The following is a 1153433-nucleotide window of genomic DNA, read 5'->3' on the forward strand; positions in this document are numbered from 1 at the left end:
AGGGTCTCAAATTTAGAAAACCAACTTATGCTTGCTTAAGGGTAAAGGTGAGTTGGGGTGCTGCATAAAACCTGAGATTGAAATGAGCACAGATAAAGTTCCTTAAGCCAAATATGGAATAGACAAGAGCTACTCCTTGCTCAATGAAATGGACTCAACACCCCATATTAAACGCCTAATAATGTACCTGACTAGTAAGTATCTTAAAACCTATGGATTGCTATGTCTCCGAAAGAGAATCAAGCATGTGTACAGGGGCATAAACGCAGCAGTGATAGGATTGGAGAGGTTCGGTGAGCAAATGAAGACCCTTTGAAATCATATTGCATGGTACCCATTCCACGGGTTTCAACTACCCAGGTTTAAGGTATTCTTCCTTCAGCTAAAACATGCATTTGGAACCCAGAGTATGATCAACCATGTGATCGGGAGACGTGTTCAAATATGTCTCAGTTTTCCTCCCCTGGTACTCGGGTGCAACATTCCAGACGCTTTACTAACACTCTCCCCACTTGGAGAGTCAGTCCCTTTAACCTCCTGTTTGGCCCAGTTTGCAATTTCTGCGGAAGATGAACAGGAATAGCGAGAACCAATGAGAGGCTAGCTGGAGGTGTCTGGACGGGCAAATTTAACTCTCATTTCCCAACAGGAAGAGGAAATAACCAAAGGCTCAGCGTGCCGTACCGGAACCAGATTAGGGCCTGAAGCCATCCTGCGGTGTTGCGGCCACCTCAAAATAAACCGAGTTGAAGAAAGGAGCTCAGGGGCACTATAATTCACAAACCTGCAGAGTTATAAATGACAGCTATCGTCCAAAAATATACTGAAGTAAGGCTGCCAAGAGGACTTGAAAGCGGGGCAGCATTGCAGGAAACCGATTTCAGGAGGTAGACTGGAATTGCATTGAAAGCACAGGAAAAGAGGCAGAACGTCCACAATGATGCACTTGGCCAAAAAGGGCGTATGCGTTTTTTCCTGAATATATTCAGGAAAAAACGCATACGCCCTTTTTGGCCAACCAAGCAAGCTTGCAAAGGAAATCTGCACTACAATGAAGTCTCACTTCCCCCCGGTCAAAAGGGCCATCTGAAAAAAGTGTAAAATCCAGAAAGGCAGGACAGGCCATGGAGAACTGGGAGCCTTGTTATGCTGATGGGCGGGATGTAAATTGCCAACAACCACTCGGGAGAAGTGTATGGTGTTTCCTGAAACATCTAAAAAACAAAGCAACAGAACCTAGGGCACTTCCACTTATGGTCCTATAGCTTAGGGAAATTAAAATCAAAAACACACAGCTACCCCAAAGTTTGGAACGGCTCTGTTTACAAGAACCTCGTTTACAGTACAAGTTCAACATCGCAGAAAGTGAAAAATGGATAAAGAAGTTGTGGTATTTACTTACAAAGCAAAATCACTCAGCAATGAAATCTGTGTCATCAGGCCCTTAGCAGCACAATGAGTGGATTCAGGTATGATGATTCTAACTGAAATAAGTCACACAGAAAAAGAAACATCATAAGATATCAGTAATACACGGAATGTAAACTTGGCTACACAGGAACTGAATTACAGAACAGAACAGGGTCTCAAATTTAGAAAACCAACTTATTCTTGCTTAAGGGTAAAGGTGAGTTGGGGTGCTGCATAAAACCAGAGATTGAAATGAGCACAGATAAAGTTCCTTAAGCCAAATATGGAATAGACAAGAGCTACTCCTTGCTCAACGAAATGGACTCAACACCCCATATTAAACGCCTAAGAATGTACCTGACTAGTAAGTATCTTAAAACCTATGGATTGCTATGTCTCCGAAAGAGAATCAAGCATGTGTACAGGGGCATAAATGCAGCAGTGATAGGATTGGAGAGGTTCGGTGAGCAAATGAAGACCCTTTGAAGTCATATTGCATGGTACCCATTCCACGGGTTTCAACTACCCAGGTTTTAGGTATTCTTCCTTCAGCTAAAACATGCATGTGGAACCTAGAGCATGATCTACCATGTGATCGGGAGATGTGTTCAAATATGTCTCAGTTTTCCTCCCCTGGTACTCGGGTGCAACATTCCAGACGCTTTACTAACACTCTCCCCACTTGGAGAGTCAGTCCCTTTAACCTCTTGTTTGGCCCAGTTTGCAATTTCTGCGGAAGATGAACAGGAATAGCGAGAACCAATGAGAGGCTAGCTGGAGGTGTCTGGACGGGCAAATTTAACTCTCATTTTCCACCAGGAAGAGGAATTAACCAAAGGCTCAGCATGCCGGGCCGGAACCAGATTAGGGCCTGAAGCCATCCTGCGGTGTTGCGGCCAGGTCACAAGAAAGCGAGTTGAAGAAAGGAGCTCAGGGGCACTGTAATTCACAAACCTGCAGAGTTATAAATGACAGCTATCGTCCAAAAATAGACTGAAGTAAGGCTGCCAAGAGGACTTGAAAGCGGGGCAGAATTGCAGGAAACCGATTTCAGGAGGTAGACTGGAATTGCATTGAAAGCATAGGAAAAGAGGCAGAACGTCCACAATGATGCACTTGGCCAAAAAGGGCATATGCGTTTTTTGCTGAATATATTCAGGAAAAAACGCATACGCCCTTTTTGGCCAACCAAGCAAGCTTGCAAAGGAAATCTGCACTACAATGAAGTCTCACTTCCCCCCGGTCAAAAGGGCCATCTGAAAAAAGTGTAAAATCCAGAAAGGCAGGACAGGCCATGGAGAACTGGGAGCCTTGTTATGCTGATGGGCGGGATGTAAATTGCCAACAGACACTCGGGAGAAGTGTATGGTGTTTCCTGAAACATCTAAAAAACAAAGCAACAGAGCCTAGGGCACTGCCACTTATGGTCCTATAGCTTAGGGAAATTAAAATCAAAAAGACACAGCCACCCCAAAGTTTGGGACGGCTCTGTTTACAAGAACCTCGTTACAGTACAAGTTAAACATCGCAGAAAGTGAAAAATGGATAAAGAAGTTGTGGTATTTACTTACAAAGCAATATCACTCAGCAATGAAATCTGTGTCATCAGGCCCTTAGCAGCACAATGAGTGGATTCAGGTATGATGATTCTAACTGAAGTAAGTCACACAGAAAAAGAGACATCATAAGATATCAGTAATACACGGAATGTAAACTTGGCTACACAGGAACTGAATTACAGAACAGAACAGGGTCTCAAATTTAGAAAACCAACTTATGCTTGCTTAAGGGTAAAGGTGAGTTGGGGTGCTGCATAAAACCAGAGATTGAAATGAGCACAGATAAAGTTCCTTAAGTCAAATATGGAATAGACAAGAGCTACTCCTTGCTCAACGAAATGGACTCAACACCGCATATTAAACGCCTAAGAATGTACCTGACTAGTAAGTATCTTAAAACCTATGGATTGCTATGTCTCCGAAAGAGAATCAAGCATGTGTACAGGGGCATAAACGCAGCACTGATAGGATTGGAGAGGTTCGGTGAGCAAATGAAGACCCTTTGAAGTCATATTTCATGGTACCCATTACACGGGTCTTAACTCTCCAGGTTTAAGGTATTCTTCCTTCAGCTAAAACATGCATGTGGAACCCAAGTATGATCAACCATGTGAACGGGAGACGTGTTCAAATATGTCTCAGTTTTCCTCCCCTGGTACTCGGGTGCAACATTCCAGACGCTTTACTAACACTCTCCCCACTTGGAGAGTCAGCGCCTTTAACCTCCTGTTTGGCCCAGTTTGCAATTTCTGCGGAAGATGAACAGGAATAGCGAGAACCAATGAGAGACTAGCTGGAGGTGTCTGGACGGGCAAATTTAACTCTCATTTCCCACCAGGAAGAGGAAATAACCAAAGGCTCAGCGTGCCGTGCCGGAACCAGATTAGGGCCTGAAGCCATCCTGCGGTGTTGCGGCCAGGTCACAAGAAAGCAAGTTGAAGAAAGGAGCTCAGGGGCACTGTAATTCACAAACCTGCAGAGTTATAAATGACAGCTATCGTCCAAAAATAGACTGAAGTAAGGCTGCCAAGAGGACTTGAAAGCGGGGCAGAATTGCAGGAAACCGATTTCAGGAGGTAGACTGGAATTGCATTGAAAGCATAGGAAAAGAGGCAGAACGTCCACAATGATGCACTTGGCCAAAAAGGGCGTATGCGTTTTTTCCTGAATATATTCAGGAAAAAACGCATACGCCCTTTTTGGCCAACCAAGCAAGCTTGCAAAGGAAATCTGCACTACAATGAAGTCTCACTTCCCCCCGGTCAAAAGGGCCATCTGAAAAAAGTGTAAAATCCAGAAAGGCAGGACAGGCCATGGAGAACTGGGAGCCTTGTTATGCTGATGGGCGGGATGTAAATTGCCAACAACCACTCGGGAGAAGTGTATGGTGTTTCCTGAAACATCTAAAAAACAAAGCAACAGAGCCTAGGGCACTTCCACTTATGCTCCTATAGCTTAGGGAAATTAAAATCAAAAAGACACAGCCACCCCAAAGTTTGGGACGCCTCCGTTTACAAGAACCTCGTTTACCGTACAAGTTCAATATCACAGAAAGTGAAAAATGGATAAAGAACTTGTGGTACTTACGTACAATGCAGTATCACTCAGCAATGAAATCTAGGTCATCAGGTCCGTAGCAGCATAATGAGTGGATTCAGGTACGATGATTCTAACTGAAATAAGTCACACAGAAAAAGAAACATCATAAGATATCACTAATACACGGAATGTAAACTTGGCTACACAGGAACTGAATTACAGAACAGAACAGGGTCTCAAATTTAGAAAACCAACTTATGCTTGCTTAAGGGTAAAGGTGAGTTGGGGTGCTGCATAAAACCAGAGATTGAAATGAGCACAGATAAAGTTCCTTAAGTCAAATATGGAATAGACAAGAGCTACTCCTTGCTCAACGAAATGGACTCAACACCGCATATTAAACGCCTAAGAATGTACCTGACTAGTAAGTATCTTCAAACCTATGGATTGCTATGTCTCCGAAAGAGAATCAAGCATGTGTACAGGGGCATAAACGCAGCAGTGATAGGATTGGAGAGGTTCGGTGAGCAAATGAAGACCCTTTGAAGTCATATTGCATGGTACCCATTCCACGGGTCTCAACTCTCCAGGTTTAAGGTATTCTTCCTTCAGCTAAAACATGCATGTGGAACCCAAGTATGATCAACCATGTGAACGGGAGACGTGTTCAAATATGTCTCAGTTTTCCTCCCCTGGTACTCGGGTGCAACATTCCAGACGCTTTACTAACACTCTCCCCACTTGGAGAGTCAGCGCCTTTAACCTCCTGTTTGGCCCAGTTTGCAATTTCTGCGGAAGATGAACAGGAATAGCGAGAACCAATGAGAGGCTAGCTGGAGGTGTCTGGACGGGCAAATTTAACTCTCATTTCCTACCAGGAAGAGGAAATAACCAAAGGCTCAGCGTGCCGTAACGGAACCAGATTAAGGCCTGAAGCCATCCTGCGGTGTTGCGGCCAGCTCAAAAGAAAGCGAGTTGAAGAAAGGAGCTCAGGGGCACTGTAATTCACAAACCTGCAGAGTTATAAATGACAGCTATTGTCCAAAACTATACTGAAGTAAGGCTGCCAAGAGGACTTGAAAGCGGGGCAGAATTGCAGGAAACCGATTTCAGGAGGTAGACTGGAATTACATTGAAAGCATAGGAAAAGAGGCAGAACGTCCACAATGATGCACTTGGCCAAAAAGGGCATATGCGTTTTTTCCTGAATATATTCAGGAAAAAACGCATACGTCCTTTTTGGCCAACCAAGCAAGCTTGCAAAGGAAATCTGCACTACAATGAAGTCTCACTTCCCCCCGGTCAAAAGGGCCATCTGAAAAAAGTGTAAAATCCAGAAAGGCAGGACAGGCCATGGAGAACTGGGAGCCTTGTTATGCTGATGGGCGGGATGTAAATTGCCAACAACCACTCGGGAGAAGTGTATGGTGTTTCCTGAAACATCTAAAAAACAAAGCAACAGAACCTAGGGCACTTCCACTTATGGTCCTATAGCTTAGGGAAATTAAAATCAAAAAGACACAGCCACCCCAAAGTTTGGAATGGCTCTGTTTACAAGAACCTCGTTTACAGTACAAGTTCAACATCGCAGAAAGTGAAAAATGGATAAAGAAGTTGTGGTATTTACTTACAAAGCAATATCACTCAGCAATGAAATCTGTGTCATCAGGCCCTTAGCAGCACAATGAGTGGATTCAGGTATGATGATTCTAACTGAAGTAAGTCACACAGAAAAAGAAACATCATAAGATATCAGTAATACACGGAATGTAAACTTGGCTACACAGGAACTGAATTACAGAACAGAACAGGGACTCAAATTTAGAAAACCAACTTATGCTTGCTTAAGGGTAAAGGTGAGTTGGGGTGCTGCATAAAACCAGAGATTGAAATGAGCACAGATAAAGTTCCTTAAGCCAAATATGGAATAGACAAGAGCTACTCCTTGCTCAACGAAATGGACTCAACACCGCATATTAAACGCCTAAGAATGTACCTGACTAGTAAGTATCTTAAAACCTATGGATTGCTATGTCTCCGAAAGAGAATCAAGCATGTGTACAGGGGCATAAACGCAGCAGTGATAGGATTGGAGAGGTTGGGTGAGCAAATGAAGACCCTTTGAACTCATATTGCATGGTACCCATTCCACGTGTTTCAACTACCTAGGTTTAAGGTATTCTTCCTTCATCTAAAACATGCATGTGGAACCTAGAGTATGATCAACCATGTGATCGGGAGACGTGTTCAAATATGTCTCAGTTTTCGTACCCTGGTACTCGGGTGCAACATTCCAGACGCTTTACTAACACTCTCCCGACTTGGAGAGTCAGTCCCTTTAACCTCCTGTTTGGCCCAGTTTGCAATTTCTGCGGAAGATGAACAGGAATAGCGAGAACCAATGGAGACTAGCTGGAGGTGTCTGGACCGGCAAATTTAACTCTCATTTCCTACCAGGAAGAGGAAGTAACCAAAGGCTCAGCGTGCCATGCCAGAATCAGATTAGGGCCTGAAGCCATCCTGCGGTGTTGCGGCCAGGTCACAAGAAAGCGAGTTGAAGAAAGGAGCTCAGGGGCACTGTAATTCACAAACCTGCAGAGTTATAAATGACAGCTATCGTCCAAAAATATACTGAAGTAAGGCTGCCAAGAGGACTTGAAAGCGGGGCAGAATTGCAGGAAACCGATTTCAGGAGGTAGACTGGAATTGCATTGAAAGCATAGGAAAAGAGGCAGAACGTCCACAATGATGCACTTGGCCAAAAAGGGCGTATGCGTTTTTTCCTGAATATATTCAGGAAAAAACGCATACGCCCTTTTTGGCCAACCAAGCAAGCTTGCAAAGGAAATCTGCACTACAATGAAGTCTCACTTCCCCCCAGTCAAAAGGGCCATCTGAAAAAAGTGTAAAATCCAGAAAGGCAGGACAGGCCATGGAGAACTGGGAGCCTTGTTATGCTGATGGGCGGGATGTAAATTGCCAACAGACACTCGGGAGAAGTGTATGGTGTTTCCTGAAACATCTAAAAAACAAAGCAACAGAGCCTAGGGCACTGCCACTTATGGTCCTATAGCTTAGGGAAATTAAAATCAAAAAGACACAGCCACCCCAAAGTTTGGGACGCCTCTGTTTACAAGAACCTCGTTTACAGTACAAGTTCAACATCGCAGAAAGTGAAAAATGGATAAAGAAGTTGTGGTATTTACTTACAAAGCAATATCACTCAGCAATGAAATCTGTGTCATCTGGCCCTTAGCATCACAATGAGTGGATGCAGGTATGATGATTCTAACTGAAATAAGTCACACAGAAAAAGAAACATCATAAGATATCAGTAATACACGGAATGTAAACTTGGCTACACAGGAACTGAATTACAGAACAGAACAGGGTCTCAAATTTAGAAAACCAACTTATGCTTGCTTAAGGGGAAAGGTGAGTTGGGGTGCTGCATAAAACCAGAGATTGAAATGAGCACAGATAAAGTTCCTTAAGTCAAATATGGAATAGACAAGAGCTACTCCTTGCTCAACGAAATGGACTCAACACCGCATATTAAACGCCTAAGAATGTACCTGACTAGTAAGTATCTTAAAACCTATGGATTGCTATGTCTCCGAAAGAGAATCAAGCATGTGTACAGGGGCATAAACGCAGCAGTGATAGGATTGGAGAGGTTCGGTGAGCAAATGAAGACCCTTTGAAGTCATATTGCATGGTACCCATTCCACAGGTCTCAACTCTCCAGGTTTAAGGTATTCTTCCTTCAGCTAAAACATGCATGTGGAACCCAAGTATGATCAACCATGTGAACGGGAGACGTGTTCAAATATGTCTCAGTTTTCCTCCCCTGGTACTCGGGTGCAACATTCCAGACGCTTTACTAACACTCTCCCCACTTGGAGAGTCAGCGCCTTTAACATCCTGTTTGGCCCAGTTTGCAATTTCTGCGGAAGATGAACAGGAATAGCGAGAACCAATGAGAGGCTAGCTGGAGGTGTCTGGACGGGCAAATTTAACTCTCATTTCCCACCAGGAAGAGGAAATAACCAAAGGCTCAGCGTGCCGTACCGGAACCAGATTAAGGCCTGAAGCCATCCTGCGGTGTTGCGGCCAGCTCAAAAGAAAGCGAGTTGAAGAAAGGAGCTCAGGGGCACTGTAATTCACAAACCTGCAGAGTTATAAATGACAGCTATCGTCCAAAAATATACTGAAGTAAGGCTGCCAAGAGGACTTGAAAGCGGGGCAGAATTGCAGGAAACCGATTTCAGGAGGTAGACTGGAATTGCATTGAAAGCATAGGAAAAGAGGCAGAACGTCCACAATGATGCACTTGGCCAAAAAGGGCGTATGCGTTTTTTCCTGAATATATTCAGGAAAAAACGCATACGCCCTTTTTGGCCAACCAAGCAAGCTTGCAAAGGAAATCTGCACTACAATGAAGTCTCACTTCCCCCCAGTCAAAAGGGCCATCAGAAAAAAGTGTAAAATCCAGAAAGGCAGGACAGGCCATGGAGAACTCGGAGCCTTGTTATGCTGATGGGCGGGATGTAAATTGCCAACAGACACTCGGGAGAAGTGTATGGTGTTTCCTGAAACATCTAAAAAACAAAGCAACAGAGCCTAGGGCACTGCCACTTATGGTCCTATAGCTTAGGGAAATTAAAATCAAAAAGACACAGCCACCCCAAAGTTTGGAACGGCTCTGTTTACAAGAACCTCGTTAACAGTACAAGTTCAACATCACAGAAAGTGAAAAATGGAGAAAAAAGTTGTGGTATTTACTTACAAAGCAATATCACTCAGCAATGAAATCTGTGTCATCAGGCCCTTAGCAGCACAATGAGTGGATTCAGGTATGATGATTCTAACTGAAGTAAGTCACACAGAAAAAGAAACATCATAAGATATCAGTAATACACGGAATGTAAACTTGGCTACACAGGAACTGAATTACAGAACAGAACAGGGACTGAAATTTAGAAAAACAACTTATGCTTGCTTAAGGGTAAAGGTGAGTTGGGGTGCTGCATAAAACCAGAGATTGAAATGAGCACAGATAAAGTTCCTTAAGCCAAATATGGAATAGACAAGAGCTACTCCTTGCTCAACGAAATGGACTCAACACTGCATATTAAACGCCTAAGAATGTACCTGACTTGTAAGTATCTTAAAACCTATGGATTGCTATGTCTCCAAAAGAGAATCAAGCATGTGTACAGGGGCATAAACGCAGCAGTGATAGGATTGGAGAGGTTCGGTGAGCAAATGAAGACCCTTTGAAGTTATATTGCATGGTACCCATTCAACGGGTTTCAACTACCCAGGTTTAAGGTATTCTTCCTTCAGCTAAAACATGCATGTGGAACCTAGAGTATGATCAACCATGTGATCGGGAGACGTGTTCAAATATGTCTCAGTTTTCGTACCCTGGTACTCGGGTGCAACATTCCAGACGCTTTACTAACACTCTCCCGACTTGGAGAGTCAGTCCCTTTAACCTCCTGTTTGGCCCAGTTTGCAATTTCTGCGGAAGATGAACAGGAATAGCGAGAACCAATTAGAGGCTAGCTGGAGGTGTCTGGACGGGCAAATTAAACTCTCATTTCCTATCAGGAAGAGGAATTAACCAAAGGCTCAGCGTGCCATGCGAGAATCAGATTAGGGCCTGAAGCCATCCTGTGGTGTTGCGGCCAGCTCAAAAGAAAGCGAGTTGAAGAAAGGAGCTCAGGGGCACTGTAATTCACAAACCTGCAGAGTTATAAATGACAGCTATCGTCCAAAAATAGACTGAAGTAAGGCTGCCAAGAGGACTTGAAAGCGGGGCAGAATTGCAGGAAACCGATTTCAGGAGGTAGACTGGAATTGCATTGAAAGCATAGGAACAGAGGCAGAACGTCCACAATGATGCACTTGGCCAAAAAGGGCGTATGCGTTTTTTCCTGAATATATTCAGGAAAAAACGCATACGCCCTTTTTGGCCAACCAAGCAAGCTTGCAAAGGAAATCTGCACTACAATGAAGTCTCACTTCCCCCCGGTCAAAAGGGCCATCTGAAAAAAGTGTAAAATCCAGAAAGGCAGGACAGGCCATGGAGAACTGGGAGCCTTGTTATGCTGATGGGCGGGATGTAAATTGCCAACAACCACTCGGGAGAAGTGTATGGTGTTTCCTGAAACATCTAAAAAACAAAGCAACAGAACCTAGGGCACTTCCACATATGGTCCTATAGCTTAGGGAAATTAAAATCAAAAAGACACAGCCACCCCAAAGTTTGGAATGGCTCTGTTTACAAGAACCTCGTTTACACTACAAGTTCAACATCACAGAAAGTGAAAAATGGATAAAGAAGTTGTGGTATTTACTTACAAAACAATATCACTCAGCAATGAAATCTGTGTCATCAGGCCCTTAGCAGCACAATGAGTGGATTCAGGTATGATGATTCTAACTGAAATAAGTCACACAGAAAAAGAAACATCATAAGATATCAGTAATACACGGAATGTAAACTTGGCTACACAGGAACTGAATTACAGAACAGAACAGGGTCTCAAATTTAGAAAACCAACTTATTCTTGCTTAAGGGTAAAGGTGAGTTGGGGTGCTGCATAAAACCAGAGATTGAAATGAGCACAGATAAACTTCCTTAAGCCAAATATGGAATAGACAAGAGCTACTCCTTGCTCAACGAAATGGACTCAACACCCCATATTAAACGCCTAAGAATGTACCTGACTAGTAAGTATCTTAAAACCTATGGATTGCTATGTCTCCGAAAGAGAATCAAGCATGTGTACAGGGGCATAAACGCAGCAGTGCTAGGATTGGAGAGGTTCGGTGAGCAAATGAAGACCCTTTGAAGTCATATTGCATGGTACCCATTCCACGGGTTTCAACTACCCAGGTTTAAGGTATTCTTCCTTCAGCTAAAACATGCATGTGGAACCTAGAGTATGATCAACCATGTGATCGGGAGACGTGTTCAAATATGTCTCAGTTTTCCTCCCCTGGTACTCGGGTGCAACATTCCAGACGCTTTACTAACACTCTCCCCACTTGGAGAGTCAGTCCCTTTAACCTCCTGTTTGGCCCAGTTTGCAATTTCTGCGGAAGATGAACAGGAATAGCGAGAACCAATGAGAGGCTAGCTGGAGGTGTCTGGACGGGCAAATTTAACTCTCATTTTCCACCAGGAAGAGGAATTAACCAAAGGCTCAGCATGCCGTGCCGGAACCAGATTAGGGCCTGAAGCCATCCTGCGGTGTTGCGGCCAGGTCACAAGAAAGCGAGTTGAAGAAAGGAGCTCAGGGGCACTGTAATTCACAAACCTGCAGAGTTATAAATGACAGCTATCGTCCAAAAATAGACTGAAGTAAGGCTGCCAAGAGGACTTGAAAGCGGGGCAGAATTGCAGGAAACCGATTTCAGGAGGTAGACTGGAATTGCATTGAAAGCATAGGAAAAGAGGCAGAACGTCCACAATGATGCACTTGGCCAAAAAGGGCGTATGCGTTTTTTCCTGAATATAATCAGGAAAAAACGCATACGCCCTTTTTGGCCAACCAAGCAAGCTTGCAAAGGAAATCTGCACTACAATGAAGTCTCACTTCCCCCTGGTCAAAAGGGCCATCTGAAAAAAGTGTAAAATCCAGAAAGGCAACAGGCCATTGAGAACTGGGTGCCTTGTTATGCTGATGGGCGGGATGTAAATTGCCAACAGACACTAGGGAGAAGTGTATGGTGTTTCCTGAAACATCTAAAAAACAAAGCAACAGAGCCTAGGGCACTTCCACTTATGGTCCTATAGCTTAGGGAAATTAAAATCAAAAAGACACAGCCACCCCAAAGTTTGGAACGGCTCTGTTTACAAGAACCTCATTTACAGTGCAAGTTCAACATCGCAGAAAGTGAAAAATGGATAAAGAACTTGTGGTACTTACGTACAATGCAGTATCACTCAGCAATGAAATCTATGTCATCAGGCCCGTAGCAGCATAATGAGTAGATTCAGGTACGATGATTCTAAGTGAAATAAGTCACACAGAAAAAGAAACATCATAAGATATCACTAATACACGGAATGTAAACTTGGCTACACAGGAACTGAATTCCAAAACAGAACAGGTTCTCAAATTTAGAAAACCAACTTATGCTTGCTTAAGGGGAAAGGTGAGTTGGGTTGCTGCATAAAACCAGAGATTGAAATGAGCACAGATAAAGTTCCTTAAGCCAAATATGGAATAGACAAGAGCTACTCCTTGCTCAACGAAATGGACTCAACACCGCATATTAAACGCCTAAGAATGTACCTGACTAGTAAGTATCTTAAAACCTATGGATTGCTATCTCTCCGAAAGAGAATCAAGGATGTGTACAGGGGCATAAACGCAGCAGTGATAGGATTGGAGAGGTTCGGTGAGCAAATGAAGACCCTTTGAAGTCATATTGCATGGTACCCATTCCACGGGTTTCAACTACCCAGGTTTTAGGTATTCTTCCTTCAGCTAAAACATGCATGTGGAACCCAGAGTATGATCAACCATGTGATCAGGAGACGTGTTCAAATATGTCTCAGTTTTCCTCCCCTGGTACTCGGGTGCAACATTCCAGACGCTTTACTAACACTCTCCCCACTTGGAGAGTCAGCGCCTTTAACCTCCTGTTTGGCCCAGTTTGCAATTTCTGCGGAAGATGAACAGGAATAGCGAGAACCAATGAGAGGCTAGCTGGAGGTGTCTGGACGGGCAAATTTAACTCTCATTTCCCACCAGGAAGAGGAAATAACCAAAGGCTCAGCGTGCCGTACCGGAACCAGATTAGGGCCTGAAGCCATCCTGCGGTGTTGCGGCCAGGTCACAAGAAAGCGAGTTGAAGAAAGGAGCTCAGGGGCACTGTAATTCACAAACCTGCAGAGTTATAAATGACAGCTATCGTCCAAAAATAGACTGAAGTAAGGCTGCCAAGAGGACTTGAAAGCGGGGCAGAATTGCAGGAAACCGATTTCAGGAGGTAGACTGGAATTGCATTGAAAGCATAGGAAAAGAGGCAGAACGTCCACAATGATGCACTTGGCCAAAAAGGGCGTATGCGTTTTTTCCTGAATATAATCAGGAAAAAACGCATACGCCCTTTTTGGCCAACCAAGCAAGCTTGCAAAGGAAATCTGCACTACAATGAAGTCTCACTTCCCCCCAGTCAAAAGGGCCATCTGAAAAAAGTGTAAAATCCAGAAAGGCAACAGGCCATTGAGAACTGGGAGCCTTGTTATGCTGATGGGCGGGATGTAAATTGCCAACAGACACTCGGGAGAAGTGTATGGTGTTTCCTGAAACATCTAAAAAACAAAGCAACAGAGCCTAGGGCACTTCCACTTATGGTCCTATAGCTTAGGGAAATTAAAATCAAAAAGACACAGCCACCCCAAAGTTTGGAACGGCTCTGTTTACAAGAACCTCGTTTACAGTACAAGTTCAACATCACAGAAAGTGAAAAATGGATAAAGAAGTTGTGGTATTTACTTACAAAGCAATATCACTCAGCAATGAAATCTGTGTCATCAGGCCCTTAGCAGCACAGTGAGTGGATTCAGGTATGATGATTCTAACTGAAATAAGTCACACAGAAAAAGAAACATCATAAGATATCAGTAATACACGGAATGTAAACTTGGCTACACAGGAACTGAATTACAGAACAGAACAGGGTCTCAAATTTAGAAAACCAACTTATTCTTGCTTAAGGGTAAAGGTGAGTTGGGGTGCTGCATAAAACCAGAGATTGAAATGAGCACAGATAAACTTCCTTAAGCCAAATATGGAATAGACAAGAGCTACTCCTTGCTCAACGAAATGGACTCAACACCCCATATTAAACGCCTAAGAATGTACTTGACTAGTAAGTATCTTAAAAGCTATGGATTGCTATGTCTCCGAAAGAGAATCAAGCATGTGTACAGGGGCATAAACGCAGCAGTGATAGGATTGGAGAGGTTCAGTGAGCAAATGAAGACCCTTTGAAGTCATATTGCATGGTACCCATTCCACGGGTTTCAACTACCCAGGTTTAAGGTATTCTTCCTTCAGCTAAAACATGCATGTGGAACCTAGAGTATGATCATCCATGTGATCGGGAGACGTGTTCAAATATGTCTCAGTTTTCCTCCCCTGGTACTCGGGTGCAACATTCCAGACGCTTTACTAACACTCTCCCCACTTGGAGAGTCAGTCCCTTTAACCTCCTGTTTGGCCCAGTTTGCAATTTCTGTGGAAGATGAACAGGAATAGCGAGAACCAATGAGAGGCTAGCTGGAGGTGTCTGGACGGGCAAATTTAACTCTCATTTCCCACCAGGAAGAGGAATTAACCAAAGGCTCAGCATGCCGGGCCGGAACCAGATTAGGGCCTGAAGCCATCCTGCGGTGTTGCGGCCAGGTCACAAGAAAGCGAGTTGAAGAAAGGAGCTCAGGGGCACTGTAATTCACAAACCTGCAGAGTTATAAATGACAGCTATCGTCCAAAAATAGACTGAAGTAAGGCTGCCAAGAGGACTTGAAAGCGGGGCAGAATTGCAGGAAACCGATTTCAGGAGGTAGACTGGAATTGCATTGAAAGCATAGGAAAAGAGGCAGAACGTCCACAATGATGCACTTGGCCAAAAAGGGCGTATGCGTTTTTTCCTGAATATATTCAGGAAAAAACGCATACGCCCTTTTTGGCCAACCAAGCAAGCTTGCAAAGGAAATCTGCACTACAATGAAGTCTCACTTCCCCCCGGTCAAAAGGGCCATCTGAAAAAAGTGTAAAATCCAGAAAGGCAGGACAGGCCATGGAGAACTGGGAGCCTTGTTATGCTGATGGGCGGGATGTAAATTGCCAACAACCACTCGAGAGAAGTGTATGGTGTTTCCTGAAACATCTAAAAAACAAAGCAACAGAACCTAGGGCACTTCCACTTATGGTCCTATAGCTTAGGGAAATTAAAATCAAAAAGACACAGCCACCCCAAAGTTTGGAACGGCTCTGTTTACAAGAACCTCGTTTACAGTACAAGTTCAACATCGCAGAAAGTGAAAAATGGATAAAGAACTTGTGGTACTTACGTACAATGCAGTATCACTCAGCAATGAAATCTATGTCATCAGGCCCGTAGCAGCATAATGAGTAGATTCAGGTACGATGATTCTAACTGAAATAAGTCACACAGAAAAAGAAACATCATAAGATATCACTAATACACGGAATGTAAACTTGGCTACACAGGAACTGAATTCCAAAACAGAACAGGTTCTCAAATTTAGAAAACCAACTTATGCTTGCTTAAGGGGAAAGGTGAGTTGGGTTGCTGCATAAAACCAGAGATTGAAATGAGCACAGATAAAGTTCTTTAAGCCAAATATGGAATAGACAAGAGCTACTCCTTGCTCAACGAAATGGACTCAACACCGCATATTAAACGCCTAAGAATGTACCTGACTAGTAAGTATCTTAAAACCTATGGATTGCTATGTCTCCGAAAGAGAATCAAGCATGTGTACAGGGGCATAAACGCAGCAGTGATAGGATTGGAGAGGTTCGGTGAGCAAATGAAGACCCTTTGAAGTCATATTGCATGGTACCCATTCCACGGGTTTCAACTACCCAGGTTTTAGGTATTCTTCCTTCAGCTAAAACATGCATGTGGAACCCAGAGTATGATCAACCATGTGAACGGGAGACGTGTTCAAATATGTCTCAGTTTTCCTCCCCTGGTACTCGGGTGCAACATTCCAGACGCTTTACTAACACTCTTCCGACTTGGAGAGTCAGTCCCTTTAACCTCCTGTTTGGCCCAGTTTGCAATTTCTGCGGAAGATGAACAGGAATAGCGAGAACCAATGAGAGACTAGCTGGAGGTGTCTGGACGGGCAAATTTAACTCTCATTTCCCACCAGGAAGAGGAATTAACCAAAGGCTCAGCGTGCCGTGCCGGAACCAGATTAGGGCCTGAAGCCATCCTGCGGTGTTGCGGCCAGGTCACAAGAAAGCGAGTTGAAGAAAGGAGCTCAGGGGCACTGTAATTCACAAACCTGCAGAGTTATAAATGACAGCTATCGTCCAAAAATAGACTGAAGTAAGGCTGCCAAGAGGACTTGAAAGCGGGGCAGAATTGCAGGAAACCGATTTCAGGAGGTAGACTGGAATTGCATTGAAAGCATAGGAAAAGAGGCAGAACGTCCACAATGATGCACTTGGCCAAAAAGGGCGTATGCGTTTTTTCCTGAATATATTCAGGAAAAAACGCATACGCCCTTTTTGGCCAACCAAGCAAGCTTGCAAAGGAAATCTGCACTACAATGAAGTCTCACTTCCCCCCGGTCAAAAGGGCCATCTGAAAAAAGTGTAAAATCCAGAAAGGCAGGACAGGCCATGGAGAACTGGGAGCCTTGTTATGCTGATGGGCGGGATGTAAATTGCCAACAACCACTCGGGAGAAGTGTATGGTGTTTCCTGAAACATCTAAAAAACAAAGCAACAGAGCCTAGGGCACTGCCACTTATGGTCCTATAGCTTAGGGAAATTAAAATCAAAAAGACACAGCCACCCCAAACTTTCGAACGGCTCTGTTTACAAGAACCTCGTTTACAGTACAAGTTCAACATCGCAGAAAGTGAAAAATGGATAAAGAAGTTGTGGTATTTACTTACAAAGCAATATCACTCAGCAATGAAATCTGTGTCATCAGGCCCGTAGCAGCACAATGAGTGGATTCAGGTATGATGATTCTAACTGAAATAAGTCACACAGAAAAGAAACATCATAAGATATCATTAATACACGGAATGTAAACTTGGCTACACAGGAACTGAATTACAGAACAGAACAGGGTCTCAAATTTAGAAAACCAACTTATGCTTGCTTAAGGGTAAAGGTGAGTTGGGGTGCTGCATAAAACCAGAGATTGAAATGAGCACAGATAAAGTTCCTTAAGTCAAATATGGAATAGACAAGAGCTACTCCTTGCTCAAAGAAATGGACTCAACACCGCATATTAAACGCCTAAGAATGTACCTGACTAGTAAGTATCTTAAAACCTATGGATTGCTATGTCTCCGAAAGAGAATCAAGCGTGTGTACAGGGGCATAAAAGCAGCAGTGATAGGATTGGAGAGGTTCGGTGAGCAAATGAAGACCCTTTGAAGTCATATTGCATGGTACCCATTCCACGGGTCTCAACTCTCCAGGTTTAAGGTATTCTTCCTTCAGCTAAAACATGCATGTGGAACCCAGAGTATGATCAACCATGTGAACGGGAGACGTGTTCAAATATGTCTCAGTTTTCCTCCCCTGGTACTCGGGTGCAACATTCCAGACGCTTTACTAACACTCTTCCGACTTGGAGAGTCAGTCCCTTTAACCTCCTGTTTGGCCCAGTTTGCAATTTCTGCGGAAGATGAACAGGAATAGCGAGAACCAATGAGAGACTAGCTGGAGGTGTCTGGACGGGCAAATTTAACTCTCATTTCCCACCAGGAAGAGGAATTAACCAAAGGCTCAGCGTGCCGTGCCGGAACCAGATTAGGGCCTGAAGCCATCCTGCGGTGTTGCGGCCAGGTCACAAGAAAGCGAGTTGAAGAAAGGAGCTCAGGGGCACTGTAATTCACAAACCTGCAGAGTTATAAATGACAGCTATCGTCCAAAAATAGACTGAAGTAAGGCTGCCAAGAGGACTTGAAAGCGGGGCAGAATTGCAGGAAACCGATTTCAGGAGTTCGACTGGAATTGCATTGAAAGCATAGGAAAAGAGGCAGAACATCCACAATGATGCACTTGGCCAAAAAGGGCGTATGCGTTTTTTCCTGAATATATTCAGGAAAAAACGCATACGCCCTTTTTGGCCAACCAAGCAAGCTTGCAAAGGAAATCTGCACTACAATGAAGTCTCACTTCCCCCCGGTCAAAAGGGCCATCTGAAAAAAGTGTAAAATCCAGAAAGGCAGGACAGGCCATGGAGAACTGGGAGCCTTGTTATGCTGATGGGCGGGATGTAAATTGCCAACAACCACTCGGGAGAAGTGTATGGTGTTTCCTGAAACATCTAAAAAACAAAGCAACAGAGCCTAGGGCACTGCCACTTATGGTCCTATAGCTTAGGGAAATTAAAATCAAAAAGACACAGCCACCCCAAACTTTCGAACGGCTCTGTTTACAAGAACCTCGTTTACAGTACAAGTTCAACATCGCAGAAAGTGAAAAATGGATAAAGAAGTTGTGGTATTTACTTACAAAGCAATATCACTCAGCAATGAAATCTGTGTCATCAGGCCCGTAGCAGCACAATGAGTGGATTCAGGTATGATGATTCTAACTGAAATAAGTCACACAGAAAAGAAACATCATAAGATATCATTAATACACGGAATGTAAACTTGGCTACACAGGAACTGAATTACAGAACAGAACAGGGTCTCAAATTTAGAAAACCAACTTATGCTTGCTTAAGGGTAAAGGTGAGTTGGGGTGCTGCATAAAACCAGAGATTGAAATGAGCACAGATAAAGTTCCTTAAGTCAAATATGGAATAGACAAGAGCTACTCCTTGCTCAAAGAAATGGACTCAACACCGCATATTAAACGCCTAAGAATGTACCTGACTAGTAAGTATCTTAAAACCTATGGATTGCTATGTCTCCGAAAGAGAATCAAGCGTGTGTACAGGGGCATAAAAGCAGCAGTGATAGGATTGGAGAGGTTCGGTGAGCAAATGAAGACCCTTTGAAGTCATATTGCATGGTACCCATTCCACGGGTCTCAACTCTCCAGGTTTAAGGTATTCTTCCTTCAGCTAAAACATGCATGTGGAACCCAAGTATGATCAACCATGTGAACGGGAGACGTGTTCAAATATGTCTCAGTTTTCCTTCCCTGGTACTCGGGTGCAACATTCCAGACGCTTTACTAACACTCTCCCCACTTGGAGAGTCAGTCCCTTTAACCTCCTGTTTGGCCCAGTTTGTAATTTCTACGGAAGATGAACAGGAATAGCGAGAACCAATGAGAGGCTAGCTGGAGGTGTCTGGACGGGCAAATTTAACTCTCATTTCCCACCAGGAAGAGGAATTAACCAAAGGCTCAGCATGCCGGGCCGGAACCAGATTAGGGCCTGAAGCCATCCTGCGGTGTTGCGGCCAGGTCACAAGAAAGCGAGTTGAAGAAAGGAGCTCAGGGGCACTGTAATTCACAAACCTGCAGAGTTATAAATGACAGCTATCGTCCAAAAATAGACTGAAGTAAGGCTGCCAAGAGGACTTGAAAGCGGGGCAGAATTGCAGGAAACCGATTTCAGGAGATAGACTGGAATTGCATTGAAAGCATAGGAAAAGAGGCAGAACGTCCACAATGATGCACTTGGCCAAAAAGGGCGTATGCGTTTTTTCCTGAATATATTCAGGAAAAAACGCATACGCCCTTTTTGGCCAACCAAGCAAGCTTGCAAAGGAAATCTGCACTACAATGAAGTCTCACTTCCCCCCGGTCAAAAGGGCCATCTGAAAAAAGTGTAAAATCCAGAAAGGCAGGACAGGCCATGGAGAACTGGGAGCCTTGTTATGCTGATGGGCGGGATGTAAATTGCCAACAGACACTTGGGAGAAGTGTATGGTGTTTCCTGAAACATCTAAAAAACAAAGCAACAGAGCCTAGGGCACTGCCACTTATGGTCCTATAGCTTAGGGAAATTAAAATCAAAAAGACACAGCCACCCCAAAGTTTGGGACGCCTCTGTTTACAAGAACCTCGTTTACAGTACAAGTTCAACATCGCAGAAAGTGAAAAATGGATAAAGAAGTTGTGGTATTTACTTACAAAGCAATATCACTCAGCAATGAAATCTATGTCATCAGGCCCTTAGCATCACAATGAGTGGATTCAGGTATGATGATTCTAACTGAAATAAGTCACACAGAAAGAGAAACATCATAAGATATCAGTAATACACGGAATGGAAATTTGGCTACACAGGAACTGAATTACAGAACAGAACAGGGTCTCAAATTTAGAAAACCAACTTATGCTTGCTTAAGGGGAAAGGTGAGTTGGGGTGCTGCATAAAACCAGAGATTGAAATGAGCACAGATAAAGTTCCTTAAGCCAAATATGGAATAGACAAGAGCTACTCCTTGCTCAACGAAATGGACTCAACACCCCATATTAAACGCCTAAGAATGTACCTGACTAGTAAGTATCTTAAAACCTATGGATTGCTATGTCTCCAAAAGAGAATCAAGCGTGTGTACAGGGGAATAAACGCAGCAGTGATAGGATTGGAGAGGTTCGGTGAGCAAATGAAGACCCTTTGAAGTCATATTGCATGGTACCCATTCCACGGGTCTCAACTCTCCAGGTTTAAGGTATTCTTCCTTCAGCTAAAACATGCATGTGGAACCCAGAGTATGATCAACCATGTGAATGGGAGACGTGTTCAAATATGTCTCAGTTTTCCTCCCCTGGTACTCGGGTGCAACATTCCAGACGCTTTACTAACACTCTTCCGACTTGGAGAGTCAGTCCCTTTAACCTCCTGTTTGGCCCAGTTTGCAATTTCTGCGGAAGATGAACAGCAATAGGGAGAACCAATGAGAGACTAGCTGGAGGTGTCTGGACGGGCAAATTTAACTCTCATTTCCCACCAGGAAGAGGAATTAACCAAAGGCTCAGCGTGCCGTGCCGGAACCAGATTAGGGCCTGAAGCCATCATGCGGTGTTGCGGCCAGGTCACAAGAAAGCGAGTTGAAGAAAGGAGCTCAGGGGCACTGTAATTCACAAACCTGCAGAGTTATAAATGACAGCTATCGTCCAAAAATAGACTGAAGTAAGGCTGCCAAGAGGACTTGAAAGCGGGGCAGAATTGCAGGAAACCGATTTCAGGAGGTAGACTGGAATTGCATTGAAAGCATAGGAAAAGAGGCAGAACGTCCACAATGATGCACCTGGCCAAAAAGGGCATATGCGTTTTTTCCTGAATATATTCAGGAAAAAACGCATACGCCCTTTTTGGCCAACCAAGCAAGCTTGCAAAGGAAATCTGCACTACAATGAAGTCTCACTTCCCCCCGGTCAAAAGGGCCATCTGAAAAAAGTGTAAAATCCAGAAAGGCAGGACAGGCCATGGAGAACTGGGAGCCTTGTTATGCTGATGGGCGGGATGTAAATTGCCAACAACCACTCGGGAGAAGTGTATGGTGTTTCCTGAAACATCTAAAAAACAAAGCAACAGAGCCTAGGGCACTGCCACTTATGGTCCTATAGCTTAGGGAAATTAAAATAAAAAAGACACAGCCACCCCAAACTTTCGAATGGCTCTGTTTACAAGAACCTCGTTTACAGTACAAGTTCAACATCGCAGAAAGTGAAAAATGGATAAAGAAGTTGTGGTATTTACTTACAAAGCAATATCACTCAGCAATGAAATCTGTGTCATCAGGCCCGTAGCAGCACAATGAGTGGATTCAGGTATGATGATTCTAACTGAAATAAGTCACACAGAAAAGAAACATCATAAGATATCATTAATACACGGAATGTAAACTTGGCTACACAGGAACTGAATTACAGAACAGAACAGGGTCTCAAATTTAGAAAACCAACTTATGCTTGCTTAAGGGTAAAGGTGAGTTGGGGTGCTGCATAAAACCAGAGATTGAAATGAGCACAGATAAAGTTCCTTAAGTCAAATATGGAATAGACAAGAGCTACTCCTTGCTCAACGAAATGGACTCAACACCCCATATTAAACGCCTAAGAATGTACCTGACTAGTAAGTATCTTAAAACCTATGGATTGCTATGTCTCCGAAAGAGAATCAAGCGTGTGTACAGGGGCATAAAAGCAGCAGTGATAGGATTGGAGAGGTTCGGTGAGCAAATGAAGACCCTTTGAAGTCATATTGCATGGTACCCATTCCACGGGTCTCAACTCTCCAGGTTTAAGGTATTCTTCCTTCAGCTAAAACATGCATGTGGAACCCAGAGTATGATCAACCATGTGAATGGGAGACGTGTTCAAATATGTCTCAGTTTTCCTTCCCTGGTACTCGGGTGCAACATTCCAGACGCTTTACTAACACTCTTCCGACTTGGAGAGTCAGTCCCTTTAACCTCCTGTTTGGCCCAGTTTGCAATTTCTGCGGAAGATTAACAGGAATAGCGAGAACCAATGAGAGACTAGCTGGAGGTGTCTGGACGGGCAAATTTAACTCTCATTTCCCACCAGGAAGAGGAATTAACCAAAGGCTCAGCGTGCCGTGCCGGAACCAGATTAGGGCCTGAAGCCATCCTGCGGTGTTGCGGCCAGGTCACAAGAAAGCGAGTTGAAGAAAGGAGCTCAGGGGCACTGTAATTCACAAACCTGCAGAGTTATAAATGACAGCTATCGTCCAAAAATAGACTGAAGTAAGGCTGCCAAGAGGACTTGAAAGCGGGGCAGAATTGCAGGAAACCGATTTCAGGAGGTAGACTGGAATTGCATTGAAAGCATAGGAAAAGAGGCAGAACATCCACAATGATGCACTTGGCCAAAAAGGGCGTATGCGTTTTTTCCTGAATATATTCAGGAAAAAACGCATACGCCCTTTTTGGCCAACCAAGCAAGCTTGCAAAGGAAATCTGCACTACAATGAAGTCTCACTTCCCCCCGGTCAAAAGGGCCATCTGAAAAAAGTGTAAAATCCAGAAAGGCAGGACAGGCCATGGAGAACTGGGAGCCTTGTTATGCTGATGGGCGGGATGTAAATTGCCAACAGACACTCGGGAGGAGTGTATGGTGTTTCCTGAAACATCTAAAAAACAAAGCAACAGAGCCTAGGGCACTGCCACTTATGGTCCTATAGCTTAGGGAAATTAAAATCAAAAAGACACAGCCACCCCAAAGTTTGGAACGGCTCTGTTTACAAGAACCTCGTTTACAGTACAAGTTCAACATCGCAGAAAGTGAAAAATGGATAAAGAAGTTGTGGTATTTACTTACAAAGCAATATCACTCAGCAATGAAATCTGTGTCATCAGGCCCGTAACAGCACAATGAGTGGATTCAGGTATGATGATTCTAACTGAAATAAGTCACACAGAAAAGAAACATCACAAGATATCAGTAATACACGGAATGTAAACTTGGCTACACAGGAACTGAATTACAGAACAGAACAGGGTCTCAAATTTAGAAAACCAACTTATGCTTGCTTAAGGGTAAAGGTGAGTTGGGGTGCTGCATAAAACCAGAGATTGAAATGAGCACAGATAAAGTTCCTTAAGCCAAATATGGAATAGACAAGAGCTACTCCTTGCTCAACGAAATGGACTCAACACCCCATATTAAATGCCTAAGAATGTACCTGACTAGTAAGTATCTTAAAACCTATGGATTGCTATGTTTCCAAAAGAGAATCAAGCGTGTGTACAGGGGCATAAACGCAGCAGTGATAGGATTGGAGAGGTTCGGTGAGCAAATGAAGACCCTTTGAAGTCATATTGCATGGTACCCATTACACGGGTCTGATCTCTCCAGGTTTAAGGTATTCTTCCTTCAGCTAAAACATGCATGTGGAACCCAAGTATGATCAACCATGTGAACGGGAGACGTGTTCAAATATGTCTCAGTTTTCGTACCCTGGTACTCGGGTGCAACATTCCAGACGCTTTACTAACACTCTCCCGACTTGGAGAGTCAGCGCCTTTAACCTCCTGTTTGGCCCAGTTTGCAATTTCTGCGGAAGATGAACAGGAATAGCGAGAACCAATGAGACACTAGCTGGAGGTGTCTGGACGGGCAAATTTAACTCTCATTTCCCAACAGGAAGAGGAAATAACCAAAGGCTCAGCGTGCCGTACCGGAACCAGATTAGGGCCTGAAGCCATCCTGCGGTGTTGCGGCCAGCTCAAAAGAAAGCGAGTTGAAGAAAGGAGCTCAGGGGCACTGTAATTCACAAACCTGCAGAGTTATAAATGACAGCTATCGTCCAAAAATAGACTGAAGTAAGGCTGCCAAGAGGACTTGAAAGCGGGGCAGAATTGCAGGAAACCGATTTCAGGAGGTAGACTGGAATTGCATTGAAAGCATAGGAAAAGAGGCAGAACGTCCACAATGATGCACTTGGCCAAAAAGGGCGTATGCGTTTTTTCCTGAATATATTCAGGAAAAAACGCATACGACCTTTTTGGCCAACCAAGCAAGCTTGCAAAGGAAATCTGCACTACAATGAAGTCTAACTTCCCCCCGGTCAAAAGGGCCATCTGAAAAAAGTGTAAAATCCAGAAAGGCAACAGGCCATTGAGAACTGGGAGCCTTGTTATGCTGATGGGCGGGATGTAAATTGCCAACAGACACTCGGGAGAAGTGTATGGTGTTTCCTGAAACATCTAAAAAACAAAGCAACAGAGCCTAGGGCACTGCCACTTATGGTCCTATAGCTTAGGGAAATTAAAATCAAAAAGACACAGCCACCCCAAAGTTTGGAACGGCTCTGTTTACAAGAACCTCGTTTACAGTACAAGTTCAACATCGCAGAAAGTGAAAAATGGATAAAGAAGTTGTGGTATTTACTTACAAAGCAATATCACTCAGCAATGAAATCTGTGTCATCAGGCCCTTAGCAGCACAATGAGTGGATTCAGGTATGATGATTCTAACTGAAGTAAGTCACACAGAAAAAGAAACATCATAAGATATCAGTAGTACACGGAATGTAAACTTGGCTACACAGGAACTGAATTACAGAACAGAACAGGGACTCAAATTTAGAAAACCAACTTATGCTTGCTTAAGGGGAAAGGTGAGTTGGGGTGCTGCATAAAACCAGAGATTGAAATGAGCACAGATAAAGTTCCTTAAGTCAAATATGGAATAGACAAGAACTACTCCTTGCTCAACGAAATGGACTCAACACCGCATATTAAACGCCTAAGAATGTACCTGACTAGTAAGTATCTTAAAACCTATGGATTGCTATGTCTCCGAAAGAGAATCAAACATGTGTACAGGGGCATAAACGCAGCAGTGATAGGATTGGAGAGGTTCGGTGAGCAAATGAAGACCCTTTGAAGTCATATTGCATGGTACCCATTCAACGGGTTTCAACTACCCAGGTTTAAGGTATTCTTCCTTCAGCTAAAACATGCATGTGGAACCTAGAGTATGATCAACCATGTGATCGGGAGACGTGTTCAAATATGTCTCAGTTTTCGTACCCTGGTACTCGGGTGCAACATTCCAGACGCTTTACTAACACTCTCCCGACTTGGAGAGTCAGTCCCTTTAACCTCCTGTTTGGCCCAGTTTGCAATTTCTGCGGAAGATGAACAGGAATAGCGAGAACCAATGAGAGACTAGCTGGAGGTGTCTGGACGGGCAAATTTAACTCTCATTTCCCACCAGGAAGAGGAAATAACCAAAGGCTCAGCGTGCTGTACTGGAACCAGATTAGGACCTAAAGCCATCCTGCGGTGTTGCGGCCAGCTCAAAAGAAAGCGAGTTGAAGAAAGGAGCTCAGGGGCACTGTAATTCACAAACCTGCAGAGTTATAAATGACAGCTATCGTCCAAAAATAGACTGAAGTAAGGCTGCCAAGAGGACTTGAAAGCGGGGCAGAATTGCAGGTTACCGATTTCAGGAGGTAGACTGGAATTGCATTGAAAGCGTAGGAAAAGAGGCAGAACGTCCACAATGATGCACTTTGCCAAAAGGGCATATGCGTTTTTTCCTGAATATATTCAGGAAAAAACGCATACGACCTTTTTGGCCAACCAAGCAAGCTTGCAAAGGAAATCTGCACTACAATGAAGTCTCACTTCCCCCCGGTCAAAAGGGCCATCTGAAAAAAGTGTAAAATCCGGAAAGGCAGGACAGGCCATGGACAACTGGGAGCCTTGTTATGCTGATGGGCGGGATGTAAGTTGCCAACAGACACTCGGGAGAAGTGTATGGTGTTTCCTGAAACATCTAAAAAACAAAGCAACAGAGCCTAGGGCACTGCCACTTATGGTCCTATAGCTTAGGGAAATTAAAATCAAAAAGACACAGCCACCCCAAACTTTCGAACGGCTCTGTTTACAAGAACCTCGTTTACAGTACAAGTTCAACATCGCAGAAAGTGAAAAATGGATAAAGAAGTTGTGGTATTTACTTACAAAGCAATATCACTCAGCAATGAAATCTGTGTCATCAGGCCCGTAGCAGCACAATGAGTGGATTCAGGTATGATGATTCTAACTGAAATAAGTCACACAGAAAAGAAACATCATAAGATATCAGTAATACACGGAATGTAAACTTGGCTACACAGGAACTGAATTACAGAACAGAACAGGGTCTCAAATTTAGAAAACCAACTTATGCTTGCTTAAGGGTAAAGGTGAGTTGGGGTGCTGCATAAAACCAGAGATTGAAATGAGCACAGATAAAGTTCCTTAAGTCAAATATGGAATAGACAAGAGCTACTCCTTGCTCAAAGAAATGGACTCAACACCGCATATTGAACGCCTAAGAATGTACCTGACTAGTAAGTATCGGAAAACCTATGGATTGCTATGTCTCCAAAAGAGAATCAAGCATGTGTACAGTGGCATAAACGCAGCAGTGATAGGATTGGAGAGGTTCGGTGAGCAAATGAAAACCCTTTGAAGTCATATTGCATGGTACGCATTACACGGGTCTCAACTCTCCAGGTTTAAGGTATTCTTCCTTCAGCTAAAACATGCATGTGGAACCTAGAGTATGATCAACCATGTGATCGGGAGACGTGTTCAAATATGTCTCAGTTTTCCTCCCCTGGTACTCGGGTGCAACATTCCAGACGCTTTACTAACACTCTCCCGACTTGGAGAGTCAGTCCCTTTAACCTCCTGTTTGGCCCAGTTTGCAATTTCTGCGGAAGATGAACAGGAGTAGCGAGAACCAATGAGAGACTAGCTGGAGGTGTCTGGACGGGCAAATTTAACTCTCATTTCTCACCAGGAAGAGGAATTAACCAAAGGCTCAGCGTGCCGTGCCAGAACCAGATTAGGGCCTGAAGCCATCCTGCGGTGTTGCGGCCAGGTCACAAGAAAGCGAGTTGAAGAAAGGAGCTCAGGGGCACTGTAATTCACAAACCTGCAGAGTTATAAATGACAGCTATCGTCCAAAAATAGACTGAAGTAAGGCTGCCAAGAGGACTTGAAAGCGGGGCAGAATTGCAGGAAACCGATTTCAGGAGGTAGACTGGAATTGCATTGAAAGCATAGGAAAAGAGGCAGAACGTCCACAATGATGCACTTGGCCAAAAAGGGCGTATGCGTTTTTTCCTGAATATATTCAGGAAAAAACGCATACGCCCTTTTTGGCCAACCAAGCAAGCTTGCAAAGGAAATCTGCACTACAATGAAGTCTCACTTCCCCCCGGTCAAAAGGGCCATCTGGTAAAAGTGTAAAATCCAGAAAGACAAGACAGGCCATGGAGAACTGGGAGCCTTGTTATGCTGATGGGCGGGATGTAAATTGCCAACAACCACTCGGGAGACGTGTATGGTGTTTCCTGAAACATCTAAAAAACAAAGCAACAGAACCTAGGGCACTTCCACTTATGGTCCTATAGCTTAGGGAAATTAAAATCAAAAAGACACAGCCACCCCAAAGTTTGGAACGGCTCTGTTTACAAGAACCTCGTTTACAGTACAAGTTCAACATCGCAGAAAGTGAAAAATGGATAAAGAAGTTGTGGTATTTACTTACAAAGCAATATCACTCAGCAATGAAATCTGTGTCATCAGGCCCTTAGCAGCACAATGAGTGGATTCAGGTATGATGATTCTAACTGAAGTAAGTCACACAGAAAAAGAAACATCATAAGATATCAGTAATACACGGAATGTAAACTTGGCTACACAGGAACTGAATTACAGAACAGAACAGGGTCTCAAATTTAGAAAACCAACTTATGCTTGCTTAAGGGTAAAGGTGAGTTGGGGTGCTGCATAAAACCAGAGATTGAAATGAGCACAGATAAAGTTCCTTAAGTCAAATATGGAATAGACAAGAGCTACTCCTTGCTCAACGAAATGGACTCAACACCGCATATTAAACGCCTAAGAATGTACCTGACTAGTAAGTATCTTAAAACCTATGGATTGCTATGTCTCCGAAAGAGAATCAAGCATGTGTACAGGGGCATAAACGCAGCAGTGATAGGATTGGAGAGGTTCGGTGAGCAAATGAAGACCCTTTGAAGTCATATTGCATGGTACCCATTACACGGGTCTGAACTCTCCAGGTTTAAGGTATTCTTCCTTCAGCTAAAACATGCATGTGGAACCCAAGTATGATCAACCATGTGAACGGGAGACGTGTTCAAATATGTCTCAGTTTTCCTTCCCTGGTACTCGGGTGCAACATTCCAGACGCTTTACTAACACTCTCCCCACTTGGAGAGTCAGTCCCTTTAACCTCCTGTTTGGCCCAGTTTGTAATTTCTACGGAAGATGAACAGGAATAGCGAGAACCAATGAGAGGCTAGCTGGAGGTGTCTGGACGGGCAAATTTAACTCTCATTTCCCACCAGGAAGAGGAATTAACCAAAGGCTCAGCGTGCCGTGCCGGAACCAGATTAGGGCCTGAAGCCATCCTGCGGTGTTGCGGCCAGGTCACAAGAAAGCGAGTTGAAGAAAGGAGCTCAGGGGCACTGTAATTCACAAACCTGCAGAGTTATAAATGACAGCTATCGTCCAAAAATAGACTGAAGTAAGGCTGCCAAGAGGACTTGAAAGCGGGGCAGAATTGCAGGAAACCGATTTCAGGAGGTAGACTGGAATTGCATTGAAAGCATAGGAAAAGAGGCAGAACGTCCACAATGATGCACCTGGCCAAAAAGGGCATATGCGTTTTTTCCTGAATATATTCAGGAAAAAACGCATACGCCCTTTTTGGCCAACCAAGCAAGCTTGCAAAGGAAATCTGCACTACAATGAAGTCTCACTTCCCCCCGGTCAAAAGGGCCATCTGAAAAAAGTGTAAAATCCAGAAAGGCAGGACAGGCCATGGAGAACTGGGAGCCTTGTTATGCTGATGGGCGGGATGTAAATTGCCAACAACCACTCGGGAGAAGTGTATGGTGTTTCCTGAAACATCTAAAAAACAAAGCAACAGAGCCTAGGGCACTGCCACTTATGGTCCTATAGCTTAGGGAAATTAAAATCAAAAAGACACAGCCACCCCAAACTTTCGAATGGCTCTGTTTACAAGAACCTCGTTTACAGTACAAGTTCAACATCGCAGAAAGTGAAAAATGGATAAAGAAGTTGTGGTATTTACTTACAAAGCAATATCACTCAGCAATGAAATCTGTGTCATCAGGCCCGTAGCAGCACAATGAGTGGATTCAGGTATGATGATTCTAACTGAAATAAGTCACACAGAAAAGAAACATCATAAGATATCATTAATACACGGAATGTAAACTTGGCTACACAGGAACTGAATTACAGAACAGAACAGGGTCTCAAATTTAGAAAACCAACTTATGCTTGCTTAAGGGTAAAGGTGAGTTGGGGTGCTGCATAAAACCAGAGATTGAAATGAGCACAGATAAAGTTCCTTAAGTCAAATATGGAATAGACAAGAGCTACTCCTTGCTCAAAGAAATGGACTCAACACCGCATATTAAACGCCTAAGAATGTACCTGACTAGTAAGTATCTTAAAACCTATGGATTGCTATGTCTCCGAAAGAGAATCAAGCGTGTGTACAGGGGCATAAACGCAGCAGTGATAGGATTGGAGAGGTTCGGTGAGCAAATGAAGACCCTTTGAAGTCATATTGCATGGTACCCATTCCACGGGTCTCAACTCTCCAGGTTTAAGGTATTCTTCCTTCAGCTAAAACATGCATGTGGAACCCAGAGTATGATCAACCATGTGAATGGGAGACGTGTTCAAATATGTCTCAGTTTTCCTTCCCTGGTACTCGGGTGCAACATTCCAGACGCTTTACTAACACTCTTCCGACTTGGAGAGTCAGTCCCTTTAACCTCCTGTTTGGCCCAGTTTGCAATTTCTGCGGAAGATTAACAGGAATAGCGAGAACCAATGAGAGACTAGCTGGAGGTGTCTGGACGGGCAAATTTAACTCTCATTTCCCACCAGGAAGAGGAATTAACCAAAGGCTCAGCGTGCCGTGCCGGAACCAGATTAGGGCCTGAAGCCATCCTGCGGTGTTGCGGCCAGGTCACAAGAAAGCGAGTTGAAGAAAGGAGCTCAGGGGCACTGTAATTCACAAACCTGCAGAGTTATAAATGACAGCTATCGTCCAAAAATAGACTGAAGTAAGGCTGCCAAGAGGACTTGAAAGCGGGGCAGAATTGCAGGAAACCGATTTCAGGAGGTCGACTGGAATTGCATTGAAAGCATAGGAAAAGAGGCAGAACATCCACAATGATGCACTTGGCCAAAAAGGGCGTATGCGTTTTTTCCTGAATATATTCAGGAAAAAACGCATACGCCCTTTTTGGCCAACCAAGCAAGCTTGCAAAGGAAATCTGCACTACAATGAAGTCTCACTTCCCCCCGGTCAAAAGGGCCATCTGAAAAAAGTGTAAAATCCAGAAAGGCAGGACAGGCCATGGAGAACTGGGAGCCTTGTTATGCTGATGGGCGGGATGTAAATTGCCAACAGACACTCGGGAGAAGTGTATGGTGTTTCCTGAAACATCTAAAAAACAAAGCAACAGAGCCTAGGGCACTGCCACTTATGGTCCTATAGCTTAGGGAAATTAAAATCAAAAAGACACAGCCACCCCAAAGTTTGGAACGGCTCTGTTTACAAGAACCTCGTTTACAGTACAAGTTCAACATCGCAGAAAGTGAAAAATGGATAAAGAAGTTGTGGTATTTACTTACAAAGCAATATCACTCAGCAATGAAATCTGTGTCATCAGGCCCGTAACAGCACAATGAGTGGATTCAGGTATGATGATTCTAACTGAAATAAGTCACACAGAAAAGAAACATCATAAGATATCAGTAATACACGGAATGTAAACTTGGCTACACAGGAACTGAATTACAGAACAGAACAGGGTCTCAAATTTAGAAAACCAACTTATGCTTGTTTAAGGGGAAAGGTGAGTTGGGGTGCTGCATAAAACCAGAGATTGAAATGAGCACAGATAAAGTTCCTTAAGCCAAATATGGAATAGACAAGAGCTACTCCTTGCTCAACGAAATGGACTCAACACCCCATATTAAACGCCTAAGAATGTACCTGACTAGTAAGTATCTTAAAACCTATGGATTGCTATGTTTCCAAAAGAGAATCAAGCGTGTGTACAGGGGCATAAACGCAGCAGTGATAGTATTGGAGAGGTTCGGTGAGCAAATGAAGACCCTTTGAAGTCATATTGCATGGTACCCATTACACGGGTCTGATCTCTCCAGGTTTAAGGTATTCTTCCTTCAGCTAAAACATGCATGTGGAACCCAAGTATGATCAACCATGTGAACGGGAGACGTGTTCAAATATGTCTCAGTTTTCCTCCCCTGGTACTCGGGTGCAACATTCCAGACGCTTTACTAACACTCTCCCGACTTGGAGAGTCAGCGCCTTTAACCTCCTGTTTGGCCCAGTTTGCAATTTCTGCGGAAGATGAACAGGAATAGCGAGAACCAATGAGAGACTAGCTGGAGGTGTCTGGACGGGCAAATTTAACTCTCATTTCCCAACAGGAAGAGGAAATAACCAAAGGCTCAGCGTGCCGTACCGGAACCAGATTAGGGCCTGAAGCCATCCTGCGGTGTTGCGGCCAGCTCAAAAGAAAGCGAGTTGAAGAAAGGAGCTCAGGGGCACTGTAATTCACAAACCTGCAGAGTTATAAATGACAGCTATCGTCCAAAAATAGACTGAAGTAAGGCTGCCAAGAGGACTTGAAAGCGGGGCAGAATTGCAGGAAACCGATTTTAGGAGGTAGACTGGAATTGCATTGAAAGCATAGGAAAAGAGGCAGAACGTCCACAATGATGCACTTGGCCAAAAAGGGCGTATGCGTTTTTTCCTGAATATATTCAGGAAAAAACGCATACGAACTTTTTGGCCAACCAAGCAAGCTTGCAAAGGAAATCTGCACTACAATGAAGTCTCACTTCCCCCCGGTCAAAAGGGCCATCTGAAAAAAGTGTAAAATCCAGAAAGGCAACAGGCCATTGAGAACTGGGAGCCTTGTTATGCTGATGGGTGGGATGTAAATTGCCAACAGACACTTGGGAGAAGTGTATGGTGTTTCCTGAAACATCTAAAAAACAAAGCAACAGAGCCTAGGGCACTTCCACTTATGGTCCTATAGCTTAGGGAAATTAAAATCAAAAAGACACAGCCACCCCAAAGTTTGGAACGGCTCTGTTTACAAGAACCTCGTTTACAGTACAAGTTCAACATCGCAGAAAGTGAAAAATGGATAAAGAAGTTGTGGTATTTACTTACAAAGCAATATCACTCAGGAATGAAATCTGTGTCATCAGGCCCTTAGCAGCACAATGAGTGGATTCAGGTATGATGATTCTAACTGAAGTAAGTCACACAGAAAAAGAAACATCATAAGATATCAGTAGTACACGGAATGTAAACTTGGCTACACAGGAACTGAATTACAGAACAGAACAGGGACTCAAATTTAGAAAACCAACTTATGCTTGCTTAAGGGGAAAGGTGAGTTGGGGTGCTGCATAAAACCAGAGATTGAAATGAGCACAGATAAAGTTCCTTAAGTCAAATATGGAATAGACAAGAACTACTCCTTGCTCAACGAAATGGACTCAACACCGCATATTAAACGCCTAAGAATGTACCTGACTAGTAAGTATCTTAAAACCTATGGATTGCTATGTCTCCGAAAGAGAATCAAACATGTGTACAGGGGCATAAACGCAGCAGTGATAGGATTGGAGAGGTTCGGTGAGCAAATGAAGACCCTTTGAAGTCATATTGCATGGTACCCATTACACGGGTCTTAACTCTCCAGGTTTAAGGTATTCTTCCTTCAGCTAAAACATGCATGTGGAACCTAGAGTATGATCAACCATGTGATCGGGAGACGTGTTCAAATATGTCTCAGTTTTCGTACCCTGGTACTCGGGTGCAACATTCCAGACGCTTTACTAACACTCTCCCGACTTGGAGAGTCAGTCCCTTTAACCTCCTGTTTGGCCCAGTTTGCAATTTCTGCGGAAGATGAACAGGAATAGCGAGAACCAATGAGAGACTAGCTGGAGGTGTCTGGACGGGCAAATTTAACTCTCATTTCCCACCAGGAAGAGGAAATAACCAAAGGCTCAGCATGCCGTGCCGGAACCAGATTAGGGCCTGAAGCCATCCTGCGGTGTTGCGGCCAGGTCACAAGAAAGCGAGTTGAAGAAAGGAGCTCAGGGGCACTGTAATTCACAAACCTGCAGAGTTATAAATGACAGCTATCGTCCAAAAATAGACTGAAGTAAGGCTGCCAAGAGGACTTGAAAGCGGGGCAGAATTGCAGGAAACCGATTTCAGGAGGTAGACTGGAATTGCATTGAAAGCATAGGAAAAGAGGCAGAACGTCCACAATGATGCACTTGGCCAAAAAGGGCGTATGCGTTTTTTCCTGAATATATTCAGGAAAAAACGCATACGACCTTTTTGGCCAACCAAGCAAGCTTGCAAAGGAAATCTGCACTACAATGAAGTCTCACTTCCCCCCGGTCAAAAGGGCCATCTGAAAAAAGTGTAAAATCCAGAAAGGCAACAGGCCATTGAGAACTGGGAGCCTTGTTATGCTGATGGGCGGGATGTAAATTGCCAACAGACACTTGGGAGAAGTGTATGGTGTTTCCTGAAACATCTAAAAAACAAAGGAACAGAGCCTAGGGCACTTCCACTTATTGTCCTATAGCTTAGGGAAATTAAAATCAAAAAGACACAGCCACCCCAAAGTTTGGAACGGGTCTGTTTACAAGAACCTCGTTTACAGTACAAGTTCAACATCGCAGAAAGTGAAAAATGGATAAAGAAGTTGTGGTATTTACTTACAAAGCAATATCACTCAGCAATGAAATCTGTGTCATCAGGCCCTTAGCAGCACAATGAGTGGATTCAGGTATGATGATTCTAACTGAAGTAAGTCACACAGAAAAAGAAACATCATAAGATATCAGTAGTACACGGAATGTAAACTTGGCTACACAGGAACTGAATTACAGAACAGAACAGGGACTCAAATTTAGAAAACCAACTTATGCTTGCTTAAGGGGAAAGGTGAGTTGGGGTGCTGCATAAAACCAGAGATTGAAATGAGCACAGATAAAGTTCCTTAAGTCAAATATGGAATAGACAAGAACTACTCCTTGCTCAACGAAATGGACTCAACACCGCATATTAAACGCCTAAGAATGTACCTGACTAGTAAGTATCTTAAAACCTATGGATTGCTATGTCTCCGAAAGAGAATCAAACATGTGTACAGGGGCATAAACGCAGCAGTGATAGGATTGGAGAGGTTCGGTGAGCAAATGAAGACCCTTTGAAGTTATATTGCATGGTACCCATTCAACGGGTTTCAACTACCCAGGTTTAAGGTATTCTTCCTTCAGCTAAAACATGCATGTGGAACCTAGAGTATGATCAACCATGTGATCGGGAGACGTGTTCAAATATGTCTCAGTTTTCGTACCCTGGTACTCGGGTGCAACATTCTAGACGCTTTACTAACACTCTCCCGACTTGGAGAGTCGGTCCCTTTAACCTCCTGTTTGGCCCAGTTTGCAATTTCTGCGGAAGATGAACAGGAATAGCGAGAACCAATGAGAGACTAGCTGGAGGTGTCTGGACGGGCAAATTTAACTCTCATTTCCCACCAGGAAGAGGAAATAACCAAAGGCTCAGCATGCCGTGCCGGAACCAGATTAGGGCCTGAAGCCATCCTGCGGTGTTGCGGCCAGGTCACAAGAAAGCTAGTTGAAGAAAGGAGCTCAGGGGCACTGTAATTCACAAACCTGCAGAGTTATAAATGACAGCTATCGTCCAAAAATAGACTGAAGTAAGGCTGCCAAGAGGACTTGAAAGCGGGGCAGAATTGCAGGAAACCGATTTCAGGAGGTAGACTGGAATTGCATTGAAAGCATAGGAAAAGAGGCAGAACGTCCACAATGATGCACTTGGCCAAAAAGGGCGTATGCGTTTTTTCCTGAATATATTCAGGAAAAAACGCATACGCCCTTTTTGGCCAACCAAGCAAGCTTGCAAAGGAAATCTGCACTACAATGAAGTCTCACTTCCCCCCGGTCAAAAGGGCCATCTGAAAAAAGTGTAAAATCCAGAAAGGCAGGACAGGCCATGGAGAACTGGGAGCCTTGTTATGCTGATGGGCGGGATGTAAATTGTCAACAGACACTCGGGAGAAGTGTATGGTGTTTCCTGAAACATCTAAAAAACAAAGCAACAGAGCCTAGGGCACTGCCACTTATGGTCCTATAGCTTAGGGAAATTAAAATCAAAAAGACACAGCCACCCCAAAGTTTGGGACGCCTCTGTTTACAAGAACCTCGTTTACAGTACAAGTTCAACATCGCAGAAAGTGAAAAATGGATAAAGAAGTTGTGGTATTTACTTACAAAGCAATATCACTCAGCAATGAATTCTATGTCATCAGACCCTTAGCATCACAATGAGTGGATTCAGGTATGATGATTCTAACTGAAATAAGTCACACAGAAAAAGAAACATCATAAGATATCAGTAATACACGGAATGTAAACTTGGCTACACAGGAACTGAATTACAGAACAGAACAGGGTCTCAAATTTAGAAAACCAACTTATGCTTGCTTAAGGGTAAAGGTGAGTTGGGGTGCTGCATAAAACCAGAGATTGAAATGAGCACAGATAAAGTTCCTTAAGCCAAATATGGAATAGACAAGAGCTACTCCTTGCTCAACGAAATGGACTCAAAACCCCATATTAAACCCCTAAGAATGTACCTGACTAGTAAGTATCTTAAAACCTATGGATTGCTATGTCTCCAAAAGAGAATCAAGCGTGTGTACAGGGGAATAAACGCAGCAGTGATAGGATTGGAGAGGTTCGGTGAGCAAATGAAGACCCTTTGAAGTCATATTGCATGGTACCCATTACACGGGTCTCAACTCTCCAGGTTTAAGGTATTCTTCCTTCAGCTAAAACATGCATGTGGAACCCAGAGTATGATCAACCATGTGATCGGGAGACGTGTTCAAATATGTCTCAGTTTTCCTCCCCTGGTACTCGGGTGCAACATTCCAGACGCTTTACTAACACTCTCCCGACTTGGAGAGTCAGTCCCTTTAACCTCCTGTTTGGCCCAGTTTGCAATTTCTGCGGAAGATGAACAGGAATAGCGAGAACCAATGAGAGGCTAGCTGGAGGTGTCTGGACGGGCAAATTTAACTCTCATTTCCCACCAGGAAGAGGAATTAACCAAAGGCTCAGCATGCCGGGCCCGAACCAGATTAGGGCCTGAAGCCATACTCCGGTGTTGCGGCCAGGTCACAAGAAAGCGAGTTGAAGAAAGGAGCTCAGGGGCACTGTAATTCACAAACCTGCAGAGTTATAAATGACAGCTATCGTCCAAAAATAGACTGAAGTGAGGCTGCCAAGAGGACTTAAAATTGGGGCAGAATTGCAGGAAACCGATTTCAGGAGGTAGACTGGAATTGCATTGAAAGCATAGGAAAAGAGGCAGAACGTCCACAATGATGCACTTGGCCAAAAAGGGCGTATGCGTTTTTTCCTGAATATATTCAGGAAAAAACGCATACGCCCTTTTTGGCCAACCAAGCAAGCTTGCAAAGGAAATCTGCACTACAATGAAGTCTCACTTCCCCCCGGTCAAAAGGGCCATCTGAAAAAAGTGTAAAATCCAGAAAGGCAGGACAGGCCATGGAGAACTGGGAGCCTTGTTATGCTGATGGGCGGGATGTAAATTGCCAACAACCACTCGGGAGAAGTGTATGGTGTTTCCTGAAACATCTAAAAAACAAAGCAACAGAACCTAGGGCACTTCCACTTATGGTCCTATAGCTTAGGGAAATTAAAATCAAAAAGACACAGCCACCCCAAAGTTTGGAACGGCTCTGTTTACAAGAACCTCGTTTACAGTACAAGTTCAACATCGCAGAAAGTGAAAAATGGATAAAGAAGTTGTGGTATTTACTTACAAAGCAATATCACTCAGCAATGAAATCTGTGTCATCAGGCCCGTAGCAGCACAATGAGTGGATTCAGGTATGATGATTCTAACTGAAATAAGTCACACAGAAAAGAAACATCATAAGATATCAGTAATACACGGAATGTAAACTTGGCTACACAGGAACTGAATTACAGAACAGAACAGGGTCTCAAATTTAGAAAACCAACTTATGCTTGCTTAAGGGGAAAGGTGAGTTGGGGTGCTGCATAAAAGCAGAGATTGAAATGAGCACAGATAAAGTTCCTTAAGCCAAATATGGAATAGACAAGAGCTACTCCTTGCTCAACGAAATGGACTCAACACCCCATATTAAACGCCTAAGAATGTACCTGACTAGTAAGTATCTTAAAACCTATGGATTGCTATGTTTCCAAAAGAGAATCAAGCGTGTGTACAGGGGCATAAACGCAGCAGTGATAGGATTGGAGAGGTTCGGTGAGCAAATGAAGACCCTTTGAAGTCATATTGCATGGTACCCATTACACGGGTCTGAACTCTCCAGGTTTAAGGTATTCTTCCTTCAGCTAAAACATGCATGTGGAACCCAAGTATGATCAACCATGTGAACGGGAGACGTGTTCAAATATGTCTCAGTTTTCCTCCCCTGGTACTCGGGTGCAACATTCCAGACGCTTTACTAACACTCTCCCGACTTGGAGAGTCAGCGCCTTTAACCTCCTGTTTGGCCCAGTTTGCAATTTCTGCGGAAGATGAACAGGAATAGCGAGAACCAATGAGAGACTAGCTGGAGGTGTCTGGACGGGCAAATTTAACTCTCATTTCCCACCAGGAAGAGGAAATAACCAAAGGCTCAGCGTGCCGTACCGGAACCAGATTAGGGCCTGAAGCCATCCTGCGGTGTTGCGGCCAGCTCAAAAGAAAGCGAGTTGAAGAAAGGAGCTCAGGGGCACTGTAATTCACAAACCTGCAGAGTTATAAATGACAGCTATCGTCCAAAAATAGACTGAAGTAAGGCTGCCAAGAGGACTTGAAAGCGGGGCAGAATTGCAGGAAACCGATTTCAGGAGGTAGACTGGAATTGCATTGAAAGCATAGGAAAAGAGGCAGAACGTCCACAATGATGCACTTGGCCAAAAAGGGCGTATGCGTTTTTTCCTGAATATATTCAGGAAAAAACGCATACGCCCTTTTTGGCCAACCAAGCAAGCTTGCAAAGGAAATCTGCACTACAATGAAGTCTCACTTCCCCCCGGTCAAAAGGGCCATCTGAAAAAAGTGTAAAATCCAGAAAGGCAGGACAGGCACTGGAGAACTGGGAGCCTTGTTATGCTGATGGGTGGGATGTAAATTGCCAACAGACACTCGGGAGAAGTGTATGGTGTTTCCTGAAACATCTAAAAAACAAAGCAACAACGCCTAGGGCACTGCCACTTATGGTCCTATAACTTAGGGAAATTAAAATCAAAAAGACACAGCCACCCCAAAGTTTGGGACGCCTCTGTTTACAAGAACCTCGTTTACAGTACAAGTTCAACATCGCAGAAAGTGAAAAATGGATAAAGAAGTTGTGGTATTTACTTACAAAGCAATATCACTCAGCAATGAAATCTATGTCATCAGGCCCTTAGCAGCACAATGAGTGGATTCAGGTATGATGATTCTAACTGAAATAAGTCACACAGAAAAAGAAACATCATAAGATATCAGTAATACACGGAATGTAAACTTGGCTACACAGGAACTGAATTCCAAAACAGAACAGGGTCTCAAATTTAGAAAACCAACTTATGCTTGCTTAAGGGGAAAGGTGAGTTGGGGTGCTGCATAAAACCAGAGATTGAAATGAGCACAGATAAAATTCCTTAAGCCAAATATGGAATAGACAAGAGCTACTCCTTGCTCAACGAAATGGACTCAACACCCCATATTAAATGCCTAAGAATGTACCTGACTAGTAAGTATCTTAAAACCTATGGATTGCTATGTGTCCAAAAGAGAATCAAGCGTGTGTACAGGGGCATAAACGCAGCAGTGATAGGATTGGAGAGGTTCGGTGAGCAAATGAAGACCCTTTGAAGTCATATTGCATGGTACCCATTCCACGGGTCTCAACTCTCCAGGTTTAAGGTATTCTTCCTTCAGCTAAAACATGCATGTGGAACCCAGAGTATGATCAACCATGTGAACGGGAGACGTGTTCAAATATGTCTCAGTTTTCCTCCCCTGGTACTCGGGTCCAACATTCCAGACGCTTTACTAACACTCTCCCGACTTGGAGAGTCAGTCCCTTTAACCTCCTGTTTGGCCCAGTTTGCAATTTCTGCGGAAGATGAACAGGAATAGCGAGAACCAATGAGAGACTAGCTGGAGGTGTCTGGACGGGCAAATTTAACTCTCATTTCCCACCAGGAAGAGGAATTAACCAAAGGCTCAGCGTGCCGTGCCGGAACCAGATTAGGGCCTGAAGCCATCCTGCGGTGTTGCGGCCAGGTCACAAGAAAGCGAGTTGAAGAAAGGAGCTCAGGGGCACTGTAATTCACAAACCTGCAGAGTTATAAATGACAGCTATCGTCCAAAAATAGACTGAAGTAAGGCTGCCAAGAGGACTTGAAAGCGGGGCAGAATTGCAGGAAACCGATTTCAGGAGGTAGACTGGAATTGCATTGAAAGCATAGGAAAAGAGGCAGAACGTCCACAATGATGCACTTGGCCAAAAAGGGCGTATGCGTTTTTTCCTGAATATATTCAGGAAAAAACGCATACGCCCTTTTTGGCCAACCAAGCAAGCTTGCAAAGGAAATCTGCACTACAATGAAGTCTCACTTCCCCCCGGTCAAAAGGGCCATCTGAAAAAAGTGTAAAATCCAGAAAGGCAGGACAGGCCATGGAGAACTGGGAGCCTTGTTATGCTGATGGGCGGGATGTAAATTGCCAACAGACACTGGGGAGAAGTGTATGGTGTTTCCTGAAACATCTAAAAAACAAAGCAACAGAGCCTAGGGCACTGCCACTTATGGTCCTATAGCTTAGGGAAATTAAAATCAAAAAGACACAGCCACCCCAAAGTTTGGAACGGCTCTGTTTACAAGAACCTCGTTTACAGTACAAGTTCAACATCGCAGAAAGTGAAAAATGGATAAAGAAGTTGTGGTATTTACTTACAAAGCAATATCACTCAGCAATGAAATCTGTGTCATCAGGCCCGTAGCAGCACAATGAGTGGATTCAGGTATGATGATTCTAACTGAAATAAGTCACACAGAAAAGAAACATCATAAGATATCAGTAATACACGGAATGTAAACTTGGCTACACAGGAACTGAATTACAGAACAGAACAGGGTCTCAAATTTAGAAAACCAACATATGCTTGCTTAAGGGGAAAGGTGAGTTGGGGTGCTGCATAAAAGCAGAGATTGAAATGAGCACAGATAAAGTTCCTTAAGCCAAATATGGAATAGACAAGAGCTACTCCTTGCTCAACGAAATGGACTCAACACCCCATATTAAACGCCTAAGAATGTACCTGACTAGTAAGTATCTTAAAACCTATGGATTGCTATGTTTCCAAAAGAGAATCAAGCGTGTGTACAGGGGCATAAACGCAGCAGTGATAGGATTGGAGAGGTTCGGTGAGCAAATGAAGACCCTTTGAAGTCATATTGCATGGTACCCATTACACGGGTCTGAACTCTCCAGGTTTAAGGTATTCTTCCTTCAGCTAAAACATGCATGTGGAACCCAAGTATAATCAACCATGTGAACGGGAGACGTGTTCAAATATGTCTCAGTTTTCCTCCCCTGGTACTCGGGTGCAACATTCCAGACGCTTTACTAACACTCTCCCGACTTGGAGAGTCAGCGCCTTTAACCTCCTGTTTGGCCCAGTTTGCAATTTCTGCGGAAGATGAACAGGAATAGCGAGAACCAATGAGAGACTAGCTGGAGGTGTCTGGACGGGCAAATTTAACTCTCATTTCCCACCAGGAAGAGGAAATAACCAAAGGCTCAGCGTGCCGTACCGGAACCAGATTAGGGCCTGAAGCCATCCTGCGGTGTTGCGGCCAACTCAAAAGAAAGCGAGTTGAAGACAGGAGCTCAGGGGCACTGTAATTCACAAACCTGCAGAGTTATAAATGACAGCTATCGTCCAAAAATAGACTGAAGTAAGGCTGCCAAGAGGACTTGAAAGCGGGGCAGAATTGCAGGAAACCGATTTCAGGAGGTAGACTGGAATTGCATTGAAAGCATAGGAAAAGAGGCAGAACGTCCACAATGATGCACTTGGCCAAAAAGGGCGTATGCGTTTTTTCCTGAATATATTCAGGAAAAAACGCATACGTCCTTTTTGGCCAACCAAGCAAGCTTGCAAAGGAAATCTGCACTACAATGAAGTCTCACTTCCCCCCGGTCAAAAGGGCCATCTGAAAAAAGTGTAAAATCCAGAAAGGCAGGACAGGCCATGGAGAACTGGGAGCCTTGTTATGCTGATGGGCGGGATGTAAATTGCCAACAGACACTCGGGAGAAGTGTATGGTGTTTCCTGAAACATCTAAAAAACAAAGCAACAGAGCCTAGGGCACTGCCACTTATGGTCCTATAGCTTAGGGAAATTAAAATCAAAAAGACACAGCCACCCCAAAGTTTGGAACGGCTCTGTTTACAAGAACCTCGTTTACAGTACAAGTTCAACATCACAGAAAGTGAAAAATGGATAAAGAATTTGTGGTATTTACTTACAAAGCAATATCACTCAGCAATGAAATCTGTGTCATCAGGCCCGTAGCAGCACAATGAGTGGATTCAGGTATGATGATTCTAACTGAAATAAGTCACACAGAAAAGAAACATCATAAGATATCAGTAATACACGGAATGTAAACTTGGCTACACAGGAACTGAATTACAGAACAGAACAGGGTCTCAAATTTAGAAAACCAACTTATGCTTGCTTAAGGGGAAAGGTGAGTTGGGGTGCTGCATAAAAGCAGAGATTGAAATGAGCACAGATAAAGTTCCTTAAGCCAAATATGGAATAGACAAGAGCTACTCCTTGCTCAACGAAATGGACTCAACACCCCATATTAAACGCCTAAGAATGTACCTGACTAGTAAGTATCTTAAAACCTATGGATTGCTATGTCTCCGAAAGAGAATCAAGCGTGTGTACAGGGGCATAAACGCAGCAGTGATAGGATTGGAGAGGTTCGGTGAGCAAATGAAGACCCTTTGAAGTCATATTGCATGGTACCCATTACACGGGTCTTAACTCTCCAGGTTTAAGGTATTCTTCCTTCAGCTAAAACATGCATGTGGAACCCAAGTATGATCAACCATGTGAACGGGAGACGTGTTCAAATATGTCTCAGTTTTCCTCCCCTGGTACTCGGGTGCAACATTCCAGACGCTTTACTAACACTCTCCCGACTTGGAGAGTCAGCGCCTTTAACCTCCTGTTTGGCCCAGTTTGCAATTTCTGCGGAAGATGAACAGGAATAGCGAGAACCAATGAGAGACTAGCTGGAGGTGTCTGGACGGGCAAATTTAACTCTCATTTCCCACCAGGAAGAGGAAATAACCAAAGGCTCAGCGTGCCGTACCGGAACCAGATTAGGGCCTGAAGCCATCCTGCGGTGTTGCGGCCAGCTCAAAAGAAAGCGAGTTGAAGAAAGGAGCTCAGGGGCACTGTAATTCACAAACCTGCAGAGTTATAAATGACAGCTATCGTCCAAAAATAGACTGAAGTAAGGCTGCCAAGAGGACTTGAAAGCGGGGCAGAATTGCAGCAAACCGATTTCAGGAGGTAGACTGGAATTGCACTGAAAGCATAGGAAAAGAGGCAGAACGTCCACAATGATGCACTTGGCTAAAAAGGGCGTATGCGTTTTTTCCTGAATATATTCAGGAAAAAACGCATACGCCCTTTTTGGCCAACCAAGCAAGCTTGCAAAGGAAATCTGCACTACAATGAAGTCTCACTTCCCCCCGGTCAAAAGGGCCATCTGAAAAAAGTGTAAAATCCAGAAAGGCAACAGGCCATTGAGAACTGGGAGCCTTGTTATCCTGATGGGTGGGATGTAAATTGCCAACAGACACTCGGGAGAAGTGTATGGTGTTTCCTGAAACATCTAAAAAACAAAGCAACAGAGCCTAGGGCACTTCCACTTATGGTCCTATAGCTTAGGGAAATTAAAATCAAAAAGACACAGCCACCCCAAAGTTTGGAACGGCTCTGTTTACAAGAACCTCGTTTACAGTACAAGTTCAACATCGCAGAAAGTGAAAAATGGATAAAGAAGTTGTGGTATTTACTTACAAAGCAATATCACTCAGCAATGAAATCTGTGTCATCAGGCCCTTAGCAGCACAATGAGTGGATTCAGGTATGATGATTCTAACTGAAGTAAGTCACACAGAAAAAGAAACATCATAAGATATCAGTAGTACACGGAATGTAAACTTGGCTACACAGGAACTGAATTACAGAACAGAACAGGGACTCAAATTTAGAAAACCAACTTATGCTTGCTTAAGGGGAAAGGTGAGTTGGGGTGCTGCATAAAACCAGAGATTGAAATGAGCACAGATAAAGTTCCTTAAGTCAAATATGGAATAGACAAGAACTACTCCTTGCTCAACGAAATGGACTCAACACCGCATATTAAACGCCTAAGAATGTACCTGACTAGTAAGTATCTTAAAACCTATGGATTGCTATGTCTCCGAAAGAGAATCAAACATGTGTACAGGGGCATAAACGCAGCAGTGATAGGATTGGAGATGTTCGGTGAGCAAATGAAGACCCTTTGAAGTCATATTGCATGGTACCCATTCAACGGGTTTCAACTACCCAGGTTTAAGGTATTCTTCCTTCAGCTAAAACATGCATGTGGAACCTAGAGTATGATCAACCATGTGATCGGGAGACGTGTTCAAATATGTCTCAGTTTTCGTACCCTGGTACTCGGGTGCAACATTCCAGACGCTTTACTAACACTCTCCCCACTTGGAGAGTCAGCGCCTTTAACCTCCTGTTTGGCCCAGTTTGCAATTTCTGCGGAAGATGAACAGGAATAGCGAGAACCAATGAGAGACTAGCTGGAGGTGTCTGGACGGGCAAATTTAACTCTCATTTCCCACCAGGAAGAGGAAATAACCAAAGGCTCAGCGTGCCGTGCCGGAACCAGATTAGGGCCTGAAGCCATCCTGCGGTGTTGCGGCCAGCTCAAAAGAAAGCGAGTTGAACAAAGGAGCTCAGGGGCACTGTAATTCACAAACCTGCAGAGTTATAAATGACAGCTATCGTCCAAAAATAGACTGAAGTAAGGCTGCCAAGAGGACTTGAAAGCGGGGCAGAATTGCAGGAAACCGATTTCAGGAGGTAGACTGGAATTGCACTGAAAGCATAGGAAAAGAGGCAGAACGTCCACAATGATGCACTTGGCCAAAAAGGGCGTATGCGTTTTTTCCTGAATATATTCAGGAAAAAACGCATACGCCCTTTTTGGCCAACCAAGCAAGCTTGCAAAGGAAATCTGCACTACAATGAAGTCTCACTTCCCCCCGGTCAAAAGGGCCATCTGAAAAAAGTGTAAAATCCAGAAAGGCAGGACAGGCCATGGAGAACTGGGAGCCTTGTTATGCTGATGGGCGGGATGTAAATTGCCAACAACCACTCGGGAGAAGTGTATGCTGTTTCCTGAAACATCTAAAAAACAAAGCAACAGAGCCTAGGGCACTTCCACTTATGGTCCTATAGCTTAGGGAAATTAAAATCAAAAAGACACAGCCACCCCAAAGTTTGGAACGGCTCTGTTTACAAGAACCTCGTTTACAGTACAAGTTCAACATCGCAGAAAGTGAAAAATGGATAAAGAAGTTGTGGTATTTACTTACAAAGCAATATCACTCAGCAATGAAATCTGTGTCATCAGGCCCTTAGCATCACAATGAGTGGATTCAGGTATGATGATTCTAACTGAAATAAGTCACACAGAAAAAGAAACATCATAAGATATCACTAATACACGGAATGTAAACTTGGCTACACAGGAACTGAATTCCAAAACAGAACAGGGTCTCAAATTTAGAAAACCAACTTATGCTTGCTTAAGGGGAAAGGTGAGTTGGGTTGCTGCATAAAACCAGGGATTGAAATGAGCACAGATAAAGTTCCTTAAGCCAAATATGGAATAGACAAGAGCTACTCCTTGCTCAACGAAATGGACTCAACACCGCATATTAAACGCCTAAGAATGTACCTGACTAGTAAGTATCTTCAAACCTATGGATTGCTATGTCTCCGAAAGAGAATCAAGCATGTGTACAGGGGCATAAACGCAGCAGTGATAGGATTGGAGAGGTTCGGTGAGCAAATGAAGACCCTTTGAAGTCATATTGCATGGTACCCATTCCACGGGTTTCAACTACCAAGGTTTAAGGTATTCTTCCTTCAGCTAAAACATGCATGTGGAACCTAGAGTATGATCAACCATGTGATCGGGAGACGTGTTCAAATATGTCTCAGTTTTCCTCCCCTGGTACTCGGGTGCAACATTCCAGACGCTTTACTAACACTCTCCCCACTTGGAGAGTCAGTCCCTTTAACCTCCTGTTTGGCCCAGTTTGCAATTTCTGCAGAAGATGAACAGGAATAGCGAGAACCAATGAGAGGCTAGCTGGAGGTGTCTGGACGGGCAAATTTAACTCTCATTTCCCACCAGGAAGAGGAATTAACCAAAGGCTCAGCGTGCCGTGCCGGAACCAGATTAGGGCCTGAAGCCATCCTGCGGTGTTGCGGCCAGCTCAAAAGAAAGCGAGTTGAAGAAAGGAGCTCAGGGGCACTGTAATTCACAAACCTGCAGAGTTATAAATGACAGCTATCGTCCAAAAATAGACTGAAGTAAGGCTGCCAAGAGGACTTGAAAGCGGGGCAGAATTGCAGGAAACCGATTTCAGGAGGTAGACTGGAATTGCATTGAAAGCATAGGAAAAGAGGCAGAACGTCCACAATGATGCACTTGGCCAAAAAGGGCGTATGCGTTTTTTCCTGAATATATTCAGGAAAAAATGCATACGCCCTTTTTGGCCAACCAAGCAAGCTTGCAAAGGAAATCTGCACTACAATGAAGTCTCACTTCCCCCCGGTCAAAAGGGCCATCTGAAAAAAGTGTAAAATCCAGAAAGGCAGGACAGGCCATGGAGAACTGGGAGCCTTGTTATGCTGATGGGTGGGATGTAAATTGCCAACAGACACTCGGGAGAAGTGTATGGTGTTTCCTGAAACATCTAAAAAACAAAGCAACAACGCCTAGGGCACTGCCACTTATGGTCCTATAGCTTAGGGAAATTAAAATCAAAAAGACACAGCCACCCCAAAGTTTGGGACGCCTCTGTTTACAAGAACCTCGTTTACAGTACAAGTTCAACATCGCAGAAAGTGAAAAATGGATAAAGAAGTTGTGGTATTTACTTACAAAGCAATATCACTCAGCAATGAAATCTGTGTCATCAGGCCCTTAGCAGCACAATGAGTGGATTCAGGTATGATGATTCTAACTGAAGTAAGTCACACAGAAAAAGAACCATCATAAGATATCAGTAATACACGGAATGTAAACTTGGCTACACAGGAACTGAATTACAGAACAGAACAGGGTCTCAAATTTAGAAAACCAACTTATGCTTGCTTAAGGGTAAAGGTGAGTTGGGGTGCTGCATAAAACCAGAGATTGAAATGACCACAGATAAAGTTCCTTAAGTCAAATATGGAATAGACAAGAGCTACTCCTTGCTCAACGAAATGGACTCAACACCGCATATTAAACGCCTAAGAATGTACCTGACTAGTAAGTATCTTAAAACCTATGGATTGCTATGTCTCCGAAAGAGAATCAAGCATGTGTACAGGGGCATAAACGCAGCAGTGATAGGATTGGAGAGGTTCGGTGAGCAAATGAAGACCCTTTGAAGTCATATTGCATGGTACCCATTACACGGGTCTGAACTCTCCAGGTTTAAGGTATTCTTCCTTCAGCTAAAACATGCATGTGGAACCCAAGTATGATCAACCATGTGAACGGGAGACGTGTTCAAATATGTCTCAGTTTTCCTTCCCTGGTACTCGGGTGCAACATTCCAGACGCTTTACTAACACTCTCCCCACTTGGAGAGTCAGTCCCTTTAACCTCCTGTTTGGCCCAGTTTGTAATTTCTGCGGAAGATGAACAGGAATAGCGAGAACCAATGAGAGGCTAGCTGGAGGTGTCTGGACGGGCAAATTTAACTCTCATTTCCCACCAGGAAGAGGAATTAACCAAAGGCTCAGCATGCCGGGCCGGAACCAGATTAGGGCCTGAAGCCATCCTGCGGTGTTGCGGCCAGGTCACAAGAAAGCGAGTTGAAGAAAGGAGCTCAGGGGCACTGTAATTCACAAACCTGCAGAGTTATAAATGACAGCTATCGTCCAAAAATAGACTGAAGTAAGGCTGCCAAGAGGACTTGAATGCGGGGCAGAATTGCAGGAAACCGATTTCAGGAGATAGACTGGAATTGCATTGAAAGCATAGGAAAAGAGGCAGAACGTCCACAATGATGCACTTGGCCAAAAAGGGCGTATGCGTTTTTTCCTGAATATATTCAGGAAAAAACGCATACGCCCTTTTTGGCCAACCAAGCAAGCTTGCAAAGGAAATCTGCACTACAATGAAGTCTCACTTCCCCCCGGTCAAAAGGGCCATCTGAAAAAAGTGTAAAATCCAGAAAGGCAGGACAGGCCATGGAGAACTGGGAGCCTTGTTATGCTGATGGGCGGGATGTAAATTGCCAACAGACACTGGGGAGAAGTGTATGGTGTTTCCTGAAACATCTAAAAAACAAAGCAACAGAGACTAGGGCACTGCCACTTATGGTCCTATAGCTTAGGGAAATTAAAATCAAAAAGACACAGCCACCCCAAAGTTTGGAACGGCTCTGTTTACAAGAACCTCGTTTACAGTACAAGTTCAACATCGCAGAAAGTGAAAAATGGATAAAGAAGTTGTGGTATTTACTTACAAAGCAATATCACTCAGCAATGAAATCTGTGTCATCAGGCCCGTAGCAGCACAATGAGTGGATTCAGGTATGATGATTCTAACTGAAATAAGTCACACAGAAAAGAAACATCATAAGATATCAGTAATACACGGAATGTAAACTTGGCTACACAGGAACTGAATTACAGAACAGAACAGGGTCTCAAATTTAGAAAACCAACTTATGCTTGCTTAAGGGGAAAGGTGAGTTGGGGTGCTGCATAAAAGCAGAGATTGAAATGAGCACAGATAAAGTTCCTTAAGCCAAATATGGAATAGACAAGAGCTACTCCTTGCTCAACGAAATGGACTCAACACCCCATATTAAACGCCTAAGAATGTACATGACTAGTAAGTATCTTAAAACCTATGGATTGCTATGTTTCCAAAAGAGAATCAAGCGTGTGTACAGGGGCATAAACGCAGCAGTGATAGGATTGGAGAGGTTCGGTGAGCAAATGAAGACCCTTTGAAGTCATATTGCATGGTACCCATTACACGGGTCTGAACTCTCCAGGTTTAAGGTATTCTTCCTTCAGCTAAAACATGCATGTGGAACCCAAGTATGATCAACCATGTGAACGGGAGACGTGTTCAAATATGTCTCAGTTTTCCTCCCCTGGTACTCGGGTGCAACATTCCAGACGCTTTACTAACACTCTCCCGACTTGGAGAGTCAGCGCCTTTAACCTCCTGTTTGGCCCAGTTTGCAATTTCTGCGGAAGATGAACAGGAATAGGGAGAACCAATGAGAGACTAGCTGGAGGTGTCTGGACGGGCAAATTTAACTCTCATTTCCCACCAGGAAGAGGAATTAACCAAAGGCTCAGCGTGCCGTGCCGGAACCAGATTAGGGCCTGAAGCCATCCTGCGGTGTTGCGGCCAGGTCACAAGAAAGCGAGTTGAAGAAAGGAGCTCAGGGGCACTGTAATTCACAAACCTGCAGAGTTATAAATGACAGCTATCGTCCAAAAATAGACTGAAGTAAGGCTGCCAAGAGGACTTGAAAGCGGGGCAGAATTGCAGGAAACCGATTTCAGGAGGTAGACTGGAATTGCATTGAAAGCATAGGAAAAGAGGCAGAACGTCCACAATGATGCACCTGGCCAAAAAGGGCATATGCGTTTTTTCCTGAATATATTCAGGAAAAAACGCATACGCCCTTTTTGGCCAACCAAGCAAGCTTGCAAAGGAAATCTGCACTACAATGAAGTCTCACTTCCCCCCGGTCAAAAGGGCCATCTGAAAAAAGTGTAAAATCCAGAAAGGCAGGACAGGCCATGGAGAACTGGGAGCCTTGTTATGCTGATGGGTGGGATGTAAATTGCCAACAGACACTCGGGAGAAGTGTATGGTGTTTCCTGAAACATCTAAAAAACAAAGCAACAACGCCTAGGGCACTGCCACTTATGGTCCTATAGCTTAGGGAAATTAAAATCAAAAAGACACAGCCACCCCAAAGTTTGGGACGCCTCTGTTTACAAGAACCTCGTTTACAGTACAAGTTCAACATCGCAGAAAGTGAAAAATGGATAAAGAAGTTGTGGTATTTACTTACAAAGCAATATCACTCAGCAATGAAATCTGTGTCATCAGGCCCGTAGCAGCACAATGAGTGGATTCAGGTATGATGATTCTAACTGAAATAAGTCACACAGAAAAGAAACATCATAAGATATCATTAATACACGGAATGTAAACTTGGCTACACAGGAACTGAATTACAGAACAGAACAGGGTCTCAAATTTAGAAAACCAACTTATGCTTGCTTAAGGGTAAAGGTGAGTTGGGGTGCTGCATAAAACCAGAGATTGAAATGAGCACAGATAAAGTTCCTTAAGTCAAATATGTAATAGACAAGAGCTACTCCTTGCTCAAAGAAATGGACTCAACACCGCATATTAAACGCCTAAGAATGTACCTGACTAGTAAGTATCTTAAAACCTATGGATTGCTATGTCTCCGAAAGAGAATCAAGCGTGTGTACAGGGGCATAAACGCAGCAGTGATAGGATTGGAGAGGTTCGGTGAGCAAATGAAGACCCTTTGAAGTCATATTCCATGGTACCCATTCCACGGGTCTCAACTCTCCAGGTTTAAGGTATTCTTCCTTCAGCTAAAACATGCATGTGGAACCCAGAGTATGATCAACCATGTGAACGGGAGACGTGTTCAAATATGTCTCAGTTTTCCTCCCCTGGTACTCGGGTGCAACATTCCAGACGCTTTACTAACACTCTTCCGACTTGGAGAGTCAGTCCCTTTAACCTCCTGTTTGGCCCAGTTTGCAATTTCTGCGGAAGATGAACAGGAATAGCGAGAACCAATGAGAGACTAGCTGGAGGTGTCTGGACGGGCAAATTTAACTCTCATTTCCCACCAGGAAGAGGAATTAACCAAAGGCTCAGCGTGCCGTGCCGGAACCAGATTAGGGCCTGAAGCCATCCTGCGGTGTTGCGGCCAGGTCACAAGAAAGTGAGTTGAAGAAAGGAGCTCAGGGGCACTGTAATTCACAAACCTGCAGAGTTATAAATGACAGCTATCGTCCAAAAATAGACTGAAGTAAGGCTGCCAAGAGGACTTGAAAGCGGGGCAGAATTGCAGGAAACCGATTTCAGGAGGTCGACTGGAATTGCATTGAAAGCATAGGAAAAGAGGCAGAACGTCCACAATGATGCACTTGGCCAAAAAGGGCGTATGCGTTTTTTCCTGAATATATTCAGGAAAAAACGCATACGCCCTTTTTGTCCAACCAAGCAAGCTTGCAAAGGAAATCTGCACTACAATGAAGTCTCACTTCCCCCCGGTCAAAAGGGCCATCTGAAAAAAGTGTAAAATCCAGAAAGGCAGGACAGGCCATGGAGAACTGGGAGCCTTGTTATGCTGATGGGCGGGATGTAAATTGCCAACAGACACTCGGGAGAAGTGTATGGTGTTTCCTGAAACATCTAAAAAACAAAGCAACAGAGCCTAGGGCACTGCCACTTATGGTCCTATAGCTTAGGGAAATTAAAATCAAAAAGACACAGCCACCCCAAAGTTTGGAACGGCTCTGTTTACAAGAACCTCGTTTACAGTACAAGTTCAACATCGCAGAAAGTGAAAAATGGATAAAGAAGTTGTGGTATTTACTTACAAAGCAATATCACTCAGCAATGAAATCTGTGTCATCAGGCCCGTAACAGCACAATGAGTGGATTCAGGTATGATGATTCTAACTGAAATAAGTCACACAGAAAAGAAACATCATAAGATATCAGTAATACACGGAATGTAAACTTGGCTACACAGGAACTGAATTACAGAACAGAACAGGGTCTCAAATTTAGAAAACCAACTTATGCTTGCTTAAGGGGAAAGGTGAGTTGGGGTGCTGCATAAAACCAGAGATTGAAATGAGCACAGATAAAGTTCCTTAAGCCAAATATGGAATAGACAAGAGCTACTCCTTGCTCAACGAAATGGACTCAACACCCCATATTAAACGCCTAAGAATGTACCTGACTAGTAAGTATCTTAAAACCTATGGATTGCTATGTTTCCAAAAGAGAATCAAGCGTGTGTACAGGGGCATAAACGCAGCAGTGATAGGATTGGAGAGGTTCGGTGAGCAAATGAAGACCCTTTGAAGTCATATTGCATGGTACACATTACACGGGTCTGATCTCTCCAGGTTTAAGGTATTCTTCCTTCAGCTAAAACATGCATGTGGAACCCAAGTATGATCAACCATGTGAACGGGAGACGTGTTCAAATATGTCTCAGTTTTCCTCCCCTGGTACTCGGGTGCAACATTCCAGACGCTTTACTAACACTCTCCCGACTTGGAGAGTCAGCGCCTTTAACCTCCTGTTTGGCCCAGTTTGCAATTTCTGCGGAAGATGAACAGGAATAGCGAGAACCAATGAGAGACTAGCTGGAGGTGTCTGGACGGGCAAATTTAACTCTCATTTCCCACCAGGAAGAGGAAATAACCAAAGGCTCAGCATGCCGTACCGGAACCAGATTAGGGCCTGAAGCCATCCTGCGGTGTTGCGGGCAGCTCAAAAGAAAGCGAGTTGAAGAAAGGAGCTCAGGGGCACTGTAATTCACAAACCTGCAGAGTTATAAATGACAGCTATCGTCCAAAAATAGACTGAAGTAAGGCTGCCAAGAGGACTTGAAAGCGGGGCAGAATTGCAGGAAACCGATTTCAGGAGGTAGACTGGAATTGCATTGAAAGCATAGGAAAAGAGGCAGAACGTCCACAATGATGCACTTGGCCAAAAAGGGCGTATGCGTTTTTTCCTGAATATATTCAGGAAAAAACGCATACGCACTTTTTGGCCAACAAAGCAAGCTTGCAAAGGAAATCTGCACTACAATGAAGTCTCACTTCCCCCCGGTCAAAAGGGCCATCTGAAAAAAGTGTAAAATCCAGAAAGGCAACAGGCCATTGAGAACTGGGAGCCTTGTTATGCTGATGGGTGGGATGTAAATTGCCAACAGACACTTGGGAGAAGTGTATGGTGTTTCCTGAAACATCTAAAAAACAAAGCAACAGAGCCTAGGGCACTTCCACTTATGGTCCTATAGCTTAGGGAAATTAAAATCAAAAAGACACAGCCACCCCAAAGTTTGGAACGGCTCTGTTTACAAGAACCTCGTTTACAGTACAAGTTCAACATCGCAGAAAGTGAAAAATGGATAAAAAAGTTGTGGTATTCAGTTACAAAACAATATCACTCAGCAATGAAATCTATGTCATCAGGCCCGTAGCAGCACAATGAGTGGATTCAGGTATGATGATTCTAACTGAAGTAAGTCACACAGAAAAAGAAACATCATAAGATATCAGTAGTACACGGAATGTAAACTTGGCTACACAGGAACTGAATTACAGAACAGAACAGGGACTCAAATTTAGAAAACCAACTTATGCTTGCTTAAGGGGAAAGGTGAGTTGGGGTGCTGCATAAAACCAGAGATTGAAATGAGCACAGATAAAGTTCCTTAAGTCAAATATGGAATAGACAAGAACTAGTCCTTGCTCAACGAAATGGACTCAACACCGCATATTAAACGCCTAAGAATGTACCTGACTAGTAAGTATCTTAAAACCTATGGATTGCTATGTCTCCGAAAGAGAATCAAACATGTGTACAGGGGCATAAACGCAGCAGTGATAGGATTGGAGAGGTTCGGTGAGCAAATGAAGACCCTTTGAAGTCATATTGCATGGTACCCATTCAACGGGTTTCAACTACCCAGGTTTAAGGTATTCATCCTTCAGCTAAAACATGCATGTGGAACCTAGAGTATGATCAACCATGTGATCGGGAGACGTGTTCAAATATGTCTCAGTTTTCGTACCCTGGTACTCGGGTGCAACATTCCAGACGCTTTACTAACACTCTCCCGACTTGGAGAGTCAGTCCCTTTAACCTCCTGTTTGGCCCAGTTTGCAATTTCTGCGGAAGATGAACAGGAATAGCGAGAACCAATGAGAGGCTAGCTGGAGGTGTCTGGACGGGCAAATTTAACTCTCATTTCCCACCAGGAAGAGGAAATAACCAAAGGCTCAGCATGCCGTGCCGGAACCAGATTAGGGCCTGAAGCCATCCTGCGGTGTTGCGGCCAGGTCACAAGAAAGCGAGTTGAAGAAAGGAGCTCAGGGGCACTGTAATTCACAAACCTGCAGAGTTATAAATGACAGCTATCGTCCAAAAATAGACTGAAGTAAGGCTGCCAAGAGGACTTGAAAGCGGGGCAGAATTGCAGGAAACCGATTTCAGGAGGTAGACTGGAATTGCATTGAAAGCATAGGAAAAGAGGCAGAACGTCCACAATGATGCACTTGGCCAAAAAGGGCGTATGCGTTTTTTCCTGAATATATTCAGGAAAAAACGCATACGCCCTTTTTGGCCAACCAAGCAAGCTTGCAAAGGAAATCTGCACTACAATGAAGTCTCACTTCCCCCCGGTCAAAAGGGCCATCTGAAAAAAGTGTAAAATCCAGAAAGGCAACAGGCCATTGAGAACTGGGAGCCTTGTTATGCTGATGGGCGGGATGTAAATTGCCAACAGACACTTGGGAGAAGTGTATGGTGTTTCCTGAAACATCTAAAAAACAAAGCAACAGAGCCTAGGGCACTTCCACTTATGGTCCTATAGCTTAGGGAAATTAAAATCAAAAAGACACAGCCACCCCAAAGTTTGGAACGGCTCTGTTTACAAGAACCTCGTTTACAGTACAAGTTCAACATCGCAGAAAGTGAAAAATGGATAAAGAAGTTGTGGTATTTACTTACAAAGCAATATCACTCAGCAATGAAATCTGTGTCATCAGGCCCTTAGCAGCACAATGAGTGGATTCAGGTATGATGATTCTAACTGAAGTAAGTCACACAGAAAAAGAAACATCATAAGATATCAGTAGTACACGGAATGTAAACTTGGCTACACAGGAACTGAATTACAGAACAGAACAGGGACTCAAATTTAGAAAACCAACTTATGCTTGCTTAAGGGGAAAGGTGAGTTGGGGTGCTGCATAAAACCAGAGATTGAAATGAGCACAGATAAAGTTCCTTAAGTCAAATATGGAATAGACAAGAACTACTCCTTGCTCAACGAAATGGACTCAACACCGCATATTAAACGCCTAAGAATGTACCTGACTAGTAAGTATCTTAAAACCTATGGATTGCTATGTCTCCGAAAGAGAATCAAACATGTGTACAGGGGCAAAAACGCAGCAGTGATAGGATTGGAGAGGTTCGGTGAGCAAATGAAGACCCTTTGAAGTCATATTGCATGGTACCCATTCAACGGGTTTCAACTACCCAGGTTTAAGGTATTCTTCCTTCAGCTAAAACATGCATGTGGAACCTAGAGTATGATCAACCATGTGATCGGGAGACGTGTTCAAATATGTCTCAGTTTTCGTACCCTGGTACTCGGGTGCAACATTCCAGACGCTTTACTAACACTCTCCCGACTTGGAGAGTCAGTCCCTTTAACCTCCTGTTTGGCCCAGTTTGCAATTTCTGCGGAAGATGAACAGGAATAGCGAGAACCAATGAGAGACTAGCTGGAGGTGTCTGGACGGGCAAATTTAACTCTCATTTCCCACCAGGAAGAGGAAATAACCAAAGGCTCAGCATGCCGTGCCGGAACCAGATTAGGGCCTGAAGCCATCCTGCGGTGTTGCGGCCAGGTCACAAGAAAGCGAGTTGAAGAAAGGAGCTCAGGGGCACTGTAATTCACAAACCTGCAGAGTTATAAATGACAGCTATCGTCCAAAAATAGACTGAAGTAAGGCTGCCAAGAGGACTTGAAAGCGGGGCAGAATTGCAGGAAACCGATTTCAGGAGGTAGACTGGAATTGCATTGAAAGCATAGGAAAAGAGGCAGAACGTCCACAATGATGCACTTGGCCAAAAAGGGCGTATGCGTTTTTTCCTGATTATATTCAGGAAAAAACGCATACGCCCTTTTTGGCCAACCAAGCAAGCTTGCAAAGGAAATCTGCACTACAATGAAGTCTCACTTCCCCCCGGTCAAAAGGGCCATCTGAAAAAAGTGTAAAATCCAGAAAGGCAACAGGCCATTGAGAACTGGGAGCCTTGTTATGCTGATGGGCGGGATGTAAATTGCCAACAGACACTTGGGAGAAGTGTATGGTGTTTCCTGAAACATCTAAAAAACAAAGCAACAGAGCCTAGGGCACTTCCACTTATGGTCCTATAGCTTAGGGAAATTAAAATCAAAAAGACACAGCCACCCCAAAGTTTGGAACGGCTCTGTTTACAAGAACCTCGTTTACAGTACAAGTTCAACATCGCAGAAAGTGAAAAATGGATAAAGAAGTTGTGGTATTTACTTACAAAGCAATATCACTCAGCAATGAAATCTGTGTCATCAGGCCCTTAGCAGCACAATGAGTGGATTCAGGTATGATGATTCTAACTGAAGTAAGTCACACAGAAAAAGAAACATCATAAGATATCAGTAGTACACGGAATGTAAACTTGGCTACACAGGAACTGAATTACAGAACAGAACAGGGACTCAAATTTAGAAAACCAACTTATGCTTGCTTAAGGGGAAAGGTGAGTTGGGGTGCTGCATAAAACCAGAGATTGAAATGAGCACAGATAAAGTTCCTTAAGTCAAATATGGAATAGACAAGAACTACTCCTTGCTCAACGAAATGGACTCAACACCGCATATTAAACGCCTAAGAATGTACCTGACTAGTAAGTATCTTAAAACCTATGGATTGCTATGTCTCCGAAAGAGAATCAAACATGTGTACAGGGGCATAAACGCAGCAGTGATAGGATTGGAGAGGTTCGGTGAGCAAATGAAGACCCTTTGAAGTCATATTGCATGGTACCCATACAACGGGTTTCAACTACCCAGGTTTAAGGTATTCTTCCTTCAGCTAAAACATGCATGTGGAACCTAGAGTATGATCAACCATGTGATCGGGAGACGTGTTCAAATATGTCTCAGTTTTCGTACCCTGGTACTCGGGTGCAACATTCCAGACGCTTTACTAACACTCTCCCGACTTGGAGAGTCAGTCCCTTTAACCTCCTGTTTGGCCCAGTTTGCAATTTCTGCAGAAGATGAACAGGAATAGCGAGAACCAATGAGAGACTAGCTGGAGGTGTCTGGACGGGCAAATTTAACTCTCATTTCCCACCAGGAAGAGGAAATAACCAAAGGCTCAGCATGCCGTGCCGGAACCAGATTAGGGCCTGAAGCCATCCTGCGGTGTTGCGGCCAGGTCACAAGAAAGCGAGTTGAAGAAAGGAGCTCAGGGGCACTGTAATTCACAAACCTGCAGAGTTATAAATGACAGCTATCGTCCAAAAATAGACTGAAGTAAGGCTGCCAAGAGGACTTGAAAGCGGGGCAGAATTGCAGGAAACCGATTTCAGGAGGTAGACTGGAATTGCATTGAAAGCATAGGAAAAGAGGCAGAACGTCCACAATGATGCACTTGGCCAAAAAGGGCGTATGCGTTTTTTCCTGAATATATTCAGGAAAAAACGCATACGCCCTTTTTGGCCAACCAAGCAAGCTTGCAAAGGAAATCTGCACTACAATGAAGTCTCACTTCCCCCCGGTCAAAAGGGCCATCTGAAAAAAGTGTAAAATCCAGAAAGGCAGGACAGGCCATGGAGAACTGGGAGCCTTGTTATGCTGATGGGCGGGATGTAAATTGCCAACAACCACTCGGGAGAAGTGTATGGTGTTTCCTGAAACATCTAAAAAACAAAGCAACAGAGCCTAGGGCACTGCCACTTATGGTCCTATAGCTTAGGGAAATTAAAATCAAAAAGACACAGCCACCCCAAACTTTCGAACGGCTCTGTTTACAAGAACCTCGTTTACAGTACAAGTTCAACATCGCAGAAAGTGAAAAATGGATAAAGAAGTTGTGGTATTTACTTACAAAGCAATATCACTCAGCAATGAAATCTGTGTCATCAGGCCCGTAGCAGCACAATGAGTGGATTCAGGTATGATGATTCTAACTGAAATAAGTCACACAGAAAAGAAACATCATAAGATATCATTAATACACGGAATGTAAACTTGGCTACACAGGAACTGAATTACAGAACAGAACAGGGTCTCAAATTTAGAAAACCAACTTATGCTTGCTTAAGGGTAAAGGTGAGTTGGGGTGCTGCATAAAACCAGAGATTGAAATGAGCACAGATAAAGTTCCTTAAGTCAAATATGGAATAGACAAGAGCTACTCCTTGCTCAAAGAAATGGACTCAACACCGCATATTAAACGCCTAAGAATGTACCTGACTAGTAAGTATCTTAAAACCTATGGATTGCTATGTCTCCGAAAGAGAATCAAGCGTGTGTACAGGGGCATAAAAGCAGCAGTGATAGGATTGGAGAGGTTCGGTGAGCAAATGAAGACCCTTTGAAGTCATATTGCATGGTACCCATTCCACGGGTCTCAACTCTCCAGGTTTAAGGTATTCTTCCTTCAGCTAAAACATGCATGTGGAACCCAGAGTATGATCAACCATGTGAACGGGAGACGTGTTCAAATATGTCTCAGTTTTCCTCCCCTGGTACTCGGGTGCAACATTCCAGACGCTTTACTAACACTCTTCCGACTTGGAGAGTCAGTCCCTTTAACCTCCTGTTTGGCCCAGTTTGCAATTTCTGCGGAAGATGAACAGGAATAGCGAGAACCAATGAGAGACTAGCTGGAGGTGTCTGGACGGGCAAATTTAACTCTCATTTCCCACCAGGAAGAGGAATTAACCAAAGGCTCAGCGTGCCGTGCCGGAACCAGATTAGGGCCTGAAGCCATCCTGCGGTGTTGCGGCCAGGTCACAAGAAAGCGAGTTGAAGAAAGGAGCTCAGGGGCACTGTAATTCACAAACCTGCAGAGTTATAAATGACAGCTATCGTCCAAAAATAGACTGAAGTAAGGCTGCCAAGAGGACTTGAAAGCGGGGCAGAATTGCAGGAAACCGATTTCAGGAGGTAGACTGGAATTGCATTGAAAGCATAGGAAAAGAGGCAGAACGTCCACAATGATGCACTTGGCCAAAAAGGGCGTATGCGTTTTTTCCTGAATATATTCAGGAAAAAACGCATACGCCCTTTTTGGCCAACCAAGCAAGCTTGCAAAGGAAATCTGCACTACAATGAAGTCTCACTTCCCCCCGGTCAAAAGGGCCATCTGAAAAAAGTGTAAAATCCAGAAAGGCAGGACAGGCCATGGAGAACTGGGAGCCTTGTTATGCTGATGGGCGGGATGTAAATTGCCAACAACCACTCGGGAGAAGTGTATGGTGTTTCCTGAAACATCTAAAAAACAAAGCAACAGAGCCTAGGGCACTGCCACTTATGGTCCTATAGCTTAGGGAAATTAAAATCAAAAAGACACAGCCACCCCAAACTTTCGAACGGCTCTGTTTACAAGAACCTCGTTTACAGTACAAGTTCAACATCGCAGAAAGTGAAAAATGGATAAAGAAGTTGTGGTATTTACTTACAAAGCAATATCACTCAGCAATGAAATCTGTGTCATCAGGCCCGTAGCAGCACAATGAGTGGATTCAGGTATGATGATTCTAACTGAAATAAGTCACACAGAAAAGAAACATCATAAGATATCATTAATACACGGAATGTAAACTTGGCTACACAGGAACTGAATTACAGAACAGAACAGGGTCTCAAATTTAGAAAACCAACTTATGCTTGCTTAAGGGTAAAGGTGAGTTGGGGTGCTGCATAAAACCAGAGATTGAAATGAGCACAGATAAAGTTCCTTAAGTCAAATATGGAATAGACAAGAGCTACTCCTTGCTCAAAGAAATGGACTCAACACCGCATATTAAACGCCTAAGAATGTACCTGACTAGTAAGTATCTTAAAACCTATGGATTGCTATGTCTCCGAAAGAGAATCAAGCGTGTGTACAGGGGCATAAAAGCAGCAGTGATAGGATTGGAGAGGTTCGGTGAGCAAATGAAGACCCTTTGAAGTCATATTGCATGGTACCCATTCCACGGGTCTCAACTCTCCAGGTTTAAGGTATTCTTCCTTCAGCTAAAACATGCATGTGGAACCCAGAGTATGATCAACCATGTGAACGGGAGACGTGTTCAAATATGTCTCAGTTTTCCTCCCCTGGTACTCGGGTGCAACATTCCAGACGCTTTACTAACACTCTTCCGACTTGGAGAGTCAGTCCCTTTAACCTCCTGTTTGGCCCAGTTTGCAATTTCTGCGGAAGATGAACAGGAATAGCGAGAACCAATGAGAGACTAGCTGGAGGTGTCTGGACGGGCAAATTTAACTCTCATTTCCCACCAGGAAGAGGAATTAACCAAAGGCTCAGCGTGCCGTGCCGGAACCAGATTAGGGCCTGAAGCCATCCTGCGGTGTTGCGGCCAGGTCACAAGAAAGCGAGTTGAAGAAAGGAGCTCAGGGGCACTGTAATTCACAAACCTGCAGAGTTATAAATGACAGCTATCGTCCAAAAATAGACTGAAGTAAGGCTGCCAAGAGGACTTGAAAGCGGGGCAGAATTGCAGGAAACCGATTTCAGGAGTTCGACTGGAATTGCATTGAAAGCATAGGAAAAGAGGCAGAACATCCACAATGATGCACTTGGCCAAAAAGGGCGTATGCGTTTTTTCCTGAATATATTCAGGAAAAAACGCATACGCCCTTTTTGGCCAACCAAGCAAGCTTGCAAAGGAAATCTGCACTACAATGAAGTCTCACTTCCCCCCGGTCAAAAGGGCCATCTGAAAAAAGTGTAAAATCCAGAAAGGCAGGACAGGCCATGGACAACTGGGAGCCTTGTTATGCTGATGGGCGGGATGTAAGTTGACAAAAGACACTCGGGAGAAGTGTATGGTGTTTCCTGAAACATCTAAAAAACAAAGCAACAGAGCCTAGGGCACTGCCACTTATGGTCCTATAGCTTAGGGAAATTAAAATCAAAAAGACACAGCCACCCCAAACTTTCGAATGGCTCTGTTTACAAGAACCTCGTTTACAGTACAAGTTCAACATCGCAGAAAGTGAAAAATGGATAAAGAAGTTGTGGTATTTACTTACAAAGCAATATCACTCAGCAATGAAATCTGTGTCATCAGGCCCGTAGCAGCACAATGAGTGGATTCAGGTATGATGATTCTAACTGAAATAAGTCACACAGAAAAGAAACATCATAAGATATCAGTAATACACGGAATGTAAACTTGGCTACACAGGAACTGAATTACAGAACAGAACAGGGTCTCAAATTTAGAAAACCAACTTATGCTTGCTTAAGGGTAAAGGTGAGTTAGGGTGCTGCATAAAACCAGAGATTGAAATGAGCACAGATAAAGTTCCTTAAGTCAAATATGGAATAGACAAGAGCTACTCCTTGCTCAAAGAAATGGACTCAACACCGCATATTGAACGCCTAAGAATGTACCTGACTAGTAAGTATCGGAAAACCTATGGATTGCTATGTCTCCAAAAGAGAATCAAGCATGTGTACAGGGGCATAAACGCAGCAGTGATAGGATTGGAGAGGTTCGGTGAGCAAATGAAAACCCTTTGAAGTCATATTGCATGGTACGCATTACACGGGTCTCAACTCTCCAGGTTTAAGGTATTCTTCCTTCAGCTAAAACATGCATGTGGAACCTAGAGTATGATCAACCATGTGATCGGGAGACGTGTTCAAATATGTCTCAGTTTTCCTCCCCTGGTACTCGGGTGCAACATTCCAGACGCTTTACTAACACTCTCCCGACTTGGAGAGTCAGTCCCTTTAACCTCCTGTTTGGCCCAGTTTGCAATTTCTGCGGAAGATGAACAGGAGTAGAGAGAACCAATGAGAGACTAGCTGGAGGTGTCTGGACGGGCAAATTTAACTCTCATTTCTCACCAGGAAGAGGAATTAACCAAAGGCTCAGCGTGCCGTGCCAGAACCAGATTAGGGCCTGAAGCCATCCTGCGGTGTTGCGGCCAGGTCACAAGAAAGCGAGTTGAAGAAAGGAGCTCAGGGGCACTGTAATTCACAAACCTGCAGACTTATAAATGACAGCTATCGTCCAAAAATAGACTGAAGTAAGGCTGCCAAGAGGACTTGAAATTGGGGCAGAATTGCAGGAAACCGATTTCAGGAGGTAGACTGGAATTGCATTGAAAGCATAGGAAAAGAGGCAGAACGTCCACAATGATGCACTTGGCCAAAAAGGGCGTATGCGTTTTTTCCTGAATATATTCAGGAAAAAACGCATACGCCCTTTTTGGCCAACCAAGCAAGCTTGCAAAGGAAATCTGCACTACAATGAAGTCTCACTTCCCCCCGGTCAAAAGGGCCATCTGATAAAAGTGTAAAATCCAGAAAGACAAGACAGGCCATGGAGAACTGGGAGCCTTGTTATGCTGATGGGCGGGATGTAAATTGCCAACAACCACTCGGGAGACGTGTATGGTGTTTCCTGAAACATCTAAAAAACAAAGCAACAGAACCTAGGGCACTTCCACTTATGGTCCTATAGCTTAGGGAAATTAAAATCAAAAAGACACAGCCACCCCAAAGTTTGGAACGGCTCTGTTTACAAGAACCTCGTTTACAGTACAAGTTCAACATCGCAGAAAGTGAAAAATGGATAAAGAAGTTGTGGTATTTACTTACAAAGCAATATCACTCAGCAATGAAATCTGTGTCATCAGGCCCGTAGCAGCACAATGAGTGGATTCAGGTATGATGATTCTAACTGAAGTAAGTCACACAGAAAAAGAAACATCATAAGATATCAGTAATACACGGAATGTAAACTTGGCTACACAGGAACTGAATTACAGAACAGAACAGGGTCTCAAATTTAGAAAACCAACTTATGCTTGCTTAAGGGGAAAGGTGAGTTGGGGTGCTGCATAAAACCAGAGATTGAAATGAGCACAGATAAAGTTCCTTAAGTCAAATATGGAATAGACAAGAGCTACTCCTTGCTCAACGAAATGGACTCAACACCGCATATTAAACGCCTAAGAATGTACCTGACTAGTAAGTATCTTAAAACCTATGGATTGCTATGTCTCCGAAAGAGAATCAAGCATGTGCACAGGGGCATAAACGCAGCAGTGATAGGATTGGAGAGGTTCGGTGAGCAAATGAAGACCCTTTGAAGTCATATTGCATGGTACCCATTCCACGGGTCTCAACTCTCCAGGTTTAAGGTATTCTTCCTTCAGCTAAAACATGCATGTGGAACCCAAGTATGATCAACCATGTGAACGGGAGACGTGTTCAAATATGTCTCAGTTTTCCTTCCCTGGTACTCGGGTGCAACATTCCAGACGCTTTACTAACACTCTCCCCACTTGGAGAGTCAGTCCCTTTAACCTCCTGTTTGGCCCAGTTTGTAATTTCTACGGAAGATGAACAGGAATAGCGAGAACCAATGAGAGGCTAGCTGGAGGTGTCTGGACGGGCAAATTTAACTCTCATTTCCCACCAGGAAGAGGAATTAACCAAAGGCTCAGCATGCCGGGCCGGAACCAGATTAGGGCCTGAAGCCATCCTGCGGTGTTGCGGCCAGGTCACAAGAAAGCGAGTTGAAGAAAGGAGCTCAGGGGCACTGTAATTCACAAACCTGCAGAGTTATAAATGACAGCTATCGTCCAAAAATAGACTGAAGTAAGGCTGCCAAGAGGACTTGAAAGCGGGGCAGAATTGCAGGAAACCGATTTCAGGAGATAGACTGGAATTGCATTGAAAGCATAGGAAAAGAGGCAGAACGTCCACAATGATGCACTTGGCCAAAAAGGGCGTATGCGTTTTTTCCTGAATATATTCAGGAAAAAACGCATACGCCCTTTTTGGCCAACCAAGCAAGCTTGCAAAGGAAATCTGCACTACAATGAAGTCTCACTTCCCCCCGGTCAAAAGGGCCATCTGAAAAAAGTGTAAAATCCAGAAAGGCAGGACAGGCCATGGAGAACTCGGAGCCTTGTTATGCTGATGGGCGGGATGTAAATTGCCAACAGACACTTGGGAGAAGTGTATGGTGTTTCCTGAAACATCTAAAAAACAAAGCAACAGAGCCTAGGGCACTGCCACTTATGGTCCTATAGCTTAGGGAAATTAAAATCAAAAAGACACAGCCACCCCAAAGTTTGGGACGCCTCTGTTTACAAGAACCTCGTTTACAGTACAAGTTCAACATCGCAGAAAGTGAAAAATGGATAAAGAAGTTGTGGTATTTACTTACAAAGCAATATCACTCAGCAATGAAATCTATGTCATCAGGCCCTTAGCATCACAATGAGTGGATTCAGGTATGATGATTCTAACTGAAATAAGTCACACAGAAAGAGAAACATCATAAGATATCAGTAATACACGGAATGGAAATTTGGCTACACAGGAACTGAATTACAGAACAGAACAGGGTCTCAAATTTAGAAAACCAACTTATGCTTGCTTAAGGGGAAAGGTGAGTTGGGGTGCTGCATAAAACCAGAGATTGAAATGAGCACAGATAAAGTTCCTTAAGCCAAATATGGAATAGACAAGAGCTACTCCTTGCTCAACGAAATGGACTCAACACCCCATATTAAACGCCTAAGAATGTACCTGACTAGTAAGTATCTTAAAACCTATGGATTGCTATGTCTCCAAAAGAGAATCAAGCGTGTGTACAGGGGAATAAACGCAGCAGTGATAGGATTGGAGAGGTTCGGTGAGCAAATGAAGACCCTTTGAAGTCATATTGCATGGTACCCATTCCACGGGTCTCAACTCTCCAGGTTTAAGGTATTCTTCCTTCAGCTAAAACATGCATGTGGAACCCAGAGTATGATCAACCATGTGAATGGGAGACGTGTTCAAATATGTCTCAGTTTTCCTCCCCTGGTACTCGGGTGCAACATTCCAGACGCTTTACTAACACTCTTCCGACTTGGAGAGTCAGTCCCTTTAACCTCCTGTTTGGCCCAGTTTGCAATTTCTGCGGAAGATGAACAGCAATAGGGAGAACCAATGAGAGACTAGCTGGAGGTGTCTGGACGGGCAAATTTAACTCTCATTTCCCACCAGGAAGAGGAATTAACCAAAGGCTCAGCGTGCCGTGCCGGAACCAGATTAGGGCCTGAAGCCATCCTGCGGTGTTGCGGCCAGGTCACAAGAAAGCGAGTTGAAGAAAGGAGCTCAGGGGCACTGTAATTCACAAACCTGCAGAGTTATAAATGACAGCTATCGTCCAAAAATAGACTGAAGTAAGGCTGCCAAGAGGACTTGAAAGCGGGGCAGAATTGCAGGAAACCGATTTCAGGAGGTAGACTGGAATTGCATTGAAAGCATAGGAAAAGAGGCAGAACGTCCACAATGATGCACCTGGCCAAAAAGGGCATATGCGTTTTTTCCTGAATATATTCAGGAAAAAACGCATACGCCCTTTTTGGCCAACCAAGCAAGCTTGCAAAGGAAATCTGCACTACAATGAAGTCTCACTTCCCCCCGGTCAAAAGGGCCATCTGAAAAAAGTGTAAAATCCAGAAAGGCAGGACAGGCCATGGAGAACTGGGAGCCTTGTTATGCTGATGGGCGGGATGTAAATTGCCAACAACCACTCGGGAGAAGTGTATGGTGTTTCCTGAAACATCTAAAAAACAAAGCAACAGAGCCTAGGGCACTGCCACTTATGGTCCTATAGCTTAGGGAAATTAAAATCAAAAAGACACAGCCACCCCAAACTTTCGAATGGCTCTGTTTACAAGAACCTCGTTACAGTACAAGTTCAACATCGCAGAAAGTGAAAAATGGATAAAGAAGTTGTGGTATTTACTTACAAAGCAATATCACTCAGCAATGAAATCTGTGTCATCAGGCCCGTAGCAGCACAATGAGTGGATTCAGGTATGATGATTCTAACTGAAATAAGTCACACAGAAAAGAAACATCATAAGATATCATTAATACACGGAATGTAAACTTGGCTACACAGGAACTGAATTACAGAACAGAACAGGGTCTCAAATTTAGAAAACCAACTTATGCTTGCTTAAGGGTAAAGGTGAGTTGGGGTGCTGCATAAAACCAGAGATTGAAATGAGCACAGATAAAGTTCCTTAAGCCAAATATGGAATAGACAAGAGCTACTCCTTGCTCAACGAAATGGACTCAACAGCGCATATTAAACGCCTAAGAATGTACCTGACTAGTAAGTATCTTAAAACCTATGGATTGCTATGTCTCCGAAAGAGAATCAAGCGTGTGTACAGGGGCATAAACGCAGCAGTGATAGGATTGGAGAGGTTCGGTGAGCAAATGAAGACCCTTTGAAGTCATATTGCATGGTACCCATTCCACGGGTTTCAACTACCCAGGTTTTAGGTATTCTTCCTTCAGCTAAAACATGCATGTGGAACCCAGAGTATGATCAACCATGTGAACGGGAGACGTGTTCAAATATGTCTCAGTTTTCCTCCCCTGGTACTCGGGTGCAACATTCCAGACGCTTTACTAACACTCTTCCGACTTGGAGAGTCAGTCCCTTTAACCTCCTGTTTGGCCCAGTTTGCAATTTCTGCGGAAGATGAACAGGAATAGCGAGAACCAATGAGAGACTAGCTGGAGGTGTCTGGACGGGCAAATTTAACTCTCATTTCCCACCAGGAAGAGGAATTAACCAAAGGCTCAGCGTGCCGTGCCGGAACCAGATTAGGGCCTGAAGCCATCCTGCGGTGTTGCGGCCAGGTCACAAGAAAGCGAGTTGAAGAAAGGAGCTCAGGGGCACTGTAATTCACAAACCTGCAGAGTTATAAATGACAGCTATCGTCCAAAAATAGACTGAAGTAAGGCTGCCAAGAGGACTTGAAAGCGGGGCAGAATTGCAGGAAACCGATTTCAGGAGGTAGACTGGAATTGCATTGAAAGCATAGGAAAAGAGGCAGAACGTCCACAATGATGCACTTGGCCAAAAAGGGCGTATGCGTTTTTTCCTGAATATATTCAGGAAAAAACGCATACGCCCTTTTTGGCCAACCAAGCAAGCTTGCAAAGGAAATCTGCACTACAATGAAGTCTCACTTCCCCCCGGTCAAAAGGGCCATCTGAAAAAAGTGTAAAATCCAGAAAGGCAGGACAGGCCATGGAGAACTGGGAGCCTTGTTATGCTGATGGGCGGGATGTAAATTGCCAACAGACACTCGGGAGGAGTGTATGGTGTTTCCTGAAACATCTAAAAAACAAAGCAACAGAGCCTAGGGCACTGCCACTTATGGTCCTATAGCTTAGGGAAATTAAAATCAAAAAGACACAGCCACCCCAAAGTTTGGAACGGCTCTGTTTACAAGAACCTCGTTTACAGTACAAGTTCAACATCGCAGAAAGTGAAAAATGGATAAAGAAGTTGTGGTATTCACTTACAAAGCAATATCACTCAGCAATGAAATCTATGTCATCAGGCCCGTAGCAGCACAATGAGTGGATTCAGGTATGATGATTCTAACTGAAGTAAGTCACACAGAAAAAGAAACATCATAAGATATCAGTAATACACGGAATGTAAACTTGGCTACACAGGAACTGAATTACAGAACAGAACAGGGTCTCAAATTTAGAAAACCAACTTATGCTTGCTTAAGGGTAAAGGTGAGTTGGGGTGCTGCATAAAACCAGAGATTGAAATGAGCACAGATAAAGTTCCTTAAGCCAAATATGGAATAGACAAGAGCTACTCCTTGCTCAACGAAATGGACTCAACACCGCATATTAAACGCCTAAGAATGTACCTGACTAGTAAGTATCTTCAAACCTATGGATTGCTATGTCTCCGAAAGAGAATCAAGCATGTGTACAGGGGCATGAACACAGCAGTGATAGGATTGGAGAGGTTCGGTGAGCAAATGAAGACCCTTTGAAGTCATATTGCATGGTACCCATTACACGGGTCTCAACTCTCCAGGTTTAAGGTATTCTTCCTTCAGCTGAAACATGCATGTGGAACCCAGAGTATGATCAACCGTGTGAACGGGAGACGTGTTCAAATATGTCTCAGTTTTCGTACCCTGGTACTCGGGTGCAACATTCCAGACCCTTTACTAACACTCTCCCGACTTGGAGAGTCAGCGCCTTTAACCTCCTGTTTGGCCCAGTTTGCAATTTCTGCGGAAGATGAACAGCAATAGGGAGAACCAATGAGAGACTAGCTGGAGGTGTCTGGACGGGCAAATTTAACTCTCATTTCCCACCAGGAAGAGGAAATAACCAAAGGCTCAGCGTGCCGTGCCGGAACCATATTAGGGCCTGAAGCCATCCTGCGGTGTTGCGGCCAGCTCAAAAGAAAGCGAGTTGAAGAAAGGAGCTCAGGGTCTCTGTAATTCACAAACCTGCAGAGTTATAAATGACAGCTATCGTCCAAATATATACTGAAGTAAGGCTGCCAAGAGGACTTGAAAGCGGGGCAGAATTGCAGGATACCGATTTCAGGAGGTAGACTGGAATTGCATTGAAAGCATAGGAAAAGAGGCAGAACGTCCACAATGATGCACTTTGCCAAAAGGGCGTATGCGTTTTTTCCTGAATATATTCAGGAAAAAACGCATACGCCCTTTTTGGCCAACCAAGCAAGCTTGCAAAGGAAATCTGCACTACAATGAAGTCTCACTTCCCCCCGGTCAAAAGGGCCCTCTGAAAAAAGTGTAAAACCCAGAAAGGCAGGACAGGCCATGGAGAACTGGGAGCCTTGTTATGCTGATGGGCGGGATGTAAATTGCCAACAGACACTCGGGAGAAGTGTATGGTGTTTCCTGAAACATCTAAAAAACAAAGCAACAGAGCCTAGGGCACTTCCACTTATGGTCCTATAGCTTAGGGAAATTAATATCAAAAAGACACAGCAACCCCAAAATTTGGGATGGCTCTTTTTACAGAAATCTCTTCTACGGCACAAGTTAAATATCTCAGAGAGCAAATAATGGATAAAGAAGTTGCGGTACTTATGTACAACAGAATACCACTCAGCAATGAAATCTATGTCACCAGGCCCGTACCAGCATAATGAGTGCATTGAGGCACGATGATTCTAAGTGAAATAAGTCACACAGAAAAAGAAACATCATAAGGTATCACTAATACACGGAATGTGAACTTGGCTACACATGAACTGAATTACAAAACAGAACAGGGTCTCAAGTTTAGAAAACCAACTTATGCCTGCTTAAGGGGGAAGGTGAGTTGGGGTGCTGCATAAAAGCAGAGTTTGAAATTAGCACAGATACCGTTCCATAAGCCAAATATGTAATAGACAAGAGCTACCCCTTGCTCAACGAAATGGATTCAACAATGAGGTATCACCTCACACCTGGTAGAATAGGCATCATTGAAAATCTACAAACAAAAAATGCTGGAAAGGGTGTGGAGAAAAGGAACCCTCTTCCACTATTGTTGGGAATATAAATTGATACAGTCATTATGGAGAACAATATGGAATTTCTTAAGAAACTAACAATAGAATTACCATATGATACAGCAATCCCAGTACTGGACATATACCCAGACAAAACCATAAATCAAAAAGAGTCATTCACCGCAATGTTCATTGCATCACTATTTACAATATCGAGGTAATGGAAGCAACCTAAATGCCCACAGACAGACGAATGCATAAAGCTGTGGTACATATATAAAATGGAATAATACTCAGCCATGAAAAGGAATGAAATTGGGTCATTTGTAGAGACGTCGATGGATCTAGAGACTGTCATACAGAGTGAAGTAAGTCAGAAAGAGAAAAACAAATCTTGTATATTCATGCATATATGTGGAACCTAGAAAAACTGTACAGATTAACCATTTTGCAAGGCATAAATAGAGCAACAGATGTAGACAACAAACGTATGGACAACAAGGGGGGAAAGCTGTTGGGGGGGTGGTGGTGGGAGGAGTTGAGAGACTGGGATTGGCATGTATACATTTATATGTATAAAATAGATAACCAATAAGAACCTGCTGTATAAAAATATAAAATAAAATTCAAAATTAAAAAGAAGTAAAATTTAAAAAATAAAACAGAAAAAACAATTATTCCCTGCACATACATGTATTTATATGAATAAATTATTTCCATGCTTATATCTGTAAATACAAAAAAGAGGAATAAAATCTACCTTGAACCAACAACGAAAAAGAGAAAAAAAACACAGAACCCACCAGTTACACAGAGGAAAACCATATCAGGGCACTTGCTCCAGTTGTAAACAATTCTGAAGTTGGTCAGTGGTGGGGAATCGTCTCCCATTCAGCCAGCAGCCCCCACGCAACAAGCGTCCTCATTGCAAAGCTGGGGCACCGTGCCGAGGCATCTGTGAGTAAACGTGAGCTGAGCCCCAGGCCAGTTGCTGCTGAACTATTCCCACCCGTCCCAGGTAAAACACCTGAATATATACAAGGACTTGAAAGCCTAGAGGAAGGGCCATAGAGCCACACAAGTGACAGCATGCCGGCCGACTTGGTGCCTGCAGGCCAGCCAGGATGGTCCTGGCCCTGGGTGCTCTTCTGGAAGATTTCCATTTCCCTGCCTGAGATACCCGTCCTGTCCCTGCCCCCACTGCTTTTTTCCTTCCTCACCTCTGCCCAGGGAGAAATTCCAGCAGCAGGTATGGGTGACACATCCTCTTCTTTAGCAGGTGGCAGCCTGGCAACTGCTGCAGAAAGTCCAGCAGAGCCCCACTCACACTGGGCCACCCACAAAGCCGTGGCCTCTCACTCCCTCCCACCAGCCCAGCCCCGAGACTGCTGACAGGGCAGAGAAAATGGCGTCAGGCACGGCTGCAGGGGCTCTTGCTGCCTGGAGTGGTATTTATATTGATCTCAACCCAGGCACACCTGGGGAGGGCTGGCCGGCACGGTAAGGCTGCCCAGGTCAACCAATCATCACCCCTCAGGGGCTCACAGTTGCAGAAAATGGAACTTGCTGAACCGGCCAGGTCCAAGGAACAGGTGTGGGCTCCTGAGAGTCAGGATAGACAAGGGGCTGCAGCTTTGGCTTGTTTTCTAATCATTTTATCTGGCCCATGAGTGGGAGACAACTTCAAGAAAACCCTCTCCTAATGAGAGGAACCCAGGAGTCAGGGAGAGGAGGGGTGGGTGGTGGTTGGAGACAGAGGCCTGGTGCCCCGGGTGCAGTGGAAGTCTCTGGAAGACCAGGTGGAGGGAGGCCTCACGGAGTGATGCCCAGGGTCACAGACTTGTCGCAGCTGCTGTTTGTTAGTTCAAGTCCTGCTCTGAGGTGCTCTGTGTCAGCTCTGAGCGACAGGTGAGCTGGGGGTGCTCTGCAATGAGGGCTATGTGCACGGTTCCTGTGTGCCCAGCCCTGCCACGGTACCTGCAAGGGTAGCTCTGTATCCTGGGAGGGGCCTGACCACGAGAGCCCCGTGGGCTGGGGTGGGGGTGGGGTACCTGCCCAGGTGAGCTCCATATTCTGGGATTGGTCTGACCACGAGAGCCCCATGGGCTGCTGGGGACCTGGTAAAGGATGTCAGGACAGTCAGTGAAGCCACCGAGGATATACCTCCAGTTGCTCCTAATTCCTACACCCTGCTGGTCATTCTACCAACCACCAGGACATGGTATTCTGTATTAGTCTTCAATGATGCCTTCTTTTGTATTCCATTAGTCCCAGAGTCACAAGAAATTTTGGCTTGTGAGTGGCAGGACTCCACATACAACTAAAACAATACTTCCGGGCCGTCTGGCCCCAAGGGTGCAAAAATTCCCACACCATCTTTGGGGAAAGCTTAGCTAAAGACCTAAAAGTTCTACCTCTGGAAAAGGAAACCCTCCTTCAATATGCAGACGACATTCTGATCACCAGCCCTACTAAGGAGGCCTCTGAACTACCAAGCCAATAAAGGATAGAAGTTGTCCAAGAAAAAGCTCAAATATCACAGACTGCGGTGACCTGCCTGGGCTTCATTCTCACAGAAGGTCAGAGAAGCCCATCCCAGGAAAGGGAAGAAACCATTTTCAGCCTTACCCCTTTCTAAAACTAGAAGACAGCTTAGGGGTTCCTGGGGAGGCCAGGGTTTGCTGCTTCTGGATCCCTAGCTACAGTCTACTAGCTGGGCCTCTATATGAAACACTGAAAGGAAAAGATGATGATCCTTTTGAATAGAATCCAGAAGTGGCCTTTCAAGAATGGAAAGAGCAGTCAATTCAGACCCTTGCCCTGGAACTCCCAATTTAGCTAAACCCTTTGACCTTTACATTCCCGGTGAAAGGTGAATCGCCATTGGAGAATTAGTGCAAAAACTGGGACCACTTGAAATGGAACAATGCAAGAATGCCATCCAGGTAGGATAAACTACAGTCACTAAGGGGCTTGGCCCACTGCCACATCTGGCCAAGATACTGGCGGTATCTAAAAACCTGGAAATCAGCAGCCCAAAAGGCCACCTCCCTCCTAAGGGAAAAGGACCCCACGTGGTGATCCTAACCACCAACCATGCCCTGAAGTTGCAGGGTTCGCTCCGTGGGCACACCGACCTCGAGTGAGGAGGCCCTCCAACTCCAACATCCAGAGAGATAACCGGGGGCAACAGGGCACCATGACGACTCGTGTGAACATCACTTGACCTGGAGTTTCTCTCATAAAACAACAAGAGTGTGTCCCAAAAGAGTAGACTACTGCTTGCAGGACTTACTGCACCCAGAGGGGAGCTAATAATCTTGGCGGGGGAACAGTATACCACACTGTCACCATAGAAAAGCCTACAGACACCATGATGATGGTGGCCAATAAGACCGGCTGGACTCCTGTTTACTTCAAAAGGCTGTTGACTCAGTAGCCATCATGGTCCTTGATCACCACTGACCCTGGACTGTCTGGGAGTTGAGCGGGCAGGGCTCTGACACCTGGTGCTGTTTGTACGTTAATTCAGGGGCCTAACTGAAGAAAGCGCAGACTACTGGTCAGAGCATCTAGGCTGGCAGAGACGGTCAGCCTAAGGTGGCCGAACAAATGTGGGGCGGGGTGAAACCGGCCCCCACAGCGTCTCTGCACATCTCTTTCCTGGACCCTTAAAGGTCATTAGAATCTATAACACTTCCAATGCTGGTGCTCAGGTGGACGAGCAGGGAGGCAGGGGTCCTGGGGACAATCAACGTCACCGGGAGGCTGCTGGGGAGAAGCTCTGACCCTCGCCCCAGGGTATGAGGGCTCCCAACTCAGCACTCAGCAGTTACAGAAGAAGGGTCTGCACCCTCAGCACTCCAAGAATGAGGAACGGGACAAAAGGCAGAGGAGGGGTTTGTCCCCAGCAAAGCCCATTAAAAATCCCTGGGAGATAAAAATAGAATCTGGGCAATAAAGTCAAGTCTAACCTTTTTTATCCTTTGTGCTTTGTCTAATTTCACGTGCTCCTAGGGTCCCGCATGCAGAGGTTCCACACCCGGCACTTCAGACCAGATTTTCTAGTGCAGAATGGCTGGGTCGACACCTCAGCTCCTGGGGCCCAGTGCAGACTCCACGATATAGAGCCTGAGCTACAGCCAACCCAGCCCTCGAGAGCTCCGCCGCCTCCCTCCCTCCCACTGACTCTGACAGGATCTCTACACAGCAGCCCAGCCCACAGCCCACGGGGTAGTGCATGCTCTCACCTCTCCATTCTCTGATCAAAATATAAAGTTTCCTTTGCTTGTGAACCAAACTCAGTCTCGATCTCTTGGCCCCAATGACACTGGGCAGGGGGACACTTGTTGGGGTCCACTCTGGAGGATCAATAACAGAAATTGAGACTATTGTAACCTCAATGAACAGATGTGTGAGCCAAACTGTAGTTAACATAGAACAGTGTATAAGGCTCGGGTAAAATAAGATGTTTTTAACACTTCCATTTGATATTTCCATCACTTTTTATAAGCAAGTTCAGTGAAAAGGTTTGTCTTATTTGTCAGGTCAATATTAGAGAAACGAAGTGATTTCTTTCCAAGGATGTACAGCTAATAATCTTGGTTAAACCTTCAATCTTGTTTTAAATGCTTTTCCATTGAAAATGATACCTCTCTTTCAGCTCCCCCATTTCTGAGAAGTATAAAATCTTATAATTTATTATTACCAAAGGGGAAAGGTGGGAGGAGGGATAAATTAACAGTTTGGAATGAACACATACACACTGCTATGTATAAAATAGATCATCAACAAGGAACTACTGTATAGCACAGGGAACTACACTCAACATTTTGCAATAACCTATAAGGGGAAATAATCTGAAAAAGAATAGATATTTTTATTGACATCATCTATCAATGACAGTTAAAGTGTAGCCTAAGGGAAGCTGGTGGTGAGTGCTTCTGACCCTGAAGACTTCAATCATCTAAAGTTTGGACTCTGCCTACTCCCCAAGGCCCTTAATGAACATATGTGTAGCCGTAGCTTAAAAACTTCCCCAGTTTGGGTTTTGGAGAGACACTGATTTTGAAAAAGCCCTGGTGTTCTCCTTACATGAATGGGACTCTTCCTACTGCTAAAACATGTCTGTCACACCCAGAGGATGGTATACCGTCTGATCGGGAAGAGTTTGGAAAAGGCATCTCATCTCCTCATCTCCTGGTGCTCGGGTTCACCCCTCCAGCGTCTTTACTAACAGTCTCCCCACTTGGAGATGTCAGCACTGTCAACATCCTGTTGCGTACAGTTTGGAATTTGTCCAGAGGATGAAGCGGAAGGATGAGGAACAATGAGAGACAAGTCCTAGGTGTTCAGACAGGCACATGTCCCTCTAATTTCCAATCAGGAAGACGAATTGACCAAAGGCTAGGGTTGCCCATGGAAACAGTATAGGGCTTGAGGAAATCCCGCTGCTTTGTGGCCAGTTCCCATAAACACGAGTTGAACAATGGAACTCAGGGGCAGTAAAATTCACAAAACTGCAGAGTTGAAAATATCCATCACTGAAAAATGTCTTGAGGAAAGTCAGAGAAAAGGACTTGTAAGCAAGGGAGAATGGCAGGAAAGGGATTTGAGGAGGTAGAAAGGACTCGCCATTAAGCACAAGAAAAGGAGCTGAACATTGCCAACATTGCAGTTGGCCAAAAAGGGTGTATGCGTTCTTTTCTGTATATATTCAAGAAAAGGGCATACACTTTTTTAGCCAACCAAACAGGTGGGCACTGGAAGTCAATACTACAAAAGATATCACTTCGCATCAGTCAGAAGAGCCATCCTCATAAAGCGTAAACAACAGAAATGCAGGACAGGGCAACGAGAAGAGGGAGCCCTGTGAGACTTATAGTGGAAATGTATATTGCCAACGGCCATTCTGGAGAAGTGTATTGTGTTTACTAAAGCATCTAAAAAATGAGCTACAGAGCATAGGGCACTTGCACTCATGGGCGTATATCTTGGGAAAAACAAAAATCGAGAGGACACAGGCACCCCAATGTTTACCCCCTCTCTGTTTAAAAGATCCTCGACTAGGATATAACTTAAATGTCTCTGGAGGGAAAAAATGGATAGAGATGTGGTACTTAGGTAGAGTGGAATATTATTCAGCCTGGAAATCAATGAAATATGGCCAGTTGTAACGACTCCGGAGGAGTTACGTATGATCATTCTAAGTGACAGAATTCAAAAAGAAAAAGACACATATCATAAGATATCACTTAAAGGTGGAATCCAAAATGGCTACACATGAAATAAATTACAAAACAAAAACATAGTCAAATATGTAGAAAACACGCATAAGGCTGCTAAACGGGAAAGGTGGGGAGGGGTGAGGCATCATCCAGGAGGTTGAAATTAGCAAAGATACCATTCCAAATACCAAACTGATAATCAACAAGGCCTACACGGTAGCTAAAAGAACTGCACTCAGCACACTCAAGTCACCGGAAAAGAATATATACGACTGGTAAGAATCTGAAAAAGAATTTATTGATGTCTCTCTGTACGCGAATCAAGTGGATGTACAGCAGCAAGAAACAGAGCTTTGAAAATCAGCTGTAACCAATATAGTAATAAATTGAAAAAAATAAACGACAGAGAGACAGAGAAAACCTCTTACAACTTTTCCTCAGGGACGGTGATGCAACATGGATTGAACACATCTAGACCCACAGCAGGATGAGACATAAGGCTGGAAACTGTTTGCGCTAAGAGAAATGTGAGGTTGGGTGAGGAAATGCACACCCTTTAAAGTAATACTACCTGGTACCCATTCAATGGGTCCCAAATCTGCAGGTTCAAGGGATCTTCCTACAGCTAAAACATGCATGGAAAACCCAGAGGACTGTACACCATGTGATCGGGAGATGTGTCTAAAATGCACCTCATTTATCCTCTCCTGGTGCTCCTGTTCACCATTCCAGCCACGCTACTTAGAATCTCCCCACTTGGAGAATCAGCACATTTAAACTTCTGTTTCACACATTTTGCAAATTGTGAGGAGGATGAACGGGAAGAGGGGGAACCAATGAGAGAAGAGTTGTAGGGGTTTGGACGGGCACATATCACTCTAATTTCCCATTAAGAATAAGAATTAAAGAAAGGCTCAGCCTGCCTCGCCGGAGCCAAAATAGGGCCTGAAGCAATCCTGCGGGTTTGAGGCCAGCTCACAAAAGAGCAACTTAAAAAATGGAGCTCAGGGTCACTGCAATTCACAAACCTGCAGAGTTATAAATGAAAACTAACGTCCAAAAATATGTTGAGGTAAGGCAAAGAAGAGGATCTGAATGCAAGACAGAATTGCAAGAAACAGATTTCAAGAGATAGATTGGACTCGTCTTTAACGCACATGAAAAGCGGCAGAATTTCGACAATGATGCAGTTGGCCCAAAAGGGCGTATGCGTTTTTTCCTGATTATATCCAGGAAAAAACGCATACGCACTTTATGGGCAACGAAGCAAGCAAGCAATGCAAATGTGCACAACAAAGAAGTCTCACTTCCCACCGGTCAAAAGGGCCATCCTAAAAAATTGTAAAAACCAGAAATGCAGGACAGGCCATGGAGAACAGGGAGCCTTTATACGCTGATGGGCAGTGTGTGAACTGCCGAGAGCCACTCTGGAGAAGTGTATGGTGGTTCCTAAATCATCTAAAAAACAGAGCTACAGAGCATAGGACACTTCCAATCATGGGAGTATATCTAGGGAAGTCTAAAAATCAACAAGACACAAGCACACCACAGTTTAGGGCTACTCTGTTTACAAGAACCTCAACTTCAGTACACCTTAAATATCCCAGGAAAGAGAACAATGGATAAAGAAGATGTGGTACTTATGTACAATGGAATATCTCTTCACCATGAAATCAATGTAATAAGGCTAGTAGAAGGATAAAGAGTGGATTTAGGTCCGATAATACTACTTGAAATAAGTCAAACAGAAAAAGAAACATATCATAAGATATCACTTATAGAGGGAGGGTAAATATGGCTGCACAAGAAATGAATTACAGAACAGAACAGTGTCTCACATTTAGAAAACACACTTATGTCAGCTTAAGGGGAAAGGAGAGGTGGGGTGATGCATAAAACCAGAGTTTGAAATTAGCACAGATACCGTTCAATAAACCAAATAGGTATTAGACAAGATCTACACCTTGCTCAATGAACAGGCCTCAACACACCCTATACACCGCAGAGAAATATATCTGAGGAATAAGAATCTTAAAACCCATGTATTGATATATCTCCATAAGGGAATCAAGTGTGTGCAGAGCGGCACAAACACAGCAGTGAAAAGGAGCTAAACCCCATTATAGAAATAAATTTTAAAAACAAAACGCTGAAACAATGAAAGAGAGAAAAATTCTTACAAAATTCGCTCAGGGGCTGTGATGCAACCTGGATTGACCACATATAAACCCACAGCTGGATAAGACATAAGGCTGGACACTTGGGGCTGACAGGATTGGTGAGCTTTGGTGAGCAACTGCCGAAAGTTTAATGCAATACTTCATGCTACTCAGTCCAAGGGTCCCAACACTCCAGGTTGAAGGGAATCTTCCTACAGCTAAACCATGCTTGGGAAACCCAGCAACTGGTATACCATATGATCGGGAAAGGTTTCTAAAACGCACCTCATTTTTCCTCTCCTGGGGCTCCGGATTGACATTCCAGCCGCTTTACTAACAACATCCCCACATGGAGTCAATGCCTTTAAGTTCTTGTATCGCATAGTCTGCAGTTAGTGCAGAGGATGAATGGGAATAGGGGGAACCAGTGAGAAACTAGCTGTAGCGGTTTCAATGGGCACATGTCACTCTAATATCACATCAGTAAGAAGAATTAACCAAAGGCACAGCAGGTGCCCCAGAAGAAAAATAGGGCTTCAAGGAATCCTGTGGTTATGGGGCAATACCACAAAAATAAGAGCTAAAAAATGGAGCGAAGGGCCACTGCAATTCAAAAACCTGCAGAGTTATAAAGGCCAACTATTTTTAAAAAATATATTGAGGTAAGGCTATGAAGAGGCATTGAAAGCAAGGCAGAATTGCAGGAAACCGATTTCAGGAGGTAGACTGGAATTGCATTGAAAGCATATGAAGAGAGTCAGAAACTCGACAATGATGCACTTGGCCAAAAAGGGCGTATGTGTTTTTTCCTGAATATATTCAGGAAAAAACGCATACGCACTTTTTGGCCAACCAAGCAAGCTTGCAAAGGAAGTCTGCACTACAATGAAGTCTCATTTCCACCTGGTCAAAAGGGCCATCTGAAAAAAGTGTAAAATCCATAAAGGCACGACAGGCCATGGAGAACTGGGAGCCTTCTTATGCTGATGGGCGGGATGTAAATTGCCAACAGCCACTCTGGAGAAGTGTATGGTGTTTCCTGAAACATCTAAAAAACAAAGCAACAGAACCTAGGGCACTTCCACTTATGGTCCTATAGCTTAGGGAAATTAAAATCAAAAAGACACAGCCACCCCAAAATTTGGGACGGCTCTGTTTACAAGAACCTCGTTTACAGTACAAGTTCAATATCGCAGAAAGTGAAAAATGGATAAAGAACTTGTGGTACTTACGTACAATGCAATATCACTCAGCAATGAAATCTATGTCATCAGGCCCGTAACAGCATAATGAGTGGATTCAGGTATGATGATTCGAACTGAAATAAGTCACACAGAAAAGAAACATCATAAGGTATCACTAATACACAGAATGTGAACTTGGCTACACATGAACTGAATTACAAAACAGAACAGTGTCTCAAGTTGAGAAAACCAACTTATGCTTGCTTAAGGGGGAAGGTGAGTTGGGGTGCTGCATAAAACCAGAGATTGAAATGAGCACAGATAAAGTTCCTTAAGCCAAATATGGAATAGACAAGAGCTACTCCTTGCTCAACGAAATGGACTCAACACCCCATATTAAACGCCTAAGAATGTACCTGACTAGTAAGTATCTTAAAACCTATGGATTGCTATGTCTCCAAAAGAGAATCAAGCGTGTGTACAGGGGCATAAACGCAGCAGTGATAGGATTGGAGAGGTTCGGTGAGCAAATGAAGACCCTTTGAAGTCATATTGCATGGTACCCATTACACGGGTCTCAACTCTCCAGGTTTAAGGTATTCTTCCTTCAGCTAAAACATGCATGTGGAACCCAGAGTATGATCAACCGTGTGAACGGGAGACGTGTTCAAATATGTCTCAGTTTTCCTCCCCTGGTACTCGGGTGCAACATTCCAGACGCTTTACTAACACTCTCCCCACTTGGAGAGTCAGCACCTTTAACCTCCTGTTTGGCCCCGTTTGCAATTTCTGCGGAAGATGAACAGGAATAGGGAGAACCAATGAGAGACTAGCTGGAGGTGTCTGGACGGGCAAATTTAACTCTCATTTCCCACCAGAAAGAGGAAATAACCAAAGGCTCAGCATGCCGTGCCGGAACCAGATTAGGGCCTGAAGCCATCCAGCGGTGTTGCAGCCAGCTCACAAGAAAACGAGTTGAAGAAAGGAGCTCAGGGGCACTGTAACTCACAAACCTGCAGAGTAATAAATGACAGCTATCGTCCAAAAATAGACTGAAGTAAGGCTGCCAAGAGGACTTGAAAGCGGGGCAGAATTGCAGGAAACCGATTTCAGGAGGTAGACTGGAATTGCATTGAAAGCATAGGAAAAGAGGCAGAACGTCCACAATGATGCACTTTGCCAAAAGGGCGTATGCGTTTTTTCCTGAATATATTCAGGAAAAAACGCATACGCCCTTTTTGGCCAACCAAGCAAGCTTGCAAAGGAAATCTGCACTACAATGAAGTCTCACTTCCCCCCGGTCAAAAGGGCCATCTGAAAAAAGTGTAAAACCCAGAAAGGCAGGACAGGCCATGGAGAACTGGGAGCCTTGTTATGCTGATGGGCGGGATGTAAATTGCCAACAGACACTCGGGAGAAGTGTATGGTGTTTCCTGAAACATCTAAAAAACAAAGCAACAGAGCCTAGGGCACTTCCACTTATGGTCCTATAGCTTAGGGAAATTAATATCAAAAAGACACAGCAACCCCAAAATTTGGGATGGCTCTTTTTACAGAAATCTCTTCTACGGCACAAGTTAAATATCTCAGAGAGCAAATAATGGATAAAGAAGTTGCGGTACTTATGTACAACAGAATACCACTCAGCAATGAAATCTATGTCACCAGGCCCGTACCAGCATAATGAGTGCATTGAGGCACGATGATTCTAAGTGAAATAAGTCACACAGAAAAAGAAACATCATAAGGTATCACTAATACACGGAATGTGAACTTGGCTACACATGAACTGAATTACAAAACAGAACAGGGTCTCAAGTTTAGAAAACCAACTTATGCCTGCTTAAGGGGGAAGGTGAGTTGGGGTGCTGCATAAAAGCAGAGTTTGAAATTAGCACAGATACCGTTCCATAAGCCAAATATGTAATAGACAAGAGCTACCCCTTGCTCAACGAAATGGATTCAACAATGAGGTATCACCTCACACCTGGTAGAATAGGCATCATTGAAAATCTACAAACAAAAAATGCTGGAAAGGGTGTGGAGAAAAGGAACCCTCTTCCACTATTGTTGGGAATATAAATTGATACAGTCATTATGGAGAACAATATGGAATTTCTTAAGAAACTAACAATAGAATTACCATATGATACAGCAATCCCAGTACTGGACATATACCCAGACAAAACCATAAATCAAAAAGAGTCATTCACCGCAATGTTCATTGCATCACTATTTACAATATCGAGGTAATGGAAGCAACCTAAATGCCCACAGACAGACGAATGCATAAAGCTGTGGTACATATATAAAATGGAATAATACTCAGCCATGAAAAGGAATGAAATTGGGTCATTTGTAGAGACGTCGATGGATCTAGAGACTGTCATACAGAGTGAAGTAAGTCAGAAAGAGAAAAACAAATCTTGTATATTCATGCATATATGTGGAACCTAGAAAAACTGTACAGATTAACCATTTTGCAAGGCATAAATAGAGCAACAGATGTAGACAACAAACGTATGGACAACAAGGGGGGAAAGCTGTTGGGGGGGTGGTGGTGGGAGGAGTTGAGAGACTGGGATTGGCATGTATACATTTATATGTATAAAATAGATAACCAATAAGAACCTGCTGTATAAAAATATAAAATAAAATTCAAAATTAAAAAGAAGTAAAATTTAAAAAATAAAACAGAAAAAACAATTATTCCCTGCACATACATGTATTTATATGAATAAATTATTTCCATGCTTATATCTGTAAATACAAAAAAGAGGAATAAAATCTACCTTGAACCAACAACGAAAAAGAGAAAAAAAACACAGAACCCACCAGTTACACAGAGGAAAACCATATCAGGGCACTTGCTCCAGTTGTAAACAATTCTGAAGTTGGTCAGTGGTGGGGAATCGTCTCCCATTCAGCCAGCAGCCCCCACGCAACAAGCGTCCTCATTGCAAAGCTGGGGCACCATGCCGAGGCATCTGTGAGTAAACGTGAGCTGAGCCCCAGGCCAGTTGCTGCTGAACTATTCCCACCCGTCCCAGGTAAAACACCTGAATATATACAAGGACTTGAAAGCCTAGAGGAAGGGCCATAGAGCCACACAAGTGACAGCATGCCGGCCGACTTGGTGCCTGCAGGCCAGCCAGGATGGTCCTGGCCCTGGGTGCTCTTCTGGAAGATTTCCATTTCCCTGCCTGAGATACCCGTCCTGTCCCTGCCCCCACTGCTTTTTTCCTTCCTCACCTCTGCCCAGGGAGAAATTCCAGCAGCAGGTATGGGTGACACATCCTCTTCTTTAGCAGGTGGCAGCCTGGCAACTGCTGCAGAAAGTCCAGCAGAGCCCCACTCACACTGGGCCACCCACAAAGCCGTGGCCTCTCACTCCCTCCCACCAGCCCAGCCCCGAGACTGCTGACAGGGCAGAGAAAATGGCGTCAGGCACGGCTGCAGGGGCTCTTGCTGCCTGGAGTGGTATTTATATTGATCTCAACCCAGGCACACCTGGGGAGGGCTGGCCGGCACGGTAAGGCTGCCCAGGTCAACCAATCATCACCCCTCAGGGGCTCACAGTTGCAGAAAATGGAACTTGCTGAACCGGCCAGGTCCAAGGAACAGGTGTGGGCTCCTGAGAGTCAGGATAGACAAGGGGCTGCAGCTTTGGCTTGTTTTCTAATCATTTTATCTGGCCCATGAGTGGGAGACAACTTCAAGAAAACCCTCTCCTAATGAGAGGAACCCAGGAGTCAGGGAGAGGAGGGGTGGGTGGTGGTTGGAGACAGAGGCCTGGTGCCCCGGGTGCAGTGGAAGTCTCTGGAAGACCAGGTGGAGGGAGGCCTCACGGAGTGATGCCCAGGGTCACAGACTTGTCGCAGCTGCTGTTTGTTAGTTCAAGTCCTGCTCTGAGGTGCTCTGTGTCAGCTCTGAGCGACAGGTGAGCTGGGGGTGCTCTGCAATGAGGGCTATGTGCACGGTTCCTGTGTGCCCAGCCCTGCCACGGTACCTGCAAGGGTAGCTCTGTATCCTGGGAGGGGCCTGACCACGAGAGCCCCGTGGGCTGGGGTGGGGGTGGGGTACCTGCCCAGGTGAGCTCCATATTCTGGGATTGGTCTGACCACGAGAGCCCCATGGGCTGCTGGGGACCTGGTAAAGGATGTCAGGACAGTCAGTGAAGCCACCGAGGATATACCTCCAGTTGCTCCTAATTCCTACACCCTGCTGGTCATTCTACCAACCACCAGGACATGGTATTCTGTATTAGTCTTCAATGATGCCTTCTTTTGTATTCCATTAGTCCCAGAGTCACAAGAAATTTTGGCTTGTGAGTGGCAGGACTCCACATACAACTAAAACAATACTTCCGGGCCGTCTGGCCCCAAGGGTGCAAAAATTCCCACACCATCTTTGGGGAAAGCTTAGCTAAAGACCTAAAAGTTCTACCTCTGGAAAAGGAAACCCTCCTTCAATATGCAGACGACATTCTGATCACCAGCCCTACTAAGGAGGCCTCTGAACTACCAAGCCAATAAAGGATAGAAGTTGTCCAAGAAAAAGCTCAAATATCACAGACTGCGGTGACCTGCCTGGGCTTCATTCTCACAGAAGGTCAGAGAAGCCCATCCCAGGAAAGGGAAGAAACCATTTTCAGCCTTACCCCTTTCTAAAACTAGAAGACAGCTTAGGGGTTCCTGGGGAGGCCAGGGTTTGCTGCTTCTGGATCCCTAGCTACAGTCTACTAGCTGGGCCTCTATATGAAACACTGAAAGGAAAAGATGATGATCCTTTTGAATAGAATCCAGAAGTGGCCTTTCAAGAATGGAAAGAGCAGTCAATTCAGACCCTTGCCCTGGAACTCCCAATTTAGCTAAACCCTTTGACCTTTACATTCCCGGTGAAAGGTGAATCGCCATTGGAGAATTAGTGCAAAAACTGGGACCACTTGAAATGGAACAATGCAAGAATGCCATCCAGGTAGGATAAACTACGGTCACTAAGGGGCTTGGCCCACTGCCACATCTGGCCAAGATACTGGCGGTATCTAAAAACCTGGAAATCAGCAGCCCAAAAGGCCACCTCCCTCCTAAGGGAAAAGGACCCCACGTGGTGATCCTAACCACCAACCATGCCCTGAAGTTGCAGGGTTCGCTCCGTGGGCACACCGACCTCGAGTGAGGAGGCCCTCCAACTCCAACATCCAGAGAGATAACCGGGGGCAACAGGGCACCATGACGACTCGTGTGAACATCACTTGACCTGGAGTTTCTCTCATAAAACAACAAGAGTGTGTCCCAAAAGAGTAGACTACTGCTTGCAGGACTTACTGCACCCAGAGGGGAGCTAATAATCTTGGCGGGGGAACAGTATACCACACTGTCACCATAGAAAAGCCTACAGACACCATGATGATGGTGGCCAATAAGACCGGCTGGACTCCTGTTTACTTCAAAAGGCTGTTGACTCAGTAGCCATCATGGTCCTTGATCACCACTGACCCTGGACTGTCTGGGAGTTGAGCGGGCAGGGCTCTGACACCTGGTGCTGTTTGTACGTTAATTCAGGGGCCTAACTGAAGAAAGCGCAGACTACTGGTCAGAGCATCTAGGCTGGCAGAGACGGTCAGCCTAAGGTGGCCGAACAAATGTGGGGCGGGGTGAAACCGCCCCCACAGCGTCTCTGCACATCTCTTTCCTGGACCCTTAAAGGTCATTAGAATCTATAACACTTCCAATGCTGGTGCTCAGGTGGACGAGCAGGGAGGCAGGGGTCCTGGGGACAATCAACGTCACCGGGAGGCTGCTGGGGAGAAGCTCTGACCCTCGCCCCAGGGTATGAGGGCTCCCAACTCAGCACTCAGCAGTTACAGAAGAAGGGTCTGCACCCTCAGCACTCCAAGAATGAGGAACGGGACAAAAGGCAGAGGAGGGGTTTGTCCCCAGCAAAGCCCATTAAAAATCCCTGGGAGATAAAAATAGAATCTGGGCAATAAAGTCAAGTCTAACCTTTTTTATCCTTTGTGCTTTGTCTAATTTCACGTGCTCCTAGGGTCCCGCATGCAGAGGTTCCACACCCGGCACTTCAGACCAGATTTTCTAGTGCAGAATGGCTGGGTCGACACCTCAGCTCCTGGGGCCCAGTGCAGACTCCACGATATAGAGCCTGAGCTACAGCCAACCCAGCCCTCGAGAGCTCCGCCGCCTCCCTCCCTCCCACTGACTCTGACAGGATCTCTACACAGCAGCCCAGCCCACAGCCCACGGGGTAGTGCATGCTCTCACCTCTCCATTCTCTGATCAAAATATAAAGTTTCCTTTGCTTGTGAACCAAACTCAGTCTCGATCTCTTGGCCCCAATGACACTGGGCAGGGGGACACTTGTTGGGGTCCACTCTGGAGGATCAATAACAGAAATTGAGACTATTGTAACCTCAATGAACAGATGTGTGAGCCAAACTGTAGTTAACATAGAACAGTGTATAAGGCTCGGGTAAAATAAGATGTTTTTAACACTTCCATTTGATATTTCCATCACTTTTTATAAGCAAGTTCAGTGAAAAGGTTTGTCTTATTTGTCAGGTCAATATTAGAGAAACGAAGTGATTTCTTTCCAAGGATGTACAGCTAATAATCTTGGTTAAACCTTCAATCTTGTTTTAAATGCTTTTCCATTGAAAATGATACCTCTCTTTCAGCTCCCCCATTTCTGAGAAGTATAAAATCTTATAATTTATTATTACCAAAGGGGAAAGGTGGGAGGAGGGATAAATTAACAGTTTGGAATGAACACATACACACTGCTATGTATAAAATAGATCATCAACAAGGAACTACTGTATAGCACAGGGAACTACACTCAACATTTTGCAATAACCTATAAGGGGAAATAATCTGAAAAAGAATAGATATTTTTATTGACATCATCTATCAATGACAGTTAAAGTGTAGCCTAAGGGAAGCTGGTGGTGAGTGCTTCTGACCCTGAAGACTTCAATCATCTAAAGTTTGGACTCTGCCTACTCCCCAAGGCCCTTAATGAACATATGTGTAGCCGTAGCTTAAAAACTTCCCCAGTTTGGGTTTTGGAGAGACACTGATTTTGAAAAAGCCCTGGTGTTCTCCTTACATGAATGGGACTCTTCCTACTGCTAAAACATGTCTGTCACACCCAGAGGATGGTATACCGTCTGATCGGGAAGAGTTTGGAAAAGGCATCTCATCTCCTCATCTCCTGGTGCTCGGGTTCACCCCTCCAGCGTCTTTACTAACAGTCTCCCCACTTGGAGATGTCAGCACTGTCAACATCCTGTTGCGTACAGTTTGGAATTTGTCCAGAGGATGAAGCGGAAGGATGAGGAACAATGAGAGACAAGTCCTAGGTGTTCAGACAGGCACATGTCCCTCTAATTTCCAATCAGGAAGACGAATTGACCAAAGGCTAGGGTTGCCCATGGAAACAGTATAGGGCTTGAGGAAATCCCGCTGCTTTGTGGCCAGTTCCCATAAACACGAGTTGAACAATGGAACTCAGGGGCAGTAAAATTCACAAAACTGCAGAGTTGAAAATATCCATCACTGAAAAATGTCTTGAGGAAAGTCAGAGAAAAGGACTTGTAAGCAAGGGAGAATGGCAGGAAAGGGATTTGAGGAGGTAGAAAGGACTCGCCATTAAGCACAAGAAAAGGAGCTGAACATTGCCAACATTGCAGTTGGCCAAAAAGGGTGTATGCGTTCTTTTCTGTATATATTCAAGAAAAGGGCATACACTTTTTTAGCCAACCAAACAGGTGGGCACTGGAAGTCAATACTACAAAAGATATCACTTCGCATCAGTCAGAAGAGCCATCCTCATAAAGCGTAAACAACAGAAATGCAGGACAGGGCAACGAGAAGAGGGAGCCCTGTGAGACTTATAGTGGAAATGTATATTGCCAACGGCCATTCTGGAGAAGTGTATTGTGTTTACTAAAGCATCTAAAAAATGAGCTACAGAGCATAGGGCACTTGCACTCATGGGCGTATATCTTGGGAAAAACAAAAATCGAGAGGACACAGGCACCCCAATGTTTACCCCCTCTCTGTTTAAAAGATCCTCGACTAGGATATAACTTAAATGTCTCTGGAGGGAAAAAATGGATAGAGATGTGGTACTTAGGTAGAGTGGAATATTATTCAGCCTGGAAATCAATGAAATATGGCCAGTTGTAACGACTCCGGAGGAGTTACGTATGATCATTCTAAGTGACAGAATTCAAAAAGAAAAAGACACATATCATAAGATATCACTTAAAGGTGGAATCCAAAATGGCTACACATGAAATAAATTACAAAACAAAAACATAGTCAAATATGTAGAAAACACGCATAAGGCTGCTAAACGGGAAAGGTGGGGAGGGGTGAGGCATCATCCAGGAGGTTGAAATTAGCAAAGATACCATTCCAAATACCAAACTGATAATCAACAAGGCCTACACGGTAGCTAAAAGAACTGCACTCAGCACACTCAAGTCACCGGAAAAGAATATATACGACTGGTAAGAATCTGAAAAAGAATTTATTGATGTCTCTCTGTACGCGAATCAAGTGGATGTACAGCAGCAAGAAACAGAGCTTTGAAAATCAGCTGTAACCAATATAGTAATAAATTGAAAAAAATAAACGACAGAGAGACAGAGAAAACCTCTTACAACTTTTCCTCAGGGACGGTGATGCAACATGGATTGAACACATCTAGACCCACAGCAGGATGAGACATAAGGCTGGAAACTGTTTGCGCTAAGAGAAATGTGAGGTTGGGTGAGGAAATGCACACCCTTTAAAGTAATACTACCTGGTACCCATTCAATGGGTCCCAAATCTGCAGGTTCAAGGGATCTTCCTACAGCTAAAACATGCATGGAAAACCCAGAGGACTGTACACCATGTGATCGGGAGATGTGTCTAAAATGCACCTCATTTATCCTCTCCTGGTGCTCCTGTTCACCATTCCAGCCACGCTACTTAGAATCTCCCCACTTGGAGAATCAGCACATTTAAACTTCTGTTTCACACATTTTGCAAATTGTGAGGAGGATGAACGGGAAGAGGGGGAACCAATGAGAGAAGAGTTGTAGGGGTTTGGACGGGCACATATCACTCTAATTTCCCATTAAGAATAAGAATTAAAGAAAGGCTCAGCCTGCCTCGCCGGAGCCAAAATAGGGCCTGAAGCAATCCTGCGGGTTTGAGGCCAGCTCACAAAAGAGCAACTTAAAAAATGGAGCTCAGGGTCACTGCAATTCACAAACCTGCAGAGTTATAAATGAAAACTAACGTCCAAAAATATGTTGAGGTAAGGCAAAGAAGAGGATCTGAATGCAAGACAGAATTGCAAGAAACAGATTTCAAGAGATAGATTGGACTCGTCTTTAACGCACATGAAAAGCGGCAGAATTTCGACAATGATGCAGTTGGCCCAAAAGGGCGTATGCGTTTTTTCCTGATTATATCCAGGAAAAAACGCATACGCACTTTATGGGCAACGAAGCAAGCAAGCAATGCAAATGTGCACAACAAAGAAGTCTCACTTCCCACCGGTCAAAAGGGCCATCCTAAAAAATTGTAAAAACCAGAAATGCAGGACAGGCCATGGAGAACAGGGAGCCTTTATACGCTGATGGGCAGTGTGTGAACTGCCGAGAGCCACTCTGGAGAAGTGTATGGTGGTTCCTAAATCATCTAAAAAACAGAGCTACAGAGCATAGGACACTTCCAATCATGGGAGTATATCTAGGGAAGTCTAAAAATCAACAAGACACAAGCACACCACAGTTTAGGGCTACTCTGTTTACAAGAACCTCAACTTCAGTACACCTTAAATATCCCAGGAAAGAGAACAATGGATAAAGAAGATGTGGTACTTATGTACAATGGAATATCTCTTCACCATGAAATCAATGTAATAAGGCTAGTAGAAGGATAAAGAGTGGATTTAGGTCCGATAATACTACTTGAAATAAGTCAAACAGAAAAAGAAACATATCATAAGATATCACTTATAGAGGGAGGGTAAATATGGCTGCACAAGAAATGAATTACAGAACAGAACAGTGTCTCACATTTAGAAAACACACTTATGTCAGCTTAAGGGGAAAGGAGAGGTGGGGTGATGCATAAAACCAGAGTTTGAAATTAGCACAGATACCGTTCAATAAACCAAATAGGTATTAGACAAGATCTACACCTTGCTCAATGAACAGGCCTCAACACACCCTATACACCGCAGAGAAATATATCTGAGGAATAAGAATCTTAAAACCCATGTATTGATATATCTCCATAAGGGAATCAAGTGTGTGCAGAGCGGCACAAACACAGCAGTGAAAAGGAGCTAAACCCCATTATAGAAATAAATTTTAAAAACAAAACGCTGAAACAATGAAAGAGAGAAAAATTCTTACAAAATTCGCTCAGGGGCTGTGATGCAACCTGGATTGACCACATATAAACCCACAGCTGGATAAGACATAAGGCTGGACACTTGGGGCTGACAGGATTGGTGAGCTTTGGTGAGCAACTGCCGAAAGTTTAATGCAATACTTCATGCTACTCAGTCCAAGGGTCCCAACACTCCAGGTTGAAGGGAATCTTCCTACAGCTAAACCATGCTTGGGAAACCCAGCAACTGGTATACCATATGATCGGGAAAGGTTTCTAAAACGCACCTCATTTTTCCTCTCCTGGGGCTCCGGATTGACATTCCAGCCGCTTTACTAACAACATCCCCACATGGAGTCAATGCCTTTAAGTTCTGGTATCGCATAGTCTGCAGTTAGTGCAGAGGATGAATGGGAATAGGGGGAACCAGTGAGAAACTAGCTGTAGCGGTTTCAATGGGCACATGTCACTCTAATATCACATCAGTAAGAAGAATTAACCAAAGGCACAGCAGGTGCCCCAGAAGAAAAATAGGGCTTCAAGGAATCCTGTGGTTATGGGGCAATACCACAAAAATAAGAGCTAAAAAATGGAGCGAAGGGCCACTGCAATTCAAAAACCTGCAGAGTTATAAAGGCCAACTATTTTTAAAAAATATATTGAGGTAAGGCTATGAAGAGGCATTGAAAGCAAGGCAGAATTGCAGGAAACCGATTTCAGGAGGTAGACTGGAATTGCATTGAAAGCATATGAAGAGAGTCAGAAACTCGACAATGATGCACTTGGCCAAAAAGGGCGTATGTGTTTTTTCCTGAATATATTCAGGAAAAAACGCATACGCACTTTTTGGCCAACCAAGCAAGCTTGCAAAGGAAGTCTGCACTACAATGAAGTCTCATTTCCACCTGGTCAAAAGGGCCATCTGAAAAAAGTGTAAAATCCATAAAGGCACGACAGGCCATGGAGAACTGGGAGCCTTCTTATGCTGATGGGCGGGATGTAAATTGCCAACAGCCACTCTGGAGAAGTGTATGGTGTTTCCTGAAACATCTAAAAAACAAAGCAACAGAACCTAGGGCACTTCCACTTATGGTCCTATAGCTTAGGGAAATTAAAATCAAAAAGACACAGCCACCCCAAAGTTTGGGATGGCTCTGTTTACAAGAACCTCGTTTACAGTACAAGTTCAATATCGCAGAAAGTGAAAAATGGATAAAGAACTTGTGGTACTTACGTACAATGCAATATCACTCAGCAATGAAATCTATGTCATCAGGCCCGTAACAGCATAATGAGTGGATTCAGGTATGATGATTCGAACTGAAATAAGTCACACAGAAAAGAAACATCATAAGGTATCACTAATACACAGAATGTGAACTTGGCTACACATGAACTGAATTACAAAACAGAACAGTGTCTCAAGTTGAGAAAACCAACTTATGCTTGCTTAAGGGGGAAGGTGAGTTGGGGTGCTGCATAAAACCAGAGATTGAAATGAGCACAGATAAAGTTCCTTAAGCCAAATATGGAATAGACAAGAGCTACTCCTTGCTCAACGAAATGGACTCAACACCCCATATTAAACGCCTAACAATGTACCTGACTAGTAAGTATCTTAAAACCTATGGATTGCTATGTCTCCAAAAGAGAATCAAGCGTGTGTACAGGGGCATAAACGCAGCAGTGATAGGATTGGAGAGGTTCGGTGAGCAAATGAAGACCCTTTGAAGTCATATTGCATGGTACCCATTACACGGGTCTCAACTCTCCAGGTTTAAGGTATTCTTCCTTCAGCTAAAACATGCATGTGGAACCCAGAGTATGATCAACCGTGTGAACGGGAGACGTGTTCAAATATGTCTCAGTTTTCCTCCCCTGGTACTCGGGTGCAACATTCCAGACGCTTTACTAACACTCTCCCCACTTGGAGAGTCAGCACCTTTAACCTCCTGTTTGGCCCCGTTTGCAATTTCTGCGGAAGATGAACAGGAATAGGGAGAACCAATGAGAGACTAGCTGGAGGTGTCTGGACGGGCAAATTTAACTCTCATTTCCCACCAGAAAGAGGAAATAACCAAAGGCTCAGCATGCCGTGCCGGAACCAGATTAGGGCCTGAAGCCATCCAGCGGTGTTGCAGCCAGCTCACAAGAAAACGAGTTGAAGAAAGGAGCTCAGGGGCACTGTAACTCACAAACCTGCAGAGTAATAAATGACAGCTATCGTCCAAAAATAGACTGAAGTAAGGCTGCCAAGAGGACTTGAAAGCGGGGCAGAATTGCAGGAAACCGATTTCAGGAGGTAGACTGGAATTGCATTGAAAGCATAGGAAAAGAGGCAGAACGTCCACAATGATGCACTTGGCCAAAAAGGGCGTATGCGTTTTTTCCTGAATATATTCAGGAAAAAACGCATACGCACTATTTGGCCAACCAAGCAAGCTTGCAAAGGAAATCTGCACTACAATGAAGTCTCACTTCCCCCCGGTCAAAAGGGCCATCTGAAAAAAGTGTAAAATCCAGAAAGGCAGGACAGGCCATAGAGAACTGGGAGCCTTGTTATGCTGATGGGCGGGATGTAAATTGCCAACAGACACTCGGGAGAAGTGTATGGTGTTTCCTGAAACATCGAAAAAACAAAGCAACAGAGCCTAGGGCACTTCCACTTATGGTCCTATAGCTTAGGGAAATTAAAATCAAAAAGACACAGCCACCCCAAAGTTTGGGACGGCTCTGTTTACAAGAACCTCGTTTACAGTACAAGTTCAACATCGCAGAAAGTGAAAAATGGATAAAGAAGTTGTGGTATTTACTTACAAAGCAATATCACTCAGCAATGAAATCTATGTCATCAGGCCCTTAGCAGCACAATGAGTGGATTCAGGTATGATGATTCTAACTGAAATAAGTCACACAGAAAAAGAAACATCATAAGATATCAGTAATACACGGAATGTAAACTTGGCTACACAGGAACTGAATTACAGAACAGAACAGGGTCTCAAATTTAGAAAACCAACTTATGCTTGCTTAAGGGGAAAGGTGAGTTGGGGTGCTGCATAAAACCAGAGATTGAAATGAGCACAGATAAAGTTCCTTAAGCCAAATATGGAATAGACAAGAGCTACTCCTTGCTCAACGAAATGGACTCAACACCGCATATTAAACGCCTAACAATGTACCTGACTTGTAAGTATCTTAAAACCTATGGATTGCTATGTCTCCGAAAGAGAATCAAGCATGTGTACAGGGGCATAAACGCAGCAGTGATAGGACTGGAGAGGTTCGTGAGCAAATGAAGACCCTTTGAAGTCATATTGCATGGTACCCATTCCACGGGTTTCAACTACCCAGGTTTAAGGTATTCTTCCTTCAGCTAAAACATTCATGTGGAACCTAGAGTATGATCAACCATGTGATCGGGAGACGTGTTCAAATATGTCTCAGTTTTCGTACCCTGGTACTCGGGTGCAACCTTCCAGACGCTTACTAACACTTTCCCCACTTGGAGAGTCAGTCCCTTTAACCTCCTGTTTGGCCCAGTTTGCAATTTCTGCGGAAGATGAACAGGAACAGCGAGAATCAATGAGAGACTAGCTGGAGGTGTCTGGATGGGCAAATTTAACTCTCATTTCCCACCAGGAAGAGGAATTAACGAAAGGCTCAGCATGCCGTGCCAGAACCAGATTAGGGCCTGAAGACATCCTGCGGTGTTGCGGCCAGGTCACAAGAAAGCGAGTTGAAGAAAGGAGCTCAGGGGCACTGTAATTCACAAACCTGCAGAGTTATAAATGACAGCTATCGTCCAAAAATATACTGAAGTAAGGCTGCCAAGAGGACTTGAAAGCGGGGCAGAATTGCAGGAAACCGATTTCAGGAGGTAGACTGGAATTGCATTGAAAGCATAGGAAAAGAGGCAGAACGTCCACAATGATGCACTTGGCCAAAAAGGGCGTATGTGTTTTTTCCTGAATATATTCAGGAAAAAACGCATACGCACTTTTTGGCCAACCAAGCAAACTTGCAAAGGAAATCTGCACTACAATGAAGTCTCACTTCTCCCCGGTTAAAAGGGCCATCTGAAAACAGTGTAAAATCCAAAAAGGCAGGACAGGCCATGGAGAACTGGGAGCCTTGTTATGCTGATGGGCGGGATGTAAATTGCCAACAGACACTCAGGAGAAGTGTATGGTGTTTCCTGAAACATCTAAAAAACAAAGCAACAGAACCTAGGGCACTTCCACTTATGGTCCTATAGCTTATGGAAATTAAAATCAAAAAGACACAGCCACCCCAAAGTTTGGGACGCCTCCGTTTACAAGAACCTCGTTTACTGTACAAGTTCAATATCACAAAAGTGAAAAATGGATAAGGAAATTGTGGTACTTACGTACAATGCAGTATCACTCAGCAATGAAATCTATGTCATCAGGCCCGTAGCAGCATAATGAGTGGATTCAGGTACGATGATTCTAACTGAAATAAGTCACACGGAAAAAGAAACATCATAAGATATCAGTAATACACGGAATGTAAACTTGGCTACACAGGAACTGCATTCCAAAACAGAACAGGATCTCAAATTTAGAAAACCAACTTATGCTTGCTTAAGGGGAAAGGTGAGTTGGGGTGCTGCATACAACCAGAGATTGAAATGAGCACAGATAAAGTTCCTTAAGCCAAATATGGAATAGACAAGAGCTACTCCTTGCTCAACGAAATGGACTCAACACCCCATATTAAACGCCTAAGAATGTACCTGACTAGTAAGTATCTTAAAACCTATGGATTGCTATGTCTCCGAAAGAGAATCAAGCATGTGTACAGGGGCATAAACGCAGCAGTGATAGGATTGGAGAGGTTCGGTGAGCAAATGAAGACCCTTTGAAGTCATATTGCATGGTACCCATTCCACGGGTTTCAACTACCCAGGTTTAAGGTATTCTTCCTTCAGCTAAAACATGCATGTGGAACCCAGAGTATGATCAACCATGTGATCGGGAGACGTGTTCAAATATGTCTCAGTTTTCGTACCCTGGTACTCGGGTGCAACATTCCAGACGCTTTACTAACACTCTCCCGACTTGGAGAGTCAGTCCCTTTAACCTCCTGTTTGGCCCAGTTTGCAATTTCTACGGAAGATGAACAGGAATAGCGAGAACCAATGAGAGACTAGCTGGAGGTGTCTGGACGGGCAAATTTAACTCTCATTTCCCACCAGGAAGAGGAATTAACCAAAGGCTCAGCGTGCCGTGCCAGAACCAGATTAGGGTCTGAAGCCATCCTGCGGCGTTGCGGCCAGGTCACAAGAAAGCGAGTTGAAGAAAGGAGCTCAGGGGCACTGTAATTCACAAACCTGCAGAGTTATAAATGACAGCTATCGTCCAAAAATAGACTGAAGTAAGGCTGCCAAGAGGACTTGAAAGCGGGGCAGCATAGCAGGAAACCGATTTCAGGAGGTAGACTGGAATTGCATTGAAAGCATAGGAAAAGAGGCAGAACGTCCACAATGATGCACTTGGCCAAAAAGGGCGTATGCGTTTTTTCCTGAATATATTCAGGAAAAAACGCATACGCCCTTTTTGGCCAACCAAGCAAGCTTGCAAAGGAAATCTGCACTACAATGAAGTCTCACTTCCCCTCGGTCAAAAGGGACATCTGAAAAAAGTGTAAAATCCAGAAAGGCAGGACAGGCCATGGAGAACTGGGAGCCTTGTTATGCTGATGGGCGGGATGTAAATTGCCAAAAACCACTGGAGAGTAGTGTATGGTGTTTCCTGAAACATCTAAAAAACAAAGCAACAGAGCCTAGGGCACTTCCACTTATGGTCCTATAGCTTAGGGAATTTAAAATCAAAAAGACACAGCCACCCCAAAGTTTGGAACGGCTCTGTTTACAAGAACCTCGTTTACAGTACAAGTTCAACATCGCAGAAAGTGAAAAATGGATAAAGAAGTTGTGGTATTTACTTACAAAGCAATATCACTCAGCAATGAAATCTGTGTCATCAGGCCCTTAGCAGCACAATGAGTGGATTCAGGTATGATGATTCTAACTGAAATAAGTCACACAGAAAAAGAAACATCATAAGATATCAGTAATACACGGAATGTAAACTTGGCTACACAGGAACTGAATTACAGAACAGAACAGGGTCTCAAATTTAGAAAACCAACTTATGCTTGCTTAAGGGGAAAGGTGAGTTGGGGTGCTGCATAAAACCATAGATTGAAATGAGCACAGATAAAGTTCCTTAAGCCAAATATGGAATAGACAAGAGCTACTCCTTGCTCAACGAAATGGACTCAACACCGCATATTAAACGCCTAAGAATGTACCTGACTAGTAAGTATCTTAAAACCTATGGATTGCTATGTCTCTGAAAGAGAATCAAGCATGTGTACAGGGGCATAAACGCAGCAGTGATAGGATTGGAGAGGTTCGGTGAGCAAATGAAGACACTTTGAAGTCATATTGCATGGTACCCATTACACGGGTCTTAACTCTCCAGGTTTAAGGTATTCTTCCTTCAGCTAAAACATGCATGTGGAACCCAAGTATGATCAACCATGTGAACGGGAGACGTGTTCAAATATGTCTCAGTTTTCCTCCCCTGGTACTCGGGTGCAACATTCCAGACGCTTTACTAACACTCTCCCCACTTGGAGAGTCAGCGCCTTTAACCTCCTGTTTGGCCCAGTTTGCAATTTCTGCGGAAGATGAACAGGAATAGCGAGAACCAATGAGAGGCTAGCTGGAGGTGTCTGGACGGGCAAATTTAACTCTCATTTCCCACCAGGAAGAGGAAATATCCAAAGGCTCAGCGTGCCGTACCGGAACCAGATTAGGGCCTGAAGCCATCCTGCGGTGTTGCGGCCAGCTCACAAGAAAGCAAGTTGAAGAAAGGAGCTCAGGGGCACTGTAATTCACAAACCTGCAGAGTTATAAATGACAGCTATCGTCCAAAAATATACTGAAGTAAGGCTGCCAAGAGGACTTGAAAGCGGGGCAGAATTGCAGGAAACCGATTTCAGGAGGTAGACTGGAATTGTATGGAAAGCATAGGAAAAGAGGCAGAACGTCCACAATGATGCACTTGGCCAAAAAGGGCGTATGCGTTTTTTCCTGAATATATTCAGGAAAAAACGCATACGCCCTTTTTGGCCAACCAAGCAAGCTTGCAAAGGAAATCTGCACTACAATGAAGTCTCACTTCCCCCTGGTCAAAAGGGCCATCTGAAAAAAGTGTAAAATCCAGAAAGGCAGGACAGGCCATGGAGAACTGGGAGCCTTGTTATGCTGATGGGCGGGATGTAAATTGCCAACAACCACTCGGGAGAAGTGTATGGTGTTTCCTGAAACATCTAAAAAACAAAGCAACAGAACCTAGGGCACTTCCACATATGGTCATATAGCTTAGGGAAATTAAAATCAAAAAGACACAGCCACCCCAAAGTTTGGAACGGCTCTGTTTACAAGAACCTAGTTTACAGTACAAGTTCAACATCGCAGAAAGTGAAAAATGGATAAAGAAGTTGTGGTATTTACTTACAAAGCAATATCACTCAGCAATGAAATCTGTGTCATCAGGCCCTTAGCAGCACAATGAGTGGATTCAGGTATGATGATTCTAACTGAAATAAGTCACACAGAAAAAGAAACATAATAAGATATCAGTAATACACGGAATGTAAAGTTGGCTACACAGGAACTGAATTACAGAACAGAACAGGGTCTCAAATTTAGAAAACCAACTTATGCTTGCTTAAGGGTAAAGGTGAGTTGGGGTGCTGCATAAAACCTGAGATTGAAATGAGCACAGATAAAGTTCCTTAAGCCAAATATGGAATAGACAAGAGCTACTCCTTGCTCAATGAAATGGACTCAACACCCCATATTAAACGCCTAATAATGTACCTGACTAGTAAGTATCTTAAAACCTATGGATTGCTATGTCTCCGAAAGAGAATCAAGCATGTGTACAGGGGCATAAACGCAGCAGTGATAGGATTGGAGAGGTTCGGTGAGCAAATGAAGACCCTTTGAAATCATATTGCATGGTACCCATTCCACGGGTTTCAACTACCCAGGTTTAAGGTATTCTTCCTTCAGCTAAAACATGCATTTGGAACCCAGAGTATGATCAACCATGTGATCGGGAGACGTGTTCAAATATGTCTCAGTTTTCCTCCCCTGGTACTCGGGTGCAACATTCCAGACGCTTTACTAACACTCTCCCCACTTGGAGAGTCAGTCCCTTTAACCTCCTGTTTGGCCCAGTTTGCAATTTCTGCGGAAGATGAACAGGAATAGCGAGAACCAATGAGAGGCTAGCTGGAGGTGTCTGGACGGGCAAATTTAACTCTCATTTCCCAACAGGAAGAGGAAATAACCAAAGGCTCAGCGTGCCGTACCGGAACCAGATTAGGGCCTGAAGCCATCCTGCGGTGTTGCGGCCACCTCAAAATAAACCGAGTTGAAGAAAGGAGCTCAGGGGCACTATAATTCACAAACCTGCAGAGTTATAAATGACAGCTATCGTCCAAAAATATACTGAAGTAAGGCTGCCAAGAGGACTTGAAAGCGGGGCAGCATTGCAGGAAACCGATTTCAGGAGGTAGACTGGAATTGCATTGAAAGCACAGGAAAAGAGGCAGAACGTCCACAATGATGCACTTGGCCAAAAAGGGCGTATGCGTTTTTTCCTGAATATATTCAGGAAAAAACGCATACGCCCTTTTTGGCCAACCAAGCAAGCTTGCAAAGGAAATCTGCACTACAATGAAGTCTCACTTCCCCCCGGTCAAAAGGGCCATCTGAAAAAAGTGTAAAATCCAGAAAGGCAGGACAGGCCATGGAGAACTGGGAGCCTTGTTATGCTGATGGGCGGGATGTAAATTGCCAACAACCACTCGGGAGAAGTGTATGGTGTTTCCTGAAACATCTAAAAAACAAAGCAACAGAACCTAGGGCACTTCCACTTATGGTCCTATAGCTTAGGGAAATTAAAATCAAAAACACACAGCTACCCCAAAGTTTGGAACGGCTCTGTTTACAAGAACCTCGTTTACAGTACAAGTTCAACATCGCAGAAAGTGAAAAATGGATAAAGAAGTTGTGGTATTTACTTACAAAGCAAAATCACTCAGCAATGAAATCTGTGTCATCAGGCCCTTAGCAGCACAATGAGTGGATTCAGGTATGATGATTCTAACTGAAATAAGTCACACAGAAAAAGAAACATCATAAGATATCAGTAATACACGGAATGTAAACTTGGCTACACAGGAACTGAATTACAGAACAGAACAGGGTCTCAAATTTAGAAAACCAACTTATTCTTGCTTAAGGGTAAAGGTGAGTTGGGGTGCTGCATAAAACCAGAGATTGAAATGAGCACAGATAAAGTTCCTTAAGCCAAATATGGAATAGACAAGAGCTACTCCTTGCTCAACGAAATGGACTCAACACCCCATATTAAACGCCTAAGAATGTACCTGACTAGTAAGTATCTTAAAACCTATGGATTGCTATGTCTCCGAAAGAGAATCAAGCATGTGTACAGGGGCATAAATGCAGCAGTGATAGGATTGGAGAGGTTCGGTGAGCAAATGAAGACCCTTTGAAGTCATATTGCATGGTACCCATTCCACGGGTTTCAACTACCCAGGTTTTAGGTATTCTTCCTTCAGCTAAAACATGCATGTGGAACCTAGAGCATGATCTACCATGTGATCGGGAGATGTGTTCAAATATGTCTCAGTTTTCCTCCCCTGGTACTCGGGTGCAACATTCCAGACGCTTTACTAACACTCTCCCCACTTGGAGAGTCAGTCCCTTTAACCTCTTGTTTGGCCCAGTTTGCAATTTCTGCGGAAGATGAACAGGAATAGCGAGAACCAATGAGAGGCTAGCTGGAGGTGTCTGGACGGGCAAATTTAACTCTCATTTTCCACCAGGAAGAGGAATTAACCAAAGGCTCAGCATGCCGGGCCGGAACCAGATTAGGGCCTGAAGCCATCCTGCGGTGTTGCGGCCAGGTCACAAGAAAGCGAGTTGAAGAAAGGAGCTCAGGGGCACTGTAATTCACAAACCTGCAGAGTTATAAATGACAGCTATCGTCCAAAAATAGACTGAAGTAAGGCTGCCAAGAGGACTTGAAAGCGGGGCAGAATTGCAGGAAACCGATTTCAGGAGGTAGACTGGAATTGCATTGAAAGCATAGGAAAAGAGGCAGAACGTCCACAATGATGCACTTGGCCAAAAAGGGCATATGCGTTTTTTGCTGAATATATTCAGGAAAAAACGCATACGCCCTTTTTGGCCAACCAAGCAAGCTTGCAAAGGAAATCTGCACTACAATGAAGTCTCACTTCCCCCCGGTCAAAAGGGCCATCTGAAAAAAGTGTAAAATCCAGAAAGGCAGGACAGGCCATGGAGAACTGGGAGCCTTGTTATGCTGATGGGCGGGATGTAAATTGCCAACAGACACTCGGGAGAAGTGTATGGTGTTTCCTGAAACATCTAAAAAACAAAGCAACAGAGCCTAGGGCACTGCCACTTATGGTCCTATAGCTTAGGGAAATTAAAATCAAAAAGACACAGCCACCCCAAAGTTTGGGACGGCTCTGTTTACAAGAACCTCGTTACAGTACAAGTTAAACATCGCAGAAAGTGAAAAATGGATAAAGAAGTTGTGGTATTTACTTACAAAGCAATATCACTCAGCAATGAAATCTGTGTCATCAGGCACTTAGCAGCACAATGAGTGGATTCAGGTATGATGATTCTAACTGAAGTAAGTCACACAGAAAAAGAGACATCATAAGATATCAGTAATACACGGAATGTAAACTTGGCTACACAGGAACTGAATTACAGAACAGAACAGGGTCTCAAATTTAGAAAACCAACTTATGCTTGCTTAAGGGTAAAGGTGAGTTGGGGTGCTGCATAAAACCAGAGATTGAAATGAGCACAGATAAAGTTCCTTAAGTCAAATATGGAATAGACAAGAGCTACTCCTTGCTCAACGAAATGGACTCAACACCGCATATTAAACGCCTAAGAATGTACCTGACTAGTAAGTATCTTAAAACCTATGGATTGCTATGTCTCCGAAAGAGAATCAAGCATGTGTACAGGGGCATAAACGCAGCACTGATAGGATTGGAGAGGTTCGGTGAGCAAATGAAGACCCTTTGAAGTCATATTTCATGGTACCCATTACACGGGTCTTAACTCTCCAGGTTTAAGGTATTCTTCCTTCAGCTAAAACATGCATGTGGAACCCAAGTATGATCAACCATGTGAACGGGAGACGTGTTCAAATATGTCTCAGTTTTCCTCCCCTGGTACTCGGGTGCAACATTCCAGACGCTTTACTAACACTCTCCCCACTTGGAGAGTCAGCGCCTTTAACCTCCTGTTTGGCCCAGTTTGCAATTTCTGCGGAAGATGAACAGGAATAGCGAGAACCAATGAGAGACTAGCTGGAGGTGTCTGGACGGGCAAATTTAACTCTCATTTCCCACCAGGAAGAGGAAATAACCAAAGGCTCAGCGTGCCGTGCCGGAACCAGATTAGGGCCTGAAGCCATCCTGCGGTGTTGCGGCCAGGTCACAAGAAAGCAAGTTGAAGAAAGGAGCTCAGGGGCACTGTAATTCACAAACCTGCAGAGTTATAAATGACAGCTATCGTCCAAAAATAGACTGAAGTAAGGCTGCCAAGAGGACTTGAAAGCGGGGCAGAATTGCAGGAAACCGATTTCAGGAGGTAGACTGGAATTGCATTGAAAGCATAGGAAAAGAGGCAGAACGTCCACAATGATGCACTTGGCCAAAAAGGGCGTATGCGTTTTTTCCTGAATATATTCAGGAAAAAACGCATACGCCCTTTTTGGCCAACCAAGCAAGCTTGCAAAGGAAATCTGCACTACAATGAAGTCTCACTTCCCCCCGGTCAAAAGGGCCATCTGAAAAAAGTGTAAAATCCAGAAAGGCAGGACAGGCCATGGAGAACTGGGAGCCTTGTTATGCTGATGGGCGGGATGTAAATTGCCAACAACCACTCGGGAGAAGTGTATGGTGTTTCCTGAAACATCTAAAAAACAAAGCAACAGAGCCTAGGGCACTTCCACTTATGCTCCTATAGCTTAGGGAAATTAAAATCAAAAAGACACAGCCACCCCAAAGTTTGGGACGCCTCCGTTTACAAGAACCTCGTTTACCGTACAAGTTCAATATCACAGAAAGTGAAAAATGGATAAAGAACTTGTGGTACTTACGTACAATGCAGTATCACTCAGCAATGAAATCTAGGTCATCAGGTCCGTAGCAGCATAATGAGTGGATTCAGGTACGATGATTCTAACTGAAATAAGTCACACAGAAAAAGAAACATCATAAGATATCACTAATACACGGAATGTAAACTTGGCTACACAGGAACTGAATTACAGAACAGAACAGGGTCTCAAATTTAGAAAACCAACTTATGCTTGCTTAAGGGGAAAGGTGAGTTGGGGTGCTGCATAAAACCAGAGATTGAAATGAGCACAGATAAAGTTCCTTAAGTCAAATATGGAATAGACAAGAGCTACTCCTTGCTCAACGAAATGGACTCAACACCGCATATTAAACGCCTAAGAATGTACCTGACTAGTAAGTATCTTAAAACCTATGGATTGCTATGTCTCCGAAAGAGAATCAAGCATGTGTACAGGGGCATAAACGCAGCAGTGATAGGATTGGAGAGGTTCGGTGAGCAAATGAAGACCCTTTGAAGTCATATTGCATGGTACCCATTCCACGGGTCTCAACTCTCCAGGTTTAAGGTATTCTTCCTTCAGCTAAAACATGCATGTGGAACCCAAGTATGATCAACCATGTGAACGGGAGACGTGTTCAAATATGTCTCAGTTTTCCTCCCCTGGTACTCGGGTGCAACATTCCAGACGCTTTACTAACACTCTCCCCACTTGGAGAGTCAGCGCCTTTAACCTCCTGTTTGGCCCAGTTTGCAATTTCTGCGGAAGATGAACAGGAATAGCGAGAACCAATGAGAGGCTAGCTGGAGGTGTCTGGACGGGCAAATTTAACTCTCATTTCCTACCAGGAAGAGGAAATAACCAAAGGCTCAGCGTGCCGTAACGGAACCAGATTAAGGCCTGAAGCCATCCTGCGGTGTTGCGGCCAGCTCAAAAGAAAGCGAGTTGAAGAAAGGAGCTCAGGGGCACTGTAATTCACAAACCTGCAGAGTTATAAATGACAGCTATTGTCCAAAACTATACTGAAGTAAGGCTGCCAAGAGGACTTGAAAGCGGGGCAGAATTGCAGGAAACCGATTTCAGGAGGTAGACTGGAATTACATTGAAAGCATAGGAAAAGAGGCAGAACGTCCACAATGATGCACTTGGCCAAAAAGGGCATATGCGTTTTTTCCTGAATATATTCAGGAAAAAACGCATACGTCCTTTTTGGCCAACCAAGCAAGCTTGCAAAGGAAATCTGCACTACAATGAAGTCTCACTTCCCCCCGGTCAAAAGGGCCATCTGAAAAAAGTGTAAAATCCAGAAAGGCAGGACAGGCCATGGAGAACTGGGAGCCTTGTTATGCTGATGGGCGGGATGTAAATTGCCAACAACCACTCGGGAGAAGTGTATGGTGTTTCCTGAAACATCTAAAAAACAAAGCAACAGAACCTAGGGCACTTCCACTTATGGTCCTATAGCTTAGGGAAATTAAAATCAAAAAGACACAGCCACCCCAAAGTTTGGAATGGCTCTGTTTACAAGAACCTCGTTTACAGTACAAGTTCAACATCGCAGAAAGTGAAAAATGGATAAAGAAGTTGTGGTATTTACTTACAAAGCAATATCACTCAGCAATGAAATCTGTGTCATCAGGCCCTTAGCAGCACAATGAGTGGATTCAGGTATGATGATTCTAACTGAAGTAAGTCACACAGAAAAAGAAACATCATAAGATATCAGTAATACACGGAATGTAAACTTGGCTACACAGGAACTGAATTACAGAACAGAACAGGGACTCAAATTTAGAAAACCAACTTATGCTTGCTTAAGGGTAAAGGTGAGTTGGGGTGCTGCATAAAACCAGAGATTGAAATGAGCACAGATAAAGTTCCTTAAGCCAAATATGGAATAGACAAGAGCTACTCCTTGCTCAACGAAATGGACTCAACACCGCATATTAAACGCCTAAGAATGTACCTGACTAGTAAGTATCTTAAAACCTATGGATTGCTATGTCTCCGAAAGAGAATCAAGCATGTGTACAGGGGCATAAACGCAGCAGTGATAGGATTGGAGAGGTTGGGTGAGCAAATGAAGACCCTTTGAACTCATATTGCATGGTACCCATTCCACGTGTTTCAACTACCTAGGTTTAAGGTATTCTTCCTTCATCTAAAACATGCATGTGGAACCTAGAGTATGATCAACCATGTGATCGGGAGACGTGTTCAAATATGTCTCAGTTTTCGTACCCTGGTACTCGGGTGCAACATTCCAGACGCTTTACTAACACTCTCCCGACTTGGAGAGTCAGTCCCTTTAACCTCCTGTTTGGCCCAGTTTGCAATTTCTGCGGAAGATGAACAGGAATAGCGAGAACCAATGGAGACTAGCTGGAGGTGTCTGGACCGGCAAATTTAACTCTCATTTCCTACCAGGAAGAGGAAGTAACCAAAGGCTCAGCGTGCCATGCCAGAATCAGATTAGGGCCTGAAGCCATCCTGCGGTGTTGCGGCCAGGTCACAAGAAAGCGAGTTGAAGAAAGGAGCTCAGGGGCACTGTAATTCACAAACCTGCAGAGTTATAAATGACAGCTATCGTCCAAAAATATACTGAAGTAAGGCTGCCAAGAGGACTTGAAAGCGGGGCAGAATTGCAGGAAACCGATTTCAGGAGGTAGACTGGAATTGCATTGAAAGCATAGGAAAAGAGGCAGAACGTCCACAATGATGCACTTGGCCAAAAAGGGCGTATGCGTTTTTTCCTGAATATATTCAGGAAAAAACGCATACGCCCTTTTTGGCCAACCAAGCAAGCTTGCAAAGGAAATCTGCACTACAATGAAGTCTCACTTCCCCCCAGTCAAAAGGGCCATCTGAAAAAAGTGTAAAATCCAGAAAGGCAGGACAGGCCATGGAGAACTGGGAGCCTTGTTATGCTGATGGGCGGGATGTAAATTGCCAACAGACACTCGGGAGAAGTGTATGGTGTTTCCTGAAACATCTAAAAAACAAAGCAACAGAGCCTAGGGCACTGCCACTTATGGTCCTATAGCTTAGGGAAATTAAAATCAAAAAGACACAGCCACCCCAAAGTTTGGGACGCCTCTGTTTACAAGAACCTCGTTTACAGTACAAGTTCAACATCGCAGAAAGTGAAAAATGGATAAAGAAGTTGTGGTATTTACTTACAAAGCAATATCACTCAGCAATGAAATCTGTGTCATCTGGCCCTTAGCATCACAATGAGTGGATGCAGGTATGATGATTCTAACTGAAATAAGTCACACAGAAAAAGAAACATCATAAGATATCAGTAATACACGGAATGTAAACTTGGCTACACAGGAACTGAATTACAGAACAGAACAGGGTCTCAAATTTAGAAAACCAACTTATGCTTGCTTAAGGGGAAAGGTGAGTTGGGGTGCTGCATAAAACCAGAGATTGAAATGAGCACAGATAAAGTTCCTTAAGTCAAATATGGAATAGACAAGAGCTACTCCTTGCTCAACGAAATGGACTCAACACCGCATATTAAACGCCTAAGAATGTACCTGACTAGTAAGTATCTTAAAACCTATGGATTGCTATGTCTCCGAAAGAGAATCAAGCATGTGTACAGGGGCATAAACGCAGCAGTGATAGGATTGGAGAGGTTCGGTGAGCAAATGAAGACCCTTTGAAGTCATATTGCATGGTACCCATTCCACAGGTCTCAACTCTCCAGGTTTAAGGTATTCTTCCTTCAGCTAAAACATGCATGTGGAACCCAAGTATGATCAACCATGTGAACGGGAGACGTGTTCAAATATGTCTCAGTTTTCCTCCCCTGGTACTCGGGTGCAACATTCCAGACGCTTTACTAACACTCTCCCCACTTGGAGAGTCAGCGCCTTTAACATCCTGTTTGGCCCAGTTTGCAATTTCTGCGGAAGATGAACAGGAATAGCGAGAACCAATGAGAGGCTAGCTGGAGGTGTCTGGACGGGCAAATTTAACTCTCATTTCCCACCAGGAAGAGGAAATAACCAAAGGCTCAGCGTGCCGTACCGGAACCAGATTAAGGCCTGAAGCCATCCTGCGGTGTTGCGGCCAGCTCAAAAGAAAGCGAGTTGAAGAAAGGAGCTCAGGGGCACTGTAATTCACAAACCTGCAGAGTTATAAATGACAGCTATCGTCCAAAAATATACTGAAGTAAGGCTGCCAAGAGGACTTGAAAGCGGGGCAGAATTGCAGGAAACCGATTTCAGGAGGTAGACTGGAATTGCATTGAAAGCATAGGAAAAGAGGCAGAACGTCCACAATGATGCACTTGGCCAAAAAGGGCGTATGCGTTTTTTCCTGAATATATTCAGGAAAAAACGCATACGCCCTTTTTGGCCAACCAAGCAAGCTTGCAAAGGAAATCTGCACTACAATGAAGTCTCACTTCCCCCCAGTCAAAAGGGCCATCAGAAAAAAGTGTAAAATCCAGAAAGGCAGGACAGGCCATGGAGAACTCGGAGCCTTGTTATGCTGATGGGCGGGATGTAAATTGCCAACAGACACTCGGGAGAAGTGTATGGTGTTTCCTGAAACATCTAAAAAACAAAGCAACAGAGCCTAGGGCACTGCCACTTATGGTCCTATAGCTTAGGGAAATTAAAATCAAAAAGACACAGCCACCCCAAAGTTTGGGACGCCTCTGTTTACAAGAACCTCGTTTACAGTACAAGTTCAAAATCGCAGAAAGTGAAAAATGGATAAAGAAGTTGTGGTATTTACTTACAAAGCAATATCACTCAGCAATGAAATCTGTGTCATCAGGCCCTTAGCATCACAATGAGTGGATGCAGGTATGATGATTCTAACTGAAATAAGTCACACAGAAAATGAAACATCATAAGATATCAGTAATACACGGAATGTAAACTTGGCTACACAGGAACTGAATTACAGAACAGAACAGGGTCTCAAATTTAGAAAACCAACTTATGCTTGCTTAAGGGTAAAGGTGAGTTGGGGTGCTGCATAAAACCAGAGATTGAAATGAGCACAGATAAAGTTCCTTAAGTCAAATATGGAATAGACAAGAGCTACTCCTAGCTCAACGAAATGGACTCAACACCCCATATTAAACGCCTAAGAATGTACCTGACTAGTAAGTATCTTAAAACCTATGGATTGCTATGTCTCCGAAAGAGAATCAAGCATGTGTACAGGGGCATAAACGCAGCAGTGATAGGATTGGAGAGGTTCGGTGAGCAAATGAAGACCCTTTGAAGTCATATTGCATGGTACCCATTCCACGGGTCTCAACTCTCCAGGTTTAAGGTATTCTTCCTTCAGCTAAAACATGCATGTGGAACCCAAGTATGATCAACCATGTGAACGGGAGACGTGTTCAAATATGTCTCAGTTTTCCTCCCCTGGTACTCGGGTGCAACATTCCAGACGCTTTACTAACACTCTCCCCACTTGGAGAGTCAGCGCCTTTAACCTCCTGTTTGGCCCAGTTTGCAATTTCTGCGGAAGATGAACAGGAATAGCGAGAACCAATGAGAGGCTAGCTGGAGGTGTCTGGACGGGCAAATTTAACTCTCATTTCCCACCAGGAAGAGGAAATAACCAAAGGCTCAGCGTGCCGTACCGGAACCAGATTAGGGCCTGAAGCCATCCTGCGGTGTTGCGGCCAGCTCAAAAGAAAGCGAGTTGAAGAAAGGAGCTCAGGGGCACTGTAATTCACAAACCTGCAGAGTTATAAATGACAGCTATCGTCCAAAAATAGACTGAAGTAAGGCTGCCAAGAGGACTTGAAAGCGGGGCAGAATTGCAGGAAACCGATTTCAGGAGGTAGACTGGAATTGCATTGAAAGCATAGGAACAGAGGCAGAACGTCCACAATGATGCACTTGGCCAAAAAGTGCGTATGCGTTTTTTCCTGAATATATTCAGGAAAAAACGCATACGCCCTTTTTGGCCAACCAAGCAAGCTTGCAAAGGAAATCTGCACTACAATGAAGTCTCACTTCCCCCCGGTCAAAAGGGCCATCTGAAAAAAGTGTAAAATCCAGAAAGGCAGGACAGGCCATGGAGAACTGGGAGCCTTGTTATGCTGATGGGCAGGATGTAAATTGCCAACAGACACTCGGGAGAAGTGTATGGTGTTTCCTGAAACATCTAAAAAACAAAGCAACAGAACCTAGGGCACTTCCACTTATGGTCCTATAGCTTAGGGAAATTAAAATCAAAAAGACACAGCCACCCCAAAGTTTGGAACGGCTCTGTTTACAAGAACCTCGTTAACAGTACAAGTTCAACATCACAGAAAGTGAAAAATGGAGAAAAAAGTTGTGGTATTTACTTACAAAGCAATATCACTCAGCAATGAAATCTGTGTCATCAGGCCCTTAGCAGCACAATGAGTGGATTCAGGTATGATGATTCTAACTGAAGTAAGTCACACAGAAAAAGAAACATCATAAGATATCAGTAATACACGGAATGTAAACTTGGCTACACAGGAACTGAATTACAGAACAGAACAGGGACTGAAATTTAGAAAAACAACTTATGCTTGCTTAAGGGTAAAGGTGAGTTGGGGTGCTGCATAAAACCAGAGATTGAAATGAGCACAGATAAAGTTCCTTAAGCCAAATATGGAATAGACAAGAGCTACTCCTTGCTCAACGAAATGGACTCAACACTGCATATTAAACGCCTAAGAATGTACCTGACTTGTAAGTATCTTAAAACCTATGGATTGCTATGTCTCCAAAAGAGAATCAAGCATGTGTACAGGGGCATAAACGCAGCAGTGATAGGATTGGAGAGGTTCGGTGAGCAAATGAAGACCCTTTGAAGTTATATTGCATGGTACCCATTCAACGGGTTTCAACTACCCAGGTTTAAGGTATTCTTCCTTCAGCTAAAACATGCATGTGGAACCTAGAGTATGATCAACCATGTGATCGGGAGACGTGTTCAAATATGTCTCAGTTTTCGTACCCTGGTACTCGGGTGCAACATTCCAGACGCTTTACTAACACTCTCCCGACTTGGAGAGTCAGTCCCTTTAACCTCCTGTTTGGCCCAGTTTGCAATTTCTGCGGAAGATGAACAGGAATAGCGAGAACCAATTAGAGGCTAGCTGGAGGTGTCTGGACGGGCAAATTAAACTCTCATTTCCTATCAGGAAGAGGAATTAACCAAAGGCTCAGCGTGCCATGCGAGAATCAGATTAGGGCCTGAAGCCATCCTGTGGTGTTGCGGCCAGCTCAAAAGAAAGCGAGTTGAAGAAAGGAGCTCAGGGGCACTGTAATTCACAAACCTGCAGAGTTATAAATGACAGCTATCGTCCAAAAATAGACTGAAGTAAGGCTGCCAAGAGGACTTGAAAGCGGGGCAGAATTGCAGGAAACCGATTTCAGGAGGTAGACTGGAATTGCATTGAAAGCATAGGAACAGAGGCAGAACGTCCACAATGATGCACTTGGCCAAAAAGGGCGTATGCGTTTTTTCCTGAATATATTCAGGAAAAAACGCATACGCCCTTTTTGGCCAACCAAGCAAGCTTGCAAAGGAAATCTGCACTACAATGAAGTCTCACTTCCCCCCGGTCAAAAGGGCCATCTGAAAAAAGTGTAAAATCCAGAAAGGCAGGACAGGCCATGGAGAACTGGGAGCCTTGTTATGCTGATGGGCGGGATGTAAATTGCCAACAACCACTCGGGAGAAGTGTATGGTGTTTCCTGAAACATCTAAAAAACAAAGCAACAGAACCTAGGGCACTTCCACATATGGTCCTATAGCTTAGGGAAATTAAAATCAAAAAGACACAGCCACCCCAAAGTTTGGAATGGCTCTGTTTACAAGAACCTCGTTTACACTACAAGTTCAACATCACAGAAAGTGAAAAATGGATAAAGAAGTTGTGGTATTTACTTACAAAACAATATCACTCAGCAATGAAATCTGTGTCATCAGGCCCTTAGCAGCACAATGAGTGGATTCAGGTATGATGATTCTAACTGAAATAAGTCACACAGAAAAAGAAACATCATAAGATATCAGTAATACACGGAATGTAAACTTGGCTACACAGGAACTGAATTACAGAACAGAACAGGGTCTCAAATTTAGAAAACCAACTTATTCTTGCTTAAGGGTAAAGGTGAGTTGGGGTGCTGCATAAAACCAGAGATTGAAATGAGCACAGATAAACTTCCTTAAGCCAAATATGGAATAGACAAGAGCTACTCCTTGCTCAACGAAATGGACTCAACACCCCATATTAAACGCCTAAGAATGTACCTGACTAGTAAGTATCTTAAAACCTATGGATTGCTATGTCTCCGAAAGAGAATCAAGCATGTGTACAGGGGCATAAACGCAGCAGTGCTAGGATTGGAGAGGTTCGGTGAGCAAATGAAGACCCTTTGAAGTCATATTGCATGGTACCCATTCCACGGGTTTCAACTACCCAGGTTTAAGGTATTCTTCCTTCAGCTAAAACATGCATGTGGAACCTAGAGTATGATCAACCATGTGATCGGGAGACGTGTTCAAATATGTCTCAGTTTTCCTCCCCTGGTACTCGGGTGCAACATTCCAGACGCTTTACTAACACTCTCCCCACTTGGAGAGTCAGTCCCTTTAACCTCCTGTTTGGCCCAGTTTGCAATTTCTGCGGAAGATGAACAGGAATAGCGAGAACCAATGAGAGGCTAGCTGGAGGTGTCTGGACGGGCAAATTTAACTCTCATTTTCCACCAGGAAGAGGAATTAACCAAAGGCTCAGCATGCCGTGCCGGAACCAGATTAGGGCCTGAAGCCATCCTGCGGTGTTGCGGCCAGGTCACAAGAAAGCGAGTTGAAGAAAGGAGCTCAGGGGCACTGTAATTCACAAACCTGCAGAGTTATAAATGACAGCTATCGTCCAAAAATAGACTGAAGTAAGGCTGCCAAGAGGACTTGAAAGCGGGGCAGAATTGCAGGAAACCGATTTCAGGAGGTAGACTGGAATTGCATTGAAAGCATAGGAAAAGAGGCAGAACGTCCACAATGATGCACTTGGCCAAAAAGGGCGTATGCGTTTTTTCCTGAATATAATCAGGAAAAAACGCATACGCCCTTTTTGGCCAACCAAGCAAGCTTGCAAAGGAAATCTGCACTACAATGAAGTCTCACTTCCCCCTGGTCAAAAGGGCCATCTGAAAAAAGTGTAAAATCCAGAAAGGCAACAGGCCATTGAGAACTGGGTGCCTTGTTATGCTGATGGGCGGGATGTAAATTGCCAACAGACACTAGGGAGAAGTGTATGGTGTTTCCTGAAACATCTAAAAAACAAAGCAACAGAGCCTAGGGCACTTCCACTTATGGTCCTATAGCTTAGGGAAATTAAAATCAAAAAGACACAGCCACCCCAAAGTTTGGAACGGCTCTGTTTACAAGAACCTCATTTACAGTGCAAGTTCAACATCGCAGAAAGTGAAAAATGGATAAAGAACTTGTGGTACTTACGTACAATGCAGTATCACTCAGCAATGAAATCTATGTCATCAGGCCCGTAGCAGCATAATGAGTAGATTCAGGTACGATGATTCTAAGTGAAATAAGTCACACAGAAAAAGAAACATCATAAGATATCACTAATACACGGAATGTAAACTTGGCTACACAGGAACTGAATTCCAAAACAGAACAGGTTCTCAAATTTAGAAAACCAACTTATGCTTGCTTAAGGGGAAAGGTGAGTTGGGTTGCTGCATAAAACCAGAGATTGAAATGAGCACAGATAAAGTTCCTTAAGCCAAATATGGAATAGACAAGAGCTACTCCTTGCTCAACGAAATGGACTCAACACCGCATATTAAACGCCTAAGAATGTACCTGACTAGTAAGTATCTTAAAACCTATGGATTGCTATCTCTCCGAAAGAGAATCAAGGATGTGTACAGGGGCATAAACGCAGCAGTGATAGGATTGGAGAGGTTCGGTGAGCAAATGAAGACCCTTTGAAGTCATATTGCATGGTACCCATTCCACGGGTTTCAACTACCCAGGTTTTAGGTATTCTTCCTTCAGCTAAAACATGCATGTGGAACCCAGAGTATGATCAACCATGTGATCAGGAGACGTGTTCAAATATGTCTCAGTTTTCCTCCCCTGGTACTCGGGTGCAACATTCCAGACGCTTTACTAACACTCTCCCCACTTGGAGAGTCAGCGCCTTTAACCTCCTGTTTGGCCCAGTTTGCAATTTCTGCGGAAGATGAACAGGAATAGCGAGAACCAATGAGAGGCTAGCTGGAGGTGTCTGGACGGGCAAATTTAACTCTCATTTCCCACCAGGAAGAGGAAATAACCAAAGGCTCAGCGTGCCGTACCGGAACCAGATTAGGGCCTGAAGCCATCCTGCGGTGTTGCGGCCAGGTCACAAGAAAGCGAGTTGAAGAAAGGAGCTCAGGGGCACTGTAATTCACAAACCTGCAGAGTTATAAATGACAGCTATCGTCCAAAAATAGACTGAAGTAAGGCTGCCAAGAGGACTTGAAAGCGGGGCAGAATTGCAGGAAACCGATTTCAGGAGGTAGACTGGAATTGCATTGAAAGCATAGGAAAAGAGGCAGAACGTCCACAATGATGCACTTGGCCAAAAAGGGCGTATGCGTTTTTTCCTGAATATAATCAGGAAAAAACGCATACGCCCTTTTTGGCCAACCAAGCAAGCTTGCAAAGGAAATCTGCACTACAATGAAGTCTCACTTCCCCCCAGTCAAAAGGGCCATCTGAAAAAAGTGTAAAATCCAGAAAGGCAACAGGCCATTGAGAACTGGGAGCCTTGTTATGCTGATGGGCGGGATGTAAATTGCCAACAGACACTCGGGAGAAGTGTATGGTGTTTCCTGAAACATCTAAAAAACAAAGCAACAGAGCCTAGGGCACTTCCACTTATGGTCCTATAGCTTAGGGAAATTAAAATCAAAAAGACACAGCCACCCCAAAGTTTGGAACGGCTCTGTTTACAAGAACCTCGTTTACAGTACAAGTTCAACATCACAGAAAGTGAAAAATGGATAAAGAAGTTGTGGTATTTACTTACAAAGCAATATCACTCAGCAATGAAATCTGTGTCATCAGGCCCTTAGCAGCACAGTGAGTGGATTCAGGTATGATGATTCTAACTGAAATAAGTCACACAGAAAAAGAAACATCATAAGATATCAGTAATACACGGAATGTAAACTTGGCTACACAGGAACTGAATTACAGAACAGAACAGGGTCTCAAATTTAGAAAACCAACTTATTCTTGCTTAAGGGTAAAGGTGAGTTGGGGTGCTGCATAAAACCAGAGATTGAAATGAGCACAGATAAACTTCCTTAAGCCAAATATGGAATAGACAAGAGCTACTCCTTGCTCAACGAAATGGACTCAACACCCCATATTAAACGCCTAAGAATGTACTTGACTAGTAAGTATCTTAAAAGCTATGGATTGCTATGTCTCCGAAAGAGAATCAAGCATGTGTACAGGGGCATAAACGCAGCAGTGATAGGATTGGAGAGGTTCAGTGAGCAAATGAAGACCCTTTGAAGTCATATTGCATGGTACCCATTCCACGGGTTTCAACTACCCAGGTTTAAGGTATTCTTCCTTCAGCTAAAACATGCATGTGGAACCTAGAGTATGATCATCCATGTGATCGGGAGACGTGTTCAAATATGTCTCAGTTTTCCTCCCCTGGTACTCGGGTGCAACATTCCAGACGCTTTACTAACACTCTCCCCACTTGGAGAGTCAGTCCCTTTAACCTCCTGTTTGGCCCAGTTTGCAATTTCTGTGGAAGATGAACAGGAATAGCGAGAACCAATGAGAGGCTAGCTGGAGGTGTCTGGACGGGCAAATTTAACTCTCATTTCCCACCAGGAAGAGGAATTAACCAAAGGCTCAGCATGCCGGGCCGGAACCAGATTAGGGCCTGAAGCCATCCTGCGGTGTTGCGGCCAGGTCACAAGAAAGCGAGTTGAAGAAAGGAGCTCAGGGGCACTGTAATTCACAAACCTGCAGAGTTATAAATGACAGCTATCGTCCAAAAATAGACTGAAGTAAGGCTGCCAAGAGGACTTGAAAGCGGGGCAGAATTGCAGGAAACCGATTTCAGGAGGTAGACTGGAATTGCATTGAAAGCATAGGAAAAGAGGCAGAACGTCCACAATGATGCACTTGGCCAAAAAGGGCGTATGCGTTTTTTCCTGAATATATTCAGGAAAAAACGCATACGCCCTTTTTGGCCAACCAAGCAAGCTTGCAAAGGAAATCTGCACTACAATGAAGTCTCACTTCCCCCCGGTCAAAAGGGCCATCTGAAAAAAGTGTAAAATCCAGAAAGGCAGGACAGGCCATGGAGAACTGGGAGCCTTGTTATGCTGATGGGCGGGATGTAAATTGCCAACAACCACTCGAGAGAAGTGTATGGTGTTTCCTGAAACATCTAAAAAACAAAGCAACAGAACCTAGGGCACTTCCACTTATGGTCCTATAGCTTAGGGAAATTAAAATCAAAAAGACACAGCCACCCCAAAGTTTGGAACGGCTCTGTTTACAAGAACCTCGTTTACAGTACAAGTTCAACATCGCAGAAAGTGAAAAATGGATAAAGAACTTGTGGTACTTACGTACAATGCAGTATCACTCAGCAATGAAATCTATGTCATCAGGCCCGTAGCAGCATAATGAGTAGATTCAGGTACGATGATTCTAACTGAAATAAGTCACACAGAAAAAGAAACATCATAAGATATCACTAATACACGGAATGTAAACTTGGCTACACAGGAACTGAATTCCAAAACAGAACAGGTTCTCAAATTTAGAAAACCAACTTATGCTTGCTTAAGGGGAAAGGTGAGTTGGGTTGCTGCATAAAACCAGAGATTGAAATGAGCACAGATAAAGTTCTTTAAGCCAAATATGGAATAGACAAGAGCTACTCCTTGCTCAACGAAATGGACTCAACACCGCATATTAAACGCCTAAGAATGTACCTGACTAGTAAGTATCTTAAAACCTATGGATTGCTATGTCTCCGAAAGAGAATCAAGCATGTGTACAGGGGCATAAACGCAGCAGTGATAGGATTGGAGAGGTTCGGTGAGCAAATGAAGACCCTTTGAAGTCATATTGCATGGTACCCATTCCACGGGTTTCAACTACCCAGGTTTTAGGTATTCTTCCTTCAGCTAAAACATGCATGTGGAACCCAGAGTATGATCAACCATGTGATCGGGAGACGTGTTCAAATATGTCTCAGATTTCCTCCCCTGGTACTCGGGTGCAACATTCCAGACGCTTTACTAACACTCTCCCCACTTGGAGAGTCAGCGCCTTTAACCTCCTGTTTGGCCCAGTTTGCAATTTCTGCGGAAGATGAACAGGAATAGCGAGAACCAATGAGAGGCTAGCTGGAGGTGTCTGGACGGGCAAATTTAACTCTCATTTCCCACCAGGAAGAGGAAATAACCAAAGGCTCAGCGTGCCGTACCGGAACCAGATTAGGGCCTGAAGTCATCCTGCGGTGTTGCGGCCAGCTCAAAAGAAACCGAGTTGAAGAAAGGAGCGCAGGGGCACTGTAATTCACAAACCTGCAGAGTTATAAATGACAGCTATCGTCCAAAAATAGACTGAAGTAAGGCTGCCAAGAGGACTTGAAAGCGGGGCAGAATTGCAGGAAACCGATTTCAGGAGGTAGACTGGAATTGCATTGAAAGCATAGGAAAAGAGGCAGAACGTCCACAATGATGCACTTGGCCAAAAAGGGCGTATGCGTTTTTTCCTGAATATATTCAGGAAAAAACGCATACGCCCTTTTTGGCCAACCAAGCAAGCTTGCAAATGAAATCTGCACTACAATGAAGTCTCACTTCCCCCTGGTCAAAAGGGCCATCTGAAAAAAGTGTAAAATCCAGAAAGGCAGGACAGGCCATGGAGAACTGGGAGCCTTGTTATGCTGATGGGCGGGATGTAAATTGCCAACAACCACTCGGGAGAAGTGTATGGTGTTTCCTGAAACATCTAAAAAACAAAGCAACAGAGCCTAGGGCACTTCCACTTATGGTCCTATAGCTTAGGGAAATTAAAATCAAAAAGACACAGCCACCCCAAAGTTTGGAACGGCTCTGTTTACAAGAACCTCATTTACAGTACAAGTTCAACATCGCAGAAAGTGAAAAATGGATAAAGAACTTGTGGTACTTACGTACAATGCAGTATCACTCAGCAATGAAATCTATGTCATCAGGCCCGTAGCAGCATAATGAGTAGATTCAGGTACGATGATTCTAACTGAAATAAGTCACACAGAAAAAGAAACATCATAAGATATCACTAATACACGGAATGTAAACTTGGCTACACAGGAACTGAATTCCAAAACAGAACAGGTTCTCAAATTTAGAAAACCAACTTATGCTTGCTTAAGGGGAAAGGTGAGTTGGGTTGCTGCATAAAACCAGAGATTGAAATGAGCACAGATAAAGTTCCTTAAGCCAAATATGGAATAGACAAGAGCTACTCCTTGCTCAACGAAATGGACTCAACACCGCATATTCAACGCCTAAGAATGTACCTGACTAGTAAGTATCTTAAAACCTATGGATTGCTATGTCTCCGAAAGAGAATCAAGCATGTGTACAGGGGCATAAACGCAGCAGTGATAGGATTGGAGAGGTTCGGTGAGCAAATGAAGACCCTTTGAAGTCATATTGCATGGTACCCATTCCACGGGTTTCAACTACCCAGGTTTTAGGTATTCTTCCTTCAGCTAAAACATGCATGTGGAACCCAGAGTATGATCAACCATGTGATCGGGAGACGTGTTCAAATATGTCTCAGTTTTCCTCCCCTGGTACTCGGGTGCAACATTCCAGACGCTTTACTAACACTCTCCCCACTTGGAGAGTCAGCGCCTTTAACCTCCTGTTTGGCCCAGTTTGCAATTTCTGCGGAAGATGAACAGGAATAGCGAGAACCAATGAGAGGCTAGCTGGAGGTGTCTGGACGGGCAAATTTAACTCTCATTTCCCACCAGGAAGAGGAATTAACCAAAGGCTCAGCATGCCGGGCCGGAACCAGATTAGGGCCTGAAGCCATCCTGCGGTGTTGCGGCCAGGTCACAAGAAAGCGAGTTGAAGAAAGGAGCTCAGGGGCACTGTAATTCACAAACCTGCAGAGTTATAAATGACAGCTATCGTCCAAAAATAGACTGAAGTAAGGCTGCCAAGAGGACTTGAAAGCGGGGCAGAATTGCAGGAAACCGATTTCAGGAGGTAGACTGGAATTGCATTGAAAGCATAGGAAAAGAGGCAGAACGTCCACAATGATGCACTTGGCCAAAAAGTGCGTATGCGTTTTTTCCTGAATATAATCAGGAAAAAACGCATACGCCCTTTTTGGCCAACCAAGCAAGCTTGCAAAGGAAATCTGCACTACAATGAAGTCTCACTTCCCCCCGGTCAAAAGGGCCATCTGAAAAAAGTGTAAAATCCAGAAAGGCAGGACAGGCCATGGAGAACTGGGAGCCTTGTTATGCTGATGGGCGGGATGTAAATTGCCAACAGACACTCGGGAGAAGTGTATGGTGTTTCCTGAAACATCTAAAAAACAAAGCAACAGAGCCTAGGGCACTGCCACTTATGGTCCTATAGCTTAGGGAAATTAAAATCAAAAAGACACAGCCACCCCAAAGTTTGGAACGGCTCTGTTTACAAGAACCTCGTTTACAGTACAAGTTCAACATCGCAGAAAGTGAAAAATGGATAAAGAAGTTGTGGTATTTACTTACAAAGCAATATCACTCAGCAATGAAATCTATGTCATCAGGCCCTTAGCAGCACAATGAGTGGATTCAGGTATGATGATTCTAACTGAAATAAGTCACACAGAAAAAGAAACATCATAAGATATCAGTAATACACGGAATGTAAACTTGGCTACACAGGAACTGAATTACAGAACAGAACAGGGTCTCAAATTTAGAAAACCAACTTATTCTTGCTTAAGGGTAAAGGTGAGTTGGGGTGCTGCATAAAACCAGAGATTGAAATGAGCACAGATAAAGTTCCTTAAGCCAAATATGGAATAGACAAGAGCTACTCCTTGCTCAACGAAATGGACTCAAAACCCCATATTAAACGCCTAAGAATGTACCTGACTAGTAAGTATCTTAAAACCTATGGATTGCTATGTCTCCGAAAGAGAATTAAGCATGTATACAGGGGCATAAACGCAGCAGTGCTAGGATTGGAGAGGTTCGGTGAGCAAATGAAGACCCTTTGAAGTCATATTGCATGGTACCCATTCCACAGGTTTCAACTACCCAGGTTTAAGGTATTCTTCCTTCAGCTAAAACATGAATGTGGAACCTAGAGTATGATCAACCATGTGATCGGGAGACGTGTTCAAATATGTCTCAGTTTTCCTCCCCTGGTACTCTGGTGCAACATTCCAGACGCTTTACTAACACTCTCCCCACTTGGAGAGTCAGTCCCTTTAACCTCCTGTTTGGCCCAGTTTGCAATTTCTGCGGAAGATGAACAGGAATAGCGAGAACCAATGAGAGGCTAGCTGGAGGTGTCTGGACGGGCAAATTTAACTCTCATTTCCCACCAGGAAGAGGAATTAACCAAAGGCTCAGCATGCCGGGCCGGAACCAGATTAGGGCCTGAAGCCATCCTGCGGTGTTGCGGCCAGGTCACAAGAAAGCGAGTTGAAGAAAGGAGCTCAGGGGCACTGTAATTCACAAACCTGCAGAGTTATAAATGACAGCTATCGTCCAAAAATAGACTGAAGTAAGGCTGCCAAGAGGACTTGAAAGCGGGGCAGAATTGCAGGAAACCGATTTCAGGAGGTAGACTGGAATTGCATTGAAAGCATAGGAAAAGAGGCAGAACGTCCACAATGATGCACTTGGCCAAAAAGGGCGTATGCGTTTTTTCCTGAATATAATCAGGAAAAAACACATACGCCCTTTTTGGCCAACCAAGCAAGCTTGCAAAGGAAATCTGCACTACAATGAAGTCTCACTTCCCCCCGGTCAAAAGGGCCATCTGAAAAAAGTGTAAAATCCAGAAAGGCAACAGGCCATTGAGAACTGGGAGCCTTGTTATGCTGATGGGCGGGATGTAAATTGCCAACAGACACTCGGGAGAAGTGTATGGTGTTTCCTGAAACATCTAAAAAACAAAGCAACAGAGCCTAGGGTACTGCCACTTATGGTCCTATAGCTTAGGGAAATTAAAATCAAAAAGACACAGCCACCCCAAAGTTTGGAACGGCTCTGTTTACAAGAACCTCGTTTACAGTACAAGTTCAACATCGCAGAAAGTGAAAAATGGATAAAGAACTTGTGGTACTTACGTACAATGCAGTATCACTCAGCAATGAAATCTATGTCATCAGGCCCGTAGCAGCATAATGAGTAGATTCAGGTACGATGATTCTAACTGAAATAAGTCACACAGAAAAAGAAACATCATAAGATATCACTAATACACGGAATGTAAACTTGGCTACACAGGAACTGAATTACAGAACAGAACAGGGTCTCAAATTTAGAAAACCAACTTATTCTTGCTTAAGGGTAAAGGTGAGTTGGCGTGCTGCATAAAACCAGAGATTGAAATGAGCACAGATAAAGTTCCTTAAGCCAAATATGGAATAGACAAGAGCTACTCCTTGCTCAACGAAATGGACTCAACACCCCATATTAAACGCCTAAGAATGTACCTGACTAGTAAGTATCTTAAAACCTATGGATTGCTATGTCTCCGAAAGAGAATTAAGCATGTGTACAGGGGCATAAACGCAGCAGTGATAGGATTGGAGAGGTTCGGTGAGCAAATGAAGACCCTTTGAAGTCATATTGCATGGTACCCATTCCACAGGTTTCACCTACCCAGGTTTAAGGTATTCTTCCTTCAGCTAAAACATGCATATGGAACCTAGAGTATGATCAACCATGTGATCGGGAGACGTGTTCAAATATGTCTCAGTTTTCCTCCCCTGGTACTCTGGTGCAACATTCCAGACGCTTTACTAACACTCTCCCCACTTGGAGAGTCAGTCCCTTTAACCTCCTGTTTGGCCCAGTTTGCAATTTCTGCGGAAGATGAACAGGAATAGCGAGAACCAATGAGAGGCTAGCTGGAGGTGTCTGGACGGGCAAATTTAACTCTCATTTCCCACCAGGAAGAGGAATTAACCAAAGGCTCAGCATGCCGGGCCGGAACCAGATTAGGGCCTGAAGCCATCCTGCGGTGTTGCGGCCAGGTCACAAGAAAGCGAGTTGAAGAAAGGAGCTCAGGGGCACTGTAATTCACAAACCTGCAGAGTTATAAATGACAGCTATCGTCCAAAAATAGACTGAAGTAAGGCTGCCAAGAGGACTTGAAAGCGGGGCAGAATTGCAGGAAACCGATTTCAGGAGGTAGACTGGAATTGCATTGAAAGCATAGGAAAAGAGGCAGAACGTCCACAATGATGCACTTGGCCAAAAAGGGCGTATGCGTTTTTTCCTGAATATATTCAGGAAAAAACACATACGCCCTTTTTGGCCAACCAAGCAAGCTTGCAAAGGAAATCTGCACTACAATGAAGTCTCACTTCCCCCCGGTCAAAAGGGCCATCTGAAAAAAGTGTAAAATCCAGAAAGGCAGGACAGGCCATGGAGAACTGGGAGCCTTGTTATGCTGATGGGCGGGATGTAAATTGCCAACAGACACTCGGGAGAAGTGTATGGTGTTTCCTGAAACATCTAAAAAACAAAGCAACAGAGCCTAGGGCACTGCCACTTATGGTCCTATAGCTTAGGGAAATTAAAATCAAAAAGACACAGCCACCCCAAAGTTTGGAACGGCTCTGTTTACAAGAACCTCGTTTACAGTACAAGTTCAACATCGCAGAAAGTGAAAAATGGATAAAGAAGTTGTGGTATTTACTTACAAAGCAATATCACTCAGCAATGAAATCTATGTCATCAGGCCCTTAGCAGCACAATGAGTGGATTCAGGTATGATGATTCTAACTGAAATAAGTCACACAGAAAAAGAAACATCATAAGATATCAGTAATACACGGAATGTAAACTTGGCTACACAGGAACTGAATTACAGAACAGAACAGGGTCTCAAATTTAGAAAACCAACTTATTCTTGCTTAAGGGTAAAGGTGAGTTGGGGTGCTGCATAAAACCAGAGATTGAAATGAGCACAGATAAAGTTCCTTAAGCCAAATATGGAATAGACAAGAGCTACTCCTTGCTCAACGAAATGGACTCAACACCCCATATTAAACGCCTAAGAATGTACCTGACTAGTAAGTATCTTAAAACCTATGGATTGCTATGTCTCCGAAAGAGAATTAAGCATGTGTACAGGGGCATAAACGCAGCAGTGCTAGGATTGGAGAGGTTCGGTGAGCAAATGAAGACCCTTTGAAGTCATATTGCATGGTACCCATTCCACAGGTTTCACCTACCAAGGTTTAAGGTATTCTTCCTTCAGCTAAAACATGCATGTGGAACCTAGAGTATGATCAACCATGTGATCGGGAGACGTGTTCAAATATGTCTCAGTTTTCCTCCCCTGGTACTCTGGTGCAACATTCCAGACGCTTTACTAACACTCTCCCCACTTGGAGAGTCAGTCCCTTTAACCTCCTGTTTGGCCCAGTTTGCAATTTCTGCGGAAGATGAACAGGAATAGCGAGAACCAATGAGAGGCTAGCTGGAGGTGTCTGGACGGGCAAATTTAACTCTCATTTCCCACCAGGAAGAGGAATTAACCAAAGGCTCAGCATGCCGGGCCGGAACCAGATTAGGGCCTGAAGCCATCCTGCGGTGTTGCGGCCAGGTCACAAGAAAGCGAGTTGAAGAAAGGAGCTCAGGGGCACTGTAATTCACAAACCTGCAGAGTTATAAATGACAGCTATCGTCCAAAAATAGACTGAAGTAAGGCTGCCAAGAGGACTTGAAAGCGGGGCAGAATTGCAGGAAACCGATTTCAGGAGGTAGACTGGAATTGCATTGAAAGCATAGGAAAAGAGGCAGAACGTCCACAATGATGCACTTGGCCAAAAAGGGCGTATGCGTTTTTTCCTGAATATAATCAGGAAAAAACACATACGCCCTTTTTGGCCAACCAAGCAAGCTTGCAAAGGAAATCTGCACTACAATGAAGTCTCACTTCCCCCCGGTCAAAAGGGCCATCTGAAAAAAGTGTAAAATCCAGAAAGGCAACAGGCCATTGAGAACTGGGAGCCTTGTTATGCTGATGGGCGGGATGTAAATTGCCAACAGACACTCGGGAGAAGTGTATGGTGTTTCCTGAAACATCTAAAAAACAAAGCAACAGAGCCTAGGGCACTTCCACTTATGGTCCTATAGCTTAGGGAAATTAAAATCAAAAAGACACAGCCACCCCAAAGTTTGGAACGGCTCTGTTTACAAGAACCTCGTTTACAGTACAAGTTCAACATCGCAGAAAGTGAAAAATGGATAAAGAACTTGTGGTACTTACGTACAATGCAGTATCACTCAGCAATGAAATCTATGTCATCAGGCCCGTAGCAGCATAATGAGTGGATTCAGGTACGATGATTCTAACTGAAATAAGTCACACAGAAAAACAAACATCATAAGATATCACTAATACACGGAATGTAAACTTGGCTACACAGGAACTGAATTCCAAAACAGAACAGGTTATCAAATTTAGAAAACCAACTTATGCTTGCTTAAGGGGAAAGGTGAGTTGGGTTGCTACATAAAACCAGAGATTGAAATGAGCACAGATAAAGTTCCTTAAGCCAAATATGGAATAGACAAGAGCTACTCCTTGCTCAACGAAATGGACTCAACACTGCATATTAAACGCCTAAGAATGTACCTGACTAGTAAGTATCTTAAAACCTATGGATTGCTATGTCTCCGAAAGAGAATCAAGCATGTGTACAGGGGCATAAACGCAGCAGTGATAGGATTGGAGAGGTTCGGTGAGCAAATGAAGACCCTTTGAAGTCATATTGCATGGTACCCATTCCACAGGTTTCAACTACCCAGGTTTAAGGTATTCTTCCTTCAGCTAAAACATGAATGTGGAACCTAGAGTATGATCAACCATGTGATCGGGAGACGTGTTCAAATATGTCTCAGTTTTCCTCCCCTGGTACTCTGGTGCAACATTCCAGACGCTTTACTAACACTCTCCCCACTTGGAGAGTCAGTCCCTTTAACCTCCTGTTTGGCCCAGTTTGCAATTTCTGCGGAAGATGAACAGGAATAGCGAGAACCAATGAGAGGCTAGCTGGAGGTGTCTGGACGGGCAAATTTAACTCTCATTTCCCACCAGGAAGAGGAATTAACCAAAGGCTCAGCATGCCGGGCCGGAACCAGATTAGGGCCTGAAGCCATCCTGCGGTGTTGCGGCCAGGTCACAAGAAAGCGAGTTGAAGAAAGGAGCTCAGGGGCACTGTAATTCACAAACCTGCAGAGTTATAAATGACAGCTATCGTCCAAAAATAGACTGAAGTAAGGCTGCCAAGAGGACTTGAAAGCGGGGCAGAATTGCAGGAAACCGATTTCAGGAGGTAGACTGGAATTGCATTGAAAGCATAGGAAAAGAGGCAGAACGTCCACAATGATGCACTTGGCCAAAAAGGGCGTATGCGTTTTTTCCTGAATATAATCAGGAAAAAACACATACGCCCTTTTTGGCCAACCAAGCAAGCTTGCAAAGGAAATCTGCACTACAATGAAGTCTCACTTCCCCCCGGTCAAAAGGGCCATCTGAAAAAAGTGTAAAATCCAGAAAGGCAACAGGCCATTGAGAACTGGGAGCCTTGTTATGCTGATGGGCGGGATGTAAATTGCCAACAGACACTCGGGAGAAGTGTATGGTGTTTCCTGAAACATCTAAAAAACAAAGCAACAGAGCCTAGGGTACTGCCACTTATGGTCCTATAGCTTAGGGAAATTAAAATCAAAAAGACACAGCCACCCCAAAGTTTGGAACGGCTCTGTTTACAAGAACCTCGTTTACAGTACAAGTTCAACATCGCAGAAAGTGAAAAATGGATAAAGAACTTGTGGTACTTACGTACAATGCAGTATCACTCAGCAATGAAATCTATGTCATCAGGCCCGTAGCAGCATAATGAGTAGATTCAGGTACGATGATTCTAACTGAAATAAGTCACACAGAAAAAGAAACATCATAAGATATCACTAATACACGGAATGTAAACTTGGCTACACAGGAACTGAATTACAGAACAGAACAGGGTCTCAAATTTAGAAAACCAACTTATTCTTGCTTAAGGGTAAAGGTGAGTTGGCGTGCTGCATAAAACCAGAGATTGAAATGAGCACAGATAAAGTTCCTTAAGCCAAATATGGAATAGACAAGAGCTACTCCTTGCTCAACGAAATGGACTCAACACCCCATATTAAACGCCTAAGAATGTACCTGACTAGTAAGTATCTTAAAACCTATGGATTGCTATGTCTCCGAAAGAGAATTAAGCATGTGTACAGGGGCATAAACGCAGCAGTGATAGGATTGGAGAGGTTCGGTGAGCAAATGAAGACCCTTTGAAGTCATATTGCATGGTACCCATTCCACAGGTTTCACCTACCCAGGTTTAAGGTATTCTTCCTTCAGCTAAAACATGCATATGGAACCTAGAGTATGATCAACCATGTGATCGGGAGACGTGTTCAAATATGTCTCAGTTTTCCTCCCCTGGTACTCTGGTGCAACATTCCAGACGCTTTACTAACACTCTCCCCACTTGGAGAGTCAGTCCCTTTAACCTCCTGTTTGGCCCAGTTTGCAATTTCTGCGGAAGATGAACAGGAATAGCGAGAACCAATGAGAGGCTAGCTGGAGGTGTCTGGACGGGCAAATTTAACTCTCATTTCCCACCAGGAAGAGGAATTAACCAAAGGCTCAGCATGCCGGGCCGGAACCAGATTAGGGCCTGAAGCCATCCTGCGGTGTTGCGGCCAGGTCACAAGAAAGCGAGTTGAAGAAAGGAGCTCAGGGGCACTGTAATTCACAAACCTGCAGAGTTATAAATGACAGCTATCGTCCAAAAATAGACTGAAGTAAGGCTGCCAAGAGGACTTGAAAGCGGGGCAGAATTGCAGGAAACCGATTTCAGGAGGTAGACTGGAATTGCATTGAAAGCATAGGAAAAGAGGCAGAACGTCCACAATGATGCACTTGGCCAAAAAGGGCGTATGCGTTTTTTCCTGAATATATTCAGGAAAAAACACATACGCCCTTTTTGGCCAACCAAGCAAGCTTGCAAAGGAAATCTGCACTACAATGAAGTCTCACTTCCCCCCGGTCAAAAGGGCCATCTGAAAAAAGTGTAAAATCCAGAAAGGCAGGACAGGCCATGGAGAACTGGGAGCCTTGTTATGCTGATGGGCGGGATGTAAATTGCCAACAGACACTCGGGAGAAGTGTATGGTGTTTCCTGAAACATCTAAAAAACAAAGCAACAGAGCCTAGGGCACTGCCACTTATGGTCCTATAGCTTAGGGAAATTAAAATCAAAAAGACACAGCCACCCCAAAGTTTGGAACGGCTCTGTTTACAAGAACCTCGTTTACAGTACAAGTTCAACATCGCAGAAAGTGAAAAATGGATAAAGAAGTTGTGGTATTTACTTACAAAGCAATATCACTCAGCAATGAAATCTATGTCATCAGGCCCTTAGCAGCACAATGAGTGGATTCAGGTATGATGATTCTAACTGAAATAAGTCACACAGAAAAAGAAACATCATAAGATATCAGTAATACACGGAATGTAAACTTGGCTACACAGGAACTGAATTACAGAACAGAACAGGGTCTCAAATTTAGAAAACCAACTTATTCTTGCTTAAGGGTAAAGGTGAGTTGGGGTGCTGCATAAAACCAGAGATTGAAATGAGCACAGATAAAGTTCCTTAAGCCAAATATGGAATAGACAAGAGCTACTCCTTGCTCAACGAAATGGACTCAACACCCCATATTAAACGCCTAAGAATGTACCTGACTAGTAAGTATCTTAAAACCTATGGATTGCTATGTCTCCGAAAGAGAATTAAGCATGTGTACAGGGGCATAAACGCAGCAGTGCTAGGATTGGAGAGGTTCGGTGAGCAAATGAAGACCCTTTGAAGTCATATTGCATGGTACCCATTCCACAGGTTTCACCTACCAAGGTTTAAGGTATTCTTCCTTCAGCTAAAACATGCATGTGGAACCTAGAGTATGATCAACCATGTGATCGGGAGACGTGTTCAAATATGTCTCAGTTTTCCTCCCCTGGTACTCTGGTGCAACATTCCAGACGCTTTACTAACACTCTCCCCACTTGGAGAGTCAGTCCCTTTAACCTCCTGTTTGGCCCAGTTTGCAATTTCTGCGGAAGATGAACAGGAATAGCGAGAACCAATGAGAGGCTAGCTGGAGGTGTCTGGACGGGCAAATTTAACTCTCATTTCCCACCAGGAAGAGGAATTAACCAAAGGCTCAGCATGCCGGGCCGGAACCAGATTAGGGCCTGAAGCCATCCTGCGGTGTTGCGGCCAGGTCACAAGAAAGCGAGTTGAAGAAAGGAGCTCAGGGGCACTGTAATTCACAAACCTGCAGAGTTATAAATGACAGCTATCGTCCAAAAATAGACTGAAGTAAGGCTGCCAAGAGGACTTGAAAGCGGGGCAGAATTGCAGGAAACCGATTTCAGGAGGTAGACTGGAATTGCATTGAAAGCATAGGAAAAGAGGCAGAACGTCCACAATGATGCACTTGGCCAAAAAGGGCGTATGCGTTTTTTCCTGAATATAATCAGGAAAAAACACATACGCCCTTTTTGGCCAACCAAGCAAGCTTGCAAAGGAAATCTGCACTACAATGAAGTCTCACTTCCCCCCGGTCAAAAGGGCCATCTGAAAAAAGTGTAAAATCCAGAAAGGCAACAGGCCATTGAGAACTGGGAGCCTTGTTATGCTGATGGGCGGGATGTAAATTGCCAACAGACACTCGGGAGAAGTGTATGGTGTTTCCTGAAACATCTAAAAAACAAAGCAACAGAGCCTAGGGCACTTCCACTTATGGTCCTATAGCTTAGGGAAATTAAAATCAAAAAGACACAGCCACCCCAAAGTTTGGAACGGCTCTGTTTACAAGAACCTCGTTTACAGTACAAGTTCAACATCGCAGAAAGTGAAAAATGGATAAAGAACTTGTGGTACTTACGTACAATGCAGTATCACTCAGCAATGAAATCTATGTCATCAGGCCCGTAGCAGCATAATGAGTGGATTCAGGTACGATGATTCTAACTGAAATAAGTCACACAGAAAAACAAACATCATAAGATATCACTAATACACGGAATGTAAACTTGGCTACACAGGAACTGAATTCCAAAACAGAACAGGTTATCAAATTTAGAAAACCAACTTATGCTTGCTTAAGGGGAAAGGTGAGTTGGGTTGCTACATAAAACCAGAGATTGAAATGAGCACAGATAAAGTTCCTTAAGCCAAATATGGAATAGACAAGAGCTACTCCTTGCTCAACGAAATGGACTCAACACTGCATATTAAACGCCTAAGAATGTACCTGACTAGTAAGTATCTTAAAACCTATGGATTGCTATGTCTCCGAAAGAGAATCAAGCATGTGTACAGGGGCATAAACGCAGCAGTGATAGGATTGGAGAGGTTCGGTGAGCAAATGAAGACCCTTTGAAGTCATATTGCATGGTACCCATTCCACGGGTTTCAACTACCCAGGTTTTAGGTATTCTTCCTTCAGGTAAAACATGCATGTGGAACCCAGAGTATGATCAACCATGTGATCAGGAGGCGTGTTCAAATATGTCTCAGTTTTCCTCCCCTGGTACTCGGGTGCAACATTCCAGACGCTTTACTAACACTCTCCCCACTTGGAGAGTCAGCGCCTTTAACCTCCTGTTTGGCCCAGTTTGCAATTTCTGCGGAAGATGAACAGGAATAGCGAGAACCAATGAGAGGCTAGCTGGAGGTGTCTGGACGGGCAAATTTAACTCTCATTTCCCACCAGGAAGAGGAAATAACCAAAGGCTCAGCGTGCCGTACCGGAACCAGATTAGGGCCTGAAGCCATCCTGCGCTGTTGCGGCCAGCTCAAAAGAAAGCGAGTTGAAGAAAGGAGCTCAGGGGCACTGTAATTCACAAACCTGCAGAGTTATAAATGACAGCTATCGTCCAAAAATAGACTGAAGTAAGGCTGCCAAGAGGACTTGAAAGCGGGGCAGAATTGCAGGAAACCGATTTCAGGAGGTAGACTGGAATTGCATTGAAAGCATAGGAAAAGAGGCAGAACGTCCACAATGATGCACTTGGTCAAAAAGGGCGTATGCGTTTTTTCCTGAATATATTCAGGAAAAAACGCATACGCCCTTTTTGGCCAACCAAGCAAGCTTGCAAAGGAAATCTGCACTACAATGAAGTCTCACTTCCCCCCGGTCAAAAGGGCCATCTGAAAAAAGTGTAAAATCCAGAAAGGCAGGACAGGCCATGGAGAACTGGGAGCCTTGTTATGCTGATGGGCGGGATGTAAATTGCCAACAACCACTCGGGAGAAGTGTATGGTGTTTCCTGAAACATCTAGAAAACAAAGCAACAGAGCCTAGGGCACTTCCACTTATGGTCCTATAGCTTAGGGAAATTAAAATCAAAAAGACACAGCCACCCCAAAGTTTGGAACGGCTCTGTTTACAAGAACCTCGTTTACAGTACAAGTTCAACATCGCAGAAAGTGAAAAATGGATAAAGAAGTTGTGGTATTTACTTACAAAGCAATATCACTCAGCAATGAAATCTGTGTCATCAGGCCCTTAGCAGCACAATGAGTGGATTCAGGTATGATGATTCTAACTGAAGTAAGTCACACAGAAAAAGAAACATCATAAGATATCAGTAATACACGGAATGTAAACTTGGCTACACAGGAACTGAATTACAGAACAGAACAGGGTCTCAAATTTAGAAAACCAACTTATGCTTGCTTAAGGGGAAAGGTGAGTTGGGGTGCTGCATAAAACCAGAGATTGAAATGAGCACAGATAAAGTTCCTTAAGCCAAATATGGAATAGACAAGAGCTACTCCTTGCTCAACGAAATGGACTCAACACCGCATATTAAACGCCTAAGAATGTACCTGACTAGTAAGTATCTTAAAACCTATGGATTGCTATGTCTCCGAAAGAGAATCAAGCATGTGTACAGGGGCATAAACGCAGCAGTGATAGGATTGGAGAGGTTCGGTGAGCAAATGAAGACCCTTTGAAGTCATATTGCATGGTACCCATTCCACGGGTTTCAACTACCCAGGTTTTAGGTATTCTTCCTTCAGCTAAAACATGCATGTGGAACCCAAGTATGATCAACCATGTGAACGGGAGACGTGTTCAAATATGTCTCAGTTTTCCTCCCCTGGTACTCGGGTGCAACATTCCAGACGCTTTACTAACACTCTCCCCACTTGGAGAGTCAGCGCCTTTAACCTCCTGTTTGGCCCAGTTTGCAATTTCTGCGGAAGATGAACAGGAATAGTGAGAACCAATGAGAGGCTAGCTGGAGGTGTCTGGACGGGCAAATTTAACTCTCATTTCCCACCAGGAAGAGGAAATAACCAAAGGCTCAGCGTGCCGTACCGGAACTAGATTAGGGCCTGAAGCCATCCTTTGGTATTGCGGCCAGCTCAAAAGAAAGCGAGTTGAAGAAAGAAGCTCAGGGGCACTGTAATTCACAAACCTGCAGAGTAATAAATGACAGCTATCGTCCAAAAATATACTGAAGTAAGGCTGCCAAGAGGAGTTGAAAGTGGGGCAGAATTGCAGGAAACCGATTTCAGGAGGTAGACTGGAATTGCATTGAAAGCATAGGAAAAGAGGCAGAACGTACACAATGATGCACTTGGCCAAAAAGGGCGTATGCGTTTTTTCCTGAATATATTCAGGAAAAAACGCATACGCCCTTTTTGGCCAACCAAGCAAGCTTGCAAAGGAAATCTGCACTACAATGAAGTCTCACTTCCCCCCGGTCAAAAGGGCCATCTGAAAAAAGTGTAAAATCCAGAAAGGCAGGACAGGCCATGGAGAACTGGGAGCCTTGTTATGCTGATGGGCGGGATGTAAATTGCCAACAACCACTTGGGAGAAGTGTATGGTGTTTCCTGAAACATCTAAAAAACAAAGCAACAGAGCCTAGGGCACTGCCACTTATGGTCCTAAGGCTTAGGGAATTTAAAATCAAAAAGACACAGCCACCCCAAAGTTTGGAACGGCTCTGTTTACAAGAACCTCGTTTACAGTACAAGTTCAACATCGCAGAAAGTGAAAAATGGATAAAGAAGTTGTGGTATTTACTTACAAAGCAATATCACTCAGCAATGAAATCTGTGTCATCAGGCCCTTAGCAGCACAATGAGTGGATTCAGGTATGATGATTCTAACTGAAATAAGTCACACAGAAAAAGAAACATCATAAGATATCAGTAATACACGGAATGTAAACTTGGCTACACAGGAACTGAATTACAGAACAGAACAGGGTCTCAAATTTAGAAAACCAACTTATGCTTGCTTAAGGGTAAAGGTGAGTTGGGGTGCTGCATAAAACCAGAGATTGAAATGAGCACAGATAAAGTTCCTTAAGCCAAATATGGAATAGACAAGAGCTACTCCTTGCTCAACGAAATGGACTCAAAACCCCATATTAAACCCCTAAGAATGTACCTGACTAGTAAGTATCTTAAAACCTATGGATTGCTATGTCTCCAAAAGAGAATCAAGCATGTGTACAGGGGCATAAACGCAGCAGTGATAGGATTGGAGAGGTTCGGTGAGCAAATGAAGACCCTTTGAAGTCATATTGCATGGTACCCATTCCACGGGTTTCAAATACCCAGGTTTAAGGTATTCTTCCTTCAGCTAAAACATGCATGTGGAACCTAGAGTATGATCAACCATGTGATCGGGAGACGTGTTCAAATATGTCTCAGTTTTCCTCCCCTGGTACTCGGGTGCAACATTCCAGACGCTTTACTAACACTCTCCCCACTTGGAGAGTCAGTCCCTTTAACCTCCTGTTTGGCCCAGTTTGCAATTTCTGCGGAAGATGAACAGGAATAGCGAGAACCAATGAGAGGCTAGCTGGAGGTGTCTGGACGGGCAAATTTAACTCTCATTTCCCACCAGGAAGAGGAATTAACCAAAGGCTCACCATGCCGGGCCGGAACCAGATTAGGGCCTGAAGCCATCCAGCGGTGTTGCGGCCAGGGCACAAGAAAGCGAGTTGAAGAAAGGAGCTCAGGGGCACTGTAATTCACAAACCTGCAGAGTTATAAATGACAGCTATCGTCCAAAAATAGACTGAAGTAAGGCTGCCAAGAGGACTTGAAAGCGGGGCAGAATTGCAGGAAACCGATTTCAGGAGGTTGACTGGAATTGCATTGAAAGCATAGGAAAAGAGGCAGAACGTCCACAATGATGCACTTGGCCAAAAAGGGCGTATGCGTTTTTTCCTGAATATATTCAGGAAAAAACGCATACGCCCTTTTTGGCCAACCAAGCAAGCTTGCAAAGGAAATCTGCACTACAATGAAGTCTCACTTCCCCCCGGTCAAAAGGGCCATCTGAAAAAAGTGTAAAATCCAGAAAGGCAGGACAGGCCATGGAGAACTGGGAGCTTTGTTATGCTGATGGGCGGAATGTAAATTGCCAACAGACACTCGGGAGAAGTTTATGGTGTTTCCTGAAACATCTAAAAAACAAAGCAACAGAGCCTAGGGCACTGCCACTTATGGTCCTATAGCTTAGGGAAATTAAAATCAAAAAGACACAGCCACCCCAAAGTTTGGGACGCCTCTGTTTACAAGAACCTCGTTTACAGTACAAGTTCAACATCGCAGAAAGTGAAAAATGGATAAAGAAGTTGTGGTATTTACTTACAAAGCAATATCACTCAGCAATGAAATCTATGTCATCAGGCCCTTAGCATCACAATGAGTGGATTCAGGTATGATGATTCTAACTGAAATAAGTCACACAGAAAAAGAAACATCATAAGTTATCAGTAATACACGGAAGGTAAACTTGGCTACACAGGAACTGAATTACAGAACAGAACAGGCTCTCAAATTTAGAAAACCAACTTATGCTTGCTTAAGGGGAAAGGTGAGTTGGGGTGCTGCATAAAACCAGAGATTGAAATGAGCACAGATAAAGTTCCTTAAGCCAAATATGGAATAGACAAGAGCTACTCCTTGCTCAACGAAATGGACTCAACACCGCATATTAAACGCCTAAGAATGTACCTGACTAGTAAGTATCTTAAAACCTATAGATTGCTATGTCTCCGAAAGAGAATCAAGCATGTGTACAGGGGCATAAACGCAGCAGTGATAGGATTGGAGAGGTTCAGTGAGCAAATGAAGACCCTTTGAAGTCATATTGCATGGTACCCATTCCACGGGTTTCAACTACCCAGATTTTAGGTATTTTTCCTTCAGCTAAAACATGCATGTGGAACCCAGAGTATGATCAACCATGTGATCGGGAGACGTGTTCAAATATGTCTCAGTTTTCCTCCCCTGGTACTCGGGTGCAACATTCCAGACGCTTTACTAACACTCTCCCCACTTGGAGAGTCAGCGCCTTTAACCTCCTGTTTGGCCCAGTTTGCAATTTCTGCGGAAGATGAACAGGAATAGTGAGAACCAATGAGAGGCTAGCTGGAGGTGTCTGGACGGGCAAATTTAACTCTCATTTCCCACCAGGAAGAGGAAATAACCAAAGGCTCAGCGTGCTGTACCGAAACCAGATTAGGGCCTGAAGCCATCCTGCGGTGTTGCGGCCAGGTCACAAGAAAGCGAGTTGAAGAAAGGAGCTCAGGGGCACTGTAATTCACAAACCTGCAGAGTTATAAATGACAGCTATCGTCCAAAAATAGACTGAAGTAAGGCTGCCAAGAGGACTTGAAAGCGGGGCAGAATTGCAGGAAACCGATTTCAGGAGGTAGACTGAAATTGCATTGAAAGCATAGGAAAAGAGGCAGAACGTCCACAATGATGCACTTGGCCAAAAAGGGCGTATGCGTTTATTCCTGAATATATTCAGGAAAAAATATATTCAGGAAAAAACGCATACGCCCTTTTTGGCCAACCAAGCAAGCTTGCAAAGGAAATCTGCACTACAATGAAGTCTCACTTCCCCCCGGTCAAAAGGGCCATCTGAAAAAAGTGTAAAATCCAGAAAGGCAACAGGCCATTGAGAACTGGGAGCCTTGTTATGCTGATGGGTGGGATGTAAATTGCCAACAGACACTCGGGAGAAGTGTATGGTGTTTCCTGAAACATCTAAAAAACAAAGCAACAGAGCCTAGGGCACTTCCACTTATGGTCCTATAGCTTAGGGAATTTAAAATCAAAAAGACACAGCCACCCCAAAGTTTGGAAAGGCTCTGTTTACAAGAACCTCGTTTACAGTACAAGTTCAACATCGCAGAAAGTGAAAAATGGATAAAAAAGTTGTGGTATTTACTTACAAAGCAATATCACTCAGCAATGAAATCTGTGTCATCAGGCCCTTAGTAGCACAATGAGTGGATTCAGGTATGATGATTCTAACTGAAATAAGTCACACAGAAAAAGAAACATCATAAGATATCAGTAATACACGGAATGTAAACTTGGCTACACAGGAACTGAATTACAGAACAGAACAGGGTCTCAAATTTAGAAAACCAACTTATGCTTGCTTAAGGGGAAAGGTGAGTTGGGGTGCTGCATAAAACCAGAGATTGAAATGAGCACAGATAAAGTTTCTTAAGCCAAATATGGAATAGACAAGAGCTACTCCTTGCTCAACGAAATGGACTCAACACCCCATATTAAACGCCTAAGAATGTACCTGACTAGTAAGTATCTTAAAACCTATGGATTGCTATGTCTCCGAAAGAGAATCAAGCATGTGTACAGGGGCATAAATGCAGCAGTGATAGGATTGGAGAGGTTCGGTGAGCAAATGAAGACCCTTTGAAGTCATATTGCATGGTACCCATTCCACGGGTTTCAAATACACAGGTTTAAGGTATACTTCCTTCAACTAAAACATGCATGTGGAACCCAAGTATGATCAACCATGTGAACGGGAGACGTGTTCAAATATGTCTCAGTTTTCCTCCCCTGGTACTCGGGTGCAACATTCCAGATGCTTTACTAACACTCTCCCGACTTGGAGAGTCAGTCCCTTTAACCTCCTGTTTGGCCCAGTTTGCAATTTCTGTGGAAGATGAACAGGAATAGCGAGAACCAATGAGAGGCTAGCTGGAGGTGTCTGGACGGGCAAATTTAACTCTCATTTCCCACCAGGAAGAGGAATTAACCAAAGGCTCAGCGTGCCGTGCCGGAACCAGATTAGGGCCTGAAGCCATCCTGCGGTGTTGCGGCCAGCTCAAAAGAAAGCGAGTTGAAGAAAGGAGCTCAGGGGCACTGTAATTCACAAACCTGCAGAGTTATAAATGACAGCTATCGTCCAAAAATAGACTGAAGTAAGGCTGCCAAGAGGAGTTGAAAGTGGGGCAGAATTGCAGGAAACCGATTTCAGGAGGTAGACTGGAATTGCATTGAAAGCATAGGAAAAGAGGCAGAACGTCCACAGTGATGCACTTGGCCAAAAAGGGCGTATGCGTTTTTTCCTGAATATATTCAGGAAAAAATGCATACGCCCTTTTTGGCCAACCAAGCAAGCTTGCAAAGGAAATCTGCACTACAATGAAGTCTCACTTCCCCCCGGTCAAAAGGGCCATCTGAAAAAAGTGTAAAATCCAGAAAGGCAGGACAGGCCATGGAGAACTGGGAGCCTTGTTATGCTGATGGGCGGGATGTAAATTGCCAACAGACACTTGGGAGAAGTGTATGGTGTTTCCTGAAACATCTAAAAAACAAAGCAACAGAGCCTAGGGCACTGCCACTTATGGTCCTATAGCTTAGGGAAATTAAAATCAAAAAGACACAGCCACCCCAAAGTTTGGGACGCCTCTGTTTACAAGAACCTCGTTTTCAGTACAAGTTCAACATCGCAGAAAGTGAAAAATGGATAAAGAACTTGGGGTACTTACGTACAATGCAGTATCACTCAGCAATGAAATCTATGTCATCAGGCCCGTAGCAGCATAATGAGTGGATTCAGGTACGATGATTCTAACTGAAATAAGTCACACAGAAAAAGAAACATCATAAGATATCAGTAATACACGGAATGTAAAGTTGGTTACACAGGAACTGAATTACAGAACAGAACAGTGTCTCAAATTTAGAAAAACAACTTATGCTTGCTTAAGGGTAAAGGTGAGTTGGGGTGCTGCATAAAACCAGAGATTGAAATGAGCACAGATAAAGTTCCTTAAGCCAAATATGGAATAGACAAGAGCTACTCCTTGCTCAACGAAATGGACTCAACACCGCGTATTAAACGCCTAAGAATGTACCTGACTTGTAAGTATCTTAAAACCTATGGATTGTTATGTCTCCGAAAGAGAATCAAGCATGTGTACAGGGGCATAAACGCAGCAGTGATAGGATTGGAGAGGTTCGGTGAGCAAATGAAGACCCTTTGAAGTCATATTGCATGGTACCCATTACACGGGTCTCAACTCTCCAGGTTTAAGGTATTCTTCCTTCAGCTAAAACATGCATGTGGAACCCAAGTATGATCAACCATGTGAACGGGAGACGTGTTCAAATATGTCTCAGTTTTCTTCCCCTGGTACTCGGGTGCAACATTCCAGACGCTTTACTAACACTCTCCCGACTTGGAGAGTCAGGCCCTTTAACCTCCTGTTTGGCCCAGTTTGCAATTTCTGCGGAAGATGAACAGGAATAGCGAGAACCAATGAGAGACTAGCTGGAGGTGTCTGGACGGGCAAATATAACTCTCATTTCCCACCAGAAGAGGAAATAACCAGAGGCTCAGCGTGCCGTGCCGGAACCAGATTAGGGCCTGAAGCCATCCTGCGGTGTTGCGGCCAGGTCACAAGAAAGCCAGTTGAAGAAAGGAGCTCAGGGGCACTGTAATTCACAAACCTGCAGAGTTATAAATGACAGCTATCGTCCAAAAATAGACTGAAGTAAGGCTGCCAAGAAGACTTGAAAGCGGGGCAGAATTGCAGGAAACCGATTTCAGGAGGTAGACTGGAATTGCATTGAAAGCATAGGAAAAGAGGCCGAACGTCCACAATGATGCACTTGGCCAAAAAGGGCGTATGCGTTTTTTCCTGAATATATTCAGGAAAAAACGCATACGCCCTTTTTGGCCAACCAAGCAAGCTTGCAAAGTAAATCTGCACTACAATGAAGTCTCACTTCCCCCCGGTCAAAAGGGCCATCTGAAAAAAGTGTAAAATCCAGAAAGGCAGGACAGGCCATGGACAACTGGGAGCCTTGTTATGCTGATGGGCGGGATGTAAATTACCAACAGACACTCAGGAGAAGTGTATGGTGTTTCCTGAAACATCTAAAAAACAAAGCAACAGAGCCTAGGGCACTGCCACTTATGGTCCTATAGCTTAGGGAAATTAAAATAAAAAAGACACAGCCACCCCAAAGTTTGGGACGCCTCTGTTTACAAGAACCTCGTTTACAGTACAAGTTCAACATCGCAGAAAGTGAAAAATGGATAAAGAAGTTGTGGTATTTACTTACAAAGCAATATCACTCAGCAATGAAATCTATGTCATCAGGCCCTTAGCAGCACAATGAGTGGATTCAGGTATGATGATTCTAACTGAAATAAGTCACACAGAAAAAGAAACATCATAAGATATCAGTAATACACGGAATGTAAACTTGGCTACACAGGAACTGAATTACAGAACAGAACAGGGTCTCAAATTTAGAAAACCAACTTATGCTTGCTTAAGGGTAAAGGTGAGTTGGGGTGCTGCATAAAACCAGAGATTGAAATGAGCACAGATAAAGTTCCTTAAGCCAAATATGGAATAGACAAGAGCTACTCCTTGCTCAACGAAATGGACTCAACACCGCATATTAAACGCCTAAGAATGTACCTGACTAGTAAGTATCTTAAAACCTATGGATTGCTATGTCTCCGAAAGAGAATCAAGCATGTGTACAAGGGCATAAACGCAGCAGTGATAGGATTGGAGAGGTTCGTGAGCAAATGAAGACCCTTTGAAGTCATATTGCATGGTACCCATTACACGGGTCTTAACTCTCCAGGTTTAAGGTATTCTTCCTTCAGCTAAAACATGCATGTGGAACCCAAGTATGATCAACCATGTGAACGGGAGACGTGTTCAAATATGTCACAGTTTTCCTCCCCTGGTACTCGGGTGCAACATTCCAGACGTTTTACTAACACTCTCCCCACTTGGAGAGTCAGTCCCTTTAACCTCCTGTTTGGCCCAGTTTGCAATTTCTGCGGAAGATGAACAGGCATAGCGAGAACCAATGAGAGGCTAGCTGCAGGTGTCTGGACGGGCAAATTTAACTCTCATTTCCCACCAGGAAGAGGAATTAACCAAAGGCTCAGCATGCCGGGCCGGAACCAGATTAGGGCCTGAAGCCATCCTGCGGTGTTGCGGCCAGGTCACAAGAAAGCGAGTTGAAGAAAGGAGCTCAGGGGCACTGTAATTCACAAACCTGCAGAGTTATAAATGACAGCTATCGTCCAAAAATAGACTGAAGTAAGGCTGCCAAGAGGACTTGAAAGCGGGGCAGAATTGCAGGAAACCGATTTCAGGAGGTAGACTGGAATTGCATTGAAAGCATAGGAAAAGAGGCAGAACGTCCACAATGATGCACTTGGCCAAAAAGGGCGTATGCGTTTTTTCCTGAATATATTCAGGAAAAAACGCATACGCCCTTTTTGGCCAACCAAGCAAGCTTGCAAAGGAAATCTGCACTACAATGAAGTCTCACTTCCCCCCGGTCAAAAGGGCCATCTGAAAAAAGTGTAAAATCCAGAAAGGCAGGACAGGCCATGGAGAACTGGGAGCCTTGTTATGCTGATGGGCGGGATGTAAATTGCCAACAACCACTCGGGAGAAGTGTATGGTGTTTCCTGAAACATCTAAAAAACAAAGCAACAGAGCCTAGGGCACTGCCACTTATGGTCCTATAGCTTAGGGAAATTAAAATCAAAAAGACACAGCCACCCCAAAGTTTGGAATGGCTCTGTTTACAAGAACCTCGTTTACAGTACAAGTTCAACATCGCAGAAAGTGAAAAATGGATAAAGAAGTTGTGGTGTTCACTAACAAAGCAATATCACTCAGCAATGAAATCTATGTACATCAGGCCCTTAGCAGCACAATGAGTGGATTCAGGTATGATGATTCTAACTGAAATAAGTCACACAGAAAAAGAAACATCATAAGATATCAGTAATACACGGAATGTAAACTTGGCTACACAGGAACTGAATTACAGAACAGAACAGGGTCTCAAATTTAGAAAACCAACTTATGCTTGCTTAAGGGGAAAGGTGAGTTGGGGTGCTACATAAAACCAGAGATTGAAATGAGCACAGATAAATTTCCTTAAGCCAAATATGGAATAGACAAGAGCTACTCCTTGCTCAACGAAATGGACTCAACACCGCATATTAAACGCCTAAGAATGTACCTGACTAGTAAGTATCTTAAAACCTATGGATTGCTATGTCTCCGAAAGAGAATCAAGCATGTGTACAGGGGCATAAACGCAGCAGTGATAGGATTGGAGAGGTTCGTGAGCAAATGAAGACCCTTTGAAGTCATATTGCATGGTACCCATTACACGGGTTTCAACTACCCAGGTTTAAGGTATTCTTCCTTCAGCTAAAACATGCATATGGAACCTACAGTATGATCAACCATGTGATCGGGAGACGTGTTCAAATATGTCTCAGTTTTCGTACCCTGGTACTAGGGTGCAACATTCCAGACGCTTTACTAACACTCTCCCCACTTGGCGAGTCAGTCCCTTTAACCTCCTGTTTGGCCCAGTTTGCAATTTCTGTGGAAGATGAACAGGAATAGCGAGAACCAATGAGAGACTAGCTGGAGGTGTCAGGATGGGCAAATTTAACTCTCATTTCCCACCAGGAAGAGGAATTAACCAAAGGCTCAGCGTGCCATGCCAGAACCAGATTAGGGCCTGAAGACATCCTGCGGTGTTGCGTCCAGGTCACAAGAAAGCGAGTTGAAGAAAGGAGCTCAGGGGCACTGTAATTCACAAACCTGCAGAGTTATAAATGACAGCTATCGTCCAAAAATAGACTGAAGTAAGGCTGCCAAGAGGACTTGAAAGCGGGGCAGAATTGCAGGAAACCGATTTCAGGAGGTAGACTGGAATTGCATAGAAAGCATAGGAAAAGAGGCAGAACGTCCACAATGATGCACTTGGCCAAAAAGGGCGTATGCGTTTTTTCCTGAATATATTCAGGAAAAAACGCATACGCCCTTTTTGGCCAACCAAGCAAACTTGCAAAGGAAATCTGCACTACAATGAAGTCTCACTTCACCCCGGTCAAAAGTGCCATCTGAAAAAAGTGTAAAATCCAGAAAGGCAGGACAGGCCATGGAGAACTGGGAGCCTTGTTATGCTGATGGGCGGGATGTAAATTGCCAACAGACACTCGGGAGAAGTGTATGGTGTTTCCTGAAACATCTAAAAAACAAAGCAACAGAGCCTAGGGCACTTCCACTTATGGTCCTATAGCTTAGGGAAATTAAAATCAAAAAGACACAGCCACCCCAAAGTTTGGGACGCCTCTGTTTACAAGAACCTCGTTAACCGTACAAGTTCAATATCACAGAAAGTGAAAAATGGATAAAGAAGTTGTGGTATTTACGTACAATGCAGTATCACTCAGCAATGAAATCTATGTCATCAGGCCCGTAGCAGCATAATGAGTAGATTCAGGTACGATGATTCTAACTGAAATAAGTCACACAGAAAAAGAAACATCATAAGATATCACTAATATACGGAATGTAAACTTGGCTACACAGGAACTGAATTCCAAAACAGAACAGGTTCTCAAATTTAGAAAACCAACTTATGCTTGCTTAAGGGGAAAGGTGAGTTGGGTTGCTGCATAAAACCAGAGATTGAAATGAGCACAGATAAAGTTCCTTAAGCCAAATATGGAATACACAAGAGCTACTCCTTGCTCAATGAAATGGACTCAACACCGCATATTAAACGCCTAAGAATGTACCTGACTAGTAAGTATCTTAAAACCTATGGATTGCTATGTCTCCGAAAGAGAATCAAGCATGTGTACAGGGGCATAAACGCAGCAGTGATAGGATTGGAGAGGTTCGGTGAGCAAATGAAGACCCTTTGAAGTCATATTGCATTGTACCCATTCCACGGGTTTCAACTACCCAGGTTTTAGGTATTCTTCCTTCAGCTAAAACATGCATGTGGAACCCAGAGTATGATCAACCATGTGATCGGGAGACGTGTTCAAATATGTCTCAGTTTTCCTCCCCTGGTACTCGGGTGCAACATTCCAGACGCTTTACTAACACTCTCCCCACTTGGAGAGTCAGCGCCTTTAACCTCCTGTTTGGCACAGTTTGCAATTTCTGCGGAAGATGAACAGGAATAGCGAGAACCAATGAGATGCTAGCTGGAGGTGTCTGGATGGGCAAATTTAACTCTCATTTCCCACCAGGAAGAGGAAATAACCAAAGGCTCAGTGTGCCGTACCGGAACCAGATTAGGGCCTGAAGCCATCCTGCGGTGTTGCGGCCAGCTCAAAAGAAAGCGAGTTGAAGAAAGGAGCTCAGGGGCACTGTAATTCACAAACCTGCAGAGTTATAAATGACAGCTATCGTCCAAAAATAGACTGAAGTAAGGCTGCCAAGAGGACTTGAAGGTGGGGCAGAATTGCAGGAAACCGATTTCAGGAGGTAGACTGGAATTGCATTGAAAGCATAGGAAAAGAGGCAGAACGTCCACAATGATGCACTTGGCCAAAAAGGGCGTATGCGTTTTTTCCTGAATATATTCAGGAAAAAACGCATACGCCCTTTTTGGCCAACCAAGCAAGCTTGCAAAGGAAATCTGCACTACAATGAAGTCTCACTTTCCCCCGGTCAAAAGGGCCATCTGAAAAAAGTGTAAAATCCAGAAAGGCAGGACAGGCCATGGAGAACTGGGAGCGTTGTTATGATGATGGGCGGGATGCAAATTGCCAACAGACACTCTGGAGAAGTGTATGGTGTTTCCTGAAACATCTAAAAAACAAAGCAACAGAACCTAGGGCACTTCCACTTATGGTCCTATAACTTAGGGAAATTAAAATCAAAAAGACACAGCCACCCCAAAGTTTGGAAGGGCTCTGTTTACAAGAACATCGTTTACAGTACAAGTTCAACATCACAGAAAGTGAAAAATGGATAAAGAAGTTGTGGTATTTACTTACAAAGCAATATCACTCAACAATGAAATCTGTGTCATCAGGCCCTTAGCAGCACAATGAGTGGATTCAGGTATGATGATTCTAACTGAAATAAGTCACACAGAAAAAGAAACATCATAAGATATCAGTAATACACGGAATGTAAACTTGGCTACACAGGAACTGAATTGCAGAACAGAACAGGGTCTCAAATTTAGAAAACCAACTTATGCTTGCTTAAGGGGAAAGGTGAGTTGGGGTGCTGCATAAAACCAGAGATTGAAATGAGCACAGATAAAGTTCCTTAAGCCAAATATGGAATAGACAAGAGCTACTCCTTGCTCAACGAAATGGACTCAACACCCCATATTAAACGCCTAAGAATGTACCTGACTAGTAAGTATCTTAAAACCTATGGATTGCTATGTCTCTGAAAGAGAATCAAGCATGTGTACAGGGGCATAAACGCAGCAGTGATAGGATTGGAGAGGTTCGGTGAGCAAATGAAGACCCTTTGAAGTCATACTGCATGGTACCCATTACACGGGTCTTAACTCTCCAGGTTTAAGGTATTCTTCCTTCAGCTAAAACATGCATGTGGAACCCAAGTATGATCAACCATGTGAACGGGAGACGTGTTCAAATATGTCTCAGTTTTCCTCCCCTGGTACTCGGGTGCAACATTCCAGACGCTTTACTAACACTCTCCCCACTTGGAGAGTCAACGCCTTTAACCTCCTGTTTGGCCCAGTTTGCAATTCCTGCGGAAGATGAACAGGAATAGCGAGAACCAATGAGAGACTAGCTGGAGGTGTCTGGACGGGTAAATTTAACTCTCATTTCCCACCAGGAAGAGGAAATAACCAAAGGCTCAGCGTGCCGTGCCGGGACCAGATTAGGGTCTGTAGCCATCCTGCGGTGTTGCAGCCAGGTCACAAGAAAGCGAGTTGAAGAAAGGAGCTCAGGGGCACTGTAATTCACAAACCTGCAGAGTTATAAATGACAGCTATCGTCCAAAAATAGACTGAAGTAAGGCTGCCAAGAGGACTTGAAAGTGGGGCAGAATTGCAGGGAACCGATTTCAGGAGGTAGACTGGAATTGCATTGAAAGCACAGGAAAAGAGGCAGAACGTCCACAATGATGCACTTGGCCAAAAAGGGCGTATGCGTTTTTTCCTGAATATATTCAGGAAAAAACGCATACGCCCTTTTTGGCCAACCAAGCAAACTTGCAAAGGAAATCTGCACTACAATGAAGTCTCACTTCCCCCCGGTCAAAAGGGCCATCTGAAAAAAGTGTAAAATCCAGAAAGGCAGGACAGGCCATGGAGAACTGGGAGCCTTGTTATGCTGATGGGCGGGATGTAAATTGCCAACAACCACTCGGGAGAAGTGTATGGTGTTTCCTGAAACATCTAAAAAACAAAGCAACAGAGCCTAGGGCACTTCCACTTATGGTCCTATAGCTTAGGGAAATTAAAATCAAAAAGACACAGCCACCCCAAAGTTTCGGACGCCTCCGATTACAAGAACCTCGTTTACTGTACAAGTTCAATATCACAGAAAGTGAAAAATGGATAAAGAACTTGTGGTACTTACGTACAATGCAGTATCACTCAGCAATGAAATCTATGTCATCAGGCCCGTAGCAGCATAATGAGTGGATTCAGGTACAATGATTCTAACTGAAATAAGTCACACAGAAAAAGAAACATCATAAGATATCACTAATACACGGAATGTAAACTTGGCTACACAGGAACTGAATTACAGAACAGAACAGGGTCTCAAATTTAGAACACCAACTTATGCTTGCTTAAGGGGAAAGGTGAGTTGGGGTGCTGCATAAAACCAGAGATCGAAATGAGCACAGATAAAGTTCCTTAAGCCAAATATGGAATAGACAAGAGCTACTCCTTGCTCAACGAAATGGACTCAACACCGCATATTAAACGCCTAAGAATGTACCTGACTAGTAAGTATCTTAAAACCTATGGATTGCTATGTCTCCGAAAGAGAATCAAGCATGTGTACAGGGGCATAAACGCAGCAGTGATAGGATTGGAGATGTTCAGTGAGCAAATGAAGACCCTTTGAAGTCATATTGCAGGGTACCCATTACACGGGTTTCAACTACCCAGGTTTAAGGTATTCTTCCTTCAGCTAAAACATGCATGTGGAACCTAGAGTATGATCAACCATGTGATCGGGAGACGTGTTCAAATATGTCTCAGTTTTCGTACCCTGGTACTCGGGTGCAATATTCCAGACGCTTTACTAACACTCTCCCGACTTGGAGAGTCAGTCCCTTTAACCTCCTGTTTGACCCAGTTTGCAATTTCTGCGGAAGATGAACAGGAATAGCGAGAACCAATGAGAGACTAGCTGGAGGTGTCTGGACGGGCAAATTTAACTCTCATTTCCCACCAGGAAGAGGAATTAACCAAAGGCTCAGGGTGCCGTGCCGGAACCAGATTAGGGCCTGAAGCCATCCTGCGGAGTTGCGGCCAGCTCACAAGAAAGCGAGTTGAAGAAAGGAGCTCAGGGGCACTGTAATTCACAAACCTGCAGAGTTATAAATGACAGCTATCGTCCAAAAATAGACTGAAGTAAGGCTGCCAAGAGGACTTGAAAGCAGGGCACAATTGCAGGAAACCGATTTCAGGAGGTAGACTGGAATTGCATTGAAAGCATAGGAAAATAGGCAGAACGTCCACAATGATGCACTTGGCCAAAAAGGGCGTATGCGTTTTTTCCTGAATATATTCAGGAAAAAACGCATACGCCCTTTTTGGCCAACCAAGCAAGCTTGCAAAGGAAATCTGCACTACAATGAAGTCTCACTTCCACCCGGTCAAAAGGGCCATCTGAAAAAAGTGTAAAATGCAGAAAGGCAGGACAGGCCATGGAGAACTGGGAGCCTTGTTATGCTGAAGGGCGGGATGTAAATTGCCAACAAACACTCGGGAGAAGTGTATGGTGTTTCCTGAAACATCTAAAAAACAAAGCAACAGAGCCTAGGGCACTGGCACTTATGGTCCTATAGCTTAGGGAAATTAAAATCAAAAAGACACAGCCACCCCAAAGTTTGGGACGCCTCTGTTTACAAGAACCTCGTTTACAGTACAAGTTCAACATCGCAGAAAGTGAAAAATGGATAAAGAAGTTGTGGTATTTACTTACAAAGCAATATCACTCAGCAATGAAATCTATGTCATCAGGCCCTTAGCAGCACAATGAGTGGATTCAGGTACGATGATTCTAACTGAAATAAGTCACACAGAAAAAGAAACATCATAAGATATCAGTAATACACGGAATGGAAACTTGGTTACACAGGAACTGAATTACAGAATAGAACAGGGTCTCAAATTTAGAAAACGAACTTATGCTTGCTTAAGGGGAAAGGTGAGTTGGGGTGCTGCATAAAACCAGAGATTGAAATGAGCACAGATAAAGTTCCTTAAGCCAAATATGGAATAGACAAGAGCTACTCCTTGCTCAACGAAATGGACTCAATACCGCATATTAAACGCCTAAGAATGTACCTGACTAGTAAGTATCTTAAAACCTATGGATTGCTATGTCTCCGAAAGAGAATCAAGCATGTGTACAGGGGCATAAACGCAGCAGTGATAGGATTGGAGAGGTTCGGTGAGCAAATGAAGACCCTTTGAAGTCATATTGCATGGTACCCATTACACGGGTCTTAACTCTCCAGGTTTAAGGTATTCTTCCTTCGGCTAAAACATGCATGTGGAACCCAAGTATGATCAACCATGTGAACGGGAGACGTGTTCAAATATGTCTCAGTTTTCCTCCCCTGGTACTCGGGTGCAACATTCCAGACGCTTTACTAACACTCTCCCCACTTGGAGAGTCAGCGCCTTTAACTTCCTGTTTGGCCCAGTTTGCAATTTCTGCGGAAGATGAACAGGAATAGCGAGAAACAATGAGAGACTAGCTGGAGGTGTCTGGACGGGCAAATTTAACTCTCATTTCCCACCAGGAAGAGGAAATAACCAAAGGCTCAGCGTGCCGTGCCGGAACCAGATTAGGGCCTGAAGCCATCCTGCGGTGTTGCAGCCAGGTCACAAGAAAGCGAGTTGAAGAAAGGAGCTCAGGGGCACTGTAATTCACAAACCTGCAGAGTTATAAATGACAGCTATCGTCCAAAAATAGACTGAAGTAAGGCTGCCAAGAGGACTTGAAAGCGGGGCAGAATTGCAGGAAACCGATTTCAGGAGGTAGACTGGAATTGCATTGAAAGCATAGGAAAAGAGGCAGAACGTCCAGAATGATGCACTTGGCCAAAAAGGGCGTATGCGTTTTTTCCTGAATATATTCAGGAAAAAACGCATACGCCCTTTTTGGCCAACCAAGAAAGCTTGCAAAGGAAATCTGCACTACAATGAAGTCTCACTTCCCCCCGGTCAAAAGGGCCATCTGAAAAAAGTGTAAAATCCAGAAAGACAGGACAGGCCATGGAGAACTGGGAGCCTTGTTATGCTGATGGGCGGGATGTAAATTGCCAACAGACACTGGGGAGAAGTGTATGGTGTTTCCTGAAACATCTAAAAAACAAAGCAACAGAGCCTAGGGCACTGCCACTTATGGTCCTATAGCTTAGGGAAATTAAAATCAAAAAGACACAGCCACCCCAATGTTTGGGATGCCTCTGTTTACAAGAACCTCGTTTACAGTACAAGTTCAACATCGCAGAAAGTGAAAAATGGATAAAGAAGTTGTGGTATTTACTTACAAAGCAATATCACTCAGCAATGAAATCTATGTCATCAGGCCCTTAGCAGCACAATGAGTGGATTCAGGTATGATGATTCTAACTGAAATAAGTCACACAGAAAAAGAAACATCATAAGATATCAGTAATACACGGAATGTAAACTTGGCTACACAGGAACTGAATTACAGAATAGAACAGGGTCTCAAATTTAGAAAACGAACTTATGCTTGCTTAAGGGGAAAGGTAAGTTGGGGTGCTGCATAAAACCAGAGATTGAAATGAGCACAGATAAAGTTCCTTAAGCCAAATATGGAATAGACAAGAGCTACTCCTTGCTCAACGAAATGGACTCAACACCGCATATTAAACGCCTAAGAATGTACCTGACTAGTAAGTATCTTAAAACCTATGGATTGCTATGTCTCCGAAAGAGAATCAAGCATGTGTACAGGGGCATAAAAGCAGCAGTGATAGGATTGGAGAGGTTCGGTGAGCAAATGAAGACCCTTTGAAGTCATATTGCATGGTTCCCATTACACAGGTCTTAACTCTCCAGGTTTAAGGTATTCTTCCTTCAGCTAAAACATGCATGTGGAACCCAAGTATGATCAACCATGTGAACGGGAGACGTGTTCAAATATGTCTCAGTTTTCCTCCCCTGGTACTCGGGTGCAACATTTCAGACGCTTTACTAACACTCTCCCCACTTGGAGAGTCAACGCCTTTAACCTCCTGTTTGACCCAGTTTGCAATTCCTGCGGAAGATGAACAGGAATAGCGAGAACCAATGAGAGACTAGCTGGAGGTGTCTGGACGGGCAAATTTAACTCTCATTTCCCACCAGGAAGAGGAAATAACCAAAGGCTCAGCGTGCCGTGCCGGAACCAGATTAGGGCCTGTAGCCATCCTGCGGTGTTGCAGCCAGGTCACAAGAAAGCGAGTTGAAGAAAGGAGCTCAGGGGCACTGTAATTCACAAAACTGCAGAGTTATAAATGACAGCTATCGTCCAAAAATAGACTGAAGTAAGGCTGCCAAGAGGACTTGAAAGCGGGGCAGAATTGCAGGGAACCGATTTCAGGAGGTAGACTGGAATTGCATTGAAAGCACAGGAAAAGAGGCAGAATGTCCACAATGATGCACTTGGCCAAAAAGGGCGTATGCGTTTTTTCCTGAATATATTCAGGAAAAAACGCATACGCCCTTTTTGGCCAACCAAGCAAACTTGCAAAGGAAATCTGCACTACAATGAAGTCTCACTTCCCCCCGGTCAAAAGGGCCATCTGAAAAAAGTGTAAAATCCAGAAAGGCAGGACAGGCCATGGAGAACTGGGAGCCTTGTTATGCTGATGGGCGGGATGTAAATTGCCAACAGACACTCGGGAGAAGTGTATGGTGTTTCCTGAAACATCTAAAAAACAAAACAACAGAGCCTAGGGCACTTCCACTTATGGTCCTATAGCTGAGGGAAATTAAAATCAAAAAGACACAGCCACCCCAAAGTTTGGGATGCCTCTGTTTACAAGAACCTCGTTTACCGTACAAGTTCAATATCACAGAAAGTGAAAAATGGATAAAGAACTTGTGGTACTTATGTACAATGCAGTATCACTCAGCAATGAAATCTATGTCATCAGGCCCGTAGCAGCATCATGAGTGGATTCAGGTACGATGATTCTAACTGAAATAAGTCACACAGAAAAAGAAACATCATAAGATATCAGTAATACACGGAATGGAAACTTGGCTACACAGGAACTGAATTACAGAACAGAACAGGGTCTCAAATTTAGAAAACCAACTTATGCTTGCTTAAGGGTAAAGGTGAGTTGGGGTGCTGCATAAAACCAGAGATTGAAATGAGCACAGATAAAGTTCCTTAAGCCAAATATGGAATAGACAAGAGCTACTCCTTGCTCAACGAAATGGACTCAACACCGCATATTAAACGCCTAAGAGTGTACCTGACTAGTAAGTATCTTAAAACCTATGGATTGCTATGTCTCCGAAAGAGAATCAAGCATGTGTACAGGGGCATAAACGCAGCAGTGATAGGATTGGAGATGTTCGGTGAGCAAATGAAGACCCTTTGAAGTCATATTGTATGGTAACCATTCCACGGGTTTCAACTACCCAGGTTTTAGGTATTCTTCCTTCAGCTAAAACATGCATGTGGAACCCAGAGTATGATCAACCATGTGAACGGGAGACGTGTTCAAATATGTCTCAGTTTTCCTACCCTGGTACTCGAGTGCAACATTCCAGACGCTTTACTAACACTCTCCCGACTTGGACAGTCAGTCCCTTTAACCTCCTGTTTGACCCAGTTTGCAATTTCTGCGGAAGATGAACAGGAATAGCGAGAACCAATGAGAGGCTAGCTGGAGGTGTCTGGACGGGCAAATTTAACTCTCATTTCCCACCAGGAAGAGGAATTAACCAAAGGCTCAGCATGCCGGGCCGGAACCAGATTAGGGCCTGAAGCCATCCTGCAGTGTTGCGGCCAGGTCACAAGAAAGCGAGTTGAAGAAAGGAGCTCAGGGGCACTGTAATTCACAAACCTGCAGAGTTATAAATGACAGCTATCGTCCAAAAATAGACTGAAGTAAGGCTGCCAAGAGGACTTGAAAGCGGGGCAGAATTGCAGGAAACCGATTTCAGGAGGTAGACTGGAATTGCATTGAAAGCATAGGAAAAGAGGCAGAACGTCCACAATGATGCACTTGGCCAAAAAGGGCGTATGCGTTTTTTCCTGAATATATTCAGGAAAAAACGCATACGCCCTTTTTGGCCAACCAAGCAAGCTTGCAAAGGAAATCTGCACTACAATGAAGTCTCACTTCCCCCCGGTCAAAAGGGCCATCTGAAAAAAGTGTAAAATCCAGAAAGGCAGGACAGGCCATGGAGAACTGGGAGCCTTGTTATGCTGATGGGCGGGATGTAAATTGCCAACAACCACTCGGGAGAAGTGTATGGTGTTTCCTGAAACATCTAAAAAACAAAGCAACAGAGCCTAGGGCACTTCCACTTATGGTCCTATAGCTTAGGGAAATTAAAATCAAAAAGACACAGCCACCCCAAAGTTTGGAATGGCTCTGTTTACAAGAACCTCGTTTACAGTACAAGTTCAACATCGCAGAAAGTGAAAAATGGATAAAGAAGTTGTGGTATTCACTTACAAAGCAATATCACTCAGCAATGAAATCTATGTCATCAGGCCCTTAGCAGCACAATGAGTGGATTCAGGTATGATGATTCTAACTGAAATAAGTCACACAGAAAAAGAAACATCATAAGATATCAGTAATACACGGAATGGAAACTTGGCTACACAGGAACTGAATTACAGAACAGAACAGGGTCTCAAATTTAGAAAACCAACTTATGCTTGCTTAAGGGTAAAGGTGAGTTGGGGTGCTGCATAAAACCAGAGATTGAAATGAGCACAGATAAAGTTCCTTAAGCCAAATATGGAATAGACAAGAGCTACTCCTTGCTCAACGAAATGGACTCAACACCGCATATTAAACGCCTAAGAATGTACCTGACTAGTAAGTATCTTAAAACCTATGGATTGCTATGTCTCCGAAAGAGAATCAAGCATGTGTACAGGGTCATAAACGCAGCAGTGATAGGATTGGAGAGGTTCGGTGAGAAAATGAAGACCCTTTGAAGTCATATTGCATGGTACCCATTACACGGGTCTTAACTCTCCAGGTTTAAGGTATTCTTCCTTCAGCTAAAACATGCATGTGGAACCCAAGTATGATCAACCATGTGAACGGGAGACGTGTTCAAATATGTCTCAGTTTTCCTACCCTGGTACTCGGGTGCAACATTCCAGACGCTTTACTAACACTCTCCCCACTTGGAGAGTCAGCGCCTTTAACTTCCTGTTTGGCCCAGTTTGCAGTTTCTGCGGAAGATGAACAGGAATAGCGAGAACCAATGAGAGACTAGCTGGAGGTGTCTGGACGGGCAAATTTAACTCTCATTTCCCACCAGGAAGAGGAAATAACCAAAGGCTCAGCGTGCCGTGCCGGAACCAGATTAGGGCCTGAAGCCATCCTGCGGTGTTGCAGCCAGGTCACAAGAAAGCGAGTTGAAGAAAGGAGCTCAGGGGCACTGTAATTCACAAACCTGCAGAGTTATAAATGACAGCTATCGTCCAGAAATAGACTGAAGTAAGGCTGCCAAGAGGACTTGAAAGCGGGGCAGAATTGCAGGAAACCGATTTCAGGAGATAGACTGGAATTGCATTGAAAGCATAGGAAAAGAGGCAGAACGTCCACAATGATGCACTTGGCCAAAAAGGGCGTATGCGTTTTTTCCTGAATATATTCAGGAAAAAACGCATACGCCCTTTTTGGCCAACCAAGCAAGCTTGCAAAGGAAATCTGCACTACAATGAAGTCTCACTTCCCCCCGGTCAAAAGGGCCATCTGAAAAAAGTGTAAAATCCAGAAAGGCAGGACAGGCCATGGAGAACTGGGAGCCTTGTTATGCTGATGGGCGGGATGTAAATTGCCAACAGACACTCTGGAGAAGTGTATGGTGTTTCCTGAAACATCTAAAAAACAAAGCAACAGAGCCTAGGGCACTTCCACTTATGGTCCTATAGCTTAGGGAAATTAAAATCAAAAAGACACAGCCACCCCAAAGTTTGGGACGCCTCCGTTTACAAGAACCTCGTTTACCGTACAAGTTCAATATCACAGAAAGTGAAAAATGGATAAAGAACTTGTGGTACTTAAGTACAATGCAGTATCACTCAGCAATGAAATCTATGTCATCAGGCCCGTAGCAGCATAATGAGTGGATTCAGGTACGATGATTCTAACTGAAATAAGTCACACAGAAAAAGAAACATCATAAGATATCACTAATACACGGAATGTAAACTTGGCTACACAGGAACTGAATTACAGAAGAGAACAGGGTCTCAAATTTAGAAAACCAACTTATGCTTGCTTAAGGGGAAAGGCGAGTTGGGGTGCTGCATAAAACCAGAGATTGAAATGAGCACAGATAAAGTTCCTTAAGCCAAATATGGAATAGACAAGAGCTACTCCTTGCTCAACGAAATGGACTCAACACCGCATATTAAACGCCTAAGAATGTACCTGACTAGTAAGTATCTTAAAACCTATGGATTGCTATGTCTCCGAAAGAGAATCAAGCATGTGTACAGGGGCATAAACGCAGCAGTGATAGGATTGGAGATGTTCAGTGAGCAAATGAAGACCCTTTGAAGTCATATTGCAGGGTACCCATTACACGGGTTTCAACTACCCAGGTTTAAGGTATTCTTCCTTCAGCTAAAACATGCATGTGGAACCTAGAGTATGATCAACCATGTGAACGGGAGACGTGTTCAAATATGTCTCAGTTTTCGTACCCTGGTACTCGGGTGCAATATTCCAGATGCTTTACTAACACTCTCCCGACTTGGAGAGTCAGTCCCTTTAACCTCCTGTTTGACCCAGTTTGCAATTTCTGCGGAAGATGAACAGGAATAGCGAGAACCAATGAGAGACTAGCTGGAGGTGTCTGTACGGGCAAATTTAACTCTCATTTCCCACCAGGAAGAGGAATTAACCAAAGGCTCAGGGTGCCGTGCCGGAACCAGATTAGGGCCTGAAGCCATCCTGCGGTGTTGCGGCCAGCTCACAAGAAAGCGAGTTGAAGAAAGGAGCTCAGGGGCACTGTAATTCACAAACCTGCAGAGTTATAAATGACAACTATCGTCCAAAAATAGACTGAAGTAAGGCTGCCAAGAGGACTTGAAAGCAGGGCACAATTGCAGGAAACTGATTTCAGGAGGTAGACTGGAATTGCATTGAAAGCATAGGAAAAGAGGCCTAAGGTCCTCAATGATGCACTTGGCCAAAAAGGGCATATGCGTTTTTTCCTGAATATATTCAGGAAAAAACGCATACGCCCTTTTTGGCCAACCAAGCAAGCTTGCAAAGGAAATCTGCACTACAATGAAGTCTCACTTCCCCCTGGTCAAAAGGGCCATCTGAAAAAAGTGTAAAATCCAGAAAGTCAGGACAGGCCATGGAGAACTGGGAGCCTTGTTATGCTGATGGGCGGGATGTAAATTGCCAACAACCACTCGGTAGAAGTGTATGGTGTTTCCTGAAACATCTAAAAAACAAAGCAACAGAACCTAGGGCACTTCCACTTATGGTCCTATAGCTTAGGGAAATTAAAATCAAAAAGACACAGCCACCCCAAAGTTTGGAACGGCTCTGTTTACAAGAACCTCGTTTACAGTACAAGTTCAACATCGCAGAAAGTGAAAAATGGATAAAGAAGTTGTGGTATTCACTTACAAAGCAATATCACTCAGCAATGAAATCTATGTCATCAGGCCCTTAGCATCACAATGAGTGGATTCAGGTATGATGATTCTAACTGAAATAAGTCACACAGAAAAAGAAACATCATAAGATATCAGTAATACACGGAATGGAAACTTGGCTACACAGGAACTGAATTACAGAACAGAACAGGGTCTCAAATTTAGAAAACCAACTTATGCTTGCTTAAGGGGAAAGGTGAGTTGGGGTGCTGCATAAAACCAGAGATTGAAATGAGCACAGATAAAGTTCCTTAAGCCAAATATGGAATAGACAAGAGCTACTCCTTGCTCAACGAAATGGACTCAACACCGCATATTAAACGCCTAAGAATGTACCAGACTAGTAAGTATCTTAAAACCTATGGATTGCTATGTCTCCGAAGGAGAATCAAGCATGTGTACAGGGGCATAAATGCAGCAGTGATAGGATTGGAGAGGTTCGGTGAGCAAATGAAGACCCTTTGAAGTCATATTGCATGGTACCCATTACACGGGTTTCAACTACCCAGGTTTTAGGTATTCTTCCTTCAGCTAAAACATGCATGTGGAACCTAGAGTATGATCAACCATGTGATTGGGAGACGTGTTCAAATATGTCTCAGTTTTCCTCCCCTGGTACTCGGGTGCAACATTCCAGACGCTTTACTAACACTCTCCCCACTTGGAGAGTCAGCGCCTTTAACCTCCTGTTTGGCACAGTTTGCAATTTCTGCGGAAGATGAACAGGAATAGCGAGAACCAATGAGAGGCTAGCTGGAGGTGTCTGGACGGGCAAATTTAACTCTCATTTCCCACCAGGGAGAGGAAATAACCAAAGGCTCAGCGTGCCGTACCGGAACCAGATTAGGGCCTGAAGCCATCCTGCGGTGTTGCGGCCAGCTCAAAAGAAAGCGAGTTGAAGAAAGGAGCTCAGGGGCACTGTAATTCACAAACCTGCAGAGTTATAAATGACAGCTATCGTCCAAAAATAGACTGAAGTAAGGCTGCCAAGAGGACTTGAAAGCGGAGCAGAATTGCAGGAAACCGATTTCAGGAGGTAGACTGGAATTGCATTGAAAGCATAGGAAAAGAGGCAGAACGTCCACAATGATGCACTTGGCCAAAAAGGGCGTATGCGTTTTTTCCTGAATATATTCAGGAAAAAACGCATACGCCCTTTTTGGCCAACCAAGCAAGCTTGCAAAGGAAATCTGCACTACAATGAAGTCTCACTTCCCCCCAGTCAAAAGGGCCATCTGAAAAAAGTGTAAAATCCAGAAAGGCAGGACAGGCCATGGAGAACTGGGAGCCTTGTTATGCTGATGGGCGGGATGTAAATTGCCAACAACCACTCGGGAGAAGTGTATGGTGTTTCCTGAAACATCTAAAAAACAAAGCAACAGAACCTAGGGCACTTCCACTTATGGTCCTATAGATTAGGGAAATTAAAATCAAAAAGACACAGCCACCCCAAAGTTTGGAACGGCTCTGTTTACAAGAACCTCGTTTACAGTACAAGTTCAACATCGCAGAAAGTGAAAAATGGATAAAGAAGTTGTGGTATTTACTTACAAAGCAATATCACTCAGCAATGAAATCTGTGTCATCAGGCCCTTAGCAGCACAATGAGTGGATTCAGGTATGATGATTCTAACTGAAATAAGTCACACAGAAAAAGAAACATCATAAGATATCAGTAATACACGGAATGGAAACTTGGCTACACAGGAACTGAATTACAGAACAGAACAGGGTCTCAAATTTAGAAAACCAACTTATGCTTGCTTAAGGGGAAAGGTGAGTTGGGGTGCTGCATAAAACCAGAGATTGAAATGAGCACAGATAAAGTTCCTTAAGCCAAATATGGAATAGACAAGAGCTACTCCTTGCTCAACGAAATGGACTCAACACCCCATATTAAACGCCTAAGAATGTACCTGACTAGTAAGTATCTTAAAACCTATGGATTGCTATGTCTCCAAAAGAGAATCAAGCATGTGTACAGGGGCATAAACGCAGCAGTGATAGGATTGGAGAGGTTCGTGAGCAAATGAAGACCCTTTGAAGTCATATTGCATGGTACCCATTCCACGGGTTTCAACTACCCAGGTTTAAGGTATTCTTCCTTCAGCTAAAAGATGCATGTGGAACCCAAGTATGATCAACCATGTGAACGGGAGACGTGTTCAAATATGTCTCAGATTTCCTCCCCTGGTACTCGGGTGCAACATTCCAGACGCTTTACTAACACTCTCCCCACTTGGAGAGTCAGCGCCTTTAACCTCCTGTTTGGCCCAGTTTGCAATTTCTGTGGAAGATGAACAGGAATAGCGAGAACCAATGAAAGACTAGCTGGAGGTGTCTGGATGGGCAAATTTAACTCTCATTTCCCACTAGGAAGAGGAATTAACCAAAGGCTCAGCGTGCCGTGGCGGAAACAGATTAGGGCCTGAAGTCATCCTGCAGTGTTGCGGCCAGCTCACAAGAAAGTGAGTTGAAGAAAGGAGCTCAGGGGCTCTGTAATTCACAAACCTGCAGAGTTATAAATGACAGCTATCGTCCAAAAATATACTGAAGTAAGGCTGCCAAGAGGACTTGAAAGCGGGGCAGAATTGCAGGATACCAATTTCAGGAGGTAGACTGGAATTGCATTGAAAGCGTAGGAAAAGAGGCAGAACGTCCACAATGATGCACTTTGCCAAAAGGGCATATGCGTTTTTTCCTGAATATATTCAGGAAAAAACGCATACGCCCTTTTTGGCCAACCAAGCAAGCTTGCAAAGGAAATCTGCACTACAATGAAGTCTCACTTCCCCCCGGTCAAAAGGGCCATCAGAATAAAGTGTAAAATCCAGAAAGGCAGGACAGGCCATGGAGAACTGGGAGCCTTGTTATGCTGATGGGCGGGATGTAAATTGCCAACAGACACTCGGGAGAAGTGTATGGTGTTTCCTGAAACATCTAAAAAACAAAGCAACAGAGCCTAGGGCACTTCCACTTATGGTCCTATAGCTTAGGGAAATTAATATCAAAAAGACACAGCAACCCCAAAATTTGGGACGGCTCTTTTTACAGGAATCTCTTCTCCGGCACAAGTTAAATATCCCAGAGAGCAAATAATGGATAAAGAAGTTGCGGTACTTCTGTACAACAGAATACCACTCAGCAATGAAATCTATGTCACCAGGCCCGTACCAGCATAATGAGTGGATTGAGGCACGATGATTCTAAGTGAAATAAGTCACACAGAAAAAGAAACATCATAAGGTATCACTAATACACGGAATGTGAACTTGGCTACACATGAACTGAATTACAAAACAGAACAGGGTCTCAAGTTTAGAAAACCAACTTATGCCTGCTTAAGGGGGAAGGTGAGTTGGGGTGCTGCATAAAAGCAGAGTTTGAAATTAGCACAGATACCATTTCATAAGCCAAATATGTAATAGACAAGAGCTACCCCTTGCTCAACGAAATGGATTCAACAATGAGGTATCACCTCACACCTGGTAGAATAGGCATCATTGAAAATCTACAAACAAAAAATGCTGGAAAGGGTCTGGAGAAAAGGAACCCTCTTCCACTATTGTTGGGAATATAAATTGATACAGTCATTATGGAGAACAATATGGAATTTCTTAAGAAACTAACAATAGAATTACCATATGATACAGCAATCCCAGTACTGGACATATACCCAGACAAAACCATAAATCAAAAAGAGTCATTCACTGCAATGTTCATTGCATCACTATTTACAATATCGAGGTAATGGAAGCAACCTAAATGCCCACAGACAGACGAATGCATAAAGCTGTGGTACATATATAAAATGGAATATTACTAAGCCATGAAAAGGAATGAAATTGGGTCATTTGTAGAGACGTCGATGGATCTAGAGACTGTCATACAGAGTGAAGTAAGTCAGAAAGAGAAAAACAAATCTTGTATATTCATGCATATATGTGGAACCTAGAAAAACTGTACAGATTAACCATTTTGCAAGGCATAAATAGAGCAACAGATGTAGACAACAAACGTATGGACAACAAGGGGGGAAAGCTGTTGGGGGGTGGTGGTGGGAGGAGTTGAGAGACTGGGATTGGCATGTATACATTTATATGTATAAAATAGATAACCAATAAGAACCTGCTGTATAAAAATATAAAATAAAATTCAAAATTAAAAAGAAATAAAATTTAAAAAATAAAACAGAAAAAACAATTATTCCCTGCACATACATGTATTTATATGAATAAATTATTTCCATGCTTATATCTGTAAATACAAAAAAGAGGAATAAAATCTACCTTGAACCAAAAACGAAAAAGAGAAAAAAACACAGAACCCACCAGTTACACAGAGGAAAACCGTATCAGGGCACTTGCTCCAGTTGTAAACAATTCTGAAGTTGGTCAGTGGTGGGGAATCGTCTCCCATTCAGCCAGCAGCCCCCACGCAACAAGCGTCCTCATTGCAAAGCTGGGGCACCGTGCCGAGGCATCTGTGAGTAAACGTGAGCTGAGCCCCAGGCCAGTTGCTGCTGAACTATTCCCACCCGTCCCAGGTAAAACACCTGAATATATACAAGGACTTGAAAGCCTAGAGGAAGGGCCATAGAGCCACACGAGTGACAGCATGCCGGCCGACTTGGTGCCTGCAGGCCAGCCAGGATGGTCCTGGCCCTGGGTGCTCTTCTGGAAGATTTCCATTTCCCTGCCTGAGATACCCGTCCTGTCCCTGCCCCCACTGCTTTTTTCCTTCCTCACCTCTGCCCAGGGAGAAATTCCAGCAGCAGGTATGGGTGACACATCCTCTTCTTTAGCAGGTGGCAGCCTGGCAACTGCTGCAGAAAGTCCAGCAGAGCCCCACTCACACTGGGCCACCCACAAAGCCGTGGCCTCTCACTCCCTCCCACCAGCCCAGCCCCGAGACTGCTGACAGGGCAGAGAAAATGGCGTCAGGCACGGCTGCAGGGGCTCTTGCTGCCTGGAGTGGTATTTATATTGATCTCAACCCAGGCACACCTGGGGAGGGCTGGCCGGCACGGTAAGGCTGCCCAGGTCAGCCAATCATCACCCCTCAGGGGCTCACAGTTGCAGAAAATGGAACTTGCTGAACCGGCCAGGTCCAAGGAACAGGTGTGGGCTCCTGAGAGTCAGGATAGACAAGGGGCTGCAGCTTTGGCTTGTTTTCTAATCATTTTATCTGGCCCATGAGTGGGAGACAACTTCAAGAAAACCCTCTCCTAATGAGAGGAACCCAGGAGTCAGGCAGAGGAGGGGTGGGTGGTGGTTGGAGACAGAGGCCTGGTGCCCCGGGTGCAGTGGAAGTCTCTGGAAGACCAGGTGGAGGGAGGCCTCACGGAGTGATGCCCAGGGTCACAGACCTGTCGCAGCTGCTGTTTGTTAGTTCAAGTCCTGCTCTGAGGTGCTCTGTGTCAGCTCTGAGCGACAGGTGAGCTGGGGGTGCTCTGCAATGAGGGCTATGTGCACGGTTCCTGTGTGCCCAGCCCTGCCACGGTACCTGCAAGGGTAGCTCTGTATCCTGGGAGGGGCCTGACCACGAGAGCCCCGTGGGCTGGGGTGGGGGTGGGGTACCTGCCCAGGTGAGCTCCATATTCTGGGATTGGTCTGACCACGAGAGCCCCATGGGCTGCTGGGGACCTGGTAAAGGATGTCAGGACAGTCAGTGAAGCCACCGAGGATATACCTCCAGTTGCTCCTAATTCCTACACCCTGCTGGTCATTCTACCAACCACCAGGACATGGTATTCTGTATTAGTCTTCAATGATGCCTTCTTTTGTATTCCATTAGTCCCAGAGTCACAAGAAATTTTGGCTTGTGAGTGGCAGGACTCAACATACAACTAAAACAATACTTCCGGGCCGTCTGGCCCCAAGGGTGCAAAAATTCCCACACCATCTTTGGGGAAAGCTTAGCTAAAGACCTAAAAGTTCTACCTCTGGAAAAGGAAACCCTCCTTCAATATGCAGACGACATTCTGATCACCAGCCCTACTAAGGAGGCCTCTGAACTACCAAGCCAATAAAGGATAGAAGTTGTCCAAGAAAAAGCTCAAATATCACAGACTGCGGTGACCTGCCTGGGCTTCATTCTCACAGAAGGTCAGAGAAGCCCATCCCAGGAAAGGGAAGAAACCATTTTCAGCCTTACCCCTTTCTAAAACTAGAAGACAGCTTAGGGGTTCCTGGGGAGGCCAGGGTTTGCTGCTTCTGGATCCCTAACTACAGTCTACTAGCTGGGCCTCTATATGAAACACTGAAAGGAAAAGATGATGATCCTTTTGAATAGAATCCAGAAGTGGCCTTTCAAGAATGGAAAGAGCAGTCAATTCAGACCCTTGCCCTGGAACTCCCTAATTTAGCTAAACCCTTTGATCTTTACAATCCCGGTGAAAGGTGAATCGCCATTGGAGAATTAGTGCAAAAACTGGGACCACTTGAAATGGAACAATGCAAGAATGCCATCCAGGTAGGATAAACTACGGTCACTAAGGGGCTTGGCCCACTGCCACATCTGGCCAAGATACTGGCGGTATCTAAAAACCTGGAAATCAGCAGCCCAAAAGGCCACCTCCCTCCTAAGGGAAAAGGACCCCACGTGGTGATCCTAACCACCAACCATGCCCTGAAGTTGCAGGGTTCGCTCCGTGGGCACACCGACCTCGAGTGAGGAGGCCCTCCAACTCCAACATCCAGAGAGATAACCGGGGGCAACAGGGCACCATGACGACTCGTGTGAACATCACTTGACCTGGAGTTTCTCTCATAAAACAACAAGAGTGTGTCCCAAAAGAGTAGACTACTGCTTGCAGGACTTACTGCACCCAGAGGGGAGCTAATAATCTTGGCGGGGGAACAGTATACCACACTGTCACCATAGAAAAGCCTACAGACACCGTGATGATGGTGGCCAATAAGACCGGCTGGACTCCTGTTTACTTCAAAAGGCTGTTGACTCAGTAGCCATCATGGTCCTTGGTCACCACTGACCCTGGACTGTCTGGGAGTTGAGCGGGCAGGGCTCTGACACCTGGTGCTGTTTGTACGTTAATTCAGGGGCCTAACTGAAGAAAGCGCAGACTACTGGTCAGAGCATCTAGGCTGGCAGAGACGGTCAGCCTAAGGTGGCCGAACAAATGTGGGGCGGGGTGAAACCGGCCCCCACAGCGTCTCTGCACATCTCTTTCCTGGACCCTTAAAGGTCATTAGAATCTATAACACTTCCAATGCTGGTGCTCAGGTGGACGAGCAGGGAGGCAGGGGTCCTGGGGACAATCAACGTCACCGGGAGGCTGCTGGGGAGAAGCTCTGACCCTCGCCCCAGGGTATGAGGGCTCCCAACTCAGCACTCAGCAGTTACAGAAGAAGGGTCTGCACCCTCAGCACTCCAAGAATGAGGAACGGGACAAAAGGCAGAGGAGGGGTTTGTCCCCAGCAAAGCCCATTAAAAATCCCTGGGAGATAAAAATAGAATCTGGGCAATAAAGTCAAGTCTAACCTTTTTTATCCTTTGTGCTTTGTCTAATTTCACGTGCTCCTAGGGTCCCGCATGCAGAGGTTCCACACCCGGCACTTCAGACCAGATTTCCTAGTGCAGAATGGCTGGGTCGACACCTCAGCTCCTGGGGCCCAGTGCAGACTCCACGATATAGAGCCTGAGCTACAGCCAACCCGGCCCTCGAGAGCTCCGCCGCCTCCCTCCCTCCCACTGACTCTGACAGGATCTCTACACAGCAGCCCAGCCCACAGCCCACGGGGTAGTGCATGCTCTCACCTCTCCATTCTCTGATCAAAATATAAAGTTTCCTTTGCTTGTGAACCAAACTCAGTCTCGATCTGTTGGCCCCAATGACACTGGGCAGGGGGACACTTGTTGGGGTCCACTCTGGAGGATCAGTAACAGAAATTGAGACTATTGTAACCTCAATGAACAGATGTGTGAGCCAAACTGTAGTTAACATAGAACAGTGTATAAGGCTCGGGTAAAATAAGATGTTTTTAACACTTCCATTTGATATTTCCATCACTTTTTATAAGCAAGTTCAGTGAAAAGGTTTGTCTTATTTGTCAGGTCAATATTAGAGAAACGAAGTGATTTCTTTCCAAGGATGTACAGCTAATAATCTTGGTTAAACCTTCAATCTTGTTTTAAATGCTTTTCCATTGAAAATGATACCTCTCTTTCAGCTCCCCCATTTCTGAGAAGTATAAAATCTTATAATTTATTATTACCAAAGGGGAAAGGTGGGAGGAGGGATAAATTAACAGTTTGGAATGAACACATACACACTGCTATGTATAAAATAGATCATCAACAAGGAACTACTGTATAGCACAGGGAACTACACTCAACATTTTGCAATAACCTATAAGGGGAAATAATCTGAAAAAGAATAGATATTTTTATTGACATCATCTATCAATGACAGTTAAAGTGTAGCCTAAGGGAAGCTGGTGGTGAGTGCTTCTGACCCTGAAGACTTCAATCATCTAAAGTTTGGACTCTGCCTACTTCCCAAGGCCCTTAATGAACATATGTGTAGCCGTAGCTTAAAAACTTCCCCAGTTTGGGTTTCGGGGAGACACTGATTTTGAAAAAGCCCTGGTGTTCTCCTTACATGAATGGGACTCTTCCTACTGCTAAAACATGTCTGTCACACCCAGAGGATGGTATACCATCTGATCGGGAAGAGTTTGGAAAAGGCATCTCATCTCCTCATCTCCTGGTGCTCGGGTTCACCCCTCCAGCGTCTTTACTAACAGTCTCCCCACTTGGAGATGTCAGCACTGTCAACATCCTGTTGCGTACAGTTTGGAATTTGTCCAGAGGATGAAGCGGAAGGATGAGGAACAATGAGAGACAAGTCCTAGGTGTTCAGACAGGCACATGTCCCTCTAATTTCCAATCAGGAAGACGAATTGACCAAAGGCTAGGGTTGCCCATGGAAACAGTATAGGGCTTGAGGAAATCCCGCTGCTTTGTGGCCAGTTCCCATAAACACGAGTTGAACAATGGAACTCAGGGGCAGTAAAATTCACAAAACTGCAGAGTTGAAAATATCCATCACTGAAAAATGTCTTGAGGAAAGTCAGAGAAAAGGACTTGTAAGCAAGGGAGAATGGCAGGAAAGGGATTTGAGGAGGTAGAAAGGACTCGCCATTAAGCACAAGAAAAGGAGCTGAACATTGCCAACATTGCAGTTGGCCAAAAAGGGTGTATGCGTTCTTTTCTGTATATATTCAAGAAAAGGGCATACACTTTTTTAGCCAACCAAACAGGTGGGCACTGGAAGTCAATACTACAAAAGATATCACTTCGCATCAGTCAGAAGAGCCATCCTCATAAAGCGTAAACAACAGAAATGCAGGACAGGGCAACGAGAAGAGGGAGCCCTGTGAGACTTATAGTGGAAATGTATATTGCCAACGGCCATTCTGGAGAAGTGTATTGTGTTTACTAAAGCATCTAAAAAATGAGCTACAGAGCATAGGGCACTTGCACTCATGGGCGTATATCTTGGGAAAAACAAAAATCGAGAGGACACAGGCACCCCAATGTTTACCCCCTCTCTGTTTAAAAGATCCTCGACTAGGATATAACTTAAATGTCTCTGGAGGGAAAAAATGGATAGAGATGTGGTACTTAGGTAGAGTGGAATATTATTCAGCCTGGAAATCAATGAAATATGGCCAGTTGTAACAACTCCGGAGGAGTTACGTATGATCATTCTAAGTGACAGAATTCAAAAAGAAAAAGACACATATCATAAGATATCACTTAAAGGTGGAATCCAAAATGGCTACACATGAAATAAATTACAAAACAAAAACATAGTCAAATATGTAGAAAACACGCATAAGGCTGCTAAACGGGAAAGGTGGGGAGGGGTGAGGCATCATCCAGGAGGTTGAAATTAGCAAAGATACCATTCCAAATACCAAACTGATAATCAACAAGGCCTACACGGTAGCTAAAAGAACTGCACTCAGCACACTCAAGTCACCGGAAAAGAATATATACGACTGGTAAGAATCTGAAAAAGAATTTATTGATGTCTCTCTGTACGTGAATCAAGTGGATGTACAGCAGCAAGAAACAGAGCTTTGAAAATCAGCTGTAACCAATATAGTAATAAATTGAAAAAAATAAACGACAGAGAGACAGAGAAAACCTCTTACAACTTTTCCTCAGGGACGGTGATGCAACATGGATTGAACACATCTAGACCCACAGCAGGATGAGACATAAGGCTGGAAACTGTTTGCGCTAAGAGAAATGTGAGGTTGGGTGAGGAAATGCACACCCTTTAAAGTAATACTACCTGGTACCCATTCAATGGGTCCCAAATCTGCAGGTTCAAGGGATCTTCCTACAGCTAAAACATGCATGGAAATCCCAGAGGACTGTACACCATGTGATCGGGAGATGTGTCTAAAATGCACCTCATTTATCCTCTCCTGGTGCTCCTGTTCACCATTCCAGCCACGCTACTTAGAATCTCCCCACTTGGAGAATCAGCACATTTAAACTTCTGTTTCACACATTTTGCAAATTGTGAGGAGGATGAACGGGAAGAGGGGGAACCAATGAGAGAAGAGTTGTAGGGGTTTGGACGGGCACATATCACTCTAATTTCCCATTAAGAGTAAGAATTAAAGAAAAGCTCAGCCTGCCTCGCCGGAGCCAAAATAGGGCCTGAAGCAATCCTGCGGGTTTGAGGCCAACTCACAAAAGAGCAACTTAAACAATGGAGCTCAGGGTCACTGCAATTCACAAACCTGCAGAGTTATAAATGAAAACTAACGTCCAAAAATATGTTGAGGTAAGGCAAAGAAGAGGATCTGAATGCAAGACAGAATTGCAAGAAACAGATTTCAAGAGATAGATTGGACTCGTCTTTAACGCACATGAAAAGCGGCAGAATTTCGACAATGATGCAGTTGGCCCAAAAGGGCGTATGTGTTTTTTCCTGATTATATCCAGGAAAAAACGCATACGCACTTTATGGGCAACGAAGCAAGCAAGCAATGCAAATGTGCACAACAAAGAAGTCTCACTTCCCACCGGTCAAAAGGGCCATCCTAAAAAATTGTAAAAACCAGAAATGCAGGACAGGCCATGGAGAACAGGGAGCCTTTATACGCTGATGGGCAGTGTGTGAACTGCCGAGAGCCACTCTGGAGAAGTGTATGGTGGTTCCTAAATCATCTAAAAAACAGAGCTACAGAGCATAGGACACTTCCAATCATGGGAGTATATCTAGGGAAGTCTAAAGATCAACAAGACACAAGCACACCACAGTTTAGGGCTACTCTGTTTACAAGAACCTCAACTTCAGTACACCTTAAATATCCCAGGAAAGAGAACAATGGATAAAGAAGATGTGGTACTTATGTACAATGGAATATCTCTTCACCATGAAATCAATGTAATAAGGCTAGTAGAAGGATAAAGAGTGGATTTAGGTCCAATAATACTACTTGAAATAAGTCAAACAGAAAAAGAAACATATCATAAGATATCACTTATAGAGGGAGGGTAAATATGGCTGCACAAGAAATGAATTACAGAACAGAACAGTGTCTCACATTTAGAAAACACACTTATGTCAGCTTAAGGGGAAAGGAGAGGTGGGGTGATGCATAAAACCAGAGTTTGAAATTAGCACAGATACCGTTCAATAAACCAAATAGGTATTAGACAAGATCTACACCTTGCTCAATGAACAGGCCTCAACACACCCTATACACCGCAGAGAAATATATCTGAGGAATAAGAATCTTAAAACCCATGTATTGATATATCTCCATAAGGGAATCAAGTGTGTGCAGAGCGGCACAAACACAGCAGTGAAAAGGAGCTAAACCCCATTATAGAAATAAATTTTAAAAACAAAACGCTGAAACAATGAAAGAGAGAAAAATTCTTACAAAATTCGCTCAGGGGCTGTGATGCAACCTGGATTGACCACATATAAACCCACAGCTGGATAAGACATAAGGCTGGACACTTGGGGCTGACAGGATTGGTGAGCTTTGGTGAGCAACTGCCGAAAGTTTAATGCAATACTTCATGCTACTCAGTCCAAGGGTCCCAACACTCCAGGTTGAAGGGAATCTTCCTACAGCTAAACCATGCTTGGGAAACCCAGCGACTGGTATACCATATGATCGGGAAACGTTTCTAAAACGCACCTCATTTTTCCTCTCCTGGGGCTCCGGATCGACATTCCAGCCGCTTTACTAACAACATCCCCACATGGAGTCAATGCCTTTAAGTTCTGGTATCGCACAGTCTGCAGTTAGTGCAGAGGATGAATGGGAATAGGGGGAACCAGTGAGAAACTAGCTGTAGCGGTTTCAATGGGCACATGTCACTCTAATATCACATCAGTAAGAAGAATTAACCAAAGGCACAGCAAGGTGCCCCAGAAGAAAAATAGGGCTTCAAGGAATCCTGTGGTTATGGGGCAAGACCACAAAAATAAGAGCTAAAAAATGGAGCTAAGGGCCACTGCAATTCAAAAACCTGCAGAGTTATAAAGGCCAACTATTTTTAAAAAATATATTGAGGTAAGGCTATGAAGAGGCATTGAAAGCAAGGCAGAATTGCAGGAAACCGATTTCAGGAGGTAGACTGGAATTGCATTGAAAGCATATGAAGAGAGTCAGAAACTCGACAATGATGCACTTGGCCAAAAAGGGCGTATGCGTTTTTTCCTGAATATATTCAGGAAAAAACGCATACGCACTTTTTGGCCAACCAAGCAAGCTTGCAAAGGAAATCTGCACTACAATGAAGTCTCACTTCCCCCCGGTCAAAAGGGCCATCTGAAAAAAGTGTAAAATCCATAAAGGCACGACAGGCCATGGAGAACTGGGAGCCTTCTTATGCTGATGGGCGGGATGTAAATTGCCAACAGCCACTCTGGAGAAGTGTATGGTGTTTCCTGAAACATCTAAAAAACAAAGCAACAGAGCCTAGGGCACTTCCACTTATGGTCCTATAGCTTAGGGAAATTAAAATCAAAAAGACACAGCCACCCCAAAGTTTGGGACGGCTCTGTTTACAAGAACCTCGTTTACGGTACAAGTTCAATATCACAGAAAGTGAAAAATGGATAAAGAACTTGTGGTACTTACGTACAATGCAATATCACTCAGCAATGAAATCTATGTCATCAGGCCCATAGCAGCATAATGAGTGGATTCAGGTATGATGATTCGAACTGAAATAAGTCACACAGAAAAGAAACATCATAAGGTATCACTAATACACAGAATGTGAACTTGGCTACACATGAACTGAATTACAAAACAGAACAGTGTCTCAAGTTTAGAAAACCAACTTATGCTTGCTTAAGGGGAAAGGTGAGTTGGGGTGCTGCATAAAACCAGAGATTGAAATGAGCACAGATAAAGTTCCTTAAGCCAAATATGGAATAGACAAGAGCTACTCCTTGCTCAACGAAATGGACTCAACACCCCATATTAAACGCCTAAGAATGTACCTGACTAGTAAGTATCTTAAAACCTATGGATTGCTATGTCTCCAAAAGAAAATCAAGCGTGTGTACAGGGGCATAAACGCAGCAGTGATAGGATTGGAGAGGTTCGGTGAGCAAATGAAGACCCTTTGAAGTCATATTGCATGGTACCCATTCCACAGGTCTCAACTCTCCAGGTTTAAGGTATTCATCCTTCAGCTAAAACATGCATGTGGAACCCAGAGTATGATCAACCATGTGAACGGGAGACGTGTTCAAATATGTCTCAGTTTTCCTCCCCTGGTACTCGGGTGCAACATTCCAGACGCTTTACTAACACTCTCCCCACTTGGAGAGTCAGTGCCTTTAACCTCCTGTTTGGCCCATTTGCAATTTCAGCGGAAGATGTACAGGAATAGGGAGAACCAATGAGAGGCTAGCTGCAGCTGTCTGGACGGGCAAATTTAACTCTAATTTCCCACCAGGAAGAGGAATTAACCAAAGGCTCAGCATGCCGGGCCGGAACCAGATTAGGGCCTGAAGCCATCCTGCGGTGTTGCGGCCAGCTCAAAAGAAAGCGAGTTGAAGAAAGGAGCTCAGGGGCACTGTAATTCACAAACCTGCAGAGTTATAAATGACAGCTATCGTCCAAAAATAGACTGAAGTAAGGCTGCCAAGAGGACTTGAAAGCAGGGCAGAATTGCAGGAAACCGATTTCAGGAGGTAGAATGGAATTGCATTGAAAGCATAGGAAAAGAGGCAGAACGTCCACAATGATGCACTTGGCCAAAAAGGGCGTATGCGTTTTTTCCTGAATATATTCAGGAAAAAACGCATACGCCCTTTTTGGCCAACCAAGCAAGCTTGCAAAGGAAATCTGCACTACAATGAAGTCTCACTTCCCCCCGGTCAAAAGGGCCATCTGAAAAAAGTGTAAAATCCAGAAAGGCAGGACAGGCCATGGAGAACTGGGAGCCTTGTTATGCTGATGGGCGGGATGTAAATTGTCAACAGACACTCGGGAGAAGTGTATGGTGTTTCCTGAAACATCTAAAAAACAAAGCAACAGAACCTAGGGCACTTCCACTTATGGTCCTATAGCTTAGGGAAATTAAAATCAAAAAGACACAGCCACCCCAAAGTTTGGAACGGCTCTGTTTACAAGAACCTCGTTTACAGTACAAGTTCAACATCGCAGAAAGTGAAAAATGGATAAAGAAGTTGTGGTATTTACTTACAAAGCAATATCACTCAGCAAAGAAATCTGTGTCATCAGGCCCTTAGCATCACAATGAGTGGATTCAGTTATGATGATTCCAACTGAAATAAGTCACACAGAAAAAGAAACATCATAAGATATCAGTAATACACGGAATGTAAACTTGGCTACACAGGAACTGAATTACAGAACAGAACAGGGTCTCAAATTTAGAAAACCAACTTATGCTTGCTTAAGGGGAAAGGTGAGTTGGGGTGCTGCATAAAACCAGAGATTGAAATGAGCACAGATAAAGTTCCTTAAGCCAAATATGGAATAGACAAGAGCTACTCCTTGCTCAACGAAATGGACTCAACACCCCATATTAAACGCCTAAGAATATACCTGACTAGTAAGTATCTTAAAACCTATGGATTGCTATGTCTCCGAAAGATAATCAAGCATGTGTACAGGGGCATAAACGCAGCAGTGATAGTATTGGAGAGGTTCATGTGCAAATGAAGACCCTTTGAAGTCATATTGCATGGTACCCTTTCCACGGGTCTTAACTCTCCAGGTTTAAGGTATTCTTCCTTCAGCTAAAACATGCATGTGGAACCCAGAGTATGATCAACCATGTGAACGGGAGACGCGTTCAAATATGTCTCAGTTTTCCCCCCCTGGTACTCGGGTGCAACATTCCAGACGCTTTACTAACACACTCCCGTCTTGGAGAGTCAGTCCCTTTAACCTCCTGTTTGGCCCAGTTTGCAATTTCTGCGAAAGATGAACAGGAATAGCGAGAACCAATGAGAGGCTAGCTGGAGGTGTCTGGAAGGGCAAATTTAACTCTCATTTCCACCAGGAAGAGGAATTAACCAAAGGCTCAGCGTACCGTGCCGGAACCAGATTAGGGCCTGAAGCCATCCTGCGGTGTTGCGGCCAGCTCAAAAGAAAGCGAGTTGAAGAAAGGAGCTCAGGGGCACTGTAATTCACAAACCTGCAGAGTTATAAATGACAGCTATCGTCCAAAAATAGACTGAAGTAAGGCTCCCAAGAGGACTTGAAAGCGGGGCAGAATTGCAGGAAACCGATTTCAGGAGGTAGACTGGAATTGCATTGAAAGCATAGGAAAAGAGGCAGAACGTCCACAATGATGCACTTGGCCAAAAAGGGCGTATGCGTTTTTTCCTGAATATATTCAGGAAAAAACGCATACGCCCTTTTTGGCCAACCAAGCAAGCTTGCAAAGGAAATCTGCACTACAATGAAGTCTCACTTCCCCCCGGTCAAAAGGGCCATCTGAAAAAAGTGTAAAATCCAGAAAGGCAGGACAGGCCATGGAGAACTGGGAGCCTTGTTATGCTGATGGGCGGGATGTAAATTGCCAACAACCACTTGGGAGAAGTGTATGGTGTTTCCTGAAACATCTAAAAAACAAAGCAACAGAGCCTAGGGCACTGCCACTTATGGTCCTAAGGCTTAGGGAATTTAAAATCAAAAAGACACAGCCACCCCAAAGTTTGGAACGGCTCTGTTTACAAGAACCTCGTTTACAGTACAAGTTCAACATCGCAGAAAGTGAAAAATGGATAAAGAAGTTGTGGTATTTACTTACAAAGCAATATCACTCAGCAATGAAATCTGTGTCATCAGGCCCTTAGCAGCACAATGAGTGGATTCAGGTATGATGATTCTAACTGAAATAAGTCACACAGAAAAAGAAACATCATAAGATATCAGTAATACACGGAATGTAAACTTGGCTACACAGGAACTGAATTACAGAACAGAACAGGGTCTCAAATTTAGAAAACCAACTTATGCTTGCTTAAGGGGAAAGGTGAGTTGGGGTGCTGCATAAAACCAGAGATTGAAATGAGCACAGATAAAGTTCCTTAAGCCAAATATGGAATAGACAAGAGCTACTCCTTGCTCAACGAAATGGACTCAAAACCCCATATTAAACCCCTAAGAATGTACCTGACTAGTAAGTATCTTAAAACCTATGGATTGCTATGTCTCCAAAAGAGAATCAAGCATGTGTACAGGGGCATAAACGCAGCAGTGATAGGATTGGAGAGGTTCGGTGAGCAAATGAAGACCCTTTGAAGTCATATTGCATGGTACCCATTCCACGGGTTTCAACTACCCAGGTTTAAGGTATTCTTCCTTCAGCTAAAACATGCATGTGGAACCTAGAGTATGATCAACCATGTGAACGGGAGACGTGTTCAAATATGTCTCAGTTTTCCTCCCCTGGTACTCGGGTGCAACATTCCAGATGCTTTACTAACACTCTCCCCACTTGGAGAGTCAGTCCCTTTAACCTCCTGTTTGGCCCAGTTTGCAATTTCTGCGGAAGATGAACAGGAATAGCGAGAACCAATGAGAGGCTAGCTGGAGGTGTCTGGACGGGCAAATTTAACTCTCATTTCCCACCAGGAAGAGGAATTAACCAAAGGCTCACCATGCCGGGCCGGAACCAGATTAGGGCCTGAAGCCATCCAGCGGTGTTGCGGCCAGGGCACAAGAAAGCGAGTTGAAGAAAGGAGCTCAGGGGCACTGTAATTCACAAACCTGCAGAGTTATAAATGACAGCTATCGTCCAAAAATAGACTGAAGTAAGGCTGCCAAGAGGACTTGAAAGCGGGGCAGAATTGCAGGAAACCGATTTCAGGAGGTAGACTGGAATTGCATTGAAAGCATAGGAAAAGAGGCAGAACGTCCACAATGATGCACTTGGCCAAAAAGGGCGTATGCGTTTTTTCCTGAATATATTCAGGAAAAAACGCATACGCCCTTTTTGGCCAACCAAGCAAGCTTGCAAAGGAAATCTGCACTACAATGAAGTCTCACTTCCCCCCGGTCAAAAGGGCCATCTGAAAAAAGTGTAAAATCCAGAAAGGCAGGACAGGCCATGGAGAACTGGGAGCTTCGTTATGCTGATGGGCGGAATGTAAATTGCCAACAGACACTCGGGAGAAGTTTATGGTGTTTCCTGAAACATCTAAAAAACAAAGCAACAGAGCCTAGGGCACTGCCACTTATGGTCCTATAGCTTAGGGAAATTAAAATCAAAAAGACACAGCCACCCCAAAGTTTGGGACGCCTCTGTTTACAAGAACCTCGTTTACAGTACAAGTTCAACATCGCAGAAAGTGAAAAATGGATAAAGAAGTTGTGGTATTTACTTACAAAGCAATATCACTCAGCAATGAAATCTATGTCATCAGGCCCTTAGCATCACAATGAGTGGATTCAGGTATGATGATTCTAACTGAAATAAGTCACACAGAAAAAGAAACATCATAAGTTATCAGTAATACACGGAAGGTAAACTTGGCTACACAGGAACTGAATTACAGAACAGAACAGGCTCTCAAATTTAGAAAACCAACTTATGCTTGCTTAAGGGGAAAGGTGAGTTGGGGTGCTGCATAAAACCAGAGATTGAAATGAGCACAGATAAAGTTCCTTAAGCCAAATATGGAATAGACAAGAGCTACTCCTTGCTCAACGAAATGGACTCAACACCGCATATTAAACGCCTAAGAATGTACCTGACTAGTAAGTATCTTAAAACCTATGGATTGCTATGTCTCCGAAAGAGAATCAAGCATGTGTACAGGGGCATAAACGCAGCAGTGATAGGATTGGAGAGGTTCAGTGAGCAAATGAAGACCCTTTGAAGTCATATTGCATGGTACCCATTCCACGGGTTTCAACTACCCAGATTTTAGGTATTTTTCCTTCAGCTAAAACATGCATGTGGAACCCAGAGTATGATCAACCATATGGTCGGGAGACGTGTTCAAATATGTCTCAGTTTTCCTCCCCTGGTACTCGGGTGCAACATTCCAGACGCTTTACTAACACTCTCCCCACTTGGAGAGTCAGCGCCTTTAACCTCCTGTTTGGCCCAGTTTGCAATTTCTGCGGAAGATGAACAGGAATAGTGAGAACCAATGAGAGGCTAGCTGGAGGTGTCTGGACGGGCAAATTTAACTCTCATTTCCCACCAGGAAGAGGAAATAACCAAAGGCTCAGCGTGCTGTACCGGAACCAGATTAGGGCCTGAAGCCATCCTGCGGTGTTGCGGCCAGGTCACAAGAAAGCGAGTTGAAGAAAGGAGCTCAGGGGCACTGTAATTCACAAACCTGCAGAGTTATAAATGACAGCTATCGTCCAAAAATAGACGAAGTAAGGCTGCCAAGAGGACTTGAAAGCGGGGCAGAATTGCAGGAAACCGATTTCAGGAGGTAGACTGAAATTGCATTGAAAGCATAGGAAAAGAGGCAGAACGTCCACAATGATGCACTTGGCCAAAAAGGGCGTATGCGTTTTTTCCTGAATATATTCAGGAAAAAATATATTCAGGAAAAAACGCATACGCCCTTTTTGGCCAACCAAGCAAGCTTGCAAAGGAAATCTGCACTACAATGAAGTCTCACTTCCCCCCGGTCAAAAGGGCCATCTGAAAAAAGTGTAAAATCCAGAAAGGCAGGACAGGCCATGGAGAACTGGGAGCCTTGTTATGCTGATGGGCGGGATGTAAATTGCCAACAACCACTCGGGAGAAGTGTATGGTGTTTCTTGAAACATCTAAAAAACAAAGCAACAGAGCCTAGGGCACTTCCACTTATGGTCCTATAGCTTAGGGAATTCAAAATCAAAAAGACACAGCCACCCCAAAGTTTGGAACGGCTCAGTTTACAAGAACCTCGTTTACAGTACAAGTTCAACATCGCAGAAAGTGAAAAATGGATAAAGAAGTTGTGGTATTTACTTACAAAGCAATATCACTCAGCAATGAAATCTGTGTCATCAGGCCCTTAGCAGCACAATGAGTGGATTCAGGTATGATGATTCTAACTGAAATAAGTCACACAGAAAAAGAAATATCATAAGATATCAGTAATACACGGAATGTAAACTTGGCTACACAGGAACTGAATTACAGAACAGAACAGGGTCTCAAATTTAGAAAACCAACTTATGCTTGCTTAAGGGGAAAGGTGAGTTGGGGTGCTGCATAAAACCAGAGATTGAAATGAGCACAGATAAAGTTCCTTAAGCCAAATATGAAATAGACAAGAGCTACTCCTTGCTCAACGAAATGGACTCAACACCGCATATTAAACGCCTAAGTATGTACCTGACTAGTAAGTATCTTAAAACCTATGGATTGCTATGTCTCCGAAAGAGAATCAAGCATGTGTACAGGGGCATAAACGCAGCAGTGATAGGATTGGAGAGGTTCGGTGAGCAAATGAAGACCCTTTGAAGTCATATTGCATGGTACCCATTCCACGGGTTTCAACTACCCAGGTTTTAGGTATTCTTCCTTCAGCTAAAACATGCATATGGAACCCAAGTATGATCAACCACGTGAACGGGAGACGTGTTCAAATATGTCTCAGTTTTCCTCCCCTGGTACTCGGGTGCAACATTCCAGACGCTTTACTAACACTCTCCCCACTTGGAGAGTCAGTCCCTTTAACCTCCTGTTTGGCCCAGTTTGCAATTTCTGCGGAAGATGAACAGGAATAGCGAGAACCAATGAGAGGCTAGCTGGAGGTGTCTGGACGGGCAAATTTAACTCTCATTTCCCACCAGGAAGAGGAAATAACCAAAGGCTCAGTGTGCCGTGCCGGAACCAGATTAGGGCCTGAAGCCATCCTGCGGTGTTGCGGCCAGGTCACAAGAAAGCGAGTTGAAGAAAGGAGCTCAGGGGCACTGTAATTCACAAACCTGCAGAGTTATAAATGACAGCTATCGTCCAAAAATAGACTGAAGTAAGGCTGCCAAGAGGACTTGAAAGCGGGGCAGAATTGCAGGAAACCGATTTCAGGAGGTAGACTGGAATTGCATTGAAAGCATAGGAAAAGAGGCAGAACGTCCACAATGATGCACTTGGCCAAAAAGGGCGTATGCGTTTTTTCCTGAATATATTCAGGAAAAAACGCATACGCCCTTTTTGGCCAACCAAGCAAGCTTGCAAAGGAAATCTGCACTACAATGAAGTCTCACTTCCCCCCGGTCAAAAGGGCCATCTGAAAAAAGTGTAAAATCCAGAAAGGCAGGACAGGCCATGGAGAACTGGGAGCCTTGTTATGCTGATGGGCGGGATGTAAATTGTCAACAGACACTCGGGAGAAGTGTATGGTGTTTCCTGAAACATCTAAAAAACAAAGCAACAGAACCTAGGGCACTTCCACTTATGGTCCTATAGCTTAGGGAAATTAAAATCAAAAAGACACAGCCACCCCAAAGTTTGGAACGGCTCTGTTTACAAGAACCTCGTTTACAGTACAAGTTCAACATCGCAGAAAGTGAAAAATGGATAAAGAAGTTGTGGTATTTACTTACAAAGCAATATCACTCAGCAATGAAATCTGTGTCATCAGGCCCTTAGCAGCACAATGAGTGGATGCAGGTATGATGATTCTAACTGAAATAAGTCACACAGAAAAAGAAACATCATAAGATATCAGTAATACACGGAATGTAAACTTGGCTACACAGGAACTGAATTACAGAACAGAACAGGGTCTCAAATTTAGAAAACCAACTTATGCTTGCTTAAGGGGAAAGGTGAGTTGGGGTGCTGCATAAAACCAGAGATTGAAATGAGCACAGATAAAGTTCCTTAAGCCAAATATGGAATAGACAAGAGCTACTCCTTGCTCAACGAAATGGACTCAACACCGCATATTAAACGCCTAAGAATGTACCTGACTAGTAAGTATCTTAAAACCTATGTATTGCTATGTCTCCAAAAGAGAATCAAGCATGTGTACAGGGGCATAAACGCAGCAGTGATAGGGTTGGGGAAGTTCGGTGAGCAAATGAAGACCCTTTGAAGTCATATTGCATGGTACCCATTCCACGGGTTTCAACTACCCAGGTTTTAGGTATTCTTCCTTCAGCTAAAACATGCATGTGGAACCCAAGTATGATCAACCATGTGAACGGGAGACGTGTTCAAATATGTCTCAGTTTTCCTCCCCTGGTACTCGGGTGCAACATTCCAGACGCTTTACTAACACTCTCCCCAATTGGAGAGTCAGTCCCTTTAACCTCCTGTTTGGCCCAGTTTGCAATTTCTGCGGAAGATGAACAGGAATAGTGAGAACCAATGAGAGGCTAGCTGGAGGTGTCTGGACGGGCAAATTTAACTCTCATTTCCCACCAGGAAGAGGAAATAACCAAAGGCTCAGCGTGCTGTACCGGAACCAGATTAGGGCCTGAAGCCATCCTGCGGTGTTGCGGCCAGGTCACAAGAAAGCGAGTTGAAGAAAGGAGCTCAGGGGCACTGTAATTCACAAACCTGCAGAGTTATAAATGACAGCTATCGCCCAAAAATAGACTGAAGTAAGGCTGCCAAGAGGACTTGAAAGCGGGGCAGAATTGCAGGAAACCGATTTCAGGAGGTAGACTGAAATTGCATTGAAAGCATAGGAAAAGAGGCAGAACGTCCACAATGATGCACTTGGCCAAAAAGGGCGTATGCGTTTTTTCCTGAATATATTCAGGAAAAAACGCATACGCCCTTTTTGGCCAACCAAGCAAGCTTGCAAAGGAAATCTGCACTACAATGAAGTCTCACTTCCCCCCGGTCAAAAGGGCCATCTGAAAAAAGTGTAAAATCCAGAAAGGCAGGACAGGCCATGGAGAACTGGGAGCCTTGTTATGCTGATGGGCGGGATGTAAATTGCCAACAACCACTCGGGAGAAGTGTATGGTGTTTCCTGAAACATCTAAAAAACAAAGCAACAGAGCCTAGGGCACTTCCACTTATGGTCCTATAGCTTAGGGAATTCAAAATAAAATAGACACAGCCACCCCAAAGTTTGGAACGGCTCTGTTTACAAGAACCTCGTTTACAGTACAAGTTCAACATCGCAGAAAGTGAAAAATGGATAAAGAAGTTGTGGTATTTACTTACAAAGCAATATCACTCAGCAATGAAATCTGTGTCATCAGGCCCTTAGCAGCACAATGAGTGGATTCAGGTATGATGATTCTAACTGAAATAAGTCACACAGAAAAAGAAACATCATAAGATATCAGTAATACACGGAATGTAAACTTGGCTACACAGGAACTGAATTACAGAACAGAACAGGGTCTCAAATTTAGAAAACCAACTTATGCTTGCTTAAGGGGAAAGGTGAGTTGGGGTGCTGCATAAAACCAGAGATTGAAATGAGCACAGATAAAGTTCCTTAAGCCAAATATGGAATAGACAAGAGCTACTCCTTGCTCAACGAAATGGACTCAACACCGCATATTAAACGCCTAAGTATGTACCTGACTAGTAAGTATCTTAAAACCTATGGATTGCTATGTCTCCGAAAGAGAATCAAGCATGTGTACAGGGGCATAAACGCAGCAGTGATAGGATTGGAGAGGTTCGGTGAGCAAATGAAGACCCTTTGAAGTCATATTGCATGGTACCCATTCCACGGGTTTCAACTACCCAGGTTTTAGGTATTCTTCCTTCAGCTAAAACATGCATATGGAACCCAAGTATGATCAACCACGTGAACGGGAGACGTGTTCAAATATGTCTCAGTTTTCCTCCCCTGGTACTCGGGTGCAACATTCCAGACGCTTTACTAACACTCTCCCCACTTGGAGAGTCAGTCCCTTTAACCTCCTGTTTGGCCCAGTTTGCAATTTCTGCGGAAGATGAACAGGAATAGCGAGAACCAATGAGAGGTTAGCTGGAGGTGTCTGGACGGGCAAATTTAACTCTCATTTCCCACCAGGAAGAGGAAATAACCAAAGGCTCAGCGTGCCGTGCCGGAACCAGATTAGGGCCTGAAGCCATCCTGCGGTGTTGCGGCCAGGTCACAAGAAAGCGAGTTGAAGAAAGGAGCTCAGGGGCACTGTAATTCACAAACCTGCAGAGTTATAAATGACAGCTATCGTCCAAAAATAGATTGAAGTAAGGCTGCCAAGAGGACTTGAAAGCGGGGCAGAATTGCAGGAAACCGATTTCAGGAGGTAGACTGAAATTGCATTGAAAGCATAGGAAAAGAGGCAGAACGTCCACAATGATGCACTTGGCCAAAAAGGGCGTATGCGTTTTTTCCTGAATATATTCAGGAAAAAACGCAATACGCCCTTTTTGGCCAACCAAGCAAGCTTGCAAAGGAAATCTGCACTACAATGAAGTCTCACTTCCCCCCGGTCAAAAGGGCCATCTGAAAAAAGTGTAAAATCCAGAAAGGCAGGACAGGCCATGGAGAACTGGGAGCCTTGTTATGCTGATGGGCGGGATGTAAATTGCCAACAACCACTTGGGAGAAGTGTATGGTGTTTCCTGAAACATCTAAAAAACAAAGCAACAGAACCTAGGGCACTTCCACTTATGGTCCTATAGCTTAGGGAAATTAAAATCAAAAAGACACAGCCACCCCAAAGTTTGGAACGGCTCTGTTTACAAGAACCTCGTTTACAGTACAAGTTCAACATCGCAGAAAGTGAAAAATGGATAAAGAAGTTGTGGTATTTACTTACAAAGCAATATCACTCAGCAATGAAATCTGTGTCATCAGGCCCTTAGCAGCACAATGAGTGGATTCAGGTATGATGATTCTAACTGAAATAAGTCACACAGAAAAAGAAACATCATAAGATATCAGTAATACACGGAATGGAAACTTGGCTACACAGGAACTGAATTACAGAATAGAACAGGGTCTCAAATTTAGAAAACCAACTTATGCTTGCTTAAGGGTAAAGGTGAGTTGGGGTGCTGCATAAAACCAGAGATTGAAATGAGCACAGATAAAGTTCCTTAAGTCAAATATGGAATAGACAAGAGCTACTCCTTGCTCAACGAAATGGACTCAACACTGCATATTAAACGCCTAAGAATGTACCTGACTAATAAGTATCTTAAAACCTATGGATTGCTATGTCTCCGAAAGAGAATCAAGCATGTGTACAGGGGCATAAACGCAGCAGTGATAGGATTGGAGAGGTTCGGTGAGCAAATGAAGACCCTTTGAAGTCATATTGCATGGTACCCATTCCACGGGTTTCAACTACCCAGGTTTTAGGTATTCTTCCTTCAGCTAAAACATGCATGTGGAACCCAGAGTATGATCAACCATGTGAACGGGAGACATGTTCAAATATGTCTCAGTTTTCCTCCCCTGGTACTCGGGTGCAACATTCCAGACGCTTTACTAACACTCTCCCCACTTGGAGAGTCAGTCCCTTTAACCTCCTGTTTGGCCCAGTTTGCAATTTCTGCGGAAGATGAACAGGAATAGCGAGAACCAATGAGAGACTAGCTGGAGGTGTCTGGACGGGCAAATTTAACTCTCATTTCCCACCAGGAAGAGGAAATAACCAAAGGCTCAGCGTGCCGTGCCGGAACCAGATTAGGGCCTGAAGCCATCCTGCGGTGTTGCGGCCAGCTCAAAAGAAAGCGAGTTGAAGAAAGGAGCTCAGGGGCACTGTAATTCACAAACCTGCAGAGTTATAAATGACAGCTATCGTCCAAAAATAGACTGAAGTAAGGCTGCCAAGAGGACTTGAAAGCGGGGCAGAATTGCAGGAAACCGATTTCAGGAGGTAGACTGGAATAGCATTGAATGCATAGGAAAAGAGGCAGAACGTCCACAATGATGCACTTGGCCAAAAAGGGCGTATGCGTTTTTTCCTGAATATATTCAGGAAAAAACGCATACGCCCTTTTTGGCCAACCAAGCAAGCTTGCAAAGGAAATCTGCACTACAATGAAGTCTCACTTCCCCCCGGTCAAAAGGGCCATCTGAAAAAAGTGTAAAATCCAGAAAGGCAGGACAGGCCATGGAGAACTGGGAGCCTTGTTATGCTGATGGGCGGGATGTAAATTGCCAACAACCACTCGGGAGAAGTGTATGGTGTTTCCTGAAACATCTAAAAAACAAAGCAACAGAGCCTAGGGCACTTCCACTTATGGTCCTATAGCTTAGGGAAATTAAAATCAAAAAGACACAGCCACCCCAAAGTTTGGAACGGCTCTGTTTACAAGAACCTCGTTTACAGTACAAGTTCAACATCACAGAAAGTGAAAAATGGATAAAGAAGTTGTGGTATTTACTTACAAAGCAATATCACTCAGCAATGAAATCTGTGTCATCAGGCCCTTAGCAGCACAATGAGTGGATTCAGGTATGATGATTCTAACTGAAATAAGTCACACAGAAAAAGAAACATCATAAGATATCAGTAATACACGGAATGGAAACTTGGCTACACAGGAACTGAATTACAGAACAGAACAGGGTCTCAAATTTAGAAAACCAACTTATGCTTGCTTAAGGGGAAAGGTGAGTTGGGGTGCTGCATAAAACCAGAGATTGAAATGAGCACAGATAAAGTTCCTTAAGCCAAATATGAAATAGACAAGAGCTACTCCTTGCTCAACGAAATGGACTCAACACCGCATATTAAACGCCTAAGTATGTACCTGACTAGTAAGTATCTTAAAACCTATGGATTGCTATGTCTCCGAAAGAGAATCAAGCATGTGTACAGGGGCATAAACGCAGCAGTGATAGGATTGGAGAGGTTCGGTGAGCAAATGAAGACCCTTTGAAGTCATATTGCATGGTACCCATTCCACGGGTTTCAACTACCCAGGTTTTAGGTATTCTTCCTTCAGCTAAAACATGCATATGGAACCCAAGTATGATCAACCACGTGAACGGGAGATGTGTTCAAATATGTCTCAGTTTTCCTCCCCTGGTACTCGGGTGCAACATTTCAGACGCTTTACTAACACTCTCCCCACTTGGAGAGTCAGTCCCTTTAACCTCCTGTTTGGCCCAGTTTGCAATTTCTGCGGAAGATGAACAGGAATAGCGAGAACCAATGAGAGGCTAGCTGGAGGTGTCTGGACGGGCAAATTTAACTCTCATTTCCCACCAGGAAGAGGAAATAACCAAAGGCTCAGTGTGCCGTGCCGGAACCAGATTAGGGGGTGAAGCCATCCTGCGGTGTTGCGGCCAGGTCACAAGAAAGCGAGTTGAAGAAAGGAGCTCAGGGGCACTGTAATTCACAAACCTGCAGAGTTATAAATGACAGCTATCGTCCAAAAATAGACTGAAGTAAGGCTGCCAAGAGGACTTGAAAGCGGGGCAGAATTGCAGGAAACCGATTTCAGGAGGTAGACTGGAATTGCATTGAAAGCATAGGAAAAGAGGCAGAACGTCCACAATGATGCACTTGGCCAAAAAGGGCGTATGCGTTTTTTCCTGAATATATTCAGGAAAAAACGCATACGCCCTTTTTGGCCAACCAAGCAAGCTTGCAAAGGAAATCTGCACTACAATGAAGTCTCACTTCCCCCCGGTCAAAAGGGCCATCTGAAAAAAGTGTAAAATCCAGAAAGGCAGGACAGGCCATGGAGAACTGGGAGCCTTGTTATGCTGATGGGCGGGATGTAAATTGCCAACAACCACTCGGGAGAAGTGTATGGTGTTTCCTGAAACATCTAAAAAACAAAGCAACAGAACCTAGGGCACTTCCACTTATGGTCCTATAGCTTAGGGAAATTAAAATCAAAAAGACACAGCCACCCCAAAGTTTGGAACGGCTCTGTTTACAAGAACCTCGTTTACAGTACAAGTTCAACATCGCAGAAAGTGAAAAATGGATAAAGAAGTTGTGGTATTTACTTACAAAGCAATATCACTCAGCAATGAAATCTGTGTCATCAGGCCCTTAGCAGCACAATGAGTGGATTCAGGTATGATGATTCTAACTGAAGTAAGTCACACAGAAAAAGAAACATCATAAGATATCAGTAATACACGGAATGGAAACTTGGCTACACAGGAACTGAATTACAGAATAGAACAGGGTCTCAAATTTAGAAAACCAACTTATGCTTGCTTAAGGGTAAAGGTGAGTTGGGGTGCTGCATAAAACCAGAGATTGAAATGAGCACAGATAAAGTTCCTTAAGTCAAATATGGAATAGACAAGAGCTACTCCTTGCTCAACGAAATGGACTCAACACCGCATATTAAACGCCTAAGAATGTACCTGACTAATAAGTATCTTAAAACCTATGGATTGCTATGTCTCCGAAAGAGAATCAAGCATGTGTACAGGGGCATAAACGCAGCAGTGATAGGATTGGAGAGGTTCGGTGAGCAAATGAAGACCCTTTGAAGTCATATTGCATGGTACCCATTCCACGGGTTTCAACTACCCAGGTTTTAGGTATTCTTCCTTCAGCTAAAACATGCATGTGGAACCCAGAGTATGATCAACCATGTGAACGGGAGACATGTTCAAATATGTCTCAGTTTTCCTCCCCTGGTACTCGGGTGCAACATTCCAGACGCTTTACTAACACTCTCCCCACTTGGAGAGTCAGTCCCTTTAACCTCCTGTTTGGCCCAGTTTGCAATTTCTGCGGAAGATGAACAGGAATAGCGAGAACCAATGAGAGACTAGCTGGAGGTGTCTGGACGGGCAAATTTAACTCTCATTTCCCACCAGGAAGAGGAAATAACCAAAGGCTCAGCGTGCCGTGCCGGAACCAGATTAGGGCCTGAAGCCATCCTGCGGTGTTGCGGCCAGCTCAAAAGAAAGCGAGTTGAAGAAAGGAGCTCAGGGGCACTGTAATTCACAAACCTGCAGAGTTATAAATGACAGCTATCGTCCAAAAATAGACTGAAGTAAGGCTGCCAAGAGGACTTGAAAGCGGGGCAGAATTGCAGGAAACCGATTTCAGGAGGTAGACTGGAATAGCATTGAATGCATAGGAAAAGAGGCAGAACGTCCACAATGATGCACTTGGCCAAAAAGGGCGTATGCGTTTTTTCCTGAATATATTCAGGAAAAAACGCATACGCCCTTTTTGGCCAACCAAGCAAGCTTGCAAAGGAAATCTGCACTACAATGAAGTCTCACTTCCCCCCGGTCAAAAGGGCCATCTGAAAAAAGTGTAAAATCCAGAAAGGCAGGACAGGCCATGGAGAACTGGGAGCCTTGTTATGCATATGGGCGGGATGTAAATTGCCAACAACCACTCGGGAGAAGTGTATGGTGTTTCCTGAAACATCTAAAAAACAAAGCAACAGAGCCTAGGGCACTTCCACTTATGGTCCTATAGCTTAGGGAAATTAAAATCAAAAAGACACAGCCACCCCAAAGTTTGGAACGGCTCTGTTTACAAGAACCTCGTTTACAGTACAAGTTCAACATCACAGAAAGTGAAAAATGGATAAAGAAGTTGTGGTATTTACTTACAAAGCAATATCACTCAGCAATGAAATCTGTGTCATCAGGCCCTTAGCAGCACAATGAGTGGATTCAGGTATGATGATTCTAACTGAAATAAGTCACACAGAAAAAGAAACATCATAAGATATCAGTAATACACGGAATGTAAACTTGGCTACACAGGAACTGAATTACAGAACAGAACAGGGTCTCAAATTTAGAAAACCAACTTATGCTTGCTTAAGGGGAAAGGTGAGTTGGGGTGCTGCATAAAACCAGAGATTGAAATGAGCACAGATAAAGTTCCTTAAGCCAAATATGAAATAGACAAGAGCTACTCCTTGCTCAACGAAATGGACTCAACACCGCATATTAAACGCCTAAGTATGTACCTGACTAGTAAGTATCTTAAAACCTATGGATTGCTATGTCTCCGAAAGAGAATCAAGCATGTGTACAGGGGCATAAACGCAGCAGTGATAGGATTGGAGAGGTTCGGTGAGCAAATGAAGACCCTTTGAAGTCATATTGCATGGTACCCATTCCACGGGTTTCAACTACCCAGGTTTTAGGTATTCTTCCTTCAGCTAAAACATGCATATGGAACCCAAGTATGATCAACCACGTGAACGGGAGATGTGTTCAAATATGTCTCAGTTTTCCTCCCCTGGTACTCGGGTGCAACATTTCAGACGCTTTACTAACACTCTCCCCACTTGGAGAGTCAGTCCCTTTAACCTCCTGTTTGGCCCAGTTTGCAATTTCTGCGGAAGATGAACAGGAATAGCGAGAACCAATGAGAGGCTAGCTGGAGGTGTCTGGACGGGCAAATTTAACTCTCATTTCCCACCAGGAAGAGGAAATAACCAAAGGCTCAGTGTGCCGTGCCGGAACCAGATTAGGGGGTGAAGCCATCCTGCGGTGTTGCGGCCAGGTCACAAGAAAGCGAGTTGAAGAAAGGAGCTCAGGGGCACTGTAATTCACAAACCTGCAGAGTTATAAATGACAGCTATCGTCCAAAAATAGACTGAAGTAAGGCTGCCAAGAGGACTTGAAAGCGGGGCAGAATTGCAGGAAACCGATTTCAGGAGGTAGACTGGAATTGCATTGAAAGCATAGGAAAAGAGGCAGAACGTCCACAATGATGCACTTGGCCAAAAAGGGCGTATGCGTTTTTTCCTGAATATATTCAGGAAAAAACGCATACGCCCTTTTTGGCCAACCAAGCAAGCTTGCAAAGGAAATCTGCACTACAATGAAGTCTCACTTCCCCCCGGTCAAAAGGGCCATCTGAAAAAAGTGTAAAATCCAGAAAGGCAGGACAGGCCATGGAGAACTGGGAGCCTTGTTATGCTGATGGGCGGGATGTAAATTGCCAACAACCACTCGGGAGAAGTGTATGGTGTTTCCTGAAACATCTAAAAAACAAAGCAACAGAGCCTAGGGCACTTCCACTTATGGTCCTATAGCTTAGGGAATTTAAAATCAAAAAGACACAGCCACCCCAAAGTTTGGAATGGCTCTGTTTACAAGAACCTCGTTTACAGTACAAGTTCAACATCGCAGAAAGTGAAAAATGGATAAAGAAGTTGTGGTATTTACTTACAAAGCAATATCACTCAGCAATGAAATCTGTGTCATCAGGCCCTTAGCAGCACAATGAGTGGATTCAGGTATGATGATTCTAACTGAAATAAGTCACACAGAAAAAGAAACATCATAAGATATCAGTAATACACGGAATGTAAACTTGGCTACACAGGAACTGAATTACAGAACAGAACAGGGTCTCAAATTTCGAAAACCAACTTATGCTTGCTTAAGGGGAAAGGTGAGTTGGGGTGCTGCATAAAACCAGAGATTGAAATGAGCACAGATAAAGTTCCTTAAGCCAAATATGGAATAGACAAGAGCTACTCCTTGCTCAACGAAATGGACTCAACACCGCATATTAAACACCTAAGAATGTACCTGACTAGTAAGTATCTTAAAACCTATGGATTGCTATGTCTCCGAAAGAGAATCAAGCATGTGTACAGGGGCATAAACGCAGCAGTGATAGGATTGGGGAGGTTCGGTGAGCAAATGAAGACCCTTTGAAGTCATATTGCATGGTACCCATTCCACGGGTTTCAACTACCCAGGTTTTAGGTATTCTTCCTTCAGCTAAAACATGCATGTGGAACCCAAGTATGATCAACCATGTGAACGGGAGACGTGTTCAAATATGTCTCAGTTTTCCTCCCCTGGTACTCGGGTGCAACATTCCAGACGCTTTACTAACACTCTCCCCACTTGGAGAGTCAGTCCCTTTAACCTCCTGTTTGGCCCAGTTTGCAATTTCTGCGGAAGATGAACAGGAATAGCGAGAACCAATGAGAGGCTAGCTGGAGGTGTCTGGACGGGCAAATTTAACTCTCATTTCCCACCAGGAAGAGGAAATAACCAAAGGCTCAGTGTGCCGTGCCGGAACCAGATTAGGGCCTGAAGCCATCCTGCGGTGTTGCGGCCAGGTCACAAGAAAGCGAGTTGAAGAAAGGAGCTCAGGGGCACTGTAATTCACAAACCTGCAGAGTTATAAATGACAGCTATCGTCCAAAAATAGACTGAAGTAAGGCTGCCAAGAGGACTTGAAAGCGGGGCAGAATTGCAGGAAACCGATTTCAGGAGGTAGACTGGAATTGCATTGAAAGCATAGGAAAAGAGGCAGAACGTCCACAATGATGCACTTGGCCAAAAAGGGCGTATGCGTTTTTTCCTGAATATATTCAGGAAAAAACGCATACGCCCTTTTTGGCCAACCAAGCAAGCTTGCAAAGGAAATCTGCACTACAATGAAGTCTCACTTCCCCCCGGTCAAAAGGGCCATCTGAAAAAAGTGTAAAATCCAGAAAGGCAGGACAGGCCATGGAGAACTGGGAGCCTTGTTATGCTGATGGGCGGGATGTAAATTGCCAACAACCACTTGGGAGAAGTGTATGGTGTTTCCTGAAACATCTAAAAAACAAAGCAACAGAACCTAGGGCACTTCCACTTATGGTCCTATAGCTTAGGGAAATTAAAATCAAAAAGACACAGCCACCCCAAAGTTTGGAACGGCTCTGTTTACAAGAACCTCGTTTACAGTACAAGTTCAACATCGCAGAAAGTGAAAAATGGATAAAGAAGTTGTGGTATTTACTTACAAAGCAATATCACTCAGCAATGAAATCTGTGTCATCAGGCCCTTAGCAGCACAATGAGTGGATTCAGGTATGATGATTCTAACTGAAATAAGTCACACAGAAAAAGAAACATCATAAGATATCAGTAATACACGGAATGTAAACTTGGCTACACAGGAACTGAATTACAGAACAGAACAGGGTCTCAAATTTCGAAAACCAACTTATGCTTGCTTAAGGGGAAAGGTGAGTTGGGGTGCTGCATAAAACCAGAGATTGAAATGAGCACAGATAAAGTTCCTTAAGCCAAATATGGAATAGACAAGAGCTACTCCTTGCTCAACGAAATGGACTCAACACCGCATATTAAACGCCTAAGAATGTACCTGACTAGTAAGTATCTTAAAACCTATGGATTGCTATGTCTCCGAAAGAGAATCAAGCATGTGTACAGGGGCATAAACGCAGCAGTGATAGGATTGGGGAGGTTCGGTGAGCAAATGAAGACCCTTTGAAGTCATATTGCATGGTACCCATTCCACGGGTTTCAACTACCCAGGTTTTAGGTATTCTTCCTTCAGCTAAAACATGCATGTGGAACCCAAGTATGATCAACCATGTGAACGGGAGACGTGTTCAAATATGTCTCAGTTTTCCTCCCCTGGTACTCGGGTGCAACATTCCAGACGCTTTACTAACACTCTCCCCACTTGGAGAGTCAGTCCCTTTAACCTCCTGTTTGGCCCAGTTTGCAATTTCTGCGGAAGATGAACAGGAATAGCGAGAACCAATGAGAGGCTAGCTGGAGGTGTCTGGACGGGCAAATTTAACTCTCATTTCCCACCAGGAAGAGGAAATAACCAAAGGCTCAGTGTGCCGTGCCGGAACCAGATTAGGGCCTGAAGCCATCCTGCGGTGTTGCGGCCAGGTCACAAGAAAGCGAGTTGAAGAAAGGAGCTCAGGGGCACTGTAATTCACAAACCTGCAGAGTTATAAATGACAGCTATCGTCCAAAAATAGACTGAAGTAAGGCTGCCAAGAGGACTTGAAAGCGGGGCAGAATTGCAGGAAACCGATTTCAGGAGGTAGACTGGAATTGCATTGAAAGCATAGGAAAAGAGGCAGAACGTCCACAATGATGCACTTGGCCAAAAAGGGCGTATGCGTTTTTTCCTGAATATATTCAGGAAAAAACGCATACGCCCTTTTTGGCCAACCAAGCAAGCTTGCAAAGGAAATCTGCACTACAATGAAGTCTCACTTCCCCCCGGTCAAAAGGGCCATCTGAAAAAAGTGTAAAATCCAGAAAGGCAGGACAGGCCATGGAGAACTGGGAGCCTTGTTATGCTGATGGGCGGGATGTAAATTGCCAACAACCACTCGGGAGAAGTGTATGGTGTTTCCTGAAACATCTAAAAAACAAAGCAACAGAACCTAGGGCACTTCCACTTATGGTCCTATAGCTTAGGGAATTTAAAATCAAAAAGACACAGCCACCCCAAAGTTTGGAACGGCTCTGTTTACAAGAACCTCGTTTACAGTACAAGTTCAACATCGCAGAAAGTGAAAAATGGATAAAGAAGTTGTGGTATTTACTTACAAAGCAATATCACTCAGCAATGAAATCTGTGTCATCAGGCCCTTAGCAGCACAATGAGTGGATTCAGGTATGATGATTCTAACTGAAATAAGTCACACAGAAAAAGAAACATCATAAGATATCAGTAATACACGGAATGTAAACTTGGCTACACAGGAACTGAATTACAGAACAGAACAGGGTCTCAAATTTAGAAAACCAACTTATGCTTGCTTAAGGGGAAAGTTGAGTTGGGGTGCTGCATAAAACCAGAGATTGAAATGAGCACAGATAAAGTTCCTTAAGCCAAATATGGAATAGACAAGAGCTACTCCTTGCTCAACGAAATGGACTCAACACCGCATATTAAACGCCTAAGAATGTACCTGACTAGTAAGTATCTTAAAACCTATGGATTGCTATGTCTCCGAAAGAGAATCAAGCATGTGTACAGGCGCATAAACGCAGCAGTGATAGGATTGGGGAGGTTCGGTGAGCAAATGAAGACCCTTTGAAGTCATATTGCATGGTACCCATTCCACGGGTTTCAACTACCCATGTTTTAGGTATTCTTCCTTCAGCTAAAACATGCATGTGGAACCCAAGTATGATCAACCATGTGAACGGGAGACGTGTTCAAATATGTCTCAGTTTTACTCCCCTGGTACTCGGGTGCAACATTCCAGACGCTTTACTAACACTCTCCCCACTTGGAGAGTCAGTCCCTTTAACCTCCTGTTTGGCCCAGTTTGCAATTTCTGCGGAAGATGAACAGGAATAGCGAGAACCAATGAGAGGCTAGCTGGAGGTGTCTGGACGGGCAAATTTAACTCTCATTTCCCACCAGGAAGAGGAAATAACCAAAGGCTCAGTGTGCCGTGCCGGAACCAGATTAGGGCCTGAAGCCATCCTGCGGTGTTGCGGCCAGCTCACAAGAAAGCGAGTTGAAGAAAGGAGCTCAGGGGCACTGTAATTCACAAACCTGCAGAGTTATAAATGACAGCTATCGTCCAAAAATAGACTGAAGTAAGGCTGCCAAGAGGACTTGAAAGCGGGGCAGAATTGCAGGAAACCGATTTCAGGAGGTAGACTGGAATTGCATTGAATGCATAGGAAAAGAGGCAGAACGTCCACAATGATGCACTTGGCCAAAAAGGGCGTATGCGTTTTTTCCTGAATATATTCAGGAAAAAACGCATACGCCCTTTTTGGCCAACCAAGCAAGCTTGCAAAGGAAATCTGCACTACAATGAAGTCTCACTTCCCCCCGGTCAAAAGGGCCATCTGAAAAAAGTGTAAAATCCAGAAAGGCAGGACAGGCCATGGAGAACTGGGAGCCTTGTTATGCTGATGGGCGGGATGTAAATTGCCAACAACCACTCGGGAGAAGTGTATGGTGTTTCCTGAAACATCTAAAAAACAAAGCAACAGAGCCTAGGGCACTTCCACTTATGGTCCTATAGCTTAGGGAATTTAAAATCAAAAAGACACAGCCACCCCAAAGTTTTGAACGGCTCTGTTTACAAGAACCTCGTTTACAGTACAAGTTCAACATCGCAGAAAGTGAAAAATGGATAAAGAAGTTGTGGTATTTACTTACAAAGCAATATCACTCAGCAATGAAATCTGTGTCATCAGGCCCTTAGCAGCACAATGAGTGGATTCAGGTATGATGATTCTAACTGAAATAAGTCACACAGAAAAAGAAACATCATAAGATATCAGTAATACACGGAATGTAAAGTTGGCTACACAGGAACTGAATTACAGAACAGAACAGTGTCTCAAATTTAGAAAAACAACTTATGCTTGCTTAAGGGTAAAGGTGAGTTGGGGTGCTGCATAAAACCAGAGATTGAAATGAGCACAGATAAAGTTCCTTAAGCCAAATATGGAATAGACAAGAGCTACTCCTTGCTCAACGAAATGGACTCAACACCGCGTATTAAACGCCTAAGAATGTACCTGACTTGTAAGTATCTTAAAACCTATGGATTGTTATGTCTCCGAAAGAGAATCAAGCATGTGTACAGGGGCATAAACGCAGCAGTGATAGGATTGGAGAGGTTCGGTGAGCAAATGAAGACCCTTTGAAGTCATATTACATGGTACCCATTCCACAGGTTTCAACTACCCAGGTTTAAGGTATTCTTCCTTCAGCTAAAACATGCATGTGGAACCTAGAGTATGATCAACCATGTGATCGGGAGACGTGTTCAAATATGTCTCAGTTTTCCTCCCCTGGTACTCGGGTGCAACATTCCAGACGCTTTACTAACACTCTCCCCACTTGGAGAGTCAGTCCCTTTAACCTCCTGTTTGGCCCAGTTTGCAATTTCTGCGGAAGATGAACAGGAATAGCGAGAACCAATGAGAGGCTAGCTGGAGGTGTCTGGACGGGCAAATTTAACTCTCATTTCCCACCAGGAAGAGGAAATAACCAAAGGCTCAGCATGCCGGGCCGGAACCAGATTAGGGCCTGAAGCCATCCTGCGGTGTTGCGGCCAGGTCACAAGAAAGCGAGTTGAAGAAAGGAGCTCAGGGGCACTGTAATTCACAAACCTGCAGAGTTATAAATGACAGCTATCGTCCAAAAATAGACTGAAGTAAGGCTGCCAAGAGGACTTGAAAGCGGGGCAGAATTGCAGGAAACCGATTTCAGGAGGTAGACTGGCATTGCATTGAAAGCATAGGAAAAGAGGCAGAACGTCCACAATGATGCACTTGGCCAAAAAGGGCGTATGCGTTTTCTCCTGAATATATTCAGGAAAAAACGCATACGCCCTTTTTGGCCAACCAAGCAAGCTTGCAAAGGAAATCTGCACTACAATGAAGTCTCACTTCCCCCCGGTCAAAAGGGCCATCTGAAAAAAGTGTAAAATCCAGAAAGGCAGGACAGGCCATGGAGAACTGGGAGCCTTGTTATGCTGATGGGCGGGATGTAAATTGCCAACAGACACTCGGGAGAAGTGTATGGTGTTTCCTGAAACATCTAAAAAACAAAGCAACAGAGCCTAGGGCACTGCCACTTATGGTCCTATAGCTTAGGGAAATTAAAATCAAAAAGACACAGCCACCCCAAAGTTTGGGACGCCTCTGTTTACAAGAACCTCGTTTACAGTACAAGTTCAACATCGCAGAAAGTGAAAAATGGATAAAGAATTTGTGGTATTTACTTACAAAGCAATATCACTCAGCAATGAAATCTGTGTCATCAGGCCCTTAGCAGCACAATGAGTGGATTCAGGTATGATGATTCTAACTGAAATAAGTCACACAGAAAAAGAAACATCATAAGATATCAGTAATACACGGAATGTAAACTTGGCTACACAGGAACTGAATTACAGAACAGAACAGGGTCTCAAATTTAGAAAACCAACTTATTCTTGCTTAAGGGTAAAGGTGAGTTGGGGTGCTGCATAAAACCAGAGATTGAAATGAGCACAGATAAAGTTCCTTAAGCCAAATATGGAATAGACAAGAGCTACTCCTTGCTCAACGAAATGGACTCAACACCCCATATTAAACGCCTAAGAATGTACCTGACTAGTAAGTATCTTAAAACCTATGGATTGCTATGTCTCCGAAAGAGAATCAAGCATGTGTACAGGGGCATAAACGCAGCAGTGATAGGATTGGAGAGGTTCGGTGAGCAAATGAAGACCCTTTGAAGTCATATTGCATGGTACCCATTCCACGGGTTTCAAATACACAGGTTTAAGGTATTCTTCCTTCAGCTAAAACATGCATGTGGAACCCAAGTATGATCAACCATGTGAACGGGAGACGTGTTCAAATATGTCTCAGTTTTCCTCCCCTGGTACTCGGGTGCAACATTCCAGACGCTTTACTAACACTCTCCCCACTTGGAGAGTCAGTCCCTTTAACCTCCTGTTTGGCCCAGTTTGCAATTTCTGCGGAAGATGAACAGGAATAGCGAGAACCAATGAGAGGCTAGCTGGAGGTGTCTGGACGGGCAAATTTAACTCTCATTTCCCACCAGGAAGAGGAATTAACCAAAGGCTCAGCGTGCCGGGCCGGAACCAGATTAGGGCCTGAAGCCATCCTGCGATGTTGCGACCAGGGCACAAGAAAGCGAGTTGAAGAAAGGAGCTCAGGGGCACTGTAATTCACAAACCTGCAGAGTTATAAATGACAGCTATTGTCCAAAAATAGACTGAAGTAAGGCTGCCAAGAGAACTTGAAAGCGGGGCAGAATTGCAGGAAACCGATTTCAGGAGGTAGACTGGAGTTGCATTGAAAGCATAGGAAAAGAGGCAGAACGTCCACAATGATGCACTTGGCCAAAAAGGGCGTATGCGTTTTTTCCTGAATATATTCAGGAAAAAACGCATACGCCCTTTTTGGCCAACCAAGCAAGCTTGCAAAGGAAATCTGCACTACAATGAAGTCTCACTTCCCCCCGGTCAAAAGGGCCATCTGAAAAAAGTGTAAAATCCAGAAAGGCAGGACAGGCCATGGAGAACTGGGAGCCTTGTTATGCTGATGGGCGGGATGTAAATTGCCAACAGACACTCGGGAGAAGTGTATGGTGTTTCCTGAAACATCTAAAAAACAAAGCAACAGAGCCTAGGGCACTTCCACTTATGGTCCTATAGCTTAGGGAATTTAAAATCAAAAAGACACAGCCACCCCAAAGTTTGGAACGGCTCTGTTTACAAGAACCTCGTTTACAGTACAAGTTCAACATCGCAGAAAGTGAAAAATGGATAAAGAAGTTGTGGTATTTACTTACAAAGCAATATCACTCAGCAATGAAATCTGTGTCATCAGGCCCTTAGCAGCACAATGAGTGGATTCAGGTATGATGATTCTAACTGAAATAAGTCACACAGAAAAAGAAACATCATAAGATATCAGTAATACACGGAATGTAAACTTGGCTACACAGGAACTGAATTACAGAACAGAACAGGGTCTCAAATTTAGAAAACCAACTTATGCTTGCTTAAGGGGAAAGGTGAGTTGGGGTGCTGCATAAAACCAGAGATTGAAATGAGCACAGATAAAGTTCCTTAAGCCAAATATGGAATAGACAAGAGCTACTCCTTGCTCAACGAAATGGACTCAACACCGCATATTAAACGCCTAAGAATGTACCTGACTAGTAAGTATCTTAAAACCTATGGATTGCTATGTCTCCGAAAGAGAATCAAGCATGTGTACAGGGGCATAAACGCAGCAGTGATAGGATTGGAGAGGTTCGGTGAGCAAATGAAGACCCTTTGAAGTCATATTGCATGGTACCCATTCCACGGGTTTCAACTACCCAGGTTTTAGGTATTCTTCCTTCAGCTAAAACATGCATGTGGAACCCAAGTATGATCAACCATGTGAACGGGAGACGTGTTCAAATATGTCTCAGTTTTCCTCCCCTGGTACTCGGGTGCAACATTCCAGACGCTTTACTAACACTCTCCCCACTTGGGGAGTCAGCGCCTTTAACCTCCTGTTTGGCCCAGTTTGCAATTTCTGCGGAAGATGAACAGGAATAGCGAGAACCAATGAGAGGCTAGCTGGGGGTGTCTGGACGGGCAAATTTAACTCTGATTTCCCACCAGGAAGAGGAATTAACCAAAGGCTCAGTGTGCCGTGCCGGAACCAGATTAGGGCCTGAAGCCATCCTGCGGTGTTGCGGCCAGCTCAAAAGAAAGCGAGTTGAAGAAAGGAGCTCAGGGGCACTGTAATTCACAAACCTGCAGAGGTATAAATGACAGCTATCGTCCAAAAATATACTGAAGTAAGGCTGCCAAGAGGAGTTGAAAGTGGGGCAGAATTGCAGGAAACCGATTTCAGGAGGTAGACTGGAATTGCATTGAAAGCATAGGAAAAGAGGCAGAACGTCCACAATGATGCACTTGGCCAAAAAGGGCGTATGCGTTTTTTCCTGAATATATTCAGGAAAAAACGCATACGCCCTTTTTGGCCAACCAAGCAAGCTTGCAAAGGAAATCTGCACTACAATGAAGTCTCACTTCCCCCCGGTCAAAAGGGCCATCTGAAAAAAGTGTAAAATCCAGAAAGGCAGGACAGGCCATGGAGAACTGGGAGCCTTGTTATGCTGAAGGGCGGGATGTAAATTGCCAACAACCACTCTGGAGAAGTGTATGGTGTTTCCTGAAACATCTAAAAAACAAAGCATCAGAGCCTAGGGCACTTCCACTTATGGTCCTATAGCTTAGGGAAATTAAAATCAAAAAGACACAGCCACCCCAAAGTTTGGGACGCCTCTGTTTACAAGAACCTCGTTTACAGTACAAGTTCAACATCGCAGAAAGTGAAAAATGGATAAAGAACTTGTGGTACTTACGTACAATGCAGTATCACTCAGCAATGAAATCTATGTCATCAGGCCCGTAGCAGCATAATGAGTGGATTCAGGTACGATGATTCTAACTGAAATAAGTCACACAGAAAAAGAAACATCATAAGATATCAGTAATACACGGAATGTAAAGTTGGCTAAACAGGAACTGAATTACAGAACAGAACAGTGTCTCAAATTTAGAAAAACAACTTATGCTTGCTTAAGGGTAAAGGTGAGTTGAGGTGCTGCATAAAACCAGAGATTGAAATGAGCACAGATAAAGTTCCTTAAGCCAAATATGGAATAGACAAGAGCTACTCCTTGCTCAACGAAATGGACTCAACACCGCGTATTAAACGCCTAAGAATGTACCTGACTTGTAAGTATCTTAAAACCTATGGATTGTTATGTCTCCGAAAGAGAATCAAGCATGTGTACAGGGGCATAAACGCAGCAGTGATAGGATTGGAGAGGTTCGGTGAGCAAATGAAGACCCTTTGAAGTCATATTACATGGTACCCATTCCACGGGTTTCAACTACCCAGGTTTAAGGTATTCTTCCTTCAGCTAAAACATGCATGTGGAACCTAGAGTATGATCAACCATGTGATCGGGAGACATGTTCAAATATGTCTCAGTTTTCCTCCCCTGGTACTCGGGTGCAACATTCCAGACGCTTTACTAACACTCTCCCCACTTGGAGAGTCAGTCCCTTTAACCTCCTGTTTGGCCCAGTTTGCAATTTCTGCGGAAGATGAACAGGAATAGCGAGAACCAATGAGAGGCTAGCTGGAGGTGTCTGGACGGGCAAATTTAACTCTCATTTCCCACCAGGAAGAGGAATTAACCAAAGGCTCAGCGTGCCGGGCCGGAACCAGATTAGGGCCTGAAGCCATCCTGCGATGTTGCGACCAGGGCACAAGAAAGCGAGTTGAAGAAAGGAGCTCAGGGGCACTGTAATTCACAAACCTGCAGAGTTATAAATGACAGCTATTGTCCAAAAATAGACTGAAGTAAGGCTGCCAAGAGAACTTGAAAGCGGGGCAGAATTGCAGGAAACCGATTTCAGGAGGTAGACTGGAGTTGCATTGAAAGCATAGGAAAAGAGGCAGAACGTCCACAATGATGCACTTGGCCAAAAAGGGTGTATGCGTTTTTTCCTGAATATATTCAGGAAAAAACGCATACGCCCTTCTTGGCCAACCAAGCAAGCTTGCAAAGGAAATCTGCACTACAATGAAGTCTCACTTCCCCCCGGTCAAAAGGGCCATCTGAAAAAAGTGTAAAATCCAGAAAGGCAGGACAGGCCATGGAGAACTGGGAGCCTTGTTATGCTGATGGGCGGGATGTAAATTGCCAACAACCACTCGGGAGAAGTGTATGGTGTTTCCTGAAACATCTAAAAAACAAAGCAACAGAACCTAGGGCACTTCCACTTATGGTCCTATAGCTTAGGGAAATTAAAATCAAAAAGACACAGCCACCCCAAAGTTTGGAACGGCTCTGTTTACAAGAACCTCGTTTACAGTACAAGTTCAACATCGCAGAAAGTGAAAAATGGATAAAGAAGTTGTGGTATTTACTTACAAAGCAATATCACACAGCAATGAAATCTGTGTCATCAGGCCCTTAGCAGCACAATGAGTGGATTCAGGTATGATGATTCTAACTGAAATAAGTCACACAGAAAAAGAAACATCATAAGATATCAGTAATACACGGAATGTAAACTTGGCTACACAGGAACTGAATTACAGAACAGAACAGGGTCTCAAATTTAGAAAACCAACTTATTCTTGCTTAAGGGTAAAGGTGAGTTGGGGTGCTGCATAAAACCAGAGATTGAAATGAGCACAGATAAAGTTCCTTAAGCCAAATATGGAATAGACAAGAGCTACTCCTTGCTCAACGAAATGGACTCAACACCCCATATTAAACGCCTAAGAATGTACCTGACTAGTAAGTATCTTAAAACCTATGGATTGCTATGTCTCCGAAAGAGAATCAAGCATGTGTACAGGGGCATAAACGCAGCAGTGATAGGATTGGAGAGGTTCAGTGAGCAAATGAAGACCCTTTGAAGTCATATTGCATGGTACCCATTCCACGGGTTTCAACTACCCAGGTTTAAGGTATTCTTCCTTCAGCTAAAACATGCATGTGGAACCTAGAGTATGATCAACCATGTGATCGGGAGACGTGTTCAAATATGTCTCAGTTTTCCTCCCCTGGTACTCGGGTGCAACATTCCAGACGCTTTACTAACACTCTCCCCACTTGGAGAGTCAGTCCCTTTAACCTCCGGTTTGGCCCAGTTTGCAATTTCTGCGGAAAATGAACAGGAATAGCGAGAACCAATGAGAGGCTAGCTGGAGGTGTCTGGACGGGCAAATTTAACTCTCATTTCCCACCAGGAAGAGGAAATAACCAAAGGCTCAGCATGCCGGGCCGGAACCAGATTAGGGCCTGAAGCCATCCTGCGGTGTTGCGGCCAGCTCACAAGAAAGCGAGTTGAAGAAAGGAGCTCAGGGGCACTGTAATTCACAAACCTGCAGAGTTATAAATGACAGCTATCGTCCAAAAATAGACTGAAGTAAGGCTGCCAAGAGGACTTGAAAGCGGGGCAGAATTGCAGGAAACCGATTTCAGGAGGTAGACTGGAATTGCATTGAAAGCATAGGAAAAGAGGCAGAACGTCCACAATGATGCACTTGGCCAAAAAGGGCGTATGCGTTTTTTCCTGAATATATTCAGGAAAAAACGCATACGCCCTTTTTGGCCAACCAAGCAAGCTTGCAAAGGAAATCTGCACTACAATGAAGTCTCACTTCCCCCCGGTCAAAAGGGCCATCTGAAAAAAGTGTAAAATCCAGAAAGGCAGGACAGGCCATGGAGAACTGGGAGCCTTGTTATGCTGAAGGGCGGGATGTAAATTGCCAACAACCACTCGGGAGAAGTGTATGGTGTTTCCTGAAACATCTAAAAAACAAAGCAACAGAGCCTAGGGCACTTCCACTTATGGTCCTATAGCTTAGGGAATTTAAAATCAAAAAGACACAGCCACCCCAAAGTTTGGAAAGGCTCTGTTTACAAGAACCTCGTTTACAGTACAAGTTCAACATCGCAGAAAGTGAAAAATGGATAAAAAAGTTGTGGTATTTACTTACAAAGCAATATCACTCAGCAATGAAATCTGTGTCATCAGGCCCTTAGTAGCACAATGAGTGGATTCAGGTATGATGATTCTAACTGAAATAAGTCACACAGAAAAAGAAACATCATAAGATATCAGTAATACACGGAATGTAAACTTGGCTACACAGGAACAGAATTGCAGAACAGAACAGGGTCTCAAATTTAGAAAACCAACTTATGCTTGCTTAAGGGGAAAGGTGAGTTGGGGTGCTGCATGAAACCAGAGATTGAAATGAGCACAGATAAAGTTCCTTAAGCCAAATATGGAATAGACAAGAGCTACTCCTTGCTCAACGAAATGGACTCAACACCCCATATTAAACGCCTAAGAATGTACCTGACTAGTAAGTATCTTAAAACCTATGGATTGCTATGTCTCCGAAAGAGAATCAAGCATGTGTACAGGGGCATAAACGCAGCAGTGATAGGATTGGAGAGGTTCGGTGAGCAAATGAAGACCCTTTGAAGTCATATTGCATGGTACCCATTACACGGGTCTTAACTCTCCAGGTTTAAGGTATTCTTCCTTCAGCTAAAACATGCATGTGGAACCTAGAATATGATCAACCATGTGATCGGGAGACGTGTTCAAATATGTCTCAGTTTTCGTACCCTGGTACTCGGGTGCAATATTCCAGACGCTTTACTAACACTCCCCCGACTTGGAGAGTCAGTCCCTTTAACCTCCTGTTTGGCCCAGTTTCCAATTTCTGCGGAAGATGAACAGGAATAGCGAGAACCAATGAGAGACTAGCTGGAGGTGTCTGTACGGGCAAATTTAACTCTCATTGCCCACCAGGAAGAGGAATTAACCAAAGGCTCAGGGTGCCGTGCCGGAACCAGATTAGGGCCTGAAGCCATCCTGCGGTGTTGCGGCCAGCTCACAAGAAAGCGAGTTGAAGAAAGGAGCTCAGGGGCACTGTAATTCACAAACCTGCAGAGTTATAACTGACAACTATCGTCCAAAAATAGACTGAAGTAAGGCTGCCAAGAGGACTTGAAAGCAGGGCACAATTGCAGGAAACTGATTTCAGGAGGTAGACTGGAATTGCATTGAAAGCATAGGAAAAGAGGCCTAAGGTCCACAATGATGCACTTGGCCAAAAAGGGCGTATGCGTTTTTTCCTGAATATATTCAGGAAAAAACGCATACGCCCTTTTTGGCCAACCAAGCAAGCTTGCAAAGGAAATCTGCACTACAATGAAGTCTCACTTCCCCCTGGTCAAAAGGGCCATCTGAAAAAAGTGTAAAATCCAGAAAGTCAGGACAGGCCATGGAGAACTGGGAGCCTTGTTATGCTGATGGGCGGGATGTAAATTGCCAACAACCACTCGGTAGAAGTGTATGGTGTTTCCTGAAACATCTAAAAAACAAAGCAACAGAACCTAGGGCACTTCCACTTATGGTCCTATAGCTTAGGGAAATTAAAATCAAAAAGACACAGCCACCCCAAAGTTTGGAACGGCTCTGTTTACAAGAACCTCGTTTACAGTACAAGTTCAACATCGCAGAAAGTGAAAAATGGATAAAGAAGTTGTGGTATTCACTTACAAAGCAATATCACTCAGCAATGAAATCTATGTCATCAGGCCCGTAGCAGCATAATGAGTGGATTCAGGTACAATGATTCTAACTGCAATCAGTCTCACAGAAAAAGAAACATCATAAGATATCACTAATACACGGAATGTAACCTTGGCTACACAGGAACTGCATTCCAAAACAGAACAGGGTCTCAAATTTAGAAAACCAACTTATGCTTGCTTAAGGGTAAAGGTGAGTTGGGGTGCTGCATAAAACCAGAGATTGAAATGAGCACAGATAAAGTTCCTTAAGCCAAATATGGAATAGACAAGAGCTACTCCTTGCTCAACGAAATGGACTCAACACCGCATATTAAACGCCTAAGAATGTACCTGACTAGTAAGTATCTTAAAACCTATGGATTGCTATGTCTCTGAAAGAGAATCAAGCATGTGTACACGGGCATAAACGCAGCTGTGATAGGATTGGAGAGGTTCAGTGAGCAAATGAAGACCCTTTGAAGTCATATTGCATGGTACCCATTCCACAGGTTTCAAAAACCCAGGTTTAAGGTATTCTTCCTTCAGCTAAAACATGCATGTGGAACCCAAGTATGATCAACCATGTGAAAGGGAGACGTGTTCAAATATGTCTCAGTTTTCCTCCCCTGGTACTCGGGTGCAACATTCCAGACGCTTTACTAACACTCTCCGCACTTGGAGAGTCAGCGCCTTTAACCTCCTGTTTGGCCCAGTTTGCAATTTCTGCGGAAGATGAACAGGAATAGCGAAAACCAATGAGAGACTAGCTGGAGGTGTCTGGATGGGCAAATTTAACTCTCATTTCCCACCAGGAAGAGGAAATAACCAAAGGCTCAGCGTGCCGTGCCGGAACCAGATTAGGGCCTGAAGCCATCCTGCGGTGTTGCGGCCAGGTCACAAGAAAGCGAGTTGAAGAAAGGAGCTCAGGGGCACTGTAATTCACAAACCTGCAGAGTTATAAATGACAGCTATCGTCCAAAAATAGACTGAAGTAAGGCTGCCAAGAGGACTTGAAAGCAGGGCAGAATTGCAGGAAACCGATTTCAGGAGGTAGACTGGAATTGCATTGAAAGCATAGGAAAAGAGGCAGAACGTCCACAATGATGCACTTGGCCAAAAAGGGCGTATGCGTTTTTTCCTGAATATATTCAGGAAAAAACGCATACGCCCTTTTTGGCCAACCAAGCAAACTTGCAAAGGAAATCTGCACTACAATGAAGTCTCACTTCCCCCCGGTCAAAAGGGCCATCTGAAAAAAGTGTAAAATCCAGAAAGGCAGGACAGGCCATGGAGAACTGGGAGCCTTGTTATGCTGATGGGCGGGATGTAAATTGCCAACAGACACTCAGGAGAAGTGTATGGTGTTTCCTGAAACATCTAAAAAACAAAGCAACAGAGCCTAGGGCACTTCCACTTATGGTCTTATAGCTTAGGGAAATTAAAATCAAAAAGACACAGCCACCCCAAAGTTTGGGACGCCTCCGTTTACAAGAACCTCGTTTACCGTACAAGTTCAATATCACAGAAAGTGAAAAATGGATAAAGAACTTGTGGTACTTACGTACAATGCAGTATCACTCAGCAATGAAATCTATGTCATCAGGCCCGTAGCAGCATAAGGAGTGGACTCAGGTACGATGATTCTAACTGAAATAAGTCACACAGAAAAAGAAACATCATAAGATATCACTAATACACGGAATGTAAACTTGGCTACACAGGAACTGCATTCCAAAACAGAACAGGGTCTCAAATTTAGAAAACCAACTTATGCTTGCTTAAGGGGAAAGGTGAGTTGGGGTGCTGCATAAAACCAGAGATTGAAATGAGCACAGATAAAGTTCCTTAAGCCAAATATGGAATAGACAAGAGCTACTCCTTGCTCAACGAAATGGACTCAACACCGCATATTAAACGCCTAAGAATGTACCTGACTAGTAAGTATCATAAAACCTATAGATTGCTATGTCTCCGAAAGAGAATCAAGCATGTGTACAGGGGCATAAACGCAGCAGTGATAGGATTGGAGAGGTTTGGTGAGCAAATGAAGACCCTTTGAAGTCATATTGCATGGTACCCATTACACGGGTTTCAAATACCCAGGTTTAAGGTATTCTTCCTTCAGCTAAAATATGCATGTGGAACCTAGAGTATGATCAACCATGTGATTGGGAGACGTGTTCAAATATGTCTCAGTTTTCGTACCCTGCTACTCGGGTGCAATATTCCAGACGCTTTACTAACACTCTCCCGAATTGGAGAGTCAGTCCCTTTAACCCCCGATTTGGCCCAGTTTGCAATTTCTGCGGAAGATGAACAGGAATAGCGAGAACCAATGAGAGACTAGCTGGAGGTGTCTGGACGGGCAAATTTAACTCTCATTTCCCACCAGGAAGAGGAAATAACCAAAGGCTCAGCGTGCCGTACCGGAACCAGATTAGGGCCTGCAGCCATCCTGCGGTGTTGCGGCCAGCTCAAAAGAAAGCGAGTTGAAGAAAGGAGCTCAGGGGCACTGTAATTCACAAACCTGCAGAGTTATAAATGACAGCTATCGTCCAAAAATATACTGAAGTAAGGCTGCCAAGAGGACTTGAAAGTGGGGCAGAATTGCAGGAAACCGATTTCAGGAGGTAGACTGGAATTGCATTGAAAGCATAGGAAAAGAGGCAGAACGTACACAATGATGCACTTGGTCAAAAAGGGCGTAAGCGTTTTTTCCTGAATATATTCAGGAAAAAACGCATACGCCCTTTTTGGCCAACCAAGCAAGCTTGCAAAGGAAATCTGCACTACAATGAAGTCTCACTTCCCCCCGGTCAAAAGGGCCATCTGAAAAAAGTGTAAAATCCAGAAAGGCAGGACAGGCCATGGAGAACTGGGAGCCTTGTTATGCTGATGGGTGGGATGTAAATTGCCAACAACCACTCGGGAGAAGTGTATGGTGTTTCCTGAAACATCTAAAAAACAAAGCAACAGAACCTAGGGCACTTCCACTTATGGTCCTATAGCTTAGGGAAATTAAAATCAAAAAGACACAGCCACCCCAAAGTTTGGATCGGCTCTGTTTACAAGAACCTCGTTTACAGTACAAGTTCAACATCGCAGAAAGTGAAAAATGGATAAAAAAGTTGTGGTATTTACTTACAAAGCAATATCACTCAGCAATGAAATCTGTGTCACAAGGCCCTTAGCAGCACAATGAGTGGATTCAGGTATGATGATTCTAACTGAAATAAGTCACACAGAAAAAGAAACATCATAAGATATCAGTAATACACAGAATGTAAACTTGGCTACACAGGAACTGAATTACAGAAGAGAACAGGGTCTCAAATTTAGAAAACCAACTTATGCTTGCTTAAGGGGAAAGGTGAGTTGGGGTGCTGCATAAAACCAGAGATTGAAATGAGCACAGATAAAGTTCCTTAAGCCAAATATGGAATAGACAAGAGCTACTCCTTGCTCAATGATTTGGACTCAACACCCCATATTAAACGCCTAAGAATGTACCTGACTAGTAAGTATCCTAAATCCTATGGATTGCTATGTCTCCGAAAGAGAATCAAGCATGTGTACAGGGGCATAAACGCAGCAGTGATAGGATTGGAGAGGTTCGGTGAGCAAATGAAGACCCTTTGAAGTCATATTGCATGGTACCCATTACACGGGTCTCAACTCTCCAGGTTTAAGGTATTCTTCCTTCAGCTAAAACATGCATGTGGAACCCAGAGTATGATCAACCATGTGAACGGGAGACGTGTTCAAATATGTCTCAGTTTTCCTCCCCTGGTACTCGGGTGCAACATTCCAGACGCTTTACTAACACTCTCCCCACTTGGAGAGTCAGCGCCTTTAACCTCCTGTTTGGCCCAGTTTGCAATTTCTGCGGAAGATGAACAGGAATAGCGAGAACCAATGAGAGGCTAGCTGGAGGTGTCTGGACGGGCAAATTTAACTCTCATTTCCCACCAGGAAGAGGAAATAACCAAAGGCTCAGCGTGCCGTACCGGAACCAGATTAGGGCCTGAAGCCATCATGCGGTGTTGCGGCCACCTCAAAAGAAAGCGAGTTGAAGAAAGGAGCTCAGGGGCACTGTAATTCACAAACCTGCAGAGTTATAAATGACAGCTATCGTCCAAAAATAGACTGAAGTAAGGCTGCCAAGAGGACTTGAAAGCGGGGCAGAATTGCAGGAAACCGATTTCAGGAGGTAGACTGGAATTGCATTGAAAGCATAGGAAAAGAGGCAGAACGTCCACAATGATGCACTTGGCCAAAAAGGGTGTATACGTTTTTTCCTGAATATATTCAGGAAAAAACGCATACGCCCTTTTTGGCCAACCAAGCAAGCTTGCAAAGGAAATCTGCACTACAATGAAGTCTCACTTCCCCCTGGTCAAAAGGGCCATCTGAAAAAAGTGTAAAATCCAGAAAGGCAGGACAGGCCATGGAGAACTGGGAGCCTTGTTATGCTGATGGGCGGGATGTAAATTGCCAACAGACACTCGGGAGAAGTGTATGGTGTTTCCTGAAACATCTAAAACACAAAGCAACAGAGCCTAGGGCACTGCCACTTATGGTCGTATAGATTAGGGAAATTAAAATCAAAAAGACACAGCCACCCCAAAGTTTGGGACGCCTCTGTTTACAAGAACCTCGTTTACAGTACAAGTTCAACATCGCAGAAAGTGAAAAATGGATAAAGAAGCTGTGGTATTTACTTACAAAGCAATATCACTCAGCAATGAAATCTATGTCATCAGGCCCTTAGCAGAACAATGAGTGGATTCAGGTATGATGATTCTAACTGAAATAAGTCACACAGAAAAAGAAACATCATAAGATATCAGTAATACACGGAATGTAAACTTGGCTACACAGGAACTGAATTACAGAACAGAACTGGGTCTCAAATTTAGAAAACCAACTTATGCTTGCTTAAGGGTAAAGGTGAGTTGGGGTGCTGCATAAAACCAGAGATTGAAATGAGCACAGATAAAGTTCCTTAAGTCAAATATGGAATAGACAAGAGCTACTCCTTGCTCAACGAAATGGACTCAACACCGCATATTAAACGCCTAAGAATGTACCTGACTAGTAAGTATCGTAAAACCTATGGATTGCTATGTCTCCAAAAGAGAATCAAGCATGTGTACAGGGGCATAAACGCAGCAGTGATAGGATTGGAGAGGTTCGGTGAGCAAATGAAGACCCTTTGAAGTCATATTGCATGGTACCCATTACACGGGTCTCAACTCTCCAGGTTTAAGGTATTCTTCCTTCAGCTAAAACATGCATGTGGAACCCAAGTATGATCAACCATGTGAATGGGAGACGTGTTCAAATATGTCTCAGTTTTCCTCCCCTGGTACTCGGGTGCAACATTCCAGACGCTTTACTAACACTCTCCCCACTTGGAGAGTCAGCGCCTTTAACCTCCTGTTTGGCCCAGTTTGCAATTTCTGCGGAAGATGAACAGGAATAGCGAGAACCAATGAGAGACTAGCTGGAGGTGTCTGGACGGGCAAATTTAACTCTCATTTCCCACCAGGAAGAGGAAATAACCAAAGGGTCAGCGTGCCGTACCGGAGCCAGATTAGGGCCTGAAGCCATCCTGCGGTGTTGCGGCCAGCTCACAAGAAAGCGAGTTGAAGAAAGGAGCTCAGGGACACTGTAATTCACAAACCTGCAGAGTTATAAATGACAGCTATCGTCCAAAAATAGACTGAAGTAAGGCTGCCAAGAGGACTTGAAAGCGGGGCAGAATTGCAGGAAACCGATTTCAGGAGGTAGACTGGAATTGCATTGAAAGCATAGGAAAAGAGGCAGAACGTCCACAATGATGTACTTGGCCAATAAGGGCGTATGCGTTTTTTCCTGAATATATTCAGGAAAAAACGCATACGCCCTTTTTGGCCAACCAAGCAAGCTTGCAAAGGAAATCTGCACTACAATGAAGTCTCACTTCCCCCCGGTCAAAAGGGCCATCTGAATAAAGTGTAAAATCCAGAAAGGCAGGACAGGCCATGGAGAACTGGGAGCCTTGTTATGCTGATGGGCTGGATGTAAATTGCCAACAACCACTCGGGAGAAGTGTATGGTGTTTCCTGAAACATCTAAAAAACAAAGCAACAGAACCTAGGGCACTTCCACTTATGGTCCTATAGCTTAGGGAAATTAAAATCAAAAAGACACAGCCACCCCAAAGTTTGGAATGGCTCTGTTTACAAGAACCTCGTTTACAGTACAAGTTCAACATCGCAGAAAGTGAAAAATGGATAAAGAAGTTGTGGTATTTACTTACAAAGCAATATCACTCAGCAATGAAATCTGTGTCATCAGGCCCTTAGCAGCACAATGAGTGGATTCAGGTATGATGATTCTAACTGAAATAAGTCACACAGAAAAAGAAACATCATAAGATATCAGTAATACACGGAATGTAAACTTGGCTACACAGGAACTGAATTACAGAACAGAACAGGGTCTCAAATTTAGAAAACCAACTTATGCTTGCTTAAGGGTAAAGGTGAGTTGGGGTGCTGCATAAAACCAGAGATTGAAATGAGCACAGATAAAGTTCCTTAAGCCAAATATGGAATAGACAAGAGCTACTCCTTGCTCAACGAAATGGACTCAACACCGCATATTAAACGCCTAAGAATGTACCTGACTAGTAAGTATCTTAAAACCTATAGATTGCTATGTCTCCGAAAGAGAATCAAGCATGTGTACAGGGGCATAAACGCAGCAGTGATAGGATTGGAGATTCGGTGAGCAAATGAAGACCCTTTGAAGTCATATTGCATGGTACCCATTCCACGGGTTTCAACTACCCAGGTTTTAGGTATTCTTCCTTCAGCTAAAACATGCATGTGGAACCCAGAGTATGATCAACCATTTGATCGGGAGACGTGTTCAAATATGTCTCAGTTTTCCTCCCCTGGTACTTGGGTGCAACATTCCAGATGCTTTACTAACACTCTCCCCACTTGGAGAGTCAGCGCCTTTAAACTCCTGTTTGGCCCAGTTTGCAATTTCTGTGGAAGATGAACAGGAATAGCGAGAACCAATGAGAGGCTAGCTGGAGGTGTCTGGACGGGCAAATTTAACTCTCATTTCCCGCCAGGAGGAGGAAATAAACAAAGGCTCAGCGTGCCGTGCCAGAACCAGATTAGGGCCTGAAGCCATCCTGCGGTGTTGCGGCCAGGTCACAAGAAAGCGAGTTGAAGAAAGGAGCTCAGGGGCACTGTAATTCACAAACCTGCAGAGTTATAAATGACAGCTATCGTCCAAAAATAGACTGAAGTAAGGCTGCCAAGAGGACTTGAAAGCGGGGCAGAATTGCAGGAAACCGATTTCAGGAGGTAGACTGGAATTGCATTGAAAGCATAGGAAAAGAGGCAGAACGTCCACAATGATGCACTTGGCCAAAAAGGGCGTATGCGTTTTTTCCTGAATATATTCAGGAAAAAACGCATACGCCCTTTTTGGCCAACCAAGCAAGCTTGCAAAGGAAATCTGCACTACAATGAAGTCTCACTTCCCCCCGGTCAAAAGGGCCATCTGAAAAAAGTGTAAAATCCAGAAAGGCAGGACAGGTCATGGAGAACTGGGAGCCTTGTTATGCTGATGGGCGGGATGTAAATTGCCAACAGACACTCGGGAGAAGTGTATGGTGTTTCCTGAAACATCTAAAACACAAAGCAACAGAGCCTAGGGCACTGCCACTTATGGTCCTATAGCTTAGGGAAATTAAAATCAAAAAGACACAGCCACCCCAAAGTTTGGGACGCCTCTGTTTACAAGAACCTCGTTTACAGTACAAGTTCAACATCGCAGAAAGTGAAAAATGGATAAAGAAGCTGTGGTATTTACTTACAAAGCAATATCACTCAGCAATGAAATCTATGTCATCAGGCCCTTAGCAGAACAATGAGTGGATTCAGGTATGATGATTCTAACTGAAATAAGTCACACAGAAAAAGAAACATCATAAGATATCAGTAATACACGGAATGTAAACTTGGCTACACAGGAACTGAATTACAGAACAGAACAGGGTCTCAAATTTAGAAAACCAACTTATGCTTGCTTAAGAGTAAAGGCGAGGTGGGGTGCTGCATAAAACCAGAGATTGAAATGAGCACAGATAAAGTTCCTTAAGTCAAATATGGAATAGACAAGAGCTACTCCTTGCTCAACGAAATGGACTCAACACCGCATATTAAACGCCTAAGAATGTACCTGACTAGTAAGTATCGTAAAACCTATGGATTGCTATGTCTCCAAAAAAGAATCAAGCATGTGTACAGGGGCATAAACGCAGCAGTGATAGGATTGGAGAGGTTCGGTGAGCAAATGAAGACCCTTTGAAGTCATATTGCATGGTACCCATTACACGGGTCTCAACTCTCCAGGTTGAAGGTATTCTTCCTTCAGCTAAAACATGCATGTGGAACCCAAGTATGATCAACCATGTGAACGGGAGACGTGTTCAAATATGTCTCAGTTTTCCTTCCCTGGTACTCGGGTGCAACATTCCAGACGCTTTACTAACAGTCTCCCCACTTGGAGAGTCAGCGCCTTTAACCTCCTGTTTGGCCCAGTTTGCAATTTCTGCGGAAGATGAACAGGAATAGCGAGAACCAATGAGAGGCTAGCTCAAAAGAAAGCGAGTTGAAGAAAGGAGCTCAGGGGCACTGTAATTCACAAACCTGCAGAGTTATAAATGACAGCTATCGTCCAAAAATAGACTGAAGTAAGGCTGCCAAGAGAACTTGAAAGCGGGGCAGAATTGCAGGAAACCGATTTCAGGAGGTAGACTGGAATTGCATTGAAAGCATAGGAAAAGAGGCAGAACGTCCACAATGATGCACTTGGCCAAAAAGGGCGTATGCGTTTTTTCCTGAATATATTCAGGAAAAAATGCATACGCCCTTTTTGGCCAACCAAGCAAGCTTGCAAAGGAAATCTGCACTACAATGAAGTCTCACTTCCCCCCGGTCAAAAGGGCCATCTGAAAAAAGTGTAAAATCCAGAAAGGCAGGACAGGCCATGGAGAACTGGGAGCCTTGTTATGCTGATGGGCGGGATGTAAATTGCCAACAACCACTCGGGAGAAGTGTATGGTGTTTCCTGAAACATCTAAAAAACAAAGCAACAGAACCTAGGGCACTTCCACTTATGGTCCTATAGCTTAGGGAAATTAAAATCAAAAAGACACAGCCACCCCAAAGTTTGGAACGGCTCTGTTTACAAGAACATCGTTTACAGTACAAGTTCAACATCGCAGAAAGTGAAAAATGGATAAAGAAGTTGTGGTATTTACTTACAAAGCAATATCACTCAGCAATGAAATCTGTGTCATCAGGCCCTTAGCAGCACAATGAGTGGATTCAGGTATGATGATTCTAACTGAAATAAGTCACACAGAAAAAGAAACATCATAAGATATAAGTAATACACGGAATGTAAACTTGGCTACACAGGAACTGAATTACAGAACAGAACACGGTCTCAAATTTAGAAAACCAACTTATGCTTGCTTAAAGGTAAAGGTGAGTTGGGGTGCTGCATAAAACCAGAGATTGAAATGAGCACAGATAAAGTTCCTTAAGCCAAATATGGAATAGACAAGAGCTACTCCTTGCTCAACGAAATGGACTCAACACCGCATATTAAACGCCTAAGAATGTACCTGACTAGTAAGTATCTTAAAACCTATGGATTGCTATGTCTCCGAAAGAGAATCAAGCATGTGTACAGGGGCATAAACGCAGCAGTGATAGGATTGGAGAGGTTCGGTGAGCAAATGAAGACCCTTTGAAATCATATTGCATGGTACCCATTCCACAGGTTTCAACTACCCAGGTTTAAGGTATTCTTCCTTCAGCTATAACATGCATGTGGAACCTAGAGTATGATTAACCATGTGTTCGGGAGACGTGTTCAAATATGTCTCAGTTTTCCTCCCCTGGTACTCGGGTGCAACATTCCAGATGCTTTACTAACACTCTCCCCACTTGGAGAGTCAGTCCCTTTAACCTCCTGTTTGGCCCAGTTTGCAATTTCTGCGGAAGATGAACAGGAATAGCGAGAACCAATGAGAGGCTAGCTGGAGGTGTCTGGACGGGCAAATTTAACTCTCATTTCCCACCAAGAAGAGGAATTAACCAAAGGCTCAGCATGCTGGGCCGGAACCAGATTAGGGCCTGAAGCCATCCTGCGGTGTTGCGGCCAGGTCACAAGAAAGCGAGTTGAAGAAAGGAGCTCAGGGGCACTGTAATTCACAAACCTGCAGAGTTATAAATGACAGCTATCGTCCAAAAATAGACTGAAGTAAGGCTGCCAAGAGGACTTGAAAGCGGGGCAGAATTGCAGGAAACCGATTTCAGGAGGTAGACTGGAATTGCATTGAAAGCATAGGAAAAGAGGCAGAACGTCCACAATGATGCACTTGGCCAAAAAGGGCGTATGCGTTTTTTCCTGAATATATTCAGGAAAAAACGCATACGCCCTTTTTGGCCAACCAAGCAAGCTTGCAAAGGAAATCTGCACTACAATGAAGTCTCACTTCCCCCCGGTCAAAAGGGCCATCTGAAAAAAGTGTAAAATCCAGAAAGGCAGGACAGGCCATGGAGAACTGGGAGCCTTGTTATGCTGATGGGCGGGATATAAAATGCCAACAACCACTCGGGAGAAGTGTATGGTGTTTCCTGAAACATCAAAAAAACAAAGCAACAGAACCTAGGGCACTTCCACTTATGGTCCTATAGCTTAGGGAAATTAAAATCAAAAAGACACAGGCACCCCAAAGTTTGGAACGGCTCTGTTTACAAGAACCTCGTTTACAGTACAAGTTCAACATCGCAGAAAGTGAAAAATGGATAAAGAAGTTGTGGTATTTACTTACAAAGCAATATCACTCAGCAATGAAATCTGTGTCATCAGGCCCTTAGCAGAACAATGAGTGGATTCAGGTATGATGATTCTAACTGAAATAAGTCACACAGAAAAAGAAACATCATAAGATATCAGTAATACACGGAATGTAAACTTGGCTACACAGGAACTGAATTACAGAACAGAACAGGGTCTCAAATTTAGAAAACCAACTTATGCTTGCTTAAGGGTAAAGGTGAGGTGGGGTGCTGCATAAAACCAGAGATTGAAATGAGCACAGATAAAGTTCCTTAAGCCAAATATGGAATAGACAAGAGCTACTCCTTGCTCAGCGAAATGGACTCAACACCACATATTAAACGCCTAAGAATGTACCTGACTAGTAAGTATCGTAAAACCTATGGATTGCTATGTCTCCAAAAGAGAATCAAGCATGTGTACAGGGGCATAAACGCAACAGTGATAGGATTGGAGAGGTTCGGTGAGCAAATGAAGACCCTTTGAAGTCATATTGCATGGTACCCATTACACGGGTCTCAACTCTCCAGGTTTAAGGTATTCTTCCTTCAGCTAAAACATGCATGTGGAACCCAAGTATGATCAACCATGTGAACGGGAGACGTGTTCAAATATGTCTCAGTTTTCCTCCCCTGGTACTCGGGTGCAACATTCCAGACGCTTTACTAACACTCTCCCCACTTGGAGAGTCAGCGCCTTTAACCTCCTGTTTGGCCCAGTTTGCAATTTCTGAGGAAGATGAACAGGAATAGCGAGAACCAATGAGAGGCTAGCTGGAGGTGTCTGGACGGGCAAATTTAACTCTCATTTCCCACCAGGAAGAGGAAATAACCAAAGGCTCAACGTGCCGTACCGGAGCCAGATTAGGGCCTGAAGCCATCCTGCGGTGTTGCGGCCAGCTCAAAAGAAAGCGAGTTGAAGAAAGGAGCTCAGGGGCACTGTAATTCACAAACCTGCAGAGTTATAAATGACAGCTATCGTCCAAAAATAGACTGAAGTAAGGCTGCCAAGAGGACTTGAAAGCGGGGCAGAATTGCAGGAAACCGATTTCAGGAGGTAGACTGGAATTGCATTGAAAGCATAGGAAAAGAGGCAGAACGTCCACAATGATGCACTTGGCCAAAAAGGGCGTATGCGTTTTTTCCTGAATATATTCAGGAAAAAACGCATACGCACTTTTTGGCCAACCAAGCAAGCTTGCAAAGGAAATCTGCACTACAATGAAGTCTCACTTCCCCCCGGTCAAAAGGGCCATCTGAAAAAAGTGTAAAATCCAGAAAGGCAGGACAGGCCATGGAGAACTGGGAGCCTTGTTATGCTGATGGGCGGGATGTAAATTGCCAACAACCACTCGGGAGAAGTGTATGGTGTTTCCTGAAACATCTAAAAAACAAAGCAACAGAACCTAGGGCACTTCCACTTATGGTCCTATAGCTTAGGGAAATTAAAATCAAAAAGACACAGCCACCCCAAAGTTTGGAACGGCTCTGTTTACAAGAACCTCATTTACAGTACAAGTTCAACATCGCAGAAAGTGAAAAATGGATAAAGAAGTTGTGGTATTTACTTACAAAGCAATATCACTCAGCAATGAAATCTGTGTCATCAGGCCCTTAGCAGCACAATGAGTGGATTCAGGTATGATGATTCTAACTGAAATAAGTCACACAGAAAAAGAAACATCATAAGATATCAGTAATACATGGAATGTAAACTTGGCTACACAGGAACTGAATTACAGAACAGAACAGGGTCTCAAATTTAGAAAACCAACTTATGCTTGCTTAAGGGTAAAGGTGAGGTGGGGTGCTGCATAAAACCAGAGATTGAAATGAGCACAGATAAAGTTCCTTAAGTCAAATATGGAATAGACAAGAGGTACTCCTTGCTCAACGAAATGGACTCAACACCGCATATTAAACGCCTAAGAATGTACCTGACTAGTAAGTATCGTAAAACCTATGGATTGCTATGTCTCCAAAAGAGAATCAAGCATGTGTACAGGGGCATAAACGCAGCAGTGATAGGATTGGAGAAGTTCGGTGAGCAAATGAAGACCCTTTGAAGTCATATTGCATGGTACCCATTCCACGGGTCTCAACTCTCCAGGTTTAAGGTATTCTTCCTTCAGCTAAAACATGCATGTGGAACCCAAGTATGATCAACCATGTGAACGGGAGACGTGTTCAAATATGTCTCAGTTTTCCTCCCCTGGTACTCGGGTGCAACATTCCAGACGCTTTACTAACACTCTCCCCACTTGGAGAGTCAGCGCCTTTAACCTCCTGTTTGGCCCAGTTTGCAATTTCTGAGGAAGATGAACAGGAATAGCGAGAACCAATGAGAGGCTAGCTGGAGGTGTCTGGACGGGCAAATTTAACTCTCATTTCCCACCAGGAAGAGGAAATAACCAAAGGCTCAACGTGCCGTACCGGAGCCAGATTAGGGCCTGAAGCCATCCTGCGGTGTTGCGGCCAGCACAAAAGAAAGCGAGTTGAAGAAAGGAGGTCAGGGGCACTGTAATTCACAAACCTGCAGAGTTATAAATGACAGCTATCGTCCAAAAATAGACTGAAGTAAGGCTGCCAAGAGGACTTGAAAGCGGGGCAGAATTGCAGGAAACCGATTTCAGGAGGTAGACTGGAATTGCATTGAAAGCATAGGAAAAGAGGCAGAACGTCCACAATGATGCACTTGGCCAAAAAGGGCGTATGCGTTTTTTCCTGAATATATTCAGGAAAAAACGCATACGCCCTTTTTGGCCAACCAAGCAAGCTTGCAAAGGAAATCTGCACTACAATGAAGTCTCACTTCCCCCCGGTCAAAAGGGCCATCTGAAAAAACTGTAAAATCCAGAAAGGCAGGACAGTCCATGGAGAACTGGGAGCCTTGTTATGCTGATGGGCGGGATGTAAATTGCCAACAACCACTCGGGAGAAGTGTATGGTGTTTCCTGAAACATCAAAAAAACAAAGCAACAGAACCTAGGGCACTTCCACTTATGGTCCTATAGCTTAGGGAAATTAAAATCAAAAAGACACAGCCACCCCAAAGTTTGGAACGGCTCTGTTTACAAGAACCTCATTTACAGTACAAGTTCAACATCGCAGAAAGTGAAAAATGGATAAAGAAGTTGTGGTATTTACTTACAAAGCAATATCACTCAGCAATGAAATCTGTGTCATCAGGCCCTTAGCAGCACAATGAGTGGATTCAGGTATGATGATTCTAACTGAAATAAGTCACACAGAAAAAGAAACATCATAAGATATCAGTAATACACGGAATGTAAACTTGGCTACACAGGAACTGAATTACAGAACAGAACAGGGTCTCAAATTTCGAAAACCAACTTATGCTTGCTTAAGGGGAAAGGTGAGTTGGGGTGCTGCATAAAACCAGAGATTGAAATAGCACAGATAAAGTTCCTTAAGTCAAATATGGAATAGACAAGAGCTACTCCTTGCTCAACGAAATGGACTCAACACCGCATATTAAACGCCTAAGAATGTACCTGACTAGTAAGTATCGTAAAACCTATGGATTGCTATGTCTAAAAAAGAGAATCAAACATGTGTACAGGGGCATAAACGTAGCAGTGATAGGATTGGAGAGCTTCGGTGAGCAAATGAAGACCCTTTGAAGTCATATTGCATGGTACCCATTACACGTGTCTCAACTCTCCAGGTTGAAGGTATTCTTCCTTCAGCTAAAACATGCATGTGAAACCCAAGTATGATCAACCATGTGAACGGGAGACGTGTTCAAATATGTCTCAGTTTTCCTCCCCTGGTACTCGGGTGTAACATTCCAGACGCTTTACTAACACTCTCCCCATTTGGAGAGTCAGCGCCTTTAACCTCCTGTTTGGCCCAGTTTGCAATTTCTTCGGAAGATGAACAGGAATAGCGAGAACCAATGAGAGACTAGCTGGAGGTGTCTGGACGGGCAAATTTAACTCTCATTTCCCACCAGGAAGAGGAATTAACCAAAGGCTCAGCATGCCGGGCCGGAACCAGATTAGGGCCTGAAGCCATCCTGCGGTGTTGCGGCCAGGTCACAAGAAAGCGAGTTGAAGAAAGGAGCTCAGGGGCACTGTAATTCACAAACCTGCAGAGTTATAAATGACAGCTATCGTCCAAAAATAGACTGAAGTAAGGCTGCCAAGAGGACTTGAAAGCGGGGCAGAATTGCAGGAAACCGATTTCAGGAGGTAGACTGGAATTGCATTGAAAGCATAGGAAAAGAGGCAGAACGTCCACAATGATGCACTTGGCCAAAAAGGGCGTATGCGTTTTTTCCTGAATATATTCAGGAAAAAACGCATACGCCCTTTTTGGCCAACCAAGCAAGCTTGCAAAGGAAATCTGCACTACAAGGAAGTCTCACTTCCCCCCGGTCAAAAGGGCCATCTGAAAAAAGTGTAAAATCCAGAAAGGCAGGACAGGCCATGGAGAACTGGGAGCCTTGTTATGCTGATGGGCGGGATGTAAATTGCCAACAACCACTCGGGAGAAGTGTATGGTGTTTCCTGAAACATCTAAAAAACAAAGCAACAGAACCTAGGGCACTTCCACTTATGGTCCTATAGCTTAGGGAAATTAAAATCAAAAAGACACAGCCACCCCAAAGTTTGGAATGGCTCTGTTGACAAGAACCTCGTTTACAGTACAAGTTCAACATCGCAGAAAGTGAAAAATGGATAAAGAAGTTGTGGTATTTACTTACAAAGCAATATCACTCAGCAATGAAATCTGTGTCATCAGGCCCTTAGCAGCACAATGAGTGGATTCAGGTATGATGATTCTAACTGAAATAAGTCACACAGAAAAAGAAACATCATAAGATATCAGTAATACACGGAATGTAAACTTGGCTACACAGGAACTGAATTACAGAACAGAACAGGGTCTCAAATTTAGAAAACAATCTTATTCTTGCTTAAGGGTAAAGGTGAGTTGGGGTGCTGCATAAAACCAGAGATTGAAATGAGCACAGATAAAGTTACTTAAGCCAAATATGGAATAGACAAGAGCTACTCCTTGCTCAACGAAATGGACTCAACACCCCATATTAAACGCCTAAGAATGTACCTGACTAGTAAGTATCTTAAAACCTATGGATTGCTATGTCTCCGAAAGAGAACCAAGCATGTGTACAGGGGCATAAACGCAGCAGTGCTAGGATTGGAGAGGTTCGGTGAGCAAATGAAGACCCTTTGAAGTCATATTGCATGATACCCATTCCAGGGGTTTCAACTACCCAGGTTTAAGGTATTCTTCCTTCAGCTAAAACATGCATGTTGAACCTAGAGTATGATCAACCATGTGATCGGGAGACGTGTTCAAATATGTCTCAGTTTTCGTACCCTGGTACTCGGGTGCAAGATTCCAGACGCTTTACTAACACTCTCCCGACTTGGAGAGTCAGTCCCTTTAACCTCCTGTTTGGCCCAGTTTGCAATTTCTGCGGAAGATGAACAGGAATAGGGAGAACCAATGAGAGGCTACCTGGAGGTGTCTGGACGGGCAAATTTAACTCTCATTTCCCACCAGGAAGAGGAATTAACCAAAGGCTCAGCGTGCCGTGCCAGAACCAGATTAGGGCCTGAAGCCATTCTGCGGTGTTGCGGCCAGCACAAAAGAAAGTGAGTTGAAGAAAGGAGCTCAGGGGCACTGTAATTCACAAACCTGCAGAGTTATAAATGACAGCTATCGTCCAAAAATATACTGAAATAAGGCTGCCAAGAGGACTTGAAAGCGGGGCAGAATTGCAGGAAACCGATTTCAGGAGGTAGACTGGAATTGCATTGAAAGCATAGGAAAAGAGGCAGAACGTCCACAATGATGAACTTGGCCAAAAAGGGAGTATGCGTTTTTTCCTGAATATATTCAGGAAAAAACGCATACGCCCTTTTTGGCCAACCAAGCAAGCTTGCAAAGGAAATCTGCACTACAGGGAAGTCTCACTTCCCCCCGGTCAAAAGGGCCATCTGAAAAAAGTGTAAAATCCAGAAAGGCAGGACAGGCCATGGAGAACTGGGAGCCTTGTTATGCATATGGGCGGGATGTAAATTGCCAACAACCACTCGGGAGAAGTGTATGGTGTTTCCTGAAACATCTAAAAAACAAAGCAACAGAACCTAGGGCACTTCCACTTATGGTCCTATAGCTTAGGGAAATTAAAATCAAAAAGACACAGTCACCCCAAAGTTTGGAATGGCTCTGTTGACAAGAACCTCGTTTACAGTACAAGTTCAACATCGCAGAAAGTGAAAAATGGATAAAGAAGTTGTGGTATTTACTTACAAAGCAATATCACTCAGCAATGAAACCTATGGCATCAGGCCCTTAGCAGCACAATGAGTGGATTCAGGTATGATGATTCTAACTGAAATAAGTCACACAGAATAAGAAACATCATAAGATATCAGTAATACACGGAATGGAAACTTGGCTACACAGGAACTGAATTACAGAACAGAACAGGGTCTCAAATTTAGAAAACCATCTTTTTCTTGCTTAAGGGTAAAGGTGAGTTGGGGTGCTGCATAAAACCAGAGATTGAAATGAGCACAGATAAAGTTCCTTAAGCCAAATATGGAATAGACAAGAGCTACTCCTTGCTCAACGAAATGGACTCAACACCCCATATTAAACGCCTAAGAATGTACCTGACTAGTAAGTATCTTAAAACCTATGGATTGCTATGTCTCCGAAAGAGAACCAAGCATGTGTTCAGGGGCATAAACGCAGCAGTGATAGGATTGGAGAGGTTCGGTGAGCAAATGAAGACCCTTTGAAGTCATATTGCATGGTACCCATTCCACGGGTTTCAACTACCCAAGTTTAAGGTATTCTTCCTTCAGCTAAAACATGCATGTGGAACCTAGAGTATGATCAACCATGTGATCGGGAGACGTGTTCAAATATGTCTCAGTTTTCGTACCCTGGTACTCGGGTGCAAGATTCCAGACGCTTTACTAACACTCTCCCGACTTGGAGAGTCAGTCCCTTTAACCTCCTGTTTGGCCCAGTTTGCAATTTCTGCGGAAGATGAACAGGAATAGCGAGAACCAATGAGAGGCTACCTGGAGGTGTCTGGACGGGCAAATTTAACTCTCAATTCCCACCAGGAAGAGGAATTAACCAAAGGCTCAGCGTGCCATGCCAGAACCAGATTAGGGCCTGAAGCCATTCTGCGGTGTTGCGGCCAGCACAAAAGAAAGTGAGTTGAAGAAAGGAGCTCAGGGGCACTGTAATTCACAAACCTGCAGAGTTATAAATGACAGCTATCGTCCAAAAATAGACTGAAGTAAGGTTGCCAAGAGGACTTGAAAGCGGGGCAGAATTGCAGGAAACCGATTTCAGGAGGTAGACTGGAATTGCATTGAAAGCATAGGAAAAGAGGCAGAACGTCCACAATGATGCACTTGGCCAAAAAGGGCGTATGCGTTTTTTCCTGAATATATTCAGGAAAAAACGCATACGCCCTTTTTGGCCAACCAAGCAAGCTTGCAAAGGAAATCTGCACTACAATGAAGTCTCACTTCCCCCCGGTCAAAAGGGCCATCTGAAAAAAGTGTAAAATCCAGAAAGGCAGGACAGGCCATGGAGAACTGGGAGCCTTGTTATGCTGATGGGCGGGATGTAAATTGCCAACAGACACTCGGGAGAAGTGTATGGTGTTTCCTGAAACATCTAAAAAACAAAGCAACAGAGCCCAGGGCACTGCCACTTATGGTCCTATAGCTTAGGGAAATTAAAATCAAAAAGACACAGCCACCCCAAAGTTTGGGACGCCTCTGTTTACAAGAACCTCGTTTACAGTACAAGTTCAACATCGCAGAAAGTGAAAAATGGATAAAGAAGTTGTGGTATTTACTTACAAAGCAATATCACACAGCAATGAAATCTGTGTCATCAGGCCCTTAGCAGCACAATGAGTGGATTCAGGTATGATGATTCTAACTGAAATAAGTCACACAGAAAAAGAAACATCATAAGATATCAGTAATACACGGAATATAAACTTGGCTACACAGGAACTGAATTACAGAACAGAACAGGGTCTCAAATTTAGAAAACCAACTTATGCTTGCTTAAGGGGAAAGGTGAGTTGGGGTGCTGCATAAAACCAGAGATTGAAATGAGCACAGATAAAATTCCTTAAGCCAAATATGGAATAGACAAGAGCTACTCCTTGCTCAACGAAATGGACTCAACACCGCATATTAAACGCCTAAGAATGTACCTGACTAGTAAGTATCGTAAAACCTATGGATTGCTATGTCTCCAAAAGAGAATCAAGCATGTGTACAGGGGCATAAACGTAGCAGTGATAGGATTGGATAGGTTCGGTGAGCAAATGAAGACCCTTTGAAGTCATATTGCATGGTACCCATTACACGGGTCTCAACTCTCCAGGTTTAAGGTATTCTTCCTTCAGCTAAAACATGTATGTGGAACCCAAGTATGATCAACCATGTGAACGGGAGACGTGTTCAAATATGTCTCAGTTTTCCTCCCCTGGTACTCGGGTGTAACATTCCAGACGCTTTACTAACACTCTCCCCATTTGGAGAGTCAGCGCCTTTAACCTCCTGTTTGGCCCAGTTTGCAATTTCTGCGGAAGATGAACAGGAATAGCGAGAACCAATGGAGACTAGCGGGAGGTGTCTGGACGGGCAAATTTAACTCTCATTTCCTACCAGGAAGAGGAATTAACCAAAGGCTCAGCGTGCCGTGCCGGAACCAGATTAGGGCCTGAAGCCATCCTGCGGTGTTTCGGCCAGCTCACAAGAAAGCGAGTTGAAGAAAGGAGCTCAGGGGCACTGTAATTCACAAACCTGCAGAGTTATAAATGACAGCTATCGTCCAAAAATAGACTGAAGTAAGGCTGCCAAGAGGACTTGAAAGTGGGGCAGAATTGCAGGAAACCAATTTCAGGAGGTAGACTGGAATTGCATTGAAAGCATAGGAAAAGAGGCAGAACGTCCACAATGATGCACTTGGCCAAAAAGGGCGTATGCGTTTGTTCCTGAATATATTCAGGAAAAAACGCATACGCCCTTTTTGGCCAACCAAGCAAGCTTGCAAAGGAAATCTGCACTACAATGAAGTCTCACTTCCCCCGGGTCAAAAGGGCCATCTGAAAAAAGTGTAAAATCCAGAAAGGCAGGACAGGCCATGGAGAACTGGGAGCCTTGTTATGCTGATGGGCGTGATGTAAATTGCCAACAACCACTCGGGAGAAGTGTATGGTGTTTCCTGAAACATCTAAAAAACAAAGCAACAGAACCTAGGGCACTTCCACTTATGGTCCTATAGCTTAGGGGAATTAAAATCAAAAAGACACAGCCACCCCAAAGTTTGGAAGGGCTCTGTTTACAAGAACCTCGTTTACAGTACAAGTTCAACATCGCAGAAAGTGAAAAATGGATAAAGAAGTTGTGGTATTTACTTACAAAGCAATATCACTCAGCAATGAAATCTGTGTCATCAGGCCCTTAGAAGAACAATCAGTGGATTCAGGTATGATGATTCTAACTGAAATAAGTCACACAGAAAAAGAAACATCATAAGATATCAGTAATACACGGAATGTAAACTTGGCTACACAGGAACTGAATTACAGTACAGAACAGGGTCTCAAATTTAGAAAACCAACTTATGCTTGCTGAAGGGTAAAGGTGAGTTGTGGTGCTGCATAAAACCAGAGATTGAAATGAGCACAGATAAAGTTCCTTAAGTCAAATATGGAATAGACAAGAGCTACTCCTTGCTCAACGAAATGGACTCAACACCGCATATTAAACGCCTAAGAATGTACCTGACTAGTAAGTATCGTAAAACTTATGGATTGCTATGTCTCCAAAAGAGAATCAAGCATGTGTACAGGGGCATAAACGTAGCAGTGATAGGATTGGAGAGGTTCGGTGAGCAAATGAAGACCCTTTGAAGTCATATTGCATGGTACCCATTACACGGGTCTCAACGCTCCAGGTTTAAGGTATTCTTCATTCAGCTAAAACATGCATGTGGAACCCAAGTATGATCAACCATGTGAATGGGAGACGTGTTCAAATATGTCTCAGTTTTCCTCCCCTGGTACTCGGGTGCAACATTCCAGACGCTTTACTAACACTCTCCCCACTTGGAGAGTCAGCGACTTTAACCTCCTGTTTGGCCCAGTTTGCAATTTCTGCGGAAGATGAACAGGAATAGCGAGAACCAATGGAGACTAGCTGGAGGTGTCTGGACGGGCAAATTTAACTCTCATTTCCTACCAGGAAGAGGAATTAACCAAAGGCTCAGCGTGCCATGCCAGAACCATATTAGGGCCTGAAGCCATCCTGCGGTGTTGCGGCCAGGTCACAAGAAAGCGAGTTGAAGAAAGGAGCTCAGGGGCACTGTAATTCACAAACCTGCAGAGTTATAAATGACAGCTATCGTCCAAACATAGACTGAAGTAAGGCTGCCAAGAGGACTTGAAAGCGGGGCAGAAATGCAGGAAACCGATTTCAGGAGGTAGACTGGAATTGCATTGAAAGCATAGGAAAAGAGGCAGAACGTCCACAATGATGCACTTGGCCAAAAAGGGCGTATGCGTTTTTTCCTGAATATATTCAGGAAAAAACGCATACGCCCTTTTTGGCCAACCAAGCAAGCTTGCGAAGGAAATCTGCACTACAATGAAGTCTCACTTCCCCCGGGTCAAAAGGGCCATCTGAAAAAAGTGTAAAATCCAGAAAGGCAGGACAGGCCATGGAGAACTGGGAGCCTTGTTATGCTGATGGGCGGGATGTAAATTGCCAACAACCACTCGGGAGAAGTGTATGGTGTTTCCTGAAACATCTAAAAAACAAAGCAACAGAACCTAGGGCACTTCCACTTATGGTCCTATAGCTTAGGGGAATTAAAATCAAAAAGACACAGCCACCCCAAAGTTTGGGACGCCTCCGTTTACAAGAACCTCGTTTACCGTACAAGTTCAATATCACAGAAAGTGAAAAATGGATAAAAAAGATGTGGTATTTACTTACAAAGCAATATCACTCAGCAATGAAATCTGTGTCATCAGGCCCTTAGCAGCACAATGAGTGGATTCAGGTATGATGATTCTAACTGAAATAAGTCACACAGAAAAAGAAACATCATAAGATATCAGTAATACACGGAATGTAAACTTGGCTACACAGGAACTGAATTACAGAACAGAACAGGGTCTAAAATTTAGAAAACCAACTTATGCTTGCTTAAGGGGAAAGGTGAGTTGGGGTGCTGCATAAAACCAGAGATTGAAATGAGCACAGATAAAGTTCCTTAAGCCAAATATGGAATAGACAACAGCTACTCCTTGCTCAACGAAATGGACTCAACACCGCATATTAAACGCCTAAGAATGTACCTGACTAGTAAGTATCTTAAAACCTATAGATTGCTATCTCTCCGAAAAGGAATCAAGCATGTGTACAGGGGCATAAACGCAGCAGTGATAGGATTGGAGATGTTCGGTGAGCAAATGAAGACCCTTTGAAGTCATATTGCATGGTACCCATTCCACGGGTTTCAACTACCCAGGTTTTAGGTATTCTTCCTTCAGCTAAAACATGCATGTGGAACCCAGAGTATGATCAACCATGTGATCGGGAGACGTGTTCAAATATGTCTCAGTTTTCGTACCCTGGTACTCGGGTGCAACATTCCAGACGCTTTACTAACACTCTCCCCACTTGGAGAGTCAGCGCCTTTAACCTCCTGTTTGGCCCAGTTTGCAATTTCTGCGGAAGATGAACAGGAATAGCGAGAACCAATGAGAGGCTAGCTGCAGGTGTCTGGACGGGCAAATTTAACTCTCATTTCCCACCAGGAAGAGGAATTAACCAAAGGCTCAGCATGCCTGGCCGGAACCAGATTAGGGCCTGAAGCCATCCTGCGGTGTTGCGGCCAGGTCACAAGAAAGCGAGTTGAAGAAAGGAGCTCAGGGGCACTGTAATTCACAAACCTGCAGAGTTATAAATGACAGCTATCGTCCAAAAATAGACTGAAGTAAGGCTGCCAAGAGGATTTGAAAGCGGGGCAGAATTGCAGGAAACCGATTTCAGGAGGTAGACTGGAATTGCATTGAAAGCATAGGAAAAGAGGCAGAACGTCCACAATGATGCACTTGGCCAAAAAGGCCGTATGCGTTTTTTCCTGAATATATTCAGGAAAAAACGCATACGCCCTTTTTGGCCAACCAAGCAAGCTTGCAAAGGAAATCTGCACTACAATGAAGTCTCACTTCCCCCCGGTCAAAAGGGCCATCTGAAAAAAGTGTAAAATCCAGAAAGGCAGGACAGGCCATGGAGAACTGGGAGCCTTGTTATGCTGATGGGCGGGATGTAAATTACCAACAGACACTCAGGAGAAGTGTATGGTGTTTCCTGAAACATCTAAAAAACAAAGCAACAGAGCCTAGGGCACTTCCACTTATGGTCCTATAGCTTAGGGAAATTAAAATCAAAAAGACACAGCCACCCCAAAGTTTGGGACGCCTCTGTTTACAAGAACCTCGTTTACCGTACAAGTTCAATATCACAGAAAGTGAAAAATGCATAAAGAACTTGTGGTACTTACGTACAATGCAGTATCACTCAGCAATGAAATCTATGTCATCAGGCCCGTAGCAGCATAATGAGTAGATTCAGGTACGATGATTCTAACTGAAATAAGTCACACAGAAAAAGAAACATCATAAGATATCACTAATACACGGAATGTAAACTTGGCTACACAGGAACTGAATTACAGAACAGAACAGGGTCTCAAATTTAGAAAACCAACTTATGCTTGCTTAAGGGGAAAGGTGAGTTGGGGTGCTGCATAAAACCAGAGATTGAAATGAGCACAGATAAAGTTCCTTAAGCCAAATATGGAATAGACAAGAGCTACCCCTTGCTCAACGAAATGGACTCAACACCGCATATTAAACGCCTAAGAATGTACCTGACTAGTAAGTATCTTAAAACCTATGGATTGCTATGTCTCCGAAAGAGAATCAAGCATGTGTACAGGGGCATAAACGCAGCAGTGATAGGATTGGAGATGTTCGGTGAGCAAATGAAGACCCTTTGAAGTCATATTGCATGGTACCCATTACACGGGTCTTAACTCTCCAGGTTTTAGGTATTCTTCCTTCAGCTAAAACATGCATGTGGAACCCAGAGTATGATCAACCATGTGATCGGGAGATGTGTTCAAATATGTCTCAGTTTTCGTACCCTGGTACTCGGGTGCAACATTCCAGACGCTTTACTAACACTCTCCCGACTTGGAGAGTCAGTCTCTTTAACCTCCTGTTTGGCCCAGTTTGCAATTTCTGTGGAAGATGAACAGGAATAGCGAGAACCAATGAGAGACTAGCTGGAGGTGTCTGGATGGGCAAATTTAACTCTCATTTCCCACCAGGAAGAGGAATTAACCAAAGGCTCAGCGTGCCGTGCCAGAACCAGATTAGGGCCTGAAGCCATCCTGCGGTGTTGCGGCCAGCTCAAAAGAAAGCGAGTTGAAGACAGGAGCTCAGGGGCACTGTAATTCACAAACCTGCAGAGTTATAAATGACAGCTATCGTCCAAAAATAGACTGAAGTAAGGCTGCCAAGAGGACTTGAAAGCGGGGCAGAATTGCAGGAAACCGATTTCAGGAGGTAGACTGGAATTGCATTGAAAGCATAGGAAAAGAGGCAGAACGTCCACAATGATGCACTTGGCCAAAAAGGGCGTATGCGTTTTTTCCTGAATATATTCAGGAAAAAACGCATACGCCCTTTTTGGCCAACCAAGCAAACTTGCAAAGGAAATCTGCACTACAATGAAGTCTCACTTCCCCCCGGTCAAAAGGGCCATCTGAAAAAAGTGTAAAATCCAGAAAGGCAGGACAGACCATGGAGAACTGGGAGCCTTGTTATGCTGATGGGCGGGATGTAAATTGCCAACAGACACTCGGGAGAAGTGTATGGTGTTTCCTGAAACATCTAAAAAACAAAGCAACAGAGCCTAGGGCACTTCCACTTATGGTCCTATAGCTTAGGGAAATTAAAATCAAAAAGACACAGCCACCCCAAAGTTTGGGACGCCTCTGTTTACAAGAACCTCATTTACCGTACAAGTTCAACATCGCAGAAAGTGAAAAATGGGTAAAGAAGTTGTGGTATTTACTTACAAAACAATATCACTCAGCAATGAAATCTGTGTCATCAGGCCCTTAGCAGCACAATGAGTGGATTCAGGTATGATGATTCTAACTGAAATAAGTCACACAGAAAAAGAAACATCATAAGATATCAGTAATACACGGAATGTAAACTTGGCTACACAGGAACTGAATTACAGAACAGAACAGTGTCTCAAATTTAGAAAACCAACTTATGCTTGCTTAAGGGGAAAGGTGAGTTGGGGTGCTGCATAAAACCAGAGATTGAAATGAGCACAGATAAAGTTCCTTAAGCCAAATATGGAATAGACAAGAGCTACTCCTTGCTCAACGAAATGGACTCAACACCCCATATTAAACGCCTAAGAATGTACCTGACTAGTAAGTATCTTAAAACCTATGGATTGCTATGTCTCCGAAAGAGAATCAAGCATGTGTACAGGGGCATAAACGCAGCAGTGATAGGATTGGAGAGGTTCGGTGAGCAAATGAAGACCCTTTGAAGTCATATTGCATGGTACCCATTCCACGGGTTTCAACTACCCAGGTTTTAGGTATTCTTCCTTCAGCTAAAACATGCATGTGGAACCTAGAGTATGATCAACCATGTGATCGGGAGACGTGTTCAAATATGTCTCAGTTTTCGTACCCTGGTACTCGGGTTCAACATTCCAGACGCTTTACTAACACTCTCCCCACTTGGAGAGTCAGCGCCTTTAACCTCCTGTTTGGCCCAGTTTGCAATTTCTGCGGAAGATGAACAGGAATAGCGAGAACCAATGAGAGACTAGCTGGAGGTGTCTGGACGGGCAAATTTAACTCTCATTTCCCACCAGGAAGAGGAAATAACCAAAGGCTCAGCGTGCCATGCCGGATCCAGATTAGGGCCTGAAGCCATCCTGCGGTGTTGCGGCCAGCTCAAAAGAAAGCGAGTTGAAGAAAGGAGCTCAGGGGCACTGTAATTCACAAACCTGCAGAGTTATAAATGACAGCTATCGTCCAAAAATAGACTGAAGTAAGGCTGCCAAGAGGACTTGAAAGCGGGGCAGAATTGCAGGAAACCGATTTCAGGAGGTAGACTGGAATTGCATTGAAAGCATAGGAAAAGAGGCAGAACGTCCACAATGATGCACTTGGCCAAAAAGGGCGTATGCGTTTTTTCCTGAATATATTCAGGAAAAAACGCATACGCCGTTTTTGGCCAACCAAGCAAACTTGCAAAGGAAATCTGCACTACAATGAAGTCTCACTTCCCCCCGGTCAAAAGGGCCATCTGAAAAAAGTGTAAAATCCAGAAAGGCAGGACAGGCCATGGAGAACTGGGAGCCTTGTTATGCTGATGGGCGGGATGTAAATTGCCAACAGACACTTGGGAGAAGTGTATGGTGTTTCCTGAAAATTTTTAAAAAACAAAGCAACAGAGCCTAGGGCACTTCCACTTATGGTCCTATAGCTTAGGGAAATTAAAATCAAAAAGACACAGCCACCCCAAAGTTTGGAACGGCTCTGTTTACAAGAACCTCGTTTACAGTACAAGTACAACATCGCAGAAAGTGAAAAATGGATAAAGAAGTTGTGGTATTCACTTACAATGCAGTATCACTCAGCAATGAAATCTATGTCATCAGGCCCGTAGCAGCACAATGAGTGGATTCAGGTATGATGATTCTAACTGAAATAAGTCACACAGAAAAAGAAACATCATAAGATATCAGTAATACACGGAATGGAAACTTGGCTACACAGGAACTGAATTACAGAACAGAACAGGGTCTCAAATTTAGAAAACCAACTTATGCTTGCTTAAGGGGAAAGGTGAGTTGGGGTGCTGCATAAAACCAGAGATTGAAATGAGCACAGATAAAGTTCCTTAAGCCAAATATGGAATAGACAAGAGCTACTCCTTGCTCAACGAAATGGACTCAACACCGCATATTAAACGCCTAAGAATGTACCTGACTAGTAAGTATCTTAAAACCTATGGATTGCTATGTCTCCGAAAGAGAATCAAGCATGTGTACAGGGGCATAAACGCAGCAGTGATAGGATTGGAGAGGTTCGGTGAGCAAACGAAGACTCTTTGAAGTCATATTGCATGGTACCCATTCCACAGGTTTCACCTACCCAGGTTTAAGGTATTCTTCCTTCAGCTAAAACATGCATGTGGAACCTAGAGTATGATCAACCATGTGATCGGGAGACGTGTTCAAATATGTCTCAGTTTTCGTACCCTGGTACTCGGGTGCAACATTCCAGACGCTTTACCAACACTCTCCCAACTTGGAGAGTCAGTCCCTTTAACCTCCTGTTTGGCCCAGTTTGCAATTTCTGCGGAAGATGAACAGGAATAGGGAGAACCAATGAGAGACAGGCTGGAGGTGTCTGAACGGGCAAATTTAACTCTCATTTCCCACCAGGAAGAGGAATTAACCAAAGGCTCAGCGTGCCATGCCGGAACCAGATTAGGGCCTGAAGACATCCTGCGGTGTTGCGGCCAGGTCACAAGAAAGCGAGTTGAAGAAAGGAGCTCAGCGGCACTGTAATTCACAAACCTGCAGAGTTATAAATGACAGCTATCGTCCAAAAATAGACTGAAGTAAGGCTGCCAAGAGGACTTGAAAGCGGGGCAGAATTGCAGGAAACCGATTTCAGGAGGTAGATTGGAATTGCATTGAAAGCTTAAGAAGAGAGGCAGAACGTCCACAATGATGCACTTGGCCAAAAAGGGCGTATGCGTTTTTTCCTGAATATATTCAGGAAAAAACGCATATGCCCTTTTTGGCCAACCAAGCAAACTTGCAAAGGAAATCTGCACTACAATGAAGTCTCACTTCCCCCCGGTCAAAAGGGCCATCTGAAAAAAGTGTAAAATCCAGAAAGGCAGGACAGGCCATGGAGAACAGGGAGCCTTGTTATGCTGATGGGCGGGATGTAAATTGCCAACAGACACTCCGGAGAAGTGTATGGTGTTTCCTGAAACATCTAAAAAACAAAGCAACAGAGCCTAGGGCACTGCCACTTATGGTCCTATAGCTTAGGGAAATTAAAATCAAGAAGACACAGCCACCCCAAAGTTTGGGACGCCTCCGTTTACAAGAACCTCGTTTACCGTACAAGTTCAATATCACAGAAAGTGAAAAATGGATAAAAAAGATGTGGTATTTACTTACAAAGCAATATCACTCAGCAATGAAATCTGTGTCATCAGGCCCTTAGCAGCACAATGAGTGGATTCAGGTATGATGATTCTAACTGAAATAAGTCACACAGAAAAAGAAACATCATAAGATATCAGTAATACACGGAATGTAAACTTGGCTACACAGGAACTGAATTACAGAACATAACAGGGTCTCAAATTTAGAAAACCAACTTATGCTTGCTTAAGGGGAAAGGTGAGTTGGGGTGCTGCATAAAACCAGAGATTGAAATGAGCACAGATAAAGTTCCTTACGCCAAATATGGAATAGACAAGAGCTACTCCTTGCTCAACGAAATGGACTCAACACCGCATATTAAACACCTAAGAATGTACCTGACTAGAAAGTATCTTAAAACCTATGGATTGCTATGTCTCCGAAAGAGAATCAAGCATGTGTACAGGGCCATAAACGCAGCAGTGATAGGATTGGAGAGGTTCGGTGAGCAAATGAAGACCCTTTGAAGTCATATTGCATGGTACCCATTCCACGGGTTTCAACTACCCAGGTTTAAGGTATTCTTCCTTCAGCTAAAACATGCATGTGGAACCTAGAGTATGATCAACCATGTGATCGGGAGACGTGTTCAAATATGTCTCAGTTTTCTTACCCTGGTACTCGGGTGCAACATTCCAGACGCATTACTAACACTCTCCCGACTTGGAGAGTCAGTCCCTTTAACCTCCTGTTTGGCCCAGTTTGCAATTTCTGTGGAAGATGAACAGGAATAACGAGAACCAATGAGAGGCTAGCTGGAGGTGTCTGGATGGGCAAATTTAACTCTCATTTCCCACCAGGAAGAGGAATTAACCAAAGGCTCAGCGTGTCGTGCCAGAACCAGATTAGGGCCTGAAGCCATCCTGCGGTGTTGCGGCCAGGTCACAAGAAAGCGAGTTGAAGAAAGGAGCTCAGGGGCACTGTAATTCACAAACCTGCAGAGTTATAAATGACAGCTATCGTCCAAAAATAGACTGAAGTAAGGCTGCCAAGAGGACTTGAAAGCGGGGCAGAATTGCAGGAAACCGATTTCAGGAGGTAGACTGGAATTGTATTGAAAGCATAGGAAAAGAGGCAGAATGTCCACAATGATGCACTTGGCCAAAAAGGGCGTATGCGTTTTTTCCTGAATATATTCAGGAAAAAACGCATACGCCCTTTTTGGCCAACCAAGCAAGCTTGCAAAGGAAATCTGCACTACAATGAAGTCTCACTTCCCCCCGGTCAAAAGGGCCATCTGAAAAATGTGTAAAATCCAGAAAGGCAGGACAGGCCATGGAGAACTGGGAGCCTTGTTATGCTGATGGGCGGGATGTAAATTGCCAACAGACACTCAGGAGAAGTGTATGGTGTTTCCTGAAACATCTAAAAAACAAAGCAACAGAGCCTAGGGCACTGCCACTTATGGTCCTATAGCTTAGGGAAATTAAAATCAAAAAGATACAGCCACCCCAAAGTTTGGGACGCCTCTGTTTACAAGAACCTCGTTTACAGTACAATTTCAACATCACAGAAAGTGAAAAATGGATAAAGAAGTTGTGGTATTTACTTACAAAGCAATATCACTCAGCAATGAAATCTATGTCATCAGGCCCGTAGCAGCACAATGAGTGGATTCAGGTATGATGATTCTAACTGAAATAAGTCACACAGAAAAAGAAACATCATAAGATATCAGTAATATATGGAATGTAAACTTGGCTACACAGGAACTGAATTACAGAACAGAACAGGATCTCAAATTTAGAAAACCAACTTATGCTTGCTTAAGGGTAAAGGTGAGTTGCGGTGCTGCATAAAACCAGAGATTGAAATGAGCACAGATAAAGTTCCTTAAGCCAAATATGGAATAGACAAGAGCTACTCCTTGCTCAACGAAATGGACTCAACACCGCATATTAAACGCCTAAGAATGTACCTGACTAGTAAGTATCTTAAAACCTATAGATTGCTATGTCTCCGAAAGAGAATCAAGCATGTGTACAGGGGCAAAAACGCAGCAGTGATAGGATTGGAGAGGTTCGGTGAGCAAATGAAGACCCTTTGAAGTCATATTGCATGGTACCCATTACACGGGTTTCAACTACCCAGGTTTTAGGTATTCTTCCTTCAGCTAAAACATGCATGTGGAACCCAGAGTATGATCAACCATGTGATCGGGAGACGTGTTCAAATATGTCTCAGTTTTCCTCCCCTGGTACTCGGGTGCAACATTCCAGACGCTTTACTAACACTCTCCCCACTTGGAGAGTCAGCGCCTTTAACCTCCTGTTGGCACAGTTTGCAATTTCTGCGGAAGTTGAACAGGAATAGCGAGAACCAATGAGAGGCTAGCTGGAGGTGTCTGGACGGGCAAATTTAACTCTCATTTCCCACCAGGAAGAGGAAATAACCAAAGGCTCAGCGTGCCGTACCGGAACCAATTTAGGGCCTGAAGCCATCCTGCGGTGTTGCGGCCAGCTCAAAAGAAAGCGAGTTGAAGAAAGGAGCTCAGGGGCACTGTAATTCACAAACCTGCAGAGTTATAAATGACAGCTATCGTCCAAAAATAGACTGAAGTAAGGCTGCCAAGAGGACTTGAAAGCGGGGCAGAATTGCAGGAAACCGATTTCAGGAGGTAGACTGGAATTGCATTGAAAGCATAGGAAAAGAGGCAGAACGTCCACAATGATGCACTTGGCCAAAAAGGGCGTATGCGTTTTTTCCTGAATATATTCAGGAAAAAACGCATACGCCCTTTTTGGCCAACCAAGCAAGCTTGCAAAGGAAATCTGCACTACAATGAAGTCTCACTTCCCCCCGGTCAAAAGGGCCATCTGAAAAAAGTGTAAAATCCAGAAAGTCAGGACAGGCCATGGAGAACTGGGAGCCTTGTTATGCTGATGGGCGGGATGTAAATTGCCAACAACCACTCGGGAGAAGTGTATGGTGTTTCCTGAAACATCCAAAAAGCAAAGCAACAGAGCCTAGGGCACTTCCACTTATGGTCCTATAGCTTAGGGAAATTAAAATCAAAAACACACAGCCACCCCAAAGTTTGGAACGGCTCTGTTTACAAGAACCTCGTTTACAGTACAAGCTCAACATCGCAGAAAGTGAAAAATGGATAAAGAAGTTGTGGTATTTACTTACAAAGCAATATCACTCAGCAATGAAACCTGTGTCATCAGGCCCTTAGCAGCACAATGAGTGGATTCAGGTATGATGATTCTAACTGAAATAAGTCACACAGAAAAAGAAACATCATAAGATATCAGTAATACACGGAATGTAAACTTGGCTACACAGGAACTGAATTACAGAACAGAACAGGGTCTCAAATTTAGAAAACAAACTTATGCTTGCTTAAGGGTAAAGGTGAGTTGTGGTGCTGCATAAAACCAGAGATTGAAATGAGCACAGATAAAGTTCCTTAAGCCAAATATGGAATAGACAAGAGCTACTCCTTGCTCAACGAAATGGACTCAACACCGCATATTAAACGCCTAAGAATGTACCTGACTAGTAAGTATCTTAAAACCTACGGATTGCTATGTCTCCGAAAGAGAATCAAGCATGTGTACAGGGGCATAAACGCAGCAGTGATAGGATTGGAGAGGTTCGGTGAGCAAATGAAGACCCTTTGAAGTCATATTGCATGGTACCCATTCCACGGGTTTCAACTACCCAGGTTTAAGGTATTCTTCCTTCAGCTAAAACATGCATGTGGAACCTACAGTATGATCAACCATTTGATCGGGAGACATGTTCAAATATGTCTCAGTTTTCGTACCCTGGTACTCGGGTGCAACATTCCAGACGCTTTACTAACACTCTCCCGATTTGGAGAGTCAGTCCCTTTAACATCCTGTTTGGCCCAGTTTGCAATTTCTGCGGAAGATGAACAGGAATAGCGAGAACCAATGAGAGACTAGCTGGAGGTGTCTGAACGGGCAAATTTAACTCTCATTTCCCACCAGGAAGAGGAATTAACCAAAGGCTCAGCATGCCGTGCCGGAACCAGATTAGGGCCTGAAGCCATCCTGCGGTGTTGCGGCCAGGTCACAAGAAAGCGAGTTGAAGAAAGGAGCTCAGGGGCACTGTAATTCACAAACCTGCAGAGTTATAAATGACAGCTATCGTCCAAAAATAGACTGAAGTAAGGCTGCCAAGAAGACGTGAAAGCAGGGCAGAATTGCAGGAAACCGATTTCAGGAGGTAGACTGGAATTGCATTGAAAGCATAGGAAAAGAGGAAGAACGTCCACAATGATGCACTTAGCCAAAAAGGGCGTATGCGTTTTTTCCTGAATATATTCAGGAAAAAACGCATACGCCCTTTTTGGCCAACCAAGCAAGCTTGCAAAGGAAATCTGCACTACAATGAAGTCTCACTTCCCCCCAGTCAAAAGGGCCATCTGAAAAAAGTGTAAAATCCAGAAAGGCAGGACAGGCCATGGAGAACTGGGAGCCTTGTTATGCTGATGGGCGGGAAGTAAATTGCCAACAACCACTCGGGAGAAGTGTATGGTGTTTCCTGAAACATCTAAAAAACAAAGCAACAGAACCTAGGGCACTTCCACTTATGGTCCTATAGCTTAGGGAAATTAAAATCAAAAAGACACAGCCACCCCAAAGTTTGGAACGGCTCTGTTTACAAGAAACTCATTTATAGTACAAGTTCAACATCGCAGAAAGTGAAAAATGGATAAAGAAGTTGTGGTATTTACTTACAAAGCAACATCACTCAGCAATGAAATCTGTGTCACAAGGCCCTTAGCAGCACAATGAGTGGATTCAGGTATGATGATTCTAACTGAAATAAGTCACACAGAAAAAGAAACATCATAAGATATCAGTAATACACGGAATGTAAACTTGGCTACACAGGAACTGAATTACAGAACAGAACAGGGTCTCAAATTTAGAAAACCAACTTATGCTTGCTTAAAGGGAAAGGTGAGTTTGGGTGCTGCATAAAACCAGAGATTGAAATGAGCACAGATAAAGTTCCTTAAGCCAAATATGGAATAGACAAGAGCTACTCCTTGCTCAACGAAATGGACTCAACACCGCATATTAAACGCCTAAGAATGTACCTGACTAGTAAGTATCTTAAAACCTATAGATTGCTATGTCTCCGAAAGAGAATCAAGCATGTGTACAGGGGCAAAAACGCAGCAGTGATAGGATTGGAGAGGTTCGGTGAGCAAATGAAGACCCTTTGAAGTCATATTGCATGGTACCCATTCCACGGGTTTCAACTACCCAGGTTTTAGGTATTCTTCCTTCAGCTAAAACATGCATGTGGAACCCAGAGTATGATCAACCATGTGATCGGGAGACGTGTTCAAATATGTCTCAGTTTTCGTCCCCTGGTACTCGGGTGCAACATTCCAGACGCTTTACTAACACTCTCCCCACTTGGAGAGTCAGCGCCTTTAACCTCCTGTTTGGCCCAGTTTGCAATTTCTGCGGAAGATGAACAGGAATAGCGAGAACCAATGAGAGACTAGCTGGAGGTGTCTGGACAGGCAAATTTAACTCTCATTTCCCACCAGGAAGAGGAAATAACCAAAGGCTCAGCGTGCCGTGCCGGAACCAGATTAGGGCCTGAAGCCATCCTGCGGTTTTGCGGCCAGCTCAAAAGAAAGCGAGTTGAGGAAAGGAGCTCAGGGGCACTGTAATTCACAAACCTGCAGAGTTATAAATGACAGCTATCGTCCAAAAATAGACTGAAGTAAGGCTGCCAAGAGGACTTGAAAGCGGGGCAGAATTGCAGGAAACCGATTTCAGGAGGTAGACTGGAATTGCATTGAAAGCATAGGAAAAGAGGCAGAACGTCCACAATGATGCACTTGGCCAAAAAGGGCGTATGCGTTTTTTCCTGAATATATTCAGGAAAAAACGCATACGCCCTTTTTGGCCAACCAAGCAAGCTTGCAAAGGAAATCTGCACTACAATGAAGTCTCACTTCCCCCCGGTCAAAAGGGCCATCTGAAAAAAGTGTAAAATCCAGAAAGGCAGGACAGGCCATGGAGAACTGGGAGCCTTGTTATGCTGATGGGCGGGATGTAAATTGCCAACAGACACTCCGGAGAAGTGTATGGTGTTTCCTGAAACATCTAAAAAACAAAGCAACAGAGCCTAGGGCTCTTCCACTTATGGTCGTATAGCTTACGGAAATTAAAATCAAAAAGACACAGCCACCCAAAAGTTTGGAACGGCTCTGTTTACAAGAACCTCGTTTACAGTACAAGCTCAACATCGCAGAAAGTGAAAAATGGATAAAGAAGTTGTGGTATTTACTTACAAAGCAATATCACTCAGCAATGAAACCTGTGTCATCAGGCCCTTAGCAGCACAATGAGTGGATTCAGGTATGATGATTCTAACTGAAATAAGTCACACAGAAAAAGAAACATCATAAGATATCAGTAATACACGGAATGTAAACTTGGCTACACAGGAACTGAATTACAGAACAGAACAGGGTCTCAAATTTAGAAAACAAACTTATGCTTGCTTAAGGGTAAAGGTGAGTTGTGGTGCTGCATAAAACCAGAGATTGAAATGAGCACAGATAAAGTTCCTTAAGCCAAATATGGAATAGACAAGAGCTACTCCTTGCTCAACGAAATGGACTCAACACCGCATATTAAACGCCTAAGAATGTACCTGACTAGTAAGTATCTTAAAACCTATGGATTGCTATGTCTCCGAAAGAGAATCAAGCATGTGTACAGGGGCATAAACGCAGCAGTGATAGGATTGGAGAGGTTCGGTGAGCAAATGAAGACCCTTTGAAGTCATATTGCATGGTACCCATTCCACGGGTTTCAACTACCCAGGTTTAAGGTATTCTTCCTTCAGCTAAAACATGCATGTGGAACCTACAGTATGATCAACCATTTGATCGGGAGACATGTTCAAATATGTCTCAGTTTTCGTACCCTGGTACTCGGGTGCAACATTCCAGACGCTTTACTAACACTCTCCCGATTTGGAGAGTCAGTCCCTTTAACCTCCTGTTTGGCCCAGTTTGCAATTTCTGCGGAAGATGAACAGGAATAGCGAGAACCAATGAGAGACTAGCTGGAGGTGTCTGAACGGGCAAATTTAACTCTCATTTCCCACCAGGAAGAGGAATTAACCAAAGGCTCAGCATGCCGTGCCGGAACCAGATTAGGGCCTGAAGCCATCCTGCGGTGTTGCGGCCAGGTCACAAGAAAGCGAGTTGAAGAAAGGAGCTCAGGGGCACTGTAATTCACAAACCTGCAGAGTTATAAATGACAGCTATCGTCCAAAAATAGACTGAAGTAAGGCTGCCAAGAAGACGTGAAAGCAGGGCAGAATTGCAGGAAACCGATTTCAGGAGGTAGACTGGAATTGCATTGAAAGCATAGGAAAAGAGGAAGAACGTCCACAATGATGCACTTAGCCAAAAAGGGCGTATGCGTTTTTTCCTGAATATATTCAGGAAAAAACGCATACGCCCTTTTTGGCCAACCAAGCAAGCTTGCAAAGGAAATCTGCAATACAATGAAGTCTCACTTCCCCCCGGTCAAAAGGGCCATCTGAAAAAAGTGTAAAATCCAGAAAGGCAGGACAGGCCATGGAGAACTGGGAGCCTTGTTATGCTGATGGGCGGGATGTAAATTGCCAACAGACACTCCGGAGAAGTGTATGGTGTTTCCTGAAACATCTAAAAAACAAAGCAACAGAGCCTAGGGCTCTTCCACTTATGGTCGTATAGCTTACGGAAATTAAAATCAAAAAGACACAGCCACCCAAAAGTTTGGAACGGCTCTGTTTACAAGAACCTCGTTTACAGTACAAGCTCAACATCGCAGAAAGTGAAAAATGGATAAAGAAGTTGTGGTATTTACTTACAAAGCAATATCACTCAGCAATGAAACCTGTGTCATCAGGCCCTTAGCAGCACAATGAGTGGATTCAGGTATGATGATTCTAACTGAAATAAGTCACACAGAAAAAGAAACATCATAAGATATCAGTAATACACGGAATGTAAACTTGGCTACACAGGAACTGAATTACAGAACAGAACAGGGTCTCAAATTTAGAAAACAAACTTATGCTTGCTTAAGGGTAAAGGTGAGTTGTGGTGCTGCATAAAACCAGAGATTGAAATGAGCACAGATAAAGTTCCTTAAGCCAAATATGGAATAGACAAGAGCTACTCCTTGCTCAACGAAATGGACTCAACACCGCATATTAAACGCCTAAGAATGTACCTGACTAGTAAGTATCTTAAAACCTATGGATTGCTATGTCTCCGAAAGAGAATCAAGCATGTGTACAGGGGCATAAACGCAGCAGTGATAGGATTGGAGAGGTTCGGTGAGCAAATGAAGACCCTTTGAAGTCATATTGCATGGTACCCATTCCACGGGTTTCAACTACCCAGGTTTAAGGTATTCTTCCTTCAGCTAAAACATGCATGTGGAACCTACAGTATGATCAACCATTTGATCGGGAGACATGTTCAAATATGTCTCAGTTTTCGTACCCTGGTACTCGGGTGCAACATTCCAGACGCTTTACTAACACTCTCCCGATTTGGAGAGTCAGTCCCTTTAACCTCCTGTTTGGCCCAGTTTGCAATTTCTGCGGAAGATGAACAGGAATAGCGAGAACCAATGAGAGACTAGCTGGAGGTGTCTGAACGGGCAAATTTAACTCTCATTTCCCACCAGGAAGAGGAATTAACCAAAGGCTCAGCATGCCGTGCCGGAACCAGATTAGGGCCTGAAGCCATCCTGCGGTGTTGCGGCCAGGTCACAAGAAAGCGAGTTGAAGAAAGGAGCTCAGGGGCACTGTAATTCACAAACCTGCAGAGTTATAAATGACAGCTATCGTCCAAAAATAGACTGAAGTAAGGCTGCCAAGAAGACGTGAAAGCAGGGCAGAATTGCAGGAAACCGATTTCAGGAGGTAGACTGGAATTGCATTGAAAGCATAGGAAAAGAGGAAGAACGTCCACAATGATGCACTTAGCCAAAAAGGGCGTATGCGTTTTTTCCTGAATATATTCAGGAAAAAACGCATACGCCCTTTTTGGCCAACCAAGCAAGCTTGCAAAGGAAATCTGCACTACAATGAAGTCTCACTTCCCCCCAGTCAAAAGGGCCATCTGAAAAAAGTGTAAAATCCAGAGAGGCAGGACAGGCCATGGAGAACTGGGAGCCTTGTTATGCTGATGGGCGGGATGTAAATTGCCAACAACCACTCGGGAGAAGTGTATGGTGTTTCCTGAAACATCTAAAAAACAAAGCAACAGAACCTAGGGCACTTCCACTTATGGTCCTATAGCTTAGGGAAATTAAAATCAAAAAGACACAGCCACCCCAAAGTTTGGAACGGCTCTGTTTACAAGAAACTCATTTATAGTACAAGTTCAACATCGCAGAAAGTGAAAAATGGATAAAGAAGTTGTGGTATTTACTTACAAAGCAACATCACTCAGCAATGAAATCTGTGTCACAAGGCCCTTAGCAGCACAATGAGTGGATTCAGGTATGATGATTCTAACTGAAATAAGTCACACAGAAAAAGAAACATCATAAGATATCAGTAATACACGGAATGTAAACTTGGCTACACAGGAACTGAATTACAGAACAGAACAGGGTCTCAAATTTAGAAAACCAACTTATGCTTGCTTAAAGGGAAAGGTGAGTTGGGGTGCTGCATAAAACCAGAGATTGAAATGAGCACAGATAAAGTTCCTTAAGCCAAATATGGAATAGAAAAGAGCTACTCCTTGCTCAACGAAATGGACTCAACACCGCATATTAAACGCCTAAGAATGTACCTGACTAGTAAGTATCTTAAAACCTATAGATTGCTATGTCTCCGAAAGAGAATCAAGCATGTGTACAGGGGCAAAAACGCAGCAGTGATAGGATTGGAGAGGTTCGGTGAGCAAATGAAGACCCTTTGAAGTCATATTGCATGGTACCCATTCCACGGGTTTCAACTACCCAGGTTTTAGGTATTCTTCCTTCAGCTAAAACATGCATGTGGAACCCAGAGTATGATCAACCATGTGATCGGGAGACGTGTTCAAATATGTCTCAGTTTTCGTCCCCTGGTACTCGGGTGCAACATTCCAGACGCTTTACTAACACTCTCCCCACTTGGAGAGTCAGCGCCTTTAACCTCCTGTTTGGCCCAGTTTGCAATTTCTGCGGAAGATGAACAGGAATAGCGAGAACCAATGAGAGACTAGCTGGAGGTGTCTGGACAGGCAAATTTAACTCTCATTTCCCACCAGGAAGAGGAAATAACCAAAGGCTCAGCGTGCCGTGCCGGAACCAGATTAGGGCCTGAAGCCATCCTGCGGTTTTGCGGCCAGCTCAAAAGAAAGCGAGTTGAGGAAAGGAGCTCAGGGGCACTGTAATTCACAAACCTGCAGAGTTATAAATGACAGCTATCGTCCAAAAATAGACTGAAGTAAGGCTGCCAAGAGGACTTGAAAGCGGGGCAGAATTGCAGGAAACCGATTTCAGGAGGTAGACTGGAATTGCATTGAAAGCATAGGAAAAGAGGCCTAAGGTCCACAATGATGCACTTGGCCAAAAAGGGCGTATGCGTTTTTTCCTGAATATATTCAGGAAAAAACGCATACGCCCTTTTTGGGCAACCAAGCAAGCTTGCAAAGGAAATCTGCACTACAATGAAGTCTCACTTCCCCCCGGTCAAAAGGGCCATCTGAAAAAAGTGTAAAATCCAGAAAGGCAGGACAGGCCATGGAGAACTGGGAGCCTTGTTATGCTGATGGGCGGGATGTAAATTGCCAACAGACACTCCGGAGAAGTGTATGGTGTTTCCTGAAACATCTAAAAAACAAAGCAACAGAGCCTAGGGCTCTTCCACTTATGGTCGTATAGCTTACGGAAATTAAAATCAAAAAGACACAGCCACCCAAAAGTTTGGAACGGCTCTGTTTACAAGAACCTCGTTTACAGTACAAGTTCAACATCGCAGAATGTGAAAAATGGATAAAGAAGTTGTGGTATTTACTTACAAAGAAATATCACTCAGCAATGAAATCTATGTCATCAGGCCCTTAGCAGCACAATGAGTGGATTCAGGTATGATGATTCTAACTGAAATAAGTCACACAGAAAAAGAAACATCATAAGATATCAGTAATACACGGAATGTAAACTTGGCTACACAGGAACTGAATTACAGAACAGAACAGGGTCTCAAATTTAGAAAACCAACTTATGCTTGCTTAAGGGGAAAGGTGAGTTGGGGTGCTGCATAAAACAAGAGATCGAAATGAGCACAGATAAAGTTCCTTAAGCCAAATATGGAATAGACAAGAGCTACTCCTTGCTCAACGAAATGGACTCAACACCCCATATTAAACGCCTAAGAATGTACCTGACTAGTAAGTATCTTAAAACCTATGGATTGCTATGTCTCCAAAAGGGAATCAAGCGTGTGTACAGGGGCATAAACGCAGGAGTGATAGGATTGGAGAGGTTCGGTGAGCAAATGAAGACCCTTTGAAGTCATATTGCATGGTACCCATTCCACGGGTCTCAACTCTGCAGGTTTCAGGTATTCTTCCTTCAGCTAAAACATGCATGTGGAACCCAGATTATGATCAACTGTGTGAACGGGAGACGTGTTCAAATATGTCTCAGTTTTCCTCCCCTGGTACTCGGGTGCAACATTCCAGATGCTTTATTAACACTCTCCCCACTTGGAGAGTCAGCACCTTTAACCTCCTGTTTGGCCCAGTTTGCAATTTCTGCGGAAGATGAACAGGAATAGGGAGAACCAATGGGAGACTAGATGGAGGTGTCTGGACGGGCAAATTTAACTCTCATTTCCCACCAGGAAGAGGAATTAACCAAAGGCTCAGCGTGCCGTGCCGGTACCAGATTAGGGCCTCAAGCAATCATGCAGTGTGGCGGCCAGGTCACAAGAAAGTGAGTTGAAGAAAGGAGCTCAGGGGCACTGTAATTCACAAACCTGCAGAGTTATAAATGACAGCTATCGTCCAAAAATATACTGAAGTAAGGCTGCCAAGAGGACTTGAAAGCGGGGCAGAATTGCAGGAAACCGATTTCAGGAGGTAGACTGGAATTGCATTGAAAGCATAGGAAAAGAGGCAGAACGTCCACAATGATGCACTTGGCCAAAAAGGGCGTATGCGTTTTTTCCTGAATATATTCAGGAAAAAACGCATACGCCCTTTTTGGCCAAACAAGCAAACTTGCAAAGGAAATCTGCACTACAATGAAGTCTCACTTCCCCCCGGTCAAAAGGGCCATCTGAAAAAAGTGTAAAATCCAGAAAGGCAGGACAGGCCATGGACAACTGGGAGACTTGTTATGCTGATGGGCGGGATGTAAATTGCCAACAGACACTCCGGAGAAGTGTATGGTGTTTCCTTAAACATCTAAAAAACAAAGCAACAGAGCCTAGGGCACTTCCACTTATGGTCCTATAGCTTAGGGAAATTAAAATCAAAAAGACACAGCCACCCCAAAGTTTGGGACGCCTCTGTTTACAAGAACCTCGTTTACCGTACAAGTTCAATATCACAGAAAGTGAAAAATGGATAAAGAACTTGTGGTACTTACGTACAATGCAGTATCACTCAGCAATGAAATCTATGTCATCAGGCCCGTGGCAGCATAATGAGTGGATTCAGGTACGATGATGCTAACTGAAATAAGTCACACAGAAAAAGAAACATCATAAGATATCAGTAATACACGGAATGGAAACTTGGCTACACAGGAACTGAATTACAGAACAGAACAGGGTCTCAAATTTAGAAAGCCAACTTATGCTTGCTTAAGGGGAAAGGTGAGTTGGGGTGCTGCATAAAACCAGAGATTGAAATGAGCACAGATAAAGTTCCTTAAGCCAAATATGGAATAGACAAGAGCTACTCCTTGCTCAACGAAATGGACTCAACACCCCATATTAAACGCCTAAGAATGTACCTGACTAGTAAGTATCTTAAAACCTATGGATTGCTATGTCTCCAAAAGAGAATCAAGCGTGTGTACAGGGGCATAAACGCAGCAGTGATAGGATTGGAGAGGTTCGGTGAGCAAATGAAGACCCTTTGAAGTCATATTGCATGGTACCCATTACACGGGTCTCAACTCTCCAGGTTTCAGGTATTCTTCCTTCAGCTAAAACATGCATGTGGAACCTAGAGTATGATCAACCATGTGAACGGGAGACGTGTTCAAATATGTCTCAGTTTTTGTACCCTGGTACTCGGGTGCAACATTCCAGACGCTTTACTAACACTCTCCCGACTTCAGAGTCAATCCCTTAAATCTCCTGTTTGGCCCAGTTTGCAATTTCTGCGGAAGATGAACAGGAATAGCGAGAACCAATGAGAGACTAGCTGGAGGTGTCCTGACGGGCAAATTTAACACTCACATCCCACCAGGAAGAGGAATTTACCAAAGGCTCAGCGTGCCGTGCCGGAACCAGATTAGGGCCTGAAGCCATCCTGCGGTGTTGCGGCCAGCTCACAAGAAAGCGAGTTGAAGAAAGGAGCTCAGGGGCACTGTAATTCACAAACCTGCAGAGTTATAAATGACAGCTATCGTCCAAAAATAGACTGAAGTAAGGCTGCCAAGAGGACTTGAAAGCGGGGCAGAATTGCAGGAAACCGATTTCAGGAGGTAGACTGGTATTGCATTGAAAGCATAGGAAAAGAGGCAGAACGTCCACAATGATGCACTTGGCCAAAAAGGGCGTATGCGTTTTTTCCTGAATATATTCAGGTAAAAACGCATACGCCCTTTTTGGCCAAGCAAGCAAACTTGCAAAGGAAATCTGCACTACAATGAAGTCTCACTTCCCCCCGGTCAAAAGGGCCATCTGAAAAAAGTGTAAAATCCAGAAAGGCAGGACAGGCCATGGAGAACTGGGAGCCTTGTTATGCTGATGGGCGGGATGTAAATTGCCAACAGACACTCGGGAGAAGTGTATGGTGTTTCCTGAAACATCGAAAAAACAAAGCAACAGAGTCTAGGGCACTTCCACTTATGGTCCTATAGCTTAGGGAAATTAAAATCAAAAAGACACAGCCACCCCAAAATTTGGGACGCCTCTGTTTACAAGAACCTCGTTTACCATACAAGTTCAACATCGCAGAAAGTGAAAAATGGATAAAGAAGTTGTGGTATTTACTTACAAAGCAATATCACTCAGCAATGAAATCTATGTCATCAGGCCCTTAGCAGCACAATGAGTGGATTCAGGTATGATGATTCTAACTGAAATAAGTCACACAGAAAAAGAAACATCATAAGATATCAGTAATACACGGAATGTAAACTTGGCTACAAAGGAACTGAATTACAGAACAGAACAGGGTCTCAAATTTAGAAAACCAACTTATGCTTGCTTAAGGGGAAAGGTGAGTTGGGGTGCTGCATAAAACCAAAGATAGAAATGAGCACAGATAAATTTCCTTAAGCCAAATATGGAATAGACAAGAGCTACTCCTTGCTCAACGAAATGGACTCAACACCCCATATTAAACGCCTAAGAATGTACGTGACTAGTAAGTATCTTAAAACCTATGGATTGCTATGTCTGCAAAAGAGAATCAAGCGTGTGTACAGGGGCATAAACACAGCAGTGAAAGGATTGGAGAGGTATGGTGAGCAAAAGAAGACCCTTTGAAGTCATATTACATGGTACCCATTCCACGGGTTTCAACTACCCAGGTTTAAGGTATTCTTCCTTCAGCTAAAACATGCATGTGGAACCTAGAGTATGATCAACCATGTGATCGGGAGACATGTTCAAATATGTCTCAGTTTTCATACCCTGGTACTCGGGTGCAACATTCCAGACGCTTTACTAACACTCTCGCGACTTGGAGAGTCAGTCCCTTTAACCTCCTGTTTGGCCCAGTTTGCAATTTCTGCGGAAGATGAACAGGAATAGCGAGAACCAATGAGAGACTAGCTGGAGGTGTCTGGACGGGCAAATTTAACTCTCATTTCCCACCAGGAAGATGAATTAACCAAAGGCTCAGCATGCCGTGCCAGAACCAGATTAGGGCCTGAAGCCATCCTGCGATGTTGCGGCCAGCTCAGAAGAAAGCGAGTAGAAGAAAGGAGCTCAGGGGCACTGTAATTCACAAACCTGCAGAGTTATAAATGACAGCTATCGTCCAAAAATAGACTGAAGTAAGGCTGCCAAGAGGACTTGAAAGCAGGGCAGAATTGCAAGAAACCGATTTCAGGAGGTAGACTGGAATTGCATTGAAAGCACAGGAAAAGAGGCCGAACGTCCACAATGATGCACTTGGCCAAAAAGGGCGTATGCGTTTTTTCCTGAATATATTCAGGAAAAAACGCATACGCCCTTTTTGGCCAACCAAGCAAGCTTGCAAAGGAAATCTGCACTACAAAGAAGTCTCACTTCCCCCCGGTCAAAAGGGCCATCTGAAAAAGGTGTAAAATCCAGAAAGGCAGGACAGGCCATGGAGAACTGGGAGCTTTGTTATGCTGATGGGCGGGATGTAAATTGTCAACAGACACTCCTGAGAAGTGTATGGTGTTTCCTGAAACATCTAAAAAACAAAGCAACAGAGCCTAGGGCACTTCCACTTATGGTCCTATAGCTTAGGGAAATTAAAATCAAAAAGACACAGCCACCCCAAAGTTTGGGACGCCTCTGTTTACAAGAACCTCGTTTACAGTACAAGTTCAACATTGTAGAAAGTGAAAAATGGATAAAGAAGTTGTGGTATTTACTTACAAAGCAATATCACTCAGCAATGAAATCTGTGTCATCAGGCCCTTAGCAGCACAATGAGTGGATTCAGGTATGATGATTCTAACTGAAATAAGTCACACAGAAAAAGAAACATCATAAGATATCACTAATACACGGAATGTAAACTTGGCTACACAGGAACTGCATTCCAAAACAGAACAGGGTCTCAAATTTAGAAAACCAACTTATGCTTGCTTAAGGGGAAAGGTGAGTTGGGGTGCTGCATAAAACCAGAGATTGAAAAGAGCACAGATAAAGTTCCTTAAGCCAAATATGGAATAGACAAGAGCTACTCCTTGCTCAACGAAATGGACTCAACACCGCATATTAAACGCCTAAGAATGTACCTGACTTGTAAGTATCTTAAAACCTATGGATTGCTATGTCTCCGAAAGAGAATCAAGCATGTGTACAGGGGCATAAACGCAGCAGTGATAGGATTGGAGAGGTTCGGTGAGCAAATGAAGACCCTTTGAAGTCATATTGCATGGTACCCATTCCACGGGTTTCAACTACCCAGGTTTAAGGTATTCTTCCTTCAGCTAAAACATGCATGTGGAACCTAGAGTATGATCAACCATGTGATCAGGAGACGTGTTCAAATATGTCTCAGTTTTCATACCCTGGTACTCGGGAGCAACATTCCAGACGCTTTACTAACACTCTCCCGACTTGGAGAGTCAGTCCCTTTAACCTCCTGTTTGGCCCAGTTTGCAATTTCTGCGGAAGATAAACAGGAATAGCGAGAACCAATGAGAGACTAGCTGGAGGTGTCTGGACAGGCAAATTTAACTCTCACTTCCCACCAGGAAGAGGAATTAACCAAAGGCTCAGCGTGCCGTGCCGGAACCAGATTAGGGCCTGAAGCCATCCTGCGGTGTTGCGGCCAGCTCACAAGAAAGCGAGTTGAAGAAAGGAGCTCAGGGGCACTGTAATTCACAAACCTGCAGAGTTATAAATGACAGCTATCGTCCAAAAATAGACTGAAGTAAGGCTGCCAAGAGGACTTGAAAGCGGGGCAGAATTGCAGGAAACCGATTTCAGGAGGTAGACTGGAATTGCATTGAAAGCATAGGAAAAGAGGCAGAACGTCCACAATGATGCACTTGGCCAAAAAGGGCGTATGCGTTTTTTCCTGAATATATTCAGGAAAAAACGCATACGCCCTTTTTGGCCAACCAAGCAAGCTTGCAAAGGAAATCTGCACTACAATGAAGTCTCACTTCCCCCCGGTCAAAAGGGCCATCTGAAAAAAGTGTAAAATCCAGAAAGGCAGGACAGGCCATGGAGAACTGGGAGCCTTGTTATTCTGAAGGGCGGGATGTAAATTGCCAACAGACACTCGGGAGAAGTGTATGGTGTTTCCTGAAACATCTAAAAAACAATGCAAGAGAGCCTAGGACACTGCCACTTATGGTCCTATAGCTTAGGGAAATTAAAATCAAAAAGACACAGCCACCCCAAAGTTTGGGACGCCTCTGTTTACAAGAACCTCGTTTACAGTACAAGTTCAACATTGTAGAAAGTGAAAAATGGATAAAGAAGTTGTGGTATTTACTTACAAAGCAATATCACTCAGCAATGAAATCTGTGTCATCAGGCCCTTAGCAGCACAATGAGTGGATTCAGGTATGATGATTCTAACTGAAATAAGTCACACAGAAAAAGAAACATCATAAGATATCAGTAATACATGGAATGTAAACTTGGCTACACAGGAACTGAATTACAGAACAGAACAGGGTCTCAAACTTAGAAAACCATCTTATGCTTGCTTAAGGGGAAAGGTGAGTTGGGGTGCTGCATAAAACCAGAGATTGAAATGAGCACAGATAAAGTTCCTTAAGCCAAATATGGAATAGACAAGAGCTACTCCTTGCTCAACGAAATGGACTCAACACCCCATATTAAACGCCTAAGAATGTACCTGACTTGTAAGTATCTTAAAACCTATGGATTGCTATGTCTCCGAAAGAGAATCAAGCATGTGTACAGGGGCATAAACGCAGCAGTGATAGGATTGGAGAGGTTTGGTGAGCAAATGAAGACCCTTTGAAGTCATATTGCATGGTACCCATTCCACGGGTTTCAACTTCCCAGGTTTAAGGTATTCTTCCTTCAGCTAAAACATGCATGTGGAACCTAGAGTATGATCAACCATGTGATCGGGAGACGTGTTCAAATATGTCTCAGTTTTCGTACCCTGGTACTCGGGTGCAACATTCCAGACGCTTTACTAACACTCTCCCGACTTGGAGAGTCAGTCCCTTTAACCTCCTGTTTGGCCCAGTTTGCAATTTCTGCGGAAGATAAACAGGAATAGCGAGAACCAATGAGAGACTAGCTGGAGGTGTCTGGACGGGCAAATTTAACTCTCATTTCCCACCAGGAAGAGGAATTAACCAAAGGCTCAGCGTGCCGTGCCGGAACCAGATTAGGGCCTGAAGCCATCCTGCGGTGTTGCGGCCAGCTCACAAGAAAGCGAGTTGAAGAAAGGAGCTCAGGGGCACTGTAATTCACAAACCTGCAGAGTTATAAATGACAGCTATCGTCCAAAAATAGACTGAAGTAAGGCTGCCAAGAGGACTTGAAAGCGGGGCAGAATTGCAGGAAACCGATTTCAGGAGGTAGACTGGAATTGCATTGAAAGCATAGGAAAAGAGGCAGAACGTCCACAATGATGCACTTGGCCAAAAAGGGCGTATGCGTTTTTTCCTGAATATATTCAGGAAAAAACGCATACGCACTTTTTGGCCAACCAAGCAAGCTTGCAAAGGAAATCTGCACTACAATGAAGTCTCACTTCCCCCCGTTCAAAAGGGCCATCTGAAAAAAGGGTAAAATCCAGAAAGGCAGGACAGGCCATGGAGAACTGGGAGCCTTGTTATGCTGATGGGCGGGATGTAAATTGCCAACAGACACTCGGGAGAAGTGTATGGTGTTTCCTGAAACATCTAAAAAACAAAGCAACAGAGCCTAGGGCACTTCCACTTATGGTCCTATAGCTTAGGGAAATTAAAATCAAAAAGACACAGCCACCCCAAAGTTTGGGACGCCTCTGTTTACAAGAACCTCGTTTACCGTACAAGTTCAATATCACAGAAAGTGAAAAATGCATAAAGAACTTGCGGTACTTACGTACAATGCAGTATCACTCAGCAATGAAATCTATGTCATCAGGCCCGTAGCAGCATAATGAGTAGATTCAGGTACGATGATTCTAACTGAAATAAGTCACACAGAAAAAGAAACATCATAAGATATCACTAATACACGGAATGTAAACTTGGCTACACAGGAACTGCATTCCAAAACAGAACAGGGTCTCAAATTTAGAAAACCAACTTATGCTTGCTTAAGGGGAAAGGTGAGTTGGGGTGCTGCATAAAACCAGAGATTGAAATGAGCACAGATAAAGTTCCTTAAGCCAAATATGGAATAGACAAGAGCTACTCCTTGCTCAACGAAATGGACTCAACACCGCATATTAAACGCCTAAGAATGTACCTGACTAGTAAGTATCTTAAAACCTATGGATTGCTATGTCTCCGAAAGAGAATCAAGCATGTGTACAGGGGCATAAACGCAGCAGTGATAGGATTGGAGAGGTTCGGTGAGCAAATGAAGACCCTTTGAAGTCATATTGCATGGTACCCATTCCACGGGTTTCAACTACCCAGGTTTTAGGTATTCTTCCTTCAGCTAAAACATGCATGTGGAACCCAAGTATGATCAACCATGTGAACGGGAGACGTGTTCAAATATGTCTCAGTTTTCCTCCCCTGGTACTCGGGTGCAACATTCCAGACGCTTTACTAACACCCTCCCCACTTGGAGAGTCAGCGCCTTTAACCTCCTGTTTGGCCCAGTTTGCAATTTCTGCGGAAGATGAACAGGAATAGCGAGAACCAATGAGAGACTAGCTGGAGGTGTCTGGACGGGCAAATTTAACTCTCATTTCCCACCAGGAAGAGGAAATAACCAAAGGCTCAGCGTGCCGTGCCGGATCCAGATTAGGGCCTTAAGCCATCCTGCGGTGTTGCGGCCAGGTCACAAGAAAGCGAGTTGAAGAAAGGAGCTCAGGGGCACTGTAATTCACAAACCTGCAGAGTTATAAATGACAGCTATCGTCCAAAAATAGACTGAAGTAAGGCTGCCAAGAGGACTTGAAAGCGGGGCAGAATTGCAGGAAACCGATTTCAGGAGGTAGACTGGAATTGCATTGAAAGCATAGGAAAAGAGGCAGAAAGTCCACAATGATGCACTTGGCCAAAAAGGGCGTATGCGTTTTTTCCTGAATATATTCAGGAAAAAACGCATACGCCCTTTTTGGCCAACCAAGCAAGCTTGCAAAGGAAATCTGCACTACAATGAAGTCTCACTTCCCCCCGGTCAAAAGGGCCATCTGAAAAAAGGGTAAAATCCAGAAAGGCAGGACAGGCCATGGAGAACTGGGAGCCTTGTTATGCTGAAGGGCGGGATGTAAATTGCCAACAACCACTCGGGAGAAGTGTATGGTGTTTCCTGAAACATCTAAAAAACAAAGCAACAGAACCTAGGGCACTTCCACTTATGGTCCTATAGCTTAGGGAAATTAAAATCAAAAAGACACAGCCACCCCAAAGTTTGGAACGGCTCTGTTTACAAGAACCTGGTTTACAGTACAAGTTCAACATCGCAGAAAGTGAAAAATGGGTAAAGAAGTTGTGGTATTTACTTACAAAACAATATCACTCAGCAATGAAATCTGTGTCATCAGGCCCTTAGCAGCACAATGAGTGGATTCAGGTATGATGATTCTAACTGAAATAAGTCACACAGAAAAAGAAACATCATAAGATATCAGTAATACACGGAATGTAAACTTGGCTACACAGGAACTGAATTACAGAACAGAACAGTGTCTCAAATTTAGAAAACCAACTTATGCTTGCTTAAGGGGAAAGGTGAGTTGGGGTGCTGCATAAAACCAGAGATTGAAATGAGCACAGATAAAGTTCCTTAAGCCAAATATGGAATAGACAAGAGCTACTCCTTGCTCAACGAAATGGACTCAACACCCCATATTAAACGCCTAAGAATGTACCTGACTAGTAAGTATCTTAAAACCTATGGATTGCTATGTCTCCGAAAGAGAATCAAGCATGTGTACAGGGGCATAAACGCAGCAGTGATAGGATTGGAGAGGTTCGTGAGCAAATGAAGACCCTTTGAAGTCATATTGCATGGTACCCATTCCACGGGTTTCAACTACCCAGGTTTAAGGTATTCTTCCTTCAGCTAAAACATGCATGTGGAACCTAGAGTATGATCAACCATGTGATCGGGAGACGTGTTCAAATATGTCCCAGTTTTCGTACCCTGGTACTCGGGTGCAACATTCCAGACGCTTTACTAACACTCTCCCCACTTGGAGAGTCAGTCCCTTTAACCTCCTGTTTGGCCCAGTTTGCAATTTCTGCGGAAGATGAACAGGAATAGCGAGAACCAATGAGAGTCTAGCTGGAGGTGTCTGGATGGGCAAATTTAACTCTCATTTCCCACCAGGAAGAGGAATTAACCAAAGGCTCAGCATGCCGTGCCAGAACCAGATTAGGGCCTGAAGACATCCTGCGGTGTTGCGGCCAGGTCACAAGAAAGCGAGTTGAAGAAAGCAGCTCAGGGGCACTGTAATTCACAAACCTGCAGAGTTATAAATGACAGCTATCGTCCAAAAATAGACTGAAGTAAGGCTGCCAAGAGGACTTGAAAGCGGGGCAGAATTGCAGGAAACCGATTTCAGGAGGTAGACTGGAATTGCATTGAAAGCACAGGAAAAGAGGCAGAAGGTCCACAATGATGCACTTGGCCAAAAAGGGCGTATGCGTTTTTTCCTGAATATATTCAGGAAAAAACGCATACGCCCTTTTTGGCCAACCAAGCAAGCTTGCAAAGGAAATCTGCACTACAATGAAGTCTCACTTCCCCCCGGTAAAAAGGGCCATCTGAAAAAAGTGTAAAATCCAGAAAGGCAGGACAGGCCATGGAGAACTGGGAGCCTTGTTATGCTGATGGGCGGGATGTAAATTACCAACAGACACTCAGGAGAAGTGTATGGTGTTTCCTGAAACATCTAAAAAACAAAGCAAGAGAGCCTAGGGCACTTCCACTTATGGTCCTATAGCTTAGGGAAATTAAAATCAAAAAGACACAGCCACCCCAAAGTTTGGGACGCCTCTGTTTACAAGAACCTCGTTTACCGTACAAGTTCAATATCACAGAAAGTGAAAAATGCATAAAGAACTTGTGGTACTTACGTACAATGCAGTATCACTCAGCAATGAAATCTATGTCATCAGGCCCGTAGCAGCATAATGAGTAGATTCAGGTACGATGATTCTAACTGAAATAAGTCACACAGAAAAAGAAACATCATAAGATATCACTAATACACGGAATGTAAACTTGGCTACACAGGAACTGCATTCCAAAACAGAACAGGGTCTCAAATTTAGAAAACCAACTTATGCTTGCTTAAGGGGAAAGGTGAGTTGGGGTGCTGCATAAAACCAGAGATTGAAATGAGCACAGATAAAGTTCCTTAAGCCAAATATGGAATAGACAAGAGCTACTCCTTGCTCAACGAAATGGACTCAACACCGCATATTAAACGCCTAAGAATGTACCTGACTAGTAAGTATCTTAAAACCTATGGATTGCTATGTCTCCGAAAGAGAATCAAGCATGTGTACAGGGGCATAAACGCAGCAGTGATAGGATTGGAGAGGTTCGGTGAGCAAATGAAGACCCTTTGAAGTCATATTGCATGGTACCCATTCCACGGGTTTCAACTACCCAGGTTTTAGGTATTCTTCCTTCAGCTAAAACATGCATGTGGAACCCAAGTATGATCAACCATGTGAACGGGAGACGTGTTCAAATATGTCTCAGTTTTCCTCCCCTGGTACTCGGGTGCAACATTCCAGACGCTTTACTAACACCCTCCCCACTTGGAGAGTCAGCGCCTTTAACCTCCTGTTTGGCCCAGTTTGCAATTTCTGCGGAAGATGAACAGGAATAGCGAGAACCAATGAGAGACTAGCTGGAGGTGTCTGGACGGGCAAATTTAACTCTCATTTCCCACCAGGAAGAGGAAATAACCAAAGGCTCAACGTGCCGTGCCGGATCCAGATTAGGGCCTGAAGCCATCCTGCGGTGTTGCGGCCAGGTCACAAGAAAGCGAGTTGAAGAAAGGAGCTCAGGGGCACTGTAATTCACAAACCTGCAGAGTTATAAATGACAGCTATCGTCCAAAAATAGACTGAAGTAAGGCTGCCAAGAGGACTTGAAAGCGGGGCAGAATTGCAGGAAACCGATTTCAGGAGGTAGACTGGAATTGCATTGAAAGCATAGGAAAAGAGGCAGAAAGTCCACAATGATGCACTTGGCCAAAAAGGGCGTATGCATTTTTTCCTGAATATATTCAGGAAAAAACGCATACGCCCTTTTTGGCCAACCAAGCAAGCTTGCAAAGGAAATCTGCACTACAATGAAGTCTCACTTCCCCCCGGTCAAAAGGGCCATCTGAAAAAAGGGTAAAATCCAGAAAGGCAGGACAGGCCATGGAGAACTGGGAGCCTTGTTATGCTGAAGGGCGGGATGTAAATTGCCAACAACCACTCGGGAGAAGTGTATGGTGTTTCCTGAAACATCTAAAAAACAAAGCAACAGAACCTAGGGCACTTCCACTTATGGTCCTATAGCTTAGGGAAATTAAAATAAAAAAAGACACAGCCACCCCAAAGTTTGGAACGGCTCTGTTTACAAGAACCTGGTTTACAGTACAAGTTCAACATCGCAGAAAGTGAAAAATGGGTAAAGAAGTTGTGGTATTTACTTACAAAACAATATCACTCAGCAATGAAATCTGTGTCATCAGGCCCTTAGCAGCACAATGAGTGGATTCAGGTACGATGATTCTAACTGAAATAAGTCACACAGAAAAAGAAACATCATAAGATATCAGTAATACACGGAATGTAAACTTGGCTACACAGGAACTGAATTACAAAACAGAACAGTGTCTCAAATTTAGAAAACCAACTTATGCTTGCTTAAGGGGAAAGGTGAGTTGGGGTGCTGCATAAAACCAGAGATTGAAATGAGCACAGATAAAGTTCCTTAAGCCAAATATGGAATAGACAAGAGCTACTCCTTGCTCAACGAAATGGACTCAACACCCCATATTAAACGCCTAAGAATGTACCTGACTAGTAAGTATCTTAAAACCTATGGATTGCTATGTCTCCGAAAGAGAATCAAGCATGTGTACAGGGGCATAAACGCAGCAGTGATAGGATTGGAGAGGTTCGGTGAGCAAATGAAGACCCTTTGAAGTCATATTGCATGGTACCCATTCCACGGGTTTCAACTACCCAGGTTTTAGGTATTCTTCCTTCAGCTAAAACATGCATGTGGAACCCAGAGTATGATCAACCATGTGATCGGGAGACGTGTTCAAATATGTCTCAGTTTTCGTACCCTGGTACTCGGGTGCAACATTCCAGACGCTTTCCTAACACTCTCCCGACTTGGAGAGTCAGTCCCTTTAACCTCCTGTTTGGCCCAGTTTGCAATTTCTGTGGAAGATGAACAGGAATAGCGAGAACCAATGAGAGACTAGCTGGAGGTGTCTGGATGGGCAAATTTAACTCTCATTTCCCACCAGGAAGAGGAATTAACCAAAGGCTCAGCGTGCCGTGCCGGAACCAGATTAGGGCCTGAAGCCATCCTGCGGTGTTGCGGCCAGCTCAAAAGAAAGCGAGTTGAAGAAAGGAGCTCAGGGGCACTGTAATTCACAAACCTGCAGAGTTATAAATGACAGCTATCCTCCAAAAATAGACTGAAGTAAGGCTGCCAAGAGGACTTGAAAGCGGGGCAGAATTGCAGGAAACCGATTTCAGGAGGTAGACTGGAATTGCATTGAAAGCATAGGAAAAGAGGCAGAACGTCCACAATGATGCACTTGGCCAAAAAGGGCGTATGCGTTTTTTCCTGAATATATTCAGGAAAAAACGCATACGCCCTTTTTGGCCAACCAAGCAAACTTGCAAAGGAAATCTGCACTACAATGAAGTCTCACTTCCCCCCGGTCAAAAGGGCCATCTGAAAAAAGTGTAAAATCCAGAAAGGCAGGACAGGCCATGGAGAACTGGGAGCCTTGTTATGCTGATGGGCGGGATGTAAATTGCCAACAGACACTCGGGAGAAGTGTATGGTGTTTCCTGAAACATCTAAAAAACAAAGCAACAGAGCCTAGGGCACTTCCACTTATGGTCCTATAGCTTAGGGAAATTAAAATCAAAAAGACACAGCCACCCCAAAGTTTGGGACGCCTCTGTTTACAAGAACCTCGTTTACCGTACAAGTTCAATATCACAGAAAGTGAAAAATGCATAAAGAACTTGTGGTACTTACGTACAATGCAGTATCACTCAGCAATGAAATCTATGTCATCAGGCCCGTAGCAGCATAATGAGTAGATTCAGGTACGATGATTCTAACTGAAATAAGTCACACAGAAAAAGAAACATCATAAGATATCACTAATACACGGAATGTAAACTTGGCTACACAGGAACTGCATTCCAAAACAGAACAGGGTCTCAAATTTAGAAAACCAACTTATGCTTGCTTAAGGGGAAAGGTGAGTTGGGGTGCTGCATAAAACCAGAGATTGAAATGAGCACAGATAAAGTTCCTTAAGCCAAATATGGAATAGACAAGAGCTACTCCTTGCTCAACGAAATGGACTCAACACCGCATATTAAACGCCTAAGAATGTACCTGACTAGTAAGTATCTTAAAACCTATGGATTGCTATGTCTCCGAAAGAGAATCAAGCATGTGTACAGGGGCATAAACGCAGCAGTGATAGAATTGGAGAGGTTCGGTGAGCAAATGAAGACCCTTTGAAGTCATATTGCATGGTACCCATTCCACGGGTTTCAACTACCCAGGTTTTAGGTATTCTTCCTTCAGCTAAAACATGCATGTGGAACCCAAGTATGATCAACCATGTGAACGGGAGACGTGTTCAAATATGTCTCAGTTTTCCTGCCCTGGTACTCGGGTGCAACATTCCAGACGCTTTACTAACACCCTCCCCACTTGGAGAGTCAGCGCCTTTAACCTCCTGTTTGGCCCAGTTTGCAATTTCTGCGGAAGATGAACAGGAATAGCGAGAACCAATGAGAGACTAGCTGGAGGTGTCTGGACGGGCAAATTTAACTCTCATTTCCCACCAGGAAGAGGAAATAACCAAAGGCTCAGCGTGCCGTGCCGGATCCAGATTAGGGCCTGAAGCCATCCTGCGGTGTTGCGGCCAGGTCACAAGAAAGCGAGTTGAAGAAAGGAGCTCAGGGGCACTGTAATTCACAAACCTGCAGAGTTATAAATGACAGCTATCGTCCAAAAATAGACTGAAGTAAGGCTGCCAAGAGGACTTGAAAGCGGGGCAGAATTGCAGGAAACTGATTTCAGGAGGTAGACTGGAATTGCATTGAAAGCATAGGAAAAGAGGCAGAAAGTCCACAATGATGCACTTGGCCAAAAAGGGCGTATGCGTTTTTTCCTGAATATATTCAGGAAAAAACGCATACGCCCTTTTTGGCCAACCAAGCAAGCTTGCAAAGGAAATCTGCACTACAATGAAGTCTCACTTCCCCCCGGTCAAAAGGGCCATCTGAAAAAAGGGTAAAATCCAGAAAGGCAGGACAGGCCATGGAGAACTGGGAGCCTTGTTATGCTGAAGGGCGGGATGTAAATTGCCAACAACCACTCGGGAGAAGTGTATGGTGTTTCCTGAAACATCTAAAAAACAAAGCAACAGAACCTAGGGCACTTCCACTTATGGTCCTATAGCTTAGGGAAATTAAAATCAAAAAGACACAGCCACCCCAAAGTTTGGAACGGCTCTGTTTACAAGAACCTGGTTTACAGTACAAGTTCAACATCGCAGAAAGTGAAAAATGGGTAAAGAAGTTGTGGTATTTACTTACAAAACAATATCACTCAGCAATGAAATCTGTGTCATCAGGCCCTTAGCAGCACAATGAGTGGATTCAGGTATGATGATTCTAACTGAAATAAGTCACACAGAAAAAGAAACATCATAAGATATCAGTAATACACGGAATGTAAACTTGGCTACACAGGAACTGAATTACAGAACAGAACAGGGTCTCAAATTTAGAAAACCAACTTATGCTTGCTTAAGGGGAAAGGTGAGTTGGGGTGCTGCATAAAACCAGAGATTGAAATGAGCACAGATAAAGTTCCTTAAGCCAAATATGGAATAGACAAGAGCTACTCCTTGCTCAACGAAATGGACTCAACACCCCATATTAAACGCCTAAGAATGTACCTGACTAGTAAGTATCTTAAAACCTATGGATTGCTATGTCTCCGAAAGAGAATCAAGCATGTGTACAGGGGCATAAACGCAGCAGTGATAGGATTGGAGATGTTCGGTGAGCAAATGAAGACCCTTTGAAGTCATATTGCATGGTACCCATTCCACGGGTTTCAACTACCCAGGTTTTAGGTATTCTTCCTTCAGCTAAAACATGCATGTGGAACCCAGAGTATGATCAACCATGTGATCGGGAGACGTGTTCAAATATGTCTCAGTTTTCGTACCCTGGTACTCGGGTGCAACATTCCAGACGCTTTCCTAACACTCTCCCGACTTGGAGAGTCAGTCCCTTTAACCTCCTGTTTGGCCCAGTTTGCAATTTCTGTGGAAGATGAACAGGAATAGCGAGAACCAATGAGAGACTAGCTGGAGGTGTCTGGATGGGCAAATTTAACTCTCATTTCCCACCAGGAAGAGGAATTAACCAAAGGATCAGCGTGCCGTGCCGGAACCAGATTAGGGCCTGAAGCCATCCGGCGGTGTTGCGGCCAGCTCAAAAGAAAGCGAGTTGAAGAAAGGAGCTCAGGGGCACTGTAATTCACAAACCTGCAGAGTTATAAATGACAGCTATCGTCCAAAAATAGACTGAAGTAAGGCTGCCAAGAGGACTTGAAAGCGGGGCAGAATTGCAGGAAACCGATTTCAGGAGGTAGACTGGAATTGCATTGAAAGCATAGGAAAAGAGGCAGAACGTCCACAATGATGCACTTGGCCAAAAAGGGCGTATGCGTTTTTTCCTGAATATATTCAGGAAAAAACGCATACGCCCTTTTTGGCCAACCAAGCAAACTTGCAAAGGAAATCTGCACTACAATGAAGTCTCACTTCCCCCCGGTCAAAAGGGCCATCTGAAAAAAGTGTAAAATCCAGAAAGGCAGGACAGGCCATGGAGAACTGGGAGCCTTGTTATGCTGATGGGCGGGATGTAAATTGCCAACAGACACTCGGGAGAAGTGTATGGTGTTTCCTGAAACATCTAAAAAACAAAGCAACAGAGCCTAGGGCACTTCCACTTATGGTCCTATAGCTTAGGGAAATTAAAATCAAAAAGACACAGCCACCCCAAAGTTTGGGACGCTTCTGTTTACAAGAACCTCGTTTACCGTACAAGTTCAATATCACAGAAAGTGAAAAATGCATAAAGAATTTGTGGTACTTACGTACAATGCAGTATCACTCAGCAATGAAATCTATGTCATCAGGCCCGTAGAAGCATAATGAGTAGATTCAGGTACGATGATTCTAACTGAAATAAGTCACACAGAAAAAGAAACATCATAAGATATCACTAATACACGGAATGTAAACTTGGCTACACAGGAACTGCATTCCAAAACAGAACAGGGTCTCAAATTTAGAAAACCAACTTATGCTTGCTTAAGGGGAAAGGTGAGTTGGGGTCCTGCATAAAACCAGAGATTGAAATGAGCACAGATAAAGTTCCTTAAGCCAAATATGGAATAGACAAGAGCTACTCCTTGCTCAACGAAATGGCCTAAACACCGCATATTAAACGCCTAAGAATGTACCTGACTAGTAAGTATCTTAAAACCTATGGATTGCTATGTCTCCGAAAGAGAATCAAGCATGTGTACAGGGGCATAAACGCAGCAGTGATAGGATTGGAGAGGTTCGGTGAGCAAATGAAGACCCTTTGAAGTCATATTGCATGGTACCCATTCCACGGGTTTCAACTACCCAGGTTTTAGGTATTCTTCCTTCAGCTAAAACATGCATGTGGAACCCAAGTATGATCAACCATGTGAACGGGAGACGTGTTCAAATATGTCTCAGTTTTCCTCCCCTGGTACTCGGGTGCAACATTCCAGACGCTTTACTAACACTCTCCCCACTTGGAGAGTCAGCGCCTTTAACCTCCTGTTTGGCCCAGTTTGCAATTTCTGTGGAAGATGAACAGGAATAGCGAGAACCAATGAGAGACTTGCTGGAGGTGTCTGGACGGGCAAATTTAACTCTCATTTCCCACCAGGAAGCGGAATTAACCAAAGGCTCAGCGTGCCGTGCCGGATCCAGATTAGGGCCTGAAGCCATCCTGCGGTGTTGCGGCCAGGTCACAAGAAAGCGAGTTGAAGAAAGGAGCTCAGGGGCACTGTAATTCACAAACCTGCAGAGTTATAAATGACAGCTATCGTCCAAAAATAGACTGAAGTAAGGCTGCCAAGAGGACTTGAAAGCGGGGCAGAATTGCAGGAAACCGATTTCAGGAGGTAGACTGGAATTGCATTGAAAGCATAGGAAAAGAGGCAGAACGTCCACAATGATGCACTTGGCCAAAAAGGGCGTATGCGTTTTTTCCTGAATATATTCAGGAAAAAACGCATACGCCCTTTTTGGCCAACCAAGCAAGCTTGCAAAGGAAATCTGCACTACAATGAAGTCTCACTTCCCCCCGGTCAAAAGGGCCATCTGAAAAAAGGGTAAAATCCAGAAAGGCAGGACAGGCCATGGAGAACTGGGAGCCTTGTTATGCTGAAGGGCGGGATGTAAATTGCCAACAACCACTCGGGAGAAGTGTATGGTGTTTCCTGAAACATCTAAAAAACAAAGCAACAGAACCTAGGGCACTTCCACTTATGGTCCTATAGCTTAGGGAAATTAAAATCAAAAAGACACAGCCACCCCAAAGTTTGGAACGGCTCTGTTTACAAGAACCTCGTTTACAGTACAAGTTCAACATCGCAGAAAGTGAAAAATGGGTAAAGAAGTTGTGGTATTTACTTACAAAACAATATCACTCAGCAATGAAATCTGTGTCATCAGGCCCTTAGCAGCACAATGAGTGGATTCAGGTATGATGATTCTAACTGAAATAAGTCACACAGAAAAAGAAACATCATAAGATATCAGTAATACACGGAATGTAAACTTGGCTACACAGGAACTGAATTACAGAACAGAACAATGTCTCAAATTTAGAAAACCAACTTATGCTTGCTTAAGGGGAAAGGTGAGTTGGGGTGCTGCATAAAACCAGAGATTGAAATGAGCACAGATAAAGTTCCTTAAGCCAAATATGGAATAGACAAGAGCTACTCCTTGCTCAACGAAATGGACTCAACACCGCATATTAAATGCCTAAGAATGTACCTGACTAGTAAGTATCTTAAAACCTATGGATTGCTATGTCTCCGAAAGAGAATCAAGCATGTGTACAGGGGCATAAACGCAGCAGTGATAGGATTGGAGAGGTTCGTTAGCAAATGAAGACCCTTTGAAGTCATATTGCATGGTACCCATTCCACGGGTTTCAACTACCCAGGTTTTAGGTATTCTTCCTTCAGCTAAAACATGCATGTGGAACCTAGAGTATGATCAACCATGTGATCGGTAGACGTGTTCAAATATGTCCCAGTTTTCGTACCCTGGTACTCAGGTGCAACATTCCAGACGCTTTACTAACACTCTCCCCACTTGGAGAGTCAGCGCCTTTAACCTCCTGTTTGGCCCAGTTTGCAATTTCTGCGGAAGATGAACAGGAATAGCGAGAACCAATGAGAGGCTAGCTGGAGGTGTCTGGACGGGCAAATTTAACTCTCATTTCCCACCAGGAAGAGGAATTAACCAAAGGCTCAGCGTGCCGTGCCGGATCCAGATTAGGGCCTGAAGCCATCCTGCGGTGTTGCGGCCAGGTCACAAGAAAGCGAGTTGAAGAAAGGAGCTCAGGGGCACTGTAATTCACAAACCTGCAGAGTTATAAATGACAGCTATCGTCCAAAAATAGACTGAAGTAAGGCTGCCAAGAGGACTTGAAAGCGGGGCAGAATTGCAGGAAACCGATTTCAGGAGGTAGACTGGAATTGCATTGAAAGCATAGGAAAAGAGGCAGAACGTCCACAATGATGCACTTGGCCAAAAAGGGCGTATGCGTTTTTTCCTGAATATATTCAGGAAAAAACGCATACGCCCTTTTTGGCCAACCAAGCAAGCTTGCAAAGGAAATCTGCACTACAATGAAGTCTCATTTCCCCCCGGTCAAAAGGGCCATCTGAAAAAAGGGTAAAATCCAGAAAGGCAGGACAGGCCATGGAGAAATGGGAGCCTTGTTATGCTGAAGGGCGGGATGTAAATTGCCAACAACCACTCGGGAGAAGTGTATGGTGTTTCCTGAAACATCTAAAAAACAAAGCAACAGAACCTAGGGCACTTCCACTTATGGTCCTATAGCTTAGGGAAATTAAAATCAAAAAGACACAGCCACCCCAAAGTTTGGAACGGCTCTGTTTACAAGAACCTCGTTTACAGTACAAGTTCAACATCGCAGAAAGTGAAAAATGGGTAAAGAAGTTGTGGTATTTACTTACAAAACAATATCACTCAGCAATGAAATCTGTGTCATCAGGCCCTTAGCAGCACAATGAGTGGATTCAGGTATGATGATTCTAACTGAAATAAGTCACACAGAAAAAGAAACATCATAAGATATCAGTAATACATGGAATGTAAACTTGGCTACACAGGAACTGAATTACAGAACAGAACAGGGTCTCAAATTTAGAAAACCAACTTATGCTTGCTTAAGGGGAAAGGTGAGTTGGGGTGCTGCATAAAACCAGAGATTGAAATGAGCACAGATAAAGTTCCTTAAGCCAAATATGGAATAGACAAGAGCTACTCCTTGCTCAACGAAATGGACTCAACACCGCATATTAAACGCCTAAGAATGTACCTGACTAGTAAGTATCTTAAAACCTATGGATTGCTATGTCTCCGAAAGAGAATCAAGCATGTGTACAGGGGCATAAACGCAGCAGTGATAGGATTGGAGATGTTCGGTGAGCAAATGAAGACCCTTTGAAGTCATATTGCATGGTACCCATTCCACGGGTTTCAACTACCCAGGTTTTAGGTATTCTTCCTTCAGCTAAAACATGCATGTGGATCCCAGAGTATGATCAACCATGTGGTCGGGAGACGTGTTCAAATATGTCTCAGTTTTCGTACCCTGGTACTCGGGTGCAACATTCCAGACGCTTTACTAACACTCTCCCGACTTGGAGAGTCAGTCCCTTTAACCTCCTGTTTGGCCCAGTTTGCAATTTCTGTGGAAGATGAACAGGAATAGCGAGAACCAATGAGAGACTAGCTGGAGGTGTCTGGATTGGCAAATTTAACTCTCATTTCCCACCAGGAAGAGGAATTAACCAAAGGCTCAGCGTGCCATGCCGGAACCAGATTAGGGCCTGAAGCCATCCTGCGGTGTTGCGGCCAGCTCAAAAGAAAGTGAGTTGAAGAAAGGAGCTCAGGGGCACTGTAATTCACAAACCTGCAGAGTTATAAATGACAGCTATCGTCCAAAAATAGACTGAAGTAAGGCTGCCAAGAGGACTTGAAAGCGGGGCAGAATTGCAGGAAACCGATTTCAGGAGGTAGACTGGAATTGCATTGAAAGCATAGGAAAAGAGGCAGAACGTCCACAATGATGCACTTGGCCAAAAAGGGCGTATGCGTTTTTTCCTGAATATATTCAGGAAAAAACGCATACGCCCTTTTTGGCCAACCAAGCAAGCTTGCAAAGGAAATCTGCACTACAATGAAGTCTCACTTCCCCCCGGTCAAAAGGGCCATCTGAAAAAAGGGTAAAATCCAGAAAGGCAGGACAGGCCATGGAGAACTGGGAGCCTTGTTATGCTGAAGGGCGGGATGTAAATTGCCAACAACCACTCGGGAGAAGTGTATGGTGTTTCCTGAAACATCTAAAAAACAAAGCAACAGAACCTAGGGCACTTCCACTTATGGTCCTATAGCTTAGGGAAATTAAAATCAAAAAGACACAGCCACCCCAAAGTTTGGAACGGCTCTGTTTACAAGAACCTCGTTTACAGTACAAGTTCAACATCGCAGAAAGTGAAAAATGGGTAAAGAAGTTGTGGTATTTACTTACAAAACAATATCACTCAGCAATGAAATCTGTGTCATCAGGCCCTTAGCAGCACAATGAGTGGATTCAGGTATGATGATTCTAACTGAAATAAGTCACACAGAAAAAGAAACATCATAAGATATCAGTAATACACGGAATGTAAACTTGGCTACACAGGAACTGAATTACAGAACAGAACAGTGTCTCAAATTTAGAAAACCAACTTATGCTTGCTTAAGGGGAAAGGTGAGTTGGGGTGCTGCATAAAACCAGAGATTGAAATGAGCACAGATAAAGTTCCTTAAGCCAAATATGGAATAGACAAGAGCTACTCCTTGCTCAACGAAATGGACTCAACACCGCATATTAAACGCCTAAGAATGTACCTGACTAGTAAGTATCTTAAAACCTATGGATTGCTATGTCTCCGAAAGAGAATCAAGCATGTGTACAGGGGCATAAACGCAGCAGTGATAGGATTGGAGAGGTTCGTGAGCAAATGAAGACCCTTTGAAGTCATATTGCATGGTACCCATTCCACGGGTTTCAACTACCCAGGTTTTAGGTATTCTTCCTTCAGCTAAAACATGCATGTGGAACCCAGAGTATGATCAACCATGTGATCGGGAGACGTGTTCAAATATGTCTCAGTTTTCGTACCCTGGGACTCGGGTGCAACATTCCAGACGCTTTACTAACACTCTCCCGACTTGGAGAGTCAGTCCCTTTAACCTCCTGTTTGGCCCAGTTTGCAATTTCTGTGGAAGATGAACAGGAATAGCGAGAACCAATGAGAGACTAGCTGGAGGTGTCTGGATGGGCAAATTTAACTCTCATTTCCCACCAGGAAGAGGAATTAACCAAAGGCTCAGCGTGCCGTGCCGGAACCAGATTAGGGCCTGAAGCCATCCTGCGGTGTTGCGGCCAGCTCAAAAGAAAGCGAGTTGAAGAAAGGAGCTCAGGGGCACTGTAATTCACAAACCTGCAGAGTTATAAATGACAGCTATCGTCCAAAAATAGACTGAAGTAAGGCTGCCAAGAGGACTTGAAAGCGGGGCAGAATTGCAGGAAACCGATTTCAGGAGGTAGACTGGAATTGCATTGAAAGCATAGGAAAAGAGGCAGAACGTCCACAATGATGCACTTGGCCAAAAAGGGCGTATGCGTTTTTTCCTGAATATATTCAGGAAAAAACGCATACGCCCTTTTTGGCCAACCAAGCAAACTTGCAAAGGAAATCTGCACTACAATGAAGTCTCACTTCCCCCCGGTCAAAAGGGCCATCTGAAAAAAGTGTAAAATCCAGAAAGGCAGGACAGGCCATGGAGAACTGGGAGCCTTGTTATGCTGATGGGCGGGATGGAAATTGCCAACAGACATTCAGGAGAAGTGTATGGTGTTTCCTGAAACATCTAAAAAACAAAGCAACAGAGCCTAGGGCACTTCCACTTATGGTCCTATAGCTTAGGGAAATTAAAATCAAAAAGACACAGCCACCCCAAAGTTTGAGACGCCTCTGTTTACAAGAACCTCGTTTACCGTACAAGTTCAATATCACAGAAAGTGAAAAATGCATAAAGAACTTGTGGTACTTACGTACAATGCAGTATCACTCAGCAATGAAATCTATGTCATCAGGCCCGTAGCAGCATAATGAGTAGATTCAGGTACGATGATTCTAACTGAAATAAGTCACACAGAAAAAGAAACATCATAAGATATCACTAATACACGGAATGTAAACTTGGCTACACAGGAACTGCATTCCAAAACAGAACAGGGTCTCAAATTTAGAAAACCAACTTATGCTTGCTTAAGGGGAAAGGTGAGTTGGGGTGCTGCATAAATCCAGAGATTGAAATGAGCACAGATAAAGTTCCTTAAGCCAAATATGGAATAGACAAGAGCTACTCCTTGCTCAACGAAATGGACTCAACACCGCATATTAAACGCCTAAGAATGTACCTGACTAGTAAGTATCTTAAAACCTATGGATTGCTATGTCTCCGAAAGAGAATCAAGCATGTGTACAGGGGCATAAACGCAGCAGTGATAGGATTGGAGAGGTTCGTGAGCAAATGAAGACCCTTTCAAGTCATATTGCATGGTACCCATTCCACGGGTTTCAACTACCCAGGTTTTAGGTATTCTTCCTTCAGCTAAAACATGCATGTGGAACCCAAGTATGATCAACCATGTGAACGGGAGACGTGTTCAAATATGTCTCAGTTTTCCTCCCCTGGTACTCGGGTGCAACATTCCAGACGCTTTACTAACACTCTCCCCACTTGGAGAGTCAGCGCCTTTAACCTCCTGTTTGGCCCAGTTTGCAATTTCTGCGGAAGATGAACAGGAATAGCGAGAACCAATGAGAGACTAGCTGGAGGTGTCTGGACGGGCAAATTTAACTCTCATTTCCCACCAGGAAGAGGAAATAACCAAAGGCTCAACGTGCCGTGCCGGATCCAGATTAGGGCCTGAAGCCATCCTGCGGTGTTGCGGCCAGGTCACAAGAAAGCGAGTTGAAGAAAGGAGCTCAGGGGCACTGTAATTCACAAACCTGCAGAGTTATAAATGACAGCTATCGTCCAAAAATAGACTGAAGTAAGGCTGCCAAGAGGACTTGAAAGCGGGGCAGAATTGCAGGAAACCGATTTCAGGAGGTAGACTGGAATTGCATTGAAAGCATAGGAAAAGAGGCAGAACGTCCACAATGATGCACTTGGCCAAAAAGTGCGTATGCGTTTTTTCCTGAATATATTCAGGAAAAAACGCATACGCCCTTTTTGGCCAACCAAGCAAGCTTGCAAAGGACATCTGCACTACAATGAAGTCTCACTTCCCCCCGGTCAAAAGGGCCATCTGAAAAAAGTGTAAAATCCAGAAAGGCAGGACAGGCCATGGAGAACTGGGAGCCTTGTTATGCTGATGGGCGGGATGTAAATTGCCAACAGACACTCGGGAGAAGTGTATGGTGTTTCCTGAAACATCTAAAAAACAAAGCAACAGAGCCTAGGGCACTTCCACTTATGGTCCTATAGCTTAGGGAAATTAAAATCAAAGACACAGCCACCCCAAAGTTTGGGACGCCTCTGTTTACAAGAACCTCGTTTACCGTAGAAGTTCAATATCACAGAAAGTGAAAAATGCATAAAGAACTTGTGGTACTTACGTACAATGCAGTATCACTCAGCAATGAAATCTATGTCATCAGGCCCGTAGCAGCATAATGAGTAGATTCAGGTACGATGATTCTAACTGAAATAAGTCACACAGAAAAAGAAACATCATAAGATATCACTAATACACGGAATGTAAACTTGGCTACACAGGAACTGCATTCCAAAACAGAACAGGGTCTCAAATTTAGAAAACCAACTTATGCTTGCTTAAGGGGAAAGGTGAGTTGGGGTGCTGCATAAAACCAGAGATTGAAATGAGCACAGATAAAGTTCCTTAAGCCAAATATGGAATAGACAAGAGCTACTCCTTGCTCAATGAAATGGACTAAACACCGCATATTAAACGCCTAAGAATGTACCTGACTAGTAAGTATCTTAAAACCTATGGATTGCTATGTCTCCGAAAGAGAATCAAGCATGTGTACAGGGGCATAAACGCAGCAGTGATAGGATTGGAGAGGTTCGGTGAGCAAATGAAGACCCTTTGAAGTCATATTGCATGGTACCCATTCCACGGGTTTCAACTACCCAGGTTTTAGGTATTCTTCCTTCAGCTAAAACATGCATGTGGAACCCAAGTATGATCAACCATGTGAACGGGAGACGTGTTCAAATATGTCTCAGTTTTCCTCCCCTGGTACTCGGGTGCAACATTCCAGACGCTTTACTAACACTCTCCCCACTTGGAGAGTCAGCGCCTTTAACCTCCTGTTTGGCCCAGTTTGCAATTTCTGCGGAAGATGAACAGGAATAGCGAGAACCAATGAGAGACTAGCTGGAGGTGTCTGGACGGGCAAATTTAACTCTCATTTCCCACCAGGAAGAGGAAATAACCAAAGGCTCAGCGTGCCGTGCCGGATCCAGATTAGGGCCTGAAGCCATCCTGCGGTGTTGCGGCCAGGTCACAAGAAAGCGAGTTGAAGAAAGGAGCTCAGGGGCACTGTAATTCACAAACCTGCAGAGTTATAAATGACAGCTATCGTCCAAAAATAGACTGAAGTAAGGCTGCCAAGAGGACTTGAAAGCGGGGCAGAATTGCAGGAAACCGATTTCAGGAGGTAGACTGGAATTGCACTGAAAGCATAGGAAAAGAGGCAGAACGTCCACAATGATGCACTTGGCCAAAAAGGGCGTATGCGTTTTTTCCTGAATATATTCAGGAAAAAACGCATACGCCCTTTTTGGCCAACCAAGCAAGCTTGCAAAGGAAATCTGCACTACAATGAAGTCTCACTTCCCCCCGGTCAAAAGGGCCATCTGAAAAAAGGGTAAAATCCAGAAAGGCAGGACAGGCCATGGAGAACTGGGAGCCTTGTTATGCTGAAGGGCGGGATGTAAATTGCCAACAACCACTCGGGAGAAGTGTATGGTGTTTCCGGAAACATCTAAAAAACAAAGCAACAGAACCTAGGGCACTTCCACTTATGGTCCTATAGCTTAGGGAAATTAAAATCAAAAAGACACAGCCACCCCAAAGTTTGGAACGGCTCTGTTTACAAGAACCTCGTTTACAGTACAAGTTCAACATCGCAGAAAGTGAAAAATGGGTAAAGAAGTTGTGGTATTTACTTACAAAACAATATCACTCAGCAATGAAATCTGTGTCATCAGGCCCTTAGCAGCACAATGAGTGGATTCAGGTATGATGATTCTAACTGAAATAAGTCACACAGAAAAAGAAACATCATAAGATATCAGTAATACACGGAATGTAAACTTGGCTACACAGGAACTGAATTACAGAACAGAACAGTGTCTCAAATTTAGAAAACCAACTTATGCTTGCTTAAGGGGAAAGGTGAGTTGGGGTGCTGCATAAAACCAGAGATTGAAATGAGCACAGATAAAGTTCCTTAAGCCAAATATGGAATAGACAAGAGCTACTCCTTGCTCAACGAAATGGACTCAACACCCCATATTAAACGCCTAAGAATGTACCTGACTAGTAAGTATCTTAAAACCTATGGATTGCTATGTCTCCGAAAGAGAATCAAGCATGTGTACAGGGGCATAAACGCAGCAGTGATAGGATTGGAGAGGTTCGTGAGCAAATGAAGACCCTTTGAAGTCATATTGCATGGTACCCATTCCACGGGTTTCAATTACCCAGGTTTTAGGTATTCTTCCTTCAGCTAAAACATGCATGTGGAACCTAGAGTATGATCAACCATGTGATCGGGAGACGTGTTCAAATATGTCCCAGTTTTCGTACCCTGGTACTCAGGTGCAACATTCCAGACGCTTTACTAACACTCTCCCCACTTGGAGAGTCAGCGCCTTTAACCTCCTGTTTGGCCCAGTTTGCAATTTCTGCGGAAGATGAACAGGAATAGCGAGAACCAATGAGAGACTAGCTGGAGGTGTCTGGACGGGCAAATTTAACTCTCATTTCCCACCAGGAAGAGGAATTAACCAAAGGCTCAGCGTGCCGTGCCGGATCCAGATTAGGGCCTGAAGCCATCCTGCGGTGTTGCGGCCAGCTCACAAGAAAGCGAGTTGAAGAAAGGAGCTCAGGGGCACTGTAATTCACAAACCTGCAGAGTTATAAATGACAGCTATCGTCCAAAAATAGACTGAAGTAAGGCTGCCAAGAGGACTTGAAAGCGGGGCAGAATTGCAGGAAACCGATTTCAGGAGGTAGACTGGAATTGCATTGAAAGCATAGGAAAAGAGGCAGAACGTCCACAATGATGCACTTGGCCAAAAAGGGCGTATGCGTTTTTTCCTGAATATATTCAGGAAAAAACGCATACGCCCTTTTTGGCCAACCAAGCAAGCTTGCAAAGGAAATCTGCACTACAATGAAGTCTCACTTCCCCCCGGTCAAAAGGGCCATCTGAAAAAAGGGTAAAATCCAGAAAGGCAGGACAGGCCATGGAGAACTTGGAGCCTTGTTATGCTGAAGGGCGGGATGTAAATTGCCAACAACCACTCGGGAGAAGTGTATGGTGTTTCCTGAAACATCTAAAAAACAAAGCAACAGAACCTACGGCACTTCCACTTATGGTCCTATAGCTTAGGGAAATTAAAATCAAAAAGACACAGCCACCCCAAAGTTTGGAACGGCTCTGTTTACAAGAACCTCGTTTACAGTACAAGTTCAACATCGCAGAAAGTGAAAAATGGGTAAAGAAGTTGTGGTATTTACTTACAAAACAATATCACTCAGCAATGAAATCTGTGTCATCAGGCCCTTAGCAGCACAATGAGTGGATTCAGGTACGATGATTCTAACTGAAATAAGTCACACAGAAAAAGAAACATCATAAGATATCACTAATACACGGAATGTAAACTTGGCTACACAGGAACTGAATTACAGAACAGAACAGGGTCTCAAATTTAGAAAACCAACTTATGCTTGCTTAAGGGGAAAGGTGAGTTGGGGTGCTGCATAAAACCAGAGATTGAAATGAGCACAGATAAAGTTCCTTAAGCCAAATATGGAATAGACAAGAGCTACCCCTTGCTCAACGAAATGGACTCAACACCGCATATTAAACGCCTAAGAATGTACCTGACTAGTAAGTATCTTAAAACCTATGGATTGCTATGTCTCCGAAAGAGAATCAAGCATGTGTACAGGGGCATAAACGCAGCAGTGATAGGATTGGAGATGTTCGGTGAGCAAATGAAGACCCTTTGAAGTCATATTGCATGGTACCCATTCCACGGGTTTCAACTACCCAGGTTTTAGGTATTCTTCCTTCAGCTAAAACATGCATGTGGAACCCAGAGTATGATCAACCATGTGATCGGGAGATGTGTTCAAATATGTCTCAGTTTTCGTACCCTGGTACTCGGGTGCAACATTCCAGACGCTTTACTAACACTCTCCCGACTTGGAGAGTCAGTCTCTTTAACCTCCTGTTTGGCCCAGTTTGCAATTTCTGTGGAAGATGAACAGGAATAGCGAGAACCAATGAGAGACTAGCTGGAGGTGTCTGGATGGGCAAATTTAACTCTCATTTCCCACCAGGAAGAGGAATTAACCAAAGGCTCAGCGTGCCGTGCCGGAACCAGATTAGGGCCTGAAGCCATCCTGCGGTGTTGCGGCCAGCTCAAAAGAAAGCGAGTTGAAGAAAGGAGCTCAGGGGCACTGTAATTCACAAACCTGCAGAGTTATAAATGACAGCTATCGTCCAAAAATAGACTGAAGTAAGGCTGCCAAGAGGACTTGAAAGCGGGGCAGAATTGCAGGAAACCGATTTCAGGAGGTAGACTGGAATTGCATTGAAAGCATAGGAAAAGAGGCAGAACGTCCACAATGATGCACTTGGCCAAAAAGGGCGTATGCGTTTTTTCCTGAATATATTCAGGAAAAAACGCATACGCCCTTTTTGGCCAACCAAGCAAACTTGCAAAGGAAATCTGCACTACAATGAAGTCTCACTTCCCCCCGGTCAAAAGGGCCATCTGAAAAAAGTGTAAAATCCAGAAAGGCAGCACAGGCCATGGAGAACTGGGAGCCTTGTTATGCTGATGGGCGGGATGTAAATTGCCAACAGACACTCGGGAGAAGTGTATGGTGTTTCCTGAAACATCTAAAAAACAAAGCAACAGAGCCTAGGGCACTTCCACTTATGGTCCTATAGCTTAGGGAAATTAAAATCAAAAAGACACAGCCACCCCAAAGTTTGGGACGCCTCTGTTTACAAGAACCTCATTTACCGTACAAGTTCAACATCGCAGAAAGTGAAAAATGGGTAAAGAAGTTGTGGTATTTACTTACAAAACAATATCACTCAGCAATGAAATCTGTGTCATCAGGCCCTTAGCAGCACAATGAGTGGATTCAGGTATGATGATTCTAACTGAAATAAGTCACACAGAAAAAGAAACATCATAAGATATCAGTAATACACGGAATGTAAACTTGGCTACACAGGAACTGAATTACAGAACAGAACAGTGTCTCAAATTTAGAAAACCAACTTATGCTTGCTTAAGGGGAAAGGTGAGTTGGGGTGCTGCATAAAACCAGAGATTGAAATGAGCACAGATAAAGTTCCTTAAGCCAAATATGGAATAGACAAGAGCTACTCCTTGCTCAACGAAATGGACTCAACACCCCATATTAAACGCCTAAGAATGTACCTGACTAGTAAGTATCTTAAAACCTATGGATTGCTATGTCTCCGAAAGAGAATCAAGCATGTGTACAGGGGCATAAACGCAGCAGTGATAGGATTGGAGAGGTTCGGTGAGCAAATGAAGACCCTTTGAAGTCATATTGCATGGTACCCATTCCACGGGTTTCAACTACCCAGGTTTTAGGTATTCTTCCTTCAGCTAAAACATGCATGTGGAACCTAGAGTATGATCAACCATGTGATCGGGAGACGTGTTCAAATATGTCTCAGTTTTCGTACCCTGGTACTCGGGTTCAACATTCCAGACGCTTTACTAACACTCTCCCCACTTGGAGAGTCAGCGCCTTTAACCTCCTGTTTGGCCCAGTTTGCAATTTCTGCGGAAGATGAACAGGAATAGCGAGAACCAATGAGAGACTAGCTGGAGGTGTCTGGACGGGCAAATTTAACTCTCATTTCCCACCAGGAAGAGGAAATAACCAAAGGCTCAGCGTGCCACGCCGGATCCAGATTAGGGCCTGAAGCCATCCTGCGGTGTTGCGGCCAGCTCAAAAGAAAGCGAGTTGAAGAAAGGAGCTCAGGGGCACTGTAATTCACAAACCTGCAGAGTTATAAATGACAGCTATCGTCCAAAAATAGACTGAAGTAAGGCTGCCAAGAGGACTTGAAAGCGGGGCAGAATTGCAGGAAACCGATTTCAGGAGGTAGACTGGAATTGCATTGAAAGCATAGGAAAAGAGGCAGAACGTCCACAATGATGCACTTGGCCAAAAAGGGCGTATGCGTTTTTTCCTGAATATATTCAGGAAAAAACGCATACGCCCTTTTTGGCCAACCAAGCAAACTTGCAAAGGAAATCTGCACTACAATGAAGTCTCACTTCCCCCCGGTCAAAAGGGCCATCTGAAAAAAGTGTAAAATCCAGAAAGGCAGGACAGGCCATGGAGAACTGGGAGCCTTGTTATGCTGATGGGCGGGATGTAAATTGCCAACAGACACTCGGGAGAAGTGTATGGTGTTTCCTGAAACATCTAAAAAACAAAGCAACAGAGCCTAGGGCACTTCCACTTATGGTCCTATAGCTTAGGGAAATTAAAATCAAAAAGACACAGCCACCCCAAAGTTTGGGACGCCTCTGTTTACAAGAACCTCATTTACCGTACAAGTTCAACATCGCAGAAAGTGAAAAATGGGTAAAGAAGTTGTGGTATTTACTTACAAAACAATATCACTCAGCAATGAAATCTGTGTCATCAGGCCCTTAGCAGCACAATGAGTGGATTCAGGTATGATGATTCTAACTGAAATAAGTCACACAGAAAAAGAAACATCATAAGATATCAGTAATACACGGAATGTAAACTTGGCTACACAGGAACTGAATTACAGAACAGAACAGGGTCTCAAATTTAGAAAACCAACTTATGCTTGCTTAAGGGGAAAGGTGAGTTGGGGTGCTGCATAAAACCAGAGATTGAAATGAGCACAGATAAAGTTCCTTAAGCCAAATATGGAATAGACAAGAGCTACTCCTTGCTCAACGAAATGGACTCAACACCCCATATTAAACGCCTAAGAATGTACCTGACTAGTAAGTATCTTAAAACCTATGGATTGCTATGTCTCCGAAAGAGAATCAAGCATGTGTACAGGGGCATAAACGCAGCAGTGATAGGATTGGAGAGGTTCGGTGAGCAAATGAAGACCCTTTGAAGTCATATTGCATGGTACCCATTCCACGGGTTTCAACTACCCAGGTTTTAGGTATTCTTCCTTCAGCTAAAACATGCATGTGGAACCTAGAGTATGATCAACCATGTGATCGGGAGACGTGTTCAAATATGTCTCAGTTTTCGTACCCTGGTACTCGGGTTCAACATTCCAGACGCTTTACTAACACTCTCCCCACTTGGAGAGTCAGCGCCTTTAACCTCCTGTTTGGCCCAGTTTGCAATTTCTGCGGAAGATGAACAGGAATAGCGAGAACCAATGAGAGACTAGCTGGAGGTGTCTGGACGGGCAAATTTAACTCTCATTTCCCACCAGGAAGAGGAAATAACCAAAGGCTCAGCGTGCCACGCCGGATCCAGATTAGGGCCTGAAGCCATCCTGCGGTGTTGCGGCCAGCTCAAAAGAAAGCGAGTTGAAGAAAGGAGCTCAGGGGCACTGTAATTCACAAACCTGCAGAGTTATAAATGACAGCTATCGTCCAAAAATAGACTGAAGTAAGGCTGCCAAGAGGACTTGAAAGCGGGGCAGAATTGCAGGAAACCGATTTCAGGAGGTAGACTGGAATTGCATTGAAAGCATAGGAAAAGAGGCAGAACGTCCACAATGATGCACTTGGCCAAAAAGGGCGTATGCGTTTTTTCCTGAATATATTCAGGAAAAAACGCATACGCCCTTTTTGGCCAACCAAGCAAACTTGCAAAGGAAATCTGCACTACAATGAAGTCTCACTTCCCCCCGGTCAAAAGGGCCATCTGAAAAAAGTGTAAAATCCAGAAAGGCAGGACAGGCCATGGAGAACTGGGAGCCTTGTTATGCTGATGGGCGGGATGTAAATTGCCAACAGACACTTGGGAGAAGTGTATGGTGTTTCCTGAAAATTTTTAAAAAACAAAGCAACAGAGCCTAGGGCACTTCCACTTATGGTCCTATAGCTTAGGGAAATTAAAATCAAAAAGACACAGCCACCCCAAAGTTTGGAACGGCTCTGTTTACAAGAACCTCGTTTACAGTACAAGTTCAACATCGCAGAAAGTGAAAAATGGATAAAGAAGTTGTGGTATTCACTTACAATGCAGTATCACTCAGCAATGAAATCTATGTCATCAGGCCCGTAGCAGCACAATGAGTGGATTCAGGTATGATGATTCTAACTGAAATAAGTCACACAGAAAAAGAAACATCATAAGATATCAGTAATACACGGAATGGAAACTTGGCTACACAGGAACTGAATTACAGAACAGAACAGGGTCTCAAATTTAGAAAACCAACTTATGCTTGCTTAAGGGGAAAGGTGAGTTGGGGTGCTGCATAAAACCAGAGATTGAAATGAGCACAGATAAAGTTCCTTAAGCCAAATATGGAATAGACAAGAGCTACTCCTTGCTCAACGAAATGGACTCAACACCGCATATTAAACGCCTAAGAATGTACCTGACTAGTAAGTATCTTAAAACCTATGGATTGCTATGTCTCCGAAAGAGAATCAAGCATGTGTACAGGGGCATAAACGCAGCAGTGATAGGATTGGAGAGGTTCGGTGAGCAAACGAAGACTCTTTGAAGTCATATTGCATGGTACCCATTCCACAGGTTTCACCTACCCAGGTTTAAGGTATTCTTCCTTCAGCTAAAACATGCATGTGGAACCTAGAGAATGATCAACCATGTGATCGGGAGACGTGTTCAAATATGTCTCAGTTTTCGTACCCTGGTACTCGGGTGCAACATTCCAGACGCTTTACCAACACTCTCCCAACTTGGAGAGTCAGTCCCTTTAACCTCCTGTTTGGCCCAGTTTGCAATTTCTGCGGAAGATGAACAGGAATAGCGAGAACCAATGAGAGACAGGCTGGAGGTGTCTGAACGGGCAAATTTAACTCTCATTTCCCACCAGGAAGAGGAATTAACCAAAGGCTCAGCGTGCCATGCCGGAACCAGATTAGGGCCTGAAGACATCCTGCGGTGTTGCGGCCAGGTCACAAGAAAGCGAGTTGAAGAAAGGAGCTCAGCGGCACTGTAATTCACAAACCTGCAGAGTTATAAATGACAGCTATCGTCCAAAAATAGACTGAAGTAAGGCTGCCAAGAGGACTTGAAAGCGGGGCAGAATTGCAGGAAACCGATTTCAGGAGGTAGATTGGAATTGCATTGAAAGCTTAAGAAGAGAGGCAGAACGTCCACAATGATGCACTTGGCCAAAAAGGGCGTATGCGTTTTTTCCTGAATATATTCAGGAAAAAACGCATACGCCCTTTTTGGCCAACCAAGCAAACTTGCAAAGGAAATCTGCACTACAATGAAGTCTCACTTCCCCCCGGTCAAAAGGGCCATCTGAAAAAAGTGTAAAATCCAGAAAGGCAGGACAGGCCATGGAGAACTGGGAGCCTTGTTATGCTGATGGGCGGGATGTAAATTGCCAACAGACACTCCGGAGAAGTGTATGGTGTTTCCTGAAACATCTAAAAAACAAAGCAACAGAGCCTAGGGCACTGCCACTTATGGTCCTATAGCTTAGGGAAATTAAAATCAAGAAGACACAGCCACCCCAAAGTTTGGGACGCCTCCGTTTACAAGAACCTCGTTTACCGTACAAGTTCAATATCACAGAAAGTGAAAAATGGATAAAAAAGATGTGGTATTTACTTACAAAGCAATATCACTCAGCAATGAAATCTGTGTCATCAGGCCCTTAGCAGCACAATGAGTGGATTCAGGTATGATGATTCTAACTGAAATAAGTCACACAGAAAAAGAAACATCATAAGATATCAGTAATACACGGAATGTAAACTTGGCTACACAGGAACTGAATTACAGAACAGAACAGGGTCTCAAATTTAGAAAACCAACTTATGCTTGCTTAAGGGGAAAGGTGAGTTGGGGTGCTGCATAAAACCAGAGATTGAAATGAGCACAGATAAAGTTCCTTAAGCCAAATATGGAATAGACAACAGCTACTCCTTGCTCAACGAAATGGACTCAACACCGCATATTAAACGCCTAAGAATGTACCTGACTAGTAAGTATCTTAAAACCTATAGATTGCTATCTCTCCGAAAAGGAATCAAGCATGTGTACAGGGGCATAAACGCAGCAGTGATAGGATTGGAGATGTTCGGTGAGCAAATGAAGACCCTTTGAAGTCATATTGCATGGTACCCATTCCACGGGTTTCAACTACCCAGGTTTTAGGTATTCTTCCTTCAGCTAAAACATGCATGTGGAACCCAGAGTATGATCAACCATGTGATCGGGAGACGTGTTCAAATATGTCTCAGTTTTCGTACCCTGGTACTCGGGTGCAACATTCCAGACGCTTTACTAACACTCTCCCCACTTGGAGAGTCAGCGCCTTTAACCTCCTGTTTGGCCCAGTTTGCAATTTCTGCGGAAGATGAACAGGAATAGCGAGAACCAATGAGAGGCTAGCTGCAGGTGTCTGGACGGGCAAATTTAACTCTCATTTCCCACCAGGAAGAGGAATTAACCAAAGGCTCAGCATGCCTGGCCGGAACCAGATTAGGGCCTGAAGCCATCCTGCGGTGTTGCGGCCAGGTCACAAGAAAGCGAGTTGAAGAAAGGAGCTCAGGGGCACTGTAATTCACAAACCTGCAGAGTTATAAATGACAGCTATCGTCCAAAAATAGACTGAAGTAAGGCTGCCAAGAGGATTTGAAAGCGGGGCAGAATTGCAGGAAACCGATTTCAGGAGGTAGACTGGAATTGCATTGAAAGCATAGGAAAAGAGGCAGAACGTCCACAATGATGCACTTGGCCAAAAAGGGCGTATGCGTTTTTTCCTGAATATATTCAGGAAAAAACGCATACGCCCTTTTTGGCCAACCAAGCAAGCTTGCAAAGGAAATCTGCACTACAATGAAGTCTCACTTCCCCCCGGTCAAAAGGGCCATCTGAAAAAAGTGTAAAATCCAGAAAGGCAGGACAGGCCATGGAGAACTGGGAGCCTTGTTATGCTGATGGGCGGGATGTAAATTACCAACAGACACTCAGGAGAAGTGTATGGTGTTTCCTGAAACATCTAAAAAACAAAGCAACAGAGCCTAGGGCACTTCCACTTATGGTCCTATAGCTTAGGGAAATTAAAATCAAAAAGACACAGCCACCCCAAAGTTTGGGACGCCTCTGTTTACAAGAACCTCGTTTACCGTACAAGTTCAATATCACAGAAAGTGAAAAATGCATAAAGAACTTGTGGTACTTACGTACAATGCAGTATCACTCAGCAATGAAATCTATGTCATCAGGCCCGTAGCAGCATAATGAGTAGATTCAGGTACGATGATTCTAACTGAAATAAGTCACACAGAAAAAGAAACATCATAAGATATCACTAATACACGGAATGTAAACTTGGCTACACAGGAACTGAATTACAGAACAGAACAGGGTCTCAAATTTAGAAAACCAACTTATGCTTGCTTAAGGGGAAAGGTGAGTTGGGGTGCTGCATAAAACCAGAGATTGAAATGAGCACAGATAAAGTTCCTTAAGCCAAATATGGAATAGACAAGAGCTACCCCTTGCTCAACGAAATGGACTCAACACCGCATATTAAACGCCTAAGAATGTACCTGACTAGTAAGTATCTTAAAACCTATGGATTGCTATGTCTCCGAAAGAGAATCAAGCATGTGTACAGGGGCATAAACGCAGCAGTGATAGGATTGGAGATGTTCGGTGAGCAAATGAAGACCCTTTGAAGTCATATTGCATGGTACCCATTACACGGGTCTTAACTCTCCAGGTTTTAGGTATTCTTCCTTCAGCTAAAACATGCATGTGGAACCCAGAGTATGATCAACCATGTGATCGGGAGATGTGTTCAAATATGTCTCAGTTTTCGTACCCTGGTACTCGGGTGCAACATTCCAGACGCTTTACTAACACTCTCCCGACTTGGAGAGTCAGTCTCTTTAACCTCCTGTTTGGCCCAGTTTGCAATTTCTGTGGAAGATGAACAGGAATAGCGAGAACCAATGAGAGACTAGCTGGAGGTGTCTGGATGGGCAAATTTAACTCTCATTTCCCACCAGGAAGAGGAATTAACCAAAGGCTCAGCGTGCCGTGCCGGAACCAGATTAGGGCCTGAAGCCATCCTGCGGTGTTGCGGCCAGCTCAAAAGAAAGCGAGTTGAAGAAAGGAGCTCAGGGGCACTGTAATTCACAAACCTGCAGAGTTATAAATGACAGCTATCGTCCAAAAATAGACTGAAGTAAGGCTGCCAAGAGGACTTGAAAGCGGGGCAGAATTGCAGGAAACCGATTTCAGGAGGTAGACTGGAATTGCATTGAAAGCATAGGAAAAGAGGCAGAACGTCCACAATGATGCACTTGGCCAAAAAGGGCGTATGCGTTTTTTCCTGAATATATTCAGGAAAAAACGCATACGCCCTTTTTGGCCAACCAAGCAAGCTTGCAAAGGAAATCTGCACTACAATGAAGTCTCACTTCCCCCCGGTCAAAAGGGCCATCTGAAAAAAGTGTAAAATCCAGAAAGGCAGCACAGGCCATGGAGAACTGGGAGCCTTGTTATGCTGATGGGCGGGATGTAAATTGCCAACAGACACTCGGGAGAAGTGTATGGTGTTTCCTGAAACATCTAAAAAACAAAGCAACAGAGCCTAGGGCACTTCCACTTATGGTCCTATAGCTTAGGGAAATTAAAATCAAAAAGACACAGCCACCCCAAAGTTTGGGACGCCTCTGTTTACAAGAACCTCATTTACCGTACAAGTTCAACATCGCAGAAAGTGAAAAATGGGTAAAGAAGTTGTGGTATTTACTTACAAAACAATATCACTCAGCAATGAAATCTGTGTCATCAGGCCCTTAGCAGCACAATGAGTGGATTCAGGTATGATGATTCTAACTGAAATAAGTCACACAGAAAAAGAAACATCATAAGATATCAGTAATACACGGAATGTAAACTTGGCTACACAGGAACTGAATTACAGAACAGAACAGTGTCTCAAATTTAGAAAACCAACTTATGCTTGCTTAAGGGGAAAGGTGAGTTGGGGTGCTGCATAAAACCAGAGATTGAAATGAGCACAGATAAAGTTCCTTAAGCCAAATATGGAATAGACAAGAGCTACTCCTTGCTCAACGAAATGGACTCAACACCCCATATTAAACGCCTAAGAATGTACCTGACTAGTAAGTATCTTAAAACCTATGGATTGCTATGTCTCCGAAAGAGAATCAAGCATGTGTACAGGGGCATAAACGCAGCAGTGATAGGATTGGAGAGGTTCGGTGAGCAAATGAAGACCCTTTGAAGTCATATTGCATGGTACCCATTCCACGGGTTTCAACTACCCAGGTTTTAGGTATTCTTCCTTCAGCTAAAACATGCATGTGGAACCTAGAGTATGATCAACCATGTGATCGGGAGACGTGTTCAAATATGTCTCAGTTTTCGTACCCTGGTACTCGGGTTCAACATTCCAGACGCTTTACTAACACTCTCCCCACTTGGAGAGTCAGCGCCTTTAACCTCCTGTTTGGCCCAGTTTGCAATTTCTGCGGAAGATGAACAGGAATAGCGAGAACCAATGAGAGACTAGCTGGAGGTGTCTGGACGGGCAAATTTAACTCTCATTTCCCACCAGGAAGAGGAAATAACCAAAGGCTCAGCGTGCCATGCCGGATCCAGATTAGGGCCTGAAGCCATCCTGCGGTGTTGCGGCCAGCTCAAAAGAAAGCGAGTTGAAGAAAGGAGCTCAGGGGCACTGTAATTCACAAACCTGCAGAGTTATAAATGACAGCTATCGTCCAAAAATAGACTGAAGTAAGGCTGCCAAGAGGACTTGAAAGCGGGGCAGAATTGCAGGAAACCGATTTCAGGAGGTAGACTGGAATTGCATTGAAAGCATAGGAAAAGAGGCAGAACGTCCACAATGATGCACTTGGCCAAAAAGGGCGTATGCGTTTTTTCCTGAATATATTCAGGAAAAAACGCATACGCCCTTTTTGGCCAACCAAGCAAACTTGCAAAGGAAATCTGCACTACAATGAAGTCTCACTTCCCCCCGGTCAAAAGGGCCATCTGAAAAAAGTGTAAAATCCAGAAAGGCAGGACAGGCCATGGAGAACTGGGAGCCTTGTTATGCTGATGGGCGGGATGTAAATTGCCAACAGACACTTGGGAGAAGTGTATGGTGTTTCCTGAAAATTTTTAAAAAACAAAGCAACAGAGCCTAGGGCACTTCCACTTATGGTCCTATAGCTTAGGGAAATTAAAATCAAAAAGACACAGCCACCCCAAAGTTTGGAACGGCTCTGTTTACAAGAACCTCGTTTACAGGACAAGTTCAACATCGCAGAAAGTGAAAAATGGATAAAGAAGTTGTGGTATTCACTTACAATGCAGTATCACTCAGCAATGAAATCTATGTCATCAGGCCCGTAGCAGCACAATGAGTGGATTCAGGTATGATGATTCTAACTGAAATAAGTCACACAGAAAAAGAAACATCATAAGATATCAGTAATACACGGAATGGAAACTTGGCTACACAGGAACTGAATTACAGAACAGAACAGGGTCTCAAATTTAGAAAACCAACTTATGCTTGCTTAAGGGGAAAGGTGAGTTGGGGTGCTGCATAAAACCAGAGATTGAAATGAGCACAGATAAAGTTCCTTAAGCCAAATATGGAATAGACAAGAGCTACTCCTTGCTCAACGAAATGGACTCAACACCGCATATTAAACGCCTAAGAATGTACCTGACTAGTAAGTATCTTAAAACCTATGGATTGCTATGTCTCCGAAAGAGAATCAAGCATGTGTACAGGGGCATAAACGCAGCAGTGATAGGATTGGAGAGGTTCGGTGAGCAAACGAAGACTCTTTGAAGTCATATTGCATGGTACCCATTCCACAGGTTTCACCTACCCAGGTTTAAGGTATTCTTCCTTCAGCTAAAACATGCATGTGGAACCTAGAGTATGATCAACCATGTGATCGGGAGACGTGTTCAAATATGTCTCAGTTTTCGTACCCTGGTACTCGGGTGCAACATTCCAGACGCTTTACCAACACTCTCCCAACTTGGAGAGTCAGTCCCTTTAACCTCCTGTTTGGCCCAGTTTGCAATTTCTGCGGAAGATGAACAGGAATAGCGAGAACCAATGAGAGACAGGCTGGAGGTGTCTGAACGGGCAAATTTAACTCTCATTTCCCACCAGGAAGAGGAATTAACCAAAGGCTCAGCGTGCCATGCCGGAACCAGATTAGGGCCTGAAGACATCCTGCGGTGTTGCGGCCAGGTCACAAGAAAGCGAGTTGAAGAAAGGAGCTCAGCGGCACTGTAATTCACAAACCTGCAGAGTTATAAATGACAGCTATCGTCCAAAAATAGACTGAAGTAAGGCTGCCAAGAGGACTTGAAAGCGGGGCAGAATTGCAGGAAACCGATTTCAGGAGGTAGATTGGAATTGCATTGAAAGCTTAAGAAGAGAGGCAGAACGTCCACAATGATGCACTTGGCCAAAAAGGGCGTATGCGTTTTTTCCTGAATATATTCAGGAAAAAACGCATACGCCCTTTTTGGCCAACCAAGCAAACTTGCAAAGGAAATCTGCACTACAATGAAGTCTCACTTCCCCCCGGTCAAAAGGGCCATCTGAAAAAAGTGTAAAATCCAGAAAGGCAGGACAGGCCATGGAGAACAGGGAGCCTTGTTATGCTGATGGGCGGGATGTAAATTGCCAACAGACACTCCGGAGAAGTGTATGGTGTTTCCTGAAACATCTAAAAAACAAAGCAACAGAGCCTAGGGCACTGCCACTTATGGTCCTATAGCTTAGGGAAATTAAAATCAAGAAGACACAGCCACCCCAAAGTTTGGGACGCCTCCGTTTACAAGAACCTCGTTTACCGTACAAGTTCAATATCACAGAAAGTGAAAAATGGATAAAAAAGATGTGGTATTTACTTACAAAGCAATATCACTCAGCAATGAAATCTGTGTCATCAGGCCCTTAGCAGCACAATGAGTGGATTCAGGTATGATGATTCTAACTGAAATAAGTCACACAGAAAAAGAAACATCATAAGATATCAGTAATACACGGAATGTAAACTTGGCTACACAGGAACTGAATTACAGAACAGAACAGGGTCTCAAATTTAGAAAACCAACTTATGCTTGCTTAAGGGGAAAGGTGAGTTGGGGTGCTGCATAAAACCAGAGATTGAAATGAGCACAGATAAAGTTCCTTAAGCCAAATATGGAATAGACAACAGCTACTCCTTGCTCAACGAAATGGACTCAACACCGCATATTAAACGCCTAAGAATGTACCTGACTAGTAAGTATCTTAAAACCTATAGATTGCTATGTCTCCGAAAAGGAATCAAGCATGTGTACAGGGGCATAAACGCAGCAGTGATAGGATTGGAGAGGTTCGGTGAGCAAATGAAGACCCTTTGAAGTCATATTGCATGGTACCCTTTCCACGGGTTTCAACTACCCAGGTTTTAGGTATTCTTCCTTCAGCTAAAACATGCATGTGGAACCCAGAGTATGATCAACCATGTGATCGGGAGACGTGTTCAAATATGTCTCAGTTTTCGTACCCTGGTACTCGGGTGCAACATTCCAGACGCTTTACTAACACTCTCCCCACTTGGAGAGTCAGCGCCTTTAACCTCCTGTTTGGCCCAGTTTGCAATTTCTGCGGAAGATGAACAGGAATAGCGAGAACCAATGAGAGACTAGCTGGAGGTGTCTGGACGGGCAAATTTAACTCTCATTTCCCACCAGGAAGAGGAAATAACCAAAGGCTCAGCGTGCCATGCCGGATCCAGATTAGGGCCTGAAGCCATCCTGCGGTGTTGCGGCCAGCTCAAAAGAAAGCGAGTTGAAGAAAGGAGCTCAGGGGCACTGTAATTCACAAACCTGCAGAGTTATAAATGACAGCTATCGTCCAAAAATAGACTGAAGTAAGGCTGCCAAGAGGACTTGAAAGCGGGGCAGAATTGCAGGAAACCGATTTCAGGAGGTAGACTGGAATTGCATTGAAAGCATAGGAAAAGAGGCAGAACGTCCACAATGATGCACTTGGCCAAAAAGGGCGTATGCGTTTTTTCCTGAATATATTCAGGAAAAAACGCATACGCCCTTTTTGGCCAACCAAGCAAGCTTGCAAAGGAAATCTGCACTACAATGAAGTCTCACTTCCCCCCGGTCAAAAGGGCCATCTGAAAAAAGTGTAAAATCCAGAAAGGCAGGACAGGCCATGGAGAACTGGGAGCCTTGTTATGCTGATGGGCGGGATGTAAATTGCCAACAGACACTTGGGAGAAGTGTATGGTGTTTCCTGAAAATTTTTAAAAAACAAAGCAACAGAGCCTAGGGCACTTCCACTTATGGTCCTATAGCTTAGGGAAATTAAAATCAAAAAGACACAGCCACCCCAAAGTTTGGAACGGCTCTGTTTACAAGAACCTCGTTTACAGTACAAGTTCAACATCGCAGAAAGTGAAAAATGGATAAAGAAGTTGTGGTATTCACTTACAATGCAGTATCACTCAGCAATGAAATCTATGTCATCAGGCCCGTAGCAGCACAATGAGTGGATTCAGGTATGATGATTCTAACTGAAATAAGTCACACAGAAAAAGAAACATCATAAGATATCAGTAATACACGGAATGGAAACTTGGCTACACAGGAACTGAATTACAGAACAGAACAGGGTCTCAAATTTAGAAAACCAACTTATGCTTGCTTAAGGGGAAAGGTGAGTTGGGGTGCTGCATAAAACCAGAGATTGAAATGAGCACAGATAAAGTTCCTTAAGCCAAATATGGAATAGACAAGAGCTACTCCTTGCTCAACGAAATGGACTCAACACCGCATATTAAACGCCTAAGAATGTACCTGACTAGTAAGTATCTTAAAACCTATGGATTGCTATGTCTCCGAAAGAGAATCAAGCATGTGTACAGGGGCATAAACGCAGCAGTGATAGGATTGGAGAGGTTCGGTGAGCAAACGAAGACCCTTTGAAGTCATATTGCATGGTACCCATTCCACAGGTTTCACCTACCCAGGTTTAAGGTATTCTTCCTTCAGCTAAAACATGCATGTGGAACCTAGAGTATGATCAACCATGTGATCGGGAGACGTGTTCAAATATGTCTCAGTTTTCGTACCCTGGTACTCGGGTGCAACATTCCAGACGCTTTACCAACACTCTCCCAACTTGGAGAGTCAGTCCCTTTAACCTCCTGTTTGGCCCAGTTTGCAATTTCTGCGGAAGATGAACAGGAATAGCGAGAACCAATGAGAGACAGGCTGGAGGTGTCTGAACGGGCAAATTTAACTCTCATTTCCCACCAGGAAGAGGAAATAACCAAAGGCTCAGCGTGCCGTACCGGAACCAGATTAGGGCCTGAAGCCATCCTGCGGTGTTGCGGCCAGCTCAAAAGAAAGCGAGTTGAAGAAAGGAGCTCAGCGGCACTGTAATTCACAAACCTGCAGAGTTATAAATGACAGCTATCGTCCAAAAATAGACTGAAGTAAGGCTGCCAAGAGGACTTGAAAGCGGGGCAGAATTGCAGGAAACCGATTTCAGGAGGTAGACTGGAATTGCATTGAAAGCATAGGAAAAGAGGCAGAACGTCCACAATGATGCACTTGGCCAAAAAGGGCGTATGCGTTTTTTCCTGAATATATTCAGGAAAAAACGCATACGCCCTTTTTGGCCAACCAAGCAAGCTTGCAAAGGAAATCTGCACTACAATGAAGTCTCACTTCCCCCCGGTCAAAAGGGCCATCTGAAAAAAGTGTAAAATCCAGAAAGGCAGGACAGGCCATGGAGAACTGGGAGCCTTGTTATGCTGATGGGCGGGATGTAAATTACCAACAGACACTCAGGAGAAGTGTATGGTGTTTCCTGAAACATCTAAAAAACAAAGCAACAGAGCCTAGGGCACTTCCACTTATGGTCCTATAGCTTAGGGAAATTAAAATCAAAAAGACACAGCCACCCCAAAGTTTGGGACGCCTCTGTTTACAAGAACCTCGTTTACCGTACAAGTTCAATATCACAGAAAGTGAAAAATGCATAAAGAACTTGTGGTACTTACGTACAATGCAGTATCACTCAGCAATGAAATCTATGTCATCAGGCCCGTAGCAGCATAATGAGTAGATTCAGGTATGATGATTCTAACTGAAATAAGTCACACAGAAAAAGAAACATCATAAGATATCACTAATACACGGAATGTAAACTTGGCTACACAGGAACTGAATTACAGAACAGAACAGGTTCTCAAATTTAGAAAACCAACTTATGCTTGCTTAAGGGGAAAGGTGAGTTGGGGTGCTGCATAAAACCAGAGATTGAAATGAGCACAGATAAAGTTCCTTAAGCCAAATATGGAATAGACAAGAGCTACTCCTTGCTCAACGAAATGGACTCAACACCCCATATTAAACGCCTAAGAATGTACCTGACTAGTAAGTATCTTAAAACCTATGGATTGCTATGTCTCCGAAAGAGAATCAAGCATGTGTACAGGGGCATAAATGCAGCAGTGATAGGATTGGAGAGGTTCGTGAGCAAATGAAGACCCTTTGAAGTCATATTGCATGGTACCCATTCCACGGATTTCAACTACCCAGGTTTAAGGTATTCTTCCTTCAGCTAAAACATGCATGTGGAACCTAGAGTATGATCAACCATGTGATCGGGAGACGTGTTCAAATATGTCCCAGTTTTCGTACCCTGGTACTCGGGTGCAACATTCCAGACGCTTTACTAACACTCTCCCGACTTGGAGAGTCAGTCCCTTTAACCTCCTGTTTGGCCCAGTTTGCAATTTCTGCGGAAGATGAACAGGAATAGCGAGAACCAATGAGAGTCTAGCTGGAGGTTTCTGGATGGGCAAATTTAACTCTCATTTCCCACCAGGAAGAGGAATTAACCAAAGGCTCAGCATGCCGTGCCAGAACCAGATTAGGGCCTGAAGACATCCTGCGGTGTTGCGGCCAGGTCACAAGAAAGCGAGTTGAAGAAAGCAGCTCAGGGGCACTGTAATTCACAAACCTGCAGAGTTATAAATGACAGCTATCGTCCAAAAATAGACTGAAGTAAGGCTGCCAAGAGGACTTGAAAGCGGGGCAGAATTGCAGGAAACCGATTTCAGGAGGTAGACTGGAATTGCATTGAAAGCATAGGAAAAGAGGCAGAACGTCCACAATGATGCACTTGGCCAAAAAGGGCGTATGCGTTTTTTCCTGAATATATTCAGGAAAAAACGCATACGCCCTTTTTGGCCAACCAAGCAAGCTTGCAAAGGAAATCTGCACTACAATGAAGTCTCACTTCCCCCCGGTCAAAAGGGCCATCTGAAAAAAGTGTAAAATCCAGAAAGGCAGGACAGGCCATGGAGAACTGGGAGCCTTGTTATGCTGATGGGCGGGATGTAAATTACCAACAGACACTCAGGAGAAGTGTATGGTGTTTCCTGAAACATCTAAAAAACAAAGCAACAGAGCCTAGGGCACTTCCACTTATGGTCCTATAGCTTAGGGAAATTAAAATCAAAAAGACACAGCCACCCCAAAGTTTGGGATGCCTCTGTTTACAAGAACCTCGTTTACCGTACAAGTTCAATATCACAGAAAGTGAAAAATGCATAAAGAACTTGTGGTACTTACGTACAATGCAGTATCACTCAGCAATGAAATCTATGTCATCAGGTCCGTAGCAGCATAATGAGTAGATTCAGGTACGATGATTCTAACTGAAATAAGTCACACAGAAAAAGAAACATCATAAGATATCACTAATACACGGAATGTAAACTTGGCTACACAGGAACTGAATTACAGAACAGAACAGGGTCTCAAATTTAGAAAACCAACTTATGCTTGCTTAAGGGGAAAGGTGAGTTGGGGTGCTGCATAAAACCAGAGATTGAAATGAGCACAGATAAAGTTCCTTCAGCCAAATATGGAATAGACAAGAGCTACCCCTTGCTCAACGAAATGGACTCAACACCGCATATTAAACGCCTAAGAATGTACCTGACTAGTAAGTATCTTAAAACCTATGGATTGCTATGTCTCCGAAAGAGAATCAAGCATGTGTACAGGGGCATAAACGCAGCAGTGATAGGATTGGAGATGTTCGGTGAGCAAATGAAGACCCTTTGAAGTCATATTGCATGGTACCCATTCCACGGGTTTCAACTACCCAGGTTTTAGGTATTCTTCCTTCAGCTAAAACATGCATGTGGAACCCAGAGTATGATCAACCATGTGATCGGGAGACGTGTTCAAATATGTCTCAGTTTTCGTACCCTGGTACTCGGGTGCAACATTCCAGACGCTTTCCTAACACTCTCCCGACTTGGAGAGTCAGTCCCTTTAACCTCCTGTTTGGCCCAGTTTGCAATTTCTGTGGAAGATGAACAGGAATAGCGAGAACCAATGAGAGACTAGCTGGAGGTGTCTGGATGGGCAAATTTAACTCTCATTTCCCACCAGGAAGAGGAATTAACCAAAGGCTCAGCGTGCCGTGCCGGAACCAGATTAGGGCCTGAAGCCATCCTGCGGTGTTGCGGCCAGCTCAAAAGAAAGCGAGTTGAAGAAAGGAGCTCAGGGGCACTGTAATTCACAAACCTGCAGAGTTATAAATGACAGCTATCGTCCAAAAATAGACTGAAGTAAGGCTGCCAAGAGGACTTGAAAGCGGGGCAGAATTGCAGGAAACCGATTTCAGGAGGTAGACTGGAATTGCATTGAAAGCATAGGAAAAGAGGCAGAACGTCCACAATGATGCACTTGGCCAAAAAGGGCGTATGCGTTTTTTCCTGAATATATTCAGGAAAAAACGCATACGCCCTTTTTGGCCAACCAAGCAAACTTGCAAAGGAAATCTGCACTACAATGAAGTCTCACTTCCCCCCGGTCAAAAGGGCCATCTGAAAAAAGTGTAAAATCCAGAAAGGCAGGACAGGCCATGGAGAACTGGGAGCCTTGTTATGCTGATGGGCGGGATGTAAATTGCCAACAGACACTCGGGAGAAGTGTATGGTGTTTCCTGAAACATCTAAAAAACAAAGCAACAGAGCCTAGGGCACTTCCACTTATGGTCCTATAGCTTAGGGAAATTAAAATCAAAAAGACACAGCCACCCCAAAGTTTGGGACGCCTCTGTTTACAAGAACCTCATTTACCGTACAAGTTCAACATCGCAGAAAGTGAAAAATCGGTAAAGAAGTTGTGGTATTTACTTACAAAACAATATCACTCAGCAATGAAATCTGTGTCATCAGGCCCTTAGCAGCACAATGAGTGGATTCAGGTATGATGATTCTAACTGAAATAAGTCACACAGAAAAAGAAACATCATAAGATATCAGTAATACACGGAATGTAAACTTGGCTACACAGGAACTGAATTCCAAAACAGAACAGGGTCTCAAATTTAGAAAACCAACTTATGCTTGCTTAAGGGGAAAGGTGAGTTGGGGTGCTGCATAAAAACAGAGATTGAAATGAGCACAGATAAAGTTCCTTAAGCCAAATATGGAATAGACAAGAGCTACTCCTTGCTCAACGAAATGGACTCAACACCCCATATTAAACGCCTAAGAATGTACCTGACTAGTAAGTATCTTAAAACCTATGGATTGCTATGTCTCCGAAAGAGAATCAAGCATGTGTACAGGGGCATAAACGCAGCAGTGATAGGATTGGAGAGGTTCGGTGAGCAAATGAAGACCCTTTGAAGTCATATTGCATGGTACCCATTCCACGGGTTTCAACTACCCAGGTTTTAGGTATTCTTCCTTCAGCTAAAACATGCATGTGGAACCTAGAGTATGATCAACCATGTGATCGGGAGACGTGTTCAAATATGTCTCAGTTTTCGTACCCTGGTACTCGGGTGCAACATTCCAGACGCTTTACTAACACTCTCCCCACTTGGAGAGTCAGCGCCTTTAACCTCCTGTTTGGCCCAGTTTGCAATTTCTGCGGAAGATGAACAGGAATAGCGAGAACCAATGAGAGACTAGCTGGAGGTGTCTGGACGGGCAAATTTAACTCTCATTTCCCACCAGGAAGAGGAAATAACCAAAGGCTCAGCGTGCCATGCCGGATCCAGATTAGGGCCTGAAGCCATCCTGCGGTGTTGCGGCCAGCTCAAAAGAAAGCGAGTTGAAGAAAGGAGCTCAGGGGCACTGTAATTCACAAACCTGCAGAGTTATAAATGACAGCTATCGTCCAAAAATAGACTGAAGTAAGGCTGCCAAGAGGACTTGAAAGCGGGGCAGAATTGCAGGAAACCGATTTCAGGAGGTAGACTGGAATTGCATTGAAAGCATAGGAAAAGAGGCAGAACGTCCACAATGATGCACTTGGCCAAAAAGGGCGTATGCGTTTTTTCCTGAATATATTCAGGAAAAAACGCATACGCCCTTTTTGGCCAACCAAGCAAACTTGCAAAGGAAATCTGCACTACAATGAAGTCTCACTTCCCCCCGGTCAAAAGGGCCATCTGAAAAAAGTGTAAAATCCAGAAAGGCAGGACAGGCCATGGAGAACTGGGAGCCTTGTTATGCTGATGGGCGGGATGTAAATTGCCAACAGACACTTGGGAGAAGTGTATGGTGTTTCCTGAAAATTTTTAAAAAACAAAGCAACAGAGCCTAGGGCACTTCCACTTATGGTCCTATAGCTTAGGGAAATTAAAATCAAAAAGACACAGCCACCCCAAAGTTTGGAACGGCTCTGTTTACAAGAACCTCGTTTACAGTACAAGTTCAACATCGCAGAAAGTGAAAAATGGATAAAGAAGTTGTGGTATTCACTTACAATGCAGTATCACTCAGCAATGAAATCTATGTCATCAGGCCCGTAGCAGCACAATGAGTGGATTCAGGTATGATGATTCTAACTGAAATAAGTCACACAGAAAAAGAAACATCATAAGATATCAGTAATACACGGAATGGAAACTTGGCTACACAGGAACTGAATTACAGAACAGAACAGGGTCTCAAATTTAGAAAACCAACTTATGCTTGCTTAAGGGGAAAGGTGAGTTGGGGTGCTGCATAAAACCAGAGATTGAAATGAGCACAGATAAAGTTCCTTAAGCCAAATATGGAATAGACAAGAGCTACTCCTTGCTCAACGAAATGGACTCAACACCGCATATTAAACGCCTAAGAATGTACCTGACTAGTAAGTATCTTAAAACCTATGGATTGCTATGTCTCCGAAAGAGAATCAAGCATGTGTACAGGGGCATAAACGCAGCAGTGATAGGATTGGAGAGGTTCGGTGAGCAAACGAAGACCCTTTGAAGTCATATTGCATGGTACCCATTCCACAGGTTTCACCTACCCAGGTTTAAGGTATTCTTCCTTCAGCTAAAACATGCATGTGGAACCTAGAGTATGATCAACCATGTGATCGGGAGACGTGTTCAAATATGTCTCAGTTTTCGTACCCTGGTACTCGGGTGCAACATTCCAAATGCTTTACCAACACTCTCCCAACTTGGAGAGTCAGTCCCTTTAACCTCCTGTTTGGCCCAGTTTGCAATTTCTGCGGAAGATGAACAGGAATAGCGAGAACCAATGAGAGACAGGCTGGAGGTGTCTGAACGGGCAAATTTAACTCTCATTTCCCACCAGGAAGAGGAATTAACCAAAGGCTCAGCGTGCCATGCCGGAACCAGATTAGGGCCTGAAGACATCCTGCGGTGTTGCGGCCAGGTCACAAGAAAGCGAGTTGAAGAAAGGAGCTCAGCGGCACTGTAATTCACAAACCTGCAGAGTTATAAATGACAGCTATCGTCCAAAAATAGACTGAAGTAAGGCTGCCAAGAGGACTTGAAAGCGGGGCAGAATTGCAGGAAACCGATTTCAGGAGGTAGATTGGAATTGCATTGAAAGCTTAAGAAGAGAGGCAGAACGTCCACAATGATGCACTTGGCCAAAAAGGGCGTATGCGTTTTTTCCTGAATATATTCAGGAAAAAACGCATACGCCCTTTTTGGCCAACCAAGCAAACTTGCAAAGGAAATCTGCACTACAATGAAGTCTCACTTCCCCCCGGTCAAAAGGGCCATCTGAAAAAAGTGTAAAATCCAGAAAGGCAGGACAGGCCATGGAGAACTGGGAGCCTTGTTATGCTGATGGGCGGGATGTAAATTACCAACAGACACTCAGGAGAAGTGTATGGTGTTTCCTGAAACATCTAAAAAACAAAGCAACAGAGCCTAGGGCACTTCCACTTATGGTCCTATAGCTTAGGGAAATTAAAATCAAAAAGACACAGCCACCCCAAAGTTTGGGATGCCTCTGTTTACAAGAACCTCGTTTACCGTACAAGTTCAATATCACAGAAAGTGAAAAATGCATAAAGAACTTGTGGTACTTACGTACAATGCAGTATCACTCAGCAATGAAATCTATGTCATCAGGCCCGTAGCAGCATAATGAGTAGATTCAGGTACGATGATTCTAACTGAAATAAGTCACACAGAAAAAGAAACATCATAAGATATCAGTAATACACGGAATGTAAACTTGGCTACACAGGAACTGAATTACAGAACAGAACAGGTTCTCAAATTTAGAAAACCAACTTATGCTTGCTTAAGGGGAAAGGTGAGTTGGGGTGCTGCATAAAACCAGAGATTGAAATGAGCACAGATAAAGTTCCTTAAGCCAAATATGGAATAGACAAGAGCTACCCCTTGCTCAACGAAATGGACTCAACACCGCATATTAAACGCCTAAGAATGTACCTGGCTAGTAAGTATCTTAAAACCTATGGATTGCTATGTCTCCGAAAGAGAATCAAGCATGTGTACAGGGGCATAAACGCAGCAGTGATAGGATTGGAGATGTTCGGTGAGCAAATGAAGACCCTTTGAAGTCATATTGCATGGTACCCATTCCACGGGTTTCAACTACCCAGGTTTTAGGTATTCTTCCTTCAGCTAAAACATGCATGTGGAACCCAGAATATGATCAACCATGTGATCGGGAGATGTGTTCAAATATGTCTCAGTTTTCGTACCCTGGTACTCGGGTGCAACATTCCAGACGCTTTCCTAACACTCTCCCGACTTGGAGAGTCAGTCCCTTTAACCTCCTGTTTGGCCCAGTTTGCAATTTCTGTGGAAGATGAACAGGAATAGCGAGAACCAATGAGAGACTAGCTGGAGGTGTCTGGATGGGCAAATTTAACTCTCATTTCCCACCAGGAAGAGGAATTAACCAAAGGCTCAGCGTGCCGTGCCGGAACCAGATTAGGGCCTGAAGCCATCCTGCGGTGTTGCGGCCAGCTCAAAAGAAAGCGAGTTGAAGAAAGGAGCGCAGGGGCACTGTAATTCACAAACCTGCAGAGTTATAAATGACAGCTATCGTCCAAAAATAGACTGAAGTAAGGCTGCCAAGAGGACTTGAAAGCGGGGCAGAATTGCAGGAAACCGATTTCAGGAGGTAGACTGGAATTGCATTGAAAGCATAGGAAAAGAGGCAGAACGTCCACAATGATGCACTTGGCCAAAAAGGGCGTATGCGTTTTTTCCTGAATATATTCAGGAAAAAACGCATACGCCCTTTTTGGCCAAACAAGCAAACTTGCAAAGGAAATCTGCACTACAATGAAGTCTCACTTCCCCCCGGTCAAAAGGGCCATCTGAAAAAAGTGTAAAATCCAGAAAGGCAGGACAGGCCATGGAGAACTGGGAGCCTTGTTATGCTGATGGGCGGGATGTAAATTGCCAACAGACACTCGGGAGAAGTGTATGGTGTTTCCTGAAACATCTAAAAAACAAAGCAACAGAGCCTAGGGCACTTCCACTTATGGTCCTATAGCTTAGGGAAATTAAAATCAAAAAGACACAGCCACCCCAAAGTTTGGGACGCCTCTGTTTACAAGAACCTCATTTACCGTACAAGTTCAACATCGCAGAAAGTGAAAAATGGGTAAAGAAGTTGTGGTATTTACTTACAAAACAATATCACTCAGCAATGAAATCTGTGTCATCAGGCCCTTAGCAGCACAATGAGTGGATTCAGGTATGATGATTCTAACTGAAATAAGTCACACAGAAAAAGAAACATCATAAGATATCAGTAATACACGGAATGTAAACTTGGCTACACAGGAACTGAATTACAGAACAGAACAGTGTCTCAAATTTACAAAACCAACTTATGCTTGCTTAAGGGGAAAGGTGAGTTGGGGTGCTGCATAAAACCAGAGATTGAAATGAGCACAGATAAAGTTCCTTAAGCCAAATATGGAATAGACAAGAGCTACTCCTTGCTCAACGAAATGGACTCAACACCCCATATTAAACGCCTAAGAATGTACCTGACTAGTAAGTATCTTAAAACCTATGGATTGCTATGTCTCCGAAAGAGAATCAAGCATGTGTACAGGGGCATAAACGCAGCAGTGATAGGATTGGAGAGGTTCGGTGAGCAAATGAAGACCCTTTGAAGTCATATTGCATGGTACCCATTCCACGGGTTTCAACTACCCAGGTTTTAGGTATTCTTCCTTCAGCTAAAACATGCATGTGGAACCTAGAGTATGATCAACCATGTGATCGGGAGACGTGTTCAAATATGTCTCAGTTTTCGTACCCTGGTACTCGGGTGCAACATTCCAGACGCTTTACTAACACTCTCCCCACTTGGAGAGTCAGCGCCTTTAACCTCCTGTTTGGCCCAGTTTGCAATTTCTGCGGAAGATGAACAGGAATAGCGAGAACCAATGAGAGACTAGCTGGAGGTGTCTGGACGGGCAAATTTAACTCTCATTTCCCACCAGGAAGAGGAAATAACCAAAGGCTCAGCGTGCCATGCCGGATCCAGATTAGGGCCTGAAGCCATCCTGCGGTGTTGCGGCCAGCTCAAAAGAAAGCGAGTTGAAGAAAGGAGCTCAGGGGCACTGTAATTCACAAACCTGCAGAGTTATAAATGACAGCTATCGTCCAAAAATAGACTGAAGTAAGGCTGCCAAGAGGACTTGAAAGCGGGGCAGAATTGCAGGAAACCGATTTCAGGAGGTAGACTGGAATTGCATTGAAAGCATAGGAAAAGAGGCAGAACGTCCACAATGATGCACTTGGCCAAAAAGGGCGTATGCGTTTTTTCCTGAATATATTCAGGAAAAAACGCATACGCCCTTTTTGGCCAACCAAGCAAACTTGCAAAGGAAATCTGCACTACAATGAAGTCTCACTTCCCCCCGGTCAAAAGGGCCATCTGAAAAAAGTGTAAAATCCAGAAAGGCAGGACAGGCCATGGAGAACTGGGAGCCTTGTTATGCTGATGGGCGGGATGTAAATTGCCAACAGACACTTGGGAGAAGTGTATGGTGTTTCCTGAAAATTTTTAAAAAACAAAGCAACAGAGCCTAGGGCACTTCCACTTATGGTCCTATAGCTTAGGGAAATTAAAATCAAAAAGACACAGCCACCCCAAAGTTTGGAACGGCTCTGTTTACAAGAACATCGTTTACAGTACAAGTTCAACATCGCAGAAAGTGAAAAATGGATAAAGAAGTTGTGGTATTCACTTACAATGCAGTATCACTCAGCAATGAAATCTATGTCATCAGGCCCGTAGCAGCACAATGAGTGGATTCAGGTATGATGATTCTAACTGAAATAAGTCACACAGAAAAAGAAACATCATAAGATATCAGTAATACACGGAATGGAAACTTGGCTACACAGGAACTGAATTACAGAACAGAACAGGGTCTCAAATTTAGAAAACCAACTTATGCTTGCTTAAGGGGAAAGGTGAGTTGGGGTGCTGCATAAAACCAGAGATTGAAATGAGCACAGATAAAGTTCCTTAAGCCAAATATGGAATAGACAAGAGCTACTCCTTGCTCAACGAAATGGACTCAACACCGCATATTAAACGCCTAAGAATGTACCTGACTAGTAAGTATCTTAAAACCTATGGATTGCTATGTCTCCGAAAGAGAATCAAGCATGTGTACAGGGGCATAAACGCAGCAGTGATAGGATTGGAGAGGTTCGGTGAGCAAACGAAGACCCTTTGAAGTCATATTGCATGGTACCCATTCCACAGGTTTCACCTACCCAGGTTTAAGGTATTCTTCCTTCAGCTAAAACATGCATGTGGAACCTAGAGTATGATCAACCATGTGATCGGGAGACGTGTTCAAATATGTCTCAGTTTTCGTACCCTGGTACTCGGGTGCAACATTCCAGACGCTTTACCAACACTCTCCCAACTTGGAGAGTCAGACCCTTTAACCTCCTGTTTGGCCCAGTTTGCAATTTCTGCGGAAGATGAACAGGAATAGCGAGAACCAATGAGAGACAGGCTGGAGGTGTCTGAACGGGCAAATTTAACTCTCATTTCCCACCAGGAAGAGGAATTAACCAAAGGCTCAGCGTGCCATGCCAGAACCAGATTAGGGCCTGAAGACATCCTGCGGTGTTGCGGCCAGGTCACAAGAAAGCGAGTTGAAGAAAGGAGCTCAGCGGCACTGTAATTCACAAACCTGCAGAGTTATAAATGACAGCTATCGTCCAAAAATAGACTGAAGTAAGGCTGCCAAGAGGACTTGAAAGCGGGGCAGAATTGCAGGAAACCGATTTCAGGAGGTAGATTGGAATTGCATTGAAAGCTTAAGAAGAGAGGCAGAACGTCCACAATGATGCACTTGGCCAAAAAGGGCGTATGCGTTTTTTCCTGAATATATTCAGGAAAAAACGCATACGCCCTTTTTCGCCAACCAAGCAAACTTGCAAAGGAAATCTGCACTACAATGAAGTCTCACTTCCCCCCGGTCAAAAGGGCCATCTGAAAAAAGTGTAAAATCCAGAAAGGCAGGACAGGCCATGGAGAACTGGGAGCCTTGTTATGCTGATGGGCGGGATGTAAATTGCCAACAGACACTCCGGAGAAGTGTATGGTGTTTCCTGAAACATCTAAAAAACAAAGCAACAGAGCCTAGGGCACTGCCACTTATGGTCCTATAGCTTAGGGAAATTAAAATCAAGAAGACACAGCCACCCCAAAGTTTGGGACGCCTCCGTTTACAAGAACCTCGTTTACCGTACAAGTTCAATATCACAGAAAGTGAAAAATGGATAAAAAAGATGTGGTATTTACTTACAAAGCAATATCACTCAGCAATGAAATCTGTGTCATCAGGCCCTTAGCAGCACAATGAGTGGATTCAGGTATGATGATTCTAACTGAAATAAGTCACACAGAAAAAGAAACATCATAAGATATCAGTAATACACGGAATGTAAACTTGGCTACACAGGAACTGAATTACAGAACAGAACAGGGTCTCAAATTTAGAAAACCAACTTATGCTTGCTTAAGGGTAAAGGTGAGTTGGGGTGCTGCATAAAACCAGAGATTGAAATGAGCACAGATAAAGTTCCTTAAGCCAAATATGGAATAGACAACAGCTACTCCTTGCTCAACGAAATGGACTCAACACCGCATATTAAACGCCTAAGAATGTACCTGACTAGTAAGTATCTTAAAACCTATAGATTGCTATGTCTCCGAAAAGGAATCAAGCATGTGTACAGGGGCATAAACGCAGCAGTGATAGGATTGGAGAGGTTCGGTGAGCAAATGAAGACCCTTTGAAGTCATATTGCATGGTACCCATTCCACGGGTTTCAACTACCCAGGTTTTAGGTATTCTTCCTTCAGCTAAAACATGCATGTGGAACCCAGAGTATGATCAACCATGTGATCGGGAGACGTGTTCAAATATGTCTCAGTTTTCGTACCCTGGTACTCGGGTGCAACATTCCAGACGCTTTACTAACACTCTCCCCACTTGGAGAGTCAGCGCCTTTAACCTCCTGTTTGGCCCAGTTTGCAATTTTTGCGGAAGATGAACAGGAATAGCGAGAACCAATGAGAGGCTAGCTGCAGGTGTCTGGACGGGCAAATTTAACTCTCATTTCCCACCAGGAAGAGGAATTAACCAAAGGCTCAGCATGCCTGGCCGGAACCAGATTAGGGCCTGAAGCCATCCTGCGTTGTTGCGGCCAGGTCACAAGAAAGCGAGTTGAAGAAAGGAGCTCAGGGGCACTGTAATTCACAAACCTGCAGAGTTATAAATGACAGCTATCGTCCAAAAATAGACTGAAGTAAGGCTGCCAAGAGGATTTGAAAGCGGGGCAGAATTGCAGGAAACCGATTTCAGGAGGTAGACTGGAATTGCATTGAAAGCATAGGAAAAGAGGCAGAACGTCCACAATGATGCACTTGGCCAAAAAGGGCGTATGCGTTTTTTCCTGAATATATTCAGGAAAAAACGCATACGCCCTTTTTGGCCAACCAAGCAAGCTTGCAAAGGAAATCTGCACTACAATGAAGTCTCACTTCCCCCCGGTCAAAAGGGCCATCTGAAAAAAGGGTAAAATCCAGAAAGTCAGGACAGGCCATGGAGAACTGGGAGCCTTGTTATGCTGAAGGGCGGGATGTAAATTGCCAACAACCACTCGGGAGAAGTGTATGGTGTTTCCTGAAACATCTAAAAAACAAAGCAACAGAACCTACGGCACTTCCACTTATGGTCCTATAGCTTAGGGAAATTAAAATCAAAAAGACACAGCCACCCCAAAGTTTGGAACGGCTCTGTTTACAAGAACCTCGTTTACAGTACAAGTTCAACATCGCAGAAAGTGAAAAATGGGTAAAGAAGTTGTGGTATTTACTTACAAAACAATATCACTCAGCAATGAAGTCTGTGTCATCAGGCCCTTAGCAGCACAATGAGTGGATTCAGGTATGATGATTCTAACTGAAATAAGTCACACAGAAAAAGAAACATCATAAGATATCAGTAATACACGGAATGTAAACTTGGCTACACAGGAACTGAATTACAGAACAGAACAGTGTCTCAAATTTAGAAAACCAACTTATGCTTGCTTAAGGGGAAAGGTGAGTTGGGGTGCTGCATAAAACCAGAGATTGAAATGAGCACAGATAAAGTTCCTTAAGCCAAATATGGAATAGACAAGAGCTACTCCTTGCTCAACGAAATGGACTCAACACCCCATAATAAACGCCTAAGAATGTACCTGACTAGTAAGTATCTTAAAACCTATGGATTGCTATGTCTCCGAAAGAGAATCAAGCATGTGTACAGGGGCATAAATGCAGCAGTGATAGGATTGGAGAGGTTCGTGAGCAAATGAAGACCCTTTGAAGTCATATTGCATGGTACCATTCCACGGGTTTCAACTACCCAGGTTTAAGGTATTCTTCCTTCAGCTAAAACATGCATGTGGAACCTAGAGTATGATCAACCATGTGATCGGGAGACGTGTTCAAATATGTCCCAGTTTTCGTACCCTGGTACTCGGGTGCAACATTCCAGACGCTTTACTAACACTCTCCCGACTTGGAGAGTCAGTCCCTTTAACCTCCTGTTTGGCCCAGTTTGCAATTTCTGCGGAAGATGAACAGGAATAGCGAGAACCAATGAGAGTCTAGCTGGAGGTTTCTGGATGGGCAAATTTAACTCTCATTTCCCACCAGGAAGAGGAATTAACCAAAGGCTCAGCATGCCGTGCCAGAACCAGATTAGGGCCTGAAGACATCCTGCGGTGTTGCGGCCAGGTCACAAGAAAGCGAGTTGAAGAAAGCAGCTCAGGGGCACTGTAATTCACAAACCTGCAGAGTTATAAATGACAGCTATCGTCCAAAAATAGACTGAAGTAAGGCTGCCAAGAGGACTTGAAAGCGGGGCAGAATTGCAGGAAACCGATTTCAGGAGGTAGACTGGAATTGCATTGAAAGCATAGGAAAAGAGGCAGAACGTCCACAATGATGCACTTGGCCAAAAAGGGCGTATGTGTTTTTTCCTGAATATATTCAGGAAAAAACGCATACGCCCTTTTTGGCCAACCAAGCAAGCTTGCAAAGGAAATCTGCACTACAATGAAGTCTCACTTCCCCCCGGTCAAAAGGGCCATCTGAAAAAAGTGTAAAATCCAGAAAGGCAGGACAGGCCATGGAGAACTGGGAGCCTTGTTATGCTGATGGGCGGGATGTAAATTACCAACAGACACTCAGGAGAAGTGTATGGTGTTTCCTGAAACATCTAAAAAACAAAGCAACAGAGCCTAGGGCACTTCCACTTATGGTCCTATAGCTTAGGGAAATTAAAATCAAAAAGACACAGCCACCCCAAAGTTTGGGACGCCTCTGTTTACAAGAACCTCGTTTACCGTACAAGTTCAATATCACAGAAAGTGAAAAATGCATAAAGAACTTGTGGTACTTACGTACAATGCAGTATCACTCAGCAATGAAATCTATGTCATCAGGCCCGTAGCAGCATAATGAGTAGATTCAGGTATGATGATTCTAACTGAAATAAGTCACACAGAAAAAGAAACATCATAAGATATCACTAATACACGGAATGTAAACTTGGCTACACAGGAACTGAATTACAGAACAGAACAGGTTCTCAAATTTAGAAAACCAACTTATGCTTGCTTAAGGGGAAAGGTGAGTTGGGGTGCTGCATAAAACCAGAGATTGAAATGAGCACAGATAAAGTTCCTTAAGCCAAATATGGAATAGACAAGAGCTACCCCTTGCTCAACGAAATGGACTCAACACCGCATATTAAACGCCTAAGAATGTACCTGACTAGTAAGTATCTTAAAACCTATGGATTGCTATGTCTCCGAAAGAGAATCAAGCATGTGTACAGGGGCATAAACGCAGCAGTGATAGGATTGGAGAGGTTCGGTGAGCAAATGAAGACCCTTTGAAGTCATATTGCATGGTACCCATTCCACGGGTTTCAACTACCCAGGTTTTAGGTATTCTTCCTTCAGCTAAAACATGCATGTGGAACCTAGAGTATGATCAACCATGTGATCGGGAGACGTGTTCAAATATGTCTCAGTTTTCGTACCCTGGTACTCGGGTGCAACATTCCAGACGCTTTACTAACACTCTCCCCACTTGGAGAGTCAGCGCCTTTAACCTCCTGTTTGGCCCAGTTTGCAATTTCTGCGGAAGATGAACAGGAATAGCGAGAACCAATGAGAGACTAGCTGGAGGTGTCTGGACGGGCAAATTTAACTCTCATTTCCCACCAGGAAGAGGAAATAACCAAAGGCTCAGCGTGCCATGCCGGATCCAGATTAGGGCCTGAAGCCATCCTGCGGTGTTGCGGCCAGCTCAAAAGAAAGCGAGTTGAAGAAAGGAGCTCAGGGGCACTGTAATTCACAAACCTGCAGAGTTATAAATGACAGCTATCGTCCAAAAATAGACTGAAGTAAGGCTGCCAAGAGGACTTGAAAGCGGGGCAGAATTGCAGGAAACCGATTTCAGGAGGTAGACTGGAATTGCATTGAAAGCATAGGAAAAGAGGCAGAACGTCCACAATGATGCACTTGGCCAAAAAGGGCGTATGCGTTTTTTCCTGAATATATTCAGGAAAAAACGCATACGCCCTTTTTGGCCAACCAAGCAAGCTTGCAAAGGAAATCTGCACTACAATGAAGTCTCACTTCCCCCCGGTCAAAAGGGCCATCTGAAAAAAGTGTAAAATCCAGAAAGGCAGGACAGGCCATGGAGAACTGGGAGCCTTGTTATGCTGATGGGCGGGATGTAAATTGCCAACAGACACTCAGGAGAAGTGTATGGTGTTTCCTGAAACATCTAAAAAACAAAGCAACAGAGCCTAGGGCACTGCCACTTATGGTCCTATAGCTTAGGGAAATTAAAATCAAGAAGACACAGCCACCCCAAAGTTTGGGACGCCTCCGTTTACAAGAACCTCGTTTACCGTACAAGTTCAATATCACAGAAAGTGAAAAATGGATAAAAAAGATGTGGTATTTACTTACAAAGCAATATCACTCAGCAATGAAATCTGTGTCATCAGGCCCTTAGCAGCACAATGAGTGGATTCAGGTATGATGATTCTAACTGAAATAAGTCACACAGAAAAAGAAACATCATAAGATATCAGTAATACACGGAATGTAAACTTGGCTACACAGGAACTGAATTACAGAACAGAACAGGGTCTCAAATTTAGAAAACCAACTTATGCTTGCTTAAGGGGAAAGGTGAGTTGGGGTGCTGCATAAAACCAGAGATTGAAATGAGCACAGATAAAGTTCCTTAAGCCAAATATGGAATAGACAACAGCTACTCCTTGCTCAACGAAATGGACTCAACACCGCATATTAAACGCCTAAGAATGTACCTGACTAGTAAGTATCTTAAAACCTATAGATTGCTATGTCTCCGAAAAGGAATCAAGCATGTGTACAGGGGCATAAACGCAGCAGTGATAGGATTGGAGAGGTTCGGTGAGCAAATGAAGACCCTTTGAAGTCATATTGCATGGTACCCTTTCCACGGGTTTCAACTACCCAGGTTTTAGGTATTCTTCCTTCAGCTAAAACATGCATGTGGAACCCAGAGTATGATCAACCATGTGATCGGGAGACGTGTTCAAATATGTCTCAGTTTTCGTACCCTGGTACTCGGGTGCAACATTCCAGACGCTTTACTAACACTCTCCCCACTTGGAGAGTCAGCGCCTTTAACCTCCTGTTTGGCCCAGTTTGCAATTTCTGCGGAAGATGAACAGGAATAGCGAGAACCAATGAGAGACTAGCTGGAGGTGTCTGGACGGGCAAATTTAACTCTCATTTCCCACCAGGAAGAGGAAATAACCAAAGGCTCAGCGTGCCATGCCGGATCCAGATTAGGGCCTGAAGCCATCCTGCGGTGTTGCGGCCAGCTCAAAAGAAAGCGAGTTGAAGAAAGGAGCTCAGGGGCACTGTAATTCACAAACCTGCAGAGTTATAAATGACAGCTATCGTCCAAAAATAGACTGAAGTAAGGCTGCCAAGAGGACTTGAAAGCGGGGCAGAATTGCAGGAAACCGATTTCAGGAGGTAGACTGGAATTGCATTGAAAGCATAGGAAAAGAGGCAGAACGTCCACAATGATGCACTTGGCCAAAAAGGGCGTATGCGTTTTTTCCTGAATATATTCAGGAAAAAACGCATACGCCCTTTTTGGCCAACCAAGCAAGCTTGCAAAGGAAATCTGCACTACAATGAAGTCTCACTTCCCCCCGGTCAAAAGGGCCATCTGAAAAAAGTGTAAAATCCAGAAAGGCAGGACAGGCCATGGAGAACTGGGAGCCTTGTTATGCTGATGGGCGGGATGTAAATTGCCAACAGACACTTGGGAGAAGTGTATGGTGTTTCCTGAAAATTTTTAAAAAACAAAGCAACAGAGCCTAGGGCACTTCCACTTATGGTCCTATAGCTTAGGGAAATTAAAATCAAAAAGACACAGCCACCCCAAAGTTTGGAACGGCTCTGTTTACAAGAACCTCGTTTACAGTACAAGTTCAACATCGCAGAAAGTGAAAAATGGATAAAGAAGTTGTGGTATTCACTTACAATGCAGTATCACTCAGCAATGAAATCTATGTCATCAGGCCCGTAGCAGCACAATGAGTGGATTCAGGTATGATGATTCTAACTGAAATAAGTCACACAGAAAAAGAAACATCATAAGATATCAGTAATACACGGAATGGAAACTTGGCTACACAGGAACTGAATTACAGAACAGAACAGGGTCTCAAATTTAGAAAACCAACTTATGCTTGCTTAAGGGGAAAGGTGAGTTGGGGTGCTGCATAAAACCAGAGATTGAAATGAGCACAGATAAAGTTCCTTAAGCCAAATATGGAATAGACAAGAGCTACTCCTTGCTCAACGAAATGGACTCAACACCGCATATTAAACGCCTAAGAATGTACCTGACTAGTAAGTATCTTAAAACCTATGGATTGCTATGTCTCCGAAAGAGAATCAAGCATGTGTACAGGGGCATAAACGCAGCAGTGATAGGATTGGAGAGGTTCGGTGAGCAAACGAAGACCCTTTGAAGTCATATTGCATGGTACCCATTCCACAGGTTTCACCTACCCAGGTTTAAGGTATTCTTCCTTCAGCTAAAACATGCATGTGGAACCTAGAGTATGATCAACCATGTGATCGGGAGACGTGTTCAAATATGTCTCAGTTTTCGTACCCTGGTACTCGGGTGCAACATTCCAGACGCTTTACCAACACTCTCCCAACTTGGAGAGTCAGTCCCTTTAACCTCCTGTTTGGCCCAGTTTGCAATTTCTGCGGAAGATGAACAGGAATAGCGAGAACCAATGAGAGACAGGCTGGAGGTGTCTGAACGGGCAAATTTAACTCTCATTTCCCACCAGGAAGAGGAAATAACCAAAGGCTCAGCGTGCCGTACCGGAACCAGATTAGGGCCTGAAGCCATCCTGCGGTGTTGCGGCCAGCTCAAAAGAAAGCGAGTTGAAGAAAGGAGCTCAGCGGCACTGTAATTCACAAACCTGCAGAGTTATAAATGACAGCTATCGTCCAAAAATAGACTGAAGTAAGGCTGCCAAGAGGACTTGAAAGCGGGGCAGAATTGCAGGAAACCGATTTCAGGAGGTAGACTGGAATTGCATTGAAAGCATAGGAAAAGAGGCAGAACGTCCACAATGATGCACTTGGCCAAAAAGGGCGTATGCGTTTTTTCCTGAATATATTCAGGAAAAAACGCATACGCCCTTTTTGGCCAACCAAGCAAGCTTGCAAAGGAAATCTGCACTACAATGAAGTCTCACTTCCCCCCGGTCAAAAGGGCCATCTGAAAAAAGTGTAAAATCCAGAAAGGCAGGACAGGCCATGGAGAACTGGGAGCCTTGTTATGCTGATGGGCGGGATGTAAATTACCAACAGACACTCAGGAGAAGTGTATGGTGTTTCCTGAAACATCTAAAAAACAAAGCAACAGAGCCTAGGGCACTTCCACTTATGGTCCTATAGCTTAGGGAAATTAAAATCAAAAAGACACAGCCACCCCAAAGTTTGGGACGCCTCTGTTTACAAGAACCTCGTTTACCGTACAAGTTCAATATCACAGAAAGTGAAAAATGCATAAAGAACTTGTGGTACTTACGTACAATGCAGTATCACTCAGCAATGAAATCTATGTCATCAGGCCCGTAGCAGCATAATGAGTAGATTCAGGTATGATGATTCTAACTGAAATAAGTCACACAGAAAAAGAAACATCATAAGATATCACTAATACACGGAATGTAAACTTGGCTACACAGGAACTGAATTACAGAACAGAACAGGTTCTCAAATTTAGAAAACCAACTTATGCTTGCTTAAGGGGAAAGGTGAGTTGGGGTGCTGCATAAAACCAGAGATTGAAATGAGCACAGATAAAGTTCCTTAAGCCAAATATGGAATAGACAAGAGCTACCCCTTGCTCAACGAAATGGACTCAACACCGCATATTAAACGCCTAAGAATGTACCTGACTAGTAAGTATCTTAAAACCTATGGATTGCTATGTCTCCGAAAGAGAATCAAGCATGTGTACAGGGGCATAAACGCAGCAGTGATAGGATTGGAGAGGTTCGGTGAGCAAATGAAGACCCTTTGAAGTCATATTGCATGGTACCCATTCCACGGGTTTCAACTACCCAGGTTTTAGGTATTCTTCCTTCAGCTAAAACATGCATGTGGAACCTAGAGTATGATCAACCATGTGATCGGGAGACGTGTTCAAATATGTCTCAGTTTTCGTACCCTGGTACTCGGGTGCAACATTCCAGACGCTTTACTAACACTCTCCCCACTTGGAGAGTCAGCGCCTTTAACCTCCTGTTTGGCCCAGTTTGCAATTTCTGCGGAAGATGAACAGGAATAGCGAGAACCAATGAGAGACTAGCTGGAGGTGTCTGGACGGGCAAATTTAACTCTCATTTCCCACCAGGAAGAGGAAATAACCAAAGGCTCAGCGTGCCATGCCGGATCCAGATTAGGGCCTGAAGCCATCCTGCGGTGTTGCGGCCAGCTCAAAAGAAAGCGAGTTGAAGAAAGGAGCTCAGGGGCACTGTAATTCACAAACCTGCAGAGTTATAAATGACAGCTATCGTCCAAAAATAGACTGAAGTAAGGCTGCCAAGAGGACTTGAAAGCGGGGCAGAATTGCAGGAAACCGATTTCAGGAGGTAGACTGGAATTGCATTGAAAGCATAGGAAAAGAGGCAGAACGTCCACAATGATGCACTTGGCCAAAAAGGGCGTATGCGTTTTTTCCTGAATATATTCAGGAAAAAACGCATACGCCCTTTTTGGCCAACCAAGCAAGCTTGCAAAGGAAATCTGCACTACAATGAAGTCTCACTTCCCCCCGGTCAAAAGGGCCATCTGAAAAAAGTGTAAAATCCAGAAAGGCAGGACAGGCCATGGAGAACTGGGAGCCTTGTTATGCTGATGGGCGGGATGTAAATTGCCAACAGACACTCCGGAGAAGTGTATGGTGTTTCCTGAAACATCTAAAAAACAAAGCAACAGAGCCTAGGGCACTGCCACTTATGGTCCTATAGCTTAGGGAAATTAAAATCAAGAAGACACAGCCACCCCAAAGTTTGGGACGCCTCCGTTTACAAGAACCTCGTTTACCGTACAAGTTCAATATCACAGAAAGTGAAAAATGGATAAAAAAGATGTGGTATTTACTTACAAAGCAATATCACTCAGCAATGAAATCTGTGTCATCAGGCCCTTAGCAGCACAATGAGTGGATTCAGGTATGATGATTCTAACTGAAATAAGTCACACAGAAAAAGAAACATCATAAGATATCAGTAATACACGGAATGTAAACTTGGCTACACAGGAACTGAATTACAGAACAGAACAGGGTCTCAAATTTAGAAAACCAACTTATGCTTGCTTAAGGGTAAAGGTGAGTTGGGGTGCTGCATAAAACCAGAGATTGAAATGAGCACAGATAAAGTTCCTTAAGCCAAATATGGAATAGACAACAGCTACTCCTTGCTCAACGAAATGGACTCAACACCGCATATTAAACGCCTAAGAATGTACCTGACTAGTAAGTATCTTAAAACCTATAGATTGCTATGTCTCTGAAAAGGAATCAAGCATGTGTACAGGGGCATAAACGCAGCAGTGATAGGATTGGAGAGGTTCGGTGAGCAAATGAAGACCCTTTGAAGTCATATTGCATGGTACCCATTCCACGGGTTTCAACTACCCAGGTTTTAGGTATTCTTCCTTCAGCTAAAACATGCATGTGGAACCCAGAGTATGATCAACCATGTGATCGGGAGACGTGTTCAAATATGTCTCAGTTTTCGTACCCTGGTACTCGGGTGCAACATTCCAGACGCTTTACTAACACTCTCCCCACTTGGAGAGTCAGCGCCTTTAACCTCCTGTTTGGCCCAGTTTGCAATTTCTGCGGAAGATGAACAGGAATAGCGAGAACCAATGAGAGGCTAGCTGCAGGTGTCTGGACGGGCAAATTTAACTCTCATTTCCCACCAGGAAGAGGAAATAACCAAAGGCTCAGCGTGCCATGCCGGATCCAGATTAGGGCCTGAAGCCATCCTGCGGTGTTGCGGCCAGCTCAAAAGAAAGCGAGTTGAAGAAAGGAGCTCAGGGGCACTGTAATTCACAAACCTGCAGAGTTATAAATGACAGCTATCGTCCAAAAATAGACTGAAGTAAGGCTGCCAAGAGGACTTGAAAGCGGGGCAGAATTGCAGGAAACCGATTTCAGGAGGTAGACTGGAATTGCATTGAAAGCATAGGAAAAGAGGCAGAACGTCCACAATGATGCACTTGGCCAAAAAGGGCGTATGCGTTTTTTCCTGAATATATTCAGGAAAAAACGCATACGCCCTTTTTGGCCAACCAAGCAAGCTTGCAAAGGAAATCTGCACTACAATGAAGTCTCACTTCCCCCCGGTCAAAAGGGCCATCTGAAAAAAGTGTAAAATCCAGAAAGGCAGGACAGGCCATGGAGAACTGGGAGCCTTGTTATGCTGATGGGCGGGATGTAAATTGCCAACAGACACTTGGGAGAAGTGTATGGTGTTTCCTGAAAATTTTTAAAAAACAAAGCAACAGAGCCTAGGGCACTTCCACTTATGGTCCTATAGCTTAGGGAAATTAAAATCAAAAAGACACAGCCACCCCAAAGTTTGGAACGGCTCTGTTTACAAGAACCTCGTTTACAGTACAAGTTCAACATCGCAGAAAGTGAAAAATGGATAAAGAAGTTGTGGTATTCACTTACAATGCAGTATCACTCAGCAATGAAATCTATGTCATCAGGCCCGTAGCAGCACAATGAGTGGATTCAGGTATGATGATTCTAACTGAAATAAGTCACACAGAAAAAGAAACATCATAAGATATCAGTAATACACGGAATGGAAACTTGGCTACACAGGAACTGAATTACAGAACAGAACAGGGTCTCAAATTTAGAAAACCAACTTATGCTTGCTTAAGGGGAAAGGTGAGTTGGGGTGCTGCATAAAACCAGAGATTGAAATGAGCACAGATAAAGTTCCTTAAGCCAAATATGGAATAGACAAGAGCTACTCCTTGCTCAACGAAATGGACTCAACACCGCATATTAAACGCCTAAGAATGTACCTGACTAGTAAGTATCTTAAAACCTATGGATTGCTATGTCTCCGAAAGAGAATCAAGCATGTGTACAGGGGCATAAACGCAGCAGTGATAGGATTGGAGAGGTTCGGTGAGCAAACGAAGACCCTTTGAAGTCATATTGCATGGTACCCATTCCACAGGTTTCACCTACCCAGGTTTAAGGTATTCTTCCTTCAGCTAAAACATGCATGTGGAACCTAGAGTATGATCAACCATGTGATCGGGAGACGTGTTCAAATATGTCTCAGTTTTCGTACCCTGGTACTCGGGTGCAACATTCCAGACGCTTTACCAACACTCTCCCAACTTGGAGAGTCAGTCCCTTTAACCTCCTGTTTGGCCCAGTTTGCAATTTCTGCGGAAGATGAACAGGAATAGCGAGAACCAATGAGAGACAGGCTGGAGGTGTCTGAACGGGCAAATTTAACTCTCATTTCCCACCAGGAAGAGGAATTAACCAAAGGCTCAGCGTGCCATGCCAGAACCAGATTAGGGCCTGAAGACATCCTGCGGTGTTGCGGCCAGGTCACAAGAAAGCGAGTTGAAGAAAGGAGCTCAGCGGCACTGTAATTCACAAACCTGCAGAGTTATAAATGACAGCTATCGTCCAAAAATAGACTGAAGTAAGGCTGCCAAGAGGACTTGAAAGCGGGGCAGAATTGCAGGAAACCGATTTCAGGAGGTAGATTGGAATTGCATTGAAAGCTTAAGAAGAGAGGCAGAACGTCCACAATGATGCACTTGGCCAAAAAGGGCGTATGCGTTTTTTCCTGAATATATTCAGGAAAAAACGCATACGCCCTTTTTGGCCAACCAAGCAAGCTTGCAAAGGAAATCTGCACTACAATGAAGTCTCACTTCCCCCCGGTCAAAAGGGCCATCTGAAAAAAGTGTAAAATCCAGAAAGGCAGGACAGGCCATGGAGAACTGGGAGCCTTGTTATGCTGATGGGCGGGATGTAAATTGCCAACAGACACTCCGGAGAAGTGTATGGTGTTTCCTGAAACATCTAAAAAACAAAGCAACAGAGCCTAGGGCACTGCCACTTATGGTCCTATAGCTTAGGGAAATTAAAATCAAGAAGACACAGCCACCCCAAAGTTTGGGACGCCTCCGTTTACAAGAACCTCGTTTACCGTACAAGTTCAATATCACAGAAAGTGAAAAATGGATAAAAAAGATGTGGTATTTACTTACAAAGCAATATCACTCAGCAATGAAATCTGTGTCATCAGGCCCTTAGCAGCACAATGAGTGGATTCAGGTATGATGATTCTAACTGAAATAAGTCACACAGAAAAAGAAACATCATAAGATATCAGTAATACACGGAATGTAAACTTGGCTACACAGGAACTGAATTACAGAACAGAACAGGGTCTCAAATTTAGAAAACCAACTTATGCTTGCTTAAGGGTAAAGGTGAGTTGGGGTGCTGCATAAAACCAGAGATTGAAATGAGCACAGATAAAGTTCCTTAAGCCAAATATGGAATAGACAACAGCTACTCCTTGCTCAACGAAATGGACTCAACACCGCATATTAAACGCCTAAGAATGTACCTGACTAGTAAGTATCTTAAAACCTATAGATTGCTATGTCTCCGAAAAGGAATCAAGCATGTGTACAGGGGCATAAACGCAGCAGTGATAGGATTGGAGAGGTTCGGTGAGCAAATGAAGACCCTTTGAAGTCATATTGCATGGTACCCATTCCACGGGTTTCAACTACCCAGGTTTTAGGTATTCTTCCTTCAGCTAAAACATGCATGTGGAACCCAGAGTATGATCAACCATGTGATCGGGAGACGTGTTCAAATATGTCTCAGTTTTCGTACCCTGGTACTCGGGTGCAACATTCCAGACGCTTTACTAACACTCTCCCCACTTGGAGAGTCAGCGCCTTTAACCTCCTGTTTGGCCCAGTTTGCAATTTTTGCGGAAGATGAACAGGAATAGCGAGAACCAATGAGAGGCTAGCTGCAGGTGTCTGGACGGGCAAATTTAACTCTCATTTCCCACCAGGAAGAGGAATTAACCAAAGGCTCAGCATGCCTGGCCGGAACCAGATTAGGGCCTGAAGCCATCCTGCGTTGTTGCGGCCAGGTCACAAGAAAGCGAGTTGAAGAAAGGAGCTCAGGGGCACTGTAATTCACAAACCTGCAGAGTTATAAATGACAGCTATCGTCCAAAAATAGACTGAAGTAAGGCTGCCAAGAGGATTTGAAAGCGGGGCAGAATTGCAGGAAACCGATTTCAGGAGGTAGACTGGAATTGCATTGAAAGCATAGGAAAAGAGGCAGAACGTCCACAATGATGCACTTGACCAAAAAGGGCGTATGCGTTTATTCCTGAATATATTCAGGAAAAAACGCATACGCCCTTTTTGGCCAACCAAGCAAGCTTGCAAAGGAAATCTGCACTACAATGAAGTCTCACTTCCCCCCGGTCAAAAGGGCCATCTGAAAAAAGGGTAAAATCCAGAAAGTCAGGACAGGCCATGGAGAACTGGGAGCCTTGTTATGCTGAAGGGCGGGATGTAAATTGCCAACAACCACTCGGGAGAAGTGTATGGTGTTTCCTGAAACATCTAAAAAACAAAGCGACAGAACCTACGGCACTTCCACTTATGGTCCTATAGCTTAGGGAAATTAAAATCAAAAAGACACAGCCACCCCAAAGTTTGGAACGGCTCTGTTTACAAGAACCTCGTTTACAGTACAAGTTCAACATCGCAGAAAGTGAAAAATGGGTAAAGAAGTTGTGGTATTTACTTACAAAACAATATCACTCAGCAATGAAGTCTGTGTCATCAGGCCCTTAGCAGCACAATGAGTGGATTCAGGTATGATGATTCTAACTGAAATAAGTCACACAGAAAAAGAAACATCATAAGATATCAGTAATACACGGAATGTAAACTTGGCTACACAGGAACTGAATTACAGAACAGAACAGTGTCTCAAATTTAGAAAACCAACTTATGCTTGCTTAAGGGGAAAGGTGAGTTGGGGTGCTGCATAAAACCAGAGATTGAAATGAGCACAGATAAAGTTCCTTAAGCCAAATATGGAATAGACAAGAGCTACTCCTTGCTCAACGAAATGGACTCAACACCCCATAATAAACGCCTAAGAATGTACCTGACTAGTAAGTATCTTAAAACCTATGGATTGCTATGTCTCCGAAAGAGAATCAAGCATGTGTACAGGGGCATAAATGCAGCAGTGATAGGATTGGAGAGGTTCGTGAGCAAATGAAGACCCTTTGAAGTCATATTGCATGGTACCATTCCACGGGTTTCAACTACCCAGGTTTAAGGTATTCTTCCTTCAGCTAAAACATGCATGTGGAACCTAGAGTATGATCAACCATGTGATCGGGAGACGTGTTCAAATATGTCCCAGTTTTCGTACCCTGGTACTCGGGTGCAACATTCCAGACGCTTTACTAACACTCTCCCGACTTGGAGAGTCAGTCCCTTTAACCTCCTGTTTGGCCCAGTTTGCAATTTCTGCGGAAGATGAACAGGAATAGCGAGAACCAATGAGAGTCTAGCTGGAGGTTTCTGGATGGGCAAATTTAACTCTCATTTCCCACCAGGAAGAGGAATTAACCAAAGGCTCAGCATGCCGTGCCAGAACCAGATTAGGGCCTGAAGACATCCTGCGGTGTTGCGGCCAGGTCACAAGAAAGCGAGTTGAAGAAAGCAGCTCAGGGGCACTGTAATTCACAAACCTGCAGAGTTATAAATGACAGCTATCGTCCAAAAATAGACTGAAGTAAGGCTGCCAAGAGGACTTGAAAGCGGGGCAGAATTGCAGGAAACCGATTTCAGGAGGTAGACTGGAATTGCATTGAAAGCATAGGAAAAGAGGCAGAACGTCCACAATGATGCACTTGGCCAAAAAGGGCGTATGTGTTTTTTCCTGAATATATTCAGGAAAAAACGCATACGCCCTTTTTGGCCAACCAAGCAAGCTTGCAAAGGAAATCTGCACTACAATGAAGTCTCACTTCCCCCCGGTCAAAAGGGCCATCTGAAAAAAGTGTAAAATCCAGAAAGGCAGGACAGGCCATGGAGAACTGGGAGCCTTGTTATGCTGATGGGCGGGATGTAAATTACCAACAGACACTCAGGAGAAGTGTATGGTGTTTCCTGAAACATCTAAAAAACAAAGCAACAGAGCCTAGGGCACTTCCACTTATGGTCCTATAGCTTAGGGAAATTAAAATCAAAAAGACACAGCCACCCCAAAGTTTGGGACGCCTCTGTTTACAAGAACCTCGTTTACCGTACAAGTTCAATATCACAGAAAGTGAAAAATGCATAAAGAACTTGTGGTACTTACGTACAATGCAGTATCACTCAGCAATGAAATCTATGTCATCAGGCCCGTAGCAGCATAATGAGTAGATTCAGGTATGATGATTCTAACTGAAATAAGTCACACAGAAAAAGAAACATCATAAGATATCACTAATACACGGAATGTAAACTTGGCTACACAGGAACTGAATTACAGAACAGAACAGGTTCTCAAATTTAGAAAACCAACTTATGCTTGCTTAAGGGGAAAGGTGAGTTGGGGTGCTGCATAAAACCAGAGATTGAAATGAGCACAGATAAAGTTCCTTAAGCCAAATATGGAATAGACAAGAGCTACCCCTTGCTCAACGAAATGGACTCAACACCGCATATTAAACGCCTAAGAATGTACCTGACTAGTAAGTATCTTAAAACCTATGGATTGCTATGTCTCCGAAAGAGAATCAAGCATGTGTACAGGGGCATAAACGCAGCAGTGATAGGATTGGAGAGGTTCGGTGAGCAAATGAAGACCCTTTGAAGTCATATTGCATGGTACCCATTCCACGGGTTTCAACTACCCAGGTTTTAGGTATTCTTCCTTCAGCTAAAACATGCATGTGGAACCTAGAGTATGATCAACCATGTGATCGGGAGACGTGTTCAAATATGTCTCAGTTTTCGTACCCTGGTACTCGGGTGCAACATTCCAGACGCTTTACTAACACTCTCCCCACTTGGAGAGTCAGCGCCTTTAACCTCCTGTTTGGCCCAGTTTGCAATTTCTGCGGAAGATGAACAGGAATAGCGAGAACCAATGAGAGACTAGCTGGAGGTGTCTGGACGGGCAAATTTAACTCTCATTTCCCACCAGGAAGAGGAAATAACCAAAGGCTCAGCGTGCCATGCCGGATCCAGATTAGGGCCTGAAGCCATCCTGCGGTGTTGCGGCCAGCTCAAAAGAAAGCGAGTTGAAGAAAGGAGCTCAGGGGCACTGTAATTCACAAACCTGCAGAGTTATAAATGACAGCTATCGTCCAAAAATAGACTGAAGTAAGGCTGCCAAGAGGACTTGAAAGCGGGGCAGAATTGCAGGAAACCGATTTCAGGAGGTAGACTGGAATTGCATTGAAAGCATAGGAAAAGAGGCAGAACGTCCACAATGATGCACTTGGCCAAAAAGGGCGTATGCGTTTTTTCCTGAATATATTCAGGAAAAAACGCATACGCCCTTTTTGGCCAACCAAGCAAGCTTGCAAAGGAAATCTGCACTACAATGAAGTCTCACTTCCCCCCGGTCAAAAGGGCCATCTGAAAAAAGTGTAAAATCCAGAAAGGCAGGACAGGCCATGGAGAACTGGGAGCCTTGTTATGCTGATGGGCGGGATGTAAATTGCCAACAGACACTCCGGAGAAGTGTATGGTGTTTCCTGAAACATCTAAAAAACAAAGCAACAGAGCCTAGGGCACTGCCACTTATGGTCCTATAGCTTAGGGAAATTAAAATCAAGAAGACACAGCCACCCCAAAGTTTGGGACGCCTCCGTTTACAAGAACCTCGTTTACCGTACAAGTTCAATATCACAGAAAGTGAAAAATGGATAAAAAAGATGTGGTATTTACTTACAAAGCAATATCACTCAGCAATGAAATCTGTGTCATCAGGCCCTTAGCAGCACAATGAGTGGATTCAGGTATGATGATTCTAACTGAAATAAGTCACACAGAAAAAGAAACATCATAAGATATCAGTAATACACGGAATGTAAACTTGGCTACACAGGAAATGAATTACAGAACAGAACAGGGTCTCAAATTTAGAAAACCAACTTATGCTTGCTTAAGGGTAAAGGTGAGTTGGGGTGCTGCATAAAACCAGAGATTGAAATGAGCACAGATAAAGTTCCTTAAGCCAAATATGGAATAGACAACAGCTACTCCTTGCTCAACGAAATGGACTCAACACCGCATATTAAACGCCTAAGAATGTACCTGACTAGTAAGTATCTTAAAACCTATAGATTGCTATGTCTCCGAAAAGGAATCAAGCATGTGTACAGGGGCATAAACGCAGCAGTGATAGGATTGGAGAGGTTCGGTGAGCAAATGAAGACCCTTTGAAGTCATATTGCATGGTACCCATTCCACGGGTTTCAACTACCCAGGTTTTAGGTATTCTTCCTTCAGCTAAAACATGCATGTGGAACCCAGAGTATGATCAACCATGTGATCGGGAGACGTGTTCAAATATGTCTCAGTTTTCGTACCCTGGTACTCGGGTGCAACATTCCAGACGCTTTACTAACACTCTCCCCACTTGGAGAGTCAGCGCCTTTAACCTCCTGTTTGGCCCAGTTTGCAATTTCTGCGGAAGATGAACAGGAATAGCAAGAACCAATGAGAGGCTAGCTGCAGGTGTCTGGACGGGCAAATTTAACTCTCATTTCCCACCAGGAAGAGGAATTAACCAAAGGCTCAGCATGCCTGGCCGGAACCAGATTAGGGCCTGAAGCCATCCTGCGGTGTTGCGGCCAGGTCACAAGAAAGCGAGTTGAAGAAAGGAGCTCAGGGGCACTGTAATTCACAAACCTGCAGAGTTATAAATGACAGCTATCGTCCAAAAATAGACTGAAGTAAGGCTGCCAAGAGGATTTGAAAGCGGGGCAGAATTGCAGGAAACCGATTTCAGGAGGTAGACTGGAATTGCATTGAAAGCATAGGAAAAGAGGCAGAACGTCCACAATGATGCACTTGGCCAAAAAGGGCGTATGCGTTTTTTCCTGAATATATTCAGGAAAAAACGCATACGCCCTTTTTGGCCAACCAAGCAAGCTTGCAAAGGAAATCTGCACTACAATGAAGTCTCACTTCCCCCCGGTCAAAAGGGCCATCTGAAAAAAGGGTAAAATCCAGAAAGTCAGGACAGGCCATGGAGAACTGGGAGCCTTGTTATGCTGAAGGGCGGGATGTAAATTGCCAACAACCACTCGGGAGAAGTGTATGGTGTTTCCTGAAACATCTAAAAAACAAAGCAACAGAACCTACGGCACTTCCACTTATGGTCCTATAGCTTAGGGAAATTAAAATCAAAAAGACACAGCCACCCCAAAGTTTGGAACGGCTCTGTTTACAAGAACTTCGTTTACAGTACAAGTTCAACATCGCAGAAAGTGAAAAATGGGTAAAGAAGTTGTGGTATTTACTTACAAAACAATATCACTCAGCAATGAAATCTGTGTCATCAGGCCCTTAGCAGCACAATGAGTGGATTCAGGTATGATGATTCTAACTGAAATAAGTCACACAGAAAAAGAAACATCATAACATATCAGTAATACACGGAATGTAAACTTGGCTACACAGGAACTGAATTACAGAACAGAACAGTGTCTCAAATTTAGAAAACCAACTTATGCTTGCTTAAGGGGAAAGGTGAGTTGGGGTGCTGCATAAAACCAGAGATTGAAATGAGCACAGATAAAGTTCCTTAAGCCAAATATGGAATAGACAAGAGCTACTCCTTGCTCAACGAAATGGACTCAACACCCCATAATAAACGCCTAAGAATGTACCTGACTAGTAAGTATCTTAAAACCTATGGATTGCTATGTCTCCGAAAGAGAATCAAGCATGTGTACAGGGGCATAAATGCAGCAGTGATAGGATTGGAGAGGTTCGTGAGCAAATGAAGACCCTTTGAAGTCATATTGCATGGTACCCATTCCACGGGTTTCAACTACCCAGGTTTAAGGTATTCTTCCTTCAGCTAAAACATGCATGTGGAACCTAGAGTATGATCAACCATGTGATCGGGAGACGTGTTCAAATATGTCCCAGTTTTCGTACCCTGGTACTCGGGTGCAACATTCCAGACGCTTTACTAACACTCTCCCGACTTGGAGAGTCAGTCCCTTTAACCTCCTGTTTGGCCCAGTTTGCAATTTCTGCGGAAGATGAACAGGAATAGCGAGAACCAATGAGAGTCTAGCTGGAGGTTTCTGGATGGGCAAATTTAACTCTCATTTCCCACCAGGAAGAGGAATTAACCAAAGGCTCAGCATGCCGTGCCAGAACCAGATTAGGGCCTGAAGACATCCTGCGGTGTTGCGGCCAGGTCACAAGAAAGCAAGTTGAAGAAAGCAGCTCAGGGGCACTGTAATTCACAAACCTGCAGAGTTATAAATGACAGCTATCGTCCAAAAATAGACTGAAGTAAGGCTGCCAAGAGGACTTGAAAGCGGGGCAGAATTGCAGGAAACCGATTTCAGGAGGTAGACTGGAATTGCATTGAAAGCATAGGAAAAGAGGCAGAACGTCCACAATGATGCACTTGGCCAAAAAGGGCGTATGCGTTTTTTCCTGAATATATTCAGGAAAAAACGCATACGCCCTTTTTGGCCAACCAAGCAAGCTTGCAAAGGAAATCTGCACTACAATGAAGTCTCACTTCCCCCCGGTCAAAAGGGCCATCTGAAAAAAGTGTAAAATCCAGAAAGGCAGGACAGGCCATGGAGAACTGGGAGCCTTGTTATGCTGATGGCGGGATGTAAATTACCAACAGACACTCAGGAGAAGTGTATGGTGTTTCCTGAAACATCTAAAAAACAAAGCAACAGAGCCTAGGGCACTTCCACTTATGGTCCTATAGCTTAGGGAAATTAAAATCAAAAAGACACAGCCACCCCAAAGTTTGGGACGCCTCTGTTTACAAGAACCTCGTTTACCGTACAAGTTCAATATCACAGAAAGTGAAAAATGCATAAAGAAATTGTGGTACTTACGTACAATGCAGTATCACTCAGCAATGAAATCTATGTCATCAGGCCCGTAGCAGCATAATGAGTAGATTCAGGTATGATGATTCTAACTGAAATAAGTCACACAGAAAAAGAAACATCATAAGATATCACTAATACACGGAATGTAAACTTGGCTACACAGGAACTGAATTACAGAACAGAACAGGTTCTCAAATTTAGAAAACCAACTTATGCTTGCTTAAGGGGAAAGGTGAGTTGGGGTGCTGCATAAAACCAGAGATTGAAATGAGCACAGATAAAGTTCCTTAAGCCAAATATGGAATAGACAAGAGCTACCCCTTGCTCAACGAAATGGACTCAACACCGCATATTAAACGCCTAAGAATGTACCTGACTAGTAAGTATCTTAAAACCTATGGATTGCTATGTCTCCGAAAGAGAATCAAGCATGTGTACAGGGGCATAAACGCAGCAGTGATAGGATTGGAGATGTTCGGTGAGCAAATGAAGACCCTTTGAACTCATATTGCATGGTACCCATTCCACGGGTTTCAACTACCCAGGTTTTAGGTATTCTTCCTTCAGCTAAAACATGCATGTGGAACCCAGAGTATGATCAACCATGTGATCGGGAGATGTGTTCAAATATGTCTCAGTTTTCGTACCCTGGTACTCGGGTGCAACATTCCAGACGCTTTACTAACACTCTCCCGACTTGGAGAGTCAGTCCCTTTAACCTCCTGTTTGGCCCAGTTTGCAATTTCTGTGGAAGATGAACAGGAATAGCGAGAACCAATGAGAGACTAGCTGGAGGTGTCTGGATGGGCAAATTTAACTCTCATTTCCCACCAGGAAGAGGAATTAACCAAAGGCTCAGCGTGCCGTGCCGGATCCAGATTAGGGCCTGAAGACATCCTGCGGTGTTGCGGCCAGCTCAAAAGAAAGCGAGTTGAAGAAAGGAGTGCAGGGTCACTGTAATTCACAAACCTGCAGAGTTATAAATGACAGCTATCGTCCAAAAATAGACTGAAGTAAGGCTGCCAAGAGGACTTGAAAGCGGGGCAGAATTGCAGGAAACCGATTTCAGGAGGTAGACTGGAATTGCATTGAAAGCATAGGAAAAGAGGCAGAACGTCCACAATGATGCACTTGGCCAAAAAGGGCGTATGCGTTTTTTCCTGAATATATTCAGGAAAAAACGCATACGCCCTTTTTGGCCAACCAAGCAAGCTTGCAAAGGAAATCTGCACTACAATGAAGTCTCACTTCCCCCCGGTCAAAAGGGCCATCTGAAAAAAGTGTAAAATCCAGAAAGGCAGGACAGGCCATGGAGAACTGGGAGCCTTGTTATGCTGATGGGCGGGATGTAAATTGCCAACAGACACTCGGGAGAAGTGTATGGTGTTTCCTGAAACATCTAAAAAACAAAGCAACAGAGCCTAGGGCACTTCCACTTATGGTCCTATAGCTTAGGGAAATTAAAATCAAAAAGACACAGCCACCCCAAAGTTTGGGACGCCTCTGTTTACAAGAACCTCATTTACCGTACAAGTTCAACATCGCAGAAAGTGAAAAATGGGTAAAGAAGTTGTGGTATTTACTTACAAAACAATATCACTCAGCAATGAAATCTGTGTCATCAGGCCCTTAGCAGCACAATGAGTGGATTCAGGTATGATGATTCTAACTGAAATAAGTCACACAGAAAAAGAAACATCATAAGATATCAGTAATACACGGAATGTAAACTTGGCTACACAGGAACTGAATTACAGAACAGAACAGTGTCTCAAATTTAGAAAACCAACTTATGCTTGCTTAAGGGGAAAGGTGAGTTGGGGTGCTGCATAAAACCAGAGATTGAAATGAGCACAGATAAAGTTCCTTAAGCCAAATATGGAATAGACAAGAGCTACTCCTTGCTCAACGAAATGGACTCAACACCCCATATTAAACGCCTAAGAAAGTACCTGACTAGTAAGTATCTTAAAACCTATGGATTGCTATGTCTCCGAAAGAGAATCAAGCATGTGTACAGGGGCATAAACGCAGCAGTGATAGGATTGGAGAGGTTCGGTGAGCAAATGAAGACCCTTTGAAGTCATATTGCATGGTACCCATTCCACGGGTTTCAACTACCCAGGTTTTAGGTATTCTTCCTTCAGCTAAAACATGCATGTGGAACCTAGAGTATGATCAACCATGTGATCGGGAGACGTGTTCAAATATGTCTCAGTTTTCGTACCCTGGTACTCGGGTGCAACATTCCAGACGCTTTACTAACACTCTCCCCACTTGGAGAGTCAGCGCCTTTAACCTCCTGTTTGGCCCAGTTTGCAATTTCTGCGGAAGATGAACAGGAATAGCGAGAACCAATGAGAGACTAGCTGGAGGTGTCTGGACGGGCAAATTTAACTCTCATTTCCCACCAGGAAGAGGAAATAACCAAAGGCTCAGCGTGCCATGCCGGATCCAGATTAGGGCCTGAAGCCATCCTGCGGTGTTGCGGCCAGCTCAAAAGAAAGCGAGTTGAAGAAAGGAGCTCAGGGGCACTGTAATTCACAAACCTGCAGAGTTATAAATGACAGCTATCGTCCAAAAATAGACTGAAGTAAGGCTGCCAAGAGGACTTGAAAGCGGGGCAGAATTGCAGGAAACCGATTTCAGGAGGTAGACTGGAATTGCATTGAAAGCATAGGAAAAGAGGCAGAACGTCCACAATGATGCACTTGGCCAAAAAGGGCGTATGCGTTTTTTCCTGAATATATTCAGGAAAAAACGCATACGCCCTTTTTGGCCAACCAAGCAAGCTTGCAAAGGAAATCTGCACTACAATGAAGTCTCACTTCCCCCCGGTCAAAAGGGCCATCTGAAAAAAGTGTAAAATCCAGAAAGGCAGGACAGGCCATGGAGAACTGGGAGCCTTGTTATGCTGATGGGCGGGATGTAAATTGCCAACAGACACTTGGGAGAAGTGTATGGTGTTTCCTGAAAATTTTTAACAAACAAAGCAACAGAGCCTAGGGCACTTCCACTTATGGTCCTATAGCTTAGGGAAATTAAAATCAAAAAGACACAGCCACCCCAAAGTTTGGAACGGCTCTGTTTACAAGAACCTCGTTTACAGTACAAGTTCAACATCGCAGAAAGTGAAAAATGGATAAAGAAGTTGTGGTATTCACTTACAATGCAGTATCACTCAGCAATGAAATCTATGTCATCAGGCCCGTAGCAGCACAATGAGTGGATTCAGGTATGATGATTCTAACTGAAATAAGTCACACAGAAAAAGAAACATCATAAGATATCAGTAATACACGGAATGGAAACTTGGCTACACAGGAACTGAATTACAGAACAGAACAGGGTCTCAAATTTAGAAAACCAACTTATGCTTGCTTAAGGGGAAAGGTGAGTTGGGGTGCTGCATAAAACCAGAGATTGAAATGAGCACAGATAAAGTTCCTTAAGCCAAATATGGAATAGACAAGAGCTACTCCTTGCTCAACGAAATGGACTCAACACCGCATATTAAACGCCTAAGAATGTACCTGACTAGTAAGTATCTTAAAACCTATGGATTGCTATGTCTCCGAAAGAGAATCAAGCATGTGTACAGGGGCATAAACGCAGCAGTGATAGGATTGGAGAGGTTCGGTGAGCAAACGAAGACCCTTTGAAGTCATATTGCATGGTACCCATTCCACAGGTTTCACCTACCCAGGTTTAAGGTATTCTTCCTTCAGCTAAAACATGCATGTGGAACCTAGAGTATGATCAACCATGTGATCGGGAGACGTGTTCAAATATGTCTCAGTTTTCGTACCCTGGTACTCGGGTGCAACATTCCAGACGCTTTACCAACACTCTCCCAACTTGGAGAGTCAGTCCCTTTAACCTCCTGTTTGGCCCAGTTTGCAATTTCTGCGGAAGATGAACAGGAATAGCGAGAACCAATGAGAGACAGGCTGGAGGTGTCTGAACGGGCAAATTTAACTCTCATTTCCCACCAGGAAGAGGAATTAACCAAAGGCTCAGCGTGCCATGCCGGAAACAGATTAGGGCCTGAAGACATCCTGCGGTGTTGCGGCCAGGTCACAAGAAAGCGAGTTGAAGAAAGGAGCTCAGCGGCACTGTAATTCACAAACCTGCAGAGTTATAAATGACAGCTATCGTCCAAAAATAGACTGAAGTAAGGCTGCCAAGAGGACTTGAAAGCGGGGCAGAATTGCAGGAAACCGATTTCAGGAGGTAGATTGGAATTGCATTGAAAGCTTAAGAAGAGAGGCAGAACGTCCACAATGATGCACTTGGCCAAAAAGGGCGTATGCGTTTTTTCCTGAATATATTCAGGAAAAAACGCATACGCCCTTTTTGGCCAACCAAGCAAACTTGCAAAGGAAATCTGCACTACAATGAAGTCTCACTTCCCCCCGGTCAAAAGGGCCATCTGAAAAAAGTGTAAAATCCAGAAAGGCAGGACAGGCCATGGAGAACTGGGAGCCTTGTTATGCTGATGGGCGGGATGTAAATTGCCAACAGACACTCCGGAGAAGTGTATGGTGTTTCCTGAAACATCTAAAAAACAAAGCAACAGAGCCTAGGGCACTGCCACTTATGGTCCTATAGCTTAGGGAAATTAAAATCAAGAAGACACAGCCACCCCAAAGTTTGGGACGCCTCCGTTTACAAGAACCTCGTTTACCGTACAAGTTCAATATCACAGAAAGTGAAAAACGGATAAAAAAGATGTGGTATTTACTTACAAAGCAATATCACTCAGCAATGAAATCTGTGTCATCAGGCCCTTAGCAGCACAATGAGTGGATTCAGGTATGATGATTCTAACTGAAATAAGTCACACAGAAAAAGAAACATCATAAGATATCAGTAATACACGGAATGTAAACTTGGCTACACAGGAACTGAATTACAGAACAGAACAGTGTCTCAAATTTAGAAAACCAACTTATGCTTGCTTAACGGTAAAGGTGAGTTGGGGTGCTGCATAAAACCAGAGATTGAAATGAGCACAGATAAAGTTCCTTAAGCCAAATATGGAATAGACAACAGCTACTCCTTGCTCAACGAAATGGACTCAACACCGCATATTAAACGCCTAAGAATGTACCTGACTAGTAAGTATCTTAAAACCTATAGATTGCTATGTCTCCGAAAAGGAATCAAGCATGTGTACAGGGGCATAAACGCAGCAGTGATAGGATTGGAGAGGTTCGGTGAGCAAATGAAGACCCTTTGAAGTCATATTGCATGGTACCCATTCCACGGGTTTCAACTACCCAGGTTTTAGGTATTCTTCCTTCAGCTAAAACATGCATGTGGAACCCAGAGTATGATCAACCATGTGATCGGGAGACGTGTTCAAATATGTCTCAGTTTTCGTACCCTGGTACTCGGGTGCAACATTCCAGACGCTTTACTAACACTCTCCCCACTTGGAGAGTCAGCGCCTTTAACCTCCTGTTTGGCCCAGTTTGCAATTTCTGCGGAAGATGAACAGGAATAGCGAGAACCAATGAGAGGCTAGCTGCAGGTGCCTGGACGGGCAAATTTAACTCTCATTTCCCACCAGGAAGAGGAATTAACCAAAGGCTCAGCATGCCTGGCCGGAACCAGATTAGGGCCTGAAGCCATTCTGCGGTGTTGCGGCCAGGTCACAAGAAAGCGAGTTGAAGAAAGGAGCTCAGGGGCACTGTAATTCACAAACCTGCAGAGTTATAAATGACAGCTATCGTCCAAAAATAGACTGAAGTAAGGCTGCCAAGAGGATTTGAAAGCGGGGCAGAATTGCAGGAAACCGATTTCAGGAGGTAGACTGGAATTGCATTGAAAACATAGGAAAAGAGGCAGAACGTCCACAATGATGCACTTGGCCAAAAAGGGCGTATGCGTTTTTTCCTGAATATATTCAGGAAAAAACGCATACGCCCTTTTTGGCCAACCAAGCAAGCTTGCAAACGAAATCTGCACTACAATGAAGTCTCACTTCCCCCCGGTCAAAAGGGCCATCTGAAAAAAGTGTAAAATCCAGAAAGGCAGGACAGGCCATGGAGAACTGGGAGCCTTGTTATGCTGAAGGGCGGGATGTAAATTGACAACAACCACTCGGGAGAAGTGTATGGTGTTTCCTGAAACATCTAAAAAACAAAGCAACAGAACCTAGGGCACTTCCACTTATGGTCCTATAGCTTAGGGAAATTAAAATCAAAAAGACACAGCCACCCCAAAGTTTGGGACGCCTCCGTTTACAAGAACCTCGTTTACCGTACAAGTTCAATATCACAGAAAGTGAAAAATGTATAAAGAACTTGTGGTACTTACGTACAATGCAGTATCACTCAGCAATGAAATCTATGTCATCAGGTCCGTAGCAGCATAATGAGTGGATTCAGGTACGATGATTCTAACTGAAATAAGTCACACAGAAAAAGAAACATCATAAGATATCACTAATACACGGAATGTATACTTGGCTACACAGGAACTGCATTCCAAAACAGAACAGGGTCTCAAATTTAGAAAACCAACTTATGCTTGCTTAAGGGGAAAGGTGAGTTGGGGTGCTGCATAAAACCAGAGATTGAAATGAGCACAGATAAAGTTCCTTAAGCCAAATATGGAATAGACAACAGCTACTCCTTGCTCAACGAAATGGACTCAACACCGCATATTAAACGCCTAAGAATGTACCTGACTAGTAAGTATCTTAAAACCTATGGATTGCTAGGTCTCCAAAAGAGAATCAAGCGTGTGTACAGGGGCATAAACGCAGCAGTGATAGGATTGGAGAGGTTCGGTGAGCAAATGAAGACCCTTTGAAGTCATATTGCATGGTACCCATTACACGGGTCTCAACTCTCCAGGTTTAAGGTATTCTTCCTTCAGCTAAAACATGCATGTGGAACCCCGAGTATGATCAACCATGTGAACGGGAGACGTGTTCAAATATGTCTCAGTTTTCGTACCCTGGTACTCGGGTGCAACATTCCAGACGCTTTACTAACACTCTCCCGACTTGGAGAGTCAGTCCCTTTAACCTCCTGTTTGGCCCAGTTGGCAATTTCTGCAGAAGATGAACAGGAATAGCGAGAACCAATGAGAGGCTAGCTGGAGGTGTCTGAACGGGCAAATTTAACTCTCATTTCCCACCAGGAAGAGGAATTAACCAAAGGCTCAGAATGCCGGGCCAGAATCAGATTAGGGCCTGAAGCCATCCTGCGGTGTTGCGGCCAGGTCACAAGAAAGCGAGTTGAAGAAAGGAGCTCAGGGGCACTGTAATTCACAAACCTGCAGAGTTATAAATGACAGCTATCGTCCAAAAATAGACTGAAGTAAGGCTGCCAAGAGGACTTGAAAGCGGGGCAGAATTGCAGGAAACCGATTTCAGGAGGTAGACTGGAATTGCATTGAAAGCATAGGAAAAGAGGCAGAACGTCCACAATGATGCACTTGGCCAAAAAGGGCGTATGCGTTTTTTCCTGAATATATTCAGGAAAAAACGCATACGCCCTTTTTGGCCAACCAAGCAAGCTTGCAAAGGAAATCTGCACTACAATGAAGTCTCACTTCCCCCCGGTCAAAAGGGCCATCTGAAAAAAGTGTAAAATCCAGAAAGGCAGGACAGGCCATGGAGAACTGGGAGCCTTGTTATGCTGATGGGCGGGATGTAAATTGCCAACAGACACTTGGGAGAAGTGTATGGTGTTTCCTGAAACATCTAAAAAACAAAGCAACAGAGCCTAGGGCACTTCCACTTATGGTCCTATAGCTTAGGGAAATTAAAATCAAAAAGACACAGCCACCCCAAAGTTTAGAACGGCTCTGTTTACAAGAACCTCGTTTACAGTACAAGTTCAACATCGCAGAAAGTGAAAAATGGATAAAGAAGTTGTGGTATTCACTTACAATGCAGTATCACTCAGCAATGAAATCTGTGTCATCAGGCCCGTAGCAGCACAATGAGTGGATTCAGGTATGATGATTCTAACTGAAATAAGTCACACAGAAAAAGAAACATCATAAGATATCAGTAATACACAGAATGGAAACTTGGCTACACAGGAACTGAATTACAGAACAGAACAGGGTCTCAAATTTAGAAAACCAACTTATGCTTGCTTAAGGGTAAAGGTGAGTTGGGGTGCTGCATAAAACCAGAGATTGAAATGAGCACAGATAAAGTTCCTTAAGCTAAATATGGAATAGACAAGAGCTACTCCTTGCTCAACGAAATGGACTCAACACCGCATATTAAACGCCTAAGAATGGACCTGACTAGTAAGTATCTTAAAACCTATGGATTGCTATGTCTCCGAAAGAGAATCAAGCATGTGTACAGGGGCATAAACGCAGCAGTGATAGGATTGGAGAGGTTCGGTGAGCAAATGAAGACCCTTTGAAGTCATATTGCATGGTACCCATTCCACGGGTTTCAACTACCCAGGTTTTAGGTATTCTTCCTTCAGCTAAAACATGCATGTGGAACCCAGAGTATGATCAACCATGTGATCGGGAGACGTGTTCAAATATGTTTCAGTTTTCCTCCCCTGGTACTCGGGTGCAACATTCCAGACGCTTTACTAACAATCTCCCCACTTGGAGAGTCAGCGCCTTTAACCTCCTGTTTGGCCCAGTTTGCAATTTCTGCGGAAGATGAACAGGAATAGCGAGAACCAATGAGAGGCTAGCTGGAGGTGTCTGGACGGGCAAATTTAACTCTCATTTCCCACCAGGAAGAGGAAATAACCAAAGGCTCAGCGTGCCGTACCGGAACCAGATTATGGCCTGAAGCCAACCTGCGGTGTTGCGGCCAGCTCAAAAGAAAGCGAGTTGAAGAAAGGAGCTCAGGGGCACTGTAATTCACAAACCTGCAGAGTTATAAATGACAGCTATCGTCCAAAAATAGACTGAAGTAAGGCTACCAAGAGGACTTGAAAGCGGGGCAGAATTGCAGGAAACCGATTTCAGGAGGTAGACTGGAATTGCATTGAAAGCATAGGAAAAGAGGCAGAACGTCCACAATGATGCACTTGGCCAAAAAGGGCGTATGCGTTTTTTCCTGAATATATTCAGGAAAAAACGCATACGCCCTTTTTGGCCAACCAAGCAAGCTTGCAAAGGAAATCTGCACTACAATGAAGTCTCACTTCCCCCCGGTCAGAAAGGCCATCTGTAAAAAGTGTAAAATCCAGAAAGGTAACAGGCCATTGAGAATTGGGAGCCTTGTTATGCTGATGAGCGGGATGTAAATTGCCAACAAACACTCGGGAGAAGTGTATGGTGTTTCCTGAAACATCTAAAAAACAAAGCAAGAGAGCCTAGGGCACTTCCACTTATGGTCCTATAGCTTAGGGAATTTAAAATCAAAAAGACACAGCCACCCCAAAGTTTCGAATGGCTCTGTTTACAAGAACCTCGTTTACAGTACAAGTTCAACATCGCAGAAAGTGAAAAATGGATAAAAAAGTTGTGGTATTTACTTACAAAGCAATATCACTCAGCAATGAAATCTGTGTCATCAGGCCCTTAGCAGCACAATGAGTGGATTCAGGTATGATGATTCTAACTGAAATAAGTCACACAGAAAAAGAAACATCATAAGATATCAGTAATACACGGAATGTAAACTTGGCTACACAGGAACTGAATTACAGAACAGAACAGGGTCTCAAATTTAGAAAACCAACTTATGCTTGCTTAAGGGGAAAGGTGAGTTGGGGTGCTGCATAAAACCAGAGATTGAAATGAGCACAGATAAAGTTCCTTAAGCCAAATATGGAATAGACAAGAGCTACTCCTTGCTCAAAGAATTGGACTCAACACCGCATATTAAACGCCTAAGAATGTACCTGACTAGTAAGTATCTTAAAACCTATGGATTGCTATGTCTCCGAAAGAGAATCAAGCATGTGTACAGGGGCATAAACGCAGCAGTGATAGGATTGGAGAGGTTCGGTGAGCAAATGAAGACCCTTTGAAGTCATATTGCATGGTACCCATTCCACGGGTCTCAACTCTCCAGGTTTAAGGTATTCTTCCTTCAGCTAAAACATGCATGTGGAACCCGGAGTATGATCAACCATGTGAACGGGAGACGTGTTCAAATATGTCTCAGTTTTCCTACCCTGGTACTCGGGTGCAACTTTCCAGACGCTTTACTAACACTCTCCCGACTTGGAGAGTCAGTCCCTTTAACCTCCTGTTTGGCCCAGTTTGCAATTTCTGCGGAAGATGAACAGGAATAGCGAGAACCAATGAGAGACTAGCTGGAGGTGTCTGGACGGGCAAATTTAACTCTCATTTCCCACCAGGAAGAGGAATTAACCAAAGGTTCAGCGTGCCGTGCCGGAACCAGATTAGGGCCTGAAGACATCCTGCGTTGTTGCGGCCAGGTCACAAGAAAGCGAGTTGAAGAAAGGAGCTCAGGGGCACTGTAATTCACAAACCTGCAGAGTTATAAATGACAGCTATCGTCCAAAAATAGACTGAAGTAAGGCTGCCAAGAGGACTCGAAAGCGGGGCAGAATTGCAGGAAACCGATTTCAGGAGGTAGATTTGAATTGCATTGAAAGCATAGGAAAAGAGGCAGAACGTCCACAATGATGCACTTGGCCAAAAAGGGCGTATGCGTTTTTTCCTGAATATATTCAGGAAAAAACGCATACGCCCTTTTTGGCCAACCAAGCAAACTTGCAAAGGAAATCTGCACTACAATGAAGTCTCACTTCCCCCCGGTCAAAAGGGCCATCTGAAAAAAGTGTAAAATCCAGAAAGGCAGGACAGGCCATGGAGAACTGGGAGCCTTGTTATGCTGATGGGCGGGATGTAAATTGCCAACAGACACTCCGGAGAAGTGTATGGTGTTTCCTGAAACATCTAAAAAACAAAGCAACAGAGCCTAGGGCACTTCCACTTATGGTCCTATAGCTTAGGGAAATTAAAATCAAAAAGACACAGCCACCCCAAAGTTTGGGACGCCTCTGTTTACAAGAACCTCGTTTACCGTACAAGTTCAATATCACAGAAAGTGAAAAATGGATAAAGAACTTGTGGTACTTACGTACAATGCAGTATCACTCAGCAATGAAACCTATGTCATCAGGCCCGTAGCAGCGTAATGAGTGGATTCAGGTATGATGATTCTAACTGAAATAAGTCACACAGAAAAAGAAACATCATAAGATATCAGTAATACACGGAATGTAAACTTGGCTACACAGGAACTGAATTACAGAACAGAACAGGGTCTCAAATTTAGAAAACCAACTTATGCTTGCTTAAGGGGAAAGGTGAGTTGGGGTGCTGCATAAAACCAGAGATTGAAATGAGCACAAATAAAGTTCCTTAAGCCAAATATGGAATAGACAAGAGCTACTCCTTGCTCAACGAAATGGACTCAACACCGCATGTTAAACGCCTAAGAATGTACCTGACTAGTAAGTATCTTAAAACCTATAGATTGCTATGTCTCCGAAAGAGAATCAAGCATGTGTACAGGGGCATAAACGCAGCAGTGATAGGATTGGAGAGGTTCGGTGAGCAAATGAAGACCCTTTGAAGTCATATTGCATGGTACCCATTCCACGGGTTTCAACTACCCAGGTTTTAGGTATTCTTCCTTCAGCTAAAACATGCATGTGGAACCCAGAGTATGATCAACCATGTGATCGGGTGACGTGTTCAAATATGTCTCAGTTTTCGTACCCTGGTACTCGGGTGCAACATTCCAGACGCTTTACTAACACTCTCCCCACTTGGAGAGTCAGCGCCTTTAACCTCCTGTTTGGCCCAGTTTGCAATTTCTGCAGAAGATGAACAGGAATAGCGAGAACCAATGAGAGGCTAGCTGCAGGTGTCTGGACGGGCAAATTTAACTCTCATTTCCCACCAGGAAGAGGAATTAACCAAAGGCTCAGCATGCCGGGCCGGAACCAGATTAGGGCCCGAAGCCATCCTGCGGTGTTGCGGCCAGGTCACAAGAAAGCGAGTTGAAGAAAGGAGCTCAGGGGCACTGTAATTCACAAACCTGCAGAGTTATAAATGACAGCTATCGTCCAAAAATAGACTGAAGTAAGGCTGCCAAGAGGACTTGAAAGCGGGGCAGAATTGCAGGAAACCGATTTCAGGAGGTAGACTGGAATTGCATTGAAAGCATAGGAAAAGAGGCAGAACGTCCACAATGATGCACTTGGCCAAAAAGGGCGTATGCGTTTTTTCCTGAATACATTCAGGAAAAAACGCATATGCACTTTTTGGCCAACCAAGCAAGCTTGCAAAGGAAATCTGCACTACAATGAAGTCTCACTTCCCCCCGGTCAAAAGGGCCATCTGAAAAAAGTGTAAAATCCAGAAAGGCAGGACAGGCCATGGAGAACTGGGAGCCTTGTTATGCTGATGGGCGGGATGTAAATTGCCAACAGACACTCCGGAGAAGTGTATGGTGTTTCCTTAAACATCTAAAAAACAAAGCAACAGAGCCTAGGGCACTTCCACTTATGGTCCTATAGATTAGGGAATTTAAAATCAAAAAGACACAGCCACCCCAAAGTTTGGAATGGCTCTGTTTACAAGAACCTCGTTTACAGTACAAGTTCAACATCGCAGAAAGTGAAAAATGGATAAAGAAGTTGTGGTATTTACTTACAAAGCAATATCACTCAGCAATGAAATCTGTGTCATCAGGCCCTTAGCAGCACAATGAGTGGATTCAGGTATGATGATTCTAACTGAAATAAGTCACACAGAAAAAGAAACATCATAAGATATCAGTAATACACGGAATGGAAACTTGGCTACACAGGAACTGAATTACAGAACAGAACAGGGTCTCAAATTTAGAAAACCAACTTATGCTTGCTTAAGGGGAAAGGTGAGTTGGGGTGCTGCATAAAACCAGAGATTGAAATGAGCACAGATAAAGTTCCTTAAGCCAAATATGGAATAGACAAGAACTACTCCTTGCTCAACGAAATGGACTCAACACCGCATAGTAAACGCCTAAGAATGTACCTGACTAGTAAGTATCTTAAAACCTATGGATTGCTATGTCTCCGAAAGAGAATCAAGCATGTGTACAGGGGCATAAACGCAGCAGTGATAGGATTGGAGAGGTTCGTGAGCAAATGAAGACCCTTTGAAGTCATATTGCATGGTACCCATTCCACGGGTTTCAACTACCCAGGTTTTAGGTATTCTTCCTTCAGCTAAAACATGCATGTGGAACCCAAGTATGATCAACCATGTGAACGGGAGACGTGTTCAAATATGTCTCAGTTTTCTTCCCCTGGTACTCGGGTGCAACATTCCAGACGCTTTACTAACACTCTCCCGACTTGGAGAGTCAGTCCCTTTAACCTCCTGTTTGGCCCAGTTTGCAATTTCTGCGGAAGATGAACAGGAATAGCGAGAACCAATGAGAGGCTAGCTGGAGGTGTCTGGACGGGCAAATTCAACTCTCATTTCCCACCAGGAAGAGGAATTAACCAAAGGCTCAGCATGCCGGGCCGGAACCAGATTAGGGCCTGAAGCCATCCTGCGGTGTTGCAGCCAGGTCACAAGAAAGCGAGTTGAAGAAAGGAGCTCAGGGGCACTGTAATTCACAAACCTGCAGAGTTATAAATGACAGCTATGGTCCAAAAATAGACTGAAGTAAGGCTGCCAAGAGGACTTGAAAGCGAGGCAGAATTGCAGGAAACCGATTTCAGGAGGTAGACTGGAATTGCATTGAAAGCATAGGAAAAGAGGCAGAACGTCCACAATGATGCACTTGGCCAAAAAGGGCGTATGCGTTTTTTCCTGAATATATTCAGGAAAAAACGCATACGCCCTTTTTGGCCAACCAAGCAAGCTTGCAAAGGAAATCTGCACTACAATGAAGTCTCACTTCCCCCTGTTCAAAAGGGCCATCTGAAAAAAGTGTAAAATCCAGAAAGGCAGGACAGGCCATGGAGAACTGGGAGCCTTGTTATGCTGATGGGCGGGATGTAAATTGCCAACAACCACTCGGGAGAAGTGTATGGTGTTTCCTGAAACATCTAAAAAACAAAGCAACAGAGCCTAGGGCACTTCCACTTATGGTCCTATAGCTTAGGGAATTTAAAATCAAAAAGACACAGCCACCCCAAAGTTTGGAATGGCTCTGTTTACAAGAACCTCGTTTACAGTACAAGTTCAACATCGCAGAAAGTGAAAAATGGATAAAGAAGTTGTGGTATTTACTTACAAAGCAATATCACTCAGCAATGAAATCTGTGTCATCAGGCCCTTAGCAGCACAATGAGTGGATTCAGGTATGATGATTCTAACTGAAATAAGTCACACAGAAAAAGAAACATCATAAGATATCAGTAATACACGGAATGGAAACTTGGCTACACAGGAACTGAATTACAGAACAGAACAGGGTCTCAAATTTAGAAAACCAACTTATGCTTGCTTAAGGGGAAAGGTGAGTTGGGGTGCTGCATAAAACCAGAGATTGAAATGAGCACAGATAAAGTTCCTTAAGCCAAATATGGAATAGACAAGAGCTACTCCTTGCTCAACGAAATGGACTCAACACCGCATATTAAACGCCTAAGAATGTACCTGACTAGTAAGTATCTTAAAACCTATGGATTGCTATGTCTCCGAAAGAGAATCAAGCATGTGTACAGGGGCATAAACGCAGCAGTGATAGGATTGGAGAGGTTCGTGAGCAAATGAAGACCCTTTGAAGTCATATTGCATGGTACCCATTCCACGGGTTTCAACTACCCAGGTTTTAGGTATTCTTCCTTCAGCTAAAACATGCATGTGGAACCCAAGTATGATCAACCATGTGAACGGGAGACGTGTTCAAATATGTCTCAGTTTTCTTCCCCTGGTACTCGGGTGCAACATTCCAGACGCTTTACTAACACTCTCCCGACTTGGAGAGTCAGTCCCTTTAACCTCCTGTTTGGCCCAGTTTGCATTTTCTGCGGAAGATGAACAGGAATAGCGAGAACCAATGAGAGGCTAGCTGGAGGTGTCTGGACGGGCAAATTCAACTCTCATTTCCCACCAGGAAGAGGAATTAACCAAAGGCTCAGCATGCCGGGCCGGAACCAGATTAGGGCCTGAAGTCATCCTGCGGTGTTGCGGACAGGTCACAAGAAAGCGAGTTGAAGAAAGGAGCTCAGGGGCACTGTAATTCACAAACCTGCAGAGTTATAAATGACAGCTATCGTCCAAAAATACACTGAAGTAAGGCTGCCAAGAGGACTTGAAAGCGGGGCAGAATTGCAGGAAACCGATTTCAGGAGGTAGACTGGAATTGCATTGAAAGCATAGGAAAAGAGGCAGAACGTCCACAATGATGCACTTGGCCAAAAAGGGCGTATGCGTTTTTTCCTGAATATATTCAGGAAAAAACGCATACGCCCTTTTTGGCCAACCAAGCAAGCTTGCAAAGGAAATCTGCACTACAATGAAGTCTCACTTCCCCCCGGTCAAAAGGGCCATCTGAAAAAAGTGTAAAATCCAGAAAGGCAGGACAGACCATGGAGAACTGGGAGCCTTGTTATGCTGATGGGCGGGATGTAATTTGCCAACAACCACTCGGGAGAAGTGTATGGTGTTTCCTGAAACATCTAAAAAACAAAGGAACAGAACCTAGGGCACTTCCACTTATGGTCCTATAGCTTAGGGAAATTAAAATGAAAAAGACACAGCCACCCCAAAGTTTGGAACGGCTCTGTTTACAAGAACCTCGTTTACAGTACAAGTTCAACATCGCAGAAAGTGAAAAATGGATAAAGAAGTTGTGGTATTTACTTACAAAGCAATATCACTCAGCAATGAAATCTGTGTCATCAGGCCCTTAGCAGCACAATGAGTGGATTCAGGTATGATGATTCTAACTGAAATAAGTCACACAGAAAAAGAAACATCATAAGATATCAGTAATACACGGAATGTAAACTTGGCTACACAGGAACTGAATTACAGAACAGAACAGGGTCTCAAATTTCGAAAACCAACTTATGCTTGCTTAAGGGGAAAGGTGAGTTGGGGTGCTGCATAAAACCAGAGATTGAAATGAGCACAGATAAAGTTCCTTAAGCCAAATATGGAATAAACAAGAGCTACTCCTTGCTCAACGAAATGGACTCAACACCGCATATTAAACGCCTAAGAATGTACCTGACTAGTAAGTATCTTAAAACCTATGGATTGCTATGTCTCCGAAAGAGAATCAAGCATGTGTACAGGGGCATAAACGCAGCAGTGATAGGATTGGAGAGGTTCGGTGAGCAAATGAAGACCCTTTGAAGTCATATTGCATGGTACCCATTCCACGGGTTTCAACTACCCAGGTTTTAGGTATTCTTCCTTCAGCTAAAACATGCATGTGGAACCCAAGTATGATCAACCATGTGAACGGGAGACGTGTTCAAATATGTCTCAGTTTTCGTCCCCTGGTACTCGGGTGCAACATTCCAGACGCTTTACTAACACTCTCCCCACTTGGAGAGTCAGCGCCTTTAACCTCCTGTTTGGCCCAGTTTGCAATTTCTGCGGAAGATGAACAGGAATAGCGAGAACCAATGAGAGGCTAGCTGGAGGTGTCTGGACGGGCAAATTTAACTCTCATTTCCCACCAGGAAGAGGAAATAACCAAAGGCTCAGTGTGCCGTGCCGGAACCAGATTAGGGCCTGAAGCCATCCTGCGGTGTTGCGGCCAGCTCACAAGAAAACGAGTTGAAGAAAGGAGCTCAGGGGCACTGTAATTCACAAACCTGCAGAGTTATAAATGACAGCTATCGTCCAAAAATAGACTGAAGTAAGGCTGCCAAGAGGACTTGAAAGCGGGGCAGAATTGCAGGAAACCGATTTCAGGAGGTAGACTGGAATTGCATTGAAAGCATAGGAAAAGAGGCCGAACGTCCACAATCATGCACTTGGCCAAAAAGGGCGTATGCGTTTTTTCCTGAATATATTCAGGAAAAAACGCATACGCCCTTTTTGGCCAACCAAGCAAGCTTGCAAAGGAAATCTGCACTACAATGAAGTCTCACTTCCCCCCGGTCAAAAGGGCCATCTGAAAAAAGTGTAAAATCCAGAAAGGCAGGACAGGCCATGGAGAACTGGGAGCCTTGTTATGCTGATGGGCGGGATGTAAATTGCCAACAACCACTCGGGAGAAGTGTATGGTGTTTCCTGAAATATCTAAAATACAAAGCAACAGAACGTAGGGCACTTCCACTTATGGTCCTATAGCTTAGGGAAATTAAATTCAAAAAGACACAGCCACCCCAAAGTTTGGAACGGCTCTGTTTACAAGAACCTCGTTTACAGTACAAGTTCAACATCGAAGAAAGTGAAAAATGGATAAAGAAGTTGTGGTATTTACTTACAAAGCAATATCACTCAGCAATGAAATCTGTGTCATCAGGCCCTTAGCAGCACAATGAGTGGATTCAGGTATGATGATTCTAACTGAAATAAGTCACACAGAAAAAGAAACATCATAAGATATCAGTAATACACGGAATGGAAACTTGGCTACACAGGAACTGAATTACAGAACAGAACAGGGTCTCAAATTTAGAAAACCAACTTATGCTTGCTTAAGGGGAAAGGTGAGTTGGGGTGCTGCATAAAACCAGAGATTGAAATGAGCACAGATAAAGTTCCTTAAGCCAAATATGGAATAGACAAGAGCTACTCCTTGCTCAACGAAATGGACTCAACACCGCATATTAAACGACTAAGAATGTACCTGACTAGTAAGTATCTTAAAACCTATGGATTGCTATGTCTCCGAAAGAGAATCAAGCATGTGTACAGGGGCATAAACGCAGCAGTGATAGGATTGGAGAGGTTCGTTAGCAAATGAAGACCCTTTGAAGTCATATTGCATGGTACCCATTCCACGGGTTTCAACTACCCAGGTTTAAGGTGTTCTTCCTTCATCTAAAACATGCATGTGGAACCTAGAGTATGATCAACCATGTGATCGGGAGACGTGTTCAAATATGTCTCAGTTTTCGTACCCTGGTACTCGGGTGCAACATTCCAGACGCTTTACTAACACTCTCCCCACTTGGAGAGTCAGTCCCTTTAACTTCCTGTTTGGCCCAGTTTGCAATTTCTGTGGAAGATGAACAGGAATAGCGAGAACCAATGAAAGACTAGCTGGAGGTGTCTGGATGGGCAAATATAACTCTCATTTCCCACCAGGAAGAGGAATTAACCAAAGGCTCAGCGTGCCGTGCCAGAACCAGATTAGGGCCTGAAGCCATCCTGCGGTGTTGCGGCCAGGTCACAAGAAAGCGAGTTGAAGAAAGGAGCTCAGGGGCACTGTAATTCACAAACCTGCAGAGTTATAAATGACAGCTATCGTCCAAAAATAGACTGAAGTAAGGCTGCCAAGAGGACTTGAAAGCGGGGCAGAATTGCAGGAAACCGATTTCAGGAGGTAGACTGGAATTGCATTGAAAGCATAGGAAAAGAGGCAGAACGTCCACAATGATGCACTTGGCCAAAAAGGGCGTATGCGTTTTTTCCTGAATATATTCAGGAAAAAACGCATACGCCCTTTTTGGCCAACCAAGCAAGCTTGCAAAGGAAATCTGCACTACAATGAAGTCTCACTTCCCCCCGGTCAAAAGGGCCATCTGAAAAAAGTGTAAAATCCAGAAAGGCAGGACAGGCCATGGAGAACTGGGAGCCTTGTTATGCTGATGGGCGGGATGTAAATTGCCAACAACCACTTGGGAGAAGTGTATGGTGTTTCCTGAAACATCTAAAAAACAAAGCAACAGAACCTAGGGCACTTCCACTTATGGTCCTATAGCTTAGGGAAATTAAAATCAAAAAGACACAGCCACCCCAAAGTTTGGAACGGCTGTGTTTACAAGAACCTCGTTTACAGTACAAGTTCAACATCGAAGAAAGTGAAAAATGGATAAAGAAGTTGTGGTATTTACTTACAAAGCAATATCACTCAGCAATGAAATCTGTGTCATCAGGCCCTTAGCATCACAATGAGTGGATTCAGGTATGATGATTCTAACTGAAATAAGTCACACAGAAAAAGAAACATCATAAGATATCAGTAATACACGGAATGTAAACTTGGCTACACAGGAACTGAATTACAGAACAGAACAGGGTCTCAAATTTAGAAAACCAACTTATGCTTGCTTAAGGGGAAAGGTGAGTTGGGGTGCTGCATAAAACCAGAGATTGAAATGAGCACAGATAAAGTTCCTTAAGCCAAATATGGAATAGACAAGAGCTACTCCTTGCTCAACGAAATGGACTCAACACCGCATATTAAACGCCTAAGAATGTACCTGACTAGTAAGTATCTTAAAACCTATGGATTGCTATGTCTCCGAAAGAGAATCAAGCATGTGTACATGGGCATAAACGCAGCAGTGATAGGATTGGAGAGGTTCGGTGAGCAAATGAACACCCTTTGAAGTCATATTGCATGGTACCCATTCCACGGGTTTCAAATACCCAGGTTTAAGGTATTCTTACTTCAGCTAAAACATGCATGTGGAACCCAAGTATGATCAACCTTGTGAACGGGAGACGTGTTCAAATATGTCTCAGTTTTCCTCCCCTGGTACTCGGGTGCAACATTCCAGACGCTTTACTAACACTCTCCCCACTTGGAGAGTCAGCGCCTTTAACCTCCTGTTTGGCCCAGTTTGCAATTTCTGCGGAAGATGAACAGGAATAGGGAGAACCAATGAGAGACTAGCTGGAGGTGTCTGGTCGGGCAAATTTAACTCTCATTTCCCACCAGGAAGAGGAAATAACCAAAGGCTCAGCGTGCCGTGCCGGAACCAGATTAGGGCCTGAAGCCATCCTGCGGTGTTGCGGCCAGCTCAAAAGAAAGCGAGTTTAAGAAAGGAGCTCAGGGGCACTGTAATTCACAAACCTGCAGAGTTATAAATGACAGCTATCGTCCAAAAATAGACTGAAGTAAGGCTGCCAAGAGGACTTGAAAGCGGGGCAGAATTGCAGGAAACCGATTTCAGGAGGTAGACTGGAATTGCATTGAAAGCATAGGAAAAGAGGCAGAACGTCCACAATGATGCACTTGGCCAAAAAGGGCGTATGCGTTATTTCCTGAATATATTCTGGAAAAAACGCATACGCCCTTTTTGGCCAACCAAGCAAGCTTGCAAAGGAAATCTGCACTACAATGAAGTCTCACTTCCCCCCGGTCAAAAGGGCCATCTGATAAAAGTGTAAAATCCAGAAAGGCAGGACAGGCCATGGAGAACTGGGAGCCTTGTTATGCTGATGGGCGGGATGTAAATTGCCAACAACCACTTGGGAGAAGTGTATGGTGTTTCCTGAAACAACTAAAAAACAAAGCAACAGAACCTAGGGCACTTACACTTATGGTCCTATAGCTTAGGGAAATTAAAATGAAAAAGACACAGCCACCCCAAAGTCTGGAACGGCTCTGTTTACAAGAACCTCGTTTACAGTACAAGTTCAACATCGCAGAAAGTGAAAAATGGATAAAGAAGTTGTGGTATTTACTTACAAAGCAATATCACTCAGCAATGAAATCTGTGTCATCAGGCCCTTAGCAGCACAATGAGTGGATTCAGGTATGATGATTCTAACTGAAATAAGTCACACAGAAAAAGAAACATCATAAGATATCAGTAATACACGGAATGGAAACTTGGCTACACAGGAACTGAATTACAGAACAGAACAGGGTCTCAAATTTAGAAAACTAACTTATGCTTGCTTAAGGGGAAAGGTGAGTTGGGGTGCTGCATAAAACCAGAGATTGAAATGAGCACAGATAAAGTTCCTTAAGCCAAATATGGAATAGACAAGAGCTACTCCTTGCTCGACGACATGGACTCAACACCCCATATTAAACGCCTAAGAATGTACCTGACTAGTAAGTATCTTAAAACCTATGGATTGCTATGTCTCCGAAAGAGAATCAAGCATGTGTACAGGGGCATAAACGCAGCAGTGATAGGATTGGAGAGGTTCGTGAGCAAATGAAGACCCTTTAAAGTCATATTGCATGGTACCCATTCCACGGGTTTCAACTACCCAGGTTTAAGGTATTCTTCCTTCAGCTAAAACATGCATGTGGAACCTAGAGTATGATCAACCATGTGATCGGGAGACGTGTTCAAATATGTCTCAGTTTTCGTACCCTGGTACTCGGGTGCAACTTTTCAGACGCTTTACTAACACTCTCCCGACTTGGAGAGTCAGTCCCTTTAACCTCCTGTTTGGCCCAGTTTGCAATTTCTGTGGAAGATGAACAGGAATAGCGAGAACCAATGAAAGAATAGCTGGAGGTGTCTGAATGGGCAAATTTAACTCTCATTTCCCACCAGGAAGAGGAATTAACCAAAGGCTCAGCGTGCCGTGCCAGAACGAGATTAGGGCCTGAAGACATCCTGCGGTGTTGCGGCCAGGCCATAAGAAAGCGAGTTGAAGAAAGGAGCTCAGGGGCACTGTAATTCACAAACCTGCAGAGTTATAAATGACAGCTATCGTCCAAAAATAGACTGAAGTAAGGCTGCCAAGAGGACTTGAAAGCGGGGCAGAATTGCAGGAAACCGATTTCAGGAGGTAGACTGGAATTGCATTGAAGGCATAGGAAAAGAGGCAGAACGTCCACAATGATGCACTTGGCCAAAAAGGGCGTATGCGTTTTTTCCTGAATATATTCAGGAAAAAACGCATACGCCCTTTTTGGCCAACCAAGCAAACTTGCAAAGGAAATCTGCACTACAATGAAGTCTCACTTCTCCCCGGTCAAAAGGGTCATCTGAAAAAAGTGTAAACTCCAGAAAGGCAGGACAGGCCATGGAGAACTGGGAGCCTTGTTATGCTGATGGGCGGGATGTAAATTGCCAACAGACACTCAGGAGAAGTGTATGGTGTTTCCTGAAACATCTAAAAAACAAAGCATCAGAGCCTAGGGCACTTCCACTTATGGTCCTATAGCTTAGGGAAATTAAAATCAAAAAGACACAGCCACCCCAAAGTTTGGGACACCTCCGTTTACAAGAACCTCGTTTACCGTACAAGTTCAATATCACAGAAAGTGAAAAATGGATAAAGAACTTGTGGTACTTACGTACAATGCAGTATCACTCAGCAATGAAATCTATGTCATCAGGCCCGTAGCAGCATAATGAGTGGATTCAGGTATGATGATTCTAACTGAAATAAGTCACACAGAAAAAGAAACATCATAAGATATCACTAATACACGGAATGTAAACTTGGCTACACAGGAACTGCATTCCAAAACAGAACAGGGTCTCAAATTTAGAAAACCAACTTATGCTTGCTTAAGGGGAAAGGTGAGTTGGGGTGCTGCATAAAACCAGAGATTGAAATGAGCACAGATAAAGTTCCTTAAGCCAAATATGGAATAGACAAGAGCTACTCCTTGCTCAACGAAATGGACTCAAAACCCCATATTAAACACCTAAGAATGTACCTGACTAGTAAGTATCTTAAAACCTATGGATTGCTATGTCTCCGAAAGAGAATCAAGCATGTGTACAGGGGCATAAACGCAGCAGTGATAGGATTGGAGAGGTTCGGTGAGCAAATGAAGACCCTTTTAAGTCATATTGCATGGTACCCATTCCACGGGTTTCAACTACCCAGGTTTAAGGTATTCTTCCTTCAGCTAAAACATGCATGTGGAACCCAGAGTATGATCAACCATGTGAACGGGAGACGTGTTCAAATATGTCTCAGTTTTCCTCCCCTGGTACTCGGGTGCAACATTCCAGACGCTTTACTAACACTCTCCCCACTTGGAGAGTCAGTCCCTTTAACCTCCTGTTTGGCCCAGTTTGCAATTTCTGCGGAAGATGAACAGGAATAGCGACAACCAATGAGAGACTACCTGGAGGTGTCTGGACGGGCAAATTTAACTCTCATTTCCCACCAGGAAGAGGAATTAACCAAAGGCTCAGCGTGCCGTGCCAGAACCAGATTAGGGCCTGAAGCCATCCTGCGGTGTTGCGGCCAGGTCACAAGAAAGCGAGTTGAAGAAAGGAGCTCAGGGGCACTGTAATTCACAAACCTGCAGAGTTATAAATGACAGCTATCGTCCAAAAATAGACTGAAGTAAGGCTGCCAAGAGGACTTGAAAGCGGGGCAGAATTGCAGGAAACCGATTTCAGGAGGTAGACTGGAATTGCATTGAAAGCATAGGAAAAGAGGCAGAACGTCCACAATGATGCACTTGGCCAAAAAGGGCGTATGCGTTTTTTCCTGAATATATTCAGGAAAAAACGCATACGCCCTTTTTGGCCAACCAAGCAAGCTTGCAAAGGAAATCTGCACTACAATGAAGTCTCACTTCCCCCCGGTCAAAAGGGCCATCTGAAAAAAGTGTAAAATCCAGAAAGGCAGGACAGGCCATGGAGAACTGGGAGCCTTGTTATGCTGATGGGCGGGATGTAATTTGCCAACAACCACTCGGGAGAAGTGTATGGTGTTTCCTGAAACATCTAAAAAACAAAGCAACAGAACCTAGGGCAATTCCACTTATGGTCCTATAGCTTAGGGAAATTAAAATGAAAAAGACACAGCCACCCCAAAGTTTGGAACGGCTCTGTTTACAAGAACCTCGTTTACAGTACAAGTTCAACATCGCAGAAAGTGAAAAATCGATAAAGAAGTTGTGGTATTTACTTACAAAGCAATATCACTCAGCAAAGAAATCTGTGTCATCAGGCCCTTAGCAGCACAATGAGTGGATTCAGGTATGATGATTCTAACTGAAATAAGTCACACAGAAAAAGAAACATCATAAGATATCACTAATACACGGAATGTAAACTTGGCTACACAGGAACTGCATTCCAAAACAGAACAGGGTCTCAAATTTAGAAAACCAACTTATGCTTGCTTAAGGGGAAAGGTGAGTTGGGGTGCTGCATAAAACCAGAGATTGAAATGAGCACAGATAAAGTTCCTTAAGCCAAATATGGAATAGACAACAGCTACTCCTTGCTCAACGAAATGGACTCAAAACCCCATATTAAACGCCTAAGAATGTACCTGACTAGTAAGTATCTTAAAACCTATGGATTGCTATGTCTCCAAAAGAGAATCAAGCGTGTGTACAGGGGCATAAACGCAGCAGTGATAGGATTGGGGAGGTTCGGTGAGCAAATGAAGACCCTTTGAAGTCATATTGCATGGTACCCATTCCACGGGTCTCAACTCTCCAGGTTTAAGGTATTCTTCCTTCAGCTAAAACATGCATGTGGAACCTAGATTATGATCAACCATGTGATCGGGAGACGTGTTCAAATATGTCTCAGTTTTCGTACCCTGGTACTCGGGTTCAACATTCCAGACGCTTTACTAACACTCTCCCCACTTGGAGAGTCAGTCCCTTTAACCTCCTGTTTGGCCCAGTTTGCAATTTCTGCGGAAGATGAACAGGAATAGCGAGAACCAATGAGAGACTAGCTGGAGGTGTCTGGATGGGCAAATTTAACTCTCATTTCCCACCAGGAAGAGGAATTAACCGAAGGCTCAGCGTGCCGTGCCGGAACCAGATTAGGGCCTGTAGACATCCTGCGGTGTTGCGGCCAGGTCACAAGAAAGCGAGTTGAAGAAAGGAGCTCAGGGGCACTGTAATTCACAAACCTGCAGAGTTATAAATGACAGCTATCGTCCAAAAATAGACTGAAGTAAGGCTGCCAAGAGGACTTGAAAGCGGGGCAGAATTGCAGGAAACCGATTTCAGGAGGTAGACTGGAATTGCATTGAAGGCATAGGAAAAGAGGCAGAACGTCCACAATGATGCACTTGGCCAAAAAGGGCGTATGCGTTTTTTCCTGAATATATTCAGGAAAAAACGCATACGCCCTTTTTGGCCAACCAAGCAAACTTGCAAAGGAAATCTGCACTACAATGAAGTCTCACTTCCCCCCGGTCAAAAGGGCCATCTGAAAAAAGTGTAAAATCCAGAAAGGCAGGACAGGCCATGGAGAACTGGGAGCCTTGTTATGCTGATGGGCGGGATGTAAATTGCCAACAGACACTCAGGAGAAGTGTATGGTGTTTCCTGAAACATCTAAAAAACCAAGCAACAGAGCCGAGGGCACTTGCGCTTATGGTCCTATAGCTTAGGGAAATTAAAATCAAAAAGACACAGCCACCCCAAAGTTTGGGACGCCTCCATTTACAAGAACCTCGTTTACCGTACAAGTTCAATATCACAGAAAGTGAAAAATGGATAAAGAACTTGTGGTACTTACGTACAATGCAGTATCACTCAGCAATGAAATCTATGTCAGCAGGCCCGTAGCAGCATAATGAGTGGATTCAGGTACGATGATTCTAACTGAAATAAGTCACACAGAAAAAGAAACATCATAAGATATCACTAATACACGGAATGTAAACTTGGCTACACAGGAACTGCATTCCAAAACAGAACAGGGTCTCAAATTTAGAAAACCAACTTATGCTTGCTTAAGGTGAAAGGTGAGTTGGGGTGCTGCATAAAACCAGAGATTGAAATGAGCACAGATAAAGTTCCTTAAGCCAAATATGGAATACACAAGAGCTACTCCTTGCTCAACGAAATGGACACAAAACCCCATATTAAACGCCTAAGAATGCACCTGACTAGTAAGTATCTTAAAACCTATGGATTGCTATGTCTCCGAAAGAGAATCAAGCATGTGTACAGGGGCATAAACGCAGCAGTGATAGGATTGGAGAGGTTCGTGAGCAAATGAAGACCCTTTGAAGTCATATTGCATGGTACCCATTCCACGGGTTTCAACTACCCAGGTTTAAGGTATTCTTCCTTCATCTAAAACATGCATGTGGAACCTAGAGTATGATCAACCATGTGATCGGGAGACGTGTTCAAATATGTCTCAGTTTTCGTACCCTGGTACTCGGGTGCAACATTCCAGACACTTTACTAACACTCTCCCCACTTGGAGAGTCAGTCCCTTTAACTTCCTGTTTGGCCCAGTTTGCAATTTCTGTGGAAGATGAACAGGAATAGCGAGAACCAATGAAAGACTAGCTGGAGGTGTCTGGATGGGCAAATATAACTCTCATTTCCCACCAGGAAGAGGAATTAACCAAAGGCTCAGCGTGCCGTGCCAGAACGAGATTAGGGCCTGAAGACATCCTGCGGTGTTGCGGCCAGGTCACAAGAAAGCGAGTTGAAGAAAGGAGCTCAGGGGCACTGTAATTCACAAACCTGCAGAGTTATAAATGACAGCTATCGTCCAAAAATAGACTGAAGTAAGGCTGCCAAGAGGACTTGAAAGCGGGGCAGAATTGCAGGAAACCGATTTCAGGAGGTAGACTGGAATTGCATTGAAAGCATAGGAAAAGAGGCAGAACGTCCACAATGATGCACTTGGCCAAAAAGGGCGTATGCGTTTTTTCCTGAATATATTCAGGAAAAAACGCATACGCCCTTTTTGGCCAACCAAGCAAGCTTGCAAAGGAAATCTGCACTACAATGAAGTCTCACTTCCCCCCGGTCAAAAGGGCCATCTGAAAAAAGTGTAAAATCCAGAAAGGCAGGACAGGCCATGGAGAACTGGGAGCCTTGTTATGCTGATGGGCGGGATGGAAATTGCCAACAACCACTTGGGAGAAGTGTATGGTGTTTCCTGAAACATCTAAAAAACAAAGCAACAGAACCTAGGGCACTTCCACTTATGGTCCTATAGCTTAGGGAAATTAAAATGAAAAAGACACAGCCACCCCAAAGTTTGGAACGGCTCTGTTTACAAGAACCTCGTTTACAGTACAAGTTCAACATCGCAGAAAGTGAAAAATGGATAAAGAAGTTGTGGTATTTACTTACAAAGCAATATCACTCAGCAATGAAATCTGTGTCATCAGGCCCTTAGCATCACAATGAGTGGATTCAGGTATGATGATTCTAACTGAAATAAGTCACACAGAAAAAGAAACATCATAAGATATCAGTAATACACGGAATGTAAACTTGGCTACACAGGAACTGAATTACAGAACAGAACAGGGTCTCAAATTTAGAAAACCAACTTATGCTTGCTTAAGGGGAAAGGTGAGTTGGGGTGCTGCATAAAACCAGAGATTGAAATGAGCACAGATAAAGTTCCTTAAGCCAAATATGGAATAGACAAGAGCTACTCCTTGCTCAACGAAATGGACTCAACACCGCATATTAAACGCCTAAGAATGTACCTGACTAGTAAGTATCTTAAAACCTATGGATTGCTATGTCTCCGAAAGAGAATCAAGCATGTGTACATGGGCATAAATGCAGCAGTGATAGGATTGGAGGGGTTCGTGAGCAAATGAAGACCCTTTGAAGTCATATTGCATGGTACCCATTCCACTGGTCTCAACTCTCCAGGTTTAAGGTATTGTTCCTTCAGCTAAAACATGCATGTGGAACCTAGATTATGATCAACCATGTGATCGGGAGACGTGTTCAAATATGTCTCAGTTTTCTTCCCCTGGTACTCGGGTGCAACATTCCAGACGCTTTACTAACACTCTCCCGACTTGGAGAGTCAGTCCCTTTAACCTCCTGTTTGGCCCAGTTTGCAATTTCTGCGGAAGATGAACAGGAATAGCGAGAACCAATGAGAGGCTAGCTGGAGGTGTCTGGACGGGCAAATTTAACTCTCATTTCCCACCAGGAAGAGGAAATAACCAAAGGCTCAGTGTGCCGTGCCGGAACCAGATTAGGGCCTGAAGCCATCCTGCGGTGTTGCGGCCAGCTCACAAGAAAACGAGTTGAAGAAAGGAGCTCAGGGGCACTGTAATTCACAAACCTGCAGAGTTATAAATGACAGCTATCGTCCAAAAATAGACTGAAGTAAGGCTGCCAAGAGGACTTGAAAGCGGGGCAGAATTGCAGGAAACCGATTTCAGGAGGTAGACTGGAATTGCATTGAAAGCATAGGAAAAGAGGCCGAACGTCCACAATGATGCACTTGGCCAAAAAGGGCGTATGCGTTTTTTCCTGAATATATTCAGGAAAAAACGCATACGCCCTTTTTGGCCAACCAAGCAAGCTTGCAAAGGAAATCTGCACTACAATGAAGTCTCACTTCCCCCCGGTCAAAAGGGCCATCTGAAAAAAGTGTAAAATCCAGAAAGGCAGGACAGGCCATGGAGAACTGGGAGCCTTGTTATGCTGATGGGCGGGATGTAAATTGCCAACAACCACTCGGGAGAAGTGTATGGTGTTTCCTGAAACATCTAAAATACAAAGCAACAGAACCTAGGGCACTTCCACTTATGGTCCTATAGCTTAGGGAAATTAAAATCAAAAAGACACAGCCACCCCAAAGTTTGGAACGGCTCTGTTTACAAGAACCTCGTTTACAGTACAAGTTCAACATCGCAGAAAGTGAAAAATGGATAAAGAAGTTGTCGTATTTACTTACAAAAGCAATATCACTCAGAAATGAAATCTGTGTCATTAGGCCCTTAGCAGCACAATGAGTGGATTCAGGTATGATGATTCTAACTGAAATAAGTCACACAGAAAAAGAAACATCATAAGATATCACTAATACACGGAATGTAAACTTGGCTACACAGGAACTGCATTCCAAAACAGAACAGGGTGTCAAATTTAGAAAACCATCTTATGCTTGCTTAAGGGGAAAGGTGAGTTGGGGTGCTGCATAAAACCAGAGATTGAAATGAGCACAGATAAAGTTCCTTAAGCCAAATATGGAATAGACAAGAGCTACTCCTTGCACAACGAAATGGACTCAACACCGCATATTAAACGCCTAAGAATGTACCTGACTAGTAAGTATCTTAAAACCTATGGATTGCTATGTCTCCGAAAGAGAATCAAGCATGTGTACATGGGCATAAATGCAGCAGTGATAGGATTGGAGGGGTTCGTGAGCAAATGAAGACCCTTTGAAGTCATATTGCATGGTACCCATTCCACGGGTCTCAACTCTCCAAGTTTAAGGTATTGTTCCTTCAGCTAAAACATGCATGTGGAACCTAGATTATGATCAACCATGTGATCGGGAGACGTGTTCAAATATGTCTCAGTTTTCGTACCCTGGTACTCGGGTTCAACATTCCAGACGCTTTACTAACACTCTCCCCACTTGGAGAGTCAGTCCCTTTAACCTCCTGTATGGCCCAGTTTGCAATTTCTGTGGAAGATGAACAGTAATAGCGAGAACCAATGAGAGACTAGCTGGAGGTGTCTGGATGGGCAAATTTAACTCTCATTTCCCACCAGGAAGAGGAATTAACCAAAGGCTCAGCGTGCCATGCCAGAACCAGATTAGGGCCTGTAGACATCCTGCGGTGTTGCGGCCAGGTCACAAGAAAGCGAGTTGAAGAAAGGAGCTCAGGGGCACTGTAATTCACAAACCTGCAGAGTTATAATTGACAGCTATCGTCCAAAAATAGACTGAAGTAAGGCTGCCAAGAGGACTTGAAAGCGGGGCAGAATTGCAGGAAACCGATTTCAGGAGGTAGACTGGAATTGCATTAAAGGCATAGGAAAAGAGGCAGAACGTCCACAATGATGCACTTGGCCAAAAAGGGCGTATGCGTTTTTTCCTGAATATATTCAGGAAAAAACGCATACGCCCTTTTTGGCCAACCAAGCAAACTTGCAAAGGAAATCTGCACTACAATGAAGTCTCACTTCCCCCCGGTCAAAAGGGCCATCTGAAAAAAGTGTAAACTCCAGAAAGGCAGGACAGGCCATGGAGAACTGGGAGCCTTGTTATGCTGATGGGCGGGATGTAAATTGCCAACAGACGCTCAGGAGAAGTGTATGGTGTTTCCTGAAACATCTAAAAAACAAAGCATCAGAGCCTAGGGCACTTCCACTTATGGTCCTATAGCTTAGGGAAATTAAAATCAAAAAGACACAGCCACCCCAAAGTTTGGAACAGCTCTGTTTACAAGGACCTCGTTTACAGTACAAGTTCAACATCGCAGAAAGTGAAAAATGGATAAAAAAGTTGTGGTATTTACTTACAAAGCAATATCACTCAGCAATGAAATCTGTGTCATCAGGCCCTTAGCAGCACAATGATTGGATTCAGGTATGATGATTCTAACTGAAATAAGTCACACAGAAAAAGAAACATCATAAGATATCACTAATACATGGAATGTAAACTTGGCTACACAGGAACTGCACTCCAAAACAGAACAGGGTCTCAAATTTCGAAAACCAACTTATGCTTGCTTAAGGGGAAAGGTGAGTTGGGGTGCTGCAAAAAACCAGAGATTGAAATGAGCACAGATAAAGTTCCTTAAGCCAAATATGGAATACACAACAGCTACTCCTTGCTCAACGAAATGGACACAAAACCCCATATTAAACGCCTAAGAATGCACCTGACTAGTAAGTATCTTAAAACCTATGGATTGCTATGTCTCCGAAAGAGAATCAAGCATGTGTACAGGGGCATAAACGCAGCAGTGATAGGATTGGAGAGGTTCGTGAGCAAATGAAGACCCTTTGAAGTCATATTGCATGGTACCCATTCCACGGGTTTCAACTACCCAGGTTTAAGGTATTCTTCCTTCATCTAAAACATGCATGTGGAACCTACAGTATGATCAACCATGTGATCGGGAGACGTGTTCAAATATGTCTCAGTTTTCGTACCCTGGTACTCGGGTGCAACATTCCAGACGCTTTACTAACACTCTCCCCACTTGGAGAGTCAGTCCCTTTAACTTCCTGTTTGGCCCAGTTTGCAATTTCTGTGGAAGATGAACAGGAATAGCGAGAACCAATGAAAGACTAGCTGGAGGTGTCTGGATGGGCAAATATAACTCTCATTTCCCACCAGGAAGAGGAATTAACCAAAGGCTCAGCGTGCCGTGCCAGAACCAGATTAGGGCCTGAAGCCATCCTGCGGTGTTGCGGCCAGGTCACAAAAAAGCGAGTTGAAGAAAGGAGCTCAGGGGCACTGTAATTCACAAACCTGCAGAGTTATAAATGACAGCTATCGTCCAAAAATAGACTGAAGTAAGGCTGCCAAGAGGACTTGAAAGCGGGGCAGAATTGCAGGAAACCGATTTCAGGAGGTAGACTGGAATTGCATTGAAAGCATAGGAAAAGAGGCAGAACGTCCACAATGATGCACTTGGCCAAAAAGCGCGTATGCGTTTTTTCCTGAATATATTCAGGAAAAAACGCATACGCCCTTTTTGGCCAACCAAGCAAGCTTGCAAAGGAAATCTGCACTACAATGAAGTCTCACTTCCCCCCGGTCAAAAGGGCCATCTGAAAAAAGTGTAAAATCCAGAAAGGCAGGACAGGCCATGGAGAACTGGGAGCCTTGTTATGCTGATGGGCGGGATGTAAATTGCCAACAACCACTTGGGAGAAGTGTATGGTGTTTCCTGAAACATCTAAAAAACAAAGCAACAGAACCTATGGCACTTCCACTTATGGTCCTATAGCTTAGGGAAATTAAAATCAAAAAGACACAGCCACCCCAAAGTTTGGAACGGCTCTGTTTACAAGAACCTCGTTTACAGTACAAGTTCAACATCGAAGAAAGTGAAAAATGGATAAAGAAGTTGTGGTATTTACTTACAAAGCAATATCACTCAGCAATGAAATCTGTGTCATCAGGTCCTTAGCATCACAATGAGTGGATTCAGGTATGATGATTCTAACTGAAATAAGTCACACAGAAAAAGAAACATCATAAGATATCAGTAATACACGGAATGTAAACTTGGCTACACAGGAACTGAATTACAGAACAGAACAGGGTCTCAAATTTAGAAAACCAACTTATGCTTGCTTAAGGGGAAAGGTGAGTTGGGGTGCTGCATAAAACCAGAGATTGAAATGAGCACAGATAAAGTTCCTTAAGCCAAATATGGAATAGACAAGAGCTACTCCTTGCTCAACGAAATGGACTCAACACCGCATATTAAACGCCTAAGAATGTACCTGACTAGTAAGTATCTTAAAACCTATGGATTGCTATGTCTCCGAAAGAGAATCAAGCATGTGTACATGGGCATAAACGCAGCAGTGATAGGATTGGAGAGGTTCGGTGAGCAAATGAACACCCTTTGAAGTCATATTGCATGGTACCCATTCCACGGGTTTCAAATACCCAGGTTTAAGGTATTCTTCCTTCAGCTAAAACATGCATGTGGAACCCAAGTATGATCAACCTTGTGAACGGGAGACGTGTTCAAATATGTCTCAGTTTTCCTCTCCTGGTACTCGGGTGCAACATTCCAGACGCTTTACTAACACTCTCCCCACTTGGAGAGTCCGCGCCTTTAACCTCCTGTTTGGCCCAGTTTGCAATTTCTGCGGAAGATGAACAGGAATAGGGAGAACCAATGAGAGACTAGCTGGAGGTGTCTGGTCGGGCAAATTTAACTCTCATTTCCCACCAGGAAGAGGAAATAACCAAAGGCTCAGCGTGCCGTGCCGGAACCAGATTAGGGCCTGAAGCCATCCTGCGGTGTTGCGGCCAGCTCAAAAGAAAGCGAGTTGAAGAAAGGAGCTCAGGGGCACTGTAATTCACAAACCTGCAGAGTTATAAATGACAGCTATCGTCCAAAAATAGACTGAAGTAAGGCTGCCAAGAGGACTTGAAAGCGGGGCAGAATTGCAGGAAACCGATTTCAGGAGGTAGACTGGAATTGCATTGAAAGCATAGGAAAAGAGGCAGAACGTCCACAATGATGCACTTGGCCAAAAAGGGCGTATGCGTTATTTCCTGAATATATTCTGGAAAAAACGCATACGCCCTTTTTGGCCAACCAAGCAAGCTTGCAAAGGAAATCTGCACTACAATGAAGTCTCACTTACCCCCGGTCAAAAGGGCCATCTGATAAAAGTGTAAACTCCAGAAAGGCAGGACAGGCCATGGAGAACTGGGAGCCTTGTTATGCTGATGGGCGGGATGTAAATTGCCAACAACCACTTGGGAGAAGTGTATGGTGTTTCCTGAAACAACTAAAAAACAAAGCAACAGAACCTAGGGCACTTCCACTTATGGTCCTATAGCTTAGGGAAATTAAAATGAAAAAGACACAGCCACCCCAAAGTCTGGAACGGCTCTGTTTACAAGAACCTCGTTTACAGTACAAGTTCAACATCGCAGAAAGTGAAAAATGGATAAAGAAGTTGTGGTATTTACTTACAAAGCAATATCACTCAGCAATGAAATCTGTGTCATCAGGCCCTTAGCAGCACAATGAGTGGATTCAGGTATGATGATTCTAACTGAAATAAGTCACACAGAAAAAGAAACATCATAAGATATCAGTAATACACGGAATGGAAACTTGGCTACACAGGAACTGAATTACAGAACAGAACAGGGTCTCAAATTTAGAAAACTAACTTATGCTTGCTTAAGGGGAAAGGTGAGTTGGGGTGCTGCATAAAACCAGAGATTGAAATGAGCACAGATAAAGTTCCTTAAGCCAAATATGGAATAGACAAGAGCTACTCCTTGCTCGACGACATGGACTCAACACCCCATATTAAACGCCTAAGAATGTACCTGACTAGTAAGTATCTTAAAACCTATGGATTGCTATGTCTCCGAAAGAGAATCAAGCATGTGTACAGGGGCATAAACGCAGCAGTGATAGGATTGGAGAGGCTCGTGAGCAAATGAAGACCCTTTGAAGTCATATTGCATGGTACCCATTCCAAGGGTTTCAACTACCCAGGTTTAAGGTATTCTTCCTTCAGCTAAAACATGCATGTGGAACCTAGAGTATGATCAACCATGTGATCGGGAGACGTGTTCAAATATGTCTCAGTTTTCGTACCCTGGTACTCGGGTGCAACTTTTCAGACGCTTTACTAACACTCTCCCGACTTGGAGAGTCAGTCCCTTTAACCTCCTGTTTGGCCCAGTTTGCAATTTCTGTGGAATATGAACAGGAATAGCGAGAACCAATGAAAGAATAGCTGGAGGTGTCTGAATGGGCAAATTTAACTCTCATTTCCCACCAGGAAGAGGAATTAACCAAAGGCTCAGCGTGCCGTGCCAGAACGAGATTAGGGCCTGAAGACATCCTGCGGTGTTGCGGCCAGGCCATAAGAAAGCGAGTTGAAGAAAGGAGCTCAGGGGCACTGTAATTCACAAACCTGCAGAGTTATAAATGACAGCTATCATCCAAAAATAGACTGAAGTAAGGCTGCCAAGAGGACTTGAAAGCGGGGCAGAATTGCAGGAAACCGATTTCAGGAGGTAGACTGGAATTGCATTGAAGGCATAGGAAAAGAGGCAGAACGTCCACAATGATGCACTTGGCCAAAAAGGGCGTATGCGTTTTTTCCTGAATATATTCAGGAAAAAACGCATACGCCCTTTTTGGCCAACCAAGCAAACTTGCAAAGGAAATCTGCACTACAATGAAGTCTCCCTTCTCCGCGGTCAAAAGGGTCATCTGAAAAAAGTGTAAACTCCAGAAAGGCAGGACAGGCCATGGAGAACTGGGAGCCTTGTTATGCTGATGGGCGGGATGTAAATTGCCAACAGACACTCAGGAGAAGTGTATGGTGTTTCCTGAAACATCTAAAAAACAAAGCATCAGAGCCTAGGGCACTTCCACTTATGGTCCTATAGCTTAGGGAAATTAAAATCAAAAAGACACAGCCACCCCAAAGTTTGGAACGGCTCTGTTTACAAGAACCTCGTTTACAGTACAAGTTCAACATCGCAGAAAGTGAAAAATCGATAAAGAAGTTGTGGTATTTACTTACAAAGCAATATCACTCAGCAAAGAAATCTGTGTCATCAGGCCCTTAGCAGCACAATGAGTGGATTCAGGTATGATGATTCTAACTGAAATAAGTCACACAGAAAAAGAAACATCATAAGATATCACTAATACACGGAATGTAAACTTGGCTACACAGGAACTGCATTCCAAAACAGAACAGGGTCTCAAATTTAGAAAACCAACTTATGCTTGCTTAAGGGGAAAGGTGAGTTGGGGTGCTGCATAAAACCAGAGATTGAAATGAGCACAGATAAAGTTCCTTAAGCCAAATATGGAATAGACAAGAGCTACTCCTTGCTCAACGAAATGGACTCAAAACCCCATATTAAACGCCTAAGAATGTACCTGACTAGTAAGTATCTTAAAACCTATGGATTGCTATGTCTCCAAAAGAGAATCAAGCGTGTGTACAGGGGCATAAACGCAGCAGTGATAGGATTGGGGAGGTTCGGTGAGCAAATGAAGACCCTTTGAAGTCATATTGCATGGTACCCATTCCACGGGTCTCAACTCTCCTGGTTTAAGGTATTCTTCCTTCAGCTAAAACATGCATGTGGAACCTAGATTATGATCAACCATGTGATCGGGAGACGTGTTCAAATATGTCTCAGTTTTCCTCCCCTGGTACTCGGGTGCAACATTCCAGACGCTTTACTAACACTCTCCCCACTTGGAGAGTCAGTCCCTTTAACCTCCTGTTTGGCCCAGTTTGCAATTTCTGCGGAAATGAACAGGAATAGCGAGAACCAATGAGAGACTAGCTGGAGGTGTCTGGACGGGCAAATTTAACTCTCATTTCCCACCAGGAAGAGGAATTAACCAAAGGCTCAGCGTGCCGTGCCGGAACCAGATTAGGGCCTGAAGCCATCCTGCGGTGTTGCGGCCAGGTCACAAGAAAGCGAGTTGAAGAAAGGAGCTCAGGGGCACTGTAATTCACAAACCTGCAGAGTTATAAATGACAGCTATCGTCCAAAAATAGACTGAAGTAAGGCTGCCAAGAGGACTTGAAAGCGGGGCAGAATTGCAGGAAACCGATTTCAGGAGGTAGACTGGAATTGCATTGAAAGCATAGGAAAAGAGGCAGAACGTCCACAATGATGCACTTGGCCAAAAAGGGCGTATGCGTTTTTTCCTGAATATATTCAGGAAAAAACGCATACGCCCTTTTTGGCCAACCAAGCAAGCTTGCAAAGGAAATCTGCACTACAATGAAGTCTCACTTCTCCCCGGTCAAAAGGGCCATCTGAAAAAAGTGTAAACTCCAGAAAGGCAGGACAGGCCATGGAGAACTGGGAGCCTTGTTATGCTGATGGGCGGGATGTAAATTGCCAACAACCACTGGGGAGAAGTGTATGGTGTTTCCTGAAACATCTAAAAAACAAAGCATCAGAGCCTAGGGCACTTCCACTTATGGTCCTATAGCTTAGGGAAATTAAAATCAAAAAGACACAGCCACCCCAAAGTTTGGGACACCTCCGTTTACAAGAACCTCGTTTACCGTACAAGTTCAATATCACAGAAAGTGAAAAATGGATAAAGAACTTGTGGTACTTACGTACAATGCAGTATCACTCAGCAATGAAATCTATGTCATCAGGCCCGTAGCAGCATAATGAGTGGATTCAGGTATGATGATTCTAACTGAAATAAGTCACACAGAAAAAGAAACATCATAAGATATCACTAATACACGGAATGTAAACTTGGCTACACAGGAACTGAATTACAGAACAGAACAGGGTCTCAAATTTAGAAAACCAACTTATGCTTGCTTAAGGGGAAAGGTGAGTTGGGGTGCTGCATAAAACCAGAGATTGAAATGAGCACAGATAAAGTTCCTTAAGCCAAATATGGAATAGACAAGAGCTACTCCTTGCTCAACGAAATGGACTCAACACCGCATATTAAACGCCTAAGAATGTACCTGACTAGTAAGTATCTTAAAACCTATGGATTGCTATGTCTCCGAAAGAGAATCAAGCATGTGTACAGGGGCATAAACGCAGCAGTGATAGGATTGGAGAGGTTCGGTGAGCAAATGAACACCCTTTGAAGTCATATTGCATGGTACCCATTCCACGGGTTTCAAATACCCAGGTTTAAGGTATTCTTCCTTCAGCTAAAACATGCATGTGGAACCCAAGTATGATCAACCATGTGAACGGGAGACGTTTTCAAATATGTCTCAGTTTTCCTCCCCTGGTACTCGGGTGCAACATTCCAGACGCTTTACTAACACTCTCCCCACTTGGAGAGTCAGCGCCTTTAACCTCCTGTTTGGCCCAGTTTGCAATTTCTGCGGAAGATGAACAGGAATAGGGAGAACCAATGAGAGACTAGCTGGAGGTGTCTGGTCGGGCAAATTTAACTCTCATTTCCCACCAGGAAGAGGAAATAACCAAAGGCTCAGCGTGCCGTGCCGGAACCAGATTAGGGCCGGAAGCCATCCTGCGGTGTTGCGGCCAGCTCAAAAGAAAGCGAGTTGAAGAAAGGAGCTCAGGGGCACTGTAATTCACAAACCTGCAGAGTTATAAATGACAGCTATCGTCCAAAAATATACTGAAGTAAGGCTGCCAAGAGGACTTGAAAGCGGGGCAGAATTGCAGGAAACCGATTTCAGGAGGTAGACTGGAATTGCATTGAAAGCATAGGAAAAGAGGCAGAACGTCCACAATGATGCACTTGGCCAAAAAGGGCGTATGTGTTTTTTCCTGAATATATTCAGGAAAAAACGCATACGCCCTTTTTGGCCAACCAAGCAAGCTTGCAAAGGAAATCTGCACTACAATGAAGTCTCCCTTCCCCCCGGTCAAAAGGGCCATCTGATAAAAGTGTAAAATCCAGAAAGGCAGGACAGGCCATGGAGAACTGGGAGCCTTGTTATGCTGATGGGCGGGATGTAAATTGCCAACAACCACTTGGGAGAAGTGTATGGTGTTTCCTGAAACAACTAAAAAACAAAGCAACAGAACCTAGGGCACTTCCACTTATGGTCCTATAGCTTAGGGAAATTAAAATCAAAAAGACACAGCCACCCCAAAGTTTGGAACGGCTCTGTTTACAAGAACCTCGTTTACAGTACAAGTTCAATATCGCAGAAAGTGAAAAATGGATAAAGAAGTTGTGGTATTTACTTACAAAGCAATATCACTCAGCAATGAAATCTGTGTCATCAGGCCCTTAGCAGCACAATGAGTGGATTCAGGTATGATGATTCTAACTGAAATAAGTCACACAGAAAAAGAAACATCATAAGATATCAGTAATACACGGAATGGAAACTTGGCTACACAGGAACTGAATTACAGAACAGAACAGGGTCTCAAATTTAGAAAACTAACTTATGCTTGCTTAAGGGGAAAGGTGAGTTGGGGTGCTGCATAAAACCAGAGATTGAAATGAGCACAGATAAAGTTCCTTAAGCCAAATATGCAATAGACAAGAGCTACTCCTTGCTCAACGACATGGACTCAACACCGCATATTAAACGCCTAAGAATGTACCAGACTAGTAAGTATCTTAAAACCTATGGATTGCTATGTCTCTGAAAGAGAATCAAGCATGTGTACAGGGGCATAAACGCAGCAGTGATAGGATTGGAGAGGTTCGTGAGCAAATGAAGACCCTTTGAAGTCATATTGCATGGTACCCATTCCACGGGTTTCAACTACCCAGGTTTAAGGTATTCTTCCTTCAGCTAAAACCTGCATGTGGAACCTAGAGTATGATCAACCATGTGATCGGGAGACGTGTTCAAATATGTCTCAGTTTTCGTACCCTGGTACTCGGGTGCAACTTTCCAGACGCTTTACTAACACTCTCCCGACTTGGAGAGTCAGTCCCTTTAACCTCCTGTTTGGCCCAGTTTGCAATTTCTGTGGAAGATGAACAGGAATAACGAGAACCAATGAAAGACTAGCTGGAGGTGTCTGGACGGGCAAATTTAACTCTCATTTCCCACCAGGAAGAGGAATTAACCAAAGGCTCAGCATGCCGTGCCAGAACCAGATTAGGGCCTGAAGACATCCTGCGGTGTTGCGGCCAGCTCAAAAGAAAGCGAGTTGAAGAAAGGAGCTCAGGGGCACTGTAATTCACAAACCTGCAGAGTTATAAATGACAGCTATCGTCCAAAAATAGACTGAAGTAAGGCTGCCAAGAGGACTTGAAAGCGGGGCAGAATTGCAGGAAACCGATTTCAGGAGGTAGACTGGAATTGCATTGAAAGCATAGGAAAAGAGGCAGAACGTCCACAATGATGCACTTGGCCAAAAAGGGCGTATGCGTTTTTTCCTGAATATATTCAGGAAAAAACGCATACGCCCTTTTTGGCCAACCAAGCAAGCTTGCAAAGGAAATCTGCACTACAATGAAGTCTCACTTCCCCCCGGTCAAAAGGGCCATCTGAAAAAAGTGTAAAATCCAGAAAGGCAGGACAGGCCATGGAGAACTGGGAGCCTTGTTATGCTGATGGGCGGGATGTAAATTGCCAACAACCACTTGGGAGAAGTGTATGGTGTTTCCTGAAACATCTAAAAAACAAAGCAACAGAACCTAGGGTACTTCCACTTATGGTGCTATAGCTTAGGGAAATTAAAATCAAAAAGACACAGCCACCCCAAAGTTTGGAACGGCTGTGTTTACAAGAAACTCGTTTACAGTACAAGTTCAACATCGCAGAAAGTGAAAAATGGATAAAGAAGTTGTGGTATTTACTTACAAAGCAATATCACTCAGCAATGAAATCTGTGTCATCAGGCCCTTAGCGTCACAATGAGTGGATTCAGGTATGATGATTCTAACTGAAATAAGTCACACAGAAAAAGAAACATCATAAGATATCAGTAATACACGGAATGTAAACTTGGCTACACAGGAACTGAATTACAGAACAGAACAGGGTCTCAAATTTAGAAAACCAACTTATGCTTGCTTAAGGGGAAAGGTGAGTTGGGGTGCTGCATAAAACCAGAGATTGAAATGAGCACAGATAAAGTTCCTTAAGCCAAATATGGAATAGACAAGAGCTACTCCTTGCTCAACGAAATGGACTCAAAACCCCATATTAAACGCCTAAGAATGTACCTGACTAGTAAGTATGTTAAAACCTATGGATTGCTATGTCTCCGAAAGAGAATCAAGCATGTGTACAGGGGCATAAACGCAGCAGTGATAGGATTGGAGAGGTTCGGTGAGCAAATGAAGACCCTTTTAAGTCATATTGCATGGTACCCATTACACGGGTCTTAGCTCTCCAGGTTTAAGGTATTCTTCCTTCAGCTAAAACATGCATGTGGAACCCAGAGTATGATCAACCATGTGAACGGGAGACGTGTTCAAATATGTCTCAGTTTTCCTCCCCTGGTACTCGGGTGCAACATTCCAGACGCTTTACTAACACTCTCCCCACTTGGAGAGTCAGTCCCTTTAACCTCCTGTTTGGCCCAGTTTGCAATTTCTGCGGAAGATGAACAGGAATAGCGAGAACCAATGAGAGACTACCTGGAGGTGTCTGGACGGGCAAATTTAACTCTCATTTCCCACCAGGAAGAGGAATTAACCAAAGGCTCACCGTGCCGTGCCGGAACCAGATTAGGGCCTGAAGCCATCCTGCGGTGTTGCGGCCAGGTCACAAGAAAGCGAGTTGAAGAAAGGAGCTCAGGGGCACTGTAATTCACAAACCTGCAGAGTTATAAATGACAGCTATCGTCCAAAAATAGACTGAAGTAAGGCTGCCAAGAGGACTTGAATGCGGGGCAGAATTGCAGGAAACCGATTTCAGGAGGTAGACTGGAATTGCATTGAAAGCATAGGAAAAGAGGCAGAACGTCCACAATGATGCACTTGGCCAAAAAGGGCGTATGCGTTTTTTCCTGAATATATTCAGGAAAAAACGCATACGCCCTTTTTGGCCAACCAAGCAAGCTTGCAAAGGAAATCTGCACTACAATGAAGTCTCACTTCCCCCCGGTCAAAAGGGCCATCTGAAAAAAGTGTAAAATCCAGAAAGGCAGGACAGGCCATGGAGAACTGGGAGCCTTGTTATGCTGATGGGCGGGATGTAATTTGCCAACAACCACTCGGGAGAAGTGTATGGTGTTTCCTGAAACATCTAAAAAACAAAGCAACAGAACCTAGGGCACTTCCACTTATGGTCCTATAGCTTAGGGAAATTAAAATGAAAAAGACACAGCCACCCCAAAGTTTGGAACGGCTCTGTTTACAAGAACCTCGTTTACAGTACAAGTTCAACATCGCAGAAAGTGAAAAATCGATAAAGAAGTTGTGGTATTTACTTACAAAGCAATATCACTCAGCAAAGAAATCTGTGTCATCAGGCCCTTAGCAGCACAATGAGTGGATTCAGGTATGATGATTCTAACTGAAATAAGTCACACAGAAAAAGAAACATCATAAGATATCACTAATACACGGAATGTAAACTTGGCTACACAGGAACTGCATTCCAAAACAGAACAGGGTCTCAAATTTAGAAAACCAACTTATGCTTGCTTAAGGGGAAAGGTGAGTTGGGGTGCTGCATAAAACCAGAGATTGAAATGAGCACAGATAAAGTTCCTTAAGCCAAATATGGAATAGACAAGAGCTACTCCTTGCTCAACGAAATGGACTCAAAACCCCATATTAAACGCCTAAGAATGTACCTGACTAGTAAGTATCTTAAAACCTATGGATTGCTATGTCTCCAAAAGAGAATCAAGCGTGTGTACAGGGGCATAAACGCAGCAGTGATAGGATTGGGGAGGTTCGGTGAGCAAATGAAGACCCTTTGAAGTCATATTGCATGGTACCCATTCCACGGGTCTCAACTCTCCTGGTTTAAGGTATTGTTCCTTCAGCTAAAACATGCATGTGGAACCTAGATTATGATCAACCATGTGATCGGGAGACGTGTTCAAATATGTCTCAGTTTTCGTACCCTGGTACTCGGGTTCAACATTCCAGACACTTTACTAACACTCTCCCCACTTGGAGAGTCAGTCCCTTTAACCTCCTGTTTGGCCCAGTTTGCAATTTCTGCGGAAGATGAACAGGAATAGCGAGAACCAATGAGAGGCTAGCTGGAGGTGTCTGGATGGGCAAATTTAACTCTCATTTCCCACCAGGAAGAGGAATTAACCAAAGGCTCAGCGTGCCGTGCCGGAACCAGATTAGGGTCTGTAGACATCCTGCGGTGTTGCGGCCAGGTCACAAGAAAGCGAGTTGAAGAAAGGAGCTCAGGGGCACTGTAATTCACAAACCTGCAGAGTTATAAATGACAGCTATCGTCCAAAAATAGACTGAAGTAAGGCTGCCAAGAGGACTTGAAAGCGGGGCAGAATTGCAGGAAACCGATTTCAGGAGGTAGACTGGAATTGCATTGAAGGCATAGGAAAAGAGGCAGAACGTCCACAATGATGCACTTGGCCAAAAAGGGCGTATGCGTTTTTTCCTGAATATATTCAGGAAAAAACGCATACGCCCTTTTTGGCCAACCAAGCAAACTTGCAAAGGAAATCTGCACTACAATGAAGTCTCACTTCTCCCCGGTCAAAAGGGCCATCTGAAAAAAGTGTAAACTCCAGAAAGGCAGGACAGGCCATGGAGAACTGGGAGCCTTGTTATGCTGATGGGCGGGATGTAAATTGCCAACAACCACTGGGGAGAAGTGTATGGTGTTTCCTGAAACATCTAAAAAACAAAGCATCAGAGCCTAGGGCACTTCCACTTATGGTCCTATAGCTTAGGGAAATTAAAATCAAAAAGACACAGCCACCCCAAAGTTTGGGACACCTCCGTTTACAAGAACCTCGTTTACCGTACAAGTTCAATATCACAGAAAGTGAAAAATGGATAAAGAACTTGTGGTACTTACGTACAATGCAGTATCACTCAGCAATGAAATCTATGTCATCAGGCCCGTAGCAGCATAATGAGTGGATTCAGGTATGATGATTCTAACTGAAATAAGTCACACAGAAAAAGAAACATCATAAGATATCACTAATACACGGAATGTAAACTTGGCTACACAGGAACTGCATTCCAAAACAGAACAGGGTCTCAAATTTAGAAAACCAACTTATGCTTGCTTAAGGGGAAAGGTGAGTTGGGGTGCTGCATAAAACCAGAGATTGAAATGAGCACAGATAAAGTTGCTTAAGCCAAATATGGAATAGACAAGAGCTGCTCCTTGCTCAACGAAATGGACTCAAAACCCCATATTAAACGCCTAAGAATGTACCTGACTAGTAAGTATCTTAAAACCTATGGATTGCTATGTCTCCGAAAGAGAATCAAGCATGTGTACAGGGGCATAAACGCAGCAGTGATAGGATTGGAGAGGTTCGGTGAGCAAATGAAGACCCTTTTAAGTCATATTGCATGGTACCCATTACACGGGTCTTAACTCTCCAGGTTTAAGGTATTCTTCCTTCAGCTAAAACATGCATGTGGAACCCAGAGTATGATCAACCATGTGAACGGGAGACGTGTTCAAATATGTCTCAGTTTTCCTCCCCTGGTACTCGGGTGCAACATTCCAGACGCTTTACTAACACTCTCCCCACTTGGAGAGTCAGTCCCTTTAACCTCCTGTTTGGCCCAGTTTGCAATTTCTGCGGAAATGAACAGGAATAGCGAGAACCAATGAGAGACTAGCTGGAGGTGTCTGGACGGGCAAATTTAACTCTCATTTCCCACCAGGAAGAGGAATTAACCAAAGGCTCAGCGTGCCGTGCCGGAACCAGATTAGGGCCTGAAGCCATCCTGCGGTGTTGCGGCCAGGTCACAAGAAAGCGAGTTGAAGAAAGGAGCTCAGGGGCACTGTAATTCACAAACCTGCAGAGTTATAAATGACAGCTATCGTCCAAAAATAGACTGAAGTAAGGCTGCCAAGAGGACTTGAAAGCGGGGCAGAATTGCAGGAAACCGATTTCAGGAGGTAGACTGGAATTGCATTGAAAGCATAGGAAAAGAGGCAGAACGTCCACAATGATGCACTTGGCCAAAAAGGGCGTATGCGTTTTTTCCTGAATATATTCAGGAAAAAACGCATACGCCCTTTTTGGCCAACCAAGCAAGCTTGCAAAGGAAATCTGCACTACAATGAAGTCTCACTTCTCCCCGGTCAAAAGGGCCATCTGAAAAAAGTGTAAACTCCAGAAAGGCAGGACAGGCCATGGAGAACTGGGAGCCTTGTTATGCTGATGGGCGGGATGTAAATTGCCAACAACCACTGGGGAGAAGTGTATGGTGTTTCCTGAAACATCTAAAAAACAAAGCATCAGAGCCTAGGGCACTTCCACTTATGGTCCTATAGCTTAGGGAAATTAAAATCAAAAAGACACAGCCACCCCAAAGTTTGGGACACCTCCGTTTACAAGAACCTCGTTTACCGTACAAGTTCAATATCACAGAAAGTGAAAAATGGATAAAGAACTTGTGGTACTTACGTACAATGCAGTATCACTCAGCAATGAAATCTATGTCATCAGGCCCGTAGCAGCATAATGAGTGGATTCAGGTATGATGATTCTAACTGAAATAAGTCACACAGAAAAAGAAACATCATAAGATATCACTAATACACGGAATGTAAACTTGGCTACACAGGAACTGAATTACAGAACAGAACAGGGTCTCAAATTTAGAAAACCAACTTATGCTTGCTTAAGGGGAAAGGTGAGTTGGGGTGCTGCATAAAACCAGAGATTGAAATGAGCACAGATAAAGTTCCTTAAGCCAAATATGGAATAGACAAGAGCTACTCCTTGCTCAACGAAATGGACTCAACACCGCATATTAAACGCCTAAGAATGTACCTGACTAGTAAGTATCTTAAAACCTATGGATTGCTATGTCTCCGAAAGAGAATCAAGCATGTGTACAGGGGCATAAACGCAGCAGTGATAGGATTGGAGAGGTTCGGTGAGCAAATGAAGACCCTTTGAAGTCATATTGCATGGTACCCATTCCACGGGTTTCAAATACCCAGGTTTAAGGTATTCTTCCTTCAGCTAAAACATGCATGTGGAACCCAAGTATGATCAACCATGTGAACGGGAGACGTGTTCAAATATGTCTCAGTTTTCCTCCCCTGGTACTCGGGTGCAACATTCCAGACGCTTTACTAACACTCTCCCCACTTGGAGAGTCAGCGCCTTTAACCTCCTGTTTGGCCCAGTTTGCAATTTCTGCGGAAGATGAACAGGAATAGGGAGAACCAATGAGAGACTAGCTGGAGGTGTCTGGTCGGGCAAATTTAACTCTCATTTCCCACCAGGAAGAGGAAATAACCAAAGGCTCAGCGTGCCGTGCCGGAACCAGATTAGGGCCGGAAGCCATCCTGCGGTGTTGCGGCCAGCTCAAAAGAAAGCGAGTTGAAGAAAGGAGCTCAGGTGCACTGTAATTCACAAACCTGCAGAGTTATAAATGACAGCTATCGTCCAAAAATATACTGAAGTAAGGCTGCCAAGAGGACTTGAAAGCGGGGCAGAATTGCAGGAAACCGATTTCAGGAGGTAGACTGGAATTGCATTGAAAGCATAGGAAAAGAGGCAGAACGTCCACAATGATGCACTTGGCCAAAAAGGGCGTATGCGTTTTTTCCTGAATATATTCAGGAAAAAACGCATACGCCCTTTTTGGCCAACCAAGCAAGCTTGCAAAGGAAATCTGCACTACAATGAAGTCTCCCTTCCCCCCGGTCAAAAGGGCCATCTGATAAAAGTGTAAAATCCAGAAAGGCAGGACAGGCCATGGAGAACTGGGAGCCTTGTTATGCTGATGGGCGGGATGTAAATTGCCAACAACCACTTGGGAGAAGTGTATGGTGTTTCCTGAAACAACTAAAAAACAAAGCAACAGAACCTAGGGCACTTCCACTTATGGTCCTATAGCTTAGGGAAATTAAAATCAAAAAGACACAGCCACCCCAAAGTTTGGAACGGCTCTGTTTACAAGAACCTCGTTTACAGTACAAGTTCAATATCGCAGAAAGTGAAAAATGGATAAAGAAGTTGTGGTATTTACTTACAAAGCAATATCACTCAGCAATGAAATCTGTGTCATCAGGCCCTTAGCATCACAATGAGTGGATTCAGGTATGATGATTCTAACTGAAATAAGTCACACAGAAAAAGAAACATCATAAGATATCAGTAATACACGGAATGTAAACTTGGCTACACAGGAACTGAATTACAGAACAGAACAGGGTCTCAAATTTAGAAAACTAACTTATGCTTGCTTAAGGGGAAAGGTGAGTTGGGGTGCTGCATAAAACCAGAGATTGAAATGAGCACAGATAAAGTTCCTTAAGCCAAATATGCAATAGACAAGAGCTACTCCTTGCTCAACGACATGGACTCAACACCGCATATTAAACGCCTAAGAATGTACCAGACTAGTAAGTATCTTAAAACCTATGGATTGCTATGTCTCTGAAAGAGAATCAAGCATGTGTACAGGGGCATAAACGCAGCAGTGATAGGATTGGAGAGGTTCGTGAGCAAATGAAGACCCTTTGAAGTCATATTGCATGGTACCCATTCCACGGGTTTCAACTACCCAGGTTTAAGGTATTCTTCCTTCAGCTAAAACATGCATGTGGAACCTAGAGTATGATCAACCATGTGATCGGGAGACGTGTTCAAATATGTCTCAGTTTTCGTACCCTGGTACTCGGGTGCAACTTTCCAGACGCTTTACTAACACTCTCCCGACTTGGAGAGTCAGTCCCTTTAACCTCCTGTTTGGCCCAGTTTGCAATTTCTGTGGAAGATGAACAGGAATAACGAGAACCAATGAAAGACTAGCTGGAGGTGTCTGGACGGGCAAATTTAACTCTCATTTCCCACCAGGAAGAGGAATTAACCAAAGGCTCAGCATGCCGTGCCAGAACCAGATTAGGGCCTGAAGACATCCTGCGGTGTTGCGGCCAGCTCAAAAGAAAGCGAGTTGAAGAAAGGAGCTCAGGGGCACTGTAATTCACAAACCTGCAGAGTTATAAATGACAGCTATCGTCCAAAAATAGACTGAAGTAAGGCTGCCAAGAGGACTTGAAAGCGGGGCAGAATTGCAGGAAACCGATTTCAGGAGGTAGACTGGAATTGCATTGAAAGCATAGGAAAAGAGGCAGAACGTCCACAATGATGCACTTGGCCAAAAAGGGCGTATGCGTTTTTTCCTGAATATATTCAGGAAAAAACGCATACGCCCTTTTTGGCCAACCAAGCAAGCTTGCAAAGGAAATCTGCACTACAATGAAGTCTCACTTCCCCCCGGTCAAAAGGGCCATCTGAAAAAAGTGTAAAATCCAGAAAGGCAGGACAGGCCATGGAGAACTGGGAGCCTTGTTATGCTGATGGGCGGGATGTAAATTGCCAACAACCACTTGGGAGAAGTGTATGGTGTTTCCTGAAACATCTAAAAAACAAAGCAACAGAACCTAGGGTACTTCCACTTATGGTGCTATAGCTTAGGGAAATTAAAATCAAAAAGACACAGCCACCCCAAAGTTTGGAACGGCTGTGTTTACAAGAAACTCGTTTACAGTACAAGTTCAACATCGCAGAAAGTGAAAAATGGATAAAGAAGTTGTGGTATTTACTTACAAAGCAATATCACTCAGCAATGAAATCTGTGTCATCAGGCCCTTAGCATCACAATGAGTGGATTCAGGTATGATGATTCTAACTGAAATAAGTCACACAGAAAAAGAAACATCATAAGATATCAGTAATACACGGAATGTAAACTTGGCTACACAGGAACTGAATTACAGAACAGAACAGGGTCTCAAATTTAGAAAACCAACTTATGCTTGCTTAAGGGGAAAGGTGAGTTGGGGTGCTGCATAAAACCAGAGATTGAAATGAGCACAGATAAAGTTCCTTAAGCCAAATATGGAATAGACAAGAGCTACTCCTTGCTCAACGAAATGGACTCAACACCGCATATTAAACGCCTAAGAATGTACCTGACTAGTAAGTATCTTAAAACCTATGGATTGCTATGTCTCCGAAAGAGAATCAAGCATGTGTACATGGGCATAAACGCAGGAGTGATAGGATTGGAGAGGTTCGGTGAGCAAATGAACACCCTTTGAAGTCATATTGCATGGTACCCATTACACGGGTCTTAACTCTCCAGGTTTAAGGTATTCTTCCTTCAGCTAAAACATGCATGTGGAACCCAGAGTATGATCAACCATGTGAACGGGAGACGTGTTCAAATATGTCTCAGTTTTCCTCCCCTGGTACTCGGGTGCAACATTCCAGACGCTTTACTAACACTCTCTCCACTTGGAGAGTCAGTCCCTTTAACCTCCTGTTTGGCCCAGTTTGCAATTTCTGCGGAAGATGAACAGGAATAGCGAGAACCAATGAGAGACTACCTGGAGGTGTCTGGACGGGCAAATTTAACTCTCATTTCCCACCAGGAAGAGGAATTAACCAAAGGCTCAGCGTGCCGTGCCGGAACCAGATTAGGGCCTGAAGCCATCCTGCGGTGTTGCGGCCAGGTCACAAGAAAGCGAGTTGAAGAAAGGAGCTCAGGGGCACTGTAATTCACAAACCTGCAGAGTTATAAATGACAGCTATCGTCCAAAAATAGACTGAAGTAAGGCTGCCAAGAGGACTTGAAAGCGGGGCAGAATTGCAGGAAACCGATTTCAGGAGGTAGACTGGAATTGCATTGAAGGCATAGGAAAAGAGGCAGAACGTCCACAATGATGCACTTGGCCAAAAAGGGCGTATGCGTTTTTTCCTGAATATATTCAGGAAAAAACGCATACGCCCTTTTTGGCCAACCAAGCAAGCTTGCAAAGGAAATCTGCACTACAATGAAGTCTCACTTCCCCCCGGTCAAAAGGGCCATCTGAAAAAAGTGTAAAATCCAGAAAGGCAGGACAGGCCATGGACAACTGGGAGCCTTGTTATGCTGATGGGCGGGATGTAATTTGCCAACAACCACTCGGGAGAAGTGTATGGTGTTTCCTGAAACATCTAAAAAACAAAGCAACAGAACCTAGGGCACTTCCACTTATGGTCCTATAGCTTAGGGAAATTAAAATGAAAAAGACACAGCCACCCCAAAGTTTGGAACGGCTCTGTTTACAAGAACCTCGTTTACAGTACAAGTTCAACATCGCAGAAAGTGAAAAATGGATAAAGAAGTTGTGGTATTTACTTACAAAGCAATATCACTCAGCAATGAAATCTGTGTCATCAGGCCCTTAGCAGCACAATGAGTGGATTCAGGTATGATGATTCTAACTGAAATAAGTCACACAGAAAAAGAAACATCATAAGATATCACTAATACACGGAATGTAAACTTGGCTACACAGGAACTGCATTCCAAAACAGAACAGGGTCTCAAATTTAGAAAACCAACTTATGCTTACTTAAGGGGAAAGGTGAGTTGGGGTGCTGCATAAAACCAGAGATTGAAATGAGCACAGATAAAGTTCCTTAAGCCAAATATGGAATAGACAAGAGCTACTCCTTGCTCAACGAAATGGACTCAACACCGCATATTAAACGCCTAAGAATGTACCTGACTAGGAAGTATCTTAAAACCTATGGATTGCTATGTCTCCGAAAGAGAATCAAGCATGTGTACATGGGCATAAATGCAGCAGTGATAGGATTGGAGGGGTTCGTGAGCAAATGAAGACCCTTTGAAGTCATATTGCATGGTACCCATTCCACGGGTCTCAACTCTCCAGGTTTAAGGTATTGTTCCTTCAGCTAAAACATGCATGTGGAACCTAGATTATGATCAACCATGTGATCGGGAGACGTGTTCAAATATGTCTCAGTTTTCGTACCCTGGTACTCGGGTTCAACATTCCAGACGCTTTACTAACACTCTCCCCACTTGGAGAGTCAATCCCTTTAACCTCCTGTTTGGCCTAGTTTGCAATTTCTGTGGAAGATGAACAGGAAGAGCGAGAACAAATGAGAGACTAGCTGGAGGTGTCTGGATGGGCAAATTTAACTCTCATTTCCCACCAGGAAGAGGAATTAACCAAAGGCTCAGCGTGCCGTGCCGGAACCAGATTAGGGCCTGTAGACATCCTGCGGTGTTGCGGCCAGGTCACAAGAAAGCGAGTTGAAGAAAGGAGCTCAGGGGCACTGTAATTCACAAACCTGCAGAGTTATAAATGACAGCTATCGTCCAAAAATAGACTGAAGTAAGGCTGCCAAGAGGACTTGAAAGCGGGGCAGAATTGCAGGAAACCGATTTCAGGAGGTAGACTGGAATTGCATTGAAGGCATAGGAAAAGAGGCAGAACGTCCACAATGATGCACTTGGCCAAAAAGGGCGTATGTGTTTTTTCCTGAATATATTCAGGAAAAAACGCATACGCCCTTTTTGGCCAACCAAGCAAACTTGCAAAGGAAATCTGCACTACAATGAAGTCTCACTTCCCCCCGGTCAAAAGGGCCATCTGAAAAAAGTGTAAAATCCAGAAAGGCAGGACAGGCCATGGAGAACTGGGAGCCTTGTTATGCTGATGGGCGGGATGTAAATTGCCAACAGACACTCAGGAGAAGTGTATGGTGTTTCCTGAAACATCTAAAAAACCAAGCAACAGAGCCGAGGGCACTTGCGCTTATGGTCCTATAGCTTAGGGAAATTAAAATAAAAAAGACACAGCCACCCCAAAGTTTGGGACGCCTCCGTTTACAAGAACCTCGTTTACCGTACAAGTTCAATATCACAGAAAGTGAAAAATGGATAAAGAACTTGTGGTACTTACGTACAATGCAGTATCACTCAGCAATGAAATCTATGTCATCAGGCCCGTAGCAGCATAATGAGTGGATTCAGGTACGATGATTCTAACTGAAATAAGTCACACAGAAAAAGAAACATCATAAGATATCACTAATACACGGAATGTAAACTTGGCTACACAGGAACTGCATTCCAAAACAGAACAGGGTCTCAAATTTAGAAAACCAACTTATGCTTGCTTAAGGTGAAAGGTGAGTTGGGGTGCAGCATAAAACCAGAGATTGAAATGAGCACAGATAAAGTTCCTTAAGCCAAATATGGAATACACAAGAGCTACTCCTTGCTCAACGAAATGGACACAAAACCCCATATTAAACGCCTAAGAATGTACCTGACTCGTAAGTATCTTAAAACCTATGGATTGCTATGTCCCCGAAAGAGAATCAAGCATGTGTACAGGGGCATAAACGCAGCAGTGATAGGATTGGAGAGGTTCGTGAGCAAATGAAGACCCTTTGAAGTCATATTGCATGGTACCCATTCCACGGGTTTCAACTACCCAGGTTTAAGGTATTCTTCCTTCATCTAAAACATGCATGTGGAACCTAGAGTATGATCAACCATGTGATCGGGAGACGTGTTCAAATATGTCTCAGTTTTCGTACCCTGGTACTCGGGTGCAACATTCCAGACGCTTTACTAACACTCTCCCCACTTGGAGAGTCAGTCCCTTTAACTTCCTGTTTGGCCCAGTTTGCAATTTCTGTGGGAGATGAACAGGAATAGCGAGAACCAATGAAAGACTAACTGGAGGTGTCTGGATGGGCAAATATAACTCTCATTTCCCACCAGGAAGAGGAATTAACCAAAGGCTCAGCGTGCCGTGCCAGAACAAGATTAGGGCCTGAAGACATCCTGCGGTGTTGCGGCCAGGTCACAAGAAAGCGAGTTGAAGAAAGGAGCTCAGGGGCACTGTAATTCACAAACCTGCAGAGTTATAAATGACAGCTATCGTCCAAAAATAGACTGAAGTAACGCTGCCAAGAGGACTTCAAAGCGGGGCAGAATTGCAGGAAACCGATTTCAGGAGGTAGACTGGAATTGCATTGAAAGCATAGGAAAAGAGGCAGAACGTCCACAATGATGCACTTGGCCAAAAAGGGCGTATGCGTTTTTTCCTGAATATATTCAGGAAAAAACGCATACGCCCTTTTTGGCCAACCAAGCAAACTTGCAAAGGAAATCTGCACTACAATGAAGTCTCACTTCCCCCCGGTCAAAAGGGCCATCTGAAAAAAGGGTAAAATCCAGAAAGGCAGGACAGGCCACGGAGAACTGGGAGCCTTGTTATGCTGATGGGCGGGATGTAAATTGCCAACAACCACTTGGGAGAAGTGTATGGTGTTTCCTGAAACATCTAAAAAACAAAGCAACAGAACCTAGGGCACTTCCACTTATGGTCCTATAGCTTAGGGAAATTAAAATCAAAAAGACACAGCCACCCCAAAGTTTGGAACGGCTCTGTTTACAAGAAACTCGTTTACAGTACAAGTTCAACATCGCAGAAAGTGAAAAATGGATAAAGAAGTTGTGGTATTTACTTACAAAGCAATATCACTCAGCAATGAAATCTGTGTCATCAGGCCCTTAGCATCACAATGAGTGGATTCAGGTATGATGATTCTAACTGAAATAAGTCACACAGAAAAAGAAACATCATAAGATATCAGTAATACACGGAATGTAAACTTGGCTACACAGGAACTGAATTACAGAACAGAACAGGGTCTCAAATTTAGAAAACCAACTTATGCTTGCTTAAGGGGAAAGGTGAGTTGGGGTGCTGCATAAAACCAGAGATTGAAATGAGCACAGATAAAGTTCCTTAAGCCAAATATGGAATAGACAAGAGCTACTCCTTGCTCAACGAAATGGACTCAACACCGCATATTAAACGCCTAAGAATGTACCTGACTAGTAAGTATCTTAAAACCTATGGATTGCTATGTCTCCAAAAGAGAATCAAGCGTGTGTACAGGGGCATAAACGCAGCAGTGATAGGATTGGAGAGGTTCGGTGAGCAAATGAAGACCCTTTGAAGTCATATTGCATGGTACCCATTCCACGGGTCTCAACTCTCCAGGTTTAAGGTATTCTTCCTTCAGCTAAAACATGCATGTGGAACCCAGAGTATGATCAACCATGTGAACGGGAGACGTGTTCAAATATGTCTCAGTTTTCGTACCCTGGTACTCGGGTGCAACATTCCAGACGCTTTACTAACACTCTCCCGACTTGGAGAGTCAGTCCCTTTAACCTCCTGTTTGGCCCAGTTTGCAATTTCTGCGGAAGATGAACAGGAATAGCGAGAACCAATGAGAGGCTAGCTGGAGGTGTCTGGACGGGCAAATTCAACTCTCATTTCCCACCAGGAAGAGGAATTAACCAAAGGCTCAGCATGCCGGGCCGGAACCAGATTAGGGCCTGAAGCCATCCTGCGGTGTTGCGGCCAGGTCACAAGAAAGCGAGTTGAAGAAAGGAGCTCAGGGGCACTGTAATTCACAAACCTGCAGAGTTATAAATGACAGCTATCGTCCAAAAATAGACTGAAGTAAGGCTGCCAAGAGGACTTGAAAGCGGGGCAGAATTGCAGGAAACCGATTTCAGGAGGTAGACTGGAATTGCATTGAAAGCATAGGAAAAGAGGCAGAACGTCCACAATGATGCACTTGGCCAAAAAGGGCGTATGCGTTTTTTCCTGAATATATTCAGGAAAAAACGCATACGCCCTTTTTGGCCAACCAAGCAAGCTTGCAAAGGAAATCTGCACTACAATGAAGTCTCACTTCCCCCCGGTCAAAAGGGCCATCTGAAAAAAGTGTAAAATCCAGAAAGGCAGGACAGGCCATGGAGAACTGGGAGCCTTGTTATGCTGATGGGCGGGATGTAAATTGCCAACAACCACTTGGGAGAAGTGTATGGTGTTTCCTGAAACATCTAAAAAACAAAGCAACAGAACCTAGGGCACTTCCACTTATGGTCCTATAGCTTAGGGAAATTAAAATCAAAAAGACACAGCCACCCCAAAGTTTGGAACGGCTCTGTTTACAAGAAACTCGTTTACAGTACAAGTTCAACATCGCAGAAAGTGAAAAATGGATAAAGAAGTTGTGGTATTTACTTACAAAGCAATATCACTCAGCAATGAAATCTGTGTCATCAGGCCCTTAGCATCACAATGAGTGGATTCAGGTATGATGATTCTAACTGAAATAAGTCACACAGAAAAAGAAACATCATAAGATATCAGTAATACACGGAATGTAAACTTGGCTACACAGGAACTGAATTACAGAACAGAACAGGGTCTCAAATTTAGAAAACCAACTTATGCTTGCTTAAGGGGAAAGGTGAGTTGGGGTGCTGCATAAAACCAGAGATTGAAATGAGCACAGATAAAGTTCCTTAAGCCAAATATGGAATACACAAGAGCTACTCCTTGCTCAACGAAATGGACTCAAAACCCCATATTAAACGCCTAAGAATGTACCTGACTAGTAAGTATCTTAAAACCTATGGATTGCTATGTCTCCAAAAGAGAATCAAGCGTGTGTACAGGGGCATAAACGCAGCAGTGATAGGATTGGAGAGGTTCGGTGAGCAAATGAAGACCCTTTGAAGTCATATTGCATGGTACCCATTCCACGGGTCTCAACTCTCCAGGTTTAAGGTATTCTTCCTTCAGCTAAAACATGCATGTGGAACCCAGAGTATGATCAACCATGTGAACGGGAGACGTGTTCAAATATGTCTCAGTTTTCCTCCCCTGGTACTCGGGTGCAACATTCCAGACGCTTTACTAACACTCTCCCGACTTGGAGAGTCAGTCCCTTTAACCTCCTGTTTGGCCCAGTTTGCAATTTCTGCGGAAGATGAACAGGAATAGCGAGAACCAATGAGAGGCTAGCTGGAGGTGTCTGGACGGGCAAATTCAACTCTCATTTCCCACCAGGAAGAGGAATTAACCAAAGGCTCAGCATGCCGGGCCGGAACCAGATTAGGGCCTGAAGCCATCCTGCGGTGTTGCGGCCAGGTCACAAGAAAGCGAGTTGAAGAAAGGAGCTCAGGGGCACTGTAATTCACAAACCTGCAGAGTTATAAATGACAGCTATCGTCCAAAAATAGACTGAAGTAAGGCTGCCAAGAGGACTTGAAAGCGGGGCAGAATTGCAGGAAACCGATTTCAGGAGGTAGACTGGAATTGCATTGAAAGCATAGGAAAAGAGGCAGAACGTCCACAATGATGCACTTGGCCAAAAAGGGCGTATGCGTTTTTTCCTGAATATATTCAGGAAAAAACGCATACGCCCTTTTTGGCCAACCAAGCAAGCTTGCAAAGGAAATCTGCACTACAATGAAGTCTCACTTCCCCCCGGTCAAAAGGGCCATCTGAAAAAAGTGTAAAATCCAGAAAGGCAGGACAGGCCATGGAGAACTGGGAGCCTTGTTATGCTGATGGGTGGGATGTAAATTGCCAAGAACCACTTGGGAGAAGTGTATGGTGTTTCCTGAAACAACTAAAAAACAAAGCAACAGAACCTAGGGCACTTCCACTTATGGTCCTATAGCTTAGGGAAATTAAAATGAAAAAGACACAGCCACCCCAAAGTTTGGAACGGCTCTGTTTACAAGAACCTCGTTTACAGTACAAGTTCAACATCGCAGAAAGTGAAAAATGGAGAAAGAAGTTGTGGTATTTACTTACAAAGCAATATCACTCAGCAATGAAATCTGTGTCATCAGGCCCTTAGCAGCACAATGAGTGGATTCAGGTATGATGATTCTAACTGAAATAAGTCACACAGAAAAAGAAACATCATAAGATATCACTAATACACGGAATGTAAACTTGGCTACACAGGAACTGCATTCCAAAACAGAACAGGGTCTCAAATTTAGAAAACCAACTTATGCTTGCTTAAGGGGAAAGGTGAGTTGGGGTGCTGCATAAAACCAGAGATTGAAATGAGCACAGATAAAGTTCCTTAAGCCAAATATGGAATAGACAAGAGCTACTCCTTGCTCAACGAAATGGACACAAAACCCCATATTAAACGCCTAAGAATGTACCTGACTAGTAAGTATCTTAAAACCTATGGATTGCTATGTCTCCAAAAGAGAATCAAGCGTGTGTACAGGGGCATAAACGCAGCAGTGATAGGATTGGAGAGGTTCGGTGAGCAAATGAAGACCCTTTGAAGTCATATTGCATGGTACCCATTACACGGGTCTCAACTCTCCAGGTTTAAGGTATTCTTCCTTCAGCTAAAACATGCATGTGGAACCCAGAGTATGATCAACCATGTGAACGGGAGACGTGTTCAAATATGTCTCAGTTTTCCTCCCCTGGTACTCGGGTGCAACATTCCAGACGCTTTACTAACACTCTCCCCACTTGGAGAGTCAGTCCCTTTAACCTCCTGTTTGGCCCAGTTTGCAATTTCTGCGGAAGATGAACAGGAATAGCGAGAACCAATGAGAGGCTAGCTGGAGGTGTCTGGACGGGCAAATTCAACTTTCATTTCCCACCAGGAAGAGGAATTAACCAAAGGCTCAGCATGCCGGGCCGGAACCAGATTAGGGCCTGAAGCCATCCTGCAGTGTTGCGGCCAGGTCACAAGAAAGCGAGTTGAAGAAAGGAGCTCAGGGGCACTGTAATTCACAAACCTGCAGAGTTATAAATGACAGCTATCGTCCAAAAATAGACTGAAGTAAGGCTGCCAAGAGGACTTGAAAGCGGGGCAGAATTGCAGGAAACCGATTTCAGGAGGTAGACTGGAATTGCATTGAAAGCATAGGAAAAGAGGCAGAACGTCCACAATGATGCACTTGGCCAAAAAGGGCGTATGCGATTTTTCCTGAATATATTCAGGAAAAAACGCATACGCCCTTTTTGGCCAACCAAGCAAGCTTGCAAAGGAAATCTGCACTACAATGAAGTCTCACTTCCCCCCGGTCAAAAGGGCCATCTGAAAAAAGGGTAAAATCCAGAAAGGCAGGACAGGCCATGGAGAACTGGGAGCCTTGTTATGTTGATGGGCGGGATGTAAATTGCCAACAGACACTCAGGAGAAGTGTATGGTGTTTCCTGAAACATCTAAAAAACAAAGCAACAGAGCCTAGGGCACTTCCACTTATGGTCCTATAGCTTAGGGAATTTAAAATCAAAAAGACACAGCCACCCCAAAGTTTGGAACGGCTCTGTTTACAAGAACCTCGTTTACAGTACAAGTTCAACATCGCAGAAAGTGAAAAATGGATAAAAAAGTTGTGGTCATTACTTACAAAGCAATATCACTCAGCAATGAAATCTGTGTCATCAGGCCCTTAGCAGCACAATGAGTGGATTCAGGTATGATGATTCTAACTGAAATAAGTCACACAGAAAAAGAAACATCATAAGATATCAGTAATACACGGAATGTAAACTTGGCTACACAGGAACTGAATTACAGAACAGAACAGGGTCTCAAATTTAGAAAACCAACTTATGCTTGCTTAAGGGGAAAGGTGAGTTGGGGTGCTGCATAAAACCAGAGATTGAAATGAGCACAGATAAAGTTCCTTAAGCCAAATATGGAATAGACAAGAGCTACTCCTTGCTCGACGACATGGACTCAACACCCCATATTAAACGCCTAAGAATTTACCTACCTAGTAAGTATCTTAAAACCTATGGATTGCTATGTCTCCAAAAGAGAATCAAGCATGTGTACAGGGGCATAAACGCAGCAGTGATAGGATTGGAGAGGTTCGGTGAGCAAATGAAGACCCTTTGAAGTCATATTACATGGTACCCATTCCACGGGTTTCAACTACCCAGATTTTAGGTATTCTTCCTTCAGCTAAAACATGCATGTGGAACCCAGAGTTTGATCAACCATGTGATCGGGAGACGTGTTCAAATATGTCTCAGTTTTCCTCCCCTGGTACTCGGGTGCAACATTCCAGACGCTTTACTAACACTCTCCCCACTTGGAGAGTCAGCGCCTTTAACCTCCTGTTTGGCCCAGTTTGCAATTTCTGCGGAAGATGAACAGGAATAGCAAGAACCAATGAGAGGCTAGCTGGAGGTGTCTGGACGGGCAAATTTAACTCTCATTTCCCACCAGGAAGAGGAATTAACCAAAGGCTCAGCATGCCGGGCCGGAACCAGATTAGGGCCTGAAGCCATCCTGCGGTGTTGCGGCCTGGTCACAAGAAAGCGAGTTGAAGAAAGGAGCTCAGGGGCACTGTAATTCACAAACCTGCAGAGTTATAAATGACAGCTATCGTCCAAAAATAGACTGAAGTAAGGCTGCCAAGAGGACTTGAAAGCGGGGCAGAATTGCAGGAAACCGATTTCAGGAGGTAGACTGGAATTGCATTGAAAGCATAGGAAAAGAGGCAGAACGTCCACAATGATGCACTTGGCCAAAAAGGGCATATGCGTTTTTTCCTGAATATACTCAGGAAAAAACGCATACGCACTTTTTGGCCAACCAAGCAAGCTTGCAAAGGAAATCTGCACTACAATGAAGTCTCACTTCCCCCCGGTCAAAAGGGCCATCTGAAAAAAGTGTAAAATCCAGAAATGCAACAGGCCATTGAGAACTGGGAGCCTTGTTATGCTGATGGGCGGGATGTAAATTGCCAACAGACACTCAGGAGAAGTGTATGGTGTTTCCTGAAACATCTAAAAAACAAAGCAACAGAACCTAGGGCACTTCCACTTATGGTCCTATAGCTTTGGGAAATTAAAATGAAAAACACACAGCCACCCCAAAGTTTGGGACGCCTCCGTTTACAAGAACCTCGTTTACCGTACAAGTTCAATATCACAGAAAGTGAAAAATGGATAAAGAACTTGTGGTACTTACGTACAATGCAGTATCACTCAGCAATGAAATCTATGTCATCAGGCCCGTAGCAGCATAATGAGTGGATTCAGGTACGATGATTCTAACTGAAATAAGTCACACAGAAAAAGAAACATCATAAGATATCACTAATACACGGAATGTAAACTTGGCTACAAGGAACTGCATTCCAAAACAGAACAGGGTCTCAAATTTAGAAAACCAACTTATGCTTGCTTAAGGGGAAAGGTGAGTTGGGGTGCTGCATAAAACCAGAGATTGAAATGAGCACAGATAAAGTTCCTTAAGCCAAATATGGAATAGGCAAGAGCTACTCCTTGCTCAACGAAATGGACTCAACACTGCATATTAAATGCCTAAGAATGTAGCTGACTAGTAAGTATCTTAAAACCTATGGATTGCTATGTTTCCGAAAGAGAATCAAGCATGTGTACAGGGGCATAAACGCAGCTGTGATAGGATTGGAGAGGTTCGGTGAACAAATGAAGACCCTTTGAAGTCATATCGCATGGTACCCATTCCACGGGTTTCAACTACCCAGGTTTAAGGTATTCTTCCTTCAGCTAAAACATGCATGTGGAACCTAGAGTATGATCAACCATGTGATCGGGAGATGTGTTCAAATATGTCTCAGTTTTCGTACCCTGGTACTCGGGTTCAACATTCCAGACGCTTTACTAACACTCTCCCCACTTGGAGAGTCATTCCCTTTAACCTCCTGTTTGGCCCAGTTTGCAATTTCTGTGGAAGATGAACAGGAATAGCGAGAACCAATGAGAGACTAGCTGGAGGTGTCTGGATGGGCAAATTTAACTCTCATTTCCCACCAGGAAGAGGAATTAACCAAAGGCTCAGCGTGCCGTGCCAGAACCAGATTAGGGCCTGAAGACATCCTGCGGTGTTGCGGCCAGGTCACAAGAAAGCGAGTTGAAGAAAGGAGCTCAGGAGCACTGTAATTCACAAACCTGCAGAGTTATAAATGACAGCTATCGTCCAAAAATAGACTGAAGTAAGGCTGCCAAGAGGACTTGAAAGCGGGGCAGAATTGCAGGAAACCGATTTCAGGAGGTAGACTGGAATTGCATTGAAAGCATAGGAAAAGAGGCAGAACGTCCACAATGATGCACTTGGCCAAAAAGGGCGTATGCGTTTTTTCCTGAATATATTCAGGAAAAAACGCATACGCCCTTTTTGGCCAACCAAGCAAGCTTGCAAAGGAAATCTGCACTACAATGAAGTCTCACTTCCCCCCGGTCAAAAGGGCCATCTGAAAAAAGTGTAAACTCCAGAAAGGCAGGACAGGCCATGGAGAACTGGGAGCCTTGTTATGCTGATGGGCGGGATGTAAATTACCAACAGACACTCAGGAGAAGTGTATGGTGTTTCCTGAAACATCTAAAAAACAAAGCAACAGAGCCTAGGGCACTGCCACTTATGGTCCTATAGCTTAGGGAAATTAAAATCAAAAAGACACAGCCACCCCAAAGTTTGGGACGCCTCTGTTTACAAGAACCTCGTTTACAGTACAAGTTCAACATCGCAGAAAGTGAAAAATGGATAAAGAAGTTGTGGTATTTACTTACAAAGCAATATCACTAAGCAATGAAATCTGTGTCATCAGGCCCTTAGCAGCACAATGAGTGGATTCAGGTATGATGATTCTAACTGAAATAAGTCACACAGAAAAAGAAACATCATAAGATATCAGTAATACACGGAATGTAAACTTGGCTACACAGGAACTGAATTACAGAACAGAACAAGCTCTCAAATTTAGAAAACCAACTTATGCTTGCTTAAGGGGAAAGGTGAGTTGGGGTGCTGCATAAAACCAGAGATTGAAATGAGCACAGATAAAGTTCCTTAAGCCAAATATGGAATAGACAAGAGCTACTCCTTGCTCAACGAAATGGTCTCAACACCCCATATTAAACGCCTAAGAATGTACCTGACTAGTAAGTATCTTAAAACCTATGGATTGCTATGTCTCCGAAAGAGAATCAAGCATGTGTACAGGGGCATAAACGCAGCAGTGATAGGATTGGAGAGGTTCGGTGAGCAAATGAAGACCCTTTGAAGTCATATTGCATGGTACCCATTCCACGGGTTTCAACTACCCAGGTTTTAGGTATTCTTCCTTCAGCTAAAACATGCATGTGGAACCTAGATTATGATCAACCATGTGATAGGGAGACGTGTTCAAATATGTCTCAGTTTTCCTCCCCTGGTACTCGGGTGCAACATTCCAGACGCTTTACTAACACTCTCCCCACTTGGAAAGTCAGCGCCTTTAACCTCCTGTTTGGCCCAGTTTGCAATTTCTGCGGAAGATGAACAGGAATAGCGAGAACCAATGAGAGGCTAGCTGGAGGTGTCTGGACGGGCAAATTTAACTCTCATTTCCCACCAGGAAGAGGAAATAACCAAAGGCTCAGTGTGCCGTGCCAGAACCAGATTAGGGCCTGAAGCCATCCTGCGGTGTTGCGGCCAGCTCAAAAGAAAGCGAGTTGAAGAAAGGAGCTCAGGGGCACTGTAATTCACAAACCTGCAGAGTTATAAATGACAGCTATCGTCCAAAAATAGACTGAAGTAAGGCTGCCAAGAGGACTTGAAAGCGGGGCAGAATTGCAGGAAAGCGATTTCAGGAGGTAGACTGGAATTGCATTGAAAGCATAGGAAAAGAGGCAGAACGTCCACAATGATGCACTTGGCCAAAAAGGGCGTATGCGTTTTTTCCTGAATATATTCAGGAAAAAACGCATACGCCCTTTTTGGCCAACCAAGCAAGCTTGCAAAGGAAATCTGCACTACAATGAAGTCTCACTTCCCCCCGGTCAAAAGGGCCATCTGAAAAAAGTGTAAAATCCAGAAAGGCAGTACAGGCCATGGAGAACTGGGAGCCTTGTTATGCTGATGGGCGGGATGTAAATTGCCAACAACCACTCGGGAGAAGTGTATGGTGTTTCCTGAAACATCTAAAAAACAAAGCAACAGAACCTAGGGCACTTCCACTTATGGTCCTATAGCTTAGGGAAATTAAAATCAAAAAGACACAGCCACCCCAAAGTTTGGAACGGCTCTGTTTACAAGAACCTCATTTACAGTACAAGTTCAACATCGCAGAAAGTGAAAAATGGATAAAGAAGTTGTGGTATTTACTTACAAAGCAATATCACTCAGCAATGAAATCTGTGTCATCAGGCCCTTAGCAGCACAATGAGTGGATTCAGGTATGATGATTCTAACTGAAATAAGTCACACAGAAAAAGAAACATCATAAGATATCAGTAATACACGGAATGTAAACTTGGCTACACAGGAACTGAATTACAGAACAGAACAGGGTCTCAAATTTAGAAAACCAACTTATGCTTGCTTAAGGGTAAAGGTGAGTTGGGGTGCTGCATAAAACCAGAGATTGAAATGAGCACAGATAAAGTTCCTTAAGCCAAATATGGAATAGACAAGAGCTACTCCTTGCTCAACGAAATGGACTCAACACCGCATATTAAACGCCTAAGAATGTACCTGACTAGTAAGTATCTTAAAACCTATGGATTGCTATGTCTCCGAAAGAGAATCAAGCATGTGTACAGGGGCATAAATGCAGCAGTGATAGGATTGGAGAGGTTCGGTGAGCAAATGAAGACCCTTTGAAGTCATATTGCATGGTACCCATTCCACGGGTTTCAACTCTCCAGGTTTAAGGTATTCTTCCTTCAGCTAAAACATGCATGTGGAACCTAGAGTATGATCAACCATGTGATCGGGAGACGTGTTCAAATATGTCTCAGTTTTCGTACCCTGGTACTCGGGTGCAACATTCCAGACGCTTTACTAACACTCTCCCCACTTGGAGAGTCAGTCCCTTTAACCTCCTGTTTGGCCCAGTTTGCAATTTCTGCGGAAGATGAACAGGAATAGCGAGAACCAATGAGAGGCTAGCTGGAGGTGTCTGGACGGGCAAATTTAACTCTCATTTCCCACCAGGAAGAGGAAATAACCAAAGGCTCAGTGTGCCGTGCCGGAACCAGATTAGGGCCTGAAGCCATCCTGCGGTGTTGCGGCCAGGTCACAAGAAAGCGAGTTGAAGAAAGGAGCTCAGGGACACTGTAATTCACAAACCTGCAGAGTTATAAATGACAGCTATCGTCCAAAAATAGACTGAAGTAAGGCTGCCAAGAGGACTTGAAAGCGGGGCAGAATTGCAGGAAACCGATTTCAGGAGGTAGACTGGAATTGCATTGAAAGCATAGGAAAAGAGGCAGAACGTCCACAATGATGCACTTGGCCAAAAAGGGCGTATGCGTTTTTTCCTGAATATATTCAGGAAAAAACGCATACGCCCTTTTTGGCCAACCAAGCAAGCTTGCAAAGGAAATCTGCACTACAATGAAGTCTCACTTCCCCCCGGTCAAAAGGGCCATCTGAAAAAAGTGTAAAATCCAGAAAGGCAGGACAGGCCATGGAGAACTGGGAGCCTTGTTATGCTGATGGGCGGGATGTAAATTGCCAAGAACCACTTGGGAGAAGTGTATGGTGTCTCCTGAAACATCTAAAAAACAAAACAACAGAGCCTAGGGCACTTCCACTTATGGTCCTATAGCTTAGGGAAATTAAAATCAAAAAGACACAGCCACCCCAAAGTTTGGAACGGCTCTGTTTACAAGAACCTCATTTACAGTACAAGTTCAACATCGCAGAAAGTGAAAAATGGATAAAGAAGTTGTGGTATTTACTTACAAAGCAATATCACTCAGCAATGAAATCTGTGTCATCAGGCCCTTAGCAGCACAATGAGTGGATTCAGGTATGATGATTCTAACTGAAATAAGTCACACAGAAAAAGAAACATCATAAGATATCAGTAATACACGGAATGTAAACTTGGCTACACAGGAACTGAATTACAGAACAGAACAGGATCTCAAATTTAGAAAACCAACTTATGCTTGCTTAAGGGTAAAGGTGAGTTCGGGTGCTGCATAAAACCAGAGATTGAAATGAGCACAGATAAAGTTCCTTAAGCCAAATATGGAATAGACAAGAGCTACTCCTTGCTCAACGAAATGGACTCAACATCGCATATTAAACGCCTAAGAATGTACCTGACTAGTAAGTATCTTAAAACCTATGGATTGCTATGTCTCCGAAAGAGAATCAAGCATGTGTACAGGGGCATAAACGCAGCAGTGATAGGATTGGAGAGGTTCGGTGAGCAAATGAAGACCCTTTGAAGTCATATTGCATGGTACCCATTCCACGGGTTTCAACTACCCAGGTTTTAGGTATTCTTCCTTCAGCTAAAACATGCATGTGGAACCCAGAGTATGATCATCCGTGTGAACGGGAGACGTGTTCAAATATGTCTCAGTTTTCCTCCCCTGGTACTCGGGTGCAACATTCCAGACGCTTTACTAACACTCTCCCGACTTGGAGAGTCATCGCCTTTAACCTCCTGTTTGGCCCAGTTTGTAAATTCTGTGGAAGATGAACAGGAATAGCGAGAACCAATGAGAGACTAGCTGGAGGTGTCTGGACGGGCAAATTTAACTCTCATTTCCCACCAGGAAGAGGAAATAACCAAAGGCTCAGCGTGCCGTGCCGGAACCAGATTAGGGCCTGAAGCTATCCTGTGGTGTTGCGGCCAGCTCACAAGAAAACGAGTTGAAGAAAGAGCTCAGGGGCACTGTAATTCACAAACCTGCAGAGTTATAAATGACAGCTATCGTCCAAAAATAGATTGAAGTAAGGCTGCCAAGAGGACTTGAAAGCGGGGCAGAATTGCAGGAAACCGATTTCAGGAGGTAGACTGGAATTGCATTGAAAGCATAGGAAAAGAGGCAGAACGTCCACAATGATGCACTTGGCCAAAAAGGGCGTATGCGTTTTTTCCTGAATATATTCAGGAAAAAACGCATACGCCCTTTTTGGCCAACCAAGCAAGCTTGCAAAGGAAATCTGCACTACAATGAAGTCTCACTTCCCCCCGGTCAAAAGGGCCATCTGAAAAAAGTGTAAAATCCAGAAAGGCAGGACAGGCCATGGAGAACTGGGAGCCTTGTTATGCTGATGGGCGGGATGGAAATTGCCAACAACCACTCGGGAGAAGTGTATGGTGTTTCCTGAAACATCTAAAAAACAAAGCAACAGAACCTAGGGCACTTCCACTTATGGTCCTATAGCTTAGGGAAATTAAAATCAAAAAGACACAGCCACCCCAAAGTTTGGAACGGCTCTGTTTACAAGAACCTCATTTACAGTACAAGTTCAACATCGCAGAAAGTGAAAAATGGATAAAGAAGTTGTGGTATTTACTTACAAAGCAATATCACTCAGCAATGAAATCTGTGTCATCAGGCCCTTAGCAGCACAATGAGTGGATTCAGGTATGATGATTCTAACTGAAATAAGTCACACAGAAACAGAAACATCATAAGATATCAGTAATACACGGAATGTAAACTTGGCTACACAGGAACTGAATTACAGAACAGAACAGGGTCTCAAATTTAGAAAACCAACTTATGCTTGCTTAAGGGGAAAGGTGAGTTCGGGTGCTGCATAAAACTAGAGATTGAAATGAGCACAGATAAAGTTCCTTAAGCCAAATATGGAATAGACAAGAGCTACTCCTTGCTCAACGAAATGGACTCAACACCGCATATTAAACGCCTAAGAATGTACCTGACTAGTAAGTATCTTAAAACCTATGGATTGCTATGTCTCCGAAAGAGAATCAAGCATGTGTACAGGGGCATAAACGCAGCAGTGATAGGATTGGAGAGGTTCGGTGAGCAAATGAAGACCCTTTGAAGTCATATTGCATGGTACCCATTCCACGGGTTTCAACTACCCAGGTTTTAGGTATTCTTCCTTCAGCTAAAACATGCATGTGGAACCCAAGTATGATCAACCATGTGAATGGGAGACGTGTTCAAATATGTCTCAGTTTTCCTCCCCTGGAACTCGGGTGCAACATTCCAGACGCTTTACTAACACTCTCCCCACTTGGTGAGTCAGCGCCTTTAACCTCCTGTTTGGCCCAGTTTGCAATTTCTGCGGAAGATGAACAGGAATAGCGAGAACCAATGAGAGGCTAGCTGGAGGTGTCTGGACGGGCAAATTTAACTCTCATTTCCCACCAGGAAGAGGAAATAACCAAAGGCTCAGTGTGCCGTGCCGGAACCAGATTAGGGCCTGAAGCCATCCTGCGGTGTTGCGGCCAGGTCACAAGAAAGCGAGTTGAAGAAAGGAGCTCAGGGGCACTGTAATTCACAAACCTGCAGAGTTATAAATGACAGCTATCGTCCAAAAATAGACTGAAGTAAGGCTGCCAAGAGGACTTGAAAGCGGGGCAGAATTGCAGGAAACCGATTTCAGGAGGTAGACTGGAATTGCATTGAAAGCATAGGAAAAGAGGCAGAACGTCCACAATGATGCACTTGGCCAAAAAGGGCGTATGCGTTTTTTCCTGAATATATTCAGGAAAAAACGCATACGCCCTTTTTGGCCAACCAAGCAAGCTTGCAAAGGAAATCTGCACTACAATGAAGTCTCACTTCCCCCCGGTCAAAAGGGCCATCTGAAAAAAGTGTAAAATCCAGAAAGGCAGGACAGGCCATGGAGAACTGGGAGCCTTGTTATGCTGATGGGCGGGATGTAAATTGCCAAGAACCACTTGGGAGAAGTGTATGGTGTTTCCTGAAACATCTAAAAAACAAAGCAACAGAACCTAGGGCACTTCCACTTATGGTCCTATAGCTTAGGGAAATTAAAATCAAAAAGACACAGCCACCCCAAAGTTTGGAACGGCTCTGTTTACAAGAACCTCATTTACAGTACAAGTTCAACATCGCAGAAAGTGAAAAATGGATAAAGAAGTTGTGGTATTTACTTACAAAGCAATATCACTCAGCAATGAAATCTGTGTCATCAGGCCCTTAGCAGCACAATGAGTGGATTCAGGTATGATGATTCTAACTGAAATAAGTCACACAGAAAAAGAAACATCATAAGATATCAGTAATACACGGAATGTAAACTTGGCTACACAGGAACTGAATTACAGAACAGAACAGGATCTCAAATTTAGAAAACCAACTTATGCTTGCTTAAGGGTAAAGGTGAGTTCGGGTGCTGCATAAAACCAGAGATTGAAATGAGCACAGATAAAGTTCCTTAAGCCAAATATGGAATAGACAAGAGCTACTCCTTGCTCAACGAAATGGACTCAACATCGCATATTAAACGCCTAAGAATGTACCTGACTAGTAAGTATCTTAAAACCTATGGATTGCTATGTCTCCGAAAGAGAATCAAGCATGTGTACAGGGGCATAAACGCAGCAGTGATAGGATTGGAGAGGTTCGGTGAGCAAATGAAGACCCTTTGAAGTCATATTGCATGGTACCCATTCCACGGGTTTCAACTACCCAGGTTTTAGGTATTCTTCCTTCAGCTAAAACATGCATGTGGAACCCAGAGTATGATCATCCGTGTGAACGGGAGACGTGTTCAAATATGTCTCAGTTTTCCTCCCCTGGTACTCGGGTGCAACATTCCAGACGCTTTACTAACACTCTCCCGACTTGGAGAGTCATCGCCTTTAACCTCCTGTTTGGCCCAGTTTGTAATTTCTGTGGAAGATGAACAGGAATAGCGAGAACCAATGAGAGACGAGCTGGAGGTGTCTGGACGGGCAAATTTAACTCTCATTTCCCACCAGGAAGAGGAAATAACCAAAGGCTCAGCGTGCCGTGCCGGAACCAGATTAGGGCCTGAAGCCATCCTGTGGTGTTGCGGCCAGCTCACAAGAAAGCGAGTTGAAGAAAGAGCTCAGGGGCACTGTAATTCACAAACCTGCAGAGTTATAAATGACAGCTATCGTCCAAAAATAGACTGAAGTAAGGCTGCCAAGAGGACTTGAAAGCGGGGCAGAATTGCAGGAAACCGATTTCAGGAGGTAGACTGGAATTGCATTGAAAGCATAGGAAAAGAGGCAGAACGTCCACAATGATGCACTTGGCCAAAAAGGGCGTATGCGTTTTTTCCTGAATATATTCAGGAAAAAACGCATACGCCCTTTTTGGCCAACCAAGCAAGCTTGCAAAGGAAATCTGCACTACAATGAAGTCTCACTTCCCCCCGGTCAAAAGGGCCATCTGAAAAAAGTGTAAAATCCAGAAAGGCAGGACAGGCCATGGAGAACTGAGAGCCTTGTTATGCTGATGGGCGGGATGTAAATTGCCAACAACCACTCGGGAGAAGTGTATGGTGTTTCCTGAAACATCTAAAAAACAAAGCAACAGAACCTAGGGCACTTCCACTTATGGTCCTATAGCTTATGGAAATTAAAATCAAAAAGACACAGCCACCCCAAAGTTTGGAACGGCTCTGTTTACAAGAACCTCATTTACAGTACAAGTTCAACATCGCAGAAAGTGAAAAATGGATAAAGAAGTTGTGGTATTTACTTACAAAGCAATATCACTCAGCAATGAAATCTGTGTCATCAGGCCCTTAGCAGCACAATGAGTGGATTCACGTATGATGATTCTAACTGAAATAAGTCACACAGAAAAAGAAACATCATAAGATATCAGTAATACACGGAATGTAAACTTGGCTACACAGGAACTGAATTACAGAACAGAACAAGGTCTCAAATTTAGAAAACCAACTTATGCTTGCTTAAGGGGAAAGGTGAGTTCGGGTGCTGCATAAAACTAGAGATTGAAATGAGCACAGATAAAGTTCCTTAAGCCAAATATGGAATAGACAAGAGCTACTCCTTGCTCAACGAAATGGACTCAACACCGCATATTAAACGCCTAAGAATGTACCTGACTAGTAAGTATCTTAAAACCTATGGATTGCTATGTCTCCGAAAGAGAATCAAGCATGTGTACAGGGGCATAAACGCAGCAGTGATAGGATTGGAGAGGTTCGGTGAGCAAATGAAGACCCTTTGAAGTCATATTGCATGGTACCCATTCCACGGGTTTCAACTACCCAGGTTTTAGGTATTCTTCCTTCAGCTAAAATATGCATGTGGAACCCAGAGTATGATCATCCGTGTGAACGGGAGACGTGTTCAAATATGTCTCAGTTTTCCTCCCCTGGTACTCTGCTGCAACATTCCAGACGCTTTACTAACACTCTCCCGACTTGGAGAGTCATCGCCTTTAACCTCCTGTTTGGCCCAGTTTGCAATTTCTGTGGAAGATGAACAGGAATAGCGAGAACCAATGAGAGATTAGCTGGAGGTGTCTGGACGGGCAAATTTAACTCTCATTTCCCACCAGGAAGAGGAAATAACCAAAGGCTCAGCGTGCCGTGCCGGAACCAGATTAGGGCCTGAAGCCATCCTGCGGCGTTGCGGCCAGCTCACAAGAAAGCGAGTTGAAGAAAGAGCTCAGGGGCACTGTAATTCACAAACCTGCAGAGTTATAAATGACAGCTATCGTCCAAAAATAGACTGAAGTAAGGCTGCCAAGAGGACTTGAAAGCGGGGCAGAATTGCAGGAAACCGATTTCAGGAGGTAGACTGGAATTGCATTGAAAGCATAGGAAAAGAGGCAGAACGTCCACAATGATGCACTTGGCCAAAAAGGGCGTATGCGTTTTTTCCTGAATATATTCAGGAAAAAACGCATACGCCCTTTTTGGCCAACCAAGCAAGCTTGCAAAGGAAATCTGCACTACAATGAAGTCTCACTTCCCCCCGGTCAAAAGGGCCATCTGAAAAAAGTGTAAAATCCAGAAAGGCAGGACAGGCCATGGAGAACTGGGAGCCTTGTTATGCTGATGGGCGGGATGTAAATTACCAACAGACACTCAGGAGAAGTGTATGGTGTTTCCTGAAACATCTAAAAAACAAAGCAACAGAGCCTAGGGCACTGCCACTTATGGTCTTATAGCTTAGGGAAATTAAAATCAAAAAGACACAGCCACCCCAATGTTTGGGACGCCTCTGTTTACAAGAACCTCGTTTACAGTACAAGTTCAACATCGCAGAAATTGAAAAATGGATAAAGAAGTTGTGGTATTTACTTACAAAGCAATATCACTCAGCAATGAAATCTGTGTCATCAGGCCCTTAGCAGCACAATGAGTGGATTCAGGTATGATGATTCTAACTGAAATAAGTCACACAGAAACAGAAACATCATAAGATATCAGTAATACACGGAATGTAAACTTGGCTACACAGGAACTGAATTACAGAACAGAACAGGGTCTCAAATTTAGAAAACCAATTTATGCTTGCTTAAGGGGAAAGGTGAGTTGGGGTGCTGCATAAAGCCAGAGATTGAAATGAGCACAGATAAAGTTCCTTAAGCCAAATATGGAATAGACAAGAGCTACTCCTTGCTCAACGAAATGGACTCAACACCCCATATTAAACGCCTAGGAATGTACCTGACTAGTAAGTATCTTAAAACCTATGGATTGCTATGTCTCCGAAAGAGAATCAAGCATGTGTACAGGGGCATAAACGCAGCAGTGATAGGATTGGAGAGGTGCGGTGAGCAAATGAAGACCCTTTGAAGTCATATTGCATGGTACCCATTCCACGGGTTTCAACTACCCAGGTTTTAGGTATTCTTCCTTCAGCTAAAACATGCATGTGGAACCCAAGTATGATCAACCATGTCAATGGGAGACGTGTTCAAATATGTCTCAGTTTTCCTCCCCTGGAACTCGGGTGCAACATTCCAGACGCTTTACTAACACTCTCCACACTTGGTGAGTCAGCGCCTTTAACCTCCTGTTTGGCCCAGTTTGCAATTTCTGCGGAAGATGAACAGGAAGAGCGAGAACCAATGAGAGGCTAGCTGGAGGTGTCTGGACGGGCAAATTTAACTCTCATTTCCCACCAGGAAGAGGAAATAACCAAAGGCTCAGTGTGCCGTGCCAGAACCAGATTAGGGCCTGAAGCCAACCTGCGGTGTTGCGGCCAGGTCACAAGAAAGCGAGTTGAAGAAAGGAGCTCAGGGGCACTGTAATTCACAAACCTGCAGAGTTATAAATGACAGCTATCGTCCAAAAATAGACTGAAGTAAGGCTGCCAAGAGGACTTGAAAGCGGGGCAGAATTGCAGGAAACCGATTTCAGGAGGTAGACTGGAATTGCATTGAAAGCATAGGAAAAGAGGCAGAACGTCCACAATGATGCACTTGGCCAAAAAGGGCGTATGCGTTTTTTCCTGAATATATTCAGGAAAAAACGCATACGCCCTTTTTGGCCAACCAAGCAAGCTTGCAAAGGAAATCTGCACTACAATGAAGTCTCACTTCCCCCCGGTCAAAAGGGCCATCTGAAAAAAGTGTAAAATCCAGAAAGGCAAGACAGGCCATGGAGAACTGGGAGCCTTGTTATGCTGATGGGCGGGATGTAAATTGCCAACAACCACTCTGGAGAAGTGTATGGTGTTTCCTGAAACATCTAAAAAAAAAAGCAACAGAACCTAGGGCACTTCCACTTATGGTCCTATAGCTTAGGGAAATTAAAATCAAAAAGACACAGCCACCTCAAAGTTCGGAACGGCTCTGTTTACAAGAACCTCGTTTACAGTACAAGTTCAACATCGCAGAAAGTGAAAAATGGATAAAGAAGTTGTGGTATTTACTTACAAAGCAATATCACTCAGCAATGAAATCTGTGTCATCAGGCCCTTAGCAGCACAATGAGTGGATTCAGGTATGATGATTCTAACTGAAATAAGTCACACAGAAACAGAAACATCATAAGATATCAGTAATACACGGAATGTAAACTTGGCTACACAGGAACTGAATTACAGAACAGAACAGGTTCTCAAATTTAGAAAACCAACTTATGCTTGCTTAAGGGGAAAGGTGAGTTGGGGTGCTGCATAAAACCAGAGATTGAAATGAGCACAGATAAAGTTCCTTAAGCCAAATATGGAATAGACAAGAGCTACTCCTTGCTCAACGAAATGGACTCAACACCGCATATTAAACGCCTAAGAATGTACCTGACTAGTAAGTATCTTAAAACCTATGGATTGCTATGTCTCCGAAAGAGAATCAAGCATGTGTACAGGGGCATAAACGCAGCAGTGATAGGATTGGAGAGGTTCGGTGAGCAAATGAAGACCCTTTGAAGTCATATTGCATGGTACCCATTCCACGGGTTTCAACTACCCAGGTTTTAGGTATTCTTCCTTCAGCTAAAACATGCATGTGGAACCCAAGTATGATCAACCATGTCAATGGGAGACGTGTTCAAATATGTCTCAGTTTTCCTCCCCTGGAACTCGGGTTCAACATTCCAGACGCTTTACTAACACTCTCCCCACTTGGAGAGTCAGGGCCTTTAACCTCCTGTTTGGCCCAGTTTGCAATTTCTGCGGAAGATGAACAGGAATAGCGAGAACCAATGAGAGGCTAGCTGGAGGTGTCTGGATGGGCAAATTTAACTCTCATTTCCCACCAGGAAGAGGAAATAACCAAAGGCTCAGCGTGCCGTGCCGGAACCAGATTAGGGCCTGAAGCCATCCTGCGGTGTTGCGGCCAGGTCACAAGAAAGCGAGTTGAAGAAAGGAGCTCAGGGGCAGTGTAATTCACAAACCTGCAGAGTTATAAATGACAGCTATCGTCCAAAAATAGACTGAAGTAAGGCTGCCAAGAGGACTTGAAAGCGGGGCAGAATTGCAGGAAACCGATTTCAGGAGGTAGACTGGAATTGCATTGAAAGCATAGGAAAAGAGGCAGAACGTCCACAATGATGCACTTGGCCAAAAAGGGCGTATGCGTTTTTTCCTGAATATATTCAGGAAAAAACGCATATGCCCTTTTTGGCCAACCAAGCAAGCTTGCAAAGGAAATCTGCACTACAATGAAGTCTCACTTCCCCCCGGTCAAAAGGGCCATCTGAAAAAAGTGTAAAATCCAGAAAGGCAGGACAGGCCATGGAGAACTGGGAGCCTTGTTATGCTGATGGGCGGGATGTAAATTGCCAACAACCACTCGGGAGAAGTGTATGGTGTTTCCTGAAACATCTAAAAAACAAAGCAACAGAACCTAGGGCACTTCCACTTATGGTCCTATAGCTTAGGGAAATTAAAATCAAAAAGACACAGCCACCCCAAAGTTTGGAACGGCTCTGTTTACAAGAACCTCATTTACAGTACAAGTTCAACATCGCAGAAAGTGAAAAATGGATAAAGAAGTTGTGGTATTTACTTACAAAGCAATATCACTCAGCAATGAAATCTGTGTCATCAGGCCCTTAGCAGCACAATGAGTGGATTCACGTATGATGATTCTAACTGAAATAAGTCACACAGAAAAAGAAACATCATAAGATATCACTAATACACGGAATGTAAACTTGGCTACACAGGAACTGAATTACAGAACAGAACAGGGTCTCAAATTTAGAAAACCAACTTATGCTTGCTTAAGGGGAAAGGTGAGTTCGGGTGCTGCATAAAACTAGAGATTGAAATGAGCACAGATAAAGTTCCTTAAGCCAAATATGGAATAGACAAGAGCTACTCCTTGCTCAACGAAATGGACTCAACACCGCATATTAAACGCCTAAGAATGTACCTGACTAGTAAGTATCTTAAAACCTATGGATTGCTATGTCTCCGAAAGAGAATCAAGCATGTGTACAGGGGCATAAACGCAGCAGTGATAGGATTGGAGAGGTTCGGTGAGCAAATGAAGACCCTTTGAAGTCATATTGCATGGTACCCATTCCACGGGTTTCAACTACCCAGGTTTTAGGTATTCTTCCTTCAGCTAAAACATGCATGTGGAACCCAGAGTATGATCATCCGTGTGAACGGGAGACGTGTTCAAATATGTCTCAGTTTTCCTCCCCTGGTACTCGGGTGCAACATTCCAGACGCTTTACTAACACTCTCCCGACTTGCAGAGTCATCGCCTTTAACCTCCTGTTTGGCCCAGTTTGCAATTTCTGTGGAAGATGAACAGGAATAGCGAGAACCAATGAGAGATTAGCTGGAGGTGTCTGGACGGCCAAATTTAACTCTCATTTCCCACCAGGAAGAGGAAATAACCAAAGGCTCAGCGTGCCGTGCCGGAACCAGATTAGGGCCTGAAGCCATCCTGCGGTGTTGCGGCCAGCTCACAAGAAAGCGAGTTGAAGAAAGAGCTCAGGGGCACTGTAATTCACAAACCTGCAGAGTTATAAATGACAGCTATCGTCCAAAAATAGACTGAAGTAAGGCTGCCAAGAGGACTTGAAAGCGGGGCAGAATTGCAGGAAACCGATTTCAGGAGGTAGACTGGAATTGCATTGAAAGCATAGGAAAAGAGGCAGAACGTCCACAATGATGCACTTGGCCAAAAAGGGCGTATGCGTTTTTTCCTGAATATATTCAGGAAAAAACGCATACGCCCTTTTTGGCCAACCAAGCAAGCTTGCAAAGGAAATCTGCACTACAATGAAGTCTCACTTCCCCCCGGTCAAAAGGGCCATCTGAAAAAAGTGTAAAATCCAGAAAGGCAGGACAGGCCATGGAGAACTGGGAGCCTTGTTATGCTGATGGGCGGGATGTAAATTTCCAACAGACACTCAGGAGAAGTGTATGGTGTTTCCTGAAACATCTAAAAAACAAAGCAACAGAGCCTAGGGCACTGCCACTTATGGTCTTATAGCTTAGGGAAATTAAAATCAAAAAGACACAGCCACCCCAATGTTTGGGACGCCTCTGTTTACAAGAACCTCGTTTACAGTACAAGTTCAACATCGCAGAAATTGAAAAATGGATAAAGAAGTTGTGGTATTTACTTACAAAGCAATATCACTCAGCAATGAAATCTGTGTCATCAGGCCCTTAGCAGCACAATGAGTGGATTCAGGTATGATGATTCTAACTGAAATAAGTCACACAGAAACAGAAACATCATAAGATATCAGTAATACACGGAATGTAAACTTGGCTACACAGGAACTGAATTACAGAACAGAACAGGGTCTCAAATTTAGAAAACCAATTTATGCTTGCTTAAGGGGAAAGGTGAGTTGGGGTGCTGCATAAAGCCAGAGATTGAAATGAGCACAGATAAAGTTCCTTAAGCCAAATATGGAATAGACAAGAGCTACTCCTTGCTCAACGAAATGGACTCAACACCCCATATTAAACGCCTAGGAATGTACCTGACTAGTAAGTATCTTAAAACCTATGGATTGCTATGTCTCCGAAAGAGAATCAAGCATGTGTACAGGGGCATAAACGCAGCAGTGATAGGATTGGAGAGGTGCGGTGAGCAAATGAAGACCCTTTGAAGTCATATTGCATGGTACCCATTCCACGGGTTTCAACTACCCAGGTTTTAGGTATTCTTCCTTCAGCTAAAACATGCATGTGGAACCCAAGTATGATCAACCATGTCAATGGGAGACGTGTTCAAATATGTCTCAGTTTTCCTCCCCTGGAACTCGGGTGCAACATTCCAGACGCTTTACTAACACTCTCCCCACTTGGTGAGTCAGCGCCTTTAACCTCCTGTTTGGCCCAGTTTGCAATTTCTGCGGAAGATGAACAGGAAGAGCGAGAACCAATGAGAGGCTAGCTGGAGGTGTCTGGACGGGCAAATTTAACTCTCATTTCCCACCAGGAAGAGGAAATAACCAAAGGCTCAGTGTGCCGTGCCGGAACCAGATTAGGGCCTGAAGCCATCCTGCGGTGTTGCGGCCAGGTCACAAGAAAGCGAGTTGAAGAAAGGAGCTCAGGGGCACTGTAATTCACAAACCTGCAGAGTTATAAATGACAGCTATCGTCCAAAAATAGACTGAAGTAAGGCTGCCAAGAGGACTTGAAAGCGGGGCAGAATTGCAGGAAACCGATTTCAGGAGGTAGACTGGAATTGCATTGAAAGCATAGGAAAAGAGGCAGAACATCCACAATGATGCACTTGACCAAAAAGGGCGTATGCGTTTTTTCCTGAATATATTCAGGAAAAAACGCATACGCCCTTTTTGGCCAACCAAGCAAGCTTGCAAAGGAAATCTGCACTACAATGAAGTCTCACTTCCCCCCGGTCAAAAGGGCCATCTGAAAAAAGTGTAAAATCCAGAAAGGCAGGACAGGCCATGGAGAACTGGGAGCCTTGTTATGCTGATGGGCGGGATGTAAATTGCCAACAACCACTCGGGAGAAGTGTATGGTGTTTCCTGAAACATCTAAAAAACAAAGCAACAGAACCTAGGGCACTTCCACTTATGGTCCTATAGCTTAGGGAAATTAAAATCAAAAAGACACAGCCACCTCAAAGTTCGGAACGGCTCTGTTTACAAGAACCTCGTTTACAGTACAAGTTCAACATCGCAGAAAGTGAAAAATGGATAAAGAAGTTGTGGTATTTACTTACAAAGCAATATCACTCAGCAATGAAATCTGTGTCATCAGGCCCTTAGCAGCACAATGAGTGGATTCAGGTATGATGATTCTAACTGAAATAAGTCACACAGAAAAAGAAACATCATAATATATCAGTAATACACGGAATGTAAACTTGGCTACACAGGAACTGAATTACAGAACAGAACAGGTTCTCAAATTTAGAAAACCAACTTATGCTTGCTTAAGGGGAAAGGTGAGTTGGGGTGCTGCATAAAACCAGAGATTGAAATGAGCACAGATAAAGTTCCTTAAGCCAAATATGGAATAGACAAGAGCTACTCCTTGCTCAACGAAATGGACTCAACACCGCATATTAAACGCCTAAGAATGTACCTGACTAGTAAGTATCTTAAAACCTATGGATTGCTATGTCTCCGAAAGAGAATCAAGCATGTGTACAGGGGCATAAACGCAGCAGTGATAGGATTGGAGAGGTTCGGTGAGCAAATGAAGACCCTTTGAAGTCATATTGCATGGTACCCATTCCACGGGTTTCAACTACCCAGGTTTTAGGTATTCTTCCTTCAGCTAAAACATGCATGTGGAACCCAAGTATGATCAACCATGTCAATGGGAGACGTGTTCAAATATGTCTCAGTTTTCCTCCCCTGGAACTCGGGTTCAACATTCCAGACGCTTTACTAACACTCTCCCCACTTGGAGAGTCAGGGCCTTTAACCTCCTGTTTGGCCCAGTTTGCAATTTCTGCGGAAGATGAACAGGAATAGCGAGAACCAATGAGAGGCTAGCTGGAGGTGTCTGGACGGGCAAATTTAACTCTCATTTCCCACCAGGAAGAGGAAATAACCAAAGGCTCAGCGTGCCGTGCCGGAACCAGATTAGGGCCTGAAGCCATCCTGCGGTGTTGCGGCCAGGTCACAAGAAAGCGAGTTGAAGAAAGGAGCTCAGGGGCAGTGTAATTCACAAACCTGCAGAGTTATAAATGACAGCTATCGTCCAAAAATAGACTGAAGTAAGGCTGCCAAGAGGACTTGAAAGCGGGGCAGAATTGCAGGAAACCGATTTCAGGAGGTAGACTGGAATTGCATTGAAAGCATAGGAAAAGAGGCAGAACGTCCACAATGATGCACTTGGCCAAAAAGGGCGTATGCGTTTTTTCCTGAATATATTCAGGAAAAAACGCATATGCCCTTTTTGGCCAACCAAGCAAGCTTGCAAAGGAAATCTGCACTACAATGAAGTCTCACTTCCCTCTGGTCAAAAGGGCCATCTGAAAAAAGTGTAAAATCCAGAAAGGCAGGACAGGCCATGGAGAACTGGGAGCCTTGTTATGCTGATGGGCGGGATGTAAATTGCCAACAACCACTCGGGAGAAGTGTATGGTGTTTCCTGAAACATCTAAAAAACAAAGCAACAGAACCTAGGGCACTTCCACTTATGGTCCTATAGCTTAGGGAAATTAAAATCAAAAAGACACAGCCACCCCAAAGTTTGGAACGGCTCTGTTTACAAGAACCTCATTTACAGTACAAGTTCAACATCGCAGAAAGTGAAAAATGGATAAAGAAGTTGTGGTATTTACTTACAAAGCAATATCACTCAGCAATGAAATCTGTGTCATCAGGCCCTTAGCAGCACAATGAGTGGATTCAGGTATGATGATTCTAACTGAAATAAGTCACACAGAAAAAGAAACATCATAAGATATCAGTAATACACGGAATGTAAACTTGGCTACACAGGAACTGAATTACAGAACAGAACAGGGTCTCAAATTTAGAAAACCAACTTATGCTTGCTTAAGGGGAAAGGTGAGTTCGGGTGCTGCATAAAACTAGAGATTGAAATGAGCACAGATAAAGTTCCTTAAGCCAAATATGGAATAGACAAGAGCTACTCCTTGCTCAACGAAATGGACTCAACACCGCATATTAAACGCCTAAGAATGTACCTGACTAGTAAGTATCTTAAAACCTATGGATTGCTATGTCTCCGAAAGAGAATCAAGCATGTGTACAGGGGCATAAACGCAGCAGTGATAGGATTGGAGAGGTTCGGTGAGCAAATGAAGACCCTTTGAAGTCATATTGCATGGTACCCATTCCACGGGTTTCAACTACCCAGGTTTTAGGTATTCTTCCTTCAGCTAAAACATGCATGTGGAACCCAGAGTATGATCATCCATGTGAACGGGAGACGTGTTCAAATATGTCTCAGTTTTCCTCCCCTGGTACTCGGGTGCAACATTCCAGACGCTTTACTAACACTCTCCCGACTTGGAGAGTCATCGCCTTTAACCTCCTGTTTGGCCCAGTTTGCAATTTCTGTGGAAGATGAACAGGAATAGCGAGAACCAATGAGAGATTAGCTGGAGGTGTCTGGACGGGCAAATTTAACTCTCATTTCCCACCAGGAAGAGGAAATAACCAAAGGCTCAGCGTGCCGTGCCGGAACCAGATTAGGGCCTGAAGCCATCCTGCGGTGTTGCGGCCAGCTCACAAGAAAGCGAGTTGAAGAAAGAGCTCAGGGGCACTGTAATTCACAAACCTGCAGAGTTATAAATGACAGCTATCGTCCAAAAATAGACTGAAGTAAGGCTGCCAAGAGGACTTGAAAGCGGGGCAGAATTGCAGGAAACCGATTTCAGGAGGTAGACTGGAATTGCATTGAAAGCATAGGAAAAGAGGCAGAACGTCCACAATGATGCACTTGGCCAAAAAGGGCGTATGCGTTTTTTCCTGAATATATTCAGGAAAAAACGCATACGCCCTTTTTAGCCAACCAAGCAAGCTTGCAAAGGAAATCTGCACTACAATGAAGTCTCACTTCCCCCCGGTCAAAAGGGCCATCTGAAAAAAGTGTAAAATCCAGAAAGGCAGGACAGGCCATGGAGAACTGGGAGCCTTGTTATGCTGATGGGCGGGATGTAAATTACCAACAGACACTCAGGAGAAGTGTATGGTGTTTCCTGAAACATCTAAAAAACAAAGCAACAGAGCCTAGGGCACTGCCACTTATGGTCTTATAGCTTAGGGAAATTAAAATCAAAAAGACACAGCCACCCCAATGTTTGGGACGCCTCTGTTTACAAGAACCTCGTTTACAGTACAAGTTCAACATCGCAGAAATTGAAAAATGGATAAAGAAGTTGTGGTATTTACTTACAAAGCAATATCACTCAGCAATGAAATCTGTGTCATCAGGCCCTTAGCAGCACAATGAGTGGATTCAGGTATGATGATTCTAACTGAAATAAGTCACACAGAAACAGAAACATCATAAGATATCAGTAATACACGGAATGTAAACTTGGCTACACAGGAACTGAATTACAGAACAGAACAGGGTCTCAAATTTAGAAAACCAATTTATGCTTGCTTAAGGGGAAAGGTGAGTCGGGGTGCTGCATAAAGCCAGAGATTGAAATGAGCACAGATAAAGTTCCTTAAGCCAAATATGGAATAGACAAGAGCTACTCCTTGCTCAACGAAATGGACTCAACACCCCATATTAAACGCCTAGGAATGTACCTGACTAGTAAGTATCTTAAAACCTATGGATTGCTATGTCTCCGAAAGAGAATCAAGCATGTGTACAGGGGCATAAACGCAGCAGTGATAGGATTGGAGAGGTGCGGTGAGCAAATGAAGACCCTTTGAAGTCATATTGCATGGTACCCATTCCACGGGTTTCAACTACCCAGGTTTTAGGTATTCTTCCTTCAGCTAAAACATGCATGTGGAACCCAAGTATGATCAACCATGTCAATGGGAGACGTGTTCAAATATGTCTCAGTTTTCCTCCCCTGGAACTCGGGTGCAACATTCCAGACGCTTTACTAACACTCTCCCCACTTGGTGAGTCAGCGCCTTTAACCTCCTGTTTGGCCCAGTTTGCAATTTCTGCGGAAGATGAACAGGAAGAGCGAGAACCAATGAGAGGCTAGCTGGAGGTGTCTGGACGGGCAAATTTAACTCTCATTTCCCACCAGGAAGAGGAAATAACCAAAGGCTCAGTGTGCCGTGCCGGAACCAGATTAGGGCCTGAAGCCATCCTGCGGTGTTGCGGCCAGGTCACAAGAAAGCGAGTTGAAGAAAGGAGCTCAGGGGCACTGTAATTCACAAACCTGCAGAGTTATAAATGACAGCTATCGTCCAAAAATAGACTGAAGTAAGGCTGCCAAGAGGACTTGAAAGCGGGGCAGAATTGCAGGAAACCGATTTCAGGAGGTAGACTGGAATTGCATTGAAAGCATAGGAAAAGAGGCAGAACGTCCACAATGATGCACTTGGCCAAAAAGGGCGTATGCGTTTTTTCCTGAATATATTCAGGAAAAAACGCATACGCCCTTTTTGGCCAACCAAGCAAGCTTGCAAAGGAAATCTGCACTACAATGAAGTCTCACTTCCCCCCGGTCAAAAGGGCCATCTGAAAAAAGGGTAAAATCCAGAAAGGCAGGACAGGCCATGGAGAACTGGGAGCCTTGTTATGCTGATGGGCGGGATGTAAATTGCCAACAACCACTCGGGAGAAGTGTATGGTGTTTCCTGAAACATCTAAAAAACAAAGCAACAGAACCTAGGGCACTTCCACTTATGGTCCTATAGCTTAGGGAAATTAAAATCAAAAAGACACAGCCACCTCAAAGTTCGGAACGGCTCTGTTTACAAGAACCTCGTTTACAGTACAAGTTCAACATCGCAGAAAGTGAAAAATGGATAAAGAAGTTGTGGTATTTACTTACAAAGCAATATCACTCAGCAATGAAATCTGTGTCATCAGGCCCTTAGCAGCACAATGAGTGGATTCAGGTATGATGATTCTAACTGAAATAAGTCACACAGAAAAAGAAACATCATAAGATATCAGTAATACACGGAATGTAAACTTGGCTACACAGGAACTGAATTACAGAACAGAACAGGTTCTCAAATTTAGAAAACCAACTTATGCTTGCTTAAGGGGAAAGGTGAGTTGGGGTGCTGCATAAAACCAGAGATTGAAATGAGCACAGATAAAGTTCCTTAAGCCAAATATGGAATAGACAAGAGCTACTCCTTGCTCAACGAAATGGACTCAACACCGCATATTAAACGCCTAAGAATGTACCTGACTAGTAAGTATCTTAAAACCTATGGATTGCTATGTCTCCGAAAGAGAATCAAGCATGTGTACAGGGGCATAAACGCAGCAGTGATAGGATTGGAGAGGTTCGGTGAGCAAATGAAGACCCTTTGAAGTCATATTGCATGGTACCCATTCCACGGGTTTCAACTACCCAGGTTTTAGGTATTCTTCCTTCAGCTAAAACATGCATGTGGAACCCAAGTATGATCAACCATGTCAATGGGAGACGTGTTCAAATATGTCTCAGTTTTCCTCCCCTGGAACTCGGGTTCAACATTCCAGACACTTTACTAACACTCTCCCCACTTGGAGAGTCAGGGCCTTTAACCTCCTGTTTGGCCCAGTTTGCAATTTCTGCGGAAGATGAACAGGAATAGCGAGAACCAATGAGAGGCTAGCTGGAGGTGTCTGGACGGGCAAATTTAACTCTCATTTCCCACCAGGAAGAGGAAATAACCAAAGGCTCAGTGTGCCGTGCCGGAACCAGATTAGGGCCTGAAGCCATCCTGCGGTGTTGCGGCCAGGTCACAAGAAAGCGAGTTGAAGAAAGGAGCTCAGGGGCAGTGTAATTCACAAACCTGCAGAGTTATAAATGACAGCTATCGTCCAAAAATAGACTGAAGTAATGCTGCCAAGAGGACTTGAAAGCGGGGCAGAATTGCAGGAAACCGATTTCAGGAGGTAGACTGGAATTGCATTGAAAGCATAGGAAAAGAGGCAGAACGTCCACAATGATGCACTTGGCCAAAAAGGGCGTATGCGTTTTTTCCTGAATATATTCAGGAAAAAACGCATACGCCCTTTTTGGCCAACCAAGCAAGCTTGCAAAGGAAATCTGCACTACAATGAAGTCTCACTTCCCCCCGGTCAAAAGGGCCATCTGAAAAAAGTGTAAAATCCAGAAAGGCAGGACAGGCCATGGAGAACTGGGAGCCTTGTTATGCTGATGGGCGGGATGTAAATTGCCAACAACCACTCGGGAGAAGTGTATGGTGTTTCCTGAAACATCTAAAAAACAAAGCAACAGAACCTAGGGCACTTCCACTTATGGTCCTATAGCTTAGGGAAATTAAAATCAAAAAGACACAGCCACCCCAAAGTTTGGAACGGCTCTGTTTACAAGAACCTCATTTACAGTACAAGTTCAACATCGCAGAAAGTGAAAAATGGATAAAGAAGTTGTGGTATTTACTTACAAAGCAATATCACTCAGCAATGAAATCTGTGTCATCAGGCCCTTAGCAGCACAATGAGTGGATTCAGGTATGATGATTCTAACTGAAATAAGTCACACAGAAAAAGAAACATCATAAGATATCAGTAATACACGGAATGGAAACTTGGCTACACAGGAACTGAATTACAGAACAGAACAAGGTCTCAAATTTAGAAAACCAACTTATGCTTGCTTAAGGGGAAAGGTGAGTTGGGGTGCTGCATAAAACCAGAGATTGAAATGAGCACAGATAAAGTTCCTTAAGCCAAATATGGAATAGACAAGAGCTACTCCTTGCTCAACGAAATGGACTCAACACCGCATATTAAACGCCTAAGAATGTACCTGACTAGTAAGTATCTTAAAACCTATGGATTGCTATGTCTCCGAAAGAGAATCAAGCATGTGTACAGGGGCATAAACGCAGCAGTGATAGGATTGGAGAGGTTCGGTGAGCAAATGAAGACCCTTTGAAGTCATATTGCATGGTACCCATTCCACGGGTTTCAACTACCCAGGTTTTAGGTATTCTTCCTTCAGCTAAAACATGCATGTGGAACCCAGAGTATGATCATCCGTGTGAACGGGAGACGTGTTCAAATATGTCTCAGTTTTCCTCCCCTGGTACACGGGTGCAACATTCCAGACGCTTTACTAACACTCTCCCGACTTGGAGAGTCATCGCCTTTAACCTCCTGTTTGGCCCAGTTTGTAATTTCTGTGGAAGATGAACAGGAATAGCGAGAACCAATGAGAGACTAGCTGGAGGTGTCTGGACGGGCAAATTTAACTCTCATTTCCCACCAGGAAGAGGAAATAACCAAAGGCTCAGTGTGCCGTGCCGGAACCAGATTAGGGCCTGAAGCCATCCTGTGGTGTTGCGGCCAGCTCACAAGAAAGCGAGTTGAAGAAAGAGCTCAGGGGCACTGTAATTCAGAAACCTGCAGAGTTATAAATGACAGCTATCGTCCAAAAATAGACTGAAGTAAGGCTGCCAAGAGGACTTGAAAGCGGGGCAGAATTGCAGGAAACCGATTTCAGGAGGTAGACTGGAATTGCATTGAAAGCATAGGAAAAGAGGCAGAACGTCCACAATGATGCACTTGGCCAAAAAGGGCGTATGCGTTTTTTCCTGAATATATTCAGGAAAAAACGCATACGCCCTTTTTGGCCAACCAAGCAAGCTTGCAAAGGAAATCTGCACTACAATGAAGTCTCACTTCCCCCCGGTCAAAAGGGCCATCTGAAAAAAGTGTAAAATCCAGAAAGGCAGGACAGGCCATGGAGAACTGGGAGCCTTGTTATGCTGATGGGCGGGATGTAAATTGCCAACAACCACTCGGGAGAAGTGTATGGTGTTTCCTGAAACATCTAAAAAACAAAGCAACAGAACCTAGGGCACTTCCACTTATGGTCCTATAGCTTAGGGAAATTAAAATCAAAAAGACACAGCCACCCCAAAGTTTGGAACGGCTCTGTTTACAAGAACCTCGTTTACAGTACAAGTTCAACATCGCAGAAAGTGAAAAATGGATAAAGAAGTTGTGGTATTTACTTACAAAGCAATATCACTCAGCAATGAAATCTGTGTCATCAGGCCCTTAGCAGCACAATGAGTGGATTCAGGTATGATGATTCTAACTGAAATAAGTCACACAGAAAAAGAAACATCATAAGATATCAGTAATACACGGAATGTAAACTTGGCTACACAGGAACTGAATTACAGAACAGAACAGGGTCTCAAATTTAGAAAACCAACTTATGCTTGCTTAAGGGGAAAGGTGAGTTCGGGTGCTGCATAAAACTAGAGATTGAAATGAGCACAGATAAAGTTCCTTAAGCCAAATATGGAATAGACAAGAGCTACTCCTTGCTCAACGAAATGGACTCAACACCGCATATTAAACGCCTAAGAATGTACCTGACTAGTAAGTATCTTAAAACCTATGGATTGCTATGTCTCCGAAAGAGAATCAAGCATGTGTACAGGGGCATAAACGCAGCAGTGATAGGATTGGAGAGGTTCGGTGAGCAAATGAAGACCCTTTGAAGTCATATTGCATGGTACCCATTCCACGGGTTTCAACTACCCAGGTTTTAGGTATTCTTCCTTCAGCTAAAACATGCATGTGGAACCCAGAGTATGATCATCCGTGTGAACGGGAGACGTGTTCAAATATGTCTCAGTTTTCCTCCCCTGGTACTCGGGTGCAACATTCCAGACGCTTTACTAACACTCTCCCCACTTGGAAAGTCAGCGCCTTTAACCTCCTGTTTGGCCCAGTTTGCAATTTCTGCGGAAGATGAACAGGAATAGCGAGAACCAATGAGAGGCTAGCTGGAGGTGTCTGGACGGGCAAATTTAACTCTCATTTCCCACCAGGAAGAGGAAATAACCAAAGGCTCAGTGTGCCGTGCCGGAACCAGATTAGGGCCTGAAGCCATCCTGCGGTGTTGCGGCCAGGTCACAAGAAAGCGAGTTGAAGAAAGGAGCTCAGGGGCACTGTAATTCACAAACCTGCAGAGTTATAAATGACAGCTATCGTCCAAAAATAGACTGAAGTAAGGCTGCCAAGAGGACTTGAAAGCGGGGCAGAATTGCAGGAAACCGATTTCAGGAGGTAGACTGGAATTGCATTGAAAGCATAGGAAAAGAGGCCGAACGTCCACAATGATGCACTTGGCCAAAAAGGGCGTATGCGTTTTTTCCTGAATATATTCAGGAAAAAACGCATACGCCCTTTTTGGCCAACCAAGCAAGCTTGCAAAGGAAATCTGCACTACAATGAAGTCTCACTTCCCCCCGGTCAAAAGGGCCATCTGAAAAAAGGGTAAAATCCAGAAAGGCAGGACAGGCCATGGAGAACTGGGAGCTTTGTTATGCTGATGGGCGGAATGTAAATTGCCAACAACCACTCGGGAGAAGTGTATGGTGTTTCCTGAAACATCTAAAAAACAAAGCAACAGAACCTAGGGCACTTCCACTTATGGTCCTATAGCTTAGGGAAATTAAAATCAAAAAGACACAGCCACCCCAAAGTTTGGAACGGCTCTGTTTACAAGAACCTCATTTACAGTACAAGTTCAACATCGCAGAAAGTGAAAAATGGATAAAGAAGTTGTGGTATTTACTTACAAAGCAATATCACTCAGCAATGAAATCTGTGTCATCAGGCCCTTAGCAGCACAATGAGTGGATTCAGGTATGATGATTCTAACTGAAATAAGTCACACAGAAAAAGAAACATCATAAGGTATCAGTAAGACACGGAATGTAAACTTGGCTACACAGGAACTGAATTACAGAACAGAACAGGGTCTCAAATTTAGAAAACCAACTTATGCTTGCTTAAGGGTAAAGGTGAGTTCGGGTGCTGCATAAAACCAGAGATTGAAATGAGCACAGATAAAGTTCCTTAAGCCAAATATGGAATAGACAAGAGCTACTCCTTGCTCAACGAAATGGACTCAACTCCGGATATTAAACGCCTAAGAATGTACCTGACTAGTAAGTATCTTAAAACCTATGGATTGCTATGTCTCCGAAAGAGAATCAAGCATGTGTACAGGGGCATAAACGCAGCAGTGATAGGATAGGAGAGGTTCGGTGAGCAAATGAAGACCCTTTGAAGTCATATTGCATGGTACCCATTCCACGGGTTTCAACTACCCAGGTTTTAGGTATTCTTCCTTCAGCTAAAACATGCATGTGGAACCCAAGTATGATCAACCATGTGAATGGGAGACGTGTTCAAATATGTCTCAGTTTTCCTCCCCTGGTACTCGGGTGCAACATTCCAGACGCTTTACTAACACTCTCCCCACTTGGAAAGTCAGCGCCTTTAACCTCCTGTTTGGCCCAGTTTGCAATTTCTGCGGAAGATGAACAGGAATAGCGAGAACCAATGAGAGGCTAGCTGGAGGTGTCTGGACGGGCAAATTTAACTCTCATTTCCCACCAGGAAGAGGAAATAACCAAAGGCTCAGTGTGCCGTGCCGGAACCAGATTAGGGCCTGAAGCCATCCTGCGGTGTTGCGGCCAGTTCACAAGAAAGCGAGTTGAAGAAAGGAGCTCAGGGGCACTGTAATTCGCAAACCTGCAGAGTTATAAATGACAGCTATCGTCCAAAAATAAACTGAAGTAAGGCTGCCAAGAGGACTTGAAAGCGGGGCAGAATTGCAGGAAACCGATTTCAGGAGGTAGACTGGAATTGCATTGAAAGCATAGGAAAAGAGGCCGAACGTCCACAATGATGCACTTGGCCAAAAAGGGCGTATGCGTTTTTTCCTGAATATATTCAGGAAAAAACGCATACGCCCTTTTTGGCCAACCAAGCAAGCTTGCAAAGGAAATCTGCACTACAATGAAGTCTCACTTCCCCCCGGTCAAAAGGGCCATCTGAAAAAAGGGTAAAATCCAGAAAGGCAGGACAGGCCATGGAGAACTGGGAGCCTTGTTATGCTGATGGGCGGGATGTAAATTGCCAACAACCACTCGGGAGAAGTGTATGGTGTTTCCTGAAACATCTAAAAAACAAAGCAACAGAACCTAGGGCACTTCCACTTATGGTCCTATAGCTTAGGGAAATTAAAATCAAAAAGACACAGCCACCCCAAAGTTTGGAACGGCTCTGTTTACAAGAACCTCATTTACAGTACAAGTTCAACATCGCAGAAAGTGAAAAATGGATAAAGAAGTTGTGGTATTTACTTACAAAGCAATATCACTCAGCAATGAAATCTGTGTCATCAGGCCCTTAGCAGCACAATGAGTGGTTTCAGGTATGATGATTCTAACTGAAATAAGTCACACAGAAAAAGAAACATCATAAGATATCAGTAAGACACGGAATGTAAACTTGGCTACACAGGAACTGAATTACAGAACAGAACAGGGTCTCAAATTTAGAAAACCAACTTATGCTTGCTTAAGGGTAAAGGTGAGTTCGGGTGCTGCATAAAACCAGAGATTGAAATGAGCACAGATAAAGTTCCTTAAGCCAAATATGGAATAGACAAGAGCTACTCCTTGCTCAACGAAATGGACTCAACACCGCATATTAAACGCCTAAGAATGTACCTGACTAGTAAGTATCTTAAAACCTATGGATTGCTATGTCTCCGAAAGAGAATCAAGCATGTGTACAGGGGCATAAACGCAGCAGTGATAGGATTGGAGAGGTTCGGTGAGCAAATGAAGACCCTTTGAAGTCATATTGCATTGTACCCATTCCATGGTTTTCAACTACCCAGGTTTTAGGTATTCTTCCTTCAGCTAAAACATGCATGTGGAACCCAGAGTATGATCAACCATGTGATCGGGAGACGTGTTCAAATATGTCTCAGTTTTCGTACCCTGGTACTCGGGTGCAACATTCCAGACGCTTTACTAACACTCTCCCGACTTGGAGAGTCAGTCCCTTTAACCTCCTGTTTGGCCCAGTTTGCAATTTCTGTGGAAGATGAACAGGAATAGCGAGAACCAATGAGAGACTAGCTGCAGGTGTCTGGATGGGCAAATTTAACTCTCATTTCCCACCAGGAAGAGGAATTAACCAAAGGCTCAGCGTGCCGTGCCAGAACCAGATTAGGGCCTGAAGCCATCCTGCGGTGTTGCGGCCAGGTCACAAGAAAGCGAGTTGAAGAAAAGAGCTCAGGGGCACTGTAATTCACAAACCTGCAGAGTTATAAATGACAGCTATCGTCCAAAAATATACTGAAGTAAGGCTGCCAAGAGGACTTGAAAGCGGGGCAGAATTGCAGGAAACCGATTTCAGGAGGTAGACTGGAATTGCATTGAAAGCATAGGAAAAGAGGCAGAACGTCCACAATGATGCACTTGGCCAAAAAGGGCGTATACCTTTTTTCCTGAATATATTCAGGAAAAAACGCATACGCCCTTTTTGGCCAACCAAGCAAACTTGCAAAGGAAATCTGCACTACAATGAAGTCTCACTTCCCCCCGGTCAAAAGGGCCATCTGAAAAAAGTATAAAATCCAGAAAGGCAGGACAGGCCATGGAGAACTGGGAGCCTTGTTATGCTGATGGGCGGGATGTAAATTGCCAACAGACACTCAGGAGAAGTGTATGGTGTTTCCTGAAACATCTAAAAAACAAAGCAACAGAGCCTAGGGCACTTCCACTTATGGTCCTATAACTTAGGGAAATTAAAATCAAAAAGACACAGCAACCCCAAAGTTTGGGACGCCTCCATTTACAAGAACCTCGTTTACCGTACAAGTTCAATATCACAGAAAGTGAAAAATGGATAAAGAACTTGTGGTACTTACGTACAATGCAGTATCACTCAGCAATGAAATCTATGTCATCAGGCCCGTAGCAGTATAATGAGTGGATTCAGGTACGATGATTCTAACTGAAATAAGTCACACAGAAAAAGAAACATCATAAGATATCACTAATACACGGAATGTATACTTGGCTACACAGGAACTGCATTCCAAAACAGAACCGGGTCTCAAATTTTGAAAACCAACTTATGCTTGCTTAAGGGGAAAGGTGAGTTGGGGTGCTGCATAAAACCAGAGATTGAAATGAGCACAGATAAATTTCCTTAAGCCAAATATGGAATAGACAAGAGCTACTCCTTGCTCAACGAAATGGACTCAAAACCCCATATTAAACGCCTAAGAATGTACCTGACTAGAAAGTATCTTAAAACCTATGGATTGCTATGTCTCCAAAAGAGAATCAAGCGTGTGTACAGGGGCATAAACGCAGCAGTGATAGGATTGGAGAGGTTCGGTGAGCAAATGAAGACCCTTTGAAGTCATATTGCATGGTACCCATTACACGGGTCTCAACTCTCCAGGTTTAAGGTATTCTTCCTTCAGCTAAAACATGCATGTGGAACCCAGAGTATGATCAACCATGTGAACGGGAGACGTGTGCAAATATGTCTCAGTTTTCCTCCCCTGGTACTCGGGTGCAACATTCCAGACGCTTTACTAACACTCTCCCGACTTGGAGAGTCAGTCGCTTTAACCTCCTGTTTGGCCCAGTTTGCAATTTCTGCGGAAGATGAACAGGAATAGCGAGAACCAATGAGAGACTAGCTGGAGGTGTCTGAACGGGCAAATTTAACTCTCATTTCCCACCAGGAAGAGGAATTAACCAAAGGCTCAGCGTGCCGTGCCGGAACCAGATTAGGGCCTGAAGCCATCCTGCGGTGTTGCGGCCAGGTCACAAGAAAGCGAGTTGAAGAAAGGAGCTCAGGGGCACTGTAATTCACAAACCTGCAGAGTTATAAATGACAGCTATCGTCCAAAAATAGACTGAAGTAAGGCTGCCAAGAGGACTTGAAAGCGGGGCAGAATTGCAGGAAACCGATTTTAGGAGGTAGATTGGAATTGCATTGAAAGCATAGGAAAAGAGGCAGAACGTCCACAATGATGCACTTGACCAAAAAGGGCGTATGCGTTTTTTCCTGAATATATTCAGGAAAAAACGCATACGCCCTTTTTGGCCAACCAAGCAAACTTGCAAAGGAAATCTGCACTACAATGAAGTCTCACTTCCCCCCGGTCAAAAGGGCCATCTGAAAAAAGTGTAAAATCCAGAAAGGCAGGACAGGCCATGGAGAACTGGGAGCCTTGTTATGCTGATGGGCGGGATGTAAATTGCCAACAGACACTCGGGAGAAGTGTATGGTGTTTCCTGAAACATCTAAAAAACAAAGCAACAGAGCCTAGGGCACTTCCACTTATGGTCCTATAGCTTAGGGAAATTAAAATCAAAAAGACACAGCCACCCCAAAGTTTGGGACGACTCTATTTACAAGAACCTCGTTTACCGTACAAGTTCAATATCACAGAAAGTGAAAAATGGATAAAGAACTTGTGGTACTTACGTACAATGCAGTATCACTCAGCAATGAAACCTATGTCATCAGGCCCGTAGCAGCATAATGAGTGGATTCAGGTACGATGATTCTAACTGAAATAAGTCACACAGAAAAAGAAACATCATAAGATATCAGTAATACACGGAATGTAAAGTTGGCTACACAGGAACTGAATTACAGAACAGAACAGGGTCTCAAATTTAGAAAACCAACTTATGCTTGCTTAAGGGGAAAGGTGAGTTGGGGTGCTGCATAAAACCAGAGATTGAAATGAGCACAGATAAAGTTCCTTAAGCCAAATATGGAATAGACAAGAGCTACTCCTTGCTCAACGAAATGGACTCAACACCGCATATTAAACGCCTAAGAATGTACCTGACTAGTAAGTATCTTAAAACCTATAGATTGCTATGTCTCCGAAAGAGAATCAAGCATGTGTACAGGGGCATAAACGCAGCAGTGATAGGATTGGAGAGGTTCGGTGAGCAAATGAAGACCCTTTGAAGTCATATTGCATGGTACCCATTCCACGGGTTTCAACTACCCAGGTTTTAGGTATTCTTCCTTCAGCTAAAACATGCATGTGGAACCCAAGTATGATCAACCATGTGATCGGGAGACGTGTTCAAATATGTCTCAGTTTTCCTCCCCTGGTACTCGGGTGCAACATTCCAGACGCTTTACTAACACTCTCCCCACCTGGAGAGTCCGCGCCTTTAACCTCCTGTTTGGCCCAGTTTGCAATTTCTGCGGAAGATGAACGGGAATAGCGAGAACCAATGAGAGGCTAGCTGCAGGTGTCTGGACGGGCAAATTTAACTCTCATTTCCCACCAGGAAGAGGAATTAACCAAAGGCTCAGCATGCCGGGCCGGAACCAGATTAGGGCCTGAAGCCATCCTGCGGTGTTGCGGCCAGGTCACAAGAAAGCGAGTTGAAGAAAGGAGCTCAGGGGCACTGTAATTCACAAACCTGCAGAGTTATAAATGACAGCTATCGTCCAAAAATAGACTGAAGTAAGGCTGCCAAGAGGACTTGAAAGCGGGGCAGAATTGCAGGAAACCGATTTCAGGAGGTAGACTGGAATTGCATTGAAAGCATAGGAAAAGAGGCAGAACGTCCACAATGATGCACTTGGCCAAAAAGGGCGTATGCGTTTTTTCCTGAATATATTCAGGAAAAAACGCATACGCCCTTTTTGGCCAACCAAGCAAGCTTGCAAAGGAAATCTGCACTACAATGAAGTCTCACTTCCCCCCGGTCAAAAGGGCCATCTGAAAAAAGTGTAAAATCCAGAAAGGCAGGACAGGCCATGGAGAACTGGCAGCCTTGTTATGCTGAAGGGCGGGATGTAAATTGCCAACAAACACTTGGGAGAAGTGTATGGTGTTTCCTGAAACATCTAAAAAACAAAGCAAGAGAGCCTAGGGCACTTCCACTTATGGTCCTATAGCTTAGGGAATTTAAAATCAAAAAGACACAGCCACCCCAAAGTTTCGAACGGCTCTGTTTACAAGAACCTCGTTTACAGTACAAGTTCAACATCGCAGAAAGTGAAAAATGGATAAAAAAGTTGTGGTATTTACTTACAAAGCAATATCACTCAGCAATGAAATCTGTGTCATCAGGCCCTTAGCAGCACAATGAGTGGATTCAGGTATGATGATTCTAACTGAAATAAGTCACACAGAAAAAGAAACATCATAAGATATCAGTAATACACGGAATGTAAACTTGGCTACACAGGAACTGAATTACAGAACAGAACAGGGTCTCAAATTTAGAAAACCAACTTATGCTTGCTTAAGGGGAAAGGTGAGTTGGGGTGCTGCATAAAACCAGAGATTGAAATGAGCACAGATAAAGTTCCTTAAGCCAAATATGGAATAGACAAGAGCTACTCCTTGCTCAACGAAATGGACTCAACACCGCATATTAAACGCCTAAGAATGTACCTGACTAGTAAGTATCTTAAAACCTATGGATTGCTATGTCTCCGAAAGAGAATCAAGCATGTGTACAGGGGCATAAACGCAGCTGTGATAGGATTGGAGAGGTTCGGTGAGCAAATGAAGACCCTTTGAAGTCATATTGCATGGTACCCATTACACGGGTCTCAACTCTCCAGGTTTAAGGTATTCTTCCTTCAGCTAAAACATGCATGTGGAACCCAGAGTATGATCAACCATGTGAACGGGAGACGTGTTCAAATATGTCTCAGTTTTCCTACACTGGTACTCGGGTGCAACATTCCAGACGCTTTACTAACACTCTCCCGACTTGGAGAGTCAGTCCCTTTAACCTCCTGTTTGGCCCAGTTTGCAATTTCTGCGGAAGATGAACAGGAATAGCGAGAACCAATGAGAGACTAGCTGGAGCTGTCTGAACGGGCAAATTTAACTCTCATTTCCCACTAGGAAGAGGAATTAACCAAAGGCTCAGCGTGCCATGCCGGAACCAGATTAGGGCCTGAAGACATCCTGCGGTGTTGCGGCCAGGTCACAAGAAAGCGAGTTGAAGAAAGGAGCTCAGGGGCACTGTAATTCACAAACCTGCAGAGTTATAAATGACAGCTATCGTCCAAAAATAGACTGAAGTAAGGCTGCCAAGAGGACTTGAAAGCGGGGCAGAATTGCAGGAAACCGATTTCAGGAGGTAGATTGGAATTGCATTGAAAGCATAGGAAAAGAGGCAGAACGTCCACAATGATGCACTTGGCCAAAAAGGGCGTATGCGTTTTTTCCTGAATATATTCAGGAAAAAACGCATACGCCCTTTTTGGCCAACCAAGCAAACTTGTAAAGGAAATCTGCACTACAATGAAGTCTCACTTCCCCCCGGTCAAAAGGGCCATCTGAAAAAAGTGTAAAATCCAGAAAGGCAGGACAGGCCATGGAGAACTGGGAGCCTTGTTATGCTGATGGGCGGGATGTAAATTGCCAACAGACACTCGGGAGAAGTGTATGGTGTTTCCTGAAACATCTAAAAAACAAAGCAACAGAGCCTAGGGCACTTCCACTTATGGTCCTATAGCTTAGGGAAATTAAAATCAAAAAGACACAGCCACCCCAAAGTTTGGGACGACTCTGTTTACAAGAACCTCGTTTACCGTACAAGTTCAATATCACAGAAAGTGAAAAATGGATAAAGAACTTGTGGTACTTACGTACAATGCAGTATCACTCAGCAATGAAACCTATGTCATCAGGCCCGTAGCAGCATAATGAGTGGATTCAGGTACGATGATTCTAACTGAAATAAGTCACACAGAAAAAGAAACATCATAAGATATCAGTAATACACGGAATGTAAACTTGGCTACACAGGAACTGAATTACAGAACAGAACAGGGTCTCAAATTTAGAAAACCAACTTATGCTTGCTTAAGGGGAAAGGTGAGTTGGGGTGCTGCATAAAACCAGAGATTGAAATGAGCACAGATAAAGTTCCTTAAGCCAAATATGGAATAGACAAGAGCTACTCCTTGCTCAACAAAATGGACTCAACACCGCATATTAAACGCCTAAGAATGTACCTGACTAGTAAGTATCTTAAAACCTATAGATTGCTATGTCTCCGAAAGAGAATCAAGCATGTGTACAGGGGCATAAACGCAGCAGTGATAGGATTGGAGAGGTTCGGTGAGCAAATGAAGACCCTTTGAAGTCATATTGCATGGTACCCATTCCACGGGTCTCAACTCTCCAGGTTTAAGGTATTCTTCCTTCAGCTAAAACATGCATGTGGAACCCAGAGTATGATCAACCATGAGATCGGGAGACGTGTTCAAATATGTCTCAGTTTTCCTCCCCTGGTACTCGGGTGCAACATTTCAGACGCTTTACTAACACTCTCCCCACTTGGAGAGTCAGCGCCTTTAACCTCCTGTTTGGCCCAGTTTGCAATTTCTGCGGAAGATGAACAGGAATAGCGAGAACCAATGAGAGGCTAGCTGGAGGTGTCTGGACGGGCAAATTTAACTCTCATTTCCCACCATTAAGAGGAAATAACCAGAGGCTCAGCGTGCCGTGCCGGAACCAGATTAGGGCCTGAAGCTATCCTGCGGTGTTGCGGCCAGCTTACAAGAAAGCGAGTTGAAGAAAGGAGCTCAGGGGCACTGTAATTCACAAACCTGCAGAGTTATAAATGACAGATATCGTCCAAAAATAGACTGAAGTAAGGCTGCCAAGAGGACTTGAAAGCGGGGCAGAATTGCAGGAAACCGATTTCAGGAGGTAGACTGGAATTGCATTGAAAGCATAGGAAAAGAGGCAGAACGTCCACAATGATGCACTTGGCCAAAAAGGGCGTATGCGTTTTTTCCTGAATATATTCAGGAAAAAACGCATACGCCCTTTTTTGCCAACCAAGCAAGCTTGCAAAGGAAATCTGCACTACAATGAAGTCTCACTTCCCCCCGGTCAAAAGGGCCATCTGAAAAAAGTGTAAAATCCAGAAAGGCAGGACAGGCCATGGAGAACTGGGAGCCTTGTTATGCTGATGGGCGGGATGTAAATTGCCAACAGACACTCGGGAGAAGTGTATGGTGTTTCCTGAAACATCTAAAAAACAAAGCAACAGAGCCTAGGGCACTTCCACTTATGGTCCTATAGCTTAGGGAAATTAAAATCAAAAAGACACAGCCACCCCAAAGTTTGGGACGACTCTGTTTACAAGAACCTCGTTTACCGTACAAGTTCAATATCACAGAAAGTGAAAAATGGATAAAGAACTTGTGGTACTTACGTACAATGCAGTATCACTCAGCAATGAAACCTATGTCATCAGGCCCGTAGCAGCATAATGAGTGGATTCAGGTACGATGATTCTAACTGAAATAAGTCACACAGAAAAAGAAACATCATAAGATATCAGTAATACACGGAATGTAAACTTGGCTACACAGGAACTGAATTACAGAACAGAACAGGGTCTCAAATTTAGAAAACCAACTTATGCTTGCTTAAGGGGAAAGGTGAGTTGGGGTGCTGCATAAAACCAGAGATTGAAATGAGCACAGATAAAGTTCCTTAAGCCAAATATGGAATAGACAAGAGCTACTCCTTGCTCAACAAAATGGACTCAACACCGCATATTAAACGCCTAAGAATGTACCTGACTAGTAAGTATCTTAAAACCTATAGATTGCTATGTCTCCGAAAGAGAATCAAGCATGTGTACAGGGGCATAAACGCAGCAGTGATAGGATTGGAGAGGTTCGGTGAGCAAATGAAGACCCTTTGAAGTCATATTGCATGGTACCCATTCCACGGGTCTCAACTCTCCAGGTTTAAGGTATTCTTCCTTCAGCTAAAACATGCATGTGGAACCCAGAGTATGATCAACCATGAGATCGGGAGACGTGTTCAAATATGTCTCAGTTTTCCTCCCCTGGTACTCGGGTGCAACATTTCAGACGCTTTACTAACACTCTCCCCACTTGGAGAGTCAGCGCCTTTAACCTCCTGTTTGGCCCAGTTTGCAATTTCTGCGGAAGATGAACAGGAATAGCGAGAACCAATGAGAGGCTAGCTGGAGGTGTCTGGACGGGCAAATTTAACTCTCATTTCCCACCATTAAGAGGAAATAACCAGAGGCTCAGCGTGCCGTGCCGGAACCAGATTAGGGCCTGAAGCTATCCTGCGGTGTTGCGGCCAGCTTACAAGAAAGCGAGTTGAAGAAAGGAGCTCAGGGGCACTGTAATTCACAAACCTGCAGAGTTATAAATGACAGCTATCGTCCAAAAATAGACTGAAGTAAGGCTGCCAAGAGGACTTGAAAGCGGGGCAGAATTGCAGGAAACCGATTTCAGGAGGTAGACTGGAATTGCATTGAAAGCATAGGAAAAGAGGCAGAACGTCCACAATGATGCACTTGGCCAAAAAGGGCGTATGCGTTTTTTCCTGAATATATTCAGGAAAAAACGCATACGCCCTTTTTTGCCAACCAAGCAAGCTTGCAAAGGAAATCTGCACTACAATGAAGTCTCACTTCCCCCTGGTCAAAAGGGCCATCTGAAAAAAGTGTAAAATCCAGAAAGGCAGGACAGGCCATGGAGAACTGGGAGCCTTGTTATGCTGATGGGCGGGATGTAAATTGCCAACAACCACTCGGGAGAAGTGTATGGTGTTTCCTGAAACATCTAAAAAACAAAGCAACAGAACCTAGGGCACTTCCACTTATGGTCCTATAGCTTAGGGAAATTAAAATCAAAAAGACACAGCCACCCCAAAGTTTGGAACGGCTCTGTTTACAAGAACCTCGTTTACCGTACAAGTTCAACATCGCAGAAAGTGAAAAATGGATAAAGAAGTTGTGGTATTTACTTACAAAGCAATATCACTCAGCAATGAAATCTGTGTCATCAGGCCCTTAGCAGCACAATGAGTGGATTCAGGTATGATGATTCTAACTGAAATAAGTCACACAGAAAAAGAAACATCATAAGATATCAGTAATACACGGAATGTAAACTTGGCTACACAGGAACTGAATTACAGAACAGAACAGGGTCTAAAATTTAGAAAACCAACTTATGCTTGCTTAAGGGGAAAGGTGAGTTGGGGTGCTGCATAAAACCAGAGATTGAAATCAGCACAGATAAAGTTCCTTAAGCCAAATATGGAATAGACAAGAGCTACTCCTTGCTCAACGAAATGGACTCAACACCGCATATTAAACGCCTAAGAATGTACCTGACTAGTAAGTATCTTAAAACCTATGGATTGCTATGTCTCCGAAAGAGAATCAAGCATGTGTACAGGGGCATAAACGCAGCTGTGATAAGATTGGAGAGGTTCGGTGAGAAAATGAAGACCCTTTGAAGTCATATTGCATGGTACCCATTCCACGGCTTTCACCTACCCAGGTTTAAGGTATTCTTCCTTCAGCTAAAACATGCATGTGGAACCTAGAGTATGATCAACCATGTGATCGGGAGACGTGTTCAAATATGTCTCAGTTTTCGTACCCTGGTACTCGGGTGCAACATTCCAGACGCTTTACTAACACTCTCCCGACTTGGAGAGTCAGTCCCTTTAACCTCCTGTTTGGCCCAGTTTGCAATTTCTGCGGAAGATGAACAGGAATAGCGAGAACCAATGAGAGGCTAGCTGGAGGTGTCTGAACGGGCAAATTTAACTCTCATTTCCCACCAGGAAGAGGAATTAACCAAAGGCTCAGCGTGCCGTGCCGGAACCAGATTAGGGCCTGAAGACATCCTTCGGTGTTGCGGCCAGGTCACAAGAAAGCGAGTTGAAGAAAGGAGCTCAGGGGCACTGTAATTCACAAACCTGCAGAGTTATAAATGACAGCTATCGTCCAAAAATAGACTGAAGTAAGGCTGCCAAGAGGACTTGAAAGCGGGGCAGAATTGCAGGAAACCGATTTCAGGAGGTAGACTGGAATTACATTGAAAGCATAGGAAAAGAGGCAGAACGTCCACAATGATGCACTTGGCCAAAAAGGGCGTATGCGTTTTTTCCTGAATATATTCAGGAAAAAACGCATACGCCCTTTTCGGCCAACCAAGCAAACTTGCAAAGGAAATCTGCACTACAATGAAGTCTCACTTCCCCCCGGTCAAAAGGGCCATCTGAAAAAAGTATAAAATCCAGAAAGGCAGGACAGGCCATGGAGAACTGGGAGCCTTGTTATGCTGATGGGCGGGATGTAAATTGCCAACAGACACTCGGGAGAAGTGTATGGTGTTTCCTGAAACATCTATAAAACAAAGCAACAGAGCCTAGGGCACTTCCACTTATGGTCCTATAGCTTAGGGAAATTAAAATCAAAAAGACACAGCCACCCCAAAGTTTGGGACGCCTCTGTTTACAAGAACCTCGTTTACCGTACAAGTTCAATATCACAGAAAGTGAAAAATGGATAAAGAACTTGTGGTACTTACGTACAATGCAGTATCACTCAGCAATGAAATCTATGTCATCAGGCCTGTAGCAGCATAATGACTGGATTCAGGTACGATGATTCTAACTGAAATAAGTCACACAGAAAAAGAAACATCATAAGATATCACTAATACACAGATTGTAAACTTGGATACACAGGAACTGAATTACAGAACAGAACAGGTTCTCAAATTTAGAAAACCAACTTATGCTTGCTTAAGGGGAAAGGTGAGTTGGGGTGCTGCATAAAACCAGAGATTGAAATGAGCACAGATAAAGTTCCTTAAGCCAAATATGGAATAGACAAGAGCTACTCCTTGCTCAAAGAAATGGACTCAACACCGCATATTAAACGCCTAAGAATGTACCTGACTAGTAAGTATCTTAAAACCTATAGATTGCTATGTCTCCGAAAGAGAATCAAGCATGTGTACAGGGGCATAAACGCAGCAGTGATAGGATTGGAGAGGTTCGGTGAGCAAATGAAGACCCTTTGAAGTCATATTGCAAGGTACCCATTCCACGGGTTTCAACTACCCAGGTTTTAGGTATTCTTCCTTCAGCTAAAACATGCATGTGGAACCCAGAGTATGATCAACCATGAGATCGGGAGACGTGTTCAAATATGTCTCAGTTTTCCTCCCCTGGTACTCGGGTGCAACATTCCAGACGCTTTACTAACACTCTCCCCACTTGGAGAGTCAGCGCCTTTAACATCCTGTTTGGCCCAGTTTGCAATTTCTGCGGAAGATGAACAGGAATAGCGAGAACCAATGAGAGACTAGCTGGAGGGGTCTGGACGGGCAAATTTAACTCTCATTTCCCACCAGGAAGAGGAAATAACCAGAGGCTCAGCGTGCCGTGCCGGAACCAGATTAGGGCCTGAAGCTATCCTGCGGTGTTGCGGCCAGCTCAAAAGAAAGCGAGTTGAACAAAGGAGCTCAGGGGCACTGTAATTCACAAACCTGCAGAGTTATAAATGACAGCTATCGTCCAAAAATATACTGAAGTAAGGCTGCCAAGAGGACTTGAAAGCGGGGCAGAATTGCAGGAAACCGATTTCAGGAGGTAGACTGGAATTGCATTGAAAGCATAGGAAAAGAGGCAGAACGTCCACAATGATGCACTTGGCCAAAAAGGGCATATGCGTTTTTTCCTGAATATATTCAGGAAAAAACGCATACGCCCTTTTTGGCCAACCAAGCAAGCTTGCAAAGGAAATCTGCACTACAATGAAGCCTCACTTCCCCCCGGTCAAAAGGGCCATCTGAAAAAAGTGTAAAATCCAGAAAGGCAGGACAGGCCATGGAGAACTGGGAGCCTTGTTATGCTGATGGGCGGGATGTAAATTGCCAACAACCACTCGGGAGAAGTGTATGGTGTTTCCTGAAACATCTAAAAAACAAAGCAACAGAACCTAGGGCACTTCCACTTATGGTCCTATAGCTTAGGGAAATTAAAATCAAAAAGACACAGCCACCCCAAAGTTTGGAACGGCTCTGTTTACAAGAACCTCGTTTACCGTACAAGTTCAACATCGCAGAAAGTGAAAAATGGATAAAGAAGTTGTGGTATTTACTTACAAAGCAATATCACTCAGCAATGAAATCTGTGTCATCAGGCCCTTAGCAGCACAATGAGTGGATTCAGGTATGATGATTCTAACTGAAATAAGTCACACAGAAAAAGAAACATCATAAGATATCAGTAATACACGGAATGTAAACTTGGCTACACAGGAACTGAATTACAGAACAGAACAGGGTCTCAAATTTAGAAAACCAACTTATGCTTGCTTAAGGGGAAAGGTGAGTTGGGGTGCTGCATAAAACGAGAGATTGAAATGAGCACAGATAAAGTTCCTTAAGCCAAATATGGAATAGACAAGAGCTACTCCTTGCTCAACGAAATGGACTCAACACCGCATATTAAACGCCTAAGAATGTACCTGACTAGTAAGTATCTTAAAACCTATGGATTGCTATGTCTCCGTAAGAGAATCAAGCATGTGTACAGGGGCATAAACGCAGCTGTGATAGGATTGGAGAGGTTCGGTGAGAAAATGAAGACCCTTTGAAGTCATATTGCATGGTACCCATTCCACGGGTTTCACCTACCCAGGTTTAAGGTATTCTTCCTTCAGCTAAAACATGAATGTGGAACCTAGAGTATGATCAACCATGTGATCGGGAGACGTGTTCAAATATGTCTCAGTTTTCGTACCCTGCTACTCGGGTGCAACATTCCAGACGCTTTACTAACATTCTACCGACTTGGAGAGTCAGTCCCTTTAACCTCCTGTTTGGCCCAGTTTGCAATTTCTGCGGAAGATGAACAGGAATAACGAGAACCAATGAGAGAATAGCTGGAGGTGTCTGAACGGGCAAATTTAACTCTCATTTCCCACCAGGAAGAGGAATTAACCAAAGGCTCAGCGTGCCGTGCCGGAACCAGATTAGGGCCTGAAGCCATCCTGCGGTGTTGCGGCCAGGTCACAAGAAAGCGAGTTGAAGAAAGGAGCTCAGGGGCACTGTAATTCACAAACCTGCAGAGTTATAAATGACAGCTATCGTCCAAAAATAGACTGAAGTAAGGCTGCCAAGAGGACTTGAAAGCGGGGCAGAATTGCAGGAAACCGATTTCAAGAGGTAGACTGGAATTGCATTGAAAGCATAGGAAAAGAGGCAGAACGTCCACAATGATGCACTTGGCCAAAAAGGGCGTATGCGTTTTTTCCTGAACATATTCAGGAAAAAACGCATACGCCCCTTTTGGCCAACCAAGCAAACTTGCAAAGGAAATCTGCACTACAATGAAGTCTCACTTCCCCCCGGTCAAAAGGGCCATCTGAAAAAAGTGTAAAATCCAGAAAGGCAGGACAGGCCATGGAGAACTGGGAGCCTTGTTATGCTGATGGGCGGGATGTAAATTGCCAACAGACACTCGGGAGAAGTGTATGGTGTTTCCTGAAACATCTAAAAAACAAAGCAACAGAGCCTAGGGCACTTCCACTTATGGTCCTATAGCTTAGGGAAATTAAAATCAAAAAGACACAGCCACCCCAAAGTTTGGGACGCCTCTGTTTACAAGAACCTCGTTTACCGTACAAGTTCAACATCGCAGAAAGTGAAAAATGGATAAAGAAGTTGTGGTATTTACTTACAAAGCAATATCACTCAGCAATGAAATCTATGTCATCAGGCCCTTAGCAGCACAATGAGTGGATTCAGGTACGATGATTCTAACTGAAATAAGTCACACAGAAAAAGAAACATCATAAGATATCAGTAATACACGGAATGTAAACTTGGCTACACAGGAACTGAATTACAGAACAGAACAGGGTCTCAAATTTAGAAAACCAAGTTATGCTTGCTTAAGGGTAAAGGTGAGTGGGGGTGCTGCATAAAACCAGAGATTGAAATGAGCACAGATAAAGTTCCTTAAGCCAAATATGGAATAGACAAGAGCTACTCCTTGCTCAACGAATTGGACTCAACACCGCATATTAAACGCCTAAGAATGTACCTGACTAGTAAGTATCTTAAAACCTAGGGATTGCTATGTCTCCGAAAGAGAATCAAGCATGTGTACAGGGGCATAAACGCAGCAGTGATAGGATTGGAGAGGTTCGGTGAGCAAATGAAGACCCTTTGAAGTCATATTGCATGGTACCCATTCCACGGGTTTCAACTACCCAGGTTTAAGGTATTCTTCCTTCAGCTAAAACATGCATGTGGAACCCAGAGTATGATCAACCATGTGAACGGGAGACGTGTTCAAATATGTCTCAGTTTTCCTCACCTGGTACTCGGGTGCAACATTCCAGATGCTTTACTAACACTCTCCCGACTTGGAGAGTCAGTCCCTTTAACCTCCTGTTTGGCCCAGTTTGCAATTTCTGTGGAAGATGAACAGGAATAGCGAGAACCAATGAGAGACTAGCTGGAGGTGTCTGAACGGGCAAATTTAACTCTCATTTCCCACCAGGAAGAGGAATTAACCAAAGGCTCAGCGTGCCGTGCCGGAACCAGATTAGGGCATGAAGCCATCCTGCGGTGTTGCGGCCAGGTCACAAGAAAGCGAGTTGAAGAAAGGAGCTCAGGGGCACTGTAATTCACAAACCTGCAGAGTTATAAATGACAGCTATCGTCCAAAAATAGACTGAAGTAAGGCTGCCAAGAGGACTTGAAAGCGGGGCAGAATTGCAGGAAACCGATTTCAGGAGGTAGACTGGAATTGCATTGAAAGCATAGGAAAAGAGGCAGAACGTCCACAATGATGCACTTGGCCAAAAAGGGCGTATGCGTTTTTTCCTGAATATATTTTTCCTGAATATATTCAGGAAAAAACGCATACGCCCTTTTTGGCCAACCAAGCAAGCTTGCAAAGGAAATCTGCACTACAATGAAGTCTCACTTCCCCCCGGTCAAAAGGGCCATCTGAAAAAAGTGTAAAATCCAGAAAGGCAGGACAGGCCATGGAGAACTGGGAGCCTTGTTATGCTGATGGGCGGGATGTAAATTGCCAACAACCACTTGGGAGAAGTGTATGGTGTTTCCTGAAACATCTAAAAAACAAAGCAACAGAGCCTAGGGCACTTCCACTTATGGTCCTATAGCTTAGGGAAATTAAAATGAAAAAGACACAGCCACCCCAAAGTTTGGAACGGCTCTGTTTACAAGAACCTCGTTTACAGTACAAGTTCAACATCGCAGAAAGTGAAAAATGGATAAAGAAGTTGAGGTATTTACTTAAAAAGCAATATCACTCAGCAATGAAATCTGTGTCATCAGGCCCTTAGCAGCACAATGAGTGGATTCAGGTATGATGATTCTAACTGAAATAAGTCACACAGAAAAAGAAACATCATAAGATATCAGTAATACACGGAATGTAAACTTGGCTACACAGGAACTGAATTACAGAATAGAACAGGGTCTCAAATTTAGAAAACCAACTTATGCTTGCTGAAGGGTAAAGGTGAGTTGGGGTGCTGCATAAAACCAGAGATTGAAATGAGCACAGATAAAGTTCTTTAAGCCAAATATGGAATAGACAAGAGCTACTCCTTGCTCAACGAAATGGACTCAACACCCCATATTAAACACCTAAGAATGTACCTGACTAGTAAGTATCTTAAAACCTATGGATTGCTATGTCTCCAAAAGAGAATCAAGCGTGTGTACAGGGGAATAAACGCAGCAGTGATAGGATTGGAGAGGTTCAGTGAGCAAATGAAGACCCTTTGAAGTCATATTGCATGGTACCCATTCCACGGGTCTCAACTCTCCATGTTTAAGGTATTCTTCCTTCAGCTAAAACATGCATGTGGAACCCAGAGTATGATCAACCATGTGAACGGGAGACGTGTTCAAATATGTCTCAGTTTTCCTCCCCTGGTACTCGGGTGCAACATTCCAGACGCTTTACTAACACTCTCCCGACTTGGAGAGTCAGTCCCTTTAACCTCCTGTTTGGCCCAGTTTGCAATTTCTGCGGAAGATGAACAGGAATAGCGAGAACCAATGAGAGGCTAGCTGGAGTTGTCTGGACGGGCAAATTTAACTCTCATTTCCCACCAGGAAGAGGAAATAACCAAAGGCTCAGCGTGCCGTACCGGAACCAGATTAGGGCCTGAAGCCATCCTGCGGTGTTGCGGCCAGCTCAAAAGAAAGCGAGTTGAAGAAAGGAGCCCAGGGGCACTGTAATTCACAAACCTGCAGAGTTATAAATGACAGTTATCGTCCAAAAATACACTGAAGTAAGGCTGCCAAGAGGACTTGAAAGCGGGGCAGAATTGCAGGAAACCGATTTCAGGAGGTAGACTGGAATTGCATTGAAAGCATAGGAAAAGAGGCAGAACGTCCACAATGATGCACTTGGCCAAAAAGGGCGTATGCGTTTTTTCCTGAATATATTCAGGAAAAAACGCATACGCCCTTTTTGGCCAACCAAGCAAGCTTGCAAAGGAAATCTGCACTACAATGAAGTCTCACTTCCCCCCGGTCAAAAGGGCCATCTGAAAAAAGTGTAAAATCCAGAAAGGCAGGACAGGCCATGGAGAACTGGGAGCCTTGTTATGCTGATGGGCGGGATGTAAATTGCCAAGAGACACTCGGGAGAAGTGTATGGTGTTTCCTGAAACATCTAAAAAACAAAGCAACAGAGCCTAGGGCACTGCCACTTATGGTCCTATAGCTTAGGGAAATTAAAATCAAAAAGACACAGCCACCCCAAAGTTTGGAACGGCTCTGTTTACAAGAACCTCGTTTACCGTACAAGTTCAACATCGCAGAAAGTGAAAAATGGATAAAGAAGTTGTGGTATTTACTTACAAAGCAATATCACTCAGCAATGAAATCTATGTCATCAGGCCCTTAGCATCACAATGAGTGGATTCAGGTATGATGATTCTAACTGAAATAAGTCACACAGAAAAAGAAACATCATAAGATATCAGTAATACACGGAATGTAAACTTGGCTACACAGGAACTGAATTACAGAACAGAACAGGTTCTCAAATTTAGAAAACCAACTTATGCTTGCTTAAGGGGAAAGGTGAGTTGGGGTGCTGCATAAAACCAGAGATTGAAATGAGCACAGATAAAGTTCCTTAAGCCAAATATGGAATAGACAAGAGCTACTCCTTGCTCAACGAAATGGACTCAATACCGCATATTAAACGCCTAAGAATGTACCTGACTAGTAAGTATCGTAAAACCTATGGATTGCTATGTCTCCAAAAGAGAATCAAGCATGTGAACAGGGGCATAAACGCAGCAGTGATAGGATTGCAGAGGTTCGGTGAGCAAATGAAGACCCTTTGAAGTCATATTGCATGGTACCCATTACACGGGTCTCAACTCTCCAGGTTTAAGGTATTCTTCCTTCAGCTAAAACATGCATGTGGAACCCAAGTATGATCAACCATGTGAACGGGAGACGTGTTCAAATATGTCTCAGTTTTCCTCCCCTGGTACTCGGGTGCAACATTCCAGACTCTTTACTAACACTCTCCCCACTTGGAGAGTCAGCGCCTTTAACCTCCTGTTTGGCCCAGTTTGCAATTTCTGCGGAAGATGAACAGGAATAGCGAGAACCAATGAGAGGCTAGCTGGAGGTGTCTGGACGGGCAAATTTAACTCTCATTTCCCACCAGGAACAGGAAATAACCAAAGGCTCAGCGTGCCGTACCGGAACCAGATTAGGGCCTGAAGCCATCCTGCGGTGTTGCGGCCAGCTCAAAAGAAAGCGAGTTGAACAAAGGAGCTCAGGGGCACTGTAATTCACAAACCTGCAGAGTTATAAATGACAGCTATCGTCCAAAAATATACTGAAGTAAGGCTGCCAAGAGGACTTGAAAGCGGGGCAGAATTGCAGGAAACCGATTTCAGGAGGTAGACTGGAATTGCACTGAAAGCATAGGAAAAGAGGCAGAACGTCCACAATGATGCACTTGGCCAAAAAGGGCGTATGCGTTTTTTCCTGAATATATTCAGGAAAAAACGCATACGCCCTTTTTGGCCAACCAAGCAAGCTTGCAAAGGAAATCTGCACTACAATGAAGTCTCACTTCCCCCCGGTCAAAAGGGCCATCTGAAAAAAGTGTAAAATCCAGAAAGGCAGGACAGGCCATGGAGAACTGGGAGCCTTGTTATGCTGATGGGCGGGATGTAAATTGCCAAGAGACACTTGGGAGAAGTGTATGGTGTTTCCTGAAACATCTGAAAAACAAAGCAACAGAGCCTAGGGCACTGCCACTTATGGTCCTATAGCTTAGGGAAATTAAAATCAAAAAGACACAGCCACCCCAAAGTTTGGAACGGCTCTGTTTACAAGAACCTCGTTTACAGTACAAGTTCAACATCGCAGAAAGTGAAAAATGGATAAAGAAGTTGTGGTATTTACTTACAAAGCAATATCACTCAGCAATGAAATCTATGTCATCAGGCCCTTAGCATCACAATGAGTGGATTCAGGTATGATGATTCTAACTGAAATAAGTCACACAGAAAAAGAAACATCATAAGATATCAGTAATACACGGAATGTAAACTTGGCTACACAGGAACTGAATTACAGAACAGAACAGGTTCTCAAATTTAGAAAACCAACTTATGCTTGCTTAAGGGGAAAGGTGAGTTGGGGTGCTGCATAAAACCAGAGATTGAAATGAGCACAGATAAAGTTCCTTAAGCCAAATATGGAATAGACAAGAGTTACTCCTTGCTCAACGAAATGGACTCAACACCGCATATTAAACGCCTAAGAATGTACCTGACTAGTAAGTATCGTAAAACCTATGGATTGCTATGTCTCCAAAAGAGAATCAAGCATGTGAACAGGGGCATAAACGCAGCAGTGATAGGATTGGAGAGGTTCGGTGAGCAAATGAAGACCCTTTGAAGTCATATTGCATGGTATCCATTACACGGGTCTCAACTCTCCAGGTTTAAGGTATTCTTCCTTCAGCTAAAACATGCATGTGGAACCCAAGTATGATCAACCATGTGAACGGGAGACGTGTTCAAATATGTCTCAGTTTTCCTCCCCTGGTACTCGGGTGCAACATTCCAGACGCTTTACTAACACTCTCCCCACTTGGAGAGTCAGCGCCTTTAACCTCCTGTTTGGCCCAGTTTGCAATTTCTGCGGAAGATGAACAGGAATAGCGAGAACCAATGAGAGGCTAGCTGGAGGTGTCTGGACGGGCAAATTTAACTCTCATTTCCCACCAGGAACAGGAAATAACCAAAGGCTCAGCGTGCCGTACCGGAACCAGATTAGGGCCTGAAGCCATCCTGCGGTGTTGCGGCCAGCTCAAAAGAAAGCGAGTTGAACAAAGGAGCTCAGGGGCACTGTAATTCACAAACCTGCAGAGTTATAAATGACAGCTATCGTCCAAAAATAGACTGAAGTAAGGCTGCCAAGAGGACTTGAAAGCGGGGCAGAATTGCAGGAAACCGATTTCAGGAGGTAGACTGGAATTGCACTGAAAGCATAGGAAAAGAGGCAGAACGTCCACAATGATGCACTTGGCCAAAAAGGGCGTATGCGTTTTTTCCTGAATATATTCAGGAAAAAACGCATACGCCCTTTTTGGCCAACCAAGCAAGCTTGCAAAGGAAATCTGCACTACAATGAAGTCTCACTTCCCCCCGGTCAAAAGGGCCATCTGAAAAAAGTGTAAAATCCAGAAAGGCAGGACAGGCCATGGAGAACTGGGAGCCTTGTTATGCTGATGGGCGGGATGTAAATTGCCAAGAGACACTTGGGAGAAGTGTATGGTGTTTCCTGAAACATCTAAAAAACAAAGCAACAGAGCCTAGGGCACTGCAACTTATGGTCCTATAGCTTAGGGAAATTAAAATCAAAAAGACACAGCCACCCCAAAGTTTGGAACGGCTCTGTTTACAAGAACCTCGTTTACAGTACAAGTTCAACATCGCAGAAAGTGAAAAATGGATAAAGAAGTTGTGGTATTTACTTACAAAGCAATATCACTCAGCAATGAAATCTGTGTCATCAGGCCCTTAGCAGCACAATGAGTGGATTCAGGTACGATGATTCTAACTGAAATAAGTCACACAGAAAAAGAAACATCATAAGATATCACTAATACACGGAATGTAAACTTGGCTACACAGGAACTGAATTCCAAAACAGAACAGGTACTCAAATTTAGAAAACCAACTTATGCTTGCTTAAGGGTAAAGGTGAGTTGGGGTGCTGCATAAAACCAGAGATTGAAATGAGCACAGATAAAGTTCTTTAAGCCAAATATGGAATAGACAAGAGCTACTCCTTGCTCAACGAAATGGACTCAACACCGCATATTAAACGCCTAAGAATGTACCTGACTAGTAAGTATCTTAAAACCTATGGATTGCTTTGTCTCCAAAAGAGAATCAAGCATGTGTACAGGGGCATAAATGCAGCAGTGATAGGATTGGAGAGGTTCGGTGAGCAAATGAAGACCCTTTGAAGTCATATTGCATGGTACCCATTACACGGGTCTCAACTCTCCAGGTTTAAGGTATTCTTCCTTCAGCTAAAACATGCATGTGGAACCCAAGTATGATCAACCATGTGAATGGGAGACATGTTCAAATATGTCTCAGTTTTCCTCCCCTGGTACCCGGGTGCAACATTCCAGACGCTTTACTAACACTCTCCCCACTTGGAGAGTCAGCGCCTTTAACCTCCTGTTTGGCCCAGTTTGCAATTTCTGCGGAAGATGAACAGGAATAGTGAGAACCAATGAGAGGCTAGCTGGAGGTGTCTGGACGGGCAAATTTAACTCTCATTTCCCACCAGGAACAGGAAATAACCAAAGGCTCAGCGTGCCGTACCGGAACCAGATTAGGGCCTGAAGCCATCCTGCGGTGTTGCGGCCAGCTCAAAAGAAAGCGAGTTGAACAAAGGAGCTCAGGGGCACTGTAATTCACAAACCTGCAGAGTTATAAATGACAGCTATCGTCCAAAAATAGACTGAAGTAAGGCTGCCAAGAGGACTTGAAAGCGGGGCAGAATTGCAGGAAACCGATTTCAGGAGGTAGACTGGAATTGCATTGAAAGCATAGGAAAAGAGGCAGAACGTCCACAATGATGCACTTGGCCAAAAAGGGCGTATGCGTTTTTTCCTGAATATATTCAGGAAAAAACGCATACGCCCTTTTTGGCCAACCAAGCAAGCTTGCAAAGGAAATCTGCACTACAATGAAGTCTCACTTTCCCCCGGTCAAAAGGGCCATCTGAAAAAAGTGTAAAATCCAGAAAGGCAGGACAGGCCATGGAGAACTGGGAGCCTTGTTATGCTGATGGGCGGGATGTAAATTGCCAACAACCACTCGGGAGAAGTGTATGGTGTTTCCTGAAACATCTAAAAAACAAAGCAACAGAACCTAGGGCACTTCCACTTATGGTCCTATAGCTTAGGGAAATTAAAATCAAAAAGACACAGCCACCCCAAAGTTTGGAACGGCTCTGTTTACAAGAACCTCGTTTACAGTACAAGTTCAACATCGCAGAAAGTGAAAAATGGATAAAGAAGTTGTGGTATTTACTTACAAAGCAATATCACTCAGCAATGAAATCTGTGTCATCAGGCCCGTAGCAGCACAATGAGTGGATTCAGGTATGATGATTCTAACTGAAATAAGTCACACAGAAAAAGAAACATCATAAGATATCAGTAATACACGGAATGTAAACTTGGCTACACAGGAACTGAATTACAGAACAGAACAGGGTCTCAAATTTAGAAAACCAACTTATGCTTGCTTAAGGGGAAAGGTGAGTTGGGGTGCTGCATAAAACCAGAGATTGAAATGAGCACAGATAAAGTTCCTTAAGTCAAATATGGAATAGACAAGAGCTACTCCTTGCTCAACGAAATGGACTCAACACCGCATATTAAACGCCTAAGAATGTACCTGACTAGTAAGTATCTTCAAACCTATGGATTGCTATGTCTCCGAAAGAGAATCAAGCATGTGTACCGGGGCATAAACGCAGCAGTGATAGGATTGGAGAGGTTCGGTGAGCAAATGAAGACCCTTTGAAGTCATATTGCATGGTACCCATTACACGGGTCTTAACTCTCCAGGTTTAAGGTATTCTTCCTTCAGCTAAAACATGCATGTGGAACCCAAGTATGATCAACCATGTGAACGGGAGACGTGTTCAAATATGTCTCAGTTTTCCTCCCCTGGTACTCGGGTGCAACATTCCAGACGCTTTACTAACACTCTCCCCACTTGGAGAGTCAGTCCCTTTAACCTCCTGTTTGGCCCAGTTTGCAATTTCTGCGGAAGATGAACAGGAATAGCGAGAACCAATGAGAGGCTAGCTGGTGGTGTCTGGACGGGCAAATTTAACTCTCATTTCCCACCAGGAAGAGGAATTAACCAAAGGCTCAGCATGCCGTGCCGGAACCAGATTAGGGCCTGAAGCCATCCTGCGGTGTTGCGGCCAGCTCAAAAGAAAGCGAGTTGAAGAAAGGAGCTCAGGGGCACTGTAATTCACAAACCTGCAGAGTTATAAATGACAGCTATCGTCCAAAAATAGACTGAAGTAAGGCTGCCAAGAGGACTTGAAAGCGGGGCAGAATTGCAGGAAACCGATTTCAGGAGGTAGACTGGAATTGCATTGAAAGCATAGGAAAAGAGGCAGAACGTCCACAATGATGCACTTGGCCAAAAAGGGCGTATGCGTTTTTTCCTGAATATATTCAGGAAAAAACGCATACGCCCTTTTTGGCCAACCAAGCAAGCTTGCAAAGGAAATCTGCACTACAATGAAGTCTCACTTCCCCCCGGTCAAAAGGGCCATCTGGAAAAAGTGTAAAATCCAGAAAGGCAGGACAGGCCATGGAGAACTGGGAGCCTTGTTATGCTGATGGGTGGGATGTAAATTGCCAACAGACACTCGGGAGAAGTGTATGGTGTTTCCTGAAACATCTAAAAAACAAAGCAACAGAGCCTAGGGCACTGCCACTTATGGTCCTATAGCTTAGGGAAATTAAAATCAAAAAGACACAGCCACCCCAAAGTTTGGGACGCCTCTGTTTACAAGAACCTCGTTTACAGTACAAGTTCAACATCGCAGAAAGTGAAAAATGGATAAAGAAGTTGTGGTATTTACTTACAAAGCAATATCACTCAGCAATGAAATCTATGTCATCAGGCCCTTAGCATCACAATGAGTGGATTCAGGTATGATGATTCTAACTGAAATAAGTCACACAGAAAAAGAAACATCATAAGATATCAGTAATACACGGAATGGAAATTTGGCTACACAGGAACTGAATTACAGAACAGAACAGGGTCTCAAATTTAGAAAACCAACTTATGCTTGCTTAAGGGGAAAGGTGAGTTGGGGTGCAGCATAAAACCAGAGATTGAAATGAGCACAGATAAAGTTCCTTAAGTCAAATATGGAATAGACAAGAGCTACTCCTTGCTCAACGAAATGGACTCAACACCGCATATTAAACGCCTAAGAATGTACCTGACTAGTAAGTATCGGAAAACCTATGGATTGCTATGTCTCCAAAAGAGAATCAAGCATGTGTACAGGGGCATAAACGCAGCAGTGATAGGATTGGAGATGTTCGGTGAGCAAATGAAGACCCTTTGAAGTCATATTGCGTGGTACCCATTACACGGGTCTTAACTCTCCAGGTTTAAGGTATTCTTCCTTCAGCTAAAACATGCATGTGGAACCCAAGTATGATCAACCATGTGAACGGGAGACGTGTTCAAATATGTCTCAGTTTTCCTCCCCTGGTACTCGGGTGCAACATTCCAGACGCTTTACTAACACTCTCCCCACTTGGAAAGTCAGCGCCTTTAACCTCCTGTTTGGCCCAGTTTGCAATTTCTGCGGAAGATGAACAGGAATAGCGAGAACCAATGAGAGACTAGCTGGAGGTGTCTGGACGGGCAAATTTAACTCTCATTTCCCACAAGGAAGAGGAAATAACCAAAGGCTCAGCGTGCCGTGCCGGAACCAGATTAGGGCCTGAAGCCATCCTGCGGTGTTGCGGCCAGCTCAAAAGAAAGCGAGTTGAACAAAGGAGCTCAGGGGCACTGTAATTCACAAACCTGCAGAGTTATAAATGACAGCTATCGTCCAAAAATAGACTGAAGTAAGGCTGCCAAGAGGACTTGAAAGCGGGGCAGAATTGCAGGAAACCGATTTCAGGAGGTAGACTGGAATTGCACTGAAAGCATAGGAAAAGAGGCAGAACGTCCACAATGATGCACTTGGCCAAAAAGGGCGTATGCGTTTTTTCCTGAATATATTCAGGAAAAAACGCATACGCCCTTTTTGGACAACCAAGCAAGCTTGCAAAGGAAATCTGCACTACAATGAAGTCTCACTTCCCCCCGGTCAAAAGGGCCATCTGAAAAAAGTGTAAAATCCAGAAAGGCAGGACAGGCCATGGAGAACTGGGAGCCTTGTTATGCTGATGGGCGGGATGTAAATTGCCAACAACCACTCGGGAGAAGTATATGCTGTTTCCTGAAACATCTAAAAAACAAAGCAACAGAACCTAGGGCACTTCCACTTATGGTCCTATAGCTTAGGGAAATTAAAATCAAAAAGACACAGCCACCCCAAAGTTTGGAACGGCTCTGTTTACAAGAACCTCGTTTACAGTACAAGTTCAACATCGCAGAAAGTGAAAAATGGATAAAGAAGTTGTGGTATTTACTTAAAAAGCAATATCACTCAGCAATGAAATCTGTGTCATCAGGCCCTTAGCAGCACAATGAGTGGATTCAGGTATGATGATTCTAACTGAAATAAGTCACACAGAAAAAGAAACATCATAAGATATCACTAATACACGGAATGTAAACTTGGCTACACAGGAACTGAATTCCAAAACAGAACAGGGTCTCAAATTTAGAAAACCAACTTATGCTTGCTTAAGTGTAAAGGTGAGTTGGGGTGCTGCATAAAACCAGAGATTGAAATGAGCACAGATAAAGTTCCTTAAGTCAAATATGGAATAGACAAGAGCTACTCCTTGCTCAACGAAATGGACTCAACACCGCATATTAAACGCCTAAGAATGTACCTGACTAGTAAGTATCTTAAAACCTATGGATTGCTATGTCTCCGAAAGAGAATCAAGCATGTGTACAGGGGCATAAACGCAGCAGTGATAGGATTGGAGAGGTTCGGTGAGCAAATGAAGACCCTTTGAAGTCATATTGCATGGTACCCATTCCACGGGTTTCAACTACCCAGGTTTAAGGTATTCTTCCTTCAGCTAAAACATGCATGTGGAACCTAGAGTATGATCAACCATGTGAACGGGAGACGTGTTCAAATATGTCTCAGTTTTCCTACCCTGGTACTCGGGTGCAACATTCCAGACGCTTTACTAACACTCTCCCCACTTGGAGAGTCAGTCCCTTTAACCTCCTGTTTGGCCCAGTTTGCAATTTCTGCGGAAGATGAACAGGAATAGCGAGAACCAATGAGAGGCTAGCTGGAGGTGTCTGGACGGGCAAATTTAACTCTCATTTCCCACCAGGAAGAGGAATTAACCAAAGGCTCAGCGTGCCGTGCCGGAACCAGATTAGGGCCTGAAGCCATCCTGCGGTGTTGCGGCCAGCTCACAAGAAAGCGAGTTGAAGAAAGGAGCTCAGGGGCACTGTAATTCACAAACCTGCAGAGTTATAAATGACAGCTATCGTCCAAAAATAGACTGAAGTAAGGCTGCCAAGAGGACTTGAAAGCGGGGCAGAATTGCAGGAAACCGATTTCAGGAGGTAGACTGGAATTGCATTGAAAGCATAGGAAAAGAGGCAGAACGTCCACAATGATGCACTTGGCCAAAAAGGGCGTATGCCTTTTTTCCTGAATATATTCAGGAAAAAACGCATACGCCCTTTTTGGCCAACCAAGCAAGCTTGCAAAGGAAATCTGCACTACAATGAAGTCTCACTTCCCCCCGGTCAAAAGGGCCATCTGAAAAAAGTGTAAAATCCAGAAAGGCAGGACAGGCCATGGAGAACTGGGAGCCTTGTTATGCTGATGGGTGGGATGTAAATTGCCAACAGACACTCGGGAGAAGTGTATGGTGTTTCCTGAAACATCTAAAAAACAAAGCAACAGAGCCTAGGGCACTGCCACTTATGGTCCTATAACTTAGGGAAATTAAAATCAAAAAGACACAGCCACCCCAAAGTTTGGGACGCCTCTGTTTACAAGAACCTCGTTTACAGTACAAGTTCAACATCGCAGAAAGTGAAAAATGGATAAAGAAGTTGTGGTATTTACTTACAAAGCAATATCACTCAGCAATGAAATCTATGTCATCAGGCCCTTAGCATCACAATGAGTGGATTCAGGTATGATGATTCTAACTGAAATAAGTCACACAGAAAAAGAAACATCATAAGATATCAGTAATACACGGAATGTAAACTTGGCTACACAGGAACTGAATTACAGAACAGAACAGGGTCTCAAATTTAGAAAACCAACTTATGCTTGCTTAAGGGTAAAGGTGAGTTGGGGTGCTGCATAAAACCAGAGATTGAAATGAGCACAGATAAAGTTCCTTAAGTCAAATATGGAATAGACAAGAGCTACTCCTTGCTCAACGAAATGGACTCAACACCGCATATTAAACGCCTAAGAATGTACCTGACTAGTAAGTATCGGAAAACCTATGGATTGCTATGTCTCCAAAAGAGAATCAAGCATGTGTACAGGGGCATAAACGCAGCAGTGATAGGATTGGAGAGGTTCGGTGAGCAAATGAAGACCCTTTGAAGTCATATTGCATGGTACCCATTACACGGGTCTTAACTCTCCAGGTTTAAGATATTCTTCCTTCAGCTAAAACATGCATGTGGAACCCAAGTATGATCAACCATGTGAACGGGAGACGTGTTCAAATATGTCTCAGTTTTCCTCCCCTGGTACTCGGGTGCAACATTCCAGACGCTTTACTAACACTCTCCCCACTTGGAGAGTCAGCGCCTTTAACCTCCTGTTTGGCCCAGTTTGCAATTTGTGCGGAAGATGAACAGGAATAGCGAGAACCAATGAGAGACTAGCTGGAGGTGTCTGGACGGGCAAATTTAACTCTCATTTCCCACCAGGAAGAGGAAATAACCAAAGGCTCAGCGTGCCGTGCCGGAACCAGATTAGGGCCTGAAGCCATCCTGCGGTGTTGCGGCCAGGTCACAAGAAAGCGAGTTGAATAAAGGAGCTCAGGGGCACTGTAATTCACAAACCTGCAGAGTTATAAATGACAGCTATCGTCCAAAAATAGACTGAAGTAAGGCTGCCAAGAGGACTTGAAAGCGGGGCAGAATTGCAGGAAACCGATTTCAGGAGGTAGACTGGAATTGCATTGAAAGCATAGGAAAAGAGGCAGAACGTCCACAATGATGCACTTGAACAAAAAGGGCGTATGCGTTTTTTCCTGAATATATTCAGGAAAAAACGCATACGCCCTTTTTGGCCAACCAAGCAAGCTTGCAAAGGAAATCTGCACTACAATGAAGTCTCACTTCCCCCCGGTCAAAAGGGCCATCTGAAAAAAGTGTAAAATCCAGAAAGGCAGGACAGGCCATGGAGAACTGGGAGCCTTGTTATGCTGATGGGCGGGATGTAAATTGCCAACAGACACTGGGGAGAAGTGTATGGTGTTTCCTGAAACATCTAAAAAACAAAGCAACAGAGCCTAGGGCACTGCCACTTATGGTCCTATAGCTTAGGGAAATTAAAATCAAAAAGACACAGCCACCCCAAAGTTTGGAACGGCTCTGTTTACAAGAACCTCGTTTACAGTACAAGTTCAACATCGCAGAAAGTGAAAAATGGATAAAGAAGTTGTGGTATTTACTTACAAAGCAATATCACTCAGCAATGAAATCTGTGTCATCAGGCCCGTAGCAGCACAATGAGTGGATTCAGGTATGATGATTCTAACTGAAATAAGTCACACAGAAAAGAAACATCATAAGATATCAGTAATACACGGAATGTAAACTTGGCTACACAGGAACTGAATTACAGAACCGAACAGGGTCTCAAATTTAGAAAACCAACTTATGCTTGCTTAAGGGGAAAGGTGAGTTGGGGTGCTGCATAAAAGCAGAGATTGAAATGAGCACAGATAAAGTTCCTTAAGCCAAATATGGAATAGACAAGAGCTACTCCTTGCTCAACGAAATGGACTCAACACCCCATATTAAACACCTAAGAATGTACCTGACTAGTAAGTATCTTAAAACCTATGGATTGCTATGTTTCAAAAAGAGAATCAAGCGTGTGTACAGGGGCATAAACGCAGCAGTGATAGGATTGGAGAGGTTCGGTGAGCAAATGAAGACCCTTTGAAGTCATATTGCATGGTACCCATTACACGGGTCTTAACTCTCCAGGTTTAAGGTATTCTTCCCTCAGCTAAAACATGCATGTGGAACCCAAGTATGATCAACCATGTGAATGGGAGACGTGTTCAAATATGTCTCAGTTTTCCTCCCCTGGTACTCGGGTGCAACATTCCAGACGCTTTACTAACACTCTCCCCACTTGGAGAGTCAGCGCCTTTAACCTCCTGTTTGGCCCAGTTTGCAATTTCTGCGGAAGATGAACAGGAATAGCGAGAACCAATGAGAGACTAGCTGGAGGTGTCTGGACGGGCAAATTTAACTCTCATTTCCCACCAGGAAGAGGAAATAACCAAAGGCTCAGCGTGCCGTACCGGAACCAGATTAGGGCCTGAAGCCATCCTGCGGTGTTGCGGCCAGGTCACAAGAAAGCGAGTTGAAGAAAGGAGCTCAGGGGCACTGTAATTCACAAACCTGCAGAGTTATAAATGACAGCTATCGTCCAAAAATAGACTGAAGTAAGGCTGCCAAGAGGACTTGAAAGCGGGGCAGAATTGCAGGAAACCGATTTCAGGAGGTAGACTGGAATTGCATTGAAAGCATAGGAAAAGAGGCAGAACGTCCACAATGATGCACTTGGCCAAAAAGGGCGTATGCGTTTTTTCCTGAATATATTCAGGAAAAAACGCATACGCCCTTTTTGGCCAACCAAGCAAGCTTGCAAAGGAAATCTGCACTACAATGAAGTCTCACTTCCCCCCGGTCAAAAGGGCCATCTGAAAAAAGTGTAAAATCCAGAAAGGCAGGACAGGCCATGGAGAACTGGGAGCCTTGTTATGCTGATGGGCGGGATGTAAATTGCCAACAGACACTGGGGAGAAGTGTATGGTGTTTCCTGAAACATCTAAAAAACAAAGCAACAGAGCCTAGGGCACTTCCACTTATGGTCCTATAGCTTAGGGAAATTAAAATCAAAAAGACACAGCCACCCCAAAGTTTAGAACGGCTCTGTTTACAAGAACCTCGTTTACAGTACAAGTTCAACATCGCAGAAAGTGAAAAATGGATAAAGAAGTTGTGGTATTTACTTACAAAGCAATATCACTCAGCAATGAAATCTGTGTCATCAGGCCCGTAGCAGCACAATGAGTGGATTCAGGTATGATGATTCTAACTGAAATAAGTCACACAGAAAAGAAACATCATAAGATATCAGTAATACACGGAATGTAAACTTGGCTACACAGGAACTGAATTACAGAACAGAACAGGGTCTCAAATTTAGAAAACCAACTTATGCTTGCTTAAGGGGAAAGGTGAGTTGGGGTGCTGCATAAAAGCAGAGATTGAAATGAGCACAGATAAAGTTCCTTAAGCCAAATATGGAATAGACAAAAGCTACTCCTTGCTCAACGAAATGGACTCAACACCCCATATTAAACACCTAAGAATGTACCTGACTAGTAAGTATCTTAAAACCTATGGATTGCTATGTTTCCAAAAGAGAATCAAGCGTGTGTACAGGGGCATAAACGCAGCAGTGATAGGATTGGAGAGGTTCGGTGAGCAAATGAAGACCCTTTGAAGTCATATTGCATGGTACCCATTACACGGGTCTGAACTCTCCAGGTTTAAGGTATTCTTCCTTCAGCTAAAACATGCATGTGGAACCCAAGTATGATCAACCATGTGAACGGGAGACGTGTTCAAATATGTCTCAGTTTTCCTCCCCTCGTACTCGGGTGCAACATTCCAGACGCTTTACTAACACTCTCCCGACTTGGAGAGTCAGCGCCTTTAACCTCCTGTTTGGCCCAGTTTGCAATTTCTGCGGAAGATGAACAGGAATAGCGAGAACCAATGAGAGACTAGCTGGAGGTGTCTGGACGGGCAAATTTAACTCTCATTTCCCACCAGGAAGAGGAAATAACCAAAGGCTCAGCGTGCCGTACCGGAACCAGATTAGGGCCTGAAGCCATCCTGCGGTGTTGCGGCCAGCTCAAAAGAAAGCGAGTTGAAGACAGGAGCTCAGGGGCACTGTAATTCACAAACCTGCAGAGTTATAAATGACAGCTATCGTCCAAAAATAGACTGAAGTAAGGCTGCCAAGAGGACTTGAAAGCGGGGCAGAATTGCAGGAAACCGATTTCAGGAGGTAGACTGGAATTGCATTGAAAGCATAGGAAAAGAGGCAGAACGTCCACAATGATGCACTTGGCCAAAAAGGGCGTATGCGTTTTTTCCTGAATATATTCAGGAAAAAACGCATACGCCCTTTTTGGCCAACCAAGCAAGCTTGCAAAGGAAATCTGCACTACAATGAAGTCTCACTTCCCCCCGGTCAAAAGGGCCATCTGAAAAAAGTGTAAAATCCAGAAAGGCAGGGCAGGCCATGGAGAACTGGGAGCCTTGTTATGCTGATGGGCGGGAAGTAAATTGCCAACAGACACTCGGGAGAAGTTTATGGTGTTTCCTGAAACATCTAAAAAACAAAGCAACAGAGCCTAGGGCACTGCCACTTATGGTCCTATAGCTTAGGGAAATTAAAATCAAAAAGACACAGCCACCCCAAAGTTTGGAACGGCTCTGTTTACAAGAACCTCGTTTACAGTACAAGTTCAACATCGCAGAAAGTGAAAAATGGATAAAGAAGTTGTGGTATTTACTTACAAAGCAATATCACTCAGCAATGAAATCTGTGTCATCAGGCCCGTAGCAGCACAATGAGTGGATTCAGGTATGATGATTCTAACTGAAATAAGTCACACAGAAAAGAAACATCATAAGATATCAGTAATACACGGAATGTAAACTTGGCTACACAGGAACTGAATTACAGAACAGAACAGGGTCTCAAATTTAGAAAACCAACTTATGCTTGCTTAAGGGGAAAGGTGAGTTGGGGTGCTGCATAAAACCAGAGATTGAAATGAGCACAGATAAAGTTCCTTAAGCCAAATATGGAATAGACAAGAGCTACTCCTTGCTCAACGAAATGGACTCAACACCGCATATTAAACGCCTAAGAATGTACCTGACTAGTAAGTATCTTAAAACCTATGGATTGCTATGTTTCCAAAAGAGAATCAAGCGTGTGTACAGGGGCATAAACGCAGCAGTGATAGGATTGGAGAGGTTCGGTGAGCAAATGAAGACCCTTTGAAGTCATATTGCATGGTACCCATTACACGGGTCTGAACTCTCCAGGTTTAAGGTATTCTTCCTTCAGCTAAAACATGCATGTGGAACCCAAGTATGATCAACCATGTGAACGGGAGACGTGTTCAAATATGTCTCAGTTTTCCTCCCCTGGTACTCGGGTGCAACATTCCAGACGCTTTACTAACACTCTCCCCACTTGGAGAGTCAGTCCCTTTAACCTCCTGTTTGGTCCAGTTTGTAATTTCTGCGGAAGATGAACAGGAATAGCGAGAACCAATGAGAGGCTAGCTGGAGGTGTCTGGACGGGCAAATTTAACTCTCATTTCCCACCAGGAAGAGGAATTAACCAAAGGCTCAGCATGCCGGGCTGGAACCAGATTAGGGCCTGAAGCCATCCTGCGGTGTTGCGGCCAGGTCACAAGAAAGCGAGTTGAAGAAAGGAGCTCAGGGGCACTGTAATTCACAAACCTGCAGAGTTATAAATGACAGCTATCGTCCAAAAATAGACTGAAGTAAGGCTGCCAAGAGGACTTGAAAGCGGGGCAGAATTGCAGGAAACCGATTTCAGGAGATAGACTGGAATTGCATTGAAAGCATAGGAAAAGAGGCAGAACGTCCACAATGATGCACTTGGCCAAAAAGGGCGTATGCGTTTTTTCCTGAATATATTCAGGAAAAAACGCATACGCCCTTTTTGGCCAACCAAGCAAGCTTGCAAAGGAAATCTGCACTACAATGAAGTCTCACTTCCCCCCGGTCAAAAGGGCCATCTGAAAAAAGTGTAAAATCCAGAAAGGCAGGACAGGCCATGGAGAACTGGGAGCCTTGTTATGCTGATGGACGGGATGTAAATTGCCAACAGACACTCGGGAGAAGTGTATGGTGTTTCCTGAAACATCTAAAAAACAAAGCAACAGAGCCTAGGGCACTGCCACTTATGGTCCTATAGCTTAGGGAAATTAAAATCAAAAAGACACAGCCACCCCAAAGTTTGGGACGGCTCTGTTTACAAGAACCTCGTTTACAGTACAAGTTCAACATCGCAGAAAGTGAAAAATGGATAAAGAAGTTGTGGTATTTACTTACAAAGCAATATCACTCAGCAATGAAATCTATGTCATCAGGCCCTTAGCATCACAATGAGTGGATTCAGGTATGATGATTCTAACTGAAATAAGTCACACAGAAAAAGAAACATCATAAGATATCAGTAATACACGGAATGGAAATTTGGCTACACAGGAACTGAATTACAGAACAGAACAGGGTCTCAAATTTAGAAAACCAACTTATGCTTGCTTAAGGGGAAAGGTGAGTTGGGGTGCTGCATAAAACCAGAGATTGAAATGAGCACAGATAAAGTTCCTTAAGCCAAATATGGAATAGACAAGAGCTACTCCTTGCTCAAAGAAATGGACTCAAAACCCCATATTAAACGCCTAAGAATGTACCTGACTAGTAAGTATCTTAAAACCTATGGATTGCTATGTCTCCAAAAGAGAATCAAGCGTGTGTACAGGGGAATAAACGCAGCAGTGATAGGATTGGAGAGGTTCGGTGAGCAAATGAAGACCCTTTGAAGTCATATTGCATGGTACCCATTCCACGGGTCTCAACTCTCCAGGTTTAAGGTATTCTTCCTTCAGCTAAAACATGCATGTGGAACCCAGAGTATGATCAACCATGTGAATGGGAGACGTGTTCAAATATGTCTCAGTTTTCCTCCCCTGGTACTCGGGTGCAACATTCCAGACGCTTTACTAACACTCTTCCGACTTGGAGAGTCAGTCCCTTTAACCTCCTGTTTGGCCCAGTTTGCAATTTCTGCGGAAGATGAACAGGAATAGCGAGAACCAATGAGAGACTAGCTGGAGGTGTCTGGACGGGCAAATTTAACTCTCATTTCCCACCAGGAAGAGGAATTAACCAAAGGCTCAGCGTGCCGTGCCGGAACCAGATTAGGGCCTGAAGCCATCCTGCGGTGTTGCGGCCAGGTCACAAGAAAGCGAGTTGAAGAAAGGAGCTCAGGGGCACTGTAATTCACAAACCTGCAGAGTTATAAATGACAGCTATCGTCCAAAAATAGACTGAAGTAAGGCTGCCAAGAGGACGTGAAAGCGGGGCAGAATTGCAGGAAACCGATTTCAGGAGGTAGACTGGAATTGCATTGAAAGCATAGGAAAAGAGGCAGAACGTCCACAATGATGCACTTGGCCAAAAAGGGCGTATGCGTTTTTTCCTGAATATATTCAGGAAAAAACGCATACGCCCTTTTTGGCCAACCAAGCAAGCTTGCAAAGGAAATCTGCACTACAATGAAGTCTCACTTCCCCCCGGTCAAAAGGGCCATCTGAAAAAAGTGTAAAATCCAGAAAGGCAGGACAGGCCATGGAGAACTGGGAGCCTTGTTATGCTGATGGGCGGGATGTAAATTGCCAACAGACACTCGGGAGAAGTGTATGGTGTTTCCTGAAACATCTAAAAAACAAAGCAACAGAGCCTAGGGCACTGCCACTTATGGTCCTATAGCTTAGGGAAATTAAAATCAAAAAGACACAGCCACCCCAAAGTTTGGGACGCCTCTGTTTACAAGAACCTCGTTTACAGTACAAGTTCAACATCGCAGAAAGTGAAAAATGGATAAAGAAGTTGTGGTATTTACTTACAAAGCAATATCACTCAGCAATGAATTCTATGTCATCAGACCCTTAGCATCACAATGAGTGGATTCAGGTATGATGATTCTAACTGAAATAAGTCACACAGAAAAAGAAACATCATAAGATATCAGTAATACACGGAATGTAAACTTGGCTACACAGGAACTGAATTACAGAACAGAACATGGTCTCAAATTTAGAAAACCAACTTATGCTTGCTTAAGGGTAAAGGTGAGTTGGGGTGCTGCATAAAACCAGAGATTGAAATGAGCACAGATAAAGTTCCTTAAGCCAAATATGGAATAGACAAGAGCTACTCCTTGCTCAACGAAATGGACTCAAAACCCCATATTAAACCCCTAAGAATGTACCTGACTAGTAAGTATCTTAAAACCTATGGATTGCTATGTCTCCAAAAGAGAATCAAGCGTGTGTACAGGGGAATAAACGCAGCAGTGATAGGATTGGAGAGGTTCGGTGAGCAAATGAAGACCCTTTGAAGTCATATTGCATGGTACCCATTACACGGGTCTCAACTCTCCAGGTTTAAGGTATTCTTCCTTCAGCTAAAACATGCATGTGGAACCCAGAGTATGATCAACCATGTGATCGGGAGACGTGTTCAAATATGTCTCAGTTTTCCTCCCCTGGTACTCGGGTGCAACATTCCAGACGCTTTACTAACACTCTCCCGACTTGGAGAGTCAGTCCCTTTAACCTCCTGTTTGGCCCAGTTTGCAATTTCTGCGGAAGATGAACAGGAATAGCGAGAACCAATGAGAGGCTAGCTGGAGGTGTCTGGACGGGCAAATTTAACTCTCATTTCCCACCAGGAAGAGGAATTAACCAAAGGCTCAGCATGCCGGGCCGGAACCAGATTAGGGCCTGAAGCCATCCTGCGGTGTTGCGGCCAGGTCACAAGAAAGCGAGTTGAAGAAAGGAGCTCAGGGGCACTGTAATTCACAAACCTGCAGAGTTATAAATGACAGCTATCGTCCAAAAATAGACTGAAGTAAGGCTGCCAAGAGGACGTGAAAGCGGGGCAGAATTGCAGGAAACCGATTTCAGGAGGTAGACTGGAATTGCATTGAAAGCATAGGAAAAGAGGCAGAACGTCCACAATGATGCACTTGGCCAAAAAGGGCGTATGCGTTTTTTCCTGAATATATTCAGGAAAAAACGCATACGCCCTTTTTGGCCAACCAAGCAAGCTTGCAAAGGAAATCTGCACTACAATGAAGTCTCACTTCCCCCCGGTCAAAAGGGCCATCTGAAAAAAGTGTAAAATCCAGAAAGGCAACAGGCCATTGAGAACTGGGAGCCTTGTTATGCTGATGGGCGGGATGTAAATTGCCAACAGACACTTGGGAGAAGTGTATAGTGTTTCCTGAAACATCTAAAAAACAAAGCAACAGAGCCTAGGGCATTTCCACTTATGGTCCTATAGCTTAGGGAAATTAAAATCAAAAAGACACAGCCACCCCAATGTTTGGAACGGCTCTGTTTACAAGAACCTCGTTTACAGTACAAGTTCAACATCGCAGAAAGTGAAAAATGGATAAAGAAGTTGTAGTATTCACTTACAAAGCAATATCACTCAGCAATGAAATCTGTGTCATCAGGCCCTTAGCAGCACAATGAGTGGATTCAGGTATGATGATTCTAACTGAAATAAGTCACACAGAAAAAGAAACATCATAAGATATCACTAATACACGGAATGTAAACTTGGCTACACAGGAACTGAATTCCAAAACAGAACAGGGTCTCAAATTTAGAAAACCAACTTATGCTTGCTTAAGGGGAAAGGTGAGTTGGGGTGCTGCATAAAACCAGAGATTGAAATGAGCACAGATAAAGTTCCTTAAGCCAAATATGGAATAGACAAGAGCAACTCCTTGCTCAACGAAATGGACTCAACACCGCATATTAAACGCCTAAGAATGTACCTGACTAGTAAGTATCTTAAAACCTATGGATTGCTATGTCTCCGAAAGAGAATCAAGCATGTGTACAGGGGCATAAACGCAGCAGTGATAGGATTGGAGAGGTTCGGTGAGCAAATGAAGACCCTTTGAAGTCATATTGCATGGTACCCATTACACGGGTCTGAACTCTCCAGGTTTAAGGTATTCTTCCTTCAGCTAAAACAGGCATGTGGAACCCAAGTATGATCAACCATGTGAACGGGAGACGTGTTCAAATATGTCTCAGTTTTCCTTCCCTGGTACTCGGGTGCAACATTCCAGACGCTTTACTAACACTCTCCCCACTTGGAGAGTCAGTCCCTTTAACCTCCTGTTTGGCCCAGTTTGTAATTTCTGCGGAAGATGAACAGGAATAGCGAGAACCAATGAGAGGCTAGCTGGAGGTGTCTGGACGGGCAAATTTAACTCTCATTTCCCACCAGGAAGAGGAATTAACCAAAGGCTCAGCATGCCGGGCTGGAACCAGATTAGGGCCTGAAGCCATCCTGCGGTGTTGCGGCCAGGTCACAAGAAAGCGAGTTGAAGAAAGGAGCTCAGGGGCACTGTAATTCACAAACCTGCAGAGTTATAAATGACAGCTATCGTCCAAAAATAGACTGAAGTAAGGCTGCCAAGAGGACTTGAAAGCGGGGCAGAATTGCAGGAAACCGATTTCAGGAGATAGACTGGAATTGCATTGAAAGCATAGGAAAAGAGGCAGAACGTCCACAATGATGCACTTGGCCAAAAAGGGCGTATGCGTTTTTTCCTGAATATATTCAGGAAAAAACGCATACGCCCTTTTTGGCCAACCAAGCAAGCTTGCAAAGGAAATCTGCACTACAATGAAGTCTCACTTCCCCCCGGTCAAAAGGGCCATCTGAAAAAAGTGTAAAATCCAGAAAGGCAGGACAGGCCATGGAGAACTGGGAGCCTTGTTATGCTGATGGACGGGATGTAAATTGCCAACAGACACTCGGGAGAAGTGTATGGTGTTTCCTGAAACATCTAAAAAACAAAGCAACAGAGCCTAGGGCACTGCCTCTTATGGTCCTATAGCTTAGGGAAATTAAAATCAAAAAGACACAGCCACCCCAAAGTTTGGGACGGCTCTGTTTACAAGAACCTCGTTTACAGTACAAGTTCAACATCGCAGAAAGTGAAAAATGGATAAAGAAGTTGTGGTATTTACTTACAAAGCAATATCACTCAGCAATGAAATCTATGTCATCAGGCCCTTAGCATCACAATGAGTGGATTCAGGTATGATGATTCTAACTGAAATAAGTCACACAGAAAAAGAAACATCATAAGATATCAGTAATACACGGAATGGAAATTTGGCTACACAGGAACTGAATTACAGAACAGAACAGGGTCTCAAATTTAGAAAACCAACTTATGCTTGCTTAAGGGGAAAGGTGAGTTGGGGTGCTGCATAAAACCAGAGATTGAAATGAGCACAGATAAAGTTCCTTAAGCCAAATATGGAATAGACAAGAGCTACTCCTTGCTCAACGAAATGGACTCAAAACCCCATATTAAACGCCTAAGAATGTACCTGACTAGTAAGTATCTTAAAACCTATGGATTGCTATGTCTCCAAAAGAGAATCAAGCGTGTGTACAGGGGAATAAACGCAGCAGTGATAGGATTGGAGAGGTTCGGTGAGCAAATGAAGACCCTTTGAAGTCATATTGCATGGTACCCATTCCACGGGTCTCAACTCTCCAGGTTTAAGGTATTCTTCCTTCAGCTAAAACATGCATGTGGAACCCAGAGTATGATCAACCATGTGAATGGGAGACGTGTTCAAATATGTCTCAGTTTTCCTCCCCTGGTACTCGGGTGCAACATTCCAGACGCTTTACTAACACTCTTCCGACTTGGAGAGTCAGTCCCTTTAACCTCCTGTTTGGCCCAGTTTGCAATTTCTGCGGAAGATGAACAGGAATAGCGAGAACCAGTGAGAGACTAGCTGGAGGTGTCTGGACGGGCAAATTTAACTCTCATTTCCCACCAGGAAGAGGAATTAACCAAAGGCTCAGCGTGCCGTGCCGGAACCAGATTAGGGCCTGAAGCCATCCTGCGGTGTTGCGGCCAGGTCACAAGAAAGCGAGTTGAAGAAAGGAGCTCAGGGGCACTGTAATTCACAAACCTGCAGAGTTATAAATGACAGCTATCGTCCAAAAATAGACTGAAGTAAGGCTGCCAAGAGGACTTGAAAGCGGGGCAGAATTGCAGGAAACCGATTTCAGGAGGTAGACTGGAATTGCATTGAAAGCATAGGAAAAGAGGCAGAACGTCCACAATGATGCACTTGGCCAAAAAGGGCGTATGCGTTTTTTCCTGAATATATTCAGGAAAAAACGCATACGCCCTTTTTGGCCAACCAAGCAAGCTTGCAAAGGAAATCTGCACTACAATGAAGTCTCACTTCCCCCCGGTCAAAAGGGCCATCTGAAAAAAGTGTAAAATCCAGAAAGGCAGGACAGGCCATGGAGAACTGGGAGCCTTGTTATGCTGATGGGCGGGATGTAAATTGCCAACAGACACTCGGGAGAAGTGTATGGTGTTTCCTGAAACATCTAAAAAACAAAGCAACAGAGCCTAGGGCACTGCCACTTATGGTCCTATAGCTTAGGGAAATTAAAATCAAAAAGACACAGCCACCCCAAACTTTCGAACGGCTCTGTTTACAAGAACCTCGTTTACAGTACAAGTTCAACATCGCAGAAAGTGAAAAATGGATAAAGAAGTTGTGGTATTTACTTACAAAGCAATATCACTCAGCAATGAAATCTGTGTCATCAGGCCCGTAGCAGCACAATGAGTGGATTCAGGTATGATGATTCTAACTGAAATAAGTCACACAGAAAAGAAACATCATAAGATATCATTAATACACGGAATGGAAACTTGGCTACACAGGAACTGAATTACAGAACAGAACAGGGTCTCAAATTTAGAAAACCAACTTATGCTTGCTTAAGGGTAAAGGTGAGTTGTGGTGCTGCATAAAACCAGAGATTGAAATGAGCACAGATAAAGTTCCTTAAGTCAAATATGGAATAGACAAGAGCTACTCCTTGCTCAAAGAAATGGACTCAACACCGCATATTAAAGGCCTAAGAATGTACCTGACTAGTAAGTATCGGAAAACCTATGGATTGCTATGTCTCCAAAAGAGAATCAAGCATGTGTACAGGGGCATAAACGCAGCAGTGATAGGATTGGAGAGGTTCGGTGAGCAAATGAAGACCCTTTGAAGTCATATTGCATGGTACGCATTACAAGGGTCTCAACTCTCCAGGTTTAAGGTATTCTTCCTTCAGCTAAAACATGCATGTGGAACCTAGAGTATGATCAACCATGTGATCGGGAGACGTGTTCAAATATGTCTCAGTTTTCCTCCCCTGGTACTCGGGTGCAACATTCCAGACGCTTTACTAACACTCTCCCGAGTTGGAGAGTCAGTCCCTTTAACCTCCTGTTTGGCCCAGTTTGCAATTTCTGCGGAAGATGAACAGGAATAGCGAGAACCAATGAGAGACTAGCTGGAGGTGTCTGGACGGGCAAATTTAACTCTCATTTCTCACCAGGAAGAGGAATTAACCAAAGGCTCAGCGTGCCGTGCCAGAACCAGATTATGGCCTGAAGCCATCCTGCGGTGTTGCGGCCAGGTCACAAGAAAGCGAGTTGAAGAAAGGAGCTCAGGGGCACTGTAATTCACAAACCTGCAGACTTATAAATGACAGCTATCGTCCAAAAATAGACTGAAGTAAGGCTGCCAAGAGGACTTGAAAGCGGGGCAGAATTGCAGGAAACCAATTTCAGGAGGTAGACTGGAATTGCATTGAAAGCATAGGAAAAGAGGCAGAACGTCCACAATGATGCACTTGGCCAAAAAGGGCGTATGCGTTTTTTCCTGAATATATTCAGGAAAATACGCATACTCCCTTTTTGGCCAACCAAGCAAGCTTGCAAAGGAAATCTGCACTACAATGAAGTCTCACTTCCCCCCGGTCAAAAGGGCCATCTGAAAAAAGTGTAAAATCCAGAAAGACAAGACAGGCCATGGAGAACTGGGAGCCTTGTTATGCTGATGGGCGGGATGTAAATTGCCAACAACCACTCGGGAGAAGTGTATGGTGTTTCCTGAAACATGTAAAAAACAAAGCAACAGAACCTAGGGCACTTCCACTTATGGTCCTATAGCTTAGGGAAATTAAAATCAAAAATACACAGCCTCCCCAAAGTTTGGAACGGCTCTGTTTACAAGAACCTCGTTTACAGTACAAGTTCAACATCGCAGAAAGTGAAAAATGGATAAAGAAGTTGTGGTATTTACTTACAAAGCAATATCACTCAGCAATGAAATCTATGTCATCAGGCCCTTAGCAGCACAATGAGTGGATTCAGGTACGATGATTCTAACTGAAATAAGTCACACAGAAAAAGAAACATCATAAGATATCACTAATACACGGAATGTAAACTTGGCTACACAGGAACTGAATTACAGAACAGAACAGTGTCTCAAATTTAGAAAAGCAACTTATGCTTGCTTAAGGGGAAAGGTGAGTTGGGGTGCTGCATAAAACCAGAGATTGAAATGAGCACAGATAAAGTTCCTTAAGCCAAATATGGAATAGACAAGATCTACTCCTTGCTCAACGAAATGGACTCAACACCCCATATTAAACGCCTAAGAATGTACCTGACTAGTAAGTATCTTAAAACCTATGGATTGCTATGTCTCCGAAAGAGAATCAAGCATGTGTACAGGGGCATAAACGCAGCAGTGATAGGATTGGAGAGGTTCGGTGAGCAAATGAAGACCCTTTGAAGTCATATTGCATGGTACCCATTCCACGGGTCTCAACTCTCCAGGTTTAAGGTATTCTTCCTTCAGCTAAAACATGCATGTGGAACCCAGAGTATGATCAACCATGTGAACGGGAGACGTGTTCAAATATGTCTCAGTTTTCCTCCCCTGGTACTCGGGTGCAACATTCCAGACGCTTTACTAACACTCTTCCGACTTGGAGAGTCAGTCCCTTTAACCTCCTGTTTGGCCCAGTTTGCAATTTCTGCGGAAGATGAACAGGAATAGCGAGAACCAATGAGAGACTAGCTGGAGGTGTCTGGACGGGCAAATTTAACTCTCATTTCCCACCAGGAAGAGGAATTAACCAAAGGCTCAGCGTGCCGTGCCGGAACCAGATTAGGGCCTGAAGCCATCCTGCGGTGTTGCGGCCAGGTCACAAGAAAGCGAGTTGAATAAAGGAGATCAGGGGCACTGTAATTCACAAACCTGCAGAGTTATAAATGACAGCTATCGTCCAAAAATAGACTGAAGTAAGGCTGCCAAGAGGACTTGAAAGCGGGGCAGAATTGCAGGAAACCGATTTCAGGAGGTAGACTGGAATTGCATTGAAAGCATAGGAAAAGAGGCAGAACGTCCACAATGATGCACTTGGCCAAAAAGGGCGTATGCGTTTTTTCCTGAATATATTCAGGAAAAAACGCATACGCCCTTTTTGGCCAACCAAGCAAGCTTGCAAAGGAAATCTGCACTACAATGAAGTCTCACTTCCCCCCGGTCAAAAGGGCCATCTGAAAAAAGTGTAAAATCCAGAAAGGCAGGACAGGCCATGGAGAACTGGGAGCCTTGTTATGCTGATGGGCGGGATGTAAATTGCCAACAGACACTGGGGAGAAGTGTATGGTGTTTCCTGAAACATCTAAAAAACAAAGCAACAGAGCCTAGGGCACTGCCACTTATGGTCCTATAGCTTAGGGAAATTAAAATCAAAAAGACACAGCCACCCCAAAGTTTGGAACGGCTCTGTTTACAAGAACCTCGTTTACAGTACAAGTTCAACATCGCAGAAAGTGAAAAATGGATAAAGAAGTTGTGGTATTTACTTACAAAGCAATATCACTCAGCAATGAAATCTGTGTCATCAGGCCCGTAGCAGCACAATGAGTGGATTCAGGTATGATGATTCTAACTGAAATAAGTCACACAGAAAAGAAACATCATAAGATATCAGTAATACACGGAATGTAAACTTGGCTACACAGGAACTGAATTACAGAACCGAACAGGGTCTCAAATTTAGAAAACCAACTTATGCTTGCTTAAGGGGAAAGGTGAGTTGGGGTGCTGCATAAAAGCAGAGATTGAAATGAGCACAGATAAAGTTCCTTAAGCCAAATATGGAATAGACAAGAGCTACTCCTTGCTCAACGAAATGGACTCAACACCCCATATTAAACACCTAAGAATGTACCTGACTAGTAAGTATCTTAAAACCTATGGATTGCTATGTTTCAAAAAGAGAATCAAGCGTGTGTACAGGGGCATAAACGCAGCAGTGATAGGATTGGAGAGGTTCGGTGAGCAAATGAAGACCCTTTGAAGTCATATTGCATGGTACCCATTACACGGGTCTTAACTCTCCAGGTTTAAGGTATTCTTCCCTCAGCTAAAACATGCATGTGGAACCCAAGTATGATCAACCATGTGAATGGGAGACGTGTTCAAATATGTCTCAGTTTTCCTCCCCTGGTACTCGGGTGCAACATTCCAGACGCTTTACTAACACTCTCCCCACTTGGAGAGTCAGCGCCTTTAACCTCCTGTTTGGCCCAGTTTGCAATTTCTGCGGAAGATGAACAGGAATAGCGAGAACCAATGAGAGACTAGCTGGAGGTGTCTGGACGGGCAAATTTAACTCTCATTTCCCACCAGGAAGAGGAAATAACCAAAGGCTCAGCGTGCCGTACCGGAACCAGATTAGGGCCTGAAGCCATCCTGCGGTGTTGCGGCCAGGTCACAAGAAAGCGAGTTGAAGAAAGGAGCTCAGGGGCACTGTAATTCACAAACCTGCAGAGTTATAAATGACAGCTATCGTCCAAAAATAGACTGAAGTAAGGCTGCCAAGAGGACTTGAAAGCGGGGCAGAATTGCAGGAAACCGATTTCAGGAGGTAGACTGGAATTGCATTGAAAGCATAGGAAAAGAGGCAGAACGTCCACAATGATGCACTTGGCCAAAAAGGGCGTATGCGTTTTTTCCTGAATATATTCAGGAAAAAACGCATACGCCCTTTTTGGCCAACCAAGCAAGCTTGCAAAGGAAATCTGCACTACAATGAAGTCTCACTTCCCCCCGGTCAAAAGGGCCATCTGAAAAAAGTGTAAAATCCAGAAAGGCAGGACAGGCCATGGAGAACTGGGAGCCTTGTTATGCTGATGGGCGGGATGTAAATTGCCAACAGACACTGGGGAGAAGTGTATGGTGTTTCCTGAAACATCTAAAAAACAAAGCAACAGAGCCTAGGGCACTTCCACTTATGGTCCTATAGCTTAGGGAAATTAAAATCAAAAAGACACAGCCACCCCAAAGTTTAGAACGGCTCTGTTTACAAGAACCTCGTTTACAGTACAAGTTCAACATCGCAGAAAGTGAAAAATGGATAAAGAAGTTGTGGTATTTACTTACAAAGCAATATCACTCAGCAATGAAATCTGTGTCATCAGGCCCGTAGCAGCACAATGAGTGGATTCAGGTATGATGATTCTAACTGAAATAAGTCACACAGAAAAGAAACATCATAAGATATCAGTAATACACGGAATGTAAACTTGGCTACACAGGAACTGAATTACAGAACAGAACAGGGTCTCAAATTTAGAAAACCAACTTATGCTTGCTTAAGGGGAAAGGTGAGTTGGGGTGCTGCATAAAAGCAGAGATTGAAATGAGCACAGATAAAGTTCCTTAAGCCAAATATGGAATAGACAAAAGCTACTCCTTGCTCAACGAAATGGACTCAACACCCCATATTAAACACCTAAGAATGTACCTGACTAGTAAGTATCTTAAAACCTATGGATTGCTATGTTTCCAAAAGAGAATCAAGCGTGTGTACAGGGGCATAAACGCAGCAGTGATAGGATTGGAGAGGTTCGGTGAGCAAATGAAGACCCTTTGAAGTCATATTGCATGGTACCCATTACACGGGTCTGAACTCTCCAGGTTTAAGGTATTCTTCCTTCAGCTAAAACATGCATGTGGAACCCAAGTATGATCAACCATGTGAACGGGAGACGTGTTCAAATATGTCTCAGTTTTCCTCCCCTCGTACTCGGGTGCAACATTCCAGACGCTTTACTAACACTCTCCCGACTTGGAGAGTCAGCGCCTTTAACCTCCTGTTTGGCCCAGTTTGCAATTTCTGCGGAAGATGAACAGGAATAGCGAGAACCAATGAGAGACTAGCTGGAGGTGTCTGGACGGGCAAATTTAACTCTCATTTCCCACCAGGAAGAGGAAATAACCAAAGGCTCAGCGTGCCGTACCGGAACCAGATTAGGGCCTGAAGCCATCCTGCGGTGTTGCGGCCAGCTCAAAAGAAAGCGAGTTGAAGACAGGAGCTCAGGGGCACTGTAATTCACAAACCTGCAGAGTTATAAATGACAGCTATCGTCCAAAAATAGACTGAAGTAAGGCTGCCAAGAGGACTTGAAAGCGGGGCAGAATTGCAGGAAACCGATTTCAGGAGGTAGACTGGAATTGCATTGAAAGCATAGGAAAAGAGGCAGAACGTCCACAATGATGCACTTGGCCAAAAAGGGCGTATGCGTTTTTTCCTGAATATATTCAGGAAAAAACGCATACGCCCTTTTTGGCCAACCAAGCAAGCTTGCAAAGGAAATCTGCACTACAATGAAGTCTCACTTCCCCCCGGTCAAAAGGGCCATCTGAAAAAAGTGTAAAATCCAGAAAGGCAGGGCAGGCCATGGAGAACTGGGAGCCTTGTTATGCTGATGGGCGGGAAGTAAATTGCCAACAGACACTCGGGAGAAGTTTATGGTGTTTCCTGAAACATCTAAAAAACAAAGCAACAGAGCCTAGGGCACTGCCACTTATGGTCCTATAGCTTAGGGAAATTAAAATCAAAAAGACACAGCCACCCCAAAGTTTGGAACGGCTCTGTTTACAAGAACCTCGTTTACAGTACAAGTTCAACATCGCAGAAAGTGAAAAATGGATAAAGAAGTTGTGGTATTTACTTACAAAGCAATATCACTCAGCAATGAAATCTGTGTCATCAGGCCCGTAGCAGCACAATGAGTGGATTCAGGTATGATGATTCTAACTGAAATAAGTCACACAGAAAAGAAACATCATAAGATATCAGTAATACACGGAATGTAAACTTGGCTACACAGGAACTGAATTACAGAACAGAACAGGGTCTCAAATTTAGAAAACCAACTTATGCTTGCTTAAGGGGAAAGGTGAGTTGGGGTGCTGCATAAAACCAGAGATTGAAATGAGCACAGATAAAGTTCCTTAAGCCAAATATGGAATAGACAAGAGCTACTCCTTGCTCAACGAAATGGACTCAACACCGCATATTAAACGCCTAAGAATGTACCTGACTAGTAAGTATCTTAAAACCTATGGATTGCTATGTTTCCAAAAGAGAATCAAGCGTGTGTACAGGGGCATAAACGCAGCAGTGATAGGATTGGAGAGGTTCGGTGAGCAAATGAAGACCCTTTGAAGTCATATTGCATGGTACCCATTACACGGGTCTGAACTCTCCAGGTTTAAGGTATTCTTCCTTCAGCTAAAACATGCATGTGGAACCCAAGTATGATCAACCATGTGAACGGGAGACGTGTTCAAATATGTCTCAGTTTTCCTTCCCTGGTACTCGGGTGCAACATTCCAGACGCTTTACTAACACTCTCCCCACTTGGAGAGTCAGTCCCTTTAACCTCCTGTTTGGCCCAGTTTGTAATTTCTGCGGAAGATGAACAGGAATAGCGAGAACCAATGAGAGGCTAGCTGGAGGTGTCTGGACGGGCAAATTTAACTCTCATTTCCCACCAGGAAGAGGAATTAACCAAAGGCTCAGCATGCCGGGCTGGAACCAGATTAGGGCCTGAAGCCATCCTGCGGTGTTGCGGCCAGGTCACAAGAAAGCGAGTTGAAGAAAGGAGCTCAGGGGCACTGTAATTCACAAACCTGCAGAGTTATAAATGACAGCTATCGTCCAAAAATAGACTGAAGTAAGGCTGCCAAGAGGACTTGAAAGCGGGGCAGAATTGCAGGAAACCGATTTCAGGAGATAGACTGGAATTGCATTGAAAGCATAGGAAAAGAGGCAGAACGTCCACAATGATGCACTTGGCCAAAAAGGGCGTATGCGTTTTTTCCTGAATATATTCAGGAAAAAACGCATACGCCCTTTTTGGCCAACCAAGCAAGCTTGCAAAGGAAATCTGCACTACAATGAAGTCTCACTTCCCCCCGGTCAAAAGGGCCATCTGAAAAAAGTGTAAAATCCAGAAAGGCAGGACAGGCCATGGAGAACTGGGAGCCTTGTTATGCTGATGGACGGGATGTAAATTGCCAACAGACACTCGGGAGAAGTGTATGGTGTTTCCTGAAACATCTAAAAAACAAAGCAACAGAGCCTAGGGCACTGCCACTTATGGTCCTATAGCTTAGGGAAATTAAAATCAAAAAGACACAGCCACCCCAAAGTTTGGGACGGCTCTGTTTACAAGAACCTCGTTTACAGTACAAGTTCAACATCGCAGAAAGTGAAAAATGGATAAAGAAGTTGTGGTATTTACTTACAAAGCAATATCACTCAGCAATGAAATCTATGTCATCAGGCCCTTAGCATCACAATGAGTGGATTCAGGTATGATGATTCTAACTGAAATAAGTCACACAGAAAAAGAAACATCATAAGATATCAGTAATACACGGAATGGAAATTTGGCTACACAGGAACTGAATTACAGAACAGAACAGGGTCTCAAATTTAGAAAACCAACTTATGCTTGCTTAAGGGGAAAGGTGAGTTGGGGTGCTGCATAAAACCAGAGATTGAAATGAGCACAGATAAAGTTCCTTAAGCCAAATATGGAATAGACAAGAGCTACTCCTTGCTCAAAGAAATGGACTCAAAACCCCATATTAAACGCCTAAGAATGTACCTGACTAGTAAGTATCTTAAAACCTATGGATTGCTATGTCTCCAAAAGAGAATCAAGCGTGTGTACAGGGGAATAAACGCAGCAGTGATAGGATTGGAGAGGTTCGGTGAGCAAATGAAGACCCTTTGAAGTCATATTGCATGGTACCCATTCCACGGGTCTCAACTCTCCAGGTTTAAGGTATTCTTCCTTCAGCTAAAACATGCATGTGGAACCCAGAGTATGATCAACCATGTGAATGGGAGACGTGTTCAAATATGTCTCAGTTTTCCTCCCCTGGTACTCGGGTGCAACATTCCAGACGCTTTACTAACACTCTTCCGACTTGGAGAGTCAGTCCCTTTAACCTCCTGTTTGGCCCAGTTTGCAATTTCTGCGGAAGATGAACAGGAATAGCGAGAACCAATGAGAGACTAGCTGGAGGTGTCTGGACGGGCAAATTTAACTCTCATTTCCCACCAGGAAGAGGAATTAACCAAAGGCTCAGCGTGCCGTGCCGGAACCAGATTAGGGCCTGAAGCCATCCTGCGGTGTTGCGGCCAGGTCACAAGAAAGCGAGTTGAAGAAAGGAGCTCAGGGGCACTGTAATTCACAAACCTGCAGAGTTATAAATGACAGCTATCGTCCAAAAATAGACTGAAGTAAGGCTGCCAAGAGGACGTGAAAGCGGGGCAGAATTGCAGGAAACCGATTTCAGGAGGTAGACTGGAATTGCATTGAAAGCATAGGAAAAGAGGCAGAACGTCCACAATGATGCACTTGGCCAAAAAGGGCGTATGCGTTTTTTCCTGAATATATTCAGGAAAAAACGCATACGCCCTTTTTGGCCAACCAAGCAAGCTTGCAAAGGAAATCTGCACTACAATGAAGTCTCACTTCCCCCCGGTCAAAAGGGCCATCTGAAAAAAGTGTAAAATCCAGAAAGGCAGGACAGGCCATGGAGAACTGGGAGCCTTGTTATGCTGATGGGCGGGATGTAAATTGCCAACAGACACTCGGGAGAAGTGTATGGTGTTTCCTGAAACATCTAAAAAACAAAGCAACAGAGCCTAGGGCACTGCCACTTATGGTCCTATAGCTTAGGGAAATTAAAATCAAAAAGACACAGCCACCCCAAAGTTTGGGACGCCTCTGTTTACAAGAACCTCGTTTACAGTACAAGTTCAACATCGCAGAAAGTGAAAAATGGATAAAGAAGTTGTGGTATTTACTTACAAAGCAATATCACTCAGCAATGAATTCTATGTCATCAGACCCTTAGCATCACAATGAGTGGATTCAGGTATGATGATTCTAACTGAAATAAGTCACACAGAAAAAGAAACATCATAAGATATCAGTAATACACGGAATGTAAACTTGGCTACACAGGAACTGAATTACAGAACAGAACATGGTCTCAAATTTAGAAAACCAACTTATGCTTGCTTAAGGGTAAAGGTGAGTTGGGGTGCTGCATAAAACCAGAGATTGAAATGAGCACAGATAAAGTTCCTTAAGCCAAATATGGAATAGACAAGAGCTACTCCTTGCTCAACGAAATGGACTCAAAACCCCATATTAAACCCCTAAGAATGTACCTGACTAGTAAGTATCTTAAAACCTATGGATTGCTATGTCTCCAAAAGAGAATCAAGCGTGTGTACAGGGGAATAAACGCAGCAGTGATAGGATTGGAGAGGTTCGGTGAGCAAATGAAGACCCTTTGAAGTCATATTGCATGGTACCCATTACACGGGTCTCAACTCTCCAGGTTTAAGGTATTCTTCCTTCAGCTAAAACATGCATGTGGAACCCAGAGTATGATCAACCATGTGATCGGGAGACGTGTTCAAATATGTCTCAGTTTTCCTCCCCTGGTACTCGGGTGCAACATTCCAGACGCTTTACTAACACTCTCCCGACTTGGAGAGTCAGTCCCTTTAACCTCCTGTTTGGCCCAGTTTGCAATTTCTGCGGAAGATGAACAGGAATAGCGAGAACCAATGAGAGGCTAGCTGGAGGTGTCTGGACGGGCAAATTTAACTCTCATTTCCCACCAGGAAGAGGAATTAACCAAAGGCTCAGCATGCCGGGCCGGAACCAGATTAGGGCCTGAAGCCATCCTGCGGTGTTGCGGCCAGGTCACAAGAAAGCGAGTTGAAGAAAGGAGCTCAGGGGCACTGTAATTCACAAACCTGCAGAGTTATAAATGACAGCTATCGTCCAAAAATAGACTGAAGTAAGGCTGCCAAGAGGACGTGAAAGCGGGGCAGAATTGCAGGAAACCGATTTCAGGAGGTAGACTGGAATTGCATTGAAAGCATAGGAAAAGAGGCAGAACGTCCACAATGATGCACTTGGCCAAAAAGGGCGTATGCGTTTTTTCCTGAATATATTCAGGAAAAAACGCATACGCCCTTTTTGGCCAACCAAGCAAGCTTGCAAAGGAAATCTGCACTACAATGAAGTCTCACTTCCCCCCGGTCAAAAGGGCCATCTGAAAAAAGTGTAAAATCCAGAAAGGCAACAGGCCATTGAGAACTGGGAGCCTTGTTATGCTGATGGGCGGGATGTAAATTGCCAACAGACACTTGGGAGAAGTGTATAGTGTTTCCTGAAACATCTAAAAAACAAAGCAACAGAGCCTAGGGCATTTCCACTTATGGTCCTATAGCTTAGGGAAATTAAAATCAAAAAGACACAGCCACCCCAATGTTTGGAACGGCTCTGTTTACAAGAACCTCGTTTACAGTACAAGTTCAACATCGCAGAAAGTGAAAAATGGATAAAGAAGTTGTAGTATTCACTTACAAAGCAATATCACTCAGCAATGAAATCTGTGTCATCAGGCCCTTAGCAGCACAATGAGTGGATTCAGGTATGATGATTCTAACTGAAATAAGTCACACAGAAAAAGAAACATCATAAGATATCACTAATACACGGAATGTAAACTTGGCTACACAGGAACTGAATTCCAAAACAGAACAGGGTCTCAAATTTAGAAAACCAACTTATGCTTGCTTAAGGGGAAAGGTGAGTTGGGGTGCTGCATAAAACCAGAGATTGAAATGAGCACAGATAAAGTTCCTTAAGCCAAATATGGAATAGACAAGAGCAACTCCTTGCTCAACGAAATGGACTCAACACCGCATATTAAACGCCTAAGAATGTACCTGACTAGTAAGTATCTTAAAACCTATGGATTGCTATGTCTCCGAAAGAGAATCAAGCATGTGTACAGGGGCATAAACGCAGCAGTGATAGGATTGGAGAGGTTCGGTGAGCAAATGAAGACCCTTTGAAGTCATATTGCATGGTACCCATTACACGGGTCTGAACTCTCCAGGTTTAAGGTATTCTTCCTTCAGCTAAAACAGGCATGTGGAACCCAAGTATGATCAACCATGTGAACGGGAGACGTGTTCAAATATGTCTCAGTTTTCCTTCCCTGGTACTCGGGTGCAACATTCCAGACGCTTTACTAACACTCTCCCCACTTGGAGAGTCAGTCCCTTTAACCTCCTGTTTGGCCCAGTTTGTAATTTCTGCGGAAGATGAACAGGAATAGCGAGAACCAATGAGAGGCTAGCTGGAGGTGTCTGGACGGGCAAATTTAACTCTCATTTCCCACCAGGAAGAGGAATTAACCAAAGGCTCAGCATGCCGGGCTGGAACCAGATTAGGGCCTGAAGCCATCCTGCGGTGTTGCGGCCAGGTCACAAGAAAGCGAGTTGAAGAAAGGAGCTCAGGGGCACTGTAATTCACAAACCTGCAGAGTTATAAATGACAGCTATCGTCCAAAAATAGACTGAAGTAAGGCTGCCAAGAGGACTTGAAAGCGGGGCAGAATTGCAGGAAACCGATTTCAGGAGATAGACTGGAATTGCATTGAAAGCATAGGAAAAGAGGCAGAACGTCCACAATGATGCACTTGGCCAAAAAGGGCGTATGCGTTTTTTCCTGAATATATTCAGGAAAAAACGCATACGCCCTTTTTGGCCAACCAAGCAAGCTTGCAAAGGAAATCTGCACTACAATGAAGTCTCACTTCCCCCCGGTCAAAAGGGCCATCTGAAAAAAGTGTAAAATCCAGAAAGGCAGGACAGGCCATGGAGAACTGGGAGCCTTGTTATGCTGATGGACGGGATGTAAATTGCCAACAGACACTCGGGAGAAGTGTATGGTGTTTCCTGAAACATCTAAAAAACAAAGCAACAGAGCCTAGGGCACTGCCTCTTATGGTCCTATAGCTTAGGGAAATTAAAATCAAAAAGACACAGCCACCCCAAAGTTTGGGACGGCTCTGTTTACAAGAACCTCGTTTACAGTACAAGTTCAACATCGCAGAAAGTGAAAAATGGATAAAGAAGTTGTGGTATTTACTTACAAAGCAATATCACTCAGCAATGAAATCTATGTCATCAGGCCCTTAGCATCACAATGAGTGGATTCAGGTATGATGATTCTAACTGAAATAAGTCACACAGAAAAAGAAACATCATAAGATATCAGTAATACACGGAATGGAAATTTGGCTACACAGGAACTGAATTACAGAACAGAACAGGGTCTCAAATTTAGAAAACCAACTTATGCTTGCTTAAGGGGAAAGGTGAGTTGGGGTGCTGCATAAAACCAGAGATTGAAATGAGCACAGATAAAGTTCCTTAAGCCAAATATGGAATAGACAAGAGCTACTCCTTGCTCAACGAAATGGACTCAAAACCCCATATTAAACGCCTAAGAATGTACCTGACTAGTAAGTATCTTAAAACCTATGGATTGCTATGTCTCCAAAAGAGAATCAAGCGTGTGTACAGGGGAATAAACGCAGCAGTGATAGGATTGGAGAGGTTCGGTGAGCAAATGAAGACCCTTTGAAGTCATATTGCATGGTACCCATTCCACGGGTCTCAACTCTCCAGGTTTAAGGTATTCTTCCTTCAGCTAAAACATGCATGTGGAACCCAGAGTATGATCAACCATGTGAATGGGAGACGTGTTCAAATATGTCTCAGTTTTCCTCCCCTGGTACTCGGGTGCAACATTCCAGACGCTTTACTAACACTCTTCCGACTTGGAGAGTCAGTCCCTTTAACCTCCTGTTTGGCCCAGTTTGCAATTTCTGCGGAAGATGAACAGGAATAGCGAGAACCAGTGAGAGACTAGCTGGAGGTGTCTGGACGGGCAAATTTAACTCTCATTTCCCACCAGGAAGAGGAATTAACCAAAGGCTCAGCGTGCCGTGCCGGAACCAGATTAGGGCCTGAAGCCATCCTGCGGTGTTGCGGCCAGGTCACAAGAAAGCGAGTTGAAGAAAGGAGCTCAGGGGCACTGTAATTCACAAACCTGCAGAGTTATAAATGACAGCTATCGTCCAAAAATAGACTGAAGTAAGGCTGCCAAGAGGACTTGAAAGCGGGGCAGAATTGCAGGAAACCGATTTCAGGAGGTAGACTGGAATTGCATTGAAAGCATAGGAAAAGAGGCAGAACGTCCACAATGATGCACTTGGCCAAAAAGGGCGTATGCGTTTTTTCCTGAATATATTCAGGAAAAAACGCATACGCCCTTTTTGGCCAACCAAGCAAGCTTGCAAAGGAAATCTGCACTACAATGAAGTCTCACTTCCCCCCGGTCAAAAGGGCCATCTGAAAAAAGTGTAAAATCCAGAAAGGCAGGACAGGCCATGGAGAACTGGGAGCCTTGTTATGCTGATGGGCGGGATGTAAATTGCCAACAGACACTCGGGAGAAGTGTATGGTGTTTCCTGAAACATCTAAAAAACAAAGCAACAGAGCCTAGGGCACTGCCACTTATGGTCCTATAGCTTAGGGAAATTAAAATCAAAAAGACACAGCCACCCCAAACTTTCGAACGGCTCTGTTTACAAGAACCTCGTTTACAGTACAAGTTCAACATCGCAGAAAGTGAAAAATGGATAAAGAAGTTGTGGTATTTACTTACAAAGCAATATCACTCAGCAATGAAATCTGTGTCATCAGGCCCGTAGCAGCACAATGAGTGGATTCAGGTATGATGATTCTAACTGAAATAAGTCACACAGAAAAGAAACATCATAAGATATCATTAATACACGGAATGGAAACTTGGCTACACAGGAACTGAATTACAGAACAGAACAGGGTCTCAAATTTAGAAAACCAACTTATGCTTGCTTAAGGGTAAAGGTGAGTTGTGGTGCTGCATAAAACCAGAGATTGAAATGAGCACAGATAAAGTTCCTTAAGTCAAATATGGAATAGACAAGAGCTACTCCTTGCTCAAAGAAATGGACTCAACACCGCATATTAAACGCCTAAGAATGTACCTGACTAGTAAGTATCGGAAAACCTATGGATTGCTATGTCTCCAAAAGAGAATCAAGCATGTGTACAGGGGCATAAACGCAGCAGTGATAGGATTGGAGAGGTTCGGTGAGCAAATGAAGACCCTTTGAAGTCATATTGCATGGTACGCATTACAAGGGTCTCAACTCTCCAGGTTTAAGGTATTCTTCCTTCAGCTAAAACATGCATGTGGAACCTAGAGTATGATCAACCATGTGATCGGGAGACGTGTTCAAATATGTCTCAGTTTTCCTCCCCTGGTACTCGGGTGCAACATTCCAGACGCTTTACTAACACTCTCCCGAGTTGGAGAGTCAGTCCCTTTAACCTCCTGTTTGGCCCAGTTTGCAATTTCTGCGGAAGATGAACAGGAATAGCGAGAACCAATGAGAGACTAGCTGGAGGTGTCTGGACGGGCAAATTTAACTCTCATTTCTCACCAGGAAGAGGAATTAACCAAAGGCTCAGCGTGCCGTGCCAGAACCAGATTATGGCCTGAAGCCATCCTGCGGTGTTGCGGCCAGGTCACAAGAAAGCGAGTTGAAGAAAGGAGCTCAGGGGCACTGTAATTCACAAACCTGCAGACTTATAAATGACAGCTATCGTCCAAAAATAGACTGAAGTAAGGCTGCCAAGAGGACTTGAAAGCGGGGCAGAATTGCAGGAAACCAATTTCAGGAGGTAGACTGGAATTGCATTGAAAGCATAGGAAAAGAGGCAGAACGTCCACAATGATGCACTTGGCCAAAAAGGGCGTATGCGTTTTTTCCTGAATATATTCAGGAAAAAACGCATACTCCCTTTTTGGCCAACCAAGCAAGCTTGCAAAGGAAATCTGCACTACAATGAAGTCTCACTTCCCCCCGGTCAAAAGGGCCATCTGAAAAAAGTGTAAAATCCAGAAAGACAAGACAGGCCATGGAGAACTGGGAGCCTTGTTATGCTGATGGGCGGGATGTAAATTGCCAACAACCACTCGGGAGAAGTGTATGGTGTTTCCTGAAACATGTAAAAAACAAAGCAACAGAACCTAGGGCACTTCCACTTATGGTCCTATAGCTTAGGGAAATTAAAATCAAAAATACACAGCCTCCCCAAAGTTTGGAACGGCTCTGTTTACAAGAACCTCGTTTACAGTACAAGTTCAACATCGCAGAAAGTGAAAAATGGATAAAGAAGTTGTGGTATTTACTTACAAAGCAATATCACTCAGCAATGAAATCTATGTCATCAGGCCCTTAGCAGCACAATGAGTGGATTCAGGTACGATGATTCTAACTGAAATAAGTCACACAGAAAAAGAAACATCATAAGATATCACTAATACACGGAATGTAAACTTGGCTACACAGGAACTGAATTACAGAACAGAACAGTGTCTCAAATTTAGAAAACCAACTTATGCTTGCTTAAGGGGAAAGGTGAGTTGGGGTGCTGCATAAAACCAGAGATTGAAATGAGCACAGATAAAGTTCCTTAAGCCAAATATGGAATAGACAAGAGCAACTCCTTGCTCAACGAAATGGACTCAACACCGCATATTAAACGCCTAAGAATGTACCTGACTAGTAAGTATCTTAAAACCTATGGATTGCTATGTCTCCGAAAGAGAATCAAGCATGTGTACAGGGGCATAAACGCAGCAGTGATAGGATTGGAGAGGTTCGGTGAGCAAATGAAGACCCTTTGAAGTCATATTGCATGGTACCCATTACACGGGTCTGAACTCTCCAGGTTTAAGGTATTCTTCCTTCAGCTAAAACAGGCATGTGGAACCCAAGTATGATCAACCATGTGAACGGGAGACGTGTTCAAATATGTCTCAGTTTTCCTTCCCTGGTACTCGGGTGCAACATTCCAGACGCTTTACTAACACTCTCCCCACTTGGAGAGTCAGTCCCTTTAACCTCCTGTTTGGCCCAGTTTGTAATTTCTGCGGAAGATGAACAGGAATAGCGAGAACCAATGAGAGGCTAGCTGGAGGTGTCTGGACGGGCAAATTTAACTCTCATTTCCCACCAGGAAGAGGAATTAACCAAAGGCTCAGCATGCCGGGCTGGAACCAGATTAGGGCCTGAAGCCATCCTGCGGTGTTGCGGCCAGGTCACAAGAAAGCGAGTTGAAGAAAGGAGCTCAGGGGCACTGTAATTCACAAACCTGCAGAGTTATAAATGACAGCTATCGTCCAAAAATAGACTGAAGTAAGGCTGCCAAGAGGACTTGAAAGCGGGGCAGAATTGCAGGAAACCGATTTCAGGAGATAGACTGGAATTGCATTGAAAGCATAGGAAAAGAGGCAGAACGTCCACAATGATGCACTTGGCCAAAAAGGGCGTATGCGTTTTTTCCTGAATATATTCAGGAAAAAACGCATACGCCCTTTTTGGCCAACCAAGCAAGCTTGCAAAGGAAATCTGCACTACAATGAAGTCTCACTTCCCCCCGGTCAAAAGGGCCATCTGAAAAAAGTGTAAAATCCAGAAAGGCAGGACAGGCCATGGAGAACTGGGAGCCTTGTTATGCTGATGGACGGGATGTAAATTGCCAACAGACACTCGGGAGAAGTGTATGGTGTTTCCTGAAACATCTAAAAAACAAAGCAACAGAGCCTAGGGCACTGCCTCTTATGGTCCTATAGCTTAGGGAAATTAAAATCAAAAAGACACAGCCACCCCAAAGTTTGGGACGGCTCTGTTTACAAGAACCTCGTTTACAGTACAAGTTCAACATCGCAGAAAGTGAAAAATGGATAAAGAAGTTGTGGTATTTACTTACAAAGCAATATCACTCAGCAATGAAATCTATGTCATCAGGCCCTTAGCATCACAATGAGTGGATTCAGGTATGATGATTCTAACTGAAATAAGTCACACAGAAAAAGAAACATCATAAGATATCAGTAATACACGGAATGGAAATTTGGCTACACAGGAACTGAATTACAGAACAGAACAGGGTCTCAAATTTAGAAAACCAACTTATGCTTGCTTAAGGGGAAAGGTGAGTTGGGGTGCTGCATAAAACCAGAGATTGAAATGAGCACAGATAAAGTTCCTTAAGCCAAATATGGAATAGACAAGAGCTACTCCTTGCTCAACGAAATGGACTCAAAACCCCATATTAAACGCCTAAGAATGTACCTGACTAGTAAGTATCTTAAAACCTATGGATTGCTATGTCTCCAAAAGAGAATCAAGCGTGTGTACAGGGGAATAAACGCAGCAGTGATAGGATTGGAGAGGTTCGGTGAGCAAATGAAGACCCTTTGAAGTCATATTGCATGGTACCCATTCCACGGGTCTCAACTCTCCAGGTTTAAGGTATTCTTCCTTCAGCTAAAACATGCATGTGGAACCCAGAGTATGATCAACCATGTGAATGGGAGACGTGTTCAAATATGTCTCAGTTTTCCTCCCCTGGTACTCGGGTGCAACATTCCAGACGCTTTACTAACACTCTTCCGACTTGGAGAGTCAGTCCCTTTAACCTCCTGTTTGGCCCAGTTTGCAATTTCTGCGGAAGATGAACAGGAATAGCGAGAACCAGTGAGAGACTAGCTGGAGGTGTCTGGACGGGCAAATTTAACTCTCATTTCCCACCAGGAAGAGGAATTAACCAAAGGCTCAGCGTGCCGTGCCGGAACCAGATTAGGGCCTGAAGCCATCCTGCGGTGTTGCGGCCAGGTCACAAGAAAGCGAGTTGAAGAAAGGAGCTCAGGGGCACTGTAATTCACAAACCTGCAGAGTTATAAATGACAGCTATCGTCCAAAAATAGACTGAAGTAAGGCTGCCAAGAGGACTTGAAAGCGGGGCAGAATTGCAGGAAACCGATTTCAGGAGGTAGACTGGAATTGCATTGAAAGCATAGGAAAAGAGGCAGAACGTCCACAATGATGCACTTGGCCAAAAAGGGCGTATGCGTTTTTTCCTGAATATATTCAGGAAAAAACGCATACGCCCTTTTTGGCCAACCAAGCAAGCTTGCAAAGGAAATCTGCACTACAATGAAGTCTCACTTCCCCCCGGTCAAAAGGGCCATCTGAAAAAAGTGTAAAATCCAGAAAGGCAGGACAGGCCATGGAGAACTGGGAGCCTTGTTATGCTGATGGGCGGGATGTAAATTGCCAACAGACACTCGGGAGAAGTGTATGGTGTTTCCTGAAACATCTAAAAAACAAAGCAACAGAGCCTAGGGCACTGCCACTTATGGTCCTATAGCTTAGGGAAATTAAAATCAAAAAGACACAGCCACCCCAAACTTTCGAACGGCTCTGTTTACAAGAACCTCGTTTACAGTACAAGTTCAACATCGCAGAAAGTGAAAAATGGATAAAGAAGTTGTGGTATTTACTTACAAAGCAATATCACTCAGCAATGAAATCTGTGTCATCAGGCCCGTAGCAGCACAATGAGTGGATTCAGGTATGATGATTCTAACTGAAATAAGTCACACAGAAAAGAAACATCATAAGATATCATTAATACACGGAATGGAAACTTGGCTACACAGGAACTGAATTACAGAACAGAACAGGGTCTCAAATTTAGAAAACCAACTTATGCTTGCTTAAGGGTAAAGGTGAGTTGTGGTGCTGCATAAAACCAGAGATTGAAATGAGCACAGATAAAGTTCCTTAAGTCAAATATGGAATAGACAAGAGCTACTCCTTGCTCAAAGAAATGGACTCAACACCGCATATTAAAGGCCTAAGAATGTACCTGACTAGTAAGTATCGGAAAACCTATGGATTGCTATGTCTCCAAAAGAGAATCAAGCATGTGTACAGGGGCATAAACGCAGCAGTGATAGGATTGGAGAGGTTCGGTGAGCAAATGAAGACCCTTTGAAGTCATATTGCATGGTACGCATTACAAGGGTCTCAACTCTCCAGGTTTAAGGTATTCTTCCTTCAGCTAAAACATGCATGTGGAACCTAGAGTATGATCAACCATGTGATCGGGAGACGTGTTCAAATATGTCTCAGTTTTCCTCCCCTGGTACTCGGGTGCAACATTCCAGACGCTTTACTAACACTCTCCCGAGTTGGAGAGTCAGTCCCTTTAACCTCCTGTTTGGCCCAGTTTGCAATTTCTGCGGAAGATGAACAGGAATAGCGAGAACCAATGAGAGACTAGCTGGAGGTGTCTGGACGGGCAAATTTAACTCTCATTTCTCACCAGGAAGAGGAATTAACCAAAGGCTCAGCGTGCCGTGCCAGAACCAGATTATGGCCTGAAGCCATCCTGCGGTGTTGCGGCCAGGTCACAAGAAAGCGAGTTGAAGAAAGGAGCTCAGGGGCACTGTAATTCACAAACCTGCAGACTTATAAATGACAGCTATCGTCCAAAAATAGACTGAAGTAAGGCTGCCAAGAGGACTTGAAAGCGGGGCAGAATTGCAGGAAACCAATTTCAGGAGGTAGACTGGAATTGCATTGAAAGCATAGGAAAAGAGGCAGAACGTCCACAATGATGCACTTGGCCAAAAAGGGCGTATGCGTTTTTTCCTGAATATATTCAGGAAAAAACGCATACTCCCTTTTTGGCCAACCAAGCAAGCTTGCAAAGGAAATCTGCACTACAATGAAGTCTCACTTCCCCCCGGTCAAAAGGGCCATCTGAAAAAAGTGTAAAATCCAGAAAGACAAGACAGGCCATGGAGAACTGGGAGCCTTGTTATGCTGATGGGCGGGATGTAAATTGCCAACAACCACTCGGGAGAAGTGTATGGTGTTTCCTGAAACATGTAAAAAACAAAGCAACAGAACCTAGGGCACTTCCACTTATGGTCCTATAGCTTAGGGAAATTAAAATCAAAAATACACAGCCTCCCCAAAGTTTGGAACGGCTCTGTTTACAAGAACCTCGTTTACAGTACAAGTTCAACATCGCAGAAAGTGAAAAATGGATAAAGAAGTTGTGGTATTTACTTACAAAGCAATATCACTCAGCAATGAAATCTATGTCATCAGGCCCTTAGCAGCACAATGAGTGGATTCAGGTACGATGATTCTAACTGAAATAAGTCACACAGAAAAAGAAACATCATAAGATATCACTAATACACGGAATGTAAACTTGGCTACACAGGAACTGAATTACAGAACAGAACAGTGTCTCAAATTTAGAAAAGCAACTTATGCTTGCTTAAGGGGAAAGGTGAGTTGGGGTGCTGCATAAAACCAGAGATTGAAATGAGCACAGATAAAGTTCCTTAAGCCAAATATGGAATAGACAAGATCTACTCCTTGCTCAACGAAATGGACTCAACACCCCATATTAAACGCCTAAGAATGTACCTGACTAGTAAGTATCTTAAAACCTATGGATTGCTATGTCTCCGAAAGAGAATCAAGCATGTGTACAGGGGCATAAACGCAGCAGTGATAGGATTGGAGAGGTTCGGTGAGCAAATGAAGACCCTTTGAAGTCATATTGCATGGTACCCATTCCACGGGTCTCAACTCTCCAGGTTTAAGGTATTCTTCCTTCAGCTAAAACATGCATGTGGAACCCAGAGTATGATCAACCATGTGAACGGGAGACGTGTTCAAATATGTCTCAGTTTTCCTCCCCTGGTACTCGGGTGCAACATTCCAGACGCTTTACTAACACTCTTCCGACTTGGAGAGTCAGTCCCTTTAACCTCCTGTTTGGCCCAGTTTGCAATTTCTGCGGAAGATGAACAGGAATAGCGAGAACCAATGAGAGACTAGCTGGAGGTGTCTGGACGGGCAAATTTAACTCTCATTTCCCACCAGGAAGAGGAATTAACCAAAGGCTCAGCGTGCCGTGCCGGAACCAGATTAGGGCCTGAAGCCATCCTGCGGTGTTGCGGCCAGGTCACAAGAAAGCGAGTTGAAGAAAGGAGCTCAGGGGCACTGTAATTCACAAACCTGCAGAGTTATAAATGACAGCTATCGTCCAAAAATAGACTGAAGTAAGGCTGCCAAGAGGACTTGAAAGCGGGGCAGAATTGCAGGAAACCGATTTCAGGAGGTCGACTGGAATTGCATTGAAAGCATAGGAAAAGAGGCAGAACATCCACAATGATGCACTTGGCCAAAAAGGGCGTATGCGTTTTTTCCTGAATATATTCAGGAAAAAACGCATACGCCCTTTTTGGCCAACCAAGCAAGCTTGCAAAGGAAATCTGCACTACAATGAAGTCTCACTTCCCCCCGGTCAAAAGGGCCATCTGAAAAAAGTGTAAAATCCAGAAAGGCAGGACAGGCCATGGACAACTGGGAGCCTTGTTATGCTGATGGGCGGGATGTAAGTTGCCAACAGACACTCAGGAGAAGTGTATGGTGTTTCCTGAAACATCTAAAAAACAAAGCAACAGAGCCTAGGGCACTGCCACTTATGGTCCTATAGCTTAGGGAAATTAAAATCAAAAAGACACAGCCACCCCAAACTTTCGAACGGCTCTGTTTACAAGAACCTCGTTTACAGTACAAGTTCAACATCGCAGAAAGTGAAAAATGGATAAAGAAGTTGTGGTATTTACTTACAAAGCAATATCACTCAGCAATGAAATCTATGTCATCAGGCCCTTAGCATCACAATGAGTGAATTCAGGTATGATGATTCTAACTGAAATAAGTCACACAGAAAAAGAAACATCATAAGATATCAGTAATACACGGAATGTAAACTTGGCTACACAGGAACTGAATTACAGAACAGAACAGGGTCTCAAATTTAGAAAACCAACTTATGCTTCCTTAAGGGGAAAGGTGAGTTGGGTTGCTGCATAAAACCAGAGATTGAAATGAGCACAGATAAAGTTCCTTAAGCCAAATATGGAATAGACAAGAGCTACTCCTTGCTCAACGAAATGGACTCAACACCGCATATTAAACGCCTAAGAATGTACCTGACTAGTAAGTATCTTAAAACCTATGGATTGCTATGTCTCCGAAAGAGAATCAAGCATGTGTACAGGGGCATAAACGCAGCAGTGATAGGATTGGAGAGGTTCGGTGAGCAAATGAAGACCCTTTGAAGTCATATTGCATGGTACCCATTACACGGGTCTGAACTCTCCAGGTTTAAGGTATTCTTCCTTCAGCTAAAACATGCATGTGGAACCCAAGTATGATCAACCATGTGAACGGGAGACGTGTTCAAATATGTCTCAGTTTTCCTCCCCTGGTACTCGGGTGCAACATTCCAGACGCTTTACTAACACTCTCCCGACTTGGAGAGTCAGTCCCTTTAACCTCCTGTTTGGCCCAGTTTGCAATTTCTGCGGAAGATGAACAGGAATAGCGAGAACCAATGAGAGACTAGCTGGAGGTGTCTGGACGGGCAAATTTAACTCTCATTTCCCACCAGGAAGAGGAAATAACCAAAGGCTCAGCATGCCGGGCCGGAAACAGATTAGGGCCTGAAGCCATCGTGCGGTGTTGCGGCCAGGTCACAAGAAAGCAAGTTGAAGAAAGGAGCTCAGGGGCACTGTAATTCACAAACCTGCAGAGTTATAAATGACAGCTATCGTCCAAAAATAGACTGAAGTAAGGCTGCCAAGAGGACTTGAAAGCGGGGCAGAATTGCAGGAAACCGATTTCAGGAGGTAGACAGGAATTGCATTGAAATCATAGGAAAAGAGGCAGAACGTCCACAATGAGGCACTTGGCCAAAAAGGGCGTATGCGTTTTTTCCTGAATATATTCAGGAAAAAACGCATACGCCCTTTTTGGCCAACCAAGCAAGCTTGCAAAGGAAATCTGCACTACAATGAAGTCTCACTTCCCCCCGGTCAAAAGGGCCATCTGAAAAAGTGTAAAATCCAGAAAGGCAGGACCGGCCATGGAGAACTGGGAGCCTTGTTATGCTGATGGGCGGGATGTAAATTGCCAACAACCACTCGGGAGAAGTGTATGGTGTTTCCTGAAACATCTAAAAAACAAAGCAACAGAACCTAGGGCACTTCCACTTATGGTCCTATAGCTTAGGGAAATTAAAATCAAAAAGACACAGCCACCCCAAAGTTTGGAATGGCTCTGTTTACAAGAACCTCGTTTACACTACAAGTTCAACATCACAGAAAGTGAAAAATGGATAAAGAAGTTGTGGTATTTACTTACAAAGCAATATCACTCAGCAATGAAATCTGTGTCATCAGGCCCTTAGCAGCACAATGAGTGGATTCAGGTATGATGATTCTAACTGAAATAAGTCACACAGAAAAAGAAACATCATAAGATATCAGTAATACACGGAATGTAAACTTGGCTACACAGGAACTGAATTACAGAACAGAACAGGGTCTCAAATTTAGAAAAACAACTTATTCTTGCTTAAGGGTAAAGGTGAGTTGGGGTGCTGCATAAAACCAGAGATTGAAATGAGCACAGATAAAGTTCCTTAAGCCAAATATGGAATAGACAAGAGCTACTCCTTGCTCAACGAAATGGACTCAACACCCCATATTAAACGCCTAAGAATGTACCTGACTAGTAAGTATCTTAAAACCTATGGATTGCTATGTCTCCAAAAGAGAATCAAGCATGTGTACAGGGGCATAAACGCAGCAGTGATAGGATTGGAGAGGTTCGGTGAGCAAATGAAGACCCTTTGAAGTCATATTGCATGGTACCCATTCCACGGGTTTCAACTACCCAGGTTTAAGGTATTCTTCCTTCAGCTAAAACATGCATGTGGAACCTAGAGTATGATCAACCATGTGATCGGGAGACGTGTTCAAATATGTCTCAGTTTTCCTTCCCTGGTACTCGGGTGCAACATTCCAGACGCTTTACTAACACTCTCCCCACTTGGAGAGTCAGTCCCTTTAACCTCCTGTTTGGCCCAGTTTGTAATTTCTGCGGAAGATGAACAGGAATAGCGAGAACCAATGAGAGGCTAGCTGGAGGTGTCTGGACGGGCAAATTTAACTCTCATTTCCCACCAGGAAGAGGAATTAACCAAAGGCTCAGCATGCCGGGCCAGAACCAGATTAGGGCCTGAAGCCATCCTGCGGTGTTGCGGCCAGCTCAAAAGAAAGCGAGTTGAAGAAAGGAGCTCAGGGGCACTGTAATTCACAAACCTGCAGAGTTATAAATGACAGCTATCGTCCAAAAATAGACTGAAGTAAGGCTGCCAAGAGGACTTGAAAGCGGGGCAGAATTGCAGGAAACCGATTTCAGGAGGTAGACTGGAATTGCATTGAAAGCATAGGAAAAGAGGCAGAACGTCCACAATGATGCACTTGGCCAAAAAGGGCGTATGCGTTTTTTCCTGAATATATTCAGGAAAAAACGCATACGCACTTTTTGGCCAACCAAGCAAGCTTGCAAAGGAAATCTGCACTACAATGAAGTCTCACTTCCCCCCGGTCAAAAGGGCCATCTGAAAAAAGTGTAAAATCCAGAAAGGCAGGACAGGCCATGGAGAACTGGGAGCCTTGTTATGCTGATGGGCGGGATGTAAATTGCCAACAGACACTCGGGAGAAGTGTATGGTGTTTCCTGAAACATCTAAAAAACAAAGCAACAGAGCCTAGGGGACTGCCACTTATGGTCCTATAGCTTAGGGAAATTAAAATCAAAAAGACACAGCCACCCCAAAGTTTGGGACGCCTCTGTTTACAAGAACCTCGTTTACAGTACAAGTTCAACATCGCAGAAAGTGAAAAATGGATAAAGAAGTTGTGGTATTTACTTACAAAGCAATATCACTCAGCAATGAAATCTATGTCATCAGGCCCTTAGCATCACAATGAGTGGATTCAGGTATGATGATTCTAACTGAAATAAGTCACACAGAAAAAGAAACATCATAAGATATCAGTAATACACGGAATGGAAATTTGGCTACACAGGAACTGAATTACAGAACAGAACAGGGTCTCAAATTTAGAAAACCAACTTATGCTTGCTTAAGGGGAAAGGTGAGTTGGGGTGCTGCATAAAACCAGAGATTGAAATGAGCACAGATAAAGTTCCTTAAGCCAAATATGGAATAGACAAGAGCTACTCCTTGCTCAACGAAATGGACTCAACACCCCATATTAAACGCCTAAGAATGTACCTGACTAGTAAGTATCTTAAAACCTATGGATTGCTATGTCTCCAAAAGAGAATCAAGCGTGTGTACAGGGGAATAAACGCAGCAGTGATAGGATTGGAGAGGTTCGGTGAGCAAATGAAGACCAAACGCAGCAGTGATAGGATTGGAGAGGTTCGGTGAGCAAATGAAGACCCTTTGAAGTCATATTGCATGGTACCCATTCCACGGGTTTCAAGTACCCAGGTTTAAGGTATTCTTCCTTCAGCTAAAACATGCATGTGGAACCCAGAGTATGATCAACCATGTGAACGGGAGACGTGTTCAAATATGTCTCAGTTTTCCTCCCCTGGTACTCGGGTGCAACATTCCAGACGCTTTACTAACACTCTTCCGACTTGGAGAGTCAGCGCCTTTAACCTCCTGTTTGGCCCAGTTTGCAATTTCTGCGGAAGATGAACAGGAATAGCGAGAACCAATGAGAGACTAGCTGGAGGTGTCTGGACGGGCAAATTTAACTCTCATTTCCCACCAGGAAGAGGAAATAACCAAAGGCTCAGCGTGCCGTGCCGGAACAAGATAAGGGCCTGAAGCCATCCTGCGGTGTTGCGGCCAGCTCACAAGAAAGCGAGTTGAAGAAAGGAGCTCAGGGGCACTGTAATTCACAAACCTGCAGAGTTATAAATGACAGCTATCGTCCAAAAATATACTGAAGTAAGCCTGCCAAGAGGACTTGAAAGCGGGGCAGAATTGCAGGAAACCGATTTCAGGAGGTAGACTGGAATTGCATTGAAAGCATAGGAAAAGAGGCAGAACGTCCACAATGATGCACTTGGCCAAAAAGGGCGTATGCGTTTTTTCCTGAATATATTCAGGAAAAAACGCATACGCCCTTTTTAGCCAACCAAGCAAATTTGCAAAGGAAATCTGCACTACAATGAAGTCTCACTTCCCTCTGGTCAAAAGGGCCATCTGAAAAAAGTGTAAAATCCAGAAAGGCAGGACAGGCCATGGAGAACTGGGAGCCTTGTTATGCTGATGGGCGGGATGTAAATTGCCAACAGACACTCGGGAGAAGTGTATGGTGTTTCCTGAAACATCTAAAAAACAAAGCAACAGAGCCTAGGGCACTGCAACTTATGGTCCTATAGCTTAGGGAAATTAAAATCAAAAAGACACAGCCACCCCAAAATTTGGAACGGCTCTGTTTACAAGAACCTCGTTTACAGTACAAGTTCAACATCGCAGAAAGTGAAAAATGGATAAAGAAGTTGTGGTATTTACTTACAAAGCAATATCACTCAGCAATGAAATCTGTGTCATCAGGCCCTTAGCAGCACAATGAGTGGATTCAGGTATGATGATTCTAACTGAAGTAAGTCACACAGAAAAAGAAACATCTTAAGATATCAGTAATACACGGAATGTAAACTTGGCTACACAGGAACTGAATTACAGAAGAGAACAGGGTCTCAAATTTAGAAAACCAACTTATGCTTGCTTAAGGGTAAAGGTGAGTTGGGGTGCTGCATAAAACCAGAGATTGAAATGAGCACAGATAAAGTTCCTTAAGCCAAATATGGAATAGACAAGAGCTACTCCTTGCTCATCGAAATGGACTCAACACCGCATATTAAACGCCTAAGAATGTACCTGACTAGTAAGTATCTTAAAACCTATGGATTGCTATGTCTCCGAAAGAGAATCAAGCATGTGTACAGGGGCATAAACGCAGCAGTGATAGGATTGGAGAGGTTCGGTGAGCAAATGAAGACCCTTTGAAGTCATATTGCATGGTAACCTTTCCACGGGTTTCAACTACCCAGGTTTTAGGTATTCTTCCTTCAGCTAAAACATGCATGTGGAACCCAGAGTATGATCAACCATGTGATCGGGAGACGTGTTCAAATATGTCTCAGTTTTCGTACCCTGGTACTCGGGTGCAACATTCCAGACACTTTACTAACACTCTCCCAACTTGGAGAGTCAGTCCCTTTAACCTCCTGTTTGGCCCAGTTTGCAATTTCTGCGGAAGATGAACAGGAATAGCGAGAACCAATGAGAGACTAGCTGGAGGTGTCTGGACGGGCAAATTTAACTCTCATTTCCCACCAGGAAGAGGAATTAACCAAAGGCTCAGCGTGCCGTGCCGGAACCAGATTAGGGCCTGAAGCCATCCTGCGGTGTTGCGGCCAGCTCACAAGAAAGCGAGTTGAAGAAAGGAGCTCAGGGGCACTGTAATTCACAAACCTGCAGAGTTATAAATGACAGCTATCGTCCAAAAATAGACTGAAGTAAGGCTGCCAAGAGGACTTAAAAGCGGGGCAGCATTGCAGGAAACCGATTTCAGGAGGTAGACTGGAATTGCATTGAAAGCATAGGAAAAGAGGCAGAACGTCCACAATGATGCACTTGGCCAAAAAGGGCGTATGCGTTTTTTCCTGAATATATTCAGGAAAAACGCATACGCCCTTTTTGGCCAACCAAGCAAGCTTGCAAAGGAAATCTGCACTACAATGAAGTCTCACTTCCCCCCGGTCAAAAGGGCCATCTGAAAAAAGTGTAAAATCCAGAAAGGCAGGACAGGCCATGGAGAACTGGGAGCCTTGTTATGCTGATGGGCGGGATGTAAATTGCCAACAACCACTCGGGAGAAGTGTATGGTGTTTCCTGAAACATCTAAAAAACAAAGCAACACAGCCTAGGGCACTTCCACTTATGGTCCTATAGCTTAGGGAAATTAAAATCAAAAAGACACAGCCACCCCAAAGTTTGGAACGGCTCTGTTTACAAGAACCTCGTTTACAGTACAAGTTCAACATCGCAGAAAGTGAAAAATGGAGAAAGAAGTTGTGGTATTTACTTACAAAGCAATATCACTCAGCAATGAAATCTGTGTCATCAGGCCCTTAGCAGCACAATGAGTGGATTCAGGTATGATAATTCTAACTGAAATAAGTCACACAGAAAAAGAAACATCATAAGATATCAGTAATACACGGAATGTAAACTTGGCTACACAGGAACTGAATTACAGAACAGAACAGGGTCTCAAATTTAGAAAACCAACTTATTCTTGCTTAAGGGTAAAGGAGAGTTGGGGTGCTGCATAAAACCAGGGATTGAAATGAGCACAGATAAAGTTCCTTAAGCCAAATATGGAATAGACAAGAGCTACTCCTTGCTCAACGAAATGGACTCAACACCGCATATTAAACGCCTAAGAATGTACCTGACTAGTAAGTATCTTAAAACCTATGGATTGCTATGTCTCCGAAAGAGAATCAAGCATGTGTACAGGGGGAAAACGCAGCAGTGATAGGATTGGAGAGGTTCGGTGAGCAAATGAAGACCCTTTGAAGTCATATTGCATGGTACCCATTACACGGGTCTTAACTCTCCAGGTTTAAGGTATTCTTCCTTCAGCTAAAACATGCATGTGGAACCCAAGTATGATCAACCATGTGAACGGGAGACGTGTTCAAATATGTCTCAGGTTTCCTCCCCTGGTACTCGGGTGCAACATTCCAGACGCTTTACTAACACTCTCCCCACTTGGAGAGTCAGCGCCTTTAACATCCTGTTTGGCCCAATTTGCAATTTCTGCGGAAGATGAACAGGAATAGCGAGAACCAATGAGAGACTAGCTGGAGGTGTCTGGACGGGCAAATTTAACTCTCATTTCCCACCAGGAAGAGGAATTAACCAAAGGCTCAGCGTGCCGTGCCGGAACCAGATTAGCGCCTGAAGCCATCCTGCGGTGTTGCGGCCAGGGCACAAGAAAGCAAGTTGAAGAAAGGAGCTCAGGGGCACTGTAATTCACAAACCTGCAGAGTTATAAATGACAGCTATCATCCAAAAATAGACTGAAGTAAGGCTGCCAAGAGGACTTGAAAGCGGGGCAGAATTGCAGGAAACCGATTTCAGGAGGTAGACTGGAATTGCATTGAAAGCATAGGAAAAGAGGCAGAACGTCCACAATGATGCACTTGGCCAAAAAGGGCGTATGCGTTTTTTCCTGAATATATTCAGGAAAAAACGCATACGCCCTTTTTGGCCAACCAAGCAAGCTTGCAAAGGAAATCTGCACTACAATGAAGTCTCACTTCCCCCCGGTCAAAAGGGCCATCTGAAAAAAGTGTAAAATCCAGAAAGGCAGGACAGGCCATGGAGAACTGGGAGCCTTGTTATGCTGATGGGCGGGATGTAAATTGCCAACAACCACTCGGGAGAAGTGTATGGTGTTTCCTGAAACATCTAAAAAACAAAGCAACAGAACCTAGGGCACTTCCACTTATGGTCATATAGCTTAGGGAAATTAAAATCAAAAAGACACAGCCACCCCAAAGTTTGGAACGGCTCTGTTTACAAGAACCTAGTTTACAGTACAAGTTCAACATCGCAGAAAGTGAAAAATGGATAAAGAAGTTGTGGTATTTACTTACAAAGCAATATCACTCAGCAATGAAATCTGTGTCATCAGGCCCTTAGCAGCACAATGAGTGGATTCAGGTATGATGATTCTAACTGAAATAAGTCACACAGAAAAAGAAACATCATAAGATATCAGTAATACACGGAATGTAAACTTGGCTACACAGGAACTGAATTACAGAACAGAACAGGGTCTCAAATTTAGAAAACCAACTTATGCTTGCTTAAGGGTAAAGGTGAGTTGGGGTGCTGCATAAAAACAGAGATTGAAATGAGCACAGATAAAGTTCCTTAAGCCAAATATGGAATAGACAAGAGCTACTCCTTGCTCACTGAAATGGACTCAACACCCCATATTAAACGCCTAAGAATGTACCTGACTAGTAAGTATCTTAAAACCTATGGATTGCTATGTCTCCGAAAGAGAAACAAGCATGTGTACAGGGGCATAAACGCAGCAGTGATAGGATTGGAGAGGTTCGGTGAGCAAATGAAGACCCTTTGAAGTCATATTGCATGGTACCCATTCCACGGGTTTCAACTACCCAGGTTTAAGGTATTCTTCCTTCAGCTAAAACATGCATGTGGAACCCAGAGTATGATCAACCATGTGATCGGGAGACGTGTTCAAATATGTCTCAGTTTTCCTCCCCTGGTACTCGGGTGCAACATTCCAGACGCTTTACTAACACTCTCCCCACTTGGAGAGTCAGTCCCTTTAACCTCCTGTTTGGCCCAGTTTGCAATTTCTGCGGAAGATGAACAGGAATAGCGAGAACCAATGAGAGGCTAGCTGGAGGTGTCTGGACGGGCAAATTTAACTCTCATTTCCCAACAGGAAGAGGAAATAACCATAGGCTCAGCGTGCCGTACCGGAACCAGATTAGGGCCTGAAGCCATCCTGCGGTGTTGCGGCCACCTCAAAAGAAACCGAGTTGAAGAAAGGAGCTCAGGGGCACTATAATTCACAAACCTGCAGAGTTATAAATGACAGCTATCGTCCAAAAATAGACTGAAGTAAGGCTGCCAAGAGGACTTGAAAGCGGGGCAGAATTGCAGGAAACCGATTTCAGGAGGTAGACTGGAATTGCATTGAAAGCATAGGAAAAGAGGCAGAACGTCCACAATGATGCACTTGGCCAAAAAGGGCGTATGCGTTTTTTCCTGAATATATTCAGGAAAAAACGCATACGCCCTTTTTGGCCAACCAAGGAAGCTTGCAAAGGAAATCTGCACTACAATGAAGTCTCACTTCCCCCCGGTCAAAAGGGCCATCTGAAAAAAGTGTAAAATCCAGAAAGGCAGGATAGGCCATGGAGAACTGGGAGCCTTGTTATGCTGATGGGCGGGATGTAAATTGCCAACAACCACTCGGGAGAAGTGTATGGTGTTTCCTGAAACATCTAAAAAACAAAGCAACAGAACCTAGGGCACTTCCACTTATGGTCATATAGCTTAGGGAAATTAAAATCAAAAAGACACAGCCACCCCAAAGTTTGGAACGGCTCTGTTTACAAGAACCTAGTTTACAGTACAAGTTCAACATCGCAGAAAGTGAAAAATGGATAAAGAAGTTGTGGTATTTACTTACAAAGCAATATCACTCAGCAATGAAATCTGTGTCATCAGGCCCTTAGCAGCACAATGAGTGGATTCAGGTATGATGATTCTAACTGAAATAAGTCACACAGAAAAAGAAACATCATAAGATATCAGTAATACACGGAATGTAAACTTGGCTACACAGGAACTGAATTACAGAACAGAACAGGGTCTCAAATTTAGAAAACCAACTTATGCTTGCTTAAGGGTAAAGGTGAGTTGGGGTGCTGCATAAAAACAGAGATTGAAATGAGCACAGATAAAGTTCCTTAAGCCAAATATGGAATAGACAAGAGCTACTCCTTGCTCACTGAAATGGACTCAACACCCCATATTAAACGCCTAAGAATGTACCTGACTAGTAAGTATCTTAAAACCTATGGATTGCTATGTCTCCGAAAGAGAAACAAGCATGTGTACAGGGGCATAAACGCAGCAGTGATAGGATTGGAGAGGTTCGGTGAGCAAATGAAGACCCTTTGAAGTCATATTGCATGGTACCCATTCCACGGGTTTCAACTACCCAGGTTTAAGGTATTCTTCCTTCAGCTAAAACATGCATGTGGAACCCAGAGTATGATCAACCATGTGATCGGGAGACGTGTTCAAATATGTCTCAGTTTTCCTCCCCTGGTACTCGGGTGCAACATTCCAGACGCTTTACTAACACTCTCCCCACTTGGAGAGTCAGTCCCTTTAACCTCCTGTTTGGCCCAGTTTGCAATTTCTGCGGAAGATGAACAGGAATAGCGAGAACCAATGAGAGGCTAGCTGGAGGTGTCTGGACGGGCAAATTTAACTCTCATTTCCCAACAGGAAGAGGAAATAACCATAGGCTCAGCGTGCCGTACCAGAACCAGATTAGGGCCTGAAGCCATCCTGCGGTGTTGCGGCCACCTCAAAAGAAACCGAGTTGAAGAAAGGAGCTCAGGGGCACTATAATTCACAAACCTGCAGAGTTATAAATGACAGCTATCGTCCAAAAATAGACTGAAGTAAGGCTGCCAAGAGGACTTGAAAGCGGGGCAGAATTGCAGGAAACCGATTTCAGGAGGTAGACTGGAATTGCATTGAAAGCATAGGAAAAGAGGCAGAACGTCCACAATGATGCACTTGGCCAAAAAGGGCGTATGCGTTTTTTCCTGAATATATTCAGGAAAAAACGCATACGCCCTTTTTGGCCAACCAAGGAAGCTTGCAAAGGAAATCTGCACTACAATGAAGTCTCACTTCCCCCCGGTCAAAAGGGCCATCTGAAAAAAGTGTAAAATCCAGAAAGGCAGGATAGGCCATGGAGAACTGGGAGCCTTGTTATGCTGATGGGCGGGATGTAAATTGCCAACAACCACTCGGGAGAAGTGTATGGTGTTTCCTGAAACATCTAAAAAACAAAGCAACAGAACCTAGGGCACTTCCACTTATGGTCATATAGCTTAGGGAAATTAAAATCAAAAAGACACAGCCACCCCAAAGTTTGGAACGGCTCTGTTTACAAGAACCTCGTTTACAGTACAAGTTCAACATCGCAGAAAGTGAAAAATGGATAAAGAAGTTGTGGTATTTACTTACAAAGCAAAATCACTCAGCAATGAAATCTGCGTCATCAGGCCCTTAGCAGCACAATGAGTGGATTCAGGTATGATGATTCTAACTGAAATAAGTCACACAGAAAAAGAAACATCATAAGATATCAGTAATACACGGAATGTAAACTTGGCTACACAGGAACTGAATTACAGAACAGAACAGGGTCTCAAATTTAGAAAACCAACTTATTCTTGCTTAAGGGGAAAGGTGAGTTGGGGTGCTGCATAAAACCAGAGATTGAAATGAGCACAGATAAAGTTCCTTAAGCCAAATATGGAATAGACAAGAGCTACTCCTTGCTCAACGAAATGGACTCAACACCCCATATTAAACGCCTAAGAATGTACCTGACTAGTAAGTATCTTAAAACCTATGGATTGCTATGTCTCCGAAAGAGAATCAAGCATGTGTACAGGGGCATAAATGCAGCAGTGATAGGATTGGAGAGGTTCGGTGAGCAAATGAAGACCCTTTGAAGTCATATTGCATGGTACCCATTCCACGGGTTTCAACTACCCAGGTTTAAGGTATTCTTCCTTCAGCTAAAACATGCATGTGGAACCTAGAGTATGATCAACCATGTGATCGGGAGATGTGTTCAAATATTTCTCAGTTTTCCTCCCCTGGTACTCGGGTGCAACATTCCAGACGCTTTACTAACACTCTCCCCACTTGGAGAGTCAGTCCCTTTAACCTCCTGTTTGGCCCAGTTTGCAATTTCTGCGGAAGATGAACAGGAATAGCGAGAACCAATGAGAGGCTAGCTGGAGGTGTCTGGACGGGCAAATTTAACTCTCATTTTCCACCAGGAAGAGGAATTAACCAAAGGCTCAGCATGCCGGGCCGGAACCAGATTAGGGCCTGAAGCCATCCTGCGGTGTTGCGGCCAGGTCACAAGAAAGCGAGTTGAAGAAAGGAGCTCAGGGGCACTGTAATTCACAAACCTGCAGAGTTATAAATGACAGCTATCGTCCAAAAATAGACTGAAGTAAGGCTGCCAAGAGGACTTGAAAGCGGGGCAGAATTGCAGGAAACCGATTTCAGGAGGTAGACTGGAATTGCATTGAAAGCATAGGAAAAGAGGCAGAACGTCCACAATGATGCACTTGGCCAAAAAGGGCATATGCGTTTTTTCCTGAATATATTCAGGAAAAAACGCATACGCGCTTTTTGGCCAACCAAGCAAGCTTGCAAAGGAAATCTGCACTACAATGAAGTCTCACTTCCCCCCGGTCAAAAGGGCCATCTGAAAAAAGTGTAAAATCCAGAAAGGCAGGACAGGCCATGGAGAACTGGGAGCCTTGTTATGCTGATGGGCGGGATGTAAATTGCCAACAGACACTCGGGAGAAGTGTATGGTGTTTCCTGAAACATCTAAAAAACAAAGCAACAGAGCCTAGGGCACTGCCACTTATGGTCCTATAGCTTAGGGAAATTAAAATCAAAAAGACACAGCCACCCCAAAGTTTGGGACGGCTCTGTTTACAAGAACCTCGTTACAGTACAAGTTCAACATCGCAGAAAGTGAAAAATGGATAAAGAAGTTGTGGTATTTACTTACAAAGCAATATCACTCAGCAATGAAATCTGTGTCATCAGGCACTTAGCAGCACAATGAGTGGATTCAGGTATGATGATTCTAACTGAAATAAGTCACACAGAAAAAGAAACATCATAAGATATCAGTAATACACGGAATGTAAACTTGGCTACACAGGAAATGAATTACAGAACAGAACAGGGTCTCAAATTTAGAAAACCAACTTATGCTTGCTTAAGGGTAAAGGTGAGTTGGGGTGCTGCATAAAACCAGAGATTGAAATGAGCACAGATAAAGTTCCTTAAGCCAAATATGGAATAGACAAGAGCTACTCCTTGCTCAACGAAATGGACTCAACACCCCATATTAAACGCCTAAGAATGTACCTGACTAGTAAGTATCTTAAAACCTATGGATTGCTATGTCTCCGAAAGAGAATCAAGCATGTGAACAGGGGCATAAACGCAGCAGTGATAGGATTGGAGAGGTTCGGTGAGCAAATGAAGACCCTTTGAAGTCATATTGCATGGTACCCATTCCACGGGTTTCAACTACCCAGGTTTTAGGTATTCTTCCTTCAGCTAAAATATGCATGTGGAACCCAGAGTATGATCAACCATGTGATCGGGAGACGTGTTCAAATATGTCTCAGTTTTCATACCCTGGTACTCAGGTGCAACATTCCAGACGCTTTAATAACACTCTCCCGACTTGGAGAGTCAGTCCCTTTAACCTCCTGTTTGGCCCAGTTTGCAATTTCTGCGGAAGATGAACAGGAATAGCGAGAACCAATGAGAGGCTAGCTGGAGGTGTCTGGACGGGCAAATTTAACTCTCATTTCCCACCAGGAAGAGGAAATAACCAAAGGCTCAGCGTGCCGTACCGGAACCAGATTAGGGCCTGAAGCCATCCTGCGGTGTTGCGGCCAGCTCAAAAGAAAGCGAGTTTGAGAAAGGAGCTCAGGGGCACTGTAATTCACAAACCTGCAGAGTTATAAATGACAGCTATCGTCCAAAAATAGACTGAAGTAAGGCTGCCAAGAGGACTTGAAAGCGGGGCAGAATTGCAGGAAACCGATTTCAGGAGGTAGACTGGAATTGCATTGAAAGCATAGGAAAAGAGGCAGAACGTCCACAATGATGCACTTGGCCAAAAAGGGCGTATGCGTCTTTTCCTGAATATATTCAGGAAAAAACGCATACGCCCTTTTTGGCCAACCAAGCAAGCTTGCAAAGGAAATCTGCACTACAATGAAGTCTCACTTCCCCCCGGTCAAAAGGGCCATCTGAAAAAAGTGTAAAATCCAGAAAGGCAGGACAGGCCATGGAGAACTGGGAGCCTTGTTATGCTGATGGGCGGGATGTAAATTGCCAACAACCACTCGGGAGAAGTGTATGGTGTTTCCTGAAACATCTAAAAAACAAAGCAACAGAACCTAGGGCACTTCCACTTATGGTCCTATAGCTTAGGGAAATTAAAATCAAAAAGACACAGCCACCCCAAAATTTGGAATGGCTCTGTTTACAAGAACCTCGTTTACAGTACAAGTTCAACATCGCAGAAAGTGAAAAATGGATAAAGAAGTTGTGGTATTTACTTACAAAGCAAAATCACTCAGCAATGAAATCTGCGTCATCAGGCCCTTAGCAGCACAATGAGTGGATTCAGGTATGATGATTCTAACTGAAATAAGTCACACAGAAAAAGAAACATCATAAGATATCAGTAATACACGGAATGTAAACTTGGCTACACAGGAACTGAATTACAGAACAGAACAGGGTCTCAAATTTAGAAAACCAACTTATTCTTGCTTAAGGGGAAAGGTGAGTTGGGGTGCTGCATAAAACCAGAGATTGAAATGAGCACAGATAAAGTTCCTTAAGCCAAATATGGAATAGACAAGAGCTACTCCTTGCTCAACGAAATGGACTCAACACCCCATATTAAACGCCTAAGAATGTACCTGACTAGTAAGTATCTTAAAACCTATGGATTGCTATGTCTCCGAAAGAGAATCAAGCATGTGTACAGGGGCATAAATGCAGCAGTGATAGGATTGGAGAGGTTCGGTGAGCAAATGAAGACCCTTTGAAGTCATATTGCATGGTACCCATTCCACGGGTTTCAACTACCCAGGTTTAAGGTATTCTTCCTTCAGCTAAAACATGCATGTGGAACCTAGAGTATGATCAACCATGTGATCGGGAGATGTGTTCAAATATGTCTCAGTTTTCCTCCCCTGGTACTCGGGTGCAACATTCCAGACGCTTTACTAACACTCTCCCCACTTGGAGAGTCAGTCCCTTTAACCTCCTGTTTGGCCCAGTTTGCAATTTCTTCGGAAGATGAACAGGAATAGCGAGAACCAATGAGAGGCTAGCTGGAGGTGTCTGGACGGGCAAATTTAACTCTCATTTTCCACCAGGAAGAGGAATTAACCAAAGGCTCAGCATGCCGGGCCGGAACCAGATTAGGGCCTGAAGCCATCCTGCGGTGTTGCGGCCAGGTCACAAGAAAGCGAGTTGAAGAAAGGAGCTCAGGGGCACTGTAATTCACAAACCTGCAGAGTTATAAATGACAGCTATCGTCCAAAAATAGACTGAAGTAAGGCTGCCAAGAGGACTTGAAAGCGGGGCAGAATTGCAGGAAACCGATTTCAGGAGGTAGACTGGAATTGCATTGAAAGCATAGGAAAAGAGGCAGAACGTCCACAATGATGCACTTGGCCAAAAAGGGCATATGCGTTTTTTCCTGAATATATTCAGGAAAAAACGCATACGCCCTTTTTGGCCAACCAAGCAAGCTTGCAAAGGAAATCTGCACTACAATGAAGTCTCACTTCCCCCCGGTCAAAAGGGCCATCTGAAAAAAGTGTAAAATCCAGAAAGGCAGGACAGGCCATGGAGAACTGGGAGCCTTGTTATGCTGATGGGCGGGATGTAAATTGCCAACAGACACTCGGGAGAAGTGTATGGTGTTTCCTGAAACATCTAAAAAACAAAGCAACAGAGCCTAGGGCACTGCCACTTATGGTCCTATAGCTTAGGGAAATTAAAATCAAAAAGACACAGCCACCCCAAAGTTTGGGACGGCTCTGTTTACAAGAACCTCGTTACAGTACAAGTTCAACATCGCAGAAAGTGAAAAATGGATAAAGAAGTTGTGGTATTTACTTACAAAGCAATATCACTCAGCAATGAAATCTGTGTCATCAGGCACTTAGCAGCACAATGAGTGGATTCAGGTATGATGATTCTAACTGAAGTAAGTCACACAGAAAAAGAAACATCATAAGATATCAGTAATACACGGAATGTAAACTTGGCTACACAGGAAATGAATTACAGAACAGAACAGGGTCTCAAATTTAGAAAACCAACTTATGCTTGCTTAAGGGTAAAGGTGAGTTGGGGTGCTGCATAAAACCAGAGATTGAAATGAGCACAGATAAAGTTCCTTAAGCCAAATATGGAATAGACAAGAGCTACTCCTTGCTCAACGAAATGGACTCAACACCGCGTATTAAACGCCTAAGAATGTACCTGACTAGTAAGTATCTTAAAACCTATGGATTGCTATGTCTCCGAAAGAGAATCAAGCATGTGAACAGGGGCATAAACGCAGCAGTGATAGGATTGGAGAGGTTCGGTGAGCAAATGAAGACCCTTTGAAGTCATATTGCATGGTACCCATTCCACGGGTTTCAACTACCCAGGTTTTAGGTATTCTTCCTTCAGCTAAAATATGCATGTGGAACCCAGAGTATGATCAACCATGTGATCGGGAGACGTGTTCAAATATGTCTCAGTTTTCCTCCCCTGGTACTCGGGTGCAACATTCCAGACGCTTTAATAACACTCTCCCGACTTGGAGAGTCAGTCCCTTTAAACTCCTGTTTGGCCCAGTTTGCAATTTCTGCGGAAGATGAACAGGAATAGCGAGAACCAATGAGAGGCTAGCTGGAGGTGTCTGGACGGGCAAATTTAACTCTCATTTCCCACCAGGAAGAGGAAATAACCAAAGGCTCAGCGTGCCGTACCGGAACCAGATTAGGGCCTGAAGCCATCCTGCGGTGTTGCGGCCAGCTCAAAAGAAAGCGAGTTGAAGAAAGGAGCTCAGGGGCACTGTAATTCACAAACCTGCAGAGTTATAAATGACAGCTATCGTCCAAAAATAGACTGAAGTAAGGCTGCCAAGAGGACTTGAAAGCGGGGCAGAATTGCAGGAAACCGATTTCAGGAGGTAGACTGGAATTGCATTGAAAGCATAGGAAAAGAGGCAGAACGTCCACAATGATGCACTTGGCCAAAAAGGGCGTATGCGTTTTTTCCTGAATATATTCAGGAAAAAACGCATACGCCCTTTTTGGCCAACCAAGCAAGCTTGCAAAGGAAATCTGCACTACAATGAAGTCTCACTTCCCCCCGGTCAAAAGGGCCATCTGAAAAAAGTGTAAAATCCAGAAAGGCAGGACAGGCCATGGAGAACTGGGAGCCTTGTTATGCTGATGGGCGGGATGTAAATTGCCAACAACCACTCGGGAGAAGTGTATGGTGTTTCCTGAAACATCTAAAAAACAAAGCAACAGAACCTAGGGCACTTCCACTTATGGTCCTATAGCTTAGGGAAATTAAAATCAAAAAGACACAGCCACCCCAAAATTTGGAATGGCTCTGTTTACAAGAACCTCGTTTACAGTACAAGTTCAACATCGCAGAAAGTGAAAAATGGATAAAGAAGTTGTGGTATTTACTTACAAAGCAATATCACTCAGCAATGAAATCTGTGTCATCAGGCCCTTAGCAGCACAATGAGTGGATTCAGGTATGATGATTCTAACTGAAATAAGTCACACAGAAAAAGAAACATCATAAGATATCAGTAATACATGGAATGTAAACTTGGCTACACAGGAACTGAATTACAGAACAGAACAGGGTCTCAAATTTAGAAAACCAACTTATGCTTGCTTAAGGGTAAAGGTGAGTTGGGGTGCTGCATAAAACCAGAGATTGAAATGAGCACAGATAAAGTTCCTTAAGTCAAATATGGAATAGACAAGAGCTACTCCTTGCTCAACGAAATGGACTCAACAACGCATATTAAACGCCTAAGAATGTACCTGACTTGTAAGTATCTTAAAACCTATGGATTGCTATGTCTCCAAAAGAGAATCAAGCATGTGTACAGGGGCATAAACGCAGCAGTGATAGGATTGGAGAGGTTGGGTGAGCAAATGAAGACCCTTTGAACTCATATTGCATGGTACCCATTCCACGTGTTTCAACTACCTAGGTTTAAGGTATTCTTCCTTCATCTAAAACATGCATGTGGAACCTAGAGTATGATCAACCATGTGATCGGGAGACGTGTTCAAATATGTCTCAGTTTTTGTACCCTGGTACTCGGGTGCAACATTCCAGACGCTTTACTAACACTCTCCCGACTTGGAGAGTCAGTCCCTTTAACCTCCTGTTTGGCCCAGTTTGCAATTTCTGCGGAAGATGAACAGGAATAGCGAGAACCAATGGAGACTAGCTGGAGGTGTCTGGACGGGCAAATTTAACTCTCATTTCCTACCAGGAAGAGGAATTAACCAAAGGCTCAGCGTGCCATGCCAGAATCAGATTAGGGCCTGAAGCCATCCTGCGGTGTTGCGGCCAGGTCACAAGAAAGCGAGTTGAAGAAAGGAGCTCAGGGGCACTGTAATTCACAAACCTGCAGAGTTATAAATGACAGCTATCGTCCAAAAATATACTGAAGTAAGGCTGCCAAGAGGACTTGAAAGCGGGGCAGAATTGCAGGAAACCGATTTCAGGAGGTAGACTGGAATTGCATTGAAAGCATAGGAAAAGAGGCAGAACGTCCACAATGATGCACTTGGCCAAAAAGGGCGTATGCGTTTTTTCCTGAATATATTCAGGAAAAAACGCATACGCCCTTTTTGGCCAACCAAGCAAGCTTGCAAAGGAAATCTGCACTACAATGAAGTCTCACTTCCCCCCAGTCAAAAGGGCCATGTGAGAAAAGTGTAAAATCCAGAAAGGCAGGACAGGCCATGGAGAACTGGGAGCCTTGTTATGCTGATGGGCGGGATGTAAATTGCCAACAGACACTCTGGAGAAGTGTATGGTGTTTCCTGAAACATATAAAAAACAAAGCAACAGAGCCTAGGGCACTGCCACTTATGGTCCTATAGCTTAGGGAAATTAAAATCAAAAAGACACAGCCACCCCAAAGTTTGGGACGCCTCTGTTTACAAGAACCTCGTTTACAGTACAAGTTCAACATTGCAGAAAGTGAAAAATGGATAAAGAAGTTGTGGTATTTACTTACAAAGCAATATCACTCAGCAATGAAATCTGTGTCATCAGGCCCTTAGCATCACAATGAGTGGATGCAGGTATGATGATTCTAACTGAAATAAGTCACACAGAAAATGAAACATCATAAGATATCAGTAATACACGGAATGTAAACTTGGCTACACAGGAACTGAATTACAGAACAGAACAGGGTCTCAAATTTAGAAAACCAACTTATGCTTGCTTAAGGGTAAAGGTGAGTTGGGGTGCTGCATAAAACCAGAGATTGAAATGAGCACAGATAAAGTTCCTTAAGTCAAATATGGAATAGACAAGAGCTACTCCTTGCTCAACGAAATGGACTCAACACCGCATATTAAACGCCTAAGAATGTACCTGACTAGTAAGTATCTTAAAACCTATGGATTGCTATGTCTCCGAAAGAGAATCAAGCATGTGTACAGGGGCATAAACGCAGCAGTGATAGGATTGGAGAGGTTCGGTGAGCAAATGAAGACCCTTTGAAGTCATATTGCATGGTACACATTCCACGGGTCTCAACTCTCCAGGTTTAAGGTATTCTTCCTTCAGCTAAAACATGCATGTGGAACCCAAGTATGATCAACCATGTGAACGGGAGACGTGTTCAAATATGTCTCAGTTTTCCTCCCCTGGTACTCGGGTGCAACATTCCAGACGCTTTACTAACACTCTCCCCACTTGGAGAGTCAGCGCCTTTAAACTCCTGTTTGGCCCAGTTTGCAATTTCTGCGGAAGATGAACAGGATTAGCGAGAACCAATGAGAGGCTAGCTGGAGGTGTCTGGACGGGCAAATTTAACTCTCATTTCCCACCAGGAAGAGGAAATAACCAAAGGCTCAGCGTGCCGTACCGGAACCAGATTAAGGCCTGAAGCCATCCTGCGGTGTTGCGGCCAGCTCAAAAGAAAGCGAGTTGAAGAAAGGAGCTCAGGGACACTGTAATTCACAAACCTGCAGAGTTATAAATGACAGCTATTGTCCAAAAATATACTGAAGTAAGGCTGCCAAGAGGACTTGAAAGCGGGGCAGAATTGCAGGAAACCGATTTCAGGAGGTAGACTGGAATTACATTGAAAGCATAGGAAAAGAGGCAGAACTTCCACAATGATGCACTTGGCCAAAAAGGGCATATGCGTTTTTTCCTGAATATATTCAGGAAAAAACGCATACGTCCTTTTTGGCCAACCAAGCAAGCTTGCAAAGGAAATCTGCACTACAATGAAGTCTCACTTCCCCCCGGTCAAAAGGGCCATCTGAAAAAAGTGTAAAATCCAGAAAGGCAGGACAGGCCATGGAGAACTGGGAGCCTTGTTATGCTGATGGGCGGGATGTAAATTGCCAACAACCACTCGGGAGAAGTGTATGGTGTTTCCTGAAACATCTAAAAAACAAAGCAACAGAACCTAGGGCACTTCCACTTATGGTCCTATAGCTTAGGGAAATTAAAATCAAAAAGACACAGCCACCCCAAAGTTTGGAATGGCTCTGTTTACAAGAACCTCGTTTACAGTACAAGTTCAACATCGCAGAAAGTGAAAAATGGATAAAGAAGTTGTGGTATTTACTTACAAAGCAATATCACTCAGCAATGAAATCTGTGTCATCAGGCCCTTAGCAGCACAATGAGTGGATTCAGGTATGATGATTCTAACTGAAATAAGTCACACAGAAAAAGAAACATCATAAGATATCAGTAATACACGGAATGTAAACTTGGCTACACAGGAACTGAATTACAGAACAGAACAGGGTCTCAAATTTAGAAAACCAACTTATGCTTGCTTAAGGGTAAAGGTGAGTTGGGGTGCTGCATAAAACCAGAGATTGAAATGAGCACAGATAAAGTTCCTTAAGCCAAATATGGAATAGACAAGAGCTACTCCTTGCTCAACGAAATGGACTCAACACCGCATATTAAACGCCTAAGAATGTACCTGACTAGTAAGTATCTTAAAACCTATGGATTGCTATGTCTCCAAAAGAGAATCAAGCATGTGTACAGGGGCATAAACGCAGCAGTGATAGGATTGGAGAGGTTGGGTGAGCAAATGAAGACCCTTTGAACTCATATTGCATGGTACCCATTACACGGGTCTCAACTCTCCATGTTTAAGGTATTCTTCCTTCAGCTAAAACATGCATGTGGAACCCAAGTATGATCAACCATGTGAACGGGAGACGTGTTCAAATATGTCTCAGTTTTCCTCCCCTGGTACTCGGGTGCAACATTCCAGACGCTTTACTAACACTCTCCGCACTTGGAGAGTCAGCGCCTTTAACCTCCTGTTTGGCCCAGTTTGCAATTTCTGCGGAAGATGAACAGGAATAGCGAGAACCAATGAGAGGCTAGCTGGAGGTGTCTGGACGGGCAAATTTAACTCTCAATTCCCACCAGGAAGAGGAAATAACCAAAGGCTTAGCGTGCCATACCGGAACCAGATTAGGGCCTGAAGCCATCCTGCGGTGTTGCGGCCAGCTCAAAAGAAAGCGAGTTGAAGAAAGGAGCTCAGGGGCACTGTAATTCACAAACCTGCAGAGTTATAAATGACAGCTATTGTCCAAAAATAGACCGAAGTAAGGCTGCCAAGAGGACTTGAAAGCGGGGCAGAATTGCAGGAAACCGATTTCAGGAGGTAGACTGGAATTACATTGAAAGCATAGGAAAAGAGGCAGAACGTCCACAATGATGCACTTGGCCAAAAAGGGCGTATGCGTTTTTTCCTGAATATATTCAGGAAAAAACGCATACGCCCTTTTTGGCCAACCAAGCAAGCTTGCAAAGGAAATCTGCACTACAATGAAGTCTCACTTCCCCCCGGTCAAAAGGGCCATCTGAAAAAAGTGTAAAATCCAGAAAGGCAGGACAGGCCATGGAGAACTGGGAGCCTTGTTATGCTGATGGGCGGGATGTAAATTGCCAACAACCACTCGGGAGAAGTGTATGGTGTTTCCTGAAACATCTAAAAAACAAAGCAACAGAACCTAGGGCACTTCCACTTATGGTCCTATAGCTTAGGGAAATTAAAATCAAAAAGACACAGCCACCCCAAAGTTTGGAATGGCTCTGTTTACAAGAACCTCGTTTACAGTACAAGTTCAACATCGCAGAAAGTGAAAAATGGATAAAGAAGTTGTGGTATTTACTTACAAAGCAATATCACTCAGCAATGAAATCTGTGTCATCAGGCCCTTAGCAGCACAATGAGTGGATTCAGGTATGATGATTCTAACTGAAGTAAGTCACACAGAAAAAGAAACATCATAAGATATCAGTAATACACGGAATGTAAACTTGGCTACACAGGAACTGAATTACAGAACAGAACAGGGACTCAAATTTAGAAAACCAACTTATGCTTGCTTAAGGGTAAAGGTGAGTTGGGGTGCTGCATAAAACCAGAGATTGAAATGAGCACAGATAAAGTTCCTTAAGCCAAATATGGAATAGACAAGAGCTACTCCTTGCTCAACGAAATGGACTCAACAACGCATATTAAACGCCTAAGAATGTACCTGACTTGTAAGTATCTTAAAACCTATGGATTGCTATGTCTCCAAAAGAGAATCAAGCATGTGTACAGGGGCATAAACGCAGCAGTGATAGGATTGGAGAGGTTGGGTGAGCAAATGAAGACCCTTTGAACTCATATTGCATGGTACCCATTCCACGTGTTTCAACTACCTAGGTTTAAGGTATTCTTCCTTCATCTAAAACATGCATGTGGAACCTAGAGTATGATCAACCATGTGATCGGGAGACGTGTTCAAATATGTCTCAGTTTTTGTACCCTGGTACTCGGGTGCAACATTCCAGACGCTTTACTAACACTCTCCCGACTTGGAGAGTCAGTCCCTTTAACCTCCTGTTTGGCCCAGTTTGCAATTTCTGCGGAAGATGAACAGGAATAGCGAGAACCAATGGAGACTAGCTGGAGGTGTCTGGACGGGCAAATTTAACTCTCATTTCCTACCAGGAAGAGGAATTAACCAAAGGCTCAGCGTGCCATGCCAGAATCAGATTAGGGCCTGAAGCCATCCTGCGGTGTTGCGGCCAGGTCACAAGAAAGCGAGTTGAAGAAAGGAGCTCAGGGGCACTGTAATTCACAAACCTGCAGAGTTATAAATGACAGCTATCGTCCAAAAATATACTGAAGTAAGGCTGCCAAGAGGACTTGAAAGCGGGGCAGAATTGCAGGAAACCGATTTCAGGAGGTAGACTGGAATTGCATTGAAAGCATAGGAAAAGAGGCAGAACGTCCACAATGATGCACTTGGCCAAAAAGGGCGTATGCGTTTTTTCCTGAATATATTCAGGAAAAAACGCATACGCCCTTTTTGGCCAACCAAGCAAGCTTGCAAAGGAAATCTGCACTACAATGAAGTCTCACTTCCCCCCAGTCAAAAGGGCCATCTGAGAAAAGTGTAAAATCCAGAAAGGCAGGACAGGCCATGGAGAACTGGGAGCCTTGTTATGCTGATGGGCGGGATGTAAATTGCCAACAGACACTCTGGAGAAGTGTATGGTGTTTCCTGAAACATCTAAAAAACAAAGCAACAGAGCCTAGGGCACTGCCACTTATGGTCCTATAGCTTAGGGAAATTAAAATCAAAAAGACACAGCCACCCCAAAGTTTGGGACGCCTCTGTTTACAAGAACCTCGTTTACAGTACAAGTTCAACATCGCAGAAAGTGAAAAATGGATAAAGAAGTTGTGGTATTTACTTACAAAGCAATATCACTCAGCAATGAAATCTGTGTCATCAGGCCCTTAGCATCACAATGAGTGGATGCAGGTATGATGATTCTAACTGAAATAAGTCACACAGAAAATGAAACATCATAAGATATCAGTAATACACGGAATGTAAACTTGGCTACACAGGAACTGAATTACAGAACAGAACAGGGTCTCAAATTTAGAAAACCAACTTATGCTTGCTTAAGGGTAAAGGTGAGTTGGGGTGCTGCATAAAACCAGAGATTGAAATGAGCACAGATAAAGTTCCTTAAGTCAAATATGGAATAGACAAGAGCTACTCCTTGCTCAACGAAATGGACTCAACACCGCATATTAAACGCCTAAGAATGTACCTGACTAGTAAGTATCTTAAAACCTATGGATTGCTATGTCTCCGAAAGAGAATCAAGCATGTGTACAGGGGCATAAACGCAGCAGTGATAGGATTGGAGAGGTTCGGTGAGCAAATGAAGACCCTTTGAAGTCATATTGCATGGTACACATTCCACGGGTCTCAACTCTCCAGGTTTAAGGTATTCTTCCTTCAGCTAAAACATGCATGTGGAACCCAAGTATGATCAACCATGTGAACGGGAGACGTGTTCAAATATGTCTCAGTTTTCCTCCCCTGGTACTCGGGTGCAACATTCCAGACGCTTTACTAACACTCTCCCCACTTGGAGAGTCAGCGCCTTTAAACTCCTGTTTGGCCCAGTTTGCAATTTCTGCGGAAGATGAACAGGATTAGCGAGAACCAATGAGAGGCTAGCTGGAGGTGTCTGGACGGGCAAATTTAACTCTCATTTCCCACCAGGAAGAGGAAATAACCAAAGGCTCAGCGTGCCGTACCGGAACCAGATTAAGGCCTGAAGCCATCCTGCGGTGTTGCGGCCAGCTCAAAAGAAAGCGAGTTGAAGAAAGGAGCTCAGGGACACTGTAATTCACAAACCTGCAGAGTTATAAATGACAGCTATTGTCCAAAAATAGACTGAAGTAAGGCTGCCAAGAGGACTTGAAAGCGGGGCAGAATTGCAGGAAACCGATTTCAGGAGGTAGACTGGAATTACATTGAAAGCATAGGAAAAGAGGCAGAACGTCCACAATGATGCACTTGGCCAAAAAGGGCATATGCGTTTTTTCCTGAATATATTCAGGAAAAAACGCATACGTCCTTTTTGGCCAACCAAGCAAGCTTGCAAAGGAAATCTGCACTACAATGAAGTCTCACTTCCCCCCGGTCAAAAGGGCCATCTGAAAAAAGTGTAAAATCCAGAAAGGCAGGACAGGCCATGGAGAACTGGGAGCCTTGTTATGCTGATGGGCGGGATGTAAATTGCCAACAACCACTCGGGAGAAGTGTATGGTGTTTCCTGAAACATCTAAAAAACAAAGCAACAGAACCTAGGGCACTTCCACTTATGGTCCTATAGCTTAGGGAAATTAAAATCAAAAAGACACAGCCACCCCAAAGTTTGGAATGGCTCTGTTTACAAGAACCTCGTTTACAGTACAAGTTCAACATCGCAGAAAGTGAAAAATGGATAAAGAAGTTGTGGTATTTACTTACAAAGCAATATCACTCAGCAATGAAATCTGTGTCATCAGGCCCTTAGCAGCACAATGAGTGGATTCAGGTATGATGATTCTAACTGAAGTAAGTCACACAGAAAAAGAAACATCATAAGATATCAGTAATACACGGAATGTAAACTTGGCTACACAGGAACTGAATTACAGAACAGAACAGGGTCTCAAATTTAGAAAACCAACTTATGCTTGCTTAAGGGTAAAGGTGAGTTGGGGTGCTGCATAAAACCAGAGATTGAAATGAGCACAGATAAAGTTCCTTAAGCCAAATATGGAATAGACAAGAGCTACTCCTTGCTCAACGAAATGGACTCAACACCGCATATTAAACGCCTAAGAATGTACCTGACTAGTAAGTATCTTAAAACCTATGGATTGCTATGTCTCCAAAAGAGAATCAAGCATGTGTACAGGGGCATAAACGCAGCAGTGATAGGATTGGAGAGGTTGGGTGAGCAAATGAAGACCCTTTGAACTCATATTGCATGGTACCCATTACACGGGTCTCAACTCTCCATGTTTAAGGTATTCTTCCTTCAGCTAAAACATGCATGTGGAACCCAAGTATGATCAACCATGTGAACGGGAGACGTGTTCAAATATGTCTCAGTTTTCCTCCCCTGGTACTCGGGTGCAACATTCCAGACGCTTTACTAACACTCTCCGCACTTGGAGAGTCAGCGCCTTTAACCTCCTGTTTGGCCCAGTTTGCAATTTCTGCGGAAGATGAACAGGAATAGCGAGAACCAATGAGAGGCTAGCTGGAGGTGTCTGGACGGGCAAATTTAACTCTCATTTCCCACCAGGAAGAGGAAATAACCAAAGGCTTAGCGTGCCATACCGGAACCAGATTAGGGCCTGAAGCCATCCTGCGGTGTTGCGGCCAGCTCAAAAGAAAGCGAGTTGAAGAAAGGAGCTCAGGGGCACTGTAATTCACAAACCTGCAGAGTTATAAATGACAGCTATTGTCCAAAAATAGACCGAAGTAAGGCTGCCAAGAGGACTTGAAAGCGGGGCAGAATTGCAGGAAACCGATTTCAGGAGGTAGACTGGAATTACATTGAAAGCATAGGAAAAGAGGCAGAACGTCCACAATGATGCACTTGGCCAAAAAGGGCGTATGCGTTTTTTCCTGAATATATTCAGGAAAAAACGCATACGCCCTTTTTGGCCAACCAAGCAAGCTTGCAAAGGAAATCTGCACTACAATGAAGTCTCACTTCCCCCCGGTCAAAAGGGCCATCTGAAAAAAGTGTAAAATCCAGAAAGGCAGGACAGGCCATGGAGAACTGGGAGCCTTGTTATGCTGATGGGCGGGATGTAAATTGCCAACAACCACTCGGGAGAAGTGTATGGTGTTTCCTGAAACATCTAAAAAACAAAGCAACAGAGCCTAGGGCACTTCCACTTATGGTCCTATAGCTTAGGGAAATTAAAATCAAAAAGACACAGCCACCCCAAAGTTTGGAATGGCTCTGTTTACAAGAACCTCGTTTACAGTACAAGTTCAACATCGCAGAAAGTGAAAAATGGATAAAGAAGTTGTGGTATTTACTTACAAAGCAATATCACTCAGCAATGAAATCTGTGTCATCAGGCCCTTAGCAGCACAATGAGTGGATTCAGGTATGATGATTCTAACTGAAGTAAGTCACACAGAAAAAGAAACATCATAAGATATCAGTAATACACGGAATGTAAACTTGGCTACACAGGAACTGAATTAAAGAACAGAACAGGGACTCAAATTTAGAAAACCAACTTATGCTTGCTTAAGGGTAAAGGTGAGTTGGGGTGCTGCATAAAACCAGAGATTGAAATGAGCACAGATAAAGTTCCTTAAGCCAAATATGGAATAGACAAGAGCTACTCCTTGCTCAACGAAATGGACTCAACAACGCATATTAAACGCCTAAGAATGTACCTGACTTGTAAGTATCTTAAAACCTATGGATTGCTATGTCTCCAAAAGAGAATCAAGCATGTGTACAGGGGCATAAACGCAGCAGTGATAGGATTGGAGAGGTTGGGTGAGCAAATGAAGACCCTTTGAACTCATATTGCATGGTACCCATTCCACGTGTTTCAACTACCTAGGTTTAAGGTATTCTTCCTTCATCTAAAACATGCATGTGGAACCTAGAGTATGATCAACCATGTGATCGGGAGACGTGTTCAAATATGTCTCAGTTTTTGTACCCTGGTACTCGGGTGCAACATTCCAGACGCTTTACTAACACTCTCCCGACTTGGAGAGTCAGTCCCTTTAACCTCCTGTTTGGCCCAGTTTGCAATTTCTGCGGAAGATGAACAGGAATAGCGAGAACCAATGGAGACTAGCTGGAGGTGTCTGGACGGGCAAATTTAACTCTCATTTCCTACCAGGAAGAGGAATTAACCAAAGGCTCAGCGTGCCATGCCAGAATCAGATTAGGGCCTGAAGCCATCCTGCGGTGTTGCGGCCAGGTCACAAGAAAGCGAGTTGAAGAAAGGAGCTCAGGGGCACTGTAATTCACAAACCTGCAGAGTTATAAATGACAGCTATCGTCCAAAAATATACTGAAGTAAGGCTGCCAAGAGGACTTGAAAGCGGGGCAGAATTGCAGGAAACCGATTTCAGGAGGTAGACTGGAATTGCATTGAAAGCATAGGAAAAGAGGCAGAACGTCCACAATGATGCACTTGGCCAAAAAGGGCGTATGCGTTTTTTCCTGAATATATTCAGGAAAAAACGCATACGCCCTTTTTGGCCAACCAAGCAAGCTTGCAAAGGAAATCTGCACTACAATGAAGTCTCACTTCCCCCCAGTCAAAAGGGCCATCTGAGAAAAGTGTAAAATCCAGAAAGGCAGGACAGGCCATGGAGAACTGGGAGCCTTGTTATGCTGATGGGCGGGATGTAAATTGCCAACAGACACTCTGGAGAAGTGTATGGTGTTTCCTGAAACATCTAAAAAACAAAGCAACAGAGCCTAGGGCACTGCCACTTATGGTCCTATAGCTTAGGGAAATTAAAATCAAAAAGACACAGCCACCCCAAAGTTTGGGACGCCTCTGTTTACAAGAACCTCGTTTACAGTACAAGTTCAACATCGCAGAAAGTGAAAAATGGATAAAGAAGTTGTGGTATTTACTTACAAAGCAATATCACTCAGCAATGAAATCTGTGTCATCAGGCCCTTAGCATCACAATGAGTGGATGCAGGTATGATGATTCTAACTGAAATAAGTCACACAGAAAATGAAACATCATAAGATATCAGTAATACACGGAATGTAAACTTGGCTACACAGGAACTGAATTACAGAACAGAACAGGGTCTCAAATTTAGAAAACCAACTTATGCTTGCTTAAGGGTAAAGGTGAGTTGGGGTGCTGCATAAAACCAGAGATTGAAATGAGCACAGATAAAGTTCCTTAAGTCAAATATGGAATAGACAAGAGCTACTCCTTGCTCAACGAAATGGACTCAACACCGCATATTAAACGCCTAAGAATGTACCTGACTAGTAAGTATCTTAAAACCTATGGATTGCTATGTCTCCGAAAGAGAATCAAGCATGTGTACAGGGGCATAAACGCAGCAGTGATAGGATTGGAGAGGTTCGGTGAGCAAATGAAGACCCTTTGAAGTCATATTGCATGGTACCCATTCCACGGGTCTCAACTCTCCAGGTTTAAGGTATTCTTCCTTCAGCTAAAACATGCATGTGGAACCCAAGTATGATCAACCATGTGAACGGGAGACGTGTTCAAATATGTCTCAGTTTTCCTCCCCTGGTACTCGGGTGCAACATTCCAGACGCTTTACTAACACTCTCCCCACTTGGAGAGTCAGCGCCTTTAACCTCCTGTTTGGCCCAGTTTGCAATTTCTGCGGAAGATGAACAGGAATAGCGAGAACCAATGAGAGGCTAGCTGGAGGTGTCTGGACGGGCAAATTTAACTCTCATTTCCCACCAGGAAGAGGAAATAACCAAAGGCTCAGCGTGCCGTACCGGAACCAGATTAAGGCCTGAAGCCATCCTGCGGTGTTGCGGCCAGCTCAAAAGAAAGCGAGTTGAAGAAAGGAGCTCAGGGGCACTGTAATTCACAAACCTGCAGAGTTATAAATGACAGCTATTGTCCAAAAATATACTGAAGTAAGGCTGCCAAGAGGACTTGAAAGCGGGGCAGAATTGCAGGAAACCGATTTCAGGAGGTAGACTGGAATTACATTGAAAGCATAGGAAAAGAGGCAGAACGTCTACAATGATGCACTTGGCACAAAAGGGCATATGCGTTTTTTCCTGAATATATTCAGGAAAAAACGCATACGTCCTTTTTGGCCAACCAAGCAAGCTTGCAAAGGAAATCTGCACTACAATGAAGTCTCACTTCCCCCCGGTCAAAAGGGCCATCTGAAAAAAGTGTAAAATCCAGAAAGGCAGGACAGGCCATGGAGAACTGGGAGCCTTGTTATGCTGATGGGCGGGATGTAAATTGCCAACAACCACTCGGGAGAAGTGTATGGTGTTTCCTGAAACATCTAAAAAACAAAGCAACAGAACCTAGGGCACTTCCACTTATGGTCCTATAGCTTAGGGAAATTAAAATCAAAAAGACACAGCCACCCCAAAGTTTGGGACGCCTCTGTTTACAAGAACCTCGTTTACAGTACAAGTTCAACATCGCAGAAAGTGAAAAATGGATAAAGAATTTGTGGTATTTACTTACAAAGCAATATCACTCAGCAATGAAATCTATGTCATCAGGCCCTTAGCATCACAATGAGTGGATGCAGGTATGATGATTCTAAATGAAATAAGTCACACAGAAAATGAAACATCATAAGATATCAGTAATACACGGAATGTAAACTTGGCTACACAGGAACTGAATTACAGAACAGAACAGGGTCTCAAATTTAGAAAACCAACTTATGCTTGCTTAAGGGTAAAGGTGAGTTGGGGTGCTGCATAAAACCAGAGATTGAAATGAGCACAGATAAAGTTCCTTAAGTCAAATATGGAATAGACAAGAGCTACTCCTTGCTCAACGAAATGGACTCAACACCGCATATTAAACGCCTAAGAATGTACCTGACTAGTAAGTATCTTAAAACCTATGGATTGTTATGTCTCCGAAAGAGAATCAAGCATGTGTACAGGGGCATAAACGCAGCAGTGATAGGATTGGAGAGGTTCGGTGAGCAAATGAAGACCCTTTGAAGTCATATTGCATGGTACCCATTACACGGGTCTCAACTCTCCATGTTTAAGGTATTCTTCCTTCAGCTAAAACATGCATGTGGAACCCAAGTATGATCAACCATGTGAACGGGAGACGTGTTCAAATATGTCTCAGTTTTCCTCCCCTGGTACTCGGGTGCAACATTCCAGACGCTTTACTAACACTCTCCCCACTTGGAGAGTCAGCGCCTTTAACCTCCTGTTTGGCCCAGTTTGCAATTTCTGCGGAAGATGAACAGGAATAGCGAGAACCAATGAGAGGCTAGCTGGAGGTGTCTGGACGGGCAAATTTAACTCTCAATTCCCACCAGGAAGAGGAAATAACCAAAGGCTTAGCGTGCCATACCGGAACCAGATTAGGGCCTGAAGCCATCCTGCGGTGTTGCGGCCAGCTCAAAAGAAAGCGAGTTGAAGAAAGGAGCTCAGGGGCACTGTAATTCACAAACCTGCAGAGTTATAAATGACAGCTATTGTCCAAAAATAGACCGAAGTAAGGCTGCCAAGAGGACTTGAAAGCGGGGCAGAATTGCAGGAAACCGATTTCAGGAGGTAGACTGGAATTACATTGAAAGCATAGGAAAAGAGGCAGAACGTCCACAATGATGCACTTGGCCAAAAAGGGCGTATGCGTTTTTTCCTGAATATATTCAGGAAAAAACGCATACGCCCTTTTTGGCCAACCAAGCAAGCTTGCAAAGGAAATCTGCACTACAATGAAGTCTCACTTCCCCCCGGTCAAAAGGGCCATCTGAAAAAAGTGTAAAATCCAGAAAGGCAGGACAGGCCATGGAGAACTGGGAGCCTTGTTATGCTGATGGGCGGGATGTAAATTGCCAACAACCACTCGGGAGAAGTGTATGGTGTTTCCTGAAACATCTAAAAAACAAAGCAACAGAACCTAGGGCACTTCCACTTATGGTCCTATAGCTTAGGGAAATTAAAATCAAAAAGACACAGCCACCCCAAAGTTTGGAATGGCTCTGTTTACAAGAACCTCGTTTACAGTACAAGTTCAACATCGCAGAAAGTGAAAAATGGATAAAGAAGTTGTGGTATTTACTTACAAAGCAATATCACTCAGCAATGAAATCTGTGTCATCAGGCCCTTAGCAGCACAATGAGTGGATTCAGGTATGATGATTCTAACTGAAGTAAGTCACACAGAAAAAGAAACATCATAAGATATCAGTAATACACGGAATGTAAACTTGGCTACACAGGAACTGAATTACAGAACAGAACAGGGACTCAAATTTAGAAAACCAACTTATGCTTGCTTAAGTGTAAAGGTGAGTTGGGGTGCTGCATAAAACCAGAGATTGAAATGAGCACAGATAAAGTTCCTTAAGCCAAATATGGAATAGACAAGAGCTACTCCTTGCTCAACGAAATGGACTCAACACCGCATATTAAACGCCTAAGAATGTACCTGACTTGTAAGTATCTTAAAACCTATGGATTGCTATGTCTCCAAAAGAGAATCAAGCATGTGTACAGGGGCATAAACGCAGCAGTGATAGGATTGGAGAGGTTGGGTGAGCAAATGAAGACCCTTTGAACTCATATTGCATGGTACCCATTCCACGTTTTTCAACTACCTAGGTTTAAGGTATTCTTCCTTCATCTAAAACATGCATGTGGAACCTAGAGTATGATCAACCATGTGATCGGGAGACGTGTTCAAATATGTCTCAGTTTTTGTACCCTGGTACTCGGGTGCAACATTCCAGACGCTTTACTAACACTCTCCCGACTTGGAGAGTCAGTCCCTTTAACCTCCTGTTTGGCCCAGTTTGCAATTTCTGCGGAAGATGAACAGGAATAGCGAGAACCAATGGAGACTAGCTGGAGGTGTCTGGACGGGCAAATTTAACTCTCATTTCCTACCAGGAAGAGGAATTAACCAAAGGCTCAGCGTGCCATGCCAGAATCAGATTAGGGCCTGAAGCCATCCTGCGGTGTTGCGGCCAGGTCACAAGAAAGCGAGTTGAAGAAAGGAGCTCAGGGGCACTGTAATTCACAAACCTGCAGAGTTATAAATGACAGCTATCGTCCAAAAATATACTGAAGTAAGGCTGCCAAGAGGACTTGAAAGCGGGGCAGAATTGCAGGAAACCGATTTCAGGAGGTAGACTGGAATTGCATTGAAAGCATAGGAAAAGAGGCAGAACGTCCACAATGATGCACTTGGCCAAAAAGGGCGTATGGTGTTTCCTGAAACATCTAAAAAACAAAGCAACAGAGCCTAGGGCACTGCCACTTATGGTCCTATAGCTTAGGGAAATTAAAATCAAAAAGACACAGCCACCCCAAAGTTTGGGACGCCTCTGTTTACAAGAACCTCGTTTACAGTACAAGTTCAACATTGCAGAAAGTGAAAAATGGATAAAGAAGTTGTGGTATTTACTTACAAAGCAATATCACTCAGCAATGAAATCTGTGTCATCAGGCCCTTAGCATCACAATGAGTGGATGCAGGTATGATGATTCTAACTGAAATAAGTCACACAGAAAATGAAACATCATAAGATATCAGTAATACACGGAATGTAAACTTGGCTACACAGGAACTGAATTACAGAACAGAACAGGGTCTCAAATTTAGAAAACCAACTTATGCTTGCTTAAGGGTAAAGGTGAGTTGGGGTGCTGCATAAAACCAGAGATTGAAATGAGCACAGATAAAGTTCCTTAAGTCAAATATGGAATAGACAAGAGCTACTCCTTGCTCAACGAAATGGACTCAACACCGCATATTAAACGCCTAAGAATGTACCTGACTAGTAAGTATCTTAAAACCTATGGATTGCTATGTCTCCGAAAGAGAATCAAGCATGTGTACAGGGGCATAAACGCAGCAGTGATAGGATTGGAGAGGTTCGGTGAGCAAATGAAGACCCTTTGAAGTCATATTGCATGGTACACATTCCACGGGTCTCAACTCTCCAGGTTTAAGGTATTCTTCCTTCAGCTAAAACATGCATGTGGAACCCAAGTATGATCAACCATGTGAACGGGAGACGTGTTCAAATATGTCTCAGTTTTCCTCCCCTGGTACTCGGGTGCAACATTCCAGACGCTTTACTAACACTCTCCCCACTTGGAGAGTCAGCGCCTTTAAACTCCTGTTTGGCCCAGTTTGCAATTTCTGCGGAAGATGAACAGGATTAGCGAGAACCAATGAGAGGCTAGCTGGAGGTGTCTGGACGGGCAAATTTAACTCTCATTTCCCACCAGGAAGAGGAAATAACCAAAGGCTCAGCGTGCCGTACCGGAACCAGATTAAGGCCTGAAGCCATCCTGCGGTGTTGCGGCCAGCTCAAAAGAAAGCGAGTTGAAGAAAGGAGCTCAGGGACACTGTAATTCACAAACCTGCAGAGTTATAAATGACAGCTATTGTCCAAAAATATACTGAAGTAAGGCTGCCAAGAGGACTTGAAAGCGGGGCAGAATTGCAGGAAACCGATTTCAGGAGGTAGACTGGAATTACATTGAAAGCATAGGAAAAGAGGCAGAACGTCCACAATGATGCACTTGGCCAAAAAGGGCATATGCGTTTTTTCCTGAATATATTCAGGAAAAAACGCATACGTCCTTTTTGGCCAACCAAGCAAGCTTGCAAAGGAAATCTGCACTACAATGAAGTCTCACTTCCCCCCGGTCAAAAGGGCCATCTGAAAAAAGTGTAAAATCCAGAAAGGCAGGACAGGCCATGGAGAACTGGGAGCCTTGTTATGCTGATGGGCGGGATGTAAATTGCCAACAACCACTCGGGAGAAGTGTATGGTGTTTCCTGAAACATCTAAAAAACAAAGCAACAGAACCTAGGGCACTTCCACTTATGGTCCTATAGCTTAGGGAAATTAAAATCAAAAAGACACAGCCACCCCAAAGTTTGGAATGGCTCTGTTTACAAGAACCTCGTTTACAGTACAAGTTCAACATCGCAGAAAGTGAAAAATGGATAAAGAAGTTGTGGTATTTACTTACAAAGCAATATCACTCAGCAATGAAATCTGTGTCATCAGGCCCTTAGCAGCACAATGAGTGGATTCAGGTATGATGATTCTAACTGAAGTAAGTCACACAGAAAAAGAAACATCATAAGATATCAGTAATACACGGAATGTAAACTTGGCTACACAGGAACTGAATTACAGAACAGAACAGGGTCTCAAATTTAGAAAACCAACTTATGCTTGCTTAAGGGTAAAGGTGAGTTGGGGTGCTGCATAAAACCAGAGATTGAAATGAGCACAGATAAAGTTCCTTAAGCCAAATATGGAATAGACAAGAGCTACTCCTTGCTCAACGAAATGGACTCAACACCGCATATTAAACGCCTAAGAATGTACCTGACTAGTAAGTATCTTAAAACCTATGGATTGCTATGTCTCCAAAAGAGAATCAAGCATGTGTACAGGGCCATAAACGCAGCAGTGATAGGATTGGAGAGGTTGGGTGAGCAAATGAAGACCCTTTGAACTCATATTGCATGGTACCCATTACACGGGTCTCAACTCTCCATGTTTAAGGTATTCTTCCTTCAGCTAAAACATGCATGTGGAACCCAAGTATGATCAACCATGTGAACGGGAGACGTGTTCAAATATGTCTCAGTTTTCCTCCCCTGGTACTCGGGTGCAACATTCCAGACGCTTTACTAACACTCTCCGCACTTGGAGAGTCAGCGCCTTTAACCTCCTGTTTGGCCCAGTTTGCAATTTCTGCGGAAGATGAACAGGAATAGCGAGAACCAATGAGAGGCTAGCTGGAGGTGTCTGGACGGGCAAATTTAACTCTCAATTCCCACCAGGAAGAGGAAATAACCAAAGGCTTAGCGTGCCATACCGGAACCAGATTAGGGCCTGAAGCCATCCTGCGGTGTTGCGGCCAGCTCAAAAGAAAGCGAGTTGAAGAAAGGAGCTCAGGGGCACTGTAATTCACAAACCTGCAGAGTTATAAATGACAGCTATTGTCCAAAAATAGACCGAAGTAAGGCTGCCAAGAGGACTTGAAATCGGGGCAGAATTGCAGGAAACCGATTTCAGGAGGTAGACTGGAATTACATTGAAAGCATAGGAAAAGAGGCAGAACGTCCACAATGATGCACTTGGCCAAAAAGGGCGTATGCGTTTTTTCCTGAATATATTCAGGAAAAAACGCATACGCCCTTTTTGGCCAACCAAGCAAGCTTGCAAAGGAAATCTGCACTACAATGAAGTCTCACTTCCCCCCGGTCAAAAGGGCCATCTGAAAAAAGTGTAAAATCCAGAAAGGCAGGACAGGCCATGGAGAACTGGGAGCCTTGTTATGCTGATGGGCGGGATGTAAATTGCCAACAACCACTCGGGAGAAGTGTATGGTGTTTCCTGAAACATCTAAAAAACAAAGCAACAGAACCTAGGGCACTTCCACTTATGGTCCTATAGCTTAGGGAAATTAAAATCAAAAAGACACAGCCACCCCAAAGTTTGGAATGGCTCTGTTTACAAGAACCTCGTTTACAGTACAAGTTCAACATCGCAGAAAGTGAAAAATGGATAAAGAAGTTGTGGTATTTACTTACAAAGCAATATCACTCAGCAATGAAATCTGTGTCATCAGGCCCTTAGCAGCACAATGAGTGGATTCAGGTATGATGATTCTAACTGAAGTAAGTCACACAGAAAAAGAAACATCATAAGATATCAGTAATACACGGAATGTAAACTTGGCTACACAGGAACTGAATTACAGAACAGAACAGGGACTCAAATTTAGAAAACCAACTTATGCTTGCTTAAGGGTAAAGGTGAGTTGGGGTGCTGCATAAAACCAGAGATTGAAATGAGCACAGATAAAGTTCCTTAAGCCAAATATGGAATAGACAAGAGCTACTCCTTGCTCAACGAAATGGACTCAACAACGCATATTAAACGCCTAAGAATGTACCTGACGTGTAAGTATCTTAAAACCTATGGATTGCTATGTCTCCAAAAGAGAATCAAGCATGTGTACAGGGGCATAAACGCAGCAGTGATAGGATTGGAGAGGTTGGGTGAGCAAATGAAGACCCTTTGAACTCATATTGCATGGTACCCATTCCACGTGTTTCAACTACCTAGGTTTAAGGTATTCTTCCTTCATCTAAAACATGCATGTGGAACCTAGAGTATGATCAACCATGTGATCGGGAGACGTGTTCAAATATGTCTCAGTTTTTGTACCCTGGTACTCGGGTGCAACATTCCAGACGCTTTACTAACACTCTCCCGACTTGGAGAGTCAGTCCCTTTAACCTCCTGTTTGGCCCAGTTTGCAATTTCTGCGGAAGATGAACAGGAATAGCGAGAACCAATGGAGACTAGCTGGAGGTGTCTGGACGGGCAAATTTAACTCTCATTTCCTACCAGGAAGAGGAATTAACCAAAGGCTCAGCGTGCCATGCCAGAATCAGATTAGGGCCTGAAGCCATCCTGCGGTGTTGCGGCCAGGTCACAAGAAAGCGAGTTGAAGAAAGGAGCTCAGGGGCACTGTAATTCACAAACCTGCAGAGTTATAAATGACAGCTATCGTCCAAAAATAGACTGAAGTAAGGCTGCCAAGAGGACTTGAAAGCGGGGCAGAATTGCAGGAAACCGATTTCAGGAGGTAGACTGGAATTACATTGAAAGCATAGGAAAAGAGGCAGAACGTCTACAATGATGCACTTGGCACAAAAGGGCATATGCGTTTTTTCCTGAATATATTCAGGAAAAAACGCATACGTCCTTTTTGGCCAACCAAGCAAGCTTGCAAAGGAAATCTGCACTACAATGAAGTCTCACTTCCCCCCGGTCAAAAGGGCCATCTGAAAAAAGTGTAAAATCCAGAAAGGCAGGACAGGCCATGGAGAACTGGGAGCCTTGTTATGCTGATGGGCGGGATGTAAATTGCCAACAACCACTCGGGAGAAGTGTATGGTGTTTCCTGAAACATCTAAAAAACAAAGCAACAGAACCTAGGGCACTTCCACTTATGGTCCTATAGCTTAGGGAAATTAAAATCAAAAAGACACAGCCACCCCAAAGTTTGGGACGCCTCTGTTTACAAGAACCTCGTTTACAGTACAAGTTCAACATCGCAGAAAGTGAAAAATGGATAAAGAATTTGTGGTATTTACTTACAAAGCAATATCACTCAGCAATGAAATCTATGTCATCAGGCCCTTAGCATCACAATGAGTGGATGCAGGTATGATGATTCTAAATGAAATAAGTCACACAGAAAATGAAACATCATAAGATATCAGTAATACACGGAATGTAAACTTGGCTACACAGGAACTGAATTACAGAACAGAACAGGGTCTCAAATTTAGAAAACCAACTTATGCTTGCTTAAGGGTAAAGGTGAGTTGGGGTGCTGCATAAAACCAGAGATTGAAATGAGCACAGATAAAGTTCCTTAAGTCAAATATGGAATAGACAAGAGCTACTCCTTGCTCAACGAAATGGACTCAACACCGCATATTAAACGCCTAAGAATGTACCTGACTAGTAAGTATCTTAAAACCTATGGATTGTTATGTCTCCGAAAGAGAATCAAGCATGTGTACAGGGGCATAAACGCAGCAGTGATAGGATTGGAGAGGTTCGGTGAGCAAATGAAGACCCTTTGAAGTCATATTGCATGGTACCCATTACACGGGTCTCAACTCTCCATGTTTAAGGTATTCTTCCTTCAGCTAAAACATGCATGTGGAACCCAAGTATGATCAACCATGTGAACGGGAGACGTGTTCAAATATGTCTCAGTTTTCCTCCCCTGGTACTCGGGTGCAACATTCCAGACGCTTTACTAACACTCTCCCCACTTGGAGAGTCAGCGCCTTTAACCTCCTGTTTGGCCCAGTTTGCAATTTCTGCGGAAGATGAACAGGAATAGCGAGAACCAATGAGAGGCTAGCTGGAGGTGTCTGGACGGGCAAATTTAACTCTCAATTCCCACCAGGAAGAGGAAATAACCAAAGGCTTAGCGTGCCATACCGGAACCAGATTAGGGCCTGAAGCCATCCTGCGGTGTTGCGGCCAGCTCAAAAGAAAGCGAGTTGAAGAAAGGAGCTCAGGGGCACTGTAATTCACAAACCTGCAGAGTTATAAATGACAGCTATTGTCCAAAAATAGACCGAAGTAAGGCTGCCAAGAGGACTTGAAAGCGGGGCAGAATTGCAGGAAACCGATTTCAGGAGGTAGACTGGAATTACATTGAAAGCATAGGAAAAGAGGCAGAACGTCCACAATGATGCACTTGGCCAAAAAGGGCGTATGCGTTTTTTCCTGAATATATTCAGGAAAAAACGCATACGCCCTTTTTGGCCAACCAAGCAAGCTTGCAAAGGAAATCTGCACTACAATGAAGTCTCACTTCCCCCAGGTCAAAAGGGCCATCTGAAAAAAGTGTAAAATCCAGAAAGGCAGGACAGGCCATGGAGAACTGGGAGCCTTGTTATGCTGATGGGCGGGATGTAAATTGCCAACAACCACTCGGGAGAAGTGTATGGTGTTTCCTGAAACATCTAAAAAACAAAGCAACAGAACCTAGGGCACTTCCACTTATGGTCCTATAGCTTAGGGAAATTAAAATCAAAAAGACACAGCCACCCCAAAGTTTGGAATGGCTCTGTTTACAAGAACCTCGTTTACAGTACAAGTTCAACATCGCAGAAAGTGAAAAATGGATAAAGAAGTTGTGGTATTTACTTACAAAGCAATATCACTCAGCAATGAAATCTGTGTCATCAGGCCCTTAGCAGCACAATGAGTGGATTCAGGTATGATGATTCTAACTGAAGTAAGTCACACAGAAAAAGAAACATCATAAGATATCAGTAATACACGGAATGTAAACTTGGCTACACAGGAACTGAATTACAGAACAGAACAGGGACTCAAATTTAGAAAACCAACTTATGCTTGCTTAAGGGTAAAGGTGAGTTGGGGTGCTGCATAAAACCAGAGATTGAAATGAGCACAGATAAAGTTCCTTAAGCCAAATATGGAATAGACAAGAGCTACTCCTTGCTCAACGAAATGGACTCAACACCGCATATTAAACGCCTAAGAATGTACCTGACTTGTAAGTATCTTAAAACCTATGGATTGCTATGTCTCCAAAAGAGAATCAAGCATGTGTACAGGGGCATAAACGCAGCAGTGATAGGATTGGAGAGGTTGGGTGAGCAAATGAAGACCCTTTGAACTCATATTGCATGGTACCCATTCCACGTTTTTCAACTACCTAGGTTTAAGGTATTCTTCCTTCATCTAAAACATGCATGTGGAACCTAGAGTATGATCAACCATGTGATCGGGAGACGTGTTCAAATATGTCTCAGTTTTTGTACCCTGGTACTCGGGTGCAACATTCCAGACGCTTTACTAACACTCTCCCGACTTGGAGAGTCAGTCCCTTTAACCTCCTGTTTGGCCCAGTTTGCAATTTCTGCGGAAGATGAACAGGAATAGCGAGAACCAATGGAGACTAGCTGGAGGTGTCTGGACGGGCAAATTTAACTCTCATTTCCTACCAGGAAGAGGAATTAACCAAAGGCTCAGCGTGCCATGCCAGAATCAGATTAGGGCCTGAAGCCATCCTGCGGTGTTGCGGCCAGGTCACAAGAAAGCGAGTTGAAGAAAGGAGCTCAGGGGCACTGTAATTCACAAACCTGCAGAGTTATAAATGACAGCTATCGTCCAAAAATATACTGAAGTAAGGCTGCCAAGAGGACTTGAAAGCGGGGCAGAATTGCAGGAAACCGATTTCAGGAGGTAGACTGGAATTGCATTGAAAGCATAGGAAAAGAGGCAGAACGTCCACAATGATGCACTTGGCCAAAAAGGGCGTATGCGTTTTTTCCTGAATATATTCAGGAAAAAACGCATACGCCCTTTTTGGCCAACCAAGCAAGCTTGCAAAGGAAATCTGCACTACAATGAAGTCTCACTTCCCCCCAGTCAAAAGGGCCATCTGAGAAAAGTGTAAAATCCAGAAAGGCAGGACAGGCCATGGAGAACTGGGAGCCTTGTTATGCTGATGGGCGGGATGTAAATTGCCAACAGACACTCTGGAGAAGTGTATGGTGTTTCCTGAAACATCTAAAAAACAAAGCAACAGAGCCTAGAGCACTGCCACTTATGGTCCTATAGCTTAGGGAAATTAAAATCAAAAAGACACAGCCACCCCAAAGTTTGGGACGCCTCTGTTTACAAGAACCTCGTTTACAGTACAAGTTCAACATTGCAGAAAGTGAAAAATGGATAAAGAAGTTGTGGTATTTACTTACAAAGCAATATCACTCAGCAATGAAATCTGTGTCATCAGGCCCTTAGCATCACAATGAGTGGATGCAGGTATGATGATTCTAACTGAAATAAGTCACACAGAAAATGAAACATCATAAGATATCAGTAATACACGGAATGTAAACTTGGCTACACAGGAACTGAATTACAGAACAGAACAGGGTCTCAAATTTAGAAAACCAACTTATGCTTGCTTAAGGGTAAAGGTGAGTTGGGGTGCTGCATAAAACCAGAGATTGAAATGAGCACAGATAAAGTTCCTTAAGTCAAATATGGAATAGACAAGAGCTACTCCTTGCTCAACGAAATGGACTCAACACCGCATATTAAACGCCTAAGAATGTACCTGACTAGTAAGTATCTTAAAACCTATGGATTGCTATGTCTCCGAAAGAGAATCAAGCATGTGTACAGGGGCATAAACGCAGCAGTGATAGGATTGGAGAGGTTCGGTGAGCAAATGAAGACCCTTTGAAGTCATATTGCATGGTACACATTCCACGGGTCTCAACTCTCCAGGTTTAAGGTATTCTTCCTTCAGCTAAAACATGCATGTGGAACCCAAGTATGATCAACCATGTGAACGGGAGACGTGTTCAAATATGTCTCAGTTTTCCTCCCCTGGTACTCGGGTGCAACATTCCAGACGCTTTACTAACACTCTCCCCACTTGGAGAGTCAGCGCCTTTAAACTCCTGTTTGGCCCAGTTTGCAATTTCTGCGGAAGATGAACAGGATTAGCGAGAACCAATGAGAGGCTAGCTGGAGGTGTCTGGACGGGCAAATTTAACTCTCATTTCCCACCAGGAAGAGGAAATAACCAAAGGCTCAGCGTGCCGTACCGGAACCAGATTAAGGCCTGAAGCCATCCTGCGGTGTTGCGGCCAGCTCAAAAGAAAGCGAGTTGAAGAAAGGAGCTCAGGGACACTGTAATTCACAAACCTGCAGAGTTATACATGACAGCTATTGTCCAAAAATATACTGAAGTAAGGCTGCCAAGAGGACTTGAAAGCGGGGCAGAATTGCAGGAAACCGATTTCAGGAGGTAGACTGGAATTACATTGAAAGCATAGGAAAAGAGGCAGAACTTCCACAATGATGCACTTGGCCAAAAAGGGCATATGCGTTTTTTCCTGAATATATTCAGGAAAAAACGCATACGTCCTTTTTGGCCAACCAAGCAAGCTTGCAAAGGAAATCTGCACTACAATGAAGTCTCACTTCCCCCCGGTCAAAAGGGCCATCTGAAAAAAGTGTAAAATCCAGAAAGGCAGGACAGGCCATGGAGAACTGGGAGCCTTGTTATGCTGATGGGCGGGATGTAAATTGCCAACAACCACTCGGGAGAAGTGTATGGTGTTTCCTGAAACATCTAAAAAACAAAGCAACAGAACCTAGGGCACTTCCACTTATGGTCCTATAGCTTAGGGAAATTAAAATCAAAAAGACACAGCCACCCCAAAGTTTGGAATGGCTCTGTTTACAAGAACCTCGTTTACAGTACAAGTTCAACATCGCAGAAAGTGAAAAATGGATAAAGAAGTTGTGGTATTTACTTACAAAGCAATATCACTCAGCAATGAAATCTGTGTCATCAGGCCCTTAGCAGCACAATGAGTGGATTCAGGTATGATGATTCTAACTGAAGTAAGTCACACAGAAAAAGAAACATCATAAGATATCAGTAATACACGGAATGTAAACTTGGCTACACAGGAACTGAATTACAGAACAGAACAGGGTCTCAAATTTAGAAAACCAACTTATGCTTGCTTAAGGGTAAAGGTGAGTTGGGGTGCTGCATAAAACCAGAGATTGAAATGAGCACAGATAAAGTTCCTTAAGCCAAATATGGAATAGACAAGAGCTACTCCTTGCTCAACGAAATGGACTCAACACCGCATATTAAACGCCTAAGAATGTACCTGACTAGTAAGTATCTTAAAACCTATGGATTGCTATGTCTCCAAAAGAGAATCAAGCATGTGTACAGGGGCATAAACGCAGCAGTGATAGGATTGGAGAGGTTGGGTGAGCAAATGAAGACCCTTTGAACTCATATTGCATGGTACCCATTACACGGGTCTCAACTCTCCATGTTTAAGGTATTCTTCCTTCAGCTAAAACATGCATGTGGAACCCAAGTATGATCAACCATGTGACCGGGAGACGTGTTCAAATATGTCTCAGTTTTCCTCCCCTGGTACTCGGGTGCAACATTCCAGACGCTTTACTAACACTCTCCCCACTTGGAGAGTCAGCGCCTTTAACCTCCTGTTTGGCCCAGTTTGCAATTTCTGCGGAAGATGAACAGGAATAGCGAGAACCAATGAGAGGCTAGCTGGAGGTGTCTGGACGGGCAAATTTAACTCTCAATTCCCACCAGGAAGAGGAAATAACCAAAGGCTTAGCGTGCCATACCGGAACCAGATTAGGGCCTGAAGCCATCCTGCGGTGTTGCGGCCAGCTCAAAAGAAAGCGAGTTGAAGAAAGGAGCTCAGGGGCACTGTAATTCACAAACCTGCAGAGTTATAAATGACAGCTATTGTCCAAAAATAGACTGAAGTAAGGCTGCCAAGAGGACTTGAAAGCGGGGCAGAATTGCAGGAAACCGATTTCAGGAGGTAGACTGGAATTACATTGAAAGCATAGGAAAAGAGGCAGAACGTCCACAATGATGCACTTGGCCAAAAAGGGCGTATGCGTTTTTTCCTGAATATATTCAGGAAAAAACGCATACGTCCTTTTTGGCCAACCAAGCAAGCTTGCAAAGGAAATCTGCACTACAATGAAGTCTCACTTCCCCCCGGTCAAAAGGGCCATCTGAAAAAAGTGTAAAATCCAGAAAGGCAGGACAGGCCATGGAGAACTGGGAGCCTTGTTATGCTGATGGGCGGGATGTAAATTGCCAACAACCACTCGGGAGAAGTGTATGGTGTTTCCTGAAACATCTAAAAAACAAAGCAACAGAACCTAGGGCACTTCCACTTATGGTCCTATAGCTTAGGGAAATGAAAATCAAAAAGACACAGCCACCCCAAAGTTTGGAATGGCTCTGTTTACAAGAACCTCGTTTACAGTACAAGTTCAACATCGCAGAAAGTGAAAAATGGATAAAGAAGTTGTGGTATTTACTTACAAAGCAATATCACTCAGCAATGAAATCTGTGTCATCAGGCCCTTAGCAGCACAATGAGTGGATTCAGGTATGATGATTCTAACTGAAGTAAGTCACACAGAAAAAGAAACATCATAAGATATCAGTAATACACGGAATGTAAACTTGGCTACACAGGAACTGAATTACAGAACAGAACAGGGACTCAAATTTAGAAAACCAACTTATGCTTGCTTAAGGGTAAAGGTGAGTTGGGGTGCTGCATAAAACCAGAGATTGAAATGAGCACAGATAAAGTTCCTTAAGCCAAATATGGAATAGACAAGAGCTACTCCTTGCTCAACGAAATGGACTCAACAACGCATATTAAACGCCTAAGAATGTACCTGACTTGTAAGTATCTTAAAACCTATGGATTGCTATGTCTCCAAAAGAGAATCAAGCATGTGTACAGGGGCATAAATGCAGCAGTGATAGGATTGGAGAGGTTGGGTGAGCAAATGAAGACCCTTTGAACTCATATTGCATGGTACCCATTCCACGTGTTTCAACTACCTAGGTTTAAGGTATTCTTCCTTCATCTAAAACATGCATGTGGAACCTAGAGTATGATCAACCATGTGATCGGGAGACGTGTTCAAATATGTCTCAGTTTTCGTACCCTGGTACTCGGGTGCAACATTCCAGACGCTTTACTAACACTCTCCCGACTTGGAGAGTCAGTCCCTTTAACCTCCTGTTTGGCCCAGTTTGCAATTTCTGCGGAAGATGAACAGGAATAGCGAGAACCAATGGAGACTAGCTGGAGGTGTCTGGACGGGCAAATTTAACTCTCATTTCCTACCAGGAAGAGGAATTAACCAAAGGCTCAGCGTGCCATGCCAGAATCAGATTAGGGCCTGAAGCCATCCTGCGGTGTTGCGGCCAGGTCACAAGAAAGCGAGTTGAAGAAAGGAGCTCAGGGGCACTGTAATTCACAAACCTGCAGAGTTATAAATGACAGCTATCGTCCAAAAATATACTGAAGTAAGGCTGCCAAGAGGACTTGAAAGCGGGGCAGAATTGCAGGAAACCGATTTCAGGAGGTAGACTGGAATTGCATTGAAAGCATAGGAAAAGAGGCAGAACGTCCACAATGATGCACTTGGCCAAAAAGGGCGTATGCGTTTTTTCCTGAATATATTCAGGAAAAAACGCATACGCCCTTTTTGGCCAACCAAGCAAGCTTGCAAAGGAAATCTGCACTACAATGAAGTCTCACTTCCCCCCAGTCAAAAGGGCCATCTGAAAAAAGTGTAAAATCCAGAAAGGCAGGACAGGCCATGGAAAACTGGGAGCCTTGTTATGCTGATGGGCGGGATGTAAATTGCCAACAGACACTCGGGAGAAGTGTATGGTGTTTCCTGAAACATCTAAAAAACAAAGCAACAGAGCCTAGGGCACTGCCACTTATGGTCCTATAGCTTAGGGAAATTAAAATCAAAAAGACACAGCCACCCCAAAGTTTGGGACGCCTCTGTTTACAAGAACCTCGTTTACAGTACAAGTTCAACATCGCAGAAAGTGAAAAATGGATAAAGAAGTTGTGGTATTTACTTACAAAGCAATATCACTCAGCAATGAAATCTGTGTCATCAGGCCCTTAGCATCACAATGAGTGGATGCAGGTATGATGATTCTAACTGAAATAAGTCACACAGAAAATGAAACATCATAAGTTATCAGTAATACACGGAATGTAAACTTGGCTACACAGGAACTGAATTACAGAACAGAACAGGGTCTCAAATTTAGAAAACCAACTTATGCTTGCTTAAGGGTAAAGGTGAGTTGGGGTGCTGCATAAAACCAGAGATTGAAATGAGCACAGATAAAGTTCCTTAAGTCAAATATGGAATAGACAAGAGCTACTCCTTGCTCAACGAAATGGACTCAACACCGCATATTAAACGCCTAAGAATGTACCTGACTAGTAAGTATCTTAAAACCTATGGATTGCTATGTCTCCGAAAGAGAATCAAGCATGTGTACAGGGGCATAAACGCAGCAGTGATAGGATTGGAGAGGTTCGGTGAGCAAATGAAGACCCTTTGAAGTCATATTGCATGGTACCCATTCCACGGGTCTCAACTCTCCAGGTTTAAGGTATTCTTCCTTCAGCTAAAACATGCATGTGGAACCCAAGTATGATCAACCATGTGAACGGGAGACGTGTTCAAATATGTCTCAGTTTTCCTCCCCTGGTACTCGGGTGCAACATTCCAGACGCTTTACTAACACTCTCCCCACTTGGAGAGTCAGCGCCTTTAACCTCCTGTTTGGCCCAGTTTGCAATTTCTGCGGAAGATGAACAGGAATAGCGAGAACCAATGAGAGGCTAGCTGGAGGTGTCTGGACGGGCAAATTTAACTCTCATTTCCTACCAGGAAGAGGAAATAACCAAAGGCTCAGCGTGCCGTACCGGAACCAGATTAGGGCCTGAAGCCATCCTGCGGTGTTGCGGCCAGCTCAAAAGAAAGCGAGTTGAAGAAAGGAGCTCAGGGGCACTGTAATTCACAAATCTGCAGAGTGATAAATGACAGCTATTGTCCAAAAATATACTGAAGTAAGGCTGCCAAGAGGACTTGAAAGCGGGGCAGAATTGCAGGAAACCGATTGCAGGAGGTAGACTGGAATTACATTGAAAGCATAGGAAAAGAGGCAGAACGTCCACAATGATGCACTTGGCCAAAAAGGGCGTATGCGTTTTTTCCTGAATATATTCAGGAAAAAACGCATACGTCTTTTTTGGCCAACCAAGCAAGCTTGCAAAGGAAATCTGCACTACAATGAAGTCTCACTTCCCCCCGGTCAAAAGGGCCATCTGAAAAAAGTGTAAAATCCAGAAAGGCAGGACAGGCCATGGAGAACTGGGAGCCTTGTTATGCTGATGGGCGGGATGTAAATTGCCAACAACCACTCGGGAGAAGTGTATGGTGTTTCCTGAAACATCTAAAAAACAAAGCAACAGAACCTAGGGCACTTCCACTTATGGTCCTATAGCTTAGGGAAATTAAAATCAAAAAGACACAGCCACCCCAAAGTTTGGAATGGCTCTGTTTACAAGAACCTCGTTTACAGTACAAGTTCAACATCGCAGAAAGTGAAAAATGGATAAAGAAGTTGTGGTATTTACTTACAAAGCAATATCACTCAGCAATGAAATCTGTGTCATCAGGCCCTTAGCAGCACAATGAGTGGATTCAGGTATGATGATTCTAACTAAAGTAAGTCACACAGAAAAAGAAACATCATAAGATATCAGTAATACACGGAATGTAAACTTGGCTACACAGGAACTGAATTACAGAACAGAACAGGGACTCAAATTTAGAAAAACAACTTATGCTTGCTTAAGGGTAAAGGTGAGTTGGGGTGCTGCATAAAACCAGAGATTGAAATGAGCACAGATAAAGTTCCTTAAGCCAAATATGGAATAGACAAGAGCTACTCCTTGCTCAACGAAATGGACTCAACACTGCATATTAAACGCCTAAGAATGTACCTGACTTGTAAGTATCTTAAAACCTATGGATTGCTATGTCTCCAAAAGAGAATCAAGCATGTGTACAGGGGCATAAACGCAGCAGTGATAGGATTGGAGAGGTTCGGTGAGCAAATGAAGACCCTTTGAAATCATATTGCATGGTACCCATTCAACGGGTTTCAACTACCCAGGTTTAAGGTATTCTTCCTTCAGCTAAAACATGCATGTGGAACCTAGAGTATGATCAACCATGTGATCGGGAGACGTGTTCAAATATGTCTCAGTTTTCGTACCCTGGTACTCGGGTGCAACATTCCAGACGCTTTACTAACACTCTCCCGACTTGGAGAGTCAGTCCCTTTAACCTCCTGTTTGGCCCAGTTTGCAATTTCTGCGGAAGATGAACAGGAATAGCGAGAACCAACGGAGACTAGCTGGAGGTGTCTGGACGGGCAAATTTAACTCTCATTTCCTACCAGGAAGAGGAATTAACCAAAGGCTCAGCGTGCCATGCCAGAATCAGATTAGGGCCTGAAGCCATCCTGTGGTGTTGCGGCCAGCTCAAAAGAAAGCGAGTTGAAGAAAGGAGCTCAGGGGCACTGTAATTCACAAACCTGCAGAGTTATAAATGACAGCTATCGTCCAAAAATAGACTGAAGTAAGGCTGCCAAGAGGACTTGAAAGCGGGGCAGAATTGCAGGAAACCGATTTCAGGAGGTAGACTGGAATTGCATTGAAAGCATAGGAAAAGAGGCAGAACGTCCACAATGATGCACTTGGCCAAAAAGGGCGTATGCGTTTTTTCCTGAATATATTCAGGAAAAAACGCATACGCCCTTTTTGGCCAACCAAGCAAGCTTGCAAAGGAAATCTGCACTACAATGAAGTCTCACTTCCCCCTGGTCAAATGGGCCATCTGAAAAAAGTGTAAAATCCAGAAAGGCAACAGGCCATTGAGAACTGGGTGCCTTGTTATGCTGATGGGCGGGATGTAAATTGCCAACAGACACTAGGAAGAAGTGTATGGTGTTTCCTGAAACATCTAAAAAACAAAGCAACAGAGCCTAGGGCACTTCCACTTATGGTCCTATAGCTTAGGGAAATTAAAATCAAAAAGACACAGCCACCCCAAAGTTTGGAACGGCTCTGTTTACAAGAACCTCATTTACAGTACAAGTTCAACATTGCAGAAAGTGAAAAATGGATAAAGAACTTGTGGTACTTACGTACAATGCACTATCACTCAGCAATGAAATCTATGTCATCAGGCCCGTAGCAGCATAATGAGTAGATTCAGGTACGATGATTCTAACTGAAATAAGTCACACAGAAAAAGAAACATCATAAGATATCACTAATACACGGAATGTAAACTTGGCTACACAGGAACTGAATTCCAAAACAGAACAGGTTCTCAAATTTAGAAAACCAACTTATGCTTGCTTAAGGGGAAAGGTGAGTTGGGTTGCTGCATAAAACCAGAGATTGAAATGAGCACAGATAAAGTTCCTTAAGCCAAATATGGAATAGACAAGAGCTACTCCTTGCTCAACGAAATGGACTCAACACCGCATATTAAACGCCTAAGAATGTACCTGACTAGTAAGTATCTTAAAACCTATGGATTGCTATCTCTCCGAAAGAGAATCAAGGATGTGTACAGGGGCATAAACGCAGCAGTGATAGGATTGGAGAGGTTCGGTGAGCAAATGAAGACCCTTTGAAGTCATATTGCATGGTACCCATTCCACGGGTTTCAACTACCCAGGTTTTAGGTATTCTTCCTTCAGCTAAAACATGCATGTGGAACCCAGAGTATGATCAACCATGTGATCAGGAGACGTGTTCAAATATGTCTCAGTTTTCCTCCCCTGGTACTCGGGTGCAACATTCCAGACGCTTTACTAACACTCTCCCCACTTGGAGAGTCAGCGCCTTTAACCTCCTGTTTGGCCCAGTTTGCAATTTCTGCGGAAGATGAACAGGAATAGCGAGAACCAATGAGAGGCTAGCTGGAGGTGTCTGGACGGGCAAATTTAACTCTCATTTCCCACCAGGAAGAGGAAATAACCAAAGGCTCTGCGTGCCGTACCGGAACCAGATTAGGGCCTGAAGCCATCCTGCGGTGTTGCGGCCAGGTCACAAGAAAGCGAGTTGAAGAAAGGAGCTCAGGGGCACTGTAATTCACAAACCTGCAGAGTTATAAATGACAGCTATCGTCCAAAAATAGACTGAAGTAAGGCTGCCAAGAGGACTTGAAAGCGGGGCAGAATTGCAGGAAACCGATTTCAGGAGGTAGACTGGAATTGCATTGAAAGCATAGGAAAAGAGGCAGAACGTCCACAATGATGCACTTGGCCAAAAAGGGCGTATGCGTTTTTTCCTGAATATATTCAGGAAAAAACGCATACGCCCTTTTTGGCCAACCAAGCAAGCTTGCAAAGGAAATCTGCACTACAATGAAGTCTCACTTCCCCCCAGTCAAAAGGGCCATCTGAAAAAAGTGTAAAATCCAGAAAGGCAACAGGCCATTGAGAACTGGGAGCCTTGTTATGCTGATGGGCGGGATGTAAATTGCCAACAGACACTCGGGAGAAGTGTATGGTGTTTCCTGAAACATCTAAAAAACAAAGCAACAGAGCCTAGGGCACTTCCACTTATGGTCCTATAGCTTAGGGAAATTAAAATCAAAAAGACACAGCCACCCCAAAGTTTTGAACGGCTCTGTTTACAAGAACCTCGTTTACAGTACAAGTTCAACATCGCAGAAAGTGAAAAATGGATAAAGAAGTTGTGGTATTTACTTACAAAGCAATATCACTCAGCAATGAAATCTGTGTCATCAGGCCCTTAGCAGCACAGTGAGTGGATTCAGGTATGATGATTCTAACTGAAATAAGTCACACAGAAAAAGAAACATCATAAGATATCAGTAATACACGGAATGTAAACTTGGCTACACAGGAACTGAATTACAGAACAGAACAGGGTCTCAAATTTAGAAAACCAACTTATTCTTGCTTAAGGGTAAAGGTGAGTTGGGGTGCTGCATAAAACCAGAGATTGAAATGAGCACAGATAAAGTTCCTTAAGCCAAATATGGAATAGACAAGAGCTACTCCTTGCTCAACGAAATGGACTCAACACCCCATATTAAACGCCTAAGAATGTACCTGACTAGTAAGTATCTTAAAACCTATGGATTGCTATGTCTCCGAAAGAGAATCAAGCATGTGTACAGGGGCATAAACGCAGCAGTGATAGGATTGGAGAGGTTCAGTGAGCAAATGAAGACCCTTTGAAGTCATATTGCATGGTACCCATTCCACGGGTTTCAACTACCCAGGTTTAAGGTATTCTTCCTTCAGCTAAAACATGCATGTGGAACCTAGAGTATGATCAACCATGTGATCGGGAGACGTGTTCAAATATGTCTCAGTTTTCCTCCCCTGGTACTCGGGTGCAACATTCCAGACGCTTTACTAACACTCTCCCCACTTGGAGAGTCAGTCCCTTTAACCTCCTGTTTGGCCCAGTTTGCAATTTCTGCGGAAGATGAACAGGAATAGCGAGAACCAATGAGAGGCTAGCTGGAGGTGTCTGGACGGGCAAATTTAACTCTCATTTCCCACCAGGAAGAGGAATTAACCAAAGGCTCAGCATGCCGGGCCGGAACCAGATTAGGGCCTGAAGCCATCCTGCGGTGTTGCGGCCAGGTCACAAGAAAGCGAGTTGAAGAAAGGAGCTCAGGGGCACTGTAATTCACAAACCTGCAGAGTTATAAATGACAGCTATCGTCCAAAAATAGACTGAAGTAAGGCTGCCAAGAGGACTTGAAAGCGGGGCAGAATTGCAGGAAACCGATTTCAGGAGGTAGACTGGAATTGCATTGAAAGCATAGGAAAAGAGGCAGAACGTCCACAATGATGCACTTGGCCAAAAAGGGCGTATGCGTTTTTTCCTGAATATATTCAGGAAAAAACGCATACGCCCTTTTTGGCCAACCAAGCAAGCTTGCAAAGGAAATCTGCACTACAATGAAGTCTCACTTCCCCCCGGTCAAAAGGGCCATCTGAAAAAAGTGTAAAATCCAGAAAGTCAGGACAGGCCATGGAGAACTGGGAGCCTTGTTATGCTGATGGGCGGGATGTAAATTGCCAACAACCACTGGAGAGAAGTGTATGGTGTTTCCTGAAACATCTAAAAAACAAAGCAACAGAGCCTAGGGCACTTCCACTTATGGTCCTATAGCTTAGGGAAATTAAAATCAAAAAGACACAGCCACCCCAAAGTTTGGAACGGCTCTGTTTACAAGAACCTCGTTTACAGTACAAGTTCAACATCGCAGAAAGTGAAAAATGGATAAAGAACTTGTGGTACTTACGTACAATGCACTATCACTCAGCAATGAAATCTATGTCATCAGGCCCGTAGCAGCATAATGAGTAGATTCAGGTACGATGATTCTAACTGAAATAAGTCACACAGAAAAAGAAACATCATAAGATATCACTAATACACGGAATGTAAACTTGGCTACACAGGAACTGAATTCCAAAACAGAACAGGTTCTCAAATTTAGAAAACCAACTTATGCTTGCTTAAGGGGAAAGGTGAGTTGGGTTGCTGCATAAAACCAGAGATTGAAATGAGCACAGATAAAGTTCCTTAAGCCAAATATGGAATAGACAAGAGCTACTCCTTGCTCAACGAAATGGACTCAACACCGCATATTAAACGCCTAAGAATGTACCTGACTAGTAAGTATCTTAAAACCTATGGATTGCTATGTCTCCGAAAGAGAATCAAGCATGTGTACAGGGGCATAAACGCAGCAGTGATAGGATTGGAGAGGTTCGGTGAGCAAATGAAGACCCTTTGAAGTCATATTGCATGGTACCCATTCCACGGTTTTCAACTACCCAGGTTTTAGGTATTCTTCCTTCAGCTAAAACATGCATGTGGAACCCAGAGTATGATCAACCATGTGATCGGGAGACGTGTTCAAATATGTCTCAGTTTTCCTCCCCTGGTACTCGGGTGCAACATTCCAGACGCTTTACTAACACTCTCCCCACTTGGAGAGTCAGCGCCTTTAACCTCCTGTTTGGCCCAGTTTGCAATTTCTGCGGAAGATGAACAGGAATAGCGAGAACCAATGAGAGGCTAGCTGGAGGTGTCTGGACGGGCAAATTTAACTCTCATTTCCCACCAGGAAGAGGAATTAACCAAAGGCTCAGCATGCCGGGCCGGAACCAGATTAGGGCCTGAAGCCATCCTGCAGTGTTGCAGCCAGCTCACAAGAAAGCGAGCTGAAGAAAGGAGCTCAGGGGCACTGTAATTCACAAACCTGCAGAGTTATAAATGACAGCTATCGTCCAAAAATAGACTGAAGTAAGGCTGCCAAGAGGACTTGAAAGTGGGGCAGAATTGCAGGAAACCGATTTCAGGAGGTAGACTGGAATTGCATTGAAAGCATAGGAAAAGAGGCAGAACGTCCACAATGATGCACTTGGCCAAAAAGGGCATATGCGTTTTTTCCTGAATATAATCAGGAAAAAACGCATACGCCCTTTTTGGCCAACCAAGCAAGCTTGCAAAGGAAATCTGCACTACAATGAAGTCTCACTTCCCCCCGGTCAAAAGGGCCATCTGAAAAAAGTGTAAAATCCAGAAAGGCAGGACAGGCCATGGAGAACTGGGAGCCTTGTTATGCTGATGGGCGGGATGTAAATTGCCAACAGACACTCGGGAGAAGTGTATGGTGTTTCCTGAAACATCTAAAAAACAAAGCAACAGAGCCTAGGGGACTGCCACTTATGGTCCTATAGCTTAGGGAAATTAAAATCAAAAAGACACAGCCACCCCAAAGTTTGGGACGCCTCTGTTTACAACAACCTCGTTTACAGTACAAGTTCAACATCGCAGAAAGTGAAAAATGGATAAAGAAGTTGTGGTATTTACTTACAAAGCAATATCACTCAGCAATGAAATCTGTGTCATCAGGCCCTTAGCAGCACAATGAGTGGATTCAGGTATGATGATTCTAACTGAAGTAAGTCACACAGGAAAAGAAACATCATAAGATATCAGTAATACATGGAATGGAAACTTGGCTACACAGGAACTGAATTACAGAACAGAACAGGGTCTCAAATTTAGAAAACCAACTTATGCTTGCTTAAGGGTAAAGATGAGTTGGGGTGCTGCATAAAACCAGAGATTGAAATGAGCACAGATTAAGTTCCTTAAGTCAAATATGGAATAGACAAGAGCTACTCCTTGCTCAACGAAATGGACTCAACACCGCATATTAAACGCCTAAGAATGTACCTGACTAGTAAGTATCTTAAAACCTATGGATTGCTATGTCTCCGAAAGAGAATCAAGCATGTGTACAGGGGCATAAACGCAGCAGTGATAGGATTGGAGAGGTTCGGTGAGCAAATGAAGACCCTTTGAAGTCATATTGCATGGTACCCATTCCACGGGTTTCAACTACCCAGGTTTTAGGTATTCTTCCTTCAGCTAAAACATGCATGTGGAACCCAGAGTATGATCAACCATGTGATCGGGAGACGTGTTCAAATATGTCTCAGTTTTTGTACCCTGGTACTCGGGTGCAACATTCCAGACGCTTTACTAACACTCTCCCGACTTGGAGAGTCAGTGTCTTTAACCTCCTGTTTGGCCCAGTTTGCAATTTCTGCGGAAGATGAACAGGAATAGCGAGAACCAATGAGAGACTAGCTGGAGGTGTCTGGACGGGCAAATTTAACTCTCATTTCCCACCAGGAAGAGGAATTAACCAAAGGCTCAGCGTGCCGTGCCGGAACCAGATTAGGGCCTGAAGCCATCCTGCGGTGTTGCGGCCAGCTCACAAGAAAGCGAGTTGAAGAAAGGAGCTCAGGGGCACTGTAATTCACAAACCTGCAGAGTTATAAATGACAGCTATCGTCCAAAAATAGACTGAAGTAAGGCTGCCCAGAGGACTTGAAAGCGGGGCAGAATTGCAGGAAACCGATTTCAGGAGGTAGACTGGAATTGCATTGAAAGCATAGGAAAAGAGGCAGAACGTCCACAATGATGCACTTGGCCAAAAAGGGCGTATGCGTTTTTTCCTGAATATATTCAGGAAAAAACGCATACGCCCTTTTTGGCCAACCAAGCAAGCTTGCAAAGGAAATCTGCACTACAATGAAGTCTCACTTCCCCCCGGTCAAAAGGGCCATCTGAAAAAAGTGTAAAATCCAGAAAGGCAGGACAGGCCATGGAGAACTGGGAGCCTTGTTATGGTGATGGGTGGGATGTAAATTGCCAACAACCACTGGGGAGAAGTGTATGGTGTTTCCTGAAACATCTAAAAAACAAAGCAACAGAGCCTAGGGCACTTCCACTTATGGTCCTATAGCTTAGGGAAATTAAAATCAAAAAGACACAGCCACCCCAAAGTTTGGGACGCCTCTGTTTACAGGAACCTCGTTTACAGTACAAGTTCAACATCGCAGAAAGTGAAAAATGGATAAAGAAGTTGTGGTATTTACTTACAAAGCAATATCACTCAGCAATGAAATCTGTGTCATCAGGCCCTTAGCAGCACAATGAGTGGATTCAGGTATGATGATTCTAACTGAAATAAGTCACACAGAAATAGAAACATCATAAGATATCAGTAATACACGGAATGTAAACTTGGCTACACAGGAACTGAATTACAGAACAGAACAGGGACTCAAATTTAGAAAACCAACTTATGCTTGCTTAAGGGTAAAGGTGAGTTGGGGTGCTGCATAAAACCAGAGATTGAAATGAGCACAGATAAAGTTCCTTAAGCCAAATATGGAATAGACAAGAGCTACTCCTTGCTCAACGAAATGGACTCAACACCGCATATTAAACGCCTAAGAATGTACCTGACTAGTAAGTATCTTAAAACCTATGGATTGCTATGTCTCCGAAAGAGAATCAAGCATGTGTACAGGGGCATAAACGCAGCTGTGATAGGATTGGAGAGGTTCAGTGAGCAAATGAAGACCCTTTGAAGTCATATTGCATGGTACCCATTCCACAGGTTTCAACTACCCAGGTTTAAGGTATTCTTCCTTCAGCTAAAACATGCATGTGGAACCCAAGTATGATCAACCATGTGAACGGGAGACGTGTTCAAATATGTCTCAGTTTTCCTCCCCTGGTACTCGGGTGCAACATTCCAGACGCTTTACTAACACTCTCCGCACTTGGAGAGTCAGCGCCTTTAACCTCCTGTTTGGCCCAGTTTGCAATTTCTGCGGAAGATGAACAGGAATAGCGAAAACCAATGAGAGACTAGCTGGAGGTGTCTGGACGGGCAAATTTAACTCTCATTTCCCACCAGGAAGAGGAAATAACCAAAGGCTCAGCGTGCCGTGCCGGAACCAGATTAGGGCCTGAAGCCATCCTGCGGTGTTGCGGCCAGGTCACAAGAAAGCGAGTTGAAGAAAGGAGCTCAGGGGCACTGTAATTCACAAACCTGCAGAGTTATAAATGACAGCTATCGTCCAAAAATAGACTGAAGTAAGGCTGCCAAGAGGACTTGAAAGCGGGGCAGAATTGCAGGAAACCGATTTCAGGAGGTAGACTGGAATTGCATTGAAAGCATAGGAAAAGAGGCAGAACGTCCACAATGATGCACTTGGCCAAAAAGGGCGTATGCGTTTTTTCCTGAATATATTCAGGAAAAAACGCATACGCCCTTTTTGGCCAACCAAGCAAGCTTGCAAAGGAAATCTGCACTACAATGAAGTCTCACTTCCCCCCGGTCAAAAGGGCCATCTGAAAAAAGTGTAAAATCCAGAAAGGCAACAGGCCATTGAGAACTGGGAGCCTTGTTATGCTGATGGGCGGGATGTAAATTGCCAACAGACACTCAGGAGAAGAGTATGGTGTTTCCTGAAACATCTAAAAAACAAAGCAACAGAACCTAGGGCACTTCCACTTATGGTCCTATAGCTTAGGGAATTTAAAATCAAAAAGACACAGCCACCCCAAAGTTTGGGACGCCTCCGTTTACAAGATCCTCGTTTACTGTACAAGTTCAACATCACAGAAAGTGAAAAATGGATAAAGAACTTGTGGTACTTACGTACAATGCAGTATCACTCAGCAATGAAATCTATGTCATCAGGCCCGTAGCAGCATAATGAGTGGATTCAGGTACGATGATTCTAACTGAAATAAGTCACACAGAAAAAGAAACATCATAAGATATCAGTAATACACGGAATGTAAACTTGGCTACACAGGAACTGCATTCCAAAACAGAACAGGGTCTCAAATTTAGAAAACCAACTTATGCTTGCTTAAGGGGAAAGGTGAGTTGGGGTGCTGCATAAAACCAGAGATTGAAATGAGCACAGATAAAGTTCCTTAAGCCAAATATGGAATAGACAAGAGCTACTCCTTGCTCAACAAAATGGACTCAACACCCCATATTAAACGCCTAAGAATGTACCTGACTAGTAAGTATCTTAAAACCTATGGATTGCTATGTCTCCAAAAGAGAATCAAGCGTGTGTACAGGGGCATAAACGCAGCAGTGATAGGATTGGAGAGGTTCGGTGAGCAAATGAAGACCCTTTGAAGTCATATTGCATGGTACCCATTCCACGGGTTTCACCTACCCAGGTTTAAGGTATTCTTCCTTCAGCTAAAACATGCATGTGGAACCTAGAGTATGATCAACCATGTGATCGGGAGACGTGTTCATATATGTCTCAGTTTTCGTACCCTGGTACTCGGGTGCAACATTCCAGACGCTTTACTAACACTCTCCCCACTTGGAGAGTCAGTCCCTTTAACCTCCTGTTTGGCCCAGTTTGCAATTTCTGTGGAAGATGAACAGGAATAGCGAGAACCAATGAGAGACTAGCTGGAGGTGTCTGGATGGGCAAATTTAACTCTCATTTCCCACCAGGAAGAGGAATTAACCAAAGGCTCAGCGTGCCGTGCCGGAACCAGATTAGGGCCTGAAGCCATCCTGCGGTGTTGCAGCCAGCTCACAAGAAAGCGAGTTGAAGAAAGGAGCTCAGGGGCACTGTAATTCACAAACCTGCAGAGTTATAAATGACAGCTATCGTCCAAAAATAGACTGAAGTAAGGCTGCCAAGAGGACTTGAAAGCGGGACAGAATTGCAGGAAACCGATTTCAGGAGGTAGACTGGAATTGCATTGAAAGCATAGGAAAAGAGGCAGAACGTCCACAATGATGCACTTGGCCAAAAAGGGCGTATGCGTTTTTTCCTGAATATATTCAGGAAAAAACACATACGCCCTTTTTGGCCAACCAAGCAAGCTTGCAAAGGAAATCTGCACTACAATGAAGTCTCACTTCCCCCTGGTCAAAAGGGCCATCTGAAAAAAGTGTAAAATCCAGAAAGGCAGGACAGGCCATGGAGAACTGGGAGCCTTGTTATGCTGAAGGGCGGGATGTAAATTGCCAACAAACACTCGGGAGAAGTGTATGGTGTTTCCTGAAACATCTAAAAAACAAAGCAACAGAGCCTAGGGCACTTCCACTTATGGTCCTATAGCTTAGGGAATTTAAAATCAAAAAGACACAGCCACCCCAAAGTTTCGAACGGCTCTGTTTACAAGAACCTCGTTTACAGTACAAGTTCAACATCGCAGAAAGTGAAAAATGGATAAAGAAGTTGTGGTATTTACTTACAAAGCAATATCACTCAGCAATGAAATCTGTGTCATCAGGCCCTTAGCAGCACAATGAGTCGATTCAGGTATGATGATTCTAACTGAAATAAGTCACACAGAAAAAGAAACATCATAAGATATCAGTAATACACGGAATGTAAACTTGGCTACACAGGAACTGAATTATAGAATAGAACAGGGTCTCAAATTTAGAAAACCAACTTATGCTTGCTTAAGGGTAAAGGTGAGTTGGGGTGCTGCATAAAACCAGAGATTGAAATGAGCACAGATAAAGTTCCTTAAGCCAAATATGGAATAGACAAGAGCTACTCCTTCCTCAACGAAATGGACTCAACACCGCATATTAAACGCCTAAGAATGTACCTGACTAGTAAGTATCTTAAAACCTATGGATTGCTATGTCTCCGAAAGAGAATCAAGCATGTGTACAGGGGCATAAACGCAGCAGTGATAGGATTGGAGAGGTTCGGTGAGCAAATGAAGACCCTTTGAAGTCATATTGCATGGTACCCATTCCACGGGTTTCAAATACCCAGGTTTAAGGTATTCTTCCTTCAGCTAAAAGATGCATGTGGAAACCAAGTATGATCAACCATGTGAACGGGAGACGTGTTCAAATATTTCTCAGTTTTCCTCCCCTGGTACTCGGGTGCAACATTCCAGACGCTTTACTAACACTCTCCCCACTTGGAGAGTCAGCGCCTTTAACCTCCTGTTTGGCCCAGTTTGCAATTTCTTGGAAGATGAACAGGAATAGCGAGAACCAATGAGAGACTAGCTGGAGGTGTCTGGACGGGCAAATTTAACTCTCATTTCCCACCAGGAAGAGGAATTAACCAAAGGCTCAGCGTGCCGTGCCGGAACCAGATTAGGGCCTGAAGCCATCCTGCGGTGTTGCGGCCAGGTCACAAGAAAGCGAGTTGAAGAAAGGAGCTCAGGGGCACTGTAATTCACAAACCTGCAGAGTTATAAATGACAGCTATCGTCCAAAAATAGACTGAAGTAAGGCTGCCAAGAGGACTTGAAAGCGGGGCAGAATTGCAGGAAACCGATTTCAGGAGGTAGACTGGAATTGCATTGAAAGCATAGGAAAAGAGGCAGAACGTCCACAATGATGCACTTGGCCAAAAAGGGTGTATGAGTTTTTTCCTGAATATATTCAAGAAAAAACGCATACGCCCTTTTTGGCCAACCAAGCAAGCTTGCAAAGGAAATCTGCACGACAATGAAGTCTCACTTCCCCCCGGTCAAAAGGGCCATCTGAAAAAAGTGTAAAATCCAGAAAGGCAGGACAGGCCATGGAGAACTGGGAGCCTTGTTATGCTGATGGGCGGGATGTAAATTGCCAACAACCACTCGGGAGAATTGTATGGTGTTTCCTGAAACATCTAAAAAACAAAGCAACAGAACCTCAGGCACTTCCACTTATGGTCCTATAGCTTAGGGAAATTAAAATGAAAAAGACACAGCCACCCCAAAGTTTGGAACGGCTCTGTTTACAAGAACCTCGTTTACAGTACAAGTTCAACATCGCAGAAAGTGAAAAATGGATAAAGAAGTTGTGGTATTTACTTACAAAGCAATATCACTCAGCAATGAAATCTGTGTCATCAGGCCCTTAGCAGCACAATGAGTCGATTCAGGTATGATGATTCTAACTGAAATAAGTCACACAGAAAAAGAAACATCATAAGATATCAGTAATACACGGAATGGAAACTTGGCTACACAGGAACTGAATTACAGAACAGAACAGGGTCTCAAATTTAGAAAACCAACTTATGCTTGCTTAAGGGGAAAGGTCAGTTGGGGTGCTGCATAAAACCAGAGATTGAAATGAGCACAGATAAAGTTCCTTAAGCCAAATATGGAATAGACAAGAGCTACTCCTTGCTCAACGAAATGGACTCAACACCCCATATTAAACGCCTAAGAATGTACCTGACTAGTAAGTATCTTAAAACCTATGGATTGCTATGTCTCCGAAAGAGAATCAAGCATGTGTACAGGGGCATAAACACAGCAGTGATAGGATTGGAGAGGTTCGGTGAGCAAATGAAGACCCTTTGAAGTCATATTGCATGGTACCCATTCCACGGGTTTCAACTACCCAGGTTTTAGGTATTCTTCCTTCAGCTAAAACATGCATGTGGAACCTAGAGTATGATCAACCATGAGATCGGGAGACGTGTTCAAATATGTCCCAGTTTTCGTACCCTGGTACTCGGGTGCAACATTCCAGACGCTTTACTAACACTCTCCCGACTTGGAGAGTCAGTCCCTTTAACCTCCTGTTTGGCCCAGTTTGCAATTTCTGCGGAAGATGAAGAGGAATAGCGAGAACCAATGAGAGGCTAGCTGGAGGTGTCTGGACGGGCAAATTTAACTCTCATTTCCCACCAGGAAGAGGAATTAACCAAAGGCTCAGCGTGCCGTGCCGGAACCAGATTAGGGCCTGAAGGCATCCTGCGGTGTTGCGGCCAGCTCAAAAGAAAGCGAGTTGAAGAAAGGAGCTCAGGGGCACTGTAATTCACAAACCTGCAGAGTTATAAATGACAGCTATCGTCCAAAAAGAGACTGAAGTAAGGCTGCCAAGAGGACTTGAAAGCGGGGCAGAATTGCAGGAAACCGATTTCAGGAGGTAGACTGGAATTGCATTGAAAGCATAGGAAAAGAGGCAGAACGTCCACAATGATGCACTTGGCCAAAAAGGGCGTATGCGTTTTTTCCTGAATATATTCATGAAAAAACGCATACGCCCTTTTTGGCCAACCAAGCAAGCTTGCAAATGAAATCTGCACTACAATGAAGTCTCACTTCCCCCCGGTCAAAAGGGCCATCTGAAAAAAGTGTAAAATCCAGAAAGGCAACAGGCCATTGAGAACTGGGAGCCTTGTTATGCTGATGGGCGGGATGTAAATTGCCAACAGACACTCGGGAGAAGTGTATGGTGTTTCCTGAAACATCTAAAAAACAAAGCAACAGAGCCTAGGGCACTTCCATTTATGGTCCTATAGCTTAGGGAAATTAAAATCATAAAGACACAGCCACCCCAAAGTTTGGGACGCCTCCGTTTACAAGAACCTCGTTTACCGTACAAGTTCAATATCACAGAAAGTGAAAAATGGATAAAGAACTTGTGGTACTTACGTACAATGCAGTATCACTCAGCAATGAAATCTATGTCATCAGGCCCGTAGCAGCATAATGAGTGGATTCAGGTACGATGATTCTAACTGAAATAAGTCACACAGAAAAAGAAACATCATAAGATATCACTAATACACGGAATGTAAACTTGGCTACACAGGAACTGCATTCCAAAACAGAACAGGGTCTCAAATTTAGAAAACCAACTTATGCTTGCTTAAGGGGAAAGGTGAGTTGGGGTGCTGCATAAAACCAGAGATTGAAATGAGCACAGATAAAGTTCCTTAAGCCAAATATGGAATAGACAAGAGCTACTCCTTGCTCAATGAAATGGACTCAACACCCCATATTAAACGCCTAAGAATGTACCTGACTAGTAAGTATCTTAAAACCTATGGATTGCTATGTCTCCAAAAGAGAATCAAGCGTGTGTACAGGGGCATAAACGCAGCAGTGATAGGATTGGAGAGGTTCGGTGAGCAAATGAAGACCCTTTGAAGTCATATTGCATGGTACCCATTACACGGGTTTCAACTACCCAGGTTTAAGGTATTCTTCCTTCAGCTAAAACATGCATGTGGAACCTAGAATATGATCAACCATGTGATCGGGAGACGTGTTCAAATATGTCTCAGTTTTCGTACCCTGGTACTCGGGTGCAATATTCCAGACGCTTTACTAACACTCCCCCAACTTGGAGAGTCAGTCCCTTTAACCTCCTGTTTGGCCCAGTTTGCAATTTCTGCGGAAGATGAACAGGAATAGCGAGAACCAATGAGAGACTAGCTGGAGGTGTCTGTACGGGCAAATTTAACTCTCATTTCCCACCAGGAAGAGGAATTAACCAAAGGCTCAGGGTGCCGTGCCGGAACCAGATTAGGGCCTGAAGCCATCCTGCGGTGTTGCGGCCAGCTCACAAGAAAGCGAGTTGAAGAAAGGAGCTCAGGGGCACTGTAATTCACAAACCTGCAGAGTTATAAATGACAACTATCGTCCAAAAATAGACTGAAGTAAGGCTGCCAAGAGGACTTGAAAGCAGGGCACAATTGCAGGAAACTGATTTCAGGAGGTAGACTGGAATTGCATTGAAAGCATAGGAAAAGAGGCCTAAGGTCCACAATGATGCACTTGGCCAAAAAGGGCATATGCGTTTTTTCCTGAATATATTCAGGAAAAAACGCATACGCACTTTTTGGCCAACCAAGCAAGCTTGCAAAGGAAATCTGCACTACAATGAAGTCTCACTTCCCCCTGGTCAAAAGGGCCATCTGAAAAAAGTGTAAAATCCAGAAAGTCAGGACAGGCCATGGAGAACTGGGAGCCTTGTTATGCTGATCGGCGGGATGTAAATTGCCAACAACCACTCGGTAGAAGTGTATGGTGTTTCCTGAAACATCTAAAAAACAAAGCAACAGAACCTAGGGCACTTCCACTTATGGTCCTATAGCTTAGGGAAATTAAAATCAAAAAGACACAGCCACCCCAAAGTTTGGAACGGCTCTGTTTACAAGAACCTCGTTTACAGTACAAGTTCAACATCGCAGAAAGTGAAAAATGGATAAAGAAGTTGTGGTATTCACTTACAAAGCAATATCACTCAGCAATGAAATCTATGTCATCAGGCCCGTAGCAGCATAATGAGTGGATTCAGGTACGATGATTCTAACTGAAATAAGTCACACAGAAAAAGAAACATCATAAGATATCACTAATACACGGAATGTAACCTTGGCTACACAGGAACTGCATTCCAAAACTGAACAGGGTCTCAAATTTAGAAAACCAACTTATGCTTGCTTAAGGGTAAAGGTGAGTTGGGGTGCTGCATAAAACCAGAGATTGAAATGAGCACAAATAAAGTACCTTAAGCCAAATATGGAATAGACAAGAGCTACTCCTTGATCAATGAAATGGACTCAACACCCCATATTAAACGCCTAAGAATGTACCTGACTAGTAAGTATCTTAAAACCTATGGATTGCTATGTCTCCGAAAGAGAATCAAGCGTGTGTACAGGGGCATAACCGCAGCAGTGATAGGGTTGGAGAGGTTTGGTGAGCAAATGAAGACCCTTTGAAGTCATATTGCATGGTACCCATTCCACGGGTTTCAACTCTCCAGGTTTAAGGTATTCTTCCTTCAGCTAAAACATGCATGTGGAACCCAAGTATGATCAACCATGTGAACGGCAGACGTGTTCAAATATGTCTCAGTTTTCCTCCCCTGGTACTCGGGTGCAACATTCCAGACGCTTTACTAACACTCTCCCCACTTGGAGAGTCAGCGCCTTTAACCTCCTGTTTGGCCCAGTTTGCAATTTCTGCGGAAGATGAACAGGAATAGCGAGAACCAATGAGAGGCTAGCTGGAGGTGTCTGGACGGGCAAATTTAACTCTCATTTCCCAACAGGAAGAGGAAATAACCAAAGGCTCAGTGTGCCGTGCCGGAACCAGATTAGGGCCTGAAGCCATCCTGCAGTGTTGCGGCCAGCTCACAAGAAAACGAGTTGAAGAAAGGAGCTCAGGGGCACTGTAATTCACAAACCTGCAGAGTTATAAATGACAGCTATCGTCCAAAAATAGACTGAAGTAAGGCTGCCAAGAGGACTTGAAAGCAGGGCAGAATTGCAGGAAACCGATTTCAGGAGGTAGACTGGAATTGCATTGAAAGCATAGGAAAAGAGGCCGAACGTCCACAATGATGCACTTGGCCAAAAAGGGCGTATGCGTTTTTTCCTGAATATATTCAGGAAAAAACGCATACGCCCTTTTTGGCCAACCAAGCAAGCTTGCAAAGGAAATCTGCACTACAATGAAGTCTCACTTCCCCCCGGTCAAAAGGGCCATCTGAAAAAAGTGTAAAATCCAGAAAGGCAGGACAGGCCATGGAGAACTGGGAGCCTTGTTATGCTGATGGGCGGGATGTAAATTGCCAACAACCACTCGGGAGAAGTGTATGGTGTTTCCTGAAACATCTAAAAAACAAAGCAACAGAGCCTAGGGCACTTCCACTTATGGTCCTATAGCTTAGGGAATTTAAAATCAAAAAGACACAGCCACCCCAAAGTTTTGAAGGGCTCTGTTTACAAGAACCTCGTTTACAGTACAAGTTCAACATCGCAAAAAGTGAAAAATGGATTAAAAAGTTGTGGTATTTTCTTACAAAGCAATATCACTCAGCAATGAAATCTGTGTCATCAGGCCCTTAGCAGCACAATGAGTGGATTCAGGTATGATGATTCTAACTGAAATAAGTCACACAGAAAAAGAAACATCATAAGATATCAGTAATACACGGAATGGAAACTTGGCTACACAGGAACTGAATTACAGAACAGAACAGGGTCTCAAATTTAGAAAACCAACTTATGCTTGCTTAAGGGTAAAGGTGAGTTGGGGTGCTGCATAAAACCAGAGATTGAAATGAGCACAGATAAAGTTCCTTAAGCCAAATATGGAATAGACAAGAGCTACTCCTTGCTCAACGAAATGGACTCAACACCGCATATTAAACGCCTAAGAATGTACCTGACTAGTAAGTATCTTAAAACCTATGGATTGCTATGTCTCCGAAAGAGAATCAAGCATGTGTACAGGGGCATAAACGCAGCTGTGATAGGATTGGAGAGGTTCAGTGAGCAAATGAATACCCTTTGAAGTCATATTGCATGGTACCCATTCCACAGGTTTCAACTACCCAGGTTTAAGGTATTCTTCCTTCAGCTAAAACATGCATGTGGAACCCAAGTATGATCAACCATGTGAACGGGAGACGTGTTCAAATATGTCTCAGTTTTCCTCCCCTGGTACTCGGGTGCAACATTCCAGACGCTTTACTAACACTCTCCGCACTTGGAGAGTCAGCGCCTTTAACCTCCTGTTTGGCCCAGTTTGCAATTTCTGCGGAAGATGAACAGGAATAGCGAAAACCAATGAGAGACTAGCTGGAGGTGTCTGGACGGGCAAATTTAACTCTCATTTCCCACCAGGAAGAGGAAATAAGCAAAGGCTCAGCGTGCCGTGCCGGAACCAGATTAGGGCCTGAAGCCATCCTGCGGTGTTGCGGCCAGGTCACAAGAAAGCGAGTTGAAGAAAGGAGCTCAGGGGCACTGTAATTCACAAACCTGCAGAGTTATAAATGACAGCTATCGTCCAAAAATAGACTGAAGTAAGGCTGCCAAGAGGACTTGAAAGCGGGGCAGAATTGCAGGAAACCGATTTCAGGAGGTAGACTGGAATTGCATTGAAAGCATAGGAAAAGAGGCAGAACGTCCACAATGATGCACTTGGCCAAAAAGGGCGTATGCGTTTTTTCCTGAATATATTCAGGAAAAAACGCATACGCACTTTTTGGCCAACCAAGCAAGCTTGCAAAGGAAATCTGCACTACAATGAAGTCTCACTTCCCCCCGGTCAAAAGGGCCATCTGAAAAAAGTGTAAAATCCAGAAAGGCAACAGGCCATTGAGAACTGGGAGCCTTGTTATGCTGATGGGCGGGATGTAAATTGCCAACAGACACTCAGGAGAAGAGTATGGTGTTTCCTGAAACATCTAAAAAACAAAGCAACAGAACCTAGGGCACTTCCACTTATGGTCCTATAGCTTAGGGAATTTAAAATCAAAAAGACACAGCCACCCCAAAGTTTGGGACGCCTCCGTTTACAAGATCCTCGTTTACTGTACAAGTTCAATATCACAGAAAGTGAAAAATGGATAAAGAACTTGTGGTACTTACGTACAATGCAGTATCACTCAGCAATGAAATCTATGTCATCAGGCCCGTAGCAGCATAATGAGTGGATTCAGGTACGATGATTCTAACTGAAATAAGTCACACAGAAAAAGAAACATCATAAGATATCACTAATACACGGAATGTAAACTTGGCTACACAGGAACTGCATTCCAAAACAGAACAGGGTCTCAAATTTAGAAAACCAACTTATGCTTGCTTAAGGGGAAAGGTGAGTTGGGGTGCTGCATAAAACCAGAGATTGAAATGAGCACAGATAAAGTTCCTTAAGCCAAATATGGAATAGACAAGAGCTACTCCTTGCTCAACAAAATGGACTCAACACCCCATATTAAACGCCTAAGAATGTACCTGACTAGTAAGTATCTTAAAACCTATGGATTGCTATGTCTCCAAAAGAGAATCAAGCGTGTGTACAGGGGCATAAACGCAGCAGTGATAGGATTGGAGAGGTTCGGTGAGCAAATGAAGACCCTTTGAAGTCATATTGCATGGTACCCATTCCACGGGTTTCACCTACCCAGGTTTAAGGTATTCTTCCTTCAGCTAAAACATGCATGTGGAACCTAGAGTATGATCAACCATGTGATCGGGAGACGTGTTCATATATGTCTCAGTTTTCGTACCCTGGTACTCGGGTGCAACATTCCAGACGCTTTACTAACACTCTCCCCACTTGGAGAGTCAGTCCCTTTAACCTCCTGTTTGGCCCAGTTTGCAATTTCTGTGGAAGATGAACAGGAATAGCGAGAACCAATGAGAGACTAGCTGGAGGTGTCTGGATGGGCAAATTTAACTCTCATTTCCCACCAGGAAGAGGAATTAACCAAAGGCTCAGCGTGCCGTGCCGGAACCAGATTAGGGCCTGAAGCCATCCTGCGGTGTTGCAGCCAGCTCACAAGAAAGCGAGTTGAAGAAAGGAGCTCAGGGGCACTGTAATTCACAAACCTGCAGAGTTATAAATGACAGCTATCGTCCAAAAATAGACTGAAGTAAGGCTGCCAAGAGGACTTGAAAGCGGGACAGAATTGCAGGAAACCGATTTCAGGAGGTAGACTGGAATTGCATTGAAAGCATAGGAAAAGAGGCAGAACGTCCACAATGATGCACTTGGCCAAAAAGGGCGTATGCGTTTTTTCCTGAATATATTCAGGAAAAAACGCATACGCCCTTTTTGGCCAACCAAGCAAGCTTGCAAAGGAAATCTGCACTACAATGAAGTCTCACTTCCCCCTGGTCAAAAGGGCCATCTGAAAAAAGTGTAAAATCCAGAAAGGCAGGACAGGCCATGGAGAACTGGGAGCCTTGTTATGCTGAAGGGCGGGATGTAAATTGCCAACAAACACTCGGGAGAAGTGTATGGTGTTTCCTGAAACATCTAAAAAACAAAGCAACAGAGCCTAGGGCACTTCCACTTATGGTCCTATAGCTTAGGGAATTTAAAATCAAAAAGACACAGCCACCCCAAAGTTTCGAACGGCTCTGTTTACAAGAACCTCGTTTACAGTACAAGTTCAACATCGCAGAAAGTGAAAAATGGATAAAGAAGTTGTGGTATTTACTTACAAAGCAATATCACTCAGCAATGAAATCTGTGTCATCAGGCCCTTAGCAGCACAATGAGTCGATTCAGGTATGATGATTCTAACTGAAATAAGTCACACAGAAAAAGAAACATCATAAGATATCAGTAATACACGGAATGTAAACTTGGCTACACAGGAACTGAATTACAGAATAGAACAGGGTCTCAAATTTAGAAAACCAACTTATGCTTGCTTAAGGGTAAAGGTGAGTTGGGGTGCTGCATAAAACCAGAGATTGAAATGAGCACAGATAAAGTTCCTTAAGCCAAATATGGAATAGACAAGAGCTACTCCTTCCTCAACGAAATGGACTCAACACCGCATATTAAACGCCTAAGAATGTACCTGACTAGTAAGTATCTTAAAACCTATGGATTGCTATGTCTCCGAAAGAGAATCAAGCATGTGTACAGGGGCATAAACGCAGCAGTGATAGGATTGGAGAGGTTCGGTGAGCAAATGAAGACCCTTTGAAGTCATATTGCATGGTACCCATTCCACGGGTTTCAAATACCCAGGTTTAAGGTATTCTTCCTTCAGCTAAAAGATGCATGTGGAAACCAAGTATGATCAACCATGTGAACGGGAGACGTGTTCAAATATTTCTCAGTTTTCCTCCCCTGGTACTCGGGTGCAACATTCCAGACGCTTTACTAACACTCTCCCCACTTGGAGAGTCAGCGCCTTTAACCTCCTGTTTGGCCCAGTTTGCAATTTCTTGGAAGATGAACAGGAATAGCGAGAACCAATGAGAGACTAGCTGGAGGTGTCTGGACGGGCAAATTTAACTCTCATTTCCCACCAGGAAGAGGAATTAACCAAAGGCTCAGCGTGCCGTGCCGGAACCAGATTAGGGCCTGAAGCCATCCTGCGGTGTTGCGGCCAGGTCACAAGAAAGCGAGTTGAAGAAAGGAGCTCAGGGGCACTGTAATTCACAAACCTGCAGAGTTATAAATGACAGCTATCGTCCAAAAATAGACTGAAGTAAGGCTGCCAAGAGGACTTGAAAGCGGGGCAGAATTGCAGGAAACCGATTTCAGGAGGTAGACTGGAATTGCATTGAAAGCATAGGAAAAGAGGCAGAACGTCCACAATGATGCACTTGGCCAAAAAGGGTGTATGAGTTTTTTCCTGAATATATTCAAGAAAAAACGCATACGCCCTTTTTGGCCAACCAAGCAAGCTTGCAAAGGAAATCTGCACGACAATGAAGTCTCACTTCCCCCCGGTCAAAAGGGCCATCTGAAAAAAGTGTAAAATCCAGAAAGGCAGGACAGGCCATGGAGAACTGGGAGCCTTGTTATGCTGATGGGCGGGATGTAAATTGCCAACAACCACTCGGGAGAATTGTATGGTGTTTCCTGAAACATCTAAAAAACAAAGCAACAGAACCTCAGGCACTTCCACTTATGGTCCTATAGCTTAGGGAAATTAAAATGAAAAAGACACAGCCACCCCAAAGTTTGGAACGGCTCTGTTTACAAGAACCTCGTTTACAGTACAAGTTCAACATCGCAGAAAGTGAAAAATGGATAAAGAAGTTGTGGTATTTACTTACAAAGCAATATCACTCAGCAATGAAATCTTTGTCATCAGGCCCTTAGCAGCACAATGAGTCGATTCAGGTATGATGATTCTAACTGAAATAAGTCACACAGAAAAAGAAACATCATAAGATATCAGTAATACACGGAATGGAAACTTGGCTACACAGGAACTGAATTACAGAACAGAACAGGGTCTCAAATTTAGAAAACCAACTTATGCTTGCTTAAGGGGAAAGGTCAGTTGGGGTGCTGCATAAAACCAGAGATTGAAATGAGCACAGATAAAGTTCCTTAAGCCAAATATGGAATAGACAAGAGCTACTCCTTGCTCAACGAAATGGACTCAACACTCCATATTAAACGCCTAAGAATGTACCTGACTAGTAAGTATCTTAAAACCTATGGATTGCTATGTCTCCGAAAGAGAATCAAGCATGTGTACAGGGGCATAAACACAGCAGTGATAGGATTGGAGAGGTTCGGTGAGCCAATGAAGACCCTTTGAAGTCATATTGCATGGTACCCATTCCACGGGTTTCAACTACCCAGGTTTTAGGTATTCTTCCTTCAGCTAAAACATGCATGTGGAACCTAGAGTATGATCAACCATGAGATCGGGAGACGTGTTCAAATATGTCCCAGTTTTCGTACCCTGGTACTCGGGTGCAACATTCCAGACGCTTTACTAACACTCTCCCGACTTGGAGAGTCAGTCCCTTTAACCTCCTGTTTGGCCCAGTTTGCAATTTCTGCGGAAGATGAAGAGGAATAGCGAGAACCAATGAGAGGCTAGCTGGAGGTGTCTGGACGGGCAAATTTAACTCTCATTTCCCACCAGGAAGAGGAATTAACCAAAGGCTCAGCGTGCCGTGCCGGAACCAGATTAGGGCCTGAAGCCATCCTGCGGTGTTGCGGCCAGCTCAAAAGAAAGCGAGTTGAAGAAAGGAGCTCAGGGGCACTGTAATTCACAAACCTGCAGAGTTATAAATGACAGCTATCGTCCAAAAAGAGACTGAAGTAAGGCTGCCAAGAGGACTTGAAAGCGGGGCAGAATTGCAGGAAACCGATTTCAGGAGGTAGACTGGAATTGCATTGAAAGCATAGGAAAAGAGGCAGAACGTCCACAATGATGCACTTGGCCAAAAAGGGCGTATGCGTTTTTTCCTGAATATATTCATGAAAAAACGCATACGCCCTTTTTGGCCAACCAAGCAAGCTTGCAAATGAAATCTGCACTACAATGAAGTCTCACTTCCCCCAGGTCAAAAGGGTCATCTGAAAAAAGTGTAAAATCCAGAAAGGCAGGACAGGCCATGGAGAACTGGGAGCCTTGTTATGCTGAAGGGCGGGATGTAAATTGCCAACAAACACTCGGGAGAAGTGCATGGTGTTTCCTGAAACATCTAAAAGACAAAGCAACATAGCCTAGGGCACTTCCACTTATGGTCCTATAGCTTAGGGAATTTAAAATCAAAAAGGCACAGCCAACCCAAAGTTTGGAACGGCTCGGTTTACAAGAACCTCGTTTTCAGTACAAGTTCAACATCGCAGAAAGTGAAAAATGGATAAAGAACTTGTGGTACTTATGTACAATGCAGTATCACTCAGCAATGAAATCTATGTCATCAGGCCCGTAGCAGCATAATGAGTGGATTCAGGTACGATGATTCTAACTGAAATAAGTCACACAGAAAAAGAAACATCATAAGATATCACTAATACACGGAATGTAAACTTGGCTACACAGGAACTGAATTACAGAACAGAACAGGGTCTCAAATTTAGAAAACCAACTTATGCTTGCTTAAGGGGAAAGGTGAGTTGGGGTGCTGCATAAAACCAGAGATTGAAATGAGCACAGATAAAGTTCCTTAAGCCAAATATGGAATAGACAAGAGCTACTCCTTGCTCAACGAAATGGACTCAAAGCCCCATATTAAATGCCTAAGAATGTACCTGACTAGTAAGTATCTTAAAACCTATGGATTGCTATGCCTCCAAAAGAGAATAAAGCATGTGTACAGGGGCATAAACGCAGCAGTGATAGGATTGGAGAGGTTCGGTGAGCAAATGAAGACCCTTTGAAGTCATATTGCATGGTACCCATTCCACGGGTTTCAAATACACAGGTTTAAGGTATTCTTCCTTCAGCTAAAAGATGCATGTGGAACCCAAGTATGATCAACCATGTGAACGGGAGACGTGTTCAAATATGTCTCAGTTTTCCTCCCCTGGTACTCGGGTGCAACATTCCAGACGCTTTACTAACACTCTCCCCACTTGGAGAGTCAGCGCCTTTAACCTCCTGTTTGGCCCAGTTTGCAATTTCTTGGAAGATGAACTGGAATAGCGAGAACCAATGAGAGACTAGCTGGAGGTGTCTGGACGGGCAAATTTAACTCTCATTTCCCACCAGGAAGAGGAAATAACCAAAGGCTCAGTGTGCCGTGCCGGAACCAGATTAGGGCCTGAAGCCATCCTGCGGTGTTGCGGCCAGGTCACAAGAAAGCGAGTTGAAGAAAGGAGCTCAGGGGCACTGTAATTCACAAACCTGCAGAGTTATAAATGACAGCTATCGTCCAAAAATAGACTGAAGTAAGGCTGCCAAGAGGACTTGAAATTGGGGCAGAATTGCAGGAAACCGATTTCAGGAGGTAGACTGGAATTGCATTGAAAGCATAGGAAAAGAGGCAGAACGTCCACAATGATGCACTTGGCCAAAAAGGGCGTATGCGTTTTTTCCTGAATATATTCAGGAAAAAACGCATACGCCCTTTTTGGCCAACCAAGCAAGCTTGCAAAGGAAATCTGCACTACAATGAAGTCTCACTTCCCCCCGGTCAAAAGGGCCATCTGAAAAAAGTGTAAAATCCAGAAAGGCAGGACAGGCCATGGAGAACTGGGAGCCTTGTTATGCTTATGGGCGGGATGGAAATTGCCAACAACCACTCGGGAGAAGTGTATGGTGTTTCCTGAAACATCTAAAAAACAAAGCAACAGAGCCTAGGGCACTTCCACTTATGGTCCTATAGCTTAGGGAAATTAAAATCAAAAAGACACAGCCACCCCAAAGTTTGGAATGGCTCTGTTTACAAGAACCTCGTTTACAGTACAAGTTCAACATCGCAGAAAGTGAAAAATGGATAAAGAAGTTGTGGTATTTACTTACAAAGCAATATCACTCAGCAATGAAATCTGTGTCATCAGGCCCTTAGCAGCACAATGAGTGGATTCAGGTATGATGATTCTAACTGAAATAAGTCACACAGAAAAAGAAACATCATAAGATATCAGTAATACATGGAATGGAAACTTGGCTACACAGGAACTGAATTACAGAACAGAACAGGGTCTCAAATTTAGAAAACCAACTTATGCTTGCTTAAGGGGAAAGGTGAGTTGGGGTGCTGCATAAAACCAGAGATTGAAATGAGCACAGATAAAGTTCCTTAAGCCAAATATGGAATAGACAAGAGCTACTCCTTGCTTAACGAAATGGACTCAACACCCCATATTAAACGCCTAAGAATGTACCTGACTAGTAAGTATCTTAAAACCTATAGATTGCTATGTCTCCGAAAGAGAATCAAGCATGTGTACAGGGGCATAAACGCAGCAGTGATAGGATTGGAGAGGTTCGTGAGCAAATGAAGACCCTTTGAAGTCATATTGCATGGTACCCATTCCACGGGTTTCAACTACCCAGGTTTAAGGTATTCTTCCTTCAGCTAAAAGATGCATGTGGAACCCAAGTATGATCAACCATGTGAACGGGAGACGTGTTCAAATATGTCTCAGATTTCCTCCCCTGGTACTCGGGTGCAACATTCCAGACGCTTTACTAACACTCTCCCCACTTGGAGAGTCAGCACCTTTAACCTCCTGTTTGGCCCAGTTTGCAATTTCTGTGGAAGATGAACAGGAATAGCGAGAACCAATGAAAGACTAGCTGGAGGTGTCTGGATGGGCAAATTTAACTCTCATTTCCCACTAGGAAGAGGAATTAACCAAAGACTCAGCGTGCCGTGGCGGAAACAGATTAGGGCCTGAAGTCATCCTGCAGTGTTGCGGCCAGCTCACAAGAAAGTGAGTTGAAGAAAGGAGCTCAGGGGCTCTGTAATTCACAAACCTGCAGAGTTATAAATGACAGCTATCGTCCAAAAATATACTGAAGTAAGGCTGCCAAGAGGACTTGAAAGCGGGGCAGAATTGCAGGATACCGATTTCAGGAGGTAGACTGGAATTGCATTGAAAGCGTAGGAAAAGAGGCAGAACGTCCACAATGATGCACTTTGCCAAAAGGGCATATGCGTTTTTTCCTGAATATATTCAGGAAAAAACGCATACGCCCTTTTTGGCCAACCAAGCAAGCTTGCAAAGGAAATCTGCACTACAATGAAGTCTCACTTCCCCCCGGTCAAAAGGGCCATCAGAATAAAGTGTAAAATCCAGAAAGGCAGGACAGGCCATGGAGAACTGGGAGCCTTGTTATGCTGATGGGCGGGATGTAAATTGCCAACAGACACTGGGGAGAAGTGTATGGTGTTTCCTGAAACATCTAAAAAACAAAGCAACAGAGCCTAGGGCACTTCCACTTATGGTCCTATAGCTTAGGGAAATTAAAATCAAAAAGACACAGCCACCCCAATGTTTGGGACGCCTCTGTTTATAAGAACCTCGTTCACAGTACAAGTTCAACATCGCAGAAAGTGAAAAATGGATAAAGAAGTTGTGGTATTTACTTACAAAGCAATATCACTCAGCAATGAAATCTATGTCATCAGGCCCTTAGCAGCACAATGAGTGGGTTCAGGTATGATGATTCTAAATGAAATAAGTCACACAGAAAAAGAAACATCATAAGATATCAGTAATACACGGAATGTAAACTTGGCTACACAGGAACTGAATTACAGAACAGAACAGGGTCTCAAATTTAGAAAACCAACTTATGCTTGCTTAAGGGTAAAGGTGAGTTGGGGTGCTGCATAAAACCAGAGATTGAAATGAGCACAGATAAAGTTCCTTAAGTCAAATATGGAATAGACAAGAGCTACTCCTTGCTGAACGAAATGGACTCAACACCGCATATTAAACGCGTAAGAATGTACCTGACTAGTAAGTATCGTAAAACCTATGGATTGCTATGTCTCCAAAAGAGAATCAAGCATGTGTACAGGGGCATAAACGCAGCAGTGATAGGATTGGAGAGGTTCGGTGAGCAAATGAAGACCCTTTGAAGTCATATTGCATGGTACCCATTACACGGGTCTCAACTCTCCAGGTTTAAGGTATTCTTCCTTCAGCTAAAACATGCATGTGGAACCCAAGTATGATCAACCATGTGAACGGGAGACGTGTTCAAATATGTCTCAGTTTTCCTCCCCCGGTACTCGGGTGCAACATTCCAGATGCTTTACTAACACTCTCCCCACTTGGAGAGTCAGCGCCTTTAACCTCCTGTTTGGCCCAGTTTGCAATTTCTGCGGAAGATGAACAGGAATAGCGAGAACCAATGAGAGGCTAGCTGGAGGTGTCTGGACGGGCAAATTTAACTCTCATTTCCCACCAGGAAGTGGAAATATCCAAAGGCTCAGTGTGCCGTGCCGGAACCAGATTAGGGCCTGAAGCCATCCTGCGGTGTTGCGGCCAGCTCAAAAGAAAGCGAGTTGAAGAAAGGAGCTCAGGGGCACTGTAATTCACAAACCTGCAGAGTTATAAATGACAGCTATCGTCCAAAAATAGACTGAAGTAAGGCTGCCAAGAGGACTTGAAAGCGGGGCAGAATTACAGGAAACCGATTTCAGGAGGTAGACTGGAATTGCATTGAAAGCATAGGAAAAGAGGCAGAACGTCCACAATGATGCACTTGGCCAAAAAGGGCGTATGCGTTTTTTCCTGAATATATTCAGGAAAAAATGCATACGCCCTTTTTGGCCAACCAAGCAAGCTTGCAAAGGAAATCTGCACTACAATGAAGTCTCACTTCCCCCCGGTCAAAAGGGCCATCTGAAAAAAGTGTAAAATCCAGAAAGGCAGGACAGGCCATGGAGAACTGGGAGCCTTGTTATGCTGATGGGCGGGATGTAAATTGCCAACAGACACTCGGGAGAAGTGTATGGTGTTTCCTGAAACATCTAAAAAACAAAGCAACAGAGCCTAGGGCACTTCCACTTATGGTCCTATAGCTTAGGGAAATTAGTATCAAAAAGACACAGCAACCCCAAAATTTGGGACGGCTCTTTTTACAGGAATCTCTTCTCCGGCACAAGTTAAATATCCCAGAGAGCAAATAATGGATAAAGAAGTTGCGGTACTTCTGTACAACAGAATACCACTCAGCAATGAAATCTATGTCACCAGGCCCGTACCAGCATAATGAGTGGATTGAGGCACGATGATTCTAAGTGAAATAAGTCACACAGAAAAAGAAACATCATAAGGTATCACTAATACACGGAATGTGAACTTGGCTACACATGAACTGAATTACAAAACAGAACAGGGTCTCAAGTTTAGAAAACCAACTTATGCCTGCTTAAGGGGGAAGGTGAGTTGGGGTGCTGCATAAAAGCAGAGTTTGAAATTAGCACAGATACCGTTCCATAAGCCAAATATGTAATAGACAAGAGCTACCCCTTGCTCAACGAAATGGATTCAACAATGAGGTATCACCTCACACCTGGTAGAATAGGCATCATTGAAAATCTACAAACAAAAAATGCTGGAAAGGGTGTGGAGAAAAGGAACCCTCTTCCACTATTGTTGGGAATATAAATTGATACAGTCATTATGGAGAACAATATGGAATTTCTTAAGAAACTAACAATAGAATTACCATATGATACAGCAATCCCAGTACTGGACATATACCCAGACAAAACCATAAATCAAAAAGAGTCATTCACCGCAATGTTCATTGCATCACTATTTACAATATCGAGGTAATGGAAGCAACCTAAATGCCCACAGACAGACGAATGCATAAAGCTGTGGTACATATATAAAATGGAATATTACTAAGCCATGAAAAGGAATGAAATTGGGTCATTTGTAGAGACGTCGATGGATCTAGAGACTGTCATACAGAGTGAAGTAAGTCAGAAGGAGAAAAACAAATCTTGTATATTCATGCATATATGTGGAACCTAGAAAAACTGTACAGATTAACCATTTTGCAAGGCATAAATAGAGCAACAGATGTAGACAACAAACGTATGGACAACAAGGGGGGAAAGCTGTTGGGGGGGTGGTGGTGGGAGGAGTTGAGAGACTGGGATTGGCATGTATACATTTATATGTATAAAATAGATAACCAATAAGAACCTGCTGTATAAAAATATAAAATAAAATTCAAAATTAAAAAGAAGTAAAATTTAAAAAATAAAACAGAAAAAACAATTATTCCCTGCACATACATGTATTTATATGAATAAATTATTTCCATGCTTATATCTGTAAATACAAAAAAGAGGAATAAAATCTACCTTGAACCAAAAACGAAAAAGAGAAAAAAAACACAGAACCCACCAGTTCCACAGAGGAAAACCGTATCAGGGCACTTGCTCCAGTTGTAAACAATTCTGAAGTTGGTCAGTGGTGGGGAATCGTCTCCCATTCAGCCAGCAGCCCCCACGCAACAAGCGTCCTCATTGCAAAGCTGGGGCACCGTGCCGAGGCATCTGTGAGTAAACGTGAGCTGAGCCCCAGGCCAGTTGCTGCTGAACTATTCCCACCCGTCCCAGGTAAAACACCTGAATATATACAAGGACTTGAAAGCCTAGAGGAAGGGCCATAGAGCCACACGAGTGACAGCATGCCAGCCGACTTGGTGCCTGCAGGCCAGCCAGGATGGTCCTGGCCCTGGGTGCTCTTCTGGAAGATTTCCATTTCCCTGCCTGAGATACCCGTCCTGTCCCTGCCCCCACTGCTTTTTTCCTTCCTCACCTCTGCCCAGGGAGAAATTCCAGCAGCAGGTATGGGTGACACATCCTCTTCTTTAGCAGGTGGCAGCCTGGCAACTGCTGCAGAAAGTCCAGCAGAGCCCCACTCACACTGGGCCACCCACAAAGCCGTGGCCTCTCACTCCCTCCCACCAGCCCAGCCCCGAGACTGCTGACAGGGCAGAGAAAATGGCGTCAGGCACGGCTGCAGGGGCTCTTGCTGCCTGGAGTGGTATTTATATTGATCTCAACCCAGGCACACCTGGGGAGGGCTGGCCGGCACGGTAAGGCTGCCCAGGTCAGCCAATCATCACCCCTCAGGGGCTCACAGTTGCAGAAAATGGAACTTGCTGAACCGGCCAGGTCCAAGGAACAGGTGTGGGCTCCTGAGAGTCAGGATAGACAAGGGGCTGCAGCTTTGGCTTGTTTTCTAATCATTTTATCTGGCCCATGAGTGGGAGACAACTTCAAGAAAACCCTCTCCTAATGAGAGGAACCCAGGAGTCAGGGAGAGGAGGGGTGGGTGGTGGTTGGAGACAGAGGCCTGGTGCCCCGGGTGCAGTGGAAGTCTCTGGAAGACCAGGTGGAGGGAGGCCTCACGGAGTGATGCCCAGGGTCACAGACCTGTCGCAGCTGCTGTTTGTTAGTTCAAGTCCTGCTCTGAGGTGCTCTGTGTCAGCTCTGAGCGACAGGTGAGCTGGGGGTGCTCTGCAATGAGGGCTATGTGCACGGTTCCTGTGTGCCCAGCCCTGCCACGGTACCTGCAAGGGTAGCTCTGTATCCTGGGAGGGGCCTGACCACGAGAGCCCCGTGGGCTGGGGTGGGGGTGGGGTACCTGCCCAGGTGAGCTCCATATTCTGGGATTGGTCTGACCACGAGAGCCCCATGGGCTGCTGGGGACCTGGTAAAGGATGTCAGGACAGTCAGTGAAGCCACCGAGGATATACCTCCAGTTGCTCCTAATTCCTACACCCTGCTGGTCATTCTACCAACCACCAGGACATGGTATTCTGTATTAGTCTTCAATGATGCCTTCTTTTGTATTCCATTAGTCCCAGAGTCACAAGAAATTTTGGCTTGTGAGTGGCAGGACTCTACATACAACTAAAACAATACTTCCGGGCCGTCTGGCCCCAAGGGTGCAAAAATTCCCACACCATCTTTGGGGAAAGCTTAGCTAAAGACCTAAAAGTTCTACCTCTGGAAAAGGAAACCCTCCTTCAATATGCAGACGACATTCTGATCACCAGCCCTACTAAGGAGGCCTCTGAACTACCAAGCCAATAAAGGATAGAAGTTGTCCAAGAAAAAGCTCAAATATCACAGACTGCGGTGACCTGCCTGGGCTTCATTCTCACAGAAGGTCAGAGAAGCCCATCCCAGGAAAGGGAAGAAACCATTTTCAGCCTTACCCCTTTCTAAAACTAGAAGACAGCTTAGGGGTTCCTGGGGAGGCCAGGGTTTGCTGCTTCTGGATCCCTAACTACAGTCTACTAGCTGGGCCTCTATATGAAACACTGAAAGGAAAAGATGATGATCCTTTTGAATAGAATCCAGAAGTGGCCTTTCAAGAATGGAAAGAGCAGTCAATTCAGACCCTTGCCCTGGAACTCCCTAATTTAGCTAAACCCTTTGATCTTTACAATCCCGGTGAAAGGTGAATCGCCATTGGAGAATTAGTGCAAAAACTGGGACCACTTGAAATGGAACAATGCAAGAATGCCATCCAGGTAGGATAAACTACGGTCACTAAGGGGCTTGGCCCACTGCCACATCTGGCCAAGATACTGGCGGTATCTAAAAACCTGGAAATCAGCAGCCCAAAAGGCCACCTCCCTCCTAAGGGAAAAGGACCCCACGTGGTGATCCTAACCACCAACCATGCCCTGAAGTTGCAGGGTTCGCTCCGTGGGCACACCGACCTCGAGTGAGGAGGCCCTCCAACTCCAACATCCAGAGAGATAACCGGGGGCAACAGGGCACCATGACGACTCGTGTGAACATCACTTGACCTGGAGTTTCTCTCATAAAACAACAAGAGTGTGTCCCAAAAGAGTAGACTACTGCTTGCAGGACTTACTGCACCCAGAGGGGAGCTAATAATCTTGGCGGGGGAACAGTATACCACACTGTCACCATAGAAAAGCCTACAGACACCGTGATGATGGTGGCCAATAAGACCGGCTGGACTCCTGTTTACTTCAAAAGGCTGTTGACTCAGTAGCCATCATGGTCCTTGGTCACCACTGACCCTGGACTGTCTGGGAGTTGAGCGGGCAGGGTTCTGACACCTGGTGCTGTTTGTACGTTAATTCAGGGGCCTAATTGAAGAAAGCGCAGACTACTGGTCAGAGCATCTAGGCTGGCAGAGACGGTCAGCCTAAGGTGGCCGAACAAATGTGGGGCGGGGTGAAACCGGCCCCCACAGCGTCTCTGCACATCTCTTTCCTGGACCCTTAAAGGTCATTAGAATCTATAACACTTCCAATGCTGGTGCTCAGGTGGACGAGCAGGGAGGCAGGGGTCCTGGGGACAATCAACGTCACTGGGAGGCTGCTGGGGAGAAGCTCTGACCCTCGCCCCAGGGTATGAGGGCTCCCAACTCAGCACTCAGCAGTTACAGAAGAAGGGTCTGCACCCTCAGCACTCCAAGAATGAGGAACGGGACAAAAGGCAGAGGAGGGGTTTGTCCCCAGCAAAGCCCATTAAAAATCCCTGGGAGATAAAAATAGAATCTGGGCAATAAAGTCAAGTCTAACCTTTTTTATCCTTTGTGCTTTGTCTAATTTCACGTGCTCCTAGGGTCCCGCATGCAGAGGTTCCACACCCGGCACTTCAGACCAGATTTCCTAGTGCAGAATGGCTGGGTCGACACCTCAGCTCCTGGGGCCCAGTGCAGACTCCACGATATAGAGCCTGAGCTACAGCCAACCCGGCCCTCGAGAGCTCCGCCGCCTCCCTCCCTCCCACTGACTCTGACAGGATCTCTACACAGCAGCCCAGCCCACAGCCCACGGGGTAGTGCATGCTCTCACCTCTCCATTCTCTGATCAAAATATAAAGTTTCCTTTGCTTGTGAACCAAACTCAGTCTCGATCTGTTGGCCCCAATGACACTGGGCAGGGGGACACTTGTTGGGGTCCACTCTGGAGGATCAGTAACAGAAATTGAGACTATTGTAACCTCAATGAACAGATGTGTGAGCCAAACTGTAGTTAACATAGAACAGTGTATAAGGCTCGGGTAAAATAAGATGTTTTTAACACTTCCATTTGATATTTCCATCACTTTTTATAAGCAAGTTCAGTGAAAAGGTTTGTCTTATTTGTCAGGTCAATATTAGAGAAACGAAGTGATTTCTTTCCAAGGATGTACAGCTAATAATCTTGGTTAAACCTTCAATCTTGTTTTAAATGCTTTTCCATTGAAAATGATACCTCTCTTTCAGCTCCCCCATTTCTGAGAAGTATAAAATCTTATAATTTATTATTACCAAAGGGGAAAGGTGGGAGGAGGGATAAATTAACAGTTTGGAATGAACACATACACACTGCTATGTATAAAATAGATCATCAACAAGGAACTACTGTATAGCACAGGGAACTACACTCAACATTTTGCAATAACCTATAAGGGGAAATAATCTGAAAAAGAATAGATATTTTTATTGACATCATCTATCAATGACAGTTAAAGTGTAGCCTAAGGGAAGCTGGTGGTGAGTGCTTCTGACCCTGAAGACTTCAATCATCTAAAGTTTGGACTCTGCCTACTTCCCAAGGCCCTTAATGAACATATGTGTAGCTGTAGCTTAAAAAATTCCCCAGTTTGGGTTTCGGGGAGACACTGATTTTGAAAAAGCCCTGGTGTTCTCCTTACATGAATGGGACTCTTCCTACTGCTAAAACATGTCTGTCACACCCAGAGGATGGTATACCGTCTGATCGGGAAGAGTTTGGAAAAGGCATCTCATCTCCTCATCTCCTGGTGCTCGGGTTCACCCCTCCAGCGTCTTTACTAACAGTCTCCCCACTTGGAGATGTCAGCACTGTCAACATCCTGTTGCGTACAGTTTGGAATTTGTCCAGAGGATGAAGCGGAAGGATGAGGAACAATGAGAGACAAGTCCTAGGTGTTCAGACAGGCACATGTCACTCTAATTTCCAATCAGGAAGACGAATTGACCAAAGGCTAGGGTTGCCCATGGAAACAGTATAGGGCTTGAGGAAATCCCGCTGCTTTGTGGCCAGTTCCCATAAACACGAGTTGAACAATGGAACTCAGGGGCAGTAAAATTCACAAAACTGCAGAGTTGAAAATATCCATCACTGAAAAATGTCTTGAGGAAAGTCAGAGAAAAGGACTTGTAAGCAAGGGAGAATGGCAGGAAAGGGATTTGAGGAGGTAGAAAGGACTCGCCATTAAGCACAAGAAAAGGAGCTGAACATTGCCAACATTGCAGTTGGCCAAAAAGGGTGTATGCGTTCTTTTCTGTATATATTCAAGAAAAGGGCATACACTTTTTTAGCCAACCAAACAGGTGGGCACTGGAAGTCAATACTACAAAAGATATCACTTCGCATCAGTCAGAAGAGCCATCCTCATAAAGCGTAAACAACAGAAATGCAGGACAGGGCAACGAGAAGAGGGAGCCCTGTGAGACTTATAGTGGAAATGTATATTGCCAACGGCCATTCTGGAGAAGTGTATTGTGTTTACTAAAGCATCTAAAAAATGAGCTACAGAGCATAGGGCACTTGCACTCATGGGCGTATATCTTGGGAAAAACAAAAATCGAGAGGACACAGGCACCCCAATGTTTACCCCCTCTCTGTTTAAAAGATCCTCGACTAGGATATAACTTAAATGTCTCTGGAGGGAAAAAATGGATAGAGATGTGGTACTTAGGTAGAGTGGAATATTATTCAGCCTGGAAATCAATGAAATATGGCCAGTTGTAACGACTCCGGAGGAGTTACGTATGATCATTCTAAGTGACAGAATTCAAAAAGAAAAAGACACATATCATAAGATATCACTTAAAGGTGGAATCCAAAATGGCTACACATGAAATAAATTACAAAACAAAAACATAGTCAAATATGTAGAAAACACGCATAAGGCTGCTAAACGGGAAAGGTGGGGAGGGGTGAGGCATCATCCAGGAGGTTGAAATTAGCAAAGATACCATTCCAAATACCAAACTGATAATCAACAAGGCCTACACGGTAGCTAAAAGAACTGCACTCAGCACACTCAAGTCACCGGAAAAGAATATATACGACTGGTAAGAATCTGAAAAAGAATTTATTGATGTCTCTCTGTACGTGAATCAAGTGGATGTACAGCAGCAAGAAACAGAGCTTTGAAAATCAGCTGTAACCAATATAGTAATAAATTGAAAAAAATAAACGACAGAGAGACAGAGAAAACCTCTTACAACTTTTCCTCAGGGACGGTGATGCAACATGGATTGAACACATCTAGACCCACAGCAGGATGAGACATAAGGCTGGAAACTGTTTGCGCTAAGAGAAATGTGAGGTTGGGTGAGGAAATACACACCCTTTAAAGTAATACTACCTGGTACCCATTCAATGGGTCCCAAATCTGCAGGTTCAAGGGATCTTCCTACAGCTAAAACATGCATGGAAAACCCAGAGGACTGTACACCATGTGATCGGGAGATGTGTCTAAAATGCACCTCATTTATCCTCTCCTGGTGCTCCTGTTCACCATTCCAGCCACGCTACTTAGAATCTCCCCACTTGGAGAATCAGCACATTTAAACTTCTGTTTCACACATTTTGCAAATTGTGAGGAGGATGAACGGGAAGAGGGGGAACCAATGAGAGAAGAGTTGTAGGGGTTTGGACGGGCACATATCACTCTAATTTCCCATTAAGAGTAAGAATTAAAGGAAGGCTCAGCCTGCCTCGCCGGAGCCAAAATAGGGCCTGAAGCAATCCTGCGGGTTTGAGGCCAGCTCACAAAAGAGCAACTTAAAAAATGGAGCTCAGGGTCACTGCAATTCACAAACCTGCAGAGTTATAAATGAAAACTAACGTCCAAAAATATGTTGAGGTAAGGCAAAGAAGAGGATCTGAATGCAAGACAGAATTGCAAGAAACAGATTTCAAGAGATAGATTGGACTCGTCTTTAACGCACATGAAAAGCGGCAGAATTTCGACAATGATGCAGTTGGCCCAAAAGGGCGTATGCGTTTTTTCCTGATTATATCCAGGAAAAAACGCATACGCACTTTATGGGCAACGAAGCAAGCAAGCAATGCAAATGTGCACAACAAAGAAGTCTCACTTCCCACCGGTCAAAAGGGCCATCCTAAAAAATTGTAAAAACCAGAAATGCAGGACAGGCCATGGAGAACAGGGAGCCTTTATACGCTGATGGGCAGTGTGTGAACTGCCGAGAGCCACTCTGGAGAAGTGTATGGTGGTTCCTAAATCATCTAAAAAACAGAGCTACAGAGCATAGGACACTTCCAATCATGGGAGTATATCTAGGGAAGTCTAAAAATCAACAAGACACAAGCACACCACAGTTTAGGGCTACTCTGTTTACAAGAACCTCAACTTCAGTACACCTTAAATATCCCAGGAAAGAGAACAATGGATAAAGAAGATGTGGTACTTATGTACAATGGAATATCTCTTCACCATGAAATCAATGTAATAAGGCTAGTAGAAGGATAAAGAGTGGATTTAGGTCCGATAATACTACTTGAAATAAGTCAAACAGAAAAAGAAACATATCATAAGATATCACTTATAGAGGGAGGGTAAATATGGCTGCACAAGAAATGAATTACAGAACAGAACAGTGTCTCACATTTAGAAAACACACTTATGTCAGCTTAAGGGGAAAGGAGAGGTGGGGTGATGCATAAAACCAGAGTTTGAAATTAGCACAGATACCGTTCAATAAACCAAATAGGTATTAGACAAGATCTACACCTTGCTCAATGAACAGGCCTCAACACACCCTATACACCGCAGAGAAATATATCTGAGGAATAAGAATCTTAAAACCCATGTATTGATATATCTCCATAAGGGAATCAAGTGTGTGCAGAGTGGCACAAACACAGCAGTGAAAAGGAGCTAAACCCCATTATAGAAATAAATTTTAAAAACAAAACGCTGAAACAATGAAAGAGAGAAAAATTCTTACAAAATTCGCTCAGGGGCTGTGATGCAACCTGGATTGACCACATATAAACCCACAGCTGGATAAGACATAAGGCTGGACACTTGGGGCTGACAGGATTGGTGAGCTTTGGTGAGCAACTGCCGAAAGTTTAATGCAATACTTCATGCTACTCAGTCCAAGGGTCCCAACACTCCAGGTTGAAGGGAATCTTCCTACAGCTAAACCATGCTTGGGAAACCCAGCGACTGGTATACCATATGATCGGGAAAGGTTTCTAAAACGCACCTCATTTTTCCTCTCCTGGGGCTCCGGATCGACATTCCAGCCGCTTTACTAACAACATCCCCACATGGAGTCAATGCCTTTAAGTTCTGGTATCGCACAGTCTGCAGTTAGTGCAGAGGATGAATGGGAATAGGGGGAACCAGTGAGAAACTAGCTGTAGCGGTTTCAATGGGCACATGTCACTCTAATATCACATCAGTAAGAAGAATTAACCAAAGGCACAGCAAGGTGCCCCAGAAGAAAAATAGGGCTTCAAGGAATCCTGTGGTTATGGGGCAAGACCACAAAAATAAGAGCTAAAAAATGGAGCTAAGGGCCACTGCAATTCAAAAACCTGCAGAGTTATAAAGGCCAACTATTTTTAAAAAATATATTGAGGTAAGGCTATGAAGAGGCATTGAAAGCAAGGCAGAATTGCAGGAAACCGATTTCAGGAGGTAGACTGGAATTGCATTGAAAGCACATGAAGAGAGTCAGAAACTCGACAATGATGCACTTGGCCAAAAAGGGCGTATGCGTTTTTTCCTGAATATATTCAGGAAAAAACGCATACGCACTTTTTGGCCAACCAAGCAAGCTTGCAAAGGAAATCTGCACTACAATGAAGTCTCACTTCCACCCGGTCAAAAGGGCCATCTGAAAAAAGTGTAAAATCCATAAAGGCACGACAGGCCATGGAGAACTGGGAGCCTTGTTATGCTGATGGGCGGGATGTAAATTGCCAACAGCCACTCTGGAGAAGTGTATGGTGTTTCCTGAAACATCTAAAAAACAAAGCAACAGAGCCTAGGGCACTTCCACTTATGGTCCTATAGCTTAGGGAAATTAAAATCAAAAAGACACAGCCACCCCAAAGTTTGGGACGGCTCTGTTTACAAGAACCTCGTTTACGGTACAAGTTCAATATCGCAGAAAGTGAAAAATGGATAAAGAACTTGTGGTACTTACGTACAATGCAATATCACTCAGCAATGAAATCTATGTCATCAGGCCCGTAGCAGCATAATGAGTGGATTCAGGTATGATGATTCGAACTGAAATAAGTCACACAGAAAAGAAACATCATAAGGTATCACTAATACACAGAATGTGAACTTGGCTACACATGAACTGAATTACAAAACAGAACAGTGTCTCAAGTTTAGAAAACCAACTTACGCTTGCTTAAGGGGGAAGGTGAGATGGGGTGCTGCATAAAACCAGAGATTGAAATGAGCACAGATAAAGTTCCTTAAGCCAAATATGGAATAGACAAGAGCTACTCCTTGCTCAACGAAATGGACTCAACACCCCATATTAAACGCCTAAGAATGTACCTGACTAGTAAGTATCTTAAAACCTATGGATTGCTATGTCTCCGAAAGAGAATCAAGCGTGTGTACAGGGGCATAAACGCAGCAGTGATAGGATTGGAGAGGTTCGGTGAGCAAATGAAGACCCTTTGAAGTCATATTGCATGGTACCCATTCCACGGGTCTCAACTCTCCAGGTTTAAGGTATTCTTCCTTCAGCTAAAACATGCATGTGGAACCCAGAGTATGATCAACCGTGTGAACGGGAGACGTGTTCAAATATGTCTCAGTTTTCCTCCCCTGGTACTCGGGTGCAACATTCCAGACCCTTTACTAACACTCTCCCAACTTGGAGAGTCAGTGCCTTTAACCTCCTGTTTGGCCCAGTTTGCAATTTCTGTGGAAGATGAACAGGAATAGGGAGAACCAATGAGAGACTAGCTGGAGGTGTCTGGACGGGCAAATTTAACTCTCATTTCCCACCAGGAAGAGGAAATAACCAAAGGCTCAGCGTGCCGTGCCGGAACCAGATTAGGGCCTGAAGCCATCCTGCGGTGTTGCGGCCAGCTCAAAAGAAAGCGAGTTGAAGAAATGAGCTCAGGGTCTCTGTAATTCACAAACCTGCAGAGTTATAAATGACAGCTATCGTCCAAAAATAGACTGAAGTAAGGCTGCCAAGAGGACTTGAAAGCGGGGCAGAATTGCAGGATACCGATTTCAGGAGGTAGACTGGAATTGCATTGAAAGCGTAGGAAAAGAGGCAGAACGTCCACAATGATGCACTTTGCCAAAAGGGCATATGCGTTTTTTCCTGAATATATTCAGGAAAAAACGCATACGCCCTTTTTGGCCAACCAAGCAAGCTTGCAAAGGAAATCTACACTACAATGAAGTCTCACTTCCCCCCGGTCAAAAGGGCCATCTGAAAAAAGTGTAAAATCCAGAAAGGCAGGACAGGCCATGGAGAACTGGGAGCCTTGTTATGCTGATGGGCGGGATGTAAATTGCCAACAGACACTCGGGAGAAGTGTATGGTGTTTCCTGAAACATCTAAAAAACAAAGCAACAGAGCCTAGGGCACTTCCACTTATGGTCCTATAGCTTAGGGAAATTAATATCAAAAAGACACAGCAACCCCAAAATTTGGGACGGCTCTTTTTACAGGAATCTCTTCTCCGGCACAAGTTAAATATCCCAGAGAGCAAATAATGGATAAAGAAGTTGCGGTACTTCTGTACAACAGAATACCACTCAGCAATGAAATCTATGTCACCAGGCCCGTACCAGCATAATGAGTGGATTGAGGCACGATGATTCTAAGTGAAATAAGTCACACAGAAAAAGAAACATCATAAGGTATCACTAATACACGGAATGTGAACTTGGCTACACATGAACTGAATTACAAAACAGAACAGGGTCTCAAGTTTAGAAAACCAACTTATGCCTGCTTAAGGGGGAAGGTGAGTTGGGGTGCTGCATAAAAGCAGAGTTTGAAATTAGCACAGATACCGTTCCATAAGCCAAATATGTAATAGACAAGAGCTACCCCTTGCTCAACGAAATGGATTCAACAATGAGGTATCACCTCACACCTGGTAGAATAGGCATCATTGAAAATCTACAAACAAAAAATGCTGGAAAGGGTGTGGAGAAAAGGAACCCTCTTCCACTATTGTTGGGAATATAAATTGATACAGTCATTATGGAGAACAATATGGAATTTCTTAAGAAACTAACAATAGAATTACCATATGATACAGCAATCCCAGTACTGGACATATACCCAGACAAAACCATAAATCAAAAAGAGTCATTCACCGCAATGTTCATTGCATCACTATTTACAATATCGAGGTAATGGAAGCAACCTAAATGCCCACAGACAGACGAATGCATAAAGCTGTGGTACATATATAAAATGGAATATTACTAAGCCATGAAAAGGAATGAAATTGGGTCATTTGTAGAGACGTCGATGGATCTAGAGACTGTCATACAGAGTGAAGTAAGTCAGAAAGAGAAAAACAAATCTTGTATATTCATGCATATATGTGGAACCTAGAAAAACTGTACAGATTAACCATTTTGCAAGGCATAAATAGAGCAACAGATGTAGACAACAAACGTATGGACAACAAGGGGGGAAAGCTGTTGGGGGGGTGGTGGTGGGAGGAGTTGAGAGACTGGGATTGGCATGTATACATTTATATGTATAAAATAGATAACCAATAAGAACCTGCTGTATAAAAATATAAAATAAAATTCAAAATTAAAAAGAAATAAAATTTAAAAAATAAAACAGAAAAAACAATTATTCCCTGCACATACATGTATTTATATGAATAAATTATTTCCATGCTTATATCTGTAAATACAAAAAAGAGGAATAAAATCTACCTTGAACCAAAAACGAAAAAGAGAAAAAAACACAGAACCCACCAGTTACACAGAGGAAAACCGTATCAGGGCACTTGCTCCAGTTGTAAACAATTCTGAAGTTGGTCAGTGGTGGGGAATCGTCTCCCATTCAGCCAGCAGCCCCCACGCAACAAGCGTCCTCATTGCAAAGCTGGGGCACCGTGCCGAGGCATCTGTGAGTAAACGTGAGCTGAGCCCCAGGCCAGTTGCTGCTGAACTATTCCCACCCGTCCCAGGTAAAACACCTGAATATATACAAGGACTTGAAAGCCTAGAGGAAGGGCCATAGAGCCACACGAGTGACAGCATGCCGGCCGACTTGGTGCCTGCAGGCCAGCCAGGATGGTCCTGGCCCTGGGTGCTCTTCTGGAAGATTTCCATTTCCCTGCCTGAGATACCCATCCTGTCCCTGCCCCCACTGCTTTTTTCCTTCCTCACCTCTGCCCAGGGAGAAATTCCAGCAGCAGGTATGGGTGACACATCCTCTTCTTTAGCAGGTGGCAGCCTGGCAACTGCTGCAGAAAGTCCAGCAGAGCCCCACTCACACTGGGCCACCCACAAAGCCGTGGCCTCTCACTCCCTCCCACCAGCCCAGCCCCGAGACTGCTGACAGGGCAGAGAAAATGGCGTCAGGCACGGCTGCAGGGGCTCTTGCTGCCTGGAGTGGTATTTATATTGATCTCAACCCAGGCACACCTGGGGAGGGCTGGCCGGCACGGTAAGGCTGCCCAGGTCAGCCAATCATCACCCCTCAGGGGCTCACAGTTGCAGAAAATGGAACTTGCTGAACCGGCCAGGTCCAAGGAACAGGTGTGGGCTCCTGAGAGTCAGGATAGACAAGGGGCTGCAGCTTTGGCTTGTTTTCTAATCATTTTATCTGGCCCATGAGTGGGAGACAACTTCAAGAAAACCCTCTCCTAATGAGAGGAACCCAGGAGTCAGGCAGAGGAGGGGTGGGTGGTGGTTGGAGACAGAGGCCTGGTGCCCCGGGTGCAGTGGAAGTCTCTGGAAGACCAGGTGGAGGGAGGCCTCACGGAGTGATGCCCAGGGTCACAGACCTGTCGCAGCTGCTGTTTGTTAGTTCAAGTCCTGCTCTGAGGTGCTCTGTGTCAGCTCTGAGCGACAGGTGAGCTGGGGGTGCTCTGCAATGAGGGCTATGTGCACGGTTCCTGTGTGCCCAGCCCTGCCACGGTACCTGCAAGGGTAGCTCTGTATCCTGGGAGGGGCCTGACCACGAGAGCCCCGTGGGCTGGGGTGGGGGTGGGGTACCTGCCCAGGTGAGCTCCATATTCTGGGATTGGTCTGACCACGAGAGCCCCATGGGCTGCTGGGGACCTGGTAAAGGATGTCAGGACAGTCAGTGAAGCCACCGAGGATATACCTCCAGTTGCTCCTAATTCCTACACCCTGCTGGTCATTCTACCAACCACCAGGACATGGTATTCTGTATTAGTCTTCAATGATGCCTTCTTTTGTATTCCATTAGTCCCAGAGTCACAAGAAATTTTGGCTTGTGAGTGGCAGGACTCTACATACAACTAAAACAATACTTCCGGGCCGTCTGGCCCCAAGGGTGCAAAAATTCCCACACCATCTTTGGGGAAAGCTTAGCTAAAGACCTAAAAGTTCTACCTCTGGAAAAGGAAACCCTCCTTCAATATGCAGACGACATTCTGATCACCAGCCCTACTAAGGAGGCCTCTGAACTACCAAGCCAATAAAGGATAGAAGTTGTCCAAGAAAAAGCTCAAATATCACAGACTGCGGTGACCTGCCTGGGCTTCATTCTCACAGAAGGTCAGAGAAGCCCATCCCAGGAAAGGGAAGAAACCATTTTCAGCCTTACCCCTTTCTAAAACTAGAAGACAGCTTAGGGGTTCCTGGGGAGGCCAGGGTTTGCTGCTTCTGGATCCCTAACTACAGTCTACTAGCTGGGCCTCTATATGAAACACTGAAAGGAAAAGATGATGATCCTTTTGAATAGAATCCAGAAGTGGCCTTTCAAGAATGGAAAGAGCAGTCAATTCAGACCCTTGCCCTGGAACTCCCTAATTTAGCTAAACCCTTTGATCTTTACAATCCCGGTGAAAGGTGAATCGCCATTGGAGAATTAGTGCAAAAACTGGGACCACTTGAAATGGAACAATGCAAGAATGCCATCCAGGTAGGATAAACTACGGTCACTAAGGGGCTTGGCCCACTGCCACATCTGGCCAAGATACTGGCGGTATCTAAAAACCTGGAAATCAGCAGCCCAAAAGGCCACCTCCCTCCTAAGGGAAAAGGACCCCACGTGGTGATCCTAACCACCAACCATGCCCTGAAGTTGCAGGGTTCGCTCCGTGGGCACACCGACCTCGAGTGAGGAGGCCCTCCAACTCCAACATCCAGAGAGATAACCGGGGGCAACAGGGCACCATGACGACTCGTGTGAACATCACTTGACCTGGAGTTTCTCTCATAAAACAACAAGAGTGTGTCCCAAAAGAGTAGACTACTGCTTGCAGGACTTACTGCACCCAGAGGGGAGCTAATAATCTTGGCGGGGGAACAGTATACCACACTGTCACCATAGAAAAGCCTACAGACACCGTGATGATGGTGGCCAATAAGACCGGCTGGACTCCTGTTTACTTCAAAAGGCTGTTGACTCAGTAGCCATCATGGTCCTTGGTCACCACTGACCCTGGACTGTCTGGGAGTTGAGCGGGCAGGGTTCTGACACCTGGTGCTGTTTGTACGTTAATTCAGGGGCCTAATTGAAGAAAGCGCAGACTACTGGTCAGAGCATCTAGGCTGGCAGAGACGGTCAGCCTAAGGTGGCCGAACAAATGTGGGGCGGGGTGAAACCGGCCCCCACAGCGTCTCTGCACATCTCTTTCCTGGACCCTTAAAGGTCATTAGAATCTATAACACTTCCAATGCTGGTGCTCAGGTGGACGAGCAGGGAGGCAGGGGTCCTGGGGACAATCAACGTCACTGGGAGGCTGCTGGGGAGAAGCTCTGACCCTCGCCCCAGGGTATGAGGGCTCCCAACTCAGCACTCAGCAGTTACAGAAGAAGGGTCTGCACCCTCAGCACTCCAAGAATGAGGAACGGGACAAAAGGCAGAGGAGGGGTTTGTCCCCAGCAAAGCCCATTAAAAATCCCTGGGAGATAAAAATAGAATCTGGGCAATAAAGTCAAGTCTAACCTTTTTTATCCTTTGTGCTTTGTCTAATTTCACGTGCTCCTAGGGTCCCGCATGCAGAGGTTCCACACCCGGCACTTCAGACCAGATTTCCTAGTGCAGAATGGCTGGGTCGACACCTCAGCTCCTGGGGCCCAGTGCAGACTCCACAATATAGAGCCTGAGCTACAGCCAACCCGGCCCTCGAGAGCTCCGCCGCCTCCCTCCCTCCCACTGACTCTGACAGGATCTCTACACAGCAGCCCAGCCCACAGCCCACGGGGTAGTGCATGCTCTCACCTCTCCATTCTCTGATCAAAATATAAAGTTTCCTTTGCTTGTGAACCAAACTCAGTCTCGATCTGTTGGCCCCAATGACACTGGGCAGGGGGACACTTGTTGGGGTCCACTCTGGAGGATCAGTAACAGAAATTGAGACTATTGTAACCTCAATGAACAGATGTGTGAGCCAAACTGTAGTTAACATAGAACAGTGTATAAGGCTCGGGTAAAATAAGATGTTTTTAACACTTCCATTTGATATTTCCATCACTTTTTATAAGCAAGTTCAGTGAAAAGGTTTGTCTTATTTGTCAGGTCAATATTAGAGAAACGAAGTGATTTCTTTCCAAGGATGTACAGCTAATAATCTTGGTTAAACCTTCAATCTTGTTTTAAATGCTTTTCCATTGAAAATGATACCTCTCTTTCAGCTCCCCCATTTCTGAGAAGTATAACATCTTATAATTTATTATTACCAAAGGGGAAAGGTGGGAGGAGGGATAAATTAACAGTTTGGAATGAACACATACACACTGCTATGTATAAAATAGATCATCAACAAGGAACTACTGTATAGCACAGGGAACTACACTCAACATTTTGCAATAACCTATAAGGGGAAATAATCTGAAAAAGAATAGATATTTTTATTGACATCATCTATCAATGACAGTTAAAGTGTAGCCTAAGGGAAGCTGGTGGTGAGTGCTTCTGACCCTGAAGACTTCAATCATCTAAAGTTTGGACTCTGCCTACTTCCCAAGGCCCTTAATGAACATATGTGTAGCCGTAGCTTAAAAACTTCCCCAGTTTGGGTTTCGGGGAGACACTGATTTTGAAAAAGCCCTGGTGTTCTCCTTACATGAATGGGACTCTTCCTACTGCTAAAACATGTCTGTCACACCCAGAGGATGGTATACCATCTGATCGGGAAGAGTTTGGAAAAGGCATCTCATCTCCTCATCTCCTGGTGCTCGGGTTCACACCTCCAGCGTCTTTACTAACAGTCTCCCCACTTGGAGATGTCAGCACTGTCAACATCCTGTTGCGTACAGTTTGGAATTTGTCCAGAGGATGAAGCGGAAGGATGAGGAACAATGAGAGACAAGTCCTAGGTGTTCAGACAGGCACATGTCACTCTAATTTCCAATCAGGAAGACGAATTGACCAAAGGCTAGGGTTGCCCATGGAAACAGTATAGGGCTTGAGGAAATCCCGCTGCTTTGTGGCCAGTTCCCATAAACACGAGTTGAACAATGGAACTCAGGGGCAGTAAAATTCACAAAACTGCAGAGTTGAAAATATCCATCACTGAAAAATGTCTTGAGGAAAGTCAGAGAAAAGGACTTGTAAGCAAGGGAGAATGGCAGGAAAGGGATTTGAGGAGGTAGAAAGGACTCGCCATTAAGCACAAGAAAAGGAGCTGAACATTGCCAACATTGCAGTTGGCCAAAAAGGGTGTATGCGTTCTTTTCTGTATATATTCAAGAAAAGGGCATACACTTTTTTAGCCAACCAAACAGGTGGGCACTGGAAGTCAATACTACAAAAGATATCACTTCGCATCAGTCAGAAGAGCCATCCTCATAAAGCGTAAACAACAGAAATGCAGGACAGGGCAACGAGAAGAGGGAGCCCTGTGAGACTTATAGTGGAAATGTATATTGCCAACGGCCATTCTGGAGAAGTGTATTGTGTTTACTAAAGCATCTAAAAAATGAGCTACAGAGCATAGGGCACTTGCACTCATGGGCGTATATCTTGGGAAAAACAAAAATCGAGAGGACACAGGCACCCCAATGTTTACCCCCTCTCTGTTTAAAAGATCCTCGACTAGGATATAACTTAAATGTCTCTGGAGGGAAAAAATGGATAGAGATGTGGTACTTAGGTAGAGTGGAATATTATTCAGCCTGGAAATCAATGAAATATGGCCAGTTGTAACGACTCCGGAGGAGTTACGTATGATCATTCTAAGTGACAGAATTCAAAAAGAAAAAGACACATATCATAAGATATCACTTAAAGGTGGAATCCAAAATGGCTACACATGAAATAAATTACAAAACAAAAACATAGTCAAATATGTAGAAAACACGCATAAGGCTGCTAAACGGGAAAGGTGGGGAGGGGTGAGGCATCATCCAGGAGGTTGAAATTAGCAAAGATACCATTCCAAATACCAAACTGATAATCAACAAGGCCTACACGGTAGCTAAAAGAACTGCACTCAGCACACTCAAGTCACCGGAAAAGAATATATACGACTGGTAAGAATCTGAAAAAGAATTTATTGATGTCTCTCTGTACGTGAATCAAGTGGATGTACAGCAGCAAGAAACAGAGCTTTGAAAATCAGCTGTAACCAATATAGTAATAAATTGAAAAAAATAAACGACAGAGAGACAGAGAAAACCTCTTACAACTTTTCCTCAGGGACGGTGATGCAACATGGATTGAACACATCTAGACCCACAGCAGGATGAGACATAAGGCTGGAAACTGTTTGCGCTAAGAGAAATGTGAGGTTGGGTGAGGAAATGCACACCCTTTAAAGTAATACTACCTGGTACCCATTCAATGGGTCCCAAATCTGCAGGTTCAAGGGATCTTCCTACAGCTAAAACATGCATGGAAATCCCAGAGGACTGTACACCATGTGATCGGGAGATGTGTCTAAAATGCACCTCATTTATCCTCTCCTGGTGCTCCTGTTCACTAAGTAGCCACGCTACTTAGAATCTCCCCACTTGGAGAATCAGCACATTTAAACTTCTGTTTCACACATTTTGCAAATTGTGAGGAGGATGAACGGGAAGAGGGGGAACCAATGAGAGAAGAGTTGTAGGGGTTTGGACGGGCACATATCACTCTAATTTCCCATTAAGAGTAAGAATTAAAGGAAGGCTCAGCCTGCCTCGCCGGAGCCAAAATAGGGCCTGAAGCAATCCTGCGGGTTTGAGGCCAGCTCACAAAAGAGCAACTTAAACAATGGAGCTCAGGGTCACTGCAATTCACAAACCTGCAGAGTTATAAATGAAAACTAACGTCCAAAAATATGTTGAGGTAAGGCAAAGAAGAGGATCTGAATGCAAGACAGAATTGCAAGAAACAGATTTCAAGAGATAGATTGGACTCGTCTTTAACGCACATGAAAAGCGGCAGAATTTCGACAATGATGCAGTTGGCCCAAAAGGGCGTATGCGTTTTTTCCTGATTATATCCAGGAAAAAACGCATACGCACTTTATGGGCAACGAAGCAAGCAAGCAATGCAAATGTGCACAACAAAGAAGTCTCACTTCCCACCGGTCAAAAGGGCCATCCTAAAAAATTGTAAAAACCAGAAATGCAGGACAGGCCATGGAGAACAGGGAGCCTTTATACGCTGATGGGCAGTGTGTGAACTGCCGAGAGCCACTCTGGAGAAGTGTATGGTGGTTCCTAAATCATCTAAAAAACAGAGCTACAGAGCATAGGACACTTCCAATCATGGGAGTATATCTAGGGAAGTCTAAAAATCAACAAGACACAAGCACACCACAGTTTAGGGCTACTCTGTTTACAAGAACCTCAACTTCAGTACACCTTAAATATCCCAGGAAAGAGAACAATGGATAAAGAAGATGTGGTACTTATGTACAATGGAATATCTCTTCACCATGAAATCAATGTAATAAGGCTAGTAGAAGGATAAAGAGTGGATTTAGGTCCGATAATACTACTTGAAATAAGTCAAACAGAAAAAGAAACATATCATAAGATATCACTTATAGAGGGAGGGTAAATATGGCTGCACAAGAAATGAATTACAGAACAGAACAGTGTCTCACATTTAGAAAACACACTTATGTCAGCTTAAGGGGAAAGGAGAGGTGGGGTGATGCATAAAACCAGAGTTTGAAATTAGCACAGATACCGTTCAATAAACCAAATAGGTATTAGACAAGATCTACACCTTGCTCAATGAACAGGCCTCAACACACCCTATACACCGCAGAGAAATATATCTGAGGAATAAGAATCTTAAAACCCATGTATTGATATATCTCCATAAGGGAATCAAGTGTGTGCAGAGTGGCACAAACACAGCAGTGAAAAGGAGCTAAACCCCATTATAGAAATAAATTTTAAAAACAAAACGCTGAAACAATGAAAGAGAGAAAAATTCTTACAAAATTCGCTCAGGGGCTGTGATGCAACCTGGATTGACCACATATAAACCCACAGCTGGATAAGACATAAGGCTGGACACTTGGGGCTGACAGGATTGGTGAGCTTTGGTGAGCAACTGCCGAAAGTTTAATGCAATACTTCATGCTACTCAGTCCAAGGGTCCCAACACTCCAGGTTGAAGGGAATCTTCCTACAGCTAAACCATGCTTGGGAAACCCAGCGACTGGTATACCATATGATCGGGAAAGGTTTCTAAAACGCACCTCATTTTTCCTCTCCTGGGGCTCCGGATCGACATTCCAGCCGCTTTACTAACAACATCCCCACATGGAGTCAATGCCTTTAAGTTCTGGTATCGCACAGTCTGCAGTTAGTGCAGAGGATGAATGGGAATAGGGGGAACCAGTGAGAAACTAGCTGTAGCGGTTTCAATGGGCACATGTCACTCTAATATCACATCAGTAAGAAGAATTAACCAAAGGCACAGCAAGGTGCCCCAGAAGAAAAATAGGGCTTCAAGGAATCCTGTGGTTATGGGGCAAGACCACAAAAATAAGAGCTAAAAAATGGAGCTAAGGGCCACTGCAATTCAAAAACCTGCAGAGTTATAAAGGCCAACTATTTTTAAAAAATATATTGAGGTAAGGCTATGAAGAGGCATTGAAAGCAAGGCAGAATTGCAGGAAACCGATTTCAGGAGGTAGACTGGAATTGCATTGAAAGCACATGAAGAGAGTCAGAAACTCGACAATGATGCACTTGGCCAAAAAGGGCGTATGCGTTTTTTCCTGAATATATTCAGGAAAAAACGCATACGCACTTTTTGGCCAACCAAGCAAGCTTGCAAAGGAAATCTGCACTACAATGAAGTCTCACTTCCACCCGGTCAAAAGGGCCATCTGAAAAAAGTGTAAAATCCATAAAGGCACGACAGGCCATGGAGAACTGGGAGCCTTGTTATGCTGATGGGCGGGATGTAAATTGCCAACAGCCACTCTGGAGAAGTGTATGGTGTTTCCTGAAACATCTAAAAAACAAAGCAACAGAGCCTAGGGCACTTCCACTTATGGTCCTATAGCTTAGGGAAATTAAAATCAAAAAGACACAGCCACCCCAAAGTTTGGGACGGCTCTGTTTACAAGAACCTCGTTTACGGTACAAGTTCAATATCGCAGAAAGTGAAAAATGGATAAAGAACTTGTGGTACTTACGTACAATGCAATATCACTCAGCAATGAAATCTATGTCATCAGGCCCGTAGCAGCATAATGAGTGGATTCAGGTATGATGATTCGAACTGAAATAAGTCACACAGAAAAGAAACATCATAAGGTATCACTAATACACAGAATGTGAACTTGGCTACACATGAACTGAATTACAAAACAGAACAGTGTCTCAAGTTTAGAAAACCAACTTACGCTTGCTTAAGGGGGAAGGTGAGATGGGGTGCTGCATAAAACCAGAGATTGAAATGAGCACAGATAAAGTTCCTTAAGCCAAATATGGAATAGACAAGAGCTACTCCTTGCTCAACGAAATGGACTCAACACCCCATATTAAACGCCTAAGAATGTACCTGACTAGTAAGTATCTTAAAACCTATGGATTGCTATGTCTCCGAAAGAGAATCAAGCGTGTGTACAGGGGCATAAACGCAGCAGTGATAGGATTGGAGAGGTTCGGTGAGCAAATGAAGACCCTTTGAAGTCATATTGCATGGTACCCATTCCACGGGTCTCAACTCTCCAGGTTTAAGGTATTCTTCCTTCAGCTAAAACATGCATGTGGAACCCAGAGTATGATCAACCGTGTGAACGGGAGACGTGTTCAAATATGTCTCAGTTTTCCTCCCCTGGTACTCGGGTGCAACATTCCAGACCCTTTACTAACACTCTCCCAACTTGGAGAGTCAGTGCCTTTAACCTCCTGTTTGGCCCAGTTTGCAATTTCTGTGGAAGATGAACAGGAATAGGGAGAACCAATGAGAGACTAGCTGGAGGTGTCTGGACGGGCAAATTTAACTCTCATTTCCCACCAGGAAGAGGAAATAACCAAAGGCTCAGCGTGCCGTGCCGGAACCAGATTAGGGCCTGAAGCCATCCTGCGGTGTTGCGGCCAGCTCAAAAGAAAGCGAGTTGAAGAAATGAGCTCAGGGTCTCTGTAATTCACAAACCTGCAGAGTTATAAATGACAGCTATCGTCCAAAAATAGACTGAAGTAAGGCTGCCAAGAGGACTTGAAAGCGGGGCAGAATTGCAGGATACCGATTTCAGGAGGTAGACTGGAATTGCATTGAAAGCGTAGGAAAAGAGGCAGAACGTCCACAATGATGCACTTTGCCAAAAGGGCATATGCGTTTTTTCCTGAATATATTCAGGAAAAAACGCATACGCCCTTTTTGGCCAACCAAGCAAGCTTGCAAAGGAAATCTACACTACAATGAAGTCTCACTTCCCCCCGGTCAAAAGGGCCATCTGAAAAAAGTGTAAAATCCAGAAAGGCAGGACAGGCCATGGAGAACTGGGAGCCTTGTTATGCTGATGGGCGGGATGTAAATTGCCAACAGACACTCGGGAGAAGTGTATGGTGTTTCCTGAAACATCTAAAAAACAAAGCAACAGAGCCTAGGGCACTTCCACTTATGGTCCTATAGCTTAGGGAAATTAATATCAAAAAGACACAGCAACCCCAAAATTTGGGACGGCTCTTTTTACAGGAATCTCTTCTCCGGCACAAGTTAAATATCCCAGAGAGCAAATAATGGATAAAGAAGTTGCGGTACTTCTGTACAACAGAATACCACTCAGCAATGAAATCTATGTCACCAGGCCCGTACCAGCATAATGAGTGGATTGAGGCACGATGATTCTAAGTGAAATAAGTCACACAGAAAAAGAAACATCATAAGGTATCACTAATACACGGAATGTGAACTTGGCTACACATGAACTGAATTACAAAACAGAACAGGGTCTCAAGTTTAGAAAACCAACTTATGCCTGCTTAAGGGGGAAGGTGAGTTGGGGTGCTGCATAAAAGCAGAGTTTGAAATTAGCACAGATACCGTTCCATAAGCCAAATATGTAATAGACAAGAGCTACCCCTTGCTCAACGAAATGGATTCAACAATGAGGTATCACCTCACACCTGGTAGAATAGGCATCATTGAAAATCTACAAACAAAAAATGCTGGAAAGGGTGTGGAGAAAAGGAACCCTCTTCCACTATTGTTGGGAATATAAATTGATACAGTCATTATGGAGAACAATATGGAATTTCTTAAGAAACTAACAATAGAATTACCATATGATACAGCAATCCCAGTACTGGACATATACCCAGACAAAACCATAAATCAAAAAGAGTCATTCACCGCAATGTTCATTGCATCACTATTTACAATATCGAGGTAATGGAAGCAACCTAAATGCCCACAGACAGACGAATGCATAAAGCTGTGGTACATATATAAAATGGAATATTACTAAGCCATGAAAAGGAATGAAATTGGGTCATTTGTAGAGACGTCGATGGATCTAGAGACTGTCATACAGAGTGAAGTAAGTCAGAAAGAGAAAAACAAATCTTGTATATTCATGCATATATGTGGAACCTAGAAAAACTGTACAGATTAACCATTTTGCAAGGCATAAATAGAGCAACAGATGTAGACAACAAACGTATGGACAACAAGGGGGGAAAGCTGTTGGGGGGGTGGTGGTGGGAGGAGTTGAGAGACTGGGATTGGCATGTATACATTTATATGTATAAAATAGATAACCAATAAGAACCTGCTGTATAAAAATATAAAATAAAATTCAAAATTAAAAAGAAATAAAATTTAAAAAATAAAACAGAAAAAACAATTATTCCCTGCACATACATGTATTTATATGAATAAATTATTTCCATGCTTATATCTGTAAATACAAAAAAGAGGAATAAAATCTACCTTGAACCAAAAACGAAAAAGAGAAAAAAACACAGAACCCACCAGTTACACAGAGGAAAACCGTATCAGGGCACTTGCTCCAGTTGTAAACAATTCTGAAGTTGGTCAGTGGTGGGGAATCGTCTCCCATTCAGCCAGCAGCCCCCACGCAACAAGCGTCCTCATTGCAAAGCTGGGGCACCGTGCCGAGGCATCTGTGAGTAAACGTGAGCTGAGCCCCAGGCCAGTTGCTGCTGAACTATTCCCACCCGTCCCAGGTAAAACACCTGAATATATACAAGGACTTGAAAGCCTAGAGGAAGGGCCATAGAGCCACACGAGTGACAGCATGCCGGCCGACTTGGTGCCTGCAGGCCAGCCAGGATGGTCCTGGCCCTGGGTGCTCTTCTGGAAGATTTCCATTTCCCTGCCTGAGATACCCATCCTGTCCCTGCCCCCACTGCTTTTTTCCTTCCTCACCTCTGCCCAGGGAGAAATTCCAGCAGCAGGTATGGGTGACACATCCTCTTCTTTAGCAGGTGGCAGCCTGGCAACTGCTGCAGAAAGTCCAGCAGAGCCCCACTCACACTGGGCCACCCACAAAGCCGTGGCCTCTCACTCCCTCCCACCAGCCCAGCCCCGAGACTGCTGACAGGGCAGAGAAAATGGCGTCAGGCACGGCTGCAGGGGCTCTTGCTGCCTGGAGTGGTATTTATATTGATCTCAACCCAGGCACACCTGGGGAGGGCTGGCCGGCACGGTAAGGCTGCCCAGGTCAGCCAATCATCACCCCTCAGGGGCTCACAGTTGCAGAAAATGGAACTTGCTGAACCGGCCAGGTCCAAGGAACAGGTGTGGGCTCCTGAGAGTCAGGATAGACAAGGGGCTGCAGCTTTGGCTTGTTTTCTAATCATTTTATCTGGCCCATGAGTGGGAGACAACTTCAAGAAAACCCTCTCCTAATGAGAGGAACCCAGGAGTCAGGCAGAGGAGGGGTGGGTGGTGGTTGGAGACAGAGGCCTGGTGCCCCGGGTGCAGTGGAAGTCTCTGGAAGACCAGGTGGAGGGAGGCCTCACGGAGTGATGCCCAGGGTCACAGACCTGTCGCAGCTGCTGTTTGTTAGTTCAAGTCCTGCTCTGAGGTGCTCTGTGTCAGCTCTGAGCGACAGGTGAGCTGGGGGTGCTCTGCAATGAGGGCTATGTGCACGGTTCCTGTGTGCCCAGCCCTGCCACGGTACCTGCAAGGGTAGCTCTGTATCCTGGGAGGGGCCTGACCACGAGAGCCCCGTGGGCTGGGGTGGGGGTGGGGTACCTGCCCAGGTGAGCTCCATATTCTGGGATTGGTCTGACCACGAGAGCCCCATGGGCTGCTGGGGACCTGGTAAAGGATGTCAGGACAGTCAGTGAAGCCACCGAGGATATACCTCCAGTTGCTCCTAATTCCTACACCCTGCTGGTCATTCTACCAACCACCAGGACATGGTATTCTGTATTAGTCTTCAATGATGCCTTCTTTTGTATTCCATTAGTCCCAGAGTCACAAGAAATTTTGGCTTGTGAGTGGCAGGACTCTACATACAACTAAAACAATACTTCCGGGCCGTCTGGCCCCAAGGGTGCAAAAATTCCCACACCATCTTTGGGGAAAGCTTAGCTAAAGACCTAAAAGTTCTACCTCTGGAAAAGGAAACCCTCCTTCAATATGCAGACGACATTCTGATCACCAGCCCTACTAAGGAGGCCTCTGAACTACCAAGCCAATAAAGGATAGAAGTTGTCCAAGAAAAAGCTCAAATATCACAGACTGCGGTGACCTGCCTGGGCTTCATTCTCACAGAAGGTCAGAGAAGCCCATCCCAGGAAAGGGAAGAAACCATTTTCAGCCTTACCCCTTTCTAAAACTAGAAGACAGCTTAGGGGTTCCTGGGGAGGCCAGGGTTTGCTGCTTCTGGATCCCTAACTACAGTCTACTAGCTGGGCCTCTATATGAAACACTGAAAGGAAAAGATGATGATCCTTTTGAATAGAATCCAGAAGTGGCCTTTCAAGAATGGAAAGAGCAGTCAATTCAGACCCTTGCCCTGGAACTCCCTAATTTAGCTAAACCCTTTGATCTTTACAATCCCGGTGAAAGGTGAATCGCCATTGGAGAATTAGTGCAAAAACTGGGACCACTTGAAATGGAACAATGCAAGAATGCCATCCAGGTAGGATAAACTACGGTCACTAAGGGGCTTGGCCCACTGCCACATCTGGCCAAGATACTGGCGGTATCTAAAAACCTGGAAATCAGCAGCCCAAAAGGCCACCTCCCTCCTAAGGGAAAAGGACCCCACGTGGTGATCCTAACCACCAACCATGCCCTGAAGTTGCAGGGTTCGCTCCGTGGGCACACCGACCTCGAGTGAGGAGGCCCTCCAACTCCAACATCCAGAGAGATAACCGGGGGCAACAGGGCACCATGACGACTCGTGTGAACATCACTTGACCTGGAGTTTCTCTCATAAAACAACAAGAGTGTGTCCCAAAAGAGTAGACTACTGCTTGCAGGACTTACTGCACCCAGAGGGGAGCTAATAATCTTGGCGGGGGAACAGTATACCACACTGTCACCATAGAAAAGCCTACAGACACCGTGATGATGGTGGCCAATAAGACCGGCTGGACTCCTGTTTACTTCAAAAGGCTGTTGACTCAGTAGCCATCATGGTCCTTGGTCACCACTGACCCTGGACTGTCTGGGAGTTGAGCGGGCAGGGTTCTGACACCTGGTGCTGTTTGTACGTTAATTCAGGGGCCTAATTGAAGAAAGCGCAGACTACTGGTCAGAGCATCTAGGCTGGCAGAGACGGTCAGCCTAAGGTGGCCGAACAAATGTGGGGCGGGGTGAAACCGGCCCCCACAGCGTCTCTGCACATCTCTTTCCTGGACCCTTAAAGGTCATTAGAATCTATAACACTTCCAATGCTGGTGCTCAGGTGGACGAGCAGGGAGGCAGGGGTCCTGGGGACAATCAACGTCACTGGGAGGCTGCTGGGGAGAAGCTCTGACCCTCGCCCCAGGGTATGAGGGCTCCCAACTCAGCACTCAGCAGTTACAGAAGAAGGGTCTGCACCCTCAGCACTCCAAGAATGAGGAACGGGACAAAAGGCAGAGGAGGGGTTTGTCCCCAGCAAAGCCCATTAAAAATCCCTGGGAGATAAAAATAGAATCTGGGCAATAAAGTCAAGTCTAACCTTTTTTATCCTTTGTGCTTTGTCTAATTTCACGTGCTCCTAGGGTCCCGCATGCAGAGGTTCCACACCCGGCACTTCAGACCAGATTTCCTAGTGCAGAATGGCTGGGTCGACACCTCAGCTCCTGGGGCCCAGTGCAGACTCCACGATATAGAGCCTGAGCTACAGCCAACCCGGCCCTCGAGAGCTCCGCCGCCTCCCTCCCTCCCACTGACTCTGACAGGATCTCTACACAGCAGCCCAGCCCACAGCCCACGGGGTAGTGCATGCTCTCACCTCTCCATTCTCTGATCAAAATATAAAGTTTCCTTTGCTTGTGAACCAAACTCAGTCTCGATCTGTTGGCCCCAATGACACTGGGCAGGGGGACACTTGTTGGGGTCCACTCTGGAGGATCAGTAACAGAAATTGAGACTATTGTAACCTCAATGAACAGATGTGTGAGCCAAACTGTAGTTAACATAGAACAGTGTATAAGGCTCGGGTAAAATAAGATGTTTTTAACACTTCCATTTGATATTTCCATCACTTTTTATAAGCAAGTTCAGTGAAAAGGTTTGTCTTATTTGTCAGGTCAATATTAGAGAAACGAAGTGATTTCTTTCCAAGGATGTACAGCTAATAATCTTGGTTAAACCTTCAATCTTGTTTTAAATGCTTTTCCATTGAAAATGATACCTCTCTTTCAGCTCCCCCATTTCTGAGAAGTATAACATCTTATAATTTATTATTACCAAAGGGGAAAGGTGGGAGGAGGGATAAATTAACAGTTTGGAATGAACACATACACACTGCTATGTATAAAATAGATCATCAACAAGGAACTACTGTATAGCACAGGGAACTACACTCAACATTTTGCAATAACCTATAAGGGGAAATAATCTGAAAAAGAATAGATATTTTTATTGACATCATCTATCAATGACAGTTAAAGTGTAGCCTAAGGGAAGCTGGTGGTGAGTGCTTCTGACCCTGAAGACTTCAATCATCTAAAGTTTGGACTCTGCCTACTTCCCAAGGCCCTTAATGAACATATGTGTAGCCGTAGCTTAAAAACTTCCCCAGTTTGGGTTTCGGGGAGACACTGATTTTGAAAAAGCCCTGGTGTTCTCCTTACATGAATGGGACTCTTCCTACTGCTAAAACATGTCTGTCACACCCAGAGGATGGTATACCATCTGATCGGGAAGAGTTTGGAAAAGGCATCTCATCTCCTCATCTCCTGGTGCTCGGGTTCACACCTCCAGCGTCTTTACTAACAGTCTCCCCACTTGGAGATGTCAGCACTGTCAACATCCTGTTGCGTACAGTTTGGAATTTGTCCAGAGGATGAAGCGGAAGGATGAGGAACAATGAGAGACAAGTCCTAGGTGTTCAGACAGGCACATGTCACTCTAATTTCCAATCAGGAAGACGAATTGACCAAAGGCTAGGGTTGCCCATGGAAACAGTATAGGGCTTGAGGAAATCCCGCTGCTTTGTGGCCAGTTCCCATAAACACGAGTTGAACAATGGAACTCAGGGGCAGTAAAATTCACAAAACTGCAGAGTTGAAAATATCCATCACTGAAAAATGTCTTGAGGAAAGTCAGAGAAAAGGACTTGTAAGCAAGGGAGAATGGCAGGAAAGGGATTTGAGGAGGTAGAAAGGACTCGCCATTAAGCACAAGAAAAGGAGCTGAACATTGCCAACATTGCAGTTGGCCAAAAAGGGTGTATGCGTTCTTTTCTGTATATATTCAAGAAAAGGGCATACACTTTTTTAGCCAACCAAACAGGTGGGCACTGGAAGTCAATACTACAAAAGATATCACTTCGCATCAGTCAGAAGAGCCATCCTCATAAAGCGTAAACAACAGAAATGCAGGACAGGGCAACGAGAAGAGGGAGCCCTGTGAGACTTATAGTGGAAATGTATATTGCCAACGGCCATTCTGGAGAAGTGTATTGTGTTTACTAAAGCATCTAAAAAATGAGCTACAGAGCATAGGGCACTTGCACTCATGGGCGTATATCTTGGGAAAAACAAAAATCGAGAGGACACAGGCACCCCAATGTTTACCCCCTCTCTGTTTAAAAGATCCTCGACTAGGATATAACTTAAATGTCTCTGGAGGGAAAAAATGGATAGAGATGTGGTACTTAGGTAGAGTGGAATATTATTCAGCCTGGAAATCAATGAAATATGGCCAGTTGTAACGACTCCGGAGGAGTTACGTATGATCATTCTAAGTGACAGAATTCAAAAAGAAAAAGACACATATCATAAGATATCACTTAAAGGTGGAATCCAAAATGGCTACACATGAAATAAATTACAAAACAAAAACATAGTCAAATATGTAGAAAACACGCATAAGGCTGCTAAACGGGAAAGGTGGGGAGGGGTGAGGCATCATCCAGGAGGTTGAAATTAGCAAAGATACCATTCCAAATACCAAACTGATAATCAACAAGGCCTACACGGTAGCTAAAAGAACTGCACTCAGCACACTCAAGTCACCGGAAAAGAATATATACGACTGGTAAGAATCTGAAAAAGAATTTATTGATGTCTCTCTGTACGTGAATCAAGTGGATGTACAGCAGCAAGAAACAGAGCTTTGAAAATCAGCTGTAACCAATATAGTAATAAATTGAAAAAAATAAACGACAGAGAGACAGAGAAAACCTCTTACAACTTTTCCTCAGGGACGGTGATGCAACATGGATTGAACACATCTAGACCCACAGCAGGATGAGACATAAGGCTGGAAACTGTTTGCGCTAAGAGAAATGTGAGGTTGGGTGAGGAAATGCACACCCTTTAAAGTAATACTACCTGGTACCCATTCAATGGGTCCCAAATCTGCAGGTTCAAGGGATCTTCCTACAGCTAAAACATGCATGGAAATCCCAGAGGACTGTACACCATGTGATCGGGAGATGTGTCTAAAATGCACCTCATTTATCCTCTCCTGGTGCTCCTGTTCACTAAGTAGCCACGCTACTTAGAATCTCCCCACTTGGAGAATCAGCACATTTAAACTTCTGTTTCACACATTTTGCAAATTGTGAGGAGGATGAACGGGAAGAGGGGGAACCAATGAGAGAAGAGTTGTAGGGGTTTGGACGGGCACATATCACTCTAATTTCCCATTAAGAGTAAGAATTAAAGGAAGGCTCAGCCTGCCTCGCCGGAGCCAAAATAGGGCCTGAAGCAATCCTGCGGGTTTGAGGCCAGCTCACAAAAGAGCAACTTAAACAATGGAGCTCAGGGTCACTGCAATTCACAAACCTGCAGAGTTATAAATGAAAACTAACGTCCAAAAATATGTTGAGGTAAGGCAAAGAAGAGGATCTGAATGCAAGACAGAATTGCAAGAAACAGATTTCAAGAGATAGATTGGACTCGTCTTTAACGCACATGAAAAGCGGCAGAATTTCGACAATGATGCAGTTGGCCCAAAAGGGCGTATGCGTTTTTTCCTGATTATATCCAGGAAAAAACGCATACGCACTTTATGGGCAACGAAGCAAGCAAGCAATGCAAATGTGCACAACAAAGAAGTCTCACTTCCCACCGGTCAAAAGGGCCATCCTAAAAAATTGTAAAAACCAGAAATGCAGGACAGGCCATGGAGAACAGGGAGCCTTTATACGCTGATGGGCAGTGTGTGAACTGCCGAGAGCCACTCTGGAGAAGTGTATGGTGCTTCCTAAATCATCTAAAAAACAGAGCTACAGAGCATAGGACACTTCCAATCATGGGAGTATATCTAGGGAAGTCTAAAGATCAACAAGACACAAGCACACCACAGTTTAGGGCTACTCTGTTTACAAGAACCTCAACTTCAGTACACCTTAAATATCCCAGGAAAGAGAACAATGGATAAAGAAGATGTGGTACTTATGTACAATGGAATATCTCTTCACCATGAAATCAATGTAATAAGGCTAGTAGAAGGATAAAGAGTGGATTTAGGTCCGATAATACTACTTGAAATAAGTCAAACAGAAAAAGAAACATATCATAAGATATCACTTATAGAGGGAGGGTAAATATGGCTGCACAAGAAATGAATTACAGAACAGAACAGTGTCTCACATTTAGAAAACACACATATGTCAGCTTAAGGGGAAAGGAGAGGTGGGGTGATGCATAAAACCAGAGTTTGAAATTAGCACAGATACCGTTCAATAAACCAAATAGGTATTAGACAAGATCTACACCTTGCTCAATGAACAGGCCTCAACACACCCTATACACCGCAGAGAAATATATCTGAGGAATAAGAATCTTAAAACCCATGTATTGATATATCTCCATAAGGGAATCAAGTGTGTGCAGAGCGGCACAAACACAGCAGTGAAAAGGAGCTAAACCCCATTATAGAAATAAATTTTAAAAACAAAACGCTGAAACAATGAAAGAGAGAAAAATTCTTACAAAATTCGCTCAGGGGCTGTGATGCAACCTGGATTGACCACATATAAACCCACAGCTGGATAAGACATAAGGCTGGACACTTGGGGCTGACAGGATTGGTGAGCTTTGGTGAGCAACTGCCGAAAGTTTAATGCAATACTTCATGCTACTCAGTCCAAGGGTCCCAACACTCCAGGTTGAAGGGAATCTTCCTACAGCTAAACCATGCTTGGGAAACCCAGCGACTGGTATACCATATGATCGGGAAAGGTTTCTAAAACGCACCTCATTTTTCCTCTCCTGGGGCTCCGGATCGACATTCCAGCCGCTTTACTAACAACATCCCCACATGGAGTCAATGCCTTTAAGTTCTGGTATCGCACAGTCTGCAGTTAGTGCAGAGGATGAATGGGAATAGGGGGAACCAGTGAGAAACTAGCTGTAGCGGTTTCAATGGGCACATGTCACTCTAATATCACATCAGTAAGAAGAATTAACCAAAGGCACAGCAAGGTGCCCCAGAAGAAAAATAGGGCTTCAAGGAATCCTGTGGTTATGGGGCAAGACCACAAAAATAAGAGCTAAAAAATGGAGCTAAGGGCCACTGCAATTCAAAAACCTGCAGAGTTATAAAGGCCAACTATTTTTAAAAAATATATTGAGGTAAGGCTATGAAGAGGCATTGAAAGCAAGGCAGAATTGCAGGAAACCGATTTCAGGAGGTAGACTGGAATTGCATTGAAAGCACATGAAGAGAGTCAGAAACTCGACAATGATGCACTTGGCCAAAAAGGGCGTATGCGTTTTTTCCTGAATATATTCAGGAAAAAACGCATACGCACTTTTTGGCCAACCAAGCAAGCTTGCAAAGGAAATCTGCACTACAATGAAGTCTCACTTCCACCCGGTCAAAAGGGCCATCTGAAAAAAGTGTAAAATCCATAAAGGCACGACAGGCCATGGAGAACTGGGAGCCTTCTTATGCTGATGGGCGGGATGTAAATTGCCAACAGCCACTCTGGAGAAGTGTATGGTGTTTCCTGAAACATCTAAAAAACAAAGCAACAGAGCCTAGGGCACTTCCACTTATGGTCCTATAGCTTAGGGAAATTAAAATCAAAAAGACACAGCCACCCCAAAGTTTGGGACGGCTCTGTTTACAAGAACCTCGTTTACGGTACAAGTTCAATATCACAGAAAGTGTAAAATGGATAAAGAACTTGTGGTACTTACGTACAATGCAATATCACTCAGCAATGAAATCTATGTCATCAGGCCCGTAGCAGCATAATGAGTGGATTCAGGTATGATGATTCGAACTGAAATAAGTCACACAGAAAAGAAACATCATAAGGTATCACTAATACACAGAATGTGAACTTGGCTACACATGAACTGAATTACAAAACAGAACAGTGTCTCAAGTTTAGAAAACCAACTTATGCTTGCTTAAGGGGGAAGGTGAGTTGGGGTGCTGCATAAAACCAGAGATTGAAATGAGCACAGATAAAGTTCCTTAAGCCAAATATGGAATAGACAAGAGCTACTCCTTGCTCAACGAAATGGACTCAACACCCCATATTAAACGCCTAAGAATGTACCTGACTAGTAAGTATCTTAAAACCTATGGATTGCTATGTCTCCAAAAGAAAATCAAGCCTGTGTACAGGGGCATAAACGCAGCAGTGATAGGATTGGAGAGGTTCGGTGAGCAAATGAAGACCCTTTGAAGTCATATTGCATGGTACCCATTCCACGGGTCTCAACTCTCCAGGTTTAAGGTATTCATCCTTCAGCTAAAACATGCATGTGGAACCCAGAGTATGATCAACCATGTGAACGGGAGACGTGTTCAAATATGTCTCAGTTTTCCTCCCCTGGTACTCGGGTGCAACATTCCAGACGCTTTACTAACACTCTCCCGACTTGGAGAGTCAGTCCCTTTAACCTCCTGTTTGGCCCATTTGCAATTTCAGCGGAAGATGTACAGGAATAGGGAGAACCAATGAGAGGCTAGCTGCAGCTGTCTGGACGGGCAAATTTAACTCTAATTTCCCACCAGGAAGAGGAATTAACCAAAGGCTCAGCATGCCGGGCCGGAACCAGATTAGGGCCTGAAGCCATCCTGCGGTGTTGCGGCCAGCTCAAAAGAAAGCGAGTTGAAGAAAGGAGCTCAGGGGCACTGTAATTCACAAACCTGCAGAGTTATAAATGACAGCTATCGTCCAAAAATAGACTGAAGTAAGGCTGCCAAGAGGACTTGAAAGCAGGGCAGAATTGCAGGAAACCGATTTCAGGAGGTAGACTGGAATTGCATTGAAAGCATAGGAAAAGAGGCAGAACGTCCACAATGATGCACTTGGCCAAAAAGGGCGTATGCGTTTTTTCCTGAATATATTCAGGAAAAAACGCATACGCCCTTTTTGGCCAACCAAGCAAGCTTGCAAAGGAAATCTGCACTATAATGAAGTCTCACTTCCCCCCGGTCAAAAGGGCCATCTGAAAAAAGTGTAAAATCCAGAAAGGCAGGACAGGCCATGGAGAACTGGGAGACTTGTTATGCTGATCGGCGGGATGAAAATTGCCAACAGACACTCGGGAGAAGTGTATGGTGTTTCCTGAAACATCTAAAAAACAAAGCAACAGAACCTAGGGCACTTCCACTTATGGTCCTATAGCTTAGGGAAATTAAAATGAAAAAGACACAGCCACCCCAAAGTTTGGAACGGCTCTGTTTACAAGAACCTCGTTTACAGTACAAGTTCAACATCGCAGAAAGTGAAAAATGGATAAAGAAGTTGTGGTATTTACTTACAAAGCAATATCACTCAGCAAAGAAATCTGTGTCATCAGGCCCTTAGCATCACAATGAGTGGATTCAGTTATGATGATTCTAACTGAAATAAGTCACACAGAAAAAGAAACATCATAAGATATCAGTAATACACGGAATGTAAACTTGGCTACACAGGAACTGAATTACAGAACAGAACAGGGTCTCAAATTTAGAAAACCAACTTATGCTTGCTTAAGGGGAAAGGTGAGTTGGGGTGCTGCATAAAACCAGAGATTGAAATGAGCACAGATAAAGTTCCTTAAGCCAAATATGGAATAGACAAGAGCTACTCCTTGCTCAACGAAATGGACTCAACACCCCATATTAAACGCCTAAGAATATACCTGACTAGTAAGTATCTTAAAACCTATGGATTGCTATGTCTCCAAAAGATAATCAAGCATGTGTACAGGGGCATAAACACAGCAGTGATAGTATTGGAGAGGTTCATGTGCAAATGAAGACCCTTTGAAGTCATATTGCATGGTACCCTTTCCACGGGTCTTAACTCTCCAGGTTTAAGGTATTCTTCCTTCAGCTAAAACATGCATGTGGAACCCAGAGTATGATCAACCATGTGAACGGGAGACGTGTTCAAATATGTCTCAGTTTTCCCCCCCTGGTACTCGGGTGCAACATTCCAGACGCTTTACTAACACACTCCCATCTTGGAGAGTCAGTCCCTTTAACCTCCTGTTTGGCCCAGTTTGCAATTTCTGCGAAAGATGAACAGGAATAGCGAGAACCAATGAGAGGCTAGCTGGAGGTGTCTGGAAGGGCAAATTTAACTCTCATTTCCACCAGGAAGAGGAATTAACCAAAGGCTCAGTGTACCGTGCCGGAACCAGATTAGGGCCTGAAGCCATCCTGCGGTGTTGCGGCCAGCTCACAAGAAAGCGAGTTGAAAAAAGGAGCTCAGGGGCACTGTAATTCACAAACCTGCAGAGTTATAAATGACAGCTATCGCCCAAAAATAGACTGAAGTAAGGCTGCCAAGAGGACTTGAAAGCGGGGCAGAATTGCAGGAAAACGATTTCAGGAGGTAGACTGAAATTGCATTGAAAGCATAGGAAAAGAGGCAGAACGTCCACAATGATGCACTTGGCCAAAAAGGGCGTATGCGTTTTTTCCTGAATATATTCAGGAAAAAACGCATACGCCCTTTTTGGCCAAACAAGCAAGCTTGCAAAGGAAATCTGCACTACAATGAAGTCTCACTTCCCCTGGGTCAAAAGGGCCATCTGAAAAATGTGTAAAATCCAGAAAGGCAGGACAGGCCATGGAGAACTGGGAGCCTTGTTATGCTGATGGGCGGGATGTAAATTGCCAACAGCCACTCTGGAGAAGTGTATGGTGTTTCCTGAAACATCTAAAAAACAAAGCAACAGAGCCTAGGGCACTGCCACTTATGGTCCTATAGCTTAGGGAAATTAAAATCAAAAAGACACAGCCACCCCAAAGTTTGGGACGCCTCTGTTTATAAGAACCTCGTTCACAGTACAAGTTCAACATCGCAGAAAGTGAAAAATGGATAAAGAAGTTGTGGTATTTACTTACAAAGCAATATCACTCAGCAATGAAATCTATGTCATCAGGCCCTTAGCAGCACAATGAGTGGGTTCAGGTATGATGATTCTAAATGAAATAAGTCACACAGAAAAAGAAACATCATAAGATATCAGTAATACACGGAATGGAAACTTGGCTACACAGGAACTGAATTACAGAACAGAACAGGGTCTCAAATTTAGAAAACCAACTTATGCTTGCTTAAGGGGAAAGGTGAGTTGGGGTGCTGCATAAAACCAGAGATTGAAATGAGCACAGATAAAGTTCCTTAAGTCAAATATGGAATAGACAAGAGCTACTCCTTGCTCAACGAAATGGACTCAACACCGCATATTAAACGCGTAAGAATGTACCTGACTAGTAAGTATCGTAAAACCTATGGATTGCTATGTCTCCAAAAGAGAATCAAGCATGTGTACAGGGGCATAAACGCAGCAGTGATAGGATTGGAGAGGTTCGGTGAGCAAATGAAGACCCTTTGAAGTCATATTGCATGGTACCCATTACACGGGTCTCAACTCTCCAGGTTTAAGGTATTCTTCCTTCAGCTAAAACATGCATGTGGATCTCAAGTATGATCAACCATGTGAACGGGAGACGTGTTCAAATATGTCTCAGTTTTCCTCCCCTGGTACTCGGGTGCAACATTCCAGATGCATAACTAACACTCTCCCCACTTGGAGAGTCAGCGCCTTTAACCTCCTGTTTGGCCCAGTTTGCAATTTCTGCGGAAGATGAACAGGAATAGCGAGAACCAATGAGAGGCTAGCTGGAGGTGTCTGGACGGGCAAATTTAACTCTCATTTCCCACCAGGAAGTGGAAATATCCAAAGGCTCAGTGTGCCATGCCGGAACCAGATTAGGGCCTGAAGCCATCCTGCGGTGTTGCGGCCAGCTCAAAAGAAAGCGAGTTGAAGAAAGGAGCTCAGGGGCACTGTAATTCACAAACCTGCAGAGTTATAAATGACAGCTATCGTCCAAAAATAGACTGAAGTAAGGCTGCCAAGAGGACTTGAAAGCGGGGCAGAATTGCAGGAAACCGATTTCAGGAGGTAGACTGGAATTGCATTGAAAGCATAGGAAAAGAGGCAGAACGTCCACAATGATGCACTTGGCCAAAAAGGGCGTATGCGTTTTTTCCTGAATATATTCAGGAAAAAACGCATACGCCCTTTTTGGCCAACCAAGCAAGCTTGCAAAGGAAATCTGCACTACAATGAAGTCTCACTTCCCCCCGGTCAAAAGGGCCATCTGAAAAAAGTGTAAAATCCAGAAAGGCAGGACAGGCCATGGAGAACTGGGAGCCTTGTTATGCTGATGGGCGGGATGTAAATTGCCAACAGACACTTGGGAGAAGTGTATGGTGTTTCCTGAAACATCTAAAAAACAAAGCAACAGAGCCTAGGGCACTTCCACTTATGGTCCTATAGCTTAGGGAAATTAAAATCAAAAAGACACAGCCACCCCAAAGTTTGGGACGCCTCTGTTTATAAGAACCTCGTTCACAGTACAAGTTCAACATCGCAGAAAGTGAAAAATGGATAAAGAAGTTGTGGTATTTACTTACAAAGCAATATCACTCAGCAATGAAATCTATGTCATCAGGCCCTTAGCAGCACAATGAGTGGGTTCAGGTATGATGATTCTAAATGAAATAAGTCACACAGAAAAAGAAACATCATAAGATATCAGTAATACACGGAATGTAAACTTGGCTACACAGGAACTGAATTACAGAACAGAACAGGGTCTCAAATTTAGAAAACCAACTTATGCTTGCTTAAGGGTAAAGGTGAGTTGGGGTGCTGCATAAAACCAGAGATTGAAATGAGCACAGATAAAGTTCCTTAAGTCAAATATGGAATAGACAAGAGCTACTCCTTGCTGAACGAAATGGACTCAACACCGCATATTAAACGCGTAAGAATGTACCTGACTAGTAAGTATCGTAAAACCTATGGATTGCTATGTCTCCAAAAGAGAATCAAGCATGTGTACAGGGGCATAAACGCAGCAGTGATAGGATTGGAGAGGTTCGGTGAGCAAATGAAGACCCTTTGAAGTCATATTGCATGGTACCCATTACACGGGTCTCAACTCTCCAGGTTTAAGGTATTCTTCCTTCAGCTAAAACATGCATGTGGAACCCAAGTATGATCAACCGTGTGAACGGGAGACGTGTTCAAATATGTCTCAGTTTTCCTCCCCTGGTACTCGGGTGCAACATTCCAGATGCTTTACTAACACTCTCCCCACTTGGAGAGTCAGCGCCTTTAACCTCCTGTTTGGCCCAGTTTGCAATTTCTGCGGAAGATGAACAGGAATAGTGAGAACCAATGAGAGGCTAGCTGGAGGTGTCTGGACGGGCAAATTTAACTCTCATTTCCCACCAGGAAGTGGAAATATCCAAAGGCTCAGTGTGCCGTGCCGGAACCAGATTAGGGCCTGAAGCCATCCTGCGGTGTTGCGGCCAGCTCAAAAGAAAGCGAGTTGAAGAAAGGAGCTCAGGGGCACTGTAATTCACAAACCTGCAGAGTTATAAATGACAGCTATCGTCCAAAAATAGACTGAAGTAAGGCTGCCAAGAGGACTTGAAAGCGGGGCAGAATTACAGGAAACCGATTTCAGGAGGTAGACTGGAATTGCATTGAAAGCGTAGGAAAAGAGGCAGAACGTCCACAATGATGCACTTGGCCAAAAAGGGCGTATGCGTTTTTTCCTGAATATATTCAGGAAAAAACGCATACGCCCTTTTTGGCCAACCAAGCAAGCTTGCAAAGGAAATCTGCACTACAATGAAGTCTCACTTCCCCCCGGTCAAAAGGGCCATCTGAAAAAAGTGTAAAATCCAGAAAGGCAGGACAGGCCATGGAGAACTGGGAGCCTTGTTATGCTGATGGGCGGGATGTAAATTGCCAACAGACACTCGGGAGAAGTGTATGGTGTTTCCTGAAACATCTAAAAAACAAAGCAACAGAGCCTAGGGCACTTCCACTTATGGTCCTATAGCTTAGGGAAATTAATATCAAAAAGACACAGCAACCCCAAAATTTGGGACGGCTCTTTTTACAGGAATCTCTTCTCCGGCACAAGTTAAATATCCCAGAGAGCAAATAATGGATAAAGAAGTTGCGGTACTTCTGTACAACAGAATACCACTCAGCAATGAAATCTATGTCACCAGGCCCGTACCAGCATAATGAGTGGATTGAGGCACGATGATTCTAAGTGAAATAAGTCACACAGAAAAAGAAACATCATAAGGTATCACTAATACACGGAATGTGAACTTGGCTACACATGAACTGAATTACAAAACAGAACAGGGTCTCAAGTTTAGAAAACCAACTTATGCCTGCTTAAGGGGGAAGGTGAGTTGGGGTGCTGCATAAAAGCAGAGTTTGAAATTAGCACAGATACCGTTCCATAAGCCAAATATGTAATAGACAAGAGCTACCCCTTGCTCAACGAAATGGATTCAACAATGAGGTATCACCTCACACCTGGTAGAATAGGCATCATTGAAAATCTACAAACAAAAAATGCTGGAAAGGGTGTGGAGAAAAGGAACCCTCTTCCACTATTGTTGGGAATATAAATTGATACAGTCATTATGGAGAACAATATGGAATTTCTTAAGAAACTAACAATAGAATTACCATATGATACAGCAATCCCAGTACTGGACATATACCCAGACAAAACCATAAATCAAAAAGAGTCATTCACCGCAATGTTCATTGCATCACTATTTACAATATCGAGGTAATGGAAGCAACCTAAATGCCCACGGACAGACGAATGCATAAAGCTGTGGTACATATATAAAATGGAATATTACTAAGCCATGAAAAGGAATGAAATTGGGTCATTTGTAGAGACGTCGATGGATCTAGAGACTGTCATACAGAGTGAAGTAAGTCAGAAGGAGAAAAACAAATCTTGTATATTCATGCATATATGTGGAACCTAGAAAAACTGTACAGATTAACCATTTTGCAAGGCATAAATAGAGCAACAGATGTAGACAACAAACGTATGGACAACAAGGGGGGAAAGCTGTTGGGGGGGTGGTGGTGGGAGGAGTTGAGAGACTGGGATTGGCATGTATACATTTATATGTATAAAATAGATAACCAATAAGAACCTGCTGTATAAAAATATAAAATAAAATTCAAAATTAAAAAGAAGTAAAATTTAAAAAATAAAACAGAAAAAACAATTATTCCCTGCACATACATGTATTTATATGAATAAATTATTTCCATGCTTATATCTGTAAATACAAAAAAGAGGAATAAAATCTACCTTGAACCAAAAACGAAAAAGAGAAAAAAAACACAGAACCCACCAGTTCCACAGAGGAAAACCGTATCAGGGCACTTGCTCCAGTTGTAAACAATTCTGAAGTTGGTCAGTGGTGGGGAATCGTCTCCCATTCAGCCAGCAGCCCCCACGCAACAAGCGTCCTCATTGCAAAGCTGGGGCACCGTGCCGAGGCATCTGTGAGTAAACGTGAGCTGAGCCCCAGGCCAGTTGCTGCTGAACTATTCCCACCCGTCCCAGGTAAAACACCTGAATATATACAAGGACTTGAAAGCCTAGAGGAAGGGCCATAGAGCCACACGAGTGACAGCATGCCAGCCGACTTGGTGCCTGCAGGCCAGCCAGGATGGTCCTGGCCCTGGGTGCTCTTCTGGAAGATTTCCATTTCCCTGCCTGAGATACCCGTCCTGTCCCTGCCCCCACTGCTTTTTTCCTTCCTCACCTCTGCCCAGGGAGAAATTCCAGCAGCAGGTATGGGTGACACATCCTCTTCTTTAGCAGGTGGCAGCCTGGCAACTGCTGCAGAAAGTCCAGCAGAGCCCCACTCACACTGGGCCACCCACAAAGCCGTGGCCTCTCACTCCCTCCCACCAGCCCAGCCCCGAGACTGCTGACAGGGCAGAGAAAATGGCGTCAGGCACGGCTGCAGGGGCTCTTGCTGCCTGGAGTGGTATTTATATTGATCTCAACCCAGGCACACCTGGGGAGGGCTGGCCGGCACGGTAAGGCTGCCCAGGTCAGCCAATCATCACCCCTCAGGGGCTCACAGTTGCAGAAAATGGAACTTGCTGAACCGGCCAGGTCCAAGGAACAGGTGTGGGCTCCTGAGAGTCAGGATAGACAAGGGGCTGCAGCTTTGGCTTGTTTTCTAATCATTTTATCTGGCCCATGAGTGGGAGACAACTTCAAGAAAACCCTCTCCTAATGAGAGGAACCCAGGAGTCAGGGAGAGGAGGGGTGGGTGGTGGTTGGAGACAGAGGCCTGGTGCCCCGGGTGCAGTGGAAGTCTCTGGAAGACCAGGTGGAGGGAGGCCTCACGGAGTGATGCCCAGGGTCACAGACCTGTCGCAGCTGCTGTTTGTTAGTTCAAGTCCTGCTCTGAGGTGCTCTGTGTCAGCTCTGAGCGACAGGTGAGCTGGGGGTGCTCTGCAATGAGGGCTATGTGCACGGTTCCTGTGTGCCCAGCCCTGCCACGGTACCTGCAAGGGTAGCTCTGTATCCTGGGAGGGGCCTGACCACGAGAGCCCCGTGGGCTGGGGTGGGGGTGGGGTACCTGCCCAGGTGAGCTCCATATTCTGGGATTGGTCTGACCACGAGAGCCCCATGGGCTGCTGGGGACCTGGTAAAGGATGTCAGGACAGTCAGTGAAGCCACCGAGGATATACCTCCAGTTGCTCCTAATTCCTACACCCTGCTGGTCATTCTACCAACCACCAGGACATGGTATTCTGTATTAGTCTTCAATGATGCCTTCTTTTGTATTCCATTAGTCCCAGAGTCACAAGAAATTTTGGCTTGTGAGTGGCAGGACTCTACATACAACTAAAACAATACTTCCGGGCCGTCTGGCCCCAAGGGTGCAAAAATTCCCACACCATCTTTGGGGAAAGCTTAGCTAAAGACCTAAAAGTTCTACCTCTGGAAAAGGAAACCCTCCTTCAATATGCAGACGACATTCTGATCACCAGCCCTACTAAGGAGGCCTCTGAACTACCAAGCCAATAAAGGATAGAAGTTGTCCAAGAAAAAGCTCAAATATCACAGACTGCGGTGACCTGCCTGGGCTTCATTCTCACAGAAGGTCAGAGAAGCCCATCCCAGGAAAGGGAAGAAACCATTTTCAGCCTTACCCCTTTCTAAAACTAGAAGACAGCTTAGGGGTTCCTGGGGAGGCCAGGGTTTGCTGCTTCTGGATCCCTAACTACAGTCTACTAGCTGGGCCTCTATATGAAACACTGAAAGGAAAAGATGATGATCCTTTTGAATAGAATCCAGAAGTGGCCTTTCAAGAATGGAAAGAGCAGTCAATTCAGACCCTTGCCCTGGAACTCCCTAATTTAGCTAAACCCTTTGATCTTTACAATCCCGGTGAAAGGTGAATCGCCATTGGAGAATTAGTGCAAAAACTGGGACCACTTGAAATGGAACAATGCAAGAATGCCATCCAGGTAGGATAAACTACGGTCACTAAGGGGCTTGGCCCACTGCCACATCTGGCCAAGATACTGGCGGTATCTAAAAACCTGGAAATCAGCAGCCCAAAAGGCCACCTCCCTCCTAAGGGAAAAGGACCCCACGTGGTGATCCTAACCACCAACCATGCCCTGAAGTTGCAGGGTTCGCTCCGTGGGCACACCGACCTCGAGTGAGGAGGCCCTCCAACTCCAACATCCAGAGAGATAACCGGGGGCAACAGGGCACCATGACGACTCGTGTGAACATCACTTGACCTGGAGTTTCTCTCATAAAACAACAAGAGTGTGTCCCAAAAGAGTAGACTACTGCTTGCAGGACTTACTGCACCCAGAGGGGAGCTAATAATCTTGGCGGGGGAACAGTATACCACACTGTCACCATAGAAAAGCCTACAGACACCGTGATGATGGTGGCCAATAAGACCGGCTGGACTCCTGTTTACTTCAAAAGGCTGTTGACTCAGTAGCCATCATGGTCCTTGGTCACCACTGACCCTGGACTGTCTGGGAGTTGAGCGGGCAGGGCTCTGACACCTGGTGCTGTTTGTACGTTAATTCAGGGGCCTAATTGAAGAAAGCGCAGACTACTGGTCAGAGCATCTAGGCTGGCAGAGACGGTCAGCCTAAGGTGGCCGAACAAATGTGGGGCGGGGTGAAACCGGCCCCCACAGCGTCTCTGCACATCTCTTTCCTGGACCCTTAAAGGTCATTAGAATCTATAACACTTCCAATGCTGGTGCTCAGGTGGACGAGCAGGGAGGCAGGGGTCCTGGGGACAATCAACGTCACCGGGAGGCTGCTGGGGAGAAGCTCTGACCCTCGCCCCAGGGTATGAGGGCTCCCAACTCAGCACTCAGCAGTTACAGAAGAAGGGTCTGCACCCTCAGCACTCCAAGAATGAGGAACGGGACAAAAGGCAGAGGAGGGGTTTGTCCCCAGCAAAGCCCATTAAAAATCCCTGGGAGATAAAAATAGAATCTGGGCAATAAAGTCAAGTCTAACCTTTTTTATCCTTTGTGCTTTGTCTAATTTCACGTGCTCCTAGGGTCCCGCATGCAGAGGTTCCACACCCGGCACTTCAGACCAGATTTCCTAGTGCAGAATGGCTGGGTCGACACCTCAGCTCCTGGGGCCCAGTGCAGACTCCACGATATAGAGCCTGAGCTACAGCCAACCCGGCCCTCGAGAGCTCCGCCGCCTCCCTCCCTCCCACTGACTCTGACAGGATCTCTACACAGCAGCCCAGCCCACAGCCCACGGGGTAGTGCATGCTCTCACCTCTCCATTCTCTGATCAAAATATAAAGTTTCCTTTGCTTGTGAACCAAACTCAGTCTCGATCTGTTGGCCCCAATGACACTGGGCAGGGGGACACTTGTTGGGGTCCACTCTGGAGGATCAGTAACAGAAATTGAGACTATTGTAACCTCAATGAACAGATGTGTGAGCCAAACTGTAGTTAACATAGAACAGTGTATAAGGCTCGGGTAAAATAAGATGTTTTTAACACTTCCATTTGATATTTCCATCACTTTTTATAAGCAAGTTCAGTGAAAAGGTTTGTCTTATTTGTCAGGTCAATATTAGAGAAACGAAGTGATTTCTTTCCAAGGATGTACAGCTAATAATCTTGGTTAAACCTTCAATCTTGTTTTAAATGCTTTTCCATTGAAAATGATACCTCTCTTTCAGCTCCCCCATTTCTGAGAAGTATAAAATCTTATAATTTATTATTACCAAAGGGGAAAGGTGGGAGGAGGGATAAATTAACAGTTTGGAATGAACACATACACACTGCTATGTATAAAATAGATCATCAACAAGGAACTACTGTATAGCACAGGGAACTACACTCAACATTTTGCAATAACCTATAAGGGGAAATAATCTGAAAAAGAATAGATATTTTTATTGACATCATCTATCAATGACAGTTAAAGTGTAGCCTAAGGGAAGCTGGTGGTGAGTGCTTCTGACCCTGAAGACTTCAATCATCTAAAGTTTGGACTCTGCCTACTTCCCAAGGCCCTTAATGAACATATGTGTAGCTGTAGCTTAAAAAATTCCCCAGTTTGGGTTTCGGGGAGACACTGATTTTGAAAAAGCCCTGGTGTTCTCCTTACATGAATGGGACTCTTCCTACTGCTAAAACATGTCTGTCACACCCAGAGGATGGTATACCATCTGATCGGGAAGAGTTTGGAAAAGGCATCTCATCTCCTCATCTCCTGGTGCTCGGGTTCACCCCTCCAGCGTCTTTACTAACAGTCTCCCCACTTGGAGATGTCAGCACTGTCAACATCCTGTTGCGTACAGTTTGGAATTTGTCCAGAGGATGAAGCGGAAGGATGAGGAACAATGAGAGACAAGTCCTAGGTGTTCAGACAGGCACATGTCACTCTAATTTCCAATCAGGAAGACGAATTGACCAAAGGCTAGGGTTGCCCATGGAAACAGTATAGGGCTTGAGGAAATCCCGCTGCTTTGTGGCCAGTTCCCATAAACACGAGTTGAACAATGGAACTCAGGGGCAGTAAAATTCACAAAACTGCAGAGTTGAAAATATCCATCACTGAAAAATGTCTTGAGGAAAGTCAGAGAAAAGGACTTGTAAGCAAGGGAGAATGGCAGGAAAGGGATTTGAGGAGGTAGAAAGGACTCGCCATTAAGCACAAGAAAAGGAGCTGAACATTGCCAACATTGCCAACATTGCAGTTGGCCAAAAAGGGTGTATGCGTTCTTTTCTGTATATATTCAAGAAAAGGGCATACACTTTTTTAGCCAACCAAACAGGTGGGCACTGGAAGTCAATACTACAAAAGATATCACTTCGCATCAGTCAGAAGAGCCATCCTCATAAAGCATAAACAACAGAAACGCAGGACAGGGCAACGAGAAGAGGGAGCCCTGTGAGACTTATAGTGGAAATGTATATTGCCAACGGCCATTCTGGAGAAGTGTATTGTGTTTACTAAAGCATCTAAAAAATGAGCTACAGAGCATAGGGCACTTGCACTCATGGGCGTATATCTTGGGAAAAACAAAAATCGAGAGGACACAGGCACCCCAATGTTTACCCCCTCTCTGTTTAAAAGATCCTCGACTAGGATATAACTTAAATGTCTCTGGAGGGAAAAAATGGATAGAGATGTGGTACTTAGGTAGAGTGGAATATTATTCAGCCTGGAAATCAATGAAATATGGCCAGTTGTAACGACTCCGGAGGAGTTACGTATGATCATTCTAAGTGACAGAATTCAAAAAGAAAAAGACACATATCATAAGATATCACTTAAAGGTGGAATCCAAAATGGCTACACATGAAATAAATTACAAAACAAAAACATAGTCAAATATGTAGAAAACACGCATAAGGCTGCTAAACGGGAAAGGTGGGGAGGGGTGAGGCATCATCCAGGAGGTTGAAATTAGCAAAGATACCATTCCAAATACCAAACTGATAATCAACAAGGCCTACACGGTAGCTAAAAGAACTGCACTCAGCACACTCAAGTCACCGGAAAAGAATATATACGACTGGTAAGAATCTGAAAAAGAATTTATTGATGTCTCTCTGTACGTGAATCAAGTGGATGTACAGCAGCAAGAAACAGAGCTTTGAAAATCAGCTGTAACCAATATAGTAATAAATTGAAAAAAATAAACGACAGAGAGACAGAGAAAACCTCTTACAACTTTTCCTCAGGGATGGTGATGCAACATGGATTGAACACATCTAGACCCACAGCAGGATGAGACATAAGGCTGGAAACTGTTTGCGCTAAGAGAAATGTGAGGTTGGGTGAGGAAATGCACACCCTTTAAAGTAATACTACCTGGTACCCATTCAATGGGTCCCAAATCTGCAGGTTCAAGGGATCTTCCTACAGCTAAAACATGCATGGAAAACCCAGAGGACTGTACACCATGTGATCGGGAGATGTGTCTAAAATGCACCTCATTTATCCTCTCCTGGTGCTCCTGTTCACCATTCCAGCCACGCTACTTAGAATCTCCCCACTTGGAGAATCAGCACATTTAAACTTCTGTTTCACACATTTTGCAAATTGTGAGGAGGATGAACGGGAAGAGGGGGAACCAATGAGAGAAGAGTTGTAGGGGTTTGGACGGGCACATATCACTCTAATTTCCCATTAAGAATAAGAATTAAAGAAAGGCTCAGCCTGCCTCGCCGGAGCCAAAATAGGGCCTGAAGCAATCCTGCGGGTTTGAGGCCAGCTCACAAAAGAGCAACTTAAAAAATGGAGCTCAGGGTCACTGCAATTCACAAACCTGCAGAGTTATAAATGAAAACTAACGTCCAAAAATATGTTGAGGTAAGGCAAAGAAGAGGATCTGAATGCAAGACAGAATTGCAAGAAACAGATTTCAAGAGATAGATTGGACTCGTCTTTAACGCACATGAAAAGCGGCAGAATTTCGACAATGATGCAGTTGGCCCAAAAGGGCGTATGCGTTTTTTCCTGATTATATCCAGGAAAAAACGCATACGCACTTTATGGGCAACGAAGCAAGCAAGCAATGCAAATGTGCACAACAAAGAAGTCTCACTTCCCACCGGTCAAAAGGGCCATCCTAAAAAATTGTAAAAACCAGAAATGCAGGACAGGCCATGGAGAACAGGGAGCCTTTATACGCTGATGGGCAGTGTGTGAACTGCCGAGAGCCACTCTGGAGAAGTGTATGGTGGTTCCTAAATCATCTAAAAAACAGAGCTACAGAGCATAGGACACTTCCAATCATGGGAGTATATCTAGGGAAGTCTAAAAATCAACAAGACACAAGCACACCACAGTTTAGGGCTACTCTGTTTACAAGAACCTCAACTTCAGTACACCTTAAATATCCCAGGAAAGAGAACAATGGATAAAGAAGATGTGGTACTTATGTACAATGGAATATCTCTTCACCATGAAATCAATGTAATAAGGCTAGTAGAAGGATAAAGAGTGGATTTAGGTCCGATAATACTACTTGAAATAAGTCAAACAGAAAAAGAAACATATCATAAGATATCACTTATAGAGGGAGGGTAAATATGGCTGCACAAGAAATGAATTACAGAACAGAACAGTGTCTCACATTTAGAAAACACACATATGTCAGCTTAAGGGGAAAGGAGAGGTGGGGTGATGCATAAAACCAGAGTTTGAAATTAGCACAGATACCGTTCAATAAACCAAATAGGTATTAGACAAGATCTACACCTTGCTCAATGAACAGGCCTCAACACACCCTATACACCGCAGAGAAATATATCTGAGGAATAAGAATCTTAAAACCCATGTATTGATATATCTCCATAAGGGAATCAAGTGTGTGCAGAGTGGCACAAACACAGCAGTGAAAAGGAGCTAAACCCCATTATAGAAATAAATTTTAAAAACAAAACGCTGAAACAATGAAAGAGAGAAAAATTCTTACAAAATTCGCTCAGGGGCTGTGATGCAACCTGGATTGACCACATATAAACCCACAGCTGGATAAGACATAAGGCTGGACACTTGGGGCTGACAGGATTGGTGAGCTTTGGTGAGCAACTGCCGAAAGTTTAATGCAATACTTCATGCTACTCAGTCCAAGGGTCCCAACACTCCAGGTTGAAGGGAATCTTCCTACAGCTAAACCATGCTTGGGAAACCCAGCGACTGGTATACCATATGATCGGGAAAGGTTTCTAAAACGCACCTCATTTTTCCTCTCCTGGGGCTCCGGATCGACATTCCAGCCGCTTTACTAACAACATCCCCACATGGAGTCAATGCCTTTAAGTTCTGGTATCGCACAGTCTGCAGTTAGTGCAGAGGATGAATGGGAATAGGGGGAACCAGTGAGAAACTAGCTGTAGCGGTTTCAATGGGCACATGTCACTCTAATATCACATCAGTAAGAAGAATTAACCAAAGGCACAGCAAGGTGCCCCAGAAGAAAAATAGGGCTTCAAGGAATCCTGTGGTTATGGGGCAAGACCACAAAAATAAGAGCTAAAAAATGGAGCTAAGGGCCACTGCAATTCAAAAACCTGCAGAGTTATAAAGGCCAACTATTTTTAAAAAATATATTGAGGTAAGGCTATGAAGAGGCATTGAAAGCAAGGCAGAATTGCAGGAAACCGATTTCAGGAGGTAGACTGGAATTGCATTGAAAGCACATGAAGAGAGTCAGAAACTCGACAATGATGCACTTGGCCAAAAAGGGCGTATGCGTTTTTTCCTGAATATATTCAGGAAAAAACGCATACGCACTTTTTGGCCAACCAAGCAAGCTTGCAAAGGAAATCTGCACTACAATGAAGTCTCACTTCCACCCGGTCAAAAGGGCCATCTGAAAAAAGTGTAAAATCCATAAAGGCACGACAGGCCATGGAGAACTGGGAGCCTTGTTATGCTGATGGGCGGGATGTAAATTGCCAACAGCCACTCTGGAGAAGTGTATGGTGTCTCCTGAAACATCTAAAAAACAAAGCAACAGAGCCTAGGGCACTTCCACTTATGGTCCTATAGCTTAGGGAAATTAAAATCAAAAAGACACAGCCACCCCAAAGTTTGGAACGGCTCTGTTTACAAGAACCTCGTTTACAGTACAAGTTCAACATCGCAGAAAGTGAAAAATGGATAAAGAAGTTGTGGTATTTACTTACAAAGCAATATCACTCAGCAATGAAATCTGTGTCATCAGGCCCTTAGCAGCACAATGAGTGGATTCAGGTATGATGATTCTAACTGAAATAAGTCACACAGAAAAAGAAACATCATAAGATATCAGTAATACACGGAATGTAAACTTGGCTACACAGGAACTGAATTACAGAACAGAACAGGGTCTCAAATTTAGAAAACCAACTTATTCTTGCTTAAGGGTAAAGGTGAGTTGGGGTGCTGCATAAAACCAGAGATTGAAATGAGCACAGATAAAGTTCCTTAAGCCAAATATGGAATAGACAAGAGCTACTCTTTGCTCAACGAAATGGACTCAACACCCCATATTAAACGCCTAAGAATGTACCTGACTAGTAAGTATCTTAAAACCTATGGATTGCTATGTCTCCGAAAGAGAATCAAGCATGTGTACAGGGGCATAAACGCAGCAGTGATAGGATTGGAGAGGTTCGGTGAGCAAATGAAGACCCTTTGAAGTCATATTGCATGGTACCCATTCCACGGGTTTCAACTACCCAGGTTTTAGGTATTCTTCCTTCAGCTAAAACATGCATGTGGAACCCAAGTATGATCAACCATGTGAACGGGAGACGTGTTCAAATATGTCTCAGTTTTCCTCCCCTGGTACTCGGGTGCAACATTCCAGACGCTTTACTAACAGTCTCCCCACTTGGAGAGTCAGCGCCTTTAACCTCCTGTTTGGCCCAGTTTGCAATTTCTGCGGAAGATGAACAGGAATAGCGAGAACCAATGAGAGGCTAGCTGGAGGTGTCTGGACGGGCAAATTTAACTCTCATTTCCCACCAGGAAGAGGAAATAACCAAAGGCTCAGCGTGCCGTACCGGAACCAGATTAGGGCCTGAAGCCATCCTGCGGTGTTGCGGCCAGCTCAAAGGAAAGCGAGTTGAAGAAAGGAGCTCAGGGGCACTGTAATTCACAAACCTGCAGAGTTATAAATGACAGCTATCGTCCAAAAATAGACTGAAGTAAGGCTGCCAAGAGGACTTGAAAGCGGGGCAGAATTGCAGGAAACCGATTTCAGGAGGTAGACTGGAATTGCATTGAAAGCATAGGAAAAGAGGCAGAACGTCCACAATGATGCACTTGGCCAAAAAGGGCGTATGCGTTTTTTCCTGAATATATTCAGGAAAAAACGCATACGCCCTTTTTGGCCAACCAAGCAAGCTTGCAAAGGAAATCTGCACTACAATGAAGTCTCACTTCCCCCCGGTCAAAAGGGCCATCTGAAAAAAGTGTAAAATCCAGAAAGGCAGGACAGGCCATGGAGAACTGGGAGCCTTGTTATGCTGATGGGCGGGATGTCAATTGCCAACAACCACTCGGGAGAAGTGTATGGTGTTTCCTGAAACATCTAAAAAACAAAGCAACAGAGCCTAGGGCACTTCCACTTATGGTCCTATAGCTTAGGGAAATTAAAATCAAAAAGACACAGCCACCCCAAAGTTTGGAACGGCTCTGTTTACAAGAACCTCGTTTACAGTACAAGTTCAACATCGCAGAAAGTGAAAAATGGATAAAGAACTTGAGGTACTTACGTACAATGCAGTATCACTCAGCAATGAAATCTATGTCATCAGGCCCGTAGCAGCATAACGAGTGGATTCAGGTACGATGATTCTAACTGAAATAAGTCACACAGAAAAAGAAACATCATAAGATATCACTAATACACGAAATGTAAACTTGGCTACACAGGAACTGAATTCCAAAACAGAACAGGGTCTCAAATTTAGAAAACCAACTATGCTTGCTTAAGGGGAAAGGTGAGTTGGGTTGCTGCATAAAACCAGAGATTGAAATGAGCACAGATAAAGTTCCTTAAGCGAAATATGGAATAGACAAGAGCTACTCCTTGCTCAACGAAATGGACTCAACACCCCATATTAAACGCCTAAGAATGTACCTGACTAGTAAGTATCTTAAAACCTATGGATTGCTATGTCTCCGAAAGAGAATCAAGCATGTGTACAGGGGCATAAACGCAGCAGTGCTAGGATTGGAGAGGTTCGGTGAGCAAATGAAGACCCTTTGAAGTCATATTGCATGGTACCCATTCCACAGGTTTCAACTACCCAGGTTTAAGGTATTCTTCCTTCAGCTAAAACATGCATGTGGAACCTAGAGTGTGATCAACCATGTGATCGGGAGACGTGTTCAAATATGTCTCAGTTTTCCTCCCCTGGTACTCGGGTGCAACATTCCAGACGCTTTACTAACACTCTCCCCACTTGGAGAGTCAGTCCCTTTAACCTCCTGTTTGGCCCAGTTTGCAATTTCTGCGGAAGATGAACAGGAATAGCGAGAACAAATGAGAGGCTAGCTGGAGGTGTCTGGATGGGCAAATTTAACTCTCATTTCCCACCAGGAAGAGGAATTAACCAAAGGCTCAGCATGCCGTGCCGGAACCAGATTAGGGCCTGAAGCCATCCTGCGGTGTTGCGGCCAGGTCACAAGAAAGCGAGTTGAAGAAAGGAGCTCAGGGGCACTGTAATTCACAAACCTGCAGAGTTATAAATGACAGCTATCGTCCAAAAATAGACTGAAGTAAGGCTGCCAAGAGGACTTGAAAGCGGGGCAGAATTGCAGGAAACCGATTTCAGGAGGTAGACTGGAATTGCATTGAAAGCATAGGAAAAGAGGCAGAACGTCCACAATGATGCACTTGGCCAAAAAGGGCGTATGCGTTTTTTCCTGAATATAATCAGGAAAAAACCCATACGCCCTTTTTGGCCAACCAAGCAAGCTTGCAAAGGAAATCTGCACTACAATGAAGTCTCACTTCCCCCCGGTCAAAAGGGCCATCTGAAAAAAGTGTAAAATCCAGAAAGGCAACAGGCCATTGAGAAATGGGAGCCTTGTTATGCTGATGGGCGGGATGTAAATTGCCAACAGACACTCGGGAGAACTGTATGGTGTCTCCTGAAACATCTAAAAAACAAAGCAACAGAGCCTAGGGCACTTCCACTTATGGTCCTATAGCTTAGGGAAATTAAAATCAAAAAGACACAGCCACCCCAAAGTTTGGAACGGCTCTGTTTACAAGAACCTCGTTTACAGTACAAGTTCAACATCGCAGAAAGTGAAAAATGGATAAAGAAGTTGTGGTATTTACTTACAAAGCAATATCACTCAGCAATGAAATCTGTGTCATCAGGCCCTTAGCAGCACAATGAGTGGATTCAGGTATGATGATTCTAACTGAAATAAGTCACACAGAAAAAGAAACATCATAAGATATCAGTAATACACGGAATGTAAACTTGGCTACACAGGAACTGAATTACAGAACAGAACAGGGTCTCAAATTTAGAAAACCAACTTATTCTTGCTTAAGGGTAAAGGTGAGTTGGGGTGCTGCATAAAACCAGAGATTGAAATGAGCACAGATAAAGTTCCTTAAGCCAAATATGGAATAGACAAGAGCTACTCTTTGCTCAACGAAATGGACTCAACACCCCATATTAAACGCCTAAGAATGTACCTGACTAGTAAGTATCTTAAAACCTATGGATTGCTATGTCTCCGAAAGAGAATCAAGCATGTGTACAGGGGCATAAACGCAGCAGTGATAGGATTGGAGAGGTTCGGTGAGCAAATGAAGACCCTTTGAAGTCATATTGCATGGTACCCATTCCACGGGTTTCAACTACCCAGGTTTTAGGTATTCTTCCTTCAGCTAAAACATGCATGTGGAACCCAAGTATGATCAACCATGTGAACGGGAGACGTGTTCAAATATGTCTCAGTTTTCCTCCCCTGGTACTCGGGTGCAACATTCCAGACGCTTTACTAACAGTCTCCCCACTTGGAGAGTCAGCGCCTTTAACCTCCTGTTTGGCCCAGTTTGCAATTTCTGCGGAAGATGAACAGGAATAGCGAGAACCAATGAGAGGCTAGCTGGAGGTGTCTGGACGGGCAAATTTAACTCTCATTTCCCACCAGGAAGAGGAAATAACCAAAGGCTCAGCGTGCCGTACCGGAACCAGATTAGGGCCTGAAGCCATCCTGCGGTGTTGCGGCCAGCTCAAAGGAAAGCGAGTTGAAGAAAGGAGCTCAGGGGCACTGTAATTCACAAACCTGCAGAGTTATAAATGACAGCTATCGTCCAAAAATAGACTGAAGTAAGGCTGCCAAGAGGACTTGAAAGCGGGGCAGAATTGCAGGAAACCGATTTCAGGAGGTAGACTGGAATTGCATTGAAAGCATAGGAAAAGAGGCAGAACGTCCACAATGATGCACTTGGCCAAAAAGGGCGTATGCGTTTTTTCCTGAATATATTCAGGAAAAAACGCATACGCCCTTTTTGGCCAACCAAGCAAGCTTGCAAAGGAAATCTGCACTACAATGAAGTCTCACTTCCCCCCGGTCAAAAGGGCCATCTGAAAAAAGTGTAAAATCCAGAAAGGCAGGACAGGCCATGGAGAACTGGGAGCCTTGTTATGCTGATGGGCAGGATGTCAATTGCCAACAACCACTCGGGAGAAGTGTATGGTGTTTCCTGAAACATCTAAAAAACAAAGCAACAGAGCCTAGGGCACTTTCACTTATGGTCCTATAGCTTAGGGAAATTAAAATCAAAAAGACACAGCCACCCCAAAGTTTGGAACGCCTCTGTTTACAAGAACCTCGTTTACAGTACAAGTTCAACATCGCAGAAAGTGAAAAATGGATAAAGATCTTGTGGTACTTACGTACAATGCAGTATCACTCAGCAATGAAATCTATGTCATCAGGCCCGTAGCAGCATAACGAGTGGATTCAGGTACGATGATTCTAACTGAAATAAGTCACACAGAAAAAGAAACATCATAAGATATCACTAATACACGAAATGTAAACTTGGCTACACAGGAACTGAATTCCAAAACAGAACAGGGTCTCAAATTTAGAAAACCAACTATGCTTGCTTAAGGGGAAAGGTGAGTTGGGGTGCTGCATAAAACCAGAGATTGAAATGAGCACAGATAAAGTTTCTTAAGCGAAATATGGAATAGACAAGAGCTACTCCTTGCTCAACGAAATGGACTCAACACCCCATATTAAACGCCTAAGAATGTACCTGACTAGTAAGTATCTTAAAACCTATGGATTGCTATGTCTCCGAAAGAGAATCAAGCATGTGTACAGGGGCATAAACGCAGCAGTGCTAGGATTGGAGAGGTTCGGTGAGCAAATGAAGACTCTTTGAAGTCATATTGCATGGTACCCATTCCACAGGTTTCAACTACCCAGGTTTAAGGTATTCTTCCTTCAGCTAAAACATGCATGTGGAACCTAGAGTGTGATCAACCATGTGATCGGGAGACGTGTTCAAATATGTCTCAGTTTTCCTCCCCTGGTACTCGGGTGCAACATTCCAGACGCTTTACTAACACTCTCCCCACTTGGAGAGTCAGTCCCTTTAACCTCCTGTTTGGCCCAGTTTGCAATTTCTGCGGAAGATGAACAGGAATAGCGAGAACCAATGAGAGGCTAGCTGGAGGTGTCTGGATGGGCAAATTTAACTCTCATTTCCCACCAGGAAGAGGAATTAACCAAAGGCTCAGCATGCCGTGCCGGAACCAGATTAGGGCCTGAAGCCATCCTGCGGTGTTGCGGCCAGCTCAAAAGAAAGCGAGTTGAAGAAAGGAGCTCAGGGGCACTGTAATTCACAAACCTGCAGAGTTATAAATGACAGCTATCGTCCAAAAATAGACTGAAGTAAGGCTGCCAAGAGGACTTGAAAGCGGGGCAGAATTGCAGGAAACCGATTTCAGGAGGTAGACTGGAATTGCATTGAAAGCATAGGAAAAGAGGCAGAACGTCCACAATGATGCACTTGGCCAAAAAGGGCGTATGCGTTTTTTCCTGAATATAATCAGGAAAAACCCATACGCCCTTTTTGGCCAACCAAGCAAGCTTGCAAAGGAAATCTGCACTACAATGAAGTCTCACTTCCCCCCGGTCAAAAGGGCCATCTGAAAAAAGTGTAAAATCCAGAAAGGCAACAGGCCATTGAGAACTGGGAGCCTTGTTATGCTGATGGGCGGGATGTAAATTGCCAACAGACACTGGGGAGAACTGTATGGTGTCTCCTGAAACATCTAAAAAACAAAGCAACAGAGCCTAGGGCACTTCCACTTATGGTCCTATAGCTTAGGGAAATTAAAATCAAAAAGACACAGCCACCCCAAAGTTTGGGACGCCTCTGTTTACAAGAACCTTGTTTACAGTACAAGTTCAACATCGCAGAAAGTGAAAAATGGATAAAGAAGTTGTGGTATTTACTTACAAAGCAATATCACTCAGCAATGAAATCTGTGTCATCAGGCCCTTAGCAGCACAATGAGTGGATTCAGGTATGATGATTCTAACTGAAATAAGTCACACAGAAAAAGAAACATCATAAGATATCAGTAATACACGGAATGTAAACTTGGCTACACAGGAACTGAATTACAGAACAGAACAGGGTCTCAAATTTAGAAAACCAACTTATTCTTGCTTAAGGGTAAAGGTGAGTTGGGGTGCTGCATAAAACCAGAGATTGAAATGAGCACAGATAAAGTTCCTTAAGCCAAATATGGAATAGACAAGAGCTACTCCTTGCTCAACGAAATGGACTCAACACCCCATATTAAACGCCTAAGAATGTACCTGACTAGTAAGTATCTTAAAACCTATGGATTGCTATGTCTCCGAAAGAGAATCAAGCATGTGTACAGGGGCATAAACGCAGCAGTGATAGGATTGGAGAGGTTCGGTGAGCAAATGAAGACCCTTTGAAGTCATATTGCATGGTACCCATTCCACGGGTTTCAACTACCCAGGTTTTAGGTATTCTTCCTTCAGCTAAAACATGCATGTGGAACCCAGAGTATGATCAACCATGTGATCGGGAGACGTGTTCAAATATGTCTCAGTTTTCCTCCCCTGGTACTCGGGTGCAACATTCCAGACGCTTTACTAACACTCTCCCCACTTGGAGAGTCAACGCCTTTAACCTCCTGTTTGGCCCAGTTTGCAATTTCTGCGGAAGATGAACAGGAATAGCGAGAACCAATGAGAGGCTAGCTGGAGGTGTCTGGACGGGCAAATTTAACTCTCATTTCCCACCAGGAGGAGGAAATAACCAAAGGCTCAGCGTGCCGTGCCAGAACCAGATTAGGGCCTGAAGCCATCCTGCGGTGTTGCGGCCAGGTCACAAGAAAGCGAGTTGAAGAAAGGAACTCAGGGGCACTGTAATTCACAAACCTGCAGAGTTATAAATGACAGCTATCGTCCAAAAATAGACTGAAATAAGGCTGCCAAGAGGACTTGAAAGCGGGGCAGAATTGCAGGAAACCGATTTCAGGAGGTAGACTGAAATTGCATTGAAAGCATAGGAAAAGAGGCAGAACGTCCACAATGATGCACTTGGCCAAAAAGGGCGTATGCGTTTTTTCCTGAATATATTCAGGAAAAAACGCATACGCCCTTTTTGGCCAACCAAGCAAGCTTGCAAAGGAAATCTGCACTACAATGAAGTCTCACTTCCCCCCGGTCAAAAGGGCCATCTGAAAAAAGTGTAAAATCCAGAAAGGCAGGACAGGCCATGGAGAACTGGGAGCCTTGTTATGCTGATGGGCGGGATGTAAATTACCAACAACCACTCGGGAGAAGTGTATGGTGTTTCCTGAAACATCTAAAACACAAAGCAACAGAACCTAGGGCACTGCCACTTATGGTCCTATAGCTTAGGGAAATTAAAATCAAAAAGACACAGCCACCCCAAAGTTTGGGACGCCTCTGTTTACAAGAACCTCGTTTACAGTACAAGTTCAACATCGCAGAAAGTGAAAAATGGATAAAGAAGTTGTGGTATTTACTTACAAAGCAATATCACTCAGCAATGAAATCTATGTCATCAGGCCCTTAGCAGCACAATGAGTGGATTCAGGTATGATGATTCTAACTGAAATAAGTCACACAGAAAAAGAAACATCATAAGATATCAGTAATACACGGAATGTAAACTTGGCTACACAGGAACGGAATTACAGAACAGAACAGGGTCTCAAATTTAGAAAACCAACTTATGCTTGCTTAAGGGTAAAGGTGAGTTGGGGTGCTGCATAAAACCAGAGATTGAAATGAGCACAGATAAAGTTCCTTAAGCCAAATATGGAATAGACAAGAGCTACTCCTTGCTCAACGAAATGGACTCAACACCGCATATTAAACGCCTAAGAATGTACCTGACTAGTAAGTATCGTAAAACCTATGGATTGCTATGTCTCCAAAAGAGAATCAAGCATGTGTACAGGGGCATAAACGCAGCAGTGATAGGATTGGAGAGGTTCGGTGAGCAAATGAAGACCCTTTGAAGTCATATTGCATGGTACCCATTACACGGGTCTCAACTCTCCAGGTTTAAGGTATTCTTCCTTCAGCTAAAACATGCATGTGGAACCCAAGTATGATCAACCATGTGAACGGGAGACGTGTTCAAATATGTCTCAGTTTTCCTCCCCTGGTACTCGGGTGCAACATTCCAGACGCTTTACTAACAGTCTCCCCACTTGGAGAGTCAGCGCCTTTAACCTCCTGTTTGGCCCAGTTTGCAATTTCTGCGGAAGATGAACAGGAATAGCGAGAACCAATGAGAGGCTAGCTGGAGGTGTCTGGACGGGCAAATTTAACTCTCATTTCCCACCAGGAAGAGGAAATAACCAAAGGCTCAGCATGCCGGGCCGGAACCAGATTAGGGCCTGAAGCCATCCTGCGGTGTTGCGGCTAGCTCAAAGGAAAGCGAGTTGAAGAAAGGAGCTCAGGGGCACTGTAATTCACAAACCTGCAGAGTTATAAATGACAGCTATCGTCCAAAAATAGATTGAAGTAAGGCTGCCAAGAGGACTTGAAAGCGGGGCAGAATTGCAGGAAACCGATTGCAGGAGGTAGACTGGAATTGCATTGAAAGCATAGGAAAAGAGGCAGAACGTCCACAATGATGCACTTGGCCAAAAAGGGCGTATACGTTTTTTCCTGAATATATTCAGGAAAAAACGCATACGCCCTTTTTGGCCAACCAAGCAAGCTTGCAAAGGAAATCTGCACTACAATGAAGTCTCACTTCCCCCTGGTCAAAAGGGCCATCTGAAAAAAGTGTAAAATCCAGAAAGTCAGGACAGGCCATGGAGAACTGGGAGCCTTGTTATGCTGATGGGCGGGATGTAGATTGCCAACAGACACTCCAGAGAAGTGTATGGTGTTTCCTGAAACATCTAAAAAACAAAGCAACAGAGCCTAGGGCACTGCCACTTATGGTCCTATAGCTTAGGGAAATTAAAATCAAAAAGACACAGCCACCCCAAAGTTTGGAACGGCTCTGTTTACAAGAACCTCGTTTACAGTACAAGTTCAACATCGCAGAAAGTGAAAAATGGATAAAGAAGTTGTGGTATTTACTTACAAAGCAATATCACTCAGCAATGAAATCTATGTCATCAGGCCCTTAGCATCACAATGAGTGGATTCAGGTATGATGATTCTAACTGAAATAAGTCACACAGAAAAAGAAACATCATAAGATATCAGTAATACATGGAATGTAAACTTGGCTACACAGGAACTGAATTACAGAACAGAACAGGGTCTCAAATTTAGAAAACCAACTTATGCTTGCTTAAGGGTAAAGGTGAGTTGGGGTGCTGCATAAAACCAGAGATTGAAATGAGCACAGATAAAGTTCCTTAAGTCAAATATGGAATAGACAAGAGCTACTCCTTGCTCAACGAAATGGACTCAACACCGCATATTAAACGCCTAAGAATGTACCTGACTAGTAAGTATCGTAAAACCTATGGATTGCTATGTCTCCAAAAGAGAATCAAGCATGTGTACAGGGGCATAAACGCAGCAGTGATAGGATTGGAGAGGTTCGGTGAGCAAATGAAGACCCTTTGAAGTCATATTGCATGGTACCCATTACACGGGTCTCAACTCTCCAGGTTTAAGGTATTCTTCCTTCAGCTAAAACATGCATGTGGAACCCAAGTATGATCAACCATGTGAATGGGAGACGTGTTCAAATATGTCTCAGTTTTCCTCCCCTGGTACTCGGGTGCAACATTCCAGACGCTTTACTAACACTCTCCCCACTTGGAGAGTCAGCGCCTTTAACCTCCTGTTTGGCCCAGTTTGCAATTTCTGCGGAAGATGAACAGGAATAGCGAGAACCAATGAGAGACTAGCTGGAGGTGTCTGGACGGGCAAATTTAACTCTCATTTCCCACCAGGAAGAGGAAATAACCAAAGGGTCAGCGTGCCGTACCGGAGCCAGATTAGGGCCTGAAGCCATCCTGCGGTGTTGCGGCCAGCTCACAAGAAAGCGAGTTGAAGAAAGGAGCTCAGGGGCACTGTAATTCACAAACCTGCAGAGTTATAAATGACAGCTATCGTCCAAAAATAGACTGAAGTAAGGCTGCCAAGAGGACTTGAAAGCGGGGCAGAATTGCAGGAAACCGATTTCAGGAGGTAGACTGGAATTGCATTGAAAGCATAGGAAAAGAGGCAGAACGTCCACAATGATGTACTTGGCCAAAAAGGGCGTATGCGTTTTTTCCTGAATATATTCAGGAAAAAACGCATACGCCCTTTTTGGCCAACCAAGCAAGCTTGCAAAGGAAATCTGCACTACAATGAAGTCTCACTTCCCCCCGGTCAAAAGGGCCATCTGAATAAAGTGTAAAATCCAGAAAGGCAGGACAGGCCATGGAGAACTGGGAGCCTTGTTATGCTGATGGGCGGGATGTAAATTGCCAACAACCACTCGGGAGAAGTGTATGGTGTTTCCTGAAACATCTAAAAAACAAAGCAACAGAACCTAGGGCACTTCCACTTATGGTCCTATAGCTTAGGGAAATTAAAATCAATAAGACACAGCCACCCCAAAGTTTGGAATGGCTCTGTTTACAAGAACCTCGTTTACAGTACAAGTTCAACATCGCAGAAAGTGAAAAATGGATAAAGAAGTTGTGGTATTTACTTACAAAGCAATATCACTCAGCAATGAAATCTGTGTCATCAGGCCCTTAGCAGCACAATGAGTGGATTCAGGTATGATGATTCTAACTGAAATAAGTCACACAGAAAAAGAAACATCATAAGATATCTGTAATACACGGAATGTAAACTTGGCTACACAGGAACTGAATTACAGAACAGAACAGGGTCTCAAATTTAGAAAACCAACATATGCTTGCTTAAGGGTAAAGGTGAGTTGGGGTGCTGCATAAAACCAGAGATTGAAATGAGCACAGATAAAGTTCCTTAAGCCAAATATGGAATAGACAAGAGCTACTCCTTGCTCAACGAAATGGACTCAACACCGCATATTAAACGCCTAAGAATGTACCTGACTAGTAAGTATCTTAAAACCTATAGATTGCTATGTCTCCGAAAGAGAATCAAGCATGTGTACAGGGGCATAAACGCAGCAGTGATAGGATTGGAGATTCGGTGAGCAAATGAAGACCCTTTGAAGTCATATTGCATGGTACCCATTCCACGGGTTTCAACTACCCAGGTTTTAGGTATTCTTCCTTCAGCTAAAACATGCATGTGGAACGCAGAGTATGATCAACCATTTGATCGGGAGACGTGTTCAAATATGTCTCAGTTTTCCTCCCCTGGTACTTGGGTGCAACATTCCAGACGCTTTACTAACACTCTCCCCACTTGGAGAGTCAGCGCCTTTAACCTCCTGTTTGGCCCAGTTTGCAATTTCTGTGGAAGATGAACAGGAATAGCGAGAACCAATGAGAGGCTAGCTGGAGGTGTCTGGACGGGCAAATTTAACTCTCATTTCCCACCAGGAGGAGGAAATAAACAAAGGCTCAGCGTGCCGTGCCAGAACCAGATTAGGGCCTGAAGCCATCCTGCGGTGTTGCGGCCAGGTCACAAGAAAGCGAGTTGAAGAAAGGAGCTCAGGGGCACTGTAATTCACAAACCTGCAGAGTTATAAATGACAGCTATCGTCCAAAAATAGACTGAAGTAAGGCTGCCAAGAGGACTTGAAAGCGGGGCAGAATTGCAGGAAACCGATTTCAGGAGGTAGACTGGAATTGCATTGAAAGCATAGGAAAAGAGGCAGAACGTCCACAATGATGCACTTGGCCAAAAAGGGCGTATGCGTTTTTTCCTGAATATATTCAGGAAAAAACGCATACGCACTTTTTGGCCAACCAAGCAAGCTTGCAAAGGAAATCTGCACTACAATGAAGTCTCACTTCCCCCGGTCAAAAGGGCCATCTGAAAAAAATGTAAAATCCAGAAAGGCAGGACAGGCCATGGAGAACTGGGAGCCTTGTTATGCTGATGGGCGGGATGTAAATTACCAACAACCACTCGGGAGAAGTGTATGGTGTTTCCTGAAACATCTAAAACACAAAGCAACAGAGCCTAGGGCACTGCCACTTATGGTCCTATAGCTTAGGGAAATTAAAATCAAAAAGACACAGCCACCCCAAAGTTTGGGACGCCTCTGTTTACAAGAACCTCGTTTACAGTACAAGTTCAACATCGCAGAAAGTGAAAAATGGATAAAGAAGCTGTGGTATTTACTTACAAAGCAATATCACTCAGCAATGAAATCTATGTCATCAGGCCCTTAGCAGAACAATGAGTGGATTCAGGTATGATGATTCTAACTGAAATAAGTCACACAGAAAAAGAAACATCATAAGATATCAGTAATACACGGAATGTAAACTTGGCTACACAGGAACTGAATTACAGAACAGAACAGGGTCTCAAATTTAGAAAACCAACTTATGCTTGCTTAAGGGTAAAGGCGAGGTGGGGTGCTGCATAAAACCAGAGATTGAAATGAGCACAGATAAAGTTCCTTAAGTCAAATATGGAATAGACAAGAGCTACTCCTTGCTCAACGAAATGGACTCAACACCGCATATTAAACGCCTAAGAATGTACCTGACTAGTAAGTATCGTAAAACCTATGGATTGCTATGTCTCCAAAAGAGAATCAAGCATGTGTACAGGGGCATAAACGCAGCAGTGATAGGATTGGAGAGGTTCGGTGAGCAAATGAAGACCCTTTGAAGTCATATTGCATGGTACCCATTACACGGGTCTCAACTCTCCAGGTTTAAGGTATTCTTCCTTCAGCTAAAACATGCATGTGGAACCCAAGTATGATCAACCATGTGAACGGGAGACGTGTTCAAATATGTCTCAGTTTTCCTTCCCTGGTACTCGGGTGCAACATTCCAGACGCTTTACTAACAGTCTCCCCACTTGGAGAGTCAGCGCCTTTAACCTCCTGTTTGGCCCAGTTTGCAATTTCTGCGGAAGATGAACAGGAATAGCGAGAACCAATGAGAGGCTAGCTGGAGGTGTCTGGACGGGCAAATTTAACTCTCATTTCCCACCAGGAAGAGGAAATAACCAAAGGCTCAGCGTGCCGTACCGGAACCAGATTAGGGCCTGAAGCCATCCTGCGGTGTTGCGGCCAGCTCAAAAGAAAGCGAGTTGAAGAAAGGAGCTCAGGGGCACTGTAATTCACAAACCTGCAGAGTTATAAATGACAGCTATCGTCCAAAAATATACTGAAGTAAGGCTGCCAAGAGGACTTGAAAGCGGGGCAGAATTGCAGGAAACCGATTTCAGGAGGTAGACTGGAATTGCATTGAAAGCATAGGAAAAGAGGCAGAACGTCCACAATGATGCACTTGGCCAAAAAGGGCGTATGCGTTTTTTCCTGAATATATTCAGGAAAAAACGCATACGCCCTTTTTGGCCAACCAAGCAAGCTTGCAAAGGAAATCTGCACTACAATGAAGTCTCACTTCCCCCGGGTCAAAAGGGCCATCTGAAAAAAGTGTAAAATCCAGAAAGGCAGGACAGGCCATGGAGAACTGGGAGCCTTGTTATGCTGATGGGCGGGATGTAAATTGCCAACAACCACTCGGGAGAAGTGTATGGTGTTTCCTGAAACATCTAAAAAACAAAGCAACAGAACCTAGGGCACTTCCACTTATGGTCCTATAGCTTAGGGAAATTAAAATCAAAAAGACACAGCCACCCCAAAGTTTGGAACGGCTCTGTTTACAAGAACCTCGTTTACAGTACAAGTTCAACATCGCAGAAAGTGAAAAATGGATAAAGAAGTTGTGGTATTTACTTACAAAGCAATATCACTCAGCAATGAAATCTGTGTCATCAGGCCCTTAGCAGCACAATGAGTGGATTCAGGTATGATGATTCTAACTGAAATAAGTCACACAGAAAAAGAAACATCATAAGATATCAGTAATACACGGAATGTAAACTTGGCTACACAGGAACTGAATTACAGAACAGAACAGGGTCTCAAATTTAGAAAACCAACTTATTCTTGCTTAAGGGTAAAGGTGAGTTGGGGTGCTGCATAAAACCAGAGATTGAAATGAGCACAGATAAAGTTCCTTAAGCCAAATATGGAATAGACAAGAGCTACTCCTTGCTCAACGAAATGGACTCAACACCGCATATTAAACGCCTAAGAATGTACCTGACTAGTAAGTATCTTAAAACCTATGGATTGCTATGTCTCCGAAAGAGAATCAAGCATGTGTACAGGGGCATAAACGCAGCAGTGATAGGATTGGAGAGGTTCGGTGAGCAAATGAAGACCCTTTGAAGTCATATTGCATGGTACCCATTCCACAGGTTTCAACTACCCAGGTTTAAGGTATTCTTCCTTCAGCTATAACATGCATGTGGAACCTAGAGTATGATTAACCATGTGATCGGGAGACGTGTTCAAATATGTCTCAGTTTTCCTCCCCTGGTACTCGGGTGCAACATTCCAGACGCTTTACTAACACTCTCCCCACTTGGAGAGTCAGTCCCTTTAACCTCCTGTTTGGCCCAGTTTGCAATTTCTGCGGAAGATGAACAGGAATAGCGAGAACCAATGAGAGGCTAGCTGGAGGTGTCTGGACGGGCAAATTTAACTCTCATTTCCCACCAGGAAGAGGAAATAACCAAAGGCTCAGCATGCCGTGCCGGAACCAGATTAGGGCCTGAAGCCATCCTGCGGTGTTGCGGCCAGCTCAAAAGAAAGCGAGTTGAAGAAAGGAGCTCAGGGGCACTGTAATTCACAAACCTGCAGAGTTATAAATGACAGCTATCGTCCAAAAATACACTGAAGTTAGGCTGCCAAGAGGACTTGAAAGCGGGGCAGAATTGCAGGAAACCGATTGCAGGAGGTAGACTGGAATTGCATTGAAAGCATAGGAAAAGAGGCAGAACGTCCACAATGATGCACTTGGCCAAAAAGGGCGTATGCGTTTTTTCCTGAATATATTCAGGAAAAACCGCATACGCCCTTTTTGGCCAACCAAGCAAGCTTGCAAAGGAAATCTGCACTACAATGAAGTCTCACTTCCCCCCGGTCAAAAGGGCCATCTGAAAAAAGTGTAAAATCCAGAAAGGCAGGACAGGCCATGGAGAACTGGGAGCCTTGTTATGCTGATGGGCGGGATGTAAATTGCCAACAGACACTCTGGACAAGTGTATGGTGTTTCCTGAAACATCTGAAAAACAAAGCAACAGAGCCTAGAGCACTTCCACTTATGGTCGTATAGCTTAGGGAAATTAAAATCAAAAAGACACAGCCACCCTAAAGTTTGGGACGCCTCTGTTTACAAGAACCTCGTTTACAGTACAAGTTCAACATCGCAGAAAGTGAAAAATGGATAAAGAAGTTGTGGTATTTACTTACAAAGCAATATCACTCAGCAATGAAATCTATGTCATCAGGCCCTTAGCATCACAATGAGTGAATTCAGGTATGATGATTCTAACTGAAATAAGTCACACAGAAAAAGAAACATCATAAGATATCTGTAATACACGGAATGTAACCTTGGCTACACAGGAACTGAATTACAGAACAGAACAGGGTCTCAAATTTAGAAAACCAACTTATGCTTGCTTAAGGGGAAAGGTGAGTTGGGGTGCTGCATAAAACCAGAGATTGAAATGAGCACAGATAAAGTTCCTTAAGTCAAATATGGAATAGACAAGAGCTACTCCTTGCTCAACGAAATGGACTCAACACCGCATATTAAACGCCTAAGAATGTACCTGACTAGTAAGTATCGTAAAACCTATGGATTGCTATGTCTCCAAAAGAGAATCAAGCATGTGTACAGGGGCATAAACGCAGCAGTGATAGGATTGGAGAGGTTCGGTGAGCAAATGAAGACCCTTTGAAGTCATATTGCATGGTAACCATTCCACGGGTCTCAACTCTCCAGGTTTAAGGTATTCTTCCTTCAGCTAAAACATGCATGTGGAACCCAAGTATGATCAACCATGTGAACGGGAGACGTGTTCAAATATGTCTCAGTTTTCTTCCCCTGGTACTCGGGTGCAACATTCCAGACGCTTTACTAACACTCTCCCGAGTTGGAGAGTCAGTCCCTTTAACCTCCTGTTTGGCCCAGTTTGCAATTTCTGCGGAAGATGAACAGGAATAGCGAGAACCAATGAGAGACTAGCTGGAGGTATCTGGACGGGCAAATTTAACTCTCATTTCCCACCAGGAAGAGGAAATAACCAAAGGCTCAGCGTGCCGTGCCGGAACCAGATTAGGGCCTGAAGCCATCCTGCGGTGTTGCGGCCAGGTCACAAGAAAGCGAGTTGAAGAAAGGAGCTCAGGGGCACTGTAATTCACAAACCTGCAGAGTTATAAATGACAGCTATCGTCCAAAAATAGACTGAAGTAAGGCTGCCAAGAGGACTTCAAAGCGGGGCAGAATTGCAGGAAACCGATTTCAGGAGGTAGACTGGAATTGCATTGAATGCATAGGAAAAGAGGCAGAACGTCCACAATGATGCACTTGGCCAAAAATGGCGTGTGCGTTTTTTCCTGAATATATTCAGGAAAAAACGCATACGCCCTTTTTGGCCAACCAAGCAAGCTTGCAAAGGAAATCTGCACTACAATGAAGTCTCACTTCCCCCCGGTCAAAAGGGCCATCTGAAAAAAGTGTAAAATCCAGAAAGGCAGGACAGGCCATGGAGAACTGGGAGCCTTGTTATGCTGATGGGCGGGATGTAAATTGCCAACAACCACTCGGGAGAAGTGTATGGTGTTTCCTGAAACATCTAAAATACAAAGCAACAGAGCCTAGGGCACTGCCACTTATGGTCCTATAGCTTAGGGAATTCAAAATCAAAAAGACACAGCCACCCCAAAGTTTGGAATGGCTCTGTTTACAAGAACCTCGTTTACAGTACAAGTTCAACATCGCAGAAAGTGAAAAATGGATAAAGAAGTTGTGGTATTTACTTACAAAGCAATATCACTCAGCAATGAAATCTGTGTCATCAGGTCCTGAGCAGCACAATGAGTGGATTCAGGTATGATGATTCTAACTGAAATAAGTCACACAGAAAAAGAAACATCATAAGATATCTGTAATACACGGAATGTAAACTTGGCTACACAGGAACTGAATTACAGAACAGAACAGGGTCTCAAATTTAGAAAACGAACTTATGCTTGCTTAAGGGGAAAGGTGAGTTGGGGTGCTGCATAAAACCAGAGATTGAAATGAGCACAGATAAAGTTCCTTAAGCCAAATATGGAATAGACAAGAGCTACTACTTGCTCAATGAAATGGACTCAACACTGCATAGTAAACGCCTAAGAATGTACCTGACTAGTAAGTATCTTAAAACCTATGGATTGCTATGTCTCCGAAAGAGAATCAAGCATTTGTACAGGGGCATAAACGCAGTAGTGATAGGATTGGAGAGGTTCGGTGACCAAATGAAGACCCTTTGAAGTCATATTGCATGGTACCCATTCCACGGGTTTCAACTACCCAGGTTTTCGGTATTCTTCCTTCAGCTAAAACATGCATATGGAACCCAGGTATGATCAACCATGTGAACGGGAGACGTGTTCAAATATGTCTCAGTTTTCCTCCCCTGGTACTCGGGTGCAACATTCCAGACGCTTTACTAACACTCTCCCCACTTGGAGAGTCAGCGCCTTTAACCTCCTGTTTGGCCCACCTTGCAATTTCTGCGGAAGATGAACAGGAATAGCGAGAAGCAATGAGAGACTAGCTGGAGGTGTCTGGACGGGCAAATTTAACTCTCATTTCCCACCAGGAAGAGGAATTAACCAAAGGCTCAGCGTGCCGTGCCGGAACCAGATTAGGGCCTGAAGCCATCCTGCGGTGTTGCGGCCAGCTCACAAGAAAGCGAGTTGAAGAAAGGAGCTCAGGGGCACTGTAATTCACAAACCTGCAGAGTTATAAATGACAGCTATCGTCCAAAAATAGACTGAAGTAAGGCTGCCAAGAGGACTTGAAAGCGGGGCAGAATTGCAGGAAACCGATTTCAGGAGGTAGACTGGAATTGCATTGAAAGCATAGGAAAAGAGGCAGAACGTCCAGAATGATGCACTTGGCCAAAAAGGGCGTATGCGTTTTTTCCTGAATATATTCAGGAAAAAACGCATACGCCCTTTTTGGCCAACCAAGCAAGCTTGCAAAGGAAATCTGCACTACAATGAAGTCTCACTACCCCCGGTCAAAAGGGCCATCTGAAAAAAGTGTAAAATCCAGAAAGGCAGGACAGGCCATGGAGAACTGGGAGCCTTGTTATGCTGATGGGCGGGATGTAAATTGCCAACAACCACTCGGGAGAAGTGTATGGTGTTTCCTGAAACATCTAAAAAACAAAGCAACAGAACCTAGGGCACTTCCACTTATGGTCCTATAGTTTAGGGAAATTAAAATCAAAAAGACACAGCCACCCCAAAGTTTGGAACGGCTCTGTTTACAAGAACCTCGTTTACAGTACAAGTTCAACATCGCAGAAAGTGAAAAATGGATAAAGAAGTTGTGGTATTTACTTACAAAGCAATATCACTCAGCAATGAAATCTATGTCATCAGGCCCTTAGCAGCACAATGAGTGGATTCAGGTATGATGATTCTAACTGAAATAAGTCACACAGAAAAAGAAACATCATAATATATCAGTAATACACGGAATGTAAACTTGGCTACACAGGAACTGAATTACAGAACAGAACAGGGTCTCAAATTTAGAAAACCAACTTATGCTTGCTTAAGGATAAAGGTGAATTGGGGTGCTGCATAAGCAGAGATCGAAATGAGCACAGATAAAGTTCCTTAAGCCAAATATGGAATAGACAAGAGCTACTCCTTGCTCAACGAAATGGACTCAACACCGCATATTAAACGCCTAAGAATTTTCCCTACTAGTAAGTATCTTAAAACCTATGGATTGCTATGTCTCCGAAAGAGAATCAAGCATGTTTACAGGGGCATAAACGCAGCAGTGATAGGATTGGAGAGGTTCGGTGAGCAAATGAAGACCCTTTGAAGTCATATTGCATGGTACCCATTCCACGGGTTTCAACTACCCAGGTTTTAGGTATTCTTCCTTCAGCTAAAACATGCATGTGGAACCTAGAGTATGATCAACCATGCGATCGGGAGGCGTGTTCAAATATGTCTCAGTTTTTGTACCCTGGTACTCGGGTGCAACATTCCAGACGCTTTACTAACACTCTCCCGACTTGGAGAGTCAGTCCCTTTAACCTTCTGTTTGGCCCAGTTTGCAATTTCTGCGGAAAATGAACAGGAATAGCGAGAACCAATGAGAGGCTAGCTGGAGGTGTCTGGACGGGCAAATTTAACTCTCATTTCCCACCAGGAAGAGGAATTAACCAAAGGCTCAGCATGCCGTGCCGGAACCAGATTAGGGCCTGAAGCCATCCTGTGGTGTTGTGGCCAGCTCAAATGAAAGCGAGCTGAGGAAAGGAGCTCAGGGGCACTGTAGTTCACAAACCTGCAGAGTTATAAATGACAGCTATCGTCCAAAAATAGATTGAAGTAAGGATGCCAAGAGGACTTGAAAGCGGGGCAGAATTGCAGGAAACCGATTTCAGGAAGTAGACTGGAATTGCATTGAAAGCATAGGAAAAGAGGCAGAACGTCCACAATGATGCACTTGGCCAAAAAGGGCGTATGCGTTTTTTCCTGAATATATTCAGGAAAAAACGCATACGCCCTTTTTGGCCAACCAAGCAAGCTTGCAAAGGAAATCTGCACTACAATGAAGTCTCACTTCCCCCCGGTCAAAAGGGCCATCTGAAAAAAGTGTAAAATCCAGAAAGGCAGGACAGGCCATGGAGAACTGGGAGCCTTGTTATGCTGATGGGCGGGATGTAAATTGCCAACAGACACTCGGGAGAAGTGTATGGTGTTTCCTGAAACATCTAAAAAACAAAGCAACAGAGCCTAGGGCACTGCCACTTATGGTCCTATAGCTTAGGGAAATCAAAATCAAAAAGACACAGCCACCCCAAAGTTTGGGACGCCTCTGTTTACAAGAACCTCATTTACAGTACAAGTTCAACATCGCAGAAAGTGAAAAATGGATAAAGAAGTTGTGGTATTTACTTACAAAGCAATATCACTCAGCAATGAAATCTATGTCATCAGGCCCTTAGCAGCACAATGAGTGGATTCAGGTATGATGATTCTAACTGAAATAAGTCACACAGAAAAAGAAACATCATAAGATATCAGTAATACACGGAATGGAAACTTGGCTACACAGGAACTGAATTACAGAACAGAACAGGGTCTCAAATTTAGAAAACCAACTTATGCTTGCTTAAGGGGAAAGGTGAGTTGGGGTGCTGCATAAAACCAGAGATTGAAATGAGCACAGATAAAGTTCTTTAAGTCAAATATGGAATAGACAAGAGCTACTCCTTGCTCAACGAAATGGACTCAACACCGCATATTAAACGCCTAAGAATGTACCTGACTAGTAAGTATCTTAAAACCTATGGATTGCTATGTCTCCGAAAGAGAATCAAGCATGTGTACAGGGGCATAAACGCAGCAGTGATAGGATTGAAGAGGTTCGGTGAGCAAATGAAGACCCTTTGAAGTCATATTGCATGGTACCCATTCCACGGGTCTCAACTCTCCAGGTTTAAGGTATTCTTCCTTCAGCTAAAACATGCATGTGGAACCCAGAGTATGATCAACCATGTGAACGGGAGACGTGTTCAAATATGTCTCAGTTTTCCTCCCCTGGTACTCGGGTGCAACATTCCAGATGCTTTACTAATACTCTCCCGACTTGGAGAGTCAGTCCCTTTAACCTCCTGTTTGGCCCAGTTTGCAATTTCTGCGGAAGATGAACAGGAATAGCGAGAACCAATGAGAGGCTAGCTGGAGGTGTCTGGACGGGCAAATTTAACTCTCATTTCCCACCAGGAAGAGGAATTAACCAAAGGCTCAGCATGCCGGGCCGGAACCAGATTAGGGCCTGAAGCCATCCTGCGGTGTTGTGGCCAGGTCACAAGAAAGCGAGTTGAAGAAAGGAGCTCAGGGGCACTGTAATTCACAAACCTGCAGAGTTATAAATGACAGCTATCGTCCAAAAATAGACTGAAGTAAGGCTGCCAAGAGGACTTGAAAGCGGGGCAGAATTGCAGGAAACCGATTTCAGGAGGTAGACTGGAATTGCATTGAAAGCATAGGAAAAGAGGCAGAACGTCCACAATGATGCACTTGGCCAAAAAGGGCGTATGCGTTTTTTCCTGAATATATTCAGGAAAAAACGCATACGCCCTTTTTGGCCAACCAAGCAAGCTTGCAAAGGAAATCTGCACTACAATGAAGTCTCACTTCCCCCCGGTCAAAAGGGCCATCTGAAAAAAGTGTAAAATCCAGAAAGGCAGGACAGGCCATGGAGAACTGGGAGCCTTGTTATGCTGATGGGCGGGATGTAAATTGCCAACAACCACTCGGGAGAAGTGTATGGTGTTTCCTGAAACATCTAAAAAACAAAGCAACAGAGCCTAGGGCACTGCCACTTATGGTCCTATAGCTTAGGGAAATTAAAATCAAAAAGACACAGCCACCCCAAAGTTTGGAACGGCTCTGTTTACAAGAACCTCGTTTACAGTACAAGTTCAACATCGCAGAAAGTGAAAAATGGATAAAGAAGTTGTGGTATTTACTTACAAAGCAATATCACACAGCAATGAAATCTGTGTCATCAGGCCCTTAGCAGCACAATGAGTGGATTCAGGTATGATGATTCTAACTGAAATAAGTCACACAGAAAAAGAAACATCATAAGATATCAGTAATACACGGAATGTAAACTTGGCTACACAGGAACTGAATTACAGAACAGAACAGGGTCTCAAATTTAGAAAACCAACTTATTCTTGCTTAAGGGTAAAGGTGAGTTGGGGTGCTGCATAAAACCAGAGATTGAAATGAGCACAGATAAAGTTCCTTAAGCCAAATATGGAATAGACAAGAGCTACTCCTTGCTCAACGAAATGGACTCAACACCCCATATTAAACGCCTAAGAATGTACCTGACTAGTAAGTATCTTAAAACCTATGGATTGCTATGTCTCCGAAAGAGAATCAAGCATGTGTACAGGGGCATAAACGCAGCAGTGATAGGATTGGAGAGGTTCGGTGAGCAAATGAAGACCCTTTGAAGTCATATTGCATGGTACCCATTCCACGGGTTTCAACTACCCAGGTTTAAGGTATTCTTCCTTCAGCTAAAACATGCATGTGGAACCTAGAGTATGATCAACCATGTGATCGGGAGACGTGTTCAAATATGTCTCAGTTTTCCTCCCCTGGTACTCAGGTGCAACATTCCAGACGCTTTACTAACACTCTCCCCACTTGGAGAGTCAGTGCCTTTAACCTCCTGTTTGGCCCAGTTTGCAATTTCTGCGGAAGATGAACAGGAATAGCGAGAACCAATGAGAGGCTAGCTGGAGGTGTCTGGACGGGCAAATTTAACTCTCATTTCCCACCAGGAAGAGGAAATAACCAAAGGCTCAGCGTGCCGGGCCGGAACCAGATTAGGGCCTGAAGCCATCCTGCGGTGTTGCGGCCAGGTCACAAGAAAGCGAGTTGAAGAAAGGAGCTCAGGGGCACTGTAATTCACAAACCTGCAGAGTTATAAATGACAGCTATCGTCCAAAAATAGACTGAAGTAAGGCTGCCAAGAGGACTTGAAAGTGGGGCAGAATTGCAGGAAACCGATTTCAGGAGGTAGACTGGAATTGCATTGAAAGCATAGGAAAAGAGGCAGAATGTCCACAATGATGCACTTGGCCAAAAAGGGCGTATGCGTTTTTTCCTGAATATATTCAGGAAAAAACGCATACGCCCTTTTTGGCCAACCAAGCAAGCTTGCAAAGGAAATCTGCACTACAATGAAGTCTCACTTCCCCCCGGTCAAAAGGGCCATCTGAAAAAAGTGTAAAATCCAGAAATGCAACAGGCCATTGAGAACTGGGAGCCTTGTTATGCTGATGGGCGGGATGTAAATTGCCAACAGACACTTGGGAGAAGTGTATGGTGTTTCCTGAAACATCTAAAAAACAAAGCAACAGAGCCTAGGGCACTTCCACTTATGGTCCTATAGCTTAGGGAAATTAAAATGAAAAAGACACAGCCACCCCAAAGTTTGGAACGGCTCTGTTTACAAGAACCTCGTTTACAGTACAAGTTCAACATCGCAGAAAGTGAAAAATGGATAAAGAAGTTGTGGTATTCACTTACAAAGCAATATCACTCAGCAATGAAATCTATGTCATCAGGCCCTTAGCAGCACAATGAGTGGATTCAGGTATGATGATTCTAACTGAAATAAGTCACACAGAAAAAGAAACATCATAAGATATCAGTAATACACGGAATGTAAACTTGGCTACACAGGAACTGAATTACAGAACAGAACAGGGTCTCAAATTTCGAAAACCAACTTATGCTTGCTTAACGGGAAAGGTGAGTTGGGGTGCTGCATAAAACCAGAGATTGAAATAGCACAGATAAAGTTCCTTAAGTCAAATATGGAATAGACAAGAGCTACTCCTTGCTCAACGAAATGGACTCAACACCGCATATTAAACGCCTAAGAATGTACCTGACTAGTAAGTATCGTAAAACCTATGGATTGCTATGTCTAAAAAAGAGAATCAAACATGTGTACAGGGGCATAAACGTAGCAGTGATAGGATTGGAGAGCTTCGGTGAGCAAATGAAGACCCTTTGAAGTCATATTGCATGGTACCCATTACACGGGTCTCAACTCTCCAGGTTTAAGGTATTCTTCCTTCAGCTAAAACATGCATGTGAAACCCAAGTATGATCAACCATGTGAACGGGAGACGTGTTCAAATATGTCTCAGTTTTCCTCCCCTGGTACTCGGGTGTAACATTCCAGACGCTTTACTAACACTCTCCCCATTTGGAGAGTCAGCGCCTTTAACCTCCTGTTTGGCCCAGTTTGCAATTTCTGCGGAAGATGAACAGGAATAGCGAGAACCAATGAGAGACTAGCTGGAGGTGTCTGGACGGGCAAATTTAACTCTCATTTCCCACCAGGAAGAGGAATTAACCAAAGGCTCAGCATGCCGGGCCGGAACCAGATTAGGGCCTGAAGCCATCCTGCGGTGTTGCGGCCAGGTCACAAGAAAGCGAGTTGAAGAAAGGAGCTCAGGGGCACTGTAATTCACAAACCTGCAGAGTTATAAATGACAGCTATCGTCCAAAAATAGACTGAAGTAAGGCTGCCAAGAGGACTTGAAAGCGGGGCAGAATTGCAGGAAACCGATTTCAGTAGGTAGACTGGAATTGCATTGAAAGCATAGGAAAAGAGGCAGAACGTCCACAATGATGCACTTGGCCAAAAAGGGCGTATGCGTTTTTTCCTGAATATATTCAGGAAAAAACGCATACGCCCTTTTTGGCCAACCAAGCAAGCTTGCAAAGGAAATCTGCACTACAAGGAAGTCTCACTTCCCCCCGGTCAAAAGGGCCATCTGAAAAAAGTGTAAAATCCAGAAAGGCAGGACAGGCCATGGAGAACTGGGAGCCTTGTTATGCTGATGGGCGGGATGTAAATTGCCAACAACCACTCGGGAGAAGTGTATGGTGTTTCCTGAAACATCTAAAAAACAAAGCAACAGAACCTAGGGCACTTCCACTTATGGTCCTATAGCTTAGGGAAATTAAAATCAAAAAGACACAGCCACCCCAAAGTTTGGAATGGCTCTGTTGACAAGAACCTCGTTTACAGTACAAGTTCAACATCGCAGAAAGTGAAAAATGGATAAAGAAGTTGTGGTATTTACTTACAAAGCAATATCACTCAGCAATGAAATCTGTGTCATCAGGCCCTTAGCAGCACAATGAGTGGATTCAGGTATGATGATTCTAACTGAAATAAGTCACACAGAAAAAGAAACATCATAAGATATCAGTAATACACGGAATGTAAACTTGGCTACACAGGAACTGAATTACAGAACAGAACAGGGTCTCAAATTTAGAAAACAATCTTATTCTTGCTTAAGGGTAAAGGTGAGTTGGGGTGCTGCATAAAACCAGAGATTGAAATGAGCACAGATAAAGTTCCTTAAGCCAAATATGGAATAGACAAGAGCTACTCCTTGCTCAACGAAATGGACTCAACACCCCATATTAAACGCCTAAGAATGTACCTGACTAGTAAGTATCTTAAAACCTATGGATTGCTATGTCTCCGAAAGAGAATCAAGCATGTGTACAGGGGCATAAACGCAGCAGTGATAGGATTGGAGAGGTTCGGTGAGCAAATGAAGACCCTTTGAAGTCATATTGCATGGTACCCATTCCACGGGTTTCACCTACCCAGGTTTTAGGTATTCTTCCTTCAGCTAAAACATGCATGTGGAACCTAGAGTATGATCAACCATGCGATCGGGAGGCGTGTTCAAATATGTCTCAGTTTTTGTACCCTGGTACTCGGGTGCAACATTCCAGTCGCTTTACTAACACTCTCCCGACTTGGAGAGTCAGTCCCTTTAACCTTCTGTTTGGCCCAGTTTGCAATTTCTGCGGAAAATGAACAGGAATAGCGAGAACCAATGAGAGGCTAGCTGGAGGTGTCTGGACGGGCAAATTTAACTCTCATTTCCCACCAGGAAGAGGAATTAACCAAAGGCTCAGCATGCCGTGCCGGAACCAGATTAGGGCCTGAAGCCATCCTGTGGTGTTGTGGCCAGCTCAAATGAAAGCGAGCTGAGGAAAGGAGCTCAGGGGCACTGTAGTTCACAAACCTGCAGAGTTATAAATGACAGCTATCGTCCAAAAATAGATTGAAGTAAGGATGCCAAGAGGACTTGAAAGCGGGGCAGAATTGCAGGAAACCGATTTCAGGAAGTAGACTGGAATTGCATTGAAAGCATAGGAAAAGAGGCAGAACGTCCACAATGATGCACTTGGCCAAAAAGGGCGTATGCGTTTTTTCCTGAATATATTCAGGAAAAAACGCATACGCCCTTTTTGGCCAACCAAGCAAGCTTGCAAAGGAAATCTGCACTACAATGAAGTCTCACTTCCCCCCGGTCAAAAGGGCCATCTGAAAAAAGTGTAAAATCCAGAAAGGCAGGACAGGCCATGGAGAACTGGGAGCCTTGTTATGCTGATGGGCGGGATGTAAATTGCCAACAGACACTCGGGAGAAGTGTATGGTGTTTCCTGAAACATCTAAAAAACAAAGCAACAGAGCCTAGGGCACTGCCACTTATGGTCCTATAGCTTAGGGAAATCAAAATCAAAAAGACACAGCCACCCCAAAGTTTGGGACGCCTCTGTTTACAAGAACCTCGTTTACAGTACAAGTTCAACATCGCAGAAAGTGAAAAATGGATAAAGAAGTTGTGGTATTTACTTACAAAGCAATATCACTCAGCAATGAAATCTATGTCATCAGGCCCTTAGCAGCACAATGAGTGGATTCAGGTATGATGATTCTAACTGAAATAAGTCACACAGAAAAAGAAACATCATAAGATATCAGTAATACACGGAATGTAAACTTGGCTACACAGGAACTGAATTACAGAACAGAACAGGGTCTCAAATTTAGAAAACCAACTTATGCTTGCTTAAGGGGAAAGGTGAGTTGGGGTGCTGCATAAAACCAGAGATTGAAATGAGCACAGATAAAGTTCTTTAAGTCAAATATGGAATAGACAAGAGCTACTCCTTGCTCAACGAAATGGACTCAACACCGCATATTAAACGCCTAAGAATGTACCTGACTAGTAAGTATCTTAAAACCTATGGATTGCTATGTCTCCGAAAGAGAATCAAGCATGTGTACAGGGGCATAAACGCAGCAGTGATAGGATTGAAGAGGTTCGGTGAGCAAATGAAGACCCTTTGAAGTCATATTGCATGGTACCCATTCCACGGGTCTCAACTCTCCAGGTTTAAGGTATTCTTCCTTCAGCTAAAACATGCATGTGGAACCCAGAGTATGATCAACCATGTGAACGGGAGACGTGTTCAAATATGTCTCAGTTTTCCTCCCCTGGTACTCGGGTGCAACATTCCAGATGCTTTACTAACACTCTCCCGACTTGGAGAGTCAGTCCCTTTAACCTCCTGTTTGGCCCAGTTTGCAATTTCTGCGGAAGATGAACAGGAATAGCGAGAACCAATGAGAGGCTAGCTGGAGGTGTCTGGACGGGCAAATTTAACTCTCATTTCCCACCAGGAAGAGGAATTAACCAAAGGCTCAGCATGCCGGGCCGGAACCAGATTAGGGCCTGAAGCCATCCTGCGGTGTTGTGGCCAGGTCACAAGAAAGCGAGTTGAAGAAAGGAGCTCAGGGGCACTGTAATTCACAAACCTGCAGAGTTATAAATGACAGCTATCGTCCAAAAATAGACTGAAGTAAGGCTGCCAAGAGGACTTGAAAGCGGGGCAGAATTGCAGGAAACCGATTTCAGGAGGTAGACTGGAGTTGCATTGAAAGCATAGGAAAAGAGGCAGAACGTCCACAATGATGCACTTGGCCAAAAAGGGCGTATGCGTTTTTTCCTGAATATATTCAGGAAAAAACGCATACGCCCTTTTTGGCCAACCAAGCAAGCTTGCAAAGGAAATCTGCACTACAATGAAGTCTCACTTCCCCCCGGTCAAAAGGGCCATCTGAAAAAAGTGTAAAATCCAGAAAGGCAGGACAGGCCATGGAGAACTGGGAGCCTTGTTATGCTGATGGGCGGGATGTAAATTGCCAACAACCACTCGGGAGAAGTGTATGGTGTTTCCTGAAACATCTAAAAAACAAAGCAACAGAGCCTAGGGCACTGCCACTTATGGTCCTATAGCTTAGGGAAATTAAAATCAAAAAGACACAGCCACCCCAAAGTTTGGAACGGCTCTGTTTACAAGAACCTCGTTTACAGTACAAGTTCAACATCGCAGAAAGTGAAAAATGGATAAAGAAGTTGTGGTATTTACTTACAAAGCAATATCACACAGCAATGAAATCTGTGTCATCAGGCCCTTAGCAGCACAATGAGTGGATTCAGGTATGATGATTCTAACTGAAATAAGTCACACAGAAAAAGAAACATCATAAGATATCAGTAATACACAGAATGTAAACTTGGCTACACAGGAACTGAATTACAGAACAGAACAGGGTCTCAAATTTAGAAAACCAACTTATTCTTGCTTAAGGGTAAAGGTGAGTTGGGGTGCTGCATAAAACCAGAGATTGAAATGAGCACAGATAAAGTTCCTTAAACCAAATATGGAATAGACAAGAGCTACTCCTTGCTCAACGAAATGGACTCAACACCCCATATTAAACGCCTAAGAATGTACCTGACTAGTAAGTATCTTAAAACCTATTGATTGCTATGTCTCCGAAAGAGAATCAAGCATGTGTACAGGGGCATAAACGCAGCAGTGATAGGATTGGAGAGGTTCGGTGAGCAAATGAAGACCCTTTGAAGTCATATTGCATGGTACCCATTCCACGGGTTTCAACTACCCAGGTTTAAGGTATTCTTCCTTCAGCTAAAACATGCATGTGGAACCTAGAGTATGATCAACCATGTGATCGGGAGACGTGTTCAAATATGTCTCAGTTTTCCTCCCCTGGTACTCAGGTGCAACATTCCAGACGCTTTACTAACACTCTCCCCACTTGGAGAGTCAGTGCCTTTAACCTCCTGTTTGGCCCAGTTTGCAATTTCTGCGGAAGATGAACAGGAATAGCGAGAACCAATGAGAGGCTAGCTGGAGGTGTCTGGACGGGCAAATTTAACTCTCATTTCCCACCAGGAAGAGGAAATAACCAAAGGCTCAGCGTGCCGGGCCGGAACCAGATTAGGGCCTGAAGCCATCCTGCGGTGTTGCGGCCAGGTCACAAGAAAGCGAGTTGAAGAAAGGAGCTCAGGGGCACTGTAATTCACAAACCTGCAGAGTTATAAATGACAGGTATCGTCCAAAAATAGACTGAAGTAAGGCTGCCAAGAGGACTTGAAAGTGGGGCAGAATTGCAGGAAACCGATTTCAGGAGGTAGACTGGAATTGCATTGAAAGCATAGGAAAAGAGGCAGAATGTCCACAATGATGCACTTGGCCAAAAAGGGCGTATGCGTTTTTTCCTGAATATATTCAGGAAAAAACGCATACGCCCTTTTTGGCCAACCAAGCAAGCTTGCAAAGGAAATCTGCACTACAATGAAGTCTCACTTCCCCCCGGTCAAAAGGGCCATCTGAAAAAAGTGTAAAATCCAGAAATGCAACAGGCCATTGAGAACTGGGAGCCTTGTTATGCTGATGGGCGGGATGTAAATTGCCAACAGACACTCCGGAGAAGTGTATTGTGTTGCCTGAAACATCTAAAAAACAAAGCAACAGAGCCTAGGGCACTTCCACTTATGGTCCTATAGCTTAGGGAAATTAAAATGAAAAAGACACAGCCACCCCAAAGTTTGGAACGGCTCTGTTTACAAGAACCTCGTTTACAGTACAAGTTCAACATCGCAGAAAGTGAAAAATGGATAAAGAAGTTGTGGTATTCACTTACAAAGCAATATCACTCAGCAATGAAATCTATGTCATCAGGCCCTTAGCAGCACAATGAGTGGATTCAGGTATGATGATTCTAACTGAAATAAGTCACACAGAAAAAGAAACATCATAAGATATCAGTAATACACGGAATGTAAACTTGGCTACACAGGAACTGAATTACAGAACAGAACAGGGTCTCAAATTTCGAAAACCAACTTATGCTTGCTTAACGGGAAAGGTGAGTTGGGGTGCTGCATAAAACCAGAGATTGAAATAGCACAGATAAAGTTCCTTAAGTCAAATATGGAATAGACAAGAGCTACTCCTTGCTCAACGAAATGGACTCAACACCGCATATTAAACGCCTAAGAATGTACCTGACTAGTAAGTATCGTAAAACCTATGGATTGCTATGTCTAAAAAAGAGAATCAAACATGTGTACAGGGGCATAAACGTAGCAGTGATAGGATTGGAGAGCTTCGGTGAGCAAATGAAGACCCTTTGAAGTCATATTGCATGGTACCCATTACACGGGTCTCAACTCTCCAGGTTTAAGGTATTCTTCCTTCAGCTAAAACATGCATGTGAAACCCAAGTATGATCAACCATGTGAACGGGAGACGTGTTCAAATATGTCTCAGTTTTCCTCCCCTGGTACTCGGGTGTAACATTCCAGACGCTTTACTAACACTCTCCCCATTTGGAGAGTCAGCGCCTTTAACCTCCTGTTTGGCCCAGTTTGCAATTTCTGCGGAAGATGAACAGGAATAGCGAGAACCAATGAGAGACTAGCTGGAGGTGTCTGGACGGGCAAATTTAACTCTCATTTCCCACCAGGAAGAGGAATTAACCAAAGGCTCAGCATGCCGGGCCGGAACCAGATTAGGGCCTGAAGCCATCCTGCGGTGTTGCGGCCAGGTCACAAGAAAGCGAGTTGAAGAAAGGAGCTCAGGGGCACTGTAATTCACAAACCTGCAGAGTTATAAATGACAGCTATCGTCCAAAAATAGACTGAAGTAAGGCTGCCAAGAGGACTTGAAAGCGGGGCAGAATTGCAGGAAACCGATTTCAGGAGGTAGACTGGAATTGCATTGAAAGCATAGGAAAAGAGGCAGAACGTCCACAATGATGCACTTGGCCAAAAAGGGCGTATGCGTTTTTTCCTGAATATATTCAGGAAAAAACGCATACGCCCTTTTTGGCCAACCAAGCAAGCTTGCAAAGGAAATCTGCACTACAAGGAAGTCTCACTTCCCCCCGGTCAAAAGGGCCATCTGAAAAAAGTGTAAAATCCAGAAAGGCAGGACAGGCCATGGAGAACTGGGAGCCTTGTTATGCTGAAGGGCGGGATGTAAATTGCCAACAACCACTCGGGAGAAGTGTATGGTGTTTCCTGAAACATCTAAAAAACAAAGCAACAGAACCTAGGGCACTTCCACTTATGGTCCTATAGCTTAGGGAAATTAAAATCAAAACGACACAGCCACCCCAAAGTTTGGAATGGCTCTGTTGACAAGAACCTCGTTTACAGTACAAGTTCAACATCGCAGAAAGTGAAAAATGGATAAAGAAGTTGTGGTATTTACTTACAAAGCAATATCACTCAGCAATGAAATCTGTGTCATCAGGCCCTTAGCAGCACAATGAGTGGATTCAGGTATGATGATTCTAACTGAAATAAGTCACACAGAAAAAGAAACATCATAAGATATCAGTAATACACGGAATGTAAACTTGGCTACACAGGAACTGAATTACAGAACAGAACAGGGTCTCAAATTTAGAAAACAATCTTATTCTTGCTTAAGGGTAAAGGTGAGTTGGGGTGCTGCATAAAACCAGAGATTGAAATGAGCACAGATAAAGTTCCTTAAGCCAAATATGGAATAGACAAGAGCTACTCCTTGCTCAACGAAATGGACTCAACACCCCATATTAAACGCCTAAGAATGTACCTGACTAGTAAGTATCTTAAAACCTATGGATTGCTATGTCTCCGAAAGAGAACCAAGCATGTGTACAGGGGCATAAACGCAGCAGTGATAGGATTGGAGAGGTTCGGTGAGCAAATGAAGACCCTTTGAAGTCATATTGCATGACACCCATTCCAGGGGTTTCAACTACCCAGGTTTAAGGTATTCTTCCTTCAGCTAAAACATGCATGTGGAACCTAGAGTATGATCAACCATGTGATCGGGAGACGTGTTCAAATATGTCTCAGTTTTCGTACCCTGGTACTCGGGTGCAAGATTCCAGACGCTTTACTAACACTCTCCCGACTTGGAGAGTCAGTCCCTTTAACCTCCTGTTTGGCCCAGTTTGCAATTTCTGCGGAAGATGAACAGGAATAGGGAGAACCAATGAGAGGCTACCTGGAGGTGTCTGGACGGGCAAATTTAACTCTCATTTCCCACCAGGAAGAGGAATTAACCAAAGGCTCAGCGTGCCGTGCCAGAACCAGATTAGGGCCTGAAGCCATTCTGCGGTGTTGCGGCCAGCACAAAAGAAAGTGAGTTGAAGAAAGGAGCTCAGGGGCACTGTAATTCACAAACCTGCAGAGTTATAAATGACAGCTATCGTCCAAAAATAGACTGAAGTAAGGCTGCCAAGAGGACTTGAAAGCGGGGCAGAATTGCAGGAAACCGATTTCAGGAGGTAGACTGGAATTGCATTGAAAGCATAGGAAAAGAGGCAGAACGTCCACAATGATGAACTTGGCCAAAAAGGGAGTATGCGTTTTTTCCTGAATATATTCAGGAAAAAATGCATACGCCCTTTTTGGCCAACCAAGCAAGCTTGCAAAGGAAATCTGCACTACAGGGAAGTCTCACTTCCCCCCGGTCAAAAGGGCCATCTGAAAAAAGTGTAAAATCCAGAAAGGCAGGACAGGCCATGGAGAACTGGGAGCCTTGTTATGCATATGGGCGGGATGTAAATTGCCAACAACCACTCGGGAGAAGTGTATGGTGTTTCCTGAAACATCTAAAAAACAAAGCAACAGAACCTAGTGCACTTCCACTTATGGTCCTATAGCTTAGGGAAATTAAAATCAAAAAGACACAGCCACCCCAAAGTTTGGAATGGCTCAGTTGACAAGAACCTCGTTTACAGTACAAGTTCAACATCGCAGAAAGTGAAAAATGGATAAAGAAGTTGTGGTATTTACTTACAAAGCAATATCACTCAGCAATGAAATCTGTGGCATCAGGCCCTTAGCAGCACAATGAGTGGATTCAGGTATGATGATTCTAACTGAAATAAGTCACACAGAAAAAGAAACATCATAAGATATCAGTAATACACGGAATGTAAACTTGGCTACACAGGAACTGAATTACAGAACAGAACAGGGTCTCAAATTTAGAAAACCATCTTATTCTTGCTTAAGGGTAAAGGTGAGTTGGGGTGCTGCATAAAACCAGAGATTGAAATGAGCACAGATAAAGTTCCTTAAGCCAAATATGGAATAGACAAGAGCTACTCCTTGCTCAACGAAATGGACTCAACACCCCATATTAAACGCCTAAGAATGTACCTGACTAGTAAGTATCTTAAAACCTATGGATTGCTATGTCTCCGAAAGAGAACCAAGCATGTGTTCAGGGGCATAAACGCAGCAGTGATAGGATTGGAGAGGTTCGGTGAGCAAATGAAGACCCTTTGAAGTCATATTGCATGGTACCCATTCCACGGGTTTCAACTACCCAAGTTTAAGGTATTCTTCCTTCAGCTAAAACATGCATGTGGAACCTAGAGTATGATCAACCATGTGATCGGGAGACGTGTTCAAATATGTCTCAGTTTTCGTACCCTGGTACTCGGGTGCAAGATTCCAGACGCTTTACTAACACTCTCCCGACTTGGAGAGTCAGTCCCTTTAACCTCCTGTTTGGCCCAGTTTGCAATTTCTGCGGAAGATGAACAGGAATAGCGAGAACCAATGAGAGGCTACCTGGAGGTGTCTGGACGGGCAAATTTAACTCTCATTTCCCACCAGGAAGAGGAATTAACCAAAGGCTCAGCGTGCCGTGCCAGAACCAGATTACGGCCTGAAGCCATTCTGCGGTGTTGCGGCCAGCACAAAAGAAAGTGAGTTGAAGAAAGTAGCTCAGGGGCACTGTAATTCACAAACCTGCAGAGTTATAAATGAAAGCTATCGTCCAAAAATAGACTGAAGTAAGGTTACCAAGAGGACTTGAAAGCGGGGCAGAATTGCAGGAAACCGATTTCAGGAGGTAGACTGGAATTGCATTGAAAGCATAGGAAAAGAGGCAGAACGTCCACAATGATGCACTTGGCCAAAAAGGGCGTATGCGTTTTTTCCTGAATATATTCAGGAAAAAACGCATACGCCCTTTTTGGCCAAACAAGCAAGCTTGCAAAGGAAATCTGCACTACAATGAAGTCTCACTTCCCCCCGGTCAAAAGGGCCATCTGAAAAAAGTGTAAAATCCAGAAAGGCAGGACAGGCCATGGAGAACTGGGAGCCTTGTTATGCTGATGGGCGGGATGTAAATTGCCAACAACCACTCGGGAGAAGTGTATGGTGTTTCCTGAAACATCTAAAAAACAAAGCAACAGAGCCTAGGGCACTTCCACTTATGGTCCTATAGCTTAGGGAAATTAAAATCAAAAAGACACAGCCACCCCAAAGTTTGGGACGCCTCTGTTTACAAGAACCTCGTTTACAGTACAAGTTCAACATCGCAGAAAGTGAAAAATGGATAAAGAAGTTGTGGTATTTACTTACAAAGCAATATCACACAGCAATGAAATCTGTGTCATCAGGCCCTTAGAAGCACAATGAGTGGATTCAGGTATGATGATTCTAACTGAAATAAGTCACACAGAAAAAGAAACATCATAAGATATCAGTAATACACGGAATATAAACTTGGCTACACAGGAACTGAATTACAGAACAGAACAGGGTCTCAAATTTAGAAAACCAACTTATGCTTGCTTAAGGGTAAAGGTGAGTTGTGGTGCTGCATAAAACCAGAGATTGAATTGAGCACAGATAAAGTTCCTTAAGCCAAATATGGTATAGACAAGAGCTACTCCTTGCTCAACGAAATGGACTCAACACCGCATATTAAACGCCTAAGAATGTACCTGACTAGTAAGTATCTTAAAACCTATAGATTGCTATGTCTCCGAAAGAGAATCAAGCATGTGTACAGGGGCAAAAACGCAGCAGTGATAGGATTGGAGAGGTTCGGTGAGCAAATGAAGACCCTTTGAAGTCATATTGCATGGTACCCATTCCACGGGTTTCAACTACCCAGGTTTTAGGTATTCTTCCTTCAGCTAAAACATGCATGTGGAACCCAGAGTATGATCAACCATGTGATCGGGAGACGTGTTCAAATATGTCTCAGTTTTCCTCCCCTGGTACTCGGGTGCAACATTCCAGACGCTTTACTAACACTCTCCCCACTTGGAGAGTCAGCGCCTTTAACCTCCTGTTTGGCACAGTTTGCAATTTCTGCGGAACTTGAACAGGAATAGCGAGAACCAATGAGAGGCTAGCTGGAGGTGTCTGGACGGGCAAATTTAACTCTCATTTCCCACCAGGAAGAGGAAATAACCAAAGGCTCAGCGTGCCGTACCGGAACCAATTTAGGGCCTGAAGCCATCCTGCGGTGTTGCGGCCAGCTCAAAAGAAAGCGAGTTGAAGAAAGGAGCTCAGGGGCACTGTAATTCACAAACCTGCAGAGTTATAAATGACAGCTATCGTCCAAAAATAGACTGAAGTAAGGCTGCCAAGAGGACTTGAAAGCGGGGCAGAATTGCAGGAAACCGATTTCAGGAGGTAGACTGGAATTGCATTGAAAGCATAGGAAAAGAGGCAGAACGTCCACAATGATGCACTTGGCCAAAAAGGGCGTATGCGTTTTTTCCTGAATATATTCAGGAAAAAACGCATACGCCCTTTTTGGCCAACCAAGCAAGCTTGCAAAGGAAATCTGCACTACAATGAAGTCTCACTTCCCCCCGGTCAAAAGGGCCATCTGAAAAAAGTGTAAAATCCAGAAAGTCAGGACAGGCCATGGAGAACTGGGAGCCTTGTTATGCTGATGGGCGGGATGTAAATTGCCAACAACCACTCGGGAGAAGTGTATGGTGTTTCCTGAAACATCTAAAAAACAAAGCAACAGAGCCTAGGGCACTTCCACTTATGGTCCTATAGCTTAGGGAAATTAAATTCAAAAAGACACAGCCACCCCAAAGTTTGGAACGGCTCTGTTTACAAGAACCTCGTTTACAGTACAAGCTCAAGATCGCAGAAAGTGAAAAATGGATAAAGAAGTTGTGGTATTTACTTACAAAGCAATATCACTCAGCAATGAAATCTGTGTCATCAGGCCCTTAGCAGCACAATGAGTGGATTCAGGTATGATGATTCTAACTGAAATAAGTCACACAGAAAAAGAAACATCATAAGATATCAGTAATACACGGAATGTAAACTTGGCTACACAGGAACTGAATTACAGAACAGAACAGGGTCTCAAATTTAGAAAACAAACTTATGCTTGCTTAAGGGTAAAGGTGAGTTGTGGTGCTGCATAAAACCAGAGATTGAAATGAGCACAGATAAAGTTCCTTAAGCCAAATATGGAATAGACAAGAGCTACTCCTTGCTCAACGAAATGGACTCAACACCGCATATTAAACGCCTAAGAATGTACCTGACTAGTAAGTATCTTAAAACCTATGGATTGCTATGTCTCCGAAAGAGAATCAAGCATGTGTACAGGGGCATAAACGCAGCAGTGATAGGATTGGAGAGGTTCGGTGAGCAAATGAAGACCCTTTCAAGTCATATTGCATGGTACCCATTCCACGGGTTTCAACTACCCAGGTTTAAGGTATTCTTCCTTCAGCTAAAACATGCATGTGGAACCTACAGTATGATCAACCATTTGATCGGGAGACGTGTTCAAATATGTCTCAGTTTTCGTACCCTGGTACTCAGGTGCAACATTCCAGACGCTTTACTAACACTCTCCCGATTTGGAGAGTCAGTCCCTGTAACCTCCTGTTTGGCCCAGTTTGCAATTTCTGCGGAAGATGAACAGGAATAGCGAGAAACAATGTGAGACTAGCTGGAGGTGTCTGGACGGGCAAATTTAACTCTCATTTCCCACCAGGAAGAGGAAATAACCAAAGGCTCAGCGTGCCGTGCCGGAACCAGATTAGGGCCTGAAGCCATCCTGCGGTGTTGCAGCCAGGTCACAAGAAAGCGAGTTGAAGAAAGGAGCTCAGGGGCACTGTAATTCACAAACCTGCAGAGTTATAAATGACAGCTATCGTCCAAAAATATACTGAAGTAAGGCTGCCAAGAGGACTTGAAAGCGGGGCAGAATTGCAGGAAACCGATTTCAGGAGGTAGACTGGAATTGCATTGAAAGCATAGGAAAAGAGGTAGAACGTCCACAATGATGCACTTGGCCAAAAAGGGCGTATGCGTTTTTTCCTGAATATATTCAGGAAAAAACGCATACGCCCTTTTTGGCCAACCAAGAAAGCTTGCAAAGGAAATCTGCACTACAATGAAGTCTCACTTCCCCCCGGTCAAAAGGGCCATCTGAAAAAAGTGTAAAATCCAGAAAGTCAGGACAGGCCATGGAGAACTGGGAGCCTTGTTATGCAGATGGGCGGGATGTAAATTGCCAACAGACACTCGGGAGAAGTGTATGGTGTTTCCTGAAACATCTAAAAAACAAAGCAACAGAACCTAGGGCACTTCCACTTATGGTCCTATAACTTAGGGAAATTAAAATCAAAAAGACACAGCCACCCCAAAGTTTGGAACGGCTCTGTTTACAAGAACCTCGTTTACAGTGCAAGTTCAACATCACAGAAAGTGAAAAATGGATAAAGAAGTTGTGGTATTTACTTACAAAGCAATATCACTCAGCAATGAAATCTGTGTCATCAGGCCCTTAGCAGCACAATGAGTGGATTCAGGTATGATGATTCTAACTGAAATAAGTCACACAGAAAAAGAAACATCATAAGATATCAGTAATACACGGAATGTAAACTTGGCTACACAGGAACTGAATTACAGAACAGAACAGGGTCTCAAATTTAGAAAACCAACTTATGCTTGCTTAAGGGGAAAGGTGAGTTGGGGTGCTGCATAAAACCAGAGATTGAAATGAGCACAGATAAAGTTCCTTAAGCCAAATATGGAATAGACAAGAGCTACTCCTTGCTCAACGAAATGGACTCAACACCCCATATTAAACGCCTAAGAATGTACCTGACTAGTAAGTATCTTAAAACCTATGGATTGCTATGTCTCCGAAAGAGAATCAAGCATGTGTACAGGGGCATAAACGCAGCAGTGATAGGATTGGAGAGGTTCGGTGAGCAAATGAAGACCCTTTGAAGTCATATTGCATGGTACCCATTCCACGGGTCTTAACTCTCCAGGTTTAAGGTATTCTTCCTTCAGCTAAAACATGCATGTGGAACCCAAGTATGATCAACCATGTGAACGGGAGACGTGTTCAAATATGTCTCAGTTTTCCTCCCCTGGTACTCGGGTGCAACATTCCAGACGCTTTACTAACACTCTCCCCACTTGGAGAGTCAACGCCTTTAACCTCCTGTTTGGCCCAGTTTGCAATTCCTGCGGAAGATGAACAGGAATAGCGAGAACCAATGAGAGACTAGCTGGAGGTGTCTGGACGGGCAAATTTAACTCTCATTTCCCACCAGGAAGAGGAAATAACCAAAGGCTCAGCGTGCCGTGCCGGAACCAGATTAGGGCCTGTAGCCATCCTGCGGTGTTGCAGCCAGGTCACAAGAAAGCGAGTTGAAGAAAGGAGCTCAGGGGCACTGTAATTCACAAACCTGCAGAGTTATAAATGACAGCTATCGTCCAAAAATAGACTGAAGTAAGGCTGCCAAGAGGACTTGAAAGCGGGGCAGAATTGCAGGGAACCGATTTCAGGAGGTAGACTGGAATTGCATTGAAAGCACAGGAAAAGAGGCAGAACGTCCACAATGATGCACTTGGCCAAAAAGGGCGTATGCGTTTTTTCCTGAATATATTCAGGAAAAAACGCATACGCCCTTTTTGGCCAACCAAGCAAGCTTGCAAAGGAAATCTGCACTACAATGAAGTCTCACTTCCCCCCGGTCAAAAGGGCCATCTGAAAAAAGTGTAAAATCCAGAAAGGCAGGACAGGCCATGGAGAACTGGGAGCCTTCTTATGCTGATGGGCGGGATGTAAATTGCCAACAGACACTCGGGAGAAGTGTATGGTGTTTCCTGAAACATCTAAAAAACAAAACAACAGAGCCTAGGGCACTTCCACTTATGGTCCTATAGCTGAGGGAAATTAAAATCAAAAAGACACACCACCCCAAAGTTTGGGATGCCTCTGTTTACAAGAACCTCGTTTACCGTACAAGTTCAATATCAGAGAAAGTGAAAAATGGATAAAGAACTTGTGGTACTTACGTACAATGCAGTATCACTCAGCAATGAAATCTATGTCATCAGGCCCGTAGCAGCATCATGAGTGGATTCAGGTACGATGATTCTAACTGAAATAAGTCACACAGAAAAAGAAACATCATAAGATATCAGTAATACACGGAATGTAAACTTGGCTACACAGGAATTGAATTACAGAACAGAACAGTTTCTCAAATTTAGAAAACCAACTTATGCTTGCTTAAGTGGAAAGGTGAGTTGGGGTGCTGCATAAAACCAGAGATTGAAATGAGCACAGATAAAGTTCCTTAAGCCAAATATGGAATAGACAAGAGCTACTCCTTGCTCAACGAAATGGACTCAACACCGCATATTAAACGCCTAAGAGTGTACCTGACTAGTAAGTATCTTAAAACCTATGGATTGCTATGTCTCCGAAAGAGAATCAAGCATGTGTACAGGGGCATAAACGCAGCAGTGATAGGATTGGAGATGTTCGGTGAGCAAATGAAGACCCTTTGAAGTCATATTGTATGGTACCCATTCCACGGGTTTCAACTACCCAGGTTTTAGGTATTCTTCCTTCAGCTAAAACATGCATGTGGAACCCAGAGTATGATCAACCATGTGAACGGGAGACGTGTTCAAATATGTCTCAGTTTTCCTACCCTGGTACTCGGGTGCAACATTCCAGACGCTTTAATAACACTCTCCCGACTTGGACAGTCAGTCCCTTTAACCTCCTGTTTGGCCCAGTTTGCAATTTCTGCGGAAGATGAACAGGAATAGCGAGAACCAATGAGAGGCTAGCTGGAGGTGTCTGGACGGGCAAATTTAACTCTCATTTCCCACCAGGAAGAGGAATTAACCAAAGGCTCAGCATGCCGGGCCGGAACCAGATTAGGGCCTGAAGCCATCCTGCGGTGTTGCGGCCAGGTCACAAGAAAGCGAGTTGAAGAAAGGAGCTCAGGGGCACTGTAATTCACAAACCTGCAGAGTTATAAATGACAGCTATCGTCCAAAAATAGACTGAAGTAAGGCTGCCAAGAGGACTTGAAAACGGGGCAGAATTGCAGGAAACCGATTTCAGGAGGTAGACTGGAATTGCATTGCAAGCATAGGAAAAGAGGCAGAACGTCCACAATGATGCACTTGGCCAAAAAGGGCGTATGCGTTTTTTCCTGAATATATTCAGGAAAAAACGCATACGCCCTTTTTGGCCAACCAAGCAAGCTTGCAAAGGAAATCTGCACTACAATGAAGTCTCACTTCCCCCCGGTCAAAAGGGACATCTGAAAAAAGTGTAAAATCCAGAAAGGCAGGACAGGCCATGGAGAACTGGGAGCCTTGTTATGCTGATGGGCGGGATGTAAATTGCCAACAACCACTCGGGAGAAGTGTATGGTGTTTCCTGAAACATCTAAAAAACAAAGCAACAGAGCCTAGGGCACTTCCACTTATGGTCCTATAGCTTAGGGAAATTAAAATCAAAAAGACACAGCCACCCCAAAGTTTGGAATGGCTCTGTTTACAAGAACCTCGTTTACAGTACAAGTTCAACATCGCAGAAAGTGAAAAATGGATAAAGAAGTTGTGGTATTCACTTACAAAGCAATATCACTCAGCAATGAAATCTATGTCATCAGGCCCTTAGCAGCACAATGAGTGGATTCAGGTATGATGATTCTAACTGAAATAAGTCACACAGAAAAAGAAACATCATAAGATATCAGTAATACACGGAATGGAAACTTGGCTACACAGGAACTGAATTACAGAACAGAACAGGGTCTCAAATTTAGAAAACCAACTTATGCTTGCTTAAGGGGAAAGGTGAGTTGGGGTGCTGCATAAAACCAGAGATTGAAATGAGCACAGATAAATTTCCTTAAGCCAAATATGGAATAGACAAGAGCTACTCCTTGCTCAACGAAATGGACTCAACACCGCATATTAAACGCCTAAGAATGTACCTGACTAGTAAGTATCTTAAAACCTATGGATTGCTATGTCTCCGAAAGAGAATCAAGCATGTGTACAGGGGCATAAACGCAGCAGTGATAGGATTGGAGAGGTTCGGTGAGAAAATGAAGACCCTTTGAAGTCATATTGCATGGTACCCATTACACGGGTCTTAACTCTCCAGGTTTAAGGTATTCTTCCTTCAGCTAAAACATGCATGTGGAACCCAAGTATGATCAACCATGTGAACGGGAGACGTGTTCAAATATGTCTCAGTTTTCCTCCCCTGGTACTCGGGTGCAACATTCCAGACGCTTTACTAACACTCTCCCCACTTGGAGAGTCAGCGCCTTTAACTTCCTGTTTGGCCCAGTTTGCAATTTCTGCGGAAGATGAACAGGAATAGTGAGAACCAATGAGAGACTAGCTGGAGGTGTCTGGACGGGCAAATTTAACTCTCATTTCCCACCAGGAAGAGGAAATAACCAAAGGCTCAGCGTGCCGTGCCGGAACCAGATTAGGGCCTGAAGCCATCCTGCGGTGTTGCAGCCAGGTCACAAGAAAGCGAGTTGAAGAAAGGAGCTCAGGGGCACTGTAATTCACAAACCTGCAGAGTTATAAATGACAGCTATCGTCCAGAAATAGACTGAAGTAAGGCTGCCAAGAGGACTTGAAAGCGGGGCAGAATTGCAGGAAACCGATTTCAGGAGATAGACTGGAATTGCATTGAAAGCATAGGAAAAGAGGCAGAACGTCCACAATGATGCACTTGGCCAAAAAGGGCGTATGCGTTTTTTCCTGAATATATTCAGGAAAAAACGCATACGCCCTTTTTGGCCAACCAAGCAAGCTTGCAAAGGAAATCTGCACTACAATGAAGTCTCACTTCCCCCCGGTCAAAAGGGCCATCTGAAAAAAGTGTAAAATCCAGAAAGGCAGGACAGGCCATGGAGAACTGGGAGCCTTGTTATGCTGATGGGCGGGATGTAAATTGCCAACAGACACTCTGGAGAAGTGTATGGTGTTTCCTGAAACATCTAAAAAACAAAGCAACAGAGCCTAGGGCACTTCCACTTATGGTCCTATAGCTTAGGGAAATTAAAATCAAAAAGACACAGCCACCCCAAAGTTTGGGACGCCTCCGTTTACAAGAACCTCGTTTACCGTACAAGTTCAATATCACAGAAAGTGAAAAATGGATAAAGAACTTGTGGTACTTATGTACAATGCAGTATCACTCAGCAATGAAATCTATGTCATCAGGCCCGTAGCAGCATAATGAGTGGATTCAGGTACGATGATTCTAACTGAAATAAGTCACACAGAAAAAGAAACATCATAAGATATCACTAATACACGGAATGTAAACTTGGCTACACAGGAACTGAATTACAGAAGAGAACAGGGTCTCAAATTTAGAAAACCAACTTATGCTTGCTTAAGGGGAAAGGCGAGTTGGGGTGCTGCATAAAACCAGAGATTGAAATGAGCACAGATAAAGTTCCTTAAGCCAAATATGGAATAGACAAGAGCTACTCCTTGCTCAACGAAATGGACTCAACACCGCATATTAAACGCCTAAGAATGTACCTGACTAGTAAGTATCTTAAAACCTATGGATTGCTATGTCTCCGAAAGAGAATCAAGCATGTGTACAGGGGCATAAACGCAGCAGTGATAGGATTGGAGATGTTCAGTGAGCAAATGAAGACCCTTTGAAGTCATATTGCAGGGTACCCATTCCACGGGTTTCAACTACCCAGGTTTAAGGTATTCTTCCTTCAGCTAAAACATGCATGTGGAACCTAGAGTATGATCAACCATGTGAACGGGAGACGTGTTCAAATATGTCTCAGTTTTCGTACCCTGGTACTCGGGTGCAATATTCCAGACGCTTTACTAACACTCTCCCGACTTGGAGAGTCAGTCCCTTTAACCTCCTGTTTGACCCAGTTTGCAATTTCTGCGGAAGATGAACAGGAATAGCGAGAACCAATGAGAGACTAGCTGGAGGTGTCTGGACGGGCAAATTTAACTCTCATTTCCCACCAGGAAGATGAATTAACCAAAGGCTCAGTGTGCCGTACCGGAACCAGATTAGGGCCTGCAGCCATCCTGCGGTGTTGCGGCCAGCTCAAAAGAAAGCGAGTTGAAGAAAGGAGCTCAGGGGCACTGTAATTCACAAACCTGCAGAGTTATAAATGACAGCTATCGTCCAAAAATATACTGAAGTAAGGCTGCCAAGAGGACTTGAAAGCGGGGCAGAATTGCAGGAAACCGATTTCAGGAGGTAGACTGGAATTGCATTGAAAGCATAGGAAAAGAGGCAGAACGTACACAATGATGCACTTGGTCAAAAAGGGCGTATGCGTTTTTTCCTGAATATATTCAGGAAAAAACGCATACGCCCTTTTTGGCCAACCAAGCAAGCTTGCAAAGGAAATCTGCACTACAATGAAGTCTCACTTCCCCCCGGTCAAAAGGGCCATCTGAAAAAAGTGTAAAATCCAGAAAGGCAGGACAGACCATGGAGAACTGGGAGCCTTGTTATGCTGATGGGTGGGATGTAAATTGCCAACAACCACTCGGGAGAAGTGTATGGTGTTTCCTGAAACATCTAAAAAACAAAGCAACAGAACCTAGGGCACTTCCACTTATGGTCCTATAGCTTAGGGAAATTAAAATCAAAAAGACACAGCCACCCCAAAGTTTGGATCGGCTCTGTTTACAAGAACCTCGTTTACAGTACAAGTTCAACATCGCAGAAAGTGAAAAATGGATAAAAAAGTTGTGGTATTTACTTACAAAGCAATATCACTCAGCAATGAAATCTGTGTCACAAGGCCCTTAGCAGCACAATGAGTGGATTCAGGTATGATGATTCTAACTGAAATAAGTCACACAGAAAAAGAAACATCATAAGATATCAGTAATACACAGAATGTAAACTTGGCTACACAGGAACTGAATGACAGAAGAGAACAGGGTCTCAAATTTAGAAAACCAACTTATGCTTGCTTAAGGGGAAAGGTGAGTTGGGGTGCTGCATAAAACCAGAGATTGAAATGAGCACAGATAAAGTTCCTTAAGCCAAATATGGAATAGACAAGAGCTACTCCTTGCTCAATGAAATAGACTCAACACCCCATATTAAACGCCTAAGAATGTACCTGACTAGTAAGTATCCTAAATCCTATGGATTGCTATGTCTCCGAAAGAGAATCAAGCATGTGTACAGGGGCATAAACGCAGCAGTGATAGGATTGGAGAGGTTCGGTGAGCAAATGAAGACCCTTTGAAGTCATATTGCATGGTACCCATTCCACGGGTTTCAAATACACAGGTTTAAGGTATTCTTCCTTCAGCTAAAACATGCATGTGGAACCCAAGTATGATCAACCATGTGAACGGGAGACATGTTCAAATATGTCTCAGTTTTCCTCCCCTGGTACTCAGGTGCAACATTCCAGACGCTTTACTAACACTCTCCCGAATTGGAGAGTCAGTCCCTTTAACCTCCTGTTTGGCCCAGTTTGCAATTTCTGTGGAAGATGAACAGGAATAGCGAGAACCAATGAGAGGCTAGCTGGAGGTGTCTGGACGGGCAAATTTAACTCTCATTTCCCACCAGGAAGAGGAATTAACCAAAGGCTCAGCATGCCGGGCCGGAACCAGATTAGGGCCTGAAGCCATCCTGCGGTGTTGCGGCCAGGTCACAAGAAAGCGAGTTGAAGAAAGGAGCTCAGTGGCACTATAATTCACAAACCTGCAGAGTTATAAATGAGAGCTATCGTCCAAAAATAGACTGAAGTAAGGCTGCCAAGAGGACTTGAAAGCGGGGCAGAATTGCAGGAAACCGATTTCAGGAGGTAGACTGGAATTGCATTGAAAGCATAGGAAAAGAGGCAGAACGTCCACAATGATGCACTTGGCCAAAAAGGGCGTATGCGTTTTTTCCTGAATATATTCAGGAAAAAACGCATACGCCCTTTTTGGCCAACCTAGCAGGCTTGCAAAGGAAATCTGCACTACAATGAAGTCTCACTTCCCCCCGGTCAAAAGGGCCATCTGAAAAAAGTGTAAAATCCAGAAAGGCAACAGGCCATTGAGAACTGGGAGCCTTGTTATGCTGATGGGCGGGATGTAAATTGCCAACAGACACTCAGGAGAAGTGTATGGTGTTTCCTGAAACATCTAAAAAACAAAGCAACAGAGCCTAGGGCACTTCCACTTATGGTCTTATAGCTTAGGGAAATTAAAATCAAAAAGACACAGCCACCCCAAAGTTTGGGACGCCTCCGTTTGCAAGAACCTCGTTTACCGTACAAGTTCAATATCACAGAAAGTGAAAAATGGATAAAGAACTTGTGGTACTTACGTACAATGCAGTATCACTCAGCAATGAAATCTATGTCATCAGGCCCGTAGCAGCATAATGAGTGGATTCAGGTACGATGATTCTAACTGAAATAAGTCACACAGAAAAAGAAACATCATAAGATATCACTAATACACGGAATGTAAACTTGGCTACACAGGAACTGCATTCCAAAACAGAACAGGGTCTCAAATTTAGAAAACCAACTTATGCTTGCTTAAGGGGAAAGGTGAGTTGGGGTGCTGCATAAAACCAGAGATTGAAATGAGTACAGATAAAGTTCCTTAAGTCAAATATGGAATAGACAAGAGCTACTCCTTGCTCAACGAAATGGACTCAACACCCCATATTAAACGCCTAAGAATGTACCTGACTAGTAAGTATCTTAAAACCTATGGATTGCTATGTCTCCAAAAGAGAATCAAGCGTGTGTACAGGGGTATAAACGCAGCAGTGATAGGATTGGAGAGGTTCGGTGAGCAAATGAAGACCCTTTGAAGTCATATTGCATGGTACCCATTACACGGGTCTCAACTCTCCAGGTTTAAGGTATTCTTCCTTCAGCTAAAACATGCATGTGGAACCCAGAGTATGATCAACCATGTGAACGGGAGACGTGTTCAAATATGTCTCAGTTTTCCTCCCCTGGTACTCGGGTGCAACATTCCAGACGCTTTACTAACACTCTCCCCACTTGGAGAGTCAGCGCCTTTAACCTCCTGTTTGGCCCAGTTTGCAATTTCTGCGGAAGATGAACAGGAATAGCGAGAACCAATGAGAGGCTAGCTGGAGGTGTCTGGACGGGCAAATTTAACTCTCATTTCCCACCAGGAAGAGGAAATAACCAAAGGCTCAGCGTGCCGTACCGGAACCAGATTAGGGCCTGAAGCCATCATGCGGTGTTGCGGCCAGCTCAAAAGAAAGCGAGTTGAAGAAAGGAGCTCAGGGGCACTGTAATTCACAAACCTGCAGAGTTATAAATGACAGCTATCGTCCAAAAATAGACTGAAGTAAGGCTGCCAAGAGGACTTGAAAGCGGGGCAGAATTGCAGGAAACCGATTTCAGGAGGTAGACTGGAATTGCATTGAAAGCATAGGAAAAGAGGCAGAACGTCCACAATGATGCACTTGGCCAAAAAGGGCGTATACGTTTTTTCCTGAATATATTCAGGAAAAAACGCATACGCCCTTTTTGGCCAACCAAGCAAGCTTGCAAAGGAAATCTGCACTACAATGAAGTCTCACTTCCCCCCGGTCAAAAGGGCCATCTGAAAAAAGTGTAAAATCCAGAAAGGCAGGACAGGCCATGGAGAACTGGGAGCCTTGTTATGCTGATGGGCGGGATGTAAATTGCCAACAGACACTCGGGAGAAGTGTATGGTGTTTCCTGAAACATCTAAAAAACAAAGCAACAGAGCCTAGGGCACTGCCACTTATGGTCCTATAGCTTAGGGAAATTAAAATCAAAAAGACACAGCCACCCCAAAGTTTGGAACGGCTCTGTTGACAAGAACCTCGTTTACAGTACAAGTTCAACATCGCAGAAAGTGAAAAATGGATAAAGAAGTTGTGGTATTTACTTACAAAGCAATATCACTCAGCAATGAAACCTGTGGCATCAGGCCCTTAGCGGCACAATGAGTGGATTCAGGTATGATGATTCTAACTGAAATAAGTCACACAGAAAAAGAAACATCATAAGATATCAGTAATACACGGAATGTAAACTTGGCTACACAGGAACTGAATTACAGAACAGAACTGGGTCTCAAATTTAGAAAACCAACTTATGCTTGCTTAAGGGTAAAGGTGAGTTGGGGTGCTGCATAAAACCAGAGATTGAAATGAGCACAGATAAAGTTCCTTAAGTCAAATATGGAATAGACAAGAGCTACTCCTTGCTCAACGAAATGGACTCAACACCGCATATTAAACGCCTAAGAATGTACCTGACTAGTAAGTATCGTAAAACCTATGGATTGCTATGTCTCCAAAAGAGAATCAAGCATGTGTACAGGGGCATAAACGCAGCAGTGATAGGATTGGAGATTCGGTGAGCAAATGAAGACCCTTTGAAGTCATATTGCATGGTACCCATTCCACGGGTTTCAACTACCCAGGTTTTAGGTATTCTTCCTTCAGCTAAAACATGCATGTGGAACCCAGAGTATGATCAACCATTTGATCGGGAGACGTGTTCAAATATGTCTCAGTTTTCCTCCCCTGGTACTTGGGTGCAACATTCCAGACGCTTTACTAACACTCTCCCCACTTGGAGAGTCAGCGCCTTTAACCTCCTGTTTGGCCCAGTTTGCAATTTCTGTGGAAGATGAACAGGAATAGCGAGAACCAATGAGAGGCTAGCTGGAGGTGTCTGGACGGGCAAATTTAACTCTCATTTCCCACCAGGAAGAGGAAATAACCAAAGGCTCAGTGTGCCGTGCCGGAACCAGATTAGGGCCTGAAGCCATCCTGCGGTGTTGCGGCCAGGTCACAAGAAAGCGAGTTGAAGAAAGGAGCTCAGGGGCACTGTAATTCACAAACCTGCAGAGTTATAAATGACAGCTATCGTCCAAAAATAGACTGAAGTAAGGCTGCCAAGAGGACTTGAAAGCGGGGCAGAATTGCAGGAAACCGATTTCAGGAGGTAGACTGGAATTGCATTGAAAGCATAGGAAAAGAGGCAGAACGTCCACAATGATGCACTTGGCCAAAAAGGGCGTATGCGTTTTTTCCTGAATATATTCAGGAAAAAACGCATACGCCCTTTTTGGCCAACCAAGCAAGCTTGCAAAGGAAATCTGCACTACAATGAAGTCTCACTTCCCCCCGGTCAAAAGGGCCATCTGAAAAAAGTGTAAAATCCAGAAAGGCAGGACAGGCCATGGAGAACTGGGAGCCTTGTTATGCTGATGGGCGGGATGTAAATTGCCAACAACCACTCGGGAGAAGTGTATGGTGTTTCCTGAAACATCTAAAAAACAAAGCAACAGAACCTAGGGCACTTCCACTTATGGTCCTATAGCTTAGGGAAATTAAAATCAAAAAGACACAGCCACCCCAAAGTTTGGAACGGCTCTGTTTACAAGAACATCGTTTACAGTACAAGTTCAACATCGCAGAAAGTGAAAAATGGATAAAGAAGTTGTGGTATTTACTTACAAAGCAATATCACTCAGCAATGAAATCTGTGTCATCAGGCCCTTAGCAGCACAATGAGTGGATTCAGGTATGATGATTCTAACTGAAATAAGTCACACAGAAAAAGAAACATGATAAGATATAAGTAATACACGGAATGTAAACTTGGCTACACAGGAACTGAATTACAGAACAGAACAGGGTCTCAAATTTAGAAAACCAACTTATGCTTGCTTAAGGGTAAAGGTGAGTTGGGGTGCTGCATAAAACCAGAGATTGAAATGAGCACAGATAAAGTTCCTTAAGCCAAATATGGAATAGACAAGAGCTACTCCTTGCTCAACGAAATGGACTCAACACCGCATATTAAACTCCTAAGAATGTACCTGACTAGTAAGTATCTTAAAACCTATGGATTGCTATGTCTCCGAAAGAGAATCAAGCATGTGTACAGGGGCATAAACGCAGCAGTGATAGGATTGGAGAGGTTCGGTGAGCAAATGAAGACCCTTTGAAGTCATATTGCATGGTTCCCATTCCACAGGTTTCAACTACCCAGGTTTAAGGTATTCTTCCTTCAGCTATAACATGCATGTGGAACCTAGAGTATGATTAACCATGTGTTCGGGAGACGTGTTCAAATATGTCTCAGTTTTCCTCCCCTGGTACTCGGGTGCAACATTCCAGATGCTTTACTAACACTCTCCCCACTTGGAGAGTCAGTCCCTTTAACCTCCTGTTTGGCCCAGTTTGCAATTTCTGCGGAAGATGAACAGGAATAGCGAGAACCAATGAGAGGCTAGCTGGAGGTGTCTGGACGGGCAAATTTAACTCTCATTTCCCACCAAGAAGAGGAATTAACCAAAGGCTCAGCATGCCGGGCCGGAACCAGATTAGGGCCTGAAGCCATCCTGCGGTGTTGCGGCCAGGTCACAAGAAAGCGAGTTGAAGAAAGGAGCTCAGGGGCACTGTAATTCACAAACCTGCAGAGTTATAAATGACAGCTATCGTCCAAAAATAGACTGAAGTAAGGCTGCCAAGAGGACTTGAAAGCGGGGCAGAATTGCAGGAAACCGATTTCAGGAGGTAGACTGGAATTGCATTGAAAGCATAGGAAAAGAGGCAGAACGTCCACAATGATGCACTTGGCCAAAAAGGGCGTATGCGTTTTTTCCTGAATATATTCAGGAAAAAACGCATACGCCCTTTTTGGCCAACCAAGCAAGCTTGCAAAGGAAATCTGCACTACAATGAAGTCTCACTTCCCCCCGGTCAAAAGGGCCATCTGAAAAAAGTGTAAAATCCAGAAAGGCAGGACAGGCCATGGAGAACTGGGAGCCTTGTTATGCTGATGGGCGGGATATAAAATGCCAACAACCACTCGGGAGAAGTGTATGGTGTTTCCTGAAACATCAAAAAAACAAAGCAACAGAACCTAGGGCACTTCCACTTATGGTCCTATAGCTTAGGGAAATTAAAATCAAAAAGACACAGCCACCCCAAAGTTTGGAACGGCTCTGTTTACAAGAACCTCGTTTACAGTACAAGTTCAACATCGCAGAAAGTGAAAAATGGATAAAGAAGTTGTGGTATTTACTTACAAAGCAATATCACTCAGCAATGAAATCTGTGTCATCAGGCCCTTAGCAGAACAATGAGTGGATTCAGGTATGATGATTCTAACTGAAATAAGTCACACAGAAAAAGAAACATCATAAGATATCAGTAATACACGGAATGTAAACTTGGCTACACAGGAACTGAATTACAGAACAGAACAGGGTCTCAAATTTAGAAAACCAACTTATGCTTGCTTAAGGGTAAAGGTGAGGTGGGGTGCTGCATAAAACCAGAGATTGAAATGAGCACAGATAAAGTTCCTTAAGCCAAATATGGAATAGACAAGAGCTACTCCTTGCTCAACGAAATGGACTCAACACCACATATTAAACGCCTAAGAATGTACCTGACTAGTAAGTATCGTAAAACCTATGGATTGCTATGTCTCCAAAAGAGAATCAAGCATGTGTACAGGGGCATAAACGCAACAGTGATAGGATTGGAGAGGTTCGGTGAGCAAATGAAGACCCTTTGAAGTCATATTGCATGGTACCCATTACACGGGTCTCAACTCTCCAGGTTTAAGGTATTCTTCCTTCAGCTAAAACATGCATGTGGAACCCAAGTATGATCAACCATGTGAACGGGAGACGTGTTCAAATATGTCTCAGTTTTCCTCCCCTGGTACTCGGGTGCAACATTCCAGACGCTTTACTAACACTCTCCCCACTTGGAGAGTCAGCGCCTTTAACCTCCTGTTTGGCCCAGTTTGCAATTTCTGAGGAAGATGAACAGGAATAGCGAGAACCAATGAGAGGCTAGCTGGAGGTGTCTGGACGGGCAAATTTAACTCTCATTTCCCACCAGGAAGAGGAAATAACCAAAGGCTCAACGTGCCGTACCGGAGCCAGATTAGGGCCTGAAGCCATCCTGCGGTGTTGCGGCCAGCTCAAAAGAAAGCGAGTTGAAGAAAGGAGCTCAGGGGCACTGTAATTCACAAACCTGCAGAGTTATAAATGACAGCTATCGTCCAAAAATAGACTGAAGTAAGGCTGCCAAGAGGACTTGAAAGCGGGGCAGAATTGCAGGAAACCGATTTCAGGAGGTAGACTGGAATTGCATTGAAAGCATAGGAAAAGAGGCAGAACGTCCACAATGATGCACTTGGCCAAAAAGGGCGTATGCGTTTTTTCCTGAATATATTCAGGAAAAAACGCATACGCCCTTTTTGGCCAACCAAGCAAGCTTGCAAAGGAAATCTGCACTACAATGAAGTCTCACTTCCCCCCGGTCAAAAGGGCCATCTGAAAAAAGTGTAAAATCCAGAAAGGCAGGACAGTCCATGGAGAACTGGGAGCCTTGTTATGCTGATGGGCGGGATGTAAATTGCCAACAACCACTCGGAAGAAGTGTATGGTGTTTCCTGAAACATCTAAAAAACAAAGCAACAGAACCTAGGGCACTTCCACTTATGGTCCTATAGCTTAGGGAAATTAAAATCAAAAAGACACAGCCACCCCAAAGTTTGGAACGGCTCTGTTTACAAGAACCTCATTTACAGTACAAGTTCAACATCGCAGAAAGTGAAAAATGGATAAAGAAGTTGTGGTATTTACTTACAAAGCAATATCACTCAGCAATGAAATCTGTGTCATCAGGCCCTTAGCAGCACAATGAGTGGATTCAGGTATGATGATTCTAACTGAAATAAGTCACACAGAAAAAGAAACATCATAAGATATCAGTAATACATGGAATGTAAACTTGGCTACACAGGAACTGAATTACAGAACAGAACAGGGTCTCAAATTTAGAAAACCAACTTATGCTTGCTTAAGGGTAAAGGTGAGGTGGGGTGCTGCATAAAACCAGAGATTGAAATGAGCACAGATAAAGTTCCTTAAGTCAAATATGGAATAGACAAGAGGTACTCCTTGCTCAACGAAATGGACTCAACACCGCATATTAAACGCCTAAGAATGTACCTGACTAGTAAGTATCGTAAAACCTATGGATTGCTATGTCTCCAAAAGAGAATCAAGCATGTGTACAGGGGCATAAACGCAGCAGTGATAGGATTGGAGAGGTTCGGTGAGCAAATGAAGACCCTTTGAAGTCATATTGCATGGTACCCATTCCACGGGTCTCAACTCTCCAGGTTTAAGGTATTCTTCCTTCAGCTAAAACATGCATGTGAAACCCAAGTATGATCAACCATGTGAACGGGAGACGTGTTCAAATATGTCTCAGTTTTCCTCCCCTGGTACTCGGGTGCAACATTCCAGACGCTTTACTAACACTCTCCCCACTTGGAGAGTCAGCGCCTTTAACCTCCTGTTTGGCCCAGTTTGCAATTTCTGAGGAAGATGAACAGGAATAGCGAGATCCAATGAGAGGCTAGCTGGAGGTGTCTGGACGGGCAAATTTAACTCTCATTTCCCACCAGGAAGAGGAAATAACCAAAGGCTCAGCGTGCCGTACCGGAGCCAGATTAGGGCCTGAAGCCATCCTGCGGTGTTGCGGCCAGCTCAAAAGAAAGCGAGTTGAAGAAAGGAGCTCAGGGGCACTGTAATTCACAAACCTGCAGAGTTATAAATGACAGCTATCGTCCAAAAATAGACTGAAGTAAGGCTGCCAAGAGGACTTGAAAGCGGGGCAGAATTGCAGGAAACCGATTTCAGGAGGTAGACTGGAATTGCATTGAAAGCATAGGAAAAGAGGCAGAACGTCCACAATGATGCACTTGGCCAAAAAGGGCGTATGCGTTTTTTCCTGAATATATTCAGGAAAAAACGCATACGCCCTTTTTGGCCAACCAAGCAAGCTTGCAAAGGAAATCTGCACTACAATGAAGTCTCACTTCCCCCCGGTCAAAAGGGCCATCTGAAAAAACTGTAAAATCCAGAAAGGCAGGACAGTCCATGGAGAACTGGGAGCCTTGTTATGCTGATGGGCGGGATGTAAATTGCCAACAACCACTCGGGAGAAGTGTATGGTGTTTCCTGAAACATCAAAAAAACAAAGCAACAGAACCTAGGGCACTTCCACTTATGGTCCTATAGCTTAGGGAAATTAAAATCAAAAAGACACAGCCACCCCAAAGTTTGGAACGGCTCTGTTTACAAGAACCTCATTTACAGTACAAGTTCAACATCGCAGAAAGTGAAAAATGGATAAAGAAGTTGTGGTATTTACTTACAAAGCAATATCACTCAGCAATGAAATCTGTGTCATCAGGCCCTTAGCAGCACAATGAGTGGATTCAGGTATGATGATTCTAACTGAAATAAGTCACACAGAAAAAGAAACATCATAAGATATCAGTAATACACGGAATGTAAACTTGGCTACACAGGAACTGAATTACAGAACAGAACAGGGTCTCAAATTTCGAAAACCAACTTATGCTTGCTTAAGGGGAAAGGTGAGTTGGGGTGCTGCATAAAACCAGAGATTGAAATAGCACAGATAAAGTTCCTTAAGTCAAATATGGAATAGACAAGAGCTACTCCTTGCTCAACGAAATGGACTCAACACCGCATATTAAACGCCTAAGAATGTACCTGACTAGTAAGTATCGTAAAACCTATGGATTGCTATGTCTAAAAAAGAGAATCAAACATGTGTACAGGGGCATAAACGTAGCAGTGATAGGATTGGAGAGCTTCGGTGAGCAAATGAAGACCCTTTGAAGTCATATTGCATGGTACCCATTACACGTGTCTCAACTCTCCAGGTTTAAGGTATTCTTCCTTCAGCTAAAACATGCATGTGAAACCCAAGTATGATCAACCATGTGAACGGGAGACGTGTTCAAATATGTCTCAGTTTTCCTCCCCTGGTACTCGGGTGTAACATTCCAGACGCTTTACTAACACTCTCCCCATTTGGAGAGTCAGCGCCTTTAACCTCCTGTTTGGCCCAGTTTGCAATTTCTGCGGAAGATGAACAGGAATAGGGAGAACCAATGAGAGGCTACCTGGAGGTGTCTCGACGGGCAAATTTAACTCTCATTTCCCACCAGGAAGAGGAATTAACCAAAGGCTCAGCGTGCCGTGCCAGAACCAGATTAGGGCCTGAAGCCATTCTGCGGTGTTGCGGCCAGCACAAAAGAAAGTGAGTTGAAGAAAGGAGCTCAGGGGCACTGTAATTCACAAACCTGCAGAGTTATAAATGACAGCTATCGTCCAAAAATATACTGAAGTAAGGCTGCCAAGAGGACTTGAAAGCGGGGCAGAATTGCAGGAAACCGATTTCAGGAGGTAGACTGGAATTGCATTGAAAGCATAGGAAAAGAGGCAGAACGTCCACAATGATGAACTTGGCCAAAAAGGGAGTATGCGTTTTTTCCTGAATATATTCAGGAAAAAACGCATACGCCCTTTTTGGCCAACCAAGCAAGCTTGCAAAGGAAATCTGTACTACAGGGAAGTCTCACTTCCCCCCGGTCAAAAGGGCCATCTGAAAAAAGTGTAAAATCCAGAAAGGCAGGACAGGCCATGGAGAACTGGGAGCCTTGTTATGCATATGGGCGGGATGTAAATTGCCAACAACCACTCGGGAGAAGTGTATGGTGTTTCCTGAAACATCTAAAAAACAAAGCAACAGAACCTAGGGCACTTCCACTTATGGTCCTATAGCTTAGGGAAATTAAAATCAAAAAGACACAGTCACCCCAAAGTTTGGAATGGCTCTGTTGACAAGAACCTCGTTTACAGTACAAGTTCAACATCGCAGAAAGTGAAAAATGGATAAAGAAGTTGTGGTATTTACTTACAAAGCAATATCACTCAGCAATGAAACCTGTGGCATCAGGCCCTTAGCAGCACAATGAGTGGATTCAGGTATGATGATTCTAACTGAAATAAGTCACACAGAAAAAGAAACATCATAAGATATCAGTAATACACGGAATGGAAACTTGGCTACACAGGAACTGAATTACAGAGCAGAACAGGGTCTCAAATTTAGAAAACCATCTTATTCTTGCTTAAGGGTAAAGGTGAGTTGGGGTGCTGCATAAAACCAGAGATTGAAATGAGCACAGATAAAGTTCCTTAAGCCAAATATGGAATAGACAAGAGCTACTCCTTGCTCAACGAAATGGACTCAACACCCCATATTAAACGCCTAAGAATGTACCTGACTAGTAAGTATCTTAAAACCTATGGATTGCTATGTCTCCGAAAGAGAACCAAGCATGTGTTCAGGGGCATAAACGCAGCAGTGATAGGATTGGAGAGGTTCGGTGAGCAAATGAAGACCCTTTGAAGTCATATTGCATGGTACCCATTCCACGGGTTTCAACTACCCAAGTTTAAGGTATTCTTCCTTCAGCTAAAACATGCATGTGGAACCTAGAGTATGATCAACCATGTGATCGGGAGACGTGTTCAAATATGTCTCAGTTTTCGTACCCTGGTACTCGGGTGCAAGATTCCAGACGCTTTACTAACACTCTCCCGACTTGGAGAGTCAGTCCCTTTAACCTCCTGTTTGGCCCAGTTTGCAATTTCTGCGGAAGATGAACAGGAATAGCGAGAACCAATGAGAGGCTACCTGGAGGTGTCTGGACGGGCAAATTTAACTCTCAATTCCCACCAGGAAGAGGAATTAAGCAAAGGCTCAGCGTGCCGTGCCAGAACCATATTAGGGCCTGAAGCCATTCTGCGGTGTTGCGGCCAGCACAAAAGAAAGTGAGTTGAAGAAAGGAGTTCAGGGGCACTGTAATTCACAAACCTGCAGAGTTATAAATGACAGCTATCGTCCAAAAATAGACTGAAGTAAGGTTGCCAAGAGGACTTGAAAGCGGGGCAGAATTGCAGGAAACCGATTTCAGGAGGTAGACTGGAATTGCATTGAAAGCATAGGAAAAGAGGCAGAACGTCCACAATGATGCACTTGGCCAAAAAGGGCGTATGCGTTTTTTCCTGAATATATTCAGGAAAAAACGCATACGCCCTTTTTGGCCAACCAAGCAAGCTTGCAAAGGAAATCTGCACTACAATGAAGTCTCACTTCCCCCCGGTCAAAAGGGCCATCTGAAAAAAGTGTAAAATCCAGAAAGGCAGGACAGGCCATGGAGAACTGGGAGCCTTGTTATGCTGATGGGCGGGATGTAAATTGCCAACAGACACTCGGGAGAAGTGTATGGTGTTTCCTGAAACATCTAAAAAACAAAGCAACAGAGCCCAGGGCACTGCCACTTATGGTCCTATAGCTTAGGGAAATTAAAATCAAAAAGACACAGCCACCCCAAAGTTTGGGACGCCTCTGTTTACAAGAACCTCGTTTACAGTACAAGTTCAACATCGCAGAAAGTGAAAAATGGATAAAGAAGTTGTGGTATTTACTTACAAAGCAATATCACACAGCAATGAAATCTGTGTCATCAGGCCCTTAGCAGCACAATGAGTGGATTCAGGTATGATGATTCTAACTGAAATAAGTCACACAGAAAAAGAAACATCATAAGATATCAGTAATACACGGAATATAAACTTGGCTACACAGGAACTGAATTACAGAACAGAACAGGGTCTCAAATTTAGAAAACCAACTTATGCTTGCTTAAGGGGAAAGGTGAGTTGGGGTGCTGCATAAAACCAGAGATTGAAATGAGCACAGATAAAATTCCTTAAGCCAAATATGGAATAGACAAGAGCTACTCCTTGCTCAACGAAATGGACTCAACACCGCATATTAAACGCCTAAGAATGTACCTGACTAGTAAGTATCGTAAAACCTATGGATTGCTATGTCTCCAAAAGAGAATCAAGCATGTGTACAGGGGCATAAACGTAGCAGTGATAGGATTGGATAGGTTCGGTGAGCAAATGAAGACCCTTTGAAGTCATATTGCATGGTACCCATTACACGGGTCTCAACTCTCCAGGTTTAAGGTATTCTTCCTTCAGCTAAAACATGTATGTGGAACCCAAGTATGATCAACCATGTGAACGGGAGACGTGTTCAAATATGTCTCAGTTTTCCTCCCCTGGTACTCGGGTGTAACATTCCAGACGCTTTACTAACACTCTCCCCATTTGGAGAGTCAGCGCCTTTAACCTCCTGTTTGGCCCAGTTTGCAATTTCTGCGGAAGATGAACAGGAATAGCGAGAACCAATGGAGACTAGCTGGAGGTGTCTGGACGGGCAAATTTAACTCTCATTTCCTACCAGGAAGAGGAATTAACCAAAGGCTCAGCGTGCCGTGCCGGAACCAGATTAGGGCCTGAAGCCATCCTGCGGTGTTTCGGCCAGCTCACAAGAAAGCGAGTTGAAGAAAGGAGCTCAGGGGCACTGTAATTCACAAACCTGCAGAGTTATAAATGACAGCTATCGTTCAAAAATAGACTGAAGTAAGGCTGCCAAGAGGACTTGAAAGTGGGGCAGAATTGCAGGAAACCAATTTCAGGAGGTAGACTGGAATTGCATTGAAAGCATAGGAAAAGAGGCAGAACGTCCACAATGATGCACTTGGCCAAAAAGGGCGTATGCGTTTGTTCCTGAATATATTCAGGAAAAAACGCATACGCACTTTTTGGCCAACCAAGCAAGCTTGCAAAGGAAATCTGCACTACAATGAAGTCTCACTTCCCCCGGGTCAAAAGGGCCATCTGAAAAAAGTGTAAAATCCAGAAAGGCAGGACAGGCCATGGAGAACTGGGAGCCTTGTTATGCTGATGGGCGGGATGTAAATTGCCAACAACCACTCGGGAGAAGTGTATGGTGTTTCCTGAAACATCTAAAAAACAAAGCAAAGAACCTAGGGCACTTCCACTTATGGTCCTATAGCTTAGGGGAATTAAAATCAAAAAGACACAGCCACCCCAAAGTTTGGAAGGGCTCTGTTTACAAGAACCTCGTTTACAGTACAAGTTCAACATCGCAGAAAGTGAAAAATGGATAAAGAAGTTGTGGTATTTACTTACAAAGCAATATCACTCAGCAATGAAATCTGTGTCATCAGGCCCTTAGAAGAACAATCAGTGGATTCAGGTATGATGATTCTAACTGAAATAAGTCACACAGAAAAAGAAACATCATAAGATATCAGTAATACACAGAATGTAAACTTGGCTACACAGGAACTGAATTACAGTACAGAACAGGGTCTCAAATTTAGAAAACCAACTTATGCTTGCTTAAGGGTAAAGGTGAGTTGTGGTGCTGCATAAAACCAGAGATTGAAATGAGCACAGATAAAGTTCCTTAAGTCAAATATGGAATAGACAAGAGCTACTCCTTGCTCAACGAAATGGACTCAACACCGCATATTAAACGCCTAAGAATGTACCTGACTAGAAAGTATCTTAAAACCTATGGATTGCTATGTCTCCGAAAGAGAATCAAGCATGTGTACAGGGCCATAAACGCAGCAGTGATAGGATTGGAGAGGTTCGGTGAGCAAATGAAGACCCTTTGAAGTCATATTGCATGGTACCCATTCCACGGGTTTCAACTACCCAGGTTTTAGGTATTCTTCCTTCAGCTAAAACATGCATGTGGAACCCAGAGTATGATCAACCATGTGATCGGGAGACGTGTTCAAATATGTCTCAGTTTTCCTCCCCTGGTACTCGGGTGCAACATTCCAGACGCTTTACTAACACTCTCCCCACTTGGAGAGTCAGCGCCTTTAACCTCCTGTTTGGCACAGTTTGCAATTTCTGCGGAAGTTGAACAGGAATAGCGAGAACCAATGAGAGGCTAGCTGGAGGTGTCTGGACGGGCAAATTTAACTCTCATTTCCCACCAGGAAGAGGAAATAACCAAAGGCTCAGCGTGCCGTACCGGAACCAATTTAGGGCCTGAAGCCATCCTGCGGTATTGCGGCCAGCTCAAAAGAAAGCGAGTTGAAGAAAGGAGCTCAGGGGCACTGTAATTCACAAACCTGCAGAGTTATAAATGACAGCTATCGTCCAAAAATAGACTGAAGTAAGGCTGCCAAGAGGACTTGAAAGCGGGGCAGAATTGCAGGAAACCGATTTCAGGAGGTAGACTGGAATTGCATTGAAAGCATAGGAAAAGAGGCAGAACGTCCACAATGATGCACTTGGCCAAAAAGGGCGTATGCGTTTTTTCCTGAATATATTCAGGAAAAAACGCATACGCCCTTTTTTGCCAACCAAGCAAGCTTGCAAAGGAAATCTGCACTACAATGAAGTCTCACTTCCCCCCGGTCAAAAGGGCCATCTGAAAAAAGTGTAAAATCCAGAAAGTCAGGACAGGCCATGGAGAACTGGGAGCCTTGTTATGCTGATGGGCGGGATGTAAATTGCCAACAACCACTCGGGAGAAGTGTATGGTGTTTCCTGAAACATCTAAAAAACAAAGCAACAGAGCCTAGGGCACTTCCACTTATGGTCCTATAGCTTAGGGAAATTAAAATCAAAAACACACAGCCACCCCAAAGTTTGGAACGGCTCTGTTTACAAGAACCTCGTTTACAGTACAAGCTCAACATCGCAGAAAGTGAAAAATGGATAAAGAAGTTGTGGTATTTACTTACAAAGCAATATCACTCAGCAATGAAACCTGTGTCATCAGGCCCTTAGCAGCACAATGAGTGGATTCAGGTATGATGATTCTAACTGAAATAAGTCACACAGAAAAAGAAACATCATAAGATATCAGTAATACACGGAATGTAAACTTGGCTACACAGGAACTGAATTACAGAACAGAACAGGGTCTCAAATTTAGAAAACAAACTTATGCTTGCTTAAGGGTAAAGGTGAGTTGTGGTGCTGCATAAAACCAGAGATTGAAATGAGCACAGATAAAGTTCCTTAAGCCAAATATGGAATAGACAAGAGCTACTCCTTGCTCAACGAAATGGACTCAACACCGCATATTAAACGCCTAAGAATGTACCTGACTAGTAAGTATCTTAAAACCTATGGATTGCTATGTCTCCGAAAGAGAATCAAGCATGTGTACAGGGGCATAAACGCAGCAGTGATAGCATTGGAGAGGTTCGGTGAGCAAATGAAGACCCTTTGAAGTCATATTGCATGGTACCCATTCCACGGGTTTCAACTACCCAGGTTTAAGGTATTCTTCCTTCAGCTAAAACATGCATGTGGAACCTACAGTATGATCAACCATTTGATCGGGAGACATGTTCAAATATGTCTCAGTTTTCGTACCCTGGTACTCGGGTGCAACATTCCAGACGCTTTACTAACACTCTCCCGATTTGGAGAGTCAGTCCCTTTAACCTCCTGTTTGGCCCAGTTTGCAATTTCTGCGGAAGATGAACAGGAATAGCGAGAACCAATGAGAGACTAGCTGGAGGTGTCTGAACGGGCAAATTTAACTCTCATTTCCCACCAGGAAGAGGAATTAACCAAAGGCTCAGCATGCCGTGCCGGAACCAGATTAGGGCCTGAAGCCATCCTGCGGTGTTGCGGCCAGGTCACAAGAAAGCGAGTTGAAGAAAGGAGCTCAGGGGCACTGTAATTCACAAACCTGCAGAGTTATAAATGACAGCTATCGTCCAAAAATAGACTGAAGTAAGGCTGCCAAGAAGACGTGAAAGCAGGGCAGAATTGCAGGAAACCGATTTCAGGAGGTAGACTGGAATTGCATTGAAAGCATAGGAAAAGAGGAAGAACGTCCACAATGATGCACTTAGCCAAAAAGGGCGTATGCGTTTTTTCCTGAATATATTCAGGAAAAAACGCATACGCCCTTTTTGGCCAACCAAGCAAGCTTGCAAAGGAAATCTGCACTACAATGAAGTCTCAATTCCCCCCGGTCAAAAGGGCCATCTGAAAAAAGTGTAAAATCCAGAAAGCCAGGACAGGCCATGGAGAACTGGGAGCCTTGTTATGCTGATGGGCGGGATGTAAATTGCCAACAGACACTCCGGAGAAGTGTATGGTGTTTCCTGAAACATCTAAAAAACAAAGCAACAGAGCCTAGGGCTCTTCCACTTATGGTCGTATAGCTTACGGAAATTAAAATCAAAAAGACACAGCCACCCAAAAGTTTGGAACGGCTCTGTTTACAAGAACCTCGTTTACAGTACAAGCTCAACATCGCAGAAAGTGAAAAATGGATAAAGAAGTTGTGGTATTTACTTACAAAGCAATATCACTCAGCAATGAAACCTGTGTCATCAGGCCCTTAGCAGCACAATGAGTGGATTCAGGTATGATGATTCTAACTGAAATAAGTCACACAGAAAAAGAAACATCATAAGATATCAGTAATACACGGAATGTAAACTTGGCTACACAGGAACTGAATTACAGAACAGAACAGGGTCTCAAATTTAGAAAACAAACTTATGCTTGCTTAAGGGTAAAGGTGAGTTGTGGTGCTGCATAAAACCAGAGATTGAAATGAGCACAGATAAAGTTCCTTAAGCCAAATATGGAATAGACAAGAGCTACTCCTTGCTCAACGAAATGGACTCAACACCGCATATTAAACGCCTAAGAATGTACCTGACTAGTAAGTATCTTAAAACCTATGGATTGCTATGTCTCCGAAAGAGAATCAAGCATGTGTACAGGGGCATAAACGCAGCAGTGATAGGATTGGAGAGGTTCGGTGAGCAAATGAAGACCCTTTGAAGTCATATTGCATGGTACCCATTCCACGGGTTTCAACTACCCAGGTTTAAGGTATTCTTCCTTCAGCTAAAACATGCATGTGGAACCCAGAGTATGATCAACCATGTGATCGGGAGACGTGTTCAAATATGTCTCAGTTTTCGTCCCCTGGTACTCGGGTGCAACATTCCAGACGCTTTACTAACACTCTCCCCACTTGGAGAGTCAGCGCCTTTAACCTCCTGTTTGGCCCAGTTTGCAATTTCTGCGGAAGATGAACAGGAATAGCGAGAACCAATGAGAGACTAGCTGGAGGTGTCTGGACAGGCAAATTTAACTCTCATTTCCCACCAGGAAGAGGAAATAACCAAAGGCTCAGCGTGCCGTGCCGGAACCAGATTAGGGCCTGAAGCCATCCTGCGGTTTTGCGGCCAGCTCAAAAGAAAGCGAGTTGAGGAAAGGAGCTCAGGGGCACTGTAATTCACAAACCTGCAGAGTTATAAATGACAGCTATCGTCCAAAAATAGACTGAAGTAAGGCTGCCAAGAGGACTTGAAAGCGGGGCAGAATTGCAGGAAACCGATTTCAGGAGGTAGACTGGAATTGCATTGAAAGCATAGGAAAAGAGGCAGAACGTCCACAATGATGCACTTGGCCAAAAAGGGCGTATGCGTTTTTTCCTGAATATATTCAGGAAAAAACGCATACGCCCTTTTTTGCCAACCAAGCAAGCTTGCAAAGGAAATCTGCACTACAATGAAGTCTCACTTCCCCCCGGTCAAAAGGGCCATCTGAAAAAAGTGTAAAATCCAGAAAGGCAGGACAGGCCATGGACAACTGGGAGACTTGTTATGCTGATGGGCGGGATGTAAATTGCCAACAGACACTCCGGAGAAGTGTATGGTGTTTCCTTAAACATCTAAAAAACAAAGCAACAGAGCCTAGGGCACTTCCACTTATGGTCCTATAGCTTAGGGAAATTAAAATCAAAAAGACACAGCCACCCCAAAGTTTGGGACGCCTCTGTTTACAAGAACCTCGTTTACCGTACAAGTTCAATATCACAGAAAGTGAAAAATGGATAAAGAACTTGTGGTACTTACGTACAATGCAGTATCACTCAGCAATGAAATCTATGTCATCAGGCCCGTGGCAGCATAATGAGTGGATTCAGGTACGATGATGCTAACTGAAATAAGTCACACAGAAAAAGAAACATCATAAGATATCAGTAATACACGGAATGGAAACTTGGCTACACAGGAACTGAATTACAGAACAGAACAGGGTCTCAAATTTAGAAAGCCAACTTATGCTTGCTTAAGGGGAAAGGTGAGATGGGGTGCTGCATAAAACCAGAGATTGAAATGAGCACAGATAAAGTTCCTTAAGCCAAATATGGAATAGACAAGAGCTACTCCTTGCTCAACGAAATGGACTCAACACCCCATATTAAACGCCTAAGAATGTACCTGACTAGTAAGTATCTTAAAACCTATGGATTGCTATGTCTCCAAAAGAGAATCAAGCGTGTGTACAGGGGCATAAACGCAGCAGTGATAGGATTGGAGAGGTTCAGTGAGCAAATGAAGACCCTTTGAAGTCATATTGCATGGTACCCATTACACGGGTCTCAACTCTCCAGGTTTCAGGTATTCTTCCTTCAGCTAAAACATGCATGTGGAACCTAGAGTATGATCAACCATGTGAACGGGAGACGTGTTCAAATATGTCTCAGTTTTTGTACCCTGGTACTCGGGTGCAACATTCCAGACGCTTTACTAACACTCTCCCGACTTCAGAGTCAATCCCTTAAATCTCCTGTTTGGCCCAGTTTGCAATTTCTGCGGAAGATGAACAGGAATAGCGAGAACCAATGAGAGACTAGCTGGAGGTGTCCTGACGGGCAAATTTAACACTCACATCCCACCAGGAAGAGGAATTTACCAAAGGCTCAGCGTGCCGTGCCGGAACCAGATTAGGGCCTGAAGCCATCCTGCGGTGTTGCGGCCAGCTCACAAGAAAGCGAGTTGAAGAAAGGAGCTCAGGGGCACTGTAATTCACAAACCTGCAGAGTTATAAATGACAGCTATCGTCCAAAAATAGACTGAAGTAAGGCTGCCAAGAGGACTTGAAAGCGGGGCAGAATTGCAGGAAACCGATTTCAGGAGGTAGACTGGAATTGCATTGAAAGCATAGGAAAAGAGGCAGAACGTCCACAATGATGCACTTGGCCAAAAAGGGCGTATGCGTTTTTTCCTGAATATATTCAGGTAAAAACGCATACGCCCTTTTTGGCCAAGCAAGCAAACTTGCAAAGGAAATCTGCACTACAATGAAGTCTCACTTCCCCCCGGTCAAAAGGGCCATCTGAAAAAAGTGTAAAATCCAGAAAGGCAGGACAGGCCATGGAGAACTGGGAGCCTTGTTATGCTGATGGGCGGGATGTAAATTGCCAACAGACACTCGGGAGAAGTGTATGGTGTTTCCTGAAACATCGAAAAAACAAAGCAACAGAGTCTAGGGCACTTCCACTTATGGTCCTATAGCTTAGGGAAATTAAAATCAAAAAGACACAGCCACCCCAAAATTTGGGACGCCTCTGTTTACAAGAACCTCGTTTACCATACAAGTTCAACATCGCAGAAAGTGAAAAATGGATAAAGAAGTTGTGGTATTTACTTACAAAGCAATATCACTCAGCAATGAAATCTATGTCATCAGGCGCTTAGCAGCACAATGAGTGGATTCAGGTATGATGATTCTAACTGAAATAAGTCACACAGAAAAAGAAACATCATAAGATATCAGTAATACACGGAATGTAAACTTGGCTACAAAGGAACTGAATTACAGAAGAGAACAGGGTCTCAAATTTAGAAAACCAACTTATGCTTGCTTAAGGGGAAAGGTGAGTTGGGGTGCTGCATAAAACCAGAGATCGAAATGAGCACAGATAAAGTTCCTTAAGCCAAATATGGAATAGACAAGAGCTACTGCTTGCTCAACGAAATGGACTCGACACCGCATATTAAACGCCTAAGAATGTACCTGACTAGTAAGTATATTAAAACCTATGGACTGCTATGTCTCCGAAAGAGAATCAAGCATGTGTACAGGGGCATAAACACAGCAGTGAAAGGATTGGAGAGGTTCGGTGAGCAAAAGAAGACCCTTTGAAGTCATATTACATGGTACCCATTCCATGGGTTTTAACTACCCAGGTTTAAGGTATTCTTCCTTCAGCCTAAACTTGCATGTGGAACCTAGAGTATGATCAACCATGTGATCGGGAGACGTGTTCAAATATGTCTCAGTTTTCGTACCCTGGTACTCGGGTGCAACATTCCAGACGCTTTACTAACACTCTCCCCACTTGGAGAGTCAGTCCCTTTAACCTCCTGTTTGGCCCAGTTTGCAATTTCTGTGGAAGATGAACAGGAATAGCGAGAACGAATGAGAGACTAGCTGAAGGTGTCTGGATGGGCAAATTTAACTCTCATTTCCCACCAGGAAGAGGAATTAACCAAAGGCTCAGCGTGCCGTGCCAGAACCAGATTAGGGCCTGAAGACATCCTGCGGTGTTGCGGCCAGCTCACAAGAAAGCGAGTTGAAGAAAGGAGCTCAGGGGCACTGTAATTCACAAACCTGCAGAGTTATAAATGACAGCTATCGTCCAAAACTAGACTGAAGTAAGGCTGCCAAGAGGACTTGAAAGCGGGGCAGAATTGCAGGAAACCGATTTCAGGAGGTAGACTGGAATTGCATTGAAAGCATAGGAAAAGAGGCAGAACGTCCACAATGATGCACTTGGCCAAAAAGGGCGTATGCGTTTTTTCCTGAATATGTTCAGGAAAAAACGCATACGCCCTTTTTGGCCAACCAAGCAAACTTGCAAAGGAAATCTGCACTACAAAGAAGTCTCACTTCCCCCCGGTCAAAAGGGCCATCTGAAAAAAGTGTAAAATCCAGAAAGGCAGGACAGGCCATGGAGAACTGGGAGCCTTGTTATGCTGATGGGCGGGATGTAAATTGCCAACAGAAACTCGGGAGAAGTGTATGGTGTTTCCTGAAACATCGAAAAAACAAAACAACAGAGTCTAGGGCACTTCCACTTATGGTCCTATAGCTTAGGGAAATTAAAATCAAAAAGACACAGCCACCCCAAAGTTTGGGACGCCTCTGTTTACAAGAACCTCGTTTACCGTGCAAGTTCAATATCACAGAAAGTGAAAAATGGATAAAGAACTTGTGGTACTTACGTACAATGCAGTATCACTCAGCAATAAAATCTATGTCATCAGGCCCGTAGCAGCATAATGAGTGGATTCAGGTACGATGATTCTAACTGAAATAAGTCACACAGAAAAAGAAACATCATAAGATATCACTAATACACGGAATGTAAACTTGGCTACACAGGAACTGAATTCCAAAACAGAACAGGGTCTCAAATTTAGAAAACCAACTTATGCTTGCTTAAGGGGAAAGGTGAGTTGGGGTGCTGCATAAAACCAAAGATAGAAATGAGCACAGATAAATTTCCTTAAGCCAAATATGGAATAGACAAGAGCTACTCCTTGCTCAACGAAATGGACTCAACACCCCATATTAAACGCCTAAGAATGTACGTGACTAGTAAGTATCTTAAAACCTATGGATTGCTACGTCTGCAAAAGAGAATCAAGCGTGTGTACAGGGGCATAAACACAGCAGTGAAAGGATTGGAGAGGTATGGTGAGCAAAAGAAGACCCTTTGAAGTCATATTACATGGTACCCATTCCACGGGTTTCAACTACCCAGGTTTAAGGTATTCTTCCTTCAGCTAAAACATGCATGTGGAACCTAGAGTATGATCAACCATGTGATCGGGAGACATGTTCAAATATGTCTCAGTTTTCATACCCTGGTACTCGGGTGCAACATTCCAGACGCTTTACTAACACTCTCCCGACTTGGAGAGTCAGTCCCTTTAACCTCCTGTTTGGCCCAGTTTGCAATTTCTGCGGAAGATAAACAGGAATAGCGAGAACCAATGAGAGACTAGCTGGAGGTGTCTGGACAGGCAAATTTAACTCTCATTTCCCACCAGGAAGAGGAATTAACCAAAGGCTCAGCGTGCCGTGCCGGAACCAGATTAGGGCCTGAAGCCATCCTGCGGTGTTGCGGCCAGGTCACAAGAAAGCGAGTTGAAGAAAGGAGCTCAGGGGCACTGTAATTCACAAACCTGCAGAGTTATAAATGACAGCTATCGTCCAAAAATAGACTGAAGTAAGGCTGCCAAGAGGACTTGAAAGCGGGGCAGAATTGCAGGAAACCGATTTCAGGAGGTAGACTGGAATTGCATTGAAAGCATAGGAAAAGAGGCAGAACGTCCACAATGATGCACTTGGCCAAAAAGGGCGTATGCGTTTTTTCCTGAATATATTCAGGAAAAAACGCATACGCACTTTTTGGCCAACCAAGCAAGCTTGCAAAGGAAATCTGCACTACAATGAAGTCTCACTTCCCCCCGGTCAAAAGGGCCATCTGAAAAAAGGGTAAAATCCAGAAAGGCAGGACAGGCCATGGAGAACTGGGAGCCTTGTTATGCTGATGGGCGGGATGTAAATTGCCAACAGACACTCGGGAGAAGTGTATGGTGTTTCCTGAAACATCTAAAAAACAAAGCAACAGAGCCTAGGGCACTTCCACTTATGGTCCTATAGCTTAGGGAAATTAAAATCAAAAAGACACAGCCACCCCAAAGTTTGGGACGCCTCTGTTTACAAGAACCTCGTTTACCGTACAAGTTCAATATCACAGAAAGTGAAAAATGCATAAAGAACTTGTGGTACTTACGTACAATGCAGTATCACTCAGCAATGAAATCTATGTCATCAGGCCCGTAGCAGCATAATGAGTAGATTCAGGTACGATGATTCTAACTGAAATAAGTCACACAGAAAAAGAAACATCATAAGATATCACTAATACACGGAATGTAAACTTGGCTACACAGGAACTGCATTCCAAAACAGAACAGGGTCTCAAATTTAGAAAACCAACTTATGCTTGCTTAAGGGGAAAGGTGAGTTGGGGTGCTGCATAAAACCAGAGATTGAAATGAGCACAGATAAAGTTCCTTAAGCCAAATATGGAATAGACAAGAGCTACTCCTTGCTCAACGAAATGGACTCAACACCGCATATTAAACGCCTAAGAATGTACCTGACTAGTAAGTATCTTAAAACCTATGGATTGCTATGTCTCCGAAAGAGAATCAAGCATGTGTACAGGGGCATAAACGCAGCAGTGATAGGATTGGAGAGGTTCGGTGAGCAAATGAAGACCCTTTGAAGTCATATTGCATGGTACCCATTCCACGGGTTTCAACTACCCAGGTTTTAGGTATTCTTCCTTCAGCTAAAACATGCATGTGGAACCCAAGTATGATCAACCATGTGAACGGGAGACGTGTTCAAATATGTCTCAGTTTTCCTCCCCTGGTACTCGGGTGCAACATTCCAGACGCTTTACTAACACCCTCCCCACTTGGAGAGTCAGCGCCTTTAACCTCCTGTTTGGCCCAGTTTGCAATTTCTGCGGAAGATGAACAGGAATAGCGAGAACCAATGAGAGACTAGCTGGAGGTGTCTGGACGGGCAAATTTAACTCTCATTTCCCACCAGGAAGAGGAAATAACCATAGGCTCAGCGTGCCGTGCCGGATCCAGATTAGGGCCTTAAGCCATCCTGCGGTGTTGCGGCCAGGTCACAAGAAAGCGAGTTGAAGAAAGGAGCTCAGGGGCACTGTAATTCACAAACCTGCAGAGTTATAAATGACAGCTATCGTCCAAAAATAGACTGAAGTAAGGCTGCCAAGAGGACTTGAAAGCGGGGCAGAATTGCAGGAAACCGATTTCAGGAGGTAGACTGGAATTGCATTGAAAGCATAGGAAAAGAGGCAGAAAGTCCACAATGATGCACTTGGCCAAAAAGGGCATATGCGTTTTTTCCTGAATATATTCAGGAAAAAACGCATACGCCCTTTTTGGCCAACCAAGCAAGCTTGCAAAGGAAATCTGCACTACAATGAAGTCTCACTTCCCCCCGGTCAAAAGGGCCATCTGAAAAAAGGGTAAAATCCAGAAAGGCTGGACAGGCCATGGAGAACTGGGAGCCTTGTTATGCTGAAGGGCGGGATGTAAATTGCCAACAACCACTCGGGAGAAGTGTATGGTGTTTCCTGAAACATCTAAAAAACAAAGCAACAGAACCTAGGGCACTTCCACTTATGGTCCTATAGCTTAGGGAAATTAAAATCAAAAAGACACAGCCACCCCAAAGTTTGGAACGGCTCTGTTTACAAGAACCTGGTTTACAGTACAAGTTCAACATCGCAGAAAGTGAAAAATGGGTAAAGAAGTTGTGGTATTTACTTACAAAACAATATCACTCAGCAATGAAATCTGTGTCATCAGGCCCTTAGCAGCACAATGAGTGGATTCAGGTATGATGATTCTAACTGAAATAAGTCACACAGAAAAAGAAACATCATAAGATATCAGTAATACACGGAATGTAAACTTGGCTACACAGGAACTGAATTACAGAACAGAACAGTGTCTCAAATTTAGAAAACCAACTTATGCTTGCTTAAGGGGAAAGGTGAGTTGGGGTGCTGCATAAAACCAGAGATTGAAATGAGCACAGATAAAGTTCCTTAAGCCAAATATGGAATAGACAAGAGCTACTCCTTGCTCAACGAAATGGACTCAACACCCCATATTAAACGCCTAAGAATGTACCTGACTTGTAAGTATCTTAAAACCTATGGATTGCTATGTCTCCGAAAGAGAATCAAGCATGTGTACAGGGGCATAAACGCAGCAGTGATAGGATTGGAGAGGTTTGGTGAGCAAATGAAGACCCTTTGAAGTCATATTGCATGGTACCCATTCCACGGGTTTCAACTTCCCAGGTTTAAGGTATTCTTCCTTCAGCTAAAACATGCATGTGGAACCTAGAGTATGATCAACCATGTGATCGGGAGACGTGTTCAAATATGTCTCAGTTTTCGTACCCTGGTACTCGGGTGCAACATTCCAGACGCTTTACTAACACTCTCCCGACTTGGAGAGTCAGTCCCTTTAACCTCCTGTTTGGCCCAGTTTGCAATTTCTGCGGAAGATAAACAGGAATAGCGAGAACCAATGAGAGACTAGCTGGAGGTGTCTGGACAGGCAAATTTAACTCTCATTTCCCACCAGGAAGAGGAATTAACCAAAGGCTCAGCGTGCCGTGCCGGAACCAGATTAGGGCCTGAAGCCATCCTGCGGTGTTGCGGCCAGCTCACAAAAAAGCGAGTTGAAGAAAGGAGCTCAGGGGCACTGTAATTCACAAACCTGCAGAGTTATAAATGACAGCTATCGTCCAAAAATAGACTGAAGTAAGGCTGCCAAGAGGACTTGAAAGCGGGGCAGAATTGCAGGAAACCGATTTCAGGAGGTAGACTGGAATTGCATTGAAAGCATAGGAAAAGAGGCAGAACGTCCACAATGATGCACTTGGCCAAAAAGGGCGTATGCGTTTTTTCCTGAATATATTCAGGAAAAAACGCATACGCCCTTTTTGGCCAACCAAGCAAGCTTGCAAAGGAAATCTGCACTACAATGAAGTCTCACTTCCCCCCGGTCAAAAGGGCCATCTGAAAAAAGGGTAAAATCCAGAAAGGCAGGACAGGCCATGGAGAACTGGGAGCCTTGTTATGCTGATGGGCGGGATGTAAATTGCCAACAGACACTTGGGAGAAGTGTATGGTGTTTCCTGAAACATCTAAAAAACAAAGCAACAGAGCCTAGGGCACTTCCACTTATGGTCCTATAGCTTAGGGAAATTAAAATCAAAAAGACACAGCCACCCCAAAGTTTGGGACGCCTCTGTTTACAAGAACCTCGTTTACCGTACAAGTTCAATATCACAGAAAGTGAAAAATGCATAAAGAACTTGTGGTACTTACGTACAATGCAGTATCACTCAGCAATGAAATCTATGTCATCAGGCCCGTAGCAGCATAATGAGTAGATTCAGGTACGATGATTCTAACTGAAATAAGTCACACAGAAAAAGAAACATCATAAGATATCACTAATACAAGGAATGTAAACTTGGCTACACAGGAACTGCATTCCAAAACAGAACAGGGTCTCAAATTTAGAAAACCAACTTATGCTTGCTTAAGGGGAAAGGTGAGTTGGGGTGCTGCATAAAACCAGAGATTGAAATGAGCACAGATAAAGTTCCTTAAGCCAAATATGGAATAGACAAGAGCTACTCCTTGCTCAACGAAATGGACTCAACACCGCATATTAAACGCCTAAGAATGTACCTGACTAGTAAGTATCTTAAAACCTATGGATTGCTATGTCTCCGAAAGAGAATCAAGCATGTGTACAGGGGCATAAATGCAGCAGTGATAGGATTGGAGAGGTTCGGTGAGCAAATGAAGACCCTTTGAAGTCATATTGCATGGTACCCATTCCACGGGTTTCAACTACCCAGGTTTTAGGTATTCTTCCTTCAGCTAAAACATGCATGTGGAACCCAAGTATGATCAACCATGTGAACGGGAGACGTGTTCAAATATGTCTCAGTTTTCCTCCCCTGGTACTCGGGTGCAACATTCCAGACGCTTTACTAACACCCTCCCCACTTGGAGAGTCAGCGCCTTTAACCTCCTGTTTGGCCCAGTTTGCAATTTCTGCGGAAGATGAACAGGAATAGCGAGAACCAATGAGAGACTAGCTGGAGGTGTCTGGACGGGCAAAATTAACTCTCATTTCCCACCAGGAAGAGGAAATAACCAAAGGCTCAGCGTGCCGTGCCGGATCCAGATTAGGGCCTTAAGCCATCCTGCGGTGTTGCGGCCAGGTCACAAGAAAGCGAGTTGAAGAAAGGAGCTCAGGGGAACTGTAATTCACAAACCTGCAGAGTTATAAATGACAGCTATCGTCCAAAAATAGACTGAAGTAAGGCTGCCAAGAGGACTTGAAAGCGGGGCAGAATTGCAGGAAACCGATTTCAGGAGGTAGACTGGAATTGCATTGAAAGCATAGGAAAAGAGGCAGAAAGTCCACAATGATGCACTTGGCCAAAAAGGGCATATGCGTTTTTTCCTGAATATATTCAGGAAAAAACGCATACGCCCTTTTTGGCCAACCAAGCAAGCTTGCAAAGGAAATCTGCACTACAATGAAGTCTCACTTCACCCCGGTCAAAAGGGCCATCTGAAAAAAGGGTAAAATCCAGAAAGGCAGGACAGGCCATGGAGAACTGGGAGCCTTGTTATGCTGAAGGGCGGGATGTAAATTGCCAACAACCACTCGGGAGAAGTGTATGGTGTTTCCTGAAACATCTAAAAAACAAAGCAACAGAACCTAGGGCACTTCCACTTATGGTCCTATAGCTTAGGGAAATTAAAATCAAAAAGATACAGCCACCCCAAAGTTTGGAACGGCTCTGTTTACAAGAACCTGGTTTACAGTACAAGTTCAACATCGCAGAAAGTGAAAAATGGGTAAAGAAGTTGTGGTATTTACTTACAAAACAATATCACTCAGCAATGAAATCTGTGTCATCAGGCCCTTAGCAGCACAATGAGTGGATTCAGGTATGATGATTCTAACTGAAATAAGTCACACAGAAAAAGAAACATCATAAGATATCAGTAATACACGGAATGTAAACTTGGCTACACAGGAACTGAATTACAGAACAGAACAGTGTCTCAAATTTAGAAAACCAACTTATGCTTGCTTAAGGGGAAAGGTGAGTTGGGGTGCTGCATAAAACCAGAGATTGAAATGAGCACAGATAAAGTTCCTTAAGCCAAATATGGAATAGACAAGAGCTACTCCTTGCTCAACGAAATGGACTCAACACCCCATATTAAACGCCTAAGAATGTACCTGACTAGTAAGTATCTTAAAACCTATGGATTGCTATGTCTCCGAAAGAGAATCAAGCATGTGTACAGGGGCATAAACGCAGCAGTGATAGGATTGGAGAGGTTCGTGAGCAAATGAAGACCCTTTGAAGTCATATTGCATGGTACCCATTCCACGGGTTTCAACTACCCAGGTTTAAGGTATTCTTCCTTCAGCTAAAACATGCATGTGGAACCTAGAGTATGATCAACCATGTGATCGGGAGACGTGTTCAAATATGTCCCAGTTTTCGTACCCTGGTACTCGGGTGCAACATTCCAGACGCTTTACTAACACTCTCCCCACTTGGAGAGTCAGTCCCTTTAACCTCCTGTTTGGCCCAGTTTGCAATTTCTGCGGAAGATGAACAGGAATAGCGAGAACCAATGAGAGTCTAGCTGGAGGTGTCTGGATGGGCAAATTTAACTCTCATTTCCCACCAGGAAGAGGAATTAACCAAAGGCTCAGCATGCCGTGCCAGAACCAGATTAGGGCCTGAAGACATCCTGCGGTGTTGCGGCCAGGTCACAAGAAAGCGAGTTGAAGAAAGCAGCTCAGGGGCACTGTAATTCACAAACCTGCAGAGTTATAAATGACAGCTATCGTCCAAAAATAGACTGAAGTAAGGCTGCCAAGAGGACTTGAAAGCGGGGCAGAATTGCAGGAAACCGATTTCAGGAGGTAGACTGGAATTGCATTGAAAGCACAGGAAAAGAGGCAGAAGGTCCACAATGATGCACTTGGCCAAAAAGGGCGTATGCGTTTTTTCCTGAATATATTCAGGAAAAAACGCATACGCCCTTTTTGGCCAACCAAGCAAGCTTGCAAAGGAAATCTGCACTACAATGAAGTCTCACTTCCCCCCGGTAAAAAGGGCCATCTGAAAAAAGTGTAAAATCCAGAAAGGCAGGACAGGCCATGGAGAACTGGGAGCCTTGTTATGCTGATGGGCGGGATGTAAATTACCAACAGACACTCAGGAGAAGTGTATGGTGTTTCCTGAAACATCTAAAAAACAAAGCAAGAGAGCCTAGGGCACTTCCACTTATGGTCCTATAGCTTAGGGAAATTAAAATCAAAAACACAGCCACCCCAAAGTTTGGGACGCCTCTGTTTACAAGAACCTCGTTTACCGTACAAGTTCAATATCACAGAAAGTGAAAAATGCATAAAGAACTTGTGGTACTTACGTACAATGCAGTATCACTCAGCAATGAAATCTATGTCATCAGGCCCGTAGCAGCATAATGAGTAGATTCAGGTACGATGATTCTAACTGAAATAAGTCACACAGAAAAAGAAACATCATAAGATATCACTAATACACGGAATGTAAACTTGGCTACACAGGAACTGCATTCCAAAACAGAACAGGGTCTCAAATTTAGAAAACCAACTTATGCTTGCTTAAGGGGAAAGGTGAGTTGGGGTGCTGCATAAAACCAGAGATTGAAATGAGCACAGATAAAGTTCCTTAAGCCAAATATGGAATAGACAAGAGCTACTCCTTGCTCAACGAAATGGACTCAACACCGCATATTAAACGCCTAAGAATGTACCTGACTAGTAAGTATCTTAAAACCTATGGATTGCTATGTCTCCGAAAGAGAATCAAGCATGTGTACAGGGGCATAAACGCAGCAGTGATAGGATTGGAGAGGTTCGGTGAGCAAATGAAGACCCTTTGAAGTCATATTGCATGGTACCCATTCCACGGGTTTCAACTACCCAGGTTTTAGGTATTCTTCCTTCAGCTAAAACATGCATGTGGAACCCAAGTATGATCAACCATGTGATCGGGAGACGTGTTCAAATATGTCTCAGTTTTCCTCCCCTGGTACTCGGGTGCAACATTCCAGACGCTTTACTAACACCCTCCCCACTTGGAGAGTCAGCGCCTTTAACCTCCTGTTTGGCCCAGTTTGCAATTTCTGCGGAAGATGAACAGGAATAGCGAGAACCAATGAGAGACTAGCTGGAGGTGTCTGGACGGGCAAATTTAACTCTCATTTCCCACCAGGAAGAGGAAATAACCAAAGTCTCAACGTGCCGTGCCGGATCCAGATTAGGGCCTGAAGCCATCCTGCGGTGTTGCGGCCAGGTCACAAGAAAGCGAGTTGAAGAAAGGAGCTCAGGGGCACTGTAATTCACAAACCTGCAGAGTTATAAATGACAGCTATCGTCCAAAAATAGACTGAAGTAAGGCTGCCAAGAGGACTTGAAAGCGGGGCAGAATTGCAGGAAACCGATTTCAGGAGGTAGACTGGAATTGCATTGAAAGCATAGGAAAAGAGGCAGAAAGTCCACAATGATGCACTTGGCCAAAAAGGGCATATGCGTTTTTTCCTGAATATATTCAGGAAAAAACGCATACGCCCTTTTTGGCCAACCAAGCAAGCTTGCAAAGGAAATCTGCACTACAATGAAGTCTCACTTCCCCCCGGTCAAAAGGGCCATCTGAAAAAAGGGTAAAATCCAGAAAGGCAGGACAGGCCATGGAGAACTGGGAGCCTTGTTATGCTGAAGGGCGGGATGTAAATTGCCAACAACCACTCGGGAGAAGTGTATGGTGTTTCCTGAAACATCTAAAAAACAAAGCAACAGAACCTAGGGCACTTCCACTTATGGTCCTATAGCTTAGGGAAATTAAAATCAAAAAGACACAGCCACCCCAAAGTTTGGAACGGCTCTGTTTACAAGAACCTGGTTTACAGTACAAGTTCAACATCGCAGAAAGTGAAAAATGGGTAAAGAAGTTGTGGTATTTACTTACAAAACAATATCACTCAGCAATGAAATCTGTGTCATCAGGCCCTTAGCAGCACAATGAGTGGATTCAGGTATGATGATTCTAACTGAAATAAGTCACACAGAAAAAGAAACATCATAAGATATCAGTAATACACGGAATGTAAACTTGGCTACACAGGAACTGAATTACAGAACAGAACAGTGTCTCAAATTTAGAAAACCAACTTATGCTTGCTTAAGGGGAAAGGTGAGTTGGGGTGCTGCATAAAACCAGAGATTGAAATGAGCACAGATAAAGTTCCTTAAGCCAAATATGGAATAGACAAGAGCTACTCCTTGCTCAACGAAATGGACTCAACACCCCATATTAAACGCCTAAGAATGTACCTGACTAGTAAGTATCTTAAAACCTATGGATTGCTATGTCTCCGAAAGAGAATCAAGCATGTGTACAGGGGCATAAACGCAGCAGTGATAGGATTGGAGAGGTTCGTGAGCAAATGAAGACCCTTTGAAGTCATATTGCATGGTACCCATTCCACGGGTTTCAACTACCCAGGTTTAAGGTATTCTTCCTTCAGCTAAAACATGCATGTGGAACCTAGAGTATGATCAACCATGTGATCGGGAGACGTGTTCAAATATGTCCCAGTTTTCGTACCCTGGTACTCGGGTGCAACATTCCAGACGCTTTACTAACACTCTCCCCACTTGGAGAGTCAGTCCCTTTAACCTCCTGTTTGGCCCAGTTTGCAATTTCTGCGGAAGATGAACAGGAATAGCGAGAACCAATGAGAGTCTAGCTGGAGGTGTCTGGATGGGCAAATTTAACTCTCATTTCCCACCAGGAAGAGGAATTAACCAAAGGCTCAGCATGCCGTGCCAGAACCAGATTAGGGCCTGAAGACATCCTGCGGTGTTGCGGCCAGGTCACAAGAAAGCGAGTTGAAGAAAGCAGCTCAGGGGCACTGTAATTCACAAACCTGCAGAGTTATAAATGACAGCTATCGTCCAAAAATAGACTGAAGTAAGGCTGCCAAGAGGACTTGAAAGCGGGGCAGAATTGCAGGAAACCGATTTCAGGAGGTAGACTGGAATTGCATTGAAAGCACAGGAAAAGAGGCAGAAGGTCCACAATGATGCACTTGGCCTAAAAGGGCGTATGCGTTTTTTCCTGAATATATTCAGGAAAAAACGCATACGCCCTTTTTGGCCAACCAAGCAAGCTTGCAAAGGAAATCTGCACTACAATGAAGTCTCACTTCCCCCCGGTAAAAAGGGCCATCTGAAAAAAGTGTAAAATCCAGAAAGGCAGGACAGGCCATGGAGAACTGGGAGCCTTGTTATGCTGATGGGCGGGATGTAAATTACCAACAGACACTCAGGAGAAGTGTATGGTGTTTCCTGAAACATCTAAAAAACAAAGCAAGAGAGCCTAGGGCACTTCCACTTATGGTCCTATAGCTTAGGGAAATTAAAATCAAAAAGACACAGCCACCCCAAAGTTTGGGACGCCTCTGTTTACAAGAACCTCGTTTACCGTACAAGTTCAATATCACAGAAAGTGAAAAATGCATAAACAACTTGTGGTACTTACGTACAATGCAGTATCACTCAGCAATGAAATCTATGTCATCAGGCCCGTAGCAGCATAATGAGTAGATTCAGGTACGATGATTCTAACTGAAATAAGTCACACAGAAAAAGAAACATCATAAGATATCAGTAATACACGGAATGTAAACTTGGCTACACAGGAACTGAATTACAGAACAGAACAGGTTCTCAAATTTAGAAAACCAACTTATGCTTGCTTAAGGGGAAAGGTGAGTTGGGGTGCTGCATAAAACCAGAGATTGAAATGAGCACAGATAAAGTTCCTTAAGCCAAATATGGAATAGACAAGAGCTACTCCTTGCTCAACGAAATGGACTCAACACCGCATATTAAACGCCTAAGAATGTACCTGACTAGTAAGTATCTTAAAACCTATGGATTGCTATGTCTCCGAAAGAGAATCAAGCATGTGTACAGGGGCATAAACGCAGCAGTGATAGGATTGGAGATGTTCGGTGAGCAAATGAAGACCCTTTGAAGTCATATTTCATGGTACCCATTCCACGGGTTTCAACTACCCAGGTTTTAGGTATTCTTCCTTCAGCTAAAACATGCATGTGGAACCCAGAGTATGATCAACCATGTGATCGGGAGACGTGTTCAAATATGTCTCAGTTTTCGTACCCTGGTACTCGGGTGCAACATTCCAGACGCTTTCCTAACACTCTCCCGACTTGGAGAGTCAGTCCCTTTAACCTCCTGTTTGGCCCAGTTTGCAATTTCTGTGGAAGATGAACAGGAATAGCGAGAACCAATGAGAGACTAGCTGGAGGTGTCTGGATGGGCAAATTTAACTCTCATTTCCCACCAGGAAGAGGAATTAACCAAAGGCTCAGCGTGCCGTGCTGGAACCAGATTAGGGCCTGAAGCCATCCTGCGGTGTTGCGGCCAGCTCAAAAGAAAGCGAGTTGAAGAAAGGAGCTCAGGGGCACTGTAATTCACAAACCTGCAGAGTTATAAATGACAGCTATCGTCCAAAAATAGACTGAAGTAAGGCTGCCAAGAGGACTTGAAAGCGGGGCAGAATTGCAGGAAACCGATTTCAGGAGGTAGACTGGAATTGCATTGAAAGCATAGGAAAAGAGGCAGAACGTCCACAATGATGCACTTGGCCAAAAAGGGCGTATGCGTTTTTTCCTGAATATATTCAGGAAAAAACGCATACGCCCTTTTTGGCCAACCAAGCAAACTTGCAAAGGAAATCTGCACTACAATGAAGTCTCACTTCCCCCCGGTCAAAAGGGCCATCTGAAAAAAGTGTAAAATCCAGAAAGGCAGGACAGGCCATGGAGAACTGGGAGCCTTGTTATGCTGATGGGCGGGATGTAAATTGCCAACAGACACTCGGGAGAAGTGTATGGTCTTTCCTGAAACATCTAAAAAACAAAGCAACAGAGCCTAGGGCACTTCCACTTATGGTCCTATAGCTTAGGGAAATTAAAATCAAAAAGACACAGCCACCCCAAAGTTTGGGACGCCTCTGTTCACAAGAACCTCGTTTACCGTACAAGTTCAATATCACAGAAAGTGAAAAATGCATAAAGAACTTGTGGTACTTACGTACAATGCAGTATCACTCAGCAATGAAATCTATGTCATCAGGCCCGTAGCAGCATAATGAGTAGATTCAGGTACGATGATTCTAACTGAAATAAGTCACACAGAAAAAGAAACATCATAAGATATCACTAATACACGGAATGTAAACTTGGCTACACAGGAACTGCATTCCAAAACAGAACAGGGTCTCAAATTTAGAAAACCAACTTATGCTTGCTTAAGGGGAAAGGTGAGTTGGGGTGCTGCATAAAACCAGAGATTGAAATGAGCACAGATAAAGTTCCTTAAGCCAAATATGGAATAGACAAGAGCTACTCCTTGCTCAACGAAATGGACTCAACACCCCATATTAAACGCCTAAGAATGTACCTGACTAGTAAGTATCTTAAAACCTATGGATTGCTATGTCTCCGAAAGAGAATCAAGCATGTGTACAGGGGCATAAACGCAGCAGTGATAGGATTGGAGAGGTTCGTGAGCAAATGAAGACCCTTTGAAGTCATATTGCATGGTACCCATTCCACGGGTTTCAACTACCCAGGTTTAAGGTATTCTTCCTTCAGCTAAAACATGCATGTGGAACCTAGAGTATGATCAACCATGTGATCGGGAGACGTGTTCAAATATGTCCCAGTTTTCATACCCTGGTACTCGGGTGCAACATTCCAGACGCTTTACTAACACTCTCCCCACTTGGAGAGTCAGTCCCTTTAACCTCCTGTTTGGCCCAGTTTGCAATTTCTGCGGAAGATGAACAGGAATAGCGAGAACCAATGAGAGTCTAGCTGGTGGTGTCTGGATGGGCAAATTTAACTCTCATTTCCCACCAGGAAGAGGAATTAACCAAAGGCTCAGCATGCCGTGCCAGAACCAGATTAGGGCCTGAAGACATCCTGCGGTGTTGCGGCCAGGTCACAAGAAAGCGAGTTGAAGAAAGCAGCTCAGGGGCACTGTAATTCACAAACCTGCAGAGTTATAAATGACAGCTATCGTCCAAAAATAGACTGAAGTAAGGCTGCCAAGAGGACTTGAAAGCGGGGCAGAATTGCAGGAAACCGATTTCAGGAGGTAGACTGGAATTGCATTGAAAGCACAGGAAAAGAGGCAGAAGGTCCACAATGATGCACTTGGCCAAAAAGGGCGTATGCGTTTTTTCCTGAATATATTCAGGAAAAAATGCATACGCCCTTTTTGGCCAACCAAGCAAGCTTGCAAAGGAAATCTGCACTACAATGAAGTCTCACTTCCCCCCGGTAAAAAGGGCCATCTGAAAAAAGTGTAAAATCCAGAAAGGCAGGACAGGCCATGGAGAACTGGGAGCCTTGTTATGCTGATGGGCGGGATGTAAATTACCAACAGACACTCAGGAGAAGTGTATGGTGTTTCCTGAAACATCTAAAAAACAAAGCAAGAGAGCCTAGGGCACTTCCACTTATGGTCCTATAGCTTAGGGAAATTAAAATCAAAAAGACACAGCCACCCCAAAGTTTGGGACGCCTCTGTTTACAAGAACCTCGTTTACCGTACAAGTTCAATATCACAGAAAGTGAAAAATGCATAAAGAACTTGTGGTACTTACGTACAATGCAGTATCACTCAGCAATGAAATCTATGTCATCAGGCCCGTAGCAGCATAATGAGTAGATTCAGGTACGATGATTCTAACTGAAATAAGTCACACAGAAAAAGAAACATCATAAGATATCACTAATACACGGAATGTAAACTTGGCTACACAGGAACTGAATTACAGAACAGAACAGGTTCTCAAATTTAGAAAACCAACTTATGCTTGCTTAAGGGGAAAGGTGAGTTGGGGTGCTGCATAAAACCAGAGATTGAAATGAGCACAGATAAAGTTCCTTAAGCCAAATATGGAATAGACAAGAGCTACTCCTTGCTCAACGAAATGGACTCAACACCGCATATTAAACGCCTAAGAATGTACCTGACTAGTAAGTATCTTAAAACCTATGGATTGCTATGTCTCCGAAAGAGAATCAAGCATGTGTACAGGGGCATAAACGCAGCAGTGATAGGATTGGAGATGTTCGGTGAGCAAATGAAGACCCTTTGAAGTCATATTGCATGGTACCCATTCCACGGGTTTCAACTACCCAGGTTTTAGGTATTCTTCCTTCAGCTAAAACATGCATGTGGAACCCAGAGTATGATCAACCATGTGATCGGGAGACGTGTTCAAATATGTCTCAGTTTTCGTACCCTGGTACTCGGGTGCAACATTCCAGACGCTTTCCTAACACTCTCCCGACTTGGAGAGTCAGTCCCTTTAACCTCCTGTTTGGCCCAGTTTGCAATTTCTGTGGAAGATGAACAGGAATAGCGAGAACCAATGAGAGACTAGCTGGAGGTGTCTGGATGGGCAAATTTAACTCTCATTTCCCACCAGGAAGAGGAATTAACCAAAGGATCAGCGTGCCGTGCCGGAACCAGATTAGGGCCTGAAGCCATCCTGCGGTGTTGCGGCCAGCTCAAAAGAAAGCGAGTTGAAGAAAGGAGCTCAGGGGCACTGTAATTCACAAACCTGCAGAGTTATAAATGACAGCTATCGTCCAAAAATAGACTGAAGTAAGGCTGCCAAGAGGACTTGAAAGCGGGGCAGAATTGCAGGAAACCGATTTCAGGAGGTAGACTGGAATTGCATTGAAAGCATAGGAAAAGAGGCAGAACGTCCACAATGATGCACTTGGCCAAAAAGGGCGTATGCGTTTTTTCCTGAATATATTCAGGAAAAAACGCATACGCCCTTTTTGGCCAACCAAGCAAACTTGCAAAGGAAATCTGCACTACAATGAAGTCTCACTTCCCCCCGGTCAAAAGGGCCATCTGAAAAAAGTGTAAAATCCAGAAAGGCAGGACAGGCCATGGAGAACTGGGAGCCTTGTTATGCTGATGGGCGGGATGTAAATTGCCAACAGACACTCGGGAGAAGTGTATGGTCTTTCCTGAAACATCTAAAAAACAAAGCAACAGAGCCTAGGGCACTTCCACTTATGGTCCTATAGCTTAGGGAAATTAAAATCAAAAAGACACAGCCACCCCAAAGTTTGGGACGCCTCTGTTCACAAGAACCTCGTTTACCGTACAAGTTCAATATCACAGAAAGTGAAAAATGCATAAAGAACTTGTGGTACTTACGTACAATGCAGTATCACTCAGCAATGAAATCTATGTCATCAGGCCCGTAGCAGCATAATGAGTAGATTCAGGTACGATGATTCTAACTGAAATAAGTCACACAGAAAAAGAAACATCATAAGATATCACTAATACACGGAATGTAAACTTGGCTACACAGGAACTGCATTCCAAAACAGAACAGGGTCTCAAATTTAGAAAACCAACTTATGCTTGCTTAAGGGGAAAGGTGAGTTGGGGTGCTGCATAAAACCAGAGATTGAAATGAGCACAGATAAAGTTCCTTAAGCCAAATATGGAATAGACAAGAGCTACTCCTTGCTCAACGAAATGGACTCAACACCCCATATTAAACGCCTAAGAATGTACCTGACTAGTAAGTATCTTAAAACCTATGGATTGCTATGTCTCCGAAAGAGAATCAAGCATGTGTACAGGGGCATAAACGCAGCAGTGATAGGATTGGAGAGGTTCGTGAGCAAATGAAGACCCTTTGAAGTCATATTGCATGGTACCCATTCCACGGGTTTCAACTACCCAGGTTTAAGGTATTCTTCCTTCAGCTAAAACATGCATGTGGAACCTAGAGTATGATCAACCATGTGATCGGGAGACGTGTTCAAATATGTCCCAGTTTTCATACCCTGGTACTCGGGTGCAACATTCCAGACGCTTTACTAACACTCTCCCCACTTGGAGAGTCAGTCCCTTTAACCTCCTGTTTGGCCCAGTTTGCAATTTCTGCGGAAGATGAACAGGAATAGCGAGAACCAATGAGAGTCTAGCTGGTGGTGTCTGGATGGGCAAATTTAACTCTCATTTCCCACCAGGAAGAGGAATTAACCAAAGGCTCAGCATGCCGTGCCAGAACCAGATTAGGGCCTGAAGACATCCTGCGGTGTTGCGGCCAGGTCACAAGAAAGCGAGTTGAAGAAAGCAGCTCAGGGGCACTGTAATTCACAAACCTGCAGAGTTATAAATGACAGCTATCGTCCAAAAATAGACTGAAGTAAGGCTGCCAAGAGGACTTGAAAGCGGGGCAGAATTGCAGGAAACCGATTTCAGGAGGTAGACTGGAATTGCATTGAAAGCACAGGAAAAGAGGCAGAAGGTCCACAATGATGCACTTGGCCAAAAAGGGCGTATGCGTTTTTTCCTGAATATATTCAGGAAAAAATGCATACGCCCTTTTTGGCCAACCAAGCAAGCTTGCAAAGGAAATCTGCACTACAATGAAGTCTCACTTCCCCCCGGTAAAAAGGGCCATCTGAAAAAAGTGTAAAATCCAGAAAGGCAGGACAGGCCATGGAGAACTGGGAGCCTTGTTATGCTGATGGGCGGGATGTAAATTACCAACAGACACTCAGGAGAAGTGTATGGTGTTTCCTGAAACATCTAAAAAACAAAGCAAGAGAGCCTAGGGCACTTCCACTTATGGTCCTATAGCTTAGGGAAATTAAAATCAAAAAGACACAGCCACCCCAAAGTTTGGGACGCCTCTGTTTACAAGAACCTCGTTTACCGTACAAGTTCAATATCACAGAAAGTGAAAAATGCATAAAGAACTTGTGGTACTTACGTACAATGCAGTATCACTCAGCAATGAAATCTATGTCATCAGGCCCGTAGCAGCATAATGAGTAGATTCAGGTACGATGATTCTAACTGAAATAAGTCACACAGAAAAAGAAACATCATAAGATATCACTAATACACGGAATGTAAACTTGGCTACACAGGAACTGAATTACAGAACAGAACAGGTTCTCAAATTTAGAAAACCAACTTATGCTTGCTTAAGGGGAAAGGTGAGTTGGGGTGCTGCATAAAACCAGAGATTGAAATGAGCACAGATAAAGTTCCTTAAGCCAAATATGGAATAGACAAGAGCTACTCCTTGCTCAACGAAATGGACTCAACACCGCATATTAAACGCCTAAGAATGTACCTGACTAGTAAGTATCTTAAAACCTATGGATTGCTATGTCTCCGAAAGAGAATCAAGCATGTGTACAGGGGCATAAACGCAGCAGTGATAGGATTGGAGATGTTCGGTGAGCAAATGAAGACCCTTTGAAGTCATATTGCATGGTACCCATTCCACGGGTTTCAACTACCCAGGTTTTAGGTATTCTTCCTTCAGCTAAAACATGCATGTGGAACCCAGAGTATGATCAACCATGTGATCGGGAGACGTGTTCAAATATGTCTCAGTTTTCGTACCCTGGTACTCGGGTGCAACATTCCAGACGCTTTCCTAACACTCTCCCGACTTGGAGAGTCAGTCCCTTTAACCTCCTGTTTGGCCCAGTTTGCAATTTCTGTGGAAGATGAACAGGAATAGCGAGAACCAATGAGAGACTAGCTGGAGGTGTCTGGATGGGCAAATTTAACTCTCATTTCCCACCAGGAAGAGGAATTAACCAAAGGATCAGCGTGCCGTGCCGGAACCAGATTAGGGCCTGAAGCCATCCTGCGGTGTTGCGGCCAGCTCAAAAGAAAGCGAGTTGAAGAAAGGAGCTCAGGGGCACTGTAATTCACAAACCTGCAGAGTTATAAATGACAGCTATCGTCCAAAAATAGACTGAAGTAAGGCTGCCAAGAGGACTTGAAAGCGGGGCAGAATTGCAGGAAACCGATTTCAGGAGGTAGACTGGAATTGCATTGAAAGCATAGGAAAAGAGGCAGAACGTCCACAATGATGCACTTGGCCAAAAAGGGCGTATGCGTTTTTTCCTGAATATATTCAGGAAAAAACGCATACGCCCTTTTTGGCCAACCAAGCAAACTTGCAAAGGAAATCTGCACTACAATGAAGTCTCACTTCCCCCCGGTCAAAAGGGCCATCTGAAAAAAGTGTAAAATCCAGAAAGGCAGGACAGGCCATGGAGAACTGGGAGCCTTGTTATGCTGATGGGCGGGATGTAAATTGCCAACAGACACTCGGGAGAAGTGTATGGTCTTTCCTGAAACATCTAAAAAACAAAGCAACAGAGCCTAGGGCACTTCCACTTATGGTCCTATAGCTTAGGGAAATTAAAATCAAAAAGACACAGCCACCCCAAAGTTTGGGACGCTTCTGTTTACAAGAACCTCGTTTACCGTACAAGTTCAATATCACAGAAAGTGAAAAATGCATAAAGAATTTGTGGTACTTACGTACAATGCAGTATCACTCAGCAATGAAATCTATGTCATCAGGCCCGTAGCAGCATAATGAGTAGATTCAGGTACGATGATTCTAACTGAAATAAGTCACACAGAAAAAGAAACATCATAAGATATCACTAATACACGGAATGTAAACTTGGCTACACAGGAACTGCATTCCAAAACAGAACAGGGTCTCAAATTTAGAAAACCAACTTATGCTTGCTTAAGGGGAAAGGTGAGTTGGGGTGCTGCATAAAACCAGAGATTGAAATGAGCACAGATAAAGTTCCTTAAGCCAAATATGGAATAGACAAGAGCTACTCCTTGCTCAACGAAATGGCCTAAACACCGCATATTAAACGCCTAAGAATGTACCTGACTAGTAAGTATCTTAAAACCTATGGATTGCTATGTCTCCGAAAGAGAATCAAGCATGTGTACAGGGGCATAAACGCAGCAGTGATAGGATTGGAGAGGTTCGGTGAGCAAATGAAGACCCTTTGAAGTCATATTGCATGGTACCCATTCCACGGGTTTCAACTACCCAGGTTTTAGGTATTCTTCCTTCAGCTAAAACATGCATGTGGAACCCAAGTATGATCAACCATGTGAACGGGAGACGTGTTCAAATATGTCTCAGTTTTCCTCCCCTGGTACTCGGGTGCAACATTCCAGACGCTTTACTAACACTCTCCCCACTTGGAGAGTCAGCGCCTTTAACCTCCTGTTTGGCCCAGTTTGCAATTTCTGCGGAAGATGAACAGGAATAGCGAGAACCAATGAGAGACTTGCTGGAGGTGTCTGGACGGGCAAATTTAACTCTCATTTCCCACCAGGAAGCGGAATTAACCAAAGGCTCAGCGTGCCGTGCCGGATCCAGATTAGGGCCTGAAGCCATCCTGCGGTGTTGCGGCCAGGTCACAAGAAAGCGAGTTGAAGAAAGGAGCTCAGGGGCACTGTAATTCACAAACCTGCAGAGTTATAAATGACAGCTATCGTCCAAAAATAGACTGAAGTAAGGCTTCCAAGAGGACTTGAAAGCGGGGCAGAATTGCAGGAAACCGATTTCAGGAGGTAGACTGGAATTGCATTGAAAGCATAGGAAAAGAGGCAGAACGTCCACAATGATGCACTTGGCCAAAAAGGGCGTATGCGTTTTTTCCTGAATATATTCAGGAAAAAACGCATACGCCCTTTTTGGCCAACCAAGCAAGCTTGCAAAGGAAATCTGCACTACAATGAAGTCTCACTTCACCCCGGTCAAAAGGGCCATCTGAAAAAAGGGTAAAATCCAGAAAGGCAGGACAGGCCATGGAGAACTGGGAGCCTTGTTATGCTGAAGGGCGGGATGTAAATTGCCAACAACCACTCGGGAGAAGTGTATGGTGTTTCCTGAAACATCTAAAAAACAAAGCAACAGAACCTAGGGCACTTCCACTTATGGTCCTATAGCTTAGGGAAATTAAAATCAAAAAGACACAGCCACCCCAAAGTTTGGAACGGCTCTGTTTACAAGAACCTCGTTTACAGTACAAGTTCAACATCGCAGAAAGTGAAAAATGGGTAAAGAAGTTGTGGTATTTACTTACAAAACAATATCACTCAGCAATGAAATCTGTGTCATCAGGCCCTTAGCAGCACAATGAGTGGATTCAGGTATGATGATTCTAACTGAAATAAGTCACACAGAAAAAGAAACATCATAAGATATCAGTAATACACGGAATGTAAACTTGGCTACACAGGAACTGAATTACAGAACAGAACAATGTCTCAAATTTAGAAAACCAACTTATGCTTGCTTAAGGGGAAAGGTGAGTTGGGGTGCTGCATAAAACCAGAGATTGAAATGAGCACAGATAAAGTTCCTTAAGCCAAATATGGAATAGACAAGAGCTACTCCTTGCTCAACGAAATGGACTCAACACCGCATATTAAACGCCTAAGAATGTACCTGACTAGTAAGTATCTTAAAACCTATGGATTGCTATGTCTCCGAAAGAGAATCAAGCATGTGTACAGGGGCATAAACGCAGCAGTGATAGGATTGGAGATGTTCGGTGAGCAAATGAAGACCCTTTGAAGTCATATTGCATGGTACCCATTCCACGGGTTTCAACTACCCAGGTTTTAGGTATTCTTCCTTCAGCTAAAACATGCATGTGGAACCCAGAGTATGATCAACCATGTGATCGGGAGACGTGTTCAAATATGTCTCAGTTTTCGTACCCTGGTACTCGGGTGCAACATTCCAGACGCTTTCCTAACACTCTCCCGACTTGGAGAGTCAGTCCCTTTAACCTCCTGTTTGGCCCAGTTTGCAATTTCTGTGGAAGATGAACAGGAATAGCGAGAACCAATGAGAGACTAGCTGGAGGTGTCTGGATGGGCAAATTTAACTCTCATTTCCCACCAGGAAGAGGAATTAACCAAAGGATCAGCGTGCCGTGCCGGAACCAGATTAGGGCCTGAAGCCATCCTGCGGTGTTGCGGCCAGCTCAAAAGAAAGCGAGTTGAAGAAAGGAGCTCAGGGGCACTGTAATTCACAAACCTGCAGAGTTATAAATGACAGCTATCGTCCAAAAATAGACTGAAGTAAGGCTGCCAAGAGGACTTGAAAGCGGGGCAGAATTGCAGGAAACCGATTTCAGGAGGTAGACTGGAATTGCATTGAAAGCATAGGAAAAGAGGCAGAACGTCCACAATGATGCACTTGGCCAAAAAGGGCGTATGCGTTTTTTCCTGAATATATTCAGGAAAAAACGCATACGCCCTTTTTGGCCAACCAAGCAAACTTGCAAAGGAAATCTGCACTACAATGAAGTCTCACTTCCCCCTGGTCAAAAGGGCCATCTGAAAAAAGTGTAAAATCCAGAAAGGCAGGACAGGCCATGGAGAACTGGGAGCCTTGTTATGCTGATGGGCGGGATGTAAATTGCCAACAGACACTCGGGAGAAGTGTATGGTGTTTCCTGAAACATCTAAAAAACAAAGCAACAGAGCCTAGGGCACTTCCACTTATGGTCCTATAGCTTAGGGAAATTAAAATCAAAAAGACACAGCCACCCCAAAGTTTGGGACGCTTCTGTTTACAAGAACCTCGTTTACCGTACAAGTTCAATATCACAGAAAGTGAAAAATGCATAAAGAATTTGTGGTACTTACGTACAATGCAGTATCACTCAGCAATGAAATCTATGTCATCAGGCCCGTAGCAGCATAATGAGTAGATTCAGGTACGATGATTCTAACTGAAATAAGTCACACAGAAAAAGAAACATCATAAGATATCACTAATACACGGAATGTAAACTTGGCTACACAGGAACTGCATTCCAAAACAGAACAGGGTCTCAAATTTAGAAAACCAACTTATGCTTGCTTAAGGGGAAAGGTGAGTTGGGGTGCTGCATAAAACCAGAGATTGAAATGAGCACAGATAAAGTTCCTTAAGCCAAATATGGAATAGACAAGAGCTACTCCTTGCTCAACGAAATGGCCTAAACACCGCATATTAAACGCCTAAGAATGTACCTGACTAGTAAGTATCTTAAAACCTATGGATTGCTATGTCTCCGAAAGAGAATCAAGCATGTGTACAGGGGCATAAACGCAGCAGTGATAGGATTGGAGAGGTTCGGTGAGCAAATGAAGACCCTTTGAAGTCATATTGCATGGTACCCATTACACGGGTCTAAACTCTCCAGGTTTAAGGTATTCTTCCTTCAGCTAAAACATGCATGTGGAACCCAAGTATGATCAACCATGTGAACGGGAGACGTGTTCAAATATGTCTCAGTTTTCCTCCCCTGGTACTCGGGTGCAACATTCCAGACGCTTTACTAACACTCTCCCCACTTGGAGAGTCAGCGCCTTTAACCTCCTGTTTGGCCCAGTTTGCAATTTCTGCGGAAGATGAACAGGAATAGCGAGAACCAATGAGAGGCTAGCTGGAGGTGTCTGGACGGGCAAATTTAACTCTCATTTCCCACCAGGAAGCGGAATTAACCAAAGGCTCAGCGTGCCGTGCCGGATCCAGATTAGGGCCTGAAGCCATCCTGCGGTGTTGCGGCCAGGTCACAAGAAAGCGAGTTGAAGAAAGCAGCTCAGGGGCACTGTAATTCACAAACCTGCAGAGTTATAAATGACAGCTATCGTCCAAAAATAGACTGAAGTAAGGCTGCCAAGAGGACTTGAAAGCGGGGCAGAATTGCAGGAAACCGATTTCAGGAGGTAGACTGGAATTGCATTGAAAGCACAGGAAAAGAGGCAGAAGGTCCACAATGATGCACTTGGCCAAAAAGGGCGTATGCGTTTTTTCCTGAATATATTCAGGAAAAAATGCATACGCCCTTTTTGGCCAACCAAGCAAGCTTGCAAAGGAAATCTGCACTACAATGAAGTCTCACTTCCCCCCGGTAAAAAGGGCCATCTGAAAAAAGTGTAAAATCCAGAAAGGCAGGACAGGCCATGGAGAACTGGGAGCCTTGTTATGCTGATGGGCGGGATGTAAATTACCAACAGACACTCAGGAGAAGTGTATGGTGTTTCCTGAAACATCTAAAAAACAAAGCAAGAGAGCCTAGGGCACTTCCACTTATGGTCCTATAGCTTAGGGAAATTAAAATCAAAAAGACACAGCCACCCCAAAGTTTGGGACGCCTCTGTTTACAAGAACCTCGTTTACCGTACAAGTTCAATATCACAGAAAGTGAAAAATGCATAAAGAACTTGTGGTACTTACGTACAATGCAGTATCACTCAGCAATGAAATCTATGTCATCAGGCCCGTAGCAGCATAATGAGTAGATTCAGGTACGATGATTCTAACTGAAATAAGTCACACAGAAAAAGAAACATCATAAGATATCACTAATACACGGAATGTAAACTTGGCTACACAGGAACTGAATTACAGAACAGAACAGGTTCTCAAATTTAGAAAACCAACTTATGCTTGCTTAAGGGGAAAGGTGAGTTGGGGTGCTGCATAAAACCAGAGATTGAAATGAGCACAGATAAAGTTCCTTAAGCCAAATATGGAATAGACAAGAGCTACTCCTTGCTCAACGAAATGGACTCAACACCGCATATTAAACGCCTAAGAATGTACCTGACTAGTAAGTATCTTAAAACCTATGGATTGCTATGTCTCCGAAAGAGAATCAAGCATGTGTACAGGGGCATAAACGCAGCAGTGATAGGATTGGAGATGTTCGGTGAGCAAATGAAGACCCTTTGAAGTCATATTGCATGGTACCCATTCCACGGGTTTCAACTACCCAGGTTTTAGGTATTCTTCCTTCAGCTAAAACATGCATGTGGAACCCAGAGTATGATCAACCATGTGATCGGGAGACGTGTTCAAATATGTCTCAGTTTTCGTACCCTGGTACTCGGGTGCAACATTCCAGACGCTTTCCTAACACTCTCCCGACTTGGAGAGTCAGTCCCTTTAACCTCCTGTTTGGCCCAGTTTGCAATTTCTGTGGAAGATGAACAGGAATAGCGAGAACCAATGAGAGACTAGCTGGAGGTGTCTGGATGGGCAAATTTAACTCTCATTTCCCACCAGGAAGAGGAATTAACCAAAGGATCAGCGTGCCGTGCCGGAACCAGATTAGGGCCTGAAGCCATCCTGCGGTGTTGCGGCCAGCTCAAAAGAAAGCGAGTTGAAGAAAGGAGCTCAGGGGCACTGTAATTCACAAACCTGCAGAGTTATAAATGACAGCTATCGTCCAAAAATAGACTGAAGTAAGGCTGCCAAGAGGACTTGAAAGCGGGGCAGAATTGCAGGAAACCGATTTCAGGAGGTAGACTGGAATTGCATTGAAAGCATAGGAAAAGAGGCAGAACGTCCACAATGATGCACTTGGCCAAAAAGGGCGTATGCGTTTTTTCCTGAATATATTCAGGAAAAAACGCATACGCCCTTTTTGGCCAACCAAGCAAACTTGCAAAGGAAATCTGCACTACAATGAAGTCTCACTTCCCCCCGGTCAAAAGGGCCATCTGAAAAAAGTGTAAAATCCAGAAAGGCAGGACAGGCCATGGAGAACTGGGAGCCTTGTTATGCTGATGGGCGGGATGTAAATTGCCAACAGACACTCGGGAGAAGTGTATGGTCTTTCCTGAAACATCTAAAAAACAAAGCAACAGAGCCTAGGGCACTTCCACTTATGGTCCTATAGCTTAGGGAAATTAAAATCAAAAAGACACAGCCACCCCAAAGTTTGGGACGCCTCTGTTCACAAGAACCTCGTTTACCGTACAAGTTCAATATCACAGAAAGTGAAAAATGCATAAAGAACTTGTGGTACTTACGTACAATGCAGTATCACTCAGCAATGAAATCTATGTCATCAGGCCCGTAGCAGCATAATGAGTAGATTCAGGTACGATGATTCTAACTGAAATAAGTCACACAGAAAAAGAAACATCATAAGATATCACTAATACACGGAATGTAAACTTGGCTACACAGGAACTGCATTCCAAAACAGAACAGGGTCTCAAATTTAGAAAACCAACTTATGCTTGCTTAAGGGGAAAGGTGAGTTGGGGTGCTGCATAAAACCAGAGATTGAAATGAGCACAGATAAAGTTCCTTAAGCCAAATATGGAATAGACAAGAGCTACTCCTTGCTCAACGAAATGGACTCAACACCCCATATTAAACGCCTAAGAATGTACCTGACTAGTAAGTATCTTAAAACCTATGGATTGCTATGTCTCCGAAAGAGAATCAAGCATGTGTACAGGGGCATAAACGCAGCAGTGATAGGATTGGAGAGGTTCGTGAGCAAATGAAGACCCTTTGAAGTCATATTGCATGGTACCCATTCCACGGGTTTCAACTACCCAGGTTTAAGGTATTCTTCCTTCAGCTAAAACATGCATGTGGAACCTAGAGTATGATCAACCATGTGATCGGGAGACGTGTTCAAATATGTCCCAGTTTTCATACCCTGGTACTCGGGTGCAACATTCCAGACGCTTTACTAACACTCTCCCCACTTGGAGAGTCAGTCCCTTTAACCTCCTGTTTGGCCCAGTTTGCAATTTCTGCGGAAGATGAACAGGAATAGCGAGAACCAATGAGAGTCTAGCTGGTGGTGTCTGGATGGGCAAATTTAACTCTCATTTCCCACCAGGAAGAGGAATTAACCAAAGGCTCAGCATGCCGTGCCAGAACCAGATTAGGGCCTGAAGACATCCTGCGGTGTTGCGGCCAGGTCACAAGAAAGCGAGTTGAAGAAAGCAGCTCAGGGGCACTGTAATTCACAAACCTGCAGAGTTATAAATGACAGCTATCGTCCAAAAATAGACTGAAGTAAGGCTGCCAAGAGGACTTGAAAGCGGGGCAGAATTGCAGGAAACCGATTTCAGGAGGTAGACTGGAATTGCATTGAAAGCACAGGAAAAGAGGCAGAAGGTCCACAATGATGCACTTGGCCAAAAAGGGCGTATGCGTTTTTTCCTGAATATATTCAGGAAAAAATGCATACGCCCTTTTTGGCCAACCAAGCAAGCTTGCAAAGGAAATCTGCACTACAATGAAGTCTCACTTCCCCCCGGTAAAAAGGGCCATCTGAAAAAAGTGTAAAATCCAGAAAGGCAGGACAGGCCATGGAGAACTGGGAGCCTTGTTATGCTGATGGGCGGGATGTAAATTACCAACAGACACTCAGGAGAAGTGTATGGTGTTTCCTGAAACATCTAAAAAACAAAGCAAGAGAGCCTAGGGCACTTCCACTTATGGTCCTATAGCTTAGGGAAATTAAAATCAAAAAGACACAGCCACCCCAAAGTTTGGGACGCCTCTGTTTACAAGAACCTCGTTTACCGTACAAGTTCAATATCACAGAAAGTGAAAAATGCATAAAGAACTTGTGGTACTTACGTACAATGCAGTATCACTCAGCAATGAAATCTATGTCATCAGGCCCGTAGCAGCATAATGAGTAGATTCAGGTACGATGATTCTAACTGAAATAAGTCACACAGAAAAAGAAACATCATAAGATATCACTAATACACGGAATGTAAACTTGGCTACACAGGAACTGAATTACAGAACAGAACAGGTTCTCAAATTTAGAAAACCAACTTATGCTTGCTTAAGGGGAAAGGTGAGTTGGGGTGCTGCATAAAACCAGAGATTGAAATGAGCACAGATAAAGTTCCTTAAGCCAAATATGGAATAGACAAGAGCTACTCCTTGCTCAACGAAATGGACTCAACACCGCATATTAAACGCCTAAGAATGTACCTGACTAGTAAGTATCTTAAAACCTATGGATTGCTATGTCTCCGAAAGAGAATCAAGCATGTGTACAGGGGCATAAACGCAGCAGTGATAGGATTGGAGATGTTCGGTGAGCAAATGAAGACCCTTTGAAGTCATATTGCATGGTACCCATTCCACGGGTTTCAACTACCCAGGTTTTAGGTATTCTTCCTTCAGCTAAAACATGCATGTGGAACCCAGAGTATGATCAACCATGTGATCGGGAGACGTGTTCAAATATGTCTCAGTTTTCGTACCCTGGTACTCGGGTGCAACATTCCAGACGCTTTCCTAACACTCTCCCGACTTGGAGAGTCAGTCCCTTTAACCTCCTGTTTGGCCCAGTTTGCAATTTCTGTGGAAGATGAACAGGAATAGCGAGAACCAATGAGAGACTAGCTGGAGGTGTCTGGATGGGCAAATTTAACTCTCATTTCCCACCAGGAAGAGGAATTAACCAAAGGATCAGCGTGCCGTGCCGGAACCAGATTAGGGCCTGAAGCCATCCTGCGGTGTTGCGGCCAGCTCAAAAGAAAGCGAGTTGAAGAAAGGAGCTCAGGGGCACTGTAATTCACAAACCTGCAGAGTTATAAATGACAGCTATCGTCCAAAAATAGACTGAAGTAAGGCTGCCAAGAGGACTTGAAAGCGGGGCAGAATTGCAGGAAACCGATTTCAGGAGGTAGACTGGAATTGCATTGAAAGCATAGGAAAAGAGGCAGAACGTCCACAATGATGCACTTGGCCAAAAAGGGCGTATGCGTTTTTTCCTGAATATATTCAGGAAAAAACGCATACGCCCTTTTTGGCCAACCAAGCAAACTTGCAAAGGAAATCTGCACTACAATGAAGTCTCACTTCCCCCCGGTCAAAAGGGCCATCTGAAAAAAGTGTAAAATCCAGAAAGGCAGGACAGGCCATGGAGAACTGGGAGCCTTGTTATGCTGATGGGCGGGATGTAAATTGCCAACAGACACTCGGGAGAAGTGTATGGTCTTTCCTGAAACATCTAAAAAACAAAGCAACAGAGCCTAGGGCACTTCCACTTATGGTCCTATAGCTTAGGGAAATTAAAATCAAAAAGACACAGCCACCCCAAAGTTTGGGACGCTTCTGTTTACAAGAACCTCGTTTACCGTACAAGTTCAATATCACAGAAAGTGAAAAATGCATAAAGAATTTGTGGTACTTACGTACAATGCAGTATCACTCAGCAATGAAATCTATGTCATCAGGCCCGTAGCAGCATAATGAGTAGATTCAGGTACGATGATTCTAACTGAAATAAGTCACACAGAAAAAGAAACATCATAAGATATCACTAATACACGGAATGTAAACTTGGCTACACAGGAACTGCATTCCAAAACAGAACAGGGTCTCAAATTTAGAAAACCAACTTATGCTTGCTTAAGGGGAAAGGTGAGTTGGGGTGCTGCATAAAACCAGAGATTGAAATGAGCACAGATAAAGTTCCTTAAGCCAAATATGGAATAGACAAGAGCTACTCCTTGCTCAACGAAATGGCCTAAACACCGCATATTAAACGCCTAAGAATGTACCTGACTAGTAAGTATCTTAAAACCTATGGATTGCTATGTCTCCGAAAGAGAATCAAGCATGTGTACAGGGGCATAAACGCAGCAGTGATAGGATTGGAGAGGTTCGGTGAGCAAATGAAGACCCTTTGAAGTCATATTGCATGGTACCCATTCCACGGGTTTCAACTACCCAGGTTTTAGGTATTCTTCCTTCAGCTAAAACATGCATGTGGAACCCAAGTATGATCAACCATGTGAACGGGAGACGTGTTCAAATATGTCTCAGTTTTCCTCCCCTGGTACTCGGGTGCAACATTCCAGACGCTTTACTAACACTCTCCCCACTTGGAGAGTCAGCGCCTTTAACCTCCTGTTTGGCCCAGTTTGCAATTTCTGCGGAAGATGAACAGGAATAGCGAGAACCAATGAGAGACTTGCTGGAGGTGTCTGGACGGGCAAATTTAACTCTCATTTCCCACCAGGAAGCGGAATTAACCAAAGGCTCAGCGTGCCGTGCCGGATCCAGATTAGGGCCTGAAGCCATCCTGCGGTGTTGCGGCCAGGTCACAAGAAAGCGAGTTGAAGAAAGGAGCTCAGGGGCACTGTAATTCACAAACCTGCAGAGTTATAAATGACAGCTATCGTCCAAAAATAGACTGAAGTAAGGCTGCCAAGAGGACTTGAAAGCGGGGCAGAATTGCAGGAAACCGATTTCAGGAGGTAGACTGGAATTGCATTGAAAGCATAGGAAAAGAGGCAGAACGTCCACAATGATGCACTTGGCCAAAAAGGGCGTATGCGTTTTTTCCTGAATATATTCAGGAAAAAACGCATACGCCCTTTTTGGCCAACCAAGCAAGCTTGCAAAGGAAATCTGCACTACAATGAAGTCTCACTTCACCCCGGTCAAAAGGGCCATCTGAAAAAAGGGTAAAATCCAGAAAGGCAGGACAGGCCATGGAGAACTGGGAGCCTTGTTATGCTGAAGGGCGGGATGTAAATTGCCAACAACCACTCGGGAGAAGTGTATGGTGTTTCCTGAAACATCTAAAAAACAAAGCAACAGAACCTAGGGCACTTCCACTTATGGTCCTATAGCTTAGGGAAATTAAAATCAAAAAGACACAGCCACCCCAAAGTTTGGAACGGCTCTGTTTACAAGAACCTCGTTTACAGTACAAGTTCAACATCGCAGAAAGTGAAAAATGGGTAAAGAAGTTGTGGTATTTACTTACAAAACAATATCACTCAGCAATGAAATCTGTGTCATCAGGCCCTTAGCAGCACAATGAGTGGATTCAGGTATGATGATTCTAACTGAAATAAGTCACACAGAAAAAGAAACATCATAAGATATCAGTAATACACGGAATGTAAACTTGGCTACACAGGAACTGAATTACAGAACAGAACAATGTCTCAAATTTAGAAAACCAACTTATGCTTGCTTAAGGGGAAAGGTGAGTTGGGGTGCTGCATAAAACCAGAGATTGAAATGAGCACAGATAAAGTTCCTTAAGCCAAATATGGAATAGACAAGAGCTACTCCTTGCTCAACGAAATGGACTCAACACCGCATATTAAACGCCTAAGAATGTACCTGACTAGTAAGTATCTTAAAACCTATGGATTGCTATGTCTCCGAAAGAGAATCAAGCATGTGTACAGGGGCATAAACGCAGCAGTGATAGGATTGGAGATGTTCGGTGAGCAAATGAAGACCCTTTGAAGTCATATTGCATGGTACCCATTCCACGGGTTTCAACTACCCAGGTTTTAGGTATTCTTCCTTCAGCTAAAACATGCATGTGGAACCCAGAGTATGATCAACCATGTGATCGGGAGACGTGTTCAAATATGTCTCAGTTTTCGTACCCTGGTACTCGGGTGCAACATTCCAGACGCTTTCCTAACACTCTCCCGACTTGGAGAGTCAGTCCCTTTAACCTCCTGTTTGGCCCAGTTTGCAATTTCTGTGGAAGATGAACAGGAATAGCGAGAACCAATGAGAGACTAGCTGGAGGTGTCTGGATGGGCAAATTTAACTCTCATTTCCCACCAGGAAGAGGAATTAACCAAAGGATCAGCGTGCCGTGCCGGAACCAGATTAGGGCCTGAAGCCATCCTGCGGTGTTGCGGCCAGCTCAAAAGAAAGCGAGTTGAAGAAAGGAGCTCAGGGGCACTGTAATTCACAAACCTGCAGAGTTATAAATGACAGCTATCGTCCAAAAATAGACTGAAGTAAGGCTGCCAAGAGGACTTGAAAGCGGGGCAGAATTGCAGGAAACCGATTTCAGGAGGTAGACTGGAATTGCATTGAAAGCATAGGAAAAGAGGCAGAACGTCCACAATGATGCACTTGGCCAAAAAGGGCGTATGCGTTTTTTCCTGAATATATTCAGGAAAAAACGCATACGCCCTTTTTGGCCAACCAAGCAAACTTGCAAAGGAAATCTGCACTACAATGAAGTCTCACTTCCCCCTGGTCAAAAGGGCCATCTGAAAAAAGTGTAAAATCCAGAAAGGCAGGACAGGCCATGGAGAACTGGGAGCCTTGTTATGCTGATGGGCGGGATGTAAATTGCCAACAGACACTCGGGAGAAGTGTATGGTGTTTCCTGAAACATCTAAAAAACAAAGCAACAGAGCCTAGGGCACTTCCACTTATGGTCCTATAGCTTAGGGAAATTAAAATCAAAAAGACACAGCCACCCCAAAGTTTGGGACGCTTCTGTTTACAAGAACCTCGTTTACCGTACAAGTTCAATATCACAGAAAGTGAAAAATGCATAAAGAATTTGTGGTACTTACGTACAATGCAGTATCACTCAGCAATGAAATCTATGTCATCAGGCCCGTAGCAGCATAATGAGTAGATTCAGGTACGATGATTCTAACTGAAATAAGTCACACAGAAAAAGAAACATCATAAGATATCACTAATACACGGAATGTAAACTTGGCTACACAGGAACTGCATTCCAAAACAGAACAGGGTCTCAAATTTAGAAAACCAACTTATGCTTGCTTAAGGGGAAAGGTGAGTTGGGGTGCTGCATAAAACCAGAGATTGAAATGAGCACAGATAAAGTTCCTTAAGCCAAATATGGAATAGACAAGAGCTACTCCTTGCTCAACGAAATGGCCTAAACACCGCATATTAAACGCCTAAGAATGTACCTGACTAGTAAGTATCTTAAAACCTATGGATTGCTATGTCTCCGAAAGAGAATCAAGCATGTGTACAGGGGCATAAACGCAGCAGTGATAGGATTGGAGAGGTTCGGTGAGCAAATGAAGACCCTTTGAAGTCATATTGCATGGTACCCATTACACGGGTCTAAACTCTCCAGGTTTAAGGTATTCTTCCTTCAGCTAAAACATGCATGTGGAACCCAAGTATGATCAACCATGTGAACGGGAGACGTGTTCAAATATGTCTCAGTTTTCCTCCCCTGGTACTCGGGTGCAACATTCCAGACGCTTTACTAACACTCTCCCCACTTGGAGAGTCAGCGCCTTTAACCTCCTGTTTGGCCCAGTTTGCAATTTCTGCGGAAGATGAACAGGAATAGCGAGAACCAATGAGAGGCTAGCTGGAGGTGTCTGGACGGGCAAATTTAACTCTCATTTCCCACCAGGAAGCGGAATTAACCAAAGGCTCAGCGTGCCGTGCCGGATCCAGATTAGGGCCTGAAGCCATCCTGCGGTGTTGCGGCCAGGTCACAAGAAAGCGAGTTGAAGAAAGGAGCTCAGGGGCACTGTAATTCACAAACCTGCAGAGTTATAAATGACAGCTATCGTCCAAAAATAGACTGAAGTAAGGCTGCCAAGAGGACTTGAAAGCGGGGCAGAATTGCAGGAAACCGATTTCAGGAGGTAGACTGGAATTGCATTGAAAGCATAGGAAAAGAGGCAGAACGTCCACAATGATGCACTTGGCCAAAAAGGGCGTATGCGTTTTTTCCTGAATATATTCAGGAAAAAACGCATACGCCCTTTTTGGCCAACCAAGCAAGCTTGCAAAGGAAATCTGCACTACAATGAAGTCTCACTTCCCCCCGGTCAAAAGGGCCATCTGAAAAAAGGGTAAAATCCAGAAAGGCAGGACAGGCCATGGAGAACTGGGAGCCTTGTTATGCTGAAGGGCGGGATGTAAATTGCCAACAACCACTCGGGAGAAGTGTATGGTGTTTCCTGAAACATCTAAAAAACAAAGCAACAGAACCTAGGGCACTTCCACTTATGGTCCTATAGCTTAGGGAAATTAAAATCAAAAAGACACAGCCACCCCAAAGTTTGGAACGGCTCTGTTTACAAGAACCTCGTTTACAGTACAAGTTCAACATCGCAGAAAGTGAAAAATGGGTAAAGAAGTTGTGGTATTTACTTACAAAACAATATCACTCAGCAATGAAATCTGTGTCATCAGGCCCTTAGCAGCACAATGAGTGGATTCAGGTATGATGATTCTAACTGAAATAAGTCACACAGAAAAAGAAACATCATAAGATATCAGTAATACACGGAATGTAAACTTGGCTACACAGGAACTGAATTACAGAACAGAACAATGTCTCAAATTTAGAAAACCAACTTATGCTTGCTTAAGGGGAAAGGTGAGTTGGGGTGCTGCATAAAACCAGAGATTGAAATGAGCACAGATAAAGTTCCTTAAGCCAAATATGGAATAGACAAGAGCTACTCCTTGCTCAACGAAATGGACTCAACACCGCATATTAAACGCCTAAGAATGTACCTGACTAGTAAGTATCTTAAAACCTATGGATTGCTATGTCTCCGAAAGAGAATCAAGCATGTGTACAGGGGCATAAACGCAGCAGTGATAGGATTGGAGAGGTTCGTTAGCAAATGAAGACCCTTTGAAGTCATATTGCATGGTACCCATTCCACGGGTTTCAACTACCCAGGTTTTAGGTATTCTTCCTTCAGCTAAAACATGCATGTGGAACCTAGAGTATGATCAACCATGTGATCGGGAGACGTGTTCAAATATGTCCCAGTTTTCGTACCCTGGTACTCAGGTGCAACATTCCAGACGCTTTACTAACACTCTCCCCACTTGGAGAGTCAGCGCCTTTAACCTCCTGTTTGGCCCAGTTTGCAATTTCTGCGGAAGATGAACAGGAATAGCGAGAACCAATGAGAGGCTAGCTGGAGGTGTCTGGACGGGCAAATTTAACTCTCATTTCCCACCAGGAAGAGGAATTAACCAAAGGCTCAGCCTGCCGTGCCGGATCCAGATTAGGGCCTGAAGCCATCCTGCGGTGTTGCGGCCAGGTCACAAGAAAGCGAGTTGAAGAAAGGAGCTCAGGGGCACTGTAATTCACAAACCTGCAGAGTTATAAATGACAGCTATCGTCCAAAAATAGACTGAAGTAAGGCTGCCAAGAGGACTTGAAAGCGGGGCAGAATTGCAGGAAACCGATTTCAGGAGGTAGACTGGAATTGCATTGAAAGCATAGGAAAAGAGGCAGAACGTCCACAATGATGCACTTGGCCAAAAAGGGCGTATGCGTTTTTTCCTGAATATATTCAGGAAAAAACGCATACGCCCTTTTTGGCCAACCAAGCAAGCTTGCAAAGGAAATCTGCACTACAATGAAGTCTCATTTCCCCCCGGTCAAAAGGGCCATCTGAAAAAAGGGTAAAATCCAGAAAGGCAGGACAGGCCATGGAGAAATGGGAGCCTTGTTATGCTGAAGGGCGGGATGTAAATTGCCAACAACCACTCGGGAGAAGTGTATGGTGTTTCCTGAAACATCTAAAAAACAAAGCAACAGAACCTAGGGCACTTCCACTTATGGTCCTATAGCTTAGGGAAATTAAAATCAAAAAGACACAGCCACCCCAAAGTTTGGAACGGCTCTGTTTACAAGAACCTCGTTTACAGTACAAGTTCAACATCGCAGAAAGTGAAAAATGGGTAAAGAAGTTGTGGTATTTACTTACAAAACAATATCACTCAGCAATGAAATCTGTGTCATCAGGCCCTTAGCAGCACAATGAGTGGATTCAGGTATGATGATTCTAACTGAAATAAGTCACACAGAAAAAGAAACATCATAAGATATCACTAATACACGGAATGTAAACTTGGCTACACAGGAACTGAATTACAGAACAGAACAGGGTCTCAAATTTAGAAAACCAACTTATGCTTGCTTAAGGGGAAAGGTGAGTTGGGGTGCTGCATAAAACCAGAGATTGAAATGAGCACAGATAAAGTTCCTTAAGCCAAATATGGAATAGACAAGAGCTACTCCTTGCTCAACGAAATGGACTCAACACCGCATATTAAACGCCTAAGAATGTACCTGACTAGTAAGTATCTTAAAACCTATGGATTGCTATGTCTCCGAAAGAGAATCAAGCATGTGTACAGGGGCATAAACGCAGCAGTGATAGGATTGGAGATGTTCGGTGAGCAAATGAAGACCCTTTGAAGTCATATTGCATGGTACCCATTCCACGGGTTTCAACTACCCAGGTTTTAGGTATTCTTCCTTCAGCTAAAACATGCATGTGGATCCCAGAGTATGATCAACCATGTGGTCGGGAGACGTGTTCAAATATGTCTCAGTTTTCGTACCCTGGTACTCGGGTGCAACATTCCAGACGCTTTACTAACACTCTCCCGACTTGGAGAGTCAGTCCCTTTAACCTCCTGTTTGGCCCAGTTTGCAATTTCTGTGGAAGATGAACAGGAATAGCGAGAACCAATGAGAGACTAGCTGGAGGTGTCTGGATTGGCAAATTTAACTCTCATTTCCCACCAGGAAGAGGAATTAACCAAAGGCTCAGCGTGCCATGCCGGAACCAGATTAGGGCCTGAAGCCATCCTGCGGTGTTGCGGCCAGCTCAAAAGAAAGCGAGTTGAAGAAAGGAGCTCAGGGGCACTGTAATTCACAAACCTGCAGAGTTATAAATGACAGCTATCGTCCAAAAATAGACTGAAGTAAGGCTGCCAAGAGGACTTGAAAGCGGGGCAGAATTGCAGGAAACCGATTTCAGGAGGTAGACTGGAATTGCATTGAAAGCATAGGAAAAGAGGCAGAACGTCCACAATGATGCACTTGGCCAAAAAGGGCGTATGCGTTTTTTCCTGAATATATTCAGGAAAAAACGCATACGCCCTTTTTGGCCAACCAAGCAAGCTTGCAAAGGAAATCTGCACTACAATGAAGTCTCACTTCACCCCGGTCAAAAGGGCCATCTGAAAAAAGGGTAAAATCCAGAAAGGCAGGACAGGCCATGGAGAACTGGGAGCCTTGTTATGCTGAAGGGCGGGATGTAAATTGCCAACAACCACTCGGGAGAAGTGTATGGTGTTTCCTGAAACATCTAAAAAACAAAGCAACAGAACCTAGGGCACTTCCACTTATGGTCCTATAGCTTAGGGAAATTAAAATCAAAAAGACACAGCCACCCCAAAGTTTGGAACGGCTCTGTTTACAAGAACCTCGTTTACAGTACAAGTTCAACATCGCAGAAAGTGAAAAATGGGTAAAGAAGTTGTGGTATTTACTTACAAAACAATATCACTCAGCAATGAAATCTGTGTCATCAGGCCCTTAGCAGCACAATGAGTGGATTCAGGTATGATGATTCTAACTGAAATAAGTCACACAGAAAAAGAAACATCATAAGATATCAGTAATACACGGAATGTAAACTTGGCTACACAGGAACTGAATTACAGAACAGAACAGTGTCTCAAATTTAGAAAACCAACTTATGCTTGCTTAAGGGGAAAGGTGAGTTGGGGTGCTGCATAAAACCAGAGATTGAAATGAGCACAGATAAAGTTCCTTAAGCCAAATATGGAATAGACAAGAGCTACTCCTTGCTCAACGAAATGGACTCAACACCGCATATTAAACGCCTAAGAATGTACCTGACTAGTAAGTATCTTAAAACCTATGGATTGCTATGTCTCCGAAAGAGAATCAAGCATGTGTACAGGGGCATAAACGCAGCAGTGATAGGATTGGAGAGGTTCGTGAGCAAATGAAGACCCTTTGAAGTCATATTGCATGGTACCCATTCCACGGGTTTCAACTACCCAGGTTTTAGGTATTCTTCCTTCAGCTAAAACATGCATGTGGAACCCAGAGTATGATCAACCATGTGATCGGGAGACGTGTTCAAATATGTCTCAGTTTTCGTACCCTGGTACTCGGGTGCAACATTCCAGACGCTTTACTAACACTCTCCCGACTTGGAGAGTCAGTCCCTTTAACCTCCTGTTTGGCCCAGTTTGCAATTTCTGTGGAAGATGAACAGGAATAGCGAGAACCAATGAGAGACTAGCTGGAGGTGTCTGGATGGGCAAATTTAACTCTCATTTCCCACCAGGAAGAGGAATTAACCAAAGGCTCAGCGTGCCGTGCCGGAACCAGATTAGGGCCTGAAGCCATCCTGCGGTGTTGCGGCCAGCTCAAAAGAAAGCGAGTTGAAGAAAGGAGCTCAGGGGCACTGTAATTCACAAACCTGCAGAGTTATAAATGACAGCTATCGTCCAAAAATAGACTGAAGTAAGGCTGCCAAGAGGACTTGAAAGCGGGGCAGAATTGCAGGAAACCGATTTCAGGAGGTAGACTGGAATTGCATTGAAAGCATAGGAAAAGAGGCAGAACGTCCACAATGATGCACTTGGCCAAAAAGGGCGTATGCGTTTTTTCCTGAATATATTCAGGAAAAAACGCATACGCCCTTTTTGGCCAACCAAGCAAGCTTGCAAAGGAAATCTGCACTACAATGAAGTCTCACTTCCCCCCGGTCAAAAGGGCCATCTGAAAAAAGTGTAAAATCCAGAAAGGCAGGACAGGCCATGGAGAACTGGGAGCCTTGTTATGCTGATGGGCGGGATGTAAATTGCCAACAGACACTCAGGAGAAGTGTATGGTGTTTCCTGAAACATCTAAAAAACAAAGCAACAGAGCCTAGGGCACTTCCACTTATGGTCCTATAGCTTAGGGAAATTAAAATCAAAGACACAGCCACCCCAAAGTTTGGGACGCCTCTGTTTACAAGAACCTCGTTTACCGTAGAAGTTCAATATCACAGAAAGTGAAAAATGCATAAAGAACTTGTGGTACTTACGTACAATGCAGTATCACTCAGCAATGAAATCTATGTCATCAGGCCCGTAGCAGCATAATGAGTAGATTCAGGTACGATGATTCTAACTGAAATAAGTCACACAGAAAAAGAAACATCATAAGATATCACTAATACACGGAATGTAAACTTGGCTACACAGGAACTGCATTCCAAAACAGAACAGGGTCTCAAATTTAGAAAACCAACTTATGCTTGCTTAAGGGGAAAGGTGAGTTGGGGTGCTGCATAAAACCAGAGATTGAAATGAGCACAGATAAAGTTCCTTAAGCCAAATATGGAATAGACAAGAGCTACTCCTTGCTCAACGAAATGGACTCAACACCGCATATTAAACGCCTAAGAATGTACCTGACTAGTAAGTATCTTAAAACCTATGGATTGCTATGTCTCCGAAAGAGAATCAAGCATGTGTACAGGGGCATAAACGCAGCAGTGATAGGATTGGAGAGGTTCGGTGAGCAAATGAAGACCCTTTGAAGTCATATTGCATGGTACCCATTCCACGGGTTTCAACTACCCAGGTTTTAGGTATTCTTCCTTCAGCTAAAACATGCATGTGGAACCCAAGTATGATCAACCATGTGAACGGGAGACGTGTTCAAATATGTCTCAGTTTTCCTCCCCTGGTACTCGGGTGCAACATTCCAGACGCTTTACTAACACTCTCCCCACTTGGAGAGTCAGCGCCTTTAACCTCCTGTTTGGCCCAGTTTGCAATTTCTGCGGAAGATGAACAGGAATAGCGAGAACCAATGAGAGACTAGCTGGAGGTGTCTGGACGGGCAAATTTAACTCTCATTTCCCACCAGGAAGAGGAAATAACCAAAGGCTCAGCGTGCCGTGCCGGATCCAGATTAGGGCCTGAAGCCATCCTGCGGTGTTGCGGCCAGGTCACAAGAAAGCGAGTTGAAGAAAGGAGCTCAGGGGCACTGTAATTCACAAACCTGCAGAGTTATAAATGACAGCTATCGTCCAAAAATAGACTGAAGTAAGGCTGCCAAGAGGACTTGAAAGCGGGGCAGAATTGCAGGAAACCGATTTCAGGAGGTAGACTGGAATTGCACTGAAAGCATAGGAAAAGAGGCAGAACGTCCACAATGATGCACTTGGCCAAAAAGGGCGTATGCGTTTTTTCCTGAATATATTCAGGAGAAAACGCATACGCCCTTTTTGGCCAACCAAGCAAGCTTGCAAAGGAAATCTGCACTACAATGAAGTCTCACTTCCCCCCGGTCAAAAGGGCCATCTGAAAAAAGTGTAAAATCCAGAAAGGCAGGACAGGCCATGGAGAACTGGGAGCCTTGTTATGCTGATGGGCGGGATGTAAATTACCAACAGACACTCAGGAGAAGTGTATGGTGTTTCCTGAAACATCTAAAAAACAAAGCAACAGAGCCTAGGGCACTTCCACTTATGGTCCTATAGCTTAGGGAAATTAAAATCAAAAAGACACAGCCACCCCAAAGTTTGGGACGCCTCTGTTTACAAGAACCTCGTTTACCGTACAAGTTCAATATCACAGAAAGTGAAAAATGCATAAAGAACTTGTGGTACTTACGTACAATGCAGTATCACTCAGCAATGAAATCTATGTCATCAGGCCCGTAGCAGCATAATGAGTAGATTCAGGTACGATGATTCTAACTGAAATAAGTCACACAGAAAAAGAAACATCATAAGATATCACTAATACACGGAATGTAAACTTGGCTACACAGGAACTGAATTACAGAACAGAACAGGGTCTCAAATTTAGAAAACCAACTTATGCTTGCTTAAGGGGAAAGGTGAGTTGGGGTGCTGCATAAAACCAGAGATTGAAATGAGCACAGATAAAGTTCCTTAAGCCAAATATGGAATAGACAAGAGCTACCCCTTGCTCAACGAAATGGACTCAACACCGCATATTAAACGCCTAAGAATGTACCTGACTAGTAAGTATCTTAAAACCTATGGATTGCTATGTCTCCGAAAGAGAATCAAGCATGTGTACAGGGGCATAAACGCAGCAGTGATAGGATTGGAGATGTTCGGTGAGCAAATGAAGACCCTTTGAAGTCATATTGCATGGTACCCATTCCACGGGTTTCAACTACCCAGGTTTTAGGTATTCTTCCTTCAGCTAAAACATGCATGTGGAACCCAGAGTATGATCAACCATGTGATCGGGAGATGTGTTCAAATATGTCTCAGTTTTCGTACCCTGGTACTCGGGTGCAACATTCCAGACGCTTTACTAACACTCTCCCGACTTGGAGAGTCAGTCTCTTTAACCTCCTGTTTGGCCCAGTTTGCAATTTCTGTGGAAGATGAACAGGAATAGCGAGAACCAATGAGAGACTAGCTGGAGGTGTCTGGATGGGCAAATTTAACTCTCATTTCCCACCAGGAAGAGGAATTAACCAAAGGCTCAGCGTGCCGTGCCGGAACCAGATTAGGGCCTGAAGCCATCCTGCGGTGTTGCGGCCAGCTCAAAAGAAAGCGAGTTGAAGAAAGGAGCTCAGGGGCACTGTAATTCACAAACCTGCAGAGTTATAAATGACAGCTATCGTCCAAAAATAGACTGAAGTAAGGCTGCCAAGAGGACTTGAAAGCGGGGCAGAATTGCAGGAAACCGATTTCAGGAGGTAGACTGGAATTGCATTGAAAGCATAGGAAAAGAGGCAGAACGTCCACAATGATGCACTTGGCCAAAAAGGGCGTATGCGTTTTTTCCTGAATATATTCAGGAAAAAACGCATACGCACTTTTTGGCCAACCAAGCAAACTTGCAAAGGAAATCTGCACTACAATGAAGTCTCACTTCCCCCCGGTCAAAAGGGCCATCTGAAAAAAGTGTAAAATCCAGAAAGGCAGGACAGGCCATGGAGAACTGGGAGCCTTGTTATGCTGATGGGCGGGATGTAAATTGCCAACAGACACTCGGGAGAAGTGTATGGTGTTTCCTGAAACATCTAAAAAACAAAGCAACAGAGCCTAGGGCACTTCCACTTATGGTCCTATAGCTTAGGGAAATTAAAATCAAAAAGACACAGCCACCCCAAAGTTTGGGACGCCTCTGTTTACAAGAACCTCATTTACCGTACAAGTTCAACATCGCAGAAAGTGAAAAATGGGTAAAGAAGTTGTGGTATTTACTTACAAAACAATATCACTCAGCAATGAAATCTGTGTCATCAGGCCCTTAGCAGCACAATGAGTGGATTCAGGTATGATGATTCTAACTGAAATAAGTCACACAGAAAAAGAAACATCATAAGATATCAGTAATACACGGAATGTAAACTTGGCTACACAGGAACTGAATTACAGAACAGAACAGTGTCTCAAATTTAGAAAACCAACTTATGCTTGCTTAAGGGGAAAGGTGAGTTGGGGTGCTGCATAAAACCAGAGATTGAAATGAGCACAGATAAAGTTCCTTAAGCCAAATATGGAATAGACAAGAGCTACTCCTTGCTCAACGAAATGGACTCAACACCCCATATTAAACGCCTAAGAATGTACCTGACTAGTAAGTATCTTAAAACCTATGGATTGCTATGTCTCCGAAAGAGAATCAAGCATGTGTACAGGGGCATAAACGCAGCAGTGATAGGATTGGAGAGGTTCGGTGAGCAAATGAAGACCCTTTGAAGTCATATTGCATGGTACCCATTCCACGGGTTTCAACTACCCAGGTTTTAGGTATTCTTCCTTCAGCTAAAACATGCATGTGGAACCTAGAGTATGATCAACCATGTGATCGGGAGACGTGTTCAAATATGTCTCAGTTTTCGTACCCTGGTACTCGGGTTCAACATTCCAGACGCTTTACTAACACTCTCCCCACTTGGAGAGTCAGCGGCTTTAACCTCCTGTTTGGCCCAGTTTGCAATTTCTGCGGAAGATGAACAGGAATAGCGAGAACCAATGAGAGACTAGCTGGAGGTGTCTGGACGGGCAAATTTAACTCTCATTTCCCACCAGGAAGAGGAAATAACCAAAGGCTCAGCGTGCCATGCCGGATCCAGATTAGGGCCTGAAGCCATCCTGCGGTGTTGCGGCCACCTCAAAAGAAAGCGAGTTGAAGAAAGGAGCTCAGGGGCACTGTAATTCACAAACCTGCAGAGTTATAAATGACAGCTATCGTCCAAAAATAGACTGAAGTAAGGCTGCCAAGAGGACTTGAAAGCGGGGCAGAATTGCAGGAAACCGATTTCAGGAGGTAGACTGGAATTGCATTGAAAGCATAGGAAAAGAGGCAGAACGTCCACAATGATGCACTTGGCCAAAAAGGGCGTATGCGTTTTTTCCTGAATATATTCAGGAAAAAACGCATACGCCCTTTTTGGCCAACCAAGCAAACTTGCAAAGGAAATCTGCACTACAATGAAGTCTCACTTCCCCCCGGTCAAAAGGGCCATCTGAAAAAAGTGTAAAATCCAGAAAGGCAGGACAGGCCATGGAGAACTGGGAGCCTTGTTATGCTGATGGGCGGGATGTAAATTGCCAACAGACACTTGGGAGAAGTGTATGGTGTTTCCTGAAAATTTTTAAAAAACAAAGCAACAGAGCCTAGGGCACTTCCACTTATGGTCCTATAGCTTAGGGAAATTAAAATCAAAAAGACACAGCCACCCCAAAGTTTGGAACGGCTCTGTTTACAAGAACCTCGTTTACAGTACAAGTTCAACATCGCAGAAAGTTAAAAATGGATAAAGAAGTTGTGGTATTCACTTACAATGCAGTATCACTCAGCAATGAAATCTATGTCATCAGGCCCGTAGCAGCACAATGAGTGGATTCAGGTATGATGATTCTAACTGAAATAAGTCACACAGAAAAAGAAACATCATAAGATATCAGTAATACACGGAATGGAAACTTGGCTACACAGGAACTGAATTACAGAACAGAACAGGGTCTCAAATTTAGAAAACCAACTTATGCTTGCTTAAGGGGAAAGGTGAGTTGGGGTGCTGCATAAAACCAGAGATTGAAATGAGCACAGATAAAGTTCCTTAAGCCAAATATGGAATAGACAAGAGCTACTCCTTGCTCAACGAAATGGACTCAACACCGCATATTAAACGCCTAAGAATGTACCTGACTAGTAAGTATCTTAAAACCTATGGATTGCTATGTCTCCGAAAGAGAATCAAGCATGTGAACAGGGGCATAAACGCAGCAGTGATAGGATTGGAGAGGTTCGGTGAGCAAACGAAGACTCTTTGAAGTCATATTGCATGGTACCCATTCCACAGGTTTCACCTACCCAGGTTTAAGGTATTCTTCCTTCAGCTAAAACATGCATGTGGAACCTAGAGTATGATCAACCATGTGATCGGGAGACGTGTTCAAATATGTCTCAGTTTTCGTACCCTGGTACTCGGGTGCAACATTCCAGACGCTTTACCAGCACTCTCCCAACTTGGAGAGTCAGTCCCTTTAACCTCCTGTTTGGCCCAGTTTGCAATTTCTGCGGAAGATGAACAGGAATAGCGAGAACCAATGAGAGACAGGCTGGAGGTGTCTGAACGGGCAAATTTAACTCTCATTTCCCACCAGGAAGAGGAATTAACCAAAGGCTCAGCGTGCCATGCCGGAACCAGATTAGGGCCTGAAGACATCCTGCGGTGTTGCGGCCAGGTCACAAGAAAGCGAGTTGAAGAAAGGAGCTCAGCGGCACTGTAATTCACAAACCTGCAGAGTTATAAATGACAGCTATCGTCCAAAAATAGACTGAAGTAAGGCTGCCAAGAGGACTTGAAAGCGGGGCAGAATTGCAGGAAACCGATTTCAGGAGGTAGATTGGAATTGCATTGAAAGCTTAAGAAGAGAGGCAGAACGTCCACAATGATGCACTTGGCCAAAAAGGGCGTATGCGTTTTTTCCTGAATATATTCAGGAAAAAACGCATACGCCCTTTTTGGCCAACCAAGCAAACTTGCAAAGGAAATCTGCACTACAATGAAGTCTCACTTCCCCCCGGTCAAAAGGGCCATCTGAAAAAAGTGTAAAATCCAGAAAGGCAGGACAGGCCATGGAGAACTGGGAGCCTTGTTATGCTGATGGGCGGGATGTAAATTGCCAACAGACACTCCGGAGAAGTGTATGGTGTTTCCTGAAACATCTAAAAAACAAAGCAACAGAGCCTAGGGCACTGCCACTTATGGTCCTATAGCTTAGGGAAATTAAAATCAAGAAGACACAGCCACCCCAAAGTTTGGGACGCCTCCGTTTACAAGAACCTCGTTTACCGTACAAGTTCAATATCACAGAAAGTGAAAAATGGATAAAAAAGATGTGGTATTTACTTACAAAGCAATATCACTCAGCAATGAAATCTGTGTCATCAGGCCCTTAGCAGCACAATGAGTGGATTCAGGTATGATGATTCTAACTGAAATAAGTCACACAGAAAAAGAAACATCATAAGATATCAGTAATACACGGAATGTAAACTTGGCTACACAGGAACTGAATTACAGAACAGAACAGGGTCTCAAATTTAGAAAACCAACTTATGCTTGCTTAAGGGGAAAGGTGAGTTGGGGTGCTGCATAAAACCAGAGATTGAAATGAGCACAGATAAAGTTCCTTAAGCCAAATATGGAATAGACAACAGCTACTCCTTGCTCAACGAAATGGACTCAACACCGCATATTAAACGCCTAAGAATGTACCTGACTAGTAAGTATCTTAAAACCTATAGATTGCTATCTCTCCGAAAAGGAATCAAGCATGTGTACAGGGGCATAAACGCAGCAGTGATAGGATTGGAGATGTTCGGTGAGCAAATGCAGACCCTTTGAAGTCATATTGCATGGTACCCATTCCACGGGTTTCAACTACCCAGGTTTTAGGTATTCTTCCTTCAGCTAAAACATGCATGTGGAACCCAGAGTATGATCAAGCATGTGATCGGGAGACGTGTTCAAATATGTCTCAGTTTTCGTACCCTGGTACTCGGGTGCAACATTCCAGACGCTTTACTAACACTCTCCCCACTTGGAGAGTCAGCGCCTTTAACCTCCTGTTTGGCCCAGTTTGCAATTTCTGCGGAAGATGAACAGGAATAGCGAGAACCAATGAGAGGCTAGCTGCAGGTGTCTGGACGGGCAAATTTAACTCTCATTTCCCACCAGGAAGAGGAATTAACCAAAGGCTCAGCATGCCTGGCCGGAACCAGATTAGGGCCTGAAGCCATCCTGCGGTGTTGCGGCCAGGTCACAAGAAAGCGAGTTGAAGAAAGGAGCTCAGGGGCACTGTAATTCACAAACCTGCAGAGTTATAAATGACAGCTATCGTCCAAAAATAGACTGAAGTAAGGCTGCCAAGAGGATTTGAAAGCGGGGCAGAATTGCAGGAAACCGATTTCAGGAGGTAGACTGGAATTGCATTGAAAGCATAGGAAAAGAGGCAGAACGTCCACAATGATGCACTTGGCCAAAAAGGGCGTATGCGTTTTTTCCTGAATATATTCAGGAAAAAACGCATACGCCCTTTTTGGCCAACCAAGCAAGCTTGCAAAGGAAATCTGCACTACAATGAAGTCTCACTTCCCCCCGGTCAAAAGGGCCATCTGAAAAAAGGGTAAAATCCAGAAAGTCAGGACAGGCCATGGAGAACTGGGAGCCTTGTTATGCTGAAGGGCGGGATGTAAATTGCCAACAACCACTCGGGAGAAGTGTATGGTGTTTCCTGAAACATCTAAAAAACAAAGCAACAGAACCTACGGCACTTCCACTTATGGTCCTATAGCTTAGGGAAATTAAAATCAAAAAGACACAGCCACCCCAAAGTTTGGAACGGCTCTGTTTACAAGAACCTCGTTTACAGTACAAGTTCAACATCGCAGAAAGTGAAAAATGGGTAAAGAAGTTGTGGTATTTACTTACAAAACAATATCACTCAGCAATGAAATCTGTGTCATCAGGCCCTTAGCAGAACAATGAGTGGATTCAGGTATGATGATTCTAACTGAAATAAGTCACACAGAAAAAGAAACATCATAAGATATCAGTAATACACGGAATGGAAACTTGGCTACACAGGAACTGAATTACAGAACAGAACAGTGTCTCAAATTTAGAAAACCAACTTATGCTTGCTTAAGGGGAAAGGTGAGTTGGGGTGCTGCATAAAACCAGAGATTGAAATGAGCACAGATAAAGTTCCTTAAGCCAAATATGGAATAGACAAGAGCTACTCCTTGCTCAACGAAATGGACTCAACACCCCATATTAAACGCCTAAGAATGTACCTGACTAGTAAGTATCTTAAAACCTATGGATTGCTATGTCTCCGAAAGAGAATCAAGCATGTGTACAGGGGCATAAATGCAGCAGTGATAGGATTGGAGAGGTTCGTGAGCAAATGAAGACCCTTTGAAGTCATATTGCATGGTACCCATTCCACGGGTTTCAACTACCCAGGTTTAAGGTATTCTTCCTTCAGCTAAAACATGCATGTGGAACCTAGAGTATGATCAACCATGTGATCGGGAGACGTGTTCAAATATGTCCCAGTTTTCGTACCCTGGTACTCGGGTGCAACATTCCAGACGCTTTACTAACACTCTCCCGACTTGGAGAGTCAGTCCCTTTAACCTCCTGTTTGGCCCAGTTTGCAATTTCTGCGGAAGATGAACAGGAATAGCGAGAACCAATGAGAGTCTAGCTGGAGGTTTCTGGATGGGCAAATTTAACTCTCATTTCCCACCAGGAAGAGGAATTAACCAAAGGCTCAGCATGCCGTGCCAGAACCAGATTGGGGCCTGAAGACATCCTGCGGTGTTGCGGCCAGGTCACAAGAAAGCGAGTTGAAGAAAGGAGCTCAGGGGCACTGTAATTCACAAACCTGCAGAGTTATAAATGACAGCTATCGTCCAAAAATAGACTGAAGTAAGGCTGCCAAGAGGACTTGAAAGCGGGGCAGAATTGCAGGAAACCGATTTCAGGAGGTAGACTGGAATTGCATTGAAAGCATAGGAAAAGAGGCAGAACGTCCACAATGATGCACTTGGCCAAAAAGGGCGTATGCGTTTTTTCCTGAATATATTCAGGAAAAAACGCATACGCCCTTTTTGGCCAACCAAGCAAGCTTGCAAAGGAAATCTGCACTACAATGAAGTCTCACTTCCCCCCGGTCAAAAGGGCCATCTGAAAAAAGTGTAAAATCCAGAAAAGCAGGACAGGCCATGGAGAACTGGGAGCCTTGTTATGCTGATGGGCGGGATGTAAATTACCAACAGACACTCAGGAGAAGTGTATGGTGTTTCCTGAAACATCTAAAAAACAAAGCAACAGAGCCTAGGGCACTTCCACTTATGGTCCTATAGCTTAGGGAAATTAAAATCAAAAAGACACAGCCACCCCAAAGTTTGGGATGCCTCTGTTTACAAGAACCTCGTTTACCGTACAAGTTCAATATCACAGAAAGTGAAAAATGCATAAAGAACTTGTGGTACTTACGTACAATGCAGTATCACTCAGCAATGAAATCTATGTCATCAGGTCCGTAGCAGCATAATGAGTAGATTCAGGTACGATGATTCTAACTGAAATAAGTCACACAGAAAAAGAAACATCATAAGATATCACTAATACACGGAATGTAAACTTGGCTACACAGGAACTGAATTACAGAACAGAACAGGTTCTCAAATTTAGAAAACCAACTTATGCTTGCTTAAGGGGAAAGGTGAGTTGGGGTGCTGCATAAAACCAGAGATTGAAATGAGCACAGATAAAGTTCCTTCAGCCAAATATGGAATAGACAAGAGCTACCCCTTGCTCAACGAAATGGGCTCAACACCGCATATTAAACGCCTAAGAATGTACCTGACTAGTAAGTATCTTAAAACCTATGGATTGCTATGTCTCCGAAAGAGAATCAAGCATGTGTACAGGGGCATAAACGCAGCAGTGATAGGATTGGAGATGTTCGGTGAGCAAATGAAGACCCTTTGAAGTCATATTGCATGGTACCCATTCCACGGGTTTCAACTACCCAGGTTTTAGGTATTCTTCCTTCAGCTAAAACATGCATGTGGAACCCAGAGTATGATCAATCATGTGATCGGGAGACGTGTTCAAATATGTCTCAGTTTTCGTACCCTGGTACTCGGGTGCAACATTCCAGACGCTTTCCTAACACTCTCCCGACTTGGAGAGTCAGTCCCTTTAACCTCCTGTTTGGCCCAGTTTGCAATTTCTGCGGAAGATGAACAGGAATAGCGAGAACCAATGAGAGACAGGCTGGAGGTGTCTGAACGGGCAAATTTAACTCTCATTTCCCACCAGGAAGAGGAATTAACCAAAGGCTCAGCGTGCCATGCCGGAACCAGATTAGGGCCTGAAGACATCCTGCGGTGTTGCGGCCAGGTCACAAGAAAGCGAGTTGAAGAAAGGAGCTCAGCGGCACTGTAATTCACAAACCTGCAGAGTTATAAATGACAGCTATCGTCCAAAAATAGACTGAAGTAAGGCTGCCAAGAGGACTTGAAAGCGGGGCAGAATTGCAGGAAACCGATTTCAGGAGGTAGATTGGAATTGCATTGAAAGCTTAAGAAGAGAGGCAGAACGTCCACAATGATGCACTTGGCCAAAAAGGGCGTATGCGTTTTTTCCTGAATATATTCAGGAAAAAACGCATACGCCCTTTTTGGCCAACCAAGCAAACTTGCAAAGGAAATCTGCACTACAATGAAGTCTCACTTCCCCCCGGTCAAAAGGGCCATCTGAAAAAAGTGTAAAATCCAGAAAGGCAGGACAGGCCATGGAGAACTGGGAGCCTTGTTATGCTGATGGGCGGGATGTAAATTGCCAACAGACACTCCGGAGAAGTGTATGGTGTTTCCTGAAACATCTAAAAAACAAAGCAACAGAGCCTAGGGCACTGCCACTTATGGTCCTATAGCTTAGGGAAATTAAAATCAAGAAGACACAGCCACCCCAAAGTTTGGGACGCCTCCGTTTACAAGAACCTCGTTTACCGTACAAGTTCAATATCACAGAAAGTGAAAAATGGATAAAAAAGATGTGGTATTTACTTACAAAGCAATATCACTCAGCAATGAAATCTGTGTCATCAGGCCCTTAGCAGCACAATGAGTGGATTCAGGTATGATGATTCTAACTGAAATAAGTCACACAGAAAAAGAAACATCATAAGATATCAGTAATACACGGAATGTAAACTTGGCTACACAGGAACTGAATTACAGAACAGAACAGGGTCTCAAATTTAGAAAACCAACTTATGCTTGCTTAAGGGGAAAGGTGAGTTGGGGTGCTGCATAAAACCAGAGATTGAAATGAGCACAGATAAAGTTCCTTAAGCCAAATATGGAATAGACAACAGCTACTCCTTGCTCAACGAAATGGACTCAACACCGCATATTAAACGCCTAAGAATGTACCTGACTAGTAAGTATCTTAAAACCTATAGATTGCTATCTCTCCGAAAAGGAATCAAGCATGTGTACAGGGGCATAAACGCAGCAGTGATAGGATTGGAGATGTTCGGTGAGCAAATGAAGACCCTTTGAAGTCATATTGCATGGTACCCATTCCACGGGTTTCAACTACCCAGGTTTTAGGTATTCTTCCTTCAGCTAAAACATGCATGTGGAACCCAGAGTATGATCAACCATGTGATCGGGAGACGTGTTCAAATATGTCTCAGTTTTCGTACCCTGGTACTCGGGTGCAACATTCCAGACGCTTTACTAACACTCTCCCCACTTGGAGAGTCAGCGCCTTTAACCTCCTGTTTGGCCCAGTTTGCAATTTCTGCGGAAGATGAACAGGAATAGCGAGAACCAATGAGAGGCTAGCTGGAGGTGTCTGGACGGGCAAATTTAACTCTCATTTCCCACCAGGAAGAGGAATTAACCAAAGGATCAGCATGCCTGGCCGGAACCAGATTAGGGCCTGAAGCCATCCTGCGGTGTTGCGGCCAGGTCACAAGAAAGCGAGTTGAAGAAAGGAGCTCAGGGGCACTGTAATTCACAAACCTGCAGAGTTATAAATGACAGCTATCGTCCAAAAATAGACTGAAGTAAGGCTGCCAAGAGGATTTGAAAGCGGGGCAGAATTGCAGGAAACCGATTTCAGGAGGTAGACTGGAATTGCATTGAAAGCATAGGAAAAGAGGCAGAACGTCCACAATGATGCACTTGGCCAAAAAGGGCGTATGCGTTTTTTCCTGAATATATTCAGGAAAAAACGCATACGCCCTTTTTGGCCAACCAAGCAAGCTTGCAAAGGAAATCTGCACTACAATGAAGTCTCACTTCCCCCCGGTCAAAAGGGCCATCTGAAAAAAGGGTAAAATCCAGAAAGTCAGGACAGGCCATGGAGAACTGGGAGCCTTGTTATGCTGAAGGGCGGGATGTAAATTGCCAACAACCACTCGGGAGAAGTGTATGGTGTTTCCTGAAACATCTAAAAAACAAAGCAACAGAGCCTAGGGCACTTCCACTTATGGTCCTATAGCTTAGGGAAATTAAAATCAAAAAGACACAGCCACCCCAAAGTTTGGAACGGCTCTGTTTACAAGAACCTCGTTTACAGTACAAGTTCAACATCGCAGAAAGTGAAAAATGGGTAAAGAAGTTGTGGTATTTACTTACAAAACAATATCACTCAGCAATGAAATCTGTGTCATCAGGCCCTTAGCAGCACAATGAGTGGATTCAGGTATGATGATTCTAACTGAAATAAGTCACACAGAAAAAGAAACATCATAAGATATCAGTAATACACGGAATGTAAACTTGGCTACACAGGAACTGAATTACAGAACAGAACAGTGTCTCAAATTTAGAAAACCAACTTATGCTTGCTTAAGGGGAAAGGTGAGTTGGGGTGCTGCATAAAACCAGAGATTGAAATGAGCACAGATAAAGTTCCTTAAGCCAAATATGGAATAGACAAGAGCTACTCCTTGCTCAACGAAATGGACTCAACACCCCATATTAAACGCCTAAGAATGTACCTGACTAGTAAGTATCTTAAAACCTATGGATTGCTATGTCTCCGAAAGAGAATCAAGCATGTGTACAGGGGCATAAATGCAGCAGTGATAGGATTGGAGAGGTTCGTGAGCAAATGAAGACCCTTTGAAGTCATATTGCATGGTACCCATTCCACGGGTTTCAACTACCCAGGTTTAAGGTATTCTTCCTTCAGCTAAAACATGCATGTGGAACCTAGAGTATGATCAACCATGTGATCGGGAGACGTGTTCAAATATGTCCCAGTTTTCGTACCCTGGTACTCGGGTGCAACATTCCAGACGCTTTACTAACACTCTCCCGACTTGGAGAGTCAGTCCCTTTAACCTCCTGTTTGGCCCAGTTTGCAATTTCTGCGGAAGATGAACAGGAATAGCGAGAACCAATGAGAGACAGGCTGGAGGTGTCTGAACGGGCAAATTTAACTCTCATTTCCCACCAGGAAGAGGAATTAACCAAAGGCTCAGCGTGCCATGCCGGAACCAGATTAGGGCCTGAAGACATCCTGCGGTGTTGCGGCCAGGTCACAAGAAAGCGAGTTGAAGAAAGGAGCTCAGCGGCACTGTAATTCACAAACCTGCAGAGTTATAAATGACAGCTATCGTCCAAAAATAGACTGAAGTAAGGCTGCCAAGAGGACTTGAAAGCGGGGCAGAATTGCAGGAAACCGATTTCAGGAGGTAGATTGGAATTGCATTGAAAGCTTAAGAAGAGAGGCAGAACGTCCACAATGATGCACTTGGCCAAAAAGGGCGTATGCGTTTTTTCCTGAATATATTCAGGAAAAAACGCATACGCCCTTTTTGGCCAACCAAGCAAACTTGCAAAGGAAATCTGCACTACAATGAAGTCTCACTTCCCCCCGGTCAAAAGGGCCATCTGAAAAAAGTGTAAAATCCAGAAAGGCAGGACAGGCCATGGAGAACTGGGAGCCTTGTTATGCTGATGGGCGGGATGTAAATTGCCAACAGACACTCCGGAGAAGTGTATGGTGTTTCCTGAAACATCTAAAAAACAAAGCAACAGAGCCTAGGGCACTGCCACTTATGGTCCTATAGCTTAGGGAAATTAAAATCAAGAAGACACAGCCACCCCAAAGTTTGGGACGCCTCCGTTTACAAGAACCTCGTTTACCGTACAAGTTCAATATCACAGAAAGTGAAAAATGGATAAAAAAGATGTGGTATTTACTTACAAAGCAATATCACTCAGCAATGAAATCTGTGTCATCAGGCCCTTAGCAGCACAATGAGTGGATTCAGGTATGATGATTCTAACTGAAATAAGTCACACAGAAAAAGAAACATCATAAGATATCAGTAATACACGGAATGTAAACTTGGCTACACAGGAACTGAATTACAGAACAGAACAGGGTCTCAAATTTAGAAAACCAACTTATGCTTGCTTAAGGGGAAAGGTGAGTTGGGGTGCTGCATAAAACCAGAGATTGAAATGAGCACAGATAAAGTTCCTTAAGCCAAATATGGAATAGACAACAGCTACTCCTTGCTCAACGAAATGGACTCAACACCGCATATTAAACGCCTAAGAATGTACCTGACTAGTAAGTATCTTAAAACCTATAGATTGCTATCTCTCCGAAAAGGAATCAAGCATGTGTACAGGGGCATAAACGCAGCAGTGATAGGATTGGAGATGTTCGGTGAGCAAATGAAGACCCTTTGAAGTCATATTGCATGGTACCCATTCCACGGGTTTCAACTACCCAGGTTTTAGGTATTCTTCCTTCAGCTAAAACATGCATGTGGAACCCAGAGTATGATCAAGCATGTGATCGGGAGACGTGTTCAAATATGTCTCAGTTTTCGTACCCTGGTACTCGGGTGCAACATTCCAGACGCTTTACTAACACTCTCCCCACTTGGAGAGTCAGCGCCTTTAACCTCCTGTTTGGCCCAGTTTGCAATTTCTGCGGAAGATGAACAGGAATAGCGAGAACCAATGAGAGGCTAGCTGCAGGTGTCTGGACGGGCAAATTTAACTCTCATTTCCCACCAGGAAGAGGAATTAACCAAAGGATCAGCATGCCTGGCCGGAACCAGATTAGGGCCTGAAGCCATCCTGCGGTGTTGCGGCCAGGTCACAAGAAAGCGAGTTGAAGAAAGGAGCTCAGGGGCACTGTAATTCACAAACCTGCAGAGTTATAAATGACAGCTATCGTCCAAAAATAGACTGAAGTAAGGCTGCCAAGAGGATTTGAAAGCGGGGCAGAATTGCAGGAAACCGATTTCAGGAGGTAGACTGGAATTGCATTGAAAGCATAGGAAAAGAGGCAGAACGTCCACAATGATGCACTTGGCCAAAAAGGGCGTATGCGTTTTTTCCTGAATATATTCAGGAAAAAACGCATACGCCCTTTTTGGCCAACCAAGCAAGCTTGCAAAGGAAATCTGCACTACAATGAAGTCTCACTTCCCCCCGGTCAAAAGGGCCATCTGAAAAAAGGGTAAAATCCAGAAAGTCAGGACAGGCCATGGAGAACTGGGAGCCTTGTTATGCTGAAGGGCGGGATGTAAATTGCCAACAACCACTCGGGAGAAGTGTATGGTGTTTCCTGAAACATCTAAAAAACAAAGCAACAGAGCCTAGGGCACTTCCACTTATGGTCCTATAGCTTAGGGAAATTAAAATCAAAAAGACACAGCCACCCCAAAGTTTGGAACGGCTCTGTTTACAAGAACCTCGTTTACAGTACAAGTTCAACATCGCAGAAAGTGAAAAATGGGTAAAGAAGTTGTGGTATTTACTTACAAAACAATATCACTCAGCAATGAAATCTGTGTCATCAGGCCCTTAGCAGCACAATGAGTGGATTCAGGTATGATGATTCTAACTGAAATAAGTCACACAGAAAAAGAAACATCATAAGATATCAGTAATACACGGAATGTAAACTTGGCTACACAGGAACTGAATTACAGAACAGAACAGTGTCTCAAATTTAGAAAACCAACTTATGCTTGCTTAAGGGGAAAGGTGAGTTGGGGTGCTGCATAAAACCAGAGATTGAAATGAGCACAGATAAAGTTCCTTAAGCCAAATATGGAATAGACAAGAGCTACTCCTTGCTCAACGAAATGGACTCAACACCCCATATTAAACGCCTAAGAATGTACCTGACTAGTAAGTATCTTAAAACCTATGGATTGCTATGTCTCCGAAAGAGAATCAAGCATGTGTACAGGGGCATAAATGCAGCAGTGATAGGATTGGAGAGGTTCGTGAGCAAATGAAGACCCTTTGAAGTCATATTGCATGGTACCCATTCCACGGGTTTCAACTACCCAGGTTTAAGGTATTCTTCCTTCAGCTAAAACATGCATGTGGAACCTAGAGTATGATCAACCATGTGATCGGGAGACGTGTTCAAATATGTCTCAGTTTTCGTACCCTGGTACTCGGGTGCAACATTCCAGATGCTTTACCAACACTCTCCCAACTTGGAGAGTCAGTCCCTTTAACCTCCTGTTTGGCCCAGTTTGCAATTTCTGCGGAAGATGAACAGGAATAGCGAGAACCAATGAGAGACAGGCTGGAGGTGTCTGAACGGGCAAATTTAACTCTCATTTCCCACCAGGAAGAGGAATTAACCAAAGGCTCAGCGTGCCATGCCGGAACCAGATTAGGGCCTGAAGACATCCTGCGGTGTTGCGGCCAGGTCACAAGAAAGCGAGTTGAAGAAAGGAGCTCAGCGGCACTGTAATTCACAAACCTGCAGAGTTATAAATGACAGCTATCGTCCAAAAATAGACTGAAGTAAGGCTGCCAAGAGGACTTGAAAGCGGGGCAGAATTGCAGGAAACCGATTTCAGGAGGTAGATTGGAATTGCATTGAAAGCTTAAGAAGAGAGGCAGAACGTCCACAATGATGCACTTGGCCAAAAAGGGCGTATGCGTTTTTTCCTGAATATATTCAGGAAAAAACGCATACGCCCTTTTTGGCCAACCAAGCAAACTTGCAAAGGAAATCTGCACTACAATGAAGTCTCACTTCCCCCCGGTCAAAAGGGCCATCTGAAAAAAGTGTAAAATCCAGAAAGGCAGGACAGGCCATGGAGAACTGGGAGCCTTGTTATGCTGATGGGCGGGATGTAAATTGCCAACAGACACTCCGGAGAAGTGTATGGTGTTTCCTGAAACATCTAAAAAACAAAGCAACAGAGCCTAGGGCACTGCCACTTATGGTCCTATAGCTTAGGGAAATTAAAATCAAGAAGACACAGCCACCCCAAAGTTTGGGACGCCTCCGTTTACAAGAACCTCGTTTACCGTACAAGTTCAATATCACAGAAAGTGAAAAATGGATAAAAAAGATGTGGTATTTACTTACAAAGCAATATCACTCAGCAATGAAATCTGTGTCATCAGGCCCTTAGCAGCACAATGAGTGGATTCAGGTATGATGATTCTAACTGAAATAAGTCACACAGAAAAAGAAACATCATAAGATATCAGTAATACACGGAATGTAAACTTGGCTACACAGGAACTGAATTACAGAACAGAACAGGGTCTCAAATTTAGAAAACCAACTTATGCTTGCTTAAGGGGAAAGGTGAGTTGGGGTGCTGCATAAAACCAGAGATTGAAATGAGCACAGATAAAGTTCCTTAAGCCAAATATGGAATAGACAACAGCTACTCCTTGCTCAACGAAATGGACTCAACACCGCATATTAAACGCCTAAGAATGTACCTGACTAGTAAGTATCTTAAAACCTATAGATTGCTATCTCTCCGAAAAGGAATCAAGCATGTGTACAGGGGCATAAACGCAGCAGTGATAGGATTGGAGATGTTCGGTGAGCAAATGAAGACCCTTTGAAGTCATATTGCATGGTACCCATTCCACGGGTTTCAACTACCCAGGTTTTAGGTATTCTTCCTTCAGCTAAAACATGCATGTGGAACCCAGAGTATGATCAACCATGTGATCGGGAGACGTGTTCAAATATGTCTCAGTTTTCGTACCCTGGTACTCGGGTGCAACATTCCAGACGCTTTACTAACACTCTCCCCACTTGGAGAGTCAGCGCCTTTAACCTCCTGTTTGGCCCAGTTTGCAATTTCTGCGGAAGATGAACAGGAATAGCGAGAACCAATGAGAGGCTAGCTGCAGGTGTCTGGACGGGCAAATTTAACTCTCATTTCCCACCAGGAAGAGGAATTAACCAAAGGATCAGCATGCCTGGCCGGAACCAGATTAGGGCCTGAAGCCATCCTGCGGTGTTGCGGCCAGGTCACAAGAAAGCGAGTTGAAGAAAGGAGCTCAGGGGCACTGTAATTCACAAACCTGCAGAGTTATAAATGACAGCTATCGTCCAAAAATAGACTGAAGTAAGGCTGCCAAGAGGATTTGAAAGCGGGGCAGAATTGCAGGAAACCGATTTCAGGAGGTAGACTGGAATTGCATTGAAAGCATAGGAAAAGAGGCAGAACGTCCACAATGATGCACTTGGCCAAAAAGGGCGTATGCGTTTTTTCCTGAATATATTCAGGAAAAAACGCATACGCCCTTTTTGGCCAACCAAGCAAGCTTGCAAAGGAAATCTGCACTACAATGAAGTCTCACTTCCCCCCGGTCAAAAGGGCCATCTGAAAAAAGGGTAAAATCCAGAAAGTCAGGACAGGCCATGGAGAACTGGGAGCCTTGTTATGCTGAAGGGCGGGATGTAAATTGCCAACAACCACTCGGGAGAAGTGTATGGTGTTTCCTGAAACATCTAAAAAACAAAGCAACAGAGCCTAGGGCACTTCCACTTATGGTCCTATAGCTTAGGGAAATTAAAATCAAAAAGACACAGCCACCCCAAAGTTTGGAACGGCTCTGTTTACAAGAACCTCGTTTACAGTACAAGTTCAACATCGCAGAAAGTGAAAAATGGGTAAAGAAGTTGTGGTATTTACTTACAAAACAATATCACTCAGCAATGAAATCTGTGTCATCAGGCCCATAGCAGCACAATGAGTGGATTCAGGTATGATGATTCTAACTGAAATAAGTCACACAGAAAAAGAAACATCATAAGATATCAGTAATACACGGAATGTAAACTTGGCTACACAGGAACTGAATTACAGAACAGAACAGTGTCTCAAATTTAGAAAACCAACTTATGCTTGCTTAAGGGGAAAGGTGAGTTGGGGTGCTGCATAAAACCAGAGATTGAAATGAGCACAGATAAAGTTCCTTAAGCCAAATATGGAATAGACAAGAGCTACTCCTTGCTCAACGAAATGGACTCAACACCCCATATTAAACGCCTAAGAATGTACCTGACTAGTAAGTATCTTAAAACCTATGGATTGCTATGTCTCCGAAAGAGAATCAAGCATGTGTACAGGGGCATAAATGCAGCAGTGATAGGATTGGAGAGGTTCGTGAGCAAATGAAGACCCTTTGAAGTCATATTGCATGGTACCCATTCCACGGGTTTCAACTACCCAGGTTTAAGGTATTCTTCCTTCAGCTAAAACATGCATGTGGAAACTAGAGTATGATCAACCATGTGATCGGGAGACGTGTTCAAATATGTCCCAGTTTTCGTACCCTGGTACTCGGGTGCAACATTCCAGACGCTTTACTAACACTCTCCCGACTTGGAGAGTCAGTCCCTTTAACCTCCTGTTTGGCCCAGTTTGCAATTTCTGCGGAAGATGAACAGGAATAGCGAGAACCAATGAGAGTCTAGCTGGAGGTTTCTGGATGGGCAAATTTAACTCTCATTTCCCACCAGGAAGAGGAATTAACCAAAGGCTCAGCATGCCGTGCCAGAACCAGATTAGGGCCTGAAGACATCCTGCGGTGTTGCGGCCAGGTCACAAGAAAGCGAGTTGAAGAAAGCAGCTCAGGGGCACTGTAATTCACAAACCTGCAGAGTTATAAATGACAGCTATCGTCCAAAAATAGACTGAAGTAAGGCTGCCAAGAGGACTTGAAAGCGGGGCAGAATTGCAGGAAACCGATTTCAGGAGGTAGACTGGAATTGCATTGAAAGCATAGGAAAACAGGCAGAACGTCCACAATGATGCACTTGGCCAAAAAGGGCGTATGCGTTTTTTCCTGAATATATTCAGGAAAAAACGCATACGCCCTTTTTGGCCAACCAAGCAAGCTTGCAAAGGAAATCTGCACTACAATGAAGTCTCACTTCCCCCCGGTCAAAAGGGCCATCTGAAAAAAGTGTAAAATCCAGAAAAGCAGGACAGGCCATGGAGAACTGGGAGCCTTGTTATGCTGATGGGCGGGATGTAAATTACCAACAGACACTCAGGAGAAGTGTATGGTGTTTCCTGAAACATCTAAAAAACAAAGCAACAGAGCCTAGGGCACTTCCACTTATGGTCCTATAGCTTAGGGAAATTAAAATCAAAAAGACACAGCCACCCCAAAGTTTGGGATGCCTCTGTTTACAAGAACCTCGTTTACCGTACAAGTTCAATATCACAGAAAGTGAAAAATGCATAAAGAACTTGTGGTACTTACGTACAATGCAGTATCACTCAGCAATGAAATCTATGTCATCAGGTCCGTAGCAGCATAATGAGTAGATTCAGGTACGATGATTCTAACTGAAATAAGTCACACAGAAAAAGAAACATCATAAGATATCACTAATACACGGAATGTAAACTTGGCTACACAGGAACTGAATTACAGAACAGAACAGGTTCTCAAATTTAGAAAACCAACTTATGCTTGCTTAAGGGGAAAGGTGAGTTGGGGTGCTGCATAAAACCAGAGATTGAAATGAGCACAGATAAAGTTCCTTCAGCCAAATATGGAATAGACAAGAGCTACCCCTTGCTCAACGAAATGGACTCAACACCGCATATTAAACGCCTAAGAATGTACCTGACTAGTAAGTATCTTAAAACCTATGGATTGCTATGTCTCCGAAAGAGAATCAAGCATGTGTACAGGGGCATAAACGCAGCAGTGATAGGATTGGAGATGTTCGGTGAGCAAATGAAGACCCTTTGAAGTCATATTGCATGGTACCCATTCCACGGGTTTCAACTACCCAGGTTTTAGGTATTCTTCCTTCAGCTAAAACATGCATGTGGAACCCAGAGTATGATCAATCATGTGATCGGGAGACGTGTTCAAATATGTCTCAGTTTTCGTACCCTGGTACTCGGGTGCAACATTCCAGACGCTTTCCTAACACTCTCCCGACTTGGAGAGTCAGTCCCTTTAACCTCCTGTTTGGCCCAGTTTGCAATTTCTGTGGAAGATGAACAGGAATAGCGAGAACCAATGAGAGACTAGCTGGAGGTGTCTGGATGGGCAAATTTAACTCTCATTTCCCACCAGGAAGAGGAATTAACCAAAGGCTCAGCGTGCCGTGCCGGAACCAGATTAGGGCCTGAAGCCATCCTGCGGTGTTGCGGCCAGCTCAAAAGAAAGCGAGTTGAAGAAAGGAGCTCAGGGGCACTGTAATTCACAAACCTGCAGAGTTATAAATGACAGCTATCGTCCAAAAATAGACTGAAGTAAGGCTGCCAAGAGGACTTGAAAGCGGGGCAGAATTGCAGGAAACCGATTTCAGGAGGTAGACTGGAATTGCATTGAAAGCATAGGAAAAGAGGCAGAACGTCCACAATGATGCACTTGGCCAAAAAGGGCGTATGCGTTTTTTCCTGAATATATTCAGGAAAAAACGCATACGCCCTTTTTGGCCAACCAAGCAAACTTGCAAAGGAAATCTGCACTACAATGAAGTCTCACTTCCCCCCGGTCAAAAGGGCCATCTGAAAAAAGTGTAAAATCCAGAAAGGCAGGACAGGCCATGGAGAACTGGGAGCCTTGTTATGCTGATGGGCGGGATGTAAATTGCCAACAGACACTCGGGAGAAGTGTATGGTGTTTCCTGAAACATCTAAAAAACAAAGCAACAGAGCCTAGGGCACTTCCACTTATGGTCCTAGAGCTTAGGGAAATTAAAATCAAAAAGACACAGCCACCCCAAAGTTTGGGACGCCTCTGTTTACAAGAACCTCATTTACCGTACAAGTTCAACATCGCAGAAAGTGAAAAATGGGTAAAGAAGTTGTGGTATTTACTTACAAAACAATATCACTCAGCAATGAAATCTGTGTCATCAGGCCCTTAGCAGCACAATGAGTGGATTCAGGTATGATGATTCTAACTGAAATAAGTCACACAGAAAAAGAAACATCATAAGATATCAGTAATACACGGAATGTAAACTTGGCTACACAGGAACTGAATTACAGAACAGAACAGTGTCTCAAATTTAGAAAACCAACTTATGCTTGCTTAAGGGGAAAGGTGAGTTGGGGTGCTGCATAAAACCAGAGATTGAAATGAGCACAGATAAAGTTCCTTAAGCCAAATATGGAATAGACAAGAGCTACTCCTTGCTCAACGAAATGGACTCAACACCCCATATTAAACGCCTAAGAATGTACCTGACTAGTAAGTATCTTAAAACCTATGGATTGCTATGTCTCCGAAAGAGAATCAAGCATGTGTACAGGGGCATAAACGCAGCAGTGATAGGATTGGAGAGGTTCGGTGAGCAAATGAAGACCCTTTGAAGTCATATTGCATGGTACCCATTCCACGGGTTTCAACTACCCAGGTTTTAGGTATTCTTCCTTCAGCTAAAACATGCATGTGGAACCTAGAGTATGATCAACCATGTGATCGGGAGACGTGTTCAAATATGTCTCAGTTTTCGTACCCTGGTACTCGGGTGCAACATTCCAGACGCTTTACTAACACTCTCCCCACTTGGAGAGTCAGCGCCTTTAACCTCCTGTTTGGCCCAGTTTGCAATTTCTGCGGAAGATGAACAGGAATAGCGAGAACCAATGAGAGACTAGCTGGAGGTGTCTGGACGGGCAAATTTAACTCTCATTTCCCACCAGGAAGAGGAAATAACCAAAGGCTCAGCGTGCCATGCCGGATCCAGATTAGGGCCTGAAGCCATCCTGCGGTGTTGCGGCCAGCTCAAAAGAAAGCGAGTTGAAGAAAGGAGCTCAGGGGCACTGTAATTCACAAACCTGCAGAGTTATAAATGACAGCTATCGTCCAAAAATAGACTGAAGTAAGGCTGCCAAGAGGACTTGAAAGCGGGGCAGAATTGCAGGAAACCGATTTCAGGAGGTAGACTGGAATTGCATTGAAAGCATAGGAAAAGAGGCAGAACGTCCACAATGATGCACTTGGCCAAAAAGGGCGTATGCGTTTTTTCCTGAATATATTCAGGAAAAAACGCATACGCCCTTTTTGGCCAACCAAGCAAACTTGCAAAGGAAATCTGCACTACAATGAAGTCTCACTTCCCCCCGGTCAAAAGGGCCATCTGAAAAAAGTGTAAAATCCAGAAAGGCAGGACAGGCCATGGAGAACTGGGAGCCTTGTTATGCTGATGGGCGGGATGTAAATTGCCAACAGACACTTGGGAGAAGTGTATGGTGTTTCCTGAAAATTTTTAAAAAACAAAGCAACAGAGCCTAGGGCACTTCCACTTATGGTCCTATAGCTTAGGGAAATTAAAATCAAAAAGACACAGCCACCCCAAAGTTTGGAACGGCTCTGTTTACAAGAACCTCGTTTACAGTACAAGTTCAACATCGCAGAAAGTGAAAAATGGATAAAGAAGTTGTGGTATTCACTTACAATGCAGTATCACTCAGCAATGAAATCTATGTCATCAGGCCCGTAGCAGCACAATGAGTGGATTCAGGTATGATGATTCTAACTGAAATAAGTCACACAGAAAAAGAAACATCATAAGATATCAGTAATACACGGAATGGAAACTTGGCTACACAGGAACTGAATTACAGAACAGAACAGGGTCTCAAATTTAGAAAACCAACTTATGCTTGCTTAAGGGGAAAGGTGAGTTGGGGTGCTGCATAAAACCAGAGATTGAAATGAGCACAGATAAAGTTCCTTAAGCCAAATATGGAATAGACAAGAGCTACTCCTTGCTCAACGAAATGGACTCAACACCGCATATTAAACGCCTAAGAATGTACCTGACTAGTAAGTATCTTAAAACCTATGGATTGCTATGTCTCCGAAAGAGAATCAAGCATGTGTACAGGGGCATAAACGCAGCAGTGATAGGATTGGAGAGGTTCGGTGAGCAAACGAAGACCCTTTGAAGTCATATTGCATGGTACCCATTCCACAGGTTTCACCTACCCAGGTTTAAGGTATTCTTCCTTCAGCTAAAACATGCATGTGGAACCTAGAGTATGATCAACCATGTGATCGGGAGACGTGTTCAAATATGTCTCAGTTTTCGTACCCTGGTACTCGGGTGCAACATTCCAGATGCTTTACCAACACTCTCCCAACTTGGAGAGTCAGTCCCTTTAACCTCCTGTTTGGCCCAGTTTGCAATTTCTGCGGAAGATGAACAGGAATAGCGAGAACCAATGAGAGACAGGCTGGAGGTGTCTGAACGGGCAAATTTAACTCTCATTTCCCACCAGGAAGAGGAATTAACCAAAGGCTCAGCGTGCCATGCCGGAACCAGATTAGGGCCTGAAGACATCCTGCGGTGTTGCGGCCAGGTCACAAGAAAGCGAGTTGAAGAAAGGAGCTCAGCGGCACTGTAATTCACAAACCTGCAGAGTTATAAATGACAGCTATCGTCCAAAAATAGACTGAAGTAAGGCTGCCAAGAGGACTTGAAAGCGGGGCAGAATTGCAGGAAACCGATTTCAGGAGGTAGATTGGAATTGCATTGAAAGCTTAAGAAGAGAGGCAGAACGTCCACAATGATGCACTTGGCCAAAAAGGGTGTATGCGTTTTTTCCTGAATATATTCAGGAAAAAACGCATACGCCCTTTTTGGCCAACCAAGCAAACTTGCAAAGGAAATCTGCACTACAATGAAGTCTCACTTCCCCCCGGTCAAAAGGGCCATCTGAAAAAAGTGTAAAATCCAGAAAGGCAGGACAGGCCATGGAGAACTGGGAGCCTTGTTATGCTGATGGGCGGGATGTAAATTACCAACAGACACTCAGGAGAAGTGTATGGTGTTTCCTGAAACATCTAAAAAACAAAGCAACAGAGCCTAGGGCACTTCCACTTATGGTCCTATAGCTTAGGGAAATTAAAATCAAAAAGACACAGCCACCCCAAAGTTTGGGATGCCTCTGTTTACAAGAACCTCGTTTACCGTACAAGTTCAATATCACAGAAAGTGAAAAATGCATAAAGAACTTGTGGTACTTACGTACAATGCAGTATCACTCAGCAATGAAATCTATGTCATCAGGCCCATAGCAGCATAATGAGTAGATTCAGGTACGATGATTCTAACTGAAATAAGTCACACAGAAAAAGAAACATCATAAGATATCACTAATACACGGAATGTAAACTTGGCTACACAGGAACTGAATTACAGAACAGAACAGGTTCTCAAATTTAGAAAACCAACTTATGCTTGCTTAAGGGGAAAGGTGAGTTGGGGTGCTGCATAAAACCAGAGATTGAAATGAGCACAGATAAAGTTCCTTAAGCCAAATATGGAATAGACAAGAGCTACCCCTTGCTCAACGAAATGGACTCAACACCGCATATTAAACGCCTAAGAATGTACCTGGCTAGTAAGTATCTTAAAACCTATGGATTGCTATGTCTCCGAAAGAGAATCAAGCATGTGTACAGGGGCATAAACGCAGCAGTGATAGGATTGGAGATGTTCGGTGAGCAAATGAAGACCCTTTGAAGTCATATTGCATGGTACCCATTCCACGGGTTTCAACTACCCAGGTTTTAGGTATTCTTCCTTCAGCTAAAACATGCATGTGGAACCCAGAATATGATCAACCATGTGATCGGGAGATGTGTTCAAATATGTCTCAGTTTTCGTACCCTGGTACTCGGGTGCAACATTCCAGACGCTTTACTAACACTCTCCCGACTTGGAGAGTCAGTCCCTTTAACCTCCTGTTTGGCCCAGTTTGCAATTTCTGTGGAAGATGAACAGGAATAGCGAGAACCAATGAGAGACTAGCTGGAGGTGTCTGGATGGGCAAATTTAACTCTCATTTCCCACCAGGAAGAGGAATTAACCAAAGGCTCAGCGTGCCGTGCCGGAACCAGATTAGGGCCTGAAGCCATCCTGCGGTGTTGCGGCCAGCTCAAAAGAAAGCGAGTTGAAGAAAGGAGCGCAGGGGCACTGTAATTCACAAACCTGCAGAGTTATAAATGACAGCTATCGTCCAAAAATAGACTGAAGTAAGGCTGCCAAGAGGACTTGAAAGCGGGGCAGAATTGCAGGAAACCGATTTCAGGAGGTAGACTGGAATTGCATTGAAAGCATAGGAAAAGAGGCAGAACGTCCACAATGATGCACTTGGCCAAAAAGGGCGTATGCGTTTTTTCCTGAATATATTCAGGAAAAAACGCATACGCCCTTTTTGGCCAACCAAGCAAACTTGCAAAGGAAATCTGCACTACAATGAAGTCTCACTTCCCCCCGGTCAAAAGGGCCATCTGAAAAAAGTGTAAAATCCAGAAAGGCAGGACAGGCCATGGAGAACTGGGAGCCTTGTTATGCTGATGGGCGGGATGTAAATTGCCAACAGACACTTGGGAGAAGTGTATGGTGTTTCCTGAAAATTTTTAAAAAACAAAGCAACAGAGCCTAGGGCACTTCCACTTATGGTCCTATAGCTTAGGGAAATTAAAATCAAAAAGACACAGCCACCCCAAAGTTTGGAACGGCTCTGTTTACAAGAACCTCGTTTACAGTACAAGTTCAACATCGCAGAAAGTGAAAAATGGATAAAGAAGTTGTGGTATTCACTTACAATGCAGTATCACTCAGCAATGAAATCTATGTCATCAGGCCCGTAGCAGCACAATGAGTGGATTCAGGTATGATGATTCTAACTGAAATAAGTCACACAGAAAAAGAAACATCATAAGATATCAGTAATACACGGAATGGAAACTTGGCTACACAGGAACTGAATTACAGAACAGAACAGGGTCTCAAATTTAGAAAACCAACTTATGCTTGCTTAAGGGGAAAGGTGAGTTGGGGTGCTGCATAAAACCAGAGATTGAAATGAGCACAGATAAAGTTCCTTAAGCCAAATATGGAATAGACAAGAGCTACTCCTTGCTCAACGAAATGGACTCAACACCGCATATTAAACGCCTAAGAATGTACCTGACTAGTAAGTATCTTAAAACCTATGGATTGCTATGTCTCCGAAAGAGAATCAAGCATGTGTACAGGGGCATAAACGCAGCAGTGATAGGATTGGAGAGGTTCGGTGAGCAAACGAAGACCCTTTGAAGTCATATTGCATGGTACCCATTCCACAGGTTTCACCTACCCAGGTTTAAGGTATTCTTCCTTCAGCTAAAACATGCATGTGGAACCTAGAGTATGATCAACCATGTGATCGGGAGACGTGTTCAAATATGTCTCAGTTTTCGTACCCTGGTACTCGGGTGCAACATTCCAGATGCTTTACCAACACTCTCCCAACTTGGAGAGTCAGTCCCTTTAACCTCCTGTTTGGTCCAGTTTGCAATTTCTGCGGAAGATGAACAGGAATAGCGAGAACCAATGAGAGACAGGCTGGAGGTGTCTGAACGGGCAAATTTAACTCTCATTTCCCACCAGGAAGAGGAATTAACCAAAGGCTCAGCGTGCCATGCCGGAACCAGATTAGGGCCTGAAGACATCCTGCGGTGTTGCGGCCAGGTCACAAGAAAGCGAGTTGAAGAAAGGAGCTCAGCGGCACTGTAATTCACAAACCTGCAGAGTTATAAATGACAGCTATCGTCCAAAAATAGACTGAAGTAAGGCTGCCAAGAGGACTTGAAAGCGGGGCAGAATTGCAGGAAACCGATTTCAGGAGGTAGATTGGAATTGCATTGAAAGCTTAAGAAGAGAGGCAGAACGTCCACAATGATGCACTTGGCCAAAAAGGGCGTATGCGTTTTTTCCTGAATATATTCAGGAAAAAACGCATACGCCCTTTTTGGCCAACCAAGCAAACTTGCAAAGGAAATCTGCACTACAATGAAGTCTCACTTCCCCCCGGTCAAAAGGGCCATCTGAAAAAAGTGTAAAATCCAGAAAGGCAGGACAGGCCATGGAGAACTGGGAGCCTTGTTATGCTGATGGGCGGGATGTAAATTACCAACAGACACTCAGGAGAAGTGTATGGTGTTTCCTGAAACATCTAAAAAACAAAGCAACAGAGCCTAGGGCACTTCCACTTATGGTCCTATAGCTTAGGGAAATTAAAATCAAAAAGACACAGCCACCCCAAAGTCTGGGATGCCTCTGTTTACAAGAACCTCGTTTACCGTACAAGTTCAATATCACAGAAAGTGAAAAATGCATAAAGAACTTGTGGTACTTACGTACAATGCAGTATCACTCAGCAATGAAATCTATGTCATCAGGCCCGTAGCAGCATAATGAGTAGATTCAGGTACGATGATTCTAACTGAAATAAGTCACACAGAAAAAGAAACATCATAAGATATCACTAATACACGGAATGTAAACTTGGCTACACAGGAACTGAATTACAGAACAGAACAGGTTCTCAAATTTAGAAAACCAACTTATGCTTGCTTAAGGGGAAAGGTGAGATGGGGTGCTGCATAAAACCAGAGATTGAAATGAGCACAGATAAAGTTCCTTAAGCCAAATATGGAATAGACAAGAGCTACCCCTTGCTCAACGAAATGGACTCAACACCGCATATTAAACGCCTAAGAATGTACCTGGCTAGTAAGTATCTTAAAACCTATGGATTGCTATGTCTCCGAAAGAGAATCAAGCATGTGTACAGGGGCATAAACGCAGCAGTGATAGGATTGGAGATGTTCGGTGAGCAAATGAAGACCCTTTGAAGTCATATTGCATGGTACCCATTCCACGGGTTTCAACTACCCAGGTTTTAGGTATTCTTCCTTCAGCTAAAACATGCATGTGGAACCCAGAATATGATCAACCATGTGATCGGGAGATGTGTTCAAATATGTCTCAGTTTTCGTACCCTGGTACTCGGGTGCAACATTCCAGACGCTTTACTAACACTCTCCCGACTTGGAGAGTCAGTCCCTTTAACCTCCTGTTTGGCCCAGTTTGCAATTTCTGTGGAAGATGAACAGGAATAGCGAGAACCAATGAGAGACTAGCTGGAGGTGTCTGGATGGGCAAATTTAACTCTCATTTCCCACCAGGAAGAGGAATTAACCAAAGGCTCAGCGTGCCGTGCCGGAACCAGATTAGGGCCTGAAGCCATCCTGCGGTGTTGCGGCCAGCTCAAAAGAAAGCGAGTTGAAGAAAGGAGCGCAGGGGCACTGTAATTCACAAACCTGCAGAGTTATAAATGACAGCTATCGTCCAAAAATAGACTGAAGTAAGGCTGCCAAGAGGACTTGAAAGCGGGGCAGAATTGCAGGAAACCGATTTCAGGAGGTAGACTGGAATTGCATTGAAAGCATAGGAAAAGAGGCAGAACGTCCACAATGATGCACTTGGCCAAAAAGGGCGTATGCGTTTTTTCCTGAATATATTCAGGAAAAAACGCATACGCCCTTTTTGGCCAACCAAGCAAACTTGCAAAGGAAATCTGCACTACAATGAAGTCTCACTTCCCCCCGGTCAAAAGGGCCATCTGAAAAAAGTGTAAAATCCAGAAAGGCAGGACAGGCCATGGAGAACTGGGAGCCTTGTTATGCTGATGGGCGGGATGTAAATTGCCAACAGACACTCGGGAGAAGTGTATGGTGTTTCCTGAAACATCTAAAAAACAAAGCAACAGAGCCTAGGGCACTTCCACTTATGGTCCTATAGCTTAGGGAAATTAAAATCAAAAAGACACAGCCACCCCAAAGTTTGGGACGCCTCTGTTTACAAGAACCTCATTTACCGTACAAGTTCAACATCGCAGAAAGTGAAAAATGGGTAAAGAAGTTGTGGTATTTACTTACAAAACAATATCACTCAGCAATGAAATCTGTGTCATCAGGCCCTTAGCAGCACAATGAGTGCATTCAGGTATGATGATTCTAACTGAAATAAGTCACACAGAAAAAGAAACATCATAAGATATCAGTAATACACGGAATGTAAACTTGGCTACACAGGAACTGAATTACAGAACAGAACAGTGTCTCAAATTTAGAAAACCAACTTATGCTTGCTTAAGGGGAAAGGTGAGTTGGGGTGCTGCATAAAACCAGAGATTGAAATGAGCACAGATAAAGTTCCTTAAGCCAAATATGGAATAGACAAGAGCTACTCCTTGCTCAACGAAATGGACTCAACACCCCATATTAAACGCCTAAGAATGTACCTGACTAGTAAGTATCTTAAAACCTATGGATTGCTATGTCTCCGAAAGAGAATCAAGCATGTGTACAGGGGCATAAACGCAGCAGTGATAGGATTGGAGAGGTTCGGTGAGCAAATGAAGACCCTTTGAAGTCATATTGCATGGTACCCATTCCACGGGTTTCAACTACCCAGGTTTTAGGTATTCTTCCTTCAGCTAAAACATGCATGTGGAACCTAGAGTATGATCAACCATGTGATCGGGAGACGTGTTCAAATATGTCTCAGTTTTCGTACCCTGGTACTCGGGTGCAACATTCCAGACGCTTTACTAACACTCTCCCCACTTGGAGAGTCAGCGCCTTTAACCTCCTGTTTGGCCCAGTTTGCAATTTCTGCGGAAGATGAACAGGAATAGTGAGAACCAATGAGAGACTAGCTGGAGGTGTCTGGACGGGCAAATTTAACTCTCATTTCCCACCAGGAAGAGGAAATAACCAAAGGCTCAGCGTGCCATGCCGGATCCAGATTAGGGCCTGAAGCCATCCTGCGGTGTTGCGGCCAGCTCAAAAGAAAGCGAGTTGAAGAAAGGAGCTCAGGGGCACTGTAATTCACAAACCTGCAGAGTTATAAATGACAGCTATCGTCCAAAAATAGACTGAAGTAAGGCTGCCAAGAGGACTTGAAAGCGGGGCAGAATTGCAGGAAACCGATTTCAGGAGGTAGACTGGAATTGCATTGAAAGCATAGGAAAAGAGGCAGAACGTCCACAATGATGCACTTGGCCAAAAAGGGCGTATGCGTTTTTTCCTGAATATATTCAGGAAAAAACGCATACGCCCTTTTTGGCCAACCAAGCAAACTTGCAAAGGAAATCTGCACTACAATGAAGTCTCACTTCCCCCCAGTCAAAAGGGCCATCTGAAAAAAGTGTAAAATCCAGAAAGGCAGGACAGGCCATGGAGAACTGGGAGCCTTGTTATGCTGATGGGCGGGATGTAAATTGCCAACAGACACTTGGGAGAAGTGTATGGTGTTTCCTGAAAATTTTTAAAAAACAAAGCAACAGAGCCTAGGGCACTTCCACTTATGGTCCTATAGCTTAGGGAAATTAAAATCAAAAAGACACAGCCACCCCAAAGTTTGGAACGGCTCTGTTTACAAGAACCTCGTTTACAGTACAAGTTCAACATCGCAGAAAGTGAAAAATGGATAAAGAAGTTGTGGTATTCACTTACAATGCAGTATCACTCAGCAATGAAATCTATGTCATCAGGCCCGTAGCAGCACAATGAGTGGATTCAGGTATGATGATTCTAACTGAAATAAGTCACACAGAAAAAGAAACATCATAAGATATCAGTAATACACGGAATGGAAACTTGGCTACACAGGAACTGAATTACAGAACAGAACAGGGTCTCAAATTTAGAAAACCAACTTATGCTTGCTTAAGGGGAAAGGTGAGTTGGGGTGCTGCATAAACCAGAGATTGAAATGAGCACAGATAAAGTTCCTTAAGCCAAATATGGAATAGACAAGAGCTACTCCTTGCTCAACGAAATGGACTCAACACCGCATATTAAACGCCTAAGAATGTACCTGACTAGTAAGTATCTTAAAACCTATGGATTGCTATGTCTCCGAAAGAGAATCAAGCATGTGTACAGGGGCATAAACGCAGCAGTGATAGGATTGGAGAGGTTCGGTGAGCAAACGAAGACCCTTTGAAGTCATATTGCATGGTACCCATTCCACAGGTTTCACCTACCCAGGTTTAAGGTATTCTTCCTTCAGCTAAAACATGCATGTGGAACCTAGAGTATGATCAACCATGTGATCGGGAGACGTGTTCAAATATTTCTCAGTTTTCGTACCCTGGTACTCGGGTGCAACATTCCAGACGCTTTACCAACACTCTCCCAACTTGGAGAGTCAGTCCCTTTAACCTCATGTTTGGCCCAGTTTGCAATTTCTGCGGAAGATGAACAGGAATAGCGAGAACCAATGAGAGACAGGCTGGAGGTGTCTGAACGGGCAAATTTAACTCTCATTTCCCACCAGGAAGAGGAATTAACCAAAGGCTCAGCGTGCCATGCCAGAACCAGATTAGGGCCTGAAGACATCCTGCGGTGTTGCGGCCAGGTCACAAGAAAGCGAGTTGAAGAAAGGAGCTCAGCGGCACTGTAATTCACAAACCTGCAGAGTTATAAATGACAGCTATCGTCCAAAAATAGACTGAAGTAAGGCTGCCAAGAGGACTTGAAAGCGGGGCAGAATTGCAGGAAACCGATTTCAGGAGGTAGATTGGAATTGCATTGAAAGCTTAAGAAGAGAGGCAGAACGTCCACAATGATGCACTTGGCCAAAAAGGGCGTATGCGTTTTTTCCTGAATATATTCAGGAAAAAACGCATACGCCCTTTTTGGCCAACCAAGCAAACTTGCAAAGGAAATCTGCACTACAATGAAGTCTCACTTCCCCCCGGTCAAAAGGGCCATCTGAAAAAAGTGTAAAATCCAGAAAGGCAGGACAGGCCATGGAGAACTGGGAGCCTTGTTATGCTGATGGGCGGGATGTAAATTGCCAACAGACACTCCGGAGAAGTGTATGGTGTTTCCTGAAACATCTAAAAAACAAAGCAACAGAGCCTAGGGCACTGCCACTTATGGTCCTATAGCTTAGGGAAATTAAAATCAAGAAGACACAGCCACCCCAAAGTTTGGGACGCCTCCGTTTACAAGAACCTCGTTTACCGTACAAGTTCAATATCACAGAAAGTGAAAAACGGATAAAAAAGATGTGGTATTTACTTACAAAGCAATATCACTCAGCAATGAAATCTGTGTCATCAGGCCCTTAGCAGCACAATGAGTGGATTCAGGTATGATGATTCTAACTGAAATAAGTCACACAGAAAAAGAAACATCATAAGATATCAGTAATACACGGAATGTAAACTTGGCTACACAGGAACTGAATTACAGAACAGAACAGGGTCTCAAATTTAGAAAACCAACTTATGCTTGCTTAAGGGGAAAGGTGAGTTGGGGTGCTGCATAAAACCAGAGATTGAAATGAGCACAGATAAAGTTCCTTAAGCCAAATATGGAATAGACAACAGCTACTCCTTGCTCAACGAAATGGACTCAACACCGCATATTAAACGCCTAAGAATGTACCTGACTAGTAAGTATCTTAAAACCTATAGATTGCTATGTCTCCGAAAAGGAATCAAGCATGTGTACAGGGGCATAAACGCAGCAGTGATAGGATTGGAGAGGTTCGGTGAGCAAATGAAGACCCTTTGAAGTCATATTGCATGGTACCCATTCCACGGGTTTCAACTACCCAGGTTTTAGGTATTCTTCCTTCAGCTAAAACATGCATGTGGAACCCAGAGTATGATCAACCATGTGATCGGGAGACGTGTTCAAATATGTCTCAGTTTTTGTACCCTGGTACTCGGGTGCAACATTCCAGACGCTTTACTAACACTCTCCCCACTTGGAGAGTCAGCGCCTTTAACCTCCTGTTTGGCCCAGTTTGCAATTTCTGCGGAAGATGAACAGGAATAGCGAGAACCAATGAGAGGCTAGCTGCAGGTGTCTGGACGGGCAAATTTAACTCTCATTTCCCACCAGGAAGAGGAATTAACCAAAGGCTCAGCATGCCTGGCCGGAACCAGATTAGGGCCTGAAGCCATCCTGCGGTGTTGCGGCCAGGTCACAAGAAAGCGAGTTGAAGAAAGGAGCTCAGGGGCACTGTAATTCACAAACATGCAGAGTTATAAATGACAGCTATCGTCCAAAAATAGACTGAAGTAAGGCTGCCAAGAGGATTTGAAAGCGGGGCAGAATTGCAGGAAACCGATTTCAGGAGGTAGACTGGAATTGCATTGAAAGCATAGGAAAAGAGGCAGAACGTCCACAATGATGCACTTGGCCAAAAAGGGCGTATGCGTTTTTTCCTGAATATATTCAGGAAAAAACGCATACGCCCTTTTTGGCCAACCAAGCAAGCTTGCAAAGGAAATCTGCACTACAATGAAGTCTCACTTCCCCCCGGTCAAAAGGGCCATCTGAAAAAAGGGTAAAATCCAGAAAGTCAGGACAGGCCATGGAGAACTGGGAGCCTTGTTATGCTGAAGGGCGGGATGTAAATTGCCAACAACCACTCGGGAGAAGTGTATGGTGTTTCCTGAAACATCTAAAAAACAAAGCAACAGAACCTACGGCACTTCCACTTATGGTCCTATAGCTTAGGGAAATTAAAATCAAAAAGACACAGCCACCCCAAAGTTTGGAACGGCTCTGTTTACAAGAACCTCGTTTACAGTACAAGTTCAACATCACAGAAAGTGAAAAATGGGTAAAGAAGTTGTGGTATTTACTTACAAAACAATATCACTCAGCAATGAAGTCTGTGTCATCAGGCCCTTAGCAGCACAATGAGTGGATTCAGGTATGATGATTCTAACTGAAATAAGTCACACAGAAAAAGAAACATCATAAGATATCAGTAATACACGGAATGTAAACTTGGCTACACAGGAACTGAATTACAGAACAGAACAGTGTCTCAAATTTAGAAAACCAACTTATGCTTGCTTAAGGGGAAAGGTGAGTTGGGGTGCTGCATAAAACCAGAGATTGAAATGAGCACAGATAAAGTTCCTTAAGCCAAATATGGAATAGACAAGAGCTACTCCTTGCTCAACGAAATGGACTCAACACCCCATAATAAACGCCTAAGAATGTACCTGACTAGTAAGTATCTTAAAACCTATGGATTGCTATGTCTCCGAAAGAGAATCAAGCATGTGTACAGGGGCATAAATGCAGCAGTGATAGGATTGGAGAGGTTCGTGAGCAAATGAAGACCCTTTGAAGTCATATTGCATGGTACCATTCCACGGGTTTCAACTACCCAGGTTTAAGGTATTCTTCCTTCAGCTAAAACATGCATGTGGAACCTAGAGTATGATCAACCATGTGATCGGGAGACGTGTTCAAATATGTCCCAGTTTTCGTACCCTGGTACTCGGGTGCAACATTCCAGACGCTTTACTAACACTCTCCCGACTTGGAGAGTCAGTCCCTTTAACCTCCTGTTTGGCCCAGTTTGCAATTTCTGCGGAAGATGAACAGGAATAGCGAGAACCAATGAGAGTCTAGCTGGAGGTTTCTGGATGGGCAAATTTAACTCTCATTTCCCACCAGGAAGAGGAATTAACCAAAGGCTCAGCATGCCGTGCCAGAACCAGATTAGGGCCTGAAGACATCCTGCGGTGTTGCGGCCAGGTCACAAGAAAGCGAGTTGAAGAAAGCAGCTCAGGGGCACTGTAATTCACAAACCTGCAGAGTTATAAATGACAGCTATCGTCCAAAAATAGACTGAAGTAAGGCTGCCAAGAGGACTTGAAAGCGGGGCAGAATTGCAGGAAACCGATTTCAGGAGGTAGACTGGAATTGCATTGAAAGCATAGGAAAAGAGGCAGAACGTCCACAATGATGCACTTGGCCAAAAAGGGCGTATGTGTTTTTTCCTGAATATATTCAGGAAAAAACGCATACGCCCTTTTTGGCCAACCAAGCAAGCTTGCAAAGGAAATCTGCACTACAATGAAGTCTCACTTCCCCCCGGTCAAAAGGGCCATCTGAAAAAAGTGTAAAATCCAGAAAGGCAGGACAGGCCATGGAGAACTGGGAGCCTTGTTATGCTGATGGGCGGGATGTAAATTACCAACAGACACTCAGGAGAAGTGTATGGTGTTTCCTGAAACATCTAAAAAACAAAGCAACAGAGCCTAGGGCACTTCCACTTATGGTCCTATAGCTTAGGGAAATTAAAATCAAAAAGACACAGCCACCCCAAAGTTTGGGACGCCTCTGTTTACAAGAACCTCGTTTACCGTACAAGTTCAATATCACAGAAAGTGAAAAATGCATAAAGAACTTGTGGTACTTACGTACAATGCAGTATCACTCAGCAATGAAATCTATGTCATCAGGCCCGTAGCAGCATAATGAGTAGATTCAGGTATGATGATTCTAACTGAAATAAGTCACACAGAAAAAGAAACATCATAAGATATCAGTAATACACGGAATGTAAACTTGGCTACACAGGAACTGAATTACAGAACAGAACAGGTTCTCAAATTTAGAAAACCAACTTATGCTTGCTTAAGGGGAAAGGTGAGTTGGGGTGCTGCATAAAACCAGAGATTGAAATGAGCACAGATAAAGTTCCTTAAGCCAAATATGGAATAGACAAGAGCTACCCCTTGCTCAACGAAATGGACTCAACACCGCATATTAAACGCCTAAGAATGTACCTGACTAGTAAGTATCTTAAAACCTATGGATTGCTATGTCTCCGAAAGAGAATCAAGCATGTGTACAGGGGCATAAACGCAGCAGTGATAGGATTGGAGATGTTCGGTGAGCAAATGAAGACCCTTTGAAGTCATATTGCATGGTACCCATTCCACGGGTTTCAACTACCCAGGTTTTAGGTATTCTTCCTTCAGCTAAAACATGCATGTGGAACCCAGAGTATGATCAACCATGTGATCGGGAGATGTGTTCAAATATGTCTCAGTTTTCGTACCCTGGTACTCGGGTGCAACATTCCAGACGCTTTACTAACACTCTCCCCACTTGGAGAGTCAGTCCCTTTAAACTCCTGTTTGGCCCAGTTTGCAATTTCTGTGGAAGATGAACAGGAATAGCGAGAACCAATGAGAGACTAGCTGGAGGTGTCTGGATGGGCAAATTTAACTCTCATTTCCCACCAGGAAGAGGAATTAACCAAAGGCTCAGCGTGCCGTGCCGGAACCAGATTAGGGCCTGAAGACATCCTGCGGTGTTGCGGCCAGCTCAAAAGAAAGCGAGTTGAAGAAAGGAGCGCAGGGGCACTGTAATTCACAAACCTGCAGAGTTATAAATGACAGCTATCGTCCAAAAATAGACTGAAGTAAGGCTGCCAAGAGGACTTGAAAGCGGGGCAGAATTGCAGGAAACCGATTTCAGGAGGTAGACTGGAATTGCATTGAAAGCATAGGAAAAGAGGCAGAACGTCCACAATGATGCACTTGGCCAAAAAGGGCGTATGCGTTTTTTCCTGAATATATTCAGGAAAAAACGCATACGCCCTTTTTGGCCAACCAAGCAAACTTGCAAAGGAAATCTGCACTACAATGAAGTCTCACTTCCCCCCGGTCAAAAGGGCCATCTGAAAAAAGTGTAAAATCCAGAAAGGCAGGACAGGCCATGGAGAACTGGGAGCCTTGTTATGCTGATGGGCGGGATGTAAATTGCCAACAGACACTCGGGAGAAGTGTATGGTGTTTCCTGAAACATCTAAAAAACAAAGCAACAGAGCCTAGGGCACTTCCACTTATGGTCCTATAGCTTAGGGAAATTAAAATCAAAAAGACACAGCCACCCCAAAGTTTGGGACGCCTCTGTTTACAAGAACCTCATTTACCGTACAAGTTCAACATCGCAGAAAGTGAAAAATGGGTAAAGAAGTTGTGGTATTTACTTACAAAACAATATCACTCAGCAATGAAATCTGTGTCATCAGGCCCTTAGCAGCACAATGAGTGGATTCAGGTATGATGATTCTAACTGAAATAAGTCACACAGAAAAAGAAACATCATAAGATATCAGTAATACACGGAATGTAAACTTGGCTACACAGGAACTGAATTACAGAACAGAACAGTGTCTCAAATTTAGAAAACCAACTTATGCTTGCTTAAGGGGAAAGGTGAGTTGGGGTGCTGCATAAAACCAGAGATTGAAATGAGCACAGATAAAGTTCCTTAAGCCAAATATGGAATAGACAAGAGCTACTCCTTGCTCAACGAAATGGACTCAACACCCCATATTAAACGCCTAAGAATGTACCTGACTAGTAAGTATCTTAAAACCTATGGATTGCTATGTCTCCGAAAGAGAATCAAGCATGTGTACAGGGGCATAAACGCAGCAGTGATAGGATTGGAGAGGTTCGGTGAGCAAATGAAGACCCTTTGAAGTCATATTGCATGGTACCCATTCCACGGGTTTCAACTACCCAGGTTTTAGGTATTCTTCCTTCAGCTAAAACATGCATGTGGAACCTAGAGTATGATCAACCATGTGATCGGGAGACGTGTTCAAATATGTCTCAGTTTTCGTACCCTGGTACTCGGGTGCAACATTCCAGACGCTTTACTAACACTCTCCCCACTTGGAGAGTCAGCGCCTTTAACCTCCTGTTTGGCCCAGTTTGCAATTTCTGCGGAAGATGAACAGGAATAGCGAGAACCAATGAGAGACTAGCTGGAGGTGTCTGGACGGGCAAATTTAACTCTCATTTCCCACCAGGAAGAGGAAATAACCAAAGGCTCAGCGTGCCATGCCGGATCCAGATTAGGGCCTGAAGCCATCCTGCGGTGTTGCGGCCAGCTCAAAAGAAAGCGAGTTGAAGAAAGGAGCTCAGGGGCACTGTAATTCACAAACCTGCAGAGTTATAAATGACAGCTATCGTCCAAAAATAGACTGAAGTAAGGCTGCCAAGAGGACTTGAAAGCGGGGCAGAATTGCAGGAAACCGATTTCAGGAGGTAGACTGGAATTGCATTGAAAGCATAGGAAAAGAGGCAGAACGTCCACAATGATGCACTTGGCCAAAAAGGGCGTATGCGTTTTTTCCTGAATATATTCAGGAAAAAACGCATACGCCCTTTTTGGCCAACCAAGCAAGCTTGCAAAGGAAATCTGCACTACAATGAAGTCTCACTTCCCCCCGGTCAAAAGGGCCATCTGAAAAAAGTGTAAAATCCAGAAAGGCAGGACAGGCCATGGAGAACTGGGAGCCTTGTTATGCTGATGGGCGGGATGTAAATTGCCAACAGACACTCAGGAGAAGTGTATGGTGTTTCCTGAAACATCTAAAAAACAAAGCAACAGAGCCTAGGGCACTGCCACTTATGGTCCTATAGCTTAGGGAAATTAAAATCAAGAAGACACAGCCACCCCAAAGTTTGGGACGCCTCCGTTTACAAGAACCTCGTTTACCGTACAAGTTCAATATCACAGAAAGTGAAAAATGGATAAAAAAGATGTGGTATTTACTTACAAAGCAATATCACTCAGCAATGAAATCTGTGTCATCAGGCCCTTAGCAGCACAATGAGTGGATTCAGGTATGATGATTCTAACTGAAATAAGTCACACAGAAAAAGAAACATCATAAGATATCAGTAATACACGGAATGTAAACTTGGCTACACAGGAACTGAATTACAGAACAGAACAGGGTCTCAAATTTAGAAAACCAACTTATGCTTGCTTAAGGGTAAAGGTGAGTTGGGGTGCTGCATAAAACCAGAGATTGAAATGAGCACAGATAAAGTTCCTTAAGCCAAATATGGAATAGACAACAGCTACTCCTTGCTCAACGAAATGGACTCAACACCGCATATTAAACGCCTAAGAATGTACCTGACTAGTAAGTATCTTAAAACCTATAGATTGCTATGTCTCCGAAAAGGAATCAAGCATGTGTACAGGGGCATAAACGCAGCAGTGATAGGATTGGAGAGGTTCGGTGAGCAAATGAAGACCCTTTGAAGTCATATTGCATGGTACCCATTCCACGGGTTTCAACTACCCAGGTTTTAGGTATTCTTCCTTCAGCTAAAACATGCATGTGGAACCCAGAGTATGATCAACCATGTGATCGGGAGACGTGTTCAAATATGTCTCAGTTTTCGTACCCTGGTACTCGGGTGCAACATTCCAGACGCTTTACTAACACTCTCCCCACTTGGAGAGTCAGCGCCTTTAACCTCCTGTTTGGCCCAGTTTGCAATTTCTGCGGAAGATGAACAGGAATAGCGAGAACCAATGAGAGGCTAGCTGCAGGTGTCTGGACGGGCAAATTTAACTCTCATTTCCCACCAGGAAGAGGAATTAACCAAAGGCTCAGCATGCCTGGCCGGAACCAGATTAGGGCCTGAAGCCATCCTGCGGTGTTGCGGCCAGGTCACAAGAAAGCGAGTTGAAGAAAGGAGCTCAGGGGCACTGTAATTCACAAACCTGCAGAGTTATAAATGACAGCTATCGTCCAAAAATAGACTGAAGTAAGGCTGCCAAGAGGATTTGAAAGCGGGGCAGAATTGCAGGAAACCGATTTCAGGAGGTAGACTGGAATTGCATTGAAAGCATAGGAAAAGAGGCAGAACGTCCACAATGATGCACTTGGCCAAAAAGGGCGTATGCGTTTTTTCCTGAATATATTCAGGAAAAAACGCATACGCCCTTTTTGGCCAACCAAGCAAGCTTGCAAAGGAAATCTGCACTACAATGAAGTCTCACTTCCCCCCGGTCAAAAGGGCCATCTGAAAAAAGGGTAAAATCCAGAAAGTCAGGACAGGCCATGGAGAACTGGGAGCCTTGTTATGCTGAAGGGCGGGATGTAAATTGCCAACAACCACTCGGGAGAAGTGTATGGTGTTTCCTGAAACATCTAAAAAACAAAGCAACAGAACCTACGGCACTTCCACTTATGGTCCTATAGCTTAGGGAAATTAAAATCAAAAAGACACAGCCACCCCAAAGTTTGGAACGGCTCTGTTTACAAGAACCTCGTTTACAGTACAAGTTCAACATCGCAGAAAGTGAAAAATGGGTAAAGAAGTTGTGGTATTTACTTACAAAACAATATCACTCAGCAATGAAATCTGTGTCATCAGGCCCTTAGCAGCACAATGAGTGGATTCAGGTATGATGATTCTAACTGAAATAAGTCACACAGAAAAAGAAACATCATAACATATCAGTAATACACGGAATGTAAACTTGGCTACACAGGAACTGAATTACAGAACAGAACAGTGTCTCAAATTTAGAAAACCAACTTATGCTTGCTTAAGGGGAAAGGTGAGTTGGGGTGCTGCATAAAACCAGAGATTGAAATGAGCACAGATAAAGTTCCTTAAGCCAAATATGGAATAGACAAGAGCTACTCCTTGCTCAACGAAATGGACTCAACACCCCATAATAAACGCCTAAGAATGTACCTGACTAGTAAGTATCTTAAAACCTATGGATTGCTATGTCTCCGAAAGAGAATCAAGCATGTGTACAGGGGCATAAATGCAGCAGTGATAGGATTGGAGAGGTTCGTGAGCAAATGAAGACCCTTTGAAGTCATATTGCATGGTACCCATTCCACGGGTTTCAACTACCCAGGTTTAAGGTATTCTTCCTTCAGCTAAAACATGCATGTGGAACCTAGAGTATGATCAACCATGTGATCGGGAGACGTGTTCAAATATGTCCCAGTTTTCGTACCCTGGTACTCGGGTGCAACATTCCAGACGCTTTACTAACACTCTCCCGACTTGGAGAGTCAGTCCCTTTAACCTCCTGTTTGGCCCAGTTTGCAATTTCTGCGGAAGATGAACAGGACTAGCGAGAACCAATGAGAGTCTAGCTGGAGGTTTCTGGATGGGCAAATTTAACTCTCATTTCCCACCAGGAAGAGGAATTAACCAAAGGCTCAGCATGCCGTGCCAGAACCAGATTAGGGCCTGAAGACATCCTGCGGTGTTGCGGCCAGGTCACAAGAAAGCGAGTTGAAGAAAGCAGCTCAGGGGCACTGTAATTCACAAACCTGCAGAGTTATAAATGACAGCTATCGTCCAAAAATAGACTGAAGTAAGGCTGCCAAGAGGACTTGAAAGCGGGGCAGAATTGCAGGAAACCGATTTCAGGAGGTAGACTGGAATTGCATTGAAAGCATAGGAAAAGAGGCAGAACGTCCACAATGATGCACTTGGCCAAAAAGGGCGTATGCGTTTTTTCCTGAATATATTCAGGAAAAAACGCATACGCCCTTTTTGGCCAACCAAGCAAGCTTGCAAAGGAAATCTGCACTACAATGAAGTCTCACTTCCCCCCGGTCAAAAGGGCCATCTGAAAAAAGTGTAAAATCCAGAAAGGCAGGACAGGCCATGGAGAACTGGGAGCCTTGTTATGCTGATGGGCGGGATGTAAATTACCAACAGACACTCAGGAGAAGTGTATGGTGTTTCCTGAAACATCTAAAAAACAAAGCAACAGAGCCTAGGGCACTTCCACTTATGGTCCTATAGCTTAGGGAAATTAAAATCAAAAAGACACAGCCACCCCAAAGTTTGGGACGCCTCTGTTTACAAGAACCTCGTTTACCGTACAAGTTCAATATCACAGAAAGTGAAAAATGCATAAAGAACTTGTGGTACTTACGTACAATGCAGTATCACTCAGCAATGAAATCTATGTCATCAGGCCCGTAGCAGCATAATGAGTAGATTCAGGTATGATGATTCTAACTGAAATAAGTCACACAGAAAAAGAAACATCATAAGATATCACTAATACACGGAATGTAAACTTGGCTACACAGGAACTGAATTACAGAACAGAACAGGTTCTCAAATTTAGAAAACCAACTTATGCTTGCTTAAGGGGAAAGGTGAGTTGGGGTGCTGCATAAAACCAGAGATTGAAATGAGCACAGATAAAGTTCCTTAAGCCAAATATGGAATAGACAAGAGCTACCCCTTGCTCAACGAAATGGACTCAACACCCCATATTAAACGCCTAAGAATGTACCTGACTAGTAAGTATCTTAAAACCTATGGATTGCTATGTCTCCGAAAGAGAATCAAGCATGTGTACAGGGGCATAAACGCAGCAGTGATAGGATTGGAGATGTTCGGTGAGCAAATGAAGACCCTTTGAAGTCATATTGCATGGTACCCATTCCACGGGTTTCAACTACCCAGGTTTTAGGTATTCTTCCTTCAGCTAAAACATGCATGCGGAACCCAGAGTATGATCAACCATGTGATCGGGAGATGTGTTCAAATATGTCTCAGTTTTCGTACCCTGGTACTCGGGTGCAACATTCCAGACGCTTTACTAACACTCTCCCGACTTGGAGAGTCAGTCCCTTTAACCTCCTGTTTGGCCCAGTTTGCAATTTCTGTGGAAGATGAACAGGAATAGCGAGAACCAATGAGAGACTAGCTGGAGGTGTCTGGATGGGCAAATTTAACTCTCATTTCCCACCAGGAAGAGGAATTAACCAAAGGCTCAGCGTGCCGTGCCGGAACCAGATTAGGGCCTGAAGACATCCTGCGGTGTTGCGGCCAGCTCAAAAGAAAGCGAGTTGAAGAAAGGAGTGCAGGGTCACTGTAATTCACAAACCTGCAGAGTTATAAATGACAGCTATCGTCCAAAAATAGACTGAAGTAAGGCTGCCAAGAGGACTTGAAAGCGGGGCAGAATTGCAGGAAACCGATTTCAGGAGGTAGACTGGAATTGCATTGAAAGCATAGGAAAAGAGGCAGAACGTCCACAATGATGCACTTGGCCAAAAAGGGCGTATGCGTTTTTTCCTGAATATATTCAGGAAAAAACGCATACGCCCTTTTTGGCCAACCAAGCAAGCTTGCAAAGGAAATCTGCACTACAATGAAGTCTCACTTCCCCCCGGTCAAAAGGGCCATCTGAAAAAAGTGTAAAATCCAGAAAGGCAGGACAGGCCATGGAGAACTGGGAGCCTTGTTATGCTGATGGGCGGGATGTAAATTGCCAACAGACACTCGGGAGAAGTGTATGGTGTTTCCTGAAACATCTAAAAAACAAAGCAACAGAGCCTAGGGCACTTCCACTTATGGTCCTATAGCTTAGGGAAATTAAAATCAAAAAGACACAGCCACCCCAAAGTTTGGGACGCCTCTGTTTACAAGAACCTCATTTACCGTACAAGTTCAACATCGCAGAAAGTGAAAAATGGGTAAAGAAGTTGTGGTATTTACTTACAAAACAATATCACTCAGCAATGAAATCTGTGTCATCAGGCCCTTAGCAGCACAATGAGTGGATTCAGGTATGATGATTCTAACTGAAATAAGTCACACAGAAAAAGAAACATCATAAGATATCAGTAATACATGGAATGTAAACTTGGCTACACAGGAACTGAATTACAGAACAGAACAGTGTCTCAAATTTAGAAAACCAACTTATGCTTGCTTAAGGGGAAAGGTGAGTTGGGGTGCTGCATAAAACCAGAGATTGAAATGAGCACAGATAAAGTTCCTTAAGCCAAATATGGAATACACAAGAGCTACTCCTTGCTCAACGAAATGGACTCAACACCCCATATTAAACGCCTAAGAATGTACCTGACTAGTAAGTATCTTAAAACCTATGGATTGCTATGTCTCCGAAAGAGAATCAAGCATGTGTACAGGGGCATAAACGCAGCAGTGATAGGATTGGAGAGGTTCGGTGAGCAAATGAAGACCCTTTGAAGTCATATTGCATGGTACCCATTCCACGGGTTTCAACTACCCAGGTTTTAGGTATTCTTCCTTCAGCTAAAACATGCATGTGGAACCTAGAGTATGATCAACCATGTGATCGGGAGACGTGTTCAAATATGTCTCAGTTTTCGTACCCTGGTACTCGGGTGCAACATTCCAGACGCTTTACTAACACTCTCCCCACTTGGAGAGTCAGCGCCTTTAACCTCCTGTTTGGCCCAGTTTGCAATTTCTACGGAAGATGAACAGGAATAGCGAGAACCAATGAGAGACTAGCTGGAGGTGTCTGGACGGGCAAATTTAACTCTCATTTCCCACCAGGAAGAGGAAATAACCAAAGGCTCAGCGTGCCATGCCGGATCCAGATTAGGGCCTGAAGCCATCCTGCGGTGTTGCGGCCAGCTCAAAAGAAAGCGAGTTGAAGAAAGGAGCTCAGGGGCACTGTAATTCACAAACCTGCAGAGTTATAAATGACAGCTATCGTCCAAAAATAGACTGAAGTAAGGCTGCCAAGAGGACTTGAAAGCGGGGCAGAATTGCAGGAAACCGATTTCAGGAGGTAGACTGGAATTGCATTGAAAGCATAGGAAAAGAGGCAGAACGTCCACAATGATGCACTTGGCCAAAAAGGGCGTATGCGTTTTTTCCTGAATATATTCAGGAAAAAACGCATACGCCCTTTTTGGCCAACCAAGCAAACTTGCAAAGGAAATCTGCACTACAATGAAGTCTCACTTCCCCCCGGTCAAAAGGGCCATCTGAAAAAAGTGTAAAATCCAGAAAGGCAGGACAGGCCATGGAGAACTGGGAGCCTTGTTATGCTGATGGGCGGGATGTAAATTGCCAACAGACACTTGGGAGAAGTGTATGGTGTTTCCTGAAAATTTTTAAAAAACAAAGCAACAGAGCCTAGGGCACTTCCACTTATGGTCCTATAGCTTAGGGAAATTAAAATCAAAAAGACACAGCCACCCCAAAGTTTGGAACGGCTCTGTTTACAAGAACCTCGTTTACAGTACAAGTTCAACATCGCAGAAAGTGAAAAATGGATAAAGAAGTTGTGGTATTCACTTACAATGCAGTATCACTCAGCAATGAAATCTATGTCATCAGGCCCGTAGCAGCACAATGAGTGGATTCAGGTATGATGATTCTAACTGAAATAAGTCACACAGAAAAAGAAACATCATAAGATATCAGTAATACACGGAATGGAAACTTGGCTACACAGGAACTGAATTACAGAACAGAACAGGGTCTCAAATTTAGAAAACCAACTTATGCTTGCTTAAGGGGAAAGGTGAGTTGGGGTGCTGCATAAAACCAGAGATTGAAATGAGCACAGATAAAGTTCCTTAAGCCAAATATGGAATAGACAAGAGCTACTCCTTGCTCAACGAAATGGACTCAACACCGCATATTAAACGCCTAAGAATGTACCTGACTAGTAAGTATCTTAAAACCTATGGATTGCTATGTCTCCGAAAGAGAATCAAGCATGTGTACAGGGGCATAAACGCAGCAGTGATAGGATTGGAGAGGTTCGGTGAGCAAACGAAGACCCTTTGAAGTCATATTGCATGGTACCCATTCCACAGGTTTCACCTACCCAGGTTTAAGGTATTCTTCCTTCAGCTAAAACATGCATGTGGAACCTAGAGTATGATCAACCATGTGATCGGGAGACGTGTTCAAATATGTCTCAGTTTTCGTACCCTGGTACTCGGGTGCAACATTCCAGACGCTTTACCAACACTCTCCCAACTTGGAGAGTCAGTCCCTTTAACCTCCTGTTTGGCCCAGTTTGCAATTTCTGCGGAAGATGAACAGGAATAGCGAGAACCAATGAGAGACAGGCTGGAGGTGTCTGAACGGGCAAATTTAACTCTCATTTCCCACCAGGAAGAGGAATTAACCAAAGGCTCAGCGTGCCATGCCGGAACCAGATTAGGGCCTTAAGACATCCTGCGGTGTTGCGGCCAGGTCACAAGAAAGCGAGTTGAAGAAAGGAGCTCAGCGGCACTGTAATTCACAAACCTGCAGAGTTATAAATGACAGCTATCGTCCAAAAATAGACTGAAGTAAGGCTGCCAAGAGGACTTGAAAGCGGGGCAGAATTGCAGGAAACCGATTTCAGGAGGTAGATTGGAATTGCATTGAAAGCTTAAGAAGAGAGGCAGAACGTCCACAATGATGCACTTGGCCAAAAAGGGCGTATGCGTTTTTTCCTGAATATATTCAGGAAAAAACGCATACGCCCTTTTTGGCCAACCAAGCAAACTTGCAAAGGAAATCTGCACTACAATGAAGTCTCACTTCCCCCCGGTCAAAAGGGCCATCTGAAAAAAGTGTAAAATCCAGAAAGGCAGGACAGGCCATGGAGAACTGGGAGCCTTGTTATGCTGATGGGCGGGATGTAAATTGCCAACAGACACTCCGGAGAAGTGTATGGTGTTTCCTGAAACATCTAAAAAACAAAGCAACAGAGCCTAGGGCACTGCCACTTATGGTCCTATAGCTTAGGGAAATTAAAATCAAGAAGACACAGCCACCCCAAAGTTTGGGACGCCTCCGTTTACAAGAACCTCGTTTACCGTACAAGTTCAATATCACAGAAAGTGAAAAACGGATAAAAAAGATGTGGTATTTACTTACAAAGCAATATCACTCAGCAATGAAATCTGTGTCATCAGGCCCTTAGCAGCACAATGAGTGGATTCAGGTATGATGATTCTAACTGAAATAAGTCACACAGAAAAAGAAACATCATAAGATATCAGTAATACACGGAATGTAAACTTGGCTACACAGGAACTGAATTACAGAACAGAACAGTGTCTCAAATTTAGAAAACCAACTTATGCTTGCTTAAGGGTAAAGGTGAGTTGGGGTGCTGCATAAAACCAGAGATTGAAATGAGCACAGATAAAGTTCCTTAAGCCAAATATGGAATAGACAACAGCTACTCCTTGCTCAACGAAATGGACTCAACACCGCATATTAAACGCCTAAGAATGTACCTGACTAGTAAGTATCTTAAAACCTATAGATTGCTATGTCTCCGAAAAGGAATCAAGCATGTGTACAGGGGCATAAACGCAGCAGTGATAGGATTGGAGAGGTTCGGTGAGCAAATGAAGACCCTTTGAAGTCATATTGCATGGTACCCATTCCACGGGTTTCAACTACCCAGGTTTTAGGTATTCTTCCTTCAGCTAAAACATGCATGTGGAACCCAGAGTATGATCAACCATGTGATCGGGAGACGTGTTCAAATATGTCTCAGTTTTCGTACCCTGGTACTCGGGTGCAACATTCCAGACGCTTTACTAACACTCTCCCCACTTGGAGAGTCAGCGCCTTTAACCTCCTGTTTGGCCCAGTTTGCAATTTCTGCGGAAGATGAACAGGAATAGCGAGAACCAATGAGAGGCTAGCTGGAGGTGTCTGAACGGGCAAATTTAACTCTCATTTCCCACCAGGAAGAGGAATTAACCAAAGGCTCAGCATGCCTGGCCGGAACCAGATTAGGGCCTGAAGCCATCCTGCGGTGTTGCGGCCAGGTCACAAGAAAGCGAGTTGAAGAAAGGAGCTCAGGGGCACTGTAATTCACAAACCTGCAGAGTTATAAATGACAGCTATCGTCCAAAAATAGACTGAAGTAAGGCTGCCAAGAGGATTTGAAAGCGGGGCAGAATTGCAGGAAACCGATTTCAGGAGGTAGACTGGAATTGCATTGAAAGCATAGGAAAAGAGGCAGAACGTCCACAATGATGCACTTGGCCAAAAAGGGCGTATGCGTTTTTTCCTGAATATATTCAGGAAAAAACGCATACGCCCTTTTTGGCCAACCAAGCAAGCTTGCAAAGGAAATCTGCACTACAATGAAGTCTCACTTCCCCCCGGTCAAAAGGGCCATCTGAAAAAAGTGTAAAATCCAGAAAGGCAGGACAGGCCATGGAGAACTGGGAGCCTTGTTATGCTGAAGGGCGGGATGTAAATTGACAACAACCACTCGGGAGAAGTGTATGGTGTTTCCTGAAACATCTAAAAAACAAAGCAACAGAACCTAGGGCACTTCCACTTATGGTCCTATAGCTTAGGGAAATTAAAATCAAAAAGACACAGCCACCCCAAAGTTTGGGACGCCTCCGTTTACAAGAACCTCGTTTACCGTACAAGTTCAATATCACAGAAAGTGAAAAATGTATAAAGAACTTGTGGTACTTACGTACAATGCAGTATCACTCAGCAATGAAATCTATGTCATCAGGTCCGTAGCAGCATAATGAGTGGATTCAGGTACGATGATTCTAACTGAAATAAGTCACACAGAAAAAGAAACATCATAAGATATCACTAATACACGGAATGTATACTTGGCTACACAGGAACTGCATTCCAAAACAGAACAGGGTCTCAAATTTAGAAAACCAACTTATGCTTGCTTAAGAGGAAAGGTGAGTTGGGGTGCTGCATAAAACCAGAGATTGAAATGAGCACAGATAAAGTTCCTTAAGCCAAATATGGAATAGACAAGAGCTACTCGTTGCTCAACGAAATGGACTCAACACCGCATATTAAACGCCTAAGAATGTACCTGACTAGTAAGTATCTTAAAACCTATGGATTGCTATGTCTCCAAAAGAGAATCAAGCGTGTGTACAGGGGCATAAACGCAGCAGTGATAGGATTGGAGAGGTTCGGTGAGCAAATGAAGACCCTTTGAAGTCATATTGCATGGTACCCATTACACGGGTCTCAACTCTCCAGGTTTAAGGTATTCTTCCTTCAGCTAAAACATGCATGTGGAACCCAGAGTATGATCAACCATGTGAACGGGAGACGTGTTCAAATATGTCTCAGTTTTCGTACCCTGGTACTCGGGTGCAACATTCCAGACGCTTTACTAACACTCTCCCGACTTGGAGAGTCAGTCCCTTTAACCTCCTGTTTGGCCCAGTTGGCAATTTCTGCGGAAGATGAACAGGAATAGCGAGAACCAATGAGAGGCTAGCTGGAGGTGTCTGAACGGGCAAATTTAACTCTCATTTCCCACCAGGAAGAGGAATTAACCAAAGGCTCAGAATGCCGGGCCAGAATCAGATTAGGGCCTGAAGCCATCCTGCGGTGTTGCGGCCAGGTCACAAGAAAGCGAGTTGAAGAAAGGAGCTCAGGGGCACTGTAATTCACAAACGTGCAGAGTTATAAATGACAGCTATCGTCCAAAAATAGACTGAAGTAAGGCTGCCAAGAGGACTTGAAAGCGGGGCAGAATTGCAGGAAACCGATTTCAGGAGGTAGACTGGAATTGCATTGAAAGCATAGGAAAAGAGGCAGAACGTCCACAATGATGCACTTGGCCAAAAAGGGCGTATGCGTTTTTTCCTGAATATATTCAGGAAAAAACGCATACGCCCTTTTTGGCCAACCAAGCAAGCTTGCAAAGGAAATCTGCACTACAATGAAGTCTCACTTCCCCCCGGTCAAAAGGGCCATCTGAAAAAAGTGTAAAATCCAGAAAGGCAGGACAGGCCATGGAGAACTGGGAGCCTTGTTATGCTGATGGGCGGGATGTAAATTGCCAACAGACACTTGGGAGAAGTGTATGGTGTTTCCTGAAACATCTAAAAAACAAAGCAACAGAGCCTAGGGCACTTCCACTTATGGTCCTATAGCTTAGGGAAATTAAAATCAAAAAGACACAGCCACCCCAAAGTTTGGAACGGCTCTGTTTACAAGAACCTCGTTTACAGTACAAGTTCAACATCGCAGAAAGTGAAAAATGGATAAAGAAGTTGTGGTATTCACTTACAATGCAGTATCACTCAGCAATGAAATCTGTGTCATCAGGCCCGTAGCAGCACAATGAGTGGATTCAGGTATGATGATTCTAACTGAAATAAGTCACACAGAAAAAGAAACATCATAAGATATCAGTAATACACGGAATGGAAACTTGGCTACACAGGAACTGAATTACAGAACAGAACAGGGTCTCAAATTTAGAAAACCAACTTATGCTTGCTTAAGGGTAAAGGTGAGTTGGGGTGCTGCATAAAACCAGAGATTGAAATGAGCACAGATAAAGTTCCTTAAGCTAAATATGGAATAGACAAGAGCTACTCCTTGCTCAACGAAATGGACTCAACACCGCATATTAAACGCCTAAGAATGTACCTGACTAGTAAGTATCTTAAAACCTATGGATTGCTATGTCTCCGAAAGAGAATCAAGCATGTGTACAGGGGCATAAACGCAGCAGTGATAGGATTGGAGAGGTTCGGTGAGCAAATGAAGACCCTTTGAAGTCATATTGCATGGTACCCATTCCACGGGTTTCAACTACCCAGGTTTTAGGTATTCTTCCTTCAGCTAAAACATGCATGTGGAACCCAGAGTATGATCAACCATGTGATCGGGAGACGTGTTCAAATATGTTTCAGTTTTCCTCCCCTGGTACTCGGGTGCAACATTCCAGACGCTTTACTAACACTCTCCCCACTTGGAGAGTCAGCGCCTTTAACCTCCTGTTTGGCCCAGTTTGCAATTTCTGCGGAAGATGAACAGGAATAGCGAGAACCAATGAGAGGCTAGCTGGAGGTGTCTGGACGGGCAAATTTAACTCTCATTTCCCACCAGGAAGAGGAAATAACCAAAGGCTCAGCGTGCCGTACCGGAACCAGATTATGGCCTGAAGCCAACCTGCGGTGTTGCGGCCAGCTCAAAAGAAAGCGAGTTGAAGAAAGGAGCTCAGGGGCACTGTAATTCACAAACCTGCAGAGTTATAAATGACAGCTATCGTCCAAAAATAGACTGAAGTAAGGCTACCAAGAGGACTTGAAAGCGGGGCAGAATTGCAGGAAACCGATTTCAGGAGGTAGACTGGAATTGCATTGAAAGCATAGGAAAAGAGGCAGAACGTCCACAATGATGCACTTGGCCAAAAAGGGCGTATGCGTTTTTTCCTGAATATATTCAGGGAAAAACGCATACGCCCTTTTTGGCCAACCAAGCAAGCTTGCAAAGGAAATCTGCACTACAATGAAGTCTCACTTCCCCCCGGTCAGAAAGGCCATCTGTAAAAAGTGTAAAATCCAGAAAGGTAACAGGCCATTGAGAACTGGGAGCCTTGTTATGCTGATGAGCGGGATGTAAATTGCCAACAAACACTCAGGAGAAGTGTATGGTGTTTCCTGAAACATCTAAAAAACAAAGCAAGAGAGCCTAGGGCACTTCCACTTATGGTCCTATAGCTTAGGGAATTTAAAATCAAAAAGACACAGCCACCCCAAAGTTTCGAATGGCTCTGTTTACAAGAACCTCGTTTACAGTACAAGTTCAACATCGCAGAAAGTGAAAAATGGATAAAAAAGTTGTGGTATTTACTTACAAAGCAATATCACTCAGCAATGAAATCTGTGTCATCAGGCCCTTAGCAGCACAATGAGTGGATTCAGGTATGATGATTCTAACTGAAATAAGTCACACAGAAAAAGAAACATCATAAGATATCAGTAATACACGGAATGTAAACTTGGCTACACAGGAACTGAATTACAGAACAGAACAGGGTCTCAAATTTAGAAAACCAACTTATGCTTGCTTAAGGGGAAAGGTGAGTTGGGGTGCTGCATAAAACCAGAGATTGAAATGAGCACAGATAAAGTTCCTTAAGCCAAATATGGAATAGACAAGAGCTACTCCTTGCTCAAAGAATTGGACTCAACACCGCATATTAAACGCCTAAGAATGTACCTGACTAGTAAGTATCTTAAAACCTATGGATTGCTATGTCTCCGAAAGAGAATCAAGCATGTGTACAGGGGCATAAACGCAGCAGTGATAGGATTGGAGAGGTTCGGTGAGCAAATGAAGACCCTTTGAAGTCATATTGCATGGTACCCATTACACGGGTCTCAACTCTCCAGGTTTAAGGTATTCTTCCTTCAGCTAAAACATGCATGTGGAACCCGGAGTATGATCAACCATGTGAACGGGAGACGTGTTCAAATATGTCTCAGTTTTCCTACCCTGGTACACGGGTGCAACTTTCCAGATGCTTTACTAACACTCTCCCGACTTGGAGAGTCAGTCCCTTTAACCTCCTGTTTGGCCCAGTTTGCAATTTCTGCGGAAGATGAACAGGAATAGCGAGAACCAATGAGAGACTAGCTGGAGGTGTCTGGACGGGCAAATTTAACTCTCATTTCCCACCAGGAAGAGGAATTAACCAAAGGTTCAGCGTGCCGTGCCGGAACCAGATTAGGGCCTGAAGACATCCTGCGTTGTTGCGGCCAGGTCACAAGAAAGCGAGTTGAAGAAAGGAGCTCAGGGGCACTGTAATTCACAAACCTGCAGAGTTATAAATGACAGCTATCGTCCAAAAATAGACTGAAGTAAGGCTGCCAAGAGGACTCGAAAGCGGGGCAGAATTGCAGGAAACCTATTTCAGGAGGTAGATTTGAATTGCATTGAAAGCATAGGAAAAGAGGCAGAACGTCCACAATGATGCACTTGGCCAAAAAGGGCGTATGCGTTTTTTCCTGAATATATTCAGGAAAAAATGCATACGCCCTTTTTGGCCAACCAAGCAAACTTGCAAAGGAAATCTGCACTACAATGAAGTCTCACTTCCCCCCGGTCAAAAGGGCCATCTGAAAAAAGTGTAAAATCCAGAAAGGCAGGACAGGCCATGGAGAACTGGGAGCCTTGTTATGCTGATGGGCCGGATGTAAATTGCCAACAGACACTCCGGAGAAGTGTATGGTGTTTCCTGAAACATCTAAAAAACAAAGCAACAGAGCCTAGGGCACTTCCACTTATGGTCCTATAGCTTAGGGAAATTAAAATCAAAAAGACACAGCCACCCCAAAGTTTGGGACGCCTCTGTTTACAAGAACCTCGTTTACCGTACAAGTTCAATATCACAGAAAGTGAAAAATGGATAAAGAACTTGTGGTACTTACGTACAATGCAGTATCACTCAGCAATGAAACCTATGTCATCAGGCCCGTAGCAGCGTAATGAGTGGATTCAGGTATGATGATTCTAACTGAAATAAGTCACACAGAAAAAGAAACATCATAAGATATCAGTAATACACGGAATGTAAACTTGGCTACACAGGAACTGAATTACAGAACAGAACAGGGTCTCAAATTTAGAAAACCAACTTATGCTTGCTTAAGGGGAAAGGTGAGTTGGGGTGCTGCATAAAACCAGAGATTGAAATGAGCACAAATAAAGTTCCTTAAGCCAAATATGGAATAGACAAGAGCTACTCCTTGCTCAACGAAATGGACTCAACACCGCATGTTAAACGCCTAAGAATGTACCTGACTAGTAAGTATCTTAAAACCTATAGATTGCTATGTCTCCGAAAGAGAATCAAGCATGTGTACAGGGGCATAAACGCAGCAGTGATAGGATTGGAGAGGTTCGGTGAGCAAATGAAGACCCTTTGAAGTCATATTGCATGGTACCCATTCCACGGGTTTCAACTACCCAGGTTTTAGGTATTCTTCCTTCAGCTAAAACATGCATGTGGAACCCAGAGTATGATCAACCATGTGATCGGGTGACGTGTTCAAATATGTCTCAGTTTTCGTACCCTGGTACTCGGGTGCAACATTCCAGACGCTTTACTAACACTCTCCCCACTTGGAGAGTCAGCGCCTTTAACCTCCTGTTTGGCCCAGTTTGCAATTTCTGCAGAAGATGAACAGGAATAGCGAGAACCAATGAGAGGCTAGCTGCAGGTGTCTGGACGGGCAAATTTAACTCTCATTTCCCACCAGGAAGAGGAATTAACCAAAGGCTCAGCATGACGGGCCGGAACCAGATTAGGGCCCGAAGCCATCCTGCGGTGTTGCGGCCAGGTCACAAGAAAGCGAGTTGAAGAAAGGAGCTCAGGGGCACTGTAATTCACAAACCTGCAGAGTTATAAATGACAGCTATCGTCCAAAAATAGACTGAAGTAAGGCTGCCAAGAGGACTTGAAAGCGGGGCAGAATTGCAGGAAACCGATTTCAGGAGGTAGACTGGAATTGCATTGAAAGCATAGGAAAAGAGGCAGAACGTCCACAATGATGCACTTGGCCAAAAAGGGCGTATGCGTTTTTTCCTGAATACATTCAGGAAAAAACGCATATGCACTTTTTGGCCAACCAAGCAAGCTTGCAAAGGAAATCTGCACTACAATGAAGTCTCACTTCCCCCCGGTCAAAAGGGCAATCTGAAAAAAGTGTAAAATCCAGAAAGGCAGGACAGGCCATGGAGAACTGGGAGCCTTGTTATGCTGAAGGGCGGGATGTAAATTGCCAACAAACACTCGGGAGAAGTGTATGGTGTTTCCTGAAACATCTAAAAAACAAAGCAAGAGAGCCTAGGGCACTTCCACTTATGGTCCTATAGCTTAGGGAATTTAAAATCAAAAAGACACAGCCACCCCAAAGTTTCGAATGGCTCTGTTTACAAGAACCTCGTTTACAGTACAAGTTCAACATCGCAGAAAGTGAAAAATGGATAAAAAAGTTGTGGTATTTACTTACAAAGCAATATCACTCAGCAATGAAATCTGTGTCATCAGGCCCTTAGCAGCACAATGAGTGGATTCAGGTATGATGATTCTAACTGAAATAAGTCACACAGAAACAGAAACATCATAAGATATCAGTAATACACGGAATGTAAACTTGGCTACACAGGAACTGAATTACAGAACAGAACAGGGTCTCAAATTTAGAAAACCAACTTATGCTTGCTTAAGAGGAAAGGTGAGTTGGGGTGCTGCATAAAACCAGAGATTGAAATGAGCACAGATAAAGTTCCTTAAGCCAAATATGGAATAGACAAGAGCTACTCCTTGCTCGAAGAAATGGACCCAACACCGCATATTAAACGCCTAAGAATGTACCTGACTAGTAAGTATCTTAAAACCTATGGATTGCTATGTCTCCGAAAGAGAATCAAGCATGTGTACAGGGGCATAAAAGCAGCAGTGATAGCATTGGAGAGGTTCGGTGAGCAAATGAAGACCCTTTGAAGTCATATTGCATGGTACCCATTCCACGGGTTTCAACTACCCAGGTTTTAGGTATTCTTCCTTCAGCTAAAACATGCATGTGGAACCCAAGTATGATCAACCATGTGAACGGGAGACGTGTTCAAATATGTCTCAGTTTTCGTACCCTGGTACTCGGGTGCAACATTCCAGACGCTTTACTAACACTCTCCCGACTTGGAGAGTCAGTCCCTTTAACCTCCTGTTTGGCCCAGTTTGCAATTTCTGCGGAAGATGAACAGGAATAGCGAGAACCAATGGAGACTAGCTGGAGGTGTCTGGACGGGCAAATTTAAGTCTCATTTCCTACCAGGAAGAGGAATTAACCAAAGGCTCAGCGTGCCATGCCAGAATCAGATTAGGGCCTGAAGCCATCCTGCGGTGTTGCGGCCAGGTCACAAGAAAGCGAGTTGAAGAAAGGAGCTCAGGGGCACTGTAATTCACAAACCTGCAGAGTTATAAATGACAGCTATCGTCCAAAAATAGACTGAAGTAAGGCTGCCAAGAGGACTTGAAAGCGGGGCAGAATTGCAGGAAACCGATTTCAGGAGGTAGACTGGAATTGCATTGAAAGCATAGGAAAAGAGGCCGAACGTCCACAATGCTGCACTTGGCCAAAAAGGGCGTATGCGTTTTTTCCTGAATATATTCAGGAAAAAATGCATACGCCCTTTTTGGCCAACCAAGCAAGCTTACAAAGGAAATCTGCACTACAATGAAGTCTCACTTCCCCCCGGTCAAAAGGGCCATCTGAAAAAAGTGTAAAATCCAGAAAGGCAGGACAGGCCATGGAGAACTGGGAGCCTTGTTATGCTGATGGGCGGGATGTAAATTGCAAACAACCACTCGGGAGAAGTGTATGGTGTTTCCTGAAACATCTAAAAAACAAAGCAACAGAGCCTAGGGCACTTCCACTTATGGTCCTATAGCTTAGGGAATTTAAAATCAAAAAGACACAGCCACCCCAAAGTTTGGAATGGCTCTGTTTACAAGAACCTCGTTTACAGTACAAGTTCAACATCGCAGAAAGTGAAAAATGGATAAAGAAGTTGTGGTATTTACTTACAAAGCAATATCACTCAGCAATGAAGTCTGTGTCATCAGGCCCTTAGCAGCACAATGAGTGGATTCAGGTATGATGATTCTAACTGAAATAAGTCACACAGAAAAAGAAACATCATAAGATATCAGTAATACACGGAATGGAAACTTGGCTACACAGGAACTGAATTACAGAACAGAACAGGGTCTCAAATTTAGAAAACCAACTTATGCTTGCTTAAGGGGAAAGGTGAGTTGGGGTGCTGCATAAAACCAGAGATTGAAATGAGCACAGATAAAGTTCCTTAAGCCAAATATGGAATAGACAAGAGCTACTCCTTGCTCAACGAAATGGACTCAACACCGCATATTAAACGCCTAAGAATGTACCTGACTAGTAAGTATCTTAAAACCTATGGATTGCTATGTCTCCGAAAAAGAATCAAGCATGTGTACAGGGGCATAAACGCAGCAGTGATAGGATTGGAGAGGTTCGTGAGCAAATGAAGACCCTTTGAAGTCATATTGCATGGTACCCATTCCACGGGTTTCAACTACCCAGGTTTTAGGTATTCTTCCTTCAGCTAAAACATGCATGTGGAACCCAAGTATGATCAACCATGTGAACGGGAGACGTGTTCAAATATGTCTCAGTTTTCTTCCCCTGGTACTCGGGTGCAACATTCCAGACGCTTTACTAACACTCTCCCGACTTGGAGAGTCAGTCCCTTTAACCTCCTGTTTGGCCCAGTTTGCAATTTCTGCGGAAGATGAACAGGAATAGCGAGAACCAATGAGAGGCTAGCTGGAGGTGTCCGGACGGGCAAATTCAACTCTCATTTCCCACCAGGAAGAGGAATTAACCAAAGGCTCAGCATGCCGGGCCGGAACCAGATTAGGGCCTGAAGTCATCCTGCGGTGTTGCGGCCAGGTCACAAGAAAGCGAGTTGAAGAAAGGAGCTCAGGGGCACTGTAATTCACAAACCTGCAGAGTTATAAATGACAGCTATCGTCCAAAAATAGACTGAAGTAAGGCTGCCAAGAGGACTTGAAAGCGGGGCAGAATTGCAGGAAACCGATTTCAGGAGGTAGACTGGAATTGCATTGAAAGCATAGGAAAAGAGGCAGAACGTCCACAATGATGCACTTGGCCAAAAAGGGCGTATGCGTTTTTTCCTGAATATATTCAGGAAAAAACGCATACGCCCTTTTTGGCCAACCAAGCAAGCTTGCAAAGGAAATCTGCACTACAATGAAGTCTCACTTCCCCCCGGTCAAAAGGGCCATCTGAAAAAAGTGTAAAATCCAGAAAGGCAGGACAGACCATGGAGAACTGGGAGCCTTGTTATGCTGATGGGCGGGATGTAATTTGCCAACAACCACTCGGGAGAAGTGTATGGTGTTTCCTGAAACATCTAAAAAACAAAGCAACAGAGCCTAGGGCACTTCCACTTATGGTCCTATAGCTTAGGGAATTTAAAATCAAAAAGACACAGCCACCCCAAAGTTTGGAATGGCTCTGTTTACAAGAACCTCGTTTACAGTACAAGTTCAACATCGCAGAAAGTGAAAAATGGATAAAGAAGTTGTGGTATTTACTTACAAAGCAATATCACTCAGCAATGAAGTCTGTGTCATCAGGCCCTTAGCAGCACAATGAGTGGATTCAGGTATGATGATTCTAACTGAAATAAGTCACACAGAAAAAGAAACATCATAAGATATCAGTAATACACGGAATGGAAACTTGGCTACACAGGAACTGAATTACAGAACAGAACAGGGTCTCAAATTTAGAAAACCAACTTATGCTTGCTTAAGGGGAAAGGTGAGTTGGGGTGCTGCATAAAACCAGAGATTGAAATGAGCACAGATAAAGTTCCTTAAGCCAAATATGGAATAGACAAGAGCTACTCCTTGCTCAACGAAATGGACTCAACACCGCATATTAAACGCCTAAGAATGTACCTGACTAGTAAGTATCTTAAAACCTATGGATTGCTATGTCTCCGAAAGAGAATCAAGCATGTGTACAGGGGCATAAACGCAGCAGTGATAGGATTGGAGAGGTTCGTGAGCAAATGAAGACCCTTTGAAGTCATATTGCATGGTACCCATTCCACGGGTTTCAACTACCCAGGTTTTAGGTATTCTTCCTTCAGCTAAAACATGCATGTGGAACCCAAGTATGATCAACCATGTGAACGGGAGACGTGTTCAAATATGTCTCAGTTTTCTTCCCCTGGTACTCGGGTGCAACATTCCAGACGCTTTACTAACACTCTCCCGACTTGGAGAGTCAGTCCCTTTAACCTCCTGTTTGGCCCAGTTTGCAATTTCTGCGGAAGATGAACAGGAATAGCGAGAACCAATGAGAGGCTAGCTGGAGGTGTCCGGACGGGCAAATTCAACTCTCATTTCCCACCAGGAAGAGGAATTAACCAAAGGCTCAGCATGCCGGGCCGGAACCAGATTAGGGCCTGAAGTCATCCTGCGGTGTTGCGGCCAGGTCACAAGAAAGCGAGTTGAAGAAAGGAGCTCAGGGGCACTGTAATTCACAAACCTGCAGAGTTATAAATGACAGCTATCGTCCAAAAATAGACTGAAGTAAGGCTGCCAAGAGGACTTGAAAGCGGGGCAGAATTGCAGGAAACCGATTTCAGGAGGTAGACTGGAATTGCATTGAAAGCATAGGAAAAGAGGCAGAACGTCCACAATGATGCACTTGGCCAAAAAGGGCGTATGCGTTTTTTCCTGAATATATTCAGGAAAAAACGCATACGCCCTTTTTGGCCAACCAAGCAAGCTTGCAAAGGAAATCTGCACTAAAATGAAGTCTCACTTCCCCCCGGTCAAAAGGGCCATCTGAAAAAAGTGTAAAATCCAGAAAGGCAGGACAGACCATGGAGAACTGGGAGCCTTGTTATGCTGATGGGCGGGATGTAATTTGCCAACAACCACTCGGGAGAAGTGTATGGTGTTTCCTGAAACATCTAAAAAACAAAGGAACAGAACCTAGGGCACTTCCACTTATGGTCCTATAGCTTAGGGAAATTAAAATGAAAAAGACACAGCCACCCCAAAGTTTGGAACGGCTCTGTTTACAAGAACCTCGTTTACAGTACAAGTTCAACATCGCAGAAAGTGAAAAATGGATAAAGAAGTTGTGGTATTTACTTACAAAGCAATATCACTCAGCAATGAAATCTGTGTCATCAGGCCCTTAGCAGCACAATGAGTGGATTCAGGTATGATGATTCTAACTGAAATAAGTCACACAGAAAAAGAAACATCATAAGATATCACTAATACACGGAATGTAAACTTGGCTACACAGGAACTGCATTCCAAAACAGAACAGGGTCTCAAATTTAGAAAACCAACTTATGCTTGCTTAAGGGGAAAGGTGAGTTGGGGTGCTGCATAAAACCAGAGATTGAAATGAGCACAGATAAAGTTCCTTAAGCCAAATATGGAATAGACAAGAGCTACTCCTTGCTCAACGAAATGGACTCAAAACCCCATATTAAACGCCTAAGAATGTACCTGACTAGTAAGTATCTTAAAACCTATGGATTGCTATGTCTCCAAAAGAGAATCAAGCGTGTGTACAGGGGCATAAACGCAGCAGTGATAGGATTGGAGAGGTTCGGGGAGCAAATGAAGACCCTTTGAAGTCATATTGCATGGTACCCATTCCACGGGTTTCAACTTCCCAGGTTTAAGGTATTCTTCCTTCAGCTAAAACATGCATGTGGAACCCAGAGTATGATCAACCATGTGAACGGGAGACTTGTTCAAATATGTCTCAGTTTTCCTCCCCTGGTACTCGGGTGCAACATTCCAGACGCTTTACTAACACTCTCCCGACTTGGAGAGTCAGTCCCTTTAACCTCCTGTTTGGCCCAGTTTGCAATTTCTGCGGAAGATGAACAGTAATAGCGAGAACCAATGAGAGGCTAGCTGGAGGTGTCTGGACGGGCAAATTCAACTCTCATTTCCCACCAGGAAGAGGAATTAACCAAAGGCTCAGCATGCCGGGCCGGAACCAGATTAGGGCCTGAAGCCATCCTGCGGTGCTGCGGCCAGGTCACAAGAAAGCGAGTTGAAGAAAGGAGCTCAGGGGCACTGTAATTCACAAACCTGTAGAGTTATAAATGACAGCTATCGTCCAAAAATAGACTGAAGTAAGGCTGCCAAGAGGACTTGAAAGCGGGGCAGAATTGCAGGAAACCGATTTCAGGAGGTAGACTGGAATTGCATTGAAAGCATTGGAAAAGAGGCAGAACGTCCACAATGATGCACTTGGCCAAAAACGGCGTATGCGTTTTTTCCTGAATATATTCAGGAAAAAACGCATACGCCCTTTTTGGCCAACCAAGCAAGCTTGCAAAGGAAATCTGCACTACAATGAAGTCTCACTTCCCCCTGTCCAAAAGGGCCATCTGAAAAAAGTGTAAAATCCAGAAAGGCAGGACAGGCCATGGAGAACTGGGAGCCTTGTTATGCTGATGGGCGGGATGTAAATTGCCAACAACCACTCGGGAGAAGTGTATGGTGTTTCCTGAAACATCTAAAAAACAAAGCAACAGAGCCTAGGGCACTTCCACTTATGGTCCTATAGCTTAGGGAATTTAAAATCAAAAAGACACAGCCACCCCAAAGTTTGGAACGGCTCTGTTTACAAGAACCTCGTTTACAGTACAAGTTCAACATCGCAGAAAGTGAAAAATGGATAAAGAAGTTGTGGTATTTACTTAAAAAGCAATATCACTCAGCAATGAAATCTGTGTCATCAGGCCCTTAGCAGCACAATGAGTGGATTCAGGTATGATGATTCTAACTGAAATAAGTCACACAGAAAAAGAAACATCATAAGATATCAGTAATACACGGAATGTAAACTTGGCTACACAGGAACTGAATTACAGAACAGAACAGGGTCTCAAATTTCGAAAACCAACTTATGCTTGCTTAAGGGGAAAGGTGAGTTGGGGTGCTGCATAAAACCAGAGATTGAAATGAGCACAGATAAAGTTCCTTAAGCCAAATATGGAATAGACAAGAGCTACTCCTTGCTCAACGAAATGGACTCAACACCGCATATTAAACGCCTAAGAATGTACCTGACTAGTAAGTATCTTAAAACCTATGGATTGCTATGTCTCCGAAAGAGAATCAAGCATGTGTACAGGGGCATAAACGCAGCAGTGATAGGATTGGAGAGGTTCGGTGAGCAAATGAAGACCCTTTGAAGTCATATTGCATGGTACCCATTCTACGGGTTTCAACTACCCAGGTTTTAGGTATTCTTCCTTCAGCTAAAACATGCATGTGGAACCCAAGTATGATCAACCATGTGAACGGGAGACGTGTTCAAATATGTCTCAGTTTTCGTCCCCTGGTACTCGGGTGCAACATTCCAGACGCTTTACTAACACTCTCCCCACTTGGAGAGTCAGCGCCTTTAACCTCCTGTTTGGCCCAGTTTGCAATTTCTGCGGAAGATGAACAGGAATAGCGAGAACCAATGAGAGGCTAGCTGGAGGTGTCTGGACGGGCAAATTTAACTCTCATTTCCCACCAGGAAGAGGAAATAACCAAAGGCTCAGTGTGCCGTGCCGGAACCAGATTAGGGCCTGAAGCCATCCTGCAGTGTTGCGGCCAGCTCACAAGAAAACGAGTTGAAGAAAGGAGCTCAGGGGCACTGTAATTCACAAACCTGCAGAGTTATAAATGACAGCTATCGTCCAAAAATAGACTGAAGTAAGGCTGCCAAGAGGACTTGAAAGCGGGGCAGAATTGCAGGAAACCAATTTCAGGAGGTAGACTGGAATTGCATTGAAAGCATAGGAAAAGAGGCCGAACGTCCACAATCATGCACTTGGCCAAAAAGGGCGTATGCGTTTTTTCCTGAATATATTCAGGAAAAAACGCATACGCCCTTTTTGGACAACCAAGCAAGCTTGCAAAGGAAATCTGCACTACAATGAAGTCTCACTTCCCCCCGGTCAAAAAGGCCATCTGAAAAAAGTGTAAAATCCAGAAAGGCAGGACAGGCCATGGAGAACTGGGAGCCTTGTTATGCTGATGGGCGGGATGTAAATTGCCAACAACCACTCGGGAGAAGTGTATGGTGTTTCCTGAAATATCTAAAATACAAAGCAACAGAACGTAGGGCACTTCCACTTATGGTCCTATAGCTTAGGGAAATTAAAATCAAAAAGACACAGCCACCCCAAAGTTTGGGACACCTCCGTTTACAAGAACCTCGTTTACAGTACAAGTTCAACATCGAAGAAAGTGAAAAATGGATAAAGAAGTTGTGGTATTTACTTACAAAGCAATATCACTCAGCAATGAAATCTGTGTCATCAGGCCCTTAGCAGCACAATGAGTGGATTCAGGTATGATGATTCTAACTGAAATAAGTCACACAGAAAAAGAAACATCATAAGATATCAGTAATACACGGAATGGAAACTTGGCTACACAGGAACTGAATTACAGAACAGAACAGGGTCTCAAATTTAGAAAACCAACTTATGCTTGCTTAAGGGGAAAGGTGAGTTGGGGTGCTGCATAAAACCAGAGATTGAAATGAGCACAGATAAAGTTCCTTAAGCCAAATATGGAATAGACAAGAGCTACTCCTTGCTCAACGAAATGGACTCAACACCGCATATTAAACGCCTAAGAATGTACCTGACTAGTAAGTATCTTAAAACCTATGGATTGCTATGTCTCCGAAAGAGAATCAAGCATGTGTACAGGGGCATAAACGCAGCAGTGATAGGATTGGAGAGGTTCGTTAGCAAATGAAGACCCTTTGAAGTCATATTGCATGGTACCCATTCCACGGGTTTCAACTACCCAGGTTTTAGGTATTCTTCCTTCAGCTAAAACATGCATGTGGAACCCAAGTATGATCAACCATGTGAACGGGAGACGTGTTCAAATATGTCTCAGTTTTCTTCCCCTGGTACTCGGGTGCAACATTCCAGACGCTTTACTAACACTCTCCCGACTTGGAGAGTCAGTCCCTTTAACCTCCTGTTTGGCCCAGTTTGCAATTTCTGCGGAAGATGAACAGGAATAGCGAGAACCAATGAGAGGCTAGCTGGAGGTGTCTGGACGGGCAAATTTAACTCTCATTTCCCACCAGGAAGAGGAAATAACCAAAGGCTCAGTGTGCCGTGCCGGAACCAGATTAGGGCCTGAAGCCATCCTGCGGTGTTGCGGCCAGCTCACAAGAAAGCGAGTTGAAGAAAGGAGCTCAGGGGCACTGTAATTCACAAACCTGCAGAGTTATAAATGACAGCTATCGTCCAAAAATAGACTGAAGTAAGGCTGCCAAGAGGACTTGAAAGCGGGGCAGAATTGCAGGAAACCGATTTCAGGAGGTAGACTGGAATTGCATTGAAAGCATAGGAAAAGAGGTCGAACGTCCACAATGATGCACTTGGCCAAAAAGGGCGTATGCGTTTTTTCCTGAATATATTCAGGAAAAAACGCATACGCCCTTTTTGGCCAACCAAGCAAGCTTGCAAAGGAAATCTGCACTACAATGAAGTCTCACTTCCCCCCGGTCAAAAGGGCCATCTGAAAAAAGTGTAAAATCCAGAAAGGCGGGACAGGCCATGGAGAACTGGGAGCCTTGTTATGCTGATGGGCGGGATGTAAATTGCCAACAACCACTCGGGAGAAGTGTATGGTGTTTCCTGAAACATCTAAAATACAAAGCAACAGAACCTAGGGCACTTCCACTTATGGTCCTATAGCTTAGGGAAATTAAAATCAAAAAGACACAGCCACCCCAAAGTTTGGAACGGCTCTGTTTACAAGAACCTCGTTTACAGTACAAGTTCAACATCGCAGAAAGTGAAAAATGGATAAAGAAGTTGTGGTATTTACTTACAAAGCAATATCACTCAGAAATGAAATCTGTGTCATCAGGCCCTTAGCAGCACAATGAGTGGATTCAGGTATGATGATTCTAACTGAAATAAGTCACACAGAAAAAGAAACATCATAAGATATCACTAATACACGGAATGTAAACTTGGCTACACAGGAACTGCATTCCAAAACAGAACAGGGTCTCAAATTTAGAAAACCATCTTATGCTTGCTGAAGGGGAAAGGTGAGTTGGGGTGCTGCATAAAACCAGAGATTGAAATGAGCACAGATAAAGTTCCTTAAGCCAAATATGGAATAGACAAGAGCTACTCCTTGCACAACGAAATGGACTCAACACCGCATATTAAACGCCTAAGAATGTACCTGACTAGTAAGTATCTTAAAACCTATGGATTGCTATGTCTCCGAAAGAGAATCAAGCATGTGTACATGGGCATAAATGCAGCAGTGATAGGATTGGAGGGGTTCGTGAGCAAATGAAGACCCTTTGAAGTCATATTGCATGGTACCCATTCCACGGGTCTCAACTCTCCAAGTTTAAGGTATTGTTCCTTCAGCTAAAACATGCATGTGGAACCTAGGTTATGATCAACCATGTGATCGGGAGACGTGTTCAAATATGTCTCAGTTTTCGTACCCTGGTACTCGGGTTCAACATTCCAGACGCTTTACTAACACTCTCCCCACTTGGAGAGTCAGTCCCTTTAACCTCCTGTTTGGCCCAGTTTGCAATTTCTGTGGAAGATGAACAGTAATAGCGAGAACCAATGAGAGACTAGCTGGAGGTTTCTGGATGGGCAAATTTAACTCTCATTTCCCACCAGGAAGAGGAATTAACCAAAGGCTCAGCGTGCCATGCCAGAACCAGATTAGGGCCTGTAGACATCCTGCGGTGTTGCGGCCAGGTCACAAGAAAGCGAGTTGAAGAAAGGAGCTCAGGGGCACTGTAATTCACAAACCTGCAGAGTTATAATTGACAGCTATCGTCCAAAAATAGACTGAAGTAAGGCTGCCAAGAGGACTTGAAAGCGGGGCAGAATTGCAGGAAACCGATTTCAGGAGGTAGACTGGAATTGCATTAAAGGCATAGGAAAAGAGGCAGAACGTCCACAATGATGCACTTGGCCAAAAAGGGCGTATGCGTTTTTTCCTGAATATATTCAGGAAAAAACGCATACGCCCTTTTTGGCCAACCAAGCAAACTTGCAAAGGAAATCTGCACTACAATGAAGTCTCACTTCTCCCCGGTCAAAAGGGCCATCTGAAAAAAGTGTAAACTCCAGAAAGGCAGGACAGGCCATGGAGAACTGGGAGCCTTGTTATGCTGATGGGCGGGATGTAAATTGCCAACAGACGCTCAGGAGAAGTGTATGGTGTTTCCTGAAACATCTAAAAAACAAAGCATCAGAGCCTAGGGCACTTCCACTTATGGTACTATAGCTTAGGGAAATTAAAATCAAAAAGACACAGCCACCCCAAAGTTTGGAACAGCTCTGTTTACAAGAACCTCGTTTACAGTACAAGTTCAACATCGCAGAAAGTGAAAAATGGATAAAGAAGTTGTGGTATTTACTTACAAAGCAATATCACTCAGCAATGAAATCTGTGTCATCAGGCCCTTAGCAGCACAATGATTGGATTCAGGTATGATGATTCTAACTGAAATAAGTCACACAGAAAAAGAAACATCATAAGATATCACTAATACATGGAATGTAAACTTGGCTACACAGGAACTGCATTCCAAAACAGAACAGGGTCTCAAATTTCGAAAACCAACTTATGCTTGCTTAAGGGGAAAGGTGAGTTGGGGTGCTGCAAAAAACCAGAGATTGAAATGAGCACAGATAAAGTTCCTTAAGCCAAATATGGAACAGACAAGAGCTACTCCTTGCTCAACGAAATGGACTCAACACCGCATATTAAACGCCTAAGAATGTACCTGACTAGTAAGTATCTAAAAACCTATGGATTGCTATGTCTCCGAAAGAGAATCAAGCATGTGTACAGGGGCATAAACGCAGCAGTGATAGGATTGGAGAGGTTCGGTGAGCAAATGAACACCCTTTGAAGTCATATTGCATGGTACCCATTCCACGGGTTTCAAATACCCAGGTTTAAGGTATTCTTCCTTCAGCTAAAACATGCATGTGGAACCTAGATTATGATCAACCATGTGATCGGGATACGTGTTCAAATATGTTTCAGTTTTCGTACCCTGGTACTCGGGTGCAACATTCCAGACGCTTTACTAACACTCTCCCCACTTGGAAAGTCAGCGCCTTTAACCTCCTGTTTGGCCCAGTTTGCAATTTCTGCGGAAGATGAACAGGAATAGCTAGAACCAATGAGAGGCTAGCTGGAGATGTCTGGACGGGCAAATTTAACTCTCATTTCCCACCAGGAAGAGGAAATAACCAAAGGCTCAGCGTGCCGTACCGGAACCAGATTAGGGCCTGAAGCCATCCTGCGGTGTTGCGGCCAGCTCAAAAGAAAGCGAGTTGAAGAAAGGAGCTCAGGGGCACTGTAATTCACAAACCTGCAGAGTTATAAATGACAGCTATCGTCCAAAAATAGACTGAAGTAAGGCTGCCAAGAGGACTTGAAAGCGGGGCAGAATTGCAGGAAACCGATTTCAGGAGGTAGACTGGAATTGCATTGAAAGCATAGGAAAAGAGGCAGAACGTCCACAATGATGCACTTGGCCAAAAAGGGCGTATGCGTTTTTTCCTGAATATATTCAGGAAAAAACGCATACGCCCTTTTTGGCCAACCAAGCAAGCTTGCAAAGGAAATCTGCACTAAAATGAAGTCTCACTTCCCCCCGGTCAAAAGGGCCATCTGATAAAAGTGTAAAATCCAGAAAGGCAGGACAGGCCATGGAGAACTGGGAGCCTTGTTATGCTGATGGGCGGGATGTAAATTGCCAACAGACACTCAGGAGAAGTGTATGGTGTTTCCTGAAACATCTAAAAAACAAAGCAACAGAGCCGAGGGCACTTGCGCTTATGGTCCTATAGCTTAGGGAAATTAAAATCAAAAAGACACAGCCACCCCAAAGTTTGGGACGCCTCCGTTTACAAGAACCTCGTTTACCGTACAAGTTCAATATCACAGAAAGTGAAAAATGGATAAACAACTTGTGGTACTTACGTACAATGCAGTATCACGCAGCAATGAAATCTATGTCATCAGGCCTGTAGCAGCATAATGAGTGGATTCAGGTACGATGATTCTAACTGAAATAAGTCACACAGAAAAAGAAACATCATAAGATATCACTAATACACGGAATGTAAACTTGGCTACACAGGAACTGCATTCCAAAACAGAACAGGTTCTCAAATTTAGAAAACCAACTTATGCTTGCTTAAGGGGAAAGGTGAGTTGGGGTGCTGCATAAAACCAGAGATTGAAATGAGCACAGATAAAGTTCCTTAAGCCAAATATGGAATACACAAGAGCTACTCCTTGCTCAACGAAATGGACACAAAACCCCATATTAAACGCCTAAGAATGCACCTGACTAGGAAGTATCTTAAAACCTATGGATTGCTATGTCTCCGAAAGAGAATCAAGCATGTGTACAGGGGCATAAACGCAGCAGTGATAGGATTGGAGAGGTTCGGTGAGCAAATGAAGACCCTTTGAAGTCATATTGCATGGTACCCATTCCACGGGTTTCAACTACCCAGGTTTAAGGTATTCTTCCTTCATCTAAAACATGCATGTGGAACCTAGAGTATGATCAACCATGTGATCGGGAGACGTGTTCAAATATGTCTCAGTTTTCGTACCCTGGTACTCAGGTGCAACATTCCAGACGCTTTACTAACACTCTCCCCACTTGGAGAGTCAGTCCCTTTAACTTCCTGTTTGGCCCAGTTTGCAATTTCTGTGGAAGATGAACAGGAATAGCGAGAACCAATGAAAGACTAGCTGGAGGTGTCTGGATGGGCAAATATAACTCTCATTTCCCACCAGGAAGAGGAATTAACCAAAGGCTCAGCGTGCCGTGCCAGAACCAGATTAGGGCCTGAAGCCATCCTGCGGTGTTGCGGCCAGGTCACAAGAAAGCGAGTTGAAGAAAGGAGCTCAGGGGCACTGTAATTCACAAACCTGCAGAGTTATAAATGACAGCTATCGTCCAAAAATAGACTGAAGTAAGGCTGCCAAGAGGACTTGAAAGCGGGGCAGAATTGCAGGAAACCGATTTCAGGAGGTAGACTGGAATTGCATTGAAAGCATAGGAAAAGAGGCAGAACGTCCACAATGATGCACTTGGCCAAAAAGGGCGTATGCGTTTTTTCCTGAATATATTCAGGAAAAAACGCATACGCCCTTTTTGGCCAACCAAGCAAGCTTGCAAAGGAAATCTGCACTACAATGAAGTCTCACTTCCCCCCGGTCAAAAGGGCCATCTGAAAAAAGTGTAAAATCCAGAAAGGCAGGACAGGCCATGGAGAACTGGGAGCCTTGTTATGCTGATGGGCGGGATGTAAATTGCCAACAACCACTTGGGAGAAGTGTATGGTGTTTCCTGAAACATCTAAAAAACAAAGCAACAGAACCTAGGGCACTTCCACTTATGGTCCTATAGCTTAGGGAAATTAAAATCAAAAAGACACAGCCACCCCAAAGTTTGGAACGGCTCTGTTTACAAGAAACTCGTTTACAGTACAAGTTCAACATCGCAGAAAGTGAAAAATGGATAAAGAAGTTGTGGTATTTACTTACAAAGCAATATCACTCAGCAATGAAATCTGTGTCATCAGGCCCTTAGCATCACAATGAGTGGATTCAGGTATGATGATTCTAACTGAAATAAGTCACACAGAAAAAGAAACATCATAAGATATCAGTAATACACGGAATGGAAACTTGGCTACACAGGAACTGAATTACAGAACAGAACAGGGTCTCAAATTTAGAAAACCAACTTATGCTTGCTTAAGGGGAAAGGTGAGTTGGGGTGCTGCATAAAACCAGAGATTGAAATGAGCACAGATAAAGTTCCTTAAGCCAAATATGGAATAGACAAGAGCTACTCCTTGCTCAACGAAATGGACTCAACACCGCATATTAAACGCCTAAGAATGTACCTGACTAGTAAGTATCTTAAAACCTATGGATTGCTATGTCTCCGAAAGAGAATCAAGCATGTGTACAGGGGCATAAACGCAGCAGTGATAGGATTGGAGAGGTTCGTTAGCAAATGAAGACCCTTTGAAGTCATATTGCATGGTACCCATTCCACGGGTTTCAACTACCCAGGTTTTAGGTATTCTTCCTTCAGCTAAAACATGCATGTGGAACCCAAGTATGATCAACCATGTGAACGGGAGACGTGTTCAAATATGTCTCAGTTTTCTTCCCCTGGTACTCGGGTGCAACATTCCAGACGCTTTACTAACACTCTCCCGACTTGGAGAGTCAGTCCCTTTAACCTCCTGTTTGGCCCAGTTTGCAATTTCTGCGGAAGATGAACAGGAATAGCGAGAACCAATGAGAGGCTAGCTGGAGGTGTCTGGACGGGCAAATTTAACTCTCATTTCCCACCAGGAAGAGGAAATAACCAAAGGCTCAGTGTGCCGTGCCGGAACCAGATTAGGGCCTGAAGCCATCCTGCGGTGTTGCGGCCAGCTCACAAGAAAACGAGTTGAAGAAAGGAGCTCAGGGGCACTGTAATTCACAAACCTGCAGAGTTATAAATGACAGCTATCGTCCAAAAATAGACTGAAGTAAGGCTGCCAAGAGGACTTGAAAGCGGGGCAGAATTGCAGGAAACCGATTTCAGGAGGTAGACTGGAATTGCATTGAAAGCATAGGAAAAGAGGTCGAACGTCCACAATGATGCACTTGGCCAAAAAGGGCGTATGCGTTTTTTCCTGAATATATTCAGGAAAAAACGCATACGCCCTTTTTGGCCAACCAAGCAAGCTTGCAAAGGAAATCTGCACTACAATGAAGTCTCACTTCCCCCCGGTCAAAAGGGCCATCTGAAAAAAGTGTAAAATCCAGAAAGGCGGGACAGGCCATGGAGAACTGGGAGCCTTGTTATGCTGATGGGCGGGATGTAAATTGCCAACAACCACTCGGGAGAAGTGTATGGTGTTTCCTGAAACATCTAAAATACAAAGCAACAGAACCTAGGGCACTTCCACTTATGGTCCTATAGCTTAGGGAAATTAAAATCAAAAAGACACAGCCACCCCAAAGTTTGGAACGGCTCTGTTTACAAGAACCTCGTTTACAGTACAAGTTCAACATCGCAGAAAGTGAAAAATGGATAAAGAAGTTGTGGTATTTACTTACAAAGCAATATCACTCAGAAATGAAATCTGTGTCATCAGGCCCTTAGCAGCACAATGAGTGGATTCAGGTATGATGATTCTAACTGAAATAAGTCACACAGAAAAAGAAACATCATAAGATATCACTAATACACGGAATGTAAACTTGGCTACACAGGAACTGCATTCCAAAACAGAACAGGGTCTCAAATTTAGAAAACCATCTTATGCTTGCTGAAGGGGAAAGGTGAGTTGGGGTGCTGCATAAAACCAGAGATTGAAATGAGCACAGATAAAGTTCCTTAAGCCAAATATGGAATAGACAAGAGCTACTCCTTGCACAACGAAATGGACTCAACACCGCATATTAAACGCCTAAGAATGTACCTGACTAGTAAGTATCTTAAAACCTATGGATTGCTATGTCTCCGAAAGAGAATCAAGCATGTGTACATGGGCATAAATGCAGCAGTGATAGGATTGGAGGGGTTCGTGAGCAAATGAAGACCCTTTGAAGTCATATTGCATGGTACCCATTCCACGGGTCTCAACTCTCCAAGTTTAAGGTATTGTTCCTTCAGCTAAAACATGCATGTGGAACCTAGATTATGATCAACCATGTGATCGGGAGACGTGTTCAAATATGTCTCAGTTTTCGTACCCTGGTACTCGGGTTCAACATTCCAGACGCTTTACTAACACTCTCCCCACTTGGAGAGTCAGTCCCTTTAACCTCCTGTTTGGCCCAGTTTGCAATTTCTGTGGAAGATGAACAGTAATAGCGAGAACCAATGAGAGACTAGCTGGAGGTTTCTGGATGGGCAAATTTAACTCTCATTTCCCACCAGGAAGAGGAATTAACCAAAGGCTCAGCGTGCCATGCCAGAACCAGATTAGGGCCTGTAGACATCCTGCGGTGTTGCGGCCAGGTCACAAGAAAGCGAGTTGAAGAAAGGAGCTCAGGGGCACTGTAATTCACAAACCTGCAGAGTTATAATTGACAGCTATCGTCCAAAAATAGACTGAAGTAAGGCTGCCAAGAGGACTTGAAAGCGGGGCAGAATTGCAGGAAACCGATTTCAGGAGGTAGACTGGAATTGCATTAAAGGCATAGGAAAAGAGGCAGAACGTCCACAATGATGCACTTGGCCAAAAAGGGCGTATGCGTTTTTTCCTGAATATATTCAGGAAAAAACGCATACGCCCTTTTTGGCCAACCAAGCAAACTTGCAAAGGAAATCTGCACTACAATGAAGTCTCACTTCTCCCCGGTCAAAAGGGCCATCTGAAAAAAGTGTAAACTCCAGAAAGGCAGGACAGGCCATGGAGAACTGGGAGCCTTGTTATGCTGATGGGCGGGATGTAAATTGCCAACAGACGCTCAGGAGAAGTGTATGGTGTTTCCTGAAACATCTAAAAAACAAAGCATCAGAGCCTAGGGCACTTCCACTTATGGTACTATAGCTTAGGGAAATTAAAATCAAAAAGACACAGCCACCCCAAAGTTTGGAACAGCTCTGTTTACAAGAACCTCGTTTACAGTACAAGTTCAACATCGCAGAAAGTGAAAAATGGATAAAGAAGTTGTGGTATTTACTTACAAAGCAATATCACTCAGCAATGAAATCTGTGTCATCAGGCCCTTAGCAGCACAATGATTGGATTCAGGTATGATGATTCTAACTGAAATAAGTCACACAGAAAAAGAAACATCATAAGATATCACTAATACATGGAATGTAAACTTGGCTACACAGGAACTGCATTCCAAAACAGAACAGGGTCTCAAATTTCGAAAACCAACTTATGCTTGCTTAAGGGGAAAGGTGAGTTGGGGTGCTCCAAAAAACCAGAGATTGAAATGAGCACAGATAAAGTTCCTTAAGCCAAATATGGAACAGACAAGAGCTACTCCTTGCTCAACGAAATGGACTCAACACCGCATATTAAACGCCTAAGAATGTACCTGACTAGTAAGTATCTAAAAACCTATGGATTGCTATGTCTCCGAAAGAGAATCAAGCATGTGTACAGGGGCATAAACGCAGCAGTGATAGGATTGGAGAGGTTCGGTGAGCAAATGAACACCCTTTGAAGTCATATTGCATGGTACCCATTCCACGGGTTTCAAATACCCAGGTTTAAGGTATTCTTCCTTCAGCTAAAACATGCATGTGGAACCTAGATTATGATCAACCATGTGATCGGGATACGTGTTCAAATATGTCTCAGTTTTCGTACCCTGGTACTCGGGTGCAACATTCCAGACGCTTTACTAACACTCTCCCCACTTGGAAAGTCAGCGCCTTTAACCTCCTGTTTGGCCCAGTTTGCAATTTCTGCGGAAGATGAACAGGAATAGCTAGAACCAATGAGAGGCTAGCTGGAGATGTCTGGACGGGCAAATTTAACTCTCATTTCCCACCAGGAAGAGGAAATAACCAAAGGCTCAGCGTGCCGTACCGGAACCAGATTAGGGCCTGAAGCCATCCTGCGGTGTTGCGGCCAGCTCAAAAGAAAGCGAGTTGAAGAAAGGAGCTCAGGGGCACTGTAATTCACAAACCTGCAGAGTTATAAATGACAGCTATCGTCCAAAAATAGACTGAAGTAAGGCTGCCAAGAGGACTTGAAAGCGGGGCAGAATTGCAGGAAACCGATTTCAGGAGGTAGACTGGAATTGCATTGAAAGCATAGGAAAAGAGGCAGAACGTCCACAATGATGCACTTGGCCAAAAAGGGCGTATGCGTTTTTTCCTGAATATATTCAGGAAAAAACGCATACGCCCTTTTTGGCCAACCAAGCAAGCTTGCAAAGGAAATCTGCACTAAAATGAAGTCTCACTTCCCCCCGGTCAAAAGGGCCATCTGATAAAAGTGTAAAATCCAGAAAGGCAGGACAGGCCATGGAGAACTGGGAGCCTTGTTATGCTGATGGGCGGGATGTAAATTGCCAACAGACACTCGGGAGAAGTGTATGGTGTTTCCTGAAACATCTAAAAAACAAAGCAACAGAGCCGAGGGCACTTGCGCTTATGGTCCTATAGCTTAGGGAAATTAAAATCAAAAAGACACAGCCACCCCAAAGTTTGGGACGCCTCCGTTTACAAGAACCTCGTTTACCGTACAAGTTCAATATCACAGAAAGTGAAAAATGGATAAACAACTTGTGGTACTTACGTACAATGCAGTATCACGCAGCAATGAAATCTATGTCATCAGGCCCGTAGCAGCATAATGAGTGGATTCAGGTACGATGATTCTAACTGAAATAAGTCACACAGAAAAAGAAACATCATAAGATATCACTAATACACGGAATGTAAACTTGGCTACACAGGAACTGCATTCCAAAACAGAACAGGTTCTCAAATTTAGAAAACCAACTTATGCTTGCTTAAGGGGAAAGGTGAGTTGGGGTGCTGCATAAAACCAGAGATTGAAATGAGCACAGATAAAGTTCCTTAAGCCAAATATGGAATACACAAGAGCTACTCCTTGCTCAACGAAATGGACACAAAACCCCATATTAAACGCCTAAGAATGCACCTGACTAGGAAGTATCTTAAAACCTATGGATTGCTATGTCTCCGAAAGAGAATCAAGCATGTGTACAGGGGCATAAACGCAGCAGTGATAGGATTGGAGAGGTTCGGTGAGCAAATGAAGACCCTTTGAAGTCATATTGCATGGTACCCATTCCACGGGTTTCAACTACCCAGGTTTAAGGTATTCTTCCTTCATCTAAAACATGCATGTGGAACCTAGAGTATGATCAACCATGTGATCGGGAGACGTGTTCAAATATGTCTCAGTTTTCGTACCCTGGTACTCGGGTGCAACATTCCAGACGCTTTACTAACACTCTCCCCACTTGGAGAGTCAGTCCCTTTAACTTCCTGTTTGGCCCAGTTTGCAATTTCTGTGGAAGATGAACAGGAATAGCGAGAACCAATGAAAGACTAGCTGGAGGTGTCTGGATGGGCAAATATAACTCTCATTTCCCACCAGGAAGAGGAATTAACCAAAGGCTCAGCGTGCCGTGCCAGAACCAGATTAGGGCCTGAAGCCATCCTGCGGTGTTGCGGCCAGGTCACAAGAAAGCGAGTTGAAGAAAGGAGCTCAGGGGCACTGTAATTCACAAACCTGCAGAGTTATAAATGACAGCTATCGTCCAAAAATAGACTGAAGTAAGGCTGCCAAGAGGACTTGAAAGCGGGGCAGAATTGCAGGAAACCGATTTCAGGAGGTAGACTGGAATTGCATTGAAAGCATAGGAAAAGAGGCAGAACGTCCACAATGATGCACTTGGCCAAAAAGGGCGTATGCGTTTTTTCCTGAATATATTCAGGAAAAAACGCATACGCCCTTTTTGGCCAACCAAGCAAGCTTGCAAAGGAAATCTGCACTACAATGAAGTCTCACTTCCCCCCGGTCAAAAGGGCCATCTGAAAAAAGTGTAAAATCCAGAAAGGCGGGACAGGCCATGGAGAACTGGGAGCCTTGTTATGCTGATGGGCGGGATGTAAATTGCCAACAACCACTTGGGAGAAGTGTATGGTGTTTCCTGAAACATCTAAAAAACAAAGCAACAGAACCTAGGGCACTTCCACTTATGGTCCTATAGCTTAGGGAAATTAAAATCAAAAAGACACAGCCACCCCAAAGTTTGGAACGGCTCTGTTTACAAGAACCTCGTTTACAGTACAAGTTCAACATCGAAGAAAGTGAAAAATGGATAAAGAAGTTGTGGTATTTACTTACAAAGCAATATCACTCAGCAATGAAATCTGTGTCATCAGGCCCTTAGCATCACAATGAGTGGATTCAGGTATGATGATTCTAACTGAAATAAGTCACACAGAAAAAGAAACATCATAAGATATCAGTAATACACGGAATGTAAACTTGGCTACACAGGAACTGAATTACAGAACAGAACAGGGTCTCAAATTTAGAAAACCAACTTATGCTTGCTTAAGGGGAAAGGTGAGTTGGGGTGCTGCATAAAACCAGAGATTGAAATGAGCACAGATAAAGTTCCTTAAGCCAAATATGGAATAGACAAGAGCTACTCCTTGCTCAACGAAATGGACTCAACACCGCATATTAAACGCCTAAGAATGTACCTGACTAGTAAGTATCTTAAAACCTATGGATTGCTATGTCTCCGAAAGAGAATCAAGCATGTGTACATGGGCATAAACGCAGCAGTGATAGGATTGGAGAGGTTCGGTGAGCAAATGAACACCCTTTGAAGTCATATTGCATGGTACCCATTCCACGGGTTTCAAATACCCAGGTTTAAGGTATTCTTCCTTCAGCTAAAACATGCATGTGGAACCCAAGTATGATCAACCTTGTGAACGGGAGACGTGTTCAAATATGTCTCAGTTTTCCTCCCCTGGTACTCGGGTGCAACATTCCAGACGCTTTACTAACACTCTCCCCACTTGGAGAGTCAGCGCCTTTAACCTCCTGTTTGGCCCAGTTTGCAATTTCTGCGGAAGATGAACAGGAATAGGGAGAACCAATGAGAGACTAGCTGGAGGTGTCTGGTCGGGCAAATTTAACTCTCATTTCCCACCAGGAAGAGGAAATAACCAAAGGCTCAGCGTGCCGTGCCGGAACCAGATTAGGGCCTGAAGCCATCCTGCGGTGTTGCGGCCAGGTCACAAGAAAGCGAGTTGAAGAAAGGAGCTCAGGGGCACTGTAATTCACAAACCTGCAGAGTTATAAATGACAGCTATCGTCCAAACATAGACTGAAGTAAGGCTGCCAAGAGGACTTGAAAGCGGGGCAGAATTGCAGGAAACCGATTTCAGGAGGTAGACTGGAATTGCATTGAAAGCATAGGAAAAGAGGCAGAACGTCCACAATGATGCACTTGGCCAAAAAGGGCGTATGCGTTTTTTCCTGAATATATTCAGGAAAAAACGCATACGCCCTTTTTGGCCAACCAAGCAAGCTTGCAAAGGAAATCTGCACTACAATGAAGTCTCACTTCCCCCCGGTCAAAAGGGCCATCTGAAAAAAGTGTAAAATCCAGAAAGGCAGGACAGACCATGGAGAACTGGGAGCCTTGTTATGCTGATGGGCGGGATGTAATTTGCCAACAACCACTCGGGAGAAGTGTATGGTGTTTCCTGAAACATCTAAAAAACAAAGGAACAGAACCTAGGGCACTTCCACTTATGGTCCTATAGCTTAGGGAAATTAAAATGAAAAAGACACAGCCACCCCAAAGTTTGGAATGGCTCTGTTTACAAGAACCTCGTTTACAGTACAAGTTCAACATCGCAGAAAGTGAAAAATGGATAAAGAAGTTGTGGTATTTACTTACAAAGCAATATCACTCAGCAATGAAATCTGTGTCATCAGGCCCTTAGCAGCACAATGAGTGGATTCAGGTATGATGATTCTAACTGAAATAAGTCACACAGAAAAAGAAACATCATAAGATATCACTAATACACGGAATGTAAACTTGGCTACACAGGAACTGCATTCCAAAGCAGAACAGGGTCTCAAATTTAGAAAACCAACTTATGCTTGCTTAAGGGGAAAGGTGAGTTGGGGTGCTGCATAAAACCAGAGATTGAAATGAGCACAGATAAAGTTCCTTAAGCCAAATATGGAATAGACAAGAGCTACTCCTTGCTCAACGAAATGGACTCAAAACCCCATATTAAACGCCTAAGAATGTACCTGACTAGTAAGTATCTTAAAACCTATGGATTGCTATGTCTCCAAAAGAGAATCAAGCGTGTGTACAGGGGCATAAACGCAGCAGTGATAGGATTGGAGAGGTTCGGGGAGCAAATGAAGACCCTTTGAAGTCATATTGCATGGTACCCATTCCACGGGTTTCAACTTCCCAGGTTTAAGGTATTCTTCCTTCAGCTAAAACATGCATGTGGAACCCAGAGTATGATCAACCATGTGAACGGGAGACTTGTTCAAATATGTCTCAGTTTTCCTCCCCTGGTACTCGGGTGCAACATTCCAGACGCTTTACTAACACTCTCCCGACTTGGAGAGTCAGTCCCTTTAACCTCCTGTTTGGCCCAGTTTGCAATTTCTGCGGAAGATGAACAGGAATAGCGAGAACCAATGAGAGGCTAGCTGGAGGTGTCTGGACGGGCAAATTCAACTCTCATTTCCCACCAGGAAGAGGAATTAACCAAAGGCTCAGCATGCCGGGCCGGAACCAGATTAGGGCCTGAAGCCATCCTGCGGTGCTGCGGCCAGGTCACAAGAAAGCGAGTTGAAGAAAGGAGCTCAGGGGCACTGTAATTCACAAACCTGTAGAGTTATAAATGACAGCTATCGTCCAAAAATAGACTGAAGTAAGGCTGCCAAGAGGACTTGAAAGCGGGGCAGAATTGCAGGAAACCGATTTCAGGAGGTAGACTGGAATTGCATTGAAAGCATTGGAAAAGAGGCAGAACGTCCACAATGATGCACTTGGCCAAAAACGGCGTATGCGTTTTTTCCTGAATATATTCAGGAAAAAACGCATACGCCCTTTTTGGCCAACCAAGCAAGCTTGCAAAGGAAATCTGCACTACAATGAAGTCTCACTTCCCCCTGTTCAAAAGGGCCATCTGAAAAAAGTGTAAAATCCAGAAAGGCAGGACAGGCCATGGAGAACTGGGAGCCTTGTTATGCTGATGGGCGGGATGTAAATTGCCAACAACCACTCGGGAGAAGTGTATGGTGTTTCCTGAAACATCTAAAAAACAAAGCAACAGAGCCTAGGGCACTTCCACTTATGGTCCTATAGCTTAGGGAATTTAAAATCAAAAAGACACAGCCACCCCAAAGTTTGGAACGGCTCTGTTTACAAGAACCTCGTTTACAGTACAAGTTCAACATCGCAGAAAGTGAAAAATGGATAAAGAAGTTGTGGTATTTACTTAAAAAGCAATATCACTCAGCAATGAAATCTGTGTCATCAGGCCCTTAGCAGCACAATGAGTGGATTCAGGTATGATGATTCTAACTGAAATAAGTCACACAGAAAAAGAAACATCATAAGATATCAGTAATACACGGAATGTAAACTTGGCTACACAGGAACTGAATTACAGAACAGAACAGGGTCTCAAATTTCGAAAACCAACTTATGCTTGCTTAAGGGGAAAGGTGAGTTGGGGTGCTGCATAAAACCAGAGATTGAAATGAGCACAGATAAAGTTCCTTAAGCCAAATATGGAATAGACAAGAGCTACTCCTTGCTCAACGAAATGGACTCAACACCGCATATTAAACGCCTAAGAATGTACCTGACTAGTAAGTATCTTAAAACCTATGGATTGCTATGTCTCCGAAAGAGAATCAAGCATGTGTACAGGGGCATAAACGCAGCAGTGATAGGATTGGAGAGGTTCGGTGAGCAAATGAAGACCCTTTGAAGTCATATTGCATGGTACCCATTCCACGGGTTTCAACTACCCAGGTTTTAGGTATTCTTCCTTCAGCTAAAACATGCATGTGGAACCCAAGTATGATCAACCATGTGAACGGGAGACGTGTTCAAATATGTCTCAGTTTTCGTCCCCTGGTACTCGGGTGCAACATTCCAGACGCTTTACTAACACTCTCCCCACTTGGAGAGTCAGCGCCTTTAACCTCCTGTTTGGCCCAGTTTGCAATTTCTGCGGAAGATGAACAGGAATAGCGAGAACCAATGAGAGGCTAGCTGGAGGTGTCTGGACGGGCAAATTTAACTCTCATTTCCCACCAGGAAGAGGAAATAACCAAAGGCTCAGTGTGCCATGCCGGAACCAGATTAGGGCCTGAAGCCATCCTGCGGTTTTGCGGGCAGCTCACAAGAAAACGAGTTGAAGAAAGGAGCTCAGGGGCACTGTAATTCACAAACCTGCAGAGTTATAAATGACAGCTATCGTCCAAAAATAGACTGAAGTAAGGCTGCCAAGAGGACTTGAAAGCGGGGCAGAATTGCAGGAAACCGATTTCAGGAGGTAGACTGGAATTGCATTGAAAGCATAGGAAAAGAGGCCGAACGTCCACAATCATGCACTTGGCCAAAAAGGGCGTATGCGTTTTTTCCTGAATATATTCAGGAAAAAACGCATACGCCCTTTTTGGACAACCAAGCAAGCTTGCAAAGGAAATCTGCACTACAATGAAGTCTCACTTCCCCCCGGTCAAAAGGGCCATCTGAAAAAAGTGTAAAATCCAGAAAGGCAGGACAGGCCATGGAGAACTGGGAGCCTTGTTATGCTGATGGGCGGGATGTAAATTGCCAACAACCACTCGGGAGAAGTGTATGGTGTTTCCTGAAATATCTAAAATACAAAGCAACAGAACGTAGGGCACTTCCACTTATGGTCCTATAGCTTATGGAAATTAAAATCAAAAAGACACAGCCACCCCAAAGTTTGGGACACCTCCGTTTACAAGAACCTCGTTTACAGTACAAGTTCAACATCGAAGAAAGTGAAAAATGGATAAAGAAGTTGTGGTATTTACTTACAAAGCAATATCACTCAGCAATGAAATCTGTGTCATCAGGCCCTTAGCAGCACAATGAGTGGATTCAGGTATGATGATTCTAACTGAAATAAGTCACACAGAAAAAGAAACATCATAAGATATCAGTAATACACGGAATGGAAACTTGGCTACACAGGAACTGAATTACAGAACAGAACAGGGTCTCAAATTTAGAAAACCAACTTATGCTTGCTTAAGGGGAAAGGTGAGTTGGGGTGCTGCATAAAACCAGAGATTGAAATGAGCACAGATAAAGTTCCTTAAGCCAAATATGGAATAGACAAGAGCTACTCCTTGCTCAACGAAATGGACTCAACACCGCATATTAAACGCCTAAGAATGTACCTGACTAGTAAGTATCTTAAAACCTATGGATTGCTATGTCTCCGAAAGAGAATCAAGCATGTGTACAGGGGCATAAACGCAGCAGTGATAGGATTGGAGAGGTTCGGTGAGCAAATGAAGACCCTTTGAAGTCATATTGCATGGTACCCATTCCACGGGTTTCAACTACCCAGGTTTTAGGTATTCTTCCTTCAGCTAAAACATGCATGTGGAACCCAAGTATGATCAACCATGTGAACGGGAGACGTGTTCAAATATGTCTCAGTTTTCTTCCCCTGGTACTCGGGTGCAACATTCCAGACGCTTTACTAACACTCTCCCGACTTGGAGAGTCAGTCCCTTTAACCTCCTGTTTGGCCCAGTTTGCAATTTCTGCGGAAGATGAACAGGAATAGCGAGAACCAATGAGAGGCTAGCTGGAGGTGTCTGGACGGGCAAATTTAACTCTCATTTCCCACCAGGAAGAGGAAATAACCAAAGGCTCAGTGTGCCGTGCCGGAACCAGATTAGGGCCTGAAGCCATCCTGCGGTGTTGCGGCCAGCTCACAAGAAAACGAGTTGAAGAAAGGAGCTCAGGGGCACTGTAATTCACAAACCTGCAGAGTTATAAATGACAGCTATCGTCCAAAAATAGACTGAAGTAAGGCTGCCAAGAGGACTTGAAAGCGGGGCAGAATTGCAGGAAACCGATTTCAGGAGGTAGACTGGAATTGCATTGAAAGCATAGGAAAAGAGGTCGAACGTCCACAATGATGCACTTGGCCAAAAAGGGCGTATGCGTTTTTTCCTGAATATATTCAGGAAAAAACGCATACGCCCTTTTTGGCCAACCAAGCAAGCTTGCAAAGGAAATCTGCACTACAATGAAGTCTCACTTCCCCCCGGTCAAAAGGGCCATCTGAAAAAAGTGTAAAATCCAGAAAGGCGGGACAGGCCATGGAGAACTGGGAGCCTTGTTATGCTGATGGGCGGGATGTAAATTGCCAACAACCACTCGGGAGAAGTGTATGGTGTTTCCTGAAACATCTAAAATACAAAGCAACAGAACCTAGGGCACTTCCACTTATGGTCCTATAGCTTAGGGAAATTAAAATCAAAAAGACACAGCCACCCCAAAGTTTGGAACGGCTCTGTTTACAAGAACCTCGTTTACAGTACAAGTTCAACATCGCAGAAAGTGAAAAATGGATAAAGAAGTTGTGGTATTTACTTACAAAGCAATATCACTCAGAAATGAAATCTGTGTCATCAGGCCCTTAGCAGCACAATGAGTGGATTCAGGTATGATGATTCTAACTGAAATAAGTCACACAGAAAAAGAAACATCATAAGATATCACTAATACACGGAATGTAAACTTGGCTACACAGGAACTGCATTCCAAAACAGAACAGGGTCTCAAATTTAGAAAACCATCTTATGCTTGCTGAAGGGGAAAGGTGAGTTGGGGTGCTGCATAAAACCAGAGATTGAAATGAGCACAGATAAAGTTCCTTAAGCCAAATATGGAATAGACAAGAGCTACTCCTTGCACAACGAAATGGACTCAATACCGCATATTAAACGCTTAAGAATGTACCTGACTAGTAAGTATCTTAAAACCTATGGATTGCTATGTCTCCAAAAGAGAATCAAGCATGTGTACATGGGCATAAATGCAGCAGTGATAGGATTGGAGGGGTTCGTGAGCAAATGAAGACCCTTTGAAGTCATATTGCATGGTACCCATTCCACGGGTCTCAACTCTCCAAGTTTAAGGTATTGTTCCTTCAGCTAAAACATGCATGTGGAACCTAGATTATGATCAACCATGTGATCGGGAGACGTGTTCAAATATGTCTCAGTTTTCGTACCCTGGTACTCGGGTTCAACATTCCAGACGCTTTACTAACACTCTCCCCACTTGGAGAGTCAGTCCCTTTAACCTCCTGTTTGGCCCAGTTTGCAATTTCTGTGGAAGATGAACAGTAATAGCGAGAACCAATGAGAGACTAGCTGGAGGTTTCTGGATGGGCAAATTTAACTCTCATTTCCCACCAGGAAGAGGAATTAACCAAAGGCTCAGCGTGCCATGCCAGAACCAGATTAGGGCCTGTAGACATCCTGCGGTGTTGCGGCCAGGTCACAAGAAAGCGAGTTGAAGAAAGGAGCTCAGGGGCACTGTAATTCACAAACCTGCAGAGTTATAATTGACAGCTATCGTCCAAAAATAGACTGAAGTAAGGCTGCCAAGAGGACTTGAAAGCGGGGCAGAATTGCAGGAAACCGATTTCAGGAGGTAGACTGGAATTGCATTAAAGGCATAGGAAAAGAGGCAGAACGTCCACAATGATGCACTTGGCCAAAAAGGGCGTATGCGTTTTTTCCTGAATATATTCAGGAAAAAACGCATACGCCCTTTTTGGCCAACCAAGCAAACTTGCAAAGGAAATCTGCACTACAATGAAGTCTCACTTCTCCCCGGTCAAAAGGGCCATCTGAAAAAAGTGTAAACTCCAGAAAGGCAGGACAGGCCATGGAGAACTGGGAGCCTTGTTATGCTGATGGGCGGGATGTAAATTGCCAACAGACGCTCAGGAGAAGTGTATGGTGTTTCCTGAAACATCTAAAAAACAAAGCATCAGAGCCTAGGGCACTTCCACTTATGGTACTATAGCTTAGGGAAATTAAAATCAAAAAGACACAGCCACCCCAAAGTTTGGAACAGCTCTGTTTACAAGAACCTCGTTTACAGTACAAGTTCAACATCGCAGAAAGTGAAAAATGGATAAAGAAGTTGTGGTATTTACTTACAAAGCAATATCACTCAGCAAGGAAATCTGTGTCATCAGGCCCTTAGCAGCACAATGATTGGATTCAGGTATGATGATTCTAACTGAAATAAGTCACACAGAAAAAGAAACATCATAAGATATCACTAATACATGGAATGTAAACTTGGCTACACAGGAACTGCATTCCAAAACAGAACAGGGTCTCAAATTTCGAAAACCAACTTATGCTTGCTTAAGGGGAAAGGTGAGTTGGGGTGCTGCAAAAAACCAGAGATTGAAATGAGCACAGATAAAGTTCCTTAAGCCAAATATGGAACAGACAAGAGCTACTCCTTGCTCAACGAAATGGACTCAACACCGCATATTAAACGCCTAAGAATGTACCTGACTAGTAAGTATCTAAAAACCTATGGATTGCTATGTCTCCGAAAGAGAATCAAGCATGTGTACAGGGGCATAAACGCAGCAGTGATAGGATTGGAGAGGTTCGGTGAGCAAATGAACACCCTTTGAAGTCATATTGCATGGTACCCATTCCACGGGTTTCAAATACCCAGGTTTAAGGTATTCTTCCTTCAGCTAAAACATGCATGTGGAACCTAGATTATGATCAACCATGTGATCGGGATACGTGTTCAAATATGTCTCAGTTTTCGTACCCTGGTACTCGGGTGCAACATTCCAGACGCTTTACTAACACTCTCCCCACTTGGAAAGTCAGCGCCTTTAACCTCCTGTTTGGCCCAGTTTGCAATTTCTGCGGAAGATGAACAGGAATAGCTAGAACCAATGAGAGGCTAGCTGGAGATGTCTGGACGGGCAAATTTAACTCTCATTTCCCACCAGGAAGAGGAAATAACCAAAGGCTCAGCGTGCCGTACCGGAACCAGATTAGGGCCTGAAGCCATCCTGCGGTGTTGCGGCCAGCTCAAAAGAAAGCGAGTTGAAGAAAGGAGCTCAGGGGCACTGTAATTCACAAACCTGCAGAGTTATAAATGACAGCTATCGTCCAAAAATAGACTGAAGTAAGGCTGCCAAGAGGACTTGAAAGCGGGGCAGAATTGCAGGAAACCGATTTCAGGAGGTAGACTGGAATTGCATTGAAAGCATAGGAAAAGAGGCAGAACGTCCACAATGATGCACTTGGCCAAAAAGGGCGTATGCGTTTTTTCCTGAATATATTCAGGAAAAAACGCATACGCCCTTTTTGGCCAACCAAGCAAGCTTGCAAAGGAAATCTGCACTAAAATGAAGTCTCACTTCCCCCCGGTCAAAAGGGCCATCTGATAAAAGTGTAAAATCCAGAAAGGCAGGACAGGCCATGGAGAACTGGGAGCCTTGTTATGCTGATGGGCGGGATGTAAATTGCCAACAGACACTCAGGAGAAGTGTATGGTGTTTCCTGAAACATCTAAAAAACAAAGCAACAGAGCCGAGGGCACTTGCGCTTATGGTCCTATAGCTTAGGGAAATTAAAATCAAAAAGACACAGCCACCCCAAAGTTTGGGACGCCTCCGTTTACAAGAACCTCGTTTACCGTACAAGTTCAATATCACAGAAAGTGAAAAATGGATAAACAACTTGTGGTACTTACGTACAATGCAGTATCACGCAGCAATGAAATCTATGTCATCAGGCCCGTAGCAGCATAATGAGTGGATTCAGGTACGATGATTCTAACTGAAATAAGTCACACAGAAAAAGAAACATCATAAGATATCACTAATACACGGAATGTAAACTTGGCTACACAGGAACTGCATTCCAAAACAGAACAGGTTCTCAAATTTAGAAAACCAACTTATGCTTGCTTAAGGGGAAAGGTGAGTTGGGGTGCTGCATAAAACCAGAGATTGAAATGAGCACAGATAAAGTTCCTTAAGCCAAATATGGAATACACAAGAGCTACTCCTTGCTCAACGAAATGGACACAAAACCCCATATTAAACGCCTAAGAATGCACCTGACTAGTAAGTATCTTAAAACCTATGGATTGCTATGTCTCCGAAAGAGAATCAAGCATGTGTACAGGGGCATAAACGCAGCAGTGATAGGATTGGAGAGGTTCGGTGAGCAAATGAAGACCCTTTGAAGTCATATTGCATGGTACCCATTCCACGGGTTTCAACTACCCAGGTTTAAGGTATTCTTCCTTCATCTAAAACATGCATGTGGAACCTAGAGTATGATCAACCATGTGATCGGGAGACGTGTTCAAATATGTCTCAGTTTTCGTACCCTGGTACTCGGGTGCAACATTCCAGACGCTTTACTAACACTCTCCCCACTTGGAGAGTCAGTCCCTTTAACTTCCTGTTTGGCCCAGTTTGCAATTTCTGTGGAAGATGAACAGGAATAGCGAGAACCAATGAAAGACTAGCTGGAGGTGTCTGGATGGGCAAATATAACTCTCATTTCCCACCAGGAAGAGGAATTAACCAAAGGCTCAGCGTGCCGTGCCAGAACCAGATTAGGGCCTGAAGCCATCCTGCGGTGTTGCGGCCAGGTCACAAGAAAGCGAGTTGAAGAAAGGAGCTCAGGGGCACTGTAATTCACAAACCTGCAGAGTTATAAATGACAGCTATCGTCCAAAAATAGACTGAAGTAAGGCTGCCAAGAGGACTTGAAAGCGGGGCAGAATTGCAGGAAACCGATTTCAGGAGGTAGACTGGAATTGCATTGAAAGCATAGGAAAAGAGGCAGAACGTCCACAATGATGCACTTGGCCAAAAAGGGCGTATGCGTTTTTTCCTGAATATATTCAGGAAAAAACGCATACGCCCTTTTTGGCCAACCAAGCAAGCTTGCAAAGGAAATCTGCACTACAATGAAGTCTCACTTCCCCCCGGTCAAAAGGGCCATCTGAAAAAAGTGTAAAATCCAGAAAGGCAGGACAGGCCATGGAGAACTGGGAGCCTTGTTATGCTGATGGGCGGGATGTAAATTGCCAACAACCACTTGGGAGAAGTGTATGGTGTTTCCTGAAACATCTAAAAAACAAAGCAACAGAACCTAGGGCACTTCCACTTATGGTCCTATAGCTTAGGGAAATTAAAATCAAAAAGACACAGCCACCCCAAAGTTTGGAACGGCTCTGTTTACAAGAACCTCGTTTACAGTACAAGTTCAACATCGAAGAAAGTGAAAAATGGATAAAGAAGTTGTGGTATTTACTTACAAAGCAATATCACTCAGCAATGAAATCTGTGTCATCAGGCCCTTAGCATCACAATGAGTGGATTCAGGTATGATGATTCTAACTGAAATAAGTCACACAGAAAAAGAAACATCATAAGATATCAGTAATACACGGAATGTAAACTTGGCTACACAGGAACTGAATTACAGAACAGAACAGGGTCTCAAATTTAGAAAACCAACTTATGCTTGCTTAAGGGGAAAGGTGAGTTGGGGTGCTGCATAAAACCAGAGATTGAAATGAGCACAGATAAAGTTCCTTAAGCCAAATATGGAATAGACAAGAGCTACTCCTTGCTCAACGAAATGGACTCAACACCGCATATTAAACGCCTAAGAATGTACCTGACTAGTAAGTATCTTAAAACCTATGGATTGCTATGTCTCCGAAAGAGAATCAAGCATGTGTACATGGGCATAAACGCAGCAGTGATAGGATTGGAGAGGTTCGGTGAGCAAATGAACACCCTTTGAAGTCATATTGCATGGTACCCATTCCACGGGTTTCAAATACCCAGGTTTAAGGTATTCTTCCTTCAGCTAAAACATGCATGTGGAACCCAAGTATGATCAACCTTGTGAACGGGAGACGTGTTCAAATATGTCTCAGTTTTCCTCCCCTGGTACTCGGGTGCAACATTCCAGACGCTTTACTAACACTCTCCCCACTTGGAGAGTCAGCGCCTTTAACCTCCTGTTTGGCCCAGTTTGCAATTTCTGCGGAAGATGAACAGGAATAGGGAGAACCAATGAGAGACTAGCTGGAGGTGTCTGGTCGGGCAAATTTAACTCTCATTTCCCACCAGGAAGAGGAAATAACCAAAGGCTCAGCGTGCCGTGCCGGAACCAGATTAGGGCCTGAAGCCATCCTGCGGTGTTGCGGCCAGCTCAAAAGAAAGCGAGTTGAAGAAAGGAGCTCAGGGGCACTGTAATTCACAAACCTGCAGAGTTATAAATGACAGCTATCGTCCAAAAATAGACTGAAGTAAGGCTGCCAAGAGGACTTGAAAGCGGGGCAGAATTGCAGGAAACCGATTTCAGGAGGTAGACTGGAATTGCATTGAAAGCATAGGAAAAGAGGCAGAACGTCCACAATGATGCACTTGGCCAAAAAGGGCGTATGCGTTATTTCCTGAATATATTCTGGAAAAAACGCATACGCCCTTTTTGGCCAACCAAGCAAGCTTGCAAAGGAAATCTGCACTACAATGAAGTCTCACTTCCCCCTGGTCAAAAGGGCCATCTGATAAAAGTGTAAAATCCAGAAAGGCAGGACAGGCCATGGAGAACTGGGAGCCTTGTTATGCTGATGGGCGGGATGTAAATTGCCAACAACCACTTGGGAGAAGTGTATGGTGTTTCCTGAAACAACTAAAAAACAAAGCAACAGAACCTAGGGCACTTCCACTTATGGTCCTATAGCTTAGGGAAATTAAAATGAAAAAGACACAGCCACCCCAAAGTCTGGAACGGCTCTGTTTACAAGAACCTCGTTTACAGTACAAGTTCAACATCGCAGAAAGTGAAAAATGGATAAAGAAGTTGTGGTATTTACTTACAAAGCAATATCACTCAGCAATGAAATCTGTGTCATCAGGCCCTTAGCAGCACAATGAGTGGATTCAGGTATGATGATTCTAACTGAAATAAGTCACACAGAAAAAGAAACATCATAAGATATCAGTAATACACGGAATGGAAACTTGGCTACACAGGAACTGAATTACAGAACAGAACAGGGTCTCAAATTTAGAAAACTAACTTATGCTTGCTTAAGGGGAAAGGTGAGTTGGGGTGCTGCATAAAACCAGAGATTGAAATGAGCACAGATAAAGTTCCTTAAGCCAAATATGGAATAGACAAGAGCTACTCCTTGCTCGACGACATGGACTCAACACCCCATATTAAACGCCTAAGAATGTACCTGACTAGTAAGTATCTTAAAACCTATGGATTGCTATGTCTCCGAAAGAGAATCAAGCATGTGTACAGGGGCATAAACGCAGCAGTGATAGGATTGGAGAGGTTCGTGAGCAAATGAAGACCCTTTGAAGTCATATTGCATGGTACCCATTCCACGGGTTTCAACTACCCAGGTTTAAGGTATTCTTCCTTCAGCTAAAACATGCATGTGGAACCTAGAGTATGATCAACCATGTGATCGGGAGACGTGTTCAAATATGTCTCAGTTTTCGTACCCTGGTACTCGGGTGCAACTTTTCAGACGCTTTACTAACACTCTCCCGACTTGGAGAGTCAGTCCCTTTAACCTCCTGTTTGGCCCAGTTTGCAATTTCTGTGGAAGATGAACAGGAATAGCGAGAACCAATGAAAGAATAGCTGGAGGTGTCTGAATGGGCAAATTTAACTCTCATTTCCCACCAGGAAGAGGAATTAACCAAAGGCTCAGCGTGCCGTGCCAGAACGAGATTAGGGCCTGAAGACATCCTGCGGTGTTGCGGCCAGGCCATAAGAAAGCGAGTTGAAGAAAGGAGCTCAGGGGCACTGTAATTCACAAACCTGCAGAGTTATAAATGACAGCTATCGTCCAAAAATAGACTGAAGTAAGGCTGCCAAGAGGACTTGAAAGCGGGGCAGAATTGCAGGAAACCGATTTCAGGAGGTAGACTGGAATTGCATTGAAGGCATAGGAAAAGAGGCAGAACGTCCACAATGATGCACTTGGCCAAAAAGGGCGTATGCGTTTTTTCCTGAATATATTCAGGAAAAAACGCATACGCCCATTTTGGCCAACCAAGCAAACTTGCAAAGGAAATCTGCACTACAATGAAGTCTCACTTCTCCCCGGTCAAAAGGGTCATCTGAAAAAAGTGTAAACTCCAGAAAGGCAGGACAGGCCATGGAGAACTGGGAGCCTTGTTATGCTGATGGGCGGGATGTAAATTGCCAACAGACACTTGGGAGAAGTGTATGGTGTTTCCTGAAACATCTAAAAAACAAAGCATCAGAGCCTAGGGCACTTCCACTTATGGTCCTATAGCTTAGGGAAATTAAAATCAAAAAGACACAGCCACCCCAAAGTTTGGGACACCTCCATTTACAAGAACCTCGTTTACCGTACAAGTTCAATATCACAGAAAGTGAAAAATGGATAAAGAACTTGTGGTACTTACGTACAATGCAGTATCACTCAGCAATGAAATCTATGTCATCAGGCCCGTAGCAGCATAATGAGTGGATTCAGGTATGATGATTCTAACTGAAATAAGTCACACAGAAAAAGAAACATCATAAGATATCACTAATACACGGAATGTAAACTTGGCTACACAGGAACTGCATTCCAAAACAGAACAGGGTCTCAAATTTAGAAAACCAACTTATGCTTGCTTAAGGGGAAAGGTGAGTTGGGGTGCTGCATAAAACCAGAGATTGAAATGAGCACAGATAAAGTTCCTTAAGCCAAATATGGAATAGACAAGAGCTACTCCTTGCTCAACGAAATGGACTCAAAACCCCATATTAAACGCCTAAGAATGTACCTGACTAGTAAGTATCTTAAAATCTATGGATTGCTATGTCTCCGAAAGAGAATCAAGCATGTGTACAGGGGCATAAACGCAGCAGTGATAGGATTGGAGAGGTTCGGTGAGCAAATGAAGACCCTTTTAAGTCATATTGCATGGTACCCATTACACGGGTCTTAACTCTCCAGGTTTAAGGTATTCTTCCTTCAGCTAAAACATGCATGTGGAACCCAGAGTATGATCAACCATGTGAACGGGAGACGTGTTCAAATATGTCTCAGTTTTCCTCCCCTGGTACTCGGGTGCAACATTCCAGACGCTTTACTAACACTCTCCCGACTTGGAGAGTCAGTCCCTTTAACCTCCTGTTTGGCCCAGTTTGCAATTTCTGCGGAAGATGAACAGGAATAGCGACAACCAATGAGAGACTACCTGGAGGTGTCTGGACGGGCAAATTTAACTCTCATTTCCCACCAGGAAGAGGAATTAACCAAAGGCTCAGCGTGCCGTGCCAGAACCAGATTAGGGCCTGAAGCCATCCTGCGGTGTTGCGGCCAGGTCACAAGAAAGCGAGTTGAAGAAAGGAGCTCAGGGGCACTGTAATTCACAAACCTGCAGAGTTATAAATGACAGCTATCGTCCAAAAATAGACTGAAGTAAGGCTGCCAAGAGGACTTGAAAGCGGGGCAGAATTGCAGGAAACCGATTTCAGGAGGTAGACTGGAATTGCATTGAAAGCATAGGAAAAGAGGCAGAACGTCCACAATGATGCACTTGGCCAAAAAGGGCGTATGCGTTTTTTCCTGAATATATTCAGGAAAAAACGCATACGCCCTTTTTGGCCAACCAAGCAAGCTTGCAAAGGAAATCTGCACTACAATGAAGTCTCACTTCCCCCCGGTCAAAAGGGCCATCTGAAAAAAGTGTAAAATCCAGAAAGGCAGGACAGGCCATGGAGAACTGGGAGCCTTGTTATGCTGATGGGCGGGATGTAATTTGCCAACAACCACTCGGGAGAAGTGTATGGTGTTTCCTGAAACATCTAAAAAACAAAGCAACAGAACCTAGGGCAATTCCACTTATGGTCCTATAGCTTAGGGAAATTAAAATGAAAAAGACACAGCCACCCCAAAGTTTGGAACGGCTCTGTTTACAAGAACCTCGTTTACAGTACAAGTTCAACATCGCAGAAAGTGAAAAATCGATAAAGAAGTTGTGGTATTTACTTACAAAGCAATATCACTCAGCAAAGAAATCTGTGTCATCAGGCCCTTAGCAGCACAATGAGTGGATTCAGGTATGATGATTCTAACTGAAATAAGTCACACAGAAAAAGAAACATCATAAGATATCACTAATACACGGAATGTAAACTTGGCTACACAGGAACTGCATTCCAAAACAGAACAGGGTCTCAAATTTAGAAAACCAACTTATGCTTGCTTAAGGTGAAAGGTGAGTTGGGGTGCTGCATAAAACCAGAGATTGAAATGAGCACAGATAAAGTTCCTTAAGCCAAATATGGAATACACAAGAGCTACTCCTTGCTCAACGAAATGGACACAAAACCCCATATTAAACGCCTAAGAATGCACCTGACTAGTAAGTATCTTAAAACCTATGGATTGCTATGTCTCCGAAAGAGAATCAAGCATGTGTACAGGGGCATAAACGCAGCAGTGATAGGATTGGAGAGGTTCGTGAGCAAATGAAGACCCTTTGAAGTCATATTGCATGGTACCCATTCCACGGGTTTCAACTACCCAGGTTTAAGGTATTCTTCCTTCATCTAAAACATGCATGTGGAACCTAGAGTATGATCAACCATGTGATCGGGAGACGTGTTCAAATATGTCTCAGTTTTCGTACCCTGGTACTCGGGTGCAACATTCCAGACGCTTTACTAACACTCTCCCCACTTGGAGAGTCAGTCCCTTTAACTTCCTGTTTGGCCCAGTTTGCAATTTCTGTGGAAGATGAACAGGAATAGCGAGAACCAATGAAAGACTAGCTGGAGGTGTCTGGATGGGCAAATATAACTCTCATTTCCCACCAGGAAGAGGAATTAACCAAAGGCTCAGCGTGCCGTGCCAGAACCAGATTAGGGCCTGAAGACATCCTGCGGTGTTGCGGCCAGGTCACAAGAAAGCGAGTTGAAGAAAGGAGCTCAGGGGCACTGTAATTCACAAACCTGCAGAGTTATAAATGACAGCTATCGTCCAAAAATAGACTGAAGTAAGGCTGCCAAGAGGACTTGAAAGCGGGGCAGAATTGCAGGAAACCGATTTCAGGAGGTAGACTGGAATTGCATTGAAAGCATAGGAAAAGAGGCAGAACGTCCACAATGATGCACTTGGCCAAAAAGGGCGTATGCGTTTTTTCCTGAATATATTCAGGAAAAAACGCATACGCCCTTTTTGGCCAACCAAGCAAGCTTGCAAAGGAAATCTGCACTACAATGAAGTCTCACTTCCCCCCGGTCAAAAGGGCCATCTGAAAAAAGTGTAAAATCCAGAAAGGCAGGACAGGCCATGGAGAACTGGGAGCCTTGTTATCCTGATGGGCGGGATGTAAATTGCCAACAACCACTTGGGAGAAGTGTATGGTGTTTCCTGAAACATCTAAAAAACAAAGCAACAGAGCCTAGGGCACTTCCACTTATGGTCCTATAGCTTAGGGAAATTAAAATGAAAAAGACACAGCCACCCCAAAGTTTGGAACGGCTCTGTTTACAAAAACCTCGTTTACAGTACAAGTTCAACATCGCAGAAAGTGAAAAATGGATAAAGAAGTTGTGGTATTTACTTACAAAGCAATATCACTCAGCAATGAAATCTGTGTCATCAGGCCCTTAGCATCACAATGAGTGGATTCAGGTATGATGATTCTAACTGAAATAAGTCACACAGAAAAAGAAACATCATAAGATATCAGTAATACACGGAATGTAAACTTGGCTACACAGGAACTGAATTACAGAACAGAACAGGGTCTCAAATTTAGAAAACCAACTTATGCTTGCTTAAGGGGAAAGGTGAGTTGGGGTGCTGCATAAAACCAGAGATTGAAATGAGCACAGATAAAGTTCCTTAAGCCAAATATGGAATAGACAAGAGCTACTCCTTGCTCAACGAAATGGACTCAACACCGCATATTAAACGCCTAAGAATGTACCTGACTAGTAAGTATCTTAAAACCTATGGATTGCTATGTCTCCGAAAGAGAATCAAGCATGTGTACATGGGCATAAATGTAGCAGTGTTAGGATTGGAGGGGTTCATGAGCAAATGAAGACCCTTTGAAGTCATATTGCATGGTACCCATTCCACGGGTTTCAACTACCCAGGTTTTAGGTATTCTTCCTTCAGCTAAAACATGCATGTGGAACCCAAGTATGATCAACCATGTGAACGGGAGACGTGTTCAAATATGTCTCAGTTTTCTTCCCCTGGTACTCGGGTGCAACATTCCAGACGCTTTACTAACACTCTCCCGACTTGGAGAGTCAGTCCCTTTAACCTCCTGTTTGGCCCAGTTTGCAATTTCTGCGGAAGATGAACAGGAATAGCGAGAACCAATGAGAGGCTAGCTGGAGGTGTCTGGACGGGCAAATTTAACTCTCATTTCCCACCAGGAAGAGGAAATAACCAAAGGCTCAGTGTGCCGTGCCGGAACCAGATTAGGGCCTGAAGCCATCCTGCGGTGTTGCGGCCAGCTCACAAGAAAACGAGTTGAAGAAAGGAGCTCAGGGGCACTGTAATTCACAAACCTGCAGAGTTATAAATGACAGCTATCGTCCAAAAATAGACTGAAGTAAGGCTGCCAAGAGGACTTGAAAGCGGGGCAGAATTGCAGGAAACCGATTTCAGGAGGTAGACTGGAATTGCATTGAAAGCATAGGAAAAGAGGTCGAACGTCCACAATGATGCACTTGGCCAAAAAGGGCGTATGCGTTTTTTCCTGAATATATTCAGGAAAAAACGCATACGCCCTTTTTGGCCAACCAAGCAAGCTTGCAAAGGAAATCTGCACTACAATGAAGTCTCACTTCCCCCCGGTCAAAAGGGCCATCTGAAAAAAGTGTAAAATCCAGAAAGGCGGGACAGGCCATGGAGAACTGGGAGCCTTGTTATGCTGATGGGCGGGATGTAAATTGCCAACAACCACTCGGGAGAAGTGTATGGTGTTTCCTGAAACATCTAAAATACAAAGCAACAGAACCTAGGGCACTTCCACTTATGGTCCTATAGCTTAGGGAAATTAAAATCAAAAAGACACAGCCACCCCAAAGTTTGGAACGGCTCTGTTTACAAGAACCTCGTTTACAGTACAAGTTCAACATCGCAGAAAGTGAAAAATGGATAAAAAAGTTGTGGTATTTACTTACAAAGCAATATCACTCAGAAATGAAATCTGTGTCATCAGGCCCTTAGCAGCACAATGAGTGGATTCAGGTATGATGATTCTAACTGAAATAAGTCACACAGAAAAAGAAACATCATAAGATATCACTAATACACGGAATGTAAACTTGGCTACACAGGAACTGCATTCCAAAACAGAACAGGGTCTCAAATTTAGAAAACCATCTTATGCTTGCTGAAGGGGAAAGGTGAGTTGGGGTGCTGCATAAAACCAGAGATTGAAATGAGCACAGATAAAGTTCCTTAAGCCAAATATGGAATAGACAAGAGCTACTCCTTGCACAACGAAATGGACTCAACACCGCATATTAAACGCCTAAGAATGTACCTGACTAGTAAGTATCTTAAAACCTATGGATTGCTATGTCTCCGAAAGAGAATCAAGCATGTGTACATGGGCATAAATGCAGCAGTGATAGGATTGGAGGGGTTCGTGAGCAAATGAAGACCCTTTGAAGTCATATTGCATGGTACCCATTCCACGGGTCTCAACTCTCCAAGTTTAAGGTATTGTTCCTTCAGCTAAAACATGCATGTGGAACCTAGATTATGATCAACCATGTGATCGGGAGACGTGTTCAAATATGTCTCAGTTTTCGTACCCTGGTACTCGGGTTCAACATTCCAGACGCTTTACTAACACTCTCCCCACTTGGAGAGTCAGTCCCTTTAACCTCCTGTTTGGCCCAGTTTGCAATTTCTGTGGAAGATGAACAGTAATAGCGAGAACCAATGAGAGACTAGCTGGAGGTTTCTGGATGGGCAAATTTAACTCTCATTTCCCACCAGGAAGAGGAATTAACCAAAGGCTCAGCGTGCCATGCCAGAACCAGATTAGGGCCTGTAGACATCCTGCGGTGTTGCGGCCAGGTCACAAGAAAGCGAGTTGAAGAAAGGAGCTCAGGGGCACTGTAATTCACAAACCTGCAGAGTTATAATTGACAGCTATCGTCCAAAAATAGACTGAAGTAAGGCTGCCAAGAGGACTTGAAAGCGGGGCAGAATTGCAGGAAACCGATTTCAGGAGGTAGACTGGAATTGCATTAAAGGCATAGGAAAAGAGGCAGAACGTCCACAATGATGCACTTGGCCAAAAAGGGCGTATGCGTTTTTTCCTGAATATATTCAGGAAAAAACGCATACGCCCTTTTTGGCCAACCAAGCAAACTTGCAAAGGAAATCTGCACTACAATGAAGTCTCACTTCTCCCCGGTCAAAAGGGCCATCTGAAAAAAGTGTAAACTCCAGAAAGGCAGGACAGGCCATGGAGAACTGGGAGCCTTGTTATGCTGATGGGCGGGATGTAAATTGCCAACAGACGCTCAGGAGAAGTGTATGGTGTTTCCTGAAACATCTAAAAAACAAAGCATCAGAGCCTAGGGCACTTCCACTTATGGTACTATAGCTTAGGGAAATTAAAATCAAAAAGACACAGCCACCCCAAAGTTTGGAACGGCTCTGTTTACAAGAACCTCGTTTACAGTACAAGTTCAACATCGCAGAAAGTGAAAAATGGATAAAGAAGTTGTGGTATTTACTTACAAAGCAATATCACTCAGCAATGAAATCTGTGTCATCAGGCCCTTAGCAGCACAATGATTGGATTCAGGTATGATGATTCTAACTGAAATAAGTCACACAGAAAAAGAAACATCATAAGATATCACTAATACATGGAATGTAAACTTGGCTACACAGGAACTGCATTCCAAAACAGAACAGGGTCTCAAATTTCGAAAACCAACTTATGCTTGCTTAAGGGGAAAGGTGAGTTGGGGTGCTCCAAAAAACCAGAGATTGAAATGAGCACAGATAAAGTTCCTTAAGCCAAATATGGAACAGACAAGAGCTACTCCTTGCTCAACGAAATGGACTCAACACCGCATATTAAACGCCTAAGAATGTACCTGACTAGTAAGTATCTAAAAACCTATGGATTGCTATGTCTCCGAAAGAGAATCAAGCATGTGTACAGGGGCATAAACGCAGCAGTGATAGGATTGGAGAGGTTCGGTGAGCAAATGAACACCCTTTGAAGTCATATTGCATGGTACCCATTCCACGGGTTTCAAATACCCAGGTTTAAGGTATTCTTCCTTCAGCTAAAACATGCATGTGGAACCTAGATTATGATCAACCATGTGATCGGGATACGTGTTCAAATATGTCTCAGTTTTCGTACCCTGGTACTCGGGTGCAACATTCCAGACGCTTTACTAACACTCTCCCCACTTGGAAAGTCAGCGCCTTTAACCTCCTGTTTGGCCCAGTTTGCAATTTCTGCGGAAGATGAACAGGAATAGCTAGAACCAATGAGAGGCTAGCTGGAGATGTCTGGACGGGCAAATTTAACTCTCATTTCCCACCAGGAAGAGGAAATAACCAAAGGCTCAGCGTGCCGTACCGGAACCAGATTAGGGCCTGAAGCCATCCTGCGGTGTTGCGGCCAGCTCAAAAGAAAGCGAGTTGAAGAAAGGAGCTCAGGGGCACTGTAATTCACAAACCTGCAGAGTTATAAATGACAGCTATCGTCCAAAAATAGACTGAAGTAAGGCTGCCAAGAGGACTTGAAAGCGGGGCAGAATTGCAGGAAACCGATTTCAGGAGGTAGACTGGAATTGCATTGAAAGCATAGGAAAAGAGGCAGAACGTCCACAATGATGCACTTGGCCAAAAAGGGCGTATGCGTTTTTTCCTGAATATATTCAGGAAAAAACGCATACGCCCTTTTTGGCCAACCAAGCAAGCTTGCAAAGGAAATCTGCACTAAAATGAAGTCTCACTTCCCCCCGGTCAAAAGGGCCATCTGATAAAAGTGTAAAATCCAGAAAGGCAGGACAGGCCATGGAGAACTGGGAGCCTTGTTATGCTGATGGGCGGGATGTAAATTGCCAACAGACACTCAGGAGAAGTGTATGGTGTTTCCTGAAACATCTAAAAAACAAAGCAACAGAGCCGAGGGCACTTGCGCTTATGGTCCTATAGCTTAGGGAAATTAAAATCAAAAAGACACAGCCACCCCAAAGTTTGGGACGCCTCCGTTTACAAGAACCTCGTTTACCGTACAAGTTCAATATCACAGAAAGTGAAAAATGGATAAACAACTTGTGGTACTTACGTACAATGCAGTATCACGCAGCAATGAAATCTATGTCATCAGGCCCGTAGCAGCATAATGAGTGGATTCAGGTACGATGATTCTAACTGAAATAAGTCACACAGAAAAAGAAACATCATAAGATATCACTAATACACGGAATGTAAACTTGGCTACACAGGAACTGCATTCCAAAACAGAACAGGTTCTCAAATTTAGAAAACCAACTTATGCTTGCTTAAGGGGAAAGGTGAGTTGGGGTGCTGCATAAAACCAGAGATTGAAATGAGCACAGATAAAGTTCCTTAAGCCAAATATGGAATACACAAGAGCTACTCCTTGCTCAACGAAATGGACACAAAACCCCATATTAAACGCCTAAGAATGCACCTGACTAGGAAGTATCTTAAAACCTATGGATTGCTATGTCTCCGAAAGAGAATCAAGCATGTGTACAGGGGCATAAACGCAGCAGTGATAGGATTGGAGAGGTTCGGTGAGCAAATGAAGACCCTTTGAAGTCATATTGCATGGTACCCATTCCACGGGTTTCAACTACCCAGGTTTAAGGTATTCTTCCTTCATCTAAAACATGCATGTGGAACCTAGAGTATGATCAACCATGTGATCGGGAGACGTGTTCAAATATGTCTCAGTTTTCGTACCCTGGTACTCGGGTGCAACATTCCAGACGCTTTACTAACACTCTCCCCACTTGGAGAGTCAGTCCCTTTAACTTCCTGTTTGGCCCAGTTTGCAATTTCTGTGGAAGATGAACAGGAATAGCGAGAACCAATGAAAGACTAGCTGGAGGTGTCTGGATGGGCAAATATAACTCTCATTTCCCACCAGGAAGAGGAATTAACCAAAGGCTCAGCGTGCCGTGCCAGAACCAGATTAGGGCCTGAAGCCATCCTGCGGTGTTGCGGCCAGGTCACAAGAAAGCGAGTTGAAGAAAGGAGCTCAGGGGCACTGTAATTCACAAACCTGCAGAGTTATAAATGACAGCTATCGTCCAAAAATAGACTGAAGTAAGGCTGCCAAGAGGACTTGAAAGCGGGGCAGAATTGCAGGAAACCGATTTCAGGAGGTAGACTGGAATTGCATTGAAAGCATAGGAAAAGAGGCAGAACGTCCACAATGATGCACTTGGCCAAAAAGGGCGTATGCGTTTTTTCCTGAATATATTCAGGAAAAAACGCATACGCCCTTTTTGGCCAACCAAGCAAGCTTGCAAAGGAAATCTGCACTACAATGAAGTCTCACTTCCCCCCGGTCAAAAGGGCCATCTGAAAAAAGTGTAAAATCCAGAAAGGCGGGACAGGCCATGGAGAACTGGGAGCCTTGTTATGCTGATGGGCGGGATGTAAATTACCAACAACCACTTGGGAGAAGTGTATGGTGTTTCCTGAAACATCTAAAAAACAAAGCAACAGAACCTAGGGCACTTCCACTTATGGTCCTATAGCTTAGGGAAATTAAAATCAAAAAGACACAGCCACCCCAAAGTTTGGAACGGCTCTGTTTACAAGAACCTCGTTTACAGTACAAGTTCAACATCGAAGAAAGTGAAAAATGGATAAAGAAGTTGTGGTATTTACTTACAAAGCAATATCACTCAGCAATGAAATCTGTGTCATCAGGCCCTTAGCATCACAATGAGTGGATTCAGGTATGATGATTCTAACTGAAATAAGTCACACAGAAAAAGAAACATCATAAGATATCAGTAATACACGGAATGTAAACTTGGCTACACAGGAACTGAATTACAGAACAGAACAGGGTCTCAAATTTAGAAAACCAACTTATGCTTGCTTAAGGGGAAAGGTGAGTTGGGGTGCTGCATAAAACCAGAGATTGAAATGAGCACAGATAAAGTTCCTTAAGCCAAATATGGAATAGACAAGAGCTACTCCTTGCTCAACGAAATGGACTCAACACCGCATATTAAACGCCTAAGAATGTACCTGACTAGTAAGTATCTTAAAACCTATGGATTGCTATGTCTCCGAAAGAGAATCAAGCATGTGTACATGGGCATAAACGCAGCAGTGATAGGATTGGAGAGGTTCGGTGAGCAAATGAACACCCTTTGAAGTCATATTGCATGGTACCCATTCCACGGGTTTCAAATACCCAGGTTTAAGGTATTCTTCCTTCAGCTAAAACATGCATGTGGAACCCAAGTATGATCAACCTTGTGAACGGGAGACGTGTTCAAATATGTCTCAGTTTTCCTCCCCTGGTACTCGGGTGCAACATTCCAGACGCTTTACTAACACTCTCCCCACTTGGAGAGTCAGCGCCTTTAACCTCCTGTTTGGCCCAGTTTGCAATTTCTGCGGAAGATGAACAGGAATAGGGAGAACCAATGAGAGACTAGCTGGAGGTGTCTGGTCGGGCAAATTTAACTCTCATTTCCCACCAGGAAGAGGAAATAACCAAAGGCTCAGCGTGCCGTGCCGGAACCAGATTAGGGCCTGAAGCCATCCTGCGGTGTTGCGGCCAGGTCACAAGAAAGCGAGTTGAAGAAAGGAGCTCAGGGGCACTGTAATTCACAAACCTGCAGAGTTATAAATGACAGCTATCGTCCAAAAATAGACTGAAGTAAGGCTGCCAAGAGGACTTGAAAGCGGGGCAGAATTGCAGGAAACCGATTTCAGGAGGTAGACTGGAATTGCATTGAAAGCATAGGAAAAGAGGCAGAACGTCCACAATGATGCACTTGGCCAAAAAGGGCGTATGCGTTTTTTCCTGAATATATTCAGGAAAAAACGCATACGCCCTTTTTGGCCAACCAAGCAAGCTTGCAAAGGAAATCTGCACTACAATGAAGTCTCACTTCCCCCCGGTCAAAAGGGCCATCTGAAAAAAGTGTAAAATCCAGAAAGGCAGGACAGACCATGGAGAACTGGGAGCCTTGTTATGCTGATGGGCGGGATGTAATTTGCCAACAACCACTCGGGAGAAGTGTATGGTGTTTCCTGAAACATCTAAAAAACAAAGGAACAGAACCTAGGGCACTTCCACTTATGGTCCTATAGCTTAGGGAAATTAAAATGAAAAAGACACAGCCACCCCAAAGTTTGGAACGGCTCTGTTTACAAGAACCTCGTTTACAGTACAAGTTCAACATCGCAGAAAGTGAAAAATGGATAAAGAAGTTGTGGTATTTACTTACAAAGCAATATCACTCAGCAATGAAATCTGTGTCATCAGGCCCTTAGCAGCACAATGAGTGGATTCAGGTATGATGATTCTAACTGAAATAAGTCACACAGAAAAAGAAACATCATAAGATATCACTAATACACGGAATGTAAACTTGGCTACACAGGAACTGCATTCCAAAGCAGAACAGGGTCTCAAATTTAGAAAACCAACTTATGCTTGCTTAAGGGGAAAGGTGAGTTGGGGTGCTGCATAAAACCAGAGATTGAAATGAGCACAGATAAAGTTCCTTAAGCCAAATATGGAATAGACAAGAGCTACTCCTTGCTCAACGAAATGGACTCAAAACCCCATATTAAACGCCTAAGAATGTACCTGACTAGTAAGTATCTTAAAACCTATGGATTGCTATGTCTCCAAAAGAGAATCAAGCGTGTGTACAGGGGCATAAACGCAGCAGTGATAGGATTGGAGAGGTTCGGGGAGCAAATGAAGACCCTTTGAAGTCATATTGCATGGTACCCATTCCACGGGTTTCAACTTCCCAGGTTTAAGGTATTCTTCCTTCAGCTAAAACATGCATGTGGAACCCAGAGTATGATCAACCATGTGAACGGGAGACTTGTTCAAATATGTCTCAGTTTTCCTCCCCTGGTACTCGGGTGCAACATTCCAGACGCTTTACTAACACTCTCCCGACTTGGAGAGTCAGTCCCTTTAACCTCCTGTTTGGCCCAGTTTGCAATTTCTGCGGAAGATGAACAGGAATAGCGAGAACCAATGAGAGGCTAGCTGGAGGTGTCTGGACGGGCAAATTCAACTCTCATTTCCCACCAGGAAGAGGAATTAACCAAAGGCTCAGCATGCCGGGCCGGAACCAGATTAGGGCCTGAAGCCATCCTGCGGTTTTGCGGGCAGCTCACAAGAAAACGAGTTGAAGAAAGGAGCTCAGGGGCACTGTAATTCACAAACCTGCAGAGTTATAAATGACAGCTATCGTCCAAAAATAGACTGAAGTAAGGCTGCCAAGAGGACTTGAAAGCGGGGCAGAATTGCAGGAAACCGATTTCAGGAGGTAGACTGGAATTGCATTGAAAGCATAGGAAAAGAGGCCGAACGTCCACAATCATGCACTTGGCCAAAAAGGGCGTATGCGTTTTTTCCTGAATATATTCAGGAAAAAACGCATACGCCCTTTTTGGACAACCAAGCAAGCTTGCAAAGGAAATCTGCACTACAATGAAGTCTCACTTCCCCCCGGTCAAAAGGGCCATCTGAAAAAAGTGTAAAATCCAGAAAGGCAGGACAGGCCATGGAGAACTGGGAGCCTTGTTATGCTGATGGGCGGGATGTAAATTGCCAACAACCACTCGGGAGAAGTGTATGGTGTTTCCTGAAATATCTAAAATACAAAGCAACAGAACGTAGGGCACTTCCACTTATGGTCCTATAGCTTAGGGAAATTAAAATCAAAAAGACACAGCCACCCCAAAGTTTGGGACACCTCCGTTTACAAGAACCTCGTTTACAGTACAAGTTCAACATCGAAGAAAGTGAAAAATGGATAAAGAAGTTGTGGTATTTACTTACAAAGCAATATCACTCAGCAATGAAATCTGTGTCATCAGGCCCTTAGCAGCACAATGAGTGGATTCAGGTATGATGATTCTAACTGAAATAAGTCACACAGAAAAAGAAACATCATAAGATATCAGTAATACACGGAATGGAAACTTGGCTACACAGGAACTGAATTACAGAACAGAACAGGGTCTCAAATTTAGAAAACCAACTTATGCTTGCTTAAGGGGAAAGGTGAGTTGGGGTGCTGCATAAAACCAGAGATTGAAATGAGCACAGATAAAGTTCCTTAAGCCAAATATGGAATAGACAAGAGCTACTCCTTGCTCAACGAAATGGACTCAACACCGCATATTAAACGCCTAAGAATGTACCTGACTAGTAAGTATCTTAAAACCTATGGATTGCTATGTCTCCGAAAGAGAATCAAGCATGTGTACAGGGGCATAAACGCAGCAGTGATAGGATTGGAGAGGTTCGGTGAGCAAATGAAGACCCTTTGAAGTCATATTGCATGGTACCCATTCCACGGGTTTCAACTACCCAGGTTTTAGGTATTCTTCCTTCAGCTAAAACATGCATGTGGAACCCAAGTATGATCAACCATGTGAACGGGAGACGTGTTCAAATATGTCTCAGTTTTCTTCCCCTGGTACTCGGGTGCAACATTCCAGACGCTTTACTAACACTCTCCCGACTTGGAGAGTCAGTCCCTTTAACCTCCTGTTTGGCCCAGTTTGCAATTTCTGCGGAAGATGAACAGGAATAGCGAGAACCAATGAGAGGCTAGCTGGAGGTGTCTGGACGGGCAAATTTAACTCTCATTTCCCACCAGGAAGAGGAAATAACCAAAGGCTCAGTGTGCCGTGCCGGAACCAGATTAGGGCCTGAAGCCATCCTGCGGTGTTGCGGCCAGCTCACAAGAAAACGAGTTGAAGAAAGGAGCTCAGGGGCACTGTAATTCACAAACCTGCAGAGTTATAAATGACAGCTATCGTCCAAAAATAGACTGAAGTAAGGCTGCCAAGAGGACTTGAAAGCGGGGCAGAATTGCAGGAAACCGATTTCAGGAGGTAGACTGGAATTGCATTGAAAGCATAGGAAAAGAGGTCGAACGTCCACAATGATGCACTTGGCCAAAAAGGGCGTATGCGTTTTTTCCTGAATATATTCAGGAAAAAACGCATACGCCCTTTTTGGCCAACCAAGCAAGCTTGCAAAGGAAATCTGCACTACAATGAAGTCTCACTTCCCCCCGGTCAAAAGGGCCATCTGAAAAAAGTGTAAAATCCAGAAAGGCGGGACAGGCCATGGAGAACTGGGAGCCTTGTTATGCTGATGGGCGGGATGTAAATTGCCAACAACCACTCGGGAGAAGTGTATGGTGTTTCCTGAAACATCTAAAATACAAAGCAACAGAACCTAGGGCACTTCCACTTATGGTCCTATAGCTTAGGGAAATTAAAATCAAAAAGACACAGCCACCCCAAAGTTTGGAACGGCTCTGTTTACAAGAACCTCGTTTACAGTACAAGTTCAACATCGCAGAAAGTGAAAAATGGATAAAGAAGTTGTGGTATTTACTTACAAAGCAATATCACTCAGAAATGAAATCTGTGTCATCAGGCCCTTAGCAGCACAATGAGTGGATTCAGGTATGATGATTCTAACTGAAATAAGTCACACAGAAAAAGAAACATCATAAGATATCACTAATACACGGAATGTAAACTTGGCTACACAGGAACTGCATTCCAAAACAGAACAGGGTCTCAAATTTAGAAAACCATCTTATGCTTGCTGAAGGGGAAAGGTGAGTTGGGGTGCTGCATAAAACCAGAGATTGAAATGAGCACAGATAAAGTTCCTTAAGCCAAATATGGAATAGACAAGAGCTACTCCTTGCACAACGAAATGGACTCAATACCGCATATTAAACGCCTAAGAATGTACCTGACTAGTAAGTATCTTAAAACCTATGGATTGCTATGTCTCCGAAAGAGAATCAAGCATGTGTACATGGGCATAAATGCAGCAGTGATAGGATTGGAGGGGTTCGTGAGCAAATGAAGACCCTTTGAAGTCATATTGCATGGTACCCATTCCACGGGTCTCAACTCTCCAAGTTTAAGGTATTGTTCCTTCAGCTAAAACATGCATGTGGAACCTAGATTATGATCAACCATGTGATCGGGAGACGTGTTCAAATATGTCTCAGTTTTCGTACCCTGGTACTCGGGTTCAACATTCCAGACGCTTTACTAACACTCTCCCCACTTGGAGAGTCAGTCCCTTTAACCTCCTGTTTGGCCCAGTTTGCAATTTCTGTGGAAGATGAACAGTAATAGCGAGAACCAATGAGAGACTAGCTGGAGGTTTCTGGATGGGCAAATTTAACTCTCATTTCCCACCAGGAAGAGGAATTAACCAAAGGCTCAGCGTGCCATGCCAGAACCAGATTAGGGCCTGTAGACATCCTGCGGTGTTGCGGCCAGGTCACAAGAAAGCGAGTTGAAGAAAGGAGCTCAGGGGCACTGTAATTCACAAACCTGCAGAGTTATAATTGACAGCTATCGTCCAAAAATAGACTGAAGTAAGGCTGCCAAGAGGACTTGAAAGCGGGGCAGAATTGCAGGAAACCGATTTCAGGAGGTAGACTGGAATTGCATTAAAGGCATAGGAAAAGAGGCAGAACGTCCACAATGATGCACTTGGCCAAAAAGGGCGTATGCGTTTTTTCCTGAATATATTCAGGAAAAAACGCATACGCCCTTTTTGGCCAACCAAGCAAACTTGCAAAGGAAATCTGCACTACAATGAAGTCTCACTTCTCCCCGGTCAAAAGGGCCATCTGAAAAAAGTGTAAACTCCAGAAAGGCAGGACAGGCCATGGAGAACTGGGAGCCTTGTTATGCTGATGGGCGGGATGTAAATTGCCAACAGACGCTCAGGAGAAGTGTATGGTGTTTCCTGAAACATCTAAAAAACAAAGCATCAGAGCCTAGGGCACTTCCACTTATGGTACTATAGCTTAGGGAAATTAAAATCAAAAAGACACAGCCACCCCAAAGTTTGGAACAGCTCTGTTTACAAGAACCTCGTTTACAGTACAAGTTCAACATCGCAGAAAGTGAAAAATGGATAAAGAAGTTGTGGTATTTACTTACAAAGCAATATCACTCAGCAAGGAAATCTGTGTCATCAGGCCCTTAGCAGCACAATGATTGGATTCAGGTATGATGATTCTAACTGAAATAAGTCACACAGAAAAAGAAACATCATAAGATATCACTAATACATGGAATGTAAACTTGGCTACACAGGAACTGCATTCCAAAACAGAACAGGGTCTCAAATTTCGAAAACCAACTTATGCTTGCTTAAGGGGAAAGGTGAGTTGGGGTGCTGCAAAAAACCAGAGATTGAAATGAGCACAGATAAAGTTCCTTAAGCCAAATATGGAACAGACAAGAGCTACTCCTTGCTCAACGAAATGGACTCAACACCGCATATTAAACGCCTAAGAATGTACCTGACTAGTAAGTATCTAAAAACCTATGGATTGCTATGTCTCCGAAAGAGAATCAAGCATGTGTACAGGGGCATAAACGCAGCAGTGATAGGATTGGAGAGGTTCGGTGAGCAAATGAACACCCTTTGAAGTCATATTGCATGGTACCCATTCCACGGGTTTCAAATACCCAGGTTTAAGGTATTCTTCCTTCAGCTAAAACATGCATGTGGAACCTAGATTATGATCAACCATGTGATCGGGATACGTGTTCAAATATGTCTCAGTTTTCGTACCCTGGTACTCGGGTGCAACATTCCAGACGCTTTACTAACACTCTCCCCACTTGGAAAGTCAGCGCCTTTAACCTCCTGTTTGGCCCAGTTTGCAATTTCTGCGGAAGATGAACAGGAATAGCTAGAACCAATGAGAGGCTAGCTGGAGATGTCTGGACGGGCAAATTTAACTCTCATTTCCCACCAGGAAGAGGAAATAACCAAAGGCTCAGCGTGCCGTACCGGAACCAGATTAGGGCCTGAAGCCATCCTGCGGTGTTGCGGCCAGCTCAAAAGAAAGCGAGTTGAAGAAAGGAGCTCAGGGGCACTGTAATTCACAAACCTGCAGAGTTATAAATGACAGCTATCGTCCAAAAATAGACTGAAGTAAGGCTGCCAAGAGGACTTGAAAGCGGGGCAGAATTGCAGGAAACCGATTTCAGGAGGTAGACTGGAATTGCATTGAAAGCATAGGAAAAGAGGCAGAACGTCCACAATGATGCACTTGGCCAAAAAGGGCGTATGCGTTTTTTCCTGAATATATTCAGGAAAAAACGCATACGCCCTTTTTGGCCAACCAAGCAAGCTTGCAAAGGAAATCTGCACTAAAATGAAGTCTCACTTCCCCCCGGTCAAAAGGGCCATCTGATAAAAGTGTAAAATCCAGAAAGGCAGGACAGGCCATGGAGAACTGGGAGCCTTGTTATGCTGATGGGCGGGATGTAAATTGCCAACAGACACTCAGGAGAAGTGTATGGTGTTTCCTGAAACATCTAAAAAACAAAGCAACAGAGCCGAGGGCACTTGCGCTTATGGTCCTATAGCTTAGGGAAATTAAAATCAAAAAGACACAGCCACCCCAAAGTTTGGGACGCCTCCGTTTACAAGAACCTCGTTTACCGTACAAGTTCAATATCACAGAAAGTGAAAAATGGATAAACAACTTGTGGTACTTACGTACAATGCAGTATCACGCAGCAATGAAATCTATGTCATCAGGCCCGTAGCAGCATAATGAGTGGATTCAGGTACGATGATTCTAACTGAAATAAGTCACACAGAAAAAGAAACATCATAAGATATCACTAATACACGGAATGTAAACTTGGCTACACAGGAACTGCATTCCAAAACAGAACAGGTTCTCAAATTTAGAAAACCAACTTATGCTTGCTTAAGGGGAAAGGTGAGTTGGGGTGCTGCATAAAACCAGAGATTGAAATGAGCACAGATAAAGTTCCTTAAGCCAAATATGGAATACACAAGAGCTACTCCTTGCTCAACGAAATGGACACAAAACCCCATATTAAACGCCTAAGAATGCACCTGACTAGTAAGTATCTTAAAACCTATGGATTGCTATGTCTCCGAAAGAGAATCAAGCATGTGTACAGGGGCATAAACGCAGCAGTGATAGGATTGGAGAGGTTCGGTGAGCAAATGAAGACCCTTTGAAGTCATATTGCATGGTACCCATTCCACGGGTTTCAACTACCCAGGTTTAAGGTATTCTTCCTTCATCTAAAACATGCATGTGGAACCTAGAGTATGATCAACCATGTGATCGGGAGACGTGTTCAAATATGTCTCAGTTTTCGTACCCTGGTACTCGGGTGCAACATTCCAGACGCTTTACTAACACTCTCCCCACTTGGAGAGTCAGTCCCTTTAACTTCCTGTTTGGCCCAGTTTGCAATTTCTGTGGAAGATGAACAGGAATAGCGAGAACCAATGAAAGACTAGCTGGAGGTGTCTGGATGGGCAAATATAACTCTCATTTCCCACCAGGAAGAGGAATTAACCAAAGGCTCAGCGTGCCGTGCCAGAACCAGATTAGGGCCTGAAGCCATCCTGCGGTGTTGCGGCCAGGTCACAAGAAAGCGAGTTGAAGAAAGGAGCTCAGGGGCACTGTAATTCACAAACCTGCAGAGTTATAAATGACAGCTATCGTCCAAAAATAGACTGAAGTAAGGCTGCCAAGAGGACTTGAAAGCGGGGCAGAATTGCAGGAAACCGATTTCAGGAGGTAGACTGGAATTGCATTGAAAGCATAGGAAAAGAGGCAGAACGTCCACAATGATGCACTTGGCCAAAAAGGGCGTATGCGTTTTTTCCTGAATATATTCAGGAAAAAACGCATACGCCCTTTTTGGCCAACCAAGCAAGCTTGCAAAGGAAATCTGCACTACAATGAAGTCTCACTTCCCCCCGGTCAAAAGGGCCATCTGAAAAAAGTGTAAAATCCAGAAAGGCAGGACAGGCCATGGAGAACTGGGAGCCTTGTTATGCTGATGGGCGGGATGTAAATTGCCAACAACCACTTGGGAGAAGTGTATGGTGTTTCCTGAAACATCTAAAAAACAAAGCAACAGAACCTAGGGCACTTCCACTTATGGTCCTATAGCTTAGGGAAATTAAAATCAAAAAGACACAGCCACCCCAAAGTTTGGAACGGCTCTGTTTACAAGAACCTCGTTTACAGTACAAGTTCAACATCGAAGAAAGTGAAAAATGGATAAAGAAGTTGTGGTATTTACTTACAAAGCAATATCACTCAGCAATGAAATCTGTGTCATCAGGCCCTTAGCATCACAATGAGTGGATTCAGGTATGATGATTCTAACTGAAATAAGTCACACAGAAAAAGAAACATCATAAGATATCAGTAATACACGGAATGTAAACTTGGCTACACAGGAACTGAATTACAGAACAGAACAGGGTCTCAAATTTAGAAAACCAACTTATGCTTGCTTAAGGGGAAAGGTGAGTTGGGGTGCTGCATAAAACCAGAGATTGAAATGAGCACAGATAAAGTTCCTTAAGCCAAATATGGAATAGACAAGAGCTACTCCTTGCTCAACGAAATGGACTCAACACCGCATATTAAACGCCTAAGAATGTACCTGACTAGTAAGTATCTTAAAACCTATGGATTGCTATGTCTCCGAAAGAGAATCAAGCATGTGTACATGGGCATAAACGCAGCAGTGATAGGATTGGAGAGGTTCGGTGAGCAAATGAACACCCTTTGAAGTCATATTGCATGGTACCCATTCCACGGGTTTCAAATACCCAGGTTTAAGGTATTCTTCCTTCAGCTAAAACATGCATGTGGAACCCAAGTATGATCAACCTTGTGAACGGGAGACGTGTTCAAATATGTCTCAGTTTTCCTCCCCTGGTACTCGGGTGCAACATTCCAGACGCTTTACTAACACTCTCCCCACTTGGAGAGTCAGCGCCTTTAACCTCCTGTTTGGCCCAGTTTGCAATTTCTGCGGAAGATGAACAGGAATAGGGAGAACCAATGAGAGACTAGCTGGAGGTGTCTGGTCGGGCAAATTTAACTCTCATTTCCCACCAGGAAGAGGAAATAACCAAAGGCTCAGCGTGCCGTGCCGGAACCAGATTAGGGCCTGAAGCCATCCTGCGGTGTTGCGGCCAGCTCAAAAGAAAGCGAGTTGAAGAAAGGAGCTCAGGGGCACTGTAATTCACAAACCTGCAGAGTTATAAATGACAGCTATCGTCCAAAAATAGACTGAAGTAAGGCTGCCAAGAGGACTTGAAAGCGGGGCAGAATTGCAGGAAACCGATTTCAGGAGGTAGACTGGAATTGCATTGAAAGCATAGGAAAAGAGGCAGAACGTCCACAATGATGCACTTGGCCAAAAAGGGCGTATGCGTTATTTCCTGAATATATTCTGGAAAAAACGCATACGCCCTTTTTGGCCAACCAAGCAAGCTTGCAAAGGAAATCTGCACTACAATGAAGTCTCACTTCCCCCTGGTCAAAAGGGCCATCTGATAAAAGTGTAAAATCCAGAAAGGCAGGACAGGCCATGGAGAACTGGGAGCCTTGTTATGCTGATGGGCGGGATGTAAATTGCCAACAACCACTTGGGAGAAGTGTATGGTGTTTCCTGAAACAACTAAAAAACAAAGCAACAGAACCTAGGGCACTTCCACTTATGGTCCTATAGCTTAGGGAAATTAAAATGAAAAAGACACAGCCACCCCAAAGTCTGGAACGGCTCTGTTTACAAGAACCTCGTTTACAGTACAAGTTCAACATCGCAGAAAGTGAAAAATGGATAAAGAAGTTGTGGTATTTACTTACAAAGCAATATCACTCAGCAATGAAATCTGTGTCATCAGGCCCTTAGCAGCACAATGAGTGGATTCAGGTATGATGATTCTAACTGAAATAAGTCACACAGAAAAAGAAACATCATAAGATATCAGTAATACACGGAATGGAAACTTGGCTACACAGGAACTGAATTACAGAACAGAACAGGGTCTCAAATTTAGAAAACTAACTTATGCTTGCTTAAGGGGAAAGGTGAGTTGGGGTGCTGCATAAAACCAGAGATTGAAATGAGCACAGATAAAGTTCCTTAAGCCAAATATGGAATAGACAAGAGCTACTCCTTGCTCGACGACATGGACTCAACACCCCATATTAAACGCCTAAGAATGTACCTGACTAGTAAGTATCTTAAAACCTATGGATTGCTATGTCTCCGAAAGAGAATCAAGCATGTGTACAGGGGCATAAACGCAGCAGTGATAGGATTGGAGAGGTTCGTGAGCAAATGAAGACCCTTTGAAGTCATATTGCATGGTACCCATTCCACGGGTTTCAACTACCCAGGTTTAAGGTATTCTTCCTTCAGCTAAAACATGCATGTGGAACCTAGAGTATGATCAACCATGTGATCGGGAGACGTGTTCAAATATGTCTCAGTTTTCGTACCCTGGTACTCGGGTGCAACTTTTCAGACGCTTTACTAACACTCTCCCGACTTGGAGAGTCAGTCCCTTTAACCTCCTGTTTGGCCCAGTTTGCAATTTCTGTGGAAGATGAACAGGAATAGCGAGAACCAATGAAAGAATAGCTGGAGGTGTCTGAATGGGCAAATTTAACTCTCATTTCCCACCAGGAAGAGGAATTAACCAAAGGCTCAGCGTGCCGTGCCAGAACGAGATTAGGGCCTGAAGACATCCTGCGGTGTTGCGGCCAGGCCATAAGAAAGCGAGTTGAAGAAAGGAGCTCAGGGGCACTGTAATTCACAAACCTGCAGAGTTATAAATGACAGCTATCGTCCAAAAATAGACTGAAGTAAGGCTGCCAAGAGGACTTGAAAGCGGGGCAGAATTGCAGGAAACCGATTTCAGGAGGTAGACTGGAATTGCATTGAAGGCATAGGAAAAGAGGCAGAACGTCCACAATGATGCACTTGGCCAAAAAGGGCGTATGCGTTTTTTCCTGAATATATTCAGGAAAAAACGCATACGCCCATTTTGGCCAACCAAGCAAACTTGCAAAGGAAATCTGCACTACAATGAAGTCTCACTTCTCCCCGGTCAAAAGGGTCATCTGAAAAAAGTGTAAACTCCAGAAAGGCAGGACAGGCCATGGAGAACTGGGAGCCTTGTTATGCTGATGGGCGGGATGTAAATTGCCAACAGACACTTGGGAGAAGTGTATGGTGTTTCCTGAAACATCTAAAAAACAAAGCATCAGAGCCTAGGGCACTTCCACTTATGGTCCTATAGCTTAGGGAAATTAAAATCAAAAAGACACAGCCACCCCAAAGTTTGGGACACCTCCATTTACAAGAACCTCGTTTACCGTACAAGTTCAATATCACAGAAAGTGAAAAATGGATAAAGAACTTGTGGTACTTACGTACAATGCAGTATCACTCAGCAATGAAATCTATGTCATCAGGCCCGTAGCAGCATAATGAGTGGATTCAGGTATGATGATTCTAACTGAAATAAGTCACACAGAAAAAGAAACATCATAAGATATCACTAATACACGGAATGTAAACTTGGCTACACAGGAACTGCATTCCAAAACAGAACAGGGTCTCAAATTTAGAAAACCAACTTATGCTTGCTTAAGGGGAAAGGTGAGTTGGGGTGCTGCATAAAACCAGAGATTGAAATGAGCACAGATAAAGTTCCTTAAGCCAAATATGGAATAGACAAGAGCTACTCCTTGCTCAACGAAATGGACTCAAAACCCCATATTAAACGCCTAAGAATGTACCTGACTAGTAAGTATCTTAAAATCTATGGATTGCTATGTCTCCGAAAGAGAATCAAGCATGTGTACAGGGGCATAAACGCAGCAGTGATAGGATTGGAGAGGTTCGGTGAGCAAATGAAGACCCTTTTAAGTCATATTGCATGGTACCCATTACACGGGTCTTAACTCTCCAGGTTTAAGGTATTCTTCCTTCAGCTAAAACATGCATGTGGAACCCAGAGTATGATCAACCATGTGAACGGGAGACGTGTTCAAATATGTCTCAGTTTTCCTCCCCTGGTACTCGGGTGCAACATTCCAGACGCTTTACTAACACTCTCCCCACTTGGAGAGTCAGTCCCTTTAACCTCCTGTTTGGCCCAGTTTGCAATTTCTGCGGAAGATGAACAGGAATAGCGACAACCAATGAGAGACTACCTGGAGGTGTCTGGACGGGCAAATTTAACTCTCATTTCCCACCAGGAAGAGGAATTAACCAAAGGCTCAGCGTGCCGTGCCAGAACCAGATTAGGGCCTGAAGCCATCCTGCGGTGTTGCGGCCAGGTCACAAGAAAGCGAGTTGAAGAAAGGAGCTCAGGGGCACTGTAATTCACAAACCTGCAGAGTTATAAATGACAGCTATCGTCCAAAAATAGACTGAAGTAAGGCTGCCAAGAGGACTTGAAAGCGGGGCAGAATTGCAGGAAACCGATTTCAGGAGGTAGACTGGAATTGCATTGAAAGCATAGGAAAAGAGGCAGAACGTCCACAATGATGCACTTGGCCAAAAAGGGCGTATGCGTTTTTTCCTGAATATATTCAGGAAAAAACGCATACGCCCTTTTTGGCCAACCAAGCAAGCTTGCAAAGGAAATCTGCACTACAATGAAGTCTCACTTCCCCCCGGTCAAAAGGGCCATCTGAAAAAAGTGTAAAATCCAGAAAGGCAGGACAGGCCATGGAGAACTGGGAGCCTTGTTATGCTGATGGGCGGGATGTAATTTGCCAACAACCACTCGGGAGAAGTGTATGGTGTTTCCTGAAACATCTAAAAAACAAAGCAACAGAACCTAGGGCAATTCCACTTATGGTCCTATAGCTTAGGGAAATTAAAATGAAAAAGACACAGCCACCCCAAAGTTTGGAACGGCTCTGTTTACAAGAACCTCGTTTACAGTACAAGTTCAACATCGCAGAAAGTGAAAAATCGATAAAGAAGTTGTGGTATTTACTTACAAAGCAATATCACTCAGCAAAGAAATCTGTGTCATCAGGCCCTTAGCAGCACAATGAGTGGATTCAGGTATGATGATTCTAACTGAAATAAGTCACACAGAAAAAGAAACATCATAAGATATCACTAATACACGGAATGTAAACTTGGCTACACAGGAACTGCATTCCAAAACAGAACAGGGTCTCAAATTTAGAAAACCAACTTATGCTTGCTTAAGGTGAAAGGTGAGTTGGGGTGCTGCATAAAACCAGAGATTGAAATGAGCACAGATAAAGTTCCTTAAGCCAAATATGGAATACACAAGAGCTACTCCTTGCTCAACGAAATGGACACAAAACCCCATATTAAACGCCTAAGAATGCACCTGACTAGTAAGTATCTTAAAACCTATGGATTGCTATGTCTCCGAAAGAGAATCAAGCATGTGTACAGGGGCATAAACGCAGCAGTGATAGGATTGGAGAGGTTCGTGAGCAAATGAAGACCCTTTGAAGTCATATTGCATGGTACCCATTCCACGGGTTTCAACTACCCAGGTTTAAGGTATTCTTCCTTCATCTAAAACATGCATGTGGAACCTAGAGTATGATCAACCATGTGATCGGGAGACGTGTTCAAATATGTCTCAGTTTTCGTACCCTGGTACTCGGGTGCAACATTCCAGACGCTTTACTAACACTCTCCCCACTTGGAGAGTCAGTCCCTTTAACTTCCTGTTTGGCCCAGTTTGCAATTTCTGTGGAAGATGAACAGGAATAGCGAGAACCAATGAAAGACTAGCTGGAGGTGTCTGGATGGGCAAATATAACTCTCATTTCCCACCAGGAAGAGGAATTAACCAAAGGCTCAGCGTGCCGTGCCAGAACCAGATTAGGGCCTGAAGACATCCTGCGGTGTTGCGGCCAGGTCACAAGAAAGCGAGTTGAAGAAAGGAGCTCAGGGGCACTGTAATTCACAAACCTGCAGAGTTATAAATGACAGCTATCGTCCAAAAATAGACTGAAGTAAGGCTGCCAAGAGGACTTGAAAGCGGGGCAGAATTGCAGGAAACCGATTTCAGGAGGTAGACTGGAATTGCATTGAAAGCATAGGAAAAGAGGCAGAACGTCCACAATGATGCACTTGGCCAAAAAGGGCGTATGCGTTTTTTCCTGAATATATTCAGGAAAAAACGCATACGCCCTTTTTGGCCAACCAAGCAAGCTTGCAAAGGAAATCTGCACTACAATGAAGTCTCACTTCCCCCCGGTCAAAAGGGCCATCTGAAAAAAGTGTAAAATCCAGAAAGGCAGGACAGGCCATGGAGAACTGGGAGCCTTGTTATCCTGATGGGCGGGATGTAAATTGCCAACAACCACTTGGGAGAAGTGTATGGTGTTTCCTGAAACATCTAAAAAACAAAGCAACAGAGCCTAGGGCACTTCCACTTATGGTCCTATAGCTTAGGGAAATTAAAATGAAAAAGACACAGCCACCCCAAAGTTTGGAACGGCTCTGTTTACAAAAACCTCGTTTACAGTACAAGTTCAACATCGCAGAAAGTGAAAAATGGATAAAGAAGTTGTGGTATTTACTTACAAAGCAATATCACTCAGCAATGAAATCTGTGTCATCAGGCCCTTAGCATCACAATGAGTGGATTCAGGTATGATGATTCTAACTGAAATAAGTCACACAGAAAAAGAAACATCATAAGATATCAGTAATACACGGAATGTAAACTTGGCTACACAGGAACTGAATTACAGAACAGAACAGGGTCTCAAATTTAGAAAACCAACTTATGCTTGCTTAAGGGGAAAGGTGAGTTGGGGTGCTGCATAAAACCAGAGATTGAAATGAGCACAGATAAAGTTCCTTAAGCCAAATATGGAATAGACAAGAGCTACTCCTTGCTCAACGAAATGGACTCAACACCGCATATTAAACGCCTAAGAATGTACCTGACTAGTAAGTATCTTAAAACCTATGGATTGCTATGTCTCCGAAAGAGAATCAAGCATGTGTACATGGGCATAAATGTAGCAGTGTTAGGATTGGAGGGGTTCATGAGCAAATGAAGACCCTTTGAAGTCATATTGCATGGTACCCATTCCACTGGTCTCAACTCTCCAGGTTTAAGGTATTGTTCCTTCAGCTAAAACATGCATGTGGAACCTAGATTATGATCAACCATGTGATTGGGAGACGTGTTCAAATATGTCTCAGTTTTCTTCCCCTGGTACTCGGGTGCAACATTCCAGACGCTTTACTAACACTCTCCCGACTTGGAGAGTCAGTCCCTTTAACCTCCTGTTTGGCCCAGTTTGCAATTTCTGCGGAAGATGAACAGGAATAGCGAGAACCAATGAGAGGCTAGCTGGAGGTGTCTGGACGGGCAAATTTAACTCTCATTTCCCACCAGGAAGAGGAAATAACCAAAGGCTCAGTGTGCCGTGCCGGAACCAGATTAGGGCCTGAAGCCATCCTGCGGTGTTGCGGCCAGCTCACAAGAAAACGAGTTGAAGAAAGGAGCTCAGGGGCACTGTAATTCACAAACCTGCAGAGTTATAAATGACAGCTATCGTCCAAAAATAGACTGAAGTAAGGCTGCCAAGAGGACTTGAAAGCGGGGCAGAATTGCAGGAAACCGATTTCAGGAGGTAGACTGGAATTGCATTGAAAGCATAGGAAAAGAGGCCGAACGTCCACAATGATGCACTTGGCCAAAAAGGGCGTATGCGTTTTTTCCTGAATATATTCAGGAAAAAACGCATACGCCCTTTTTGGCCAACCAAGCAAGCTTGCAAAGGAAATCTGCACTACAATGAAGTCTCACTTCCCCCCGGTCAAAAGGGCCATCTGAAAAAAGTGTAAAATCCAGAAAGGCAGGACAGGCCATGGAGAACTGGGAGCCTTGTTATGCTGATGGGCGGGATGTAAATTGCCAACAGACACTTGGGAGAAGTGTATGGTGTTTCCTGAAAATTTTTAAAAAACAAAGCAACAGAGCCTAGGGCACTTCCACTTATGGTCCTATAGCTTAGGGAAATTAAAATCAAAAAGACACAGCCACCCCAAAGTTTGGAACGGCTCTGTTTACAAGAACCTCGTTTACAGTACAAGTTCAACATCGCAGAAAGTGAAAAATGGATAAAGAAGTTGTGGTATTTACTTACAAAGCAATATCACTCAGAAATGAAATCTGTGTCATCAGGCCCTTAGCAGCACAATGAGTGGATTCAGGTATGATGATTCTAACTGAAATAAGTCACACAGAAAAAGAAACATCATAAGATATCACTAATACACGGAATGTAAACTTGGCTACACAGGAACTGCATTCCAAAACAGAACAGGGTCTCAAATTTAGAAAACCATCTTATGCTTGCTTAAGGGGAAAGGTGAGTTGGGGTGCTGCATAAAACCAGAGATTGAAATGAGCACAGATAAAGTTCCTTAAGCCAAATATGGAATAGACAAGAGCTACTCCTTGCACAACGAAATGGACTCAACACCGCATATTAAACGCCTAAGAATGTACCTGACTACTAAGTATCTTAAAACCTATGGATTGCTATGTCTCCGAAAGAGAATCAAGCATGTGTACATGGGCATAAATGCAGCAGTGATAGGATTGGAGGGGTTCGTGAGCAAATGAAGACCCTTTGAAGTCATATTGCATGGTACCCATTCCACGGGTCTCAACTCTCCAAGTTTAAGGTATTGTTCCTTCAGCTAAAACATGCATGTGGAACCTAGATTATGATCAACCATGTGATCGGGAGACGTGTTCAAATATGTCTCAGTTTTCGTACCCTGGTACTCGGGTTCAACATTCCAGACGCTTTACTAACACTCTCCCCACTTGGAGAGTCAGTCCCTTTAACCTCCTGTTTGGCCCAGTTTGCAATTTCTGTGGAAGATGAACAGTAATAGCGAGAACCAATGAGAGACTAGCTGGAGGTGTCTGGACGGGCAAATTTAACTCTCATTTCCCACCAGGAAGAGGAATTAACCAAAGGCTCAGCGTGCCATGCCAGAACCAGATTAGGGCCTGTAGACATCCTGCGGTGTTGCGGCCAGGTCACAAGAAAGCGAGTTGAAGAAAGGAGCTCAGGGGCACTGTAATTCACAAACCTGCAGAGTTATAATTGACAGCTATCGTCCAAAAATAGACTGAAGTAAGGCTGCCAAGAGGACTTGAAAGCGGGGCAGAATTGCAGGAAACCGATTTCAGGAGGTAGACTGGAATTGCATTAAAGGCATAGGAAAAGAGGCAGAACGTCCACAATGATGCACTTGGCCAAAAAGGGCGTATGCGTTTTTTCCTGAATATATTCAGGAAAAAACGCATACGCCCTTTTTGGCCAACCAAGCAAACTTGCAAAGGAAATCTGCACTACAATGAAGTCTCACTTCCCCCCGGTCAAAAGGGCCATCTGAAAAAAGTGTAAACTCCAGAAAGGCAGGACAGGCCATGGAGAACTGGGAGCCTTGTTATGCTGATGGGCGGGATGTAAATTGCCAACAGACGCTCAGGAGAAGTGTATGGTGTTTCCTGAAACATCTAAAAAACAAAGCATCAGAGCCTAGGGCACTTCCACTTATGGTCCTATAGCTTAGGGAAATTAAAATCAAAAAGACACAGCCACCCCAAAGTTTGGAACAGCTCTGTTTACAAGAACCTCGTTTACAGTACAAGTTCAACATCGCAGAAAGTGAAAAATGGATAAAAAAGTTGTGGTATTTACTTACAAAGCAATATCACTCAGCAATGAAATCTGTGTCATCAGGCCCTTAGCAGCACAATGATTGGATTCAGGTATGATGATTCTAACTGAAATAAGTCACACAGAAAAAGAAACATCATAAGATATCACTAATACATGGAATGTAAACTTGGCTACACAGGAACTGCACTCCAAAACAGAACAGGGTCTCAAATTTCGAAAACCAACTTATGCTTGCTTAAGGGGAAAGGTGAGTTGGGGTGCTGCAAAAAACCAGAGATTGAAATGAGCACAGATAAAGTTCCTTAAGCCAAATATGGAACAGACAAGAGCTACTCCTTGCTCAACGAAATGGACTCAACACCGCATATTAAACGCCTAAGAATGTACCTGACTAGTAAGTATCTAAAAACCTATGGATTGCTATGTCTCCGAAAGAGAATCAAGCATGTGTACAGGGGCATAAACGCAGCAGTGATAGGATTGGAGAGTTTCGGTGAGCAAATGAACACCCTTTGAAGTCATATTGCATGGTACCCATTCCACGGGTTTCAAATACCCAGGTTTAAGGTATTCTTCCTTCAGCTAAAACATGCATGTGGAACCTAGATTATGATCAACCATGTGATCGGGAGACGTGTTCAAATATGTCTCAGTTTTCGTACCCTGGTACTCGGGTGCAACATTCCAGACGCTTTACTAACACTCTCCCCACTTGGAAAGTCAGCGCCTTTAACCTCCTGTTTGGCCCAGTTTGCAATTTCTGCGGAAGATGAACAGGAATAGCGAGAACCAATGAGAGACAGGCTGGAGATGTCTGGACGGGCAAATTTAACTCTCATTTCCCACCAGGAAGAGGAAAAAACCAAAGGCTCAGCGTGCCGTACCGGAACCAGATTAGGGCCTGAAGCCATCCTGCGGTGTTGCGGCCAGCTCAAAAGAAAGCGAGTTGAAGAAAGGAGCTCAGGGGCACTGTAATTCACAAACCTGCAGAGTTATAAATGACAGCTATCGTCCAAAAATAGACTGAAGTAAGGCTGCCAAGAGGACTTGAAAGCGGGGCAGAATTGCAGGAAACCGATTTCAGGAGGTAGACTGGAATTGCATTGAAAGCATAGGAAAAGAGGCAGAACGTCCACAATGATGCACTTGGCCAAAAAGGGCGTATGCGTTTTTTCCTGAATATATTCAGGAAAAAACGCATACGCCCTTTTTGGCCAACCAAGCAAGCTTGCAAAGGAAATCTGCACTAAAATGAAGTCTCACTTCCCCCCGGTCAAAAGGGCCATCTGATAAAAGTGTAAAATCCAGAAAGGCAGGACAGGCCATGGAGAACTGGGAGCCTTGTTATGCTGATGGGCGGGATGTAAATTGCCAACAGACACTCAGGAGAAGTGTATGGTGTTTCCTGAAACATCTAAAAAACAAAGCAACAGAGCCGAGGGCACTTGCGCTTATGGTCCTATAGCTTAGGGAAATTAAAATCAAAAAGACACAGCCACCCCAAAGTTTGGGACGCCTCCGTTTACAAGAACCTCGTTTACCGTACAAGTTCAATATCACAGAAATTGAAAAATGGATAAAGAACTTGTGGTACTTACGTACAATGCAGTATCACTCAGCAATGAAATCTATGTCAGCAGGCCCGTAGCAGCATAATGAGTGGATTCAGGTACGATGATTCTAACTGAAATAAGTCACACAGAAAAAGAAACATCATAAGATATCACTAATACACGGAATGTAAACTTGGCTACACAGGAACTGCATTCCAAAACAGAACAGGGTCTCAAATTTAGAAAACCAACTTATGCTTGCTTAAGGTGAAAGGTGAGTTGGGGTGCTGCATAAAACCAGAGATTGAAATGAGCACAGATAAAGTTCCTTAAGCCAAATATGGAATACACAAGAGCTACTCCTTGCTCAACGAAATGGACACAAAACCCCATATTAAACGCCTAAGAATGCACCTGACTAGTAAGTATCTTAAAACCTATGGATTGCTATGTCTCCGAAAGAGAATCAAGCATGTGTACAGGGGCATAAACGCAGCAGTGATAGGATTGGAGAGGTTCGTGAGCAAATGAAGACCCTTTGAAGTCATATTGCATGGTACCCATTCCACGGGTTTCAACTACCCAGGTTTAAGGTATTCTTCCTTCATCTAAAACATGCATGTGGAACCTAGAGTATGATCAACCATGTGATCGGGAGACGTGTTCAAATATGTCTCAGTTTTCGTACCCTGGTACTCGGGTGCAACATTCCAGACGCTTTACTAACACTCTCCCCACTTGGAGAGTCAGTCCCTTTAACTTCCTGTTTGGCCCAGTTTGCAATTTCTGTGGAAGATGAACAGGAATAGCGAGAACCAATGAAAGACTAGCTGGAGGTGTCTGGATGGGCAAATATAACTCTCATTTCCCACCAGGAAGAGGAATTAACCAAAGGCTCAGCGTGCCGTGCCAGAACCAGATTAGGGCCTGAAGACATCCTGCGGTGTTGCGGCCAGGTCACAAGAAAGCGAGTTGAAGAAAGGAGCTCAGGGGCACTGTAATTCACAAACCTGCAGAGTTATAAATGACAGCTATCGTCCAAAAATAGACTGAAGTAAGGCTGCCAAGAGGACTTGAAAGCGGGGCAGAATTGCAGGAAACCGATTTCAGGAGGTAGACTGAAATTGCATTGAAAGCATAGGAAAAGAGGCAGAACGTCCACAATGATGCACTTGGCCAAAAAGGGCGTATGCGTTTTTTCCTGAATATATTCAGGAAAAAACGCATACGCCCTTTTTGGCCAACCAAGCAAGCTTGCAAAGGAAATCTGCACTACGATGAAGTCTCACTTCCCCCCGGTCAAAAGGGCCATCTGAAAAAAGTGTAAAATCCAGAAAGGCAGGACAGGCCATGGAGAACTGGGAGCCTTGTTATCCTGATGGGCGGGATGTAAATTGCCAACAACCACTTGGGAGAAGTGTATGGTGTTTCCTGAAACATCTAAAAAACAAAGCAACAGAACCTAGGGCACTTCCACTTATGGTCCTATAGCTTAGGGAAATTAAAATGAAAAAGACACAGCCACCCCAAAGTTTGGAACGGCTCTGTTTACAAGAACCTCGTTTACAGTACAAGTTCAACATCGCAGAAAGTGAAAAATGGATAAAGAAGTTGTGGTATTTACTCACAAAGCAATATCACTCAGCAATGAAATCTGTGTCATCAGGCCCTTAGCATCACAATGAGTGGATTCAGGTATGATGATTCTAACTGAAATAAGTCACACAGAAAAAGAAACATCATAAGATATCAGTAATACACGGAATGTAAACTTGGCTACACAGGAACTGAATTACAGAACAGAACAGGGTCTCAAATTTCGAAAACCAACTTATGCTTGCTTAAGGGGAAAGGTGAGTTGGGGTGCTGCAAAAAACCAGAGATTGAAATGAGCACAGATAAAGTTCCTTAAGCCAAATATGGAACAGACAAGAGCTACTCCTTGCTCAACGAAATGGACTCAACACCGCATATTAAACGCCTAAGAATGTACCTGACTAGTAAGTATCTAAAAACCTATGGATTGCTATGTCTCCGAAAGAGAATCAAGCATGTGTACAGGGGCATAAACGCAGCAGTGATAGGATTGGAGAGTTTCGGTGAGCAAATGAACACCCTTTGAAGTCATATTGCATGGTACCCATTCCACGGGTTTCAAATACCCAGGTTTAAGGTATTCTTCCTTCAGCTAAAACATGCATGTGGAACCTAGATTATGATCAACCATGTGATCGGGAGACGTGTTCAAATATGTCTCAGTTTTCGTACCCTGGTACTCGGGTGCAACATTCCAGACGCTTTACTAACACTCTCCCCACTTGGAAAGTCAGCGCCTTTAACCTCCTGTTTGGCCCAGTTTGCAATTTCTGCGGAAGATGAACAGGAATAGCGAGAACCAATGAGAGACAGGCTGGAGATGTCTGGACGGGCAAATTTAACTCTCATTTCCCACCAGGAAGAGGAAAAAACCAAAGGCTCAGCGTGCCGTACCGGAACCAGATTAGGGCCTGAAGCCATCCTGCGGTGTTGCGGCCAGCTCAAAAGAAAGCGAGTTGAAGAAAGGAGCTCAGGGGCACTGTAATTCACAAACCTGCAGAGTTATAAATGACAGCTATCGTCCAAAAATAGACTGAAGTAAGGCTGCCAAGAGGACTTGAAAGCGGGGCAGAATTGCAGGAAACCGATTTCAGGAGGTAGACTGGAATTGCATTGAAAGCATAGGAAAAGAGGCAGAACGTCCACAATGATGCACTTGGCCAAAAAGGGCGTATGCGTTTTTTCCTGAATATATTCAGGAAAAAACGCATACGCCCTTTTTGGCCAACCAAGCAAGCTTGCAAAGGAAATCTGCACTAAAATGAAGTCTCACTTCCCCCCGGTCAAAAGGGCCATCTGATAAAAGTGTAAAATCCAGAAAGGCAGGACAGGCCATGGAGAACTGGGAGCCTTGTTATGCTGATGGGCGGGATGTAAATTGCCAACAGACACTCAGGAGAAGTGTATGGTGTTTCCTGAAACATCTAAAAAACAAAGCAACAGAGCCGAGGGCACTTGCGCTTATGGTCCTATAGCTTAGGGAAATTAAAATCAAAAAGACACAGCCACCCCAAAGTTTGGGACGCCTCCGTTTACAAGAACCTCGTTTACCGTACAAGTTCAATATCACAGAAATTGAAAAATGGATAAAGAACTTGTGGTACTTACGTACAATGCAGTATCACTCAGCAATGAAATCTATGTCAGCAGGCCCGTAGCAGCATAATGAGTGGATTCAGGTACGATGATTCTAACTGAAATAAGTCACACAGAAAAAGAAACATCATAAGATATCACTAATACACGGAATGTAAACTTGGCTACACAGGAACTGCATTCCAAAACAGAACAGGGTCTCAAATTTAGAAAACCAACTTATGCTTGCTTAAGGTGAAAGGTGAGTTGGGGTGCTGCATAAAACCAGAGATTGAAATGAGCACAGATAAAGTTCCTTAAGCCAAATATGGAATACACAAGAGCTACTCCTTGCTCAACGAAATGGACACAAAACCCCATATTAAACGCCTAAGAATGCACCTGACTAGTAAGTATCTTAAAACCTATGGATTGCTATGTCTCCGAAAGAGAATCAAGCATGTGTACAGGGGCATAAACGCAGCAGTGATAGGATTGGAGAGGTTCGTGAGCAAATGAAGACCCTTTGAAGTCATATTGCATGGTACCCATTCCACGGGTTTCAACTACCCAGGTTTAAGGTATTCTTCCTTCATCTAAAACATGCATGTGGAACCTAGAGTATGATCAACCATGTGATCGGGAGACGTGTTCAAATATGTCTCAGTTTTCGTACCCTGGTACTCGGGTGCAACATTCCAGACGCTTTACTAACACTCTCCCCACTTGGAGAGTCAGTCCCTTTAACTTCCTGTTTGGCCCAGTTTGCAATTTCTGTGGAAGATGAACAGGAATAGCGAGAACCAATGAAAGACTAGCTGGAGGTGTCTGGATGGGCAAATATAACTCTCATTTCCCACCAGGAAGAGGAATTAACCAAAGGCTCAGCGTGCCGTGCCAGAACCAGATTAGGGCCTGAAGACATCCTGCGGTGTTGCGGCCAGGTCACAAGAAAGCGAGTTGAAGAAAGGAGCTCAGGGGCACTGTAATTCACAAACCTGCAGAGTTATAAATGACAGCTATCGTCCAAAAATAGACTGAAGTAAGGCTGCCAAGAGGACTTGAAAGCGGGGCAGAATTGCAGGAAACCGATTTCAGGAGGTAGACTGAAATTGCATTGAAAGCATAGGAAAAGAGGCAGAACGTCCACAATGATGCACTTGGCCAAAAAGGGCGTATGCGTTTTTTCCTGAATATATTCAGGAAAAAACGCATACGCCCTTTTTGGCCAACCAAGCAAGCTTGCAAAGGAAATCTGCACTACGATGAAGTCTCACTTCCCCCCGGTCAAAAGGGCCATCTGAAAAAAGTGTAAAATCCAGAAAGGCAGGACAGGCCATGGAGAACTGGGAGCCTTGTTATCCTGATGGGCGGGATGTAAATTGCCAACAACCACTTGGGAGAAGTGTATGGTGTTTCCTGAAACATCTAAAAAACAAAGCAACAGAACCTAGGGCACTTCCACTTATGGTCCTATAGCTTAGGGAAATTAAAATGAAAAAGACACAGCCACCCCAAAGTTTGGAACGGCTCTGTTTACAAGAACCTCGTTTACAGTACAAGTTCAACATCGCAGAAAGTGAAAAATGGATAAAGAAGTTGTGGTATTTACTCACAAAGCAATATCACTCAGCAATGAAATCTGTGTCATCAGGCCCTTAGCATCACAATGAGTGGATTCAGGTATGATGATTCTAACTGAAATAAGTCACACAGAAAAAGAAACATCATAAGATATCAGTAATACACGGAATGTAAACTTGGCTACACAGGAACTGAATTACAGAACAGAACAGGGTCTCAAATTTAGAAAACCAACTTATGCTTGCTTAAGGGGAAAGGTGAGTTGGGGTGCTGCATAAAACCAGAGATTGAAATGAGCACAGATAAAGTTCCTTAAGCCAAATATGGAATAGACAAGAGCTACTCCTTGCTCAACGAAATGGACTCAACACCGCATATTAAACGCCTAAGAATGTACCTGACTAGTAAGTATCTTAAAACCTATGGATTGCTATGTCTCCAAAAGAGAATCAAGCATGTGTACATGGGCATAAATGCAGCAGTGATAGGATTGGAGGGGTTCGTGAGCAAATGAAGACCCTTTGAAGTCATATTGCATGGTACCCATTCCACGGGTTTCAACTACCCAGGTTTAAGGTATTCTTCCTTCAGCTAAAACATGCATGTGGAACCTAGAGTATGATCAACCATGTGATCGGGAGACGTGTTCAAATATGTCTCAGTTTTCGTACCCTGGTACTCGGGTGCAACTTTCCAGACGCTTTACTAACACTCTCCCGACTTGGAGAGTCAGTCCCTTTAACCTCCTGTTTGGCCCAGTTTGCAATTTCTGTGGAAGATGAACAGGAATAACGAGAATCAATGAAAGACTAGCTGGAGGTGTCTGGACGGGCAAATTTAACTCTCATTTCCCACCAGGAAGAGGAATTAACCAAAGGCTCAGCATGCCGTGCCAGAACCAGATTAGGGCCTGAAGACATCCTGCGGTGTTGCGGCCAGCTCAAAAGAAAGCGAGTTGAAGAAAGGAGCTCAGGGGCACTGTAATTCACAAACCTGCAGAGTTATAAATGACAGCTATCGTCCAAAAATAGACTGAAGTAAGGCTGCCAAGAGGACTTGAAAGCGGGGCAGAATTGCAGGAAACCGATTTCAGGAGGTAGACTGGAATTGCATTGAAAGCATAGGAAAAGAGGCAGAACGTCCACAATGATGCACTTGGCCAAAAAGGGCGTATGCGTTTTTTCCTGAATATATTCAGGAAAAAACGCATACGCCCTTTTTGGCCAACCAAGCAAGCTTGCAAAGGAAATCTGCACTACAATGAAGTCTCACTTCCCCCCGGTCAAAAGGGCCATCTGAAAAAAGTGTAAAATCCAGAAAGGCAGGACAGGCCATGGAGAACTGGGAGCCTTGTTATGCTGATGGGCGGGATGTAAATTGCCAACAACCACTTGGGAGAAGTGTATGGTGTTTCCTGAAACATCTAAAAAACAAAGCAACAGAACCTAGGGTACTTCCACTTATGGTGCTATAGCTTAGGGAAATTAAAATCAAAAAGACACAGCCACCCCAAAGTTTGGAACGGCTCTGTTTACAAGAAACTCGTTTACAGTACAAGTTCAACATCGCAGAAAGTGAAAAATGGATAAAGAAGTTGTGGTATTTACTTACAAAGCAATATCACTCAGCAATGAAATCTGTGTCATCAGGCCCTTAGCATCACAATGAGTGGATTCAGGTATGATGATTCTAACTGAAATAAGTCACACAGAAAAAGAAACATCATAAGATATCAGTAATACACGGAATGTAAACTTGGCTACACAGGAACTGAATTACAGAACAGAACAGGGTCTCAAATTTAGAAAACCAACTTATGCTTGCTTAAGGGGAAAGGTGAGTTGGGGTGCTGCATAAAACCAGAGATTGAAATGAGCACAGATAAAGTTCCTTAAGCCAAATATGGAATAGACAAGAGCTACTCCTTGCTCAACGAAATGGACTCAACACCGCATATTAAACGCCTAAGAATGTACCTGACTAGTAAGTATCTTAAAACCTATGGATTGCTATGTCTCCGAAAGAGAATCAAGCATGTGTACATGGGCATAAACGCAGGAGTGATAGGATTGGAGAGGTTCGGTGAGCAAATGAACACCCTTTGAAGTCATATTGCATGGTACCCATTACACGGGTCTTAACTCTCCAGGTTTAAGGTATTCTTCCTTCAGCTAAAACATGCATGTGGAACCCAGAGTATGATCAACCATGTGAACGGGAGACGTGTTCAAATATGTCTCAGTTTTCCTCCCCTGGTACTCGGGTGCAACATTCCAGACGCTTTACTAACACTCTCCCCACTTGGAGAGTCAGTCCCTTTAACCTCCTGTTTGGCCCAGTTTGCAATTTCTGCGGAAGATGAACAGGAATAGCGAGAACCAATGAGAGACTACCTGGAGGTGTCTGGACGGGCAAATTTAACTCTCATTTCCCACCAGGAAGAGGAATTAACCAAAGGCTCAGCGTGCCGTGCCAGAACCAGATTAGGGCCTGAAGCCATCCTGCGGTGTTGCGGCCAGGTCACAAGAAAGCGAGTTGAAGAAAGGAGCTCAGGGGCACTGTAATTCACAAACCTGCAGAGTTATAAATGACAGCTATCGTCCAAAAATAGACTGAAGTAAGGCTGCCAAGAGGACTTGAAAGCGGGGCAGAATTGCAGGAAACCGATTTCAGGAGGTAGACTGGAATTGCATTGAAAGCATAGGAAAAGAGGCAGAACGTCCACAATGATGCACTTGGCCAAAAAGGGCGTATGCGTTTTTTCCTGAATATATTCAGGAAAAAACGCATACGCCCTTTTTGGCCAACCAAGCAAGCTTGCAAAGGAAATCTGCACTACAATGAAGTCTCACTTCCCCCCGGTCAAAAGGGCCATCTGAAAAAAGTGTAAAATCCAGAAAGGCAGGACAGGCCATGGAGAACTGGGAGCCTTGTTATGCTGATGGGCGGGATGTAATTTGCCAACAACCACTCGGGAGAAGTGTATGGTGTTTCCTGAAACATCTAAAAAACAAAGCAACAGAACCTAGGGCACTTCCACTTATGGTCCTATAGCTTAGGGAAATTAAAATGAAAAAGACACAGCCACCCCAAAGTTTGGAACGGCTCTGTTTACAAGAACCTCGTTTACAGTACAAGTTCAACATCGCAGAAAGTGAAAAATGGATAAAGAAGTTGTGGTATTTACTTACAAAGCAATATCACTCAGCAATGAAATCTGTGTCATCAGGCCCTTAGCAGCACAATGAGTGGATTCAGGTATGATGATTCTAACTGAAATAAGTCACACAGAAAAAGAAACATCATAAGATATCACTAATACACGGAATGTAAACTTGGCTACACAGGAACTGCATTCCAAAACAGAACAGGGTCTCAAATTTAGAAAACCAACTTATGCTTGCTTAAGGGGAAAGGTGAGTTGGGGTGCTGCATAAAACCAGAGATTGAAATGAGCACAGATAAAGTTCCTTAAGCCAAATATGGAATAGACAAGAGCTACTCCTTGCTCAACGAAATGGACTCAACACCCCATATTAAACGCCTAAGAATGTACCTGACTAGTAAGTATCTTAAAACCTATGGATTGCTATGTCTCCAAAAGAGAATCAAGCGTGTGTACAGGGGCATAAACGCAGCAGTGATAGGATTGGGGAGGTTCGCTGAGCAAATGAAGACCCTTTGAAGTCATATTGCATGGTACCCATTACACGGGTCTTAACTCTCCAGGTTTAAGGTATTCTTCCTTCAGCTAAAACATGCATGTGGAACCCAGAGTATGATCAACCATGTGAACGGGAGACGTGTTCAAATATGTCTCAGTTTTCCTCCCCTGGTACTCGGGTGCAACATTCCAGACGCTTTACTAACACTCTCCCGACTTGGAGAGTCAGTCCCTTTAACCTCCTGTTTGGCCCAGTTTGCAATTTCTGCGGAAGATGAACAGGAATAGCGAGAACCAATGAGAGGCTAGCTGGAGGTGTCTGGACGGGCAAAATCAACTCTCATTTCCCACCAGGAAGAGGAATTAACCAAAGGCTCAGCATGCCGGGCCGAAACCACATTAGGGCCTGAAGCCATCCTGCGGTGTTGCGGCCAGGTCACAAGAAAGCGAGTTAAAGAAAGGAACTCAGGGGCACTGTAATTCACAAACCTGCAGAGTTATAAATGACAGCTATCGTCCAAAAATAGACTGAAGTAAGGCTGCCAAGAGGACTTGAAAGCGGGGCAGAATTGCAGGAAACCGATTTCAGGAGGTAGACTGGAATTGCATTGAAAGCATAGGAAAAGAGGCAGAACGTCCACAATGATGCACTTGGCCAAAAAGGGCGTATGCGTTTTTTCCTGAATATATTCAGGAAAAAACGCATACGCCCTTTTTGGCCAACCAAGCAAGCTTGCAAAGGAAAACTGCACTACAATGAATTCTCACTTCCCCCCGGTCAAAAGGGCCATCTGAAAAAAGTGTAAAATCCAGAAAGGCAGGACAGGCCATGGAGAACTGGGAGCCTTGTTATGCTGATGGGCAGGATGTAAATTTCCAAGAACCACTTGGGAGAAGTGTATGGTGTTTCCTGAAACAATTAAAAAACAAAGCAACAGAACCTAGGGCACTTCCACTTATGGTCCTATAGCTTAGGGAAATTAAAATGAAAAAGACACAGCCACCCCAAAGTTTGGAACGGCTCTGTTTACAAGAACCTCGTTTACAGTACAAGTTCAACATCGCAGAAAGTGAAAAATGGATAAAGAAGTTGTGGTATTTACTTACAAAGCAATATCACTCAGCAATGAAATCTGTGTCATCAGGCCCTTAGCAGCACAATGAGTGGATTCAGGTATGATGATTCTAACTGAAATAAGTCACACAGAAAAAGAAACATCATAAGATATCACTAATACACGGAATGTAAACTTGGCTACACAGGAACTGCATTCCAAAACAGAACAGGGTCTCAAATTTAGAAAACCAACTTATGCTTGCTTAAGGGGAAAGGTGAGTTGGGGTGCTGCATAAAACCAGAGATTGAAATGAGCACAGATAAAGTTCCTTAAGCCAAATATGGAATAGACAAGAGCTACTCCTTGCTCAACGAAATGGACTCAAAACCCCATATTAAACGCCTAAGAATGTACCTGACAAGTAAGTATCTTAAAACCTATGGATTGCTATGTCTCCAAAAGAGAATCAAGCGTGTGTACAGGGGCATAAACGCAGCAGTGATAGGATTGGAGAGGTTCGGTGAGCAAATGAAGACCCTTTGAAGTCATATTGCATGGTACCCATTACACGGGTCTCAACTCTCCAGGTTTAAGGTATTCTTCCTTCAGCTAAAACATGCATGTGGAACCCAGAGTATGATCAACCATGTGAACGGGAGACGTGTTCAAATATGTCTCAGTTTTCCTCCCCTGGTACTCGGGTGCAACATTCCAGACGCTTTACTAACACTCTCCCGACTTGGAGAGTCAGTCCCTTTAACCTCCTGTTTGGCCCAGTTTGCAATTTCTGTGGAAGATGAACAGGAATAGCGAGAACCAATGAAAGAATAGCTGGAGGTGTCTGGACGGGCAAATTTAACTCTCATTTCCCACCAGGAAGAGGAATTAACCAAAGGCTCAGCGTGCCGTGCCAGAACCAGATTAGGGCCTGAAGACATCCTGCGGTGTTGCGGCCAGGCCACAAGAAAGCGAGTTGAAGAAAGGAGCTCATGGGCACTGTAATTCACAAACCTGCAGAGTTATAAATGACAGCTATCGTCCAAAAATAGACTGAAGTAAGGCTGCCAAGAGGACTTGAAAGCGGGGCAGAATTGCAGGAAACCGATTTCAGGAGGTAGACTGGAATTGCATTGAAAGCATAGGAAAAGAGGCAGAACGTCCACAATGATGCACTTGGCCAAAAAGGGCGTATGCGTTTTTTCCTGAATATATTCAGGAAAAAACGCATACGCCCTTTTCGGCCAACCAAGCAAACTTGCAAAGGAAATCTGCACTACAATGAAGTCTCACTTCCCCCCGGTCAAAAGGGCCATCTGAAAAAAGTGTAAAATCCAGAAAGGCAGGACAGGCCATGGAGAACTGGGAGCCTTGTTATGCTGATGGGCGGGATGTGAATTGCCAACAGACACTCAGGAGAAGTGTATGGTGTTTCCTGAAACATCTAAAAAACAAAGGAACAGAGCCGAGGGCACTTGCGCTTATGGTCCTATAGCTTAGGGAAATTAAAATCAAAAAGACACAGCCACCCCAAAGTTTGGGACGCCTCCGTTTACAAGAACCTCGTTTACCGTACAAGTTCAATATCACAGAAAGTGAAAAATGGATAAAGAACTTGTGGTACTTACGTACAATGCAGTATCACTCAGCAATGAAATCTATGTCATCAGGCCCGTAGCAGCATAATGAGTGGATTCAGGTATGATGATTCTAACTGAAATAAGTCACACAGAAAAAGAAACATCATAAGATATCACTAATACACGGAATGTAAACTTGGCTACACATGAACTGCATTCCAAAACAGAACAGGGTCTCAAATTTAGAAAACCAACTTATGCTTGCTTAAGGGGAAAGGTGAGTTGGGGTGCTGCATAAAACCAGAGATTGAAATGAGCACAGATAAAGTTCCTTAAGCCAAATATGGAATACACAAGAGCTACTCCTTGCTCAACGAAATGGACTCAAAACCCCATATTAAACGCCTAAGAATGCACCTGACTAGTAAGTATCTTAAAACCTATGGATTGCTATGTCTCCGAAAGAGAATCAAGCATGTGTACAGGGGCATAAACGCAGCAGTGATAGGATTGGAGAGGTTCGTGAGCAAATGAAGACCCTTTGAAGTCATATTGCATGGTACCCATTCCACGGGTTTCAACTACCCAGTTTTAAGGTATTCTTCCTTCATCTAAAACATGCATGTGGAACCTAGAGTATGATCAACCATGTGATCGGGAGACGTGTTCAAATATGTCTCAGTTTTCGTACCCTGGTACTCGGGTGCAACATTCCAGATGCTTTACTAACACTCTCCCCACTTGGAGAGTCAGTCCCTTTAACTTCCTGTTTGGCCCAGTTTGCAATTTCTGTGGAAGATGAACAGGAATAGCGAGAACCAATGAAAGACTAGCTGGAGGTGTCTGGATGGGCAAATATAACTCTCATTTCCCACCAGGAAGAGGAATTAACCAAAGGCTCAGCGTGCCGTGCCAGAACCAGATTAGGGCCTGAAGACATCCTGCGGTGTTGCGGCCAGGTCACAAGAAAGCGAGTTGAAGAAAGGAGCTCAGGGGCACTGTAATTCACAAACCTGCAGAGTTATAAATGACAGCTATCGTCCAAAAATAGACTGAAGTAAGGCTGCCAAGAGGACTTGAAAGCGGGGCAGAATTGCAGGAAACCGATTTCAGGAGGTAGACTGGAATTGCATTGAAAGCATAGGAAAAGAGGCAGAACGTCCACAATGATGCACTTGGCCAAAAAGGGCGTATGCGTTTTTTCCTGAATATATTCAGGAAAAAACGCATACGCCCTTTTTGGCCAACCAAGCAAGCTTGCAAAGGAAATCTGCACTACAATGAAGTCTCACTTCCCCCCGGTCAAAAGGGCCATCTGAAAAAAGTGTAAAATCCAGAAAGGCAGGACAGGCCATGGAGAACTGGGAGCCTTGTTATGCTGATGGGCGGGATGTAAATTGCCAACAACCACTTGGGAGAAGTGTATGGTGTTTCCTGAAACATCTAAAAAACAAAGCAACAGAACCTAGGGCACTTCCACTTATGGTCCTATAGCTTAGGGAAATTAAAATCAAAAAGACACAGCCACCCCAAAGTTTGGAATGGCTCTGTTTACAAGAAACTCGTTTACAGTACAAGTTCAACATCGCAGAAAGTGAAAAATGGATAAAGAAGTTGTGGTATTTACTTACAAAGCAATATCACTCAGCAATGAAATCTGTGTCATCAGGCCCTTAGCATCACAATGAGTGGATTCAGGTATGATGATTCTAACTGAAATAAGTCACACAGAAAAAGAAACATCATAAGGTATCAGTAATACACGGAATGTAAACTTGGCTACACAGGAACTGAATTACAGAACAGAACAGGGTCTCAAATTTAGAAAACCAACTTATGCTTGCTTAAGGGGAAAGGTGAGTTGGGGTGCTGCATAAAACCAGAGATTGAAATAAGCACAGATAAAGTTCCTTAAGCCAAATATGGAATAGACAAGAGCTACTCCTTGCTCAACGAAATGGACTCAACACCGCATATTAAACGCCTAAGAATGTACCTGACTAGGAAGTATCTTAAAACCTATGGATTGCTATGTCTCCGAAAGAGAATCAAGCATGTGTTCAGGGGCATAAATGCAGCAGTGATAGGATTGGAGGGGTTCGTGAGCAAATGAAGACCCTTTGAAGTCATATTGCATGGTACCCATTCCACGGGTCTCAACTCTCCAGGTTTAAGGTATTGTTCCTTCAGCTAAAACATGCATGTGGAACCTAGATTATGATCAACCATGTGATCGGGAGACGTGTTCAAATATGTCTCAGTTTTCGTACCCTGGTACTCGGGTTCAACATTCCAGACGCTTTACTAACACTCTCCCCACTTGGAGAGTCAATCCCTTTAACCTCCTGTTTGGCCTAGTTTGCAATTTCTGTGGAAGATGAACAGGAATAGCGAGAACCAATGAGAGACTAGCTGGAGGTGTCTGGATGGGCAAATTTAACTCTCATTTCCCACCAGGAAGAGGAATTAACCAAAGGCTCAGCGTGCCATGCCGGAACCAGATTAGGGCCTGTAGACATCCTGCGGTGTTGCGGCCAGGTCACAAGAAAGCGAGTTGAAGAAAGGAGCTCAGGGGCACTGTAATTCACAAACCTGCAGAGTTATAAATGACAGCTATCGTCCAAAAATAGACTGAAGTAAGGCTGCCAAGAGGACTTGAAAGCGGGGCAGAATTGCAGGAAACCGATTTCAGGAGGTAGACTGGAATTGCATTGAAGGCATAGGAAAAGAGGCAGAACGTCCACAATGATGCACTTGGCCAAAAAGGGCGTATGTGTTTTTTCCTGAATATATTCAGGAAAAAACGCATACGCCCTTTTTGGCCAACCAAGCAAACTTGCAAAGGAAATCTGCACTACAATGAAGTCTCACTTCCCCCCGGTCAAAAGGGCCATCTGAAAAAAGTGTAAAATCCAGAAAGGCAGGACAGGCCATGGAGAACTGGGAGCCTTGTTATGCTGATGGGCGGGATGTAAATTGCCAACAGACACTCAGGAGAAGTGTATGGTGTTTCCTGAAACATCTAAAAAACCAAGCAACAGAGCCGAGGGCACTTGCGCTTATGGTCCTATAGCTTAGGGAAATTAAAATCAAAAAGACACAGCCACCCCAAAGTTTGGGACGCCTCCGTTTACAAGAACCTCGTTTACCGTACAAGTTCAATATCACAGAAAGTGAAAAATGGATAAAGAACTTGTGGTACTTACGTACAATGCAGTATCACTCAGCAATGAAATCTATGTCATCAGGCCCGTAGCAGCATAATGAGTGGATTCAGGTACGATGATTCTAACTGAAATAAGTCACACAGAAAAAGAAACATCATAAGATATCACTAATACACGGAATGTAAACTTGGCTACACAGGAACTGCATTCCAAAACAGAACAGGGTCTCAAATTTAGAAAACCAACTTATGCTTGCTTAAGGTGAAAGGTGAGTTGGGGTGCAGCATAAAACCAGAGATTGAAATGAGCACAGATAAAGTTCCTTAAGCCAAATATGGAATACACAAGAGCTACTCCTTGCTCAACGAAATGGACACAAAACCCCATATTAAAGGCCTAAGAATGTACCTGACTCGTAAGTATCTTAAAACCTATGGATTGCTATGTCCCCGAAAGAGAATCAAGCATGTGTACAGGGGCATAAACGCAGCAGTGATAGGATTGGAGAGGTTCGTGAGCAAATGAAGACCCTTTGAAGTCATATTGCATGGTACCCATTCCACGGGTTTCAACTACCCAGGTTTAAGGTATTCTTCCTTCATCTAAAACATGCATGTGGAACCTAGAGTATGATCAACCATGTGATCGGGAGACGTGTTCAAATATGTCTCAGTTTTCGTACCCTGGTACTCGGGTGCAACATTCCAGACGCTTTACTAACACTCTCCCCACTTGGAGAGTCAGTCCCTTTAACTTCCTGTTTGGCCCAGTTTGCAATTTCTGTGGGAGATGAACAGGAATAGCGAGAACCAATGAAAGACTAACTGGAGGTGTCTGGATGGGCAAATATAACTCTCATTTCCCACCAGGAAGAGGAATTAACCAAAGGCTCAGCGTGCCGTGCCAGAACCAGATTAGGGCCTGAAGACATCCTGCGGTGTTGCGGCCAGGTCACAAGAAAGCGAGTTGAAGAAAGGAGCTCAGGGGCACTGTAATTCACAAACCTGCAGAGTTATAAATGACAGCTATCGTCCAAAAATAGACTGAAGTAACGCTGCCAAGAGGACTTGAAAGCGGGGCAGAATTGCAGGAAACCGATTTCAGGAGGTAGACTGGAATTGCATTGAAAGCATAGGAAAAGAGGCAGAACGTCCACAATGATGCACTTGGCCAAAAAGGGCGTATGCGTTTTTTCCTGAATATATTCAGGAAAAAACGCATACGCCCTTTTTGGCCAACCAAGCAAACTTGCAAAGGAAATCTGCACTACAATGAAGTCTCACTTCCCCCCGGTCAAAAGGGCCATCTGAAAAAAGTGTAAAATCCAGAAAGGCAGGACAGGCCATGGAGAACTGGGAGCCTTGTTATGCTGATGGGCGGGATGTAAATTGCCAACAACCACTTGGGAGAAGTGTATGGTGTTTCCTGAAACATCTAAAAAACAAAGCAACAGAACCTAGGGCACTTCCACTTATGGTCCTATAGCTTAGGGAAATTAAAATCAAAAAGACACAGCCACCCCAAAGTTTGGAACGGCTCTGTTTACAAGAAACTCGTTTACAGTACAAGTTCAACATCGCAGAAAGTGAAAAATGGATAAAGAAGTTGTGGTATTTACTTACAAAGCAATATCACTCAGCAATGAAATCTGTGTCATCAGGCCCTTAGCATCACAATGAGTGGATTCAGGTATGATGATTCTAACTGAAATAAGTCACACAGAAAAAGAAACATCATAAGATATCAGTAATACACGGAATGTAAACTTGGCTACACAGGAACTGAATTACAGAACAGAACAGGGTCTCAAATTTAGAAAACCAACTTATGCTTGCTTAAGGGGAAAGGTGAGTTGGGGTGCTGCATAAAACCAGAGATTGAAATGAGCACAGATAAAGTTCCTTAAGCCAAATATGGAATACACAAGAGCTACTCCTTGCTCAACGAAATGGACTCAAAACCCCATATTAAACGCCTAAGAATGTACCTGACTAGTAAGTATCTTAAAACCTATGGATTGCTATGTCTCCAAAAGAGAATCAAGCGTGTGTACAGGGGCATAAACGCAGCAGTGATAGGATTGGAGAGGTTCGGTGAGCAAATGAAGACCCTTTGAAGTCATATTGCATGGTACCCATTCCACGGGTCTCAACTCTCCAGGTTTAAGGTATTCTTCCTTCAGCTAAAACATGCATGTGGAACCCAGAGTATGATCAACCATGTGAACGGGAGACGTGTTCAAATATGTCTCAGTTTTCCTCCCCTGGTACTCGGGTGCAACATTCCAGACGCTTTACTAACACTCTCCCGACTTGGAGAGTCAGTCCCTTTAACCTCCTGTTTGGCCCAGTTTGCAATTTCTGCGGAAGATGAACAGGAATAGCGAGAACCAATGAGAGGTTAGCTGGAGGTGTCTGGACGGGCAAATTCAACTCTCATTTCCCACCAGGAAGAGGAATTAACCAAAGGCTCAGCATGCCGGGCCGGAACCAGATTAGGGCCTGAAGCCATCCTGCGGTGTTGCGGCCAGGTCACAAGAAAGCGAGTTGAAGAAAGGAGCTCAGGGGCACTGTAATTCACAAACCTGCAGAGTTATAAATGACAGCTATCGTCCAAAAATAGACTGAAGTAAGGCTGCCAAGAGGACTTGAAAGCGGGGCAGAATTGCAGGAAACCGATTTCAGGAGGTAGACTGGAATTGCATTGAAAGCATAGGAAAAGAGGCAGAACGTCCACAATGATGCACTTGGCCAAAAAGGGCGTATGCGTTTTTTCCTGAATATATTCAGGAAAAAACGCATACGCCCTTTTTGGCCAACCAAGCAAGCTTGCAAAGGAAATCTGCACTACAATGAAGTCTCACTTCCCCCCGGTCAAAAGGGCCATCTGAAAAAAGTGTAAAATCCAGAAAGGCAGGACAGGCCATGGAGAACTGGGAGCCTTGTTATGCTGATGGGCGGGATGTAAATTGCCAACAACCACTTGGGAGAAGTGTATGGTGTTTCCTGAAACATCTAAAAAACAAAGCAACAGAACCTAGGGCACTTCCACTTATGGTCCTATAGCTTAGGGAAATTAAAATCAAAAAGACACAGCCACCCCAAAGTTTGGAACGGCTCTGTTTACAAGAAACTCGTTTACAGTACAAGTTCAACATCGCAGAAAGTGAAAAATGGATAAAGAAGTTGTGGTATTTACTTACAAAGCAATATCACTCAGCAATGAAATCTGTGTCATCAGGCCCTTAGCATCACAATGAGTGGATTCAGGTATGATGATTCTAACTGAAATAAGTCACACAGAAAAAGAAACATCATAAGATATCACTAATACACGGAATGTAAACTTGGCTACACAGGAACTGAATTACAGAACAGAACAGGGTCTCAAATTTAGAAAACCAACTTATGCTTGCTTAAGGGGAAAGGTGAGTTGGGGTGCTGCATAAAACCAGAGATTGAAATAAGCACAGATAAAGTTCCTTAAGCCAAATATGGAATAGACAAGAGCTACTCCTTGCTCAACGAAATGGACTCAACACCGCATATTAAACGCCTAAGAATGTACCTGACTAGGAAGTATCTTAAAACCTATGGATTGCTATGTCTCCGAAAGAGAATCAAGCATGTGTTCAGGGGCATAAATGCAGCAGTGATAGGATTGGAGGGGTTCGTGAGCAAATGAAGACCCTTTGAAGTCATATTGCATGGTACCCATTCCACGGGTCTCAACTCTCCAGGTTTAAGGTATTGTTCCTTCAGCTAAAACATGCATGTGGAACCTAGATTATGATCAACCATGTGATCGGGAGACGTGTTCAAATATGTCTCAGTTTTCGTACCCTGGTACTCGGGTTCAACATTCCAGACGCTTTACTAACACTCTCCCCACTTGGAGAGTCAATCCCTTTAACCTCCTGTTTGGCCTAGTTTGCAATTTCTGTGGAAGATGAACAGGAATAGCGAGAACCAATGAGAGACTAGCTGGAGGTGTCTGGATGGGCAAATTTAACTCTCATTTCCCACCAGGAAGAGGAATTAACCAAAGGCTCAGCGTGCCATGCCGGAACCAGATTAGGGCCTGTAGACATCCTGCGGTGTTGCGGCCAGGTCACAAGAAAGCGAGTTGAAGAAAGGAGCTCAGGGGCACTGTAATTCACAAACCTGCAGAGTTATAAATGACAGCTATCGTCCAAAAATAGACTGAAGTAAGGCTGCCAAGAGGACTTGAAAGCGGGGCAGAATTGCAGGAAACCGATTTCAGGAGGTAGACTGGAATTGCATTGAAGGCATAGGAAAAGAGGCAGAACGTCCACAATGATGCACTTGGCCAAAAAGGGCGTATGTGTTTTTTCCTGAATATATTCAGGAAAAAACGCATACGCCCTTTTTGGCCAACCAAGCAAACTTGCAAAGGAAATCTGCACTACAATGAAGTCTCACTTCCCCCCGGTCAAAAGGGCCATCTGAAAAAAGTGTAAAATCCAGAAAGGCAGGACAGGCCATGGAGAACTGGGAGCCTTGTTATGCTGATGGGCGGGATGTAAATTGCCAACAGACACTCAGGAGAAGTGTATGGTGTTTCCTGAAACATCTAAAAAACCAAGCAACAGAGCCGAGGGCACTTGCGCTTATGGTCCTATAGCTTAGGGAAATTAAAATCAAAAAGACACAGCCACCCCAAAGTTTGGGACGCCTCCGTTTACAAGAACCTCGTTTACCGTACAAGTTCAATATCACAGAAAGTGAAAAATGGATAAAGAACTTGTGGTACTTACGTACAATGCAGTATCACTCAGCAATGAAATCTATGTCATCAGGCCCGTAGCAGCATAATGAGTGGATTCAGGTACGATGATTCTAACTGAAATAAGTCACACAGAAAAAGAAACATCATAAGATATCACTAATACACGGAATGTAAACTTGGCTACACAGGAACTGCATTCCAAAACAGAACAGGGTCTCAAATTTAGAAAACCAACTTATGCTTGCTTAAGGTGAAAGGTGAGTTGGGGTGCAGCATAAAACCAGAGATTGAAATGAGCACAGATAAAGTTCCTTAAGCCAAATATGGAATACACAAGAGCTACTCCTTGCTCAACGAAATGGACACAAAACCCCATATTAAAGGCCTAAGAATGTACCTGACTCGTAAGTATCTTAAAACCTATGGATTGCTATGTCCCCGAAAGAGAATCAAGCATGTGTACAGGGGCATAAACGCAGCAGTGATAGGATTGGAGAGGTTCGTGAGCAAATGAAGACCCTTTGAAGTCATATTGCATGGTACCCATTCCACGGGTTTCAACTACCCAGGTTTAAGGTATTCTTCCTTCATCTAAAACATGCATGTGGAACCTAGAGTATGATCAACCATGTGATCGGGAGACGTGTTCAAATATGTCTCAGTTTTCGTACCCTGGTACTCGGGTGCAACATTCCAGACGCTTTACTAACACTCTCCCCACTTGGAGAGTCAGTCCCTTTAACTTCCTGTTTGGCCCAGTTTGCAATTTCTGTGGGAGATGAACAGGAATAGCGAGAACCAATGAAAGACTAACTGGAGGTGTCTGGATGGGCAAATATAACTCTCATTTCCCACCAGGAAGAGGAATTAACCAAAGGCTCAGCGTGCCGTGCCAGAACCAGATTAGGGCCTGAAGACATCCTGCGGTGTTGCGGCCAGGTCACAAGAAAGCGAGTTGAAGAAAGGAGCTCAGGGGCACTGTAATTCACAAACCTGCAGAGTTATAAATGACAGCTATCGTCCAAAAATAGACTGAAGTAACGCTGCCAAGAGGACTTGAAAGCGGGGCAGAATTGCAGGAAACCGATTTCAGGAGGTAGACTGGAATTGCATTGAAAGCATAGGAAAAGAGGCAGAACGTCCACAATGATGCACTTGGCCAAAAAGGGCGTATGCGTTTTTTCCTGAATATATTCAGGAAAAAACGCATACGCCCTTTTTGGCCAACCAAGCAAACTTGCAAAGGAAATCTGCACTACAATGAAGTCTCACTTCCCCCCGGTCAAAAGGGCCATCTGAAAAAAGTGTAAAATCCAGAAAGGCAGGACAGGCCATGGAGAACTGGGAGCCTTGTTATGCTGATGGGCGGGATGTAAATTGCCAACAACCACTTGGGAGAAGTGTATGGTGTTTCCTGAAACATCTAAAAAACAAAGCAACAGAACCTAGGGCACTTCCACTTATGGTCCTATAGCTTAGGGAAATTAAAATCAAAAAGACACAGCCACCCCAAAGTTTGGAACGGCTCTGTTTACAAGAAACTCGTTTACAGTACAAGTTCAACATCGCAGAAAGTGAAAAATGGATAAAGAAGTTGTGGTATTTACTTACAAAGCAATATCACTCAGCAATGAAATCTGTGTCATCAGGCCCTTAGCATCACAATGAGTGGATTCAGGTATGATGATTCTAACTGAAATAAGTCACACAGAAAAAGAAACATCATAAGATATCAGTAATACACGGAATGTAAACTTGGCTACACAGGAACTGAATTACAGAACAGAACAGGGTCTCAAATTTAGAAAACCAACTTATGCTTGCTTAAGGGGAAAGGTGAGTTGGGGTGCTGCATAAAACCAGAGATTGAAATGAGCACAGATAAAGTTCCTTAAGCCAAATATGGAATACACAAGAGCTACTCCTTGCTCAACGAAATGGACTCAAAACCCCATATTAAACGCCTAAGAATGTACCTGACTAGTAAGTATCTTAAAACCTATGGATTGCTATGTCTCCAAAAGAGAATCAAGCGTGTGTACAGGGGCATAAACGCAGCAGTGATAGGATTGGAGAGGTTCGGTGAGCAAATGAAGACCCTTTGAAGTCATATTGCATGGTACCCATTCCACGGGTCTCAACTCTCCAGGTTTAAGGTATTCTTCCTTCAGCTAAAACATGCATGTGGAACCCAGAGTATGATCAACCATGTGAACGGGAGACGTGTTCAAATATGTCTCAGTTTTCCTCCCCTGGTACTCGGGTGCAACATTCCAGACGCTTTACTAACACTCTCCCGACTTGGAGAGTCAGTCCCTTTAACCTCCTGTTTGGCCCAGTTTGCAATTTCTGCGGAAGATGAACAGGAATAGCGAGAACCAATGAGAGGTTAGCTGGAGGTGTCTGGACGGGCAAATTCAACTCTCATTTCCCACCAGGAAGAGGAATTAACCAAAGGCTCAGCATGCCGGGCCGGAACCAGATTAGGGCCTGAAGCCATCCTGCGGTGTTGCGGCCAGGTCACAAGAAAGCGAGTTGAAGAAAGGAGCTCAGGGGCACTGTAATTCACAAACCTGCAGAGTTATAAATGACAGCTATCGTCCAAAAATAGACTGAAGTAAGGCTGCCAAGAGGACTTGAAAGCGGGGCAGAATTGCAGGAAACCGATTTCAGGAGGTAGACTGGAATTGCATTGAAAGCATAGGAAAAGAGGCAGAACGTCCACAATGATGCACTTGGCCAAAAAGGGCGTATGCGTTTTTTCCTGAATATATTCAGGAAAAAACGCATACGCCCTTTTTGGCCAACCAAGCAAGCTTGCAAAGGAAATCTGCACTACAATGAAGTCTCACTTCCCCCCGGTCAAAAGGGCCATCTGAAAAAAGTGTAAAATCCAGAAAGGCAGGACAGGCCATGGAGAACTGGGAGCCTTGTTATGCTGATGGGCGGGATGTAAATTGCCAACAACCACTTGGGAGAAGTGTATGGTGTTTCCTGAAACATCTAAAAAACAAAGCAACAGAACCTAGGGCACTTCCACTTATGGTCCTATAGCTTAGGGAAATTAAAATCAAAAAGACACAGCCACCCCAAAGTTTGGAACGGCTCTGTTTACAAGAAACTCGTTTACAGTACAAGTTCAACATCGCAGAAAGTGAAAAATGGATAAAGAAGTTGTGGTATTTACTTACAAAGCAATATCACTCAGCAATGAAATCTGTGTCATCAGGCCCTTAGCATCACAATGAGTGGATTCAGGTATGATGATTCTAACTGAAATAAGTCACACAGAAAAAGAAACATCATAAGATATCAGTAATACACGGAATGTAAACTTGGCTACACAGGAACTGAATTACAGAACAGAACAGGGTCTCAAATTTAGAAAACCAACTTATGCTTGCTTAAGGGGAAAGGTGAGTTGGGGTGCTGCATAAAACCAGAGATTGAAATGAGCACAGATAAAGTTCCTTAAGCCAAATATGGAATACACTAGAGCTACTCCTTGCTCAACGAAATGGACTCAAAACCCCATATTAAACGCCTAAGAATGTACCTGACTAGTAAGTATCTTAAAACCTATGGATTGCTATGTCTCCAAAAGAGAATCAAGCGTGTGTACAGGGGCATAAACGCAGCAGTGATAGGATTGGAGAGGTTCGGTGAGCAAATGAAGACCCTTTGAAGTCATATTGCATGGTACCCATTACACGGGTCTCAACTCTCCAGGTTTAAGGTATTCTTCCTTCAGCTAAAACATGCATGTGGAACCTAGAGTATGATCAACCATGTGATCGGGAGACGTGTTCAAATATGTCTCAGTTTTCGTACCCTGGTACTCGGGTGCAACATTCCAGATGCTTTACTAACACTCTCCCCACTTGGAGAGTCAGTCCCTTTAACTTCCTGTTTGGCCCAGTTTGCAATTTCTGTGGAAGATGAACAGGAATAGCGAGAACCAATGAAAGACTAGCTGGAGGTGTCTGGATGGGCAAATATAACTCTCATTTCCCACCAGGAAGAGGAATTAACCAAAGGCTCAGCGTGCCGTGCCAGAACCAGATTAGGGCCTGAAGACATCCTGCGGTGTTGCGGCCAGGTCACAAGAAAGCGAGTTGAAGAAAGGAGCTCAGGGGCACTGTAATTCACAAACCTGCAGAGTTATAAATGACAGCTATCGTCCAAAAATAGACTGAAGTAAGGCTGCCAAGAGGACTTGAAAGCGGGGCAGAATTGCAGGAAACCGATTTCAGGAGGTAGACTGGAATTGCATTGAAAGCATAGGAAAAGAGGCAGAACGTCCACAATGATGCACTTGGCCAAAAAGGGCGTATGCGTTTTTTCCTGAATATATTCAGGAAAAAACGCATACGCCCTTTTTGGCCAACCAAGCAAGCTTGCAAAGGAAATCTGCACTACAATGAAGTCTCACTTCCCCCCGGTCAAAAGGGCCATCTGAAAAAAGTGTAAAATCCAGAAAGGCAGGACAGGCCATGGAGAACTGGGAGCCTTGTTATGCTGATGGGCGGGATGTAAATTGCCAACAACCACTTGGGAGAAGTGTATGGTGTTTCCTGAAACATCTAAAAAACAAAGCAACAGAACCTAGGGCACTTCCACTTATGGTCCTATAGCTTAGGGAAATTAAAATCAAAAAGACACAGCCACCCCAAAGTTTGGAACGGCTCTGTTTACAAGAAACTCGTTTACAGTACAAGTTCAACATCGCAGAAAGTGAAAAATGGATAAAGAAGTTGTGGTATTTACTTACAAAGCAATATCACTCAGCAATGAAATCTGTGTCATCAGGCCCTTAGCATCACAATGAGTGGATTCAGGTATGATGATTCTAACTGAAATAAGTCACACAGAAAAAGAAACATCATAAGGTATCAGTAATACACGGAATGTAAACTTGGCTACACAGGAACTGAATTACAGAACAGAACAGGGTCTCAAATTTAGAAAACCAACTTATGCTTGCTTAAGGGGAAAGGTGAGTTGGGGTGCTGCATAAAACCAGAGATTGAAATAAGCACAGATAAAGTTCCTTAAGCCAAATATGGAATAGACAAGAGCTACTCCTTGCTCAACGAAATGGACTCAACACCGCATATTAAACGCCTAAGAATGTACCTGACTAGGAAGTATCTTAAAACCTATGGATTGCTATGTTTCCGAAAGAGAATCAAGCATGTGTACATGGGCATAAATGCAGCAGTGATAGGATTGGAGGGGTTCGTGAGCAAATGAAGACCCTTTGAAGTCATATTGCATGGTACCCATTCCACGGGTCTCAACTCTCCAGGTTTAAGGTATTGTTCCTTCAGCTAAAACATGCATGTGGAACCTAGATTATGATCAACCATGTGATCGGGAGACGTGTTCAAATATGTCTCAGTTTTCGTACCCTGGTACTCGGGTTCAACATTCCAGACGCTTTACTAACACTCTCCCCACTTGGAGAGTCAATCCCTTTAACCTCCTGTTTGGCCTAGTTTGCAATTTCTGTGGAAGATGAACAGGAATAGCGAGAACCAATGAGAGACTAGCTGGAGGTGTCTGGATGGGCAAATTTAACTCTCATTTCCCACCAGGAAGAGGAATTAACCAAAGGCTCAGCGTGCCGTGCCGGAACCAGATTAGGGCCTGTAGACATCCTGCGGTGTTGCGGCCAGGTCACAAGAAAGCGAGTTGAAGAAAGGAGCTCAGGGGCACTGTAATTCACAAACCTGCAGAGATATAAATGACAGCTATCGTCCAAAAATAGACTGAAGTAAGGCTGCCAAGAGGACTTGAAAGCGGGGCAGAATTGCAGGAAACCGATTTCAGGAGGTAGACTGGAATTGCATTGAAGGCATAGGAAAAGAGGCAGAACGTCCACAATGATGCACTTGGCCAAAAAGGGCGTATGTGTTTTTTCCTGAATATATTCAGGAAAAAACGCATACGCCCTTTTTGGCCAACCAAGCAAACTTGCAAAGGAAATCTGCACTACAATGAAGTCTCACTTCCCCCCGGTCAAAAGGGCCATCTGAAAAAAGTGTAAAATCCAGAAAGGCAGGACAGGCCATGGAGAACTGGGAGCCTTGTTATGCTGATGGGCGGGATGTAAATTGCCAACAGACACTCAGGAGAAGTGTATGGTGTTTCCTGAAACATCTAAAAAACCAAGCAACAGAGCCGAGGGCACTTGCGCTTATGGTCCTATAGCTTAGGGAAATTAAAATCAAAAAGACACAGCCACCCCAAAGTTTGGGACGCCTCCGTTTACAAGAACCTCGTTTACCGTACAAGTTCAATATCACAGAAAGTGAAAAATGGATAAAGAACTTGTGGTACTTACGTACAATGCAGTATCACTCAGCAATGAAATCTATGTCATCAGGCCCGTAGCAGCATAATGAGTGGATTCAGGTACGATGATTCTAACTGAAATAAGTCACACAGAAAAAGAAACATCATAAGATATCACTAATACACGGAATGTAAACTTGGCTACACAGGAACTGCATTCCAAAACAGAACAGGGTCTCAAATTTAGAAAACCAACTTATGCTTGCTTAAGGTGAAAGGTGAGTTGGGGTGCAGCATAAAACCAGAGATTGAAATGAGCACAGATAAAGTTCCTTAAGCCAAATATGGAATACACAAGAGCTACTCCTTGCTCAACGAAATGGACACAAAACCCCATATTAAAGGCCTAAGAATGTACCTGACTCGTAAGTATCTTAAAACCTATGGATTGCTATGTCCCTGAAAGAGAATCAAGCATGTGTACAGGGGCATAAACGCAGCAGTGATAGGATTGGAGAGGTTCGTGAGCAAATGAAGACCCTTTGAAGTCATATTGCATGGTACCCATTCCACGGATTTCAACTACCCAGGTTTAAGGTATTCTTCCTTCATCTAAAACATGCATGTGGAACCTAGAGTATGATCAACCATGTGATCGGGAGACGTGTTCAAATATGTCTCAGATTTCGTACCCTGGTACTCGGGTGCAACATTCCAGACGCTTTACTAACACTCTCCCCACTTGGAGAGTCAGTCCCTTTAACTTCCTGTTTGGCCCAGTTTCAATTTCTGTGGGAGATGAACAGGAATAGCGAGAACCAATGAAAGACTAACTGGAGGTGTCTGGATGGGCAAATATAACTCTCATTTCCCACCAGGAAGAGGAATTAACCAAAGGCTCAGCGTGCCGTGCCAGAACCAGATTAGGGCCTGAAGACATCCTGCGGTGTTGCGGCCAGGTCACAAGAAAGCGAGTTGAAGAAAGGAGCTCAGGGGCACTGTAATTCACAAACCTGCAGAGTTATAAATGACAGCTATCGTCCAAAAATAGACTGAAGTAACGCTGCCAAGAGGACTTGAAAGCGGGGCAGAATTGCAGGAAACCGATTTCAGGAGGTAGACTGGAATTGCATTGAAAGCATAGGAAAAGAGGCAGAACGTCCACAATGATGCACTTGGCCAAAAAGGGCGTATGCGTTTTTTCCTGAATATATTCAGGAAAAAACGCATACGCCCTTTTTGGCCAACCAAGCAAACTTGCAAAGGAAATCTGCACTACAATGAAGTCTCACTTCCCCCCGGTCAAAAGGGCCATCTGAAAAAAGTGTAAAATCCAGAAAGGCAGGACAGGCCATGGAGAACTGGGAGCCTTGTTATGCTGATGGGCGGGATGTAAATTGCCAACAGACACTCAGGAGAAGTGTATGGTGTTTCCTGAAACATCTAAAAAACCAAGCAACAGAGCCGAGGGCACTTGCGCTTATGGTCCTATAGCTTAGGGAAATTAAAATCAAAAAGACACAGCCACCCCAAAGTTTGGGACGCCTCCGTTTACAAGAACCTCGTTTACCGTACAAGTTCAATATCACAGAAAGTGAAAAATGGATAAAGAACTTGTGGTACTTACGTACAATGCAGTATCACTCAGCAATGAAATCTATGTCATCAGGCCCGTAGCAGCATAATGAGTGGATTCAGGTACGATGATTCTAACTGAAATAAGTCACACAGAAAAAGAAACATCATAAGATATCACTAATACACGGAATGTAAACTTGGCTACACAGGAACTGCATTCCAAAACAGAACAGGGTCTCAAATTTAGAAAACCAACTTATGCTTGCTTAAGGGGAAAGGTGAGTTGGGGTGCTGCATAAAACCAGAGATTGAAATGAGCACAGATAAAGTTCCTTAAGCCAAATATGGAATACACAAGAGCTACTCCTTGCTCAACGAAATGGACTCAAAACCCCATATTAAACGCCTAAGAATGTACCTGACTAGTAAGTATCTTAAAACCTATGGATTGCTATGTCTCCAATAGAGAATCAAGCGTGTGTACAGGGGCATAAACGCAGCAGTGATAGGATTGGAGAGGTTCGGTGAGCAAATGAAGACCCTTTGAAGTCATATTGCATGGTACCCATTACACGGGTCTCAACTCTCCAGGTTTAAGGTATTCTTCCTTCAGCTAAAACATGCATGTGGAACCCAGAGTATGATCAACCATGTGAACGGGAGACGTGTTCAAATATGTCTCAGTTTTCCTCCCCTGGTACTCGGGTGCAACATTCCAGACGCTTTACTAACACTCTCCCGACTTGGAGAGTCAGTCCCTTTAACCTCCTGTTTGGCCCAGTTTGCAATTTCTGCGGAAGATGAACAGGAATAGCGAGAACCAATGAGAGGCTAGCTGGAGGTGTCTGGACGGGCAAATTCAACTCTCATTTCCCACCAGGAAGAGGAATTAACCAAAGGCTCAGCGTGCCGGGCCGGAACCAGATTAGGGCCTGAAGCCATCCTGCGGTGTTGCGGCCAGGTCACAAGAAAGCGAGTTGAAGAAAGGAGCTCAGGGGCACTGTAATTCACAAACCTGCAGAGTTATAAATGACAGCTATCGTCCAAAAATAGACTGAAGTAAGGCTGCCAAGAGGACTTGAAAGCGGGGCAGAATTGCAGGAAACCGATTTCAGGAGGTAGACTGGAATTGCATTGAAAGCATAGGAAAAGAGGCAGAACGTCCACAATGATGCACTTGGCCAAAAAGGGCGTATGCGTTTTTTCCTGAATATATTCAGGAAAAAACGCATACGCCCTTTTTGGCCAACCAAGCAAGCTTGCAAAGGAAATCTGCACTACAATGAAGTCTCACTTCCCCCCGGTCAAAAGGGCCATCTGAAAAAAGTGTAAAATCCAGAAAGGCAGGACAGGCCATGGAGAACTGGGAGCCTTGTTATGCTGATGGGCGGGATGTAAATTGCCAACAACCACTTGGGAGAAGTGTATGGTGTTTCCTGAAACATCTAAAAAACAAAGCAACAGAACCTAGGGCACTTCCACTTATGGTCCTATAGCTTAGGGAAATTAAAATCAAAAAGACACAGCCACCCCAAAGTTTGGAACGGCTCTGTTTACAAGAAACTCGTTTACAGTACAAGTTCAACATCGCAGAAAGTGAAAAATGGATAAAGAAGTTGTGGTATTTACTTACAAAGCAATATCACTCAGCAATGAAATCTGTGTCATCAGGCCCTTAGCATCACAATGAGTGGATTCAGGTATGATGATTCTAACTGAAATAAGTCACACAGAAAAAGAAACATCATAAGATATCAGTAATACACGGAATGTAAACTTGGCTACACAGGAACTGAATTACAGAACAGAACAGGGTCTCAAATTTAGAAAACCAACTTATGCTTGCTTAAGGGGAAAGGTGAGTTGGGGTGCTGCATAAAAACAGAGATTGAAATGAGCACAGATAAAGTTCCTTAAGCCAAATATGGAATACACAAGAGCTACTCCTTGCTCAACGAAATGGACTCAAAACCCCATATTAAACGCCTAAGAATGTACCTGACTAGTAAGTATCTTAAAACCTATGGATTGCTATGTCTCCAAAAGAGAATCAAGCATGTGTACAGGGGCATAAACGCAGCAGTGATAGGATTGGAGAGGTTCGGTGAGCAAATGAAGACCCTTTGAAGTCATATTGCATGGTACCCATTCCACGGGTTTCAACTACCCAGGTTTTAGGTATTCTTCCTTCAGCTAAAACATGCATGTGGAACCCAAGTATGATCAACCATGTGAATGGGAGACGTGTTCAAATATGTCTCAGTTTTTCTCCCCTGGTACTCGGGTGCAACATTCCAGATGCTTTACTAACACTCTCCCCACTTGGAAAGTCAGCGCCTTTAACCTCCTGTTTGGTCCAGTTTGCAATTTCTGCGGAAGATGAACAGGAATAGCGAGAACCAATGAGAGGCTAGCTGGAGGTGTCTGGACGGGCAAATTTAACTCTCATTTCCCACCAGGAAGAGGAAATAACCAAAGGCTCAGTGTGCCGTGCCGGAACCAGATTAGGGCCTGAAGCCATCCTGCGGTGTTGCGGCCAGGTCACAAGAAAGCGAGTTGAAGAAAGGAGCTCAGGGACACTGTAATTCACAAACCTGCAGAGTTATAAATGACAGCTATCGTCCAAAAATAGACTGAAGTAAGGCTGCCAAGAGGACTTGAAAGCGGGGCAGAATTGCAGGAAACCGATTTCAGGAGGTAGACTGGAATTGCATTGAAAGCATAGGAAAAGAGGCAGAACGTCCACAATGATGCACTTGGCCAAAAAGGGCGTATGCGTTTTTTCCTGAATATATTCAGGAAAAAACGCATACGCCCTTTTTGGCCAACCAAGCAAGCTTGCAAAGGAAATCTGCACTACAATGAAGTCTCACTTCCCCCCGGTCAAAAGGGCCATCTGAAAAAAGTGTAAAATCCAGAAAGGCAGGACAGGCCATGGAGAACTGGGAGCCTTGTTATGCTGATGGGCGGGATGTAAATTGCCAAGAACCACTTGGGAGAAGTGTATGGTGTTTCCTGAAACATCTAAAAAACAAAACAACAGAGCCTAGGGCACTTCCACTTATGGTCCTATAGCTTAGGGAAATTAAAATCAAAAAGACACAGCCACCCCAAAGTTTGGAACGGCTCTGTTTACAAGAACCTCATTTACAGTACAAGTTCAACATCGCAGAAAGTGAAAAATGGATAAAGAAGTTGTGGTATTTACTTACAAAGCAATATCACTCAGCAATGAAATCTGTGTCATCAGGCCCTTAGCAGCACAATGAGTGGATTCAGGTATGATGATTCTAACTGAAATAAGTCACACAGAAAAAGAAACATCATAAGATATCAGTAATACACGGAATGTAAACTTGGCTACACAGGAACTGAATTACAGAACAGAACAGGATCTCAAATTTAGAAAACCAACTTATGCTTGCTTAAGGGTAAAGGTGAGTTCGGGTGCTGCATAAAACCAGAGATTGAAATGAGCACAGATAAAGTTCCTTAAGCCAAATATGGAATAGACAAGAGCTACTCCTTGCTCAACGAAATGGACTCAACATCGCATATTAAACGCCTAAGAATGTACCTGACTAGTAAGTATCTTAAAACCTATGGATTGCTATGTCTCCGAAAGAGAATCAAGCATGTGTACAGGGGCATAAACGCAGCAGTGATAGGATTGGAGAGGTTCGGTGAGCAAATGAAGACCCTTTGAAGTCATATTGCATGGTACCCATTCCACGGGTTTCAACTACCCAGGTTTTAGGTATTCTTCCTTCAGCTAAAACATGCATGTGGAACCCAGAGTATGATCATCCATGTGAACGGGAGACGTGTTCAAATATGTCTCAGTTTTCCTCCCCTGGTACTCGGGTGCAACATTCCAGACGCTTTACTAACACTCTCCCGACTTGGAGAGTCATCGCCTTTAACCTCCTGTTTGGCCCAATTTGTAAATTCTGTGGAAGATGAACAGGAATAGCGAGAACCAATGAGAGACTAGCTGGAGGTGTCTGGACGGGCAAATTTAACTCTCATTTCCCACCAGGAAGAGGAAATAACCAAAGGCTCAGCGTGCCGTGCCGGAACCAGATTAGGGCCTGAAGCTATCCTGTGGTGTTGCGGCCAGCTCACAAGAAAACGAGTTGAAGAAAGAGCTCAGGGGCACTGTAATTCACAAACCTGCAGAGTTATAAATGACAGCTATCGTCCAAAAATAGACTGAAGTAAGGCTGCCAAGAGGACTTGAAAGCGGGGCAGAATTGCAGGAAACCGATTTCAGGAGGTAGACTGGAATTGCATTGAAAGCATAGGAAAAGAGGCAGAACGTCCACAATGATGCACTTGGCCAAAAAGGGCGTATGCGTTTTTTCCTGAATATATTCAGGAAAAAACGCATACGCCCTTTTTGGCCAACCAAGCAAGCTTGCAAAGGAAATCTGCACTACAATGAAGTCTCACTTCCCCCCGGTCAAAAGGGCCATCTGAAAAAAGTGTAAAATCCAGAAAGGCAGGACAGGCCATGGAGAACTGGGAGCCTTGTTATGCTGATGGGCGGGATGTAAATTGCCAACAACCACTCGGGAGAAGTGTATGGTGTTTCCTGAAACATCTAAAAAACAAAGCAACAGAACCTAGGGCACTTCCACTTATGGTCCTATAGCTTAGGGAAATTAAAATCAAAAAGACAAAGCCACCCCAAAGTTTGGAACGGCTCTGTTTACAAGAACCTCATTTACAGTACAAGTTCAACATCGCAGAAAGTGAAAAATGGATAAAGAAGTTGTGGTATTTACTTACAAAGCAATATCACTCAGCAATGAAATCTGTGTCATCAGGCCCTTAGCAGCACAATGAGTGGATTCAGGTATGATGATTCTAACTGAAATAAGTCACACAGAAACAGAAACATCATAAGATATCAGTAATACACGGAATGTAAACTTGGCTACACAGGAACTGAATTACAGAACAGAACAGGGTCTCAAATTTAGAAAACCAACTTATGCTTGCTTAAGGGGAAAGGTGAGTTCGGGTGCTGCATAAAACTAGAGATTGAAATGAGCACAGATAAAGTTCCTTAAGCCAAATATGGAATAGACAAGAGCTACTCCTTGCTCAACGAAATGGACTCAACACCGCATATTAAACGCCTAAGAATGTACCTGACTAGTAAGTATCTTAAAACCTATGGATTGCTATGTCTCCGAAAGAGAATCAAGCATGTGTACAGGGGCATAAACGCAGCAGTGATAGGATTGGAGAGGTTCGGTGAGCAAATGAAGACCCTTTGAAGTCATATTGCATGGTACCCATTCCACGGGTTTCAACTACCCAGGTTTTAGGTATTCTTCCTTCAGCTAAAACATGCATGTGGAACCCAAGTATGATCAACCATGTGAATGGGAGACGTGTTCAAATATGTCTCAGTTTTCCTCCCCTGGAACTCGGGTGCAACATTCCAGACGCTTTACTAACACTCTCCCCACTTGGTGAGTCAGCGCCTTTAACCTCCTGTTTGGCCCAGTTTGCAATTTCTGCGGAAGATGAACAGGAATAGCGAGAACCAATGAGAGGCTAGCTGGAGGTGTCTGGACGGGCAAATTTAACTCTCATTTCCCACCAGGAAGAGGAAATAACCAAAGGCTCAGTGTGCCGTGCCGGAACCAGATTAGGGCCTGAAGCCATCCTGCGGTGTTGCGGCCAGGTCACAAGAAAGCGAGTTGAAGAAAGGAGCTCAGGGGCACTGTAATTCACAAACCTGCAGAGTTATAAATGACAGCTATCGTCCAAAAATAGACTGAAGTAAGGCTGCCAAGAGGACTTGAAAGCGGGGCAGAATTGCAGGAAACCGATTTCAGGAGGTAGACTGGAATTGCATTGAAAGCATAGGAAAAGAGGCCGAACGTCCACAATGATGCACTTGGCCAAAAAGGGCGTATGCGTTTTTTCCTGAATATATTCAGGAAAAAACGCATACGCCCTTTTTGGCCAACCAAGCAAGCTTGCAAAGGAAATCTGCACTACAATGAAGTCTCACTTCCCCCCGGTCAAAAGGGCCATCTGAAAAAAGTGTAAAATCCAGAAAGGCAGGACAGGCCATGGAGAACTGGGAGCCTTGTTATGCTGATGGGCGGGATGTAAATTGCCAAGAACCACTTGGGAGAAGTGTATGGTGTTTCCTGAAACATCTAAAAAACAAAGCAACAGAACCTAGGGCACTTCAACTTATGGTCCTATAGCTTAGGGAAATTAAAATCAAAAAGACACAGCCACCCCAAAGTTTGGAACGGCTCTGTTTACAAGAACCTCATTTACAGTACAAGTTCAACATCGCAGAAAGTGAAAAATGGATAAAGAAGTTGTGGTATTTACTTACAAAGCAATATCACTCAGCAATGAAATCTGTGTCATCAGGCCCTTAGCAGCACAATGAGTGGATTCAGGTATGATGATTCTAACTGAAATAAGTCACACAGAAAAAGAAACATCATAAGATATCAGTAATACACGGAATGTAAACTTGGCTACACAGGAACTGAATTACAGAACAGAACAGGATCTCAAATTTAGAAAACCAACTTATGCTTGCTTAAGGGTAAAGGTGAGTTCGGGTGCTGCATAAAACCAGAGATTGAAATGAGCACAGATAAAGTTCCTTAAGCCAAATATGGAATAGACAAGAGCTACTCCTTGCTCAACGAAATGGACTCAACATCGCATATTAAACGCCTAAGAATGTACCTGACTAGTAAGTATCTTAAAACCTATGGATTGCTATGTCTCCGAAAGAGAATCAAGCATGTGTACAGGGGCATAAACGCAGCAGTGATAGGATTGGAGAGGTTCGGTGAGCAAATGAAGACCCTTTGAAGTCATATTGCATGGTACCCATTCCACGGGTTTCAACTACCCAGGTTTTAGGTATTCTTCCTTCAGCTAAAACATGCATGTGGAACCCAGAGTATGATCATCCGTGTGAACGGGAGATGTGTTCAAATATGTCTCAGTTTTCCTCCCCTGGTACTCGGGTGCAACATTCCAGACGCTTTACTAACACTCTCCCGACTTGGAGAGTCATCGCCTTTAACCTCCTGTTTGGCCCAGTTTGTAAATTCTGTGGAAGATGAACAGGAATAGCGAGAACCAATGAGAGACTAGCTGGAGGTGTCTGGACGGGCAAATTTAACTCTCATTTCCCACCAGGAAGAGGAAATAACCAAAGGCTCAGTGTGCCGTGCCGGAACCAGATTAGGGCCTGAAGCCATCCTGCGGTGTTGCGGCCAGGTCACAAGAAAGCGAGTTGAAGAAAGGAGCTCAGGGGCACTGTAATTCACAAACCTGCAGAGTTATAAATGACAGCTATCGTCCAAAAATAGACTGAAGTAAGGCTGCCAAGAGGACTTGAAAGCGGGGCAGAATTGCAGGAAACCGATTTCAGGAGGTAGACTGGAATTGCATTGAAAGCATAGGAAAAGAGGCCGAACGTCCACAATGATGCACTTGGCCAAAAAGGGCGTATGCGTTTTTTCCTGAATATATTCAGGAAAAAACGCATACGCCCTTTTTGGCCAACCAAGCAAGCTTGCAAAGGAAATCTGCACTACAATGAAGTCTCACTTCCCCCCGGTCAAAAGGGCCATCTGAAAAAAGTGTAAAATCCAGAAAGGCAGGACAGGCCATGGAGAACTGGGAGCCTTGTTATGCTGATGGGCGGGATGTAAATTGCCAAGAACCACTTGGGAGAAGTGTATGGTGTTTCCTGAAACATCTAAAAAACAAAGCAACAGAACCTAGGGCACTTCCACTTATGGTCCTATAGCTTAGGGAAATTAAAATCAAAAAGACACAGCCACCCCAAAGTTTGGAACGGCTCTGTTTACAAGAACCTCATTTACAGTACAAGTTCAACATCGCAGAAAGTGAAAAATGGATAAAGAAGTTGTGGTATTTACTTACAAAGCAATATCACTCAGCAATGAAATCTGTGTCATCAGGCCCTTAGCAGCACAATGAGTGGATTCAGGTATGATGATTCTAACTGAAATAAGTCACACAGAAAAAGAAACATCATAAGATATCAGTAATACACGGAATGTAAACTTGGCTACACAGGAACTGAATTACAGAACAGAACAGGATCTCAAATTTAGAAAACCAACTTATGCTTGCTTAAGGGTAAAGGTGAGTTCGGGTGCTGCATAAAACCAGAGATTGAAATGAGCACAGATAAAGTTCCTTAAGCCAAATATGGAATAGACAAGAGCTACTCCTTGCTCAACGAAATGGACTCAACATCGCATATTAAACGCCTAAGAATGTACCTGACTAGTAAGTATCTTAAAACCTATGGATTGCTATGTCTCCGAAAGAGAATCAAGCATGTGTACAGGGGCATAAACGCAGCAGTGATAGGATTGGAGAGGTTCGGTGAGCAAATGAAGACCCTTTGAAGTCATATTGCATGGTACCCATTCCACGGGTTTCAACTACCCAGGTTTTAGGTATTCTTCCTTCAGCTAAAACATGCATGTGGAACCCAGAGTATGATCATCCGTGTGAACGGGAGACGTGTTCAAATATGTCTCAGTTTTCCTCCCCTGGTACTCGGGTGCAACATTCCAGATGCTTTACTAACACTCTCCCGACTTGGAGAGTCATCGCCTTTAACCTCCTGTTTGGCCCAGTTTGTAATTTCTGTGGAAGATGAACAGGAATAGCGAGAACCAATGAGAGACTAGCTGGAGGTGTCTGGACGGGCAAATTTAACTCTCATTTCCCACCAGGAAGAGGAAATAACCAAAGGCTCAGTGTGCCGTGCCGGAACCAGATTAGGGCCTGAAGCCATCCTGTGGTGTTGCGGCCAGCTCACAAGAAAGCGAGTTGAAGAAAGAGCTCAGGGGCACTGTAATTCACAAACCTGCAGAGTTATAAATGACAGCTATCGTCCAAAAATAGACTGAAGTAAGGCTGCCAAGAGGACTTGAAAGCGGGGCAGAATTGCAGGAAACCGATTTCAGGAGGTAGACTGGAATTGCATTGAAAGCATAGGAAAAGAGGCAGAACGTCCACAATGATGCACTTGGCCAAAAAGGGCGTATGCGTTTTTTCCTGAATATATTCAGGAAAAAACGCATACGCCCTTTTTGGCCAACCAAGCAAGCTTGCAAAGGAAATCTGCACTACAATGAAGTCTCACTTCCCCCCGGTCAAAAGGGCCATCTGAAAAAAGTGTAAAATCCAGAAAGGCAGGACAGGCCATGGAGAACTGAGAGCCTTGTTATGCTGATGGGCGGGATGTAAATTGCCAACAACCACTCGGGAGAAGTGTATGGTGTTTCCTGAAACATCTAAAAAACAAAGCAACAGAACCTAGGGCACTTCCACTTATGGTCCTATAGCTTATGGAAATTAAAATCAAAAAGACACAGCCACCCCAAAGTTTGGAACGGCTCTGTTTACAAGAACCTCATTTACAGTACAAGTTCAACATCGCAGAAAGTGAAAAATGGATAAAGAAGTTGTGGTATTTACTTACAAAGCAATATCACTCAGCAATGAAATCTGTGTCATCAGGCCCTTAGCAGCACAATGAGTGGATTCAGGTATGATGATTCTAACTGAAATAAGTCACACAGAAAAAGAAACATCATAAGATATCAGTAATACACGGAATGTAAACTTGGCTACACAGGAACTGAATTACAGAACAGAACAAGGTCTCAAATTTAGAAAACCAACTTATGCTTGCTTAAGGGGAAAGGTGAGTTCGGGTGCTGCATAAAACTAGAGATTGAAATGAGCACAGATAAAGTTCCTTAAGCCAAATATGGAATAGACAAGACCTACTCCTTGCTCAACGAAATGGACTCAACACCGCATATTAAACGCCTAAGAATGTACCTGACTAGTAAGTATCTTAAAACCTATGGATTGCTATGTCTCCGAAAGAGAATCAAGCATGTGTACAGGGGCATAAACGCAGCAGTGATAGGATTGGAGAGGTTCGGTGAGCAAATGAAGACCCTTTGAAGTCATATTGCATGGTACCCATTCCACGGGTTTCAACTACCCAGGTTTTAGGTATTCTTCCTTCAGCTAAAATATGCATGTGGAACCCAGAGTATGATCATCCGTGTGAACGGGAGACGTGTTCAAATATGTCTCAGTTTTCCTCCCCTGGTACTCTGCTGCAACATTCCAGACGCTTTACTAACACTCTCCCGACTTGGAGAGTCATCGCCTTTAACCTCCTGTTTGGCCCAGTTTGCAATTTCTGTGGAAGATGAACAGGAATAGCGAGAACCAATGAGAGATTAGCTGGAGGTGTCTGGACGGGCAAATTTAACTCTCATTTCCCACCAGGAAGAGGAAATAACCAAAGGCTCAGCGTGCCGTGCCGGAACCAGATTAGGGCCTGAAGCCATCCTGCGGTGTTGCGGCCAGCTCACAAGAAAGCGAGTTGAAGAAAGAGCTCAGGGGCACTGTAATTCACAAACCTGCAGAGTTATAAATGACAGCTATCGTCCAAAAATAGACTGAAGTAAGGCTGCCAAGAGGACTTGAAAGCGGGGCAGAATTGCAGGAAACCGATTTCAGGAGGTAGACTGGAATTGCATTGAAAGCATAGGAAAAGAGGCAGAACGTCCACAATGATGCACTTGGCCAAAAAGGGCGTATGCGTTTTTTCCTGAATATATTCAGGAAAAAACGCATACGCCCTTTTTGGCCAACCAAGCAAGCTTGCAAAGGAAATCTGCACTACAATGAAGTCTCACTTCCCCCCGGTCAAAAGGGCCATCTGAAAAAAGTGTAAAATCCAGAAAGGCAGGACAGGCCATGGAGAACTGGGAGCCTTGTTATGCTGATGGACGGGATGTAAATTACCAACAGACACTCAGGAGAAGTGTATGGTGTTTCCTGAAACATCTAAAAAACAAAGCAACAGAGCCTAGGGCACTGCCACTTATGGTCTTATAGCTTAGGGAAATTAAAATCAAAAAGACACAGCCACCCCAATGTTTGGGACGCCTCTGTTTACAAGAACCTCGTTTACAGTACAAGTTCAACATCGCAGAAATTGAAAAATGGATAAAGAAGTTGTGGTATTTACTTACAAAGCAATATCACTCAGCAATGAAATCTGTGTCATCAGGCCCTTAGCAGCACAATGAGTGGATTCAGGTATGATGATTCTAACTGAAATAAGTCACACAGAAACAGAAACATCATAAGATATCAGTAATACACGGAATGTAAACTTGGCTACACAGGAACTGAATTACAGAACAGAACAGGGTCTCAAATTTAGAAAACAAATTTATGCTTGCTTAAGGGGAAAGGTGAGTTGGGGTGCTGCATAAAGCCAGAGATTGAAATGAGCACAGATAAAGTTCCTTAAGCCAAATATGGAATAGACAAGAGCTACTCCTTGCTCAACGAAATGGACTCAACACCGCATATTAAACGCCTAGGAATGTACCTGACTAGTAAGTATCTTAAAACCTATGGATTGCTATGTCTCCGAAAGAGAATCAAGCATGTGTACAGGGGCATAAACGCAGCAGTGATAGGATTGGAGAGGTGCGGTGAGCAAATGAAGACCCTTTGAAGTCATATTGCATGGTACCCATTCCACGGGTTTCAACTACCCAGGTTTTAGGTATTCTTCCTTCAGCTAAAACATGCATGTGGAACCCAAGTATGATCAACCATGTTAATGGGAGACGTGTTCAAATATGTCTCAGTTTTCCTCCCCTGGAACTCGGGTGCAACATTCCAGACGCTTTACTAACACTCTCCACACTTGGTGAGTCAGCGCCTTTAACCTCCTGTTTGGCCCAGTTTGCAATTTCTGCGGAAGATGAACAGGAATAGCGAGAACCAATGAGAGGCTAGCTGGAGGTGTCTGGACGGGCAAATTTAACTCTCATTTCCCACCAGGAAGAGGAAATAACCAAAGGCTCAGTGTGCCGTGCCGGAACCAGATTAGGGCCTGAAGCCATCCTGCGGTGTTGCGGCCAGGTCACAAGAAAGCGAGTTGAAGAAAGGAGCTCAGGGGCACTGTAATTCACAAACCTGCAGAGTTATAAATGACAGCTATCGTCCAAAAATAGACTGAAGTAAGGCTGCCAAGAGGACTTGAAAGCGGGGCAGAATTGCAGGAAACCGATTTCAGGAGGTAGACTGGAATTGCATTGAAAGCATAGGAAAAGAGGCAGAACGTCCACAATGATGCACTTGGCCAAAAAGGGCGTATGCGTTTTTTCCTGAATATATTCAGGAAAAAACGCATACGCCCTTTTTGGCCAACCAAGCAAGCTTGCAAAGGAAATCTGCACTACAATGAAGTCTCACTTCCCCCCGGTCAAAAGGGCCATCTGAAAAAAGTGTAAAATCCAGAAAGGCAAGACAGGCCATGGAGAACTGGGAGCCTTGTTATGCTGATGGGCGGGATGTAAATTGCCAACAGACACTCGGGAGAAGTGTATGGTGTTTCCTGAAACATCTAAAAAACAAAGCAACAGAACCTAGGGCACTTCCACTTATGGTCCTATAGCTTAGGGAAATTAAAATCAAAAAGACACAGCCACCTCAAAGTTCGGAACGGCTCTGTTTACAAGAACCTCGTTTACAGTACAAGTTCAACATCGCAGAAAGTGAAAAATGGATAAAGAAGTTGTGGTATTTACTTACAAAGCAATATCACTCAGCAATGAAATCTGTGTCATCAGGCCCTTAGCAGCACAATGAGTGGATTCAGGTATGATGATTCTAACTGAAATAAGTCACACAGAAAAAGAAACATCATAAGATATCAGTAATACACGGAATGTAAACTTGGCTACACAGGAACTGAATTACAGAACAGAACAGGTTCTCAAATTTAGAAAAGCAACTTATGCTTGCTTAAGGGGAAAGGTGAGTTGGGGTGCTGCATAAAACCAGAGATTGAAATGAGCACAGATAAAGTTCCTTAAGCCAAATATGGAATAGACAAGAGCTACTCCTTGCTCAACGAAATGGACTCAACACCGCATATTAAACGCCTAAGAATGTACCTGTCTAGTAAGTATCTTAAAACCTATGGATTGCTATGTCTCCGAAAGAGAATCAAGCATGTGTACAGGGGCATAAACGCAGCAGTGATAGGATTGGAGAGGTTCGGTGAGCAAATGAAGACCCTTTGAAGTCATATTGCATGGTACCCATTCCACGGGTTTCAACTACCCAGGTTTTAGGTATTCTTCCTTCAGCTAAAACATGCATGTGGAACCCAAGTATGATCAACCATGTCAATGGGAGACGTGTTCAAATATGTCTCAGTTTTCCTCCCCTGGAACTCGGGTTCAACATTCCAGACGCTTTACTAACACTCTCCCCACTTGGAGAGTCAGGGCCTTTAACCTCCTGTTTGGCCCAGTTTGCAATTTCTGCGGAAGATGAACAGGAATAGCGAGAACCAATGAGAGGCTAGCTGGAGGTGTCTGGACGGGCAAATTTAACTCTCATTTCCCACCAGGAAGAGGAAATAACCAAAGGCTCAGCGTGCCGTGCCGGAACCAGATTAGGGCCTGAAGCCATCCTGCGGTGTTGCGGCCAGGTCACAAGAAAGCGAGTTGAAGAAAGGAGCTCAGGGGCAGTGTAATTCACAAACCTGCAGAGTTATAAATGACAGCTATCGTCCAAAAATAGACTGAAGTAAGGCTGCCAAGAGGACTTGAAAGCGGGGCAGAATTGCAGGAAACCGATTTCAGGAGGTAGACTGGAATTGCATTGAAAGCATAGGAAAAGAGGCAGAACGTCCACAATGATGCACTTGGCCAAAAAGGGCGTATGCGTTTTTTCCTGAATATATTCAGGAAAAAACGCATACGCCCTTTTTGGCCAACCAAGCAAGCTTGCAAAGGAAATCTGCACTACAATGAAGTCTCACTTCCCCCCGGTCAAAAGGGCCATCTGAAAAAAGTGTAAAATCCAGAAAGGCAGGACAGGCCATGGAGAACTGGGAGCCTTGTTATGCTGATGGGCGGGATGTAAATTGCCAACAACCACTCGGGAGAAGTGTATGGTGTTTCCTGAAACATCTAAAAAACAAAGCAACAGAACCTAGGGCACTTCCACTTATGGTCCTATAGCTTAGGGAAATTAAAATCAAAAAGACACAGCCACCCCAAAGTTTGGAACGGCTCTGTTTACAAGGACCTCATTTACAGTACAAGTTCAACATCGCAGAAAGTGAAAAATGGATAAAGAAGTTGTGGTATTTACTTACAAAGCAATATCACTCAGCAATGAAATCTGTGTCATCAGGCCCTTAGCAGCACAATGAGTGGATTCAGGTATGATGATTCTAACTGAAATAAGTCACACAGAAAAAGAAACATCATAAGATATCACTAATACACGGAATGTAAACTTGGCTACACAGGAACTGAATTACAGAACAGAACAGGGTCTCAAATTTAGAAAACCAACTTATGCTTGCTTAAGGGGAAAGGTGAGTTCGGGTGCTGCATAAAACTAGAGATTGAAATGAGCACAGATAAAGTTCCTTAAGCCAAATATGGAATAGACAAGAGCTACTCCTTGCTCAACGAAATGGACTCAACACCGCATATTAAACGCCTAAGAATGTACCTGACTAGTAAGTATCTTAAAACCTATGGATTGCTATGTCTCCGAAAGAGAATCAAGCATGTGTACATGGGCATAAACGCAGCAGTGATAGGATTGGAGAGGTTCGGTGAGCAAATGAAGACCCTTTGAAGTCATATTGCATGGTACCCATTCCACGGGTTTCAACTACCCAGGTTTTAGGTATTCTTCCTTCAGCTAAAACATGCATGTGGAACCCAAGTATGATCAACCATGTCAATGGGAGACGTGTTCAAATATGTCTCAGTTTTCCTCCCCTGGAACTCGGGTTCAACATTCCAGACGCTTTACTAACACTCTCCCCACTTGGAGAGTCAGGGCCTTTAACCTCCTGTTTGGCCCAGTTTGCAATTTCTGCGGAAGATGAACAGGAATAGCGAGAACCAATGAGAGGCTAGCTGGAGGTGTCTGGACGGGCAAATTTAACTCTCATTTCCCACCAGGAAGAGGAAATAACCAAAGGCTCAGCGTGCCGTGCCGGAACCAGATTAGGGCCTGAAGCCATCCTGCGGTGTTGCGGCCAGGTCACAAGAAAGCGAGTTGAAGAAAGGAGCTCAGGGGCAGTGTAATTCACAAACCTGCAGAGTTATAAATGACAGCTATCGTCCAAAAATAGACTGAAGTAAGGCTGCCAAGAGGACTTGAAAGCGGGGCAGAATTGCAGGAAACCGATTTCAGGAGGTAGACTGGAATTGCATTGAAAGCATAGGAAAAGAGGCAGAACGTCCACAATGATGCACTTGGCCAAAAAGGGCGTATGCGTTTTTTCCTGAATATATTCAGGAAAAAACGCATACGCCCTTTTTGGCCAACCAAGCAAGCTTGCAAAGGAAATCTGCACTACAATGAAGTCTCACTTCCCCCCGGTCAAAAGGGCCATCTGAAAAAAGTGTAAAATCCAGAAAGGCAGGACAGGCCATGGAGAACTGGGAGCCTTGTTATGCTGATGGGCGGGATGTAAATTGCCAACAACCACTCGGGAGAAGTGTATGGTGTTTCCTGAAACATCTAAAAAACAAAGCAACAGAACCTAGGGCACTTCCACTTATGGTCCTATAGCTTAGGGAAATTAAAATCAAAAAGACACAGCCACCCCAAAGTTTGGAACGGCTCTGTTTACAAGAACCTCATTTACAGTACAAGTTCAACATCGCAGAAAGTGAAAAATGGATAAAGAAGTTGTGGTATTTACTTACAAAGCAATATCACTCAGCAATGAAATCTGTGTCATCAGGCCCTTAGCAGCACAATGAGTGGATTCAGGTATGATGATTCTAACTGAAATAAGTCACACAGAAAAAGAAACATCATAAGATATCACTAATACACGGAATGTAAACTTGGCTACACAGGAACTGAATTACAGAACAGAACAGGGTCTCAAATTTAGAAAACCAACTTATGCTTGCTTAAGGGGAAAGGTGAGTTCGGGTGCTGCATAAAACTAGAGATTGAAATGAGCACAGATAAAGTTCCTTAAGCCAAATATGGAATAGACAAGAGCTACTCCTTGCTCAACGAAATGGACTCAACACCGCATATTAAACGCCTAAGAATGTACCTGACTAGTAAGTATCTTAAAACCTATGGATTGCTATGTCTCCGAAAGAGAATCAAGCATGTGTACATGGGCATAAACGCAGCAGTGATAGGATTGGAGAGGTTCGGTGAGCAAATGAAGACCCTTTGAAGTCATATTGCATGGTACCCATTCCACGGGTTTCAACTACCCAGGTTTTAGGTATTCTTCCTTCAGCTAAAACATGCATATGGAACCCAGAGTATCATCATCCGTGTGAACGGGAGACGTGTTCAAATATGTCTCAGTTTTCCTCCCCTGGTACTCGGGTGCAACATTCCAGACGCTTTACTAACACTCTCCCGACTTGGAGAGTCATCGCCTTTAACCTCCTGTTTGGCCCAGTTTGCAATTTCTGTGGAAGATGAACAGGAATAGCGAGAACCAATGAGAGATTAGCTGGAGGTGTCTGGACGGCCAAATTTAACTCTCATTTCCCACCAGGAAGAGGAAATAACCAAAGGCTCAGCGTGCCGTGCCGGAACCAGATTAGGGCCTGAAGCCATCCTGCGGTGTTGCGGCCAGCTCACAAGAAAGCGAGTTGAAGAAAGAGCTCAGGGGCACTGTAATTCACAAACCTGCAGAGTTATAAATGACAGCTATCGTCCAAAAATAGACTGAAGTAAGGCTGCCAAGAGGACTTGAAAGCGGGGCAGAATTGCAGGAAACCGATTTCAGGAGGTAGACTGGAATTGCATTGAAAGCATAGGAAAAGAGGCAGAACGTCCACAATGATGCACTTGGCCAAAAAGGGCGTATGCGTTTTTTCCTGAATATATTCAGGAAAAAACTCATACGCCCTTTTTAGCAAACCAAGCAAGCTTGCAAAGGAAATCTGCACTACAATGAAGTCTCACTTCCCCCCGGTCAAAAGGGCCATCTGAAAAAAGTGTAAAATCCAGAAAGGCAGGACAGGCCATGGAGAACTGGGAGCCTTGTTATGCTGATGGGCGGGATGTAAATTACCAACAGACACTCAGGAGAAGTGTATGGTGTTTCCTGAAACATCTAAAAAACAAAGCAACAGAGCCTAGGGCACTGCCACTTATGGTCTTATAGCTTAGGGAAATTAAAATCAAAAAGACACAGCCACCCCAATGTTTGGGACGCCTCTGTTTACAAGAACCTCGTTTACAGTACAAGTTCAACATCGCAGAAATTGAAAAATGGATAAAGAAGTTGTGGTATTTACTTACAAAGCAATATCACTCAGCAATGAAATCTGTGTCATCAGGCCCTTAGCAGCACAATGAGTGGATTCAGGTATGATGATTCTAACTGAAATAAGTCACACAGAAACAGAAACATCATAAGATATCAGTAATACACGGAATGTAATCTTGGCTACACAGGAACTGAATTACAGAACAGAACAGGGTCTCAAATTTAGAAAACCAATTTATGCTTGCTTAAGGGGAAAGGTGAGTTGGGGTGCTGCATAAAGCCAGAGATTGAAATGAGCACAGATAAAGTTCCTTAAGCCAAATATGGAATAGACAAGAGCTACTCCTTGCTCAATGAAATGGACTCAACACCCCATATTAAACGCCTAGGAATGTACCTGACTAGTAAGTATCTTAAAACCTATGGATTGCTATGTCTCCGAAAGAGAATCAAGCATGTGTACAGGGGCATAAACGCAGCAGTGATAGGATTGGAGAGGTTCGGTGAGCAAATGAAGACCCTTTGAAGTCATATTGCATGGTACCCATTCCACGGGTTTCAACTACCCAGGTTTTAGGTATTCTTCCTTCAGCTAAAACATGCATGTGGAACCCAAGTATGATCAACCATGTCAATGGGAGACGTGTTCAAATATGTCTCAGTTTTCCTCCCCTGGAACTCGGGTGCAACATTCCAGACGCTTTACTAACACTCTCCCCACTTGGTGAGTCAGCGCCTTTAACCTCCTGTTTGGCCCAGTTTGCAATTTCTGCGGAAGATGAACAGGAAGAGCGAGAACCAATGAGAGGCTAGCTGGAGGTGTCTGGACGGGCAAATTTAACTCTCATTTCCCACCAGGAAGAGGAAATAACCAAAGGCTCAGTGTGCCGTGCCGGAACCAGATTAGGGCCTGAAGCCATCCTGCGGTGTTGCGGCCAGGTCACAAGAAAGCGAGTTGAAGAAAGGAGCTCAGGGGCACTGTAATTCACAAACCTGCAGAGTTATAAATGACAGCTATCGTCCAAAAATAGACTGAAGTAAGGCTGCCAAGAGGACTTGAAAGCGGGGCAGAATTGCAGGAAACCGATTTCAGGAGGTAGACTGGAATTGCATTGAAAGCATAGGAAAAGAGGCAGAACGTCCACAATGATGCACTTGGCCAAAAAGGGCGTATGCGTTTTTTCCTGAATATATTCAGGAAAAAACGCATACGCCCTTTTTGGCCAACCAAGCAAGCTTGCAAAGGAAATCTGCACTACAATGAAGTCTCACTTCCCCCCGGTCAAAAGGGCCATCTGAAAAAAGTGTAAAATCCAGAAAGGCAGGACAGGCCATGGAGAACTGGGAGCCTTGTTATGCTGATGGGCGGGATGTAAATTGCCAACAACCACTCGGGAGAAGTGTATGGTGTTTCCTGAAACATCTAAAAAACAAAGCAACAGAACCTAGGGCACTTCCACTTATGGTCCTATAGCTTAGGGAAATTAAAATCAAAAAGACACAGCCACCTCAAAGTTCGGAACGGCTCTGTTTACAAGAACCTCATTTACAGTACAAGTTCAACATCGCAGAAAGTGAAAAATGGATAAAGAAGTTGTGGTATTTACTTACAAAGCAATATCACTCAGCAATGAAATCTGTGTCATCAGGCCCTTAGCAGCACAATGAGTGGATTCAGGTATGATGATTCTAACTGAAATAAGTCACACAGAAAAAGAAACATCATAAGATATCAGTAATACACGGAATGTAAACTTGGCTACACAGGAACTGAATTACAGAACAGAACAGGATCTCAAATTTAGAAAACCAACTTATGCTTGCTTAAGGGTAAAGGTGAGTTCGGGTGCTGCATAAAACCAGAGATTGAAATGAGCACAGATAAAGTTCCTTAAGCCAAATATGGAATAGACAAGAGCTACTCCTTGCTCAACGAAATGGACTCAACATCGCATATTAAACGCCTAAGAATGTACCTGACTAGTAAGTATCTTAAAACCTATGGATTGCTATGTCTCCGAAAGAGAATCAAGCATGTGTTCAGGGGCATAAACGCAGCAGTGATAGGATTGGAGAGGTTCGGTGAGCAAATGAAGACCCTTTGAAGTCATATTGCATGGTACCCATTCCACGGGTTTCAACTACCCAGGTTTTAGGTATTCTTCCTTCAGCTAAAACATGCATGTGGAACCCAGAGTATGATCATCCGTGTGAACGGGAGACGTGTTCAAATATGTCTCAGTTTTCCTCCCCTGGTACTCGGGTGCAACATTCCAGACGCTTTACTAACACTCTCCCGACTTGGAGAGTCATCGCCTTTAACCTCCTGTTTGGCCCAGTTTGTAATTTCTGTGGAAGATGAACAGGAATAGCGAGAACCAATGAGAGACTAGCTGGAGGTGTCTGGACGGGCAAATTTAACTCTCATTTCCCACCAGGAAGAGGAAATAACCAAAGGCTCAGCGTGCCGTGCCGGAACCAGATTAGGGCCTGAAGCCATCCTGTGGTGTTGCGGCCAGCTCACAAGAAAGCGAGTTGAAGAAAGAGCTCAGGGGCACTGTAATTCACAAACCTGCAGAGTTATAAATGACAGCTATCGTCCAAAAATAGACTGAAGTAAGGCTGCCAAGAGGACTTGAAAGCGGGGCAGAATTGCAGGAAACCGATTTCAGGAGGTAGACTGGAATTGCATTGAAAGCATAGGAAAAGAGGCAGAACGTCCACAATGATGCACTTGGCCAAAAAGGGCGTATGCGTTTTTTCCTGAATATATTCAGGAAAAAACGCATACGCCCTTTTTGGCCAACCAAGCAAGCTTGCAAAGGAAATCTGCACTACAATGAAGTCTCACTTCCCCCCGGTCAAAAGGGCCATCTGAAAAAAGTGTAAAATCCAGAAAGGCAGGACAGGCCATGGAGAACTGAGAGCCTTGTTATGCTGATGGGCGGGATGTAAATTGCCAACAACCACTCGGGAGAAGTGTATGGTGTTTCCTGAAACATCTAAAAAACAAAGCAACAGAACCTAGGGCACTTCCACTTATGGTCCTATAGCTTATGGAAATTAAAATCAAAAAGACACAGCCACCCCAAAGTTTGGAACGGCTCTGTTTACAAGAACCTCATTTACAGTACAAGTTCAACATCGCAGAAAATGAAAAATGGATAAAGAAGTTGTGGTATTTACTTACAAAGCAATATCACTCAGCAATGAAATCTGTGTCATCAGGCCCTTAGCATCACAATGAGTGGATTCAGGTATGATGATTCTAACTGAAATAAGTCACACAGAAAAAGAAACATCATAAGATATCAGTAATACACGGAATGTAAACTTGGCTACACAGGAACTGAATTACAGAACAGAACAAGGTCTCAAATTTAGAAAACCAACTTATGCTTGCTTAAGGGGAAAGGTGAGTTCGGGTGCTGCATAAAACTAGAGATTGAAATGAGCACAGATAAAGTTCCTTAAGCCAAATATGGAATAGACAAGAGCTACTCCTTGCTCAACGAAATGGACTCAACACCGCATATTAAACGCCTAAGAATGTACCTGACTAGTAAGTATCTTAAAACCTATGGATTGCTATGTCTCCGAAAGAGAATCAAGCATGTGTACAGGGGCATAAACGCAGCAGTGATAGGATTGGAGAGGTTCGGTGAGCAAATGAAGACCCTTTGAAGTCATATTGCATGGTACCCATTCCACGGGTTTCAACTACCCAGGTTTTAGGTATTCTTCCTTCAGCTAAAATATGCATGTGGAACCCAGAGTATGATCATCCGTGTGAACGGGAGACGTGTTCAAATATGTCTCAGTTTTCCTCCCCTGGTACTCTGCTGCAACATTCCAGACGCTTTATTAACACTCTCCCGACTTGGAGAGTCATCGCCTTTAACCTCCTGTTTGGCCCAGTTTGCAATTTCTGTGGAAGATGAACAGGAATAGCGAGAACCAATGAGAGATTAGCTGGAGGTGTCTGGACGGGCAAATTTAACTCTCATTTCCCACCAGGAAGAGGAAATAACCAAAGGCTCAGCGTGCCGTGCCGGAACCAGATTAGGGCCTGAAGCCATCCTGCGGTGTTGCGGCCAGCTCACAAGAAAGCGAGTTGAAGAAAGAGCTCAGGGGCACTGTAATTCACAAACCTGCAGAGTTATAAATGACAGCTATCGTCCAAAAATAGACTGAAGTAAGGCTGCCAAGAGGACTTGAAAGCGGGGCAGAATTGCAGGAAACCGATTTCAGGAGGTAGACTGGAATTGCATTGAAAGCATAGGAAAAGAGGCAGAACGTCCACAATGATGCACTTGGCCAAAAAGGGCGTATGCGTTTTTTCCTGAATATATTCAGGAAAAAACGCATACGCCCTTTTTGGCCAACCAAGCAAGCTTGCAAAGGAAATCTGCACTACAATGAAGTCTCACTTCCCCCCGGTCAAAAGGGCCATCTGAAAAAAGTGTAAAATCCAGAAAGGCAGGACAGGCCATGGAGAACTGGGAGCCTTGTTATGCTGATGGGCGGGATGTAAATTACCAACAGACACTCAGGAGAAGTGTATGGTGTTTCCTGAAACATCTAAAAAACAAAGCAACAGAGCCTAGGGCACTGCCACTTATGGTCTTATAGCTTAGGGAAATTAAAATCAAAAAGACACAGCCACCCCAATGTTTGGGACGCCTCTGTTTACAAGAACCTCGTTTACAGTACAAGTTCAACATCGCAGAAATTGAAAAATGGATAAAGAAGTTGTTGTATTTACTTAAAAAGCAATATCACTCAGCAATGAAATCTGTGTCATCAGGCCCTTAGCAGCACAATGAGTGGATTCAGGTATGATGATTCTAACTGAAATAAGTCACACAGAAACAGAAACATCATAAGATATCAGTAATACACGGAATGTAAACTTGGCTACACAGGAACTGAATTACAGAACAGAACAGGGTCTCAAATTTAGAAAACAAATTTATGCTTGCTTAAGGGGAAAGGTGAGTTGGGGTGCTGCATAAAGCCAGAGATTGAAATGAGCACAGATAAAGTTCCTTAAGCCAAATATGGAATAGACAAGAGCTACTCCTTGCTCAACGAAATGGACTCAACACCCCATATTAAACGCCTAGGAATGTACCTGACTAGTAAGTATCTTAAAACCTATGGATTGCTATGTCTCCGAAAGAGAATCAAGCATGTGTACAGGGGCATAAACGCAGCAGTGATAGGATTGGAGAGGTGCGGTGAGCAAATGAAGACCCTTTGAAGTCATATTGCATGGTACCCATTCCACGGGTTTCAACTAACCAGGTTTTAGGTATTCTTCCTTCAGCTAAAACATGCATGTGGAACCCAAGTATGATCAACCATGTCAATGGGAGACGTGTTCAAATATGTCTCAGTTTTCCTCCCCTGGAACTCGGGTGCAACATTCCAGACGCTTTACTAACACTCTCCCCACTTGGTGAGTCAGCGCCTTTAACCTCCTGTTTGGCCCAGTTTGCAATTTCTGCGGAAGATGAACAGGAAGAGCGAGAACCAATGAGAGGCTAGCTGGAGGTGTCTGGACGGGCAAATTTAACTCTCATTTCCCACCAGGAAGAGGAAATAACCAAAGGCTCAGTGTGCCGTGCCGGAACCAGATTAGGGCCTGAAGCCATCCTGCGGTGTTGCGGCCAGGTCACAAGAAAGCGAGTTGAAGAAAGGAGCTCAGGGGCACTGTAATTCACAAACCTGCAGAGTTATAAATGACAGCTATCGTCCAAAAATAGACTGAAGTAAGGCTGCCAAGAGGACTTGAAAGCGGGGCAGAATTGCAGGAAACCGATTTCAGGAGGTAGACTGGAATTGCATTGAAAGCATAGGAAAAGAGGCAGAACATCCACAATGATGCACTTGGCCAAAAAGGGCGTATGCGTTTTTTCCTGAATATATTCAGGAAAAAACGCATACGCCCTTTTTGGCCAACCAAGCAAGCTTGCAAAGGAAATCTGCACTACAATGAAGTCTCACTTCCCCCCGGTCAAAAGGGCCATCTGAAAAAAGTGTAAAATCCAGAAAGGCAGGACAGGCCATGGAGAACTGGGAGCCTTGTTATGCTGATGGGCGGGATGTAAATTGCCAACAACCACTCGGGAGAAGTGTATGGTGTTTCCTGAAACATCTAAAAAACAAAGCAACAGAACCTAGGGCACTTCCACTTATGGTCCTATAGCTTAGGGAAATTAAAATCAAAAAGACACAGCCACCTCAAAGTTCGGAACGGCTCTGTTTACAAGAACCTCGTTTACAGTACAAGTTCAACATCGCAGAAAGTGAAAAATGGATAAAGAAGTTGTGGTATTTACTTACAAAGCAATATCACTCAGCAATGAAATCTGTGTCATCAGGCCCTTAGCAGCACAATGAGTGGATTCAGGTATGATGATTCTAACTGAAATAAGTCACACAGAAAAAGAAACATCATAAGATATCAGTAATACACGGAATGTAAACTTGGCTACACAGGAACTGAATTACAGAACAGAACAGGTTCTCAAATTTAGAAAACCAACTTATGCTTGCTTAAGGGGAAAGGTGAGTTGGGGTGCTGCATAAAACCAGAGATTGAAATGAGCACAGATAAAGTTCCTTAAGCCAAATATGGAATAGACAAGAGCTACTCCTTGCTCAACGAAATGGACTCAACACCGCATATTAAACGCCTAAGAATGTACCTGACTAGTAAGTATCTTAAAACCTATGGATTGCTATGTCTCCGAAAGAGAATCAAGCATGTGTACAGGGGCATAAACGCAGCAGTGATAGGATTGGAGAGGTTCGGTGAGCAAATGAAGACCCTTTGAAGTCATATTGCATAGTACCCATTCCATGGGTTTCAACTACCCAGGTTTTAGGTATTCTTCCTTCAGCTAAAACATGCATGTGGAACCCAAGTATGATCAACCATGTCAATGGGAGACGTGTTCAAATATGTCTCAGTTTTCCTCCCCTGGAACTCGGGTTCAACATTCCAGACGCTTTACTAACACTCTCCCCACTTGGAGAGTCAGGGCCTTTAACCTCCTGTTTGGCCCAGTTTGCAATTTCTGCGGAAGATGAACAGGAATAGCGAGAACCAATGAGAGGCTAGCTGGAGGTGTCTGGACGGGCAAATTTAACTCTCATTTCCCACCAGGAAGAGGAAATAACCAAAGGCTCAGCGTGCCGTGCCGGAACCAGATTAGGGCCTGAAGCCATCCTGCGGTGTTGCGGCCAGGTCACAAGAAAGCGAGTTGAAGAAAGGAGCTCAGGGGCACTGTAATTCACAAACCTGCAGAGTTATAAATGACAGCTATCGTCCAAAAATAGACTGAAGTAAGGCTGCCAAGAGGACTTGAAAGCGGGGCAGAATTGCAGGAAACCGATTTCAGGAGGTAGACTGGAATTGCATTGAAAGCATAGGAAAAGAGGCAGAACGTCCACAATGATGCACTTGGCCAAAAAGGGCGTATGCGTTTTTTCCTGAATATATTCAGGAAAAAACGCATATGCCCTTTTTGGCCAACCAAGCAAGCTTGCAAAGGAAATCTGCACTACAATGAAGTCTCACTTCCCCCCGGTCAAAAGGGCCATCTGAAAAAAGTGTAAAATCCAGAAAGGCAGGACAGGCCATGGAGAACTGGGAGCCTTGTTATGCTGATGGGCGGGATGTAAATTGCCAACAACCACTCGGGAGAAGTGTATGGTGTTTCCTGAAACATCTAAAAAACAAAGCAACAGAACCTAGGGCACTTCCACTTATGGTCCTATAGCTTAGGGAAATTAAAATCAAAAAGACACAGCCACCCCAAAGTTCGGAACGGCTCTGTTTACAAGAACCTCATTTACAGTACAAGTTCAACATCACAGAAAGTGAAAAATGGATAAAGAAGTTGTGGTATTTACTTACAAAGCAATATCACTCAGCAATGAAATCTGTGTCATCAGGCCCTTAGCAGCACAATGAGTGGATTCAGGTATGATGATTCTAACTGAAATAAGTCACACAGAAAAAGAAACATCATAAGATATCACTAATACACGGAATGTAAACTTGGCTACACAGGAACTGAATTACAGAACAGAACAGGTTCTCAAATTTAGAAAACCAACTTATGCTTGCTTAAGGGGAAAGGTGAGTTGGGGTGCTGCATAAAACCAGAGATTGAAATGAGCACAGATAAAGTTCCTTAAGCCAAATATGGAATAGACAAGAGCTACTCCTTGCTCAACGAAATGGACTCAACACCGCATATTAAACGCCTAAGAATGTACCTGACTAGTAAGTATCTTAAAACCTATGGATTGCTATGTCTCCGAAAGAGAATCAAGCATGTGTACAGGGGCATAAACGCAGCAGTGATAGGATTGGAGAGGTTCGGTGAGCAAATGAAGACCCTTTGAAGTCATATTGCATAGTACCCATTCCACGGGTTTCAACTACCCAGGTTTTAGGTATTCTTCCTTCAGCTAAAACATGCATGTGGAACCCAAGTATGATCAACCATGTCAATGGGAGACGTGTTCAAATATGTCTCAGTTTTCCTCCCCTGGAACTCGGGTTCAACATTCCAGACGCTTTACTAACACTCTCCCCACTTGGAGAGTCAGGGCCTTTAACCTCCTGTTTGGCCCAGTTTGCAATTTCTGCGGAAGATGAACAGGAATAGCGAGAACCAATGAGAGGCTAGCTGGAGGTGTCTGGACGGGCAAATTTAACTCTCATTTCCCACCAGGAAGAGGAAATAACCAAAGGCTCAGCGTGCCGTGCCGGAACCAGATTAGGGCCTGAAGCCATCCTGCGGTGTTGCGGCCAGGTCACAAGAAAGCGAGTTGAAGAAAGGAGCTCAGGGGCAGTGTAATTCACAAACCTGCAGAGTTATAAATGACAGCTATCGTCCAAAAATAGACTGAAGTAAGGCTGCCAAGAGGACTTGAAAGCGGGGCAGAATTGCAGGAAACCGATTTCAGGAGGTAGACTGGAATTGCATTGAAAGCATAGGAAAAGAGGCAGAACGTCCACAATGATGCACTTGGCCAAAAAGGGCGTATGCGTTTTTTCCTGAATATATTCAGGAAAAAACGCATATGCCCTTTTTGGCCAACCAAGCAAGCTTGCAAAGGAAATCTGCACTACAATGAAGTCTCACTTCCCCCCGGTCAAAAGGGCCATCTGAAAAAAGTGTAAAATCCAGAAAGGCAGGACAGGCCATGGAGAACTGGGAGCCTTGTTATGCTGATGGGCGGGATGTAAATTGCCAACAACCACTCGGGAGAAGTGTATGGTGTTTCCTGAAACATCTAAAAAACAAAGCAACAGAACCTAGGGCACTTCCACTTATGGTCCTATAGCTTAGGGAAATTAAAATCAAAAAGACACAGCCACCCCAAAGTTCGGAACGGCTCTGTTTACAAGAACCTCATTTACAGTACAAGTTCAACATCGCAGAAAGTGAAAAATGGATAAAGAAGTTGTGGTATTTACTTACAAAGCAATATCACTCAGCAATGAAATCTGTGTCATCAGGCCCTTAGCAGCACAATGAGTGGATTCAGGTATGATGATTCTAACTGAAATAAGTCACACAGAAAAAGAAACATCATAAGATATCACTAATACACGGAATGTAAACTTGGCTACACAGGAACTGAATTACAGAACAGAACAGGGTCTCAAATTTAGAAAACCAACTTATGCTTGCTTAAGGGGAAAGGTGAGTTCGGGTGCTGCATAAAACTAGAGATTGAAATGAGCACAGATAAAGTTCCTTAAGCCAAATATGGAATAGACAAGAGCTACTCCTTGCTCAACGAAATGGACTCAACACCGCATATTAAACGCCTAAGAATGTACCTGACTAGTAAGTATCTTAAAACCTATGGATTGCTATGTCTCCGAAAGAGAATCAAGCATGTGTACAGGGGCATAAACGCAGCAGTGATAGGATTGGAGAGGTTCGGTGAGCAAATGAAGACCCTTTGAAGTCATATTGCATGGTACCCATTCCACGGGTTTCAACTACCCAGGTTTTAGGTATTCTTCCTTCAGCTAAAACATGCATGTGGAACCCAAGTATGATCAACCATGTCAATGGGAGACGTGTTCAAATATGTCTCAGTTTTCCTCCCCTGGAACTCGGGTTCAACATTCCAGACACTTTACTAACACTCTCCCCACTTGGAGAGTCAGGGCCTTTAACCTCCTGTTTGGCCCAGTTTGCAATTTCTGCGGAAGATGAACAGGAATAGCGAGAACCAATGAGAGGCTAGCTGGAGGTGTCTGGACGGGCAAATTTAACTCTCATTTCCCACCAGGAAGAGGAAATAACCAAAGGCTCAGTGTGCCGTGCCGGAACCAGATTAGGGCCTGAAGCCATCCTGCAGTGTTGCGGCCAGGTCACAAGAAAGCGAGTTGAAGAAAGGAGCTCAGGGGCACTGTAATTCACAAACCTGCAGAGTTATAAATGACAGCTATCGTCCAAAAATAGACTGAAGTAAGGCTGCCAAGAGGACTTGAAAGCGGGGCAGAATTGCAGGAAACCGATTTCAGGAGGTAGACTGGAATTGCACTGAAAGCATAGGAAAAGAGGCAGAACGTCCACAATGATGCACTTGGCCAAAAAGGGCGTATGCGTTTTTTCCTGAATATATTCAGGAAAAAACGCATACGCCCTTTTTGGCCAACCAAGCAAGCTTGCAAAGGAAATCTGCACTACAATGAAGTCTCACTTCCCCCCGGTCAAAAGGGCCATCTGAAAAAAGTGTAAAATCCAGAAAGGCAGGACAGGCCATGGAGAACTGGGAGCCTTGTTATGCTGATGGGCGGGATGTAAATTGCCAAGAACCACTTGGGAGAAGTGTATGGTGTTTCCTGAAACATCTAAAAAACAAAGCAACAGAACCTAGGGCACTTCCACTTATGGTCCTATAGCTTAGGGAAATTAAAATCAAAAAGACACAGCCACCCCAAAGTTTGGAACGGCTCTGTTTACAAGAACCTCATTTACAGTACAAGTTCAACATCGCAGAAAGTGAAAAATGGATAAAGAAGTTGTGGTATTTACTTACAAAGCAATATCACTCAGCAATGAAATCTGTGTCATCAGGCCCTTAGCAGCACAATGAGTGGATTCAGGTATGATGATTCTAACTGAAATAAGTCACACAGAAAAGGAAACATCATAAGATATCAGTAATACACGGAATGTAAACTTGGCTACACAGGAACTGAATTACAGAACAGAACAGGATCTCAAATTTAGAAAACCAACTTATGCTTGCTTAAGGGTAAAGGTGAGTTCAGGTGCTGCATAAAACCAGAGATTGAAATGAGCACAGATAAAGTTCCTTAAGCCAAATATGGAATAGACAAGAGCTACTCCTTGCTCAACGAAATGGACTCAACATCGCATATTAAACGCCTAAGAATGTACCTGACTAGTAAGTATCTTAAAACCTATGGATTGCTATGTCTCCGAAAGACAATCAAGCATGTGTACAGGGGCATAAACGCAGCAGTGATAGGATTGGAGAGGTTCGGTGAGCAAATGAAGACCCTTTGAAGTCATATTGCATGGTAACCATTCCACGGGTTTCAACTACCCAGGTTTTAGGTATTCTTCCTTCAGCTAAAACATGCATGTGGAACCCAGAGTATGATCATCCATGTGAACGGGAGACGTGTTCAAATATGTCTCAGTTTTCCTCCCCTGGTACACGGGTGCAACATTCCAGACGCTTTACTAACACTCTCCCGACTTGGAGAGTCATCGCCTTTAACCTCCTGTTTGGCCCAGTTTGTAATTTCTGTGGAAGATGAACAGGAATAGCGAGAACCAATGAGAGACTAGCTGGAGGTGTCTGGACGGGCAAATTTAACTCTCATTTCCCACCAGGAAGAGGAAATAACCAAAGGCTCAGTGTGCCGTGCCGGAACCAGATTAGGGCCTGAAGCCATCCTGTGGTGTTGCGGCCAGCTCACAAGAAAGCGAGTTGAAGAAAGAGCTCAGGGGCACGGTAATTCAGAAACCTGCAGAGTTATAAATGACAGCTATCGTCCAAAAATAGACTGAAGTAAGGCTGCCAAGAGGACTTGAAAGCGGGGCAGAATTGCAGGAAACCGATTTCAGGAGGTAGACTGGAATTGCATTGAAAGCATAGGAAAAGAGGCAGAACGTCCACAATGATGCACTTGGCCAAAAAGGGCGTATGCGTTTTTTCCTGAATATATTCAGGAAAAAACGCATACGCCCTTTTTGGCCAACCAAGCAAGCTTGCAAAGGAAATCTGCACTACAATGAAGTCTCACTTCCCCCCGGTCAAAAGGGCCATCTGAAAAAAGTGTAAAATCCAGAAAGGCAGGACAGGCCATGGAGAACTGGGAGCCTTGTTATGCTGATGGGCGGGATGTAAATTGCCAACAACCACTCGGGAGAAGTGTATGGTGTTTCCTGAAACATCTAAAAAACAAAGCAACAGAACCTAGGGCACTTCCACTTATGGTCCTATAGCTTAGGGAAATTAAAATAAAAAAGACACAGCCACCCCAAAGTTTGGAACGGCTCTGTTTACAAGAACCTCGTTTACAGTACAAGTTCAACATCGCAGAAAGTGAAAAATGGATAAAGAAGTTGTGGTATTTACTTACAAAGCAATATCACTCAGCAATGAAATCTGTGTCATCAGGCCCTTAGCAGCACAATGAGTGGATTCAGGTATGATGATTCTAACTGAAATAAGTCACACAGAAAAAGAAACATTATAAGATATCAGTAATACACGGAATGGAAACTTGGCTACACAGGAACTGAATTACAGAACAGAACAGGGTCTCAAATTTAGAAAACCAACTTATGCTTGCTTAAGGGGAAAGGTGAGTTCGGGTGCTGCATAAAACTAGAGATTGAAATGAGCACAGATAAAGTTCCTTAAGCCAAATATGGAATAGACAAGAGCTACTCCTTGCTCAACGAAATGGACTCAACACCGCATATTAAACGCCTAAGAATGTACCTGACTAGTAAGTATCTTAAAACCTATGGATTGCTATGTCTCCGAAAGAGAATCAAGCATGTGTACAGGGGCATAAACGCAGCAGTGATAGGATTGGAGAGGTTCGGTGAGCAAATGAAGACCCTTTGAAGTCATATTGCATGGTACCCATTCCACGGGTTTCAACTACCCAGGTTTTAGGTATTCTTCCTTCAGCTAAAACATGCATGTGGAACCCAGAGTATGATCATCCGTGTGAACGGGAGACGTGTTCAAATATGTCTCAGTTTTCCTCCCCTGGTACTCGGGTGCAACATTCCAGACGCTTTACTAACACTCTCCCGACTTGGAGAGTCATCGCCTTTAACCTCCTGTTTGGCCCAGTTTGCAATTTCTGTGGAAGATGAACAGGAATAGCAAGAACCAATGAGAGGCTAGCTGGAGGTGTCTGGACGGGCAAATTTAACTCTCATTTCCCACCAGGAAGAGGAAATAACCAAAGGCTCAGCGTGCCGTGCCGGAACCAGATTAGGGCCTGAAGCCATCCTGCGGTGTTGCGGCCAGCTCACAAGAAAGCGAGTTGAAGAAAGAGCTCAGGGGCACTGTAATTCACAAACCTGCAGAGTTATAAATGACAGCTATCGTCCAAAAATAGACTGAAGTAAGGCTGCCAAGAGGACTTGAAAGCGGGGCAGAATTGCAGGAAACCGATTTCAGGAGGTAGACTGGAATTGCATTGAAAGCATAGGAAAAGAGGCCGAACGTCCACAATGATGCACTTGGCCAAAAAGGGCGTATGCGTTTTTTCCTGAGGAAAAAACGCATACGCCCTTTTTGGCCAACCAAGCAAGCTTGCAAAGGAAATCTGCACTACAATGAAGTCTCACTTCCCCCCGGTCAAAAGGGCCATCTGAAAAAAGGGTAAAATCCAGAAAGGCAGGACAGGCCATGGAGAACTGGGAGCTTTGTTATGCTGATGGGCGGGATGTAAATTGCCAACAACCACTCGGGAGAAGTGTATGGTGTTTCCTGAAACATCTAAAAAACAAAGCAACAGAACCTAGGGCACTTCCACTTATGGTCCTATAGCTTAGGGAAATTAAAATCAAAAAGACACAGCCACCCCAAAGTTTGGAACGGCTCTGTTTACAAGAACCTCATTTACAGTACAAGTTCAACATCGCAGAAAGTGAAAAATGGATAAAGAAGTTGTGGTATTTACTTACAAAGCAATATCACTCAGCAATGAAATCTGTGTCATCAGGCCCTTAGCAGCACAATGAGTGGATTCAGGTATGATGATTCTAACTGAAATAAGTCACACAGAAAAAGAAACATCATAAGGTATCAGTAAGACACGGAATGTAAACTTGGCTACACAGGAACTGAATTACAGAACAGAACAGGGTCTCAAATTTAGAAAACCAACTTATGCTTGCTTAAGGGTAAAGGTGAGTTCGGGTGCTGCATAAAACCAGAGATTGAAATGAGCACAGATAAATTTCCTTAAGCCAAATATGGAATAGACAAGAGCTACTCCTTGCTCAACGAAATGGACTCAACACCGGATATTAAACGCCTAAGAATGTACCTGACTAGTAAGTATCTTAAAACCTATGGATTGCTATGTCTCCGAAAGAGAATCAAGCATGTGTACAGGGGCATAAACGCAGCAGTGATAGGATAGGAGAGGTTCGGTGAGCAAATGAAGACCCTTTGAAGTCATATTGCATGGTACCCATTCCACGGGTTTCAACTACCCAGGTTTTAGGTATTCTTCCTTCAGCTAAAACATGCATGTGGAACCCAAGTATGATCAACCATGTGAATGGGAGACGTGTTCAAATATGTCTCAGTTTTCCTCCCCTGGTACTCGGGTGCAACATTCCAGACGCTTTACTAACACTCTCCCCACTTGGAAAGTCAGCGCCTTTAACCTCCTGTTTGGCCCAGTTTGCAATTTCTGCGGAAGATGAACAGGAATAGCGAGAACCAATGAGAGGCTAGCTGGAGGTGTCTGGACGGGCAAATTTAACTCTCATTTCCCACCAGGAAGAGGAAATAACCAAAGGCTCAGTGTGCCGTGCCGGAACCAGATTAGGGCCTGAAGCCATCCTGCGGTGTTGCGGCCAGGTCACAAGAAAGCGAGTTGAAGAAAGGAGCTCAGGGGCACTGTAATTCACAAACCTGCAGAGTTATAAATGACAGCTATCGTCCAAAAATAGACTGAAGTAAGGCTGCCAAGAGGACTTGAAAGCGGGGCAGAATTGCAGGAAACCGATTTCAGGAGGTAGACTGGAATTGCATTGAAAGCATAGGAAAAGAGGCCGAACGTCCACAATGATGCACTTGGCCAAAAAGGGCGTATGCGTTTTTTCCTGAATATATTCAGGAAAAAACGCATACGCCCTTTTTGGCCAACCAAGCAAGCTTGCAAAGGAAATCTGCACTACAATGAAGTCTCACTTCCCCCCGGTCAAAAGGGCCATCTGAAAAAAGGGTAAAATCCAGAAAGGCAGGACAGGCCATGGAGAACTGGGAGCTTTGTTATGCTGATGGGCGGGATGTAAATTGCCAACAACCACTCGGGAGAAGTGTATGGTGTTTCCTGAAACATCTAAAAAACAAAGCAACAGAACCTAGGGCACTTCCACTTATGGTCCTATAGCTTAGGGAAATTAAAATGAAAAAGACACAGCCACCCCAAAGTTTGGAACGGCTCTGTTTACAAGAACCTCATTTACAGTACAAGTTCAACATCGCAGAAAGTGAAAAATGGATAAAGAAGTTGTGGTATTTACTTACAAAGCAATATCACTCAGCAATGAAATCTGTGTCATCAGGCCCTTAGCAGCACAATGAGTGGATTCAGGTATGATGATTCTAACTGAAATAAGTCACACAGAAAAAGAAACATCATAAGGTATCAGTAAGACACGGAATGTAAACTTGGCTACACAGGAACTGAATTACAGAACAGAACAGGGTCTCAAATTTAGAAAACCAACTTATGCTTGCTTAAGGGTAAAGGTGAGTTCGGGTGCTGCATAAAACCAGAGATTGAAATGAGCACAGATAAAGTTCCTTAAGCCAAATATGGAATAGACAAGAGCTACTCCTTGCTCAACGAAATGGACTCAACACCGGATATTAAACGCCTAAGAATGTACCTGACTAGTAAGTATCTTAAAACCTATGGATTGCTATGTCTCCGAAAGAGAATCAAGCATGTGTACAGGGGCATAAACGCAGCAGTGATAGGATAGGAGAGGTTCGGTGAGCAAATGAAGACCCTTTGAAGTCATATTGCATGGTACCCATTCCACGGGTTTCAACTACCCAGGTTTTAGGTATTCTTCCTTCAGCTAAAACATGCATGTGGAACCCAAGTATGATCAACCATGTGAATGGGAGACGTGTTCAAATATGTCTCAGTTTTCCTCCCCTGGTACTCGGGTGCAACATTCCAGACGCTTTACTAACACTCTCCCCACTTGGAAAGTCAGCGCCTTTAACCTCCTGTTTGGCCCAGTTTGCAATTTCTGCGGAAGATGAACAGGAATAGCGAGAACCAATGAGAGGCTAGCTGGAGGTGTCTGGACGGGCAAATTTAACTCTCATTTCCCACCAGGAAGAGGAAATAACCAAAGGCTCAGTGTGCCGTGCCGGAACCAGATTAGGGCCTGAAGCCATCCTGCGGTGTTGCGGCCAGGTCACAAGAAAGCGAGTTGAAGAAAGGAGCTCAGGGGCACTGTAATTCACAAACCTGCAGAGTTATAAATGACAGCTATCGTCCAAAAATAGACTGAAGTAAGGCTGCCAAGAGGACTTGAAAGCGGGGCAGAATTGCAGGAAACCGATTTCAGGAGGTAGACTGGAATTGCATTGAAAGCATAGGAAAAGAGGCCGAACGTCCACAATGATGCACTTGGCCAAAAAGGGCGTATGCGTTTTTTCCTGAATATATTCAGGAAAAAACGCATACGCCCTTTTTGGCCAACCAAGCAAGCTTGCAAAGGAAATCTGCACTACAATGAAGTCTCACTTCCCCCCGGTCAAAAGGGCCATCTGAAAAAAGGGTAAAATCCAGAAAGGCAGGACAGGCCATGGAGAACTGGGAGCCTTGTTATGCTGATGGGCGGGATGTAAATTGCCAACAACCACTCGGGAGAAGTGTATGGTGTTTCCTGAAACATCTAAAAAACAAAGCAACAGAACCTAGGGCACTTCCACTTATGGTCCTATAGCTTAGGGAAATTAAAATCAAAAAGACACAGCCACCCCAAAGTTTGGAACGGCTCTGTTTACAAGAACCTCATTTACAGTACAAGTTCAACATCGCAGAAAGTGAAAAATGGATAAAGAAGTTGTGGTATTTACTTACAAAGCAATATCACTCAGCAATGAAATCTGTGTCATCAGGCCCTTAGCAGCACAATGAGTGGTTTCAGGTATGATGATTCTAACTGAAATAAGTCACACAGAAAAAGAAACATCATAAGATATCAGTAAGACACGGAATGTAAACTTGGCTACACAGGAACTGAATTACAGAACAGAACAGGGTCTCAAATTTAGAAAACCAACTTATGCTTGCTTAAGGGTAAAGGTGAGTTCGGGTGCTGCATAAAACCAGAGATTGAAATGAGCACAGATAAAGTTCCTTAAGCCAAATATGGAATAGACAAGAGCTACTCCTTGCTCAACGAAATGGACTCAACACCGGATATTAAACGCCTAAGAATGTACCTGACTAGTAAGTATCTTAAAACCTATGGATTGCTATGTCTCCGAAAGAGAATCAAGCATGTGTACAGGGGCATAAACGCAGCAGTGATAGGATTGGAGAGGTTCGGTGAGCAAATGAAGACCCTTTGAAGTCACATTGCATTGTACCCATTCCATGGTTTTCAACTACCCAGGTTTTAGGTATTCTTCCTTCAGCTAAAACATGCATGTGGAACCCAGAGTATGATCAACCATGTGATCGGGAGACATGTTCAAATATGTCTCAGTTTTCGTACCCTGGTACTCGGGTGCAACATTCCAGACGCTTTACTAACACTCTCCCGACTTGGAGAGTCAGTCCCTTTAACCTCCTGTTTGGCCCAGTTTGCAATTTCTGTGGAAGATGAACAGGAATAGCGAGAACCAATGAGAGACTAGCTGGAGGTGTCTCGATGGGCAAATTTAACTCTCATTTCCCACCAGGAAGAGGAATTAACCAAAGGCTCAGCGTGCCGTGCCAGAACCAGATTAGGGCCTGAAGCCATCCTGCGGTGTTGCGGCCAGGTCACAAGAAAGCGAGTTGAAGAAAAGAGCTCAGGGGCACTGTAATTCACAAACCTGCAGAGTTATAAATGACAGCTATCGTCCAAAAATATACTGAAGTAAGGCTGCCAAGAGGACTTGAAAGCGGGGCAGAATTGCAGGAAACCGATTTCAGGAGGTAGACTGGAATTGCATTGAAAGCATAGGAAAAGAGGCAGAACGTCCACAATGATGCACTTGGCCAAAAAGGGCGTATACCTTTTTTCCTGAATATATTCAGGAAAAAACGCATACGCCCTTTTTGGCCAACCAAGCAAACTTGCAAAGGAAATCTGCACTACAATGAAGTCTCACTTCCCCCCGGTCAAAAGGGCCATCTGAAAAAAGTATAAAATCCAGAAAGGCAGGACAGGCCATGGAGAACTGGGAGCCTTGTTATGCTGATGGGCGGGATGTAAATTGCCAACAGACACTCAGGAGAAGTGTATGGTGTTTCCTGAAACATCTAAAAAACAAAGCAACAGAGCCTAGGGCACTTCCACTTATGGTCCTATAACTTAGGGAAATTAAAATCAAAAAGACACAGCAACCCCAAAGTTTGGGACGCCTCCATTTACAAGAACCTCGTTTACCGTACAAGTTCAATATCACAGAAAGTGAAAAATGGATAAAGAACTTGTGGTACTTACGTACAATGCAGTATCACTCAGCAATGAAATCTATGTCATCAGGCCCGTAGCAGTATAATGAGTGGATTCAGGTACGATGATTCTAACTGAAATAAGTCACACAGAAAAAGAAACATCATAAGATATCACTAATACACGGAATGTATACTTGGCTACACAGGAACTGCATTCCAAAACAGAACCGGGTCTCAAATTTAGAAAACCAACTTATGCTTGCTTAAGGGGAAAGGTGAGTTGGGGTGCTGCATAAAACCAGAGATTGAAATGAGCACAGATAAATTTCCTTAAGCCAAATATGGAATAGACAAGAGCTACTCCTTGCTCAACGAAATGGACTCAAAATCCCATATTAAACGCCTAAGAATGTACCTGACTAGAAAGTATCTTAAAACCTATGGATTGCTATGTCTCCAAAAGAGAATCAAGCGTGTGTACAGGGGCATAAACGCAGCAGTGATAGGATTGGAGAGGTTCGGTGAGCAAATGAAGACCCTTTGAAGTCATATTGCATGGTACCCATTACACGGGTCTCAACTCTCCAGGTTTAAGGTATTCTTCCTTCAGCTAAAACATGCATGTGGAACCCAGAGTATGATCAACCATGTGAACGGGAGACGTGTGCAAATATGTCTCAGTTTTCCTCCCCTGGTACTCGGGTGCAACATTCCAGACGCTTTACTAACACTCTCCCGACTTGGAGAGTCAGTCGCTTTAACCTCCTGTTTGGCCCAGTTTGCAATTTCTGCGGAAGATGAACAGGAATAGCGAGAACCAATGAGAGACTAGCTGGAGGTGTCTGAACGGGCAAATTTAACTCTCATTTCCCACCAGGAAGAGGAATTAACCAAAGGCTCAGCGTGCCGTGCCGGAACCAGATTAGGGCCTGAAGACATCCTGCGGTGTTGCGGCCAGGTCACAAGAAAGCGAGGTGAAGAAAGGAGCTCAGGGGCACTGTAATTCACAAACCTGCAGAGTTATAAATGACAGCTATCGTCCAAAAATAGACTGAAGTAAGGCTGCCAAGAGGACTTGAAAGCGGGGCAGAATTGCAGGAAACCGATTTCAGGAGGTAGATTGGAATTGCATTGAAAGCATAGGAAAAGAGGCAGAACGTCCACAATGATGCACTTGACCAAAAAGGGCGTATGCGTTTTTTCCTGAATATATTCAGGAAAAAACGCATACGCCCTTTTTGGCCAACCAAGCAAACTTGCAAAGGAAATCTGCACTACAATGAAGTCTCACTTCCCCCCGGTCAAAAGGGCCATCTGAAAAAAGTGTAAAATCCAGAAAGGCAGGACAGGCCATGGAGAACTGGGAGCCTTGTTATGCTGATGGGCGGGATGTAAATTGCCAACAGACACTCGGGAGAAGTGTATGGTGTTTCCTGAAACATCTAAAAAACAAAGCAACAGAGCCTAGGGCACTTCCACTTATGGTCCTATAGCTTAGGGAAATTAAAATCAAAAAGACACAGCCACCCCAAAGTTTGGGACGACTCTATTTACAAGAACCTCGTTTACCGTACAAGTTCAATATCACAGAAAGTGAAAAATGGATAAAGAACTTGTGGTACTTACGTACAATGCAGTATCACTCAGCAATGAAACCTATGTCATCAGGCCCGTAGCAGCATAATGAGTGGATTCAGGTACGATGATTCTAACTGAAATAAGTCACACAGAAAAAGAAACATCATAAGATATCAGTAATACACGGAATGTAAAGTTGGCTACACAGGAACTGAATTACAGAACAGAACAGGGTCTCAAATTTAGAAAACCAACTTATGCTTGCTTAAGGGGAAAGGTGAGTTGGGGTGCTGCATAAAACCAGAGATTGAAATGAGCACAGATAAAGTTCCTTAAGCCAAATATGGAATAGACAAGAGCTACTCCTTGCTCAACGAAATGGACTCAACACCGCATATTAAACGCCTAAGAATGTACCTGACTAGTAAGTATCTTAAAACCTATAGATTGCTATGTCTCCGAAAGAGAATCAAGCATGTGTACAGGGGCATAAACGCAGCAGTGATAGGATTGGAGAGGTTCGGTGAGCAAATGAAGACCCTTTGAAGTCATATTGCATGGTACCCATTCCACGGGTTTCAACTACCCAGGTTTTAGGTATTCTTCCTTCAGCTAAAACATGCATGTGGAACCCAAGTATGATCAACCATGTGATCGGGAGACGTGTTCAAATATGTCTCAGTTTTCCTCCCCTGGTACTCGGGTGCAACATTCCAGACGCTTTACTAACACTCTCCCCACCTGGAGAGTCCGCGCCTTTAACCTCCTGTTTGGCCCAGTTTGCAATTTCTGCGGAAGATGAACGGGAATAGCGAGAACCAATGAGAGGCTAGCTGCAGGTGTCTGGACGGGCAAATTTAACTCTCATTTCCCACCAGGAAGAGGAATTAACCAAAGGCTCAGCATGCCGGGCCGGAACCAGATTAGGGCCTGAAGCCATCCTGCGGTGTTGCGGCCAGGTCACAAGAAAGCGAGTTGAAGAAAGGAGCTCAGGGGCACTGTAATTCACAAACCTGCAGAGTTATAAATGACAGCTATCGTCCAAAAATAGACTGAAGTAAGGCTGCCAAGAGGACTTGAAAGCGGGGCAGAATTGCAGGAAACCGATTTCAGGAGGTAGACTGGAATTGCATTGAAAGCATAGGAAAAGAGGCAGAACGTCCACAATGATGCACTTGGCCAAAAAGGGCGTATGCGTTTTTTCCTGAATATATTCAGGAAAAAACGCATACGCCCTTTTTGCCCAACCAAGCAAGCTTGCAAAGGAAATCTGCACTACAATGAAGTCTCACTTCCCCCCGGTCAAAAGGGCCATCTGAAAAAAGTGTAAAATCCAGAAAGGCAGGACAGGCCATGGAGAACTGGCAGCCTTGTTATGCTGAAGGGCGGGATGTAAATTGCCAACAAACACTCGGGAGAAGTGTATGGTGTTTCCTGAAACATCTAAAAAACAAAGCAAGAGAGCCTAGGGCACTTCCACTTATGGTCCTATAGCTTAGGGAATTTAAAATCAAAAAGACACAGCCACCCCAAAGTTTCGAACGGCTCTGTTTACAAGAACCTCGTTTACAGTACAAGTTCAACATCGCAGAAAGTGAAAAATGGATAAAAAAGTTGTGGTATTTACTTACAAAGCAATATCACTCAGCAATGAAATCTGTGTCATCAGGCCCTTAGCAGCACAATGAGTGGATTCAGGTATGATGATTCTAACTGAAATAAGTCACACAGAAAAAGAAACATCATAAGATATCAGTAATACACGGAATGTAAACTTGGCTACACAGGAACTGAATTACAGAACAGAACAGGGTCTCAAATTTAGAAAACCAACTTATGCTTGCTTAATGGGAAAGGTGAGTTGGGGTGCTGCATAAAACCAGAGATTGAAATGAGCACAGATAAAGTTCCTTAAGCCAAATATGGAATAGACAAGAGCTACTCCTTGCTCAACGAAATGGACTCAACACCGCATATTAAACGCCTAAGAATGTACCTGACTAGTAAGTATCTTAAAACCTATGGATTGCTATGTCTCCGAAAGAGAATCAAGCATGTGTACAGGGGCATAAACGCAGCTGTGATAGGATTGGAGAGGTTCGGTGAGCAAATGAAGACCCTTTGAAGTCATATTGCATGGTACCCATTACACGGGTCTCAACTCTCCAGGTTTAAGGTATTCTTCCTTCAGCTAAAACATGCATGTGGAACCCAGAGTATGATCAACCATGTGAACGGGAGACGTGTTCAAATATGTCTCAGTTTTCCTACACTGGTACTCGGGTGCAACATTCCAGACGCTTTACTAACACTCTCCCGACTTGGAGAGTCAGTCCCTTTAACCTCCTGTTTGGCCCAGTTTGCAATTTCTGCGGAAGATGAACAGGAATAGCGAGAACCAATGAGAGACTAGCTGGAGGTGTCTGAACGGGCAAATTTAACTCTCATTTCCCACTAGGAAGAGGAATTAACCAAAGGCTCAGCGTGCCGTGCCGGAACCAGATTAGGGCCTGAAGACATCCTGCGGTGTTGCGGCCAGGTCACAAGAAAGCGAGTTGAAGAAAGGAGCTCAGGGGCACTGTAATTCACAAACCTGCAGAGTTATAAATGACAGCTATCGTCCAAAAATAGACTGAAGTAAGGCTGCCAAGAGGACTTGAAAGCGGGGCAGAATTGCAGGAAACCGATTTCAGGAGGTAGATTGGAATTGCATTGAAAGCATAGGAAAAGAGGCAGAACTTCCACAATGATGCACTTGGCCAAAAAGGGCGTATGCGTTTTTTCCTGAATATATTCAGGAAAAAACGCATACGCCCTTTTTGGCCAACCAAGCAAACTTGTAAAGGAAATCTGCACTACAATGAAGTCTCACTTCCCCCCGGTCAAAAGGGCCATCTGAAAAAAGTGTAAAATCCAGAAAGGCAGGACAGGCCATGGAGAACTGGGAGCCTTGTTATGCTGATGGGCGGGATGTAAATTGCCAACAGACACTCGGGAGAAGTGTATGGTGTTTCCTGAAACATCTAAAAAACAAAGCAACAGAGCCTAGGGCACTTCCACTTATGGTCCTATAGCTTAGGGAAATTAAAATCAAAAAGACACAGCCACCCCAAAGTTTGGGACGACTCTGTTTACAAGAACCTCGTTTACCGTACAAGTTCAATATCACAGAAAGTGAAAAATGGATAAAGAACTTGTGGTACTTACGTACAATGCAGTATCACTCAGCAATGAAACCTATGTCATCAGGCCCGTAGCAGCATAATGAGTGGATTCAGGTACGATGATTCTAACTGAAATAAGTCACACAGAAAAAGAAACATCATAAGATATCAGTAATACACGGAATGTAAACTTGGCTACACAGGAACTGAATTACAGAACAGAACAGGGTCTCAAATTTAGAAAACCAACTTATGCTTGCTTAAGGGGAAAGGTGAGTTGGGGTGCTGCATAAAACCAGAGATTGAAATGAGCACAGATAAAGTTCCTTAAGCCAAATATGGAATAGACAAGAGCTACTCCTTGCTCAACAAAATGGACTCAACACCGCATATTAAACGCCTAAGAATGTACCTGACTAGTAAGTATCTTAAAACCTATAGATTGCTATGTCTCCGAAAGAGAATCAAGCATGTGTACAGGGGCATAAACGCAGCAGTGATAGGATTGGAGAGGTTCGGTGAGCAAATGAAGACCCTTTGAAGTCATATTGCATGGTACCCATTCCACGGGTCTCAACTCTCCAGGTTTAAAGTATTCTTCCTTCAGCTAAAACATGCATGTGGAACCCAGAGTATGATCAACCATGAGATCGGGAGACGTGTTCAAATATGTCTCAGTTTTCCTCCCCTGGTACTCGGGTGCAACATTTCAGACGCTTTACTAACACTCTCCCCACTTGGAGAGTCAGCGCCTTTAACCTCCTGTTTGGCCCAGTTTGCAATTTCTGCGGAAGATGAACAGGAATAGCGAGAACCAATGAGAGGCTAGCTGGAGGTGTCTGGACGGGCAAATTTAACTCTCATTTCCCACCAGGAAGAGGAAATAACCAGAGGCGCAGTGTGCCGTGCCGGAACCAGATTAGGGCCTGAAGCTATCCTGCGGTGTTGCGGCCAGCTCACAAGAAAGCGAGTTGAAGAAAGGAGCTCAGGGGCACTGTAATTCACAAACCTGCAGAGTTATAAATGACAGCTATCGTCCAAAAATATACTGAAGTAAGGCTGCCAAGAGGACTTGAAAGCGGGGCAGAATTGCAGGAAACCGATTTCAGGAGGTAGACTGGAATTGCATTGAAAGCATAGGAAAAGAGGCAGAACGTCCACAATGATGCACTTGGCCAAAAAGGGCGTATGCGTTTTTTCCTGAATATATTCAGGAAAAAACGCATACGCCCTTTTTGGCCAACCAAGCAAGCTTGCAAAGGAAATCTGCACTACAATGAAGTCTCACTTCCCCCCGGTCAAAAGGGCCATCTGAAAAAAGTGTAAAATCCAGAAAGGCAGGACAGGCCATGGAGAACTGGGAGCCTTGTTATGCTGATGGGCGGGATGTAAATTGCCAACAACCACTCGGGAGAAGTGTATGGTGTTTCCTGAAACATCTAAAAAACAAAGCAACAGAACCTAGGGCACTTCCACTTATGGTCCTATAGCTTAGGGAAATTAAAATCAAAAAGACACAGCCACCCCAAAGTTTGGAACGGCTCTGTTTACAAGAACCTCGTTTACCGTACAAGTTCAACATCGCAGAAAGTGAAAAATGGATAAAGAAGTTGTGGTATTTACTTACAAAGCAATATCACTCAGCAATGAAATCTGTGTCATCAGGCCCTTAGCAGCACAATGAGTGGATTCAGGTATGATGATTCTAACTGAAATAAGTCACACAGAAAAAGAAACATCATAAGATATCAGTAATACACGGAATGTAAACTTTGCTACACAGGAACTGAATTACAGAACAGAACAGGGTCTAAAATTTAGAAAACCAACTTATGCTTGCTTAAGGGGAAAGGTGAGTTGGGGTGCTGCATAAAACCAGAGATTGAAATCAGCACAGATAAAGTTCCTTAAGCCAAATATGGAATAGACAAGAGCTACTCCTTGCTCAACGAAATGGACTCAACACCGCATATTAAACGCCTAAGAATGTACCTGACTAGTAAGTATCTTAAAACCTATGGATTGCTATGTCTCCGAAAGAGAATCAAGCATGTGTACAGGGGCATAAACGCAGCTGTGATAAGATTGGAGATGTTCGGTGCGAAAATGAAGACCCTTTGAAGTCATATTGCATGGTACCCATTCCACGGCTTTCACCTACCCAGGTTTAAGGTATTCTTCCTTCAGCTAAAACATGCATGTGGAACCTAGAGTATGATCAACCATGTGATCGGGAGACGTGTTCAAATATGTCTCAGTTTTCGTACCCTGGTACTCGGGTGCAACATTCCAGACGCTTTACTAACACTCTCCCGACTTGGAGAGTCAGTCCCTTTAACCTCCTGTTTGGCCCAGTTTGCAATTTCTGCGGAAGATGAACAGGAATAGCGAGAACCAATGAGAGGCTAGCTGGAGGTGTCTGAACGGGCAAATTTAACTCTCATTTCCCACCAGGAAGAGGAATTAACCAAAGGCTCAGCGTGCCGTGCCGGAAACAGATTAGGGCCTGAAGCCATCCTGCGGTGTTGCGGCCAGGTCACAAGAAAGCGAGTTGAAGAAAGGAGCTCAGGGGCACTGTAATTCACAAACCTGCAGAGTTATAAATGACAGCTATCGTCCAAAAATAGACTGAAGTAAGGCTGCCAAGAGGACTTGAAAGCGGGGCAGAATTGCAGGAAACCGATTTCAAGAGGTAGACTGGAATTGCATTGAAAGCATAGGAAAAGAGGCAGAACGTCCACAATGATGCACTTGGCCAAAAAGGGCGTATGCGTTTTTTCCTGAACATATTCAGGAAAAAACGCATACGCCCCTTTTGGCCAACCAAGCAAACTTGCAAAGGAAATCTGCACTACAATGAAGTCTCACTTCCCCCCGGTCAAAAGGGCCATCTGAAAAAAGTGTAAAATCCAGAAAGGCAGGACAGGCCATGGAGAACTGGGAGCCTTGTTATGCTGATGGGCGGGATGTAAATTGCCAACAGACACTCGGGAGAAGTGTATGGTGTTTCCTGAAACATCTAAAAAACAAAGCAACAGAGCCTAGGGCACTTCCACTTATGGTCCTATAGCTTAGGGAAATTAAAATCAAAAAGACACAGCCACCCCAAAGTTTGGGACGCCTCTGTTTACAAGAACCTCGTTTACCGTACAAGTTCAACATCGCAGAAAGTGAAAAATGGATAAAGAAGTTGTGGTATTTACTTACAAAGCAATATCACTCAGCAATGAAATCTATGTCATCAGGCCCTTAGCAGCACAATGAGTGGATTCAGGTACGATGATTCTAACTGAAATAAGTCACACAGAAAAAGAAACATCATAAGATATCAGTAATACACGGAATGTAAACTTGGCTACACAGGAACTGAATTACAGAACAGAACAGGGTCTCAAATTTAGAAAACCAAGTTATGCTTGCTTAAGGGTAAAGGTGAGTGGGGGTGCTGCATAAAACCAGAGATTGAAATGAGCACAGATAAAGTTCCTTAAGCCAAATATGGAATAGAGAAGAGCTACTCCTTGCTCAACGAAATGGACTCAACACCGCATATTAAACGCCTAAGAATGTACCTGACTAGTAAGTATCTTAAAACCTAGGGATTGCTATGTCTCCGAAAGAGAATCAAGCATGTGTACAGGGGCATAAACGCAGCAGTGATAGGATTGGAGAGGTTCGGTGAGCAAATGAAGACCCTTTGAAGTCATATTGCATGGTACCCATTCCACGGGTTTCAACTACCCAGGTTTAAGGTATTCTTCCTTCAGCTAAAACATGCATGTGGAACCCAGAGTATGATCAACCATGTGAACGGGAGACGTGTTCAAATATGTCTCAGTTTTCCTCACCTGGTACTCGGGTGCAACATTCCAGATGCTTTACTAACACTCTCCCGACTTGGAGAGTCAGTCCCTTTAACCTCCTGTTTGGCCCAGTTTGCAATTTCTGTGGAAGATGAACAGGAATAGCGAGAACCAATGAGAGACTAGCTGGAGGTGTCTGAACGGGCAAATTTAACTCTCATTTCCCACCAGGAAGAGGAATTAACCAAAGGCTCAGCGTGCCGTGCCGGAACCAGATTAGGGCCTGAAGCCATCCTGTGGTGTTGCGGCCAGGTCACAAGAAAGCGAGTTGAAGAAAGGAGCTCAGGGGCACTGTAATTCACAAACCTGCAGAGTTATAAATGACAGCTATCGTCCAAAACTAGACTGAAGTAAGGCTGCCAAGAGGACTTGAAAGCGGGGCAGAATTGCAGGAAACCGATTTCAGGAGGTAGACTGGAATTGCATTGAAAGCATAGGAAAAGAGGCAGAACGTCCACAATGATGCACTTGGCCAAAAAGGGCGTATGCGTTTTTTCCTGAATATATTTTTCCTGAATATATTCAGGAAAAAACGCATACGCCCTTTTTGGCCAACCAAGCAAGCTTGCAAAGGAAATCTGCACTACAATGAAGTCTCACTTCCCCCCGGTCAAAAGGGCCATCTGAAAAAAGTGTAAAATCCAGAAAGGCAGGACAGGCCATGGAGAACTGGGAGCCTTGTTATGCTGATGGGCGGGATGTAAATTGCCAACAACCACTTGGGAGAAGTGTATGGTGTTTCCTGAAACATCTAAAAAACAAAGCAACAGAGCCTAGGGCACTTCCACTTATGGTCCTATAGCTTAGGGAAATTAAAATGAAAAAGACACAGCCACCCCAAAGTTTGGAACGGCTCTGTTTACAAGAACCTCGTTTACAGTACAAGTTCAACATCGCAGAAAGTGAAAAATGGATAAAGAAGTTGAGGTATTTACTTAAAAAGCAATATCACTCAGCAATGAAATCTGTGTCATCAGGCCCTTAGCAGCACAATGAGTGGATTCAGGTATGATGATTCTAACTGAAATAAGTCACACAGAAAAAGAAACATCATAAGATATCAGTAATACACGGAATGTAAACTTGGCTACACAGGAACTGAATTACAGAATAGAACAGGGTCTCACATTTAGAAAACCAACTTATGCTTGCTTAAGGGGAAAGGTGAGTTGGGGTGCTGCATAAAACCAGAGATTGAAATGAGCACAGATAAAGTTCTTTAAGCCAAATATGGAATAGACAAGAGCTACTCCTTGCTCAACGAAATGGACTCAACACCGCATATTAAACACCTAAGAATGTACCTGACTAGTAAGTATCTTAAAACCTATGGATTGCTATGTCTCCAAAAGAGAATCAAGCGTGTGTACAGGGGAAGAAACGCAGCAGTGATAGGATTGGAGAGGTTCAGTGAGCAAATGAAGACCCTTTGAAGTCATATTGCATGGTACCCATTCCACGGGTCTCAACTCTCCATGTTTAAGGTATTCTTCCTTCAGCTAAAACATGCATGTGGAACCCAGAGTATGATCAACCATGTGAACGGGAGACGTGTTCAAATATGTCTCAGTTTTCCTCCCCTGGTACTCGGGTGCAACATTCCAGACGCTTTACTAACACTCTCCCGTCTTGGAGAGTCAGTCCCTTTAACCTCCTGTTTGGCCCAGTTTGCAATTTCTGCGGAAGATGAACATGAATAGCGAGAACCAATGAGAGGCTAGCTGGAGTTGTCTGGACGGGCAAATTTAACTCTCATTTCCCACCAGGAAGAGGAAATAACCAAAGGCTCAGCGTGCCGTACCGGAACCAGATTAGGGCCTGAAGCCATCCTGCGGTGTTGCGGCCAGCTCAAAAGAAAGCGAGTTGAAGAAAGGAGCCCAGGGGCACTGTAATTCACAAACCTGCAGAGTTATAAATGACAGTTATCGTCCAAAAATACACTGAAGTAAGGCTGCCAAGAGGACTTGAAAGCGGGGCAGAATTGCAGGAAACCGATTTCAGGAGGTAGACTGGAATTGCATTGAAAGCATAGGAAAAGAGGCAGAACGTCCACAATGATGCACTTGGCCAAAAAGGGCGTATGCGTTTTTTCCTGAATATATTCAGGAAAAAACGCATACGCCCTTTTTGGCCAACCAAGCAAGCTTGCAAAGGAAATCTGCACTACAATGAAGTCTCACTTCCCCCCGGTCAAAAGGGCCATCTGAAAAAAGTGTAAAATCCAGAAAGGCAGGACAGGCCATGGAGAACTGGGAGCCTTGTTATGCTGATGGGCGGGATGTAAATTGCCAACAACCACTCGGGAGAAGTGTATGGTGTTTCCTGAAACATCTAAAAAACAAAGCAACAGAGCCTAGGGCACTGCCACTTATGGTCCTATAGCTTAGGGAAATTAAAATCAAAAAGACACAGCCACCCCAAAGTTTGGAACGGCTCTGTTTACAAGAACCTCGTTTACCGTACAAGTTCAACATCGCAGAAAGTGAAAAATGGATAAAGAAGTTGTGGTATTTACTTACAAAGCAATATCACTCAGCAATGAAATCTATGTCATCAGGCCCTTAGCATCACAATGAGTGGATTCAGGTATGATGATTCTAACTGAAATAAGTCACACAGAAAAAGAAACATCATAAGATATCAGTAATACACGGAATGTAAACTTGGCTACACAGGAACTGAATTACAGAACAGAACAGGTTCTCAAATTTAGAAAACCAACTTATGCTTGCTTAAGGGGAAAAGTGAGTTGGGGTGCTGCATAAAAGCAGAGATTGAAATGAGCACAGATAAAGTTCCTTAAGCCAAATATGGAATAGACAAGAGCTACTCCTTGCTCAACGAAATGGACTCAATACCGCATATTAAACGCCTAAGAATGTACCTGACTAGTAAGTATCGTAAAACCTATGGATTGCTATGTCTCCAAAAGAGAATCAAGCATGTGAACAGGGGCATAAACGCAGCAGTGATAGGATTGCAGAGGTTCGGTGAGCAAATGAAGACCCTTTGAAGTCATATTGCATGGTACCCATTACACGGGTCTCAACTCTCCAGGTTTAAGGTATTCTTCCTTCAGCTAAAACATGCATGTGGAACCCAAGTATGATCAACCATGTGAACGGGAGACGTGTTCAAATATGTCTCAGTTTTCCTCCCCTGGTACTCGGGTGCAACATTCCAGACTCTTTACTAACACTCTCCCCACTTGGAGAGTCAGCGCCTTTAACCTCCTGTTTGGCCCAGTTTGCAATTTCTGCGGAAGATGAACAGGAATAGCGAGAACCAATGAGAGGCTAGCTGGAGGTGTCTGGACGGGCAAATTTAACTCTCATTTCCCACCAGGAACAGGAAATAACCAAAGGCTCAGCGTGCCGTACCGGAACCAGATTAGGGCCTGAAGCCATCCTGCGGTGTTGCGGCCAGCTCAAAAGAAAGCGAGTTGAACAAAGGAGCTCAGGGGCACTGTAATTCACAAACCTGCAGAGTTATAAATGACAGCTATCGTCCAAAAATAGACTGAAGTAAGGCTGCCAAGAGGACTTGAAAGCGGGGCAGAATTGCAGGAAACCGATTTCAGGAGGTAGACTGGAATTGCACTGAAAGCATAGGAAAAGAGGCAGAACGTCCACAATGATGCACTTGGCCAAAAAGGGCGTATGCGTTTTTTCCTGAATATATTCAGGAAAAAACGCATACGCCCTTTTTGGCCAACCAAGCAAGCTTGCAAAGGAAATCTGCACTACAATGAAGTCTCACTTCCCCCCGGTCAAAAGGGCCATCTGAAAAAAGTGTAAAATCCAGAAAGGCAGGACAGGCCATGGAGAACTGGGAGCCTTGTTAATCTGATGGGCGGGATGTAAATTGCCAACAACCAGTCGGGAGAAGTATATGGTGTTTCCTGAAACATCTAAAAAACAAAGCAACAGAACCTAGGGCACTTCCACTTATGGTCCTATAGCTTAGGGAAATTAAAGTCAAAAAGACACAGCCACCCCAAAGTTTAGAACGGCTCTGTTTACAAGAACCTCGTTTACAGTACAAGTTCAACATCGCAGAAAGTGAAAAATGGATAAAGAAGTTGTGGTATTTACTTACAAAGCAATATCACTCAGCAATGAAATCTATGTCATCAGGCCCTTAGCAGCACAATGAGTGGATTCAGGTATGATGATTCTAACTGAAATAAGTCACACAGAAAAAGAAACATCATAAGATATCACTAATACACGGAATGTAAACTTGGCTACACAGGAACTGAATTCCAAAACAGAACAGGGTCTCAAATTTAGAAAACCAACTTATGCTTGCTTAAGTGTAAAGGTGAGTTGGGGTGCTGCATAAAACCAGAGATTGAAATGAGCACAGATAAAGTTCCTTAAGCCAAATATGGAATAGACAAGAGCTACTCCTTGCTCAACGAAATGGACTCAACACCGCATATTAAACGCCTAAGAATGTACCTGACTAGTAAGTATCTTAAAACCTATGGATTGCTATGTCTCCGAAAGAGAATCAAGCATGTGTACAGGGGCATAAACGCAGCAGTGATAGGATTGGAGAGGTTCGGTGAGCAAATGAAGACCCTTTGAAGTCATATTGCATGGTACCCATTCCACGGGTTTCAACTAACCATGTTTAAGGTATTCTTCCTTCAGCTAAAACATGCATGTGGAACCCAAGTATGATCAACCATGTGAACGGGAGACGTGTTCAAATATGTCTCAGTTTTCCTCCCCTGGTACTCGGGTGCAACATTCCAGACGCTTTACTAACACTCTCCCCACTTGGAAAGTCAGCGCCTTTAACCTCCTGTTTGGCCCAGTTTGCAATTTCTGCGGAAGATGAACAGGAATAGCGAGAACCAATGAGAGACTAGCTGGAGGTGTCTGGACGGGCAAATTTAACTCTCATTTCCCACCAGGAAGAGGAAATAACCAAAGGCTCAGCGTGCCGTGCCGGAACCAGATTAGGGCCTGAAGCCATCCTGCGGTGTTGCGGCCAGCTCAAAAGAAAGCGAGTTGAACAAAGGAGCTCAGGGGCACTGTAATTCACAAACCTGCAGAGTTATAAATGACAGCTATCGTCCAAAAATAGACTGAAGTAAGGCTGCCAAGAGGACTTGAAAGCGGGGCAGAATTGCAGGAAACCGATTTCAGGAGGTAGACTGGAATTGCACTGAAAGCATCGGAAAAGAGGCAGAACGTCCACAATGATGCACTTGGCCAAAAAGGGCGTATGCGTTTTTTCCTGAATATATTCAGGAAAAAACGCATACGCCCTTTTTGGCCAACCAAGCAAGCTTGCAAAGGAAATCTGCACTACAATGAAGTCTCACTTCCCCCCGGTCAAAAGGGCCATCTGAAAAAAGTGTAAAATCCAGAAAGGCAGGACAGGCCATGGAGAACTGGGAGCCTTGTTATGCTGATGGGCGGGATGTAAATTGCCAACAACCACTCGGGAGAAGTATATGCTGTTTCCTGAAACATCTAAAAAACAAAGCAACAGAACCTAGGGCACTTCCACTTATGGTCCTATAGCTTAGGGAAATTAAAATCAAAAAGACACAGCCACCCCAAAGTTTGGAACGGCTCTGTTTACAAGAACCTCGTTTACAGTACAAGTTCAACAGCGCAGAAAGTGAAAAATGGATAAAGAAGTTGTGGTATTTACTTAAAAAGCAATATCACTCAGCAATGAAATCTGTGTCATCAGGCCCTTAGCAGCACAATGAGTGGATTCAGGTATGATGATTCTAACTGAAATAAGTCACACAGAAAAAGAAACATCATAAGATATCACTAATACACGGAATGTAAACTTGGCTACACAGGAACTGAATTCCAAAACAGAACAGGGTCTCAAATTTAGAAAACCAACTTATGCTTGCTTAAGTGTAAAGGTGAGTTGGGGTGCTGCATAAAACCAGATATTGAAATGAGCACAGATAAAGTTCCTTAAGTCAAATATGGAATAGACAAGAGCTACTCCTTGCTCAACGAAATGGACTCAACACCGCATATTAAACGCCTAAGAATGTACCTGACTAGTAAGTATCTTAAAACCTATGGATTGCTATGTCTCCGAAAGAGAATCAAGCATGTGTACAGGGGCATAAACGCAGCAGTGATAGGATTGGAGAGGTTCGGTGAGCAAATGAAGACCCTTTGAAGTCATATTGCATGGTACCCATTCCACGGGTTTCAACTACCCAGGTTTAAGGTATTCTTCCTTCAGCTAAAACATGCATGTGGAACCTAGAGTATGATCAACCATGTGATCGGGAGACGTGTTCAAATATGTCTCAGTTTTCCTCCCCTGGTACTCGGGTGCAACATTCCAGACACTTTACTAACACTCTCCCCACTTGGAGAGTCAGTCCCTTTAACCTCCTGTTTGGCCCAGTTTGCAATTTCTGCGGAAGATGAACAGGAATATCGAGAACCAATGAGAGGCTAGCTGGAGGTGTCTGGACGGGCAAATTTAACTCTCATTTCCCACCAGGAAGAGGAATTAACCAAAGGCTCAGCGTGCCGTGCCGGAACCAGATTAGGGCCTGAAGCCATCCTGCGGTGTTGCGGCCAGCTCAAAAGAAAGCGAGTTGAAGACAGGAGCTCAGGGGCACTGTAATTCACAAACCTGCAGAGTTATAAATGACAGCTATCGTCCAAAAATAGACTGAAGTAAGGCTGCCAAGAGGACTTGAAAGCGGGGCAGAATTGCAGGAAACCGATTTCAGGAGGTAGACTGGAATTGCATTGAAAGCATAGGAAAAGAGGCAGAACGTCCACAATGATGCACTTGGCCAAAAAGGGCGTATGCCTTTTTTCCTGAATATATTCAGGAAAAAACGCATACGACCTTTTTGGCCAACCAAGCAAGCTTGCAAAGGAAATCTGCACTACAATGAAGTCTCACTTCCCCCCGGTCAAAAGGGCCATCTGAAAAAAGTGTAAAATCCAGAAAGGCAGGACAGGCCATGGAGAACTGGGAGCCTTGTTATGCTGATGGGTGGGATGTAAATTGCCAACAGACACTCGGGAGAAGTGTATGGTGTTTCCTGAAACATCTAAAAAACAAAGCAACAGAGCCTAGGGCACTGCCACTTATGGTCCTATAACTTAGGGAAATTAAAATCAAAAAGACACAGCCACCCCAAAGTTTGGGACGCCTCTGTTTACAAGAACCTCGTTTACAGTACAAGTTCAACATCGCAGAAAGTGAAAAATGGATAAAGAAGTTGTGGTATTTACTTACAAAGCAATATCACTCAGCAATGAAATCTATGTCATCAGGCCCTTAGCATCACAATGAGTGGATTCAGGTATGATGATTCTAACTGAAATAAGTCACACAGAAAAAGAAACATCATAAGATATCAGTAATACACGGAATGTAAACTTGGCTACACAGGAACTGAATTACAGAACAGAACAGGGTCTCAAATTTAGAAAACCAACTTATGCTTGCTTAAGGGTAAAGGTGAGTTGGGGTGCTGCATAAAACCAGAGATTGAAATGAGCACAGATAAAGTTCCTTAAGTCAAATATGGAATAGACAAGAGCTACTCCTTGCTCAACGAAATGGACTCAACACCGCATATTAAACGCCTAAGAATGTACCTGACTAGTAAGTATCTTAAAACCTATGGATTGCTATGTTTCCAAAAGAGAATCAAGCGTGTGTACAGGGGCATAAACGCAGCAGTGATAGGATTGGAGAGGTTCGGTGAGCAAATGAAGACCCTTTGAAGTCATATTGCATGGTACCCATTACACGGGTCTTAACTCTCCAGGTTTAAGGTATTCTTCCTTCAGCTAAAACATGCATGTGGAACCCAAGTATGATCAACCATGTGAACGGGAGACGTGTTCAAATATGTCTCAGTTTTCCTCCCCTGGTACTCGGGTGCAACATTCCAGACGCTTTACTAACACTCTCCCCACTTGGAGAGTCAGCGCCTTTAACCTCCTGTTTGGCCCAGTTTGCAATTTCTGCGGAAGATGAACAGGAATAGCGAGAACCAATGAGAGACTAGCTGGAGGTGTCTGGACGGGCAAATTTAACTCTCATTTCCCACCAGGAAGAGGAAATAACCAAAGGCTCAGCGTGCCGTACCGGAACCAGATTAGGGCCTGAAGCCATCCTGCGGTGTTGCGGCCAGCTCAAAAGAAAGCGAGTTGAAGACAGGAGCTCAGGGGCACTGTAATTCACAAACCTGCAGAGTTATAAATGACAGCTATCGTCCAAAAATAGACTGAAGTAAGGCTGCCAAGAGGACTTGAAAGCGGGGCAGAATTGCAGGAAACCGATTTCAGGAGGTAGACTGGAATTGCATTGAAAGCATAGGAAAAGAGGCAGAACGTCCACAATGATGCACTTGGCCAAAAAGGGCGTATGCGTTTTTTCCTGAATATATTCAGGAAAAAACGCATACGCCCTTTTTGGCCAACCAAGCAAGCTTGCAAAGGAAATCTGCACTACAATGAAGTCTCACTTCCCCCCGGTCAAAAGGGCCATCTGAAAAAAGTGTAAAATCCAGAAAGGCAGGACAGGCCATGGAGAACTGGGAGCCTTGTTATGCTGATGGGCGGGAAGTAAAATGCCAACAGACACTCGGGAGAAGTTTATGGTGTTTCCTGAAACATCTAAAAAACAAAGCAACAGAGCCTAGGGCACTGCCACTTATGGTCCTATAGCTTAGGGAAATTAAAATCAAAAAGACACAGCCACCCCAAAGTTTGGAACGGCTCTGTTTACAAGAACCTCGTTTACAGTACAAGTTCAACATCGCAGAAAGTGAAAAATGGATAAAGAAGTTGTGGTATTTACTTACAAAGCAATATCACTCAGCAATGAAATCTGTGTCATCAGGCCCGTAGCAGCACAATGAGTGGATTCAGGTATGATGATTCTAACTGAAATAAGTCACACAGAAAAGAAACATCATAAGATATCAGTAATACACGGAATGTAAACTTGGCTACACAGGAACTGAATTACAGAACAGAACAGGGTCTCAAATTTAGAAAACCAACTTATGCTTGCTTAAGGGGAAAGGTGAGTTGGGGTGCTGCATAAAAGCAGAGATTGAAATGAGCACAGATAAAGTTCCTTAAGCCAAATATGGAATAGACAAGAGCTACTCCTTGCTCAACGAAATGGACTCAACACCGCATATTAAACGCCTAAGAATGTACCTGACTAGTAAGTATCTTAAAACCTATGGATTGCTATGTTTCCAAAAGAGAATCAAGCGTGTGTACAGGGGCATAAACGCAGCAGTGATAGGATTGGAGAGGTTCGGTGAGCAAATGAAGACCCTTTGAAGTCATATTGCATGGTACCCATTACACGGGTCTGAACTCTCCAGGTTTAAGGTATTCTTCCTTCAGCTAAAACATGCATGTGGAACCCAAGTATGATCAACCATGTGAACGGGAGACGTGTTCAAATATGTCTCAGTTTTCCTTCCCTGGTACTCGGGTGCAACATTCCAGACGCTTTACTAACACTCTCCCCACTTGGAGAGTCAGTCCCTTTAACCTCCTCTTTGGCCCAGTTTGTAATTTCTGCGGAAGATGAACAGGAATAGCGAGAACCAATGAGAGGCTAGCTGGAGGTGTCTGGACGGGCAAATTTAACTCTCATTTCCCACCAGGAAGAGGAATTAACCAAAGGCTCAGCATGCCGGGCTGGAACCAGATTAGGGCCTGAAGCCATCCTGCGGTGTTGCGGCCAGGTCACAAGAAAGCGAGTTGAAGAAAGGAGCTCAGGGGCACTGTAATTCACAAACCTGCAGAGTTATAAATGACAGCTATCGTCCAAAAATAGACTGAAGTAAGGCTGCCAAGAGGACTTGAAAGCGGGGCAGAATTGCAGGAAACCGATTTCAGGAGATAGACTGGAATTGCATTGAAAGCATAGGAAAAGAGGCAGAACGTCCACAATGATGCACTTGGCCAAAAAGGGCGTATGCGTTTTTTCCTGAATATATTCAGGAAAAAACGCATACGCCCTTTTTGGCCAACCAAGCAAGCTTGCAAAGGAAATCTGCACTACAATGAAGTCTCACTTCCCCCCGGTCAAAAGGGCCATCTGAAAAAAGTGTAAAATCCAGAAAGGCAGGACAGGCCATGGAGAACTGGGAGCCTTGTTATGCTGATGGACGGGATGTAAATTGCCAACAGACACTCGGGAGAAGTGTATGGTGTTTCCTGAAACATCTAAAAAACAAAGCAACAGAGCCTAGGGCACTGCCACTTATGGTCCTATAGCTTAGGGAAATTAAAATCAAAAAGACACAGCCACCCCAAAGTTTGGGACGGCTCTGTTTACAAGAACCTCGTTTACAGTACAAGTTCAACATCGCAGAAAGTGAAAAATGGATAAAGAAGTTGTGGTATTTACTTACAAAGCAATATCACTCAGCAATGAAATCTATGTCATCAGGCCCTTAGCATCACAATGAGTGGATTCAGGTATGATGATTCTAACTGAAATAAGTCACACAGAAAAAGAAACATCATAAGATATCAGTAATACACGGAATGGAAATTTGGCTACACAGGAACTGAATTACAGAACAGAACAGGGTCTCAAATTTAGAAAACCAACTTATGCTTGCTTAAGGGGAAAGGTGAGTTGGGGTGCTGCATAAAACCAGAGATTGAAATGAGCACAGATAAAGTTCCTTAAGCCAAATATGGAATAGACAAGAGCTACTCCTTGCTCAACGAAATGGACTCAAAACCCCATATTAAACGCCTAAGAATGTACCTGACTAGTAAGTATCTTAAAACCTATGGATTGCTATGTCTCCAAAAGAGAATCAAGCGTGTGTACAGGGGAATAAACGCAGCAGTGATAGGATTGGAGAGGTTCGGTGAGCAAATGAAGACCCTTTGAAGTCATATTGCATGGTACCCATTCCACGGGTCTCAACTCTCCAGGTTTAAGGTATTCTTCCTTCAGCTAAAACATGCATGTGGAACCCAGAGTATGATCAACCATGTGAATGGGAGACGTGTTCAAATATGTCTCAGTTTTCCTCCCCTGGTACTCGGGTGCAACATTCCAGACGCTTTACTAACACTCTTCCGACTTGGAGAGTCAGTCCCTTTAACCTCCTGTTTGGCCCAGTTTGCAATTTCTGCGGAAGATGAACAGGAATAGCGAGAACCAATGAGAGACTAGCTGGAGGTGTCTGGACGGGCAAATTTAACTCTCATTTCCCACCAGGAAGAGGAATTAACCAAAGGCTCAGCGTGCCGTGCCGGAACCAGATTAGGGCCTGAAGCCATCCTGCGGTGTTGCGGCCAGGTCACAAGAAAGCGAGTTGAAGAAAGGAGCTCAGGGGCACTGTAATTCACAAACCTGCAGAGTTATAAATGACAGCTATCGTCCAAAAATAGACTGAAGTAAGGCTGCCAAGAGGACTTGAAAGCGGGGCAGAATTGCAGGAAACCGATTTCAGGAGGTAGACTGGAATTGCATTGAAAGCATAGGAAAAGAGGCAGAACGTCCACAATGATGCACTTGGCCAAAAAGGGCGTATGCGTTTTTTCCTGAATATATTCAGGAAAAAACGCATACGCCCTTTTTGGCCAACCAAGCAAGCTTGCAAAGGAAATCTGCACTACAATGAAGTCTCACTTCCCCCGGTCAAAAGGGCCATCTGAAAAAAGTGTAAAATCCAGAAAGGCAGGACAGGCCATGGAGAACTGGGAGCCTTGTTATGCTGATGGGCGGGATGTAAATTGCCAACAGACACTCGGGAGAAGTGTATGGTGTTTCCTGAAACATCTAAAAAACAAAGCAACAGAGCCTAGGGCACTGCCACTTATGGTCCTATAGCTTAGGGAAATTAAAATCAAAAAGACACAGCCACCCCAAAGTTTGGGACGCCTCTGTTTACAAGAACCTCGTTTACAGTACAAGTTCAACATCGCAGAAAGTGAAAAATGGATAAAGAAGTTGTGGTATTTACTTACAAAGCAATATCACTCAGCAATGAAATCTGTGTCATCAGGCCCGTAGCAGCACAATGAGTGGATTCAGGTATGATGATTCTAACTGAAATAAGTCACACAGAAAAGAAACATCATAAGATATCAGTAATACACGGAATGTAAACTTGGCTACACAGGAACTGAATTACAGAACAGAACAGGGTCTCAAATTTAGAAAACCAACTTATGCTTGCTTAAGGGGAAAGGTGAGTTGGGGTGCTGCATAAAAGCAGAGATTGAAATGAGCACAGATAAAGTTCCTTAAGCCAAATATGGAATAGACAAGAGCTACTCCTTGCTCAACGAAATGGACTCAACACCCCATATTAAACACCTAAGAATGTACCTGACTAGTAAGTATCTTAAAACCTATGGATTGCTATGTTTCCAAAAGAGAATCAAGCGTGTGTACAGGGGCATAAACGCAGCAGTGATAGGATTGGAGAGGTTCGGTGAGCAAATGAAGACCCTTTGAAGTCATATTGCATGGTACCCATTACACGGGTCTGAACTCTCCAGGTTTAAGGTATTCTTCCTTCAGCTAAAACATGCATGTGGAACCCAAGTATGATCAACCATGTGAACGGGAGACGTGTTCAAATATGTCTCAGTTTTCCTCCCCTCGTACTCGGGTGCAACATTCCAGACGCTTTACTAACACTCTCCCGACTTGGAGAGTCAGCGCCTTTAACCTCCTGTTTGGCCCAGTTTGCAATTTCTGCGGAAGATGAACAGGAATAGCGAGAACCAATGAGAGACTAGCTGGAGGTGTCTGGACGGGCAAATTTAACTCTCATTTCCCACCAGGAAGAGGAAATAACCAAAGGCTCAGCGTGCCGTACCGGAACCAGATTAGGGCCTGAAGCCATCCTGCGGTGTTGCGGCCAGCTCAAAAGAAAGCGAGTTGAAGAAAGGAGCTCAGGGGCACTGTAATTCACAAACCTGCAGAGTTATAAATGACAGCTATCGTCCAAAAATAGACTGAAGTAAGGCTGCCAAGAGGACTTGAAAGCGGGGCAGAATTGCAGGAAACCGATTTCAGGAGGTAGACTGGAATTGCATTGAAAGCATAGGAAAAGAGGCAGAACGTCCACAATGATGCACTTGGCCAAAAAGGGCGTATGCGTTTTTTCCTGAATATATTCAGGAAAAAACGCATACGCCCTTTTTGGCCAACCAAGCAAGCTTGCAAAGGAAATCTGCACTACAATGAAGTCTCACTTCCCCCGGTCAAAAGGGCCATCTGAAAAAAGTGTAAAATCCAGAAAGGCAGGACAGGCCATGGAGAACTGGGAGCCTTGTTATGCTGATGGGCGGGAAGTAAATTGCCAACAGACACTCGGGAGAAGTTTATGGTGTTTCCTGAAACATCTAAAAAACAAAGCAACAGAGCCTAGGGCACTGCCACTTATGGTCCTATAGCTTAGGGAAATTAAAATCAAAAAGACACAGCCACCCCAAAGTTTGGAACGGCTCTGTTTACAAGAACCTCGTTTACAGTACAAGTTCAACATCGCAGAAAGTGAAAAATGGATAAAGAAGTTGTGATATTTACTTACAAAGCAATATCACTCAGCAATGAAATCTGTGTCATCAGGCCCGTAGCAGCACAATGAGTGGATTCAGGTATGATGATTCTAACTGAAATAAGTCACACAGAAAAGAAACATCATAAGATATCAGTAATACACGGAATGTAAACTTGGCTACACAGGAACTGAATTACAGAACAGAACAGGGTCTCAAATTTAGAAAACCAACTTATGCTTGCTTAAGGGGAAAGGTGAGTTGGGGTGCTGCATAAAACCAGAGATTGAAATGAGCACAGATAAAGTTCCTTAAGCCAAATATGGAATAGACAAGAGCTACTCCTTGCTCAACGAAATGGACTCAACACCGCATATTAAACGCCTAAGAATGTACCTGACTAGTAAGTATCTTAAAACCTATGGATTGCTATGTTTCCAAAAGAGAATCAAGCGTGTGTACAGGGGCATAAACGCAGCAGTGATAGGATTGGAGAGGTTCGGTGAGCAAATGAAGACCCTTTGAAGTCATATTGCATGGTACCCATTACACGGGTCTGAACTCTCCAGGTTTAAGGTATTCTTCCTTCAGCTAAAACATGCATGTGGAACCCAAGTATGATCAACCATGTGAACGGGAGACGTGTTCAAATATGTCTCAGTTTTCCTTCCCTGGTACTCGGGTGCAACATTCCAGACGCTTTACTAACACTCTCCCCACTTGGAGAGTCAGTCCCTTTAACCTCCTGTTTGGCCCAGTTTGCAATTTCTGCGGAAGATGAACAGGAATAGCGAGAACCAATGAGAGGCTAGCTGGAGGTGTCTGGACGGGCAAATTTAACTCTCATTTCTCACCAGGAAGAGGAATTAACCAAAGGCTCAGCATGCCGGGCTGGAACCAGATTAGGGCCTGAAGCCATCCTGCGGTGTTGCGGCCAGGTCACAAGAAAGCGAGTTGAAGAAAGGAGCTCAGGGGCACTGTAATTCACAAACCTGCAGAGTTATAAATGACAGCTATCGTCCAAAAATAGACTGAAGTAAGGCTGCCAAGAGGACTTGAAAGCGGGGCAGAATTGCAGGAAACCGATTTCAGGAGATAGACTGGAATTGCATTGAAAGCATAGGAAAAGAGGCAGAACGTCCACAATGATGCACTTGGCCAAAAAGGGCGTATGCGTTTTTTCCTGAATATATTCAGGAAAAAACGCATACGCCCTTTTTGGCCAACCAAGCAAGCTTGCAAAGGAAATCTGCACTACAATGAAGTCTCACTTCCCCCCGGTCAAAAGGGCCATCTGAAAAAAGTGTAAAATCCAGAAAGGCAGGACAGGCCATGGAGAACTGGGAGCCTTGTTATGCTGATGGACGGGATGTAAATTGCCAACAGACACTCGGGAGAAGTGTATGGTGTTTCCTGAAACATCTAAAAAACAAAGCAACAGAGCCTAGGGCACTGCCACTTATGGTCCTATAGCTTAGGGAAATTAAAATCAAAAAGACACAGCCACCCCAAAGTTTGGGACGGCTCTGTTTATAAGAACCTCGTTTACAGTACAAGTTCAACATCGCAGAAAGTGAAAAATGGATAAAGAAGTTGTGGTATTTACTTACAAAGCAATATCACTCAGCAATGAAATCTATGTCATCAGGCCCTTAGCATCACAATGAGTGGATTCAGGTATGATGATTCTAACTGAAATAAGTCACACAGAAAAAGAAACATCATAAGATATCAGTAATACACGGAATGTAAACTTGGCTACACAGGAACTGAATTACAGAACAGAACAGGGTCTCAAATTTAGAAAACCAACTTATGCTTGCTTAAGGGGAAAGGTGAGTTGGGGTGCTGCATAAAAGCAGAGATTGAAATGAGCACAGATAAAGTTCCTTAAGCCAAATATGGAATAGACAAGAGCTACTCCTTGCTCAACGAAATGGACTCAACACCCCATATTAAACACCTAAGAATGTACCTGACTAGTAAGTATCTTAAAACCTATGGATTGCTATGTTTCCAAAAGAGAATCAAGCGTGTGTACAGGGGCATAAACGCAGCAGTGATAGGATTGGAGAGGTTCGGTGAGCAAATGAAGACCCTTTGAAGTCATATTGCATGGTACCCGTTACACGGGTCTGAACTCTCCAGGTTTAAGGTATTCTTCCTTCAGCTAAAACATGCATGTGGAACCCAAGTATGATCAACCATGTGAACGGGAGACGTGTTCAAATATGTCTCAGTTTTCCTCCCCTCGTACTCGGGTGCAACATTCCAGACGCTTTACTAACACTCTCCCGACTTGGAGAGTCAGCGCCTTTAACCTCCTGTTTGGCCCAGTTTGCAATTTCTGCGGAAGATGAACAGGAATAGCGAGAACCAATGAGAGACTAGCTGGAGGTGTCTGGACGGGCAAATTTAACTCTCATTTCCCACCAGGAAGAGGAAATAACCAAAGGCTCAGCGTGCCGTACCGGAACCAGATTAGGGCCTGAAGCCATCCTGCGGTGTTGCGGCCAGCTCAAAAGAAAGCGAGTTGAAGACAGGAGCTCAGGGGCACTGTAATTCACAAACCTGCAGAGTTATAAATGACAGCTATCGTCCAAAAATAGACTGAAGTAAGGCTGCCAAGAGGACTTGAAAGCGGGGCAGAATTGCAGGAAACCGATTTCAGGAGGTAGACTGGAATTGCATTGAAAGCATAGGAAAAGAGGCAGAACGTCCACAATGATGCACTTGGCCAAAAAGGGCGTATGCGTTTTTTCCTGAATATATTCAGGAAAAAACGCATACGCCCTTTTTGGCCAACCAAGCAAGCTTGCAAAGGAAATCTGCACTACAATGAAGTCTCACTTCCCCCCGGTCAAAAGGGCCATCTGAAAAAAGTGTAAAATCCAGAAAGGCAGGACAGGCCATGGAGAACTGGGAGCCTTGTTATGCTGATGGGCGGGAAGTAAATTGCCAACAGACACTCGGGAGAAGTTTATGGTGTTTCCTGAAACATCTAAAAAACAAAGCAACAGAGCCTAGGGCACTGCCACTTATGGTCCTATAGCTTAGGGAAATTAAAATCAAAAAGACACAGCCACCCCAAAGTTTGGAACGGCTCTGTTTACAAGAACCTCGTTTACAGTACAAGTTCAACATCGCAGAAAGTGAAAAATGGATAAAGAAGTTGTGGTATTTACTTACAAAGCAATATCACTCAGCAATGAAATCTGTGTCATCAGGCCCGTAGCAGCACAATGAGTGGATTCAGGTATGATGATTCTAACTGAAATAAGTCACACAGAAAAGAAACATCATAAGATATCAGTAATACACGGAATGTAAACTTGGCTACACAGGAACTGAATTACAGAACAGAACAGGGTCTCAAATTTAGAAAACCAACTTATGCTTGCTTAAGGGGAAAGGTGAGTTGGGGTGCTGCATAAAACCAGAGATTGAAATGAGCACAGATAAAGTTCCTTAAGCTAAATATGGAATAGACAAGAGCTACTCCTTGCTCAACGAAATGGACTCAACACCGCATATTAAACGCCTAAGAATGTACCTGACTAGTAAGTATCTTAAAACCTATGGATTGCTATGTTTCCAAAAGAGAATCAAGCGTGTGTACAGGGGCATAAACGCAGCAGTGATAGGATTGGAGAGGTTCGGTGAGCAAATGAAGACCCTTTGAAGTCATATTGCATGGTACCCATTACACGGGTCTGAACTCTCCAGGTTTAAGGTATTCTTCCTTCAGCTAAAACATGCATGTGGAACCCAAGTATGATCAACCATGTGAACGGGAGACGTGTTCAAATATGTCTCAGTTTTCCTTCCCTGGTACTCGGGTGCAACATTCCAGACGCTTTACTAACACTCTCCCCACTTGGAGAGTCAGTCCCTTTAACTTCCTGTTTGGCCCAGTTTGCAATTTCTGCGGAAGATGAACAGGAATAGCGAGAACCAATGAGAGGCTAGCTGGAGGTGTCTGGACGGGCAAATTTAACTCTCATTTCCCACCAGGAAGAGGAATTAACCAAAGGCTCAGCATGCCGGGCTGGAACCAGATTAGGGCCTGAAGCCATCCTGCGGTGTTGCGGCCAGGTCACAAGAAAGCGAGTTGAAGAAAGGAGCTCAGGGGCACTGTAATTCACAAACCTGCAGAGTTATAAATGACAGCTATCGTCCAAAAATAGACTGAAGTAAGGCTGCCAAGAGGACTTGAAAGCGGGGCAGAATTGCAGGAAACCGATTTCAGGAGATAGACTGGAATTGCATTGAAAGCATAGGAAAAGAGGCAGAACGTCCACAATGATGCACTTGGCCAAAAAGGGCGTATGCGTTTTTTCCTGAATATATTCAGGAAAAAACGCATACGCCCTTTTTGGCCAACCAAGCAAGCTTGCAAAGGAAATCTGCAATACAATGAAGTCTCACTTCCCCCCGGTCAAAAGGGCCATCTGAAAAAAGTGTAAAATCCAGAAAGGCAGGACAGGCCATGGAGAACTGGGAGCCTTGTTATGCTGATGGACGGGATGTAAATTGCCAACAGACACTCGGGAGAAGTGTATGGTGTTTCCTGAAACATCTAAAAAACAAAGCAACAGAGCCTAGGGCACTGCCACTTATGGTCCTATAGCTTAGGGAAATTAAAATCAAAAAGACACAGCCACCCCAAAGTTTGGGACGGCTCTGTTTATAAGAACCTCGTTTACAGTACAAGTTCAACATCGCAGAAAGTGAAAAATGGATAAAGAAGTTGTGGTATTTACTTACAAAGCAATATCACTCAGCAATGAAATCTATGTCATCAGGCCCTTAGCATCACAATGAGTGGATTCAGGTATGATGATTCTAACTGAAATAAGTCACACAGAAAAAGAAACATCATAAGATATCAGTAATACACGGAATGGAAATTTGGCTACACAGGAACTGAATTACAGAACAGAACAGGGTCTCAAATTTAGAAAACCAACTTATGCTTGCTTAAGGGGAAAGGTGAGTTGGGGTGCTGCATAAAACCAGAGATTGAAATGAGCACAGATAAAGTTCCTTAAGCCAAATATGGAATAGACAAGAGCTACTCCTTGCTCAAAGAAATGGACTCAAAACCCCATATTAAACGCCTAAGAATGTACCTGACTAGTAAGTATCTTAAAACCTATGGATTGCTATGTCTCCAAAAGAGAATCAAGCGTGTGTACAGGGGAATAAACGCAGCAGTGATAGGATTGGAGAGGTTCGGTGAGCAAATGAAGACCCTTTGAAGTCATATTGCATGGTACCCATTCCACGGGTCTCAACTCTCCAGGTTTAAGGTATTCTTCCTTCAGCTAAAACATGCATGTGGAACCCAGAGTATGATCAACCATGTGAATGGGAGACGTGTTCAAATATGTCTCAGTTTTCCTCCCCTGGTACTCGGGTGCAACATTCCAGACGCTTTACTAACACTCTTCCGACTTGGAGAGTCAGTCCCTTTAACCTCCTGTTTGGCCCAGTTTGCAATTTCTGCGGAAGATGAACAGGAATAGCGAGAACCAATGAGAGACTAGCTGGAGGTGTCTGGACGGGCAAATTTAACTCTCATTTCCCACCAGGAAGAGGAATTAACCAAAGGCTCAGCGTGCCGTGCCGGAACCAGATTAGGGCCTGAAGCCATCCTGCGGTGTTGCGGCCAGGTCACAAGAAAGCGAGTTGAAGAAAGGAGCTCAGGGGCACTGTAATTCACAAACCTGCAGAGTTATAAATGACAGCTATCGTCCAAAAATAGACTGAAGTAAGGCTGCCAAGAGGACTTGAAAGCGGGGCAGAATTGCAGGAAACCGATTTCAGGAGGTAGACTGGAATTGCATTGAAAGCATAGGAAAAGAGGCAGAACGTCCACAATGATGCACTTGGCCAAAAAGGGCGTATGCGTTTTTTCCTGAATATATTCAGGAAAAAACGCATACGCCCTTTTTGGCCAACCAAGCAAGCTTGCAAAGGAAATCTGCACTACAATGAAGTCTCACTTCCCCCCGGTCAAAAGGGCCATCTGAAAAAAGTGTAAAATCCAGAAAGGCAGGACAGGCCATGGAGAACTGGGAGCCTTGTTATGCTGATGGGCGGGATGTAAATTGCCAACAGACACTCGGGAGAAGTGTATGGTGTTTCCTGAAACATCTAAAAAACAAAGCAACAGAGCCTAGGGCACTGCCACTTATGGTCCTATAGCTTAGGGAAATTAAAATCAAAAAGACACAGCCACCCCAAAGTTTGGGACGCCTCTGTTTACAAGAACCTCGTTTACAGTACAAGTTCAACATCGCAGAAAGTGAAAAATGGATAAAGAAGTTGTGGTATTTACTTACAAAGCAATATCACTCAGCAATGAATTCTATGTCATCAGACCCTTAGCATCACAATGAGTGGATTCAGGTATGATGATTCTAACTGAAATAAGTCACACAGAAAAAGAAACATCATAAGATATCAGTAATACACGGAATGTAAACTTGGCTACACAGGAACTGAATTACAGAACAGAACAGGGTCTCAAATTTAGAAAACCAACTTATGCTTGCTTAAGGGTAAAGGTGAGTTGGGGTGCTGCATAAAACCAGAGATTGAAATGAGCACAGATAAAGTTCCTTAAGCCAAATATGGAATAGACAAGAGCTACTCCTTGCTCAACGAAATGGACTCAAAACCCCATATTAAACCCCTAAGAATGTACCTGACTAGTAAGTATCTTAAAACCTATGGATTGCTATGTCTCCAAAAGAGAATCAAGCGTGTGTACAGGGGAATAAACGCAGCAGTGATAGGATTGGAGAGGTTCGGTGAGCAAATGAAGACCCTTTGAAGTCATATTGCATGGTACCCATTACACGGGTCTCAACTCTCCAGGTTTAAGGTATTCTTCCTTCAGCTAAAACATGCATGTGGAACCCAGAGTATGATCAACCATGTGATCGGGAGACGTGTTCAAATATGTCTCAGTTTTCCTCCCCTGGTACTCGGGTGCAACATTCCAGACGCTTTACTAACACTCTCCCGACTTGGAGAGTCAGTCCCTTTAACCTCCTGTTTGGCCCAGTTTGCAATTTCTGCGGAAGATGAACAGGAATAGCGAGAACCAATGAGAGGCTAGCTGGAGGTGTCTGGACGGGCAAATTTAACTCTCATTTCCCACCAGGAAGAGGAATTAACCAAAGGCTCAGCATGCCGGGCTGGAACCAGATTAGGGCCTGAAGCCATCCTGCGGTGTTGCGGCCAGGTCACAAGAAAGCGAGTTGAAGAAAGGAGCTCAGGGGCACTGTAATTCACAAACCTGCAGAGTTATAAATGACAGCTATCGTCCAAAAATAGACTGAAGTAAGGCTGCCAAGAGGACTTGAAAGCGGGGCAGAATTGCAGGAAACCGATTTCAGGAGATAGACTGGAATTGCATTGAAAGCATAGGAAAAGAGGCAGAACGTCCACAATGATGCACTTGGCCAAAAAGGGCGTATGCGTTTTTTCCTGAATATATTCAGGAAAAAACGCATACGCCCTTTTTGGCCAACCAAGCAAGCTTGCAAAGGAAATCTGCACTACAATGAAGTCTCACTTCCCCCCGGTCAAAAGGGCCATCTGAAAAAAGTGTAAAATCCAGAAAGGCAGGACAGGCCATGGAGAACTGGGAGCCTTGTTATGCTGATGGACGGGATGTAAATTGCCAACAGACACTCGGGAGAAGTGTATGGTGTTTCCTGAAACATCTAAAAAACAAAGCAACAGAGCCTAGGGCACTGCCACTTATGGTCCTATAGCTTAGGGAAATTAAAATCAAAAAGACACAGCCACCCCAAAGTTTGGGACGGCTCTGTTTATAAGAACCTCGTTTACAGTACAAGTTCAACATCGCAGAAAGTGAAAAATGGATAAAGAAGTTGTGGTATTTACTTACAAAGCAATATCACTCAGCAATGAAATCTATGTCATCAGGCCCTTAGCATCACAATGAGTGGATTCAGGTATGACGATTCTAAGTGAAATAAGTCACACAGAAAAAGAAACATCATAAGATATCAGTAATACACGGAATGGAAATTTGGCTACACAGGAACTGAATTACAGAACAGAACAGGGTCTCAAATTTAGAAAACCAACTTATGCTTGCTTAAGGGGAAAGGTGAGTTGGGGTGCTGCATAAAACCAGAGATTGAAATGAGCACAGATAAAGTTCCTTAAGCCAAATATGGAATAGACAAGAGCTACTCCTTGCTCAAAGAAATGGACTCAAAACCCCATATTAAACGCCTAAGAATGTACCTGACTAGTAAGTATCTTAAAACCTATGGATTGCTATGTCTCCAAAAGAGAATCAAGCGTGTGTACAGGGGAATAAACGCAGCAGTGATAGGATTGGAGAGGTTCGGTGAGCAAATGAAGACCCTTTGAAGTCATATTGCATGGTACCCATTCCACGGGTCTCAACTCTCCAGGTTTAAGGTATTCTTCCTTCAGCTAAAACATGCATGTGGAACCCAGAGTATGATCAACCATGTGAATGGGAGACGTGTTCAAATATGTCTCAGTTTTCCTCCCCTGGTACTCGGGTGCAACATTCCAGACGCTTTACTAACACTCTTCCGACTTGGAGAGTCAGTCCCTTTAACCTCCTGTTTGGCCCAGTTTGCAATTTCTGCGGAAGATGAACAGGAATAGCGAGAACCAATGAGAGACTAGCTGGAGGTGTCTGGACGGGCAAATTTAACTCTCATTTCCCACCACGAAGAGGAATTAACCAAAGGCTCAGCGTGCCGTGCCGGAACCAGATTAGGGCCTGAAGCCATCCTGCGGTGTTGCGGCCAGGTCACAAGAAAGCGAGTTGAAGAAAGGAGCTCAGGGGCACTGTAATTCACAAACCTGCAGAGTTATAAATGACAGCTATCGTCCAAAAATAGACTGAAGTAAGGCTGCCAAGAGGACTTGAAAGCGGGGCAGAATTGCAGGAAACCGATTTCAGGAGGTAGACTGGAATTGCATTGAAAGCATAGGAAAAGAGGCAGAACGTCCACAATGATGCACTTGGCCAAAAAGGGCGTATGCGTTTTTTCCTGAATATATTCAGGAAAAAACGCATACGCCCTTTTTGGCCAACCAAGCAAGCTTGCAAAGGAAATCTGCACTACAATGAAGTCTCACTTCCCCCCGGTCAAAAGGGCCATCTGAAAAAAGTGTAAAATCCAGAAAGGCAGGACAGGCCATGGAGAACTGGGAGCCTTGTTATGCTGATGGGCGGGATGTAAATTGCCAACAGACACTCGGGAGAAGTGTATGGTGTTTCCTGAAACATCTAAAAAACAAAGCAACAGAGCCTAGGGCACTGCCACTTATGGTCCTATAGCTTAGGGAAATTAAAATCAAAAAGACACAGCCACCCCAAAGTTTGGGACGCCTCTGTTTACAAGAACCTCGTTTACAGTACAAGTTCAACATCGCAGAAAGTGAAAAATGGATAAAGAAGTTGTGGTATTTACTTACAAAGCAATATCACTCAGCAATGAATTCTATGTCATCAGACCCTTAGCATCACAATGAGTGGATTCAGGTATGATGATTCTAACTGAAATAAGTCACACAGAAAAAGAAACATCATAAGATATCAGTAATACACGGAATGTAAACTTGGCTACACAGGAACTGAATTACAGAACAGAACAGGGTCTCAAATTTAGAAAACCAACTTATGCTTGCTTAAGGGTAAAGGTGAGTTGGGGTGCTGCATAAAACCAGAGATTGAAATGAGCACAGATAAAGTTCCTTAAGCCAAATATGGAATAGACAAGAGCTACTCCTTGCTCAACGAAATGGACTCAAAACCCCATATTAAACCCCTAAGAATGTACCTGACTAGTAAGTATCTTAAAACCTATGGATTGCTATGTCTCCAAAAGAGAATCAAGCGTGTGTACAGGGGAATAAACGCAGCAGTGATAGGATTGGAGAGGTTCGGTGAGCAAATGAAGACCCTTTGAAGTCATATTGCATGGTACCCATTACACGGGTCTCAACTCTCCAGGTTTAAGGTATTCTTCCTTCAGCTAAAACATGCATGTGGAACCCAGAGTATGATCAACCATGTGATCGGGAGACGTGTTCAAATATGTCTCAGTTTTCCTCCCCTGGTACTTGGGTGCAACATTCCAGACGCTTTACTAACACTCTCCCGACTTGGAGAGTCAGTCCCTTTAACCTCCTGTTTGGCCCAGTTTGCAATTTCTGCGGAAGATGAACAGGAATAGCGAGAACCAATGAGAGGCTAGCTGGAGGTGTCTGGACGGGCAAATTTAACTCTCATTTCCCACCAGGAAGAGGAATTAACCAAAGGCTCAGCATGCCGGGCTGGAACCAGATTAGGGCCTGAAGCCATCCTGCGGTGTTGCGGCCAGGTCACAAGAAAGCGAGTTGAAGAAAGGAGCTCAGGGGCACTGTAATTCACAAACCTGCAGAGTTATAAATGACAGCTATCGTCCAAAAATAGACTGAAGTAAGGCTGCCAAGAGGACTTGAAAGCGGGGCAGAATTGCAGGAAACCGATTTCAGGAGATAGACTGGAATTGCATTGAAAGCATAGGAAAAGAGGCAGAACGTCCACAATGATGCACTTGGCCAAAAAGGGCGTATGCGTTTTTTCCTGAATATATTCAGGAAAAAACGCATACGCCCTTTTTGGCCAACCAAGCAAGCTTGCAAAGGAAATCTGCACTACAATGAAGTCTCACTTCCCCCCGGTCAAAAGGGCCATCTGAAAAAAGTGTAAAATCCAGAAAGGCAGGACAGGCCATGGAGAACTGGGAGCCTTGTTATGCTGATGGACGGGATGTAAATTGCCAATAGACACTCGGGAGAAGTGTATGGTGTTTCCTGAAACATCTAAAAAACAAAGCAACAGAGCCTAGGGCACTGCCACTTATGGTCCTATAGCTTAGGGAAATTAAAATCAAAAAGACACAGCCACCCCAAAGTTTGGGACGGCTCTGTTTATAAGAACCTCGTTTACAGTACAAGTTCAACATCGCAGAAAGTGAAAAATGGATAAAGAAGTTGTGGTATTTACTTACAAAGCAATATCACTCAGCAATGAAATCTATGTCATCAGGCCCTTAGCATCACAATGAGTGGATTCAGGTATGATGATTCTAACTGAAATAAGTCACACAGAAAAAGAAACATCATAAGATATCAGTAATACACGGAATGGAAATTTGGCTACACAGGAACTGAATTACAGAACAGAACAGGGTCTCAAATTTAGAAAACCAACTTATGCTTGCTTAAGGGGAAAGGTGAGTTGGGGTGCTGCATAAAACCAGAGATTGAAATGAGCACAGATAAAGTTCCTTAAGCCAAATATGGAATAGACAAGAGCTACTCCTTGCTCAAAGAAATGGACTCAAAACCCCATATTAAACGCCTAAGAATGTACCTGACTAGTAAGTATCTTAAAACCTATGGATTGCTATGTCTCCAAAAGAGAATCAAGCGTGTGTACAGGGGAATAAACGCAGCAGTGATAGGATTGGAGAGGTTCGGTGAGCAAATGAAGACCCTTTGAAGTCATATTGCATGGTACCCATTCCACGGGTCTCAACTCTCCAGGTTTAAGGTATTCTTCCTTCAGCTAAAACATGCATGTGGAACCCAGAGTATGATCAACCATGTGAATGGGAGACGTGTTCAAATATGTCTCAGTTTTCCTCCCCTGGTACTCGGGTGCAACATTCCAGACGCTTTACTAACACTCTTCCGACTTGGAGAGTCAGTCCCTTTAACCTCCTGTTTGGCCCAGTTTGCAATTTCTGCGGAAGATGAACAGGAATAGCGAGAACCAATGAGAGACTAGCTGGAGGTGTCTGGACGGGCAAATTTAACTCTCATTTCCCACCAGGAAGAGGAATTAACCAAAGGCTCAGCGTGCCGTGCCGGAACCAGATTAGGGCCTGAAGCCATCCTGCGGTGTTGCGGCCAGGTCACAAGAAAGCGAGTTGAAGAAAGGAGCTCAGGGGCACTGTAATTCACAAACCTGCAGAGTTATAAATGACAGCTATCGTCCAAAAATAGACTGAAGTAAGGCTGCCAAGAGGACTTGAAAGCGGGGCAGAATTGCAGGAAACCGATTTCAGGAGGTAGACTGGAATTGCATTGAAAGCATAGGAAAAGAGGCAGAACGTCCACAATGATGCACTTGGCCAAAAAGGGCGTATGCGTTTTTTCCTGAATATATTCAGGAAAAAACGCATACGCCCTTTTTGGCCAACCAAGCAAGCTTGCAAAGGAAATCTGCACTACAATGAAGTCTCACTTCCCCCCGGTCAAAAGGGCCATCTGAAAAAAGTGTAAAATCCAGAAAGGCAGGACAGGCCATGGAGAACTGGGAGCCTTGTTATGCTGATGGGCGGGATGTAAATTGCCAACAGACACTCGGGAGAAGTGTATGGTGTTTCCTGAAACATCTAAAAAACAAAGCAACAGAGCCTAGGGCACTGCCACTTATGGTCCTATAGCTTAGGGAAATTAAAATCAAAAAGATACAGCCACCCCAAAGTTTGGGACGCCTCTGTTTACAAGAACCTCGTTTACAGTACAAGTTCAACATCGCAGAAAGTGAAAAATGGATAAAGAAGTTGTGGTATTTACTTACAAAGCAATATCACTCAGCAATGAATTCTATGTCATCAGACCCTTAGCATCACAATGAGTGGATTCAGGTATGATGATTCTAACTGAAATAAGTCACACAGAAAAAGAAACATCATAAGATATCAGTAATACACGGAATGTAAACTTGGCTACACAGGAACTGAATTACAGAACAGAACAGGGTCTCAAATTTAGAAAACCAACTTATGCTTGCTTAAGGGTAAAGGTGAGTTGGGGTGCTGCATAAAACCAGAGATTGAAATGAGCACAGATAAAGTTCCTTAAGCCAAATATGGAATAGACAAGAGCTACTCCTTGCTCAACGAAATGGACTCAAAACCCCATATTAAACGCCTAAGAATGTACCTGACTAGTAAGTATCTTAAAACCTATGGATTGCTATGTCTCCAAAAGAGAATCAAGCGTGTGTACAGGGGAATAAACGCAGCAGTGATAGGATTGGAGAGGTTCGGTGAGCAAATGAAGACCCTTTGAAGTCATATTGCATGGTACCCATTACACGGGTCTCAACTCTCCAGGTTTAAGGTATTCTTCCTTCAGCTAAAACATGCATGTGGAACCCAGAGTATGATCAACCATGTGATCGGGAGACGTGTTCAAATATGTCTCAGTTTTCCTCCCCTGGTACTCGGGTGCAACATTCCAGACGCTTTACTAACACTCTCCCGACTTGGAGAGTCAGTCCCTTTAACCTCCTGTTTGGCCCAGTTTGCAATTTCTGCGGAAGATGAACAGGAATAGCGAGAACCAATGAGAGGCTAGCTGGAGGTGTCTGGACGGGCAAATTTAACTCTCATTTCCCACCAGGAAGAGGAATTAACCAAAGGCTCAGCATGCCGGGCTGGAACCAGATTAGGGCCTGAAGCCATCCTGCGGTGTTGCGGCCAGGTCACAAGAAAGCGAGTTGAAGAAAGGAGCTCAGGGGCACTGTAATTCACAAACCTGCAGAGTTATAAATGACAGCTATCGTCCAAAAATAGACTGAAGTAAGGCTGCCAAGAGGACTTGAAAGCGGGGCAGAATTGCAGGAAACCGATTTCAGGAGATAGACTGGAATTGCATTGAAAGCATAGGAAAAGAGGCAGAACGTCCACAATGATGCACTTGGCCAAAAAGGGCGTATGCGTTTTTTCCTGAATATATTCAGGAAAAAACGCATACGCCCTTTTTGGCCAACCAAGCAAGCTTGCAAAGGAAATCTGCACTACAATGAAGTCTCACTTCCCCCCGGTCAAAAGGGCCATCTGAAAAAAGTGTAAAATCCAGAAAGGCAGGACAGGCCATGGAGAACTGGGAGCCTTGTTATGCTGATGGACGGGATGTAAATTGCCAACAGACACTCGGGAGAAGTGTATGGTGTTTCCTGAAACATCTAAAAAACAAAGCAACAGAGCCTAGGGCACTGCCACTTATGGTCCTATAGCTTAGGGAAATTAAAATCAAAAAGACACAGCCACCCCAAAGTTTGGGACGGCTCTGTTTATAAGAACCTCGTTTACAGTACAAGTTCAACATCGCAGAAAGTGAAAAATGGATAAAGAAGTTGTGGTATTTACTTACAAAGCAATATCACTCAGCAATGAAATCTATGTCATCAGGCCCTTAGCATCACAATGAGTGGATTCAGGTATGACGATTCTAACTGAAATAAGTCACACAGAAAAAGAAACATCATAAGATATCAGTAATACACGGAATGGAAATTTGGCTACACAGGAACTGAATTACAGAACAGAACAGGGTCTCAAATTTAGAAAACCAACTTATGCTTGCTTAAGGGGAAAGGTGAGTTGGGGTGCTGCATAAAACCAGAGATTGAAATGAGCACAGATAAAGTTCCTTAAGCCAAATATGGAATAGACAAGAGCTACTCCTTGCTCAAAGAAATGGACTCAAAACCCCATATTAAACGCCTAAGAATGTACCTGACTAGTAAGTATCTTAAAACCTATGGATTGCTATGTCTCCAAAAGAGAATCAAGCGTGTGTACAGGGGAATAAACGCAGCAGTGATAGGATTGGAGAGGTTCGGTGAGCAAATGAAGACCCTTTGAAGTCATATTGCATGGTACCCATTACACGGGTCTCAACTCTCCAGGTTTAAGGTATTCTTCCTTCAGCTAAAACATGCATGTGGAACCCAGAGTATGATCAACCATGTGAATGGGAGACGTGTTCAAATATGTCTCAGTTTTCCTCCCCTGGTACTCGGGTGCAACATTCCAGACGCTTTACTAACACTCTTCCGACTTGGAGAGTCAGTCCCTTTAACCTCCTGTTTGGCCCAGTTTGCAATTTCTGCGGAAGATGAACAGGAATAGCGAGAACCAATGAGAGACTAGCTGGAGGTGTCTGGACGGGCAAATTTAACTCTCATTTCCCACCAGGAAGAGGAATTAACCAAAGGCTCAGCGTGCCGTGCCGGAACCAGATTAGGGCCTGAAGCCATCCTGCGGTGTTGCGGCCAGGTCACAAGAAAGCGAGTTGAAGAAAGGAGCTCAGGGGCACTGTAATTCACAAACCTGCAGAGTTATAAATGACAGCTATCGTCCAAAAATAGACTGAAGTAAGGCTGCCAAGAGGACTTGAAAGCGGGGCAGAATTGCAGGAAACCGATTTCAGGAGGTAGACTGGAATTGCATTGAAAGCATAGGAAAAGAGGCAGAACGTCCACAATGATGCACTTGGCCAAAAAGGGCGTATGCGTTTTTTCCTGAATATATTCAGGAAAAAACGCATACGCCCTTTTTGGCCAACCAAGCAAGCTTGCAAAGGAAATCTGCACTACAATGAAGTCTCACTTCCCCCCGGTCAAAAGGGCCATCTGAAAAAAGTGTAAAATCCAGAAAGGCAGGACAGGCCATGGAGAACTGGGAGCCTTGTTATGCTGATGGGCGGGATGTAAATTGCCAACAGACACTCGGGAGAAGTGTATGGTGTTTCCTGAAACATCTAAAAAACAAAGCAACAGAGCCTAGGGCACTGCCACTTATGGTCCTATAGCTTAGGGAAATTAAAATCAAAAAGACACAGCCACCCCAAAGTTTGGGACGCCTCTGTTTACAAGAACCTCGTTTACAGTACAAGTTCAACATCGCAGAAAGTGAAAAATGGATAAAGAAGTTGTGGTATTTACTTACAAAGCAATATCACTCAGCAATGAATTCTATGTCATCAGACCCTTAGCATCACAATGAGTGGATTCAGGTATGATGATTCTAACTGAAATAAGTCACACAGAAAAAGAAACATCATAAGATATCAGTAATACACGGAATGTAAACTTGGCTACACAGGAACTGAATTACAGAACAGAACAGGGTCTCAAATTTAGAAAACCAACTTATGCTTGCTTAAGGGTAAAGGTGAGTTGGGGTGCTGCATAAAACCAGAGATTGAAATGAGCACAGATAAAGTTCCTTAAGCCAAATATGGAATAGACAAGAGCTACTCCTTGCTCAACGAAATGGACTCAAAACCCCATATTAAACCCCTAAGAATGTACCTGACTAGTAAGTATCTTAAAACCTATGGATTGCTATGTCTCCAAAAGAGAATCAAGCGTGTGTACAGGGGAATAAACGCAGCAGTGATAGGATTGGAGAGGTTCGGTGAGCAAATGAAGACCCTTTGAAGTCATATTGCATGGTACCCATTACACGGGTCTCAACTCTCCAGGTTTAAGGTATTCTTCCTTCAGCTAAAACATGCATGTGGAACCCAGAGTATGATCAACCATGTGATCGGGAGACGTGTTCAAATATGTCTCAGTTTTCCTCCCCTGGTACTCGGGTGCAACATTCCAGACGCTTTACTAACACTCTCCCCACTTGGAGAGTCAGTCCCTTTAACCTCCTGTTTGGCCCAGTTTGCAATTTCTGCGGAAGATGAACAGGAATAGCGAGAACCAATGAGAGGCTAGCTGGAGGTGTCTGGACGGGCAAATTTAACTCTCATTTCCCACCAGGAAGAGGAATTAACCAAAGGCTCAGCATGCCGGGCTGGAACCAGATTAGGGCCTGAAGCCATCCTGCGGTGTTGCGGCCAGGTCACAAGAAAGCGAGTTGAAGAAAGGAGCTCAGGGGCACTGTAATTCACAAACCTGCAGAGTTATAAATGACAGCTATCGTCCAAAAATAGACTGAAGTAAGGCTGCCAAGAGGACTTGAAAGCGGGGCAGAATTGCAGGAAACCGATTTCAGGAGATAGACTGGAATTGCATTGAAAGCATAGGAAAAGAGGCAGAACGTCCACAATGATGCACTTGGCCAAAAAGGGCGTATGCGTTTTTTCCTGAATATATTCAGGAAAAAACGCATACGCCCTTTTTGGCCAACCAAGCAAGCTTGCAAAGGAAATCTGCACTACAATGAAGTCTCACTTCCCCCCGGTCAAAAGGGCCATCTGAAAAAAGTGTAAAATCCAGAAAGGCAGGACAGGCCATGGAGAACTGGGAGCCTTGTTATGCTGATGGACGGGATGTAAATTGCCAATAGACACTCGGGAGAAGTGTATGGTGTTTCCTGAAACATCTAAAAAACAAAGCAACAGAGCCTAGGGCACTGCCACTTATGGTCCTATAGCTTAGGGAAATTAAAATCAAAAAGACACAGCCACCCCAAAGTTTGGGACGGCTCTGTTTATAAGAACCTCGTTTACAGTACAAGTTCAACATCGCAGAAAGTGAAAAATGGATAAAGAAGTTGTGGTATTTACTTACAAAGCAATATCACTCAGCAATGAAATCTATGTCATCAGGCCCTTAGCATCACAATGAGTGGATTCAGGTATGATGATTCTAACTGAAATAAGTCACACAGAAAAAGAAACATCATAAGATATCAGTAATACACGGAATGGAAATTTGGCTACACAGGAACTGAATTACAGAACAGAACAGGGTCTCAAATTTAGAAAACCAACTTATGCTTGCTTAAGGGGAAAGGTGAGTTGGGGTGCTGCATAAAACCAGAGATTGAAATGAGCACAGATAAAGTTCCTTAAGCCAAATATGGAATAGACAAGAGCTACTCCTTGCTCAAAGAAATGGACTCAAAACCCCATATTAAACGCCTAAGAATGTACCTGACTAGTAAGTATCTTAAAACCTATGGATTGCTATGTCTCCAAAAGAGAATCAAGCGTGTGTACAGGGGAATAAACGCAGCAGTGATAGGATTGGAGAGGTTCGGTGAGCAAATGAAGACCCTTTGAAGTCATATTGCATGGTACCCATTCCACGGGTCTCAACTCTCCAGGTTTAAGGTATTCTTCCTTCAGCTAAAACATGCATGTGGAACCCAGAGTATGATCAACCATGTGAATGGGAGACGTGTTCAAATATGTCTCAGTTTTCCTCCCCTGGTACTCGGGTGCAACATTCCAGACGCTTTACTAACACTCTTCCGACTTGGAGAGTCAGTCCCTTTAACCTCCTGTTTGGCCCAGTTTGCAATTTCTGCGGAAGATGAACAGGAATAGCGAGAACCAATGAGAGACTAGCTGGAGGTGTCTGGACGGGCAAATTTAACTCTCATTTCCCACCAGGAAGAGGAATTAACCAAAGGCTCAGCGTGCCGTGCCGGAACCAGATTAGGGCCTGAAGCCATCCTGCGGTGTTGCGGCCAGGTCACAAGAAAGCGAGTTGAAGAAAGGAGCTCAGGGGCACTGTAATTCACAAACCTGCAGAGTTATAAATGACAGCTATCGTCCAAAAATAGACTGAAGTAAGGCTGCCAAGAGGACTTGAAAGCGGGGCAGAATTGCAGGAAACCGATTTCAGGAGGTAGACTGGAATTGCATTGAAAGCATAGGAAAAGAGGCAGAACGTCCACAATGATGCACTTGGCCAAAAAGGGCGTATGCGTTTTTTCCTGAATATATTCAGGAAAAAACGCATACGCCCTTTTTGGCCAACCAAGCAAGCTTGCAAAGGAAATCTGCACTACAATGAAGTCTCACTTCCCCCCGGTCAAAAGGGCCATCTGAAAAAAGTGTAAAATCCAGAAAGGCAGGACAGGCCATGGAGAACTGGGAGCCTTGTTATGCTGATGGGCGGGATGTAAATTGCCAACAGACACTCGGGAGAAGTGTATGGTGTTTCCTGAAACATCTAAAAAACAAAGCAACAGAGCCTAGGGCACTGCCACTTATGGTCCTATAGCTTAGGGAAATTAAAATCAAAAAGATACAGCCACCCCAAAGTTTGGGACGCCTCTGTTTACAAGAACCTCGTTTACAGTACAAGTTCAACATCGCAGAAAGTGAAAAATGGATAAAGAAGTTGTGGTATTTACTTACAAAGCAATATCACTCAGCAATGAATTCTATGTCATCAGACCCTTAGCATCACAATGAGTGGATTCAGGTATGATGATTCTAACTGAAATAAGTCACACAGAAAAAGAAACATCATAAGATATCAGTAATACACGGAATGTAAACTTGGCTACACAGGAACTGAATTACAGAACAGAACAGGGTCTCAAATTTAGAAAACCAACTTATGCTTGCTTAAGGGTAAAGGTGAGTTGGGGTGCTGCATAAAACCAGAGATTGAAATGAGCACAGATAAAGTTCCTTAAGCCAAATATGGAATAGACAAGAGCTACTCCTTGCTCAACGAAATGGACTCAAAACCCCATATTAAACGCCTAAGAATGTACCTGACTAGTAAGTATCTTAAAACCTATGGATTGCTATGTCTCCAAAAGAGAATCAAGCGTGTGTACAGGGGAATAAACGCAGCAGTGATAGGATTGGAGAGGTTCGGTGAGCAAATGAAGACCCTTTGAAGTCATATTGCATGGTACCCATTACACGGGTCTCAACTCTCCAGGTTTAAGGTATTCTTCCTTCAGCTAAAACATGCATGTGGAACCCAGAGTATGATCAACCATGTGATCGGGAGACGTGTTCAAATATGTCTCAGTTTTCCTCCCCTGGTACTCGGGTGCAACATTCCAGACGCTTTACTAACACTCTCCCGACTTGGAGAGTCAGTCCCTTTAACCTCCTGTTTGGCCCAGTTTGCAATTTCTGCGGAAGATGAACAGGAATAGCGAGAACCAATGAGAGACTAGCTGGAGGTGTCTGGACGGGCAAATTTAACTCTCATTTCCCACCAGGAAGAGGAATTAACCAAAGGCTCAGCATGCCGGGCTGGAACCAGATTAGGGCCTGAAGCCATCCTGCGGTGTTGCGGCCAGGTCACAAGAAAGCGAGTTGAAGAAAGGAGCTCAGGGGCACTGTAATTCACAAACCTGCAGAGTTATAAATGACAGCTATCGTCCAAAAATAGACTGAAGTAAGGCTGCCAAGAGGACTTGAAAGCGGGGCAGAATTGCAGGAAACCGATTTCAGGAGATAGACTGGAATTGCATTGAAAGCATAGGAAAAGAGGCAGAACGTCCACAATGATGCACTTGGCCAAAAAGGGCGTATGCGTTTTTTCCTGAATATATTCAGGAAAAAACGCATACGCCCTTTTTGGCCAACCAAGCAAGCTTGCAAAGGAAATCTGCACTACAATGAAGTCTCACTTCCCCCCGGTCAAAAGGGCCATCTGAAAAAAGTGTAAAATCCAGAAAGGCAGGACAGGCCATGGAGAACTGGGAGCCTTGTTATGCTGATGGACGGGATGTAAATTGCCAACAGACACTCGGGAGAAGTGTATGGTGTTTCCTGAAACATCTAAAAAACAAAGCAACAGAGCCTAGGGCACTGCCACTTATGGTCCTATAGCTTAGGGAAATTAAAATCAAAAAGACACAGCCACCCCAAAGTTTGGGACGGCTCTGTTTATAAGAACCTCGTTTACAGTACAAGTTCAACATCGCAGAAAGTGAAAAATGGATAAAGAAGTTGTGGTATTTACTTACAAAGCAATATCACTCAGCAATGAAATCTATGTCATCAGGCCCTTAGCATCACAATGAGTGGATTCAGGTATGACGATTCTAACTGAAATAAGTCACACAGAAAAAGAAACATCATAAGATATCAGTAATACACGGAATGGAAATTTGGCTACACAGGAACTGAATTACAGAACAGAACAGGGTCTCAAATTTAGAAAACCAACTTATGCTTGCTTAAGGGGAAAGGTGAGTTGGGGTGCTGCATAAAACCAGAGATTGAAATGAGCACAGATAAAGTTCCTTAAGCCAAATATGGAATAGACAAGAGCTACTCCTTGCTCAAAGAAATGGACTCAAAACCCCATATTAAACGCCTAAGAATGTACCTGACTAGTAAGTATCTTAAAACCTATGGATTGCTATGTCTCCAAAAGAGAATCAAGCGTGTGTACAGGGGAATAAACGCAGCAGTGATAGGATTGGAGAGGTTCGGTGAGCAAATGAAGACCCTTTGAAGTCATATTGCATGGTACCCATTACACGGGTCTCAACTCTCCAGGTTTAAGGTATTCTTCCTTCAGCTAAAACATGCATGTGGAACCCAGAGTATGATCAACCATGTGAATGGGAGACGTGTTCAAATATGTCTCAGTTTTCCTCCCCTGGTACTCGGGTGCAACATTCCAGACGCTTTACTAACACTCTTCCGACTTGGAGAGTCAGTCCCTTTAACCTCCTGTTTGGCCCAGTTTGCAATTTCTGCGGAAGATGAACAGGAATAGCGAGAACCAATGAGAGACTAGCTGGAGGTGTCTGGACGGGCAAATTTAACTCTCATTTCCCACCAGGAAGAGGAATTAACCAAAGGCTCAGCGTGCCGTGCCGGAACCAGATTAGGGCCTGAAGCCATCCTGCGGTGTTGCGGCCAGGTCACAAGAAAGCGAGTTGAAGAAAGGAGCTCAGGGGCACTGTAATTCACAAACCTGCAGAGTTATAAATGACAGCTATCGTCCAAAAATAGACTGAAGTAAGGCTGCCAAGAGGACTTGAAAGCGGGGCAGAATTGCAGGAAACCGATTTCAGGAGGTAGACTGGAATTGCATTGAAAGCATAGGAAAAGAGGCAGAACGTCCACAATGATGCACTTGGCCAAAAAGGGCGTATGCGTTTTTTCCTGAATATATTCAGGAAAAAACGCATACGCCCTTTTTGGCCAACCAAGCAAGCTTGCAAAGGAAATCTGCACTACAATGAAGTCTCACTTCCCCCCGGTCAAAAGGGCCATCTGAAAAAAGTGTAAAATCCAGAAAGGCAGGACAGGCCATGGAGAACTGGGAGCCTTGTTATGCTGATGGGCGGGATGTAAATTGCCAACAGACACTCGGGAGAAGTGTATGGTGTTTCCTGAAACATCTAAAAAACAAAGCAACAGAGCCTAGGGCACTGCCACTTATGGTCCTATAGCTTAGGGAAATTAAAATCAAAAAGACACAGCCACCCCAAAGTTTGGGACGCCTCTGTTTACAAGAACCTCGTTTACAGTACAAGTTCAACATCGCAGAAAGTGAAAAATGGATAAAGAAGTTGTGGTATTTACTTACAAAGCAATATCACTCAGCAATGAATTCTATGTCATCAGACCCTTAGCATCACAATGAGTGGATTCAGGTATGATGATTCTAACTGAAATAAGTCACACAGAAAAAGAAACATCATAAGATATCAGTAATACACGGAATGTAAACTTGGCTACACAGGAACTGAATTACAGAACAGAACAGGGTCTCAAATTTAGAAAACCAACTTATGCTTGCTTAAGGGTAAAGGTGAGTTGGGGTGCTGCATAAAACCAGAGATTGAAATGAGCACAGATAAAGTTCCTTAAGCCAAATATGGAATAGACAAGAGCTACTCCTTGCTCAACGAAATGGACTCAAAACCCCATATTAAACCCCTAAGAATGTACCTGACTAGTAAGTATCTTAAAACCTATGGATTGCTATGTCTCCAAAAGAGAATCAAGCGTGTGTACAGGGGAATAAACGCAGCAGTGATAGGATTGGAGAGGTTCGGTGAGCAAATGAAGACCCTTTGAAGTCATATTGCATGGTACCCATTACACGGGTCTCAACTCTCCAGGTTTAAGGTATTCTTCCTTCAGCTAAAACATGCATGTGGAACCCAGAGTATGATCAACCATGTGATCGGGAGACGTGTTCAAATATGTCTCAGTTTTCCTCCCCTGGTACTCGGGTGCAACATTCCAGACGCTTTACTAACACTCTCCCCACTTGGAGAGTCAGTCCCTTTAACCTCCTGTTTGGCCCAGTTTGCAATTTCTGCGGAAGATGAACAGGAATAGCGAGAACCAATGAGAGGCTAGCTGGAGGTGTCTGGACGGGCAAATTTAACTCTCATTTCCCACCAGGAAGAGGAATTAACCAAAGGCTCAGCATGCCGGGCTGGAACCAGATTAGGGCCTGAAGCCATCCTGCGGTGTTGCGGCCAGGTCACAAGAAAGCGAGTTGAAGAAAGGAGCTCAGGGGCACTGTAATTCACAAACCTGCAGAGTTATAAATGACAGCTATCGTCCAAAAATATACTGAAGTAAGGCTGCCAAGAGGACTTGAAAGCGGGGCAGAATTGCAGGAAACCGATTTCAGGAGATAGACTGGAATTGCATTGAAAGCATAGGAAAAGAGGCAGAACGTCCACAATGATGCACTTGGCCAAAAAGGGCGTATGCGTTTTTTCCTGAATATATTCAGGAAAAAACGCATACGCCCTTTTTGGCCAACCAAGCAAGCTTGCAAAGGAAATCTGCACTACAATGAAGTCTCACTTCCCCCCGGTCAAAAGGGCCATCTGAAAAAAGTGTAAAATCCAGAAAGGCAGGACAGGCCATGGAGAACTGGGAGCCTTGTTATGCTGATGGACGGGATGTAAATTGCCAATAGACACTCGGGAGAAGTGTATGGTGTTTCCTGAAACATCTAAAAAACAAAGCAACAGAGCCTAGGGCACTGCCACTTATGGTCCTATAGCTTAGGGAAATTAAAATCAAAAAGACACAGCCACCCCAAAGTTTGGGACGGCTCTGTTTATAAGAACCTCGTTTACAGTACAAGTTCAACATCGCAGAAAGTGAAAAATGGATAAAGAAGTTGTGGTATTTACTTACAAAGCAATATCACTCAGCAATGAAATCTATGTCATCAGGCCCTTAGCATCACAATGAGTGGATTCAGGTATGATGATTCTAACTGAAATAAGTCACACAGAAAAAGAAACATCATAAGATATCAGTAATACACGGAATGGAAATTTGGCTACACAGGAACTGAATTACAGAACAGAACAGGGTCTCAAATTTAGAAAACCAACTTATGCTTGCTTAAGGGGAAAGGTGAGTTGGGGTGCTGCATAAAACCAGAGATTGAAATGAGCACAGATAAAGTTCCTTAAGCCAAATATGGAATAGACAAGAGCTACTCCTTGCTCAAAGAAATGGACTCAAAACCCCATATTAAACGCCTAAGAATGTACCTGACTAGTAAGTATCTTAAAACCTATGGATTGCTATGTCTCCAAAAGAGAATCAAGCGTGTGTACAGGGGAATAAACGCAGCAGTGATAGGATTGGAGAGGTTCGGTGAGCAAATGAAGACCCTTTGAAGTCATATTGCATGGTACCCATTCCACGGGTCTCAACTCTCCAGGTTTAAGGTATTCTTCCTTCAGCTAAAACATGCATGTGGAACCCAGAGTATGATCAACCATGTGAATGGGAGACGTGTTCAAATATGTCTCAGTTTTCCTCCCCTGGTACTCGGGTGCAACATTCCAGACGCTTTACTAACACTCTTCCGACTTGGAGAGTCAGTCCCTTTAACCTCCTGTTTGGCCCAGTTTGCAATTTCTGCAGAAGATGAACAGGAATAGCGAGAACCAATGAGAGACTAGCTGGAGGTGTCTGGACGGGCAAATTTAACTCTCATTTCCCACCAGGAAGAGGAATTAACCAAAGGCTCAGCGTGCCGTGCCGGAACCAGATTAGGGCCTGAAGCCATCCTGCGGTGTTGCGGCCAGGTCACAAGAAAGCGAGTTGAAGAAAGGAGCTCAGGGGCACTGTAATTCACAAACCTGCAGAGTTATAAATGACAGCTATCGTCCAAAAATAGACTGAAGTAAGGCTGCCAAGAGGACTTGAAAGCGGGGCAGAATTGCAGGAAACCGATTTCAGGAGGTAGACTGGAATTGCATTGAAAGCATAGGAAAAGAGGCAGAACGTCCACAATGATGCACTTGGCCAAAAAGGGCGTATGCGTTTTTTCCTGAATATATTCAGGAAAAAACGCATACGCCCTTTTTGGCCAACCAAGCAAGCTTGCAAAGGAAATCTGCACTACAATGAAGTCTCACTTCCCCCCGGTCAAAAGGGCCATCTGAAAAAAGTGTAAAATCCAGAAAGGCAGGACAGGCCATGGAGAACTGGGAGCCTTGTTATGCTGATGGGCGGGATGTAAATTGCCAACAGACACTCGGGAGAAGTGTATGGTGTTTCCTGAAACATCTAAAAAACAAAGCAACAGAGCCTAGGGCACTGCCACTTATGGTCCTATAGCTTAGGGAAATTAAAATCAAAAAGACACAGCCACCCCAAAGTTTGGGACGCCTCTGTTTACAAGAACCTCGTTTACAGTACAAGTTCAACATCGCAGAAAGTGAAAAATGGATAAAGAAGTTGTGGTATTTACTTACAAAGCAATATCACTCAGCAATGAATTCTATGTCATCAGACCCTTAGCATCACAATGAGTGGATTCAGGTATGATGATTCTAACTGAAATAAGTCACACAGAAAAAGAAACATCATAAGATATCAGTAATACACGGAATGTAAACTTGGCTACACAGGAACTGAATTACAGAACAGAACAGGGTCTCAAATTTAGAAAACCAACTTATGCTTGCTTAAGGGTAAAGGTGAGTTGGGGTGCTGCATAAAACCAGAGATTGAAATGAGCACAGATAAAGTTCCTTAAGCCAAATATGGAATAGACAAGAGCTACTCCTTGCTCAACGAAATGGACTCAAAACCCCATATTAAACCCCTAAGAATGTACCTGACTAGTAAGTATCTTAAAACCTATGGATTGCTATGTCTCCAAAAGAGAATCAAGCGTGTGTACAGGGGAATAAACGCAGCAGTGATAGGATTGGAGAGGTTCGGTGAGCAAATGAAGACCCTTTGAAGTCATATTGCATGGTACCCATTACACGGGTCTCAACTCTCCAGGTTTAAGGTATTCTTCCTTCAGCTAAAACATGCATGTGGAACCCAGAGTATGATCAACCATGTGATCGGGAGACGTGTTCAAATATGTCTCAGTTTTCCTCCCCTGGTACTCGGGTGCAACATTCCAGACGCTTTACTAACACTCTCCCCACTTGGAGAGTCAGTCCCTTTAACCTCCTGTTTGGCCCAGTTTGCAATTTCTGCGGAAGATGAACAGGAATAGCGAGAACCAATGAGAGGCTAGCTGGAGGTGTCTGGACGGGCAAATTTAACTCTCATTTCCCACCAGGAAGAGGAATTAACCAAAGGCTCAGCATGCCGGGCCGGAACCAGATTAGGGCCTGAAGCCATCCTGCGGTGTTGCGGCCAGGTCACAAGAAAGCGAGTTGAAGAAAGGAGCTCAGGGGCACTGTAATTCACAAACCTGCAGAGTTATAAATGACAGCTATCGTCCAAAAATAGACTGAAGTAAGGCTGCCAAGAGGACGTGAAAGCGGGGCAGAATTGCAGGAAACCGATTTCAGGAGGTAGACTGGAATTGCATTGAAAGCATAGGAAAAGAGGCAGAACGTCCACAATGATGCACTTGGCCAAAAAGGGCGTATGCATTTTTTCCTGAATATATTCAGGAAAAAACGCATACGCCCTTTTTGGCCAACCAAGCAAGCTTGCAAAGGAAATCTGCACTACAATGAAGTCTCACTTCCCCCCGGTCAAAAGGGCCATCTGAAAAAAGTGTAAAATCCAGAAAGGCAACAGGCCATTGAGAACTGGGAGCCTTGTTATGCTGATGGGCGGGATGTAAATTGCCAACAGACACTTGGGAGAAGTGTATAGTGTTTCCTGAAACATCTAAAAAACAAAGCAACAGAGCCTAGGGCATTTCCACTTATGGTCCTATAGCTTAGGGAAATTAAAATCAAAAAGACACAGCCACCCCAATGTTTGGAACGGCTCTGTTTACAAGAACCTCGTTTACAGTACAAGTTCAACATCGCAGAAAGTGAAAAATGGATAAAGAAGTTGTAGTATTCACTTACAAAGCAATATCACTCAGCAATGAAATCTGTGTCATCAGGCCCTTAGCATCACAATGAGTGGATTCAGGTATGATGATTCTAACTGAAATAAGTCACACAGAAAAAGAAACATCATAAGATATCACTAATACACGGAATGTAAACTTGGCTACACAGGAACTGAATTCCAAAACAGAACAGGGTCTCAAATTTAGAAAACCAACTTATGCTTGCTTAAGGGGAAAGGTGAGTTGGGGTGCTGCATAAAACCAGAGATTGAAATGAGCACAGATAAAGTTCCTTAAGCCAAATATGGAATAGACAAGAGCTACTCCTTGCTCAATGAAATGGACTCAACACCGCATATTAAACGCCTAAGAATGTACCTGACTAGTAAGTATCTTAAAACCTATGGATTGCTATGTCTCCGAAAGAGAATCAAGCATGTGTACAGGGGCATAAACGCAGCAGTGATAGGATTGGAGAGGTTCGGTGAGCAAATGAAGACCCTTTGAAGTCATATTGCATGGTACCCATTACACGGGTCTGAACTCTCCAGGTTTAAGGTATTCTTCCTTCAGCTAAAACATGCATGTGGAACCCAAGTATGATCAACCATGTGAACGGGAGACGTGTTCAAATATGTCTCAGTTTTCCTTCCCTGGTACTCGGGTGCAACATTCCAGACGCTTTACTAACACTCTCCCCACTTGGAGAGTCAGTCCCTTTAACCTCCTGTTTGGCCCAGTTTGTAATTTCTGCGGAAGATGAACAGGAATAGCGAGAACCAATGAGAGGCTAGCTGGAGGTGTCTGGACGGGCAAATTTAACTCTCATTTCCCACCAGGAAGAGGAATTAACCAAAGGCTCAGCATGCCGGGCTGGAACCAGATTAGGGCCTGAAGCCATCCTGCGGTGTTGCGGCCAGGTCACAAGAAAGCGAGTTGAAGAAAGGAGCTCAGGGGCACTGTAATTCACAAACCTGCAGAGTTATAAATGACAGCTATCGTCCAAAAATAGACTGAAGTAAGGCTGCCAAGAGGACTTGAAAGCGGGGCAGAATTGCAGGAAACCGATTTCAGGAGGTAGACTGGAATTGCATTGAAAGCATAGGAAAAGAGGCAGAACGTCCACAATGATGCACTTGGCCAAAAAGGGCGTATGCGTTTTTTCCTGAATATATTCAGGAAAAAACGCATACGCCCTTTTTGGCCAACCAAGCAAGCTTGCAAAGGAAATCTGCACTACAATGAAGTCTCACTTCCCCCCGGTCAAAAGGGCCATCTGAAAAAAGTGTAAAATCCAGAAAGGCAGGACAGGCCATGGAGAACTGGGAGCCTTGTTATGCTGATGGGCGGGATGTAAATTGCCAACAACCACTCGGGAGAAGTGTATGGTGTTTCCTGAAACATCTAAAAAACAAAGCAACAGAGCCTAGGGCACTGCCACTTATGGTCCTATAGCTTAGGGAAATTAAAATCAAAAAGACACAGCCACCCCAAACTTTCGAACGGCTCTGTTTACAAGAACCTCGTTTACAGTACAAGTTCAACATCGCAGAAAGTGAAAAATGGATAAAGAAGTTGTGGTATTTACTTACAAAGCAATATCACTCAGCAATGAAATCTGTGTCATCAGGCCCGTAGCAGCACAATGAGTGGATTCAGGTATGATGATTCTAACTGAAATAAGTCACACAGAAAAGAAACATCATAAGATATCATTAATACACGGAATGTAAACTTGGCTACACAGGAACTGAATTACAGAACAGAACAGGGTCTCAAATTTAGAAAACCAACTTATGCTTGCTTAAGGGTAAAGGTGAGTTGGGGTGCTGCATAAAACCAGAGATTGAAATGAGCACAGATAAAGTTCCTTAAGTCAAATATGGAATAGACAAGAGCTACTCCTTGCTCAAAGAAATGGACTCAACACCGCATATTAAACGCCTAAGAATGTACCTGACTAGTAAGTATCGGAAAACCTATGGATTGCTATGTCTCCAAAAGAGAATCAAGCATGTGTACAGGGGCATAAACGCAGCAGTGATAGGATTGGAGAGGTTCGGTGAGCAAATGAAGACCCTTTGAAGTCATATTGCATGGTACGCATTACAAGGGTCTCAACTCTCCAGGTTTAAGGTATTCTTCCTTCAGCTAAAACATGCATGTGGAACTTAGAGTATGATCAACCATGTGATCGGGAGACGTGTTCAAATATGTCTCAGTTTTCCTCCCCTGGTACTCGGGTGCAACATTCCAGACGCTTTACTAACACTCTCCCGAGTTGGAGAGTCAGTCCCTTTAACCTCCTGTTTGGCCCAGTTTGCAATTTCTGCGGAAGATGAACAGGAATAGCGAGAACCAATGAGAGACTAGCTGGAGGTGTCTGGACGGGCAAATTTAACTCTCATTTCTCACCAGGAAGAGGAATTAACCAAAGGCTCAGCGTGCCGTGCCAGAACCAGATTATGGCCTGAAGCCATCCTGCGGTGTTGCGGCCAGGTCACAAGAAAGCGAGTTGAAGAAAGGAGCTCAGGGGCACTGTAATTCACAAACCTGCAGACTTATAAATGACAGCTATCGTCCAAAAATAGACTGAAGTAAGGCTGCCAAGAGGACGTGAAAGCGGGGCAGAATTGCAGGAAACCGATTTCAGGAGGTAGACTGGAATTGCATTGAAAGCATAGGAAAAGAGGCAGAACGTCCACAATGATGCACTTGGCCAAAAAGGGCGTATGCGTTTTTTCCTGAATATATTCAGGAAAAAACGCATACTCCCTTTTTGGCCAACCAAGCAAGCTTGCAAAGGAAATCTGCACTACAATGAAGTCTCACTTCCCCCCGGTCAAAAGGGCCATCTGAAAAAAGTGTAAAATCCAGAAAGACAAGACAGGCCATGGAGAACTGGGAGCCTTGTTATGCTGATGGGCGGGATGTAAATTGCCAACAACCACTCGGGAGAAGTGTATGGTGTTTCCTGAAACATGTAAAAAACAAAGCAACAGAACCTAGGGCACTTCCACTTATGGTCCTATAGCTTAGGGAAATTAAAATCAAAAATACACAGCCTCCCCAAAGTTTGGAACGGCTCTGTTTACAAGAACCTCGTTTACAGTACAAGTTCAACATCGCAGAAAGTGAAAAATGGATAAAGAAGTTGTGGTATTTACTTACAAAGCAATATCACTCAGCAATGAAATCTATGTCATCAGGCCCTTAGCAGCACAATGAGTGGATTCAGGTACGATGATTCTAACTGAAATAAGTCACACAGAAAAAGAAACATCATAAGATATCAGTAATACACGGAATGTAAACTTGGCTACACAGGAACTGAATTACAGAACAGAACAGTGTCTCAAATTTAGAAAAGCAACTTATGCTTGCTTAAGGGGAAAGGTGAGTTGGGGTGCTGCATAAAACCAGAGATTGAAATGAGCACAGATAAAGTTCCTTAAGCCAAATATGGAATAGACAAGATCTACTCCTTGCTCAACGAAATGGACTCAACACCCCATATTAAACGCCTAAGAATGTACCTGACTAGTAAGTATCTTAAAACCTATGGATTGCTATGTCTCCAAAAGAGAATCAAGCGTGTGTACAGGGGCATAAACGCAGCAGTGATAGGATTGGAGAGGTTCGGTGAGCAAATGAAGACCCTTTGAAGTCATATTGCATGGTACCCATTCCACGGGTTTCAACTCTCCAGGTTTAAGGTATTCTTCCTTCAGCTAAAACATGCATGTGGAACCCAGAGTATGATCAACCATGTGAACGGGAGACGTGTTCAAATATGTCTCAGTTTTCCTCCCCTGGTACTCGGGTGCAACATTCCAGACGCTTTACTAACACTCTTCCGACTTGGAGAGTCAGTCCCTTTAACCTCCTGTTTGGCCCAGTTTGCAATTTCTGCGGAAGATGAACAGGAATAGCGAGAACCAATGAGAGACTAGCTGGAGGTGTCTGGACGGGCAAATTTAACTCTCATTTCCCACCAGGAAGAGGAATTAACCAAAGGCTCAGCGTGCCGTGCCGGAACCAGATTAGGGCCTGAAGCCATCCTGCGGTGTTGCGGCCAGGTCACAAGAAAGCGAGTTGAAGAAAGGAGCTCAGGGGCACTGTAATTCACAAACCTGCAGAGTTATAAATGACAGCTATCGTCCAAAAATAGACTGAAGTAAGGCTGCCAAGAGGACTTGAAAGCGGGGCAGAATTGCAGGAAACCGATTTCAGGAGGTCGACTGGAATTGCATTGAAAGCATAGGAAAAGAGGCAGAACATCCACAATGATGCACTTGGCCAAAAAGGGCGTATGCGTTTTTTCCTGAATATATTCAGGAAAAAACGCATACGCCCTTTTTGGCCAACCAAGCAAGCTTGCAAAGGAAATCTGCACTACAATGAAGTCTCACTTCCCCCCGGTCAAAAGGGCCATCTGAAAAAAGTGTAAAATCCAGAAAGGCAGGACAGGCCATGGACAACTGGGAGCCTTGTTATGCTGATGGGCGGGATGTAAGTTGCCAACAGACACTCAGGAGAAGTGTATGGTGTTTCCTGAAACATCTAAAAAACAAAGCAACAGAGCCTAGGGCACTGCCACTTATGGTCCTATAGCTTAGGGAAATTAAAATCAAAAAGACACAGCCACCCCAAACTTTCGAACGGCTCTGTTTACAAGAACCTCGTTTACAGTACAAGTTCAACATCGCAGAAAGTGAAAAATGGATAAAGAAGTTGTGGTATTTACTTACAAAGCAATATCACTCAGCAATGAAATCTATGTCATCAGGCCCTTAGCATCACAATGAGTGGATTCAGGTATGATGATTCTAACTGAAATAAGTCACACAGAAAAAGAAACATCATAAGATATCAGTAATACACGGAATGTAAACTTGGCTACACAGGAACTGAATTACAGAACAGAACAGGGTCTCAAATTTAGAAAACCAACTTATGCTTCCTTAAGGGGAAAGGTGAGTTGGGTTGCTGCATAAAACCAGAGATTGAAATGAGCACAGATAAAGTTCCTTAAGCCAAATATGGAATAGACAAGAGCTACTCCTTGCTCAACGAAATGGACTCAACACCGCATATTAAACGCCTAAGAATGTACCTGACTAGTAAGTATCTTAAAACCTATGGATTGCTATGTCTCCGAAAGAGAATCAAGCATGTGTACAGGGGCATAAACGCAGCAGTGATAGGATTGGAGAGGTTCGGTGAGCAAATGAAGACCCTTTGAAGTCATATTGCATGGTACCCATTACACGGGTCTGAACTCTCCAGGTTTAAGGTATTCTTCCTTCAGCTAAAACATGCATGTGGAACCCAAGTATGATCAACCATGTGAACGGGAGACGTGTTCAAATATGTCTCAGTTTTCCTCCCCTGGTACTCGGGTGCAACATTCCAGACGCTTTACTAACACTCTCCCGACTTGGAGAGTCAGTCCCTTTAACCTCCTGTTTGGCCCAGTTTGCAATTTCTGCGGAAGATGAACAGGAATAGCGAGAACCAATGAGAGGCTAGCTGGAGGTGTCTGGACGGGCAAATTTAACTCTCATTTCCCACCAGGAAGAGGAAATAACCAAAGGCTCAGCGTGCCGTACCGGAACCAGATTAGGGCCTGAAGCCATCGTGCGGTGTTGCGGCCAGGTCACAAGAAAGCAAGTTGAAGAAAGGAGCTCAGGGGCACTGTAATTCACAAACCTGCAGAGTTATAAATGACAGCTATCGTCCAAAAATAGACTGAAGTAAGGCTGCCAAGAGGACTTGAAAGCGGGGCAGAATTGCAGGAAACCGATTTCAGGAGGTAGACAGGAATTGCATTGAAATCATAGGAAAAGAGGCAGAACGTCCACAATGATGCACTTGGCCAAAAAGGGCGTATGCGTTTTTTCCTGAATATATTCAGGAAAAAACGCATACGCCCTTTTTGGCCAACCAAGCAAGCTTGCAAAGGAAATCTGCACTACAATGAAGTCTCACTTCCCCCCGGTCAAAAGGGCCATCTGAAAAAGTGTAAAATCCAGAAAGGCAGGACCGGCCATGGAGAACTGGGAGCCTTGTTATGCTGATGGGCGGGATGTAAATTGCCAACAACCACTCGGGAGAAGTGTATGGTGTTTCCTGAAACATCTAAAAAACAAAGCAACAGAACCTAGGGCACTTCCACTTATGGTCCTATAGCTTAGGGAAATTAAAATCAAAAAGACACAGCCACCCCAAAGTTTGGAATGGCTCTGTTTACAAGAACCTCGTTTACACTACAAGTTCAACATCACAGAAAGTGAAAAATGGATAAAGAAGTTGTGGTATTTACTTACAAAGCAATATCACTCAGCAATGAAATCTGTGTCATCAGGCCCTTAGCAGCACAATGAGTGGATTCAGGTATGATGATTCTAACTGAAATAAGTCACACAGAAAAAGAAACATCATAAGATATCAGTAATACACGGAATGTAAACTTGGCTACACAGGAACTGAATTACAGAACAGAACAGGGTCTCAAATTTAGAAAAACAACTTATTCTTGCTTAAGGGTAAAGGTGAGTTGGGGTGCTGCATAAAACCAGAGATTGAAATGAGCACAGATAAAGTTCCTTAAGCCAAATATGGAATAGACAAGAGCTACTCCTTGCTCAACGAAATGGACTCAACACCCCATATTAAACGCCTAAGAATGTACCTGACTAGTAAGTATCTTAAAACCTATGGATTGCTATGTCTCCAAAAGAGAATCAAGCATGTGTACAGGGGCATAAACGCAGCAGTGATAGGATTGGAGAGGTTCGGTGAGCAAATGAAGACCCTTTGAAGTCATATTGCATGGTACCCATTCCACGGGTTTCAACTACCCAGGTTTAAGGTATTCTTCCTTCAGCTAAAACATGCATGTGGAACCTAGAGTATGATCAACCATGTGATCGGGAGACGTGTTCAAATATGTCTCAGTTTTCCTTCCCTGGTACTCGGGTGCAACATTCCAGACGCTTTACTAACACTCTCCCCACTTGGAGAGTCAGTCCCTTTAACCTCCTGTTTGGCCCAGTTTGTAATTTCTGCGGAAGATGAACAGGAATAGCGAGAACCAATGAGAGGCTAGCTGGAGGTGTCTGGACGGGCAAATTTAACTCTCATTTCCCACCAGGAAGAGGAATTAACCAAAGGCTCAGCATGCCGGGCCAGAACCAGATTAGGGCCTGAAGCCATCCTGCGGTGTTGCGGCCAGCTCAAAAGAAAGCGAGTTGAAGAAAGGAGCTCAGGGGCACTGTAATTCACAAACCTGCAGAGTTATAAATGACAGCTATCGTCCAAAAATAGACTGAAGTAAGGCTGCCAAGAGGACTTGAAAGCGGGGCAGAATTGCAGGAAACCGATTTCAGGAGGTAGACTGGAATTGCATTGAAAGCATAGGAAAAGAGGCAGAACGTCCACAATGATGCACTTGGCCAAAAAGGGCGTATGCGTTTTTTCCTGAATATATTCAGGAAAAAACGCATACGCCCTTTTTGGCCAACCAAGCAAGCTTGCAAAGGAAATCTGCACTACAATGAAGTCTCACTTCCCCCCGGTCAAAAGGGCCATCTGAAAAAAGTGTAAAATCCAGAAAGGCAGGACAGGCCATGGAGAACTGGGAGCCTTGTTATGCTGATGGGCGGGATGTAAATTGCCAACAGACACTCGGGAGAAGTGTATGGTGTTTCCTGAAACATCTAAAAAACAAAGCAACAGAGCCTAGGGGACTGCCACTTATGGTCCTATAGCTTAGGGAAATTAAAATCAAAAAGACACAGCCACCCCAAAGTTTGGGACGCCTCTGTTTACAAGAACCTCGTTTACAGTACAAGTTCAACATCGCAGAAAGTGAAAAATGGATAAAGAAGTTGTGGTATTTACTTACAAAGCAATATCACTCAGCAATGAAATCTATGTCATCAGGCCCTTAGCATCACAATGAGTGGATTCAGGTATGATGATTCTAACTGAAATAAGTCACACAGAAAAAGAAACATCATAAGATATCAGTAATACACGGAATGGAAATTTGGCTACACAGGAACTGAATTACAGAACAGAACAGGGTCTCAAATTTAGAAAACCAACTTATGCTTGCTTAAGGGGAAAGGTGAGTTGGGGTGCTGCATAAAACCAGAGATTGAAATGAGCACAGATAAAGTTCCTTAAGCCAAATATGGAATAGACAAGAGCTACTCCTTGCTCAACGAAATGGACTCAACACCCCATATTAAACGCCTAAGAATGTACCTGACTAGTAAGTATCTTAAAACCTATGGATTGCTATGTCTCCAAAAGAGAATCAAGCGTGTGTACAGGGGAATAAACGCAGCAGTGATAGGATTGGAGAGGTTCGGTGAGCAAATGAAGACCCTTTGAAGTCATATTGCATGGTACCCATTCCACGGGTCTCAAGTACCCAGGTTTAAGGTATTCTTCCTTCAGCTAAAACATGCATGTGGAACCCAGAGTATGATCAACCATGTGAACGGGAGACGTGTTCAAATATGTCTCAGTTTTCCTCCCCTGGTACTCGGGTGCAACATTCCAGACGCTTTACTAACACTCTTCCGACTTGGAGAGTCAGTCCCTTTAACCTCCTGTTTGGCCCAGTTTGCAATTTCTGCGGAAGATGAACAGGAATAGCGAGAACCAATGAGAGACTAGCTGGAGGTGTCTGGACGGGCAAATTTAACTCTCATTTCCCACCAGGAAGAGGAATTAACCAAAGGCTCAGCGTGCCGTGCCGGAACCAGATTAGGGCCTGAAGCCATCCTGCGGTGTTGCGGCCAGGTCACAAGAAAGCGAGTTGAAGAAAGGAGCTCAGGGGCACTGTAATTCACAAATCTGCAGACTTATAAATGACAGCTATCGTCCAAAAATAGACTGAAGTAAGGCTGCCAAGAGGACTTGAAAGCGGGGCAGAATTGCAGGAAACCGATTTCAGGAGGTAGACTGGAATTGCATTGAAAGCATAGGAAAAGAGGCAGAACGTCCACAATGATGCACTTGGCCAAAAAGGGCGTATGCGTTTTTTCCTGAATATATTCAGGAAAAAACGCATACGCCCTTTTTGGCCAACCAAGCAAGCTTGCAAAGGAAATCTGCACTACAATGAAGTCTCACTTCCCCCCGGTCAAAAGGGCCATCTGAAAAAAGTGTAAAATCCAGAAAGGCAGGACAGGCCATGGAGAACTGGGAGCCTTGTTATGCTGATGGGCGGGATGTAAATTGCCAACAGACACTCGGGAGAAGTGTATGGTGTTTCCTGAAACATCTAAAAAACAAAGCAACAGAGCCTAGGGCACTGCCACTTATGGTCCTATAGCCTAGGGAAATTAAAATCAAAAAGACACAGCCACCCCAAACTTTCGAACGGCTCTGTTTACAAGAACCTCGTTTACAGTACAAGTTCAACATCGCAGAAAGTGAAAAATGGATAAAGAAGTTGTGGTATTTACTTACAAAGCAATATCACTCAGCAATGAAATCTGTGTCATCAGGCCCGTAGCAGCACAATGAGTGGATTCAGGTATGATGATTCTAACTGAAATAAGTCACACAGAAAAGAAACATCATAAGATATCAGTAATACACGGAATGTAAACTTGGCTACACAGGAACTGAATTACAGAACAGAACAGGGTCTCAAATTTAGAAAACCAACTTATGCTTGCTTAAGGGTAAAGGTGAGTTGGGGTGCTGCATAAAACCAGAGATTGAAATGAGCACAGATAAAGTTCCTTAAGTCAAATATGGAATAGACAAGAGCTACTCCTTGCTCAAAGAAATGGACTCAACACCGCATATTAAACGCCTAAGAATGTACCTGACTAGTAAGTATCGGAAAACCTATGGATTGCTATGTCTCCAAAAGAGAATCAAGCATGTGTACAGGGGCATAAACGCAGCAGTGATAGGATTGGAGAGGTTCGGTGAGCAAATGAAGACCCTTTGAAGTCATATTGCATGGTACGCATTACACGGGTCTGAACTCTCCAGGTTTAAGGTATTCTTCCTTCAGCTAAAACATGCATGTGGAACCTAGAGTATGATCAACCATGTGATCGGGAGACGTGTTCAAATATGTCTCAGGTTTCCTCCCCTGGTACTCGGGTGCAACATTCCAGACGCTTTACTAACACTCTCCCGACTTGGAGAGTCAGTCCCTTTAACCTCCTGTTTGGCCCAGTTTGCAATTTCTGCGGAAGATGAACAGGAATAGCGAGAACCAATGAGAGGCTAGCTGGAGGTGTCTGGACGGGCAAATTTAACTCTCATTTCCCACCAGGAAGAGGAATTAACCAAAGGCTCAGCATGCCGGGCCGGAACCAGATTAGGGCCTGAAGCCATCCTGCGGTGTTGCGGCCAGCTCACAAGAAAGCGAGTTGAAGAAAGGAGCTCAGGGGCACTGTAATTCACAAACCTGCAGAGTTATAAATGACAGCTATCGTCCAAAAATAGACTGAAGTAAGGCTGCCAAGAGGACTTGAAAGCGGGGCAGAATTGCAGGAAACCGATTTCAGGAGGTAGACTGGAATTGCATTGAAAGCATAGGAAAAGAGGCAGAACGTCCACAATGATGCACTTGGCCAAAAAGGGCGTATGCGTTTTTTCCTGAATATATTCAGGAAAAAACGCATACGCCCTTTTTGGCCAACCAAGCAAGCTTGCAAAGGAAATCTGCACTACAATGAAGTCTCACTTCCCCCCGGTCAAAAGGGCCATCTGAAAAAAGTGTAAAATCCAGAAAGGCAGGACAGGCCATGGAGAACTGGGAGCCTTGTTATGCTGATGGGCGGGATGTAAATTGCCAACAGACACTCGGGAGAAGTGTATGGTGTTTCCTGAAACATCTAAAAAACAAAGCAACAGAGCCTAGGGCACTGCCACTTATGGTCCTATAGCTTAGGGAAATTAAAATCAAAAAGACACAGCCACCCCAAAGTTTGGGACGCCTCTGTTTACAAGAACCTCGTTTACAGTACAAGTTCAACATCGCAGAAAGTGAAAAATGGATAAAGAAGTTGTGGTATTTACTTACAAAGCAATATCACTCAGCAATGAAATCTATGTCATCAGGCCCTTAGCATCACAATGAGTGGATTCAGGTATGATGATTCTAACTGAAATAAGTCACACAGAAAAAGAAACATCATAAGATATCAGTAATACACGGAATGGAAATTTGGCTACACAGGAAGTGAATTACAGAACAGAACAGGGTCTCAAATTTAGAAAACCAACTTATGCTTGCTTAAGGGGAAAGGTGAGTTGGGGTGCTGCATAAAACCAGAGATTGAAATGAGCACAGATAAAGTTCCTTAAGCCAAATATGGAATAGACAAGAGCTACTCCTTGCTCAATGAAATGGACTCAACACCCCATATTAAACGCCTAAGAATGTACCTGACTAGTAAGTATCTTAAAACCTATGGATTGCTATGTCTCCAAAAGAGAATCAAGCGTGTGTACAGGGGAATAAACGCAGCAGTGATAGGATTGGAGAGGTTCGGTGAGCAAATGAAGACCCTTTGAAGTCATATTGCATGGTACCCATTCCACGGGTCTCAAGTACCCAGGTTTAAGGTATTCTTCCTTCAGCTAAAACATGCATGTGGAACCCAGAGTATGATCAACCATGTGAACGGGAGACGTGTTCAAATATGTCTCAGTTTTCCTCCCCTGGTACTCGGGTGCAACATTCCAGACGCTTTACTAACACTCTTCCGACTTGGAGAGTCAGTCCCTTTAACCTCCTGTTTGGCCCAGTTTGCAATTTCTGCGGAAGATGAACAGGAATAGCGAGAACCAATGAGAGACTAGCTGGAGGTGTCTGGACGGGCAAATTTAACTCTCATTTCCCACCAGGAAGAGGAATTAACCAAAGGCTCAGCGTGCCGTGCCGGAACCAGATTAGGGCCTGAAGCCATCCTGCGGTGTTGCGGCCAGCTCACAAGAAAGCGAGTTGAAGAAAGGAGCTCAGGGGCACTGTAATTCACAAACCTGCAGAGTTATAAATGACAGCTATCGTCCAAAAATAGACTGAAGTAAGGCTGCCAAGAGGACTTGAAAGCGGGGCAGAATTGCAGGAAACCGATTTCAGGAGGTAGACTGGAATTGCATTGAAAGCATAGGAAAAGAGGCAGAACGTCCACAATGATGCACTTGGCCAAAAAGGGCGTATGCGTTTTTTCCTGAATATATTCAGGAAAAAACGCATACGCCCTTTTTGGCCAACCAAGCAAGCTTGCAAAGGAAATCTGCACTACAATGAAGTCTCACTTCCCCCCGGTCAAAAGGGCCATCTGAAAAAAGTGTAAAATCCAGAAAGGCAGGACAGGCCATGGAGAACTGGGAGCCTTGTTATGCTGATGGGCGGGATGTAAATTGCCAACAGACACTCGGGAGAAGTGTATGGTGTTTCCTGAAACATCTAAAAAACAAAGCAACAGAGCCTAGGGGACTGCCACTTATGGTCCTATAGCTTAGGGAAATTAAAATCAAAAAGACACAGCCACCCCAAAGTTTGGGACGCCTCTGTTTACAAGAACCTCGTTTACAGTACAAGTTCAACATCGCAGAAAGTGAAAAATGGATAAAGAAGTTGTGGTATTTACTTACAAAGCAATATCACTCAGCAATGAAATCTATGTCATCAGGCCCTTAGCATCACAATGAGTGGATTCAGGTATGATGATTCTAACTGAAATAAGTCACACAGAAAAAGAAACATCATAAGATATCAGTAATACACGGAATGGAAATTTGGCTACACAGGAACTGAATTACAGAACAGAACAGGGTCTCAAATTTAGAAAACCAACTTATGCTTGCTTAAGGGGAAAGGTGAGTTGGGGTGCTGCATAAAACCAGAGATTGAAATGAGCACAGATAAAGTTCCTTAAGCCAAATATGGAATAGACAAGAGCTACTCCTTGCTCAACGAAATGGACTCAACACCCCATATTAAACGCCTAAGAATGTACCTGACTAGTAAGTATCTTAAAACCTATGGATTGCTATGTCTCCAAAAGAGAATCAAGCGTGTGTACAGGGGAATAAACGCAGCAGTGATAGGATTGGAGAGGTTCGGTGAGCAAATGAAGACCCTTTGAAGTCATATTGCATGGTACCCATTCCACGGGTCTCAAGTACCCAGGTTTAAGGTATTCTTCCTTCAGCTAAAACATGCATGTGGAACCCAGAGTATGATCAACCATGTGAACGGGAGACGTGTTCAAATATGTCTCAGTTTTCCTCCCCTGGTACTCGGGTGCAACATTCCAGACGCTTTACTAACACTCTTCCGACTTGGAGAGTCAGTCCCTTTAACCTCCTGTTTGGCCCAGTTTGCAATTTCTGCGGAAGATGAACAGGAATAGCGAGAACCAATGAGAGACTAGCTGGAGGTGTCTGGACGGGCAAATTTAACTCTCATTTCCCACCAGGAAGAGGAATTAACCAAAGGCTCAGCGTGCCGTGCCGGAACCAGATTAGGGCCTGAAGCCATCCTGCGGTGTTGCGGCCAGGTCACAAGAAAGCGAGTTGAAGAAAGGAGCTCAGGGGCACTGTAATTCACAAACCTGCAGACTTATAAATGACAGCTATCGTCCAAAAATAGACTGAAGTAAGGCTGCCAAGAGGACTTGAAAGCGGGGCAGAATTGCAGGAAACCGATTTCAGGAGGTAGACTGGAATTGCATTGAAAGCATAGGAAAAGAGGCAGAACGTCCACAATGATGCACTTGGCCAAAAAGGGCGTATGCGTTTTTTCCTGAATATATTCAGGAAAAAACGCATACGCCCTTTTTGGCCAACCAAGCAAGCTTGCAAAGGAAATCTGCACTACAATGAAGTCTCACTTCCCCCCGGTCAAAAGGGCCATCTGAAAAAAGTGTAAAATCCAGAAAGGCAGGACAGGCCATGGAGAACTGGGAGCCTTGTTATGCTGATGGGCGGGATGTAAATTGCCAACAGACACTCGGGAGAAGTGTATGGTGTTTCCTGAAACATCTAAAAAACAAAGCAACAGAGCCTAGGGCACTGCCACTTATGGTCCTATAGCCTAGGGAAATTAAAATCAAAAAGACACAGCCACCCCAAACTTTCGAACGGCTCTGTTTACAAGAACCTCGTTTACAGTACAAGTTCAACATCGCAGAAAGTGAAAAATGGATAAAGAAGTTGTGGTATTTACTTACAAAGCAATATCACTCAGCAATGAAATCTGTGTCATCAGGCCCGTAGCAGCACAATGAGTGGATTCAGGTATGATGATTCTAACTGAAATAAGTCACACAGAAAAGAAACATCATAAGATATCAGTAATACACGGAATGTAAACTTGGCTACACAGGAACTGAATTACAGAACAGAACAGGGTCTCAAATTTAGAAAACCAACTTATGCTTGCTTAAGGGTAAAGGTGAGTTGGGGTGCTGCATAAAACCAGAGATTGAAATGAGCACAGATAAAGTTCCTTAAGTCAAATATGGAATAGACAAGAGCTACTCCTTGCTCAAAGAAATGGACTCAACACCGCATATTAAACGCCTAAGAATGTACCTGACTAGTAAGTATCGGAAAACCTATGGATTGCTATGTCTCCAAAAGAGAATCAAGCATGTGTACAGGGGCATAAACGCAGCAGTGATAGGATTGGAGAGGTTCGGTGAGCAAATGAAGACCCTTTGAAGTCATATTGCATGGTACGCATTACACGGGTCTGAACTCTCCAGGTTTAAGGTATTCTTCCTTCAGCTAAAACATGCATGTGGAACCTAGAGTATGATCAACCATGTGATCGGGAGACGTGTTCAAATATGTCTCAGGTTTCCTCCCCTGGTACTCGGGTGCAACATTCCAGACGCTTTACTAACACTCTCCCGACTTGGAGAGTCAGTCCCTTTAACCTCCTGTTTGGCCCAGTTTGCAATTTCTGCGGAAGATGAACAGGAATAGCGAGAACCAATGAGAGACTAGCTGGAGGTGTCTGGACGGGCAAATTTAACTCTCATTTCCCACCAGGAAGAGGAATTAACCAAAGGCTCAGCATGCCGGGCCGGAACCAGATTAGGGCCTGAAGCCATCCTGCGGTGTTGCGGCCAGGTCACAAGAAAGCGAGTTGAAGAAAGGAGCTCAGGGGCACTGTAATTCACAAACCTGCAGAGTTATAAATGACAGCTATCGTCCAAAAATAGACTGAAGTAAGGCTGCCAAGAGGACTTGAAAGCGGGGCAGAATTGCAGGAAACCGATTTCAGGAGGTAGACTGGAATTGCATTGAAAGCATAGGAAAAGAGGCAGAACGTCCACAATGATGCACTTGGCCAAAAAGGGCGTATGCGTTTTTTCCTGAATATATTCAGGAAAAAACGCATACGCCCTTTTTGGCCAACCAAGCAAGCTTGCAAAGGAAATCTGCACTACAATGAAGTCTCACTTCCCCCCGGTCAAAAGGGCCATCTGAAAAAAGTGTAAAATCCAGAAAGGCAGGACAGGCCATGGAGAACTGGGAGCCTTGTTATGCTGATGGGCGGGATGTAAATTGCCAACAGACACTCGGGAGAAGTGTATGGTGTTTCCTGAAACATCTAAAAAACAAAGCAACAGAGCCTAGGGCACTGCCACTTATGGTCCTATAGCTTAGGGAAATTAAAATCAAAAAGACACAGCCACCCCAAAGTTTGGGACGCCTCTGTTTACAAGAACCTCGTTTACAGTACAAGTTCAACATCGCAGAAAGTGAAAAATGGATAAAGAAGTTGTGGTATTTACTTACAAAGCAATATCACTCAGCAATGAAATCTATGTCATCAGGCCCTTAGCATCACAATGAGTGGATTCAGGTATGATGATTCTAACTGAAATAAGTCACACAGAAAAAGAAACATCATAAGATATCAGTAATACACGGAATGGAAATTTGGCTACACAGGAAGTGAATTACAGAACAGAACAGGGTCTCAAATTTAGAAAACCAACTTATGCTTGCTTAAGGGGAAAGGTGAGTTGGGGTGCTGCATAAAACCAGAGATTGAAATGAGCACAGATAAAGTTCCTTAAGCCAAATATGGAATAGACAAGAGCTACTCCTTGCTCAATGAAATGGACTCAACACCCCATATTAAACGCCTAAGAATGTACCTGACTAGTAAGTATCTTAAAACCTATGGATTGCTATGTCTCCAAAAGAGAATCAAGCGTGTGTACAGGGGAATAAACGCAGCAGTGATAGGATTGGAGAGGTTCGGTGAGCAAATGAAGACCCTTTGAAGTCATATTGCATGGTACCCATTCCACGGGTCTCAAGTACCCAGGTTTAAGGTATTCTTCCTTCAGCTAAAACATGCATGTGGAACCCAGAGTATGATCAACCATGTGAACGGGAGACGTGTTCAAATATGTCTCAGTTTTCCTCCCCTGGTACTCGGGTGCAACATTCCAGACGCTTTACTAACACTCTTCCGACTTGGAGAGTCAGTCCCTTTAACCTCCTGTTTGGCCCAGTTTGCAATTTCTGCGGAAGATGAACAGGAATAGCGAGAACCAATGAGAGACTAGCTGGAGGTGTCTGGACGGGCAAATTTAACTCTAATTTCCCACCAGGAAGAGGAATTAACCAAAGGCTCAGCGTGCCGTGCCGGAACCAGATTAGGGCCTGAAGCCATCCTGCGGTGTTGCGGCCAGCTCACAAGAAAGCGAGTTGAAGAAAGGAGCTCAGGGGCACTGTAATTCACAAACCTGCAGAGTTATAAATGACAGCTATCGTCCAAAAATAGACTGAAGTAAGGCTGCCAAGAGGACTTGAAAGCGGGGCAGAATTGCAGGAAACCGATTTCAGGAGGTAGACTGGAATTGCATTGAAAGCATAGGAAAAGAGGCAGAACGTCCACAATGATGCACTTGGCCAAAAAGGGCGTATGCGTTTTTTCCTGAATATATTCAGGAAAAAACGCATACGCCCTTTTTGGCCAACCAAGCAAGCTTGCAAAGGAAATCTGCACTACAATGAAGTCTCACTTCCCCCCGGTCAAAAGGGCCATCTGAAAAAAGTGTAAAATCCAGAAAGGCAGGACAGGCCATGGAGAACTGGGAGCCTTGTTATGCTGATGGGCGGGATGTAAATTGCCAACAACCACTCGGGAGAAGTGTATGGTGTTTCCTGAAACATCTAAAAAACAAAGCAACAGAGCCTAGGGCACTGCCACTTATGGTCCTATAGCTTAGGGAAATTAAAATCAAAAAGACACAGCCACCCCAAACTTTCGAACGGCTCTGTTTACAAGAACCTCGTTTACAGTACAAGTTCAACATCGCAGAAAGTGAAAAATGGATAAAGAAGTTGTGGTATTTACTTACAAAGCAATATCACTCAGCAATGAAATCTGTGTCATCAGGCCCGTAGCAGCACAATGAGTGGATTCAGGTATGATGATTCTAACTGAAATAAGTCACACAGAAAAGAAACATCATAAGATATCAGTAATACACGGAAAGTAAACTTGGCTACACAGGAACTGAATTACAGAACAGAACAGGGTCTTAAATTTAGAAAACCAACTTATGCTTGCTTAAGGGTAAAGGTGAGTTGGGGTGCTGCATAAAACCAGAGATTGAAATGAGCACAGATAAAGTTCCTTAAGTCAAATATGGAATAGACAAGAGCTACTCCTTGCTCAAAGAAATGGACTCAACACCGCATATTAAACGCCTAAGAATGTACCTGACTAGTAAGTATCGGAAAACCTATGGATAGCTATGTCTCCAAAAGAGAATCAAGCATGTGTACAGGGGCATAAACGCAGCAGTGATAGGATTGGAGAGGTTCGGGGAGCAAATGAAGACCCTTTGAAGTCATATTGCATGGTACGCATTACACGGGTCTCAACTCTCCAGGTTTAAGGTATTCTTCCTTCAGCTAAAACATGCATGTGGAACCTAGAGTATGATCAACCATGTGATCGGGAGACGTGTTCAAATATGTCTCAGTTTTCCTACCTTGGTACTCGGGTGCAACATTCCAGACGCTTTACTAACACTCTCCCGACTTGGAGAGTCAGTCCCTTTAACCCCATGTTTGGCCCAGTTTGCAATTTCTGCGGAAGATGAACAGGAATAGCGAGAACCAATGAGAGACTAGCTGGAGGTGTCTGGACGGGCAAATTTAACTCTCATTTCTCACCAGGAAGAGGAATTAACCAAAGGCTCAGTGTGCCATGCCAGAACCAGATTAGGGCCTGAAGCCATCCTGCGGTGTTGCGGCCAGGTCACAAGAAAGCGAGTTGAAGAAAGGAGCTCAGGGGCACTGTAATTCACAAACCTGCAGACTTATAAATGACAGCTATCGTCCAAAAATAGACTGAAGTAAGGCTGCCAAGAGGACTTGAAAGCGGGGCAGAATTGCAGGAAACCGATTTCAGGAGGTAGACTGGAATTGCATTGAAAGCATAGGAAAAGAGGCAGAACGTCCACAATGATGCACTTGGCCAAAAAGGGCGTATGCGTTTTTTTCCTGAATATATTCAGGAAAAAACGCATACGCCCTTTTTGGCCAACCAAGCAAGCTTGCAAAGGAAATCTGCACTACAATGAAGTTTCACTTCCCCCCGGTCAAAAGGGCCATCTGAAAAAAGTGTAAAGTCCAGAAAGACAAGACAGGCCATGGAGAACTGGGAGCCTTGTTATGCTGATGGGCGGGATGTAAATTGCCAACAACCACTCGGGAGAAGTGTATGGTGTTTCCTGAAACATCTAAAAAACAAAGCAACAGAACCTAGGGCACTTCCACTTATGGTCCTATAGCTTAGGGAAATTAAAATCAAAAAGACACAGCCACCCCAAAGTTTGGAACGGCTCTGTTTACAAGAACCTCGTTTACAGTACAAGTTCAACATCGCAGAAAGTGAAAAATGGATAAAGAAGTTGTGGTATTTACTTACAAAGCAATATCACTCAGCAATGAAATCTGTGTCATCAGGCCCTTAGCAGCACAATGAGTGGATTCAGGTACGATGATTCTAACTGAAATAAGTCACACAGAAAAAGAAACATCATAAGATATCACTAATACACGGAATGTAAACTTGGCTACACAGGAACTGAATTACAGAACAGAACAGTGTCTCAAATTTAGAAAAGCAACTTATGCTTGCTTAAGGGGAAAGGTGAGTTGCGGTGCTGCATAAAACCAGAGATTGAAATGAGCACAGATAAAGTTCCTTAAGCCAAATATGGAATAGACAAGAGCTACTCCTTGCTCAACGAAATGGACTCAACACCCCATATTAAACGCCTAAGAATGTACATGACTAGTAAGTATCTTAAAACCTATGGATTGCTATGTCTCCAAAAGAGAATCAAGCGTGTGTACAGGGGCATAAACGCAGCAGTGATAGGATTGGAGAGGTTCGGTGAGCAAATGAAGACCCTTTGAAGTCATATTGCATGGTACCCATTCCACGGGTCTCAACTCTCAAGGTTTAAGGTATTCTTCCTTCAGCTAAAACATGCATGTGGAACCCAAGTATGATCAACCATGTGAACGGGAGACGTGTTCAAATATGTCTCAGTTTTCCTCCCCTGGTACTCGGGTGCAACATTCCAGACGCTTTACTAACACTCTCCCCACTTGGAGTGTCAGCGCCTTTAACCTCCTGTTTGGCCCAGTTTGCAATTTCTGCGGAAGATGAACAGGAATAGCGAGAACCAATGAGAGGCTAGCTGGAGGTGTCTGGACGGGCAAATTTAACTCTCATTTCCCACCAGGAAGAGGAAATAACCAAAGGCTCAGCGTGCCGTACCGGAACCAGATTAGGGCCTGAAGCCATCCTGCGGTGTTGCGGCCAGCTCAAAAGAAAGCGAGTAGAAGAAAGGAGCCCAGGGGCACTGTAATTCACAAACCTGCAGAGTTATAAATGACAGCTATCGTCCAAAAATATACTGAAGTAAGGCTGCCAAGAGGACTTGAAAGCGGGGCAGAATTGCAGGAAACTGATTTCAGGAGGTAGACTGGAATTGCATTGAAAGCATAGGAAAAGAGGCAGAACGTCCACAATGATGCACTTGGCCAAAAAGGGCGTATGCGTTTTTTCCTGAATATATTCAGGAAAAAACGCATACGCCCATTTTGGCCAACCAAGCAAGCTTGCAAAGGAAATCTGCACTACAATGAAGTCTCACTTCCCCCCGGTCAAAAGGGCCATCTGAAAAAAGTGTAAAATCCAGAAAGGCAGGACAGGCCATGGAGAACTGGGAGCCTTGTTATGCTGATGGGCGGGATGTAAATTGCCAACAGACACTCGGGAGAAGTGTATGGTGTTTCCTGAAACATCTAAAAAACAAAGCAACAGAGCCTAGGGCACTGCCACTTATGGTCCTATAGCTTAGGGAAATTAAAATCAAAAAGACACAGCCACCCCAAAGTTTGGGACGCCTCTGTTTACAAGAACCTCGTTTACAGTACAAGTTCAACATCGCAGAAAGTGAAAAATGGATAAAGAACTTGTGGTACTTACGTACAATGCAGTATCACTCAGCAATGAAATCTATGTCATCAGGCCCGTAGCAGCATAATGAGTGGATTCAGGTATGATGATTCTAACTGAAATAAGTCACACAGAAAAAGAAACATCATAAGATATCACTAATACACGGAATGTAAACTTGGCTACACAGGAACTGCATTCCAGAACAGAACAGGGTCTCAAATTTAGAAAACCAACTTATGCTTGCTTAAGGGGAAAGGTGAGTTGGGGTGCTGCATAAAACCAGAGATTGAAATGAGCACAGATAAAGTTCCTTAAGTCAAATATGGAATAGACAAGAGCTACTCCTTGCTCAAAGAAATGGACTCAACACCGCATATTAAACGCCTAAGAATGTACCTGACTAGTAAGTATCTTAAAACCTATGGATTGCTATGTCTCCAAAAGAGAATCAAGCATGTGTACAGGGGCATAAACGCAGCAGTGATAGGATTGGAGAGGTTCGGTGAGCAAATGAAGACCCTTTGAAGTCATATTGCATGGTACGCATTACACGGGTCTCAACTCTCCAGGTTTAAGGTATTCTTCCTTCAGCTAAAACATGCATGTGGAACCTAGAGTATGATCAACCATGTGATCGGGAGACGTGTTCAAATATGTCTCAGTTTTCCTCCCCTGGTACTCGGGTGCAACATTCCAGACGCTTTACTAACACTCTCCCGACTTGGAGAGTCAGTCCCTTTAACCTCCTGTTTGGCCCAGTTTGCAATTTCTGCGGAAGATGAACAGGAATAGCGAGAACCAATGAGAGACTAGCTGGAGGTGTCTGGACAGGCAAATTTAACTCTCATTTCTCACCAGGAAGAGGAATTAACCAAAGGCTCAGCGTGCCATGTCAGAACCAGATTAGGGCCTGAAGCCATCCTGCGGTGTTGCGGCCAGGTCACAAGAAAGCGAGTTGAAGAAAGGAGCTCAGGGGCACTGTAATTCACAAACCTGCAGACTTATAAATGACAGCTATCGTCCAAAAATAGACTGAAGTAAGGCTGCCAAGAGGACTTGAAAGCGGGGCAGAATTGCAGGAAACCGATTTCAGGAGGTAGACTGGAATTGCATTGAAAGCATAGGAAAAGAGGCAGAACGTCCACAATGATGCACTTGGCCAAAAAGGGCGTATGCGTTTTTTCCTGAATATATTCAGGAAAAAACGCATACGCCCTTTTTGGCCAACCAAGCAAGCTTGCAAAGGAAATCTGCACTACAATGAAGTCTCACTTCCCCCCGGTCAAAAGGGCCATCTGAAAAAAGTGTAAAATCCAGAAAGACAAGACAGGCCATGGAGAACTGGGAGCCTTGTTATGCTGATGGGCGGGATGTAAATTGCCAACAACCACTCGGGAGAAGTGTATGGTGTTTCCTGAAATATCTAAAAAACAAAGCAACAGAACCTAGGGCACTTCCACTTATGGTCCTATAGCTTAGGGAAATTAAAATCAAAAAGACACAGCCACCCCAAAGTTTGGAACGGCTCTGTTTACAAGAACCTCGTTTACAGTACAAGTTCAACATCGCAGAAAGTGAAAAATGGATAAAGAAGTTGTGGTATTTACTTACAAAGCAATATCACTCAGCAATGAAATCTGTGTCATCAGGCCCTTAGCAGCACAATGAGTGGATTCAGGTACGATGATTCTAACTGAAATAAGTCACACAGAAAAAGAAACATCATAAGATATCACTAATACACGGAATGTAAACTTGGCTACACAGGAACTGAATTACAGAACAGAACAGTGTCTCAAATTTAGAAAAGCAACTTATGCTTGCTTAAGGGGAAAGGTGAGTTGGGGTGCTGCATAAAACCAGAGATTGAAATGAGCACAGATAAAGTTCCTTAAGCCAAATATGGAATAGACAAGAGCTACTCCTTGCTCAACGAAATGGACTCAACACCCCATATTAAACGCCTAAGAATGTACCTGACTAGTAAGTATCTTAAAACCTATGGATTGCTATGTCTCCAAAAGAGAATCAAGCGTGTGTACAGGGGCATAAACGCAGCAGTGATAGGATTGGAGAGGTTCGGTGAGCAAATGAAGACCCTTTGAAGTCATATTGCATGGTACCCATTACACGGGTCTCAACTCTCCAGGTTTAAGGTATTCTTCCTTCAGCTAAAACATGCATGTGGAACCCAAGTATGATCAACCATGTGATCTGGAGTCGTGTTCAAATATGTCTCAGTTTTCCTCCCCTGGTACTCGGGTGCAACATTCCAGACGCTTTACTAACACTCTCCCCACTTGGAGTGTCAGCGCCTTTAACCTCCTGTTTGGCCCAGTTTGCAATTTCTGCGGAAGATGAACAGGAATAGCGAGAACCAATGAGAGGCTAGCTGGAGGTGTCTGGACGGGCAAATTTAACTCTCATTTCCCACCAGGAAGAGGAAATAACCAAAGGCTCAGCGTGCCGTACCGGAACCAGATTAGGGCCTGAAGCCATCCTGCGGTGTTGCGGCCAGCTCAAAAGAAAGCGAGTAGAAGAAAGGAGCCCAGGGGCACTGTAATTCACAAACCTGCAGAGTTATAAATGACAGCTATCGTCCAAAAATATACTGAAGTAAGGCTGCCAAGAGGACTTGAAAGCGGGGCAGAATTGCAGGAAACTGATTTCAGGAGGTAGACTGGAATTGCATTGAAAGCATAGGAAAAGAGGCAGAACGTCCACAATGATGCACTTGGCCAAAAAGGGCGTATGCGTTTTTTCCTGAATATATTCAGGAAAAAACGCATACGCCCATTTTGGCCAACCAAGCAAGCTCGCAAAGGAAATCTGCACTACAATGAAGTCTCACTTCCCCCCGGTCAAAAGGGCCATCTGAAAAAAGTGTAAAATCCAGAAAGGCAGGACAGGCCATGGAGAACTGGGAGCCTTGTTATGCTGATGGGCGGGATGTAAATTGCCAACAGACACTCGGGAGAAGTGTATGGTGTTTCCTGAAACATCTAAAAAACAAAGCAACAGAGCCTAGGGCACTGCCACTTATGGTCCTATAGCTTAGGGAAATTAAAATCAAAAAGACACAGCCACCCCAAAGTTTGGGACGCCTCTGTTTACAAGAACCTCGTTTACAGTACAAGTTCAACATCGCAGAAAGTGAAAAATGGATAAAGAACTTGTGGTACTTACGTACAATGCAGTATCACTCAGCAATGAAATCTATGTCATCAGGCCCGTAGCAGCATAATGAGTGGATTCAGGTATGATGATTCTAACTGAAATAAGTCACACAGAAAAAGAAACATCATAAGATATCACTAATACACGGAATGTAAACTTGGCTACACAGGAACTGCATTCCAGAACAGAACAGGGTCTCAAATTTAGAAAACCAACTTATGCTTGCTTAAGGGGAAAGGTGAGTTGGGGTGCTGCATAAAACCAGAGATTGAAATGAGCACAGATAAAGTTCCTTAAGTCAAATATGGAATAGACAAGAGCTACTCCTTGCTCAAAGAAATGGACTCAACACCGCATATTAAACGCCTAAGAATGTACCTGACTAGTAAGTATCTTAAAACCTATGGATTGCTATGTCTCCAAAAGAGAATCAAGCATGTGTACAGGGGCATAAACGCAGCAGTGATAGGATTGGAGAGGTTCGGTGAGCAAATGAAGACCCTTTGAAGTCATATTGCATGGTACGCATTACACGGGTCTCAACTCTCCAGGTTTAAGGTATTCTTCCTTCAGCTAAAACATGCATGTGGAACCTAGAGTATGATCAACCATGTGATCGGGAGACGTGTTCAAATATGTCTCAGTTTTCCTCCCCTGGTACTCGGGTGCAACATTCCAGACGCTTTACTAACACTCTCCCGACTTGGAGAGTCAGTCCCTTTAACCTCCTGTTTGGCCCAGTTTGCAATTTCTGCGGAAGATGAACAGGAATAGCGAGAACCAATGAGAGACTAGCTGGAGGTGTCTGGACGGGCAAATTTAACTCTCATTTCTCACCAGGAAGAGGAATTAACCAAAGGCTCAGCGTGCCATGTCAGAACCAGATTAGGGCCTGAAGCCATCCTGCGGTGTTGCGGCCAGGTCACAAGAAAGCGAGTTGAAGAAAGGAGCTCAGGGGCACTGTAATTCACAAACCTGCAGACTTATAAATGACAGCTATCGTCCAAAAATAGACTGAAGTAAGGCTGCCAAGAGGACTTGAAAGCGGGGCAGAATTGCAGGAAACCGATTTCAGGAGGTAGACTGGAATTGCATTGAAAGCATAGGAAAAGAGGCAGAACGTCCACAATGATGCACTTGGCCAAAAAGGGCGTATGCGTTTTTTCCTGAATATATTCAGGAAAAAACGCATACGCCCTTTTTGGCCAACCAAGCAAGCTTGCAAAGGAAATCTGCACTACAATGAAGTCTCACTTCCCCCCGGTCAAAAGGGCCATCTGAAAAAAGTGTAAAATCCAGAAAGACAAGACAGGCCATGGAGAACTGGGAGCCTTGTTATGCTGATGGGCGGGATGTAAATTGCCAACAACCACTCGGGAGAAGTGTATGGTGTTTCCTGAAATATCTAAAAAACAAAGCAACAGAACCTAGGGCACTTCCACTTATGGTCCTATAGCTTAGGGAAATTAAAATCAAAAAGACACAGCCACCCCAAAGTTTGGAACGGCTCTGTTTACAAGAACCTCGTTTACAGTACAAGTTCAACATCGCAGAAAGTGAAAAATGGATAAAGAAGTTGTGGTATTTACTTACAAAGCAATATCACTCAGCAATGAAATCTGTGTCATCAGGCCCTTAGCAGCACAATGAGTGGATTCAGGTACGATGATTCTAACTGAAATAAGTCACACAGAAAAAGAAACATCATAAGATATCACTAATACACGGAATGTAAACTTGGCTACACAGGAACTGAATTACAGAACAGAACAGTGTCTCAAATTTAGAAAAGCAACTTATGCTTGCTTAAGGGGAAAGGTGAGTTGGGGTGCTGCATAAAACCAGAGATTGAAATGAGCACAGATAAAGTTCCTTAAGCCAAATATGGAATAGACAAGAGCTACTCCTTGCTCAACGAAATGGACTCAACACCCCATATTAAACGCCTAAGAATGTACCTGACTAGTAAGTATCTTAAAACCTATGGATTGCTATGTCTCCAAAAGAGAATCAAGCGTGTGTACAGGGGCATAAACGCAGCAGTGATAGGATTGGAGAGGTTCGGTGAGCAAATGAAGACCCTTTGAAGTCATATTGCATGGTACCCATTACACGGGTCTCAACTCTCCAGGTTTAAGGTATTCTTCCTTCAGCTAAAACATGCATGTGGAACCCAAGTATGATCAACCATGTGATCTGGAGACGTGTTCAAATATGTCTCAGTTTTCCTCCCCTGGTACTCGGGTGCAACATTCCAGACGCTTTACTAACACTTTCCCCACTTGGAGAGTCAGCGCCTTTAACCTCCTGTTTGGCCCAGTTTGCAATTTCTGCGGAAGATGAACAGGAATAGCGAGAACCAATGAGAGACTAGCTGGAGGTGTCTGGACGGGCAAATTTAACTCTCATTTCCCACCAGGAAGAGGAAATAACCAAAGGCTCAGCGTGCCGTACCGGAGCCAGATTAGGGCCTGAAGCCATCCTGCGGTGTTGCGGCCAGCTCAAAAGAAAGCGAGTTGAAGAAAGGAGCTCAGGGGCACTGTAATTCACAAACCTGCAGAGTTATAAATGACAGCTATCGTCCAAAAATAGACTGAAGTAAGGCTGCCAAGAGGACTTGAAAGCGGGGCAGAATTGCAGGAAACCGATTTCAGGAGGTAGACTGGAATTGCATTGAAAGCATAGGAAAAGAGGCAGAACGTCCACAATGATGCACTTGGCCAAAAAGTGCGTATGCGTTTTTTCCTGAATATATTCAGGAAAAAACGCATACGCGCTTTTTGGCCAACCAAGCAAGCTTGCAAAGGAAATCTGCACTACAATGAAGTCTCACTTCCCCCCGGTCAAAAGGGCCATCTGAAAAAAGTGTAAAATCCAGAAAGGCAGGACAGGCCATGGAGAACTGGGAGCCTTGTTATGCTGATGGGCGGGATGTAAATTGCCAACAGACACTCGGGAGAAGTGTATGGTGTTTCCTGAAACAAATAAAAAACAAAGCAACAGAGCCTAGGTCACTGCCACTTATGGTCCTATAGCTTAGGGAAATTAAAATCAAAAAGACACAGCCACCCCAAAGTTTGGGACGCCTCTGTTTACAAGAACCTCGTTTACAGTACAAGTTCAACATCGCAGAAAGTGAAAAATGGATAAAGAACTTGTGGTACTTACGTACAATGCAGTATCACTCAGCAATGAAATCTATGTCATCAGGCCCGTAGCAGCATAATGAGTGGATTCAGGTATGATGATTCTAACTGAAATAAGTCACACAGAAAAAGAAACATCATAAGATATCACTAATACACGGAATGTAAACTTGGCTACACAGGAACTGCATTCCAGAACAGAACAGGGTCTCAAATTTAGAAAACCAACTTATGCTTGCTTAAGGGGAAAGGTGAGTTGGGGTGCTGCATAAAACCAGAGATTGAAATGAGCACAGATAAAGTTCCTTAAGTCAAATATGGAATAGACAAGAGCTACTCCTTGCTCAAAGAAATGGACTCAACACCGCATATTAAACGCCTAAGAATGTACCTGACTAGTAAGTATCGGAAAACCTATGGATTGCTATGTCTCCAAAAGAGAATCAAGCATGTGTACAGGGGCATAAACGCAGCAGTGATAGGATTGGAGAGGTTCGGTGAGCAAATGAAGACCCTTTGAAGTCATATTGCATGGTACGCATTACACGGGTCTCAACTCTCCAGGTTTAAGGTATTCTTCCTTCAGCTAAAACATGCATGTGGAACCTAGAGTATGATCAACCATGTGATCGGGAGACGTGTTCAAATATGTCTCAGTTTTCCTCCCCTGGTACTCGGGTGCAACATTCCAGACGCTTTACTAACACTCTCCCGACTTGGAGAGTCAGTCCCTTTAACCTCCTGTTTGGCCCAGTTTGCAATTTCTGCGGAAGATGAACAGGAATAGCGAGAACCAATGAGAGGCTAGCTGGAGGTGTCTGGACGGGCAAATTTAACTCTCATTTCCCACCAGGAAGAGGAAATAACCAAAGGCTCAGCGTGCCGTACCGGAACCAGATTAGGGCCAGAAGCCATCCTGCGGTGTTGCGGCCAGCTCAAAAGAAAGCAAGTAGAAGAAAGGAGCCCAGGGGCACTGTAATTCACAAACCTGCAGACTTATAAATGACAGCTATCGTCCAAAAATAGACTGAAGTAAGGCTGCCAAGAGGACTTGAAAGCGGGGCAGAATTGCAGGAAACCGATTTCAGGAGGTAGACTGGAATTGCATTGAAAGCATAGGAAAAGAGGCAGAACGTCCACAATGATGCACTTGGCCAAAAAGGGCGTATGCGGTTTTTCCTGAATATATTCAGGAAAAAACGCATACGCCCTTTTTGGCCAACCAAGCAACCTTGCAAAGGAAATCTGCACTACAATGAAGTCTCACTTCCCCCCGGTCAAAAGGGCCATCTGAAAAACGTGTAAAATCCAGAAAGGCAGGACAGGCCATGGAGAACTGGGAGCCTTGTTATGCTGAAGGGCGGGATGTAAATTGCCAACAACCACTCGGGAGAAGTGTATGGTGTTTCCTGAAACATCTAAAAAACAAAGCAACAGAACCTAGGGCACTTCCACTTATGGTCCTATAGCTTAGGGAAATTAAAATCAAAAAGACACAGCCACCCCAAAGTTTGGAACAGCTCTGTTTACAAGAACCTCGTTTACAGTACAAGTTCAACATCGCAGAAAGTGAAAAATGGATAAAGAAGTTGTGGTATTTACTTACAAAGCAATATCACTCAGCAATGAAATCTATGTCATCAGGCCCTTAGCAGCACAATGAGTGGATTCAGGTATGATGATTCTAACTGAAATAAGTCACACAGAAAAAGAAACATCATAAGATATCAGTAATACACGGAATGTAAACTTGGCTACACAGGAACTGAATTACAGAACAGAACAGGGTCTCAAATTTAGAACACCAACTTATGCTTGCTTAAGGGGAAAGGTGAGTTGGGGTGCTGCATAAAACCAGAGATTGAAATGAGCACAGATAAAGTTCCTTAAGTCAAATATGGAATAGACAAGAGCTACTCCTTGCTCAATGAAATGGACTCAACACCGCATATTAAACGCCTAAGAATGTACCTGACTAGTAAGTATCTTAAAACCTATGGATTGCTATGTCTCCGAAAGAGAATCAAGCATGTGTACAGGGGCATAAACGCAGCAGTGATAGGATTGGAGAGGTTCGGTGAGCAAATGAAGACCCTTTGAAGTCATATTGCATGGTACCCATTCCACGCGTTTCAACTACCCAGGTTTAAGGTATTCTTCCTTCAGCTAAAACATGCATGTGGAACCTAGAGTATGATCAACCATGTGATCGGGAGACGTGTTCAAATATGTCTCAGTTTTCCTCCCCTGGTACTCGGGTGCAACATTCCAGACGCTTTACTAACACTCTCCCCACTTGGAGAGTCAGTCCCTTTAACCTCCTGTTTGGCCCAGTTTGCAATTTCTGCGGAAGATGAACAGGAATAGCGAGAACCAATGAGAGGCTAGCTGGAGGTGTCTGGACGGATAAATTTAACTCTCATTTCCCACCAGGAAGAGGAATTAACCAAAGGCTCAGCGTGCCGTGCCGGAATCAGATTAGGGCCTGAAGCCATCCTGCGGTGTTGCGGCCAGCTCAAAAGAAAGCAAGTTGAAGAAAGAGCTCAGGGGCACTGTAATTCACAAACCTGCAGAGTTATAAATGACAGCTATCGTCCAAAAATAGACTGAAGTAAGGCTGCCAAGAGGACTTGAAAGCGGGGCAGAATTGCAGGAAACCGATTTCAGGAGGTAGACTGGAATTGCATTGAAAGCATAGGAAAAGAGGCAGAACGTCCACAATGATGCACTTGGCCAAAAAGGGCGTATGCGTTTTTTCCTGAATATATTCAGGAAAAAACGCATACGCCCTTTTTGGCCAACCAAGCAAGCTTGCAAAGGAAATCTGCACTACAATGAAGTCTCACTTCCCCCCGGTCAAAAGGGCCATCTGAAAAAAGTGTAAAATCCAGAAAGGCAGGACAGGCCATGGAGAACTGGGAGCCTTGTTATGCTGATGGGCGGGATGTAAATTGCCAACAGACACTTGGGAGAAGTGTATGGTGTTTTCTGAAACATCTAAAAAACAAAGAAACAGAGCCTAGGGCACTGCCACTTATGGTCCTATAGCTTAGGGAAATTAAAATCAAAAAGACACAGCCACCCCAAAGTTTGGGACGCCTCTGTTTACAAGAACCTCGTTTACAGTACAAGTTCAACATCGCAGAAAGTGAAATATGGATAAAGAAGTTGTGGTATTTACTTACAAAGCAATATCACTCAGCAATGAAATCTATGTCATCAGGCCCTTAGCATCACAATGAGTGGATTCAGGTATGATGATTCTAACTGAAATAAGTCACACAGAAAAAGAAACATCATAAGATATCAGTAATACACGGAATGGAAACTTGGCTACACAGGAACTGAATTACAGAACAGAACAGGGTCTCAAATTTAGAAAACCAACTTATGCTTGCTTAAGGGGAAAGGTGAGTTGGGGTGCTGCATAAAACCAGAGATTGAAATGAGCACAGATAAAGTTCCTTAAGCCAAATATGGAATAGACAAGAGCTACTCCTTGCTCAACGAAATGGACCCAACACCGCATATTAAACGCCTAAGAATGTACCTGACTAGTAAGTATCGTAAAACCTATGGATTGCTATGTCTCTGAAAGAGAATCAAGCATGTGTACAGGGGCATAAACGCAGCAGTGATAGGATTGGAGAGGTTCGGTGAGCAAATGAAGACCCTTTGAAGTCATACTGCATGGTACCCATTACACGGGTCTCAACTCTGCAGGTTTCAGGTATTCTTCCTTCAGCTAAAACATGCATGTCGAACCTAGAGTATGATCAACCATGTGATCGGGAGACGTGTTCAAATATGTCTCAGTTTTTGTACCCTGGTACTCGGGTGCAACATTCCAGACGCTTTACTAACACTCTCCCGACTTCAGAGTCAATCCCTTAAATCTCCTGTTTGGCCCAGTTTGCAATTTCTGCGGAAGATGAACAGGAATAGCGAGAACCAATGAGAGACTAGCTGGAGGTGTCCTGACGGGCAAATTTAACACTCACATCCCACCAGGAAGAGGAATTAACCAAAGGTTCAGCGTGCCGTGCCGGAACCAGATTAGGGCCTGAAGCCATCCTGCGGTGTTGCGGACAGGTCACAAGAAAGCGAGTTGAAGAAAGGAGCTCAGGGGCACTGTAATTCACAAACCTGCAGAGTTATAAATGACAGCTATCGTCCAAAAATAGACTGAAGTAAGGCTGCCAAGAGGACTTGAAAGCGGGGCAGAATTGCAGGAAACCGATTTTAGGAGGTAGACTGGAATTGCATTGAATGCATAGGAAAAGAGGCAGAATGTCCACAATGATGCACTTGGCAAAAATGGCGTATGCGTTTTTTCCTGAATATATTCAGGAAAAAACGCATACGCCCTTTTTGGCCAACCAAGCAAGCTTGCAAAGGAAATCTGCACTACAATGAAGTCTCACTTCCCCCCGGTCAAAAGGGCCATCTGAAAAAAGTGTAAAATCCAGAAAGGCAGGACAGGCCATGGAGAACTGGGAGCCTTGTTATGCTGATGGGCGGGATGTAAATTGCCAACAACCACTCGGGAGAAGTGTATGGTGTTTCCTGAAACATCTAAAAAACAAAGCAACAGAGCCTAGGGCACTTCCACTTATGGTCCTATAGCTTAGGGAATTTAAAATCAAAAAGACACAGCCACCCCAAAGTTTGGAACGGCTCTGTTTACAAGAACCTCGTTTACAGTACAAGTTCAACATCGCAGAAAGTGAAAAATGGATAAAGAAGTTGTGGTATTTACTTACAAAGCAATATCACTCAGCAATGAAATCTGTGTCATCAGGCCCTTAGCAGCACAATGAGTGGATTCAGGTATGATGATTCTAACTGAAATAAGTCACACAGAAAAAGAAACATCATAAGATATCAGTAATACACGGAATGTAAACTTGGCTACACAGGAACTGAATTACAGAACAGAACAGGGTCTCAAATTTAGAAAACCAACTTATGCTTGCTTAAGGGGAAAGGTGAGTTGGGGTGCTGCATAAAACCAGAGATTGAAATGAGCACAGATAAAGTTCCTTAAGCCAAATATGGAATAGACAAGAGCTACTCCTTGCTCAACGAAATGGACTCAACACCGCATATTAAACGCCTAAGAATGTACCTGACTAGTAAGTATCTTAAAACCTATGGATTGCTATGTCTCCGAAAGAGAATCAAGCATGTGTACAGGGGCATAAACGCAGCAGTGATAGGATTGGGGAGGTTCGGTGAGCAAATGAAGACCCTTTGAAGTCATATTGCATGGTACCCATTCCACGGGTTTCAACTACCCAGGTTTTAGGTATTCTTCCTTCAGCTAAAACATGCATGTGGAACCCAAGTATGATCAACCATGTGAACGGGAGACGTGTTCAAATATGTCTCAGTTTTCCTCCCCTGGTACTCGGGTGCAACATTCCAGACGCTTTACTAACACTCTCCCCACTTGGAGAGTCAGTCCCTTTAACCTCCTGTTTGGCCCAGTTTGCAATTTCTGCGGAAGATGAACAGGAATAGCGAGAACCAATGAGAGGCTAGCTGGAGGTGTCTGGACGGGCAAATTTAACTCTCATTTCCCACCAGGAAGAGGAAATAACCAAAGGCTCAGTGTGCCGTGCCGGAACCAGATTAGGGCCTGAAGCCATCCTGCGGTGTTGCGGCCAGCTCACAAGAAAGCGAGTTGAAGAAAGGAGCTCAGGGGCACTGTAATTCACAAACCTGCAGAGTTATAAATGACAGCTATCGTCCAAAAATAGACTGAAGTAAGGCTGCCAAGAGGACTTGAAAGCGGGGCAGAATTGCAGGAAACCGATTTCAGGAGGTAGACTGGAATTGCATTGAAAGCATAGGAAAAGAGGCAGAACGTACACAATGATGCACTTGGCCAAAAAGGGCGTATGCGTTTTTTCCTGAATATATTCAGGAAAAAACGCATACGCCCTTTTTGGCCAACCAAGCAAGCTTGCAAAGGAAATCTGCACTACAATGAAGTCTCACTTCCCCCCGGTCAAAAGGGCCATCTGAAAAAAGTGTAAAATCCAGAAAGGCAGGACAGGCCATGGAGAACTGGGAGCCTTGTTATGCTGATGGGCGGGATGTAAATTGCCAACAACCACTCGGGAGAAGTGTATGGTGTTTCCTGAAACATCTAAAAAACAAAGCAACAGAACCTAGGGCACTTCCACTTATGGTCCTATAGCTTAGGGAAATTAAAATCAAAAAGACACAGCCACCCCAAAGTTTGGAACGGCTCTGTTTACAAGAACCTCGTTTACAGTACAAGTTCAACATCGCAGAAAGTGAAAAATGGATAAAGAAGTTGTGGTATTTACTTACAAAGCAATATCACTCAGCAATGAAATCTGTGTCATCAGGCCCTTAGCAGCACAATGAGTGGATTCAGGTATGATGATTCTAACTGAAATAAGTCACACAGAAAAAGAAACATCATAAGATATCAGTAATACACGGAATGTAAACTTGGCTACACAGGAACTGAATTACAGAACAGAACAGGGTCTCAAATTTAGAAAACCAACTTATGCTTGCTTAAGGGGAAAGGTGAGTTGGGGTGCTGCATAAAACCAGAGATTGAAATGAGCACAGATAAAGTTCCTTAAGCCAAATATGGAATAGACAAGAGCTACTCCTTGCTCAACGAAATGGACTCAACACCGCATATTAAACGCCTAAGAATGTACCTGACTAGTAAGTATCTTAAAACCTATGGATTGCTATGTCTCCGAAAGAGAATCAAGCATGTGTACAGGGGCATAAACGCAGCAGTGATAGGATTGGGGAGGTTCGGTGAGCAAATGAAGACCCTTTGAAGTCATATTGCATGGTACCCATTCCACGGGTTTCAACTACCCAGGTTTTAGGTATTCTTCCTTCAGCTAAAACATGCATGTGGAACCCAAGTATGATCAACCATGTGAACGGGAGACGTGTTCAAATATGTCTCAGTTTTTCTCCCCTGGTACTCGGGTGCAACATTCCAGACGCTTTACTAACACTCTCCCCACTTGGAGAGTCAGTCCCTTTAACCTCCTGTTTGGCCCAGTTTGCAATTTCTGCGGAAGATGAACAGGAATAGCGAGAACCAATGAGAGGCTAGCTGGAGGTGTCTGGACGGGCAAATTTAACTCTCATTTCCCACCAGGAAGAGGAAATAACCAAAGGCTCAGTGTGCCGTGCCGGAACCAGATTAGGGCCTGAAGCCATCCTGCGGTGTTGCGGCCAGCTCACAAGAAAGCGAGTTGAAGAAAGGAGCTCAGGGGCACTGTAATTCACAAACCTGCAGAGTTATAAATGACAGCTATCGTCCAAAAATAGACTGAAGTAAGGCTGCCAAGAGGACTTGAAAGCGGGGCAGAATTGCAGGAAACCGATTTCAGGAGGTAGACTGGAATTGCATTGAAAGCATAGGAAAAGAGGCAGAACGTCCACAATGATGCACTTGGCCAAAAAGGGCGTATGCGTTTTTTCCTGAATATATTCAGGAAAAAACGCATACGCCCTTTTTGGCCAACCAAGCAAGCTTGCAAAGGAAATCTGCACTACAATGAAGTCTCACTTCCCCCCGGTCAAAAGGGCCATCTGAAAAAAGTGTAAAATCCAGAAAGGCAGGACAGGCCATGGAGAACTGGGAGCCTTGTTATGCTGATGGGCGGGATGTAAATTGCCAACAACCACTCGGGAGAAGTGTATGGTGTTTCCTGAAACATCTAAAAAACAAAGCAACAGAACCTAGGGCACTTCCACTTATGGTCCTATAGCTTAGGGAAATTAAAATCAAAAAGACACAGCCACCCCAAAGTTTGGAACGGCTCTGTTTACAAGAACCTCGTTTACAGTACAAGTTCAACATCACAGAAAGTGAAAAATGGATAAAGAAGTTGTGGTATTTACTTACAAAGCAATATCACTCAGCAATGAAATCTGTGTCATCAGGCCCTTAGCAGCACAATGAGTGGATTCAGGTATGATGATTCTAACTGAAATAAGTCACACAGAAAAAGAAACATCATAAGATATCAGTAATACACGGAATGTAAACTTGGCTACACAGGAACTGAATTACAGAACAGAACAGGGTCTCAAATTTAGAAAACCAACTTATGCTTGCTTAAGGGGAAAGGTGAGTTGGGGTGCTGCATAAAACCAGAGATTGAAATGAGCACAGATAAAGTTCCTTAAGCCAAATATGGAATAGACAAGAGCTACTCCTTGCTCAACGAAATGGACTCAACACCGCATATTAAACGCCTAAGAATGTACCTGACTAGTAAGTATCTTAAAACCTATGGATTGCTATGTCTCCGAAAGAGAATCAAGCATGTGTACAGGCGCATAAACGCAGCAGTGATAGGATTGGAGAGGTTCGGTGAGCAAATGAAGACCCTTTGAAGTCATATTGCATGGTACCCATTCCACGGGTTTCAACTACCCAGGTTTTAGGTATTCTTCCTTCAGCTAAAACATGCATGTGGAACCCAAGTATGATCAACCATGTGAACGGGAGACGTGTTCAAATATGTCTCAGATTTACTCCCCTGGTACTCGGGTGCAACATTCCAGACGCTTTACTAACACTCTCCCCACTTGGAGAGTCAGCGCCTTTAACCTCCTGTTTGGCACAGTTTGCAATTTCTGCGGAAGATGAACAGGAATAGCGAGAACCAATGAGAGGCTAGCTGGAGGTGTCTGGACGGGCAAATTTAACTCTCATTTCCCACCAGGAAGAGGAAATAACCAAAGGCTCAGTGTGCCGTGCCGGAACCAGATTAGGGCCTGAAGCCATCCTGCGGTGTTGCGGCCAGCTCACAAGAAAGCGAGTTGAAGAAAGGAGCTCAGGGGCACTGTAATTCACAAACCTGCAGAGTTATAAATGACAGCTATCGTCCAAAAATAGACTGAAGTAAGGCTGCCAAGAGGACTTGAAAGCGGGGCAGAATTGCAGGAAACCGATTTCAGGAGGTAGACTGGAATTGCATTGAAAGCATAGGAAAAGAGGCAGAACGTCCACAATGATGCACTTGGCCAAAAAGGGCGTATGCGTTTTTTCCTGAATATATTCAGGAAAAAACGCATACGCCCTTTTTGGCCAACCAAGCAAGCTTGCAAAGGAAATCTGCACTACAATGAAGTCTCACTTCCCCCCGGTCAAAAGGGCCATCTGAAAAAAGTGTAAAATCCAGAAAGGCAGGACAGGCCATGGAGAACTGGGAGCCTTGTTATGCTGATGGGCGGGATGTAAATTGCCAACAACCACTCGGGAGAAGTGTATGGTGTTTCCTGAAACATCTAAAAAACAAAGCAACAGAGCCTAGGGCACTTCCACTTATGGTCCTATAGCTTAGGGAATTTAAAATCAAAAAGACACAGCCACCCCAAAGTTTGGAACGGCTCTGTTTACAAGAACCTCGTTTACAGTACAAGTTCAACATCGCAGAAAGTGAAAAATGGATAAAGAAGTTGTGGTATTTACTTACAAAGCAATATCACTCAGCAATGAAATCTGTGTCATCAGGCCCTTAGCAGCACAATGAGTGGATTCAGGTATGATGATTCTAACTGAAATAAGTCACACAGAAAAAGAAACATCATAAGATATCAGTAATACACGGAATGTAAACTTGGCTACACAGGAACTGAATTACAGAACAGAACAGGGTCTCAAATTTAGAAAACCAACTTATGCTTGCTTAAGGGGAAAGGTGAGTTGGGGTGCTGCATAAAACCAGAGATTGAAATGAGCACAGATAAAGTTCCTTAAGCCAAATATGGAATAGACAAGAGCTACTCCTTGCTCAACGAAATGGACTCAACACCGCATATTAAACGCCTAAGAATGTACCTGACTAGTAAGTATCTTAAAACCTATGGATTGCTATGTCTCCGAAAGAGAATCAAGCATGTGTACAGGGGCATAAACGCAGCAGTGATAGGATTGGAGAGGTTCGGTGAGCAAATGAAGACCCTTTGAAGTCATATTGCATGGTACCCATTCCACGGGTTTCAACTACCCAGGTTTTAGGTATTCTTCCTTCAGCTAAAACATGCATGTGGAACCCAAGTATGATCAACCATGTGAACGGGAGACGTGTTCAAATATGTCTCAGTTTTCCTCCCCTGGTACTCGGGTGCAACTTTCCAGACGCTTTACTAACACTCTCCCCACTTGGAGAGTCAGTCCCTTTAACCTCCTGTTTGGCCCAGTTTGCAATTTCTGCGGAAGATGAACAGGAATAGCGAGAACCAATGAGAGGCTAGCTGGAGGTGTCTGGACGGGCAAATTTAACTCTCATTTCCCACCAGGAAGAGGAATTAACCAAAGGCTCAGCATGCCGGTCCGGAACAAGATTAGGGCCTGAAGCCATCCTGCGGTGTTGCGGCCAGGTCACAAGAAAGCGAGTTGAAGAAAGGAGCTCAGGGGCACTGTAATTCACAAACCTGCAGAGTTATAAATGACAGCTATCGTCCAAAAATAGACTGAAGTAAGGCTGCCAAGAGGACTTGAAAGCGGGGCAGAATTGCAGGAAACCGATTTCAGGAGGTAGACTGGAATTGCATTGAAAGCATAGGAAAAGAGGCAGAACGTCCACAATGATGCACTTGGCCAAAAAGGGCGTATGCGTTTTTTCCTGAATATATTCAGGAAAAAACGCATACGCCCTTTTTGGTCAACCAAGCAAGCTTGCAAAGGAAATCTGCACTACAATGAAGTCTCACTTCCCCCCGGTCAAAAGGGCCATCTGAAAAAAGTGTAAAATCCAGAAAGGCAGGACAGGCCATGGAGAACTGGGAGCCTTGTTATGCTGATGGGCGGGATGTAAATTGCCAACAGACACTCGGGAGAAGTGTATGGTGTTTCCTGAAACATCTAAAAAACAAAGCAACAGAACCTAGGGCACTTCCACTTATGGTCCTATAGCTTAGGGAAATTAAAATCAAAAAGACACAGCCACCCCAAAGTTTGGAACGGCTCTGTTTACAAGAACCTCGTTTACAGAACAAGTTCAACATCGCAGAAAGTGAAAAATGGATAAAGAAGTTGTGGTATTTACTTACAAAGCAATATCACTCAGCAATGAAATCTGTGTCATCAGGCCCTTAGCAGCACAATGAGTGGATTCAGGTATGATGATTCTAACTGAAATAAGTCACACAGAAAAAGAAACATCATAAGATATCAGTAATACACGGAATGTAAACTTGCCTACACAGGAACTGAATTATAGAACAGAACAGGGTCTCAAATTTAGAAAACCAACTTATGCTTGCTTAAGGGGAAAGGTGAGTTGGGGTGCTGCATAAACCCAGAGATTGAAATGAGCACAGATAAAGTTCCTTAAGCCAAATATGGAATAGACAAGAGCTACTCCTTGCTCAACGAAATGGACTCAACACCGCATATTAAACGCCTAAGAATGTACCTGACTAGTAAGTATCTTAAAACCTATGGATTGCTATGTCTCCGAAAGAGAATCAAGCATGTGTTCAGGGGCATAAACGCAGCAGTGATAGGATTGGAGAGGTTCGGTGAGCAAATGAAGACCCTTTGAAGTCATATTGCATGGTACCCATTCCACGGGTTTCAACTACCCAGGTTTTAGGTATTCTTCCTTCAGCTAAAACATGCATGTGGAACCCAAGTATGATCAACCATGTGAACGGGAGACGTGTTCAAATATGTCTCAGTTTTCCTCCCCTGGTACTCGGGTGCAACATTCCAGACGCTTTACTAACACTCTCCCCACTTGGGGAGTCAGCGCCTTTAACCTCCTGTTTGGCCCAGTTTGCAATTTCTGCGGAAGATGAACAGGAATAGCGAGAACCAATGAGAGGCTAGCTGGGGGTGTCTGGACGGGCAAATTTAACTCTGATTTCCCACCAGGAAGAGGAAATAACCAAAGGCTCAGTGTGCCGTGCCGGAACCAGATTAGGGCCTGAAGCCATCCTGCGGTGTTGCGGCCAGCTCACAAGAAAGCGAGTTGAAGAAAGGAGCTCAGGGGCACTGTAATTCACAAACCTGCAGAGTAATAAATGACAGCTATCGTCCAAAAATATACTGAAGTAAGGCTGCCAAGAGGAGTTGAAAGTGGGGCAGAATTGCAGGAAACCGATTTCAGGAGGTAGACTGGAATTGCATTGAAAGCATAGGAAAAGATGCAGAACGTCCACAATGATGCACTTGGCCAAAAAGGGCGTATGCGTTTTTTCCTGAATATATTCAGGAAAAAACGCATACGCCCTTTTTGGCCAACCAAGCAAGCTTGCAAAGGAAATCTGCACTACAATGAAGTCTCACTTCCCCCCGGTCAAAAGGGCCATCTGAAAAAAGTGTAAAATCCAGAAAGGCAGGACAGGCCATGGAGAACTGGGAGCCTTGTTATGCTGAAGGGCGGGATGTAAATTGCCAACAGACACTCGGGAGAAGTGTATGGTGTTTCCTGAAACATCTAAAAAACAAAGCAACAGAGCCTAGGGCAGTTCCACTTATGGTCCTATAGCTTAGGGAAATTAAAATCAAAAAGACACAGCCACCCCAAAGTTTGGGACGCCTCTGTTTACAAGAACCTCGTTTACAGTACAAGTTCAACATCGCAGAAAGTGAAAAATGGATAAAGAAGTTGTGGTATTTACTTACAAAGCAATATCACTCAGCAATGAAATCTGTGTCATCAGGCCCTTAGCAGCACAATGAGTGGATTCAGGTATGATGATTCTAACTGAAATAAGTCACACAGAAAAAGAAACATCATAAGATATCAGTAATACACGGAATGTAAACTTGGCTACACAGGAACTGAATTACAGAACAGAACAGGGTCTCAAATTTAGAAAACCAACTTATGCTTGCTTAATGGGAAAGGTGAGTTGGGGTGCTGCATAAAACCAGAGATTGAAATGAGCACAGATAAAGTTCCTTAAGCCAAATATGGAATAGACAAGAGCTACTCCTTGCTCAACGAAATGGACTCAACACCGCATATTAAACGCCTAAGAATGTACCTGACTAGTAAGTATCTTAAAACCTATGGATTGCTATGTCTCCGAAAGAGAATCAAGCATGTGTACAGGGGCATAAACGCAGCAGTGATAGGATTGGAGAGGTTCGGTGAGCAAATGAAGACCCTTTGAAGTCATATTGCATGGTACCCATTCCACGGGTTTCAAATACACAGGTTTAAGGTATTCTTCCTTCAGCTAAAACATGCATGTGGAACCCAAGTATGATCAACCATGTGAACGGGAGACGTGTTCAAATATGTCTCAGTTTTCCTCCCCTGGTACTCGGGTGCAACATTCCAGACGCTTTACTAACACTCTCCCGACTTGGAGAGTCAGTCCCTTTAACCTCCTGTTTGGCCCAGTTTGCAATTTCTGCGGAAGATGAACAGGAATAGCGAGAACCAATGAGAGGCTAGCTGGAGGTGTCTGGACGGGCAAATTTAACTCTCATTTCCCACCAGGAAGAGGAATTAACCAGAGGCTCAGCGTGCCGTGCCGGAACCAGATTAGGGCCTGAAGCCATCCTGCGGTGTTGCGGCCAGCTCAAAAGAAAGCGAGTTGAAGAAAGGAGTTCAGGGGCACTGTAATTCACAAACCTGCAGAGTTATAAATGACAGCTATCGTCCAAAAATAGACTGAAGTAAGGCTGCCAAGAGGACTTGAAAGCGGGGCAGAATTGCAGGAAACCGATTTCAGGAGGTAGACTGGAATTGCATTGAAAGCATAGGAAAAGAGGCAGAATGTCCACAATGATGCACTTGGCCAAAAAGGGCGTATGCGTTTTTTCCTGAATATATTCAGGAAAAAACGCATACGCCCTTTTTGGCCAACCAAGCAAGCTTGCAAAGGAAATCTGCACTACAATGAAGTCTCACTTCCCCCCGGTCAAAAGGGCCATCTGAAAAAAGTGTAAAATCCAGAAAGGCAGGACAGGCCATGGAGAACTGGGAGCCTTGTTATGCTGATGGGCGGGATGTAAATTGTCAACAGACACTCGGGAGAAGTGTATGGTGTTTCCTGTAACATCTAAAAAACAAAGCAACAGAACCTAGGGCACTTCCACTTATGGTCCTATAGCTTAGGGAAATTAAAATCAAAAAGACACAGCCACCCCAAAGTTTGGGACGCCTCTGTTTACAAGAACCTCATTTACAGTACAAGTTCAACATCGCAGAAAGTGAAAAATGGATAAAGAACTTGTGGTACTTACGTACAATGCAGTATCACTCAGCAATGAAATCTATGTCATCAGGCCCGTAGCAGCATAATGAGTGGATTCAGGTACGATGATTCTAACTGAAATAAGTCACACAGAAAAAGAAACATCATAAGATATCAGTAATACACGGAATGTAAAGTTGGCTACACAGGAACTGAATTACAGAACAGAACAGTGTCTCAAATTTAGAAAAACAACTTATGCTTGCTTAAGGGTAAAGGTGAGTTGGGGTGCTGCATAAAACCAGAGATTGAAATGAGCACAGATAAAGTTCCTTAAGCCAAATATGGAATAGACAAGAGCTACTCCTTGCTCAACGAAATGGACTCAACACCGCATATTAAACGCCTAAGAATGTACCTGACTTGTAAGTATCTTAAAACCTATGGATTGTTATGTCTCCGAAAGAGAATCAAGCATGTGTACAGGGGCATAAACGCAGCAGTGATAGGATTGGAGAGGTTCGGTGAGCAAATGAAGACCCTTTGAAGTCATATTACATGGTACCCATTCCACGGGTTTCAACTACCCAGGTTTAAGGTATTCTTCCTTCAGCTAAAACATGCATGTGGAACCTAGAGTATGATCAACCATGTGATCGGGAGACATGTTCAAATATGTCTCAGTTTTCCTCCCCTGGTACTCGGGTGCAACATTCCAGACGCTTTACTAACACTCTCCCCACTTGGAGAGTCAGTCCCTTTAACCTCCTGTTTGGCCCAGTTTGCAATTTCTGCGGAAGATGAACAGGAATAGCGAGAACCAATGAGAGGCTAGCTGGAGGTGTCTGGACGGGCAAATTTAACTCTCATTTCCCACCAGGAAGAGGAATTAACCAAAGGCTCAGCGTGCCGGGCCGGAACCAGATTAGGGCCTGAAGCCATCCTGCGATGTTGCGACCAGGGCACAAGAAAGCGAGTTGAAGAAAGGAGCTCAGGGGCACTGTAATTCACAAACCTGCAGAGTTATAAATGACAGCTATTGTCCAAAAATACACTGAAGTAAGGCTGCCAAGAGAACTTGAAAGCGGGGCAGAATTGCAGGAAACCGATTTCAGGAGGTAGACTGGAGTTGCATTGAAAGCATAGGAAAAGAGGCAGAACGTCCACAATGATGCACTTGGCCAAAAAGGGTGTATGCGTTTTTTCCTGAATATATTCAGGAAAAAACGCATACGCCCTTTTTGGCCAACCAAGCAAGCTTGCAAAGGAAATCTGCACTACAATGAAGTCTCACTTCCCCCCGGTCAAAAGGGCCATCTGAAAAAAGTGTAAAATCCAGAAAGGCAGGACAGGCCATGGAGAACTGGGAGCCTTGTTATGCTGATGGGCGGGATGTAAATTGCCAACAACCACTCGGGAGAAGTGTATGGTGTTTCCTGAAACATCTAAAAAACAAAGCAACAGAGCCTAGGGCACTTCCACTTATGGTCCTATAGCATAGGGAATTTAAAATCAAAAAGGCACAGCCACCCCAAAGTTTGGAACGGCTCTGTTTACAAGAACCTCGTTTACAGTACAAGTTCAACATCGCAGAAAGTGAAAAATGGATAAAGAAGTTGTGGTATTTACTTACAAAGCAATATCACTCAGCAATGAAATCTGTGTCATCAGGCCCTTAGCAGCACAATGAGTGGATTCAGGTATGATGATTCTAACTGAAATAAGTCACACAGAAAAAGAAACATCATAAGATATCAGTAATACACGGAATGGAAACTTGGCTACACAGGAACTGAATTACAGAACAGAACAGGGTCTCAAATTTAGAAAACCAACTTATGCTTGCTTAAGGGGAAAGGTGAGTTGGGGTGCTGCATAAAACCAGAGATTGAAATGAGCACAGATAAAGTTCCTTAAGCCAAATATGGAATAGACAAGAGCTACTCCTTGCTCAACGAAATGGACTCAACACCGCATATTAAACGCCTAAGAATGTACCTGACTAGTAAGTATCTTAAAACCTATGGATTGCTATGTCTCCGAAAGAGAATCAAGCATGTGTACAGGGGCATAAACGCAGCAGTGATAGGATTGGAGAGGTTCGGTGAGCAAATGAAGACCCTTTGAAGTCATATTGCATGGTACCCATTCCACGGGTTTCAACTACCCAGGTTTTAGGTATTCTTCCTTCAGCTAAAACATGCATGTGGAACCCAAGTATGATCAACCATGTGAACGGGAGACGTGTTCAAATATGTCTCAGTTTTCCTCCCCTGGTACTCGGGTGCAACATTCCAGACGCTTTACTAACACTCTCCCCACTTGGAGAGTCAGTCCCTTTAACCTCCTGTTTGGCCCAGTTTGCAATTTCTGCGGAAGATGAACAGGAATAGCGAGAACCAATGAGAGGCTAGCTGGAGGTGTCTGGACGGGCAAATTTAACTCTCATTTCCCACCAGGAAGAGGAAATAACCAAAGGCTCAGTGTGCCGTGCCGGAACCAGATTAGGGCCTGAAGCCATCCTGCGGTGTTGCGGCCAGCTCACAAGAAAGCGAGTTGAAGAAAGGAGCTCAGGGGCACTGTAATTCACAAACCTGCAGAGTTATAAATGACAGCTATCGTCCAAAAATAGACAGAAGTAAGGCTGCCAAGAGGACTTGAAAGCGGGGCAGAATTGCAGGAAACCGATTTCAGGAGGTAGACTGGAATTGCATTGAAAGCATAGGAAAAGAGGCAGAACGTCCACAATGATGCACTTGGCCAAAAAGGGCATATGCGTTTTTTCCTGAATATATTCAGGAAAAAACGCATACGCCCTTTTTGGCCAACCAAGCAAGCTTGCAAAGGAAATCTGCACTACAATGAAGTCTCACTTCCCCCCGGTCAAAAGGGCCATCTGAAAAAAGTGTAAAATCCAGAAAGGCAGGACAGGCCATGGAGAACTGGGAGCCTTGTTATGCTGATGGGCGGGATGTAAATTGCCAACAACCACTCGGGAGAAGTGTATGGTGTTTCCTGAAACATCTAAAAAACAAAGCAACAGAGCCTAGGGCACTTCCACTTATGGTCCTATAGCTTAGGGAATTTAAAATCAAAAAGACACAGCCACCCCAAAGTTTGGAACGGCTCTGTTTACAAGAACCTCGTTTACAGTACAAGTTCAACATCGCAGAAAGTGAAAAATGGATAAAGAAGTTGTGGTATTTACTTACAAAGCAATATCACTCAGCAATGAAATCTGTGTCATCAGGCCCTTAGCAGCACAATGAGTGGATTCAGGTATGATGATTCTAACTGAAATAAGTCACACAGAAAAAGAAACATCATAAGATATCAGTAATACACGGAATGTAAACTTGGCTACACAGGAACTGAATTACAGAACAGAACAGGGTCTCAAATTTAGAAAACCAACTTATGCTTGCTTAAGGGGAAAGGTGAGTTGGGGTGCTGCATAAAACCAGAGATTGAAATGAGCACAGATAAAGTTCCTTAAGCCAAATATGGAATAGACAAGAGCTACTCCTTGCTCAACGAAATGGACTCAACACCGCATATTAAACGCCTAAGAATGTACCTGACTAGTAAGTATCTTAAAACCTATGGATTGCTATGTCTCCGAAAGAGAATCAAGCATGTGTACAGGGGCATAAACGCAGCAGTGATAGGATTGGGGAGGTTCGGTGAGCAAATGAAGACCCTTTGAAGTCATATTGCATGGTACCCATTCCACGGGTTTCAACTACCCAGGTTTTAGGTATTCTTCCTTCAGCTAAAACATGCATGTGGAACCCAAGTATCATCAACCATGTGAACGGGAGACGTGTTCAAATATGTCTCAGTTTTCCTCCCCTGGTACTCGGGTGCAACTTTCCAGACGCTTTACTAACACTCTCCCCACTTGGAGAGTCAGCGCCTTTAACCTCCTGTTTGGCACAGTTTGCAATTTCTGCGGAAGATGAACAGGAATAGCGAGAACCAATGAGAGGCTAGCTGGAGGTGTCTGGACGGGCAAATTTAACTCTCATTTCCCACCAGGAAGAGGAAATAACCAAAGGCTCAGTGTGCCGTGCCGGAACCAGATTAGGGCCTGAAGCCATCCTGCGGTGTTGCGGCCAGCTCACAAGAAAGCGAGTTGAAGAAAGGAGCTCAGGGGCACTGTAATTCACAAACCTGCAGAGTTATAAATGACAGCTATCGTCCAAAAATAGACTGAAGTAAGGCTGCCAAGAGGACTTGAAAGCGGGGCAGAATTGCAGGAAACCGATTTTAGGAGGTACTCTGGAATTGCATTGAATGCATAGGAAAAGAGGCAGAACGTCCACAATGATGCACTTGGCCAAAAAGGGCGTATGCGTTTTTTCCTGAATATATTCAGGAAAAAACGCATACGCCCTTTTTGGCCAACCAAGCAAGCTTGCAAAGGAAATCTGCACTACAATGAAGTCTCACTTCCCCCCGGTCAAAAGGGCCATCTGAAAAAAGTGTAAAATCCAGAAAGGCAGGACAGGCCATGGAGAACTGGGAGCCTTGTTATGCTGATGGGCGGGATGTAAATTGCCAACAGACACTCGGGAGAAGTGTATGGTGTTTCCTGAAACATCTAAAAAACAAAGCAACAGAGCCTAGGGCACTTCCACTTATGGTCCTATAGCTTAGGGAATTTAAAATCAAAAAGACACAGCCACCCCAAAGTTTGGAACGGCTCTGTTTACAAGAACCTCGTTTACAGTACAAGTTCAACATCGCAGAAAGTGAAAAATGGATAAAGAAGTTGTGGTATTTACTTACAAAGCAATATCACTCAGCAATGAAATCTGTGTCATCAGGCCCTTAGCAGCACAATGAGTGGATTCAGGTATGATGATTCTAACTGAAATAAGTCACACAGAAAAAGAAACATCATAAGATATCAGTAATACACGGAATGTAAACTTGGCTACACAGGAACTGAATTACAGAACAGAACAGGGTCTCAAATTTAGAAAACCAACTTATGCTTGCTTAAGGGGAAAGGTGAGTTGGGGTGCTGCATAAAACCAGAGATTGAAATCAGCACAGATAAAGTTCCTTAAGCCAAATATGGAATAGACAAGAGCTACTCCTTGCTCAACGAAATGGACTCAACACCGCATATTAAACGCCTAAGAATGTACCTGACTAGTAAGTATCTTAAAACCTATGGATTGCTATGTCTCCGAAAGAGAATCAAGCATGTGTACAGGGGCATAAACGCAGCAGTGATAGGATTGGAGAGGTTCGGTGAGCAAATGAAGACCCTTTGAAGTCATATTGCATGGTACCCATTCCACGGGTTTCAACTACCCAGGTTTTAGGTATTCTTCCTTCAGCTAAAACATGCATGTGGAACCCAAGTATGATCAACCATGTGAACGGGAGACGTGTTCAAATATGTCTCAGTTTTCCTCCCCTGGTACTCGGGTGCAACTTTCCAGACGCTTTACTAACACTCTCCCCACTTGGAGAGTCAGTCCCTTTAACCTCCTGTTTGGCCCAGTTTGCAATTTCTGCGGAAGATGAACAGGAATAGCGAGAACCAATGAGAGGCTAGCTGGAGGTGTCTGGACAGGCAAATTTAACTCTCATTTCCCACCAGGAAGAGGAATTAACCAAAGGCTCAGCATGCCGGGCCGGAACAAGATTAGGGCCTGAAGCCATCCTGCGGTGTTGCGGCCAGGTCACAAGAAAGCGAGTTGAAGAAAGGAGCTCAGGGGCACTGTAATTCACAAACCTGCAGAGTTATAAATGACAGCTATCGTCCAAAAATAGACTGAAGTAAGGCTGCCAAGAGGACTTGAAAGCGGGGCAGAATTGCAGGAAACCGATTTCAGGAGGTAGACTGGAATTGCATTGAAAGCATAGGAAAAGAGGCAGAACGTCCACAATGATGCACTTGGCCAAAAAGGGCGTATGCGTTTTTTCCTGAATATATTCAGGAAAAAACGCATACGCCCTTTTTGGTCAACCAAGCAAGCTTGCAAAGGAAATCTGCACTACAATGAAGTCTCACTTCCCCCCGGTCAAAAGGGCCATCTGAAAAAAGTGTAAAATCCAGAAAGGCAGGACAGGCCATGGAGAACTGGGAGCCTTGTTATGCTGATGGGCGGGATGTAAATTGCCAACAGACACTCGGGAGAAGTGTATGGTGTTTCCTGAAACATCTAAAAAACAAAGCAACAGAACCTAGGGCACTTCCACTTATGGTCCTATAGCTTAGGGAAATTAAAATCAAAAAGACACAGCCACCCCAAAGTTTGGAATGGCTCTGTTTACAAGAACCTCGTTTACAGTACAAGTTCAACATCGCAGAAAGTGAAAAATGGATAAAGAAGTTGTGGTATTTACTTACAAAGCAATATCACTCAGCAATGAAATCTGTGTCATCAGGCCCTTAGCAGCACAATGAGTGGATTCAGGTATGATGATTCTAACTGAAATAAGTCACACAGAAAAAGAAACATCATAAGATATCAGTAATACACGGAATGTAAACTTGGCTACACAGGAACTGAATTATAGAAGAGAACAGGGTCTCAAATTTAGAAAACCAACTTATGCTTGCTTAAGGGGAAAGGTGAGTTGGGGTGCTGCATAAACCCAGAGATTGAAATGAGCACAGATAAAGTTCCTTAAGCCAAATATGGAATAGACAAGAGCTACTCCTTGCTCAACGAAATGGACTCAACACCGCATATTAAACGCCTAAGAATGTACCTGACTAGTAAGTATCTTAAAACCTATGGATTGCTATGTCTCCGAAAGAGAATCAAGCATGTGTTCAGGGGCATAAACGCAGCAGTGATAGGATTGGAGAGGTTCGGTGAGCAAATGAAGACCCTTTGAAGTCATATTGCATGGTACCCATTCCACGGGTTTCAACTACCCAGGTTTTAGGTATTCTTCCTTCAGCTAAAACATGCATGTGGAACCCAAGTATGATCAACCATGTGAACGGGAGACGTGTTCAAATATGTCTCAGTTTTCCTCCCCTGGTACTCGGGTGCAACATTCCAGACGCTTTACTAACACTCTCCCCACTTGGGGAGTCAGCGCCTTTAACCTCCTGTTTGGCCCAGTTTGCAATTTCTGCGGAAGATGAACAGGAATAGCGAGAACCAATGAGAGGCTAGCTGGGGGTGTCTGGACGGGCAAATTTAACTCTGATTTCCCACCAGGAAGAGGAAATAACCAAAGGCTCAGTGTGCCGTGCCGGAACCAGATTAGGGCCTGAAGCCATCCTGCGGTGTTGCGGCCAGCTCACAAGAAAGCGAGTTGAAGAAAGGAGCTCAGGGGCACTGTAATTCACAAACCTGCAGAGTAATAAATGACAGCTATCGTCCAAAAATATACTGAAGTAAGGCTGCCAAGAGGAGTTGAAAGTGGGGCAGAATTGCAGGAAACCGATTTCAGGAGGTAGACTGGAATTGCATTGAAAGCATAGGAAAAGAGGCAGAACGTCCACAATGATGCACTTGGCCAAAAAGGGCGTATGCGTTTTTTCCTGAATATATTCAGGAAAAAACGCATACCCCCTTTTTGGCCAACCAAGCAAGCTTGCAAAGGAAATCTGCACTACAATGAAGTCTCACTTCCCCCCGGTCAAAAGGGCCATCTGAAAAAAGTGTAAAATCCAGAAAGGCAGGACAGGCCATGGAGAACTGGGAGCCTTGTTATGCTGAAGGGCGGGATGTAAATTGCCAACAGACACTCGGGAGAAGTGTATGGTGTTTCCTGAAACATCTAAAAAACAAAGCAACAGAGCCTAGGGCAGTTCCACTTATGGTCCTATAGCTTAGGGAAATTAAAATCAAAAAGACACAGCCACCCCAAAGTTTGGGACGCCTCTGTTTACAAGAACCTCGTTTACAGTATAAGTTCAACATCACAGAAAGTGAAAAATGGATAAAGAACTTGTGGTACTTACGTACAATGCAGTATCACTCAGCAATGAAATCTATGTCATCAGGCCCGTAGCAGCATAATGAGTGGATTCAGGTACGATGATTCTAACTGAAATAAGTCACACAGAAAAAGAAACATCATAAGATATCAGTAATACACGGAATGTAAAGTTGGCTACACAGGAACTGAATTACAGAACAGAACAGTGTCTCAAATTTAGAAAAACAACTTATGCTTGCTTAAGGGTAAAGGTGAGTTGGGGTGCTGCATAAAACCAGAGATTGAAATGAGCACAGATAAAGTTCCTTAAGCCAAATATGGAATAGACAAGAGCTACTCCTTGCTCAACGAAATGGACTCAACACCGCATATTAAACGCCTAAGAATGTACCTGACTTGTAAGTATCTTAAAACCTATGGATTGTTATGTCTCCGAAAGAGAATCAAGCATGTGTACAGGGGCATAAACGCAGCAGTGATAGGATTGGAGAGGTTCGGTGAGCAAATGAAGACCCTTTGAAGTCATATTACATGGTACCCATTCCACGGGTTTCAACTACCCAGGTTTAAGGTATTCTTCCTTCAGCTAAAACATGCATGTGGAACCTAGAGTATGATCAACCATGTGATCGGGAGACATGTTCAAATATGTCTCAGTTTTCCTCCCCTGGTACTCGGGTGCAACATTCCAGACGCTTTACTAACACTCTCCCCACTTGGAGAGTCAGTCCCTTTAACCTCCTGTTTGGCCCAGTTTGCAATTTCTGCGGAAGATGAACAGGAATAGCGAGAACCAATGAGAGGCTAGCTGGAGGTGTCTGGACGGGCAAATTTAACTCTCATTTCCCACCAGGAAGAGGAATTAACCAAAGGCTCAGCGTGCCGGGCCGGAACCAGATTAGGGCCTGAAGCCATCCTGCGATGTTGCGACCAGGGCACAAGAAAGCGAGTTGAAGAAAGGAGCTCAGGGGCACTGTAATTCACAAACCTGCAGAGTTATAAATGACAGCTATTGTCCAAAAATAGACTGAAGTAAGGCTGCCAAGAGAACTTGAAAGCGGGGCAGAATTGCAGGAAACCGATTTCAGGAGGTAGACTGGAGTTGCATTGAAAGCATAGGAAAAGAGGCAGAACGTCCACAATGATGCACTTGGCCAAAAAGGGTGTATGCGTTTTTTCCTGAATATATTCAGGAAAAAACGCATACGCCCTTTTTGGCCAACCAAGCAAGCTTGCAAAGGAAATCTGCACTACAATGAAGTCTCACTTCCCCCCGGTCAAAAGGGCCATCTGAAAAAAGTGTAAAATCCAGAAAGGCAGGACAGGCCATGGAGAACTGGGAGCCTTGTTATGCTGATGGGCGGGATGTAAATTGCCAACAACCACTCGGGAGAAGTGTATGGTGTTTCCTGAAACATCTAAAAAACAAAGCAACAGAGCCTAGGGCACTTCCACTTATGGTCCTATAGCTTAGGGAATTTAAAATCAAAAAGGCACAGCCACCCCAAAGTTTGGAATGGCTCTGTTTACAAGAACCTCGTTTACAGTACAAGTTCAACATCGCAGAAAGTGAAAAATGGATAAAGAAGTTGTATTTACTTACAAAGCAATATCACTCAGCAATGAAATCTGTGTCATCAGGCCCTTAGCAGCACAATGAGTGGATTCAGGTATGATGATTCTAACTGAAATAAGTCACACAGAAAAAGAAACATCATAAGATATCAGTAATACACGGAATGTAAACTTGGCTACACAGGAACTGAATTACAGAACAGAACAGGGTCTCAAATTTAGAAAACCAACTTATGCTTGCTTAAGGGGAAAGGTGAGTTGGGGTGCTGCATAAAACCAGAGATTGAAATGAGCACAGATAAAGTTCCTTAAGCCAAATATGGAATAGACAAGAGCTACTCCTTGCTCAACGAAATGGACTCAACACCGCATATTAAACGCCTAAGAATGTACCTGACTAGTAAGTATCTTAAAACCTATGGATTGCTATGTCTCCGAAAGAGAATCAAGCATGTGTACAGGGGCATAAACGCAGCAGTGATAGGATTGGAGAGGTTCGGTGAGCAAATGAAGACCCTTTGAAGTCATATTGCATGGTACCCATTCCACGGGTTTCAACTACCCAGGTTTTAGGTATTCTTCCTTCAGCTAAAACATGCATGTGGAACCCAAGTATGATCAACCATGTGAACGGGAGACGTGTTCAAATATGTCTCAGTTTTCCTACCCTGGTACTCGGGTGCAACATTCCAGACGCTTTACTAACACTCTCCCCACTTGGAGAGTCAGTCCCTTTAACCTCCTGTTTGGCCCAGTTTGCAATTTCTGCGGAAGATGAACAGGAATAGCGAGAACCAATGAGAGGCTAGCTGGAGGTGTCTGGACGGGCAAATTTAACTCTCATTTCCCACCAGGAAGAGGAAATAACCAAAGGCTCAGTGTGCCGTGCCGGAACCAGATTAGGGCCTGAAGCCATCCTGCGGTGTTGCGGCCAGCTCACAAGAAAGCGAGTTGAAGAAAGGAGCTCAGGGGCACTGTAATTCACAAACCTGCAGAGTAATAAATGACAGCTATCGTCCAAAAATAGACTGAAGTAAGGCTGCCAAGAGGACTTGAAAGCGGGGCAGAATTGCAGGAAACCGATTTCAGGAGGTAGACTGGAATTGCATTGAAAGCATAGGAAAAGAGGCAGAACGTCCACAATGATGCACTTGGCCAAAAAGGGCGTATGCGTTTTTTCCTGAATATATTCAGGAAAAAACGCATACGCCCTTTTTGGCCAACCAAGCAAGCTTGCAAAGGAAATCTGCACTACAATGAAGTCTCACTTCCCCCCGGTCAAAAGGGCCATCTGAAAAAAGTGTAAAATCCAGAAAGGCAGGACAGGCCATGGAGAACTGGGAGCCTTGTTATGCTGATGGGCGGGATGTAAATTGCCAACAGACACTCGGGAGAAGTGTATGGTGTTTCCTGAAACATCTAAAAAACAAAGCAACAGAGCCTAGGGCACTGCCACTTATGGTCCTATAGCTTAGGGAAATTAAAATCAAAAAGACACAGCCACCCCAAAGTTTGGGACGCCTCTGTTTACAAGAACCTCATTTACAGTACAAGTTCAACATCGCAGAAAGTGAAAAATGGATAAAGAACTTGTGGTACTTACGTACAATGCAGTATCACTCAGCAATGAAATCTATGTCATCAGGCCCGTAGCAGCATAATGAGTGGATTCAGGTACGATGATTCTAACTGAAATAAGTCACACAGAAAAAGAAACATCATAAGATATCAGTAATACACGGAATGGAAACTTGGCTACACAGGAACTGAATTACAGAACAGAACAGTGTCTCAAATTTAGAAAAACAACTTATGCTTGCTTAAGGGTAAAGGTGAGTTGGGGTGCTGCATAAAACCAGAGATTGAAATGAGCACAGATAAAGTTCCTTAAGCCAAATATGGAATAGACAAGAGCTACTCCTTGCTCAACGAAATGGACTCAACACCGCGTATTAAACGCCTAAGAATGTACCTGACTTGTAAGTATCTTAAAACCTATGGATTGCTATGTCTCCGAAAGAGAATCAAGCATGTGTACAGGGGCATAAACGCAGCAGTGATAGGATTGGAGAGGTTCGGTGAGCAAATGAAGACCCTTTGAAGTCATATTACATGGTACCCATTCCACGGGTTTCAACTACCCAGGTTTAAGGTATTCTTCCTTCAGCTAAAACATGCATGTGGAACCTAGAGTATGATCAACCATGTGATCGGGAGACATGTTCAAATATGTCTCAGTTTTCCTCCCCTGGTACTCGGGTGCAACATTCCAGACGCTTTACTAACACTCTCCCCACTTGGAGAGTCAGTCCCTTTAACCTCCTGTTTGGCCCAGTTTGCAATTTCTGCGGAAGATGAACAGGAATAGCGAGAACCAATGAGAGGCTAGCTGGAGGTGTCTGGACGGGCAAATTTAACTCTCATTTCCCACCAGGAAGAGGAATTAACCAAAGGCTCAGCGTGCCGGGCCGGAACCAGATTAGGGCCTGAAGCCATCCTGCGATGTTGCGACCAGGGCACAAGAAAGCGAGTTGAAGAAAGGAGCTCAGGGGCACTGTAATTCACAAACCTGCAGAGTTATAAATGACAGCTATTGTCCAAAAATACACTGAAGTAAGGCTGCCAAGAGAACTTGAAAGCGGGGCAGAATTGCAGGAAACCGATTTCAGGAGGTAGACTGGAATTGCATTGAAAGCATAGGAAAAGAGGCAGAACGTCCACAATGATGCACTTGGCCAAAAAGGGTGTATGCGTTTTTTCCTGAATATATTCAGGAAAAAACGCATACGCCCTTTTTGGCCAACCAAGCAAGCTTGCAAAGGAAATCTGCACTACAATGAAGTCTCACTTCCCCCCGGTCAAAAGGGCCATCTGAAAAAAGTGTAAAATCCAGAAAGGCAGGACAGGCCATGGAGAACTGGGAGCCTTGTTATGCTGATGGGCGGGATGTAAATTGCCAACAACCACTCGGGAGAAGTGTATGGTGTTTCCTGAAACATCTAAAAAACAAAGCAACAGAGCCTAGGGCACTTCCACTTATGGTCCTATAGCTTAGGGAATTTAAAATCAAAAAGACACAGCCACCCCAAAGTTTGGAACGGCTCTGTTTACAAGAACCTCGTTTACAGTACAAGTTCAACATCGCAGAAAGTGAAAAATGGATAAAGAAGTTGTGGTATTTACTTACAAAGCAATATCACTCAGCAATGAAATCTGTGTCATCAGGCCCTTAGCAGCACAATGAGTGGATTCAGGTATGATGATTCTAACTGAAATAAGTCACACAGAAAAAGAAACATCATAAGATATCAGTAATACACGGAATGTAAACTTGGCTACACAGGAACTGAATTACAGAACAGAACAGGGTCTCAAATTTAGAAAACAAACTTATTCTTGCTTAAGGGTAAAGGTGAGTTGGGGTGCTGCATAAAACCAGAGATTGAAATGAGCACAGATAAAGTTCCTTAAGCCAAATATGGAATAGACAAGAGCTACTCCTTGCTCAACGAAATGGACTCAACACCCCATATTAAACGCCTAAGAATGTACCTGACTAGTAAGTATCTTAAAACCTATGGATTGCTATGTCTCCGAAAGAGAATCAAGCATGTGTTCAGGGGCATAAACGCAGCAGTGATAGGATTGGAGAGGTTCGGTGAGCAAATGAAGACCCTTTGAAGTCATATTGCATGGTACGCATTACACGGGTCTCAACTCTCCAGGTTTAAGGTATTCTTCCTTCAGCTAAAACATGCATGTGGAACTCAAGTATGATCAACCATGTGAACGGGAGACGTGTTCAAATATGTCTCAGTTTTCCTCCCCTGGTACTCGGGTGCAACATTCCAGACGCTTTACTAACACTCTCCCCACTTGGAGAGTCAGCGCCTTTAACCTCCTGTTTGGCCCAGTTTGCAATTTCTGCAGAAGATGAACAGGCATAGCAAGAACCAATGAGAGGCTAGCTGGAGGTGTCTGGACGGGCAAATTTAACTCTCATTTCCCACCAGGAAGAGGAAATAACCAAAGGCTCAGCGTGCCGTGCCGGAACCAGATTAGGGCCTGAAGCCATCCTGCGGTGTTGCGGCCAGCTCAAAAGAAAGCGAGTTGAAGAAAGGAGCTCAGGGGCACTGTAATTCACAAACCTGCAGAGTTATAAATGACAGCTATCGTCCAAAAATAGACTGAAGTAAGGCTGCCAAGAGGACTTGAAAGCGGGGCAGAATTGCAGGAAACCGATTTCAGGAGGTAGACTGGAATTGCATTGAAAGCATAGGAAAAGAGGCAGAACGTCCACAATGATGCACTTGGCCAAAAAGGGCGTATGCGTTTTTTCCTGAATATATTCAGGAAAAAACGCATACACCCTTTTTGGCCAACCAAGCAAGCTTGCAAAGGAAATCTGCACTACAATGAAGTCTCACTTCCCCCGGTCAAAAGGGCCATCTGAAAAAAGTGTAAAATCCAGAAAGGCAGGACAGGCCATGGAGAACTGGGAGCCTTGTTATGCTGAAGGGCGGGATGTAAATTGCCAACAACCACTCGGGAGAAGTGTATGGTGTTTCCTGAAACATCTAAAAAACAAAGCAACAGAGCCTAGGGCACTTCCACTTATGGTCCTATAGCTTAGGGAATTTAAAATCAAAAAGACACAGCCACCCCAAAGTTTGGAACGGCTCTGTTTACAAGAACCTCGTTTACAGTACAAGTTCAACATCGCAGAAAGTGAAAAATGGATAAAAAAGTTGTGGTATTTACTTAAAAAGCAATATCAGGCCCTTAGTAGCACAATGAGTGGATTCAGGTATGATGATTCTAACTGAAATAAGTCACACAGAAAAAGAAACATCATAAGATATCAGTAATACACGGAATGTAAACTTGGCTACACAGGAACTGAATTACAGAACAGAACAGGGTCTCAAATTTAGAAAACCAACTTATGCTTGCTTAAGGGGAAAGGTGAGTTGGGGTGCTGCATAAAACCAGAGATTGAAATGAGCACAGATAAAGTTCCTTAAGCCAAATATGGAATAGACAAGAGCTACTCCTTGCTCAACGAAATGGACTCAACACCGCATATTAAACGCCTAAGAATGTACCTGACTAGTAAGTATCTTAAAACCTATGGATTGCTATGTCTCCGAAAGAGAATCAAGCATGTGTACAAGGGCATAAACGCAGCAGTGATAGGATTGGAGAGGTTCGTGAGCAAATGAAGACTCTTTGAAGTCATATTGCATGGTACCCATTACACGGGTCTTAACTCTCCAGGTTTAAGGTATTCTTCCTTCAGCTAAAACATGCATGTGGAACCCAAGTATGATCAACCATGTGAACGGGAGACGTGTTCAAATATGTCTCAGTTTTCCTACCCTGGTACTCGGGTGCAACATTCCAGACGCTTTACTAACACTCTCCCCACTTGGAGAGTCAGCGCCTTTAACTTCCTGTTTGGCCCAGTTTGCAATTTCTGCGGAAGATGAACAGGAATAGCGAGAACCAATGAGAGACTAGCTGGAGGTGTCTGGACGGGCAAATTTAACTCTCATTTCCCACCAGGAAGAGGAAATAACCAAAGGCTCAGCGTGCCGTGCCGGAACCAGATTAGGGCCTGAAGCCATCCTGCGGTGTTGCAGCCAGGTCACAAGAAAGCGAGTTGAAGAAAGGAGCTCAGGGGCACTGTAATTCACAAACCTGCAGAGTTATAAATGACAGCTATCGTCCAGAAATAGACTGAAGTAAGGCTGCCAAGAGGACTTGAAAGCGGGGCAGAATTGCAGGAAACCGATTTCAGGAGGTAGACTGGAATTGCATTGAAAGCATAGGAAAAGAGGCAGAACGTCCAGAATGATGCACTTGGCCAAAAAGGGCGTATGCGTTTTTTCCTGAATATATTCAGGAAAAAACGCATACGCCCTTTTTGGCCAACCAAGCAAGCTTGCAAAGGAAATCTGCACTACAATGAAGTCTCACTTCCCCCCGGTCAAAAGGGCCATCTGAAAAAAGTGTAAAATCCAGAAAGTCAGGACAGGCCATGGAGAACTGGGAGCCTTGTTATGCTGATGGGCGGGATGTAAATTGCCAACAGACACTCTGGAGAAGTGTATGGTGTTTCCTGAAACATCTAAAAAACAAAGCAACAGAGCCTAGGGCACTTCCACTTATGGTCCTATAGCTTAGGGAAATTAAAATCAAAAAGACACAGCCACCCCAAAGTTTCGGACGCCTCCGTTTACAAGAACCTCGTTAACCGTACAAGTTCAATATCACAGAAAGTGAAAAATGGATAAAGAACTTGTGGTACTTACGTACAATGCAGTATCACTCAGCAATGAAATCTATGTCATCAGGCCCGTAGCAGCATAATGAGTGGATTCAGGTACGATGATTCTAACTGAAATAAGTCACACAGAAAAAGAAACATCATAAGATATCACTAATACACGGAATGTAAACTTGGCTACACAGGAACTGAATTACAGAAGAGAACAGGGTCTCAAATTTAGAAAACCAACTTATGCTTGCTTAAGGGGAAAGGTGAGTTGGGGTGCTGCATAAAACCAGAGATTGAAATGAGCACAGATAAAGTTCCTTAAGCCAAATATGGAATAGACAAGAGCTACTCCTTGCTCAACGAAATGGACTCAACACCGCATATTAAACGCCTAAGAATGTACCTGACTAGTAAGTATCTTAAAACCTATGGATTGCTATGTCTCCGAAAGAGAATCAAGCATGTGTACAGGGGCATAAACGCAGCAGTGATAGGATTGGAGATGTTCAGTGAGCAAATGAAGACCCTTTGAAGTCATATTGCAGGGTACCCATTACACGGGTTTCAACTACCCAGGTTTAAGGTATTCTTCCTTCAGCTAAAACATGCATGTGGAACCTAGAGTATGATCAACCATGTGATCGGGAGACGTGTTCAAATATGTCTCAGTTTTCGTACCCTGGGACTCGGGTGCAATATTCCAGACGCTTTACTAACACTCTCCCGACTTGGAGAGTCAGTCCCTTTAACCTCCTGTTTGACCCAGTTTGCAATTTCTGCGGAAGATGAACAGGAATAGCGAGAACCAATGAGAGACTAGCTGGAGGTGTCTGCACGGGCAAATTTAACTCTCATTTCCCACCAGGAAGAGGAATTAACCAAAGGCTCAGGGTGCTGTGCCGGAACCAGATTAGGGCCTGAAGCCATCCTGCGGTGTTGCGGCCAGCTCACAAGAAAGCGAGTTGAAGAAAGGAGCTCAGGGGCACTGTAATTCACAAACCTGCAGAGTTATAAATGACAGCTCTCGTCCAAAAATAGACTGAAGTAAGGCTGCCAAGAGGACTTGAAAGCAGGGCAGAATTGCAGGAAACCGATTTCAGGAGGTAGACTGGAATTGCATTGAAAGCATAGGAAAAGAGGCCTAAGGTCCACAATGATGCACTTGGCCAAAAAGGGCGTATGCGTTTTTTCCTGAATATATTCAGGAAAAAACGCATACGCCCTTTTTGGCCAACCAAGCAAGCTTGCAAAGGAAATCTGCACTACAATGAAGTCTCACTTCCCACGGTCAAAAGGGCCATCTGAAAAAAGTGTAAAATGCAGAAAGGCAGGACAGGCCATGGAGAACTGGGAGCCTTGTTATGCTGAAGGGCGGGATGTAAATTGCCAACAAACACTCGGGAGAAGTGTATGGTGTTTCCTGAAACATCTAAAAAACAAAGCAACAGAGCCTAGGGCACTGCCACTTATGGTCCTATAGCTTAGGGAAATTAAAATCAAAAAGACACAGCCACCCCAAAGTTTGGGATGCCTCTGTTTACAAGAACCTCGTTTACAGTACAAGTTCAACATCGCAGAAAGTGAAAAATGGATAAAGAAGTTGTGGTATTTACTTACAAAGCAATATCACTCAGCAATGAAATCTATGTCATCAGGCCCTTAGCAGCACAATGAGTGGATTCAGGTATGATGATTCTAACTGAAATAAGTCACACAGAAAAAGAAACATCATAAGATATCAGTAATACACGGAATGGAAACTTGGCTACACAGGAACTGAATTACAGAATAGAACAGGGTCTCAAATTTAGAAAACGAACTTATGCTTGCTTAAGGGGAAAGGTGAGTTGGGGTGCTGCATAAAACCAGAGATTGAAATGAGCACAGATAAAGTTCCTTAAGCCAAATATGGAATAGACAAGAGCTACTCCTTGCTCAACGAAATGGACTCAACACCGCATATTAAACGCCTAAGAATGTACCTGACTAGTAAGTATCTTAAAACCTATGGATTGCTATGTCTCCGAAAGAGAATCAAGCATGTGTACAGGGGCATAAACGCAGCAGTGATAGGATTGGAGAGGTTCGGTGAGCAAATGAAGACCCTTTGAAGTCATATTGCATGGTACCCATTACACGGGTCTTAACTCTCCAGGTTTAAGGTATTCTTCCTTCGGCTAAAACATGCATGTGGAACCCAAGTATGATCAACCATGTGAACGGGAGACGTGTTCAAATATGTCTCAGTTTTCCTCCCCTGGTACTCGGGTGCAACATTCCAGACGCTTTACTAACACTCTCCCCACTTGGAGAGTCAGCGCCTTTAACTTCCTGTTTGGCCCAGTTTGCAATTTCTGCGGAAGATGAACAGGAATAGCGAGAACCAATGAGAGACTAGCTGGAGGTGTCTGGACGGGCAAATTTAACTCTCATTTCCCACCAGGAAGAGGAAATAACCAAAGGCTCAGCGTGTCGTGCCGGAACCAGATTAGGGCCTGAAGCCATCCTGCGGTGTTGCAGCCAGGTCACAAGAAAGCGAGTTGAAGAAAGGAGCTCAGGGGCACTGTAATTCACAAACCTGCAGAGTTATAAATGACAGCTATCGTCCAAAAATAGACTGAAGTAAGGCTGCCAAGAGGACTTGAAAGCGGGGCAGAATTGCAGGAAACCGATTTCAGGAGGTAGACTGGAATTGCATTGAAAGCATAGGAAAAGAGGCAGAACGTCCAGAATGATGCACTTGGCCAAAAAGGGCGTATGCGTTTTTTCCTGAATATATTCAGGAAAAAACGCATACGCCCTTTTTGGCCAACCAAGAAAGCTTGCAAAGGAAATCTGCACTACAATGAAGTCTCACTTCCCCCCGGTCAAAAGGGCCATCTGAAAAAAGTGTAAAATCCAGAAAGTCAGGACAGGCCATGGAGAACTGGGAGCCTTGTTATGCTGATGGGCGGGATGTAAATTGCCAAGAGACACTCGGGAGAAGTGTATGGTGTTTCCTGAAACATCTAAAAAACAAAGCAACAGAACCTAGGGCACTTCCACTTATGGTCCTATAACTTAGGGAAATTAAAATCAAAAAGACACAGCCACCCCAAAGTTTGGAACGGCTCTGTTTACAAGAACCTCGTTTACAGTACAAGTTCAACATCACAGAAAGTGAAAAATGGATAAAGAAGTTGTGGTATTTACTTACAAAGCAATATCACTCAGCAATGAAATCTGTGTCATCAGGCCCTTAGCAGCACAATGAGTGGATTCAGGTATGATGATTCTAACTGAAATAAGTCACACAGAAAAAGAAACATCATAAGATATCAGTAATACACGGAATGTAAACTTGGCTACACAGGAACTGAATTACAGAACAGAACAGGGTCTCAAATTTCGAAAACCAACTTATGCTTGCTTAAGGGGAAAGGTGAGTTGGGGTGCTGCATAAAACCAGAGATTGAAATGAGCACAGATAAAGTTCCTTAAGCCAAATATGGAATAGACAAGAGCTACTCCTTGCTCAACGAAATGGACTCAACACCCCATATTAAATGCCTAAGAATGTACCTGACTAGTAAGTATCTTAAAACCTATGGATCGCTATGTCTCCGAAAGAGAATCAAGCATGTGTACAGGGGCATAAACGCAGCAGTGATAGGATTGGAGAGGTTCGGTGAGCAAATGAAGACCCTTTGAAGTCATATTGCATGGTACCCATTACACGGGTCTTATCTCTCCAGGTTTAAGGTATTCTTCCTTCAGCTAAAACATGCATGTGGAACCCAAGTATGATCAACCATGTGAACGGGAGACGTGTTCAAATATGTCTCAGTTTTCCTCCCCTGGTACTCGGGTGCAACATTCCAGACGCTTTACTAACACTCTCCCCACTTGGAGAGTCAACGCCTTTAACCTCCTGTTTGGCCCAGTTTGCAATTCCTGCGGAAGATGAACAGGAATAGCGAGAACCAATGAGAGACTAGCTGGAGGTGTCTGGACGGGCAAATTTAACTCTCATTTCCCACCAGGAAGAGGAAATAACCAAAGGCTCAGCGTGCCGTGCCGGAACCAGATTAGGGCCTGTAGCCATCCTGCGGTGTTGCAGCCAGGTCACAAGAAAGCGAGTTGAAGAAAGGAGCTCAGGGGCACTGTAATTCACAAACCTGCAGAGTTATAAATGACAGCTATCGTCCAAAAATAGACTGAAGTAAGGCTGCCAAGAGGACTTCAAAGCGGGGCAGAATTGCAGGGAACCGATTTCAGGAGGTAGACTGGAATTGCATTGAAAGCACAGGAAAAGAGGCAGAACGTCCACAATGATGCACTTGGCCAAAAAGGGCGTATGCGTTTTTTCCTGAATATATTCAGGAAAAAACGCATACGCCCTTTTTGGCCAACCAAGCAAACTTGCAAAGGAAATCTGCACTACAATGAAGTCTCACTTCCCCCCGGTCAAAAGGGCCATCTGAAAAAAGTGTAAAATCCAGAAAGGCAGGACAGGCCATGGAGAACTGGCAGCCTTGTTATGCTGATGGGCGGGATGTAAATTGCCAACAGACACTCGGGAGAAGTGTATGGTGTTTCCTGAAACATCTAAAAAACAAAACAACAGAGCTTAGGGCACTTCCACTTATGGTCCTATAGCTTAGGGAAATTAAAATCAAAAAGACACAGCCACCCCAAAGTTTGGGACGCCTCCGTTTACAAGAACCTCGTTTACCGTACAAGTTCAATATCACAGAAAGTGAAAAATGGATAAAGAACTTGTGGTACTTACGTACAATGCAGTATCACTCAGCAATGAAATCTATGTCATCAGGCCCGTAGCAGCATCATGAGTGGATTCAGGTACGATGATTCTAACTGAAATAAGTCACACAGAAAAAGAAACATCATAAGATATCAGTAATACACGGAATGTAAACTTGGCTACACAGGAACTGAATTACAGAACAGAACAGTTTCTCAAATTTAGAAAACCAACGTATGCTTGCTTAAGGGGAAAGGTGAGTTGGGGTGCTGCATAAAACCAGAGATTGAAATGAGCACAGATAAAGTTCCTTAAGCCAAATATGGAATAGACAAGAGCTACTCCTTGCTCAACGAAATGGACTCAACACCGCATATTAAACGCCTAAGAGTGTACCTGACTAGTAAGTATCTTAAAACCTATGGATTGCTATGTCTCCGAAAGAGAATCAAGCATGTGTACAGGGGCATAAACGCAGCAGTGATAGGATTGGAGATGTTCGGTGAGCAAATGAAGACCCTTTGAAGTCATATTGCATGGTACCCATTCCACGGGTTTCAACTACCCAGGTTTTAGGTATTCTTCCTTCAGCTAAAACATGCATGTGGAACCCAGAGTATGATCAACCATGTGAACGGGAGACGTGTTCAAATATGTCTCAGTTTTCCTACCCTGGTACTCGGGTGCAACATTCCAGACGCTTTACTAACACTCTCCCGACTTGGACAGTCAGTCCCTTTAACCTCCTGTTTGGCCCAGTTTGCAATTTCTGCGGAAGATGAACAGGAATAGCGAGAACCAATGAGAGGCTAGCTGGAGGTGTCTGGACGGGCAAATTTAACTCTCATTTCCCACCAGGAAGAGGAATTAACCAAAGGCTCAGCATGCCGGGCCGGAACCAGATTAGGGCCTGAAGCCATCCTGCGGTGTTGCGGCCAGCTCACAAGAAAGCGAGTTGAAGAAAGGAGCTCAGGGGCACTGTAATTCACAAACCTGCAGAGTTATAAATGACAGCTATCGTCCAAAAATAGACTGAAGTAAGGCTGCCAAGAGGACTTGAAAGCGGGGCAGAATTGCAGGAAACCGATTTCAGGAGGTAGACTGGAATTGCATTAAGAGCATAGGAAAAGAGGCAGAACGTCCACAATGATGCACTTGGCCAAAAAGGGCGTATGCGTTTTTTCCTGAATATATTCAGGAAAAAACGCATACGCCCTTTTTGGCCAACCAAGCAAGCTTGCAAAGGAAATCTGCACTACAATGAAGTCTCACTTCCCCCCGGTCAAAAGGGCCATCTGAAAAAAGTGTAAAATCCAGAAAGGCAGGACAGGCCATGGAGAACTGGGAGCCTTGTTATGCTGATGGGCGGGATGTAAATTGCCAACAACCACTCGGGAGAAGTGTATGGTGTTTCCTGAAACATCTAAAAAACAAAGCAACAGAGCCTAGGGCACTTCCACTTATGGTCCTATAGCTTAGGGAAATTAAAATAAAAAAGACACAGCCACCCCAAAGTTTGGAATGGCTCTGTTTACAAGAACCTCGTTTACAGTACAAGTTCGACATCGCAGAAAGTGAAAAATGGATAAAGAAGTTGTGGTATTCACTTACAAAGCAATATCACTCAGCAATGAAATCTATGTCATCAGGCCCTTAGCAGCACAATGAGTGGATTCAGGTATGATGATTCTAACTGAAATAAGTCACACAGAAAAAGAAACATCATAAGATATCAGTAATACACGGAATGGAAACTTGGCTACACAGGAACTGAATTACAGAACAGAACAGGGTCTCAAATTTAGAAAACCAACTTATGCTTGCTTAAGGGGAAAGGTGAGTTGGGGTGCTGCATAAAACCAGAGATTGAAATGAGCACAGATAAAGTTCCTTAAGCCAAATATGGAATAGACAAGAGCTACTCCTTGCTCAACGAAATGGACTCAACACCGCATATTAAACGCCTAAGAATGTACCTGACTAGTAAGTATCTTAAAACCTATGGATTGCTATGTCTCCGAAAGAGAATCAAGCATGTGTACAGGGGCATAAACGCAGCAGTGATAGGATTGGAGAGGTTCGGTGAGCAAATGAAGACCCTTTGAAGTCATATTGCATGGTACCCATTACACGGGTCTTAACTCTCCAGGTTTAAGGTATTCTTCCTTCAGCTAAAACATGCATGTGGAACCCAAGTATGATCAACCATGTGAACGGGAGACGTGTTCAAATATGTCTCAGTTTTCCTACCCTGGTACTCGGGTGCAACATTCCAGACGCTTTACTAACACTCTCCCCACTTGGAGAGTCAGCGCCTTTAACTTCCTGTTTGGCCCCGTTTGCAATTTCTGCGGAAGATGAACAGGAATAGCGAGAACCAATGAGAGACTAGCTGGAGGTGTCTGGATGGGCAAATTTAACTCTCATTTCCCACCAGGAAGAGGAAATAACCAAAGGCTCAGCGTGCCGTGCCGGAACCAGATTAGGGCCTGAAGCCATCCTGCAGTGTTGCAGCCAGGTCACAAGAAAGCGAGTTGAAGAAAGGAGCTCAGGGGCACTGTAATTCACAAACCTGCAGAGTTATAAATGACAGCTATCGTCCAGAAATAGACTGAAGTAAGGCTGCCAAGAGGACTTGAAAGCGGGGCAGAATTGCAGGAAACCAATTTCAGGAGGTAGACTGGAATTGCATTGAAAGCATAGGAAAAGAGGCAGAACGTCCAGAATGATGCACTTGGCCAAAAAGGGCGTATGCGTTTTTTCCTGAATATATTCAGGAAAAAACGCATACGCCCTTTTTGGCCAACCAAGCAAGCTTGCAAAGGAAATCTGCACTACAATGAAGTCTCACTTCCCCCCGGTCAAAAGGGCCATCTGAAAAAAGTGTAAAATCCAGAAAGTCAGGACAGGCCATGGAGAACTGGGAGCCTTGTTATGCTGATGGGCGGGATGTAAATTGCCAACAGACACTCTGGAGAAGTGTATGGTGTTTCCTGAAACATCTAAAAAACAAAGCAACAGAGCCTAGGGCACTTCCACTTATGGTCCTATAGCTTAGGGAAATTAAAATCAAAAAGACACAGCCACCCCAAAGTTTCGGACGCCTCCGTTTACAAGAACCTCGTTTACCGTACAAGTTCAATATGACAGAAAGTGAAAAATGGATAAAGAACTTGTGGTACTTACGTACAATGCAGTATCACTCAGCAATGAAATCTATGTCATCAGGCCCGTAGCAGCATAATGAGTGGATTCAGGTACGATGATTCTAACTGAAATAAGTCACACAGAAAAAGAAACATCATAAGATATCACTAATACACGGAATGTAAACTTGGCTACACAGGAACTGAATTACAGAAGAGAACAGGGTCTCAAATTTAGAAAACCAACTTATGCTTGCTTAAGGGGAAAGGCGAGTTGGGGTGCTGCATAAAACCAGAGATTGAAATGAGCACAGATAAAGTTCCTTAAGCCAAATATGGAATAGACAAGAGCTACTCCTTGCTCATCGAAATGGACTCAACACCGCATATTAAACGCCTAAGAATGTACCTGACTAGTAAGTATCTTAAAACCTATGGATTGCTATGTCTCCGAAAGAGAATCAAGCATGTGTACAGGGGCATAAACGCAGCAGTGATAGGATTGGAGATGTTCAGTGAGCAAATGAAGACCCTTTGAAGTCAAATTGCAGGGTACCCATTACACGGGTTTCAACTACCCAGGTTTAAGGTATTCTTCCTTCAGCTAAAACATGCATGTGGAACCTAGAGTATGATCAACCATGTGAACGGGAGACGTGTTCAAATATGTCTCAGTTTTCGTACCCTGGTACTCGGGTGCAATATTCCAGACGCTTTACTAACACTCTCCTGACTTGGAGAGTCAGTCCCTTTAACCTCCTGTTTGACCCAGTTTGCAATTTCTGCGGAAGATGAACAGGAATAGCGAGAACCAATGAGAGACTAGCTGGAGGTGTCTGGACGGGCAAATTTAACTCTCATTTCCCACCAGGAAGAGGAATTAACCAAAGGCTCAGGGTGCTGTGCCGGAACCAGATTAGGGCCTGAAGCCATCCTGCGGTGTTGCGGCCAGCTCACAAGAAAGCGAGTTGAAGAAAGGAGCTCAGGGGCACTGTAATTCACAAACCTGCAGAGTTATAAATGACAGCTATCGTCCAAAAATAGACTGAAGTAAGGCTGCCAAGAGGACTTGAAAGCAGGGCACAATTGCAGGAAAACGATTTCAGGAGGTAGACTGGAATTGCATTGAAAGCATAGGAAAAGAGGCCTAAGGTCCACAATGATGCACTTGGCCAAAAAGGGCGTATGCGTTTTTTCCTGAATATATTCAGGAAAAAACGCATACGCCCTTTTTGGCCAACCAAGCAAGCTTGCAAAGGAAATCTGCACTACAATGAAGTCTCACTTCCCCCGGTCAAAAGGGCCATCTGAAAAAAGTGTAAAATGCAGAAAGTCAGGACAGGCCATGGAGAACTGGGAGCCTTGTTATGCTGAAGGGCGGGATGTAAATTGCCAACAAACACTCGGGAGAAGTGTATGGTGTTTCCTGAAACATCTAAAAAACAAAGCAACAGAGCCTAGGGCACTGCCACTTATGGTCCTATAGCTTAGGGAAATTAAAATCAAAAAGACACAGCCACCCCAAAGTTTGGGATGCCTCTGTTTACAAGAACCTCGTTTACCGTACAAGTTCAACATCGCAGAAAGTGAAAAATGGATAAAGAAGTTGTGGTATTTACTTACAAAGCAATATCACTCAGCAATGAAATCTATGTCATCAGGCCCTTAGCAGCATAATGAGTGGATTCAGGTATGATGATTCTAACTGAAATAAGTCACACAGAAAAAGAAACATAATAAGATATCAGTAATACACGGAATGGAAACTTGGCTACACAGGAACTGAATTACAGAATAGAACAGGGTCTCAAATTTAGTAAACGAATTTATGCTTGCTTAAGGGGAAAGGTGAGTTGGGGTGCTGCATAAAACCAGAGATTGAAATGAGCACAGATAAAGTTCCTTAAGCCAAATATGGAATAGACAAGAGCTACTCCTTCCTCAACGAAATGGACTCAGCACCCCATATTAAACGCCTAAGAATGTACCTGACTAGTAAGTATCTTAAAACCTATGGATTGCTATGTCTCCGAAAGAGAATCAAGCATGTGTACAGGGGCATAAACGCAGCAGTGATAGGATTGGAGAGGTTCGGTGAGCAAATGAAGACCCTTTGAAGTCATATTGCATGGTACCCATTACTCGGGTTTCAACTACCCAGGTTTAAGGTATTCTTCCTTCAGCTAAAACATGCATGTGGAACCTAGAATATGATCAACCATGTGATCGGGAGACGTGTTCAAATATGTCTCAGTTTTCGTACCCTGGTACTCGGGTGCAATATTCCAGACGCTTTACTAACACTCCCCCGACTTGGAGAGTCAGTCCCTTTAACCTCCTGTTTGGCCCAGTTTGCAATTTCTGCGGAAGATGAACAGGAATAGCGAGAACCAATGAGAGACTAGCTGGAGGTGTCTGTATGGGCAAATTTAACTCTCATTTCCCACCAGGAAGAGGAATTAACCAAAGGCTCAGGGTTCCGTGCCGGAACCAGATTAGGGCCTGAAGCCATCCTGCGGTGTTGCGGCCAGCTCACAAGAAAGCGAGTTGAAGAAAGGAGCTCAGGGGCACTGTAATTCACAAACCTGCAGAGTTATAAATGACAGCTATCGTCCAAAAATAGACTGAAGTAAGGCTGCCAAGAGGACTTGAAAGCGGGGCAGAATTGCAGGAAACCGATTTCAGGAGGTAGACTGGAATTGCATTGAAAGCATAGGAAAAGAGGCAGAACGTCCACAATGATGCACTTGGCCAAAAAGGGCGTATGCGTTTTTTCCTGAATATATTCAGGAAAAAACGCATACGCCCTTTTTGGCCAACCAAGCAAGCTTGCAAAGGAAATCTGCACTACAATGAAGTCTCACTTCCCCCCGGTCAAAAGGGCCATCTGAAAAAAGTGTAAAATGCAGAAAGGCAGGACAGGCCATGGAGAACTGGGAGCCTTGTTATGCTGAAGGGCGGGATGTAAATTGCCAACAAACACTCGGGAGAAGTGTATGGTGTTTCCTGAAACATCTAAAAAACAAAGCAACAGAGCCTAGGGCACTGCCACTTATGGTCCTATAGCTTAGGGAAATTAAAATCAAAAAGACACAGCCACCCCAAAGTTTGGGATGCCTCTGTTTACAAGAACCTCGTTTACAGTACAAGTTCAACATCGCAGAAAGTGAAAAATGGATAAAGAAGTTGTGGTATTTACTTACAAAGCAATATCACTCAGCAATGAAATCTATGTCATCAGGCCCTTAGCAGCATAATGAGTGGATTCAGGTATGATGATTCTAACTGAAATAAGTCACACAGAAAAAGAAACATAATAAGATATCAGTAATACACGGAATGGAAACTTGGCTACACAGGAACTGAATTACAGAATAGAACAGGGTCTCAAATTTAGTAAACGAATTTATGCTTGCTTAAGGGGAAAGGTGAGTTGGGGTGCTGCATAAAACCAGAGATTGAAATGAGCACAGATAAAGTTCCTTAAGCCAAATATGGAATAGACAAGAGCTACTCCTTCCTCAACGAAATGGACTCAGCACCCCATATTAAACGCCTAAGAATGTACCTGACTAGTAAGTATCTTAAAACCTATGGATTGCTATGTCTCCGAAAGAGAATCAAGCATGTGTACAGGGGCATAAACGCAGCAGTGATAGGATTGGAGAGGTTCGGTGAGCAAATGAAGACCCTTTGAAGTCATATTGCATGGTACCCATTACTCGGGTTTCAACTACCCAGGTTTAAGGTATTCTTCCTTCAGCTAAAACATGCATGTGGAACCTAGAATATGATCAACCATGTGATCGGGAGACGTGTTCAAATATGTCTCAGTTTTCGTACCCTGGTACTCGGGTGCAATATTCCAGACGCTTTACTAACACTCCCCCGACTTGGAGAGTCAGTCCCTTTAACCTCCTGTTTGGCCCAGTTTGCAATTTCTGCGGAAGATGAACAGGAATAGCGAGAACCAATGAGAGACTAGCTGGAGGTGTCTGTACGGGCAAATTTAACTCTCATTTCCCACCAGGAAGAGGAATTAACCAAAGGCTCAGTGTGCCGTGCCGGAACCAGATTAGGGCCTGAAGCCATCCTGCGGTGTTGCGGCCAGCTCACAAGAAAGCGAGTTGAAGAAAGGAGCTCAGGGGCACTGTAATTCACAAACCTGCAGAGTTATAAATGACAGCTATCGTCCAAAAATAGACTGAAGTAAGGCTGCCAAGAGGACTTGAAAGCGGGGCAGAATTGCAGGAAACCGATTTCAGGAGGTAGACTGGAATTGCATTGAAAGCATAGGAAAAGAGGCAGAACGTCCACAATGATGCACTTGGCCAAAAAGGGCGTATGCGTTTTTTCCTGAATATATTCAGGAAAAAACGCATACGCCCTTTTTGGCCAACCAAGCAAGCTTGCAAAGGAAATCTGCACTACAATGAAGTCTCACTTCCCCCCGGTCAAAAGGGCCATCTGAAAAAAGTGTAAAATGCAGAAAGGCAGGACAGGCCATGGAGAACTGGGAGCCTTGTTATGCTGAAGGGCGGGATGTAAATTGCCAACAACCACTCGGGAGAAGTGTATGGTGTTTCCTGAAACATCTAAAAAACAAAGCAACAGAGCCTAGGGCACTGCCACTTATGGTCCTATAGCTTAGGGAAATTAAAATCAAAAAGACACAGCCACCCCAAAGTTTGGGATGCCTCTGTTTACAAGAACCTCGTTTACAGTACAAGTTCAACATCGCAGAAAGTGAAAAATGGATAAAGAAGTTGTGGTATTTACTTACAAAGCAATATCACTCAGCAATGAAATCTATGTCATCAGGCCCTTAGCAGCATAATGAGTGGATTCAGGTATGATGATTCTAACTGAAATAAGTCACACAGAAAAAGAAACATAATAAGATATCAGTAATACACGGAATGGAAACTTGGCTACACAGGAACTGAATTACAGAATAGAACAGGGTCTCAAATTTAGTAAACGAATTTATGCTTGCTTAAGGGGAAAGGTGAGTTGGGGTGCTGCATAAAACCAGAGATTGAAATGAGCACAGATAAAGTTCCTTAAGCCAAATATGGAATAGACAAGAGCTACTCCTTCCTCAACGAAATGGACTCAGCACCCCATATTAAACGCCTAAGAATGTACCTGACTAGTAAGTATCTTAAAACCTATGGATTGCTATGTCTCCGAAAGAGAATCAAGCATGTGTACAGGGGCATAAACGCAGCAGTGATAGGATTGGAGAGGTTCGGTGAGCAAATGAAGACCCTTTGAAGTCATATTGCATGGTACCCATTACTCGGGTTTCAACTACCCAGGTTTAAGGTATTCTTCCTTCAGCTAAAACATGCATGTGGAACCTAGAATATGATCAACCATGTGATCGGGAGACGTGTTCAAATATGTCTCAGTTTTCGTACCCTGGTACTCGGGTGCAATATTCCAGACGCTTTACTAACACTCCCCCGACTTGGAGAGTCAGTCCCTTTAACCTCCTGTTTGGCCCAGTTTGCAATTTCTGCGGAAGATGAACAGGAATAGCGAGAACCAATGAGAGGCTAGCTGGAGGTGTCTGGACGGGCAAATTTAACTCTCATTTCCCACCAGGAAGAGGAAATAACCAAAGGCTCATCGTGCCGTACCGGAACCAGATTAGGGCCTGAAGCCATCATGCGGTGTTGCGGCCAGCTCAAAAGAAAGCGAGTTGAAGAAAGGAGCTCAGGGGCACTGTAATTCACAAACCTGCAGAGTTATAAATGACAGCTATCGTCCAAAAATAGACTGAAGTAAGGCTGCCAAGAGGACTTGAAAGCGGGGCAGAATTGCAGGAAACCGATTTCAGGAGGTAGACTGGAATTGCATTGAAAGCATAGGAAAAGAGGCAGAACGTCCACAATGATGCACTTGGCCAAAAAGGGCGTATGCGTTTTTTCCTGAATATATTCAGGAAAAAACGCATACGCCCTTTTTGGCCAACCAAGCAAGCTTGCAAAGGAAATCTGCACTACAATGAAGTCTCACTTCCCCCGGTCAGAAGGGCCATCTGAAAAAAGTGTAAAATGCAGAAAGGCAGGACAGGCCATGGAGAACTGGGAGCCTTGTTATGCTGAAGGGCGGGATGTAAATTGCCAACAAACACTGGGGAGAAGTGTATGGTGTTTCCTGAAACATCTAAAAAACAAAGCAACAGAGCCTAGGGCACTTCCACTTATGGTCCTATAGCCTAGGGAATTTAAAATCAAAAAGACACAGCCACCCCAAAGTTTCGAACGGCTCTGTTTACAAGAACCTCGTTTACAGTACAAGTTCAACATCGCAGAAAGTGAAAAATGGATAAAAAAGTTGTGGTATTTACTTACAAAGCAATATCACTCAGCAATGAAATCTGTGTCATCAGGCCCTTAGCAGCACAATGAGTGGATTCAGGTATGATGATTCTAACTGAAATAAGTCACACAGAAAAAGAAACATCATAAGATATCAGTAATACACGGAATGTAAACTTGGCTACACAGGAACTCAGTTACAAAACAGAACAGGGTCTCAAATTTAGAAAACCAACTTATGCTTGCTTAAGGGTAAAGGTGAGTTGGGGTGCTGCATAAAACCAGAGATTGAAATGAGCACAGATAAAGTTCCTTAAGCCAAATATGGAATAGACAAGAGCTACTCCTTGCTCAACGAAATGGACTCAACACCGCATATTAAACGCCTAAGAATGTAACTGACTAGTAAGTATGTTAAAACCTATGGATTGCTATGTCTCCGAAAGAGAATCAAGCATGTGTACAGGGGCATAAACGCAGCAGTGATAGGATTGGAGAGGCTCGGTAAGCAAATGAAGACCCTTTGAAGTCATATTGCATGGTACCCATTCCACGGCTTTCAAATACACAGGTTTAAGGTATTCTTCCTTCACCTAAAACATGCATGTGGAACCCAAGTATGATCAACCATGTGAACGGGAGACGTGTTCAAATATGTCTCAGTTTTCCTCCCCTGGTACTCAGGTGCAACATTCCAGACGCTTTACTAACACTCTCCCGACTTGGAGAGTCAGTCCCTTTAACCTCCTGTTTGGCCCAGTTTGCAATTTCTGTGGAAGATGAACAGGAATAGCGACAACCAATGAGAGACTAGCTGGAGGTGTCTGGACGGGCAAATTTAACTCTCATTTCCCACCAGGAAGAGGAAATAACCAAAGGCTCAGCATGCCGTGCCGGAACCAGATTAGGGCCTGAAGCCATCCTGCGGTGTTGCGGCCAGGTCACAAGAAAGCGAGTTGAAGAAAGGAGCTCAGGGGCACTGTAATTCACAAACCTGCAGAGTTATAAATGACAGCTATCGTCCAAAAATAGACTGAAGTAAGGCTGCCAAGAGGACTTGAAAGCGGGGCAGAATTGCAGGAAACCGATTTCAGGAGGTAGACTGGAATTGCATTGAAAGCATAGGAAAAGAGGCAGAACGTCCACAATGATGCACTTGGCCAAAAAGGGCGTATGCGTTTTTTCCTGAATATATTCAGGAAAAAACGCATACGCCCTTTTTGGCCAACCAAGCAAGCTTGCAAAGGAAATCTGCACTACAATGAAGTCTCACTTCCCCCCGGTCAAAAGGGCCATCTGAAAAAAGTGTAAAATGCAGAAAGGCAGGACAGGCCATGGAGAACTGGGAGCCTTGTTATGCTGATGGGCGGGATGGAAATTGCCAACAACCACTCGGGAGAAATGTATGGTGTTTCCTGAAACATCTAAAAAACAAAGCAACAGAGCCTAGGGCACTTCCACTTATGGTCCTATAGCTTAGGGAAATTAAAATCAAAAAGACACAGCCACCCCAAAGTTTGGAACGGCTGTGTTTACAAGAACCTCGTTTACAGTACAAGTTCAACATCGCAGAAAGTGAAAAATGGATAAAGAACTTGTGGTACTTACGTACAATGCAGTATCACTCAGCAATGAAATCTATGTCATCAGGCCCGTAGCAGCATAATGAGTGGATTCAGGTACGATGATTCTAACTGAAATAAGTCACACAGAAAAAGAAACATCATAAGATATCACTAATACACGGAATGTAACCTTGGCTACACAGGAATTGCATTCCAAAACAGAACAGGGTCTCAAATTTAGAAAACCAACTTATGCTTGCTTAAGGGGAAAGGTGAGTTGGGGTGCTGCATAAAACCAGAGATTGAAATGAGCACAGATAAAGTTCCTTAAGCCAAATATGGAATAGACAAGAGCTACTCCTTGCTCAACGAAATGGACTCAACACCCCATATTAAACGCCTAAGAATGTACCTGACTAGTAAGTATCTTAAAACCTATGGATTGCTATGCCTCCAAAAGAGAATCAAGCATGTGTACAGGGGCATAAACGCAGCAGTGATAGGATTGGAGAGGTTTGGTGAGCAAATGAAGACCCTTTGAAGTCATATTGCATGGTACCCATTCCACGGGTCTCAACTCTCCAGGTTTAAGGTATTCTTCCTTCAGCTAAAACATGCATGTAGAACCCAGAGTATGATCAACCATGTGAATGGGAGACGTGTTCAAATATGTCTCAGTTTTCCTCCCCTGGTACTCGGGTGCAACATTCCAGACGCTTTACTAACACTCTCCCGACTTGGAGAGTCAGTCCCTTTAACCTCCTGTTTGGCCCAGTTTTCAATTTCTGCGGAAGATGAACAGGAATAGCGAGAACCAATGAGAGGCTAGCTGGAGGTGTCTGCACGGGCAAATTTAACTCTCATTTCCCACCAGGAAGAGGAATTAACCAAAGGCTCAGCATGCCGGGCCGGAACCAGATTAGGGCCTGAAGCCATCCTGCGGTGTTGCGGCCAGGTCACAAGAAAGCGAGTTGAAGAAAGGAGCTCAGGGGCACTGCAATTCACAAACCTGCAGAGTTATAAATGACAGCTATCGTCCAAAAATAGACTGAAGTAAGGCTGCCAAGAGGACTTGAAAGCGGGGCAGAATTGCAGGAAACCGATTTCAGGAGGTAGACTGGAATTGCATTGAAAGCATAGGAAAAGAGGCAGAACGTCCACAATGATGCACTTGGCCAAAAAGGGCGTATGCGTTTTTTCCTGAATATATTCAGGAAAAAACGCATACGCACTTTTTGGCCAACCAAGCAAGCTTGCAAAGGAAATCTGCACTACAATGAAGTCTCACTTCCCCCCGGTCAAAAGGGCCATCTGAAAAAAGTGTAAAATCCAGAAAGGCAACAGGCCATTGAGAACTGGGAGCCTTGTTATGCTGATGGGCGGGATGTAAATTGCCAACAGACACTCAGGAGAAGTGTATGGTGTTTCCTGAAACATCTAAAAAACAAAGCAACAGAACCTCAGGCACTTCCACTTATGGTCCTATAGCTTAGGGAAATTAAAATCAAAAAGACACAGCCACCCCAAAGTTTGGAACGGCTCTGTTTACAAGAACCTCGTTTACAGTACAAGTTCAACATCGCAGAAAGTGAAAAATGGATAAAGAAGTTGTGGTATTTACTTACAAAGCAATATCACTCAGCAATGAAATCTGTGTCATCAGGCCCTTAGCAGCACAATGAGTGGATTCAGGTATGATGATTCTAACTGAAATAAGTCACACAGAAAAAGAAACATCATAAGATATCAGTAATACACGGAATGGAAACTTGGCTACACAGGAACTGAATTACAGAACAGAACAGGGTCTCAAATTTCGAAAACCAACTTATGCTTGCTTAAGGGGAAAGGTGAGTTGGGGTGCTGCATAAAACCAGAGATTGAAATGAGCACAGATAAAGTTCCTTAAGCCAAATATGGAATAGACAAGAGCTACTCCTTGCTCAACGAAATGGACTCAACACCCCATATTAAACGCCTAAGAATGTACCTGACTAGTAAGTATCTTAAAACCTATGGATTGCTATGTCTCCGAAAGAGAATCAAGCATGTGTACAGGGGCATAAACACAGCAGTGATAGGATTGGAGAGGTTCGGTGAGCCAATGAAGACCCTTTGAAGTCATATTGCATGGTACCCATTCCACGGGTTTCAACTACCCAGGTTTTAGGTATTCTTCCTTCAGCTAAAACATGCATGTGTAACCTAGAGTATGATCAACCATGAGATCGGGACACGTGTTCAAATATGTCCCAGTTTTCGTACCCTGGTACTCGGGTGCAACATTCCAGACGCTTTACTAACACTCTCCCGACTTGGAGAGTCAGTCCCTTTAACCTCCTGTTTGGCCCAGTTTGCAATTTCTGCGGAAGATGAACAGGAATAGCGAGAACCAATGAGAGGCTAGCTGGAGGTGTCTGGATGGGCAAATTTAACTCTCATTTCCCACCAGGAAGAGGAAATAACCAAAGGCTCAGCGTGCCGTGCCGGAACCAGATTAGGGCCTGAAGCCATCCTGCGGTGTTGCGGCCAGGTCACAAGAAAGCGAGTTGAAGAAAGGAGCTCAGGGGCACTGTAATTCACAAACCTGCAGAGTTATAAATGACAGCTATCGTCCAAAAATAGACTGAAGTAAGGCTGCCAAGAGGACTTGAAAGCGGGGCAGAATTGCAGGATACCGATTTCAGGAGGTAGACTGGAATTGCATTGAAAGCGTAGGAAAAGAGGCAGAACGTCCACAATGATGCACTTTGCCAAAAGGGCGTATGCGTTTTTTCCTGAATATATTCAGGAAAAAACGCATACGCCCTTTTTGGCCAACCAAGCAAGCTTGCAAAGGAAATCTGCACTACAATGAAGTCTCACTTCCCCCCGGTCAAAAGGGCCATCAGAATAAAGTGTAAAATCCAGAAAGGCAGGACAGGCCATGGAGAACTGGGAGCCTTGTTATGCTGATGGGCGGGATGTAAATTGCCAACAGACACTCGGGAGAAGTGTATGGTGTTTCCTGAAACATCTAAAAAACAAAGCAACAGAGCCTAGGGCACTTCCACTTATGGTCCTATAGCTTAGGGAAATTAATATCAAAAAGACACAGCAACCCCAAAATTTGGGACGGCTCTTTTTACAGGAATCTCTTCTCCAGCACAAGTTAAATATCCCAGAGAGCAAATAATGGATAAAGAAGTTGCGGTACTTCTGTACAACAGAATACCACTCAGCAATGAAATCTATGTCACCAGGCCCGTACCAGCATAATGAGTGGATTGAGGCACGATGATTCTAAGTGAAATAAGTCACACAGAAAAAGAAACATCATAAGGTATCACTAATACACGGAATGTGAACTTGGCTACACATGAACTGAATTACAAAACAGAACAGGGTCTCAAGTTTAGAAAACCAACTTATGCCTGCTTAAGGGGGAAGGTGAGTTGGGGTGCTGCATAAAAGCAGAGTTTGAAATTAGCACAGATACCATTCCATAAGCCAAATATGTAATAGACAAGAGCTACCCCTTGCTCAACGAAATGGATTCAACAATGAGGTATCACCTCACACCTGGTAGAATAGGCATCATTGAAAATCTACAAGCAAAAAATGCTGGAAAGGGTCTGGAGAAAAGGAACCCTCTTCCACTATTGTTGGGAATATAAATTGATACAGTCATTATGGAGAACAATATGGAATTTCTTAAGAAACTAACAATAGAATTACCATATGATACAGCAATCCCAGTACTGGACATATACCCAGACAAAACCATAAATCAAAAAGAGTCATTCACCGCAATGTTCATTGCATCACTATTTACAATATCGAGGTAATGGAAGCAACCTAAATGCCCACAGACAGACGAATGCATAAAGCTGTGGTACATATATAAAATGGAATATTACTAAGCCATGAAAAGGAATGAAATTGGGTCATTTGTAGAGACGTCGATGGATCTAGAGACTGTCATACAGAGTGAAGTAAGTCAGAAAGAGAAAAACAAATCTTGTATATTCATGCATATATGTGGAACCTAGAAAAACTGTACAGATTAACCATTTTGCAAGGCATAAATAGAGCAACAGATGTAGACTACAAACGTATGGACAACAAGGGGGGAAAGCTGTTGGGGGGTGGTGGTGGGAGGAGTTGAGAGACTGGGATTGGCATGTATACATTTATATGTATAAAATAGATAACCAATAAGAACCTGCTGTATAAAAATATAAAATAAAATTCAAAATTAAAAAGAAATAAAATTTAAAAAATAAAACAGAAAAAACAATTATTCCCGGCACATACATGTATTTATATGAATAAATTATTTCCATGCTTATATCTGTAAATACAAAAAAGAGGAATAAAATCTACCTTGAACCAAAAACGAAAAAGAGAAAAAAACACAGAACCCACCAGTTACACAGAGGAAAACCGTATCAGGGCACTTGCTCCAGTTGTAAACAATTCTGAAGTTGGTCAGTGGTGGGGAATCGTCTCCCATTCAGCCAGCAGCCCCCACGCAACAAGCGTCCTCATTGCAAAGCTGGGGCACCGTGCCGAGGCATCTGTGAGTAAACGTGAGCTGAGCCCCAGGCCAGTTGCTGCTGAACTATTCCCACCCGTCCCAGGTAAAACACCTGAATATATACAAGGACTTGAAAGCCTAGAGGAAGGGCCATAGAGCCACACGAGTGACAGCATGCCGGCCGACTTGGTGTCTGCAGGCCAGCCAGGATGGTCCTGGCCCTGGGTGCTCTTCTGGAAGATTTCCATTTCCCTGCCTGAGATACCCGTCCTGTCCCTGCCCCCACTGCTTTTTTCCTTCCTCACCTCTGCCCAGGGAGAAATTCCAGCAGCAGGTATGGGTGACACATCCTCTTCTTTAGCAGGTGGCAGCCTGGCAACTGCTGCAGAAAGTCCAGCAGAGCCCCACTCACACTGGGCCAACCACAAAGCCGTGGCCTCTCACTCCCTCCCACCAGCCCAGCCCCGAGACTGCTGACAGGGCAGAGAAAATGGCGTCAGGCACGGCTGCAGGGGCTCTTGCTGCCTGGAGTGGTATTTATATTGATCTCAACCCAGGCACACCTGGGGAGGGCTGGCCGGCACGGTAAGGCTGCCCAGCTCAGCCAATCATCACCCCTCAGGGGCTCACAGTTGCAGAAAATGGAACTTGCTGAACCGGCCAGGTCCAAGGAACAGGTGTGGGCTCCTGAGAGTCAGGATAGACAAGGGGCTGCAGCTTTGGCTTGTTTTCTAATCATTTTATCTGGCCCATGAGTGGGAGACAACTTCAAGAAAACCCTCTCCTAATGAGAGGAACCCAGGAGTCAGGCAGAGGAGGGGTGGGTGGTGGTTGGAGACAGAGGCCTGGTGCCCCGGGTGCAGTGGAAGTCTCTGGAAGACCAGGTGGAGGGAGGCCTCATGGAGTGATGCCCAGGGTCACAGACCTGTCGCAGCTGCTGTTTGTTAGTTCAAGTCCTGCTCTGAGGTGCTCTGTGTCAGCTCTGAGCGACAGGTGAGCTGGGGGTGCTCTGCAATGAGGGCTATGTGCACAGTTCCTGTGTGCCCAGCCCTGCCACGGTACCTGCAAGGGTAGCTCTGTATCCTGGGAGGGGCCTGACCACGAGAGCCCCGTGGGCTGGGGTGGGGGTGGGGTACCTGCCCAGGTGAGCTCCATATTCTGGGATTGGTCTGACCACGAGAGCCCCATGGGCTGCTGGGGACCTGGTAAAGGATGTCAGGACAGTCAGTGAAGCCACCGAGGATATACCTCCAGTTGCTCCTAATTCCTACACCCTGCTGGTCATTCTACCAACCACCAGGACATGGTATTCTGTATTAGTCTTCAATGATGCCTTCTTTTGTATTCCATTAGTCCCAGAGTCACAAGAAATTTTGGCTTGTGAGTGGCAGGACTCAACATACAACTAAAACAATACTTCCGGGCCGTCTGGCCCCAAGGGTGCAAAAATTCCCACACCATCTTTGGGGAAAGCTTAGCTAAAGACCTAAAAGTTCTACCTCTGGAAAAGGAAACCCTCCTTCAATATGCAGACGACATTCTGATCATCAGCCCTACTAAGGAGGCCTCTGAACTACCAAGCCAATAAAGGATAGAAGTTGTCCAAGAAAAAGCTCAAATATCACAGACTGCGGTGACCTGCCTGGGCTTCATTCTCACAGAAGGTCAGAGAAGCCCATCCCAGGAAAGGGAAGAAACCATTTTCAGCCTTACCCCTTTCTAAAACTAGAAGACAGCTTAGGGGTTCCTGGGGAGGCCAGGGTTTGCTGCTTCTGGATCCCTAACTACAGTCTACTAGCTGGGCCTCTATATGAAACACTGAAAGGAAAAGATGATGATCCTTTTGAATAGAATCCAGAAGTGGCCTTTCAAGAATGGAAAGAGCAGTCAATTCAGACCCTTGCCCTGGAACTCCCTAATTTAGCTAAACCCTTTGATCTTTACAATCCCGGTGAAAGGTGAATCGCCATTGGAGAATTAGTGCAAAAACTGGGACCACTTGAAATGGAACAATGCAAGAATGCCATCCAGGTAGGATAAACTACGGTCACTAAGGGGCTTGGCCCACTGCCACATCTGGCCAAGATACTGGCGGTATCTAAAAACCTGGAAATCAGCAGCCCAAAAGGCCACCTCCCTCCTAAGGGAAAAGGACCCCACGTGGTGATCCTAACCACCAACCATGCCCTGAAGTTGCAGGGTTCGCTCCGTGGGCACACCGACCTCGAGTGAGGAGGCCCTCCAACTCCAACATCCAGAGAGATAACCGGGGGCAACAGGGCACCATGACGACTCGTGTGAACATCACTTGACCTGGAGTTTCTCTCATAAAACAACAAGAGTGTGTCCCAAAAGAGTAGACTACTGCTTGCAGGACTTACTGCACCCAGAGGGGAGCTAATAATCTTGGCGGGGGAACAGTATACCACACTGTCACCATAGAAAAGCCTACAGACACCGTGATGATGGTGGCCAATAAGACCGGCTGGACTCCTGTTTACATCAAAAGGCTGTTGACTCAGTAGCCATCATGGTCCTTGGTCACCACTGACCCTGGACTGTCTGGGAGTTGAGCGGGCAGGGCTCTGACACCTGGTGCTGTTTGTACGTTAATTCAGGGGCCTAACTGAAGAAAGCGCAGACTACTGGTCAGAGCATCTAGGCTGGCAGAGACGGTCAGCCTAAGGTGGCCGAACAAATGTGGGGCGGGGTGAAACCGGCCCCCACAGCGTCTCTGCACATCTCTTTCCTGGACCCTTAAAGGTCATTAGAATCTATAACACTTCCAATGCTGGTGCTCAGGTGGACGAGCAGGGAGGCAGGGGTCCTGGGGACAATCAACGTCACCGGGAGGCTGCTGGGGAGAAGCTCTGACCCTCGCCCCAGGGTATGAGGGCTCCCAACTCAGCACTCAGCAGTTACAGAAGAAGGGTCTGCACCCTCAGCACTCCAAGAATGAGGAACGGGACAAAGGGCAGAGGAGGGGTTTGTCCCCAGCAAAGCCCATTAAAAATCCCTGGGAGATAAAAATAGAATCTGGGCAATAAAGTCAAGTCTAACCTTTTTTATCCTTTGTGCTTTGTCTAATTTCACGTGCTCCTAGGGTCCCGCATGCAGAGGTTCCACACCCGGCACTTCAGACCAGATTTCCTAGTGCAGAATGGCTGGGTCGACACCTCAGCTCCTGGGGCCCAGTGCAGACTCCACGATATAGAGCCTGAGCTACAGCCAACCCGGCCCTCGAGAGCTCCGCCGCCTCCCTCCCTCCCACTGACTCTGACAGGATCTCTACACAGCAGCCCAGCCCACAGCCCACGGGGTAGTGCATGCTCTCACCTCTCCATTCTCTGATCAAAATATAAAGTTTCCTTTGCTTGTGAACCAAACTCAGTCTCGATCTGTTGGCCCCAATGACACTGGGCAGGGGGACACTTGTTGGGGTCCACTCTGGAGGATCAGTAACAGAAATTGAGACTATTGTAACCTCAATGAACAGATGTGTGAGCCAAACTGTAGTTAACATAGAACAGTGTATAAGGCTCGGGTAAAATAAGATGTTTTTAACACTTCCATTTGATATTTCCATCACTTTTTATAAGCAAGTTCAGTGAAAAGGTTTGTCTTATTTGTCAGGTCAATATTAGAGAAACGAAGTGATTTCTTTCCAAGGATGTACAGCTAATAATCTTGGTTAAACCTTCAATCTTGTTTTAAATGCTTTTCCATTGAAAATGATACCTCTCTTTCAGCTCCCCCATTTCTGAGAAGTATAAAATCTTATAATTTATTATTACCAAAGGGGAAAGGTGGGAGGAGGGATAAATTAACAGTTTGGAATGAACACATACACACTGCTATGTATAAAATAGATCATCAACAAGGAACTACTGTATAGCACAGGGAACTACACTCAACATTTTGCAATAAGCTATAAGGGGAAATAATCTGAAAAAGAATAGATATTTTTATTGACATCATCTATCAATGACAGTTAAAGTGTAGCCTAAGGGAAGCTGGTGGTGAGTGCTTCTGACGCTGAAGACTTCAATCATCTAAAGTTTGGACTCTGCCTACTTCCCAAGGCCCTTAATGAACATATGTGTAGCTGTAGCTTAAAAAATTCCCCAGTTTGGGTTTCGGGGAGACACTGATTTTGAAAAAGCCCTGGTGTTCTCCTTACATGAATGGGACTCTTCCTACTGCTAAAACATGTCTGTCACACCCAGAGGATGGTATACCATCTGATCGGGAAGAGTTTGGAAAAGGCATCTTATCTCCTCATCTCCTGGTGCTCGGGTTCACCCCTCCAGCGTCTTTACTAACAGTCTCCCCACTTGGAGATGTCAGCACTGTCAACATCCTGTTGCGTACAGTTTGGAATTTGTCCAGAGGATGAAGCGGAAGGATGAGGAACAATGAGAGACAAGTCCTAGGTGTTCAGACAGGCACATGTCACTCTAATTTCCAATCAGGAAGACGAATTGACCAAAGGCTAGGGTTGCCCATGGAAACAGTATAGGGCTTGAGGAAATCCCGCTGCTTTGTGGCCAGTTCCCATAAACACGAGTTGAACAATGGAACTCAGGGGCAGTAAAATTCACAAAACTGCAGAGTTGAAAATATCCATCACTGAAAAATGTCTTGAGGAAAGTCAGAGAAAAGGACTTGTAAGCAAGGGAGAATGGCAGGAAAGGGATTTGAGGAGGTAGAAAGGACTCGCCATTAAGCACAAGAAAAGGAGCTGAACATTGCCAACATTGCAGTTGGCCAAAAAGGGTGTATGCGTTCTTTTCTGTATATATTCAAGAAAAGGGCATACACTTTTATAGCCAACCAAACAGGTGGGCACTGGAAGTCAATACTACAAAAGATATCACTTCGCATCAGTCAGAAGAGCCATCCTCATAAAGCGTAAACAACAGAAATGCAGGACAGGGCAACGAGAAGAGGGAGCCCTGTGAGACTTATAGTGGTAATGTATATTGCCAACGGCCATTCTGGAGAAGTGTATTGTGTTTACTAAAGGCATCTAAAAAATGAGCTACAGAGCATAGGGCACTTGCACTCATGGGCGTATATCTTGGGAAAAACAAAAATCGAGAGGACACAGGCACCCCAATGTTTACCCCTCTCTGTTTAAAAGATCCTCGACTAGGATATAACTTAAATGTCTCTGGAGGGAAAAAATGGATAGAGATGTGGTACTTAGGTAGAGTGGAATATTATTCAGCCTGGAAATCAATGAAATATGGCCAGTTGTAACAGCTCCGGAGGAGTTACGTATGATCATTCTAAGTGACAGAATTCAAAAAGAAAAAGACACATATCATAAGATATCACTTAAAGGTGGAATCCAAAATGGCTACACATGAAATAAATTACAAAACAAAAACATAGTCAAATATGTAGAAAACACGCATAAGGCTGCTAAACGGGAAAGGTGGGGAGGGGTGAGGCATCATCCAGGAGGTTGAATTAGCAAAGATACCATTCCAAATACCAAACTGATAATCAACAAGGCCTACACGGTAGCTAAAAGAACTGCACTCAGCACACTCAAGTCACCGGAAAAGAATATATACGACTGGTAAAGAATCTGAAAAAGAATTTATTGATGTCTCTCTGTACGTGAATCAAGTGGATGTACAGCAGCAAGAAACAGAGCTTTGAAATCAGCTGTAACCAATATAGTAATAAATTGAAAAAAAATAAACGACAGAGAGACAGAGAAAAACCTCTTACAACTTTTCCTCAGGGACGGTGATGCAACATGGATTGAACACATCTAGACCCACAGCAGGATGAGACATAAGGCTGGAAACTGTTTGCGCTAAGAGAAATGTGAGGTTGGGTGAGGAAATGCACACCCTTTAAAGTAATACTACCTGGTACCCATTCAATGGGTCCCAAATCTGCAGGTTCAAGGGATCTTCCTACAGCTAAAACATGCATGGAAAACCCAGAGGACTGTACACCATGTGATCGGGAGATGTGTCTAAAATGCACCTCATTTATCCTCTCCTGGTGCTCCTGTTCACCATTCCAGCCACGCTACTTAGAATCTCCCCACTTGGAGAATCAGCACATTTAAACTTCTGTTTCACACATTTTGCAAATTGTGAGGAGGATGAACGGGAAGAGGGGGAACCAATGAGAGAAGAGTTGTAGGGGTTTGGACGGGCACATATCACTCTAATTTCCCATTAAGAGTAAGAATTAAAGGAAGGCTCAGCCTGCCTCGCCGGAGCCAAAATAGGGCCTGAAGCAATCCTGCGGGTTTGAGGCCAGCTCACAAAAGAGCAACTTAAAAAATGGAGCTCAGGGTCACTGCAATTCACAAACCTGCAGAGTTATAAATGAAAAACTAACGTCCAAAAATATGTTGAGGTAAGGCAAGAAGAGGATCTGAATGCAAGACAGAATTGCAAGAAACAGATTTCAAGAGATAGATTGGACTCGTCTTTAACGCACATGAAAAGCGCAGAATTTCGACAATGATGCAGTTGGCCCAAAAGGGCGTATGCGTTTTTTCCTGATTATATCCAGGAAAAAACGCATACGCACTTTATGGGCAACGAAGCAAGCAAGCAATGCAAATGTGCACAACAAAGAAGTCTCACTTCCCACCGGTCAAAAAGGGCCATCCTAAAAAATTGTAAAAACCAGAAATGCAGGACAGGCCATGGAGAACAGGGAGCCTTTATACGCTGATGGGCAGTGTGTGAACTGCCGAGAGCCACTCTGGAGAAGTGTATGGTGGTTCCTAAATCATCTAAAAAACAGAGCTACAGAGCATAGGACACTTCCAATCATGGGAGTATATCTAGGGAAGTCTAAAAATCAACAAGACACAAGCACACCACAGTTTAGGGCTACTCTGTTTACAAGAACCTCAACTTCAGTACACCTTAAATATCCCAGGAAAGAGAACAATGGATAAAGAAGATGTGGTACTTATGTACAATGGAATATCTCTTCACCATGAAATCAATGTAATAAGGCTAGTAGAAGGATAAAGAGTGGATTTAGGTCCGATAATACTACTTGAAATAAGTCAAACAGAAAAGAAACATATCATAAGATATCACTTATAGAGGGAGGGTAAATATGGCTGCACAAGAAATGAATTACAGACAGAACAGTGTCTCACATTTAGAAAACACACTTATGTCAGCTTAAGGGGAAAGGAGAGGTGGGGTGATGCATAAAACCAGAGTTTGAAATTAGCACAGATACCCGTTCAATAAACCAAATAGGTATTAGACAAGATCTACACCTTGCTCAATGAACAGGCCTCAACACACCCTATACACCGCAGAGAAATATATCTGAGGAATAAGAATCTTAAAACCCATGTATTGATATATCTCCATAAGGAATCAAGTGTGTGCAGAGCGGCACAAACACAGCAGTGAAAAGGAGCTAAACCCCATTATAGAAATAAATTTTAAAAACAAAACGCTGAAACAATGAAAGAGAGAAAAATTCTTACAAAATTCGCTCAGGGGCTGTGATGCAACCTGGATTGACCACATATAAACCCACAGCTGGATAAGACATAAGGCTGGACACTTGGGGCTGACAGGATTGGTGAGCTTTGGTGAGCAACTGCCGAAAGTTTAATGCAATACTTCATGCTACTCAGTCCAAGGGTCCCAACACTCCAGGTTGAAGGGAATCTTCCTACAGCTAAACCATGCTTGGGAAACCCAGCGACTGGTATACCATATGATCGGGAAAGGTTTCTAAAACGCACCTCATTTTTCGTCTCCTGGGGCTCCGGATCGACATTCCAGCCGCTTTACTAACAACATCCCCACATGGAGTCAATGCCTTTAAGTTCTGGTATCGCACAGTCTGCAGTTAGTGCAGAGGATGAATGGGAATAGGGGGAACCAGTGAGAAACTAGCTGTAGCGGTTTCAATGGGCACATGTCACTCTAATATCACATCAGTAAGAAGAATTAACCAAAGGCACAGCAAGGTGCCCCAGAAGAAAAATAGGGCTTCAAGGAATCCTGTGGTTATGGGGCAAGACCACAAAAATAAGAGCTAAAAAATGGAGCTAAGGGCCACTGCAATTCAAAAACCTGCAGAGTTATAAAGGCCAACTATTTTTAAAAAATATATTGAGGTAAGGCTATGAAGAGGCATTGAAAGCAAGGCAGAATTGCAGGAAACCGATTTCAGGAGGTAGACTGGAATTGCATTGAAAGCATATGAAGAGAGTCAGAAACTCGACAATGATGCACTTGGCCAAAAAGGGCGTATGCGTTTTTTCCTGAATATATTCAGGAAAAAACGCATACGCACTTTTTGGCCAACCAAGCAAGCTTGCAAAGGAAATCTGCACTACAATGAAGTCTCACTTCCACCCGGTCAAAAGGGCCATCTGAAAAAAGTGTAAAATCCAGAAAGGCACAACAGGCCATGGAGAACTGGGAGCCTTCTTATGCTGATGGGCGGGATGTAAATTGCCAACAGCCACTCTGGAGAAGTGTATGGTGTTTCCTGAAACATCTAAAAAACAAAGCAACAGAGCCTAGGGCACTTCCACTTATGGTCCTATAGCTTAGGGAAATTAAAATCAAAAAGACACAGCCACCCCAAAGTTTGGGACGCCTCCGTTTACAAGATCCTCGTTTACCGTACAAGTTCAATATCACAGAAAGTGAAAAATGGATAAAGAACTTGTGGTACTTACGTACAATGCAATATCACTCAGCAATGAAATCTATGTCATCAGGCCCGTAGCAGCATAATGAGTGGATTCAGGTATGATGATTCGAACTGAAATAAGTCACACAGAAAAGAAACATCATAAGGTATCACTAATACACAGAATGTGAACTTGGCTACACATGAACTGAATTACAAAACAGAACAGTGTCTCAAGTTTAGAAAACCAACTTATGCTTGCTTAAGGGGGAAGGTGAGTTGGGGTGCTGCATAAAACCAGAGATTGAAATGAGCACAGATAAAGTTCCTTAAGCCAAATATGGAATAGACAAGAGCTACTCCTTGCTCAACGAAATGGACTCAACACCCCATATTAAACGCCTAAGAATGTACCTGACTAGTAAGTATCTTAAAACCTATGGATTGCTATGTCTCCAAAAGAAAATCAAGCGTGTGTACAGGGGCATAAACGCAGCAGTGATAGGATTGGAGAGGTTCGGTGAGCAAATGAAGACCCTTTGAAGTCATATTGCATGGTACCCATTCCACGGGTCTCAACTCTCCAGGTTTAAGGTATTCATCCTTCAGCTAAAACATGCATGTGGAACCCAGAGTATGATCAACCGTGTGAACGGGAGACGTGTTCAAATATGTCTCAGTTTTCCTCCCCTGGTACTCGGGTGCAACATTCCAGACGCTTTACTAACACTCTCCCGACTTGGAGAGTCAGTCCCTTTAACCTCCTGTTTGGCCCAGTTTGCAATTTCAGCGGAAGATGTACAGGAATAGGGAGAACCAATGAGAGGCTAGCTGCAGCTGTCTGGACGGGCAAATTTAACTCTAATTACCCACCAGGAAGAGGAATTAACCAAAGGCTCAGCATGCCGGGCCGGAACCAGATTAGGGCCTGAAGCCATCCTGCGGGGTTGCGGCCAGCTCAAAAGAAAGCGAGTTGAAGAAAGGAGCTCCGGGGCACTGTAATTCACAAACCTGCAGAGTTATAAATGACAGCTATCGTCCAAAAATAGACTGAAGTAAGGCTGCCAAGAGGACTTGAAAGCGGGGCAGAATTGCAGGAAACCGATTTCAGGAGGTAGACTGGAATTGCATTGAAAGCATAGGAAAAGAGGCAGAACGTCCACAATGATGCACTTGGCCAAAAAGGGCGTATGCGTTTTTTCCTGAATATATTCAGGAAAAAACGCATACGCCCTTTTTGGCCAACCAAGCAAGCTTGCAAAGGAAATCTGCACTACAATGAAGTCTCACTTCCCCCCGGTCAAAAGGGCCATCTGAAAAAAGTGTAAAATCCAGAAAGGCAGGACAGGCCATGGAGAACTGGGAGCCTTGTTATGCTGATGGGTGGGATGTAAATTGCCAACAGACACTTGGGAGAAGTGTATGGTGTTTCCTGAAACATCTAAAAAACAAAGCAACAGAGCCTAGGGCACTTCCACTTATGGTCCTATAGCTTAGGGAAATTAAAATCAAAAAGACACAGCCACCCCAAAGTTTGGGACGCCTCTGTTTATAAGAACCTCGTTCACAGTACAAGTTCAACATCGCAGAAAGTGAAAAATGGATAAAGAAGTTGTGGTATTTACTTACAAAGCAATATCACTCAGCAATGAAATCTATGTCATCAGGCCCTTAGCAGCACAATGAGTGGGTTCAGGTATGATGATTCTAAATGAAATAAGTCACACAGAAAAAGAAACATCATAAGATATCAGTAATACACGGAATGTAAACTTGGCTACACAGGAACTGAATTACAGAACAGAACAGGGTCTCAAATTTAGAAAACCAACTTATGCTTGCTTAAGGGTAAAGGTGAGTTGGGGTGCTGCATAAAACCAGAGATTGAAATGAGCACAGATAAAGTTCCTTAAGTCAAATATGGAATAGACAAGAGCTACTCCTTGCTCAACGAAATGGACTCAACACCGCATATTAAACGCGTAAGAATGTACCTGACTAGTAAGTATCGTAAAACCTATGGATTGCTATGTCTCCAAAAGAGAATCAAGCATGTGTACAGGGGCATAAACGCAGCAGTGATAGGATTGGAGAGGTTCGGTGAGCAAATGAAGACCCTTTGAAGTCATATTGCATGGTACCCATTACACGGGTCTCAACTCTCCAGGTTTAAGGTATTCTTCCTTCAGCTAAAACATGCATGTGGAACCCAAGTATGATCAACCATGTGAACGGGAGACGTGTTCAAATATGTCTCAGTTTTCCTCCCCTGGTACTCGGGTGCAACATTCCAGATGCTTTACTAACACTCTCCCCACTTGGAGGGTCAGCGCCTTTAACCTCCTGTTTGGCCCAGTTTGCAATTTCTGCGGAAGATGAACAGGAATAGCGAGAACCAATGAGAGGCTAGCTGGAGGTGTCTGGACGGGCAAATTTAACTCTCATTTCCCACCAGGAAGTGGAAATATCCAAAGGCTCAGTGTGCCGTGCCGGAACCAGATTAGGGCCTGAAGCCATCCTGCGGTGTTGCGGCCAGCTCAAAAGAAAGCGAGTTGAAGAAAGGAGCTCAGGGGCACTGTAATTCACAAACCTGCAGAGTTATAAATGACAGCTATCGTCCAAAAATAGACTGAAGTAAGGCTGCCAAGAGGACTTGAAAGCGGGGCAGAATTACAGGAAACCGATTTCAGGAGGTAGACTGGAATTGCATTGAAAGCATAGGAAAAGAGGCAGAACGTCCACAATGATGCACTTGGCCAAAAAGGGCGTATGCGTTTTTTCCTGAATATATTCAGGAAATATATTTCCTGAATATATTTCCTGAATATATTCAGGAAAAAACGCATACGCCCTTTTTGGCCAACCAAGCAAGCTTGCAAAGGAAATCTGCACTACAATGAAGTCTCACTTCCCCCCGGTCAAAAGGGCCATCTGAAAAAAGTGTAAAATCCAGAAAGGCAGGACAGGCCATGGAGAACTGGGAGCCTTGTTATGCTGATGGACGGGATGTAAATTGCCAACAGACTCTCGGGAGAAGTGTATGGTGTTTCCTGAAACATCTAAAAAACAAAGCAACAGAGCCTAGGGCACTTCCACTTATGGTCCTATAGCTTAGGGAAATTAATATCAAAAAGACACAGCAACCCCAAAATTTGGGACGGCTCTTTTTACAGGAATCTCTTCTCCGGCACAAGTTAAATATCCCAGAGAGCAAATAATGGATAAAGAAGTTGCGGTACTTCTGTACAACAGAATACCACTCAGCAATGAAATCTATGTCACCAGGCCCGTACCAGCATAATGAGTGGATTGAGGCACGATGATTCTAAGTGAAATAAGTCACACAGAAAAAGAAACATCATAAGGTATCACTAATACACGGAATGTGAACTTGGCTACACATGAACTGAATTACAAAACAGAACAGGGTCTCAAGTTTAGAAAACCAACTTATGCCTGCTTAAGGGGGAAGGTGAGTTGGGGTGCTGCATAAAAGCAGAGTTTGAAATTAGCACAGATACCGTTCCATAAGCCAAATATGTAATAGACAAGAGCTACCCCTTGCTCAACGAAATGGATTCAACAATGAGGTATCACCTCACACCTGGTAGAATAGGCATCATTGAAAATCTACAAACAAAAAATGCTGGAAAGGGTGTGGAGAAAAGGAACCCTCTTCCACTATTGTTGGGAATATAAATTGATACAGTCATTATGGAGAACAATATGGAATTTCTTAAGAAACTAACAATAGAATTACCATATGATACAGCAATCCCAGTACTGGACATATACCCAGACAAAACCATAAATCAAAAAGAGTCATTCACCGCAATGTTCATTGCATCACTATTTACAATATCGAGGTAATGGAAGCAACCTAAATGCCCACAGACAGACGAATGCATAAAGCTGTGGTACATATATAAAATGGAATATTACTAAGCCATGAAAAGGAATGAAATTGGGTCATTTGTAGAGACGTCGATGGATCTAGAGACTGTCATACAGAGTGAAGTAAGTCAGAAGGAGAAAAACAAATCTTGTATATTCATGCATATATGTGGAACCTAGAAAAACTGTACAGATTAACCATTTTGCAAGGCATAAATAGAGCAACAGATGTAGACAACAAACGTATGGACAACAAGGGGGGAAAGCTGTTGGGGGGGTGGTGGTGGGAGGAGTTGAGAGACTGGGATTGGCATGTATACATTTATATGTATAAAATAGATAACCAATAAGAACCTGCTGTATAAAAATATAAAATAAAATTCAAAATTAAAAAGAAGTAAAATTTAAAAAATAAAACAGAAAAAACAATTATTCCCTGCACATACATGTATTTATATGAATAAATTATTTCCATGCTTATATCTGTAAATACAAAAAAGAGGAATAAAATCTACCTTGAACCAAAAACGAAAAAGAGAAAAAAAACACAGAACCCACCAGTTCCACAGAGGAAAACCGTATCAGGGCACTTGCTCCAGTTGTAAACAATTCTGAAGTTGGTCAGTGGTGGGGAATCATCTCCCATTCAGCCAGCAGCCCCCACGCAACAAGCGTCCTCATTGCAAAGCTGGGGCACCGTGCCGAGGCATCTGTGAGTAAACGTGAGCTGAGCCCCAGGCCAGTTGCTGCTGAACTATTCCCACCCGTCCCAGGTAAAACACCTGAATATATACAAGGACTTGAAAGCCTAGAGGAAGGGCCATAGAGCCACACGAGTGACAGCATGCCAGCCGACTTGGTGCCTGCAGGCCAGCCAGGATGGTCCTGGCCCTGGGTGCTCTTCTGGAAGATTTCCATTTCCCTGCCTGAGATACCCGTCCTGTCCCTGCCCCCACTGCTTTTTTCCTTCCTCACCTCTGCCCAGGGAGAAATTCCAGCAGCAGGTATGGGTGACACATCCTCTTCTTTAGCAGGTGGCAGCCTGGCAACTGCTGCAGAAAGTCCAGCAGAGCCCCACTCACACTGGGCCACCCACAAAGCCGTGGCCTCTCACTCCCTCCCACCAGCCCAGCCCCGAGACTGCTGACAGGGCAGAGAAAATGGCGTCAGGCATGGCTGCAGGGGCTCTTGCTGCCTGGAGTGGTATTTATATTGATCTCAACCCAGGCACACCTGGGGAGGGCTGGCCGGCACGGTAAGGCTGCCCAGCTCAGCCAATCATCACCCCTCAGGGGCTCACAGTTGCAGAAAATGGAACTTGCTGAACCGGCCAGGTCCAAGGAACAGGTGTGGGCTCCTGAGAGTCAGGATAGACAAGGGGCTGCAGCTTTGGCTTGTTTTCTAATCATTTTATCTGGCCCATGAGTGGGAGACAACTTCAAGAAAACCCTCTCCTAATGAGAGGAACCCAGGAGTCAGGGAGAGGAGGGGTGGGTGGTGGTTGGAGACAGAGGCCTGGTGCCCCGGGTGCAGTGGAAGTCTCTGGAAGACCAGGTGGAGGGAGGCCTCACGGAGTGATGCCCAGGGTCACAGACCTGTCGCAGCTGCTGTTTGTTAGTTCAAGTCCTGCTCTGAGGTGCTCTGTGTCAGCTCTGAGCGACAGGTGAGCTGGGGGTGCTCTGCAATGAGGGCTATGTGCACGGTTCCTGTGTGCCCAGCCCTGCCACGGTACCTGCAAGGGTAGCTCTGTATCCTGGGAGGGGCCTGACCACGAGAGCCCCGTGGGCTGGGGTGGGGGTGGGGTACCTGCCCAGGTGAGCTCCATATTCTGGGATTGGTCTGACCACGAGAGCCCCATGGGCTGCTGGGGACCTGGTAAAGGATGTCAGGACAGTCAGTGAAGCCACCGAGGATATACCTCCAGTTGCTCCTAATTCCTACACCCTGCTGGTCATTCTACCAACCACCAGGACATGGTATTCTGTATTAGTCTTCAATGATGCCTTCTTTTGTATTCCATTAGTCCCAGAGTCACAAGAAATTTTGGCTTGTGAGTGGCAGGACTCTACATACAACTAAAACAATACTTCCGGGCCGTCTGGCCCCAAGGGTGCAAAAATTCCCACACCATCTTTGGGGAAAGCTTAGCTAAAGACCTAAAAGTTCTACCTCTGGAAAAGGAAACCCTCCTTCAATATGCAGACGACATTCTGATCACCAGCCCTACTAAGGAGGCCTCTGAACTACCAAGCCAATAAAGGATAGAAGTTGTCCAAGAAAAAGCTCAAATATCACAGACTGCGGTGACCTGCCTGGGCTTCATTCTCACAGAAGGTCAGAGAAGCCCATCCCAGGAAAGGGAAGAAACCATTTTCAGCCTTACCCCTTTCTAAAACTAGAAGACAGCTTAGGGGTTCCTGGGGAGGCCAGGGTTTGCTGCTTCTGGATCCCTAACTACAGTCTACTAGCTGGGCCTCTATATGAAACACTGAAAGGAAAAGATGATGATCCTTTTGAATAGAATCCAGAAGTGGCCTTTCAAGAATGGAAAGAGCAGTCAATTCAGACCCTTGCCCTGGAACTCCCTAATTTAGCTAAACCCTTTGATCTTTACAATCCCGGTGAAAGGTGAATCGCCATTGGAGAATTAGTGCAAAAACTGGGACCACTTGAAATGGAACAATGCAAGAATGCCATCCAGGTAGGATAAACTACGGTCACTAAGGGGCTTGGCCCACTGCCACATCTGGCCAAGATACTGGCGGTATCTAAAAACCTGGAAATCAGCAGCCCAAAAGGCCACCTCCCTCCTAAGGGAAAAGGACCCCACGTGGTGATCCTAACCACCAACCATGCCCTGAAGTTGCAGGGTTCGCTCCGTGGGCACACCGACCTCGAGTGAGGAGGCCCTCCAACTCCAACATCCAGAGAGATAACCGGGGGCAACAGGGCACCATGACGACTCGTGTGAACATCACTTGACCTGGAGTTTCTCTCATAAAACAACAAGAGTGTGTCCCAAAAGAGTAGACTACTGCTTGCAGGACTTACTGCACCCAGAGGGGAGCTAATAATCTTGGCGGGGGAACAGTATACCACACTGTCACCATAGAAAAGCCTACAGACACCGTGATGATGGTGGCCAATAAGACCGGCTGGACTCCTGTTTACTTCAAAAGGCTGTTGACTCAGTAGCCATCATGGTCCTTGGTCACCACTGACCCTGGACTGTCTGGGAGTTGAGCGGGCAGGGCTCTGACACCTGGTGCTGTTTGTACGTTAATTCAGGGGCCTAATTGAAGAAAGCGCAGACTACTGGTCAGAGCATCTAGGCTGGCAGAGACGGTCAGCCTAAGGTGGCCGAACAAATGTGGGGCGGGGTGAAACCGGCCCCCACAGCGTCTCTGCACATCTCTTTCCTGGACCCTTAAAGGTCATTAGAATCTATAACACTTCCAATGCTGGTGCTCAGGTGGACGAGCAGGGAGGCAGGGGTCCTGGGGACAATCAACGTCACTGGGAGGCTGCTGGGGAGAAGCTCTGACCCTCGCCCCAGGGTATGAGGGCTCCCAACTCAGCACTCAGCAGTTACAGAAGAAGGGTCTGCACCCTCAGCACTCCAAGAATGAGGAACGGGACAAAAGGCAGAGGAGGGGTTTGTCCCCAGCAAAGCCCATTAAAAATCCCTGGGAGATAAAAATAGAATCTGGGCAATAAAGTCAAGTCTAACCTTTTTTATCCTTTGTGCTTTGTCTAATTTCACGTGCTCCTAGGGTCCCACATGCAGAGGTTCCACACCCGGCACTTCAGACCAGATTTCCTAGTGCAGAATGGCTGGGTCGACACCTCAGCTCCTGGGGCCCAGTGCAGACTCCACGATATAGAGCCTGAGCTACAGCCAACCCGGCCCTCGAGAGCTCCGCCGCCTCCCTCCCTCCCACTGACTCTGACAGGATCTCTACACAGCAGCCCAGCCCACAGCCCACGGGGTAGTGCATGCTCTCACCTCTCCATTCTCTGATCAAAATATAAAGTTTCCTTTGCTTGTGAACCAAACTCAGTCTCGATCTGTTGGCCCCAATGACACTGGGCAGGGGGACACTTGTTGGGGTCCACTCTGGAGGATCAGTAACAGAAATTGAGACTATTGTAACCTCAATGAACAGATGTGTGAGCCAAACTGTAGTTAACATAGAACAGTGTATAAGGCTCGGGTAAAATAAGATGTTTTTAACACTTCCATTTGATATTTCCATCACTTTTTATAAGCAAGTTCAGTGAAAAGGTTTGTCTTATTTGTCAGGTCAATATTAGAGAAACGAAGTGATTTCTTTCCAAGGATGTACAGCTAATAATCTTGGTTAAACCTTCAATCTTGTTTTAAATGCTTTTCCATTGAAAATGATACCTCTCTTTCAGCTCCCCCATTTCTGAGAAGTATAAAATCTTATAATTTATTATTACCAAAGGGGAAAGGTGGGAGGAGGGATAAATTAACAGTTTGGAATGAACACATACACACTGCTATGTATAAAATAGATCATCAACAAGGAACTACTGTATAGCACAGGGAACTACACTCAACATTTTGCAATAACCTATAAGGGGAAATAATCTGAAAAAGAATAGATATTTTTATTGACATCATCTATCAATGACAGTTAAAGTGTAGCCTAAGGGAAGCTGGTGGTGAGTGCTTCTGACGCTGAAGACTTCAATCATCTAAAGTTTGGACTCTGCCTACTTCCCAAGGCCCTTAATGAACATATGTGTAGCTGTAGCTTAAAAAATTCCCCAGTTTGGGTTTCGGGGAAACACTGATTTTGAAAAAGCCCTGGTGTTCTCCTTACATGAATGGGACTCTTCCTACTGCTAAAACATGTCTGTCACACCCAGAGGATGGTATACCGTCTGATCGGGAAGAGTTTGGAAAAGGCATCTCATCTCCTCATCTCCTGGTGCTCGGGTTCACCCCTCCAGCGTCTTTACTAACAGTCTCCCCACTTGGAGATGTCAGCACTGTCAACATCCTGTTGCGTACAGTTTGGAATTTGTCCAGAGGATGAAGTGGAAGGATGAGGAACAATGAGAGACAAGTCCTAGGTGTTCAGACAGGCACATGTCACTCTAATTTCCAATCAGGAAGACGAATTGACCAAAGGCTAGGGTTGCCCATGGAAACAGTATAGGGCTTGAGGAAATCCCGCTGCTTTGTGGCCAGTTCCCATAAACACGAGTTGAACAATGGAACTCAGGGGCAGTAAAATTCACAAAACTGCAGAGTTGAAAATATCCATCACTGAAAAATGTCTTGAGGAAAGTCAGAGAAAAGGACTTGTAAGCAAGGGAGAATGGCAGGAAAGGGATTTGAGGAGGTAGAAAGGACTCGCCATTAAGCACAAGAAAAGGAGCTGAACATTGCCAACATTGCCAACATTGCAGTTGGCCAAAAAGGGTGTATGCGTTCTTTTCTGTATATATTCAAGAAAAGGGCATACACTTTTTTAGCCAACCAAACAGGTGGGCACTGGAAGTCAATACTACAAAAGATATCACTTCGCATCAGTCAGAAGAGCCATCCTCATAAAGCATAAACAACAGAAACGCAGGACAGGGCAACGAGAAGAGGGAGCCCTGTGAGACTTATAGTGGAAATGTATATTGCCAACGGCCATTCTGGAGAAGTGTATTGTGTTTACTAAAGCATCTAAAAAATGAGCTACAGAGCATAGGGCACTTGCACTCATGGGCGTATATCTTGGGAAAAACAAAAATCGAGAGGACACAGGCACCCCAATGTTTACCCCCTCTCTGTTTAAAAGATCCTCGACTAGGATATAACTTAAATGTCTCTGGAGGGAAAAAATGGATAGAGATGTGGTACTTAGGTAGAGTGGAATATTATTCAGCCTGGAAATCAATGAAATATGGCCAGTTGTAACGACTCCGGAGGAGTTACGTATGATCATTCTAAGTGACAGAATTCAAAAAGAAAAAGACACATATCATAAGATATCACTTAAAGGTGGAATCCAAAATGGCTACACATGAAATAAATTACAAAACAAAAACATAGTCAAATATGTAGAAAACACGCATAAGGCTGCTAAACGGGAAAGGTGGGGAGGGGTGAGGCATCATCCAGGAGGTTGAAATTAGCAAAGATACCATTCCAAATACCAAACTGATAATCAACAAGGCCTACACGGTAGCTAAAAGAACTGCACTCAGCACACTCAAGTCACCGGAAAAGAATATATACGACTGGTAAGAATCTGAAAAAGAATTTATTGATGTCTCTCTGTACGTGAATCAAGTGGATGTACAGCAGCAAGAAACAGAGCTTTGAAAATCAGCTGTAACCAATATAGTAATAAATTGAAAAAAATAAACGACAGAGAGACAGAGAAAACCTCTTACAACTTTTCCTCAGGGATGGTGATGCAACATGGATTGAACACATCTAGACCCACAGCAGGATGAGACATAAGGCTGGAAACTGTTTGCGCTAAGAGAAATGTGAGGTTGGGTGAGGAAATGCACACCCTTTAAAGTAATACTACCTGGTACCCATTCAATGGGTCCCAAATCTGCAGGTTCAAGGGATCTTCCTACAGCTAAAACATGCATGGAAAACCCAGAGGACTGTACACCATGTGATCGGGAGATGTGTCTAAAATGCACCTCATTTATCCTCTCCTGGTGCTCCTGTTCACCATTCCAGCCACGCTACTTAGAATCTCCCCACTTGGAGAATCAGCACATTTAAACTTCTGTTTCACACATTTTGCAAATTGTGAGGAGGATGAACGGGAAGAGGGGGAACCAATGAGAGAAGAGTTGTAGGGGTTTGGACGGGCACATATCACTCTAATTTCCCATTAAGAATAAGAATTAAAGAAAGGCTCAGCCTGCCTCGCCGGAGCCAAAATAGGGCCTGAAGCAATCCTGCGGGTTTGAGGCCAGCTCACAAAAGAGCAACTTAAAAAATGGAGCTCAGGGTCACTGCAATTCACAAACCTGCAGAGTTATAAATGAAAACTAACGTCCAAAAATATGTTGAGGTAAGGCAAAGAAGAGGATCTGAATGCAAGACAGAATTGCAAGAAACAGATTTCAAGAGATAGATTGGACTCGTCTTTAACGCACATGAAAAGCGGCAGAATTTCGACAATGATGCAGTTGGCCCAAAAGGGCGTATGCGTTTTTTCCTGATTATATCCAGGAAAAAACGCATACGCACTTTATGGGCAACGAAGCAAGCAAGCAATGCAAATGTGCACAACAAAGAAGTCTCACTTCCCACCGGTCAAAAGGGCCATCCTAAAAAATTGTAAAAACCAGAAATGCAGGACAGGCCATGGAGAACAGGGAGCCTTTATACGCTGATGGGCAGTGTGTGAACTGCTGAGAGCCACTCTGGAGAAGTGTATGGTGGTTCCTAAATCATCTAAAAAACAGAGCTACAGAGCATAGGACACTTCCAATCATGGGAGTATATCTAGGGAAGTCTAAAAATCAACAAGACACAAGCACACCACAGTTTAGGGCTACTCTGTTTACAAGAACCTCAACTTCAGTACACCTTAAATATCCCAGGAAAGAGAACAATGGATAAAGAAGATGTGGTACTTATGTACAATGGAATATCTCTTCACCATGAAATCAATGTAATAAGGCTAGTAGAAGGATAAAGAGTGGATTTAGGTCCGATAATACTACTTGAAATAAGTCAAACAGAAAAAGAAACATATCATAAGATATCACTTATAGAGGGAGGGTAAATATGGCTGCACAAGAAATGAATTACAGAACAGAACAGTGTCTCACATTTAGAAAACACACTTATGTCAGCTTAAGGGGAAAGGAGAGGTGGGGTGATGCATAAAACCAGAGTTTGAAATTAGCACAGATACCGTTCAATAAACCAAATAGGTATTAGACAAGATCTACACCTTGCTCAATGAACAGGCCTCAACACACCCTATACACCGCAGAGAAATATATCTGAGGAATAAGAATCTTAAAACCCATGTATTGATATATCTCCATAAGGGAATCAAGTGTGTGCAGAGCGGCACAAACACAGCAGTGAAAAGGAGCTAAACCCCATTATAGAAATAAATTTTAAAAACAAAACGCTGAAACAATGAAAGAGAGAAAAATTCTTACAAAATTCGCTCAGGGGCTGTGATGCAACCTGGATTGACCACATATAAACCCACAGCTGGATAAGACATAAGGCTGGACACTTGGGGCTGACAGGATTGGTGAGCTTTGGTGAGCAACTGCCGAAAGTTTAATGCAATACTTCATGCTACTCAGTCCAAGGGTCCCAACACTCCAGGTTGAAGGGAATCTTCCTACAGCTAAACCATGCTTGGGAAACCCAGCGACTGGTATACCATATGATCGGGAAAGGTTTCTAAAACGCACCTCATTTTTCGTCTCCTGGGGCTCCGGATCGACATTCCAGCCGCTTTACTAACAACATCCCCACATGGAGTCAATGCCTTTAAGTTCTGGTATCGCACAGTCTGCAGTTAGTGCAGAGGATGAATGGGAATAGGGGGAACCAGTGAGAAACTAGCTGTAGCGGTTTCAATGGGCACATGTCACTCTAATATCACATCAGTAAGAAGAATTAACCAAAGGCACAGCAAGGTGCCCCAGAAGAAAAATAGGGCTTCAAGGAATCCTGTGGTTATGGGGCAAGACCACAAAAATAAGAGCTAAAAAATGGAGCTAAGGGCCACTGCAATTCAAAAACCTGCAGAGTTATAAAGGCCAACTATTTTTAAAAAATATATTGAGGTAAGGCTATGAAGAGGCATTGAAAGCAAGGCAGAATTGCAGGAAACCGATTTCAGGAGGTAGACAGGAATTGCACTGAAAGCATATGAAGAGAGTCAGAAACTCGACAATGATGCACTTGGCCAAAAAGGGCGTATGCGTTTTTTCCTGAATATATTCAGGAAAAAACGCATACGCACTTTTTGGCCAACCAAGCAAGCTTGCAAAGGAAATCTGCACTACAATGAAGTCTCACTTCCCCCCGGTCAAAAGGGCCATCTGAAAAAAGTGTAAAATCCATAAAGGCACGACAGGCCATGGAGAACTGGGAGCCTTCTTATGCTGATGGGCGGGATGTAAATTGCCAACAGCCACTCTGGAGAAGTGTATGGTGTTTCCTGAAACATCTAAAAAACAAAGCAACAGAGCCTAGGGCACTTCCACTTATGGTCCTATAGCTTAGGGAAATTAAAATCAAAAAGACACAGCCACCCCAAAGTTTGGGACGGCTCTGTTTACAAGAACCTCGTTTACGGTACAAGTTCAATATCGCAGAAAGTGAAAAATGGATAAAGAACTTGTGGTACTTACGTACAATGCAATATCACTCAGCAATGAAATCTATGTCATCAGGCCCGTAGCAGCATAATGAGTGGATTCAGGTATGATGATTCGAACTGAAATAAGTCACACAGAAAAGAAACATCATAAGGTATCATTAATACACAGAATGTCGACTTGGCTACACATGAACTGAATTACAAAACAGAACAGTGTCTCAAGTTTAGAAAACCAACTTATGCTTGCTTAAGGGGGAAGGTGAGTTGGGGTGCTGCATAAAACCAGAGATTGAAATGAGCACAGATAAAGTTCCTTAAGCCAAATATGGAATAGACAAGAGCTACTCCTTGCTCAACGAAATGGACTCAACACCCCATATTAAACGCCTAAGAATGTACCTGACTAGTAAGTATCTTAAAACCTATGGATTGCTATGTCTCCAAAAGAGAATCAAGCGTGTGTACAGGGGCATAAACGCAGCAGTGATAGGATTGGAGAGGTTCGGTGAGCAAATGAAGACCCTTTGAAGTCATATTGCATGGTACCCATTCCATGGGTCTCAACTCTCCAGGTTTAAGGTATTCTTCCTTCAGCTAAAACATGCATGTGGAACCCAGAGTATGATCAACCGTGTGAACGGGAGACGTTTTCAAATATGTCTCAGTTTTCCTCCCCTGGTACTCGGGTGCAACATTCCAGACGCTTTACTAACACTCCCGACTTGGAGAGTCAGTGCCTTTAACCTCCTGTTTGGCCCAGTTTGCAATTTCTGCGCAAGATGAACAGGAATAGCGAGAACCAATGGGAGGCTAGCTGGAGGTGTCTGAACGGGCAAATTTAACTCTCATTTCCCACCAGGAAGAGGAATTAACCAAAGGCTCAGCATGCCGGGCTGGAACCAGATTAGGGCCTGAAGCCATCCTGCGGTGTTGCGGCCACCTCACAAGAAAGCGAGTTGAAGAAAGGAGCTCAGGGGCACTTTAATTCACAAACCTGCAGAGTTATAAATGACAGCTATCGTCCAAAAATAGACTGAAGTAAGGCTGCCAAGAGGACTTGAAAGCGGGGCAGAATTGCAGGAAACCGATTTCAGGAGGTAGACTGAAATTGCATTGAAAGCATAGGAAAAGAGGCAGAACGTCCACAATGATGCACTTGGCCAAAAAGGGCGTATGCGTTTTTTCCTGAATATATTCAGGAAAAAACGCATACGCCCTTTTTGGCCAACCAAGCAAGCTTGCAAAGGAAATCTGCACTACAATGAAGTCTCACTTCCCCCCGGTCAAAAGGGCCATCTGAAAAAAGTGTAAAATCCAGAAAGGCAGGACAGGCCATGGAGAACTGGGAGCCTTGTTATGCTGATGGGCGGGATGTAAATTGCCAACAGACACTGGGGAGAAGTGTATGGTGTTTCCTGAAACATCTAAAACACAAAGCAACAGAGCCTAGGGCACTGCCACTTATGGTCCTATAGCTTAGGGAAATTAAAATCAAAAAGACACAGCCACCCCAAAGTTTGGGACGCCTCTGTTTACAAGAACCTCGTTTACAGTACAAGTTCAACATCGCAGAAAGTGAAAAATGGATAAAGAAGTTGTGGTATTTACTTACAAAGCAATATCACTCAGCAATGAAATCTATGTCATCAGGCCCTTAGCAGAACAATGAGTGGATTCAGGTATGATGATTCTAACTGAAATAAGTCACACAGAAAAAGAAACATCATAAGATATCAGTAATACACGGAATGTAAACTTGGCTACACAGGAACTGAATTACAGAACAGAACAGGGTCTCAAATTTAGAAAACCAACTTATGCTTGCTTAAGGGTAAAGGTGAGTTGGGGTGCTGCATAAAACCAGAGATTGAAATGAGCACAGATAAAGTTCCTTAAGCCAAATATGGAATAGACAAGAGCTACTCCTTGCTCAACGAAATGGACTCAACACCGCATATTAAACACCTAAGAATGTACCTGACTAGTAAGTATCGTAAAACCTATGGATTGCTATGTCTCCAAAAGAGAATCAAGCATGTGTACAGGGGCATAAACGCAGCAGTGATAGGATTGGAGAGGTTCGGTGAGCAAATGAAGACCCTTTGAAGTCATATTGCATGGTACCCATTACACGGGTCTAAACTCTCCAGGTTTAAGGTATTCTTCCTTCAGCTAAAACATGCATGTGGAACCCAAGTATGATCAACCATGTGAACGGGAGACGTGTTCAAATATGTCTCAGTTTTCCTCCCCTGGTACTCGGGTGCAACATTCCAGACGCTTTACTAACAGTCTCCCCACTTGGAGAGTCAGCGCCTTTAACCTCCTGTTTGGCCCAGTTTGCAATTTCTGCGGAAGATGAACAGGAATAGCGAGAACCAATGAGAGGCTAGCTGGAGGTGTCTGGACGGGCAAATTTAACTCTCATTTCCCACCAGGAAGAGGAAATAACCAAAGGCTCAGCGTGCCGTAACGGAACCAGATTAGGGCCTGAAGCCATCCTGCGGTGTTGCGGCCAGCTCAAAAGAAAGCGAGTTGAAGAAAGGAGCTCAGGGGCACTGTAATTCACAAACCTGCAGAGTTATAAATGACAGCTATCGTCCAAAAATAGACTGAAGTAAGGCTGCCAAGAGGACTTGAAAGCGGGGCAGAATTGCAGGAAACCGATTGCAGGAGGTAGACTGGAATTGCATTGAAAGCATAGGAAAAGAGGCAGAACGTCCACAATGATGCACTTGGCCAAAAAGGGCGTATGCGTTTTTTCCTGAATATATTCAGGAAAAAACGCATACGCCCTTTTTGGCCAACCAAGCAAGGTTGCAAAGGAAATCTGCACTACAATGAAGTCTCACTTCCCCCCGGTCAAAAGGGCCATCTGAAAAAAGTGTAAAATCCAGAAAGTCAGGACAGGCCATGGAGAACTGGGAGCCTTGTTATGCTGATGGGCGGGATGTAAATTGCCAACAGACACTCTGGAGAACTGTATGGTGTCTCCTGAAACATCTAAGAAACAAAGCAACAGAGCCTAGGGCACTTCCACTTATGGTCCTATAGCTTAGGGAAATTAAAATCAAAAAGACACAGCCACCCCAAAGTTTGGAATGGCTCTGTTTACAAGAACCTCGTTTACAGTACAAGTTCAACATCGCAGAAAGTGAAAAATGGATAAAGAAGTTGTGGTATTTACTTACAAAGCAATATCACTCAGCAATGAAATCTGTGTCATCAGGCCCTTAGCAGCACAATGAGTGGATTCAGGTATGATGATTCTAACTGAAATAAGTCACACAGAAAAAGAAACATCATAAGATATCAGTAATACACGGAATGTAAACTTGGCTACACAGGAACTGAATTACAGAACAGAACAGGGTCTCAAATTTAGAAAACCAACTTATTCTTGCTTAAGGGTAAAGGTGAGTTGGGGTGCTGCATAAAACCAGAGATTGAAATGAGCACAGATGAAGTTCCTTAAGCCAAATATGGAATAGACAAGAGCTACTCCTTGCTCAACGAAATGGACTCAACACCCCATATTAAACGCCTAAGAATGTACCTGACTAGTAAGTATCTTCAAACCTATGGATTGCTATGTCTCCGAAAGAGAATCAAGCATGTGTACAGGGGCATAAACGCAGCAGTGATAGGATTGGAGAGGTTCGGTGAGCAAATGAAGACCCTTTGAAGTCATATTGCATGGTACCCATTCCACAGGTTTCAACTACCCAGGTTTAAGGTATTCTTCCTTCAGCTATAACATGCATGTGGAACCTAGAGTATGATCAACCATGTGATCGGGAGACGTGTTCAAATATGTCTCTGTTTTCCTTCCCTGGTACTCGGGTGCAACATTCCAGACTCTTTACTAACACTCTCCCCACTTGGAGAGTCAGTCCCTTTAACCTCCTGTTTGGCCCAGTTTGCAATTTCTGCGGAAGATGAACAGGAATAGCGAGAACCAATGAGAGGCTAGCTGGAGGTGTCTGGACGGGCAAATTTAACTCTCATTTCCCACCAGGAAGAGGAATTAACCAAAGGCTCAGCATGCCGGGCCGGAACCAGATTAGGGCCTGAAGCCATCCTGCGGTGTTGCGGCCAGGTCACAAGAAAACGAGTTGAAGAAAGGAGCTCAGGGGCACTGTAATTCACAAACCTGCAGAGTTATAAATGACAGCTATCGTCCAAAAATAGACTGAAGTAAGGCTGCCAAGAGGACTTGAAAGCGGGGCAGAATTGCAGGAAACCGATTTCAGGAGGTAGACTGGAATTGCATTGAAAGCATAGGAAAAGAGGCAGAACGTCCACAATGATGCACTTGGCCAAAAAGGGCGTATGCGTTTTTTCCTGAATATAATCAGGAAAAAACGCATACGCGCTTTTTGGCCAACCAAGCAAGCTTGCAAAGGAAATCTGCACTACAATGAAGTCTCACTTCCCCCCGGTCAAAAGGGCCATCTGAAAAAAGTGTAAAATCAAGAAAGGCAACAGGCCATTGAGAACTGGGAGCCTTGTTATGCTGATGGGCGGGATGTAAATTGCCAACAGACACTCGGGAGAAGTGTATGGTGTTTCCTGAAACATCTAAAAAACAAAGCAACAGAACCTAGGGCACTTCCACTTATGGTCCTATAGCTTAGGGAAATTAAAATCAAAAAGACACAGCCACCCCAAAGTTTGGAACGGCTCTGTTTACAAGAACCTCGTTTACAGTACAAGTTCAACATCGCAGAAAGTGAAAAATGGATAAAGAACTTGTGGTACTTACGTACAATGCAGTATCACTCAGCAATGAAATCTATGTCATCAGGCCCGTAGCAGCATAATGAGTAGATTCAGGTACGATGATTCTAACTGAAATAAGTCACACAGAAAAAGAAACATCATAAGATATCAGTAATACACGGAATGTAAACTTGGCTACACAGGAACTGAATTCCAAAACAGAACAGGTTCTCAAATTTAGAAAACCAACTTATGCTTGCTTATGGGGAAAGGTGAGTTGGGTTGCTGCATAAAACCAGAGATTGAAATGAGCACAGATAAAGTTCCTTAAGCCAAATATGGAATAGACAAGAGCTACTCCTTGCTCAATGAAATGGACTCAACACCGCATATTAAACGCCTAAGAATGTACCTGACTAGTAAGTATCTTAAAACCTATGGATTGCTATGTCTCCGAAAGAGAATCAAGCATGTGTACAGGGGCATAAACGCAGCAGTGATAGGATTGGAGAGGTTCGGTGAGCAAATGAAGACCCTTTGAAGTCATATTGCATGGTACCCATTCCACGGGTTTCAACTACCCAGGTTTTAGGTATTCTTCCTGCAGCTAAAACATGCATGTGGAACCCAGAGTATGATCAACCATGTGATCGGGAGACGTGTTCAAATATGTCTCAGTTTTCCTCCCCTGGTACTCGGGTGCAACATTCCAGACGCTTTACTAACACTCTCCCGAATTGGAGAGTCAGTCCCTTTAACCTCCTGTTTGGCCCAGTTTGCAATTTCTGTGGAAGATGAACAGGAATAGCGAGAACCAATGAGAGACTAGCTGGAGGTGTCTGGATGGGCAAATTTAACTCTCATTTCCCACCAGGAGGAGGAAATAACCAAAGGCTCAGCGTGCCGTGCCAGAACCAGATTAGGGCCTGAAGCCATCCTGCGGTGTTGCGGCCAGGTCACAAGAAAGCGAGTTGAAGAAAGGAGCTCAGGGGCACTGTAATTCACAAACCGGCAGAGTTATAAATGACAGCTATCGTCCAAAAATAGACTGAAATAAGGCTGCCAAGAGGACTTGAAAGCGGGGCAGAATTGCAGGAAACCGATTTCAGGAGGTAGACTGAAATTGCATTGAAAGCATAGGAAAAGAGGCAGAACGTCCACAATGATGCACTTGGCCAAAAAGGGCGTATGCGTTTTTTCCTGAATATATTCAGGAAAAAACGCATACGCCCTTTTTGGCCAACCAAGCAAGCTTGCAAAGGAAATCTGCACTACAATGAAGTCTCACTTCCCCCCGGTCAAAAGGGCCATCTGAAAAAAGTGTAAAATCCAGAAAGGCAGGACAGGCCATGGAGAACTGGGAGCCTTGTTATGCTGATGGGCGGGATGTAAAATGCCAACAGACACTCGGGAGAAGTGTATGGTGTTTCCTGAAACATCTAAAACACAAAGCAACAGAGCCTAGGGCACTGCCACTTATGGTCCTATAGCTTAGGGAAATTAAAATCAAAAAGACACAGCCACCCCAAAGTTTGGGACGCCTCTGTTTACAAGAACCTCGTTTACAGTACAAGTTCAACATCGCAGAAAGTGAAAAATGGATAAAGAAGTTGTGGTATTTACTTACAAAGCAATATCACTCAGCAATGAAATCTATGTCATCAGGCCCTTAGCAGAACAATGAGTGGATTCAGGTATGATGATTCTAACTGAAATAAGTCACACAGAAAAAGAAACATCATAAGATATCAGTAATACACGGAATGTAAACTTGGCTACACAGGAACGGAATTACAGAACAGAACAGGGTCTCAAATTTAGAAAACCAACTTATGCTTGCTTAAGGGTAAAGGTGAGTTGGGGTGCTGCATAAAACCAGAGATTGAAATGAGCACAGATAAAGTTCCTTAAGCCAAATATGGAATAGACAAGAGCTACTCCTTGCTCAACGAAATGGACTCAACACCGCATATTAAACGCCTAAGAATGTACCTGACTAGTAAGTATCGTAAAACCTATGGATTGCTATGTCTCCAAAAGAGAATCAAGCATGTGTACAGGGGCATAAATGCAGCAGTGATAGGATTGGAGAGGTTCGGTGAGCAAATGAAGACCCTTTGAAGTCATATTGCATGGTACCCATTACACAGGTCTCAACTCTCCAGGTTTAAGGTATTCTTCCTTCAGCTAAAACATGCATGTGGAACCCAAGTATGATCAACCATGTGAACGGGAGACGTGTTCAAATATGTCTCAGTTTTCCTCCCCTGGTACTCGGGTGCAACATTCCAGACGCTTTACTAACAGTCTCCCCACTTGGAGAGTCAGCGCCTTTAACCTCCTGTTTGGCCCAGTTTGCAATTTCTGCGGAAGATGAACAGGAATAGCGAGAACCAATGAGAGGCTAGCTGGAGGTGTCTGGACGGGCAAATTTAACTCTCATTTCCCACCAGGAAGAGGAAATAACCAAAGGCTCAGCGTGCCGTACCGGAACCAGATTAGGGCCTGAAGCCATCCTGCGGTGTTGCGGCCAGCTCAAAAGAAAGCGAGTTGAAGAAAGGAGCTCAGGGGCACTGTAATTCACAAACCTGCAGAGTTATAAATGACAGCTATCATCCAAAAATAGACTGAAGTAAGGCTGCCAAGAGGACTTGAAAGCGGGGCAGAATTGCAGGAAACCGATTGCAGGAGGTAGACTGGAATTGCATTGAAAGCATAGGAAAAGAGGCAGAACGTCCACAATGATGCACTTGGCCAAAAAGGGCGTATGCGTTTTTTCCTGAATATATTCAGGAAAAAACGCATACGCCCTTTTTGGCCAACCAAGCAAGCTTGCAAAGGAAATCTGCACTACAATGAAGTCTCACTTCCCCCCGGTCAAAAGGGCCATCTGAAAAAAGTGTAAAATCCAGAAAGGCAGGACAGGCCATGGAGAACTGGGAGCCTTGTTATGCTGATGGGCGGGATGTCAATTGCCAACAACCACTCGGGAGAAGTGTATGGTGTTTCCTGAAACATCTAAAAAACAAAGCAACAGAGCCTAGGGCACTTCCACTTATGGTCCTATAGCTTAGGGAAATTAAAATCAAAAAGACACAGCCACCCCAAAGTTTGGAACGGCTCTGTTTACAAGAACCTCGTTTACAGTACAAGTTCAACATCGCAGAAAGTGAAAAATGGATAAAGAACTTGTGGTACTTACGTACAATGCAGTATCACTCAGCAATGAAATCTATGTCATCAGGCCCGTAGCAGCATAATGAGTGGATTCAGGTACGATGATTCTAACTGAAATAAGTCACACAGAAAAAGAAACATCATAAGATATCACTAATACACGAAATGTAAACTTGGCTACACAGGAACTGAATTCCAAAACAGAACAGGGTCGCAAATTTAGAAAACCAACTATGCTTGCTTAAGGGGAAAGGTGAGTTGGGTTGCTGCATAAAACCAGAGATTGAAATGAGCACAGATAAAGTTCCTTAAGCGAAATATGGAATAGACAAGAGCTACTCCTTGCTCAACGAAATGGACTCAACACCCCATATTAAACGCCTAAGAATGTACCTGACTAGTAAGTATCTTAAAACCTATGGATTGCTATGTCTCCGAAAGAGAATCAAGCATGTGTACAGGGGCATAAATGCAGCAGTGCTAGGATTGGAGAGGTTCGGTGAGCAAATGAAGACCCTTTGAAGTCATATTGCATGGTACCCATTCCACAGGTTTCAACTACCCAGGTTTAAGGTATTCTTCCTTCAGCTAAAACATGCATGTGGAACCTAGAGTGTGATCAACCATGTGATCGGGAGACGTGTTCAAATATGTCTCAGTTTTCCTCCCCTGGTACTCGGGTGCAACATTCCAGACGCTTTACTAACACTCTCCCCACTTGGAGAGTCAGTCCCTTTAACCTCCTGTTTGGCCCAGTTTGCAATTTCTGCGGAAGATGAACAGGAATAGCGAGAACCAATGAGAGGCTAGCTGGAGGTGTCTGGATGGGCAAATTTAACTCTCATTTCCCACCAGGAAGAGGAATTAACCAAAGGCTCAGCATGCCGTGCCGGAACCAGATTAGGGCCTGAAGCCATCCTGCGGTGTTGCGGCCAGGTCACAAGAAAGCGAGTTGAAGAAAGGAGCTCAGGGGCACTGTAATTCACAAACCTGCAGAGTTATAAATGACAGCTATCGTCCAAAAATAGACTGAAGTAAGGCTGCCAAGAGGACTTGAAAGCGGGGCAGAATTGCAGGAAACCGATTTCAGGAGGTAGACTGGAATTGCATTGAAAGCATAGGAAAAGAGGCAGAACGTCCACAATGATGCACTTGGCCAAAAAGTGCGTATGCGTTTTTTCCTGAATATAATCAGGAAAAAACCCATACGCCCTTTTTGGCCAACCAAGCAAGCTTGCAAAGGAAATCTGCACTACAATGAAGTCTCACTTCCCCCCGATCAAAAGGGCCATCTGAAAAAAGTGTAAAATCCAGAAACGCAACAGGCCATTGAGAACTGGGAGCCTTGTTATGCTGATGGGCGGGATGTAAATTGCCAACAGACACTCGGGAGAACTGTATGGTGTCTCCTGAAACATCTAAAAAACAAAGCAACAGAGCCTAGGGCACTTCCACTTATGGTCCTATAGCTTAGGGAAATTAAAATCAAAAAGACACAGCCACCCCAAAGTTTGGAACGGCTCTGTTTACAAGAACCTCGTTTACAGTACAAGTTCAACATCGCAGAAAGTGAAAAATGGATAAAGAAGTTGTGGTATTTACTTACAAAGCAATATCACTCAGCAATGAAATCTATGTCATCAGGCCCTTAGCAGAACAATGAGTGGATTCAGGTATGATGATTCTAACTGAAGTAAGTCACACAGAAAAAGAAACATCATAAGATATCAGTAATACACGGAATGTAAACTTGGCTACACAGGAACTGAATTACAGAACAGAACAGGGTCTCAAATTTAGAAAACCAACTTATGCTTGCTTAAGGGTAAAGGTGAGTTGGGGTGCTGCATAAAACCAGAGATTGAAATGAGCACAGATAAAGTTCCTTAAGTCAAATATGGAATAGACAAGAGCTACTCCTTGCTCAACGAAATGGACTCAACACCGCATATTAAACGCCTAAGAATGTACCTGACTAGTAAGTATCGTAAAACCTATGGATTGCTATGTCTCCAAAAGAGAATCAAGCATGTGTACAGGGGCATAAACGCAGCAGTGATAGGATTGGAGAGGTTCGGTGAGCAAATGAAGACCCTTTGAAGTCATATTGCATGGTACCCATTACACGGGTCTCAACTCTCCAGGTTTAAGGTATTCTTCCTTCAGCTAAAACATGCATGTGGAACCCAAGTATGATCAACCATGTGAATGGGAGACGTGTTCAAATATGTCTCAGTTTTCCTCCCCTGGTACTCGGGTGCAACATTCCAGACGCTTTACTAACACTCTCCCCACTTGGAGAGTCAGCGCCTTTAACCTCCTGTTTGGCCCAGTTTGCAATTTCTGCGGAAGATGAACAGGAATAGCGAGAACCAATGAGAGACTAGCTGGAGGTGTCTGGACGGGCAAATTTAACTCTCATTTCCCACCAGGAAGAGGAAATAACCAAAGGGTCAGCGTGCCGTACCGGAGCCAGATTAGGGCCTGAAGCCATCCTGCGGTGTTGCGGCCAGCTCACAAGAAAGCGAGTTGAAGAAAGGAGCTCAGGGTCACTGTAATTCACAAACCTGCAGAGTTATAAATGACAGCTATCGTCCAAAAATAGACTGAAGTAAGGCTGCCAAGAGGACTTGAAAGCGGGGCAGAATTGCAGGAAACCGATTTCAGGAGGTAGACTGGAATTGCATTGAAAGCATAGGAAAAGAGGCAGAACGTCCACAATGATGCACTTGGCCAAAAAGGGCGTATGCGTTTTTTCCTGAATATATTCAGGAAAAAACGCATACGCCCTTTTTGGCCAACCAAGCAAGCTTGCAAAGGAAATCTGCACTACAATGAAGTCTCACTTCCCCCCGGTCAAAAGGGCCATCTGAATAAAGTGTAAAATCCAGAAAGGCAGGACAGGCCATGGAGAACTGGGAGCCTTGTTATGCTGATGGGCGGGATGTAAATTGCCAACTACCACTCGGGAGAAGTGTATGGTGTTTCCTGAAACATCTAAAAAACAAAGCAACAGAACCTAGGGCACTTCCACTTATGGTCCTATAGCTTAGGGAAATTAAAATCAAAAAGACACAGCCACCCCAAAGTTTGGAATGGCTCTGTTTACAAGAACCTCGTTTACAGTACAAGTTCAACATCGCAGAAAGTGAAAAATGGATAAAGAAGTTGTGGTATTTACTTACAAAGCAATATCACTCAGCAATGAAATCTGTGTCATCAGGCCCTTAGCAGCACAATGAGTGGATTCAGGTATGATGATTCTAACTGAAATAAGTCACACAGAAAAAGAAACATCATAAGATATCAGTAATACACGGAATGTAAACTTGGCTACACAGGAACTGAATTACAGAACAGAACAGGGTCTCAAATTTAGAAAACCAACTTATGCTTGCTTAAGGGTAAAGGCGAGGTGGGGTGCTGCATAAAACCAGAGATTGAAATGAGCACAGATAAAGTTCCTTAAGTCAAATATGGAATAGACAAGAGCTACTCCTTGCTCAACGAAATGGACTCAACACCGGATATTAAACGCCTAAGAATGTACCTGACTAGTAAGTATCGTAAAACCTATGGATTGCTATGTCTCCAAAAGAGAATCAAGCATGTGTACAGGGGCATAAACGCAGCAGTGATAGGATTGGAGAGGTTCGGTGAGCAAATGAAGACCCTTTGAAATCATATTGCATGGTACCCATTCCACAGGTTTCAACTACCCAGGTTTAAGGTATTCTTCCTTCAGCTATAACATGCATGTGGAACCTAGAGTATGATTAACCATGTGATCGGGAGACGTGTTCAAATACGTCTCAGTTTTCCTCCCCTGGTACTCGGGTGCAACATTCCAGATGCTTTACTAACACTCTCCCCACTTGGAGAGTCAGTCCCTTTAACCTCCTGTTTGGCCCAGTTTGCAATTTCTGCGGAAGATGAACAGGAATAGCGAGAACCAATGAGAGGCTAGCTGGAGGTGTCTGGACGGGCAAATTTAACTCTCATTTCCCACCAAGAAGAGGAATTAACCAAAGTCTCAGCATGCCGGGCCGGAACCAGATTAGGGCCTGAAGCCATCCTGCGGTGTTGTGGCCAGGTCACAAGAAAGCGAGTTGGAGAAAGGAGCTCAGGGGCACTGTAATTCACAAACCTGCAGAGTTATAAATGACAGCTATCGTCCAAAATTAGACTGAAGTAAGGCTGCCAAGAGGACTTGAAAGCGGGGCAGAATTGCATTAAACTGATTTCAGGAGGTAGACTGGAATTGCATTGAAAGCATAGGAAAAGAGGCAGAACGTCCACAATGATGCACTTGGCCAAAAAGGGCGTATGCGTTTTTTCCTGAATATATTCAGGAAAAAACGCATACGCCCTTTTTGGCCAACCAAGCAAGCTTGCAAAGGAAATCTGCACTACAATGAAGTCTCACTTCCCCCCGGTCAAAAGGGCCATCTGAAAAAAGTGTAAAATCCAGAAAGGCAGGACAGGCCATGGAGAACTGGGAGCCTTGTTATGCTGATGGGCGGGATGTAAAATGCCAACAACCACTCGGGAGAAGTGTATGGTGTTTCCTGAAACATCAAAAAAACAAAGCAACAGAACCTAGGGCACTTCCACTTATGGTCCTATAGCTTAGGGAAATTAAAATCAAAAAGACACAGCCACCCCAAAGTTTGGAACGGCTCTGTTTACAAGAACCTCATTTACAGTACAAGTTCAACATCGCAGAAAGTGAAAAATGGATAAAGAAGTTGTGGTATTTACTTACAAAGCAATATCACTCAGCAATGAAATCTGTGTCATCAGGCCCTTAGCAGCACAATGAGTGGATTCAGGTATGATGATTCTAACTGAAATAAGTCACACAGAAAAAGAAACATCATAAGATACCAGTAATACATGGAATGTAAACTTGGCTACACAGGAACTGAATTACAGAACAGAACAGGGTCTCAAATTTAGAAAACCAACTTATTCTTGCTTAAGGGTAAAGGTGAGGTGGGGTGCTGCATAAAACCAGAGATTGAAATGAGCACAGATAAAGTTCCTTAAGTCAAATATGGAATAGACAAGAGGTACTCCTTGCTCAACGAAATGGACTCAACACCGCATATTAAACGCCTAAGAATGTACCTGACTAGTAAGTATCGTAAAACCTATGGATTGCTATGTCTCCAAAAGAGAATCAAGAATGTGTACAGGGGCATAAACGCAGCAGTGATAGGATTGGAGAGGTTCGGTGAGCAAATGAAGACCCTTTGAAGTCATATTGCATGGTACCCATTACACGGGTCTCAACTCTCCAGGTTTAAGGTATTCTTCCTTCAGCTAAAACATGCATGTGGAACCCAAGTATGATCAACCATGTGAACGGGAGACGTGTTCAAATATGTCTCAGTTTTCCTCCCCTGGTACTCGGGTGCAACATTCCAGACGCTTTACTAACACTCTCCCCACTTGGAGAGTCAGCGCCTTTAACCTCCTGTTTGGCCCAGTTTGCAATTTCTGCGGAAGATGAACAGGAATAGCGAGAACCAATGAGAGGCTAGCTGGAGGTGTCTGGACGGGCAAATTTAACTCTCATTTCCCACCAGGAAGAGGAAATAACCAAAGGCTCAACGTGCCGTACCGGAGCCAGATTAGGGCCTGAAGCCATCCTGCGGTGTTGCGGCCACCTCAAAAGAAACCGAGTTGAAGAAAGGAGCTCAGGGGCACTGTAATTCACAAACCTGCAGAGTTATAAATGACAGCTATCGTCCAAAAATAGACTGAAGTAAGGCTGCCAAGAGGACTTGAAAGCGGGGCAGAATTGCAGGAAACCGATTTCAGGAGGTAGACTGGAATTGCATTGAAAGCATAGGAAAAGAGGCCTAAGGTCCACAATGATGCACTTGGCCAAAAAGGGCGTATGCGTTTTTTCCTGAATATATTCAGGAAAAAACGCATACGCCCTTTTTGGCCAACCAAGCAAGCTTGCAAAGGAAATCTGCACTACAATGAAGTCTCACTTCCCCCCGGTCAAAAGGGCCATCTGAAAAAACTGTAAAATGCAGAAAGGCAGGACAGTCCATGGAGAACTGGGAGCCTTGTTATGCTGATGGGCGGGATGTAAATTGCCAACAACCACTCGGGAGAAGTGTATGGTGTTTCCTGAAACATCTAAAAAACAAAGCAACAGAACCTAGGGCACTTCCACTTATGGTCCTATAGCTTAGGGAAATTAAAATCAAAAAGACACAGCCACCCCAAAGTTTGGAACGGCTCTGTTTACAAGAACCTCATTTACAGGACAAGTTCAACATTGCAGAAAGTGAAAAATGGATAAAGAAGTTGTGGTATTTACTTACAAAGCAATATCACTCAGCAATGAAATCTGTGTCATCAGGCCCTTAGCAGCACAATGAGTGGATTCAGGTATGATGATTCTAACTGAAATAAGTCACACAGAAAAAGAAACATCATAAGATATCAGTAATACACGGAATGTAAACTTGGCTACACAGGAACTGAATTACAGAACAGAACAGGGTCTCAAATTTAGAAAACCAACTTATGCTTGCTTAAGGGTAAAGGTGAGTTGGGGTGCTGCATAAAACCAGAGATTGAAATGAGCACAGATAAAGTTCCTTAAGCCAAATATGGAATAGACAAGAGCTACTCCTTGCTCAACGAAATGGACTCAACACCGCATATTAAACGCCTAAGAATGTACCTGACTAGTAAGTATCGTAAAACCTATGGATTGCTATGTCTCCAAAAGAGAATCAAGCATGTGTACAGGGGCATAAATGCAGCAGTGATAGGATTGGAGAGGTTCGGTGAGCAAATGAAGACCCTTTGAAGTCATATTGCATGGTACCCATTACACGGGTCTCAACTCTCCAGGTTTAAGGTATTCTTCCTTCAGCTAAAACATGCATGTGGAACCCAAGTATGATCAACCATGTGAACGGGAGACGTGTTCAAATATGTCTCAGTTTTCCTCCCCTGGTACTCGGGTGCAACATTCCAGACGCTTTACTAACACTCTCCCCACGTGGAGAGTCAGCGCCTTTAACCTCCTGTTTGGCACAGTTTGCAATTTCTGCGGAAGATGAACAGGAATAGCGAGAACCAATGAGAGGCTAGCTGGAGGTGTCTGGACGGGCAAATTTAACTCTCATTTCCCAACAGGAAGAGGAAATAACCAAAGGCTCAGCATGCCGTACCGGAACCAGATTAGGGCCTGAAGCCATCCTGCGGTATTGCGGCCAGCTCAAAAAAAACCGAGTTGAAGAAAGGAGCACAGGGGCACTGTAATTCACAAACCTGCAGAGTTATAAATGAGAGCTATCGTCCAAAAATAGACTGAAGTACGGCTGCCAAGAGGACTTGAAAGCGGGGCAGAATTGCAGGAAACCGATTTCAGGAGGTAGACTGGAATTGCATTGAAAGCATAGGAAAAGAGGCAGAACGTCCACAATGATGCACTTGGCCAAAAAGGGCGTATGCGTTTTTTCCTGAATATATTCAGGAAAAAACGCATACGCCCTTTTTGGCCAACCAAGCAAGCTTGCAAAGGAAATCTGCCCTACAATGAAGTCTCACTTCCCCCCGGTCAAAAGGGCCATCTGAAAAAAGTGTAAAATCCAGAAAGGCAGGACAGGCCATGGAGAACTGGGAGCCTTGTTATGCTGATGGGCGGGATGTAAATTGCCAACAACCACTCGGGAGAAGTGTATGGTGTTTCCTGAAACATCAAAAAAACAAAGCAACAGAACCTAGGGCACTTCCACTTATGGTCCTATAGCTTAGGGAAATTAAAATCAAAAAGACACAGCCACCCCAAAGTTTGGAACGGCTCTGTTTACAAGAACCTCATTTACAGTACAAGTTCAACATCGCAGAAAGTGAAAAATGGATAAAGAAGTTGTGGTATTTACTTACAAAGCAATATCACTCAGCAATGAAATCTGTGTCATCAGGCCCTTAGCAGCACAATGAGTGGATTCAGGTATGATGATTCTAACTGAAATAAGTCACACAGAAAAAGAAACATCATAAGATATCAGTAATACACGGAATGTAAACTTGGCTACACAGGAACTGAATTACAGAACAGAACAGGGTCTCAAATTTAGAAAACCAACTTATGCTTGCTTAAGGATAAAGGTGAATTGGGGTGCTGCATAAGCAGAGATCGAAATGAGCACAGATAAAGTTCCTTAAGCCAAATATGGAATAGACAAGAGCTACTCCTTGCTCAACGAAATGGACTCAACACCGCATATTAAACGCCTAAGAATGTACCTGACTAGTAAGTATCTTAAAACCTATGGATTGCTATGTCTCCGAAAGAGAATCAAGCATGTGTACAGGGGCATAAACGCAGCAGTGATAGCATTGGAGAGGTTTGGTGAGCAAATGAAGACCCTTTGAAGTCATATTGCATGGTACCCATTACACGGGTCTTAACTCACCAGGTTTAAGGTATTCTTCCTTCAGCTAAAACATGCATGTGGAACCCAAGTATGATCAACCATGTGAACGGGAGACATGTTCAAATATGTCTCAGTTTTCCTCCCCTGGTACTCGCGTGCAACATTCCAGACACTTTACTAACACTCTCCCCACTTGGAGAGTCAACGCCTTTAACCTCCTGTTTGGCCCAGTTTGCAATTTCTGCGGAAGATGAACAGGAATAGCGAGAACCAATGAGAGACTAGCTGGAGGTGTCTGGATGGGCAAATTTAACTCTCATTTCCCACCAGGAAGAGGAAATAACCAAAGGCTCAGCGTGCCGTGCCGGAACCAGATTAGGGCCTGAAGCCATCCTGCGGTGTTGCGGCCAGGTCACAAGAAAGCGAGTTGAAGAAAGGAGCTCAGGGGCACTGTAATTCACAAACCTGCAGAGTTATAAATGACAGCTATCGTCCAAAAATATACTGAAGTAAGGCTGCCAAAAGGACTTGAAAGCGGGGCAGAATTGCAGGAAACCGATTTCAGGAGGTAGACTGGAATTGCATTGAAAGCATAGGAAAAGAGGCAGAACGTCCACAATGATGCACTTGGCCAAAAAGGGCGTATGCGTTTTTTCCTGAATATATTCAGGAAAAAACGCATACGCCCTTTTTGGCCAACCAAGCAAGCTTGCAAAGGAAATCTGCACTACAATGAAGTCTCACTTCCCCCCGGTCAAAAGGGCCATCTGAAAAAAGTGTAAAATCCAGAAAGGCAGGACAGGCCATGGAGAACTGGGAGCCTTGTTATGCTGATGGGCGGGATGTAAATTGCCAACAGACATTCGGGAGAAGTGTATGGTGTTTCCTGAAACATCTAAAAAACAAAGCAACAGAACCTAGGGCACTTCCACTTATGGTCCTATAGCTTAGGGAAATTAAAATCAAAAAGACACAGCCACCCCAAAGTTTGGAACGGCTCTGTTTACAAGAACCTCGTTTACAGTACAAGTTCAACATCGCAGAAAGTGAAAAATGGATAAAGAAGTTGTGGTATTTACTTACAAAGCAATATCACTCAGCAATGAAATCTGTGTCATCAGGCCCTTAGCAGCACAATGAGTGGATTCAGGTATGATGATTCTAACTGAAATAAGTCACACAGAAAAAGAAACATCATAAGATATCAGTAATACACGGAATGTAAACTTGGCTACACAGGAACTGAATTACAGAACAGAACAGGGTCTCAAATTTAGAAAACCAACTTATGCTTGCTTAAGGGGAAAGGTGAGTTGGGGTGCTGCATAAAACCAGAGATTGAAATGAGCACAGATAAAGTTCCTTAAGCCAAATATGGAATAGACAAGAGCTACTCCTTGCTCAACGAAATGGACTCAACACCGCATATTAAACGCCTAAGAATGTACCTGACTAGTAAGTATCTTAAAACCTATGGATTGCTATGTGTCCGAAAGAGAATCAAGCATGTGTACAGGGGCATAAACGCAGCAGTGATAGGATTGGAGAGGTTTGGTGAGCAAATGAAGACCCTTTGAAGTCATATTGCATGGTACCCATTACACGGGTCTTAAGTCTCCAGGTTTAAGGTATTCTTCCTTCAGCTAAAACATGCATCTGGAACCCAAGTATGATCAACCATGTGAACGGGAGACGTGTTCAAATATGTCTCAGTTTTCCTCCCCTGGTACTCGGGTGCAACATTCCAGACACTTTACTAACACTCTCCCCACGTGGAGAGTCAGCGCCTTTAACCTCCTGTTTGGCACAGTTTGCAATTTCTGCGGAAGATGAACAGGAATAGCGAGAACCAATGAGAGACTAGCTGGAGGTGTCTGGACGGGCAAATTTAACTCTCATTTCCCACCAGGAAGAGGAAATAACCAAAGGCTCAGCGTGCCGTGCCGGAACCAGATTAGGGCCTGAAGCCATCCTGCGGTGTTGCGGCCAGGTCACAAGAAAGCGAGTTGAAGAAAGGAGCTCAGGGACACTGTAATTCACAAACCTGCAGAGTTATAAATGACAGCTATCGTCCAAAAATATACTGAAGTAAGGCTGCCAAAAGGACTTGAAAGCGGGGCAGAATTGCAGGAAACCGATTTCAGGAGGTAGACTGGAATTGCATTGAAAGCATAGGAAAAGAGGCAGAACGTCCACAATGATGCACTTGGCCAAAAAGGGCGTATGCGTTTTTTCCTGAATATATTCAGGAAAAAACGCATACGCCCTTTTTGGCCAACCAAGCAAGCTTGCAAAGGAAATCTGCACTACAATGAAGTCTCACTTCCCCCCGGTCAAAAGGGCCATCTGAAAAAAGTGTAAAATCCAGAAAGGCAGGACAGGCCATGGAGAACTGGGAGCCTTGTTATGCTGACGGGCGGGATGTAAATTGCCAACAGACATTCGGGAGAAGTGTATGGTGTTTCCTGAAACATCTAAAAAACAAAGCAACAGAACCTAGGGCACTTCCACTTATGGTCCTATAGCTTAGGGAAATTAAAATCAAAAAGACACAGCCACCCCAAAGTTTGGAACGGCTCTGTTTACAAGAACCTCGTTTACAGTACAAGTTCAACATCGCAGAAAGTGAAAAATGGAGAAAGAAGTTGTGGTATTTACTTACAAAGCAATATCACTCAGCAATGAAATCTGTGTCATCAGGCCCTTAGCAGCACAATGAGTGGATTCAGGTATGATGATTCTAACTGAAATAAGTCACACAGAAAAAGAAACATCATAAGATATCAGTAATACACGGAATGTAAACTTGGCTACACAGGAACTGAATTACAGAACAGAACAGGGTCTCAAATTTAGAAAACCAACTTATGCTTGCTTAAGGGGAAAGGTGAGTTGGGGTGCTGCATAAAAGCAGAGATTGAAATGAGCACAGATAAAGTTCCTTAAGCCAAATATGGAATAGACAAGAGCTACTCCTTGCTCAACGAAATGGACTCAACACCGCATATTAAACGCCTAAGAATGTACCAGACTAGTAAGTATCTTAAAACCTATGGATGGCTATGTGTCCGAAAGAGAATCAAGCATGTGTACAGGGGCATAAACGCAGCAGTGATAGGATTGGAGAGGTTTGGTGAGCAAATGAAGACCCTTTGAAGTCATATTACATGGTACCCATTACACGGGTCTTAACTCTCCAGGTTTAAGGTATTCTTCCTTCAGCTAAAACATGCATGTGGAACCCAAGTATGATTCAACCATGTGAACGGGAGACGTGTTCAAATATGTCTCAGTTTTCCTCCCCTGGTACTCGGGTGCAACATTCCAGACACTTTACTAACACTCTCCCGTCTTGGAGAGTCAGCGCCTTTAACCTCCTGTTTGGCCCAGTTTGCAATTTCTGCGGAAGATGAACAGGAATAGCGAGAACCAATGAGAGACTAGCTGGAGGTGTCTGGACGGGCAAATTTAACTCTCATTTCCCACCAGGAAGAGGAAATAACCAAAGGCTCAGCGTGCCGTGCCGGAACCAGATTAGGGCCTGAAGCCATCCTGCGGTGTTGCGGCCAGGTCACAAGAAAGCGAGTTGAAGAAAGGAGCTCAGGGGCACTGTAATTCACAAACCTGCAGACTTATAAATGACAGCTATCGTCCAAAAATAGACTGAAGTAAGGCTGCCAAAAGGACTTGAAAGCGGGGCAGAATTGCAGGAAACCGATTTCAGGAGGTAGACTGGAATTGCATTGAAAGCATAGGAAAAGAGGCAGAACGTCCACAATGATGCACTTGGCCAAAAAGGGCGTATGCGTTTTTTCCTGAATATATTCAGGAAAAAACGCATACGCCCTTTTTGGCCAACCAAGCAAGCTTGCAAAGGAAATCTGCACTACAATGAAGTCTCACTTCCCCCCGGTCAAAAGGGCCATCTGAAAAAAGTGTAAAATCCAGAAAGGCAGGACAGGCCATGGAGAACTGGGAGCCTTGTTATGCTGATGGGCGGGATGTAAATTGCCAACAGACATTCGGGAGAAGTGTATGGTGTTTCCTGAAACATCTAAAAAACAAAGCAACAGAACCTAGGGCACTTCCACTTATGGTCCTATAGTTTAGGGAAATTAAAATCAAAAAGACACAGCCACCCCAAAGTTTGGAACGGCTCTGTTTACAAGAACCTCGTTTACAGTACAAGTTCAACATCGCAGAAAGTGAAAAATGGATAAAGAAGTTGTGGTATTTACTTACAAAGCAATATCACTCAGCAATGAAATCTGTGTCATCAGGCCCTTAGCAGCACAATGAGTGGATTCAGGTATGATGATTCTAACTGAAATAAGTCACACAGAAAAAGAAACATCATAAGATATCACTAATACACGGAATGTAAACTTGGCTACACAGGAACTGAATTACAGAACAGAACAGGGTCTCAAATTTAGAAAACCAACTTATGCTTGCTTAAGGGGAAAGGTGAGTTGGGGTGCTGCATAAAAGCAGAGATTGAAATGAGCACAGATAAAGTTCCTTAAGCCAAATATGGAATAGACAAGAGCTACTCCTTGCTCAATGAAATGGACTCAACACCGCATATTAAACGCCTAAGAATGTACCTGACTAGTAAGTATCTTAAAACCTATGGATTGCTATGTGTCCGAAAGAGAATCAAGCATGTGTACAGGGGCATAAACGCAGCAGTGATAGGATTGGAGAGGTTCGGTGAGCAAATGAAGACCCTTTGAAGTCATATTGCATGGTACCCATTACACGGGTTTCAACTACCCAGGTTTTAGGTATTCTTCCTTCAGCTAAAACATGCATGTGGAACCCAGAGTATGATCAACCATGTGATCGGGAGACATGTTCAAATATGTCTCAGTTTTCGTACCCTGGTACTCGGGTGCAACATTCCAGACGCTTTACTAACACTCTCCCGACTTGGACAGTCAGTGCCTTTAACCTCCTGTTTGGCCCAGTTTGCAATTTCTGCGGAAGATGAACAGGAATAGGGAGAACCAATGAGAGACTAGCTGGAGGTGTCTGGACGGGCAAATTTAACTCTCATTTCCCACTAGGAAGAGGAATTAACCAAAGGCTCAGCGTGCCGTGGCGGAAACAGATTAGGGCCTGAAGCCATCCTGCAGTGTTGCGGCCAGCTCACAAGAAAGTGAGTTGAAGAAAGGAGCTCAGGGGCTCTGTAATTCACAAACCTGCAGAGTTATAAATGACAGCTATCGTCCAAAAATATACTGAAGTAAGGCTGCCAAGAGGACTTGAAAGTGGGGCAGAATTGCAGGATACCGATTTCAGGAGGTAGACTGGAATTGCATTGAAAGCGTAGGAAAAGAGGCAGTACGTCCACAATGATGCACTTTGCCAAAAGGGCATATGCGTTTTTTCCTGAATATATTCAGGAAAAAACGCATACGCCCTTTTTGTCCAACCAAGCAAGCTTGCAAAGGAAATCTGCACTACAATGAAGTCTCACTTCCCCCCGGTCAAAAGGGCCATCAGAATAAAGTGTAAAATCCAGAAAGGCCGGACAGGCCATGGAGAACTGGGAGCCTTGTTATGCTGATGGGCGGGATGTAAATTGCCAACAGACACTCGGGAGAAGTGTATGGTGTTTCCTGAAACATCTAAAAAACAAAGCAACAGAGCCTAGGGCACTTCCACTTATGGTCCTATAGCTTAGGGAAATTAATATCAAAAAGACACAGCAACCCCAAAATTTGGGACGGCTCTTTTTACAGGAATCTCTTCTACGGCACAAGTTAAATATCCCAGAGAGCAAATAATGGATAAAGAAGTTGCGGTACTTCTGTACAACAGAATACCACTCAGCAATGAAATCTATGTCACCAGGCCCGTACCAGCATAATGAGTGGATTGAGGCACGATGATTCTAAGTGAAATAAGTCACACAGAAAAAGAAACATCATAAGGTATCACTAATACACGGAATGTGAACTTGGCTACACATGAACTGAATTACAAAACAGAACAGGGTCTCAAGTTTAGAAAACCAACTTATGCCTGCTTAAGGGGGAAGGTGAGTTGGGGTGCTGCATAAAAGCAGAGTTTGAAATTAGCACAGATACCGTTCCATAAGCCAAATATGTAATAGACAAGAGCTACCCCTTGCTCAACGAAATGGATTCAACAATGAGGTATCACCTCACACCTGGTAGAATAGGCATCATTGAAAATCTACAAACAAAAAATGCTGGAAAGGGTCTGGAGAAAAGGAACCCTCTTCCACTATTGTTGGGAATATAAATTGATACAGTCATTATGGAGAACAATATGGAATTTCTTAAGAAACTAACAATAGAACTACCATATGATACAGCAATCCCAGTACTGGACATATACCCAGACAAAACCATAAATCAAAAAGAGTCATTCACCGCAATGTTCATTGCATCACTATTTACAATATCGAGGTAATGGAAGCAACCTAAATGCCCACAGACAGACGAATGCATAAAGCTGTGGTACATATATAAAATGGAATACTACTAAGCCATGAAAAGGAATGAAATTGGGTCATTTGTAGAGACGTCGATGGATCTAGAGACTGTCATACAGAGTGAAGTAAGTCAGAAAGAGAAAAACAAATCTTGTATATTCATGCATATATGTGGAACCTAGAAAAACTGTACAGATTAACCATTTTGCAAGGCATAAACAGAGCAACAGATGTAGACAACAAACGTATGGACAACAAGGGGGGAAAGCTGTTGGGGGGGTGGTGGTGGGAGGAGTTGAGAGACTGGGATTGGCATGTATACATTTATATGTATAAAATAGATAACCAATAAGAACCTGCTGTATAAAAATATAAAATAAAATTCAAAATTAAAAAGAAGTAAAATTTAAAAAATAAAACAGAAAAAACAATTATTCCCTGCACATACATGTATTTATATGAATAAATTATTTCCATGCTTATATCTGTAAATACAAAAAAGAGGAATAAAATCTACCTTGAACCAAAAACGAAAAAGAGAAAAAAAACACAGAACCCACCAGTTCCACAGAGGAAAACCGTATCAGGGCACTTGCTCCAGTTGTAAACAATTCTGAAGTTGGTCAGTGGTGGGGAATCGTCTCCCATTCAGCCAGCAGCCCCCACGCAACAAGCGTCCTCATTGCAAAGCTGGGGCACCGTGCCGAGGCATCTGTGAGTAAACGTGAGCTGAGCCCCAGGCCAGTTGCTGCTGAACTATTCCCACCCGTCCCAGGTAAAACACCTGAATATATACAAGGACTTGAAAGCCTAGAGGAAGGGCCATAGAGCCACACGAGTGACAGCATGCCGGCCGACTTGGTGCCTGCAGGCCAGCCAGGATGGTCCTGGCCCTGGGTGCTCTTCTGGAAGATTTCCATTTCCCTGCCTGAGATACCCGTCCTGTCCCTGCCCCCACTGCTTTTTTCCTTCCTCACCTCTGCCCAGGGAGAAATTCCAGCAGCAGGTATGGGTGACACATCCTCTTCTTTAGCAGGTGGCAGCCTGGCAACTGCTGCAGAAAGTCCAGCAGAGCCCCACTCACACTGGGCCACCCACAAAGCCGTGGCCTCTCACTCCCTCCCACCAGCCCAGCCCCGAGACTGCTGACAGGGCAGAGAAAATGGCGTCAGGCACGGCTGCAGGGGCTCTTGCTGCCTGGAGTGGTATTTATATTGATCTCAACCCAGGCACACCTGGGGAGGGCTGGCCGGCACGGTAAGGCTGCCCAGCTCAGCCAATCATCACCCCTCAGGGGCTCACAGTTGCAGAAAATGGAACTTGCTGAACCGGCCAGGTCCAAGGAACAGGTGTGGGCTCCTGAGAGTCAGGATAGACAAGGGGCTGCAGCTTTGGCTTGTTTTCTAATCATTTTATCTGGCCCATGAGTGGGAGACAACTTCAAGAAAACCCTTTCCTAATGAGAGGAACCCAGGAGTCAGGCAGAGGAGGGGTGGGTGGTGGTTGGAGACAGAGGCCTGGTGCCCCGGGTGCAGTGGAAGTCTCTGGAAGACCAGGTGGAGGGAGGCCTCACGGAGTGATGCCCAGGGTCACAGACCTGTCGCAGCTGCTGTTTGTTAGTTCAAGTCCTGCTCTGAGGTGCTCTGTGTCAGCTCTGAGCGACAGGTGAGCTGGGGGTGCTCTGCAATGAGGGCTATGTGCACGGTTCCTGTGTGCCCAGCCCTGCCACGGTACCTGCAAGGGTAGCTCTGTATCCTGGGAGGGGCCTGACCACGAGAGCCCCGTGGGCTGGGGTGGGGGTGGGGTACCTGCCCAGGTGAGCTCCATATTCTGGGATTGGTCTGACCACGAGAGCCCCATGGGCTGCTGGGGACCTGGTAAAGGATGTCAGGACAGTCAGTGAAGCCACCGAGGATATACCTCCAGTTGCTCCTAATTCCTACACCCTGCTGGTCATTCTACCAACCACCAGGACATGGTATTCTGTATTAGTCTTCAATGATGCCTTCTTTTGTATTCCATTAGTCCCAGAGTCACAAGAAATTTTGGCTTGTGAGTGGCAGGACTCCACATACAACTAAAACAATACTTCCGGGCCGTCTGGCCCCAAGGGTGCAAAAATTCCCACACCATCTTTGGGGAAAGCTTAGCTAAAGACCTAAAAGTTCTACCTCTGGAAAAGGAAACCCTCCTTCAATATGCAGACGACATTCTGATCACCAGCCCTACTAAGGAGGCCTCTGAACTACCAAGCCAATAAAGGATAGAAGTTGTCCAAGAAAAAGCTCAAATATCACAGACTGCGGTGACCTGCCTGGGCTTCATTCTCACAGAAGGTCAGAGAAGCCCATCCCAGGAAAGGGAAGAAACCATTTTCAGCCTTACCCCTTTCTAAAACTAGAAGACAGCTTAGGGGTTCCTGGGGAGGCCAGGGTTTGCTGCTTCTGGATCCCTAGCTACAGTCTACTAGCTGGGCCTCTATATGAAACACTGAAAGGAAAAGATGATGATCCTTTTGAATAGAATCCAGAAGTGGCCTTTCAAGAATGGAAAGAGCAGTCAATTCAGACCCTTGCCCTGGAACTCCCTAATTTAGCTAAACCCTTTGACCTTTACATTCCCGGTGAAAGGTGAATCGCCATTGGAGAATTAGTGCAAAAACTGGGACCACTTGAAATGGAACAATGCAAGAATGCCATCCAGGTAGGTTAAACTACGGTCACTAAGGGGCTTGGCCCACTGCCACATCTGGCCAAGATACTGGCGGTATCTAAAAACCTGGAAATCAGCAGCCCAAAAGGCCACCTCCCTCCTAAGGGAAAAGGACCCCACGTGGTGATCCTAACCACCAACCATGCCCTGAAGTTGCAGGGTTCGCTCCGTGGGCACACCGACCTCGAGTGAGGAGGCCCTCCAACTCCAACATCCAGAGAGATAACCGGGGGCAACAGGGCACCATGACGACTCGTGTGAACATCACTTGACCTGGAGTTTCTCTCATAAAACAACAAGAGTGTGTCCCAAAAGAGTAGACTACTGCTTGCAGGACTTACTGCACCCAGAGGGGAGCTAATAATCTTGGCGGGGGAACAGTATACCACACTGTCACCATAGAAAAGCCTACAGACACCATGATGATGGTGGCCAATAAGACCGGCTGGACTCCTGTTTACTTCAAAAGGCTGTTGACTCAGTAGCCATCATGGTCCTTGGTCACCACTGACCCTGGACTGTCTGGGAGTTGAGCGGGCAGGGCTCTGACACCTGGTGCTGTTTGTACGTTAATTCAGGGGCCTAATTGAAGAAAGCACAGACTACTGGTCAGAGCATCTAGGCTGGCAGAGACGGTCAGCCTAAGGTGGCCGAACAAATGTGGGGTGGGGTGAAACCGGCCCCCACAGCGTCTCTGCACATCTCTTTCCTGGACCCTTAAAGGTCATTAGAATCTATAACACTTCCAATGCTGGTGCTCAGGTGGACGAGCAGGGAGGCAGGGGTCCTGGGGACAATCAACGTCACCGGGAGGCTGCTGGGGAGAAGCTCTGACCCTCGCCCCAGGGTATGAGGGCTCCCAACTCAGCACTCAGCAGTTACAGAAGAAGGGTCTGCACCCTCAGCACTCCAAGAATGAGGAACGGGACAAAAGGCAGAGGAGGGGTTTGTCCCCAGCAAAGCCCATTAAAAATCCCTGGGAGATAAAAATAGAATCTGGGCAATAAAGTCAAGTCTAACCTTTTTTATCCTTTGTGCTTTGTCTAATTTCACGTGCTCCTAGGGTCCCGCATGCAGAGGTTCTACACCCGGCACTTCAGACCAGATTTCCTAGTGCAGAATGGCTGGGTCGACACCTCAGCTCCTGGGGCCCAGTGCAGACTCCACGATATAGAGCCTGAGCTACAGCCAACCCAGCCCTCGAGAGCTCCGCCGCCTCCCTCCCTCCCACTGACTCTGACAGGATCTCTACACAGCAGCCCAGCCCACAGCCCATGGGGTAGTGCATGCTCTCACCTCTCCATTCTCTGATCAAAATATAAAGTTTCCTTTGCTTGTGAACCAAACTCAGTCTCGATCTCTTGGCCCCAATGACACTGGGCAGGGGGACACTTGTTGGGGTCCACTCTGGAGGATCAATAACAGAAATTGAGACTATTGTAACCTCAATGAACAGATGTGTGAGCCAAACTGTAGTTAACATAGAACAGTGTATAAGGCTCGGGTAAAATAAGATGTTTTTAACACTTCCATTTGATATTTCCATCACTTTTTATAAGCAAGTTCAGTGAAAAGGTTTGTCTTATTTGTCAGGTCAATATTAGAGAAACGAAGTGATTTCTTTCCAAGGATGTACAGCTAATAATCTTGGTTAAACCTTCAATCTTGTTTTAAATGCTTTTCCATTGAAAATGATACCTCTCTTTCAGCTCCCCCATTTCTGAGAAGTATAAAATCTTATAATTTATTATTACCAAAGGGGAAAGGTGGGAGGAGGGATAAATTAACAGTTTGGAATGAACACATACACACTGCTATGTATAAAATAGATCATCAACAAGGAACTACTGTATAGCACAGGGAACTACACTCAACATTTTGCAATAACCTATAAGGGGAAATAATCTGAAAAAGAATAGATATTTTTATTGACATCATCTATCAATGACAGTTAAAGTGTAGCCTAAGGGAAGCTGGTGGTGAGTGCTTCTGACCCTGAAGACTTCAATCATCTAAAGTTTGGACCCTGCCTACTCCCCAAGGCCCTTAATGAACATATGTGTAGCCGTAGCTTAAAAACTTCCCCAGTTTGGGTTTCGGGGAGACACTGATTTTGAAAAAACCCTGGTGTTCTCCTTACATGAATGGGACTCTTCCTACTGCTAAAACATGTCTGTCACACCCAGAGGATGGTATACCGTCTGATCGGGAAGAGTTTGGAAAAGGCATCTCATCTCCTCATCTCCTGGTGCTCGGGTTCACCCCTCCAGCGTCTTTACTAACAGTCTCCCCACTTGGAGATGTCAGCACTGTCAACATCCTGTTGCGTACAGTTTGGAATTTGTCCAGAGGATGAAGCGGAAGGATGAGGAACAATGAGAGACAAGTCCTAGGTGTTCAGACAGGCACATGTCACTCTAATTTCCAATCAGGAAGACGAATTGACCAAAGGCTAGGGTTGCCCATGGAAACAGTATAGGGCTTGAGGAAATCCCGCTGCTTTGTGGCCAGTTCCCATAAACACGAGTTGAACAATGGAACTCAGGGGCAGTAAAATTCACAAAACTGCAGAGTTGAAAATATCCATCACTGAAAAATGTCTTGAGGAAAGTCAGAGAAAAGGACTTGTAAGCAAGGGAGAATGGCAGGAAAGGGATTTGAGGAGGTAGAAAGGACTCGCCATTAAGCACAAGAAAAGGAGCTGAACATTGCCAACATTGCAGTTGGCCAAAAAGGGTGTATGCGTTCTTTTCTGTATATATTCAAGAAAAGGGCATACACTTTTTTAGCCAACCAAACAGGTGGGCACTGGAAGTCAATACTACAAAAGATATCACTTCGCATCAGTCAGAAGAGCCATCCTCATAAAGCGTAAACAACAGAAATGCAGGACAGGGCAACGAGAAGAGGGAGCCCTGTGAGACTTATAGTGGAAATGTATATTGCCAACGGCCATTCTGGAGAAGTGTATTGTGTTTACTAAAGCATCTAAAAAATGAGCTACAGAGCATAGGGCACTTGCACTCATGGGCGTATATCTTGGGAAAAACAAAAATCGAGAGGACACAGGCACCCCAATGTTTACCCCCTCTCTGTTTAAAAGATCCTCGACTAGGATATAACTTAAATGTCTCTGGAGGGAAAAAATGGATAGAGATGTGGTACTTAGGTAGAGTGGAATATTATTCAGCCTGGAAATCAATGAAATATGGCCAGTTGTAACGACTCCGGAGGAGTTACGTATGATCACTCTAAGTGACAGAATTCAAAAAGAAAAAGACACATATCATAAGATATCACTTAAAGGTGGAATCCAAAATGGCTACACATGAAATAAATTACAAAACAAAAACATAGTCAAATATGTAGAAAACACGCATAAGGCTGCTAAACGGGAAAGGTGGGGAGGGGTGAGGCATCATCCAGGAGGTTGAAATTAGCAAAGATACCATTCCAAATACCAAACTGATAATCAACAAGGCCTACACGGTAGCTAAAAGAACTGCACTCAGCACACTCAAGTCACCGGAAAAGAATATATACGACTGGTAAGAATCTGAAAAAGAATTTATTGATGTCTCTCTGTACGCGAATCAAGTGGATGTACAGCAGCAAGAAACAGAGCTTTGAAAATCAGCTGTAACCAATATAGTAATAAATTGAAAAAAATAAACGACAGAGAGACAGAGAAAACCTCTTACAACTTTTCCTCAGGGACGGTGATGCAACATGGATTGAACACATCTAGACCCACAGCAGGATGAGACATAAGGCTGGAAACTGTTTGCGCTAAGAGAAATGTGAGGTTGGGTGAGGAAATGCACACCCTTTAAAGTAATACTACCTGGTACCCATTCAATGGGTCCCAAATCTGCAGGTTCAAGGGATCTTCCTACAGCTAAAACATGCATGGAAAACCCAGAGGACTGTACACCATGTGATCGGGAGATGTGTCTAAAATGCACCTCATTTATCCTCTCCTGGTGCTCCTGTTCACCATTCCAGCCACGCTACTTAGAATCTCCCCACTTGGAGAATCAGCACATTTAAACTTCTGTTTCACACATTTTGCAAATTGTGAGGAGGATGAACGGGAAGAGGGGGAACCAATGAGAGAATAGTTGTAGGGGTTTGGACGGGCACATATCACTCTAATTTCCCATTAAGAATAAGAATTAAAGAAAGGCTCAGCCTGCCTCGCCGGAGCCAAAATAGGGCCTGAAGCAATCCTGCGGGTTTGAGGCCAGCTCACAAAAGAGCAACTTAAAAAATGGAGCTCAGGGTCACTGCAATTCACAAACCTGCAGAGTTATAAATGAAAACTAACGTCCAAAAATATGTTGAGGTAAGGCAAAGAAGAGGATCTGAATGCAAGACAGAATTGCAAGAAACAGATTTCAAGAGATAGATTGGACTCATCTTTAACGCACATGAAAAGCGGCAGAATTTCGACAATGATGCAGTTGGCCCAAAAGGGCGTATGCGTTTTTTCCTGATTATATCCAGGAAAAAATGCATATGCACTTTATGGGCAATGAAGCAAGCAAGCAATGCAAATGTGCACAACAAAGAAGTCTCACTTCCCACCGGTCAAAAGGGCCATCCTAAAAAATTGTAAAAACCAGAAATGCAGGACAGGCCATGGAGAACAGGGAGCCTTTATACGCTGATGGGCAGTGTGTGAACTGCCGAGAGCCACTCTGGAGAAGTGTATGGTGGTTCCTAAATCATCTAAAAAACAGAGCTACAGAGCATAGGACACTTCCAATCATGGGAGTATATCTAGGGAAGTCTAAAAATCAACAAGACACAAGCACACCACAGTTTAGGGCTACTCTGTTTACAAGAACCTCAACTTCAGTACACCTTAAATATCCCAGGAAAGAGAACAATGGATAAAGAAGATGTGGTACTTATGTACAATGGAATATCTCTTCACCATGAAATCAATGTAATAAGGCTAGTAGAAGGATAAAGAGTGGATTTAGGTCCGATAATACTACTTGAAATAAGTCAAACAGAAAAAGAAACATATCATAAGATATCACTTATAGAGGGAGGGTAAATATGGCTGCACAAGAAATGAATTACAGAACAGAACAGTGTCTCACACTTAGAAAACACACTTATGTCAGCTTAAGGGGAAAGGAGAGGTGGGGTGATGCATAAAACCAGAGTTTGAAATTAGCACAGATACCGTTCAATAAACCAAATAGGTATTAGACAAGATCTACACCTTGTTCAATGAACAGGCCTCAACACACCCTATACACCGCAGAGAAATATATCTGAGGAATAAGAATCTTAAAACCCATGTATTGATATATCTCCATGAGGGAATCAAGTGTGTGCAGAGCGGCACAAACACAGCAGTGAAAAGGAGCTAAACCCCATTATAGAAATAAATTTTAAAAACAAAACGCTGAAACAATGAAAGAGAGAAAAATTCTTACAAAATTCGCTCAGGGGCTGTGATGCAACCTGGATTGACCACATATAAACCCACAGCTGGATAAGACATAAGGCTGGACACTTGGGGCTGACAGGATTGGTGAGCTTTGGTGAGCAACTGCCGAAAGTTTAATGCAATACTTCATGCTACTCAGTCCAAGGGTCCCAACACTCCAGGTTGAAGGGAATCTTCCTACAGCTAAACCATGCTTGGGAAACCCAGCGACTGGTATACCATATGATCGGGAAAGGTTTCTAAAACGCACCTCATTTTTCCTCTCCTGGGGCTCCGGATCGACATTCCAGCCGCTTTACTAACAACATCCCCACATGGAGTCAATGCCTTTAAGTTCTGGTATCGCACAGTCTGCAGTTAGTGCAGAGGATGAATGGGAATAGGGGGAACCAGTGAGAAACTAGCTGTAGCGGTTTCAATGGGCACATGTCACTCTAATATCACATCAGTAAGAAGAATTAACCAAAGGCACAGCAGGTGCCCCAGAAGAAAAATAGGGCTTCAAGGAATCATGTGGTTATGGGGCAATACCACAAAAATAAGAGCTAAAAGATGGAGCTAAGGGCCACTGCAATTCAAAAACCTGCAGAGTTATAAAGGCCAACTATTTTTAAAAAATATATTGAGGTAAGGCTATGAAGAGGCATTGAAAGCAAGGCAGAATTGCAGGAAACCGATTTCAGGAGGTAGACTGGAATTGCATTGAAAGCATATGAAGAGAGTCAGAAACTCGACAATGATGCACTTGGCCAAAAAGGGCGTATGTGTTTTTTCCTGAATATATTCAGGAAAAAACGCATACGCACTTTTTGGCCAACCAAGCAAGCTTGCAAAGGAAATCTGCACTACAATGAAGTCTCATTTCCACCTGGTCAAAAGGGCCATCTGAAAAAAGTGTAAAATCCATAAAGGCACGACAGGACATGGAGAACTGGGAGCCTTCTTATGCTGATGGGCGGGATGTAAATTGCCAACAGCCACACTGGAGAAGTGTATGGTGTTTCCTGAAACATCTAAAAAACAAAGCAACAGAACCTAGGCCACTTCCACTTATGGTCCTATAGCTTAGGGAAATTAAAATCAAAAAGACACAGCCACCCCAAAGTTTGGGACGGCTCTGTTTACAAGAACCTCGTTTACGGTACAAGTTCAATATCGCAGAAAGTGAAAAATGGATAAAGAACTTGTGGTACTTACGTACAATGCAATATCACTCAGCAATGAAATCTATGTCATCAGGCCCGTAGCAGCATAATGAGTGGATTCAGGTATGATGATTCGAACTGAAATAAGTCACACAGAAAAGAAACATCATAAGGTATCACTAATACACAGAATGTGAACTTGGCTACACATGAACTGAATTACAAAACAGAACAGTGTCTCAAGTTTAGAAAACCAACTTATGCTTGCTTAAGGGTAAAGGTGAGTTGGGGTGCTGCATAAAACCAGAGATTGAAATGAGCACAGATAAAGTTCCTTAAGCCAAATATGGAATAGACAAGAGCTACTCCTTGCTCAACGAAATGGACTCAACACCCCATATTAAACGCCTAAGAATGTACCTGACTAGTAAGTATCTTAAAACCTATGGATTGCTATGTCTCCAAAAGAGAATCAAGCGTGTGTACAGGGGCATAAACGCAGCAGTGATAGGATTGGAGAGGTTCGGTGAGCAAATGAAGACCCTTTGAAGTCATATTGCATGGTACCCATTACACGGGTCTCAACTCTCCAGGTTTAAGGTATTCTTCCTTCAGCTAAAACATGCATGTGGAACCCAGAGTATGATCAACCGTGTGAACGGGAGACGTGTTCAAATATGTCTCAGTTTTCCTCCCCTGGTACTTGGGTGCAACATTCCAGACGCTTTACTAACACTCTCCCCACTTGGAGAGTCAGCACCTTTAACCTCCTGTTTGGCCCCATTTGCAATTTCTGCGGAAGATGAACAGGAATAGGGAGAACCAATGAGAGACTAGCTGGAGGTGTCTGGACGGGCAAATTTAACTCTCATTTCCCACCAGAAAGAGGAAATAACCAAAGGCTCAGCATGCCGTGCCGGAACCAGATTAGGGCCTGAAGCCATCCAGCGGTGTTGCAGCCAGCTCACAAGAAAACGAGTTGAAGAAAGGAGCTCAGGGGCACTGTAACTCACAAACCTGCAGAGTTATAAATGACAGCTATCGTCCAAAAATAGACTGAAGTAAGGCTGCCAAGAGGACTTGAAAGCGGGGCAGAATTGCAGGAAACCGATTTCAGGAGGTAGACTGGAATTGCATTGAAAGCATAGGAAAAGAGGCAGAACGTCCACAATGATGCACTTGGCCAAAAAGGGCGTATGCGTTTTTTCCTGAATATATTCAGGAAAAAACGCATACGCCCTTTTTGGCCAACCAAGCAAGCTTGCAAAGGAAATCTGCACTACAATGAAGTCTCACTTCCCCCCGGTCAAAAGGGCCATCTGAAAAAAGTGTAAAATCCAGAAAGGCAGGACAGGCCATGGAGAACTGGGAGCCTTGTCATGCTGATGGGCGGGATGTAAATTGCCAACAGACACTCGGGAGAAGTGTATGGTGTTTCCTGAAACATCTAAAAAACAAAGCAACAGAGCCTAGGGCACTTCCACTTATGGTCCTATAGCTTAGGGAAATTAAAATCAAAAAGACACAGCCACCCCAAAGTTTGGGACGCCTCCGTTTACAAGAACCTTGTTTACCGTACAAGTTCAATATCACAGAAAGTGAAAAATGGATAAAGAACTTGTGGTACTTACGTACAATGCAGTATCACTCAGCAATGAAATCTATGTCATCAGGCCCGTAGCAGCATAATGAGTGGATTAAGGTACGATGATTCTAACTGAAATAAGTCACACAGAAAAAGAAACATCATAAGATATCAGTAATACACGGAATGTAAACTTGGCTACACAGGAACTGAATTACAGAACAGAACAGGGTCTCAAATTTAGAAAACCAACTTATTCTTGCTTAAGGGGAAAGGTGAGTTGGGGTGCTGCATAAAACCAGAGATTGAAATGAGCACAGATAAAGTTCCTTAAGCCAAATATGGAATAGACAAGAGCTACTCCTTGCTCAACGAAATGGACTCAACACCGCATATTAAACACCTAAGAATGTACCTGACTAGTAAGTATCTTAAAACCTATGGATTGCTATGTCTCCGAAAGAGAATCAAGCATGTGTACAGGGGCGTAAACGCAGCAGTGATAAGATTGGAAAGGTTCGGTGAGCAAATGAAGACCCTTTGAAGTCATATTGCATGGTACCCATTCCACGGGTTTCAACTACCCAGGTTTTAGGTATTCTTCCTTCAGCTAAAACATGCATGTGGAACCCAGAGTATGATCAACCATGTGATCGGGAGACGTGTTCAAATATGTCTCAGTTTTCGTACCCTGGTACTCGGGTGCAACATTCCAGATGCTTTACTAACACTCTCCCGACTTGGAGAGTCAGTCCCTTTTACCTCCTGTTTGGCCCAGTTTCCAATTTCTGCAGAAGATGAACAGGAATAGCGAGAACCAATGAGAGACTAGCTGGAGGTGTCTGGACGGGCAAATTTAACTCTCATTTCCCACCAGGAAGAGGAATTAACCAAAGGCTCAGCGTGCCGTGCCGGAACCAGATTAGGGCCTGAAGCCATCCTGCGGTGTTGCGGCCAGCTCACAAGAAAGCGAGTTGAAGAAAGGAGCTCAGGGGCACTGTAATTCACAAACATGCAGAGTTATAAATGACAGCTATCGTCCAAAAATATACTGAAGTAAGGCTGCCAAGAGGACTTGAAAGCGGGGCAGAATTGCAGGAAACCGATTTCAGGAGGTAGACTGGAATTGCATTGAAAGCATAGGAAAAGAGGCAGAACGTCCACAATGATGCACTTGGCCAAAAAGGGCGTATGCGTTTTTTCCTGAATATATTCAGGAAAAAACGCATACGCCCTTTTTGGCCAACCAAGCAAGCTTGCAAAGGAAATCTGCACTACAATGAAGTCTCACTTCTCCCCGGTCAAAAGGGCCATCTGAAAAAAGTGTAAAATCCAGAAAGGCAGGACAGGCCATGGAGAACTGGGAGCCTTGTTGTGCTGATGGGCGGGATGTAAATTGCCAACAGACACTCAGGAGAAGTGTATGGTGTTTCCTGAAACATCTAAAAAACAAAGCAACAGAACCTAGGGCACTTCTACTTATGGTCCTATAGCTTAGGGAAATTAAAATCAAAAAGACACAGCCACCCCAAAGTTTGGAACGGCTCTGTTTACAAGAACCTCGTTTACAGTACAAGTTCAACATCGCAGAAAGTGAAAAATGGAGAAAGAAGTTGTGGTATTTACTTACAAAGCAATATCACTCAGCAATGAAATCTGTGTCATCAGGCCCTTAGCAGCACAATGAGTGGATTCAGGTGTGATGATTCTAACTGAAATAAGTCACACAGAAAAAGAAACATCATAAGATATCAGTAATACACGGAATGTAAACTTGGCTACACAGGAACTGAATTACAGAACAGAACAGGGTCTCAAATTTAGAAAACCAACTTATGCTTGCTTAAGGGTAAAGGTGAGTTGGGGTGCTGCATAAAACCAGAGATTGAAATGAGCACAGATAAAGTTCCTTAAGTCAAATATGGAATAGACAAGAGCTACTCCTTGCTCAACGAAATGGACTCAACACCGCATATTAAACGCCTAAGAATGTACCTGACTAGTAAGTATCTTAAAACCTATGGATTGCTATGTCTCCGAAAGAGAATCAAGCATGTGTACAGGGGCATAAACGCAGCAGTGATAGGATTGGAGAGGTTCGGTGAGCAAATGAAGACCCTTTGAAGTCATATTGCATGGTACCCATTCCACGGGTTTCAACTACCCAGGTTTAAGGTATTCTTCCTTCAGCTAAAACATGCATGTGGAACCAAGAGTATGATCATCCGTGTGAACGGGAGACGTGTTCAAATATGTCTCAGTTTTCCTCCCCTGGTACTCGGGTGCAACATTCCAGACGCTTTACTAACACTCTCCCGACTTGGAGAGTCAGCGCCTTTAACCTCCTGTTTGGCCCAGTTTGCAATTTCTGCGGAAGATGAACAGGAATAGCGAGAACCAATGAGAGACTAGCTGGAGGTGTCTGGACGGGCAAATTTAACTCTCATTTCCCACCAGGAACAGGAAATAACCAGAGGGTCAGCGTGCCATGCCGGAACCAGATAAGGGCCTGAAGCCATCCTGCGGTGTTGCGGCCAGCTCACAAGAAAGCGAGTTGAAGAAAGGAGCTCAGGGGCACTGTAATTCACAAACCTGCAGAGTTATAAATGACAGCTATCGTCCAAAAATATACTGAAGTAAGCCTGCCAAGAGGACTTGAAAGCGGGGCAGAATTGCAGGAAACCGATTTCAGGAGGTAGACTGGAATTGCATTGAAAGCATAGGAAAAGAGGCAGAACGACCACAATGATGCACTTGGCCAAAAAGGGCGTATGCGTTTTTTCCTGAATATATTCAGGAAAAAACGCATACGCCCTTTTTGGCCAACCAAGCAAACTTGCAAAGGAAATCTGCACTACAATGAAGTCTCACTTCCCTCTGGTCAAAAGGGCCATCTGAAAAAAGTGTAAAATCCAGAAAGGCAGGACAGGCCATGGAGAACTGGGAGCCTTGTTATGCTGATGGGCGGGATGTAAATTGCCAACAGACACTCGGGAGAAGTGTATGGTGTTTCCTGAAACATCTAAAAAACAAAGCAACAGAGCCTAGGGCACTGCAACTTATGGTCCTATAGCTTAGGGAAATTAAAATCAAAAAGACACAGCCACCCCAAAATTTGGAACGGCTCTGTTTACAAGAACCTCGTTTACAGTACAAGTTCAACATCGCAGAAAGTGAAAAATGGATAAAGAAGATGTGGTATTTACTTACAAAGCAATATCACTCAGCAATGAAATCTGTGTCATCAGGCCCTTAGCAGCACAATGAGTGGATTCAGGTATGATGATTCTAACTGAAGTAAGTCACACAGAAAAAGAAACATCATAAAATATCAGTAATACACGGAATGTAAACTTGGCTACACAGGAACTGAATTACAGAACAGAACAGGGTCTCAAATTTAGAAAACCAACTTATGCTTGCTTAAGGGGAAAGGTGAGTTGGGGTGCTGCATAACACCAGAGATTGAAATGAGCACAGATAAAGTTCCTTAAGCCAAATATGGAATAGACAAGAGCTACTCCTTGCTCAACGAAATGGACTCAACACCGCATATTAAACGGCTAATAATGTACCTGACTAGTAAGTATCTTAAAACCTATGGATTGCTATGTCTCCGAAAGAGAATCAAGCATGTGTACAGGGGCATAAACGCAGCAGTGATAGGATTGGAGAGGTTCGGTGAGCAAATGAAGACCCTTTGAAGTCATATTGCATGGTACCCATTCCACGGGGTTCAACTACCCAGGAACTGAATTACAGAACAGAACAGGGTCTCAAATTTAGAAAACCAACTTATGCTTGCTTAAGGGGAAAGGTGAGTTGGGGTGCTGCATAAAACCAGAGATTGAAATGAGCACAGATAAAGTTCCTTAAGCCAAATATGGAATAGACAAGAGCTACTCCTTGCTCAACGAAATGGACTCAACACCGCATATTAAACGCCTAAGAATGTACCTGACTAGTAAGTATCTTAAAACCTATGGATTGCTATGTCTCCGAAAGAGAATCAAGCATGTGTACAGGGGCATAAACGCAGCAGTGATAGGACTGGAGAGGTTCGTGAGCAAATGAAGACCCTTTGAAGTCATATTGCATGGTACCCATTCCACGGGTTTCAACTACCCAGGTTTAAGGTATTCTTCCTTCAGCTAAAACATGCATGTGGAACCTAGAGTATGATCAACCATGTGATCGGGAGACGTGTTCAAATATGTCTCAGTTTTCGTACCCTGGTACTCGGGTGCAACATTCCAGACGCTTACTAACACTCTCCCCACTTGGAGAGTCAGTCCCTTTAACCTCCTGTTTGGCCCAGTTTGCAATTTCTGCGGAAGATGAACAGGAACAGCGAGAATCAATGAGAGACTAGCTGGAGGTGTCTGGATGGGCAAATTTAACTCTCATTTCCCACCAGGAAGAGGAATTAACCAAAGGCTCAGCGTGCCGTGCCAGAACCAGATTAGGGCCTGAAGCCATCCTGCGGTGTTGCGGCCAGCTCAAAAGAAAGCGAGTTGAAGAAAGGAGCTCAGGGGCACTGTAATTCACAAACCTGCAGAGTTATAAGTGACAGCTATCGTCCAAAAATATACTGAAGTAAGGCTGCCAAGAGGACTTGAAAGCGGGGCAGAATTGCAGGAAACCGATTTCAGGAGGTAGACTGGAATTGCATTGAAAGCATAGGAAAAGAGGCAGAACGTCCACAATGATGCACTTGGCCAAAAAGTGCATATGCGTTTTTTCCTGAATATATTCAGGAAAAAACGCATACGCCCTTTTTGGCCAACCAAGCAAACTTGCAAAGGAAATCTGCACTACAATGAAGTCTCACTTCCCTCTGGTCAAAAGGGCCATCTGAAAAAAGTGTAAAATCCAGAAAGGCAGGACAGGCCATGGAGAACTGGGAGCCTTGTTATGCTGATGGGCGGGATGTAAATTGCCAACAGACACTCAGGAGAAGTGTATGGTGTTTCCTGAAACATCTAAAAAACAAAGCAACAGAGCCTAGGGCACTTCCACTTATGGTCCTATAGCTTAGGGAAATTAAAATCAAAAAGACACAGCCACCCCAAAGTTTGGGTCGTCTCCGTTTACAAGAACCTCGTTTACCGTACAAGTTCAATATCACAGAAAGTGAAAAATGGATAAAGAACTTGTGGTACTTACGTACAATGCAGTATCACTCAGCAATGACATCTATGTCATCAGGCCCGTAGCAGCATAATGAGTGGATTCAGGTACGATGATTCTAACTGAAATAAGTCACACAGAAAAAGAAACATCATAAGATATCAGTAATACATGGAATGTAAACTTGGCTACACAGGAACTGCATTCCAAAACAGAACAGGGTCTCAAATTTAGAAAACCAACTTATGCTTGCTTAAGGGGAAAGGTGAGTTGGGGTGCTGCATAAAACCAGAGATTGAAATGAGCACAGATAAAGTTCCTTAAGCCAAATATGGAATAGACAAGAGCTACTCCTTGCTCAACGAAATGGACTCAACACCGCATATTAAACGCCTAAGAATGTACCTGACTAGTAAGTATCTTAAAACCTATGGATTGCTATGTCTCCGAAAGAGAATCAAGCATGTGTACAGGGGCATAAACACAGCAGTGATAGGATTGGAGAGGTTCGGTGAGCAAATGAAGACCCTTTGAAGTCATATTGCATGGTACCCATTCCACGGGTTTCAACTACCGAGGTTTAAGGTATTCTTCCTTCAGCTAAAACATGCATGTGGAACCCAGAGTATGATCAACCATGTGATCGGGAGACGTGTTCAAATATGTCTCAGTTTTCGTACCCTGGTACTCGGGTGCAACATTCCAGACGCTTTACTAACACTCTCCCCACTTGGAGAGTCAGTCCCTTTAACCTCCTGTTTGGCCCAGTTTGCAATTTCTACGGAAGATGAACAGGAATAGCGAGAAGCAATGAGAGACTAGCTGGAGGTGTCTGGACGGGCAAATTTAACTCTAATTTCCCACCAGGAAGAGGAATTAACCAAAGGCTCAGCGTGCCGTGCCAGAACCAGATTAGGGCCTGAAGCCATCCTGCGGTGTTGTGGCCAGGTCACAAGAAAGCGAGTTGAAGAAAGGAGCTCAGGGGCACTGTAATTCACAAACCTGCAGAGTTATAAATGACAGCTATCGTCCAAAAATAGACTGAAGTAAGGCTGCCAAGAGGACTTGAAAGCGGGGCAGCATTGCCGGAAACCGATTTCAGGAGGTAGACTGGAATTGCATTGAAAGCATAGGAAAAGAGGCAGAACGTCCACAATGATGCACTTGGCCAAAAAGGGCGTATGTGTTTTTTCCTGAATATATTCAGGAAAAAAACGCATACGCCCTTTTTGGCCAACCAAGCAAGCTTGCAAAGGAAATCTGCGCTACAATGAAGTCTCACTTCCCCCCGGTCAAAAGGGCCATCTGAAAAAAGTGTAAAATCCAGAAAGGCAGGACAGGCCATGGAGAACTGGGAGCCTTGTTATGCTGATGGGCGGGATGTAAATTGCCAACAACCACTCGGGAGAAGTGTATGGTGTTTCCTGAAACATCTAAAAAACAAAGCAACAGAGCCTAGGGCACTTCCACTTATGGTCCTATAGCTTAGGGAAATTAAAATCAAAAAGACACAGCCACCCCAAAGTTTGGAACGGCTCTGTTTACAAGAACCTCGTTTACAGTACAAGTTCAACATCGCAGAAAGTGAAAAATGGAGAAAGAAGTTGTGGTATTTACTTACAAAGCAATATCACTCAGCAATGAAATCTGTGTCATCAGGCCCTTAGCAGCACAATGAGTGGATTCAGGTATGATGATTCTAACTGAAATAAGTCACACAGAAAAAGAAACATCATAAGATATCAGTAATACACGGAATGTAAACTTGGCTACACAGGAACTGAATTACAGAACAGAACAGGGTCTCAAATTTAGAAAACCAACTTATTCTTGCTTAAGGGGAAAGGTGAGTTGGGGTGCTGCATAAAACCAGAGATTGAAATGAGCACAGATAAAGTTCCTTAAGCCAAATATGGAATAGACAAGAGCTACTCCTTGCTCAACGAAATGGACTCAACACCGCATATTAAACACCTAAGAATGTACCTGACTAGTAAGTATCTTAAAACCTATGGATTGCTATGTCTCCGAAAGAGAATCAAGCATGTGTACAGGGGCGTAAACTCAGCAGTGATAAGATTGGAAAGGTTCGGTGAGCAAATGAAGACCCTTTGAAGTCATATTGCATGGTACCCATTCCACGGGTTTCAACTACCCAGGTTTAAGGTATTCTTCCTTCAGCTAAAACATGCATGTGGAACCAAGAGTATGATCATCCGTGTGATCGGGAGACGTGTTCAAATATGTCTCAGTTTTCGTACCCTGGTACTCGGGTGCAACATTCCAGACGCTTTACTAACACTCTCCCGACTTGGAGAGTCAGCGCCTTTAACCTCCTGTTTGGCCCAGTTTGCAATTTCTGCGGAAGATGAACAGGAATAGCGAGAACCAATGAGAGACTAGCTGGAGGTGTCTGGACGGGCAAATTTAACTCTCATTTCCCACCAGGAACAGGAAATAACCAAAGGCTCAGCGTGCCGTGCCAGAACCAGATAAGGGCCTGAAGCCATCCTGCGGTGTTGCGGCCAGCTCACAAGAAAACGAGTTGAAGAAAGGAGCTCAGGGGCACTGTAATTCACAAACCTGCAGAGTTATAAATGACAGCTATCGTCCAAAAATATACTGAAGTAAGGCTGCCAAGAGGACTTGAAAGCGGGGCAGAATTGCAGGAAACCGATTTCAGGAGGTAGACTGGAATTGCATTGAAAGCATAGGAAAAGAGGCAGAACGTCCACAATGATGCACTTGGCCAAAAAGGGCGTATGCGTTTTTTCCTGAATATATTCAGGAAAAAACGCATACGCCCTTTTTGGCCAACCAAGCAAGCTTGCAAAGGAAATCTGCACTACAATGAAGTCTCACTTCCCTCTGGTCAAAAGGGCCATCTGAAAAAAGTGTAAAATCCAGAAAGGCAGGACAGGCCATGGAGAACTGGGAGCCTTGTTATGCTGATGGGCGGGATGTAAATTGCCAACAGACACTCGGGAGAAGTGTATGGTGTTTCCTGAAACATCTAAAAAACAAAGCAACAGAGCCTAGGGCACTGCAACTTATGGTCCTATAGCTTAGGGAAATTAAAATCAAAAAGACACAGCCACCCCAAAATTTGGAACGGCTCTGTTTACAAGAACCTCGTTTACCGTACAAGTTCAACATCGCAGAAAGTGAAAAATGGATAAAGAAGTTGTGGTATTTACTTACAAAGCAATATCACTCAGCAATGAAATCTGTGTCATCAGGCCCTTAGCAGCACAATGAGTGGATTCAGGTATGATGATTCTAACTGAAGTAAGTCACACAGAAAGAGAAACATCATAAGATAGCAGTAATACACGGAATGTAAACTTGGCTACACAGGAACTGAATTACAGAACAGAACAGGGTCTCAAATTTAGAAAACCAACTTATGCTTGCTTAAGGGTAAAGGTGAGTTGGGGTGCTGCATAAAACCAGAGATTGAAATGAGCACAGATAAAGTTCCTTAAGCCAAATATGGAATAGACAAGAGCTACTCCTTGCTCAACGAAATGGACTCAACACCGCATATTAAACGCCTAAGAATGTACCTGACTAGTAAGTATCTTAAAACCTATGGATTGCTATGTCTCCGAAAGAGAATCAAGCATGTGTACAGGGGCATAAACGCAGCAGTGATAGGATTGGAGAGGTTCGGTGAGCAAATGAAGACCCTTTGAAGTCATATTGCATGGTACCCATTCCACGGGTTTCAACTACCCAGGTTTTAGGTATTCTTCCTTCAGCTAAAACATGCATGTGGAACCCAAGTATGATCAACCATGTGAACGGGAGACGTGTTCAAATATGTCTCAGTTTTCCTCCCCTGGTACTCGGGTGCAACATTCCAGACGCTTTACTAACACTCTCCCCACTTGGAGAGTCAGCGCCTTTAACCTCCTGTTTGGCCCAGTTTCCAATTTCTGCGGAAGATGAACAGGAATAGCGAGAACCAATGAGAGGCTAGCTGGAGGTGTCTGGACGGGCAAATTTAACTCTCATTTCCCAACAGGAAGAGGAAATAACCAAAGGCTCAGCGTGCCGTACCGGAACCAGATTAGGGCCTGAAGCCATCCTGCGGTGTTGCGGCCACCTCAAAAGAAACCGAGTTGAAGAAAGGAGCTCAGGGGCACTATAATTCACAAACCTGCAGAGTTATAAATGACAGCTATCGTCCAAAAATAGACTGAAGTAAGGCTGCCAAGAGGACTTGAAAGCGGGGCAGAATTGCAGGAAACCGATTTCAGGAGGTAGACTGGAATTGCATTGAAAGCATAGGAAAAGAGGCAGAACGTCCACAATGATGCACTTGGCCAAAAAGGGCGTATGCGTTTTTTCCTGAATATATTCAGGAAAAAACGCATACGCCCTTTTTGGCCAACCAAGCAAGCTTACAAAGGAAATCTGCACTACAATGAAGTCTCACTTCCCCCCGGTCAAAAGGGCCATCTGAAAAAAGTGTAAAATCCAGAAAGGCAGGACAGGCCATGGAGAACTGGGAGCCTTGTTATGCTGATGGGCGGGATGTAAATTGCCAACAACCACTCGGGAGAAGTGTATAGGATTGGAGAGGTTTGGTGAGCAAATGAAGACCCTTTGAAGTCATATTGCATGGTACCCATTCCACGGGTTTCAACTACCCAGGTTTAAGGTATTCTTCCTTCAGCTAAAACATGCATGTGGAACCAAGAGTATGATCATCCGTGTGAACGGGAGACGTGTTCAAATATGTCTCAGTTTTCGTACCCTGGTACTCGGGTGCAACATTCCAGACGCTTTACTAACACTCTCCCGACTTGGAGAGTCAGCGCCTTTAACCTCCTGTTTGGCCCAGTTTCCAATTTCTGCGGAAGATGAACAGGAATAGTGAGAACCAATGAGAGACTAGCTGGAGGTGTCTGGACGGGCAAATTTAACTCTCATTTCCCACCAGGAACAGGAAATAACCAAAGGCTCAGCGTGCCGTGCCGGAACCAGATAAGGGCCTGAAGCCATCCTGCGGTGTTGCGGCCAGCTCACAAGAAAGCGAGTTGAAGAAAGGAGCTCAGGGGCACTGTAATTCACAAACCTGCAGAGTTATAAATGACAGCTATCGTCCAAAAATATACTGAAGTAAGGCTGCCAAGAGGACTTGAAAGCGGGGCAGAATTGCAGGAAACCGATTTCAGGAGGTAGACTGGAATTGCATTGAAAGCATAGGAAAAGAGGCAGAACGTCCACAATGATGCACTTGGCCAAAAAGGGCGTATGCGTTTTTTCCTGAATATATTCAGGAAAAAACGCATACGCCCTTTTTGGCCAACCAAGCAAGCTTGCAAAGGAAATCTGCACTACAATGAAGTCTCACTTCCCTCTGGTCAAAAGGGCCATCTGAAAAAAGTGTAAAATCCAGAAAGGCAGGACAGGCCATGGAGAACTGGGAGCCTTGTTATGCTGATGGGCGGGATGTAAATTGCCAACAGACACTCGGGAGAAGTGTATGGTGTTTCCTGAAACATCTAAAAAACAAAGCAACAGAGCCTAGGGCACTGCAACTTATGGTCCTATAGCTTAGGGAAATTAAAATCAAAAAGACACAGCCACCCCAAAATTTGGAACGGCTCTGTTTACAAGAACCTCGTTTACAGTACAAGTTCAACATCGCAGAAAGTGAAAAATGGATAAAGAAGTTGTGGTATTTACTTACAAAGCAATATCACTCAGCAATGAAATCTGTGTCATCAGGCCCTTAGCAGCACAATGAGTGGATTCAGGTATGATGATTCTAACTGAAGTAAGTCACACAGAAAGAGAAACATCATAAGATAGCAGTAATACACGGAATGTAAACTTGGCTACACAGGAACTGAATTACAGAACAGAACAGGGTCTCAAATTTAGAAAACCAACTTATGCTTGCTTAAGGGTAAAGGTGAGTTGGGGTGCTGCATAAAACCAGAGATTGAAATGAGCACAGATAAAGTTCCTTAAGCCAAATATGGAATAGACAAGAGCTACTCCTTGCTCAACGAAATGGACTCAACACCGGATATTAAACGCCTAAGAATGTACCTGACTAGTAAGTATCTTAAAACCTATGGATTGCTATGTCTCCGAAAGAGAATCAAGCATGTGTACAGGGGCATAAACGCAGCAGTGATAGGATTGGAGAGGTTCGGTGAGCAAATGAAGACCCTTTGAAGTCATATTGCATGGTACCCATTCCACGGGTTTCAACTACCCAGGTTTTAGGTATTCTTCCTTCAGCTAAAACATGCATGTGGAACCCAAGTATGATCAACCATGTGAACGGGAGACGTGTTCAAATATGTCTCAGTTTTCCTCCCCTGGTACTCGGGTGCAACATTCCAGACGCTTTACTAACACTCTCCCCACTTGGAGAGTCAGCGCCTTTAACCTCCTGTTTGGCCCAGTTTCCAATTTCTGCGGAAGATGAACAGGAATAGCGAGAACCAATGAGAGGCTAGCTGGAGGTGTCTGGACGGGCAAATTTAACTCTCATTTCCCAACAGGAAGAGGAAATAACCAAAGGCTCAGCGTGCCGTACCGGAACCAGATTAGGGCCTGAAGCCATCCTGCGGTGTTGCGGCCACCTCAAAAGAAACCGAGTTGAAGAAAGGAGCTCAGGGGCACTATAATTCACAAACCTGCAGAGTTATAAATGACAGCTATCGTCCAAAAATAGACTGAAGTAAGGCTGCCAAGAGGACTTGAAAGCGGGGCAGAATTGCAGGAAACCGATTTCAGGAGGTAGACTGGAATTGCATTGAAAGCATAGGAAAAGAGGCAGAACGTCCACAATGATGCACTTGGCCAAAAAGGGCGTATGCGTTTTTTCCTGAATATATTCAGGAAAAAACGCATACGCCCTTTTTGGCCAACCAAGCAAGCTTACAAAGGAAATCTGCACTACAATGAAGTCTCACTTCCCCCCGGTCAAAAGGGCCATCTGAAAAAAGTGTAAAATCCAGAAAGGCAGGACAGGCCATGGAGAACTGGGAGCCTTGTTATGCTGATGGGCGGGATGTAAATTGCCAACAACCACTCGGGAGAAGTGTATGGTGTTTCCTGAAACATCTAAAAAACAAAGCAACAGAACCTAGGGCACTTCCACTTATGGTCCTATAGCTTAGGGAAATTAAAATCAAAAAGACACAGCCACCCCAAAGTTTGGAACGGCTCTGTTTACAAGAACCTCGTTTACAGTACAAGTTCAACATCGCAGAAAGTGAAAAATGGATAAAGAAGTTGTGGTATTTACTTACAAAGCAATATCACTCAACAATGAAATCTGTGTCATCAGGCCCTTAGCAGCACAATGAGTGGATTCAGGTATGATGATTCTAACTGAAATAAGTCACACAGAAAAAGAAACATCATAAGATATCAGTAATACACGGAATGTAAACTTGGCTACACAGGATCTGAATTACAGAACAGAACAGGGTCTCAAATTTAGAAAACCAACTTATTCTTGCTTAAGGGTAAAGGTGAGTTGGGGTGCTGCATAAAACCAGAGATTGAAATGAGCACAGATAAAGTTCCTTAAGCCAAATATGGAATAGACAAGAGCTACTCCTTGCTCAACGAAATGGACTCAACACCGCATATTAAACGCCTAAGAATGTACCTGACTAGTAAGTATCTTAAAACCTATGGATTGCTATGTCTCCGAAAGAGAATCAAGCATGTGTACAGGGGCATAAACGCAGCAGTGATAGGATTGGAGAGGTTCGGTGAGCAAATGAAGACCCTTTGAAGTCATATTGCATGGTACCCATTCCACGGGTTTCAACTACCCAGGTTTTAGGTATTCTTCCTTCAGCTAAAACATGCATGTGGAACCCAAGTATGATCAACCATGTGAACGGGAGACGTGTTCAAATATGTCTCAGTTTTCCTCCCCTGGTACTGGGGTGCAACATTCCAGACGCTTTACTAACACTCTCCCCACTTGGAGAGTCAGCGCCTTTAACCTCCTGTTTGGCCCAGTTTGCAATTTCTGCGGAAGATGAACAGGAATAGCGAGAACCAATGAGAGGCTAGCTGGAGGTGTCTGGACGGGCAAATTTAACTCTCATTTCCCAACAGGAAGAGGAAATAACCAAAGGCTCAGCGTGCCGTACCGGAACCAGATTAGGGCCTGAAGCCATCCTGTGGTGTTGCGGCCACCTCAAAAGAAACCGAGTTGAAGAAAGGAGCTCAGGGGCACTATAATTCACAAACCTGCAGAGTTATAAATGACAGCTATCGTCCAAAAATAGACTGAAGTAAGGCTGCCAAGAGGACTTGAAAGCGGGGCAGAATTGCAGGAAACCGATTTCAGGAGGTAGACTGGAATTGCATTGAAAGCATAGGAAAAGAGGCAGAACGTCCACAATGATGCACTTGGCCAAAAAGGGCGTATGCGTTTTTTCATGAATATATTCAGGAAAAAACGCATACGCCCTTTTTGGCCAACCAAGCAAGCTTGCAAAGGAAATCTGCACTACAATGAAGTCTCACTTCCCCCCGGTCAAAAGGGCCATCTGAAAAAAGTGTAAAATCCAGAAAGGCAGGACAGGCCATGGAGAACTGGGAGCCTTGTTATGCTGATGGGCGGGATGTAAATTGCCAACAACCACTCGGGAGAAGTGTATGGTGTTTCCTGAAACATCTAAAAAACAAAGCAACAGAACCTAGGGCACTTCCACTTATGGTCCTATAGCTTAGGGAAATTAAAATCAAAAAGACACAGCCACCCCAAAGTTTGGAACGGCTCTGTTTACAAGAACCTCGTTTACAGTACAAGTTCAACATCGCAGAAAGTGAAAAATGGATAAAGAAGTTGTGGTATTTACTTACAAAGCAATATCACTCAGCAATGAAATCTGTGTCATCAGGCCCTTAGCAGCACAATGAGTGGATTCAGGTATGATGATTCTAACTGAAATAAGTCACACAGAAAAAGAAACATCATAAGATATCAGTAATACACGGAATGTAAACTTGGCTACACAGGAACTGAATTACAGAACAGAACAGGGTCTCAAATTTAGAAAACCAACTTATTCTTGCTTAAGGGTAAAGGTGAGTTGGGGTGCTGCATAAAACCAGAGATTGAAATGAGCACAGATAAAGTTCCTTAAGCCAAATATGGAATAGACAAGAGCTACTCCTTGCTCAACGAAATGGACTCAACACCCCATATTAAACGCCTAAGAATGTACCTGACTAGTAAGTATCTTAAAACCTATGGATTGCTATGTCTCCGAAAGAGAATCAAGCATGTGTACAGGGGCATAAACGCAGCAGTGATAGGATTGGAGAGGTTCGGTGAGCAAATGAAGACCCTTTGAAGTCATATTGCATGGTACCCATTCCACGGGTTTCAACTACCCAGGTTTTAGGTATTCTTCCTTCAGCTAAAATATGCATGTGGATCCCAGAGTATGATCAACCATGTGAACGGGAGATGTGTTCAAATATGTCTCAGTTTTCCTCCCCTGGTACTCGGGTGCAACATTCCAGACGCTTTACTAACACTCTCCCCACTTGGAGAGTCAGTCCCTTTAACCTCCTGTTTGGCCCAGTTTGCAATTTCTGCGGAAGATGAACAGGAATAGCGAGAACCAATGAGAGGCTAGCTGGAGGTGTCTGGACGGGCAAATTTAACTCTCATTTCCCAACAGGAAGAGGAAATAACCAAAGGCTCAGTGTGCCGTACCGGAACCAGATTAGGGCCTGAAGCCATCCTGCGGTGTTGCGGCCACCTCAAAAGAAACCGAGTTGAAGAAAGGAGCTCAGGGGCACTATAATTCACAAACCTGCAGAGTTATAAATGACAGCTATCGTCCAAAAATATACTGAAATAAGGCTGCCAAGAGGACTTGAAAGCGGGGCAGAATTGCAGGAAACCGATTTCAGGAGGTAGACTGGAATTGCATTGAAAGCATAGGAAAAGAGGCAGAACGTCCACAATGATGCACTTGGCCAAAAAGGGCGTATGCGTTTTTTCCTGAATATATTCAGGAAAAAACGCATACGCCCTTTTTGGCCAACCAAGCAAGCTTGCAATGGAAATCTGCACTACAATGAAGTCTCACTTCCCCCCGGTCAAAAGGGCCATCTGAAAAAAGTGTAAAATCCAGAAAGGCAGGACAGGCCATGGAGAACTGGGAGCCTTGTTATGCTGATGGGCGGGATGTAAATTGCCAACAGACACTGGGGAGAAGTGTATGGTGTTTCCTGAAACATCTAAAAAACAAAGCAACAGAGCCTAGGGCACTGCCACTTATGGTCCTATAGCTTAGGGAAATTAAAATCAAAAAGACACAGCCACCCCAAAGTTTGGAACGGCTCTGTTTACAAGAACCTCGTTTACAGTACAAGTTCAACATCGCAGAAAGTGAAAAATGGAGAAAGAAGTTGTGGTATTTACTTACAAAGCAATATCACTCAGCAATGAAATCTGTGTCATCAGGCCCTTAGCAGCACAATGAGTGGATTCAGGTATGATGATTCTAACTGAAATAAGTCACACAGAAAAAGAAACATCATAAGATATCAGTAATACACGGAATGTAAACTTGGCTACACAGGAACTGAATTACAGAACAGAACAGGGTCTCAAATTTAGAAAACCAACTTATGCTTGCTTAAGGGTAAAGGTGAGTTGGGGTGCTGCATAAAACCAGAGATTGAAACGAGCACAGATAAAGTTCCTTAAGCCAAATATGGAATAGACAAGAGCTACTCCTTGCTCAACGAAATGGACTCAACACCCCATATTAAACGCCTAAGAATGTACCTGACTAGTAAGTATCTTAAAACCTATGGATTGCTATGTCTCCGAAAGAGAATCAAGCATGTGTACAGGGGCATAAACGCAGCAGTGATAGGATTGGAGAGGTTCGGTGAGCAAATGAAAACCCTTTGAAGTCATATTGCATGGTACCCATTCCACGGGTTTCAACTACCCAGGTTTAAGTTATTCTTCCTTCAGCTAAAACATGCATGTGGAACCCAGAGTATGATCAACCATGTGATCGGGAGACGTGTTCAAATATGTCTCAGTTTTCCTCCCCTGGTACTCGGGTGCAACATTCCAGACGCTTTACTAACACTCTCCCCACTTGGAGAGTCAGTCCCTTTAACCTCCTGTTTGGCCCAGTTTGCAATTTCTGCGGAAGATGAACAGGAATAGCGAGAACCAATGAGAGACTAGCTGGAGGTGTCTGAACGGGCAAATTTAACTCTCATTTCCCACCATGAAGAGGAATTAACCAAAGGCTCAGCGTGCCGTGCCGGAACCAGATTAGGGCCTGAAGACATCCTGCGGTGTTGCGGCCAGGTCACAAGAAAGCGAGTTGAAGAAAGGAGCTCAGGGGCACTGTAATTCACAAACCTGCAGAGTTATAAATGACAGCTATCGTCCAAAAATAGACTGAAGTAAGGCTGCCAAGAGGACTTGAAAGCGGGGCAGAATTGCAGGAAACCGATTTCAGGAGGTAGACTGGAATTGCATTGAAAGCATAGGAAAAGAGGCAGAACGTCCACAATGATGCACTTGGCCAAAAAGGGCGTATGCGTTTTTTCCTGAATATATTTTTCCTGAATATATTCAGGAAAAAACGCATACGCCCTTTTTGGCCAACCAAGCAAGCTTGCAAAGGAAATCTGCACTACAATGAAGTCTCAATTCCCCCCGGTCAAAAGGGCCATCTGAAAAAAGTGTAAAATCCAGAAAGGCAGGACAGGCCATGGAGAACTGGGAGCCTTGTTATGCTGATGGGCGGGATGTAAATTGCCAACAACCACTCGGGAGAAGTGTATGGTGTTTCCTGAAACATCTAAAAAACAAAGCAACAGAGCCTAGGGCACTTCCACTTATGGTCCTATAGCTTAGGGAAATTAAAATCAAAAAGACACAGCCACCCCAAAGTTTGGAACGGCTCTGTTTACAAGAACCTCGTTTACCGTACAAGTTCAACATCGCAGAAAGTGAAAAATGGATAAAGAAGTTGTGGTATTTACTTACAAAGCAATATCACTCAGCAATGAAATCTGTGTCATCAGGCCCTTAGCAGCACAATGAGTGGATTCAGGTATGATGATTCTAACTGAAATAAGTCACACAGAAAAAGAAACATCATAAGATATCAGTAATACACGGAATGTAAACTTGGCTACACAGGAACTGAATTACAGAACAGAACAGGGTCTCAAATTTAGAAAACCAACTTATGCTTGCTTAAGGGGAAAGGTGAGTTGGGGTGCTGCATAAAACCAGAGATTGAAATCAGCACAGATAAAGTTCCTTAAGCCAAATATGGAATAGACAAGAGCTACTCCTTGCTCAACGAAATGGACTCAACACCGCATATTAAACGCCTAAGAATGTACCTGACTAGTAAGTATCTTAAAACCTATGGATTGCTATGTCTCCGAAAGAGAATCAAGCATGTGTACAGGGGCATAAACGCAGCTGTGATAGGATTGGAGAGGTTCGGTGAGAAAATGAAGACCCTTTGAAGTCATATTGCATGGTACCCATTCCACGGCTTTCACCTACCCAGGTTTAAGGTATTCTTCCTTCAGCTAAAACATGCATGTGGAACCTAGAGTATGATCAACCATGTGATCGGGAGACGTGTTCAAATATGTCTCAGTTTTCGTACCATGGTACTCGGGTGCAACATTCCAGACGCTTTACTAACACTCTCCCGACTTGGAGAGTCAGTCCCTTTAACCTCCTGTTTGGCCCAGTTTGCAATTTCTGCGGAAGATGAACAGGAATAGCGAGAACCAATGAGAGGCTAGCTGGAGGTGTCTGAACGGGCAAATTTAACTCTCATTTCCCACCAGGAAGAGGAATTAACCAAAGGCTCAGCGTGCCGTGCCGGAACCAGATAAGGGCCTGAAGCCATCCTGCGGTGTTGCGGCCAGCTCACAAGAAAGCGAGTTGAAGAAAGGAGCTCAGGGGCACTGTAATTCACAAACCTGCAGAGTTATAAATGACAGCTATCGTCCAAAAATATACTGAAGTAAGGCTGCCAAGAGGACTTGAAAGCGGGGCAGAATTGCAGGAAACCGATTTCAGGAGGTAGACTGGAATTGCATTGAAAGCATAGGAAAAGAGGCAGAACGTCCACAATGATGCACTTGGCCAAAAAGGGCGTATGCGTTTTTTCCTGAATATATTCAGGAAAAAACGCATACGCCCTTTTTGGCCAACCAAGCAAGCTTGCAAAGGAAATCTGCACTACAATGAAGTCTCACTTCCCTCTGGTCAAAAGGGCCATCTGAAAAAAGTGTAAAATCCAGAAAGGCAGGACAGGCCATGGAGAACTGGGAGCCTTGTTATGCTGATGGGCGGGATGTAAATTGCCAACAGACACTCGGGAGAAGTGTATGGTGTTTCCTGAAACATCTAAAAAACAAAGCAACAGAGCCTAGGGCACTGCAACTTATGGTCCTATAGCTTAGGGAAATTAAAATCAAAAAGACACAGCCACCCCAAAATTTGGAACGGCTCTGTTTACAAGAACCTCGTTTACAGTACAAGTTCAACATCGCAGAAAGTGAAAAATGGATAAAGAAGTTGTGGTATTTACTTACAAAGCAATATCACTCAGCAATGAAATCTGTGTCATCAGGCCCTTAGCAGCACAATGAGTGGATTCAGGTATGATGATTCTAACTGAAGTAAGTCACACAGAAAGAGAAACATCATAAGATAGCAGTAATACACGGAATGTAAACTTGGCTACACAGGAACTGAATTACAGAACAGAACAGGGTCTCAAATTTAGAAAACCAACTTATGCTTGCTTAAGGGTAAAGGTGAGTTGGGGTGCTGCATAAAACCAGAGATTGAAATGAGCACAGATAAAGTTCCTTAAGCCAAATATGGAATAGACAAGAGCTACTCCTTGCTCAACGAAATGGACTCAACACCGGATATTAAACGCCTAAGAATGTACCTGACTAGTAAGTATCTTAAAACCTATGGATTGCTATGTCTCCGAAAGAGAATCAAGCATGTGTACAGGGGCATAAACGCAGCAGTGATAGGATTGGAGAGGTTCGGTGAGCAAATGAAGACCCTTTGAAGTCATATTGCATGGTACCCATTCCACGGGTTTCAACTACCCAGGTTTTAGGTATTCTTCCTTCAGCTAAAACATGCATGTGGAACCCAAGTATGATCAACCATGTGAACGGGAGACGTGTTCAAATATGTCTCAGTTTTCCTCCCCTGGTACTCGGGTGCAACATTCCAGACGCTTTACTAACACTCTCCCCACTTGGAGAGTCAGCGCCTTTAACCTCCTGTTTGGCCCAGTTTCCAATTTCTGCGGAAGATGAACAGGAATAGCGAGAACCAATGAGAGGCTAGCTGGAGGTGTCTGGACGGGCAAATTTAACTCTCATTTCCCAACAGGAAGAGGAAATAACCAAAGGCTCAGCGTGCCGTACCGGAACCAGATTAGGGCCTGAAGCCATCCTGCGGTGTTGCGGCCACCTCAAAAGAAACCGAGTTGAAGAAAGGAGCTCAGGGGCACTATAATTCACAAACCTGCAGAGTTATAAATGACAGCTATCGTCCAAAAATAGACTGAAGTAAGGCTGCCAAGAGGACTTGAAAGCGGGGCAGAATTGCAGGAAACCGATTTCAGGAGGTAGACTGGAATTGCATTGAAAGCATAGGAAAAGAGGCAGAACGTCCACAATGATGCACTTGGCCAAAAAGGGCGTATGCGTTTTTTCCTGAATATATTCAGGAAAAAACGCATACGCCCTTTTTGGCCAACCAAGCAAGCTTACAAAGGAAATCTGCACTACAATGAAGTCTCACTTCCCCCCGGTCAAAAGGGCCATCTGAAAAAAGTGTAAAATCCAGAAAGGCAGGACAGGCCATGGAGAACTGGGAGCCTTGTTATGCTGATGGGCGGGATGTAAATTGCCAACAACCACTCGGGAGAAGTGTATGGTGTTTCCTGAAACATCTAAAAAACAAAGCAACAGAACCTAGGGCACTTCCACTTATGGTCCTATAGCTTAGGGAAATTAAAATCAAAAAGACACAGCCACCCCAAAGTTTGGAACGGCTCTGTTTACAAGAACCTCGTTTACAGTACAAGTTCAACATCGCAGAAAGTGAAAAATGGATAAAGAAGTTGTGGTATTTACTTACAAAGCAATATCACTCAACAATGAAATCTGTGTCATCAGGCCCTTAGCAGCACAATGAGTGGATTCAGGTATGATGATTCTAACTGAAATAAGTCACACAGAAAAAGAAACATCATAAGATATCAGTAATACACGGAATGTAAACTTGGCTACACAGGATCTGAATTACAGAACAGAACAGGGTCTCAAATTTAGAAAACCAACTTATTCTTGCTTAAGGGTAAAGGTGAGTTGGGGTGCTGCATAAAACCAGAGATTGAAATGAGCACAGATAAAGTTCCTTAAGCCAAATATGGAATAGACAAGAGCTACTCCTTGCTCAACGAAATGGACTCAACACCGCATATTAAACGCCTAAGAATGTACCTGACTAGTAAGTATCTTAAAACCTATGGATTGCTATGTCTCCGAAAGAGAATCAAGCATGTGTACAGGGGCATAAACGCAGCAGTGATAGGATTGGAGAGGTTCGGTGAGCAAATGAAGACCCTTTGAAGTCATATTGCATGGTACCCATTCCACGGGTTTCAACTACCCAGGTTTTAGGTATTCTTCCTTCAGCTAAAACATGCATGTGGAACCCAAGTATGATCAACCATGTGAACGGGAGACGTGTTCAAATATGTCTCAGTTTTCCTCCCCTGGTACTGGGGTGCAACATTCCAGACGCTTTACTAACACTCTCCCCACTTGGAGAGTCAGCGCCTTTAACCTCCTGTTTGGCCCAGTTTGCAATTTCTGCGGAAGATGAACAGGAATAGCGAGAACCAATGAGAGGCTAGCTGGAGGTGTCTGGACGGGCAAATTTAACTCTCATTTCCCAACAGGAAGAGGAAATAACCAAAGGCTCAGCGTGCCGTACCGGAACCAGATTAGGGCCTGAAGCCATCCTGTGGTGTTGCGGCCACCTCAAAAGAAACCGAGTTGAAGAAAGGAGCTCAGGGGCACTATAATTCACAAACCTGCAGAGTTATAAATGACAGCTATCGTCCAAAAATAGACTGAAGTAAGGCTGCCAAGAGGACTTGAAAGCGGGGCAGAATTGCAGGAAACCGATTTCAGGAGGTAGACTGGAATTGCATTGAAAGCATAGGAAAAGAGGCAGAACGTCCACAATGATGCACTTGGCCAAAAAGGGCGTATGCGTTTTTTCCTGAATATATTCAGGAAAAAACGCATACGCCCTTTTTGGCCAACCAAGCAAGCTTGCAATGGAAATCTGCACTACAATGAAGTCTCACTTCCCCCCGGTCAAAAGGGCCATCTGAAAAAAGTGTAAAATCCAGAAAGGCAGGACAGGCCATGGAGAACTGGGAGCCTTGTTATGCTGATGGGCGGGATGTAAATTGCCAACAGACACTGGGGAGAAGTGTATGGTGTTTCCTGAAACATCTAAAAAACAAAGCAACAGAGCCTAGGGCACTGCCACTTATGGTCCTATAGCTTAGGGAAATTAAAATCAAAAAGACACAGCCACCCCAAAGTTTGGAACGGCTCTGTTTACAAGAACCTCGTTTACAGTACAAGTTCAACATCGCAGAAAGTGAAAAATGGAGAAAGAAGTTGTGGTATTTACTTACAAAGCAATATCACTCAGCAATGAAATCTGTGTCATCAGGCCCTTAGCAGCACAATGAGTGGATTCAGGTATGATGATTCTAACTGAAATAAGTCACACAGAAAAAGAAACATCATAAGATATCAGTAATACACGGAATGTAAACTTGGCTACACAGGAACTGAATTACAGAACAGAACAGGGTCTCAAATTTAGAAAACCAACTTATGCTTGCTTAAGGGTAAAGGTGAGTTGGGGTGCTGCATAAAACCAGAGATTGAAACGAGCACAGATAAAGTTCCTTAAGCCAAATATGGAATAGACAAGAGCTACTCCTTGCTCAACGAAATGGACTCAACACCCCATATTAAACGCCTAAGAATGTACCTGACTAGTAAGTATCTTAAAACCTATGGATTGCTATGTCTCCGAAAGAGAATCAAGCATGTGTACAGGGGCATAAACGCAGCAGTGATAGGATTGGAGAGGTTCGGTGAGCAAATGAAAACCCTTTGAAGTCATATTGCATGGTACCCATTCCACGGGTTTCAACTACCCAGGTTTAAGTTATTCTTCCTTCAGCTAAAACATGCATGTGGAACCCAGAGTATGATCAACCATGTGATCGGGAGACGTGTTCAAATATGTCTCAGTTTTCCTCCCCTGGTACTCGGGTGCAACATTCCAGACGCTTTACTAACACTCTCCCCACTTGGAGAGTCAGTCCCTTTAACCTCCTGTTTGGCCCAGTTTGCAATTTCTGCGGAAGATGAACAGGAATAGCGAGAACCAATGAGAGACTAGCTGGAGGTGTCTGAACGGGCAAATTTAACTCTCATTTCCCACCATGAAGAGGAATTAACCAAAGGCTCAGCGTGCCGTGCCGGAACCAGATTAGGGCCTGAAGACATCCTGCGGTGTTGCGGCCAGGTCACAAGAAAGCGAGTTGAAGAAAGGAGCTCAGGGGCACTGTAATTCACAAACCTGCAGAGTTATAAATGACAGCTATCGTCCAAAAATAGACTGAAGTAAGGCTGCCAAGAGGACTTGAAAGCGGGGCAGAATTGCAGGAAACCGATTTCAGGAGGTAGACTGGAATTGCATTGAAAGCATAGGAAAAGAGGCAGAACGTCCACAATGATGCACTTGGCCAAAAAGGGCGTATGCGTTTTTTCCTGAATATATTTTTCCTGAATATATTCAGGAAAAAACGCATACGCCCTTTTTGGCCAACCAAGCAAGCTTGCAAAGGAAATCTGCACTACAATGAAGTCTCAATTCCCCCCGGTCAAAAGGGCCATCTGAAAAAAGTGTAAAATCCAGAAAGGCAGGACAGGCCATGGAGAACTGGGAGCCTTGTTATGCTGATGGGCGGGATGTAAATTGCCAACAACCACTCGGGAGAAGTGTATGGTGTTTCCTGAAACATCTAAAAAACAAAGCAACAGAGCCTAGGGCACTTCCACTTATGGTCCTATAGCTTAGGGAAATTAAAATCAAAAAGACACAGCCACCCCAAAGTTTGGAACGGCTCTGTTTACAAGAACCTCGTTTACCGTACAAGTTCAACATCGCAGAAAGTGAAAAATGGATAAAGAAGTTGTGGTATTTACTTACAAAGCAATATCACTCAGCAATGAAATCTGTGTCATCAGGCCCTTAGCAGCACAATGAGTGGATTCAGGTATGATGATTCTAACTGAAATAAGTCACACAGAAAAAGAAACATCATAAGATATCAGTAATACACGGAATGTAAACTTGGCTACACAGGAACTGAATTACAGAACAGAACAGGGTCTCAAATTTAGAAAACCAACTTATGCTTGCTTAAGGGGAAAGGTGAGTTGGGGTGCTGCATAAAACCAGAGATTGAAATCAGCACAGATAAAGTTCCTTAAGCCAAATATGGAATAGACAAGAGCTACTCCTTGCTCAACGAAATGGACTCAACACCGCATATTAAACGCCTAAGAATGTACCTGACTAGTAAGTATCTTAAAACCTATGGATTGCTATGTCTCCGAAAGAGAATCAAGCATGTGTACAGGGGCATAAACGCAGCTGTGATAGGATTGGAGAGGTTCGGTGAGAAAATGAAGACCCTTTGAAGTCATATTGCATGGTACCCATTCCACGGCTTTCACCTACCCAGGTTTAAGGTATTCTTCCTTCAGCTAAAACATGCATGTGGAACCTAGAGTATGATCAACCATGTGATCGGGAGACGTGTTCAAATATGTCTCAGTTTTCGTACCATGGTACTCGGGTGCAACATTCCAGACGCTTTACTAACACTCTCCCGACTTGGAGAGTCAGTCCCTTTAACCTCCTGTTTGGCCCAGTTTGCAATTTCTGCGGAAGATGAACAGGAATAGCGAGAACCAATGAGAGGCTAGCTGGAGGTGTCTGAACGGGCAAATTTAACTCTCATTTCCCACCAGGAAGAGGAATTAACCAAAGGCTCAGCGTGCCGTGCCGGAACCAGATTAGGGCCTGAAGACATCCTGCGGTGTTGTGGCCAGGTCACAAGAAAGCGAGTTGAAGAAAGGAGCTCAGGGGCACTGTAATTCACAAACCTGCAGAGTTATAAATGACAGCTATCGTCCAAAAATAGACTGAAGTAAGGCTGCCAAGAGGACTTGAAAGCGGGGCAGAATTGCAGGAAACCGATTTCAAGATGTAGACTGGAATTGCATTGAAAGCATAGGAAAAGAGGCAGAACGTCCACAATGATGCACTTGGCCAAAAAGGGCGTATGCGTTTTTTCCTGAACATATTCAGGAAAAAACGCATACGCCCCTTTTGGCCAACCAAGCAAACTTGCAAAGGAAATCTGCACTACAATGAAGTCTCACTTCCCCCCGGTCAAAAGGGCCATCTGAAAAAAGTGTAAAATCCAGAAAGGCAGGACAGGCCATGGAGAACTGGGAGCCTTGTTATGCTGATGGGCGGGATGTAAATTGCCAACAACCACTCGGGAGAAGTTTATGGTGTTTCCTGAAACATCTAAAAAACAAAGCAACAGAGCCTAGGGCACTTCCACTTATGGTCCTATAGCTTAGGGAAATTAAAATCAAAAAGACACAGCCACCCCAAAGTTTGGGACGCCTCTGTTTACAAGAACCTCGTTTACCGTACAAGTTCAACATCGCAGAAAGTGAAAAATGGATAAAGAAGTTGTGGTATTTACTTACAAAGCAATATCACTCAGCAATGAAATCTATGTCATCAGGCCCTTAGCAGCACAATGAGTGGATTCAGGTACGATGATTCTAACTGAAATAAGTCACACAGAAAAAGAAACATCATAAGATATCAGTAATACACGGAATGTAAACTTGGCTACACAGGAACTGAATTACAGAACAGAACAGGGTCTCAAATTTAGAAAACCAACTTATGCTTGCTTAAGGAGAAAGGTGAGTTGGGGTGCTGCATAAAACCAGAGATTGAAATGAGCACAGATAAAGTTCCTTAAGCCAAATATGGAATAGACAAGAGCTACTCCTTGCTCAACGAAATGGACTCAACACCGCATATTAAACGCCTAAGAATGTACCTGACTAGTAAGTATCTTAAAACCTAGGGATTGCTATGTCTCCGAAAGAGAATCAAGCATGTGTACAGGGGCATAAACGCAGCAGTGATAGGATTGGAGAGGTTCGGTGAGCAAATGAAGACCCTTTGAAGTCATATTGCATGGTACCCATTCCACGGGTTTCAACTACCCAGGTTTAAGGTATTCTTCCTTCAGCTAAAACATGCATGTGGAACCCAGAGTATGATCAACCATGTGAACGGGAGACGTGTTCAAATATGTCTCAGTTTTCCTCACCTGGTACTCGGGTGCAACATTCCAGACACTTTACTAACACTCTCCCCACTTGGAGAGTCAGTCCCTTTAACCTCCTGTTTGGCCCAGTTTGCAATTTCTGTGGAAGATGAACAGGAATAGCGAGAACCAATGAGAGACTAGCTGGAGGTGTCTGAACGGGCAAATTTAACTCTCATTTCCCACCAGGAAGAGGAATTAACCAAAGGCTCAGCGTGCCGTGCCGGAACCAGATTAGGGCCTGAAGACATCCTGCGGTGTTGCGGCCAGGTCACAAGAAAGCGAGTTGAAGAAAGGAGCTCAGGGGCACTGTAATTCACAAACCTGCAGAGTTATAAATGACAGCTATCGTCCAAAAATAGACTGAAGTAAGGCTGCCAAGAGGACTTGAAAGCGGGGCAGAATTGCAGGAAACCGATTTCAGGAGGTAGACTGGAATTGCATTGAAAGCATAGGAAAAGAGGCAGAACGTCCACAATGATGCACTTGGCCAAAAAGGGCGTATGCGTTTTTTCCTGAATATATTTTTCCTGAATATATTCAGGAAAAAACGCATACGCCCTTTTTGGCCAACCAAGCAAGCTTGCAAAGGAAATCTGCACTACAATGAAGTCTCACTTCCCCCCGGTCAAAAGGGCCATCTGAAAAAAGTGTAAAATCCAGAAAGGCAGGACAGGCCATGGAGAACTGGGAGCCTTGTTATGCTGATGGGCGGGATGTAAATTGCCAACAACCACTCGGGAGAAGTGTATGGTGTTTCCTGAAACATCTAAAAAACAAAGCAACAGAGCCTAGGGCACTTCCACTTATGGTCCTATAGCTTAGGGAAATTAAAATCAAAAAGACACAGCCACCCCAAAGTTTGGAACGGCTCTGTTTACAAGAACCTCGTTTACCGTACAAGTTCAACATCGCAGAAAGTGAAAAATGGATAAAGAAGTTGTGGTATTTACTTACAAAGCAATATCACTCAGCAATGAAATCTGTGTCATCAGGCCCTTAGCAGCACAATGAGTGGATTCAGGTATGATGATTCTAACTGAAATAAGTCACACAGAAAAAGAAACATCATAAGATATCAGTAATACACGGAATGTAAACTTGGCTACACAGGAACTGAATTACAGAACAGAACAGGGTCTCAAATTTAGAAAACCAACTTATGCTTGCTTAAGGGGAAAGGTGAGTTGGGGTGCTGCATAAAACCAGAGATTGAAATGAGCACAGATAAAGTTCCTTAAGCCAAATATGGAATAGACAAGAGCTACTCCTTGCTCAACGAAATGGACTCAACACCGCATATTAAACGCCTAAGAATGTACCTGACTAGTAAGTATCTTAAAACCTAGGGATTGCTATGTCTCCGAAAGAGAATCAAGCATGTGTACAGGGGCATAAACGCAGCAGTGATAGTATTGGAGAGGTTCGGTGAGAAAATGAAGACCCTTTGAAGTCATATTGCATGGTACCCATTCCACGGCTTTCACCTACCCAGGTTTAAGGTATTCTTCCTTCAGCTAAAACATGCATGTGGAACCTAGAGTATGATCAACCATGTGATCGGGAGACGTGTTCAAATATGTCTCAGTTTTCGTACCCTGGTACTCGGGTGCAACATTCCAGACGCTTTACTAACACTCTCCCGACTTGGAGAGTCAGTCCCTTTAACCTCCTGTTTGGCCCAGTTTGCAATTTCTGCGGAAGATGAACAGGAATAGCGAGAACCAATGAGAGGCTAGCTGGAGGTGTCTGAACGGGCAAATTTAAATCTCATTTCCCACCAGGAAGAGGAATTAACCAAAGGCTCAGCGTGCCGTGCCGGAACCAGATTAGGGCCTGAAGACATCCTGCGGTGTTGCGGCCAGGTCACAAGAAAGCGAGTTGAAGAAAGGAGCTCAGGGGCACTGTAATTCACAAACCTGCAGAGTTATAAATGACAGCTATCGTCCAAAAATAGACTGAAGTAAGGCTGCCAAGAGGACTTGAAAGCGGGGCAGAATTGCAGGAAACCGATTTCAGGAGGTAGACTGGAATTGCATTGAAAGCATAGGAAAAGAGGCAGAACGTCCACAATGATGCACTTGGCCAAAAAGGGCGTATGCGTTTTTTCCTGAATATATTCAGGAAAAAACGCATACGCCCTTTTTGGCCAACCAAGCAAGCTTGCAAAGGAAATCTGCACTACAATGAAGTCTCACTTCCCCCCGGTCAAAAGGGCCATCTGAAAAAAGTGTAAAATCCAGAAAGGCAGGACAGGCCATGGAGAACTGGGAGCCTTGTTATGCTGATGGGCGGGATGTAAATTGCCAACAACCACTCGGGAGAAGTGTATGGTGTTTCCTGAAACATCTAAAAAGCAAAGCAACAGAACCTAGGGCACTTCCACTTATGGTCCTATAGCTTAGGGAAATTAAAATCAAAAAGACACAGCCACCCCAAAGTTTGGAACGGCTCTGTTTACAAGAACCTCGTTTACAGTACAAGTTCAACATCACAGAAAGTGAAAAATGGATAAAGAAGTTGTGGTATTTACTTACAAAGCAATATCACTCAGCAATGAAATCTGTGTCATCAGGCCCTTAGCAGCACAATGAGTGGATTCAGGTATGATGATTCTAACTGAAATAAGTCACACAGAAAAAGAAACATCATAAGATATCAGTAATACACGGAATGGAAACTTGGCTACACAGGAACTGAATTACAGAACAGAACAGAGTCTCAAATTTAGAAAACCAACTTATTCTTGCTTAAGGGTAAAGGTGAGTTGGGGTGCTGCATAAAACCAGAGATTGAAATGAGCACAGATAAAGTTCCTTTAGCCAAATATGGAATAGACAAGAGCTACTCCTTGCTCAACGAAATGGACTCAACACCGCATATTAAACGCCTAAGAATGTACCTGACTAGTAAGTATCTTAAAACCTATGGATTGCTATGTCTCCGAAAGAGAATCAAGCATGTGTACAGGGGCATAAACGCAGCAGTGATAGGATTGGAGAGGTTCGGTGAGCAAATGAAGACCCTTTGAAGTCATATTGCATGGTACCCATTACACGGGTCTCAACTCTCCAGGTTTAAGGTATTCTTCCTTCAGCTAAAACATGCATGTGGAACCCAAGTATGATCAACCATGTGAACGGGAGACGTGTTCAAATATGTCTCAGTTTTCCTCCCCTGGTACTCGGGTGCAACATTCCAGACGCTTTACTAACACTCTCCCCACTTGGAGAGTCAGCGCCTTTAACCTCCTGTTTGGCCCAGTTTGCAATTTCTGCGGAAGATGAACAGGAATAGCGAGAACCAATGAGAGGCTAGCTGGAGGTGTCTGGACGGGCAAATTTAACTCTCAATTCCCACCAGGAAGAGGAAATAACCAAAGGCTCAGCGTGCCGTACCGGAACCAGATTAGGGCCTGAAGCCATCCTGCGGTGTTGCGGCCAGCTCAAAAGAAAGCGAGTTGAAGAAAGGAGCTCAGGGGCACTGTAATTCACAAACCTGCAGAGTTATAAATGACAGCTATCGTCCAAAAATATACTGAAGTAAGGCTGCCAAGAGGACTTGAAAGCGGGGCAGAATTGCAGGAAACCGATTTCAGGAGGTAGACTGGAATTACATTGAAAGCATAGGAAAAGAGGCAGAACGTCCACAATGATGCACTTGGCCAAAAAGGGCGTATGCGTTTTTTCCTGAATATATTCAGGAAAAAACGCATACGTCCTTTTTGGCCAACCAAGCAAGCTTGCAAAGGAAATCTGCACTACAATGAAGTCTCACTTCCCCCCGGTCAAAAGGGCCATCTGAAAAAAGTGTAAAATCCAGAAAGGCAGGACAGGCCATGGAGAACTGGGAGCCTTGTTATGCTGATGGGCGGGATGTAAATTGCCAACAACCACTCGGGAGAAGTGTATGGTGTTTCCTGAAACATCTAAAAAACAAAGCAACAGAACCTAGGGCACTTCCACTTATGGTCCTATAGCTTAGGGAAATTAAAATCAAAAAGACACAGCCACCCCAAAGTTTGGAACGGCTGCGTTTACAAGAACCTCGTTTACAGTACAAGTTCAACATCGCAGAAAGTGAAAAATGGAGAAAGAAGTTGTGGTATTTACTTACAAAGCAATATCACTCAGCAATGAAATCTGTGTCATCAGGCCCTTAGCAGCACAATGAGTGGATTCAGGTATGATGATTCTAACTGAAGTAAGTCACACAGAAAAAGAAAAATCATAAGATATCAGTAATACACGGAATGTAAACTTGGCTACACAGGAACTGAATTACAGAACAGAACAGGGACTGAGATTTAGAAAAACAACTTATGCTTGCTTAAGGGTAAAGGTGAGTTGGGGTGCTGCATAAAACCAGAGATTGAAATGAGCACAGATAAAGTTCCTTAAGCCAAATATGGAATAGACAAGAGCTACTCCTTGCTCAACGAAATGGACTCAACACTGCATATTAAACGCCTAAGAATGTACCTGACTTGTAAGTATCTTAAAACCTATGGATTGCTATGTCTCCAAAAGAGAATCAAGCATGTGTACAGGGGCATAAACGCAGCAGTGATAGGATTGGAGAGGTTCGGTGAGCAAATGAAGACCCTTTGAAGTCATATTGCATGGTACCCATTCCACGGGTTTCAACTACCCAGGTTTAAGGTATTCTTCCTTCAGCTAAAACATGCATGTGGAACCTAGAGTATGATCAACCATGTGATCGGGAGACGTGTTCAAATATGTCTCAGTTTTCGTACCCTGGTACTCGGGTGCAACATTCCAGACGCTTTACTAACACTCTCCCGACTTGGAGAGTCAGTCCCTTTAACCTCCTGTTTGGCCCAGTTTGCAATTTCTGCGGAAGATGAACAGGAATAGCGAGAACCAATGAGAGACTAGCTGGAGGTGTCTGGACGGGCAAATTTAACTCTCATTTCCCACCAGGAAGAGGAAATAACCAAATGCTCAGCGTGCCATGCCAGAATCAGATTAGGGCCTGAAGCCATCCTGCGGTGTTGCGGCCAGCTCAAAAGAAAGCGAGTTGAAGAAAGGAGCTCAGGGGCACTGTAATTCACAAACCTGCAGAGTTATAAATGACAGCTATCGTCCAAAAATAGACTGAAGTAAGGCTGCCAAGAGGACTTGAAAGTGGGACAGATTTGCAGGAAACCGATTTCAGGAGGTAGACTGGAATTGCATTGAAAGCATCGGAAAAGAGGCAGAACGTCCACAATGATGCACTTGGCCAAAAGGGCGTATGCGTTTTTTCCTGAATATATTCAGGAAAAAACGCATACGCCCTTTTTGGCCAACCAAGCAAGCTTGCAAAGGAAATCTGCACTACAATGAAGTCTCACTTCCCCCCGGTCAAAAGGGCCATCTGAAAAAAGTGTAAAATCCAGAAAGGCAGGACAGGCCATGGAGAACTGGGAGCCTTGTTATGCTGATGGGCGGGATGTAAATTGCCAACAACCACTCGGGAGAAGTGTATGGTGTTTCCTGAAACATCTAAAAAACAAAGCAACAGAGCCTAGGGCACTTCCACTTATGGTCCTATAGCTTAGGGAAATTAAAATCAAAAAGACACAGCCACCCCAAAGTTTGGGACGCCTCCGTTTACAAGAACCTCGTTTACCGTACAAGTTCAATATCACAGAAAGTGAAAAATGGATAAAGAACATGTGGTACTTACGTACAATGCAGTATCAGTCAACAATGAAATCTATGTCATCAGGCCCGTAGCAGCATAATGAGTGGATTCAGGTACGATGATTCTAACTGAAATAAGTCACACAGAAAAAGAAACATCATAAGATATCACTAATACACGGAATGTAAACTTGGCTACACAGGAACTGAATTCCAAAACAGAACAGGGTCTCAAATTTAGAAAACCAACTTATGCTTGCTTCAGGGGAAAGGTGAGTTGGGGTGCTGCATAAAACCAGAGATTGAAATGAGCACAGATAAAGTTCCTTAAGCCAAATATGGAATAGACAAGAGCTACTCCTTGCTCAACGAAATGGACTCAACACCCCATATTAAACGCCTAAGAATGTACCTGACTTGTAAGTATCTTAAAACCTATGGATTGCTATGTCTCCAAAAGAGAATCAAGCGTGTGTACAGGGGCATAAACGCAGCAGTGATAGGATTGGAGAGGTTCGGTGAGCAAATGAAGACCCTTTGAAGTCATATTGCATGGTACCCATTCCACGGGTCTCAACTCTCCAGGTTTAAGGTATTCTTCCTTCAGCTAAAACATGCATGTGGAACCCAGAGTATGATCAACCATGTGAACGGGAGACGTGTTCAAATATGTCTCAGTTTTCCTCCCCTGGTACTCGGGTGCAACATTCCAGACGCTTTACTAACACTCTCCGGACTTGGAGAGTCAGTCCCTTTAACCTCCTGTTTGGCCCAGTTTGCAATTTCTGCGGAAGATGAACAGTAATAGCGAGAACCAATGAGAGACTAGCTGGAGGTGTCTGAACGGGCAAATTTAACTCTCATTTCCCACTAGAAAGAGGAATTAACCAAAGGCTCAGCATGCCGGGCCGGAACCAGATTAGGGCCTGAAGCCATTCTGCGGTGTTGCGGCCAGCTCAAAAGAAAGCGAGTTGAAGAAAGGAGCTCAGGGGCACTGTAATTCACAAACCTGCAGAGTTATAAATGACAGCTATCGTCCAAAAATAGACTGAAGTAAGGCTGCCAAGAGGACTTGAAAGCGGGGCAGAATTGCAGGAAACCGATTTCAGGAGGTAGACTGGAATTGCATTGAAAGCATCGGAAAAGAGGCAGAACGTCCACAATGATGCACTTGGCCAAAAAGGGCGTATGCGTTTTTTCCTGAATATATTCAGGAAAAAACGCATACGCCCTTTTTGGCCAACCAAGCAAGCTTGCAAAGGAAATCTGCACTACAATGAAGTCTCACTTCCCCTCGGTCAAAAGGGCCATCTGAAAAAAGTGTAAAATCCAGAAAGGCAACAGGCCATTGAGAACTGGGAGCCTTGTTATGCTGATGGGCGGGATGTAAATTGCCAACAGACACTCGGGAGAAGTGTATGGTGTTTCCTGAAACATCTAAAAAACAAAGCAACAGAGCCTAGGGCACTTCCACTTATGGTCCTATAGCTTAGGGAAATTAAACTCAAAAAGACACAGCCACCCCAAAGTTTGGAACAGCTCTGTTTACAAGAACCCCGTTTACAGTACAAGTTCAACATCGCAGAAAGTGAAAAATGGATAAAGAACTTGTGGTACTTACGTACAATGCAGTATCACTCAGCAATGAAATCTATGTCATCAGGCCCGTAGCAGCATAATGAGTAGATTCAGGTACGATGATTCTAACTGAAATAAGTCACACAGAAAAAGAAACATCATAAGATATCACTAATACACGGAATGTAAACTTGGCTACACAGGAACTGAATTCCAAACCAGAACAGGGTCTCAAATTTAGAAAACCAACTTATGCTTGCTTAAGGGGAAAGGTGAGTTGGGTTGCTGCATAAAACCAGAGATTGAAATGAGCACAGATAAAGTTCCTTAAGCCAAATATGGAATAGACAAGAGCTACTCCTTGCTCAACGAAATGGACTCAACACCGCATATTAAACGCCTAAGAATGTACCTGACTAGTAAGTATCTTAAAACCTATGGATTGTTATGTCTCCGAAAGAGAATCAAGCATGTGTACAGGGGAATAAACGCAGCAGTGATAGGATTGGAGAGGTTCGGTGAGCAAATGAAGACCCTTTGAAGTCATATTGCATGGTACCCATTCCACGGGTTTCAACTACACAGGTTTTAGGTATTCTTCCTTCAGCTAAAACATGCATGTGGAACCCAGAGTATGATCAACCATGTGATCGGGAGACGTGTTCAAATATGTCTCAGTTTTCCTCCCCTGGTACTCGGGTGCAACATTCCAGACGCTTTACTAACACTCTCCCCACTTGGAGAGTCAGTCCCTTTAACCTCCTGTTTGGCCCAGTTTGCAATTTCTGCGGAAGATGAACAGGAATAGCGAGAACCAATGAGAGGCTAGCTGGAGGTGTCTGGACAGGCAAATTTAACTCTCATTTCCCACCAGGAAGAGGAATTAACCAAAGGCTCAGCATGCCGGGCCGAAACCAGATTAGGGCCTGAAGCCATCCTGCGGTGTTGCGGCCAGGTCACAAGAAAGCGAGTTGAAGAAAGGAGCTCAGGGGCACTGTAATTCACAAACCTGCAGAGTTATAAATGACAGCTATCGTCCAAAAATAGACTGAAGTAAGGCTGCCAAGAAGACTTGAAAGCGGGGCAGAATTGCAGGAAACCGATTTCAGGAGGTAGACTGGAATTGCATTGAAAGCATAGGAAAAGAGGCAGAACGTCCACAATGATGCACTTGGCCAAAAAGGGCGTATGCATTTTTTCCTGAATATATTCAGGAAAAAACGCATACGCCCTTTTTGGCCAACCAAGCAAGCTTGCAAAGGAAATCTGCACTACAATGAAGTCTCACTTCCCCCCGGTCAAAAGGGCCATCTGAAAAAAGTGTAAAATCCAGAAAGGCAGGACAGGCCATGGAGAACTGGGAGCCTTGTTATGCTGATGGGCGGGATGTAAATTGCCAACAGACACTCGGGAGAAGTGTATGGTGTTTCCTGAAACATCTAAAAAACAAAGCAACAGAGCCTACGGCACTTCCACTTATGGTCCTATAGCTTAGGGAAATTTAAATCAAAAAGACACAGCCACCCCAAAGTTTGGAACAGCTCTGTTTACAAGAACCCCGTTTACAGTACAAGTTCAACATCGCAGAAAGTGAAAAATGGATAAAGAACTTGTGGTACTTACGTACAATGCAGTATCACTCAGCAATGAAATCTATGTCATCAGGCCCGTAGCAGCATAATGAGTAGATTCAGGTACGATGATTCTAACTGAAATAAGTCACACAGAAAAAGAAACATCATAAGATACCACTAATACATGGAATGTAAACTTGGCTACACAGGAACTGAATTCCAAAACAGAACAGGGTCTCAAATTTAGAAAACCAACTTATGCTTGCTTAAGGGGAAAGGTGAGTTGGGTTGCTGCATAAAACCAGAGATTGAAATGAGCACAGATAAAGTTCCTTAAGCCAAATATGGAATAGACAAGAGCTACTCCTTGCTCAACGAAATGGACTCAACACCGCATATTAAACGCCTAAGAATGTACCTGACTAGTAAGTATCTTAAAACCTATGGATTGCTATGTCTCCGAAAGAGAATCAAGCATGTGTACAGGGGCATAAACGCAGCAGTGATAGGATTGGAGAGGTTCGGTGAGCAAATGAAGACCCTTTGAAGTCATACTGCATGGTACCCATTCCACGGGTTTCAACTACCCAGGTTTTAGGTATTCTTCCTTCAGCTAAAACATGCATGTGGAACCCAGAGTATGATCAACCATGTGATCGGGAGACGTGTTCAAATATGTCTCAGTTTTCCTCCCCTGGTACTCGGGTGCAACATTCCAGATGCTTTACTAACACTCTCCCCACTTGGAGAGTCAGTCCCTTTAACCTCCTGTTTGGCCCAGTTTGCAATTTCTGCGGAAGATGAACAGGAATAGCGAGAACCAATGAGAGGCTAGCTGGAGGTGTCTGGACGGGCAAATTTAACTCTCATTTCCCACCAGGAAGAGGAATTAACCAAAGGCTCAGCATGCCGGGCCGAAACCAGATTAGGGCCTGAAGCCATCCTGCGGTGTTGCGGCCAGGTCACAAGAAAGCGAGTTGAAGAAAGGAGCTCAGGGGCACTGTAATTCACAAACCTGCAGAGTTATAAATGACAGCTATCGTCCAAAAATAGACTGAAGTAAGGCTGCCAAGAGGACATGAAAGCGGGGCAGAATTGCAGGAAACCGATTTCAGGAGGTAGACTGGAATTGCATTGAAAGCATAGGAAAAGAGGCAGAACGTCCACAATGATGCACTTGGCCAAAAAGGGCGTATGCGTTTTTTCCTGAATATATTCAGGAAAAAACGCATACGCCCTTTTTGGCCAACCAAGCAAGCTTGCAAAGGAAATCTGCACTACAATGAAGTCTCACTTCCCCTCGGTCAAAAGGGCCATCTGAAAAAAGTGTAAAATCCAGAAAGGCAACAGGCCATTGAGAACTGGGAGCCTTGTTATGCTGATGGGCGGGATGTAAATTGCCAACAGACACTGGGGAGAAGTGTATGGTGTTTCCTGAAACATCTAAAAAACAAAGCAACAGAGCCTAGGGCACTTCCACTTATGGTCCTATAGCTTAGGGAAATTAAACTCAAAAAGACACAGCCACCCCAAAGTTTGGAACAGCTCTGTTTACAAGAACCCCGTTTACAGTACAAGTTCAACATCGCAGAAAGTGAAAAATGGATAAAGAACTTGTGGTACTTACGTACAATGCAGTATCACTCAGCAATGAAATCTATGTCATCAGGCCCGTAGCAGCATAATGAGTAGATTCAGGTACGATGATTCTAACTGAAATAAGTCACACAGAAAAAGAAACATCATAAGATATCACTAATACACGGAATGTAAACTTGGCTACACAGGAACTGAATTCCAAAACAGAACAGGGTCTCAAATTTAGAAAACCAACTTATGCTTGCTTAAGGGGAAAGGTGAGTTGGGTTGCTGCATAAAACCAGAGATTGAAATGAGCACAGATAAAGTTCCTTAAGCCAAATATGGAATAGACAAGAGCTACTCCTTGCTCAACGAAATGGACTCAACACCGCATATTAAACGCCTAAGAATGTACCTGACTAGTAAGTATCTTAAAACCTATGGATTGCTATGTCTCCGAAAGAGAATCAAGCATGTGTACAGGGGCATAAACGCAGCAGTGATAGGATTGGAGAGGTTCGGTGAGCAAATGAAGACCCTTTGAAGTCATACTGCATGGTACCCATTCCACGGGTTTCAACTACCCAGGTTTTAGGTATTCTTCCTTCAGCTAAAACATGCATGTGGAACCCAGAGTATGATCAACCATGTGATCGGGAGACGTGTTCAAATATGTCTCAGTTTTCCTCCCCTGGTACTCGGGTGCAACATTCCAGACGCTTTACTAACACTCTCCCCACTTGGAGAGTCAGTCCCTTTAACCTCCTGTTTGGCCCAGTTTGCAATTTCTGCGGAAGATGAACAGGAATAGCGAGAACCAATGAGAGGCTAGCTGGAGGTGTCTGGACGGGCAAATTTAACTCTCATTTCCCACCAGGAAGAGGAATTAACCAAAGGCTCAGCATGCCGGGCCGAAACCAGATTAGGGCCTGAAGCCATCCTGCGGTGTTGCGGCCAGGTCACAAGAAAGCGAGTTGAAGAAAGGAGCTCAGGGGCACTGTAATTCACAAACCTGCAGAGTTATAAATGACAGCTATCGTCCAAAAATAGACTGAAGTAAGGCTGCCAAGAGGACTTGAAAGCGGGGCAGAATTGCAGGAAACCGATTTCAGGAGGTAGACTGGAATTGCATTGAAAGCATAGGAAAAGAGGCAGAACGTCCACAATGATGCACTGGGCCAAAAAGGGCGTATGCGTTTTTTCCTGAATATATTCAGGAAAAAACGCATACGCCCTTTTTGGCCAACCAAGCAAGCTTGCAAAGGAAATCTGCACTACAATGAAGTCTCACTTCCCGCCGGTCAAAAGGGCCATCTGAAAAAAGTGTAAAATCCAGAAAGGCAGGACAGGCCATTGAGAACTGGGAGCCTTGTTATGCTGATGGGCGTGATGTAAATTGCCAACAGACACTCCGGAGAAGTGTATGGTGTTTCCTGAAACATCTAAAAAACAAAGCAACAGAGCCTAGGGCACTTCCACTTATGGTCCTATAGCTTAGGGAAATTAAAATCAAAAAGACACAGCCACCCCAAAGTTTGGAACGGCTCTGTTTACAAGAACCCCGTTTACAGTACAAGTTCAACATCGCAGAAAGTGAAAAATGGATAAAGAACTTGTGGTACTTACGTACAATGCAGTATCACTCAGCAATGAAATCTATGTCATCAGGCCCTTAGCATCACAATGAGTGGATTCAGGTACGATGATTCTAACTGAAGTAAGTCACACAGAAAAAGAAACATCATAAGATATCACTAATACACGGAATGTAAACTTGGCTACACAGGAACTGAATTCCAAAACAGAACAGGTTCTCAAATTTAGAAAACCAACTTATGCTTGCTTAAGGGGAAAGGTGAGTTGGGTTGCTGCATAAAACCAGAGATTGAAATGAGCACAGATAAAGTTCCTTAAGCCAAATATGGAATAGACAAGAGCTACTCCTTGCTCAACGAAATGGACTCAACACCGCATATTAAACGCCTAAGAATATACCTGACTAGTAAGTATCTTAAAACCTATGGATTGCTATGTCTCCGAAAGAGAATCAAGCATGTGTACAGGGGCATAAACGCAGCAGTGATAGGATTGGAGAGGTTTGGTGAGCAAATGAAGACCCTTTGAAGTCATATTGCATGGTACCCATTCCACGGGTTTCAACTACCCAGGTTTTAGGTATTCTTCCTTCAGCTAAAACATGCATGTGGAACCCAGAGTATGATCAACCATGTGATCGGGAGACGTGTTCAAATATATCTCAGTTTTCCTCCCCTGGTACTCGGGTGCAACATTCCAGACGCTTTACTAACACTCTCCCCACTTGGAGAGTCAGTCCCTTTAACCTCCTGTTTGGCCCAGTTTGCAATTTCTGCGGAAGATGAACAGGAATAGCGAGAACCAATGAGAGGCTAGCTGGAGGTGTCTGGACGGGCAAATTTAACTCTCATTTCCCAACAGGAAGAGGAAATAACCAAAGGCTCAGCGTGCCGTACCGGAACCAGATTAGGGCCTGAAGCCATCCTGCGGTGTTGCGGCCAGGTCACAAGAAAGCGAGTTGAAGAAAGGAGCTCAGGGACACTGTAATTCACAAACCTGCAGAGTTATAAATGACAGCTATCGTCCAAAAATAGACTGAAGTAAGGCTGCCAAGAGGACTTGAAAGTGGGGCAGAATTGCAGGAAACCGATTTCAGGAGGTAGACTGGAATTGCATTGAAAGCATAGGAAAAGAGGCAGAACGTCCACAATGATGCACTTGGCCAAAAAGGGCGTATGCGTTTTTTCCTGAATATATTCAGGAAAAAACGCATACGCTCTTTTTGGACAACCAAGCAAGCTTGCAAAGGAAATCTGCACTACAATGAAGTCTCACTTCCCCCCGGTCAAAACGGCCATCTGAAAAAAGTGTAAAATCCAGAATGGCAGGACAGGCCATGGAGAACTGGGAGCCTTGTTATGCTGATGGGCGGGATGTAAATTGCCAACAACCACTCAGGAGAAGTGTATGGTGTTTCCTGAAACATCTAAAAAACAAAGCAACAGAGCCTAGGGCACTTCCACTTATGGCCCTATAGCTTAGGGAAATTAAAATCAAAAAGACACAGCCACCCCAAAGTTTGGGACGCCTCCGTTTACAAGAACCTCGTTTACCGTACAAGTTCAATATCACAGAAAGTGAAAAATGGATAAAGAACTTGTGGTACTTACGTACAATGCAGTATCACTCAGCAATGAAATCTATGTCATCAGGCCCGTAGCAGCATAATGAGTGGATTCAGGTACGATGATTCTAACTGAAATAAGTCACACAGAAAAAGAAACATCATAAGATATCACTAATACACGGAATGTAAACTTGGCTACACAGGAACTGCTTTCCAAAACAGAACAGGGTCTCAAATTTAGAAAACCAACTTATGCTTGCTTAAGGGGAAAAGTGAGTTGTGGTGCTGCATAAAACCAGAGATTGAAATGAGCACAGATAAAGTTCCTTAAGTCAAATATGGAATAGACAAGAGCTACTCCTTGCTCAACGAAATGGACTCAACACCCCATATTAAACGCCTAAGAATGTACCTGACTAGTAAGTATCTTAAAACCTATGGATTGTTATGTCTCCGAAAGAGAATCAAGCATGTGTACAGGGGCATAAACGCAGCAGTGATAGGATTGGAGAGGTTCGGTGAGCAAATGAAGACCCTTTGAAGTCATATTGCATGGTACCCATTCCACGGGTTTCAACTACCCAGGTTTTAGGTATTCTTCCTTCAGCTAAAATATGCATGTGGAACCCAGAGTATGATCAACCATGTGATCGGGAGACGTGTTCAAATATGTCTCAGTTTTCGTACCATGGTACTCGGGTGCAACATTCCAGACGCTTTACTAACACTCTCCCGACTTTGAGAGTCAGTCCCTTTAACCTCCTGTTTGGCCCAGTTTGCAATTTCTGCGGAAGATGAACAGGAATAGCGAGAACCAATGAGAGGCTAGCTGGAGGTGTCTGGACGGGCAAATTTAACTCTCATTTCCCACCAGGAAGAGGAAATAACCAAAGGCTCAGCGTGCCGTGCCGGAACCAGATTAGGGCCTGAAGCCATCCTGCGGTGTTGCGGCCAGCTCAAAAGAAAGCGAGTTGAAGAAAGGAGCTCAGGGGCACTGTAATTCACAAACCTGCAGAGTTATAAATGACAGCTATCGTCCAAAAATATACTGAAGTAAGGCTGCCAAGAGGACTTGAAAGCGGGGCAGAATTGCAGGAAACCGATTTCAGGAGGTAGGCTGGAATTGCATTGAAAGCATAGGAAAAGAGGCAGAACGTCCACAATGATGCACTTGGCCAAAAAGGGCGTATGCGTTTTTTCCTGAATATATTCAGGAAAAAACGCATACGCCCTTTTTGGCCAACCAAGCAAGCTTGCAAAGGAAATCTGCACTACAATGAAGTCTCACTTCCCCCCGGTCAAAAGGGCCATCTGAAAAAAGTGTAAAATCCAGAAAGGCAGGACAGGCCATGGAGAACTGGGAGCCTTGTTACGCTGATGGGCGGGATGTAAATTGCCAACAACCACTCGGGAGAAGTGTATGGTGTTTCCTGAAACATCTAAACAACAAAGCAACAGAACCTAGGGCACTTCCACTTATGGTCCTATAGCTTAGGGAAATTAAAATCAAAAAGACACAGCCACCCCAAAGTTTGGAACGGCTCTGTTTACAAGAACCTCGTTTACAGTACAAGTTCAACATCGCAGAAAGTGAAAAATGGAGAAAGAAGTTGTGGTATTTACTTACAAAGCAATATCACTCAGCAATGAAATCTGTGTCATCAGGCCCTTAGCAGCACAATGAGTGGATTCAGGTATGATGATTCTAACTGAAGTAAGTCACACAGAAAAACAAACATCATAAGATATCAGTAATACATGGAATGTAAACTTGGCTACACAGGAACTGAATTACAGAACAGAACAGGTTCTCAAATTTAGAAAACCAACTTATGCTTGCTTAAGGGGAAAGGTGAGTTGGGTTGCTGCATAAAACCAGAGATTGAAATGAGCACAGATAAAGTTCCTTAAGCCAAATATGGAATAGACAAGAGCTACTCCTTGCTCAATGAAATGGACTCAACACCGCATATTAAACGCCTAAGAATGTACCTGACTAGTAAGTATCTTAAAACCTATGGATGGCTATGTCTCCGAAAGAGAATCAAGCACGTGTACAGGGGCATAAACGCAGCAGTGATAGGATTGGAGAGGTTCGGTGAGCAAATGAAGACCCTTTGAAGTCATATTGCATGGTACCCATTCCACGGGTTTCAACTACCCAGGTTTTAGGTATTCTTCTTCAGCTAAAACATGCATGTGGAACCCAGAGTATGATCAACCATGTGATCGGGAGACGTGTTCAAATATGTCTCAGTTTTCCTCCCCTGGTACTCGGGTGCAACATTCCAGACGCTTTACTAACACTCTCCCCACTTGGAGAGTCAGCGCCTTTAACCTCTTGTTTGGCCCAGTTTGCAATTTCTGCGGAAGATGAACAGGAATAGCGAGAACCAATGAGAGGCTAGCTGGAGGTGTCTGGACGGGCAAATTTAACTCTCATTTCCCACCAGGAAGAGGAAATAACCAAAGGCTCAGCGTGCCGTACCGGAACCAGATTAGGGCCTGAAGCCATCCTGCGGTGTTGCGGCCAGCTCAAAAGAAAGCGAGTTGAAGAAAGGAGCTCAGGGGCACTGTAATTCACAAACCTGCAGAGTTATAAATGACAGCTATCGTCCAAAAATAGACTGAAGTAAGGCTGCCAAGAGGACTTGAAAGTGGGGCAGAATTGCAGGAAACCGATTTCAGGAGGTAGACTGGAATTGCATTGAAAGCATAGGAAAAGAGGCAGAACGTCCACAATGATGCACTTGGCCAAAAGGGCGTATGCGTTTTTTCCTGAATATATTCAGGAAAAAACGCATACGCCCTTTTTGGCCAACCAAGCAAGCTTGCAAAGGAAATCTGCACTACAATGAAGTCTCACTTCCCCCCGGTCAAAAGGGCCATCTGAAAAAAGTGTAAAATCCAGAAAGGCAGGACAGGCCATGGAGAACTGGGAGCCTTGTTATGCTGATGGGCGGGATGTAAATTGCCAACAACCACTCGGGAGAAGTGTATGGTGTTTCCTGAAACATCTAAAAAACAAAGCAACAGAGCCTAGGGCACTTCCACTTATGGTCCTATAGCTTAGGGAAATTAAAATCAAAAAGACACAGCCACCCCAAAGTTTGGGACGCCTCCGTTTACAAGAACCTCGTTTACCGTACAAGTTCAATATCACAGAAAGTGAAAAATGGATAAAGAACTTGTGGTACTTACGTACAATGCAGTATCAGTCAGCAATGAAATCTATGTCATCAGGCCCGTAGCAGCATAATGAGTGGATTCAGGTACGATGATTCTAACTGAAATAAGTCACACAGAAAAAGAAACATCATAAGATATCAGTAATACACGGAATGTAAACTTGGCTACACAGGAACTGCATTCCAAAACAGAACAGGGTCTCAAATTTAGAAAACCAACTTATGCTTGCTTAAGGGGAAAGGTGAGTTGGGTTGCTGCATAAAACCAGAGATTGAAATGCGCACAGATAAAGTTCCTTAAGCCAAATATGGAATAGACAAGAGCTACTCCTTGCTCAACGAAATGGACTCAACACCCCATATTAAACGCCTAAGAATGTACCTGACTAGTAAGTATCTTAAAACCTATGGATTGCTATGTCTACAAAAGACAATCAAGCGTGTGTACAGGGGCATAAACGCAGCAGTGATAGGATTGGAGAGGTTCGGTGAGCAAATGAAGACCCTTTGAAGTCATATTGCATGGTACCCATTCCACGGGTCTCAACTCTCCAGGTTTAAGGTATTCTTACTTCAGCTAAAACATGCATGTGGAACCCAGTGTATGATCAACCATGTGATCGGGAGACGTGTTCAAATATGTCTCAGTTTTCCTCCCCTGGTACTCGGGTGCAACATTCCAGACGCTTTACTAACACTCTCCCGACTTGGAGAGTCAGTCCCTTTAACCTCCTGTTTGGCCCAGTTTGCAATTTCTGCGGAAGATGAACAGGAATAGCGAGAACCAATGAGAGACTAGCTGGAGGTGTCTGGACGGGCAAATTTAACTCTCATTTCCCACCAGGAAGAGGAATTAACCAAAGGCTCAGCATGCCGGGCCGGAACCAGATTAGGGCCTGAAGCCACCCTGCGGTGTTGCGGCCAGGTCACAAGAAAGCGAGTTGAAGAAAGGAGCTCAGGGGCACTGTAATTCACAAACCTGCAGAGTTATAAATGACAGCTATCGTCCAAAAATAGACTGAAGTAAGGCTGCCAAGAGGACTTGAAAGCGGGGCAGAATTGCAGGAAACCGATTTCAGGAGGTAGACTGGAATTGCATTGAAAGCATAGGAAAAGAGGCAGAACGTCCACAATGATGCACTTGGCCAAAAAGGGCGTATGCGTTTTTTCCTGAATATATTCAGGAAAAAACGCATACGCACTTTTTGGCCAACCAAGCAAGCTTGCAAAGGAAATCTGCACTACAATGAAGCCTCACTTCCCCTCGGTCAAAATGGCCATCTGAAAAAAGTGTAAAATCCAGAAAGGCAACAGGCCATTGAGAACTGGGAGCCTTGTTATGCTGATGGGCGGGATGTAAATTGCCAACAGACACTCGGGAGAAGTGTATGGTGCTTCCTGAAACATCTAAAAAACAAAGCAACAGAGCCTAGGGCACTTCCACTTATGGTCCTATAGCTTAGGGAAATTAAAATCAAAAAGACACAGCCACCCCAAAGTTTGGAACGGCTCTGTTTACAAGAACCTCGTTTACAGTACAAGTTCAACATCGCAGAAAGTGAAAAATGGATAAAGAAGTTGTGGTATTTACTTACAAAGCAATATCACTCAGCAATGAAATCTGTGTCATCAGGCCCTTAGCAGCACAATGAGTGGATTCAGGTATGATGATTCTAACTGAAGTAAGTCACACAGAAAAAGAAACATCATAAGATATCAGTAATACACGGAATGTAAACTTGGCTACACAGGAACTGAATTACAGAACAGAACAGGGACTCAAATTTAGAAAACCAACTTATGCTTGCTTAAGGGTAAAGGTGAGTTGGGGTGCTGCATAAAACCAGAGATTGAAATGAGCACAGATAAAGTTCCTTAAGCCAAATATGGAATAGACAAGAGCTACTCCTTGCTCAACGAAATGGACTCAACACCGCATATTAAACGCCTAAGAATGTACCTGACTTGTAAGTATCTTAAAACCTATGGATTGCTATGTCTCCGAAAGAGAATCAAGCATGTGTACAGGGGCATAAATGCAGCAGTGATAGGATTGGAGAGGTTGGGTGAGCAAATGAAGACCCTTTGAAGTCATATTGCATGGTACCCATTCCATGGGTTTCAACTACCCAGGTTTAAGGTATTCTTCCTTCAGCTAAAACATGCATGTGGAACCTAGAGTATGATCAACCATGTGATCGGGAGACGTGTTCAAATATGTCTCAGTTTTCGTACCCTGGTACTCGGGTGCAACATTCCAGACGCTTTACTAACACTCTCCCGACTTGGAGAGTCAGTCCCTTTAACCTCCTGTTTGTCCCAGTTTGCAATTTCTGCGGAAGATGAACAGGAATAGCGAGAACCAATGGAGACTAGCTGGAGGTGTCTGGACGGGCAAATTTAACTCTCATTTCCTACCAGGAAGAGGAATTAACCAAAGGCTCAGCGTGCCATACTGGAGCCAGATTAGGGCCTGAAGCAATTTGCGGTGTTGCGGCAAGCTCAAAAGAAACCGAGTTGAAGAAAGGAGCTCAGGGGCACTGTAATTCACAAACCTGCAGAGTTATAAATGACAGCTATCGTCCAAAAATAGACTGAAGTAAGGCTGCCAAGAGGACTTGAAAGCGGGGCAGAATTGCAGGAAACCGATTTCAGGAGGTAGACTGGAATTGCATTGAAAGCATAGGAAAAGAGGCAGAACGTCCACAATGATGCACATGGCCAAAAAGGGCGTATGCGTTTTTTCCTGAATATATTCAGGAAAAAACGCATACGCCCCTTTTGGCCAACCAAGCAAGCTTGCAAAGGAAATCTGCACTACAATGAAGTCTCACTTCCCCCCGGTCAAAAGGGCCATCTGAAAAAAGTGTAAAATCCAGAAAGGCAGGACAGGCCATGGAGAACTGGGAGCCTTGTTATGCTGATGGGCGGGATGTAAATTGCCAACAACCACTCGGGAGAAGTGTATGGTGTTTCCTGAAACATCTAAAAAACAAAGCAACAGAACCTAGGGCACTTCCACTTATGGTCCTATAGCTTAGGGAAATTTAAATCAAAAAGACACAGCCACCCCAAAGTTTGGAACGGCTCTGTTTACAAGAACCTCGTTTACAGTACAAGTTCAACATCGCAGAAAGTGAAAAATGGATAAAGAAGTTGTGGTATTTACTTACAAAGCAATATCACTCAGCAATGAAATCTATGTCATCAGGCCCTTAGCAGCACAATGAGTGGATTCAGGTATGATGATTCTAACTGAAATAAGTCACACAGAAAAAGAAACATCATAAGATATCAGTAATACACGGAATGTAAACTTGGCTACACAGGAACTGAATTACAGAACAGAACAGGGTCTCAAATTTAGAAAACCAACTTATTCTTGCTTAAGGGTAAAGGTGAGTTGGGGTGCTGCATAAAACCAGAGATTGAAATGAGCACAGATAAAGTTCCTTAAGCCAAATATGGAATAGACAAGAGCTACTCCTTGCTCAATGAAATGGACTCAACACCGCATATTAAACGCCTAAGAATGTACCTGACTAGTAAGTATCTTAAAACCTATGGATTGCTAAGTCTCCGAAAGAGAATCAAGCATGTGTACAGGGGCATAAACGCAGCAGTGATAGGATTGGAGAGGTTCGGTGAGCAAATGAAGACCCTTTGAAGTCATATTGCATGGTACCCATTACACGGGTTTCAACTACCCAGGTTTAAGGTATTCTTCCTTCAGCTAAAACATGCATGTGGAACCCAGAGTATGATCAACCATGTGATCGGGAGACGTGTTCAAATATGTCTCAGTTTTCCTCCCCTGGTACTCGGGTGCAACATTCCAGACGCTTTACTAACACTCTCCCCACTTGGAGAGTCAGTCCCTTTAACCTCCTGTTTGGCCCAGTTTGCAATTTCTGCGGAAGATGAACAGGAATAGCGAGAACCAATGAGAGGCTAGCTGGAGGTGTCTGGACGGGCAAATTTAACTCTCATTTCCCACCAGGAAGAGGAATTAACCAAAGGCTCAGCATGCCGGGCCGGAACCAGATTAGGGCCTGAAGCCATCCTGCGGTGTTGCGGCCAGGTCACAAGAAAGCGAGTTGAAGAAAGGAGCTCAGGGGCACTGTAATTCACAAACCTGCAGAGTTATAAATGACAGCTATCGTCCAAAAATAGACTGAAGTAAGGCTGCCAAGAGGACTTGAAAGCGGGGCAGAATTGCAGGAAACCGATTTCAGGAGGTAGACTGGAATTGCATTGAAAGCATAGGAAAAGAGGCAGAACGTCTACAATGATGCACTTGGCCAAAAAGGGCGTATGCGTTTTTTCCTGAATATATTCAGGAAAAAACGCATACGCCCTTTTTGGCCAACCAAGCAAGCTTGCAAAGGAAATCTGCACTACAATGAAGTCTCACTTCCCCCCGGTCAAAAGGGCCATCTGAAAAAAGTGTAAAATCCAGAAAGGCAGGACAGGCCATGGAGAACTGGGAGCCTTGTTATGCTGATGGGCGGGATGTAAATTGCCAACAGACACTCGGGAGAAGTGTATGGTGTTTCCTGAAACATCTAAAAAACAAAGCAACAGAGCCTAGGGCACTTCCACTTATGGTCCTATAGCTTAGGGAAATTAAAATCAAAAAGACACAGCCACCCCAAAGTTTGGAACGGCTCTGTTTACAAGAACCCCGTTTACAGTACAAGTTCAACATCGCAGAAAGTGAAAAATGGATAAAGAACTTGTGGTACTTACGTACAATGCAGTAACACTCAGCAATGAAATCTATGTCATCAGGCCCGTAGCAGCATAATGAGTAGATTCAGGTACGATGATTCTAACTGAAGTAAGTCACACAGAAAAAGAAACATCATAAGATATCACTAATACACGGAATGTAAACTTGGCTACACAGGAACTGAATTCCAAAACAGAACAGGTTCTCAAATTTAGAAAACCAACTTATGCTTGCTTAATGGGAAAGGTGAGTTGGGGTGCTGCATAAAACCAGAGATTGAAATGAGCACAGATAAAGTTCCTTAAGCCAAATATGGAATAGACAAGAGCTACTCCTTGCTCAACGAAATGGACTCAACACCGCATATTAAACGCCTAAGAATGTACCTGACTAGTAAGTATCTTAAAACCTATGGATTGCTATGTGTCCGAAAGAGAATCAAGCATGTGTACAGGGGCATAAACGCAGCAGTGATAGGATTGGAGAGGTTTGGTGAGCAAATGAAGACCCTTTGAAGTCATATTGCATGGTACCCATTCCACGGGTTTCAACTACCCAGGTTTTAGGTATTCTTCCTTCAGCTAAAACATGCATGTGGAACCCAGAGTCTGATCAACCATGTGATCGGGAGACGTGTTCAAATATATCTCAGTTTTCCTCCCCTGGTACTCGGGTGCAACATTCCAGACGCTTTACTAACACTCTCCCCACTTGGAGAGTCAGTCCCTTTAACCTCCTGTTTGGCCCAGTTTGCAATTTCTGCGGAAGATGAACAGGAATAGCGAGAACCAAGGAGAGGCTAGCTGGAGGTGTCTGGACGGGCAAATTTAACTCTCATTTCCCAACAGGAAGAGGATATAACCAAAGGCTCAGCGTGCCGTACCGGAACCAGATTAGGGCCTGAAGCCATCCTGCGGTGTTGCGGCCAGGTCACAAGAAAGCGAGTTGAAGAAAGGAGCTCAGGGACACTGTAATTCACAAACCTGCAGAGTTATAAATGACAGCTATCGTCCAAAAATAGACTGAAGTAAGGCTGCCAAGAGGACTTGAAAGGGGGGCAGAATTGCAGGAAACCGATTTCAGGAGGTAGACTGGAATTGCATTGAAAGCATAGGAAAAGAGGCAGAACGTCCACAATGATGCACTTGGCCAAAAAGGGCGTATGCGTTTTTTCCTGAATATATTCAGGAAAAAACGCATACGCCGTTTTTGGCCAACCAAGCAAGCTTGCAAAGGAAATCTGCACTACAATGAAGTCTCACTTCCCCCCGGTCAAAAGGGCCATCTGAAAAAAGTGTAAAATCCAGAAAGGCAGGACAGGCCATGGAGAACTGGGAGCCTTGTTATGCTGATGGGCGGGATGTAAATTGCCAACAACCACTCGGGAGAAGTATATGGTGTTTCCTGAAACATCTAAAAAACAAAGCAACAGAACCTAGGGCACTTCCACTTATGGTCCTATAGCTTAGGGAAATTAAAATCAAAAAGACACAGCCACCCCAAAGTTTGGAACGGCTCTGTTTACAAGAACCTCGTTTACAGTACAAGTTCAACATCGCAGAAAGTGAAAAATGGAGAAAGAAGTTGTGGTATTTACTTACAAAGCAATATCACTCAGCAATGAAATCTGTGTCATCAGGCCCTTAGCAGAACAATGAGTGGATTCAGGTATGATGATTCTAACTGAAATAAGTCACACAGAAAAAGAAACATCATAAGATATCACTAATACACGGAATGTAAACTTGGCTACATAGGAACTGAATTACAGAACAGAACAGGGTCTCAAATTTAGAAAACCAACTTATGCTTGCTTAAGGGTAAAGGTGAGTTGGGGTGCTGCATAAAACCAGAGATTGAAATGAGCACAGATAAAGTTCCTTAAGTCAAATATGGAATAGACAAGAGCTACTCCTTGCTCAACGAAATGGACTCAACACCGCATATTAAACGCCTAAGAATGTACCTGACTAGTAAGTATCGTAAAACCTATGGATTGCTATGTCTCCAAAAGAGAATCAAGCATGTGTACAGGGGCAAAAACGCAGCAGTGATAGGATTGGAGAGGTTGGGTGAGCAAATGAAGACCCTTTGAAGTCATATTGCATGGTACCCATTCCATGGGTTTCAACTACCCAGGTTTAAGGTATTCTTCCTTCAGCTAAAACATGCATGTGGAACCTAGAGTATGATCAACCATGTGATCGGGAGACGTGTTCAAATATATCTCAGTTTTGGTACCCTGGTACTCGGGTGCAACATTCCAGACGCTTTACTAACACTCTCCCGACTTGGAGAGTCAGTCCCTTTAACCTCCTGTTTGGCCCAGTTTGCAATTTCTGCGGAAGATGAACAGGAATAGCGAGAACCAATGGAGACAAGCTGGAGGTGTCTGGACGGGCAAATTTAACTCTCATTTCCTACCAGGAAGAGGAATTAACCAAAGGCTCAGCTTGCCATGCCAGAATCAGATTAGGGCCTGAAGCCATCCTGCGGTGTTGCGGCCAGCTCAAAAGAAAGCGAGTTGAAGAAGGGAGCTCAGGGGCACTGTAATTCACAAACCTGCAGAGTTATAAATGACAGCTATCGTCCAAAAATAGACTGAAGTAAGGCTGCCAAGAGGACTTGAAAGCGGGGCAGAATTGCAGGAAACCGATTTCAGGAGGTAGACTGGAATTGCATTGAAAGCATAGGAAAAGAGGCAGAACGTCCACAATGATGCACTTGGCCGAAAAGGGCGTATGCGTTTTTTCCTGAATATATTCAGGAAAAAACGCATACGCCCTTTTTGGCCAACCAAGCAAGCTTGCAAAGGAAATCTGCACTACAATGAAGTCTCACTTCCCCCCGGTCAAAAGGGCCATCTGAAAAAAGTGTAAAATCCAGAAAGGCAGGACAGGCCATGGAGAACTGGGAGCCTTGTTATGCTGATGGGCGGGATGTAAATTGCCAACAGACACTTGGGAGAAGTGTATGGTGTTTCCTGAAACATCTAAAAAACAAAGCAACAGAGCCTAGGGCACTGCCACTTATGGTCCTATAGCTTAGGGAAATTAAAATCAAAAAGACACAGCCACCCCAAAGTTTGGGACGCCTCTGTTTACAAGAACCTCGTTTACAGTACAAGTTCAACATCGCAGAAAGTGAAAAATGGATAAAGAAGTTGTGGTATTTACTTACAAAGCAATATCACTCAGCAATGAAATCTATGTCATCAGGCCCTTAGCATCACAATGAGTGGATTCAGGTATGATGATTCTAACTGAAATAAGTCACACAGAAAAAGAAACATCATAAGATATCAGTAATACACGGAATGTAAACTTGGCTACACAGGAACTGAATTACAGAACAGAACAGGGTCTCAAATTTAGAAAACCAACTTATGCTTGCTTAAGGGTAAAGGTGAGTTGGGGTGCTGCATAAAACCAGAGATTGAAATGAGCACAGATAAAGTTCCTTAAGCCAAATATGGAATAGACAAGAGCTACTCCTTGCTCAACGAAATGGACTCAACACCGCATATTAAACGCCTAAGAATGTACCTGACTTGTAAGTATCTTAAAACCTATGGATTGCTATGTCTCCAAAAGAGAATCAAGCATGTGTACAGGGGCATAAACGCAGCAGTGATAGGATTGGAGAGGTTCGGTGAGCAAATGAAGACCCTTTGAAGTCATATTGCATGGTACCCATTCCACGGGTTTCAACTACCCAGGTTTAAGGTATTCTTCCTTCAGCTAAAACATGCATGTGGAACCTAGAGTATGATCAACCATGTGATCGGGAGACGTGTTCAAATATGTCTCAGTTTTCGTACCCTGGTACTCGGGTGCAACATTCCAGACGCTTTACTAACACTCTCCCGACTTGGAGAGTCAGTCCCTTTAACCTCCTGTTTGTCCCAGTTTGCAATTTCTGCGGAAGATGAACAGGAATAGCGAGAACAAATGGAGACTAGCTGGAGGTGTCTGGACGGGCAAATTTAACTCTCATTTCCTACCAGGAAGAGGAATTAACCAAAGGCTCAGCGTGCCGTACTGGAGCCAGATTAGGGCCTGAAGCAATTTGCGGTGTTGCGCAAGTTCAAAAGAAACCGAGTTGAAGAAAGGAGCTCAGGGGCACTGTAATTCACAAACCTGCAGAGTTATAAATGACAGCTATCGTCCAAAAATATACTGAAGTAAGGCTGCCAAGAGGACTTGAAAGCGGGGCAGAATTGCAGGAAACCGATTTCAGGAGGTAGACTGGAATTGCATTGAAAGCATAGGAAAAGAGGCAGAACGTCCACAATGATGCACATGGCCAAAAAGGGCGTATGCGTTTTTTCCTGAATATATTCAGGAAAAAACGCATACGCCCCTTTTGGCCAACCAAGCAAGCTTGCAAAGGAAATCTGCACTACAATGAAGTCTCACTTCCCCCCGGTCAAAAGGGCCATCTGAAAAAAGTGTAAAATCCAGAAAGGCAGGACAGGCCATGGAGAACTGGGAGCCTTGTTATGCTGATGGGCGGGATGTAAATTGCCAACAACCACTCGGGAGAAGTGTATGGTGTTTCCTGAAACATCTAAAAAACAAAGCAACAGAACCTAGGGCACTTCCACTTATGGTCCTATAGCTTAGGGAAATTTAAATCAAAAAGACACAGCCACCCCAAAGTTTGGAACGGCTCTGTTTACAAGAACCTCGTTTACAGTACAAGTTCAACATCGCAGAAAGTGAAAAATGGATAAAGAAGTTGTGGTATTTACTTACAAAGCAATATCACTCAGCAATGAAATCTATGTCATCAGGCCCTTAGCAGCACAATGAGTGGATTCAGGTATGATGATTCTAACTGAAATAAGTCACACAGAAAAAGAAACATCATAAGATATCAGTAATACACGGAATGTAAACTTGGCTACACAGGAACTGAATTACAGAACAGAACAGGGTCTCAAATTTAGAAAACCAACTTATTCTTGCTTAAGGGTAAAGGTGGGTTGGGGTGCTGCATAAAACCAGAGATTGAAATGAGCACAGATAAAGTTCCTTAAGCCAAATATGGAATAGACAAGAGCTACTCCTTGCTCAATGAAATGGACTCAACACCGCATATTAAACGCCTAAGAATGTACCTGACTAGTAAGTATCTTAAAACCTATGGATTGCTAAGTCTCCGAAAGAGAATCAAGCATGTGTACAGGGGCATAAACGCAGCAGTGATAGGATTGGAGAGGTTCGGTGAGCAAATGAAGACCCTTTGAAGTCATATTGCATGGTACCCATTACACGGGTTTCAACTACCCAGGTTTTAGGTATTCTTCCTTCAGCTAAAACATGCATGTGGAACCCAGAGTATGATCAACCATGTGATCGGGAGACGTGTTCAAATATGTCTCAGTTTTCCTCCCCTGGTACTCGGGTGCAACATTCCAGACGCTTTACTAACACTCTCCCCACTTGGAGAGTCAGTCCCTTTAACCTCCTGTTTGGCCCAGTTTGCAATTTCTGCGGAAGATGAACAGGAATAGCGAGAACCAATGAGACGCTAGCTGGAGGTGTCTGGACGGGCAAATTTAACTCTCATTTCCCACCAGGAAGAGGAATTAACCAAAGGCTCAGCATGCCGGGCCGGAACCAGATTAGGGCCTGAAGCCATCCTGCGGTGTTGCGGCCAGGTCACAAGAAAGCGAGTTGAAGAAAGGAGCTCAGGGGCACTGTAATTCACAAACCTGCAGAGTTATAAATGACAGCTATCGTCCAAAAATAGACTGAAGTAAGGCTGCCAAGAGGACTTGAAAGCGGGGCAGAATTGCAGGAAACCGATTTCAGGAGGTAGACTGGAATTGCATTGAAAGCATAGGAAAAGAGGCAGAACGTCTACAATGATGCACTTGGCCAAAAAGGGCGTATGCGTTTTTTCCTGAATATATTCAGGAAAAAACGCATACGCCCTTTTTGGCCAACCAAGCAAGCTTGCAAAGGAAATCTGCACTACAATGAAGTCTCACTTCCCCCCGGTCAAAAGGGCCATCTGAAAAAAGTGTAAAATCCAGAAAGGCAGGACAGGCCATGGAGAACTGGGAGCCTTGTTATGCTGATGGGCGGGATGTAAATTGCCAACAGACACTCGGGAGAAGTGTATGGTGTTTCCTGAAACATCTAAAAAACAAAGCAACAGAGCCTAGGGCACTTCCACTTATGGTCCTATAGCTTAGGGAAATTAAAATCAAAAAGACACAGCCACCCCAAAGTTTGGAACGGCTCTGTTTACAAGAACCCCGTTTACAGTACAAGTTCAACATCGCAGAAAGTGAAAAATGGATAAAAAACTTGTGGTACTTACGTACAATGCAGTAACACTCAGCAATGAAATCTATGTCATCAGGCCCGTAGCAGCACAATGAGTAGATTCAGGTACGATGATTCTAACTGAAGTAAGTCACACAGAAAAAGAAACATCATAAGATATCACTAATACACGGAATGTAAACTTGGCTACACAGGAACTGAATTCCAAAACAGAACAGGTTCTCAAATTTAGAAAACCAACTTATGCTTGCTTAATGGGAAAGGTGAGTTGGGGTGCTGCATAAAACCAGAGATTGAAATGAGCACAGATAAAGTTCCTTAAGCCAAATATGGAATAGACAAGAGCTACTCCTTGCTCAACGAAATGGACTCAACACCGCATATTAAACGCCTAAGAATGTACCTGACTAGTAAGTATCTTAAAACCTATGGATTGCTATGTCTCCGAAAGAGAATCAAGCATGTGTACAGGGGCATAAACGCAGCAGTGATAGGATTGGAGAGGTTTGGTGAGCAAATGAAGACCCTTTGAAGTCATATTGCATGGTATCCATTCCACGGGTTTCAACTACCCAGGTTTTAGGTATTCTTCCTTCAGCTAAAACATGCATGTGGAATCCAGAGTCTGATCAACCATGTGATCGGGAGACGTGTTCAAATATATCTCAGTTTTCCTCCCCTGGTACTCGGGTGCAACATTCCAGACGCTTTACTAACACTCTCCCCACTTGGAGAGTCAGTCCCTTTAACCTCCTGTTTGGCCCAGTTTGAAATTTCTGCGGAAGATGAACAGGAATAGCGAGAACCAAGGAGAGGCTAGCTGGAGGTGTCTGGACGGGCAAATTTAACTCTCATTTCCCAACAGGAAGAGGATATAACCAAAGGCTCAGCGTGCCGTACCGGAACCAGATTAGGGCCTGAAGCCATCCTGCGGTGTTGCGGCCAGGTCACAAGAAAGCGAGTTGAAGAAAGGAGCTCAGGGACACTGTAATTCACAAACCTGCAGAGTTATAAATGACAGCTATCGTCCAAAAATAGACTGAAGTAAGGCTGCCAAGAGGACTTGAAAGGGGGGCAGAATTGCAGGAAACCGATTTCAGGAGGTAGACTGGAATTGCATTGAAAGCATAGGAAAAGAGGCAGAACGTCCACAATGATGCACTTGGCCAAAAAGGGCGTATGCGTTTTTTCCTGAATATATTCAGGAAAAAACGCATACGCCCTTTTTGGCCAACCAAGCAAGCTTGCAAAGGAAATCTGCACTACAATGAAGTCTCACTTCCCCCCGGTCAAAAGGGCCATCTGAAAAAAGTGTAAAATCCAGAAAGGCAGGACAGGCCATGGAGAACTGGGAGCCTTGTTATGCTGATGGGCGGGATGTAAATTGCCAACAGACACTCGGGAGAAGTGTATGGTGTTTCCTGAAACATCTAAAAAACAAAGCAACAGAGCCTAGGGCACTGCCACTTATGGTCCTATAGCTTAGGGAAATTAAAATCAAAAAGACACAGCCACCCCAAAGTTTGGGACGCCTCTGTTTACAAGAACCTCGTTTACAGTACAAGTTCAACATCGCAGAAAGTGAAAAATGGATAAAGAACTTGTGGTACTTACGTACAATGCAGTATCACTCAGCAATGAAATCTATGTCATCAGGCCCGTAGCAGCATAATGAGTGGATTCAGGTACGATGATTCTAACTGAAATAAGTCACACAGAAAAAGAAACATCATAAGATATCACTAATACACGGAATGTAAACTTGGCTACACAGGAACTGCATTCCAAAACAGAACAGGGTCTCAAATTTAGAAAACCAACTTATGCTTGCTTAAGGGGAAAGGTGAGTTGGGGTGCTGCATAAAACCAGAGATTGAAATGAGCACAGATAAAGTTCCTTAAGCCAAATATGGAATAGACAAGAGCTACTCCTTGCTCAACGAAATGGACTCAAAACCCCATATTAAACCCCTAAGAATGTACCTGACTAGTAAGTATCTTAAAACCTATGGATTGCTATGTCTCCGAAAGAGAATCAAGCATGTGTACAGGGGCATAAACGCAGCAGTGATAGGATTGGAGAGGTTCGGTGAGCAAATGAAGACCCTTTGAAGTCATATTGCATGGTACCCATTACACGGGTCTCAACTCTCCAGGTTTAAGATATTCTTCCTTCAGCTAAAACATGCATGTGGAACCCAGAGTATGATCAACCATGTGAACGGGAGACGTGTTCAAATATGTCTCAGTTTTCCTCCCCTGGTACTCGGGTGCAACATTCCAGACGCTTTACTAACACTCTCCCGACTTGGAGAGTCAGTCCCTTTAACCTCCTGTTTGGCCCAGTTTGCAATTTCTGCGGAAGATGAACAGGAATAGCGAGAACCAATGAGAGGCTAGCTGGAGGTGTCTGGACGGGCAAATTTAACTCTCATTTCCCGCCAGGAAGAGGAATTAACCAAAGGCTCAGCATGCCGGGCCGGAACCAGATTAGGGCCTGAAGCCATCCTGCGGTGTTGCGGCCAGGTCACAAGAAAGCGAGTTGAAGAAAGGAGCTCAGGGGCACTGTAATTCACAAACCTGCAGAGTTATAAATGACAGCTATCGTCCAAAAATAGACTGAAGTAAGGCTGCCAAGAGGACTTGAAAGCGGGGCAGAATTGCAGGAAACCGATTTCAGGAGGTAGACTGGAATTGCATTGAAAGCATAGGAAAAGAGGCAGAACGTCCACAATGATGCACTTGGCCAAAAAGGGCGTATGCGTTTTTTCCTGAATATATTCAGGAAAAAACGCATACGCCCTTTTTGGCCAACCAAGCAAGCTTGCAAAGGAAATCTGCACTACAATGAAGTCTCACTTCCCCCCGGTCAAAAGGGCCATCTGAAAAAAGTGTAAAATCCAGAAAGGCAACAGGCCATTGAGAACTGGGAGCCTTGTTATGCTGATGGGCGGGATGTAAATTGCCAACAACCACTCGGGAGAAGTGTATGGTGTTTCCTGAAACATCTAAAAAACAAAGCAACAGAACCTAGGGCACTTCCACTTATGGTCCTATAGCTTAGGGAAATTAAAATCAAAAAGACACAGCCACCCCAAAGTTTGGAACGGCTCTGTTTACAAGAACCTCGTTTACAGTACAAGTTCAACATCGCAGAAAGTGAAAAATGGATAAAGAAGTTGTGGTATTTACTTACAAAGCAATATCACTCAGCAATGAAATCTGTGTCATCAGGCCCTTAGCAGCACAATGAGTGGATTCAGGTATGATGATTCTAACTGAAATAAGTCACACAGAAAAAGAAACATCATAAGATATCAGTAATACACGGAATGTAAACTTGGCTACACAGGAACTGAATTACAGAACAGAACAGGGTCTCAAATTTAGAAAACCAACTTATGCTTGCTTAAGGCGAAAGGTGAGTTGGGGTGCTGCATAAAACCAGAGATTGAAATGAGTACAGATAAAGTTCCTTAAGCCAAATATGGAATAGACAAGAGCTACTCCTTGCTCAACGAAATGGACTCAACACCGCATATTAAACGCCTAAGAATGTACCTGACTAGTAAGTATCTTAAAACCTATAGATTGCTATGTCTCCGAAAGAGAATCAAGCATGTGTACAGGGGCATAAACGCAGCAGTGATAGGATTGGAGAGGTTCGGTGAACAAATGAAGACCCTTTGAAGTCATATTGCATGGTACCCATTCCATGGGTTTCAACTACCCAGGTTTAAGGTATTCTTCCTTCAGCTAAAACATGCATGTGGAACCTAGAGTATGATCAACCATGTGATCGGGAGACGTGTTCAAATATGTCTCAGTTTTCCTCCCCTGGTACTCGGGTGCAACATTCCAGACGCTTTACTAACACTCTCACCACTTGGAGAGTCAGTCCCTTTAACATCCTGTTTGGCCCAGTTTGCAATTTCTGCGGAAGATGAACAGGAATAGCGAGAACCAATGAGAGACTAGCTGGAGGTGTCTGGACGGGCAAATTTAACTCTCATTTCCCACCAGGAAGAGGAATTAACCAAAGGCTCAGCGTGCCGTACCGGAACCAGATTAGGGCCTGAAGCCATCCTGTGGTGTTGCGGCCAGCTCAAAAGAAAGCGAGTTGAAGAAAGGAGCTCAGGGGCACTGAAATTCACAAACCTGCAGAGTTATAAATGACAGCTATCGTCCAAAAATAGACTGAAGTAAGGCTGCCAAGAGGACTTGAAAGCGGGGCAGAATTGCAGGAAACCGATTTCAGGAGGTAGACTGGAATTGCATTGAAAGCATAGGAAAAGAGGCAGAACGTCCACAATGATGCACTTGGCCAAAAAGGGCGTATGCGTTTTTTCCTGAATATATTCAGGAAAAAACGCATACGCCCTTTTTGGCCAACCAAGCAAGCTTGCAAAGGAAATCTGCACTACAATGAAGTCTCACTTCCCCCCGGTCAAAAGGGCCATCTGAAAAAAGTGTAAAATCCAGAAAGGCAGGACAGGCCATGGAGAACTGGGAGCCTTGTTATGCTGATGGGCGGGATGTAAATTGCCAACAGACACTCGGGAGAAGTGTATGGTGTTTCCTGAAACATCTAAAAAACAAAGCAACAGAGCCTAGGGCACTGCCACTTATGGTCCTATAGCTTAGGGAAATTAAAATCAAAAAGACACAGCCACCCCAAAGTTTGGGACGCCTCTGTTTACAAGAACCTCGTTTACAGTACAAGTTCAACATCGCAGAAAGTGAAAAATGGATAAAGAACTTGTGGTACTTACGTACAATGCAGTATCACTCAGCAATGAAATCTATGTCATCAGGCCCGTAGCAGCATAATGAGTGGATTCAGGTACGATGATTCTAACTGAAATAAGTCACACAGAAAAAGAAACATCATAAGATATCACTAATACACGGAATGTAAACTTGGCTACACAGGAACTGCATTCCAAAACAGAACAGGGTCTCAAATTTAGAAAACCAACTTATGCTTGCTTAAGGGGAAAGGTGAGTTGGGGTGCTGCATAAAACCAGAGATTGAAATGAGCACAGATAAAGTTCCTTAAGCCAAATATGGAATAGACAAGAGCTACTCCTTGCTCAACGAAATGGACTCAAAACCCCATATTAAACCCCTAAGAATGTACCTGACTAGTAAGTATCTTAAAACCTATGGATTGCTATGTCTCCGAAAGAGAATCAAGCATGTGTACAGGGGCATAAACGCAGCAGTGATAGGATTGGAGAGGTTCGGTGAGCAAATGAAGACCCTTTGAAGTCATATTGCATGGTACCCATTACACGGGTCTCAACTCTCCAGGTTTAAGATATTCTTCCTTCAGCTAAAACATGCATGTGGAACCCAGAGTATGATCAACCATGTGAACGGGAGACGTGTTCAAATATGTCTCAGTTTTCCTCCCCTGGTACTCGGGTGCAACATTCCAGACGCTTTACTAACACTCTCCCGACTTGGAGAGTCAGTCCCTTTAACCTCCTGTTTGGCCCAGTTTGCAATTTCTGCGGAAGATGAACAGGAATAGCGAGAACCAATGAGAGGCTAGCTGGAGGTGTCTGGACGGGCAAATTTAACTCTCATTTCCCACCAGGAAGAGGAATTAACCAAAGGCTCAGCGTGCCGTGCCGGAACCAGATTAGGGCCTGAAGCCATCCTGCGGTGTTGCGGCCAGGTCACAAGAAAGCAAGTTGAAGAAAGGAGCTCAGGGGCACTGTAATTCACAAACCTGCAGAGTTATAAATGACAGCTATCGTCCAAAAATAGACTGAAGTAAGGCTGCCAAGAGGACTTGAAAGCGGGGCAGAATTGCAGGAAACCGATTTCAGGAGGTAGACTGGAATTGCATTGAAAGCATAGGAAAAGAGGCAGAACGTCCACAATGATGCACTTGGCCAAAAAGGGCGTATGCGTTTTTTCCTGAATATATTCAGGAAAAAACGCATACGCCCTTTTTGGCCAACCAAGCAAGCTTGCAAAGGAAATCTGCACTACAATGAAGTCTCACTTCCCCCCGGTCAAAAGGGCCATCTGAAAAAAGTGTAAAATCCAGAAAGGCAACAGGCCATTGAGAACTGGGAGCCTTGTTATGCTGATGGGCGGGATGTAAATTGCCAACAACCACTCGGGAGAAGTGTATGGTGTTTCCTGAAACATCTAAAAAACAAAGCAACAGAACCTAGGGCACTTCCACTTATGGTCCTATAGCTTAGGGAAATTAAAATCAAAAAGACACAGCCACCCCAAAGTTTGGAACGGCTCTGTTTACAAGAACCTCGTTTACAGTACAAGTTCAACATCGCAGAAAGTGAAAAATGGATAAAGAAGTTGTGGTATTTACTTACAAAGCAATATCACTCAGCAATGAAATCTGTGTCATCAGGCCCTTAGCAGCACAATGAGTGGATTCAGGTATGATGATTCTAACTGAAATAAGTCACACAGAAAAAGAAACATCATAAGATATCAGTAATACACGGAATGTAAACTTGGCTACACAGGAACTGAATTACAGAACAGAACAGGGTCTCAAATTTAGAAAACCAACTTATGCTTGCTTAAGGCGAAAGGTGAGTTGGGGTGCTGCATAAAACCAGAGATTGAAATGAGCACAGATAAAGTTCCTTAAGCCAAATATGGAATAGACAAGAGCTACTCCTTGCTCAACGAAATGGACTCAACACCGCATATTAAACGCCTAAGAATGTACCTGACTAGTAAGTATCTTAAAACCTATAGATTGCTATGTCTCCGAAAGAGAATCAAGCATGTGTACAGGGGCATAAACGCAGCAGTGATAGGATTGGAGAGGTTCGGTGAACAAATGAAGACCCTTTGAAGTCATATTGCATGGTACCCATTCCATGGGTTTCAACTACCCAGGTTTAAGGTATTCTTCCTTCAGCTAAAACATGCATGTGGAACCTAGAGTATGATCAACCATGTGATCGGGAGACGTGTTCAAATATGTCTCAGTTTTCCTCCCCTGGTACTCGGGTGCAACATCCAGACGCTTTACTAACACTCTCCCCACTTGGAGAGTCAGCGCCTTTAACCTCCTGTTTGGCCCAGTTTGCAATTTCTGCGGAAGATGAACAGGAATAGCGAGAACCAATGAGAGGCTAGCTGGAGGTGTCTGGACGGGCAAATTTAACTCTCATTTCCCACCAGGAAGAGGAAATAACCAAAGGCTCAGCGTGCCGTCCCGGAACCAGATTAGGGCCTGAAGCCATCCTGCGGTGTTGCGGCCAGCTCACAAGAAAGCGAGTTGAAGAAAGGAGCTCAGGGGCACTGTAATTCACAAACCTGCAGAGTTATAAATGACAGCTATCGTCCAAAAATAGACTGAAGTAAGGCTGCCAAGAGGACTTGAAAGCGGGACAGAATTGCAGGAAACCGATTTCAGGAGGTAGACTGGAATTGCATTGAAAGCATAGGAAAAGAGGCAGAACGTCCACAATGATGCACTTGGCCAAAAAGGGTGTATGCGTTTTTTCCTGAATATATTCAGGAAAAAACGCATACACCCTTTTTGGCCAACCAAGCAAGCTTGCAAAGGAAATCTGCACTACAATGAAGTCTCACTTCCCCCCGGTCAAAAGGGCCATCTGAAAAAAGTGTAAAATCCAGAAAGGCAGGACAGGCCATGGAGAACTGGGAGCCTTGTTATGCTGATGGGCGGGATGTAAATTGCCAACAGACACTCGGGAGAAGTGTATGGTGTTTCCTGAAACATCTAAAAAACAAAGCAACAGAGCCTAGGGCACTGCCACTTATGGTCCTATAGCTTAGGGAAATTAAAATCAAAAAGACACAGCCACCCCAAAGTTTGGGACGCCTCTGTTTACAAGAACCTCGTTTACAGTACAAGTTCAACATCGCAGAAAGTGAAAAATGGATAAAGAACTTGTGGTACTTATGTACAATGCAGTATCACTCAGCAATGAAATCTATGTCATCAGGCCCGTAGCAGCATAATGAGTGGATTCAGGTACGATGATTCTAACTGAAATAAGTCACACAGAAAAAGAAACATCATAAGATATCACTAATACACGGAATGTAAACTTGGCTACACAGGAACTGCATTCCAAAACAGAACAGGGTCTCAAATTTAGAAAACCAACTTATGCTTGCTTAAGGGGAAAGGTGAGTTGGGGTGCTGCATAAAACCAGAGATTGAAATGAGCACAGATAAAGTTCCTTAAGCCAAATATGGAATAGACAAGAGCTACTCCTTGCTCAACGAAATGGACTCAAAACCCCATATTAAACCCCTAAGAATGTACCTGACTAGTAAGTATCTTAAAACCTATGGATTGCTATGTCTCCGAAAGAGAATCAAGCATGTGTACAGGGGCATAAACGCAGCAGTGATAGGATTGGAGAGGTTCGGTGAGCAAATGAAGACCCTTTGAAGTCATATTGCATGGTACCCATTACACGGGTCTCAACTCTCCAGGTTTAAGATATTCTTCCTTCAGCTAAAACATGCATGTGGAACCCAGAGTATGATCAACCATGTGAACGGGAGACGTGTTCAAATATGTCTCAGTTTTCCTCCCCTGGTACTCGGGTGCAACATTCCAGACGCTTTACTAACACTCTCCCGACTTGGAGAGTCAGTCCCTTTAACCTCCTGTTTGGCCCAGTTTGCAATTTCTGCGGAAGATGAACAGGAATAGCGAGAACCAATGAGAGGCTAGCTGGAGGTGTCTGGACGGGCAAATTTAACTCTCATTTCCCACCAGGAGGAGGAAATAACCAAAGGCTCAGTGTGCCGTGCCAGAACCAGATTAGGGCCTGAAGCCATCCTGCGGTGTTGCGGCCAGGTCACAGGAAAGCAAGTTGAAGAAAGGAGCTCAGGGGCCCTGTAATTCACAAACCTGCAGAGTTATAAATGACAGCTATCGTCCAAAAATAGACTGAAGTAAGGCTGCCAAGAGGACTTGAAAGCGGGGCAGAATTGCAGGAAACCGATTTCAGGAGGTAGACTGAAATTGCATTGAAAGCATAGGAAAAGAGGCAGAACGTCCACAATGATGCACTTGGCCAAAAAGGGCGTATGCGTTTTTTCCTGAATATATTCAGGAAAAAATGCATACGCCCTTTTTGGCCAACCAAGCAAGCTTGCAAAGGAAATCTGCACTGCAATGAAGTCTCACTTCCCCCCGGTCAAAAGGGCCATCTGAAAAAAGTGTAAAATCCAGAAAGGCAGGACAGGCCATGGAGAACTGGGAGCCTTGTTATGCTGATGGGCGGGATGTAAATTGCCAACAGACACTCGGGAGAAGTGTATGGTGTTTCCTGAAACATCTAAAAAACAAAGCAACAGAGCCTAGGGCACTGCCACTTATGGTCCTATAGCTTAGGGAAATTAAAATCAAAAAGACACAGCCACCCCAAAGTTTGGGACGCCTCTGTTTACAAGAACCTCGTTTACAGTACAAGTTCAACATCGCAGAAAGTGAAAAATGGATAAAGAAGTTGTGGTATTTACTTACAAAGCAATATCACTCAGCAATGAAATCTATGTCATCAGGCCCTTAGCATCACAATGAGTGGATTCAGGTATGATGATTCTAACTGAAGTAAGTCACACAGAAAAAGAAACATCATAAGATATCAGTAATACACGGAATGTAAACTTGGCTACACAGGAACTGAATTACACAACAGAACAGGGTCTCAAATTTAGAAAACCAACTTATGCTTGCTTAAGGGTAAAGGTGAGTTGGGGTGCTGCATAAAACCATAGATTGAAATGAGCACAGATAAAGTTCCTTAAGTCAAATATGGAATAGACAAGAGCTACTCCTTGCTCAACGAAAGGGACTCAACACCGCATATTAAACGCCTAAGAATGTACCTGACTAGTAAGTATCGTAAAACCTATAGATTGCTATGTCTCCGAAAGAGAATCAAGCATGTGTACAGGGGCATAAACGCAGCAGTGATAGGATTGGAGAGGTTCGGTGAGCAAATGAAGACCCTTTGAAGTCATATTGCATGGTACCCATTACACGGGTCTCAACTCTCCAGTTTTAAGGTATTCTTCCTTCAGCTAAAACATGCATGTGGAACCCAAGTATGATCAACCATGTGAACGGGAGACGTGTTCAAATATGTCTCAGTTTTCGTACCCTGGTACTCGGGTGCAACATTCCAGACGCTTTACTAACACTCTCCCCACTTGGAGAGTCAGCGCCTTTAACCTCCTGTTTGGCCCGGTTTGCAATTTCTGCGGAAGATGAACAGGAATAGCGAGAACCAATGAGAGGCTAGCTGGAGGTGTCTGGACGGGCAAATTTAACTCTCATTTCCCACCAGGAAGAGGAAATAACCAAAGGCTCAGCGTGCCGTACCGGAACCAGATTAGGGCCTGAAGCCATCCTGCGGTGTTGCGGCCAGCTCAAAAGAAAGCGAGTTGAAGAAAGGAGCTCAGGGGCACTGTAATTCACAAACCTGCAGAGTTATAAATGACAGCTATCGTCCAAAAATAGACTGAAGTAAGGCTGCCAAGAGGACTTGAAAGCGGGGCAGAATTGCAGGAAACCGATTTCAGGAGGTAGACTGGAATTGCATTGAAAGCATAGGAAAAGAGGCAGAACGTCCACAATGATGCTCTTGGCCAAAAAGGGCATATGCGTTTTTTCCTGAATATATTCAGGAAAAAACGCATACGCACTTTTTGGCCAACCAAGCAAGCTTGCAAAGGAAATCTGCACTGCAATGAAGTCTCACTTCCCCCCGGTCAAAAGGGCCATCTGAAAAAAGTGTAAAATCCAGAAAGGCAGGACAGGCCATGGAGAACTGGGAGCCTTGTTATGCTGATGGGCGGGATGTAAATTGCCAACAACCACTCCGGAGAAGTGTATGGTGTTTCCTGAAACATCTAAAAAACAAAGCAACAGAACCTAGGGCACTTCCACTTATGGTCCTATAGCTTAGGGAAATTAAAATCAAAAAGACACAGCCACCCCAAAGTTTGGAACGGCTCTGTTTACAAGAACCTCGTTTACAGTACAAGTTCAACATCGCAGAAAGTGAAAAATGGATAAAGAAGTTGTGGTATTTACTTACAAAGCAATATCACTCAGCAATGAAATCTGTGTCATCAGGCCCTTAGCAGCACAATGAGTGGATTCAGGTATGATGATTCTAACTGAAATAAGTCACACAGAAAAAGAAACATCATAAGATATCAGTAATACACGGAATGTAAACTTGGCTACACAGGAACTGAATTACAGAACAGAACAGGGTCTCAAATTTAGAAAACAAACTTATGCTTGCTTAAGGGTAAAGGTGAGTTGGGGTGCTGCATAAAACCAGAGATTGAAATGAGCACAGATAAAGTTCCTTAAGTCAAATATGGAATAGACAAGAGCTACTCCTTGCTCAACGAAATGGACTCAACACCGCATATTAAACGCCTAAGAATGTACCTGACTAGTAAGTATCTTAAAACCTATAGATTGCTATGTCTCCGAAAGAGAATCAAGCATGTGTACAGGGGCATAAACGCAGCAGTGATAGGATTGGAGAGGTTCGGTGAGCAAATGAAGACCCTTTGAAATCATATTGCATGGTACCCATTCCACGGGTTTCAACTACCCAGGTTTTAGGTATTCTTCCTTCAGCTAAAACATGCATGTGGAACCCAGAGTATGATCAACCATGTGATCGGGAGACGTGTTCAAATATGTCTCAGTTTTCCTCCCCTGGTACTCGGGTGCAACATTCCAGATGCTTTACTAACACTCTCCCGACTTGGAGAGTCAGCGCCTTTAACCTCCTGTTTGGCCCAGTTTGCAATTTCTGCGGAAGATGAACAGGAATAGCGAGAACCAATGAGAGGCTAGCTGGAGGTGTCTGGACGGGCAAATTTAACTCTCATTTCCCACCAGGAGGAGGAAATAACCAAAGGCTCAGTGTGCCGTGCCAGAACCAGATTAGGGCCTGAAGCCATCCTGCGGTGTTGCGGCCAGGTCACAAGAAAGCAAGTTGAAGAGAGGAGCTCAGGGGCCCTGTAATTCACAAACCTGCAGAGTTATAAATGACAGCTATCGTCCAAAAATAGACTGAAGTAAGGCTGCCAAGAGGACTTGAAAGCGGGGCAGAATTGCAGGAAACCGATTTCAGGAGGTAGACTGAAATTGCATTGAAAGCATAGGAAAAGAGGCAGAACGTCCACAATGATGCACTTGGCCAAAAAGGGCGTATGTGTTTTTTCCTGAATATATTCAGGAAAAAACGCATACGCCCTTTTTGGCCAACCAAGCAAGCTTGCAAAGGAAATCTGCACTGCAATGAAGTCTCACTTCCCCCCGGTCAAAAGGGCCATCTGAAAAAAGTGTAAAATCCAGAAAGGCAGGACAGGCCATGGAGAACTGGGAGCCTTGTTATGCTGATGGGCGGGATGTAAATTGCCAACAGACACTCGGGAGAAGTGTATGGTGTTTCCTGAAACATCTAAAAAACAAAGCAACAGAGCCTAGGGCACTGCCACTTATGGTCCTATAGCTTAGGGAAATTAAAATCAAAAAGACACAGCCACCCCAAAGTTTGGGACGCCTCTGTTTACAAGAACCTCGTTTACAGTACAAGTTCAACATCGCAGAAAGTGAAAAATGGATAAAGAAGTTGTGGTATTTACTTACAAAGCAATATCACTCAGCAATGAAATCTATGTCATCAGGCCCTTAGCATCACAATGAGTGGATTCAGGTATGATGATTCTAACTGAAGTAAGTCACACAGAAAAAGAAACATCATAAGATATCAGTAATACACGGAATGTAAACTTGGCTACACAGGAACTGAATTACACAACAGAACAGGGTCTCAAATTTAGAAAACCAACTTATGCTTGCTTAAGGGTAAAGGTGAGTTGGGGTGCTGCATAAAACCATAGATTGAAATGAGCACAGATAAAGTTCCTTAAGTCAAATATGGAATAGACAAGAGCTACTCCTTGCTCAACGAAAGGGACTCAACACCGCATATTAAACGCCTAAGAATGTACCTGACTAGTAAGTATCGTAAAACCTATAGATTGCTATGTCTCCGAAAGAGAATCAAGCATGTGTACAGGGGCATAAACGCAGCAGTGATAGGATTGGAGAGGTTCGGTGAGCAAATGAAGACCCTTTGAAGTCATATTGCATGGTACCCATTACACGGGTCTCAACTCTCCAGTTTTAAGGTATTCTTCCTTCAGCTAAAACATGCATGTGGAACCCAAGTATGATCAACCATGTGAACGGGAGACGTGTTCAAATATGTCTCAGTTTTCGTACCCTGGTACTCGGGTGCAACATTCCAGACGCTTTACTAACACTCTCCCCACTTGGAGAGTCAGCGCCTTTAACCTCCTGTTTGGCCCGGTTTGCAATTTCTGCGGAAGATGAACAGGAATAGCGAGAACCAATGAGAGGCTAGCTGGAGGTGTCTGGACGGGCAAATTTAACTCTCATTTCCCACCAGGAAGAGGAAATAACCAAAGGCTCAGCGTGCCGTACCGGAACCAGATTAGGGCCTGAAGCCATCCTGCGGTGTTGCGGCCAGCTCAAAAGAAAGCGAGTTGAAGAAAGGAGCTCAGGGGCACTGTAATTCACAAACCTGCAGAGTTATAAATGACAGCTATCGTCCAAAAATAGACTGAAGTAAGGCTGCCAAGAGGACTTGAAAGCGGGGCAGAATTGCAGGAAACCGATTTCAGGAGGTAGACTGGAATTGCATTGAAAGCATAGGAAAAGAGGCAGAACGTCCACAATGATGCTCTTGGCCAAAAAGGGCGTATGCGTTTTTTCCTGAATATATTCAGGAAAAAACGCATACGCCCTTTTTGGCCAACCAAGCAAGCTTGCAAAGGAAATCTGCACTGCAATGAAGTCTCACTTCCCCCCGGTCAAAAGGGCCATCTGAAAAAAGTGTAAAATCCAGAAAGGCAGGACAGGCCATGGAGAACTGGGAGCCTTGTTATGCTGATGGGCGGGATGTAAATTGCCAACAACCACTCCGGAGAAGTGTATGGTGTTTCCTGAAACATCTAAAAAACAAAGCAACAGAACCTAGGGCACTTCCACTTATGGTCCTATAGCTTAGGGAAATTAAAATCAAAAAGACACAGCCACCCCAAAGTTTGGAACGGCTCTGTTTACAAGAACCTCGTTTACAGTACAAGTTCAACATCGCAGAAAGTGAAAAATGGATAAAGAAGTTGTGGTATTTACTTACAAAGCAATATCACTCAGCAATGAAATCTGTGTCATCAGGCCCTTAGCAGCACAATGAGTGGATTCAGGTATGATGATTCTAACTGAAATAAGTCACACAGAAAAAGAAACATCATAAGATATCAGTAATACACGGAATGTAAACTTGGCTACACAGGAACTGAATTACAGAACAGAACAGGGTCTCAAATTTAGAAAACAAACTTATGCTTGCTTAAGGGTAAAGGTGAGTTGGGGTGCTGCATAAAACCAGAGATTGAAATGAGCACAGATAAAGTTCCTTAAGTCAAATATGGAATAGACAAGAGCTACTCCTTGCTCAACGAAAGGAACTCAACACCGCATATTAAACGCCTAAGAATGTACCTGACTAGTAAGTATCTTAAAACCTATAGATTGCTATGTCTCCAAAAGAGAATCAAGCATGTGTACAGGGGCATAAACGCAGCAGTGATAGGATTGGAGAGGTTTGGTGAGCAAATGAAGACCCTTTGAAGTCATATTGCATGGTACCCATTCCACGGGTTTCAACTACCCAGGTTTTAGGTATTCTTCCTTCAGCTAAAACATGCATGTGGAACCCAGAGTATGATCAACCATGTGATCGGGAGACGTGTTCAAATATGTCTCAGTTTTCGTACCCTGGTACTCGGGTGCAACATTCCAGACGCTTACTAACACTCTCCCCACTTGGAGAGTCAGTCCCTTTAACCTCCTGTTTGGCCCAGTTTGCAATTTCTGCGGAAGATGAACAGGAATAGCAAGAATCAATGAGAGACTACCTGGAGGTGTCTGGATGGGCAAATTTAACTCTCATTTCCCACCAGGAAGAGGAATTAACCAAAGGCTCAGCAGCCGTGCCAGAACCAGATTAGGGCCTGAAGACATCCTGCGGTGTTGCGGCCAGCTCACAAGAAAGCGAGTTTAAGAAAGGAGCTCAGGGGCACTGTAATTCACAAACCTGCAGAGTTATAAATGACAGCTATCGTCCAAAAATAGACTGAAGTAAGGCTGCCAAGAGGACTTGAAAGCCGCGCAGAATTGCAGGAAACCGATTTCAGGAGTTAGACTGGAATTGCATTGAAAGCATAGGAAAAGAGGCAGAACGTCCACAATGATGCACTTGGCCAAAAAGGGCGTATGCGTTTTTTCCTGAATATATTCAGGAAAAAACGCATATGCCCTTTTTGGCCAACCAAGCAAGCTTGCAAAGGAAATCTGCACTACAATGAAGTCTCACTTCCCCCCCGGTCAAAAGGGCCATCTGAAAAAAGTGTAAAATCCAGAAAGGCAGGACAGGCCATGGAGAACTGGGAGCCTTGTTATGCTGATGGGCGGGATGTAAATTGCCAACAGACACTCGGGAGAAGTGTATGGTGTTTCCTGAAACATCTAAAAAACAAAGCAACAGAGCCTAGGGCACTTCCACTTATGGTCCTATAGCTTAGGGAAATTAAAATCAAAAAGACACAGCCACCCCAAAGTTTGGGACGCCTCTGTTTACAAGAACCTCGTTTACCGTACAAGTTCAATATCACAGAAAGTGAAAAATGGATAAAGAACTTGTGGTACTTACGTACAATGCAGTATCACTCAGCAATGAAATCTATGTCATCAGGCCCGTAGCAGCATAATGAGTGGATTCAGGTATGATGATTCTAACTGAAATAAGTCACACAGAAAAAGAAACATCATAAGATATCAGTAATACACGGAATATAAATTTGGCTACACAGGAACTGCATTCCAAAACAGAACAGGGTCTCAAATTTAGAAAACCAACTTATGCTTGCTTAAGGGGAAAGGTGAGTTGGGGTGCTGCATAAAACCAGAGATTGAAATGAGCACAGATAAAGTTCCTTAAGCCAAATATGGAATAGACAAGAGCTACTCCTTGCTCAACGAAATGGACTCAACACCGCATATTAAACGCCTAAGAATGTACCTGACTAGTAAGTATCTTAAAACCTATGGATTGCTATGTCTCCGAAAGAGAATCAAGCATGTGTACAGGGGCATAAACGCAGCAGTGATAGGATTGGAGAGGTTCGGTGAGCAAATGAAGACCCTTTGAAGTCATATTGCATGGTACCCATTCCACGGGTTTCAACTACCCAGGTTTTAGGTATTCTTCCTTCAGCTAAAACATGCATGTGGCACCCAGAGTATGATCAACCATGTGATCGGGAGACGTGTTCAAATATGTCTCAGTTTTCGTACCCTGGTACTCGGGTGCAACATTCCAGACGCTTTACTAACACTCTCCCGACTTGGAGAGTCAATCCCTTTAACCTCCTGTTTGGCCCAGTTTGCAATTTCTGCGGAAGATGAACAGGAATAGCGAGAACCAATGAGAGACTAGCTGGAGGTGTCTGGACGGGCAAATTTAACTCTCATTTCCCACCAGGAAGAGGAATTAACCAAAGGCTCAGCGTGCCGTGCCGGAACCAGATTAGGGCCTGAAGCCATCCTGCAGTGTTGCGGCCAGCTCACAAGAAAGCGAGTTGAAGAAAGGAGCTCAGGGGCACTGTAATTCACAAACCTGCAGAGTTATAAATGACAGCTATCGTCCAAAAATAGACTGAAGTAAGGCTGCCAAGAGGACTTGAAAGCGGGGCAGAATTGCAGGAAACCGATTTCAGGAGGTAGACTGGAATTGCATTGAAAGCATAGGAAAAGAGGCAGAACGTCCACAATGATGCACTTGGCCAAAAAGGGCATATGCGTTTTTTCCTGAATATATTCAGGAAAAAACGCATACGCCCTTTTTGGCCAACCAAGCAAGCTTGCAAAGGAAATCTGCACTACAATGAAGTCTCACTTCCCCCCGGTCAAAAGGGCCATCTGAAAAAAGTGTAAAATCCAGAAAGGCAGGACAGGCCATGGAGAACTGGGAGCCTTGTTATGCTGATGGGTGGGATGTAAGTTGCCAACAGACACTTGGGAGAAGTGTATGGTGTTTCCTGAAACATCTAAAAAACAAAGCAACAGAACCTAGGGCACTTCCACTTATGGTCCTATAGCTTAGGGAAATTAAAATCAAAAAGACACAGCCACCCCAAAGTTTGCGACGACTCTATTTACAAGAACCTCGTTTACAGTACAAGTTCAACATCGCAGAAAATGAAAAATGGATAAAGAAGCTGTGGTATTTACTTACAAAGCAATAACACTCAGCAATGAAATCTATGTCATCAGGCGCTTAGCAGCACAATGAGTGGATTCAGGTATGATGATTCTAACTGAAATAACTCACACAGAAAAAGAAACATCATAAGATATCACTAATACACGGAATGGAAACTTGGCTACACAGGAACTGAATTACAGAACAGAACAGGGTCTCAAATTTAGAAAACCAACTTATGCTTGCTTAAGGGGAAAGGTGAGTTGGGGTGCTGCATAAAACCAGAGATTGAAATCAGCACACATAAAGTTCCTTAAGCCAAATATGGAATAGACAAGAGATACTCCTTGCTCAACGAAATGGACTCAACACCGCATATTAAACGCCTAAGAATGTACCTGACTAGTAAGTATCTTAAAACCTATGGATTGCTATGTCTCCGAAAGAGAATCAAGCATGTGTACAGGGGCATAAACGCAGCAGTGATAGGATTGGAGAGGTTCGGTGAGCAAATGAAGACCCTTTGAAGTCATATTGCATGGTACCCATTCCACGGGTCTCAACTCTCCAGGTTTAAGGGATTCTTCCTTCAGCTAAAACATGCATGTGGAACCCAGAGTATGATCAACCGTGTGATCGGGAGACGTGTTCCAATATGTCTCATTTCTCGTCCCCTGGTACTCGGGTGCAACATTCCAGACGCTTTACTAACACTCTCCCGACTTGGAGAGTCAGTGCCTTTAACCTCCTGTTTGGCCCATTTTGCAATTTCTGCGGAAGATGAACAGGAATAGGGAGAACCAATGAGAGTAGCTGGAGGTGTCTGGACGGGCAAATTTAACTCTCATTTCCCACCAGGAAGAGGAATTAACCAAAGGCTCAGCGTGCCGTGCCAGAACCATATAAGGGCCTGAAGCAATCCTGCGGTGTTGCGGCCAGCTCACAAGAAAGCGAGTTTAAGAAAGGAGCTCAGGGGCACTGTAATTCACAAACCTGCAGAGTTATAAATGACAGCTATCGTCCAAAAATATACTGAAGTAAGGCTGCCAAGAGGACTTGAAAGCGGGGCAGAATTGCAGGAAACCGATTTCAGAGGTAGACTGGAATTGCATTGAAAGCATGGGAAAAGAGGCAGAACGTCCACAATGATGCACTTGGCCAAAAAGGGCGTATGCGTTTTTTCCTGAATATATTCAGGAAAAAACGCATATGCACTTTTTGGCCAACCAAGCAAGCTTGAAAAGGAAATCTGCACTACAATGAAGTCTCACTTCCCCCCGGTCAAAAGGGCCATCTGAAAAAAGTGTAAAATCCAGAAAGGCAGGACAGGCCATGGAGAACTGGGAGCCTTGTTATGCTGATGGGCGGGATGTAAATTGCCAACAGACACTGGGGAGATGTGTATGGTGTTTCCTGAAACATCTAAAAAACAAAGCAACAGAGCCTAGGGCACTTCCACTTATGGTCCTATAGCTTAGGGAAATTAAAATCAAAAAGACACAGCCACCCCAAAATTTGGGACGGCTCTGTTTACAGGAACCTCTTCTGCAGCACAAGTTAAATATGCCAGAGAGCAAATAATGCATAAAGAAGTTGCGGTACTTACGTACAACAGAATACCTCTCAGCAATGAAAACTATGTCACCAGGCCTGTACCAGCATAATGAGTGGATTGAGGCACGGTGATTCTAAATGAAAAAAGTCACACAGAAAAAGAAACATCATAAGGTATCACTAATACATGGAATGAGAACTTGGCTACACATGAACTGAATTACCAAATAGAACAGGGTCTCATGTTTAGAAAACCAACTTATGCTTGCTTAAGGGGGAAGGTGAGTTGGGGTGCTGCATAAAACCAGAGTTTGAAATTAGCACAGATACCGTTCCATAAGCCACATATGTAATAGCCAAGACCTACCCCTTGCTCAACAAAATGGACTCAACAATGAGGTATCACCTCACATCTGATTGAATGCACATCATCAGAAAATCTACAAACAAAAAATGCTGGAAAGGGTGTGGAGAAAAGGAACCCTCTTCCACTATTGTTGGGAATATAAATTGATACAGTCACTATGGAGAACAATATGGAGTTTCTTAAGAAACTAACAGTAGAATTACCATATGATACAGCAATCCCAGTTCTGGACATATACCCAGACAAAACCATAAATCAGAAAGAGACATTCACCGCAATGTTCATTGCCTCACTCTTTACAATATCGAGGTAATGAAAGCAACCTAAATGCCCACAGACAGACGAATGCATAAAGCTGTGGTACATATATAAAATGGAATATTACTAAGCCATGAAAAGGAATGAAATTGGGTCATTTGTAGAGACGTCGATGGATCTAGAGACTGTCATACAGAGTGAAGTAAGTCAGAAAGAGGAAAACAAATCTTGTATATTCATGCATATATGTGGAACCTAGAAAAACTGTACAGATTAACCATTTTGCAAGGCATAAATAGAGCAACAGATGTAGACAACAAACGTATGGACAACAAGGGGGGAAGCTCTTGGGGGGGTGGTGGTGGGAGGAGTTGAGAGACTGGGATTGGCATGTATACATTTATATGTATAAAATAGATAACCAATAAGAACCTGCTGTATAAAAATATAAAATAAAATTCAAAATTAAAAAGAAATAAAATTTAAAAAATAAAACAGAAAAAACAATTATTCCCTGCACATACATGTATTTATATGAATAAATTATTTCCATGCTTATATCTGTAAATACAAAAAAGAGGAATAAAATCTACCTTGAACCAAAAACGAAAAAGAGAAAAAAACACAGAACCCACCAGTTACACAGAGGAAAACCGTATCAGGGCACTTGCTCCAGTTGTAAACAATTCTGAAGTTGGTCAGTGGTGGGGAATCGTCTCCCATTCAGCCAGCAGCCCCCACGCAACAAGCGTCCTCATTGCAAAGCTGGGGCACCGTGCCGAGGCATCTGTGAGTAAACGTGAGCTGAGCCCCAGGCCAGTTGCTGCTGAACTATTCCCACCCGTCCCAGGTAAAACACCTGAATATATACAAGGACTTGAAAGCCTAGAGGAAGGGCCATAGAGCCACACGAGTGACAGCATGCCGGCCGACTTGGTGCCTGCAGGCCAGCCAGGATGGTCCTGGCCCTGGGTGCTCTTCTGGAAGATTTCCATTTCCCTGCCTGAGATACCCGTCCTGTCCCTGCCCCCACTGCTTTTTTCCTTCCTCACCTCTGCCCAGGGAGAAATTCCAGCAGCTGGTATGGGTGACACATCCTCTTCTTTAGCAGGTGGCAGCCTGGCAACTGCTGCAGAAAGTCCAGCAGAGCCCCACTCATACTGGGCCACCCACAAAGCCGTGGCCTCTCACTCCCTCCCACCAGCCCAGCCCCGAGACTGCTGACAGGGCAGAGAAAATGGCGTCAGGCACGGCTGCAGGGGCTCTTGCTGCCTGGAGTGGTATTTATATTGATCTCAACCCAGGCACACCTGGGGAGGGCTGGCCGGCACGGTAAGGCTGCCCAGCTCAGCCAATCATCACCCCTCAGGGGCTCACAGTTGCAGAAAATGGAACTTGCTGAACCAGCCAGGTCCAAGGAACAGGTGTGGGCTCCTGAGAGTCAGGATAGACAAGGGGCTGCAGCTTTGGCTTGTTTTCTAATCATTTTATCTGGCCCATGAGTGGGAGACAACTTCAAGAAAACCCTCTCCTAATGAGAGGAACCCAGGAGTCAGGGAGAGGAGGGGTGGGTGGTGGTTGGAGACAGAGGCCTGGTGCCCCGGGTGCAGTGGAAGTCTCTGGAAGACCAGGTGGAGGGAGGCCGTACAGAGTGATGCCCAGGGTCACAGACCTGTCACAGCTGCTGTTTGTTAGTTCAAGTCCTGCTCTGAGGTGCTCTGTGTCAGCTCTGAGCGACAGGTGAGCTGGGGGTGCTCTGCAATGAGGGCTGTGTGCACGGTTCCTGTGTGCCCAGCCCTGCCACGGTACCTGCAAGGGTAGCTCTGTATCCTGGGAGGGGCCTGACCACGAGAGCCCCATGGGCTGGGGTGGGGGTGGGGTACCTGCCCAGGTGAGCTCCATATTCTGGGATTGGTCTGACCACGAGAGCCCCATGGGCTGCTGGGGACCTGGTAAAGGATGTCAGGACAGTCAGTGAAGCCACCGAGGATATACCTCCAGCTGCTCCTAATTCCTACACCCTGCTGGTCATTCTACCAACCACCAGGACATGGTATTCTGTATTAGTCTTCAATGATGCCTTCTTTTGTATTCCATTAGTCCCAGAGTCACAAGAAATTTTGGCTTGTGAGTGGCAGGACTCAACATACAACTAAAACAATACTTCCGGGCCGTCTTGCCCCAAGGGTGCAAAAATTCCCACACCATCTTTGGGGAAAGCTTAGCTAAAGACCTAAAAGTTCTACCTCTGGAAAAGGAAACCCTCCTTCAGTACGCAGACGACATTCTGATCGCCAGCCCTACTAAGGAGGCCTCTGAACTATCAAGCCAATAAAGGATAGAAGTTGTCCAAGAAAAAGCTCAAATATCACAGACTGCGGTGATCTGCCTGGGCTTCATTCTCACAGAAGGTCAGAGAAGCCCATCCCAGGAAAGGGAAGAAACCATTTTCAGCCTTACCCCTTTCTAAAACTAGAAGACAGCTTAGGGGTTCCTGGGGAGGCCAGGGTTTGCTGCTTCTGGATCCCTAACTACAGTCTACTAGCTGGGCCTCTATATGAAACACTGAAAGGAAAAGATGATGATCCTTTTGAATAGAATCCAGAAGTGGCCTTTCAAGAATGGAAAGAGCAGTCAATTCAGACCCTTGCCCTGGAACTCCCTAATTTAGCTAAACCCTTTGACCTTTACATTCCCGGTGAAAGGTGAATCGCCATTGGAGAATTAGTGCAAAAACTGGGACCACTTGAAATGGAACAATGCAAGAATGCCATCCAGGTAGAATAAACTACGGTCACCAAGGGGCTTGGCCCACTGCCACATCTGGCCAAGATACTGGCGGTATCTAAAAACCTGGAAATCAGCAGCCCAAAAGGCCACCTCCCTCCTAAGGGAAAAGGACCTCACGTGGTGATCCTAACCACCAACCATGCCCTGAAGTTGCAGGGTTCGCTCCGTGGGCACACCAACCTCGAGTGAGGAGGCCCTCCAACTCCAACATCCAGAGAGATAACCGGGGGCAACAGGGCACCATGACGACTTGTGTGAACATCACTTGACCTGGAGTTTCTCTCATAAAACAACAAGAGTGTGTCCCAAAAGAGTAGACTACTGCTTGCAGGACTTACTGCACCCAGAGGGGAGCTAATAATCTTGGCGGGGGAACCGTATATCACACTGTCACCATAGAAAAGCATACAGACACCATGATGATGGTGGCCAATAAGACCGGCTGGACTCCTGTTTACTTCAAAAGGCTGTTGACTCAGTGGCCATCATGGTCCTTGATCACCACTGACCCTGGACTGTCTGGGAGTTGAGTGGCCAGGGCTCTGACACCTGGTGCTGTTTGTACGTTAATTCAGGGGCCTAATTGAAGAAAGCGCAGACTACTGGTCAGAGCATCTAGGCTGGCAGAAACGGTCAGCCTAAGGTGGCCGAACAAATGTGGGGCGGGGTGAAACCGGCCCCCACAGCGTCTCTGCACATCTCTTTCCTGGACCCTTAAAGGTCATTAGAATCTATAACACTTCCAATGCTGGTGCTCAGGTGGACGAGCAGGGAGGCAGGGGGCCTGGGGACAATCAATGTCACCTGGAGGCTGCTGGGGAGAAGCTCTGACCCTCGCCACCAGGTATGAGGGCTCCCAACTCAGCACTCAGCAGTTACAGAAGAAGGGTCTGCACCCTCAGCACTCCAAGAATGAGGAATGGGACAAAAGACAGAGGAGGGGTTTGTCCCCAGCAAAGCCCATTAAAAATCCCTGGGAGATAAAAATAGAATCTGGGCAATAAAGTCAAGTCTAACCTTTTTTATCCTTTGTGCTTTGTCTAATTTCACGTGCTCCTAGGGTCCCGCATGCAGAGGTTCCACACCCGGCACTTCAGACCAGATTTCCTAGTGCAGAATGGCTGGGTCGACACCTCAGCTCCTGGGGCCCAGTGCAGACTCCGCGATATAGAGCCTGAGCTGCAGCCAACCCCGCCCTCGAGAGCTCCGCCCCCTCCCTCCCACTGACTCTGACAGGATCTCTACACAGCAGCCCAGCCCACAGCCCACGGGGTAGTGCATGCTCTCACCTCTCCATTCTCTGATCAAAATATAAAGTTTCCTTTGCTTGTGAACCAAACTCAGTCTCGATCTGTTGGCCCCAATGACACTGGGCAGGGGGACACTTGTTGGGGTCCACTCTGGAGGATCAGTAACAGAAATTGAGACTATTGTAACCTCAATGAACAGATGTGTGAGCCAAACTGTAGTTAACATAGAACAGTGTATAAGGCTCAGGTAAAATAAGATGTTTCTAACACTTCCATTTGATATTTCCATCACTTTATTATAAGCAAGTTCAGTGAAAGGGTTTGTCTTATTTGTCAGGTCAATATTAGAGAAACGAAGTGATTTCTTTCCAAGGATGTACATCTAATAATCTTGGTTAAAGCTTCAATCTTGTTTTAAATGCTTTTCCATTGAAAATGATACCTCTCTTTCAGCTCCCCCATTTCTGAGAAGTATAAAATCTTATAATTTATTATTACCAAAGGGGAAAGGTGGGAGAAGGGATAAATTAACAGTTTGGGATTAACACATACACACTGCTATGTATAAAATAGATCATCAACAAGGAACTACTGTATAGCACAGGGAACTACACTCAACATTTTGCAATAACCTATAAGGGGAAATAATCTGAAAAAGAATAGATATTTTTATTGACATCATCTATCAATGACAGTTAAAGTGTAACCTAAGGGAAGCTGGTGGTGAGTGCTTCTGACCCTGAAGACTTCAATCATCTAAAGTTTGGACTCTGCCTACTTCCCAAGGCCCTTAATGAACATATGTGTAGCCGTAGCTTAAAAACTTCCCCAGTTTGGGTTTCGGGGAGACACTGATTTTGAAAAAGCCCTGGTGTTCTCCTTACATGAATGGGACTCTTTCTACTGCTAAAACATGTCTGTCACACCCAGAGGATGGTATACCGTCTGATCGGGAAGAGTTTGGAAAAGGCATCTCATCTCCTCATCTCCTGGTGCTCGGGTTCACCCCTCCAGCGTCTTTACTAACAGTCTCCCCACTTGGAGATGTCAGCACTGTCAACATCCTGTTGCGTACAGTTTGGAATTTGTCCAGAGGATGAAGCGGAAGGATGAGGAACAATGAGAGACAAGTCCTAGGTGTTCAGACAGGCACATGTCACTCTAATTTCCAATCAGGAAGACGAATTGACCAAAGGCTAGGGTTGCCCATGGAAACAGTATAGGGCTTGAGGAAATCCCGCTGCTTTGTGGCCAGTTCCCATAAACACAAGTTGAACAATGGAACTCAGGGGCAGTAAAATTCACGAAACTGCAGAGTTGAAAATATCCATCACTGAAAAATGTCTTGAGGAAAGTCAGAGAAAAGGACTTGTAAGCAAGGGAGAATGGCAGGAAAGGGATTTGAGGAGGTAGAAAGGACTCGCCATTAAGCACAAGAAAAGGAGCTGAACATTGCCAACATTGCAGTTGGCCAAAAAGGGTGTATGCGTTTTTTTCTGTATATATTCAAGAAAAGGGCATACACTTTTTTAGCCAACCAAACAGGTGGGCACTGGAAGTCAATACTACAAAAGATATCACTTCGCATCAGTCAGAAGAGCCATCCTCATAAAGCGTAAACAACAGAAATGCAGGACAGGGCAACGAGAAGAGGGAGCCCTGTGAGACTTATAGTGGAAATGTATATTGCCAACGGCCATTCTGGAGAAGTGTATTGTGTTTACTAAAGCATCTAAAAAATGAGCTACAGAGCATAGGGCACTTGCACTCATGGGCGTATATCTTGGGAAAAACAAAAATCGAGAGGACACAGGCACCCCAATGTTTACCCACTCTCTGTTTAAAAGATCCTCGACTAGGATATAACTTAAATGTCTCTGGAGGGAAAAAATGGATAGAGATGTGGTACTTATGTAGAGTGGAATATTATTCAGCCTGGAAATCAATGAAATATGGCCAGTTGTAACAACTCCGGAGGAGTTACATATGATCTTTCTAAGTGACATAATTCAAAAAGAAAAAGACACATATCATAAGATATCACTTAAAGGTGGAATCCAAAATGGCTACACATGAAATAAATTACAAAACAAAAACATAGTCAAATATGTAGAAAACACGCATAAGGCTGCTAAACGGGAAAGGTGGGGAGGGGTGAGACATCATCCAGGAGGTTGAAATTAGCAAAGATACCATTCCAAATACCAAACTGATAATCAACAAGGCCTACACGGTAGCTAAAAGAACTGCACTCAGCACACTCAAGTCACCGGAAAAGAATATATATGACTGGTAAGAATCTGAAAAAGAATTTACTGATGTCTCTCTGTACGTGAATCAAGTGGATGTACAGCAGCAAGAAACAGAGCTTTGAAAATCAGCTGTAACCAATATAGTAATAAATTGAAAAAAATAAACGACAGAGAGACAGAGAAAACCTCTTACAACTTTTCCTCAGGGACGGTGATGCAACATGGATTGAACACATCTAGACCCACAGCAGGATGAGACATAAGGCTGGAAACTGTTTGCGCTAAGAGAAATGTGAGGTTGGGTGAGGAAATGCACACCCTTTAAAGTAATACTACCTGGTGCCCATTCAATGGGTCCCAAATCTGCAGGTTCAAGGGATCTTCCTACAGCTAAAACATGCATGGAAAACCCAGAGGACTGTACACCATGTGATCGGGAGATGTGTCTAAAATGCAGCTCATTTATCCTCTCCTGGTGCTCCTGTTCACCATTCCAGCCACGTTACTTAGAATCTCCCCACTTGGAGAATCAGCACATTTAAACTTCTGTTTCACACATTTTGCAAATTGTGAGGAGGATGAACGGGAAGAGGGGGAACCAATGAGAGAATAGTTGTAGGGGTTTGGACGGGCACATATCACTCTAATTTCCCATTAAGAATAAGAATTGAAAAAAGGCTCAGCCTGCCTCGCCGGAGCCAAAATAGGGCCTGAAGCAATCCTGCGGGTTTGAGGCCAGCTCACAAAAGAGCAACTTAAAAAATGGAGCTCAGGGTCACTGCAATTCACAAACCTGCAGAGTTATAAATGAAAACTAACGTCCAAAAATATGTTGAGGTAAGGCAAAGAAGAGGATCTGAATGCAAGACAGAATTGCAAGAAACAGATTTCAAGAGATAGATTGGACTCGTCTTTAAAGCACATGAAAAGCGGCAGAATTTCGACAATGATGCAGTTGGCCCAAAAGGGCGTATGCGTTTTTTCCTGATTATATCCAGGAAAAAACGCATACGCACTTTATGGACAACGAAGCAAGCAAGCAATGCAAATGTGCACAACAAAGAAGTCTCATTTCCCACCGGTCAAAAGGGCCATCCTAAAAAATTGTAAAAACCAGAAATGCAGGACAGGCCATGGAGAACAGGGAGCCTTTATACGCTGATGGGCAGTGTGTGAACTGCCGAGAGCCACTCTGGAGAAGTGTATGGTGGTTCCTAAATCATCTAAAAAACAGAGCTACAGAGCATAGGACACTTCCAATCATGGGAGTATATCTAGGGAAGTCTAAAAATCAACAAGACACAAGCACACCACAGTTTAGGGCTACTCTGTTTACAAGAACCTCAACTTCAGTACACCTTAAATATCCCAGGAAAGAGAACAATGGATAAAGAAGATGTGGTACTTATGTACAATGGAATATCTCTTCACCATGAAATCAATGTAATAAGGCTAGTAGAAGGATAAAGAGTGGATTTAGGTCCGATAATACTACTTGAAATAAGTCAAACAGAAAAAGAAACATATCATAAGATATCACCTATAGAGGGAGGGTAAATATGGCTGCACAAGAAATGAATTACAGAACAGAACAGTGTCTCACATTTAGAAAACACACTTATGTCAGCTTAAGGGGAAAGGAGAGGTGGGGTGATGCATAAAACCAGAGTTTGAAATTAGCACAGATACCGTTCAATAAACCAAATAGATATTAGACAAGATCTACACCTTGCTCAATGAACTGGCCTCAACACACCCTATACACCGCAGAGAAATATATCTGAGTAATAAGAATCTTAAAACCCATGTATTGATATATCTCCATAAGGGAATCAAGTGTGTGCAGAGCGGCACAAACACAGCAGTGAAAATGAGCTAAACCCCATTATAGAAATAAATTTTAAAAACAAAATGCAGAAACAATGAAAGAGAGAAAAATTCTTACAAAATTTGCTCAGGGGCTGTGATGCAACCTGGATTGACCACATATAAACCCACAGCTGGATAAGACATAAGGCTGGACACTTGGGGCTGACAGGATTGGTGAGCTTTGGTGAGCAACTGCCAAAAGTTTAATGCAATACTTCATGCTACTCATTCCAAGGGTCCCAACACTCCAGGTTGAAGGGAATCTTCCTACAGCTAAACCATGCTTGGGAAACCCAGCGACTGGTATACCATATGATCGGGAAAGGTTTCTAAAACGCACCTCATTTTTCCTCTCCTGGGACTCCAGATCGACATTCCAGCCACTTTACTAAAAACATCCCCTCATGGAGAGTCAATGCCTTTAAGTTCTGGTATCGCACAGTCTGCAGTTAGTGCGGAGGATGAATGGGAATAGGGGGAACCAGTGAGAAACTAGCTGTAGCGGTTTCAATGGGCACATGTCACTCTAATTTCACATCAGTAAGAAGAATTAACCAAAGGCACAGCAAGGTGCCCCAGAAGAAGAATAGGGCCTGAAGGAATCCTGTGGTTATGAGGCAAGGTCACAAAAATAAGAGCTGAAAAATGGAGCTAAGGGCCACTGCAAGTCAAAAACCTGCAGAGTTATAAAGGCCAACTATTTTCAAAAAATATATTGAGGTAAGGCTATGAAGTAGCAATGAAATGAAGGCAGAATTGCAGAAAAACCAATTTCAGGAGGTAGACTGGAAATGCACTGAAAACATATGAAGAAAGTCAGAACCTCGACAATGATGAACTTGGCCAAAAAGGGCGTATGCGTTTTTCCCTGAATATATTCAGGGAAAAACGCATACGCCCTTTTTGGCCAACCAAGCAAGCTTGCAAAGGAAATCTGCACTACAATGAAGTCTCACTTCCCCCCGGTCAAAAGGACCATCTGAAAAAAGTGTAAAATCCAGAAAGGCAGGACAGGCCATGGAGAACTGGGAGCCTTGTTATGCTGATGGGTGGGATGTAAATTGCCAACAGACACTCGGGAGAAGTGTATGGTGTTTCCTGAAACATCTAAAAAACAAAGCAACAGAGCCTAGGGCACTTCCACTTATGGTCCTATAGCTTAGGGAAATTAAAATCAAAAAGACACAGCCACCCCAAAGTTTGGGACGGATCTGTTTACAAGAACCTCGTTTACGGTACAAGTTCAATATCGCAGAAAGCGAAAAATGGATAAAGAATTTGTGGTACTTACGTACAATGCAATATCACTCAGCAATGAAATCTATGTCATCAGGCCCGAAGCAGCATAATGAGTGGATTCAGGTATGATGATTCTAACTGAAATAAGTCACAGAGAAAAAGAAACATCATAAGATATCACTAATACACGGAATGTAAACTTGGCTACACAGGAACTGGATTACAAAAGAGAACAGGGTTTCAAATTTAGAAAACGAACTTATGATTGCTTAAGGGGAAAGGTGAGTTGGGGTGCTGCATAAAACCAGAGATTGAAACGAGCACAGATAAAGTTCCTTAAGCCAAATATGTAATAGACAAGAGCTACGCTTTGCTACACGAAATGGACTCAACACCCCATATTAAACGCCTAAGAATGTACCTGACTAGTAAGTATTTAAAACCTATGGATTGCTATGTCTCTGAAAGAGAATCAAGCGTGTGTACAGGGGCATAAACGCAGCAATGATAGGATTGGAGAGCTTCGGTGAGCAAATGAAGACCCTTTGAAGTCATATTGCATGGTATCCATTCCACGGGTCTCAACTCTCCAGGTTTAAGGGATTCTTCCTTCAGCTAAAACATGCATGTGGAACCCAGAATATGATCCACCCTAAACCTTCCCCGAAGCCTTACCCTCACCCGTTCCCTAGTCCTAACCCGTACGCTAACACTAAGCCATGCCCTCACACGTACGCTCACCCTAAACTGTTTTCGTAACCGCACCTGGACCCTAAACCGTACTCAAACCCTAACCCTAACCCTCGCCCGAACCCTAACCCTAACACTTCCCCGGAGCCTTCCCCTCACCCGTCACCTAATCCTAACGCGTACGCAAACACTAAACCGTGCCCTCACACGTACGCTCCCCCTAAACCGTTGCCGTACCCTCATCTGGACCCTAAACCGTCCCCGTCACCTACCCCTAACCCTAGACCGAACCCTAACCCTAACCCTTCCCCGAAGCCTTCCCCTCACACGTCCCCTAATCCTAACCTGTACGCTAACACTAACCCATGCCCTCACACGTACGATCCCCCTGAAACGTTGTCATAACCTCACCTGGACCCTAAACCGTCCCCGTCCCCTAACCCTAACTCTAGCCCGAACCCTAACCCTAAACCTTCCCCGAAGCCTTCCCCTCACACGTCCCCTAATCCTAACCCTTACGCTAACACTAACCCGTGCCCTCACACGCACGCTCCCCCTAAACCATTGTCGTACCCTCACCTGGACCCTAAACCGTCCCCGTCCCCTAACCCTAACACTAGCCCAAACCCTAACCGTAACACTTCCCAGAAGCCTGATCCTCACCCGTTCCCTAATCCTAACCCGTACACTAACACTAACACGTGCCCTCACACGTACGCTCCCCCTAAACCGTTGTCGTACCCTCATCTGGACCCTAAACCGTACCCTTCCCTTAAGACTAATTATAGCCCGATCCCTAACCCTAACCCTTCCCCGAAGCCTTACCCTCACCCGTCCCCTAATCCTAACCCGTATGGTAACACTAACCCATGCCCTCACACGTACGCTCCCCCTAACCCGTCGTCGTACCCTCACCTGGACCCTAAACCGTCCCCGTCCCCTAACCCTAACCCTAGCCCGAACCCTAACCCTAACCCTTCCCCTAATCCTCACCCTCACCCGTGCCCTAATCCTAACCCGTACGCTAACACTAACCCGTGCTCTCACACGTACGCTTCCCCTAAACCGTTGTCGTACCCTCAACTGGACGCTAAACCGTCCCCTTCCCCTAACCCTAACCCTGGCCCGAACACTAACCCTAAGACTTCCCCGAAGCCTACCCCTCATCCGTCCCCTAATCCTAACCCGTACGCTCACACTAACCCGTGCCCTCACACATACGCTCCCCCTAAAATGTTGTCGTACACTCACTTGGACCCTAAACTGTCCCCGTCCCCTAACCCTAACCCTAGCCCGAACCGTAACCCTAACTCTTCCCCGAACCCTTCCCCTCACCCGTCCCCTAATCCTAAGCCGTATGCTAACACTAACCCGTTCCCTCACAAGTACGCTCCCCCTAAACGGTTGTCGTACCCTCACCTGGAACCTAAACCGTCCCCGTCCCCTAACCCGAGCCCTAGCTGGAAACCTAACCCTAACACTTCCCCGAAGCCTGACCCTCACCCGTCCCCTAATCCTAACCCGTACGCTAACACTAACCCGCGCCCTCACACGTACGCTCCCCCTAAAGCGTTGTCGTACCCTCACCTGGACCCTAAACCGTCCCCTAACCCTAACCCTAACCCTAGCACGAACCCTAACCCTAACCCTTCCCCGAAGCCTGACCCTCACCCGTCCCCTAATCCTAACCCGTACGCTAACGCTAACCCGCGCCCTCACACATACACTCCCCCTAAAGTGTTGTCGTACCCTCACCTGGACCCTAAACCGTCCCCGTCCCCTAACCCTAACCCTAGCCCGAACCCTAACCCTAACCCTTCCCCGAAGCCTGACCCTCACCCGTCCCCTAATCCTAACCCGTACGCTCACACTAACCCGTGCCCTCACACGCACGATCCCCCTAAAGCGTTGCCGTACCCTCACCTGGACACTAAACCGTCCCCGTCCCCTAACAATAACCCTAGCCCGAACCCTAACCCTAACCCTTCCCCGAAGCCTGACCCTCACCCGTCCCATAATCCTAACCCGTACGCTCACACTAACCTGCACCCTCACACACACGCTCCCACTAAAGCGTTGCCGTACCCTCACCTGGACCCTAAACCGTCCCCGTCCCCTAACCCTAACCCTAGCCCGAAACCTAACCCTAACCCTTCCCCGAAGCCTGACCCTCACCCGTCCCCTAATCCTAACCCGTACGCTAACACTAACCCGCGCCCTCACACGCACGCTCCCCCTAAAGCGGTGCCGTACCCTCACCTGGACCCTAAACCGTCCCCGTCCCCTAACCCTAACCCTAGCCCGAACCCTAACCCTAACCCTTCCCCGAAGCCTGACCCTCACCCGTCCCCTAATCCTTACCCGTACGCTCACATTAACCCGCGCCCTCACACGCACGCTCCCCCTAAAGCGTTGCCGTACCCTCACCTGGACCCTAAACCGTCCCCGTCCCCTAACCCTAACCCTAGCCCGAACCCTAACCCTAACCCTTCCCCGAAGCCTGACCCTCACCCGTCCCCTAATCCTAACCCGTACGCTCACACTAACCCGCGCCGTCACACGCACGCTCCCCCTAAAGTGTTGCCGTACCCTCACCTGGACCCTAAACCGTCCCCGTCCCTTAACCCTAACCCTAGCCCGAACCCTAACCCTAACCCTTCCCCGAAGCCTGACCCTCACCCGTCCCCTAATCCTAACCCGTACGCTAACACTAACCTGCACCCTCACACGCACGCTCCCCCTAAAGCGTTGCCGTACCCTCACCTGGACCCTAAACCGTTCCCGTCCCCTAACCCTAACCCTAGCCCGAACCCTAACCCTAACCCTTCCCCGAAGCCTGACCCTCACCCGTCCCCTAATCCTAACCCGTACGCTAACACTAACCCACACCCTCACACGCATGCTCCCCCTAAAGCGTTGCCGTACCCTCACCTGGACTCTAAACCGTCTCCGTCCCCTAACCCTAACCCTAGCCCGAACCCTAACCCTAACCCTTCCCCGAAGCCTGACCCTCACCCGTCCCCTAATCCTAACCCGTACGCTAACACTAACCCGCGCCCTCACACGCACGCTCCCCCTAAAGCGTTGCCGTACCCTCACCTGGACCCTAAACCGTCCCCGTCCCCTAACCCTAACCCTAGCCCGAACTCTAACCCTAACCCTTCCCCGAAGCCTGACCCTCACCCTTCCCCTAATCCTAACCCGTACGCTAACACTAACCCACGCCCTCACACGCACGCTCCCCCTAAAGCGTTGCCGTTCCCTCACCTGGACCCTAAACCGTCCCAGTCCCCTAACCCTAACCGTAGGCCGAACCCTAACCCTAACCCTTCGCCAAAGCCTGACCCTCAACCGTCCCCTAATCCTAACACGTACGCTAACACTAACCCGCGCCCTCACACGCATGCTCCCCCTAAAGCGTTGCTGTACCCTCACCTGGACCCTAAACCGTCACCGTCCCCTATCCCTAACCCTAGCCTGAACCCTAACCCTGACCCTTCCCCGAAGCCTGACCCTCACACGTCCCCTAATCCTAACCCGTACGCTAACACTAACCCGCGCCCTCACACGCACGCTCCCCCTAAAGCGTTGCCGTACCCTCACCTGGACCCTAAACCGTCCCCATCCTCTAACCCTAACCCTAGCCCGAACCCTAACCCTAACACTTTTCCGAAGCCTGACACTCAACCGTCCCCTAATCCTAACCCGTACGCTTACACTAACCCGCGCCCTCACACGCACGCTCCCCCTAAAGCGTTGCCATACCCTCAGCTGGACCCTAAACAGTCCCCGTCCCCTAACCCTAACCCTAGCCCGAACCCTAACCCTAACCCTTCCCCGAAGCCTGACCCTCACCCGTCCCCTAATCGTAACCCGTACGCTAACACTAACCCGCGCCCTCACACGCACGCTCCCCCTAAAGCGTTGCCGTACCCTCACCTGGACCCTAAACCGTCCCCGTCCCCTAACCCTAACCCTAGCCCGAACCCTAACCCTAACCCTTCCCCGAAGCCTGACCCTCACCCGTCCCCTAATCCTAACCCGTACGCTCACACTAACCCGCGCCGTCACACGCACGCTCCCCCTAAAGCGTTGCCGTACCCTCACCTGGACCCTAAACCGTCCCCGTCCCCTAACCCTAACCCTAGCCCGAACCCTAACCCTAACCCTTCCCCGAAGCCTGACCCTCACCCGTCGCCTAATCCTGACCCGTACGCTAACACTAACCCGCGCCCTCACACGCACGCTCCCCCTAAAGCGTTGCCGTACACTCACCTGGACCCTAAACCGTACCCGTCCTCTAACCATAATCCTAGCCCGAACCCTAACCCTAACCCTTCCCCGAAGCCTGACCCTCACCCGTCGCCTAATCCTAACCCGTACATTAACACTAACCCGCGCCCTCACACGCACGCTCCCCCTAAAGCGTTGCCGTACCCTCACCTGGACCCTAAACCGTCCCCGTCCCCTAACCCTAAACCTAGCCCGAACCCTAACCCTAACCCTTCCCCGAAGCCTGACCCTCACCCGTCCCCTAATCCTAACCCGTACGCTAACACTAACCCGCGCCCTCACACGCATGCTCCCCCTAAAGCGTTGCCGTACCCTCACCTGGACCCGAAACCGTCCCCGTCCCCTAACCCTAACCCTAGCCCGAACCCTAACCCTAACCCTTCCCCGAAGCTTGACCCTCACCCGTCCCCTAATCCTAACCCGTACGCTAACACTAACCCGCGCCCTCACACGCACGCTCCCCCTAAAGCGTTGCCGTACCCTCACCTGGACTCTAAACCGTCCCCGTCCCCTAACCCTAACCCTAGCCCGAACCCTAAGCCTAAACCTTCCCCGAAGCCTGACACTCACACGTCCCCTAATCCTAACCCGTACGCTAACACTAACCCGCGCCCTCACACGCACGCTCCCCCTAAAGCGTTGCCGTACCCTCACCTGGACCCTAAACCGTCCCCGTCCCCTAACCCTAACCCTAGCCCGAACCCTAACCCTAACCCTTCCCCGAAGCCTGACCCTCACCCGTCCCCTAATCCTAACCCGTACACTAACACTAACCCGCGCCCTCACACGCACGCTCCCCCTAAAGCGTTGCCGTACCCTCACCTGGACCCGAAACCGTCCCCGTCCCCTAACCCTAACCCTAGCCCGAACCCTAACCCTAACCCTTCCCCGAAGCTTGACCCTCACCCGTCACCTAATCCTAACCCGTACGCTAACACTAACCCGCGCCCTCACACGCACGCTCCCCCTAAAGCGTTGCCGTACCCTCACCTGGACCCTAAACCGTCCCCATCCCCTAACCCTAACCCTAGCCAGAACCCTAAGCCTAAACCTTCCCCGAAGCCTGACCCTCACCCGTCCCCTAATCGTAACCCGTACGCTAACACTAACCCGCGCCCTCACACGCACGCTCCCCCTAAAGCGGTGCCGTACCCTCACCTGGACCCTAAACCGTCCCCGTCCCCTAACCCTAACCCTAGCCCGAACCCTAACCCTAACCCTTCGTCGAAGCCTGACCCTCACCAGTCCCCTAATCCTAACCCGTACGCTAACACTAACCCGCGCCCTCACACGCACGCTCCCCCTAAAGCGTTGCCGTACCCTCACCTGGACCCTAAACCGTCCCCGTCCCCAAACCCTAACCCTAGCCCGAAACCTAACCCTAACCCTTCCCCGAAGCCTGACCCTCACCCGTCCCCTAATCCTAACCCGTACGCTAACACTAACCCGCGCCCTCACACGCACGCTCCCCCTAAAGCGTTGCCGTACGCTCACCTGGACCCTAAACCGTCCCCGTCCCCTAACCCTAACCCTAGCCCGAACCCTAACCCTAACCCTTCCCCGAAGCCTGACCCACACCCGTCCCCTAATCCTAACCCGTACGCTAACACTAACCCGTGCCCTCACACGCACGCTCCCCCTAAAGCGTTGCCGTACCCTCACCTGGACCCGAAACCGTCCCCGTCCCCTAACCCTAACCCTAGCCCGAACCCTAACCCTAACCCTTCCCCGAAGCTTGACCCTCACCCGTCACCTAATCCTAACCCGTACGCTAACACTAACCCGCGCCCTCACACGCACGCTCCCCCTAAAGCGTTGCCGTACCCTCACCTTGACCCTAAACCGTCCTCGTCCCCTAACCCTAACCCTAGCCAGAACCCTAAGCCTAAACCTTCCCCGAAGCCTGACCCTCACCCGTCCCCTAATCCTAACCCGTACGCTAACACTAACCCGCGCCCTCACACGCACGCTCCCCCTAAAGCGGTGCCGTACCCTCACCTGGACCCTAAACCGTCCCCGTCCCCTAACCCTAACCCTAGCCCGAACCCTAACCCTAATCCTTCCCCGAAGCCTGACCCTCACCCGTCCCCTAATCCTAAGCCGTACGCTAACAGTAACGTGCGCCCTCACACGCACGCTCCCCCTAAATCGTTGCCGTACCCTCACCTGGACCCTAAACCGTCCCCGTCCCCTAAACCTAACCCTAGCCCGAACCCTAACCCTCACCCTTCCCTGAAGCCTGACCCTAACCCATCCCCTAATCCTAACCCGTACGCTAACACTAACCCGCGCCCTCACACGCACGCTCCCCCTAAAGCGTTGCCGTACCCTCACCTGGACCCTAAACAGTCCCCATCCCCTAACCCTAACCCTAGCCCGAACCCTAACCCTAAACCTTTCCCGAAGCCTGACCCTCACCCGTCCCCTAATCCTAAGCCGTACGTTAACAGTAACGTGCGCCCTCACACGCACACTCCCCCTAAAGTGTTACCGTAACCTCACCTGGACCCCAAACCGTCCCCGTCCCCTAACCCTAACCCTAGCCCGAACCCTAACCCTAACCCTTCCCCGAAGCCTGACCCTCACCCGTCCCCTAATCCTAACCCGTACGCTAACACTAACCCGCGCCCTCACACGCATGCTCCCCCTAAAGCGTTGCCATACCCTCACCTGGACCCGAAACCGTCCCCGTCCCCTAACCCTAACCCTAGCCCGAACCCTAACCCTAACCCTTCCCCGAAGCCTGACCCTCACCCGTCCCCTAATCCTAACCCGTACGCTAACACTAACCCGCGCCCTCACACGCACGCTCCCCCTAAAGCGTTGCCGTACCCTCACCTGGACTCTAAACCGTCCCCGTCCCCTAACCCTAACCCTAGCCCGAACCCTAAGCCTAAACCTTCCCCGAAGCCTGACACTCACACGTCCCCTAATCCTAACCCGTACGCTAACACTAACCCGCGCCCTCACACGCACGCTCCCCCTAAAGCGTTGCCGTACCCTCACCTGGACCCTAAACCGTCCCCGTCCCCTAACCCTAACCCTAGCCCGAACCCTAACCCTAACCCTTCCCCGAAGCCTGACCCTCACCCGTCCCCTAATCCTAACCCGTACACTAACACTAACCCGCGCCCTCACACGCACGCTCCCCCTAAAGCGTTGCCGTACCCTCACCTGGACCCGAAACCGTCCCCGTCCCCTAACCCTAACCCTAGCCCGAACCCTAACCCTAACCCTTCCCCGAAGCTTGACCCTCACCCGTCACCTAATCCTAATCCGTATGCTAACACTAACCCGCGCCCTCACACGCACGCTCCCCCTAAAGCGTTGCCGTACCCTCACCTGGACCCTAAACCGTCCCCGTCCCCTAACCCTAACCCTAGCCAGAACCCTAAGCCTAAACCTTCCCCGAAGCCTGACCCTCACCCGTCCCCTAATCCTAACCCGTACGCTAACACTAACCCGCGCCCTCACACGCACGCTCCCCCTAAAGCAGTGCGGTACCCTCACCTGGACCCTAAACCGTCCCCGTCCCCTAACCCTAACCCTAGCCCGAACCCTAACCCTAACCCTTCCCCGAAGCCTGACCCTCACCCGTCCCCTAATCCTAACCCGTACGCTAACACTAACCCGCGCCCTCACACGCACGCTCCCCCTAAAGCGTTGCCGTACCCTCACCTGGACCCTAAACCGTCCCCGTCCCCAAACTCTAACCCTAGCCCGAAACCTAACCCTAACACTTCCCCGAAGCCTGACCCTCACCCGTCCCCTAATCCTAACCCGTACGCTAACACTAACCCGCGCCCTCACACGCACGCTCCCCCTAAAGCGTTGCCGTACGCTCACCTGGACCCTAAACCGTCCCCGTCCCCTAACCCTAACCCTAGCCCGAACCCTAACCCTAACCCTTCCCCGAAGCCTGACCCTCACCCGTCCCCTAATCCTAACCCGTACGCTAACACTAACCCGCGCCCTCACACGCACGCTCCCCCTAAAGCGTTGCCGTACCCTCACCTGGACCCTAAACCGTCCCCGTCCCCAAACCCTAACCCTAGCCCGAAACCTAACCCTAACCCTTCCCCGAAGCCTGACCCTCACCCGTCCCCTAATCCTAACCCGTACGCTAACACTAACCCGCGCCCTCACACGCACGCTCCCCCTAAAGCGTTGCCGTACCCTCACCTGGACCCTAAACCGTCCCCGTCCCCTAACCCTAACCCTAGCCCGAACCCTAACCCTAACCCTTTCCCGAAGTCTGACCCTCACCCGTCCCCTAATCCTAACCCGTACGCTAACACTAACCCTCGCCCTCACACGCACGCTCCCCCTAAAGCGTTGCCGTACCCTCACCTGGACCCGAAACCGTCCCCGTCCCCTAACCCTAACCCTAGCCCGAACCCTAACCCTAACCCTTCCCCGAAGCTTGACCCTCACCCGTCCCCTAATCCTAACCCGTACGCTAACACTAACCCGCGCCCTCACACGCACGCTCCCCCAAAAGCGTTGCCGTACCCTCACCTGGACTCTAAACCGTCCCCGTCCCCTAACCCTAACCCTAGCCCGAACCCTAAGCCTAAACATTCCCCGAAGCCTGACACTCACACGTCCCCTAATCCTAACCCGTACGCTAACACTAACCCGCGCCCTCACACGCACGCTCCCCCTAAAGCGTTGCCGTACCCTCACCTGGACCCTAAACCGTCCCCGTCCCCTAACCCTAACCCTAGCCCGAACCCTAACCCTAACCCTTCCCCGAAGCTTGACCATCACCCGTCACCTAATCCTAACCCGTACGCTAACACTAACCCGCGCCCTCACACGCACGCTCCCCCTAAAGCGTTGCCGTACCCTCACCTGGACCCTAAACCGTCCCCGTCCCCTAACCCTAACCCTAGCCAGAACCCTAAGCCTAAACCTTCCCCGAAGCCTGACCCTCACCCGTCCCCTAATCCTAACCCGTACGCTAACACTAACCCGCGCCCTCACACGCACGCTCCCCCTAAAGCAGTGCGGTACCCTCACCTGGACCCTAAACCGTCCCCGTCCCCTAACCCTAACCCTAGCCCGAACCCTAACCCTAACCCTTCCCCGAAGCCTGACCCTCACCCGTCCCCTAATCCTAACCCGTACGCTAACACTAACCCGCGCCCTCACACGCACGCTCCCCCTAAAGCGTTGCCGTACCCTCACCTGGACCCTAAACCGTCCCCGTCCCCAAACCCTAACCCTAGCCCGAAACCTAACCCTAACACTTCCCCGAAGCCTGACCCTCACCCGTCCCCTAATCCTAACCCGTACGCTAACACTAACCCGCGCCCTCACACGCACGCTCCCCCTAAAGCGTTGCCGTACGCTCACCTGGACCCTAAACCGTACCCGTCCCCTAACCCTAACCCTAGCCCGAACCCTAACCCTAACCCTTCCCCGAAGCCTGACCCACACCCGTCCCCTAATCCTAACCCGTACGCTAACACTAACCCGTGCCCTCACACGCACGCTCCCCCTAAAGCGTTGCCGTACCCTCACCTTGACCCTAAGCCGTCCTCGTCCCCTAACCCTAACCCTAGCCAGAACCCTAAGCCTAAAGCTTCCCCGAAGCCTGACCCTCACCCGTCCCCTAATCCTAACCCGTACGCTAACACTAACCCGCGCCCTCACACGCACGCTCCCCCTAAAGCGGTGCCGTACCATCACCTGGACCCTAAACCGTCCCCGTCCCCTAACCCTAACCCTAGCCCGAACCCTAAACCTAACCCTTCCCCGAAGCCTGACCCTCACCCGTCCCCTAATCCTAACCCGTACGCTAACACTAACCCGCGCCCTCACACGCACGCTCCCCCTAAAGCGTTGCCGTACCCTCACCTGGACCCTAAACCGTCCCCGTCCCCAAACCCTAACCCTAGCCGGAAACCTAACCCTAACCCTTCCCCGAAGCCTGACCCTCACCCGTCCCCTAATCCTAACCCGTACGCTAACACTAACCCGCGCCCTCACACGCACGCTCCCCCTAAAGCGTTGCCGTACCCTCACCTGGACCCTAAACCGTCCCCGTCCCCTAACCCTAACCCTAGCCCGAACCCTAACCCTAACCCTTCCCCGAAGTCTGACCCTCACCCGTCCCCTAATCCTAACCCGTACGCTAACACTAACCCTCGCCCTCACACGCACGCTCCCCCTAAAGCGTTGCCGTACCCTCACCTGGACCCAAAACCGTCCCCGTCCCCTAACCCTAACCTTAGCCCGAACCCTAACCCTAACCCTTCCCCGAAGCCTGACCCTCACCCGTCCCCTAATTCTAACCCGTACGCTAACACTTACCCGCGCCCTCACACGCACGCTCCCCCTAAAGCGTTGCCGTACCCTCACCTGGACCCTAAACCGTCCCCGTCCCCTAACCCTAACCCTAGCCCGAACCCTAACCCTAACCCTTCCCCGAAGCCTGACCCTCACCCGTCCCCTAATCCTAACCCGTACACTAACACTAACCCGCGCCCTCACACGCACGCTCCCCCTAAAGCGTTGCCGTACCCTCACCTGGACCCGAAACCGTCCCCGTCCCCTAACCCTAACCCTAGCCCGAACCCTAACCCTAACCCTTCCCCGAAGCTTGACCCTCACCCGTCACCTAATCCTAACCCGTACGCTAACACTAACCCGCGCCCTCACACGCACGCTCCCCCTAAAGCGTTGCCGTACCCTCACCTGGACCCTAAACCGTCCCCGTCCCCTAACCCTAACCCTAGCCAGAACCGTAAGCCTAAACCTTCCCCGAAGCCTGACCCTCACCCGTCCCCTAATCCTAACCCGTACGCTAACACTAACCCGCGCCCTCACACGCACGCTCCCCCTAAAGCGTTGCCGTACCCTCACCTGGACCCGAAACCGTCCCCGTCCCCTAACCCTAACCCTAGCCCGAACCCTAACCCTAACCCTTCCCCGAAGCCTGACCCTCACCCGTCCCCTAATTCTAACCCGTACGCTAAAACTAACCCGCGCCCTCACATGCACGCTCCCCCTAAAGCGTTGCCGTACCCTCACCTGGACCCTAAACCGTCCCCGTCCCCTAACCCTAACCCTAGCCCGAACCCTAACCCTAACCCTTCCCCGAAGCCTGACCCTCACCCGTCTCCTAATCCTAACCCGTACGCGAACACTAACCCGCGCCCTCACACGCACGCTCCCCCTAAAGCGTTGCCTTACGCTCACCTGGACCCTAAACCGTCCCCGTCCCCTAACCCTAACCCTAGCCCGAACCCTAACCCTAACCGTTCCCCGAAGCCTGACCCACACCCGTCCCCTAATCCTAACCCGTACGCTAACACTAACCCGCGCCCTCACACGCACGCTCCCCCTAAAGCGTTGCCGTACCCTCACCTGGACCCTAAACCGTCCCCGTCCCCTAACCCTAACCCTAGCCCGAACCCTAACCCTAACCCTTCCCCGAAGCCTGACCCTCACCCGTCCCCTAATCCTAACCCGTACGCTAACACTAACCCACGCCCTCACACGCACGCTCCCCCTAAAGCATTGCCGTACCGTCACCTGGACCCTAAACCGTCCCCGTCCCCTAACCCTAACCCTAGCCCGAACCCTAACCCTAACCCTTCCCCGAAGCCTGACCCTCACCTGTCGCCTAATCCTGACCCGTACGCTAACACTAACCCGCGCCCTCACACGCACGCTCCCCCTAAAGCGTTGCCGTACACTCACCTGGACCCTAAACCGTCCCCGTCCTCTAAACATAATCCTAGCCCGAACCCTAACCCTAACCCTTCCCCGAAGCCTGACCCTCACCCGTCGCCTAATCCTAACCCGTACGTTAACACTAACCCGCGCCCTCACACGCACGCTCCCCCTAAAGCGTTGCCGTACCCTCACCTGGACCCTAAACCGTCCCCGTCCCCTAACCCTAAACCTAGCCCGAACCCTAACCCTAACCCTTCCCCGAAGCCTGACCCTCACCCGTCCCCTAATCCTAACCCGTACGCTAACACTAACCCGCGCCCTCACACGCATGCTCCCCCTAAAGCGTTGCCGTACCCTCACCTGGACCCGAAACCGTCCCCGTCCCCTAACCCTAACCCTAGCCCGAACCCTAAGCCTAAACCTTCCCCGAAGCCTGACACTCACACGTCCCCTAATCCTAACCCGTACGCTAACACTAACCCGCGCCCTCACACGCACGCTCCCCCTAAAGCGTTGCCGTACCCTCACCTGGACCCTAAACCGTCCCCGTCCCCTAACCCTAACCCTAGCCCGAACCCTAACCCTAACCCTTCCCCGAAGCCTGACCCTCACCCGTCCCCTAATCCTAACCCGTACACTAACACTAACCCGCGCCCTCACACGCACGCTCCCCCTAAAGCGTTGCCGTACCCTCACCTGGACCCGAAACCGTCCCCGTCCCCTAACCCTAACCCTAGCCCGAACCCTAACCCTAATCCTTCCCCGAAGCTTGACCCTCACCCGTCACCTAATCCTAACCCGTACGCTAACACTAACCCGCGCCCTCACACGCACGCTCCCCCTAAAGCGTTGCCGTACCCTCACCTGGACCCTAAACCGTCCCCATCCCCTAACCCTAACCCTAGCCAGAACCCTAAGCCTAAACCTTCCCCGAAGCCTGACCCTCACCCGTCCCCTAATCCTAACCCGTACGCTAACACTAACCCGCGCCCTCACACGCACGCTCCCCCTAAAGCGGTTCCGTACCCTCACCTGGACCCTAAACCGTCCCCGTCCCCTAACCCTAACCCTAGCCCGAACCCTAACCCTAACCCTTCCCCGAAGCCTGACCCTCACCCGTCCCCTAATCCTAACCCGTACGCTAACACTAACCCGCGCCCTCACACGCACGCTCCCCCTAAAGCGTTGCCGTACCCTCACCTGGACCCTAAACCGTCCCCGTCCCCAAACCCTAACCCTAGCCCGAAACCTAACCCTAACCCTTCCCCGAAGCCTGACCCTCACCCGTCCCCTAATCCTAACCCGTACGCTAACACTAACCCGCGCCCTCACACGCACGCTCCCCCTAAAGCGTTGCCGTACGCTCACCTGGACCCTAAACCGTCCCCGTCCCCTAACCCTAACCCTAGCCCGAACCCTAACCCTAACCCTTCCCCGAAGCCTGACCCACACCCGTCCCCTAATCCTAACCCGTACGCTAACACTAACCCGTGCCCTCACACGCACGCTCCCCCTAAAGCGTTGCCGTACCCTCACCTGGACCCGAAACCGTCCCCGTCCCCTAACCCTAACCCTAGCCCGAACCCTAACCCTAACCCTTCCCCGAAGCTTGACCCTCACCCGTCACCTAATCCTAACCCGTACGCTAACACTAACCCGCGCCCTCACACGCACGCTCCCCCTAAAGCGTTGCCGTACCCTCACCTTGACCCTAAACCGTCCTCGTCCCCTAACCCTAACCCTAGCCAGAACCCTAAGCCTAAACCTTCCCCGAAGCCTGACCCTCACCCGTCCCCTAATCCTAACCCGTACGCTAACACTAACCCGCGCCCTCACACGCACGCTCCCCCTAAAGCGGTGCCGTACCCTCACCTGGACCCTAAACCGTCCCCGTCCCCTAACCCTAACCCTAGCCCGAACCCTAACCCTAACCCTTCCCCGAAGCCTGACCCTCACCCGGCCCCTAATCCTAACCCGTACGCTAACACTAACCCGCGCCCTCACACGCACGCTCCCCCTAAAGCGTTGCCGTACCCTCACCTGGACCCAAAACCGTCCCCGTCCCCTAAACCTAACCTTAGCCCGAACCCTAACCCTAACCCTTCCCCGAAGCCTGACCCTCACCCGTCCCCTAATTCTAACCCGTACGCTAACACTTACCCGCGCCCTCACACGCACGCTCCCCCTAAAGCGTTGCCGTACCCTCACCTGGACCCTAAACCGTCCCCGTCCCCTAACCCTAACCCTAGCCCGAACCCTAACCCTAACCCTTCCCCGAAGCCTGACCCTCACCCGTCACCTAATCCTAACCCGTACGCTAACACTAACCCGCGCCCTCACACGCACGCTCCCCCTAAAGCGGTGCCGTACCCTCACCTGGACCCTAAACCGTCCCCGTCCCCTAACCCTAACCCTAGCCCGAACCCTAACCCTAACCCTTCCCCGAAGCCTGACCCTCACCCGTCCCCTAATCCTAACCCGTACGCTAAAACTAACCCGCGCCCTCACACGCACGCTCCCCCTAAAGCGTTGCCGTACCCTCACCTGGACCCTAAACCGTCCCCGTCCCCTAAACCTAACCCTAGCCCGAACCCTAACCCTCACCCTTCCCTGAAGCCTGACCCTAACCCATCCCCTAATCCTAACCCGTACGCTAACACTAACCCGCGCCCTCACACGCACGCTCCCCCTAAAGCGTTGCCGTACCCTCACCTGGACCCTAAACAGTCCCCATCCCCTAACCCTAACCCTAGCCCGAACCCTAACCCTAACCCTTTCCCGAAGCCTGACCCTCACCCGTCCCCTAATCCTAAGCCGTACGTTAACAGTAACGTGCGCCCTCACACGCACACTCCCCCTAAAGTGTTACCGTAACCTCACCTGGACCCCAAACCGTCCCCGTCCCCTAACCCTAACCCTAGCCCGAACCCTAACCCTAACCCTTCCCCGAAGCCTGACCCTCACCCGTCCCCTAATCCTAACCCGTACGCTAACACTAACCCGCGCCCTCACACGCATGCTCCCCCTAAAGCGTTGCCGTACCCTCACCTGGACCCGAAACCGTCCCCGTCCCCTAACCCTAACCCTAGCCCGAACCCTAACCCTA

At 44.2% G+C, this 1153433-nt stretch overlaps 2 long non-coding RNA genes across 9 annotated transcripts; both read right to left on the bottom strand.

The window, feature by feature from the left end:
• Positions 1 to 15632: 15632 nt before the first annotated feature.
• On the bottom strand, positions 15633 to 859424 carry LOC307181310. Of its 7 annotated transcripts, none has more exons than XR_013826402.1 (9): positions 772495 to 772547; positions 769333 to 769418; positions 751961 to 752042; positions 530246 to 530323; positions 424632 to 424717; positions 415157 to 415238; positions 150927 to 151012; positions 111437 to 111518; positions 15633 to 15695 (listed from the first exon to the last, which is right to left on the bottom strand). It is a non-coding gene; the product is annotated as an uncharacterized lncRNA (long non-coding RNA). The 7 variants fall into 7 exon arrangements; XR_013826403.1 differs by lacking the exons at positions 15633 to 15695; positions 772495 to 772547 and adding exons at positions 100424 to 100469; positions 859354 to 859424 and having other exon boundaries at positions 769333 to 769414; XR_013826404.1 differs by lacking the exons at positions 15633 to 15695; positions 772495 to 772547 and adding exons at positions 100424 to 100469; positions 774074 to 774130.
• Positions 859425 to 871977: 12553 nt separating this feature from the next.
• On the bottom strand, positions 871978 to 887859 carry LOC307181309. Of its 2 annotated transcripts, none has more exons than XR_013826400.1 (3): positions 887789 to 887859; positions 883051 to 883132; positions 871978 to 872058 (listed from the first exon to the last, which is right to left on the bottom strand). It is a non-coding gene; the product is annotated as an uncharacterized lncRNA (long non-coding RNA). The 2 variants fall into 2 exon arrangements; XR_013826401.1 differs by lacking the exon at positions 871978 to 872058 and adding an exon at positions 873554 to 873638.
• Between the last annotated feature and the right edge of the window lie 265574 nt (positions 887860 to 1153433).

Source organism: Stenella coeruleoalba (genome assembly GCF_951394435.1).
Source record: "Stenella coeruleoalba genome assembly, contig: scaffold_91, whole genome shotgun sequence".
Lineage (NCBI taxonomy): Eukaryota > Metazoa > Chordata > Mammalia > Artiodactyla > Delphinidae > Stenella > Stenella coeruleoalba.